At 39.3% G+C, this 1,153,433-nt stretch overlaps 9 protein-coding genes, 2 long non-coding RNA genes, 4 other non-coding genes and 4 pseudogenes across 35 annotated transcripts in view; 13 read left to right on the top strand and 6 right to left on the bottom strand.

Annotated features, from left to right (window-relative positions):
• The first annotated feature begins 161,597 nt into the window (after positions 1-161,597).
• On the top strand, positions 161,598-162,036 carry LOC131486324 (dynein light chain 1, cytoplasmic-like; annotated as a pseudogene).
• A 26,314-nt stretch (positions 162,037-188,350) lies between these two features.
• On the bottom strand, positions 188,351-304,599 carry ASB3 (ankyrin repeat and SOCS box containing 3). Of its 4 annotated transcripts, none has more exons than XM_058684115.1 (11): positions 304,456-304,569; positions 275,290-275,410; positions 267,790-267,998; positions 256,961-257,119; positions 230,018-230,130; positions 229,294-229,429; positions 226,317-226,494; positions 223,902-224,099; positions 212,149-212,406; positions 206,752-206,885; positions 188,351-190,207 (listed from the first exon to the last, which is right to left on the bottom strand). In XM_058684115.1, exons 3-11 carry the CDS (start codon positions 267,983-267,985, stop codon positions 190,002-190,004), a joined length of 1,578 nt encoding a protein of 525 aa, XP_058540098.1. In that variant the 5' UTR covers positions 267,986-267,998; positions 275,290-275,410; positions 304,456-304,569; the 3' UTR covers positions 188,351-190,001. The 4 variants fall into 4 exon arrangements, with proteins under 4 accessions (XP_058540098.1, XP_058540097.1, XP_058540099.1 ...); XM_058684114.1 differs by lacking the exon at positions 304,456-304,569 and adding an exon at positions 276,598-277,914; XM_058684116.1 differs by lacking the exon at positions 275,290-275,410 and having other exon boundaries at positions 304,456-304,599.
• On the top strand, positions 258,745-259,294 carry LOC131485103 (selenoprotein K-like; annotated as a pseudogene).
• Positions 279,324-287,877, top strand: CHAC2 (ChaC glutathione specific gamma-glutamylcyclotransferase 2). Of its 2 annotated transcripts, XM_058684121.1 has the most exons (3): positions 279,327-280,064; positions 284,732-284,767; positions 286,827-287,827. In XM_058684121.1, exons 1-3 carry the CDS (start codon positions 279,930-279,932, stop codon positions 287,208-287,210), a joined length of 555 nt encoding a protein of 184 aa, XP_058540104.1. In that variant the 5' UTR covers positions 279,327-279,929; the 3' UTR covers positions 287,211-287,827. The 2 variants fall into 2 exon arrangements, with proteins under 2 accessions (XP_058540105.1, XP_058540104.1); XM_058684122.1 differs by lacking the exon at positions 284,732-284,767 and having other exon boundaries at positions 279,324-280,064; positions 286,827-287,877.
• Positions 304,600-304,715: 116 nt separating the features above from the next.
• ERLEC1 (endoplasmic reticulum lectin 1) lies at positions 304,716-336,401 on the top strand. Of its 3 annotated transcripts, XM_058684118.1 has the most exons (14): positions 304,724-304,994; positions 311,000-311,104; positions 312,789-312,869; positions 313,845-313,922; positions 314,058-314,121; positions 314,625-314,659; positions 316,927-317,150; positions 317,243-317,372; positions 324,835-324,996; positions 325,848-325,907; positions 329,823-329,947; positions 331,686-331,763; positions 332,926-333,001; positions 335,514-336,401. In XM_058684118.1, exons 1-14 carry the CDS (start codon positions 304,833-304,835, stop codon positions 335,583-335,585), a joined length of 1,452 nt encoding a protein of 483 aa, XP_058540101.1. In that variant the 5' UTR covers positions 304,724-304,832; the 3' UTR covers positions 335,586-336,401. The 3 variants fall into 3 exon arrangements, with proteins under 3 accessions (XP_058540103.1, XP_058540102.1, XP_058540101.1); XM_058684119.1 differs by lacking the exon at positions 324,835-324,996 and having other exon boundaries at positions 304,720-304,994; XM_058684120.1 differs by lacking the exons at positions 316,927-317,150; positions 317,243-317,372 and having other exon boundaries at positions 304,716-304,994.
• A 10,237-nt stretch (positions 336,402-346,638) lies between these two features.
• On the top strand, positions 346,639-346,794 carry LOC131486486 (U12 minor spliceosomal RNA). The gene has a single exon (XR_009249373.1). It is a non-coding gene; the product is annotated as a U12 minor spliceosomal RNA (small nuclear RNA).
• Positions 346,795-348,886: 2,092 nt separating this feature from the next.
• Positions 348,887-355,834, bottom strand: GPR75 (G protein-coupled receptor 75). Its single transcript, XM_058684113.1, has 2 exons — positions 355,729-355,834; positions 348,887-351,115 (listed from the first exon to the last, which is right to left on the bottom strand). The coding sequence occupies exon 2, from the start codon at positions 351,015-351,017 to the stop codon at positions 349,395-349,397; it is 1,623 nt and encodes a 540-aa protein (XP_058540096.1). The 5' UTR covers positions 351,018-351,115; positions 355,729-355,834; the 3' UTR covers positions 348,887-349,394.
• A 7,050-nt stretch (positions 355,835-362,884) lies between these two features.
• On the bottom strand, positions 362,885-463,232 carry PSME4 (proteasome activator subunit 4). 4 transcript variants are annotated; one of them, XM_058684109.1, is made up of 48 exons: positions 462,974-463,232; positions 443,216-443,356; positions 442,456-442,572; positions 433,551-433,616; positions 431,532-431,576; positions 429,366-429,515; positions 427,544-427,607; positions 426,939-427,013; positions 425,445-425,567; positions 423,101-423,193; positions 422,073-422,338; positions 419,226-419,412; positions 418,371-418,460; positions 416,903-416,967; positions 416,496-416,646; positions 414,350-414,448; positions 414,061-414,130; positions 413,508-413,575; positions 411,276-411,491; positions 410,632-410,789; positions 409,589-409,684; positions 401,980-402,035; positions 400,903-400,959; positions 400,652-400,707; positions 400,461-400,559; positions 398,629-398,691; positions 398,386-398,481; positions 397,278-397,409; positions 395,030-395,239; positions 393,557-393,693; positions 392,805-392,858; positions 391,951-392,080; positions 390,989-391,070; positions 389,640-389,793; positions 389,026-389,095; positions 387,893-388,018; positions 387,185-387,337; positions 385,356-385,460; positions 384,452-384,543; positions 383,557-383,688; positions 382,983-383,191; positions 381,009-381,094; positions 371,855-371,983; positions 370,741-370,896; positions 368,056-368,218; positions 365,839-365,972; positions 364,952-365,090; positions 362,885-364,419 (listed from the first exon to the last, which is right to left on the bottom strand). In XM_058684109.1, exons 1-47 carry the CDS (start codon positions 463,213-463,215, stop codon positions 364,956-364,958), a joined length of 5,598 nt encoding a protein of 1,865 aa, XP_058540092.1. In that variant the 5' UTR covers positions 463,216-463,232; the 3' UTR covers positions 362,885-364,419; positions 364,952-364,955. The 4 variants fall into 4 exon arrangements, with proteins under 4 accessions (XP_058540092.1, XP_058540095.1, XP_058540094.1 ...); XM_058684112.1 differs by lacking the exon at positions 462,974-463,232 and adding an exon at positions 460,138-460,313; XM_058684111.1 differs by lacking the exon at positions 398,386-398,481.
• A 382-nt stretch (positions 463,233-463,614) lies between these two features.
• On the top strand, positions 463,615-746,178 carry ACYP2 (acylphosphatase 2). 3 transcript variants are annotated; one of them, XM_058684107.1, is made up of 6 exons: positions 463,615-463,795; positions 476,108-476,172; positions 497,093-497,190; positions 587,669-587,685; positions 589,111-589,220; positions 745,589-746,178. In XM_058684107.1, the coding sequence occupies exons 3-6, from the start codon at positions 497,139-497,141 to the stop codon at positions 745,701-745,703; spliced, it is 294 nt and encodes a 97-aa protein (XP_058540090.1). In that variant the 5' UTR covers positions 463,615-463,795; positions 476,108-476,172; positions 497,093-497,138; the 3' UTR covers positions 745,704-746,178. The 3 variants fall into 3 exon arrangements, with proteins under 3 accessions (XP_058540090.1, XP_058540091.1, XP_058540089.1); XM_058684108.1 differs by lacking the exon at positions 476,108-476,172; XM_058684106.1 differs by lacking the exons at positions 463,615-463,795; positions 476,108-476,172; positions 497,093-497,190 and adding an exon at positions 566,019-566,273.
• Positions 490,646-494,580, top strand: LOC131485096 (RNA polymerase II subunit A C-terminal domain phosphatase SSU72-like; annotated as a pseudogene).
• A 23,584-nt stretch (positions 746,179-769,762) lies between the features above and the next one.
• On the top strand, positions 769,763-795,623 carry C9H2orf73 (chromosome 9 C2orf73 homolog). 2 transcript variants are annotated; one of them, XM_058684104.1, is made up of 5 exons: positions 769,763-769,894; positions 773,968-774,181; positions 780,674-780,827; positions 794,346-794,461; positions 795,250-795,623. In XM_058684104.1, exons 1-5 carry the CDS (start codon positions 769,869-769,871, stop codon positions 795,616-795,618), a joined length of 879 nt encoding a protein of 292 aa, XP_058540087.1. In that variant the 5' UTR covers positions 769,763-769,868; the 3' UTR covers positions 795,619-795,623. The 2 variants fall into 2 exon arrangements, with proteins under 2 accessions (XP_058540087.1, XP_058540088.1); XM_058684105.1 differs by lacking the exon at positions 773,968-774,181 and having other exon boundaries at positions 769,819-769,894.
• Positions 795,624-802,892: 7,269 nt separating this feature from the next.
• On the top strand, positions 802,893-802,999 carry LOC131486420 (U6 spliceosomal RNA). Its single transcript, XR_009249329.1, has one exon. It is a non-coding gene; the product is annotated as a U6 spliceosomal RNA (small nuclear RNA).
• Positions 803,000-878,909: 75,910 nt separating this feature from the next.
• LOC131486219 (large ribosomal subunit protein eL27-like) lies at positions 878,910-879,320 on the top strand (annotated as a pseudogene).
• A 16,461-nt stretch (positions 879,321-895,781) lies between these two features.
• Positions 895,782-1,095,598, top strand: SPTBN1 (spectrin beta, non-erythrocytic 1). Of its 3 annotated transcripts, none has more exons than XM_058684092.1 (36): positions 895,782-896,003; positions 951,084-951,278; positions 1,022,489-1,022,640; positions 1,033,101-1,033,274; positions 1,037,075-1,037,166; positions 1,038,380-1,038,460; positions 1,038,853-1,038,968; positions 1,042,217-1,042,329; positions 1,043,080-1,043,267; positions 1,044,260-1,044,377; positions 1,045,747-1,045,905; positions 1,046,571-1,046,873; positions 1,048,646-1,048,799; positions 1,049,463-1,050,333; positions 1,050,433-1,050,570; positions 1,051,378-1,052,134; positions 1,052,983-1,053,185; positions 1,058,164-1,058,254; positions 1,063,438-1,063,584; positions 1,064,457-1,064,720; positions 1,066,088-1,066,312; positions 1,066,786-1,066,875; positions 1,067,043-1,067,324; positions 1,067,974-1,068,104; positions 1,069,368-1,069,572; positions 1,069,955-1,070,329; positions 1,074,604-1,074,848; positions 1,075,998-1,076,136; positions 1,076,934-1,077,018; positions 1,078,570-1,078,766; positions 1,079,885-1,079,997; positions 1,080,690-1,080,753; positions 1,085,140-1,085,378; positions 1,086,599-1,086,772; positions 1,093,375-1,093,417; positions 1,094,278-1,095,598. In XM_058684092.1, exons 2-36 carry the CDS (start codon positions 951,131-951,133, stop codon positions 1,094,494-1,094,496), a joined length of 7,095 nt encoding a protein of 2,364 aa, XP_058540075.1. In that variant the 5' UTR covers positions 895,782-896,003; positions 951,084-951,130; the 3' UTR covers positions 1,094,497-1,095,598. The 3 variants fall into 3 exon arrangements, with proteins under 3 accessions (XP_058540075.1, XP_058540076.1, XP_058540077.1); XM_058684093.1 differs by lacking the exon at positions 895,782-896,003 and adding an exon at positions 896,592-896,719; XM_058684094.1 differs by lacking the exons at positions 895,782-896,003; positions 951,084-951,278 and adding an exon at positions 982,929-983,476.
• On the bottom strand, positions 927,120-927,226 carry LOC131486501 (U6 spliceosomal RNA). The gene has a single exon (XR_009249381.1). It is a non-coding gene; the product is annotated as a U6 spliceosomal RNA (small nuclear RNA).
• LOC131485091 (uncharacterized) lies at positions 981,338-982,429 on the bottom strand. The gene is made up of 2 exons (XR_009248635.1): positions 981,971-982,429; positions 981,338-981,580 (listed from the first exon to the last, which is right to left on the bottom strand). It is a non-coding gene; the product is annotated as an uncharacterized LOC131485091 (long non-coding RNA).
• Positions 987,087-1,000,195, top strand: LOC131485092 (uncharacterized). The gene is made up of 2 exons (XR_009248636.1): positions 987,087-990,149; positions 990,401-1,000,195. It is a non-coding gene; the product is annotated as an uncharacterized LOC131485092 (long non-coding RNA).
• Positions 1,095,599-1,135,023: 39,425 nt separating the features above from the next.
• On the bottom strand, positions 1,135,024-1,135,129 carry LOC131486455 (small nucleolar RNA SNORA1). The gene has a single exon (XR_009249356.1). It is a non-coding gene; the product is annotated as a small nucleolar RNA SNORA1 (small nucleolar RNA).
• Positions 1,135,130-1,139,917: 4,788 nt separating this feature from the next.
• EML6 (EMAP like 6) overlaps positions 1,139,918-1,153,433 on the top strand; it is a 281,271-nt gene continuing 267,755 nt past the window's right edge. For 2 of the 7 annotated variants that reach the window (XR_009248633.1, XM_058684097.1), the window contains exons 1-2: positions 1,139,924-1,140,288; positions 1,141,080-1,141,804. Coding sequence is in view for 4 of the 7 variants with exons in the window: in XM_058684097.1 (XP_058540080.1) it covers positions 1,141,608-1,141,804 (197 nt within the window). In the remaining 3 variants the exon portion in view is untranslated. Of the gene's footprint in view, positions 1,140,289-1,141,079; positions 1,141,805-1,153,433 lie in introns of all 7 variants that reach the window. The other 5 variants (XR_009248631.1, XM_058684095.1, XM_058684098.1 and 2 more) reach the window with 4 other exon arrangements.

Below are 1,153,433 nucleotides of genomic sequence, written 5' to 3'. Positions count from 1 at the left end.
GTGTGGAAGTCAAGAATTTCCAGCAACTGAAAGCCATAATCATCACAGATTTCTTCAAGTTCTATGTTGCTTTTAGGAAACAGATAACCTAAAAATAGATACATGAGGATTTGCTTGAATTTGACAGAGTAACTTTGTGCCTATACCTACAAAAGCCCAAACTGAGCAAGAGAGGAGTACTAGAAGCTTTTCCAATAGAGGTAAAAAAGGAAGCACAAATATGTCTTAAGTAGGAACAAGATTTTTTAAAGAAGGGGGAAAAAGTTAGAAATCCAAAAAGACTGAGACAAGGAGAACTTTTTTTAGAGAGTGGCCTGAAGCCATCTTGACTGGCATTTTCCTAATCTGGACCTCTTTCTTTAATTTTGCCACTTTTCCATTCTGAATCTGTCTTCATCTTGCACATTCCTCTCTGTCACAGCTCACTGACAGAACTGGACTTAAGATCAGAAGAACAACTGATTGGTATAGGGAGGGAAGATGGCGGCGTAGGAGGACGCTGGGCTCACCGCGCGTCCTGCTGATCACTTAGATTCCACCTACACCTGCCTAAAGAACCCAGAAAACCGCCAGAGGATTAGCAGAACGGAGTCTCCAGAGCCAAGCGCAGACGAGAGGCCCACGGAAGAGGGTAGGAAGGGCGGCGAGGCGGTGCGCGCTCCACGGACTGGCGGGAGGGAGCCGGGGCGGAGGGGCGGCTCGCCGGCCAAGCAGAGCCCCCGAGTCTGGCTGGCAAAAGCGGAGGGGCCTGACAGACTGTGTTCCGACAGCAAGCGCGACTTAGCGTCTGGGAGGTCATAAGTTAACAGCTCTGCTCAGAAAGCGGGAAGGCTGGAGGACAAAGGGAGGGAGAGCTGCTGAGCCCCGGACGGCGGAGCTCAGCTTGGCGGGGAACAAAGGCGCTCGCCAGCGCCATCTCCCCCGCCCATCCCCCAGCCAAAATCCCAAAGAGAACCAGTTCCCGCCAGGGAACTTGCTCGCTCCGCCCAAACACCCAACTCTGTGCTTCTGTGGAGCCAAACCTCCGGCAGCGGATCTGACTCCCTCCCACTGCCATAGGCCCTCCTGAAGTGGATCACCTAAGGAGAAGCGAGCTAAGCCTACCCCTCCTGCCCCCGTGCACCTTGCCGATCCACCCCAGCTAATACGCCAGATCCCCAGCACCACAAGCCTGGCAGTGTGCAAGTAGCCGAGATGCGCCACGCCACACCACAGTGAATCCCGCCCCTAGGAGAGGGGAAGAGAAGGCACACGCCAGTCTGACTGTGGCCCCAGCGGTGGGCTGGGGCAAACATCAGGTCGGACTGCAGCCCCGCCCACCAACTCCAGTTATACACCACAGCACAGGGGAAGTGCCCTGCAGGTCCTCACCACTCCAGGGACTATACAAAATGACCAAATGGAAGAATTCCCCACAAAAGAATCTCCAGGAAATAACAACAGCTAATGAACTGATCAAAAAGGATTTAAATAATATAACAGAAAGTGAATTTAGAATAATAGTCATAAAATTAATCGCTGGGCTTGAAAACAGTATACAGGACAGCAGAGAATCTCTTGCCACAGAGATCAAGGGACTAAGGAACAGTCACGAGGAGCTGAAAAGTGCTTTAAACGAAATGCAAAACAAAATGGAAACGACGACAGCTTGGATTGAAGAGGCAGAGGAGAGAATAGGTGAACTAGAAGATAAAGTTATGGAAAAAGAGGAAGCTGAGAGAAAGAGAGATAAAAAAAAATCCAGGAGTATGAGGGGGAAATTAGAGAACTAAGTGATACACTAAAAAGAAATTATATACGCATAATTGGTATCCCAGAGGAGGAAGAGAGAGGGAAAGGTGCTGAAGGGGTACTTGAAGAAATTATAGCTGAGAACTTCCCTGAACTGGGGAAGGAAAAAGGCATTGAAATCCAAGAGGCACAGAGAACTCCCTTCAGACGTAACTTGAATCGATCTTCTGCACGACATATCATAGTGAAACTGGCAAAATACAAGGATAAAGAGAAAATTCTGAAAGCAGCAAGGGATAAACGTGCCCTCACATATAAAGGGAGACCTATAAGACTCGTGACTGATCTCTCCTTTGAAACTTGGCAGGCCAGAAAGGATTGGCACGAGATCTTCAATGTGTTGAACAGAAAAAATATGCAGCTGAGAATACTTTATCCAGCAAGTCTGTCATTTAGAATGGAAGGAGAGATAAAGGTCTTCCCAAACAAACAAAAACTGAAGGAATTCGTCACCACTAAACCAGCCCTACAAGAGATCCTAAGGGGGATCCTGTGAGACAAAGTACCAGAGACATCGCTACAAGCATAAAACATACAGACATCACAATGACTCTAAACCCGTATCTTTCTATAATAACACTGAATGTAAATGGATTAAATGCGCCAACCAAAAGACATAGGGTATCAGAATGGATAAAAAAACAAGACCCATCTATTTGCTGTCTACAAGAGACTCATTTTAGATCTGAGGACACCTTTAGATTGAGAGGGAGGGGATGGAGAACTATTTATCATGCTACTGGAAGCCAAAAGAAAGCTGGAGTAGCCATACTTATATCAGACAAACTAGACTTTAAATTAAAGGCTGTAACAAGAGATGAAGAAGGGCATTATATAATAATTACAGGGTCTATCCATCAGGAAGAGCTAACAATTATAAATGTCTATGCGCCTAATACCGGAGCCCCCAGATATATAAAACAATTACTCATAAATATAAGCAACCTTATTGATAAGAATGTGGTCATTGCAGGGGACTTTAACACCCCACTTACAGAAATGGATAGATCATCTAGACACACGGTCAATAAAGAAACAAGGGCCCTGAATGATACATTGGATCAGATGGACTTGACAGATATATTTAGAACTCTGCATCCCAAAGCAACAGAATATACTTTCTTCTCGAGTGCACGTGGAACATTCTCCAAGATAGATCATATACTGGGTCACAAAACACCCCTTCATAAGTTTACAAGAATTGAAATCATACCATGGATACTTTCAGACCACAATGCTATGAAGCTTGAAATCAACCACAGGAAAAAGTCTGGAAAACCTCCAAAAGCATGGAGGTTAAAGAACACCCTACTAATGAATGAGTGGGTCAACCAGGCAATTAGAGAAGAAATTAAACAATATATGGAAACAAACGAAAATGAAAATACAACAATCCAAACGCTTTGGGATGCAGCGAAGGCAGTCCTGAGAGGAAAATACATTGCAATCGAGGCCTATCTCAAGAAACAAGAAAAATCCCAAATACAAAATCTAACAGCACACCTAAAGGAAATAGAAGCAGAACAGCAAAGGCAGCCTAAACCCAGCAGAAGAAGAGAAATAATAAAGATCAGAGCAGAAATAAACAATATAGAATCTAACAAAACTGTAGAGCAGATCAACGAAACCAAGAGTTGGTTTTTTGAAAAAATAAACAAAATTGACAAACCTCTAGCCAGGCTTCTCAAAAAGAAAAGGGAGATGACCCATATAGATAAAATCATGAATGAAAATGGAATTATTACAACCAATCCCTCAGAGATACAAGCAATTATCAGGGAATACTATGAAAAAGTATATGCCAACAAACTGGACAACCTGGAAGAAATGGACAAATTCCTAAACACCCACACGCTTCCAAAACTCAATCAGGAGGAAATACAAAGCTTGAACAGACCCATAACCAGCAAAGAAATTGAATCAGTCATCCCAAATCTCCCAACAAGTAAGAGTCCAGGACCAGATGGCTTCCCAGGGGAGTTCTACCAGACGTTTAAAGCAGAGATAATACCTATCCTTCTCAAGCTATTCCAAGAAATAGAAAGGGAAGGAAAACTTCCAGACTCATTCTATGAAGCCAGTATTACTTTGATTCCTAAACCAGACAGAGACCCAGTAAAAAAAGAGAACTAGAGGCCAATATCCCTAATGAATATGGATGCAAAAATCTCAATAAGATACTAGCAAATCGAATTCAACAGCATATAAAAAGAATTATTCACCATGATCAAGTGGGATTCATTCCTGGGATGCAGGGCTGGTTCAACATTCGCAAATCAATCAACGTGATACATCACATTAACAAAAAAAAAGAGAGAAGAACCATATGATCCTGTCAATCGATGCAGAAAAGGCCTTTGACAAAATCCAGCACCCTTTCTTAATAAAAACCCTTGAGAAAGTCGGGATAGAAGGAACATACTTAAAGATCATAAAAGCCATTTATGAAAAGCCCACAGCTAACATCATCCTCAACAGGGAAAAACTGAGAGCTTTTTCCCTGAGATCAGGAACACGACAGGGATGCCCACTCTCACTGCTGTTGTTTAACATAGTGCTGGAAGTACTAGCATCAGCAATCAGACAACAAAAGGAAATCAAAGGCATCAAAATTGGCAAAGATGAAGTCAAGTTTTCGCTTTTTGCAGACGACATTATATTATACATGGAAAATCCGATAGACTCCACCAAAAGTCTGCTAGAACTGATACATGAATTCAGCAAAGTTGCAGGATACAAAATCAATGTACAGAAATCACTTGCATTCTTATACACTAACAAGGAAGCAACAGAAAGACAAATAAAGAAACTGATCCCATTCACAATTGCACCAAGAAGCATAAAATACCTAGGAATAAATCTAACCAAAGATGTAAAAGATCTGTATGCTGAAAACTATAGAAAGCTTATGCAGGTAATTGAAGAAGATATAAAGAAATGGAAAGACATTCCCTGCTCATGGATTGGAAGAATAAATATTGTCAAAATGTCAATACTACCCAAAGCTATCTACACATTCAATGCAATCCCAATCAAAATTGCACCAGCATTCTTCTCGAAACTAGAACAAGCAATCCTAAAATTCAAATGGAACCACAAAAGGCCCCGAATAGCCAAAGTAATTTTGAAGAAGAAGACCAAAGCAGGAGGCATCACAATCCCAGACTTTAGCCTCTACTACAAAGCTGTCATCATCAAGACAGCATGGTATTGGCACAAAAACAGACACATAGACCAATGGAATAGAATAGAAACCCCAGAACTAGACCCACAAACGTATGGCCAACTCATCTTTGACAAAGCAGGAAAGAACATCCAATGGAAAAAAGACAGTCTCTTTAACAAATGGTGCTGGGAGAACTGGACAGCAGCATGCAGAAGGTTGAAACTAGACCACTTTCTCACACCATTCACAAAAATAAACTCAAAATGGATAAAGGAACTGAATGTGAGACAGGAAACCATCAAAACCTTAGAAGAGAAAGGAGGAAAAGACCTCTCTGACCTCAGCCATAGCAATCTCTTACGCGACACATCCCCAAAGGCAAGGGAATTAAAAGCAAAAGTGAATTGCTGGGACCTTATGAAGATAAAAAGCTTCTGCACAGCAAAGGAAACAACCAACAAAACAAAAAGGCAACCAAGGGAATGGGAAAAGATATTTGCAAATGACATATCAGACAAAGGGCTAGTATCCAAAATCTATAAAGAGCTCACCAAACTCCACACCCGAAAAACAAATAACCCAGTGAAGAAATGGGCAGAAAACATGAATAGACACTTCTCTAAAGAAGACATCCGGATGGCCAACAGGCACATGAAAAGATGTTCAACGTCGCTCCTCATCAGGGAAATACAAATCAAAACCACACTCAGATATCACCTCACGCCAGGCAGAGTGGCCAAAATGAACAAATCAGGAGACTATAGATGCTGGAGAAGATGTGGAGAAACGGGATCCCTCTTGCACTGTTGGTGGGAATGCAAATTGGTGCAGCCACTCTGGAAAGCAGTGTGGAGGTTCCTCAGAAAATTAAAAGTAGACCTACCCTATGACCCAGCAATAGCACTGCTAGGAATTTATCCAAGGGATACAGGAGTACGGATGCATAGGGGCACTTGTACCCCAATGTTTATAGCAGCACTCTCAACAATAGCCAAATTATGGAAAGAGCCTAAATGTCCATCAACTGATGAATGGATAAAGAAATTGTGGTTTATATACACAATGAAATACTACGTGGCAATGAGAAAAAATGAAATATGGCCTTTTGTAGCAATGTGGATGGAACTGGAGAGTGTGATGCTAAGTGAAATAAGCCATACAGAGAAAGACAGATACCATATGGTTTCACTCTTATGTGGATCCTGAGAAACGTAACAGAAGCCCATGGGGGAGGGGAAGGAAAAAAAAAAAAGAGGTTAGAGTGGGAGAGAGCCAAAGCATAAGAGACTGTTAAAAACTGAGAACAAACTGAAGGTTGATGGGGGGTGGGAGGGAGGGCAGGGTGGGTGATGGGTATTGAGGAGGGCACCTTTTGGGATGAGCACTGGGTGTTGTATGGAAACCAATTTGACAGTAAATTTCATATATTAAAAAATAAATTTAAAAAAAAAAGAGTTAATGATAGGGAAAACATCATTGTTTTGCAAGCATTTTGGGGAAATGTACATATGAGTATCAATGGATGGCCCCATCCAAAATAAAAAGATACCTCTTTTCAAATGGTCCTGAAAAAAAAAAAAAAAAAAGAAGAACAACTGATTAATATTACTGGTATGCTCTGAATTTTTGTCCCCCAAAATTCATATGTTGAAGTCCCTACTCCCTGAATTTCAGAGCTTAACAGTATTTGGAGATGGGACCTTAGACAGGTGATTAAAGTAAAATGAGCCTGCTAGGGTGGGCCTTAAGCTCATCTCATTGGTGTCCTTATAAGAAGAAATTTAGACACAGGGCCACAAGGGATATATATACAAAGAGAAAAGATGACTAAGGACACAGCAAGAAGGCAGCCATCTGCAAGCCAAGAAGAGAGGCCTCAGAAGATGCCAAACCTTCTAGCATCTGGGTCTTAGACTTCCTGCCTTCATGTATCTGTCTATACCTTTAAAGCAGACATTGTCACAACTAACCTTACCTACACAGAATTGTTAAGGTAAATTATAACATTAAAAAAAAACTACAAATAGGGTTATACAAATGTGATACCTAAGATTGGTTACTATGAGAATTATTTCCCTGGTGCTCTCCCATTCTTGAGTTTAAGGCTGGCTATGGCGTCAGGAGGCATTAATATGCCCACTACTGTCACTGAGAGTCAGAGGTTTCCAGCTGCTATGCTGCAAGGTGGGGATACCTGACTTGTTTGTGCTCCTTGGTTCAAGTCATTGACAGTTGAGGATAAAGAGAGGTAAACATTAAGTATGAGTAAGAGAAAATGTTCTCTAGCCCACCTCTTTTTCTCCAAGTCTGAAAATAATAACAAGTATTCCAGGTTGGAAAAGGAAAAAAAGTGATCATCTCAACATTTTCTCTTGTTAGATAGTTTAAAACAAGGAAGAAAAAGCTGAAGACATTGACATTTGGAAAATGAATTGGGAGAAAATAAGAGCCAGCAAGGATTTTAATGAGAGTTTTGTAATGTATTGAGGGAATAATTATAAAAATGAAAAGTATTCAAAAAAGGCTGAAACAAATCATTGAAATGCATTTGAATTCAATTTAAGGGACTATGGGGGGCAATGTAGTTAAATAAGGTATTTTTTAAAAAACAGAGAAATAAAAAATGATTCTAAAAATATGACCAACCTTTTAGGGAATACTGAAATATTTGCTTAAAAAATAAGCAGACATTACAAAAATAGTAAATGTGCAAAGTCAGATATTATATTTCAAATTAAAATGCCCTTCCAGTTCTCAGATATCTAAGTAACGAGCTCATGGGAGCTAAAGGTCTGAAAAGCTAAATTTTTCTCCTTAAATGGGAAAAAAGAAAGATTGAAAGAAGATTAGGTGTTGTAATGGATTATTTAGAGAGATGTCTTGATTTTTAAAAGTTCTAATTTTCTTCTAAGATGTGATCCTCAAATTTTAGTATGCATCAAATCATCTAGAAGGCTGGTAATCCCCAGATTTTCTGATTTATGAGGACTGGGATAAAGCTCAAGAGTTTAAATTTGAGCAAATTTTGGGGCGCCTGGGTGGCGCAGTCGGTTAAGCGTCCGACTTCAGCCAGGTCACGATCTCGCGGTCTGTGAGTTCGAGCCCCGCGTCAGGCTCTGGGCTGATGGCTCAGAGCCTGGAGCCTGTTTCCGATTCTGTGTCTCCCTCTCTCTCTGCCCCTGCCCCGTTCATGCTTTGTCTCTCTCTGTCCCAAAAATAAAATAAAAAACGTTGAAAAAAAAAAAAAATTTAAAAAAAAATAAATAAATAAATAAATTTGAGCAAATTTCAAAGTGAGGGTGATGCTGCTGGTCTTAGCTCACCTTGTGAACTAATATTATATGACAAGGATGTTCGAGTTCCACTTGAACACAAAGGATTGAATATATTTATTTATTTATTTATACAGAATGATGCTGAGTATTTGTATTTAAAATACAAGTCTGTATTTTTACAGACTTAAAAACATTAAAAACAAGTTTTAAGGGCTAGAAAACAAATAGATAAGAGGCAATTGGCCCAGAGGATCACAGAAAGCTGAAAGCTAAGCACCATTTGGGAACAGGCGGTATCAAATGGAAGTATGCAAGGCTCAAGAACTGCAGGCATCGGATACCTTTAAGAAAACAGTAAAGGTAGGACTGAAAATAGGACAATTGGTTCAAAATCTTTAAAAAGGAGCAACTAAGCCCCAGGTCTCCTTCTATGTAACCCAGCAGAAGACTGCATGTTTATCATCTGAAGAGGTTAAAGTATGAAAGAGGAACCTGGAAAAGCTTGGAAAGTGCTTTACTAAAAAGCCAAGGGCATAAATGGAAAAGCTACACACTGAAAAGTGAGACATCCTCCCACCCCACACTCCACCTCTGGCTCCTTCCCTTGATCCCTACCCAAAATACTAACTGGTAAGCAGAAAATTGAAAACTTTCTCTGTGGTGAAATTGATCAGACCAAGAGAAAATATCCATTGATACTGATACTAGGGATTCCCCCATGAAATAGGATCACTCTCCAGTTATCCTACACTGAAGACCAATGAATACACTCCATGCACACATTCCCATTAGTATTCCCATTAGTATTGTAGTGCCTTACTCTGAAGTATGAATTATTACCCAAGAATAATCAAATAGTAGAGGAAACAAAGTTAATAAAGCAACAATTCAAACATCAAGTTAACAATGATAAATAATGCTTTTAAAAGAAAAAGAAGAGATACTGCATTCATGAAAAAAAGCAGGACGCAGTTTTAATTGTTTTTAAAGGAACACTCTGAGAACAACAAATATTAAAGCATGATGACAGAAAATGAAAAATAAAGTTGAGAAATCTCTAAGAAAGTATAGTAGTAAAGCAAAAAGAGATAGAAAGTGTTCCTATAAGACAGTGGTGACCAACCAGATGTGATTTCGCCTCTTACAGGACATTTAGCAATGTCTGGAGACATCCAGTGCTGTCACAATGGAGGAGATGGCCACTACTGTCATATAGTGAGTAGAGGCAAGGTGCTGCTAAACATTCTGGAATGCACAGGGCAGTTGCCCACAACAAAAATCTCTCCCCAAATATCAGGATATCAAGGTTGAGAAACCGTGCCATAAGATAATGCAGCCACTTTCCATCACCTACAAAAATATACAAATTAACAAAAGCAAATGAACTGCTCATAACCCACACTAACAATATAAATAGGAGTCAAAAAAATACTGTGAACTTCAAGTTGCTTGTAAATAAGGAAATAAGTGTCCAAATCCAGAGTGGAAAGTCAGGGCAGAGAATATATTAAAGAGGGAAGGAAAAGGGATGAGCGTGGAGGAGAAAGAAGGAAAGAGAGGGTCTAGGGTGAGTACTAAACAAAATTAACCCCAGAGGAAGAAAGTCAACTCAAAGTATGGAAACATACTAGAAACAGGTCTCAGTTTGGTACCACTGGCATCTGGTAAATCAAAAGGAAAGGGTTTGAGAGAATACAAGACCCAGAACACCACTCTGGGGCAGGCATGCTCTGGTGCCATGTGGAAATTAAGGGTCCCAGAACAGCAAAAGACAATTGCAATCTTAACACACACCAACAACCCTTTCCTCTCCAACTCAAAATAAACAAACAACAACAAAAACTAGAAAACAATACAAACTTCTCATCCCCAGTTTATCAGTATAATTGGTGGTCCCAGGAAAATAAGACAGTCTTTATCATTCACTGAAGAGATTCAGTCTCTTCAGAGAAACTGCTGCATGACTGCATGTCTTGATCTTACTGAGGCATAACGAAAAGTTTGTCCAGCCAATCATAGCTTTTTCTCTAAAACACAATTTTCTCTCCATTAATCTCTTAATTTTAGCATCTTTTGCAAACCAAATAGGCTAAGAATTTCTCCAGTCATTAAATCCTGGTTCCTTTTCATTTAAAAGTTCTTCCCTCAGAAGTTTATATAATACAGGCCTACCTTAAGAAGTAAGAAAAAAAACCTCAGATAAATAACCTAACTTTACCCCTTAAAGGAGTAAGAAAAAGAAGAACAAATAAAACCAAAACCCAACACAGGAAGGAAATAATAAAAAATTAGAGCAGAAATTACTGATACAGAAACTAAAAAACATAATAAACAGATCAATGAAACAAGATTCATTGGGAAGATCAACTAAATTAATAAACCTTGAGCAAGCCTCATTAAAAAAGGGAAAGAGAACCCAAATAAAATCACAAATGAAAGATGAGAAATAACAACCATAGAAACACAAACAATCTTAAATTATTAGGAAAACCTATACGCCAACAAATTGGACAGCTTAGAAGTGGATAAATTCCTAGAAACATATAACCTACCAAAACTAAAGGAGAAAGAAACAGAAAATTATAACAGACTAATTACCAGCAATGAAATGGAATCAGTAATCAAAGAATTCCCAACAAATCTGGGAAACAAAACAAATGAACATATGGGAAGGGGTAGGGGGAAGAAAAGAGAGGGAAACAAACCACATGAGACTCTTAATGATAGAGAATAGAGATAAAGACCCTTGATGGAGGGATGTGGGTGGGAGATGGACTAGATGGGTGAAGGGGAATAATAAGGGTGTACCTTGTAGTGATGAGCACTGGGTTTTGTGAGTGACAAATCACTGGATTATACTCCAGAAACAAATACTGCACTGTATGTTAACTAACTAAAATTTAAATTTAAAAAAATTTCTCTGGGGCACCTGGGTGGTTCAGTCAGTTAAGTGTCCAGCTTCAGCTCAGGTCATGATCTCTTGGTTCATGCATTCAAGCCCCATGTCGGGCTCTGTGCTGACTGCTCAGAGCCTGGAGCCTGCTTCAGATTCTCTCTCTCTCTCTCTCTCTCTCTCTCTCTCTCTCTCTCCTCCCCCATTCATACTCTCTCTTTTTCTTTCTTTCTCTGCCCCTCCCCTACTCATTCTCTCTCTGTCTCTGTCTCTCTCTCTGTGTCTCTGTCTCTTTCTCTCTCAAAAATAAATAAAACATTTTTTAAAAAATTTTTTTGAATTCTCAACAAATAAAAATGCAGAACCAGATGGCTTCACGGGCAAATTCTACAAAACATTCAACCAAGAGCTAATACCTGTCCTCCTCAAACTATTCCAAAAAATACAAAAGGAAAGAAAACTTTCAAATTCATTATTTGAGTCCAATATCACCCTGATACTAAAAACCAGGTAAAGATACCACAAAACAAAAGAGATCTACAGACCAATATCTCTCATGAACATGGATGCAAAAATCCTCAACAAAATATTAGCAAACCAAATCCAACAATACATTTAAAAAAATCATGCATCACAATCAAGTAGGATTTATTTCCAGGATTCAAAGATGATTCAATATTTGCGAAACAATCAGAATGCTACATCACATCAATAACATAAAGGATAAAAATCATATGATCATTTCAATAGATATCAAAAAAGCATTTGACAAAGTACAACATCCATTCGTGATAAAAACCCTCTGCAAAGTAAGTCTAGAGGGACCATACCTCAATATAATAAAGGCCTTAAGTGAAAAACCCAGTCAACATCATACTCAATGGGGGAAAACTGAGAGCTTTCCCCTTAAGATCAGGAACAAAACAACATTTTTATTCAGCAAAATACCACACAACAATTAGACAACAAAAAGAAATAAAAGGAATCCAAATTGGTAAGGAAGATGCAAATGACATGATACTATATATAAAAAATCCTAAAGACTCCACCAAAAAAACTACTAGAACTGATAAATATAAAATCAGTAAAGTTGCAGGATATAAAATCAATGTACAGAAATCTGTTGCATTCCTACACACTAATAATGAAGCAGCAGAAAATGAAGTTATGAAAACAATGTCATTTATAATTGCAACAAAAATAAAATATCTAGGAATAAACTTAACCAAAGAGGTGAATTGCTATAATCAGAAAATTGAATACTCTGATTTCTCTTCAGATCGAATAAATCTTTCCCCTTTTACTGAAAATTGAAATTGAAGACAACACAAAGAAATGGAAAGACATTCCATGCTATTGGATTGGAAAAATAAATATTATTAAAATATCTAGGGGCGCCTGGGTGGCGCAGTCGGTTAAGCGTCCGACTTCAGCCAGGTCACGATCTCGCGGTCCGTGAGTTCGAGCCCCGCGTCAGGCTCTGGGCTGATGGCTCGGAGCCTGGAGCCTGTTTCCGATTCTGTGTCTCCCTCTCTCTCTGCCCCTCCCCCGTTCATGCTCTGTCTCTCTCTGTCCCAAAAATAAATAAAAAATGTTGACAAAAAAAAAAAAATAAATAAAATATCTATACTACCCAAAGCAATCCACAGATTTAATGCAATCCTTATCAAAACACCAACAGCATTTTTCACAGAACTAGGAAAATCTTAAAATTTGTATCAAACCACAAAAGACCTCAAATAGCCAAATCAATCTTGAAAAAGAAAAACAAAAACTGAAGCAATCACAATTCCAGATCTCAACTTATATTACAAAGTGGTAGTAATTAAAACAATATGGCTCTGGAAGAGGGGCCAAGCAGCATGGAAATTCCCTGCTTCTCTCATCCCTGAAATGCAACTAGATCAGCACCAAACCATTTTGCACACCTAGAAAACTGATCTGAGGATTAACACAACAATCTGCATAACTTGAGCCACAGAACGTAGGAGGTACATGGCACTCAGAGGTGAAGTAAGGGAGAGAGAAGCCACGGAGCATAGGGAACTGTTTTGTGGAGAGAGGACAGAGAAAAAGGGGAGAGTGCAGGAAAAGCATCCCCACCCCAGAAGTAGCTGGAGAGAAGGAGAAAGAGTGGAAACACCCACAAGTGACTGAACAAGTTATTGAATACCATTAGGACTCTATAAACAAGGGAGAGCAATCGGAGATTCTCCAGCTCGATACCTGGTGGTGCCCTGGTGGGAAGGGCGAATCCCCAAGAGTAGGCAGCAAGGTCCGAGGAGTCAACAGCCACACAAGGAGAAATGGTTCCCCTGCTAAGGGGTCATTTGGTAGAAGCCGAATGGCCTCCTCACAGGCAAAGGTCCCAGAAGACCCCAGAGAATAGCTGTGTTTGCTGTTATTAGAACAAAGATGCAAGGGTGTGGTAAAACCTGGCACCAACTGTGTGTTGTGTTTTGCCATAATCTTTAAACCTCTGCTGCTGCAAGATCACATGAACTTTTTCTGGGGAAAGCCATCACCTGGACACAATCCCTGAGCCTCTGCAACAGCACAATCACACGAACATTTCCGGGGCAAGCCAGCACCTGACCATTGCTCCAGGAGACCCTCCCCCAGGGGGTCAGAGTGGGGCCAAGCTACAGGGCCCTTAGAAGCAGGGGGGTTAGAAACACAGACCCATTTGAGATAAAATTCGGGTGGGAGGTACTGCCTGGCAGTCTATGGCTTGGACTCGGACAGTGTAGAAGCGGGGAGTTGAGGGAAGCCACAGGCAAGGGAGGGGTGTTTGATTGCTGGTAAGTGAGAGTGAAGTTTCCCTGTGCCAAAGACTGGGAAGCTAGGTGAAGCCATTTTCACCTCCCCTTCACATGCACATACATGCCCAAGTGCACATGTGTCACACCTATCCACCCCAATAAGCTAAGCAGTGCCACCTAGAAGAGAATGGAGCAGTTATACCAAGCCCTAGCCAACTGTTCCAACCAAGCCCCAGAGGAGCCACACAAGTCTCTTCCTGCTTAGTATATGGACTATAAAGTGCGACATAGCTTGACTTCTAGGGGAAAGTGGATGTAATTTCATTCAGCTTTCATTCTGTTCACTAGTCCATATATTGGAGTGTTTTGTTTTGTTTTGCTTTGTTTCTCTTTTCTTAATCTTGGATATAGACAGAAAAATTTTTTATTTTCCATTTTTTATAAAAAATTAATTTTTTTACTATAGTTTTTTTGTAAATTTTTTCCATTGTACTTTCTTCACTTCATTTTATTCTACTTTACTGAATACACTTGTTTTAATTTTTAAACATTTTAAGTTTTTTCTCTTTTCTTTCCCTTTTTTCTCTATTCTATCAAGCTTCTTTCAAAAACCAGACCAAAATACACCTAAGATCTAGTTTCCTTTATTTGATTTTTTCTGTTGTTTTTAATTTTTGTGTTTTATTTCTTTTTTATTAATTCTTTTACTTCCTCCAAAATGACAAAATGAAGGAATTCACCCCAAAAGAAAGAACAAGAAGAAATGACAACCAGGAATTTAATCAACACAGATATAAGCAAGATGTCTGAACTATAATTTAGAATCACAATAACAAGAATACTAGCTGGGGTTGAAAAAAGCTTAGAATCCCTTTCTGCAGAGATAAAAGAAGTAAAATCTATAAAGATAAAATTTAAAATGCTATAACTGAGATGCAATCTTGAATGGTGCCACAGTGGCAATGTTGGAAGAAGCAGAGCAGTGAATCAGCGATATAGAAGACAAAATTATGGAGAATAATGAAGCAGAGATAAAGAAGGAAACTAAGGCAAAAGAGCATGGTATAAGAATTAGAGAATTCAGTGGCTCATTAAAAAAGAAATAACATCCAAATCATAGGAGTCCCAGAAGATGAAGAGAGAGAAAAAGGAGTAGAAGGTTTATGTGAGCAAATCATAGTGGAAAACTTTTCTAACCTGGGGAAAGACACAGACATAAGAATCCAAGAAGCACAGAGAACTTCCATTAGATTAAAAAAAAAAAAACCATCAACACAGCATATTCACAAATACACAGACAAGGAAAAATTATGAAAGCAGCAAGGGAAAAGAGTCCTTAACCTATAGGGGAAGACAGATCAGGTTCACAACAGACCTATCCACAGAAACTTGGCAGGCCAGAAAGGAGTGGCAGTATGTAATCAACGTGCTGAATCAGAAAAATATGCAGCCAAGAATTCTTTACCCAGCAAGGCTGTCATTCAAAATAGAAGCAGACATAAAAAGTTTCCCAGACAAACAAAAGCTAAAGGAGTTCATGACCACTAAACCAATCCTGCAAGAAACGTTAAGGAGGACTCTCTGAGAGGAGAAAAGATGAAACAAAACAAAAAAGACAAAAAGACTAGAAAGGACCAGAGAGCACCACCAGAAACTCCAACTCTACAAGCAACACAATGGCAATAAATTCATATCCAGTACTCACTTTAAATGTCTTTAGACTAAACACTCTAACCAAAGACATAGGGTATCAGAATGCATAAGAAAACAAGATCCATCCATATGCTGTTTACAAGAGGCCATTTTAGACCTAAAGACATCTTCAGATTGAAAGTAAGGGGATGGAGAACTGTCTATCATGCTAATGGTCGCCAAAAGAAAGCTGGAGTAGCCATACTTATATCAGACAATCTAGATTTTAAAATAAAGACTGTAACAAGAGATGAAGAAGGGCATTATATCATAATTAAGGGGTCTATCCACAAAGATCTAACAATTATAAACATTTATGCCCCCAACATGAAAACCCAAATATATAAATCAATTAATCACAAACATATAGAAACTCATTGATAATGATACCATAATAATAGAGGGAATTTGACACTCCACTTACAACAATGGACAGGTCATCTAAGCAAAAAATCAACAAGGAAACAATGGCTTTGAATGACACACTGGGCCGATGGACTTAATGGATATATTCAAAACATTTCATCCTATAGCAGCAGAATACACATTCTTCTCGAGTGCACATGGAACATTCTCCAGAATAGATCACATACTGGGACACAAATCAGCCCTCAACAAGTACAAAAAGATCGAGATAATACTGTGCATATTTTTAGACCACAACACTATGAAACTCGAAATCACCCACAAGAAAAAATTTGGAAAGACAATGAATACTTGGAGACTAAAGAACATCCTACTAAAGAATTAATGGGCTAACCAAGAAGTTAAAGAGGAAATTAAAAAGTACTTGGAAGCCAATGAAAATGGTAACACCACAGCCCAAAACTTCTGGAATGCAGCAAATGTGGTCAAAAGGGGGAAGTATATAGCAGTCTAGGCCTTCCTAAAGAAGAAAGAAAGGTCTCAGATACACAACTTAACCATACACCTTAAAGAGCTGGAAAAAAAAAACAGCAGATAAAACACAAAACCAGCATAAGATGGGAAATAACAAAGATTAGAGCAGAAATCAACACTATCAAAAAAAAAAAATAGAACAGATCAATGAAACCAGGAGCTGGTTCTTTGAAAGACTCAACAAAATTGATAAACCCCTAGCCAGTTTGATCGAAAAGAAAAAGGACCCAAATAAATAAAATCAAGAATGAAGGAGTAGAGATAGCAACCAACACCACAGAAATACAAATAATAAGAGAGTATAATGAGCAATTATATGCCAATATATTGGGCAATGTGGAAGAAATGGACAAATCCCTAGAAACATATAAACTACCAAACTGAAATAAGAAGAAATAGGAAATTTGAGCAGACCCATAACCAGTAAAGAAACTGAATTAGTAATCAAAAATCTCCCAAAAAACAAGCGTCCAGGGATGGATGGCTTTCCAGGGGAATTGTACTAAACATTTAAAGAAGAGTTGCCACCTATTCTTTTGAAGCTGTTACAAAAAATAGAAATGGAAGTAAAACCTCCAAACTCCTTCTATAAGGCCAGCATTACCCTGATTCCAAAACCAAAGACCCTACTAAAAAGGAGAACTATAGACCAGTTTCCCTGATGAACATGGATGCAAAATTCTCAAAAAGATACTAGCCAACTGAATCCAACAATACATTAATAGAATAATTCACCAGAATCAAGTGGGCTTTGATCTGGGCCTGGGATGCAGGGGTGGATAAATATGTGCAAATCAATCAATGTGATACACTACATTAATAAAAGAAAGGACAAGAAGCACATGATCCTTTCAATAGATGCAAAGAAAGCATTTGACAAAATACAGCATCCTTTCTTGACAAAAAAGTAGGAATAGAAAGATCATACTTCAAGATCATAAAAGCAATGTACAAAAGACCCACCGCTAATATCATTCTCAATGGGGAAAAACAGAGAGCTTTCCTCCTAAAGTCAGGAATGCAACAGAGATGTAGACTCTCGCCACTGTTATTCAACATAATATTGGAAGTCCTAGTCTCAGCGAACATACAACACAAAGAAATAAAAGGCATTCAAATCGGCAAGGAGGAATTCAAACTTTCACTCTTTGCAGACGATATGATACTCTATATGGAAAACCCAAAATATTTCACAAAAAAACTGCTAGAACTGATCCATGAGTTCAGCAAAGTTGCAGGATATAAAATCAATGCACAGAAATCAGTTGATTACTATAAACTAAAAATGAAGAGGCAGAAAGAGAAATCAAGGAATCTATCCCATTTACAATTGCACCAAAAACCATAAAATACCTAGGAATAAACCTAATCAAAGAGGTGAGAAATCTATACACTGAAAATTATAAAGAGCTTATGAAAGAAATTGAAGAAGACACAAAAAAGTGGAAAATATTCCATGGTCATGGATTGGAAGAACAAATATTGTTAAAATGTCAATGCTACCCAAAGCAATCTACATATTCAATGTAATATCTGACAAAGTAACACCACCATTCTTCACAGAACTAGAACAAACAGTCCTAAAATTTGTGTGGAACCAGAAAAGAACCCAAATAGGCAAAGCAATACTGAAAAAGAAAATCAAAGCTGGAGGCATCACAATTCCAGACTTCAAGGTGTATTTAAAAACTATAATCATCAAGATAGTATGGTATTGGCACAAAAACAGACAGATCAATGGAACAGAATAGAGAACCCAGAAATGGACCCACAAACATATGGCCAACTAATCTTTGACAAAGTAGGAAAGAATATCCGATGGAATAAAGACAGTCCCTTCAGCAAATGGTGTTGGGAAAACGGCAACATACAGAAGAATAAACCTGGACCACTTTATTACACCATACAAAAAAATACACTCAAACTGGATCAAAGACCTAAACCTAAGGCAGGAAGCCACCAAAATCCTATAGGAGAAAGCAGGCAAAAACCTCTTTGACCTCAGCCACAGCAACTTCTTACTCAACATGTCTCTGGAGGCAAGGGAAATAAAAGCAAAAATAAACTATTGAGACCTCATGAAGATAAAAAGCTTCTGCATGGTGAAAGAAACAATCAGCAAAACCAAAAGGCAACTGACCAAATGGGAGAAGATATTTGCAAATGGCATAGCAGATAAAGGGTTAGTATCCAAAATCTATAAAGAACTTATCAAACTCAACACTCAAAAAACAAATAATCCAGTGCACAAATGGGCAAAAGACATGAATAAAACACTTCTCCAAAGAAGACATCCAGATGGCTAACAGGCACTTGAAAATATACTCAATGTCATTCATCATCAGGGAAATACAAATCAAAACCACAATGAGATACCACCTCACACCAGTCAGAATGGCTAACATTAACAACTCAGGCAACAGATGTTGGCGAGGATGCGAGAAAGAGGAACCCTTTTGCACTGCTGGTGAGAATGCAAACTGGTAAAGCCACTCTGGGAAACAGTATGGAGGTTCCTCAAGAATTAAAAATAGAACTATCCCAAGACCCAGCAATTGCCCTACTAGGTATTTATCTAAAGGATGCCAGTGTGCTGTTTCTAAGGGTACATGCACCCTAATGTTTATAGCAGCACTATCAACAATAGCCAAAGTATGGAAAGAGCCCAAATGTCCATTGACAGATGAATGGATACAGAAGATGTGGTATATATATACAATCAAGTATCTCTCAGCAATCAAAAAGAATGAAATATTGCCATTTGCCACAACATGGGTGGAACTAGAGTGTATTATGCTAAGCAAAATTAGTCAGAGAAAGACAAATATCATAAGACTTCACTCACATGTGTAATTTAAGATACAAAAAAGATGAACATAAGGGAATGGAAGCAAAATAATATAAAAGAGGAAGGGGCAAAACATAAGAGACTTTTAAATATAGAGAACAAACTGAGGGTCACTGGAGGGCTGTGGGTGGGAGTATAGGCTAAATGGGCAAGGGGCATTAAGGAGGACACTGGTTGGGATGAGCACTGGGTGTTATATATGGGGGATGAATCACTGGATTCTACTGAAACCATTATTGCACTATATGCTAACTAACTTGGATGTAAATTAAAAATTAATCAATTAACTAATTAATTAAAAATAAATAAATAATAAGGTGCATCTACAAAAAAAAACAGTATGGCTCTGGCATAAAAATAGACACATAAATCAATGGAATAGAACAAAAAAAACAAAAATAAACCCACAACTTTAATGTAAATTAATTTTTGACAAAGGAGGAATGAATATACCTTGGGGAAAAGACAGTCTCTTCAACAAATGATGCTGGGAAACCTGGATAGCCACATACAAACAAATGAAACTGGACCACTTTCTTTTACCATACACAAAAATAAACTCAAAATAGATTAAAGACCTATATGCAAGACCTGAAAACATAAAAATCTTGACGAGAGCACAGACAATAATGTCTCTGACATCAACCATAGCAACATTTTTCTAGATCTGTTTCCTGAGGCAAGGAAATTAAACGTAAAAATAAACTATTGGGCTGAGATCAAAATAAAGTTTCTGGGGCACCTGGGTGGCTCAGTCAGTTGAGCGTCGACTTTGGCTTAAGTCATGATCTCACAGTTCGTGAGTTTGAGCCCTGTGTCAGGTTCTGTGCTGACAGCTCAGAGTCTGGAGCCTGCTTTGGATTCTGTGTCTCCCTCTCTCTCTCCCCCTTCCCCGCTTATGCTCTGTCTCTCTCTGTCTCTCAAAATGAATAAATGTTAAAAAAAATTTTAATAAAAAATTAAGAAAAATAAAGTTTCTTCACAGTAAAGGAAACAATCAACAAAACTAAAAGGCAACCTATTTAATGGGAGAAGATATTTGCAAATGACATGTCCAATAAAGGGTTAGCATCCAAAATATACAAAGAACTGATACAACAGAATACCCCCAAAAAATAATCTAATTTAAAAATGGGCAGAAGACATGAACAGGCATTTTTCCAAAGAAGACAATCAGGTGGCCAACAGACACATGAAAAGATGCTCAACATCACTCATCATCAGGAAAATGAAGGTCAAAACTGCAATGAAATATCAACTCACACCTGTCAGAATGGCTAAAATTAACAAGAAAAAACAGCTTTGGTGAGGATGTGGACAAAAAGGAACCCTCTTGCATTGTTACCAGGAATGCGAACTAGTACACCCACTGTGGAAAATAGTATAGAAGTTCCTCAAAAAATTAAAACTACAACTACCCTATGATCCAGCAATTGCACTCCTGGGTATTTACCCCCCAAAACCAAAAACACTAATTCAAAGGGATACATGCACCCCTATGTTTATTGTGGCATTATTTACTACAGCCAAACTATGAAAGTAGCCCAGGTGTCCATGGATAGATGAATGGATTAAGAAGATGTGGTATATATATACAATGGAATATTATTCAGCCGTAGAAAAGAATGAAATCTTGCCATTTGCAACAGCATGGATAGAGCTAGAGAGTATAATGCTATGTAAAGTCAGTCAGAGAAAGACAAATACCATATGATCTCAATCATATATGGAATTTAAGAAACAAAACAAAGATACAAAGGGGAAAAAAGAGAGAGAGAAACCAGGAAACAGAACCTTAACTATAGAGAACAAATTGATGGGGAGGTGAGTGGAGGTTTTGGTGAAATTGGTGATGAAGATTAAAGAATATGCTTATCATGATGAAATAAAATAAAGTGACTTTAAAAAATTTCAAGTACTTCTTTCAATTTCTTTTTCCTCTCACATTTTCCTTTAAGCAGCAAGAAGCCAGGCTACATGTTCAACACTTTGTTTGAAAAGCTCCTCAGCTAAATGTAAAATTTCATCACTTCCAAATTCTGCTTTCCACATAACTGCAGGATACAACTCTGCTGAGTTTTCTGCCACTATATAACAAGTTTTAAAAAACATTTCCCTTGTGTTCATATTCACCCTTTTTTATTTTTCAAAATTCTCAAAAGCACTTTTGTGTATCCTGCTAATACTTCCTTAACTGAATATATAGAATTATCAAATTGAAAGCCTAAAGCCAACCATGGCTGGGTAAAGAAACCTGGAGCCCTGGGCTTAAGTTGACAAGACAAACTAAAGGGAAAACCCTTTTGCTGATGGTAACCATCAACCAGAAGAAGGAGATCATTGTTAAACACATGGACTTCAATCCTGTGTCTGCTGCTGACTATCTGTTTAAGTTTAAGCACTTCTTTAAGCCTCTCTGAGCTTCAGTGTCTTCATCTGCAATGTGGAGATAGAAATACACACTCATAGGGTTGTTTTGAGGGTTAAAAAGATAGTAAAAGTGTACTCAGCACAGTGCCTGACTTGTGGTAAGCGTTTCAGATGGAACATCTAAAGAAGTGATCTCCATGCTCCCTGGTTATTGTAGCAAAGTTGAATCACCATCAATACTTTTCTTGGGATCCTTGAATGCAAATCAAGGGGTTGGACCAGGCAGTGCTTTAGGGATAATGTAGGTGACTATAGTCATGAGGAGCCAGTGAGCTGGGCATAAATTTACAGAGTGGGGAAAATATTCTGATTTTGCTTCTACCTATGAGACAGGTTTTGATGTCTATTTTGGCCAAGACACTGCTACCTCAAGAACAGTGGCTCACAAACTTGTATATGTTGTGAGGCTATTGAAACATAGATTACTGGGCCCCAATCCCTGAGTTTCTGATTCTGTAGATCTCAGGGAGGCCACAGAATTTACATCCCAACACTTCCCAAGTGATATTGCTATTGCCAGTCCCAGAACCACAGTGGGAGAAATACTGCCCTACAGAATGAGACAATATAGATGTTCCTTCTGAAATTCTATGGCATTCTACAAAGCACCTATCAATGGTCCCATAAGATTAAAATGGCCTTTAAAATAACTGTGGAGTATTTAGTCCTTTTTTTTTCTTTTTTTTTTCTTTTTTTTTGCACAACCAGCAGAAATACAAGCCAACAGATACCCCTGTGTCTGAAAACTGAATTTAACCCAGTTCTTTTGTAAACTGAAATCCATAATATCATTTTTCGTCCAAAATTTAGAGCCTCATGTTTCAAGAGCCTGCAAAACCCTTAGCCATTTTATTAATCCTGGCTGTTATGAAACATTACTGTAAATCATGCTTCAGTTTTTGCAAAGTGGTTCAATAAAGTGGGAGTGATATAAGTTGGAGACAAATGCTTATTCTCATTGCCCAAGAGGATAAACAAAGGATAAATTACATTCAAGGAGTTCAACCTTTGCAAGAATTTTGAAGGCATTCAATATCTACCAAAGCTAATCAGCTACAGCCTTCAAGGGAAAAAAATGGAGGCATTTCTATTTCTTTCTTAGGCTCTCTATGGGATGTATATAAAAGTAGAGGTATTTTTTTTTAACAACATAAAGTCTTATAATTCTACTTCACTCCAACACAAGAAAATTTTGACAAAGAGCTTTCCCCATTTTAATGTATTTTTAAAAGACTTTAAACATACAAATTGAACAATTGTTTACTGAATACTCTCTAGTCAAAGATAAGACAGGCATGCTAGACATGACTCTATCCTATTTCCTGTGGCCCACAGCAGAGGGCCCATTTCCAGACCATTCTATAAGGGATACTGTTTACCTGGGCTCTCACTCCAAGCATCAGGTCTGGCAGTACACAGGTGCCGAACCCCCCAGGTCTTACCTCTGTACTACAGCACAGGAAGGGGGTCCTTACTGCTAACTCCATAAAAGGTATTCCATTTGGGCTCCTGCTCTTCTTCTCCAGCAAAACAATTACTGAGGCCAACCGTCCCCTCCTTGCTACCAAGTTCAGTTTTCATTTTCATTCCTCATCTTATCTGATGTTTCTATGGCAAATCAACACTGATGATCACATATTTCCTCCTGGAATAATAATAACTCCCTTGTCTTTCATGCCTCATTTTCCTGATTTTTCTCCCTACTTCTCTAGCTGGTCTTTCTCAGGCTCCTCTAAAGACACCTGAAACACCTCAAGTCTTCTGTCAGCTTGATTTCTATCCAGCCTTGACTCTCTGCCTAAGACTTGTCATGTATACCATAGTATCAGTGCCAGTGCTCCTAAATTATATCTCAGTTAAAACCCTTCTCTTAGCTTCATATCCAAATGGTCAAAGTGACTGTATGATCCTTCCCACAAAACCAGATCCAATATATTCTCTACCTTGGTTGCACAGGGTCTAGGAACTCCACTTCTCTCTCTGTCTCTGCTCTGTACAAAGTGCAATGTCATGTCTATAGAGCCTAAATGGCTCTTGAATTCCCTTATTTCACTCCATTTCCAATACCACCACCCTAAGTCCAAACACCACCATCTTTAGCATGGATTCCCATGGTAGCCTGGCCTATACACCCACATCCACTCTTGCTCCCTCCAATATATTCTCCACAATATAACCAGCATAATCTTTGCAAAATACAAATCTAACGATTTATACCCTCTTACTTAAAATCCTCTGAAGATTTGGCATTGCTCTTGGAACAAAGGAAGTTCCTTAACACAACTAGGGGGCCTTGTAGAGTCTGGACTCTTTAACTCCTTGGCTTCTATTGCACCATTGCTCCCTTTTACTATGTGAACTCCAGCCACCCATTTCAGCTCCTTAAATGAACCATGTTCCCACTTGCTCTCCCCTACTGTACATTTAGCTAACTCTTGTTCATTCTTTAGCTGTCAGCCTAAAGCCCACCTTGTCAGGGAAGCCTTTCCTGACCCTCAAAGCTCTGATCTCATAACACCATGTGCTTCTCTTTCATGGCACTTACCACAGTTGTAATTTTGTGTTTATTAGTATGATTAGGTGAGTAATGTCAGTCTCCTATTCTAGACTGTAGAGCAGACTGTAATTGTTTTGTCATGTATTATATCCTCAGCACCTGACACTGCCAGAAGCTCAATAAATACTTGTAGAATAAATGAGTAGATAAACAAAAAGGATTATCTGAGACCACCTGAATGCAAACTCTGTAATAAATAACATACAGGCTGCTAACAAATAATATGGACACATAAAGAGGTGCACACAAAGAGGTGCATGCTCTCATAAACTACCAGTCATCCAACAGCATGGCTCCTGTGTACTTCTGGCCTAATTGCTAATTTCTCCTCTGTAGAATGTCAGTGAAATTCACAGACTGGAGGGTTTGGGAAGACACTTTTATCCAGAACATTCTCTTCTTTTATTGCCTGACCCTAAGTCGTCCACTGATCTACTTCCTGTCCCTCAGTTGTCCACATGCCAGGATGATCCCCACAAGCTGGCTTACTTTTTTGTACCAGTCCCCTGTGTTAATCACAGAGGAAATAGACACCCTTCTACATGGTAGAGAGGCCCTTCATAGTCCAGCAAACTGTGCTCAGCACCCCTCTCCAGCCTCTCCTGCACAGCATTCTGGCTCCCTCATCTGTGATATGTTCTCCAAACATGCCAGATTAGCTCTCCTCCCAGGCTTTGTACCGGACAGTCTTTTGCCAACTGCCTCTGCTCTGGACAGTCTTCCCAACTCCACCTCCATCCTTCACACCTCTACCTGGCTGTCACTTCTTTTAACAAACTCTCCTGTCCCAATAAGGTTTGACTTGGTTCTTCTTTGCAACCAGTCCACTGTGCTTCCCTGAACCTAGCCTACCTGGAAGTGCAGCTGCCTGTGTGTTTTCAGGTCTCCCTCACTGGTTCTTGAAAGCTGAGGCTGTATCTTTCTCAGAGTTGCATTCTCAGAACTTGGCACAGTGTGGGGGAAACTAGCAGGTAATTAGTAAATACTTGTTGCGTGACTCAGAGGAGCTTCAGATTCTACTTACACAGCAGCCTGGAGTTCAGTCTGAACTGTAATTCTGCAACTCAAACTCACCCTATTAGCTTGTTCTATTTGCTTCTATGCAGGCTGAGTACAACTGCAGAAACACTGAGATGTATTCCTTCCCTAATGCTGCTTCTGCAAAAATGCCTACTATAAATTGTTGCCTTCTGTGCATTATTGACTACAAGGTGTTTTGTAGGTTTCTCTGGGTTTTGATAGAAAATCATTTTCTCAGAATCCACACAGTTCAATATAATTTAAAATAATTCCAAGCTCACTAGCTCAAAGGTTTGTACTTTACTATAGTACTTTCAAAAACATGTTACAAGAAACACCATTTTCCAGGACCATCATTGATGTTCTGAAAAAATAATCCAAAGTAAAATATGTTTGGGAAACACCAGACTAACCAAAATTAGATATGGATTAGCTATCTTTGTTACAAGACTTCCCAGAGGCTGAAAAAACTTTGCCTGCATTGTGAATATCCAAGAGGAGGGTATGGTTCACTCATTTCCCAAACATATTAAATGACAGAGTTCTAAAAACTTCCTTTTTGTGAAGGGTTTTAGGGGACTAGTTTTCTACGGAACTAACATTGGAAAATGCTGCTTTATGAATATTTTCTATATTTTACAATAATTGTTCCCTCAACTTAGTAAGAAACTCTGATTGCTGTTTACATGGAGTTATACTGTTCATTGATGTTATGTCCACTCACACAGTGACAACCATGGTCTCCTGTTTGTGCAAGAAAGCACATAGCTGGGCAAGTACTGTTTAGCATGGCTCTGCCTCTGAGGGATAGATGCCACAAAAAAGAATAAGTAAATGCCTACATCATAATCCACTAAACATAGCATGCCAAAGGATCAGGCTATATCCTACCAGTGGAAAGAACCAAAGGTGTAAAATTCCCACCTACCCCTTCTAGGATACCAGGGAAAGTGGTATTTGTTTGTTTGTCCTAAACATAGAAATGTCCCAGCTGCTTTTAAATCTCTCCTGGGCCCTTCCTGGCAATACACCCCAACACACACACACACACACATACACACACACAGCCAATATTTTAACTTTATGAATCTTTCTACAAAACTCCAAGTCTTGAAACCAGTAATTAAAAAATATAATCTCTAAAGGAGAACCAGAATCTACCTTCAATAAACCATTTTCATAAAATCCTATATGAACAAGGAAGGAGAGAGGAAACAGACCCACAAATCCACAGAACATGAGCTTCACTATGTCTTGGTAGACCCAATAGTGACAGCAGAGGAGGAGACTGTCCTCACTAAAGAGCCTAGGCCTCAGCTTCCAAGTCCAACTTCCACATGACTGTGTTGATGTTTACAGCGTACAAGATCACATCACTGAATCTATTTGCAGGACCCCGCATTCTACTGGATTTATAATAGCCCCATGTTTCCTGTTACAGATCAATAAAGCTTCAAAACTGAGATCTGGGAAAATGTAAATCCACAGTGGGTATAAAAACCACTGAAGTGTATGCTTATTTACCATTCCTCATAGCATGTGAGCTGATCTAATCATTCATTTGTAACCCTAGAAGATGTGTTGAATTATATGAGCCTCAAAGCTAGCTGGATTTGGCTTATTTGGCTTTGGGGGAAAGAGAGGGCAGAACGAAGGAAGACAGAAACTAAATTCGGCCAACATTTATTGAGTACTTACTTTGTCTTGATCAATGTGGGATAAGAAGGAGCGAAAACTGGGAAATACAAGGACAAATGGTCCCTCCCTTAGGATGGGGACTGGCATGGCACCAACAGCCCTGACAAGGAGGAGTGGAAATATGGGAGGGAGCCAAAAGTAAGGCCACTCGAGGCCAGAAAGAAAGGCAGGACAGCATAGGACTGTGATAACAAATGAGCCACTCAATATCTGTAAAAGAATGACCTTATCCTTGATATTGCTCCTTCAAGACAAATTTTATATTCAGCCACTTTGTTCTAGGCAGACACTTGCTATACCTTCTAAATAGCAACAAACCTCAGATGCCCCCTTTGACCCTTAACTTTTAAAACTGCTGCTGCTAACACTGAGGTACTATCCATGATCCATTATATTTGTATGTCTTGTTATACTTAGAACCAAATAGTTTCAAAAATGAAGCCATTTTCTGACCACAAAGAACTCAACTTACTTCCACATTTACCCTTGATGATGGTGATGTCAGTTGAGGCTGACAGAGGGTGAGGCAAACAACACTCTGATAGATCCTGTGGCTCATTCATTCAACAACATTAATGTTAAAAGAGAGAAAGATGAATAAGACATCCTAGAGACCACTCAAGGAGCTCACAGTCTAACAGGAGTGGGGGGTGGAGCACACAAACAGGTCTTCACAGAGAAGCATTAAGAGCAGCCAGCACTGAACACTGCCATGTGCTGGGCCCTGAACTCTGTGGTTTACATGGGAACCCATCTCATCATAGAGCTTTCTCATTCCTATTTTATGGACAAGGCAACCAAAGCACAGAAAGGCAACTGGGATTCAAAGTCAGAAAATCTGCCTCCAGAGCCATAATCCCAACCACCTCTTTATACCTGAGTCCCACACTTCTCACTTCCATACGCACCTTCTGCCACCATCACACCTCCCAAAATCTTATATGACCCTTCTCTTTTCTTTCCCGTGAACATATCCAGGTGACTGAAAGAGATAACAGTAGGGGACTGTGCTATATGGTTGAGTATGCACTATAGATGAAACATAGCTACTCGTCTTAACTTTTTTTAAAAACTCAAACCTTGGGGACACCTGCATGGCTTAGTCAGTTGAGCTGCCGACTCTTGATTTGGGCCCTGTTCATGCTCTCATGGTTGTGATATCAAGCCCCATATAGGGCTCCGTGCTGGGCATGGAACAGACTTAAGATCCTCTCTCTCCCTTTGCCCTCCCCAGTTCACACATGTGTGCTCTCTCTCAAAAAAAAAAGAAAAAGAAACCCCAAACCTTGGACTGGCCAACGCAAGTGAGGTCTGACTCAGTAAAGCCAGAAACACAAAAACAAACACAGTAAAAACCTTCACATGAACTATAAGTCATTTATCAAGTGTGAGAGGAGGGACATACCAGTTAATAACATCAAGACCTTGAATTCACTTCGCACATTTTCCTCCCAAATGTCAAGGTATGCCATACACATATATTCTCACTCCAGGCTCCAAAATTAGGAGAAAGGAACCTTGATTATAACTTCTGAATAAATGGATGCTACAGCTATTTTAATGATTATCAGTGTAAATTTACAGTCTGGTTAAAAACTTCTCTTTACCTGGGCATAGGGCTTTCTGCTTTCCAAAACCTCCCAAGACACGTAACGTTTCATCCTCAGCCAACCCCATGAGGCAGATTTTACCACATTTCATAGCTAGGAAGCTGAAGTTTGGGGATTTTAAAACACACCAAAAAATTATGAGTACTCAAGTATGCTTTTCCTACAAAACAATTTTTCTACACATAGTTACCCCAATTTGGAAAACAAGCTACCAGAGCGTATGCACCACCACTGAAGGAAACCATTTTCTGGAACTCTGTCTAAGGAAGTGAAACCACCTAGGCACAGGTACGCATCTTCTCTGCTGAATCAGCTCTCAACACTGCTCAATATGGCTGCAGTGGGCCTCCTAATCTCACAGTTCAGCCCATTCACAGGGGGCTTCCTGAAAAGAAATGCTGCCGCTTAAGCTTCTGCACAACATGACCCGACACTTGACTGATTAGACTATTGCTGGTTGCAGCTGTAGGTATTTGGGTTCAAAGTGACAGAAATCACTTTGTGTTTAAGCTGAAGTGTTTAAATTCCCCACCTGCCACAGCTAACGATTCCTCTATACCTAGGGCCTACCTATTCTCACAGTTGAAAACACTTGAGGAAAAACCCTCTCTTTCAAAAGAAAAAAGAAAAACACAATTCAACTGGAAAGAAAGCTGGATGGTTACTACGTGCTTTGAAGTCTTAAAAATGGGAAGTTTCCCACCAAAATACTGTGAGGCCAAGGAGAAAAGGCAGTGAGGGCCTTCTGCCTCATAACACTCCTCCTCCCCAGCACAGCCACATCACACAGCAGGAGACCTGTGGACCTCGACATACCTGCTCCCCAGTTTAACGCCATTATGCTCCTCCTCTTGCAAGCCAGGAAAGACAATACCTGCCCAGTAGGATCCCGGGGTGCAGGCATTTGCTAGGACTGCCAATAACGAACTACCACTAACTGGGTGGCTTTAACAACAGGAATTTAGGGGTGCCTGAGTGGCTCAGCCAGTTGAGCATCCAACTTCAGCTCAGCTCATGATCTCATGGTTTGTGAATTCGAGCCCTGTGTTGGGCTCTATGATGACAGCTCTGAGCCTGGAGCCTGCTTCTGACTCTGTGTCCCTCTCTCTGCCCCTCCCCTGTTCATGCTCTGCCTTCACTCTCTCTAAAAATAAACATTTAAAAAAAATTTTTTTTTAAACAACAGGAGTTTATTGTTCCACAGTTCTGGAGACTAAGTCTGAGATGAAGGTACTGGCAGTCTGGGTTCCTTTTGAGAGCTGGGAAGGAAACAAGTCTCCTGGGCCTCTCTCCTTGGCTTGTGTATGGCCACCTTCATGTTCAGATGGTATTCTCTGTATGTCATTGTGTCTGTGTCCAGATTTCCCCCTTTTACAAGGAAACCAGCCATGTTGGATCAGGACCCATCCTAATCCTTACTTGAACTTGATTACCTCTGTGAAAACCCTATATCCAAATAAGGCCACTTTCTGAGGTGCTGGGAGTTAGGACATCAACATATGAATTGGGAGAGGGGGATGACAATTCAACTCATAATATTGGGAGATAATATTTGTAAAGCCCTTGACATAGTAGACATTCAAACTTGGCTCCCAATTTTCCCCAGTCCTGGCGCTGCCATGGCCTGCCATATAACTTTGGACAAGTTATTTAACCTCTCTGAGCATACATAGGAGATGAGGCTGGAATTGTGAATTCTAAAGGCCTGCCAACTCTAATACTGTCTGCTTCTGCACTTTGTGGATATCTTTCTCTGTTATAATACATAAATTTTGTATTTTATAACCAGTACCAGAACTGTCTGAGGTTTTTTTTTCCTTCTTTCTTCTTTCCATTTTATTTTCCCTTCCCTTCCTTATACCTATAAGCATCTCTACCAAACAATTTGAAAGCATTTTTAATGACTCAGTAGTATATATACTTTAATTTACTCATATTACTAAGGAAAAAGATGGACCTCATTAGCTGAGTTAATTTTTCCCCAATGATCCTTAGGATAAGAGATAGCAGATTTAAGTGTTTTTAGACATGTTTACAAAATTCAAAATAGCCATGCCATTCCTAAGAAGCAAATGAAAGTCCACTTGACTTTGCCTGGAAGTTGGGTAAGGAATCATGTAACAAAATGTTCCATTGAAAATAAGCAACTAAGAGAATCATACAATGTTAACATATGGAGTTAATGTAGGCTCCTTTGAGACGCTTTAAAAGAGGATTTTAAGGTCCAGAGAAATGGAGTGGTTTTCGTCTGACTTGACCATGAATCCAGTGCAGTCAGAAGTGATATCACTATAATAGTTATCTAATTTTGACTTAGAAGGAGGATTCCACCATATCTCATGGGTAGTTTCACTGTAACAGAAACAGCACCAGACATGACTCTAGAGCTGTAATTGTGCCAATGTAATTGCAGGTTTACAGGCAACATGGGCACATCACTTAATTTTTCTGAGTCTCATTTTCCATGTATCCAAAAAGGGAATAATAATTCTGGTGTCCTCTTGGAACTATTGGAAGGATCAAAATATAATAAAGTGTGTCAAAGAACTTTTCAAAGCATAAAACCCTTTACAAATGTAAGATACTTTCACTATTAGCTATGCACATACCTACCTTTTGCCAGCTAAATGAGGTCAGGCTGGCTCCCCACGGGCTTGCTCCCCACTTTAAATGGAAATTAAAACGCACTCTGCCCGTGGGTTCATACTCCAATCACACACAATAGCTTCTTTTGAACATCATTAAGCAGCAAAGCAAACCTGAAATGTATGATTCTTTCTTTTGAAACCTCCTGCTCATCACTTGACCATCCAGAATAGCACCTCAGGGAAAGGAGGTTTGAAACATGAACAGAATCTTCCAAACCCAAAGTAATTTTGACAGGGTCCAGGGAATACTTGATGTATATACCCCCTCCTCTCTCCTGAAAACTTTTGAATGGTGAGTACCTACCTACACGTGCTGAAAAGAAATCTTTGCTTTGACATAATCCCTGGGGACTACTAATGTGTTCATCCAAAAGAATGCCAGGACATGTCATTATTGGAAAATATTTAGAGCTGGCTTTGAGGAGAGCAGATCTTGTGGCTGAAGCAGCAGGGGTATTGTAGAAATGGCAGGGGACTGGGAGTCAAATGGGCTTTGGTGATAGGCCTGGCTTTGCCCTTTGTTCAGACCATTCACTTATTTTGAGCCTTAGGAGTTTTAAAGCAGAGCCCTGCCCCAATGCCATATCATGCCAAGGTTTAAATTGTATACATACATGTATATATACACTTACACCATCGAAGAATATGCATGGGTGTGTAAAGTATGCTGATTCTAATATTTACTGAGCCTCACGAGTTAGGCAGGACTGGAGCTCGTACTGTGTATCATCATATTTACTCTTCACAACAAAAGAACAAGGAAAGAGCTATTATTATTATCACTATTTTACAAAGGAACAGAATGGGTAAGTGACTTGCTAGGTCACACCATAGTAAATGGGAAAGCCAAGATTCAAAGCCAAGCAGTCTGACTCCTGAGCCCATGCTACACCCCACACCAATGCATCCATCACCCTGCAGCCAGAACCCTTCACTGGCTCCCTTTTGCCTACAGATTAAAAATCAGACTCTTCAAAAAAAAAAAATCAGACTCTTCAACACAGCATGGAAGGCCTTACTTCACCCACCACTACCCACCTCACCTGGCTCGTCTCCTAGTATTATAAGAGTCTCTGTTTTACAGATCTTTGTGACCAAGGCTATAATAAAACCAAAAGAAAACTTATCTGTCTGGCGAATGTGGGCACCAAAAGCACCAAAGAGATGACAGATGAGTGTGAGCAGATCATGAGAACTGGCCAAACCATGATTCCCTGCTTAGGTCATATTGATGAGTTTCCTGATAAGAGATAAGGTGGGGGAGGAGAAAGGTAAAGGAAAAATAGCAAATCTCAAAGAGACTAGTAAAACTCCCTTCATCTCCCCATACTCAGGTTTCGCAAGTCATGCGTGCAGACCACAAATGGAAACACCTGAATAAGAGTCTGTAACATGTGCGATCAGTGTGTTGGTGCCAATTCATATCTATTCATGTATGATGTTCATCGTTATCTTTATGTGTTTCTTCAGTCATAAAATAATTTCCTCCTACTTAAAAATGCGGGTCAGTCAACAAAGCCATTCTGCCCCTGGTGTTTTTTCTCCATCAGTTCTCTGGATGCACTAATCACTTTTAAGCTTCTGCATCCTTCTCCCTAGTCCTCTTGACAAAGTCCTGTTCATCTTTCAAAACCCACCCCTCTCAGGAATCATCATTTCTGGAAAATCTTCCCTGACTCTCCCACACAGATTTAAATTCTTGTCTTCTCTAATGTTTCCTTTCCTTGTACATAATTTGAGTACCATATTTCAGTTATATATTCACATATCTACCTTCTTCATGAAACCACAAGCTCCTTGAAAACCTAAGGCAAGTCTTGCTCTTTTTATATTCTCAGCTTCTAGAATAGTGCCTGGAATGTCATCAGTGAATTTAGCGAAACTGACCAGAAATATCAACAGACTCTCCACCTTATAACCCCTTATGCCTAGTAGTAGTTTTCATATTTTACGTAAGAATCAACAGGCAAACTTGTTAAATGAACATTCCTGGACCTCATACTCTGGACCCCAAATTCTGCAGTAGATTTAGAGTGGACTTGAGAAGTCTGCATCTTAAAAAGAACCCTAAGGGCACCTTGGTGACTCAGTCGGTTAAGCATCTGACTCTTGATTTCAGCTCATGGTCGTGGAATTGAACCCCTCATCGGGCTCTCCACTGGTCATGTTAAGATTCTCTCTCTCTCTCTCTCTCTCTCTCTCACTCTCTCACTGTGCCCTCCCGCATTCACTCACACACTCTCTCTCAAATAAATTTAAAACCATTTTTAAAAAATAATAAAAATAGGGGCACCTGGATGGCTCAGTCAGTTAAGCATCCGACTTTGGCTCAGGTCATGATCTTGCAGTCCATGAGTTCGAGCCCCGTGTCAGGCTCTGTGCTGACAGCTCAGAGCCTGGAGTCTGTTTCAGATTCTGTGTCTCCCTCTCTCTCTGACCCTCCCCCATTCACGCTCTGTCTCTCTCTGTCTTGAAAATAAATAAACGTTAAAAAAAATTTTTAATAATAAAAATAAATAAATAAATAAATAAATAAAAATAACCCTAGATGAAAGTAAGAAACTCTGTCAAGAAAGTTAGCTACACTCATCAGCCTCAGCTAGTGAAAGGCAGGAGGGACGCAGGGGAATCAAAGACCAAGTCTCAGCAACTCTGCCAGCATCACAACTCATTCTCTTGGAAGGCTTTCTCACCTTAACCCTTAGTCCTGGAAGTGGGGTCACCTTTGGTGTTACAGCTTTCTCTTCACTCCAGGTGACCACTCTCTATCATTCATACCCCTGTCTCCTGCCCTCTGGGAACAGACCAGCAGGTGTCAAAACTCAAACTGCATTGCTTATCAAGCATTTCTTTAGGGCAACGGTATTTTCCTCTGTCCTCCAAAAGAGCTCATCATGGAGTAGTACTGATCCAAATATGCCCAAACTTCCTTGTCATCATCCCTCACAATCTCCACACACCCAAGATATACATGAAAATGACACCCACTCAAGACCTAACCTTGGACTCTTTCCCTTTATGCAAACACACCCAGAATTTTCCCACCTCTAAATCTCAATTCATCCAGTTCTCTCTACCAGCAAGCCCTTACCATTCACTAAAATCCTACCTGTCCTCAAAGGTGCAGATTAAATGAAGTGTTCCATGATTTTCTCCAAAGGAAAAAGGCTCTGCTCTTTCCCTCCATCTGACCTTAAGATCAGAGACTATGCCTTTTTCATCTTTGTGCCTTTGGGGCAACTACAACAGCGCTATGCACTTAAAAGTTGCTTAAAAAATATTTGCTTAATTTACAAATGATAAATATTAGAACAAGAAAACTCACATTGCAGTGAGATAGGCCGTAGGGAAGGAACTTAGAAGAAAAGTTGACGAAGAAAAAAAAAAGAGCAAGTCACCTCCACTCTCCCAGTTACAGTCAGCAAGTGATTATCTCAGTTATCTGTAGTGGGTTATCTGCAATGAGGATTAGCTCACTGCAAAAGTTAAAATTCTATCTCCAAGTCATAATATGTAAAATAAGCAATGTGGGGCATAAAAATAATTTGTGTGCAAAATTCATAATCTTTTGTTTCATTTTCTCAACCCATGCAACCTGATATGAAGCAGGACTTTAACCAGATATCAGATGCTAAATTTATGAGTTAACATCTCTGAGGTCAATACTGTAAATTGGCACAACGATTAATCCATATGTCTACCTAATTCCCATGCTCACACTGATAATTAAATGCTAAGCACATCAGGGCCCCAAGAAATAGCCCACCTCAAACTAAATTGCCAAGCAAAAATCTATCTATTCACTAAATCAACAAATCTGCACTGAGCACCTACCATGTGTCAGCACAATCATGAATCACTGCAAGACTGGGGCCACCATTGAGGAAAAGCATCCTGGTCTTGCCCAATGTATTCAAGATCATAGCCTATGCCAGCTCCCAATTCAGCATATAAACCATTAAGTTGGTACATTAGCATAGCCACTAATATTTTTCAGATGTATGAGGGTTATCTAATTCCCTGCTATGAGTCTATAATGGAAGCAAATCTGTGACTTGAATTTAACCACACATACTAATATTTATTAGCAAGTAGTCACAACATTACACATACAATCTGCTCTTTCCACTCAATGACATCACAGGACTCCATCATTTTAAAGGATCCAGCTTGGCCTGAAAGATTCACCTGAGGCAGGTAAAACAATATTCTAGAGCAGGAGTAAGCAAACTTCCATCCCTGAGCCAAAAGCAGCCCTACGCAGTTTTATAAATAGAATTCAACTGGAACACAGCCAAGTCCCTTCCTTTACCTTTGTCTATGGATGCTTTCATGGGACAAAGGCAGAGGTGAATAGCTGGAATAAAGACCAAACAGCCAAACCATAAAATAATTACTATGTGGTCACTTACAGAGAAAGACTTCTAATCTTGTAGTAGAGGCATCAGGTAATGAGACATCTCTAAGGATACAGGCTAGAGGGCTTGCTAGGTTTTCATACCTTATTGGACACAGATGAGAGTATCTCCAAAATAATTTAACTTCTTGAATAATAGCAGTTTCACCAATGTGATCCCTTTCCAAGAATCCATCGTACTAAGCCACCAATTTCATCTGTTAAAAACTTGTTCGTAATTTCTATGATGCTGATCAAAAACTAAATATAAAGGAAGTCCCCAGGAGCCTTGTCTGGAGTATGGCCTTTCTGATGAATTGCTAACTGAAAACTCCTGAGGCAAGAACTTCTGATTAGGTCAACTAGTTGCCTCTTATGTGCCTTAAACTAATTCACACACATTCTTAATGTTCCTGATCTATGCTGAAATATTTAAAGTGAATTACAGACATTGTAACACACTGACATCAACATTTACAGTAAAACATGATGTAATATTCTCAAGTCACCAGGACTTGGTTCTAGCAGCATTTTCAATTCCCCCACATGCAGGCATTTTATTGAATCACAGCTTCAAGCACCTTCTGATAGATTGTACCAATTCTCTAAAATTCAGTCCCACTTATTGAAAATGTAATGTAACTGAAGTATAGCATCCTAATTATAAAGCAGGGCTGACCATGGAAAATACATTTGACTCTTTTGCTACTGTGGTTTAAAAAAAATTTACACTTCAATCCCCATGGACGATAAAGGAATTTGGCCTCACTTATTAAGCCCTGAACCATAAATGGAAATGTGCTTCTTACTGCATTGGGACCAGGGAATATTTAGAGCAAATACCTGTACTATTTTTTATAAACAAACCAATGGCTTTAAAAAAAAATTTAATGTTTATTTATTTTTTGAGAGAGAGAGAGAGACAGTGTGTGTGTGAGTGGGAGAGGGACAGAGGGGGAAGGAGACACAGAATCAGAAGCAGGCTCCAGACTCTGAGATGTCAGTATACAGCCTGATGCGGGGCTCAAACCCATGAACTATGAGATCATGACCTGAGCTGAAGTCGGACACTTAACCAACTGAGCTACCCAGGCATCCCAGACTAATAGCTTTTCATAAAGGACAGAGAAAAAGAAATTATTCTACATTAAGAAAAACAAAATAAATAAGTTCATTTTAAATTATTACTGTTAAGAAACATTTAATTAAAGTTTATTTATTTATTTTGAGAGAAAGAGAGACAGACAGACAGCGGGGGAGGGGCAGAGGGAGGGAGAGAGAGAATCCCAAGCAGACTTTGCAGTGTCAGCACAGAGCCCGACGTGGGGCTCGAAGTCACAAACCGTGAGATCATGATCCAGAGCCAAAATCAAGAGTGGGACACTCGACCAACTGAGCCACCCAGGTGCCTCAATTCAATTAAAACAAGTAGAATGTCAACTATTTCAAGTCTCCCTTTCTTCGGGTTTTCTGTTAGTTTCACTTTTCTCCCATTTGCTATGAAATCAGATGTGCCTTTTTTATTATTCCAGAAACAATATTCCCAGTCATTTCTAATTAGAAGCTTATGAAGTAAAACCAGAACAAAAAAAAAAAAGTCTCTTTCTCATTTCAGAAAGCCACTGCTCACTGAGACTGTCCTGCACATCTCTGAGGAAAATGCGATGAGAACCAGTGATGAAGAAGCCATGTCCCCACCCTAACTCCCAGTAAATGTATTTGTTTCATTCATTAGGATTAATTTCCTCTAAGACACTCTTCAGATTGGAAATACCAGGAAGAGAAATTTTTAACTAGAATTTCCCATGTTTTCAATCAACCAGTAAGGAAGACAGGCCACGACACGCAAAGCATCTGTGTTAAAGTAGATTGGTACCTGCTCATAAATAAAAGGAAAATAACAGAGTCAAGTATCAACCATTTTCCCAGCACTGAACTTGCACTAAATACTGCATAAAATTCCACCCTTTCCTTTGGTTGACACTAAAAATGAAATCCATACACAAGGCACAAACAGAGGGAGCTCTAAGCACTATTTCTGCAGCTATGTCTCAACAGACTCCCAATCAAGGAATGCCTTCAAAATGCCTCTGAATGAGAGACCCCCAAGAGATAAGAAGTTTTTGTGTTTTCCTCAGGCTGCTCTACTGCCTCATATGCGCACCAAATGGTCTCTTAAGTATCATTAGGAGTCTGGTTGAAGTTCTTTTTTGCACCTTTGGCAATTAGTCATTAATTGGACTTGCCACTTAAGCCCCTTTGTAATTGATACTCCAGAGAGGGGAGCTCTGTGAGGGAAGACTTCCCACAGGGGGATGTTCTATAGAAAACATGGCACCCTTCGCTTCTGGAGGTGGGCTTTCCTGCCCAGCACAGCTCAGATACCTCACCTCAGCCCGGGTCATCATACCACCTCAGCCACACAAGCAGTGCCTAGACAGTAAGAAATTTGCTTTAACAAGTGTTCCTGAGCCTGTCTTAATTTTGTTATAAAAATAATAGCATTTTCAAGCACTGGATAGCTTAAAAAAATAACCACATAGATATTATCTCGTATAATCTCAATGCCATTTTGCAGATGAGTAAACTAAGACTCAAGTCAGTTAAGACACTGGCCCAAATTCACATATGGTACATGTTGCAAGCATTCACTCAGCTCCATGAACCCAGGCTAGCCAGCTCCAAGGTCAGGACTCTATCCTCCTCACCACACTACTTCCCAATGAGAGGCCCTTCAGAGTATGGTCAGATGACTCCAAGGTTTTATCATCTTCAAGGACATGGTCCAGATACATTGCCATTGCTCTGTGGACTGACAGTCTGCACTTATCAGACTACGCTAGAACTCTTCTTAGGTGGAACAAGGTCTTTGTTTAGCCAAACATTTTGATGGCCTCTCACAAATGAAGGATCAAGTCCCTGAGGGAATGGCCTAGATGAGCTAAAGGGAATTAAGAGAAGAAAACTAGGGGAATATTTTAAGGCATAATAAGAAATGAGCCACAGAGAGAGAAGAAGCAAGAGGAAGGAAGCCAGCCTCTGCACAGGAGATGGTCAATAACTGCTTTGGAAATGAGAACCACTTGGCAATTTAAAGAATACAAATGTTTACTACTCAGTCTTAAGTTGTTTGCTTTTCTGTGATAGGATGTCATCTGCAGAGCCAGACTAGGGTAGAGCCAGACTAGGGTAAGGTAAGGGAGGCACCTAGGGTACAAAACTTCAGGAGGTGCTCATTCTCTGGGTCATGCAGGCCTGGCCTCAGCCTATCCCAACCCTGGCCATTTCCTGCAGGGCACCAAACTTTGGATAAAGCCCAAAACATATGTGCCTTGTGTGGCCAATATTTTGAGAAAATGAATGAATTAGAGCAATAACCAGCACAAAGTGATATAATTCATAATATGATTACATGCTGTTTGCTACATACATATTCATTTTTGTGAAGTGAATCATAAACTGAGATAATTAAGCCAAAGAAAACCCAGAACAAGAGGCCAATGGAAAAATGTATGTCCCTCCTCAGGAATTCCAAGAGATATGGAAAGAGTCATGAGATGTCCCACTACTCATGGTCTGGGGTTGGCAGGCAAATTTAATAAACAGAGTGATCCTGGCCACCTGAAGAATATCAGGACACTCGAGTGGTCAACAATTGGGTCACAGCTATATGTGTGGTTTTGTTGTTATTTATCTACAACTGAATATCTCCTATTTATCAAGTGTCCTGAATGCCTTATTACATTCTCATGATCAATAAAGTTGTTTTTGTCTCTCAGTCAACAGCATCTGTCCAGTTGTAAGGGGAGGTGGGAGGGAGAATTATGATATCAACAAGAAAAAGGACCTCCATACTGGCACAGTGTTTCACCAACCTCCTACTATCCCTACTCATCTATGACAAAGGGGAAATCCTGGAGGACATCCTGAAAGATCACCAATTTTAACTCATCTGTAAATATGCCAAGGCCTCAGAAGTTGGAATAATAACCATCTTAGCATTTGGACAAAGGGTCTTATGGTCCAATGGAAAGCACTGTGGGCTGGGGAGGCAGGAGACTCAAGGTCTTTGTCATGACTCATTTATACCCTGGTAATATAAGCAGGTCATGGGACTCAGAATCAGAATTCCAGCTCTGCTACCAACTAACTTCACCACTTTTGGCAAGTCAACTCAGCCACTCCTGGACTTGACTTCCTCATCTGTCAGAGAATACCAACTTCCTAGCATTGCTGTAAGGAGAGAATGCAAATTTTTGTAAATGTGAAAAAACTTTTTAAAAGTCAAACAATGCTGTATCATGACCAGGGGTTACTTCCATTGCTCTATTATTCTTATGGTTACCATTTTTGACAACAATAATAAATACTGTGATTGAGACATATGGCATGATTAGGTGATATGAGTGGCAGACCTTGTGGGTTGGTCAAGTAAATGTCCACTGCCAGTCTCTCCTTCCTTGCCTGGCTCCATTATAGATTCTGGAAAGCTAAATACTCACTTTCCTAAACATTTAGACAGCTAGGAGTGAAGACATGACACAGTTCTGGATAATAAGAACTAAGATGAAGTTTTCTTGTAGCACTTATGCTTTCCTTAATAAAAAGCGTCAGTATATATGGCATACTCCTTTTTCCCCTGCGGTAGGCATGAAGGTAGACATGATGCTTGGCATGTAGAAATCATCTAACAGCCATTAGGCCAAGAGGGTTAGAAACAGTCCACCTAACACTGCTGAACTACTGATCCAACACCTTCAGTTTCCTATGCCCAGAATTCTCATTCTATAAGAAAATAGGCCCCTATTTATTTAAACCCTGTTAGTTACGTGCAGCTAAAAAGCATTCCTGATTTATGCCACATATATCCTATCCACTTCATGGCTCTTTGTCTACTAATAGAAATTTCTTTCCCAGTAATCTATTCAAATAGAGTACAGCTCAAAGAGGAGGGATGAAAATGTTTCCTCCAAAGACCCATAAGGAATAAAGAGATGATGAAGAAAAATAGGAAAAATTCCTCCACAAAGTAGGTTAGTATATCACTATAATATCAGAGCACTGAATCTATCCAACCTCATACATTTGTCTTGCCAAGACTCCTAGCCTATAATGAAACCTTCACCACTTGCCCCACAGAGTTTTAATGATCAAAAAATATAATGGCTGTTAAAACTCTGTATAGACTATGAAATGCCTTCTAAAAGTTGAAGTTACCCAGGATCCCATCCTTGGTCCTGTTCTTATCCCGTAAAATCTGCTTCTATTTATATATCCATGCTGTTCACTCACATTTCTATTTTCATCCCTTGTGTCTCCAGTGAGCTCTAGGTCCTTATTTTCAGCTGCTTCTTGAACATCTTCACCTGAAAGTCCTAAAATCACTTCATACTCAGTATTTCTGAAGCTGCATTAATCACTATTCTCCACAAAATCATTCCTTGCCTATCTTCCTGGTTTCCAGTAATAGACATCACCACCCACCTATTTTCCACAGGCAGAAAACTGACTCACCTTTAACTCCTCTCTCTTCTCCTCTACATTCTAATCTGAAAATAACTCCCCCTCTGTTGCCTTTGATCATAGCCAATCATTTTTTGTATAGACAATAGATTATAAAATTTTCTGACAGTTCTCTCTGCCACTAGTCTTTCTGAACTACGGGCTAAACAGAGATCTTCCTCAAAGACAAATCAGATCCTGGCATCATTTCACTTGAAACCTCATGGGTTCCATGCACCTACCAAATGAAACTCAACAGCAACCTCAGGATGGCCCAAAAGGCCCTTCTGAGCCCATTTGACCTTAGCTCTTCAGGTTCATTCCCAGCCCCACTCCTTCCTTTTCTTAACTTTTATCTTTCCCTGAGTCCTTATACTTAATGGGTGCCTGATGATTTTTTTCATTCTTCTCATTTCTTGCCTTTTTTCCTTTCTTTTCATTCCCTTTTCATCATCCTAATCCAGCTCATAATAGATCACATCTAGACTATTCCAGGAACCTCCTAAGAGGGAGTCCCCATATTTCTTTGCTCTAATCTACACTCTACTGTCCAACAAAATCAAGTTACTTAGAACACTCCTTGACAAAGTTTCCATTAGCTATGAATACAGTTCCCACTTCTCAGCCTTTCATCACCCTCACTGTCATGGCTTCATTATAGTTCAGCTTCATCTTTCACTCTCCCCTCTATGCACCCTTCATTCCAGACAACCCATTACTTTCCACTCTTTTGACATCATAAAGCCTTTTCCATTCCACTCTATCCTCTGAACCTGCATGCCACCTCCACATTACCTGCCCAAGGTGTAGTCTTAGTTTTCCTGCCACTTCCTTCCATGGGCAACTTTCCATTATGTATCAAGCCAGAAATGAGGTCCTCTACTTCTAAAGTCTCATCACTTTTGATTTAAATTGCAGTTCGGGGATTTATCATGGCCTGCCTCACCTTATAATCATTTAGATTCAAAATCTTTCTTTTACATTATCTTTTCATATAACACAGTGTCTCCCACATTATGGATTCAAAATTGCTAAACAAACTGCTAAATAAATGTTCATTGGGTAAAATCTGCATTTCGATCTGAGAGCACTTTCACCTATCACCAGGTTGCAACCACCACCTGAGGGAAGCAGAATAGCTCCTCTTGTCTCTGCAAAACTAGGACCAGAAAGGTAAATGCACTCTCCTTGGATCCCGCTGGAAGGTGTGGCAGGTAAACAAAACTCATTTCCTGATGCTTTCAGCATTTAAGTGGGACTTTTTCTGCTCAGCTTTGCTCTCATGGACCTCAGTCTGCTCTGTGCCTTTTCTGGTCCCAAAGCAACTTGAATCACCCTGACTTTCCACTCTGCCTTCTAACCCCATGCCCTTGGTAGTTCCAGAATGCAGCCTCCTGCCAGAGTCTCTCCCCACTCTCTGTGACATCTGTCTCAGGGACTCAGTGAGAAGCAAGGAGCTAATGTTCAGGAAATTTGCTGCCCTCCTGTGATGAAAGGCACAATCTTCATTACTCCCTGAGCCAGAGCATCCCCATGTCTGTCATGAAAGCAGACGCTGTGCCTTTGGAGCTGCTTCCCACAAGCAGCAGGAAACCATTATCCCAGCCTACTGTTCTCTTCATTTGACACTCTCTCTTAAATATACTGTTTTTCTCATTTTCATTAATAATCCTTCTTTAACACCTGATCAGCCTTGCTGTCTGCTCTAGGTTAAAGCCTATTATTCCATTAGAGTTTGACATTTGGAATGCAATGAAGCATTCATGCGCAGGTAGGGCTAATGGGGAAAATGGTTTGAATCGGGGCTTTATGCACCACATGGTTTGGCAAGTGGGAGGGGTCAGTAGGAAACAGAAGGCTGCTTCTGTGCCAGACACAGGAGGCTGAGTCCAAGACAAGCCTGTCACTGTTGACAGGCTCAGGACAAGAGACTTGACCTTTTCTGCACCTGGTGACATTTATCAGGCAGGTATATCTCCTAGATCATGTATGTAGAAAGAATCTGGAGCAGCCTAAAGGAAATTAGGCAATAGACCTAATGACAAGTCAGTGAGCCTAAAGAAATAGAATTGAATGTGTCTGCTCTTTCCGACTCTGACTCTGCAGTGTCAGGGCATCCTGTTATTATAGGGACCTCTGAGGACATTCACTGGCCTCTAGTACTATCTGCTGTGCTGGCTCTTTGTTGGGTGTATGAGCTGAGAGCAATCATGAGGACTTAGAGAAGCCACATAGTAGAGAGTGACATCACCTCCTATGCATAATGCAGCCAGCATATCTCCCAGTTTTCCTTCCTAAACTTCAAGCAAAAATAACCATTTATATATATTTTTTTTATTTACCCATTGATCACTTATTCAACACACAACTATTGAAGACTTACAGTATAGGTGCTAGATATATTCCTGCCCTCGTGGAACCTACAGCCACTTCAACTTTCACTCTGATTCTGGCTGCAACTCCTGCTTGGAACAAGGGGAAATGCCATCTTCAATTCTGAGATGCAGAGAGAATGAAATCTCAATGGACATGAACACTTGAACTTGCAAAAAAATATACATTTCTTTAATTCAGTATATCAGTTTAATTCCCAAGTACAGATCTCCATCTTGCCAGGCCAGAGGGAAATTCGATCTGACATCACTGGCAGTTATGTGGTAGTTGGCAAACAGAGGCAGAGACTAACATCAAGCCCATCATGGCTCTCAGTGCTGTCTTCATTGATCAAGCCCATGTGGTCCCTTGAGATACAAAGGCCCTCTGCTTCCATGCCACGTGTGGGGCCCAAGCATCCCTACTGATGCATCCTGGGGCCTAGAGTCCCACCTTGACAAGATTGCTATGTGGCATCTCCACTGCAACTTTCCAGAGTGCTGTTGTGAAGCCAGGCATGGCTTCATGATGAAGGTGAAACGTTCCAATTTCTGGAAATTTCTCCCTCTTCTCTCTCTTCACTGTTGAGAACACCAGGTATGATCTTGTTTTTCAGGTTAGCTATTCCAAAAGAAGAAAGAGACACTGACTTCCAGCAGCTTCTGTTTTTCACACAGCCAAAAATTTCTGAATCCCTGGTTCCAAGACTCACTAAGGGCCTAGGAACCTGCTTCAAAGGAGGAAGGAAAAATAGAGAACAAACGCTAATTAGCAGTCAAATTTATTGTCCTGCCATAAAGATGAAGAGACCAAAGTGCTGGAGAGGTAACATCTGTCACCTCAGGCTCCACCTCCAAACCCATCTGGCTATAAACCCCAACCAAATGCAGGGGCAAATGGGAGCTGCTGCTCATGGCTCCCTTCCACCCATCAGCAGATCCTGAGACATGCAATATTGTGGAACCACAGGAAACTTTAACTTACACAGGTTAGACACCTGAAGAGGGGAACACAGGCATCCAGCATCCTCCCCCAACCAGCCCCACACTACCAATACAACTTCCCTCCCACACCTACCAGACTGGATGTCTAACATTATTTCAGCTCTTCCCTTGCCCTATCTTCCTGCATCTATTCTGCCTTTTTTTCTCTTGCTATCTCCAGCCTCCTGAGTCCCTTCTAGGGCAACTAACTGAGCTCCTTGCTAAGAGAGGCCACTGATTCCTCCTGAGCACTGTTGCTGCAGGTCACCTGTGACTTTGAACCCCCAAAAGCCAGAATGTATAGTAGAAGAGGCACATAGCAAAGGTGAGTAGGTCCCATGTCAATTTTTCAGGCTAGAGGGGAGCTGTGAGAACCTATGGATGTTGAAAACTCATGTTAAGAGGCACCTGCGTGGCTCAGTTAAGAGTCCAACTTTGGTTCAGGTCATGATCTCACAGTTTGTGAGTTTGAGCACCACATTATCAGGCTCTGTGCTGACAGCTCAGAGCCTGGAATCTGCTTTGAATTCTGTGTCTCCCTCTCTCTCTGCCCCTCCCCTGCTCACACTCTGTTTCTCTCTCTCTCTCTCTCTCTCTCTCTCAAAAATAAACAAACATTAAAAAAAAGAAGAAGAAAACCCATTTTAAAAGATTGACTTGGCTGACTGACTGATTGATTGATTCAGTAACTTTATTTAAAAATGTATATGGACTTTGTCATGTGCTTCCTATTGTGGGGTCACTTCCAAAGGAGACAAGATGCATAACACATGCTTTTAGTGTTCAGAGAGGTTCCATTTTAATGTGGGAGAAAGTGGATACACATATATGTCTAATTGCCAATAATGGTAATGACAACAGCTAATATAAATTGAGCACATATAAAGTACTGAGTGCTGTGCTAAAGCAACATTTTATTTACTCATCATGACATCCTTCTATGGTAGGTATTAACATTAACCCCATTTGCAGATGAGAAAACTGAGGCACAAAGATTTTTTTTAACCTGACCCAAGTCCTATACTACAATAGTCTAATCCAGTGAAGATAGTTTATAACAGTTTATTACATCTTCATTTCTAATAGTAAAAATGGTGCAACTACCCAACAATAAAGGAATATTAATTATAAGGGAACCAAATGGGCAGAAAATTGTGCAGCCATTAAATTCATCTATTGAAGAAAATAAAATAACACAGGAAAATTCTCATGATAAATGTTCATGAAAAAAGAACGGCATACAAAAATGTGTACAACTTATGGGGTGGGAGGAAGAGAGGGAGGGAGGAAAAGGGAGAGAGGGAGGAAAAAAGGAAGGAAACATATCTAAATGTTAATAAAGCATCAAAACTTCAATTTGTACACTTCAAACATGTAGCTTATTGCATGTCATCTATACCTCAGTGAAGTTATTTAAAAATGTTAACAGAGGATTTCTGAGAAGTGGGATCATAGATTATCTTAATTTTTATTTTTTTAATTATCTAAATTTCCTATAAGGATTATATATTGCTTTAATAACTGTGGGAAGTTAATGTTAATTTTTAAAGAGAGTTTGTAAAGGGAGCTCTGGGAATAAGACGGGAAAAGAAAATTCCAATTTAATTGATATGGGTGAGACCCCAATACATTTTCATGTTCCTAACTCCCCAGGTGATTCTCATATGCAGTCAAGGGGTGGGAACCACTGATTTACACAGAGTACCTAGCCCAATCAATGCCCAGGGACACCTGATGCTTGATTAAATGGTGGCCGTCCCCATTATCCTCATCATCATCATCATTGTTGTTGTTATTGCTGTTGTTATACTCTTCAGCATTACTGGCATATTCACATTCTCATATTAAGTGGGGGGGGGGGAGTCTAGGTGGAGAAGATGGCTCAGGCATTGGCAGATTCATTGGAAACTTCAGTGAGTAATCGGGTGTTGGAGCTGGTGATGTTTTCCTGTCATAGACTCTGTCAGAGGCTTTCATTTCCCTGGGCCTCTGGGATTAGTAATGCAGAGTACTTCCAGACTATTAGTGTATAAAACTACAATGCAAAAAAAAACTTTTTACTAAAATTAATGATGCCAGGCCAGCCATAAAGAAATTCATCTCCCAAGTGACGTGCTCAGCAAAGCTGCACCAACTTCTGTAACAGATGTCTAGACAATTTGACTTTGAAATACATATCCCGAACCTGAACAGCCTGGAGTTTCCCAGCGAGTGCCCAGCCAAAGTTCAAAACTAGAGACCAAGCAGGAATAGAGGATTTGAAGATTATAAATAAACTTATTCATAGGGAAAGCAGAGCATGTACAGCAAGCTAAAAATTGATTGCCCAGAGAGGATGACTCATCAATGAGACCATAAAAGACCGTCTTGCAGTAATCACACAGCAAGACAGTTCATTGTCCTTAAACATTAACTGCCTGTCACACCAGGCCTCCCATCAGCAGACTGCAAAGCCCAGATCTGGCCTCATTAAGCTTTCTAGACATCCCCGCCCTGCAAAGAAGCAATCCATTTCTCTCTATCCCTTTGAATCACCACATGGCAGTGAACAGAACCTCATCTGAACTCAGTGCCCTAAATTCCTAGTGTGTCCGCCAGCTGAAAGGAATTGACCTGGGTCAGTCTGGCTGCCTGATCATTTTAAGACATTACATTTTTTATTGGATATTTTAGGGCTAAAGATCTCCACAGATGGGGCGCCTGGGTGGCGCAGTCGGTTAAGTGTCCGACTTCAGCCAGGTCACGATCTCGCGGCCCGTGAGTTCGAGCCCCGCGTCAGGCTCTGGGCTGATGGCTCGGAGCCTGGAGCCTGTTTCCGATTCTGTGTCTCCCTCTCTCTCTGCCCCTCCCCCGTTCATGCTCTGTCTCTCTCTGTCCCAAAAATAAATAAATAAATAAAAAATTTCCACAGATTCGCAAAGTCAAGCCAGGAGCAACCTGAGACAGTCTCCAGTTGTTGCAGTGGTGGGAAAGCCACTCCTCCCACCTTAATCATATCTCCTGAAGGGTCAAAATAACATAGGACAATCCAGCTAGGCTGTTTATAAAACTCTGCCTTCCTGCCACCTGCTTTTGCAACGTGGTTGGTGTATTTTCAGACACTCAAAATTTAACTCGAGAGCCTTGAGATTTTACTACAATGACAAGCCTCTAAATGATACTGAGATTCAAGTGTACTAAGACCAATACATTATGAGGAAAATCAACAGAAATGCCCTTTACCCTACCAACATCTCTTGAGCCTTGGCTGTGAAAAATATACCATGATCTTTGGGGTTGGGAGGTGAGTCAAATATCAATCCTTTTATTAAGTAACTCAAGACCTAGGGAAAGGCACCAGGTGGAGCTATGAACCCAAAGAAATGGATAGGAAATGATGAGGTCACACAGGTAAGTGGCTGACTGTTCTCAAGAGGGAGAAATGACTTCATTTGGCAGAGTGAGTCAGAGATGACTGAGAGCACATGATGGCACTAGTTGGGCTTTGAAAGGTGGAAAAGATGGGAACATGCATCACTGTTAATACCTCGTACCACAAAGAGGGTGGGGACCTCTCAGAGGGCCTGCACCAGCATGGGACCAGCAGAGCTTAAATAAGGGTCAAGAGAATGCCTACCATAGTCTCGTCAAGGATCATAGAAAAGTCACCAAATTAGACTGAAAGGCACCAGGAGGAACCAAGTTCAGGGACAAGTTACCTAATGTATGCACAAGTGACAGCAAGCACCAGAGTTCAATACACCACCCGAAGTACTGACTGGCAAAGATGGTTAAAGAAAAAAGATTGGTTAAATATATTACAGCACACCGGAAAACATACTATGATGTGCTCATTAAAAGTCATGATATGTATGAGCATTTATTGACAGGAAAACGGGTCCTCTATATATTAAGGAGGGAAAAACAGAGGTTAAAGAATGTCTTATACAAAAGATCATCTATGTTTGTATCAAGATGAATCCTACTCCACTAACTCATGTGTGAGAGAAACATCTCATTTCTTCATGCCAACTAGGATTTAACTTTAAGCCCCTCTAATCTGGCAGAAAGTTCCATCTCAGTCAATAACAAAAAACCTATATCACATCCCTACAGCTGCATAAGAATCTTAGAACTTAGAAGGTACCCACCAAACAAAATATGGCCTCTACTTTTCAGTCCCCCATCCTCTTCTCTATTCACTTCATTGTTCATGCCTATATGTTACTTGAAGTTCACCTGTGCCAAGCATATCGGGAAAGCCTAAATTAGCAAAGCCTAAACAAGATAGGAATATCACTGTCTCATATAAAACAACTCTGGAAGTAGGTGATCTAGGGCTGATAAAGCAGCAACACAATAGGGCCTTGTCCTTCTGCCCCACCACCATAGAACATGGCTTCCATCCTCAAGACCACCTCATGGTCCAAGAGGGCTGCTAGAGATCCACCATCACATCCTCATTGCAGATCAGAAGGAGCATGACAGGCAGTAGAGAGAAAAAATTCCTCTTCCTTGAAACACCACACAAAACAATCTTATCTTCATCACATGGCTGCAAGGGAGGTTGAGAAATGCTGGCTTTATCCCAAGTAGGCAGGTGCCCATCTAAAATTGAGGTTTGGGGGTGCCTAGGTGGCTCAGTTGGTTAAGCGTCAGACTTCAGCTCAGGTCATGATCTCACAGTTCATGAGTTCGAGCCCCAAGCTGGACTCTGTTCTGACAGCTCCGAGCCTGGACCCTGCTTCAGATTCTGTGTCTCCCCTTCTCTCTGCTCCTCCCCCACTCAGGCGCTCTCTCTCTCTCTCTCTCTCTCTCTCTCTCTCTAATAAATAAACATCAAAAAAATTTTAATAAAATAAAATAAAATAAAATTGAGGTTCTGTCACTAAGAACAAAGGAGAGTTGGGTATAGAAGTAAACAAAACTATCTCTCTCTGCCACAAATGTATAAGTGGAGAAGAGAAGAGGGGTGAGAGTAGATCTTTGAGGATTAACATTTGAGAGATAAGCAAAGGATGAGCAACCCACAGTGAAGACTGAGAAGAAGCCATTAGACAGAAGAAATCCTGGAAAGAATGGTGTGAAGAAATACAAGAGAAGGATTTTTCACACTCAGGGAATGGTTGATAGGGTGAGATAAGGCCAGAAAAAAATGTTCATTAGAGATAGCTCAATTGTCCAAAGGAAATAGATCTCTGGAAAACAAAACATCAGGGGCTACTTCTTTTGTTATACTCTTCCCAGGTGGTCAGGATTGCCCTCAACTCAATAGCTAGATAAATCCCACTTTGTCAAAGGGGCCATTCTACTAGGTTAATTTTCCAGACAAGGCCATCCATGCCTGCTTATCCTCAGGGGTCACATAATTCTGGTGCATTCTTCATGGCTTTGTCTTATTTGTTCCCTGAATTCTCACGGTTTCAGGAGTACACATACACTGAACCTTCTTACAAGATATTACTATTATTAGACAAGACTGACTCAGGGAGAAAGACTTGCACTATTCATAACACAACACGAGAAAAACAGCTAAGATTTCTTGAATGCTTATTATATGCCAGGCACTGCACTAACTGTTCAATAAATACTAGCTGTTAGTATGTGTATGTGTGTGTGTGCGCACTCGTGTGCACACACACACATACGTTTGTGTATAATTAACCCTCAAAATGCTGTGTGAGGCAGATCATTCTTACCCTCATTTTACAGGCAAGGAACCAGAGTGTCAGAGAGGTTGAATGGTCTGCCCGTGGGCAGAGGTCATCTGTCACCGTGACTGTGCTGCTTCTGTGCACACTCTTGCCTCCATAGCAACAATACATTTTAGCAAATTTCTTGTTATTTTTAGGTACAACTCCTTTCTGCCACACTCCAATTTTGTCTGTCACCCTCTGGGCTATGATAAGTTGGAAACCTAATTAGTGAGCTAGTGACAATGAGGGTTTACATAGAGCAGATGATTATTTTCTTCCTAGCGGGAAGCAATTTAGAGGGACTTACAGGTCAGGGGTCCTCCAAATCCCCTGGATCCTCTCAGACACCTTTGATCTGATTATCTGGATAATAATAATGATGGTGCCTAACATCCATTGCACACATATTCTAGGTGTTTAACTCATATTAACTCATTTAATCCCTGCCCGATGACCTTATGAAACAGATAATACTTTTTCCCTATTTTGCAAATGAGAGAACTGAGGTACAAATGTTAAGTAACTTTCCCCAAAACCACAGTTGATGAACACTGAAGCTTGAAGTGAATCCAAGTAGAGGCTGAGCACTAATCACTCGGGTCCAATGTTTTTTTTTTAATGGGTAAGAGGAAGAATGGTTATTTGAAATGGCATCTTGTCCAAACCTCTCTGCATCACCCCTCAACAAACCTACCCTAAAAGATCAAATCCTGGCAATTTGCAAGGATTCTGCTTCTCTGCAAAGGTGAGGGGCACTATAATCTCTTCACTGTCCTAAACACAGCACTTAGAAGCCTCCCCAGCCCTTTTGACATCCAGGTTCCCAACAATGTTAGTAAATGCCAGTTTCAAGGTCTGACTACCCAGCAATCTGTGAACCATTAACTGAAGCTATTTTCTGCTTCTAGGGATCAATTGCAACTGCAAGAGGTAATAAGGTCCTGGCCAAAAAGCTGGAATGGGGAAGAGAGCAAATTTGAGGGCTCAGTAGGGAAAGATAGCCTCAAAAACATCCCCACCAAGAGGAAAGATACCAGATGGAATGAAGCAGGATGGCAGAAAATCTTCAGTCAATCAACAACCTTACCTGCGGCCCTACCACTCCTGCTGAGAGGACAGGTGTTGGTGCTGAGAAGGGATAGAAGACAAAAGAGACACACGTGTTCTGTTCCCTCCAGGACTAATGATCCATCATATAAGCTCAATGGTCCAGAATAGTTGGCAACAAAGACGTTCTGGTCAATCAAATATGCTAGTTAGTTGAGAGTTGCTACATAGACTCTTCAAGTATTGTTAATTACCTAGAATTAAATAAAACAAAATAGACAACATATTTTTTTGAAAAATCTAAAAGTAAATAAGAACACAGAAACTGGTGATCTACTTTTGTCACTACCAGCCTTCCTTTCCAGGTATACTGTTCTCCCTTAATTCCCTCCACTATATACCTTAACGTCCCCTAGAGATGACCTAGAGCCTCATGTTTTCTCCATTTTCAAGCCTGCCAAACACACTGACAGGGAAGAATCAGAGAGTATTGAGATGTGAACTGGACAATTTGTTTTTTATGTTTTAATGGGCTTCAGACCTTATTAAATGAAAGCCATGAATATTAATAGTGGATTTCAACCACTAGTTAATCAAATGGGGAAAATGTTTGCAGGTAAGCAGTAATGAATGTTTCCTCTTATGTTTTGGCATTGCTTAAAATGTCAAAAGATTAAACAAGGGGGAGGGGTGCCTGGGTGGCTCAGTTGGTTGAGCATCTGACTCTTGGTTTCTGCTCAGTTCATGATCTCATGGTTCATGGGTTCGAGCCCCACATTGGGCTCTCTCTCCCTCTCTCTCTTTCTCTCTCTCTGCCCCTCCCCTGGTCATGCATTCTCTCTCTCTAAAATAAAATAAAAATAAAAACGATAAAATAAAAGAATTTCAATTTAAAAAAACGTTTTTAACATGTATTTATTATTGAGAGACAGAGAGAGACAGAGCATGAGCATGGGAGGGGCAGAGAGAGGGGGAGACACAGAATCCGAAGCAGGCTCCAGGCTCTGAGCTGTCAGCACAGAGCCCAACCCAGGGCTCGAACTCACAAACCACAAGATCATGACCTGAGCCAAAGTCGGACGCTTAACCAACTGAGCGACCCAGGCACCCCTGGAATTACAATTTTTAAATCATGGGGAGAACAGAACAAATGAAATACATGAATAATCAAAAACTAATTCTTGTTCATGTTATTTTCACCTTTATCAATATCAAACTATTAGTAAGGAGCTAGGCTAGGTAGAGACCATGCCTTATTTTTATATCCCCAGTGCCTAGCACAATACTATAAACATTTAAGAAATGTTTGTTGAACTGAACCAAAGATGGTAATTGGACAACTTTATTGTATTTCCTAACTTTTTTTTAATTTAATGGAGGAAGATCTCAATAAGAACTGAAAGGTTCAGAAGCAAAGCAGCACTAAAGAAAGGAAATAGAAATCAAGGAATTTAAATAATCCCCAATTGGGCAATGAGTCCTTGAGTAATAGGGAATTAACTGTCATTCTTTTAACTACAATTATAGCTTTATTAAAACCAACAATCACTACTGAAGAAAAACATACAGAATATTTTTTTGAATTTGCCTTTCTAAAGTATCTGAGCACATTGAAGCCATACAGTAGAAAATATATGGTAGGTGTTGGTGGTAATAAAAATGCTATACTATTTTTTTTCAAGAAAACTGTGTTTTTCTAGGTGAAAATATGTATAAAATATGGTGGGGGAGAAGCAGGAAAAAAACGTTCAAAATGTGTTAAGCGCTCTCTACATAAGAAAATAGGTAAATTCAAGGAATTTCTCCACTTTCAGCTAAAGATGGTAGACTGAACACATGTATTTAACTCTTTCTCTTAAGTTCTCTAAAAATCACAATAAAGGATAATTTTAAGGTACAAACTCAAAAGAACAAAGGGGAAAAAGATAATATTTTATATGAACTGAAAGTCAGAAAAGCAAGTAAATTTGAGTTATCTGGCTTTACAGCCTCCAAGAAAGCTGAAATCTAAGCCATAAGAAAAAAACAAAGAACAATTTATAGCACAAATCCTCAATAGGCCCCGAAAGCAAAAGTGCCAGTACCTTTGCATATAAGGGTGAATGTGATATAAAAGTGAAATGACATTGCAAATCCATTTAATGGCAAATAAGATGACACCCAGGATATCTCTCCTTTACTGAATGCAACTAGGTGACTCCCCTTCTCCAGCCCCGGCAGAGGACTAAAGTTTTATTCTCTATTTGAGAATACCATGCCCATTTGAAGAAAAAGCCACTGTAGTGACGTAAGGGAAATTAAATTAGTATATACATACTGACATTAAGACCCCTAGATTTCTTCCCCTATTTGGTTACCAGAATGCCAACAGCCAGGCACATACACAAACACAAATACACACACACACACACACACACACACACACGAAATCTGACTAGTCTAAAAGAACAGACTTCCCAAGGAAATAGTCCAACCAGATCTCCCTGTAGTGAAGACCACAGGAGACAAGCTCAAATAAAGCTTCTAATCTACTCTAATGACCCACACTTAAATATAATCAAACAGTCACGAATCACCAGACATTTGAAGAATGAACCTGTATGAAAATCAGAGACTACAATAAAGCAAACATAAAAGCAAGTTGAGAGCTATGAGGAAGAAGAAAACTTCCAAAAAAACCTTAAAATTAATCATCAGAAAGATAAAAGGATACATTACATCCATAAAACAAGACAGGTACATTAGTTTTTAAAAGGAACATTCAAAAAGCAAAAAAAAAAAGAACTCTTAGAAATTAAAAGTATGATAATAGAAATGAAAAATTCAACAAAGAGATAGAAAATAATTTTGAGAAAATGTTACAAAAAGGGAGAAATAAAATAGAGGTGGAAAATAAATGAAAATTGGCATATCGATCCAGTATGTTGAGTTTTCAAATAATTAGAATTCCAGAAAGACAAGGGAGAAAACAGGAGAGGAAATCAAAGACGTAATTCAAAAAAATTCCTCACAATTAAAAGCCATGCTTTTCTACATTGAATGTCTCTAATACAAGGGATAAAAATAAGCATATATTTAGATATATATCATCATGAAAATTCTGGAACAAGATGGGGAAAAACAGTTTTTATACATAGCATCATGAAGCAGTATGGTAGTGCCTTCTCAACAGCAGGTTGTGGAATCCAAAAGATAATGAAACAATGACTTTAAAATAATGAGGTAAAAAATTTTCTAATCTAAAATTGTATACCCATACCTCATACCTGTCAGGATGGGTAAAATCAAAAAATAAGATACAACAGGTGTTGGTGAGGATGTGGAGGAAAAGAAACCCTTGAGCACTGCTGGTGGAAATGCAAACTTGTGGAAAACAGTATGGAGGCTCCTCAAAACATTAAAAAGAGAACTACCAGGGCACCTGGGTGGGTCAGTCAGTTAAGCATCCAACTCTTGGTTTTCGCTCAGGTCATGATCTCACAGTTCATGAGTTTAAGCCCCACCTCAGGCTTAGCACAGAGCCTGCTTGGGATTGTCTGTCTCCCTCTCTCTAGGACCCTCCCCCACTGGTTCTCCTTCTCTCTCTCTTTCTCCCTTTCTCGATAGATAGATGATAGGTAGATAGATAGATATAGAACTACCACATGATCCAGTAATTCCATTACTTGGTATTTACCAAAAGAATATGAAAACATTAATTCAAAGGGTTATACACACCCCTATGCTTATTGCAGCATTATTACAATAGCCAAACTATGGAAGCAGCTCAAGTGTCCATCAACAGCTGAAAAGATAAAGATGTAGTCTATATATACAATGGAATATTACTCAGCCATAAAAGAGAATGAAATCTTACCATTTGCATCAACATGGATGGGTCTAGAGAGTATAATACCAAGTGACATAAGTCAGAGAAAGACAAATACCATATGATTTCACTCATGTGTGGGATTTAAGAAACAAAACAAACAATTAAGAAAAACATAAACCAAAAACAGACTGTTAAACAGATGGTTACCATGGGTGGGCGGGTGGGAGGATGAGTAAAATAGGTGAGGGGATTAAGAGTGCACTTATCACGGGGCGCCTGGGTGGCTCAGTCCGTTAAGTGGCCGACTTCAGCTCAGATCACGATCTCACGGTCCGTGAGTTGGAGCCCCGCGTCGGGCTCTGGGCTGATGGCTCAGAGCCTGGAGCCTGCTTCCGATTCTGTGTCTCCCTCTCTCTCTGCCCCTCCCCCGTTCACGCTCTGTCTCTCTCTGTCTCAAAAATAAATAAAACGTTAAAAAAAATTAAAAAAAAAAGAGTACACTTATCATGATAAGCACTGGGTAATGTATAGAATTGTTGAATCACTAGATTGTACACCTGAAACTAATATAACACTGTATGTTAACTATGCTGAAATTAGAATTAATTAATTAATAATACATGATTAGATAATCAACATTTCAAAAATTTTTAATTTTGCATACCTTTCTTCAGGAAACTACTGGAAAATGTGTTCCATTGAAATGACAGGGCAAAACAAGAATGAGTAATAAACATAATCAAAGGAAAAAAAATCCCAGAGAATAGAGACCTAAAGGGGAATCCCAGGATAATGGTGAAGGGAAATGTAAGATGTCAGCTGTGCATCCAGCCTAAAGAACAGGCAGTACAGACTAGTGTAGACCCAAAGTCTTCAGGAGAGACTTTTTTTCAAGAAAATAAAAGTGGTGGGGCGCCTGGGTGGCGCAGTCGGTTAAGCATCCGACTTCAGCCAGGTCACGATCTCGCGGTCCGTGAGTTCGAGCCCCGCGTCAGGCTCTGGGCTGATGGCTCGGAGCCTGGAGCCTGTTTCCGATTCTGTGTCTCCCTCTCTCTCTGCCCCTCCCCCGTTCATGCTCTGTCTCTCTCTGTCCCAAAAATAAATAAAAAAAAAAAACGTTGAAAAAAAAAAAATTTAAAAAAAAAGTGGTAGAGAGCTTAAAGTGTTTAAATGTATTGAGATAAGATATGCACAAATGAGGAGGGTTTGGGCTGAATTAGTGGCCAACACATAGAAAAATAAACAGGTAAATTAAAAAGACATTTATTACTAACTTTAAGAAAAAAAATATTGTGAAGGAAAGCAAAATTAATCATACTATACTACCTGGCTCAGCCACACTCACACTAACAAAGCTGTAAGACCATAAGCACACTGAGAGGAGGGGAATTTCTACATATCACAAATGTAGAAATAGTCATTACATCTAGCATATATTTTGTAGGGTTGGAAGCAAAGCATGAAAGAATTAAATCCTTGTTATATAGAAGAAAGTCAGTAGCTAACGGCTAAAACTTCAAATTCAAGAAGTAGTAACAGACTTGAGTTATTAAAAACATGGAGGTAACTGGTTGTTTCTTGGGAGGCAAAATACTGGAGTATGAAGGCACTGGGGTAGCCTGTTTCTCATTACAGGCCTGTAGAGCTCTGACTCTACTTTGATAAAATTTAAAACTATACACACACACACACACACACACACACACACAAATCCCAACACTAAAAATTGTAAGAATCTAGAATGCTTTCATCTAATAAAAATAACAATTATTTAGAATGTGCTGTGCACTGTTCTAAATAGTTTACAGCATTAGTTCATTTAATTCAAAAGAACCCTTGGTACTATCTTGGTACTGTCACTAATCCCTTACTACTTTTATCTTCCAGAAGAATTGAGACTCAAAGAAGTTAACTAGCTATGTTCACTTAGTAAAAAAATGGAACCAAATTGCATGGAGCAGGGAACCCTAGAAACTAATGTATTAAATAGTGTTCCTGGAGAACTTTTTTAAATCTTGATCTTTCCACGGGGTTGGTAGCGTTTGCTCATGAGATTCCTTCTATCTGGACACTCTCCCCCACTTCACTTCATCTAATTAATGTCTATTCATTATTCATCTCTCAAGTCAAGGCTTTCCTAACCTGTGATTCTAGCTCAGTTACTTTGTTATATATGTGCTTACAAAACTCTGTACCCTGCTTTAGAGCACGTTCATTATTACAGTAATCATATACCCTCATGTGTGTGACTAGTTACATATACAACCAATTACATCCCCATATAGAATAAGCTCTGTGAGGGCATTGGGGCACATCTGTTTTTGCACAACACTATAGCCCCAGGAATTTAACGACTAAATTGGATGAATATACAAATGCATGAGCAGACAACTTAAGATTCTGAGATGTAGTTTAAATATATTCTCTCAGGGCAACCAGAGGACCGTTTGTGGTCCTTGTTTTTCCTTAGAATCTAACCCTCCTGCTTCTCCAAGAAGTTTGGAGAAAGCAAATCTTGGTAATGCAAGCCAAAACACTCTTTCAAATAAAAAGGTTCCCCTGCCTGCACAAAGGACAAAAATAGCTTATTTGATTTTTGTTTTGTTTCATTTTTGTTGCTGTTTTAATGAGGCCAGTTGGTTAAGGTTTATGATGAGTAGTGAAAGGCAGTAGCATACCCTGATCTGAGATCTCTTGTGCCTTCCTGCCTTTCTAAATGTTGAAAGATTATTAGAGCATGGAAGGCAGCATTCTGAACTCTGAGATCCTTTCTCAGAAGGTGGGATGCTTGGGGCACCTCGGTGGCTCAGTAGGTTAAGCATCCAACTTCAGCTCAGTTGTGATCTCACCGTTTGTGGGTTCCAGCCCCGCATCATCGGGCTCTATGCTGACAGCTCAGAGCCTGGAGTCTGCTTCAGTTTCTGTGTCTCCTCTCTCTCTCTCTCTGACTCTCCCCCACTTGCACTCAGTGTCTCGCTTTCTCAAAAATAACTAAACATTTTTTAAAAATTTTAAAAAGAAGGTGGGATGCTTCAGAATCAGGTATGAAGAAAGAGTCATTACTTTATTGTTTCCATTGTGAAAACTCCTCCAAAGTGATTATTTAGTTCTTTATAAACCAAGAAAAAGAAATGATTGATTACATTTTTACTTTTTAATCAGCAGCAGTAACAGCATCATGTAGTCAAAGATCACAGCTCCCTATACTTAAACGTTTTGTCTCCCAAGATTCTCCTCTGATCAACCCTGTAAGAAAATTCATCACAGACTATCTTTAGGTGACAACAGTGACATGTCTGGAGGGTGGCTAGGGTATCCAGTTTTGGGCAAAGCTGCTTATTTGACTAAATAGGAAGACCTGCTCCAACCATGTCATTTAATTGCAGGCAACTAATTTTCTCTGGATTCATACAAATTAGTTTGTCTCTATTTTTTAACCAGCCTGATATACATCTTTACCTCTAATAGAAACACTTTTATTCCACACAATTTAATAAACACATAAAAGATTTGGTGACAGCTCACTCATTGATGTCTTCACAGAGTCTGCATACAGTTGTAAGTGTTTTGTCTTCTGACACGTCACCATTAGTGGAACTCAAAGATGGGTCTTCGGACAGTGCTTTTTATTTCTTTCAGCCTGCTCCACAGCATGCCTAGATGGATATGAAGAAGATTCATCAAAGACATCATGATTCCACATGCTCTGCCCTGACCGCGCTTTCCCATCTGTTATCCTCCCGGAGATCTAAGGCCCTGTGTGTCTGGCTGTCCTCTCCTCATTATCTACCATTCCACTCTCGTCCATTGCCGGCTAGGGCCGCTCTTTGTTCTTCACTTCTTTGCCTTTCATTCTCAGAACCAAATATCAATACTGCTCACATCATTCCAAATGTTCAGAATCAAAAGTCACATTAACAATTCCTTCTGAGTACGCTGTCCATTTTTGAAGGTGGGTTTTTTTTTAATTTACATTGACTCTTTTTCCCATTTAAAAAATACATACGCATTTACTTTAAGAAGCGGGTACCCCGTGATCCTCCAAGAGATTGAAAAAAATGCCTTTAGGTACTGCCGGCTCATACTTAATGGCACATACAGATTTGACTTTCACTTTGTTCCATGTTCATTCTGATCATTCATATTTAATGTAACACATACTTGACTCCTTGACTTTTTTTTTTAATCTCGTATGCTGAAGGGTGCACAAATTAATCCTGTATTCCACTATCCAGCAACTTGTCATTATTTATCAGCATTGACTGAGCTATCATTGTCATCTATTCATTAGCTTTCGAAAGATTTAAGCCTCTTCTCCTGTATAATCTAGCTATGTTATTTATCATATTCTGTCAGTAAGTCCTCTTTCTAGTGGTATCTGCTTCACAGGAATAGATCATCTTCTGGGCCGAACTTCCCCTGAATATCAGAACTGCTACTTTTTAGCTACCTACCACTGTTAACCTTGATGGGGCTCACAGCTTGGATGGATCAAACTCTGTTGTCCTAGTAACCAGCAATGGTGCCTCATCACTAAATGGTCTCGTGACAGCCACCTAGTTTCTGTAATTCCCACTGAAGAGAGCTACCAACTGCCTTCCTAGAAACATTCTGGGAAAGCAGACCCACAGCCATTGAAGGAAGCTGGATTCTGTCTCATTTGGGAAAATCCTCAAGTCATGAAAGCTTTTCTTTTCAGAGTACATGGGAGGGCAGGTGCTAGCCAGCAATACACGCCCATTTCATGGTGTTTAACAGTTTCAAATGGAGGGGAGGTCCTGAAATAGAGGCTTCATTTATGTTCATTTCAGTGCTGCTTTTTAAATCTCCTGGGAAGTCTGTCCTCTGGACTAGCTAGGCTTGGCTCTTAAAGTGAAAACCTCTCACTTGCCAATAATCAGACTCACCCTGACTTCTAACTGGTTTCAGAATCAAAACAAATCTGACTTGTGAATGACTGGCTCAGCCTAGTATTGAAAATAGGCTACATAAAATCAGAGTATGCTCCATGGATACCAGTGATCAGCATGATACCCTTGGACAAAGGGCAGTCACATTTCCAACATGTGGCTTCTCCCCATGCCGTTTTGTTGTATCTTGGCATATTTCCATATGAATACCCAATTAGGCCATGGAAGAAGGAGATAAAGCAGGGCCAGCAGATAAGGTAACCTCAGATAGAAAATGTTCACATACCCTTTAGCACGAATCACAGCAAAAAATAAAATTAAAAAAAAATAGGTTCCTCTATTTGGCAAAAAGAAGAAAATGTGAAAATAGGAGGAAAAAGGCAAATACTGATTTGAAAAAACATCCAAGGCTCTGGATGGAACATACAAAGAAGTCTTTTTTTTTTTCCCAGTCTAATTCTTTCCACATAGTCAGTCAGTGTCCAACACTGGCTGGATTGGAGTCTTTCTTGAAAGCTGTATCATTATAGCCTGAGTCTACCTCAATAAGATATATAAGGTTCACTAGTGGATAAGCAGGGCAAGCTCAATGAGGAAGAAACTATGCTCTATATTCCCTCAATGCTACGTAAGAGGCAGGTGATCAATAAATATGTATTGAACAAATGGATGAGCTAACAGATGAACACCTGAGTCCTTCCGTGACCTCAGCCCTACAGCAATGCTTGCTCTACACCATTAAGCTATAACCACAAGGAAATATTCCATTCTGATATTACTGTAAAAGTTGAAATTTTCTATAATAAACTTCACTTTTATGTTTCAAGCTGAGCGTGTTTTTACTTGGATAATAGGGTCTCCTCTGGCTTTTTTTCTCCCTTAACGTAGCCATTTTGGTTAGTATTTACCATCTACAATGCAGCAGACACAGGTGTTGCTACAAATTTCGTGTTGCACTGCACTGCGGGACTTACAGCATGTTTTATCATGGAACCGCATTTTGGCCTTAATAAAACACAGCACTGCACAGCATGACATTCACCATAATCTAATTAAATACAATGCCCAGGGAAATATGTCACTGGGAAGGTGAAACACACATGTTGTTTCCTTCTCCTTTCTAAGCAAGGGGCAGCTAAGGCACAGTTTAGGAAGAAGGTATTTACACAGTGAGCTTCAGCAGTTTGCCAGCAAGAGAAAAAAAAATTGAGAATATAGGAGAGAGGGGAGGACGTAGAAAAGAAAAAATAAGGAGGAAGGGGGGAAAATGCAGTAAATGATCATCAGTATTTCAATTGTTTCTTTTCTACCTAAACCAAAATCTCAAAGAATTTTCACACTTAGAGACTTAAGAGATGTAGAGAATGAGATTCCCTAAGCAATAGGGAAGAGCCAAAAAGACTTGTTTTTTCACTCTCGGTACTGACCAGCTTCTAAAGAAACTCATATAAATATCTCCCCAAAATAATGAGAATCAATTTTGTTTCTCCACTCTGGTGTGACAACAGATAGTTAAGTCAAAAACCAGTCTCAAAAACCAGGCTTATATGAGTTCCAGTCCTGGCTATACCTTTCACTGACTGTAACCTAGAGTGTGTCAATTAACACCTTGGGCCCTCAGCTTACTTAAAAGATAAGGACATTGGATGAATTATCAAGGCAAAGATTCCAATACTGACTTTATGTAAGAAAATCCACTTATTTGAATTTTTGTCTTATCTATGCAATCTGAAATTTCTATTAAGGTCACTGGAAGCTTTAATTCACAAGGCAGGTATATACAAACCTAGGACACTAGACCAACATTCAAGCACATCAACACTCTTCTCTCACCCCTGCACCCTAAGAGATGTGAGCAAATGAAGGAATACAGTACTTGCAAAGTTGATTTACTGATGATCAAGGAGGCAGCAAGGGCCTCCCTTTTGGCAAGCAAATCCAATCTCTCTGAGGGGCTCATGGGTCCTCTTTCTCAGTTTTCAGGGTAGAAAATGAAATACATCCCTCTCTTCTCCATTAAAGGAGAAGGGGGATGCCACAACACCCTACTTCCATGAACAGCCTTTAAAGAATCCTTCTCTCTGTTTGACACTAGAAGCAGGTTGTAGACCTCACTTTGGCCACCTCTTAAGAAGTCACATGAGGGTGGGTCTAACATCTCTTAAGAAGATAGGGGCAGGGGCGCCTGGGTGGCTCAGTCGGTTGAGCGTCCGACTTCAGCTCAGGTCACGATCTCACGATCTCGCGATCTCGCGGTCCGTGAGTTCGAGCCCCGCGTGGGGCTCTGGGCTGATGGCTCAGAGCCTGGAGCCTGCTTCCGATTCTGTGTCTCCCTCTCTCTCTGCTCCTCCCCCATTCATGCTCTGTCTCTCTCTCTATCTCAAAAATAAATAAACGTTAAAAATAATTAAAAAAAAAAAAAGAAGATGGGGCAATGCCTCCAAATGGTTCTCAGCTTTGAGTTTCAGTTAAAAGTCCAAGACAAAAGGAAAAGTCCCATTTAACATCTTGTCAGATACATCTTAAATGTTATATAGCCCAAAGAGAGCTCTTTCTTTTACCACCCTCTCACCAACAAATAAAAACCTTGTCTTTCTCAACTTATTATGATGCCACTAGCCAACCTATAGCTGCTCAGGCCAGAAACCTAGAACACAGTCTCAATTTCTCATACCACCTACTTCCAATCCATCAGCAAGGCTTGTTAACTCCACATGCTCCACCACCAGCCTGGATCCAAGCCACCATCATCACTCACTGAGATTTCTGCAATGGCCTAACTGGTCTCCCAACTTCCACTCTTGTCCCACTACATTCCATACTCTACCCAGCAGTCAACCTGGGCAATCCTCTAAATATTTAAGTCAAACTATGTGACACCTTGCTGTAAACAGCCTCATTTCTTTCTAATCTGCTTGGACTAAAATCCTACAAGTCCCTCCCCACATTACCAGCCCCATTTATTCTATTTTCTCACCAACTCACTGCTCTCCAGTCACTTAGGTCTTCCTTCTCGTCTTTGATACAGAAGCTCATCTCTACCTCTGGGCCTTTGCACTCACTGTTCCCTCTCCCTGGAACATACTCCTACCAGATCTTGTCATTTGAGTCACCATTCAAATACTCCCTCTTCAGTAAGGCCTTCCTTAATTATCAATCCCACCAACCAGTTTTTTTCTATCATTATTTTATTTTTTCCTTACTTCTATTCATAAGTCAAAATTTTCCTGTGTATTTATTTGCTTGAGCAGGCATATGACTTTACTGTCAAACTATCTAGCATAGGGCTAGACCACAGTGCTTTCTCAATGAATTTTTGCTGAATAAATGAATTTTTTCCTCGGATTTCATGTGTAAAGCAATTACGCAATGAACCCCTGTGAGTTAACATGGATGAATGTTTACAGAAGGTAGCAAACTATGATAAAGACTATTGGCAGTTCTTACTTGGGTTACTGTTTTAAGTAAAAATTTTTTCCAACCATTTAAAGTATTTAGTTTAATTCTAAAAAGGCTTTTTCTGAATCCATTCAAAGCTATGTTTTGTTTTGTCTTGAGATTTTAACACATGAACTTCAATTTTATTTTTAAATTAAACTTCTATTAGATAAATGTCAACCTATAATAGAAGAGGGGAACATACTCCCAATAGATCAATAGAAACCCACAAAACTCAGTTAAGGATAAAGTGACAAAATAATTGCTGATGTAAAACAGGACACTTTGAGAGTGAAAGGGGGTACTCTTAATACTTATGCTGAGGCAACAATATAAGCTAGAATATATTGTCACCCTAGTCCATATAGGTAATTTCAAAAATGTGATGCAGTCGTTTGGGCTAACTTTTTGTTTATTTTTGATGAGAGTGTGTGTTGGATTATAGATTTTATTTTTAACGAGAAACAGGAAGGGGGTGCCTGGGTGGCTCAGTCTGTTAAGTGTCCGACTCTTGGTTTCAGCTCAGGTCATGATCTCATGGTTTTGTGGGTTTGAGCCCCGATAGGGCTCCACACTGACAGTGCGGAGCCTGCTTGGGATTCTCTGTCTCCCTCTCTCTTTGTCCCTGCCCAACTTGCACTGTCTCTGTCTCTTTCAAAATAAATAAACTTTAAAGAGAGAGAGAGAGAGATAAACAGGAAGGAATGAAAAGAGAATACAATATGAAAGAAACCAAAATAGAAGATAATTATTTTTTAAGAATAGAGTGCAGATAACACTACTCAATAAATATAATAAAATAAGCCTATATTAGATCTGTATTTTGGTGAAAGAAAGGGCAGGAGAAAAACAGAAGGGTGAATAGACAGGCAAGTAGAGATAAACAGAGAATGGCAGATGGGAAGAAAGTTGGAGAGATGCAGAGTGGCTGAAAAGAAGGGAGGGACCATGAACAGACCCAAGAAGCTATCAGAGGTTGGGTTTCTCAGAAGGGGAGTGGAAAGATGGAGGCTGGCATGCAGGATGTTTAACAGGGAGCGTTTGGGGGACCGACAGCTGTAGAAGCAGGGGGAAGGAGGCCGGAGTGAAAAGGAAGCAGCTAAGCTGAAGTGCAAGACCAACGCAGGCTTCCAGCACGCACCTCGTAGGGCTCTCTGGAGCCTAGAAGGCCCTTCTGAGTTTTTCCAAGTTGGAACAAGGGAGTCAGGTCTTCAATACCCCGGCGTCAATAAATTCTTCGATGTGGACTGCATCTGGGAGGAGGCATGACTTTGAGTGATGCAGTTTCTTTAGCTGATGCTATCTCCAAGGAAAGTTGAAGGAACAGAGTCCACCACTGTCTAGTTAGGTCATTTTTTTTCTTCCTCTTTCCCTATGCCTGTAGGTGTGGTCTTTGACATTTTTCTAGTCTTCACTTCTATGTATATGAGGAAAGTATATGTATATACCAATTTTTTAAGATTTCTATTGAAATGTCCTTTAGGGTTAAAATATTCTTGAAGGCACAACTTGTCCTTTTCCTTGCCATTTTATCCCAATATCTCTGAAAAAAAAACCCAACTCACATGGTGGATGTTCAATAAATAGCCTTGGGGAATCAAAATGGGATCCAATCTGACCTCCAGGAACTTCTGCATTCTGGAGCCAGTTGAAAATGGAGACTTCCTTCCTAATGTTAACCTTTCTTGAAAGAACTGCCCATATTTTCCTTGAATTAACGAGTAAATTTTTCCGTTGCCTAAATTATCATTCCTTTCTTCAGGCTACCCCTGAAATGCTGAGAGAAATCCAGCTCTTTCATGCTTGGATCTCATCATTAATAACCTTCAAATATTTCTCATTGCTCATAATTTTAACAGAATAGTAATAATGATGATGAATGTTTTTAGTAAAACTGAACTTCCTCCAAAAGTTCTAAATATTCATGCTTAATTTTTCTGTTTATTTTTCACCTCCTACTTTTCCAACACTTTGAATGATGATTTTAAAGTAGTTAAAGAAAGTAATCCCTAGACAATAACAATGTGAAAAGTTATTTGCTCGTGTAATGGTCTGCCCCTTTCTTTCCCTAACAAACTTGCTACAAATGTATAGTAAGACCTTTAGGGAAAGAAATCTACACCTAGCTGCAAATTGTCATATGAGGCCTGCCCAACTATAAAAGGAAGTTGAGATTTTTAAATGTGTGAAGTTATTTATTAAATCACCAGTTTAATAACCACTTCTAAGTGTTTAGATTTTCATTTGTCAGGAAAATAGGTGACCCTTTAAATACATAGCTGTATAAAAATAATTTGGCTTTAACATTTTACTTGTTAATTCCTCATATTTCAATTAACTTTGTTGTTGTTTTAACTTATAACTCAGTTTGCTACTTTTTCTAAGGATTTTTAGATATTTGTGTTAATTAGATTTTTTAGTCTCCTGTCAGCAGTTTTGGCTTCTCCTGCAATTCCTTGCCACAGGCTGAGAAGAGTCATTGGATGTTTAAATGGCTTAAACAAAACAGTCTGTCATCTTCAGAAAAAGTTAAAGAGGGACAGGCATATCTCAGAAGTAAGATTCTAAATATTTCTAGCTATAAGAAAAGTAGGAAAGGTGGGGGGGGGGGGGTTAAACAGGTAAAAGGGATTAAGAATACACTTAGTAATGAGCACTGAGTAACGTATAGAATTGTTAAATTGTTATATTATACACCTGAAACTAACATAACACTGTGTGCTAATTATACTTCAATAAAAAAAGAAGGAAAGAGAGAAAAGTAAAACTCTTTATACTTTCAATAATAGATTTTATTTCTATCCGGGAAGCATAATGAGTCAAACAGATCTGATTCAAATTTGCTGACCAGCAGTGTGGCTTGGGGCAATAGTCTTTACTTCTCTGAGCCTTGATTTCCTCACTCATAAAATGATCCTGTCTTATGTCACTGTGAGGACCTAACAGACAATTAAGACAGCCTCTGGTACAGAATAAGCAACTTGGAAAATAGTAGCTATTAGTATTAACTCTATTGTTCAGGGTAAATGTTTAAAATATACGAAATGATGGTTATGAACACATACAGTGTAGTGTACTTATATTCATGATTGAACGCCAAACTATATTTAATGATGATGGACTCTAGATTCATGATTAAGAACACCTACTTCTATTATATAGCATGTCATGGGCTCTCCCACATGTACAAAGCTTTTAATTATTTCTGAACTTTTTATTTTTTCTTCCTTAAAAGAATTCAGGAGTTTACTTTCTTTATCTTGGTAAGTTTCAGGCTGAGGGCAGACCACACACACCACCATCATCATTCTATGACAAATTACTCCATTAATATTTCCAGGTGAATCTTTCCATAGGCAGTTTCAATACTCCTCACTAGCCATTTGTCCTACATCTTTTTTTTTTTTTTTTTTTTGAGAGAGAGAGAGAGCAAATGGGGGAGAGGGACAGAAGGAAAGAGAGAGAATCCCAAGCAGGCTCCAAGCTCGGCACAGAGCCTGACAGAAGACCTGAACCCAGGACCCTGGGATGATGACTTGAACCAAAATCAAGAATCAGATGCTTAACTGACTGAGCCACCCAGATACACCCCCACCCCTGTCCTACATGTTTTTTTGTTATCATGCATACATCTGTCCACAAATCTGTAATAATGACTCATGAGAACATTACCCTGGGCACATGTTTAAAACATCAGTCAGTATTTTCTTTTTATTATTATCAGTGAACATATTTCTTTGACATTGGCTGTCACATTTTTGGTGTTTGTTACAGGCTTGTAAACACTAACAAGATTAAGAAACGCTTTGAGTTATCTGGATAATTGCTTACCTCATATAAGAATTATCTGGCAATTCATTAAATTAAATTATAACTGAAGCCATGCTGAGTAGCTAAGAACATCAGCTATTTCAGATTCAGTAAGGAATGAGAAAGTTTGTGAAAAGTCTGAGTTGAACCCCAACCGAGCATCTATTGATCTAGCTGGGCTTTTTTTATTTTTAATTAGAAATTGACTTCTGTGGTCATTTTACATTAGCTACAGATTAAAACAAGTGGGGAGATTGGAATATACCGACATTTACCTAAAAAAAATGATATTATATGCTGTTCCCACAAGTGTAATATTAAATGGAGCATTGAAGTAATTATCTGGATAATTAAAAAACTCATGAAATGCTATTAAGGAAAGAATGGGAAGTAGGAGATGCAGTCTCAAATTATCCATTAAAAAAATCACTGCTTCTCTTTTAACCACTATTAGTTTCCAAATGAAATGCTTCATTTAGGTGACAAGAATTTCCAAAGCAAAGAAAATATTTCAGTGAGATTATGTCTGATTGTTTTCCACAGCATCTGAAAAACAATTATTCACATCTGTAAAAGGAGAGGAACTCTGTCGGTGGAATCACAAGTAAAACTTGGTCTAAATTATTGTGGTTTTCTCGCAATGTCAGACTTGCCAAAAGCAAGCTCAAATGGGAAGCAGCCAAACAAGGCCTTCAATGTGTTTGAAATGCCAGAGAAGTAGCTTTTCCTCCCCGGTTCCCTTCCATGAGATCGTAGTGGGTGGAGATGACACACAAAAGTTGAGGCAACAAGACAACCCAAAATTGGTTTGAAAACAGAAGCTGGCATCATTCATACAGAGATAACTGACACCATCAAAGCATTTTATCTTGGCCTTGCCATCTAGATTTACTAAATCTTTCCCCCACGTGGAACCTAATAGAATATAAACCATAGGGGCACCTGGGTGCCTCAGTCGGTTAAGCGTCCAACTTCAGCTAAGGTCATGCTCTCACAGTTTGTGATTCGAGCCCCACGTTGGGCTCTGTGCCGACAGCTCACAGCCTGAAGCCTGCCTCGGATTCTAGGTCTCTCTCTCTCTCTCTCTCTCTCTGCCCCTCCCCCACTTGCTTTCTGTCTGTCTCCCTCTCTCTCTAAGATAAACCTTAAAAAAAGAAGAAGAAGAATATAAACCAGAAATACAAATCCAGACCTATCTTTCTACCTTCCTATCTAGCAGCCTTCTCCCTAGCCTGGCTTCCCAGGACAAGATGACGAATGAAGCTCCAGACAGAACGCTGGACAGAGCAGTCTCACTGCAGGCCACGGCCTCCCATGCAAATAAATTGTTCTCTTTGAGGAAGCCACACATCAAGCTTTCTTTTGACAATTCAACATGAGAAGTTGTGTCACACTGATCAGTCCCAGAGTTCACACCTCCTCGAACAGGTTGAATGAAGTAAAATAAACCCGCCATCTGTTCCTGACACTTGTTTAATTTTGGAGGGAATCTAAAATTTGACTAACTCTGTAAGAGGAGCTGAGAAAACGTAAACAAAGCCTCTTAATTTAAAATTGACTACACGCATGTTTTTCCCAGTTCCAGACAATCTGCTGTCTTCCAGCTGTGCTTGCTCAATTCTGCATCATTCTGGGAGCCCTGGTGTCACAGCGGTGAATAGGCAGGGTTCAGCAGAGATGAGACTGTGCCAACCCCACCTCCCCCACAGCATACAAATGAGAGCCCTTATGAAAGCATTAATAATGCAGAGCACACCAAGGTAGATAGCTTGGCACAGTCCTGAATGCACATCAACAGAGGCAGCCAGGACTCGCCAGCCTGAATGTGTCTGCACAGGAGGACTGTCTGCGAGTGTGCCTGGTCTCCTAATCGCCAGTCTCCTTTCCCGTCACCCTCAAGGACTTCATGAATAAAGATGAAGGACAAACACTTTCTGCCTCTCTTTAGTACCTCAGCAGGTGCACTCTTAATAAACTTTCTTATCTCTCTGGGTACGAATGACCTCAGAGATTCTGCAAACCCAAAACCTGTCATTACTTTTTCTCCTTTCGTCCACAAAAAAATATGCCCGAGCCACTGAGGAGGAGGAGAGAAAGCATGGATGACAACAGCAAAAGAAACAAATTAATCTCAGAGAGATGCAGAATGTCCACACAGAAAATATCCACCCACCATCACAAATGTGCTTCACTCCTTAGCAACCCATCTGCTCCACTCACCAAAGAAAAACTACCAAATTCAAAAGTTTTCCTGTGTTAGCATGTGATAAGGAGTCCCCAGCATCTCTAAGGAAGATTTCCAAATATCTTTGGGAAGAGAAATTTGACTTGCGTTACTTTGATCGTCATCAGAAGGGATGGCCAGCCCCAAACTCTAAAGCAGGATGCAATTCCCACAAACTCCACAGGCAGCCACCACAGAAAGCAGAAAGGGGGAAACTGACATTATAGTGTTTCACATTGTGATTTACAATTAGATTCTGACCTTTAAGAGACCCACAGTAATATTACAATATGAAGACACAAATTTATGGGTGAGCGAGCCAGCAATTAAACACATTTTTTAAAGCTACAATTTGTAGCTTAATTTGTTTTTATATGTGGCAGTTTCTTTCATTCCACAGTGAGTAGCACATAGAAGGCATGTAAGCTAAATGCTTTGGATGCATGGGTGACTTAACACTGAAAAATCATGAATCTTGTTGCTGGTCTCTCTTGCTTCACTAAGTGTTCACTGCCTCCTTCTACCAGCCAGTTGAGGTGGCATCTTCAAACACGCACACCAAAGGAAAAACAAAAAAATGTGATAAAATATAAACCAGAGGACAAAGCATGAAAATCAAGGAAAACGTGAACTAAAGTAGAAAGACAAAACAAGGTGAAGACAAAAATGCAAATGCGTCATGTATGGTTCATAAGGGCCTCTCAGTTTCTTCCAAAATTCCCAAGAGCCAAAGGAAAGAGGAGTAAACTTCTCTGAGTAACATATACATTTATGTTATCAGAAAAGATAAAACATCCCAAGTGCTCAGAAGAAGTCAAGTTCTACATTAGCACCAATATTAAGACAAAATGTTCGTGTGCGGTTTCCTAGAGGGGACATCCTTCTCAGCTGTTCCAAAGGTGTACCAGACCTTCTCCTGCTTCAGACCTTTGTAGTCACGGTTCTGCTCTCTGGAATGTCCTTTCCCCATCAGTCACATGACTTAGTCTCTCACCACCCCAAATCTTACCTCAAACACCATAGTTTCATTGAGTTCTCCCCAGAAACCCTGCTTAAGACTGCCAAGCTCCACTGTCACCCCTGTACCGCCACTTCCTCTCTCCAGTTCATTTTTCTGCATAGCATTTACCGTCTTCCCACATACCATAAAACACATTCAATCTGTCTGTGGCCTGTAACTCCAGGCCCATCACCAACTAGCACAGTAGCTCCATAACAGAATGTTTCTGTTTTGTTCACTACTGTATCCCAGAGCTATAGTATCTGGCAAATGTATTAAATGAATGAACAAATGGACAAGTTGTCAACAATATTATTATGACATGAAATAGCTTCCCTTTGTGAAGTAATTCTACTGGATAAGCAATTTGGTCCTATTACGTACACATCTAGTGACGTGCCTTGATCCAAAGTCAGACTTAAACCACCTATAGTGGCTCTTAACTATATCTGGTCACAGACTCCTTTGAGACTCTCAAGAAACAGACCCTCTATTATAATGCTGTCCAAAATGTAGCCACATATATCATGTTAAGTTTTCTTAGAAGCCACATTTAAAAATGAAATTAATTTTGGTAATATATTTTGCATATTCAAATTATCATTTCAACATGTAATCAATATAAATTATTAAGCCAACCAGTTTATGGCAATTTGTGATGGTAATTAGCCACAGGACACTAATATACTGACAAAAAAAAGATAAAAACCACCAAAATCAGGAATAAAAGAAGGAGCATTGCTACTGACCTTATAGAAATTTAAAACACTAAAAAGAAAATATTGTAAATGCCACAAAATTAGAAAACTTTGATGAATCATATAAATTCCTAAAAGACACAAATTACCAATACTTAATCAATATGAGAGAAAAAATCTGAATTGACTTATAATAAGAAAATAAGTTAACAATTAAAAATCTTCTCAACAAGATGAACCCAGGCCCTAATGGCTTCACTAGTAGATTCTACCAAATATTTTACAAAGAAAAAATACCAATCTCATGCACATTCTTTCAGAAAATAGAGACAAAGGAAATACTCATTTCATTCTATGTGAACAATATTATTCTGAGAACAAATCCAGGTCAAAGACATTATAAGGAAAAAAATATTACCAACATTCCTCATGAACATAGATGCAAAAATTCTTAACAAAATATAGGAAAGTGAATCTAATAATGTTTTAAAAATATTATACACCATGACCAAGTAGGATTTATCCCAAGAATGCAGTTAGTTTAATATTGAAAATCAATTAGTGTAATATACCCTATCAGTAGAATAAATGACAAATCCACATGATCATCCCAATAAATGCAGATAAAGAATTAGACAAAATCCAACACCATTCTTAATTTAAAAACAAAAACAAAAACCTCTGAACAAACTAGGAATGGAACCTAACAAAGAGCATCCACAAAACACCCCAGAGCAAACAGCAAACAAGATAAAAGGCTTAATTATTTCTCCCAAAACTGGTACAAAGGAAGGTTGTCTACCTCTCTACTTCTATTAAATAATGTACTACAAATTTTAGTCACTGTGAAAAGACAAATTAAGAGGAATTAAAGGCATCTTAATTAAAAATAAAGAAGTAAAACTGTCTTTATTTGCAGATGACTTGATCATACATGTAGAAAATCCTAAGAAATCATAAAGCTCTATTAGAACTAATAACAAAGTCACAGGACACAAAATCAATTACAAAATTGGATACTAAATTTAATTACATTTCTATATATAGCCATCAAACAATCTAAAAATGAAATTAAGAAAGCAATTCTTTTCACAATGGCATTAAAAAAGAATAAAATATTTAGGAATTACTTTAACAAAAGAAGTATAAAACTTGTATACTAAAAACTATGATTAAGCCCCTGGCAAAAAAAAAAAAAAAAAAAAACCTGTAATTGCTAAAGGAAATTAAAGAAGGTCTAAATAAATGGAAAGACTTCCCATTTTCATGGATGGAAGACTCAATTTTCTCAAATTGATCTACAAATTCAATTCAATCCTTATCAAAATCTCAGAAGGATTTTTTGTAAAAATTCATCAGCTGACCACAAAATTTATATGGAAAAGTAAAGAACCTAGAATAGTCAAAACAATTTTGAAGAACAGAGTTGGATGATTTACACTATTTCAATTTCACAACATACTCAAAAGCCATAGTAATAAAGATTGTAGTGTTGACAGAAGGATGAACATGTAGATCAATGGAATAGAATTAAAGATTCTAGAAATAAACTAACCCGTTTTGACAAAGATGTTGACACAATCCAATGTGGAAAACATAGTCTTCGCAACAAATGGTGCTATGATCATGGAATAAGCACATGCAAAAAATAATAATAACTTAGACCCTTACATCATAAATATATAAAAATAACTAAAAATGAATCATAGACTAAATAGAAGAACTAAGCCTATAAAACTTTTAGAAGAAAATATAGAAGAGAATGTTCATGACATTAAATTAGGCAGAGTCTTAGATACAGGACCAAAAGTGCTATTCATGAAGAAAAGAAATCAATACATTGGACCTCATCTAGAAAACTTTAAATTCATAGAGATAAAAAGCAGATCAATGGTTGCCTAAGGCTAAAGAATGAGTGAAGTTTATGGGGTTATGGAAAGCTTCTAAAATTTGATTGTGGTGATGGCTACCAAGTCTATAAATGCAACAAAAATGAACCTGTCAACTGTACACTTACAGTAGATACATTTATGGAGAATAAATTTGATCCCAATAAAGCTGTTTTTCCAAAAAGTGAAATGAGCCATCGCCTACCTTCCAGAAGTTCATAGTCTAAGAAGATATAGACAATGCTTTAAACAAAATGTATGTGTCAATTCAGAGAAAACAAAATACTGGAGAAGGGAGTGATATTACTTCAGCTATATCAAGCTTACTTGTATCAAAACAAGATCCTCAGGAGACAGCAAACATCCTGACATTCTCCTGACGTGTTTTTCCCCCATGGCATTTTACAATTTTTAGTATAGATAGATCCTTAAGCAGAAGACAGTAACTTAAAGCTTGCAACAAGTGTTTGAGAAGCCGAAGCACAAGAGAAAATAAAACCACAAAATAAAGACTCCCAATAAGCTGTACAGCTTTTTCCTAGGAGCATTTGTCAAGTTCTAGGTTGTACAGGGCAATAAGCTAAGAAGCAAAGCAGAAAACTGGAGCTAAGAAACTAAATATCTAAGCATTGCCTCATAGCAGGCAAAATCTGGAGTTTCAGGACCCTCAAGGATGAATGGCCCTTGTAAACATCACAGATTCTCAGTTGAAATCCCTGAAAGACCATACTCTAGATGAGAAAAATAAACCAACTGTCACATGAGCTGAAATCCATCCTTAAATTATGTTCACCACTAGCTGAACCAAGGTGATTTGCCTCTATTCAGAGTCAAACTGCTAGGAATGTTGGTCCACAACCTCAGAGCTCCCTGGGAGAAATGTGAAACTTCCCCATACACAAAGAGCAAGAAGAGACACAAAAAAGAGGCATACCACCCCAAATTGTTAGGTTCCAGGCTTAATAAGCCAGGAAACTGACATATGAGGTTTGTCTTGGGCAGGTGCAAGACAAGTAGATCTCCACACCTGCCTACCAGAATCTTAAAGGTTTACATAGAGGCCTTACCAGGGTTCAGTCACATATACTGTCCAGAGGGTGTGAACAACATATTGTTCTCTTCAAGTTGCAGCTTTGAAATGGATCCAGCTATGGAAATGGTGGACAGAACACACAATCCAAGGACAGAGGAGGGGAGCAGGGTTTCCAATTGCCCAGGTCCAAGTTGCAGGTCAACCAAGTTATCACATCCTCCTGATAACATGTCAGAAATAACACAGCATCCAGGTTATGTACAAATACTGATACATAAAATCTGGTGTTAAATGGAAACTTGGCAGGAATGTCAACAGGAAGGAGCAAATAAACATAAAACATGTGAAAATATAATAGAAACAGACCCACCAACAATCCAGATACTGCAGTTTTGGATATTGAAGTAATTGTTAAATATGTTCATGAAAATAGATTGGGATACTGAGAATTTCATCAGAGAACTAAAATCAATGAAAAAGGCCATAATTTAAAACTTTCCCACAGAGAAAGATCTAGGCCCAGAGACCCTCACTGGTGGGTGAACTTACCCAAATATTTAAGGAAGAAATCATGCCAACATTACACAAGGTCTTCTAGAGAACAGAAAAAGAGGGAATACTTCCCAATTCCTTCTACATGGTCAGTATAACCTTGATACCAAAACCCAATAAGGATGTTAAAAGAAAAAAATATACACCAATCTCTTCTATGAATATAGATACAAAAATGCTAAGCCAATGCAATTCAGCAATATATGAAAGGGGTAGTTCATCACAACCAAATTGAGTGTATTCCAATAATGTAAAGTTGATTTAATATTTTAAAATTAACTTAACTAACCTATGAATTTTACCACAATCACAGAATAAAGGGGAAAACTCACATTTTTACCTCAGAAAAGGCAGAAAAAACATGAGATGAAATTGAACATGGATTCATAATTTTAAAAGTTCAATAAAATTAGGAAGAGAAAGGAACTTCCTTAATTTAATAAATGATATATTTTTAAAACCTACAACAAATACTACTCTTGATGAAATAGTGGATGCTTTACCCCTCAAATCTGGAACACCAGTCATCACCACTTTATTCAAACTTGAAACAAAACAAGAAAAAGAAATAGATGGTATAAATTGGAAAGGAAAAAATAAAATTGTCTGTACTCACAGATGACATAATTATATAGAAATTTAAAAGAATGTCTATGACCTGTTAGAATCAATAAGTGAATTTAGCAAAGTCACTGATATAGGCTCCAAAACAGATTAGAGTATATTTCTACATACTAGCCAAAAAGAATTTAAAAATAAAACTTGTTTTTGTTAAGTAGGCTTCACACCCAGTGTAAAGCCAAATTCAGGACTTGATCTCACAACCCTGAGATCAATACCTGAGCTGAGATCAAGAGTTGGACACTTAACCAAGTCACCCAGGTGCCCCTAAAAGTAAAACTTTTAACATACTGCTATTTTTAAGTGATATTTTTGTTCAAAAAAATGAATACCAAGAAATAAATCTAATGAAAGATGTTCAAAACATAATACAGAAAACAGCAAAACATTACTGAGAGAAAATAAAGAAACCTTAGATGTAGAGAGAAATTTCCTAGTTAAGCAATGGAAGATTCAACATTGCAAAGACATCAGCTTTCTTCTGTATTGCTGTAGATTCATGCCATCCCAATAGAAAGCCCTTTTTGAAATTTTATTATTGGAAAATGACAAGGTGAATCTTAAGTTGATGTGAAAATTCAAGGGGCCTACAATAGCAACAGCAACCTTAAAAAACAACATTGGCAGTGTGGGGGCCAGGTATCTTATATCTCATTAAAAGTGAATGTCAGAAAAGACCACTCTGACCTCAGCCGTAGCAATTTCTTACTTGACACATCCCCAAAGGCAAGGGAATTAAAAGCAAAAATGAACTACTGGGAGATAAAAAGCTTATGCACAGCAAAGGAAACAAACAACAAAACTAAAAGGCAACCAATGGAATGGGAAAAGATATTTGCAAATTACATATCAGACAAAGGGTTAGTATCCAAAATCTATAAAGAGCTCACCAAACTCCACACCCGAGAAACAAATAACCCAGTGAAGAAATGGGCAGAAAACATGAATAGACACTTCTCTAAAGAAGACATCCAGATGGCCAACAGGCACATGAAAAGATGCTCAACGTCGCTCCTCATCAGGGAAATACAAATCAAAACCACACTCAGATATCACCTCACGCCAGTCAGAGTGGCCAAAATGAACAAATCAGGAGACTATAGATGCTGGCGAGGATGTGGAGAAACAGGAACCCTCTTGCACTGTTGGTGGGAATGCAAACTGGTGCAGCCACTCTGGAAAACAGTGTGGAGGTTCCTCAGAAAATTAAAAATAGACCTACCCTATGACCCAGCAATAGCACTGCTAGGAATTTACCCAAGGGATACAGGAGTACTTGATGCATAGGGGCACTTGTACCCCAATGTTTATAGCAGCACTCTCAACAATAGCCAAATTATGGAAAGAGCCTAAATGTCCATCAAATGATGAATGGATAAAGAAATTGTGGTTTATGTACACAATGGAGTACTACGTGGCAATGAGAAAGAATGAAATATGGCCCTTTGTAGCAACATGGATGGAACTGGAGAGTGTGATGCTAACTGAAATAAGCCATACAGAGAAAGACAGATACCATATGGTTTCACTCTTATGTAGATCCTGAGAAACTAACAGAAACCCATGGGGGAGGGGAAGGAAAAAAAAAAAAGAGGTTAGAGTGGAAGAGAGCCAAAGCATACGAGACTCTTAAAAACTGAGAACAAACTGAGGTTTGATGGGGGGGTGGGAAGGAGGGGAGGGTGGGTGATGGGAATTGAGGAGGGCACCTTTTGGGATGAGCACTGGGTGTTGTATGGAAACCAATTTGACAATAAACTTCATATATTGAAAAAAAAAAGTGAATGTCAATCCAGCCACATAGCATACACACACACACACACACACACACACACACACATCAGTTCCAGATAGATTAGTTCCAAATGTAGAAGATAAACAATAGAGCACCTAGAAGATAAGAAAATATCTTTACAACCTTTTATAAACTGAACATAAAAAGCACTAAGAATAGAATTTATCATAAGACAACTTTAGGAAAAAAAAGACAATTTTAGGATAGCAAAAGTAGAAAATACTTCCAATACATATATTCAACAAATGACTTATGTTTCAAAATACATAAAGAACCACTGTAAATCAATAAGAAAAACCAGCATCTAGTTTTAAAGAATGGGCAAAAGAGGACATCCAAACAAAAAGAGGACATTCCATGTAACTAACAAACTTATGAAATATTATTCAACATCATTAGTAATTAGGAAAATCTACTTTAAAATCACAATGGAATGTTATTACACAACCACATTGGCTAGTTTTTTTTTTTCAAAACAGACTATACCAAGTATTGGTAAAGATATAGAATAATGATATTTAGATAGATAGATAGATAGAGAATAATGGAAACTCTCCAGCTTAACTGGTATGGATGCAAATTGGTGCAACCATTTGAAACCAATTTACTAAATCTGAAAATACCCATATCTTTTGACCCAGTATTTCCACTTCAAGTTACACGTTAAGTGACAGGTATGCTTATGAACACCAGACTCTTGCAAGGATGTTCATGGCACATTGTTTGAAATAGCCAGCAGCTAAAAACAATACAAATGTCCATCAACAGCAAATAGGATTTATAAATTATGAAATATTCGAAATTAAAATGAATTAACTACAGCTATTCAAAACAACATGTATAAATATTAAAAACATAATGTTAAGGGGCATCTGGGTGGCTCAGTCAGTTAAGCATCTGCCTCTTGATTCCAGCTCAAGTCACGATCTCACAGATCATGGGTGTTAGCACAGAGCCCACAGAGCTCTCTCACCCTCTCTTTCTCTGCACCTCCCGTTTATTTCTCTCTCAAAATAAATAAACATTTTCAAAAAACCATAATGTTGAAAGAAAGAATCCAAGCATAAAAGGGTACTTGCTGTATAAACCCACTGATATAAATCTTTTTAAAAAATTTTTTTTAATCTTTATTTTTGAGAGAGAGAGAGAGAGAGAGACATGTATGAGTCGGGGAGGGGAAGAGAGAGAGGGAGACACAGAATCCAAAGCAGGCTCCAGGCTCTGAGCTGCTAGCACAGAGCCTGATGCGGAGCTCAAACCCATGAACTGTGAGATCATGACCTGAGCCGAAGTCAGACACCTAACCGACTGAGCCACCCAGATGCCCCTCCACTGATATCAATCTTACATAAAGACAGAATAGGTCTACCTTTTGGGAAAGAGTAATGACTGAGAGAGATCAAGAAGGGAGTTTACGGGTTGGTAGCAATGTTTTTTGGTTTTGTTTTTGTTTTTTTACCTGAGCGATGGATGGTAACATGGGTGTGTTTATTTGGTAAAAATTCTTCATGCTAATATATCTAACATACATATATATATATATGTGTGTTCATATATATGTGTGTGTATATTATATTTTATAAACAATGTTTACTTTGGAAAATGCTGTAGGAACACAGATTAAGTGCTTATTGAAGAATTTCGAGAGCTAACATCTTGCTGATTGGTTGGTCTGTGCCACAGTGGCCCTTCTTCAGGAGGAGGCAGAATCAGCAGATGGCCCACTGACCTACTTCCTATCAGGGGACATATTGATGGGAACTTTCTGTTATCTTCCACCTGAGCACAATCAATGTGTCTCCTTTGCAAACAGCAGGGCAGAAATTAGCTGCTGGCTTTCCAGTGCTGAAAATGGATTCACACTGATGCATCTCTACTTTCTCATCTTCCACTCCCACCACCCACCTACCACTAATCATGGCCACTTACCTTACAGTGCTCAGGCAAAAATGCGGCAACAGTCTCTGTCCTTAAAAGGGAAAAAGGTGACTGATCCCTGTGGTGCTTTGGGACCAGCTTTCTTGACCCCTGGGCCCACTCTGCAATGCTTGGGGAAAACAGTCTAGACTAGAGAAATAGCAGTGGAATCGTGGACACATGAATGGTAGGTGAAGACATGGGTTGAAAAGCTCGCACTGAGGGTGTGAGCAGGAAGTAGGGAGGAGATGGCTGAGGCTAGAACACTGGAGAGCATTAAAAAAGAGAACAGAGGGGCGCCTGGGTGGCGCAGTCGGTTAAGCGTCTGACTTCAGCCAGGTCACGATCTCGCGGTCCGTGAGTTCGAGCCCCGCGTCGGGCTCTGGGCTGATGGCTCGGAGCCTGGAGCCTGTTTCCGGTTCTGTGTCTCCCTCTCTCTGCCCCTCCCCCGTTCATGCTCTGTCTCTCTCTGTCCCAAAAATAAATTTAAAAAACGTTGAAAAAAAAAAAATTTAAAAAAAAAAAAAAAAAAAAAAGAGAACAGACCTAGCAGTGCCTGAAAAAAAAAAGTGACTGCAAAGGGGCAGTCAAAAGTGAAAGGACACCATAAAATCAGGAGACAGCTGTTCTAGTGGGTCTACACATTCTCTCCAGAAAGATTCTGATTATCTGCCCATAAGCCTAAAGGAACAGGAAGGAAGGGGCGGGGGGGGCAAAAGCAAGGCCTGACTTCACACCTCAGCCACCCAGCAATAGATGCTAAGAAGATGAGACAGAAACACAACTTGTTCCTAGGATGTTTCAGAAACAAAATGACATTGTCCCCTCCTCCACAGTATAAGCTGCAAACTGTCACTGAGCAGACCCTTCCCCTGGGTTTCCCATCAGAGGCCCTGAGGCACAGAATGTTGTGTCCAATATGGGCAGCTCTCAGTGCAGCACCAGGAGTGGTGCAACGCCAGCCTGGAGAGAGAGCTCACCTCTCTCCAGAAGAGTAGAGTCAGAAGTGAGGGGCCGGTGGCCCATTAGAACTAAATTAGTGCACAACTGCAAATACTCATTGATCATATAAGTGTAAGGTTTGATGCAACCCATTGGGCACCCAGACCCAGCGAGATCCTCCCAAAGTGAGGTGGGGAAAATGGTTCTTCCCTGCCTCAGCCTTCAGGACACCTCTGTTTCTACATTGGACCTTTCTCTTCCACCCTCGTTTCACCTCAGAAAATTCATAACCCTGTGACAAGGAGAAAATAAAATGAATGAAATGCAGCCAGCTCCAGCACCTCAACTTCCACATTTCTATTCTCAAGTTTCTAAACATGCTCTCTTGAACAAGCCTATAGACAAATGATCTGCCCTCCCAAACACAGCACCAGACCCTCCTACCAGGAGCACCTCCCTCTGTGGGGCAGGAGAGCAGCCCCTTCATCTGGACATTAGCACCTTATGATGCCATTAGTTGTCAACTCTCTGTCCCTCTGTGCTCTAGCCTCTCTTTACCTGTTCTCTGGTTCTCACTGCTCCCAAGCAGAGACCCCTGCTTGAGGTGAGCTCTCTCTCCAGGCTGTCTCCCCACCCCCACCTACCTTGGCTTCATCCTTTGCTTATGCCTCATCCCTTTCCTTTTCACTCAAACACCTTCACTTAAGTGAAGCTGTCACTAGCCCTCCTGACACTGAACTTCTGGGACCTTATAGCACCACACCTGCAGAACATAATTTGCACTCATTACATCCCACAGAGCATGTGTGGAGTATTTTTAAATATGGCCATTTGTGGGCCCAAAGTTATTGCCAGGGAAACCATCAGTCTGTCTCATAAAAAGCCTCACAGGGTAACATTCTTTAGCTTAATGACTATTTCTCGGTCCAGGACTTGCAGGCTCAGACACCAAATGTGCCAGCATAGCATGAGTAGATTGTTTCTTAGGAAGGACTTATATGGCCCAGGGTCATAAGTCCCACTCGCTTGGAGCCAGTACAGGAGAGTGGTTCTGAGCCTGGACACCTAGGCCAGACCGCCCGGAGTCAGACTCCAAATCTACCACTTGCTGGTTCTGCAAACTTGTGCCAAGTACTGAACCTCTCTGGGCTCTATTTTGTTGTTTGTAAAGTGGAGATATTAATAGTAACATCCTCAAAGATGGTCGTGATGATTGAATGAGTTAATGCATGCAAAATGCTTGGAACAAAGTCCAGCCTGTAGTAAGCACTCAATAAAGGTTAGCTATCATTTTTTAAATTAAATCAGAAGAGTAATTTATAAGACAAATATAAGTCTCTTAAGGATGTTATATTCATAAAATCTACCTAGGCTAGTTTCTGTTTGATATACATGGACCAAGACCAAGTAGACTTTATTATAGGATTCAAATAATGAGAAGCAGGAGAGCGTGATGGTTAAGAACTTGGGCTTTCGACCGTAGCTTAGCACTTAACTGTACAACCTTGGGGACCTCTTTCATCCCTCTAAGCCTTAGTTTCTCATCCATACAACAAGGCTGATGACAGGATCTTCACCATAGAGTTGTTGTTAAGATTAATGCAAAAAAGTCTACATGGGGCTTCTCACTGTGCCTAGCACACAGAAACCAGTCAATATACAAAAGCTCTCATTGTTAATATTTAAGCCCCATCCAGTGTTCATTTCACTATACTCAGCCACCTCTTGAAACAACCCTTCTTTCTCTCCTTTTGTTCTTTTTTCTTCAACATCCAAATAGCTTCTTCTGATGCTATGATCCTTATGCAAACTCATGAAAAACGTTCACAAGGCCTAGATTACAACACAGAAGACATACTGGTTTACGGTGTGGAGGCAGGTCCCAAGAGAGAAGACCCACATTTGGGTGTGACCCTGTCATTGTTATTTGTATCCCTTTGGGCTGAATATCTAACATTGCTCTGCTTAATTTTCCCCATCTTGAGGGACCAACAATCAATATGGAAGTGATTTGGATGGTTTAAAGTACTATACAATGTTAATCACGAATATCAATAATAATAAGCAATTTTATACTCTAATTAGAGAAGGAGCACATAGTGGAGGGAAATATGCTAGACCCCAAAAATAGAATATCTTTAGTGCTCCATCCACAAATGAGGGATACTAACGACTTTTGGATAGCACTAGCCTGACATGTGAAGTCAGAGGGGTAAAGCTCCTTGAAGGGACAGATTCTGTAGAAATGGCAAACAGAATGAGAGACCCATGTGAAAGAGATATTAAGGTACCTCACTTCTGTCAGCACCGAATTAAAGTGAGCAATAAAGCACGAAAGGAAACCAGAATTGGCTCCTCAGATATTACCTTGTCCTCTCACCATCTATTACAACTGTCAGGTCCCCAAATAAGGAACGAAGACTGAAACCCAAGTCTGGCAAGAGGCCCATTCTGATTTCTCATTTATCTGTACTGGGGTCCATTAGAAACTCAGGACTGGGTTTTCTTCTAAGCCTGGAAAAATATTACATCTGCCAGCCATTTGCAAAAGATGAACAATGACTCTCAAAGGAAAACCACTGACTCTCAAAATAATTTCTCTCTCAAAGGGCGTTAATGGAATATTCACCTCAGAGTCTTTGAACTCAAGAACACATGGAATATTCTGTAGAGTCCCAAGCAGACATCACTCAAAAAGTCTCACAGTTCCAACAGCTATGCACATTAAGGGATAGAACTCTTAAGAATACTCATGTTGGCTGATAGCCAACATCTTACTTCTGCTCTTCTGGTATGATGGAGGTTAAAATGCGAAATGCTCCACAAAGACTGTATGTTAAAGTTCACGGACATTTACACCTTAATGTTAATAAGTGTCAGATCTTTTTGTGGGCATGAGTGACCTTTACAAGGAGGAAGAATACACACTGAATCAAAAAGCAGTGGACAGCAGCCACTTTATAATTTTACCACGGTCAAGCCTCAAGCTGTGGCTACTGAGGCAATTGATTGAAAAGGACCATTTCATATTATGGAACCACTTCACTTGTGAGAATCTTCTATTTTATCTGTAAGAGGAATGACATTGCCGCTTGGAATGTGACCATCTGGACAAGAGGAAGTGGAATACGTCAATTTATTTGAAAATCATACTAGGCAGCAAAGACATCTTGAGAGAAATTTTAATGTTTCATCAAAATAACAGACATTGTAACCCCCCAGAACACTGGGTAGATAAAAGAAAATTAGAAAAACCTATAAAGTTCAGTTTATTTCCTTAGTTGAAGGAGACCAATTTATGACCCAAAAGGTGCAGGTGACAAAGAAATATATTCTGAGGGACAGAAAGTAATTCTCTGAGTGGGGAAAACAAAAAAGAAGCTATTTAAATATCTGAGGTTTATCAAAGGTGAGGTGACTGGCAAGTATCTCCAGGTGTGGGGCTCACTGAGTTCCTTACAGAAGGAGGCTTGATTTAGGGGGAGTAGCATCTGTCTGCCCACCATTCTGCTGAGCAGTGGCTACCCCAGGCCCTTCAGGTGATGACAGAGCCACAGAATTAGCAAATATCCTGGAAAGACTCCAAAGACAAAGCCTGAAATTTTACCCACATGACAGGGGAAACAAGGGCCTCAAAGAGTCATCATAGGAAGCCATTTCTTGGGAAAACAAATATGACACAAAGCTGTTAGCAGCCTCAAGAGGAATAAAAGCTACCTAAGTCTGTAGTTACCTCAGTAAGGAGTGTCAGCGGCTATTTACCAAAGCCAGAAGAGTCATCTGATGTTAGACACAGGAAATAAGACTCCCAAGGTGTCTTTCTCAGGGCACTCCCATTCACAGCAGGGAGTAAAACAAGTCCCCCTTTCTTGTTTTGACAGATTGAGCTTTCAGAACCAAGATTAGGCATCTGCAACATAGGGCAAAGGGCAAGTGAATCCACCTGAGGGCAACTGGCCAAACAGCTATTGACCAGTGGTAATTAAATAAAATATAGTTTCTCAGCTTGCACAATCAAATTTTATGGACTTTTCATGTTCAAGATCTTAATTTGGTTCCCTGAATTGTATTCTACGTTTGGCACCTGCCATCTTGAGTGTAAGTTTCTTTTTTTTTTTTTAATTTTTTTTTTTTAACGTTTATTTTATTTTTGAGACAGAGAGAGACAGAGCATGAACGGGGGAGGGTCAGAGAGAGAGGGAGACACAGAATCCGAAACAGGCTCCAAGCTCTGAGCAGTCAGCACAGAGCCCTACGCGGGGCTCGAACTCACATACCGCGAGATCGTGACCTGAGCCGAAGTCCGCCGCTCAACCGACAGAGCCACCCAGGCGCCCCGAGTGTAAGTTTCTAAATCTGACCAACAACCAGCATGAAAGGAGAAAGAGGACTCAGGGAGTGAGGGAGGCTTGGAGAAAAGGCTCAAGAACCACTGACTTGGGAACAAGTGTGTATGTCCCCAAAAGACTCATATCACTACATTCATAACAGCTGCATTCTGCATAGCCCCAAACTTACAACAACCCAACTTTTCAACAAGAGAATGGATAACCAAATTTTGATAGAATGAAATAACACACAGCAATAAAAAAGAACAAATCACTGATACTTGCAACAAAGGGATGAATTTTGAAAGCATCATATTGAGCAAAATGAGTCTGACTCAAACCAGTACAAATTGAATGATTCCATTCTTATGAAGTTCAAGTAAATACAGAATTAATCTATGGTGATAGCAATCATAATAGTAATAACTTTTCACTGCAAAGGGGCTTAACTATAAAGGGATATGAGGGAACTTTCTGGGGTGATGAAAATACACAAGTCTTTATGCAAAAAATTCATCAAACTATATATTTCACATTAGTGCATTTTCCTGTATGTAAATTGTCTTTTTTTTTACTTTTTTTTGGTTTAATTTCATTTTTTTAATTTACATCCAAATTAGGTAACATATAGTGCAACAGTGATTTCAGGAGTAGATTCCTTAATGCCCCTTACCGATTTAGTCCATCTCCCCCCCCACAACCCCTCCAGTAACCCTCAGTTTGTTCTCCATATTTAAGAGTCTCTTACATTTTTTTTTGTTTTTTTTTATTTAATGTTTTTTTATTTATTTTTGACACAGAGAGAGACAGAGCATGAACGGGGGAGGGCCAGAGAGAGAAGGAGACACAGAATCTGAAGCAGGCTCCAGGCTCTGAGCTGTCAGCACAGAGCCTGACGCGGGGCTCGAACTCACGGACCGTGAGATCATGACCTGAGCCGAAGTCGGACATTTCACCGACTGGGCCACCCAGGCGCCCCTCTTATGTTTTTTTTTAACTTTGTAATTTATTTTTTATTTGTTAAAATTTACATCCAAATTAGTTAGTATATAGTGAAGCAATGATTTCAGTAGATTTCTTAATGCCCCTTACCCATTTAGCCCATCCCCCCTCCCACCACCCCTCCAGCAACCCTCAGTTTGTTCTCCATATTTATGGGTCTCTTCTGTTTTGTCCCCCTCCCTGCTTTTATATTATTTTTGCTTCCCTTTCTTTATGTTCATCTGTTCTGTGTCTTAAAGTCCTCATACGAGTGAAGTCATATGATATTTGTCTTTGTCTGACTGACTAATTTCGCTTAGCATGATACCCTCTAGTTCCATCCACGTAGTTGCAAATGGCAAGATTTCATTCTTTTTGATTGCCAAGTAATACTCCGTTGTATATATATACCACATCTTCTTTATCCATTCATCCATCAATGGGCATTTGGGGTCTTTCCATACTTTGGCTATTGTTGATAGTGCTGCTGTAAACATTGGGGTGCATGTGCCCCTTCGAAACAGCATCCCTGTATTCCTTGGATAAATACCTAGTAGTGCAATTGCTGGGGCGTAGAGTAGTTCTATTTTTAATGTTTTGAGGAACCTCCATACTGTTTTCCAGAGTGGCTGCACCAGTTTGCGTTCCCACCAACAATGCAAAAGAGATCCTCTTTCTTCGCATCCTTGCCAACATCTGTTGTTGCCTGAGTTGTTAATGTTAGCCATTCTGACAGGTGTGAGGTGGTATCTCATTGTGGTTTTGATTTGTATTTCCCAGATGATTAGTCATGTTGAGCATTTTTTCATGTGTTAGTTGGCCATCTGGATGTCTTCTTTGGAGAGGGGTCGATTTATGTCTTTTGCCCATTTCTTCACTGGATTATTTGTTTTTTGGGTGTTGAGTTTGAGAAGTTCTTTATAGATTTTGGATACTAGCCCTTTATCTGTTATGTCATTTGCAAATATCTTCTCCCCTTCTGTCAGTTGCCTTTTAGTTTTGTTGATTGTTTCCTTCAATGTGCAGAAGGTTTTGTTTGTTTGTTTGTTCATTTTTATTTTGGTGAGGTCCCAATAGTTCATTTTTGCTTTTGTTTTCCTTGCCTCTGGAGACATGTTGAGTAAGAAGTTGCTGTGGGCAAGAGCCACAAAGCCTCAAAGAGGTTTTTACCTGCTTTCTCCTCGAGGATTTTGATGGCTTCCTGTCTCACACTGAGGTCTTTAATCCATTTTGAGTTTATTTTTGTGTATGGTGTAAGAAAGTGACCCAGGTTCATTATTCTGCATGTCACTGTCCAGTTTTCCCAGCACCACTTGCTGAAGAGACTGTCTCTATTCCATTGGATATTCTTTCCTGCTTTGTCAAAGATTAGTTGGCCATATGTTTGTGGTTATAAATTGTCTTTTTAATTTATTTTTTAACTTTGTAAATAAGATAGGAACTATCTCTTCTTTAAGGTTTGGTAAATCCTTTCCACCAAATATTTTTCTTTAAAAATAATGTTTAAGGGGCGCCTGGGTGGCTCAGTTGGTTGAGTGTCCAACTCTTGATTTCTGCTCAGGTCATGATCCCAGGGTTGTGGAATCAAGCCCACATCCAGCTCCATGCAGAGCATGGAGCCTGATTAAGATTCTCTCTCTCTCTCCCTCTGCCCCTCCCCAACTTGCACTTGGGCGCTAGTTCTCTCTAAATAAATAAATAAATAAAACTTTAAAAATAATAATGCTTAAGGTGCACACATACACATAAGCACACAAACTCATTCCCCACCCATCTACTGGTTATAAGGCTGAACACTGAGTTAGTCTTGGAAAACTTAGACCTACATAAAATGAGCTATGCAATGTTAAGTCTTCTGAATTCACCAACCTGTATTATTTGCCTTGCTTTCAAAGTGCTAAATCCCTAACAGGTATTTCATTATTTCTTACCAGGCCTTGTAATAAAAAGTGTCAGCATGTAACCAAATGCAGACAAGTTCCACTCAGGAAAGTCATCCACTCCCTTTTAACGTTATTGTGAATTATTGTAAAGATGTGATGTTTTCAATTACTTTTAAGTTTTAGAATTCATTTATTCAAATGTTTTAAAGTATAGCTTTCCTAACTGTAATTCCTTTAGCCTCCTAGACTTACTGCTGAAGTTATTATTGTTTAAAAATATTGAATGACCTGAAATTGCAAGTTGGTTGTGCACCAATCAACACAATGGTTACAATTTTATAAATATTAGGACTCTGCTGGTGTATCTGAGGCTGTAGCCTGGCCTCTGTCTATCCCACCAATGCCTCTTCTGGGTCTTCCAGTTGCTATCACCTCCTGTGTTTACACTTCTCCTCTCCCTGACCTCCCTTTCCACCCCAGCAAGGAGAGCTCACCCTAGCCCCAAAGAGCCTCTCACATGCTTCTCAATGAATTAACTTTTGGATCAAATTTTCCTTTCCTTTACTCTTTCTCTGCTACTCAATCCCATCCATCAATGCTGTGTGATTACAATTTTGGAACTTTAAAAAAATAGTAATAAGATGGCAATGACCCAGTCTGCAATAAATATTTTGATCCCACATATTGTTACGTGAGGAGCAGGTCAGCTGAAAACATGCATTTTCCATTTGTAAGGGGTCTGTTCTGCATATGCTGTAATTTAGTTTATGTGTGGCTTTCAGCTCACACCTGCAATTCCAAATAAAACTCCTGAACAGACTAATGAAAGGTTTTATGAAATAAACAGGAAATTAAATAACCTAGCAAATCTTCCAGAGCTCAATAGGGTCCCCATATATAATTTTATTTCAGTGACAAATATAGCCAAGTACCAAACAAGGAATTGAAACCTTTTTAAATGCTAAAGAAAAAGCACTGGAGTTTATTACAGTTCATGCCCACAGAACATGTATGTACCTTCAGGTCTTCTCATGGGTTCCTAAGACTCCTAGACTCACAAACCTGGAATTTAAACACAGCTGGAGCTGACTTGTACCTGTGGTTTTATATTCCTGGAATTCCTTAATTCTCATAAGTCCACAAGGGCACTGGGGGATTATATCTGCTTGAAATGGAACCAAAAACCCTGTGTTGTTCTCACCAGCCAAAGCACCTGTAGTAGAGTTTTCATACATAACTTTCAGAAGCAAAATGCAGAATACAGTAGAGACACATCTAATTGTTCCATAATTTTAGATATAAAAGTAGTGCAGATAAAAAGAAATGGAAAACGTGTAAACAACTGTCAATCTATAAACTCCCAACAAATAAGAAGATGGCACTAACCTAAACCCTACTTTGGTCAAATGGCTGGTTACTTGAACCAATGGTTCCTATGCCTATCAAAATGGCATCTGTCAATCCTGGCAAAAAGATGAACTTTGTGTCCTCTTGCAACGCTAAAACTAATTACTAGGGTCTTAAAATCTTTTTGATGGATTAAGAGTTCCTATTGTGCATAGTTAAACCATTCGATTGAGAACAAAATTTTTCCACACTGCAACAATCCTCTAATGAACCGACTCCTGCCACATTAATCAGTTAGGGACTTGAACAATTGAAAGTCTGAACTATGTTTTGTTTTATTTTGTTTTTCTTCTTTTGGAATTGAGGTAATCTCCATACAATAAAATACATGGGCTTCAGCTAGGTCTTTGGTGAATTTTGACAAATGTAACCATAATACTGGTCAAGATCTATAAAACATTTCCATCACCACAGAAAGTTCCTGCTTGCCCTTTCCAGTCAATTCCACCATCACTGCCCAGAGGCAACCACTATTCTAATTTCTATTACCAAAAATCAGTCTTGCCTGTTCTAGAGCATGTATATGGAATCATACATAGCTACTATTTTGCATCTGGATCCTTTCACTCAACATCACGTTTTCAAGTCTCATCCATGTGGTGTGTATCTGTATTTTATCAGTTTATTATGTGAATATGCCACAGTTTGTTCTTCCACCCTGCTGGTAATGGACATTTGGGTTGTTTTCAGTTTGAGGCTATGATAAATAAGCTGCTCTGAACATTCTTACACAGGTCTTTTGGTGAACATATGCTTCATTTCTCAGAGGTAAATACCTAGAAGTAGACTTGCCGAGTCATAAGGTTGTTGTAGGGCTTAACTTTATAAGAAATTGCTGAGCTTTTTTGCTTTTTTACATGAACACTTCCACCGTCTCCAATTCCCTCTACTGATGCCTATATGCCACCCTCCAACCACAGGTTCATTCTAAAAAAGATAACGCATAGTTTAAGATTTTATTTTTCTTGTGTTTCTCTCTGCTCTGGCAGGTAACGCTGTTTATCATTGGTAGAAGCACTTTTAACCATTCAATTTCAACCACCGAAAATAAAAAAAGAGTGCTCCAAAGAAGAGTTAGCTCTCCGAACCAGGCCTTCAGAGGCTCTGTCAATAACATTTGCTCAGGGTTGCAAGGGCATCAATTCTTGGGCTAGCCTCTGAGCTTAGGCCACTGGAAACATTTATTTTCATAATACCGTTTGGTTTTAGCGCTAAAATTGCTGCTAAAAGGGAGGGTGATATGCAAATTAATACTATAATTAACTGCTTGTTACTAAGGTAATCTTAGACAAGTCTTTCCCTTTGTTTTTATTTTGGAGATTTGGGGTTCCCCAAATCCTCCTGGGTGCCATTCAATGGCGGGCACCAGCATTAGGGGGAGAAAAGCAGTTGTTCACATTAAGACACCTCCAGTTTTGGCATGATCAGCAGCCATGCTTCCACAGGATTAAGATCCATCCCTTTGATAATATGAAAACAAGGACACAAAAGGCACTGCCTGAAAATGATTTACCACACAACACACTTTGCTTTAGACAAACCTTTTTTTTTTCCTAAGGAAAAAGTGTGTGGGCTTATCTCTTGAAAATGCCAGCATGGTTGTGAACACTGGGGAAATTAAAAGACTGAATAGAATGGATTTCTTAGGAAAGATCAGTATGAGTATGCAGAGAGTTGCATGGCTTATTTATTAAGTTGTGTGCTATGGGAGGATTATCTGCCTCAGACTTATCTATTACTTTGTGGCAGTGGTTTTAAATATAGAGGGTTTTTTTTTCCCCTAATGCACAAAGCCAAGTCCAAATGGAATCTAAAACTCAGTAACTTTGGCAGCTTTGGCTATGACATAGAGATCAGAAAATCAGAGGCACAAAAACTTTCTCTACCACCATCCCTTGCCCAGAAAAATGAAAGGCTTTGAAGAACATGCCATTTCCTTTTGACACAGCATCCAATTATTCTCTCTTAGAAACAGAGGTCAGCGGAACATTGATGAAGATGTCTAAAGTAATGAATGCTGCCTAATGAAGCTGGTAGTCACTATATCCCCATTTACCACTGTGGCCAAACTACTGTAGCCAAAAAGAACTAAAGATAGAGATGTCTTTGTCATGTGCGGAAGAGATTCATAATTTGGAATCACAAGTTACAAAGAGAACTAATGGAATTGTGACTATCAGTACAGCTTTCAGCCCAATTCAAAGGTAAGAGCTGTCTCATTTATTTAATGGAATAGTTAGGGCTTGGTTCCTTGAAGTCCCATGCTGCCAGTTAGTAATTAATAATGCATTAATCGTGCTTCTTGTTTTTAAGTTGAAAAATGCTCTGTAGCTACCAGTCAGTCCTCAGAATAGTCCTTACAGACTGAGTCAAATTATTATTTTTATTTGATTTGATAAGGTACAAAAAGTCACACAGAGAAAGACACATATTAATCCTCAAGAATGCCTGCTCCCACTCCTAACCAAATTTACTACTTTTAACCAAAAATATGAGTCTCTACAAAGAGTTTGTGAAATTCCCTGTGATAGCTCTCCAATATGACATTACCAAATGAGTGCCCATTCTGGATGAAAAAAAAAATGGAATATGGAATATTAAAAATAATAATGGTTTTCCTCAAATTTGTATGGAACCACAAAAGACCCCAAATAGCCAAAGCAAATATGAGGGAAAAGAATAAAACTAGAGGTATAACACTTCCTGATCTCAAACCAAATTACAAAGCTATAATAATAAAACAGGATGGTACAAGCAGAAAATAGACATATAGACCAATGGAACAGAATAGAGAGTCTACGATTAAACCCCTGCATATACAGTCAACTAATATTCAACAAGGAAGGCAAGAAAACCCATTGGGCAAAGGATAGTCTCAACAAAGGGTGCTGTCAAAACTGGATAAACACATGCTAAACAATAAAATTGGACCCCTATCTTACCCCACTCACAAAAATTAATTCAAAATGGATCAAAGGATTAAACATAAGACTTGATACCACAAAACTCTAGAGGAAAAGGTATGGAAGAAGCTCCTTGAAATTGGTCTTGGCAACAATTTTCTGGATATGACACCAAAAGAAAAAAATCAACATAAGGGATTACATCAAAATTAAAAGCCTCTGCACAGGAAAAGAAACAATTAATAAAATGAATAGACAACCTACAGAATGGCAGAAGATGTTTGCAAACCATATATTGGACAAGAGGGCAAGATACAAAATATATAAAGAACACACCAACTCAATAACAAAATAAAATATGACTCAAAAATTGGCAGAAGAATTAAATAGACATTTTTCCAAAGAAGACATCCAAATGGCCAATAGGTACATGAAAAGGTACAATGCTCAACCTCACTAATCATCAGAGAATGCAAATCAAAGCCACGATGAGATGTCACTTTATACAGGTTAGAATGGCAATCATCAAGAAAACAAGAGGTAAGTGTTAGAATGTAAAGAAAAGAGAGCACTGGTGAACTGTTGGTGGGAATATAAATTGGTTCAACTACTATGGGAAACAATATGGAGGTCCATCAAAAAATTAAAATAGAACTACCATACGACCTGGCAATTCCACTTCTTGATATAAACCCAAAGAAAATAAAAACAGAATATCAAAGAGAAATACCTGCACCCATGTTTGCTACAGCATTAATGACAACACCAAGATAAGGAAACAACCTTAGTGCCCCTTAACAGATAAATGGATGAGGAAAATGTGGTATATATGTATAATGAAATATTACTCAGCTGTAAGAAAGGACAGCCTGCTATTTGCAACAACATGAGTAGACCTTGAGCACATTATGCTAAGTGAAATAAATGAGACAGAAAAAGACAAGTACAATATAATATCACTTATATGTGGAATCTAAATAAGCCAATGCATAAAACCAGAAAGTAAAATGGTGGTTACCAGGCGATAGGACAGATGTTGTTTAAGGGTACAAACTTGCAATGAGTAGTAAATAAAACCTAGAGATCTAACACATGACATAGTGAATATAGACAACAATATTCTAATTATCAAATTTGCTAACAGGCTACAACTTAGTTATTCCAGCCACTAAAAGAGAATGATCATGTAACATGAGAGGCATTAATTATTGCTACATCGGCAATCATATTACCATGCATATATGTATCACATTGACATGTTGTACACTTCACATTTACAGAATATTATGTGTCAAATATATTTCAATTTTTTCATTAAAAGTAACAATTTTTTTAAAAAAATAGGATGGATTTTGTTCTATTCTGGTCCCCACAAGTTACTCCTGTAAATGGAGCACAACATTACTATTTTCCCTAATGCAAGAGTTGAAATTTGAGTGTCCTAGAGAGCAAGTCTTACCTCTTGGCAGTAACTCACTTGGACTAGATACTTAAATAGAATTTCTTCCTGAATTCATAGGTCCTTTGCCATTAGAAAATACTTTCTAACTAAAGTTTGTACTTTCCATCAAGGAAAATGAATGGCCTATAATTTCCACAGGTATCCCAGTCACATTTGTTTTCTTTCAAGAACCATAGTTTCAACATAGTACTGTCATGATTGGCAGAAACTGGGAAAAGTAAGTATGACACCACTCACTTGATTATAATCAAGTTAATTATGAGGAAAACGAATTTTAGAGCTCAGGCAAAGTGATCTAGCTCCTGTGACATAATGATTCCACCATAAAGCCGTTTTACCTAAAAGGCGTAAGAGTGGCTTTTCTGTGTGACTTACCAGGAAATGGCTCGTCTCCACAATTCCTTAAGTGGTGCTCTCACTCACCTTGGGTCCTGGCTTTCACCACTTCTCATGGACTAGAAATCCTGCCTCCCCTGAGATGACCTTGTTGCTCTTGAAAGGAGCTCCGCTGGCCAGACAGATCACCATACTTCTGAATCCTTATTTGATTCCTGATTTCCATTACAGGCAGGAAACAGAAGAATTGTTCACCTTCAAAAGGTCCATTTAGTGAAAGGGATCTGCCTACTTGCTGATCTTCCTGTTTCAAAAGTCCAAAAAACCACACTGGCTTTAAACACACAAGGCCAATCCTAGAAATAAAACCCCAAATCCAAGAGTAGTTCAGAACCATTTGTTTTCAACTTATTTTTAATTTAGGGAAGCACATCAGTGTAGCTACTATAGTCCAGGACTCCCTGACGGTGTGGTCTGACCAGAATCCACCCTGTTTGGGGTGAGCAGTGTGTCCTGGATGGCCAGAGACTTTGCTAGACTTACCAACCAGCAAGAGTCCCACATCCCCAAATTCCCTCAGCCCTGGGAAAACTGGTATGGTCACATCATGTTAACAGCCAACCGTCCAGAATCTCTTTCTGGAATCTCTCTTAAGATCTAACAAATCTTAGTAAGAGCAATCTCCTGTTAGTATCTTTCCTATGAGTTCATAGGAAATGATAGGGATCAATATATATACCAGTTGACTAGGGCTGCCATAACAAATTACCACATTGGGTGGCTTAAAGCAGCAGAAATGTACTCTCTCACAGTTCTGGAGACCGGAACTTTGAAATTCTGACCAGAGTTTGAAATTAAGGTGTAAGTAGGGTCATTTTCCCTCCAAAGTCTCCAGGGTATAATTCTTCCTTGTCTCTTCCAGCTTCTGGTGACAGCCAGCAATCCTTGATGTTCCCTGGCCTGTGGCAGTACAATTCCAGTCTCCGCCTCTGTCTTCACATGGCCATCTTCTTTGTGTGTCTCTCTGTGTCTCTCCTTGTCTCATAAGGATACCAGTCATATTGGATTTCAGGCCCATCCTAATCCAGTATGACCTCATTTTTAACTGATTACACCTACAAAGACCCTATTTCCAAATAAACTCACATTCACAAATACCAGGGATTAGGGCTTCAACAAATCTTTTTAGGGAACACGATTCAACCCATAATAGTGGGTCACCCCCATCTTCATGAGAATCATGTGGAGGGATGTTATAAAAGAAAGAAAGAAACCCGAATTCCCCTTCCATTCTCTTCACCACAATAAATTAAATTCTAATACCTGGGGGAAGTTTGGGCACCAGTATTTTTTTTAACCCCCCAGGTAATTCTCAAATGTAGCCAGTGGCAATGGTCCTTCACACCCTTAAGGAATGGTATTTGTGGCTAAACACAAGAACCACTCAAAATGACTAACTATGATTTCTTTTCTCCAAAATCTGCCCCCTCCAAGCCTAAAGTAATTTCAAGAGGTAATTCAAACTTGTGGTTCCCTCCTAGATTTTGAATTGACAGTAAAAATGTATATTTTAAAAATGGTAAGAAAGCTCTCAACAATTTATTTCACCCAAGAGAAACAGTATCTGGCAGTTCAATCTCTAAAGTCAACATTTCTTTAATATAAAGTTAATTTAGATATATATTTGACTGTTTTTACTGACCTGAAACTTGTGTTAGAGCCAAAGATTTTCATGTTGTTCATTCTGGGGATACTAATAAATATTTCTAACCAGAGAAAACTGTGACCTTTTCGAGGTGAGTATCAACCAAGAATACAAAATTTTTCACAATAAATTATTTGGAGGAAAAAAATTCTTGACTCAGATGGGTGAGGTTTTTTTCTCCTGGGTTTTCACATTGTTTTGTGCTCCTCTCCCTGCTTACCCTGGAGGTAGAAAAATATTGCTTGCTATTTGGTTTCCCCCCTCGGGACAACAGGTTTTGCTCTTTTTTTAATTTCCATGTTTCAAGAAGCAGCATTTTCTGAAGAATATTCAGGCTGAGATGACCGGCAGGGGGCCTCTGAGATCCTACAGCACACTGGATGAGCCAGGGGGACCAAGCAGGAATGAGTGGAGGTGTTCCTTTGGGCGAAGAAGGCAAAGCTTCTCTGTTGCACACTCACCTTACTTCCTTTCTCTGGGCTCTGAGCATCCTCACGCCCACAGTGCATTTATCAAGGCACTTTTCTTTCCTGCCAGGTCTGTAAGGGGAAAGATTCGCTTCTCCCTCCCAAGGTGTCAACCTTCATTGTTATTGATGCCTACAAGCCTGCAATTACTTGATGAAGCTAATGGGTGAAAGCACTTAAAGGGCTAAGCTTTGTGGTTCCATTGTCATAATCCATGTAAAACAAACCAGATCCAACACAGCCTGACAGGCTTTCAGCCTATTATTATTTGGGGCTTATTTAAATTACAGGTTTGACTAAATTTATAATTTGGCCATTGCACTTAGCACATACCCCTTTTCTTTAAAACTAACTCCAAGAGAGACATTTACAAAATTCTTATCTCCACACTGTCAGAGGAGAAAAATGTCAAGTGGCATGGGCGGCCAGAGGGAGGGGTTGGAAGTGAACTTAGAATAGTAAACATAAATACAAATGGAATTTCACAACTAACTACTTTTTACCGCTTTGTCAACAGATACAGCGTACATATTCATCCTTGTTTTAACTCCCCTATTAATCCTGCCATAGTGCTGGAAAAAGAGTGGTGTGAAAAGCCATCTCCGTATCATCCCTCCTCCCTTTCTTATCTCTGCCTGATCAGAGAAGCCCTTAACAAAGCGTGAAGCTATCACATTAAATTTTAATGTTTTGGCTCAGGAGCAAGAATGTCATTTCAGAGGTCCTCCTTTGAAAAGAGTAGCATCACCCCAAGAGGTCAGCAACATGTAAATACTTCTGAGGTAGGTTAGTTTTGTGTTGGATCACTCAACTAACTAATGTTATGTTTACACAAATATTTCGTCCCTGCAAACATGAAAGCATCTTGCAAGAAAATGAAATCTAACATGTATGTGGTACCTAGTGAATCTGTTTATTCATCTCTTCACATGATAGCTGCTGAACACTGAGCCGGAGCCAAACCCAGTACTGAGTACTGGGAATGCAGACACAGCTGGGCACGCAACCAATAAGTACAAGACCCTGTGATAAGTTCTGCGGGAAAACTGATACCATCCCCCCACACAGGGTACGGGTTACCTCACATACACCCTAGAGTATAATACAGAAACAATTAACCAGGCAGAACAAATATGGTTCCCTGGGAGAGTATTGCTTCTTACTGAAACAAGACTTGGCAAAGGGCTCGAGAAGCCCACTGGGAGGGGAGACCCTGGACGGGGCATAGATTAAAGATGAGGGCACACAGAGTTGTTGGCAGCACTCCCTGCTGCCTCTGGGCCATGCCTGGGGGGAGAGGCAGGCCCACCTTGGAGAGAAGACTGCTCCCCGACACAGATGCATGCATCCCCCAAGGGAGGGGACACTCCACTCAAACACTACAAGCAAATCGAGTTGGAATCTGGCATAATTTCCTCAAACATGAAGCCAGAAGAGGACAAATGCAAGTGTCCCATGCCACTTGGGACTGATTGTTCCAAGACCCTAACCCCCCTCCTCCCCAGATTCTTACTTCACTATCCAGACTACTCAGGCATCAGCAGCAGGAAAGCCACTTTTTAGAGGTATAAACAGAGGGATCTATTTGCTTCACGTTGCAGGGACTTCAGGTAGGCGGCCAGGGCTGATGCAGTGGCTCCACAATGCTTCCAGTAATGCTGGATCTTTCTGTTTCCTAAGCTTCTTGGCTTTCATATTCATGCCTGTCCCTTCACGGTTGCCAGCAAGAGGCTTCCCACCCATCCCAGACCACGGGTTCACATTCCAGAGAGGAAGTAGTCCACAGAGGTGAAAGACAATAAATAAAGCAGCCTCTGAAAAGAAAGAAGCAGAGACCAAAGGGGCACAGGTTCTCAGCCTCCCAAATCTCCAAATCTCCCAAATATTCAGCAACTAAATTCCTAGCCACTCATTCCTGACAACAACCAGTATCCCATAATAAATGTGTTTCATTCTCTTCTGTCTTGTTTATACTAGCTCAAGCCCATTTCTATTACTTGCAAAATTAAAAAAAAATGAAGGCCAGTCTAATGCATTTATGAGGACGGATTCAGCTGTTAAAGCATAAATATCTCAGAGGTTACATGGCTTTTCAACTTTATGTTGGAGGCTCATTTTCAAATATTTAAATATATTATATTTAATTATATACATAATTATGTATATATGTATAATTATATAAATATATTTACATGTTTAAATACATGTATATAAATATATACATTGATGGCTTACACAACAATAATAGGAATGGAGCTACTGTTTATTGAACACATGCTACACTGCAGACACTGTTTGGGACATTTTACATTCATTCTTATCATCTCACTCAGTCCTGACAAGTAAATGTCCTTGTACATAAGGACATTGACTGTCAGAGGAGTAGCTTTCCTGAGACTGTGCAGCTGGTAATGATCCAAAGCTAGATTGGTCTGACTCCAGAGCTCAGTCTAAGGCTGCTAAGGCTATTTCAAAGTGTGATCTGAGTGGAAAAAGGGGAACTCTCTTACACTGTTGGTGGGAACGCAAACTGGTGCAGTCACTGTGGAAAATAGTATGGAAGAAGTTCCTCGGAAAGTTAAAAATAGAACTACCCTATGACCCAACAATTGTACTACTAAATATTTACCCAAAGGATACAAAAATACTGATTCGAGGAGGTACAGGATCCCTGATGTGTATAGCAGCACTATCAACAATAGCCAAATTATGGAAAGAGCCCAAATGCCCATTCGTTGATGAATGGATAAAGAAGATGTGGGGGGGAGGGGCACCTGGGTGGTTCAGCCAGTTAAGCATCCGATTCTAGCTTGGATCATGATCTCACCGTTTGTAAGGCCTCTGTATATACATTCTTAAGATTCTAGTGGGCAGGTGCCAAGATCTACTTGTCCTGCAGCCACCAAGACAAGCTTGTTAGTAAGTTCCCTTGCTTATGAAGTTCCCTTGCTTATGAAGTTCCCTTGCAGTTCCCTGCTACCCCTCAATCTGGCGTGGTATGCCTCTTTCTTTGGTCTCTCTTTGTCTTCTGTGGATAGGGGCTAGTTTCAGATTTCACCCATGAAGCTCCTCGGGTTTCCAACCCACTGCATGGAGAAGAATTACCCAAGAAACTTATTTAAATGGCAAATTCCTGACCTCTTACCTCTAGGCTCAACTGCAGAGAGTCTAATTCAGTCTGTTTAAAAAAGAACTTAGGAACTGGAATTTTTAGCAATACTCCATGCGAATTTAATAAAGATGGTTCTCAGATCACCCTTTTTTTTTCTTTTAAATTTTTATTTAAATTCTAGTTAGTTACTATATAATAGAATAATATTGGCTTTAAGAGTAGGATTTAGTGATCCATCACTTACATATAACACGCAGGGCTCAACAGAGTGAATGCCCTCCTTAAAACTCATCACCCATTTAGCCCATCTCCCACCAACCTCCCCTCCACCAACTCTGTTTGTTCTCTATTGTTAAGAGTCTCTTATGGTTTGCTTTAATGTCTTTTTCCCCCTCCCCCTATGTTCATCTGTTTTGTTTCTTAAATTCCACAGATGAGTGAAATCATATAGTGTATGTCTTTCTCTGACTGACTTATTTTGCTTAACATAATACCCTCTAGCTCCAGCCATGTCATTGCAAATGGCAAGATTTCACTCTTTTTGATGACTGAGTAATATTCCATTTACTACATCTTTTTTTTCTTAAAAAATTTTTTAATATAATTTATTGTCATATGGGCTTACATACAACACCCAGTGCTCATCCCAACAAGTGCCCTCCTCAATGCCCATTACCCATTTTCCCCTTCCCCCCCCATCAACCCTCAGTTTTTTCTCTGTATTTAAGAGTCTCTTGTGGTTTGCCTCCCTCCCTCTCTGTTTGTACCCTATTTTTCCCCCTTCTCTTCCCCCATGAACTTCTGTTAAGTTTCTCAAGTTCCACATACGAGTGAAAACATATGATATCTGTCCTTTGCTGACTGACTTATTTCACTCAGCATAATACCTTATTAATGTCTATTTTTGAGAGAGAGAGAGGTGCAGAGTTCGAGTGGAGGAGGGGCAGAGAGAGAGGGAGACACAGAATCTAAAGCAGGTTCCAGGCTCTGAGCTGTCAGCACAGAGCCGGATGCAGGGCTCGAACTCACAAACGGTGAGATCATGATCCGAGCTAGAATCGGATGCTTAACTGGCTGAACCACCCAGGTGCCCCTCCCCCCCACATCTTCTTTATCCATTCATCAACGAATGGGCATTTGGGCTCTTTCCATAATTTGGCTATTGTTGATAGTGCTGCTATACACATCAGGGATCCTGTACCTCCTCGAATCAGTATTTTTGTATCCTTTGGGTAAATATTTAGTAGTACAATTGTTGGGTCATAGGGTAGTTCTATTTTTAACTTTCCGAGGAACTTCTTCCATACTATTTTCCACAGTGACTGCACCAGTTTGCGTTCCCACCAACAGTGTAAGAGAGTTCCCCTTTTTCCACTCAGATCACACTTTGAAATAGCCTTAGCAGCCTTAGACTGAGCTCTGGAGTCAGACCAATCTAGCTTTGGATCATTACCAGCTGCACAGTCTCAGGAAAGCTACTCCTCTGACAGTCAATGTCCTTATGTACAAGGACATTTACTTGTCAGGACTGAGTGAGATGATAAGAATGAATGTAAAATGTCCCAAACAGTGTCTGCAGTGTAGCATGTGTTCAATAAACAGTAGCTCCATTCCTATTATTGTTGTGTAAGCCATCAATGTATATATTTATATACATGTATTTAAACATGTAAATATATTTATATAATTATACATATATACATAATTATGTATATAATTAAATATAATATATTTAAATATTTGAAAATGAGCCTCCAACATAAAGTTGAAAAGCCATGTAACCTCTGAGATATTTATGCTTTAACAGCTGAATCCGTCCTCATAAATGCATTAGACTGGCCTTCATTTTTTTTTAATTTTGCAAGTAATAGAAATGGGCTTGAGCTAGTATAAACAAGACAGAAGAGAATGAAACACATTTATTATGGGATACTGGTTGTTGTCAGGAATGAGTGGCTAGGAATTTAGTTGCTGAATATTTGGGAGATTTGGAGATTTGGGAGGCTGAGAACCTGTGCTGGGGGCACCCCCTTTGGCCTCTCAACAACATCTTATGCTCTCAAAGTTGTATCCTTGAAATGACTTCAGCTGTGAGCATGGTGGGTAGAACAAACAGCCCAAGGACAGGGGAGGGAGAAAGGAGCCTCTGCCCAGGTCTGGGTCACAGGTCAACCAGAGGTCATGTCCTCTGATGACCTCCAGCAACACATGCTAAAGCCTGAAAGACACAGCCTGTCCTCTTAGAGGCTCTCCTTCGGTTAGCATGGTTACCTCTCCCGTGACTAGTGCCTGCCAGCATTTTTCACTGGAGTCAGTAGAATCATAAGGACAAATGAAAATTAAAAATAAATTTAATTCTCCCTATGGAAATAAAAGAGGAAATTTCTCTCACCTCCTTTTTCTTCATTTGCTTTAGAAAACTCACAATGGTAAGTACTTTCTCCTCTCTTTGAAACGTACAAAATCCTTTTGAAAACCAGATAGGCCTCTTGTCAGCTTTGGGATCCAGGAATGGATCTCTTTGAAAGGTAACTATCTAGGGAAATAGCACCCCAGCCCCCAGTTTTGGAAGGAAGTAGGAGCTTAACTCAGGTGGGTTCCTTGCTCCAATTTGCAAAACTACTTCCTGTCATAATGATAAGAGGTTTGTTTTCCTCGGAATAAAGCCAAAAGCTAACACAGACAGTCACCCAAACCACTGGTTAAAGTTAAGATGAACTGTGTGTGTGACAAATGGCACCATCAAGTCCTCCTACTTGAGGACTGGTTACTGTTCATCTGGAATATGTATATGTTGGCTTGTATCTGCTTGGCCAAATCAGGGAGTGAGATACCTTTCTCCCTGTGCAGTGTTCTAACTACCTCCTGTGAGGTGTATCACATTCTCATCAATGCTTGTTCAATAACAAAACTCTTTTCTCTCTATACTACTATTGTGGAGACAATTTCTGGGTTCTGAGATAATTTGGTTTTTAATTATATTTCCCCAACAGTAGAAACGTTCCTACTTTGCAAGATGTAATTTGAAAAAAAAAAAAAAAAAAACTTAATTCCTCCGAAATCAGCTCAGTAGGAAAGATCCCTGAGAAAATGGTATTATTCAGGGCCATATCAGGGGGAAAGATAACAACAGAAAGTGCCACCCCAACAAAGACCCGCCTCAATGTCTTCATCTGTGAACTGGGATGCCCTCACAACAAAACCACATGGCGGCCGAACACACTTCCCCACAGAACCTTCCTGTGAAAGTGATTATCCATGAAAAGGTCAAGTTAAAATGATTCTGGAAACCACACTTGTAAAAAGCTCATTTCAGGAAATAACATACAATAGAAATAAGATAATCGAGTCTAGAAAGGTTAAAACTGACAATTTCCACCCACAACATCCTCTCCCACAAAGCCCCCCGGGGCCGACTTTCCTGTGAAAGCTGAATAGGCCTGCACTCCCTGTAAGAGCTCCAGCAGCAGGTCAGGGACAGTAAACCCTCCCCACAAGGAACTGAAGGGAGGTTGAGGCAGAGACACAAAGGTTCCCCCAGGGAAATAAGTCAGTTCCCTTGGAGATGGAAACACTTATTTCTTCTGGAATTACAGAAAGATTTCTTCCTTCTGCCATTCTGGGGTTTTTGCCAGCAAGGCAGATAAGGGAAAACTTAGCTAAAGGAATTGAGGGAAAGGAGAGTCAAGAAGATATTAGTGTTTTTGTTTCTTCGGGATTTGGGTTTTGCGTTTTGTTTTTTTTTTTATCTTTTAGTCATTTTGTTTCCATTATTTCCCTCACATTAAATTAAAAACTCCTAAGCCTCTAAGCATGTGAGGAAGGAAGGAAGGAAACAGCACCTACTTCATTTTTCATTTAAAATTACCTGCAGCCAAAGCAATGCATAAATTCCATGTTTCTTAATGCTCTCTATTAAATGTATGAAAGACATAACAATAATCAAAACTTCTTTCTAAAAATCCTGAGTTCGCATTTTCACTCACTAGTGAGTCAGTTAAAGCATAAATGCTGAAGGAAAACTTCCGCTATGATTTTCAACCTAAGACTGGATCGCTTGCCTGGAAATTCTCCCAAATCCTTCACTTATTTCTAATTTAACTGTGGGGTCTGGGCCTTTGTCATTGAGTGTAAGGGTGACAGCTCACCTTAGATTTCAATTTAGATGAATGTGCTTTCTGTCCTGAGCAGTGCCCAGTCCCGGCCTCATGTACCATTTGTGGCTATTCCTTCATGTCTTACAGCTGACTCTAAAGGGAACAACACAATCAGTCCATCCCCCTCTCAGGACATCAATAATGGGGCCACACGGGGGCGCTTGGGTGGCACAGTGATAAAGCTTCCAACTTCAGCTCAGGTCATGATCTCACTGTTCGTGAGTTGGAGCCCCACATCGGGCTCTGTGCTGACAGCTCCAAGCCTGGGGCCTGCTTCGGATTCTGTGTCTCCCTCTCTCTCTGCCCCTTCCCTGCTCACGCTCTCTCTCTGTCTCTCAAAAATAAATAAACCTTAAAAAATAAAAATAGTAATAATGGGGCTACATGGAATATAATTGCAAACCTCAGTCAGAGGCCAATAATATTCTTTATCCACTAGATAGAAAAATAAAAGACTTGTTACATAAAACTCCTTTGGCTGAGTTCACTAGGCTGCCCCTAAAATCTGGAGTGAAAAAATAGACATGAAAGGAGTCAAGCTTAGCAATCCTGCCTGGGTCATGAGAAGACTTTCCTTCATACCCAATGCATGGCCCACCCCCACTCTGGAAAGGTAATGAAAACACTAAGTCAAGGTAAGCTTTCGGGGTGGCTGGGTGATTCAGTCAGTTGATTGTTTGACTCGATTTCTGCTCAGGTCATGATCTCATGGTTCATGGGTTCAAGCCCTGTGTCAGACTGCGCTGACAGTGCAGAGCCTACTTGGGATTCTCTCTCTCCATGTCTCTCTGCCACTCCCATGCACTCTCTCTCTCTCAATAATGAATGAATAAACTCAAAAAAAAAAAAAGTTAAGCTTTCTGTCAAAAAGCCAACCATCACACATCAGATAGCAGCTCTTGTCTGCACTAATGCAAGTGTGGTAAAGAGATGTCCCTTGGAAGGGCGTAGGGACAAACTGTCTTCAGGATTAGCTGTCTTACCCCAACCTCCCCACAAGTACCTCCAGGATCCACTCTCCAAAACAGGTCTGCAAACCAACTGATTATTGCTGTGGTGTGGAGGGCATTCTAGGACAAGACATAGGACATAAGACAAGGCTGAAATAAGAAGTCAATGTGTAGACACTCTACTTACCTGCCACAAATGATAAAAACTCCCACTCTGCTGGGTAGAACTGTAATACTAACTTTAAATCCTTTCATCAGGCATCATTTCTGGATCTCTAATGTACAGGGTTTGGAGATTTGTTTTGGTTTTCGTTTTAAATACAAAGAGGCTCTCTTGGCTGAAATAGTCATCTACTACTGACAGCCCACTTTCCCATCTATTATCAGCCCAAAAAGGTGTGCATGGCTGTGACAAGCAGAAAAACTACTGTTTGCTCTGCAACCATCAAAAGGTTTTGGAACCCAGCTTAGAGGGAGGTGGGGAATGAGGGAAGCCAACTGGGCTCCATGTGGGAGTGAAATGGAGGAGGTAGTGCCCTGAAAGGACACAAGCTACAGCATGAGAACATCCCCCCACTTACAAGGTAGGTGTTCGTGGTTCCCGCTGTGCTCTGAGTCACAATGAGAATGATACTGAGACAGAAGTCCTCTTAAGCACTGTCTGCCAGCCTGCTCCATGTGGCTCCTGATGGTAAAACGATGGGGAAAACGGACTGTAGGGCACACTTGATTAGTTGCCTAACCAATATCTATTCCCTCCTCTTGCTAATAAAACTTTAATGTTGATTGAGGTGAAAATATGACCCATCTCAGGAAATGAATTTTGACTGGTGCAGATCAGTCATGACCACGCCACTGCCCACTTAACCAGACATTCGTGCATTAAGAGGGAGCCATGTGACCCAGTCCTTGTAATGACCTGTCAAGGGAAGTCAGGCAGGGGCTTTGAGGGAAGCTTGACTTTCCTAATAAAAGAGAAAGATCTGTTTGGCATTATCTTTTTCTTCCCCTTTTCTTCCTGCCTTGAACATAGATGTGATACCAGGAGCTGGGACATCTCACTACCATGGGGAAAAAGAAAAAAAAAAAAAAAAAAAAAGGCCAAGAGAATCAGAGATGCCAGTGCAACAGGGAGAAACTTAGCATGTCTGACTCCATATTGCTTCTATTTCCCTCTCTGCTGTGATCTATTGTTTAGAAACTTCTGCTTAGCCCTGCACATAGGCATTTTACAGCTAAGATTTGCAAAACCTGCTTTTTATCTGAAATCTACCTCACCCAAGGAGATATGGAAGTACATGCAAAAATGACTATGCTATGTTTAAGATTTATAGGAACAACATGACCAGATTTCTATACACAAAGATCAATTGACCAAGGACAAAGAAGTATACAATCTTCCTTGGATGTCTACCTTGCCAGCCACCTTTTGACTACCCCTCCTGCTTCCCCAGGAAGCTCAAATAAAAGCTCAAATCTTATGCTGGGAGCAATGGTTCTTTGGGGCTGAATTTCCAAATAAAGTTGCTTTCCTGACCCTGCCTCTTGCCTTTCAACTTATTGGACTGTTCTGTGGTGAGCAGAATGAGCTTAGACTCAAGTTAACCAGGTCTAATATTATTGAGCCACTGAACTAATAATGTCAACTTGTTACATGAGAAAACTAAGCCTGTAGTTTGGGTTTCTGTTGTTCACAGTAGAAATCATACCTGAGTTAAAGTATGTGCTTACCTCCTATTGCTTTGATAGAAGAATTTAGAATGAGGAAGATTCTCTTGAACAACATTAGTGCTTAAAATGGCTTTGTGTTTATTTGGGATTCCCTTTATTATCCATTATTTGTTAAACATCACCATTCATATTTACATAAAGTCTATCAAAATTTGTCCTGGTGAAGAACAAACCCCTAAAGATATGACAAAAGTGTTTCACAATCAGTGCTCAAAACCGTCTTAGTCAAGACAAAGAAAATCGGGTTGGTTCATCTGCCTAGGTCTGCTCTGGGCACACAGACAGAAAAGGTTTTCACAGCCAGTCAACACCATGCTGTGGCAGGAGGCTCAGCTACAAAAGGGAAAAATTATTCCTAGTAAAAGTAAAGACTCAAAAAACTGCCAATAAGGAGAAGTTGGATCTTAAAATCATGGTGTCACAATGAGAAAGTCTGTGCAAGAGTATTCTCTCATAGAGGGAAGAAAACTTTATCTAACTGAATGAAAGGCTGATCGCTTTCAACAATGCACAAACTTCAGGAAAGACAGTCAAACACCCAGTGTCATCTATAGGCAAACAAATTGTTCGCCTGCTTACAGACAGTTTTGCATCAACTATAGACAACTATCAGCCATCAAGCAGCTACACAAACTCAGGTACCAGAAGACTTAAGTGCTGTGTGCTCTGAAAAATACTGCTAGTGTGTAATAAGTGCTCAGCAGATATCTGTTCAATGAATGAACATTTTCTGACTGTGAAGGAAGAGAAAACCCCTAGCGTCTGCAAAGTGATCCTGGCCACATTCAGGCTTATATAGAAGAAACATGAGCATGTGAAAATGACAGTTCACACGGGCCATCGTGGACTGGCCTGGTTTCTGATGAGTACCTCCGTGGAGGGCTGAAGGAAAGTCCATTTGTTTTGTAAATCCAAGCCTCCTGGGCCCAATGGCCTACATGCAGCATAGTTAGAGAACTGTCGTCTCATAGCACCAAACCACTGCCAGTCATCTCCAGATGCCTCATGACATCTGAGTGGATAAAATCCTTCATATTGAAAATGAAAATGTCCTTTTAAAAATAATTCATATTCTTTTCAAAAGAGAGAAAGAGACTGTAAATTCTCCAAAATTGATGGTTGAGCTTGATAGTTGAGATGAGAAGTGAGATTGTGTCACTGGGGAAGCTGACAGTCACAAGGGTCGCTAATATTTATCGAGTGCTTACCGTGCATTGGGGCTTCACACAGCCTAGTTCACTTCATTCTCAAAATGACACTGCGTGGTAACTACTATTATTGGTCTTCATTGTACAGTTTGGGAAATGGAGCAAGGCTAAGGGACTTTCTTAAGATCACACAGTTAGTTGTTAAGGAGTGGGGTCTCTTTTGAACCCAGGCAGTCTAATTCCAGAGCCCACACTACACTCCTGAAAATTATCCCCATTTTCACACTAAATGCTCAGGCTTATCTAAGCTTCCTGCAGTTTAATGTATAGTGGAGCTCCCAGGCCAGGGAGTGCCACCAGGCTGTGCCCTGTGTTCAGGACAAAGAGGGAACCTCAGTAAGGGTCCAAGACACCGATGGCCTAATGAGAGAGCTGCTCAGGGCGCCCCTGATCTTTCTGCCTCTCTCTACTTCCCTTCTCCCCAACTTATTCTCTGCACCTTCTAATACTTCTGCCATATTCATTCTACCACATGTGTTCTCCTTGGTGTTTTAGATTCATCGGGAATTCTTCTCTATGCCTATCAGAGACCAATTTCTGAGAAATGGCTTTCTGTCCCCAAGATATTACATACCTAGAGAACAGGTCAGTCAGAGTCAAAATTATCTTGTTTCCCATTTGTTGGCTTGTTTTTGTCTCCTCCCACTGGAATGTTAAATTCTATGAAAGCATGGATCATTTCTATCCTGGCCTACCATAGTGGCTGACACACAAACATTACTTAATATGTATTTGACGAATGAATGAATGAATGAACAAAAAAATCACAGAAGACAAAATTGTGTACTATGTCTACCAGTTCAGGTGAGCACATATAATTGAAAGTTTTTCTTCTTTATCATTGTTATCATCATAAAAATAATTATATATTAAGTTGCCTATTAAGTACCACCACTATTGGATATTTTATAAACATTATTTCATTTAACCTTCATAAGCCACATGGCAGATATTATCCCTGCCTTACAGATGAGGAAACTCAGGCTTAAAGAAATTAAGCCAAAGGTTCATCTACCAAAGGTTTCCAATTGCCCTTGGGATAGGGCTTATATTTCCTAATATGGTTTATAACTCCAACCTCATTTTTCTTGGCTCAGTCTCCAATGTGATGCTGCATTCTTTATCAGTTAGAAAAATACTATTAGTGGCTTAAACAGAATTTCTTATTTTCACCTAAGAAGTCTATAGGCAGGAATGTAAGGACACTACAATGCCTTCATCAAGGACTGAGGCTCCTTCTATTTTTCCTCTCTACACTGTTCTTCTGCACTGTGTTGTTATTTCATGGTCACAAAATGGCAGCTGATCCTTTAAGCATCCCATCAGCATTCAAAGCCAGGAGGAAGGGGAAGGGCAAATGTCTGTGCCAGCCAAGTTTTTCTCCTTAATCGTAAAAAACAAAACTTTACCAGAATCCCTCCAGCAAACCATATTAATATCTCATTGTCCAGAACTATAACACATGGCCATACCTAGCTAAAAAAGAGGCCTCCATGGGGCACCTGGCTGACTTAGTCAATACAGCATGAGACTCTTGATATTAGGGTCGTGAGTTCAAGCCCCACGTTGGGCATAGAGCTTACTTAAAAAAAGGGAGAGGGGGGGCGCCTGGGTGGCTCAGTCGGTTAGGTGTCTGCCTTCGGTTCAGGTCATTATCTCACAGTTCATGGGTTCAAGTCCCACATCTGGCTCTGTGCTGACAGCTCACAGCCTGGAGCCTGCTTCAGACCCTGTGTCTCCCTCTCTCTCTGTCTCTGCCCCTCTCCTATTTGCACTCTGTCTCTCTCTCTCTCCCTCAAAAATAAACACACATACATAAACTAATTAATTAATTAATTAAAGGGGGAGAGAGAGAGGGAGAGAGAGAGAGAGAGAGAGAGAGACCTCCATGATGGAAGGTGGGAAAGAAAAAAGAAAGTAGAAATGGTTCTCAGGTCTGTCAACCAGCAATGTCTGCCGCCCAATACCCCAGAGCTGCTTTCAGATGCACAACATGTCAATGCTGATTCTTATTTCCAGATCTGTGTACCTGTTCTTCTCTCTTCAACTAAATGTAAAAGTTTCCTCTTCTTTGCAATTTTCCCTGACTTGCACACCGCCCACCACCAACAGTAGGCAACAGCCCCCACTGTTCGTTCTTTTAGCATCAGGGCCTTACCTGTTTTCTTGTCTGTATTTTCCACTGGAGCAAAGACTTTGAAGGTGGGGCCACGTCTTCATCACTATGTCCCTGGCATCTATCACAATGTCTGGCACAATAGGCTTTATTGAATGAATGAATGAATGAATGAAGCAACAAAGCAAGGAATCAAGCTCAGATAAATCTAATTCCAAAGTCCATGGTCCACTCACTATATAGCACTGACTCTGGGAATAAAACCATATTTTTAAAAATCCGTAGAAAATGCTCCAACCTCCCTTCAGAGACACCTCAGAGTTGTGCTGTCATCATCATCATCCTCACCACATTTCTCACTTGCTCTCTAATCGAGGACCCAGAAACATCTAGAATCACCAGAATCTTGGCAGGAAGAAAAGAGCCCTGAAAAATAGCCAAACAGGGTGCCCAGTCCCTAGTCTCCACAAAAAGCTAAATGTACTGAAGAAAATATTTCAGAATAAGTAGGATTCTCTGGCTACTTAATTGTAGCTCCAGCACTAAATGGCATTTGCTTTTCATTTTTCCATATGTGTTTAGTATTTACAGACGATAGCTCACATTCTGTGATTTTCCTTAAAAAATTGAGTTCGAAATGTAGTGTGATGGTTCAAAGGTAATTGTTTATTCAGATAACAATCAGGGCTTTCAAGCAGACAAGGCCCCTCAGAGATGGCCGAGAAAAATGTTATGCTTAACCTGTGTAGTACTGCTAGAAACAACAGAAATTTCTTGTTATCTGCCAGCTAGATGCCATTCCTCCACCTCCTCTGGACCCATGTGAGAAACAAACCATCAAATCCCTGCTCCGGCCACCACAATGACAGAAATAATTACCTTTACCTGCGAACACAGTCTAGGTATTCTTTGGCATTTCAATTTTGTCACGATCAGCCACTTCCTCCCTCTTTTTTTCATACTTTCTCTGCCAAGCCCATGCCTCATACATGTGACATGGGTCATCCACGTTTCTGTTTTGGCATATTTTTAATGAAAAGTAATCTTAACTACTGTCGTGGTGTTAAATTTGTTCACAAGGGGCTCCTGGGTGGCTCAGCCGTTAAGCGTCCAACTTCAGCTCTGGTCATGATCTTACGGTTTGTGAGATTGAGCCACACGTCGGGCTCTGTGCTGACAGCTCAGAGCCTGGAGCCTGCTTCAGATTCTGTGTCTCTCTCTCTCCCTCTGCCCCTCCCTTACACTTTCTCTCTCTCTCAAAAATAAATAAACATTAAAAATTTTTAATTTAGATTTGTTCACAAATATGTTTTGATATGCCTCCTTTTCAAAGATGAAGCCCAACTCCCTTCTCCTTGAATGTGGGCTACACCCAGTGACTCATTTCTGACCAACAGAATAAAATGACAATGATGGTATATAACTGAGAGATTAGGTCATAAAAGGCACAGCAATTTCCAATCTCCTCCTCATCCTCTTCTTCCTCCTTCTTGTTCCTCTTCTCTCTCTCTTTCATTCTCTCTCTCTCATCACTCACTCTGAGAGAGGAGTCCCTGAGGACATGCAAGGCATCCTGTGACGAGACCCGCATAACGAGGAACTGAATCTCCTACCAACAACAGTCACACAAGTGAGCTCAGAAGCACATCCTTCAGTCTCATCGGGGTTCAGAGCACTGCAGTCTCATGAGGGACCTGAGCCAGAACCATCCAACCCAACTGCTCCCAAATTTCTGATCACAGAAACTATGAGACCAAAAAAATGTTTGTTGTTTCAAGCCACTAATTTGGGAAATAACATAATGCATGGGAATAGATAACTAATACAGCTACATTAAGGAAATATTTCGTACAATTAAAATGTCACCAATACCTCATCCTCCTAACATGGTTTCCACCTTTGGATATTATCTTCCAAATGGAAATGCTTTATATACTTGTTATCATAATGCATATACAATCTGATTTCTGTACTTTCTCACGTTTTATCATAAATACTTCCCTTGTTACAACATCCCCACAGTTAACATTTAAAATGTTTGAATAATATTTTACCATAATTTATTAAACCATTTCCGTATATTGCATGTTTTGGTGGTTTCCAGCTTTTTCCTTCTAGAGCTTTTACTGCGGTGAATATCTTTGAATATATAGCTTCTTGCTTGTGTTGGTTTATTTGGTTAGAATAAACATTCTATATTTGAATTACTGATTAAAGCAGTATAAACAGCTTTGTGGCTTTCATTACATATTGTCGTATTTACTTTTACAAAAAGACATAGCAATTTATCAGCAATGGATAAGTGTATTAGCTATACTACTACCATAATTGTATTGTAATCTTTCAAAGTTTTTCTAGAGGTACAAAATTGCATCTCAAGTTTGCTTACATTTGAATTTCTTTGATCCTAATGTGCTTGTATGCTTTTTTATGTGTTTACTTACTATTTGTTTCCCCTCTTGTAAATTATCTTTTCCTGTACTTCATATTTATTCTAATTTTAATGTACTTTTTCTCATAAATTTGAATGTAAAATTATAGATTAGAAATATTAACCTTTGTAATCTTTAATTAAAATGTTTTTCCAGACCGTTGTCCATTTTTATGAGTTTGTTTTCTCATTAAACAAAAATCCATAAATATATCAATATGTTTATGTGATTTCTTCCATTGCTTTCTATGGCTGCAGAGCTAAGAGAATTCACATTTCTCCTCGGTATCAACTACTATTTTCTTCTAGTTTCTCTAAAATTTATGGAGAGGTGTTTTGTTTTGTTTGTTTTTTTGCATTTACCTCAAATCTATCTAGTTTGTTTTGGTGTAGACTTGTAAAATGCAGAATGTTTTTAAAATTGTTCTTCCACTTACTCATTTTTTATTAAAAATAGTTCAGAGTGGAACGCCTGTGTGGCTCAATTAGTTGAGCAATCAACTCTTGACTTCAGCTCAGATCATGATCCCAGGGTCCTGGGATCAAGCCAGCATCAGCTCCACACTAGGTGTAGAGACTGCTTGAGATTCTCTCTCCCTTTGGCCCTCTCTCCTGTGTGTGTGCTCTCTCTCTCTAAAATAAAAATTAAATATGGGGCGCCTGGGTGGCTCAGTCGGTTAAGCGTCAGACTTCGGCTCAGGTCATGATCTCACAGCTCGTGAGTTCGAGCCCCGTGTCGGGCTCTGTGCTGACAGCTCAGAGCCTGGAGCCTGTTTCGGATTCTGTGTCTCCCTCTCTCTCTCTGACCCTCCCCCATTCATGCTCTGTCTCTCTCTGTCTCAAAAGTAAATAAACGTTAAAAAAAAAATTTTTTTTAAATAAATAAAAAAAATAAAATAAAATAAAAATTAAATAAATAAATAAACATCTATTTAAAAATTAGTTCAGAGTAAGTTGGCTTTACATTTTTTATAATATTCCTAGGACTCACTGAAGAGCACGGAGTGTCCCACAAAATACTTAAGGAGTAACAAACCTGGGACACGTGGTAGATGCCACTGGTTGAGATTTCTTCCTTTTTAATTCATACTGATAGAGGAACAAGTGCGTCTGAAGGACTGGGCCTCGCGCCGGCCCCAGGTGCTGATCATGATTGGCTCAAACCAAATGTTTCCCTTTTCTGATTGTTTTAGGCTTGTGCTTATTTCACCGTGTTGACCAATGGGTCAATCCATGGGGGCTTCTACGAATATATTTTCTCACTGAACAAAAAAGGAAAACATCTACAGGAAGAGAGATCCGTCTTGTGCCCTCAAATTTGCCTACTGCCTATCATGCCTGGAACATGGCAGGCACCTTCCCACCATGAGGGGGCAAGTCAGAGTACAGACGCTAGAGATGCCAGCGCCAATGGCAAGACTTGTGTCCTAGATGATGTTGCTGAATCATGGAATTTATCAACGCTAGAATTGCCCACCTAAGAACATGTTCGGTGGGAGAATATATATTCTTCCTATTTTAAGCCACTTTTAGGTGACTTTTCTGTTATTTTCAGCTGAAAGTATCCTAAATGTTAAATCTCTGATATTTTTCCACTTGTGCATTTATTTCTGTCATGCCATTTAGAAATCATGTTACAGGTTTAAGAACCCGATTCCTGAATCATGAAAGAAGTCAAAAGCCAGCACACATTTGGGAGAAGCTGCTCTGTGAACCTTCCTGTTCTCAGGAACATCTCTCCTCTCTGCCCCCAAGAGCTTATGAACAGTTTCTCTCCCATGTTGCAAATGCTTTTGTGGTCAGGGCTCTTTTCTCAGTCACAAGTACAGAACCCTAAGTATTTACAGCCTCCAAGAGGATGAGGTGCAGTGAATGACAAATGCCATGTTCCACTGTCATTAAATGCAAATTTCTCAACACCTTTTTATCTGTAACAATACAGTGAAAACTGAGCACTCTGCTGACAAGATTTTGATAGTACAGCCCTAAACCACCAGGTCCTGCAGATCCTGCCACAGAGGAACAAGGGTTGGACCCATTGACAATCATCTGAATAACAATTGCAAATAAACAACCTGAAGCTAAATGAAAAGTTTGAATAAATCAGACAGTTGGTCTGCACCAGTGGTTTTCACACTGAGCTCCCTAGAGCCCTAGCAATCCTTCAGGGAAGGGTGAGAGACTTTCAGGGAGCAGAGCTCAGTTCCGGCCCTCTCTTCAAATGGCAGGTTCTGCTTTTATCTGTATTACATACATAATGCTTTTGTACAGAATAGTCCATTTAAAGAAAAAGTGCTTTTTTTTTTTTTAAGTTTAAAACACTAGTCAACACTCTTAATGTTTGCATACAGATGTTTGCAGTCAGGCAAGAAAAACAGTCTGATCATTAAGGGAGAAAGAGAGAAAAGATATCCTCTCTATCTTCTTGTTATTTTTCTTTGTCTTCTTACTATTTTTAGTATAATAACTTAATGGAATATTAACAAAAATGTGTATTCTCCATATGAGAACTGAAAAAGATAAAGCTTTCAGAATCAAATCCTTGCTCTGTATCTGGTCTTGATGTACGTTGGAGGGGGAGATGGACAATAAGCGGGGAGAGATGGGTTCTCATTATTCTGTTATAATATAATAACCTGACAGCACAAATTACTGGCACGGTTTTAGCCATATTGGCACACACAGGCTATTTCTATTGATCCCTAAACTTAAAGAGTCCATGACCTCATCTGAAGTATGCTTTTTAATAATTCACTTCGTTTAAGGACCCATTAAAATGTCAGAACTATCATAAAGCTTATAAACACTTAGTTACCTCTAATGTCTTCAAAATAATAATGCATTATTGATGGAACTTTGATTCACAATCACTTTCCTCCCATTTGACAAAGTCAATACAGCACATGCTTTCTCCACATCCCCCCACACCTTCCTCCCTCTTCAGCAACCATGCTTTGTTCCTACATCCCCCATAGTTCTTAAAAATGAGTTCTTTGGGATCCTCTCTCATTCCGAGCAAAGAAGAGTGCCTAATGGGCTGGTTTATTTCAAAGAAGAAAATGGCATAAAGAAATGATGATCAAGTTGCCAGGATAGGCCAACAACCAAATCATGCAAAAGTAAGAGGGAGGTAGACAGTGAGAAATCCGTTGTTAGCTGAAACATTTGCTTCTTTTTGCATATATAAGGCTTTCTCCTGTAGAAATTTCTGGGACAGTATAAGCATGCAAACTTGATTTCAGGTGCCTTTTCAGTGGGATAGCCAAAAAGAATAGTATTAATTTGAGTGTCATTCAAATCAGGAAAGGGAAAAACATTCTCCAAAGCATGCGGATTCTCTCTAAAAATAAGGCTACCAAATAAAGTGGAGGATACCCAGTTAGATTTGAAGTTCAAATAATGAATAATTTGGGGGGAAAGTTTGTCTCAAATATTGCATGGGACATACTTACACTAAAAAAAAATTATCCATCATTTAAATGAAATTGAAATATGGTTTAGAATCTTATATTCTTATTTGCTAAATCTGGCTACCTTATCTTTTAAAGCAAATCTTATTACCTCACCTAACACTAAAAATACTGAGGGTGCTAACTCAATAGTCTCCATTCCAGGCTATGCATTAGAATTATCTGTGGTTTCCCGAGACTACAATTTAGAGCAGCTAAATCAGAGTCCCTGAGTGGGGCCCAGACATTGTCAGGCTCCTGAAGGGGGGAGGGGTGGTTCTTATAGACAACCAGGTTTCAGAACATCTAAGCCAAAGGATTGTAATGACTCAGTATCAAATCTCAGAAAGACATGACTGGGGCATATCAGGGACATCCCAGGATCTATCAGCAGGGAAATACAAGTATTTTTAAGGCATATTCAACATTTTAATATAACTTTATATTTGAGAAATTAAAACTACCCAAAAAAACATAAACTACCAAAAAAATTAAGGATAATGGAAGGATTTAGACTTGGAAGGCTAAAAGAGATAACAAAGCATACGTCCTGGAACCTGGGCAAGTCAAAGATGAGCAGACTACCTGCGATAGAGAACAGGAGGCAGGAGGTTGGCAGGAGTTAATGAGGCATCTGGTTGGCTAGACCGAGGTGTCCTCGGCCTAGAGCTCAGGAAGGCAGACAAGAAGAAGTAGGACCTCAGGCCAAAACTCTAGACAGAGTCACCAGCCAGGCACCAGCTGATGCACAACTGATGATGGAATCCTGCCGATCACAGGACTTTTGGGGGCATCAATCCCAGCACCTGGCTGACCCAGGGTTCACAGGTGATACAGAGGTGAGCACTTGGCTAGAATAGGGAACAGGGGTACAGAAAAGGACAATTGGTAAAGTAACTTATGTGAGTGCAGTGCTAGCTGGCCTGCACCTGCAATGATCTGAAAAGAGTTTCGCACTTAGAAGACACAGAATTCAGTTCTGGGGACATTTTTTTAAATATTTTATTTTGAAGTCATCTCTACACCCAACGTGGGGCTTGAGCTCATAACTCCAAGATCAAGAGTCCCATGCTCCAATGACTGAGCCAGTGAGACACCCCAGTCCTGCATACTTTAAGCAAGTTGTTGATGTCTCTCAAACTCAAAACTTTCTTCTAGAAAATGGGGAGACTATAATCTTCTTTGCAGGGATGTATAGGCAGCACTTCAAATCAGGAGATATAGGCAGCAAGGATGGAATTGATGGGGACCTTCATTGGAGCCCATCACTTTCCTGACATGGGCCTCTTCTTTGCAGGGATGTATAGGCAGCACTTCAAATCAGGAGATATAGGCAGCAAGGATGGAATTGATGGGGACCTTCACTGGAGCCCATCACTTTCCCGACATGGGCCCCTGTCCTGCCACATCCCGGGCCCCCCTTGCTCCTCTTCAAGGCTCCTCTGTGTTCTCAACTCAAGAAGGTGGCTTGTTTACAGGACAGTGGGGATCCAGTGCCTGTCCCGGCCCCTGGCAGGGTAGATGCTCAATGAATTCTTGACGCTTTAATGGGACTAAGAAATCTCAACAGATGTTCCTCCTTCTAAAACATGTTTGGGTATTCCAAGCACTGCATATTTTCATTTTCTTTTCTACCTACATTTATTTAAGCTTTGTATTTATTAACCGTGTGACTTTGGACAAATGATTTAACCTGTCAAAGCCTCAGTGCACCCATTCTATAAAATGGGAGCATTAGTGTTATCTATTTTACAGATTTGTGGTGAGAATCAATTAAGACTATGTATGAAAGCCCAGTACCTGACACATTATAAGTACTTAAAAATGTTTAGCTATTACTAGAACAATCACCACTCAATTCGGCCATTGTCCCAGCAAAATTCTTGACTCAGACATATATATTCTATACCTACCGCTAATCCAAATCTCTGAGACTGGTTTGTACTAAATGTTAGAGCCCCATAGCAGGGGCTAGACATTCTGAAGTCACCCGTGGCCTCAGGAATCATGAAAAGAAGCCACAAATATCCCCCAGCTCTCACTGACTACACAATAATAGTTATTCTGCATTTGCTATATCTCCATCTCCACATTCTGTCCTAGGTCTACATTTTACTGCAATTTCCATTCTCCTAATAAAATAACATCATGCCTTTATGATCTTCTCTACACAAAAACCCTTAAACTACCCCATCCCACCCCCCAGAGGCATGAAAGTAAACCTAAAGCCATATGGCACTGGAATTAAAGTCAGCATATTGTTGCATTGCATAATTCACCATCAGTATGAATGATCTCCCAGTGATATTATGGTGTTAACCCACTCTGGTAGGCAATGATTCATCATAATTCTAAGTTCTCCTTGCATCCCAGACGGCTGTCTTTCAAATGGAGAGCAGCTGAATTTCACTGCACAGACATGTCATGTTACCAGCACTACTCCCAGCCCTGCCAACTGCCTCAAAGTTGCCTGATTCAGACCATCCATAGGGTTTCTGGATTTTAGCAAAGTATGTGGTGTGCCTGGGTGGCTTAGTTGGTTAAGCATCCAACTTAGCTCAGGTCATAATCTCATGGTTCCTGGGTTCAAGTCCCACATCAAACTCTGTGCTGACAGCTTGGAGCTTGGAGCCTGGAGCCTGCTTCAGATTCTGTGTCCCCCTCTCTTTCTGCCCCTCTCCAGCTCTCACTCTGTCTCTCTCTCTTTCTCTCTCTCAAAAAAATAAAAAAATAAATAAATAATAAAAAAAAAAAAGAATGCTACAACTGCATATCTGCAAGACCTCATCATAACTTATGGAGGTAATCAATTCCATCCATCATTAAGGATGTCTGACCTTGTCACTCAAATCATACTAGAGAATTTTGATTCAAGGGCCCAACTTCCTAATTTGTTAATTGCAAGTTCGAAGATAGTGAATTGGATTCACAAGAGATTGTGGAATTTCCTTCACTTCATGAGGAGGATGTGAATTTCCCTTCCTCTCAAGTAGGCAACTTGGTACTGAACATACATGTCAACATATAGTCAACACCTACCTAGGCAACATTTATATGTATGTAAAATACACCACATATGTAAGCATACGGACATGTGCTTGTCACCTTGGTGTCCCAATCTTGCAGTCTATCTTAATCTTGAAGTACAATGACTCAAACAACCATCCAATAGAGAAAGAGAAAAGCAGCCCCTGACAGCCAGGCCTGGGGGTTCTCCTGCCGAACATAAGCAATTTCATGGAGCAACAATATCAGATGAGGCCACTCTATGGTCATGATGGATCAAGACAAAAACAAGACCACTCATAAGTGTGAACACAGATAAAACATGAACGTTGCCCAACCCACCCCTCCCCCCACCCCAGGTAATATGTGTAGCTGCTGCTTCTTAGCCAATTACACCTTCCGCCTCACTCTGGTCTGCCCTCTCTATAGTTACAATGGCTAAGAAACCTATCACAGAATCACCCATCTCCTGACAGCATCCAATCATAGTAGAGCCCCACTCTCTCAAGCCCTCCCTCCAAATCCCCCACATGAGCCCAAATCCTGTAAGCACTTCCAGAACGCCCTCTCACTGCAATGCCACATGGTTCAACACCTGATAGCCTCAACTTGTTCAACCATGTGTGTGTTCCTAGTGGTCTTTAGCTAGAAGACACTGACACCACAAAATTATCAGTACTTATCCTTCCTGTTTTTTCAAAGGACACATCCTCCTGGTATATCTGAAGGAGGAGGTTTATCTAACATCTATGCACACCTCAATATTACTTCATAGTTGTTCATGAATCCCACCTAGCAGTCTTAGCCCCACCTGTGGAGTTCTGCAACCACCACCTTCTACCCCCTTTATGAAGAATACCATAAACACAAGACAGCAAGCAAAGTGAGTATCTGTGTAAGGATTTGTAAGTACTAGAGCTCAGCATTGAACATGGAATGTAAAACTGACTGATGAACACCCATATATATAAGTTTCTTGGGTATTCCCTTCACACCTCTCACTGCCACCCTCCTCCGGCCCACCACCTCTTTTTTTTTTTTAATCATTATATAATTAGTGTCTTTTGTTTGTTTGTTTGTTTGTTTTTGTTTTCTTTTATTTATTTTTTTTAATTTACATCCAATTTTGTTAGCATACAGTGCAATAATGATTTCCGAAGTAGAATCCAGTGGTTCATCCCCTATGTATAATACCCAGTGCTCATCCCAACAAGTGTCTTCCTTAATGGGCCTCACTCATTTAGCCCATCCCCCCACCCCAACCCCTCTGGCAACCCTCAGTTTGTTCTCTATATTTAAGAATCTCTTATGTTTTGTCCCCTCCCTGTTTTTATATTATTTTTCCATCCCTTCCCTTATGTTCATCTGTTTTGTATCTTAAATTCCACATATGAGTGAAGTCATATGACACTTGTCATTCTCTGACTGACTTATTTCGCATAGCATAACACCCTCTGGCTCTAACCACATTGTTGCAAATGGCAAGATTTCATTCTTTTTGCTTGCCAAGTAATACTCCATTGTGTATATATATACCACATCTTCTTTATCCATTCATCCATCGATGGACATTTGGGCTCTTTCCATACTTTGACTATTGTTGATAGTGCTGCTGTAAACATTGGGCAACAATAGATATTGTTGTTGTAGTTAGTGTTAGCCATTCTGGCAGGTGTGAGGTGTTATCACATTGTGGTTTTGACTTGTATTTCCCTGATGATGAGGGATTTTGAACATGTTTTCATGTGTCTGTTAGCCATCTGGATGTCTTCATTGGAAAAGTGTCATTTCATGTCTTTTGCCCATTTCTTCACTGGATTATCTGTTTTTGGGTTTGAGTTTGATAAGTTCTTTACAGATTTTGGATACTCTTTTTTTTATTTTTTTAAGTCTTTTTTATTTTTATTTTTGAGAGAGAGAGAGAGAGGGGGAGAAACAGAGCATGAGTGGGGGAGGGGCAGAGAAAGGGAGACACAGAATCTGAAGCAGACTCCAGACTCTAAGCTGTCAGCACAGAACCTTATGCGGGGCTCAAACTCACAAACCATGAGATCGTGGCCTGAATGGAAGTCAGAGGCTTAACCAACTGAGCTACCTAGGTGCCCCTTGGATACTAACCCTTTATCTGTTATGTCATTTGCAAATGTCTTCTCCCATTCTGTCGGTTGCCTTTTAGTTTTGCTGATTGTTTCCTTCGCTGTGCAGAAGGTTTGATTTTGGTGAGGTCCCAATAGTTCATGTTTGCTTTTGTTTCTCTTGCCTCCAGAGACGTGTTAAGTAAGACGTTGTTGTGGCCGAGTTCAAAGAGATTTTTGCTTGCTTTCTTCTCTAGGGTTTTGATGACTTCCTGTCTTATGTTTAGGTCTTTCATCCATTTTGAGTTTATTTTTTGTATGGTGTAAAAAAGTGGTCCAGGTTCATTTCTCTGCATGTCGCTGTCCAGTTTTCCCAATACCACTTGCTGAAGAGACTGTCTTTATTCCATTGGATATACTTTCCTGTTTTTTCGAAGATTAGTTGGCCATATGTTTGTGGATCCGTTTCTGGATTCTCTATTCTGTTTCATTGATCTGAGTGTCTGTTTTTGTGCCAGTACCATAGCATCTTGATGATTACAGCTTTGTAATACATCTTGAAGTCCTGGATTGTAATGCCTCCAGCTTTGGTTTTCTTTTTCAGGACTGCTTTGGCTATTCAGGGTCTTTTCTGGCTCCATACAAATTTTAGGAATGTTTGTTCTAGCTCTGTGAATAATGTTGGTGTTATTTTGGTAGGGATTGCATTGAATATGTAGATTGCTTCAGGTAGTATTGACATTTTAACAATATTTGTTCTTCCAATCCATAAGCATGGAATATTTTTCCATTTTTTTGTGTCTTCTTCAATTTCTTTTATAAGCTTTCTGTAGTTTTCAGTGTATAGATTTTTTCACCTCTTTGGTTAGGTTTATTACTAAGTATCTTATGGTTTCTGGTGCAGCCCACCACCTCTTAAAGAATTTCTCCCTGGGTTCTCCTTGCTCCCCTCTCTCCATGGTACCAGCTTTGTTTACATGTTTTCTATCCTTCCATCCAGCTGTCCTTCTGTTCTCTGTACCCCCAAACCTCACTCTCCAGCCACCTCTCCCATATTCCCCTCTTGGGCATTTGCAGGGACTGCAAACCCTGGGCTCAACTACACAAAAAGGAGTAGGATCATGATAGTGGTGGTGGTAACTCCATTACGCACATCAGTTTTCTGTCTCAATGCCCTACACTGAGCAGCCCATGTCACAGTTGAGATAGAGTTCGGTGGGGGGGTGGGGGGTGGTAAACAGGAGAATCACAAAATTCTCTAATTCTACTGAAGGGGTGGCTTTCAAATTTTCTTGGTTAAGAATCTCAATAAAAAATACATTTACATTGCAAACCCAGTATATACACACATACAAACATGATAGGTAGATGATAGTTAAATACACAGAGATATTATAATCCCGTTAAAATGCTCTCTGAGACTTCCTTTTTGTCTTTCAGTTCATTTTTTAATGAAAAACTTCTACTTGGCTGCAACTTGTTACATCAGTTTCACCACCCACTAAGGGATCTTACTGTAGCTTGCACTCCTAAAGCGACCAACATCTAAAAATGACAAAATTTTCTTCTCACCGCAGGAAAAGAGATACATCTTACACTGACGCACGCACACACACGCCCACCTGAGGCATCATCTTGCCCCCAATGCAGGTTCCTGAGCCAGAGAGAAAAAAAAAAAAAAAATCAATGACTCTCCTTCATTCTGGGTTTTATAGGCAGCATGAACTCACTTGACCATAGTGAGGCTCAAAATAGAGCATCAGTTCCCATGGTGACCAGTGCCTGTGAAGGAGCTCCTTTCAGGTGGAGGGACTAGTAGCTCAGCCAGAGTGGAGCAAGCAAGCCAAGGACCAGATCAGAGGCAACTCAGAATGTGACAGACTACAGTGGCTTTTGGGGACAGAAGCCAGAATCCAGTGGCCCAAGATGTACATAGAAATGCAGGATAGAAGAATACAGTTGGACAAATGAATAATGAGACCACAGTCACAAGTAGGGCACCCGAGGGAGTCAGTGTCTACATAGAAGGGAAAGGTGGTTGATGCCAAATACAGAGGGAACCAGGGCGTCAGGAACTGAGACCGGCTGGGGAGCAAGGGTAGGAACAAGTGCTCCGGAGGGAAATGGATGCAGCTCCATTAGAATCGCAATTTATTTGAATTTGAGATAGCATCCCATTTTGGCTAGCTACTTTTCAGCACCTTTACTCCTAGGATATACATTTTCTCAAACAGGGGTGTTTGAGGTGTGCATTCATTATCCCTCCCTGAAGTTAAAATTATTTTCCCTGATTTTTAAGCTCAAGACAGCCTTGTTGGTATGTTTACACCGTGGTGTTTATTTTCAGAGGTAGAGTTGCAATAAATGAAAAATATTTTCCCTTCTAGGAGAATGAGAAATATTACACTTAGGTATTTATAAGTATGACTGGTTATTTTTTAAAACATGAAAGTCAAAAATACTATAATTATTATACATTGCTGGCAATAATTTTCTGAGTGTGTCTAGTATAAAGACTGAAAGTAATATTCATGACATGAACTGTACTTCAAACTGAATATAGAATAAAAATGGATTTAAATAACCAGAGAGAACTGCATAACTAAGTAGTATATGCAAAGCAGTTTAACTCTTTTATGCTAGAGTTACAGTGATGGGAAATCACCATAATAAAAGTAATAAGCTACTATTTTTTCAGTACCTATTTTATTCCAAGTACTATGATAGTTGTTTTATGTGCATTCTCTTATTTAATAGTCACAATAACCACAAGAAGTAGATACCATTAACCCTACCGTCTAGATGAGGCAACGGAAATGCAGAAAGATCAAGTTATCTACCCAACATTACACAGCTAGTAAGTGGCCAAATAGGAATGGGACCTATATCACCTGGCACAAGTCTATGTTTTGTATTCCTCCCTGTCTCCTTCATCTCAGTCTTTAGAGGGATGGCATGCAGGTGCTTACTCTGGGTACAAAGTTTTGCCTGATCAAATGCCATCATCTTTGGAAACTGTCAGAAAATTATTCTAGAGAATTATGTTCCATCACCAAAGTAACCAGACCATATACTCACTCATGCAGAATGGAAACTAAACTCATATGGCCTTCAGAGGGTTTCTTTTCAGAGAGCTGCTGAGGAGCAGGAGCATTCCCCACTACGGCAATATCTGGGGAGCCCAGTTAAGCCTGTGGGTTCAGAGGCTTTGGATATTTCCCCTAGCAGACTGCATGCTCCATGGAGACCACTGTATGTAGCATAGAATGGGCCACACACTGGGGACACTTAACAATCCTGATTACCTATTTAGGGTCTCTCCCAGAAGAACACTTCAGAACGGTTACGCTCTACAATGACTCACCCCATTTACCCCCAGTGCTTCATTCCCATAACCTCCTCCTCCTGATCTCCCTTCCAAACACCCTTAGAAAGCATCTCCAGTGCTCTTCTCTAGAAGCACTTTTCTGCATTCAAGTGAGTAAGTGCATCAACACATGTCTGAGTCTCGATATGTTCTTCCTTCACTGAGGAGAGAAGGTGGCTAATGACAGTTCTCTTCCATCACATCCTGCACAGGCTCCTCAGCAGCAACCAGGAATTCCTGGATAAAGAAGCACAAGAGATACCTAAAATGGGCCAGAAAAGTATTGCATTATTTGATCAAGAAGACACTTTATTTTAATAATGAACTCCAATTTTAATGAGCTAGCAATTCATGTGTTTCCTTGGATTTGGAACCTATGTACATTTTTTAATGAACACTTTGCCTCTTTCAGAAGTAGCCTTCTCTATTTTTTGCCATAATTATGTGATATGTGATCTAATCATGATTTCTTATATGAGTGGTGAGAGTATAAAACTTTAATGTGGGGGGGGGGGGGGGAGAAACAAAGTAGAGACCAACTTTCTAAATGTAACATAAATGGAACAATACACAGACATGAAGGGAAATTTGATGATACAATAATTTTTATTAACTTGATATGCTGACTGAGAAAAGAAATAGCATGCATTTTTTAAAAGTGACTTTTACAGAAGAATAATTTGTTTGCATAAAATATGATTACTTACCCTCATAAATGTTTATTTGAATATATTGCACTGTAACCAAAGCCAACTGCATCACCCACAGCAGGGAAACCCAATTCTGAATTGCAAAACAAACCAAAGGTGTGACTAGGTGCGCATCAGCATCCCATGCTGACTGGAGGAAATTTTGGGACTTAAAATTCTGCTGATTTTCCAGGATGAGGGGCTCTCATGAGACCAAATCCTTTAGAAATGGTGGGGTTGGGAGGGAACTACAACTCAGACCCTTTTGGAAGGGCCTACCCCTTCCAAAAAGAACAACACCCCGAAGAGGCTGGTCAGCACCTTTCTTAGGTTCACCTGAGTTTCCAACCCACTGTCCGCAGTAGAATCTCAACTGGCAACGAGATGTAGACACCATTTTTATATGTGTACATTCAAATAAGTGTCGGATTTAGAAAAAAGGTTACGTGGGCTGTGCTCTCCAACTGACCAGTCTTCACCATTTCCATTCTTCTTCGACTTCGATCTCCATTCATTTACCTCTTCAGCCCTGTGAGCCCTGGGATTCCTGACCTACACATCCTGCTATCACTAAGCTGAAAACTGGAAGCTCTTCAGGGACACAGGCTCAAATTGTCTCCATCTAGAGGGGAGTGCAGAAAGGTGGGGAAAGAGAACTCATCCTTGACAAATGCTTTTACACTCATTTTCTCACCTGAGGCTGCCCAACACATCACAGCAAGTCAATGGTAGAGGAAGCCCCAAGACTTAGTATCCCCATTTTCTAGGGCCCAGATCTTCCAAAGATCCTAAAGCTATCTCTGCTCCTACCAAATTTCATATTCTATAATCATTTACTGATGAAGGATGCAAGAGATTACTAAGGAATGTCATGGAGAAGTGCAGAAAGATAGGCAAGTTTTCATGGGTCAGACCCATTGAAATCAGGCAACTTAAAAAAAAGATTGTTCTTACAGTGAAGATTCTCCATAATTGGACAACTTCTTTATGTGGTGTCATCAAGGAAAATCTCTTTAATGTTGTGATTTCTTTCTCTGATTTTACTTTTATTTGCATTTATTTTATACAAAATTTACTCTCAGGCCCTAATTTGTTGTTTCTTCAGTTTCTTCTGGGGTATTTTTTCTTCTGTGCAGCCTCCTCTTCTGGATTAGGAACAATCTGCTCTTTTCCAGTAAGGATCATCTCCATGTGACAGGGAGAGCTCATGTATGTGTTAATCCAGCCATGAGCCCTGAAAGTTCTATTCCACATCTTAGGGGCTTTGTTCACCTGGATATGCTTCACCAGAGAATCTATATCTAAACCCGGAAGTTCAGCATTACTCTCTGCATTTTTTAGCATGTGCAATAAAAATTCAGCACTCTTTTTGGGCTACCGACACTGTGTCCGGCCCCACTGTTTGGCCGGGCACACCTACCAAGTCCACCCTTGTAGTGATGGAATGACACACATCACTTCTGCATAATGACATCCTTCAAATAGTTGGTGGCTTTTCAGATATGCCACCAATGTGACCTGGGTAGTTGCACATGTGTTCTTAAAGTGAGCATGAAGAGTTGAAACTTGATCTGCATGATTTTGTAGGGTTTTCTGGGTCAAGTGAATAGAAAACCATTTTCAGAGATCACCTCAGACCGTTTAAGGGTAGAAGTGACTTTTGTTTTCAAGTAAACAGGAAAGCGTGATTTCTGATGTCACCTTGTTACTTCTATTGTTGAACCTTGTCATACTGAAAACAACATAAAACAGGGACAGGAAAAAGCATGGAAATGAAAAGGTAGAAACATTGAAATTCCTAATGTGCCAAGCACTGGGCTTGGTGAGTTACATGCCATGACATAGGATCTTCATCACTCTTCACTTTAGAAATCTAGAAGCAGAAGTTAAGTTGGCCAAGGTCACAGAGCAAGTAATGAAGTAGATGGCCCATGCTGGATCTCTAAGAACTGCTGGCCAATTACCATTTAGATTCACAGCTTCATTTTTTTTTTTTTTTTTTTTTGGATTATACTACATGGATTCGGATTATGTTGTATAAGGCTGAAATTAAAACACAACATATTTACTGTGACATTTTCATTTACCCAGGCAATTTCTGTTTCTCCTTCACATACCTAGGCAGGGCCTTAGTTAGTGGTCCACAGTTCAGTGAATAGCCACAATTTCAAATCTGACTCCCAAACCCATTTCTTTATAATGCAATTGCAGAAAACAGAAGGGGCAGATGTCAGTAGTAATGTCACTGCATAGAGACAATTTCTGGAAATATAGCCTGAAAGAGGATTTGTTCTAACTGCTGATGACTGTCTCAGTTCTCTTACTGCCTTTGGCCATAGAGGAACTGAAGACCAGCAAAAAATTCCGGCCTCCTCTCACAGAGAGCTCTTCACCCAGGGGTTCATGGCTCCATCCAGTGCACGAGCAAACAGCCCTGATAGAAGGGCCGATAACTGCATTTCCAGACACTGTGTTATGACTGTGTCCACCATAGGAAGTTAGTTTTGTCTTTTTAAAAAATCATCACGAAGGTATCTTCACAGCATGAAGCCTGAGAAAGAGTGGTAAATACCTCGCACAGTGTGTCAAGAGTAAAGTTAACGACAAAATTGCGAATATTTTATTTCCACATTATTTCCCTAAGCCCCCTTGTTGTCCAGACCTTTCCGTCCTTTTAAACCACAGGTAGCTTCTGGCGAAGCTTAAGACAGATGGCAATGTAGAGTTCCTGGCAACCGAGATAAATGTGTGTAATATCAAGCACCTACCATACAGCTTCAGAGGATCACAACACACCAGCTCCTTCCCGAGGCTTCAGGAAGGGTCGCTTGCTAAAATAATTTTCTGGTTAACAAGAAATCTATGCAACATTTCATGCCCTGCTTGTTTCAGAAGCCCCCTCTGAGGGATCCACGCTATGCATTTTAATTTAGGTTTACACGTTTTGTTTTTTAATAGCATGAACTATGCATAACAACACATTTCACAATATGAAATGAAAAGCCCTTGATACAGTTCATCCACTGGAAGGTTTTAAGTCTAAATCCAGAACAAATAAAGCAAAATAAACACAGCAGGACTCCAACTTTCCTCTTCTCACGTTTGGTAATTTGTTTGGGCATGGAATGAGGGGAGATTTGGGGCATGGAAGAAGTGGAGGAAGCAGGGAATCAACAACTGTGCGTGACCTGCTAAGGAATCCTTATTCTCATCTGGAGCCAAAGACCTTTTATTGAACATCACAGTATGCAAGATGCTGTCCTGAATCCCTTTTGGTCATTTTGCCATATTTGCTGGAAATCAATCCTTTTGCAATCAGCTCAGATTTGAGAGGCTTTTTACCATTGCAGCATGTAAATGGGGATTTCAGATGCATTTGAAAACACAGTAGGAGGGCTAATTTGGAGATAATAGACATTTTCTATTTGTTTGTGTTCAAATCCACAAGGTTGTATACAGCTCCAGGAACTTGTTGGTTAACAGAGATTTTCTAACAAAAGCTCCATCCAGAACCTTGCAGTGGCCTCCAAGTATGCATTGATCCCAGTGTCTGACCCATGAGGAGAAAGGTACAGAGCGCTTACTTGATTCACCCACAGTCACACAGGGTGTGAGTGGCCACTTTCAAACATGTTTTCAAAACCTGTGCTCCATATTGACATCTGATTCCCAACGTCCATCCTAAAGACCCTTAAGAAGTGGGAAGCACTGAAGATGCTGAGTGGTTCTAGGAAGTGGCCCCCTGCCCCTCCTGCTCTTAACTGGTAGAATTTGCAGCATCAGTGTCCTCTGGCAGGCTGATCCATTTCTCCCAGGGCTTAGAGGAGTTTGACTAGTGGGTGTGGACAAATGAAACCTCTTTAGAGAACATTTTGCATTTAGACGAGCCATGAACATAAAGTTGCTTCAATCAACAAGCATGGGAAAAAAACAAGATCTAGAATTCAACTCTTAGTTTCTTTTCCTTTGTGATATTCATACAAATATTCTTCCTGGCCTCTGAGGTCATCTGCAATAGGAAAATCCTTGTCATTTCTCCCCATTACATTAGTCTAAAAGCTAAACAGTTGCAAATGAGGTTGCAAAGATGCCTTACCTTCTTTCTATCGTCTAAGCCTAGTCATCCTTCAAGATCCAACCCCAGTGAGTCTTCCCCAACCACTCATGGCTCAGGCTGATTTACCATGGATATTAGCTTCAGGGTCCTATACCGTTCAGGTCTCCCCCAACCTGGTTTCTGTAAAAACTGAGAATTAAAACAGACAAAATATCAACTTTATTACCAAGTGGTTTTGTTAGACTAACCTCTACATTTGTTTAGGCAGACTTGCTCCCATAGGGCAAGTGATAGATAGGTGTCCAGGAGAAACATACACTTTGCAAAAGAAGGATTGAAGAGAGCCCATGCCCTATGTGGACAAGCTAGCTCCCAAGAGGAGGAAGGATGGAACTATCTAGAGCATGTTTCACCAATCATGTAGGTGACTCCTACCCTCCATGGGGGTGGAGTGAATAAAAGGGAAAGAACAGCTTGACATGTGCTTAGGAAAATTCCTCCTTGAAGAAGCCGGTGGGGGGGGTGGGGGGGTGGGGCGGGGGGGAAATGTGTTCTCCTTTGGCATATAATCCTGTATTAAATTTCCCCACACATATTAGTTTTGCCCTTTTATCTGGATTTTTAAGCTTCTTCAGGACAAGATCCATTTCTTACATGTCTCGTATGCCTCACAGAAGCAAACACAATGGTAGGTGAATAATGGGTATGTAACAAATATCTGTCTTTAAAATGATTGATAAGAGCAAGGATTGTGAAAAGTTAACTGTTCACATTTGTGAAAAACAACTAAACCTTAGAAATTCAAATCTGTTTCATCAATAGGTTGACCAGTTTGGACCTCGGTCCCAGGTCAAATCCTCATATCCAAAAATCCTGACCTAAAGTCATACAGCCTTATACTCTATTGTTAAAAAAAAAAATGTTCTATTTCATTACTCAGAACACATTATCAACCAAAGACCTTAAGCATAATTTGGCATAAGTTCATTCTTCAGAAACTCAGAACCTAAATTTCGATTCTCCCTTAATGAAACATCTACGGAAAATATTGCAAAGTTTGGTTGAAAGAAAAAGAGAAATACATACAAGTTGCAAGAAATAGAGCTGGGAACTACCACTTAAGGTGCAAACACAGGTAGCATATACTCAAATTCCTCCCAATTTGTTGATGAAAATCTTACAGTTATGCCATAGTCAGAAAGAAGAAAATTTATACTCTGAGGAAATGCCCTATCAGCACACAGAGTAAACTGTGGGTGTAAAATTCCTAGTGTTTACATACCATCTGCCTCGATATGAAAAATGTAGTTACAGGCATATGTGAAAGCATAACAAATGAATGAAATTCAAAACCAGAATGTCCTGAAAGTCAAGCTCTAAAAGTTCTCCCAAATGAGAGCTGTTGAGATGATACCTTCCTTCTGAACAAACAGATTGCAAGAGCATTAGTGAAGTGGTTACATATATATCAGTCAGTGTCCTCTCTCTGGAAGAGGTAACTTTTTTTTTTTTAACATTTATTCATTTTTGAGAGACAGAGAGAGAGCGTGAGTGAGGGCGGGGCAGAGAGAGGGAGACACAGAATCTGAAGCAGGCTCCAGGATCTGAGCTGTCAGCACAGAGCCCGATGCAGGGCTCAAACTCACGAATCATGAGATCATGACCTAAGCCAAAGTCAGTTGTTTAACCAACTGAGCCACCCAGGTGCCCCTGGAAGAGGTAATTTTTAAGTATCCCTAAAGAAAAACAAAAACAAATGCAGCCTGGAGACAAATGCATACATTGATCCATACCTGAGCAAGAAACTATCTTCTGTATAGGAAGATCTGCAACTCTTAACCATCATCAACCAGAGATAATTGATAGAAACACTTATAAAGATAAACCACTTTAGGGGCGCCTGGGTGGCGCAGTCGGTTAAGCGTCCGACTTCAGCCAGGTCACGATCTTGCGGTCCGTGAGTTCGAGCCCCGCGTCAGGCTCTGGGCTGATGGCTCGGAGCCTGGAGCCTGTTTCCGATTCTGTGTCTCCCTCTCTCTCTGCCCCTCCCCCGTTCATGCTCTGTTTCTCTCTGTCCCAAAAATAAATTAAAAACGTTGAAAAAAAAATTAAAAAAAAAAAAAAAGATAAACCACTTTATATCAATGATATTGGTGGGTTCTGTCACCTCTAGAGATGCTTCTGAGGAACACCCTGGGAAAGCAGCCTTCCTAGGCAGACATTAACTACCAAGTGCTCACTAGCAAGTCAGCCTTAAATGGTGATGAAGTAGAAACTATAGAAATACCACCATGAACTGGCTCCAAGGAAGTTCACCAAAACCTACCCAAACTTCCCCAGTTGCTTTCTAAACCATTTTAAAAAAATTATTCCTGTGACTTAATGAATTCATGTAGCTATTTCATTGAATAGACATTTATATAGTCCTTATTATGTGTCAAGCAGGGTTTTAGCGGCATTACTTCTCTTGCCAAGCCTATGAGGTGATAATACTTGAGGATATTGGGCACAGAGAGACTAAGTAACTTGCCTGACACCACACAACTCCTAAATGAATTGAATGCAAATGGTTCCGGCTCTTGAGTCCAGGCTGCTCATCATAAGTGTGAATAACGGAGTAACCCTCTTTGGTCATGATCATCATGGATAGGCCCTCATTACCTCTCCCTGAAACTACCAATATAAAAGGTTTGTGTTTGTATATATATGGCCAAGAACAGATTATATGGACAATCTAACATTAATGTCTATGCTGTTAGCATTTCGAACATCTTAGAATATATTACAGTCCATTCTCCAAGTAACTTAGACATAAAAGTATAAGACAATAGTTCTCAAACTGTACTAAGAATCAGAATCCCCTGGAAAACTTGCTAAAACTCAAATTGCTGGGCCCCTTTGCCAAAGTGTCTGACTGAGCAGGTCCCAAGAATTTTTTCTAATGTCTCCCAGGTATTGGTCCTGCTGCTGAAGGGAACCTGGATTGGTCTGCTAGAGCTGCCATAAGAGAACCCCAATGACTGGGCAGCTTACACAACAGAAAATTCTTTTTCTCATAGTTCTGGAAGTTGGAGCTCCAGATCAAGAAGTTGGCAGGTTTGGTTTCTCCTGAGGCCTCTCTCTTTAGCTTGTAGATGGCCACCTTCTTGCTGTGTCTTCACATGACCTTTCCTCTGTGCTCATCCCTAGTGTCTCTCCCCTTTTTATAAGGACAGCAGTCATATTGTATTAGAGCCCCACTAAGGGCCTAAGTTTAACTCTATCACCTCTTTGAAGGTCCCATCTCCAATGCAGTCACAAGGATTAGGGCTACCCATACAATTTCATTTAATCATACCTCTTTAAAGACTCTATCTCCAAATATAGTTACATTCTGAGGGACTAGCCACTGGGACTGAAATATATGAATTAGGAGGGTACACAAGTCAGCCCATAATAGTGCCATATTTTGAGACCACTGGTCAAGAGAATGCAACAAGTACAATGCAAAGGGCATGCCTTGGCCAGGAACCCCATGAGGACCATCATCCATGCATGCTATTGAATTAAACATGTTCATTTGAATCTGTTTTTACTGATGAACCTCACTTCTGACTCTCACTCCAAGCCCTGATGAACCCAGCTGTTCAGACACATAAGCTGACCAGAGAAGGGCTCTCTGACTTTCACCAGCTCTCTCAGATCTGAGATCTTGCAGATGCCTTCAGATGTTGACAATTATCCTTTCTCTACCCTTTCTCTGAACCTTGGGGTTCACATCTATAAAGCCAAGAAAACCAATGTCTACATGAATTTACTCATGCAATCCAAAAATCAAAATTGGTAGATTGGTAGATAAAAATAAGATTGCTCCCTAAGACATAAACTAGAATTATAAATTAAAAAGCAGATCCAGGTGCCAGACATATGTAAGTCACCTTAAAGACAAAAATGGCTCCCTGTCTTAATCTTTTTGGGCTGCTATAACAAAAATGCCACAAATTGGGTATCTTGTAAACAACAGAAATTTCTTTTCTCACAGTTTTGGAGGTTGGGAAGTCCAAGATCAAGATGCCAGCAGATTTAATGTCTGTTAAGGGCCCACTTCTTCACAGACAGCTGCCTTCTCCTGTGCTTTCACAAGATACAAGGGACAAGAGACCTCTCTGGTGACTCTTCTGTAAGGGTGCTAACCCCATTCATGAGGGCTCCACCTGTGAATCTGGGGAGTTTATATCCATTCAGACCAAAGCATTCCCAGACATACAAGACTTGATTTTCATCAGATTGAAGCTGTTCAGACACATAAGATACAGTGAGTCTGAAAGAAGGTAAATTAGCCTTACAAACATAGGCGAGAGAGGACTCCCAGCAGCCACTAGTGATGAGCTCATTTGGGCAGCATCCAGAGACCAGTGAAGTACTTTGTCAGTCCAACCTAAATAACAATGCACCTGATGTAGGTGTCTTTTTTCTGCAAACATACGGACAGGACATGCCAACAGAGCTGATGACATGAAATATTTGAGTCATATTAAGTATCCTAGCCTTGCTTCCATGCTCACCAAGCAGCCTTCTGATAATTTGGCTTCTAACACACATAACGTGTCTCCAGGGAAAGCATGCCCGGTCAGGCCAATCAGAAATTTCTAGTGCCAGTAAATTACTATGCTGGCATTCTAGCTTTAAATATCAGCCTGTTGAGAGCTTTTTTCATATAAGGAATCTCCTCTAAGTCCAGTCAACTCAGAAATACCAATAAGATCTCAGTTTCTGAGCCAGACCCTGATCCCCCCAGGTGTATGCCATCATGTGAAGCCTCCTAGTGATCAGTCACCCAATTATGCAGCACCCTGAATGAATGACCCTGAGAAGATAACTAACATACTTTGTGGTTGAGCAATAGGTTCACACTTAAAGGACAAGCAAAGCATAGAGCTAAAAGGACAAACTTCTGAATTAGACAAACTTGTGTTTAAACCCTGGCTCTATGACTCGTTAGCTCTGTTATTTAGCCTCTGATTCTCAATTTCCTCACTTACGTAGTGGAGGAAATGTCTATGTTATGAATCATCAGTTCTGAAAGTGTAGACCCTAGATGTCTAAGTCTGTTCAGGCTGCTATAACAGAATACTACAGACTGGGTAGCATATAAACAGAAACCTATTTCTCACAGTACTGGAGGCTGGACAGTCCAAGATCAGAGTGCCCACAGATTCAGTCCAGTGAAGAACTGCTTCCCCAGTAGCCCATCTCATGTGTCCTCATGTGGCAGGAGAGGCAAGGGAGCTCTCTGGGGTCCCTTTTATAAAAGCACTAATCCCATTCAAAAAGGTGTTGTTCTCAAGACCTAATCACTTTTCAAAGGCCCTCACCCCCTAATACCATCACCATGAGGATTAAGATTTCAACATATGAATTTTAGGAGGACACAAACATTCAGTTTATAGCACTGGACAAGCAGCAACAAAATTTCTAGGGACTTGTTAAAAATGGAAATTCTTGAAACCCCACCCCAGATCTAAGGAATCAGAAAATCTGAAGATGAAGTCCAGTAATCTATATTCCAACAAGCCTTCCAGAGGATTCTGATGCTCACTATAGCTTGAGAAGCAAGCTTTAGTTGTAAAGATTAAAGATGGGCTGTTGTATAGATTAGAAGTCATGTGTACAAAGGGTCTAGTACAGTGCCTGGAACAAAAAGCAGATATGCAAGACGTTTTGGTGACTATTATTATTACTTCAGGGAATTTGTAGAATGAAGGATTCTCCCATGAACTCACTACCCTAGTACTATCAATTTCATTTCTTACTTGGCCAAGAACATGTATTTTAAACATGTAGTCAAGTTACTTGTATTTGTTTCATTTTTATAGATTTTCCTTCTTAGCAGCCTACTTTTTCATAGTCTTCAAATGTCAATGGCTGCCCACTTTTCCATCTAGTAGACATGTCATAATTTATGTAATTATTTCCTTAATTTTGGCCAACTGTGCCCCTTCTAAATTGTCATGAGACATCTTTGGCATACAATTTACTCCTTTCCTTGGAACATTTCAGTTCCAACATTTCCTTGAAACATTGAGCGTTCTAGAAACACACTGTTATGCCAATATTTTCATTGGACTGTCCCAGACTAGAAAGGTATTCCTTTATATTTTATGAGTCAAAAAAAAAAAAAAACCAGTTACTACCATTAGAATTGTGTGTGTGTGTGTGTGTGTGTGTGTGTGAGAGAGAGAGAGAGAGAGAGGGAGAGAGAGTCTTAAGCAGGGTCCATCCTCAGCATGGAGCCTGACACTGGGCTCGATCCCACAACCCTGGGATCATGGTCTGAGCCAAAATCAAAAGTCAGACACCGAACCAACTAAGCCACCCAGGCGCCTCTAAGAATATTTTAAATCACTGCCAAGTTTCAATATTTCCTAAAATGTGATGTGATATATAAACTGTCATTTGAGTAACTCACAGAAATTCACAATTATTCTCTGTAAATCCATATAAACAAATCATTTTTTTTAATCTGAAAAGTTATAATTCTGAATTGGTTGAAAACTGATGGATTTCTGCATCCTTTTATGTGAAAATAGGTAAACAAACAAAATTGAACATAGATTCTGTTTACACCCTTGTGTTTAAAGCTTTAAGTACCTCATGAATTTTACTGTTGATATATAATTCTAAATCCTACCTTGCATTGAGTTCATGTATGCAATATAGGAACAAAATGGAAAACAATATAACATTAGTGTTCATATTATCAGTAAAGACAACTGTGTATTTTGAACAAAAAAATAAAAACACAGTCTTTAGCTGTGGCATAATAAATGTAAACATGCAAGGGATTCTGATATCCATATCTGCTTCTGAATTACTGTGCTATCAATACAAATGAGCTGAAATATCAGTATTTTTGTTGTTGCTGTCAGTTATCATTACCAGTAAGAAAGATACTTTGTTTGAGAATGTGGTTGCTGTAAGGAAACAACCAACAAAACTAAAAGGCAACCAACGGAATGGGAAAAGATATTTGCAAATGACACATCGGACAAAGGGCTAGTATCCAAAATCTATAAAGAGCTCATCAAACTCCACACCCGAAAAACAAATAACCCAGTGAAGAAATGGGCAGAAGACATGAATAGACACTTCTCTAAAGAAGAGGGGCGCCTGGGTGGCGCAGTCGGTTAAGCGTCCGACTTCAGCCAGGTCACGATCTCGCGGTCCGTGAGTTTGAGCCCCGCGTCAGGCTCTGGGCTGATGGCTCGGAGCCTGGAGCCTGTTTCCGATTCTGTGTCTCCCTCTCTCTGCACCTCCCCTGTTCATGCTCTGTCTCTCTCTGTCCCAAAAATAAATAAAAAAACGTTGAAAAAAAAAAATTTTAAAAAAAAGAAGACATCTGGATGGCCAACAGGCGCATGAAAAGATGTTTAACGTCGCTCCTTATCAGGGAAATACAAATCAAAACCACACTCAGATATCACCTCACGCCAGTCAGAGTGGCCAAAATGAACAAATCAGGAGACTATAGATGCTGGAGAGGACGTGGAGAAATGGGAACCCTCTTGCACTGTTGGTGGGAATGCAAATTGGTGCAGCCACTCTGGAAAGCAGTGTGGAGGTTCTTCAGAAAATTAAAAATAGACCTACCCTATGACCCAGCAATAGCACTGCTAGGAATTTATCCAAGGGATACAGGAGTACTGATGCATAGGGGCACTTGTACCCCAATGTTTATAGCAGCACTCTCAACAATAGCCAAATTATGGAAAGAGCCTAAATGTCCATCAACTGATGAATGGATAAAGAAATTGTGGTTTCTATACACAATGGAATACTACGTGGCAATGAGAAAAAATGAAATATGGCCTTTTGTAGCAACGTGGATGGAACTGGAGAGTGTGATGCTAAGTGAAATAAGCCATACAGAGAAAGACAGATACCATATGGTTTCACTCTTATGTGGATCCTGAGAAACGTAACAGAAACCAATGGGGGAGGGGAAGGAAAAAAAAAAAAAAGAGGTTAGAGTGGGAGAGAGCCAAAGCATAAGAGACTGTTAAAAACTGAGAACAAACTGAGGGTTGATGGGGGGTGGGAGGGAGGGCAGGGTGGGTGATGGGTATTGAGGAGGGCACCTTTTGGGATGAGCACTGGGTGTTGTATGGAAACCAATTTGACAGTAAATTTCATATATTAAAAAATAAAATAAAAAAAAGAGAATGTGGTTGCTGTAACTGTAATTAGACAAATACTTATTCCTAGTTGTTGTTCTGCTGAGGTCCTGGAATTGTACAGTTAGTTTACCCTTATGAAAAGGAAAAATCTTGAATTCTTCATTTTTATTAAAATTAGAAATTCAACTTTCAGGCCAAAAACTATGAACTTCAGTTCTAAACTATAAGCAATCACAGAAAATATTTAAAAAGCAATAAAATAAAGAGATTTATTATGAGATCTAAGGAGAAACTTCAACAAGGTTTCAAGAAACAAAATCAGTTTATAAAAACTAATACCCCTTTATTCTAGCCATAATCAAATAGAAAATAATACACTCTTCCCAAGAAGTATTTAGGAATTATCAACCTGAGAAAGAACATGTAAGACTTCTATGTAAAATATTCTAAGATTAATTATAGTAGATAAAAAATGGATATAAGTTAGTTAGGGAGTTCAACCATGTTCATGGATGCAGCAGCAACATAAAGATGCCAATTTTCTCTGAAATAACTTCCAGACTTAATATAATCCCAAACAAAATTTCCTGTGTGAGGAGCATGATAAATTCATTCCAAAATGGATATGGCAGTATAAAAGAACATAGATAACTAAGATAACTTTGAAAAGGAGCAAAAAGGGAGGACTCATTCTGCCAGATATTAACACATATCATCAATCCTTGGTATTCACAATAATTTCATGCAGAGGAAGAAATATGTAGGTAAACTGAATAGAACATACATAGACTAGAGATACATACACGCATAGCCATGCACATACATACACTCACACATAAAGTCACTTGATTTGGGACAAAGATGGTTACCACCAAGTTCAAATTACTCAGTAGATGTTGTGAAAACCTCTCAATACCTCAACTGTTATCACACTAAGCAAGCCACGATAGGCCTTCCACTTGAGTCCTACAAAAGCCTCCTGGCTGATCTTCCTGTTTTGCTTTTGCTCTCCCTCCATCTCATTAACAGCAATCCTGTAAAAACATAGTCAAATCATGCTTGTGTTTTTATTTTGTATTTTTCCCAGCTTTATTAAGATGAAATTGACATGTAACATTGTGTAAGTTTAAGGTGTACAGTATTGATTTGAGGCACTCATATACTGCAACATGATTACCACCTTATTTTAAAAACACTTCATGCTTGTGTGAAGACACAAAAAAACCTTTGCTGGACCAATCCAGTCAGGCAGAGAATAATAACTAATAATTATTGCACACTTTCTATTATTAGGCACTCTTTGATTTACACATATTAACTCAATCTTCACAACAAACCTATGAAATAGGCACTATGATTCCCCCCATTTTCAATAGGTGCAGAGGTAAAGTGACTTACCAGAGGTCACAAGTTACTTAGCCTCTCTGCATAGAAGCAGAGTTGGGATTCAAATCCTGATATTCTGGCTCCAGAATGTTTGGGCAAGGTTTGCAGCACAGAGAGATTTGTTTACTAGACTTTTAGATCCTTCCACGTGGCTTTAATCAATTAGAAAATTAAGCCATGATGTTCACAATTGATTTTACAGCTATTATTCAATTTTACGGTAGGAGGGAATTATTACAAAATGTATTACAAAAATCCAGCATGTTGCCTGAATCTGTCCCAGCTTTCTGATGCCTGCCTTGTGTCTCCCACCCTGATTTTTCCATTATTCTCTTCTGCACTATGTTTGGGAGATCTCTTGATTCCATGGTTCCTTCCACCTCTCCCATGAGAGGTCAAATTGACAAGAAGGCCTGCACATTTGAAGGCTGTCTCAACACCTGGCTGGGATGGAGCAGCACAGGTTTGGAAGCGCGACAACACATCGCTCTGCTTTGCTAGAGAGGAGACAGGCTGGAAGGGTGGGCTACTGCAGGCAATAAAGCTGATGTGGGCTAAGGGGATTCAGTTTGTAGGACGCGGTTTGCCATTAGCTGGCAGTAACCCAAAAACCACTAAAAACCTTTAAAGCAAGAAGAAGAATGCAAAGTAGAAGATGGACTGCAGTGCGTGTGTGTGTGTGTGTGTGTGTGTGAGAGAGAGAGAGAGAGAGAGAGAGAGACAGAGACAGAACACACAGAATGTGTCAACATTCTCCTCGGTGTTGAACAAACTATGCATTTAGATAGGCTTTGCCTGAAGCATTATCTAAATTATCCAAGAAGCCAGGGAAATTAACCCAGCCTTCAAAACAAATATTGACCTGTGTGGCCATGACTTAAGAAAAAGATGTAAACTCTGACTATGAGAAAGTGAAGGTATCCTTCACATTTTAGGCTGAAGTTTTGGGGAGTTTGGTAGGCAGGAAGGGAATTGATGATATATTTGCTGTTAACAACTGACATTATTTCTTTTCCCAGTTTTATTGAGATAGAATTCACCTATAACACTGCATAAATTTAAGGTGTGCAGCATAATGATATGACATGTATATATTACAAAATGATCACTAATAAGTTAACATACATCACCTCATGTAGTTAGTTTATTTTTTCTTGTGATGAGAACTTTTAAGATCTACTCTCTTAGCAACTTCCTTTTTTTTAATTTTTTTTATTTTTTTTTGATGTTTATTTCTGAGAGAGAGAGAGACAGAGCACAAGTGGGGGAGGGGCAGAAAGAGAAGGAGACACAGAATCTGAAGCAGGCTCCAGGCTCTGAGCTGTCAGCACAGAGCCCAACACTGGGCTTGAAGCCACGAATCGTGAGATCATGACCTGGGCCAAAGTCGGATGCTTAACCAAATAAACCACTCCAGCACCCCATCCACTTTCAAATATACGATAGAGTATGGTTAACTACAGGCACCATGCTATACATTACATCCCCAGAACTTATCTACATTATAACTGGAAGTTTATACCTTTTGATCACCTTCACCCATTTCTCCCCATTCCCCAGGACAACTGATATTATTTCATTGGAAATTTAAGAAGGGTGTATCAAGAACCTTCCAGAATTATCATAGATAATTTTAACTGAATGTTCAATACATGTGCCAGGTACTGAACTATCTACTTGACCTGCACTATCTCATTACTAACATAATCCTGTGGAAAAGGAATTATTATCTTTACTTTATAGATGGGGGAACTGAGGCTCAGGAGGTTTAAGATACTTGCTCATGCTAGTAAAGAGAGAATCAGGGGAGCCTGGGTGACAGTCAGTTAAGCATCTGACTCTTGATTTCTTCTCAGGTCATGATCTCACAGTTGTGAGATGGAGCTTGGGATTGTCTCTCTCTCTGCCCCTCCCTGATTCTCCTCTCTCCCTCCCTCCCTCCCCTCTCTCTCTCTCTCTCTATCATAATAAATAAATAAACATGTTAAAAAGAGAGAGGGAAAGAAACAAAGACTTGAATTCAAGCCCAACCCCAAGCCTAGAACTTTTTAAAAATAGGTATTTATTTTAATAACAAAAGATTTGCTTATTTGAAAACATAAGATACACAAGACAACAGAGTGATCAAGGATAACAGAGTGAACACCCAGGCCCCAAAACTTAGCTTACAAGTAAAACATTACAAATACAGTTAAGGCTCCAATGTTCATTCCACTCCCTCTCTCTCAGAGGTGACCATAAACTTGAATTTGGTGTTTATTACTCACAACCATTCCTTTGCATTTTTTCTACAGCCATTGGTGCACTTAAATAGTATGTGACATTGTTCTGCATGCCTATTTAAACTTTAAAAAATAGCATACTGTAAGTATCCTTTTACAGTCTGATTGTTCAACTCATTATGGTATGAAATGCATCACGTCGATGAGCTTAGCTCTAGTTTATTTATATTCTCTGCTGTACAATATTCCACTTCATGACAATATCATGTTTTTCTGTTGACAGGCATTTAAATCACCTTTGACTTTTTATTATTACAAATAATGTTGCAGTGAACACACCTGCACTTTTATTCTTGTGCAAGAATTTGTCCAGAGTATAAAACCAGAAGTAGAATTGTTGAGTCATAGCACACATGCATCTTCAAACTCACTAGCTGTCACAGAATCGCCCCAGGGTGACTGGTCTAACCGCCACTGCCATCAGCACTGCATGGCAGGATCGGTGTCCACATCAATGCCAGCACTTGGTTTTTATCAGAGTTTTTAATTTTTGTTAGTCTGTAAGAGTAAAATGGCATCCAATTGTGGTTTCACCATGGATTTTTCCTCCTCACTAGGGCAGGTGAACTGCTTTTCATTTGTTCATTCTGCTCAGGTTTCCTCTTCCGTGGTTTGTCTGTCCATCAGCCTGAGCCAGGAAGGCATAAATGCATGACTATTCCTGAGAACAAAGACTTGGAGCTCTGGGCTCAGTGCTAAAGAGGCTCGCCGTCTACTAGGGCAGACAGACAGGGACTAAGATCAGCAACTCTGCAAGGTAAGCCCACAAGGAGAATGCAGTCAATGAAGAGAAGGCATGTTCTGGGAGAGGCAATCCTTACGCCAATGGCTTGAGAATTAATGGCAGCCAAGTCCAGAGGGGCAAAGAGCATTCTAAAGTGAGGAAATGCAAAGTGAGTATATGCAAAGCCATGGAGGGAAAAAGAAACTGCTGTGTCCAAGAATATAACAACTAGCTCTAACTGGATGGAACAGAGGCTGCTTGAAGCAGACAAGTGAGTGAGAAGGAGAAGGGGCAGCCAGGCCGTGAAGGTTTTGTATCCTGCACTAACAAAGTGTACATATGCTTCCTGGAGTCACAGGAGTCCTCTTAGGATTGTGAGCAGAAGGGTGTCAGGATGACATCTGCACTCTAGGGTACAGAGAGGGGTGAGGAGGGAAGGGATGACTATTATCAGTGAGATTGGAAGGCTACCACAGGACTGCTAAGAACCTACACCAATACCGTGGCAGAAAGACCAAAAGGAGGAAATGAATTTAGTAGATAGCTAGACCAGGGAATCAATAGAACTTGATGGGCTGTTTGAAGGATACCTAGGGTCTGAAGAATTCATAAATAGCATTTCCCATTTCCAAGCCTAATTTCAGAACTGATTAAGACAGGCATGGGTGTCAGGCAGACGAACACTGAAATATCAGCTTCTTACCAATAAAGCCCATGTAGCAGGATACACCTCAGGCATGCAACACAGTGGGCTTACTGATACCAAACATGAGAAAAGAACACACATCCTCCCAGGCACAGGCAGCCCCAGATGTCTGGGGGACATCCACACTTGGGGGCCTGACAACGAGAATGCAAACCCTTTGCAGGCAGGTGCATACAAGCGAGAGGTGGAGGAAGGGGCTGAGCCACTTATGCTCAGTTCTTTCATCAAAACCTACCAACCAGATGAATCACTCCTCCTCCAGGGAAGAATGTACTTAAGTGTGTGGAGGGGACGGGCAGCCAGGAAAAGGTGACATCTGATGAGGCCCCTCCAATTTAAGGAAAGAAGACTCTCTCATCTCCAACAGGTAATAATAATAATAATAATAATAATAACTGGGGCATCTGGATGGCTCAGTCGGTTAAGTGTCTAACCTTGGCTCAGATCATGATCTCACAGTTCGTGGGTTTGGGCCCTGCATCAGGCTTTGCACTGACAGCACAGAGCCTGCTTCGGATTCTCTGTCTCCCTCTCTTTCTGGCCCTCCCCTGCTTGCACTCTCTCTTTCTCTCAAAAATAAATAAACATTTAATAATAATAATAATAATAATATCTTGTCATGGAAAGTAGCTATAACACAGTGGAGTCAACCAGACTTCATCACCTGGTAGTTGTGTGACCACTAGCAGATTTTTTATAATAATAGAGCTAACTCTTAGGATAGAATTACTGAGTACTCTCTACTAAGTGCTCTTCACACATAAACTCACCCAATATTCACATTAACTCCATGAGGAAAATACTGTGAATATCTCCATTTTACAGATGTGACACAGTTTAAGGTTTTTCCCAAGGTCACCTAGCAAGTAAATGGAAGAGCCAAGTCTTGAACACTAGACTATCTAACTCTGGGGACTTGTTTCTAACTAGGACGTCTCTCAGCACATAAAAGGCCAGACCTAATACCTGGCACATTGTAAATACGCCACTTTTATTACTATTGTTGTTCTATAAGGGTCATATATTCACAGAAGGAAGGGCAGAGTCTTGATGTATTGGTTAGAAACATTTGGCAAGTGCAAGAAAATCCAGATAATTCTAACCAACCACTTTGGAAAACAAGGTGGCTACTTTGAATGGTAAAGAAAGCATTGTATTCTTAGGTTCTACAGCTAAAGAAGTTTATCGTCATCTGGAAAGGAATAAAAATATCACATTTGGAGAACAGGAAGGAAAATGGCTTTGCTGGTGCAGAATATCCCTGCTGGGGGAGTGGGGGTGAGCGAAATATGTGTAAGTGCAGAAGGGCCAACTGGGGGAACACAAGGCCACTCTGTTACTCTGCTGTGTGTTTAGTTTTATTTCCTAGAAGAAATACTCAACTTGGGACAACAACTGTGTCTTCCACTTCATGCCTGAAACAGCGATTGGCCAGATTTGCGGGCTTATAGATATTTCTGTTTTGGGTAAGTATGTAGAATAGTAAAATATTCTCCACTCTCAAATCATGTGTGGTTTTATAAACTGGCAAAGGGATGAGTGGAGTTAATGGTATGTGATTAGAATTGGTGCTATATGTTGGGGAGTAATAGTAATGTTTAGAATGGATGTGGTTTCTCTGTAAAACAAGCCAGGCTCAATATTACACTCTATGTTAACTAAGTGGAAATTTTTTTTAATGTTTATTTATTTTTGAGACAGAGAGAGACAGAGCATGAGCAGGGAAGGGGCAGAGAGAGAGGGAGACACAGAATGTGAAGCAGGCTCCAGGCTCTGAGCTGTCAGCACAGAGCCCGACACGGCGCTCCAACTCACAAACTGTGAGATCATGACCTGAGCCGAAGTCAGACGCTTAACCGACTGAGCCACCCAGGCGCCCCTGACTAAGTGGAACTTAAATAAAAACTTGAAACTAAAAACAAAATGACAACAACAACAACAACAACAACAACAAAAAACAAGCCAGGCTCAGGTGAGGCAGGAAGGAACCTAGTGTTTCCCAGCTCAGTGACAATGGGACTTAGTTCTAAAAACTGCAAGGCCAAAACCACACTGGATGGAATAAACAGTCCTCCTCCTATGAGACTGAACTGTGTTATTTCTAAGACAAAATATTTACTTGTTGAGATGGCTTATTTCTTAAGGAGCCAAGTAAGAAAATCAGCCACAGAAATTTCTTAGTAGGGACACGGAATAGCACCCACACTGGCCCTCATGTATAGGATCAGGGCCTGCCCTCACTGCCTCCTGGGGACCTTTAGTGAAAACCTGAGGCATTGGTCATTGTTACAATAGCAGGAAACCCCCCTAAAGGCAAAACTGCTGCTTGAACCCCACAGCATGTGGTTTGTGAGCCCCCAGCTCAGGGGCTTGAAGAGGGCGGCTATGTGGGAATGGGGGCTGGAGAGAAAGCGGGGTAGATCAGGGGAATGTCCTCCTAGCAAAGCTCTAAGCCTGAAAGCCATTCCCACTTTCTGCAGTTTCGCGTTAAGTTAGAATGCAGAACCGCCCTTCTGAGATTCCCTTGTCCCTTCAATAAAAATTTCATAAGCTTGCCTAATAGGCCTGTGAGGTTTATGGAGCAGAGACCAGAGCACCAGGGAGCCTCCAGGAAGTGGCTGGATTCATCCACACCCACCCTCCAACAGAACTCCCTAAGAAGCAGGTTGGAGGGTGGGATCACTAAATGGAAGGGCGGTGCTGAGAAGACCCCTAGGGAGGGCGGGGGGGGGGGGGGGGGGGTTGGGGAATGCTGTGCTCCCTGGTGGCCTCACTTCACCCAGGTTAGGGAGGAACACACTCTGAAAGAGAACAAAGGGGCACTAATACCCTAGGACCACACACAAACGCTAAGCAGCATGTGACACTCACTGCTACCTCCTGGCTAAACACATCCGAGTGGAGGACGAGGTAAGGTCAAAGGGAAAAGGAGCAGAAAGAAGTAGATTCTCCAAGTGCATATAAGGCATTGAGTGAGACAGTGTTCCTGGACCTTAAGACAAGAGAAACAGAACAACATATAGCAAATCTAAAACCCTGTATCAGCTGGATTCAAGCCATAACCCTTTCTAGAATTTCACCCACTGGAATTTCTTCCAGAATGATTATCAGGAAAAACTTCGGGTCTTGGGGCCTTCCCTACACCTCAAGATTCCTATAAGACAGACTCAAACCCTCCCCCAAACCTTTTGTTCTGTGGAAATTCAAAGACTTCGCCACAATTTCTGTGAATTCCCAGGTAGTCATCATCTCCTGGACCCTCTGCCTCCAGGCTCCTGCTAGGATGAATCTGTTTCCCACAACACCCACGAAGCATGAACTGAGCCCCTTTTTGGATTTCTACAATGCAGAACATGCATGGATTGAGCATGATTTACTGAAGATTACAGTGAGGCAAAGATAGCTTACACCACAATGACACGCATCTTCTCAAATGGAACTGGGAGGGGCATCATTCTTACAACCAGCTATAGCCATTACACCAGGAGCTGTTCCTAGCCCTACCTCCATCCAGTCCATCCCCTTCCTTCCTTCTCTCCCTTCCCCTCCTCCTCTGGAGGGTGGCGGGGGAGCAAATTCCTCTCCTTGGCCAGTTCAGTTTAGTGGTCACTGTTTCTTCTGTCCTTGGAGTCTCAGCCCTCACCTTCACCTCAGCCAGGTATTTATTTTCATTTATTTTTAATGTTTATTTATTTTGAGAGAGAGAGAGAGAGTACATGTGAGCAGGGAAGGGGCAGAGAGAGAGAGGAGAGAGAGAGAGAGAGAGAGAGAGAGAGAGAGAGAAAATCCGAAGCATGTTCCACGCTGACAGCACAGAGCCCCATGTGGGGCTTGAATTCATGAACTGAGCCAAAATCAAGAGTCAGATGCTCACTGAGATACCACCTCACACTGGTCAGAGTGGCTAAAATTAACAACTCAGGAAACAACAGATGCTGGCACCAATGTGGAGAAACAGGAACCCTCTTGCACTATTGGTGGGGATGCAAACTGGTGCAGCCACTCTGGAAAACAGTGTGGAGGTTCCTCAAAAAATTAAAAATAGAACTACCCTACGACCCAGCAATAGCACTACTAGGAATTTATCCAAAGGATACAGGAGTGTTGATCCATAGGAGCACATGTACCCCAATGTTTATAGCAATGCCTTCAACAATAGCCAAATTATGGAAAGAGCCTAAATGCCCATCAACTGATGAATGGATAAAGAAGATGTGGTTTTTATATATAATGCAATACTACTTGGCAAAGAGAAAGAATGAAATCCTGCCATTTGCATCAACATGGCTGGAACTGGAGGGTATTATGCCAAGTGAAATAAGTCAGTCAGGGAAAGACAGATATCATGTAAGTTTTCATTCATATGTGGAACTTGAGAAACTTAACAAAAGATCAGGGGGGAAGGGAAGGGGAAAAAAATAGTTACAAACAGAGAGGGAAGTAGGCAAACCATAAGAGACTCTTAAACACAGAGAACAAACTGAGGGTGGATGGGGGAGTTGTGGAGAGGGAAAAATGGGTGATGGGCATTGAGGAGAGCACTTGTTGGGATGAGCACTGGGTGTTATATGTAAGCGACAAACCACGGGAATCTACCCCCAAAACCAAGGGCACACTGTATACGCTGTATGTTAGCCAATTTGACAATAAATTATATTAAAAAAAAAAAAAAAAGAGCCAGATGCTTAACCAGCTGAGCCACCCAGGCGCCCTAAGGCATTCATTTTTAGAACAAAGACGATTCTCTCCTTGAAATTTGATGCCACCTAAGCAGGGCCAACAGTAGGCTGATGTGCATGAGCCTCCTATCCCACACACAAAAATTTGAAGGGACATCAAAAAATTCTGATTCAAGATATGTAAATTTTTAATGTGGCATTTTTTAATATGAAATGAATACTATGAAAAAATTAAAAAAATAAATAAATAAAATGAATGCCAAAAAAGTATGCTGAACAAAATATCAAAACATTAAATAAAGATAGGCTGTTGTTGTTTGTTTACTACTCTGTGTCCTTTGCCAATGGAAACACTAGCTCCCCATCAGCCCAAACTTCCCAGGCAGCGGGGCCATCGGGTCCCCACCCACCGAGTCTACGAGTCTTAACAATGGTGTGAGAACAGATTGGACAACACAGGGTTTTATATACATTTTTTTTTCAACGTGGAGGTGTATTAACTAACTTGTTCCACTTGTTTCAAAATATGAGAGGATATTTTGATCAGTGTATCTGAAGGCACACATCTATCCTTTTGTCTCAGGCTCCCATACGGCTGGCAGGCTATGCCACTAGGGCTACAGTTAAGGCAGCAGTGCTGCTCACCTTGTATGAAAGCACAGAGGAGGGAGGCAGCAGGACATAGCGGGTAAGAAGTCTGAGTCAAACAGACCTGGCTGGGGCCCAGCTCCTCAACTGCCCACTTGGATGAGCGGGTTATCCATCTTCTCTCAGGGTCGTTGTCCTCCACTGGAGCACACAGGCCGTAACAGTGCCTGCTTCCCAGATCGTCTGAGGATTAGATAAAATATTGATCGCCAAGTGTCCAATAAATGTCTTCTGTGTGTTATATAATATCTGTGACAGGCAAATAAGTTAATTGTGTTTCAATGATGTATCTCCCAATCTAATGATTGCCCGTTCAATTGATGATGTTGTTTGAGGGGGATCCTCTCAGCATATCAAAAAAATTGTATATTAGTCTCAACAATAGCCAAATTATGGAAAGAGCCTAAATGTCCATCAACTGATGAATGGATAAAGAAATTGTGGTTTATATACACAATGGAATACTACGTGGCAATGAGAAAAAATGAAATATGGCCTTTTGTAGCAACGTGGTTGGAACTGGAGAGTGTGATGCTAAGTGAAATAAGCCATACAGAGAAAGACAGATACCATATGGTTTCACTCTTATGTGGATCCTGAGAAATGTAACAGAAACCCATGGGGGAGGGGAAGGGAAAAAAAAAAAAAAGAGGTTAGAGTGGGAGAGAGCCAAAGCATAAGAGACTGTTAAAAACTGAGAACAAACTGAGGGTTGATGGGGGGTGGGAGGGAGGGCAGGGTGGGTGATGGGTATTGAGGAGGGCACCTTTTGGGATGAGCACTGGGTGTTGTATGGAAACCAATTTGACAGTAAATTTCATATATTAAAAAAAATAATAATAAATAAAATTTAAAAAAAATTGTATATTAGTAATAAATGGTACTCTTACTCTTTCTCTCCACAAGATTCTTACTGGTCTTTTAAAGTCCATTTTGGGGGCTCTGCTAGTTAAGCGTCCGACGGCGGCTCAGGTCATGATCTCACAGTCCGTGAGCCACGCTGATCTGACAGTCTGTCAGCTGTCACAGTCTGTCAGGTGTGCTGACAGCTCAGATCCTGGATCCTGCTTTGGATCCTGTGTCTCCCTCTCTCTCTGCCCCTCCCCTGCTTGTGCTCTGTCTCTGTCTCTCTCAAAAATAACCATTAAAAAAAATTTTTTTTAAAGGCCACTTTGATGGACTGAGCAAACCCAATCCAAGACTGCAAAGTAAGAGACACTAAGTGGGGAAGTATCAACATATACGCAAATCACCTGTTTGCCTAATAGAAGCAATCGTTTACTGTATATCTACCACGTGCCTTATGTGAGGTGTTTAACAAACTCTAACCTTACACCAACCAAACCAAGTTTTATAACTGACAGAAGGAAGCCCAGAGAGGTGAAGTAAGGTACCAGCATAATAATATCACTAATAATGGTAGAATGAAGATTTGATCATTGCTTTGCATTGGCTTATTCATGCATTAGGAACACTTCTTCTCTTACATAATCCTCTCTTTTCTCGGGGATTACCATCAAAAAGGGGTGAAAACAATTACGTGGTCATGGTTCTCAGAGGCTGAAGTGCACTTGTACCACTGTAAGTATCCATGTGTATTTCCTCTCTGGTGAAATTTTCTAACTACAAGAGCCAACCTCAGGATCAAACCTTTGAATAAAACAACTGAATAGTTGCTAAGAGAGGGTAGATGAAACTTCCTTTATGTTCGCCAAATAGGTTTCAAAGTAACAAAGTTCACACCTTTTCAACAAGCCCTGAGAAATTTAGGGCTGCTAATGGAAGTTCATCAGGAAGAAAAATAAGCTGGGAAAAATATCTTTTATCATTGCCTCAAAACTAGGAAGGAGGCTAGAGACACATGCCAATGAAAATATGTGAATAAACTCACTATAAATTCATTTGCAAACCAGGAGGTTTGAGCAGTAGGGGCTGTGGATGGCCCAGATGTTGCCTCATTCTTTTTCTGCCACTCAATCTACTCGGAGCTTTTCTTTTTTTTCCTTTTAATGCTCTAACACTGATGATATTGTTTAAAATCAGCCTGGGACTAGAGACAAAAATGCAGATGCAGTTATAGAAGCATGAACAGCTGAAGCATGAAACTAATAAAATCAAGAAAAGTAATAGAAAAATCCTAGAGGCTGGCTTACAAAAAGAAGAGGAGGAAGAAGAAGAAGACGACGACGACAATGCTGAATCAGAATCTTTACTGCTGAGTAAATAAAGTGGAAGGACCATTGCTGGAGAAGAAATAATTATTCACATCAATATTAGCAGGGACATGGCTTAGCTGTGGGTAGCATATCTTTCCTTTAAGTCACCAGGACAGAGCAAGGAAAGGGCACGCTGCTTTGCCGTGACAGTCTTCATTTTTTTCCCACCATCCCTGTGGCGTGGTCAGAGAGATTTCTAGAACCCAGTGCCAAGTCTGAGATCAAATTTGGAACAGAATTCTTGCTACCTTCTGAGATGCCACAAACCCAGCTGGAACCCTGAGCCTTTGAGACAGTGCCACATTCTGTTTGCTATGAGTTACATTCTCAATGCCTTCCAAGGCTGCTGGCCAAGGCCATTCACAGAGAAGGGAGGCATCCTCACCAAGGCTGAGATGAGGATGTGTTAGAAAATGCCAGACAGGGTATATACCATTCTTCCCTCCTATGGACAAGAAACAACAACAACAACAACAACAACAAAAAGGCAGAACAAAATAGCAGTCAGAGGTTAACTTGCATTCCCGGCAAAGTTCTAAGACGTGAGACCATCAGGCAGCAAAATGGGCCCATCAGGCATCAATAATGTGGTGAGAAGGAGGCACCAGGAGAAGTGAAGCAAAGGCAGTTTCCATGGCTTTATGTGCAGATTCCAGAAGCTACTGCCAGAACATGGAGTCCAGAGTCACGGGTGAGTGCCCTGTGTAAATAAATTCTCCCCAGGCAGCCCCCCACCATCAGATACCTATGGGATCTCCTCCTACATGGGTTCCTCCAACCCCTGCAATACCTTGGGCATCTGAGCTATTTCCTCCCCACTTTAGGCTGTACTGAGACCTTTTCCTTTGTTTATCAGCTTGACTGTAACAGGAGTGGAAAGGACAGATCTTGAGAATGAGCATCAGCTTTCAAGGATGTGCCTCAGCTGAGGTCATTGCACAGTCTGCTGGGGGCTGCCACTGCTATCCAGGGGGTTCGGGGGAACCTGGGGATTTATTGTTCTTGGTGCATCCACCAAATGTCCCCCTCCCAACCTTCAGGGTCCTTATCAGGGCCTTGACTCTGACAAAGAGACCTGCCAGGGCTCTTCATTTAGCCTCGTTTGAAGCTCTGCCTCCGCTACAACTAGATCCTTGGAATTCCACATGCCTTCCCAGAAGCTGGAGGAGATGACAGTCTCCTTCAGGGCTGTCATAGAGACCTTCTGATGACAAAGCATGTTGTGAGTTGGAAAGTGATTGTGCTAGCCTGTTATTGTCCTTTTTTTTTTAAGGCTTACAGTGCAGTTAACAGAAGCCATAGCACTCTACCATCCTCATCACTGCCATGCCCCCCCTGTTACTCAATCAACATAGTTCCACACGACCCAGGGCTTCCCCTTCCACCTGCACAGAATCCCAAAGGGAGAGGAAGCCTGAATATTGCTGCATGTCGGAGCAATCACCATCTCCCTTACCACGAACAAAGGCACCCTTAGTGCCACCAGACTGCCGCATAATCCTGCTGAAGGGATGCTTCCCTCGGGTTTATATTCTGCACATTCCTCCCCACACAAAACATTCACAAGATCCCTCCTGCACCTATTCTCTTAGGTCCTGAATTCCTTTGGCACATGGGCTATTTCTTCTAGAACAGAGACTCATCCTGGGTTCCCCCAGAAAGCAGAGCCTGAGCCAGAGGACTTGTAAACTAGCATTCAATTACAGGGTAAGGGTCCAAGGGAGCAGGAGTGAGGAATAAGCCAAGGGAAGCACAGAACAACTAAGCTGCCAATATGCATCATTCATCCGGCCCCCACCAAGTGTGACTGATTGCTTGATTTGCAACACTGCATCCCTGTGAAGTTGTATAAGTACCATTTCACTATCATCCCACGTGGGGAAAGATAAAGAATGTATCCACTGGCTCCCAGGCCCATTTGTTAAAAGTTCACTATTTGTGTGTTGCGGAGAAGTGAGCATGGGTGCCCACTGCAGTGTTCGAGTAGAAAGCCCTGGAGGGGAGCAAGTTGCTTTCAGGTGGTGGTACCTGGGTAAAGTCACTCAGGGCCCCACACAGCTAGAGCAAGAGACAGGTGAGACTGAGAAAATATGAGCAGGTGCATAAGAGGGGTGTAATGCGATGGGTTTTCTAAGCTTTGAAAAAAAACAAATTAGGCAACACCTAATGGTTCCAAGTGTAGCACCTGTAACTTCTGGGTAATAATAAAACCAGAGCTAAAAGTCAATGGCACACGAAGAGAGAGAAACTCAAGTGTTCATAACCATGCAGAAAAGAACCAGTCTTCTTTTGGGTACACCAGCAAAATTTAAAATATAAATTTCTTGGTTGCATGTGAAATAGCCCTTTTTATGTGCTCATCCCGTGCCCCACGGTAAGTGTTTATCAACACTATATATCAAGAGATATATTTGCCTTATATCCATAAAGGACATTTGACACTTCCTTTATTCACTTTGACACGGCATTGAGTTCTTAGATAAAACACACTGCACAGTTTAGAGGGTGCTGTAGTTTTCTGTTGCATTTGTGGGATGGCACCTAAAGGCAAACATGGTGAAACAGAGGAAGAAATGTCTCATGGCAGTCTCACAATGCACTCATCCCTGCCTCAAGCCACCTCTCTAAAACGAGTAATTGTGGAGACCAGCTCACAGGCCAAATCTTGCCACACCTATTTTGTAAATAAAATGCTGCTAGAGCAGAGCCACACTCTTTGACTCGAGTATTTTCTGTGGCTGTTTCCTCACCACAACGGCAGAGTTGAGTGGTTGTGACAGAGACCATATGGCCCACAGAGGCTAAAACATTTACCACCTGCCAAAATGAACAAATCAGGAGACTATAGATGCTGGAGAGGATGTGGAGAAACAGGAACCCTCTTGCACTGTTGGTGGGAATGCAAATTGGTGCAGCCACTCTGGAAAACAGTGTGGAGGTTCCTCAGAAAATTAAAAATAGACCTACCCTATGACCCAGCAATAGCACTGCTAGGAATTTACCCAAGGGATACAGGAGTACTTGATGCATAGGGGCACTTGTACCCCAATGTTTATAGCAGCACTCTCAACAATAGCCAAATTATGGAAAGAGCCTAAATGTCCATCAACTGATGAATGGATAAAGAAATTGTGGTTTATATACACAATGGAGTACTACATGGCAATGAGAAAGAATGAAATATGGCCCTTTGTAGCAATGTGGATGGAACTGGAGAGTGTGATGCTAAGTGAAATAAGCCATACAGAGAAAGACTGATACCATATGGTTTCACTCTTATGTGGATCCTGAGAAACTTAACAGAAACCCATGGGGGAGGGGAAGGAAAAAAAAAAGAGGTTAGAGTGGGAGAGAGCCAAAGCATATGAGACTCTTAAAAACTGAGAACAAACTGAGGGTTGATGGGGGGTGGGAGGGAGGGGAGGGTGGGTGATGGATATTGAGGAGGGCACCTTTTGGGATGAGCACTGGGTGTTGTATGGAAACCAATTTGACACTAAACTTCATTAAAAAATAATAAAATAAAATAAAATAAAATAAAATAAAATAAAATAAAATAAAATAAAATAAAATAAAACATTTACCACCTGGCCTTCACAGGAAAAGTTTGCTGACCCCTGGCCTCGACTGAAGACCAGATCCTTCCTCGTACAAGTAGGATCTCCCACTTAGCAGTAAGCTAAGGCTGGTATGATCCCTCAGCCAAGAACAAGAAAATCCCATGTCTTAATCACCATGTTCGGTCACCAGAGATTCATGCAAGGAAAACAAACACAAAGGAGACATGGTGCCTCCCTTCCTTTTACTAAGAACATAATCCTCTGATTCTTTCATCCAAACTCATGTTTAAAAACTGCGCCACATGTCCAGCCCTGACTAAACTCAGGCTGTCCCCAGGCAATCCCAGGAACTGTGATGATGAAAAGTAGGTGCTGAGGAGGAAAAAGGATTCTCTTTTTAACAGGCTGGGTAAATAACTGTTCTCATGCTGCATCTGACAAAAAGCTCAAGAACCCATATGTTTATGTCCCTCTGTGAAGGTGAGCCCAACTCTTACTTCCTCCCTGAGTGTAATGTAGGTGCTCTGAGATAAACCAGTTTCTTCAAGGCATCTCATTAGCGCTTCTCAATAAATAATGTTCGTCTACATTCTTAAGTGACTCCAACTCAACTTCTACAAGAAGAAAAGCAAGTTAGCCCAAAACATGCTTTTTGGCAAAGAACAAAACATAAGGAGATGTAATTCTGCCAGAGGCAAAATCCCAGAATTCTAATTGGATGACTCATTGACAGGTGTAATAACCACATAACTTACTAAACTATTAAGGAAATACAGAAGAATTCTGCCATTTTTACGTATTCAGCTGCATCATAGGCCAAATTGCATCCCCACAAACATGATAATAGATAGAAAAATCCTGCTCACTGGGGCATAGCGATGGCATTCTTACTGGTTTCTCTGCTTTTTATTTTCTTCCTTTCCAATTCCCCATACATTTCCACTGTGTTATGTTTCTAAAAGTTACATTGGAGTATTGGAATTCCCCTGCTTTAAAATTTTGCTACAGCTCCCTCCTTGTTACCTCTGGAGACAGTCCTAGCTCCTTAGCAAATGAGGCTCTCCACAGTAAGATGCAAACCTGAGCCACCAGCCCCATCTCTATCATTTCAAACGTGGCCTTTGCACTGGGTGGACGTCACAGTGTTCTTTTCTTGGTCCACACACATGGTAAATACATGCTCCTGGACAGGTCACCAGTCCACACAGCTAGTGCTCTACCCATAAAGCACGGAGGGAAGTCTGATGCTGTAAATGGACTGTTCAAAGACATTATGTGTCTCATCTCTCAGTCAGTGCTCCAAAAGCCCCAGAGGACTAGACTCAAGAAGCAAGCCCAGTATTGCCCTCAAGCTACTGCTAGGTCACACACAGTCCTTCAAGTGACCTCCCTGCTGTGACTGACAGGACCCTCATTCACTTGCTCTATACCCACCTATTTCCACTGAGAACATAGTCTGATGGATCTTGGTCTTAGTCTATCTCCATCTCTCTCTGGCTAGATAGGTAAATAGGTAGATACATACATACATACAATCATAAATACATACATACAGATATCTCATCCAGGGAGGCAGCTCGGAGTTCCAGAGGATCTGCAGGGTATTCAACAAGATTCATTTATTCATTCAACAAATATTTTGAAGCACTTACTATGTGTCAGACCCTGTACTGATGAGTGTACGAGTATTCACTACTGCATATACACTATGGATGTGCACAGTGAATGAATTCATGCCTTCAGGAAGTTCACAGTCCTCTGATTAGCACCCCCTGCCATTTTCAACATCTGTGCTGTTTTGCCAGTTTTCCTATGTGCCCTGGGAGTCACAGGACAAACCCCCAAATATCCAATGTCTAAAGATCTCCAAGCCATCTTGTGGTACGTGGACCGGTCAAAAATGAGGAGGGTTCGTTGGACTGTAGGCCCCATGAGGCCAGTTCCATCCAGCATCAAGCACAGAGCCGCAGGGCAATTAGGCTCAAGTCCAAAATAATACCATCCAAATTTTTTGACACAAATGTTATCTTGCCACTCGTATCTCAGGAGAAATTGCAGCAAGGATCATGCACCTGCTACTCTCAGTGGCTCCTCATTTGAGAGGTTCATAAATTGGGGCACATAACCAGGATTCATAAGCAGAAAAGACTATCAACTCTCTCTACACGCACTGGTCATCTAACTTACCCTATGGGTAATTGCAATGGCCCTCAATCTTAGATACCCACCTGGAGTTTTTCCTTTACCAATTAAATACAAACTAAACTCTGGTACTAACCCTGCTTTTAAAATGCTAGTTATGGGGCACCTGGGTGGCTCAGTCAGTTAAGTATCCAACTCTTGATTTCAGTTCAGGTCATCAAAACCCACATCGGGCTCTGGGCTGATGGTGTGGAGCCTGCTTAGGTCTCTCTCTCTCTCTCTCTCTCTCTCTCTTTCTCTCTCTCTCTCTCTCCCTCTCTGCCTCTCTCACATGCTCTCAAAAATAAACTCTTTTAAAAAATGCTAGCTGGATCATGCATTCTTCCTACCCAGAGCCTTCAAGGGCTCCCCGATGCCTTCTGCCCAAATGCCTCACTCCAGTGTTTAAGGCCTCCATAAACTGGCCCCTAACTTAGCTGCCTGGTACAGACCCCCTGTGCTCATCCCATTACTTAACAATCCATGTCCATTCCCATGGTGAGCCTTTTAAGATACCCTTTCCTTTTCTTGCCATTCACCAAAATTCCCTAATTCATTTAAAATGTATCCCAAGTGCCAGTGTCAAAGGGCCTTCCCTACACATTCCAACCAATATAAAGTGATCTTTTCCTCCCAAGAGCACAGTTTTGCTATTGGTGCCACTCATTTCAGACTACCATCCTATTGGTCAGTTTTTCATGTTTATTTGTCTTATCTCCTAACACCATTGCAAGATTCTTTTGAATGCAGGAACCATGTATTATATTTTCATACTTACTATCTACAATGATACCCTGTTGGCATGCTTAAGAAAAAGGGAAGACCTATATTTCTCATAGAAAGAATGTCTAAAAATCCAGACTGTTCCTAATGGAGATGATTGGGTCTGAGTTCACATAGAGCTTCCTTGGGCAACTCTGCTGTCTACTTTTTCTAGAACTCCTGACTCAGAACATAGTCAGAGGACAAAATCCAAGTGCCAACTTCCTCCTAATGGTCCACATGGCAAAGAGCCTGAGTTTTGGGATGCACCCCTTAATTCTAGATTTCTACCACTCAGTGAAGTCAGATCTCTTGCTCATATTCATGTAAGAAAGGAGATGAAGGTTAAAGTAAGTATATCGAATTATGTGTGTATACAAGTACACTTCCCTCTGCATAAAGTGACACACACCCCCAACACACACACTCCTTTACTGGAATCTCCACCATACTTGAATCTTAGCATAGAAGACTACTTCATAGGATCTTTTCCTTTAATGAAAAAAAAATTAACCTTTGAACATCAATATTTCCCAAAGCCTAGAACCTGATTATGCCTAAACTCCATGAATTATTCATGCTGCTTCAAGTGAGAAAGATCAGATTTAATTATGTTCTGAGGGGGCATCTTCCCTAGCATTAAGTGGAGAATGTCCTCATTTGTCTACTGAGCTGTTTTAAGAACAGGTTATCATAGGCTTTCTACAGAACTGTATATGCTAAGAAACAAAAGAAGGTTCACTGGATCGGCATAAGGGAAATAAATATGAAACCAGAGAGTCTTTTTCATACCCGACGTGGAGCCTGTTTCTATTAAATTCAGGCAAGAATGACACCAATAGCGACACATGCAAACCCTAATAAATTAGCTGCACCCAATTATTAAGAAGGCAGCCTTAGGTCATAAAAACGATTTTGTGAAATTGATCTTAAATGAAAAATGTGTAATTACACTTAAAGCAGTTACAGGCTGCTAGTCAATGAAAAATTTATATTTCCCGTGGAGTTGTACTACTTTCTGTGCATATAAAATTAGTTGGATTGGGAGAATTTATATTACAATCGGAAGTGGTTCAAGAGACAGAAACATTTTTCAATGTACTTTTCTAAATGATCCCACAATCTGGCCAGCTATGCACCCAATGTGCACGTTACAATTTTATTGCCTTTGGCCAAAAGCTACTGTAAGACCAAGTATTCGGAATTCTAAGCAAGAAACTCACAATATTTTTTAAAGCCATGAATCCATTTTTTCTATATTCCTTTTGTTATTCTTTCCTTAAGATCTGAAAGACTTAGTTTTTAGTAAAAGCAAAAATAACCTAGGGTAAAAGAATGCTATGGATGAAAAGTCATGGGATCCATGATGATTCATCCCTTACTTCACCGTCTACATCCATCCATCATGAACTTCTATAGGTTCGATCTCCAAATTTATCTCAAAACCATACACCCCTCTCCATCTCCACTGTTGACATCCTGGCCCAAGCCACCATGGCACCAACCTCTTGACTGGCCTTTTTCCTTCTGCTCCTCCAATTCACTCTTTCCACGATAGGCTGAGGGATCCCTTTGAAAATGTAATCAGAGCATACCACAGGTCTGCCTCAGACCTTTCAAAGGCTTTCCAGTGCCCATTAAATAAAACCCAAACCCCTCTTATGGTCTATTAGGTCTTGTTTGATCTGGCATCTGGCCCCCTCCTTAACATTGCCTCTTTTTAAAAATTTTTTTTAATGTTTATTTGTTATTGAGAGACAGAGAGACACAGAGTGTGAGCAGGGGAGGAGTAGAGAGCGGGGGAGACACAGAATCTGAAGCAGGCTCCAGGCTCTGAGCTGTCAGCACAGAGCCCAACATGGGGCTTGAACTCACCAACTACGAGATCATGACCTGAGCCAAAGTTAGTCACCTAACCAACTGAGCCACCAAGGCGCCCCTTAACATTGCCTCTTTTAATTCTTGCCCTCCCTCACAGTGGACCATCACACTGGTTTCCTTTCCTTTCCTGAAGCTCTTCTACCTCCTGGGCCTTGTGCTTACCTTGATGCCTTTCTTCTGGAATCCTCCCTGCCTGACTTATGATAGCTCAGTCTCTCACTTATCTCCTGTAGAGTCATCATTTTATTAACTTATTTAGTTGTTGTGGTCTGTTTTAGCCTTCAGTGAATGCAAAACTATTGAGTGAACAAAATAACATATTTAAGAAACAGTAAATTCATGAAGAAATACTTGCATACATAAGCAAATAGCTTAAGGGAAGTTCAGATTTAAGCTTACAATTGCCTGCTAAAATAGAACTAGACCCTTTCAGGGCTATAGTTTCTACTTTTTTTTTTTTTTTTTTTTTTTTTTTTTGGGACAGAGAGAGACAGAGCATGAACAGGGGAGGGGCAGAGAGAGAGGGAGACACAGAATCCGAAACAGGCTCCAGGCTCCGAGCCGTCAGCCCAGAGCCTGACGCGGGGCTCGAACTCACGGACCGCGAGATCGTGACCTGGCTGAAGTCGGACGCTTAACCGACTGCGCCACCCAGGCGCCCCTATAGTTTCTACTTTTTAATTGCACTAAAAATTACACTGTGTTAGCAATTTTTCGTTTATCTGCTTAAAGATACTACTAAAGAAGAAGTTCATGCTACTAATAAACATATGCAATTTTTTGGCCTTTTTTTATATTGAGCATCTCAAAATTTAAGTTTACACATTAATTTCACCAAAGATAGCCACTTAAAAGGCTAATCTGTCTTGTCTTTTGGTCACCCTTTGGTAATTTAGTATGACTTGCCTCAAATAGTCCCACTAGATAAATATTAAACATTATTTCCAATACTAGAGGATGGAATCAAGTAGTCTACCCACAACACCCGCCAACAAATCATACACAGGTTTGCTGTCCTTAGAAATTGAGGAGATGAGGGGCGCCTGGGTGGCTCAGTTGGTTAAGCGTCCAGCTTCAGCTCAGGTCACGATCTCGCGGTCCGTGAGTTCGAGCCCCGCGTCGGGCTCTGGGCTGATGGCTCAGAGCCTGGAGCCTGCTTCTGATTCTGTGTCTCCCTCTCTCTCTGCCCCTCCCCCGTTCATGCTCTGTCTCTCTCTGTCTCAAAAATAAAATAAAATGTTAAAAAAAATTAAAAAAAAAAAAAAAGAAATTGAGGAGATGAATATGGCACAGTTGGTTAAGCATCCAACTCTTGATCTTGGCTCAGGTCATGATCTCACAGTTTATGAGTTTGGGCCCTACATTGGGCTCTGTGCTGATGGCATGGAGCCTGCTTGGGATTCTCTCTCTCCTTCTCTCTGCCCCTCCCCCGCTTGTGCATTTTCTCTCTCTCTCTCTCTCTCTCTCTCTCTCTCTCTCTCTCTTTCCCTCCTTCCCTCCCTCCCTCAAAATGAATAAATAAATTTAAAAAATATACTTTAAAGAAACTGAGGAGATGCAAAGAAATATAAAATAAAGTTGCACCCATAATGGATCTTCCAACCTATCCTTGAGAAAAAACAAAGATGGAAGGAGGTTGGATGAAAGAAAGAGTAAGGACTTGAGGTGAAGTCATCCTGAAGGGGGTGAGGGCAGGGCAGCCCTGAGATGCCTTTATAGGATGGAAAGACTGCAGATAGGAAAGGACAGCAGGAAACATTACAAAAAGGGGAAAAAGGGTGACCACAGGTGCCAAACACATGTACAGAGCAGTGAGTAACTTGGTCTGACTGGAGCAGAGTCAAAACTGGGGAGAAATAATAAGTCAAGAGAAGCTCAAAAGTATTTGGGGTCAACAAGTCAGACTGAGCTGGCAGCAGCTTATGGTGTATTGGCCTATGATACTGAAGAACTAGGGAAGAATTTGACAAAAGAACAAATTCATGGGAGATAAATGCTTCTGTGGTGAGAAACTGGCATTTGAGGACCTGCATTTACACGGTAGAGGAATATCACTTATTAAATCAGTACTCAGAATATATACCTTTCTAATCTTCAAAGCAACTGAGCATACTATTGTGCATTCTCTACAAAATCTCTAATTGGAAGAAATAAGGATTGAAAAACCTGGCATGAAGCTTTGTGCAGAATGAAATTGAAAATGTGGCCTGCAGAAAACAGTAAAATCGTACTGCGAAGGAATGACCATATATGATTGAGTGCTAGAATAAAGAACCATACATATGTGCTTCATCAGTAATCTAACACTTCATGTCCCAGCATGATTTGTGATCATGAAGTCTTCCCCCAAAACCCCTGTGAAGCAAGAGTTCTGGATTTCAAATAAGAATAGGGAATTAGTTGACATGTTCAAGTCTACAAAAACGTATAAACAAATAATGAGAACAAGAATTTCCTCAATTCTTGCAACTTGCTTCAAACTCTGGACCATTTTGCAAACGTTTGCTCAGATCAGTGGTAGCTGTTATGTGTGCAGCCGCACAGAGAAGATGCTGATCGTGTAACCATTAGAACAACTTAGACAAAATAAAGGCCTGGAACATTCACAAGGATGGGAACCATAAACCACTTGTTGGATGTAGGCCCTGGGGAAGATTTGTATCTGTTCCATAGCTTGTAACCATGCTATTTAGTATTTTGTAACCAAAAGAAATGTGTCCTTGCTAAATTCTTTGTAATATATCCCCTTAAGATATCAAGACTTCACAACTTTAACATTATCTCCTGTGGAATGTAACCATTAATCTCAAACATACTAATTGGTTGTCATGGGAAACCGTATTCAACCTGGTATCTATAAATGCCGTAGAAAATTCCTTCAGTCCTTTGTTAGCAGGAAGAGGCTCAAGTCTCCATGTCCCACTTGTTTTCCTTTGGGCCCTGATTGGATTAAATAAATCAGTGGCTCTAATGCATCATCTTTAAAAAAAATGCCATATGAAAAACTTTATTTTTGTCAGTACACACACACACACACACACACACACACACACACACTTTCCAGACATCAGAACAGAGGGTCACAGAACAGAGAATGTGTCTTAATCAGCTCAGGCTGCTATAACAAAATACTACAGACTGGGTGGCTGAAACAACATTTATTTCTCACAGTTCTAGATACTAGTAAGTCCAAGATCAAGGTACCAGCAGAGTCAGCTCCTATTGAGGGCTCTCTTCTTGGCCTTCTTGCTATTTTCACATAGCAGAGACAGGGGGCTCTGGTCTCTTCCTTTCCTTATAAGAGCACAAATCCCATCTTCCCCGCCCCCCCCATCTCACAATATTATCTAAACCTAATTATCTCCGAAGGGTCCAACGTCCAGATGATGTCATACTGGAGATTAGGATACCAACATATGAATTTTGGGGGACACAAACATAAAAGCCGTACCAGCAGGCTAAACCTCAGATAAATCACTTGCACTCTTCCAGTTCAGTCTCAAGATTGTCCAGCAGATAATTGTGCCATGGTTACCAGTCCCAGGGGAGGACTCTAAAGCTTCTGCTCACTGTATCATAGTAACACAGTCACCAAGAAGAACACGAGGCAGTCAAGCATGGGATGGAAGAGTGCTTTATTTACATAGGGAAGAGATACCACAAGATCAGCTACAATAGTGGGCATCAGTTCCCCGTGGCCAGCAGGTCTCTCCCAGGTCTCTCCCAGAGACCAGCATAACACAATCTGCCTTTGTACACACTCTTGTGCACAGTAGGAAGACCCTGTCTCCTCCCCACAGAGGATAGACACTGTAAGCAGAGAGAGTTAGATGGTCTCCAGCTTTGGGACACAAGAGAAGTCTTTTAGGCCCCAGCTATTTTTCCTGATGTATGACCTATGTCTCCGGCTCTACTTGCCCAAACACACTTCTTGTAGAACTTCCTAGGAGATGTCAGAGTTACAGAGAAACACAAATGCCTCAGTAGTTAATGATTTAAGGGAAGAAAGGGAATGCAAAAGATAACTGTCTCTACCAGGCCAGGAAACAGCCTAAACATATCAGGGACAAGAAATCAGTGGGACAAACTCTCCGTGCTGTTTCCAAAGTAAGCAAGGTCCTGCATTCTTCACCTGAGATAAGAGGCCCAAGACCCCAACCAGTTTATACCCGTTCTTTAAGCATGCCCATAGCTCCTTCCCCTTGCCTAAGAGTTACTTCTATCAAAAGTCTCTGCTCAAGGAAGAGCACAAACCTCATTAACATAACATCCAGTACACATATGTTTCCTAAATACACATGCATAACCTTATACCCATCTCTACATGCAATGACAAAGTTCCCCTCTCTGAATACTCATCCTAACCCTAAATAAAAGAAACCCACTGACCCCTACCTGGGGAGTCACGGCTTTGGAAGTTATTCCCCATGATCTCCTACTTGCTGTAAATGAAGCTTTCTTTGTGTGATGCCTCTACCTGGTATAATCTTTATCTATAAGTCACCAAGGAGCCAACTCAGGTTAGTTCAGTTACAATATGACAGTGAAGTTGGCCATGTGGTATATGATCCACACTCTTCAAGCAGAGACTAAAGAACATTCATTAAGCATGACAAAGAGAGAGATTCCCACACAAGGTAACAAGGCCGGCATAGGTTGTTTGGGATCCTTACCTCTTAGTATATGTAGCATGGCTTTGGTAGCAACAGTAGCTCCCACTGGGTCTGAGAGTCACTGGCCCCTCCTCCAGGAGACAATTACAGTTGGCCACCCCCTGCTCTCCAATAACCATGGCCACCAGAAGGCCATGATCAAAATCGCCGATATGTCAAAGGACACGCAACAGGACTCGGTAGAGTGTGCCACTCAGGTGTTGGAGAAATAGAACATGGAGGAGGACATTGCAGCCCAAATTAAGAGGGAGCTTGACAAGAAGTACAACCCCATGGGGCACTACATCCTGGGGAGGAACTTGGGTAGTACTGTGACACGTGAAACCAAATACTTCATCTGTTCTACCTGGGCCAAGCATCCATTCTTCTGTGCAAATCCAGTTAAAAGCAGGGCGCCTGGGTGGCTCAGTCAGTTAAGTGTCTGACTCTTGATTTTGGCTCAGGTCATGATCTTACATGATTGTGAGTTCGAACCCCACATCAGGCTCCGTGTTGACATTGTGGAGCCAGCTTCCATTTCTCTCTCTCTCTCTCTCTCTCTCTCTCTCTCCCTCTCTCTCTCTGCCCCTCCCCTGCTCTCTCTCTCTCTCTCTCTCTCTCTCTCTCAAAATAAATAAGTAAACTTTACAAAAAAATCTAGTTAAAAGCATGGACTGTGTCACACACTCAGTGACCCATCCAAAAACAAGGACTACAGCCTGAATTCTAGATACCAGAGACTGAAATCTTCAGCCTTGCCTTAAGGATCACCTTGATCACCTTGATCAGCCTTGCCTTAGGGATCACCATGTTTTTTTCTCCTCAAAATCCATTCCTTTCAAATAAATGAATAAATAAATCTGTTGGAAAAGTGAGGGAAAAAAAAAAAAAAAGAAGTAGTCTAAGCCCAAGGCCCATTTGTATGTGACCAAGTGGGTGACAAAAGACAGCATGCATGAGACTGCTTTCCCCAACACATGTCTTTGCAAACCCTGGCACCCTATTTACCTGTGGAGGAGATGCAAACACATGTAACATACACCCCACTTTTACAAAGACATTTCTCTGGGGAAAAAAACATTCAAGTGCCTTCAACGTACATATATTTTAAAACACTTTGAAGTGGTTTCACAAGAGAACAACACCTTGTTTATGAAAGCACAATATATTTTATACTAATACCTTGGGGGGGAGAAGGTATAAAATATCCAAAAGAATTTATTGGCATCAGCAAATACTGTACTAGTACATGGCTGGGTTGTACCAGCAAAATATTTAAATTGAAATTTTTAGGGGAATGACCCAGGTGGCCTTGATCAGCCATGTGGGCCTGAAGTTGGTTAGTTTTATTGAAAGTACAGATGGGAGGTGAATATCCTATCTCTTCCTGTGGTGTGTTTGTAGGATGGGAATAACTCTGGACTCCGTTAGGAGGCGAGTGGGGTAGGGAAACAGTTCTTAGGCACTGACAAATGTGATACACCAAATGGAATGAGGACCCTGTTCCCCTTGCCTTGTCCAGACAGAGCCCAGGGAGTGTAATGGGAGCTTGGATAAAACATCCCCGAAAGGCAAGCTACCAACTCCCAGGACTGCCTTCTATGTTGCTTTCGTCTTCATTTACCTCTCACTTACCCGTATCAGTGGAAAGAAATGGGAGGTGGGTAGTGCTGCGGCTCAAATGTTTTCTGGCTTCCTTTCATGAACCCAGCAGGACCCAGACTGCAGCTCTGGTATGAAGTGGCAGCAGTCGGGCAGGTTCCTTAGTGTTGCCAGTTCACAACTAGAAGATAACCTTCCTGAGGACCCATGGTGAGAGAGCAGTGGAGGCAGAATTAGAATCTGGGCCCCTCTGACTCTGAAGTCTGAGCTCGCTGTGTGGGCAGGAGAGAGCAAACCCATGGACGTCTTCCACCTCCCTCCCCTCACCTTGGGTTCCCAAGCTTTCCAACACCCCATCCTCTACACAAAACTTTTAATGACTGAGGCTCCAGAAAACTCAAGTGCTGCGTGTGCTGCTTTCCAAAATGGCTATGAACTTGAGAAACAAATGGCACACTTGAGTCCCTGAACATAATTCTGTCTTCACCTCTCCAATTCACAGTGCAGGTGCTTCCTCCACCACCCTCACACTTTAGCTCTTATATCCTGCTGCCTTGGGTCTCTGTCTTATTTCTTTAACATATTCAAAACTCCTGATGAACAGTTACTACTCTCCAGGTCCTTGGAAGGGCCTACTGTGTACCTTGTCAGCAGGACCAGGTGCTTTATATATAGCTTACATTCACTACATTTGGATTAAATACAAGTGTTTAATACAAGTTGTACTTTTCCCTAATTGTTGTAGCTCATATGCTTTCCACCCCCAAATAAAGATAAACTTTGGATTAACTCAGCATTCTGTTAATTGACCAGGTACTTTTGCCTCCTAGCCTATCCAATACCATGTATTTATTTTAATTCTTTAATTTTACTTAAATCCAAGTTAGTTAACATATGGTATAATAATGATGTCAGGATCCAGTACCATATTTACTAAAAACCCACGTGTAGCTGGGTAATGCACCTATATTCTAATATGTTAATAATTTCATTTGATCTGCCCTGAGGCTACGCAAGCTCACAATGTGCTTTCTGAATCACTCAAGATTAAAGCATATTCAGTATTATGTAATTTATTGTCTAACTAATAAAACAAACAAAAACACCCCAAATGGTTAATTTGAGCTTTTTCAGTTATGTATATTGGGTATACCGAGGGTATATTGAAGCATTAAATTACAAAACTAAATATAAAAAAATGAGTATGACTGGGGTGCCTGGGCGGCTCGGTCGGTTGGGCATCTGACTTCAGCTCAGGTCATGATCTCACGGTCCGTGAATTCAAGCCCAACATCGGGCTCTGTGCTGTCAGTTCAGAGTCTGGAGCCTGCTTTGGATTCTGTGTCTCCCTCCCTCTCTGCCCCACTCACGCTCTGTCTCTCTCTATCAAAAAATGAATAAACGTTAAAAAAATTTTATTAAAAAAATTAAGTATGACTTTAGAATTAAGCATACTCTAGTAAATGTCAATAAAATAAGTGTACCTCATACAATATTTGCTAACCCAATGTTGGAATAAACCAAATACATTCTGTCCCAACTACACCCAATAATAATTTATGGTACTGCACAATTATTTTTAAGTACCATGGAAGTGATACACAGTAAATATTTACTGAACAATCTTCACAGCTATCCTATAATGTCCTATGAATCATATTATCTGAATTATAAATTATGTTTCAAGTGTGCCTCTCTTCTATCTTTCCTGACTATCTTCTGGAGAGCAAGAAACTTGGCCTCTTAATTCTTAATATCTCTCTCAATCACTTCTGCCCTCATTACCTTTAATATTGCTTTGAATTCAGTGTCCTCTTTCCAGGCAAGTGGAGGCCCAAAGGACTGAGGTTTGAGCCAGGTGAGAGAATCCAGGAGCCTGGACAGAGGAAGATCTATCACTTATCCATAGGCTGGATGGAAGTCAGCATCTTGGGAAGAAGCCAAACCAAAACCCAGTCAGACCATTCATCTGTCTCATCATCCAAGAGGCTAAGGGTGGAGATCAGGCATCCAAGTGCAAGCCAACAGAACCAAATGAGATCTAAGATGTCATTGGCCCCATAGGCCAGAGGGGGGAAAAACACATCTGGGAAAACCTCTTGTTTATGTGTCTTTCTTTGTACAGGGTATCAGTAGTTTTAGCTATAGAGGGAACTAAGAAAGTCACAAACCTGACAACTGTACTTTTTTCTCAATAAATGCAAGGAAAAGAGAGGAAAAAAGAGATTAGGCAAAACTTGAGACACATTTTTTTTTGATTCCACATGTTTAGTGAGAAAGAATAATAAATGAATCATACACTTTTGCATAGTTTTGTTGGCGAAAAAATAACCACTATCATAATTGCTTTGCTAGGTTTTCCTGAACTAAGTGGTAAGTGGAATTTCAGACACTGTTCACATATGAGCCTATTGATGTACATCCTGGGTAGATTCCAGTATGAGAAAATGAATAAAGTGGTACAGCCTTGTAGGTGATTCCTTTTAAGGGAATGTCCTTTGCCTGGTGAGAAGGGAAGTCAGAAACCAGCAATGCAGTACAAGGTATTTAAATTATGGCCTTCTAATAAGGACTCCCAAGTTTGTGAGCTTAGAATAGATTTTTGATGCAGACACTGCCACACTGGCAACCCTTTACCGTATACTGCACTGGAAGCTTCAAGAGAGCTCAAAGTTAGTTCATATACAACAGCTGGGACTCAGGACTCCCAGCACTTGGTATAGCAACATTATTCTCCCTAGTAAACAGGAATTTTCTCAGCTTCCAAATCATTTCCTGTAAGCCAGAGGGAGAAAAGTTATTGAGAAGGGAGACGTTCCTGCCATTTCTTTGGTACAAGGTGTAGTGATTTTGGCTTATTGCTTAAGTCATTAATTTCCCACCATTTTCCAATGAGACTTTCATTTCATTAAAGGTAACAGTTGACAATCTATTACTGTCCCTTTTGCCCTGAATTATTATTGCTATATTTTCCCACAGAGTATAAAAATAAAATATACACACTGCTATAGATCATCAACTCAAAGCTAGCTGCTCAAGAATTTTATTATCCAGGGACACCTGGGTGGCTCAGTCAGTTGAGTGTCTGACTTCAGCTCAGGTCATGATCTCATGGTTCTTGAGTTTGAGCCCCACATCGGGCTCTGTGCTGACAACTCAGAGCCTGGAGCCTGCTTCAGATTCTGTGTCTCACTCTCTCTCTGCCTCTCTCCCGCTCACACTGTCCTTCTCACTCTCAAAAATCAATAAATGTTAAAAAAAAAATTTTAAGAATTTTACTATCTAAAAAGGGAGCTTTATTTCCCTTCTTGGGTATTCTAACATGCTCCAGTGTCCAGAAGAGGGGAATTAACAGATTACTCCAAAGTTCATCTACATTACTGTTGTTTGAAATAAACAGAATGCTGGAGCAACTGGAACTCTTAAAGCCCCTCCAGGTCAGAGGGGAGAAAACTTGGCTAGATAAAGCAGTCAACTGAAGACCTTATGCTAGCAAAGCATAAATCAATTTTTTAGGGTATTGAGTACAGGAAGGTAGAAATTGCTTACTATTTGATCTTGGGCAAGCCATTTACATTCTCTAAACCTATTTTCCCATCTTTAAAATAGTAAGAATAATAATACCTACCCCAAAGCACTGACCCTAATATCTGGTAGTTTAAGACTTAATAAATACTACTTGCTATTATTGTTTTGTCATTATTTCCTATGGGACATCAGCATTATATGAGATTAAAAAGATAAGGACAGATCTTATTGAATCTTGAATAGCATACTAAGGAGTCTGATTTCAGAAAGCAAGCAAGGAATCAGAAAAGATTTTAATAACAGGAGTGACATGATCATATCTGAGTTTGAAGAAGAAAACAGAATCAAACCCTAATAGACACAAGATGAATATAAGTATAGATAGGAGCATACATTAAAATTTTTAATTTTTCATGTTGTTCATTTCTCAGAATGGCCAAAGTCATTAGCATTGAGTGTAATCAATTCTATACCTTAAATACTATAAAATATCTATATTGCCTATATTGCCAACTTATTTTTTCTGCCAGTGGCTATTTAATGCCAGTGGCCCAAATAGGCAGAGGCTTTACCAGTAATCTCCTGTAACAGGCATTAGCACAATATTACTGATTCTTAATAGTCAAGTGGCTCTCAGCCTTACTATATTTGCATGTCATTTCAGCTGGGCAAGTTATCTTAAGACACCTAGATGTATCGTTGGAAAGAAATCACAGATTTGAAATAAAATTTTTAATGTTAATTTAAAATAGGATATAAACTATTTTTCAAAAGAGAAATCTTTGACAGTTTTTAACCTACCACTTTATAGAGATTCCTAAAAAGATAATACCCAGTGTCAGAAAACACACAGAATGGGAGTGCAAACTGGTGCAGCCACTCTGGAAAACAGTATGGAGGTTTCTCAAAAAATTAAAAATAGAACTACCCTACAACCTAGCAATTGCACTGCTAGGTATTTATCTAAGGGATACAGGTATGCTGTTTCAAAGGGGCACATGCACCCCAAGGTTTATAGCAACCCTATCAACAATAGCCAAAGTATGGAAAGAGCCCAAATGTCCATCGATGGACATGGATGAATGGATAAAGAAGATGTGAAGATGTGGCATATATATATATATATATATATATATATATATGATGTATATATATATATATGATGTATATATATATGGTGTATATATACATATATATATATGGTGTATATATATGTATATATACACTGTATATATACACACACACACACACACACACACACACACATACAATGGAGTATTACTCGGCAATCAAAAAGAATGAAATCTTGCCATTTGCAACTACGTGGATGGAACTAGAGGGTATTATGCTAAGCGAAATTAGTCAGAAAAAGACAAATATCATATGACTTCGCTCATATGAGGACTTTAAGATACAAAACGGAAAGCACACAGAAAAATAAACACACCCATATCCTTTGGTAAGTGTATAAACTTGACTCCACCTTTGTGGAAGGTAATTTACTAACACGTATAAAGTTTTACATGTATAACTTTTGGCCCAATAATTATACTTTTAAGAATTTGTTCCCGGTAAGTAATCATAAATAGGCACATAAGTTTAGCTACCAAGATGTTAATCTCAGCATTAATAACAATACTAACAATATGGAACTATTTGAATATCTACCTAAAAATAATAGGATAAATCAAACTATGACCCACAGACCAAATCTAACCCACAAGCTAAGAATAATTTCAACATTTTTTAATGACTGAAATAAATTGAAAGAATAATATTTCATAACATACAAAATTAAAGGAAATTTAAATTTTAGTGTCCATAAATAAAGTTTTACTGAAATGCAGCCATACCTACATTTATTGACATGTTTGTTATGGCTGGTTTTGTACTATAAGAGCAGTTGGGTAAATGCAGCCGACTGTATGGCCCCCAAAGGCTAAAATATTTACTATCTTTCCCTTCATATAAAAAGTTTGCCAACCTCTGGGTTAAATAAACCATGGTCTAATCATAGCATAAATTTACACGGCCATTTAACATGGTATAGAAGATTATTTACTAGCTTGCAAGAATGTTTAAGGAATTAAATAAGATAGACCATACAAGAGTACATAAAATTATGACCACATTTTTGTTAATTTTAATAATATATGAAATAGAAAAAAGACTGGAAGACTATGTGCTGAAATATTAGTGGCTTTGGAGAGTGGGATTGCAAAGGTTTTTTTTTTTTTTTTAAATGTACCCATACTGCTTACATTTTCTAAAAGAACATATATTTTAATAATAATAAAATAATATTGTGTCAGACAGACTCTAAAATAGCCCCCAGGTGTCTTCACTCCTGGTATCCACACCTTGTGTAATCCCCTCCCATTTAGTGTGGATAGGAACTGTGATTTGCTTCTAAACAATAAGAGATGGCAAAAGTTGTTGCTCTCATGATTAAGTTTCATAATAGTGACTTTTTTCTTGCTAGCAAGACTCTATTGCCTTCTTACCTTGCATATGATTAAGCAAGCAGCCATGTCAGGAACACCCATGTGGATAGGAACTGAATGGTCTCTGGCCAAGAGCTAAGTAAGATTTAAGGTGGCTTCTTGGCCAACAGCCAATGAGAAACTGGGCCCTCAGTCCAATAGGGTGCAAGGAACTAAACCTTGCCAGGAACCATGTTATTTTGGAAGCAGATCCTTTTCCAATCAAGCTCTCAGATGAGAACCTAGTCTTGGCTAACCCCTCGATGGCAAACTGATGAGAGGCCCTAAAAGCAAAGGACCTAACTAATCATGCCCAGACTCCACATGCACAGAAGCTGTGAGATAATAAATATGTGTTGTTTTCAGGCACTAAATTTGTGGTAATTTGTTATACAGCAATACATAATATGAAAGTTATTTATATTGAATAATATATAAAGAATAAAATAGCAACTAGGTAATTTCAATTTCTTTTGGATGGCAGATATAACATTAGAAGACAGAATAAGTTAATAGGTCAGCCAAATTCTGCCCTTTTTTTTTTTTAAGTTTATTTAGTTTGAGATAGAGAGTGAGCGAGCAGGGGAGGGGCAGAGAGAGAGGGAGAGAGAGAATCCCAGGCAGGCTCTGAGCTGTCAGCACAGGCCCTATGTGGGGCTTGAACTCACAAACTGTGAAATCATGACCTGAGCTGAAACCAAGAGTCAGATGCTTAACCAACTGAGCTACCCAGGAACCCCTAAATTCCACCTTTTAGGTGGAACTAAGGTGCAAGTCAGCAAGTGTGTGGACTGCCCCAGATCCTATATCTATTCATGTTTGTACTCAAAAGATCCTAGAAAGAAGTTCTGACTATTCAAATCACCCCTGGATATGCTATTATCTAAGCTCAACCAGAAATGGTCATTTGATGCCCAGCACTCTCCAGGGTTCTGCACCCACGTTTGAGGGCTTCCCCCTCAAAACCCCTCCAAAGACACCATAATTGAATAATATGGAAAGAAAAGCTATCACCGTACAATAATTGCTCTGGGGACACCTAGGTGGCTAAGTCAGTTAAGCATCTGACTCTTGATTTTGGCTCCAGTCAGAATCTCATGGTTGGTGAGACTGAGCCTACCATGGGCTCTGAGCTGACTGTACAGAGCCTGCTTGGGATTCTCTCTCTCCCTCTCTCTCTCTGCCCCTCTCCTACTCTCTCTCGCTCTCTCTCAAAATAAATAAATGAACTTTATTTAAAAAGTAATAATAATTGCTCTGAAATTGCAGCCACCACCAATATCTAAATCTTTCTAAGGTTCACAACATACAAAAAGAACAAAATAAGCATGCCCTCTTATATTTTATACTAAAGGCAGATTATTCATTTTCACCTTGATCAACAGGATAATTGCATGTGTAAATCTCCCATTCTGACCCCAAAATTGTCTTTAAATAAATTTAATGCAACTTTTATGTCTAACAAGCCATTACATTTTTATTACTGAAGCAGTAATAGCAGTTTATTAGATTTTTTAAATGCCCTACTGATCACTGAAGGTCTTTCTCCTTCCTCAAGTAGCTCTTAAATGACAAAAGTCATTGTCCATCATGATTACTAGGTATTAGTCACAGGTCATAAATATCCCTTATTTCTTGCAGTGGATCTTTAGGGGATTGAAAATAGGACAATATGAATAAACTGCCCCCTGAACTCATTAAAAGCATCTTCTTTAGATTTATAAATATCTTGGAGAGATAGTCAAATGATTGTTAAGACCTGCATTATTTGCATTTTTTGCAAACAGAAACAATAGAGCTTAATTCTGATCTTGTACTGCCCAACAAACCACACCACCAAAGTTGAATGGGCAAAAATTTCCCTGTGCTGAGATTTCCCCTTCTCTGTCTGAATCACATTGAAAATATTTATGCTTACTCTTGTTATAGTAAAATGACTCACACCCATTTCTCCTAGAGTAAAATCTCAATTTTAAAGGGCTCCTCAGTAATTTGGAGAGTTTGTGATGCAAATTATTTTAGCAGCTTTTGTAGATGAAGAGCTAAAGTCTGTGAGAAAGAAAGCTCAAACTGGCTGCAAGGATCAATAATCTCAAGCAAAGTTGTTTTAAGGGAAATCATCAAAAAAAAAAAAAACAGATATATTACACTTTAGCTCATAGGTTTGACATCTGTGAACTCCTCTGGAATCTGTGGGAGGTTTCCTTTCTTTATTTTTGTCTGTTTTCCATCCTACATAGACCTCTCTAAACACCATAGCTACTATGGGGAAGATGGTTGAGGTATAGTCTTTTTCTCAAACCTCCCAACACTTTATTCATTTAACTCCTACCACATTATACTTTGTTTCATTGTCTGTGCGCATGCATATCTCTTTCCTACTAATTTAATTCTATCTATCTTCCTTTACCAACTTTCTAAAGATGCATAAAGTAGGCCCTTCAAAAAGGAAGAGACCTGTAGATATTTTACAAATTTTTATTTATTTATTTTGAGAGAGACCATGCAAGTGGGGGGAGGGCCAGAGAAAGAGGAGAAAGAGAATCCCAAGCAGGTCACATACATACTGTCAGTGCAGAGCCTGTTGTGGGGCTTAAACTCATGAACCATGAGATCATGACCTGAGCTGAAATCAAGAGTAGGAGGCTTAACCAATTGAGCCACCCAGGCATCCCAAGACCTAGAGATTTTTTAAAAGAGATTAAAAGAGGAGCACTTGGGAGGCTCAGTTGGTTAAGCGCCCACCTTCAGCTCAGGTCATGATCTCATGGTTAGTGAGTTCAAGCTCCATGTCGGGCTCTGTGCTGATAGCTCAGAGCCTGGAGCCTGCTTCAGAATCTGTGACTCCCTCTCTCTCTGCCCCTCCCCCACTTGTGCTCTGTTTCTCTCTGTCTCTCAAAAAATAAATGCTAAAAAAAACTTTTTTTTTAAAGACAGATTCAAAGACACATTAACTGATTGCAATATATGGAATTTAATTGGATATTGATACAAACAAATACGTTGTTAAAAAATCTGTGAGATGAGGGAAAGTTGAACACCAATTGGGTGTTTGACAATATTAAGGAATTGTTAGATGTGATAATATTGTGCTTACATTGTTTAAAAAGAGCACTTGCGTATATCTATATTACAAAGATGAAAGTAATGAAGTCTGGAATCTGCTTCAAACTAGTTGGGAAAATGGGTGGGAGTATAAATAATACAATGTTGACTCTGGGTTGAGTTGGGTTAACTTGGTGTTAGGTATTGTTACTTTAAAAATTACCCCAATTTAGGGGTGCCTAGGTGGTTCAGCCAGTTTAGCAGCTGACTCTTGGTTTCAGCTCCCATCATGATCTCACAGTTGGTGGAGTTGAGCCCCACATAGGGCTCCATGCTGACAGCACAGAGCCTGCTTAAGATTGTCCATCTCCCTTTCTCTCTACCCCTCCCCTGCTCATACTCTCTCTCTCTCTCTCTCTCTCAAAAAGAATAAATAAATTTTTTTTAAAGTATGCCTTAAAAAATTTACCCCAACTTAATGGACTGAAACAATGACAGCATTTATTTTGCTCATAAATCTGCAATATGGGTAGACTGAGGGGGCTAGCTTAAATCTATTCCACTGGGTGTCTGCTGGGGTAGCTCAAAAGTTGAAGGTTAGCATCATCTGAAGAGTTATTAACCTTTATGTCTAGTTATTGATATTGGCTATTGGCTGAAATTTTTGCTGAACAGCTTCATGTGGCCCTCTATATGTGGATTTGTCTTCCTCACAATATGGGGCTAGGTTCCAAGACTAAGAGGAAGGAGAATGAGAGAGAGCATAGGCACACAGGACAAAAGCTGTTATAATGCCTTATGACCTAGTCTCTTGTTATCATTTCTAACACATTCTGTTGGTTAGAAACAAGTCACTAAGGCCAATTCATATTTAAGGCTCCTCTTTTTGATGGAAGGAATGCCTAAGAATTTTGAGTTCACCCTGTGACCAAAAATTATTTTTACTCCTCCCACATGCAAATTATACTCCTCCTTTTCCAAGGCCCCCCAGAGACTTGTCTATTATGACAACAGGCTCAGGCATAAGAACAAGTATGTCATCAGGCTCAGGCATGAAGGTCAGTTATAGATTGAGACAGTTCCTCAAGTTCAGCAACTTGAGTTTGGTGCCTCTGGGTCTGAAGTCTTGTGAACTAAAGAGACAACTTATCTGACACTCATAAACCCAATATACAATGGTTACCAAGGGGTAAGATAATTACCACTTAAAAAGGAGGAAAATCAGAGGGACGCAAAAGTCACTGATCCGTAGCTATTATGACACCATTCAGGCATGTGTTGCCACTTCTTTAATTAGGAATCAGTGGTATTCTTGGGAGTATGGATTCTCTCCTTCATAAAAGCAAGGAGAAAACTAACAAAAGTAGAATCAACTTTTTCAAAACTGCAGAGATTAACCAAAAGCTGGAAGGATGGATTAGCCTAACACAGAAAAAAAAAAAAAAAAAAAAAAAAAAAAAAAGCAATCGATAGAAACTATCCCAAAAAAGCCAGACGTTGGATTTATTAGATAAAACTTTTAAATAATTATTTTAAATGTGGTCAAAGAACTAAAAGAAACCATGGGTAAAAAATTAAAGGATGGGAATGCAAGCTGGTGCAGCCACTCTGGAAACCAGTATGGAGGTTCCTCAAAAAATTAAAAATAGAACTACCCTATGACCCAGCAATTGCACTACTAGGCATTTATCCAAGGGATGCAGGTGTCCTGTTTCGAGGGGACACATGCATCCCAATGCTTATAGCAGCACTATCAACAATAGCCAAAGTATGGAAAGAACCCAAATGTCTATCGAGGGATGAATGGATAAAGAAGATGTGGTATATATATACAATGGAGTACTACTCGGCAATCAAAAAGAATGAAATCTTGCCATTTGCAACTATGTGGATGGAACTGGAGGGTATTATGCTAAGTGAAATTAGTCAGTCAGAGAAAGACAAATATCATATGATTTCACTCATATGAGGACTTTAAGAGACAAAACAGATGAACATACGGGAAGGGAAACAAAAATAATATAAAAACAGGAAGGGGGACAAAACAGAAGAGATTCATAAATATGGAGAACTGAGGGTTATGGGAGGGGTTGTGGGAGGGGTGATGGCTAAATGGGTAAGGGGCAAGGAATCTACTCCTGAAATCATTGTTGCACTATATGCTAACTAATTTGGATGTGAATTTAAAAAAATAAAAAATAAAACAAGTTAAACTAAAAAAAAAATCATCTTCACGAGTTACAGTCTTCAAAAAGGGAAATGACTGAAATTGTTGAAAACCAAGATAAGAAATAAAAATGTCAACTACATGTTGAATAATGACTATGTGCCAGAAACTGTGCTAAACATTTAATCATGATTAAACAGCTTCAAAACAACAACAACAACAACAACAAAAAATTAAAGGAAAGTATGAAAACTGTCTCACCAAAAAGGAATATCATAAAGAGAAAGATATCTAAAAAAGAACCAAAAAGAAATCGTGAATTGAAAAGTATAACAATGAAATGAAAAATTCATTAAAAGGGTTCAAGAGCAGATTTGAACAGGCACTACAATGAATCACCAAAAACAAAATAAAACAAAACAAAACAAAACCCGAGCCTCAGGGTCACTAGGACACCATTAAGCACATCAATACCCATGTTATATCAGTTTGCTTCTGTAACAAAGTACCACAAATGAGTGGCTTAGACAACAGATATGTATGGTCTTGCAGTTCGGGAGGCTACAAGTCTGAGATCAAGGTGTAAGTAGGGTTTGTTCCTTTTGAGGGCCGTGAGGGAAGGCTCTATTCCAGGCCTCTCTCCTTTGGCTCGTAGATGGCTATGTTCTCTCTATGTCTCTTCACATCATGTTCTCTCTAGATCTCTTCACATCACCATCCCTCTATGCATGTCTATGTACTTATGACTCCTTTTTATAAGGATTCTAGTCATTTATTGGATTAGGACCCACCCTACTGCCTTAACTAATTACATCTGCCAAAACCCTATTCCCAATAAGGTCACATTCTGAGGTACTAGGAGTTAGAACTTCAACATATGAATTTCAGGAGAACACAATTCAGCCTATAACATGCATAATAGGAGCCCTAGAAAAAGAGGAAAGAGAAAAGGGGGCAGAAAGGATATTTGAAGAAATAGTGACCAAAACCTTTCCAATTTAATAAAAACAAACAAACAAAACAAACACACACACACACACAAACATTAATCTACACATCCAAGAAGCTCAACAAACTTCAAATAAGATAATCTCAAAAAGATCCATACCTGGACACATCATAATCAAAGATAAAAACAAAGAGATAATCTTGAAAACAGCAAGAGAACAGACTCATCATATACAAGGGATCCTAAATAGTATTAACAGTTGATTTCTCATCAGGAACCAAGGAACCAGAAGATAGAGGAATGATTTTTTCAAATTGCAAACCAAGAATTCTATATCTAGCAAAAGTATCCTTCAAAAATGAAGGAGAAATTAAAGCATCCCAAGCAAACAAAAACTGAGAGAAATTTGTGCTAGAAGATTTTCCCCACAAGAAATACTAAAGGGAGGGGCGCCTGGGTGGCGCAGTCAGTTAAGCGTCCGACTTCAGCCAGGTCACGATCTCGCGGTCTGTGAGTTCGAGCCCCGCGTCGGGCTCTGGGCTGATGGCTCGGAGCCTGGAGCCTGTTTCCGATTCTGTGTCTCCCTCTCTCTCTGCCCCTCCCCCGTTCATGCTCTGTCTCTCTCTGTCCCAAAAATAAATAAAAAACGTTGAAAAAAAAATAAAAAAAAATAAAAAAAAAAGAAATACTAAAGGGAATCTTTCAGACTGAAATGAATCCACACAAAGAAATACAGAGCACTGGTAAAGGTACATAGGTAAATATAAAAGACAGCATAAGTGCATTTTTTTGGTTGTAATTATATTTTTCTCCTATTTGATTTAAAAACAACTGAATAAAACATTAATTACATATCTACAATGAGAAGCACACAATGTATAAGATCTAATCTGTATGACAATAACAGCCCAAAGGAGGGATAAATGGAGTTACATAGGACAGCAAAGTTTTTGTATAATATGAAATTATACTGGTATTAAACTGAGTGAGGTTATAATAAATTATGTTAACTATAATCTGTACAGCAACCACTAAGAATATAATTCAAAAATATATGGTAAAAGGAATAACAAAAGAATTAAAATAGTATACTAGAAAATATACATTTAACACAAAAAGCAACAGAAAAGAGCATATCTCATAAAAAGTAGATATAAGAATAAGAATATAAGAAAGATATAAGAATAGAATCCCCACAGATAATTTTTAAAAAGCCAGAGAAATGTACCCCAAAGCAGAAGAGAACTATCACCTCATATTTCAAAATGAGCTAAAAGAAATTAAGATGATGATAGAGAATTGAAGAACAACTTAAATCAGAACTAGAAAAACTCAAATGAAAAGATTAGATATTTGACAAGAGAGAAGAAACAGTTTAGAAAATAATTTATAAGGGGTGTCTGGGTGGCTCAGTCATTTAAGCGTCCAACTTTGGCTCAGGTCATGATTTCAAGGTCTGTGAGTTCAAACCCCGCATTGGGCTCTGTACTGACAGCTCAGAGCCTGAAGCCTGCTTCGGATTCTGTGTCTCCCTCTCTCTGCCCATCTCCCACTTGCATTCTATCCCTGTCTGTCTCTCAAAAATAAATAAAAACGTTAAAAAATTTTAAAAAGAAAAAGAAAATAATTTATAAGAAAACAAAAACACCATTTCAGAAATTAAGACCAAACAAGAAAAGGATTGTGCCAATCTGCCCCTCTTATCTTTGTGGCCCCCTCCCTTCTCTCCTACCCTCCACACCATCCTGGCTTGTGTATAAGTTGTATGTAATGGTTCTGTAACAAAACAAACAAACAAGAAGGAACACAACAGTAAATGTACACAATCAATAACACTTTAGGAGGGGCGCCTGGATGGCTCAGTCAGTTAAGCGTCCAAATTCGGCTCAGGTCATGATCTCACAGTTCGTGGGTTCGAGCCCTGTGTCAGGCTCTGTGCTGACAGCTCAGAACCTGGAGCCTGCCTCAGATTCTATGTCTCCCTCTCTCTCTGCCCGCCCCCCCCCCGCTTGCACTCTGTCTGTCTGTCTCTCTTTCTCTCTCTCAAAAATAAATAAACATTACAAAAAATAAGAGAAATAAAACATGAAAAGGAGGGGGGGGAAAAAAACCTTAATTCAGAAGGAAACAAAAAGTATAACTGGAGAGAAGTGAAGGATGTAGAAGGCAGACAAAGTAGATCCAAAATACATGCAATGGGAGCCACTGAAGAAGGCAACCCAACAAAATGGAATTGAGAAAAGACTAAAAACTATAAAAAAAATTTTAAACACCTTTAGTCTCTATACTGAGATGGCATTCCACACACCTGGGAAGATAGATCTAGGACAGTCAACACTAGTGGGGAAAACCAAACAAAACATTTCCCTCTACTGTGTTACCGGCAATACTTCTGCTTTTTCTTTTTACCACTCTCAATACTTGACTTCTGACACAAATGTGTGGCGTTTTTCCCCACACTGACCAATTCTCTGATACCATCTGGGTGTTCTGTAACTTAATTCAATTCTGACAAATTTTACCTAGAGTTAATGTCAGATCCCAGACAAGACTGCCTCTGCTTCAGCCTTATCTGGGCCTGCCAACTGGCTATAAATTTGGGATTCTCACAACCCTCTCCTGGGGTTCAATAATTTGCTGGAATGGCTCACAGAACCCAGGAAAGCACTTTATTATTATTCATTTATTATAATGGATAAAACTTAGGAACAGCCAAAAGGAAGATGTACATAGGGCAAGGTATATGGGAAGGGACAAAGAACTTCCATACCTTCTCCAGGTGTGCCACTCTTTCAGCACCTCAGGGTGTTCATGAATCGGGAAGCTCTCCAAAGGTTGGAAGTATTAGCCAATATAATAGACAGGAGAAAACAACTGAGGCTTAAGAACTAAAATGACAATGGAAAAAACATCTCTATTTGTAAGTGGCATGATCACATATCTGGCAAAACAACAGTAAGCCAATGGAAATTGATAGGAAAAATTATTAAAAACAGAGAGGCGTTAGGAAAGCAGTGGTTATAAAATTGATACAAAATCAACAGCTTTCATATTTATAAACCAAAACCACTTAGAAGATATAAATGAAAACCATAAAATATTTTTGAAAGTCACAAAAGTAGATGAGAACAACAGGAAACACAAACCACATTCCTGCATAGGAAGTCACATCATACAGATGTTAGTTCTCTCTAAATTAATTAATTGATTTAGCAAAATTCCAATGAAAATATTGTAAGGTATTTGATACTAGAGCCAGGATTATTTAACGTGAAAGAACAAACAAGGAAAAATGGCCACAAAAATTGTCAAAGACAAGAGCAATAAAGAGGAATTGGTTTTGCCAGGCATTGAGATATATTATAAATCTTCTATAATTCAAAGTTTGGTGGCGCACCTGGGTGGCTCAGTTAAGCGTCAGACTTTGGCTCAGGTCGTGATATTGCGGTTCGTGAGTTCAAGTCCCATATCAGGCTCCATGCTGACAGCAGAACCTGTCTTGATCCTTTCTGTTCCCCCCTCTGTCTTCCCTTACATGGTTCATGCCCTCTCTCCCTCTCTCAAAAATACATAAACAATAAAAAAAAAAAAGTTTGGTACCAACGCATAAGTAGAAAACAACAGACCAATGAAAAAGGAAAAAAGTGTGGTGTCAATGAATGGTACTTTCTCAGTCAGTGGGGAAAAGAGGGATTTTCTAATAACTGCTGTGAAGGTAACTAGATAGTCACAGAGAAATCATTAAAATTGGGCCCATTCCTTCCACCAATATGAAAAGATGTTCCATCCTGCTCATTAAAGAAATGCAAACTAAAGCTATACGGACATATATATCTCACCCACAATTGCCAAATAGCTAAGTGTTTGACAACTTTCTCTACTGGCACCCTCAAACCTTAATGATATGCATGATTTGCCTCTGGAGAAGAAATTGGCAATATGTAGCAAACTCACATATGCCTTTACCTTTTGACCCACCAATCCCAATTCTAGGAATCTTCCAACACTAAACTGGTAAAAATACAAACAGCACAAAGTTATTCTCCGAAGCATCATTTGTAATAGCACAAAATGAGAAATAGTCCCAATGTTCATCAGTAGGGGAAAGGCTGAATGAACTTTGGTGTATCAGCAGAGTTGCTGTAAAAAGAAATGAGGACCATCTCTATTATTACTGTTATTATTAATCTCCAGATTATATTAAGTGAAAAAAGCAAAAGGCAGAAAGCTGTGTATACTATTCTTTGCTTCTCAAAGGAAGGGCTTTGAAAATATATGCTTACACTTAAAACAAATTTGAAAATAAGCTATAAATTATAAAAAGGTTTCCTATGGGAGAGGGAGGAAATAGGATGAAAAGGGGATAGAAGCCAGATTTATTTGAATATACTTTTTTGTACATTAAAATTTATTATTTTTTTAAATGTTTGTTTATTTGCTTATTTATTTTAAGAGAGAGAGAAAGATTGAGCACCTGGTGGCTCAGTTAGCTAAGAGTCCAACTCTGGATTTCAGCTCAGGTCATGATCTCATGGTTTGGGAATTCAAGCCCCACATAGGGCTCTGCACTGATGGTGCCGAGCCTGCTTGGGATTCTCTCTCTTTCCCTCTCTTTCTGCCCCTTGCTCACTCTCTCTCTCTCTCTCTTGCTCTCTCTCCCTCTCTCTCAAAATAAATAAATAAATTTTTAAAAAGAGAGAGAGAGAGAGGAAGGATGAGCAGGAGAGGGGCAAAAAGAAGAAGAGAGAAAATCCTAAGCAGGCTCCACGCTGTCAGCACAGAGCCTCACTCAGGGTTTGATCCTGTGAACTGTGAGATCATGACCTGAGCTGAAATCAAATCAGATACTCAACCATCTCAGCCACTCAGGTGCCCACCCCTGTCTCCATAGATTTAACTTTAAACCATGTAAGTATTTCCCATAATTATAAAGCAAAATTACATTTTAAAAATCCCTACAAGACAGATTGAAAATAAAACACATGATTCTTCATACTCAAGTGACTTAGAAACACAGCAATTTGTTCAATCTTCCTGACATATACCTAAATAACAAAATAATTGGGGTGGGGTAGGATTTTTAAGCTGTTTTCACTAATATTATTGACAGCAGTGGAGAAATTGTTATTACAAGACTATTGAATGAATCTTATATAAAACAAATGGGTAATTGTCAGGGTCATTCAGAAGTAGGATGTTCAGGTCATGATAAGAAAGGAAATACACAAATGTAAGATCATTGAAGTCGAGTTTGAAAAATGTCATCCCGAATTTGAAGTATAAATATGAACAAAATGTATACTGGTTTCTTTTTTTTTAATTTTTTTTTACGTTTCTTAATTTATTTTTGAGAGAGAGAGAGAGAGAGAGAGAGAGAGAGAGAGAGAGAGAGACAGAGCACAGATGAGAGAGGGGCAGAGAAAGAGGGAGACACAGAATCCAAAGCAGACTCCAGGCTCTGAGCTGTCAGCACAGAGCCTGACGCGGGGCTCAAACTCACAAACCGCAAGATCGTGACCTGAGCCGAAGTCGGACACTTAACTGACAGATCTACCCAGCTGCACCATCTTGGCTATCTCTGTTCACTGAACAATGACCAAACCAGTAGAAGGGAACACCCCTAATGGCAAGATTATTCTGTCCGTGTGTGTGTGAGTGTGTGTGTGCATAAAACGTATTAAAGTCTATATCATACCATTTCTGAGTAAACAAAGGTCTCTGGGGAAATGGCCGATTCCAGGTCTGAAGAAGGAAATGTACAAGATAAAACTGGAATATCTTATTAACAGAAAACAACAACAAAAAAGCTATCAAAGACCACTGAAATGCTAGCTACAGATGGGACAATTTGAATATCAGTAAGGATAATAACTATAATGGCTTAGAACACATCAAAAATCCATGTTTACATTAATACTAAAAAAAGGAAAACTTAGTGATCATCTTCAAGGGGTTACTAGAGAATCAATTCATTATCAAAAAAAGAATGAAAGATTTTACATTTATCCTGTATGTGCTAGACCTCATAAAAGGCATTGTGGCATCGACCCTACTCCATCCCTAAGATCACTTGCTCAGGGGAAGCCCATTGAAATGTGAAGAGTTTTGAAAAGAGCAGCCATAGGAAGATTCATGTGACAAGGAAGAGGCCTACAGCCAACAGCTATGTGAATGAGCCTCGCTAGTGTGAATTGGCTCAGTTGGTTGAGTGTCTGACTTCGGCTCGGGTCATGATCTCACGGTTTGTGAGTTCGAGCCCCGCATTGGGTTATGTGCTGACAGCTCAGAGCCTGGAGCCTGCTTCGGATTCTGTGTCTCCCCATCTCTCAGCCACTCCCCTGCTCATGCTCTGTTTCTCTCTGTCTCTCAATAATAAATAAACGTTAAAAAAAAATTTTTAATAAAAAATAAAAATAAATAAACCACTGCAGCCTCTGCTTACAGCATAATGCAACTTTGTGACAGAACCTGAGCCATTACCACTCAGCCAAACCACTCTTGAATTCCTGACTCACAAGAACTATGTAACACAGTTATTGGTTGAAGTTTTGAGGCAATTTATTACACAGTTATATATAACTAACGTAAAAGAAAAACAGCACGGGGTAAAATGACAGCATGGGGTTATAATCAGCAAAATCCAGACTATGGAAAAGACTGCAGGAAAATAACCTATCTTCAACCAAAACATTTCAAAGAAAAAAAATCACATCACAATGATATTTTTGGATCTGTATTTAAGCAAACCATTTAAAAAGTTATAGGATGATTAAAAACATGTAAATACTGACAGGATATTTGATATTAAGAAATTATTTATTTTAGGGAGTTGTAATGATGGTATTAGAGTTATGTTTTTGAAAGGGAGTCCTTGACTTCTAGAGATACATACTAAAATATTTATAGATGATATGTCTGAAATTTGCTTCAGAAAGGCTATGGGGGGGGGGAGGAAATAAAGAATAGTCATGAGTTGGTCACTATTAAAGTTGAGTGATGGGAACATGGAAGTTCATTATACAATTCTCTATTTTTCTGTATGCTTGAAATTTTCCATATTTTATTTATATTTTGAGAGAGAGCACAAGCAGGAGAAAGGGGCAGAGGGAGAGAGAGAGAGAATCTTAAGCAGGCTCCACACTTAGTGAGAAGCCCAACACAAGGCTCGATCCCGCAACCCTGGGATCATGACCTGAGCCAAAATCGAGAGTCGAACACTCAACTGACTGAGCCACCCAGGACCCCCTGAAATTTTCCATAACAAAAAGATAAAAATAATAAGTGTGCACTTCCATCAACACGCACAATTATGACACACCATGACATTTAAGAGTGAGCTTCAAAAAAGTGGGCTTAACAAAACTAAATTATAAGCAAGATGAAGACCATAAGAATTTGGTTTTGTCTAAAACAACTTAAAAATAATAATAATAAAATAAGACAAATAATTTTTAAGCATCAAAACTGAAATCTAGACTACATGTTACTAATTGATGCATCTATTTATGGAACTACTCTAGCATGGAATTGCTATCTTTGGCACATACTATTTGATCCAATATTCCGTAATAAGTTCAGAAGTATTATGCCTTCTTTTTTAATTGTTTGACTCAAATTATAGTCATATTTAGTCACCAGATGGACTTTCTTCTTCACGTATTCCATCATGTTAGAAAAAGAGCGTAAATTAGCACCTTATAATGACTCATGATAGACTTTTATCATCCGCATAGGAAAGCAGTAAAGAGAAGGTTATGCTAACCATTTGATGGTAAAAGAGACATAAACAGATGCTACTCACAAGTCTCAGCGCGCCAATGGCAATTACCACCTGTTCTGCTTCATCTATTAGTGCTCTGCACAAAAAAGAAGCCAAGAGACAGGAAAACCATGCAGACACTAATCTTTACTGCAACAATAGTATTTTAAATTTCTTCATTAAAAATACATAGCATAGTTATAATGGAGTCACGCAACAGATATCCCACTGCAGGGCTAGCCCAGGCTGCAACCAGATGACTGGTGCAGATTCACAAATTTGGGTCTCACCCCACTCCCCTCTCTTCTCTCCAAGTGGGTGAGTGGGGTTATTTGCTTTACAGAGATATCTTAGGACAAAGAATCAACCCAGAAATGACACATTCTTTATCATTCTTACCAATTCATAATTCATGCTAACTCGTGGCTTGAGTTTGGCTGCAGGTATCATTAACATGATAAAGAAAAGTGTTAGGGCGCTTGGGTATCTCAGTTGGTTAAGCTTCCGACTTCGGTTCAGGTCATGATCTCATGGTCTGTGAGTCCAAGGCCCACGTCGGGCTCTGTGCTGTCAGCTCAGAGCCTGGAGCCTGCTTCAGATTCTGTGTCTCCCTCTCTCTCTGTCACTCCCCCACTCACGCTCTGTCTCTCAAAAATGAATAAACATTAAAAGAAAAAAAAAGAAAAGAAAAGTCTTGATCAGGTACAAAACTGTAACGGTGGCTTGATTTTAATCAGGGGAGGGAAACACTCCTTAAATTTGTGTACAAATTTTTTAAAAGCCTGGGAGAAAGAAAATATTCCAATATGTAGGTTAACGTTAATATTGGGTCTGGATGACAGGACTATGGCTCCATCTCCCTTTCCCCACCTTTTTTTCCTAAATTTTAAAATATTTTTTCATTTAAAATGTAACATTTAAAATGTGCTATTATTGCTATAATATATATAAATAAAATATACATATATAAGATGTGCTATTACCATTATATGACTTTTTTAAGATTTTTACCAGCATAGGGACAGGTTAATAGACATCCTTTTATTTAAAATTTAAATGTTTTACTCACTAGAGCAACCACAGAAGATACAAACTTAAAATCTGCACCCAAAGTATGTTTCAAAGTGTATGTTTCCTTAAAAAATAGAATTCAGACTGGCTCAGTATATAAGTTACTGATGTGTGATTGCAATTAAAACTGTATTTTTCTATCAATAGTTCACAAAAATACTAAGCATCATCAGTTCCCTGTCTCACTAAAACCATCAGTTTTTACTGACTCACACACACACAAAAAAAGTTTACTTACTGAAAATTACTGTATTTCAATGACAACCTGTCATTTAATAACAATAGTGATAATAACAAATACAGATGAGGATAAACAGATTAATTTAGCCTCAAAGAGAAAAACATACAATGGAAGAGAAAGCAAAACAAGAAATCAAAACAGTCACACACAAGGATATTAAATTTTCCTTAAATGTTTCATTAAAAAATTTTAAAGGATAAAGAAGAAAAAAACCCAAGTGTTTATAAAATTATCATGATAGTCTCTCTACACCCTCAAACATGGGCCAGATTTATCTGTAGTCAGAAACACTGCCTTCTTCTAGAGAATGTGTGGGTGTGAACTCAGAGATCCCACATTAGGTCTAAATAAAATATAGCTCTCCTCTTCTGATGCAGGTACACCCACTCTCAATTATCTTTCAGCTAACTACCCCGGGTCATAAAGCACCATGAGTAATGGAAATACTTGGTAAGGACTCTCATCTACACATTAGTCTTGATACTCAGTTATATGTGACCGGCTGATTGGGATAAAAGAAAAGGGAGGAGGCAAGAGCTCCTTGGAAATTCAGGGGAACTAAGAGTACCCAGGGTACTTTTCTTATGTTCCCAGCTCACAGGAAAAGCTTTAGAGATCCCTTTACCTTTGAGATCCTACTTAAATTGAGTATTTGGATGAAGCCAGTGGGCAGACCTTCCATTTGCTTTATATGGAGGATGAACTCACGAAACTGGAAGAAGGCAGTGTACAGTTTTCCTGGTTATTCTCCTAAATTGTTAGATCTAAAATACTTAATCATGGAGCTGAAAATGGCCACATGACTGACAATGTCACCAGCAATGTAAAATCTTTTCCACAAGAGCACTAGGCACCGCTGGTAAAAATTGTACAGAGATTTCCTTTTCAAACAAATATTTCTACGACTAATCAAGAAATATAATTAGGCTTTTTCCACAATTTGGCTATTGTTGAGAGTGCTGCTATAAACATTGGGGTACAAGTGCCCCTATGCATCAGTACTCCTGTATCCCTTGGGTAAATTCCTAGCAGTGCTACTGCTGGGTCATAGGGTAGGTCTATTTTTAATTTTTGAGGAACCTCCACACTGTTTTCCAGAGTGGTGATAAAGAAATTGTGGTTTATATACACAATGGAGTACTACGTGGCAATGAGAAAGAATGAAATATGGCCCTTTGTAGCAATGTGGATGGAACTGGAGAGTGTGATGCTAAGTGAAATAATCCATACAGAGAAAGACTGATACCATGTTTTCACTCTTATGTGGATCCTGAGAAACTTAACAGAAACCCATGGGGGAGGGGAAGGAAAAAAAAATGAGGTTAGAATGGGAGAGAGCCAAAGCATAAGAGACTCTCAAAAACTGAGAACAAACTGAGGGTTGATGGGGGGTGGGAGCGAGGGGAGGGTGGGTGATAGGTATTGAGGAGGGCACCTTTTGGGATGAGCACTGGGTGTTGTATGGAAACCAATTTGACAATAAACTTCATATATTAAAAAAAAAAAAAAGAAAGAAATATAATTAGGGGAATAGACCCCTGAGAATACAGAGTTTAAAAGGGAAAGGCAAATTTTTAGGTGGATTATGTCAACTTCTTTCTGTATCCCGTGCTAATGGAACCACCAAGTCTACTGTTTCAGAGAAGACGTCATTATTTACATTTGTATTATTTACATTATTACATTTTTGAGGACCAACAAAATTATAGAATTTTAGGGAATAATCAATCAAAACTACTTGTATGTTTTCAAGGTATACCTGACATAATACCTGAAGATCTATAAAATACAATTTCACACAGATTTATAGATGAACTTAGGTGGGAAGAACAGACCTAAAGTTAGAGAGATCAACGGGTCATGTGACATAAATATGCCACTTAGGCTGCCTATCAAGGATTATCACTGTCATGGGTGGTCATTGAACACAAAGGAGTGTGAGTCACTCTGGGAACTAGGGCCACCAGAAAGCTTCACATCAAGACACTTGCTACTTGGCAAAAAAGAGAGGAAAATATAAAGAAACAACCTTCAGGTTACCACTGTTCCATCAAATGATCATGGAAAAATATCCAATGACAGGAATGACCAACAATAAAAAAACTTAAAGGATAACATATTATCAAGGGAGGGTAAAATCTTGACAATCGTTAATTAAAACTGATCTGTGTCCTGCTCTGGTAATAAGTACCACCATTAGAGAACTACAGTACCACAGCATTCTTGTTTTTTTTACAGTGTTCAATAGGCTCACTGTGACTTGCAAATGAAAGTATTAAAACACATACACAAATATTTTATTTTCTTTTTACTTTATATTCCTTTTTATTCTTTAATTTTTTTTTTAAATTACATCCAAGGTAGTTAACATATAGTGCAACAATTTCAGTAGATTCCTTAATGCCCCTTACCCATTTAGCCCATCCCCCCTCCCACAACCCTTCCAGAAATCATTCTTGTTCTCCATATTTGAGTCTCTTATGTTTTGTCCCCCGCCCCATCTTTGTATTATTTTTGCTTCCCTTCCCTTGTGTTCATCTGTTCTGTCTTAAAGTCCTCATCTGGGTGAAGTTATATACTGGTCTTTCTCTAATTTCACCTAGCATAATACCCTCTAGTTCCATCCATGTAGTTAGTTGCAGATGGCAAGATTTCATTCTTTTTGATTGCTGATTAATACTCCATTCTATATATACACCACATCTTCTTTATCCATTCATCCATCGATGGACATTTGGGCTCTTTCCATACTTTGGCTAGTGTTAATAGTGCTGCTATAAACATTGGGGTGCATGTGCCCTTTCGAAACAGCATACCTGTATCCCTTGGATAAATACCTAGTAGGGCAATTGCTGGGTCATAGGGTATTTCTATTTTTAATTTTTTGAGAAACCTCCATAGTGTTTTCCAGAGTGGCCGCACCAGTTGGCATTCCCACCAGCAGTGCAAAAGGGATCCTCTTTCTCTGCATCCTCACCAACATCTGTTGTTGCCTGAGTTGTTAATGTCAGCCATTCTGACAGGTGTGAGGTGGTATCTCATTGTGGTTTTGATTTGTATTTCCCTGATTGTGAGTGATGTTGAGCATCTTCTCATGTGTCAGTTGACCATCTGGATGTCTTCTTTGGAGAAGTGTCTATTCATGTCTTTTGCCCATTTCTTCACTGGATTATTTGTTTTTTGGGTGTTGAGTTTGATAAGTTCTTTATAGATTTTGGATACTAGCCCTTTATCTAATATGTCATTTGCAAATATTTTCTCCCATTCCATGAGTTGCCTTTTAGTTTTGCTGATCACTTCCTTCACTGTGCAGCAGCTTTTTATTTTGATGAGGTCCCAATAGTTCATTTTTGCTGGTTTCCCTTGCCTCTGGAGACGTGTTGAGTAAGAAGTTGCTGTGGCCAAGATCAAAGAGGTTTATGCCTGCTTTCTCGAGGATTTTGATTTCTTCCTGTCTTACATTTGTCTTTCATCCATTTTGAGTTTATTTTTGCACAAATATTTTAAAAATAAAAATGTACAGTATTAAAGCACTATTGTGCATGTAGGTCAGAACTTATGGTTCACACTAACCAGAGGTATCATTTTGATCTAGATTTGATCTAGATTTAACTAACTCACTACCTGTAGATACTTTGCATTTCTCACTGAATCCTTGTTGTAAGTCATAAAAATCATAAATACGTAAAAATTTTTAAAGTTTATTTATTTTGAGAAGGAGCAAGAGAGGGAGGGAGAGGTAAAGGAAAAGAGAGAGAGAGAGAGAGAGAGAGAGAGATAATCCTAAGCAGGCTCCACACTGTCAGCACAGAGACCAATGCAGGGCTCAAACTCATGAACCATGTGAGATCGTGATCTGAACCAAAACCAAGAGTCAGATGCTTAACTGACTGAGCCACCCAGGTGCCCCCATTTTCAGATTTTTAAGAACAAGAGCTCAATGATGTTATGGATAGTTTAATTTTTATTACATATTTGAACATGAACAAAAACACGAGAAGATTCACCCTCAAATGTAAACATTCTATGTGCATCTAGCTGTAATAATAAACCAGTTATGTTAAAAATCAGAGACTTGGAGTTTGGAAAAATAAAGATTAGGACATTTAAAAATTACTACATAGTACATACATCCTTGGAATTTCTTTATTAAGTATCAGAATTTCCACCTGGTTTTCCAAATCTATACTTATTTCTGCCTGTATACCCACATTCAAACTCTATCTCCACCCACAGGCAGCAACTATAGCTCTAATCTGCACGGAGTTCAGTCATCCATCTGGACCTTAACATTGCTTCCATCATTTGGTCTGACTTCATCCACTGCTATTATCAAATAGCAAAGGGCTTTCAGAGATGCACCTGACACACTCCCATCTATTTCAATCCACAGAATCCCAACAGGATAGAAGACCTGCCCTCCTCTGGACCCAATTTCTAGTTGTCTGTCATGACAGTAATGCTTTCATAAATTTTCTTTCAAGGTTGGTCCTGACAGCATCTTACCGTAGCTCTCCTGATCCAATGTTTAGTCCTCTCTGACTATAGATTCATATTGAACAACTGTAAAACCAGTGAGGTGGTGTCTCATTACCCTAGGATTCTGAGGTCTGAATTTCATAGGATCAAGGACTATTTTATAACCTATCTAGATAATAAAAAGGAAAAACACTATAATATGAATATATCTGGCAGTCATTGCTTCATAGGATCAAAGCTGCCCTCTGATATAGAGGCTGAAAGGAGCTTGAATGTTTTATTTGATACTATGAGACTCAGAAATACATAGCTTTCTTTCTTTAAAGATGGTGCCACAGAAATGCCCCTGTTAGTCTCCTGATTAGTACTCTAAATGTGGTTAAATGCTCATTTATTTCAATACTGACCTAATTTTTTTCAACTGAGCCTATCTTTGAGTTTAGATCTGTTCTTGCCATTGCAGAAATGGAGTTTCTTTTAACCAAAGACAGTATCAAGGAACTGTGGGGTAAAACTAACAACAACAGCAAAATTATTCATTTTCTATATTCTTTAAAAAAAAATTCTCCCCTGAGTTTATCTGTGAAAAGCCAATGAATGGCAATTCTTCATAGAACTGACCAAATTAAGAGATGAGAATGGACTTATTTATAAACATAAGAGATAGTCAACCTTAAATAAAATAATAATAATAATAATGATGATGATGATGATGATGATAGCTTCAACCCCATTATGTGTACACTTCCAGGAAAGTTTTATGCAGTCCATTCTAAGCTCCTAGCCCGAGGTAAACACAGAATTGTAAATGGAAATATGCCATGTTCAGCACTAGAAGCAGCCTCATAGTTCATTAACAGAATAAAGTGGAAAACAGTTACATAAATGAATTTACAACATAAAATGTGCTGGTGAATCTGAAATAAAGTAACATAAGTGAAGTTTTTAGTATTTTTTACCAGAAAGCCCAATTGTAAACATTTACATTAAACTACTGTCCCTCCAAAACCTAACCAACCACACAAACAAAAATCATCTTTTATGACTATGAAATCATGAAGAATTTGTACTGCATGGCTCTTTGTTTTGGTAGTTTTCATAGTAAGACAGGAGCTGCATTAAGTAGCTTCATTGATTTCTCCATCTTCAATAGCTGTCAGTGCTGGAACTTCATTCATCCTCAGAACCTCTGCATAGAGCAAGTAATTATGTAGACTTCTGGGAAGTGGCAACTGACAGATAAAACTGTCAGATCGTAGGTGTTCTGGTTTGAGACAGGACCGAATTTCCAAACGACAAAGGTGAGTAAGGGATGGAAGACAGGCTGGAGAAACAAAAAAAGATGAACATTTTTTTAATTTTCTTTTTTAAAATTTCCCAATTCTTTGTAGTCAAAGAGAAGGCATATGTTACTTAGATTGCTTTTGAAAGATTACTTTGGTCAGGATGACCCTGACAAACTATTCATTCCTTTTATTCTTTTTACAGCCTTCACCTGGTTCATGTCTGCAGTTGCTAGCCACACACTGAAAGTCAGTATTCGGGGCCATATAAATGTTCACATTCTAAAGATGTGGCGATACCAGTTGGTACTTAAGAAATGAATTAACTAATTTTACATATAATAGATGCCCACAGCAGCAAATACTATATCCCTCTTTCTCTGTTTCACTGCAAATGGTCTCCAGACCTACCCCATCAAGTGAATAAGTGAGTAATTTACAGAAGCTTTCCTCTTTTTATCCACGACATAGATTGATACTTTAAAATAGACACAGAGAGAAAGGGAACATTGATTATCTATTAGGCCACATACCTATACACTTCACACACACTATGTTTTTATTTTCATTAACCCTATGAGGTGTACATTATCATACTCATACAGAGATAAGAAGATTAGGTAATTTTCCAAAGGTTATACATCTAGTGCATGGTAGAGCCAGGATTCAAACTCAAATGCAGATGACCCCAAAGCATGCACACACACTTAAAACTATTGCTGCCAAAGGGCGCCTAGGTGGCTCAGTCAGTTGAGCGTCCGACTTCAGCTCAGGTCATGATCTCACTGTTCGTGAGTTTGAGCCCTGCATCGGGCTCTGTGCTGACAGCTCAGAGCCTGTAGCCTGCTTCGGATTCTGTGTCTCCCTCTCTCTCTGCTCCTCCCCTGCTTGCACTCTGTCTCACTCTCTCTCTCTCAAAAATAAATAAACGTTAAAAAAAATTAAAAAAAAAAAAACTACTGCTGTCAAAAGCTAGTTACCAATTAAAAGATAATCCAGATGTCCTTAATTAAGAAAATTGAAATATTCTATATAAGAATGAAATGTTCAAGGTGCTATATAAAGTAGATTTAGCATATTAAATTGAGCTTCATTTTCTCGGATGAAAAGTGTTAACTAGAGAAGCTAACGTCCATGGAAACTAAGAGCACTATAAACAGCCATTGGTTTTATGTGAATCAAGTCTAACACCTTTTATTGGTCAAAGAAATCTTCTATAAAATCCTCATGAAATGTAACCATGGTTAACAGACTGGGATCAGAGCAGCAAAGGCAAGTACTATCAGGAGACCAGCTGGTCTGACTCCATGCCTAGGGGTTCTGTAAACTGTAAGACCCCCTAGGACCTGCGATACTAATTCTCCAACATCTTCAACACCTTCCAAACCACAAAAGTTAATTCATCACCTAACTTTTAAGTTTAAGCTTATTGGCTTAAGTTGTTTTTTCAGAGACTGGGAAACTTCTCAAACCATAGTGTTTCAAAATGCCAAAGAAGTTATCTGATTTTGTACATAAAACCTGAATCTAAGATGAGAATTTTCTTAAACCATAACTCATAGACTCCCCATTATAAATAGGACTATGACATCTACAATACGTAGCACATTTTTTTAATGTTTATTTATCCATTTTGAGAAACAGAGAGAGTGTACATGTGAGCAGGGGAGGGGCAGAGACAGGGAGAGAGAGAATTCTAAACAAACTCCACACTAGCACAACACACAGTTGGAACTCGCAAACCATGAGATCATAACCTGAGCCAAAATCAAGAGTTGGACACTTAACCAACTAATCCACCCAGGCGCCCCCACTGCACATATATTTCCAGTGCTTTCATATCTGTATCTTGTTTAAATTTTACCCTGTTCTGCAAACGTAAAGGAAGAATCCTTTTCTCACTTGTAAGATGGGAAAACACAGTGAAGGGAAGCAACACAGAGATAAGAATACATATAAAAAGCATGCCCAACGTGCAAATGCCCACATTTTTCCAAAAGAGTAAGCAGGTTCAAGTTTAACAAGTAGGCTGACTATGCTGTACTGTTACATATAAAGAAGCCCTCTTCCCCAGTGAGATCAGGAACGATAATTGGTCCTAATGTCACTGGGTATGCACAAATATCATAAAAGCTTTAGAAACAAGCATAACTGATTCTCAGTAAGCATACAGCTCAGCTGGTAGGGACACAAGCATGTTGGCATACTAGAGAGCAAGCTATCAGCTACAGACACTGAGCACACCGTGGGCACAGGCAGATGAGAATGAAACTGGAAATGACAAGATTGGGTTGTGTGAGTTAAAGTGAGGTTGGTTAAGAGAACTTCTACTTATATTCAGTCAGAGTTTAATATGCATCTTGTTCAGTTGAGATCTCTTCATTCTGCACATTCCTGTTAACACAGATACACACTCAGCAGGAAAATAAACGATATGGCTGTACAACCTGGAGGAGAGCCTCTTGGGGCTAAGGGATTCTTGATGCCTCTCCAGCTTCTCCAACTTGACAGAGGACACTAACTTACAGCCTCCTCGGGCTATGGAGAGTTCCTCTGGATGGCCCACAGCTTCCTGCAATACCACAAGCCTTTCCAGGCCATCTGACTACACCACTGTATCACTATCTCCAAAGCTAAATAAACCACTTATTTGTTTAGACTATTACGTATGTGGGAACTTAATCATTTGTGAGCAAGCCCAACTGGAACAGTACACATCTGCTATGAGAAGTTTACCCCACTTGCCCAGATTGACACGGTATAACAACAAAATAGCTGCTATCAGATCCAGGTGATTTGACTCCAAGTCTAGGGTTCTTTAAAGTGTGATAAGACCAAAATAATTCTCTAACATCTTCTAAGCCACTGAAACTATCCTAAGTTTCAGAAGATCTTTCCATTTCTTAATACAAAAAAAAAAAAAAAAAAAAAAAAGGTTGGTGGGGAGAGGTGTAGTCACTTCAGACATTGATTACAATTTTAATTGTATCATTTTGGTTTTTCTCCTGTGAGCACAATAGATTGATGGCATTGTGAACAGTTAGAGGGAAGACCTGTATTCACTTGAACTGAAGGGAGTCTTTCATCCGCAGATTATTAACATAGACAATAATATACCCCTCAGTGCCATCTTAGTTTAATATACCAATGAATATTAAGGAAACTTTATAATCATATATACAGTATTTCAAAGCACGCAAAGCATTCCTATGAAAGTTTTAGTGATGCGTAGTATTTCCAGATGTGTTACCACTAAGCTGAGAGATCAAGCCATGCCTTGAATTTATAATATGAAATAGTCCAGAAGTTGTATGTATGTAAAAACCTACTTTCATGAAAACCTGTTAAATCCAGATTTTAATTTGTTAAATACATCTCTGCCTTCTTGGATTATGGCACTGATTGTAGCTTAGAAAATGACGTCTGAAGCCATGCTATACTTTTAAGTCACTTTTCTGACCCAATCAATCATACTCAATTTAGCATGATAAATCTTCTTTATCTATAGATGCAATAGCATCATACAACCTTTCACTTTTCATTCCTATACAGAATTCTTCAATTTTGTTCATTTTGTTTAATATGTACTCACAGAACAATTGAAACAAAAGGCTACATGTTATATGAAGTTATATTAAGGTAAAAATGATTAAAACTAAACATCACAATTCTTAACTCATTATGCTTATCAATGCCAACTTTACTATAGCACAGAACTACATGTACATCATACATACCTGCTACCTATATTTTCCACAACCAATCATCTCTAGTCGGCCCTTATGCCAATATTCAAACGAGCTTTCTGCCTAGACTGTATTTCTGTGGTTCCTCTGTATGGCTTTCCACATCAAATGCATTCATTTGACTTCTGGGCCATCTAGTACAATTTATATTTCCATCATTAACATATTGTCTTTCTGGGTAAGGGGCATTAAGGAATCTACTCCTGAAATCATTGTTGCACTGATGTAAATTTTAAAAAAATTAAATTAAATTCAGTATTTTTAAACAATGAAAAAAAAGAATAAAAAAATATTTTCTGGTTGGCTTCTATCTTTTGTTCCCAGTCTTTCTTAATTTACTAGCATAGTCTCTCTTACCCACTGATGACAACCAAAAACTCTAGACAACATTCAAAAGGCAATTACCTGAGGGGTATGAGAAATAACTAACAGATAGCTTAGGGCAGGAAATCAAAACATGGAGAATGACCAGTAGAACAGCAATGAACAGAATGAATGGAAAGAGCACCACACATAAAAAAGATCTGTCTGCAGTTGTCTGTATTAACAAGTTATGTGACCTTGGGCAAGTCATTTAAATACTTTGACCTTGAGTTCTTCCTGTGTAAGAAGGGCATAATGCCTTACCTATAAAACAGACATGATGTCACCTCTCTGCACCAAAGTTTTTGAAGAAGTTCAAGTTAGAACACATTTGCAAAAGCATTTTATAAAGTATACCACATACAAATCCTAGATACCATGTAATCCAGTGATCTGCAAATGTTTTGAATGTACACTCAATTAGTCTTTGAGTATATATATGTAGCTATTTTTTAAATAATTATTTATTAGAGGTATAAAATTCTTTTTACTTTTACTAAAAATATTAATAATAATATTTTAACAACAGCGAGGTGACTAAGTTCTATAAATTCTTAGTGACTTGGCAATTCCAAGATTTGGTTCTAGGTCCAGTTTATTTTGATACTTGATTATAAGGGATGATGTAGCTTAAAGAAATATCTTAAAAAAGATGAGGTACAAATGGGAAGGGTACATTGTAGCTTAGGTGAACTAATCAGCATAGTATCGCATCTACCAATTAGGCAAAAGTTTTTATCAAAATCCACCCAATAAATACGCATTTTTCCTGATACCAGTTTATAACCTAATTAGAAACTTTTACTTCTTTGCATCTTTATTAAATGCATTCAAAACCCAGGGAAATGGTTTCCAAGTATTTTAAAGGTGTCAATATAAGAGTTTTTCTAGGTGACACATTGTTTTTGGAAAAGCACATACAATAGAAGTACTTCCCAGGATGTTTTCAGAATCATCTCCCCATAGCAGTTTCTTTCAGAAAGTGGTTTCTTTCTCACTCATTTAAAATGTCATCTTTACCTTATATCAACAGAATTTTTTAAAAATATGTACTAGGTTTCATACTACTGACACCTATTGATCACCAAGAAAAAGAATTTGGTTCAGGAGACTGGAACATTGCTATTTTAGAAAAAACAAAAAACAAACAAACAAACAAACCCAGCTATATAATCCATATTTAAGTTTGACTCTTACACCAAGAGAATGAGCACACTTCTGTATGTATAAATAATCGTGGTTACTCCCATCTCATTATCAAGTACTACAAAGACTCTAATATATTTCAAAAGTCAAGTTTTTATGAAGTTGTCCACCACGGTATTACTTTGTGCTATTCTGGTTTCAACTCCTTTCCTGTATTAGCCTATTAATGATGCAATAAACTCATTTCATGAGTGATGTTATCTCTATTTCCTAACATCTACAGAAAAGTAAGCCACTCCATCAGTAGTCATTCTTACAGATTTTCCAAAAAACATTTTTCTATTAAATAAGTCATTACTGTTATAAACATATCCATTCCGGTACATATTTCCTTTAGTGGCTCCCAGAAAAGTTAACTATTACTGAAACAGAATCTTCACAAATACCCTAAGCCAAGACCTATTATAAATATTATATATTTATAATAATAAATTAGTATACCTCCAACTTAGTATACCATACTTCCTACCTGCAGAGTGATTTTTGACTCTTTAACTCTTTAGCAGTATTATCTATGCCCCTTTGAATATTATTAGCTAACAAGGAATGGGTTTTATTCTGTCCCATATTATTCTAGCCAGTTTCTGTGGCAGCAAGAACATGTTTCCCCAATAGTATGTGACTTTTTGCCTTTTCACTAATGATTAAGAAAACTTCAAAAGATTTGTAAGCATTTATCATCATGTTTAGTAAAATTTGTAAAAATAATTGATTGAACATCATGACTTAAAAAGTGATTTAAAAAGTCACAGATTTGTCTTCATGGCTTAAGAGTGCCTTGCTGATTATTACTTTCTTCATTACCTAATATTTCAAGGCACACTACATACTAAGGTCAAAGCTCACTGTTAACATTACTAATGGTGAACCATATTTTCAATACTTTTCTTGATATTTCTAAAATTCTTGTCAGCTCAGATTAGGTGGTCATCAAGTTTTGTTTTGTTTTGTTTTTTAATGTTTATTTATTTTCGAGAGAGAGTACAAGCAGGGGAGGGGTGGGGCGACACAGAATCTGAAGTAGGATCCAGGCTCCATCAGCACAGAGTGCGACACAGGGCTCGAACCCACGAAACTGTGAGATCATGACCTGAGCTGAAGTTGGACATTCAACTGACTGAGCTACCCAGGCACCCCAGGTGGTCATTATTTTTAATCAGAGAACATGGCTATGTGATAAAGAGCAGGGGTACAGGTCTATGGTTATTTGTACCTTAAGTATTATCCACATAAGACGCTCTTTCTTTAAAAGCGTCAATCTTTTTTTTAATGTTTATGTATTTATTTTGAGAGAAAGGGTGTGCGAATGGGGGATGGGCACAGAGAGGGGAAAGAGAATTTGAAGCAGTCTCTGCATTGTCAGCACAGAGGCAACAGAGGGCTGGAACTCACAAACCATGAGATCATGACCTGAGCAGAAATCAAGAGAGAAATGCTTAAACAACTGAGCCACCCAGGTGCCCCAGGCAGCAATCTTTTTAAGCCGCTTGATCAATTTTTGAGAACTGGATAACGTAATCACAAGTCTACTGAATGACCACACATTAACTACAATTCATTAAAGCAAATGAATGTGGTTGCATGGTCAGCCCCACCACACACCTCGCTTTGGGAAGTACTTGACCTAACCCATACAGATATGTAGCATCAGACCATGTGTGTTAAGAGGGAAAAAAGACAAAAAGACAAAAACGAAAACTACTTCACCAGTAGAGAAAAGACAAAATGGAAGGGAACTTAATCATTGATAAGCAATTATATCTTCCTGTATCCCACCTTTAAGATGCCTCTCTGGAGCACGGAATATTTGAAAATTAAGTAAAATCATCTAGCCTAAGCAGTTTCCTATGGTTATCAGATGAAGGAATGAATCATGGCCTCAGAATCTTAGAAAATAAAAATCCATTCTTTACTTCCCTAATCCCATTTAGGGGAGACAACAGCAAAAAATTAAACTCAATATTATAAAGCAAATTTTAACTGTCCTAAAATTTTTCCATAAAGTCTTCCGGAACCCCCATTCTACCACAAACTTTCCTACATCTAGAACACTGTAGAGAAAACTCTCTCCACTTCTTGTCCTCACAGGGAAATCACTTCCTTGACCAACTTCTCAAATAGAATTTTCTCATTCTTCCACCCCCGTCACATCTACCACAAAGTCTAGGAGGCAAATGTAGCATTCACACAGCTCTGCACCACTTCCAGGCCCATGGTTTTGGGTCTCTAAATTCCAACGTACACTATCCTTCCAGACTTCACTCTCCCTTACTGCTAGAACACCCAATCTTTAATGTCCTGGAGACATCAGGTCCTGTGACTCCTCCTGCCACTAGTCTATCAGGTCCCCTCCTTTCTTGTTTCCTTTACTGACCAGACCAGATTCTATGAGCCCATCCCTTATGTTATTTAATCATCCTCAATTCTTCTGTCTCTGCTCTGACAATCCCTAGGATCAATCTAAACATTCTCCTTCTGCACCTCAACACAGAGAAAGGGAAGCAATGCTGGGGGAAATGATCACATAACCATATGAACGAGTACCAGTTGCAACCTCTACGAGGTCTGTAGGGTTACATGCACCTCTTTCCCTGGCCCTCATTCCTTTCCCACAACCACCATTCTCAACTATCAGGTCCCCACGCAATTGTCACTTCATTCTCATCTGCAAGATTTCCCTCCTACTTCAAAGTAAAACAGGAGGCCTTCAGGGCCCTCTCTCCCTGAGGGCCTAGTTCTCCAGCTATAATATTATCTAGAACTACCCCATCTTCATTCTTCTTTGCAAAGAAATGGGCCTCTTTGAGGCAAATCCCATCTCCCTCTGGATTATCTAAAACCTTATTACATAAATATCGCTTTTATCTCCAGATAGTTAAGCTAGTGTTATTGTTGTGTTTTTACAAATTGAGATCCTTCAATCTATAAAAGGTGTTCAAGCCTCTCTCGACTTAAAAAGAAAAATTCTGCTATGACCCTACATCATTCCCTTTAGCCATTCTACTAAAGAACTATGCTCACTTTATTTTTTCATTCATAAATTCTGTCAATGTCTAATACATACTTGACATGTAATTAAAGAACCTACTCACTAAGGAATTAAGGGATATAAACAGCTAGATTCATAAATGTCTACTTAGAGAAATACTTACATGATAGCTTCTCTTCACTTTGGTTCCATACTTGGAACTAATTTTAGTTAAAATTATAGATTGAGTGATTAAAAGTTCATAAATGAACAAGTTATCAGGAGTTTAAACCTTCTATTCCAATTGTCTTTCCACCTTAAAATAGACATGTTGGGTCTAGAAAATAGTTTTTTGTTTCATTTGGTATATAGCTGTCCCCAGTGTCTGCCCACACGCATATCCAATGCAGTATGTCCCTAGCAGGAGTAAGATGGTCTTTCAAATAATATTGGTGACCTGATACTTAGAATACTTTTAAAAATTCTGTTTTAATTGCTCTAAGGCAATTTCCATCTCTCTTAGCTTACCAACAAACTACTGACAACATAGAAAAATTTTAATAGCAAAACATCCCAGCAACTATGGATACAACCCATTAGTACCTAGTTTAGTAAGAATTTCTCCACCACACACACACACACACACACACACACACACACACACAGCCATGCAGATTAGTAAGAAGCTATATGTAGCTATACTTGGATTAGTAAGAGGCTGTCTGAAGCTAAAATTATAAATGGGCAGATGGAACCTTGTTAAAATTTTAAGTTAACTATAAATTTCTCACTAAAAAAAAACAAAAAAATTAAGTCTGGCTCTTAAATCTAACAATAAGGGCAGTCTATAGGATATTGTTTAATCAAGGCATGATTCTGAACTTATGAAGGCCAACAATATGGCTGGAATCTTGGAGGTCAAGTTTCCTACTCTATAAATAGAAGATCACATGTTTAATTTTTCAAGATAAAAGGCAACTAGTGTTGGGGTTCTTAGTGATAATGTCTTAACCAGAGGAAATGCCTCTAGAGTTAAAATCCGCTGTGAATAGGGGCTTCTGAGTCTCACCAAATACTGAGCTTTATTAATTCTGTGGGCACAGCCCCTGTGGCCATTTTTCCTGTAGTTAAAAAAAATTTTTTTTTAATGTTTATTTTTGAAGGAGAGAGAGAGAGCATGAGTGGGGTAAGAACAAAAAAAGAAGACACAGAATCCAAAGCAGGCTGCAGGCTGCAGGCTCTGAGCTGTCAGCACAGAACCCAACGCGGGACTCAAACTCACAAACTGAGATGATGACCTGAGCCAAAGTCAGACACTTAACAGACTGAGCCACCCAGGCGCCCCCATTTTTCTTGTAGTTTTAAAAGGGTAACTCTCGGGGCGCCTGGGTGGCGCAGTCGGTTAAGCGTCCGACTTCAGCCAGGTCACGATCTCGCGGTCCGTGAGTTCGAGCCCCGCGTCAGGCTCTGGGCTGATGGCTCAGAGCCTGGAGCCTGTTTCCGATTCTGTGTCTCCCTCTCTCTCTGCCCCTCCCCCGTTCATGCTCTGTCTCTCTCTGTCCCAAAAAATAAATAAAAAACGTTGAAAAAAAAAAAATTTTAAAAAAAGGGTAACTCTCTCCTCCACATGTTTTCTCAATCCCTACCAAATTTAGAGACCTTTCAATTTATTGAACATTTTACCTAAAAACTGCAAGTTGGGGTTTTGCAAATCAATATTTAAAATAAGCAGGTGGGTTTTAGTTGAACTATGCTACCACAGAGCATTTGTATAAATACTCATTACCAAGTATATCACTACATTACTTGTACATTTTGTTGACTTTTCATTGGTCATGGACTCGGGGACAGAATTTGGTTATGGGTTAACTTGGTTACCAGTAGGTTATGCTATGGTAACATATAAATCCTAAAAACCAGTATCTTAACACAACAAAGATTTATTTCTGCCTCATGCAAAATCATCCTCAGGCCAGGTGATTCTCTAGGGCAGGTGTCCTGAAATGACATCTCAGTGTTTCAGGTAACTTCCACCATGTGTCACCACCATCTCAAACATGGCTTGCACACTTCCTCAGCAAGAAGGGGAAGCATAGAGAGCTCACATCCAGTGATCTTTGACTGCTTACAGCATTCACATGATCATCAAGTCTGGAAAATGCAATCTTCCTCTGTTCCAAGGAAGAGTAAAATGAAGCAGAACTCAGTTAGCTGAGGTCTGTCTCTGCCAAAATGACAAAATCTGTTGTGAAAATGAGGTAGGTTGTATTATTATCCCTTTTTTCAGCTGAAGAAACCAAGGCTCAGAGATGTAAGTAACTTCTCTAAGACGAGAAAGTAGTGGAGGTGTTCTATTCAATTCCAGAGCTCCAATTTTTAACTATTTTATTAACTTTGCCTGATGTCCATGCAAAAACTGAACCATATCACTACCATGAGAGTCAAAGTAGAATGATAAACCATTATAGTAAGTACACCAGGCTGACTACATGTAAAAAGTTATTTTAAGAGACTGTTATATTTGCAGTTACAAATTACCTCCATTAGCTCCTCCATCAGCCTGAAATAAGGTTGTGCCCCATCTCCCATCTTTTTAACAAGTAACTTAATGATATAAAAGATACATCTTGAGGGGTGCCTGGACAGATCAGTCAGTAGAGCAAGGGACTGTTGATCTCTGGGTCATGAATTCGAGCCCCACATTGGGTGTAGAGATGACTAAAAATAAACAAACCTAAAAAAAAAGATGGAGCTACACTGTATTCTGCTAAGCAAAATCAGTCAGAGAAAGACAAATAAATACCATGTGATGTCACTTATATGTGGAATTTAAGAAACAAAACACATGAACATATGGGGGTGGGGAGAAAGGGGGTGAAAAAAGAGAGAGGGAAACAAGCCATAAGAGACTTTTAAAGATAGAGAACAAACTGAGAGTTGATAGAGAGGTAGATGGGGGATGGGCTAGATGGGGGTTGGGCATTAAGGAGGGCACTTGCTATGATGAGCACTGGGTGTTGTATCTACTGGGTCAATCACTGAATTCTACTCCTGAAACCAATACTGCACTGTATGTTAACTAACTGAAATTTAAATAAAAATTTGAGAAGGGGGGGGGAAGGTTACATATTGAAAGATGTATCTTTCAAGATAGAAAATTTATCTTTTGCACAAGATACATGCTATTGCTATAGATAACAGAAAAGTATTCTTTGAAAACTGGATACATTTTATTACCTTAAACTAGAAATGGCTTGAGTAGACAACTGGAATGCTAGTTAATTATTATCAAAAAGGTATATTTCAAACTCACACAATGTTATATGTCAATTATATCTCAATAAAGCTGGAGAAAACATTTTGACCAGAAAAGATTATAATAAACTATGACTAAACTTAAATTGTTTCTGGTAGTTATTCCTCAATTTGTAACTGCAAATATAACAATCTCTTAAAATAAGCTGCTACATGTAGTGAGTTTGTACTTACTACAATGGTTTATCAGGAAAAGTACAGGAATAAGGAACACTGCTCCAAACTACAAGCATTGCTCAAAGTTTCAAAAGAAACTGTGGCTGTGGATACTTGTTCAGCCTACCACATTTAGCAAGAAGCCCTCATAATATTCCATGGGTTGCACAAATAGAATACTTAGCCCATCACAAATCAACCTCTACTTTCCATTTTTGTTTTGCTTCTACTTCAAAGCGCAACTATTCCTCTTAAAAATGCGCTCTCAACGGAATCTACAACACAAAATAGCTGCACTCTGATACTTCTTAGGTAGTATAATTTTAGACTTATTGCTAACTATTAATATTAAAATTTGAGTTGAGGGGTGCCTGTGTGGCTCAGTTGGTTGAGAAACTGACTCTTGATTTAGGCTCCAATAGTGATCGCAGGGTCGTGGGATCGAGCCCTGTGTCAGATGTTGGGCTAAGAGTGAAGCCTGCTTGGGTTCTATCTCTTGCCCTCTATCCCTCTCCCCCATGCTCTCTCTCACTCTCTAAAATAAAAAAAAATTAATAAAATAAATTTGTTTTTAATTGAAAAAAATAAAAATTGAGTTGAGGGGTACCTAGCTGGCTCTAGCTGCAACTCTTGATCTCAGAATTGTGAGCTCAAGCCCAATGATGGGTGTAGAGATTACTTAATTAAAAACAAAACAAAACAAAACAAACAAATAAACAAAACCTTGAGTTGAGAGGGGCACCTGGCTGGTTTAGTCCAAAGAGTTTTGTGCAACTCTTGATCTTGGGGTCATGAGTTCGAGCCCCACACGGGGTGTAAAGATTACTTAAACTTTTATAAAATATTGAGTTGAAAAATACAGTATTTAAAGAGAAGTGCTCAGGTCACCCACTCCTCCAGATATTATAAATCTAGCCCTGGTTAAGTCAGAGTCACAGATACCCCAGTACCTAGATGACACCATACTGATCCCTAAGAACTACTTAATTATAGGTTAGAATGATAGCAACAGTCCACATTGAAGACTGGTAAGGTAAAATAAAGTCCCCAAGAAACCAAGTCTACAAAGACAACTTCTAGGAAACTGTCATTACCACATCCAAGAATATTTGTACTTGTGAGTAACAAGTTTATCTTATGTAATCTCTGTAACCTAATGTCAATGACTAGAGAGTTCAGTCAGAACCAAATTTACAGCCTGTCCACAGGCACGTTTCAGATTACCATGCTATATTTTCCCTGACACCATTTTAAATCCATCCCCAAGTTTACTTTTCATTTTTCTTTTGCTTCCACTTTTAACGTCTTAATGTTTTGTGATAATCTACATGTATAAACGACTTTAAATCCTTTTTAGAACAAAGCAGAACATTGAAATGAATAGATCAAGAGAGTTTCCTGGGGCCCTTTTAGATTCTTTACAGAATCCAGATTCATATAATACCATGGATAGAATTGTACATATTTGATCATTAAAGTGGGGATGAACTAAAGCCAAGTGCTTTTATCCCTAAGAATTTAATTACTTAGACTTTATCTTGGACAGCTGGCCAGAGGTAGGCAGATTTTTTTATGAAGAAGTCTACTACTATGTGGTTAAAATGATATTTCTAAGAGGTATGTATAGAAGGCACATGATTACAAAAAATTGTCATTAAAGATGCAAACAGTCAGTACCTGGTACACATTTCCTTTCTGATGCAAAAAAAAAAAAAAAAATCTTTTTGAAGACAAATCTAACTTCATGATTAAAACATGAGGAACAAGGGACTAGTCGTCTTTTTTATTTGTAAACTACCAAAGCAAGCTCCTATTTCTTTATGGAGGAAAAAGGTAAAAGGTAAGGAAAGGAAAATATTGACCAAGGATATGGCATTCCAAAGACTTGAAAAGGGCCTAGAAAAAAAAAATAGAGAAAATCTTTTCCTTGGGATAGATACTGGTAAACCTAAAGGAGCTAGGGAGCTGAAATTATCTAGGGGCTTACTAATAGGTATTGGGCTACAAGAAGTATCTTTTAAAAAAAAAAATTAAATATATTGAGAACATAGTTTCTGCTACCATGTTAAATTATTAGAGAAAGCGAGACTCATACATTTAGAGAGGTAGTTAAAGAGTTGTTTTTCTGGGCTCACTCTCACTGGTGATGAGCCATGCTTCTGCTCACCGAAAGTCCTGCAGCTCAAGATCCAAATAAAGTTAACCACTATACCGAATGGAGTGTCCTGAAAATTGAAGGAAAAGAGGAAAGCTGGGTGTATCAAGAGAGAGAGCCTTGAACTACAGAACGGAAGAGAAATTCAGACAACTGAGTAGGTGGGCATATCTTTTCCCCTCAGCCCTACTAAAATCCAATATTGTTATGGTTCCCATTATCTGCAGAAGAGGAACCAATACAGAATACCTTGAGAGATCAATATAACTAGGAGGAAGAACACAAGCTTTTCCTAAGTAGCCTGCAATAAGAGCAGGGTTTAAAAAAGGCTTTCCATAATAGGAATAAAAGGCCTTCTTAAAACCAGACAACCCAAGAGACAATGTAGATCAGAGTTTCTCAAACTCAGCACTACTGACCACTGAAACCAGATAATTCTTTGTCGTGGGGGTCTGTCGTGCAGATTGTAGGATGTTTAGCAGCATCCCTAGCCTCTGCATGCTAGATGGCAATAGCCCCCTCACCAGTAATGACAACCAAAAAATGTTGGTAGACATTGCCAAATATCAGGAGCAAAATCATCCTTGTTGGGCACCACTGCTATGGATGAGACAAGTAATAAAGAGCTGCCAAGGATAACTCACTCTCTGGGTAACTAGCACTCCCAAACCATTTCACTTCTCGAGCCAGGATACAGAAGGAACAGCAGGACTAGTAGGAAAAATGACAAGCTCAAATTTTAGATATGTCAAAATATGAGATACCAAGGGGAGATGTCCATAAGGCAGTTGGATATATGGGAATGGAATCAAGAAAAGAGGTCTCGGCTAGAGAAATAGACCAGAAAAGCATGAGCTACATTAATACCTCTGAGAAAGACTTTTGCAAATCTGTAGCCAAAATAAAATGCTCTTAAGAGATGATGATTATTACCCTACCCAAGCTCTACCTAGTGCCTAATTAAACAAGAAGCCCTTGATGGATTTAGTCTACTGGAGGGTAATGCACTCATGAACAATTTTTACCTTCATCTGGACAAACTTACCATATGTTAAAGTCTTCAGAGTAAACTCTCACATATCTTTACTAATTGATACACTGCAATAATTTTCCCATTTGGCATATGCTCCCTCATTTGACTTTTGTTCCCAAATCCATTGTCCCATATTCTATCTATTTTAAATAGACACTTGTTCTCTACTGCTTCAGATACATAATTAGTAAAAGATGCAATTCTCAACATTAAGAATTAAATGCAAGTGAGTTTTCCAACATTATCATTAAAGAAATTCTGTATGAAAACATTCAGACTCCAAACAGATTACTTTTTTCTTCAACAGAAAACTCTCTAAGAGTTTGAATACACCTCAGTTCAAGAGCATATTTTCCTGAATGTCTGTTTTTGATTGAGAAAATCTACTTAAATGTAATTTTCCAAGAAATTACAAGACACATTTCTACATACGCATTAAGTTCACTTGTTAAAAACCTATTCAACATGTTTTATGAAGAGCTACATTTCATGCAAAAATAGCAGAGAAGAAAAAATTTTCCTAGCTTTAGACATATAATCTGGTTAACAAAATATAGTTAAAGTAAACCAAATCTGAATTACAATATATTATGTTTAGTTTAAGCTGGCTTCCTTGCGTAAGATCTTCTACTTCATGCTTTAATTTTTTTTTTTAATGTTTGTTTATTTTTGACAGAGACAGAGACAGAGACAGAATGCGAGTGGGCTAAGGGCAGAGAGCGAGGGAGACACAGAATCCGAAGCAGGCTCCAGGCTCCGAGCTATCAGCACAGAGCCCAATGTGGGGCTCATACTCACAAGCTGAGAGATCATGACCTGAGCCGAAGTTCGGATGCTCAACCTACTGAGCCACCCAGGCACCCCTTCTACTCATGCTTTTTAACTAGCTTTAAAAAAATTTTAATAAGTGAAAGTAAGTTGAGAATTTGTTTTAAAACAGTCATTTAAATTATCAATCAGGGGTACCTGGGTGGCTTAATAGGTTGAGCCTGGGACTTTAGCTCAGGTCAAGATCTCACAGTTCATGGGTGTAAGCCTTATATTGGGCTTTCTGCTGTCAGGGCACAGCCCACTTCAGATCATTTGTCCCTGTTTCTCTCTGCCCTTCCCCTGCTTGAACTCTCTCTCTCTGAAAAATAAATATTTTTTAAAAAGGATTAAAAAATAATAATAAAGTATCAATCAATTCACAGAATTTTCACCCAGCTCACCTTGATAGTTATATTGTGCCAACACACTGGCATGCATTAAGTAAGAGGTATAAAAAAAGGGTGGTAATAACAAATAAACGGTTAGCATTTTTCTGCCCACAAACTAAATATTCACTAACAACATTTTTAGGACTCACTTTTGTTTACATAATCCTTACTAGAAATAAAAGGACACCATTAAATAAAAATATCAATAAACACCTGCTTTGCTTTATATGCTCCTTAGGCTAAACTTATCAAATCAGATAAGATATTCATTGAAGAAAATTACTATGATCCACCACCAAACCACCACCACAGCCCCATCCTTTCCCCACATAAAGAAAATGCAAACAATGCCCAATTTAACGACTCTGATCACTTATAATTATAAGATAGCTAGAGAAGAGAAGAGAAAGTAGTGAAATGTGTCTAAAAATCAAACTTTCTTACCAATATGCTGCTGCAGAGCCCGAGACGAGTTTGAGGCACGAGTGGAGATCATCTTTTCAACAGCTGGAGGAAGTGTCCTCCAATTAGTAAACTCCAAAGTGAAGATAAGGATGTCATCACTGACTGAGTCAATCCTGTATTAGCAAGATGTTAACATACCATCAGACACAAAATATGCCAAGGGTTCATCCTGAAAACAAACACCAATTAGTTATTCTTGCAACCTTTCAGTATAGCAGGAAGAGCGAAAACTGGGGCACAGAAAACATTCAAGTAACTGGAGGTAAGTTCAATGGATATGAATAATCATTTACAGGTTCCTACAAGAAAATGAATGGACTGTGTGTGTCCTTGTCCACTAGATGACAAGAGAATCTCTACTTCTGTAGAGGACAGGAATTCTCCTTCCCATTCCTCAGCAGCAGAGGTAAGAAAAAGAGAGGCACCAGTATCATCAGTGGATTTGTCAATTATCTCTTCCCACTGGAATCTCTTGCTATCAACACCTCAAGTGGTCATCCTAATAGACACACAACTTAACAGTCCTAAAAGGATAAAGCCCAAAACACCCAAAGCTATCACTCAACTGAGTATATGGGAGAGATGGCTTGTTTCTGTCCAATTCCCAGGGATGGGCAATTGTTACCCCGTAGGAACCTTCCGCACTGTATAGTCAGTTCTAAAAGATGTACTAAAACAACTTTTGTCCTTAAGGACTGAAAAGTATTCAAGAGAAACAAGTTCTCCCTCTAGTATTTCAAAATAATACTGAATTTTCGACCAACCCAGCCAAAAGAGTCTTCCCCAGATTTTATAAGCACCTGAATCCTACTGGACAGAGCACTGTTCTAAGAAAAGTTCTGGTTTCTAATACCACCTCTACTACTTACAAACATATTGCCTAAATTCTTCAAGCCCTAGACCACAGTCTCAAAAATGCAAATAATACTTGACTTATTTCAGGAGAATATTTGAGAAAATGAAACAATACAGTAAACATACTTTGAAAAGTATAAAATGTTGCACAAATATTTGATATTACTAAAACTGGATTGAAATTTTCAATATTGCATTTTTGTAGGCCTTAAAACATTGTACACATGAAATTTAGTCACATCTTAAAAAAATTTTTTTTAATATTTATTTATTTTGAGAGACACAGAGAGACAGAGAATGGGCAGGGGAGGAACAGAGAGAGAGGGAGACACAGAATCCAAAGCAGGCTCCAGGCTCTGAGCCATCAGCACAGAGCCTGATGCGGCGCTCGAACACACGAACCATGAGATCATGACCTGGGCCGAAGTCAATTGCCTAACCGACTGAGCCACCCAGGCACCCCGAAATTTAGTCACATCTTAAAGAGAACTCCAAATTCTAACAAGATTACCCATCTTGTTACAAGATTACCCATTACTCAACTAAATACTCCCCTGCAATATTGCATTGTTGGAAGGAAAATAAAATGATTAGGGCTTCTGGTAATTACTTCAGAAATTACTTTCAAGGTTGCTTTTTTAAAGATGTTACTGAGCAAGAACTAAAAAAAAGGGAAAAAATAGAAGGAAAGGAAAGAAACTGGATAATACTCTCAACTTGTCATCTCAAAGACAACTTATATTTTATAATTCAGAGTCAAAGTGTCCTTGAAATGAAGGACTAGAGAGTATGAAAATCATTTCCCCAATTCTTAATTCTCCAATATGCAAGCATACATAAGAAAGAAGTGTAGCACAAAATGCTTTGGGAAAACATTTTATGTCTTAGGAAGCTCTCAGTAAAATCACAACTTATCAAGAAATACTGAGAATACATTAAATGGTACAATATACTCAAAGGCAAACAATCTCCTTAACTTGCTAGTACCCCACAACAAAGGTTACTTAATTCTGGCTCCTTATTTCCTTTTTAATGATTTCATTTTTCTGCTTAAGTCTCACTATGACCAAACAAAAAGTCATTTTTATGCAGTTATCTAAACACACACACGAGAAATAAATCTGTTTATACAGCTTTAGTTAATATAATGGTGAGTTGATTCTACCAAAGCTGATAATGCCACTAAAAATGTATTGTTAGTGTACTACATTGACCATTACATTGTACAAAGCAGTTGTACAATCATAAACGAGTGACAGTTAATCAACTAAATGCACAGATGACATTTACTTCCTATTATTCACCCATTATATTTGGGCAAGGGTAGGGAGGGGACCTAGTCTTGCATTCAAAGTTGAAAAAATATTTCAACTCTGTAGATTATATTGTGACAGGCAATTATTCAGTGAGATACATTTTTAAAACTGTTTAAGGCAAGCAATACTAGGAAAGACATTTATAATTTACATGACAAAGATTAAGCAACAGACTTACATGTGATATAAATAAGATACAACCAAAATCCACTTTAACAACATACTGGAATTTTTATGGGAGAATTTTTCTTGAAACAGCTCTTTGAATGTAAATTTGATCAAAGAAAGCAAAACATTTATCATATTCAGCATAAACAGTAGCTTTATCCACTCAATAAAAGATCAGTGAACAAAAATTTGACCATGTTAAGCATTTTCATTGCTAAAGTGAAATTTTCCATTGTATTTTTCTAATGAATATAAAGTGACTGAAGTTACTCCTTTGGAGTAAAATATATACAACTGGCATTCTCCTTCCAGACAGTTGAAAGTTTTACAATTTACTTCAAAATAATTTGTAGTGTACTGTTTCTCAACTCTTTTCTAGCCCAACACATTCAATATATATAGCACACAGAGAGATATCAACAAATACAACAGAAAAATTCTTACATGGCCTATTCACATGGGGAGGGGGAGGGTCCTGTATCCAGACTGGGGATAGAAGAGTGTATTTTACAAATCCTTCTGGGAGAATTAACTTAAGTAATTCCCTCTCCCAGCCCTCTAGGAAGTTGGCTGAGGAGGAAAGGAAAAGAGGCAACATTTAATTTTTCCCCCTATAGGTACTTGCTAATTTATGAGTAAGAAGGAGCAAGAAAAGCTGGCACATATACATCCCCTAGGTTATGCAAGGGATTAAGGAACTTGAAATTCAGTGATGTAACTACAGTATCCATATGGACACACAGGGCAAAGGCAGGATAGCACAATGGTTAGAAAGACAAACTTGAGCCACACTACAGGACAGCCACATTACAGGATAAACTCTAGTACTAGTAAATTACTAGCTGTGTCAGCTTGAGCAAGCATGCTAAACACTCTGGGCCTCAATTTGCTTCTCTGCAAAATAAGGATAATAGTATCCACTGTATTTTATATTAAATGAATTAATACAGTAAAGAACTTAAAATAGTGCTTACTTGTGTCAGGCCATATTCTAAGTGTTGGTTAAAGAAAGAAACTAGAAACCACAAGGGAGTATGAAGGCTAAAAGTAACAGACAAGTACTACAGAGTCAGTACCTTCAGAGGAAGAACACAAAGAATACTGCTGAGAAGAGGGGAGGTGCCCTAAGGACACACTGTCAGGGCTGTCCACAGCTGCCCCACGTGCTGGACTGAATTTATAGCAGCAGTTGGGGAGTGAATCTTAGAATAGTGAGAGGCAACTGCGGCTAGCTGTCAGGAGCCTGACACAACCACAAAATTCAGTAAGCTAATAGTTAAGAACACTTAAATAACTTTGTTAATAGCTAGATACAGCATTCCTTAGCAAGTCTTTCTATCTTAGTGGTTTGTGTGTCTGCGCATGTGCACATACACACACACACGCACGCACGCACATATAAAGGAGATTTAACACAAATATGCATATATGAATAACTTTTAAAAACCAGTGATTTCTCAGGGCACCTGGGTGCCTCGGTCGATTGACTATCCTACTCTTGATTTCCACTCAGGTCATGATCTCAGGGTCGGGGGATCAAGCCCTGCATCAGGCTCCATGCTCAGCATGGAGCCTACTTAAGATTCTCTCTTTCTCTGCCTCTGCCTCTCTCCCCCGCTTGCACACTCTCTCTCTAAAATAAAAAATAAATAAATAAGAATTTTAAAAAATCAGTGATTTCTCAATGAATTGTCAATAATCTTTATATTTCATTCAATTATTTAAAAACTACAATGGATTTTTGTGAAATTGTATTGAAAAGGTATAGAGAGAATTCCAACAATGAGTATCTGACAGACAACTGGATATTAATCAGCTGCTGGGAAAAGGAGTAAATACAACCAGGCACTCAACTTGTTGTAAGCTATAAACAAAAAGTAAACTGGGAATCGGAATGTGTACCTGAACTTTGCCTTTACTTCTATGTTCCTCAAACAACCTCCCAGAAAGCACTTTTTCCTTACAAACTGCATTATGTAAAACATTTGGTATCAAAAGGGATGACAGGCCGAAGCATAAAACCTCTACTTAGTAAAAATTCCTGAATTCTATATATTGACAGATGTCATAAAAAGGTGAGTCGGTGAGATCTGCCAGATAGAGACCTGTTCACCACATGCAGACAGAGAAGCCACCGAGTGAAAGACAGGAGTCTCCAGAAATGCGAACAATGTACAAGTAGGGAACACTACTGTTCCCTGCATGAACCACAAAGAAGACCTGTTTTCCAAAGAAAAACCCCGATTTAATAAGATATCAAAGCAACTTTCTGCTGAAATGCAAAATTTAGTATTTGTCTAAACATTATTTTAGTGAATGATGACTTTCAAGGCACAAAAATGAGGACATTGAGATGTTTCATTGGAATTTTATACAATACCCATGTCCTCTATTTTCCTGGAGACTTACTCTATTTTCTCATTTGACTTGAATTACAGGCCAACAGAGTTATTTCATTGCTACAATCACCTTCTCAGCTCCACCTAGGTACAAACAACTTTTGTAAAAGCTAAAGGCTGGAAGAAACAGTTTTCTCTTCTCATCCAAGAAAAACCCTGAGTCAACTTTCATATATTATCAGCTACTGCAGAAATCAGTATTTACATTAAAGGAGACAAAGTTCAAATACACAAGATGCTACAGGACAAGAGTATTCCCTCTGGTAGATGAAAGGATAACAGAAATCTCCAAAGCAGCTACAACCATTTTGTCACAGGCATAAGAGCATGAGAGATGGGCTAAGTAGAAGAAATAGCCCCCGTCCAAAGAATTCATTGGCATTCATCCATTTCTAATCCCTTCCACCTCTTACCTTTTCCAGGACTCTTACATTCAATCTATTAGTAGCCCCCCAACTCTTTCACCCCAACCTAGCCATCACACCAAAACACACACACACATTCTCTCTCTCTCTCTCTCTCTCTCTCTCTCTCCTCCCAAACGGGAATCGTAAGAAATTGGGAGAAACTGAAGGTAGTATATTCATTCCAAAAGGAAAAGCTTTTTTCCAAAGCTTCACTATGGTAGGACTTCTTACCATGAACTGCAGAGTAGATTCAGTGGGTCAAAGCCAGCAAGCAGGAGAGATGGCAGCCATTCCTTATATGTTGTCTGTGCTTTAATTGCATGACTTATAAATTCAGAAATATGGTTCCATGGTGCCAATGGACAACCTTTCTTCAAAAAGTAGCGAAATACTAAAAATTTCTCATACTTCAGGCAGTATGCCAGATGAAGTTCATTAAGCTGGGCTCCATATTTCAAAAGTATATTCACAATTCCAAAAAACTCGCAGCTCCAGCAGAAAGAAAGAAAGAAAGAAAGAAAGAAAGAAAGAAAGAAAGAAAGAAAGAAAGAAAGAAAGAAAAAAAGAAAGAAAAAGAAAGAAGAAAAAAGAAGACAAGTTAGACTTTCATATGAAAAACATTCTTGCAAATAGTTAATAGTCTCATAGCTGTCTTCCTGTTGTTGTAGGCTCTTGTTTCCCATGTAAAGTTAGGCAGTCACTGGGGGAGGCAGAGAGCTTCTCCTGCCTCTGTTGGGTTTTTATTACTTTTAACTCAAAATAATCTTAATGCCAAAGTGATACATTTTGGGGGGCTCTCATCTGTAGTCCCTTCACATATCTAGTGAACTGGGACTAGAGAACTAGAGGAAAGGGAGTATTCTACTTTTTAATTTACACTCTCCTGCATGGTTTTTAATTTTCAACTATGAACAGGCAGTGTCCTTAGAATTTTAAAAATTCATCTTAAGTAGATAATTTAAAAGTTACCATTGACAAACAGAAAACTCTTCTCAAATTGTGATATTTTTGTACAATTAAGTATCTACAACAAAATATTTGCTAAGCCAAGTTCATAAACAATGTCATTAGTCCCTAAAGACAGAAAACTCATTCTAGGAATTTCCAATATACCATTTCCTTTAGCAATAGCCTTAGTCAATTTCCCTTTTACTTTTAAATTAATAATGGTAAAAACAAGGAAAGCTTTTTTACGAACAAAAATTTAACTTAATTTTATATTTTTAAATTAATCTTCTCTATCAAGTACTTCTACAGAATAAAAGTGTATCATTTTAGGAGCACTGGAGTGGCTCAGTCGGTTGAACATCCAACTTCAGCTCAGGTCATGATCTCACAGTTCAGGAGTTTGAGCCCTGCACTGGGGACAGGAGAGACCCTGTGAGGCAGAGCCTACTTCAGATCCTCTGTCCCCTTCTCTTTCTGTACCTTACCTGCTCAGGTTCTCTCTCTTTCAAAAATAAGCAAATTTTTAAAAATATATATATCTGGGGCGCCTGGGTGGCTCAGTCGGTTAAGCGGCTGACTTCGGCTCAGGTCATGATCTCGCGGTCCGTGAGTTGAGTCCCGCTTCGGGCTCTGTGCTGACAGCTCAGAGCCTGGAGCCTGTTTCAGATTCTGTGTCTCCCTCTCTCTGACCCTCCCCTGCTCACGCTCTGTCTCTCTCTGTCTCAAAAATAAATAAACGTTAAAAAAAAAAAAAAAAAAAATATATATATATATATATATAATTTTATACCTATTAAATTGGGTTTTTTTTAAATGTATCATCCAAGACTGATAAATTGTGGTAAAACTGAATGAAAATAAGTGTAATCTTTTTCCAAGAGAGCTAATTGGCAAGATGTATCAAAAGAGATATCACAGCAAGTTATAGGGGCACAAACTCTGGAGCCAGCCTGTTCAGCTACTTAGTAGCTATGGGATTCTGAACAAATTGCATAAACTTTCTGGCACACAACACTAGCACCGTACATGTATCTGTAAAACAAAATTTTATGTAAAGTAAAACAGCATAGTGTGCCTGGCTGGCTCAGTAGGTAGAGCATGAAACTCTTGAAATCTCAGGGTCATGAGTTCAAGCCACACGCTGGGTGTGGAGCCAAGTTAAATGATAAAGAAACAAAAAACCGAATAGAATAGAATAGAATAGAATAGAATAGAATAGAATAGAATAAATACATATCTTAGGAATTTATCCAAGACAAAATAAAAAGAAATTACATCCTATTGACAAAATATGTTAACGACATTATTATCTACAACAGACTTATTTTTTCTATAATGGACTTTTAAAAGAAAATTACCTAAATGTTTAACGAGGAGCAAATAAGTACAAAATATGATATGGTCATCAAAAACTGCAATCACGGTGGTTTTGAGACCACATTTTAAAAACTATTTATGTTGGGGCACCTGGATGGCTCAGTCAGTTAAGCGTTCAACTTCAGCTCAGGTCATGATCTTGTGGTTCATGGGTTCGCCCTGCATTGGGTTCTGGGCTGATAGCTCAGAGTCTGGAGCCTGCTTCAGGTTCTGTCTCTCCCTGTCTCTCTATCCCTCCCCTGCTCTCTTTCTCTCTCAAAAATAAATAAAAAACATTAAAAAATTTTTAAATTGTTTATGCTATAATTGTAACAAAACTTAGTAAACATGTATGTTCATTATGTATACAACTGTGAAAGAAAATATGTAATAAAATTATTCTCCCTTTGAAATTGGCATTAATCCTATTTTAAACTATAATTAAATAATATTTCATTAATCACAGTATCATAGAACCTGAGTAAATAAGAGGCATAAAAATTACTGATAAAACAAGTATAAAATGTTTAAACCACTGTTATATGAAACTAACTCCTTCTAAGGACTTAATGTCTAGAACTTGAAATGAGGTTTTAAAAGCAGTTAAAAAAAAAAACAAATACATAAGTAAAATGTCACCTAACCCCTGCATATTTTCATAAATCTATGCTGTTTAATCTCCAATTTGTGCTTTTCTTTAGTTAAAACCTTAAATGGCATTTGCTTTACTTTTAGTTATTTACACAGCAATTAGAAAAGACAAATTAATAATTCCAAAATTTCTTTATAAAAATTAAAAACTTTTTTGCCTGTCTACCATATTGTTATTTGTTCCTGATGAGAAGTCCATCGTTCACATCATTGTTCTTGAAAACAGTCCTGTATGTATGTATTTTTTGCTCTAGTTCTTTTCAGATACAGGAAACCTGACAGATTTGTCGCCAACAGTCTTGCACTACAAGAAATGCTAAAGGATATACTTCTGACTGACGGTTTTAAACAGTTATCAGCAATTTATTTCAACCACCTCGACCTCGTTTGACTAGGCTCTCGTTATTTTGCCTGCAGTTATGACTTGCTGATTCCACTATACACATGGACTGTTGAACAAGTTCCAATATATGCAGGTAAAGTGTGAGAAACTGCCTCACTACAAATGGGATGTATAATTCTCCAGAAGCCTGGCAATTTTCGAGGCATGAGTGTTTACATGTGCAATTCAGGGACTGGTTGAACTCTTCCCTCAAAAGCTTTGAAACCATCAATAGCCTAACCACAGATACTTTAGCTCTTAATGATTTAGCTCTTAAAGAAACATACTTTTGCTACAGAATACAAAGGTAAATGAAAGCCCTAAATGCAAGCTATTAGATTAAGTGCTACAGATGGCTTCTCTAGCCATTTTCTGTTTAGAAAAAAACCTACAAAACAATCAGTGGCTTTCCTATTAAAATTTCAATATAGCACCTAGACATGTGGCTCCTGCTAAGAAAATTTGAGAAACAAGGCCAAAAGAGAAACCATCCATCTCTAAAATGTGGCAGGAACATTTGCACACACAATTCCTTATAATAACAAATTTTAGTGAGTATTTATTCAGTACCAGCCAGTGTGCTAAATGTGCTATGTGGAAGATTTGCCATAATCCTCACAACAACCCTAAGAAGTTAAGTTCTATTATTATCTGTAGTCTAGATACAAAACTGAAGCTTAGACATAATGCTAGTAACTAGCAGAATTGGCATAATTCCACACCAAAATCTAACCGGTGAATATGGCATGGCAAATACATGAAATATGTCTCCTCCAACTATTACGAAAACTGAACACTTAATGAAATAGTTAAATGAAATTGGGGAATATTTTAAGCCCAGACCTGTTTCCCAAAGTATATTCCATGGACCACTAAATCCTGGAAATGATCCATATGACAAAGGCTCCATATTGAAAATATTTGAGAAACTCTATATACTCTATGATGCGGAAATATTGGAGTTCAGAGCTGACAGCCAAGAAAGAATTCTTGCGGCATTTTGGTGCAATTAAAGGTGGCTTTTATTGTAGTATGGGGATAGTACCAGCGGGCAGAAGAAGATGTCTCAAGAATTCTTTCTTGGCCATTGGCTCTGAACCCCAATGTTTCCAATGGCTCCCACAGTGGAGCCAGGAAAGAAAGAACTATAAGATGAACTTATTTTTTTAAAGTATGCTAGAAAATAAATACATAAAAGTATGCTAGTTACATTTTCTTTTTTTTTTTTTAAATGTTTATTTTTGAGACAGAGAGAGAGAGAGCATGAACAGGGGAGGGTCAGAGAAAGAGGGAGACACAGAATCTAAAACAGGCTCCAGGCTCTGAGCTGTCAGCACAGAGCCCGACGCGGGGCTCGAACCCACGGACCGCGAGATCATGACCTGAGCCGAAGTTGGACGCTTAACCGACTGAGCCACCCAGACGTCCCTACATTTTCAAAGTAAACACCAAAAATGTCTTCTTCAACCTCCAGATACATTTCAGAAGAAATATCTTTAAAATTAAAGAAATAGGTCTGTTAAGTGAGAAAATCACAGGCCCCACATGGCATCACCCGGGTTAAGGCCCTGAGTCAGTAAACCAAGGCTTAAGACCTAACATAAGTGCAGTTTAAACTCCCTAAGGAATATGACTTAACCAGTCAACACGCAATTTCCTGGTCAATATTAGGAAATTTACTGATGGGCCCCTTCCATCTCCTTAAGAGGGCAACCTTGCCTAAACATTGTATTACTTGCTAATAAATTCCTGTCTCCTCTTTTTATGCCCTCCAGCTGCCTTTAAAAACCTTTCTTTTGTCTAGTTCAGGGGAGATTTCTCCTTGCTAGATGGGATGCTACCCGATTCGTGAATTGTTTAATAAAGCCAATTAAGATCTTCAAATATGGGGCGCCTGGGTGGCTCTGTTGGTTAAGTTTCCGACTCTTGATTTTGGCCCTGCGTTGGCCTCTGAGCTGGCAGCACAGAACCTGCTTGAGATTTACTGTCTCCCTCTCTCTCTGCCCCTCCCCAGCTCTCTGTCTCTAAAAAAAAAAAAAAAAACAAACAAAAAAGCAAAAAAACTTTTTTTAAAAAGATCTTCAAATTTACTCAGTTAAATTTTTTTAAACAGGTCCAATCATTAATCTGAAAAAAGCATAATAAAGAGAGTTTAAAATGTCCAAAAAGTCTATAAACACAGGAACAAAGGTATATTTATAGTAAACATAAGGTTGTCCTGTTTCGGGGCGCCTGGGTGGCGCAGTCAGTTGAGCGTCTGACTTCAGCCAGGTCACGATCTCGCGGTCTGTGAGTTCGAGCCCCGCGTCAGGCTCTGGGCCGATGGCTCGGAGCCTGGAGCCTGTTTCCCATTCTGTGTCTCCCTCTCTCTCTGCCCCTCCCCCGTTCATGCTCTGTCTCTCTCTGTCCCAGAAATAAATAAAAAACGTTGAAAAAAAAAAAATTTAAAAAAAAAAAAGGTTGTCCTGTTTCAAACTTGTATAGATTCCCTCCTTTCTTTAGGACTTCACAGACATCACCATAAGAAAAAATATTAGAAGACTTTCAGGGAAAAAAACTTACTTAACATTGCTTACCCCTTTGTTTCCCAAACTTGTGTGTCTGGAAACCCCCTGTGTCCTATGCAATATCTAATGATCTATAGAAATAGTACTCTACAAAACACACTTTGGAAAACCCAGGTCTAAACTTCTCAGCCTTGTGTCAGGACAAGAGCCCTCCTAAAAGCTTATGTGACTGCTTAGTACTACATTACAGACCGTTTTCTAACAAAACTACCATTTATATGGTAAATAAGAAACACAAAGTGAAGTAGATGATCATAAAACTTTATCAGCATACCCTGAGCTTGTAGAAAACCTCTTAAGTAGGTGTATAAGCTCCAGAAACACAGGCACCTTCCATGCTATGACTTTGATTACCACATATCATTGAGCAACAATTGGCCCTAAGGTTTACATAAACTTAGGTTAAAATATAAATTACATAGACATATGCACATAATTCCCTTAACACTTAAATTCTCTCTCAAGCCCTGATGAAGAATTGGAAAAACTCTGGAAGAGCATAGAGATTAAAAAGAAATAGTCCATCCTATTTAACACAAATATCAAGAAATAACTATGCCACCTTAAGAGACTGCACATTGTATAGACAATAAAAATCAACAGATACTAAGAGAAGACGTTTAAAAACTAAAAAAACAAAACAAAACAAAACGTCTAGGCCTTATTTTTAGGGTTGTACCTTTTCCATCATTCTGCTCTTTGAAATTGAAAAATGTGTACAGAAGTAGTGCCCTGATGACAGGAGTACCATGAAAGGAAATTCAACATGTTAACAAGACTTATTTTAAGGAAATAGAAACAGGCAAACATGTTCAGCATTTTATATCCAATTAGCCAACAAAACATCTAACCAACTTATTAGCTGAATTGTCAAAAGGTCATATAGTAAGTTTCAGCCATCAGCTGAAAACAAAATGAAGACATTAGGTCCTGCCTGATGTACCCATGTGTGATATGATGATGAGAATGGACACAATTTCTATAAAATTAATGGGATAACAATAATCAGCATCAATTAGAAAGACAAAATCAGGGGCGCCTGGGTGGCTTGGTCGGTTAAGCGTCCGACTTCGGCTCAGGTCATGATCTCATGGTCCGTGAGTTCAAGCCCCGTGTCGGGCTCTGTGCTGACAGCTCAGAGCCTGGAGCCTGTTTCAGATTCTGTGTCTCCCTCTCTCTCTGCCCCTCCCCTGTTCATGCTCTGTCTCTCTGTCTCAAAAATGAATAAACGTTAAAAAAAAAAAAAAATTTTTTTAAAAAAAGAAAGACAAAATCAGGTCAGTTAAGCCATGGTCATGTTTTACAGTCATATACAAAAGGCATTAACACGTGTTCAAACTGTCCTGAAATTTCTCAGCTTCCCTCCTCCTTTACCCATTCCAGTTAAAAGAGTCTTTTTCTTGTATTTTCTCATTTGTATTGAACTACTTAGCTATGCTCTTGAAAGACTGGCTTTCATGTCACTGCAGTTGTTAACTTTTTAGCCCAAAAGGACAAGGACTGCTTTTGTACAGTGGTGCAGGAGACACCTTTCCATCATGCCTCATAGTGGTGAGGAGAGCTAAAGATCACTGCGGAAGCTCACCGTCTCAAGGGGAGACAGAACAAAAATGTCTCGGAATCCTGAGCTGAAAAGTTAACTTGGCTAAATAAAACCATAAAGAAGGGAAAACATAAAACCCAGAGCCATTATTTGTATTTATTATTTTCACCACCTTTCCATGTTCATTGTACTATTTGCAAAAGGAGACAAAAGCTTACTAAAAGCACAACAGGCCAATAGTGCAAGAAGGGCCACAAATACTAAATTTCCATATGTCAAACACACACATGTGAAAACAAGTTTCTGACTCATTATTACTAAAGTCAGTGTTGAGTAAATCTTTTGATTTTATACCAAACTAACATTATTATAAAAACATATGGCTACTATAAAAATAAAATTTCAAAACTTATGCCACAAACTTACCTTTTAACCAATCTCTGAAAACTTGAATATCTAATAATAATTAATTTCACTAAATATAGTCTTTCAAGCTCTCTGCTACCATTTTTGCGACCAAAACTCAAGTTCTTATTAATAGTTGATAAATAGGATAAAGGAAGTTCATAGCTTCAATATAGAACAAAAGCACATAATAGTTATTTTAAATAAAAACTATATTCAACTATCCTTGCTTTTTAAATGGTAATTCTAATTAATTTAATTAATTTTAGTTGTGTGACTACAGAGAATCCAATTTTTTTGAAGATTTTATTTTTAAGTAATCGTTACACCCAACATGGGGCTCAAACTCACAACTCCAAGATCAAGAGTAGCATGCTCTTACAACTGAGCCAGCCAGATGCCCCCAAGAATCCAAATTTTAAGATGCATACTTATTGAAAGAAATAACCACAACTTAACACATTTTTCAATTTTGATTTTTTTTCCTAGATAGCTATGCTGTCCTCTTGATATACTAAAACAAAACCTACTGTGAGAATGACAGTTTTCTTGCATGATCAGCAAAGTTCTATATGGAGTTCCAAAATAATCAAGTGATACTCACATTACATGTACAGTGACTGACATGCAAACTAACAGATGTTAATTAGCTAATATAAATGTAGTATAGATATTAAAATTTAATTGATATCATCTTCTAGCTAAATGGAGGATGGCAAGGAGAAGAAATTAACCATGGTATTTTTTTTTACTATGTGCCAAAAATTGTGCAATGTACTATACTCAGGTCAACTCCTTTATATACACACATTAAATGCAAGCATAGGTGATTATGAGGCTACCATCTTTCAGATTTAGTCCCTTCGGAAAGGCTTCCCCTTCAATTAAATTCTCCACAAAGTAGGTAATAGTGGCAAAGATGTCTCAACATCTTTACGGCAATTAAGTCTATTGCCATGGGTTGCAGGCAGACAAATGAAAAGTCAATTAGAAAGACTAGGAGAATGCACCCTTATAAAACAGGTATTTTGATGTTATAGCTTTTTCCCTATAGACTAACAAGTAATACCTTCCAATGACTTTTCTCACTGAAAAAACCTACCTTACTAATTAAGAATACATTTGGTTCAATTACAAGTTCCCATACGGGGGGAAAAAAAAAAGCTGATGAGCCCTTTTTTAAAGCCACAAAACCAGATTTCAATTGTGGCCTATAGGGCCACTTCACAGAGCAAAATTTCCAAAAGTAGCAAAAACAAAGGATGTTAGTTCATGTCTGTGATCAAGTACCACTATACATCATTCTGATGCTTCTTCACTTTTAGTTTTCAGCAGTTCGATTGTTTTTTGAGCATGCTCTTTTTTTTTTTTTCTTTTGGCTTTCTCCTGTATCAGTTTACTAAACTTTCTAAATCTAAAAATGCATACCTTGATCCAATATTGGGATACTTTTGGCCATTATTAGTTCACATAATTTTTCTACAGCAATCTCTTTCCCCTCTCCTTCTGGACTCCACTGACATTAATGTCACTCTGTTGATGTCATCCCCCAGGACTCTGAGGCTCTGTCCTTTTCTACTTCACCTAATCTTTTTTCTCTCTTCTTCCATTTGGATAATTTCTATTGGTTTATCTTCAAATTAACTGACTCCTTCCCCTTCCTCTGCCTCTTCCATTCTGCTATGGAACCCATGCAGTGAAATTTTCATTTCAGATATTGTATTTTCCAGTGTAAAATGTCCAGTTGGTTCTTCTCTCATAGTTTTATTTCTCAGTTGAGAATTTCTACCTTTCCATTTATTTCAAGTGTATTTACCTTAAATACTACACTATGATAGCTGCTTTCAATTCCTTTATATTTCCAACAGCTAAATTATCCCAGTTTGATGCCTGTTCATTCCTTTCCCTTGAGAATTGGTCATAGTATACTTACATGTCAAGAGATTTTAAACTGTATCCTAGACATTGTGATGCTATTGTTGTATTATAATCCTTACTTTTGCTTGTTTATTTTGGCAGGCATATGACCTGCTTAGTTTCAGACTGCAATTTGGCTTTGCCTTTTACAGACCACAGTTCTGTAGAAGTTCAGTTCTCAAAGACTTTGTTATGCTATTTTGGGTCTGGTCCCACAAAATGTGCCACCCAGAGGTTACTCTGAGACTTTGGGTGACAGTTTAAATCTTGTTTACAACAATGTCTATCTGTCATTCAAAGAGCGGGGTGAACTCAGGACATATGCAGAGAATCAGAGGATACCCTTCCTTCAGCTCTCTCTTCTCCAGAATTCCCCTCACCCTCTCTTTCCCATGGGGTTCAACCTTCCTGATTCCTCAGGCCAGAAAAACATTAATTTTAAGGTGTTTGAGGGTTAACATTAGCACTATGTCATATGGTTTAATTCAAACTATACTTAGAAGCTGATGAGGCATGAGTTTAGCTGCTATTCCTCCAAAAGGTAAAATGAAGGCCAGAAAAGACTATCATTATATTGGACAAGCACACATAAAAACTATCCAAAACCATTATGTTCTGATGTAATCTTTTTAAAAGGTCATTTCCCCCACATCGGGCTTACTGCTGTCAGTGCACAGCCTGCTTGGATCTTCCATCCACCCCCCTCTCTGTGCCTCTCCCCAACTCGTGTGCACGCTCTCTTTCTCATGCTCTCTCAAAAATAAATGAAAACATTAAAAAAAATTTTTAAGTTCAATTCTGACCTAATAAAAAAATAGAGTTAGATACATATAGAGAAAAATAAGTGAAATAACTAAAGTCATCAATGCAGCCCTCCTGAAGAAAAACTAGACATGTTTTAAAGACAAAACTTGGAGAGGTACACAACGAACTACTATGAAATCATGAAAGTTATGCATAGGGCAGGTCCAGATACTCAGATTTACCAAAACCCCTAATATTCAGACCACAGTATATACCTGGAAGCTTACATTCAGAATAAATAAAATGAACTTCTATTTTACATAGTAAATGTTAAAAAATGGCTGACTGAAAAGCTTCATAAATAAATTTTTGATAGATGTTTCAATTAAATTGTGGAGAGGAGTCCATAATCATGAATTCAAGAGAGCCAATGGAATTTGAGGTATGCAAGCAACCTCTTCTGTGTCATTAAAAACAAGAGTGTCTATCTGCACAACTTATTCCATTACTAGATCAACCCTAGATATTATTCAGTATGTTTTTTTTTCTTACACATAGCCTTATTCTTACTATTTTAAAACCTTAGGAGTCTTATCAACAAGTACTGCTCAGAACCTAATAAAGCAGCAGTAATTCTTCATTTATTCTACCTCAGAAGATCATGGAAGATTAGCAAAACAAATATTTTAAGATCTTTTAATTTAATTTCCCTGACTTATATAGAGAAGTGCCACATACTAAATTCATTAAAAATACAATAATATTTACAAAACTAATATTTCATTTTTAGGCTCTTAACAAGTTTTATAAATTTCAAGTGGTAAATAACCTGAAATACAATGTCTTATTTGATAAAGTCATCTTAAATTCTTTTTTCTTCCCCAGCTTTACTAAAGTAAAACTGATAAATAAGATCGTAAGATATTTAAGTATGCAACACAGTAATTCCATATATATACACATTGTGAAAGGAATCCTCCCCCTACCACCAAATTAACACATCCATCACATTACATGTTTACCTTTTTTTTTTTTTTTGGGGGGGGGGGAAGAGAATTTAAGTTCTACTCTTAGTAAACTTCAACTATACAATGCAGTTTTATCAACTATAGTCATCATGTTACACATTAAATCCTGAAACCTTATCCATCATATAAATGAATGTTTTAATTCTTGAATTATTTTGATAACTAAGTATATCAGAGAAATCCTGCATTTACTTTAATACACTGAAAGTATTCTGTAAAGTTGCTACAATAAAAATATGATCCAGGTCCAAAAAGGGAAGAGAAAAAAATCTGACATTATCACCTCATTTTATTGTACTTTGATGGAACGACGTACATCACAGAGGGTTATTCATATCTTTCTAAGTTAACAATTTAGCTTCAAGTTTCATCATAAAAGAAAATCACTTGGAAATATATCTCCATGTAGCAAAAAAGGATAAAAATATAGCAAATATACATACTCCTTTTGGAAAGCCATACACATGGGAGAGCTGAACCCAAAGATGAGGCACATCTGGGCATCTGGGCTGTAGCCATGCTGGAGTAACATTTCTAGGCACTCTTCATGCCCTCCGAACACTGCAGAGTAAACAGGGCTCACTTTGTCTGGCCCAGTGTCACAAACCCGGTTGGTAAGTGGTATTAACAATTCCAAGATTCTGTAAGCACACAAGTTCAGGGCATTTCATGTTTTATACGTACATGAGTGCAGTCAACATTTCTATGGCACTTATTTTAATAGTCACCCTTTGATTGATTTAAAGTCTTTTTCTGTCTTCTACCTACATTAGATTATTACAGGATAATAAAATGTTACCCTTATTGTTGCTTTATACAAAGGTCCTTACACATATCTGAAACAGAATTAAGTAATGTTACTATAAGTAAATATGTAACAGGTTATCCTTATTTTTTCACTAATTATTTCCCTTGCCACCATCATCACCGTACTCTCCCAAATTCAAATTTTCTATTAGGTATTTTAGGATCTGATCATTTAAAACTTCATTATACCAGATACAAACTTATATCAAGAAAATAAATAATTTTCCTCCTTAAAGTACAAACTAAAATTTATTTTCCTAATTAATAAGAATTTTTAAAGAGGATGAGTGGCATGCAATGAATAGTATTTTCATGAGGAAGGAATAAGAATTTCTGCTAAAATATTCTATTTTCTGAAAAGAATATGAGCTCTTTAAACACTGAGGCAGATTTATAAAGAAACTGGTTGCTAAGTAGAGGAAGTTCTAAAGAAAATCATTAAAACCTAAGTTCTTAGATTATTTGTAAACTTACCTCCAAGACTCACAGCTGGAAAAAAATTAACAGTTTACTTTTCTAAAATTAAAAATAAATCTGTAGGGATAAGGTCAGCCATGAAATCCCCCCTCTTTCTGGGAAAAGAAATGCAGGGTTACTCCAAAGCTACTTTTCTTTAGTACTTACATTCACAGAAGGGGTTACATTGAAGCGGTCTATGGAGGAAATCATTATAACAAAAAAATTCCCAATATTGAGAACAAATAAGGACAAATCCCAAGAGGGTTTTGGTATCAATTTAAAGCTCATGGTAGAATTGTATCTAAGACTTCTGTTTAAATAAACAAGAAAGAGTTAAGAAAAACACCAAATCTTAAAACCTAGGTATTCTGTTGAAATAAAGAATCACTTTAATGTCCCTCAATAAATGTGTTTTAAAAATGGATTGGAAAAATTATACAAGGTACAATAGTAAAATACCATGCCACCTAGTGGCATAATAACCAAATGACAGAATGTTTTCCTACTATGTAAACATATGAAAGTAATGACAATTTCACTATTACTTTTTAAATTAAATAATACAAACAACTACATGGGGCGCCTGGATGGCTCAGTGGTTGGGCGTCCGACTTCAGCTCAGGTCATGATCTCGCAGTCCATGAGCTCAGGCCCCGCGTCAGGTTCTGTGCTGACAGCTCAGAGACTGGAGCCTGCTTCGAATTCTGGGTCTCCCTCTCTCTCTGCCCCTCCCCCACTCATTCTCATTCTCTCCTCTCTCTCTCTCTCTCTCTCTCTCTCTCTCTCTCTCTCTCTCTCTTCTCTCTCTGTCAAAAATAAATAAATGTTAAAAAAAATTTTTTAAATAAAAAAATAATATGAACAACTACAAAACTATTTTAAATTATGACTCTAAAGAGTTTAAACATACACTTTTTAAAACTATTCATTGCCAATTTATGTTAAGACGGGCTGCCATATTCTCAGAGGTATAACCAGGTTATTCGCTTCTAAGATTCCTGGAACCCCTAATTTTAGGGAGTTCCAACTTTCTTTAAGTCTCTTTCTCCAGAAAAATTTCATAAGAACTTCTGACTAAGGAAGAAGAGTAACAGAAGTAGGGCAGGCAAAGTACCAAGTTGGATTAGAGATTAAAGAGAAGGTCCAGTCACAGGGTTCAAGATGGGGAGAACTCCTTAGCCCACACAAAGGAAAGACTCGACCCAAGAAGGGTCACACACTCAAAAGTTTCCTGGGGTCAAACAGGAAACATCGAATAAGGCCATCAGATTGTTAACTAAAGACACCTGGAATAAAACCGGAGCAGAGCAGCAGATTATGGCCACAGCTTGAGAAATTAGAGGAAAGTCTTAATACCCTGAGGATGCCCCAGGGCTCCATCTCCAGCCATTCTGTTCACACTAGGAAAGTGTAAGGCTAAGAGGAGCTGGGGATGGCACGGAGGACAGATATGGGGGTGGCTCTAATCATACAGCAGGCTGGTAGAGAAAATACCAAGGATTTTGCCTAAGATAAAAGAACAGGCTCAGAAGATTTATTCCTTGCCGCCTTTTAATTACGAGACTATTTTTATTTTCTGTTTTACTACTTACTCTGTATGGCCCATTTGTGCAGCTGCATGAATAGGTAACTGCCAATCATCCTCATTACAGTAAAGATCAGGATCTGCCCCACTGGACAGCAAAAGCTCTACACATTCTGTGTGGCCCTCCTGAGCAGCAATGAACAAGGGAGTAGCTTCATCCAATGCTTGACAATTGACATTTGCACCTAATAGAGGATAACAACATGTAACAGGCAATCTTAATTTATTTTTTTTAAATGATAATTAACATAAATTTCAAAACAGCTGTCTTAAAAGGGTTTTATAGTACAATAGTTCCAACCCCAGTGGACGCTGTTGTATAAACATACTGATTTTCCAAACTTGTTGGTAATCATTTTAAATTGTTTTTGCTTTTATGTTAACAAGAAAACAAGTGATTAACATTTTAGAATTCATTTTTAAGCTAAAACAAAAATCTTATGCAATGAAGGATTCATTTCATTCCAATCTGTCCTCCAGCAAGCACTCTGTGGGTCCAGTAAGTAATCACTGAAAAGTGGAAAATACAAATCATCAAAAATGGATAACATCTGACTATTACAGAAAAAGATAAGAAAAACGTACGTTATAAGACTTTATAGATGCCATTAATCAATTCACGCTAAGATTTATGAAAAAAAAAAAATCCCCACAGATATGACATACATTGTGGCCATACCTTAAAACTAATGTTAACTATACTTTTCATTATATCCTTTTCCTTCATGACCACTGCATTTAGAGCCTTATAATGAAAGAGAAAATGTCTACTTAAGTGGTTTCTGAGCAGACTTTCAGAGAACAAAAACTGAGGCGCCTGGGTGGCTAGGTCAGTTAAGCGTCTGGACTTCTGATTTTGGCTCAAGTTAGGATCTCATGGTTCGTAGGTTTGACCCCTGCTTCAAACCTGCTTGGGATTCTCTCCCTCCCTCCCACTGTCCCTCCCCCACCCACATGACAGCACGCGCTCCTTCTCTCTCTGTCTCTCAAAAATAAACATTACAAAATAAAGAACAAAACTAATCAATTACTTAAATGCCAATATATTAAGATGTAAAAAAGTGACCTTACTTTTGGTGAAGGTTTTAAAAATAGCTAATTTCCCTCAATTTTTCTCATTGACAAATAACATGTTAAATATGCTAAGTATAGTGTTATTGCATGACAATGAGAATTTTTAAATTTCTCTAATGTCTCAGTGGAAATACCTTCATCACAAGGGAAAAAAATTTTTTTTTCTTTGAATGGATGTTCTATAAATGCACCTTGAATAAACCACAGCCCTGAGACAGGTAAAAACTCTGCAAAACACAAATACTAAGTTAAAGGGTTGATGGAATTTCAGAAATTCTAACTGGACACTCAACACATCCAGATAAGTAGAATCTTCTCGACTTAAACAAGGTGGATGCTTCACGTACTGTCAACCTCAGAAAGAAGGGAACACTAAATATATTAAGAAAAGACTAAGTCAAGAAAGAAGTCTACTTAACTTTCCTTTTTAAGCAGTTTCATTTTGATTGACAATTTCAAAGAATCAAAAAGAATAAGGAACCAGTCCCTATAAGATTACAGGTAGAAAGCTGGAAAAATGACAGATAATTCACTGAAAGGAAAATCATTTTAAGGAGTTAGAAACATATATAGCTACATGATAAATATACCTACACACCTTTTCAATTTGCTGTTCATAACTATTCGGGGGAGGGGGGGGAAGGAACAAAACAGAACAGGTGCTTAGCATTCTGGGAGACAAACTCGGCATGAGGAGACAATCATTAAGGTACTGTTTAACCTATTTTATTTTAAATATTAGTTACATGCTAATAATTGGAAGTTATGGAACTGGAGGCCATAAAATGAATTAGGACAGCCTCAGGAAAATACAACACAGAAGAAGAGGAAGAGAGGAAGTCACATGAGAAGGCCTGCTTCTAAGCCTCATTCTGCCAGGAAATATTTTCTAGATCTTTGGCAAGGCACTTAAACTCTCAGGGCCTGGGATTCTTAATCTAAAAAAGTACATGTTTAAATAAATAATTTTGGTGATTCCTCTCAACTCTAAGATTTACAGATTCAATATTTGTAACAGGTATCTTAATTTGGCACTTAATGTTTTCTTTGCTCCATACTTCAACTTGCACATTTGAAGGTTTGTAAGAAGAAAGCAGAAATAAGAAAATATGTGCTTTGTTGTCGAAATAAACTTTGTTTTGTATATTTGGAGGCAATTTATTAAAAGCCTAGGTATTATAGACAAATATAAAAAGCTTAAGAATTTTTAAAAAATGTTTTGCCTAGCAGCAAATCTGGTGTATTTCCCTTCTGCTTGAAACTATCCATGGTTCATCAGGTTAGTACTATGAGTGTGTGCACAGCGTTTGGAGGAATTTGAAAGCCCTTACATAACAAAGGTTTCCGGTCACAGAAATGTCATATAGCGTAAGAATGCCACCTCAACACCATCTCCTCTGGTAATGCTGAATGTGTAATGACTGTCACAGAGAAACCTTTAGCAGGGTTAGGTTGCTATTAATATATTCAAAGCGTAAACATGCTTTCAAATAAACCATTTAAATAATCCCACAATTTATCAAAACATACAACTCAAAGGCTTAATATACAAAATAGCTATCTAATAAATTAATTAAGCTTATATAGTCTTGTACCCTAGACAGTTGGAACTGCTCAGGTCCCCATAAGAAAGAACAGCCCCATCATTCAACTTGCCAATAAACCTGCTTTTGTGATAGATCGTTGTATTCCTCCTCAAATAAATTAGTAGCTGTGCATCACATTATGTTAGTAATAGACACTTAGTAACCAGGCTTATAAATCAACTTGTATGTACTCTTATTTACCACTAACATAAAACCATAAATTTTCACAACCTGATTTATATCTGGTCCAGAACTGTACTTCCCAGGAAGACACAGTTAAAACTGAAGATCTTAACAGTGCAAAGGCTAAAGGATTCAGCTTACCCGATGAAATAAGTATGCTCAAGCTTTCTAGCTTGCCATACTGAGCAGCCACAAATAAAGGTGTGATTCCAAAGTCATCCTGGCATTCCTTGTCTGCTCCTTTCTTAAGAAGCAATTTTATGATCTCACCATTTTCCTAAAGCACAGATTCATATTTTAAACAGGAGAAAACAAAGAAAATAGAAGGTATCTGTTTTCTTATCCCTGTGTTTTGGAGTGTTTTCATCTTCAGTAAAGGAAAACTTTTTTTTTTAAGTGTATTGTTCAATGGGAAGGATGTACTAGACAGAGATTATTCTATATGTTTAGCCAGCCCATTAAACAGGTGAAACATTGATCTCTAAGAATTATAATCCTTTTAAAGCCTGCAAAATTAGTTTGCTAGCCCAAGCAGTAAGGAGTTAGCACAGTTTCTAAACACACTGCTATAAATAAAGTAAGTCATTGCTCCTTATCAATTTATACCCTAAATATTCTGATGGTCTCTTAACTATGCCATCAACATATGAAAAACTTAGATAATCCCTGAATCCCAAAGCTGCTGGAACTACCAGAGCAGTTGGCTTATTCAGAATGATCATTAGCATTTAGACTGCCTTTTCTGTACTGTACTAACCATCATAAATCACAGGCAAGTAGGAAGCAAAAACTGTATAGAACTGTCATTTTAAAAGGGTAAAACACATAATTTACATGGAAATGAAATAATAAATTCACAGGTTACCTGAAAAGTAGCCTGATGCAAAGCGTTCCATCCACACATAGAATGGGATCCATTAACATTTGCTCCATATCGAAGCAACAGCCTTAACACATCTATATGTCCATTTTCAACAGCTGCGAATGCAACAGTCAAAACAATTATTGTCAGTAGAAAGGCAGGTTTGTAGGACTGGACACTTTGGTGATGTTCTCATCACTTATTCACCCTGGAACTCACAGTGCTGTGATCATTCCTATCAAGAAATCAAAACACATACTCCCTATGCAATCCCAAAACATTTGTCACAGTTGTCTTAGCTTAAACCTATTAACATACACATCCTTTCTGTGAACAAAATTATTTTCAGTAGCATTTAAAAGAATACAGAGGAAATGGAAGTAAGAGGCAAACATTTATTCTCTCTGCTAATAAAGACAATGTTTCTATTTAGTTAAAATGCAATTGGGAGAGAGAGAAGGATGAACAGGTCAGAAGAAACAGCAGTCTGAAGAAACAGTCCCAAAGGGATTGAAAGGTTGGCTGTTATTACCATTTGACCACAAATGACAATAGTCACTGCCCAACTGAAAAAGCAATACTGCAAGTTCTGCATCTTACATATTTTTTCCGTCATAAACAATCGTTAAATGATGTGTTTGAAGCAATCAATGAAAATATAGTAAAACTTTGCTTGTTTGAAAAAGAAACCCCAGACAACCTAAAGAGTATTTTTGGAGAAATGCATATTACTTAATGGCCCCCAAGCTGCTGCTACAGTAGATCGCTTGAAGAATAGCTCACATGCCCATAGGTTCCTTAAAAAACGTGCACCCTTTTACTAATTCCACCAAATTATTCTATTTTCTTTTACATATCTAATTTAACATTACCCCAAGGTAAGTGCCGCCAAATATCAGGTTCATACAATAATTTACAAATCTGATCTTGTGAGGAAGAACACAGGTATGATGTTATTCAGTTGACAGAACAAACGAGTGGGACTAAACTTTCCAGAATGTGATCTACCACAAAACAAAATTGTGCATTGACGATGTCATTGATTCTGGAGTAGTTAAGGGGGGGGAAACAGAACGCCAGAAGAGAGGTATAGAGAACTTAATAAAATAAGTACCCACACACATACACCATTAGGAAATATGACATACTGTGATTGATGTACATGTGAGGACTTCTTGGAATTATCAGTTTGGGGAAATATCAGTATCAGAAAGAGGACAGATGTGATAGGAAGGTTTGACTTCATGTGCTTGGCAATGAGAAAGGAGGTTTGAAAAACAAGTATGAATTTTTTATTTCATCTCAAGTATATATTTATTCCTTCTACTATAGTTGCAGGTAGGAAGTAAAAATCAACAACTCCCAGTCAAAAATTAGAAAGGCGCTAGACTCTTAAAGAAAGAGCCACATTTGGAAAATGCTAGCATAAAATAGGAAAGATAAAATACTTGAATGTACAAAGCAAGAAATGATAAGTGTACTCATTATTACTGAAGATAAGTAACATGTCACTAATACTCTTAATTTTGTATACTGAATTTATACCAAACCTAGTTCCACCACAAAGGACTGTCAGAAGTTTTTTAGTTAAGAATTCTCTTATCCTGGGAGGTTTCAGAAACCACAATGGTTGAGACAGCACCATTGTAGCAGAAGTTTAACATACCTTATTTCTAAGTTAACATTCAAGGGTATTTTATCAAGGAAAAAATAACAGTTTTTCAAGCTAGGTTATTTTTCTATAATCAATCTAAAGTCAATCTAATTTGGGTGGAGGACATAAGAAAAAAGGAAGAAAATCAGTTTCATATCCAATTCATCATTATCAGTGATTGCTGATAAAAATCATTCTATAGCCAGACCCTGAGTTGAAGCTTATCAACTGGCAGTGATGTATGAAGCAGGGTAAAGATGTTTGTTTTTCATGAGTTAGGCTGATCTTATAAAAATGAAATTCAAAAAAATTTGTTTTGATTATTAAATACACTACAGTAGAGAGACATAAAAATTGTTTTTAACATCATAAATACATTAACATATGATACCTGCATCTCCAGTGAAAACATTTGCCAAAGGCAACAGTGAAACCAATATAAAGAGTATTTTTATAGCTCTATTTCAAAATAAAGCAAATTTAATGATTAATAATTATGAACTAGTGGTTCAGAAAAGTGTACTTAGAGGGGCGCCTGGGTAGCTCAGTCAGTTAGGGGCCTGACTCTTGATTTCAGCTCATCATGAGCTCACAGTTTATGGGATTGAGTCTACGCTAATAGCACGTAGAACAGCCCACTTGGGATTCTCTCTCTCCCTCTCTCTCTACCCCTTTCCTCTCCTCCCCCCCCCAAAATAAATAAACGTTTAAAAAAAAAAAAAAAACTGGGGCGCCTGGGTGGCGCAGTCGGTTAAGCGTCCGGCTTCAACCAGGTCACGATCTCACGGTCCGTGAGTTCGAGCCCCGCGTCAGGCTCTGGGCTGATGGCTCAGAGCCTGGAGCCTGTTTCCGATTCTGTGTCTCCCTCTCTCTGTCCCTCCCCCGTTCATGCTCTGTCTCTCTCTGTCCCAAAAATAAATAAACGTTGAAAAAAAAAAAAAAAAAAAAAAATTTAAAAAAAAAAAAAACTAAACAAAAAGTACATTTAGAACTTACATCTACTACCAAAGCCTCTCCTTTGGAAAAAATGAATTAACTTATTTTTCTTTATATAACAAGTTATCAAATTAAGCGGGGGGGGGGGGGGTGCCATGAAATAATAACATATATTATGCTTCAATAAAAGTTTATTAAAAAACAAAAACAAAACCAGATTTGAACTTCCTATTTGCTGACCCCTAATCCATTAAGAAAGCATTCTCCTTAAAGAAAGAAACCGTGTTTCATTCTGCTTGTATGCCTAGTGCCAAATGCAGACAGAAGACAGGAAATAAATAATTGTTGCCTGTATGAATAGGAAAAAAACAAAGTCTAAAAGAAAACAAGTTTTCTCTTTTTAAAAACATATCCCTTTCCAAACTAAACAGGCTTCAGAATTACACTTCTGGATAGGACACATTAACTGGTACTAAACTAGCCTTCCTGCTATCAACTATTATACAAGTGAACAAATATGTAAAGCAACTTTTTCTGGCATTAAACAAGTCAGAACATTGTGATTCCTGAAAGAAGGGAAACACATGAGGTGAGCCCCATGACCACCTCAGCTCTCTGCCTAGGGACTTTTCTTAATTATGGTGCAGTGAGCTGAAATCTAAGCAGGGCAAGGTAAGGTTGAAGAAAAGGTACTCAAGAAAGGAAACAATCCAAGCAGAGGACAGCAGTCCACTGAGCTAAGGAGGCATAGATTAGAGTTCAAACAGCTGACATCTGTGATGCAAGGCCCCAGAGGAAAGAGATCTGTGCAAAGGAGAGGTCCTGGTGTGGAAGTTCTCTAAGAATCCTCAGCTGTGGTCGAGGCTGCACATGCCTAAGGCAAGACAAAACTCAGAGAACTGCTGAAGGATTAAAAACAAAATAGAGATAACTAGAGGGCAAAGAGTACTGGGAGCAATGGAAATCCTAGGAGTTCTGGCCAGTCATGGTGGTGAAACAACAGGATACCTCATCAACACCCTGGGAATCCTGCTGAGACACCCAAAAAGCAGAGCCCTGGAAATAAAAACCAATTCTGAGAGTAAGGCCTATTCTGGACCTGCTCTAACTAAGCCTAAAATAAGCCCTGACAAGTTTAGGAAGGAGGCAGAAATTGGGAAGTAAGAATCCCACCAAATCAGATGCACTTGGGAAACACCTTAAGCTCTCCACAGACACAGTCTAACAAAACATAAAACCAAACCTAAACAAGCTGAAGGTTATATGTCAGTAAATGAATTATTAAAAAAAAAAAAAAAAAAAGGAAAACAAAATCAACATTTCTCATATGAAGATAACAGAATTCGAGTCAGAAAAGAGTCAGCAGAAATTGACCCCAAGATGGCCCAGATGTTGGATTTAACAAATGAACTAAAGTAGCTAGTATAAATGCTTGAAAATTTTAAGAAAAGTATGTTCAAAGACTTCACTTTTAGTATATAGAGTATACAGATAGGTATACAGAGTATCTCAGCAGAAGAATGAAGCCATTAAAAAAAATTCTAGAACTGAAAAAAAGACATGGAGGGACTTAAAAGATGATTAGAGCTGGAAGAGTCAGTGAACTTGAAAACATTGATATAAACCATCCAATCTGAAGAACTGAGAGAAAAAACACATTGACTTACAGATCCCAGAAAATCAGCAAACCACAGAGCTTTGAAAGAGGTCACTTCACTTATAATTTCACATTATATATAAATTAAGGATGATTATATAAATATACCTGACAGCTCCAGGGAAGAATTTCAATGATTATAAAAGGGGCTACAAACAACAAGCCACTGAAATCAACTGCTATAATAGCAGTTTCACTTTTTTTTCAGCACTCCTATTTGCACTTAAAATCTAATCTACCATTTTACCATAATCCTTCAAGACTCTGCAAAAATAAATGAATGAGTCCAGTCATTCACCAGGACCAGGAATTGCACTAAGCACAAGGGTTACTGCAGTCAACTCGAATGACAAAGTATTTACCTTCATGGAACTTCTCTTCTAGTCAGAAAGACAGATAATAAACACATTGATAATAAGTTCTCATGAAAATACTGTGAAAGAAATTAACAGAGTAAAGTAATAGACGATGATCAGGACTACTTTAGAAAAGAGGAGAGAGGTCATCTCTGAAACAAAGACAGCTAAACAGAGAAATGACAAGATAAGAAGCAGTAAATCATGCAAACAGATGGAGGAGGAGTACTCCAAACAGAAGAAACAGGAAGTGTAAAGGCCATGAGGGAGCAAAGGGCATGCTTGAGGAACAGCAGGACGGCCACTGTGGCTGACGTGTAAAGACAGGGAGAGGAAATAAGGCCAGAGAGGTAGGAAGAAGCCAAATTTTGTAGGGCATGGCCGGAAGTGTTAATTGCACTGATTTGTTTGTGTGTGTTTATTTATGTTTTAAGGAAACAATGAATTTTCAGCTAGAGCTACTCAAAGGAAAACAGCTCTCTCTTCAGCCTTGCCTTCTGAGCCAATCCCCTTCACTTTCCTGTGTTCTAGTCACACTCTTTTTGTCTTTTTTCAATGGTTATTTCCATGCTTTCAGGATGCCACAACTAAGAAAAATGTTCACTGATCAGCCCAACTAAAGCAGGTCCCCCCATTTCTTTCCATCATAATGTCCCATTCCTCTCTATCATTTACATCAGATTACAATTATAATTCACATGTATATGTGTTCATTCTAAATTCCCCACCAGATCATAAGACTTATTCACTACTATATATCCTCAGCACTTAGCAAAGTGTCTGCCATAAGAGCCACTCAGTAAATATTTGCTAGGTGACAGAAAAGAGAAGAAGTTTTATATTGGCTGGCCATTCAAACATAAATACATCGTCACAAATACTAAAAGAAAATAAATGAGCAAAAGGAAAAAAGATACTTAATGTTAACAGTAAGCAGGATTCTCGAGGTGAATAACCAGGTCTTTGCTATTATATAGGAAACATAAGCCTGCATATGACTGACGTTAAAATGGAAGTAATAAAACCTAGAGAAGTATTTATTTGCAATTTATAAATTAAATGAGATAGTCACATAATGAGTTCTTTTATTGCTATAATCAAAATTTAAACAATAACCTGTAAACACATAAAAAGATCAACATCATTAGTCATGAGGGAGATGCACATCAAAACCATGAGATGCCACTTCACATCCATTAGAATGGCTATAATCAAAAAAGATGGGAATGAAAGCTGGTGCAGCCACTCTGGAAAACAGCATGGAGGTTCCTCAAAAAACTAAAAATAGAACTACCCTATGACCCAGCAATTGCACTACTAGGCATTTATCCAAGGGATATAGGTGTGTTGTTTCGAAGGGACACATGCACCCCAATGTGTATAGCAGCACTATCAACAACAGCCAAAGTATGGAAAGAGCCCAAATGTCCATCAATGGATGAATGGACAAAGATGTGGTATATATATACAATGGAGTATTACTCGGCAATCAAAAAGAATGAAATCTTGCCATTTGCAACGACGTGGATGGAACTGGAGGGTATTATGCTAAGTGAAATTAGACACAGAAAGACAAAAATCATATGACTTCACTCATATGAAGACTTTAAGAGACAAAATAGATGAACATACAGGAAGGGAAGCAAAAATAATATAAAAACAGGGAGGGGGACAAAACAGAAGAGACTCATAAATATGGAGAACAAACTGAGGGTTACTGGAGGGGTTGTGGGATGGGGGATGGACTAAATGGGTAAGGGGCACTAAGGAATCTACTCCTGAAATCATTGTTGCACTATATACTAACTATTTTGGATGTAAATTTCAAAAAAAAAAAAAAAATTAAAAAAAAATTAAAAAAAAAAAAAGGGCAACAAGTATAGTATTCATAAGGATGTAGACAAACTGCAACCAACCTCCATTGCTGGTGGGGATATAAAATGGTATAGCCCCTTTGTAAGTCCAACAGTTCCTCAAACACTTAAATATAGGGTTATCATATGACCCATTCCTAGAAATTTCCACAAAACAAACTAGAAAACATACATCCACACAAAAACTTTTATACAAATGATTATTATAACAGAATTATTCATAATAGCCAAAAAGTAGAAACCCAAAGGTTCATCAAGTGAAGAATGGATAAACAAAAGGTAGTACTTCCATACCTTTGAGTATTATTCAGCCATAAAAAAGAAGGAGGTACTGATATATGCTACAACATGCACCTTGAAAACTTCATGCTAAGTGAAAAAAGCTGGAGGTAAAAGGCCACATATTGTGTGATTATATGAAATGTTGAGAATAAGCAATTCCAGAGATACAAAGTAGCTTCATAGTTGCCAGGGGCTGGGGAAGGGGGTGGGGGGAAGAAGGGAATGACTGCTACCAAGTGCAGGGTCTCCTGTAACTGATGGTCTCTTTACATTTTGTACTATCTCTCAGCCCACCTCTTTTTCAAACCCCAGTGTTTCAATGCATTTCTTTCTAAACTTTGTGGGCTTCCCGTGAATATTCTTAGGGTTCTCTTTAAATAGGCAAAACCACACTCACAAAGTTCTTTGAGATAAGCCCTTCTCTGCCCTGGGCTTCTGCTGAGGAGCAACATCCCCATGCTTCTTAAAGCCCCACTGTCTGATTGAGTGTAACCATAAGTCACACCCCAAGGTTTCTAGAGACATTCTGCCTGCCTAAATGCTACTATGAGGCACCACCTTTATCACACACACACACTTTAACAAAGTACTTTACAATCATAGAGGAGACTTCATTTCTGGACTTCATGTCTTGGATTTGATATTTGTTTGGAAGTTTTAATTTAAGTCTTCTGAATTTAAGCCTTTTGCTCTTAGTGGAGGCTGAGAATTTTCCAAACAAGTCTTTCCTTTAGTTACCTCTCTCTTCTCACTTTTTTTCCCCAAAGTGCTTTTCTTGCATACACCAAAGGAAAATAGTCACCTTGAATGTAGTTATCATAACTCTTTGGCTCATCAACATTAATTAAAATATGAACCATTGGGGGAAAGGGGGATTTAGTAACAGGGTTAGATGAAGTAATCAGCAATTTTTAAAGGAAAAATGAATTTAGATCCAAACTTTTCACCACACAATAACCAAAAAATAAAAATAAATAAGAAAAGCCAGAATTGCACAATTATCAGATTTTAGTAGAAAAACATTCTGATCCTTAATGCCATAGACACAATCACAAAGTAAAAGATAAAGACATTTAAACAGATATATATATACAATAGAAGTGAAAAAGTAGTAAGGAAACAAGTGCACAGGGAAATAATTTTCAAACACAAAAATGAGCTTATAATATAAAGAATTCATAAAAATCAAGAAGGAAAACATGAAGAATCTTACAGATGAGTGACAATAGATAAATTTATAAAAAAGTAAGTCCAAGAAATAAACAGACATGGGAAAATATATAAATCTGGTAATATTTTTTAAATTGGCAAATAATATGCAAATGGTGTCCTTATGATGATTTGCCAACCTTTCTTGATTTAATAAGGTTAATATGAAAATGTAATAAAATGCTTATTTTTTATTTAGTATCCTTCAACTGATAATTTGTTGTGAGGAAAACTTTCATAGTTATTTTTTCCAAACATGAAGTGACTACTAATAAAACAAAAGGCTAAACTTCTAATATTATGATATAATACCTTCAGTAGACTAAAATAGTATCTAAAATTATAGCTACTAAGATAGTATTAAAATGTAAAAAATACAGATTAAGTAAAAATGTAAATTGGATATATGATGTATTACATAAAATATAAATTGCCTCTTTAAATTATAAAATGTGTAAATTTCTGTATCAATTACATAAAATAGCCACCCGTAAGAAATCACAGGGAATCCTTAAAGAAACAAATGTGTAAGATAAGGGACAATTTTTCCTTCTTAAAAATCTGTTATTATTTATATAGTAATTAAAAATATAAAAATAGTATTTGTGGGATCTATGCTGTTAATACCAACATCTCCTTTTCAGTGTGTCTCTACTAGTCTACCTCACTATTAACAATTTTTTTCAACTAGATAATGGTATTTCAAAAATTTGCACAGTAGTATTTTGGAGGATGGCTTATTCCAAAGTCTACAAATCTTTCATCACAAGATGACACTTCTGCTGTTGTGACCCAAGGCCACAATCTTCAAGCTCACTTTAGTATTTGCCTTTAAATAGAATTTCAGTCCAAAGAACAATTCAAAATCACATTTCAATACCATAAGACAGAAATTCCTATATAATACCTGTGTGATGACTCAATCTTTTTATAGCATTTCCCTATAAGATTTCAGATCCCGTATTGCAGCCTAGAGTAAGAAGCATATAGAGAAGACTGTGGAATTAGTGAAGTAACACTGCAGGGACAGACAGATGATTTAAATGTCTGGAACACAGTCCTGCTTCCTCATTATGATCAAAAACATCTGCTATGTGTAGAAAAAGTCAGACCTCTGAAGTCGTATTTCAGGGGATAAAAACAGTATGCCTTCATCTATCCATTAGCTTGTGTTCTGTAAACAACAAATAAATATATTCTACGGAGGGTCACGAACTGAAAAGCTTATCAGTTGGATTCTATCCCCACATGTATTTTATTTGGTCCACAAAGTTTTATTTGGTTTTATTCATTTGTTTTGTTTTACAGTTGAGGCAACACTCAAAAACTGGGAAATTTCACATAAAAAAAAAAAACACCCAGATATCCATATTTGAAGTACCTTGAAATCTGGCAACACTGGGCTAAAGCAAGTAGTGGCTGTCCCTTTAGACTGTGTTTTACTTTCCTCAATAGTCCCTAACGTTCTCTAGGCATCAGCACTTATAATCTATCTTCTGGTCCCAGTGAACCTTATCATCCAATTTACTTCCTCCATAATAATTACCTATGACCAGTTTTATTGGTTTAAATAAACCTTTCCTCTTCCTCAACTGTATAGATCTTGTCAATCAGCTTTACAAACATACACACTATTTTCCCATTCTCAAAAAAGGAGTCCAAAGCCCATAATCATCTAGCTTTCCGTAGTCACTTTCTGTACAAACAGCCATTCATTTGCCAGATTTTCCTCTCTTCCAAAAAACACAACTGGGCCCATAAGGGAGGCAGAAGCTGTTAACACAGAACCTTTATGCTCTTTCTTGTCCATTTCCTGTTCAAATTTTCACTAACTCTAAACACATTTCCTTAGACTGTTTAATTAGTATCATTTATTCATTCTCTCATGTCTCAGTAAGAGTAGGCTTCAGCTACTGATAATGACAAATCCAGAAAGACTTAAATTCCAAGGCAACAAACTGCACATTTTCTGCCTGGCCACACTGGGGCTATATACAGTCACTGACTTTGCACTCATCAGTCACCAGTGACCACAACTCAAATACCTTCCTTCCAATCCAACAACAAAAAAACCCTTACACTCATTTGAAAGTGAACACTCAGTTCAAAGATTTTCAATACTTGTCTATGATCTAGTCCCAGCAAAGTCTTTATTGGAAATTAATTTCTATTCACCTAAATTTGGAATATAATTTATAATTTAAGTGTATGTGTTTATTGTCATTGCCAATCATATTCTAGAAGCCTATTAATGTTTTCCTGCAAAAACTCCAGCAACCTAATCATTATGGTAAGGCTGGAGAATTACTTTTGAGGGAATGTTACTATTAAACCATACCTATGTATTTCTATGCAGTATAGGCACTCAACTAAAATTTATTTCTTTTCCTTGACAAGGTAGTAATACCAATTTTATTTGATTGAGAAGCATTTCCACAGTTCAAGTGATTCTGAGCAGCGAAACAGTGATATTTGTGGATATTAAAAAATAACACAAATTTCTACATGATACTAGGATGGCCATATACATGAAACGTATCCTAAAAGATATTTTGAATAAGAAAGAGAGGAGGAAGAAAGGAAGGAGGAGGAGAAAGAAACTACTTCATGAGTGCCAATAACTAGGACCAGACATTTCAGCAGTATAGAATTTTAAGTCCCCTTGTATCCTTTTGGTATCATATTTTAGTATGTACCAACATACCTCTCAATCAGAATCTTCAAGTAATATGTGCTCACATGAGCATCAGTAACAATCTGTGCACAAGATGGCGTCTGGAGAACAAGGAAAATTAACTCAACTCTTGCAAATATATCACGTTCTTTTAGAACACCATTAGCATTCCTGGCAGATGCTTATGATTGTTAGCCACTTCTCCATCCAAGACTTTGTTCTAAAATCAGTGAACAGGTAACAAACATTACATGAGGTAGAAATGATGAAACACTATACTAAAAAAAAATAAGGGACAAATACACTAATTACAATGCAGAGATCTTAACTGGATCCTGATTTCAACAATGTGAAAAATATACATAAACATATATATGACAATCAGGGAAATTTGAAGACCGATTGGGTATTGTTACCTTTAAGAGCAATAATAGCATTGTGGTTGCTCTTTAAAGAAACATCTTTAACCGTTGCAGATATATATGCAAATACTTAGGTGTTACATTGTATGATGAATGGGGTTTTCCTTCAAAATAATGGAGTGGAGAGAGTGAGCAGAGCTACAACTGAAGTAAGATTTACCCTAAGTTGAAAACTACTGAAGTTCAGTATCAGGAACATGGCAATTTATTATATTTTTCTCTATACTTAAGACTGCCACAAATTTTGAAGACAATTTCAAACGAGAATTCCAAAAACATTCTGCATATCTGAAATATTCCTAATGTATACAAATATGAATTTTAAACATACCAGAATAAAAATCTAACTGAACACTTTTACTTACTTATATACAATGGAATATTACACAGCCATAAAAAATGAAATCTTCCCATTTGCAACAACATGGATGAATCTAGACAATATAATGCTAAGTGAAATAAGTAAAGAAAGACAAATGCCATATGATTTCACTCATATGTGGAATTTAAGAAACAAAACATATGAACAAAGAAAAAAAGAAAGAGAGAAATAAAACACCAGACAACTATAGAGAACAAACTGATGATTACTAGAGGGAGGTGGGTGGGGAGAATGAGCCAATTTGGGGATGGGAATTAAAGAGTACACTTACCATGATGAGCAGTAAGTAATGCATAGAATTGTTGAATCACTATATTGTACACCTGAAACTAATATAACATTGTATGTTAACTATACTGGATTTAAAATAAAATAAATTTAAAGTTTAAAAATTCAACCTAATTGTAATTAAATTAATTTATTAAAATTTGAGTACCTCAATCAAACTAACCACATATGAAGTGCTTGAGAGCCACACATAGCTAGTGATTATCATACTGGACAAGGTAGATATAGGATATTTCCAAGTTCTATGGGACAGCATTGGTCTAGAGTTTAGAATTCAACTGAATTGGAATTTAATCTAGAATACTAGGCACATCTAAGATACCTGGCAATGGAGACAGGGGGTCAGGCCACCAGTTGTGGCTCCTATGGCTTGGGGTTAACTGCTCAAGGACAGAAAGGAAATGAGTAATTCTAGAACATACAAAAGTACTCTGGTTCTCACAGACAAAAAGAAAGCAGAATCATAATGATCTGATATTTACACTGGCATTCAACAGAGATCAGAGCCCAAGGATAAAGAATAAGGATGAAATAAAACACCCCACTTTGGAAAGCAGAGCTCAAAGTGTCTGGGATACATAGAGAGATGGGAGAAGGTCTTTCCTCCCTTCCATACAAACAGGTATTGTCTATAAGACTCCAGCTGAGACAGCAGAAAAGAAAACCAGGAGCTCTGAGGGAAGGGACAGTGCCCCTCCCACAAGAGGTTATATTATAGTGCTGGAGAAGCTAAGAGCCTATAAGAAAACAAGGATGACAATCTCAATAATTTCTAGGGAGACAGTTTATATTGTTGAAGAAGTAAGTTTCTCCATTTTGTAAATTAAAGGAAAAAAGAAGTCAAAAGAAGTAATCTGGGGGTTGGTGGGGAAGAATAACCTGGGGAAACATCCTGAGTAACAAAATAATTTTGAAAAGAAGACATCAAGGAACTGAAAACAGTCTTTCACACATATAAAACTTCTAACCAAAATCACAATTTAATTGAGGCATGGAATACATACATTAAGTGCAGTCCAAAGCCCCAGATGCAGATTTCAGGAAGGCATGAAATCAACACAGCATACTCATTTGGGACAAATAGCAGTAGACCTATGCAGACATGTAAGTAATAAATCTAACTAGAAATAATCAATTCCTAATAGTAAATAATGATCATCATTTAATGCAGCATTCATTAAAGAACAGATTTTTAAAAGAGAAATTTTTTAAAATGCAATTATCGTACTGAATATTCTTTTGGAAAATACCTAATGTAACCATGTATTCTAGGCAACTACTGTAGACAAATCCTATACCAAATGCAAATCACAGTGCCCTGAGTTTTAACTTTATAAGCTAGAAATATATTATTTCAGTTTGAAGCTCAAATTTTGACAATAATTCTACTGAGAAACATCACGCTCAGTGAGGATGAAGTGGACAGTTCAGGCACAGGCTGTCCATCTCCTCTTGAATAGCAGCAGGATGGCGATTTCTGAGAACAACAGAGAATCACCTATGTGTTCTATTTGCATGTTTGACTTATATATGAATTTTTAACTGCATCTATGCTTTTTAAGTTCTACATGTACTCTATTCTCCATTATGCACTTCATTTTTCTATGCAATTCAATAATAAAATCATATTTCCATTGTATACCTAATACGTATACAACTTTTTTATACACTTAGAACATTCAGAAGGCATTTATCTACTGCAGTATTTCTCCGGTCCTGTGGTTACACTGACATCTGGTGGCACTAGGAAAGAAACCAGATTGCAATGACAAAGGAATTTTCTTTTTCTTTTTTTTTTTAATAGCTAATTTATTCTATATGACTTCAGAGTTGATGTTTTTCCAAGGTTTTATCTATACCCAAGACAAAAGAACTATTAAAATACTATACTAAATCCAATAATAGCAAACATTAGTTATAATCAGTGACATTCTTGAAATAATTCACTTTAGTAATGTGACTGGCAAGGATGCAGAATTCTTTCAAGAACCTCACTGGGTAAGTTGCACTGCTCACAGCTATTTATTTCATAATTAAAGTTTATAATCAGAATGGTTATAAAGTAAGACTTTCTCACTAAGATCAAATGCATAATTTCAAAACATTTTCTTTATAAATTCAGATAGAATCCCATATGTCTTGGCCATGAATCTTTAGTCTCAAATGTAGTATTTTATTGATATTTAGAAAAATTTTTAATTACTTAGAAAACTTTAGAAAAAAATGTAACTTCATTATTATTATAAAGTTTCTTACCAAGTTCTTCATGTCTGCCCAATGACTAACAAGCTGAAAGATACACACTAATGGGAAAAACCATGACCTAAGGGCAAAATCCATCATGTTAAGAATATAACAAAAAAGTTGTAGCCAATATCTCAATCTAATTCTACATGTTGACACTGACATATCTCATGGTTTCTGACAGAAAGAGAGAATTCCAATGGTCAGTTAGACCTGAAAGACCATATCCAGAAAAACACATCCTTCAATCAGATGAAAGTCTTTGACAAAAAAATAAAATTCTACCATCTTATTATATGTTGATTATTTTTCCATGTTTCCTCAGCAACAGAATCAAGATAAACATGTTATTTACATAGAATACCCCTAAAATCACATCTTCTAGAGCTATAATACTGAATTCTACCATCTTCTGTAATTCTCCAATTCACATTTTTGAACATTCATATTACAGTATTCTCCTTACCACCTCTGTATGGTGGTAAGTATGAGCTCCATGTTATGGCTTAGAGAAATGAATCATTACACTGAAGAGTTCCTATCAGAGAAAAAGTATATGCCAAACTATCCTTCATCCCAAGGACTCCTATTTATATAGAAACAGCACTTCTATTTCAGCCATACTAACCAGGGAAGACCATATACAATTAATTGGTCAAAGGCAATACTAAGTATGAAGAAGGAAGAGACAATTGCATTAACTATGTATAAAGTGATAAAGTTTGACAGCCACACACACATAATGTAGAGCAGTGATACTCAATATGCAAACTGTTCCCAATCCTCAACCCTGTAAGGTTTGACCAGAATGTGAATCAATTATGTCCCTAAGCATACTGTTTAGTTCAGCTGACATTTTTCTTAAAATAAGACTTCTCTGATAAAAGAAGCATTAGCTTAAGTGCCTTGTATAAACAAACTGACATTCTGAGTAGCATTAGTCAATGGTATCTAAAGAAAACAGATTGCACAGTATGGGTGGGGTGGGGGTTACAGGAGTTACATTACTGCAAAACACTGAAATCAAGAACTTTTGTTCTACTTTAAAAATTAATATGGACTTTCAATTTTAATATTGGGCCATAAATTTCCCTTACTCTTCTTAGAAAGCATCCCCTTACTCTTCTTAGAAAGTATCCAAAAGCAATTAGTCCAAAAATCAGCAACGAAATTAAGAAATAAAAACACACTCTCCATTTTTAGCAAAACTGGGATCCAGCTAAAACTCCAGGCAAAAAATGGTATAAAAGCTTCTGAAAGAAAGGAAGTTAAAATCCTGGGTACTTAAGGGAGGAAAGGGAGAAAAGATGTCTCAGCTGCACATCTCAGAAAAAGCTAGCAAAGTAAACTCCTCAAAGGTATGTTGCAAAACATAAATTCCCAGCAGAGGGATAGGATTTATGGACTAACAGCAGAACAGCCCTACACCCAGTTGAAATCTGAAAGTCAGAAGAACCAGGCCTAACAAGGAATCATACAAAGAAACTGTATTTGCAACAGTAGTCTGTCTCAGCTTCCACAGAAGGGAAACTGCACTGCAAAATCCCACAGATGCCTGTGTCCACTGACTGGTAAAAAAATAATAACTAAATGAACTCAACAACCAAAAATCCCGAATCAAAAGGAATACTAGCTAGTCTGAAATGTAGCTCTAGCTCCTTTCTTTTAAAATCTCCTGAAAATAACTGATCTCAGAAAACCAACATTTCCAGATGAGTTATCACAAAAGAACAAGCAGAAATCCACATGAAGTTAAAAAAAAAAGGAGATAAAATTACAGGAAAAACTGTTAGTAGACCCCCCCAAAAAACCCTCTTTACTTGCCATCAAGTAGCAAAAATTACAGTTAACCTTTTGCTGTAAATTTAAAAAAGAAAAAAGTTAAGGAAAAAAGTCGTATCACTAAGATATAAGAGCTCAAGTAAAAGAAGGCTAGGTGATAAGAAATTGTGTAATATAAACTTGGACAATTTAGAAAAGACTTAGAAAACTAAATCACAGAAATGCAGTTGAAACTGGAAGAAACACTATAGAGAATAAACTTTTGTGAAAACGAACACAGAGGATTAAAAAAAAAAAGGAAAAGTTAAAATTTTTTAAATGAGTATTAGAGAGGGGAATAGATATAAAAACAGATGGGATATCCAATATATGAATAATTGGAGCCCAAGAAAACCATCATAACGGAACAGACAAATATTTAAAGACATAATTCCAAAAAGAATTACCAAAAATAAAGAACATCTAAATCTATTGAAGGGGTGTGCCTGGCTGGTTCAATCAGAAGAGTGTGTGACTCTTAATCTCTGAGTCGTGGGATCAAGCCCCACACTGGGTATAGAAATTACTAAATAAATATAAATAGGTCTATTGAAAGGGCACACTGTGTCTCAGGAAAAAAAATCTGATACAGAACAGACATGCAAAAATACCAAAAAACAAAACATATTTCACTTTTCACTAGTATTTTCATGAATCATTGATCATTGATAGGGATAATTTTTTAACTTTTGTGAACCAGCCAGGCACACCCCTTCAAACAGTCACCAAAAAAAAAAGAAAAGAAAATTAGGCTGGCCTCCAACTTCAACTCTAGAACATAACAGATTACTATTTTAAAACTTTTTAAAGAAAGTATGACCCAAGGATTATACATCTAATCAAACTGCTGTCCAAATACAAAATCATTGTTCAATTATGAACATGTAAAACTCAAGGAGCATTATTTCCATGTGTCCTTTTAGAGGACCCTATTAAAGGAAGAATTTAGTTAGCCAAGTAGGGCTAGGAAAGCCATGGCAAAGTAATTGGTGATAAACTTCTAAGCTATTTAACTACAGAACTAAGAATAAAATTAAATGAAGGAATTAAGATACCGTAACAGAACAGGATGTAAAGTGTCATTTCCACTAACATGCAAATATGATATTGAACTAACAAAAGTTGGGAATCGAAGAGAGGAAAAAAAAGTTATATAGGGACAATATAAGGATAATGATTTCCTCATCTTTAAAAGTTAGAAGCTTAAATTTATCAAAATGACTAACACAGATTATATAAACAGATTTAATTGAACAAAGGTAAACATAAGAAAGATAATATCCTAGTTTCATAATTGCTTACTTAAGAATCAAAAAGATACTGTCTTAAAACACAGAAGAGTATGAAAGTGAACAGAACATGAAATTAACATTTTTAAAATATGCCTTTTTGGTGAACACCATACTTTTGATCTGGGAAAACTCAAATTCACATTTTCAAGAACATGCCCTCAAGTAAAAATGCTTAAATTACAATCCCTGAAGAGGATAATTAATCTTTCTGTTGAAAAATCTAAGAACTCCAAAGATAACGTTTAATATGTACTAAATATACAAATTCTAAACCTCAAAATTGCTTGCACCTAAAAAATTATCCCTATCAATGATCAATGATTCATGAAAATACTAGTGAAAAGTGAAATATGTTGTGTTTTTTTCAATTCTGGAATATATCAGCGGAGTCAGGGTTAAAGATATGCCCGTGAGCTTAAAGTATGACACACTTCACAGTTAAATACTGAAATACGCAGCCTCACATAACACTATTTATAAAACACTTTATTCTTATTAGGCATCCCTGCTATGTTTAACATTGAAGGTTACACAGAATAAGCAGAGACACAGAAGAACAAAAAATGGAAAACAATCAATCAAAAGCCAAAACTGCATGCTGTGCAGTTCCCATAAAACTTGTTCTGTGAAGTCACTTTGGATTGGATTTGAGCCTCCAATTCACCAGTGTTATTTTATTTATTTATTTTTTTAAAAAAAATTTTTTTTCAACGTTTTTCATTTATTTTTGGGACAGAGAGAGACAGAGCATGAACGGGGGAGGGGCAGAGAGAGAGGGAGACACAGAATCGGAAACAGGCTCCAGGCTCTGAGCCATCAGCCCAGAGCCTGACGCGGGGCTCGAACTCACGGACCGCGAGATCGTGACCTGGCTGAAGTCGGACGCTTAACCGACTGCGCCACCCAGGTGCCCCACCAGTGTTATTTTATACATAGCAAAATAAAAAGAAAACCTATGTACTATATAATTAGCTGGGTTTTCAGTTAGAATCTACTATATTTATGAATAAGGATATTCTTATTCCCAAAGCAGTTTGATGAATCTATCCTTAGAATATTTACTATGTATGCATTTATGAGGCAAGAGAAAAGGGAGTGGGGAGAGAAGATAAGGGTAAAGAAAAGAAATTAAGGGAGCAGACTGTTGATAATATATAAACTTTAAACTGCATGTTAGCAAAAATGTTCAATGACAATTTTCACATGGAAAGATAAGGAGAAGCTTCCTGAATTTCCCTTTTCTTGCGAGGTTTTCTCATTTCGATTCCTACTGCTATCAAACTGAAAAGCTCCCTTTTGAACTTATTTTTATAAAAATCATGGGGAGTTGTGTGTAGAGAAGATGTTCTCATTATAAACAGTGGAGGAGTAAATTTGTGCTCTACATTTAGTGTTCAGTTCAGTCATACTCGAACATCCCTGATGTCAATGACTTTTCCAGTTACCTCTCAAGTTTCTGTAGTTCTATATTCATTTCCTACCTCTTGATCCTCCAGGTTTATATTTATAACCTCCATCAACAGTCTAGGTGGTAACTGGGCCATCAGAACAGGTACTACAACATGCATGAGAATATAGCTTCCCTTGCAGCTAGAGGACAACATACTTCAAAGTTCCAGCAAAGAACAGTTTTGGAAGACAAACCTACAGATGGTAAAGCAAGCTACACCAGATGGGCAGTCCCTTCCTCACTTATGTTCAGGTGGTCCAGCCACTCTTCTTCAAATCAAAACATTATCATCTATAGTCTGTTGCAAACCTTTAAGTGTCCTACATTTTGTTTTAATGAAAGAATCTCTTCCATTATAGATTGAAACATGGATCACTACAGTTATTTGAAAAAGGTATATACAGGTAAGCAAAGCAGGTTGCTTAAGTTTATCATATTATTTATGGGGCAAGAAGACACTGGAGCACAGATCACCTAACTAAAAAGTCATATGTCCATTCTCTGACTAGCGTTTCTGCAAAAGTTAAAGCTATACCTTTCCTTTCTAAGAAAATACTCTTCCTTCCAAACAAGGACCTACTACAATTGACGCTGTACTTGAATATATAAAAGTACTGCCTGTACTATATCTCCTCGGGGTTAACCTCCTGCTTAAGTCCAATTATTTTTTGTAGTAGACAATATAAAACATAATTAGGATAGTCAGTTTGCAGCCAAATAAACTAAATAAAACCTGTTACTAAAAATAAGTGATTTGAAGTTATTAACTGGTTTGAATTATCCTAGCAACTGTTCTTTCATTAACATAAAAAATTACAAGTTAACCATATCCTAAAATAGAAATCACTAAAAACTCTGCATCTCTAATTTTCTCCAAATACTTATATAAGTAGGAACAATGCTGAATTTCATAAACCAGGATCATTATATTTTGAAAGTGTAAACTAAATGACCAAACTAGCATTTCTCAAATAGTTCCATGGAATGCTAATGTTCTTTGAGATTTTACTAAGTGTTCCACAAAGAAAAAGAATATTATGGTCAAATACATTTCAAAATTCTGGGTTAAAGTTAAAACAACTGTTGTTTTATAATAGGCCTGAGAGAGATTTTCATTCACCCAACAAATTACTAACTGCCACCATATACCAAGCCTGATCTGGAAGTTACAACAGTGAACAAGATAAAAAAAAATGCCTGCTCTCATGGAGCATTCTTTCTAGTAAAGAGGACAATTAACAAAAAAGCAAATAAATACAATAAATGCAGTCAGTGAGAAGAGCTATGAAGACACTAAGATAGGATGTCAGAGCACAGAAGACACTTCTCTCTGGATAGACACATTAAACTACAGAACAAATGTTTGTTTGTTGTTTGTTTCTTATTTTCCTACATGGGGTAATATAGTACATGGTATTTCCCAAGCACAGGTTGATCAGGAACACTTTCGTCAATGAATATCTATTAATAGCTCATCAAATCAATTAAGAAAGTGTTCTTCTAACCCATATGCAGACAATAGTAGGATCAAGACTCGAATACAGTTCTTCTGATCCTCAGTACAGTGTTTTTATGTCTTCTTCATCTATGTAAAAGCAGATATAATAATAGAACATATCTTAGAGAATCATGGTAAAAATTAAATTAGCTAATTCATGTAACACACCTGACACAGGGTTTGGTATACAACACTCTGCTCAAAAAATCGTCCTCTTTTATCCCAACGTGATCTGTACTGCTTTCTTTTAATAGTTTGAACACTTTACGTCTATTTCCTTTACAGGAATTAATTAATTTTGTTCACTCCTCTATATGGCAGATTTTTTTTTTTCATTTTCTTTTAATGTTTATTTTTGAGAGAGAGACAAAATGTGAATGGGAGAGAGGCAGATAGAGAGAGGGGGAGACACAGAATCCAAAGCCTGGCCAGGCTCAGAGCTGTCAGCACAGAGCCTGAGATGGGGGCTCGAACTCAGGAAGGGCAAGATCATGACCTGAGCTGAAGTTGGACACTTACCCGACTGAGCCACTCAAGCGCCCTTGTATGGTAGATTTCTTACAGACAGCTCAAATAGAGCTCAAATAGAGACTCAAATAGAGACTGCACATGGCTAGGCCACAATGAAAGCTTACTATGCAGTTATATACACAATATCCATTAACTGTGCATGTGGAAAAAAAAAAAAAACTATATAAAAAGCAATCTCCCCTCTAAGAAATCAAATATTACAGCAAGGCTTCCATGAAACATCTTTTTTTTTTTTTAACTTAAAAAAAAATTTTTTTTTAACGTTTATTTATTTTTGAGACAGAGAGAGAGCATGAGTGGGGGATTTTCAGAGAGAGAGAGGGAGACACAGAATCCGAAACAGGCTCTAGGCTCTGCACTGTCAGCACAGAGCCCGACGCGGGACTCGAACTCACAGACCGTGAGATCATTACCTGAGCCGAAGTCGGACACTTAACCGACTGAGCCACCCAGGCGCCCCAAAACATCTTTATAATGATAAGTTTCACATATTCAAAACACTTTATCATAAATTAACAGTACCAGTAATGAGTCATATTCTTCCTAATAAGATACACTAAGATACCATTTCATGTCTTTGATATTCCTGCCAGAAATACATAACCAGAACGTTATCAAGAAAAAAACCTCAGACATCAGACAAAACATCAGACAAACCCAAAATGAAAAACACTGTGCAAAATGAATGACCTGAAATCTTCAAAAAATGTTAAAAAAAAAAAAAAAAAGAAAAAAGTTAAAATTGTAAAAGAAAAACAGAGAAAAATCTAATTACAGGAGGCTAAAGAGACATAACAACTAAATTAAATAAGTGATCCTGGTGGGAGGAGTTAAGATGGCAGAGGTAGGAGGTAGGACCCTAAGCTTGTCTTGTCCCTCGAACACAGCTAGATAGTTATCAAATCATTCTGAACACCCAATAATAGGAGGTCTAAGAAAACAAAACCTGCAAGTAGAAAAGTGACCACGTTTTGGAAGGTAGGATATGCAGACAGTTGACTTGGGGAAGATATAATTGAGGGTATGGTGACGGGGAGGGAGCCTGCTTACAGAGGCTACTGCAAAGTATCATAAGCAGCAGAGTGCATAATCTGAACTTTTAGAAGTCCGCTAGCTACCATGGGGGAGTGCCCGGCATAAAGGTGCTAGGCTGGCGAGATCGGGTGGAGCCCCAAGAGTGACAGCATGGACTGAGGATCCCCTGGATCACCAGAAGGGTGGCACCAAGATGCTGCACTGTTCCCAGTCACTGAAGCATGGATTCCAGCTGAGGACAGCAAGCTAGGATGCTGACTTTCTGCTGCCTTCCATAAACTCCAAACCACTGCAGATCATATGATCACCTTCTTTACACAGCAGACAAACAGGCAAAAGCACTGCAAGACCCTCCCCCCCCCCCAGAGGAACAGCAAGGTTCCAAGCTCCTGGAGTCCCTAAAATGTGGATTTTTTTAACTCAGTCATGCACCAGAGATTAAAAAAAAAAAAAAAACTCGGACATAGGCAAGGTGAACACAGGGTTCTGACATAAACTGGGGACAAGAAGGGTGACTGACTGCTTTTCTGTGAGGATTCTGTGAAAACTGGGGGGGGGGGGGGGGGGGGGGGTAGGAACTTTCAGCTCCAGGGCTATAGAGCGAGGCACTACCATATTCATCCAACCAATCAGCACTGAAAGCCTTCTGGGAGCAAAAACAGCACCATCTACTGGAGGCCAGAGCCATTTACACCAAGCCCCAACCCCCTGAACCCTGCAGATGGATCTCCAAACGGGGAAGTTCACCTGAGAATCAGGGCAACAGGCCCCTCCCCCAGAAGACCAGGACAAACTAGCTCCTACCAAGTCTACTGATCATAGAGTGCTGCAAAGCCTCAGCTCTAGGGGAAATAGAATCCAGCTTCCTTTTTACTTTTATTCTCTAAATGTTTATCTTTTTCCATTTCTTTTTTTTTAGTTCTTTTTTTAATTTTTTATTAATTTTTATTTTTAAATACTTGGTTTTTTTATTTCCATTTTATTTATTTATTTACTTGGATCTAGATTCTTTTTTTAATTTTTTTTTTTTAATGTTCATTTATTTTTGAGAGAGACAGAACATGTGAGTGAGGGAGAAGCAGAGAGAGGACACACAGAATCCCAAGGAGGCTCCACACTTCAGCAGAGCCCAATAGAGGTCTTGAACTCATAAACTGTGAGAACACGACCTGAGCCCAAACCAAGAGTCTGACACTTAACCAACTGAGACACCCAGATACCCCTGGATCTAGATTCTTTTAGCAAGCAGACCAAACACACCCAGGAACTAGTTTTTTTGTTTTGTTTTGTTTTGTTTTGGGGGGGGGGTTGTTTTGTTTTTGTTTGCTTGCTTCTTTCTTTCTTTTTTCTTCTTCTCTTTTCTGGACAAAAAGATGAGATGGAGAAATTCAACCCAAAAGAATGAACAAGAAGTATAGCTATAGGCCAACTATTTAATCAATACACATATAAGATGTCTAAACTACAATTTAAAACAACAATTATAAGGATACTAGCTAGGCTTGGAAAAAAAAAAACATAGAATGCACTAAAGAATCCTTTTCTGCAGAGATAAAAGAACTAAAATCTCATCAGGCCAAAATTAAAAATGCTATAACCAAGACACAAACCCAAAGAGAGGCCATAAAAATGAGGATGGACAAAGCAGAGGAGCAAATCAGTGATAGAAAAGATAAAATTATGGAAAATAACAAAGCTGAAAAGAGGTAAATAAATGAAAGGTAATGGATTACACAGGTAGACTTAGGGAACTCAGCAACTTATCAAAATAGAATAACATTTGTATCATAGGGAGTCCCAGTAGGTGAGAGAGAAAAGGGGCAGGTTTACTCCAACAAATTATAGATGAAAACTTCCCTAATCTGAGGAAGGACACAGATATCAAAATCCAAGAAGCACAGAGAACTCCCATTAAATTCAACAAAAGCTGACAATCACCAAGGGATATCATAGTTAAATTCACAAAATACACACACAAGGAAAGAATCCTGAAAGCAACAAGGGAGAATAAGTCCTTAACTTACAAGGGAAGACAGACTGGGTTCACAGCAGATGTGTCCCCAGAAAGTTGGCAGGCCAGTAAGGAGTGGCAGGATATATTCAATGTGCTGAATGGGGGGAAAAATGCAGCCAAGAAAGAATTCTTTATCCAGCAAGACTGTCATTCACACTACAAGGAGAGGTAAACAATTTCTCAAACAAAAACTCAGACAAAAAGGAGTTCATGACCACTAAAACCAGCCCTGCAAGAAATTTTAAGGGGAACTCGTTGAGTGGAGAAAAAAAAGACCAAAAGCCAACAAGACTAGAAAGGACCGAAGATCATCACCAGAAACACCAACTCCACAGGCAATACAATGGCACTAAATTCATATCTTTCAATAATCACTCTGAATATAAATGGACTAAATACTCCAATCAAAAGACATAGGGTATCAGAATGGAAAAAATAAATTAAAAAAAAAAAAAACAAGATCTATCTATATGCTGCCTACAAGAGACTCATTTTACACCTAAAGACCTGGAGATTGAAAGTAAGGGGATGGAGAACCACCTGTCATGCAAATGGATGCCAAAAAAAAGCCAGAGTAGCCATACTTATATCAGACAAACTAGATTTTAAGACTGTAACAAGAAATAAAGAAGGGCACTATATAATAATTGAGGGGTCTGTTCACCCAGAAAAGCTAACAATTTTAAATATTTATGCCCCCAACTCGAAAGCACCCAAATATATAAATCAATTAATGACAAACACAAAGAAACTTATCAATAATAATCTAATAGTAGGGGGTTTTAACACCCTATTTACAACAATGGACAGATCATCTAAGTAGAAAAATCAACAAGGAAACAACAGCTTCGAAAGATACACTGGACCTGATGGACTTAACAGTTATTCAAAACATTTCATCCAGAAGCAGCAGAATACATTTTTCTCAAGTGTACATGGAACATGCTCCAAAACAGATCACACAGTAGGCCACAAATCATCCCTCAAAAAGTACAAAAGGACTGAGATCAAACCATGCATATTTTTAACACTATGAAACTTGAAGTCAACCACAAGAAAAAAATCTGGAAAGCCCCATGTCTGTCTCTGTGCTGACAGCTCAGGGCCTGGAGCCTGTTTCAAATTCTGTGTCTCCCTCTCTCTCTGTCCCTCCCCCCTCTCATGCACTGGCTCTCTCTCAAAATTAAATAAACATTAAAAAAAAATTTTTTTAAGAAACATTATGCCTGTAATTTAATCTCAAAAGGTTCAGAAAAAAAATATGGATAAATAGAAGAAATAAAATAATCAAGTAAAAAAGAGCAAAAGAACACGATTTGGGTGAAAAGTATATGAGAATCCCTTGTACCATGAAAACATTTCCATAAGTCTGAAAATATTAAAAAAAAAAAAAAATACCCAAACATAAAAGGAATGGGTGAAAAAAGGAAAAATGTAAAATAATCACATCAGAGATGTTCAATATCATTAGCAATCAGGAAAAGTTCAAATTAAAACCACAATGAGATGCCATTAAAAGCAAAAAAAAAAAAAAAATGTCAGTACTAAGTGTCAGGGAGAATGTGTAGCAGCTGAAGCTCTCAAACATTACTGGAGGGAATACAAACTGTATAGTCACTTTATAAGAAACTTCTGAATTGTTTTCCAAAGTTAAACATACACTTACCACATGATCCAACAATTCTAGGTATTAATTCAAGAAAAATTAAAACTTATATTCAAACAAAACCTGCATGCAAATGTTTGTAGCAATTTATTCATAATCACCAAACACTGAAAACAACTCAAATGTCTATCAACTGGTAAATGGATAAACTGTGTTACATTTATATAATAGAATACTTCTTAGCAATAAAAAGGAATTACTGATAATGTAATATGTACGCATCTCAAAAGCATTATGCTAAGTTAAAGGTTATATGCTGCAAAATATATTATGTATATATATGTTATATATGACATTCTGCAAAAAAAGCAAAATACAGGGAGGAAAATAGATCAGTGGTTGTTAAGGGTGAAGGGGGGTGGGGAGATTCATTAAAAATAGGTAGCCCGGGGTACCTGGGTGGCTCAGTAGTTGAGCATCTGACTTCAGCTCAGGTCATGATCTCACAGCTCGTGAGTTCTAGCCCTTCATCAGGCTCTGTGCTGACAGCTCAGAGCTGGAGCCTGCTTTGGATTCTGTGTCTCCCTCTCTCTGCCCCTCCCTACTCGGACTGTATGTGTGTGTGTGTGTGTGTGTGTGTGTGTGTGTGTATGTGTCTCCCCCCAAAATAAGTAAACACTAAAAAAAAAATTAAAAATAGGCAGCATGATGGAATTTGGTATGAGGGTGATGGGACTGTCCTGTTTCTTGACTATTATTGTCGTTACACATTATACATGTATCAAAATCATAGATGTGAGATGTACACATTTGATGCATACATCAAAACACATAGAACTATACACTAAAAAGAATAAATTTTACTATATATAAATTTTAAGTATATATTATGCTTAAAAGGAATGAGCTACATTCACAGGCATCTCATTTTATTCTCAGTCCAATAAAAACTAGATACGTACTATTACTTTCATTTTATAAGCGGGGAAACAAAAGCATACAGTAAATAAATGAACTTACAAATTACATACGGTAGGACCAAAACTCTAGTCCAGATACACTGATTCTACACAAATGTTTTATTCTCTTAATTTTCTCATTTTCTACTAAACTTTATGGCCTCAATGTACCTAACAACAAATAGGATCAAACAGGAAAAAAAGAGGATCAAAGGGAAGGAGGGAGGAAGAAAAGAAAAAGTGGAAGTGTGTCCGTTAGAATTGGAACTTTGTCCTTACAAAATTAAAAATAGTCCATAATTGAAGAAGTCTGAATAGTGACTCATACAGGCAACAAATTAACTGTCATTAAAGGATTAGCTGGTGATTTCTTCCATAAAATCTTCTCAATTTCTTAACACAAACAAAAAGCAAAAGCAAACAAAATGTTCACAGGTAATCTTATAACTACTGCTACAATTTAAGCTATCTGTAGTATTCAGAACAATTTGAGAACAACGATGATGACGACTACAATACAGAACAAATTTTACAACTTTAAATAAATACTTAAAGATATTTCCAGATGCTATCACCCAAGGATGGAAAAGAAGAGAGAAACCTTTAAAGATAACTTTTTGGTTTCAGAATGAAAGAGGTGGCAGTATAATGTTTGCCAAAGAACATACTGTAAGCACAACAGCTTGGGGGGGGGGGGGGCAGGGATTAAGCGCCAAAACAAAAAGCAAAAACTGCATCTGTACCAAAAATAGCATACTTCACCTAAAAACAGTGGCGTGGTTTCCTCTGAAGTAGTTGCATTAGGATCTGCCCCAGCTTCTAAAAGAATGTGTACAATCTTCCAATGTCCTTGACTTGCAGCAAGATGTAAGGCACAAAAGCCCTCAAATGTCTTTGTCTTAATGTAGTTTTCAGATGAATCTATGTAAACATAAAAATAAGAAAGTCAACTGCAAGGTACCACTATTTCTTGTGATTAAAAAGCAAAGATTCCAAGAAGAATTTAATGAAATATTAAATTGTAATTATAAACGGGAGGTCTCACTTTAAAACTCTCTAGAAAATCAAGAAAAAGTTCTACAAGGGTCACAGTGTGAACAGCTCCCTGGTATTCCTTACACACAAATTCTGTCCACAAACTCATCTTCTATTCTCTAATTTTTGGTGGGCAGGGAAGGGGAGTGGCAGGAGTTGAAAAATAACACAAAAGAAGATCTGAAGAGGATGCAGCACCAAAGATTTGCTTAAGCAGGATTTACTAAAATAATACTCAATTTGATTTTTTTTTTAATTTCTGAGTTTCCATGAGAGGAATGGTCTCATGTCAAGCATTACTTTCTTGTATTCAACTAATAAAATGAGGGTAGTTTAAAATACTCCTTTTCTGGGGTGCCTGGGTGGCTCAGTCAGTTAAGCGTCCAACTTCAGCTCAGGTCACGATCTCGCGGTCTGTGAGTTCGAGCCCCGGGTCGGGCTCTGGGTTGACAGCTCAGAGCCTGGAGCCTGCTTCAGATTCTGTGTCTCCCTCTCTCTCTGACCCTCCCCCATTCATGCTCTGTCTCTCTCTGTCTCAAAAATAAATAAACGTTAAAAAAAATTTAAAATACTCCTTTTCTAACTTAAGACTACAGTGAAGTACTCAGGATTGTATTTCTAAAATAATAAAATGTACTCCAAAGAAATCAAACAGTGGCATACAACTTCTACTTTAAGGTTTCTGAGGTTTATCTGTTATGAAAATCTCAAGGTTCTAGTAACATTAAAATTACATAAATAATGGCTACGTTAATTTTTGTGTAATTCCAAAGCAAAATGAACTACTGAAGTCACATGAAGTGACTTTAGAAAGTGACTCTGGGGCACCTGGGTGGCTCAGTCAGTTAAGCATCTGATTCTTGGGTTTCAGCCCAGGTCATGATCTCACAGTTCGTGAGTTCAGGCCCCTCATCAGACTCTGTGCTGAGCCCGCTTCTGATCCTCTGTCCCCCTCTCTCTGTCCCCGCCCCACACTCTCTCTCTTGCTCTCTCAAAAATAAACCGTAAATGGGGCGCCTGGGTGGCGCAGTCGGTTAAGCGTCCGACTTCAGCCAGGTCACGATCTCGCGGTCTGTGAGTTCGAGCCCCGCGTCAGGCTCTGGGCTGATGGCTCGGAGCCTGGAGCCTGTTTCCGATTCTGTGTCTCCCTCTCTCTCTGCCCCTCTCCCGTTCATGCTCTGTCTCTCTCTGTCCCAAAAATAAATAAAAAACGTTGAAAAAAAATTTAAAAAAATAAAATAAAATAAAATAAAATAAACCGTAAATAAATTTTTAAAATTAAAAAAATATTTACAAGTCTCAAACTTTACAGATGCACAATTAAACTGCAAAATAGAGCAGTTATATTTTTAAAGCTCATATCACAAAAACAGTGTTTCCCAGATTAGTCAGAAACTGATCTTTATTCAGATATCCACAAAACTATGAAGTTAAGAGAAAAACTACGAACACATACACATATATAGATACACAGACAGCTTCTACTTTTTAAGTATTTATTTATTGAGGGACCAAGCCCCTCAGTCGCTACGGAGGCGGGGAACAAGGGGCAAAGATGGTTTACATCTCGAATGGACAAGTGTTGGACAGCCGGAGTCAGTCCCCATGGAGATTATCTTTGATAACAGATTTCTTTTGGGGAATAGCTGAGTTCATGGTTTTGTTTTTCAAGACTCTGCTTCAGCAAGATGTGAAAAAGAGAAGAGGCTACGGAAACTCCTCTGATTCCAGATATGATGATGGAAGAGGGCCACCAGGAAACCCTCCCAGAAGAATGGGTCAAATTAATCATCTGCGTGGCCCTAGTCCTCCTCCAATGGCTGGTGGATGAGGAAGGCAAATGTCTGCTCTAAGAAGCAGACAACTGGACATGCACATCCATAGCAGAAGGAAACCATCAAAAGGTAGAGGACTGACCGTGCTGGACAAGCAAATGAATGTGTATGTCTAAATGAGAATTGCTCTGTGTCCTCACAGACAGATGAGGTCGTGCTGGGAATTCCCTCCCCAGGGATCTGGCATGACTGACATGCAGTTCTATAAATGCACATGTTTGTCTCATTCTTTTTTGTATAGTTTATGAAAGTATTAATATAGTTTTAATAAGTAAATATTTTTAGGTTACAAAACTTGACTTGTCATCTTTGTATAATTAAAAAACTCCAAATTTGAAGAAAAATAAAAGGTTGTGTATTCAGTAAAAAAAAAAAAAAAAGGTATTTATTTATTTATTTATTTATTTATTTTGAGAGAGAGACTGTGAGCAGGGGTAGGAGGGGTGCAGAGAGAAAGAGAGAGATAAATCTCACGCAGGCTCCACACTGTCAGCACAGAACCTGATGTGGGGCTTGATCCCATGAACCATGATATCATGACTGAGCCAAAATCAAGAGTCAGATGCTTAACAAGTAAGCCACCTAGGTGCCCCATACAGACAGCTTCTAAATCTTTTTTTTTTTTTTTTAACGTTTTTTATTCTTTTTTTTTTTTTTTAAGAGAGAGGGACAGAGGGCAAGCCAGAGAGGTGCAGACAGACAGGGAGACACAGAATCTGAAGCAGTCCCCAGGCTCTGAGCTGTCAGCACAGCTGGAACCCACCAACTGGGAGATCATGACCTGAGCCAAAGTCAGTCACTTAACCAACTGAGCCATCCAGGTGCCAAAACACAGACAGCTTCTAAATGGGAAATCTCAATATTATAAAGATGTGCATTCCTCTCAAAATAATTAATAAATTTATTATAATTCTAATCAAAATGTGAGAAGACCTGTTGTGGTTTGGTTGGTTGCTTTTATTATACCTGATAAAGTGACTAAAGTTGATAGAGATGGAGAGGACAGGTAAGAATAAGAAAGTTAGAAAAATAAAGAAAGCAAGTACTAAGAGGAGACTAGACTTACTGCATACACTAAACCAGGTCTTAAAGTTAGAATAAGTAAAACAACGTGGTGATAATACAAAGGCAGAGAGGAGGGTGCCCATCAGGGAGAGGAGGAAGAGCCACAGAAGCAAAATGAGACTAAGAGATGATGGCTGAAAAGAAGCCGACCTAGGCCAGTCTTGCATTAGATATACTGAGGAATTTGTTTTGGAAAGAAGGAAGGATGTTCTCTTCCACTGAGAAAGAAGAGAGATACGACTTAATCATAGCCATTTAAAAAACTGTATAACACAAAGAGTGACACTTACTTAATGTATGCAATGAAAAAAAAAAAACCAACCAGGTGGGTGCAGTCAGGGAATCTCAGGATAGAATGGAAACTGTGAGAAAAGTGTCTAATTGGATTACAAATGGATGACACTTTAGAAAATGGTTTTATGACCAGAAACTAACTGTAAGGCTAAAGACAAAAGGAAGTGTATATATACACTGTAGTCTAGTTGGTAAAGTTGTTTATCATAGGGGGAAAGATGAACAATTCTGAAACCACTATCTATGTACAATAAGCTCAAATAAACAAAGGAATGGTAGATAGCGACAGCTTTCTCACTATTGAAAAGGGAGGTTACAGATAAGCAAAGGAGGAAGGCTAGAATGAACCAAACGGTACTGGATTAGAATCCAGACATTAGCATGAACTCATATTTAGCTTTAATACAGAATACAGATGGATGGATATTGAAATGCTTATAGGTATGTGTATACACATGGGTTATAATAAATATGTTTCCTAGCTCTGTCTGCTGAAAAGGCTTAAAAGCAGTGACACACCAGTAGCAACAAGCACAATCAGTGCCTAAATGTTGGTTTTGAGAACTATTCTCCAATAAAAGGAACCAGGGCTCCTAAGAAAATGGCTGATTCTAGGATGGGCACACAGAATATACAAAATGAGCCTGGACCATCTTCTAGGTAAAGAAAGTAAAAAAGTGCTCAAAAAACAAAACATGGGACATGCCAAAGAAACACAAGAGCCGATCTGAAAGAGCACTCAATGACGAAAACCTAGAACAATTTGAGCAACAAAATAAATATCATATTGGATTATAACCCAATGTATAAAATAAATATACACGAGTCCAGGCAGATATAAATGATTGAATAAATAAATGGGAAATAAGCAATATTCTAAGTATCAGATAAATCCAATAATCTATGTAATACTCCCCCCCCCCCCCCGCCTCCAAGGAAGGGAGCTTAATTCCCACCTGAATGATTTGAGGGCCACCATTCGTGATTTGCACACACACCCATCTTATTATGAAAGGGAAAAAAAATACTCCTGTGCAATTATCTATGAAGTAAAGAAAAGGCCCTTCTCATGCAGGATGAAAAATAGTGAAGTCAGTTAACTACTAAATTGAAATCTTAAAAGATTTCACCTACAGAAAAAAATAGATAGATACATTTGAATAGTTTATCTCTAAAACCACTGGACCAGGAAACTTACATGGTGGAGCAAATGCAGTGGATTTGGAGTTAGAAGATTTAGGCTGTAATCCTGGCTCCACCAGTTCTCTCCACCTGAACCCTCAAAGAGGTTCAACAGAATTACAAAATTTATGTACTGTCACAGTTGTTACAAATTAAGTCTCCAAAACACCATTTTCAGAAAGTTTTCAGGATCCAATATAAATTGGTTTTGGAAGTTTCAATGATAAACTGCCCTCCTTAATTGGTATCCAGGGACCAAGGGGACCTTACCTATCTGGTACTGGAATACCAACAACCATCCTCTCATTCTCATCCTTTCTTTTATAAGGATTCTTGGGAAAATGGCTCATAAAACTGTTTTTAATGCCTTAACCTCTACTTGTTTCTCACTGGAGGGCAAAGCAGTCTCTGCTTCTATTCTACTTACTGAAAATTTAAATGTAAAGGCATTCAAGACTTCATAATGGGTAAACCCATAATGGGCACTTCGGTTCTGTAATGACAACTTGTGAGTTCTTTCTTGGCTGCACCTTGAGGATTGGGGCCATGTCAGCTGGACCAATGCCAGCCAGCTGACACCTGGGCAGCAATAACAAGAGTTGACTTTAACATTCTAGCAATGATACCACAACCCTATGACTCCTAACACAAAGTGTATTTTTACTTATAAATAAATAGTAAACTTGCTTACTTGTTTAAGTGAGAAATGGTACACTTTTGTTTTCTAAGAAAGAAAGCAAAAACACATGGTTTTAATAAGCGTTAAATATTCATTAACATAGGTTAAATATTAAGATCAGAACCTTATCTCAACAACTGAGCCACAATTTGATGATGGCCAAACAAATTTAAGATGTGCCAATCACAAAGAGTGATGAATGTCCATTTCAGGTAGCTGAGAAAGTCAAGTACTTTGCACAATCATTATGCTTTACTTAGCAATTCTAAGAAAAGGTTGGGCATAAGATAATTTCCACAACAAACATTTTCACCATGGGCAAAACTTTCAGACAACCCTTTAAGAGATTTCATCATGCTCACAAGATGAAGGGAAAAAGTCAGTGGAAAGGAAGAGGTTTGAAGGCATTACAAAGACATGAGACACTATAAAAAATTAAGACTAGGAGAAAATATATGAAATAACTGAACCACATGTAACAGCAAAGGATTAATGTCCAGAATACACAGACTTCTTTAAAGACAAAGTTTGCCTAGAACTTCCAAAGAGAAAGGCTACATGAGAATGAAATGAACATAGAGAAATGTCCTGACGACATTGTTTTGAATAGGAGCATCTGGCAATGCCTGAAGGGACCTACCACTCAGACTTAACATTTACATAAGCACTATATGTCCCTTATTTGTTTTTGAATTTTTTAAAATTTCTATTTAAATTCCAGTTAGTTAACATACAATGTAATATCCATTTCAGGTGTCCAATACTTACATACAATGTATGTAATCACTTACATACAAGTGATTCAATACTTACATACAACACCTGGTGCTCATAACAATATATTTCCGTTCTTTGTGTAAACTAGTTTGAATTATTTCTTTCATTCATTACTGAAAAAGTTCTGATTAATATTATGGATAATTTAGCCGTGTCTATCAATATTTTAACTTTGCATATTTCTTGCACCAGCACTTTGACTTCTAAAACTCCATTCTATAGAAATATACACCCATGTCACAAAGTTACAATATAAGGATGTTAACTGAAGCACCACTTATAAGAACCCATCAATAGGAGAATTATTAAATATATTACATCTATACTATTAAATACCATGAAACAGTTCTTTTAACTCAGAGTGAAATCGGGAGCTATTGCAGAATTCTGAACAGAAGAGACAGACATTGATACACTAAGACTAGATTATGGTAGGATGAGGAAGAAGTAAGAGCAGAAACTGAGGTTAGGATGCTATTAGAGCAATCCAGGCAAAGAGATATGTGACTCAGACCAAGGTCTTAGAGGTTGTGAGGCAGTAAGAGTGATGTGAATTTGTGGATGTGTACACACACACACACACACACACACACACACACACACACACAAAGATGTGCTGACTGGGTGAGGGATATAAGAAAAAGGAAGTAATTAAGGATGGCCCAGTTTCTGGCCTGAGTTGTTATGATGGAATGTTTCTAATCTTACAGATAAACAAACTGAAGAACCAAGAAGTTAAAAGACCTGTCCTTTTATCCCGCCAGGATAAAGTGGTGAGGTCAGCAGAGCCCAGGTCCATCTGAACACAACTCTTAATCACTATGCTATGGTGCCTATTTATCTAATGATCTTCAGCATCTATTATCATGCCCAATATGACAGCGTAATATTTTTTTAACTAATAAAAAGTACTATGAATTAGCTCATATTTGCCAAATAAAAATATTTGTTGGTGATATGCTATAGTTAATTATAAGATTTTAAGTGATCTTTAGTCAGTAAATGGTTTACTACTGAATGGCATGTATAATTTCCACTGAAGATCATTATTGTCCTCCAAGATGTAAAGATTCATGAAATCTCAACATCTATTAAATGAACTTCCAAAAAGCAAAGAAGACAAGCAAATTTGTTATGTGTATTAACACTTCACACAGAAAGTTAAAATGAAAGGGGCGCCTGGGTCGCTCAGTCGGTTAAGCGTCAGACTTTGGCTCAGGTCAGATCTCATGGCTTGTTGAGCTTGGGCCCCACGTCGCGCTCTGTACTGACAGCTCAGAGCCTGGAGCCTGCTTCAGATTCTGTGTCTCCCTCTCTCTCTCGTTGCCCTTCCCCCACTTGCCCTCTGTCTCTTTCTCTCTCTCAAATATAAGTAAACATTAAAAAAAAAAAAAAAAGTTAAAGTGAAAAAAATACATACACACATTAAATTTCTAACTAATCCATGCTGCATTTGAATGGTCTTCTCCAACTTGAATGAGATCATCTCTAATTTTTAGGCTATATTCTGGATCTAAACTGAAGCGACAATAAAGCAAAACCTTTCTAAGCATCTAAGATGCTTCCATTCTTTTTGTGTAGGCTTAAGTACTTTCATACTTTAGTACACTAATAAAAGGTATAGGTTTTTTGAAGGTTATTTATTTTGGGAGAGGGAGAGAGAGCAGGGGAGAAGCAGAGAGAGAGAGAGGGAATCCCAAGCAGGCTCCGTGCTGCCAGCACCAAGCTCCACGCAGGGCTCTATCTCACAAACCATGAAATCATGACTTGAGCTGAAATCAAGAATCGGCAGTCCCTTAACCAACGGAACCATCCAGGTGTCCATAAAAGGTATGTTTATGAATCTCTGGCAGTTCACCAATATTAGAGGAAGTTCAAGGAGACAGAAATTATGTAATAAAAGACACTTTTACGTGTACCAGCGAAGCTATAAAAGACCGGAGAATTATGAATTAAATAAAACACAGGTACAGCAAAGTATAAAGAAAAACAAAAATGTCAAACTTGTTTTGGAAACTTTTAAGATTAACCCATAATACTAAGTTAACTGGTACAGATATAAAGATGTCACTGTCACCAATAAGCAGAAGAGACCTCACTTCACTTCTCAAGACTAAAAACATACGCTCTTCATCATCACACTTAGCCATATGCTAGCTAAGTAGTCAGCTACCATTCGTCACTGATCAATGTTCCTGAACTTGAATCTTCCAGGTAAGTTTACATTGTAATCTTTTTTAAAAGGCAGGGGATCTGAATAAAGTACGGACTTTAATTTACAAGAGGAGGAATGGGTCATAAGAAATATTGAGAGAGACAGACACAGCATGAGTGGGGAAGGGGCAGAGAGAGAGAGGGAGCACAGAATCCAAAGCAGGTTCCAGGCTCCCAGCTGTCAGCTCAGAGCCCAACGCAGGGCTGGAACTCACAAAGCTGGAGATCATGACCTGAGCTGAAGTCAAAGGCTTACTGGACTGAGCCACCCAGGAGCCCCTTATAAAACACTTTTATTTAAAGTGACCTATAGCTTTTCTGTCCCATTCTAGTTTTTAGTGAATCAAATAATCAAATCTGATAGAATTTTGGACATTAGTTCCAACTATAGAGAACAACCAAATTCATGGCAGACAGCGACCAAAACTGTTTCGACCTCCTAAAATAAGTCATATAGCTGCTTCCTAGTCTCTGCACACTCTACTTCCTAATTCTGGTAAACTAGTTTTATCCAAAGTTTACTTCATAATAGTGAACTCTAATAAAAATACAGTGAGATAATTTTATTTGGCCATTTATATCAACTAGTCACATAGCTATGTGTGGCTATCTTAAGCTCCAAAAACATCACGCCTAAAAAAGAAGTCATTTAAAATGAAAGGATATACATATATGTATACACACACACACACACACACACACACACACACACACACACCCCGGAAAATTACTCAGCCATCAAAAAGAATGAAATCTTGCCGTTTGCAACGACATGGATGGAGCTAAAGTATATTATGCTAAGTAAAATAAGCCAGTCAAAGCTAAACAAATACCATATGATTTCACTCATATATGGATTTTAAGAAACAAAACAGATGAGCATAAGGGAAGAGGAAAAAGGAGAGAAGGGGGCTGGCTGGTGGTTGTCAGTTAAGCATCGGAATCTTAATTTCAGCTCAGGTCATGATCTCACATTTCGTGAGATTGAGCCCCACATTGGGCTGTGCACTGACGGCTTGGAGCATGCTTGGGATTTTCTCTCTTGCTCTCCCTCTCCCCTTCCCCCACTCATATTCTTGCTCTGTCTCTCTCTCAAAACAAATAAATAAACTTAAAAAAAAGAGCAGTTCTATATGTAGTAAATAATGTAGGGACACCTGGGTGGCTCAGTCAGTTAAGCATGCAACTATCAGTTTTGGGCTCAGGTCCTGATCTCTCAGCTTCGTGGGTTCAAGCTCCACGCGGGCTGTGCTGGCAGTGCAGAGCCTGCTTGGGATTCTCTCTCTCTCTCTGCCCCTCCCCTACTCATGCTGTCTCTCTCAAAATAAATGGACTTAAAAAAAAAATGTACATCAAGCATCTAGTATAATGACCGTTACAAAGCAGTGCTCAATCACCATTATCTCCTCGACCCTACCCATCATCTCCTATCAGAATCTCTCATTTAGTCTCTTACTGAGTCCTACTCTCAGTAGTGAGCTGGCAAATGTGTCACTGGCTCTCAGGGGGAAAAAAAACCCAAATTTAAAGCTTTGGTTCATAGCACTGGTTGATTTCTCCCATGTAAATATTCCCACTTGGCTGATCTCAGGTTACAAGCATGAAGTCAATTCAACACAGAGTTGGAAAGAGATGTGCAGTAGCACATAGTTACTCTCTGTCCCATTACCCTGTTTTATTCTCTCTACAACGCTTTTATGTTTTGAAATTATCTTGTTTAATTATTTAAGTATAGTCTGTCTCCCCTGACAGGAATATAAGCATCATAAAGGTAGGGGCTTTGTCTATCCTGTTTTCTAGTGTGAACTCGGGGCGGGGGGGGGGGGGGGGGGGGGAGTTAAAGTACTTGTAAAGATTCCCCAAATTAAGGAAACTGAACAATATTTACAAAAAAAAAAGACTAACTCAACCAAAGCACAAACACCCTCAATTTCAGTAACATTGCTCCTTCTGTTTGGAAAAGGAAGAAAGAATAAACATGACTAGGGGCGCCTGGGTGGCGCAGTCGGTTAAGCGTCCGACTTCAGCCAGGTCACAATCTCGCGCTCCGTGAGTTCGAGCCCTGCGTCAGGCTCTGGGCTGATGGCTCGGAGCCTGGAGCCTGTTTCCGATTCTGTGTCTCCCTCTCTCTCTGCCCCTCCCCCATTCATGCTCTGTCTCTCTCTGTCCCAAAAATAAAAAAAAATAAAAAAAATAAAAAGAATAAACATGACTAGTAACTACCAAATCCTTAAAAGAGCAGACTATTCTTGCCATATCATCTAGCTCAAACAATAAAAATGGGCCAGGCACAGCAAGTTACATACAAGGGACAACATTTATAGATGTCCAGCTGGAACACCATACAGGCAATGGTGGCAATCTCACCATTCTTAATAATGCATAGGCAGTTTTTTTATGGTCATAGAAAAGGAAAACAAATACCATGGTTGATAAGTCACATATTACCTTTTTTATGGTTTATTAATCCAGCTTGTAGGCCCAGCTCCCATACCTTGAATGTACTTTACCTGCATGAATTAACATCCGTAAACATTCTACAGAGTTGTGATAAGCTGCTTCATGAATTGGCATCCATCCCCTGTTATCAGCAACATCAACGCTACGTCCCTTTCTGAGCAGTTTTCTTAAGACTTTAACATTGCCTTCCCTGGCAGCAAGTCCAACCGTGGAGCATGTGTCAGAGTAAGCCTCTGTAAAATCCATTCCTTTGACCAGTCTATAAAACAAGGCAGAAAGAAAACACTATAGACAATAAAACAACACTGTACTCCTAGAGATTAGCAGATCGAAGCAGGACACAGGACTCACAGCACTGCAGAGGAAAAGCCTGAGGTGGAGAAAGAGACCTGTCATGCCACATCTGCTAGAGTCTAGAGCAGGAAGCGTCTCTGGGAAATTAGGATTCCCTAGAATGTTCTTATTAAAGAAATCAAGGGAGTTTTAAGTGTTCTATCATTCCTTCTCTGGAAATCTCTGAGCATCTCCTTCCTGCAGGCCTCTGCTCCTGTTCATACCCCACCAAAATGCATTCACTGCAATTCTATAGATGAGGGAGCTAAAACACCTCCAGTTAACCCCAAATATGTACTCTATTACGTAGAGATGGCCATTTAACTAAAAATGCTTAGCCTCAAGAATTTGTAGCCCTCTCCAGTCTGTAGCCTTCTCCAGGAAAAAGCTAAACCCAAAAAAGGAATGAAGGAGATTTATTGAAAGGAACAAAGATAAGTAATAATTGTAGTTTTTCTGCTGGTCCTTTCCAAAAGGGGCTGAACATTCATATTCTCTTTCTTTGATGAAACAGTCCTACTTACAGAATGTACTGAAACGAACAAGAGAGTCGAGCTTTCCTACATAAGTCCATAAAGTTCTTCACAGCATTAGTGACCTTTTCCTCATTATCTCCCTCCAAAGTTCATTCCACCTTCCCCTGGAGTCAATGTCCAGTATAGTTGTCAGTATATGACACTCACAAAGACAGTTTCTGGTTAATCCCACTATGAGGCTAAGGCTCAGGATTCTCAGGGGAAGAGTTATCTCCCAAGGGGCAGTCCCTCTCAGTAAAACTTCTATCCCAGCCTTCCTTAGTTTCTTTAGTGATCTTAGGAGATGGTTCAGGACATGCCAACATGTCTAGTCCAATGCAGGTAGAAAACTTTCTAGAACTACATTCTAAATTATTTATCCAGAAAATGACAGTTTAAAAAGAGAAGTTAAAAAGAAAGCAGAGCATTTCCTGTAGGAAATTTAAATTTATCCACGGTCACATTTAAATATAAAGCTATAACTGCAGAACTTGACTCTATGGTGAGCCAAAGAGCTAGCATTAGCTATGGATTAATCTAATTAGATCAACTGATCCGCTCCTAGGAAAGTGAGATATATTTACTACAGAACATTTAATTATGCAGTTGACGGTTACTTACTGGGAACCAACTAGCTGATCAATAATATGGAAGATATAAAGATAACACAGATATATGTAAAGTCTCAGAGAAATGATAAATACATGTGATTCAAAATAGAAGGAAGTAAGTGCTCTAAGAGAAGTACAGATAAAGAGCTTCGGGTGGTCAAAGAAGGGAGAAACTTATGAGGGATGTGAGCTGGGTCCCAAAGTACAGGAAGGATCTGAAGAGCATTCTTCAGGAGAATGAAAGACACGATTATGGAAATGAACAAAAAAGGTGAGTAAGACACAGTAAATAAGGCAAACAGTTCACTTTGGAAAGAGGACTAGGTAAGCAAAGAATAGGAGGAAAATGAGCTTATGGAGTGTGAGAAATATGCCCACTGACCCAATCAAAGTAGGGAAGCAGAGACTCAGGGACAGTGAAGCAAGGCTTTAATCAACTTTCTTGCAAGAGGGAGTGTCTGATGGGCAGGCACAGTTGGAACAGTTACAGCAGGCAATTTATCTCTTAGCCTGAAGTCCCTCCCCTGATTCCTCATTGGCTGAGTACTACAGAGGTTACAGCCTTACCTGGGTGTCATCTATGCCCATGTAAGGCAAAAGGTAGTCTGACTGGAACAAATGTACATTCCTTTAGGTAAGGCACAGAGACTTCAGTTCTTTGGCAAGTGCTCATTGCAAAGCCCTCAAAAATAAGACCACAAAATGGAGAGGGGAAGAAGAACCAGGAAGTGAAGTATTTAAGAGTTTGACACTCCACAGGGTGGTCAAAGGGGAGGGGGGTGGTTAGTACCTATTTCCAATAGGTTATTAACCTATTTCCAATAGGTTAATAACCTATTGTTAACTAGACAGCACAGATTTAATTTGATATTTCTGAAAATGAATCATCTCACTTAATTCTCACAATCCCTCCTCTTCTAAGTTGATTCCATTTTCATTTAAAGGTTAATTTGGGCACAAGGCAGGGACATTTGTTTTTTTTTAAGAGCAATCTTAAGCCTGAGGGGGTCTGCTGTGGTCGGCCTCCCAGCATTGTTCTAAAATATGTTTTGCTTTTGTTTTCAACCCAGGGACCTCAGGTCCTAACCTTTCCCTCTTTGCCTATTAATCCCATCTTTTCCTAGCATATTCCCCTCTTTGAACACCTGACTCCTAACTGCCATTAGGAATTGGGACAACAACTGCTTCCTGCTGAAAGGGGGCAATGACAGGAGTACAGCAGTCAGGGCAGGTTCAGAGCTCAATCCTGAGGTCCAAAATAATGGGAGGGTATTTGGGACATCTGGGCTAGCAAAATTTTCTTATTTTTCTGGCATATGCAAAGCTTCTACAAATAACATACAAAAAGAAAAAAAATTTTTAAAGAGTATTAGACCAACAAGCATTAATATTCCAAATGCAATGTCTCCTAGGGAGGAGGTCATAACATGGAAAGTAAAGATGCAACCGTAGTCATCCACAAGATCCCTAACCTGTCTGGTCATTTTCTTTTTTTTTTTTAATTTAACTATAGCTTTTCCTTCCTCTTCCATATTTATTTGAATCTTGTGATATTGTTGTTTAGAATAATTAAATATTTGAACTAATTTTTGGTTCTCAATTCTCAAATCTTCCTTTGGCCATCCAGTTTCCATAGGAACAACTCCATGAGGCATAATTAATTTTACCTCAAAGAAAGATTGATCTTCTATATCCAGATTACTATAAATTTAGGAAATTGTTTATCCCCCCTAGAGCTAGTAGCACTATAGTCCCTAATTCAGTCATAATGTCTCTTTCTAGCAAGGGAGTAGGGCTCTATGGCATTATCAAAAAATGTGGGGAAAAAAAGTCTCCCCATATGCACCCCGGTGGCTGAAAGAAAAATTTAGTCATAAGTTTTCTTGAATTGTTACTCTGCGTTTGGATAGTTAGCTGGGAGTGGAAAGATCCAGTGTCAAGAAGGAAATCAACTAGATTTCCTTATATTTCTAGAGTTACCCAAGGCCCTGGGTTTCCAATAGACAGATGATTCAGGGGAGTCACCATGAAGAGCCCCAGGACCCATCCGTTCCTTTCAGGGACACTGGTTATCTGAGCTCTCGAATGTTGAGGTCCATGAGGGCATTCAGATTTTCCAGTGATTGTCTCCATACAAAGGGTATGGCTTACAGGGTTTTGACTTTGTCTCCTCTGAGGACATTCTCATTTCCAGTGCCCTGAACAGCCACATAAACAGCACTTGGTGCCAGGACCTTGGGAAGTCTGGTCTGACATAGTAAAGCCTTAGATTTTTTTTTTTTTTTTTTTTTTACATCTCCTTTCCCGTTCCTTATTCTCTTAATCTTGACTGTAATGTACCTAATTGGCAGCTCATAAGAGCTCCTCCAGGGTTCCTTCCAGGCCAAGAGCCAATTTTTGCAGCTCCCTTGGAGTATCTGCTGCTCATGGAGTGACATATTTGTCTTTTGAATCGCCTCAGCTTCAGGGGGCATCAGGGGGAGACAGCTGTATATTTAACCTTAACCTTTCCAGAAAGACCACCAGGCTCTTGTCCTGTGTCTGTAAAACAGGGGCTAATTTTGCATAATTTAAGGGTTTAACTCTAGATCTCCTTACTTTCTCCAAAACACAAGCTTGGAAGTGGCAATGATACCATCCCCCAATGGGATTATCATAGTCCCAATTAGGATCTCGGGGTGTACAACTGCCTGAACCCAAGTAGGAAACTGGGAGTTCCCTACAGGACCTCCAGTCCCATGATAATTAAGAAGTTGCTTGTCCTCATATCTCTCAGGTGGGGCCAGAACACCACACTTCTCTGTCTCATTAAGAGTCTGATTCAACAAAAGCATTTTATCTTTCCAGGTCAACTCAAAAACATACCTAATATTCTGAAAAACCTCTATACACTTATCTGGATCATCAGAAAAGTTACCTATTCTTTTATCTGTCTCAAATCTCAAAATGAAAAAACTACTTGTAATCTTATCATGGTAGTGCTTCCTTGTGTTTCTCTTTCCAGCACTCTAGCTTCTTGTAGGGGAAACATGCCTGTCACATTATGGGGAAGACCTGAATACGGTGGGCAACAAGTACAAGTGAGCATATACTGAGCTAAGTGTAGCAAAATGGCTCCCATGTATCCCAGTAAAAGCCTTTCATATATCATAGTCATCCATCCCTCATATGCCTCTACAGGCATCCATTCCTCTAAATGTGGAGCCTTTGGAGGTTGGCAGCCATCTACCCAGACTTTGGATCAACGGAGGAGCAATTTCAACCAAGTCTTGAGCAAAACAACTGAAAAGGGCGTGTTGTCCTTCACTTTCAGTTAAAATCATAGTTCTTGCCATCTCTTTGGGCAAAGGAGAAAAAAGACCTTTCCTTTTTTTTTTCTCTTAATCAGAAGCAGACCAACAATCTAAGAAAATGTTGTCTTTTTAACAGAGAGTAAAGCAGAATTTTAATCTTCTACCAGTGTACTTTTAAAATCCATTTATTTTAACCTTAGTCCATCATGATCACACAATATTCCTTTCCAAAGATTTCCCTTCAAGAACCTTCTACAACTTTCCTTTGTATTTAGATTTTGTCCCAAGCCATTCCTCTCTAACCAGTCTCATTTAGGGCAAAATTATTTTCTTTTGCCTCCAACAAAAATTTGCTTCTGTTTTTTTTATTTTTTTATATATCTACTTTTACATATAAAGTTGCTTTCCTTATTTCCATCAATCTTAACTGAATTTAGCAGAACCTTAGTCTCCAATGAAAACAAAGTAGTTATCAATTGTGAACTATTACATCAGAATTCTTTAGATGGCAATTTTATGAATCAACTAAGCACAAAGAATGCTTACCAACAGACCCAAATACCCTTAGTTTCTCTACAAAAAGAAGTTAAATGCACAAATCTATGTTTAGTAATCAAGGCTTTAACATTTTATCTCATTAAATATCCAATGAATTTAATCCCATTTATTGTGCAAGCAAAAGTTTAAAGTTTCAGGCTATCAAAGACTTTGAAAGCTATCTTAACAATTACCCACCCAGGAAAACTTGAGATAAAATTAGCCATCATTTTAAGTCCTCTTTTTGCTAACAAATTTCAACAGAGATAACAAAAGCTTACTTGACTTTTAGTAAACCTAGGTAATAAAACTATAACATTAAGGCAGCCTTCCTTAAGGCTCTGCAGGTCAAGCTCTGCACGTTTCAAGTGTCCATCAGTGGACTACAAGCTATAAGATTTATTTAAGCTACATTTCTCTTGCCTTTGTTTTCCTAATCATTTCCCCCTTTCATCTCAATCATTTTCTCCACAATAGTTACAATAATCTTAACTGTTTTTGTCTCTCCTCATCCCTCTTTACAAATATCTTTTGTGCCTCCCTGAGCAGTTCTTCTGCTTCTCATTGCATCCATCCATCTTCTGTAACTTTTTGGCAATATCAGGCCAACTTCTAGTGATAAAATTAATCTTCAGGAGACTCTGCCCCACTAGTTTCTCTGGATCTAGGCCTGAATATTTCATTTGACCTCTAAGCCTCTGTAAGAAAACAGCTGGGGTTTCCTCCTTCTCTTGCAGTATCTCAAAAGCCTTGCCGACATTCTGACATCTTGGAGCTGATTCCCTGATTCCTTTGATTATTAGCTCTTAAATCCTGCATCTTAACCCTGTCCCCAGGACCATTATTGTCCTAATCAGGGTCTACTCTGGCAAACTTTTACTCAGCTGGCTGAACACCCTTGCCAGGAGAGTAAGTTTCATATTTAATGCTGATAACTCTAAATACATGTCTATCTCAAACCAACAAACTTAAATTAGTTTAAACGGTGAATATGTTTCAACTGCATCCACTTAAAAGTCAATCACTTGCTCCCCATTGTCAGTTTTTACCAGGGACACCAGTGGGGGAATCTGAAGTAGATGGGTCAAGTGCGTGTTCTTCATTCCTTGACAATGAGGGTGTGAGGAGGAGCCAATGATGCTGAAGTCACCAAGGAGTATATAGAATCAGTTATGCAGACCTCACCCTTAGGTGGGGCAGAATCAGGAGGAGGGGAAGGGGAAGGCAAAAGAGGACAGGTGCTAGCAGAAGGCAGAGAATGATTCTGGTTGTCAGCTTGGACAGAGGAGCAGGTACCATGTTTGTTTGGGGTTTTTTTCCCCACCAAAGTGGAAATATGGAGTCTAAGTCAGGCCTGAGGAGACAGGGAATTTCCTCAAAACAAAACAAAGGAGTTTCAGCAGCTGCTTGGGATTATTCCTTAAAGTCTCCCTCCTGAGGTAGACTAACCACAGACAATTGGCTCTGATTATCATAGTCATTAACCCAGGAAATGAATGAGGGAGAATGCCCCACATACATCTCCACCAGCAACCAGAGGAGGCCGGTTTAGACAATCATTAGTGTCCCCTTAATAGACCTTTTTTTTTTTTCTCATCTCCTAAGGAGTATTGAGGCCAGTATTACAAAAGAAGATGAGTTTGTTTTTTCAACCTTGCAATATGAATTCATTCCAATGGGTTAGAAGGCATTCCAAGGAGAGTCCTTGGGGACTGATGAAGATCCCATGTTTCCTCAGTCTCAGCATAATCCCTTTCCTCCAGTGTACTAGAACTTTTATCATTTGCATAATGGACTAGGGCCTGATGGACCCAGTCCTCCTCTGAGCCAAAAAACAGATGGCCCTTTAACTGGGTCTTTAGTCCAAACAAAGCAGCAGAATTTGATGATTTTATGTTTGTTCTTATTCCCTGTATCCTCTCTGTACTACAGTAGACTATCTGAGGGAATATGAAGAGACCCCACCTCTTTGTGGGTTTCTCTTCCCTTACCCCTAGGCCTAGAATTTTTGTTCCCCATCCTAGACCAGGCTAGTTCCTGCTCCTGAGTTTCCCTGGGGGCACCAAAGGCCCCTTAATGGAGGTTTCCTGTACTCTCCAGAACCAACTTTGTCCGTCTCCACCTGTTTTCTTTGCGGGAGAACTGAACCACAGATCTAGACTCCACATTCCCTTCATATCTAGAATAGGTCTCAGTCACACACACTCAGCCTCTCACAATTTCCCATCCTCCAGGCAATACTTATAGTCCAATTTTCCTACCTTGGTCTGTGCACAGAGTTACCAGGTTGCCACGGTGCCTTTTTTGCTTTCCCCAGGGTCACTTCTTCTGTCTCCAAATGCAAAAATCTTGAGCTCCATGGATTCTACAGGGACCAGGGGCCTGTCCGTGGAAAGGGCACACAAACCGGGATGGGAGATGTCTCCTCTCTCGCAGGAGGACCTAGACCCCACGGGTAGAGGTGAATCCTAGGCAAGCCCCCAAATGTGAGAAATATGCCTGCTGACCCAATCAAAGGAGGGACCCGGAGACTCGGGGGGCACAGTGAAGTGAGGCTTTGATCAATGTTCTTGCAAGAGCAATATGGACAGGCACACTTGGGGCAGTTACAGCAGTCAATTTATCTCCTAAGGTGAAGTCCCTCCCATCATTCCTCATGGGCTGAGTACTACAGAGGTTATAGCCTTACCTGGATGTCACCTATGCCCAAGTAAGGCAAAAAGTAATCTGACTATTGTACTATATGCTAACTAACTTGGATGTAAGTTAAAAAAAATAAATTAAAAAAGAAAAAAAAAAAGATGTGGTAAATACATACAATGGAATATCATTCAGCCACAAAAAAGGAAGGTATCTCGCCACTTGTGACAACATGGATAGACCTTGAGCACATTATGAAATAATGTCAGATAAGTCAGAAAGAGAAAGGCAAGTACTATATGATACCAGTTTTATGTGGAATCTAAAAAAGCCAAATTTGGAAAAAACAGAATAAAATAGTGGTTTCCAGGGAGGGCGTGGGTAATAAAATTGATGTTGTCTAAGGATACAAACTTGCAATGAATAGTAAATTAGCCATAGAGATCTAATGAACAGTATAATGAATCCAAACAACAATATGGTATTATAATTGTATAATGTGATAAATACTGCTATAACAAGAATCATATTAAAATATAGAAATGTATCAAACTAATACATTGTACACCTTAAATTCACATGATGGTATATGTTAAATTGTTTAATAAATAAAAAAGAAAGAAAGAATGAAAGAAAGAAAGAGCAAGCCTTTTAAAAAAAAAAGTAATCTGATTGGAACAAATGTACATTCCTTTAGGTGAGGCACAGAGACTTCAGTTCTTTGGCTTGGACTCTTTGCAAAGCCTGTAAAAATAAGCCCCAGAAATGTAAAAGGGAAGAACCAGGAAGTGAAGGGTCTAAGGGTTTGGGACTCCTTGAGGCGGGGTGGGGGGAGGAATCATACATAATTCCAGTAAGTTGTGAACCTATTGTTAACTAAACAGCCCAACTTTTATTTGATATTTCTGAAAATGAATCATCTCACTTACTTCTCACACAGAGGTAGCTGAAGGCCAAACTATGGAGAACCTTGAATGCCAGGCTACATTTTGTTGAACCATGCTGATGAGGTTTAGTGGTGATGGTGGGGGTTCAGAGCTGACGGCCAAGAAAAAATTCTTGAAGACAACTTGAGTGCAAAAAGGTGATTTTACTAAAACACAGGGACAGAGCTGTGGGCAGAAAGAGCTGCACTGGGGTTGTGAAGAGTGACTGGTTATATACCTGGGAGTTGTGTGTGGGAAGTAAAGTCAAGGGGAAGTTTCCAATGGGATTTTCATATTCTAAAGACTCACAAAATCCATGGAGGCCTAGCTATTGTCAAACTAAGATTGCTTTTCCCTCTAACAAAGCATTAACATTATGATAGTAGGGAGTTCCTGGACTTCAGGCTATTGATAAAATTGCCCCCTTTTTGTAATTGTACCAAGGTATTTGTAAACTGATGGAGACCCATGTCCTGTATGACTGTGATCTCTATCAGTTAACCATTTGTTTTTTTTTTCCTTTGTTTTTGGGCAGCCAAGAGTGCCTGAGGGATATCACATATTTGGGGGCAGGGGGGTGGTGCTAGCTTGTGCTTGGCCCTTAGCTTGCCTTATGCTCCCTCATCAATGCTAACTTCCAGCTAAGGCCATTATATCCAAATTTCACAAAAAAAGAACAGACCACACAATTTATGGCAATTTATAAGCATATTCATCTGATACAAGAAAAAATTCTTTCTATGTAGGAAAAACACAAGCACATGCATAAGAATACTCCTCCAAAGACATTAAAGAATAGCATTCAAGTGAAAACAAGTATGAATCCCTTTCCGAATCTACCTGGCCTTCCTCATAATTACAAATGTTGTTAATGGATCTAGATTAACAGGAAATAACCTGAAAAAATATCAGAACTGGGTAGTATCTTTGAGCTTCTAAAGGGAAGAAGCCAAAAGAAACGTACTATCACCATTCCCCTCAAACCTTAATACCAACTAGTTCACATGCATCAACTGTATGTAAAATCTCCTTTTACAGAAATTTTCCAATGCTCTTGACTAAATAAAAGCATAAAGTCAAACAACCAAAAGAGATGTATAAACCTCAACTGGATCCTGGATGGTGAAAAAAATATGAAAATATCAGCTACAGGGGTGTCTGGGTGGCTCACTCAGTTGAGAGTCTGACTCCTGATTTCGGCTCAGGTCTAGATCCCAGGGTTGCAGGATTGAGCCCCTTGTTGGGGCTCTGTGCTGAGTGTGGAGCCAGCTTGGGATTCTCTCTCTCTCTCTCTCTCTCTCTCTCTCTCTCTCTCTCTCTCTCTCTTTCTCTCTCTCTCTCTCTTCCTCCGCCCACCCCTCTCCCTAGCTAATGTTCTCTTTCTCTCTCTCTCTCAAGAATTAAAAAAAAAAATTAGTATCAGCTACAGAAAGCAATTATGAGACAAGGAAATCTGAGTATGTAATAGATATTTGATTATGTAATTCTGCTAATTTCCTTAGAAATGGCATTATGGTTATTAGGAGAAAGTCCTTATTCTTTAAGTACATAGCAATGAACAGTAACAAACGCAACTTACTTTAAATGTTTTATATTAAAAAGCATATATACAGAAAAAAGAAATAAATTAATTGTGGCAAAATGTCAATTTTTGGATCCACATGGCAAGTATATGAATGGTCAGATACTTTTTTTCAAAATTTTCTGCATCCCAAGCGATGTGACACTTAATCTTGGAGAATATATAAAAAGACCTGGTTATTCTTTAATGTTTTTATATAAAAAATTTTTTAATGTTTATTTTTTGAGAGAGAGAGAGAGAGAGAGAGACTGTGAGAAGGGGAGGGAGGGGCAGAGAGAAAGGGAGACACAGAATCCAAAGCAGCCTCCAGACTGAGCAGTCAGCACAGAGCCAAAGGCAGGGCTGGAACTCACCAACCTGGGATCAAGACCAGAGCTGAAATCAAAAGCTTAACCTACTGAGCCACCCAGGTACCCTAAGGCCTGGTTATTCTGAAAATGTTTTTCTTTGTAGCAGTTTCTTGCTGGTTTCTTAACACTTCAAATAATACTCTGAACCCGGGTGTCTTAGTATTCTTTTATATAGCTAAGGACGATGAAATAGAAATCCTCAAGAAAGGGGTGACTGGGTGGTTCAGCTGGTGAACCATCTGACTTCAGCTAAGGTCATGACAGCGCAGTTTGTGGGTTCTAGCCCCGCTTCCAGCTCTGTGCTGACAGCATGGAACCTGCTTCAGATTCTGTGTCTCCCTCTCTCTCTCTCTCTCTGCCGCTCTCCCACACGCTCGCTCTTCTCTCTCAAAAAAATAAACATTAAAAAAAAAAATCTCAAGAAACAAGGATTTGCTAAGGCTTCTATTTTCACATACAGAAACACAGCATGATAGTCTGAGTGCGCCTCCTAAACAATATTTTGGAGCAGTGGCGCTAGGCTGCAGACCTTACCATTTTTTTAGGATCTTCACCTGCTGGAGAAACTCATGAAAGCTATAAAGCTTCTCCCCAGAATGCACAGAACCCAAATTCTGTACACAATTTCAGGTTCCACATACCGCTACTACAGCCTGTACATAAGGCAAAAACCTTCGCCTAACCTTTTCTGAGCTGCTGATAATGCTAAAGATAAATAAGGTCGTTTAGCGCGTAAAATTGATACGAGCTGAAGCACTAGTAGCTCTTCCGCAGGCGTAAAACTTCTCTCGTAAACTTCCCGCTTTTATGAGAAAGGTGAGTTTCTTAGGTGTAAAGTCAAATACGGCATTCACAACTTGCGCTCCTCTGGCTGCTGTTAAATGGACAAAAACCCAATTCCAAAGCAGAACAAAATGTCTTCCTACGTGACACAACCGCGGTGCCTGTAGGTCTCTTCCCCGTTATCTACACCACACCGGCCGCGACACCAGGCGCGACTCTGCCCTTCCGCTTCTCCTTGAATGCGTTCGAAAACAGCACACAGTTCCAACCTCTGAGCCACAAATCCCATAAAGGGATTGTGGGTATTGTAGTCCAGTGCACATGCGCAACAGGAGGTTAGGGTGACTTACAGAGGCTGAAAAAGAACCCACTGCTTAGCGAACCGAAGGTCAATCGTTCTTGATACCCCAAGCAAGGAAACAGAATAACGTTGACTGACGAGGTCGGAATACATCCCTCGAACTACACGTCCCAGTGTGCTTTGCGCAGCGTGGCCATTGCGCCTGCGCCCTCGCAGCCGGTTACTAGCGTCTGCGAGGCTGCTGTTCCCGCTGGTGCCGGCACCCCAGACACCAGAGCTGAGGGTTGACCGCCGTCACAGCGGAAGAGCAAGGGAAAGGATGTGGGTTTTTGGTTACGGGTCCCTGATCTGGAAAGTGGACTTCCCCTATCAGGACAAGTTGGTTGGATACATCACAGGCTACAACAGGCGCTTCTGGCAGGGGAGCACCGACCACCGCGGGGTCCCGGGCAAGGTGAGGCGCCAGTCAGCCCCCCACCCTTAACTGCCTTCGGAGCGCCGCTTCCCACCCAACTCGCGGTCCAACTCTGCTGGACCTCCACCCCAACATTTACGATGACCGAGCAAGAAAGTTAGGAATAATGCTGTTACATCTGTGCACCTTTCTCTCCATCTGTCCTCTACTTCTCTCCCAAACCAAGGGCACTACTTCCGAAGCCTCTTGAGACGCTGATGGTTAGTTTCTTGGGAAAGCAAGAAACAGGGTCAAAGGCACACAAGCTCGCCCAAGGCTGATGGGCTGGCAGGAAGCCCCATCTGTGAGCGACCTCTGCCATTTAAAAAAAAAAAAAACGGCGGGAAAATCAATCTCCGTTTCACCACGGAGTTGAATACTAAAATCAACCTGCACATTCAGCTTTAGCTTTTTAGCAATTAAATTTGTTGGCATTTCTGCTTTCTGGCAGACTTTCATTGGTTTAAGTTTAAACAAGCATATTATTTCCAAAGGTTTTATTTTATGACATCTAAGGTCACTTAGAAACTAGTTTCCAAAATTATCTCCGGTTGTTAAGGAGCTTACCGTGATCACTTCCTTCGGTTGTCAGGTATCGGCGAAGTTAAATATTTGAGTTCTCGGTTTGTTACTTGAGTAACACAGTGCCCATTACTGTGTCCAGCATTATTTTAATCTTTATTTCTCCACGTTTCTCCTCTAAATTATAAATGTGAAATGTAAGTTCCTTGATCTATTTTTCAGTCATTAGAAGACTTTCATCCCAATATATGTGTGCTGGAAAACTAGTAGCAGCTCAGCCTTGTATTGGCTGCAAAACAACCAATCCACAAGGAAAACAAGGTTGTGGGTAACAATTTGGATAACTTAAATACTGTACTTGGTTTACTTAACCTTCTAACTTTTGGAAGTGCACAAAATTTTTTATTGTTTGTATGTTCTCTAAAGTACTCAGAGCTATGTATGAGCTTGATTACTGTTTTTTAAAGAGAAATTAATATTGGCCCCAAAACACAATATGGTAGGCAGATGACTGGAAAACGGTAGTGACTTAGGACAAATGCACATTTGTAAGCCAACAGGAGCTTCATGTCCAAAATTTCTTCTAGACTATTATAAAAGAGGGGTGCCTGGCTCAGTCGGTAGAGCATGCAACTGGATCTCAGGGTTTTAAGTTCAAGCCCCACACTGGGTGTAGAGATTACTTAAAAATAAAATCTTAAAAAATATATATATTATAAAACAATGTCTAAGACTTTAAAGAGTTAAATAAAACTTCTAAGTGAAGTAAAATAAAATGCCTTTTGAGTTGTCAGATACGAACACTTAAAATTTCTATTCTGAAGAAAGAAAGGCTCCAATTTTAATGACGAAGTATTAAATGCTTACAAATGTTTTGATAGCATATTTTACTATTCTAGTTTCAATCAAAACATATGTGTTTGTTATATAGCATATTGAGATATGTACACTGTTGGAACAGAACAATAAGAAGTTGTCAAGTCAATACAACAGCTCATGATTCTTTAAAAGAAGAAAGGAGCTATAAAAGCCAGTATCTTTTTACTTAAATTTACTAAAATATAGGGCAGGTAAGTTGGGGTACAGGGGGACTGCAATGGCTAATAGTTTTACACTTACTTTTAGTTAAAGAATACATCATAGCAAATTAAAGGAAACTCTAAGTATTTTTTTAAGTATACTATTTTGTTAAAACTGGAAAGAATATTATTTTAATATTTTTTATTACAATGGATCACCAGCCTTATATAAATACAAAAGGCTACAAAGATATCCAGCAAATTAGAAGAATGATGTGGATGTTTTATAGGACTATGTTTTTTATAGCAACATATGCTCCTAGTAAGTTAGTCATCATTACATATGAAATGTGATATTATTAAACAAATGTTAGGCTCATTTACACATGCTGCGATGTGACATTTGTGGGAAAAATACCAAACCTACTTCAATTATGGTTTCTTTTTAGCTTCATTAAACTTTAATATCTTCCTAAGTTTTATTAAGCATCTCATTTATATATAAAAAAACTGGCACTGTCTCACCCAAATTAAGGATTTATTTAAATGTGAAAAATTTTTCACAGCAGAGAGAATATATTTCAATTTCAAAAAGAAACATTTTAACACGAGATAGTCATGAACATATACTAAATCTCTAACTTTTCTAGATCTAGATCAGAAAAATTACTCATTACTCAATGAAAGCATCTATAATGACTCATTTCACAATATCCTCCAAACCACTCAGCTTAAAAGACCCCTACTTTAGTTTCAGTCCCCCCAAAAGCCTTTCATGTGACTTACAAATATACATTGCTTCTCAATAATATATATGTATTTTAGAGACTAAGAACATAAATTTTAGAAAATGTTTCCAAGTAAATTTTCAGTAGTGCCAAGAGTCCATGTCTGTTCCATAAGCTGTCACAGGGAGTCCTTTATATTCCCCTTAAAATGAGTCCCTATGTACTCTTGTTTTCTGTTTCAGCTGCCACCACCTAAGTCCAGGACTTTTCTACCACTCCTTCCCCTTTCAACAATTACTACTGAGCACTTAGGAGACAGCTATGCAAACAATACCTGACAAGTGCCACAGGGAAGTGAATAAAAGGGAAAATCACAGTTTAGGAGAAAAATCTGCTGCAAAGTCACCTGAGGAGTCAGCCAAGCAAGCCTTTATGGATGTAGTGCAGGAGGATATCCCAGAGACAGAAAAGCAAGGGCATTTTATACTGAGCACTGGTATATCCAAAGATACGAATGTTTGTAAAAGTTATAAATAAATCAGTACAGATTGAGGGAAAAAGTGGTAAGAAATAAGGGTTGTAGTTAAATCATGCTGAGAACTTTTAGTTTTATCCTGTAGAATTTTAAAACCCTGAAAAAATTCAAAGCACAGGAGTGACCCAATTTTTGCACTAGAAAGTCATTCCACTGCCAAGTAGAGAATAGACTAGAGGTAAACAAAACTAGAGGCAGGCAGCAAGGTCTAAGGAAGCAAATGAAGGATACAGAGGAATAACATACAGAAAAAGATTCAACAGACAGTTACCAGTAATTGGTGACAGCTGGATACAAGGGGAGACAAGGAAAGGTGGAGTGCAGAACTTGTCACCAGGACCACGAACATTTCTTACTGAGGGTCTACCTTCTTCCCACTCTAACCATACTATATACACTTTACCACTCATCTTCCCCAAACACCTTTTGTCATGCCAGTCAGCTACTAGTCAAGTGCTGCAGTAGCTCCTAATTTCCTATTTCTCCCAAACTTCAGTGGCTTCTTATTTTCCACTGTCCCCTAATTTCACCTCCACTCTGGCTCTTCAAATCTGACTATCCTATTTCTCCAATTATCTTTCTGAATCATCTCTCCAGGTGGGACCCTCTACTAGTCAAACATTTAGCCTGGTGTAGTCTTGCCTCTAGGCCTGCACTTGTAAATCATGCCCTTTTGCCAGAATTTTGTTTTCCTTTCTGACCACCCAAGACTCAAAATTCTTAATTGCCTTCATACCATACATCTTAGCCCTTAAGTGTTCTCTACCTGTTTCATGTGTTAAGTTTGTGTTCCAGAATTATAACATAAGCTCTTGAAAGCAAGAATTAAGGTTTTATCTTCTCTACAACACACACTAAGTAGTCAATAAATAGCTCCTAATTCATCTTGAAATTGAAAGTAATATGGAAGTGCCTACATAACCCACACCAAGATATGTGTCCTCATTATAGCATTATCTTAAATAGAAAAAAGGTGAAATCTAAATGCCCAACAACACAGGAATGTTTAAATTATAGCTCATTGATGATACAATATTATGCAACTATTAAAACATATGATAACACTAACAGGAAAATGTAATTAAATTAAATAAGAAACATAATCCCAAATCCCATGTTTTCCGTGATTACAAATTGTCTATACAAATGGACAAAGACCAGAAGGAAATAGTAATGAAGATGACACAAATACCTGAATTATTTATGCTCCCTGTGTGTCAGACAATGGGCAAATAAATATGTTAAAATGTGGCTTAGAATTCAGCATTCTCACTAATGATGCTAACATGTCAGTAGATACATAGCCTTTGGCACCAGGTAGGAAGTGTACTTAAAAAAAAAAAAAAGGCAAATTCTCAAACAGCTCCAAATCTACAGGATCATTAACTCTGGGACTGTACATAAGCAGTGTGTTTATCAACCCTCCATGTAATTGTGATCTACACTAAAGTTTGAGGGCTACTTCCCTATTATAGGAAAGCACTCTGGAAGAGCATGTTTTGTTCCCTAATAAAACTATAGCAATCTGATCAGAACTTTTATAATTGCTTCTTCCTTTGTCTTTCATTTTACATGAGCCTTAGTCACAGGTATTTTTTTTAATATATCCATTTTTTAAGTGAATATAATATAGCTAATATACATAAATTGAAGAGAATCTTTTAGAAAAGTCAAGATACTTTGGATAATGTATATTCTTAATTCACTTGAAAATTTATCATAAAAATGAGTACTTTATGGAGGTGTTTAGTATGAACAATTAAAATATTCCATGTCAACAATAAATTGGTAATGCTCAGTTAGTTGATAAACTTTGATTCAGAAAAAAAAAAATTTTTTTTTTTTTTACTTTTTTTAAAACAGCCTGGAAGAGTTGTGACTCTTGTTGAAGATCCTGGGGTATGGTATTATTGTTCTTTTTTTGTGTAGTCTTTAATCATATAAAATGTTGAGATGTTTCTCAGTTTTAATAATCAATGGAATTTTATTAACAGTCATCACAGACAGCTTGAACAGTAGGTCTAGAATTCCTCTCTGTATTTATTGTGTTTCTTTTTAACTGTTGGGAAAAGCTGGAATGCAGAATGCCCGGTAGACAACAAAATAAAACCAAATGGCATGTAGTCTTTTTTTTTTTTTTCTTGAGTTTATTGACTAAGAATTTGGCATTAATGGCCCTAGGCCTCAGACAGCCATACTGCCACTGAGGCACACTTGGCCATACTTGCCACATCAAGTGGAACCATTGAAACTCTCGTATTTGCTAGGAGTATACTATTCTCAGCAAAAATTCTCTCTCCCTGTCAGGAGTTACCACTTTCTTTCTTGCCTAATTTTTTAGTAGCACAACAGGTTTTTAAACAGTTTTGGGGCACTAGAAAACGTATTTACCTGATAGTCCTCTGTTTCTTAAATATTTTCAATCATTTCATTGAGGTATAGATTTGGACGTTCATAGTGTGAAGGTAAAAATTTAACTTTGGAAATGACTTTGATATACAAAAGTCAAGCAGCTATCAACAGGAAATGAATAATGGTGAAATAATGAAATGCTTTCATAATTTACATTAGGAAAAGCATCTATAAAAATGGCTTCAAACTGGTAACTGTAACTCTTAATTAAAGTCAATAAACGGCACTTTGTTTCTACAGAATGTTAAACTGACTCAAGAACAGGGCACCGGATGGCTCAGTCGGTTGAGCATCCAACTTTGGCTCAGGTTATGATCTCACCGTTCCCGAGTTCGAGCCCCACACTGGGCTAGCTGTTGGCCTGTCAGTGCAGAGCCCACTTCGGATCCTCTGTCCCCCTCTCTCTGACCCTTCCCAGCTTGCACTCTCTCAAAAATAAACATTAAAAAAAAATTCACTCAAGAAGATACTTAGCAACCTAGAGTTTAATAATTAAAGCCAGTAATTAAAGGTTGTGAAAAAACTAGATAATCTATAACTACAAACTATAAATAAATCCTGTTTATATCAGATATTTTATTAACACTAAAAAACAAACCAAAAAACCTCTGCAGCCAGTTTTTTTACTGACACTTTGTTCATGGGCTCTCAACAAAAGAGACTGCCATTTAGTATTCTGCATGGAATTATTTACAAAGGATATTTGAAAGCTCCTGCAGTGAAAAAAATGAATAAAATGAACTTGCTGTGGCCTTCAGTAGTTGATTGCTTTCTTACAGACCTTTTAAAACAAAGACCCCTTTCTGTAAATAAGGAAACAGCCGGTAAAAAGATAAGTGACGCTCAGTTTTAGCTAAAGTAAGTTGGTGTATCAAAGCCCTCCCAGACAGCACCCAGCACTTAACATCCCCAAAGGTAGGCTCCCAAGTGGCTACAACACTCCATAAAGCAGTTTGGAAACTACCGTCCTGTACCATCAGTGAAATGTTTAAGGATTTAAAACTTTAGAACTGTGTTTAATGACCAAATGAACACCTGATTTTTTTTCAGTCCCACTAGTTAAAAGATACGATTTTTAAAACTTAAACAATGATAAATATCCTAGTGTGCAAGAAATTATTTATTCAGACTGAAGAATTTAAAATGCTGATTTCCTTTATTGTTTAGTTTGTACCTCCCAGTGTGCTTTTAAAAAAAAAGAAATTAATGTTTATTTTTGAGACCGACAGAGAGAGAGAGAGAGAGAGAGAGAGAGAGAAAGACAGTGTGTGAGCAGTGGAGGGGCAGAGAGAGAGACACAGAATCCAAAGCAGGCTCTGGGCGCTCAGCGCGGAGCCCAATGTGGGGCCAAACCGTAAGGTCATGACCTGAGCCGAAGTCGGATGCTTAACCACTGAGCCATCCCAGCACCCCTCAGTGCACTTTAAGTGAATCAAAACTACACTGACTTCTAAGAATATACAGCTATTTTCTTAGAGCATAACATATCTTCACCTATTTTAGCCCTGTAAATTCTAAATAATACGTTCTTTTCATTTTTCAACAGGGTTGTGTATGGGGTGTTGCTTACAGACTGCCAGTAGGAAAAGAAGAAGAAGTAAAAGCATACCTTGACTTCAGAGAGAAAGGAGGCTACAGGACCACAACAGTCATTTTTTATCCAAAAGATCCCACAACAAAACCATTTAATGTGTTGCTATATATTGGAACATGTGATAATCCTAATTATCTTGGTCCTGCACCTCTGGAAGACATTGCTGAACAAATTTTTAATGCAGCTGGTCCAAGTGGAAAAAATACAGAATATCTTTTTGAACTTGCAAATTCTATTAGGAACATTGTGCCAGAAGATGCAGATGAGCATCTTTTCTCTTTGGAAAAATTAGTGAAGGAACGTTTAGAAGGAAAACAGAACCTCAATTGCTTATAAAGACCTAATCATTGACTTTTTCAAACAAGCAGAGCTTTTAGTCCTCAGAGAATAGGTTCATGTACACTGGCAATATGATTTGGAAACATGTTTGTTTACTTGAAGATCTTATTTATTTTTAATGTTGTATTATTCAAGCTATGATCAAATGTGTGGTTTAATTGCACATATCCTAAAACACATAAATATTTAAAATACTGGGATAGAGTTAAAGAAAAATTCAAGTTTTAATAATATAATGGTTTCCTAGCTAAATAATATTGAACACTTGCTCATAAGAAGTGAGTTCTTTAGAAAAGTACAATGAAGGATGAAGTTCAGAGCTTGTTATTTTCAGAGTAAAAATAATTGTGTCATTTCATGTCACAATTCTATTTTCAAGTTGTAGAGAATTAAACCAAAAGATAATACCTTCAATATATTTCTGTACAGTAATTCTGTAACCATGGTTTAGAATATATAATCTTAAAATAATGTATAATTAGAAATATATGGTAATATAGACAAGATTTCAACCTTGATTGTGAATTTCCTTGTTCAGGTATTATATAAGACCCTTTCCAATTTAAATCAAAAAGACTGGCATTTTTAATATAAAAATTTCCTTAGAATTATAATGTACTATACTTCTTTTTTGAATAAATGCATTTTACTAGAATGAAAAAAACATTCCGCTAAAAAAAAGCACAACTTACAATGTACCAATCACATCCACGAAATGATGAAATGTAGTCTATCATTCACTCACTTTGTATTAATCTTACAGTGAAACTTGAAAAAAAGATAGATGGCCATTCTGATATTACAAATTAACACAACCATATATATAATGAAAGTTTAGTGCTTGAAATGACTTTTAGAATTATAGTTTTTTAGGGGCACCTGGGTGGCTCAGTAGGTTAAGCATCCAACTCTTGATCTTGGCTCAGGTCATGATCTCATGGTTCGTGAGATGGAGCCCTGTGTCCAGCTCTGTGCTGACAGCGCAGAGCCTCCTTGGGATTCTGTCTCTCTCTGTCCCTCCTCTGCTCACTTGTGCGTTCTTTCTCTCTCAAAATACACATGAAAGAAAAAAGAATTGTAGTTTTTTAAAATGTATAAGATTAACTCATGTAGAATTGATCTTGATTCTAATGAAGATTATTTTTTCTTTTTTTTTTTTTTTTTAAGACTTTATTTTTAAGTAATCTCTACACCCAACATGGGGCTTGAATTCACGACCTCAAGATAAAGAATCACACACTCTTCTGACTGAGCCAGCCAGGTGCCCCTAATCAAGATTCTTTCTTTCTTCTTCTTTTTTTTTTTTTTTAGTGTTTATTTATTTTTGAGAGATAGCAAGCAGGGCAGGGGCAGAAAAGTTTCACATTAAATAAAGTTGTCCTACATAGCAGGGGAAGTAGCCCTTTCCATGTTTTTCTATTTAGTAACACCTAACTTAGTAATTTACTCAGCTCTATAACTATTTTAAATATTTTCCCAACATTTTCATTATTAGTTTTCTAGAAAGCATTTCACTTGTCCTGTAAAACAAGGTACTTAATATTAATGATCATTAACATTAATGATCATCTCATAAGGATATGCTGGGCACTTTACATATGGAAGCATTTTCTGGGTAACTCCTCTGAGCTTGTTTCCATACTATCCTGCAGTTACTTATCTGTTAAGTAGCAGAAATCCAGGTCTCTCTCTCACTCTAAAAGCACTAGATCTTTCTATGATATATTTAAAAACCCACCTGAACTTCACCATCTTTACTATACAGCATCTTTTTTCCAGGAGGTAAACAAGATTAACTGTTTTTATATAATGAAATAGGTACCTTGTTACATAAAGATGTTGATTTTTTTTTAAGTCTGAATCTTTTTTAATTTGAGAGAGAGCACATGCAAGTGGGGGAGAGGGGCAAAGGGAGATAAAGAATGAATCTTAAGCAGGCTTCACACTCAGCGAGGAGTCCGACACAGGGCTCGATCCCATGACCCTGGGATCATGGAGCCGAAATCAAAAATCAGACGTTCAACCGACTGAGCCACCCAGGCATCCCGTTAAAGTTCATTTTTATAGATGTATATAGATTCCCACAAATATAATGAGCCTATCCAAGACCCACATAGGTGAATTCAATGATAAAAAGCCTTTCATTTTACAAACAAACCTAAGTCCAAAAGAGTGTGTGACCTCCCCAAAGTGATTCTTCTACCATTTAATATATAATTGTTACAGAATATAAAGAGCAAGGGGTAACTTTGGGATGCCCATTTGTTGTCTTTCTAGGCTTTCAGTCACAAGTTAGAAAATATGTAACTATAAATATGATATGCCATCAGCATTTATAGGGAAGCCATATTCCAAAGAGCTCAGAAATAAGGGATGTTAATTTTCCTGGGATAGGGAGAAACATGACTAAAATGGAGAAGTTAAATAGTACTGAGTTAGAAGCTAGGGTTTAAAGCCTCTAAGTTAGCAGGAATGAAAAGGTATCAAGTTACCTAAAACCTAACTTTTGTTAGCAAAACTGTCTGTCTTTACAGTCCTTGGGTCTTACTTTCGAGACATTTTTTCTCATTCTTTGCTAATTACACACAAAACTCAAAGACTCTTTCCTCAGAGTACAAATATTAGGTCTCAAATTTTAGGAATTCAAGAGAAGTATGAGTGTAAACCCTACATTAAGAAACTTTTAGGGGCACCTGGGTGGCTCAGTCGGTCGAGCATCTGACTTTGGCTCAGGTCATGATCTCACATTTCATGAGTTCGAGCCCCACGTCAGGCTCTATGCTGACAGCCCAGAGCCTGGAGCCTGCTTGGGATTCTGTGTCTCCCTCTCTCTCTGCTCCTCCCCTGCTTGCTCTCTCTCTCTCTCTCTCTCAAAAATCAATAAACATTAAAAAAGAAAAAGAAGGGGCACCTGGGTAGCTCAGTCGGTTAAGCGTCCAACTTCAGCTCAGGTCATGATCTCACAGTTTGTGAGTTTGAGCCCCGCGTTGGGCTGTGTGCTGACAGCTCAGAGCCTGGAGCCTGTTCTGGATTCTGTCTCCCTTTCTCTCTGCCCCGCGCCTGCTCACACTCTGTCTCTCTCAAAAAAATAAACATTAAAAAAAATTTTTAAAAGAAAAGAAAAAGGCCATACTAAATTCTTTTAAAAAAAAAAAAAAGAAACAAAGAAACTCTTAATATAAATCTCTAATGGAGATTTTTTTAAGTAGGTCTTTCTACTCCTGTAGGCCACTATTATGTTTCCAACAATCACTCTTCAATCTACCCAGAATGGTAAATCCCATCTAAATACCACCTCCACAGATAAAAAGTTATCATTTAGGGAAACAAAGGTTATGATGTCATCTTTGAATATTTGAAAGTACAAAAGAACAATTTTAGGGGCACCCTTAGCAGTTCAGTCAGTTATGTGCCTGACTCTTGATCTAGGCTCAGGTCATGATCTCAGTTTTGGGAGTTCAAGCCCCATATCGGGCTCTGTGCTAACAGCTCAGACACTGAGTGGGATTCTTCCTCACTCTCTGCCTTTCCCCTGCTTGTACACGTACTCTAAATAAATAAACAAACAAAACAAATAAATAAGCAAACAAACATTAAAACAAAAAAAGACTGGGGTGCCTGGGTGGCTCAGTTGGCTAAATGTCCAACTCTTGATTTTGGCTCAGGTAATTTCACAGTTTCAGGAGTTCAAGCCCCACATCAGGTTCTGCACTGACAACTTAGCTTGAGATTCTCTCTGTCTCTGCCCCTACCCCACTCATGCTCTGTCTCTCTCAAAATAAATAAAACTTTTTAAAAATTAAAAAATAAAGGGGCACCTGGGTAGCTCAGTTGGTTAAGCGTCTGACTTCAGCTCAGGTCATGATCTCACAGTTTGTGAGTTCAAGCCCCACATCGGGCTCTGTGCTGACAGCTCAGAGCCTGGAGCCTGCTTCAGATTCTCTCTCTCTGCTCTTTCCCCGCTCATGCTCTCTCTCTCCTTCAAAAATAAATAAACATTTAAAAAAAGATTAAAAATTTTTTTTAATTTTTAAAAAGACTGATTTTTGAAATGTGGCCATTGTCTACAGATACGCATTTCATCTTAAAAAGGAATTTTTTTTCATTTTCAACTAATAAAGTAGCTGAAATGATTGTTTTACATTTTGAAGGTGCTTATTTAATTTTAACATGTGTGAAGCATTATACAATACCTGATGTAATAATATGTATTACCTAATATTACTTTATATTATATATTCAGATTACCATGGTTTTAGTATCTCTTTGAGATTCATAATGAGATCAATCATGCCTATAATTTAAGAACCATATTTGATCTATTAGATATTATTCAAACATTTTATAGTCAACATTTCATTCTATTAGATTTCTCCTTTCCATGGATACATAGCTTTTAAATTATAACTTGGGAGCAGCTATGAATATCAATGCATCATACTCCTATAATGTACCATCCCTGATTCTTTCAAACTCAGTCATATGATACATGCACTTACAATTCTTAATTCCCCCTCATCATGTGTTAAAAATCTACATATGAGGGGTGCCTGGGTGGCTCAGTTGGTTAAGTCTCTGACTCTTGATTTCAGCTCAGGTCATGATCTCACAGTTCTTGAGTTTGAGCCCTACATTGGGTTCTGAACTGACAATCTCTCTCTCTCCCTCTGCCCCTGCCACACGAGCATGCACGTGCACTCTCTCTCAAAATAAATAAACTTAAAAGAAATCTACATATGAAATATTCCAATTATGCTTATCTTTTCTCACCAGAAATACTGTGACTATATTTTCTGTGTATTTATTCAGCTCTTAATCTCTTTTTATGCGTTTCTAAAGGCTTAAAATAAATTCACCCTAAGCATATTATTAAAAACTCAAAAGTTAGTGGAATGATTTTGTAATTTTTAAATTTTAACTCCTCCAGAGACAACTACTAAAATTATTATTCTGTATGTCAAGTTTATATGATGAAAATAAGCTTTAGTGAATTTCAGGGTGTTTTCATTCTTCTTAAATTTCATTTTCCCTTTCTAAAATATTATATAGTTGGGGCACGTGGGTGGCTTAGTCTGTTGAGCATCCAACTTCGGCTCAAGTCATGATTTCACAGTTCATGAGTTCAAGCCCCATGTCGGGCTCTTTGCTGACAGCTCAGAGTCTGAAGCCTGCTTCAGATACTGTGTCTCCTGCTCCCTCTGCCCCTCTCCCATTTGCACTCTTTCTGTCTCTCAAATATTATGTAGTTTAGCACTAATCTCTTGGTGGTTTAATTGTACTGAACCTTCTTGTCTTTATAAAACTTTAACAACGTACATACACACATTCTGTAACTGGAAAAACCACCACTTGACCCTGTAATTTTCTTTATTCTTTCAACTTTCCTATCCTTCACAGAATTTTTTTTTCAAGTTTTTATTTAAATCCATTAGTTAACCTATAGTGTAACAGTAGTTTCAGGTGTACAATTCAGTGATTCATCACTTCCATACAACACACAGTGCTCATCACAAGTACATTCCTTAATCCTCATTAAGCACCTCCTTAAACATCCATTTAACCCATTCCCCCAGCCACCAATCCTCCCAAAATTCTCAATTTGTTCTGTAGAGTAAGGAGTCTATTTCCTGGTTTGCCTCTCTTTTTCCCCCACTATGTTCATCTGTTTTATTTCTTAAATTCCACATGAGTGAAATCATATATTTGTCTTTCTCTGACTTATTTTCTTAGCTTAATACTCTTTAGCTCCCACATTCTTGCAAATGACAGGATTTCATTCTTTTTTATGGCTGAGTAATATTCCATTGTGTGTGTAACAGAATTTTTTTTAACTATCATATTCTACTTCCTTATCAACTTTTCTTAATGCCCCTCCAATCTCCTTTTACTCTTGCTGTGCTCACATAATCAGTGTAGTCTCAAGTCTCCAATAATCCCTTCCTGATTTAACTCAAAGATCTCAGTTTCATCCTTTATGATTAATGCACCAGACACTACTAAGCAAGCACCTGATATCAATAAGGCCAAAAGAGAATAACATTTCATTGTAGGGGCACCTTATATCTGGAGCCACCTTCTAACTTAACCTCTAATCTCTTTTCTTCTTTCCAATACATTCTCTACTCTGCACTCAATTATCTTTGTAAAATAGGAAAGTAACCTGATCAATAATCAAAAATGCCTTCCACTGCATACTAAACTTCAAATTCTTTTATCTGTTATTCAACTATTTATAATCTGTTATCAGCATATTTGTCACATTCCACTTCCCAATAATACACCCTACCCCATGCTCCAGTCACACTATCCTCCTCATCAATTAAGACCCAGTAAAAATGAGGGACTCATGTTATGTGGCAAGCCTTGACGATGCAACAAGACTACCAAAATAAAAAAGATAGTTACCAGCTATCAAGAACCAAATGTGGGGCACCTGGGTGGCTCAGTCAGTTAAGCATCCGACTTTGGCTCAGGTCAGGTCCTGATCTCATGGGTTCGAGCCCTGCACTGACAGCTTGGAGCCTGGAGCCTGCTTCAAATTCTGCATCTTCCTCTTTCTCTGCCCTTCCCCTGCTTGTGATCTCTCTCTCTCTGCCCTCCCCCCCCCCCACTCTGTCTCTCTCTCTCTCTCTCTCAAATAAATAAATAAACATTAAAAAAAAAAAAAAAAGAACCACATTTGGTGGAGAGACATACAATCAAGCAAACCACGGGGTGCCTAGGTAGCTCAGTCGGTAAAAAGGCCGACTCCATTTCAGCTCAGGTCATGATCTCAGTTTTTGAGTTCCAGCTCTGCATCAGGCTCTGTAGGGACAGTGGGGAGCCTGTTTGGTATTCTCTGTCTCTTCCTCTCTCTCTGCCCTCCTCCCCACACCTCAAAATACATAAACTTAAAAAAAAAAAAAAGCAAGTCAATTTAATTCAACATAAAGGCTGTGACATAAAATACAAGCAGAATACAGGGGCGCCTGGGTGGCTCTGTCAGTTAAGCATCCAACTTCAGCTCAGGTCATGATCTCATGGTTCACGTGTTCGAGCCCTGCATCAGGCTCTGTGCTGACAGCTCAGAGCCTGAAGCCTGCTTCAGATTCTGCATCTCCCTCTCACTCTTTGCACTTCCCCTGCTCACGCTCTGTCTCTGTCTCTCTCAAAAATAAATAAACATTAAAAAAAATTTTTTTTAATACAAACAGAATACAGACTGGCACATTATTAATTAAAACTAATTAAGATCAATGAAAGCCTCATAGAAAAAAATAAACAGTTGTTCATGGATCAAAGAATGATAATTAACCTTATGTAGCAAATACTACATATGCCAAAATCTGTTCCAGGTATTTTACATATATTAATCCCCATTTTCTTGGATGATGAAAATGAGAGACAAAAAGAGTTTGAGTTAAACAAACATAATAATAATAACTATCATTTATTGAATACTTACAACATGCCAGGCACTATGCTAAACACTAAAAAGGAACAAAATGAAATTAAGGGCTTTAATTTTTTAGAAAATCGTGAGAGATGGCAGCTTTCTCATTTTGTACCTCCACTGGTGTTTTAACTTCAATGAGATTTCCTCCTAAAATAGAATCAATTAAAGGATAAAAAAAAAAAGAAAAGGATTCATTTAATTATCCATATCCTACAGCCATAATTTTTTTAACTTAGACAAAAGTATGCTTTGCCAAGTTTTCTCAACAGCATTAATCGATTTATTCAACAATTATCTATGAATTATCTACTCTGTGTGAGATAAACTAAGGACATTAATTTTCCTCCACTTCTATCAAAATTCCACTAAAATGTATTCATTCATTCCAGAAGAGAAAAAGTAGATGGGATTATATTGGGGATTAAGCCAGTGCAGAAAAAAACTGCAATCTAGAACATGCACACAGGCACAAGAAGCTGCACCCATGGAGAAGCCATTCCTGGCAGCAGAACCTGGAGAACTACCAAACATGAAAACAGGAATAGAAAGGAGGGGGCTGTAGGATTAAAATCAGGATGATTAAAATATGTATATGGAACAGCCAAGCCAAACCTCTTACCCCATTCCTTTACACAAAGAAAGTCTATCAGCAACTGTGTTGTTTCTAGCTAAAACCACATTTGTTTTTCTTAATTGAGCAATCTACCCTGAAAGCATTAGAGCATCCTCATACTCCCCAACAAAGCCTTCCTTATTTGGCCATAGGCTAGAGGCAGACAGGGGAGAAGCAGCTCTTTTCCTGCATTTCATCCATGGACCCTAAAGTGAGGCCCAGCAATTAATACCATGCTCATTTACAAAGAGCTCAAGAATCTTTTTTTTTCTTTTTTTTTAAGGAAAAGCAAAGGCACAAGAGAAAAGGATGAAAATAAACAACTAACCTGAAGGAAGTACCGCTATTTCTGGGAACAGAAGATAAATGTTTAAAATTTATAAGTGCTATCCTAAAAGAAGTTCATAAAGACACTGCAACCATGAAAAATGAGCAACTAGAGGGGTGCCTGGGTGGCTCTGTCGGTTGAGCCTCTGACTTCGGCTCAGGTCCTGGGCTCGCAGTTCATGAGTTCGAGCCCCACATCAGGCTCTCTGATCAGTGAGGAGCCGACTTCAGGTCCTCTGTCCCCCTCTCTGTGCCCCTCCCCTGCTCAGACACTCACTCTCTCTCTCTCTCTCTCTCAAAAATAAATAAATAAACATTAAAAAAATATTGGGCAACTGAAGTACACCTGAAACTAGACAGCACATCATAAGTTTAAGTGGCAGCAGTTACTTTCTTTCATAGTAGAACAAAAAACAATAGTGTGCCCTAAAATATACGGCAAAGGGGGGCTGCTATGGTAGACTTTAAGACAACAATCAAACACAAGCCATGAACTTTGACTGGAAAGGGAATAAAGGTAAATAAACAGTAAAAATTGAAATCGTTATTTTTCTAAGATATGATAGTAGTATACATCTTAGGTTATATAGGAGTCTCTTCATTCTTAGTCATTGACTTTTTTCAACATCCAGGCCATTGGTCTTATTCAAGGTGACACATTTTGGTTTTTTTTTGTTTGTTTGTTTGTTTTTTTTAAAAAATTTTTTTTTCAACATTTTTTATTTATTTTTGGGACAGAGAGAGACAGAGCATGAACGGGGGAGGGGCAGAGAGAGAGGGAGACACAGAATCAGAAACAGGCTCCAGGCTCCGAGCCATCAGCCCAGAGCCCAACGCGGGGCTCGAACTCACGGACCGCGAGATCGTGACCTGGCTGAAGTCGGACGCCTAACCGACTGCGCCACCCAGGCGCCCCCAAGGTGACACATTTTGGATTTGGTTATTTCTTAGGCTTGGCGAGAATACAACATAGGTATTATTGTACACAGCTGTTGCTGTATACTTGGAGTTTTAAAAATTCATTCTTGTACAGGACATCTGGGTGGCTCCCAGTTGGTTAAGCATTCGACTCCTGATTTCAGCTCTCACACTGTGTGAGATCAAGCCCTGCATCCAGTTCTACACTGTAGAGCCAGCTTGGGATTCTCTTTCCCCGTATCGCTGCCCTTTCCCCCCCACCATCAAAATAAATAAACTTAAAAAAAATTTTTTTTAATTCATTTTTACAGAAAATTCTTAGTAAAAACTTAAAAATATAAAGCATGGGATTAAAAAAAGAATCATGCTAGCTTGAAATCAAATTTCCACTCTCCTTTTTTCCTCCTGTGCCTAAGAAACAAATACAATATTCACATCTGCACCTGTGTATTTGCTGGTATTGTCACCTGTGTGTGTTATATTTTAACCAAAAAATGTCTAAAAACCAAAAGCTTTTCTTTTCCTTTATCTTTCCCAAAATGTGCATCCCAGTTCTCCTATGTCTTCTTTCTTATTACTGCAGAATAAATTATATTCAAAGAAGGAATTGAAGGAGAAAAAATCAGTATTGAAAATGAAGAGAAAAGGGCAATTACCTTCTTCGGCAGCCTCTGGAGTAATTAGTGCTACACAACCTCAGACTGCACACCAGCTGTTCAGCTGAGCAAATGTCGTTGTTTTTACTGGTTTTGCCCTTTTTTATGTCTAAATGAGAAACAAGAGATCTGGGGTAACTTTTAACTCAAAGCCCAACTGTCTGTTTCTCATTTGTGATTCATAAAAATTTCAACTAAAAAAAATTTATAGTTTTATTATAGCATTGTTTACAGCGTGGCATAAATATATAATTTTGTATGTGTAAATTATATTAGAATATAGTATTAACTTGTATCACAGTTTCCTCATCAGTAATATGGGGAAAACAATAAAACCTACTTTTTGGGTTATTATGAGGAATAAGTCAAATAAGTTAATATAAAGTGCTTATTAAAATAGAGCCTGGGGGCGCCTGGGTGGCTCCGTCGGTTGGGCGTCCAACTTCAGCTCAGAGCCTGGAGCCTGCTTCGATTCTGTATCTCCCTCTCTCTCTGACCCTCGCTCTCTGTCTCAAAAATAAATAAACATTAAACAAAAAAAATTTTTTTAATAAAAAAATAAAAAAAAAAAAATAGAGCCTGGACACAACATCTGTTACATGAACAGAATATATAATAAAACTGAATCATCATTAGTTCTTACATCTTACTACTTATTTTCTCCATCAGAAGGATAAGAAAACAGGGGCACCTGGGTGGCTCGGTCGGTTAAGTGTCCGACTTCGGCTCAGGTCATGTATCTCACGGTCTGTGAGTTCAAGCCCCGCGTCGGGCTCTGTGCTGACTGCTCAGAGCCTGGAGCCTGTTTCAGATTCTGTGTCTCCCTCTCTCTCTGCCCCTCCCCTGTTGATGCTCTGTCTCTCTCTGTCTCAAAAATAAACGTTAAAAAAAATTTTTTTTAAATAATAATAATAAAAAAGAAGGATAAGAAAACAGAGTTCTGAAGAGGTTAAGTAACATTCCCAAGGTCAGACATATGGTTAGGTAATAGAGCCTCTGCTCCTAACACCTCGCTATTTTTTTATAAAAATCTTTTAACATTTATTTTTGAGAGAGAGATAGAATGTGAACAGGAAATGGGCAGAGAGAGAAGAAGACACAGAATCTGAAGCTGGCTCCAGGCTCTGAGCTGTCAGCACAGAGCCTGACATGGGGCTCAAACCTACGAACCATGAGATCACAATCTCAGCCGAAGACAGACACTTAACCAACTGAGCCACCCAGGCGCCCCTCACTATTCAGTTGCATAAAGTTTGTATATAATCATTTATTCAGCCATAGCCTTAATGGTGGGAATTCAGATATCCAGAGGTTTTTTTGCCATTATAGATAATACCACAATGAATACCTTTGTACATACATCCTTATGTATCAAGGCTTTTGTTTTTAAAAATATTTTAAGTTTACTTTTGAGACAGAGAAAGAACACAGAGAAGGAGTGGGGGAAGAGTGGAGATAGAGAATCCCAAGCAGGCTTCGCGCTGTCAGAGCACAGCCCAAGGTGGGACTCAATATCATGAACCTCAAGATTATGACCTCAGCCAAGATCAAGAGTCGGACACTTAACCAACTGAGCTACCCAGGCACCCTAGGGCTTTTGTTTTAAAGGAGAAAATTCAAAAAATAAAATCACTAAGCCAAAGGTTTGCATAATTTTAACAGAAATTACTAATTTTAAGACATTTATTATAGCAGGTCTATCTTTCCTTCTATAGTATCTGGATTTCCTATCTTACAAAAAAAATGTCATCTCTACTCCAGTTACATAAATATTCTCCTAATTTCTTCATATAGATACATATCTTAAACCCCTTTACAATTTACTTTTTGTGTATTTTGTGAAGAAGGGATCTAGTGGTTTTCTTATATGTGGATAGCAAATTATACTCACAGTATTTATTAGTTAAAACATCCTTTTGGGGCACCTGGGTGGCTCAGTTAGTTAAGCATCCAACTCTTAATCTTGGCTCAAGTCAGGATCTCATGGTTCGTGAGCTCAAGTCCTAAATCAGGCTCTGTGCTGACAGCGCAGAGCCTGCTTGGGATTCTCTCTCTCCTTCTCTCTCTCTCTCTCAGCCCCTTCCCTGCTTGAGCACACACACTTTCTCTCTCAAATTAAATCATTTTTTTTTTTTTAAATCCTTTTCCCACCAGGGTAAAATGTCACCCTTGACACATATTAAACTCCTTATGTCATTCCCAAGCTTCTTTCCTGTAGTCAAACCAAATTACTTTTGATCTCAATAGGTCTTGGGCTCATGTTCTTTCCACTTAGAATAGGCCTTTCCCAAGCTCTATAAATCCAAATCCTACCATCTGTGAAGGTCCAATACAAATGCCAAGACTACTTTATTAGTTTCTACCCTTCCTTCCTCTCATCCCTTGCTAGAGGTAATCACTCCCTCCTTTGAATGTCCACAATACTTTATCTGTACAGTACTTCTCTAACACTCCCCACTTTTAATATAATTAGTTACATACAAGTCCTATCTCCTTTCTAGGTGGTAACATTCTGATGGACTTGATCTGTATCCACATCATTTTATAGCACCCTTAGTACTTGGGACAGTGCCCCAAAATCATATATGTTAGATGAATAACTGTACAACTTTCTTGTTCCCTCCCCAGATCTGCAGTTCTGCAACTAGCTGAAAATTACTGCTTTGTACACAGAAAAAGGTAGCTTTGCCAAATAAAGGAGGATTTTTCTGTAATCCATAAATCAAAAGTTAAAATAACTGAAATTTAAAATTACATATTCTATACCATATTTATACGAGAAAAAGTCAAAAGACTATTAAATGAAAGTGTTGACTATTTTTTTCAGAATAGCAATTTCTAGGCTATGATAGGATTAACAGATTCAGAACAATCTTCAACATATTTATATTGAAATCCTCTATGATGATAACCTATGTGTATAATAATGACATTAGTGCAAGGTAAGATTAAGTGACTTATGAAATACCAAAGACACAATGCAAACTACCATCTGAATTATAAGCAGAGCAGGTATTCACTACTCTGACAAAATTCTGAAGTGCTAGGAAGGTCTCCTGCTTGCCCCTAAACATCTTTGCAATCAGTGAGCTATTGCATAAAAATTCATCATGAATATTCAGTTTCATTTAAGAGTCTAAACCAGGGGCGCCTGGGTGGCGCAGTCGGTTAAGCGTCCGACTTCAGCCAGGTCACGATCTCGCGGTCCGTGAGTTCGAGCCCCGCGTCAGGCTCTGGGCTGATGGCTCAGAGCCTGGAGCCTGTTTCCGATTCTGTGTCTCCCTCTCTCTCTGCCCCTCCCCCGTTCATGCTCTGTCTCTCTCTGTCCCATAAAAATAAAAAAAAATAAAAAAAAAAAGAGTCTAAACCAGCAGTTCTCAATCATGGGCCATTTTTCCTGCCAAGGGACATGTGGCAGTATCTGCAGACATTTTTAGTTGCCACATGAGTGGGAGGGATTGTTAGTAACATTTAGTGGACACAAACCAGGTGATGAGGGAGCACAAAACAAGCTGAGGGCACAGTACAGGCTAAGAGCACCCCTGCCCCCAGGTGGAATATGTGTGATATTCCTCAAACATTCATGGCTACTCAAGAACAAAGGAAAGGGGTTTAAGTGTTTGCCATGGTAATGTGGGAAACTAAGGCAAACTAAAATTTAAATTCCCTTACTGCCTACAGCACATTGACAAGTCTTTGAAACAGACAGAGTAAATGGGAACCTTGGCTTAACATTACCCTGACCCCCCAGGATCCTGTAAGTCTACTTTAACATATAAAAACTTCTTTGGAAACTTCCTTGATCTCAACTCCCCCACAATACACGCTGGCAATCATACTCCAAGCTTACGGCCAGCTGATATACATCTGAAGGGCCTCATGACTGAGGTTTTACTACACCCTAATAAATTGCATTTTCCTAACAGGAGCTAGCCCCTCAAGATCCTGGAAACCTTGCTTCCAAAATACTTTAGAAACTTACTCTATCCCAAACCCTCTCCTAACCTTAGGATATATAATCAGTTACCCGGGGCGCCTGGGTGGTTCAATTGGTTGGGTGTCTGACTTTAGCTCAGGTCAGGAACTCGCAGTATGTATGTTCCAGTCCCGCGGCAGGCTCTGTGCTGAAGCTTGGAGCCTGCTTGGATTCTGTGTCTCCCTCTCTCTCTGCCTCTCCCCCACTCACATTCTCTCTCTCTCAAAAATAAATAAGTTTAAAAAAAAACTTTTTTTTAAAAATCAGTTACCTGTCACAACCCCAGTGCAGCTCTTTCTGCTCACAGGTCCTGTCCCCATGCTTTAATAAAATCACCTTTTTTGCATAAAAGACATCTTCAAGAATTCTTTCTTGGCCATTGGCTCCAAACCCCCCACCATCACCCCAAAACCCCATCACCAAAGAGTTTCTTACTTATGTGTTATTTATTTAGACACCCACCCCCCTTACTTGAACATAAGCTCTATTGAGCCAAATTCCATTATTATAGCCCCAGAGACTAAACCAGAGCCTTATAAGTATTTTTAATTTTTATTAGTTAAATGTCTTTTTCTTTTTTTTTTTTTAAAGACTTTAAGTAGTCCCTACAGCCAAAGTGGGGCTCAAACTCACAATGCTGAGATCAAGAGTCACATGCTCTACCAACATAGCCAGCTGGTGCCCGTTTTGTTTCATTTTTAACGTTTATTTTTTGAGAGAGAGAGAAAAACAGAGCATGAGCAAGGGAGGGGCAGAGAGAGAGGGAGACACAAAATTCGAAGCAGTCAGCACAGAGCCTGATGCAGGACCATAAGATCATGACCTGAGCTGAAGTCAGACACTCAACCCAGGTGCTCCTGCTCGTCTTTTTCTTTCATGACAGAAAGATTTCCTATTTTACTCACAAGGATTATCAATTATTCTCCTAAGTTTTCTTATATTGTTTTCTCTTTTTTGTGTGTGATTCATTTAAATCTTTAATCCATTTGGAATTAGTCTTTGTTTGTATACTTGAGAAACAGAAATCACATCGGATGATTCCAATGCAAAAACTCTACAATAATTCTGACCTGTTGGATAAAACTCAAACACTTCTGCAGAACATGTTGATGAGGTTTTGGGGTGACGGGGGTTCAGAGCTGACAGCCAAGAAAGAATTCTTAAAGATGTCTTTGGTGCAAAAGATGATTTTATTAAAGTACAGGACCCAAGGGCAGAAAGAGCTGCACTGGGGCTGTAAAGAATGACGGGTTATATACCTTGAACTTGGGGGAGGTATAGTCCAGAAGGGAAGTTTCCAAAAAGACTTTCATATGCTAAAGACTCACAGATTCCTGGAGGCCTAGCTATTGTCAAGCTAAGGTTGTTTTTGTCTCCAGCAAAGCATTAAAATCAAGACAGTAGGGAGTTTTCTTTAGCCAAGGATGGGATTGCCTTTTTCTTGTCAACTGGTAGGGACTCTTATCAGTTTAACCATTTGCTTTTTGCCCTTTCCTGCTTTCCTGTTTTTGGGTAGTGGGAGTTCCAAGGTATATCATACATATCCCAGCTGGGGGCAGGGGGTGTGCTAGCTTGTACTTTGCCCTCAGCCTGCCTTATGTTCCCTTATCAATACAAACTGATTGCATCTGTTCCTCTGTAGTACCAATCTCCTGCTCCTAATTCCATTTTATCCTGCCCTCTGACTATATCAAAAGGTCCTAATGGATCATCAGTAAGAATTATGCTTGAAATGTACTTCCCCATCTGCCTGCTGAACTTCTATAAGTCCTTAAAAGCCCCAGCTCTACAGTCACCTCTCCTGGAAAGTCTTTCCTGTCCAACCCCAGAGTTCCTCCCTCACTTCCTTCTTCATATCTCCACTTTCACATCTCTCTACTGTATAATATACACCTGCTTCATAATATATATAAAGTACTTAATATACATAAGTACTTAATATACATAAGTACAAAATATACATAAAATATATATACCTGCTTCATAATATATATAAAGTACTTAGACTAGTGCCTACCACAGAATAAATGCTAAGTAAATGTTAAGTACTATTTTATTACAATAGGTCGCAATTATTTGTGTAATCTCCCTTGCTAGACTATGGGGGACAGAAGACAGAGACCCACTTATCTGCTATTATTTTACCAAACCCACTGGTCTGGCACATATTAAACACTAATAAGTAATAAATAAAGTAATAAACAAGACCTCAATTCTAGACAGAAGTAATTTTGATACTGTGCATTCCCTATGTTTTAAATGAAAAAGGAAATTTTTCAGATGAAAAATTGTCTGCCGTTCCTGCTTTTTTTTAATTTGGTTCAAATTTGAGGAGTTCTAGCTTTATCCACCTCCAGAAAGACAATTCTTGGTGCTCCATAGCTACCACTGTATAACCTAGTATACTGGAAATGAAAACCATGGCATGGGGAGGGGAACTTAAAATTTTTTATCTTACTCTGAATGCAGTCAAGAGTTCATACCCTCACATTCTCTTGGCCCTGAACTTCACATAAGTAAACTCATCAGCGCAGCGCCTCGGTGGCTCAGTCCGTTAAGCGGCGAACCTCGGCTCAGGTCAAGATCTAACAGTTCCTGAGTTCAACCCCAACATGGGGCTCTGTGCTGACAGCTCAGAGCCTGAAGCCTTTTCAGATTCTGTGTCTCCCTCACTCTGCCCCTCCCCAACTCGCGCTCTCTCTTTCCCTCTCCCAAAAATAAACATTAAAAAGTAAATAGGATATAACAAAAAAGAAAAAAAAAAAGGAAATTTATCAGTTTCCATGATGACACAACAACCCTATACGTCAACCCTGGAATGAAGGAGAAGCCCCACGGGTGAAAATGCAGGGGCTGTGATGTCTAGCTGCTCTCTTCACGAGGAGTCTGCGTCCATACCAACTTCGGAGAATCACAGCATTCTTTTACTGAGGGAAGACAGGATTCCTCAGCTCCAGTATCCCCTAACCTAGGACTGCAGAGACAGTGAGCAAACCGCCCTGCGTTGGTCAGCAGCTGCAAGGCACTGAGATGACTACAGCCCGGAGTAGAAGAGGCGGAGAGAAGCTTCAAACGGGAAAGATGAAACGCAGAGATGCTACGTGCGGAGAAAAGGAGAAAGGAAAGCAGCTGGAGGATAGATCAGCCAGGAACACCGCCACTTCTCACTTCTCATCTCCACCTCGAATCTTGGCATCCAAAATCTACACCCGCCACTCTCACTCTCTACTTTCCGCTCCAGGGCGGGCCAAGCCGCCGCCCACCCCTAGAAACCGGGCCGGTGGCAGGAGGGGGCGGTTGCAGCCTCCCGGACTCACCGGCTCTCGGTGCCGCCACTTCTGCGCGGAAAGGCCTGGTCCGAGGTGCGGTCTTCTGAAGTCCGCTCCCCAGAAGCCACGATGTTCGATTTCTCCGCTCCCCGCAACCGCGAGAACTCCAACCGGCGTCCGGGCTTCCGTAGAAGGACGGCTTGGCGGCCCCGGATGTTGATTGCCGCCTGCCCCGGAAACGGTGGCGGAAGGCCCAAGGGGGCGGAGGTGGCGTTGCCCTGCTCTCCGGAAGGAGACGTGGCGGCGGTTGGGCCCCCGGCTGCCTGGGTGCTTAGTAGTCCCGCCGCCTCCTCCTCCTCCTCCCCCTCCTCTCCTCTGTGGGCAGAGGAGGCTGTGGCGGCGGCTGGAGAAATCGGCAGCGGAGGATGGAGGAAGGAGGCGGCGGCGCGCGTAGTCTGGTCCAAGGCGGGCCGGTGTTATTGGTCCTCTGCGGCCTCTTAGAGGCGTCCGGCGGCGGCCGAGCGCTCCCCCAGCTCAGCGATGACATCCCTTTCCGAGTCAACTGGCCCGGCACCGAGTTCTCTCTGGTCAGTGCCCTTGCGAATCCTGTAGCTATCTCTCTCCCTCCTAGCACTAGAGTTTGGCTCCTTCTCTCCTTACCTGCGCGTTGCTCCCCCAGAACCACCTCTGCAGGCGCCTGCCCCCTTCCCTAATCCAAAGGTTCATTTATCTCTCATCCATTCATTCATACAGCAAGTGTTTAGCGAACACACTATGTAGTTGTGCCCTCCATGCTAAGCATTGGCGATTCAGAGATTACCTGCTCTCCCCCTTTTAAATTTGTCTCATTAGACCGTGCTTACCAACACTCCCACCCCACGGAAGCAGCTTTTTTAGAAATTAAGGCGCTTATGTTGAATCTTCTCTTTAGAAAGTCAGCTGCAGTTCTTCCTCCACCAGCCGCCTGCTCTCCTTTAGTATTGCACACAACCGGATCGACACAACCGGTTACACTGCAGATATGAGTTCCCTTTCACACTCGGTATATCTATCTGGTATACACACACGTGCATATGTGTATACGCACAGCTCTGTCTCCTTCAAAGTTGTTTCTGAGAGAGCTATTTGACCTGTGGGATGTTAACGATGCTCTATTCAGAATATCCTTTACCGTGTTAATGTATTGCAGTCGTAATACGTAAGACCCCAGAACATGAGATTTTATGGTCAGTTTTCCTAGAGTGATGAACGTATTTATAACTTAACAGTTAACGAAAATTTGCAGTCCTTCTGTCTTTGGGGAGTGCTCTGCTGAAAAGTCTTCCTACCACTGTAGGCCAATAAAAATTGCACACTTAAGATACTTACCGTGTAGTAATTATTTATTTCAAATTGAAGTCTTGGAAAATATAAAAGCTTTTTTTTTTTTAATTCTTACTCCAGTTAGCTGCAGTCATTCCATGTGGGATGACTATTTTGTTCTATTACCATATTGTTCTATTACTACTTCACTGAAACAAGAATAAGTGGTCGCAAGCAAGATTTACCAGGATAACAAATGTCATGGTTACCACAACAGATTTCTACTTGCAGATGTTAGTTTTTGCGAGTATGTCACACTTTATTTCTCCATCCCTCTGTTTTCAATTCTCCTGTTCTGGTAGTTCAGTGATTCTGAAATTTATCTAAGTAAATATTTCTCTGGGAAGCCAGGTTTATGTTTGTGTTAATTCCATTAAATATTGTTATTTTAAAATACTTATATAAAAGTGTATTATAAGTGAGACATAACTTTAGCAGTCTTGAGGTGAACATAATTTATTTAGTCCAACCTCTGTTACTGTTTTAAAAGAGCACACAAAATGAACATGACAAGTATTAAACAATGTGGTCATTAAAATATTTTACTCTTGCACCTGTTAGTTTTTTTTTTTTAATTAAAAAACGCACACTGATATGCAGCCTTCAAAACTTACTGATGTGTTAGGTGGATGACTAAAATCAGCCTTTTTCAAGGTTACTACAAAATTGTTTCATTTTTCTTCTGGCAGTGGTGTGTGCTGGCTGAAAGAGGTTATGGAAGATCTGTATTAAATTTATCCTGTACCAACCTTTCACATATCTATCAATTTTATTTTGAAATTGATTTTTTAATTCTTTTTGACAGTGCAGCGTAATTTAAGATGGGTATATCTGAAGAATTGTTTTTTTAAGTTATTTTGAGAAAAATCTAGGGACATTTTTCTGTGAGTTGGCAAAAGGTCTGTGGCTTTCATGCAAAAATAAACCCCAGGAGTCATTATCATTGGCCTTTGAGTTTTGTTTTAGTATTTTTATAATATTAAGGCTTCCCTTCCTACTTTATGTAACTGGCACTACAGCCCTCCTCACCTGGCACTGTCATTTTCTTTTATGAGCCAGTTGATTGGACATACGTAACCAAGCAGCTGTATGAAGGAGGATAAGGGCCTTTATCTCTCTACAATCTGAAGTTGGAGGAGACTGGATTAGAAGATGTGAATTTTTTTTTTAGCTTTAAAATTCTTCTGTACTTTAAATCATCTCCCCATTCAGATATATCAAAACAATACATAATCTTTACAATCTCACTTTCATATTTACTTAGAATAATTATTAAGCACCAACAAGGAATACATTTTTTTAACATTTATGTTCATTAATTAATGGCTATGATATTCTTTGTTTACTGGTTTTTAGTGTTCAGTTTTGTGTGTGTGTGTGTGTATATTTTTCTTCTGAAATACCTACCATCTCTGTGTCTATTAAAGTGCTCAACAATTTATTACTTCACAGAGTTCATAGATTTCACCAAAGTAAAACCACAAAATAAGTCTAATTTTCTCTTCTGTTGTTAACATAGAAATGTATTCCCACTCAAACTTCCCCCAGACACTATGCTTGGAAAGAATGGTGACCAACTCTATTTAAGCATGTTATATATGTTGGCAAGTTGTGCCACCGAGTTTATTTTACAGCCTCTATCAAGATACTTTTGTCTTTTATCCTCTATCTTAATTCCTCCAGACCCTTGTTAAACATTCAGCATTTCTCCCCTGCCAACATATTTTTAAAGTTCCTTAACCTTAAAGTACCATACCCCCTTGGTTTAGTTTCATTATATTAAAATCTGATTTTTATCAGATTACTAATAGGTCCTCTTACACTGAAAATACTTTAGGGTATTAAGTTATATGCAACAACTTTTTTCCCTATCTAGATACATTCAGAAGTATTTTGTTTTCTTAAAGAACTCTTTTAATAAATCAAAAAGAAACATTTTTGTTAGATCAAAAAAGTTTTTTAAGTTAGAAAATCAGAAAAGGTTAACTTCCCTGTAATTTTTTCTGAAAATGTAGGGTAAAGTTTGTTAAAAATTTTTACTTGGTGATCCCAATAAGTGACTATTTCAGCAGTTTTCAGATAGAAGAATTGCTACTTGGTCTGTTTTATTGAAGAGGAAACCCGCTTTTCCAAAACTTAATGAAAGAGAAATCTTTACATCTTCCAACAAGTGATGGCTTTTATTTCTTGTTACCTCTTACTTAGACCTTAAAAACAATAGACCAGAACATAGCTGGGGCGCAGGGTTGCAAAAGCACCTGACCCCGGGGGTTCTAAACAGACCAGGTTCAGCCACTCACCCCTAACAAAATCCAAAGGCAGAGAAATGAGTGGTGGTGAAACAAGACAGGAATTCATTTCAGTGACGCCAACAGCTGAAAACAGCAGACTAGCTTCTCAAAGACTGTCTCCAAAGTGCCAAAAATACTTTCAGGTTTATATATGGGAAATACGGGGCAAAGGTGGTGGATATGTGCAAGTAGGCTTTGGAAGTCAAATCGATCATTATCTTGGAGTCCATCATGGGCGAGGTCTTGCTGGCCCAGAGCAGTTCTTACTGTTTGAGAGTAGTTTTGGTTCCTGGGGATGCTTTGCCAAGAGACAAGCTGGAAAGAAAAACCCAACTAAAAAGTTTGAGGTCAAAATGGAGGTAGCTGAAATCCTCTTTCAAGAGGAATGAATTTCTTTATATAAACATAAAGCCCCAAGAGTGGTTTTCATTACAAAAAAAAAAAAAAAAAGGATTGTCTTCCTTCCTTTGCTGTAATTCCAAACAAGCAGTTAGTTGCTTTTTCCATTGTTAGTATTTTGGTGAACAGTTTAGTAAACAAGTCAATATTGCTGCCCAATTCAACTTTGAACATCAGAGTTGCAGGTACTTCACAGATAGAGGTAAATACAGTTAAGTCATATGCTACTGGTGCTGCAGGATTTTTTTTTACCTCAATACCTGGGATTCGTTGTCTCACCACTTCAGAGAATGAAAAGGTGGACACAGAATGAGCAGTAGGGGAAAGTTTATTATAGACTCTAGATTAGAAAGTAAGAATAGTAGGAAAGCTGTCTCTACAGAGAGGGGGCATTCAAAGGTGAATACCCAACAATAGTGGTTTCACACTGTTTTGTAAGGTTCTGGTCATCATCCCCATACAAGTCCCCCTCCTTCCTTCTCCGGTCCTACCCTCATTGGCTTGATAGCTCTAGGTTCTGGGTTGTCCATTCCTGATTGGCTTGTTTCCACTGTATGAGGGGTGGTCTATGGCCATATCATTATGGGTTACACATTTATGGTCTCATACTTATTTCTACTTAGGTCTTTTGTCAAATTCCTTAGGGACACCTGAGGGGGAGTAGGTGGTGTCTGTTGCATTCTTAAGAGGAACCTTATGCCTGAGGGTGTTTGCTGTGGTCAGACACTCCCAGCATTGTTCCAAAATACAAGTTTCCCACCCCACCCAACCTCAGGTCCTATCCTTTCCCTCTCTGCCTATTTTATCCTGTCTTTCCCTATTATACTGGTTGTCTTCACTGCAGTAAAGGGATGATTTAGCAAGACTTCAGGCCAGCCATTGGTAAGCAAATGTGAATCCTGCTTTGAACAAGACACTGTCATACATTCTGCATATATCTGAAAAACATCAAAAGGCATTATAAATGTTATAGCAATTTGTTGGTGCAACTAAATAAATGTTTCTAAGAATCACTTTATCATAAATTTGGCTTTGCAGCTCTCACTTTCAACTCTGTTTCTCCTCTTCAGTTACAATGGTCTTTTGAACAAGGATCTTTCGTCACAGTACAGGAGCCTATATAGTGATCTAAAAAAAGGCTAACAAAAGCTGATTCAAATATGTTAAGGGGCACCTGGGTGTCTCAGTTAGTTAACCATCTGACTCTTGGTTTCGGCTTAGGTCATGATCTCAAGAGTTCCTGAGTTTGCACCCTGTGTTAGGCTCTGCACTGAGTACACAGAGCCTGCTTGGGATCCTCTCTTTGCCCCTCCCCTGCTCTCTCTCTCTCTCTGTCTCTCAAGATAAATAAGTGAACTTAAAAAAAAAAAAAAAGAAAGCCCCAAGTATTTGCTGCCTGGCCCTTTACAGAAACTGTTTGCTGACCCAAAATGTATACTAAAAAAAAAGTTAAGTAAGCACAGAGGATTCTTAGTGATTTTTCTTTTAAAAGTATTTTATCCTGGAGCTCCTGGGTGGCTTAGTCAGTTAAATGTATATATTCTGGTCATGATCTCACAGTTCGTGGGTTCAAGCCCTGCATCAGGCTGTTGCTATCCAAATATGAAAAAGAATGCGCTATGTTATCTTCAAGTGTCCCATCTGATGAAATTGAGAGTACATTTGTAAAGTGCTGTAGATTTTCACATATAGATGGTAATTGTTAATAGAAGTAATAAGTATTTAGTGATGGTGTATCTATGTATATTCATTGCTTCTTAATGCTTTTTAATCCATATTTTAACCTCAGTCTGTTGCATTACCAGTTTTTCGTTTATACTCCAAATTTCAGTTGTGTTCATTTTTTTGTTATAACACTTGGATAAAGTATGTCATCCTCCTTTTGTCCTTATTATTATTTAATATATAGAATATTTTCCCTGCCTTTGGAAATACATTTAAAAATTTTTCTGTTGACATGATGAATTACTTTGACCTAAGACTGTAAATTATTGGGACATCTGGGTGGTTCAGTCAGTTAAGCATCCAGCTCTTGATTTCAGCTCAGGTCATGATCTAGCGGTTCATCGAATTGAGCCCCACTTCAGGCTTTTGCTCTACCAGCACAGGGATTTTCTTGGGATTTTCTCTCTCCCTCTGTCTCTGCCTTTCCCCTGTGCGTACTCTCTTTCCTTCGCTCTTTCTCTCTCAAAATAAATAAATTAACTTAAAAAAACTAAGACTGGGGGCGCCTGGGTGGCGCAGTCGGTTAAGCGTCCGACTTCAGCCAGGTGACGATCTCGCGGTCCATGAGTTCGAGCCCCGCGTCAGGCTCTGGGCTGATGGCTCGGAGCCTGGAGCCTGTTTCCGATTCTGTGTCTCCCTCTCTCTCTGCCCCTCCCCCATTCATGCTCTGTCTCTCTCTCTGTCCCAAAAATAAATTTAAAAAGTTGAAAAAAAAAATTAAAAAAAAAAACAAAACAAAAACTAAGACTGTAAATTATTCAATGTACTACAATTTAACCAGAGAAAATAATGTGTATTTTTTGTTCTTTTTCTAGCCTACAACTGGAGTTTTGTATAAAGAAGATAATTATGTCATCATGACAACTACACATAAAGAAAAATATAAATGCATTCTGCCCCTTGTGACAAGTGGGGATGAGGTAACTTTTTATAAATATATTGATAATCCCTGTCACCAAAGATATTCTTTAAAACATTGCAAACACATACTTTAAAACTGAATGACACCATACAGTGTTATTGCAATATTATTAATGATATTCCCTATGCTATAGTTTTGTTTTTTTTTTAACCTGTGACATTTATATTATAACTTGAAGTGTGTACCTCTTAATGCCCTTTGTCTCTTTCACCCATTCCACCACCCCCTCCTATGTGGCAACCACCAGTTTGTTCTGTGTATTTATAATTCTATTTGGTTTAATTTATATGTTCGTTTTTGTTTGTTTTGCTTTTAAATTTGACTTAAAGTAAAATAATATGGTAATTGTTTTTCTCTGATGTATTTCACTTAACATAATAACATCAAAGTCTAACCATTGTTAGACTTTTTTTGTTGCAAATGACAGGATCTCATTAATTTTTATGGCTCACTAATATTCCATTGTATGTGTATACCACATCTTTTTCATCCATATTTGGATGGGCACTTGGATTGCTTCCATATTTAGATGCTATAAATAATTCTGCAATAAACACAAAATATGCACATTAAAAAAAAACTGAATGACAGGTTTTTCAGTAATCCTGTTTATCATAAAAGTAGTAATCACTTTTATTATTCTTGAATTCTTTGATTTTACAGTTCAACTAGGAAAAATTAGCAACCAATTATTAATATTTTGAATGAAAATCTAATTCCATGCTTGCTTCTTTTATAGAAATGAGGGTTTTGAAACAGCATAATTTTTAAATGTATATGTGACATTTTTTATAAAGAATTTCTAATTCTTTATAAAAAATGTTATAGCAATAACATTGCTATAGGTACCTATACTTTTTCCCTACCTTAGCTCATGCTCATTTCTTCCTCCTGAAATGCCCTAACTACCTCTTATCCATCCTTCAAGGCAATGACTTCTTTCAAGATGAAACAGGAGAGTCAGCATGGTAAAATGAAAAGGACACCAGCCTAGGAGCCAGGAGGCTGAGGTATAGGCTCTGGTTAGCTGTGGAACCTTGAACAAATTTGAAACTCAGTACTTCCACTCAGTAAATTTATTGAGCTAATTACATAATATTTTCACAGTGTGTAAAATGGATACATTACAAACTCAATGAGTGCTTTCTTAGGTTTTGTTCAGATTTGAAATCTGTGAAAGACAGCTCTCTGTTTCATTTTCGTTTTAAACCTTCTAAAGACATAATATACACGTGTGTGCAGTCATACACATATGCCTATGGCATTCAAGTCTGAGATGTAAAAATATATAGGAAACTGGGATGTACCTTAAAGCTTTCCCATACATTCTGCAAGATTCTCCAAGATTCAACTACTCTGAGGCATTCATAGGTAGAATCTGTTCGGATGCAAGTATTTAAAACTTCTGAAATAGGTTTATAAGAATTGTTCAGGAAACTGATACTCAAAAACCTTTTTTTTAAGAGAAGAAAGAATGGAAGATTATTCTATGGTTCCATATTTTATACGTCATTTCTTTTGAAAGAAGTGGCAAACCATAGGCTCTTATTAAAAGTTTTGACTTTTTTTTTCCTTTTTTATTTCCAAGCATTTGTGATTTGGACAATGAGTTAATACCCAGACAGCAGAGTTGGGTGAAGTTCTAGAATAATTGTAAGTATTAAACCCTAGTTCTTTCATAGGAAGAAGAAAAGGATTATAAAGGCCCTAATCCAAGAGAACTATTGGAGCCACTATTTAAACAAAGCAGTTGTTCCTACAGAGTACGTATTTTATGTTCACTTAATAAAAGTAGAAAATAAATTTCCAAATAGCCAATAGACCCTTAAAAATAATTCTGCATTTCTTTTTATTATGTTGTATCAAATTTTAAGTTAGTTGTAAATCAAATCATATTGCTTAATAGTATTTTGTTCATTTAAATTCCTGGATAGTAGATGCAGCAAACACCCATTAAAACTGATTTCAAATAATGTCACTTACCAAGTTGCTTTGAACGTTTTCTAGTTCAAAGGAAAGTTTCCTTATATACAATTGTAATTTAAAAAAAAATTTTTTAATGTTTATTTTTGAGAGAGAAAGAGACAGAATGTGAGTGGGTTAGGGGCAGAGAGAGAGGGAGACACAGAATCCGAGGTAGGCTCCAGGTTCCGAGCTGTCAGCACAAAACCCGGCACAGGGCTTGAACTCATGAGCTATGAGATCTGACCTGAGCTGAAGTCGGACGTTCAGCCGACTGAGCCACCCAGGCACCCCTACTCCTGATCTATTCTTAATGCCTAAAACAAGGCTTAGCCACAGGGGGCCTGGGTGGCTTAGTAAGTGTCAGACTCAGGTCATGATCTCATGGTTTGTGAGTTCAAGCCCAGTGTTGGGCTCTGTGCTGTCAGTTCAGAGCCTGGAGCCACCCAGGCACCCCAATATACAATTTTAATTTTAAAAAATGCTAATTGTTATTTTTTTGACTATGTCAAAAATAGTCCCTAAGGCTAATAGTTATCACAGATCCCACATGTATTCTAGACCTTCACAGAGTTTTCACATACAGCTAATTAGTGAAAACAGTGAATATGGCTTCAGAAATTTCATATTTTTCTGAGGCATAATAATGTTTCACCTAATGAAAGCTTACTCTAAATCTTGAGGGAAATCTACTCAACTACATAAAATAGAAGAAAGTGATTCAGTTGAGTTAGTTATGTGGCTTTTGTATGTGTAAATACATCCATTTTTCTTAGATTGAGTCTTATTGGACTTACGAAGTATGTCACGGAAAACACATTCGACAATATCACGAAGAGAAAGAAAGTGGTCAGGTACGTTTTTCTTCAAAACATCAAGTATGGAACATTAGAAAATGAGAATGTTAGTAATTAGATTGATGATTTTCAAGTTATATTCTTGGCAGTTGCAAAATACTTACTGTATTTTTATTTTATTTCCAAATATAGAAAGTAAATATTCACGAGTACTACCTTGGGAATATGCTGGCTAAGAACCTTCTATCTGAAAAAGGTTTGTTTCCACAGAGTGATTTGATAGTAATGCTGGAATTTAGTTGAAAGTATATGCTCAAATTGGAATTTAAAAGATCTTGTCGGAAACTGGATGAATTTTAAAACACTACAATAAATTTCTGAACAATCTCTTAGAAAACTTTTTCAAAGATTTTTTCATTATTTTTGACCTCAACAAACAGTATCCTTTTTGCTACCTATTAATCAATTCTATTAAATCTGTTAAGATAATACACGTTAATGTTACATTTATATAGTGTTAGTGTTAGTCTTTTACTTGGTTTAACATAGTTGTTATGTATGGAAGTAGAAATGTAGATGTATCCCTGCAATTGTGAAATAAAATAAAAGTTGTAAGATAAAAATTATATGTATGTTTGGGATCTTCTTTAGAAAGAAATTTAAAATTAAAAGGGTGATTGAAAACTTAAGTCATTTGTATTTTATATATAAGTCACTGGTCATTCTTTACACCTACCTTACTTTTATATTATTCCACAGATCAAGAAGCAGATGAAAAAGAAAAATCAAAAGAGGCAAGTGACAAGTGTTGATTTTTTTTCACTCTTAACATCTATTATTAGTGAGGCATGAACTTACACAACTTAAATGACAGAATTTAGTCTTGTGTGTTTTACCTATTGCATACCCCAAAGGATTGGGTCAAAGAAAATTTTCAGTATGTTAGGTTTTTCTGAGAAAAGTTATACTGTGATACTTTTATTTACTTTTAAGATCATAGAAAAATAAAAAAATTTACCAAAGATATATCTGGGAAACTTTTCGTAATAGCAGTGTATCACTTCGAGGCTTAGCAGTGGTTCCCTGTTTTTAACATTGGAAATGAGTATAAATTAGAGCTTTTGCTTTTTTCCCCTTGTTTGGTCTCTATCTCCCATGGATAAAACAGATAAACTACACAAGCTACCAGACTGCAAGCATCTTCAAAGCAGGGACTGTCTTTTATCTCTTTACCCCACAATGCAAAGCAGAGTGCCAAACATAATATCGGCACTTCATAAGTGTTTATCAAATGTGAATGCATAATTGATGACTGACAAATAGGATTGTTTAAAAAGAATGATTCCTTAGGGTACCTAATCACAATTTTTAAATGCCCCTATAGTTCAAGGAATGCTTTCTGAATCCTAAGCACTCCCATAGAGTTATATAACCTATTGATAGAGGATATTTCTAGAAGTGGTTTCATATCATAACGATACTTCTATTAGACGTAAAGTGAAATGGCAAAGACCTTCAAAGGAATGCCTGTAACTTGAAAAGGGTGGCTTTGGGGGGAATTGATAAGCTAAGCATAGACACACAAAACATTGCTATTTTAAAAGATTTTAATTTTGCAGACTACCTTTGAGATAAAATATTTATTTACTGTGGCTCTGGAGGATAGCAAGATGGAATACAAAGTGTGAAATGATAAAGGAAGAGGAAGAAAAGGGTAAGGGAAGAAAACTAACATTTATTGAGACCCAATTTATAAGCCAGGTACTGTGCCAGGCATGTAACAAGAGGTAATGCTTAATTTTCCCCCCAACCTTTGAGTATGTATTATTATTCTCCTTTCACAAATGACAAAAATTGGAATTTAGTCAAAGTCAGAAAGCTGGTAAATTCAAAGCTTGACTTGGAACCCAGGATTTTCTAATTCTAGATAGTAGCATGAAAACAGCTTACAAGAAGTATCAAAATATTTGTCCCTAGAAACATTTGTTTATTTCCTGTTTTGGAGATGGCACTGACAGGGTACCAAAGTGATACAAGATGAGCTCCCTGCCTCCAAAGAGCTTGCTTGGGGATATTATTAACAATATTTTTTTAGGCCCGTTATATTGGACTTTTCTTTGGTTTACATAAATAAAATATAGGCGCTAGCTCCTTAATAATCCTTATCTTCTGAGGTAATCTGTTTTATTCCTCCATTCAATGAAAATTTCTTCATTTGTCCTTTACTGGCTTTGAATAGATTGAGATAGGAGTTTACACTGAAAAGTATGTCTCTTAATGACAGGGAAAAAGAGTAAGCAGATTGATGAACGAGTACAGTATTGAGGTTACTGTTTTAAAAGATGGTGTTTTACTCTGTAGCCCCACTTTTTGACAAAATAGACTTCACATCTCTAGAATCTAAAGAGTAACACAACCTTTCACTAGAAGTTTAGTATAGAAAGCTCTGACTAGACCAGTATTATAAGTTCCTGTATTTTATCTTAGTCTCTTTACAACTATTGAAAACAATTCATATCAATCAAGATATTATATTCTTTTATATAAATGTACATTTACTTAATATCTTAATTTTAGCATCAAATAAAAGTTTCCCTTTTTTACTGTAGTAAACTAGCTCTGAAAATATGTATTTGGTCAAATAAGAATTCAGGAATCAAAAGAATGTTAGAGGAAGAATATATAGAAAATATGGAAATGTTACCTTTATAAATGTTGGTTTATAAATAAAATGTAGTTTCTTCCTTTACGAATAAGTGCTTCTCGGGGCACTGGATGGCTCAGTCAGTTGAGCATCTGACTTCGGCTCAAGTCATGATCTCACAGCTCATGAGTTCAAGCCCTGCATCGGACTCTATGCTGACAGCTCAGAGCCTGGAGCCTGCTTCAGGTTCTGTGTCTCCCTCTCTCTCTGCTCCTCCCCAGCTTGCACTCTGTCTCTCTCTCAAAAATAAATAAACATTAAAAAACTTAAAAAAAAAAAAAAAAAGTGCTTCTCCCATCCTCACCCCCACCTCCATTTCTAATGAAAAGTCTGTCTTATACTCTTTTTTTTTTTAAGATTCCCACTAAAAATATCGAAGGTCAGATGACACCCTACTATCCTGTGGGAATGGGAAATGGTACACCTTGTAGTTTGAAACAGAACCGGCCCAGATCAAGTACTGTGATGTACATATGTCATCCTGAATCTAAGCATGAAATTCTTTCAGTAGCTGAAGTTACAACTTGTGAATATGAAGTTGTTATTTTGACACCACTCCTGTGCAATCATCCTAAATATAGGTAGGACATGGATTCAATATTTTAAACATGAAATGCACACATGCTTTAAAGTGGCATAGGCTTAGCTTTAATGCTTTGTTCTTACCAAATAGATTCAGAGCATCTCCTGTGAATGACATATTTTGCCAATCACTGCCAGGATCACCATTTAAACCCCTCACTCTGAGACAATTGGAACAGCAGGAAGAAATCCTAAGAGTGCCTTTCAGGAGAAATAAAGAGGTAGGAGAATTATCTAACAGTATTTTCTTGGTGCTTCCTTTTCCAAATTTCAGAGCATATATCAATATTTTAACGATTCCAATAGCATAGTAGTAATTTATTTTTCTGACTCAAAATTTTAAATTCCATTTTTTTTTAATGTTTTTATTTATTTTTGAGACAGAGAGAGACAGAGCATAAGCAGGGGAGGAGCAGAGAGAGAGGGAGACACTGAATCCGAAGCAGGCTCCAGGCTCTGAGCTGTCAGCACAGAGCCTGATGCGGGGCTCAAACTCACGGACTGTGAGATCATGACCTGAGCCGAAATCGGACGCCCAACCGACTGAGCCACCCAGGCACCCCTTAAATTCCATTTTTTAATTGATTTTAATTATTTTCCTTATTTTAGTGCTTCTCAGAAACTATTTTATCATTCTTTCATGATTTCATATTTTAAAGTTTGACATCCTATTAATTATAGTTAAGTTTAATTTTTAGCTAGTTGACTGGCCTTACCAGATGAGCCCCTTGAAGAAATAGACTACAGCGCATCTTCTACTGCTTTATTTATTCTTCAACTTCTTGCTATATGTCATCAAAACATCATTCTTCTAAAAGTGTTCTTATTAAGGTCAGTGGCAGTCTTTTGGTTCTAAATTCACTGGACATATGCATAACTTGATGTTAGCACATAAAACACTGAACAGTTGCAGCTTGAACTTTCTCTCCTGCCTTTACTTGAAGTCATTCTCTCTGTTTGATTCTGGTTCTTTTCTCCTGTGAACTAATCTTTGTCTGCTTCCTGCCCCCTTAAAATGTTGAACCACAGTTCTATCTGTGGTTGCCTTCTCTTCTTAATGTCTGTAGTCTTAGGTGGGCTCATCCAGGCCCACTCTACCAACTTCCATTAACATGCTCACGAGTTCCAAATGTCCATCTTCAACGTTGACCTTTCCCCTGAACTTAAACCACAATCACAATAATTAACATGTGTTGAATCTTAACAGCTATTGTGTAATGCTTACAGCAACCTCGAAGATTGCTATTATTATCTTCCTTAACAGATTAGGAAATTGAGGGATTCAGAGAAGGGAAGGGACAGATGATAGATTAGAGATGAAAATCAAAACAATCTGGTTTTAGAACCTGTCCTCTTAACCACTGCTCTATGCTATCTTTGCTTTTCATTTCTTCATTGGACATAGCCAAATACTTTTTAAGTACTCTCAGATTCATATCTCTCACAATGACCCTTATCCTACCTTCCCTATTATTTTCGAAGCAATGTCACTTCTTTTGCAAATGAGCAAATGAGCCAGGACTTCTAATGGACTACCCCAGGAAGAGATAACTGTTTCCTCTTCTTTGGTCCTATATTTTATTCAGTCCTACATTATAGCACTTACATAGCTAAAATTGTTTTTCCTATGATTCTTACATTAAGATCAAGGGAAAACAAGGTATGCTTTATTACTTTGGGGTTTCCAGCTCCTTGCGTGATACCTGGTATTCTGTGGGTACTTAACAATGGTTTCATTAACTAATAACTAACATTCCGCTGCAAAACCTCTTTCTTCCCTTTCTCTTGAGTACTCATTGTATAATTATTGCCAGACTCTGATGGTTGTGAATACTGCCATTCTGATAGGAAAGGAAAATTATCTTAACATTAATCAGCATTTGATTTAAAGTGCTCAATTAAAAGACTGGAGATGGATTTCTCTTCTGGTCTTCTCCCTAATAGTGATTTAAATACGGACAGGTACTTAAAAGTCAGCTCAATCAAAATGCTTCACAAATCCCAACTTTAATTACTCTTCAGGGAAGAAGTGCCAGCTTACTTTCCTTTAATTAATGTTTTTAATATGCCATTTGAGAAAAAGTATTTTTAAAGAGCTACAGATGGGGGCGCCTGAGTGGCTCAGTCAGGAGAGCATTCTATTCTTGATCTCTGCGTTATGAGTTTAAGCCCCACGTTGGGTGTAGGGATTACTTAAATAAATAATTATTTTTAAGAAATACAGTGAAAAGCTACAGTATTTCAAAATACTTAGGATCTTTAGACCCTAGATCCTAGAATACATGTTGTATATGAAAACCTTAGGTAATACTGTAGGTAAAGAGTTATTTAAAACTGATCTTTTTTTCCACAATCTTTTCTTTTATAAATCTAGTTGTTTTTTTTTAATGTTTATTTATTTTTGAGACACAGACAGAGCATGAATGGGGGAGGAGCAGAGAGAGAGAGGGAGACACTGAATCCGAAGCAGGCTCCAGGCTCTGAGCTGTCAGCACAGAGCCCGACGCAGGGCTCGAACTCACGGACCATGAGATCGTGACCTGAGCCGAAGTCGGACGCCCAACCGACGGAGCCACCCAGGCGCCCCTATAAATCTAGTTTATTACATGTAACTTTTTTTTTTTTTTCAACGTTTTTAATTTATTTTTGGGACAGAGAGAGACAGAGCATGAACGGGGGAGGGGCAGAGAGAGAGGGAGACACAGAATCGGAAACAGGCTCCAGGCTCCGAGCCATCAGCCCAGAGCCTGACGCGGGGCTCGAACTCACGGACCGCGAGATCGTGACCTGGCTGAAGTCGGACACTTAACCGACTGCGCCACCCAGGCGCCCCTGTAACTTTTTTTTAAATTGATATTTAGCATATGGTTTGCCTTTTATTTATTTACTCTTTTAATGTTTATTTTTGAGAGAGAGACAGAGAGTGGTACACAAGCAGGGGAGAGACAGAGAGGCAGGCAGAGGATCTGAAGCAGACTCTGAGCTACAGCAGAGAGCCCCATGCAGGGCTCAAACTCACAAACTGTGAGATCATGACCTGAGCTGAAGTCAGATGCCTAACTCACTAAGCCACCTAGGTGCCCCTGGTTTGCCTTTTAAATTTGGATTAAGTTTTATCATAATGAATTTTTCTTCTTTTTTAAACAAAAATTCAAATCTGGCTAGCAGAATTTTGGTTTCAACCTAAAACTAATGTAACACACTGTACATTAACTGGAATTTAAATAAAAACTAAAACAAAGGAAAAATAGAAAAAAAAGAATTTTGGTTTCATGTCGTACTTGGTTTTTTTGTTGTTGTTGTTCAGTTTGACAAGAAATGGTTTATTAAGAGGACTTATGGACAAAACCTTTTGGGCTGTGGCAATTCAAATAGATCTCCACAATCCCACCTTCTGCAAAATCTTTTTTATAGCCCTAGAAGCTACCAGTACATGCTGAGGGACCGCCCAGAATGTTTAGGAATAGGTGTGAGTAGAGAAACTACTTGCTAGATAACCTACTAGATAAAGTCCTAATGAGATTTAAAAAAAAAAAAAGAATAGGTGTGCATCATTGTCATATCGCCGGGGCAGATGAAGGAAGTTTTGCCCCATAGGTGTACCTAAAGGTGTGGTTGAACAAGAAGAAACATTAGTGGAGCCTCCAGGAGGCTTCTGGCAACCAGAGGGGTCATCATGGCAGATTTGTCCAAGGTGACATTACTCTAGCCCACACACTCTACCCTATATATCTAGCCCTTACAGTCTCATACACCCAGCTTTTCCATGATATTCCCTGAGCTAGCAGAAAAAGGCTCTTTGCAGTAGGGGCTCTTTGTCCAAGTTGAAGGCATAAACCACAGCAGCAGTACAGACAGCAAGAAAAGAGACTTATGTTGACACAACCAAGAATGGAGTAATAATTTTTGCCACCATCTCCCTCAGACTCTAAACCAGTTTGATAACTACTGGGTTGCAGTGGGCCCAGGACCATCTAATGTGTGTATCTCTTTGTGCATGTCTTTTAATGCGATAGTGATACTGCCTGAATTACTAGGCATATACATCCAACATTCAGTGTGAATATAGCACAGGTGCCCCCTTGTGCTACGGTGAGTGTATCCAAACCCATTCTACTCTGTAATATAGCTTTTCACATCGGTGTAATCTCTGTATTCATGAGTGTCAGGCTATAGTAACTATTGTTGAGAATCCTCTGGATATAATAATTAATGTGTGGGGCGCCTGGGTGGCTCAGTCGGTTGAGCATCTGACTTCGGCTCAGGTCATGATCTCACGGCTCATGGGTTCAAGCCCTTTGTCGAGCTCTGGGCTGACAGCTCAAAGCCTGGAGCCTGCTTCAGATTCTGTGACTCCCTCTCTCTCTGCCCTTCCCCCACTCATGCTATGTGATGCTCTCTTTGTCTCTGAAAAATGAATAAACATTAAAAAAATTTTTTAATAATGATTAACGTCTCTATATACCATTTCACATCTTCTTTGCCTAAAGATGGTACAAATATAGATGGTACAAATATTACTGCTAAATGCTTGTACCAATGAAAGACAGCATGGGTCCATCGTGCCTTTAATAGGGAGTAAATTTACAGAGGCTGTTATCGTGCTGGCTTTGTTGTTGTTGTTGCATTAATTTGAAGATAACTGGACTATAAGTCCATTTTATGAATTTCTAAATGCTACTACAAAAACCACCATCGCTTTTATTGGAATAATTTTTCTTAGAAATGCAAGTAGATGCTGTGTCCACAAGAAGGAATAATAAATGGTCATGCTTCTATTCTTTTTACCTCTTCCCCTACCTGAGCTAGAGGTTTCGTTGTGCATTATTAATGTGTTTCCTCACTAACCTTACTATAGGTCTCATGTATTCTAAGTAATTAGCTTAGTCTGTTAGACCTTAGCTCCTTAGGAGCAGTGACTATGTCTGCTACATTTTTAATACTCAACACTTAAAACAGTGCCAGGAGCATAGAATGCTCTGAATGTAGAAAGTCTATACATAAAATCCAAGGTCCTTTCAAAGAAGTAAAGATGCCATCTTGGCAATCTTTGTTCTTCTGTAATACTGGAGGAGAGAAAGGATAAGGTCGTTGGTTTCTAGAGTAACCATCCAATGACTCCTACCAGCCAAGATAGAAGAAGAAAAACATAGTTGATCAATGGCAACTACAGCAGGTGAAAAGGAGATACCATGTCCACTATACATTTATTTGGAACTCTTTTTAATTTTTTAAATTATTCAGTTTTAATTGGTATACTCCTTTAATCCTGATCTAGATTCATTTTCTCTCCACTCACAGTCAAAACATAGTTTACTTCTGGATTCTAACTCATTATTCTCTTTCATAACTATTCTTTCTACCCCACTTATGTCATTCCTTTAGATTCTCTTCATCTGTGGCACTGGGTTACTTCAACTTCTAACGTGGCTCTGCACCTCGGGATTTATTCTTAACTATTCCTTCCCTGCTACAGTATTGCTTAAAAATCTGATCATGCCATATTTTTGTCTAAAATCTAGAAGTTGATAGAGCATTACATAGTTTTCTTTATCATTAAGTACCTGCCTGTCTCTTCAGTTTAAAATATTATGCCACACCCCACATCTTTGCTCTTTTTTAAAATGTTTATTTACTTATTTTGACAGAGAGAGAATGCACTCATGAGCTGGGGAGGCGCAGAGAGAGAATCCCAAGCCAGGCTCCACACTGTCAGTGCAGAGCCTGACACAGGGCTTTATCTCACAAACCATAAGATCATGACCTGAGATAAGATCAAGAGTTAGATATGCCCAACCAATTTAGTCATCCAGGGGCCCCCACATCTTTGCTCTTATGTCTTCCTCAGGTTCACATGCATAGGTACACACAAACACAAAATACATACAGACATTCACATAAATCACAAATTATTCATGTTTCAAGAATTAAAAGTTTTCTCTTGATGAAGTCTTCATGTTTCATTTCTTCATCAAAATCTGTTCGAATCATTACTACCTCTGTGAATCTGCTCTTCCCTGAACCCTTTAGTGGACATCTTCCATACCCAAATTGCAGAGTCCTTCAGGACAACCAGGTCCTGTTGCATGTTAATAGTTATAGTTAATATTCATATTTACTCCCATTCAGCTCCTCTTTACCCTGCTTCTTATCTTTTATTTACCCATAGTAACCACATTTTCCAAAACTAAATATAGAGACAAAATCTAGTAAGTATCAAAATACTTAAAAAGGCTAAAATCTTAGTGAACTTCCTTTCAGTCTTTCGGGGTATTTTTTTTTTTTTTTGATACACAGATACACATTCAAAAAAATAATTGGGGGTGCCTGGGTGGTTCACTTAGTTGGGCATCTGACTCTTGATGTCACCTTGGGTCATGAACTCAGTCGTGGGATTGGGCCCCTTGTTGGGCTCCACACTGACAGCACAGATCCTGCTTGGTAGTCTCTCTCTCTCTTCTCTCTCTGCCCCTCCCCTGCTCACACATGCACATGTACGCGCACTCTCTCTCTCCCCCTCTTTCCCCCCTCCCTCCCTCCTTCTCTCTCTCTCTCTCTCTCTCTCTCTCTCTCCCTAAATAAATAAATAAATAAGCTTAAACACTCTTGCTTTAAAAAATAATAATAGTAATTGGGGCTCCTGGGTGGCTCAGTTGGTTAAGCGTCTGACTTGGACTCAGGTTATGATCTCACATTTTATGAGTTCAGGCCCCGCATAAGGGCTCTGTGCTGACAGCTCAGAGCCTGAAGCCTCTTTGGATTCTGTGTCTCCCTCTCTCTGCGCCTCTGCTGCTCATACTCTCTCTATCAAAAATAAATAAATATTTAAAAAATTTTTTTTAATAATAATAATAATTGGGACCAAACTGAATACATGTGTGTATATATCTATACATAAAATTTTCACTTGTTTTCACTTAACAGTATATTATTTCTATATAACTATGTCATAAAGTAATCTTCTATAGTGTTATTTTAATTATCTCAAATATTCCATTGCTTAAAGTACCAAAATTTATTTAATTAATTTACTGGTATGGATATTTTTGTTGTCCACAATTTTTTGCTAACGTAAAGAATGTCACACTGAATGTCATTGAAGCTAGGTCTTTGCACCCATCAATGGTGATCATTAACTCAGAATAAATTTCTAGAAACAGGTCAAATGTAAGCACTTAAGCACAAATAGGTAAGTACATAATAAAGTATATACCGTCAAACTGTAGTCGAGAAAATTGTGGAATTTTACAGTTTCATTAGCAATATTTTATAACAACAAAGAAGGTTATGATGTGCATTTGTGTATATTTGTTTGCATTTGTGTGTATGTAATGTGTTCGTGGTATTTCTAGTAAAGTAGAGTACTACTTAGCTTAGGTACTTGCACTAGAATAATTCTAGCTGCTAAAATCAAAAAAAGAAGGAGACAAAACATATGAGATGGAAATTATCCCTGTATGTTAAGAATGGCCATCATATCCCTAACCGGTAGATGGAAATAACCTTTGTCTAGAGCTTTCTCTATTGTATTAAGTGTTGCAAAATTCATTTTTTGACAACACATTAAAAATGAGAGGACAACTTTTATTTTCCAAATTTCCTATAGTTAAAAATAATAAAGTCATAACTGAAAAAAAAAATAAGTATGGTTAGAAACCCTTAAACATATGTGTTTAATTTTAGGAAGAGTTGCAATCAACCAAAGAAGAGAGATTTCCAGCAATCCACAAACCCATTGCTGTTGGTTCTCAGCCTATGCTCACTGTTGGAACAACCCACATATCCAAATTGACAGATGACCAACTCATAAAAGAGTTCCTTAGTGGTTCTTACTGCTTTCATGGGGTGAGAAGTGAGCCTTTGGTTTAAATATTTATCTTACAGCCTTCACTTGTATGTTAATTAGTCAGGACCCATTAGCAGCACTGAAAAAAGTTTTCGTCTGTAGAGAAATGGCAGGATTCTGGAAGCCTCCTAATAGACATTTTCTCTCTGCATCTTACATAATCTAATTTGTAGCCATTATGTTCTCTTTACTCACAAGCTAAAACTTGACCTTTACTTGACAGAAATTACATATATATAAATAAATCATGTGTGATTTGGGTTAATTGGTAGAATGGGCATCAGAGATTATATGGCATAAAAAAAATTGTATGGTCTGCATTTTGGTTATGTATCAATCACATTTAAAACTTGAGTTAACATCTACAAAGGTTAAATTTTGCCTTTAATAGACTAGTAGTTACAGTGGGAAATACACTAAGTGGAATTTTCATTTTATTTTATTTTACTAAGGCAATACAGCAGCTATACTCTGTATTTGTCTTTTTTAAATTAGTATTTCTCAGTAATTTCTCTTTTTATTATTGAAGTGTAGTTGACATACAATGTTATATTAGTTGCAGGTGCTATAACATAGTGATTTGACAATTCTGTACATTACTTAATGCTCATTATAAGTAGTTACCATCTTTCACCAGATAATGTTATTTCTCAGTAATTCTCAGTAACTTTTTTGTTTTAATTTTCAACCACATTGTTGCTAGTATCATTTTTTTATGTTTATATATATGTGTATATATATTTGTTTATATATATTTTTTTTTTTTCCCATCACTGTCATGTGGCAATATTGAGACAGACCCCAATCCCCCATTCTCTATATTTAACTTGATCTTTTTGCTTTCTTGTAGGGTGTTGGTTGGTGGAAATATGAGTTCTGCTATGGCAAACATGTACATCAGTATCATGAGGTATGGAATAGCCTTTATATCATTCTACCACTAGATAAAGTTTTAAAAATCTTTTGTGAAAAAAAAAGAGGGGAGATGGCATTTTAATTATGAAATGACTTAAATATGAAAATACTTCAAAGTGTCTGTAAGTCCAGAAAATGGAAAACTTGGTGTTAAGTAAATCAACCATCTTTTTTTTTCTTTTTTTAATGTTTATTTATTTTTGAGGGAGAGAGACTGAGTGTGAGGTGGGGAGGGGCAGAGAGAGAGACACACACACACAAAATCCAAAACAGGCTCCAGGCTCTGAGCTGTCAGCACAGAGCCCATCACAGGGCTCAAACCCACAAACCATCAGATCATGACCTGAGCCAAAGTCGGATGCTTAAGTGACGGAGCCACCCAGGTGCCCTACTAAGTCAACCATCTTAAAGTAAGGTTGTTTATTAATTGCTCAGATTCTTGTATTACTGTGACTCTGGAGGAATAATAAGCTATTGTGACTAACCTCGTTAGCTTTGACCGAGAAATTAGTAATTATAATTCTTTAAATTAACAAGGTAAAAAAAAAAAATTAACAAAGTGAATAATAAGATAGTACATTATGGCTCAGGCTAGGAAAATAGGATAAATACAGCAAGTTTCTCAGCTAAAAGAACATACCATATCATTTAAGTTTAAAATCAAGTACATTTTATTGGCTTTTGATTCTTCCTTTTTTTCTAATTTCATAAATCAGATAGCATATTGTCCCACATTTGAGCCAAGCTGTTCAGATTCTGAACTTCAGCCCTTATTAAATTTATCTGTCATAGTTGTACATTGGTAAGCAACTGTTTGAAATTTTTTTTTTTAATTTTTTTTTTTTAACGTTTATTTTATTTTTGAGACAGGGAGAGACAGCATGAATGGGGGAGGATCAGAGAGAGAGGGAGACACAGAATCTGAAGCAGGCTTCAGGCTCTGAGCTGTCAGCACAGAGCCTGATGCGGGGCTCAAACTCATGGACTGCGAGATCATGATCTGAGCCAAAGTCGGATGCTTAACCGACTGAGCCACCCAGGTGCCCCTGTAAGCAACTGTTTGAAGACAAACATTAATTAATAAATATTTACCTCGCTGACAGGAAATAAAAGGCTGTTTTTATTCCTCCAAAGAAATAATAACTAGTAATTACAAAATACTGTGTTTGCCCTCTTGAGTTGTTTTGAGCCAGTCTTAATTTCCAAAGCAGACCATACCAGGAAAGATCATCAACTCACCTTCCACATTTAAATCATCCCAAGTTTATGAGGCACCTATAAACTAGGAAATTTGTTTTCTTTACTTAAACCTAAGAAGTGCCATTTTACTCTTCTTCCCATTTATTCTTGCTGCTTTATAAATGTTTTATTTATTTTTAGTAATATTTATTAATAGGAAAAAAATTGCCTAACTACAATCCAAATAATGTGCAACGGCTTTTTTTTTTTTTTAAGAAAATTTATTCATTTTTTTCAAATTTCCATGGCTAGTGAAGAGGGGATTTATTTTTGTTTTAAGTTTATTTGTTTTGAGAGAGAGAGAGAGAGCAAGCATAAGCCAGAGAGGGGGAGAGAGAGAGAGGGAGAGAGAAACCCAAAAAGGTTCTGCACTATCAGCGCAGTGCCTAACGTGGGGCTTAATGTCACAAACTTTGAGCCAAAATCAACATCAGTCGCTTAACTGACCGAGCCACCCAGGTGCTCCATGATGGCTTTTTTTTTTTTTTTTTTAATTAAAGGAATACATACCAGAAATTTAGAATGAATAGTAAAATTCTTGTCTACCATTGTCCCATTTCCTAAAAGTAATTGTTCTTGATGTTTTCTTAGTTAACCCTCCACAAGAAAACAAATGCATACATGTAAATTTGGTATAACCTTGTATTTAGACAGAAGGTATCTGCTAAACACACTGCTCTGCATTTGTTCTTTTCAGTTAGTGTCTTGGAGATCTTTCCACAACAGCAACAGCTGATCTCATTCTTCTCAGCATCTACAGAGCATTATGTCTATACCCACAATATATTTAGCCAGATCTCTACAGACCTTCGAATTGTTTCCAGTTTTTCTGTAATAGCATTTTAGTGAACATTTATAAATAGTTTTGTTGGTAAACTTTTGCAAGTTTACCACATTCATATTCATGAAGTATCTCATATTCACAAGGCACATTTCTGGCAGTGTGCTTGTTAGGTCAAAATATACGCATACTGAACATTTTGGAAGACATTCCCAATAACAACGGCTTTTTTCCCCATACGCTTGCCATCACTAGATTTTGTCAGACTTATTTTGCCCAAGGTTATATAACTTAGAACTTTCTGAAGGATGCTACTAGGAGCTTTGGGAGATATAAAAATAATAGTAACTGACGAATATAATATTCATTGTATACCAGGCACTGTTCTAAGTATGCATATTACCTCATTTAATTCTCATAACCACCCTCAGAGGTGAGTATTATTATTCCAATGTGAGGAAACAGAAGCAATAATTTAGTAGCTTGCCTAAAACTACATAGGTAGTAAATGATAAAACCAGAATTCTAACCCAGGCAGTGTTGTTCCATATCCAGCCTCCTTAAACACTTCACCATATGGCTCCAATCCCTGTCTATCTATTAACTTATAGTCCAGTTGCTAAAAGACTGTTAAATGGTTCTTTCTTCCACTAAGCAGTCAGCTCTGCTGGTAGCAGTGGCTCTGCCCAGTTCATCTGCCATTTATAAGGGTTTTTAATCCTACTCATCCCTTGTATGCTAGTGCTCAGCATGGTGCCTGGCATAAAATATAAAGAAGGAAAAGAAAGGCAGGAAGGGAGGGGAGAGGAAAGAAAAAGGAGAGAGAAGGAAAGAGATCCACATATAAGATAGTATATAGTTACGTTTAAAAAAAATAACGAAAGTTGGGGTACCTGGGTGGCTCAGTCAGTTGAGGAGCAGATTCTTGGTTTTGGCTCAGGTCATGATCTCAGGGTCACGGGATCGAGCCCTGTGTTGTGCTCCACACTGAGTATTTAGCCTGCCTGGGATTTTCTCTCTTCCTTGCTCCTCTCCTCCTCTTGCGCTATCTGAAGTTTTAAAAAACAGATAAATAAAGTTAAAAAATAAAATAAATAAATAGATAATAAAGCAAAAAATTTAATAAAAAAATAATAAAATCTGAACGGGGAAGGGGGTTTGTGAACAGTCTTGATAAAGAAATAAGCATGATGTCAAATGAATAATGTGAATACTAGTATAACTTAAAGATTGGCATTTGAAAGGGTAGAAGTACGATGAAGATAGGTTCATTGTGGCTGCAGGGTAAAAGATACAGGCCAGAGATTTAATTAAGAATCACAGTAGCGTGGCACCTGGGTGGCTCATCAGTTGATTGTCCAACTTCGGCTCTCACAGTTCTTGTGTTCGAGTCCCACATCAGGCTTGCTGCTGTCAACAGCGCAGAGCCTACTTTGGATCCTCTGTCCCTCTCTCTCTGTTCCTCTTCTGCTTGTGCTCTCTCACAAAAATTTAAAATAAGAAAAAAGAATCACAGTAGTATGCAGTTGTATCATCTAGGTATAAGTGATTAAACTCTTGGTTGAGGAGGTAAAATATTAGCATTGGAAATGTAGAGGAAGATTCTGAAGCCAAGAACATCCCCAGGAAAATAATGTAGGAGAGGAAGGAAATAGAAATAACTGCGTTTGGTGCTAGCCTGACCAGAAAGCAGTTTCATTATTCAGAGAAACAAAGAATAAAGAAGATAGTGAGCTCAGATTTCTACTCATCAGGTTTGACTGACATCTAAACACACACACCCAGTATGCAGGTGGAGATAAGGACTGTAACTTACAGGCAGGCCATCAGCATAAATGTCTACTTGATAATATGAAGAATGCATTATCACAAGTATTTTTCATATATCAGGACAAGGATAGTGGGAAAACCTCTGTGGTTGTGGGGACATGGAACCAAGAAGAGCATATTGAATGGGCTAAGAAGAATACTGCCAGAACCTATCACCTTCAAGATGATGGTACCCAGACAGTCAGGTAAAGATTAACTTTATTTGTCCTTGGATCTGATTAGTAGAATATTTAAAACTCAGAATATTGAAAAACATAAAATTGAAACACTTAGGTAAAATCTCTGGTCAGTTTTTTTAAGGGACATCTTTTAAATTAGTTTTCTTTTCCTAAGGTAATAGTTAAGAACACAGTTTCAGAAATGGGGAGCCCTGGATTCAAATACTGGCTCTTCACTTACTGCCTTGGGCAGATTACATAATCTTGTTAAATCTCACTCTTCTTGTCTGCTAGTATTTGCCTCATAGGATTGTTACGACATTTAAACACAGTCATTTAGGTAACGCATTATACCTGCAAGAGCATGCCATAAATTTTGGCTGCTGCCTTTAGCAGTGGTGGTGGCATGGTAATGAGAGTGGTGGCGGTGGTGATGGACACAGTGGCTCAATTCCACATATTAAGTCTGAGACTGTTGTTATAAAGCATTTCCCTTTTTAATGTATAATTTACCTCTTCAAGTTAGTTAATTGTACTTAAATATACTCCAGGGGTACCTGGATGCTTCAGTTGGTTAAATGTCTCTTAGTTTCAGCTCAGGTCATGATCTCACAGGCTCATGAGTTTGAGCCCCACTTCAGGCTCCCTCCCTCCCCCAACCAACAGAGCCTGCTTGGGATTCTCTCCCTCTGTCTGCTCCTTCCCCACTCACATGCGCTCTCTTTCTCTCAAAATAAATAAAAATAAATAAAAAATAAATATCTGCTAGCATGTTCCTTTGTTACTTTACCTTTGTGAGGTTATGGTTGAAAATAAACAGTGGCTTTTTACAAAACTACCTCACATCTTCTCTGAGTTATATAGGTATATCTTGTTATAGCAGAAATAAATTAATCTCTTGTTTCTCAAGAATAGCTAAGCTTAAGTTTTCCTTGTAGTCTCTTGCCTGGCAAGTTTTAAATTATCCATTCTTTTCTCTTTATTGGGCATTAAGTTTGTCCGTCCTAGCAACATGGTATTGAGAGACTATTTTTAGAATGTGCTGACTTTGGGGCACCTGGATGGCTTAGCTGGTGGAGCACAAGACTCTTGATCTTGGGGTTGTGAGTTTGAGCCACACATTGGGTATAGAGATTACTTAAAAATAAAATCTTAAAAAAAAAAAAAAAAGTTTGGGGTGTCTGGATAGTTCAGTCAGTTAAGCATCCGGCTTCAGCTCAGGTCATGATCTCAGTGTGTGGGTTCCAGTCCCACATCAGGCTCTGTGCTGATGGTACAGTGCCCGCTTCAGAGCCTCTGTCTCCCTCTCTCTCTGCCCCTCTCCTGCTTGCTCTCTCTCTCTCTCTCTCTCTCTCAAAAATAAATAAACAATGAGAAAGAAAAAAACAGAATGTGCTGACTTTTGGGGCTGACCAAAAAGTGCTGAAGGATGGGAAGGAGAGAAAATTGTCCCACAAAGTAAACAATATACAGGGCTGAGGAAATGGTTAACTTCAAAAAGACTTTTTAAAAAGCAATTTAACCTTAACTGTTTGTATACAGGTAGATAATATGCAAATTGAAGATTACTCTTATCAGGTAAATCACTCTGAAATATCTCAGTTTTATAGTCTCCTTACAGAATCTGAAACATTTTCTCTGTAACATGACCCTAAAAATATTTTATAACTAATGCAAAACTGATCCCTCTAACCATCTTCTCATCACCACCAGCCCACATGACACTTACTCTGAATGAATGAACTTGTATGTTTCTCTGATTTAGGATGGTGTCACATTTTTATGGGAATGGAGATATTTGTGATATAACTGACAAACCAAGACAGGTGACTGTAAAACTAAAGTAAGTTGGACCATCAACTTGTGCTTTATGCTTTTCTCTTTAATCTGTATCCAGTGTGCAAAAGTCTACATAAATAGGAAATATAATTGTGAATAAACACAATTATATTTCTGCATAATAATATGGATTAATGTAATATGAAAATAATGCTTTATTCTGGGGCGCCTGGGTGGCTCAGTCGGTTGAGCATCCGACTTCGATTCAAGTCATGATCTTGTGGTTTGAGTTCGAGCCCCAAACTGTGCTCTGTGCTGACAGCTCAGAGCCTGGAGCCCGCTTTGGATTCTGTGTCTCCCAATCTCTGTGCCCTTCCCTGGCTCACACTCTGCCTCTCTCTCTCTCTCTCTCTCTCTCAAAACTAAGTAAACATGTTTAAAAAACTATTACTTTATTCTAAAATATTAATTAAGGTGCCTGGCTGGCTCAGTCAAAAGAACATGCCACTCTCTTGACCTTGGCATTGAGTCCGAGCTCCACACTGGGTATAGAGATTACTTAAGAGAGAGAGAAGGAGAGAAAGAAACTTTAAAAGATAGAGAAAGAAAAAGATGGCTCAGTCAGTTGAGTGTCCATCTCTTGATTTTGGCTCAAGTCATGATCTCATGGTTCGTGGCTTCAAGCCCCGTGTGGCTGATGGTGAGGAGCCTGCTTGGGATTCTCTCATCTTCTCTCACTGCCCTTACCCCACTTGTGTGCATGCATGCACTCTCTCTCCCTCTCTTTTTTTTTTTTTTTTTTTTTTTTTTAAACGTTTTTTATTTATTTTTGGGACAGAGAGAGACAGAGCATGAACGGGGGAGGGGCAGAGAGAGAGGGAGACACAGAATCTGAAACAGGCTCCAGGCTCCGAGCCATCAGCCCAGAGCCTGACGCGGGGCTCGAACTCACGGACCGCGAGATCATGACCTGGCTGAAGTCGGACGCTTAACCGACTGCGCCACCCAGGCGCCCCTCTCTCCCTCTCTTAAAACAAATAAACTTAAAATCATTTTTAAAAATAAAATATAAAAATTATTTTAATATAATTATTTATTTGTAAGTTATGATTGTTAAATGATATCAGTATTAAATTATACAGGAGATAAGTTTTTTATAGCTTAAGAGGAAAACAAAAATACTTTTGTATGGTTTGGGCAGTACTTTAAAGTACTCTCTGTTTTAGGTGTAAAGAATCAGATTCTCCTCATGCTGTTACTGTATATATGCTAGAGCCTCACTCCTGTCAGTATATCCTTGGGGTAAGTAAAAAAATAATACTAAGGAATTCAGTTTGGGAACATGTTTCGATTTTTAGCATTAAGTCTAGAAAGGACCTTTAGTGATGTCCAAAATTTAATATAATCCCCATGCTATCTCTGTAAAACCTAAAATCTTTTTTATTAAGGTGCAATTTACATAAAATAAAATGCAAAGATCTTAAGTGCTGAGTTTGATACATTTTGATAATTTTATATACCTATATAATTATCACCCCAAACAAGGTATCTTATCACTGCAGAAAAAAATTTTATAGCCCTTTTATGTTAATACCCCTCAACCCCCACAGATACCCCTTTCTGATTTCTCACACTCTAGGGCAGTTTTGCCTGGTTTTTTATTCCCTACGAATGGGACCATATAGTATATAGTTTTTTATGCCTGCCCTCTTTGACTTGGCTTGTTTTTCAGACTCACCCGTGTCACTCAATACTTCATTCTCTTTTTGTTACTGAATAGTAGTCAGTTGTATAAGTAAATCACATTTGCTGATCCATTCTTCTATAAAGACATTTGGGTTGGTTCTCATTTTTTATCATGTAAATAAGCTGCTAGGAACATTTTTTTACAAGTTGCTTTGTAATCCTGTATTTTCATTTCTTTTGCGTAAGTACCTAGGAGTGGAATTACTGAATCATAGATTAGATATATGTTTAACTTTTACCGAATAGCTGTCCAAATGGCTGTACCATTTTACACTCATACCAGTAGTGTGTGAGAATCCAGCTGCTCCACATCCTTATCAACATTTGGTAAAAATAGAACTACCTTACGACCCAGTCCTTGTACTACTAGGTATTTATCCAAGGGATACAGGTGTGCTGTTTTGAAGGGGCACATGCACCCCACTATTTATAGCAGCGCTATCGACAATAGCCAAAGTATGGAAAGAGCCCAAATGTCCATCGATGGATGAACGGATAAAGAAGAGGTGATATATATATACATATATATATATAAAGAAGATGTGGTATACACACACACACACACACACACACAATGGAGTATTACTCAGCAATCAATGAAATCTTATCATTTGCAACTACGTGGATGGAACTAGAGGGTATTATTCTAAGCGAAATTAGAGAAAGACAAATATCATATGACTTCACTCCTATGAGGACTTTAAGATACAAAACAGGTGAACATAAGGGAAGAGAAGCAAAAATAATATAAAAACAGGGAGGAGGACAAAACAGAAGAGACTCATAAATATGGAGAACAAATAGAGAGTTCCTGGAGGGGTTGTGGGAGGGGGCGTGGCTAAATGCGTAAGGAGCATTAAGGAATCTACTCCTGAAATTATTGTTGCACTATATGCTAACTAACTTGGGTGTAAATTTAAAAAATAAATAAAAATACCCCTCCCCAAAAAAGCTACATGCAAAAAACAAAAACATTTGGTATTTTCAATCTCTTTTATATTTAGCCATTTTAGTCATTTTAATATGCACTTCCCATATGGAAAATGGTGGCAAGCACCTTTTCATGTGATCTTTTGTGAAATGTCTAGCCAAGTCTTTTTAAAGAAAAATTCTGACACTTACTCAAACAGTCTTTATTCAGGACTATTGGCAGTAAGTGTCAAGACTATAGTAGGGAAGAGAGATCCAGCTTAACTCCACTTACAGCAAAGACAGCTCAGGATATACAGCCAAACAGAACGTGGAGGAGAGGAGTTTCAATGGATGGAAAATTACTAAGAGGAGAGATCAACATAAACTGACTTGATAGGATTATTGCTGAATATAAGCCAGGATGACTAGCCATCAAATGTGAGAGACTAAGAATTTGATCAGATACGGAGGATGATTAGATGTTGAGAGTGTGGGGTTCTCTCCACACTGATTCTTACTACAGCTGGACTCAGCAGGCCCAAGACAGGGCACAAGTACAAAAAGAAGCCTACGAAAAGGGACTGGGGGAGCCTAACCTTAGTTTGGTCAAGGAGAGTCTGTCATCTGTCTGTCTTTTACCCATTTTTATTGTTATTGTTTATCTTCTTTTTTCTAGGAGTTCAAATATATTCTGGGTATGAGGTCTTTGTTTATAGTGCACATTCTTTTCCTCAATCTGTGGCTTGCCTGTTTATTTTCTTAATGTCTTTTGATGAGCAGAAGTTGGTTTATTTGATAAAGTTTATTTTATCCACTTTTTCTCTTTTATGGCCAATGCTTTATTTTGTTCTGAGAAAACATTGCCACCCAAAAGTCATGAAAATATTATGCTGTATTTCTTTCTAGAAGTTTTATGGTCCTACCTTTGGTTATGTGATGCCTAACTAGCTTTCTGTGTATTCTTCCTAGTCAGAGTTCATTGAGCTTTGTGTATTTATGGGTTGATATTATTAATCAATTTTGGAAAAATATTATACTTCTGTGAATATACATTTAACACCTTTATATACATGGATTCACATAGCAAAAGACTACCGAATAAAGTAAGTATTCAGTTTAACAACTTTTTAATGGTTTTCTTATTTTTGTTCTTTAGGTTGAATCTCCGGTGATCTGTAAAATCTTAGATACAGCAGATGAAAATGGACTTCTTTCTCTCCCCAACTAAAGGATAATAAAGTTTGGAGAAAGATCATTGACAGTCATGATGATTTCTGTCTGACCATGTATGTGTCTCATTATAGAGTTCTCAGCCATTGGATCTCATCTAAAGGATCATATAAAAGGACTCTCAACCACTTTGTGAATATAAATGTGTATATAAGAGGTTATGGATAAACTTCTTAAGGCAGATAGTTGTCTCATTTCTTTCATTTTTGTCATGTCTTATGATCCGATTGTGTTTTTTGCTTGGATAATGTGATTCCAAAATAAATCTCATCCAAGCAGTTTAGAGTCCAGCCTAATGAAATGTCATAATTGTTGTGCCTATTGAAAGTTTTTAAATAATAGATTTATTATGTAAATTATAGTATATATAACTAGTTAATGAACTAAAGATAATGAAGAAAGAAATTGATAGTACGTTGTTTAAATGGGAGACCATGTAAAATATGTAAATTCTAGTGCCTGAAATCCTTTCCACAAATTTTTATTTAGCAACTACCAGGTGTTAGACTAGAAACTGGGCACATAGTAGAGCCTCACAACATTTAAGTTTTCTTCACCTCTGTTAATCTCAAGAAACTCTTATTTGTAATAGATTGTTGCTCTCGGAACTTTTATCTGTTTCTTTTCCCCCCAAGGTGTGTACCTGGTATAGACAGTCAGAGATCCTTCTCTTTTGACTTAGAATGGTTTACTCCCAACAAAACGCACTGTGCTGGCCATCCTTTGTATTTGCCTACTGTATACTACAGATTTTAGTTCTGGACAGTTTCACAGCATAATATTTATTTTAAAGTGAATAAAATGTTCCCAAGCAGTGTTGTCATGTAGTCAATGGCAGATTACTCATTTCCTCTATTTTCTCCATCCCCATGTTGCACACATTATCTTATTGTATTTTGGATGTACATATCTAAATAAGGAAAGAAAAGTAGCTATAAAATACTTTTCCTCCTTTTCAGTAGTTCTGGAGAAAGATATTTTAATTTGAGAAATGGTTAATGCAATTGATTATTGCAGGGCTGTTTGTAGATTTTCACATGAAGCAGCACACATAGAGAAAAAGCACACACTTTGCACTCAAACTGAAGTCCACATACTCTCTAGCTTACTAGCTGTGTGATCCTGCACCAATCAGTTAACCTCTTTGAGACTCACTTCCTCTTTGGTAGAGAGACTGCATCCTTCCAAAGGAGGTTGCAGAGTGCATTCATTTTACTGTATGTAAAACCCCGGGCCCAGTACTAGACACCAGGTTCCCAGTAAGAGTTCATTTATTTCCTAATATCACCCTTGTCTCCTATTAATAGAATAAGATCAGAGACCACAGCCGTCAAAATCTATTTCTTTAGTAAATTAGAATCATACTTCTTACATCAATGAATTAAGACAAATAGAATTACCCACATTTGGATAATAGGTATAGAAGGGAGGGCGTGAGGGTTGTGAAAGGTTGAGTGCCAGAAGACACAGAATATTGAGGCCAAACTCTTCTCTTAAGGGGAATGGGTTGGGGGGGGTGGAGATCTAAAAAACTGTATTGGATAGTTTACTGAAGAAGATTCTTAAAAATAGAAGTTGTAATTTTTTCAAAATAAAATGTTTTTTTAAAAGTAAGTTGGCTTTCTGTCCGGGCTAACGGCTTCAACCTGTTTAGGAAGGGCTAGGCCAGCTCTCCATATTCCTTCTAAATCTTGGGTCCCTTATATGAACTCTCATTTGATCTCTAAAGTCTGCTTCCTCCTCTGCCATTCTTCTGCAGAAGCAGCTGAGTTCCTAATAGGTAGGAGAAAGGGCTAAGCTACGGTATGCCTATTGTACTTGGAGAAATCTAGTAAGGTGGATGCTATTCCACACCTACTAAATCAGATCCTTTAGAGCAGAGCATAATCTGCGCTTCAAATATGCTTCCTGAGTGATCCACTTGATTTTAAATATATTCTCCAGTGAAAATCACCGACTTAGGAACTTCACCTTTAACAGTTTCACACATTCTAACCCTCCTAATTAGGGTTTCAGGGAAATAACTAGTAGCTCATCTTTACAAGAATACAGGACTTTTCCTTTCTTTTTTTAGCTTTACTTGCTTTTCTTCGAGTCACCACTAGATGGGGCCTATAGCCCACCTCTACTTTGTATCTTCATGTCCTTGATAAAAGGGACTTAATAACAAAGGGCAAGAAATTATTTCAGTCACCTGAATAGTAAGCTTTTCACTCAGTTTGATATACAAAGGCTTTACCTGATTTCTGACAATTCTTAAACTTCCTAGTACATAATCGGGCCAAATTACCTTTTAGGAGAATGAAAATCAAGTCATAAATTTTGAATAAATAGGATATGCAATCACAGTTGCAAATGAAAATATCAGCTTTCCTAGGATCTGATTTTAATGTTTTAATTCTATATGGAGCCCAAAGCGGGGCTCAGCCTCATGAACCATGAGATCATGACCTAAGCCCAAATCAACAGTGGGTCGTGGGGGCCTGGGTGGCTCAGTGGGTTGAGCATCTGATTCTTGATTTCAGAATCTCTGTCAGTGCAGAGCCCGCTTTTGAGATTCTCTCCTTCTCTCTTTGCTTCTCCTCCATGTGCGCACATTCTCTCTTTCTCAAAATAAATAAACCTTTCTTAAAAAAAAAACAAAAAAAACCTGAGTCATCCAGTTGCCATTAGCATCTGATTTTATATTCCCTTCCTAGTGTTGAGTGATTTTATTTACCAGTGCTTGCATTTCCACTTGAAGAAAGAAATAAACCATCATGTATATGGATGTTATATGTTATAAGGAGTTGTTGAAGTAAAAGTTTTCAAAATATGTTGCCATGGTGACATGACTTACATTTTTTTTCAGTTGCTTGGCAGGGGTAGTAGAGAAACCATGCTCAACTACATGCCCTAACGCAGGCTTTGTTTCATATGCCAGTGGTTTTAAAGTAGGTTGTACAGGCAGGCAAAATGATCCAATGCATTACGGGGAAAAAATACTAGAAATTCTCTAAAATTTTCATCTGTAAAAAGGAATTGAGTTTTTATTGTTTTTTTAAGTTTATTTTGGGAGAGACAGAAAGCACAAGTGGAAGAAGGGCAGAGAGAGAGAATCCCAAGAAGGCTCAGCACTCAGCACAGAGCCCATCATCGGGCTCGATCCCACAATCACAAGACCATGACCTGAGCTGAAATCAAGAGTGGGACGCTCAAACAACTGAGCCACCCAGGCACCCCAAGCTTTTATTTTTATTTAATATTTTATGGGTGGATCAAATAAACTAGTATACATAGTCATTCATAAGTCAGGTTTTGTTCAATAAAACACAAAATGTCACAGGTGGAAGAGGAGGCGTTACATATGTGAAGGAGATGATGGAGATACCATCATTATTTACTTTCACCATATATAACTTTGTAGGTTAACTAAATCCCTCCATCACCTTTCAGAAAATGGAATTGTCACTTTAAAATTAGCATCAAGACCACACTTTAAAAAAAAGAAAGAGAAGGAGGAGGAAAAGAAAGAGGAGAAGGAAAAGAGGAAGGAGGAGGGGTGCCTGGGTAACTGGGAGTCTGGTGGGTGGTTGACTTCCACTCAGGTCATGATCTCACAGTTTGTGGGTTCGAGCCCCACATTGGGCTTTGTGCTGACAGCTCAGAGCCTGGAGCCTGCTTCTGATTCTGTGTCTCCCTCTCTCTCTGCCCCTCCCCTCCCCTCTCTCTCTCTCAAAAATAAATAAACATTTTTTAAAAATTTTAAAGAGGAAGAGGAGAAGGAGAAGAAGGAGGAGAAGGAGAAGGAGAAAAGGAAGGAGAAGGAGGAGAACAAAAGAAGGAGGAGGAGGAGGAGAAAGAAGAAGGAAAAAGAGGAAGGAAGAGTGAGTTCAAGCCCCACATTGGGCATGGAACCTACTTAAAAAAAAGAAGACCACACACTATCAGGTATATAACCAACCAGAATTAAGGGGAGAGGTTAGCAGGTGACTTTCACCTGTCACGGCCCCAATCACTGTGGTCCTGGTATCTCACAAGATTTCTCTATTAGAAACAACACAGTTTTTTTTTTTTTTTTTTAATGCTTTTTTGGAATGATCAGGAAGAATGAGCATGCTTCCCTCACTGGCAATGAGAAGAAAGTACAGTATGAAGACTACTGCAATTCCACTCTTTAACACTTAAAGAAAATAAGAGCCCTCCTGACAATCTCAACACTTTGAAAATAAAAAGAAGAAAGGCAAAATTATTAACAAAGGGAATATAGGGCTTATAGTGTTTTGTGCCCATGCCCATTTGTAAACGTTTAGGCATTTTAGTATTTTTTACATTTGAAACAAAAGTGTTCACCGAAAGCAAGTACATCTAGCAGAACTTATGGAAATGGTAACCATCTTCACTATGGAAGGCATTTATGAGACTGTAAAATAATGCTAAACATCTCATGTCTAATCACGTACAACATTATATATTTCAACTCTATTAAATTGCTTTCCAGTATTTTTCAACAGACTACATTATGCTTTGCCTTGGGTTCAAGAAAAAATGCAGAAAAAAAATATTTTCCTCAGGCATAAACATAATTTTGATGTTGTAAATATATAATATTAAAAGTCAAGCTCTCAAGGGACTGATAGGTACAGGAGTCCAGCTATAGAATAAGTCACCCAGATGAAAGGAACAGCCAATATATAGGAAGGGAATATAGTCAATGGTGTAATAGCGTTGTATGGTGACGGTAGCCAGACTTGTGAGCATTGCATGATGTATAGAGTTGTCAAATCATTATACTGCACACCTGAAACCAACGCCCCATTCGGTGTCAAGTATATTTCAATTAAAAAACAAAAGTGCTCTACCACCAAAAAAATAATTTTTATTCAAACTTCCTCAAAAGTCCGGCAACTTAGGGGTTAAAACCCAATTAGTCAAATCTGCTCTACTCTGTAAACTCATTCAAAATATAGCCAGAAACAGTGAACTTTCTTTTAATAGCTTCTGTGTCCTTAATAAAATACTATGCAAATTAGTCAACAGTGGTTCTTAACAGCACTAAAACCTAATTCATTCATTTAAGAATTCTAACAGAGCTCTAAGTATTATCCAAAGATTAGAAATGTTAATAGCTGGTCAAGGAAATCAGGAGTCGTCTTTCCTTTGAATTCGTTTTCCATATTTATAGTTTTTAGTGTTCTTAACCCATAGTGACAGAAATCATTTGTTGGAAAATCTTTTCATCAACCACTTCCAAGAAAGTGTTTTGCCATCCCCACAAAGCCAGTTGTGTACAAACTTGAGTCATTATTCCTAGAATCTCAAATGATATTTTAATAATAAAAATGGGGCATCTGGTGGCTCAGTTGGTTGAGCGACTGACTTCGGCTCAGGTCATGATCTCATAGTCCATGAGTTCGAGCCCCGCATCAGGCTCTGTGCTAACAGCTCAGAGCCTGGTGCCCACTTTGGATTCTGTGTCTCCCCCTCTCTCTGCCCCTCCCCCACTCATGCTCTGTCTCTCTCTGTCTCATAAATAAACATTAAAAACAATTTTTTAAAATAATAATAAAAATGATAGCTGCCATTACCCCACATTGATTACATGCTGGCACTATGCTAAACAGTTCAGATACCTTGTGATCACAACCCCATGAGGTTATGTTTACCATCTTTAACTCACAGTTTAGGAAAATGAGGCACAAAAAGTGGAACTAAAACCGCATATGGCTCAACCAGCTTTGGAATCAATTCAGATGGTGCAGTCCCTGTTTGTAAATAATGTGCTATAGCACTTTCTATTTGCAGAACCATCTTTTGCCCCATGAACCACTCTGTGCCATCACCTTCCACCTGAAGGAACACATCAAAGGGCTCAGCAAAATGCTGACTGAAATGGTTGACCTTGTCTTGTAAATGTATGATACTTATTTTCCCCCATACAGTGTATTTTATTTTTATTTTATTTTAAGTTTATTTTTGAGAGAGAGAGACAGAGCACGAGAAGGGGAGGGACAGAGAGAGAGGGAGACTCAGAATCGGAAGCAGGCTCTAGGCTCTGAGCTGTCAGCGCAGAGCCCGATGCGGGGCACAAACCCACGAACTGTGAGATCATGACCTGAGCCAAAGTTGGACACTCAACTGACTGAGCCACCCAGGTGCCCCTACAGTATATTTTTATCATGGAACTACCACTAACTTCTCTTAAAAATAACACAACCCACAATCTGGCAAATGAAAACTCACTAGCAAGATTAAAATGTCACCTTGGGAATTCTGCCTTGGTTAAATGCCATCAAACTTTCCCTTCTCCGATAAGCATTTGATGGTGGTAAACAACTGCACGGGCAATTTATCTAGAACCAGATTGTATTTTTATGTAAATGATAAAAAAAATTCCTTCATCTTTTACTTATTGGTAAAGAATTTATCTTATGTTCTTTCTCAGACCTTTCTACTCAGACCTTGCCTAACAATGACACTCAATATTTGCTGAATGAATGAGTGAATGAACCCTCATCCTCTCTTACCACACCTCATGAAAGCTTCCCCAACTACAATTCTGAGGAGTTTCCTACATGTTATTTTTGAGTGTTTGATGCTTTGAGAACAACAGTATTTTCCTCAATTTTATAATAGTTGGGAACGAAAAGGGAGAATTAATTAATGACTTGTCCCATTTGTATTCTTTCTTACTCAAATTCTGCACCACAAAATTTAACGGATTTTTTTTTTCCTTGCTTCTCCCTCACAAGAAGACAGTGTCTGTGTCTCTGTTCTGTTTCCCCCATTTGGGGGCAGTGATTGAAGCAAAGCCCCTGATCTCTCTCAGGTCAAGAAAAGGATCGAATTTCCACCTCCAACTCCATGAATGGAAAATATTCCAGTTCTGAGGTACTCTTAATTCCTCAAAGAAAGTGTCTAATATTATGATTCTCTGTGAAGAACACAGTGCCCAGCCATATCTTTCCTCAGTGTAATATTAATGAAATCAGTTCCTACGTTTCTTATATTTTGTTGCTAAAGCCAAACAAATGAGCAAGAAGCTTTCATAACTCTTGCTAATGTCAGGCAGGAAATGTGTTGAACCTTCAGCATTTCCCCAGGTTATGAAACTCATCCTAGTGCCTCAGCCCCAGAAGACAGGCATAAAAGCACTCTTTGTAAGTTGTTCCACTTCTTAAGGTCTCCCTGGCATCTGAACAAGCTGCATTTTGCAAAACCTTGGGCTTTGCATGAAAATCAAGATTCCCACACTGGGAGTCGGACGAAAGATTTCCCACTCATCAGCATGCTGCAAGCAGCTGGAGGTTCCAGAAAGTGTCAAAAGGGCCAACATTCACATATATGGCACGTAGAGAAACACATTGAACTTATCTTGGCACCAGCTAAGCGCATTTATAAGGAAGCAGAATTATCTGTTTATTGGAGTAGAGGAGGGAAGATTCACTATTTGTCCATAAGCGATGAAGTGATATTTCTACTTTGGTGAAATTATTCTCCAAGGCATTGGACCGAGACACTGCCTGTTAACTATCTCTTATGGAAAACAGAGTTTCACTAAATCTGGACCTTTTTTCCAAAATGTTCTATACTTTAAAGTGATTGGTAGTCTCCCTTCTATCCCTCCGAGAATGAATTACTTCTTTTCTCCTTTAACTTCTCTGTGGTTGCTGAAGAGTTTCCTTTCATCTTCAGTGTCCTTGGGTTGCATAATGGGCCCAAGAATTCCCATGAGAATGAAGGCAGGTTGTCTGGCAGCTCATGGGCAGCCGGGGTGGTCCCCTGGGAAAAGATGCCCTTGGAGCTGGTTGCCTGAGAAAACTATCAGAAATAAGGTCTTGTAGTCCTAAATCAAGACCCATGTCCCCCTTTCATTAGAGTCCTGCTGATAATCATCCTGGGAATGTAGAGACAGATACAAAAATAACAACAAACATGGGGAAACTAAGCCAGTCAGAGAGAGATTTGGGTTGATATCACTTCCAGGCTTCAGCCTTTCAATCATTTATTATTTGATTCATTCATTTCTTCAGTGATGCACTGAAAGCTCATCAGGGCCAAGGACTGATAGGTACTAGCATGTGGTACTGAACGAAAGAGACAAAACTTTCGCCCTATCATATCAGAGCTTTAGTCTAGAGGGGGAAAGGCCAGCAAACAATTATACATAACTGTATGGACTGAATTTTGCACCTCCCCCTCAAATTCATGTTTGAAGCTCTAACCCTCATTGTGGCTCTAATTGGAGATAAGGCTTTTAAAGAGGTAATTAAGGTAAAATGAGGTCATAAGAGTGGAGCCCTCATCTGATAAGAATGGTGTACACACAAGAGGAGGAAACACCTTGAGAGCCCCCCATCTGCAACTCTCTCCCTTCTCCTCTCCCCCACCCCCTCTCTTCTCATGTATGCGCAAAAAGGAGGTCATGTGAGGACACAACGAGAAGCCAGGAAAAGAGGCTTCACAGAAACTAATGCTGTTAGTTCACCTTGGACTTCTAGCCTCCATCCAGAACTGTGAGAAAATAAATTTCTGTTATTTAAGCCACCCAGGCTGCAGTATTTTGTTATGGCAGCCCAAGCAGACTAATACAGTAATGATAAGAATCATGAAAAGAGTAAGATAGGGCAGAGGGATAGACCGTGATGGGGTGAGAACTGTATTGAATATGACAACTGGGAAAGGCCATTGGGGAGGGTGGTTCCAGGATGGAACGTTTCTAGGGAAATTAATGCCCTGACATGAGAACAAAATTGAGGCATGTGAGAAAGATCCAGAAAGCCTGTTGTAGCCCAAGCACATTAGGCAGGGTATAAGTCAAAGGAAATTGTGACAGAGAGAAAACCAAGAGCCAGATCATCAGGGCCATATAGGTCATGGCAAGGACTTCTACGTGGGACGGAAAGGCACTGGAAGGTTTTAATCAGGAGAGTGGCAAACATAGCCTATCTTAGAAGTGTCCTAGTCACAAATAAAGGGGAGACTGTAGAAGAGAGAGCCTCGAAGCTGGGAAATGGTCCTGAGGCTGGTGAGAAATGATGGAGACATGGGCTAGAGGAGATGGGAATGAAGAGGTAAGAAGTAGTTGGAATCAGAGTTTATTTTCAAGATAGTTCAGGATTTGTCAACGGATTGGATGTGATGTAAGAGAGAGTCAAGGACAACAAATAGAGCTGTGTGATTGGGGAAATGCCATGCCATTTACTGAGATAATAAAACAGCAGGAGACACAAGTTTGGTGAGGAGGAGGTGTGAAATGAGAGTTCAGTTTTGCACATGTTAAAATTTGAGATGCCTATTAGACATCCAAGTGGAGATGTTGAATAGGCAATTGGATAGACCAGCATGCAGCTCAGGGAGAGGTTAGGACTAGAGATATAAAATTGAGTGTCATTAGCATTTAAATGATATTGAAAGCCAGAAGATGGAAAATCATCATAATTATGCCAGCACCTGCTTCTCAGTTTATAGATCCATCTTTAGAGGCAGGGAAGGAAATATGGGGCTATTTCCCTATCTTTCTGCTCCTCCTTTCCCTTCTCCATCTTCTCAAAGATTACCCCATCTGGCTTCAGTGGCCATCATTTTCGTTCCTACAGGTGACTTGGAATATCCTGCATCTCATCATATTTGGGCCAGTACGGCTGGAACGAGCCCACCAAAGCTCATCCTGCAGATACCTGCCTCAGTAGAGTCCTCTCTACACCACGTTCTGGTGGGGCTTGCTGTTTTGTGTTGTAAGCTCAGTCCAGGCCTGGCCTCTCTAAAGCCTGGATCTCTGATGGGAGGTGAGCCTTTTCTGGGCAGCCTGCCTGCCGCTCTTACAATTCCATAGGCCTGGAATCTTCACTAACTCTTGGCCTTCCTTCAACTCCAGTAGGAGGGCAGTGGAGCAAGTGTCTCTGTAGGGACCATTGGCTTCTTTCATTAATGGAAAAGAAAAACAACTGCTTTTAGTGGATATGAGAGAAAACGCATGTCTCCCTGGGAGTCATGTATGCTACCCCTGAACTGTGAATGAAGAGGGTGGCCTTGAAAGGGGAGACTCTGTAACCTGGCCTGGCCAGATTACAGACTATTACTTAAGAATGAGCTATAATAACAAGTCAGATCTGGAGAGGAACCCAAGACTGCCAGCACCCAAGAAGTGTTACTTGTTGCCTCAAGTAATGATCTTCGAAATGAGGTGTGACTAACTTGAAAATGAAAAATATAGAGGGGCACCTGGGTGGCTCATTTGGTGAAGTGTCCGACTCTGGATTTCAGCTCAGGTCATGATTTCACTGTTTGTGAGTTCGAGCCCTGCATCACACTCCGTGCTGTCAGCACGGATTCTCTTGCATGGGATTCTCTCTCTCTCTCCCTCTCTCTGCTCCTCCCCTGCTCATGCTCACTCTTTCTTTCTCTAAATAAACAAATAAAACTTAAAAAAAAAAAAAAAAAGAAAATAAAATGAAACTGGGAACAGGTTTACAGATGCTCATTTTTAGGACCCCAAAACTGAACTGTTTAAGAAGGGTTCTGGGCCTTAACTCTGCAGGACTTCATGCTGCTATTTCTTTGTCAGTGCCCTTCCGTTTCTGCTGCCTCCCCACTTCAGAAAAGAATTATCACCTGGGATCTTGTGAGGGCTTTGCTCCTGGATGTAGAGTTGCTAACCAAGAAACTACTCACAATATTAGTTTCAAAGAAGGGTCCTTCAATTGTTTATCAAGGGACCATAACTGTGTTTTCCTTTAGCTTATACATACCATATATACCACCAATTCTAAGAAATGCACTTTTGCTTTTGGCTTTCAGCTGGAAGGAGGTAAAGGTGCAGCTGTCTTAGGTCATCCTGAATCTGGGTTCACCTAACACCAGCCACCTTCACCATGCCACCTAAGTTCGACCCCAACAAGACCAAGTCATATACCTTGTGAGGAAGTTGTTGCCACGTCTGCCCTGGCCCAGAAGACAGGCTCCCTGGGTCTGTCTCCAAAAATGGTTGGTGCTGACATCATCAAGGGAACGAGTGATTGGAAGGGTCTGAACATTACAGTGAAACTGACCATTCAGAACAGACAGGCCCTATGCCTTAAACTTATGAGTAAAAAAAAATAACGATTCGGGGTGATGCCTGAATCTTCACTGCTAATGTGAGATGAGACAAATTTTTGAGTGGGTAAAAGTCACCCCTAAAGTGACCCACCTACTTCAAGGGATGCCTGGGAATCATGATCTTCCCATAAAAAAACAAACAAACAAAACAACAACAACAACAACAACACCATACAGGCCCAAATTGAAGTGGTACCTTCTGCTTCTGCCCTGATTATCAAAGCCCTCAAGAAATTGCTAAGAGATAGAAAGAGGCAGAAAAACATTAAGTACAGGGGAAATACCACTTTTGATGAGACTGTCAACATTGCCTGACAGATGCAGCACCGACCATGAGCCAGAGAACTATCTGGAACCATTAAAGAGATCCTGAGAACTCAGGATGCCTGGCTAGCTCAGTCAGGGGAGCATGCGACTCTTGATCTTGACTCTTGATCATGTAGGGGTTCCAGCCCAAGGTTGGGCATAGAGCTGACTTAAAAAAAACAAAAACAAAAACCCACAAGTATTTCATCTCTTAAGGAAGAGAATGCTGAGGGTTAACACATTGTTATCCGTTGTGCAATAATCATCACTACTTTTCTCTGATAGTTTTCAAATGATTGGACAGGAAAGTCATAGTACTGCAATCTGATGTTCAGAAATGTTAGGATTTTCAATACTTTTATTTTCCAAACATTATTTTTTTAAAAGAACATTAAAAGCATCAGAAATACAAATCTGGCCTAAAGGTTAACATCAGAACAGTTATAAAATGTTTGAAATACATCACATACTTTGCATCACAGTAAAGCATCAAGAGAACTAATTAATATACCCTGCTAATAATTAGTCACATTCAACTAAGTTCTCATTATTTTTAGTTCTCAGGTTAGCCCTTATAGAGAAGTTATATATATATCTATTTTTATAAATAGATATATATGTAACTTGTGAAGAGATAAGTTTTATCTATCTCTGTATCTCCACATAGATACAGAGATACATGTGGAGAAGGCTAAGAATCTAGCCCAACATGTATTTCATGCAAGTTAAATCAATAATTTCTTGATGAGCATACAAAGAAAGAACACCTCATATGCACATGCTTATTTTTCTTTATATTATTATAACTTTTACTTCCCAAAGATGGGTCATCTCAAACTCAAAGGTCACACAAGAAAACCTGACATTTTAAATTTTACAAGTAGAAATTACTTTTAAAAAATCTTTTATTGAATCACACTGGAAATGCCTAGCCAAAAAAGAGATACATACCTTAAAAAGTCTTAATCAAGAAGTGTCTTCTTGATTAATGTTATTAATTATAAAGCTGTTTGGCTTATTGGAATAAATACCCAGTTCTAAATTAAGACAAAAGTCTCATTCCTAATTTTCCACAATTCTTCAAATGACCTTGGGAAAGGATATTGGATTTCTTAGTGCTTTTTAAAAAGGGTAATATATTACCTGGTTAGTATATTACTTAATCTTGTGGGAATATTAATAAATGAAAACAGTGTTGTATTAAACATATAAAAGCATAACTGAAATAGGTTATAGTGATTTTCAAAAATAGCATTCAATTACAAACAAGAAAAAATGTGACAGAGTAGAGATTTTCTCTTCTGTTATAAAATCTAATAACAAAAATAAAGGAAGAAAGGGAGAGAAGGAAGGGAAGGACAAAGTTCTAAAAGGCGAATTTAAAAACAAAGTAAAACCCATATCTCATACTCAGATCTCAGAAATAGAATGGCTGGTGGGTGCTGGAAGGCGAGAGGTGTTGGACAAGGCTGCACAGAGTTCCAGATGAGCATCTGTTCTGTGTCCCAACCCCCCTTCCCCAAGGAATCTTGTATTTGGGAAAGGCCTGGAGAGGGAGCTATAAACTGGATACCTTTCAAAACAACAAAGTTCCTTCCAATCTGCAATGCAGATTGCCCATGCACCCAGAAATCACATTCCTCCACTACAGGTCGGTCCTCTTCACCAAGGGCTCTCGGGTAAGATCATGCCAAAATAGAATAAGGCGTTTTCAGCAAGCAAAAACAGATTTCTTTTTAAAAAGCTTTATAGCTAATCAACTCACACAAAATAATAATGTCTATAATAAGAAATGGTAATAATCATAATACTGTATTCTTGGCTGACTGTCTTATGAAAGGAAAGTACTTAATGCCTGTGTGTCTTGGGTAAAGGTAATTATAGATAATATATTTCTGATTTTCTGCTTTGACAATGTATTATTTATTCAAATAAGCCTGCTACCAGAAAAGTGTATTGCTCCCCATTTCAACACATTACAGAATCAAAATTTACAGTACAATTAATAAAAAATTCGCCTCAGTGAAGATCATACCTTCATATTGTTTAAAAAAAATCCAACTCAGGTATACTTTGAAGGCCCCAAACACTGACTCAAATGATCGTAATCAGTCCATTCTCCTTCAATACATTAGCGTGATCATTCCTGGCATCTATTTAAAAGTTTAGTACAAAAGATTGGAGCACAGGTCAGGGTAAAAAATTTAAATAATAAATTTTTACATCAAATCTTAAAAGGTCAAGAAACCACAAAGCAAATCAATAGATGCTGATACTTCAGACAGAAGAAAATCAGAACTGCCAACTGTTCCGCTGGATCTTGAAGTTTTCATCTACCACGGGTCTCACAGAAATGGGGGAAAAAATCAAATAGTATCAGAAACAAAAACAGTTTCTGCAAGAGTCTCCAGCCTCCACGAGCCTAAACAGAGGGCACTGGAATCTGCTTGGCCGACGTGCTGTCATATTCTTGCATTAAGTCATTAGTGGTGTGATAGTGCATGGCAATATATGAACTAGCAAATCCAAAAGAGTTTACTGGCTGCAAGTTATGCGGACTGCTCTCCTCCTGGGAGGGGCTGCTGTTGTAAATGCTGTAGTAGGGTTCAATCCGAGTGTTGATGGGGGTGGAGCTGCTCTGACCGTAGTGCTGGTGTCCAGCAGAGATCTTGGGACTGACCACACTTTCCTTCGAATGACTTGGGCCACAAGCCTGGTCCACAAATTTCTTCTGGGGCTTTGGAGACAACATGTAGGCAGAGTTTGTTTCATGATGGGAGGATTTGTTTCTGTTGATTTCCAGGTTCCCCTTTCCCATGGCTCGAAGTCGAGTCTTCTGTTTGCAGCAGAAAAAACCCAGGCCCACATACTGGAGGCACCAGAGCACTTTCCTCCTCAGCCCTGAGCTGTTCCGAGAATATATAAAAGGGTTTAATCCTGATTTGAAAAATATAAGGGTAAATCCAAAGAGTTCAAACTGGTAAAGGATGAAGCTCCCATTGCTGGAAAGGACCACCTGCACTAAGGAAATCCCCAGTGGAAGACAGCACACCAGGACGGAGAGCACTATAATCACACAGGTGACAACCGCTTTGGAATCCTTAGCCGTGGAGAGATTGACAGCAGAGACCAGCTGGAGCCGGCTGGCCCCCGGAGTTGGCATCTGGTTAAGACTCTTGGTGTATCCATGGGTCTGAACGTGCTGCAGTTTGTTGTAATTCTGGTTCCTGTAGAGAGCCGGCACGGTGCACTGGATGGGATCTCCACCCCCCTTTCCAGGGGCCCCCATGAAAGGCTGTGGTCTGGAAGCATCTACTGTGATCACAGGGGGGCACTTTCTGACTTGGGCATTTTTCCGCAGCGTCTGAGCAATCATGATATAAGAGACAGATACCACAGCGACACAACAGGTGAAGTCGATCACATACAGAGACAAAATGGCTCTCCCTTCTCCGGCCATCAGACTGGACATGGGAAGGCAGAGGTGGGACTTGCTGGTTTTCAGGGTGCCCAAGGTGGCAAGAGTGAAACTGGTGGCCCAGAGAAGCAGAGTGAGGAGCAGGGTGCAGGGAAAGGAAGCTGTGCGATTGGGCTGCTTCCCCAACACCATGCGGAGCCGGTGCAGGGCAATCACTGCCACGGTCTTGAGGGACATGATTATGAAGCCTGAACTGGTGAGATGGAAGGTGAAGCAGAAAGCATCTGGGATACTACTGGCTGAGCTGAAGAACAACACAAAGGTGAACATGGGGGCTGTCACTCCACAGATGAAGAGGTCACAGAAGGACAGGTTCAGGATCATGAAATCAAAGTTGGTTCTGAATTTCCTGAAAGCTGGGTCAAAGAAGGACAAGAAGACAATGAAGTTGCCATAAGAGCCCAGGCAGAAGATGACTGCGAGTAGAAAAGTGCAGGTTACCAACGTGGCGGTGTGGATGAGGTCCTGGAGGCCCTCCTGTAGTGTGGTGCTGTTTCCTCCATGGGAGTGACGCACATGGAGCAAGGTGGTGTTGGGAGCGTCCTGAAGGTGGTCCGTGGAGTTCATCTTCAGAGAGAAGGGACTCTCCCTTCTGTGGGAAGGGAGTCAGGGCCTCAACTCACAGGCGAGCGGTATGGGGCAAAAGAGGCCCAGAGCAGAAAACCCTGCACACAAAAATGCACACCCAGAAACAGAAAGAAATTAATGGAGTAGAGCGATCGCATGATTTTTTACAAGAGTACTAGAATTTGTTTTAGCTCTGACTGATGCATACAAAAAAACATTTCTCTGCTCAAAGTCCAACACAGAAAAGACACAAACACCTCAAAATATATTCCTTGGGCTAATGTCAGGTTTCATGGCACAGTGGTTTTTGAAATAGTTTAAGCATCACCTGGGGACTTTAAAAAAAAAAAAAAAAAAAGCAGATTCCTGGGCCCCACCCCTTGAGTTTCTGATTGAAGGGTATGCAAATGTTACTTTTAGAAACACTCTGGTGCCAGACACTGGAGACCCAAGGACATAACATCTCCACCAAAGAGATCACTATGTACTTACAGCCTAATGTGGTCAATTAGATGACAGCAGGTGCTGTGGAAGTCAGAGAAGGGGAAGCTAATCCCAACCTGGGGTGGAGGCTGAGAGCAGCTGTAGGGAGTGATGGTGAGGAGTTTGCTGGGGGTCAGGAGCAGGGCAGAGATGGAGGGGCAGACAGGGTGAGATTATGGGAGTAGGTCTCACAGCATGTGTTTAGGTTACAAGTCAGATGGCATTGCTGAAGTATATTGTGGCCCCTTATAGAACTCCCACAAATCACTAACAAGTACTATTTCTTTCCCTAGGAACACGCTTTATTTTCCATTGTTTATAATTTTTTCTCCCTGCTGGTAATTTCTTGGCCATCTCCCTCCCTTTCACTGGAAAAAAACTTTGTGTAGGACTACATTTGAGAGGGGAAAATGAAAGCATTGTATTTGAGATTTAAAAGGTACAAAGCACCCTTTTGTAAACTCTAACCTTCTATACAAAGGTGAATTGTTATTCCAACAGCAATATCGTCATGATCAAACAGGAGGCACATGCCCATTCATGCCTTCATTTACTCAGTTTACATTTATCATGTGCAGACTGTATGCCAGCTTTATGCTAGGTGCTGTGGTTAGAAAGATGAGTAAGACCCAGCTTCTGCTTTATAAGAAAACTTCTTTTTCTTCTTGCTTTTTATTTTCGACTTTGTTTTGCAATGAGATTTAAAGTACACTCACAGAAATCTTCCGTTGTTCAAATCTCAAAGCCCTGTGTGGCCTTGTGCCCACTCTGCTCTGAAAGACGCTTCCAGCGGGACAGCTGAAGTTGTTCCTTGGAGACTGGCGCAATGCTCTTGACAACTCAAAGGTATTTGCTTTAATCCAGCATTTAGGGATAAGCAATGGCACTGGGGTCGTCCTGGCGTTATGTTCCAAATATTTAACCATGAGCTCCAACTGGGTTCCAGAGGCCTCTAGCTGTGCCTGGGATTAACCCTTTGGTTCATGGATCATGGGGCACAGAGGAAGAGGGGACTGGTCCATGAAGGATTACTTGGGGCTCCAAGCAGCAGCTATGAACCTCCTGATACAGAAATGTCTCAGCATTCAGTAGTAGGTATGGCTGTGTCAGTGAGTATGAGACAAATTTCAGTCCTGAGGAGATCCATCTACCTAACAAATGTCCTTCACGAAGGAAGAAGATGGCCTCTTTTTTCTTCTCAATGGTCAAATAGTACAGACCATGACAATATGATGAATTTCTTCACTGGCAAGGGAAACCAGCTTTCTTATACTTTCCTTATAAAACTTCCATGAGACAAAAATATAAATCCCAACCACTTGTTTCTTGATGATTAGAATTAAAACATAATAATGGATGGCTTTATTGTTTTCACTTACAGACCGGGTGCCTGTTTCTGAATCCTTTTTGACAGCTATGAGGTAAGAAAAAGACAACCTTTTGCTACTTGTTTTTGCATTGTTAATTGGACGACTGGAGTTAGCTGATGAAAAGAGAAGTAGAAAACTCAACTTGAGGAGGCAGAAAGGCAGAGAGATGCCCAGAAGGGTTTCCTCTTTGGAGATAGGGGAGCAAACAGGAGTGAAGAGGGAAGCAGGAATTTGGAATGAAAGCATTTGGAACTCATGTCCAGAGAAATACCGAGTGAGTGGCTAAAAACGAAGAAGAAGGGTGATGGAAATTATGAAGATCACAGGCTAGGAGACATCTGGAAAGGGAACTGTCAAAGGGAAAATGGGATGATGAAGCACCAATATTGGTCAAGGATAAGAGGCAGGAGGAAAAAAAAAAAAAAAGATTTGGAGTAGTTGAGGACCAACTTCCACTTTCTGCACAGTTATAATTTTTTCAATCAATTTAACATTTTTCAGGTTTTTCTTTCAAAGATTTTTTTTAACGTTTATTCATTTTTGAGAGAGACAGAGTGTGAGGGGGGAGGGGTAGAGAGAGGGAGACACAGAATCCTAAGTAGGCTTCAGGCTCTGAGCTGTCAGCACAGGGCCCGATGCGGGGCTCGAACCCACGAACTGTGAGATCATGACCTGAGCTGAAGTCAGATGCTTACCTGACTGAGCCACCCAGGTGCCCCATCAGTAGGTTTTTTTAAAAAAAGAAAATTCTAGGGGCGCCTGGGTGGCGCAGTCGGTTAAGCGTCCGACTTCAGCTCAGGTCACGATCTCGCGGTCCGTGAGTTCGAGCCCCGCGTCAGGCTCTGGGCTGATGGCTCGGAGCCTGGAGCCTGTTTCCGATTCTGTGTCTCCCTCTCTCTCTGCCCCTCCCCCATTCATGCTCTGTCTCTCTCTGTCCCAAAAATAAATAAACGTTGAAAAAAAAAAAAAAAAAAAAAAAAGAAAATTCTAGGTCAGGGATATAATTGTCAGTGTCATTATTAGTATGTTAACTTTATCAAGTACTTATGATATGTCAGGCACTGTTTTCAAGGCTCCATGATATTAATTTCTCGAATCTTCACAGCAACCCTGAGACAGTATAACATATCCCTGTTTTACAGATAAGGAAACTTGAGTTGGAGACAGTGCTCCCACCTTAAAGTGGGTAGGGCATGGATTTGAACCTAAGCTGACATTTGTCACCACCACGCTCAACTCAATGTTCAACTCAACATAACAAGAAAGAAATCAAGGGAGGTTGGCTGCCTAGAAGATAATCATAGCAGCTATCACTTCTTGGGTCATTATCATACACATCAGCAGCTCTACATAAGCTATCACACTTTATTTCACTCTCAGTATAGACCTATGAAGTAGGTATCACAATCCCTTCCGGAGTCAAAGTTCCTGGAGCCCAAAATAGGGACACACACACACACACACACACACACACACACACTTCTGTGTAACTCTTTGGCAAGGTTGATAATTACACTTCTGGTATAAAGTAATTATAAATCATTCCCAGATAGTTAGGGGGGAAAAAAAAGAAGGGAATGTGAGGCTGGGAAGAAAAGGAAAAACATAACAGAAATAAAGGTTTTTGCAGAGAAACCTTAGGAGCAATAAAGGAAACAAAGGAAAAGTAAGCCCACTTCTGTGACTTTTAAGAAAGAGGAGGCTGGAATCACAATTTGGAATGAAGTTATGATGGTAGCACTATAAAACTCAGTGATTTGAGGAGGGGGGTAAATGAAATTTGTTACTCCTAAATATTAAAAATTACCAATGTTCTTTTCAGAGCAAGCATACCAGCTACTTTATTTCTGGGACCATAAGTAAATGATGAAAGTCAGAAAATCAGAAAAATTTTAAGTTAGAGCACCGGTCTTACGCAGGCATTTTAGCCACAGTTGGACAGAATGAATTCACATCCGTGTGCATCTTGTTACAACTAAGGAGGGGGGATCCGAAGCAAGGACTGGTTAAACGAAAATTTTTTTACCATAGCAATGATTTCTCATTAAGCTGTGTGAAGAGTCTCTGATAATCTACTGTGCTAACTTAATACTTTAGTACGTATGAAAGCATTTTGTATGAGCTTTTACAAGTTAGCACCTGGCCTGGATTCTTCCAATTCATTTTTTTTTCTCATATAAATTTGTCATAATGCCTTAAATTCTTCGAGGACAGCATCTTCACGGTCTCTCACAGAGAGCAAAGTTCTGTACTATTATTAGACCCATTGTATTTGTACAGATCAGGAAAACCTCAGGGAAGTTAGATGACTTGCCCAAGGTCACTAGATTCAAGGCAGATTTATCTGATTTCGTAGGACCCGCTCTTTCTCCCCAGGTGAACTACCTCTTGAAGCCCTGAGCAGCTGACAGGCTGGGGCAGGGTCAGTGGATGAGGGAGACGGGGAGGCTATGGAGAGCCCCCAGTCTGGGGGTGCGCTGGGAGGCTGCCGGGAAGGGAGGTGGGCCCCAGCTAGGGACTGGAGATGGGCAGGCGCTCCCTGGGGTGGGGAAGGTTGTGGTGAGGAGGGCCTAGTTCAGGCCAGCAAGCTTGTAAGAGAATGGGCAGAGGGCTGGTGGGGTGCGGAGGGCTCCGGCCAGGAATGGGCGGTGGGGAAAGGGCTCCGCAACCCGGCGGAGCCCGGGAGCAGGCTAGGCAGGGGCGAGATAGCTTCCCCGCAGGCCGCGCCAGGAGGGCAGGTGCGCGGCGGCCGGGCCTGGACCAGCGCAGCCTCGCGCCGCCCTAACCCGCCGTCTTCCCGGGGCCCGGCCCTCCCGGCCCCCGCGCGTCGTCCTCCTCCGGGGCCCGCGGCCTCTCACCTGCCCGGTGGCCGCAGCGCCGCCCCCCTCCTCCTCCATCTCGCAGCCCGGACCCCAGCTCCGCCCGCCGCCCGGGACCAGGCTGGGCTACAGGCATCATCGCCATCGCCGCCGCCGCCTCCGCGCATCCCGGGAGCCGCCGAGCCGGGGGCGCGGGAGGCGCAGTCACGGAGACGCCGAGGGCGCCGCCCCCTCCGCCGGACACTCGGGCAGCGGCGCCCGCCTGCCCCCCGCGCCCTAGCTGCCTCGCGGGCCCCCTCGTGCCCGGGGGCCGCCCCGCCCTCCGCCCCCCACGCTGCGCCGCTGCCCGCGCAGGGAGCCGCGCTCCAAGGCGGGCGAGGGCTGGCGCGCGGAGGAAGCGGGGGTCCGTGGGCTGGGCCGCGGGCAGGGAACGTTGGGGGCCCCGATGGCCTGAGCCGGTGCAGAGCGTGGGCCGGGAGGCTGGCGGGGCTCTCCTCGCGGCCCGGTGCTTCCGAGACGGCCTCCTGGCTCTGGTAGGCGCTGCAGCGAACACTCTGCCTCCTGCATTCAACTGGCGTCGTCGTCCAGTTCGGTACTTTGAGAGGGAGTTTGCAAATGAAGTCGTTATAACAATTTAAAATCAAACCAGCTTTCACTTAATGGCAAAGAGCCACGCAATTTTTCCCCGTTCTCTCAGCTACCTCAGAGTATTAAGGAATTTACTGAGGGAACTCAGCAAGGGGAGTAACCAGTGGGAAACCAAACGCAAGTGAAGAGACCACCCCTGCAAATGAAATAACCACGCCAAGAAATCGTGGACCTTATTTAGTGCAGTGGTGCTACGTGTGCAGCTAATTTTAATAAGCAACACAGAAACCGATTGTCCCCGTATTCTCTACACCCCCCCCCCCCAAGTCCATAACATGTCCAAAATAATGAACTCATAAAATGGGTTTAACTTTAGTCTGAGCCATAAGCAGCATTCCGAAGTATGTTTGCCATTCTGGGTACAAAGTAAAGCCAGATAAACCCTTACTCCTTGTGTCCCAACCTGGGTCATTAGAAACTTACTACTTTTCAAACCCCAGGGGGTACTATGTAGAAACAGAGAACACTACTTGAATGCCCTTTCCTTCATCCTGGTGCCAGAAACCCAGAAAACTTTGTTCAAGGTAAACTTAGAATACTGCTACTGAAGTCTCTATTTTGGCTAGCAGTTTATCTTTTTAAACAGAAACCGTTTGGTACTAACAAGTACTAAAGAATTTGATTTAGGTGAACATCTTCCTCAGTATCCTGAAATTTCATCAAGAGAAAAACAACAGAACTGGATAATTTATGAAGTAGACATTCAGTCCAAGAGTTGACTATGCTATTAAGAATTGTTCAGAAATAACTTCACAGAAATTTCCAATTAATTCCCACATAATACTCTACTCCACTCCCCAACCACTTGTAATGCAGTTCTATGTTGTCAGCTATGATGAACTTTGGCCAGAGAAATAAGCAATCAAAAAAAGACCCGTTAGTATTTCGAGTGAGAATTCTAACCAAAGTTATAGTCCTCTCCATATGAATTAGCTACTGAATAAATAACTGCCAGCTGATTTCCAGGCATCTGGCCATAGAAAAGGAGATTATAATAGGTTTGGGCTGGAATGCGGCCATCAATTACACCTTTGCGAGAAATTATACTGAAAAAAAAAATTCCCAAGTTGTAAAGGATTCTAAAGAGGAAATCAGGAACTAATTAGTACCATCAGCAAGGCTAAAGCTACTAGACTTATGGCTATAAAATGTACCAGCCAACAGTGCCAAATGAACAGAACCTCAGTAGTAAAAAACCGAAAATCTGCAAATGCACTAACAGGACTATGTTAAAGTATGAATGGGCTATCCATTTGCAGGGAAACCATCATTCTAGTACCATTATTGGCAATACAAACTGATACATGTGCAGGTGAAGGAAAATATATCACAGCAATTACAATGTCTAGATTTTTGACATCAAAATGTACTCCTTACAGTGTATCCTGAGGAAATACTTGAAAAAAGTTTTAAGCATGAAGTTATGAAAATATTCATTGCAATATAATTTGTAGTAAAGAAAACTGAAAACCTTGATGTTCAACAATGGGGAAAAATATTCAAAGCAATTATAGTAACAAGACAATGGTCTTTGTGCACAAAACTATGAAGACTATGTAGAAAAAGTTGATTTTTCGGTTAAACCAAATTCCTCAGTAATCCTCTCTGGCCACACTACTAATCACAGTTTTGCAATCTAAAGGGCTTGGCTAAGTAAACATTAAACACACACACACACACACACACACACACACACAAAATCCCCCCCCAAAAACTTTAAGAAAACACATAGGGGGGACCTGGGTGGAGGTCAGGTTGATCTCACAGTTGGTGGGTTTGAGCCCCCACATCAATCTCTGCTGACAGCTCAGAGACTGATGCCTTTTTTGGATTCTGTGTCTCCTCTCTCAGCCCTGCTCGTGCTCTCTCTCAAAAACAAACATACATACATACATACATACATACATACATACATAAATAAATAAATAAATAAATAAAGGGCTTGACAATACCAAGTATCAGAGTATTTGAAAACTGCTTTCTCATCCTATTATTTTTTTCACCGAAACTTTCATTCCTTCACATTAAGAGACCAGGTGGGTAAATTTTCTTAAATTTTGTAACACAATTTACAAAGTCTTTGTTTTTATTATTTGAGAGACAGCGAGCGCGTGCACACAAGTGGAGGCAAAGAGGGAGAGTATCTCCACTCTGAGCGCAATATGGCGCTGGATCCCATGACCCCGGGGTCAAGACCGGACCTGAAAATTAAGAGTCTGAGGCTCAACCGACTGAGCCACCCAGGCACCCCGAAGACTGTTTCAAAGGATCCATAAACAACTAGATTATCAGCCATTAAAACCTCACTTTTCACCACTCAACCCCTTCCCCACCTAGAAACCTACCTTCACTCTCTTCCACTCCAAAACCGCAGTGACTTCTCAACTTTGGTCTGCTTTTGCCTCCCTTAACACCGTTCCTGCTCTGTGCACCATACATTTAGGAACTACCTTAGACAACAGTTTCAGATCATGATCTCCTGGTTTGTGGGCTCCAGCCCCAAATTGGGCTCTGTGCTAACCCACCCGGAGCCTGGAGGCTGCTTTGGATTCTGTGTCTCCCTTTCTCTCTGCCCCTCCCCCACTTGTGCTGTCTCTCAAAAACCAACAACGCCCCCCCCCCAAAAAAAAAACAGTAGCCACCTGCCCTTTTGTCTCCCCCATCCCTTTCATTCTTGAGGCCACTGGTAGAAAATGTAAGGAATTAGATAATTCACAGTATAACCAGACTGGGGAATCAAGGTAATAAGCAACACCTATACCTTTTATCATGACACGGGGCAAATGTTGGACACTCAGATTAAAAAATCCTGTTTTGGGGGTGCCTGGGTGGCTCAGTCGGTTGAGTGTCCGACTTTGGCTCGGGTCGTGATCTCACGGCTAGTGGCTTCGAGCCCCACGACCGGCTCTGCGCTGACAGCTTGGGGCCTGGAGGCTGCTTCGGATTCTGTGTCTCCCTCTCTCCCTGCTCCTCCCCTGCTCACACTCTGTCTCTCAAAAATAAATGAAGATTAAAAAATTAAAAAAAAAAAATCCTGTTTTTAGGTCTATGGCAGGCCATAAGAATCTTCACAAGAGGTTTTCAATTCTGATGCACACCTGAAACATTATGGCGATTTTATTTTTTTTTAATTATTTTTTTTAACGTTTATTTTTGAGACAGAGAGAGAGAGAGAGACCACGAATGGGGGAGGGTCAGAGAGAGGGAGACACAGAATCTGAAACAGGCTCCAGGCTCTGAGCGGTCAGCACAGAGCCCTATGTGGGGCTGGAACTCACGGACCGCGAGATCATGACCTGAGCCGAAGTCGGCCACTTAACCAACTGAGCCACCCAGGTGCCCCCATTATGGTGATTTTAAAAGATATTGACGCCTGTGTCCAACCAGAGAAATTCTGACTCAGGATGCCACAGTGGGTGCCCAGAACTTTTATTTTTTAAAGTTCCTACTTTATAGAAAGGGAAGGAAAACTTCCAGACTCATTCTGTGAAGCCAGTATTACTTTGATTCCTAAACCAGACAGAGACCCAGTAAAAAAAGAGAACTACTGGCCAATATCCCTGATAAATATGGATGCAAAAATTCTCAAATAAGATACTAGCAAATCGAATTCAACAGCATATAAAAAGAACTATTCACCATGATCAAGTGGGATTCATTCCTGGGCTGCAGGGCTGGTTCAACATTCGCCAATCAATCAACGTGATACATCACATTAATAAAAGAAAAGATAAGAACCATATGATCCTGTCAATCGATGCAGAAAAGGCCTTTGACAAAATTCAGCACCCTTTCTTAATAAAAACGCTTCAGGAAGTTGGGATAGAAGGAACATACTTAAACATCATAAAAACCATTTATGAAAAGCCCACAGCTAACATCATCCTCAATGGGGAAAAACTGAGAGCCTTTTCCCTGAGATCAGGAACACAACAGGGGTGTCCACTCTCACCGCTGTTGTTTAACATAGTGTTGGAAGTTCTAGCATCAGCAATCAGACAACAAAAGGAAATCAAAGGCATCAAAATTGGCAAAGATGAAGTCAAGCTTTCACTTTTTGCAGATGACATGATACTATATATGGAAAATCCGACAGACTCCACCAAAAGTCTGCTAGAACTGATACATGAATTCAGCAAAGTCTCAGGATACAAAATCAATGTACAGAAATCAGTTGCATTCTTATACACTAACAATGAAGCAACAGAAAGACAAATCAAGAAACTGATCCCATTCACAATTGCACCAAGAAGCATAAAATACCTAGGAATAAATCTAACCAAAGATGTAAAAGATCTGTATGCTCAACACTATAGAAAGCTTATGAAGGTAATTGAAGAAGATATAAAGAAATGGAAAGACATTCCCTGCTCATGGATTGGAAGAATAAATATTGTCAAAATGTCAATACTACCCAAAGCTATCTACACATTCAATACAATCCCAATCAAAATTGCACCAGCATTCTTCTTGAAACTAGAACAAGCAATCCTAAAATTCGTATGGAACCACAAAAGGCCCCGAATAGCCAAAGTAATTTTGAAGAAGAAGACAAAAGCAGGAGGCATCACAATCCCAGACTTTAGCCTCTACTACAAAGCTGTCATCATCAAGACAGCATGGTATTGACACAAAAACAGACACATAGACCAATGGAATAGAATAGAAACCCCAGAACTAGACCCACAAACGTATGGCCAACTCATCTTTGACAAGGCAGGAAAGAACATCCAATGGAAAAAAGACAGTCTCTTTAACAAATGGTGCTGGGAGAACTGGACAGCAACATGCAGAAGGTTGAAACTAGACCACTTTCTCACACCATTCACAAAAATAAACTCAAAATGGATAAAGGACCTGAATGTGAAACAGGAAACCATCAAAACCCTAGAGGAGAAAGCAGGAAAAGACCTCTCTGACCTCAGCCGTAGCAATCTCTTACTTGACACATCTCCAAAGCAAGGGAATTAAAAGCAAAAATGAACTACTGGGACCTTATGAAGATAAAAAGCTTCTGCACAGCAAAGGAAACAACCAACAAAACTAAAAGGCAACCAACGGAATGGGAAAAGATATTTGCAAATGACACATCGGACAAAGGGCTAGTATCCAAAATCTATAAAGAGCTCACCAAACTCCACACCCGAAAAACAACCCAGTGAAGAAATGGGCAGAAAACATGAATAGACACTTCTCTAAAGAAGACATCCAGATGGCCAACAGGCACATGAAAAGATGTTCAACGTCGCTCCTCATCAGGGAAATACAAATCAAAACCACACTCAGATATCACCTCACGCCAGTCAGAGTGGCCAAAATGAACAAATCAGGAGACTATAGATGCTGGAGAGGATGTGGAAAAACGGGAACCCTCTTGCACTGTTGGTGGGAATGCAAATTGGTGCAGCCGCTCTGGAAAGCAGTGTGGAGGTTCCTCAGAAAATTAAAAATAGACTTACCCTATGACCCAGCAATAGCACTGCTAGGAATTTACCCAAGGGATACAGGAGTACTGATGCATAGGGGCACTTGTACCCCAATGTTTATAGCAGCACTCTCAACAATAGCCAAATTATGGAAAGAGCCTAAATGTCCATCAACTGATGAATGGATAAAGAAATTGTGGTTTATATCCACAATGGAGTACTACGTGGCAATGAGAAAGAATGAAATGTGGCCCTTTGTAGCAACGTGGATGGAATTGGAGAGTGTGATGCTAAGTGAAATAAGCCATACAGAGAAAGACAGATACCGTATGTTTTCACTCTTATGTGGATCCTGAGAAACTTAACAGAAACCCATGGGGGAGGGGAAGGGAAAAAAAAAAAAAAGAGGTTAGAGTGGAAGAGAGCCAAAGCATGAGAGACTCTTAAATAAAACTGAGAACAAACTGAGGGTTGATGGGGGGTGGGAGGGAGGGGAGGGTGGGTGATGGGTATTGAGGAGGGCACCTTTTGGGATGAGCACTGGGTGTTGTATGGAAACCAATTTGACAATAAATTTCATATATTGAAAAAAAAAAGTTCCTACTTTAGGAACCTTGCTAAGGCATAGTTTCATGCAGCTTGTTCAGAAAAATCTCAAGTGGTTAATATAATGTAAGGCCTCACCATTCAAAGTGTGAGGGCCAGGCATCAATATCATGAGCTAGCAGCATGAATTAAAATTCACATTTTAACAAAATCCCCATGTGATTCTTAGACACATTCTTAGACACATCTAGATCATCAATGATCTAGACCAGACCAGTGCTGTCCAACAGAACTTTCTGTGATAAAAACATTAATCTGTGCTACTCAATAAGGTAAACTACTAGGCACAAGTGGCCATAGAGGCTGAAGAAATGAAATTTTATTTATATGTAAATAGTCATATGTAGCTATTAGCTACTGTACTAGACAGGTCTAGTACAGTAATTCATTTAGGTAATTCATTTTGGTTAGAGGGCATGAATTTATGGATACAGATCTATGGATGGAAAAGGAATCCATGAGAGTCACTGCCTAGAAAGCTGTCTTCTCTTCTTAATGAAGACAAAAGCCAGATGTTAAAAACAATCCATTTATTGGGTTTTAAACTAGTTACACAATTGAAATCATCAGTTTGGCACTACTCTATACAGGGATTAGGCCTGTGTATGCTGACAATTCAATACTATACCGGGACCTCTGCTGTGCTTAGGTCTGTATCAAGTCATTCAGCAAGTAGATACTAAAAAATATACTGTAGTGTTCCTTTAAGGAAGACTGTACAGGGTGTGTTCCAAGATGACATTCACCAACTTGTGAATTACTTTAACCTAGAAGATACCTTGCATTCTATAAACTTGTCACAGGCAAACATGTGGTGTTTGCATTTAAGGATGCACACAAAAAAGTTACATAAAAATCCAGACATTCTAACGATAAGTGAACTCAAACAAAAACCCCATACCTCAGCTTTTGTAACATGAAAAGATAGAGAAAATAATTTAAAAACACAAAAAATAGCATTCAATTGGTACAAAAGCCAAAATTTACTATAATAAAGAGCTACATGTGAATCTTTACAAATTAATTACACACAGGTGCTGTGTAAAAGGTTGCATCTGTACAAAGTCTTGCCAATGCTATCTCTACAGTTTATACAGTCTTTTACATCTATATAACATTTATTAAACAAGTCAATTAAATATAAAGACTCAGTCTCTCAACGATTCTGCAGGCAAAAAAAAAAAAAAAGAAAAAAGAAAAAAAAAACAAAAAAGAAAGAAAATTACGAAATTTCCACATACACAGCAGTTTTCCATTAGGTGATGTATAACAGTTTTCAAAGAGGGTCCAATAGTATATGCAAAGAATACAGGTAAAAATCAATCAGTCAGGGTTTTTGTTGTTGTTGTTGTTTATTTTCAAAATCACACATTGTATACACGCACAACAATCAATCAAAAATTTATTCACCAAACCCCCAGTTTTTCAGCAACTGCTCTATCAGCACCAAAAACTCCAGTCTGTGGGAAGAACGTGGACAAAGACTTCACTTCTGTGTCTTGGTGGAGTGATCCATCAGGTCCTTAGTTAGGCTCCAAACTTGGCTCTCTTTTACTTCCCTCTTCATGGCTCTCCAGACCCAAGGCTCTCAGGCTTTGATTTATGGCCTGCAGCCCCACTACCATCTACACCCAACAGCCATTTGGAAAAAATTCAAAATAATTTGAGATGAGTGAAATGACAGGACCTGTATTACAGACAGGTATTCTCCATTACAAGTAAATTGTTTCTTAATGATTTCCTAGACTCTGTTTGTTCTTGGATGCCATGATCATATTGGGTAATTATTTCTAGTCTGAGACACTGTGGCTTTGTCAGATGCCTCAAAGAAAAAGTGTTCAGTATTCTGGAGATACTTCCAGACAAGTTAGGTAATCAAATGGCAGCTGAGAGCCTGTGGAATGTAGACTAATGAGACTAAACACAGAAACCACCAAACCGATGAGAGCTCAGCAGAGGCGGGGTTTAAAAACCTGCAGAGAGCCACCACAGATGGTACCTGAGGATCTGGAATTTTTGATGAAAAGAGCTTGAAGTGAGGACTACTCATCTGTATCAGGGAGGAAAAAAATTTCAGTTAGAGAACAGAACATGCAAGAAGTGAGATTTTCTTTATTCTTCTTATCCCAGTGGAAAGGTTTCTAGGTTCTCATCTTTAATTCAGGATGAAAACAAAAAACAAAAAACTTAAGAATACAGATGAAATGTTCTCATAATTGTACAGTACCTAAGGTCCTTGGGGCAACCCAGAGTGCCTAGGCCTCACGCAGGAGGCAAGTAAGAACACAATTTCTCTTAACTAACCATTCCCAGGCTACTGAGCCTTCTCATTTATAAAGGTCCAAAAGCAGTCACATCAATTCTCTGCTTAATACCAGAAGCAGAGAAACAAGGAAGAATTTTCTGGAAACTTACTTCCACTGGTGATAGCAAAAGTCATATATATATTTTAAATCTAAACAGTGACATCTAAGAATGTCAGAAAAAGGAAAAAACTTAGGAACACCTACTTCCCAATCACCAAACCAATGACATCTGCCTGGGGATGCCAGACTTCTTTAATCTCAATTTTGCTGACTCACCCTTCTATGCATAATAGCATGGTGACACGAGGAGATCGGTGAGAACAAGCAGCTGGTCATCTGTGAATTGCTGTTTGTGTTCTTGCCAGTTGTCATGGTGCGTCCTTCGGAAATTGGATAAGGTCTTTTTTACAGTCATCTGTAGAGTAGGCAACCCACACACATTTTATTTTAACCTCTGAAAAACTAGGATAACTAGTTTAGGATAGTTACGTGTTTAAGATAGATATGTGTTTAGTTATCCTAGTGAGTGTTTAGGATAACTAAGTAAAGATCCCTCTAGACCTCAGATCTCACACTTAACTGAGTGCTGCAAAACTAAGAAGCCAAATGGAACTTGGCAAAGCCACCAAGCTCACTTCTTTAAAACTACGAGCTGCACTTTAGGACAAGCCCCTGGAACTTACACCGCATTATTAAACCAGTTTGAATATACATCTACATTTATTTACCAAGGTGAAAAGGACAAAGCCATTGACCTTTTCAGCTATTTAGGTACATAGTTATTCATGAATACTACCATCACAATTTCCTGTTTAATATTAGCTCCCAGTTAGATACTTCCTAGGTATAAAATGTTAGTGAAGTATAAAGATTAACTATCCAGACAACATTGACAGTATTTTACTTCCACTGAACTGGGAGAGACAGAAGCTATAGTATTTTCCTTGCTACCAAAAGATCTCAAATATACACAAAAGCAAGGCCTCTGCAAGATTTTAATAATCACTGATGAGCAGGCTTAGCCCTGGCAGAGGTAGTGGCAGCAGCAGTTTTATCATAGCTGAAGGTCCAGAGTGAATGGGAAATTATCAGCATAAATGATTTCTTACAAAACATCACTGATATAATATGCATGCAAAGAAACTAACAAGAAAGCATTTTACCTCAATAGGCTGCGGATCATTTAGATGTGCACTGAGATTCATAAGGAGCTGGGGCATCCAGGTGGGAACATCATAAGGACTAGAAAGAACACACGCACCGAGTCCTAGCACCCCAGCATGACGTTTGACCAACTCTGCAAAAAAAACACCAATGTATGTTCCAATATTTACAGGACTCTACTGCATGTGTTACAGTGAAATGAAATTAGGTTTTTTTTTTTTTTTTTTTTAATTTTTTTTTCAACGTTTTTTATTTATTTTTGGGACAGAGAGAGACAGAGCATGAACGGGGGAGGGGCAGAGAGAGAGAGGGAGACACAGAATCGGAAACAGGCTCCAGGCTCCGAGCCATCAGCCCAGAGCCTGACGTGGGGCTCGAACTCACGGACCGCGAGATCGTGACCTGGCTGAAGTCGGACGCTTAACCGACTGCGCCACCCAGGCGCCCCTGAAATTAGTTTTCAATTAAACTAGTGGTTTTCAGGATGCCTGGGCGGCTCAGTCGGTTAAGCGTTTGACTTTGGCTCAGGTTATGATCTCTCGGCTAGTGAGTTTGAGCCCCACGTTGGGCTGTCTGCTGTCAGCTTGGAGCCTGCTTCAGATCCTCTGTACCACCACCCCCCCGGCCCCTCCCCTGCTTGTACACTGTTTCTCAAAAGTAAACATTAAAACACACACACACACACACACACACACACACACGGCTCTCAGGTGTACCTGGATGGCTCAGTCAGTTAAACATCCGACTTACCCTCAGGTCATGATCTCATGAGATCAAGCCCTGCATGGGGCTCTGTGCGGACAGTGCAGAGCCTACTTGGGATTCTCTCTCTCTTTGCCCCTCCCCTACTCATACCCTGTCTCTCTTTCTCTCTCTCAAAATAAATAATTAAAAAATATATACATATATAGTTCTCAAGCAAAGCCACTAGAACATACATTGGCATTTTATTGGAAATTGCTATTAGGTAACTATATGACATAATTAAGACTCTCCTGTAATCAGCACTTAGGAGCTTCACATTCCAGGCATGTCCCATAAATCTGATAAGCCTCCTACTTATTAAGAATCTTTCTATATATTTTTCATTCTTCCTGTGACTATGTAGTTAGCAGTCGCAATGTCAGATAGTTCTTTCCAACCATGGTTTTTTTAAAGATTTTATTTTTAAATACTCTCTATACCCAACATGGAGCTTGAATTTACAACCCTGAGATCAGGAATCACACGCTCCACCGACCAAGCCAGCCAAGCGCCCCACAATCATGTTTAAATGTCTCTTTAAATGTGACATGGTAATCAGATCTGATTCTTAGACTGTTTATCTTTATGCTCTGTTAGAGTAGAAACTTCTACTCTGAGAGGACTCTTCTTACCCTCCCAACAAATGGCTAGTGAAGTAGTGAATAGACCCCTTTCCAAATAAAAGCAAGGCTGTTTTTACTTTGTACTTTCTTAGTACATTTATACCTAAGCAATAAAATCTAAAAAATATTTTAGCTTCTCCAAAATAACTAATTCATGTAGGTGGGTAGACCTGATTAATTTAATAGTTGCATGCAGCGGTGTATAGGTTTCTTTGTTTTTATTATTTTTATTTATTTATTTATTTATTTATTTATTTATTTATTTATTTATTTATTTTGAGAGAGAGAGAGAGAGAGAGAGAGAGGGAGAGAGAGAGAGAGAGGATGAATCTTAAACAGGCTCCACAACCAGCACCAAGCCCAACTTGGGGCTTGATCTCACAATGGTGAGATGCCATCACGACCTGAGTCAAAATCAAGAGTCAGACACTTTACCGACTGAACTACCCAGGCATCCTCAGATCCCTTTGTACTTATCTCAATTTTTGCTTTTAAATTCCAGGTCTTGCCTTAATAGGCAAAGCTCATTAAAAGCAGGGACAACCTGGGGCGCCTGGGTGGCTCAATCAAGCATCTGACTGCAGCTCAGGTCATGATCTTGCAGTTCGTGAGTTTGAGCCCCGTGCCAGGGAGCCTGCTTCAGATTCTGTCTCTCTCTCTCCCTGCCCCTCCCCCACTTGTGCTCCCTCTCTCAAAAATAAACATTAAAAAAAATTATTAAAAAAAAAAAAAAAAGCAGGGACAACTATTTCCAGTACCCAGGTACATACAAGTATTCAGTAAATATTTGTTAAGTAAGCCTGGTTAATTTCCCAAAGGATATGGGTATTTTTCTACCAGCACAGTTACCTGCAGAAGGAATTGTATCTCCTACAAAACCAGGGTCTCGCTTTCTTTTCTTCGGTAGTTTTGTTTTGCAAAGTTGCTCAAAATGAATCTGCATAGGACTGTCCATGGTCAGGAAATTACATTGTAACAGACCACTTAAGGTGGTAGCAGCCATTTCTCGAACCTGTAGAGATAATCACTTCTTTTAGAGTTGAGATCCTAAATCAAGTGGAATGCTAGGGAGGGTGGTTGCGGGAACTGGGCTGGGGGCTTTCCCTGGCATTTGTTTGCAAATTGTGTAAATACTCTCACATGCTATTTCTTAATGGAGACTTCATCAGATCCTCAAGGGGTCTGTGACCTCAAAACGGATGAAAGCATTAGGGTTGCAGAGAGTAACATACAAAATTAAATTTCTCCATAAAGTATTTTCCCATTGACCGACAGTTCTTCTTATCAGGGCTATAACTGTTCAAAAGCAGTGCAAGAGCCTAACATTAAAACAAAGTTTTCCTGGAGTCCAGATCTCTAAAATCTACTGCTATTGTTGTTTTCATTGGTAACAGAGATACAGGACAATTTCTGCAATGGGCATATATTGTAGCTACTTCTGTGCAATTTACTTCTTAGGAATCTCACAAGCTTATGTCAGACTACAAACGTTTTCAGAAGTGCTAAATGCAGAGCGTATCATTTCAAAGTGGAATGGGAACTCAAGTTTTGTTGAAAACAAAAAAGCAGTAAAATGCTATCTTCTCAGATATATCACAAAATTCCTGCTAAATATTCATAAAGACAGGAAATAATGATTTGAAAAAAAAAACCTGAATATTTTGCTATTTATTGCTTCAAAAGGTTTTGTCTTAAATGTTTTAGTGTTGAAAGTTTTTGCATACTTAACATTTTCATTACACTATTAAATGAATTACATTATGTTTTACTACTTCATATTCGGTTGCATTATTTCTTTTAATACCATGATTCATTTTTATATCCAACTATTGATTAGAATGCTTTCAACTTCTATTGTGCTAAAAATATTCTTAACTTATGTATATAATTTTTTTCCATATTGTTATGTGTTTTCTTAAGTTGGATCCTAAAAATTGGGATTACTAAATTCCAATGTATGAACAATTTTACTGTGAATTTTGTGGCTATCAGCTGCTTTTCAAAGAGCCAGTGCTAACATACTATGACAGAAGACTAATGTGGAATACTCATTATATATCTTGACAACCCTGTCATCATCATTACACATTCTTTTTTTAAAGTAGGCTCTACACCCAACATGGGGCTTGAACTCACGACCCTGAAATCGAGTCACATGCTCTACTAAATGAGCCAGCCAGGCACCCCTAAAAGTTTTCCTTTAAATCAATAGTTTTCTTTAAACATTCCTCATTTAGATTATTAAAACGTTTTTTCAGTATTATGAGTAGCTGTCACTAATTATTACTGATACTCAATATTCTGTTTTAAAAAATATGACAGAGGTGCCCGGCTGGCTCAGTCTGTGGGTGGAAAACACGACTCTTGATCTTGGGGCTGTGAGTCTGAGCCCCACACTGGGTTGAGAGATTACTTAAAAAAAAATCTTTAGGAAAAAAAAAGAAAGGTAGTTTTAATGAATGGCATAGTTATACTTATAGTAGCAGTTATGCTTAAGCCTACTACATGGAATATAAAAATAATTATGAAAATGTTCTACAAGGTCCAGCCAAACAGTAAATGCAATTTAATGTGATTACTGTAATATTTAAAATTAGGAAATACTGATTTCAAGATTTCCACCTTTTCATTTCCATTCAAGTTACTAAAAAATACAAGTTAAAAAGTTATGGATAACTGTAAATATTTACATTGAAGTCTGTTGTGGTTGTCATAACCAACTGTGAGTATCTAAGGGACTAGACGATATTGGCTCCCAGAAAACAAGAAAGCTGTACTACAAAATGAATACGCTCATTAGGAAGGTAGAAAAATTTCCATTCCTAGTTTCCTACTGATATGATCTATTTTCAGTGCTCTCAAATAGAATATATAATTACTGGGAGTGTTCTACCATACAGAAAACCCATAAAGCCCATAAAATTAAAAAAGTACAAATTTCACAAAAATTTCAATGAATTTTCTTTACCTAAGGCCAATTTCAAAAGTTGTATCTTATTCCGTATTTACTACAACACGCTTTTCTTACATTTGGCTATTTTAACTAAGAGATTTATCTTTTTGTACAAAATGTTAATGTAACCTCACCTCAAAAGCTACCTTTAATTTCTCTACCAAGAAAAATAAAAAGGGGCAACAATCCTATTTTAAGTCTACTGGATAATAGCATTTGTGTCTGGATTTTTATTCTCTTGAAATTGCCTTCATGGACATTCCTATTAGCTCTTAAGTTAGTAAGGAAAATATTATCACCTGCAATTTCACATATAAGAAAACTTTGGTTCAAAAATGTTATCTGTCCACGTTCAAAGAGATGCCAGAACAAGTACATGCCCAATGTTTGTTTCCATTTGTACGACAGGAAGTCATGATTAGGGTATCAAAACCAATCACACAGAGTATGTTAAAATGAAAGTTACTTTTAATAATTTACACTTTAAGAAAATCAATCAGTGCATACTTATTAAAGAGGGGGTAGGGCATGATGCCTTCTTTAAATGTATTACATTTGATTTGCTGTATCTCAAACTTTACCTCTAGTTGCTCATCCTCCAAAAGACTTATAACCAGCCACCTGATGTCTTTAACTGCATCTTCATTGTTAAGGAAAATAAAGAGGTTATAAAATACCATGGTCTGGAGGTAGGTCAGTACTGTGTATCTAGCATGCCAAGAACTGCTTCTTGCTGTCTGTAAATGAGAAGAAGTAGAAACAATGCAAACAGTGCTACCAAGAACAAAAATGACAGAAAGTACACGCAAATAATATAATCTACTACAACTCTACTTTTACAAGTATAGTTAGAGCAAGCTCGTGTCCTATATCCTTCTAAATAAAAGGTTGCAGGGGGCGCCTGGGTGGCGCAGTCGGTTAAGCGTCCGACTTCAGCCAGGTCACGATCTCGCGGTCCGTGAGTTCGAGCCCCGCGTCAGGCTCTGGGCTGATGGCTCGGAGCCTGGAGCCTGTTTCCGATTCTGTGTCTCCCTCTCTCTCTGCCCCTCCCCCGTTCATGCTATGTCTCTCTCTGTCCCAAAAAAAAAAAAAAAAAAACAAAAAACAAAAAACGTTGAAAAAAAAAAAAAAAAAAAACCAAAAAACGTTGAAAAAAAAAAAAAAAAAAGGTTGCATAAACTATTTCAGATAAAGTTAGTTATTTAGAATGGTTGAAAGTAAAGGGAAAGGAACACATTCAAAAGTCAACTCTTGAAGAAAATTATTTATAATTAATGCTCTGACTCCTCTAAGAGTTGCACATTATTAGTATTATTATTATCATCATTATTTTTAACCAGAAACTGGGAAATACAAGTGAATAAAATAAAGGGGATATTGATGAAAGGGAATGACCACCCCCCTCATTCATAAGCACATTGTATCTAAGGTGCTTCAATAACTAGTTCTTTGTGTATATAGAAAATCTGGGGGTTGAGTGATTGCCCCCAAGGTCACAGAAGTTGGTGGCAAAGGCAGGTACAGAATCTAGGTCTGTTTCTTTGGTCAATATATGTCTTCCCTCATACTAAAAGAAAATTCAAAATGAAAAACAAATTTCAGGTTTTATGTGCACTACAGCGGACTCTGTGAAATTCTCAGAATGATATACCAAGTTCTAACAAAATCATATAAATATTTGTTATACACTCTTACTTGTTTTAGCACCTGAAGTACCAAAGGCACTTGATGAGGGTAAAGCAACCCCTGAGACATTAGTGACAAACATAACTTTGCATCTCTTTTCAGTTCATCATAGCTATTGTCATTTTCCACTGGGGCAATCTAGAGAACAATAAAAAAGACAAACACATAATTGAAAATAACAGCCAAGAAGTACAAAGGCATCCTTACATAAAAGAAATCACATTTTACTTTTAAAAGTAAACTTCTACGCAAATTTTCAGGTATATACAAAAACTAGGGAATAGTACAAGGAGTCTCCATAAAATCAATTACCTCTTCAACAATAACAAACTCACAGGTAACCCTCTCATTTTTGACAACATCCCCCAATTATCTGAAGCAAATCCCAGACATACTTCACCCACGAATATTTTATTATAGATCTCTAAAAGATAAAAGTTACTTATTAAAAACAAACCTGGAATGACATCACCCACTAAAATTCATTATAGTTAAAATATAAAGTGTACGGTAGTGTTCAAATTTCCCCCAATTATTTTGTACATGTGTTACTGCAACTGGTTGTTTGGAATCTGGTTCAATATAATGACCACACACTGCATTTGGTTCATGTGGCTCTTAAATGTAAAAGATTCTGTGAAAAAAATGTATTTTAAAAAATCTCTAAATTCTCTCCATCCTCTTTTAAAAGTCCTTGCCTTTTCTCTTATTTTTTAAATGTTTATTTTTGAGGCGGGTGGAGGGGCAGAGAAAGAGGGAGACACAGAACCCCAAGCAGGCTTTAGGCTCTGAGCTGTTAGCACAGAGACTGATGTGGGGCTCGAACTCAGGAACCACGAGATCATAACCTGACCTGAAGTTATATGTTTAAACGACTGAGCCACCCAGGTGCCCACCCCCCCCCCACCCCCCCCCACCCCCGGTTTAAAACAAAGTGGAGGAAGGCCTGGCTCCTTAGTTTTGTATTGTCCCCTATAAATGGCCTTCTCTGATTGCATCCCTGTGGTGGCATTCATTGGCTCCAGCATGATTTTTTTCAAGTTTAACTGTTTGAGTACAAAATAAATGGTGTGTACTTCCTTCACTTATGGTCAGTATTCTTTGTGATGAACCATTATAAAAAGGTTTGCAAAATGCTGACACTCATCTCTTCTTCATAGAGAAAAGCCTTCCCTCCTTCAGAATAATGTTTCCTTCCTATTCTCCAAATGCGAACAATGAATTTTTTTTAAATGTCATTATGAACTAATGAATTTCAACAAATTTAATGGTTTTAATCTTAGTGGTGCTCGAAATGGCTCCTGAGTCCTTTAACATAACTGTAACATACTTGGTTTCTGCTATAAGATGAAGGAGATCTATCCTGTACATTTCTGGTCCAAACCTGAAATAAGCTATTTATCCAAGGAGCCCTGATTCTTCTAATGGGAAATGATACCTAGAAACCATAATCTGGGCACTACGAGTAGTGATCACTACTAGGCTGATTAGTGGTTATGAATTTTTGTGGACATTGCTAGGAAATAAGCATATTTTCTAAAGAGAAACAGATCATGAGATCATACTGATGTTTTCAAATTTAGGATGACTGCGATATTACTAAACAGCTGTATTTTTATATCTCTTGTCACTCATGCTAAAAATTTCAGTTCCTATTGCTAAAAAAGGAACAGGCTCAAAATGATGTCAATTGCCCCCAGCCCTGCAAACCAAGACTTAACTGTAGTTTTCAGTTAAGTCACGCCCAGGAATATGACCATCACCCAGGTAATTTGGAATTACCTTATCAGTGACAGTAATAGTAAACTCCAAGACAGACCTCTGCCCCTCCCCTACAGAAAGATGACCTTGTTGGAAAGAGTCCTTTTTGTTTATGCCCTTCCTTGTCCCATTCCCTTACAGCCTTTTAAAAAAACCTTCTATTTTGTAGAGTTCCTTGAAGCTCCTTTCTATTTGCTAAAGGGGTACTGTCCCCATTCATGATCACTGGACAAACAAACCCAGTAAGATCTTCAAATTTATTCTGTTGAATTTTTTTTTAACACTATTGACAATTATTATTTGCTCTTCATTAAATAACAAACATAATAGCTTCATTCCAATATTAGAGGATGCACTTCTCACAAGGCATGCATGATTTTTTTTAAGTTTATTTATTTTGAGAGAGAGCGAGAGAGCACGCAGAGCCTAATGCGGGACTGGATCTCATGAACTGTGAAATCATGACCTGAGCCATTATCAAGAGTCAGACGCTTAACTGACTGGAGCCACCCAGGCACCCTGATTTTCTGTTTTAAAAGTCACCACTCTGTGTATTTGTCCTTACAACCAGTTACATAGTGAGGTGAGATTCATTTCATTTCGCTTTTTGTAAAGGGAATTTTCGTTTAATTTTGTTTTCTGATCATAAAAAGTATTTTTAAGTCTCCAAAGACAAATTGGTAAAATAAAGTACACTTAGGTAGACTTCTTTGTCCCCAACCCTTAAATAAGTGTCCTCTAAAACAGCGTAAGTATATTTTCTTTTTTCAAAATTTATTTATTTTTGAGAAAAAGAGAGAGAGAGAGAGAGAGAGAGAGCGCGCGCGCGCGCACGTGTGTGCATGGAGGAGGGGCCGAGAGGAGAGACAGGATCTGAAGGCTCCACACTGACAGCAGGGAGCTGGATGCAGGGCTTGAACTCACAAACTTGAGATCAGGACCTGAGCCAAAGTCAGACACTTAACCGACTGAATCACCCAGGCACCTCTCTTGTTTCTTCTGAAAGTATAGCTTTAATATGGGGAAAAAATTATTTTTCTCTAAAACACTAAGGAAATCAATTTAGGTGAAATATTCAAAGTTTAGTATTCCCAAATTTCTGTGCATACCCATAACAAATGGGAACTTAACCATGCCTTTACTTTAACTATCCTTATTTACCCAGCTTTAGCCAGGTTACTCTGAGCTCTCTTTTAGTCCTTGGGCCTGCTGAGTCCAGTTGTAGCAAGAATCCTGACAAGTCTGTTTTTAGAGAAGACCTCACCCTCTGTATGTGATCCAATTCCTGACCTCCACCTTTGGTATCTGATCGTCATGGGCTGCTTTTCAGCAAGAATCCTGTCAAGTCAGTTTAGCAGGAATCCCCTGCCCTTGACGTCTCCTCTTAGTATACTATCCACTGACACCTCCTCCCATTCGTGTTGTTGGCTAAATATCCGAAAGTGTCTGCTGTATTAGGCTTGGAGCCCAGTCTCTCTCCCCTACTCAGTCTTGACATCTATCGCAACAGACCTAAATAAAGTCTTCCTTATGATTTTAACAGGTATCAGAATAATTTTTCTTTAACAACTAAACCTCCAAGTACAGTATACTAATTCACCATGTTAATTTCCCTTAGCAGACTTTACTAAAACCAGCATATCAGATTCCATCTCAAATCAATCGAGAAAAGATAGATTATCTTGAAAAGTAAGCTGTACCTTTACATCAATACTTTATATAAAAGTAATCATATCAATTTTCTATCTTATACTGCAAATTTAAATTCAAAAGATAATACCATAAAAATAAGACAAGCGTTGTTTAAAAAAATAATCTTGGACTAGCAAACTTCAAAACATCATTAAAAATAAAGAAACTTAGAAAAATGGAACACCTTTATAACACAAAAGAAAACTGGCAAAATACAGATAGCTGGCAGAAAAATAAAAAGAGCCAATGTACAAGGAGGCAGTCTCACTAAAGGGGTACAATGATTTTATTTTTAATTATTTATTTATTTAAATAGGATCCATGTCCAAAGTGGGGCTTGAAGTCACAACCCTGAGATTAAGAGCTGCATGCCAACCAGGCACCCCAAGAACAATAATTTTTATTTGACCATCAAAGATTTAAGAAACATCAGGGTTTGTGGGAAAGAGGTAAGACAGGTTCTTTGGAGGGCAGTATCCACTAAAATTACCAATGCAAACAGACCTTTTACACAGCAATTTCATACACAGCAATTATCCTACAAAAATACTCATATTTGCAAAAGACTATTATCACTGTTTTTTTAACAGCCAAAAGCTGGGAATAACCAGTGACCATCCACAGAAAACTGATTAAACGGTAATACAGTCGTCATTATAAAGAGAGGCAGTTATGTGAAAAGATGGTCCTTATCAATTTGCAGCTTGAACTAGTTCTAGTTTTTGTACAACAAACCCATACACACACCAACCAAACTGGTGTATGGTACAGGTGTGTTCACAAAGGTATAAAAAGATACACACCAAACAAATTCAGCGTAAAAATTATTACAAATACCCAACAGTACAAATCTCCAGGCCATGTAGATGGAGTTGTTTTCCTTTGTCATTTAACTCCTCCACAATAAAAATGAGGTGGTTTAGAGTTTGGTTAGTTGAACTGTAGTATAAAAAAGAAGATACTCATTTGCTGCCAGGCCTACCATTACCACCAGAAAAATTTAAGGTGACTCACTCACCTATTGAATCAGTACTCTCTCTTCCTACCATTCATGAAAAAAATTTGTTTTATGAATAAAATTAGGACATAATGTTCTCATGTTGAGAACAGATTAAAATGTTCTACTAAAACCAGTAAAATCCTGAAGTCCAATGGATAAACTTCACTATAAAGAATATCATGTTCCAAAGCAGCAAATTAACATTATTAATTATCAGCATAGGATAACAATTCATTTGGAATAGACTACTTTTATATGCCAGTGAGATAAAAATCTCTTAGATATAATTTTTCAAGTTTTTATTTATTTAAGTAATCTCTACTCCCAATGTGGGGTAGAACTCACAACCTTGAGATCAAGAGTCACATGCTCTTCTGACTGAACCAGGCAGGCACCCCCAAATCTCTTAGATATTTTACTTTGCAGGGATTTTCTCTATGAACAACATCCTGTTTGTGGAACAAAAACCTTTTCAGTTACAAATAAAGCCTCTAAGTTTGGAAGAGTACTCCCCCTCCAACACTTTTTTAAAAAAGTATTTATATATTTGTTTAAGTAACCTTTGTACCCACTCTGGGGCTCAAACTCATGACCCCCAAGATCCAGAGTCACAGGCTCTACCAACTGAGCCAGGCCATCTCCGCAAGAGTACTTTCTTCTTAGTTGATCTCAAGAAACAACATCTACATTTCTTTATCAGCAACTGCTCTATAGGTAAGTTTGCCTGAATCATACCAACTCACTTCAACTTTAAAATTTTCAACTTTAATATTTCCTTAAAAGCATTCTTTTTCTTTCTAGATATGACTTTTAAAAGCACACATGTCTACACTGTCTTAATGTTCTAACTACCAGATGTGTAGTTATAGAAACACGAAGATTCAGACAACCTTAAAGTTTGCGAATATTCATCTGGGACCGAAGGGGGTATGACATAGACTTATACACAGTATAAATTGGTTAAACGATTTCAATTTTCTGATTTTGAGAATGCACTGCAGTTTAAAAAAAATGTAACTACTAGAGAAAATTGAGTGAAGAGTATGTGAGACCTCTTTGAACTATCTTTGTAACTTCCTGTGCATCATTATTATTTTGAAATAAAAAGTTTGGGGAAAAATGTGCCCATGAAATTTAGGGGCTTTCTTCGGGTAATGCTAATTATTATCTTTTCCTTTCTGGTCACACTACAGAACAGACTGACATACAGTGATTTGGGTTTTCCTTAAGATACGAAGTAAGAAGGGTGTTTTATGGTCTATTTGTAGCATAAATATGTGCATTTCTTTGCCAATTTATTCATCCCTCCTGCTGATAACAACAGTTTGATTAACTTTGGAAAAGCATCCTTTTCTGTCATTCTGGTAGGTCTGTCAATCAAGGGATCATACAGCTTAGCCAAAGTGTAGCAAGAGACCCAAGCCCGGCCAGTGAGACTTTTTCTGGACATCTGAAATCTTTTTTTTTTTTTTTTTAATTTTTTTTTTAAATGTTTGTTTATTTTTGAAGGAGAGAGAGACAGAGTGTGAGGTGGGGGGAGGAGCAGAGAGAGAAGGAGACACAGAATCTGAAGCAGGCTCCAGGCTCCAAGCTGTCAGCGCAGAGCCCGATGTGGGGCTCGAACTCACAAACCGTGAGATCATGACCTGAGCTGAAGTTGGACGCTCAACTGACTGAGCCACCTAGGTGCTCCTGGACATCTGAAATCTTGAAGAGAGAAATGCAAGGAGACAGCATCTTTTTTTTTTTTAATTTTTTTTTTTTCAACTTTTTTTTTTTATTTATTTATTTTTGGGACAGAGAGACAGAGCATGAACGGGGGAGGGGCAGAGAGAGAAAGAGACACAGAATCGGAAACAGGCTCCAGGCTCCGAGCCATCAGCCCAGATGCCCGACGCGGGGCTCGAACTCACGGACCGCGAGATCGTGACCTGGCTGAAGTCGGATGCTTAACCGACTGCGCCACCCAGGCGCCCCACAAGGAGACAGCATCTTGAGGAGGCTGTTAAATTCTGTTACCTAGGTCCCCAGGTACTGAACTGCCTAGATATTTCTAAGTGATCTATTTTCTGACTGAGCCACCCAGTCACCCCAATGGCATATAACTTTGTACAACATCTGTAAATTTTTCTCTAAGTTTGGTATATGCAAAACTATTATTGTACAGTGGTGAGTTTTGATGAGCCCTTAGTGAAGTCTGAAATAAGATATATAATACATCCTCTCTTCCTCCCTGATTGTAGTCATCAGAACTCTTTATTATTCCAAACTAAAATACGGTTAGGGGCGCCTGGGTGGCTTAGTTAAGCGTCTGACTTCAGCTCAGGTCATGACTTCAGCTCAGGTCATGATCTTACAGCTTGTAAGTTCTGTGAGTTCGTTTGAACTCACAACATTGGGGTCTGTGCTGACAGCTCAGAGCCTGGAGCCTGCTTTGGATTCTGTGTCTCCCTCTCGCTCTGTCCCTCCCTTGCTCTCTCTCTCTCACAAAAATAAATACTAAAAAAAATTAAAAATAAACAAAATAAAAAGCACTTAAAGACTATTAACGAAAATAATCTACAATAATTACAATATAGACAAGTATCTGACACCGTGCTCTCTGCTTTACAGGCATTGTCTCATTTCATCCTTGCAACAACTCTGTGAGGGATAGTGGTATTATCCCTCACTTTATATATAAGGAGTCAGTCTTACAAGTTCAGTAGCTTGTGCAAGATCACAAAATTGCACCTCTCACAAACAGGATTTTAAAGTAGGTCTCTTTTTTTAAGTCTAAAGCCAATGTTGTGTAAACTATTCCTGTTTGAAAATCCTCCTCCTTTAACCTTTAGCGGTATGCAGACTCTTCAACTAGAATAGGCAAATAATAGAAACTTCCACTTTGATATAGATTTCAAGGTTTTTTGTTTTTTGAATTGCTACACAACTGTTTTTTGCGGGATGAGATATATAACACTTCATTTAGAATCTAAGAAGCATCTCAAGTATGTCCAAAACAGAATTTCTGATCTCATCTCCTACCATTTCTGAGTGCCTCCCACAGTTTAATAAGCAACAATGTGCTTTCAGACTCCTTTCTTCATCTTCACTCTACAAAGCTGATGTGCATGCAAACTGCTCATTTGTGTGCTATATAGTGTCTTTGTACCCCAGACCCCACTCACCATGATGACCTAAAGCAGATTTTCAGTCTCAACATCTGAAGATGCAGGTGAAATGTTAGGCCTGTCACAAGCCATTCATACAATACAGCTTTCTGATGATTTCAGTTTTATAAATGTCACATGGATTCAAAATATCCTTCTATCAAACCTCACTCTCATACACCTCCTTACTGATTTTTTTTTTTTTTTTTTTTTTTAAATTCTACCCCTAACGTGGGGCTGAAACACAACCCTGAGATCAAGGGTAACATGCCCTTCCAAATGAGCCAGCCAGGCTCTGCTCTCCTTCCTCCCTCCCCGTTTTTCTTTCTTTTCTCTTCTTTTTTCTTTTCTTTCTTTCTTTCTTTTTCTTTCTTTCTTTCTAAGTGAAAGAAAGGGGTAGAACTCCAGCTATCCCCAAATTCACTGCACATTACGCATGTAAGACCCTATGAGATCATGTTCTATATCCACTGCTTATGTGGCAGTGGAGAAAAGTTTAAGCACCACTGACCTAAAGAAAAACTCTATGTACCCCAATGACTTACAAGTAACATGGACCTATATACACTAATAGCTACTGTCCATTATTCTATCCCAAAAGATCCCAGAGGTGCTCATGGGCTTTAGGCCCTACACAGAATTCTTAGAAGTATTTTAGTGGTGAATCTTTTGAAATTACTATGTAGAGCTCTATTTTTTGCAATTTCCCAAAGACAAAGTATACTGCGGCAAAACAGAAGTTTAGCATTATACTTGCTGAGAAACAGTAACAAGAACGTTCCTGCTGAAATGGTAACTATATTGAACAGTAACTGTCAAGTAGTGGTGATGTCTGTCCAAACAGTTCCAAATGTGCAGTGATACCAGACTGTTTCCTAACCACATGTGACTGTGGACTACAACTGTGGCAGCCAATGTATCAGTCTGCAACCTTAGTTTATTAGCTTCATCATCCGACTAGATGAGTAATTAGAACCACCTCAGGTTATACCTTTTGTCAATGTCATTATAGGATTACCAGAAACAAGTTACTTCTGGCAGATATTTGTTACAAGCTATTATAGTCCCATTGAACACTGTAAAATAAATACGATATACTGTATGTAAAATATTTAATAAAACTTCAGATTATACACTAAATAAAAAAAATCAGAAATAGCTACATTCAAAAACTTCATTGTGTCTTTTTTTTTTAAATTTACGAATATTTTCCCAAACTATTACTTAGAAATTGGTTATCGGTAAAACAGTACTGTCTATGAACTCTTCACGTATCTGTCAAGATCCTAGGCTTACCAAATGCTAAAAAGATTATTTCAACAAGTATTAAACTACCATCACCTCATGATTTCCCTGCAACTGTTCTACTTCTTAGAGATCCAACCAGCTCCTACACAGTCTATAAAACTATAAGCTATCAGATGATAAATATAAAATATAAATTCCCGGTGAAGGTCAGAAGGGGATGCATTCTTTTTTTCCCCCTCCTTTCCAAGCTGTTATTTAGATTCCAGTTAGTTAACAGAGGGTGATGCATTCTTAATTTCAGCCATAAACTTACCTTAAAAAACAAAGGTAGAAGTTGAAGTTGTTCTGTGACAGCTGTAGAGAAGGATCTTCCGGCACTAGCCATCAGCCATTTCAATACTATTTGAAAACACACACAGAATCAGTCTTTGCTATATAGTCAGAGAGCAAAAAGTAGAATAATATTGTAGTGCTGGTGTCAGAGAGTCACTCTGATAACTCCGGTAACTAACTCTTCAATACTAAGAAAGAGATCATCTACGTTACTTCATAAATTAGACACTCACTAATCAGCATGATGACAGGAACCACAATAACGGGTGTCAACCAACTAGGGTACCAAAGCCACTCTCAAAAAATGAATCAGCAAAATTATTAATAACCTACTAAGTAGCAACACCAACTACAAATTAAAACTAGCCTTCATTAATTTTCATGCAGTAAAAGTGATAACTAAGTTAGTTGTTTATACTTAGAATGCTTGAAAAAATTTTAAATATAAAAATAACAAGACACCTCCGATAACCAAGACAATTTTGAAAAAGAACAAAGTTAGAGGATTCGCACTTCCAGATTTCAAAACTTACTAGTAACTACAGTATTCAAAATAGTGTGGCACTGACATAAGGACAGACATATAGACCAGTGGAATAAACTAGAGAGTCTAGAAGCCCTCACACATATGGCTAATTTTCAGTAAGAGTGCCATATTCAATAAAGAAATGAGTCTTTTCAACAAATGGTGCCAGGAAACTGGGTACCCATCAACAAAAGAATGAAGTTGACCCTCACCTTACACCATATACAAAAATTAACTCAGAGTGGATTAAAGATCTAAACTTAAGAACTATAAGTACAAAACTCTTAAAAAAAACTTAAAGGAAAAACTTCATGACATTGGATTTGGCAATGATTTCTTGGATATGATACCAAAAACAAAGACAACAAAAGGGAAAATAGATAAATTAAAAACATCAAAATTAAAAACTTTTGTACATCAAAGGATACTAATATTAGACAGTAAAAAGACAAACCACTGATTGAGAAAATATTTGCAAATCATATTATGAGATAAGGGGTTGATATCCAGAATATATAAAGGTCTCCAACTCAATAACAAAATTAATAACCTAGTCCAAACATGAGCAAAGGACTTGAAGAGACATTTCTCCAAAGATTTAAAAAAAAAGGGGGGGGGGGAATTAGCAAATAAAAAGATGTTTAACTACTGATCATTAGGGAAACACATCAAAACCACAGGGTTATCTTTTTCACACTCATCTGGATAGTTATAAGTCACAAAAACAGAAAACAAGTATTGGCATGAGCATGAAAAAAATGCAACCCTCTTGCAGTGCTTGCTGGTAGGAATAGAAAAAGGTGCAGCCAGAAGAAAAGAGCTTGGTTGCTCTTAAAAATTAAGTCAAACATAGAATTACCATATGGTCCAGCAATTCCACTTCCAATATCTCAAAGAATTTAAAACAGGGACTCAAAATAGATACCCATACAATACTGCTCACAGCAGCATTATTCACAGTAGCCAAAAGGCACAAATAGCCTACATGTCCCTCAACAGATAAATGGATAAATACTGAAAACACTATGCAAAGTTAAAAAAAAACAGGCATAAAAGGACAAATATTGTATGATTCCACTTATATGAAGTACCCAGAATAGGCAAATTCAGAGACCGAGTGGAATGGTGGCTGCCAGGGCAACGGGAGGGTGGGAACAAGAATTTACAGATAGGAATATTGGGTGCAGAGCTTCAGTTCTGCAAGATGAAGTAATGGAAATGGACGAAGGCAATGGTTGTACAACAACGTGAATGTATTTGATGCCACCAAACTGTAAATTTTATATTATGTATGTTTTACCAAGGTAAAAATAAGGGGGGCGACAAAAGGATGATCTAAATAAATGTCTGTTTTGTTCTGTTCCCCCCCCACCCCCAGTTATAAATTGTCTGTTTTTAAGTGAGTTTCTATTAATTTTAGCCACTCACTAGTTTTCAAGAGTTTAATGCCTTGAGTTCGTTCATCTTCTTCACCAATTCCATTTTCTTCCATAACATGGTTCTGAATTTCTTCATCCACATCCATGAGGGGTTTCAGTTTGTCTAGAATTCGAGCAGTAAACTCAGGGACCCGAGGGGATGCTGTTGGCGCCGTGTTTGGCAAAGAAACATCTATCATAAATATGTAGGTCAGCACACTGTGAAATGAAATATGTACAATGAGAAGAAATCCCACATTATCAATAAAACTAAGGTTCAAAAGCGATGACCCAAGCAAAATAAATATTTGAATGATGACTCCTGTGAGAAAGTCTCTCATGCTGTGCCTAGAATTTGGAGGCACTGAGAACCAGTCAAATGCTCACCTCTGGCTTATGAGCTCACTGCTGTCCTGTTTTACATGATGGCCTCCTGTCTAGTGTCCCAAACACAATATATAACACAACTTGAAGAAGAGTACCATGGAATTCAATATAACATAACCAGTACTATGAGACGCTAAAATTTAATTTAAAAAAAGAACTCAAGAAGTATACCATACCACAGAGAAAATAATACCTACCTCCCTATTCTTTCCCTAACATTTTTGTAAACCTGGGTGAGTTTGGGTTCCAAGTACTTCAGTAGTCTGTGCAATAGCTCCGGCACTCTCCACTCTTGCTGGGCAAGGCCACCTTGCAGCACATAGAGTCGACTAGAATTAAAGCACAGGACAGTCGTGTTAGAGCCTGTCCCTGCCTTTCCATATGACAGTATAGATTAATGGAGTCTAGACTCTACTTCAAATTGTTTCATTTTCTTACCTAATAAATAATAAAATGGACAATTCAAAACAGCACCTTTATGAAGATTTTATTACTTTTACTGCATCATTTTCTCTGTATTCTCATTTCATCTCCACTACTACATAATCAAAAGAAATACTGACTTGAGAATATGAATTGATTTCTAAGCATCAGAATATTCCCCATTAAATAGTAATAGCAACAAATTGTTACTCTTGTTATCAAGATTACCTAGATTTCCTTCTCTAGTCTACTAATTTTTTCCAGCTCCTTATATCCCACACCAAGAATACTTTTCCTTGAAAGGATTACTCTGTTCTTTCCTAATAAGAAAGAGTGAAAAAGGAGAGGATGTGATGAAGAAGTTAGTGTTGTCATGGCATAAAAAAGCGGCCCCAAAAGCAAAGATCTGACAGCGGAGATGGCTGAATCTAAATTTTGTTTGAATTGCTCAGGTTGCCTCCATTTCTACTTCTTCCCAGCTGGAGAAATAACTCTACTTAGTGTCATAAGTTGTACTGAACTGGATCATTCATCTCTCACAAGAAAACAGTTACAACATCTAGCCTTTAGGAGTATAGACAGTTCACTTCCATTTACACATCAAGAGCAAAGCTGTTATCTTTTGTTGCAAAATCTTTTGTTAACCTTGTAAGTTTTCTTTTTATTTACCATGCATCTACAAAGGATCCTCCTTCACCACTCAATGGTGATTCCAACAGTAGCTCAAAGAGCCAATGAAGTTTCCGGGGATCTCTGCTTTCCTGTGTTGAAAACATAAAATAACAATAAAAAGAGGGGTCCTACAATTTTCTATATATACCAGATCCTGTTAGTTTAAAAATTTTTCTTTTTATATTTATTTATTTCAGAGAGAGAGAGAGAGAGAGAGAGAGAGAGAGAGAGAGAGCATGTACATGAGCAGGGAAAGGGCAGAAAGAGAGAATCCCAAGCAGGCCCTATACTGTCAGCATGGAGCCTGACGCAGGGTTCAAACCCACGAACTGTGAGATCATGACCTAAGCTGAAACCAGTAGGTAGACGCTTAACCACTGAGCCTCCCAGGTGCCCCTGGATCCTGTTATTTTAGCAGTATTATAAATAAATACAAGTATGAGGGGAGAAAATCAAACTAAAACTCATAGGTTAGTCAAATCCAAATATAGCTCATGTTAGAAAGACTAATAGTAAGAAAACTGTTCTTAGCTAAATGGATTGTCTTTAAATCAAAGTTTACAAGCTAGGGACATATTTAGTGTGGAAAGTAACATCTATATAACCTTGTATCATCTGGCTTTTACTATATGTAAGTCACATTTCCAGATATATGATACAATTTGCCATTTAATCTAAGAATGCATTACCATGACAAAGAAGATGTAATTAATAATCACTTAAGAATTATCACTCAAGGTTTATTTGAAAGGCTAAACAGCCATCTTTAATTATGTTAGATGACAAAAACATGAAGAAAAATTTCAAGACTCAGGAGATATAATGAGATTTCACAGGTTTTAAGAAAGGGCATGAAATAGTTTGAATAGATCAGTTAGACACAAAAAGAAGCAGAACTTACACAGGATGTCGCTATACAAGTTCCCCAGTCATTGTAAGTTTCTACTGTAATGTTGGACAGTGCTGTTCTAAGCAGAGGGCAAAGAAGCTCCCAAAGCTTCTCCACCTACTCAAAACGAAATACATGGAGAAAAGTTAATGACATACTCAGAACATTTCTTTTCAACCATCTTTCCCTACCTAGAAATACACACAGACACATGATCTGATACTTATTTAAATTATTTCTTAGAACACCCACATAATCCAGGAAAAGTAACTTCACCATGTTATCATCATAAATACCCATGTATAAAAGTGAACTATTCAGAAAAGAGGAGACACCTTTTATGGTTCCTTACAATATCTCATACTACTGAAAAGCTTCCTTTTAAAAATCTTGAGTAACATAGTACACTGGACTGAAACAAAACCTCTTTTTTCTAAGTTTCGTATACTTATCGAGGTCACTTGATTAAGTCCTAATATGAGAAGCAACGACTTTTTAATACAATTCAGTATTAGCCTGAAATATAATCTTCAAGTTCCAAGTTTTAGATTACTATAAAAAGCCTTTTAAAAGTGCTCTTATACAGAGACTGCAAATACATGTGTATAGATGCTTCTCACAGGTTACTGAGAATACAAATCACCTTGAGATCTTGATAAAATGCAGATTCTGATTCATTAGATCAAGGTGAGACCTGAGATCCTACTTTTCTAACAAGCTCCAGAGTGATGCCCATGCTGCAGGTCCAGGGACTGCACTTTAGTCAAAAGGACCTACATAGGACAAATGGGGAGGGAGGGATTGGGATAAAATTTCCAGTGGTAGCATCAGGCGTTGAGGTGGCGGTGGGAGGGCGGGGAAAGCTGTACCGTGAACAACTAATAAAGAAAGGAGATGTGCTCTGGAAAAGAGGTAACTACAAAATGACAGAGACAGGATGACAAGGATATGTATGACATGTTTAAATAAAACTATTTCATGATATGTGAACAAGAAAAAGACAATATTACAAATTCCAAAAAGTATGCGTAATTATGTCTGCCAAAACCAGCAGCTGCGTCTCTTCCTTGAGGAAATGGTGGCCTGCCTTGTATTTTGGCATTCTGGATATTTTCAATCTAGTCCATCTTGCTAAGAAACTAACCTTAGGGTAGGTGTATAAAACTAAATCTATCAATTAAAAAGAGGGATACTTAAAAAAAGGATGTCAGACTCAGACTGTAAGACTAAATGAGTGATGCAGATGAGCAAGAAGGCTAAGAGAAAGGATTTTTTAAAAAATGTTTATTTATTACTCTTGAGAGAGAGGAAGTATGTGTGCGCGAATGTGCACTCACAAGCCAGGGAGAGGCAGAGAGAGAAGGAGAGAATCTGAAGTAGATTCCACGCTCTCAGTGCAGAGCCCAATGTGGGCCTGGATCCAACAACCCTGGGATCATGACCTGAGCTGAAATCAAGTTGGACACTTAACTGACTGAGCTGCCCAGGAGCCCCTAAGAGAAAGGAATTAATGAGAAGCTAGAGAACGCCTCATAAGGGGAGAAGCCCATGCCCGGCACACATGACGCAATGCAATAATATAGGACCAGTATCAGGATCTTCCCATTTTTCAAGAGTAATTGAAATCTTTATTTAGGGTTCTTCCCCTAGTGATGGCAAATAATTCAAATTCCAAAAGATAATGAATGTTGCCCTTACACCACTAGTTTGTGATCTATACTCAAAAGCAATATGGAATTTGAACACTTCATATTTTCAGTATTAATATTTACTGTGTTGGGAACTGCTACATAAGTGGGTATTACAGCTTTAACAGGGAATGTGCTGCACAAATACATCACCTTTTCAAATGTCCAATGCTTAGAACCTCTGATTAAACCAGCTATAATTTCTGCAACACATCGCTGGGTGCTTTCATGTGAATCTGCAACCAAACGTTCTAAATGGGGCTTCAGAATTGGCAGAAACGCATCATCAAAATTTCTGAATATGCCCTATAAAAACAACAACAACAAAAAGTTCTTCAGTGTTCAAATGACTCCATTATAATGATAATATGCTTGTGTTTATTTACATTACTACTGTGGTTATAAAACGCCAAGTGTTCTTCCCTTTAGAAATGCTTTAACAATCGCTTCTCAGCCTTTTGGCTAACATCAAGTGTAGAAATGCTTTACCAATGTCTATAAATTAAAATAAAAACTGTTACTTTACATACCGCATTAAAATATAATGAATGAAATCAAAATCACTAACCTTTCTGACCTTAAAAGTATCACAACCTCAAAAAACTCAAATGAACATCAAATGCATATAGTCTTGTGGGTTCTCCTTAGGCTGCTAATTACAAATATTAGAGATAAATATTAAAGGCTTTTCTTAAAAACTCCTAGACTTTAAGCTAAGATCAGTATGACTGGGGTAACTTCCAGAGCCATTTTAGATGAAGACGGCAGATGGCCAAACTCAATTGTGACTTTAAAACTTATGAACCAACCAACTGATAGTCACTAAGCTTTATGAAGAAGGATATTAAATAACACATTTACCTTAAAGAGGCAAAAACGGCGAGGATTAAACTTATCTTTTCCTTTTCTGTCTTCTAAAGATAGAAAAGTAATTAACTGTTCAACAAATTTAGGATCAGAAAAATGATCAAATATAATCTGTTCAGCCTATAAAGTTAAAAAAAAAACAAAACAACATTCAGGGTTTAAGATCTATTTAAAAACAGGATTCTGAAACATCAAAATTCAATTATAAAGTTTTAATTATCAACAGTAGGCTGTTATTTTTGTTGTAAAGAGTTTTTACTTCTCATAGAGGCTTTCTACAACCAAAATAATATCATCAGCTAGAAATGCTAAATCTGTAATAGTTTACTTTTCCTTCAGACCTTCAAGTTTGAATTCCATAATCAGGCTGCTTGTGAAATGAAGACAGAGCTATTGTGCCTTCTGGTGTATAATTTAGGAAAACCCCCCAAACTATAAACCAGACCCCAACAAATTATTTCCATTATTTATAAAACATCACAAGTTAAAAGGTAAACTTTGTTGAATTATAAAATAAAAGCTAGGGGCACCTGCCTGGCTCAGTCAGTAAAGCCTGGGACTCTTGATCTCAGGATCATGAGTTCAAACCTCACATTAAACACAGTGCTTACTTAAAAAAAAAAAAAAAAAAAAAAGCTACATCATTAACTTACTTGAGAAACACATTAACTTATATGTCTTTAACCAACTTTCAAAATGGTGGAGAAATAAGCTTTATGAAAACAAAGGGGTTTCAACTTAAATCTGCAAACATCTAATTACTGAGTATCCAGCATTTATATGCAATAAAAAATTAAAAGCCAAACAAATAAACAAAAACCCACCTAAAAACCAGGCATTATCTTTGCCCTCAAGAAGCTTCTTACCACACAGAACTGATACAAGCAACATGCAGATAACTATATAAAGCAGTACCCAGGTAAAGTGGGGTAGTAACATGAGAGTAACCTTAAATACAAAGACTTTTGTCAATAGGCCCTAACAGAATGGGGAGTACATGTTTACCAGTGTTTACCTAGTGATATCCTGAAATACACTGAACTCAGTTTGAAAACAAATCAGAAGCTCAAAGTAAGATTCATGTGAACTGGGTAAGTGTTTACACACAGTGAAAATGGAATGCTTACCTCTGTCAAATCTTCCCTGCTTCTGCCCAGCTTAGGCTGCTCTTCCACACCAGCATAAACAACCATATTCCTACAGAGTAAGAGTTGATTTTGTAATACATATAGAAAAAATAGTAGAGCTTCATAGACAGAGAGCATTAGAAGGCACTTTTAATGAACTCTAAATCAGATGCTAAGTTTGGGGGTGTAAGTACATCGCTAACAATCTTGGCCTTAAAAATCTATCTGGTCACTGTGTGACATTAAGTCCTTGGAGCCAACAATAAGAATAAGTATTTCTCTGGGCTGGTTCAGGCATATGTAATAGCGATTGGTAAGAATATAATTTAGAGCAGCTATTAACAACTCCTTAGATGCATAAGGGTGGGACTAAGAAGGCTAAGGGTTTCAGTGGAAAGATAAAGAAAAAGGCAGGACTGAGGCATACATAGCATTAGTAGGAGCAAAAGAAAAAGAAGAAGGAAGAAGAAAAAAGAAAGAGATTGTATGTTTTTGGTGGCATGTACCTCTACCTGCTTTAAGTGCCTCTGAATCTCTCCAAACATCCAAAATGATAAAACAAATTATATCCTAGACAAGCTGTTTAACGATGTACATGGCAAGCTGCCACTTACTGCGGCCAGGTGTAGTATCCCCAGTGAGTTTTTTCCACAAAGCAGCTTGACTCCCATTCTTTTTTGGTTCTCGGTATACTTTTGCTATCATAATGCAACCAATGATTATCAGGCCTATCACCAGCAAGAATTTGGGTAGGTTTAGAATATCCACCTTAAGGAAAAGACAATTACATCTGATAAACTTAAAAATAAAATAAAATGAATAAAAATGCATGCAATAATGATTCTTAACTTTTAATCAATAGTACTAGTGTGACTCTGTCTTCATAACAAGATTATCAAACTTCGCTCAAGGCAAGACCACATATATAGGAGGCATTACCCATTAATGGGATAATTATGGGGGGGGGGTAGAGGATTAAGTATGATACATACTTCAGCCCTTTTACCAAAATTTAAAGGATTAATTTTGTTAAAACCTTTTAGATTTGAATTATTTTCACGCTTAAAGAGCTCAAAGAATCCCCATATATTCTTCACCCAGATGCCCCAAATTGTAACATTTTACCATGTGTAGTTTGACATTCTTTCTATACATGCACATTTTTTGGAACCATTAAATATTCATTTACTATGGGACCTACAAACATGTGTCAAATGAGGATAAAACAAGATTAGTAGTAGGGAGTGTAATGAAAGTCTTTCCCACGTTTAGTAAATACCACTTTACAGTGTTCCCCCAAAAAGATGGTGGTGCATAAATATACTCCCCTCCCAAAGATGGGGTGGGAGAGGACTAAAGACAGCTGTCCAAATGTCACAGAAGCTCTCAGGGATAGAAAAAATGTGGTAGCCAGAGGAGTAGAAATGACATCTTTCTTTCTAAAACCAAATTAATTCATTATTTTTTCTGCGCACCATTCTCATTAGATTACTATTCGGAAAATCTGATAATATAGTAAGGAATAAAGAAAAAAAATTAACCTTGCCTCTAATCCTACCACCCACAGAGAAACACTTAACATAGTGATACATTAATGATAATGGTATTTGGTAATTAATGTTATTTTAAGTCTGTGAAACACAGTTTGATAAATAACTAGTATAATTGCTTGGTTGGTTAGATAAATAAGTAGATAACATGTTTGTGGACAGTATGCAAAAGGTACATGTTATTATGAAGATATAGAGTCCATCTATTTTTTTAAGGTGTATTTATTTCTTTTTGTAGTAATCTTTACACCCAAGGTGGGGCTCGAACTCATAACCCCAAGATCAAGAGTCACATGTTCTTCCTACTGAGGCAGCCAGGTGCCCCAGAATCCATCTATTTTTTTTTTTTTAAAGCTTATTTATTTATTTTGAGAGAGAGAGACAGCATATTAATTACATTTGGTAGTACTTACCCATTTCATAAGGATTGATGGTCAGCTTTTTGTGGGTTCTTTTGAGCTGTTTAAGAATACCAGCCACAGCTGAGATTGCCATCTAGAAAAGAAACAGGTAAGGTACATGTATCAACATTTTAAAATCTCTTGAATAGTTAGCTGCCTGTCTTGATCAAAGCAGAGGCTGGATTCTGCTTCTTTCAAAAGCAGGTAAATGCCTCATCTGTTGACATCTGGCAGCACAGCCATGTGAGTGGGAATGAGTCACTGAACGTTCTTACTTTCACCTGTGCTAGTCTGCCTGGGAAACTTCCATACTTTCTTTGTTAAACCAATATCTGCTCATACTTCAAATCTTAGCCTAGACATTTCTTCTTGAAGGTCTTTCTCTAATCCACCTGGCTGGGTCAGCCCCATTATATACTCCACCTCTAATACTTTGTGAATAAAACCAAAAAGTTGTATCCTCAGGTATCTTTCCCTTCCTGTAAGACTTCATACCTGTCATTAATTTTTCAAAATCAGTATTTCTCATGAATCTATAAATTTGTTCCCTACTATATCCCCAGTGTTGAAATGCACATTGCCCGAACATGTCCTCATATATTTGTTGGATAAAAAATTATCATCCCCAGGGCGCCTGTGTGGCTCAGTCGGTTGAATGTCCAACTTCAGCTCAGGTCATGATCTCACGGTTCGTGAGTTCGAGCCCTGCGTCAGGCTCTGTGCTGACAGCTCAGAGGCTGGAGCCTGCTTCTGATTCTGTGTCTCCCTCTCTCTCTGTCTCTCTCCCCCTCATGCTCTCTTTCTCTCAAAAATAAATGTTAAAAAAAATTTTTTTTTAAATAATTATCATCCCTGAACCAACAATGATAAATTTCAAATCAATACACTTCAAGGCAAAGTGTCTTGGGAAGACTTTAAGAGCTTCAGGCGAGGTAAAAATTCTCAAACCCAAGACTACAGTTACAATAGAGTACCTTTCGGACTACAATCGCATCATGGTTGAGATTCTCAACAAAAAAACGTATGGCACGAAGAGGTAACACTCGGTCATCTCTCAAGAGTAGAGACAGAAGCCCAATGCCTATATGTTCAAATTTCCAAGGCCTAAAAAGAAGAGAGAAAAAAAAAAATCACAAAACATATCACTCCTAAAACCATTTTTAAACTGTATTTGAAACATTGCAATTTTAAGTATCCTAAGAATTAAAATAAGTATAGTGATGAACACCACTCCTATCACTAGCCCCAAAGTTCACTTGTTACTTTTCTTTCAATTCATGAATCAGACTGTAATTTTTTCTGACACAGTCATTCACTGTTTTCAGGGAAGAAACCTCCTACAGTATTTAAGGTAAAAGCTTTGAGAACTTAAAAAAAAAAGAAGAAGAAATTGTGTAGGCACCTAGGTGGCTCAGTGCATCTGACCCCTGATTTTGGCTCAATCATGATTTCACTGGTTCATGAGTTCAAGCCCGGCATTGGGTTCTGTGCTGACAGCTCAGAGCCTGCTTGGGATTCTTTCTTCCTCTCTCTGCCCCTGCCCCCCTCACAAGTACGTGCTCATTCTAAAATAAATAAACATTAAAAAAAAAAAAAAAACTGGCGGGTGCCTGGGTGGCTCAGTCGGTTAAGCGTCCAACTTCAGCTCAGGTCATGATCTCATGGTTTCGTGGGTTCGAGCCCTGCATCGAGCTCTGTGCTGACAGCTTGGAGCCTGCAGCCTGCTTTAGATTCTGTGTCTCCCTCTCTCTCTGTTCCTTCCTGCCTTTGCACACTCTGTCTCTCTCTCTCTCAAAATTAAACATTAAAAAAAAAATTTTGCACTTACAGATTTCTTTGCTCCACACCATCTAATAAAGTGTTTACCAAATTTTCATAGTTCCTTAAAAAAAATAAAAAAAAATTCAGGTGAGGTATTGTTTTAATACAGCACTAAGACGATCATCAAATAATGTAACATAATTCAAATTCTAGCCAAATTCACCATTCTCTTACATGCTATCACCAGACTATAAAAGGCATGGTGAGACTCAAGCCAGAATGAAAGCAGATGGGTGAAGAGAGATGGTGGGAAAAGACCACGAACAGCAGAGAGAAAACAACACAAAGCTCTAGGTACAACTGTTCCCAACAGATATTCAAAAGTAAACCTGTGAGTAGTAATCAATGTTAGAAGTGGTCTACCTATATGGTACTCTAGGTATACACAAGGTAGGCTATAATAGTTTATTCTTACGTAGGCATGTTAGAAAAAAATTAATATGCACAACCATAAGGCAAAGACAAAAATCAAGCTAGAAAGGCTCCCGCTTGAATGCTATCACTGAGAAGCACTGAACTGCTTGGGTTCCAGAAATCTAAAACCAGTCTTTTGAGATAATTTTAAGATGGTGTTTTCCACTTCTATAGCTAAAAGTAACACAGGGACCTTCACAATAATTATATCCTAACAGTTTGTATTTTTTTAGAATCAATGTGTAAATTTCATGAGGTATTCATGGTGCATCTATATTTCAGAAATACTTAAAACCAGCTGTCTTTAATGCCATCTATCTGGATAAAATAGGCATTCATAATTACCTCAGGGCATCAGCATTCTTTTCTTGTTGGCGTTTAAGTCCTTCTTTAATTTCTTCTGAACTAAGCATTATCTGGTTGGAAGAGGGGTTTTTTGATTGTTGAAGTAATTCTGCTATTTCAACACAGGACTTCGGGATCTTACAAAAAAGAAAAGCGAGGGGGAAAAGTGAGGTACTGATACATGCTACAACATGGACAAATCTTGACAACATTATGCTCAGAGAGAGAAGCCAGATACGAAAGGCCACCTATCGTATGATTCCATTTTCATATAAATGATCTCCAGGGACTCCATATTAGTGATCTCCAGGGACTAGGAATGCTGGGGGAAGAGCAGTGACTGCTCCTGGGTACAGGGTTTCTTTCTGAGTGATGACAGTGTTCTGAAATGAGAGTAGTGATGGTTGCAGAGCCCTGAGAATATACTATTGTGAATATACAGTATGCTATTGTGTTAAGTTAAAACGGTGTATTTTTTGTTATGTAAATTATGTATTAAAAAAAACCAAAAAACCCAAAACTTTTTTTAAAGAAAGCATAAGCTGGGGAGCCTAGCTGGCTCAACCAGTAGAGCACACAACTCTTGATCTCCGTGTTTTGAGTTTGAGCCCACGCTGGGTGCAGAGATTGCTTAAAAAAAATAAAATCTTAAAAAAAAAAGAAAAACACATAATCTAATGACAGCTACAAATAACAAGACTATGTTTTACAGGAAAGGAATATGTTTAGAGCAGTGGTTTTCTTTTCTTTTCTTTTAATTTTTTTTAATGTTTATTTCTGAGACAGACAGAGACACAGCCTGAGTGAGGGAGGGGCAGAGAGAGAGGGAGACACAGAATCAGAAGCAGGCTCCAGGCTCTGAGCTGCCAGCACAGAGCCTGACACGGGGCTCGAACTCACAAACCATGAGATCATGACCTGAGTCGAAGTCAGTCTCTCAACCTACTGAGCCACCCAGGCGCCCCTAGAGCAGTGGTTTTCAAACCAAAGGATGGATGTCAAACACAATTACTTTAGAGAAGAAGGCAATTCATCTGCACTCACACCACTTTTATCCATCCTCAGTTATGATGGGTGTATACATATGCACCTGCTATATCTCTCCATATGAGCACCACTGAAATTGATAGCCTTCCTCAGGTGTCAAATCATCCAATTTTAATTTTCATCACTATAAATGATGAACCCTCTGATCAAACTTATGTGACTTTGACTATTAAGAGTGACCTTCTAAAATATAATCAACTCTGAAAAAACGAGCCCATGCATATACAAAGAATAATGGTAAATTCAACAGTGTAATAACCTTTTGTTGCCTCTTGGAAGAAAAACCTCCTACCTGTCTCCTGGCCATGCTCCAAATTCACACTCCACCCTGCTACCTACCATAATGATTACTGAGTACAAAAAGGAAACAGAAAGCAAATGTTAATTTCCACTAAAATCTGAATTAAAAAAATGGTTTTTGCTTACTGAGAAGTCCAAGCCAATTGTTTCATATTGCCGATGTATCTTTTCTGCAAGATCATCAAATAGTCTCACTATTGATGGTTTTTCCAGGGACATCGCTTTGCTAAGCCCAGAAGAAACAATTGCTGGCCACGTCTGTACAATACAGTCCCAATCATGAAGGTTTGCCAAACATACACCACTGTGATTTCCAAGGAGACAATACAAGGCACCCTGCAGGAAAAAATAATATGGGAAGTAAGAGCACCGTTTAGCTGTAGCCAATTCACCTATGAGTTGTTTTTAAATTTACTACTATTTAAGTGTCTGATACTGGTTGGTAAAATAGGTTCACACACTTAACATGTTACTTTTAGAAACTTGAACTTGACCTGTAATTCGCATTCAGTAATATTTTCCCTAAATCATGTAGTAGAGGATTAGCTCAAAGAATAGCTATTAGTAAGATAACACAGAAATGTAAAGCTGTTGTTTTTAAAGATAGAGCTTCTGTTCCAATTCTCTTCTACTACAATTATATCACGGAGACCATAAAATATGCCACTCTTAGCACTTTAGGGCATGTCTGGAATAATTTCTAAAATCTGGTTGTGATGTATTTTAAGTATATAAAAACTAGGTTACTTAATTATACTGTGTACTTTTTACTCACAGACGCTGAATTAATCAGAATGATTCTGATGACACGAGGTACCCTTTTCAAAGATACCCCATTTTCATGAGAAGAGCTATTATGTTATTTTCTGAACATTCATCCTAACTCCATTCTGATCTGGCTTATTACCCACCATGTGCTCTACTCCTCTTTACAGGTTCTCATAGGTCACTGGTAATTTGGTTTTACTGACCTAATAGACATTTTTCACTCTTGGTCTTACTTGATCCACCTGATTTTGTCCCTTTAAGCTGCTCCCAACATGGTGGACAATGTACCACTCTACGAGTTAGACATTCCACAGTACTCCTGAATGCTACATCTACATCAGAGGTCAGCAAACTTTTTCTCTAAGGGGTTAACAGTAAATAGTTGGCCATATGGTCTCTGTCACAACTATGCCATTGTAGTGTGAAAGCAGCCACAGACATGACATGACTGTGTTCCAATGCAACTTTACTTATCAAAGCAACCAACTGAGCCCAAGCTATGGTTTGTTGACTGGTATTATAAGCCAACATCAAGGAACATGTAAAGTTGTAATCTTAACTCCCTCTGGAAAGCAAATGATCTGCTGAGTCTCTCTTCTCTCAGGGAAAGATCTCCCCGTGGCTTCTGCAACCTCTCGCTTCTTAGTATCTTTCGGATCTTTCCCTCCTTGGTTACCTCTTCTTCTTGGGGTTCTAATGGAGTTTTCTCAATACTTGTTACCCTGGTCCTCTTCTCTTCTCACTCTCCTCCTTGGCTCTCTTACCCATGCCCAAAGGTTTCACTGTCATCAACACATGCTGAAATGGTGTGTTGTGGAGAAATGAGGTCTGCCTGCCTATTTGATAATGACTCTTAGTTTACAGGAAACACTTCAAATATAATTTGTTCAAACAAATTCATCATCTAGTCTTCCTGTTCTCTCTCTGATGACCCAATAACCAGCTGTACAATCTAGAACCTGTATAATTATGATACCTCCTTTCAGTTCACTACCTTCATATTCAACCACCAAGTCTTATCAATTCTCTCTCCTAAATCATGTTCAATCAACCTACTCCTTACAGTATAAGCAATCATTATATTTTATCTATACTCTATTGTTCTCCTGTGGGATATACTATTTTCCTTATCTTATGTCGTTCCCTTCCCCCTCTGCTCCAATCATATGAGCTTTGACTCAGTTACTCAAACTCACTAGGTTTCTTCCGGTCTCAGGCCTTCCAACACACTGGTCTCATTACCCTACACCTTTTGGTCTTTCACCTGCCTCTCCTACAGGCCAGCCAGGCTATTTACCACTGGTGCTCAACTCAAATAGCAGCCTGCATTTTCTCCACCGTAACAACAATCATAAACATAGGTAAGTCAACTATTAGGGAGAAAAAACAACTGTATGTTTAAAGGTGAAGGGTATGGATGTCTTCAATTTACTTTGACATAAAAAAAAAAGGATGGATATAGAGACAGATATGTGATAAGGCAAACACAGCAAAATGTTAAATACAGAATCTGAGTGGTGGACATATGGATGTTTACTGTATAATTCTTTCAACTTTCTGTATATCTGAAAATTTTCAGGATAAAGTAAAACAGAAAACCTTATACCTTGAATTGCTGTTGTGTGACATCTTGTCTATCGGGCCGTAAGAACTCCAAAACCAAGGGAATGATATCTCTGCAACAGAAGTTATATGCACCCAAGGCAGCAAAAAACGTTTGCTGAGCCTTATTTCTGACCTGAAGAAAGTACAGAGGATGTTTATTAAATTGTAGACAAACTACAAAATGTTTCTAAATGAATCATCAAAAATAACTTAAATATTGGTGTAGTAACAGAAAAATACATCCAAGCACATACCTTAGCAAAAACAAGTAAAAGACTATCTTTTTACTAAAAGGCATGCATATTACCACCAACCACATCCATGGGTTAGGTTACACAGGTTCAGATATTTTTGATAAAGGAGAGACTGAATAGAGCTGATATGTGCTTATTCCTTAACATAATCAGCAGACTAGTCAACTTTCTCTTCTGACTTACTTTTGATGAGAAGAGTTAAGATTTTCTCTCCTGTCTACACAGAGAAACATAAAGACTTTCTTGAACCCAAACAGAAGATTCAGTATAAGTTTATAACCCACAAACCAAATAGTAACAAATAATAACCAACTATAGTAAAAGTGACACAATGTACATATTTCAAACTCTTTTAAACATTACTTGAGGTGCAATCTTTGAGTTAGAGACTAGGTTCCTAATTTACATTATTTTATAAAGACAGAGTAATTAGCTGTTCATGAATTTTGGTTTTTCCAGTTGTCTCTGCTTAGAGATAATCTCTTGGTCCTATGCTACCTGAAAGGATGGACCCCATAATTCAGATGGCAGCAGGTTGCTGAAACCCAAGCATAACACCTAGGAGGAATTATACCACCTTCCCAGACTGGCCTTCATCATGTGATCTGATTAAGTGGGAGCAACATTACACAATCTACTAACTTTACATTTTTAAAGAAATTTGAGAAGCAATAACGAACCATAAAAATCAACATTATTTTAAAAAGACTACTAAAATTAGCTTGAGAATATTTGCAATTTGAAAGGTGTTTTCTATGCCAATAAATTACTTAAACCTCCTTGGATTTGAAACGGGGATATTCAGATTGCCCTGTAATAAAATGGGAGGGGGGAGGTCGAGTTGACTGGCTTTACCTGACTGTATGAACTTGTAGATAAACGAAGTAGATCTCTGATCATATCTTGATGTATCCTTTTATATTCACAACCCTCAACAGTCAGTGTTCGTAGCTATGAAAATTAAACAGTGTAAAATCAAACCCCAAAGTTTTTTACTAAAAGGTAAAAAGTTCATTTAACTATGAAGTAACACAAATAATGACATTCATCTGGAAAACTGTCATTTAAAAAAGTCGTCATGATTTTAAAGAGATTTACCTCATGCTGCAACATTACTCTGTCAATCAACAGTGCTCTGATATGTTGTTTTTTCCCATGGAGCTAAAAAACAAAGTAGAAGACACTTCAACATTGTCTGGAAGTTCCACACCAGTGGCTTCCCCTGAATCCTTTATAGAAAAATTAGTGCAGTAAAGGTCCATGGTGGGCTGGTGGGTAATAGAGGAATTTCATTTATTCTAAGTGATCAGGCTTATATTCAAAGATACTATTTCAGTTAATTTTATGGCTAATAGGAGAAATATTACCCCGCCCCCCGCCCCTTTTGAAGAAATATCCCCTTTAAATGGGTCATCCAACACTGTGTTTTTCTCTGGTAGTTTATTAACGGATCCATGCGTGGGAAAGAACTAAGCTGGTCCTTATTCAGTCAAATACTGAAAAGTATAAAATCAGACTACTAAGAAAATTGCTTGACCCTGTTACATTTATACATAGCCTTTCCAGGTTAACTGTGTATGTTTACTACAGAAATTAGTATCTGTTATTTTTCTAAGAATTATCTTTTATGTTCTCCCCTACCACCCTACCTTCCACCTGCTCACCAATGGCAAATGGCTGGAACTCAAAGATTGCTCCTCTTTCATACCTTCTTCTCACTAGTCATTAAGTCCACACAATTTCTTCTTTTTCAAAACACCTTATTTGCATCCCAATGCCACTGACTTGATTCAGGTTGTGTTCTTCCATCTGGACTGTTTATAATATTTTAACTGCCCTCCCTGTTTACAGTCTCAATTTCCTATTGCTTATTTTTCACAGTGATGACAGACTCTTCAAAGTTCATTGAATTCATTTTAATTTTGATCAAAGACTGGTCTTTCCAATATTCAAATCAGATCTACCTGAGAAATTTTAATGACTCCCCCAATGCTGAATATAAAACTGAAGCACTTTCTTGGGATGAAACTATAAATGACCTTGTTACCTCATGCCATTCTGTTCACTAGTCACTATTCTCCAAAGCATGCCATGTTTGTTTGTCTCCCTGCCCTATTTTTTTTTATTTTTATTTTTTTCAATTTTTTAATTTTTTTTAACATTTATTTATTTTTGAGACAGAGAGAGACAGAGCATGAACGGGGGAAGGTCAGAGAGAGAGGGAGACACAGAATCCGAAACAGGCTCCAGGCTCTGAGCGGTCAGCACAGAGCCTGACGCGGGGCTTGAACTCACGGACGGGACCGTGAGATCATGACCTGAGCTGAAGTCGGACGCTCAACCGACTGAGCCACCCAGGAGCCCCTCCCTGCCCTATTTTACATGCCATTCCTTCTAATAATGTACGTAGCGACCTTTGCCTAAGTAGCACACTCCTACAACCTTTTTAGACTCAAATTCAATAAAAGTCTCCCACAGAAGAACACTGCTGTCAACGTCAAAGGGCTGGCTTAAGTATTCTTTCTTCCAAATTCTCGAAAAGCTTGTACTGAGGTCTGGAGTGCAAAAATAACATAAGACATATTTTTCTGAGATCTCCATAAAGTGAGATGCTTTAAATTCATGCCTGTGGACAATTCCTCCTATCTTTTATTCCCTCAAGTTGTTACACAGCAGCCTGCCAAGTTATCACACTCCAAATACCCAATAAGAGTTCAGAGACTCATGGAAATTCACAGAAGAGTTTATATCAGGAAAACATTTTTCTACAATCCTTCCGATTATACAACGATACAATATTTGAAAATCTACTATTTTTACGCATAGGGAAACTTCATCCATATGTTGAGCAATCGCTAGATCAAGTGGCTACATCAATATCATACACATTTTAAAAAATTAATTCAGAGTTTGTAGGTGAAAATACTGACCCGATTTTCCATTGATTTCTTTACTAGGTTAAAGCTTTTCCAACGAGAGTCAAATTCATGCTTGTGAGATCCTTGGAACTGCAAAAGGTCTCCAATAACCTGTGTCAAAGAATTTTAGATTTTACATTTACAAGTGATCATGTCAAACCTAGTCACATTAATAATCATGCACCTACTAAAGATAACTGTACCTTTATGATAAGAAACAAAGACTTGGTATCATCCTCTGAATTGTTAAGTATGTGGTCTATAATAAAAGAAGAAGGATTTTGTTTAAAATATGTGGAATTACTACAAGAATATTGATATATCAGGAATCTATTAGTTAAAAAAAATACTACCTTATATTCTCTTTAGAATTTAAATAAAGTAAAAGCACATATGCTACAAAATGCCTAAATATTTATTAGTAAAAATAAGTTAAAAGCATACATGTACTTACTGAGAAGTTTCCTTATGACCCTAGCAATTGCTTCTCGGTGGTTCTCTCTGGATAGATCTATTTTTTAGAAAATGAGACAAGGCATTTTAGACACACCGAATACTCCCCAGAATGTTGAAGCTTCTATCAAGTTTATGTCAAGAATAAATAATGTATCAAGGAAAAAAACCAAATGGGTCTGCCTTTTATCACAGTTGGATTAGTGTCTAGGCATGATCCAGAGTAACTTTTAAAACCTTCATATTTACAAAGACCTGCTTATAAAACTTTATTGGGCAGTAAAGGAGGAGGGAGAAAAAAACCACTTTGCCAATATTTCAAAGGCTCTAGCCACTAAGTAGTGATCATAAATGCGCAGGATTCTCTAATTGGTTAGGGGTAACCCAAATCAAGCAAACAAAAATTACACCTTAGCAATTAATTCCACTGTTAATCCAGCAATAAGGAAATGTGCTAAATTTCTATTAATGTTAGATTCAGAACATTAACATGTTTTACATACTTATATGAAATTTAATTCACTATGACAGGAAGACACAAAGATCATTAGAATAAAGGTTGTACTATTCCTACATTCACATCAAATATAAAGTATCAGTTCTAAATCAATTCTCAACATAAATGCACATGACTAGATATGAAAAACTGCCTTTGCACACAGAAAGCATCCAAATATTGGGGAGCCTGGGTGGCTCAGTCAGTTAAGCATTCAACTCTTGACTTTGGGTCAGGTCATGATCTCATGGTTCACAGGATTGAGCCCTGTGTTGGGCTCTGTCCTGACAGCACGGAACCTCGTTGGGATTCTTTCTCCCTCTCTCTCTGGCCCTTCCCCACTCCCTCTCACAAATAAATAAGAAAGCATCCAAACGTTTATCTTTTATTGACTTTTCTTGTATAAATAAATTTCCAGTTTCTCTAGGAAAAGCAAAGACAGCTATTATAGTTAACTAATATTCATTTTATATGGAAAAGAGACTAGGAAAATTCTAACGACAAATTATTCCATGTTAATTATTACAGAGTAACTGACCAAAATTCTCCCCATAAAATTTATTCAGATCAGAATTTACATACCGTATTCAAGTCCAGTATACAACTTTGTCTCTTCCAAGGACACCATACTTGGTACCCTGTATAAAAACAAGAGTGCTTACATTTATTAATAATACTAATAAGAAGGATGAAAGGGAAAAGTGTCATTGCTAGAATGTTTAAATCAAAACAAAGATGATGCTTTTTTAATAAACACATTTCTCATCTTCAACACTTCAACTCTTTACTCTATCCTTCTGAAGATTAATGCTATCTGTTTCAGTAAGGACAATATTAATTCATCTTAAAGAAAATGTTAATTAAATTAATGACTTTATGGGGGAAAATTCACCACCCAAATAAACATAACAATATTTAATATTCAAGTGTAAAAGCTTAAATCTGATGATAAACATTTATACATTTATCCAAAGAAAAGTAGGCTTTATAATGGTATAATAAAGGTTAAAACTAGACACCAAAAACTCAAGTTTTACTAAAGAATATACAGCTGACAAGCTTCTTTAAATAATCATTACCCTTCCCCTTAAAACCACCCACACTGATCTCTCCTAACACCTGCAGTAAAATGCCACTACTTCTTTTGAAAAACGATCAGATAGAAAAACACTGCGTTTCCTAAATAAAGACCTGCCACAAAGAATTATGTTACCAGAACCAGACCTAGCTACTTAAACTCATCAAACAATTAAAAGCCACTGTTAAGGTATGTAAGAACAGATTTTACTAGGGAATATAATCTTTATATCTGAAATCTAAATTTTCTTCAATGAAAATTATTTTCAACATTTTATTACAAAATACGTATCAATTCAATGACTTTTTATACACAAAAAGATAGTACTTTTTTTTTTTTTCAACGTTTTTTATTTATTTTTGGGACAGAGAGAGAGCATGAATGGGGGAGGGGCAGAGAGAGAGGGAGACACAGAATCGGAAACAGGCTCCAGGCTCCGAGCCATCAGCCCAGAGCCTGATGCGGAGCTCGAACTCACGGACCGCGAGATCGTGACCTGGCTGAAGTCGGACGCTTAACCGACTGCACCACCCAGGCGCCCCAAGATAGTACTTTCTAAGAGGAAGAGCATAGGCACAAATGCCAAGGGAACATGGGGTAAGCATATCCAACACAAAGCTAATTAGTAATAAACAGAAATCTTATAGTGATTACTCCTCATTCATGAACTACACCTCACTTGTCATGAAGAAAAAACTAATCTTAAATCAACACACCCCTGTCTGTATTGTATTTTTTTAAACTTGAATTAAGCAAGTTATCTCTATCTTAATATTTGGTAATTATGAATTCTGGGATTTGTTTAAGTGGGCAATAATATTAAGATTAATAAACTGCCAATTATTTTACTACGTTCCTCACTAGCAATACTGTTTGTGTTTCAAACCAAGCCTAATAAATCACGATTATATACTTTTTAAATTTGTCTTTTATTTTTTTAACGTTTATTTTTGAGAGAGGGGGAGAGAGTGCGCACTAGCGCAAGTGGGGAAGAAGAGGGAGAGAATTTTCAGCAGGCTCCACAATGTCAGCGCAGAGCGCAGTGTGGGGCTTGTACTCACGAACCATGAGATCGTGACCTGAACCAGTATCAGGAGTCAGACGCTCAACTGAGTGAGCCACCCAGGCACCCCAGAATGGTTATATCTTATAACATAAAATACGAATTTGCTTTTCAGAGACTCAAGTTCAAATTCAGATTCATAAAATTTGTGTTTTCATCCTATAAAGCTTCAACCTTTGGCAACATCTTGCAAACTGGAACATTCTGTAAAATTGTGTATGATTAAATAATATGTATGTATCCAAAATCCAGTCAGTTAAAACTAAAAACAGATTCCTTTACAATGAAGGAGTCCAACATCTCTACTGAAGTTAGATTTCACCACCAAAGAGAAAAAGACTGTGCTCAGGCAACAAGCATAAAACATAAGACCATCCCCCACCCCCCATCCTTCCTTTCCTGTTACAGCACAGGAAATGTTTGCCATAGGCAATCACATGAGAGCTGATGTTTCCTCACTGCTGCTATATAAACATCAGTAGCTTTGTAAAGTAAGAATGCTTTTGTACTTTACCTGTCTGTACCTAATACCAAATAATATTGAACCAAGCATGCATTTTAACTAGTCATAAAATTCTTCTTACAAATAACATAAAAAAGCAATAACCCTAACTATCAAACAAACTAACAAACAAACAAAAAAAGACTATCAGTTGGGAATTTGCAATGTTTTGCTTGTATGCCATTTCTGACTCTAGTAACAGCAGTATAATCACATTCAAAAACAAGTCTCATGTAAGAGCCCTGATGCTAACCTTTAAAATTCCTGTGTCATTCTGAACTGTTACCCTACTAGAAAATCTGAAGAAATATTATCACTGATTACAAGTGTTTTAAAATATCTCAACCTGTATGGAATTTTGAAATATTAAGAAGTACATTTAAATAAAATCAGCTTAGGCTTTTACTTTTGAAACCTGAATTAAAACACATCTTTCCTATCTTAAGTGTACAAAAAGCATCTGGTCAGACATGTATTTCAGCTTTATTTGTTCTGATCCATCACAAATTCCTTTTACCTTTCTTTACCTAAGATTCTGTTTTAATAGATCTCTTCTTCTCTAACAAATTAAACTCTGATTGGATTGACAGGTTTTATACTAAATGTTTCTCAGAAGTGTAAATACATATTTATACAAAATATTTCCTCTGGTCTTTAGAAGAATAATTACCTAAAAGAAATCTCTATCCACTACCCAAGTAATACTGCGATTGTATCTTTTTGTGGCCACACTAAGTATATATGTACTGCCCTGTACTTTGACACTGTAAACTGCCCTTGCCATTTTTAGTTACTTACACAATCTTAGAGGAGGAGCATATTTAAAGTGACAATAGCACTTACAGATGTGCGTTCTGATTTAAAGCTATAGTAGCAATATGTATAATTTAAATCAAATACCATCACTACCCCAACCCACATGAAATTCACTCTTTTCTTCTTGGTGCATTTTACAAACCATAATTTGACCTCAAGAACCAAATAAAAGTCTGACAAAAATTCCAACACAACATATTATAAATAATACCATTTACACAACAATAATAAAGTTAAATCAGCTTCAAAGCACTAGACAGCACAAGGTCACCACCTCATTTGTAAGAAAATGCGTTCAACATTTGTGCCACTAAAAAAGAAAAAAAAAAAAAACCTAGAAATTTTCAACAGCCATGTTATTTGTACCACTAGATGGCAATCTTCTCCAGATCGGATTAGAGTAGAACTATGAAAACAATCACTGGTGGGAGAGAGGGTGGTGAAAAAGGAAGAAATGACTAATAAAAGAAAAACAAAATACACAATGCTTATCAGATATGCAAACGAAGGCTAGGTGAACTGTCATGAAACAAGTACAAACAATAATTTTTTTCTGTAGGTGAAAGAACAGCCTACTCTTCCCAACAATCCCCCCCCCATCATGAAAGCAAACATAAAAAGTATAAAAACCAAGCCACTAATACACAAAGATTTTTTTTTTTCCCTTTCAAGGTTATAAGTGTTTCACAAGAAACATTGGCCCATTTCTGTGTTCTGTTGTCCATTTCAGTCCTAGGCATCAGTAATAGCTATGAACACAAATGAAAAGCTGGCTCTTACTCTACCATGGGAATTAAAGGTTGCTAGGTTTAAAATTAACTCTGAGCAAAAGAGCTATTTCCACGTCTGACACACAAGCTTTTAAAAATCAATGAAAACAGTCAGAAGGTGAAATAAGGAGAAAACAGGGTTACTCACCGTGGAGTAGTAACTGTTTCCTTTCCTGTGTGCAGCTCCCCCAGCAGAGCTGGGTAGTTTCCTGGAGGTGCCAAGAGAGGTTAGCTAGCCCTGCCCCTCATCGCAGAACAACACATCCTTTCACATATTAATGAAATGGTCTCAACTTAAATATGAAGTTTTCTTTGACTGAGAAGTTAGTAAAAGCTGAGATCCTAAGAATGGTTTAACTAAGAATGACTTAACAGATCTATCAGAGGAAAGGGGGCACAAAGTAAAGAAGAAATATCTCAGATGAAAAATGGTGACTCCTCTACCTTGAGTAACCCTGTTTTTATAGATGTTAGTTTTTGCATCCTGTGATAGCTGGTTAGACCTAAAAGATTATAAAGAGTGGACTGCAAAAGGAGAAATTAATGACGATTTGAGGATTAAAGGCAAGTGTCCAACATTCCTGTGTGACCCTGCAAAGATATAATCCAACTTCCACATCTATAAAGGTAGAACTAGAAGTATAAACTATACCACACATATTTCTATTAAGTCATTAACTAAAGGTTCCAACAGCAGAATAGAGAGGTTCCATTTGAAGATTAATTCAGCAACCTTGGTACCTGACAAAACTGCCCCAAATTCAAATTGCTCTAAAGAAATTTACCCTTCATTACTCTCAAGGGACCTTTTACCCATCCTTTGAAACAGTAAAATTTATAATAAATACAAGATATTTAGTAACCCTACACTGCCAAAGGCCAAAAAGTACGATGAAGATACCATTAGGTATATCATTTACTTTATACCTAGGACAATCAAGTCACCTAAGATTTTATGTTTTGTCAGTCTCTAATACAATGCACAGAAAACTGGTTTTCACATCTAGCAGCCATTTACCTGAACAATGGGATTCTAAGACTATGCCATATATTCTATCAGGAACTAAGATCAGGAAAACTCAGAACTGAACCAAGTTCCCAGTTTCTCATTATTGCAATTTTCTAGAAGACAAATACTACTAGTCCACGTGCAAAACTAATTTAATAATGAAAGATCTGATAAATTAAGTAGCCGGACCGTTTTACCTAACTGAGTTTTATATAAGAAAAATATAAGATTAATTTTAAAGGAAGAATTGGGTTGGTAGGTGTTTCCAAAAACTGGTCTGGTATTTCAGAAAATACACCATGTCCCACAATACCACAGCCAAAGTGTTTGTTATTAACAAGAGTGATTTCCTCAGGCATCTTAGGCATCTAACTAATTCATCACAATTATACCTTTCCTTTTCTCCCCTACCTGGTATATTTGACTCTGTTTCTTATAGAGACTTGCTGCTATAATCTCCAAGAATTATGCTAGAGATATTCTTCCTTCACACTAGGCAGTGTGGTTTATTATCACAAAACAATGGCATCATCAACTGAAGTTATTTGACTAGTTTTTTCTTTTTCTTTTTTTTTTTAAGTTTTATTTATTTAAGTAATTTCTACACCCAACATGGGGCTCACACTTATGACCCTGAGATCAAGAGTCAGCATGTTCCTCTGACTGAGCTAGCCAGGCACCCTGATTAGTTTTTTCAAATCAATTTACATTTAAGAAATCTTAACAATTACCTATATTAGAATAAGAGTTTTTAAAATTTATAAAGCTAACTTTATGATACTTCAGTGACAACTAATTTGCTATGTGCAAAAAAAGTTGAAATGTTAAAGAAAATAAATGTAAAAAGTCCTATGCTGTCAAAATAAATTAAAATTTCAGATGAAGGAGACACCAGATAGAAATTAGTTTTAAAGGGAAGGATTCTGTTAAGAATTATTTAAAAGCCTTTGTAAGACTTTATAAACCCCCTCTTCTGGCAATTCAAAGGCCAAGGGCTGCTCATTAATCTTTGATTCTACTTTGTATAATCATTATTCCTGCCTACATGTATGTAACTATTACATATATATATAAAGGGCCCTAAAAATGTATATCACTCAATGATTAAAACAAATTAAGTTTCGTTCTGTATTTTATTTCATTATTAAGTATTATTAAATATACCAGAAAGCATTTCATATTTATACTAAATATAAATTTTTTATTACTTCATTATCTTTTAGGGTATTAAAATTTCACTCTGAAAGTGAAAATTCTGAAACACAAAACTTTCCAGTTTAGTTATCTTTCCTTCTCAATTTTTCTGGGAAAAACCTATAAAGATGCTCAAGATCCATTTTAAGGCTTATCATGTCTAATAATATAGGCAAACAGTCTACTTATTTCTATTCCATGGCATTCATAAAATGTTAACAACATGGTATTCTTCTCTTTATTGAAAATGCATTTCATTATATACAAACCTAATTGGTTTTATCATAACCAAAATATGGAACTTCTGTCCTGATGTGCACTTAGTTCAAAGGATAAAGACCTTCCTCCGATTCCCTATCACAGTGCACATGGCACATGTGCATACTGATATGAACTGCACAGAAACCTGTCAGTCTCTTGACTGGACCCTTCAGCAGTGCATCCTCAGGATAACTCAATACTAAAAATCTGCTAATCATATATACAGAAGATACATGCTTTTGCTCTTAGATAAATTATTGGATTAAACTATCATATTTCTCAATGTTAACATGTTATAGAAGAACTCAATTTACTGATGTAATAAATCTGTTATATATGAAGTAGGTTTTTAGCATGCCATAAGAGTTAAATTCTTACTATATTACATACTGCTAAGATCATCAGGAAAATCAAAACCATTTCCATAGGTCTCTCATTTTTAAATACTGTTTAAAATCAATCTCTCTTAACAAAAATGAATTTTGGTAAAACTGCCCTTAGATCAAACTATAATACTGATGAAAACCAAAAGTGCTTTAGAAGAACTCAGCAAATTCCTAGACAAACTCAAAACACATTTCCTTACCTGAGATGACCCTACTTCTTCCCTCTTAAATCTAATTAGCAATCTAAAGTTCAATGCCTAGGAACAGTTTTTAAAGGAAATTAAATGGGAATCATGAGAAAGCAGGACTCCAAGCAATGATTATACAAAATATGTGAAACACAAGCAAGCCATGTTTTAAAACCACTCCTTGAAGTGTTTAAGAATTTTGTTGCAAATCAACAAATTCCTCCCTTTGTGTTTTTTGAGGGGCAGGGGTTACTTACTTGTTTTTATGTGATTTTCATGAACTTGCTCAGCAAGGAGATGTTGATGTTGAGAGAAAATGATCTAAGGCAGTATAATGAAACTAGATCTGAAACTAGCATCTATCTACTTAATAACTGAGCTAGAGTTAGATATTGCTGATTTCATTTAAACTCAATTTTTTCAACTTAAATGGTTGCACTAACAATGGATTAAATAAAGACATTCATTCATAATAGTTATAGTCTGAAAAGCACTTAAAATCAGAAAAGCAACTTAGAATTTAAAAGCTCAAAATAACACTCAACAAATTTTTATGTAAAAACACGCAGATTTTTCCAGTAAAATCCTTAATGAACAGTGATTGCTGACCAAAAAAAGGAATTTTTTTTTAAAGAGTATTTATCTTAACTCAGAAACTACAGGATGAACTTAGTATCAATATTTTTAAACCGATTAACAATGAAAATTATCCTACACTGGTATCACATGAAAAACTGAATAAAGCCTTAAAGTTTATAGACCTAAATTCTGCCTCAGGTATTTTTGGCCTAACAATGACAAAACGGTTCAAGTGATACAGAAACAACACCAATAACAAAACCAGTGACTCGTTATTTGACTAAGACTTAAAATCATGCCAAATGGCAAAACAGCAAAATATGTAAAGTGGTTATTTTTACTTACAAGTTAGTAACTGGCTCTCCTTTCAGTGGAGGTAGGAGGTTTCCTGACCCAATTAAACAGTTGTGCACTATAGTCAGACTCTGTAGAATATCATCTCTGGAAAAGACAAAAGGTATCTCATATTTTAGAAGACTCCAAACCCCCTTCTAACAAGAGGCCTTCTAGAGTCTAGGGTGGAGTACAAGAACCTTAAGTGGGGATATACAATATTAAGGTGAAAAAATGTCTTAAGGCCCACTTAATAATACAAGGTAATGAAATAAGTATTTACTGGTAATACAGACCTGCTTATAATTAAACAAGCTCTAAATAATCACAAGTAACAACAAGTGATTACCCTTTGTGAATCAATTCTGAATGCAATCACCTATTCACCCAAAGATCACTACCACTAACAAAAAGGGGAAAAAACAGTGTTACAGAAGATCTCCCAACATAGTTCATCTTTCAAAAATGGACTAAACATTTACTCCAAAAAGCAGTTCAGTCATCAACTGTACTTCTTTCCTTCTCCATTCCTACTGGATTTGCTTATTAAAATTTCCTGGTATTTGACACATAGTAACTTTCTTAATATTATTTTAGGAACTTTCAAAGATTTAAACTATAAAAGTCTAATGATCTTAAATAATTGTTCCTTGTTAAAGCCTCTTGGAAAAGAAAAACGTCTCAGATATTTCACTAAGTAATGTTAATGTCAATAATATGAATTACAGAAAAAAAACTAAAAAAACATCTAATCTGAATCTAGAAAAATAGGCATTTCCATACACTTCCCAAAAAATGCTCAAGCTAAACTGCTAAGTAGAAGTCACAAAAAGCAAACTAGAAAAAAAAAAACCAAGTTTTTCTATTTAAAAGGCTTAAAAATCATGAAGGAATTTGTTATACTGCCCTATATTAAATAGTTCTCTAATTGCATTTATGGCAGATATAAACACACACTGAAAATAAATCATTTGGGTACGCTACAGAGAAAGGAAAAGCACAAAGATTTTAATCTGCAACTATGTAACAGTTCCTGGTTATGAAAGAAAACTAACCTAGACATTTCAAGTTTGCCATCACCACAGTGCTGGAGTTTGATGAGCTCAGGCTGAAGAAAAGAGTCCAACAGATAGAATGCAAAAGCCACTTCCTCTGAAGAAGGAACATGCCACTGGATCCCCAGATTCCACAAGTCCCCTGGTTTACCCCAGTCCTAGAAAAAAATAGCATTTGTTCAGCAAGTTGAGAAGTTGAAAAAAGAACATACATATGTAACATAAAAGGTCTTCCAGAAAATGTGGAAGTAATCCAAACCTAAGGTAGCAAAAAATGCACAAAAAAGGGCATGAAAACATCTTACCCCCCTTCATTATCACTCCAGAAGGTCTCCCTGAAGAGCCACTCAACTCTAAGAGCAATAGTGATTTTCTGTGAGTCTACTGAGTTCCTCAATAAAATTATATGGAATATAGAGGTTACAAATAGCATACCAACTCACTTCATATACAAACAAAAAAGAAGAAAACTAGGCCGTTCCAGGGCTATGTTGCACTTTCCAAGTTTAAAAATTCCAATAATAAACTTAATAATCTACTTTAAAGAAGTGATACCTTTATACACAAGAAAAACTCCCACACTTTGAATCCTTAGAAAAATAGCCCAATATGTACTTGAAATCTTGATTACTGACAACACCTGCCTTTATAGGAAAGTATTCAGAAGGAGGCTTGTCGAAGCCACCTGGCACACTGCAGTACTCTGTAGGGTAGATGAGTGTCGTAGAGCGAAGAAGGTGGTGTAGAAGGTTACAAGACAGAGTGTAACCCTGCTTACAGGTCAGGTGCAGGGTTCTTTGGAGAATCTTTACAAGCTGCTCCCTATAAAGAAGCAATTTCTTCCCATCCACTCGAGTAATCTAAAAGAGGAAAAAAATAGTTCAAGACATTTTGGTGAAAAGATTAAGAATCAATAATTAATGCAATGGACAATGTTTAGCTACTAAAGTAGCCTAAAATAGTAACAGTGTCTCTTCAAATGACTTTAATTCATTTTAGGACTGTCATTTTAAGTATATTCTAACAATTCTTTTTTTTTTTTTTTTTTTTGGTCTAGAGAAGTAAAGTTTATTTATTTTTGAGACAGGGAAAGACAGAGCACGAGTGCGGGAGGGTCAGAGAGAGAGGGAGACACAGAATCTGAAGCAGGCTCTAGGCTCTGAGCTGTCAGCACAGAGCCCGACGCGGGGCTCGAACTCACAGACCCTGAGATCATGACCTGAGCCGAAGTCAGAAGCTCAAATGACTAAGCCACCCAGGCACCCCAGAAGTAAAGTTTATTACATGAAAAACACATAAGGGTGAAAATTGGCAAAACACCTATATTATTCCCCTATGGAAACATATATGTATGTTATTTTAAACATTAACGTATGCTACTTTACAAAAAGATCAGAAAAATAGGAAAAGGGAAAATCATATGGGACCAGCAAAATGCAAATATCAAAATAGCAGCTAACAATGCTTTTTTAAGATCAAAACACATTCTCTGAATTCAGGCTCTCATGTGCCATAGTACCATCCTTTCCCAAACAGTTTATTTCTTCGGTTCCTCAAATAATTAAAAATAGAACTACCCTATGACCCAGCAATTGCAACTGTATTTATCCATGGGATACAGGTGCGCTGTTTCAAAGGGGAACATATACCCCCCAATGCAGCGCTGTCGACAATATCCAAAGGATGGAAAGAGCCCAAATGTCCATCAATGGATGAATGGATAAAGAAGATGTGCGCACGCACACACACACACGAGTATTACTCGGCAATCAAAAAGAATGGGATCTTGCCATTTGCAACTACGTGGATAGAGCTGGAGGGTATTATGCTAAGTGAAATTAGTCAGATCAAGACAAATATATGACTTCACTCATATGAGGAATTTAAGATACTAAACAGATGAACATAAGGGAAGGGAAGCAAAAATAATATAAAAACAGGGAGGGGGATAAAACATAAGAGACTCTTAAATATAGAGAACAGGGCACCTGGGTGGCTCAATCGGTTAGGTGTCCGACTTCAGCTCAGGTCAAGATCTCACAGCTTGTGAGTTCAAGCCCCACATCAGGCTCTGTGCTGATCTAAGAGCCGGAGCCTGCTTCGGATTCTCTTTCTCTCAAATATAAATAAACATTTAAAAAAATTTTTTTTAAATATAGAGAACAAACAGAGGGTTACTGAAGGGGTTGTGGCGGGGAGATGGGCTAAATGGGTAAGGGGCATTAAAGAATCTACTCCTGAAATCATTGTTGCACTATATGCTAACTAACTTGGATGTAAATTAAATAATACATATATTAACTAAAAAAAAATTTTTAAAGATGTAAAATCTACTGATAACTGATTAGACACAATAAGAAATCTGCAAACTAGTTTTATATACATATATGTATGTATGTATATGTTTTCCTTATACATTAATGAGAACTAATTAGAAAGTTAATTAAATGTAGATACAATTCATAAGGAAAAAAAAGGTCTATCTCCTCAAAGAGACAAAACTTAATTGTAGTTCTCTGTTCGCTACCCAGTGAACTAACCCATAAAGGAAAATGAAGTCTCACTGAGAGCCAAATTTAGAATGTAGACAGGGGGAAGAAAAAAAAAAAGAATTGCCAAAATGGTAAAATTTTCAACGAAAGTTACTAATATCAGAATTAATCAGTAAAAAGCAGAGTGCTGCACGTGGAAAGTCATCAACAAATATCACTCTTTTGATAACAAGAAAATGACATTATCTGATTTTGTAGCCATATCAAGAAATTTCTAAAACTTAAGATTTTTCATATTTTTATGTCAATTAAAAAAAATTGAAATTCTAAAACCAAGCCAACATTTACATACTACTATTTCCTTAATCCAAAGACTTACAATACCTCAGACAAAAGTTGAAGATTCCACAGCAACTCCTTATCTAGCTCTTCTTCATTTAACACATCATCGTCTAAAAATAGCAAAACAGTATCAAGGAAAGAGAACCATGTATCCAACTTAAATGCATCATATTTCAATATTTGTCTTTAGTGTCTCTAACAGCTGAGGAGACTCTCTTTTTGAGAGACTTTTCATTCCTTCCTCATGTGGCTGAACTTGCTCCAGAAAAGGTAAAAACTCAATTTGCAAGAAAATAAACACATCAGTCAGGACTCCTGCTCCTCCAGTTCTCACAAAATAACTGATATTTTTTTATGGCAACTTCTGAATGGTTCTTGTATATATGAAAATATTAATTTAACAAAGTAAAATTTCTAAGATGTCACCTGGATGATACCTTAATTTGAGTAATCCCTGTCCCAAACTACAAGATTTAATTTAATTATTGCTTAGCTTACAGAATCTGTTTTCATCAACAGAGTTCTAGAAACAAACAAACAAACAAAAAAAAATCACCTAAAATTGCAAATACAGAATAGTAACCTTATGACTTACTCATTGTAAGCTGAGTTATAACACTGCAGCAGTGAGGAACAAATAACTTCAAAGACTCCTCTGGGCAGCACTGAAAACAAATTTGTATAAGTAAGTTTTCTAGAAGGCCACGAATATTCAACACTCACAAAGTATACCCTAACACTATTTTCAGAGGCAAATAAGGGTTGTAAGCTGCTACTGAAAGAACGATATATTTTAAGTTATAACAAACATGTCTAAAAATAAGTAACCATATAAACCTGCTGGTTACTGATGCATTAATTCATCCAAAAAAAACCAAACTCACCTTTACAGCAGCACGGCACATGTCGGCCACCATGCGGCCTGCTACTCTTGTTTCAAATATATGTGAAATAGAAAAATTAAAAACTTTCTGAAGGGCGACCTATTAAGATATATAAGAAATGAAAATGTCTTATGAGCATTTTTAAGAAAACTAAACATCTTATGAACCATAAAAGAAAAATGAGATTCAGACTATAAAAAAAAACCACATAGGAAATTTAACCATCTGAATTACAAAAATAATTCAATATAACATCAAGATCTATGAACAATCTTTGCACAAAACCCTAACATGAACAAAACATTTCAGACACAAGATTTTATTTCCTACAGAAACATTAAACACAAAACTACAGCTGTTGGAAGCAAATGCAAATTATCTTGCTGGCTAATCCAACATAACAAAGGGAAGTTTTTGGAGTACTTAATATTTAGACTTTGTCATTCTGACAATGCTACAAACTATAAATATTTATCTCTACTCTAAAAGACCTGGAAGCAGGTTTTGAATCCTGCTTTTTTACAATCACATCACAGAAAGCAATTTTACAATCATATCACAGAACTGCTGAATGAAAGAATGGACTCTTGACATTTACAATTTTCAGGATCGTTAATCCACAACTCCTTTCAAAAGATTTTGGTTAAATGAGAAAATTTAATTTCTATACTAACATATCTCAGTAAATAGTTCATGCATCTGTAAAGCAGTTTAGCTTTTACCCAAGATAAATACATTGAACAGTCATAATCTCAGATGAAGGGAGATGAAACATGAACGGAAGTAAAGTCTGGTCTTAAAGACCACACTATACATAACATGTCAACCAATACTGAATAAGTGAATGTTTACAGAATGTCTTGGGAGGACACACAAACTCCCATTCATTATAGTTTGTGGGATTTTTTTTTTTTAAGTTCATTCATTTATTTTGACACAGAGAGAGAGAGAAAGAGTGCAAGCAGGGGGAAGGGCAGAAAGAGAGACTCCCAAGCAGGCTCTGCACTGGTAGCTCTCAACCCTGAGATCATGACCAGAGCTGATACCGAGTCAGACATTCAACCAACTGAGCCAACCAGGCACCCCTACAGTTTGCCAGATTTTTATACTTGGGATTTAATTTCTATCATGTGATGGCATAAACAATTTCCAAAACTTTCCTCCCAAACAATATTTAATTGATTAAAAAAATGCAGTCAATTCTTGTTATATCTAATATATTCTATAAAGTTGTTTTGAGCACTGATGTAGCAAATACTGAATCACTGTTCCTAGAGGAAATGCAGGATTAAGTACTAACAAGTCTCTGGTTTTCATCAACTGATAAATATATAATTTTGCTTTATGTGTATTTAATATATATTGTTGATTCACTGACAGTGAAGTCAGCCAATGGCACTGTAACCCATGCCTGAATAAAGCTCATCTAAAACATGCTATTTTCTGTGAGGCACATCATAACTCTCTTACGCTCAGAACAGTAGACAGTGCTGCAACACTACTCCTGGGGGCCATTTTAAACCACAAAATCCCCAACAAAAAGCACAAAATGTGAAAACCTGGCACTAAATAGACATAAAACTTGCCAGGGTGCCCGGGTGGCTGAGCTGGTTAAGCACCCGACTCTTGATTTTGGCTCAGGTTATGATCTCATGGTTTTTGAGTTCGAGCCCTACGTTGGGCTCTGTGCACTGACCACGTGGAGCCTGCTTGGGATTCTCCCTCTCTGCCCCTCCCTTGCTCACATTCTATCTCTCTCAAAAATAAATAAACTCTAAAATAAATAAATAGACACAAAGCTTGCTACAGTATTACAGCTGAAACAAGAAGGCAAAGTGTGTTACATTATTCAACCTCAGCCGTAAAAACGTGCAACTCATAATTTTTGCCAAATTTACACATCTGCACAAGAGCACCGTGAGTACAGATTTTGGGATTACAAACAAATTTTCTAGCAAGCAGATGAATTTGCAAATATGAAATTTGCAAATATAATGAGAATCAACTGTTCATCTTTTTCAAATTTTAGTATGAAACCAAGGATAAATGGCATGATATAATATTTAAAGTAACTTGAAGCTCAATTTTTAAAACAACAAAGAAAACAAGATTGGGATTTAATTTTTTGCAGCAATGAGACTCTTACCATAAATATTTCTTTGGAACATTGTGTGAGGATTGTACTAAACGTAGAAGACAGACCTAATTCGACCAAACTCTCCAAATGAGTCATTTTCTCAGTTTCTGTCTCTTCTCTTGTTTGCTCCAATGTGCTACTTTCTATAAGTCCAAAACATCTAAATAATCCAAAGAAAGGATAATTTTAGCAACTAAAAACTAGTTTAACATTTTTGATGATAATTAGATAACCCTTCATTGTCATGACTATTCGAATGACAGCTATGCAATTTGTGCAGGTTCACATATCACTTGTCCTTTTATAACTTCAGAAGCTCGGTCCCAGGACAGTAGTTATGCAGAGAGACTGAAGTTGTTTGGACAGGATAGTCATTTCTTTCAATGTCTAATAGAGAGCGGGTCTCTATTACTCACCTGTCCATAAATTGTAAGACGAAATCCTCAAATTCAGCTGTGGCTGAACAAAGTTCTCGTTCCACCTATGACATTTCAACGCGGAGAAAAATTAAAAATAGCCTTTGATTTTTTTCTCAGAACTAATAAAACTCAATTATGGCCCACAAAATAGATTTAACACTACATTATTATACTGAGTACGATGAGAAACAGTACCAGTACCACATATCAATTTAGAAAAACCCAACCTACTCCTTTCCGGGAACCAAAATAAGCAGCAATTAGCATTATTTTATAAGGGCCCAAAATAGAAGTCAAATAGCCATCTTTCTCAATAACTACAGTTTTTAAAGAAAAACTAGTGTTTGTGTATGTGTAAAGTGTATGTGTAAAGTGTATGTGTAGTGTATGTGTAAAGAATTATCTTACGACTTGAATATTCAAATGACAAAATTCAAGTAGAAACATGCCTACAATAAAGAAAATAGTTCTAGAAGAATCAGTCAGTAATGAAAAAAATGTCTGTTCATTAGATGTCAATCCCCTCAATACATTTATTCCTAAGCTAAAACCAAACCAAAAAAAATTTAAAAACCCACCACTACCTTTGCTTAACAGAAAATTAAAAGTGACAAAAAATTGAAATGCACCTCCAGATGTCAGTTGTTTACAAAAATAGCCCATTTTCTGGGGCTCCTGTGTAGCTCCAGTCGGTTAAGCATCTGACTTCATCTCAGGTCATGAACTCATGGTTCATGGGTTCGAGCCCCTTGTGTGGCTCTGTGCTGACAGTTTAGAGCCTGGAGCCTGCTTCAGATTCTGTGTCTCCTTCTTCCTCTGCCCCTTCCCCACTCACAATGTCTGTCTCTCTCTCAAAAATAAACAAATAAAAGAATAGCCTATTTTTGACCTACAGCATTTGGTGGGTGCTCTGCAGATTATCTTACCAATGACCTGGCCTTCCATTTATACCATTCTAATCACAAAATAGTAATCTTAATGTTTATTTATTTTGAGGGGGGGGGCGGGGGCAGGCATAGGGGCAGAGAAAGAAAGGGAGAGACATAGAATCCAAACCATGAGAGCACAATCTGAGCTGAAATGGAGTCGGATGCTAAACCAATGTGAGCCACCCGGAGCCCCACAAAACAGTAATTTGAAACTGTTGGTATTTAAACTATCAAATTTTACTATGTGGGGTGCCTGGGTGGTTCAGTTGGTAGGGCGTCTGACTTGGGCTCAGGTCATGATCTCACGGTCCGTGAGTTTGAGCCCCACGTCGGGCTCTGTGCTGACAGCTCAGAGCCTGGAGCCTGCTTCAGATTCTGTGTTTTCCTCTCTCTGCCCCTCCCCCACTCATGCTCTGTCTCTCTCTCTCTCTGTCAAAAATTAATAAACATTAAAAAAAATAAAAAAAAATATTACTATGCATTTACATAAGAGTTACAACTCAGTTAATCTTTCTACAACCAGTAAGCATCCTTACTTCTGTGAGGTCACTTCTTTCTTGTAGTACAGATGAACAATCTACTAAAGGCACCAGAGTGGAAAATGTTGCTATAAACTGGAATGTGATCTGTGGGAAGATGCAAAAAATTTACCAGTAATTATGTAATTCTAATTCAAAAATACAAGTATACCATAAGCTACAATAAAAAAGTACCCAAATAAATTATCTTAAGGGAAATACCACAGTAATATTCCAGGAAATTTTTTACTTAGATTTGAACATTTTAAGATTCCTCATAATTAAGGAGCTGTTACTTTAGTAATGAAGTTACATTAAATTTACTTTCATAGTTATTTATTATGTTTAAGCACAACATTCTCCAACTCTCTGTCAATCAAAAGTTAACTTTGCCCCCCACCCAAAGATGCAACATTAACTAAGGATGAAAAGGAAATGCTTAAGCAAAAGCTACAGATCAGGGAAGAGGGAAGGTGAGCCAAAATTCTAAGTCAGGAGAGGTGTGTATAAACGGGATCTGACATTTTGCACCCAGCAAGTGTTACCATGCCCTTGTCATCAGTGTAGATGAAGGGAAGTACAAATGATCACATGCTGATTTTTAATATCTCTACTTAAAGAAAATAGTAAATATATAGCAAGCGTTGAAAAAATCCTGTGACCATTAAATGTATCCAGATTATGGCACATTACTTCTGAAGGATGACATATAGCTCAACTAACCATCCACAGATCTAAACTTGGGCATCTACAGATATAATCCTTTTAGCATTAACAAATTTTACACTGAACTATGTTCTAAACAAAACTTAACAGGATGCCAACTCACACAATTAGAACTCAGACACAAAACAGAATGATAAATATGCTTACCATGCATTTACTGAAGTCATTTGGATCCACCCCAGGCAATGCTCTCATCAACAGAGGTAGCATGTGTGTTGGACCTTCAGGAAACCATTTGCCCCCTGATACCAAACTGCGGGCTACTCCAATTACACAACTTAAAGTAGCTGTGAGCTGGTGAGGTTCTGTTAAAGTCTCTAGTGCAGGATACGTTCTACAGTTGAAAACAGAATTAAAAAAAAAAAAAAAAAAAAAAGATTCCATCACAGATAAAAAGGCACAATACATTAAATCTCCCAAATTCATAAACTACATGTTGGCTTTAAGGCTGATAGCTAGCAGAATCTTTTGAGTGAGTATAAATTAACAGAATCACACACATGAAGGAAAGGTACATGTTTCCCCAATTCCCTGCCACCTCACCATGGCTCTCCATGCATATTTCACAGTGAAAAAGAACATAAATTGGCAAGATCTGGCATTATTTCAGTCAGCTGAATCTACTTCCCTATGTCAATAGGAATGCATCTAATCTAATGGTCAGTGACTATCAGAATTCAGGAAGAGCAAGTGATAATTATCCCACTCTTCCCTTTTATTCGAAAAACAATCTTTACTAAAACCCTGAAATTTCTCTTATTTTATACTTTTTAGAAGACTGGTATTTTAAAATTGGAAATCTGCTCTAGAAACATAGTAGAAGATTCCTGACACTAGAGTGCATAAACAAGGGAGAATAATACAAATACAGTCTTTGATCATCAAGTAAAATACAAGGCAAGAACATTCACTTTGACAAGCGATTTCATTTTTGAGAATCTATCCTGTGGGGGGTGGGGGAGTCTAAAATGCAGTCATTTTAAATTTCTCTTATACAGAAAAAGTAAATAATAAAGGAAATTTCATCATAAGTAGAAAAAAAGAGGATTTGGAACAGGGGTAAAAAAAACTAACAAACCTATGCTTACTTTAAAAGATGAAGAAAACAAACCAACTCTTTAACAGAGGAGATCTAAAATCAAATGCCTAAAATTTATTTTCTACATTTTTACTTTTTAAAGGACTTTTGCTTTTATAAAAGAAAACTTGAAAATATGTCTCTTATATGTCTCTTGGCCAAGCATGTATCACTCAATATGCTATTAAATTTGTCCAAGAAGTGAAAACTAAAGAAAAATGTGTTGGAATAATTTTACTTGTATATAAACTTTGTTCCTTCTATTAAAAATGTATCTCACTACATAATTCATCAGCTGGAAAACAATGAAATAAGCCAAAACAAATATCAAAATATTCCTATCTTCAAAATTTTAGCTATGCAAACAGCTGAAGTCCCTCCTTAAAGGTATGTCTCTCCTCAACAAGAGACATCAAGGGAACTGCCACTGAACTGTTAGTGTCGCTACCACATGGAGGCCAGAGTGCAGAGAATATTGGGGGTTGGGACTGAGTAGAAAGCGCCTAATTTCCCCATTCAATTTCCTAATTAAATTATATGTACTGGGACAGTTTCAGTGCCCCCAAAGTGCACACAAAAAAGGGAGAGGTTTGGAAAATGAGGTAAAACTTGAGTATTTATGGCAATGGGGACAGGGCCAAACCAAGAGGTTTGGAAAATGAGGTAAAACTTGAATATTTATGGCAATGGGGACAACTTGAATATTTATGGCAATTTATAAATAATGGAGACCTATTTTGGTCAAGATCTTTTTTTTTATCTTTTTAATGTTTCTTTTTGAGAGAGAGAGAAAGCGCAAGCAGGAGAAGGATGAAAAGGGGGGTGGGACAGAGGACCTGACGCAGGATCTGAGGCGGGCTCTGCACGGACAGCACAGAGGCCAACGTGGGGGCTCAAACTCATGATATATCATGAAATGAACTCGTGAAATCATGACCTGAGCCTAAGTCAGACGTTCAATCAACTGAGCCGCCCAGACACCCCAAGATCTTTAACAGGATACCCGTCTCCAAGCAAATGTGCCCAATTATGCTATTTCAATGGTAAGTAAGATAATAGGCTGTCATGTACATTATCACTAAAGGACCTTGCACAAATCTATTTTATGGAACTCAAACTGTTAGACCCTTCTTAGCCCTAAAAAACTAGTATTTTTTTTTTGAGTAAGACATTAAAAGAGAAATCATAAAGCTCAAGTTCAGACAGCAGAGGAATTAACAGAAAGCTTAAGTATTATTATAGAAGTTCAGAAGGCCTATAATGTGACAGTGACTAGGCAAACAGAAAACTTGTTACTATTTCAACATACAAAACAAAATGAATGTAATAAAGTCTACATTGTGGAAATAATACATAAGACTATATAGTACATGAAAATAATAAAGATAGTCAAATTTTCTTCTGTATCACTGCTTCTAAGAAATAAAAGAAATCCAAAATCACTTTCACTGCCACGTTCTCAATATTTAGTGACACTCACATTTTGATGTAAAAGCAGTCAGAGCTTGCTTATTTGCTTGCTTGCTTCCTAAAACAATTTTATTTTTAAGTAACCTCTATACTTAACATGGGGCTGAAACTCACAACCCCAAGATCAAGAGTCACATGCTCCATCGACTGAGCCCACCCGGCACCCTTACTTTATTAAGCACAAACTTCAGAAACTAAAATTTGCCAATAATTCAAAAATATTTTATCCATTTAGTATCGATTTTCTTTTCTCTTCAGTAAACCTTTATAAAGCTACCAATCATTAGGTTAAAATGCCTTGCTTCTCCTCTAGGAACAGGAATAAGTAGCAAGAGAGCAAAAGAGAAGCCACAGAAAAGACAACTAAGTAGAACAGCAGAGTAGAGGGAAGAGATAACCAGAACGGCCGGCCAAGGCTTCAACCAAACATGTAAAGCTACACTTACCTTTCAAGTACAGGGGGTATTACTAACTCAGGTCTCATGAGTGCAAGATTCTGCAGAGCCTGTGCTGCTTCTAAACTACCAGTTTTGCTAAACATAGCCAAGAGGACAGGTTGAATAATGCATCGTACAAAGTCTGTAACATCTTGATCAGTAAGCTTATGGCTATCAGGCACAGGAGTTAACCAAGAAGGCTTCTTGTATCTTTCACGATGCAATCTTCTAACAACACTGTTTGGCAACCGCTGAAGTAGTTTCATTAACTTGTTCTGGGGACACAGAAGCACAAAGTCCAAGGTAGGTTTGATTTCCCACACAGATAGTTATGGTTCCTTTCTACAGTCCAAGTAAAATTTCTTAAAATAACAGCTCTTACAATCTATTACAAACACCTGCATAGCATAACTAGATAGAATAAAATACTTTATCAATTAATTACTGATAATAATAAATATTTGTTTTAAATGTCAATTTTATTTTTTTTTAAATAAAGTTTATTTTTGAGAGAGAGCAAGCACGAGCAGGGGAGGGGCAGACAGGAGACAGAGAATCCCAAGCAGGCTCCATGTTGTCGTCACAGAGCCTGATGCAGAGATCTCTTAGGCTCGAACTCACTGACAGTGAGATCATGACCTGAGGCAGGACACTTAACCGACTGAGACACCCAGGCGCCCCTCAAATGTCAATTTTATTTTCTAGCACCAGATGAACCTTCCATTACATGAAAAACTATTCTAACCAGGCAATGTGGAAAGAAAACAAAATCCAAAACCAAAAACCACACTGACTGTACTTTCTATTACCAGAATGTGACATTTTGTCACCAGTTACTAGACCAGTATTATCTTATTTTTATGTTCTATGAACACAGTATCTTAGTCTGAACTTAATCAGCTACATATAGCCAAAAGTTATGAAGACTTATATGAAGGACAGAAATAGTGTTATAGGTTGCATAATAGGCAATAGTTATGTGTGACCATAACTTTAAAAAGTTCCAAACCCTACAATAAAAAAATGAACATACTCACCAGCCAGCGCCCATTATTTGAAGGGTGGTAAAAAGATGTGATGCTGTTAAACAAACCAGCCAAGTGTTTCTGTACTAGCTTACTTGGTCCACCCTATTCAGATAAAAGAATAAAAATATCAGTACCCTCAGTACCCTGGAAAATTGAAGGGATCAATAGGCCAAGCCTACATATAACTCTCCAACATGGTGCACATCCATCTTGATGAGAAAAACCAATTCTACCTCCAAATAAAAGCCAAAAACAATTTGCTAGTAAACTTCCCACAATCCTCAGTTCAAAACACTCTACTAAAAGTAAGGGCAACCTACTGAAACCAAATTAGGTAACTACAAAGACATCTTTCAATTTAGGGTATCAGCATATTTTACTCTTCTGCAGTGAAAAAACTTTTGTCAGTAAGAGAGTCTTAAAATAACCAAGAGTGCTAACATCAGGCATAAAAAGCATTCCTTAAATGATTTGAGAAGTGAATTTCTTATTGCAGGAAATGAAGATGTGAGATTTACATAAATGGATTCAAATATTTTATTATTACTCCTAAATGTTTCAAATGATTAAACCTGTGGTATGTGACCACATTTAAAAAAAATTTTTTTTTAATGTTTATTTATTTTGAGAGAGACAGAGAGAGACGGACAGACAGACAGAGTATGGGCAGGAAAGGGGCAGAGCGAGAGGGAGAGACAGATAATTCAAAGCAGGCTCCAGGCTCTGAGCTGTCAGCACAGAGCCCGACACAGGGCTCAAACCCACGAACTGTGAAATCATGACCTGAGCCAAAGTCGGAAGCTTAACCGACTGAACCACCCAGGTGCCCTTGACCACATTTTGACTCAAAGGAAAAATAGTTTTTTCTCAATCTATTACCCAAACACACCAAACAACAACATGATCTGGGGGAAAAATGAGGAAAAAAGTTAGTATTCAATCTTATCAAGTTGAACAGCCCTGAGGAAAAAGAACTACAGCTTGGTCTTGAAACCTTCTCTCTCTCAAGATGATCTTTCAAGAAACAGCCTAGACCTAAGGTAGACTGTCCAGTTACATGAGGAACATGTCTTCCTGCTGAAATGAAATCCACGTTCATGTTCCCAATTTAGAGTAGGTCAACTACTAAAGAGACCATAATAATTCCATAGCAAAAAAAAAAAAAAAACAAAAAAAACAAACAAAAATTTCAAAGTCCTAGCATAATAATTAGCATTTTTTATTATATTCAATATTCATATATAACACAAAATAAAGACGTCAATGGGAAAAACTGTATGAGAAAGAAGAGCAACATGAACTAAAATAAGGTTGATACTAATCATGATATAATTCTGTCGCTCCTAAAAAAAAATTGCTGATATAACATAGTAAACATCCAGATGTTTTTGCTCATTTGGAGTATTAGAAAGAAAATAGGATTTTCCCATTTAATAATGAAATTGCAAAAACGGGGGGAGAATGAATTTCGTTTTTCAATTTTAATGTTCATTTATTTTTGAGAGAGAGCAAGCAAACAGGGATGGGGCAGAGAGAGAGAGGAGACAAAGAATCTGAAGCAGGCTCCAGGCTCTGAGCCATCAGCACAGAGCCTGACGCAGGACTCTATCCCTTGAGCTGTGAGATCATGACCTGAGCCAAAGTCAATGCTTAACTGACTGAGCCACCTAGATGCCCCTGAATTTCTCTTTTTAATCTAAAAATAAAATGTAAGAACTAAACTTCTCACAACCATCCTGCCTTATCCACAGAAAAAACAACAATGAAACAACATAACCTGGGGAAAATATCAAACACAAAATAATAATTTTAAAAAGAGAGAGCTGTAGGAGAATGAATGACAATCCAGAAAATTATAGTATGAAATTGTTTTAATATTCTTATTTGGAAGAGGATACTGAAATCCAAGCATGTGGATATATTTTTACTCTCCTTCAAGGATGTCAGTAAAGTAATCCTCCATACTTCTCCCTTCACCAAGATTACTTTATTTAATTAGCTTTGTGTTCAGTGCCATCTTCAACACTGAATGCATTAGTACTGAGCATATGCAAAACCCCAAGTTCTAATCCCACATTTATCATTATCAACTTGACCTTTCATCTGTGAGATTGTTAGACATTCTGAATCTCTCAAAACTCTAAACCCTGACTCTATTTTTAGGATTCATTGGCTAGAGAGATTTATAAATGGTGTGTTATGACTACATTCTGGGTCTGAGAAATATTAGCTTACTACATCGAAAATATCGAAGAATCAAATGACCAACTACGATACTAATACAGGCCTATGTGATTATACAGAATTTTTACATGGTTAACACAAAATTTAGAAGAACTAATGTGTTACAAACCATCATGGCGGTGATCCATATTACAGCATGTCCTATATCATACGCATTTGTTAAAAATCTTGGGACTAACACTTGACTGCTTCCCACTGGGAGGTTCAAGCTTCTCAGAATTCTCGTAAATATCTTTTCAAAAGAAAAAAAGAATTAAGAATAAATATTTATAGGTATCAAGTAACTCCTTAAATAACTGAAGTGATATATATTAGTGTTGGTGCATGTATTCTCACTGGATCAGTTTTTTTTTTTTTTAATTTTTTTTTTCAACATTTTAAATTTATTTTTGGGACAGAGAGAGACAGAGCATGAACGGGGGAGGGGCAGAGAGAGAGGGAGACACAGAATCGGAAACAGGCTCCAGGCTCCGAGCCATCAGCCCAGAGCCTGACGCGGGGCTCGAACTCACGGACCGCGAGATCGTGACCTGGCTGAAGTCGGACGCTTAACTGACTGCGCCACCCAGGCGCCCCTCACTGGATCAGTTTTTAAGCAAAATTACATACTGTTTGGCAGTTTTATATACTGCTATATTCCATAAAAATTTCATAGAAGATCTACTTTTTAAAATGTTTTATTATTTTAAGTTTAAGTAATAGCTACACCCAACACAGAACTCAAACTCATGACCCTGAGGGTCAAGAGCTACATGCTCTAACAACTAAGCCAGCCAGGCACCCCTATTTGCTTTTTCTTAAATGACACTGAGGTCACAGGAGTATGAATCTGAAGCAGCTGTATCCATGAACCCATAAACAAACAAATGAGATATAAATGCAAATACTTGTCTTCTAGTGAGTTATTTTCCCTTTCAAAATTCTAACACTGATTTTTTTCCCCAAGAATTTGCATTTTAATTTTAATTGCATTTTAATAATTTATATTTAAAACCTGTCATTAGTAACAGATAGGGAGCCCAAAGGGAGAAGAAAATGACTTTTTCTCTTTAGTTTCTACTGGACAGCACAAGCAGAAGTAAACAGTAAGTTTAATGTTTGCTGCTCTGCCTCCCTGCTCTACAGTCAAGGTGTGGATCAGAATCACCTGTACACCCCGTGCAGGCCCTCTTGGATTTATGGTAGCTGAAACAAAACAGAAGCTGCAGTGTTAAGAACACTGCACCTAGAGACACTCTAGCTTTATTTGCTCGAGGAAAATGTGACGTAAAAAGTGGAGAACACTCTAGAATAGCAATCAAATACAATACCCAAAATTTGTTGGAAGGTATGAATTAAGACCCTGAATACACTTTGTACTTCCTAAATTACTCACTCTGAAACTTCTATTTCATGTCCTGCGTAGGCAAGACAAAAATCATACATTTCTGATACCTTAATATGAACCAATTAATTTTTGAAAATAAATGGTCTATCCCGGAAAACTTTATGTTTTTACTAGTGGTCAAAAAAATTTTAGCAATTAGCATACAAAACACACTTCTTAAAGACACAAAAAGTGCTATCAGTGCTATTGTATGTTGTATGTTCACATGTTAATTACCTTTGGTACATATGGATCCCAATCTATGTACCCTATATTATCTGTAGCCAATCGAGCAAAGAGATTTACTAGTTGCTGAAAGTAAAAAAAGAAAGACAACTAAGTAAGTACACTTGTTGTTATTAATAAGTGTCAGTCACACCCCTTATCCATTTGTTGTTCTCAGCTATCATCATTAACACAACTTAATACATGGTTTATGGCTCATTTTTTAAAAATCTCCAAATTTCAGTTTTGATTGTCACCATCTTAAATCAACTGTAGTTGAAATGCTTATTAAAAGGGAAATGACAAAGCATCATTCACAATGCAAACATTAGACATTTTAATCTAATAAGCATAAAGAAAACATCCACAATGTTTCTAACAACATGCCAGTGAAGGTACAAAAGCAGAGTCTTACATTTCATAATACATGCACATGCTTCTAGATATTGATAAAAACAAAATAAACAAGTGTCTGTTTCTGTTAGAAAACAGCAAACAGAATTTAAAAACAAACAAAAAATAATTACAACACTGCCAAGAGCCAATTCTAAGGAAGTGAAGTTACTTATCAAATGATCTGATATACACTGTCAGAAGGAAAAAAATAGGATACTCACCCCCTCCCACTGTGGGAGATTTTGCACTGAAACCCAAAGGCCAATTAATTCATCAAACCAAAGTCTGAAGAAGAAAAATGGTGTTATGAATAGCAAGTGATTTATAGAAAGTGGTTCAAAGCCAGGTATCCTTTGTATTTTTTTAATCTATTATTCTTACTGATAACTATACAACCTAGAAAAATAATACTCAATGTACAAACTTAATGGAACAAATAACTATTTTTTCTGAATATTCCACTTCCAATACACTTATGCCAAAAGAGTAATCTCATCAACCCCCTACTTCATTGTTAAATAATTACTGACCACCCCTATCTAACACTGTTTACAAGTGTCTCCTTCCTCCCTTTCTCCTTTAATATTTTCCTATTACTACCTATTCTTGCAACTCTCCCTTGCATTCTGTTTTTTTTTTTTTTTTTTTTTTTTTTTAAATTTTTTTTTTCAACATTTTTTATTTTATTTTTGGGACAGAGAGAGACAGAGCATGAACGGGGGAGGGGTAGAGAGAGAGGGAGACACAGAATTGGAAACAGGCTCCAGGCTCCGAGCCATCAGCCCAGAGCCTGACGCGGGGCTCGAACTCACGGACCGCGAGATCGTGACCTGGCTGAAGTCGGATGCTTAACCGACTGCGCCACCCAGGCGCCCCTTGCATTCTGTTTTTTAATAAGCCAATTAGTAATTATGCTTTAAGTACCACTATAATAAGTGTTCCCTAAAAGAATGAGTCACGAAGTGTTAGGTAGAACTAAATTATTGTGGGGGGAATTATCTCAGATTAAACAGAAGAGAATGTCAGGGCAAGAAAGTGCTGCAATATTATTCACCAATCTTTACAAAGGTCAAAGAAATGCTTTTAGAATTTCTGGATGAGAATTAACATTTCATCAATATACAGCTAAATACAAAATTTCTGATTTGAAAGAAATAAAAGATTTGGCATCTCACTATAGAAAATATGGGGGGGGGGGCTGGGGAGTAAACATGAATCCACAATACAGTAATAATACCTATTTCCTTCCAGTCTTTTTTTCATACCTTTTCTTTTTTCCATAAAAGCACAGTCTAAATTTCTTCATTCTAGCACTTGTTTTATACCTATAGTCATCTAGAAAAAAAGTTCTCTTTTTTTTTTAAAGTAGGCTTCATGCTCATCACAGAACATAGCGGGTCTTGAACTCATGACCCTTAGATCAAGACCTGAGGTGAGATCAAGAATTGGACGCTTAACTGAGCCACCCCAGAAAAAAAAAAATTCTTAAAAGCAGTGCTAAGACTAGAACAAGTAAAGAAAAAAAATTATAGGAAAGGCCCAAGAAAAACTACAAGTGATGAATAAAACCAAGTTTTATAAAAACACTTTTCCTTTTCCTGAACTCCACAATTTAACATTTTTATCACTGCTTATTTACTGATACTTTCTACTCCTTTTTGCATTTTTTATTCTTTCTCTCTTGCTTTCTTAAATTAAAGCCTGCATCTTTCCTTTTTTGTTTTTTTAAGATTTTATTTTTAAGTAAGCTCTACCCCCAACATGGACTCAAACTCACAACCCCGAGATCAGTAATAGTCACGTGCTCTACCAACTGAGCCAGCCAGGAAAAGCCCTCATCTTATTTGTTTGACATACAAGCATTATTCTCTCTTCATTTACAATCTTATGTTTAATTGTTTCACCCTTCACACACTTCAAGTATAATCAACATAATGGCTGAATTAGTAAATTTTTGTTTACTTATAATTGCTTTACTGGTCTGTTTATACATCTCTATTTCTTGCTCTATTCTATAATTTGTTAAGATATGTATATACTTACTTAAAACCTTTATGATGAAGTTCTGGAGGAAGGGAGGTAGGAAGAAATATTTCAAAGTAAGTGATGGCCTTTTGCATTGTTACGTCAAAAGGGCACATTAAAGGCCGCCATTCTTCTAGCATCTCAGCTGTGGCATCTGCTGGAAAGTATCTAATAAAAAAGAAGGTTTTCATTTACCTAATCAGTGCTTTAAAAAAACGTTCTACAACATCAACGTGTGACTGACAAAAAAAGAGGGAGGGGGGATGGATTTTATAAGGCATAGCACACACACTACAAATGTCAAGTTAACGTAAACACATTTTGCCACTCTAAATAACCTATAAATATAAACATACATGTTTCTTGCAGTTTTTCCCTTCCTGTGTGCTATGTAACAGCAACAAGAAAAAAATTTAGTCAGAAAATCCAGTCTATATATATGGATAATCAGTGACATGAGAAAGAGAACACCGGACAAACCATTTCCTTTCACTGTACCACAGAGCTCTCTTGTAATACAAGAGCGGGTTAGACTAGACGGTCTGGTCCTGCAGGTACTAATATTTTACAAGTCTAAGAAATGGAAAGGAGAGCCCTTGGAGTAGAGAAGATTCACAAAATTAAAATCTGACGTGTGCATTCATACACAAAACAAAGGTAAATGGAAAAAGAGGACCCATGTATAATTACTAAATATCCATTAAGGGATTTAAAATAACAACAACAAAAAAAGTATATGAGTAATTCGATTTGAGTATGGCCAAAAAAGTTAGGAAACCCTTTCAAATACACCTGTAGGTTTGCCCTACAAGTCACATTATTAATCCTATTATATCTTTTGTCCATCTGTATTAATTAGAATCACACTTCATTCCTTTATGTGAAAAATAAAACTACACTTTAGTAATACTTCTTTGGGTTCATCAAGCATCTATGTGCCAGGTCACTGTGCTACAGGTTAGAACACACACACACACACACACACACACAAAATATATCCTGCCTTTAAAGATCTCATACACCAATTCTCCTTTCTAATCTTTCAGGGTCAACTGTTAGTTTAGTAATCCAACATAAAAGCTTGGGTGTTCTATGAATTACCTAAGAACTTAAAAACCACTAAGTACCCCAGTGATGACCAAGTATCCAGTTAGGAAACATAGACTAAGAGGTAAGTGCCTTGCTCAAAATGACACTGCTCATTGGTGGCTTATGACTCAGGTTAAATCTTAAGCCTCAATCTTAAAAGGGAGACTATATATTAAAAATGCATTTGCCCAAGACTGAGTAGGATGGTAGGTCAGCAATAAATATCTGATTTATAAAATCATTTATAACTTTAACTCATAAGAATATGGCAAAATACGGATTTCTAGTCAAAAGAATTCACTGCATCCATACATATCAGGATAAGCAGTCTAAGAACACCCTGATAAAAAACACTTCAAGTCCACAGACTTGGACTTTAGTTGATTAAAACTAAATTCAATCCATATTCATCTTTAAATATAAGAATATGGAATATTTCTGTATGTTCCACTGAAAGAGAACTTTAAAAAAATGTCTTTTACTTTAAAAAATACACAGGGGTGCCTGGGTGGCTCAGTTGGTTAAGCGTCCAACTTCGGCTCAGATCATGATCTCAGGGTTCGTGAGTTTGAGCCCACGTCGAGCTCTGTGCTGACAGCTCAGAGCCTGGAGCCTACTTCAGATTTTGTGTCTCCCTGTCTGTCCCTCCCCGACTTGTGCCCAGTCTCTTTCTCTCTCTCAAAAAATGGATAAAAAACATTAAAAATTTTTTTTAAAAATACTTAAAAAAATGTCTGAACACCTTTTCATTATTACTCACATTTTGATGCAATACCTACAATACGCATTTTGGAAAATATTTTTGATCTGAGTAATGATACTCTAGGAAAATCTTTCAAATAAAGGCAATTATACATAAATTATGGCAATCTTACTTTATAATGGGGAACACCCACATCACTTAAAAATTTCTAAATTTATAAATGAAAGCTAAATAATTTAGTTCAAGAGTTGAAAATGATATGTTGTGCCCAGTGACTAACATCACAGTGTTAGAAACTATTTATACCTTCAATTTTCTCTTCAAAGCACACTAAGAATGGGAAAAAGCCCAAAGAAATAACAAGAAGTTTCATAAAATGAGAAGCTACTTACGGTCGGCAGCTTTTCACGAGTGTTTTGAGAACATTTTCTACAGAACTGGGGGGGAAGAAAGCCATTTGATAAATTAGGTTGCTGTATTTTAAGAATACATCTAATCCAATTAATAAATATCTCGAAGATATGTTCATACGTTTAAATATTATCTGTGTACGTGCAATAACTGCTCCTCTTTCATACAGACAGAACTATTAGGATTAAGTATCTAAACTCTGTAACCTACTCTTTCCTTTGCCCTCAGTTTGCTCATTCTCTGTTGTAAACTAAAGGGAAGAAAACTGGGAAGAGGACAAATCATTTTCAATCCTTACAAAGTAGGCAGCAATGACCGTACTTAACAACACATCAAGAAGTATGCTCAGTGGCTTAAAACTTCAAATACTAATTTTTATTTTAATTAAAGTGCTTTTACATGGAAACACAAGAAGCAGACAAAATCTAGTGTGCTCATATCAGCAACTGCCAGAAACTAGTTTTCTATAACCAAGTGGTGAGAATTCTATAACCCTACAAGGTTACTAACAATTATCGAAAATAGCAACAGCCATCTTTTTGACCAGCTACTTAAATATTTCTATATGGATTCATAAGAAATGTTTGTTTTAATGAAAAGGCCAATGTGTAGTCATTTAAACACACATGGACAGAATGGAATATTTAAATTAATTAGACTACTGTCAAAAGAGGTATAATGCAAATAAGCAAAACAAAGGGCACAAGGTAATTTTGGACTGGAATTATAAAATTAATGTGTGACTATTTACAGGATGAAGTGTACAAGTAAATAAAACAAGTCCCCAAACGTCAAAGAAAAAAATTATGGGGGGAAGGGGTAACTTTCAGGCAGTGCTTCCACCTGACATTTTCTCATTAAGCTTCTTGAAATTCTTAAGTCCAGAAGTCTATCCAACTTCTCTGAAAGCTTAAGAACTAATCTATAAAGAAATTCCAAGGGGTAACACAAACCAAACTCAGCACAAGTAATCAATTATACAACCAAGAGAGAAAACTATCATTTCATTACTAGAAGCTGTAGAAATCCTCTTTAATTTCAAAACTACTCAGAAAAAAATTAACTGAAGAGGAAACCAGGCTACAACACATGAGATCATTCTAAAATAAAAAGGAGGACCATATGGCGAGAAAGACATAGAACATTTTCTTTGAGTATTAGGGAAAGATTCTACCTTCTCTCACAAAAAAAAACCCTAAGCAATTGAGAAACACAGAATTATTAGTTTAGAGAGTATCTAAGTTTGCCTGGTTAAAAAAAAACAGGTAAACTCTCCGACTACATTTAAACTCCCAGAAGACCACGACTATGATTTTTATTTCCGGGCATTTCCAAAGTATTTATACCAAGGCTATGGTTCATATATATTTATGCATATTTATATTTATTATTTTACAATACTCAATGGACATTTTCTATCAGAGCAACAAAAAGCACAGATCTTTGGATCTTCTTTTAGTCTGAAGAACTCCATTTAGAAATAAATTATAGCCAAGGTTTAAAGAAACACCTAGTTCCTAGTGCATCAACTCAAATGTAGATCTTAAAAAGATAATTCTAAAATGGTAAAGTGTCTGTCCAAGGAAATAAGCAGAAGATTTGTAATTCTACCAGTTCCTAAAGTTTGTGTTCATGTTAACTTTACATTTATTTTACTGTTTCTGTGGCAACTCATTTGAGAGTACAACACAGAAAACCTGTTATTTTCACTGGTAATTTTTCTATTCCACCAAACTTTCAAATAACATCAAAAATGATTCTCAAAAGCAAGTCATAAAAGCCTACATAGCTACCTGCTCTCTCCAGTTCCCTTCAGTCTTCAGAAGGAGGTTAATTATAATACTTGATAGCTGTCACTTCACTTCATTAAAGGAATAGGGTATGTGGGAATGTGCTTTAGTTTCTCTAAATAAAATCAATTTCAACCCCTCTTTATATATATAAGGCCTGTGCCAATGGATTCATGCTCTTTATCCAGAAAAGGGTACAATCTCTCTAACCTGTGATATCTGTATAGTGACCTTTTGTGATTCTTGTAATCTCTCAAGATGAAGGGAACAATGTTTCTGTTTAAAAATAAAATAAAAGGTTAAGGCTAGATGCTACTAGACTATATTTCACTAATTTTTAGAGGGAGTGAATAATCACTATGTACTTTCCCAAATGCTGGAGTTTATAATATTAAAGTGATTACAATTCAAAACACTTTTTTTTTTTTTAATCAAAAGGGCTCTAACAGAAGGAATAAGCTTTGGATGAGTTTTCTCATAACCTATTTTCTCTTAGAAAAAGCATGCTAAGTTGAAAAGAAAGCCATAGTATACCATGCAATGGTTCACAACTTGCGCTTTAGAGTCAGACAGATCTAAATTTGATTACCAGTTCTGTCTCTTACTATCAGTTCAGTATTACAGCCGCAGTTTTTCCAGCTATATAATAGTAATAATACCTACCACTCGGAAGGCTGTTATAAAAACTCAATGAGGTATTATAAAGAAGACAGTTATCTGGCCCAGAATTAAACACAAAAAGTATTAACTATAATTATTATTTCTTACTAGCCAAAACAAATTATATTTTCAATCTCCTTAAAAACTAAAATTTTGTGCTCATTTTGTTTTTACATTTACTCTACTGCTGCTTGAACAACTGTTAATTTATGATTTAGGAGACCACATCAAAATAGGAAATTCTTCCCCCAATTCCCACCCTATTTATTAGGGCAGAAAGTAAGGTTCTGGTCCCAGTTCTTGAGCTCTTATCCCAGTTTCAACCAATGACTGTATGAATTTTCCTCTATGGACCACAATTTCCTCACTCTTTATGATTATTTAGGACATTAATAAAGTTAAGTGCCAAATATGTAGCAGAGAAGCTTGAGGAAAGCCAAAAACCTTAGTTTCCAGTTACACTGGTTACTGAGATAGGGGACTTACATAAACCTAGCAGTTAAGGTTTCCTACCTCCTTGGCCTTACCTAATTATCAGAACAATATTCACTTTTAAACCAGAGAAATGTACAGCAAATGATATATTCAAGTTGAAAGTAGTGTGGAATGTCCATAGCCAGAGGTATTTTTAGCTTCACATGACAATTCTTGAACTAAAATTTAGCTTCAAAATTATCGTATTTGCTTTTTAATAAATGAACTGGGAAATTATAACACTGGCTTATTCTACACACCTCTGCCTTAACCTCCTTATAATTCAACCGTAATTGCCTATCTATTTTCTTTCTTAAGAATGTACTTCCCTGGGGCACCTGAGTGGCTCAGTTGGTTGAGAGTCTGACTCTTGATTTTGGCTCAGATCATAATCTTGAGGTTCATGGGATCGAGCCACATGTCTGACTCTGCACTGACAGCATGGAGACTGCTTGGGATCCTCTCTCCCTCACTCTCTGCTCCATCCCCACTCATGCACATGCCCTCTCTCCAAATAAATAAACTTAAAAAAAAAAAAAAGAAGAATGTACTTCACTTAACCTAAAAAACTCGGTTTTACCTGCTTTCTCTAAATCTAAACAAATACAACCATCAGTCAAACACTATTCATCTCACAGCTAATCTTTCAAAAATCTAATATTGCATAGTTTCATGAGTCAGTACTCATTTTTCACAGCCACTTCACACAAAATGAGGGCCAAGATAATACCATAAGAAAGGTATAAATACTTAAAGAAAGAAGTCTGCCTCATGGCTAGTACTAATAAGTTGTAATAATCCTGACCACATAAGTAAAAAGAACATGCATAATTCCTGAAAGTGATGATAAGCCTAATCAGTGTGAACTATAACACAGATACAACTTTTGGGAACACACTACCAAAGTCATTAATAAAATAAAATCAACCATTTATTCTCTCATTTCCAAATAAAAGTAAAAATAGTATTTTTAAAAGAGCGAATATTCCTCAAATACCATGTTAATAAATCACTACATCTAGATGCCTGGGTGGCTCGGTGGGTTAAGCATCTGAGTTTTGATTTCGGCTCAGGTCATGATCTCACAGTTGTGGGATCAAGCCCCAAGCTGGGCTCCACACTGGGCATGGAGCCTGCCTAAGATTCTCTCTCTGCTCCTCCCCCACTCATGCACTCTGACTCAAATAAGTAAATGATCACTACATTTACCTTATTAATAATTACTGCTTATTAACAAAATAACCATAAACTATTTTAAATTTCAACAGGGCCTCAAAGAAATCGCTCTCATCATTTTATTATCACGTTAAATTCTGTAGCTAGAGATCATTCTTGAGCTGCAGATAATAACTTAAGTTTATAAATATAGCCACATGTGTCAAGAAACTTCCAGCAGAGTAAGAACATGTCATTTCCATGTGTTGAAGGGGGAACAGAGGATTTAGCTGTATCTTGGGGATAAGAGCACCAAATCAAACAGTCCTTTGTCAGATTAATTGAGAAACAAAAGCCATCAAGAACAAGCACCAAAAAGGGAAATAATCAAATTTCTTCAGAAGCAGATTAATATGAAAAATGAAAATATTTAGGGACGCCTAGGTGGCTCAGTCAGTTGAGCATCTGACTCTTGATTTCAGCTCAGGTCATGATCTCACAGTTCATGAGATCCAGCCCCTCTGGGATCTGTGCTGATAGCTCAGAGAGCCTGCTTGGGATTCTCTCTCTTCCTCTCTTTCTGCTCTTCCCCCTTCCCCCTGCCTCCACGCACTCTCTTTCTCTCTCAAATAAACTTAAAAAAACATACTAAAAAAAAGGAAATGTTTAATACTCTACGATCCCCTTAGAGAATGATCTATATGAAAGAAAAATAGATCTTAAAAATATATTTTTAAAAAAGTAAATGAGTTATCTAGGCCCAAACTGCTCATGATGCAAATATGTAAGCCTTTTAACACCGAACAACTCACAAAAATCAAACTGATGGTGACAAGACTAAACAAATTTACACACATGTATCTACTCAAATATGAATTGTCTGTGCCCATTTGTCAAAGCTGATTTATGCATAATTCCTCCATACCTTGTTAGTAGCAACAGCCTTTATTAGTAACTTGCAAGATGCTACCCCAATTAAATGTGGGGGACACTATTTTATAAAATAAAACTAGGCCCCTAAGGTTCAAATGCTTCTTTTGTAATATAATCATTAAGTGATTCTTACATTACTATTATCAAGTTCAAACTACCTAATTCCTTTCCAATTTTGATTTATCAAATAACAAAATCCTACAATTTGTTTCTCCAGTAGAAATGAGAAACAGAGAACGAAAATGGTCTCTTGCCCCTGAAGCATAAAGGCAGAACAACAGAAGGAATAAAGGGAGAGTCGAAGAGAAGAGGAGGGAGAAAGATAAGGGAAAAGGGGAAGGGAAAGAAGAAAGCTGAATAATCCTTGCTCCAAAAAATAGAACCCGCTTTTAAAATCCTATTGACATGCGTGGCACCCTTAGCAGTAGTTTCAATAAAGAAAAACACATAAGGCACATGAGTTTAAGACTTGAAAGACAGTTAACAAATGAAGCAACCTTTCACTTTTGATTATAAAAATAGTATTCTAAAAATAGTATGAACACATGCAGTCAGCTGACAAAACTGTTTCAAAATGAGTCAGAATACAGCTAAGATGAAAATACTCAAAGCAAAAATACCAATTCCAAAAGCATGCCATATTAAAGGGTTTTCAGGGGTTTTCTGAAATAAAATGTTTGTGAAGTCATAACATTATCCCTGGACTATAAACACTTGCTATACTAGTACACTGAACAGAAGCTTAATAAAAAAAACGAAATTTTAAAATGTTTTAAATGATTCCCTATTAGAAATCCAGAGGACATAGAACAGCTCTAAGAAGCAGAAACTAAAAAGTAGTGCTGTATAGCTCTCCAACTGGTTTCTCTAATATTTCTGCCTAAGAACTAAGACTACTAGATTTCTGATTTTAAGATTAAGGCAAATGTGACGAACAAAGTCCAAGAACCAAAGAGGTTGATAATCCTTCAAAGGTGAGGTTTTATAACTATATAGGTATATAGGTATTCCTTTCAAAAGGTGGTAAATATCTGATGGTAACAGTAAAAAGATTATAGAAAGTTGGAGAAAGTGAATAAAGAATTATAGTCCTGAAAAGTGTTTTAAGTACAATTCCTTCTACTTTTTTTTACAGAGACATTAGGTTTCTAATTTTGTCCTACAGTTGCCTCTGACCAAGCAAAATCCCCCTCAAAAGTGGTTCCAGATCCTTAGTATTCTTGTGATCCCTCTGAATTGGAACAACACATTACCATTTTTTTTTTAATTTTTTTTCAACGTTTTTTATTTATTTTGGGACAGAGAGAGACAGAGCATGAACGGGGGAGGGGCAGAGAGAGAGGGAGACACAGAATCGGAAACAGGCTCCAGGCTCTGAGCCATCAGCCCAGAGCCTGACGCGGGGCTCGAACTCACGGACCGCGAGATCGTGACCTGGCTGAAGTCGGACGCTTAACCGACTGCGCCACCCAGGCGCCCCACATTACCATTTTTAAAAAGTGTCTGCATCACAGAGCCGCACTTCACAATGTGTACTCCAGGGGCGCCTGGGTGACTCAGTCGGTTGAGTGTCTGATTTCAGCTTGGGTCATGATCTCACAGTCTGTGGGCTCAAGGTCCGCATGGGGCTCTGTGCTGACAGCTCAGAGCCTGGAGCCTGCTTCAGATTCTGTGTCTCCCTCTCTCTGCCCATCTCCTACTCCCGCTATGTCTCTCTCTTTCAAAAATAAAAAAAACATCGGGAAAAAAAAAAAAAAAGAAAGCACAATATGTACTCCATTCAACGGCACACACAGCCTCTGGGTGTGAGCAATCCAAACCACAGAACAAATATGGTTCATCTTTCAGGGGCATCAATTTTAGTCAAGATATAGATTGGAGGAATTTTTACTTCTGAAAATACTACTTTTTAAAAATGATTCTAATTTTATGTAATCTCTACACCCAACATGGGGTTCAGACTCACAACCCCGAGACCAAGAGTCACATGTTCTACTGACTGAGCCAGCCAGGTGCCCCTGAAAACATTATTTATAAGCCTAATACCAATATCAATGTTTAAAATAACATGTGAAATTTCCAAGAAATTTCTCACACTAGACCACTTTAAGAGACACCTCAAAGCCTCAAGGAAAGAGGAGGTATTAAGTGGACAGTTTGAAAAGTACTGGTCCAGGAAAAAAAATACTGGTTTGGAAACTAAAAAACCGGGATTTTTTTTTTTTTTTTTTTTTTTTTTTTTAGTTTATTTATTTATTTTGAGAGAGAGTGAGCCAGAGAGAGCAGGGGAGGGATAGAGAGAGAGGGCAGAGAGACTCCTAAGCAGGGTAAGCGCTGTCAGCACAGAACCCGATGTGGGACTTCATCTCACAAACCCTGAAATCATGACCTGAGTCGAGATCAAGCATTGGACACTTAACCAACTGAGCCACCCAGTTAAAAAAAGTAAACTGTAAAGTAAAAAGTAAACTGTTTTTAACCATTAATTATTTTTTGTAAAGTTTTAACAGACACTGAATCTTCTAGGAATATAATAAACATATAAATTGAAGTAAGTATTTTGATTTCTTGAAAACTTTACCTAGGGTTATTCATTACTCCCTGCCCTCTCCCCCCAAAAATCACACTATCTTAGCAATTCCAACCACAACACTCGATCTGCCAATGCTATACGCATGAAGAGTGAAATATGCAACTATGATTGAAGACTATTTTAACAGTTTAGAACCAACTGTCATTACATTGGCAATTAGCAGATATAAAACATGGCATCACAGAATTTCATTAATTTTGCTGTTAAAAAGCTTCATATTATCTCTCAAAAAGAAATAAACACTTTAAATGCTTATGTTATTGTCATCCGTTTTGGTATGGCACATAAAGCAATTTATGTTGCAAAAATTATATACTGACATTATTTATTAATTTACTTTAGCACTGCTTGTTAGTTTTCAGTCTTACTGATACTGTCACTGGAAGCCCACTGCACAAATTCTCTATGGCTTATCAATATTTCTTTTCCCAATTCATCCTTTGCCTCTATTTCTTTCAAATGTAATAATGTTCAAGAATAATGTTTTGTGATACCAAATAACTACACTATTCCATATCATTACATAAAGAATTATTGTGACACTATATAATAAGGCCAGCTTATCTGTAAGAATATCATACTTTTTTTCCCCAGCTCAGTACTCTGAAATTAAAGCTACTTCTCTCTTGTCATATTTAAGTAAGTCCTATTTGTTATTCTTTATCCTAGTGCTAGTTTTTACTTTAATGTCCATTCATAATGCTGCTTTTATTCTCTTGTACTTCTTATACAAAATGTTTTGAATGTTCTTGCTTTTAAATTCAAACTTACTCATTATAAGTAGATGCAAAATCTCAATACTATATTGTGTCTTTTCGTGTAATATTGCATGCTTATTCAAAACACATATTGTTTTATAATAAACTACCTTCCCATTATGGGAATCATTTTATGTTTAACAAATTATTTATATTGATTTTTGTCATTGAGTACAGATAGAGTATAGGTAAGTCATATTACTTATGAATTTCATTTTAGAATAGTTAACTACAGAATACAAAAGTGGATGCTGCCTGCTTTAAACCAAGCAAAGATTTCAACAAATACATGATGTTTCTTTAAAAGACCAAGAACACTCATGGTGAAACTTCTTTTTTTAAGTTTATTTATTTATTTTGAGAGAGAGTACATGCAAACAGAGGAGGGCAGAAAGAGGAAGAAAGAGCGAGTCCCAAGCAGGCTCCACATTATCAGCACAGAGCACGATGCAGGGCTTGAACTCACAAACTGTGAGGTCGTGACCTGAGCCAAAACCAAGAGTTGGGTGCTTAAACGACTGAGCCACCCATACAGCCCTCATGGTGAAACTTTTAAGGAAGAAGGTTTCCATGAGAGCAAAGATGATGGGGAGATTCAGGAAAAGACATGGTAATAATAACCACAGTATCAAGATGCAGGGGAGGAACTATAAGCACTGACTGACACTAAGTGTGATAAGTTCTGACAAAACTTCCAGGAAAGCAAGCCATAGATAAGTATTAGCGACCACACAAGACTTAAAAGGAAGCAGCTGTCTTTGAAAAGGTACACCTCAGGGCAGGAAGTACTTACTGCAGGAAGGACTTACTGAAGAATTTTTTTTTTTTAATGTTTATTTATTTTTGTGAGAAAGAGCACAAGCAGGGGAGAGGCAGAGAGAGAGAGAGAGAGGGAGACACAATCTGAAGCAAGCTCCAGGCTCCAAGCTGTCAGCACAGAGCCGGATGCAGGGCTTGAATCCACAAACCATGACATTATGACCTGAGCCAAAGTTGGATGCTTAACTGAGTCACCCAGGAGCCAGAAGAAAGAATTACTGAAGAAATAAATAGCCTTCTCTCCTCTATCATTTAGCAAAGATTTTTCTGAGGCAGCCGAACAATCAGCCTGAAAATTTTCAAAAAGATAACTGATTTTGAACATCATTTAAAGTTCCCTGAAATTGCTGATTCTAGTGAAAGCCTAAATGGCCTCTTATTTTAAGAAGACCCAGTCAATCTAGTCCGTGCCATATTTCCTCCAGCAGAAATACTCAAAAGGAACCTTTATAACAAAGCTTTTATGCTAAATTTTGGGTTTTCATAATAAATATTTATAAAAATATATTTGAATGATGTACCACTTAGTTTCATGGTGAATTCTGTTCATTTTATGGTTGAAATGGGTTTCCTTGTTTTAACCCATGAAATCTTTAGGAAAGAAATGATTTCTTACCACTCTGTGACCACTGTCCAAAAACCAATTAGGGCCTAAGTTCAGGATCACCTATAGTCATTTTTCAAAACTTCTTTTCATTTACATCATTTCGCTATTTAATTATGACCTGAAAATCTTTCAAAATCTACCATCTGTGGTCATTTTTCAGAAAATTCTATGTAAGGGTGTAACAAAGACTGCTGAGTGGTGAAGCTGAGTGGTGGATTAAATGAACTGAAAGGGGGAGACTATAAGAAGTCATGAAATAATTAAAACATGCCTAGAATTGAGAGAGAAACAACAGAAACAAACCTTTAAAGACTTAATTTATAAAAAAGAGGAAAATAATACAAGTGTATAAAATGGTGTTCTTCCGGAAATGAGTACATATGTGTATGACAAACAGTAGAGAAAAAATAAATTGAAGAAAACTGTAGAAATTTTCCTAAAAAATAAACCTCAATCACAAATAGTTTGAGTACTTTAAGCCAAACATGCTAAGACTGAGAAAAGAGCTAGATCAAATCTAAAATCACTATTAATTAACCAAAAAGGACAGATCATCATATTGTACTCCATAAATTCAGAATAGAATACAGAACACACCAAAATTAGAGATCTGGAAGAGCTAGGAGGCATATACAAGAAGGTAGAATTAGTCAGAGGTTCATAATCCTAGTATGTCTAAATCAAGAAGTCGTGCATCCGAATAGCTTACATTCATGAAGAGTCACTGAAACTAATGGTTCTCTAATTGTGATGTGGGTGTCTCCTGGAATATGCCAACCTCCTCTTCTCAAGGCATTTGTTTTATTTGCAGTATTAAAATACATGTGGATATATGTATTACTTTCAATGACAAAATTCAAGATTTCAAACAAAAATCTGTTTTCTTTGCTCAGCATGGTAATATTAGTGATCAGATATCCTGGTGGGAAATTCATAACTGCAACTTCAGATATAGTTTAAAGAAGGCAATAAATTGTTTTAGGAGTTAAGTTTCATAGTAATGAGCACATTGAAATGTGTATTTGCTTATCTCAAATAACCCAATTATTTATCAATTATGACCAAATCCTAAAAGGCCCAAGTGCTCCCAAAGAAGTACTTGAAGGAAATACTTACTTAGGAAACCAATTTAATCCCAGGTGCTCTGTCTTGGAATATAATATTCTTTCCACCATGTCATAAAGTGGTCTCCAAGGTAACTCCAAATCATCTCTTGAAAGAAGTTCCTTTTTCCTGATTTAAAAAAAAAAAAAAAAAAAAGTAAACATATATGCATATATTCACGTGCAGTTGTTTGTATATTACCGCTACCACACAAGGACAGTCGTTAAATGTTGCTGTCATCCTGGTGGGCCTTGCTTTTCCCCATCCATGGCAACTCATTGGTAGAACGCAGCAGTAGGAAGAATAATGCACCAGATTCTTACTGCTGCTCACATCTCAAAGAGCACCAGGTAAAAAGGGGCATTTACATTTGTGCCACCATTATTGCCAATGAATTTCTTATTTTTCCATGTCATTGATGGAGTACTTAATGTTTCCAGCATTGTTCTGGGTTTCCAGGAATAAGAAAAGAATAAATGATGCATGTCTTCTCAAGGATCTTACAACATATATAAGAGAACTAGTTTAAACAAACATCAGGTAACATATAGTTCAGTGTCTGCTACAAAACAGAAGGCTTCATCGAGGAGATGGAATTTTAATTAATTAACACATATAGCTTAAACTTATGATAGAGTTTTCTGCAATCTTTTTGTTAACTGGAAATTTGGGACTTGGGTCTTCTTACCAAAGAACACTTAGCTCTCATTCCCTAAAACCTTGAAGAAACAAACCAAAAAATGTTAGCAGAAACCATAGAAAATTTACTTACTTTAACAAGTTGATCAAGAGACGGGCAAATCCCTGCATCATGCTGATTTCCAGTTTTGGAATTGATACCAGCTCATACAATAACTTGATAAAAAGAACATGATCTTCTTTGCTAAATTTTCTCCCATAAAGTCGAATATATCTGGAAAAAAAAAAATCAATACAGCCTTCAAAAATAAGTATGGTGACACATCCATATTCACAGTAGCATTTTTCATAATAGTCAAAGTGTAGAAACAATGTAAATGTCCACTGATGGATGAATAAATAAGGAAAATGTGGAATACACACGCGTACACACACAATGGATTATAAAGCCTTTTAAAAAGAGATTTCTGTCATATGCTACAACATGGAGGAACCTTGAGGACATTATGCTAAGTAAAATTAGCCAATCATAAAAGACAAACACTGCATGATTCCACATATATGCAGTATCTAAAACAATGAAACTCACTGAAACAAACAGAATGGTAGTTGCCAGGAACAAGTGGAGGTGGGGCACACAGGGAAATGGAGTTATTCAGTGGGTACAGGAGACATGATGAAAAAGTTCTGGAGATCCGTTGTACAACAACATACATATAGTTAATGATACTGTACTATATACTTAAAAACTGTTAAGAGGATAAAATTATCTCTTTTTGCCACAATAAAGAAAATATGTGGGGCACCTGGGTGGCTCAGCCAGTTAAACGTTCGACTTTGGCTCAGTTCATGATCTCATAGTTTGTGGGTTCAAGCCCTGTGTTGGGCTCTGTGCTTACAGTGCAGACCTGTTTGGGATTCTCTCTTTCCCTCTCTATGCCCCTCCTTGACTCAGGCTTTCTCTCGCTCTCAAAATAAATAAACTTAAAAAAAAAAAAAAAAAAAAAAAAAATATATATATAGTGATACCTTAATTTCAAATGTCCTTGATGTTAAGCATTTTATACTTACTGTTATGTAGGAAGAATTATTCTGTATTTAATTAAGAGACTACCCAATAATAATTAACAAAAGGCTTATAATGATGACTGAATTCTCATCAACATTCAATGACCAATTAAAAACACTACTGTCTTATTGTTGTTTGTTCTTAACTGGCCTGTGGTCATAAGTAACCTTGAAAGGAGTTTCTCTGTCCCCTTCCCTTTATTAAGCAAGGGCACATTCAAGAGAATCATCAGCTTATAACTCCTAAAAGTATTTAAAAACAGCATATCACAATATAAAAAATAGAACAAGAGAGTACAGATAATAGAAGTTTACTGTTTAACCACAGAATCTTTGAAGAATACATAATAGTTTGCTTAGAATCCTGTAACAAAACAGCAAGTTACATAACTTACACTATATGTTCCTGAGTTAACTCATAATTATAATAAAATTAAGTTACTACCCAAAATAATACAGTATTTTACCTCAAAGTTACACATTTTCAGTACTTTTAACTTTAGGGAACCAAGGCCATCAAAAGCATCAACTACAAATTTAAGGAAAAAACGTCCCCAAAAGCAAGGATGACTACAGAATATTTTAGGGATGCCTAAGTAACAAAAACATAAGTAATCAAAAACTTACTTAGAACAAATGACTGGACACTTAAAAATCATAAAATCCTTTGAGGAAGACCACTTTACAGACAAATATATAAATGAACAGAAAACATGACATTAATACTCCTTATATGATCTCTAGCACTTCTCTGATAGCTAAGATCAAATTGAATTTACACTTAACTTCTAAAATTAGGATATCTAGGGAAGGAAAAATAAGATAAAAACAGGGAGGAAAACCATAATAGACTCTTAAATACAGAAAACTAGGGTTGCTGGAGGGAAGGGGAGTGGGTTGATGGCCTAAATGATGATAGGTACTAAGGAGGGAACTTGTTGGGATGAGCACTGAGTGTTACATGTAAGTGATGAATCACTAAATTCTATTCCTGAAATCATTATTATGCTTTATGTCAACTAACTTGGATTTAAATAAAATTTAATATATAAAATAAAATAAAATAAAATAATCTAACTGCTTTTCTCTCCCAGAAATTCCTCAAAATTCTTGGTCCACTAAAAACACACTTTTTCATTTTCTCAGACTATTGTGTATTTATTTATTCATTCAGCTCTTTTCTGTTGTTTCAAGGTATAATCCCGTGATTTCACCTTAGTACTCTGTTGATCAGATAGTATGGGACGCAGAGCAATAAGACCTGAGATACTGTTTTGCCTCTACCAGTAATTACTGTGCAAGTTTCTTAACCACACTGGACTGGTAAACAGATTAGTAAAGGCAATATCTAAAAACCCTAAGCCTGGGGCTACCTGAAATACTTCAAAGCTGAATAAACATGGTATAACCTCCTGCAACCTCCCTCAATGTCACTTTAAATTTTGGAATGAAAGGTAGAATCAATTAAATGCTACTTTCAAATGAAAGCTATATTCCTAAATATATTCCTAAAGCAGCACACACAGAAGAGTTCAAAGACGTCCCTTGCTTTCAGTGGCTACTTCAGGTCTGGCCAGGACGCTAGATACCTCTGAGGTCCTGCATTCACTCTCCTCTGAGGCTAGGATACTTCTGTGGAAAAATTGGGAAGTACTGCCCTAAGTCACTGAAAGAAGTTAGCTACAGCCCACTGCATTTACCGCAGTAGAAAGACACTATGTGCTTATTAGCATTAGGAATGTAAAATTCAGAGCCCCAAATTTAATATGCTGAAAAGAGACAAACAGGGGGATTCCTAGAGGAGGTAGAACTGCTGACAAAATGAGAGATGTTAGGGGGATTACTCAGAAAGAAACCTTTTATTTTCCCTGTCAACCAGGAAATAGTTCTTGTCAGCCAGAAAATGGTTCTTGTCTCAGCATTTTTCAAAATGCAGTCCAAGAAAATTTCTTCTGAAGAACACAAGAAGTACTACATGAAAATTAATAACTGGTATTCATTAAAATTGAGAAATTCTATTCACAATAAAACACTATTAAAAGTGAAAAGCCCAATGAAATATTTGGAATACATACATCTGACAAAGTATTCATATCCAAATTACATAAGAACTCCTTCAAATCAGTAAGAAAAAGACACAACCCAATAAAAAAGGCAGAAGACTCGGGTAGGCGCTTCTCAGAAGACAACATCCAGACGACTAATAAGCAAATGTAAAGGTACTCAACACCCTTACTCCTCAGTAAAAGCAAATTAAAACCACAGTAAGGTACCACTACACCCACCAGACTGGCTAAAATTAAAAAGCCTAATAATATCTGGTTTGGGTGAGAATGTGGAACAACCAGACCTTTCATATGTTACTGGTGGGTGTATAAAATGGTACAGCCACCCCCAAAAAATTGCCTGACATTACTTAGTTTTCTTACACATTAGATTGTTTAAAATGTATACTCCTGACTTCCATCTTAAATCTAGTCCATTAAATATACAGGAGTGTGAAATGCAATAAAACTGTAAGAAAAAAAGAAAAAAAAAAGGAAAGGAAATTTAGTTGGTTTTTCTGTGTATTTATGTTCAAAAATCCTACTTTAGACCATATTAAGAGATGGTCTATTCTTTTTCCAATTAATTTTCACATTAAATTTTAGAACTAAAAATTACTATTAGATGTCTCAAAATAGTTGAAAACCTTGGTAACAGTCAAGATTGATCTTTTGAACAGAATATTTTTTAAACTATCCAGAATATACAGATGACAAGTCATTATGTTCCACCCTCTCACGGGGGGGGGGGGGGGGGGGACAGTTAAAGATAATACAAAAGTACTACAAATTTTTTTTTTTTTTTTTTTTTTTTTAGAGAGAATGTGTAAGCAGGGGAGAGGGGTGGGGGGAGAGAAAGAATCTTAAGCAGGCACCATTCTCAGCACAGAGCCTGACACAGGGCTCAATCCCAGGACCTGGGATTGTGACCTAAGCCAAAATCAAGAGTCAGCTGCTCAACGGACTAAGCTACTCAGGTACCCTACAAACACACTTTTTAACTGCTTCCTCCTCACAATCTTATAGTGTATTAATCAAATGCTTTAACTTTTAATCTTGAGTAAAGAAAGACAGCAGCATACCAGGAAGAGTAATTAATAAGATGTTCAATACTATCAAAGTTTTTTTCTACTATACATCCTGAAGATAGTATAAATATAAAATTATACATTATTGAAATGAACTAAGATTCAGAGGTTGCTAGAAGCTAAAAATACTCATTTTCAATACAAGTTTTGTCATTCACTAGTTATTTTTCTTCAAGGCAATCACTGGGTTTCTAAGGTTCTAACTACATCTACCTATCAAGTGAAATTAACATCATTTCAGAGCAACATTAAGACTATTTGTAATTATAGGGACATCTGGGTGGCTCAGTTGGTTAAGCTCAGTTGGTTAAGACCTGATCAGCTCAGGTCATGATCTCACAGCTCATGAGTTTGAGCCCTGCATCAGGCTCTGTGCTGACAGCTCAGAGCCTGGAGCCTGCATTGGATTCTGTGTCTCCCTCTCTCTCTGTCCCTCCCCCACTTGTGCTCTGTTTCTCTCTCTCTCTCAAAAATAAATAAACGTTAAAAAAATTTTTTTTAAAAAGACTATTTGTAATTATAAAACACGTGAGACATTCAGCAATAACATTTAACCTTAAATAAATGCTTTATTTCAGGTAGTCCTCCTCAAAAGGCAAAAAATGGAATTTTAACTTTAAAATTTAAAGGCCAGAGTTTAACTATGTTCCTTTAGAACACTTAAAAGTATTTATGGATGACTTTTTAAAAATCCTACATCTAGCAATATATCCTAAGTAAAAATCCAGAATATCATAGTCAAAATACTAAAGTTTTTCTACATACACCTGCAATAATCTTCCTGGAAAAAAACCCCCAAAAACTGGAAATCCAACGTAAGAGAACAGTTTGTTAAATTTAGTGGATGTGAAATGAAATGTCATATAAAAAAAGCAGGATACAAAATACATATGAATACAACTAAATAAAAACATATAATCATACATTAAGATGAAAAGATAAACACTATAACATGTTACCTCTGAGTGGTACAACTGAGTGTTTTTCATGTTCTTCTATATACCTTTGTTTATTCAAACTTTATAAAATAAAAAGGCATTATTTTTATAATTAACATGTCAAAACATTTCATATCAAATTTCTGTTATAAAATACAATGTTTAAAATCAGGCAATCAATATTTCTGCATTTCTACATTTCTCTTAATAAAAACAGCCCTCTTACCAAAGACTTAATATTAAAGTCCTACTGAAAATTTTTTTTAATGTTTGTTTATTTTTGAGAGAGACAAAGTATGAGCTGGGGAGGGGCAGCGAGAGAGGGAGACAAAGAATCAGAAGCAGGCTCCAGGCTCTGAGCTGTCAGCATAGATGCGGGACTGGAACTCAAATGGTGCAATCATGACCTGAGGCGAAGTCGGATGCCTAACCCAGGTGCCCCTTAAAGCCTTATCTAAAAGAGAACAGGAGTCAAATTGTACAGTTCTCAATAGCCAAAAAATGACACCAGAGAGCATGAATCAGGATAATTAACTACCATGAATGTTTAAATATAATGTTACTAAAAATATAGATACAAACAAAAGAAAACTCAGAGCATTTGAAGAATGCTAGGGAACAAAATCATTATCTTAACAGTTGGTAAATAAAGAGAACCAATGTCACATTTATCCTGGTTCCTATAGGAATTGCACCGCAGGGTAAACAATAGTTCAGGAGGAAAAGTTCTTTTGAGAAATTCAGCTAATAAGCATTTTGCATTCTCTAAAGAATGTAGGATGGTTACTAACATCACAAAAAGAAAACCAGGGATTATGCATCTTCTGAAAAAAGTATACAATACACCTACTACCTAGTCTTGAAGAGGAAAATAAAACTTTAAGTGCTGAAGAGCAGCAACAAAATCAATGACTGGATGTCTTTAACATTTCAATCAGACTTTGAATGTAATTAAAATCATGTAATTAATAAAGCTGACTTTTAAAGACAAATAAGAATTGTGAGATTACAGAAACTGTGCCCTCTTTTCCCTCTCTGTGGAACACTTATAGAACTGGTCATAAACTAGGCCACAAAGAAAAACTCACTTAATTCTAATATGGACATTATTCTGGCCAAATAGTCTGATTATAATAAAATATAAATTAGAAAATACTAGCAAAGTGTTTGAAACCAAATTACTTAAAAACACACAGTCTTAAAGGTTAATATCAGACTTGAGGCATGCCCCCTCTAAGAGGCGCTTCCTTTAAAAGCAAAAAACTTTTTTTTTCTTTTTGCAAAAAACCATCTTTAAAAGTCTAAAACATTTAAAACCAGACAGATTCAGGGCAATAATGACTATTCTTACTATTATTATTTAGCATTATTCTGAATGTAGAGATTAAAAAAGTAACCTAGGAAACACAAATAGGGGCAACTGTTTCAGGAACAGAAGAAGATGTTGTCAATACTAGGATTTTCCCCAAGACATCCAAAACTAGCAACAAAAAACTACTTTTACACTACATAAGAAAATACACAGAATATGTCTTTTGAAATCAGTAGCCTTCCTGTATGGCACCCAGATTAAAAATAATGATGAATGAAGGAAAACTGTTCCATTCTCATAATATCAACGAAAAGATTCATTAGAAATTTCTCTAAAAGAAATGTGCAAGAAGTACATTCTAAAACAATAAAACTGTACTAAAATGTAAAATATCTGAATAAATGGTGAGACATAAGAATTTTCTAAACTATGTCTTAATACCCGACAGCTAGGACTAACTGACAAGTATTTTAAAGCAAATAAAATAACCATGACCAATGAAATACCTGAAACATTCTTCCCTCTAACCAGAAAACAAAATAATACAAAAAAACCCAACCTCCCTCCCCACTTTACTATCTTCTGTTCCTAAGACAGCATCAAATTGAAAAAATAAAAAATAAAAAAGGCAAAATTTGCAGAGAACACTAGAGGATCAGGAATTTATTACTCTGACTTTATTCCAGGACTAAGTCTTTCATCATTACGTATAATATTAAAAATGCAGATATAGCTTCTCATTGGTAGGAACAGTGAGTGAACAGAAAAAATAAAGCGTTTTCTCAGAAATCCACCTCTCCTTCTCTTTTCACTCAACTACCCATGTATTCAAAAAGCATTTCTAGAGCAAAAGACATACACAGGACAAGAATATGATTCATATACTTTGTTCCTTTACACTATGAACTCACAATCAGATGTGAGGAAACACATACTGGAAAACTATACAGAAGGGGGGGATAAATGAAGTAGTATTAGAGTTTTGTGATTTTTTTTTTTTAAGCCAATGTTTCATCACATGTAAGTGACCACGGATGTGAATCTTCAAAGATTAGAAAGCTGTCATCACTGTAGATAAGCAACCCAAGGTCAAGAAAATCTGAGCATTTGGGGAAAGAGGCAGGAAGAGGCACAGGAGATGGCTCTAGGGAGAGGAACAGAGCCAAGAACACCATACTGTGGCAAAAAGACACAACCAAGAGAATGTTCCTTATTCTCCCATTTCACTTCCAGAGAGGTCAAGCTGAGGATCAAGAAAAGGGATACACTATCAGAAACAAACAACAATAAAGGATATCAATTCCAAGTGTCTGCTGATAAGGAAGAAAGGCAAATTAGGTGTTATCTAAAGTAGAGAACACCCTACATTTCCATGCTCTAGACTGCTTTGCAACTCCCAACATTATTATCATAGACAGAATAGTTACTGATTTCAACACAGTAGCCAAGCCAGCAGGCGCAGCATGATTTTACAAGTTTGCAGAGAATTCAAACTGCTCCAGGTCAGTCCCTAGGGCAAGTCATTTAATTCCTGTATTAGTAAAACCTGGATTTCCTCACAAGGCTATGGTGATAGGTAATTGATTAATGTACAAGGAAGTCATTCTGACTTAACTGATCTACAATGGGGACCCAGGTACCAGTTGTTCTTACGTTTCCCAGACACTTTACTACATTTGAGAACCACTCACTGCACCTTAGCAGACTGACTGGAGCACAATGTATGGTTTAAAATATATTTAAATCATTAAAAACATAACACTAATATAATCTGTTTCAATTAATGAGGCTACATACATCTTAGGATATTTGTTTACTACATAATTATTTGTTCATATTCAAAGGATAGCCTGTCTATCCTTTAAGACTTCTTTTCATGAAGTGCTCCTTCATTCCCAACCAAAAGTGCTATCTCTGTTCTCTGTCCCTTAATAGCTTGTACCAAACCTATTTTCCACATTTTACTTCTTAGAGTAGTTACATATGTGTTTCTTTATTCATTATTGTATTTCTGGCTCCTATACATATATCATATATAACCTTCGACTCTAACCAAAGAATGAAACAAGACAGACATTCTGAAAAACATTTCTTTGACTCAAGATATGAATATATCTTGAGAAATATACTGGCTTATGTAACTAAAAACAGCTCACTAGAGCTAATCTATTTTTGAAAAGAAAAAATACACTTCAAACAATAAATATTTTACCTAATTAAACAAAATGACTTTAAAACACTGAGTAGGTTTCCAAAACACACTAAAAAACAGGCCTATTATCTTTACCAAGTATAGTACTTCTGATGGATGGAAGGTTTTAAATGGACAAGAAAAGCTGAAGTATACACTTCTCTTTATCCCCATCTATACGCCAGGCTAAACAATAGTCACTGAAGTTTCAGCAGATTGTATTTCGCAGTTATATTCTTTATGATATATTAAAATTGACAACTTCTGGAATAATATAGTCATCCACTATTAATACCTAATAATGATGCCTCTATTCTTTTCCCAGTTGCTTCTCTCTGGAGGCATGGATAAGGGGCATTCATATGTTGAAAGACTTTACTGAACAACATTTAAGAGCCAGACATGGCAACAGGGAATGGAAACATTAAAGTAACAAATGGTCTTGGAGCATACAGCCTAGAAGGAGACAGATAACTGATTATTTCAATATGATGCTCTGAATATAGACTTTACCAGTTATATGGTTAATTTGCTCATATCTCTGTTCCCCCACATTAAAAAGCTTTTTCAAAATTCCTCCTTATCTAACCAAATCCCACCTCAATGTTCAGGTGCACTTCCCCTTTCCCAGGTATACAGCCTGGGGGTTTCTTTCCTCCAGAACACATGGTTAAGAGCAAGAGCCCTGTGGTCTTCAGGCAAACCAGCCAATATATTACCTCACTAAGCCTCATTTCTTCAAAGGTAAAACTGGGGTAACAAACATACCTACAATTCATAGGGTTGTTTGTGAAAATTAAATGAAAAAATTAATGTAAAGTTATTAGCATAGTGCTGGCACGTTCTGAGGCCTCAATATATGATAGGTAGTATCTGTACCTCTCATTCAACAATCTATTAATTAATTCTCTCTTATAAGATCCCTCAGTTTAATTTTTGAACTGTTGTAACTTTTCATTTTCATCCCTTATACCTTTATAGCTCAAGGCGTAGTTGTTGATGATACGACCTGAATCACAGAAAGAAACCTGTAAAATTAATAGCTTTCATATTTTGGGGGCCACAACCTGCCATCATCTATAACCCAGGATATACACATAAACATATATATAACAAATTAAGGTCATGAACATTCACCTTTATTCCTCTAAATTTACACTAATAATTCTAATGCAGTTCACTAGAAAAGAAACAAAACGGCCCAAAACAACAACAAAAAACCAAAAAACTCTTAAGACCTAAATTGATTTCACAACTCTATGGTTATAACCCACAAGTGAAAAATTCTCTATAAGCATTAATAAATCAAAATGTAGATTTAAAAAATTGTGATACCATACAAACTAAAAAAAAGCCCACAAAGTGAAAACCTTTTAAGATAATTGTTTATGTAATTATAATTTAAAAAGAAATATCACATTTTAAATCATTCCTGAATTTGTTAAATAACCTTTTTCCTGCCGTATAAAAAATAGGGACCTCTGCTTGACATATGTTGACAGAAATTTGACAACATCTTATTTATTGGTATCTCTGGAAGTAACCCATTTTCTCTCAAAAGAGAAACTATTCTGACTAAACTCTTCAGGAATCTGGGGTGCCTGGGTGGCTGAGTCAACTGAGCAACCGACTCCTGATTTCAGCTCAGGTCAAGATCCCAGGGTCATGGGATCAAACCCCACATAGGGCTTTGAGCTGAGCGTGGAACTAAGATTCTCTCTACCCCCCTCAGACCCTCTCCCCCACTTGTGCACGCTCTCTCTCTAAAAAAATTAAAAACATAAAAAACACTCTTTAGGAATCAGCCTAAAATATAAACACTCAACTGCAAAAGCTTGCGTTCATAAAATTTCTTACTCTAAAAACTTCTACTCCATTCTTGGCTTAAAAAAAAAATTTGTCAGGGGCACCTGGGTGGCTCAGTCAATTGGGTGGCCGACTTCAGCTCAGGTCATTATCTCACGCTTTGTGGGTTCAAGCCCCACATGGAGCTCTGTGCTGACAGCTCAGAACCTGGAGCCTGCTTCAGATTCTGTGACTCTCTCTCTCTCTGCCCCATACCATGTTCGTGCTCTGTCTCCCTCTCAGAAATCAATAAACATTAAAAAAAATTTTTTTAGGGGCGTCTGGGTGGCTCAGTCGGCTAAGTGTCCGACTTCAGCTCAGCTCATGATCTCGTAGTTCGTGGGTTCGAGCCCCGCGTCGGGCTCTGTGCTGACAGCTCAGAGCCTGGAGCCTGTTTCAGATTCTGTGTCTCCCTCTCTCTCTGACCCTCCCCCATTCATGCTCTATCTCTCTCTGTCTCAAAAATAAATAAACGTTAAAAAAAAAAAATTAAAAAATTTTTAAAAGAAATTTGTCAGAAAACGAGATGAAATATCTATGCTGAAAAGCCCCAAAATGTTTTAGTAAACATTCCATTTAGAGTGTCTACCATTAGGAGATTATAAACCACTTTTTAATAAATTTTAATGTTTATTTTTTTTTTGAGAGAGAGAGAGAGAGAGAGAGAGAGAGAGGGCGCGTGCGTGCACATGAGTGGAGGAGGGGCAGAGAGACAGGGAGACACAGAATTCAAAGCAGGCTCCAGGCTCTGAGCTGTCAGCACAGAGCCCAACATGGGGCTCAAACTCACGGACTGTGAGATCATGACCTGAGCCAAAGTCGGACACGTAACCGACTGAGCCACCCAGGTGCCCCTAAACCATTTTTTAATAATTCTTAAGTAATTTCTGCCTTATTTGAACTACAATACTATTCTCAAACCCATTTCATAGCTGCAATGGTGTTAGTTTTTTCTTGGTAAGGGAAAAGGCCTTTAGTATATTTCAATTTTTTTTTAAGTTTTTATTTATTTATTTTTTAGTAATCTCTACCCCTAATGTAGGGCTTGAACTTACAACCCTGAGATCAGGAGTAGCATGCTCTTCCAACTGAGCCAGCCAGGGGCCCCTTCACTATATTTTTAAACTCTAAAGTTTAGGTTCTATATATTTTTTTAAATGTGTATTTATTTATTTTGAAAGAGAGAGAGAGGGCGAGCATGAGCAGAGGAGGGACAGAGGGACAGGGGGAGAGAGGGGGAGGGAGAGAGAGAGAGAGAGAGAGAGAGAAAGAGAATGAATCCCAGGCAGGCTCCACACTGTCAGTGCAGTCTTACATGAGACTCAATTTCACAAACTGTGAGATCATGACCTCAGCTAAAACCAAGAGTTGGAAACTTAACCAACTGAGCCACCCAGGTACCCAGTTAGGGTCTACGTATTCTGAAAAAAAGTCAAACCAGTCTAAAAGGTGATTACCATTACCCAAAACTGTATGGTTCACCTATCAAAAAACTGTATTACTGTACCCTAAATTATTTTATACTAAATATATTTTCTAAGATTTTATTTTTTAATGTAATTTTTGAGAAAATGCATGCATGGGTACATGAGCGGAGAGGGGCAGAGAGAGAGGGGAGACAGAGGATCCAAAGCTGGCTCTGTGCTGACAGCAGAGAGCCTGAGGTGGGGCTCAAACCTGCGAACTATGAGAACATGACCTGAGCTGAAATTGGGTGCTTAACCAACTGAGCCACCCAGGTACCCCAATATTTTATTTTTTTAAGTAATCTCCACACCCAACGCAGGGTTCAAACTCACAATCCCAAGCTCAAGAGTCTCATGCTCTACTGGCCGAGACAGCAGGTGCCCCTTAATACTAAATATTCAGGCATAAAAATTATTATAGATTTATTTTTATTTTTCCTAATGTTTACTTTTGAGACAAAGAGAGAGTATGCACAAGCAGAGGATGGGACGGAAAAAGAGAGGGAGACACAGAATCCAGAGCAGGCTCTAGGCTCTGAGCTGTCAGTGCAGAGCCTAACATGGGGCTCAAACCCACAAACCATTAGATCATGACCTGACCCGAAGTTGGACACTCAACTGACTGAGCCACCCAGGCGCTCCTAGATTTATTTTTAAATGAAAGTCTCAAACTCACCGATGAAACCTATTCTCCCCGACCCCCACTTTGGATTATGAAACACACCATTCTTTTATTTAACCAAAATGCTCCTTTCCTCCACTTCTTTTATTAAATATATACTACTTTCTTTTGAATAGAGTATTAAAATAGACCTCATCCCAGGTTTGTTTTCTCCATTTGACTGTAAAAGTTTCTTAGAATTTCATAATGCTTTAGTTTACAAAGAATAAAAAAGTAAATTATAATATTATTGAGTACATATGAATGTATACACTGCAGTACTAAATGCTGGGAGTGGAGGAAAGGTGTTAAGCATGGAGGACATTGACCTCCAGAAAGCTCACAGTAGAGGGAAAATATGCACACAGACTACAAAAGCATGAACAAGGGATCAAGAGGGAGTGTGCTAAAAGGGAAGAAATACTGAGTGTAGGCCGAATATGGAAGTAGCCAACCTCAAGATTCCAAATGGGAATGAATATTTATAGTATGTGCTTTTAACATTCCACTGGCTGTGTCAATGAATATAAAGGTTTTGTTGTTGTTGTTTGCTTGCTGTTGCTTTTATTACCATGTTCTCAGCTTGCCATTCATACTGTATGAGATTTTGATCTAATTTTCTACAAAGGTTAGAGAGAAACACAGATTTAGATTTTGTACAAAAAAGATGTGCAGTGAGAGGAAGATTCACTACAAATGAGCCTCATTTAACAGAAAAATTAACTCCCAGGTTCCACAATGAGAAAACTGGTTTGGAGGTTGTGCCCTTATTTACCACTAAATAAATAAGCACCCCTTAAAAACAAACAAGTCGCCTCCATTTCACTTAAGAACATGTTTTTCTAAGACAATTTTATAACACTGCAGCGAGATGACTTAGGGAAATTGTTTAAAAAAATTTTTTTTTAATCTTCATTTATTTTTGAGAGAGAGACAGAGACAGAGACAGAGTGTGAGCAGGGGAGGGGCAGAGAGAGAGGGAGAGGGAGACAAAGTATTCGAAGCAGGCTCCAGGCTCTGAGGAGCCTGACGTGGGGCTGGAACTCCTGAAACCTGAGTTCACGACCTGAGCCAAAGTCAGCTGCTCAACCGATTGAGCCACCAAGGGGGCCCTGGGAAAATTATTTTTAAATGATACATTCAGATTTCTGAAGAACAATGAATGGTTCTGTTTTACTAGATTTTTTTTTTTTTTTTTCTAACTGCGCTCCTCAGTGCCTCCATTTAGGGCATTAAAACATAAGATTTTTTTTTAAGTAATGCACTTAGAATTCATATTTTCTTCCCCCAAATTTGTTGACGGAGCTACACCTTGCCTAGGCTGTCCTTAACGAACAAAAATGTGTGCTAAGAAAAAGAGCACACTGGAACTTCCCAAGAAGGCAGAAATCTTTCACTCACTAACATATCCCAAGTGCCAAAAACAGTGCCTGGCCCACAAAGAGCACTCAGAAAATAACTTGTTCAAAGATTCCTGCTTCTACTACTTTACATCAAACTATGTATTAGCTAATAAGAACCTCAGTGTCTTTGTTTTTAAAAGGGAGATAATTCAAGGGAGTCCTTGTTGCTCCAGGGTTGATTCTATGCCTTCGAAGTTAAGATGTCATAATACACAAATGTTCATTAATAAGCTGTATTTTAAATTTCTGTCCATGGGGTCTATTTGCAATAAGCCTTAGACAAAACAATCCAAATGGAAACTCACAAGTAAAATCACAAATTTTGCAAAGTAGAACTTCATGAGGTTGACCAAAGTGATAATGGATCATCATTCATGTTTTTAGCTTAGATAATGGCATCAGTATTGACTTTTTTGGTTTAACCCCTTTTCCCTTAGAGATACATCCTGGAAGCACCTATGAATGAAGTAATACGTTCAAAAATAATGGGGGTGGGTGGGTATGGAAGGAACATGATTGGCCATGAGTTGATAATTGGAAGATGGGTTAGAGAACTATTCAAATCACATATATTGACAAATGAGATTCTGGCAATAACATCCTGTTAACTAGAGGAGAAAAAACTGACGAAGTGTTTTAAAAGAATGAGTAAGAGAGGTCCTTGAGGGGCACCTGATTGGCTCAGTCAGTAGAGGATGTGCCTCTTAATCTCAGGGTCATGAGTTCAAGCCCAGCATTGGGAATGGAGCCTACTTAGAAAGAAAGAAGGAAAGAAAGCAAGCAAGCAAGCAAGCAAGCAAGCAACTAAAGAGGTATTTGAAAAATGGGAAGGGCTTCATATATATATGAACTTTGTGCTCAATTTTGCTTTGAACCTAAAACTGCTCTAAAAAATAGTTTGTTCATTAAAAAAAAAAAAAAGATAGTTTATTGCACTGTTACATAACTTTGTCAGAAAAATTCATATTCCCAAAATCATTTAATTCATTTACTTTGTCTTTCTATGGAAAATCAACTTTTTAAATTTTTTTTTTCAACTTTTTTATTTATTTTGGGGACAGAGAGAGACAGAGCATGAACGGGGGAGGGGCAGAGAGAGGGAGACACAGAATCGGAAACAGGCTCCAGGCTCCGAGCCATCAGCCCAGAGCCTGACACGGGGCTCGAACTCACGGACCGCGAGATCGTGACCTGGCTGAAGTCGGACGCTTAACCGACTGCGCCACCCAGGCGCCCCGAAAATCAACTTTTAAATCAACTTTACAAAGAAACTTTGGTTCTTGTTCGGAGTGTTGTCACATAGTAACAATGGCAAACCTTCTCTAAAACTTTCCCAACTGGTTTTCACTGATGAATGTGGTAATGTGTCAAGACTTTAAGATTTTTTATTAAAAACAGGCACTTCTATTTATTGTGTACTTCACAATTTCAACACGCAAACATTAGATACCCTAAATAAGTTCATTGTGTTAATAGATAACTGAGATTCAGCAGTTAGCATTTTCCACTTTCTCCCTTAACAAAGAGATGATACAAATTTGGGTGCTCTTGTGGTCAGATTATTACTTTCCATAAAAGGAGTTCAGTGTATTTGATAATTCTTATCTTGACTAAACTTAGGTTTCCGGTGGTTATATAATCTAATTAAATACATTATGTGGTTTCAACTGGGATAATCCAATTCCTATTTTAGAAGCCTACATAATTAAACAAGGAAGTTACAGTTTAATTAGCAAATGAAATGATTTCTCAATATAATGGTCATATCATCATAATAAAACAGCACAGAAGTTAACATTTCACTCTAACAACAAAAAAACACATTTAAATGTGGGGGGGGGGGGGCGCCTGGGTGGCTCAGTTGGTTAAGCATCTGACTTTGGCTCAGGTCATGATCTCAGGGTTCGTGAATTCGAGCCCCACGTCGGGCTCTGTGCTGACAGCTCAGAGCCTGGAGCCTACTTCGGATTCTGTGTCTCCTCCTCTCTCTGCCCATCCCCTGCTCATGCTCTGTCTGTCTCTTTCAATAATAAATAATCGTTAAAAAAAAAATTAAAAATAAAACATCTTGGTAAAAACATTTAAATGTCCTTCATAATACAGTAAGCCCACATCCTTCACGAGAATCAAAATTCTGATTGAAAAAAGGAAACACTAAAGAATTACATCCATAATGTAATTACAGGTAAACTTATAGGAAATAGTAGCCCATTCACTTGTTTTCCTTCCTCTAGACCAACTTAAAGGAACACAGAGCTAGAAAGGCCCTTTAGCACTAACTCAGTGATTTTTGGATCCCTGAGCAGGCTTCAGGGGCTTCTATGGTCAGTGAAGTGTTAAAATGAAAAAAAAAAATCGTTGCAACTGCATTCTTCCCAAAGACCCCAATAATGTGTTTCTGATTTTGCTTTTATACAACAGTCCATGGCTAAGTTTTAAGTTTCAAAAACCACTAAGAGTCTATCACACTTTCCAAGAGGACTCTAAAGCTTCAGAGAGGTTAAGAAAGACCAAGATGATAATGTTCACGGAAAGGCCAGGTAAAGAGAAACTGACATCTTCAAACTAGACCTCCACCGCCTCACGTGAAAGGTCCAAAGGACAAAGGGAGAAAAAAAGCAAGTTTCAAGATTACCTTTATTCAACTCCATCATGGGCCATACCAGTTATCCACCAATACCTTTCACTTAGTGTCCAGGAGCAGTCTTTCCTGTGACCATTATTAGGTTTGAGCCTCTCTTCTCCAATTTGTTTCCTTGCTTCTTAAAAACTGTCCCTGTGATATTATGTCACACAATGTCTCTTTAACAGGCAGTTCTAATACTTTAACTTGTTCATGCAAGAGAGCTTGTATTTTATCACAGGCCAATTTTTAAAATACACAGAAATAACCTTTCTCACAGAGATACTACATAGACCCACAAGTCTTGAAATGGATGGAAACAGAATGACAATAAGTACTAAGGTGAGGTAAAAAGTAAAAAAAAAAAAAAAGGGAGCCTGAATATCCCCAAACCAGAACTCTATCCCACACAGACCTGTGATGCCCTGATTAGGGGTGTATACTTCTGGTCCGGGATCCAGTCCCAGTGCCTCTGAACAGCATTTACACTCTGGTCTTCTTTAGGAATGTGCTTGATCTATGCAACTATTCCCAGTGCTTTACAAGCTGCTCAAACAGTCCTTGCAGAAAGATACACATTGGCTTATTTGAGGCTCTACAGGATAAAAAATAAAATCATAAAATACCACACCAGGGCTGTCTCCCAGGAATTATTTAGTCCAACCCCTTCATTTTTCACAAGAATACTAATATACATGAATTAAAGTCACTTTCCCACCGTCACAGAGCTACTACTGGTAGAAGTTAGATTTTGTTTTCATTACTACTTTCCATTCTTCTACAAAGTACTAAATATGATCACTGCTCAGGTAATTGCCAGCTATCATCACATGTTTTGGCATCATTTAGACGTAAACTTGTGCAACACAAGGCTTATTAAAAAACAACAAGTGCAACTATAAACAGGTCACCTTAACATGACTTAGGAGAAAAAAATACACCCAAGATCACAACATGTCCCACCAAGTTCAGAATGTCTCATACTGCAATCCTTAGAATCAGTTTGTTCCAAAATAAAATCCTGACAGCATTTCTTGCTAGTTACTTCGACATAAATGGTTTGAGTTTCACAGGCTAGTAAGCTTTCTCAACTGCAATCTTGCCCTCAACACCAAGGACTGTCTCCACTGTATTTTTAGCCATTTCCAGATAAAAGCTACTTACACATAATAAGCCAAAAATAATCAAACTCTAGGTGCTAATTTGCCAAGCTGAGTAATAAGTATGTCAGAAAACAATGCTTAACTATGCCTGTGAAGATTCTAGATTCAGAAATCCAAACCAGGTAAGCATTCACACATTGGTATATATTGTGCATCTAAAAGAAGCTGTGTCCCCCAAAATGGTTATTCTCTGGCAAATCTAATAAGAGTGATTAAAATGGGGAATTACTGGAACCGACAAAGTATTTTTACTGTGCCTGAGTAAGACAAACACATAGAAGCTCACATGAAAAATCATTTGATTTCAATCAGTTATAAAACATAGAACATTGCTGTTTTGACTAAAAGTCGTTCTTTTCCCTGTTGCATTTCTTTTTTCCCAGAGTCTCCTAAGAATCCTAAATACACAGGGGCGCCTGGGTGGCGCAGTCGGTTAAGCGTCCGACTTCAGCCAGGTCACGATCTCACGGTCCGTGAGTTCGAGCCCCGCGTCAGGCTCTGGGCTGATGGCTCAGAGCCTGGAGCCTGTTTCCGATTCTGTGTCTCCCTCTCTCTCTGTCCCTCCCCCGTTCATGCTCTGTCTCTCTCTGTCCCAAAAAAAAAAAAAAAAAAAAAAAAAAAAAATGTTTAAAAAAAAAAAAAAAAAAATAAAAAAAAAAAAAAAGAATCCTAAATACACAAACTTCTTTACACTCTTCAAGAGGAGAGCTGTTAACCTTGACATTTTATGGTCACTCTTTGAAAAGGGAAAATTAAGTGTTTAAGTTTTGCTTTTTAATTAAAAAGGTAATTATTCCCACCACCACTGCACCAAGTAGAGATGAGAAATTTGTCAGAGGCTCCCTAATAATTGGCAGATAAGAATCATCCTGTGAGGAAATGTAGACAAGACTATTGCATTACAAAACCCTGAGTCATCACCCAGTTCACTCAGCAGATTTGGGTAAACAGTGGATAAGTGACTTATGTCTTGTGTGTTTATCCATCCATACCCACATTCATGAACATACAATGTTACCAGATTTTGTGTACAGTTAACCAAACAAGATACAGCACAACTTTCTTAAAAAATTCTTCTCTCACAACGAGGATACCCATCTAGCAAATAAAGTGCCTAACCTTTCCCCCCCAGACCGTATTTTTACTTGCTGCCCCCCCCCCCATTTCAGTGGCACTATAGCTTAAGGAGAGTTTGTGCAAAAAAAAAAAAAAAGAAAAGAAAAGAAACAGTAATCAAACAATAACATAACTCCTGAAACTGATTTTTAGGTCATCTATATTCATCTGAGCGACTCAAAAATTAACGCAAGCCCTGTACTAATAACGCCCTGGACAATCTGACAGCTCTCTTCTATTTTCCTTAGGGTCGCACATTTCCAAAGGAAATGTCACAACTGGAGAAACATAACACTTTCCCGATGTTCTAAGACTCAACACTCTCAACATTAACTGTCTAGTATACAGCTCAAGAAAGCGCTAAGAGCTGATTTTGAACCAATCTATTCAATCAAACTCACAAAGACTGAGCAGGCCCAAAAAAGCAGAACCTACAAGTTCCCTACGGCCTCCTTCCCATTCAGAAAGTTACGAGACCTGAATTGAGGGCTATAAAGAGGCGGAGACCGTAGAGGAAGAACCGGAGGAAGCACCAGGAAAAGTCGAGTTACTCCCCCATAGACGAATCCTCTCCTCCCACATCCCCCATGGGCAAAGGTTCAGGACCCTTGGGGGACCCTTCATCTCTCCCTGAGGGCCTGGTGCCCTCCGGCTCCCCAAGATGCCGTAGGTCGCAAGACAACAACCTAAACCCTTGGGGAGAAGCAGCTAGGGAGGACCTACAAGGCTGGTGAGGACAGAGGAGGTCCCGCAGTAAAGTGGCAGGGAGCGGACTTGAGTGCTTCCCAGGCTTCCTGTAGCGATTCTCCGACTACTGCTCGGAGACCACCGGAGGGTCGAGTCGGGGCAGAGCTGTGTCCAGCGGTCCCGTGTGGACAAAGAGCCGCCGCTGCCCTTGCCCCGGACGCTTTCCCACTGAGCCTTTGCCCCCCTTTGCCCACGCACCCACCCTGCAGACCCGAACACACTTACGTGGAGAGTTTCCTGGTCCAGAAGAGGCCCCCGGGCCACAGCTCTTGGAGCTGCACGGCCCGGCCCAGGTTGCTTTTGATCTGGGCCAGCTGCAAGTCGGACTCGGCGTCCAGCCGCTCGGCATAGGGCAGCAGCTTGTTGTAGACGATCTCCTTCTGCGGGACGAAGCCCCGCGAGTCCGGGCCGGGACGCCCGCCGGGCTCCGGGGGATCCCCGCCGCCCGCCCGCTCGGCCGGCTCCATGAGCCTAGGGACACCCCCCCCACCCCCTCCCACCCTAACCCTCCCCGGCCCCCACCCCTCTCCGGGCTCCGCCTCCTCCGCGTCGTCGTCGCCCCGCGGCGGTCGGCAGCCCGTAGCCCTCGGCCCGACCGCTGGGCCCCCTGCGCTGGCCGGCGCGCTGCTGGTCCCCGCGCGATCCCAGTTCGTTGGCGGCGGCAGCGGCCGCTCTGCCCGCCCCGCACCGGCTCGGCTGGTGACGCTGCAGCAGCCGGGCCCGCAGGTTCCGGACGGGCCTCAAGTCACTTCCGGGGCGGGGCGGAGCGACGGCGTCGGAGGAGGTGGCGGCGGTGGTGGCGGCAGCGGGAGCCCAGCGGGCCGCGCCTTTCTCGCCGTGGGCCGGGCTCGGAGCCCCCACCCCCGGGCCTCACCGGCCGGGCGCGAGCCTGCCCCACCGGAAACACGAAGCCGAATTCCAGGCTATTGTCCTTCCTCGCCTGGGGTTGCGCGGTCCCTGTGGCTGTCCTCGGGAGCCCGTAGTCGCGGTGCTCTCCGCCAAGGCGGTGGGCCTAGTCCCCCACGCCGAGTGTGTGGAAAAACCTAGGTACTCTGTATCCATCTCACTTGTTAATTATAGATTTTTTTACTCTGTCTCCTTTAAGTCCCCTCTTTCGGGTATTTTTCTGGCCGCTCTCATTCCAAAAAGGTGAATTGTTATTCAACAAATATTAATTGAACTGCTATTTTGTGTGTCAGACGCTCCTTTTAGGCCCTTGAAATGGGAAGAGCACGTGATTTCTGCCCTCCAGGGTTTTACGATCTACCTGAGCTTTAGGGAACAAGCAATTACAAGACAATACTCTTAATTACTGGATAAGTACAGGATGCCTTGGGAACACCTAAAGAGAATTTCAAACTGTAGGGGTGTCAGGTAGTTTCCTAGAAGTGATAAAGTTGAGGTTTAAGGGGGTTGAAGGCAGAGTTGGTTGGGAAAAGGAGGAGAAGGTACGGCAACAACTTAGAGGCCACAAGCATGCACTCTAGGAATTCAAGGAAGTTCAGAATGGCTGCAGATTGCTTGCAAGAGGGGAGTGCAGGATTGAAACCTAGAAAAATGCTAGGGAGTTTTTAGAGCATTAATCCTAAAAGCAACAAAAACTCTGAAACATTTTAAGCATAGGAGTGGTGTGATATAACTTACATTTTCCAAGAATCATTCTGGCTTTATGTGGAGAATGGATTAAAATAGACACCACTGGAAACTGGAGGAACTCTTAAGAAGTTGTGACATAATGATGTCAGTGGAATGATTTGAGAGCTACTGCAGCAAGGAAAATGGCCTGGACTTGGTAGCTGACTGAATATGAAGAGTGAAACAATGGGAAGAGACAGGATGATTTCAGATTTGTGGTTTGGGAAGATGGATAGGAAACTCCTTCACTGAGATAGAGAACACAACAGAAACAGATTTGGAGACAGAATGCCTAAGGGATGGGAAAGTACTTTGATGTATGGATCAAGGGGATGATCTAAACTGAAATATTGATTAGCATATAGGTAGGACTGAAGGGAATGAGACAGAGACTTACTAACAGATAACAGGCATATTAAGAATTTTAAGAGTTTAAGAATTTTAAGATTGAGCAAAAATCTATCGAAATTGGGCAGAGTAAAAGCAGAAGTTTGGAGCCCAGAGAGGAGCCAAGGGAAAGATTTATGTAGAGAAGGTGTGGAGACAAAGAAAGGAAACTATTTGATTGGCTATACCTTAAAGCCCAGTTGGCTGTTTATGATTGGTTGTCCTTAGCGTTTAGATTTCATAACCTTGAGGCATTTACACAGAATTTGGGCAAGGACATTAGAGCCACCTCAGTCTAATGGCTGTTGTGTAATTAGGTTAACAGTATGAAAAGAGTAGGGTCCTTGACCAGCCTCTCGGGTACCATATTTAGGGATGTGTAGAGAAAGAGGAGAGAGACCACAAAGAATGGTCATGAGAAGCTGTCAGAGAAATAGGAGGAGTTCTAGGAAAGGGGCCTCCCTAAAGATGGAGTGTTTCAGATGGAGGAAGTAATCAGTGTACCAAAAGTGATTTGAGCTGTTAAATGAAATGAGAACTGAGTAGAGTTTATAGGAGTTGTTGATACAGCAGGTAACAGTTTCAGGGGAGTGTACAAATGGAAACCAGATCACAATGATACTGGAAAAATAGGAAGTAAATAAATAGAGGCAGCAAAAGCAGACAACCTTTTTTAAAAGTTTGGGTGGGAAGAAAAGGAGAGAGATAAGGAGGTAGCTGGAATAAAAAGGAATTTTTGAAGGTGGGACATGTTTTAAATAATAATGAGAAGGAGCCAATGGAGAAAGGTTGAAGTTACGTGGGCGAGCATGACAGAGAGTGGGCGAGAATATGGAGTCATTGGCCTTTAGCAATAAGCCAGACTGTGCTTCATTGTCAGAGGAGGAAGGCAGGGGAGGATAGGTGCAAATGCAGAAAGGTTTGCAGTTTTGGGTGGCTAGGTTGGAGAAGTTCTTTCTGATAGTTTCTTTTTTGTTTTTCTGTGTAATGAGAGAATGAGAACAATGGGAAGAAGTGGGGGGAAGGAGATTGGAGGAGACTGGAGAATGTTTATAGTAGTCTCAAAATTCAGAAAACTCATTAGAGAAACAGAATTATTTGTCAGTTAAGTCTGGAAGCATGAATTTACTGCCATCTGTCTGAACACTTTAGTGATTTTTCCCAATAATGTTTAGCAGCCCCAGAATGTGTGCTGTGGAGTCTGGTATGATACAGTGACAAAAGAATAAGAATGTATGTTGGTGGTGGTGATGGTAATGGTGTTAGCTACCCTTTGTTGAGCCCTTCTCTCAGCCGGCGCTTTACCCACAATATCTCATTGAATTCTCTTTCCTAAGTAGGATCCTTGGGTTGAGAATATTTAAAAGAGAGTGGTTAATGTCAAAATTGGTTGAAGTCTAAATGAAAGAGAAGAGGGTTAATAGAGAGGTCAAGGTACTCGGATCCTAATGAGGTACAGGAGCAATATGAAAGGATTAGCCTGAACAAGGGATCTGGAAGAACAGGAATATTTGGACTTAAGATTTCAAAGAAGCAGTTCCTGATGATGTCAGTTTCCCTGGGAATGGATGTAAACTGGAAAGGTCAAAAGAATTATTGGAACAAAAAAGATGAAGTCTCTTTCTGTTATTCTATGTGAACTTTAATGGAAAACACTAGTGAGTGAAACCTATTCAGGTGAGAAAGTTGAGAAACCTTAAATAAATCTCTCTGGGGGACTTAGTCCACTTATCATTTGAGATAGTCATCCAAAGTCTGGGGTTAATTTTCTCTTCTGAGACCAACTCCCAAGCATTTTTTATCTTTTAGAGCTCCGGATCCTCTGCCAAAAGATAACAGCACATTATGCTTTCATTCAGACCCTGAGGGAGATATTGGCTTCTTATCAGACCCCTCCAGGAAACAGACTAAAATCTCCTTTCTTGGAAAGTGCAATAGCCCTTCATGGAAAATATTCTGAAGGCAGAGGTTTCTCCTCAGGTTGGAGGAATTAATGGGGATAATTACCAATCAAATATTTATGCCTTTGGTTCACTGCTTGATAATCCACTTAGTAGCAGTGAACAAAAATGACAGGTTGTTAATTTCCTGCCTTCCCTGCCTTATTCTGTATATGATACATTTGAGCCTGAGAGTATATTGAATTTATGTGGTCAGAGCATAATCTTTAGAAGTATTTGAATTATATTAGAATGATTCATTCTAATGTAATCAAATATCCAAACTTCTGCTGTATTTCAGTTCCTAAAGGCACAAGAATATTGGACCTGAGAAATGAGAGGTTTTTTCTTGTTCCTATATGTTTTTTAAGTTTTGATTTTTTTCATCCCAAAGCCCTTCTCATCTGGCCATAGTAGCTACTTTCCTTCATTAGAGTGTATTTAGAATTCATTTTTTTTAGTAAAGAGAAAATCACAGCTAAAGGAATGAATTCTTCTGTGATTACTACTTTATAGTTTTCCTCTTTGTTAGGCATTTTGCCATTTTACTATGATGTAGCTGGATGTAGGTTTCTTTTTATTTATCTTGCAGGGGATTTGTATTTCTTTTTTTTTTTTTTTTTTTTTTTCCAACGTTTTTTATTTATTTTTTTGGGACAGAGAGAGACAGAGCATGAACGGGGGAGGGGCAGAGAGAGAGGGAGACACAGAATCGGAAACAGGCTCCAGGCTCCAAGCCATCGGCCCAGAGCCTGATGCGGGGCTCGAACTCACGGACCGCGAGATCGTGACCTGGCTGAAGTCGGACGCTTAACCGACTGCGCCACCCAGGCGCCCCAAGGGATTTGTATTTCTTAAAAGATCCATGTCACTCATCAATCATAAAAATTTTTGGCTATTATCTTTTCACAATTTTTTCCCCTTCTTTCTTTGTAGAATTCCCATTAGATGTATGTTATATCTTCTTATGCTACTCTCCATGTTTGTTACTTTCATTTTGCAAGTCTTTGTCTCCTTACTCATTCTGGATAACTATCAGACCTATTTCTAACTCATAGAATTCTTTGTTTATCTTTATCTGATCTGTTTAACTTATCTATTGAGCTGCTAATTCCAACAATTATATTTTTAATTTTACAAGTTCTATTTAGTTCTTTTCCAAATCTACTATTCTATTTTCATTGACTTTTGTTCTTTATAGTTCCAATGACTCTTTTCATCATTTTGACATGTGTATTTAATTATTTTAGACAATTGTATTCAAACAGTCCTTTCTGTTATTTCAGATTTTTAAAAGTTTTTTAAACTTTATTTAAGTAATCTCTATACCCAACATGGGGCTCAAACTCACAACCCTAAGATCAAGAGTCACATGCTCCTCTGACTGAGCCAGCCAGACACCCCTGTTATTTCAGACTTTTGGGGATGCTATATGTTAGTTGACTTTTGTTCATGGTGGATCATTTGCTTCAGTTTTATAATTTTTTATTTTATGAAATTATCTTCACATGGCTTTTTTTCTCTGTGGAAATCCCATGTGACCCAGAGCATTTTGTTGGTTTGTTTGTTTGCACCAGACCCACAAAAATATCACAGGCTCAGTACCAATAAATATTTATGTTAATTTTTCAGCTATGTAAACTTCTCAAATATAAATTTGGATTTCTGTCCTATGCAAGTTACAGGCCTGAGAATTCAGCCCTTGGAGAGTTTTATTACTATGCAATATTTGACTTCCAACTCCCTTAGGTTCAAGGCTTCAACTTCTTTCCCTGAGTAGATATTAAAGTGCAAGTCACTTGCTGTTTCAAGATTCAATAACATTGCCCCAAAATTGATGCAGAGTTAAGTCACACACTTATCACTCTGGCTTTCCTTTCTTTTTTGTTTCTGTCATCTGGAGATTTTTTTCTGTGTGTGAACTCATCTATTGTTATCACTTGTTATGTTTAATGCAGCTTTTCTATATTAGGGTTTCTGCATTACTCAGGATGCCATGTTACTGGAACTGGAGACCCTTAAGGAATGAACTTCTAGCTCTGAAGTATTAGACATCATTTGGAGCAAAGGGGAATAATTGTGGATGATTCAGAGCTTTTTTAGAATCCTCATATCACATAGGTGGTCACTGGTGATGCCTATCTATCAAGGCATATTTATTAAAGGATTAAAAAATTATTATGTTATTATTTAGAAAATGCCTATTTGATATTTAAATGCTAGGAGTTTTTCAACACAACTGAAGCTCTTTATGTTTCTTCTTTTTGACAAGCTATGGATAATATAGGAGGACACAGCTTCCTTCATAATCAAATATAGTAAAGAGATGTATTGTATTTAATGGTAGTTGAAAAGTTAACAGTAGAGGCAGTGGAGAGATAATAACTAATGCACAAAGAGGATATATGCTCTTTCCACCTACCCCCTGCTCCTAAGCACAGCATGGAATTGTCTGCATGAATAATTTGAATAGCCAGCAAGACACTCACACTATATCTGATGCTTGAAATGCTACCCTTTGCAATCTGTTTCTTTGTACTAAACGCAATCTCTTTTGAAATTTACAGACTCATAAGAGGGGTAATATATCAAATCCCTAATTCTCCAGGGTGAATTATATATTCATTAATTCAGTAAACATTATTAAGTGTCTCCTGAGTGCCAAGTTTGAGATCATAAGATGAATGACACAGTACTTGTCCTCAAGGAGTTCACTATCTAGTGGGTTGACAGTCAAGTAAACAGATAAAATTGTAACTAAATGTCACCTGGGATCTTACTACCTCTTAAAATCTCTAGATAAAACTAATTCAGACTGCCTTCCATAGACTGAAAAATTCAGTGCCTCACCCATTAGTTCTGCCTGCCAGTTTTGGAGAATGGGGACTTATGTTTTTATAGCAATTCCCAGATCTAAACTTTTGCTCTGGTAAACTACTTCTGTCAAGTGATCATCTTATCCTGAGGCTTCTGTTGTTCCTGTTCCAGTAGTGCTTTAATCTAAACATTTCCACAATTTCTGTAATTTCCACAAACCATTCATACAAGGCTCTATGTGTATGTGTGTGAGAGAGAGAGAGAGAGAGAGAGAGAGAGAGAGAGAGAGAGAGAGAGAAAGAGAGACAATAAATGTAAACAAGTTAAAAGAGACAAAGGGATTTATATGGTAGAAAGAATAAACAACTTAAAATTTAATATAAAATATTTTTCCTAAAAGATCAATTTTCTATATGATTACTAATATGGAGCTCACTGACTGGCAGAGCAGTCAGACATTAAACATTTCCTTTTACAGGTATTTTAATTATGATTTTGTTAAATGCTTTCATAGGATAAGGGGTGCTCTGATTGTGTAGAATAGGGGGACCTGGCCTACACCGGGAGGCCTGGAAAGATTTCTTTGAAGAAGTAGCAGTTGACAAATGAGTTGGGGAAAAGGATGATTAGGAAGGATCTAGCCAGGAGAACAGTCTGAGCCAAGGCTTGAGGTAGGGGAAGAACTTTGCTTGTTTGAGAAGCTCAGAAAGACCAATGTGTACAGAGAGAGAGGATAATAATGGCAGAGAGGGTAAGCAGAGTTAGGTCATGTAGTATCTTGTAAGTTGGGTTAAGAATTTTGGATTTTATACTGAAAGGTATTTCAGATATATGAATTCAGTGCTTTGGGCTGTAACCAGATACTTACAGGAAGCTGCATTGGTGACATTAGGGTATTGAAGTCATGAAGTCAAGTGGATAGGTATACCCTAGGCAGAGGCAGGAGTATGTGGAAAGTATATGGAGTTTTCACTGGGCCTAATTAGGCCAAGGAACATTGAGTACAGTATGGTAGGAGCACAGAACATGTGCATAAGGCAAGAGAAGAGACAAGAAGGTAAACTGAAACCAGATTACAAACAGTCATGGATCTATATGTATTAACAATAACGATAGTAGTGTTGTTAGTTCATCCCTACCCATAGAGAGTGGGCTGCCTTTCTGGACTCAGAACCTAAGTACTAGAATGCAGTTTTTGCCTTGTTTTGTTTTTTAAATCCTTTTATTTTGAGATAATCATAGATTCACATGTAGTTGTAAGAAATAAAGATATCCCTTGTGCCTTTTACCCAGGTTCCCAAAATTGGTATCATCTGTAGTACAGTATCATAATCAGGATATTTAGACTGATACAGTCAAGCAAGATACGAACATTTCCATCATGACAATGATCCCTGCTTTTGCCCTTGATACTCACATTCGCATCTCTGACCCCTTTCATGTCTCTAACCCTTAGAAATTACTAATCTGTTCTCTATTTCTACAATTTTATGGTTTCAAGACTGTTCTATAAATGGAATCATACAGGGTATAACCTGTTGGGATTGCCTCTTTTCTCTCAGATAATTCCCTTGGGATTTATCCAAGTTGTTGCATGTGCCATAGTTTGTTTCTTTTCATAGCTGAATAACATTCCCTAGTATGGATGTACCATAGTTTGTTTTTGGCTATTCCTAGTAAAGTTGCGGTGAACATTTATCTACAAATTTTTGTGTAAACATAAGTTTTAATTTCTCTGGGATAAAAGTCTAAGAGTTTAATTGCTGGGTCATGCTGGGTCACATTGTTTAGTTTTATAAATAAAATAATCCCAAACTGTTTATATGGTGCTATCTCATTGTGGATTTAATTTGCATTTCCCTAATGGCTAATGGTGTTGACCTTATTTTCATGTGCTTATTTGCTACTTGTATGTCTTCTTGGGTAAAATGTCTGCTCATGTTTTTTGCCTGCTAGGTTTTTTTTACTGTTGAATTTTGTGAGTTCTTTATATATTCCAGGTGCTATTCCTTTGTCAGATATGTGGTTTACAAATATTTTCTCCTTGTTTGTAGCTTATCTTTTTATCCTTTTGATAGAGTCTTTTACAGAGTAAGTTTTTAATTTTGATGAGGTCTAATTTGTCAATTTTTCCTTTTGTGGTTCAAGCTTTTGGTGTCAGTTCTAAGAAATTCTGCCTAGTCCTAGATTCAAAGTTGCTGTTGTTGTTTTTTAAGTTTTATGTTTTGCATTGAAGTCCACGGTCCATTTGAGTTAATTTTTTGTATGAGGTGTGACATTTAGATCAAGGTTCATATTTTTGCCAATGAATGTCCAATTAATTTAGTTTAATTTTTTTTTTTTTAATTTTCTTTTTTCAACGTTTTTTATTTATTTTTGGGACAGAGAGAGACAGAGCATGAACGGGGAAGGGGCAGAGAGAGAGGGAGACACACAGAATTGGAAACAGGCTCCAGGCTCTGAGCCATCAGCCCAGAGCCTGACGCGGGGCTCGAACTCACAGACCGCGAGATCGTGACCTGGCTGAAGTCGGACGCTTAACCGACTGCGCCACCCAGGTGCCCCTATTTTAGTTTTAAATAACAACACTTGAAGACTAACTACCAAGAGTCTAGTCAAGGTAGCATTATTTAATACAGTCATTTCATGTTAGTCTTTACTCAAACATGGAGCGGAAAGGCACATGCTAGCACCATCCACTCTTACGATCCACTGTGAGCCAATACTTGAATGAAAAGACTTAACCCCCAGAACAAAGAGTAAGTTTTATGGATCCTTAAGTCCATAATTAGTAATACAAAGAATACATTTGACTAATTCTACTAGAAAGTGGTCCTGCTAAAAATACATCTAATTTACTTTATTCAGAACATTTTGAATAGTAGGCATCTGTAATTGTTTTTGACTACTCAGCATCTGAACCCATTTGCTAGATTTGGGAAATCCTCTCATCATCTAGGTCTTAGTGAGAAGTAGCCTCCTCCTTCTAACTTTAGAAGCCTAATGGGTGAGATTCACCCTCTACCCATCCCCCTGACAGCCTCGTGATCTGGATTTTGCCAGTATGTACTTTAAATCTTGAGCAAGTGATACTAAGATGAAGGGATGATGGATGATATTGGATCTCTGATAGATAGGCAGTGTGGCATCCATGGTTGTGTTGTCAGGAGCAGCAGCTGCCTACAGTGACCACTATGTCAAATAGAAGAGATGGCATATGTTGTTGGCAGCAACAGCGCCTTAACCAGATTATTTCTGTTACCCTCACTCCCTTCGTTCCTTGATTCCCTAAGAATCTTTCTTACAATTTCTTACCAATTCTGAGAGTTACTTGATATTTGCCAATAAATTTATCTTCAGTTTAAGTTAGCCAGAGTTGGTTACTGATAGTAAACATAGTTGACATCAAAAACCTTCACTGATACTTTTAGCAAATTAGTCTAAAGCTGTGGTTTGGAGAGCTCCCACCCTCAGAGTTTCTGATTTAGTAGATGTGGAGTGGGGCCTGTGAATTTGCTTTTCTAAAAAGTTCCCAGCTGGGGCGCCTGGATGGCGCAGTCGGTTAAGCGTCCGACTTCAGCCAGGTCACGATCTCGCGGTCCGTGAGTTCGAGCCCCGCGTCAGGCTCTGGGCTGATGGCTCGGAGCCTGGAGCCTGTTTCCGATTCTGTGTCTCCCTCTCTCTCTGCCCCTCCCCCGTTCATGCTCTGTCCCTCTCTGTCCCAAAAATAAAATAAAAAAAACATAAAAAAATTAAAAAAAAAAAAAAAAAAAAAAAAAAGTTCCCAGCTGCTGCTGCTTTTGCTGATCAAGTGACCACACTTGATCTTCCTCATGTTGTTGGTATGATTCTATAGTTTTCTCTCAAGCAACTGCTGATTAGTGTTCCATTTTTTAAATATACCACAATTTGCTTATCCATTCATCTGTTGATGGACATTTTGGTTGTTTACAGTTTCTGGTTAATACAAATAAAACTGCTATGAATATCAATGTGTATGTCTTTGTGTGGGCACATATTTCTGTCTCTCACGGGCAAATACCTGGGAGAAGATAGGCTGGATCATATGGTAAGTATATGAAACTGTAAGCTATTTTCCAATGTGGTTCTGCCATTTTACATTTTTACCTGTAGTGTACAAGACTTGTAGTTGTTCCACATCCTTGCCTGCTTGGCATGGTCAGTCTTTTTAACTTTAGCCTTTCTAGGAGGAGTGTAATAGTATCTCATTGTGCTTCCAATATGCATTTTCCTAATGCCCAATAATGACGAATATCTTTTTGAGTGCTAATTTAGCAATCATGTGTCTTTCCTGGCAAAGTGCTTATTAACATCTTTTTTTCCAATTTTTTGGAGCCTTACTTGTTTTCTTACTAAGTTTTGAGAGGTCCTTGTATATTCTGGGAATAAATCCTGTACCATATATGTAACTTGCAATATTTTCTCCTATTCTGTGGCCTCCTTTTTTCACTCTCTTAATAGGCAGAAAGTCATTTTTACCAAAATTATTAAGAGCCTCATCAATTTTCCTAGTGCCTTCCCTTAATTGCTTGATATTCAAATTATTCTTTTTTGAAACAGTCATTTTTGATTTTCTCTGCTCCTATTGTTAACTGGTATAACTGCAGTCTCACTTGCCAACAGCCTCGTGTGTGATTTAAAGAATTCTTTAACATCACTTTCATCAACTTCATGTAATCTTGTACTTGTAGCAAATTGTGCAGTTAAATTCTCTTGATTCATTTGATTTGTACTTGATTGATACTTGGGGATATTGCCACAGTCTCAAAGTTCAAACCAATAAGGATGTCAACTGAGGGGCACTGAGTGAGATAGCGTAGGGAAAATAAGTGCTAGTGTTTTGTATGGAAAAATATTTGAGTTGGGACTCATAAATGATCAGTTCATTAGAGAACATTATTGTGACTTTTGTTTCTGTATGTCAGCACAAATTTGTGGAATAAATACTAAAAAACAAGGCCTGCAAGCAAAGACCACTTTCTGTCTTAATGTTTCATCTTATATCTTGATCTCCCCTCACTCATTCTGTTCTAGGTACTCTGGCCTTCTTTGTTTCTTGATCAAGCCAAGTTTTGTTTGTTTGTTTTTGTTTGTTTAATGCAAGAGCACCTACTTTAACTTCTAACCTAATAAGTGGGCCAAGAATTTAGACTTACTCTGAGTGCAATGGAAACCAATAGACAAGTTTTTATTCAGGAAAATGACATAATTTGATTTGAACTTTCAAGGATTTCTCTGACTCTGAATGGAGAATAGATCATACAGGGGTAAGAAAAGAATGGGAAGTAGAGAGACTAATTAGGAAGCTATTTCAGCAGTCCAGTGAAAGATGATGATGACTTGTATCAAGGTGAAATAGTGAAAAGTGGTCAGATTTGAGATATTTTGAAGGTGAACCTAATAAAATTTGATGATAGAATGTGGTGTGAGAGAAAGGGAAGAGTCATAGGTCACCCCCACATTTCTGTCTTTGGTAATAATAGCACATATGGTAAAGTCATCACTGAGATGGGGAAAACAGAGAAGGTACCAGGTTTAGGAAGAAGCAGTCATGAATTCTGTACTGGCCATACTAAGTTTGCCTACAAGATCCTAAGTGAAGATTCAAGAAGGCTTTTGGATATAAGTTTCTAGAGTTAATGGTAGGAATTAGACTGGAGATATAAATTTGGAAGTTGTCAGCATATGGATGATATTTTATTTAATGTTAAAGTATCAAATAAAATTGTTTAAAAAACAGTATATAGAGAGAAGAGAGTAAAACCTTGAGGCTCCAAGGGGGACAGAGCAGGAGAAACCAATAAAGGAGTATGAGAAAAGGAAAACCAGGACAGAGTGATGAAGACCAGCTCTGCATTTGGATATTCACTAGGAGGTTCCCTGGAATCAGCATGTGGTTGTACTCATGGTTGAGATTTATCACAGTACTATAGTAAATACATACTGGCAGATCATAAGGGGGAAAGACACAGGTGGAGTCTGGAAGAATCCATGAGTAGGTTTCCTTAATGCCCTTTTTATTTTGTAAGGGGTCAAATAGAGCACACTCTTCCCCTGTCAGTGAAAACACACTGATATGTCTGTGATGTTTCTGTACAAGGAAGCCCATTAGAAAAATAGTGCCCAAGAATTTTATTTGGGTTCTGATCATGTAGGCACCCTCTGTATAGGCACACTGAGCCGTTATTATCAGTTAGGGAAAAAAGGAATACTACTGAAAATCAAGTTTTCAAACGCTAGCCAAGGGCCAACCTTGCAAGCCCTTTCAAAGGATAGCAATCTCGGGGCGCCTGGGTGGCTCAGTCGGTTGAGCGTCCGACTTCAGCTCAGGTCACGATCTCACGGTCTGTGAGTTTGAGCCCCGCGTCGGGCTCTGGGCCGATGGCTCAGAGCCTGGAGCCTGCTTCCGATTCTGTCTCCCTCTCTCTCTGCCCCTCCCCCGTTCATGCTCTGTCTCTCTCTGTCTCAAAAATAAATAAACGTTAAAAAAAAAAAATTAAAAAAAAAACAACAAAGGATAGCAATCTCATGTCTGCTATGTTAACTCTCTTCTGCACAGAATGGCATCACAGAAGCTAAAAAAGGAGAAAGTTTCCAGGGAGAGAGATGCTACTCAAGAATCAGGTAAGATAAGAACCAAAGTAGCCAATGGATTTGACAGTATAGAGGTCATTATTGACCTTGACACACACAATGCCAGAGGCATGGTAGGACAGAGAAGCTGGATTGGAGAAGATTCAAGAGTGACCTGGTGAGGGAATAGAGACAGCATGCAGAGATAGGATATTTCAAGAAGTTTTCTGTGAGAGGAAGCAAAAGAAAGAAAGGTAGTATAAAGATGATAGAAGTCAATAAAAGGCTTTTTACTATGTCAGATACTAGCACATGTTTGTATTAGGATCAGAATTATTCATTAGAAAGGAGAGGTGAGATTGTGGAGGGTGAGGGATTGGATCCACAGCAGGAGTGAAATGATAGGAAGAGAGATACTCCCTACATTGAAACAGGAGGGAAGAAGGAGATATAGATTTGGAAATCCCAAAATGAGCAACTTCTTTTTTTTCTTAAAAAATTTTTTTTTGGTAATATTTATTTATTTTTGACAGAGAGCGAGCGGGGGAGGGGCAGAGAGAGGGAGAGAGCGATAGAGAATCCCAAGCAGGCCCTGCACTGTGAGTGCAGAGCCCAATGCGGGGCTTGAACCCACGAACCACAAGATCATGACCTGAGCCAAAATTAAGAGTCCGTCACTTAACCAACTGAGCCACCCAGGTGCCCTCCCCCCCTCCCCCTTTTTTTCTAATGGGTACACAGTGCTTGGGCTTTATTTAGTATCATGTCCGTGACCCAGGGCCAACTTGGAATCCACAGTCAGGACAGAGTCACATGGCCCACAGCTCGCTGGGACCCTCATTCTCCCTGTCTTATCTACCCTGGTGCTGACATAAGCCAAGGGGGCCCCATAAAGAAAGAAGGTGCGGAACTCAGTTCACTTACAAGTTTTTAGAGCCCTGGCAAACTGAACTCCCAAAGCAGCTGCTTCTCCTGAGACACTGGTGTGTGGGTGAGGGTGGGTACTAAATGCTGGTCTTCTTTTGTTTCAGTCTATGCTTGTTCCAAACCCTCTCCAGGGCCACTTTTCCCATGAAGAAGGTGATGGCAAAATTATGCTTATACCAGTCTCTGTTTATAATACATGTGCTTCTGAAGATTTTCATTTAAAAGTTCCTTATAAAAGTCAGCCATTTCTTCTGCATCTATTGTTGTTTTTTGACCTGATCTGGTTCTCAGTTCCAGGCCTTTAGCTTTTAGTCTTGAATGAATAAATTCTTCTTTTTGCTTATGTCAAATTGTGTTTTTCCCTGAACCGTTGGCTCTATTCTTGTGTTTCTTATCTTAATTTTCTTAGTTTTTGTTCCAACAGTCATTTTCATGGATAGAAAAGTGAACAGGTAAAAGGTTTGAATTTTTATATAGGGGTCCGTCTCCAATTATGATAAGATTTTCTTGGCTCAGCACTGCATGCCTGCATGCTTTGGGCGAGAGCTGACAGGTGGGCCAGTGAAGGCATGGCAGAGCAGAGGGAGAAGGGCCCTCCTTGTGGGGCTGCAAGGCCACCATGGCCTGTAGCTCCCCCCCCCCAAATGAGCAACTTATGATGGCTTTTATTTTCTCAGACAAGTATGAGGCAATGTCCTCAGTTGAGAGTAGAGAGTTGTGGAAATGATGTGAAAGGTGTAAGGAAAAGGTATAAGAAAGTTGGGAATTTGTAGAGTAAGGAGGAAAATGATTTGGGAAAGAGAATGTATAAAATGGGAAGCTGACAGGAGAGAGGACATACTAGAGGTTTAGGAGGACTGTGGAATTATGTAAAATGTTTTATTTGTGAGTGGCGATAATTTGAATTGATGTCATTGAGATGTTTCAACCTCTACTGAGATGTGCTTCAAAAGGAAACTGTTGTATTGGATAGCAGTTAAAAATAGGAAGGAAATGATTGGGCCTTCAATCAAACAGTTCTTTATTAGCTCAAAACTACTTTACTGTAACAATTTCATTCCGAAATTACCACTGAACAGTTGAAACTGAATGGCCAGCTAATCTTCTCAGCCTAACACACATCAAAAAATACACCTCTAACATTACGTTATAACTTCCCCCTTCAAACAAAACAGGAAGAGTGGTTATGTTTAGCTGATTGTGTGAGATGGTCTGTCATATAGAGTTTCCGTTAGATCCTGATTATCAAGTTAGTGTATTATGTGGCAGTTACATACATACATACATACATACATACATATATATATATATATATTTTTTTTTTTCGATCCTGCCATGGTGGGAATATCTTTCCATTTTCACAGAAGTGTCTCATGAACACAGAGTATATTCAAAGGCAGCTTCAAGAATGTTTTCTACCTGACGGATATTGTTTTAGTATGTGTACGAACTCTCCTATTTGCTGAACCCCCTCTGAAACACTTGTCTCAGCCACCCTGCTGCTCCCGTTATCCCATTATTACTTTAGTTGTGAGATGAAACGATTCTTTTTAAAATAAATTGGTTCCTCTAAATAACGATATGTTCAAATGGCTACTTTAGTCTCTTACTTAATCTCAGGTTAAATCAGAGAAAAGATTTCAGCATGTAGAAAATTTGTTCAAGCCTGCAGTGACCTTGGTGTTTTTTTCAATCTGTAAATCACTGTTAACCATATTTCTTAGTTTGCTAGTGCATGCGATAATTAAACTTAGATTATGCCTTTCCTAGACACAATTTATTCAGTGCTATCAATTTAATTTTTACTTGTATGAATTTTATAATGTGAGCTTTTCATGTATTTCCAAAGTATTTTTATATTATCTGGGGAGTGGGATATAACACCTATGAGAGAGAAAGGTGGAAGAAGGAGGGCTGAGTAGGGAGAGCCCTCAGACCTTGGTGCTGATCTGACACCGGTGAAAAAGTGGCAAGGAAACAGGATTGGATGGGGAGAGCCTCAAACTTTGATGTCCACCTAGCAAAGTCTCAGCCAACCCAGTGGGGAGCTCCAGAGTGAAGGCTGCCTGTCAGAGAAGTCCTGTGTTAGGTAGAAATGGCTAGGCCCTAGTAGTGCTGTCATGATCAGTCATTGGTGGGGGCTGCATGGGAAGATGATGACCTCAGCTTGGATACTGCTGTGTGAGGTCCTGAAGGGGCTGCAGCTGGAGGCTCTTAGTGGCCTGCATTCTAACAGGTGAAGGGAGATCCAAGCCACATGTCTTCATGCCTCCTACATCAGTTGTGCCCCTTTTACTAAGATACTCTTCTCAAACAGTTCAGTTCTGTAGTTCAGAAGTACAAACTGTGGATTATTGCACAGTCCCTTACCTTAACGCCTTTGGGCCAGTCCCTCATTTCTCTGTTAGGTACTCTAAACAGATTAATCTCCTAAAAGATCATTTTTATCCTGGCAGTCCTTTGCTCAAAAATATTCAGTGTCTCCCTATTATTCCCAAAATAAAGCCTTAAGGCTAACACCGGACTGGTTTCAACCTAGCGTTCTGTTTTTGGTTTTTTGTTTAAAAATTTTTTTTAAATGTTTATTTTTGAGAAAGAGAGAGAGAGAGAGAGAGAGAGCATGAGTGGGTGAGGGGCAGAGAGAGAGAGAGAGAGAGAGAGAGAGAGACAGAATCTGAGGCAGGCTCCAAGCTCTGAGCTGTTAGCACAGACCTCGACAAAGGCCTTGAACTCAAGAGCTGTGAGATTATGACCTGAGCTGAAGTTGGACGCTTAACTAACTGAGCCACCCAGGTGCCCCTCTAGCATTGTTTTTTTATCTACCTTTGTATCCTTTCTGGTCATTCCCTGTCGGACCTACTTATGATCTCTTCAACATTTCATTTATATTTACATGTTTCTTGTTGTTCACATAATACCTTCTATTCTGTTTGACACACAATTCTTCCTTCTATCTACTTACCCAAAAGTCCAGCCTGTCTTTCAAGGTCCAGTTTATACTCCCTCTCCTACAGAAAGCAGTATCGGACCCTTCTTCATAAATAGTTCAATATTTCTCCCACTTTTTCATATTCTTCCCTATTTTATTGCTCAAGTTTTAATGTAAACATGTCTCTTTCCCAACTATCCTGTCATGTCGTTTGGGATAAGAGGAACACAATATTGTTTTTTTACCTCACAAGTACTCCATGATTGAATGAAGAGAGAGATGCATGAGAGAATAGTTAGTATAAGAAGCCACTACAGAAATGCCAAAAGTGGAGGAGAGACAAAACTTTAGGGTAGGGTGGTATAGGAAAATACCTCGGGAAATATATATGTGTGTGTGTGTGTGTGTGTATATATATATATATATATATGTATGTGTATGTATGTATATATACATACATACACATACATATATATATATATATATATACACACACACACACACACACACACAGACACACACGATTTTTCTGAGAATAAGATCCATAGCTTTTTTTCCCCTTAAGATCCCTGACTTTTATCTGATTTTCAAAGGAGTCTTTGATCACAAAAAGATTTGATACCACTTGACTAGAGTTTGGGGCCTTGGTAGAAGAGAGGTTGAGCAGGATTGAATGTGATTTGGGAAGTAGGAAATCATTGGTAATCTCAAAATAGTTTCTGAACAATGAAGAAGCAGAAGCGAGATCCCCAGGAATTAAGCAGTGAGTGGGTGGTGAGGAAGTGGATGTAGCAAATATAGATTTTACTTCCAGAAATGTATCAGTGAATGAGAGGGAGATATATGATAATTTAAGGACTAGGGGAAAGTTTGTTTTTGGGGGGTGGGGGATAGGAGATACTTGAGCATATTTACAAGGAAGAGGTGAAGTCTGGGTAGTCTGGGTTTGTGCTATAGCAGCAACTCCAAGAGAGTAGTGGCAGAAGACTTAAACGTTCATTTCTCACTAGTGCAAACTCTACTCTAGATTGTTATCTTCTTTGCTGAGACCATTGAGGCTGGCTGCTTCAGTCCTTAGGTTGTATGCTAATGACCAAAGGGGAAGAGAGAGATGAAGGAGTGGTGCAGAGGGGTCTCACTGCCACCACTGTGAAGTGACACTTGTTATTTCCATTCATGTTTCACTAGGCAGGACTAGTCCCTGGGTCATGCTTCATTTGGGGAGGGTGTTGGGGGGATGGACAGGGAATATAGAAGAAATATGAAAAGAGATTTGGTGAACATATATAATTATCTTTGCTACATGAAAGGATCACAAAAAAAGCAAAGAGCATTTTGTGAAGTTGAAAGTGGAATGGTTTTTAAATATCCTCATAGCTTCCTACAAAAACAGAGCAAGTTAGCAAAATCTCAAACCCATGAACAACATCAATAGCACATTTAGGTAGCAAGGTATGAACCTCCAAATATACACAGGTGGGGACACATCATGAGAGCAGCAAGATTCACATGTGATAGGAGGCAGAGAAAGCCAAAACAAAGCAGAACAAAACACAAATTACACAAAGATGCCCCCAAAAGGAATCCTACTTGGTGTATTAAAGTTTCATCTAAGGGTAGCAGTTAAAATTGAAGAGAAGTTTTGTGGGCTCAATTTTTCAGGTAAACCAAGGGAACTGTGGGAAGATCAGATGGTGCTAGCATGGTTTAGGGCCTATGGGATGGTGCTAGAACAGTATAAGCTGTATGTACTTTCACAACCAACCTAAGCTCCCTTCCAGGAGCCCTACATGAGAGAAGCTGCTAGGACAAGACATAAAACAGGCCATGTTCTATAACTACCACAAATAGTATATTGATTATAGAAACTCCAAATCTGAAAATCCATTCCTCTATTTTCCTTACCAATTATATTCAGTAGTATTGTCCAATCTCACATATAAGAGGGCTTATAATGAGATTACATAGCACTATTGAGGTACTTCAATAATAAAATACAGTCAACACGGAGACCCTTCAAATTTCACCAAAAACTCCCTCCCATTATCAAATTCCCATTCTCAGGAAAAATAAAAGTCTAAAGATTAAAACTCCTTGACAATTTAAGGGGCACTTGGGTGACTCAGTCGGTTGAGCGCCTGACTTTGGCTCAGGTCATGATCTCACAACTCTGTGGGTTCGAGCCCCACATTGGGCTCTGTGCTGACATCAGAGCCTGCAGTCTGCTTCGGATTCTGTGTCTCCCTCTCTCTCCGCCCCTAACCCACTTGCATTCTGTCTCTGTCTCTCTCAAAAATAAATAAACATTAAAAAAAATTTTTTTAATAAAAAAAAAATAAAACTCCTTGACAATTTAAGTCTAAACAAATCTGATTAAGCTCAAATTCTCTTGCCTTTGAAATTTCAACTTCAAAGAAATATAATGTCCAGAATTCATCCTTTCTGTTTCATATTTCATTCAATCTTAGAAGAGTTTTTTTTTTATTAGTTCTTTTTTTTCATAATTTTTTATTTTTTATTTTTTTAAATTTACATCCAAATTAGTTAGCATATAGTGCAACAATGATTTCAGGAGTAGATTCCTTAGTGCCCCTTACCCATTTAGCCCGTCCCCCATCCCACAACCCCTCCAGTAACCCTCAGTTTTTTCTCCATATTTAAGAGTCTCTTCTGTTTTGTCCCCCTCCCTGTTTTTATATTATTTTTGTTTCCCTTCCCTTGTATTCTTCTGTTTTGTCTCTTGAAGTCCTCATATGAGTGAAGTCATATGATTTTTGTCTTTCTCTGACTAATTTCATTTAGCATAATACCCTCCAGTTTGATCCACGTAGTTGCAAATGGTAAGATTTCTTTATGATTGCCGAGTAATACTCCATTGTGTATATATACCACATCTTCTTTATCCATTCATCCATTGATGGCCATTTGGGCTCTTTCCATACTTTAGCTATTGTTGATAGTGCTTCTATAAACATGGGGGTGCATGTGTCCCTTTGAAACAGCACACCTGTATCCCTTGGATAAATGCCTAGTAGTGCAATTGCTGGGTCATAGGGTAGTTCTATTTTTAATTTTTTGAGGAACCTCCATACTGTTTTCCAGAGTGGCTGCACCAGCTTGCATTCCCACCAACAATGCAAAAGAGATCCTCTTTCTCTGCATCCTTGCCAACATCTGTTGTTGCCTGAGTTGTTAATGTTAGCCATTCTGACAGGTGTGAGGTGGTATCTCATTGTGGTTTTGATTTGTATTTCCCTGATGATGAGTGATATGAAGCAGTTTTTCATGTGTTGGTTGGCCATCTGGATGTCTTCCTTGGAGAAGTGTCTATTCATATCTTTTGCCCATTTCTTCACTGGATTATTTGTTTTTTGGGGGTGTTGAGTTTGATAAGTTCATTGTAGATTTTGGATACTAACCCTTTATCTGATAGGTCATTTGCAAATATCTTTTCCCATTCTGTCAGTTGCCTTTTAGTTTTGCTGATTGTTTCCTTTGCTGTACAGAAGCTTTTTATTTTGATGAGGTCCCAGTAGTTAATATTTGCTTTTCTTTCCCTTGCCTCTGGAGATGTGTTGAGTAAGAAGTTGCTGTGGCCAAGATCAAAGAGGTTTTTGCCTGCTTTCTCCTCAAGGATTTTGATGGCTTCCTGTCTTACATTGAGGTCTTTCATCCATTTTGAGTTTATTTTTGTGTATGGTGTAAGAAAGTGGTCCAGGTTCATTCTTCTGCATGTCGCTGTCCAGCTTTCCCAGCACCACTTGCTGAAGAGACTGTCTTTATTCCATTGGATATTCTTCCCTGCTTTGTCAAAGATTAGTTGGCCATATATTTGTGGGTCCATTTCTGGGTTCTCTATTCTGTTCCATTGATGTGAGTGTCTGTTCTTGTGCCATAGAAGAGTTTTGCAAGACTTAAATAGGGTTGGAATTTTTTGTAAACAGTTGTAGCTTAGTCAAACATTTTATTAGTTTAGTATCAAGTCTCTTACTGAGTTTCTAGAGAATCAAAAGAGTCAATAAGACATACAAAATTATTGCATTCCTGTTCCCACTCCCATCAGATTTAGAAAAAGCTATTCCCCAGTCACTGGTGTTGTCATTCCGGGCAAAATTTTGTTCTCAAAGCACATTTATTGGTGTTGTTAAATACCATGTAAAAGACTCTGGAGGCAGAGAGATTCTGAGTATTAGCTTTACCCAGATAGGTGATTTGATACAAGACTCAGTAATTGATGTTCTGTGAACATAAATGTAATTAGGAGCTGTTAAATTTGGCACACTGAATTTTCCATTTCTAGGGTGGATAATTTGCTATTTATATTAATTCCTGTCTCAGACTAGCATTTGAGATACTGTTCTCTAGTGAATCTTAGAAATTTGTACAGTTTTGGTCACCTGGATGGGTCAGTTGGTTAAGCATCCACCTTCAGCACAGGTCATGATCTCAAGGTTCACACGTTCCAGCCCCATATCGGGCTCTCTGCTGTCAGCACAGAGCCTGCTTTGGATCCTCTGTCCCTACCTCTCTCTACCCCTCCCCTGCCTGTGTTTTCTCTCTCTCTCTCTCTCTCTCTCTCTCTTTCTCTCTCTCTCTCTCTCTCAAAAATAAATAAACATTAAAAAATTTAATTAAAAAATTTGTAGAGTTTGAAGACTCTATCAGTCAGGATAGGGTATGTTATGCTACAGGAACAAAGAACTTCAAAATGTGAGTGGCTTAAGGAGCACCTGGGTGGCTCATTTGATTAAGCATCTGACTTTTGATTTCAGCTCAGGTCACGATCTCACAGTTTGTGGGATTGAGCCCCACATCAGGCTCTGTGCTGACAGCATGGAGCCTGCTTAGGATTCACTCCTTCTCTCTCTGCCCCCTCCCTGCTGCTCACATGCTCCCTCAAAATAAATAAATAAACATTTTTTAAAAATGTTAGTGGCTTAAGACAACAACAGTTTATTTTTCACTTATACTACACATCCATTGTGGATTGGCAGGGAATTCTGTTCACACTGTATTCACTTAAGGAACTAGGATGTCACAATCTTCACAAGTTTTTCCATGGTCCACATAGCAGGACAAGGGAATGTAACAAGTTATGCCCTGTCTCTAAAACACTTCTGCCCAAGAATAGCACATGTCTCTTTTACTCACATCACTTCCATTCACATTCAGTTGATCCAAATATGCTATGTGGCATTCTAACTACAAAGGGAACATGGAAGAATACCAATGCCTTGAGCTGCATTTAGAGTGAACTCTGTTCCCTAACACTGCTTGTATCTTCGGAGCCAACAGTTGTAATCCTTGGCCATCAGTTGCTGTAACTGCTTTCAGGTATAGAAGAGCCTAAACCAATGTTTCCCAAATTTGTCTGATCAAAATAATTACCTGGGTGCTTATTATTATTTAACAACTGCATGCAAAAAAATACTGATTCCTATATCCTCTTCCTACAGAAATGATTTAGTAGTTCTGAGATGAAGTGTAAGAATCTGTATTTTCAAAAATACCCTCTGTTAGACAATGAAACCTCCTTAGCATAGGTGTTGTTGTTGTTGTTGAATAGACTTTATTTTTTAGAGTGATTTTAAGTTCACAGAAAAATTGAGTGGAAAGTGCAGAGAAGAGTTCCTGCATATCCTTTAACCCCACACATGTACAACCTGCCCCACTATCAACATCCTGCATCAGAGTGGTACATTTTTTTACAAAGGATGAACCTACATCAAGGTATCATTATCACCAAAAGTCCATGGTTTACCTTAGGGTTCACTCTTGGTGTTATATATTTTATAGGTTTGAGCAAATATGTAATGACATCTATCCACCAGTATAGTATCTCAAAAATTATCTGCCCTGCCTCTGCACCCCTCCTTCCTCAACTCCTGGCAACCATTTATCTTTTTACTTTCTCCATAATTTTGCCTCTTTCAGAATGTCATATAGTTGGAGTCATACAACATGTAGCCCTTTTAGGATGGGATTCTTTCATTCAATATTATGCATTTAATATTCCACCATGTCCTTTTGATGGCTTGATAGCTTATTTCTTTTTAGTGCCTAATAATATTCTGTTGACTGGATGTGTCACAGTTTGTTTATCCATTTACCGACTGAAATAGATCTTGCTTAATTTATGAATAAAGCTGCTCTAAACATCCACGTACACATTTTTGTATGAACATAAGCTTTCAGTCCCTTTGGATAAATATCAAGTGTGACTGCTGGATTGTATGCTAAGAGTATGTTTAATTTAGTAAGAAACTATCAGGTTGTCTACCAAAATGGCTATACCATTTTGTATTCCCACCAGTAATGCATGAGCATTCCTGTTGCTCCATATCCTTCCCAGCATTTGTCCCAGACTGTAGCTGTTAAAAGCCCATACAACTGCCAAAGTTAAAACGTTCTGAAGTCCACTCATACCTCTGAATTTATATAGCTCCTCTAAATTCCCAGTTTTTTGTTTTGATTTTTTAATATTCCTCAACATCTGTCTGTTGGGAGGTCTTCTGACTTAAGAGCTATACTCCCTTTCCAAACTACAGATTTCCCTAGGTCCTCTAGAGGCAGCTGGTCTCCTGTGCATCCTATGGCCAGTGAGAGAATGATTGGTCCGAGCTGTGTGGGCCTGCTGGCTGCCAAGAGATCTAAAGGCTACTTAGAGAATGCTGATTTATTCTGCATAAACTTAACAGTTAAGTGAGTCATTCCACTTCCCTGAAGGGAAAGTGAATACAGAGGCAGAGAAGCCAGGAGTTACATTCATTGGGTTCCTTCTTCATGGGAAAAAACTAAAGTATAGGAGAAGCTTTCTCTGTAATAGGGTGGCCTCTGTCTTCTTGGGCAAGTAGGAGACAACCTTATGTCATAAAAATATTTCAGGCAGGGCAAGATTTGGGGACTTTAGGAAAATAGAGGTGGTTTAGAGTAGCTGTTGTGGGGAATGGAATAAGGACTCAAGAAGAGATTAATTATAAAAAAAAATTCCTGAGTGTCCCCAGTGGTCTAGAGTTAGAGTCCAATTAGATTTAGGAAGCAGTCAAGGTTTAAATTAATCCAGGAGCTGAGATGAAAAACGTGAACAATGGAAGGGACTAGTACTAACCAGAGCGGGAGAAAACCAAGATCACTACAGTGACCAGGCTTCACAAAGGACAAGTGAAGCAAATTAGAATACTGATACCACTGGCTAATGTTCATCATGGATTTAGTGTGTGACAGGTTTATGTGGATTATCTCATTTAACCTTCACAGGAAGCCTGTGAGAAATTTAGGGCATAAAGGGATTAAGTAATTTGTCTCTGGTCACTCGGCTAGGGAAGAGCGGGTCAGGATTTAAACCTAGACAGACTGACTCTACAATCTCTAGCCTTAACCATAGCAGTACTAGATGAGGATTGATGGAATTTATGTTACTCTGAGGACAAATACCAGCTTCAGTAGAACGGAGGAAATGACGAGATGAGAGGTGATGGCTGGGGATGGACATTTGTTTAAATTGTGAGAGGTTGAGCAGATTCAAGATGCACAGAAGGTAGGTGGCAAGAAGTCAATCAGGCTGAGAAAACACAAGGTCAGGTTGTCAAAACGTCATGGACAGGGATGTTGAAGTTGTCAGGGGTGATGTAATTGGAGAGAAACTGCAATGTTCCAGAAGCTTTCAGGGTACTTAAGGGATAGACAAATATGATAGGGAAAAGAGAGTGGTATAGATATTTGTCCTAAATATCAAAGGAGAGTATGTAATTTATTGGAATCACTCACTCTCTCTCTTCTATCACTTTGGAGAGAACTACCCTCCTTTATTTTACTTAGGAGAAAGATAAGGAAAAAACAAAAGGCTAAAAACACGTTGCACTGCTAATAATCATGCCTGCCTGGTGACAAAGTAAAATAAATTGTTAAACCTCTGTTTGGCCTGTCTCATTTTAACACTGAGAATCGAGCTATTAAATACTAAGTACAGGTTTCCCCCCTCTATTTGAAAGTAGAATGTCTCTATGAAACTTTTCATAAGCTGAAATGACGCAAAGGGAAGAAGCAATTACCATTAGTTTATATGGAATTTTTTTTTAGCATTCCCAGACCCAAAAAGTAACCTCTTAGGCTTTTTTGAGGCCTTAGAACACATGTTGCTAATGGATGTACAACATAAATCAAGATAAAGCACAAACGCTCATAGACACAGTTCAAAGCTATGCCGTCTTGGTGCTGAGACGCTGAATGTAGTTCCCAGGAAGGAGCTGGGTGGTGCTGCTCTTGCTGCTCTAGGTATGCAACTGCCTCTATCACATAAATTTGTTCTGCTGCAAAACCAACACGGAACACTCTTTGCGCTTCTCACCTTTTTTATTCAAAGCAAAAATCCTCTTTGGATTTCTTTCAGTTAGCACAAATAGGTACCAGTGGAGGTCTTTCACAAGAGCAAAGTGGCATAACGTGAACTTTCAAAAAGCAGGGGATACCTATAATCATTTATTATGAGAACATATGTGTATAACACTTTTATTCCCAGAACAAAAATATAACACTTTTATCCCCAGAAGCTGCTTTTCTATTTTTCATTAAAAATTTTTGATGTAGTGAGAAATGTCCCATTTAAATATAACTTTTATTTCCTTGGATACTCTTGAATAAAACATTCTCTCTTGCTGTTCCCTGGCAGAAATAATATTCACTGGCACTGTTTGATGACATTTCAAAAATGTCTCCTGCTTTGTATTATTCCATTCTCAAATTTGTATTAGGTTATACTTCATGAATACATAGCATTTTTTGTAGTTGTCTGTCTGTCTCTATCTCTGTTATCATAATAGAGCGAGGCCCCTGCTGTGCGGTTCTTAATCCCTTTTCAAGTCACATACATTTAATGCCATACTTTGCTTTGAGTCCTTTTTTATTTCCACTGATTGCCCTTTACTTGTTCTAAATGGTTTGTGTCATTTAGCACTGAGTTTTGGTACTTTTGGTATTAGATGTTTATTGGAAATATCAGATGATAATCTGGCACATTGTGACATCTAGGTGTATTTTCAGCTTTTTTCTATTTATATCTCCTTTGGTGTGGCTTTTAAAAAGAAAATCTAATATCTGTTTTGTTTTTGTTTTTTTTCCTTCTAGGGGATTTTTTCCTTGAGTAAGATATTTTGTCAAATTCATAAATGCTTTCAAAGAATCTTATATAAGTTTTAAATGGTTTCAAGTCTCTTCTGGTTTCCAGAATATCTATACCTGAAAGGTTTATACTTGAAAAGCACCAGTAGACTTTACTGATTTAAAATACTCCTGCAATAGTCAATTTCCCCTTGATAGGTTAGTTAATGAATTTAAATTTGTTTTGCATTTGCCTCTCTGTTTTGCCTCTGCCAAATACAAGCCCAACACCTTACTGTGGCATTCAGGGAGTTACTTTTGAATCTGCTTATTCCTCCCATCCTCATTTCCTCCAAGGGCTGCCACTCTGGCCCACAGTCCTTGCCTTTATCATCTCTTGCCTGGGCTGTTTCAAGAGCCTCCCAGGTGATTGACTGACCCTGGCATTCCATCCCCTATCATCTTTATCCAGAATGGTCCTATTAAAACATCAGTCAAGTCATGTCACTCTTTGGCCCTTGAATGGCTTCCCATCTCATTCAGAGTAAAAGCCAAAGTCCTCATAGTAGCTAAGAGTTCCCATGTGATCTGGCCCTTCTTTCTTCTCCCACCCGATCCCTCCCTCACCCTCTCCCTCTCCTCCAGCTATCCTAACTTCTTGCTGTTCCTTGAATATTCCTAGATGCTTCTACCTTCAAGTCTTTGTTCAAATCATGGCCTTCTCAAGAGGCCTTCTCTGATCCCCTATTTTAAATTCATCTCCCCACAATCTCTATTCATTTCCCCTGCCATTTTTTGTTTAATAAAACATTTACTATCATCTGATATACTTTAATGGATGTATTGTTTATTACCTGCACTGCCACACACTCAAATATAAGTTCCATGAGGAGCTTATTGAATGGTGCCGGACACAGAGAAGGCTCTGCAAGAAGAAAACAAAAAAAATTGAATGAATTAACTTAGCAGTCAGCATGAGAAATGAGAAATGTATACAAAACAAAATGACATGCAAGTGAGGGCACTGGATATGAATCTGTGGTTACAATAGAATCTTTCTTTGAGAAGCGTAGTGGAATCCTAGAGGGCAGGGCACAGGGAATAAAAGCCTTTTCGTTTGTATGGAAGACCTTCCTCTTCAGCTTCTGGGCTCCCTTGCCGAAGGTAACGTGGGGCTGAGGTAGTGTTTATCTTCACATAGTTTAGTTAAGCTAAATTGAGGCTGCAGGATTGCTTTTACTTGATGATCTCAAAGTACAGGATACCATTAGGCTAGCTTTTCCATTCTTCAGTCTGTCATAAATTTTCATTAGGAAATCTCGTGTCACTTTTATGGAAGAATATATTGCTCCTTCTTTCCCTGATTTGTCATTCTTTCTTGATTCATAAAGCCCTTTCCTAAAGATCTACTTCATTATCATTTCTAGCATGCTTTGTGTTGGGTTCTAAATCCCACATGAAACACAGTTTTATATCAAGAAAGAAATTGAAGCTGAAAAACTAACAAATCTTTAACTCCAAGTTCTGTTTTTAGGCTGCTAGACCACAACCACCATTGGGGTGACATAATTTTGCATTTACTGCAACATTGGTTTAAAGAACCTGCCAGGGGGTACATCAAGTGCATGTGACTGCCGCCTTGCAGTGTTTGCTGCTGCAGGTGGTGGTGGTGTGCTGGAGAAACCAGAACGGAGCATGCAGGCGCACAACATCCTCAGCAAATGGGAAGTCAGTGTCCTGTTCTTTGGAACAGGAACTCATGTCAAGTTTTCAGGAATGACACATGACAAGCCAGATACTTAGAATTTTGAAACTGTGTATGATCAGATGCACAATGATCTCCTTAGGAAGGACAGAATAGCATTTTACATATGTTGGACAGAAGTAAGAGAATCAAGTCCTGGCCAGAAAGTCTCCAGAACTGTAAAGATCTGTTTGATCTGATCCTCACCTGTGAAGAGAGAGTGACCAACCCACCAGATGGTTGAAGATCTCAATTCCAGAGAGCAGGAGACCTGCTAGCCAGTGTGCAATGTGGACATCCAGGGCAGCCATGGAGAGGCCACCCTGGGGCGTTCATCTGTGAACTATGCCGGTGCATTCAGCACATGGAAAACATGAAGAATTAGACTGATGAGCTGTTGCAGGAGTTGGAGAAGAGCCACAGGGCTTTCGTGAACGTAGTCTGCTTCGACTGACCTGCCTGGCCTGGTGCCCAGTGGGCTGCGCACCCTTTTGAACCCATCTTCTTGAGCTTCCTCATGTTAATGCTTTTTCCTTTCTGATATTTGTGTTTGCTTTTAGGTATTCTGCCAGTGGATAGTAGTAGTACCCAAATAAACTGTACATATGAAATGAGAAGATGGACACAAATGCCACATTAAAAACATCAAGTTTTTTCTATCTTATGAGTGGGATATTGATTATAAAGTTTTTTTTTCTTTAACCAAAAATGAAAACAACGGTTTATAGTATATTTCCCCCCATATGTCTGTGTCTTTCTTTGTAGTTTCTTTCCCTTCCCCCCAAAAGTTGCTGGAATGTACAAATAACCAGAATAAAGCAGTGGGCTTTATCTTATTAGGAAAAATAAAAAATGAAAAAAATAAAGAAGCTGTTGGACTTGAAGGGTGCAGGCAAGACTCCCCTCCCCCACCCCCATTCTCCATTTAAACCAGCTCTGAAGATTCAGCCTTCCCTACAAAATCTTGGTCAGCTCTCATAATTTCAGATAATTCTCTTTTTTTTTTTTTAGGTTTATTTATTTTGAGAGAGAGACAGTGTGAGTGGGGGAGAGGCAGAGAGAGGGAGAGAGAGAGAATCCCAAGCAGGCTGTCAGCACAGCAGGGCTCCAACCCACAAAGCCATGAGACTGTGACCTGAACCAAAACCAAGAGTTGAACGCTTAACCAACTGAGCCACCCAGGCACCCCTCAGATAATTCTTAGATAGGGAAAAATCTAATCCACATTAGAAGTTCCACATTTGAGATAGTATTGCTCCTTAAAGGGGCAGGAACCCTTTAAATCCAGGCTAGTTTCTTCCTGTAGGATTGTACTGTGTTCAAGTCCCACCTACCTCCACATCAGCTTGAGGGCAGCTCACTCCTGGGACTGCATCCCTCTCTCCTGCCCTTCACTCCCTTGGCTCTTCCGTCTCTGGCTGATGTAGCCACAGCCTTTTCCTTTTAGCATTTTCAAAGTGAGACAACAATCCCCACATACCCCCAAATTTCAAGCTCTACAAGTGATTCTCTTGAAAATCTTTCATGTGAGGCACAAGCACTCCCATGTTGTCTCATGCGTGTGGGCTAGGGGAAGGGAATGCATAACAACACAGGGAACAGACCTCACCACCTGCTTCTTCAACCTCAGTGAATTTTTCATCAACTCATATACTCTGGAGGAAGATACCTTAGGGCTGACAGAACTGGTTTCTCAATTTTTTTTTTTTTTTTTTTTTTTTGGTTTCTCAATGTTTTAACATGCTCAGAAAAGCACATGCCTTTAGAGCAAGGGAAGTACTTGACATATGTTATACAAACAATAGAGACCTCAGCTGAACCTGAGAGTCTTCCCACCTGTCATTTTGACAAATTTTTTCATCTATTTGTTTACCATGCCCAACTGTCCATCTTCATTTCACTTATAGACCCTGAAATCTTACAAGAAAGACTCTGTCTAGGTAATAGATGATTGAACCAGAGATGGACTCCTGACCTTCATGACCAATCCAAAGACTGGTCCAAGCTGGTTCTCTCCTGAGAACTTGAACTGAGACTTACAAGCCTGCAGTAAGATGGTGGTGGGCACTTCAACTGAAAGTTATTCAGAGTCAGGAGTGAGAGTCCTAATGGGCAAACTGAAGATGAGTAAGAAGAAGGAAGCATGAGAAGATGGGAGAGCATGTACCAGAGAGGATGAGAGAGCAGTGTCTGGTTCCTTTCCATTTCCCCAGGGGGGCATTGTACCATACTTTTTGCATTTGTTTCTGTAAGATTCTCTTAGGCTCTTTTTGTTGTTGTTGTTGTTTATTTATTTATTTTTGAGACAGAGCAAGCTAGAGGGCTTGCATGATTGGGGGGAGGGCCAGAGAGAGAAGGAAGAGAGAGAATCACAAGGAAGCTCTTTGCTGTTGGCACAGAGCCTGCCCTGGGGCTTGATCTCATGAACCATGCTCTCATGACCTGAGCAGAAATCAAGAGTCAGATGCTTAACCAACTGAGCCACCCAGATGCCACTCTTATGTTCTTTTTTTTATAGCTCTCACTTTCTTTTTAGCTGCTTGAATGAGAAATGTCTATTCTTGCAAACAGGTAAACAGACTAGCATCATAAATTTGTAAAAAAGTTATTATTATTTTTTTTAATTTGCCCCTTCTTTTTATTGGGTGGTTGTATTTCTCATTGAATTTTGAGAGTTCTTTGTAAATTCTGGATTCAAATCCTTTATCAGATACGTGATTTGCAGATATTCTCGCCTAGTTTGTGGATTGTATTTTCATTTTCTTAAAGGTGTCTTTGAAAGATAAGTTTTGAATTTTGATGAAGCCAAATTAATCCATTTGTGTGTGTGTGTGTGTGTGTGTGTGTGTGTGTGTGTGTGTGTGTTTTAATGAATAGTGCATTTGGTGTTGTAAGCAAAGCAATCTTTGTTTAAACTGAAGTCACAAAGATTTGCTGCTAAGCTTTCTTGTAGAAGTTTTATAGTTTTATTACATTTTACATTTAGGTCCACGATTAATGTTTGGTTAATTTTTCAACATAGTGCAAGGTTCTTTTTTGGGGGGGATGGGGCACATTAATATCCAATTGTTTCAGTACCATTTATTGAGAAGATTCCACCCAATTGTCTCTGAGACTTTGTCAGAAAATCAGTTAACTATATATGTGTGACTCTAATCTATTTCATTGCATGTGATTATCATTATGGTTTGACTACTTTCTATTTTTCCAACCCATTGTTGTTCTTTGGTTCTTTCTTGCCTTCTTATAAGGCAAATAGAATAATTTTAGTATTTTGTAATTTATTTATCATCTTTCTAGCTATATCTCTTTGTATTAAAAAAAAGTTATTTTCCTTATGGCATGCTTTCTCTTCCTACTTCAATATTAGACCACAGGGGATATCTTGAATTTAGAACCATACCCTAATCCTCCACTATTCAAAGTGCTGTCTGAGGACCAATAGTCTGGGAATCACTGGCATTGTGTTAGAATCTTAGCCTACACCCCAGACCTACTGAATCAGAATCTGCATTTTAATGGGATCCCAGGTGATTTCATATGCATTTTACAACTTGAGAAGCTCAACTGTAATCTACTCTACACATTTAGTCAAATCAATCTTCCTAAAATACTGCTTTCATCATGTCCCTAGAATTTTAAATAGTTCTTCATTGCTCTCAGAACAAGTCAAATGCCCCAGCCTGACATTTAAGTAAATGTACGTAGTACATTTAGTGAAATGGACCTAATCTACTGAATTTTTCCTGTATGGATTTCCTACTCCAGCTAAATTTGTCTACTCTATTATTCTTCATATATGCAAAGTATTCATAGTCTTTGCTCATGGCATATGCCTATCTGGAACTTTCATTCCCATCTCCCTACACATCCATCCTTCAAAAACCCATTCAGTTTTGGGACATCTGGGTGGCTCAGTTGGTTAAGTGTCTGACTCTTATTTCAACTCTGGTCATGACCTCATGGTTCTTGAGATGGAGCCCAGGTTGAGCTCTGTGCTAACAGCACAGAGCCTGTTTGGAATTCTCTCTCTCCTTCTTCCTCTCCCCTTCTGTCTCTCAAAAAATAAATAGATAAACATTAAAAAATATCCATTCAATTTCCACATCTGTTTGGAGGGTCCTGCTGCTGACCTTGGTTCCCTTGTTGTTTTAGCCTCTGAACCTCTTAACTGGCTATTCCAGTACCTTTTTAAAAATTTTATTTTAATTTTGTTTTTAATTTTATTTTAGTTTATAACCTCCTCAACCACTAAAGCGTATTATAACACAGTGCATAAAGTAGGATTTTCATTCATTAGTTACATCCATAATTATTTTAAAAAATTGTTTTAATTCTATAAATTGTTAATTTATAGAGTTCTAATTTCTTTGATCAGGCAGGAGTTAAAGCCAAACAGAAAGAAACTGAAAGCAATGTGTTCATGTGCTTCTGTATTTGGAGGTGAATTTTCATCACATTCTGAGAGTGCAGTTACTTCAGGGACATTTTATCCCCCATAATTATATAAAAACATGTCATATATAAATGAATTTCATAAAAGTAAAGGTTCTAATGGATCTCTTAAAAATATGCCTAAGATAGGGGCACCTTGGTGGATCAGTCAGTCAGTTAAGCGTCCGACTTCAGCTCAGGTCATGATCTCACTGTGAGTTGGAGCCCTGTGTCAGGCTCTGTGCTGACAGCTCAACAGCTCGGAGCCTGGAGCCTGCTTCAGATTCTATGTCTCCCTCTCTCTCTGCCCCTCCCCTGCTCACACTTCTGTCTCTATCTCTCTAAAAAATAAATAAACATTTTTAAAAATTCAAAAAAGATATTATTGCAATTGATGTTATATATACACACGGTTTAGGAGTCAGTTGCTCTGTAATTCTTCTTATGAAAAATAGTATTCCTCCCTGTCCCCAGTATGCATTCTTAGTCCTTGAGTTTTAGCTGAGTGAGAAAGTGTAGATGCCTCATGTACTACTATGTTAAGTCTACATGTGGGTTAGGTGATTGGTGATGAGCAAGAAGAGTACCAGTTATGAGTGGGCTCCCATCTGTAATCCATTTTCACTCTCCCCTCCTTTAGATCCAAGCTGGTAAGGAGAAGGAGATTTGAGATGGGCCTGTGCTGGGACCTAACAACTGAAGAGTATGGCTCTTTCTCTTTTTTGGTAGCTACATAAACATCTGCCTAGATGTAGACCAGTAGTTCTCAAACCTGTGTGTGCGTCAGTATCCCCTGGATGGTTGTCTCTGGGCCCCACTCCCAGAGTTTCTTATTCAGGAAGTCTGAGGTAAGAATTTGCATTTCTAACAGATTCCCAGATGATATTGATGCATTCAAAGATTACATCTGAGAACAACTAGTGTAGTGGGGAAACATCAAAATGGTCCAGTAAGTATGAAATGTTAGTGCAGGCCACATTTCAGATCTCTTTTCCTCTGAAGATGTGAAAATTGTAATCATTAGTTCTAATAAATGTTTTTAAATGAACAAAGACTTTGCACCCTTTGTTTAAATAGAATTGTTTATGGTTCTTGCTCTTTATTTCAAGCATTTGCAAACATCAATCACTGTCTGAGAAAATATTTTTAGTTTTATTTTTTAAAATTTGTGAATGCCAGGGCACCTGGCTAATTCAGTAGGTTAAGCATCTGACTCTGGATTTTGGCTCAGGTCATGATTTCACGTTTGGTGAGATTGAGCTCTGCATCGGGCTCTGTGCTGACAGTGCAGATCCTGCTTGGGATTCTCTTTCTCTCTCCTTCTGCCCTTCTTCCCCACTCTTACACTCTTTCTCTAAAATTAAAAAAAAAAATTAAAATAAAAAAAATACTATTTGTGAATGACAAAGAAATATGTTTTGTTTTCATGTGGTGATGAAATTAATAAAAATGCTAGAAGTACTCTGTAGATTGCTTTCACCTTGTATTCTCTTTGATTGTTTTGAACAAACTAATATTTTACTCACTATTAATTGGTCACATTATCATTTTGACATTGATGTTTTTTTTTCTTTTAAAATTTTTGAGTTTATTCACTCAGAGAGAGAGAGAGAGAGAGGGCACAAACATAGGAGGGGCAGAGAGAGAGGGAGAGAGAATCTCACGCAGGCTCTGCATTGTCAGCGAAAAGCCTGATGTGGGCTTGAACTTATGAACCATGAGATCATGACATGAGCCGAAGTCACTTAACCAACTGAGCCACCTAGGTGCCCCTTGATATTGAGTTTTTTGTGTGTATGCTGTGTTTTATATTTATGTGTTTTTCTCCCTTTTAAACAAAGATTATGTTGATACTGAGTAAGCTGACCTCCAATTACTTCCTGAAGAATGGAGTCTACCAAAATCCAGAGTCAGATGCTTAATGGACTGAGCCATCCAGGTGCCCCTTATGACACCTAATAATGTTTCCTAATAACATTTTCTGTAGCTAACTTTATTGTAAGAATACAATGTATAACACATGTAATACAAAATATGTCTTAATTAACTATGTTATCAGTTAAGTTTCTGGTCAATAATAGGCTATTAGTAGTTAAGTTTTGGGGGAGTCAGAAATTATATACAGATTTTTGACTGCCCAGGGATGGGCACCCATAAGCCCCATGTTGTTCAAGGATCAACTGTATTTATGTCAGTTATCTATTATTACCTAAAACACGGGTCTGTAAACAGGGGCCTGTAGGCCAAATGTGTTCCAAAAACTGGTTTTGTAACTAAAATTTTATTGGAATGCAGGTAAGCTCATTCATTTAAGTACTGTCTAAGGCTACTTACATACTACAGTACAAGAGCTGATTCGTTGTGACAGAATCCATGCGACCAACAGAGCCTGAAATGTTTACTGTTTGAAACTTTACAGAGAATATTTGTCCACCTCTGGCCTAAAATAAGAGCTCTTATTTGTTTCTAATTTTACAGACATGAAACTCTTTTTTGAATAGCATTTATTTTGGCAATTTTTACTTCGTTAAGGTAGACATGATTTTTTAAAAATACCAACTATCGTGTGAGTTCAAGAATGGCAAATAAGTTGAGTGATCACATGTTCACATGTCATTTTGTCCTAAATAAAATGTGGGTGTATTTAAAATAACCATACTGATTTTATTAGGAGATTCACAAATAGGCTCTGAAACACCAGAGTGGGAGTCTGAAAAATGTTTGAGCAACAGTACCATTGTTGAAATACACATACAGGCTCCCAAGGGATCATTCTTTTAAATCAAAAATTGGTTAGCTTATCTTTATTGCCTACTCTACCTTCTTTTAAGGTTGATTCTGAATAAAAATGTCTATATGATTCTAAAACAGCTGGAAAAATAAATTAAACATGACCTGGAGTCATGGAGTACAAAAGAAGTTGTTTGATAGAACTTTGTTTTTAACATCGGAGTTCTGCTGGTGTTAAACATATAATCCTAAATTTAGTTGAACTATCTGAGAAACTTTTAATAAATATTTCATAGTTTAAAAAACATGTTATATTTCACAGACTGTTCTGTGAAGATAGTCACATTTAAGTGCTCAGGCAACATACTTTGGCTAACCTCCAGCCACTGAGCAAAATAAAAAAAAAATAAAAAAAAAACAACTTGACCAATAGAGAAATTCATATCAACTTACCAGTGCTATTACTGATCTTGCTTTCCCCCACAACTTTCTATTCTGCTAATTTCAAATGTATAGTATAGGAAAGTCATAAAAATAATATGACTCATTCATCTCTTCATCTTGATTCACCAACTTTTAGCATTTTACCATTTACAAGTTTTACTGCTTTCTCTCCTCCCTCCCTCACTTCCTTCATCTTGTTTCACCAGTTCTCTCTCTTTTTTTTTTTAAGTTTATTTATTTGAGAGAGAGAGAGAGCAGAGACAGAGATAGAGACAGAGACAGAGAAAATCCCAAGCAGGCCCCACTCCACCAGCACAGAGCCCAATGCAGAGCTTGATCTCACAACCCTGAGATCATGACCTGAACCAAAATCAAGAGTCGGATGCTCAGCCAACTGAGCCACCCAGGTGTTCCCTTGATTTACCAGTTCTCTTGATCTTCATCTTGATTCACCAATTTTTAAAATTTTTGCCACACTTGCTGTTCCCTCTCCTCCCTCCCTCTCTACCCTCCTTCCTTCCTTCTTTCCTTCCTTCCTACTTTCCTTCCTTCCTTCCTTCCTTCTTTCCTTCCTTCCTTCCTTCCTTCCTTCTAAAATTATTCCTTCCTTTTTTCTTTTGCTGAGTCATGTGAGAATAAGTTGTGGACATCATGACGCTTTACCCCTAAATATTTTAGCACGCCTAACCTAAGAACATTATTTCAAGATTTTCAGGATTTTCCAAGTGACAATGCTTTTTTACTTTTGTTATCTTTGTGATTGATGATACCATTTTACATTGTATGTATGTATGTGTGAGAGTACATATTTTATTATCCTTGGGTAATTACCTAGGAGTGGAATTGCTGGATCTGTGGAAAGTGTGTTTAACTTGTAAGAAGTTGCTCATTTGTTTTTAGAGCAACTGTATCATTCCCATAATCAATGTTTGAGAATTTCAGTTGCTCTATATCCACACAAACACTTGACTTTCCCATCTTTTACATTTTAACCATTCTGATGTGTTTGTAGTGGTATTACATTATGGCTTCATTTGCGTCTGCCTTATGATTGAAGATGTTTATAATATTTTCATGGACTTGTTGCATTTATACACTTTTTTTTTCTGGATGCTGTGTCTATTTTTAAGTGTTTTGCCCATAGGGGTGGCGTGGGTGGCTCAAGCAGTTAAACATCTGACTTTGGCTCAGGTCATGATCTCACAGTTCATGGGTTTGAGCCCCACATTCGAGCCTGCTTTAGAGACTGTCTCCGTCTCTCTCTCTCTGCCCCTCCCCTGCTTGCACTCTGTCTCTCTCTCTCTCAAAAAATAATAAATATTTGAGAAAAAATTTAAAAAATGGTTAGCCCATAAAAATGCAAACCTTTTTGTTTTAGAATAATTTTTGATTTACAGAAAAATTGCAAAGATTTTGTTCCCTTATGCCCTTGCACCTAGTTTATCCTATTATTAATATCTTATATTAGCCTGGTACATTTATTATAATTGATGAAATATTACTACATTATTATTAACAAAAGTCCATATTTTATTAAAATTTCCTTAGGTTTTGCCTTTTTCTGTTTCAGAATCTCATCTAGGATATCAGATTACATTTAGTTATTATATATTTTTATTTTTATTTATTTATTTTTAATGTTTATTTATTTTTGAGAGACAGCATGAACAGGGAAAGGGCAGAGAGACAGGGAGACACAGAATTTGAAGCAGGCTCCAGGCTCCAAGCTGTCAGCACAGAGCCTGATGCAGGGCTTGAACTCACAAACTGTGAGATCATGACCTGAGCCAAAGTCGGATGTCTAACCAAATGAGCCACCCAGATGCCCCTATAATTACATCTCTTTAATAGCTCCTCATGGTTATGACAGCTTCTCAGACTTTTTTTGTTTTTGATGACCTTGACAGTTTTGAGGAGTACTCATCAGGTATTTTGTAAAATGCCCCTTAATTGGGATTTGTCTGATGTTTTTCTTTTGTTTAGACTGGGATTATGGGTTTCAGGGAGGAAAACCACATAGGTAAAGTGCCATTTCATCATATCCCATCAAGAGTACATACTATCAACATGACTTATCACTGTTGATGTTGACCTTAATAACCTGGCTGGTGGAATGTTTGTCAGGTTTATTACATTTTATTTTTTTCAAAATGCATTTTGTGTTTTTGACATTTATACATCTTTCTAAAGTAATGTGTTTCTAAAACATTATAGCTTACTGTAATACTCCTAACTTCATTGTGTCCTTCAGTAGAAATATAAAACAGTTTAACCAAGTTAAATTTTGATGCTCTCCAACTTCCTTTTTCTTTAATAAGCCATTATGAATGCCAATTCTGTGCCAACCTTGTGTGCCATAACAGTGACCACAAGTAGTCTATGTTCTCAAAAAAACTCATTGTCCAGGGAGTGCCTGGAGAGGTAAAGAGAAAATTGCAATGTAGTGTGATGTATGCTATAATAGAGGAAATTTCAGGATGCTCTGGAGGGATGCCACATCTTATTGGTGTGTCAGGGGAGGCTTTCTAGAGGAATCAGTTCTAAGCAGAGGCATGAATGAAAAGGAACTAGCCAGGTAAAGCTGGAGAGAGGATAAAGAAGAGTTCCAGGCCAAGAAAGTGACTTCTTGCTCAAAGACCAATAAGTGAGAAACCATTGTATGAATTGGATAGTCAGGTAGTTTATGAGGATTCAAGCCCAAGACAAGCTGATTAGTGAGAATGTTGGCTGGAGAGATGAAGGGAGTTCAGAGCACAAAAACATTACAGGTCACATTAAAGAGTTTGGACCAGTGCTTGTCTGTAGGGAGTGGGGATGGGGAAGGTCAGTGCTGTCTCCACTGTTTCAAAATTTGTAGTTTTTTGCTTCTAATGTAATCATGGCCAAGCATTTTTTAAAAGTGACCTAATGTTGTTTAGGTTATTTTTATTTCTCCTTTATATTAAAGTTTGAGTGTTAAAATTATTTTTAAAATTGTGTATGTAGATCCTTTATTTTCTCTAGGGATTAGCTTTCAGAATAATGAGGGGATGATGATGAAAATTATTTGTTATATAAAATTTTGCCAAATAAAGTTGACAACTACTGCTGTAGACTATGCTGAAGTCAATGAAGAGTGTCTGTAAGCATTTAAGCAGGGAGTAACATGATCAGATCTGCATTTTGGGAAGATCCTTCTGGCTGTAATGTGGAGAACAGATTGGAAGGAGCCATCTGGGAATCTGGAGACCAGCTGGATGGCTACTGTAGGAACTCAGGTGAGAAATGATGGTGGCCTTCATGAAGTAAGATATTGGTCATGGCGATATAAAGAACATAAGGATTTTTCCCTTCTGGATTCTGTAAAGAGTTGGCTTTATTTTCCAGTATATTTGCTTTCCAGACCAAAAGAATGTTTTAAATTTCAAGCATCCTGAAAACTAATGGGGAAATATTTTACAGCAGAGACATTCCCCATATTTCTCAAGTTATATCAATAGTGAAATGTTTAAGATCCCAGACCTTGGAGAAACTGCTTGCTTTCTCTAGGCCACAATTTCTTCATCAGCACAATAGGGGTATTAATTTTACCTACCGTGCTGTAATTCAATAAGCATAGATATTCTCTTCACCCACTCATTAGACCAACCCTGACTCTAGCCAAAAATAATTTCAAGATCAAATTGCACAGTTATCTTTCAAGTAGTGGTATTGAATTTTTACTCAGCTACATGGTCACAATTTGCTCCATTTGGGATAAATTTTAGACAATTCTAGGATTGGAATGGCTGACCACGATCAGTGAGCATAGAAAAGAGTGAAACTTATCTGTGGGCACCAGGCTTTAACCTGATGGCAGATGTCTTTGTAATTTGTTTTTGTCCTTTGAGGCCATGGAAAAGGACTTCCAAGGATTTGTGAATGAGGAAATAAGAATGTCCTCTGAAAATAAACTGTAGGATCATAGCAGAAAAATGTATAATTACATGAAAGAAACAGACTGATTTGAGCCAGCAAAAATACCAATAACCTGACTGATAATATATTATAGATCTAAAGATATCAGTCAAAAAGGTATTGATTGGCCTTTAATTCTTAGATAAAGAAACATATAAGCAAAACCGGCAGTACTCATCCAAGTGCAAAGTAAAGGAAAAGTCTTAGCTTGAATGTGTCTGGTTCTGATAGAGATGGATGCAGGGGTGACAGCCAATGGATTACTGAGGATTTTGATTCTGTTTGTAATATAATTTCAGCTGAGATTGATGCTGTAACAGTTATTATAAGTAGTTCTTATTATTTCTTCTCTTCTTTTTCCCTGGGAATAGGACCCTTTACTTTTCACTGGGCACAAATTCACCCAGAATAAGGACTATACTTCCTAGCTTCCTTTAAAACTAGGTGTGCCCATATTGCCAAGTACTTGTCTATGAGATACAAACTGAATGGTGTGTACGATTTTCAATAACTTTGTTTTTTATATAGAAAAGGCATGCTTTCCTCTATTTTCTCTTTCTTCCTTTTGGTTAGAAGGTGTATGTGATGGCTGGAGATTAAGCAGCTATCTTGAACCATGATGTTGAAACCATGTGTTGAGGATGGCAGAACAAGATAGAGGAAGCCTGGGTATCTGGTAATGGTGGATTTGCTATATAAGTCTTGGATTGTTGAATCTGGACTTATGAGAGATCATAACTTGCTCAAGTATACCTTGTTCAAGCTACTGATATTTAGGGAGTTCTACTCCTTATAGCTGAACCTAATTCTAACTAGTACAGATGCCTCAGACTCAGTATTAATTTCCTTTTGGTGCTACGATGAATTATCACTCTTCCCAATGGCTTTGAATAGTGCAAATTTGTTCTCTTGCAGTTCTGGAGGTCAGGAATCCACAATGAGTCTTACTGGGCTGGAATCGAAGTGTCAGCAATGCTGTATTTTTCCTAGAGGCTTCAGAGGGAAATGCATTTCCTTGCCCTTCCAGAGGTCCTTCTTCACTGATTTCTAGATCATTCACTTAAAAGGACTTAATCAAAGAGGGATCCCTGGCTGGCTCAGTCAGAGTGTATGACTCTTGATCTTGAGGTTGTGGGTTTGAGCCTCATGTTGGGGGTAGCGATTACTCAAAAATAAAATCTTTTTCTTTTAAAAAGGACTTTATCAAAGGTATGTGATGTAATCTTGTCTCTTGGGAGATAATTTAATAGACACTAAGGTTGTTTTATTTTTAAAATAATTACTAATAATACTCTGACATTGTAATAATAAATACAGCCTAATTTTAGTTAATTAATGAAATAAGTGAATAAAACATGGTAAAATTGAAATCAGGGTGCTTTTTAAACAAATGATCCTAATGTAACACTTAAGCAAAATGGTTACCTGTGATCATTATCAGCAGATAAGATGATAGACATATTAATTACTGTAAGAAACCTGAAGATTCTTTCAAGAATATTAAGGTGATTTAGAGTTAAGCAGATTCTTTTCATCAAGTACATTAAGCAGATTGGGGCAAACATTTCCCCAGGATGTAATAATCTCCAAAACTTTCTCTGCCACACAATGAAATGACCACAACTTAATATTTAGTGTTTCCAGTGCCTTCCCTTACATAAGACAAATTAAAGCATAAAGTAGGAAAAACAAGCTAGATTTATTGAGACAACCCTGGATCATTACTTCCTGGAAGGTGGGGGGTCAGATTTATTCTTACTTCTGAACCACCTGGTTCAAACATTTATTCTATGTCCACAGGTTGGAACGCCCTTCTTGTTGACCTAGTAAACACCTCTTTATTCTCCAAGATTCATATTAAATATCACTTTCTCTGTGAAGGCTTCCTTGACCCTAAGGGTATATTGACCCTTCCCACCTTCTGTGCTACCATTGCACACTCTGTAGTTTTTGTAGATGTCCTTTCTGTTATATGCAAGCTTCTTGAGGGCAGGGATATAAATATATATGAAAATTTAGTTTACTTAATATTGCACTTACTTTAATACTATACTGGGCACTATTCCAAACATTCCATAAATATTCAGTCATTTCATTCCCATAACTGTCCCATGAGGTATATTATTACCCCCATTTTATAAATGAGGAACCTGAAGTATAACATTAAGTAATTTAACTTTATTCATCTCTATTTCACTACTACCTAAAGCTGATGTTTTGTATAAGTTAGGCATTCATTCATTCAATAAATAGTTATCCAATACTCCATATATCTCAGGTACTCTTCTAGGTGCTAGGATACAGCAGTGAATGAAAGTGACATAAACCCTTCCCTTGTGGAACTCATATTCTGGTTGGTAGATATAAGAAAAAAAAAAAGTGGGGAGGGTAAGTAAAATAAATCTATGTTTTGGTAGATGGCAATAAATTTTACAGGAAAAAAATAAAACAGGGAGGTACTTAGGGGTTGCAATTTTATTTTGTTTTATTTTTAGCTTATAAACAATAGAGATTTATTTCTCACAGTTCTGGAGGCTGGAAGTCTAAGATGAGGAGTCTGAAGATTCAGTGGGGAGAGTGGTGGTGGTGGGATGGTGAGGGCCTACTTCCTGGTTCATAGCTGGGGCCTCACATGGTGGAAGGGCTGGGAGTCATGATTTGTGTGTGTATATATATATATATATACCAAAATTAGCCAGACTAGCCAAAATTAGTCAGATGCTTATATAAATATATATATATTTATATATATAATTTTATTATAAGGAATTGGCTCACATGATTATGGGGCAGAGAAGTTCCAAGATCTGCAGTTGGAAAGCTGGAGATGTAGCAGACCAGTAGTATAGTTCCAGCCTGAGTCTGAAAGCCTGAGAACCAGGAGAGCTGATGATGCAAGTTCCAGTCCAAGGGCAGAAGACAAGTTCCACAGTCAGGCAGGCAAAGTTCCTTGTTACTCCAGCCTTTTTGTTCTATTCAGGTCTTTAATTAATAGGATGAGGCCCCTCCATATTTGGTAGGCCAGTCTGCTTAGTCAATCTACTGATTCAGATGTTCATCTCATTCAGAACCATCCTCACAGATACATCTGGAATAACATGTGACCAAACGCCTGGGCATCCTGGGATCTAGTCAAGTTGATACATAAATGGACAGTCACAGAGGGTAAACAGGGAAGGGCTCACTGAGAAGGTAACATCTGAGGAAGGGAGATGAACGAGTCATGTCTGAAGGAAGAACATCCCAGGAACAGTGAATACAAAGGTCTGGGGGTCCCTGGAAAGGCCAAGGAACAGCAAAAGATGGGGAGAATGCTGCCTGAATGAGGCAGGCAAGGAAGGAAAAAGCAAGGGATGAAGTTGGAGAGGGAATGAACAGGAAACAAAGCATGTAGGACTTTAAAGGAGTTTTAGGAATTAAGCTTTTACTAAAAACATCATTGGAGTGTTTTTGAGCAGAGGAGTGACCCTCTTTGATTTGTGTTTTATCAGTATCACTCTGGCTTCTGCACTGAGTAGGGTCTGAATAGTGTCAAAGATGGAAGCTGGAGACAGTTGGGAAGCTCCTGCAACTAATTTAGGTGAGTGATAGCAGTGGTAGTAGTAGAAATAGTGAGAAGTGGCCACATTCTGGACACATGTTGAAGGTTAAGCTGACAGATCAGATCTGGAGTGTGACAGAAAGAGAGGCATCAAGGATCAAAACCTCAAGGTTTTGGCTTGAGAAACTGGGGAAGAGTAGAAGAGAAACCGTTTTGTGGTAGGGTGGCAGGAAGATATCATGAGTTCAGTTTTGGACTTGTTAAATTTGAGATGTCTATTAATCATCCCAGTGGAGATATTAAAGAGGCAGCTGGATATGTGAGCCTGGAGTTCAGGGAATGCAGGCTGGACACAGCTACAATAAATGGTATTTAAAGCCATGAGACTGGATGAGACCAAATAAGTGAGTGAAGATAGAAAGGGGAAGAGGTCCAAGGACTGGATCTTGGAATACTTCAAGTTTTGGATATCAAAAAGATGAAGAGAATCTAACAAAGAAGACTGGAAAGAACTGCCAGGGAGATAAGAGGAAAACTAGGTTAAGTCTGCTTCCAAAGCCAGGTGGAAAAGTGACTCAAGAATGAGAGAGTGATCATATTCTGCTCATTGATCAATTAAGGTGAAGATGGAGACTTGGCCATTGGATATAGCCATAGGGAAGTCAAGGTGACCTTGATAAGGACAGTTTGAAGCAGATTGGATAAATATCTGATTGGATTAGGTTTAAGAGAAAATGGGAAGATATTAGAGATGATGAATATAGACAACCTGTAGGAAGAAAGAAATGAGAGTAGTAGCTGGAGGAAGAAGCTGGGGTTAAGAGAAGGTTTTTCAAAGGTGGGAGAAATAATGTCTGTAAGTTGATGGAAAAGATCCAGTAAAAAGAAAGAATTGAGAAGATAATTACTAGAGTGATCTCCTTGAGTAGGTGAGAGTAAGTGGTATCTAGTGTACAAGTAGAGAAAGTGGCCTTTTCTAGGGGCACAAAGTGCTTACTTCCATAGGAAAGAAACCGAGGATGTGGCACTGATGCGGGTAGTGGGTGTTTGTGGGGGCTCTCTTCTGATTCATTCTATTTTCTTAGTGAAATCAAAAGCAAGGCCATCGACAGGGAATGAAAATGGGCGGTGAGTGGGTATGTGAGGTTTGCAGAACAGAGAAGGTATAAAATATATCCTGGGTGAGTGGGAGACTAAAAGGACTAGGGAAACAGTTTGATTGCTGGCAGCATTAAGGGTCTATTTGAGATTTATGATCATAATTCAAGTGGGATCTCTCAGCATAGTTTGGTTCTTTGCCAGCCACATTTAGCATGCACAGAAGGCACTATGGGAAACAGTACCTTTAATAAGGGTCATTATTTTTTGTTTTTGTTTTTGAGAGAGAGAGAGAGCATGTGAGCAGGGGAGAGGGACCGAGGAGCAGAGGAAGAGAGAGAATCTTAAGCAGGCTCCATGCTAAGTGCAGAGCCTGACTCAGGGCTTAATCCCATGACCCTGGGATCATGACCTGAGCCAAAGTCAAGAGTCAGACGCTCAAATGATTGAGCCATGCGGGAGCCCCAAGGGTCATTGTTTAATCAAGTGAGGATCTCGAAGTGTCATAGGGGTCAAGGGAGCTGAGGGCACATGTAATGTAATATAAATGAATTTAATCTGAGTAAAAAAAAGAATGCATGCATGCGTGAATGAATTGTTCCCCATTTTTAGAAATAATTTCTTTCTTGCTTTTATTTTTTTTTAAGTTTATTTGTTTTGAGAGAGAGAGAGAAAGAGAGCACTTGCAAGCAGGGGAGGAGCAGAGAGAGAGGGAGAAAGAGAATCAGAAGAAGCCTGAAGTGGGGCTCCATCTCACCAGCCTTGAGATCATGACCTGAGCCAAAATTAGTCAGATGCTTAACTGACTGAGCCACCCAGGTGCCTGTCCCCATTTGGAATGTTTTTCCTCTTCTATGCATTGATTTATCATATGTGATTTTTAAAAAAATTTTTTTAAACGTTTATTCATTTTGAGAGACAGAGAGAGACAAAGCATGAGCAGGGGAGAGGCAGAGAGAGAGGGAGACACAGAATCTAAAGCAGGCTCCAGGCTCTGAGCTGTCAGCACAGAGCCTGACGTGGGGCTCCAACTCACGGATGTGAGATCATGACCTGAGCTGAAGTTGGACGTTCAACCGAGTGAGCCATGCAAGCGCCCATCTTTTTTTTCTTTTAAGTTCATTTATTTATTTTGAGAGAGGGTGCACACATTCAAGTGGGAGAGATGGGGAGAGAGAGAGTCCCAAGCAGGCTCCTACTGTCAATGCACAGCCCGGTACAGGGCTCGAACTCGTGACCCGAAAGATCATGACCTGAGCTGAAATCAAGAGTCAGACGCTCAACCGACTGAGTCACCCAGGCGCCCCTAACACACTTGATTCTTTTTTTTTTTTTTTAAATTTTTTTTTTCAACGTTTTTTATTTTATTTTTGGGACAGAGAGAGACAGAGCATGAACGGGGGAGGGGCAGAGAGAGAGGGAGACACAGAATCGGAAACAGGCTTCAGGCTCCGAGCCATCAGCCCAGAGCCTGACGCGGGGCTCGAACTCACGGACCGCGAGATCGTGACCTGGCTGAAGTCGGACGCTTAACCGACTGCGCCACCCAGGCGCCCCTAACACACTTGATTCTTAATGGCCCACGTAAGAACTGTACAGTCCAGAAACCAGGCATGGGGTTAAGTTAGTAAACACGTTGGATGAGAATAATTGAAGAGGGGCAAATATTATGTCATAGGTCATGGTGAAGAGGGATTTTGTTACTTAAGTTTTCCCTTAGATTGTTTAGAATTCATCTTCTATTCAAATATTAGTTTATTCTGGCAGCAAAACACTGTCCTCTGGTAAATGCTAGAGAGTGACTCACAGAAGTTTCCACAAACATACGTTGTTTTTTTTGTTTTGTTTTGTTTTGTTTTGTTTTTCCTTTTTCTTTTTGGCCAGAACTCAGCATCTTTATAAGTGCCTGAAAAATGTTTGGAATCCTCATTAGGAGTGTATATCAAGAGGCATGATGGTGAGGGGACTCTTATTTCCTTTGGGTCCCTGTTTGCCTCCAATTTTGTAGCCAGCAGGCAGAAATGAGGCAAATATTAGTACCTGTCTGTGGCTAGGGAAAAAGTGTTTATAATGCTTCCTTTAATCTGAGCTCAGGGTCAGAGAGAACCAAGGTACAAGTCCAACCAGCCTTTCTTAGCAACCTACCACATTGACAAACTCATCATTGTCCTCTCCCTAGATTTTAAATATGGCACAAAATAAATGTTCTTTCTCCTTCACTTTATATACGTAGTATGGCCCCTCCCTGACCAAAGCCTTGTTATTCTTTTTTTTTTGATATCAATTTCTTTATTATAAACAATTATTCAAAAGATATATGTATTATACCAATTATTTAAACATTTCTCTTTGTTGTTGTTGCTTGAACATTTCCTTTTTTTTTTTTTAATATGAAATTTATTGTCAGATTGGTTTCCATACAACACCCAGTGCTCATCCCAACATGGTCAGAGACCTTGGTGACTATTGAGCGTGTATGTGCACTATATTAAAACTAGTGGCCTAAAAATAGTTGTGTACAAGTCGAAGATGCAACGTTGGTCGAAATTCAGGCTTGCCAGCCCTAGAACTCTTAGCCTGGGAGAATGGCAAGCATATCTTGCCCTGTTAGCTGGAAATCCTAACCAAGGGAGAATCCAAAGGAACCCAATACACAGGCACTTCTAGTCACAACAGTGGTTCTCTACAGGGACAGTCCCATCATTTAGGAGGTGTTCTGGGAATCATGGGTACATTTTTGATTGAATGTGAAGGCATGCTAACTGGTATTTGGTGGCTAGGAGCCAGGATTGACAGATGTGTGGGACAGTTCCATAGAACAAAGAGATTATCCTGCCTGTCTTTCACATGTCCTTCAGGGCAATGATGTGGGTGAAAAACCTATTTATAGTTATTTGAACATAGACCCCAACTCTAATTTTATTTCTTCTTTATGTCGCACATAGAACATTTATGTTAATTTTAAGAAGGTTTTTCTGTGTGATGGTAGGTTGTATCACAGATGAATTTCATTTCAGGACAGTGAAGGAGGTGTTTCATTATAAAAAGGGATAGGGGTCTTTTATGATTGACAACTACCGTTCTATTTTTTTGAGTTTATTTATTTACTTTGAGAGACAGGGAGAGGGAGGAGCAGGGTGAGAGGGAGAGAGAGAGAAACACGAGATCATGACCTGAGCTGAAGTCAGATGCTTAACTGACTGAGGCATTGAGGCACCCTAACAACTACTGTTCTAGATATTTGATTGTGCCTTATCTTTTCCATGGCAAATTCACAAATTATCTACAATCTCATCCAATCTTAGGCATAAGCGGTAGGGAGGCATCAATCTCAGGAGCCCACATTTAAATCTTAAAGTATGAAGAATCTCAGTTGGGGGCTGCTTCCATCTGCCTTACCCCATATTAGAAAGAAATTAAAGATAGGAACAGCCAAGATTTCTTGTGGAAAAGGAAATCATAGTGAAGTTATGTGAGGATGGGAGAGTCTGGGGTTAGACATCAAATTAGGTGGATATGTTTGCCAGGGGCGGAGATCATGCTTTCTCTGTCTTCTAGCCTTCCACCTCCAAACTCTACCCATCCTAGATAAACACACACAACCCACTGCTGTTCCTGAAAATGTAAAGTGCATGTCCCTGTTCCTCCATACACACTGCAAACAGACTTCCTTTGTTCTCAGGATGTGTGCTGGACAGTAGAAGGTTTACACGAAAACATGCCATCCACCAAGCTCCAGACATTCCATTTGAATGAAGGTGCCAAGTGAAAGGTTTGGAAAGATCTTCAAAAGAAGATCCAGAGAGGTAAAGTGTTCATTAATCAGGACCCTACAATTATAAGGATCTGAGGCCTTTTCCCATCATTAGGTTGAAGCAGCTGCAAATAATCACAGTGGGAAAAAGCAGTGCATGACACCGTGATGTTATATGCTTAAAATTGCAGTGGGAAATGGCAAAGTGACTTTTTTAAAGACAGAAACAGACTAAAAGGGAGGTTTTAGAGACCAACCAAAGAGAAGGCTTGATCTTCAAAACTTAGAAAATTATGGGATATTTTCTGCTGTTGAGCATAATGTGAGATCTCAGCAAGTAAAAGAATTGACTGAGAAACATGTGTTGTTTGTCTCCAGACTGGATATGTGTCTCTCATGAATCTCTGCAAGACCCCTTACAATGGACTTGTGGTTTGGAACAAATAGGTAGTGAATTAGGCTGAGGTATGGAGACAAAGGACATGATGGAGGAAAGTGATATGGTTAAGAGGAGGGCAAGCTTCATGGGTATGTAACCTGTGTTTACAAGGGCTCCACACTTGGTTTGATGCCCTGCTGTCACCATTTTGAAATTATTAACAATTTTTGAACAGGGACCCCACATTTTCATTTTATACTGGGCCCTTCAAATTATGTAACCAGTTCTGGTGAAGAGAGAGAACCTCTAAATCTCTCTCAGAGGATTTGGTTCAAATCCAAACTCCACCAGTAGCTAGCTTTATGATCTTGGGCTACTTATTCAACCTCTTAATCTGTAAAATAGGAGCCATAATGGTACCATCTCCTAAATAGGTAGAAGATGAACAGAAGACTAAAGAAAGACTAAAAGAAACAATATGTTGTGAAGACAAAAAAAAAAAAAAAGCAATATGACAGTATTCAGTCGATATTATTAGTGTTATTATTAATGACAAAGATCTGGAGGACATTGCAAAGGCACCAAGGCACCAAGCAGTGCTGGGGTAGAATTGTTTTCTAAACTCATTCTTTCTAACACATTTGTGTTCTGGTTGTGTGTGTATTGATGTCACCATCCCTGTGGCAAGACAGGCCAAGATAATTTTCTTAATTGCAGGCTTCACTGACACATTTTGTGCCAGAATCAAAGGAGAGTAGGTGTTATTTCAGATCTGTGAATCATCACACACACTCCTTCATCACATATTTCTTATAGATTTAAAGAGTTTAACTCTAACCAAGATAATGGAGACATTATTTTAGAATGTAGAAATATGCCCATATAAAGGCAACTTGCTATTGAAAATACTTCCTTCGCTGTGTGGGCCTGCCAAGTCATTTTATTTGCCATACAGTTATTTAATGCAATGTTCTCAACCAAAGGAGGTGCAAGTCAAAAAAAAATCACCAGACCCATTTTGCTAGGACTACAAATTAATTATTACCTTGTCATGAGTAAATTGATTGTATTGTATTAGAATATAGTTTGGGCTTAGTGAGGAATGAAATGTGGAAGTAAGGCCAAGTGGAAGCATTTTCTTCCATTTGACTGAATACCCCCTATTAATTCCTTGCTTATTACTATAATTAAAAGTAGTCTTTGGCAGTATGTGCCCTTTTAAAATTATTTCTGAAGTTTAGAACAAATTTTTTAAATGTGAAATGGATTTTTTTTAAAAAGGTTTTAATGTATTATATATGTCATGAGTATTCCAGTTAGTGGAAATACCTCGGCTACCATATTGTGATAAGGAACTTTCCTCCAAAGAGTTGAGTCATAATTCTGAAAGAAAACTCTCCAGTTGCTAGGAAGACAAAATTGCCCATGTGATATGGGAAGTGAATTCTTTCTCCCAACCAAGGCTAGTTCCATGGTTACATGTGAAGGTAAAATTGCTCTCCCATCACTTTCTAAACATTTTAACTTTGGGCTTTACTACATCATTCAACATAATCTGATAAATGCAGCATTATGGATTTGGAGATGACTCTCCCTAATTTTGTATACTACTTAAAAAAATGTTTTTATTATAGTAGAACTATATAACATAAAATTTACCATCACAGCCATTTTTAAAAAATATTTATTTAAGTAATCTCCACAGCCAATATGGGGTTCAAACTCACAACCCTGAGATCAAGAGTCGCATAATCTACCAAATGAGCCAGCCAGGGCCCCCCAGTCACAACCACTTTTAAGTGTATAGTTTCAGTGGCGTTAAGTACATTCACATGTATTGTGTTTATTTAGGGGACTTCAGTGCCTAAATCTGCCAAATCGTTGCCACTTGTAAATTGACACTTAGAAAAGGAAGTGACAGACTTGAAATTGACAGTTGAGTGCACCTTTGCAATTTATGAGAGAGCACCCCACACCAGGCAAGGGTGGGTGCAACTCAGGGCTCAAGAAACAAGAGGGGACCAGGACAGAGGTTTTTGGAGATTACAGATGGGTTGACCTCTGTCCTGAGGTAGGTTAGAAATAGTGAATTTAGTGCTGTCCTTGGTCCTTTGTAAATCTTCCCAACAAATTACAAGATTGCCTTGCCTCCTCAGATATTTGCCTTTATACATTTTTCCCCCCTAACTTTATTTATTTATTTTGAGAGAGAGAAAGAACATTCACATTCGAGAAAGGGAGGGGTGGAGAGAGAGGGAGAGAGAATCCCAAGCAGGCTCCCTGCTGTTAGCACAGAGCCCAATGTTCATAAACCTGGGAGATCATGACTTGAGCTGAAACCAAGAGCCGGACACTTAACTGACTGAGCCTCCCAGGTGCTCCTAAATTGTTTCTTTTTATCCCCATAGTTTTATTCTTTCCCTCTATTGGTTTTCTATCCACACATAAACTACTGTCTTTCATTTTAATAAAGCAGAGAAACCAAACCAACCAACTGAACAAACCCTCTCTTGTCAAAATCCTCCTTTGTTAGCCCCACATTCTTCTTATTTTTTATGTGTGTTTTTTTTCCTTTCAAAGCTATATAAGCCAATATGGACGTGTTTTAAAGCATCAAATTATCTTCCAAGGCATTTGACAAAAAACAACAGTTTCTGCCTTTCTCCTGCTTCTTACTCCCCAAGAAACAGCCACTTTCCACTCTTGTAATAATATATATTTTTTAAAAATTCATCTTCACAACTCCAAATCATACTCTTGTTCAAAATTTTCCAGCTTTGGCTTTTAGGAGCTCTTTCAGAATGGCTCATGTGTCACTTTTGTTATTTGAGCGCTTCCTCACTTTCTGGCACTATACTTAATTTTCTCCAAGCTCATCTTGTATTTTCCTTGCCTGAGCCCTAGAATCCGCCATCTCTCCAAGTAGCTCTGGTTCCTTCTACTGGAGAATGGTTTTTAGAAACCAAGATCTGAGGGTGCCTGGGTGGCTCAGTCGGTTAAGCGTCCGACTTCGGCTCAGGTCATGATCTCGCGGTCCGTGAGTTCAAGCCCCGCGTCGGGCTCTGTGCTGACAGCTCAGAGCGTGGAGCCTGTTTCAGATTCTGTGTCTCCCTCTCTCTGACCCTCCCCCGTTCATGCTCTGTCTCTCTCTGTCTCAAAAATAAATAAACGTTAAAAAAAAAAAAAGTTAAAAAAAAAAAAAGAAAGAAAGAAACCAAGATCTGGACACAGGTGTGCTCATTGCTGTTGGTGGGAAAGGAAGACCCTGCTTTTAGTCTTTCTCAGTGGACACAGTGAGGGAATGTATGCATGTATTCCTATGTATATACACATATCTATACCTATCTACCCTCTATCCATTGTATGTTAAATGAAACATGAGCTCGTACTGATGTCTGCAGCTCTAAGTTGGTATTACAGTATTTATTCTAGCTTCTCCCCTTGTTTATTTGTAACTTTTTCCTTTACCTGTGAAGAACCTGCCTCCTATTATCAATTTTTTAAAATTGTTTTTTCCCGCCCTAGTATAGATGTGAGGTACTTTTAGAATTATTAACCTGTATCCCTGTAAGAAACCAATTTTTAGACTACAGTATTTATATACAATTCTTTTTACCTTTATGTTTTATCTTTAGCTTTATTGTTTCCAGTCATGATACCACTTTCCAGTTATTTTAGGTCAGCTCCTTCCCCACCCCTTTCAGAAAGGTTATGTCATGCATATAGTTAGATTCATTTTTCACATTCTGCATTCCATTCTAGGATCTTCTAATATCCCAGCTGATTTTTTAAAAATTTGCATACATTAGGGGCGCCTGGGTGGCGCAGTCGGTTAAGCGTCCGACTTCAGCCAGGTCACGATCTCGCGGTCCGTGAGTTCGAGCCCCGCGTCAGGCTCTGGGCTGATGGCTCGGAGCCTGGAGCCTGTTTCCGATTCTGTGTCTCCCTCTCTCTCTGCCCCTCCCCCGTTCATGCTCTGTCTCTCTCTGTCCCAAAAAATAAAAAAAAAAAACAAAAAAAAAAACGATGAAAAGAAAAAAAAAAATTTGCATACATTAAAGTTCCTTCTTTGTAATATATAGCTCTATGTGTTTTGAAAAATGCAATTATGTGTATACTACCCCAGTGCCCTGTAGAACAATCCTATAACTCTAAAAATTGCCTAGTTTCTTTTTTAAATAGTAGAATGATTTTATTGTGTTAATATGAAAAGTTTTCTTCCTCATCTTCAAAAATGTTTCAAAGAAACTTAAAACAATTTGTAGACCATGAAAATCACATTATTTACAATTGCTATTCATAGTTAAAATAGTCTAATTTCTAATTCAACTTTTTTTCAACGTTTATTATTTTTGAGAGACAGAGCATGAGTGAGGGAGAGGCAGAGAGAGAGGGACACACAGAATCTGAAGCAGGCTCCAGTCTCTGAGCTGTCAGCACATAGCCTGATGTGGGGCTAAAACCCACAAACCACAAGATTATGACCTGAACCGAAGTCAGATGCTTAACTGACTGAGCCACCCAGGCACCCCTCTAATTCAACTTTTGAATGTGCTATCAGATTCCTTTAAGGAGCTATGCAATACTGTATCTTCCACTGGTTCCAGAGGGCTCCACTAGTTCACAATTATGAGACAGTAGAGCTATTTCTGAGAGATCCCCTGTTAAGTGCCCATAGGGATGGGTGAGATGAGAGTTATTGGGAAGCTGATGGAAGCAGGTGGCACACGGGGACAAGATAAATTCTAGGTGACAGCAGATAGGGTAATTAGCTTGGGCATCTGACTGTCAGATACAGTAATTATCTGACATCAGATAGAGTAATTAACTTGGGCATCTGAAGACTGGAGGTCTTCAGCAAGAGAACGTGCTGATTATCCATTTATTGCTTCTCGGTTCCCTTCATGGACTAATCCATTAAAATGGGTCTGGGCCCTTTAAATATTTTTTCCTTTGGCAGCTGTCACAATGTTTTATCGGTAGAGGGTGCTGGAGAGAGAGACACTGAAGGAGAACAAGGTTTTTCTTCTTGGTTCTGATGGCTTCTTAGGCTTATTGAGAGGATGCTTCCTTTTTCACTGCTCGGTCCAGTGCTAAGTGCGTGTAGGGTGTAACTTTTGCTATGTGACTTCTTCAGCTCTTGTCTTAAACAGCAGCAGTATGGCTGGAAGCAGCAGACAGCACAGCTTTCAACTCAGCTGGGGTCGCTGCTCTGCATGGGTATGCCGGGGCCCCATCAGGATGGCTGTCTAATGAACTGGATGTTCAGCCTTGTCCTATTCAGTGGCTCAGAACTACTCTGGTTCAAACTCTATGCAGAGGTGGAAGCCTCTGCAGGTCCCAACCCCAGCATTGCCCACAGTGGAAGCTCATCTCACTCTTTGCATGTCTCCCTCATTCCCCATTAGCTTTACCTCACCTGTGTCCCATGACTGTCCTGCCATGGACACCATGCATTCCAGGACTCACACCTGCAGTGACCCTCTGTACTCTGCCTCTCTCTCTACCTGTTTCCCTCTGCATGCCCAGCCTGCCCACCAGCTCTGGCTGACCTGTGTCCAGAGGGTTGTTTCTGCTTTCCTGGCACCTCTCTGGGCCATCCCTGGCCTAGGCAAATTCTCTGCCATCAAGTGGGCTGTGATCACACCTTCTTTAATGAGCTTTGAAGTTTGACCTCCTTCAAGTTTTTCTTGTTTTCTTGTGTTTTTTAAGTGTATATTTACTTAATTTTGAGAGAGAGAGAGAGAGAGAGCGCACAGGAGGGGCAGAGAGAGAGATGGACAGAGAGAATCCCAAGTAGGCTCTGCACTGACAGCACAGAGCCCAACATAGGGCTTGAACCCACGAACAGCAAAATCATGACCTGAGCCAAAAACCAAGAGTTGGACATTTAACCGACTGAGCCACCCAGGCGCCCCCACACTTCTCTCTTTTTGGTTCTTTCCTTTAGTTCTTCATTTCCCCTCACAGCTCTCATTCCATCTTAATAGTTACCCTCCTATCATTGCTCAGTAATTCTTTATATTAAACTTCCCCTATTTAAATTACTCTGTGGTTTCTGCTCTTGATTTGGCTGTGACTAATTAAAATCTATTTTCATTGGGAGAGGGCACAGGTGTTCTTGGTCTTTTGTTAAATCTCATTTCAAGAAAGAGAAGAAAGCGATTTACTGTCAGGAAACTTGATGATAATACTGGCCCAGGCTCTGGGTAGAGGATCTAGTCGGTAGAGAAGCCCTAACAGTAACTCAGACCCCAGGCCCTAGGTGCTGGCTTGTAGCTCAGGTAGAGTTCTGAGAAAGGGGAGTTTCCTGTATGATGAAGGGACAGCTGCTGAGTACATGTCATAACCTGGAGCTGGTAAAGGTTCAAAACGTTTCTCAGACATCTGCCTATAGTGAAGTCAGAGGAGTTACTCTGGAAACAGTATTACTTGTACTGAGATGTAAAATACAGCTTTTTTTCATTGAGCTTCCCACTTAAAAATGGCATAATAGCCACATAGTTTCTAAGTGAGACATGTTTTAATACAGAAAAAAAGGGGGAAGATTCTTCCTTTGCTTCTTTCTGATTCTTGCCAATAATGCATTTTTAACTTTTTCTTTTAATATATTTTTTTAAGTTTTAAGTAGTCTCCACATAGGGCTCGAACTCATGATCCTGAGATTAAGAATTGCATGCTCTATCAACCTCACCAGCCAAGTTCCCCATCTAACTTTTTCTTTTAAAGAAAATTTCCTGGGTCTGAAAAGGAAGTTTGAAGTTCTTATGAGATTCTGCTGAGATTCTGACTAATCTTAGATTTCTTGAATGTTCTGTTTCTCTTATTCTGCATAGTTTTTAGATTTCTACCTGGTTGTGGTTTGAATAGTCTTCTTCTTCTTCTTCTTTAAATGTTTATTCTTGAGAGAGAGAGAGAGAGAGAGAGAGAGAGAGAGAGAGAGAGAGAGCACGAATGGGGGATAGTCAGAGGGAGGGAGACACAGAATTGAAGCAGGCTTCAGGCTCTGAGCTGTCAGCACAGAGTCTGTCATGGAACTGGAACCCACTAATCTTGAGAATGTGACCTGAGCCAAAGTAGGACCCTTAACCGCCTGAGCCACCTAGGTGTCCCAGTCTTCTTTTGTTTCAATGTTTGTTTGTTTATTTGTTTATTTAGAGAACATCCACGTGTGTGGTAGGGGGGAGGGGCAGAGAGAGAGAGTGGGAGAGAGAGAATCTCAAGCAGGCTCTGAGCTGCCAGTACAGAGCCCAACGCAGGGTTCCATCTCACTGCCGTGAGATCATGACCTGAGCCGAAATCAAGAGTTGGATGCTTAACCAACTGAGCCAGCCAGGCGCCCCTCAACAGTCTTTCTAACATACCAGTATTTGTTAACCATGCTCTAGTTAAAGAGTGAAGCTGAGATCCTCCAGTATTCCTTAAACATCTCCTTGGTTAACTGGACCACATCTATAAATCTCTGATGATTGTATAAGATAGCAGTCTTGCTCATAAAACAAGGTGTATAACCAAGGTCAGACGATAGCTCACAACCACTTACCTAAAGAAGGAAGGAACAAAAAACTCATCTGAATACAGGAGGCTTGTTTAAAGGATTTGGCATCTCTCCCATTGTTTTTCTATATTTGTCCTCATAGTGAGGTAGGAATTATTTTGAGATAAGAAAACCAAGCTAAATAAATTGGGAAGATTTGTCCAAGAAATTGTCAGTGTTTGCATGTAGACTAGAGGCTGTATTCTAACTCTTGGACTAGTATTCTTTACTTAAATATTTATTAAATTTATCTTTTCTTCAGTATAGGAAAGAGCTGACTATGCAATAACTAGCTTTTCTTGAATGAGATAATTTCTTTTTTCTAAATCATCTGTCAGAAATAGTAAAAATTAAGTATTATTTATAACAACAATGAGGATAATAAAGCAATCACATTCTATTGTTTTGCAGAACATTCTATTGTTTATAAAGAATTTTGATATATATTATCCAATTTCAATACCTCAAAAATATTTGCTAGGTAGGTTGAAAATGTACTATTCTATTTTATAAAAGAAAAATAGAGGCTCAGGGAGATTAACTGACCTCTCCAAGGACATACATTTATCGTTCTGGTGGAGGCTGAATTTGAACTCAGGTCTATCTGACTCCAAAACCTATTCTTCTAGCCATTCTTTTTCTACATATATTACATAATAGCCCAAGATATGTTAAGCATATCTGTTGTTCAACAAATTATATGCACCCAGAGGTCTAGTCTGGTGGAGAGAGCAAGAGCTTTTAAGTGTTCCAGACATGAGTCTAATTCTGAAGTCAAGTAGAAAAAGAGTGGGCACAAACTAAAATTAAATATGATTTTATAACATGTCTTGTGATAAACACACAGGCTTTTAATGTAGATATAGTACCCTCAGGTATAGTACCCCCATATGTAAAGTGTAGATATTCTTATTTCTGTCATTTTATATATATAGGAACAGAGGTCCAGAGAAGTTAAGCAAATAATCTGAATTCAGATCCCTCTGATTCCAAAATGTGTACTCTTTTTGGATTAATGCAACTGACTTCAAGAGAGGTATTCATCTGAGAAAGTTCTTCAGGGAACAGGGAAAAGAGCTGGCCCTCTTTCAGGAGCCTGACCATAGAATGAGGCCCTGCTTTGAAAAGAAATAGTGTATTTAATTAGAGAGTGGAACCAGGCAAGCTGCTGGTGGAACTAGTCTTCTGTTGATCTGATAGGCAACTTAGAGGACATCACCACTCATGGCCTGGTAACACAGGCAATGCTTCTGACTTCTTTGTCCATGGTCAAGGATACAATTGAAAAAAAAAGCATACATTCTTTCCACAGGTTTGTCGACATCAGTAGACAAATTTAGGTTAGACTGTATCTATTAGCAAGAGCACATGTTTGTTGCGGATAATAGAAGCATAATTACCTGCACTACATACATTTCTATTTCTCTTAAAAAATTTTTTTTTGCCTAGAAAATGAAGTTGAATTCTGGATGGCTAAATGAGCTTTAAATGGAACCTTGTATTCTTTGACTAAATGGTGTCTTTCCCTGTGTTTATAATGGTGCATATTTCAGTGACATGTTCTGGATTTTCTGGGACAGTTTCTGATTTCAAGTTATGTATTCTTTTTCCCAAAAAGCATTTCTGCTTATCTGGTCTATTCTGCTCTATCATCTGTTGATTCCTGCATTAAGAAAACAAGGGAGCCTGCATGGCTCAGTCGGTTAAGTGTCTGACTTGGGCTCAGATCATGATCTCATGGTTCATGAGCCTACATTAGGCTCTGTGCTGACAGCTTGGAGCCTGGAGCCTGCTTAGGGTTCTGTGTCTCCTTCCCTCTCTGCCTCCCCCTCATTTGTGCTTGCTCTTTCTCTCTCTCTCTGTCAAAAATAAATAAACATTAAAAAAAAGAAAACAAGAGAATGGTGTATGACAAGTACTTTACCAAAATCACCCTTAAAATTAAATTAAAATTAATTTTAAATTGAATTAAAATTAAATGGAAATGACAGCTATTATCCAAGTCAGGCAAAATAGGTTTCTAGTGTGTTCCCCCACCCCCAAGTATATGGGTGCCTGGGAAGGATATATGCATTTCGACTTGAACCATAAAGTACACTGACTAGCCCCTTGGGGTTTCCTGGTGATGGATTTAAAAATAATTTTTTTAACGTTTATTTATTTTTGAGAAACAAAAGAGAGACAGAGTGGGGGAGGGGCAGAGAGAAAGGGAGACACAGGATCCGAAGCAGGTTCCAGGTTCCAAGCTGTCAGCACACAGCCCAATGAGGGACTGGAACTCACGAACCCACGAGATCATGACCTGAGCCAAGGTAGGTCAGCCACTTAGCCAACTGAGTCACCAGGTGCCCAGTTATGAAATTTTTCTTACTGTTTTCACATTTTGTTTTCCAGCTATGCATCTCATTTTTTTCCCAGCTAGAAATCCATACAAGTACCAGAGTTTATTTTTGACTGAGTCATAATCATGAATGAAGAATCATGGATGGAGAACATTTTATTTGCCCCTCTAATGCTTTCCTAAAATCACTAATTAGCTAAAGGGAGTCTTTAACGTAAATACTGAATTTTATTGAATATGTCCCTTTCCAGTTTCTCAGAGGCTTTGGTATATAAGTTATTCTCAGTATGGCAGAACCTGTCAGAAACACTTTGAGGAGAAAATGCCCATATATAGAAATGAATATTTTTTTATTAAAAAAAATTTAATGTTTATTTATTTTGGGGAGAGAGAGATAGAGAGTAGGGGAGGGGCAGAGAGAGGCAGACACAGAATCTGAAGCAGACTCCAGGCTCTGAGCTTTCAGCACAGAGCCACACGCAGGGCTTGAACTTGTGAACCACGAGATCATGACCTGAGCTGAAATTGGATACTTAACCAACTGAGCCACCCAGGTGCCCCATGAATATTGTTTTTTAAAAAAGAAATGAATATTAAACCTATGTTTGATTAATTCAATTGTGAGATCATTGTTTACTGTTACACAGTCACTGAAAGATTTTGTTCTATCAGGAAAGTACATTTTATTATGCTAAAAGTATATTTACTCTAGATTGTTAATAGGTTCTGAATTTATAAACTTCTTTACTGTAATGCATATGTATTTGTTGTTTGCAAAAATATAGACAATACTGTTATTTATGGAACACTTTGGCAATTTAGAAGGTGAAACATAGGAATTACTTACATAAATTAGGAGTTAGGGGAGCACCTCCTGAGTGTCTCACTTGGTTAAATGTCCAACTTTGGCTCAGGTCATGATCTCGTGGTTTGTGAGTTGGTGCCCCACATCAGGATCTCTGCTGTCAGCACAGAGACTAAAAAAAAAAAAGAGAGAGAGAGAGAGAGAGAGAGCAGAAAAGGCCCTGAATGACATAATGGAGTCAAAGTCTTTGAGGGGACTGAGGGAGAGCCAAGTCAAGGCAGAGCAGAGCAAGAGAGGCTTTTCATTTGGTTATCAAATGCCAAACAGAGGGTAGTTGTTAATATGGAGAATAAATGAATATTCAGAAAACAAATGTTATAAAATACAGCATGCTTTGGGATATTCACTGATCACATACAGGAAATAAGAGAGAACGTTTTACCCACTGTGAGTAATTCTTTAGAAATTCAAATACTGATCTTTGAAGGAGACAGGGCATATGGAGCAATGAGCTTTTTCTAAATTCAGCAAATGTTGAAATCTGAAGAGAATTTGAACCAGACAGGGTGTTGGCATTAATGCCCAATACAAGCTAACACATGAATAATCTGTGGATTTATTCTCATTGGTTCTTTTCTTTGGAGGGATACAGTATAAAATTTTTTTTAAGATTTTATTTTATTTTTTATGTTTTTAGATTTTATTTTAAAATAATATCTAAATCCAACATGGGGCTTGAACTCACAACCCCGAGATCAAAAGTTGCATGTTCCAACAACTGAGGCTTCCAGGTGGCCGCAGTATAAATTTTTTAAAATAAAGTTTAGACAAAATATTAAATAATACTACAAAGCTTATATATATTTAAAAAAAAAAAAAAAAAAAGCAGTGCTTTCTCCCTCTCCACAGCTGAGGCTTTGAATTCTTTGGCAGTTTTCCTGATTATATTATGCCTATAGCTATACTGCTATTTCTTGGTTTATAAATTTTAGGCTTTGTCTATTAACTCCACACACATACTTCCCTTCCCCTATCCTCTTAATATCATCTAATCTAATGTCTAGCTAATTCAATATTTAATATTTACATTATTATGTTAAGTGTTGGTCATTGGTAAGCCAAGTAAGTATATTTGACTACTTTTCCTTCATTGTACAACTTTTCTTTAGAGTTAAGAATTGGCTGGTTTTTCATTTTATCAGTTTTCTGTCAATCTTACCAAATGTTTCATTAGGTTTTCAGATGCTTATCAATACTACATTTAACATTTCAGATAATCTATCGATTATTTCTGTCCTTTTGCTCTTATCTGGACTGGTTGATGCCTGGATTGTCATCCCAGAACTGACCATCTTTACTAGTTTTATGTGTGACATTCTATGTTTCCTAGCTTCCATATATGTATATATATTTTTTGGTCAGGTCCCTCATTTTGCTGGGACCCATCCTTCAATAGCTTCCTAAGAAAGAGTGCATGGGCATCTTTGGATATTTACCCTCATAGTTGATTGTTACTTAAGCATAGGAATAGAATTCTAGGATGAAAATAACTTCCTCTCAGAACTGGAGACGAATCCCCTTGTTGTTTTCTGAGCTCCATTGTTGTCAAGAAGTTTGATGCCTATTCTGATTCCTGATCCTTTTTCTGTGATTACCCCCTCCCCCAACCCTCTAGAAGTTTTAACTTTTTTAAAGTTAATTTATTTATTTATTTATTTATTTATTTATTTATTTAGAGAGTGAGACAGAGAGTGGGGGAGGGGCAGAGAGAAAGGGAGCAAGAGAACCCCAAGCAGGCTTTGCTAGATCAATGCCGAGCCTGATGTGGGCCTCGATCTCACAAACTGCAAGATCATGCCCTGAGCTGAAGTCAGATGCTTAACTGACTAGCCACTCAGGTGCTCCATTAAATGTATTCCTAGCATCCTGAAATTTTATTCTGTAATTGGATGTAAGTCTTTTTTTATTCATTGGGCTGGGTAGTTAGTGGACTTTTTATCTGAAATTGCATGGCTAAATTTCATGTTTTTCAGCTCTGGGATATTTTCTTATTTGATTTATTTAATGATTTTTTCCCATCAGTTTTTTCCCCCATTTTCTCTTTCCAAAAATCCTATCAATCTGATGTTGGACTTTCTGGAAAGATCCTTTAAGCATCTTATTTTTCCCCTCCTATTGTCCATCTTTTTTATCTTTTGATTTACTTTTCTAGATTTCTTTGCTTTTATCTTCTAACACTTCTTTTGACTGTTTTTATTTCAAGACCATATTTTTAATTTCCATTAATTTCCATTTAATTTTATTTTTCTTGTTCTGATTATTCCTGTTTTAAAACAACTGTCCTCCTCTTGTTTAATGAATATAATACCTTTTATCTCTCTGATGATATCAATTATAATTTTTTTTTTTTTTTTTTTTTAATTTTTGGGACAGAGAGAGACAGAGCATGAACGGGGGAGGGGCAGAGAGAGAGGGAGACACAGAATCGGAAACAGGCTCCAGGCTCTGAGCCATCAGCCCAAAACCTGACGCGGGGCTTGAACTCACGGAGTGTGAGATCGTGACCTGGCTGAAGTCGGACGCTCAACCGACTGCGCCACCCAGGCGCCCCTCAATTATAATTTTTAATAAAGATTTGTTTTGTTCTTTGTGTTATCTTTGTTGCCTCTGGGCTTTATTGTTGATGTTGGAGGTTTTCCTCAAATATCTTGTAGTCATTGGTTATCTACTTATATTTTAATAATCTAACAATATTCTCCAGAGGTAAGTTGGGTATACTAATTTATTTGTTCAAATATATTTTAGTTACAAGACAGAATTTTATTAAATTCTCTATCCACATATTTAATAATGAGACATGAAATGCTTCTTTTTATGCACAGGAAATACTCATGTTTCTAAGTCCTTAACCTTTCTGAATGTCTGCAGGGCAAATTGGCTGCCTGCTTCTTGGTATCCACCTCTTTGCTTATTTAGGGTTTAGCTTCTTTTGCTCGGCAATATCTGTTACCATTCTTCCATCTGTTTCCTAGCTTTCAAAAATGTGTTGTTTTTCCTCTGCTGATGTTCATTTCCTATCTGCCCCTGAGGTTTGTACCTTTTTTTTGGTGGGATTTCCAAAATTAAAAAAAGGAGACAAACACATCTAGTTTATCTGCCATATTTAATTGGAAGTCCCTTACTGGTTTTTGATGTTGACAATCTGGCTCATGGATATGGAGATGTCTTTTGTGTCTGTGAAATATTAAATTAATAAAAATGTGTTGGTTTTGATTGGCCAGCATTATTTTCTTCCCTCCCCTGGTAAAAATACTTGCTTTATTACTTTCAGCAAACTGCCCTTTCTCTAATCCATGTGATTCTGGTGGGGCTGCCAGTCACAGGACCTCAGCCCCTGGCCACAGGAATGGGCATGTGATCTAATCTGGAAAATTGGTTTTACTATCATGAGAACATGACTCCTTAGCAGGGGTAAATAGAGACCAAATATTGCTGATGGTGCTGAGTTTTAATTTAATTTAATTTAATTAATTTAATTTTATTTTATTTTATGGGTAACCCCTGGAGGGATGGCACATGATTGTGCTAGCCTGGAAACTAGCTCTGCCTCAGTAAGAAAGGGATTTGATAGCAGTAAACTAGGTGATTCATGAAATTTTATGAGATGGTTTTAGAATCAGGTTTGGAAAATAATCAGTTACCAGTGTATTAGTTTACCACTGTTGCTGTAACAAATTACTACAAATGTAGTAGTTTAAAACAACACACATTTATTTTATTATAGTTCTGGATGTCAGAAGTGTAAAATCAAGATCTGCTCCTTCTGGAGGCTTCAGGGAAAAATCTGTTTCCTTACCTCTTTTCAGCTTCTAGAGGCTGCTCCCTCCTTGTTTGCCTACAGTCTCCTGGTTTTGTTGACACATTTTTTCTCTCTGATCTCCTGCCTCCTTTCTATACTCTTGTGATTACAGTACACCCATTCAGATAGTCCTGGATAATCTCCGCATCTCAAGAACCTTGATTTGATTACATCTTCAAAGTTCCTTCTACCATGTAAGGTAATGTATTCACAGTTTCCAGGGAATACGAGGTAGATTTTCAGGAGCCATTATTCAGCCCACCACATCAAGGAAAGCTAAACAGCCAAGAACACCCCTGGATTACAGTGCAACATGGTCATAAATCTCTGCTGCTGCCAACATTGAATATGCACATACAATGCTGTCAGCTGGAACCCCAGAGCTGCCTTGATTGCTTCCCCCTGCAAGCAGGGTACTGATTGTTACTTTGTCATCCAATATCTGTTCTTTTCTCTTCTTTAGTAATAGAATTTTCAGCTAGTCTTATGAATGCCCAGAATAAATACCTTTCAGCCTTCCTAAAGCTAGGCATGGCCCTGTGACTAAGTTTTGGGCAATAAAGTATAAGTAGAATTGTCTTGTGGAAGCTTCTGAGAACCTTCCTAAGGAGATAATTGGGATTTTCCTGGTTCTTTATCCTTTCTTGTGGTCTGCTATCATCTTGGACTATGAGGACAAGGGACTCATGTTAAGAATGGTCCAATGAGCCTGGGTTCCAGGGAACTTCATGGTATATAGCAGGGCTGCTATACAAATTCTGGACATTTTGCCTTCAGGCTCAGGTTATGTGAGAGAGAATTAAAATTCTGTTTTCATTAAGCCACTGTTTTCTATCATGTTTAGTGGAACTTAATCCTAAGTGATACACTGAGGCTTTCTTGTTCAGCTCCTTCTCCAATTGAGTGACCTGCTCCAGTATCCTTCTCATAAGCTTTTTTTTTTTTTTTTTTCCTTCTTCTTAAGGTAGAAGGATATTGTTTCTGGGCCTGCTGGAAAGAATTGTACCAGCCAAAGGAAGGTTTAGAATGTCACATACTGATAGCATCACAGTGATTCTATCATAGTCAGAAAACTGATTACTGAGTCCTCCAGTTCTCAATAGAGGAGACACTATACACCCTTGGGACATCTTGAAAATTTGTTGACCTGTTTTGGCCTGTTAAAATGATTGGAGGATGTGCTGGCATTTAGTGGGCTGGGGCCAGAGATGTTCTGTAATGTACAAGACAAACCCATACATCAAAAAATGTGTTTTTTGAATTGAAAGAGACTTTTGAACATCCTACAGGACTTTCATGTAGGTGTAAAACTTACAATTTTCTTTGCCTAGAACCCAACACCATTTTATATGAAGTTTTATGTAGTTTTTACATATTTTTAAGATCGTGGAATTGTCCTGGAATGTACATATTATGTACGTACAAGAAAAGATTGCACACTGTTTTCTGGGGAATGCAAGAGGTACTCACTATTTTGAAAATGCGTGTCTCTGACAATAACACTGTTCATGGTGTTTGAGTCTCCAGTACAACATGATATGCATTTGTGGTTGTTGCGTTCACAATGAGTCTACCCATAGGCAGAATCTGAGTGCCTAAGAATTTACATTCTGAGTTATACATTATTTTATTGTAAGTGTACTTTATTTATCTTTTATTTTATAATTAGGTCATTAACACTGGTTTAAAAAAATTTTTTTTTTCAACGTTTTTTATTTATTTTTGGGACAGAGAGACAGAGCATGAACGGGGGAGGGGCAGAGAGAGAGGGAGACACAGAATCGGAAACAGGCTCCAGGCTCCGAGCCGTCAGCCCAGAGCCTGACGCGGGGCTCGAACTCACGGAGCGCGAGATCGTGACCTGGCTGAAGTCGGACGCTTAACCGACTGCGCCACCCAGGCGCCCCTACACTGGTTTTAAAAATGTTTTGTGTAAATTATATTATCTATGAATTTCATTTCAGGCTAGCAGAGGAGGCATTATTAAATGTTTGTTACACAAAGAGGGCATTGAGGGCACCTGGGTGGTTCAGTCAGTTAAGTGTCAGACTTCAGCTCAGGTCATGATCTCACAGTTTGTGGTTCAAGCCCTACATCGGGCTCTGTGCTGGCACCTTGAAGCCTGGAGCCTGCTTCAGATTCAGTGTCTCCCTCTCTCTCTGCCCCTCCCCTGCTTGTGCTCTGTCTCTCTCTCTTTTTCTCAAAAATAAAAAGAAACATTAAAAAAATTTTTTTAAAAAGAGGGCGGGCATTGGGCCTGATAAAGCTCTGGCCAGTAAAAACAAGATGATGTGCTAGTGAAAGTAATATCTGGGGGAAGATGAGTCTGTTTCCCACATCTAGTAGGTGTGAGTTCTTCTGACCTGGGGAACCTCTCTTGATGTTCCCTAAACATCTCTTCTTAGCCCTTAACATTACTTTTTCTCTGACCAGCCAGATCATGGATTACTCCTATCTCCCTCCAGTGGATTATTTTGTAACTGGCCTTGCACACCAGCCATCTCTGCTCAGTCTCCAAATAACTTCCTCTGTGGCATTAGAAATCAGTATTTTCAGACGTTTAATCCAGATAAACATATATAAGAAAAGTAAATCTGGTTCCACTTTTACTTCTTGTACAGGATATCATTAGCATATTTTCCATATATGAATAGGGATGGTCATGTACCATATGTTATTCATCATATGGCATTATCCCTGTTTCAAGGCATATTTTAATACAGCACAAAGGCAAAAGGTTTGAGCTGAAATGTGTGCTGTGCATTGTGCTTTAAACTTTCTGTTTATCACGAAGCCTGAGAAAGGCAGGTAGCTTTCTAAATAGATGCCATAGAATAAGCTCTCAATAAATTACCTAGAAAAAATAGCGGGAGAAAGTTTGGTCAAAATAAAAATAAATTTTAGTTCAGTCTAGGCAGGATCTCAGAGATTTTACAATTATAGGCCATTTTACTAGGTGAACAAAGAAGAAACTGGGAAAGAGCCTGGCTAACAAGGAAGTAGGAAGGCATGATTTCCCTATTCTAGTTATGAAAGCCTCAAGAATTAGACTGATGAAGGCACAATATTCCATATTGAAGATACTTTCATTAATTCAAGAAGTATTTCTTGAGGCCTGTCTACATGTCAGGCATTATGCTAGTTCCTGGGGAAACAGTGGTTTAGTCCTAATTTTTAATGTTAATAATAAATTTAGAAACCACTTATGGTTATATAGTTAAAATTAGAGATAAGTTGGTAATATCTTTAAAAATAGAGTAAGTACTGTTAAGGAAAGGAACCTAAAACAAAGGACATTGAACACCCTGCATTTTTTTCCAGATGTACCTTCCATCTTTCTGGTCATGCTCTGTGCTCCAAGAGGTAGTTCTGTAATCTCCATCAACAGGCAACTTGTCCCTCTGGTCTCAGGTTGGGTTTGTCCAATTAGAGGCATCAGCCGGAGGTTAGAGGGTGGAAGTAGAGTGAGGTCAGAATATTTATTCTCCCTCCCTGACAGTATAGACTGACTTCTTTCTTTGCTGAAGGGCACAGCCATTCCTTCTGGGTTCTAATAACCCCCCATCCTTTTCTCCTTCAGGTGTGGAGTGATAGGGCCTCTTGCTCTTGCTAGGGCAGGGCATAGGCTGGCTTCCTTTCACAGGACCGTGTCTCTGTAAATAGTGCCCTCACTGAACTCATCCGTGTTTGTGGTGTCCTTTTCCTAGCAGCACCTGGACTGATCCATGAGCCTGCACAAAAGTGAGGTGTGGAGCTGTCGATGGAGAAGGGAGCACTGTAGGCAAAGGGAAGAGCCCAGGAGTGGACGTGTTTGAAGAAAGGACTGCACAGCTGGAGATAGGGAGAAAGGCGGAGTGAGATGATGTTGGAGGGGGAGGCAAGGGCCAAATCCTAAGTCATAGGTTGTCATGCTCTTTCTTTCTTTTTTCTTCTTTATTTTGGTTGCTCAGCATGTGAGACTCCTCCTTCTTGTGTTTGGGGAGCGCACCACTTTAGCAGTGTTGTTCGGAGGTTGGCTGGCTTCCCATTCTAGAAACTCAGCTCCAGGTGGCTAGGTGTATTCACAGCCAATCAAAAGCACCCACCCCGTTTTTGGATCTGGAGCTAGAAGCAGAGTAGTGAAGAATTTTCTTCGTGTCTTGGCAGGTATGGCTGTGGCATCCATTTCCTCAGCTTGGCCCTCAACCTTCTGGGCAGCTCACATCCTTTTATTAATTTCTTTGTTGCCTGATGGGCTGGCGTCAATTTCTTCCAAGTGGCAATACTTCTTAATAAATTTCTTTGCTCTTTAAATCAGCCAGAAACAATTTCCGTTGTTGGTAACTAAGAAACCTGATAACTAAGCACACTGTGGTAACTAAGAACTTTGTGCCTTGATGGCCATGCTAAATGTTTTGACCTTTACCATAGAAATAAAGGGAAGCTATTTAAAGCTATTAAGCAGCAGGAATAGAATGGGGTCAGTGACAGATCAAGTTTGCATGTTGGAAAAATCTTTCAGACTGCACTGAAGAGATTAAATGTAGGGAAACCAAAAAATAGGTGATGTTTAGTTTAGACCAAAAGGGCGATTGCAGTGGAGACAGAGAGAAGTACATGGACATGAGGGTTGTTTAGCAAGTGAGCTTCTGTGATTGAATGTGGGGAAGGTTAAGGAAAACAGAGACATTAAAGGTAGTCCTCAGTTTTCTGCTTCCTGAACCAGTGTTGATTCCACAGATTCAACTATTTTGTTTAAAGCCTTGATCCCTACCAAGGGCTTAATGTCTGGTCAAAATTATTTTTTCATCTTTCTATGCTTTCTATATATGCATAAACTTGTTGGAGTTGGATAATGAGTTGCACATAAATTGTCTTCAGATCCAGACTCTGAATTTAGACCGTGTTTCAGTGCTTGGCTATCACCAATGAGGAGAAACACAGTTGGTCTCTGAATCACACTGTTAAGTAGTATTCAGTACTGAGGATTCATCATCTGCAGCACTCACATCAACATATCCTTGGGCTGTTATGAGTAGGAGGAAAACCTTTTTAGAGAAGCCAGAATTAGGCTGCCATCTGTTGTGCATGGGCTCTGCTTCTTACACATAACTGGTGAATAAAACATTGAACAGGTGGTAGCTAGAAAGTGATATGCAGCGTCTCCATTCATGAGAAAACTCTCAATTTTGTTTTCTGTTTAGGGACATTGCTTAAATGCCCTTCTGGGCTTGTTTGTACATCCTTGGTTGAATGAATTATTGCCTAAAGTCCACTAGCATCAGCACTTATACTGTGACCTGACATCTGGAAATTGAGAAACTAGTTTCTTACTGGTGTTCACAGCCTCCTCAATGGGGATCAAGCCATGTTTAATACCTCTTCTAAACTTGACTTATTTACAACCTTCCCCACCAAAATAATAAAATTTCTATTTATTGTGCACTTATTTTATATCAATTTCTCTGTCAACCACTAATAAATATATATTTATACACTCCCCCCCAACACCATATATTTATTTAATTTTCACCTTAACCATGTTAAATAGATATTGTGGACTCCACTTTACACTTAAGGGAACTGAGGTCCACATTTAGAACTCCTAATCTGAACCCAGATATGTGTTACTGGGCCCATGCCAAATCACTGTGCCACAAAATTGTCTGACTCATAATTTGTTCCTCCCCTTAATTCTGTGTTCCCTCAACTGGTATCAATCCAGAATGTATTATACTGTTTTGGAATTGAACACATCATGTTATGTGTTCTCATAGATGTAAACGCATAGATAAATAAGTTCATGAATAAGTAGAGTGAAGATTTAAAGAAGTAGTTAAAAGGACTGAAAATTTAGCTGGTTAAAAGAAGCCATCAGAATCATCAGTCCAGGAAAGTTGATCTAACACTTTTAAATGGATTCTTCCATATGAGTCCTATAAAATTAGGATGAGAAATAGGATCAAAAGCTTCTTACTTTTTTATTAAGTAAATTCTACCTGCAACATCGGGGTCAGACTCACAGCCCTGAGATCAAGAGTCGTGTGCTGTATTGACTGAGGCAGCCAGGTGCCCCTGGGATCAGAAGCTTTTTAAAACATCAGATAAGCTCCACTACAATAAAGGGAAAATAATGGATCTTGAGTCAAAAGATAGGGTTTGAATCCCAGCTTTGAATCCTAGATTTATTACCAGTTGTGTGAACTCAGGCAAATCACTTGACATCTCAGAGCCTCTGTCTCCTTATATGGTAGCACCTTCATTATGTAACATTTATAAGTATCAAATGAACATTTATCAACTATAAAGCATTATACAAATACAGATATTATTAACTTATTTGAGGCCCTGAATTTTGAATATTTTGAAAGTCAAGTCTAGGGCAAATGATGTCTGTGTTCCTAGAAGCAGAGCAATGTTACAAACAGCAATACCAACCATCATGGCAATTTTAAATTTTTCTCAGTCTTCACATTTTATTTTCTTCTTAAGACAGCACTGTGAGGTATTGCAATTGTATAAAATTTACAGAACAAGAAGCTGAAATAAGTTCTCCAGTGTCAGAGAGAAAAATAAGAAATAAAATCAGGATTTAACTCTATCTTGCATTGTTCATTTCCCCTCTTTAGAATAGTTTTGCTTAAGACCATTTATGGAAAAAAAAGCATCTGTGGTTAAATTTAGCAGATAATGTTGAAAGATGAGACTAGGAGAATATATTTAGAGAGAGAGCCTACTTAATATGAATTGTTACCTGCTAGTAAAAAAATTGGGTTTCAGGTATTCCTAGAACTCAGTCTAGCAAATTATTCATTACTAAGGGGGAAAATCTGTGATAACTACACCTAAAATTTTTTTAAAGCATCTCAACTTTGAATTTATATCTGAAAGTGATTTTTTAAGGTGATTTACTTTTGGGGGTACCTGGGTGGCTCAATCAGTTGGATGTCTGACTCTTGGTTTTGGCTCAGGTCATGATCTCACAGTTCATGCGTTCTAGCCCCACATAGGGCTCTGCGGTAATAGCACAGCGCAGAGCCTGCTTGGGATTCTCTCTCTTCTCTCTTTGCCCTTCCCCCCATGCTCTGTTTCTCTCTCTCTCAGAATGAATAAATAAACTGTAAACAAAGTTATTAAAAAATAAATAAAGTGATTTTTTTTATGCACGTTGTCCCACACTTATTGATATGTCTACACGGTGGACTAGCCAGCCCTCAGAGGAAAGTAAAACTTAAAACACATAATTGACTATCTAGTGATTCTCTAAAGTTAAATATAAGTTGTTTGCCCTTTCCAAATACAGGCTGTAAGCACAAATTGTTTTATTATAAGTATAAGTGCTTTGGTTATCTTAAGCATGAAATACTTTGATCTCTATTTGTATAACCCATAGGATTTAAGCAAAGCATTGAGGGAGGCAGAGTGAATGCATGTTATTTGGTAGGACATTTCATTTTGCAGGTGTTTTTTGGCTTGAAATTTGTCCAGTTGAATGTGTTTTGGATAAGCTGGCATAGCTTATTCTTATACTGTGACTGATATTTCTATGTGGAGAGATATTGATTTCTTTAATATTTGGGTTTTTCTCTGCTTCTTTGGTCTTTTCATTCCAAGAGAGGAGGGATGACATTGTTTTGTTGAATTTGAGAGAGGCATTGGGCTTGCATAGTCTTATCCATTGTAGTAGACACTATTTGGTATGCCTTCCTAGCTTACAAAGAACCCCTTGAATACTTCCTTGCTCCCAAGGATGGGTTGCAAAGCAGCAGGATGCCCACCTCTGGCCACAGGCCACAGGTGGAGGGAAGGGTACTTTGGGCCATTAAGATTTTTCTTCTAGGAATTTGAATAAAGAAAAAGAGTCAGTCTGGCCCTGATACATATGTATTTAGGAGTTTGGGCATGGCTGTTGTTTTCCTTCCATGTGGATCAAGAAGAGAAGGCTATTCTGTAGGAAGAAGAGGATAAACTAGGTCCAGAGAGAACCACCTGCATTCTGATGGCTCTTCGTTTCTTATTTCTGGTTCTTTTCTGGAGCCTGGTTGAATTCCTGACGTTAGATTCTATGAGATGTCTATGTCCTTATAATAAATCTTTCCTTTTTGTTTTTGGTAAAGGTAGCACTAGTTCTTTTCTGTTGCATTGTGCTCAAAGTATCCTAAATGACATGTTATTTAGTTATTGCTAATAAAATAAATAGTCTTACACAGGCCATTTGAGAAAGAGGCTGCTGTACATGTATTTATTGATACAGGCATTTTAGGTGGTGTAATGAAATTTTATTCTATTCTATTTTATTTTTTCAATGTGAAATTTTATTTTAAATATCCTTGTTTGGTTTAATTGATAAAATATTATTTATAATATGTAAAGAAAGCACAAAGTATAGCCATGTAGACAGGGCGTATTTAAGCAAGACTGGCCCGTTTTAGTAAGTAAGAATATATTTCTAATGAAAGAGTGTTTTCTTATTGTTTTGTTTTGTGGAAGAAAACAGTTGAATTGGTGAAAACATTTAACCAAGTATTGATCTATGGCACATACTGGAGATCAGGTGTAGTCTTTTAAACCTTGACAGGAATATCTATGAAATGCTTAAAAGAAGCAAAATGAGGAAATTAATATGGTATTTAATGGTGGTTTTTCTTATTAGCTAAGGAATTATGCAAAATGGCAATTTTTAATAAGCCATAGTGTAATTTATTTTGTTATAAACAAATAGGTGACTTTTTGTCTCTTTGTTAATTAACATGAGTTGTATTTGTGTAAGGAGTATAGGGATTGCCAAGATTTCTCTGTGCCAGAGTCACATGGAGTTTCAGAAACTGGAAATCAGCTAAATTCTGCTTGGGTATTTCATTTTGCTGTGTTTGCCATTGCCAAACTATAGATTCCTTGATAGTAAATGATCAGCATCAAAATATGCCCATTGACAGTAATGAGAGGGATGAAGTTTATCTATAACCAAAGCAGCACATATTGTGATTCAGTTTTATCATATATGAGGTTAATTAGCCTGACGTTCCCTACCTTCCCCTTTCCCAAGAACTTGTATAAACATCTCCCACTGCCCAAATAAAGCAAAATTTGGGATAAATGGAAAGATTCATGCGTTGCACACTAAAGGTGACTAGTTGATGAACATGCATGTAGGCCACTAAGATTTTGGGGTTTGTTTGTTTTTAATGTTTATTTTTAAGACAGAGAGAGAGACAGAGTGTGAACAGGGGAGGGGCAGAGAGAGAGGGAGACACAGAACTTGAAGTGGGCTCCAGGCTCTGTGCTGTCAGCACAGAGCCCGACACAGGGCTCAAACTCACAAACTGTGAGATCATGACCTGAGCCGAAGTCAGATGCTTAACTGACTGAGCCACCCAGATGCTCCCACTTGAATCAAGCTATGTGACTGGCATAATTGTAGTTACCATGTTATGTGTTTCAAAAACTGATCACTGAAATATGCAGATTTTAATAAAAGATAGGAATTGTGCTAGGAATAATTTAGAATACGTATGGGGATAAGTTAAAGGTCAAGATGTTTTACTTCTTAATAAAACACACATTTAGAACCTGCAAGTATTCCGTCATAATCAGCAAAATGTCTTGTGATGAGGATTCTGAAATACTAATATGAGTTAAATCATTACAAAGATTTAAATTGAAGTCACATGTAAGTTAAGTGGTTTCATGAGAATGAACCTTACATTGAATCAGAGTACACTAGCTTCTGCTCTTCTTCATTATATATTTTGCTTCTACAAGCCACCATCTTTCTCCACTTAGTTCTTTTATGTATTCTCAGGGCCAATGTGATTTAACATATACTGTTCCAGAATTGGTGAAGACTTCACGAGGTAAGCCCTCTGTGTTCTAGAGAAACCCCTTTTTTAAAAACTCTAGTTACTTTACAAACTATACTCTAATTTTAAGTGATATCTAAGTGAAAATAAAATATCATGTTACTTTCAAAAGCTATTCTTTGCTTGGCAAATCCAACATGCCTTTATGATAAAAACACTCAATAAACTAGGACAGGAAGGGAATTTTCTCATCCTAATAAAAGGCATCTACCAAACCCCACAGCTAATATCATACTTAATCGGTGAAAAACTGAAAGCTTTACCTTAAAATTAGAAACAAAACAAGGGTGTTTGCTCTCACTACTTTTATTCAACATTGTACTGGAGGCTCAAGCCAGGATGAGTAGGCAAGAAAAAGAAATGAGAAGCATCCAGATTGGAAAGGAAGAAGTTAGAAATCTCAATTTACAGATGATAAAACATTGTATGTAGAAAAATCCAAAGGAATCTATTAAAAAACTATTAAATCTATTAAGTCTATTTTAGTTCAGCAAGTTTGTAGGATACAATGTCAATACACAAAAATCAAGTACATTTCTATACACTAGCAATTAAGAATCTAAAAATGAAATTAAGAAAACAGTTCAACTTAAAATAGAATAAAAAAGAATAAACTACTTAGGAATAAATTTAACAAAAATTGCAAACTATCAATAAATGCAAACTTATGCTCTGAAAACTACAAAACATTGTTGGAGGAAATTAAAGGAGACCTAAATAAATGGAAAGATATCCCATGTTCATGGATCAGAAGATTTAATATTGTTAAGATACATTACAAATTAATCTACAGAAATATGAAAATTGAAGCTGATTTAAAAGTTCATGTGGAGGGCCTCCTGGCTGGCTCAGTTGGAAGAGCATGTGACTCTTGATCTTGGGGTAATGAGTCTGAGCCCCTTGTTGGGTGTAGAGATTACTAATAAGTAAATACATTAATTAATAAATACTTAAAAAAGAAAAGTTCATGTGGAAATGCTAAGACCCAATCAGTCTTGAAAAAGACCATATTTGAAGGATGTGTCCTTCCTGATTTTTGGACTTAACTCTAGACAATGTGGTACTGGTAAAAAGCAACACATATGGATCAATGGAATAGAATTGAGACTTCATAGACTCTTACATTTATGGCCAATTGATTTTTGAAAACACTTCCAGAACAATTCACTGGGGGAAGAACAGTCTTTTTAACAAATGGTTCTGGGACAACTGTATGTCCACATATGAAAGAATGAAGCTGGATCCCTATATCACACCATATATAAAAACTAATTCAAAATGGATCAAAGACTTAGTTATCAAAACTAAAAGTATAAAGCACTGATAAAAAATATAAATGTGAATATTTGTGACTTTAGAATAAGCAATGGGATTTTAAATATGACACCAAAAGCACAAGCAACAACAGAAAAAAAATAAGTACATTGGGCTTCATGAAAAAAGAAAAGTTGCGTTTCAAAGAACACTACCAAGAAAATGAAAAGACAACTTATGGAATGGGAGAAAATTTTTGTAAATTTTTTATCTGATAAGGAACTTATATTTAGAATATGTAAAGAACTATCACAACTCAATAATAAAAAGGCAAATAACCCAATGAAAAAGTGAGCAAAATATCTGAATAGCTATTTCTCCAGAGAAGAAATACAGATGGCCAATAAATACATGGAAAGATGTTCAATGTTATTAGTCTTCAGGAAAATAAAAATCAAAACTACAGTGATCACACCCAGTAGGTTGGCTACAATCAAAATGACAGACAATAGCAATAACAGTTGGTGTCAATGTGGAGAAATTAGAGCCCTCATACATTGCTAGTGGGAATGTAAAATGGTGCAACTCTTCTGGAAACAGTCTGACAGTTTCTCAAAAAGTTAAAAAAAGAGTTACCATATGACTCAGCAATTCTAATCCTAGATATATACACAAAAGAAATGAAAACATATGTTCATATAAAACTTGTATATGAATGTTCATAGCAGTATTATAGTAACCCCATAATAACCCCAAAATGGAAATAATCCAAATGTTTATCAACTAATGAATGTATAAATAAAATGTAATATAGGCATCCATGAAATATTATTGAGCAATGAAAGGAATGCAGTATTGACATGTGCATCAAAATAGACAAATCTTGAAAACATAATGAATGAGGAAAGAAGCCACTAGAAGCGAACTAGAGGCCACATGCTGTATGATTCTATTTATATGAAATGTCAAGAATGGGTAAAGCTATTGATATAAAAGCTAGATTAGTGGTTGCTTAGGACTGGGGAAGGAAGAGGTAAATGGAAAGTGAGTGCTAATGTGTATGGAGTTCCTTTAAAGGGTGTTGAACATGTTCTAAAATCGATTATGGTGATGGTTGCACAGTTCTGTGAATATACTAAAAATTATTTAATTGTACACTTTAAATGGGTGAATTAGGGTCACCTGGGTGGCTCAGTCATTTAAGTGTCTGACTCTTGATTTCAGCTCAGGTCATGATCTCAAGGTCATGAGATCAAGCCCTGCTGCAGGCTCCCCACTGGGCATGGAGACTGCTTAAGATCCTCTCTCTCTCTCTCTCTGCCCCTCCCCTGCTGTGGGCATGTGTACGCACACATGCTCCCTCTCTCTCTCTCAAAAATAAATAAAATAAAATAAAATAAAATAAAATAAAATAAAATAAAATAAAATAAAATAAAATAAAAATAAAATGGTGAATTGTATGATAAGAGCATTATATACAAATTATATAGAGAGGGTGGAAGAGGGAAGGAGCTGTATTAGGGTTCTCCAAAGAAACAGAACCAATGACATTGGTTGATTGATTGATTGATTGAATGTAAGGAATTGGCTCACATGATTATGGAGTCTGGAAGGTCCAAAATCTGCAGGATGGGCCAGCAGGCTGGAGACCCAGGTGATAAGCAGAAATTGCAGTCCATATCCGAAGGCTATCCATTGAATAATTCCCTCTTGCTCAGATGAGGTCAGTCTTTTGTTGTATCCAGGCCTTCAACTGTTTGGATGAGACTCACCCACATTATGGAGAGTAATCTGCTTTACACAACATCCATCATTTTAAATCTTTATTTTTTTTTTAATCTTTATTTATTTTTGAGAGAGAGAGACAGAGTGTGAGCAGGGGAGGGATAGAGAGAGAGGGAGACATAGAATCCAAAGCAGGCTCCAGGCTTCGGCTATAAGCACAGAGCCCTCTGCGGGGTCCGAGCTCAAGAAACACGAGATCATGATCTGAGCCAAAGTTGGACGCCTAGCCAGCTGAGCCACTGAGACGTCTCACCAGTTTAAATCTTAATTTCATCCAAAATAACTCTCACAGAAACATCCAGAATAATGTTTGACCACATATCTGGACACTGACCCAGTCAAGTTGACACAGAAAATTAACACAAAGGCCTATTGGTCCCAGAGACTGGAAAACTTTAGGAAATGGCATTGTTAATTTATCTAAAAAGCAGTTCTAGATATAGCTTGCTGTATACAGTAAAAGTTCAGTGGGCAGTGTGTGCTTCAGACTAATTAGGCTATTAATTGAGTTAATAATGGGGGTGGTAAAAATAATTCCTAATAATAAAATGACATAGTGGGGCACCTGGGTGGCTTTGTTGGTTAAGCAGCTGACTCTTGATTCAGCTCAGGTTATGATCTCGTGGTTCGTGGGACTGAGCCCTGTGTCAGGCTCTGCACTGACAGCATGGAGCTTGCTTGGGATTCTCTCTCTCTCTCTGACCCTTCCCCACTTTTACTAGAAATAAATAAGTAAACTAAACTAAAATAATAAAATAAAGTAAAATAAAATAAAATAAAATAAATGACATGGTATCTATTTCTAGAAGTTCCCTTTTCCCTAAACTTTTACACAACTAAGGGTTTAAAATTTCATTCATGTTAACATTTCTCCTTTATATTAACATATATATTTTGTGAGTTCCTTATAGCAGATATTGTGAGTTTTGCATTTTAAAAAGTGTTTTGCTTTTAGATGCAACATTGCTTCTTAAACATTCACTAGGGCCTAGAAATGAAAATGTTCCCATCTGGAAACATACATTTAAACACAAGTTAAACTCTTATTTTTTGCATAAAAGGCTAAGCACAAAGGCTGCTTGTTTTTTATATGTAAAATATTAAACCTGGTAGGGAATTTATATAAATGTGAGGAAAGAATTCTGGGGGGAGATATACCAAAGAGATAATAATGGAGAGACGAAAAGAGAACTGGGATGGAGAAAATGGGGAAATTCAAAGGGGACTTCAAACTTATGTGTGTAATATTAAAAATTGATATGAAGAATATATGCATTTATCACTTCTATGATTACCAATGAAAAAATAATGTATCTGATCTCATTCCCTTATTTTGCAGATTGCAGGATGGTGGCTTGGAGGAGGTCATTCTACTAGTAGTGACAGGACTAGAAGCCAGGTCTCCTGTTGCTTAGTCCCATACTCTATCCAAATCATCTACCCATGATGTGCCTAGGTGACTGTCAGTTGAGCATCCGACTCTTGGTTTGGCTCAGGTCATGATCCTGGGGTCATGGAATCCAGCTTTGCGTGAAGCTCTACATTGAGCATGGAGCCTGCTTGGGCTTCTCTCTCCCTCTGCCCCGTTCTCTGAAAAAAAAAAAAATAATAATAATAATAATCTACCCAGCCAGTAATGTACTAAAAAGATCAAAACCAGAGTTTTTTTCATACATTGAATAGAGAAAATATTAACTGGTCTAGAAGCTTAGTGGTTTCTTTTATAGAAACTCAATTGTAGTCAGAAACTGCATTTTGCATTCCTCTCCATGATGAGTATGCAGTAAGCATGTATTGTTTATTTATTAAACAGAGACTTAAAAGTGAAATTTGTTGTAGTTTCTTTTTTTTTTTCAATATATGAAATTTATTGTCAAATTGGTTTCCATACAACACCCAGTGCTCATCCCAAAAGATGCCCTCCTCAATACCCATCACCCTCCCTCCCCTCCCTCCCACCCCCCATCAACCCTCAGTTTGTTCTCAGTTTTTAAGAGTCTCTTATGCTTTGGCTCTCTCCCACTCTAACCTCTTTTGTTTGTTTGTTTGTTTTGTTGGTTTTTTTGTTGTTGTAATTTCTAAACTCACTTTATAGTAGTATCAAAATCAAACATCCCAAACCTCAAATGGTCTTTTATTTATTTTTATTTTTTTAAGTTTATTTTGAGAGAGACAGAGAGAGCATGAGTGGGGGAGGGGCAGAGAGACAGAGAGAAAGGGAGAATCCTAAGCAGGCTCCAAGCAGGCAGTGCACAGAGCCCAGTGCAGGGCTCAAACTCATGAAATTGTGAAATCATGACCTAAGCAAAAATCAAGAGTCAGATGCTTAACCGAGCCACCCAGGTGTCCCTCAAATGGTCTTTTAAAATGAAGAACCTGTCTCATGAGGACAGGCTGGGAAGTATCTAGTTCTTATTCATCTTGTTTCCCTCATCTGACATATAACATAGAATCGAGTTCATGGTGTGTTCTAGGGAGATGGCTGTGAAGCCAATGAGTAACCATTACACTCTTCTCATATCTTCCTTCCTCTGGACATTGTATTTGTCTCTCCAACATCCTTTTCACCTTCACCGTGCACCAGTCAGGAAACTTGGGGAATGACCCCTTTCAATAATTCCCTCTCCTTGATACAGAGAGTTTCTTGTTCAGGTAATCCAAGCCTAAGTCAATCAGTGGTTCAGGAAAGGGCAGGTGACCAATTCAGGCTAATAACTAGGGACTTCTGCTTTAAGGTGTCTCGTTTTTTTGAGAGAACAATGAAGTCTGTCACTTTCCTGGATGAAGTGGAATACAGATGGGAAATTAGAACTACTACAGTCATTTGGTCACAGTGAAGGAAGCCAGAATCAAGATGATGCTAACACCATAGGGCACGGGGGTGGCTCAGTCAGTTGAGCGTCTGACTCTTGATGTCAGCTCAGGTCATGATCTCACAGTTCATGGGATCGAGCCCCATGTCACGCTCTGCACTGAGGATGTGGAGCCTGCTTGGGATTTTCTCTCTCTTTCTCTCTCTCTCTCTGCCCCTTGCCTGCTCTCACACTCTCTTAAAATAAATAATAAAAATTAAAAAAAAAAAGATGATGCAAACAACATAGATGTCAGAGTAGGGAGATGGAAGGAAGGAAATCCTTGATGATAGTGTTGACACTATGTCAAATGATTCCCATGAAACTAACCTTGAAATCTGACCATGGGCTGATCCAGGTTTAGGTTTGGAATGACTTCAAAGCTTATACGATTTTGAGAGTTCCCTTTAAGAAAAAAATATGAGTACAAATGTAAAATTAAGTGCAAATGTGAATATTTAATTAGAATGAGACAAAAACTCACACCAAACCATGAATTTTGAAAAGCTGACACATACCACAAATCAACAATATTTTTGTTTTATTTCCTGCTTGACATATCTTTATGGTACTTCTTGCTCCTATTTTTGGGGAGGCATTTTCTTTGATGTCCTCTTTCTAAGACAACAGCATTAGAGAGATTTTGTAATCTTGAAGTCAATCTGTTGTTTCCTCTTCCATGATCCAAATTTGCTTTGTTTTGATAACTTAAAAAGATCTATTTAAGTTTTACAGCATTTTTGTAATGTCATACAAAGTGGACACACTTGTCAAATTTGGGAAACCCTCCACTGCATTTCATGTATGACTTACAAGATTTCAGGATACTTCAAATTATCTTGAACAATGATAGTGTTAAATCTTACATCTCAAAGTGCAAAACTCAGTACATTTTGAGTTGATCACCTGTAGTTACCAATTGTCCTCAATGTCTTCCCTGTAGTGGCAGATTATGAATTTTATGCTACCCTCACTATATCAGTGAGGGCTACTTAGAGCAGCTATATACACATGTCTTCCCTCACTTCTGTTTATTGTACTGCTATAGTTTGTGCCCTAGAAGCTCCGGAATTCTGATAAATTCTATCGCAAATGATTCCCGTCATAAAAGAAAAAAAGCCTGGTGCATTTTTAATCATATATACTGCGTCATCCAGTATAAACCTGACAGGAGAGAATTTCTGTTTTGTCTTACACTTGCACACATCTGATGATCTGATCAGGTTCCCCTGTCATGACTCAACTCAGCTGATTTTACTCACTGATGTGCGTAAAACTGGCAGGCAGCTGGCAGGTTGACTGATCGCTGGATAATCTGGGATGGACTCTCTGGTGACTAGTGGTTAGCTGGTTATCAGCTGAGGCAACAGGATGGCAGCTGTGCTTACCACTATACCACCAACGCTACACTCAGCTGAGGCAACAGGAAAGATTAGGCCACATGTGTCCCATCTTCCAGGAAGTTCACTTGAGCTTCTTCATAGGGTGGTTACTCTTCCAGGATTTGTAAGAGAAAGCAAGCCCTAATGCACAAGTACTTTTCAAGTGTCTACTTGCTTCATGGATGGGATCACAAGAGTATCAGAAACCCTTCCCAACATTCAAACCCTGCCTTGCCCTGGCCTGAAGCTCTTCTCCGAGTCCTAACCCTGATCCAACAGGTATATCACAGTAATTAGATACAGGGATATAGCCTTAAGGGATCTCTAATGATGGAACTGAATCTGTTTTCCTTATTCCTATCTTAAGACAGAATACATAATTTGTACACATATACAATTCTTTCATAGTGAAAGTACTTTATTATTAAAATAGAATGCTTTGGGGGCGCCTGGGTGGCTCAGTCGGTTAAGCATCCGACTTCGGCTCAGGTCATGATCTCACGGTCCGTGAGTTCGAGCCCCGCGTCGGGCTCTGTGCTGACAGCTCGGAGCCTGGAGCCTGTTTCAGATTCTGTATCTCCCTCTCTCTGACCCTCCCCCATTCATGCTCTGTCTCTCTCTGTCTCAAAAATAAAGGTTAAAAAAAATTAAAAAAAAATAGAATGCTTTGCCCCCAAGAATCAAGTTTTCATAATAAATTAAAAAAATTTTTTTATTAAGTTTATTTATTTTGAGAGAGAGAGAGACAGAGTGCAAGTGGGAGGAGGGGTAGAAAGAGAAGGAGACCCAGAATCCAAAGCACGTTCCAGGCTCTGAGCTGTCAGCACAGAGCCTGACATGGGGCTCGAACCCACAAGCTGTGAGATCAAGACCTGAGCTTAACATCCTTAAGATGCTTAACCATCTGAGCCACCCAGGCGCCTCTTTTATAAATTTTTTTAGATATTTATTTATTTTTGAGAGAGAGACAGAGACAGAGCTAGAGCAGGGGAGGAGCAGAGAGAGAGGGAGACACACAATCGGAAGCAGGCTCCAGGCTCTGAGCTGTCAGCACAGAGCCCGATGCAGGGCTCGAACTCACAGACTGCGAGATCATGACCTGAGTCTAAGTCAGATGCTCAACCGACTGAGTCACCCAGGCGCCCCCCACCAATAATCAAGTTTTAAACCTAACATTCTAAATTATCATGGCATTTCATGTCTTTAAGCTTGTTTTATGTATTTGCAGCCTGAATCTAGGTAAAATTTTCTGGTACTGACAAATTTTCAGTAATTGAGTTATAGGTTAACATTTCTTGTCTTCTAAGTAAAACCCAAGTTCATATATAAGACTGATAAGTAATCAGTGTCTTGTCAGGGAATTTACAGATGAAACCAGAGACTTGCGTGCTGTTGTCAAGGCAACAGCTTCCCATGCCTTCCCAGCAACAGGATCTGTTCATCTGGTTATTGAAGCTAACACAAGTGTTGTCTGCTGCCAAAAGCCAAGGGTCAGTTTGCAAATGATGTCTCTCTTGAGGACTAATCAATAAGTACATTACCTTCCCAGACAGAAACCACAGCAATGGTAAGCCATGGGAAGCTGACACATTATCTTCATTTTCCATTACATCTGAAGCTCTGATGACAGCACACCTATTTTTCTTTGCTCAATTATGTTTTCTTTTCTTTTTTGTTTTTTGTTTTTTTTTTAGCTGTTAAGATTTAAAACCCCATAGCTGATCTAGAATATTCAACTGGGACAATTCCTAATGGGGTTTTACTTTGAAGAGAAATCAAAGTGCTAAGTTTATAGAGAACAGCCATTGGTGAAGTGGTCAGTGGTAATGATTTCACAATTTCATGAGTTTGAGCCCTGCACTGGGCTCTGTGCACTGCCTGCTTGGAGCTAGGAGGATGAAAGGAAACAAATACATGTTATAGAGAATGACTTTCTACACTGGCAAATTAAGAGAGTCTGGCCTGCTGTGAAGAAGCAGGCATGAGGCTCTAGGGTCCTGCTTATAATCATAGGACCTCCACATTCACACACAAAAAGAAAGCACAATCTGGACAGAATATGCTCACATAGCCTCCTAGATCCAGGGCAAAAACACCTTAAAAAAACAAACAAACTTGGGGCGCCTGGGTGGCTCAGTCCTTTAAGCGTCCGACTTCGGCTCAGGTCATGATCTCACGGTCTGTGGGGTCGAGCCCCACGTCGGGTTCTGTGCTGACAGCTCAGAGCCTGGAGCCTGTTTCAGATTCTGTGTCTCCCTCTTTCTCTGACCCTCCCCTGTTCATGCTCTGTCTCTCTCTGTCTCAAAAATAAATAAACGTTAAAAAAAATTAAAAACAAAAACAAAAACAAAAACAAACAAACAAATCCGAAACCAAATTCTACATTCTAGGTGAAAGGTGATCCTGAAAGCATAAGCCTCCTCTGCTGTGAAACTATGAGAGTGATTTCTATGCCAACATCCTTAAGAGGCTAGAGAATATTATACCCATTTAAGGACTGTCCAAGGATTAGATCCAAATCTTAGTATTCAGTTTGTTTCTGAACTTATTAATAATGTAGATTTGATTTTCCTTTAATGGGTTTGCTAAAAGTACAAGTGAAAATCACAATCATTTAAGCGAGACGTTTGATTATTCCTAACCATTTAATGATATTACTTATTAGGAAAGAACACCATGAGAATCAACAAAAATGGGCTCCAGGTTCTGGGGGCTTCCTCACACAGTTTCCTGCCTTGCGCTGCCCCTTTCCTGCCAAACACGTCCAGCCGGAGTAAGAAAGGACCTTGAAGTCTGGTGGCCAAGGAATCCCTGCCTGGGAAATTTTAAATATAGACTGTATATCAAATGACACTATTAAATTTATGTCAATTTTCTTGGATGGTGGTAATGGTATTGTGATTATGTAGGTGAATATTCTTATTTTTAGATGAGGCATGTGAACTATTTAGGGGTGTAATTTTCTGATGTCTGAAACTTACTTTCAAAAACACATATATGGAAAAAGAGGAAAAAAAGGAGAGAGGCAGAGGGTGGGCAGATACAAGCAAATGCACCAAAAGTTACAATTATTTGATCTCAGTGAAGAATGTATGGGTGTTAATTGTACCATTTTTATTTTCACTTTTTGGCAGGTTTGAAATTTTTCTAAAAAAAATGTTGGGAAAAAGATATATAAAAAGAATATGTAGTCCCTGACCTCTAGTGAAGTTTCTCTAGAGGTTTCTTTGAATCACGTTTATATTTTCTGCAGAGCTGGGAGGCTGACATTCTTACACTGGGAACCTGGTGGTCTAGGCATTTGTTAGTTCATGTATTGTTCCTCTAAAAACTAGAAAGTAAGTGGGCAAAAGACTTACTATGGGCAGGACTTCAGGTAGCAGAGGGAGAGTCTAGGATGCTGTTCCATTGGCTCACTGGTCTTACAAGTGATTGTGGGAGGTGGAGGGTTAAGCACAAAGTATTATCCAAAGAATAAACTAGAACAAGCAATCCTAAAATTTGTATGGAACCACAAAAGACCCCAGATAGCCAAAACAATCTTGAAAAAGAAAAAGAAACTGGAGGTATCATTCTTTCAGACTTCAAGTTATATTCAAAGCTGTAGTGATAAGAACAATATGGTACTTGCATAAAAATAGATAATATAGACCAATGGAACAGAATAGAAAGCCCAGAAATAAACTCATAATTATATGGTCAATTAATCTTCAATAAAGGAGGCAAGAATATGTAATGCGAAAAAGATTTTTCAACAAATGCTGTTGGGAAAATTGGACAGGTACATGCAAAAGAATGAAACTGGACCACTTTCAGTGTATGGTTTAACCATACACAAAAATAAACTCAAAATGGATTAAGGACTTAAATGTGAGAACTGAAACCATAAAAATCCTAGAAGGGAGCACAGGCAGTTATCTCTCTGATATCAGTCATAGAAACATTTTTCTAGATATATTTCCTCAGGCAAGGGGAATAAAAGAAAAAATAAATTATTGGGACTCCATCAAAATAAAAAGCTTCTGAACCTCAAAGGAAACAACCAACAAAACTAAGAGAACTTACAGAATGGGAAAATGAATACATTCGCAAATTAGATATCCAATAAAGGGTTAGTATCCAAAATATATAAAGAATGTATATAACTCAACACACAAAAAACAAATAATTCAATGAGAAGATGGGCAGAATAAATGAACAGACATTTCTCCAAAGAAGACATCCAGACTGGATGGAAAAGATGCTCAACATCACTCATGATCTGGGAAATGCAAATCAAAACTACAATGCGATATCACCTCACACCTGTAAGAATAGCTAAAATCAAAAACTCAAGAAACAAGTGTTGGAGAGGATATGTAGAAAAAGGAACGCTTTTTAGCTGGAGCTTTTAGCTCCAGGAGAGCTATTTAAAACTATCATACATTAAGTTTTCTATCAAATTCTGTTGCTATTAAATGACAATCTAGAAACAATTGTTTTCTCAGAGGCAAATTCTGTATACACTATCGTATGTAAGGTATGGTAGGAAAGGCCAGTTATAGTCTTGAGAGCCAATGTGATTTAGATATAAATCTTCAACGCAAATGAGGCATTTAAAAAGTATAATATTAATCCATGGGAAAGTCCAACTTAAGAAAACACACTTATAGTCATTTCAAGACACATATGTTTTAGAAACCAAAGTGTACCCTGGTATTCACTAATGCTATTTTCCTAATCTCATTGGCATTGCCATGCTAATTTCATTCTTCAATACTTTTTGCTATTTTCTTGCACTTCACTATTGCCCCCAACTCTTCCTTAAAAGTGTTGCCTAAGACAAATGGGTAGGTAAACAGTGGATAAATGGATGGGCGGATGGATAGGTGTCAGGATATTAGAACTGAAGTTGCAACCAGAATACCAAGATAAAATAGATGTGAAATGCCAGAGACAGATTCCCATATCTAGAATTTACAAGGGAAATTTTCCCAAGACTCTTAGATCAAGGATATACAAAGTAGTGGGGGGAAAAGTGGATAGATTGTGGAAATATGGGAAAACTTTTTGGAGGAGGAGATCTTTGGAGAAGACTGTGCTGTGAAACATACCCTTCCTCACCAAGTAAGGGGTGCCTGTGTTAGACTCTTAGGACAGTTATAATATGTGACCCCTACAGTTGGGAGTTGTTATGGATTGGGGTCTGACTCCTCTCCAGCAAGGTGAGAACAGACTAGCCAATTGCTTTGGTGGAGCTGGAAGATTGCTGCTAGGTTGGAACTAGGTTACACTCCTGAAATTGTCAGGGCATGGATCAGAATTGCTTGCAGGTAGAGAAAGCCAGCATAGGCTTATCTTCCATCATGTCCAATAAGACTATCTAGAGAAGCAGAGGGATCTCAGCTTCAAGAAGCAGGAGGCAAGCTGGATTTCTGTGGAATGAGTCACAAGATATTGTCTGCCCCTGCTACGATGGGAGGGGGCTGTGGGAGGGTGTCTTTGAGAAGTCCATGCAAATGACTCCTCAGAGAGCCAACCTAGTAGATGTCTCCCAGCACTAGAGAGCACATAGTCTCTCTTCCTACTCCACCCTCCCTGCTCCCTTAAGATGAGATTGGCCTGGAAAATGAGGTTGGGGTGAAGGTGGAGGGAGAAACCACAGCCCCCTCTCTCACTGCGAGCTTCCAGTCTGCAAATGGGCTGAGCTGGGTAGAGAGAAGAATCACTTTTATTTTTTTATCTATCTATCTATCTATCTATCTATCCATCTACCTACCTACCTACCTACCTATCTCTACACCCAACATGGGGCTCGAACTCAAGACCCCAAGATCAAGAGTTGCAAGCTCTCCTGACTGAGCCAGCCAGACGCTCTGAGAAGAATCACTTTAAATCAAGTTCAGAATTCTGTTCAACATCTTGGACTGGACATTCTAATTATGAATTAAGACTGTGACTTAAAGTGACAGTCACTTAAAGTGACAGTGAATGATCTGTTAATTAAGATTGAGCTGAAAAGTTATGGTGTCTGCCACCATTTTCATTTCAGATCAGGGGAAAGGTTGTCCCTACTTAATACATCATGAAGAGCACATGAAAGACAGAAGTTAAAGTTGTGTTTGATCACACACATCCCTGCTGCTCAGCTCCAGTGGTCACAATGTAACTTTTTAATTTTGTCTGCCGTGGTGTTGTTCTGAAGTCCTGCACCCCACAAGTCATACATTCTGAGTGTTAATCAATAGTTGAGAAAGTAAGATATATTGATTGAAAGTTAACAGAACTTCCACTCTAACAATTCTCAGATGTTTCTAAAGAATACTAGCGATGCCCTGGAATGATGCAAAAAGGGGTTGAGACTATTTGTCTTATCGCTAGAACAACTCCTTGCAACAAAGGACTGGTTCTAATTTGTCTTTACTTCCCAGTGTTTACCTCAATTGCCAGAATACGGAAAGAGCCAATACACTACTCTAAATGGTTCATGTACCTTAAGTAACATTACTAGAGTTATCACTGTTTCTTAATGTAAGAATTTAACCTTACTATATCACTTTAATATGTTCCTCAAATCATAATTCAGTATTTTTTTCACTGAATTGTAATTATAAAAACTTTGTACATCCCTGCATCATTGCATCATTGCTTAATATCTTTTTTTTTAAGTTTATTTATTTTTGAGAGAGACAGCACAAGCGGGGGAACAGTAGAGAGTGAGGGACAGAGGATCTGAAAACAGCTCTGTGCTGAGAGCAGAGGGCCAAATGCGGGACTTGAACCCATGAACCACGAGATCATGATCGACTGTTTGAGCCACCCAGGCACCTCACTTAATATCTTTTAATAAAGCACAAGATTGGGAAATGTCAGGAATTCTCTTGTTGATATTCAAACCTATTTACACTCTGCTCTCGGCTGTCCTTGCTCCCTTCTCTCCTGCCACTCTTGTCCATGAAATTCTTTTGCATTCAAACTGGGCTACTTGGCATCCTGAAAACAGTGTTTCCCCCCTTCCTGTTAATGATTTCCTCCTGCCTGGAGTGTTCTTCCTCTTCCTCTTTGCCATTTGCCCTACCTACTTTTGCATCTTGATGGATTCCTCATAACACTATCCCACCTTCTCTACAGCATCGTCCTGGGCTAAGCCAATATGCAGGGACATTTTCTTCTGACTCCTGGGGATATACTAGGCTACATCACTCAGGAGGCATTAACTTATTAACTTTTTGTGTGTATTTGCATGATTTGACCATTTAAATTTTGATGTTTTGAGGGTAAGAATTCTGTTTTATTTTTATTTTTTTTTAAGGTTTATTATTATTATTTTTTTAATGTTTATTTATTTTTGAGAGAGAGAGAGAGAGAGAGAGAGAGAGAGAGAGAGAGAGAGACCATGAGTGGAGGAGGGGCAGAGAGAGAGGGAGACACAGAATCTGAAGCAGTCTCCAGGCTCCGAGCTGTCAGAACAGAGCACAACGCGGGGCTCGAACCCACGAGCTGTGAGATCATGACCTGAGCAGAAGTTGGACGCTCAACCGACTGAGCCACCCAGGTGCCCCAGATTTTTTTTATTATTTTAAAGTAACCTCTACACTCAGTGTGAGGCTCAAACTTCCAACCCTGAGATGAAGAGTCATATGCTTTACTGAGCCGACTGAGCCGGCCAGGTGCCCCAATTCTGTTTTAGACATTTTGATTTCCCTCACATGCCTTGGACAGAATAAGAACTGACATAATTTGACTGATTTAAAATTGGCAGAGGAACTGTGCTAATGTTTCTCAAAAGGCAACACCCAGAAAAGGCAGCCTGGAATGATTGAAACTATGTTATTATTATTTATATATAATTTATGTTATTATATAACAACTATGTTATTATTATTTATTTATTTATTAATATATGATATTATTATTATGTTATTATTATTATTTATGATTAAAGTTCTCAAAGAAATTCAAAGGAGTATTTATTGGGTGAATAAATGAGTAAAATAAACACTGAGTATTGATTTAGTACGTATGTAATATATTGGAGAATGGGGGAAGAATGTGTATATTGGCATGGGGTGCACAGGAAGAAAACTAAATCGTCATCTTCCATAGTAGTTAGGAAGTCAATATGTAATTTCTAAAATTGAAAAAAAATTAACAAGATAGCAGTATAAATATGTTATTTAGGATCATGAAGGTAAATAACAGAAGAGCTAAAAATATACAGAAAAATGGTTACTTCTGTGGACCTTTTATCTTTTGGGAGCACATCTTGCTCTCCTGATTTTAAATAAATACATTTCCAATTCTGGATTTCTTCATTTCTCTTTCTTTTTATATCTTTAGGATGTGTCCAGCTGGGTAAACAACTTACAGCTTAATTGTCTAAAAGCTGAGTTCATCTCTCTCCCTCCAATCATACCGATAGGTTTCTACAACTTCTCTATCCCCCTCAGGGGCATCATTTTTTCCCCTTCCTCTTCTTTCTCGAGTCATTCAACAAATATTTATTGAATGCCTACTATATTTCAGCCATTGTGCTAGATACTGGATAAATAAGTAATAGATAAGTAAGCCCTCACAGTTGAGATGATCCTTCTCCAATGTTCCTTCGGTCTGCCTGCTTTGTTTTGTTTTAGTTTTTGCGGTCCATTCCCTAAAACAGATGACAGCCATTGGTTCACTGCCCGGGGAAAACAGTTAGAATTATTCATTCTTAGGCTATGAACATAAAATCTTGGCAGTCATCTTGAGGTCAGGCCAGAGAATATGGCCCTGTCAGCAAACATCAGTCAACACTGTTGGGAAACAATGTGAAGTATATGCTCAATTGCTGATGGTGGTTCAGGTGCAACATGCTGTAAACAACATTTGTATATTTCATTTTTTCATGCAACATTTTTTTTGGTAGTATCTACTGTTTCTAGGAACTCTGAAAGTAACATAGTACGTTGTGATCACAAATGAATATAATACAAGACCATTGCAATTTTTTATACATTTCAGCCACATGTATTTGTGTGTCTAAGGCAAATAAGAGAACATAATGTGATGAATGTTCTAATAAAGGTATGAAAGAGGGCACCTGGGTTGTTGAGTTGGTTAAGCATTCGACTCTTGATTTCAGCTCTGGTCATGATCTCATCGTTTGTGGGATCAAGTTCCACATTGGGCTTTGTGCTGATGGTGCAGAGCCTGCTTGGGATTCTCTCTCTCTGCTCCTCCCCCACTCACTCGTGTGCTCTCTCAAAATAAATAAATAAACTTTAAATAAGTAAGTAAACAAGTAAATAAGTAAAGGTATGGAAGAATTGCAATGTGACCACTGGGAGAGAAGCACCGAATCTTACCTTTCAGGAAGAGTCATGGATGGAGTGAAATAAATCCCAGAAGAAAAGTGGAGTCTGACAAGAGGAAAAGTGTATAGAGGTAAGGGTCTGAAGGGGTTCTGTCACCTTTGGGCAGCTACAAGTAACAAGTAGGTGTGGGAGAGGATGGAGGGGGAGTGAATGGAGGAGTAGGAAGGGGCCAAGTTGTAAACAGCCTAAACATGAAAAGAGTTTTAAGTAGCAAAATGGCATATCTTTTAGAAAGATGTGGTGTGATGTGGGTGGGAGGCTATGGGGGATACTGGAGAAAGGAAGAGCAGTTGAGACGTTTTTGTAATAGTCCAGGTGACAAATGATGAGTCCTTGAATGAGGATAGTGACCATGGGGAGGGAGAAAGAGAATGGCTTTAAAAGCTGTGTAGGAGATAGAATTTACAGAACTTGGTAGATAGATAGGGTGAGGGAGGTGGAGGTTATGGACCAGGTTTTCCAACACAGGGGCTGGATGGATGAAAGAGGAAGAACAGGTTTAGTGGGTGATAGAAAAATCAATTTAGTTTTGAAGATGTTGAATTTATGGTCCTAGGGGACAATAGATTAGAGCTGTCTCATAGGCACTTCTCAGTATGTGAGATGTGTGAAAGAGAAGAATAGAGAAGGAAACCACATAGGGTAGGGAAGGAATAAGGAAGGAATAATGGGCATCAGGAGAGAATGAGATATCAGCTTTATGGAGGACAGAGAAGAATACGTTGGACACCTGGCTGATCAGGGCATCCCTCCTTTCCCACCTGCCCAGTTTTGATGGTAAGTAGTCAATGTAGCCAACCTAACCTGAGTAGACCTGGCTCATTAGACTCAGACCCCTCAGGGATGAAGATCAAGGATTCTCCCCACCATTCCAGCTAAGCCACTTAGACCAGCACAAGTGCTAGCTGAGAGCAAGGGGAATCTGGAATTGGCAGTAGAAATGGTGTGTCTCAGATGTGATTTTGAGAGCACTTGCAGAAGAGGCAAGGGATGTAATCCAACTCACCAACATTCTCCAAATAAAGGAACCAACCATAAATCTGAAGGAGATAACTGAAAATAGAGTGAGTTTACTCTAAGGAAGTGGATCAGAGCACTGTAGGGGTGAGCTGTGGTGGACACCATGCTGCTCTGCTCACATCCCCACCCACCTCAGGACCAAGCTGCTCATTCTCCAGTGGCTGGAAGTATTGATTGCTGACAACTTTCCTGCCCCAGAGCTCCTGAAATGGGCAGAGGCTTCTGTTGCAGCGGCACAGCAGGTTACCTCCCCCCTCACCTCTCCCCGCAATCTTGCCACTTTCACTCCTCCTGGGTTGTCACCAAAGCATTCTGCGCACAAGTCTGACTCAGTGTCTGTGTCCTGGGGAACGTAACCTGAGACGTTAGGGCAATGCAAACGAGCAAAATCCTCACTTTTCATAGGAGAAAGTCAGCAAATAAGGAGAAAGTCAGCAAATATCTAAAGGCGATAAGATCAAGGTATAAAGGTGTAAGCATAATGTCTAGAGTTAACACTTAGAACCACGAGAAGAATTAAAAATAGAAATGCTGGAAAAAAAAATTGTCCTTTAAAAATCCCTGGGGATTGATTAGGTGGGAGGCTTGCTTTCCCTGTTAAGGTTTTCTGAACTACCTAATTTCATATCACATGCAAAAAGTACTTTGATTCAAATCTAATTTTAACATAAAAAAGGAACTTTAGAAGCAACTAATTATGGAGAGGCAGTGGAGTGAGGTCAAGAAGTAATGTTTGCATACAGAGGATGTGGTCTGGAATTTGAACTCTTTGTGTCTGACTAATCTGGGTTAGGTCACTTCTTGAGAGCCCTAGTTTTCTCATCTGATAAGTGGGAATAATAATGATCTTGAAATAAAAACTACTCAAGATTATCATGAGGTGTGAATAAAATAATGAAAGTGAAAATGCTTCGTAAAGCCATAAAAGACCCTATGATACAGGGGAATGAAATACCTGTGACTAGCCATGTACAAGAGAACACAAAAGAGCAGTTAATTCTGACAGTGGATGAAAGACCTCATGAAGGTTGATCTCTTGAAATTGGCCTGAAGAATAAAAGAGGATTTTGAGGGGTCCCTGGGTGGCTCAGTTGGCTAAGCATTAGACTCCTGATTTCAGCTCAGGTCATGATCTCACAGTTCACTAGATGGAGCTCTGTGGGTCAGGCTCTGTGCTGACATCATGGAGTCTGTCTGGGATTCTCTCTCTGTCAAAATAAATAAATAACATTTAAAAAAAAGAGAAGATTTTGTTAGGTAGAGAAGGAGCAGTGAGGAGCAGGGGGATTTTATTTTATTTTTAAAGAAATCTTCAATTCTTTTTATTAGGCTAAACCATGGACATAATTAAAAGGCAACAATTCAGAAGGGTTTATAATCTCCATCAACTCCTTCAAGTCTTTGTTCAAATGTTATATTTTTAAAAGATTTTTCATGTTATTTATTTATTTTGGGAGAAAGAGAGAGAGAAAGAGAGAGAACATGAGTAGGGGAGGAGCAAAGAGAAACAGGTTCACTGTCAGTGTAGAGCCCGATGTGGGGTTCCATCTCACAAACTGTGAGACCACAACCTAAGCCTAAATCACGAGCCGGTCACTCAGTGGACTGAGCCACCCAGGACCCCCCAAGTGTTAAATTTTTCAAAGAGCCGTTTCCTGACCATATTATTTAAAACTGTAAACTTGGCCTTACTCTTCATCTCTCTTACCCTATTTTATTCTTTCCTCATAGCACTTATCCACTTGTAACATATTAAAACTTAATTATTCTGTCTGCAAGGTTTTTTTTTTTTTTTTTTAGTAATCTCTACATCCAATGTGGGGCTCAAACTCATGACCCTGAGATCAATATTTGCATGCTCCTTGGATTGAGCCAGCCAGGTGTCCCCTGTATGTAATTTTTGTTTGTTTCTTCCTTCTCACAGGAATCTGAGCTTTAGTAGGACAGGAATTTTGATATGTTCTTTACTTCTCCCAAAAGTGCCTAAATGGTGCTTCATACATTGCAGGGATTCAATGAATATTTATTGAATAGATCAAAAACATAAAACAATTTTGCTTGCTCCATTGCTCCCCAAATCCTATCATACTCCTCAAAGACATCTGCTTTTAAGATATAAATAAATAAATAAATAAATAAATAAATAAAGCAGCCTGTTATTTTGGAAAATTTCAAACATACATACATACATACATACAAGCAGAGAGAATGGTACAGTGAACCCCATGACTCCAGCTTCCACAATTATCAATGTTTGGCCAGTCTTATTTCTCTATTCTGCTATATTTTGGGGGGTATGGGGGATTGGCACTGGAGTATTTTAAAAGCAAAGCCAAGGTATCATGTTATTTTATGTAGAAATACTTCATGATGCTTCTAACTACAAAGGTATTTTAAAATGTAACCTCTATGCCATTATTATACCTAAAAATATTATTGATTTTTTATACCATCATCTTATACCCAGTTCATAATCAAAAGTTTCTTAATTGTTTCAAAATCATTCTAATAAGGATCTCAAATGTGAGCTCCATGTTGAATTTGATTGTTTTGTCTCCTAAATTTCATTTATTCTGTAGCTCATTTCTTCCCCCATGCCATCGATTTGTTAGAGAATCTAGGTCAGTCATCTTGCAGAATGTCCCATATTCTGGATTTGATTGATTGCTTCCTTGTGGTGTCCTTTACCTTGGTCTCTGGAGGTAACTACTTTTAGTAGTTTCTGTTTTTAGTTCTTTTCGTGATTACCTTGATGTCTCAGAATGAGCATTTCTTGATTTAGATATCATGATCTGTGCAAATTTAGCTCGCTTGCCCTGCCTCTCTCCGCCGCTGCCTCTCTTCTTCTGATATAATTTTGTCACGAATCTTGGTTTCTTTCACCTCTTTAATTTCCGACAACATTCTTGAACCTCTATCTACCATTCCATCAACTAGAAGACCATCTCTCATTAAGGATGTTCTTGCTTGGATGGTACCCTTCACCTTTTCTTCTTCCCTTTTACTTCCCAAACTCTGTTGGCAGCAAATCTAGTTTTTTGGTTTTTTTAAAAAAATTTTTATGTTTACTTATTTTTGAGAGAGATAGAGCATAAGAAGAGGATGAGCAGAGAGAGAGGGAGACAAAAAATTTGAAGCAGGCTCCAAGCTCTGAGCTGCCAGCACAGGGCCTGATGCGGGGCTCAAACCCATAGAGTGCAGGATCATGACCTGAGTCAAAGTCGGACACTTAACTGACTGAGTCATCCAGGTGCCCTGGCAGCAAATCTAGCTTTAAATTTTTTGGGTGGCTAACACATTCTTTTCTGTAATCACAATTTTGTCTTCTGTGATTTGTCTATGAGTTTATTCTAAAATTGTAAAAAACAAATGCCCATTTACATTACTGTGTCTTCTCAGGTTTAATTCACTGCAGAGCCAAAATATACCTTTTGATTTCCTCTTTATATGGTCAATGTTAGAACCAGTGTACCAAAGAATGTCCTGCAGTGTCACATTAAAATAGATTTTCCTTTTTTACACTCCACCAATTGCACAAAATCATGCCACATTTTAATTTGTGTTATATTTGGTGTGCATGCCAAGAACGATATTTGAAACTGTGTTTTGGATTGATCATTCCATCATCAGACTATTTGTAAGGGACAACAATATATATTTGTAAGGGACAACAATACAGGAAAGTACCTAGTTTTTTTCCAAATAAATAAACAAACAAATAAATAATCCCTTGTGAATGAGAAATGGGTATGGAACAGTCAACTCAAACCACATAATGTAATGTCAAGAATACCGTGCCAGGAAGTTTGGACTTTGTAGGTCCTAGGAGGCTCTTGAAAGTTTTCAAAGAATGCAAGCTACTTGGGTTTAAGCCTTCTTGGAAGCAAGTGTCCAAAGAAGGCAACCCCCCCAAGGGCAAGGGAATTTCAAAGTACCACTGGTCACTTTAATAGCATTCCCCATATCAGGGAGCTTTGTGGTAAGAGGGCCTCACAGGACATCCAAAGAACTCACAAGTGACTCCATGAGAGGGTCAGCATTTGAACCTCTGAAGCCTATCTTGAATTCTTGATAAGAAGCCCTGATCAGCATCATCATTCTCTAAGGCTGTGTAAGAATTGTTTATTTAAATTTAAAAACTGATAGATATTTGAGTAGATTCCAATTCCAATTTTTTACTGTAACAACTTGCAGTGACAATTGTTTTATTTATATCTTTGAATCCCTGCCCATTTTTTTCCTTGGGAGAAATTTATAATTGCATAACTGCTGGGTAATGCATGTGTAATTCTTTCTTTCTTTTTAAATTATGCTCCTTACTTCTTTTTTTTAAATTTTTTTTTAATGTTTATTTATTTTTGAGACAGAGAGAGACAAAGCATGAACGGGGGAGGGGCAGAGAGAGAGGGAGACACAGAATCCGAAGCAGGCTCCAGGCTCTGAGCCATCAGCCCAGAGCCCGATGCGGGGCTTGAACCTGCGGACTGCGAGATCGTGACCTGAGTTGAAGTCAGACGCTCAACTGACTGAGCCACCCAGACGCCCCTATGCTCCTTACTTCTTATAGCAGTTTTAGGACAACAGAAGAATTAAGCAGAGGGGTGCCTGGGTGGCTCAATCAGTTAATTGTCCGACTCTGGATTTTGGCTCAGGTCGTGATCTCATGGTTGGTGAGTTTGAGCCCCACGTCAGGCTTGTGCTGACAGCTCGAGCCTGGAGCCTGCTTAGGATTCTGTGTGTGTGTGTGTGTGTGTGTGTGTGTGTGTGTGTGCATGTGTGTGTGTGTGTCTTTCCCTTCCCTGCTTTTGCTCTCTCTCTCTCAAATATAAGTAAATATTAGAAAAACTTAAAGGTTGCCGTAAACGAGTATACTGTAAGCCACAATGCCTGTCTAGTACATAGTAGGAATTCAATCAGCTTTAACTTTCAGCTTTAACTTTTCAGCTTGAATTTTCTTGTAAGTTTTCTTTTTCCTGTAACATCCATATCTAATAGTCAAGATACTTTCATATTTAAGTGATATGTTGAGTAAAGAGCGCCCAAAACACTTACTGCTTATCATTTAGGGGTTTAACATGCTCCTAAAATTATTTTAGAAGTGTGACACTGAAATGAGAGAACTTAGCTGGTATTAACATTCCTGGACTGAATAGCATATCCACATGACCTGCCTTGCCTTGGACAGATGGTAGGTGGCAGCAACACACCAGAAATCATAGTTCACTTAAACAATTCGGGCTCTGAAAGGGTTCTTTTAAATTTATTATTTCACTAATTTTCTTTCAAAATAAGCAAGTAGACAATCAAAATAAATAAGTATGCTGCAACTAATTTATAGAATATAATATAGGTTGCCTAAACCTTTGTGCTATTATATCTCAATAGCAAGTTATATTTCAACACTCCAGGCTTAGTTTTATTACCATTCCTGGCTTGTTTCTTCTTATAATTTTTGTTTCTTCTCTTTGTAAGCACCAAAAATTTTAATGCTGCTTTATTGACAGGAGGAGGGGTGGCATATTTGAACTTACATTATGCTTAAACTTTGATCTACTCTTATTGTGAAGATTTTGTCCCCAGGCATTGCATTGGTCATGGTTCAATTACAGAAAAAATAATTCATTATAGACAGTTTAAACAGAAATGGATTTAATATTGGGCATTAAATGGCTTATGGAGTTGCTGAGGGGCCTAAAGAAAGAGTCTCTGGGCCAGTCGTTCTCAGCCTTAGCTTTGTACCCCAAGCTTCTGGATTGCTTTTGAGAATGTAGATTCTGGAATCCACTGCAGACATACTGAATCAAAACCTTTGGACATGTGTATGTGTATAATTAGTAAGCTCCCCTGGAGATTCTAATGTGCAGACAGGATTGAAAACCACTTTGAGGCTGACATTTCAGGATTGACTCTCACTGCAGCACTGGGCCACCAAGGGAATTACTAAGTAGATTCTTCTGCAGTCAGGAAATGTGCTGAATTGAGAAGCTGCTGGCTTTAGAACTATCTCCCCTGCCACTATCAGGAAGCTGGTACAGTCAGGAAACTGCCACATCCAGGGAACTGAGACTCTGGAACCTGCCACACTTGCTATGATATTAACTAGTGAAATGAACGTCCTGCTCCCTGCTTGCCTCCTGGTGTCCAAGAAGCTGCAGTTATGTGACGATGCCACAGAAAAACTAAAATTCCTCTATGATTGTGCTCATCACAGAACCAGCAGCAGATGGCCTCTGTCTCTCATTCATGCCCTTGCTCCGCATCTAGCATTGTACTTCTGATGGTTGATCCTCTAGCATGTAAGGAATCCCAATTCCAAGAATGTCTATGGGATGGATGTAACTTTAAACTTTCCAGCTCTACAAAACAGGAAAGCAAGCTAGAAAGACATTGGAATGGATGTTGTATACCAACTCAGTTATCCACCAAGGCATCATGAAATAGATTTATTTTTTCAATATTTTTTTTCAAGTTTATTTATTTATTTTGAGAGAGTGAGAGTGGTGGGGGGGGGGGAGAAGAGAGAGAATCGCAAGCAGGTTCTGCACTGTCAGTGCAGAGCAGGGTGAGGGGCCCGAACCCATGAACCTTGAGACCATGACCTGAGCCAAAACCAAGAGTTGGACGCTTAACCAACTGAGTCACCCAGGCACCCAAAATAGGCATGTTTTATTTATTTATTAAAAAAAATTTTTTTTAATGTTTTTATTTATTTTTGAAGGAGAGAGAGAGAGAGACAGACAGACAGACAGACAGAGCATGAGCAGAGGAGGAGTAGAGAGAGAGGGAGACACAGAATCAGAAGCAGGCTCTAGGTTGTAAGCTGTCAGCACAGAGCCTGATGCAGGGCTTGAACCCACAAACTGTGAGATCATGACCTAAGCCGAAGCCAGACACTCAATCAACTGAGCCGCCCAGGCGCCCCATTAGATATGTTTTAAAGACAGGAGAACCCTTGATGTCACTAGCCCAGATCCGAGGGTAAATGTGATTTTATACCTTTCAGGCAATAAGCGCGCATGCATGAATGTGTGTATGTGTATGTGTGTGCACACTAAGGAGGAATTAGAAAGAATGTCCCCAGATAGCCTCCTTGCTTTCATAGGAAAAGCAAATCTGAGACTGGCTGAAGTCTGTGGTTGAGAAGTATTAGGAAGGGAAGGGCCTGGGCTGCCTACTTTTTTTCTGAGCTAGTGTTCGTCCGCTTTTTCCCCTTCCTGATCTTGGTGCTATAGCTAAGACTCAGAGCCTGGGCACACTCTGTACATAAACTGGCTTTGCCATTTGTTGCCTCTGTAATGTGTCCAAGCAGCAGTAGTGGTGATTAGTTTTTTCTTTATCTAATCTTAACTGTATCCTTTCTTTAGTCAAGACATACAGATGCATATTTCCTGTTTTCTAAAGCACTTGGTGCTAAGCATAATGGTATTTTTCCATACTGTTTCTTCACATCTCAAACTTTCTCATGCATTTTATATATTTTCTTCTGGAAATGAACTATGTTTCTGTAACACATTCTTTTCATTAGTTGAGGTATTATTATATTTAATTATCTGTTTGTGCTTCTTTATACTGGTTAAGACCAGCTTTAGTGCTTTGAGGTCAACTGTTCAGTTCTATCTTAGCTTGACTTAGGAATTTAAGAAAAATTTAAATCATGTACCGATTTATTGAAACTAGGGGCCCCTGAGTGGCTCAGTCAGTTGAGCTGACTGTTTTTGGCTCTTGGTTTTGGCTCAGGTCATGATCTCACAGTTTGTGGGCTTGGGATTCTCTCTCTTCTCTCTATCTGCGCCCCCCAACTCCCCAGCTCACATATGCACACATGCTCTCCCTCAAAATAAATCAATAAACATTAAAAAAATTAAACTAATAATTTTGTTATTCACTACAGTGAGAAATTATTTTCAAATGTTATTATGAAAATATATAACAGGATATTAAAATGGACTTTTGAAAAGTAAATTTTTAATTTTAGAACAGTTTTAGATTTATAAAACTATTACTAAAATGGTACAGAGAGTTCTCCTATACCCTATACCCAGTTTCTCTTATTATTAATATCTTACATTAAGATGGTACATTTGTCACAGTTAATGACCCAATTATTGATACCTTACTGTTTCACTAAAGTCCACACTTTATTCAGATGTCCTCAGTTTTTACCGAAAATTTTTTCTGTTCCAGAATTCCATCCTTAATACACATTACCTTTAACCATCATGTCTCCTTAGGCTCCTCTTGGTCATTTCTCAGGATTTCACTGTTTTTCATAACTTTGACAGTTTTGAAGATTATTGATCACATATTTTGTAGAATGAAAGGGACTTTTTTAAAATTTTATATTTTATTTTAAAACTTTACCTAAGAATTTCAAACACACACAAAATTAGAGAACAGTATAATGAATCCCCATATACCCATGACTTACTTGCAATTACTATCACCAATTTACTAAGTTTATTCTCTCTAAACTGTCCTACCCCCAATCCTGGAGGATTTGAAAGCAAGTCCCAAATATCATTTCATAACACCCTAAAAGATTTCAGTATATACCTCTAATTGGTAAGGCCTTTAAAAAATACACCACAATGTCATGATTATATATAACAAAGATAATCCTATAATATTTAATAGTCAACCTGTGTTTGGTCTCAAAAATGTCTTGTTGAACTTTCAAAATCACGATCCTAACAGGGTTTGTATATTGAATTCTGTTGATTTGGAAAATGGGACTTTTGTCTCAGTTTTAGCTGAGACCTGAGACTGAAAACAAAGCACTAGTTATACCCACATTTCAAGATGAGGTACTGGACTACCATGTCATGTAAAAGGGGTATTGAAAACTGGCTTTAAGATCCTTAGCCCAACACCCACCTCGGGCTCGAGACAGGATTTCTTCCAGGAAAGTTATTGGAGAGCTGTGGCTTTCTCTCTTCTCCCAGGTCCCACCAAGGGAGAGAAAAAACAGGTGTTTTCCCTTCACTACCTGGTGAAAGGGTCTTTAAAGGGGTCTTTAAAAGAACCCCTTCTTTTGAGAGCTTGGCATTTACTCGTTGGAGCTAGAAGGGACTGGCATTTGACCCATGACTGCAGAAAGTAAAGAGGAAAGGCTGTGGCTGGAAATACTTGAATGATGCCTCCAAGAGAGCAGACAGAGGTGGTCACATTCAGAGCAAACTGCACCTTCTATCAGTGGTAGGACAGGGGTATGAGTCCCCACAATTAGATGTAATGGAAAGGAGGAATCTGGTCCTGTGTTTATTTTAAAAGGGATCCCAGCCCACATAGCCTTCTTGTTGGGGGCTAGTCTAAGCAGAAAGGGGTTGGAGGTGTAGTATTCAATACAGAAGTTGGAATGGGGATGTGTGCCCCTAGGCAAAGTATAGACATCATTTACCAAGACAGCAAAGGTCAGGAATTCCTGGAGGGGAAAAGCTCTGAATCCCCCCAGAAAGATTCCTTCAAAAGAACTAATCAGCTTTGAATATCTACCAATCCTGGAGAGCCCACACTGAATTCCAAAAGTACAAATTCTTTCCAATTCTCATCTAGGCAGAGAGAAACTAAGGCAAGGGGAGGAATCAACCATGCCTAGCCTAACAGTACCAAGCTAGGAGAAGGAAATGACTTTAATGGTAAATGTACTTCTGAGCTTTGAATATCAAATTGGACTGTGATAAAGAAAAATTGGTTCAAACCTGGGACAGAATTTCCTTCTGAGAAGAAATATGCTTTCCTGATAAAATGCTTAAGAAATTTTCTGATAAATTATGAGATTACAGCCTCTTCTGGGAAACTAGCTACTTCTTCATGTGACTAACAGTCTGGTGTCTAACGATCTTGAATCCAGTTTAGTACTAATTATCTAACCATTTCTTTGTCTGTAAAGTATTCCTTCCGTGAGGAAATCACAGAATTGGTTTGTTCAGGCCTCTTCAACTGTGGAAGTTAATAGTTTATATTTTGTTCACTCTTTCTCTTTTAACATAATGATTACAAAACTATTTCAGTGGTAGAAATATGTTGATAGATTAAGTAATTTTGGTTGTGCCTGAAATTAATTATACCTTAATATCAAATTTCTGAGAAATCACTCTAGGAATAACTTTTAACTGACCCTTCATGGTGATGATACAGAGATTTATAGATGAGACCTACTCAGTTCAAACATCATTTGGGTACAGAGACTATATTGTCTGTCCCTATTTTATAAGTTCTGTGGCCTGGTCATTAAAAAAAAAATTTTTTTTTAATGTTTACTTTTGAAATAGAGAGAGAGCAAGCAGGAGAGGGGCAGAGAAAGAGGGACACATGGAATTCAAAGCAGGCTCCAGACACTGAGATGTCAGCACAGAGCCTGATGCGAGGCTCGATCTCACAAACCTTGAAATCATGACCTAGGTTTTAATTTCAATCAGTAACACAAAGCCTAGTTACCTCAAGTCTATTGCTCAGGTTCCAAAATGAAAACTTTTCTTCTAATTGAGTCATTTATTGTATGTGAAGCACCTGCTTACATTTGTTTGTGTCAGAAACCAAACAGTCATACACTCATGTAGTGTTGGTAGTGGTATATTTAAATTGGTGCAGCCCTTTGGAAAACCACTTGGCAATATGTATCAAGAAAATTACATATTTAAACAGTTTGGGTATTCAAACTTCTAAATAATTTAAAAATATGGGAAGAAAGCTATGTCCATGAATATTTCCTTCACAATATTTTTTATGGTAATGACAAATTAGAAGCAATCTGAGTGTGTAATAGGGACTTAGGTAAATTTATGGTTATACCCACTTAACAGAGTATCATGAAACTAGTAAAATATTCATTGGAAAGACTATAATATCAAAAAAGAAAAAATAAAGGTTGAATTTGTATTATGACTTTACTTAGAATATATGTATAAGAGAACCCACAAATGATAAAGATTGTGTTAGGGTTATAGATTATTTTTTCCTACTGAAAAAAATTTCTCTATGCAAAGATGTTTCTATTATTTAAAATTAGCTTAATTATTAGTGATATTTGCTTAAAATTTTTACAGTCTTAGTATCACATATTATTGGCAATCCATGCTGAAAAAACGTCTGTTTGCTAATGTTCTGTAGTTGGCGGACACAGTAAATTTTTTAGCTAAGCAAATGTCAATTGTTGCTATAGCATTCTAAAATTACAATAAAGCTACATAATAATTGGCAGGGGCACTCTTGGGTAAATGTGGGGGAAAGTCCAAGATTAAGAAAAAGAAAATGTCAAGCTTATCAGTGACAGGATTAGTGGTAGTGACAGGATCTCAACCCAATTTGAGTTTTACTTCTTAGAAGGCACAGTGCTAGTGAAGAAGACACTAATAATTAGGATGAAATCTGGTAAGCACTTACACAGGCAACTAAAAGGAATAGGGGGAGATTTGGGAATTAGAGAAGTAGTCTAAATAAAGTAGATCCAAGAGCAAAGATTTACAAAACATTTTTTTTTTTTAGTTAAATTATTTATTTTGAGAGAGAGACATAATGAGCAGGGGAGGGGCAGAGAGAGAGGGAGACAGGCTTGGCATGTCAGCATGGAGCCCTATGTAGGTCTCGAACTCAACGAACTGTGAAATCATGACCTGAGCTGAAACCCAGAGTCCCATGTTCAATTGATTGAACCACTCAGGTGCCCCTAAAGATTTTTTTTTTAAAGGTCAAGGTATGTTCAGAGAGCAGAATAATTCAAAGTGCCTTGACAGTAGGTTACCTATAAACTACAGAATAATTTATGAATGGGGATAAGCAGGTAATAAGAGGTTAGTGAAGGCTGAAGGCCTTCAGTTTTGTTTACAATGCAATGTAGAAACTCTAGAGAGACATCATTGAAAAGAAGGGTGTAGGATCTATGTAGATTCTAGAGTGGGCATGGAATAAACACGGGGAAGAGAGGTAGACATAATTTTCAGGTCTCTGGAATAAGCCAGGGTCTTCATTACATAAAATTACCTGGATTAGCACCTCCAGAATACTGGAATTTTACTTTAAAATGTTTTAACCAAATTCTAACCAACTTTTAGATGATTTTTGGTGTTCTCTACTAGAATTGGCACATAATATTGAATCATATTGTAGAGGATTATTTTAACTCGGTGGCCAGATGCAGAGAAATATGTAAAGGTATTGAAGCCAACAAATTATGTTGAGAAATGCAAATTCTCACAAGTAAAAAAATTTGGAATTCTAGAAGGCAGCAGATTATCAATAGCTGTATCCAGATTCTTCGCAGTGGTGGGTTGCTTTAAATTAAGACTTCATAACAGCTCACCATAAAGTGCATTCTCTAAGTACAAACTGCCTTAACCTTGTAGGCAATTGGGATGTCGCTCAACAATAAGACCATAAAAAAGCTATGTGAGTGAACGGCAGGCAAGAAGATTTCCCCCCCGACTCTCCGTTTCCACCCGCATAAAAGAAGTTAGATTTTTCAAGTTTCTTATCCCAGAAAATACTACAATCCATTTGAATATGGATTCAGGTCCCAAACCTTTCTGACTCAACAGAAAAGATGAAAATGTGCACACATTACCTTAAGAATTGGCTCAAAATCGCCAAATAGACTTGGCAGTCGCCCAAACATTTAATAAGAATTAACTCAATAACCAAGTGCCCTCAATCAACAAGCTGGCAGATCTTTCATTTCAAAAGCAATCACGTTTGGTTACCAAACTATTGACATCTGGGCACAGCATCCGGCTTTTATTTACCAACACTGAGAAACGAGCCCGGAGGTTAATTAAATCGCAGGGAACATGGAACCGGCGGGGAAGCCAGTCAGGTTCCATAAGGCAGGGGAGGGCAAAGAGGGAGGCCTCGGGGCCAGGGACCGAATGGTCTTCCCGTCCAGCGTCCTTAGCTGCCCCCGATCCCAGTACCCGCAGTCTCATTTGCCACCTTCCGACGCGTGACCCCGGCGCGCTCGCGTCCCGGGCTGGTGACAGGCGCGGGGTACGCCGAGAGGTCCCATGTGCCCCCTCCCTTTCCTGGCCGCCGCAGTCGCCGCGTCCCGAACCCCACTCCGGCTCCTCGGCAGAGGACTCGCCGCCATGTCTGCCGCCAGGCGACTCAAATCCGTGGACTACGAGGTGTTCGGGAGAGTGCAGGGTAGGGGACGACCCCCACCTCCCCGCGACAATGGGCGATCAAAGAGGTGTTCTGGGCAGAAGGGGAGAAAGCTAAGAAAAGTGCCTCCCATCTTAAGGACGCCCCCACCTCCCTCCCCGCTGTGGCCGGGACTTCCGCTCGGCCATGACACAGCAGCTCCGATGGGACTGCATCCAAGCGCGCATGCGCCGAAGACCTGGGGTGGGAGAGGAGAGGGAGAGCAGAGAACGCTGTAGGTGTGAGGAGGGGGCGAGGGGAGGTAGAAAGGGGACTGCTGGGCTTTCCGAGCCCGCGGAGTGAGGAGGTGCGGGGTTGGGGGGCGGGAGGGGTGGGAAAGAATAAAGTTGGGTAAGTAATGAAGAGAGGGCATTTGAACTAGTGGTCTTCGTTTCAAGTCACTGAAATTGGGCTTGAATTTCAGAAGGGACACTTGATGTTTGAGGGTTCGCTTTGCCAGATTACCCTTTCTCCCCCTTCTGTGTAGCTCTTAACAGAATTCAGTTATCTAGTTTTTGTTTCATCAAAAATTTAGTTGCCAAGGATGTAATATTTGGCTGATTTTTACTATTTTTAGTTCAAAATTAAAATGTTAAGTCACTCAGGAATTTATCCAATGGAATATAAATAAGTTAGTGATTTAATAATTGCCATCATTTAAAGTTTTTTTAGCGTTGGAAAATTTTACATCATACCTTTTCCTCTTTGAGTTTGATTTCCATTCCACTTCCCCCACAGAATTTTATCCCATTGTTATGTTTGAGAGTTTGTTATTGATCACCCTATCAAGCTTTTTTGCAATATGTATGTACAGTATGTATGTGTATATATGTACATATACATTTAAATATATTTTCTTAATTTCCTATGACCATAAAGCTTTATAATTTTTTTTCTTCTGGCTTGAGTTGCTATTATGATTACTAATAGAATACAGTTCATGTAAATAATAAAACTATACTTAAAAACATGATAAATGTTATTCAATTTAAAAGGAAAATCTGGGGGCGCCTGGGTGGCGCAGTCGGTTAAGCGTCCGACTTCAGCCAGGTCACGATCTCGCGGTCCGTGAGTTCGAGCCCCGCGTCGGGCTCTGGGCTGATGGCTCAGAGCCTGGAGCCTGTTTCCGATTCTGTGTCTCCCTCTGTCTCTGCCCCTCCCCCGTTCATGCTCTGTCTCTCTCTGTCCCCAAAATAAATAAAAAAAACAAAAAAAAAAACGTTGAAAAAAAAAAAATTTAAAAAAAAAAATAAAAGGAAAATCTGTATTGGAGACATTTCTTAAGGAGAAAGCTGGAGGTGTTTATGGAAACTTGATTAAAGAAACTGTACTCTATTTTGGTACTCTAGAGGTTTTTATGCTTTGGGGTGATGCACAGAATGAGATTAAGGACTTTCCTTTCAAAGATGTTTGTGCAAAGGGCTGTAGGAAAGGAGAACCACCTCAGACCACAGGTGCTTTCTCAGACAGGCCAACACGAGGAAAGAATACATGTGGATGTTGAAGATCTGGAAACTGATTTTCTTAAAATTATCTAAGGCCTTGTACCTATAGTAAGTCTTTGTGTATGCCCAGGGATCTGGTATTCTGGGTTGGAAATTGCCAGAATAAGTCATTTGAAACACAGGACATAAAATATGAAAATATTTTATGACAAAATATTTGGTCATTTGGACAGAAATGGCACTAATTAAGGAGTTGTGTGTGTGCATGTGTGTGTGCGTGTATGCACATGCGCAGGTGTGACATTTATAGGGTATGTTCCATGTGCTGAGTATCTTACTATTGTTAACTTAATCCTTACCACAGTTTTGTGAGAAATATGTCTTATTCCCGTTTGCACAGTGAGAAAACAGATACAGAGAGGTTCACTAACTTAGACAAGTCCTGAGTTAATAAATGGGATTTGATCCTGCATTTCTCAAATTCTAAAACCTGCATGTTTCCATTATGCAGTGTTTTGTGTTAATGCATAATGTATTTCTCTTGATTTTAACAATATAATTGTATTTTTGTGTATGTGGTGGTTATGTGGTATATAATGATCAATTATATATGGCATATAAAGATCAACTACACATGAAGAGTGGGGTTTAAAAAATCATCTCTAGGGCTAACTCCTATAGTTTGTGGTATGTTAAATGGAAGAGTACATGCATACTATTGGTTTATCAAAGCATAGTATATGTGACAAATTCAGAGTCAGATATTTGCACACATATACACTGACATTTGCTGGAACCTAGGATGTGCCAAGTTCTGTACTCAATATTTTACATATATTGTCTCATTTAATCCTCAACCCTGTGACCTCAACATTTTCCTCATGTATCAGGTAGAAAAATTGAGGCATAGAGAAGTAACTTTCCCAGGTTACAGAGCAAATTAAGTAGTGGTGATAGGATTTGTACCTTGACATTCTGATACCCAAGCCCATGCTCTTAATCACTATAACTCATTGATTCTCCTTTCAATACCTTTTCCACCTTTATTTTGCCTCTTCCTCAAACACACACACACACACACACACACACACACACATATATATATATATATATATATATACTGATACAGGACATTTACACTCAGCCATTTGGACCAGTCTGGATGACCCTGAGGACATTTTTATGGCTTATGACCCTGAGGACTTTCGGCTCCAAGGAAGTTTGACCTGGTCCATAAACAGTCAGATGTTTGACTCTGTCTCTGTTGCTTGGTGACACTGCCACTATTTCTTTATATTAGTCTATATCTTTGTCTCACAAAACCCACAGTTTTCTTACAGATTATGTAAGAAATAAATACAAACCATTAGCCTTTTGTCTAAGTCATAATGCTTATATAGAAATTATTGATAATAATAAAAACAAAATTTAATTTTAATATAAAATGGATAATAATTAGAGGAAATATTTGATTACTTTTTTAAATGTTTATTTATTTTTGAGAGAGAGAGACAGAGACACAGTGTGAGCAGGGGAGGGGCAGAGTGAGAGGGAGACACAGAATCTGAGTCAGGCTCCAGGCCCTGAGCTGTCAGCACAGAGCCTGACACGAAGCTCGAACTCACAGACTGCAAGATCATGACCTGAGCTGAAGTCGGACACTTAACCAACTGAGCCACCCAGGTGCCCCTAGAGGAAACATTTTAAGATTAAATTTTAATTTAAAAGTATGGAATAATAAAATCTTAGTGAAAGCTGACTTGCTGGAAATAATAGCTATAAAAATAAATTTACAATGGAAGAAGCAATGATTGGGAACATTTTATATGGACACAATTTAGATTGATAAATAAAATTGTCAGTAAAATACTTAAATGGAAAATATTCCCAATGAAGATGGTTTCAATGATATCAAAATGAATATGGAAAATATGGAAAATGATTTAATTATCCTGTCCTGATGGAAAATTGATCAATGAATTAAACTGGCTTAATGGAGTTTATGGACAGAAAATATTTTCCAACCAAAATCAAGGTTTGTTATATGCCTGTTCAGAATGTTTGAATTTAAGGAGCACCTGGGTGGCTCAGTTGTTTAAGTGTCCAACTCTTGATTTCGGCTCAGGTCATGATCTTGTGGTTGATGGGTTTGAGCCGTGCATCAGGCTCTAGGCTGTCAGTGCCTGTAATTCTCTCTCTCTCCCTCTCTCTCTCTCTCTCTCTGCTCCTCCCCCACACTATCTCTCTCTCAAAATAAATAAACAATAAAAAAAAAACAAAAAAAATAAACAAAAAAATGAATTTAACTTGGTGACAAAAGGCAGTCAAAACATTCTAGAGGCAAAGGTGTTCTGCCTTATTCTCAAATACAGCAAAATTTACAAACATCATATTCTAAGAATTAGTTTATAACTTGGTGGTTTGAAATTCAGGAAAATACACTCATAGAGATATTATTACCAATAGTGGATTCACTTCTCAGGTGGATCTGCAAAGTCTACATATAGAGCCTTTGGGTGCTGTTGCTTTCCATTGCTGCTTCTCTTCCTCTACCTTTTTTAAAAATAAATCTTTTGGGGGCGCCTGGGTGGCGCAGTCGGTTAAGCGTCCGACTTCAGCCAGGTCACGATCTCGCGGTCCATGAGTTCGAGCCCCGCGTCAGGCCCTGGGCTGATGGCTCGGAGCCTGGAGCCTGTTTCCGATTCTGTGTCTCCCTCTCTCTCTGCCCCTCCCCCGTTCATGCTCTGTCTCTCTCTGTCCCAAAAATAAATAAAAAACGTTGAAAAAAAAAAAAAATAAATCTTTTGTTTTAGAATAGTTTGAAATTTATAGATAAGTTAGAAGATACTATAGGGATTCAGTTACTTCCTTCCTTTGTTCCTTCCTTCCTTTCTAAAATGTTTATTATTTATTTATTTTATTAATTTTTAAATTTTTAAAATTTTAATTTTAAATTTATTGTTATTTTTTATTTTTAATTTACATCCAAGTTAGTTAGCATATAGTGCAATAATGATTTCGGGAGTAGATTCCAGTGATCCATCCCCTATGTATAATAGCCAGTGCTCATCCCACCAAATGTCCTCCCTAATGCCCCTTACCCATTTAACCCATCTCTCCACCCACAAGCCTTACAGCAACCATCAGTTTGTTCTCTGTATTTAAGAGTCTCTTATGTTTTGTCGCCCTCCCTGTTTTTATATTATTTTTGCTTCTTGTCCCTTAGGTTCATCTGTTTTGTATCTTAAATTCCACATATGAGTGAAGTCATAATATTTGTCTTTCTCTGACTGACTAATTTCACTTAGCATAATACCCTCTAGTTCCATCCATGCAGTTGCAAATGGCAAGTTTTCATTCTTTTTGATTGCTGAGTAATATTCCTGTGTGTGTGTGTGTGTGTGTGTGTGCGTGTGTGCACATGCGCAGGTGTGACATTTATAGGGTATGTTCCATGTGCTGAGTATCTTACTATTGTTAACTTACTATGTTTTATGCTTGTAGTGATGTCTCTGATACTTTGTCTCACAGGATCCCCCTTAGGATCTCTTGTAGGGCTGGTTTCGTGGTGACAAATTCCTTCAGTTTTTGTTTGTTTGGGAAGACCTTTATCTCTCCTTCTATTCTAAATGACAGACTTGCTGGATAAAGGATTCTCGGCTGCATATTTTTTCTGTTTAGCACACTGAAGATATCGTGCCAAGCCTTTCTGGCCTGCCAAGTTTCAAAGGAGAGATCAGTCACGAGTCTTATAGGTCTCCCTTTATATGTGAGGGCACGTGTATCCCTTGCTGCTTTCAGAATTTTCTCTTTATCCTTGTATTTTGCCAGTTTCACTATGATATGTCGTGCAGAAGATCGATTCAAGTTACGTCTGAAGGGAGTTCTCTGTGCCTCTTGGATTTCAATGCCTTTTTCCTTCCCCAGTTCAGGGAAGTTCTCAGCTATAATTTCTTCAAGTACCCCTTCAGCACCTTTCCCTCTCTCTTCCTCCTCTGGGATACCAATTATGCATATATTATTTCTTTTTAGTGTATCACTTAGTTCTCTAATTTTCCCCTCATACTCCTGGATTTTTTTATCTCTCTTTCTTTCAGCTTCCTCTTTCTCCATAACTTTAGCTTCTAGTTCACCTATTCTCTCCTCTGCCTCTTCAATCCGAGCCGTCGTGGTTTCCATTTTGTTTTGCATTTCGTTTAAAGCGTTTTTCAGCTCCTCGTGACTGTTCCTTAGTCCCTTGATCTCTGTAGCAAGAGATTCTCTGCTGTCCTGTATACTGTTTTCAAGCCCAGCGATTAATTTTATGACTATTATTCTAAATTCACTTTCTGTTATATTATTTAAATCCTTTTTGATCACTTCATTAGCTGTTGTTATTTCCTGGAGATTCTTCGGAGGGGAATTCTTCCGTTTGGTCATTTTGGAGAGTCCCTGGAGTGGTGAGGACCTGCAGGGCACTTCCCCCGTGCTGTGGTGTATAACTGGAGTTGGTGGGTGGGGCCGCAGTCCGACCTGATGTCTGCCCCCAGCCCACCGCTGGGGCCACAGTCAGACTGGTGTGTGCCTTCTCTTCCCCTCTCCTAGGGGTGGGATTCACTGTGGGGTGGCGTGGCCCATCTGGGCTACCTGCACACTGCCAGGCTTGTGGTGCTGGGGATCTGGCGTATTAGCTGGGGTGGGTAGGCAAGGTGCACGGGGGCAGGAGGGGCAGGCTTAGCTCGCTTCTCCTTAGGTGATCCACTTCAGGAGGGGCCCTGTGGCAGCGGGAGGGAGTCAGATCCGCTGCTGGAGGTTTGGCTCCGCAGAAGCACAGAGTTGGGTGTTTGCGCGGAGCGAGCAAGTTCCCTGGCAGGAACTGGTTCTCTTTGGGATTTTTGCTGGGGGACGGGCGGGGGAGATGGCGCTGGCGAGCGCCTTTGTTCCCCGCCAAGCTGAGCTCTGCCGTCCGGGGGCTCAGCAGCTCTCCCTCCCTTTGTCCTCCAGCCTTCCTGCTTTCTGAGCAGAGCTGTTAACTTATGACCTCCCAGACGCTAAGTCGCGCTTGCTGTCGGAACACAGTCCGTCCGGCCCCTCCGCTTTTGCCAGCCAGACTCTGAGGTTCTGCTTGGCCGGCGAGCCGCCCCTCCGCTCCGGCTCCCTCCCGCCAGTCCGTGGAGCGCGCACCGCCTCGCTGCACTTCCTACCCTCTTCCTTGGGCCTCTCGTCTGCGCTTGGCTCCGGAGACTTCGTTCTGCTAATCCTCTGGCGGTTTTCTGGGTTCTTTAGGCAGGTGTAGGTGGAATCTAAGTGATCAGCAGGACGTGCGGTGAGCCCAGCGTCCTCCTACGCCGCCATCTTCCGGAACTCTCCCAGAAGCTTTGTATTTTGATGAGGTCCCAATAGTTCATTTTTGCTTTTGTTTCCCTTGCCTCTGGAGATTTGTTGAGTAAGAAGTTGCTGCAGCTGAGGTCAAAGAGGTTTTTGTCTGCTTTCTTCTCTAGGATTTTGGGCTTCCTGTCTTACATCGAGGTCTTTCATCCATTTTGAGTTTATTTTTGTGTATGGTGTAAGAAAGTAATTCAGGTTTACTTTTCTGCATGTTGCTGTCCAGTTTTCCCATCACCTCTTACTGAAGAGACTATCTTTATTCCACTGGATATTCTTTCCTGCTTTGTCAAAGATTAGTTGGCCATATATTTGTGCGTCCTTTTCTGGGTTCTCTATTCTGTTCTATTGATCTGAGTGTCTGTTTTTGTGCCAGTACCATACTGTCTTGATGATTACAGCTTTGTATTACATCTTGAAGTTCAGGATTTTGATGCCTCCAGCTTGTATTTCTTTCTCAAGGTTCTTGGGTATTCATGGTGTTTTCTGGTTCCATACAAATTTTAGGATTGTTTGTTCTAGCTCTCTGAAGAATGCTGGTATTATTTTGTTAGGGATTGCATTGAATATGTAGATTGCTTTGGGTAGTATTATTTTAATAATATTTGTCCTTCCAATCCATGAGCATGGAATGTTTTTCCATTTTTTTAATGTCTTCTTCAATTTCTTTCATAAACTTTCCATAGTTTTCAGTGTATAGATTTTTTCACCTCTTTGGATAGGTTTATTCTTAGGTATTTTATGATTTTTGGTGAAATGGTAAATGGGATCAATTCCTTGATTTCTCTTTCTGTTGCTTCATTATTGGTGTATAGGAATGCAACCTATTTCTGTACATTGATTTTATATCCTATGACTTTGGTGAATTCATGAATCAGTTCGAGCAGTTTTTTGGTGGAATTTTAGGGTTTTCCATATAGAGTTTCATGTCATCTGTGAAGAGTGAAAGTTTGACTTCCTCCTTGCCAATTTGGATGCCTTTTATTTCTTGTGTTATCTGATTTTTGAGGCTAGGACTTCCAACACTACGTTGAATAACAATGGCGACAGTGGACATCCCTGTCGTGTTCCTGACCTTAGGGGAAAAGCTTTCAGTTTTCCCCATTGAGGATGATATTAGTAGTGGGTCTTTCATATATGGCTTTTATCATCTTGAGGTATGATCCTTCTATCACTACTTTCTTGAGGGTTTTTATCAAGAAAGATGCTATATTTTGTCAAATGCTTTCTCTGCATCTATTGAGAGGATCATATGGTTCTTGTCCTTTCTTTTATTGATGTGATGTATCACATTATTGTTTTGTGGATATTGAACCAGCCCTGCATCCCAGGTATAAATCCCACTTGGTCATGGTGAGTAATTCTTTTAATGTCTTATTGGATCCAGTTGGCTAGTATCTTGTTGAGGATTTTTGCATCCATGTTCATCAGGAAAATTGGTATATAGTTCTGCTTTGTAGTGGGGTCTTTGTCTGGTCTTGGAATCAAGGTAATGCTGGCTTATGAAGCTGGCTTATGAATGAGTTTGGAAGTTTTCCTTCCATTTCTATTTTTTGGAACAGCTTCAAAAGAATAGGTGTTAACTTTTCTTTAAATGTTTGGTAGAATTTCCCTGGAAAGCCATCTGGCCCTGGACTCTTATTTTTTGGGAGATATTTGGTTATTAATTCGATTTATTTACTGGTTATGGGTCTGTTCAAATTCTCTATTTCTTCTTGTTTAAGTTTTGGTAGTGTATATGTTTCTAGGAATTTGTCCATTTCTTCCAGATTGCCCAATTTATTGGTGTATAATTGCTTACAATATTCTCATATTATTGGTTGTATTTCTACTGTGTTGGTTATGATCTCTCTTTCATTATTTATTTATTAAAAAAATTATTTTAATGTTTATTTACTTTTGAGAGAATGAGAGAGACAGAGGTGTAAGTGGGTGAGGGGCAGAGAGAGGGAGACACAGAATTGGAAGTAGGCTCCAAGCCGTCAGCATAGAGCCTGACGTGGGGCTTGAACTCACAGACTATGAGATCATGACCTGAACTGAAGCCGGATGCTTAACTGACTGAGCCACCCAGGTGCCCCTCCTGTTTCATTCTTGATTTTATTTATTTGGGTCCTTTCCTTTTTCTTTTTGATCAAACTAGCTAAGTTATCAATTTTGTTAATTTTTTCAAAGAACCAGCTCCTGGTTTCATTGATCCATTCTACTGTTTTTATTTTGGTGTCGATAGCATTGATTTTTGTTTTATTCTTTATTATTTCCCATCTTTTGATGGTTTTGGGTCTTATTTGCTGTTCTTTTTCCAGCTCTTTAAGATGTAAGATTAGGTTGTGTATCTGACACCTTTCTTCCTTCTTTAGGAAAGCTTGGATTGCTGTATACTTCCCTCTTTTGGCCACCTTTGCTGTGTTCCTGAGGTTTTGGGCTGTGGTGTTATCATTTTCATTGGCTTCCTTGTACTTTTTTTTTTTTTTAATTTTTTTTAACGTTTATTTATTTTTGAGACAGAGAGAGACAGAGCATGAACAGGGGAGGGGCAGAGAGAGAGGGAGACACAGAATCTGAAACAGGCCCAGGCTCTGAGCAGTCAGCCCAGAGCCTGACGCGGGGCTTGAACTCACGGACCGCGAGATCATGACCTGAGCCGAAGTCGGCTGCTTAACCGACCGAGCCACCCAGGCGCCCCTTCCTTGTACTTTTTAATTTTCTCTTTATCTTCTTGGTTAGCCCATTCATTCTTTAGCAGAATGTTCTTTAGTCTTCAAGTATTTGTTGTCTTTCCAAATTTTTTTGTGTGGTTGATTTCGAGTTTCATAGTGTTGTAGTCTGAAAATATGCACAGTATGATCTTGATCTTTTTGTGCTTGTTGAAGGCTGATTTGTGCCCCAATATGTGATCTATTCTGGAGAATGTTCCTTGTGCACTCAAGATGAATGTGTATTCTGCTTTAGGGTGAAATGTCCTGAATATATCTGTTAAGTTCATCTGGTACAGTGTGTAATTCAAAGCCATTGTTTCCTTATTGATTTTCTGTTTAGATGATCTGTCCATTACTGTAAGTGGGGTGTTGAAGTCCCCTACTATTATGGTATTATCATCAAAAAGTTTCTGTATGTTTGTGATTAGTTGGGTTCTTCCATGTTGGGGGTGTAAATGTTTACAACTATTAGATCTTGGTGGATAGACCCCTTAATTATGATATAATGACCTTCTTCCTCCCTTGTTACAGTCTTTATTTTAAAATCTAGATTGTCTGATATAAGTATGGCTACTTCAGGTTTCTTTTGGTGGCCATTAGCATCATAGATGGTTCTCCATCTCCTTACTTTCAATCTGCATGTATCTGTAGGTGTAAAATGGGTCTCTTGTAAACAGCATATAGATGGATCTTGTTTTCTTATCTATTCTGTTACCCTGTGTCTTTTGATTGGAGTGTTTAGTCCATTGATGTTTAGAGTGAGTACTGAAAGATATGAATTTATTGCTATGATGTTCCCTGTAGAGTTGGAGTTTCTGGTGGTGGTCTCTGGTCCTTTCTAGTGTTTGTTGCTTTTGGTCTTTTTTTTCCCCATCCTTTCTCCCCTCAGACGTCCCTCCTTAAAACGCTTGCAGGGCTGGTTTAGTGGTCACGAACTCCTTTAGTTTTTGTTTGTCTGGGAAACTCTTTGTCTCTCCTTCTATTTTGCATGATAGCCTTGCTGGATAAAGAATTCTTGGCTGCATATTTTTCTGATTCAGCACGTTGGATATATCCTGCCACTCCCTTCTGGCCTGCCAAGTTTCTGTGGATAGGTCTGCTTCAAACTTGATCTGTCTTTCCTTGTAGGTTAAGGACTTTTTTTTTTCCCTTGCTGCTTTCATGATTCTTTCCTTGCCTGAGTATTTTGTGAATTTGACTATGATATGCCTTTTTGATGGTTGGTTTTTTGTTGAATCTAATGGGAGTTCTTTGTGCTTCCTGGATTTTGATGTTCATGTCTTTCCCCAGGTTAGGAAAGTTTTCCACTATGACTTGTTCACATAAACTTTCTACTCCTTTTTCTCTCTTCCTCTTCTGGGACCCTTATGATTAGGATGTTATTCCTTTTTAATGAGTCACTGAGTTCTCTAATTCTTATATCATGCTTTTTTGCCTTACTTTCCCTCTTTCTTTCTGCTTCATTATTCTCCATAAGTTTGTTTTCTCTATCACGGATTCGCTGCTCTCCTTCATCCATCCTTGCCACCATGGCATCCATTCAAGATTGCATCTCAGTGATAGCATTTTTAATTTCATCCTGACTAGATTTTATTTCTTTTATCTCCACAGAAAGGGATTCTATGCTTTTCTTTCAACCCCAGCTATTATTATTTTTAAAAATTTTTTAATGTTTATTTATTTATTTATTTTTGAGAGAGAGAGAGAGAGAGAGAGAGAGAGAGTGTGTGTGTGTGTGTGTGTGTGTGTGAGTGGGGGAGGGGCAGAGAGAGAGGGAGATACAGAATCTGAAACAGACTCCAGGCTCTAAGCTGTCAGCATAGAGCCCAATGTGGGGCTCAAACTCAAGAACCGTGAGATCATGACCTGAGCCAAAGTCAGATGCTTAACCGACTGAGCCACCCAGATGTCCCCCTTCTGCCCCCCAGCTATTATTCTTATTACCGTGATTCTAAATTCTGGTTCAGACATTTTGCTTGTATCTGTGTTGATTAAGTCCCTGGCTGTCACTTCTTCCTGTTCTTTCTTTTGGGTGAATTCCTTTGTTTCTTCATTTTGAAGGAAGAGAAAGAATTAATAAAAGAAAAAAAATAAAAATTAAAAAACTAAAAACAGCACACAAAAAAATCAAATAATGGATGCTAGATTTTAGGTGTGTTTTGGTCTGGTTGTTGAAAGAAGCTTCATAGGAAAAATGGGAAAGAAAAGAAAAGGAAAAAAAAGGAAAACATTTGAAAATAAAAGAAATGAATACAACAATATAGAATAAAATGAAGTGATGAAAGTAAAATAGAATTTAAAAAATTTACAAAGAAGTAAAAAATATAGTAGAAAAAATTAAAAATCTTTTTCATAAAAACAAAATAAAAATAAAATTTTTCTCTTTATTCAAGAATAATAAAAGAAAAAAACTGAATAGATGAATGAGCAAACAGAATGAAATATGAGTGAAATTATACCCAGTTTCCCCTAGAAGTCAAGCTATGAAGCCCTTTATAGTCTGTAAACTAAGCAGATGGAGAGACTTGTGGTGTTCCTCTAGAGTGCAGTTGGCCAAGTTATATGGGGTTTGGTATAATGGCTCCATCCCCCACTAGATGGTACTGCTTAGTTTACTGGGGTGGATCATTGTGGCCCATGTAGGCATGCATACGCATGCACAGGAGGGGTGAAAATGGTGTCACCCAGCTACTCAGTCTCTAGTAACAGAACTCTGTGCTCTCAGGGGCTGGCAATCAAGCACCCTTCCTTTGTCTCCAGCTTCTGTCCACTCCCTGCTTCTACATTGTCCTTTACCAAGCCATCAGCCTGCCAGGTGGTACCTCCCTCCAAAGTTTTACCTCAGATGGGGCTGTGTTTCCCAACTCCTCACTTCTGAGGGCACTGCACCTTTGACCTTCTCAGACCCCCTGGGGAAGGGTCTTGCTGAGCAATGGCTGTGTCCCAGCCTGCACTCTGGTACATTTGTGAGACCATGCTGCTGTAGATGCTCAGAGACTGAAGCTGGGTGCCAGTGTGCCCCAGAAAAAGTTCACATGATCGTGCAGCAGCAGCATTTTCAGGGATTATGGTAAATCACAACACACATCTGGCGCCAGGCTTCACCCTTAATGTCCTTGTTCCAACACCAGTGAACATGGCTATTCTCCAGGGTCCACTGGGAACTTTGCCTGTGGGGAGGCCCCACAGCTCTACCAAATGTCCTCCCAGTGGGGGAACCGCCTCTCCCCTTGTGCCCTGAGGACTCTGAGGACCTCACTGTCTGCTCCTGGGGATTCGCCCTTCCCACCGGAGCTCCACCAGGTAGTGAGCTGCAGAGTTTCAGACTCTGTGCTCCCCTGTTTATAGAGTCTTAAAGGCATTTAAACCCTCTTTTTCCTTTCTCTCTTTCTTTTCAGTCTCTTGCTGTTGTTTCCACTCTTTCTCTTTCTCTCCAGCTGCTTTGAGAGGGAATGCTTTTCCTGTACTCTCCCACTGTCTCTGTCCTCTTTCTGCAAGCAAAAACAGCTCCCTACCCTCTGTGGCTTCTCTCTCCCCCAGTTCACCTCTTCACACCACATATCTGCCAAGTTCTGTGGTTCCAGTTGTACAGATTGTTGTGTGAATCCTCAAATCAGTTTTCTAGGTGTGAAAGATGGTTTAGTTTTGATCTAGCTGCATTTCAGGGACAAGAGAGGCCAAAAAAAAGCTTCCATGCTGCTCTGTCATCTTGGCCCCTCAAATGTTTGTTTGTTTGTTTGTTTATTTATTTATTTTTAATTTTTTTAAACGTTTATTTATTTTTGAGACAGAGAGAGACAGAGCATGAACGGGGGAGGGTCAGAGAGAGAGGAAGACACAGAATCCGAAGCAGGCTCCAGGCTCTGAGCTGTCAGCACAGAGACTGACGTGGGGCCTGAACCCACAGACCACGAGGTCATTACCTGAGCTGAAGTCGGACGCCCAACCGACTGAGCCACCCAGGTGCCCCTGTTTATTTATTTTTGAGAGAGAGAGAGAGAGAGAGAGAGAGAGAGAGAGAGAGAGAGAGACTGCACAAGGAAGGGCAGAGAGAGGGAGACAGAGGATCCAAAGCAGGCTTGATGCTGACAGCAGCGAGCATGATGTGGCCTCAAACTCACGGATTGTGAGATCATGTCCTGAGCCAAAGTTGGGCACTTAACCAACTGAGTCACCTAGGTGCTCCTCAGTTTCTTTAATTAACATCTTATATTAGTATGGTACATTTGTCACAACTGGTGAACCAATATTGGTACATCATTATTAACTAAAGCCTATATTTTCTTCAGATTTTTAAAGTTTTTACCTAATGTCTTTCTGTTCCAGGATTCATCCAGGATATCATTTTACATTTAGTTATCTTGTCTCCATAGATTTCTTTAAGCTTTGACAGTTTCATAGACTTGCCTTGTTTTCAGTGATTTTGGCAGTCTTGAGGTGTACTTTGGGGTTAGGTACTTTGTAGGGAGCTCCCCAGTATAATATGTCTGGTATTTTTCTCATAATAAGACTGGGGTTATGGATGAGTGGAAGACCAGAGGTCAAGTGCCATTTTCATCACACCATATCAAGGGTGCCTACTATTTATGTATGTATCTCAGCCTCCATCACCTGGCTGAGATAAGTGTTTGTCAGGTTTCTCCACTGTTAAGCTACTTTTCCCTGCTCCCTTCCCATCCTCTACTTTTTAATCTCCATGTCTCAAGAAGCTCTTTTTTTTTTTTTTTTTTTTTTTTGCCACCAATTTTTCTTGCAGTGGGAGCTATGGAAGCAGGGATGGGGAGCAGGGGACTGTTTTTAGAGCATTTGTAACTATGGCATGGTTTAAAATGTTGCTATAAATCTTTAATTACAGTTATATCTGAAACTGTAACATAATCTGAAAACTTGGGAGGGAAATTGATTAAGCTGTGTATAGAGGCTTTACCAGCTCTTTGGTGAACACTAATGACAGTCGTAGAAATGGATTGTGGCAATCTGTTGGTTTACCTGTGCTTTAGAAGTTCAACAGTTTATTTTTGACAATATTAACTCAGATTTAGAATAGGAGTAGCTTATATAACTACAGAAATACGTAATTTTCTTTAAGATTGCTTAACATAAAAATTGGAATGGGTTATTACATAGTTTTGCCAGACACCACATGATTTGGATGTACACATTTTTCCTTATGTAGACAGGAAGAAGTTGTGTCCTAGAGGTTGAAAATTTGAGTCCCTAAAGCCAAGAAACATAAATATGGTTAACTCTAATTCCCTTGCTCATCTTTCTTCCTATAGCATTTCATTTATAGTCCCGTTCTACTTCTTGTTTTTACTTCTCTTTAATCCATTCTGCTTCCAACTACACTTATTTGTGTACACATATCTGTGCCTCTCACTAATCAAAAAGGATAGTATTTTCAAGGTCAAGCTGGTGGCTTGTTTTTATAGCCCCTATGGCTGTGCTTATGGCCAGGACTTCAAAAGTGTCTTCAATTAAATTGAAGTGCTTGGGGATAGTTGGCCTGCAGAAGAAACAGTAGTGTGACAGCTATTTCAACAATGTGAAAGATGCCATGGTGTGTGGCTCCAGGGGACAAACCCTGGATGGAAGGTGAAAGGTTAAAGGAAGGTCTTTCTGAAAAATAAAGATGTTTAACATCAGTAAGGGCTGCTTTGTAAGGTAGTGACTGGATGACTTCCTGGATTTAAAATTGACACCTGCAGTCATATCCCAGGATGAAGGGGTACGTTACAATATGAAAATTTGATTTTACATGAAAGGATGCTGATGCTTAAAATTCATCATGGTTTCTTTAAATAGCAGTGTGTCTTTGTGAATTTAAAGTAAGATTCACTTTGCAAATGTTAACCTCAGAGTTTCTCACTGACACATCTTTCCACCGTCATCACAGCCAATCAAGCCTCGACTCAGCAGCATATTGTGTTTGGAGTCTTTCATAACCGAAGGGGCTGATGTCTGTCCCAGTTTCCAGAGCAGTGTGTCTGAAACAAAACAAAACAAAACAAAACAAAACAAAACAAAACAAAACAAACAAAACAAAACAACAACAAAAAAATGCTGCATGTGTCATATCAGCTTCCCTTCTCTTTAACAAGTGAGGTGGAAGGGGTGCAGAGAGGCCATGGGAGCCCATAGAAGCATCTCTTCCAACACAGGCCCTGTCCCAAGAGTGCTGTGTTCCAGCTAGTGCTGTAAAACTGCAGAAAATCTATCTCCACATTGGCTTTTTCTTTCTTTATGGACCTCCCTCTGTTGCACAGCGTGCTTCAAACCAGGGATCAGGACTCAGAAAGATTCTGAGGAAATTCAAAGTGGATTATGGAGGTTTGAATGGTTAATTCTCGCATGGTTCACTGCTTCACAAAGTTAATGGGTTGGATGTCCTGCTACCTCTTGATGCACATTCCTTGTAAGCCTTTAAAAGGAGGGTTATGGTTAAGGGGCCCATTGGATAACACCTCTCTTCATTATGTGAGTTGTTGACAAATAAGACAGAGAGTAAAGCAGAAATCTTCAGGTAAGTGGACTTTGTAATAATCTCTTCTGCAGAATTAAACACACTCACCCAGGGCTCCCCTGACAAGCAAAGCAGAAGTGATGATCCCCAAGCGTAATGTACTCCCCAAAGAAGGAAGAAGAGAAAGCACCTGAGCAATGCTTGTTTCTTCTTCCAAATGTAACACTTAGATAAGTCTGTGTGTGAGGAGTAGGGACAGGGTAGAATGGTCAGGAGTGTCACACTAATAGATATTCCTTCTCAAAGAAGGAGCTATTACAGGGGTGAAGAAGTTTTCTCCTCTAGACACAGGTCATCAAATCTAGAGAGAGCTCAACCAGAGTTCTGGCTGCAGTATGTCAAGATGATCTGTTCCCCAGAGTGTTTTGTTGTGGAGTGATAGGAAGAGTCAGGGATGTTGTATGGTGACCAGAGTTGGCGAATGACTGCCCTTGTTCTACGGATAGAGACAGATTGAGATATAATTCACATAATATTAAATTCACCCTTTTAAAGTGTTCATAGCATACTAAATATACAGTGATTTTTCCAATAGTCTGAATATTTTTGTACCCATCACCACTATCTAGTTCCAGAACATTTCTGCCACCCCAAAAAAGGATCCCTCTCTCATAATTCCCTTTATCAGTAGTTCCCCATTCCTCACCTGTCCCTTCCCTCAGGGGCCGGGTCAGGGTCAAGGCCACTATAATGTCCTTGTCCTTTCCCTCATGGTTTCAAGAAGGCTGCTATAGCTCCATCATATATTCATTCTACAGTCAGGAAGAGAGAGGAAAGGCTATATGGGCAAAACCCCTGGCTGAGTCAGTCCTGTCAATGAGCTTTCCTGAAATCCTCAAGCAGCAATCTGTCTCACATCTCAGGGCCACTACTCTTGGGAGGATGGGAAATACAGAAAGGCATGTTGCTGCCCCAAGTAAAATCAGAGTCTGTTAGAAAGGTAGAAGAGAAAGATGGATTTTGTGTAAGCAGCTGGCAGTGTCTGCCACAGATGTTCATATATTAAATACATTTAACCGAATAATTATTACATTCTGTATTCTTTCCCAAGTAGGGACACAGAAGGACATATTATAGAGTCTTTGATCTCCATGGTTTCAACCTCAAAACATTAGATCAGAAACCAAGACAAGCTAAATTTCTGTTAAGTACACATTAAATCTTTCACACATGAAAGATTTATTTCAGTCTTATGGTTTTTTTTTTTTGTTTTTTTTTTTGTCCATCTGTCACTGCCTAAAGTAATGGGCAACACTTCCATTTTTGACCCAGTTTGTGAAGCAATATGAACTTAGCCTAAAGTTATGTCTCTTACACTTAAATGGCAGTTCTTTAGTTCTAGCATTTTAGGATTTGTTCAATAAATATGTGTGTGCCCTTATCACTCACAGTTAAAAATACTACCAGCAGTGCACCTAGATGGCTCAGTTGGCTAAGGGTTTGACTTCGGCTCAGGTCATGATCTCACAGCTCTTGGGTTTGAACCCCCATCAGGCTCTGTGCTGACAGCTCAGAGCCTGGAGCCTGCTTCAGATTCTGTGTCTCCCTCTTTCTCTGCCCCTCCCCACCTCCTGCACGCGCACATGTGCTCTCTCTCTCTCTCAAAAATAAATAAACATTAAGGAAATTTTTAAAAAATAGAAATATAAAAAAAAATCACCACCAGATCTTTCTCCAGTCTCCCATCTCAAATCCTCTAAGTTCTATAAGATGACCGATTTTCTTTCTTTTCCATTCTTGTGGTTGTATTCGTTTTTTTTGTTTTTTTTTTGTTTTTTTTTGGTCAACCTAGGCATTATCTAGTGGCTTCTCGCTATCCTTTGTATCATATATACTATGTATGTATACAGGTAATGTTAACTTTAAAACTGCCAGTTATTTTGCCAGCAAAAATGGATTTATTTGGGAATAAAAGAGAATTATAAGTCAGGACAAACAAGCTGGGTCACAACCTTAGATGAGCCTGGGCAACAAAGGAACACATGATTTTTTTAAGGAGAAAATGGGTATGTTGGGAAAGCTGTTAAACAGAAAGTCCAGTAGGGTAAACTGGGAGCTACAACTATGGTGCTTCTCATTGGCTGAGCTGTTGCCCTGGATGGGACAGGGGTGGTGCTGAGGAAATGTTTCTTTCTTGGGCTGGAGTAGTAAAGTAGTATCCATTTGCATGGTCCAGTACGTGTAAGGTCAAGTCTCTCCTTTCCTGTTGGGTCTGCAAATGACTACCAGTGGTAGGGCATGAGAGCTCCCCCTGCTGAAACCTCCTGAATCCATTTTAGTGAAATTTCCCATTACTAATTTTCACAGCGCTATGTATTATCATTTAGGTAATGTTCTGCTAGAATCAACACAGAATTCTTGAAATTCTTTTCAACTCTGGAATGCAGTAAATTTATCATCACTTTGAAATAAAGTCTAATCAATATGCTGCTATGTATTTGCAATATTAATAGCAAATTATTACAGGAGAGTTAAATATTTCACTTAAGTATGTATCAGCTGGTTTGTCTTTCATTCATTTATTCAACAACTATGTGCCAAGTCCTGGTCTAGGTTCTGGGAACACAGTGGTGAACAAGACAGAACAGAACTTACAGTGAAGACAGGAAATTTTTTTTTTAATTTTTTTTTTAATGTTTATTTATTTTTGGGACAGAGAGAGACAGAGCATGAACGGGGGAGGGTCAGAGAGAGAGGGAGACACAGAATCTGAAACAGGCTCCAGGCTCTGAGCCGTCAGCACAGAGCCCGACGCGGGGCTCGAACCCACAGACGGTGAGATCATGACCTGAGCCGAAGTCGGACGCTTAACCGACTGAGCCACGCAGGCGCCTCAGGAAATTTTTAAAAAAGCAAATAAATGCATTGTAATGTCATATGTAATCAGTACTATGCCTGTACAGGAAACATGGGGTGCATTGCTGTTTTAGGTGAATTGGTCAGGGGACATATTTCTAAGGAGATGATATCTGTGCAGAGACTTGAATAGTGAGAAGATCAGAGGAAAGAGCATTTTAGGCAGAGGGAATGATACACGCAAAGACTGTGAGGCAGGAATATGTTTGGCATGTTGAGGAGCACAAAGGAGGCAAATTCGGCTGAAATGGAGTGTGCCACGAAAGGAGTCCTAAAATAAGAGGTAGACAGACTCATCAGAGGGAGTCTGGAGGCTGTGGCAACCAGGATACCTTTTATGTTGAGTGTAATGGGGAGTCAGTACAGGGTTTTAAGCTGGGGATGAAAGTGATTTGACTTTACTTAAGACAATCACCTTAGGTGTTTTATAGAGACTAGACTGTAGGACAGCAGAACTAGAAGCACAGAGGCTAGTTAAGGGGGCTGTTGAGAGATTATGATAATTTGGATTAGGGCATGAAAACACCATTACCCATTTTTCTAGAAACAGTTGAATCAGAACTATTATTATTATTATTGTTATTTTAGTGAGTCTTAAGTGAAGTTTGGGGCTAGAAATAATTTGTAAAGGGAGTGCAATGACATGTTTCTGGATATTTAGCTAAGTGACAGTCTAAGGAGACCTGGGCTGCTCTGACACCAGGGGAGGTGTTTTTGCCTTTTCATTGTCTGTAGCTTCTTTCATGTAGTGCTGCTGACTTGTAAGATAGGTGAAGCAACATTGCTTTGCAAGGTCATGATTTATTACCAACATGAACTTGAACAGCATCACTGGGAAATGCATCTGATCTGCAGGACCCTATGAGACTTTTCCCCTTTATGATGCAATTCTTGATCGGAAGTAAAAATCCTTTTCAAACCTTTCCCAGGCCTTTCTTTGAGGTAGTGCCAACCATCGGTTCTAAACTTTAGTGGGCATGAGAATCACCTGGAGAGCATGTTAAAACCAGATTCTTGGACTCCACCTGCAGAGCTTCTGTTTCTGTAGGTCTGGGGAGGGGCCTGAGATTTGATTGTCTAAAAAACTCAGGTTCTGCTGGCGCTGCAGGGCATTGGAATACTCTTTGAATAGCAAAGAGCTGGGCCAGATGTTTTCCATTTCTGGTTACTTCAGTTGCCTGGCTTTCTTTTCATAATGCTGACATGGGGTGGGGGGGGGGGTGCTCACTGAGAAGGACCTCAGAGGAATATCCTCAATACAGCCTGGACCAAAACCTTCAAGTCTTCTTGGTCAGCGTCTTTTGGGATCTGCTCATGCTTAGGATAAAACAACTGCACACTTTTCACCAGTGCTGCCTGTTTTCTCTCCTATTTTGTCCCTCTCTTCTACATGGCCTGGTTTAGCTCAAGTTTCTCTTTGAAAGTTCTGCCAGTTCCTTTTATGTCTGCAAGCTACTCTCTTTCCCTCCTTCTATCTAACAAATTGCCTTTCTGATTCCCCTTCAGATCAATACTTGCCACTCATCATTTCTCTTCACTTTGTATGTATCTTTTAAACTATGTTTTATAGCCCTATAAAAATTCCATTTGTGATGTATCCTGTCTTTATTGCTTTACTATGCTTTTCCTTCATTTTCATTTGATACCACAATATGCTATTGTCAGGAAACAAGTGATGCCCCCTGTTATTATAAATCTGCTTACAAAATACATAAGATTATTTAAGCCATTGATCCCTTCTATCTCTTTTAAAGCAGTCTCAGTTGCTGTAGGTGGAAGCACTATCTTGTGGCCTCTTTGAATATTGGTTTGATCTATCGCTTATGATTTCCCAATGTATTAAAAAATATTTTTTTCAGTCAAGGTATAATTTAAATTCAGTAGCATTCACCCTTTTTAGTGTACGGTTGAATGAGTTTTGAAAAATGCATACAGATCTGTAACCCTCACCACAGATGAGATGCAGAGCAGTGCCTTCACCCCAGAAAGTTCCTTCTTGCCCCTTTACAGCACCCCTTCTTCCTTCAGCCCTTGGCAACAGCTCATCAGTTTCCCATCCCCGTAGTTTTGCCTTTTCCAGAATGTGGAATTAAAATGGAAACAGAAATGTTTTTATTACATTCTAACTTGAATTTAGTCCTTGCACTTAAAGAAGAAATTCTAAAAGCCGAGGATGTATAAATTTATGCCAAATTTACTCAATAGTCCTTGTGATCAGTATTTTGTTTTGTTTACTTTTTTGAAATGGAATGAGTATGCAGTGTGGCATTTCATGATTCTTTGGTTTCAGAATATTACTATCTTTCTCCAAAAATAGTCTTCCTTTTTCGTTTTTATTTTAAAAGAAAATGATTTTTAAAAATACTTTCTGAATATGTTCAGATGTAAAAGGTTTTGTTCATTTCATTTACTTACTATTTAATGGACTAGATAAAAATTAAGTCAGGAAATATATACCTTTTTTTTAAAGGTAGACAAACTGACATTTCTTTTCATCTTTTTTTAATACAGGTGTTTGCTTCAGAATGGTAAGTCAGTAAGTCTGTTTACTGTTGGTTTTTTTTTGTTTTTTTTTGTTTTTTTTTTGCCATTTTCTCCCTACTGTTATTTCTATTCACAGACATAGAGCAGTTTTCTACTTAGTGCTAGCCTACTGCTTATTCTCCATCCTTGACAGCAAATGAAGTATTTGTATTTCTTCCAAATTACTGCTTGAAGTTGTTGATTAAAGCTGTCTTTTAAAAGTAGTCTATTAAAAACATTTCAGCCTGCCTCGTTTTTAGTTAATGTTTTGTATGAATTTCAAAAGTACTTCTACTGGGATAATCAAATTAAATGTTTTGGTTAGGTATATAGAATATAAAGTATGGTATCTTCCCCTTGTTCTGGATCGAAGAACCCCCTCCAGGCAAATGTCTGTATCTTGAATTGCAAAATGAAAAATGCTCATGTTGCATAAGGAAGTGGTTCTCGGTTTTTAGAAGTTAAGACTCCTTATTGCTTCACATTTTTTAATTTTGTTAATATACTCCTTTCCTAAAAGTTAAATGTGCATGTGTTTTTACCTACTATTTGAGGTGGCAGTCACTAGGTTATTAGCTCTCTGTTCTTAACCTCTGAGGGCTCTAACATGTTCCCAACCAGTAAAGTCTCCTTGTTTTGAGATAGTCCCTCCCCCCACAGTTCAGATTCTGTCCCTTTTCATTATTATTTTCAGAACTGGCTCCAACATAAATTCTGGCTATAACCATCTTGGGTTGTATTGCTTCATTTCATTGGGGATGTAGAGTGTATAGATTCTTGGTCACTATGACCTCCAAACAGAAGACCATGTTTTTAAAAATTTCCAGTAGATGAGATCTACAAGAATTTAGTATGATATAGTTAAAATAGTTCAAAATCAAAATGTTGCTAGGTTTTCATTTGCCAGTAGCATAACTGAAATTGGAACTGAGGAAAGGAATTTTTAAAAACTGTTAAGAATAATAGGAGAAATAAACTTATCTATAGACAATTAACAACGTGTGTGTGGCAAGTCCACAGCCAATGGAAGACATCAGAATCTTTTAATTGAATTCTTTGTATTGATCATAACTCCGTATTTTTCCTGAGTGATTGAAAATCTCGGAGTGATCATCTTTTGGAACCAGACAATGTAATTCACTTTTAGCAGGCATGGTGGCTATGCAACTGAATTTTATGGATCCCAAAACACATCACGGAAACTGTTTTCTGAAGTAATTCCCGCTATCAGTTTATTGTTTTATAATGTGCTTGTCTTTACTGAAAGAGGAATTTACTAAAAAATACCACTTAAGTGAGGATTCTTGCGAACAGAGGTATGATTGTAGGTCAGCTACACAATTTTTGGCATAGACTATATTTTAGGAAAGAAAATTATCAGTCAGTTTTTGATGTTGGATTTTGTTTCTCATATTTTCTCCTGAAACCAGTATACAGAAGATGAGGCTAGGAAAATAGGAGTGGTTGGCTGGGTGAAGAATACCAGCAAAGGGACTGTGACAGGCCAAGTGCAAGGCCCTGAAGAGAAAGTCAACTCCATGTAAGTAGCAAGACTAATAATGCACTTATGCAATTTATGAACTTTTTTTAATGCTTCATTGGACAGTAAGAATAGTATTGATGGACCAAATTCAGTTTGTGGATACAACTCAACTCACATGTTTTTAGGCATACTAGCAAGGATGTCCTCAGATCTGGGAATGGAATTTGTACATGTAGGAATGGATTTCCCACTTGGGCAGGCCCTCAAAAAGAACAATAGTGTCACTCTAGTCTATTTGAATTGAGTTCTGTCTCTTCTAACCTGGGAGAAGCATCCTGGGCCCACATATCTCTTATCCAAAGTAGTTGTGAAGAAGCATAGTGCCTTTGGATCGTTCTTAAAGTTCTTAAAGTAGACTTCAAGGCAAAAAGGCTGCCCTCTCCTTTTTATTAAGTATATTATTTATGTAATTGTAATTTTATTTTTGCTGTCAATGAAAGTGTATTCTGTGAGCTATATGGTTATGATAATGAATCCTTGTATTCCAAAAGAGATCAGATTCAGTAACATAGAAAAAAGTGCCCTGTCACATTCAAAAGCCTTCTTTTTTTGTAAGTTCCACTACTCTTTGTAGTCTTTTTTTTTCCTAATAAAAAAGAGCTAACATTTATTGAGTATTTGCAATGTTAGACAATATGCTAAACACTTCACATAGGTTTTCTCGTTTAATCTACACAATGGATCTTATCATACCCAATTTAATTCATTTTATTGTTTGCAATTTATTTTTGTTCTCATTACTTAATGTTTTTAGATTTCAAGGCTAATACTTTTTTGATTATTGTAATAAGTGAAGTAGTAAGATGCTGAAAGATAAAAAAAAAATTAAGCTAGTAATCTGCCCCATTCCCTTCGGCTTCCCTCCCCTTGATGGCACCTGTGCCTGTGGCTTTGTGAATATTTTCTGAAGCTTTCTCTTTCACTTAAAACTAAGCATTTATTTAGGGTTTGGTTGTTTTTACTGAAATAGAATACTTGATGCATATTCTTCTGTAACTAGTTTTTTTCATTTTATAGACATTCATCAATCAGTAAATATATAACCACTGACTCCTTATTTTTCCTAACTTCTTTATGTATAAGTACACACTTTGTGTTTGTGTAAAACTGTACCCCAACTTGGAAAGTGGGGTCTACAATTTTAGTTTCATAAAATTATTTTAACAGTTAATGAAAAACAATAATTATCAGTAGGATTGCCACACAAGCATACAAGAAAAAATTCTGAGATTTCTATTGTAAACAGTTCAATGGATGAGAAAGTGCCAAATGACTATGAGGTATTGAGAATGCAGGCTGCATGGAGGATTGACTCTCATGCCTATCATGTTATATCCTAATCCATGTTGTAGCCATTTTTGATTAATATCCTTAACATAAATATAATCATATCATACATGCTACCCAATTTTTCTTTTCAACCCCTGCACACCCACTTTTCCTTCTCAGTTCTACAAGTAATCTATATTGGCAACTGGGTGGGTTTCCTCCCATGTTTGTCTCCATATTCACCTTCTCATATACATCTGATCCACTACTGGGTATTTACCCAAAGAAAATGAAAACACTAATTCAAAAAGATATTTATATATATACCCTTGTGTTTATTGCAGCATTATTTACAATAACCAAATTATGGAAACAGCCCCAGTGTCCATTGACAGATGAATGGATAAAGAGGGTGTCGTATATATATAATGAAATATCACTCAGCCATAAAAAAGAACGAAATCTTGCCATTTGCAACAACATGGATGGACCTAGAAAGTATAATGCTAGGCCAAATAAGTCAGAGAAAGACAAATACCATATGATTTCACTCATGTGTGGAATTTAAGAAACAAAACAAATGAACAAAGAAAAAAGAGATAAACCAAAAACCAGACTCTTAACTGTAAAGAACAAACAGATGGTTACCAGAGGGGAGGCGGGTAAGGGGATGGGTGGAATAGGTGAAGGGGATTAAGATTACACTCATGATGAGCACTGAGTAATGTACAGAATTGATGAATCACTATATTGTACACCTAAGACTAATATAACACCATATGTCAATTATACTGAAATTAAAAAACAAAACAAAACAGGGACACCTGGGTGGCTCGGTCCGTTAAGTGTCGGACTTCAGCTCCGGTCATGATCTCACAGTTTGTGAGTTCGAGCCCCACGTCAGGCTCTGTGCTGACAGCTTGGAGCCTGGAGCCTGTTTCAGATTTTGTGTCTCCCTTTCTCTCTGCCCCTCGCCCACTTGCACTCTTTCTCTCAAAAATAAATAAACATTAAAAAAAATTAAAAAACCAAAGCAAAACAAAAATACATCCCAGAAAATCTGTCCAAGTCAGATGGTAGAGCTTCAATTCATTCTTTTCAACGGCCGCTTAATTGACAGTGTTAGTGCACCATTTTTTATTACCTTATTTCTGAAAATTCATTTTGTTTCTCTCTCTCTTTTTTTTTTTTTCCCAATAAGAGCAATGCTATAATAAACATTTTATTGGTGATTTTATTTTTGGGAGATAGAATCCCAGAAGTGCAGTTTGTTGGTTGATGTATCTGTGTACTATTAATTTAAAAATATTTGTCAGACTGCTTTTCAAAACAGCTGTAAACAATTTACATTTTTTTTCTCTTCGTCCTGTGGGCAATTGGTATTATTGCTGTCTAATTTTTCTTTGATCTGATTGGGTGTAGAGTGATATGGTATTTTTTCACTGTAATTTGCATTTCTCTAATTACTGGTTATTTTGAGCATCTTCATGCTTGTGGCTATGTGGGTTTGTTCTCATGAACTAACTCCCTTTCACATCCTTTACCCATTTGTCTGTGGGGCTGCTTGCCTCTTGCCAATGTTTAAGAGCTTTTTGTATATTGGTAATGATTACTAACTCATTATCTGTAATCTCTTTTGCAAGTATTTTCCCAATTCTATCCTTTGCCTATTCATTAGTTTTGTTTATTTATGATAGTTTTTTTTTTTTTTTTTTTTTTTTTTTTTTGCGATGCGAATTGTTTTTAATTTTTATAAACTCACATATAGTTATCTTTTCTTTCTGGTTAAGAAACAGATCATAAATGTTGTTCCCTAGGTTTCCTTCTACCTTTTTGATGCTTTATTTATTATGTTAAGCATTTATTCCATCTGGAATTTGTTTTTTATTTAGAATATGAGACTGGGGACTATTTTCTACCATGATGTAACAGCCAGTTGTGCCAGCACTATTTTTAAATAATCGCTCTTTCCCCATCAAATTGAAATACATTTTTATCATGTATTAAAATCACATGTAAACTGGATTCTGTTTCTGGATTCTGGGTTTTGTTCTCTTTCCTTAATAGATCTGTTTACCTATTCCTAGACTAATACTCCATATTGATTTAATTATGCTGGCTTTATAGGTTATTTCCCTTCACTATTTTTTTTATTCATTTATTTGCTTTCTTGGGCATTTATTTTCTCTCTAAACTTTAAGATACTTTTATCCATTTAATTGAAACTATATTTGTTTTTTTTTTTAACTTCCCTGATTGTCTTACAAATATGCTTTTTAAAATAAACTTTAGGGGTGCCTGGCTGACTCAGTCAGTAGAGCAAGCAACTCTTGATCTCAGGGATGTGAGAACCCCACATTGGGTGTAGAGATTACTTAAAAATAAAATCTTAAAAAAGCCCCAACTTTATCTTTTAGAAGTTTTAGATTTACAGAAAAATTGTGAAGATACTACCAAGAGTTTCCATGTACTTCTCGCCCACTTTCCCCCATTAAAATTTTATATTAGTACGATACTTATGTTACAATTAATGAACCAGTAGTGATGTATTAGTATTAACTAAAGTTCATAGTTTATTCAGATTTTTTTAGCTTTTACCTAATGTTCCTTTTCTCTTTAGGAGTCCATATTTTACTTGCTTTTTAATTCCACACTTTTATGACATTAAGAGAACTGTTATTAAATTTTCCCATCTAAGAATATGGATGTCTTTTCATTTTCTCAGATTTTTAAATTTATCCTTCGGTATGGTTTTATGGCTATCATCATTAAGATTTTGTGCTTTCCTTGCTGACTTTATTCCTAAGTCTTTGTGTTAGTTTGGGCTACTGTAGCAAAGTCCTGTAGACTTGGTGGTTTATAAGCAACAGAACTTTATTTCTCACAGTTCTGAAGGCTGGAAGTCTGAGATTAGAGTGCCAGCATTGTCAAATTCTGGTGAGAGCCCTGGCTGGGTTGTAGATTACCAACTTCTCATTCTGTCCTCATACGGCAGAAAGAGAGCCAGTCAGCTTTCTGGTCTCTTGTTATAAGGGCACCAGTCCCATTCATGAGGTGTCTGCCCTCATCCTCATGATCTAACTATCTCCCCAAAGCCCCACCTCCAAATACCATCACATTGGGGATTAGGCATCAACATGTGAATTTGGGTGGGTGGGGGGGACACATTCATTCCATAACAATATTTTATTGCCTTTTTCATGACTGTGTATGGAATATTCTTCCCATTTCTGTTTCCCATGCTATAATAGGGAAAGCCTAAGGACTTTTGTATATTTATCTTACATCGGAGTTACCTTATCAAATATTCTCATTAATTCTACTAAGTTTTTTGGGGGGGAGGGTTAAACTATAGTTATTGGGTTTTTTAAGTACACAAGTGTGTAATTAGCAAAAAATAATGTGGTTTTTTTTTCATTTCATTTGCCAGACCCATCAAGACAATGTTGAATAATAGCAATAGTGGGCATCCCTATCTGATTGTATTTGAAATGGTTTTGTTTCACCAAGTAGAATAGTTTGCTGTTGATTTTCATTAAATGTACTTTATCACATTGAATTTCACTTTGCATTCCTTGAATTAAACTCTGATTGGTCACAGAGTGTTATTCTTTTGAATCATAGCTGAATATTACTTGTTAATATTTTATTTAGAATTTTTGCATCTATATTTATAAGAGGGATTATGGTTTCCTTTAAAAAATTTTCTTTACTATATTATGTTTTAGTGTTAAAATTTTGTTGGCTTCATAAAATGTATTAGGAAATTTTCCATTTTTTCCTTCATTCTGGAATAACTTGAATAATATTGGAATTTCTGTTATTAAGTTAGCTGAAACAAGTTATGAAATCACTTGGTCCTTGTACCTTCTCAATGGTGGGCTACCAATTGTTTTTGTTTTTGGTTGTTTTTCTTTCTGTTATTGTTATTATTATTTTTTTAATTTTAGAGATAGCATGCACCATTAGGGTAGAGGGGCAGAGGGAGAGGGAGAGAGAGAGATAATCCCAAGCAAACTCCACACTCAATGTGGAGCCTGACTTAGGGCTCTATACCATGATCCTAGGATGGTGACCTGAGCCGAAATCGAGTCAGTTGCTCAAGAGACTGAGCCACCCAGGCGTCCCCCAATGTAGCGTATTGTAATTGGTTGTTTGAATTTTCCACTTTTCCTAGATTCATTTATGTTTTCCTAAGAAATTATCCAGGTTTTCTAGGTTTTCAAATTGCTTGTCATGGATTTTATACTTTAAAAATCTCTTTTGTATTTGCGGTTATATGTTCTTTGAAATTTTCCTAATCTTATATAATTTGATTCTCTTCTTTTTCCTTAATTGGGTTTAGAAAGGATTTATGTGTTGATATATTAAAAAAAACATTTTGCGGGCGTCTGCGTGGCTCAGTCGGCTAAGAGTCGGACTCCGGCTCAGATAATGATCCCGCAGTTTGTGGGTTAGAGCCCCGCATAGGGCTCTGTGCTGCTTCGGATAATGTGTCTTCCTCTCCCCCTCCCCTGCTCGTGCTCTGTCTGTCTCTCTCTCAAAAATAAATAAACATTAAAAAAAATTAAAACAACATTTTGGATTTATTAATCATTTCTCCTTTTTTTTTTTTTTTTTTTTTGGTTTTCCAGTCATTAATTTCAACTTTCATCTTTACTAATTCCCTCTTTATTTCTTTGTTGATCTTTCTTTAAGTCTTCATCATGAATTGTAGTTCCCTTTAGGTTTAGTCTTTTTTTTTCTTTTTTAATAAGATATTTTTTGAAAAGTTTGTTTATTTATTTTAAAAGAGAGAGAGTGTGAGTGGGGAAGGGGCAGAGAGAGTGAGAGAGAGAATCCCAAGCAGGCTTCATGCTGTCAGGCTGGAGCCTGAAGTGGGGTTTAAACTCACAAAACTGGGAGATCATGACCTGAGCTGAAATCAAGAGTTAGATGCTTAACCAAATGAGCCACCCAGGTGCCCCTAATTTTAGTCTTTTTAAGTCAGTAATGAAGATGATTAAGCATTTGCCCTTAAATACAGCTTTTGTTTGTTACATAGGTTGGGTAAAAAGTGTTCTTTTCATTGCTTTCTGGATAGTCTATAAGTTCATTTTTGGTTCCTCTTCAAATAATAACAAATGACATTCTGGGTATGTGTTTTTTTAAAATATCCAGTGTCCTTCTCTATCTTTAATAATGTTTTTTGCCTTAAAGTTACTTTATCTGGTATTAACAGAGATATGTACACTTTATTTATATATATGTTTGCATAGAGTATCTTTTCATTATTTTAATTTCAATGTTTCTTTCTCATTGTGTGCTTTTGTTTGTTTTTATTGAAGTAGTTGATGGACAATGTTATATTAGTTTCAAGTGTATTTCAACATATTTTATATGTGTATCTCATGTTTTTAAATTAGTATATTTATCCATTTAAGTTTAATGGAATCATTCATGTTTAGAATTAAATGTGTATCTCACTGTATTTTCCCCTTTGTCTTATTAGTTCTGTTTTCCTTTTCTTTCTAGCCTTTATTTAAATTGATTATTTTTTATTATTCCACTTTTTTTGTCTGTTAGAAGTTGTATATTCTTTTGTTTCTTTTACTAGTTCCTAGAGATACAACATACAACCATAACTGCTCAAAATTTGATATTAATTTATCTCTTTACTCTTTTCCTAATGCAACATCTCTAGCATTTAACTTGCTATTTAAGTTCATTTAACTCACTATTTATTTAGATGCTAATTTTTTTAATGTTTATTTATTTTTGAGAGAGATAGAGAGGGAGAGACACAGTGCGAGCAGGGGAGGGCAGAGAGAGGAGGGAGTCACAGAATCTGGAGGCTCCACTCTTTGAGCTGTCAGCACAGAGCCCCATGTGGGGCTCCAACCCACCAGCCGTGAGATTATGACCTGAGCTGAAGTCAGACCATCAACCGACTGAGCCACCCAGGCGCCCCTAGATGCTAATTTTAATGACCTATTTTAAAACTCATAAGAAATTATTTTTTAAAAGTCAGTATTTTGGGGGGTATTCTATATATTTGCCGTTTGTTTTGTTATTTTTTTCCTTCCTAATTCTCTGAGCTTCTGTGTAGGAATATTTCCATTCTGCCAAAAAATGTTCTTTAGTATTTTCCTTCATTTGGGTAGCTGGTCATGTGTTACTTCAGTTTTGGTTTGTCTCTACGTGTTTTTATTTTACCTTCATTCTTGAAAAATATCTTTGTTTCATGTAGAACTCTGACATAGCAGTTATTTTTTCCAGTACCCTGTGGATAACATTACAGTGTCTAACATGCATTGTTTTGTTGTGAAATTGGCTGTCAGTTTTACACCTTGCTTCTTGAAAATAATTTTGCTGCTTTTAAAATGGCAATGATAGTAAAATTGCCAGTTTACAGTTTGTGATAATAAATATAACATTAAGCCTGTCAGTTGGTTTAGGTGAATTTCTCCTGTAATACTTAGTTCTCTGGATATGTATGCAGTAGAGGCATGAAGTGGGGTTCATCCAGGGCTTGGTTGTTGCCAGCTATAAGGAGCAGAAGTGAGAGAGCAGGGTTTGAGGGCATTTACAAGAGTGTGAATAGAAGGATGAATCCCGAACCTAAGTTCAGACAAAATGAGAAATGAGCTGGGAGGAAATTGATGGGCAGTGAGAAACGGTTGTCTTATTTAATTGTGGGTGTAAGGAATTGTAACAGCTTGCAGGAGCCGTGTTTTGTTGCACAATTCAGTCCTGGAATCAGCAGAGTCAGTGCAGAAAGGAAGGGATGGAAGGGGGATGTGAGACATCTGTGATGTTTCCTGCCCCGCTGTGAGTGAAGTTCTAGTGTAGATAGGCTCTTGCACTGACTTTTTTTTCTGTGTCCAGTGGTTTTTAACCAGATTTCATCTGACTGTTGCTCAGTGGAACTTCCTTCAGCTGTCTGAAGAATTATTGAAATTCGGCACATTTTGGTATTGTCCTTTTTAAATTGCTTTTTATTACGGGATTTTCAAGCAGATCCGTGGATAGAGAGAATGGGGCAATGAGCATCATGTGTCTGTTACCTGGTTTCAATAACAATTTATGGCATTCTTATTTTACATATTCCTCCAACTTTTCTTTTACTTTTCTCATTGTTAGAGTATTAAAGCGAATTTCCTACATCATATTATGCACCTGTAAGTTAGGTTGAGCAATATGAAACTACCAATGTTTGACAAAATTTTGAGCCACAAAATAGCAGTTTCACATTGTTGAAAGAGTTTTCTCTAAGTCTTTCTCTAAGTCTCTAAGACTTTTACTATTTTTCTCTAACAGAAACTCTATATACCCATCAATATATTTTTCTAAACTCTACAGCAGATCTATCTCCAAATGTCAGAGTGAAAAGTCTGTTACACTTTCCCTGAGGCTTGTCTTCTCCCCAGTCTTGGTCTGTGCCTGCTGGACAGTTGTCATTCTCATGCTTCCCTTTGTCCCTTTCCTGTGGAGTGGGTTCCTGTTTTCTCAGTCATATTTTTATCTTCCTGGACTTATTCCTTTGTTTGTTGAAGCCTAATTCTCCACTAGCTTCACAAGGAAAGATACGAGACAGACAAAAAGTTTGAACCCTTAACCGCTTCATTTACACTCATACTTGATGGATTGTTCGAGTTTTAAAATCCCAAGCCCCCAAATCATCACCCACCCAGAATTTTGAAGGCATGGCTCCATGACTTCTTGTGAGACTGCCCAGAGATTTGATGTCTTTCTCATACCAGGGATTGGAAAATATATCTGTTTATTTTCCTCAGAAAATGTTTTAGATATTCAGCGTATCTCTCTTTTTCTGTGTTTCAGTCCTCTGCCAGAGCGCATGTTTTAATTTCATTTGAAATGCTGGGCTCTGGGAGGAGGAGAATTTCTGTGTCTTTGAAGATTTCTTTCCCGCTCTCTTTTTGGTTGTCCTCTTCTGAAACTTGCTTATGGACATGATTCTTTGATTTTTCTTTTTCTTTTTCTTTTTCTTTTTCTTTTTCTTTTTCTTTTTCTTTTTCTTTTTCTTTTTCTTTTTCTTTTTCTTCTCTTCTCTTCTCTTCTCTTCTCTTCTCTTCTCTTTTCTTTCTTTTTCTGTGCTAGCTTCCAAACTTTACTATCTGGAAACTGTCTCAATTTTGTCTTCCAACTTTCCGATTAATTCTGTTGTGTCTGCTTCATAGAGTCTTGTCCTTGTTTTCTTCAGATTTCCCTGATGGTATTGTGCGTGCGTTTTTTCATTTTGTTTCCTTCTGCTTTTTGCACTGTTTCTCTTTCCTCTTCTTTTATTCATAAATATGAACAGACAGCCAAGAATAAACAGACTTAAAAAAATTTTTTTAATGTTTATTTATTTTTGAGAGGGAGACAGAATGCAAGCAGAGGAGGGGCAGAGGAGGGGCAGAATCTGAAGCAGGCTCCAGGCTCTGTCAGCACAGAGCCCAGTGCAGGGTTTGAACCCATGAACTGCGAGGTCATGACCTGAGCCAAAGTTGGACACTTAACCAACTGAGCCACCAAGCACCCCAAGAATAAACAGACTTTTAAGGAAATTTTCCATAAATTCTGAGGGAGAGATGATGTTTTTGTTGGGAAACCTCCCAAATGTTAAATCTGTAGGTCCTGTCTTTCCTTCCTGGTGCCTCCAGATCCCAAGTCTTCTGTGGAGTCATGAGGTAAGCTGACTAGCTCCTCCTTGTTTTTGGTTCTGCAGGCACTTAGGCCGAAACATCTTTGGTTTTTCTGTGTAGTTACTTATCCTCCATCCACTTTCCTTCTAATTTGTTGAAACCTCTTGCTCAGGTTATAGTTCCGTATCAGCTGGAACTATTTTCAGCTGCAAGTTAATAGAAAACCAGAACTTAGAAAGGATAAAACAAATGGGTTCATTTTTCTTGGTAACAAGAAGTCTGGAGGTAGATGGTTACTGGCCTTGGTTCAGTAGCTTGGTAGTATCAGGGTCAATGTTTCTGAGATTTGCTCAGCCTTTCCTTTGTGGTCAGAAAAAGGGAAAGTGCAGCTGTACAGAATATCCATAATTGAGACATGAAGAAGGCAAGAAGGGATAATGGTTGTGTTGCTTTCCCCAAACTTGCCCAAGCTTACATCTGCGGGTATGTCACTGGCTTGTATAGGGTCATATAAATATTCCTTGCTACAAAGAAGACTGGGAAATTGGTTTGGCATATTGATTCCCTGAATAAAATTGGTGTTCTCTTGGCCAGAAAGAAGGGGAGGATAATGGGTAGTGGGTAGGCAATGAATGATGTCTGCTACATTTTTTGTATTTTGATTCTATTATTTTATTTTATTTTTAAAATGTTTTATTTATTTTTGAGAGAGAGAGAGAAATAGAACATCTGAAGCAGGCTCTGAACTGACAGCACAGAGCCTGATGCGGGGCTTGAACTCACGAACTGCGAGATCATGACCCAAGCCGAAGTCAGATGCTTAACTGACTAAGCCACCAAGGTGACCCGATGCTATCATTTTAATGGGGTTCCATGTAAAAGGACATGAGCGTGCCATGTTTAATTGTACCGTGAAGCTTACGTGAGAAAATCCACAGAAAGCACTTAGCGTAGAGCCTGGCCCAGAATAAAGAACAAATAAACGTTTGCTCTCATTAGGTGACCCATAGGACTCCATCTCTGCACATGGGGTTCTAGTGGCAGTTGGGCTAGCCAGGTGGAAATGCCACTAGGCTCTTGGGTATATGGGTCATGCCTGCAGAGAAACTGGGCTAGAGAAATAAATTTGGTGGTTGTCCCTCTGTGGATAGTGTTTGAAGTTATATACATGGATGGGATTACCAGGGAGAGCTTTCTTGATGATAGGTAAACAGGAAGCATGCAGCAGAGAATGTAAATCAAGCTTCACCAACATTATAAATTGGAATGCCATTACAAATAAAAATAGATGGTAGAGAGTGAATTCATTCCTCTAGCATGTACTGTGTGCAGTATTGGTTAAAGTACTGAATTATCAAAAAATTAAACCATGGTAAAGAGAAGTTACAGAAATAGGTGGCAAGGTCAGACTACATGTGGTGTATTTATAGTTAAATAAATATTGCCTTATTTTCTTCTGGTTGTTAAAAAACTTTATTTATTTAAGAGTGCTATGACATAAGAAAATCAGAATTAAATTGTCTTTTAAAAACATGAGTGTGCTTTCATCCGAAGTTATTGAAATGTGGAATTCAACAGGCAACATCATTTAGAGGTGGCTTGGCTACGATTGTAGCAGCTCTTTGGAAAGGTGCCAGGAGATCCCAGGACATGCTGCAGATGTGTGTATTTTCTTCCCCTTCTGTGTTTCATTTGGTCAGAAAGAATGACTGATGGCTTTCTTTTGCAAATTGCACTATGTGATTCCAATTGTGGTGGTAAGATTCGCCAACATTTTTTGATACATAGAAACCATTTGAGTCTATTGTTTTTATTTTTATTTTAAAGTTTATTTATTTATTTTGAGAAAGAGCAATGAAAAGTCAGAGAGGGAGAGAGAGAATCCCAAGCAGGCTCTACACACTGTCAGCATAGAGCCCAACTCGGGGCTCCATCTCATAAACTGTGAGATCATGACCTGAGCTGAAATCAAGGCTCAGACGCTTAATGAACTGAGCTACCCAGTTGTCCCTAAGTCTATTGTTTCGTTTCATTAAAGCTACTTTTCCCATTGGTAACCATTTAAAATTAATGTATAGAGTTATAATTCTGAGCACAAACTTTTTTTTCCTAAGTTTACTTATTTATTTTGAGAGAGAACGCATGAGTGGGAAAGGGACAGAGAGAGAATCCCAAGCAGGCTTCGTGCTGTCAGTGCACAGCTGGGCATTAACTTTTGACTAAATCTGTACAAAATATATTTTTCTTAAAAACTAAATGGAAATTCTGGGGGAAAAAAGCCCTCAAAACACAAAAAACTAAAAACATTTGCATGTGGACACAGCCAAATTCTAAAATTAAAATTACATCTTGATTGCTATATATTTTTAAAACCATATGTCATGTATGTGTAGTTTGCACTTGAAAGCATCATTGATGGGCTGGAGAATGTACTTAAGAGAGTGATCAAATGGTTACGTGGTCTGGAAAACTATATCACAATTATAGGTAATGCTTGAAGGCATTGAAGGTATTTAGACTGGAGAAAAGAATACTTGAGGAAATCATGATAGTTTACTTCAAGTATTTGAAGGGCTGATACATGGGAAAAGATAAGTCTTTTATGTTGTTCTAGAAAGTGATAATTTTGGTTATAGTAATGGGTGAATTTGTTTATTTCAATTCACTTTGACAAAGAATTTTCCTGTAAAGGTATCTAATGTATCTAATGGAATTTTATTAATAACTAGGAGTGGTCTACATCAGGGATTGGCATACCATGGCTTTCAGGCCAGATCTGGCCTATTGCCTGTTTTGTAAATAAAGATTTATTGGATCACAGCCCATTCATTCATGTTTTGTCTTCTGTTGCTTCTGTGTTACATTGGCAGAGTTAGCAACTGTAACATGCCACAAAGCCTCAAATATTTACTTTCTGTCCCTTTATAGAAAGAGTACCAACTGATGGTGTAGATATCAGACAAGTCAAGGGTGTGGTAGAAGATCTAACTCATTGGATGGTAAGTCAGTGTAGGTGACCTCATAGGTCCTGTCCAACTGAGATTCTATGGTTCTATGCAGAGTTGACAATATACATGTATTTAAAATGTGTCCATATATTAAGAGTTAGAAGTAGAATAGAGGCATGTTCATCAATATAGTCATGTTTATCTCTTCCACAGATATTTAGCATTTGTGTGAAATAGGAATTTTAACAACGTTCTGCTTTAACTATGAAATGCCATTGTTTTGAATTTCTAGTTGTTACAGCAGTGGATTGGAATGAAGCAATGGATTTTGTGAACAGGTAGTGTCAGATTAAAAGTTATTTAAAATTAAATTTTTTTTTCACCTGTTATTTATTTTTGCGAGACAGAGAGACAGAGTGTGAGCAGGGGAGGAGCAGAGAGGGAGGGAGACACAGAAACCGAAACAGGCTCCAGGCTCTGAGTGTCAGCGCAGAGCCTGACGTGGGGCTCGAACCCATAAACTGTGAGATCATGACCTGAGCCGAAGTCGGACACTTAATGGACTGAGCCACCCAGGTGCCCCAAAGTTATTTAAAATAAAAAAAAAAAAATAACTGTTCTCAGGCAGACCATTAGTGGAATGAATTTCTATGCAACCAGAATAACCAGTTTTTCCTTTTTCATCTGAGAATCTCAAGGGACTTAACTAATATTTTTTATGCCTTATCATCAAAGTTTTTTCTACAAATACATGGGATTATTAAGAAAGTTTCCTTGGTTCTGTGTGAGTATAGGTGTGGGTGTGTTTTCCATTGCATGTTCTATTGAAATACAGAAGACTTGGACATTTTCTAAGAGACAGAAATTCATTGAGGAGCTGTAGTTTTGGGAAAAAAATTTTAGTGTGACCTGACTGATATAAATCATTCCAGTGGAAAATTAAAAACATAACAAAATATCTACAGGGGAGCTGGAGTTCTCACATCAGGTTTTAGACCCCAAATACCAAGTCATTTATTTTCCTTTGGAATATAGCATCTGTATGAAAACTACTTAAATCCCTGGTTTTTGCTTTAAAGTTTACATTTTAGATATGTGAATTTAGTAAGATAATAATATTTAAGAAACGTATAATGCAGCAGTAGTGAACTTTTAAAAAATTAATAGATTTTATTTTATTTTTTTAATTTTTTTTAACGTTTTATTTATTTTTGAGACAGGGAGAGACAGAGCATGAATGGGGGAGGGTCAGAGAGAGAGGGAGACACAGAATCTGAAACAGGCTCCAGGTTCTGAGCAGTAAGCACAGAGCCCGACGCGGGGCTCCAACTCACAGACCGTGAGATCATGACCTGAGCCGAAGTCGGACGCTCAACCGACTGAGCCACCCAGGCGCCCCAATAGATTTTATTTTTAAGAGAAGTTTTAGGTTTACAGAAAAATTGTGTCGGAAAGTAGAGTTCCCATATATCCCCTCACCTCTGCCCCCACCCCACCCCCATTTGCCTCTATATTATGAACATCTTACATTAGTGTAGCACATTTGTTACAATTGATGAGCCAATATTGATACACTATTATGAACTAAAGCCTATAGTTAACACTGGAGTTCATTCTTTGTGTTGTAGGTTTTGTGGGATTTGACAAATGTAGAATGACACATGTCCACCATTATAGTATCATACACAATACGTCTACTGCCCTAAAAATCCTGTGTTCCAACCTGTTTATTCCTCCCTCCCACTCTCCTAACCCCTGCCAATCAGTCATGTTTTCACTGCGTCCATAGTTTTTCCACAATGGCATATAGCTGGAATTACATAGTATTCAGCCTTTTCAGATGGGCTTCTTTCATTTGGAAATATGCTTTGAAGATTCCTCTGCGTCTTTTCATGGCTTGAGAGTTCCTCCCTTTCTCCCTCCTTTTGGTGTGTGTGTGTGGGTGGGGGCGGGTGGGGGTGTGTGTGGTGGGTTGGAATTTATTTCAAAAAACAGATTTTAGATGATAATTGTATAGTTTAAATTTTAAAGTACAGAAATGTTGAATTTTTAAAGCTTTTTTTTTTAAGACTTTGCTTTTTTAGAGCAGTTTTAGGTTTACGATAAAATTGAGAGGAAGGCATAAGAATTTCCTGTGTATGCCCTGCTCGACACATGCATAACTTCCCCTGTTATCAGTATCACTCACCAGAATGTTTGTTGTTTTTTTTTAAATCAAGGATGGACCTGCGTTGACACATTGTAATCACTCAAGGTCCACCATTGACCTTAGGGTTCACTCTTGGTGTTATACATTTTATGGGTTTGGCTCATTTCTTTTTACTGATGAATTGTATTCCACTGTATGGATGTACCACAGTAAGTTTATCCATTCAGTTATTGAAAGACATCTTGGTTGCTTCCAAGTTTTGGCAGTCATGAGATTAATTACTTTTTAAAATATAAATAAAATAAAATAAATAAAATATACTTTTAAAGTATTTATTTTTACATATTTTAAAGTTAACTTAGATAAGAAAATGTGAGCATAAAATATTTTTTAAAAATATATCTCAATTTTTCAACAGCTTGAAACCTATTTCAGTCTACCCACTACAAAATAAAACTGTTGTTTTTTTTAATTTGCAGAAGGTTTACAAGTGTTCCAAAAATTCAAATGATATGGAATTATATGGGCTAAAAGATGTAGGCCTTGCCTGTCTTTCTAATATCATAGTCTTACACATTTTTTCTTATGTGTGTAAAAACATGTGTATATGTTAAAAATACATACGGTATAATCCTGTTATTGTAAAACCCACAACTATATATGCCCATATGGTTACATTTATCTCTTTATCATTAGCAAAGATGGGATCATGATCATGGTATACGTATTGTTCTGCAACTTTTAAACATTTCACAGTATTGTGTATTGTGGATATCTTTTTTTTTTTTTTAAACTGAAGTGTAGTTGACATACACTGTTACATTGGTTTCAGGTGTACATCATAGTGATTTGACAAGTCTATACTTGTGCTCACCACAAGTGTAGCTACCATCTGTCACCATACAACACTGTTACAATACCATGAATATCTTTTCATGGCAGCAAATGTTCTTTTTAAATCACTGCAGAGTATTCTACTGTATGGATCTATCCTAATTTAATCATTCATCTATTGCTGGGCATTCATATTGTTGCATTTTTTTGCTTTTTAAAAAATGTTTATTTATTTTTGAGAGACATACAGAGAGTGAGTGGGGGAGGGACAGAGAGAGAGAGGGAGACACAGAATCTGAAGCAGACTCCAGGTTCTGAGCTGTCAGCACACAGCCCGACACGGGGCTTGAACTCACGAACCACAAGATCATGACCTGATGCTGAAGTCGGATGCTTAACTGACTGAGACACCCAGGTGTCCCTGCAGTTTTTTGCTTTTATGAATCTTGTTTGCAGTGAGCATCCATATTTATATGTGTATATCTTTTACATTTATTCTACAATTATTTGTTTGGTACCTACTATATAGGTATACCAGGCAGTTCCAGGTGCTGGGATTCAGCCATGAGCCAGAGATGATGCTCAATTTCTTTTGCGGGGAGACCCGTGATAAAGAAACAATAGGTAAACTAGATGTTTTCAGATAGTAGTAACTGCTGTGAAAGGAGTAATGGTGGTTTTCCTGCCTCAGATGGGATGGCCAGGGAAGAGGTTTTCATGGAGGTGACATCTGAACTGAGAACTGCATGGTGAAAAGGAGGCTGCCTGTGGATGGAGTCTGGGGGTGTGGTGGGGACAGGGACAAGCAGCTTGGCACCAGGCAGGGCAGTGGGAGCATCTGCCTGGTACAGGCAATAAGGGTACATATGTGTAGGGAACCTGAAAACGAGAAAACCAACTAAAATTGGTTTACTTTTTATTACTGCCCTATGCCAACAATTCTAACCAATAATATACTGCTCTCCGCTGCCCTCCCCACCACAACACTGACATCGTCTGCTTATCCCTATGTTGTATTTAAAAAAACTCTCTTAATATTTATTTTTGAGAAAGAGGAGAGAGACAAAGACAGCTCGAGCAGGGGAGAGGCAGAGAAAGAGAGGAAGACACAGAATCTGAAGCAGGCTCCAGGCTCTGAGCTGTCAGCACAGAGCCTAATGTGGGGCTCGAACCCTTGAACCGTGAGATCATGACTTGAGCCAAAGTTGGATGCTCAACTGAGCCACCCAGGCGCTCCCCTATACTGTATTTTCTTAAGTGTTAACTCCTAGACATGAGTCAAACAAAGACTATGTACTTTTTATTTATTTTTATTTTTTTAACGTTTATTCTTGGGGGTGGGGGAGGGAAGAGAAAGAGAGGGAGACAGAATCTGAAGCAGGCTCCAGGCTCTGAGCTGTCAGCACAGAGCCTGAAGTGGGGCTCAAACTCACTAACCTTGAGATCAGGACCTGAGCCCAAGTCGGATCCTTAACCAACTAAGCTACCCAGGTGCCCCAAGCTACATGCCTTTTAAAATGTAAACTGGTGGTTCAGTTTTAATGATAAAAACCATGAAGTATTTTTCAGATAAATACTGAATAAACTAAGGACTCATGGATGAGGAGGTTTTCTTCTATGTACTTTTGTAAGTACATAGTTGTATAGGTTTAGGTAATTTAAGTGAATCAAGACGATTATAAAAATTAAGAAATAAATGGAAATGAAATAAAGTCATCTATAAACCCACTCTAAAAAATACAGGTATGGTTTTGATTCATAATGGAACTATTTCTCTCTGCTTCTGTTTCTCTTTTGCTGGGGTATTAAAGCCAAGATCCTAGTGATTTTAGAAAATCCTCAAAATCAGGAAATTATAGAGCTGTGAGACTTATTGAAGTTCACCTAATATTTTAACCCTAATAAGGTTCTATTGGAACAAGCATCTCAGTCAATCATGTGAAGAAGGAGTACCTGCATGGGTGGTGGGGCTTAATTGCAGAAAGGGGCCTCAAAAAATAGTTATGAATCAGGCCCCTTATTGGATCAATGCTTTGGGGATAATTTTTAATAAAAATATTCTGTCATGATGATTTTTATTCAGCAGATATTACGTGTCTTCCCATGTCTCTCTGCTAGGTGCTGGGGGTACAAAGATGGTTAAAGGTTTTGTGACAAGTCCAGTTTAACTGGGGAAGAAGATGGGTGGGCCCTAGGAATGGAGCGCTGGGGTGGGGGAGTGGAGGTGGGGAAGCAAGGGGAGAGTGGGGTGGCGCCAGGAGCAAGTGCGCCCCCTCCTGCCTTGTCTGTCTTCCTGCATCTTCTGCCGCTCACTGTCCTCTCGCTGGCTTTAGTCCCTCCACCACACCATACTCTTCCTCCGTTAGGACTTGTACAGAAGCCGCTCCCTCTGCCTGGCACGGATGCATGTTTTTATCTCCAAGTCTTTCTGATTTTTCTCCCACTCACTCTGTGAAACCCTCTCACTCCACGCTCTGTTTCTTCATGGCACTTATTAGAGCTGTTAGGAACAATTACTTGTTTAGTATCATCCCCCACCTCCACCTGGAGAGAATGCTTTCAGTTGTGACTGGTAACCTGATCAACAGGTGGCTCAGAGGAGCAGGGGTTGGTTCTTCGCAGATATAAAGGAGGCTGGAGGGCGGGGTGGGGGATATCGTAGTCAGGTGCCTCATTCCTTATCGCTGTCAGGGCTCTGGTCTGAAGGCTTCTCTTGCTCTTTTCCTCACGGGTGTAAAGTGACCGCCCCAGCTTCCATCGTCACCCACGTTGAAGGCTGAAGGAAGGGATGGCTCTGGGTCTATTCTTTTTTGTCTTGGAAGCAAACTTTCCCAGAAGCCTGTGGTACACTTGCGTGTTTGTGCCATTGGCCATCTCTAGCTGTATCAACTTTTTCAGCAACTGGTACAGAAGGTAAATGTTTTGTGTTCTTTTATGAGAAGCTTAGTCAGGTGCAGCCATAAGAGAAGACAGAGGAGCTTAGGGAAAACACAAGTTTACTGTATTTACAGATCCTAGAGACAGAAGGTATGGCCTGCTACCCGGGGTCACAGGGAAAACACCAGCAGGAGGGAGTAAGGGGAAGGTTAAGCCAGAGCCTGCTATTAGGGTTTCAGAGGGAAAGGCAAGACAGGGCATGGTGAACAGTTTAGGATTGGCTAGTTTGAATAATTCCAGAAGGCTTTGAGTTTTAGCTGGCCCTGGGGTGTTTAGGGAAACCAATATTGCCTCCTGGGATGCCTGGGTAGGATAGAGGAGGTGTAGGGGTCTGGATTGGTAAATTTGCATATTAAAGGTGTACTCAAGGCTGACCACACCTACCTCTTGAGAATTGGCTAATCCCCAGGAGCAGCAGTCTCCCCCAACCCCCAGCTAGAAGGTGTTTTAAGATCACAAAACATGATATATAGAAAGTAAAAAATATGATATAGTGAGGGAGAAGGGATAATTGGGACGTATTGTCCTAATTAAATTCCTCAAGACTCCTTATGGGAAACGATTGTCCTATTCTCCCTTGAACTCCCAATGCCTAGCAGAGTACCTGGCACACAGAATGAAGGTTGGGTGACACCTATGTCAGGAGAAGAAGGTTGAGTAAGGACATTGCAAGAGAAAGGAGTGTTTGGTACAAAGGCACTGAGCTGAAGTAGCCTCCTTTGTGCATTTGGGGACAAGTGACGGGAGCATAGGCAGATGACAGGGACTATTAGAAATTGAGGCTAGAAAGGTAGTTTGGAAGGTGCCTGCATGGCTCAGTCAGGCGTTCGACTCTTGGTTTCAGCTCAGATCATGATCTCGCGGTTCATGAGTTCGACCCCTGCGTCAGGCTCTGTACTGATGGACCTGCTTGGGATTCACACTCTCCGCCCCGCCCAAGAGTGCTCTCTCCCTCTCTCTATAAATAAAGGAAGAAAAAAGAAAGGAAGGTAGTTCCGGGTCAAACTACGAAAAGCCTTTAGTGTCAGGTTAATTTGTCCGGTCTATATTAGCGCTGGGGAACCACTGAAGAGTCTCAGGTGAGGGACTGGCAGGATTTGTAGATTAGGTTATTAAGTGAGTTTGGTAGCCTGGTGTAGGAACTGGTGGAAAAGTGACTAGAGTCAGGGAGGCTAATTAACAATATACTGTGGTTCGTTAGGGTAGAGTAAAAATAACTCGGAATTTGGAGAATGTCATTTTGAAGTCATCATCTAGAACATGACCCTGGACCTGTAGCATGATGTGGCAGCTTGTTAGAAATGGAAATTCTTGGGCCCCTACTGAATCAGAATCCCTGGGGTGGGTTCAGCAGTCCGTGTTTTAACGAGCTCTTCAGGTGACTCAAAGCACCTGAAGCTTGAGAACCACTACCTAGCTAGGTAGATACTTGAGGTGAAGAGCTTGACGATCTGGTCTGATGCAGCCACAGCTGCATGTTAGAATCACCTGGGCAGCTTTTTGTTTTGTTTTTAAGTCAACAAGGTTGGGCCCCATGTCAGAGCAACTCACTAAATCAAAATCTCTGGGGCTGGGAACCAGGCATCAATTTATCTCTGTTGGTCCCAAAGGGTTCCCATGTGCAGCCAGGGCTGAGAACCACCGATTTTGCGTAACCCCTATTGATGAGAAAACTTAGGGCTGGAAGTCATCTTGCTCAAGGTCATACAGCAAGTTCAGGTAAGAGACATTTTTTTATTTTTAATTTTTTAACATTTATTTATTTTTGAGAGAGACAGAGCAGGAGCAGGGGAGGGTCAGAGAAAGAAGCAGACACAGAATCTGAAATTGGCTCCAGGCTCTGAGCTGTCAGCACAGAGACCAATGTGAGGCTTGAACTCGGGAACCAGGAAATCATGACCCGAGCCGAAGTCGGACACTTAACTGACTGAGCCACCCAGGTGTCCCAAGAGGCATTTTTTACAGCTGTCTTCTCTGTGCTGTGATGAACACTATTCCCACTTTTTAATAACTTGCTTTAAGAGAATGGTTTTTAAATTATAAAATAGTACAGGGGAAAAATAAGTTACAGACAGGATTAGAAAAATTTATTTTCTCCTTTCAATTAACATTATTTCACACTTGAGAAAGTTACCCTTTTTATAAAGATTTTGTGAAAATATTTTTTCAACATCAATGGAAAGTAGTGTGTGTGTATGTATATATATGTATATATACATATATATAAATATATAAGATATATATATAAATAAGATATATATATAAATATATAAATATATAAATATATAAATATATAAGATACGGGTAAACAGTGCTTCATCATTTGAGGATCTAAGTAATGAGAACCTGTCTTCAGACTCTAGGTGGAGCTCTTTGGTTTATATGAATCTTGTTCTATTTACAATTTTGACAGTCTTTAAAAAAAATTATTTGGATTTTTTTTTAAAAGACACTTAAAAATGTGTACATATTCTCAACACTTCTGAATTTTCTTTTTCTACTTGTTTTAGAGCCATGTTGATAAAAACTCATAAGTCCTTTTACTTCCTTGCTTGACCTAAAAATACAAATCCAGGCCTCAAAGAGTCATTTTCAAATTCATCTTAAATCTGTATTGTTGTCACTTAATGTTTAATGAAGGGGATGTTTCCCATGGTTTTTGTTTCTTATAAGTCTCAATGTTGAAATAGGATTTATATAAGATGGGATTCCTTTTGCTGCTGGACTTTGTGGAGAGCACAGGTGTTGCTATAATAATTTCTTCAGCCTATTTTTACCTGATTGTGTACCAAGGAATGTTAACTACCTTTCTGTAACAAAAATGAAATATTTTGCTGTCCCTTCTTTCTCTTCCCTGTCTACTCGCTCACTATTCTCCCTTCTACTGGGAGTACACTCGAAGCAAAATTCCCAGAATAGGTGGCCTGTCATATTTGGACAGTGTAACCCTGTGGCTGTGGTTCCTGGACTGGCAGCATCACCAATGGCATAATCTGGAAATTTGTTAGAAATGCTTATTCTTGGATCCCACCCCAGACCTACTGAACCAGAAACCCTGGGGGTAGAGGGTCCAGGAATCTGTGTTGAGCCACTGGTACAGACTATTTTGAAAGGATGAAAATCCCATACTCATTTACATCTGCATCCAAAAAGTCCTGTGCAATCAGCTATGCTCATTTAGAGGTTCTCCACTGCTTTTTATTTTTTTTTTTAACACTTATTTATTTTTGAGACAGAGCATGAACGGGGGAGGGTCAGAGAGAGGGAGACACAGAATCTGAAACAGGCTCCAGGCTCTGAGCTGTCAGCACAGAGCCCGACGCGGGGCTCGAACTCACGGACCACGAGATCATGACCTGAGCCGAAGTCGGACGCTTAACCGACCGAGCCACCCAGGCACCCCACTCCACTGCTTTTTAAATCACCTAGGGATTTTGTTAAAAGATAGAATTCTCATTGAGTAAGTTTGAGGTGGAGCCTATTACTCTGCATATCTAACAAGCTCCCAGCTGATGTGGATTTTTTCTTGTCTGTGGATTACATTTTGAGTAGGGAAGATAATGACTAGGGTATTGACTAAAGCCCACAGAGTCATCTATGATTGATCAGGATATACTTCTGATTGAGTACACCTAAAGTCTATGGTTTCCCCTTAACAATCACAGTGTGAAGAGGCAATTTCTAGAATATAATGATCTCTGGTCTAGTTTAAAGTGACTCATCCTTATTACATGTTACAAGAGGATATTGTTACCCAGAATCCGTCTCTGAGACCCTCTTTTCTAAACAATAGGCACACTTGAAGATTGCATCTTTTTTAATTGAGGAAACTAGTTCGTTCATGGCATGATGAGGCTAGAGAGAAATTTCTGAAGTTCACTCTTTTCAGACAAAATAAATTCAGCCTAAGAGAAGTGGTTCACACATAATTGGAATCAGTCATTGAGTGCTCTTATATATTGAGCACCTGCCATGTGAAGCTTTGTACTTGGCACTTTAGGAAATTAGGAAAAAAGATAAACTCCTTGATCTTGAGCAGATTACCGTGTACCTGAGGAAATAAAATTTATGCCTGTGAAAGTTAATTACCAATATAGGGAACATTCTGTCAAATGGCAAAGAAGTGTGGTAGCCACTCAGAAGACCAAAGGATAGCTATTGTCAGAGGAGGTGGAAACTATGGAGTCTGGGATCTGGGGGCGGGTAGAATTTGGATATTGAGAGGATGAATGAAAGGAGGGGGCTCCACAAAAGACAAGGTGGCATGGGCCAAACTACAGTGTCCAGGAATGAACCTTAGGTACACGTGACAACAGGGGAATAGTTCAGACCGCACAGTGCCCCTAATGTGTTGTTTTGAGTATGGAATACTTGGGTAAGTTCTAAATAACAAGCCAATTTGGGGGCACCTCGGTGGCGTCGGGTAAGTGTCTGACTTTGGAGGTCATGATCTCGCGGTTTGTGGGTTAGAGCCCTACATGAGGCTCTGTGCTGACAGCTCGGAACCTGCAGCCTGCTTCGGATTCTATGTCTCTCTCTCTCTCTCTCTCTCTCTCTGCGCCTTCTCTGCTTGTTCTCTCTCTCTCTCTCTCTCTCTCTCTCTCTCTCTCTCAAAAATAAACATTAAAAAAAATAAGCCATCTGTAAAAATTACCATATTCTATATGAAACAAACTGTCCTTATCCTGGTCTCTGTGCCATTCCAGAGCCACAAGCCATCCTATTTCTGCACCCCTACTATTACTATAATTTAAAATAAAGCGTTTTTATATTTTTGTGTACACCTCTCATAACTGTCCACTTTGCTCTTGGCTCCATCCGAACATGCCCCAGACAAAACTGCTGTCAAATCTGCTACATCAGAATGTCCACTAAAGGAAAAAAGCAACATGAATGGTGAATTAGGGACCGTAAAAAGTAATGGGGTATTACCAAGGGAAGTGTTATTAATAAAACTTGACACATTTTACTAGGATAATATTTAGACAGATGTAGAATCGATGATCTATCTCTAGTTATTTAAAAATATATGATAATCCTTGAATTAAAGTAAGAAACTCCATTTAATAAAGAAGAACTGTGAAAATGAACATAAAACCTGTCAGGAAAATATAACATGGATGATAAGACACTAGTACCAGGGAGGATGATTATTATAGATAATACATTAGTTGTAGTCTGAATGTATCTGTAACTATTAGAAATAAAATCTTAAGTGTTGGAATTTTCTGGATAGGTAAGGATGATAAAGACAAAATTTGTATTGCACACATTCAATTAAATGGCATATAAAATGGGCAACCAAGGTGTAACATGGGTAAGATGAGCCAAAACCTTTTTTTTTTTTTTTTTTTTTTGGCAATAGTTTCCATCCCTTTAAACCTGTTTGGATTTGTAAAGTTTGACTTTGCTGCCTCAAGAGCCAATTAGGAAATGTTGCAGAATTTTATTTACTTTAAACCATTTTAGATACTCTTCTTTCTAAAGTGCTAAAGTGTGTTAATTTATCCCTTATCACCATCCCCTCCACCCCCACTTGGGAGTTATTTTACAGATGTTAGCCTTGCCTGAACGGCTCCAGTCTATCATTTCAGCAATGACTCTTCCAGGGCCAGTGAATGTGTGTAGTGTCATTTGTGCCAATGCCAAATGGCCACTGTGTTCTTGAGTTCTTTAGTTCTTCTATGCTTTTCTTCTTGACTTTGGGTCTTCCTGGCTGGTTTTGTTTTTGTTTTAGTATGTATTTATTTTTGAAAGAGAGCAAGAGTGGGGAGGGGCAGGGAATGGAGAAGGAGAATTAGAAGCAGGTTCCACGCTGTCAGCCCAGAGCCCCATACGGAGCTCAAACTCAAAACCACGAGATCATGACCTGAGCCAAGGTCAAGAGTCAGACACTTAACCTACTGAGCCACCCAGGCATCCCAGGTCTTCCTGGCTTTTATCACTTTCTGTAAATTTGGGGGCATGGCCATGAGAGCCTTTCCCTTCTCCCCCAGTCTGCCACTTCCATTTCTAATCTATGGGCATCGCTGACCTAAATACACATAAATATACTTTTATGTGACTCTTACATCAGAAAAATTAATAGTCTTCAGCCTCTAGGAAGTTGACTTCAGACTAGCTATGATCTACCAGCTATATCCATGCTACTCTAGACATTTTTGACAAATAGCTCACAGGAAAGGCCTCCAAAAATTAATAGTTTTTTTCCCCTAAAAAAAACTACTGCCTTGTGTTTTTATAAGTTAATTTTTTTTTAAATAAAATAATGGCTGCCCTTGTTTTAAAAGTCAAAAAGTGCTAAAAATATCAAATAGCAGCTTCCTGTCTTCAAACCATCCCATCTTCTCAGCAACTGTTTTTATTGATTATGGGCATTCCTTTGAATTTCTAAATAATAAAAACGGTTCGTCTTAAATCATTTTAGGCACTCTGTTGACTTTCTATGATGACAGATGAAATCTGTTGACTTTCTCTTAGGATACATGAAGAGGTAACTCTTCTACTCCTTCCACCCCCCCTTTCCTTCCCTCATGCCCTCAGTGTGGCTGCATCTGACTTCAGGTTAAGCTAATCAGCAGTCGGTTTCTATACTCCGAGCTCTCTATGTTCATTCCTAGGTGAGTGTTATATTCTCCAAGAGTATGCTTAGGAGCACTTGGCGTTCGGCGGGGTAGGTGCCCTTGCAGGTGCCTGTGATTTGCCTCGCTTCTTTTCTTTTCAAGCCTGGGAAGGGCTTCAGCTCTCTTCATCCTTCCATGAATTAGCCTCCAGTGAGGAGTCCAGCTCCGGATTTGTCTCCTTTTTAGAATTGAGTGATACTTAATGATATTTGATTGTCATTTATAGATAGTTGAGAAACTTTTACCCCAGAATCCACTTCTATTTTATGTTATGTTATTTTTTTAATCTCTATTTTTGAAAGCGTGAGATCATGCCAGTGAGTGGGGGAGGGGCAGAGAGAGAAAGGGAGACAGAATCCGAAGCAGGCTCCAGGCTCTGAGCTGTCAGCATTGAGCTCGATGCAGGGCTTGAACTCAGGAACTGTAAGATCATGACCTGAGCTGAAGTTGGAGGCTTAACTGACTAAGCCATCCAGGTGCCCCTTAAAAGTTTATCTTAACGGTTATTTTTGAGAGAGAGAGAGAGAAGAGAGAGCATGTAAGCAAGTGGGGGAGGGGCAGAGAGAGAGGGAGACACAGAATCTGAAGCAGCACTTCTATTTTATTAACAACACTTTTTTTTGAAGTTTATTTTTGAGAGAGAGAGTGAGCAGGGGAGGGACGGGATGGGACGGGACAGGATGGCGGGGGGGAGGGGGGTGGGTGGAGAGATTCCCAAGCAGGTGCTCTGCACTGTCAGCAAAGAGCCTTATGCAGGCCTCAAACTCACAAACCATGAAATCATGATCTGAGCCAAAATCAAGAGTGAGATACTTAACCGACTGAGCCACCCAGGTGCCCCAAAGCACTTTTCATCACAGAACAGACCTAATCTCTGTGATGGGTGGAAGCATGTTCACATGTCTAGCTAAATTTTGAAAAATCTTCAGGGCAGGGCTTGTGAGTAGGGATTTGAGAGAGAAAGGTTAGGATTTGGATAAGCTCAAGGACGAGAGGATGTCTATTTTCTTTGTGTTTGGAAAAAGGACAAGAGGATGTCTTTGTCTCTTGACTCTATCTGAAGCCTCTGAACTCATGGAATGAAACATAGTTATGCAGTCAAGGGTGAGAGGAGGGTTCTTGCTCATGGTTAACCTTTTACTGCTCATCTTCCTACAGCTTGTTAAGGGAGTAGAGTTGGGTGCATGAGGCTGAGCTTACTGACTTCAGAGGCTTATGGGCTGATCCCATATTCCCAAGGTTTCCTGCTGGCCTCCATTCATGTCTGCTCTGTCCAGCCTCCAATATGGACCCTTTCAGTGTCACGAAACTACTTAAAATAACTGTAAAAATAAATATAGGAGTCGAGTTTCCAGTCACTAGTTTCCTCCCCACACTGAAGATAGCAAGTGGAATAGGAAATACTGTACACGGATGAGTTAATTGTTACCTATTTTCTGAGAGTTGTCATTTCTGATGACTGAATTTACAAAAAATAAGTAACTTTAGCTGCCAGGAATTTTTTTTTTTTGCATAAATTTAGCAGACTGTAGTGGTGTCACTTGTGGTTATGTAAGAATTGCAATGTGTTATTGGTTGCTAAATACATTATTACCCTGTTGGAGAGCAATGGTGGCAGTTTCTTTGTTCATGAAGGTCAGTTTTCATGAGTAGAGGGATTACAAACAAAATTAACTGGGGGGCTTAATTTTATTTCATGTAAGAGATTTCTTTACCGCTTAAGTTAATGATTCTAAAAATCTGAACTGGAAAATTTAATAATAGAGTAAGTAGGGCTAAGCTTCTTTGGAAGTTATACTTGTCAATTCTATTTTTGGTTTCTTAGGAAACAAGTTAAAAACAGCTTTTTAAGCTTTAATACATTTCTAATTACATTGCTTCTTTTGAGAAGCTTGTTTTTCTCAAAAGTGCTGAGTTCTTTGTACTAATAGGAATATTGGTTTGAAAAATTCATATTCCCTCCAACCATACCCTATATATGTATGTTTGCAAAGGGATAACACAAAAATCTTCATGTTTTAAGTAAAGCTTTTCACACCGAAGTTGTGTGGTCACGTGCTTTTATTTGTGAATACATTTGTAGCGACTGAAGTGATGGCCTGGGTTAAATTTCTTCTCAAATCCTCAACACACAACAGTGTGTATAACCCATTGTCCGTGAATGGGTGTGGAGACAAAATTCACTTCCACATACGCATTAGGAACAGTGAGGGTGAGGGAGTGAGGAACTGGGCTGCCATCACCCCTCAGCTCTCTGTCTGTGGTTGCTAGCTCATGGACCTCACACTTTGCAAGGTTGACATGTTACCTTGACTGATTTCCACTGAGTTGCTCACGTCTTCTCCGGATGCTTTAGAGATGAAAAGTAGAAGGAAAGGTAATTGGGCAGATGAGTTCCTGCCTCTTTTGGGAGTGTGAATGGAGGGAAAGGGTGCGAATTCTTAGCCTGTCTGCCCTTTTGATAGGAAGGTGGTGGTTGGTTGCTAATGACTCTTCAGAGGCTCTCACCAATTGTTACTCTCCTGACCATCTGTAGAGGCATGAGCAGTACATACACTCTTCTATCACCTTCTCCCCATTGGTCATGCACCTGCTCCATTGGCCATCTTCTTGGTCCCCTAATACTGCAAGCTTGGAGGGTCCCATCTCCACACAGCTACTTCCTTGTCATTTAGTTCTTCATTCAGTGTCCCTTTCTCAGTGAGGTTTGTGGGACACCCCATCTAAGTAGGCCTCGTGTCACTCTATGTCACACAGCCTTATTTTCACCTCTTTATCTAAGTGCATTGGATGTTTTTGTGTTTTTTTTTTTTTTCTTCTCTACCTCCTTCCAGAATCTAAGCTCCATGAGAATTTAGCCTGTGTTCTGATTGGTTCAATGGTGTATCCCCATCATCAAGGGAAAGGGTTTAGCAATTTTTTTTTTCTGTAAAGGACTAGATAACATGTATCTTAGTCCTCATGAGCTAAATAGTCTCTGTCACAACTACTCAATTCTGTGCTCATAGTTCAAGAGTAGCCATAGATGATATGTAAACAAATGAATGAAGGTGTGTCCCAATAAAACTTTATTTATGGACACTGAAATCTGAACTTCACATAATTTTTATATGTCATGATTATTAGTCTTTTTTATTAACCTTTATTTTTGGATAGCTTTATGTACTTATTTTTTAATATATGCTCTAATAAAATAGTCCAAATAAGCACTTGGCTTCCCAATATATACATATATGTTTAATTCCAGTATAGTTAACTTATGGTGTTATATTAGTTTCTGGTATACAGTACAGTGATTCAACAATTCTATACATTCCTCAGTGCTCCTCATGTTAAATGTACCCTTAATCCCCTTCACCTATTTCATCCACCTCCCCACCTACTTCCCCTCTGGTAACCATTAGTTTGTTCTCTGTAGTTAAGAGTCTATTTTTTGGTTTGTCTTTTATTCTTCATTGATTTGTTTGGCTTTTTAAAAAAAATTAAAAAAAAATTTTTAACATTTATTTTTGAGAGACAGAGCATGAGCAGGGGAGGGGCAGAGAGAGAGAGAACTAGACACAGAATCTGAAGCAGGCTGCAGGCTCTGAGCAAGCTGTCAGCACAGAGCCTGATGTGGGGCTCGAACCCACAAACCGTGAGATCATGACCTGAGCGGAAGTTGGATGCTCAACCGACTGAGCCACCCAGGTGCTCCGGCTTTTTAAAAAATTTTTTTTTTAAAAATGTTTATTTATTTATTTTGAGAAGAGAACTAGCAGGGGAGGAACAGAGAGAGAAGGAGAAGGAGAAGGAAAGAGAGAGAGAGAGAGAGAGAGAGAGAGAGAGAGAGAGAGAGAGAGAGAGATCCAAGCAGGCTCTGCACTGTCAGCACAGAGTGTGATGTGGGGCAAAAACCTACCAACTGTGAGACCATGACCTTAGCCAAAATTGAGTCAGACTTTTAACCACTGAGCCCCTCAGGTGCCCCCTTTTGTTTATGGTTTCTTAAATTTCACATATGTGTGAAATCACATGGTACGTGTCTTTTTCTGACTTACTTCACTTAGCATTAGATCCACCCATATTGTTGCAAATGGCAAGATTTCCTTCTCTTTTTTTATGTCTGAGTAATATTCCATTATATATTTCACATCTTTATCATTCATCTATCGATGGGCACTTGGGCTGCTTCTATAAGTTGGCTGTTACACATCATGCTGCAGTCCTAATCTTGTTAATTCATAAAAACCATGCTTGATTGTGAGTTATATACACAAGGATGGCAGGTCAGGTTTTGCCCTCAGGCTAGTTTCCTGACCCCTGATGAAGAACATTGATGAGCCAACACTTACTACAAGTTTATTATAATAAATGAATTAATAAAGTAAAATGAAAGGGAGGAAGTTTTGAATGAAGAAATCCATGTATTTACTCTAAACAATAGAATGAAGTATTCTTGTAAATCAGTTCTGAATAAAGTGATTGTTCTGGAAGGATAAGAATACTATCCGCTCTTTCAATGTCCTCTGGATTTGGCCTGCCTAGCAATAATACTTGTTGCAAATTGAGTCTCAGTCAACTTAGACATACCTGACTCTTACTTTTTTTTGGTGAATAATGACAGCTATCAGAGGAGTGGTATGGTTAGCTACTCTCACAAACTTGCTACCAGTAATAGTAACAGCAGTTTTCAGGCAAAATTGAAGCACATACACAGGTTTTTATTAGGCATTCATTAGCAAGTAGTCCAAAGGAGTTCATTCCAAGTGTCTATAAATCCAGTGCTCTGTTTTTGTTAAGTGCTTTGACTTTACTGTATACACAAAATTTATTAAAGACAGATACTACGTTCTCGGGGCAAAAAAGACGGTGTAGTCACACTCCTCTGAAACCAGTAGTTCATATGGGACCAGTTACAGAATCAAGCCCCTCATGTCATCCCTAGTAGTACAAGTTAAAAGTCCTTGTGTTTTTATACTATATTTGGACAAAGATTGGGGAGTGTTTCTAAGGCATTTGAGCTAATCCACGTGTTGTGAATGCCTTTAATTCCACCAGTGGTAATTCATTTTGAACATTTGTCATGCCAATTAACAAGTCACTAATTGACTAATAAAAACGTGTTCTTGATAAAATAGCAGCTAGTTAGCAAAGTGTCATATAGTGATCTGAATGGCAGAGGGATTTGTAGAAGCTGCTTGGGGAATGTTGTCTTTTTTATAACATTTATGTCTTGCTAATGTATGGTTAATAAAAACCTGTATGTGTGCCTGAATTTTGCCTGAAAGCTGTTTGTATTACTGGTAGCAAGTTTGTGACAGTAGCTAACTATATCACCCCTCCAATAGCTGTCATTATTCACCAAAAAGAATAAATTGACTGGTCTGGACTGTGATGCTTGATAGCAAGTTACCTGACCATCCTCAGCATTTAAAGTTGAACTAACTGGCATCTACTTACTCTCACATGGATTATATGAGGTGATAATAGACTTTGTAACAATCGCCTATGACCTCAGTCCTTACACCATTCAATGTAATGTGTAGCCAAGGGCACCAACCTTCTTTCACATACATCTGCATCCCAGTAAGAATTACAAGGGAAGAGAAATACCTGTTTTAAGCTTTGTAGGCATATGCAGATGACCAAACAACACCAGCAGGTCTCCAGTGTTGCCAGCCCTGGGAGCTTCACCTTTTCTATTGGTTTCTTTCATCCTTGCCCAGTCCTTTGGCTTGGTCACCCCATTTGAGGGTGTCTTCTCTTCCCTGGAAGGACAATGACTGATGAGCGGAAAGCATTTCCCACTTCTTAAATATTTTCTACAACATGATTTTCATTGGCTATGAAAATTCTGTCATGTAGACTTAGCAGTGTTTCTTTAACTAGTTCCCTATTGTTGGAGTGTATATACAGTTTTATAGAGATTTTTATCATGATACATCAAAGCGTTTATGGTGCCATGAAAAACTCCCAATAAACATCTTTTCAAATGTTTGCTATATTATGGTTAGAGCTTATAGCTTGAGTTGTTTATCACATAGTGACAAGAGATTTACTCTAATTCATCTCATTTTATGTAGTGTTTACAATGACAAATACTAGTGACAAAAGAAGTGTATTTTCAAGATGTTTGACTGACTGTACTCTGTAGCTTCCACAGAATAAAGCAAGGCTGTGGCCCAAACCTACAACTTCAAGGTCCTTAGCTATGGGCTCTTAAAACAGTTGAACTGATGGATGGAATCGACACTTGTTCTTGACTGTGATGTTCTTTTCTGTTTTCTGGGCCAGGCTTTGTTTGGATACTAGATAATGGAGCAAGTGATCTTTTTATATTCCTTGTGTGTTGATAATTCTAGAAAAAATACAAAGCATTTAGTGGAAAGGATTTGAAAGAATAGAATTTGATCATGTAGCTTGTGTATGAATAACACCATATTTGAAAACAGTGAGAGAGGGTTTTAATCACGGAATATGGGACAAAGTAACCATGTGCTCTTAAATTCTAGCTCTCTACCTCACTAGGTGACTTTCTGTAAATTCTGTCTACTTAGGTTAACCTTTCTCTAGTTTCACAAAAATCACTTGAGTGCATTCATTCATTGACTCATTTATTCATTGCATTCAGTAAATACTGAGCACCTAGTATGTTGTAGGCACCATGATTTAGTTGTGAACAAGCTGGGTAAATTATCTGCTCACATACTCTGACATCAAGGGAGTTGGGTAATTAGGATGTAAACAAGTAAGATAATCATAAATAGTGACAAGAAGGAGATACATAGGATGATGGAGGGTAAATGAGGCAAAGCACTTTAGATTGGATGGTCAGGGACCAATCCAAACTCATTTTTCATAGAAGCTAGCACCCAAGAGTGGAATGAGGGAATCAAATGAAGACCTGGCTTCAGGACCTTCTGCAAATCCCTTAATTCCTCAGAACACCTGGACAGCCTGAGGATAATGATGCCTACTTCTTAAAGTAGTTGAAGAGTTAGAGAAATTTCCTCACATGGTGAGCACCATTTTCTGTCAGGCAACAAATATTCCTTGTTAAACTCTTTAAGTTATATGTAATTTGAATTTTGTAACACCCATTTTCCAATGGTCTAACTTTAGAAAACTGTTGTATACATCTTTGAATCACTTAAATTCATCACAAATTTGCTGAGCACTTCTGTGCACCACTCCATGGTGATATATAATGGCAAATGAAATAGACACCATCCCTGTCTTGTTCAAGATCACTTGATGACATCATTTGTCTGTGACTGACAAAGCAGTTTCTCACCACTGATTGTCCTGACTACTAGTGACAGCGTTTCACCCATTGGTAGGCACATTTTACATTAGAATTTGTTGTGGTTGTGAAATCAAATAAACATGTACACAAACTGCATAAAACATAGGCCATAAATCTTAAAATCTGGTGAGTCTTCTCACCAAATGCTTATTTATGTGCCAATCATAAACTTCTGTTCCTCCACTAAAAATTACAAAGGAAATAGAAAAATAGAAGGTAACACTTGTGCCCACCATTTGGTGCCTGGACAGCCTTGCTTCTGGATGGTCTCAGGCTTAGAGGAGTGGAACAGGTTCAGTCATGCAAAGTCCTACAACTTGCAGGGACTCTTAATTTTGAGCAGTTAATTTATCCAGTTCGGAATTGTGGTTTTTTTTGTTTTGGCTTGTTTGTATAGAGTGGTGATGTCCACATTGGTGCAGACCCAGATTCCCAGAACTTGCCAGGCAGAACGGGCCATATAGCTCTGGAAGGACATCATATGAAAAGGACAAAGAATATTTTAAGCCAACGTCAGAATGGCATTTTAATGATGAAATACTAAAGGCAAATCCAAATCAAGGTGTGAATAAGATAGGGATATCTGCTATCCACCACCATTGAATCCTGATTTGAGAGTTTAAGGTAAAACAATAGAAGGAAAATAAGTAACAAATTTGTGAAGCAGGAGACAGGATTATCACTATTTTATATCCTTGTTTGCCTAGAAAATCCACAAAAACCAATAGAAAAACAATTGGAATTAATATGAGTTCATTAAGAAGGAAATGCAAAATGTATTTGTAAAATTAAGTATCTACCTTAGGTTCTAATGTGGGGGACTTAATTTTGTTTACTGCCAGCATTTTTTCTTGAAAGGATCACTTTTATCCACTCCATATAATCCTGCCAACTCCCAGATATAGGGGAGGGTATGAGATGTTGCTGGTCTTGTCATGGCACCACATTCTTTGGGTTCCATGATAGATCTGGGGGAGGAGCATATGATCCCAGCAGGATTAATAAGAAATGATGAAAGAGCCCACCTTCTGCTAGGACTACAGAGTCAGGAGGTGACAGGATTGTCAAGGCCATCTTACCCTGATAGCATTTGATCCCTGACCCAGCCATGAATAGGCCACATAAAACTTCAGACCATGCCCTCCCCTAATTATTGCTAGACTGTGGGTGAGAGGGAAAATGGAGGCTCATAAACCAAAGGTTTATATGTTGAATTTTAAATTAAGCTGTTAAATAAAATGTTTTACCTCCCTACCTTGATAAACCTTCCAGTAGAACAAAATTAAAAACATGAGTCAAAATTGTAAACTATGCTGTCTACATGACTATAAGTTAGCAAAATATAAAAATGATGGGGTGCCTGAGTGGCACAGTCCATTAACCCTCTGACTCTTGATCTCGGCTCATGATCTCATGGTGTGGGAGTTAAAGCCCTGCATCAGGCTCTGTGTTGATGGTGCAGAACCTACTTGGAATTCTGTCTCTCCTTCTCTCTGCCCTTCCCCTGCTTGTGCACACCCGCATGATCTCTCTCTCTCTCAAAATAAGTAAACATAAAATGTATATATATAAATGATGAATTATCTTGCAAACCTGGGTGTTGTGATCATGGGTCAGAATTTTAGGATAAGTACTAATGTAAAATAATATATAACTCATAATTTATTCTACAAAGTAGATTTCCCTTGTTTATGTTTCATAATGTTATGATCAAGAATTTCACTTAATTTTTGTTCGAGTCATAGTACTGATGTAAAATATTTAAAAATGTAGGGCTACCTGGGTGGCTTAGTTGGTTAAGCATCTGACTTCAGGTCAGGATCTCCAGGTTTGTAGTTTTAAGCCCTGCTTTGGGCTCTGTGCTGATGGCTCAGAGCCTGGAACCTGCTTCGGATTCTTTGTCTCGCTCTCTCTGCCCCTCCCCTGCTTGTGCTCTGTCTCTCTCTCAAAAGTGAATAAACATTGGGGCGCCTGGGTGGCTCAGTCGGTTGAGCGCTGACTTCGGCTCAGGTCACGATCTCGCGGTCCGTGAGTTCGAGCCCCGCATCGGGCCCCTGTGCTGACAGCTCAGAGCCCGGAGCCTGTTTCAATCCTGTGTCTCCCTCTCTCTGACCCTCCCCCATTCATGCTCTGTCTCAAAAATAAATAAACGTTAAAAAAAAAAAAGTGAATAAACATTAAAAAAATGTTTTTTAATATTTAAAAATGTAATTATATTTCAGATGTATCCAATTTGAATATTTCATCAAATATGTAAATTAAAGCAATTGTAAACATTTGAAGGATTACATCTTCAAATATATTTTCTAAAAACGTTATTTATGCTTTAAAATAGTTAGAATCATGTTAATATTCAAAGATGCACTACAAATTATAATTAACAAATATCTAAAAATTAAGTCATTTAAATCAAGATTTAACATTTAATCATGTGAAAATTTAACCTTATTATAATTTAATCTTAGGTTTTCATGAAAATAAAACTATTCTTAATTAGGAGCAGGGTCTGTCTCAAAAGTAACAGTTGAGGAATATTTAGTAAAAGTTGATTTTTTTTTTTTTTTTTTTTTTTTTAATTTTGAGGACATAGGGCAAGAACTGTGGAGAAAGCTTTTCCAGGGACCTGAATAGTGTTAGTCATAAGAGTGGATTTTCAGCGTTGTGGGTTACATTTGTCACCTCTAAGTGTCACTTCCTGAGTAACACAGACACTCATGCATTGTTTAATAAGTGTATTTGTGTCTTTTTTGTGGGGGGGGGGGTGGGCTGTTGAGTGTGAGGCCAGGGCAGGCACTCTTTTGCTGGGTCTGAGGGCAGTAATCCCGGGATTTGGCAAGTATATAAAGCAGTGAACTTTGATACAGCTCGGCAGAAAATATAACATAATGTAAGATCCCATTCATGATAGAACACTAAATAAAAATTTAGGTAGACTCAGGAAGTCATATATATACATATACATGTATAGTATGTATATGAAGAAAATTACAAGTCCTTACTAAAATACATGTTACAAAAGCAAAATACTTGAATAAATGGGGTGCTGTTTGGATAGCAAATGTCTTTGGATAAAAGTCTCAAAATTATAAATTATCAGTTCATTTAAAATTAATGCATTTAGGGGTGCCTGGGTGGCTCAGTCAGTTAAGCATCCAACTTCAGCTTGGATCATGATCTTATAGTCCGTGAGTTCGAGCCCCACAACAGGGTCTGTGCTGACAGCTCAGAGCCTGAAGCCTGCTTCACATTCTCTGTCTCCTTCTCTCTCTGCCCCTCCTCTGTGCATGCTCTCTCTCTCTCCCAAAAATAGAGTAAAAACATAAAGTTTTTAAATTAACGCATTTAAAGCAATTTATTATTTATTTTTTTATTTTAGAGAGAGCATGAGTGGGAGACGGGGGCTGAGGGAGAGGGAGAATCTTAAGCAGGCTCCACACTGCCTGACATGGGGCTCAAACCCATGACCCTGGGATCATGACCTGAGCCGAAATTAAGAGTTGGATGCATAACCGACTGAGCCACCCGGGTGCCCTACCCCTAAGGCAATTCTAATTGTAGTGTGGGTGCCCCTTATTAATCTAAGGAAATAATTTTAATCCTGTTTTTCTTAGTTGTGATTGATTAAAAAACAGAAACAAACAAAAACAACCCAAGAAACAATAGGTTGATGACAGGATTCAGGTGATGGCGCACCAAAAACTGTTTCCTGGTGCCTCCTGGTCTTCAGCTAGCTGTGACTGAGGATGCAGTGGTCCGGGTTGCTTTTGGCAGCCATCCTACATCCACAAGGAAACAGAGCTGAAGATGAACGTGACATCATGGGGAGAGAGCTGGAGACTGAGAGATGGAGACACTGGGTTATTAATGACATTAATGGGCCATTGTTTCAAGCACCACTGGAATTTGATCTGCTTTTTGATTCAGTTATGAAAGCCAATCAGTTCCTTGTTTTAGCCTCTTTGAATTGGGCTTTCAGTGTTTTCATTACCAGGGCATCTTAACCAATACAGTAATCATCATCTCCCATGGATGCTTTTTAAATGAAATGACAAAATGGCTTTAAAACTCATCTGGAGGAATGAAAAATTTTAAATCCCGTAGTAGTCTTAGCAGTGTAATACTAATCCAAATATATTAGGTCAGTGAAGTAGAAGTGCACTTACTAATAGGTGCACTTCCTAAATATGATGAAGATTGATTATTTAATAAACAATGCTGAGGCCATTGATAACTATTTAGAAAAACAATAGCTTCCTTCCTTCTAACAGGTAAATCCTATCTAGATTGAGTTGAATGTAAAAGATGAAAACATTAAAAAACTACCAAATGTCTACATTGGAGTTAGTGAGGGCCTTATAAACTGAGAGGCAAATAAAATATAAAGGATATGCAGGGTAGACTTCAAATATTTAGAACTTTGTATGCCAAGGGACACCATAAACAAAATTTATGGTCAAAAAGTAAAATGTTAAAATAGAATTGAATATATATGAATATATGTTGTAAGTAAAAGATAATATTAAATATTTGGATAAAACACCTGAAAAAATCGCAATAAAAAAAAATGGCCAGGTAGTTCACAAAAATTATTGATCAGCAAATATGTGCAAAAGGTGAAATGTCCCTAGTAGTTATAGAAATTCAATTTTAGAGAACTTCTTCCAACCATCAGATTGGTAAAGATCAAAAGGAATACTAGCACAATATCTGAATGAGTGTGTGTACATCTATACATCAATAGAGAGTGGCCAGCTTATTGGGAAAGAACTTTTTGACAGTATAAAGAGGAAGGACATACTTCCATAGGGTTTTTCCTTATTCTGAAAGTATGTCCTTCCTCGTATGGTGTCAAAATATACTTTCTTGAATTAAACGCTTTAGATAGTAGGTGATAATTTAAATATTTTCCCAGTATCCTTATTTTTATTCTATTTAATAAAATATTCCTCTTATCCCTATTTTTAATTTTTTAAACATTTGAAAGGTGAAAACTAGTCAACAGAATGGTGCTTTTCAAAATTAAAACAAAAAACAAAACTGGTCTGTAAAATCCAGAGTTCTGAGCACTGCTCAAAATACAAATGCAGATAACATTTAAGGTTATAGATGTAAGGTTCTGACTCCAACGAAAACCTGGGAAGTTGCGTTATGAGTAAAGAGATGTTGGTGCCACTTAGTTGTGTTTTGCCTCTTAAAAAAAATGAAAGATTAGAGTATTTTTAAAATAGAAGAAGAAAGCTGGGTTTCAATTAGTACTTACTTTGAAGAATGTTTGAAAAATAAAACAGTTGTAACTTAATTTTTTTAATGTTTATTTTTGAGAGAAAGAGACAGAATGTGAGTGGGGAAGGGTCAAAAAGAGAGGACACACAGAATCTGAAGCAGGCTCCATCCAGGCTCTGAGCTGTCAGCACAGATCCTGATGCGAGGCTCAAGCTCAGGAACTGTGAGATCCTGACCTGAGTCAAAGTCAGACATTTAACCCATCGAGCCACCCAGATGTAACTTAACATCACAACAGAACAGATCAAAGCCTTTCCCATAATCAACATTTGGTTGCCAGAGAAGGACTTGGTTTAAATTGTTTTAAGACTTAATGAGGTCCTTGCTGTCCTTTAAAAAGGAGGAGGAACGGTCTATATTCCTTGTTTATGAAGGTGCACTTTTAAGCTTTATTGTAGCAACATAGAAGGTAATAGCAATATAGAAATAAAAGGTACCATTTGCTGAATGCTTATGTATCTGTTAAATGAATATACTTATCTTAATTTTTACATTAGCTCTTTAAATGGTAATTATCAAACTTTAACTGTTAAGGAAAGGGCAATTTAGGGAAGGTGAAGGAACTTGTTCAACTTGATGCCATTTATAGATGGTAGGACTGGGAAGAGTCTCCAGGGGGCCTCCACTCTGAGTTTGCTGTGCACTTAGTTCCTGAAACCTGCACACTCACAATGAGTGCTCAAAGAGAAAATGTATGCAATAAATCAAAATTTGTTTTCTGTTTGTTTCCTGGAAGGTGTGTTCTTGTATTACTCAAAAGGCCAATTTTTCACTTAATGATAATTATGTGAACTTCTACCAGTAAAAATTAACCTCATATATTTTAGCCTATAATATAGGCTGGAATGTAGCCTGGAATGATCAACAACTATTATTACATAAACAGCACATCCTGGTGGAACAATGGCAGCAATTTGTGTGTTTTGTAATTGGGTTGTTGTCTTTCTATCTGCAAGTGATAAATAGTAATGGATTAGAAAATAGCTGACCTTATGAATTTGGAGAAAATAGAAATATTTCCATTTAACACTTGCTTAAAAATTAGAGTAAAACATTACTTTCTTTTGCTGTTATTTGTACTGTGTCCAAAAAGATTAAAAACCAGAGTTTTAAATATACATGATATATGAAACCACAAGACTGATTACCTTTCACCCCATAGGCATTTTCTTTTGAGCATGGTGTATAATGGGTTTTGGTCAATTCTATAGGAAGTAAGACATCAATAATTAAGGATGAAAAAAATTAACTGTACATTTTTATTGAGTTAAATCTTTTGTTCAACCCAGACTCTTCATCCATGAGGCATTTGATTCAAATCTTAAATGCATTGATTTTTTTCTCTTGTCAGGAAGTCCATATTACTATAATAATATATAAAGATAGAGTTCATATCCTATGTATAGAGTAGTACTATCAATGCCAATGCCTCTAATTTTCCATAGCGTTTAATTTCGTTGTTTTCTTTCCTATAGTCTATTTATAAGCTAACATTTTTTCTTTTCCTGTTGCTCTGTAATTTACAATCGATTTTGTTGTGTGATGTTTGTTTGATATTTCTAACTAGATATGAAAATATTTAGGTTAGAAATGATTTATCTTTTGTAAGCCTTTATATCGTATTAAAATGCCATCCACATAGTGGGTGCTCACTCAACTGTGGTATTACTTAAACTGTTAATATTCTGAGTTAGTAACACTAGTGAAAACTCTAGGAGCTATTTTAGGAAGTTGTACTTTCTTTTTTGGGGGGAGGTTTATTTATTTTGAGAGCAAGAGAGTGTGCAAGATCACGCATGCATGGGAGGAGGGGCAGAGAAAGAGAGGGAAAGAGAGAGGGAACATGAGTCAGGGAGGGGCAGAGAGAGGGAGAGAGACAATCCCAAGCAGGCTGCATGCTACCAGGATGCCAGATGCAGGGCTTGATCCCATGAATTGCGCGATCATGACCTGAGTAGAAATCAAGAGTCAGATTCTTAACCAACTGAGCCACCCAGGTATCCCAGGAAGTTGTGTTCACTGATAATTAATATGCAAGTAGAAGCAGAAAAAGAATCATATGCATTCTGCTTGTTTGGGGGACCTCCCCAGACTAGGTCTGAATAGAGACCTTAAAATTCTGGCTAAATTGTATCACTGTTTTCTTCTTAGTTAAATTTTCAGTAGCAGATTTTGATCTTCACTGAACATTGTATGCAGCTGTCTACAGGTTGATGATTCTCTTCTGGTAGCCTTATTAGCTTCTTTGAGAATATTGTTGTTGATTCCTGAAGTGCTTCCAACATGGACGGCTGTGCACACCACAGACAGATTCAGTCACCCTCTTGTACCACAGCAGACCTTCTCAGGTGCTTAGACTTCTTTGTTTGGCATGATAATTAACTGAGAGATGGTATTTCAAATATAGCTTCTTTGACATTCAGTCATCTTTCGTGACTATGGTTTGTAGGTTTGATCTCTTGAGTAAGTGTTAGGAATAGGCTTAGCTACATGTCACAGAAAACCCATGTAAAAAAGAGGTGTTTTTTTTTTTTTTGTTTTTTTTCTCCTTGGGTAAGAAAAGTCCAGAGACAATTAATTCAAGACTGACTTGGCAGTTCCTTAATCATAAGGATCATAGACTCCATCCTCCAGGGTTCCTCACATTTGCAGGATGGCCCCCACAGCTCAGCTCTAACATCCACAGCCCAGGCAGCAAGAAGCAAGAAGGAGCAAAGGCAAAAAGGCATGCTTCCTGGCTTAAAAGCATTTTGGGGGGAGCCTCTTTCAGTGACATAGTCACAAAAAAGGATGGTGAATAAATTCTTTGAGCTGGGCATATTGGCATGTCAATTAAAATTGGGGTTCTCTTACTAAGGAAGAAAGGCTAAATGTGTATTATATGGGTATCTAGAAATTTCTGCCACTCCTTGATATTTAACTCACTTTATTGTTAAGATGTGTCCTTTCTTCCCAAGTGAGCCTTGGAGGTATGTTTCATTAGGTTTTCTTTATGTGGTCAACGTAGACATTATGTTAACACTTAATTTTATTCTTGTGATAGGATTATTAAAAAAAATTTTTTTTAGAGGTTTGGTGAATTACATAAAATATTTAAGAGGTTTCTATTGTAATCAGGATATTGTGCTAGACAGTGTTTCTCAACCTTGGCACTGTTGACATTTTGGCCAGATAATTCTTTATTGTGAGGGGGCTGTCATGTGCTATAAGATGTTAAGCAGCATCCCTGGCCTCTATCCACTAGATGCCAGTAACAGCTCCTACTTGTGACAATCACAACTGTCTCCACACATTGCCACATGTCCCCTGGAGGGCAAAATTGTCCCCATCAAGAAACACTGTGCTGTAAGATAGCCTCACATTTATTTAAAATTACCTGTTTGGTTTCCTGTAAAAACATGCCATTGTACATTTTACTTTGTCACTAGCTGTTTTGCTATGAACAAAGTAGAATTGGTTGAATTTTTACTGTGTGCCAGGCACTGTGATGAGAGTACTACATTTATCACTGGACGTAAAGTCCTCTTAACAGCACTGCATTAAAGTATTAATGATGTTAGGTAGTATTACCCCCACATTACAGATGAGGATAATGAGGCTTGGAGGTTATTTTAGCTTTGATTGCCCTGCAGAGCCTAAGACCTGGCTTGGGTGTGACTGATTTATTTGGGAGGCAATCCCAGGAAGCAGTGACAGAGAAGGGAGAGTGAAACAGAAGAAAAAACAGCTGATAAGCAATTGATGTTGAGCTGGGATTCGGTTACCCCTGGGCCACCAGGGGCACTTTACCTCTCAGGACCCTGGGGGAGCTAGGAAGAATGCATCTCAGAATTATTTTCTTAACCTGTTCACTAGGTTGGGAAGAGACGGAGAGACTTCTCTACTGACTCTGCCATTGGTTACCCCCAGGGGCATTAACCTGTCTTCCTTTCACTGATAAAAGTGGTGACTGATATTTACCAAGATCCAGCCACTGTTGGAGGAGGAGTCTGTTAGTTTTCTATCAATATGTAACAGCTTTCTACAAATTTAGTGGTTTAAAACAACACCCAGCTCACAGTCGTGGAGGTCACATGTCTGACATGGCATTGCTGGGTTCTCTGGTCAAGGTATCACCAAGCTGGAAACCAGGTTCCTGTCACTCTTCACGCACCGTGGAAAAATCTACCTCCAAGTGCTTTCAGGTTTTGGGCAGAATCTAGTTTCTTGTGGTTGTAGGACTGAGATCCTCACTTTTTTGCTGGCATTTTTCTGGGGGTCGCTTTCAGCTCTTAGGAGTGATATGATCCACTCCACCTTTTAAAAAAATTTTAATTCCAATGTAGTTAGCATACAATGTTATATTAGTTTCAGGTGTACAATACAGTGATTGAACAGTTCCACACATCACCCAATACTCCTCATAAGTACACTCCTTAATCCCCATCACCTATTTCACCCATCCCCCCATTCCTCTCCTCTGGTAGCCCTCAGTTTGTTGTCTGTAGTTAAGAGGTTGTTTTTTGGTTTGTGTGTGTCTCTTTTTTTCTTTGCTTGTTTTTGTTTTTTAAATTTCACGTGTGAGTGGAATCATATGATCCACTCCATCTTTAAGCCAGCAACTATGCATTAAATCTTTTTCATGCTTCAAATCTTTGATTTCCTCTTCTGCTGCTTAGAGAAAACAACTTGTTGGTTATTAGTATATTCACAAAATTCTGCAAGCATCATGACTATCTAATTCCAGAATATTTTCATCAGCCGCAAAAGAAACCTATTAGTGGTCACTCTGCCTTCCCCTGTACACTCAAATGCTGGCAACCACTAACCTATGCTCTGTCCCTATGGTTTGCCTATTCTGAACATTTACTGCAAATAGTATCCTACAATATGAGCCAATATGGTGTCTGGTTTCTTTCTGGATTCATCCATGTTGCAGCATGAATCAATACTTCATTCCTTTTTATGGCTGAGTAATATTCATTGTGTGGCTTTACCATTTTTTATTCATTTACATTTTTAGGCTGTTATGAATAATGGTGCAATAAACATTCGTGTGCATGGTTTTGTGTGGACTTAAGTTTTTAGTTTTCTTGAGTGTATTCCTAGGATTGGAACTGCTAACTTGGTAACCCTATGTTTTAACATTTTGAGGAGCTGCTGAACTGTTTCCCAAAGTGGCTGCACCATTTAACAAAGCAATGTATGAGAGTTCTGATTTCTTCACATCTTCAAAAACACTTGTGTTGTTTTTTTTTTGTTTGTTTTTTGTTTTTTTGTTTTTTTTTTAATAGGTGTACTAGTGGGTATGAACTGGTATGTCATTGTGGTTTTGATTTTCATTTTCCTGCTGGCTAATTATGTTAACATTTTTCATGTATTAGCCACTTGTACATAGACTTTGAGGAAATGCCTAGCCACATTTTTTCCCCATTAAAAAAAATGAGGTTATTTGTCTTTTTGTTAAGTTGTAAGAATTTTTATATATGGTATTCTAGATAATAGACGCCTATCAGATACAGAGTTTGCAAAAATATTTTCCCTTTCCGTGGGCTCCTTTGATTTTCTTCATAGTGTGCTCTGAAACAGTAATTTTTAATTTGATAATGTCTTTCTTTCTTTGCTTGTGCTTCTGGTGTTACATATGTGAAACCTTGGTTATTCCAAAATCGGGAAGATTTACACCAAGTTTTTTCTTCTAAGAGTTTTGAATATATATTTTAAATATTTTATTTTTTATTTTTTAAGTAAACTCTGCCCTCAATATGGGGCAACCATGAGATCAAGTGTCACATTCTTCTACCGACTGAGACAACCAAGAGCTTCCAGTTTTATATTTTAATCTCTTATATTTAAGCCTTTTATTCATTTTGAGTTAATTTTTACATAGGGTATAAAGTTAGGGATTCAGCTTAATTCTTTGAGTATTCTAGGTATTCTAGGTATTCAGTTTTACCTTAATTCTAGGTATTCAGTTTTCTCAGCATCATTTGTTAGACTATTGAAGTTGGAAAGTGTGAGTCATCCAACTTAAGTCTTTTCAAGGTTTTTATTTTTATTATTGTTATTATCATTATTATTATTTTGGCTCTTCATAGTCCCTGGAAATTCATTGTGAATTTTAGGATCAGTTTGTCCATTTATGCAAAAAGAAGCTGGAATTTTAATAGGGATTTAAAAAAAATTTTTTTTCAATATATGAAATTTATTGTTAACATGGTTTCCATACAACACCCAGTGCTCATCCCAAAAGGTGCCCTCCCCAAAACCCATTACCCACCCTCCCCTCCCTCCCACCCCCCATCAACCCTCAGTTTGTTCTCAGCTTTTAAGAGTCTCTCATGCTTTGTCTCTCTCCCACTCTAACTTCTTTTTTTTTTTTTCCTTCCCCTCCCCCATGGGTTTCTGTCAAGTTTCTCAGGATCCACATAAGAGTGAAAACATATGGTATCTGTCTTTCTCTGTATGGCTTGTTTCACTTAGCATCACACTCTCCAGTTCCATCCACGTTGCTACAAAGGGCCATATTTCGTTCTTTCTCATTGCCCTGTAGTACTCCATTGTGTATATAAACCACAATTTCTTTATCCATTCATCAGTTGATGGACATTTAGGCTCTTTCCATAATTTGGCTATTGTTGAGAGTGCTGCTATAAACATTGGGTTACAAGTGCCCCTATGCATCAGTACTCCTGTATCCCTTGGGTAAATTCCTAGCAGTGCTATTGCTGGGTCATAGGGTAGGTCTACTTTTAATTTTTTGAGGAACCTCCACACTGTTTTCCAGAGTGGCTGCACCAATTTGCATTCCCACCAACAGTGCAAGAGGGTTCCTGTTTCTCCACATCCTCTCCAGCATCTATAGTCTCCTGATTTGTTCATTTTGGCCACTCTGACTGGCGTGAGGTGATATCTGAGTGTGGTTTTGATTTGTATTTCCCTGATGAGGAGCGACGTTGAGCATCTTTTCATGTGCCTGTTGGCCATCTGGATGTCTTCTTTAGAGAAGTGTCTATTCATGTTTTCTGCCCATTTCTTCACTGGGTTATTTGTTTTTCGGGTGTGGAGTTTGATGAGCTCTTTATAGATTTTGGATACTAGCCCTTTGTCCAATATGTCCTTTGCAAATATCTTTTCCCATTCCGTTGGTTGCCTTTTCGTTTTGTTTGTTGTTTCCTTTGCTGTGCAGAAGCTTTTTATCTTCATAAGGTCCCAGTAATTCATTTTTGCTTTTAATTCCCTTGCCTTTGGGGATGTGTCGAGTAAGAGATTGCTACGACTGAGGTCAGAGAGGTCTTTTCCTGCTTTCTCCTCTAAGGTTTTGATGGTTTCCTGTCTCACATTCAGGTCCTTTATCCATTTTGAGTTTATTTTTGTGAATGGTGTGAGAAAGTGGTCTAGTTTCAACCTTCTGCATGTTGCTGTCCAGTTCTCCCAGCACCATTTGTTAAAGAGACTGTCTTTTTTCCATTGGATGTTCTTTCCTGCCTTGTCAAAGATGAGTTGGCCATACGTTTGTGGGTCTAGTTCTGGGGTTTCTATTCTATTCCATTGGTCTATGTGTCTGTTTTTGTGCCATTAATAGGGATTTTATTGAAACTACAGATTTAATTTTGGGAGTATTGACATCTTAATATTAAGTCTTTTAATCCATGAACATGGGATGTCTTTCCATTTATTTAGGTCTTCCTTAATTTCTTTCAACAATACTTTGTAGTTTCTAGTGCATAGTCTTGCATTTCATTTATTACATTTATTCCTAAGTATTTCATTCCTTTTGATTCTGTTGTGATTGTAACTATTTTAATTTTATTATCACACTTTTCACTGCTAGTATATAGAAAAACAATTGATTTTTTGTTTGATCTTTCATCCTCTGACCTTACTGGGTCCGTTTACTAGTTATAATAGTTTTTTACTGGATGTGATATGATTTTCACTTTTTTAAAGTTTATTTATTTTGAGAGCGAGAAAGAGCATGAGTGATGGAGGGGCAGAGAGAGGGAGAGAATCCCAAGCAGGCTCTGCACTGTCAGTGTATTGGGCTTCCATTAACCATGAGGTCATGACCTGAGCTGCAATCAAGAGTCAGACATGTAACTGACTGAGCCACCCAGGTGCCTCAGTTCCTTATGATTTTCTATATATAAGATGATGTCATCTGCAAATAGAGATAGTTTCACTTCTTCCTGTTCAGTCTAGATGCATTTTATTTTTGTTTCTTGCCTAATTAACCTTGCCAGAATCTCTAGTACAGTGTTGAACACAAGTGTTGGGATGGGACATCCTTGTCTTCTTAAAGGGACAAGTTTCAAGCTTTCACCATTAAGTACGATGTTAGCTGTGGGTGTCTCATGGATGTCCTTTGTTAGGTTGAAGAAGCTGCCTTCTCTTCCTAGTTTGTTGAGTGGTATTTAATCATGAAAGAGTGCTAGAATTTGTCACAATATTTTTTTCCCCTGCATCTGTTTAACTGGCCACATGGTTTGTTTTTTTCTTTCTAATAATATGGGATATTATGCTGACTAATTTTTTTATATGTTAAACCTGGAGTACTCTTTTAGTACCCTGTTTCCTTCAAAAAAGGGCAAATGAGTGATCTATTTCCTGAATCAATGTAAATCTTAAATTTCTCTCATTAATGTTATATACTGCCTACTGTCTGGAGACAGTATTCTTGTAATGCAGTCCTTCTTTAAAGTCTATACACATCTTTAGGGTCCAGTATGGTGTATGAGAGATCCATTGGCAGTCTGATTATTTGATCTTTGTAAGTATTCTGTTCTTTCTCGAAGTCTGTAAACTTAATTTATTCTTAGAGTTCAAAAACTTCACCATAATATGTCATTTGTGTGACTCCCCACCTCCCTGCCTCCCTTATAACTGCTTGGCATTTGGTGAACTTCTTTGATCTGAAAACTCAGTTCTTCCTTCAGCTCAAAAACGTTTTCTTATTTGCTCATTGCTTCTGTTCTTTTTTCTCTTCTGGAAATTCTGGATTGGTCCCCCATGGCTTTTATATTTTCACCAATAATTTACATTTCTTTGTAATTTTTGCTTCATCATGTGATAGTTCCTTTATGTCATCTTCCCATTGACTAGTTTGGTTTTCAGTACTAGGCATTTTACTTCCTCCATTGGAATTTTGACCTCAGAATTCATGTTTCCTTTAGCCTGTCCACCTGAAATTTTTATAATTTTTCTGTGTGTATCCCCTTAAACATTCTTAACACATCTGTATTGTTTCTTCCATTAACGTGGAATTGGTTGAAGATGCCTATTCTGTCCATTCTGATTTTTCTAGCCCAAACTGCTAAGTCCCTGAGACGTCTATGAAGTTTTTTTTGCCTTTTTATTGCCAGGGGAGTGTTCTCTCCCAGTCATGTTTACGTGTGGTGAGTGAAGTCTCTTGGCCATGGTGGATATTGCCAATAACCTGTGGGAGCTAAACTCAAAAACTGTGAGACTGCATTTGGGCCTGGAGAGGACATTTTGGTCAAAGGCAAGATATAGAAGCAAAGGAAACCAGTTTGCATTGAAAAGATAATGCCGGGGCGCCTGGGTGGCGCAGTCGGTTAAGCGTCCGACTTCAGCCAGGTCACGATCTCGCGGTCCGTGAGTTCGAGCCCCGCGTCAGGCTCTGGGCTGATGGCTCAGAGCCTGGAGCCTGTTTCCGATTCTGTGTCTCCCTCTCTCTCTGCCCCTCCCCCGTTCATGCTCTGTCTCTCTCTGTCCCAAAAATAAAAATTAAAAAAAACAAAAAACAAAAAAAAAAAAACAAAAAAAAAAAACAAAAAAAAACAAAAAAAAAAAAAGAAAAGATAATGCCCAGAGAGAAGCAGATTTTTTTTTTTTTTAACATTTATTTATTTTTGAGACAGAGAGACAGAGCATGAACTGGGGAGGGTCAGAGAGAGAGAGAGAGGGAGACACAGAATCTGAAACAGGCTCCAGGCTCTGAGCAGTCAGCACAGAGCCTGATGCGGGGCTCGAACTCACATACCGCGAGATCGTGACCTGAGCCGAAGTCGGACGCTTAACCGACTGAGCCACCCAGGCGCCCCGAGAAGCAGATTTTTGAGAAAGTGAAGACTCAGCTCTTGACAGACAGGCCTGCTTTTTTTTTTTTTTTTTAATCCTTGGTTTCTTACAAAACCTTTGCCTATCTTCTTATGATACTGGTTGCATATCTCCTCTTTGTACCCACTCCTACCACCCACCCACCCTCCTCCCCTTTCTTGAGATGCCTCTAGTTGATCTCTCTTCCCAGATGAGGCAGCAGTCCTACCACTATTGCCTGGGATGCTTTCATCTCCTCACAAGGGCTCAGGAGATAGTGGGGACCCATCTCCTCAACATTCTTTCTATAGAGACTTAGATTTACTTCACCAGGTATCTCCTTTCTAGTAATCTCTTTCGATAACTTCATTCCTTGCCTAAATCCCTTCTCCTGAAATTCTCTTCTGTTCCTCAAAGTTTAACTCTCTCCCTAGTGCCTGTAATCTGTACAGATTATCTTCCTAGAGTTTTTAACCTATACTGATTTACCAAAGTGACTCACATAATTGGGTCAGGGATACTCATCTGCAGCCAATTTTGTACTTTTCAAATGATGCAGGCTTTGCTTTAGGGTTAAATAGATACCAATAATCCTGAGTCATGTACTTAGCAAACAGGCACCCCTTTTTAGAGTATATTTTCTAGATATTTATGGCTCTATTCTTTCACTAACTCATGTATATACTGTTCTAATTTACTGTGTTTACTTCAAAGATCACAAACTGGCAGCTATTTGTTGAATTCCACCCAGGGCTGAGGCATTCTGTTGGGAAGGAATAAAGTTGTTACTGTGTCACTTTAATATAAACTTATCTTTTTGATGGGGCATGCACTCCCTGCCTCCTCACCCCTCTCTTACACCTCACACTTCGCACATTTCTGTTCACCCCCCTAATCTTGAAGGCATTTGGGTTTAAAGTTTGGGAACTTGGGCCCAAGATGTCATTGTAATTTACTTGTTTGCAAATAGTTTGCTTAAATATTTGTAATGGATGACATTATGAATTAGAGGCACATGTCATGAATTGCAGATCTGTTGTTTAATGTCATTGCTGGATGCACCCAGAGAATGACCTGGGATTGTTTCCCTACTCAGTTAAAATGTTTTTTTCTTCCCCAAGTCTATGATGTTTCTAAAATGTTTCTACCTAAAACATGTTATGTGTTTTCATTTAATTAGATTGCTGTCACTTTGCTGAAGGTATAATTAGTGATATCTCTATTGTGTTTGATACAAAACTAATACACTAAAAGGTACTTTGAAAACAAGATAATTTATCCTTTATGCTTTGACAGACCTAAGACTCATAGTTTCCAGAGATGTCATCTTTTATTTATACCAGGTGCCTATTAGCATTATATAAATTCTTCATGGTTATCGATGACTCTTTTTTGTTTCCCTGAAACAGGTATATCAACCCACTTCACTTTAGTTTAATCAAATCTGTAATTTTTTCCATAATTGTAGAAATGAAATTGACTTAATTGTTCCAAATATAATTTAGAAATGCGAACTAAAGGTTCCCCTCTAGGGGGTGCAATCTGTTTTATTTTTTATTTTTATTTTTATTTAAGAATGAATTTATTTTTTTTATGAACAGCTTTGCAAGACAGTTTTATTTTTCATTTTTTTAAATATGAAATTTGTTTTCAAATTGGTTTCCATACAACACCCAGTACTCATCCCAAAAGGTACCCTCCTCAATACCCATTACCCACCCTCCCCTCCCTCCCACCCCCCATCAACCCTCAGTTTGTTCTCAGTTTTTGAGAGTCTGTTATGCTTTGGCTCTCTTCCACTCTAACCTCTTTTTTTTTTTTTTTCCCTTCCCCTCCCCCATGGGTTTCTGTTAAGTTTCTCAGGATCCACATAAGAGTGAAAACATGTGGTATCTGTCTTTCTCTGTATGACTTATTTCACTTAGCATAACACTCTACAGTTCCATCCACGTTGCTACAAAAGGCCATATTTCATTCTTTCTCGTTGCCACGTAGTATTCCATAAGTGTAATAAAAGCTAGAAGCCATAGAGGGAACACTTGTAGGTTCTCTCTTTATTAATGCAGGTTCTTTCAGTGATTTGAAAACCCTGAAAATTTGATGATAACCAATTTTGACTGCTAGTTAGAAAATTTGAATAATGTTAGGAAAAATGAAATAGATTCATATTTTGTTAGAGTTTTGGGCATTGTATTAATCAGTTCTCCAGGGAAGCAGAACCAATTGTGTGTGTGTGTGTGTGTGTGTGTGTGTGTGTGTATGTTTACACACACACACACACATACATATAATATACTAGTATACTATTATACACACACATGTACTACATATGTATACAAATATAGAAATTGATTTACTATTATGGGAGCTGGCAAGTCTGAAATCTGCCAAATATGCTTCCAGGCTGGAAATGCAGGTATTATACACACACGTGTATATATTTCTATATATATATATATATATATATATATATATATATATATATATTTCTATACAAATATAGAAATTGATTTACTATTTTGGGAGCTGGAAAATCTGAAATCTGTAAAATATGCTTCTAGGCTGGAAATTCAGGTAGGAGTTGATATTGCTGCTCTTAGTCAGAAGGCTGGAAACTCAGGCAGAATTTCTAAGTTGTAGTATGGAGACAGGATTTCTTTTTCTCTTGGATACCTCAGTTTTTGCTGTAAAGGTCTTATAACTGATGGGATGATGCTCACCCACATAATGGAGAATAATCTGCTTTACTTAAAGTCTTCTGATTATAAATGTTAATAAGATCTTTAAAATACCTTTACAGCAACATCTAGACTAGTATTTGACTAAACAACCAAGCACTGTGGAGTCTAACCAAGTTGACACATAAAATTAATGATCACTGGGCATCTTACATATGTTTTTATTTATGTAGAGATGAACCTAAATTAAAGATAATGGTAACTAGGTCTTTAGGTAGCTTGGATTCAATATTTGATACAACTTTGCAGTAATAAAGATAGCAATTTGTACCTTAGTACTCAAGTTGAGTGGGGGACATGAAACATATAAATCACAAACCATACTTCTTATCATTTGGGATTTTTTCCCTTTTGGGGGGAGGGGTCAGTCTTCTATAATTGTATTGTTTCAGTCTGTTTTTTGAAACTGAGCTTTCAAGTTCTTTGTGTGAATTCAATATTGGGCAATCTTGAGCACACAGTTAGAGTACTGGCCAAAAGATAGAAGTCTAATCAATTGGCAATCCTGTGGAATTTCTGAAATCCTAAAATTGTTACAACACAGAATGTTCCAGGACCTCACACAGATCCATAAAATGTATCTTCTTGGTTCTATTCCTTCTGTGGTTTGTGTACGCTTCTAGCTCTTCCAGCTCAAGGAGATGCTGAGCTTGCTTTTCCTTTGACCTCATGTGATCTGGTTGGAGGTGGCACTCCACCCTCTAATTTTTTTTTTTTTTTGTCTCTGAAGTTAAAAAAAAAAAATTGTATTGATACTTATCCGTACAGTTCTAAAGTGGTTCTGCTTCTCTGCTGTCTTCCCTCTCTCTCCCTCCCTCCTTTTGCCCCCTCCGTCCTGATGCTGATTTATATGTTTCATGTCCCCGACTCATCTTTGGAGTACTAAGGTATAAATTGCAATCTACTATACTGTCCTTAATCTTGGGTTTCTTATTTTCAGTTTATGTAACAGTCTTCAACTATGTTTTTTCCCTAAGATGATTATAGTTTTTTGTTTAAATCTTAGAATGGTGAATGGGAAGTGTGTGTGTGTGTGTGTGTGTGTGTGTGTGTGTGTGTGTGTGTGTTTAATTGTTGGAGCTTGATCTGTACGTGACTTTTCATTAACTTAGTGTCATGTGACCCCTAGGGTTGGACAGGAAATTAATTTTTGTCCAGAATAGCGGGATACAACAGAAATGACTTTCTTAACTCCAAAGCCTCTTTGCTACAGGAGCACAAACTGAAATAGGGGCTTAGTGATTGACTTAACTCATGGGACCACCTGCTGATAAGAATTTAGGTTTAAACTTGGGAAGGAAAGGGAGATTTTTTTTCCAGGGCTTGTATAGGTTCTGGTTATAGAAAAATATTAAGGAGAAAATTGTTATTTGCATATAGTACTGAGTGATATTCTGTGTCATAAATAAAATTTTATAGGATTAGCCGTTTATCAGACTGTGTTGTCACACTTTATTCTGTGATTGTGTGTGCATGTGGAGGGCATGTATGTTCACTGAGGCAATCCCTAATATAAAGTTTATTAGCTTTTACTTGAATTTCTCCTTTATTAAAGAAAACTATTGAGGAAATGACAAAAGCACTTTTTTTTTTTTTTGGCAAGCTCAGCTTTTTCAAGCTGTTTATTTTTGCAGATGTATTTCATCAGTTCTTAAGAATGAAGCTAGGAATGTTTGGTGGCTTCTAGGTTAGTACCACCCAGAAAGTTTTTTCTTAAAAAATCTGTTTTCTTAAAATATATCTGGGAGGAGGTAGGGAGTCTGTTCACTTTTGTGAACCAGTAAATTAAAAATATATTTTACAACATTTTTAATCCTGCCTTTTACTATATAGCTTATTTTAATTCCCTCTTGGCTTTTGGACTCTTGTTCTGGGTTGATATGTTCATTACTTCATAGTTAATGATTATTGTGGAAGGGAGATAATGTTGTTCATGCTTCTTTTCTTTGGAAAATTTGAATATAACTGTTAGTGTCATCTTAGGATTGTCAATGATCATTTGGAGAGCCTCCTACAGAGGTTGTGTGACTGATCAGTCAACATCAAGTACATTTCTTGTAGAGTGTTTCTTATATAGTTAAAATAACTATATTAAGACTTTGTTCTGATGCATTTTCTTGGAGTCAGACTGGAGTAAGAGGAATTGAGAAGATAACCTGGAATGGCTTATTCCGTCATTTGGCAAACATTTATTAAGCCTGCCAGTTGTGATAGGCTTCGACACTGTCCTGTCTCTGCAGAAACTAACAGCTGAGATAAAAATGAAAGCAATTACATTTTAGTATAGTGACTGTTACAAAAGGACTCCTTTTCCTGATTGTGTCCTACCATTTCTGGCCATCTCTAGATGGCCTGCAAAGTTACTTTGAGCTTTGAAGTTGGGTAATAAAGCAGAAGCAAGGACACAGAGAAACTGACTTTGAAATAAAGAAATAAAATTTAAGCTGCCAACAGAGAACCATGGTAATGTGCTTCCTTTTCTCTTAAATCCTGGAGAAGACTAATGTGCCATAAAGCAGAGTTCCTCAAGCAGAAGGATTTGTCCTACCTTATTGAAGAAAAAAATAAAATCCCTGTGAAATTCCAGCGCTGACTGAAATTATTACATTAAATTGCTTATTTTACTTATATTGTTCATTATGCTATTTAATATGCACAAATTTAAAACTACAATATATTTTATGCTTGTAACCCTTTTTTTAAGTTTATTTTTGTGAGAGAGCACAAGTGGGGAAGGGGGGCAGAGAGAGAGACAGACAGACACAGAATCTGAAGCAGGCTCCAGGCTCTGAGCTGTCAGTGCAGAGCCCAGGGTGGGGCTCAAACCCATGGACTGCCAAAATCATGACCTGAACTGAAGTCGAATGCTTAACTGACTAAGCCAACCAGGTGCCCCTATGCTTACAGCTCTTAATGTAAATTTGTTTGAGTTTCATATAGTATATTAAATATAAATCAGACTATGATGTCATTAGAGTTCAAATGAGCATTGCAGTTAAATGCAAATCCCCATGTTTTTAATGGGATGGGTGATGCTGTTTTGCTGAAATAGCTGTTGATTTGGGGAGTTATAACAGAAAGATATGACCACAGGCCTAGTTGTGTGGTTCATCTGTTTCTGTATTTGGATTCTGGTAATACTCAACAAATGCCTGTTTATGTAAGTATGTTGTTCAAAGAATGTTAATACCTGTAAGTCTGTAATTGGAAGTTAAGCTAATCAAGCTTCATCTTGAGTAAAACTCTGCCAGAGAGTAGTCTTGGAACAGCACATTAAAGATACAGTACTTGGCAACTCTGTAAAGCCACATCACTTGACGATAAAGTTAGCCTAATTGACATCTTCATTAAATAGATATGTGATGTAATTGTTGCAATGGAATTAGCAATGGAAAAAATTTTACATACTTAGGACCATACTTCCAATAAATGGACACAGGTTGGTACAAAGATGATACTGGGCTCTCTGACTACTCTGCTTATTTGGACCCTGAGACCTTTCAGGCATACAGCTTTCCCTGATGTCATTGACATAAACCCCCTTGTACATACAAACTACTGCATAAATATTTTATGGCAGTATGCACTTGCATGGGGATCATCCAAAAGATGCAGACTATCTTTATATTCCTTTTTAAAAAATTATAAAATTAAAGACAAGTATTTTTTAAAATATCATCAAGAATTTGAAGACCTTTAATACTATAGCCATAGATCTTAGTTTGAGAGATGCTGCCAGGGGGTACTCAGCAGTTCGGTGTTACTAAAAAAAAGACTTGGGGCTCCAAATACAAATTTATGTTTAAATAGATTTGTGAATAGGTTCTCAGTTTTAGATCCACTGTTAAAGCATAGCACTACCATATTTAAATCTCAAGTCTAAGACCTGACAATGGGAGATATATATATGATATATATATATATATATATATATCATATATATATATATACACGATATATACGTATACGATATATATATATATACACGATATATACGTATACGATATATATATATATATATATATATATATATATATATTAAACAATTTGGATATGTCCTATGTTTTAAGAGATAACTCTAACTGCTTGTAGCCTTTGCTCTGCTGAGGCTGTGAACATCCAGATCTATTTAGCTGGGCTGAAACACTGACCATGAAGCTTGACTTTGGTGTCTTCTATGTCCAGTGCTGGCTCTGGGAAGTGTTGTTAGTTTTATGTTTCAGTATATAACTTTATTTTACTTTGAGAACTATAATGTTCACATTTTCATGTGTTACTGGTTGCTTTTAATTTCTAAATAATAGAAGTGATTCAGGGCACCTGGGTGGCTCAGTTGGTTCAGCATCTGACTTTGACTCAGGTCATGATCTCATGGTTTGTAGTTCAAGCCCACCGTCGGGCTCTGTGCTGACAGCTCAGAGCCTGAAGCCTGCTTTGGATTCTGTCTCCCTCTCTCTGTCCCTCCCATGCTCATGTTCTATCTCTGAATAATAAATAAACGTTAAGTATTTTTTTAAATAAAAAAAATAGAAGCGATTCATTTACCAAAGAATAAATTTAACCCTAGTCTCATCTGTCTTTTTCTCCTACTTTTTCCATGTTTCAGATATCTGACACCTGCCATTTCTCTATGGATTGCATTACAGGGCCTTCTCTCTTGTACGACTCATTATTTCCATCTCTAATGGACCAAAAGGGTAGAGCATGATCCGTACTTGAAAATTCAGAGCAAACCTGTATTCTTTATGATGCCAGTATCTCTGCATTTTTTCTTCTTATTTGAATTTACTTTTAGCTAATTTAGATCTGGCAGGATTTCAATCAGGAGCATAATATGTTTACATTTGATAAGAGGCTGATTGTAAGCTGCACCCACTGCCTGCCATGGTGTTTGGCAGGCACATAGGTATTCATTGTAGGTGAATGAATGAACAAACTAATGAAGAATGAATGGATGGATGGATGAATTTGGTATAGTAGTAGTGGTGATGGTGTGGCCGTGTAGTTTTTCAGGAGAGGCACCTATTAGATGGTTTATCATTTAAAAAAATTAAAGAAATTTTTTTTTTAATGTTTAATTTTTGAGAGAGAGAAAAACACAGAGCGTGAACATGGGAGGGGCAGAGAGAGAGGGAGACACAGAATCTGAAGCAGGCTCCCAGCCCCGAGCTGTCAGCACAGGCCCCAACACTGGGCTCAAACCCACAAAATGCGAGATCATGACCTGAGCTGAAGTTGGACGCTTAACTGACTGAGCCACCCAGACGCTCCTAGATGGTTTATCATTTGAAGCTGGAGAGTTTGTCTTACTGATCTCTGTATTGTTGGAACCTTTATGTTTGGACATGCAGGAATCTTGTGGAAAATTAGCTAGGTCCTCTGGCTAATATACTTAGGGGGAGCATGATCTTTGGATAACCAAGTGGATAGATTGCCTTTAACATTACAGGAAGCAGTTGTCCTAGAACATATGTAAAATCGTACATAGAATTTCTACTTTGCTTTGCTTTTTAATTTTAGTTTGAATTCACCTGTCACCCTGGATCTTCAGATGTAATCTCCCTTTGCCTGCACTGTTGAATAAGAATGCATTTTTTATGCCTTACTGGGGCTAGAATAACCCAGTTATGATCATATTAGTAGTAGTCTGTCTTTCAGGCCTTTACCACCAGCTTTCCTGCTGCCGGCATCAAAAGAGGAGTGAGAACACTAAAAGAATACAAAGAAAATGGCTTAATTTCTGACCTTGTACACACAGCTTATTATATGTGACCTGGACACAAAATGTGAAACGGGATGTCACGTCCATTCGTTATTGGGCACTTCACCTATTGACTGAGGAAGTTTCCTTTATAAAGTAGCGTGTAATCAGTAGCTGCACAGTAGCCAGATATATTTGATAAATCAACTTTACTTCATTTTTATTGAAAGAGTTAATATATCCTTGTACAAAAACATTCAAAAAGTCTGAGAAGAAGAAAATATTAATCAAGTGTAATCCTGCTTCCTAGAAATAACCACAGTTTAATAGAAGTTATTTTTCTTTCTTTCTTTTTTTAATGTCTTGGCTATTTTCACCACAAGAATTTAAAAATACTTCTTAAAAATTTTTTTTTAATGTTTATTTTTGAGAGTGAGAGTGAGCATGTGGGAGCGGGTGAGGGGTGGAGAGAAAGGGAGACAAAGAATCAAAGCAAACTGTACTCTGTCAGTGCAGAGCCTGATGTGGGGCTTAAACTCACAAACTGTGAGATCATAATCTGAGCCGAAATCAAGAGTTGGACACTTAACCCACTGAGCCACCCAGGTGCCCCCCAAAAACACTTCTTATTACCAAGGTAATATGTATTTACTTCTAGAAAAAATAGAAGATAGTATTGAAACGGGTACCTTTAAATTTTAATCTCTATCTAGAGATAGTGAATATTATGATTTTGGTGTCTCTTCTTCCAGATGTTTAATTGTACATTTGTATAAATTTATGACTATCTGGAAGCATACCACACATAGGTATAATCTTTTTTGTTAATATCTTTCCATGTCAATAAATAAATCTCCCAATTATTAATAAAGGCTGTGTGACATTCCACTGTACTGATGTAGAAAATAAATACATATATACATATGTACATACATTATTTAACAAAACTCATCATTAAGAAAATTATAATCGTTTAGGTGGGGGGTTGGTTGTACCATACAGAAGATTGACATTTTTATGAGTCCAATCTCTCAGTCTTGTCATGGTTTCTGCTTTTGCGATCATGCTCAGGAAGTCCCTCTAAATACAAGTTAAAAAAATTACTAAGACATGTTTTTTTTTTCTTGTACTTCGTTGGTTTCTGTTTTAACACTAAAACTTTAACCAATATAGAATTTGTCTCCCATGTTACGAGACAGAAAGCTGACTTTTTTCCTAAAATCCTTTGTTAAATAATTAATCTCTCCACTAATTTGAGCTGCCAGTTTGTTCATAAAGAATGATCCATATGAATAATCAGTACTGTTCTGAGGCATTTACATTTAATTTTCTTGATGTATTTTCTTCCTGTGTAAGATATGGGTGTGTTTTAATTTTTGTTTATTATTTTTGTTTTGTTTATTGTTTTCTTCGATTGATGTCTGTTTGAGCAAAACCTCTTAAAGTTTCTTGGTTAGTCTAACAGTGGGTTATCTTCCAGATACATTTGAGAATAATTTGTCAAGATACAAAAATGTTTGCAACTTGAGTTTTTAATTGGAATTATGCTAAATGTAAAGCTTAATTTGGAGAGATTAACATATTTATAATATCCCATGCTATGTAAAATGTGGTGACTATAGTTAATGGTATTATAGTTTATAATTGAAAGTTGCTAAGAGTAGATCTTAAATGTTTTCATCACACACAAAAAACAACTATGTGAGGTAATGGATGTATTAATTAACCTTATTGTGGTGATCATATCACTATATATATATAATATATATAGGTCAAATCATCACATCATGGGCCTTTAAACATATACAATATTATATGTTAATCATTTCTCAGTAAATCTAGAATAACATAAATATCCATATTTACTCATCTTTTTTTTTTTTTTACTTCCTAATGACCTTTTTAAGTTTTACTCATATTGTTATTCCACATTCTTGTTAAGTTTATTGCAAAATACTTTATTCTTTGTTGGTGTTGTAAATAGGACCTTTTGCTCTTTCTGAGAAAAAATATTTGTTAGCACAAAAACATATAAATTTGAACATACTTGTTTTATATTCCATTTTGAAAATAGTTATTTCTAATAGATTTTTATTTTATTTTTCTAGGTTTTTCATAGAGACAGTCATTTCTTACCATTTAGATCTCATTTCTCCTTCTTGACCCATGGTGTAGGTTCAAACCTAGTCTAGGAAAGTGTTGAAAATTGTAATAAGTGGGCTTCCTTGCTTAATTACTGACTTCGAAAAGAAAGACTCTAGGTTGTCACTGTCCAGTAGAACTTTCTGTAACTATGGGATTATTCTCCTAATGTGTCATACAGGTGGCCATTTGAGAACTCAACCTGTGGCTAATGAGAAAACTGAAATTTAAAAACTTAATTTTACTTTATTTGATTTAAAAATAATTGAAATTTCAACCACATTCAACAGCACATCTCTAGACTTTGACTGTTAATTTTGTTAAGTATTTATTTCAGATGCATATTTTAAGATATTAAAGCCAGCTTAGAGTAAAGGCGATGGGGTAAAAGTGAGATGCTTTTAGCTGGATGTGGAAGGGAATAGAGAATAGAATATAGCTGGATGAGGATTAAAGAAAAGCTTGTTTTCCATCTATTTATTTTGTTACCAAGACTGGGTATTGTCCTAAACTCAACATGTTACTTATCCTCCCAAACATGTACCTTCTTCTTTGTTCTTTATTTCTGTTAGTATTTCCATCATTATCCTACCCCAAAACCTTACGTTTTTTTTAGTTTTCTCTATTTCTTGTCCCCTAATACCCAGACACTTCTTCACCCCACCCTCATTTCCACAGACCTCTATCTCCTCCATTCTTCAGAGTACTTCACAAATGGACCTTCTGTATGAAAGAACCCTGTTTTGATGCCATTGATTAAAAGTTTTGTCTTCCTTGAAACTAGGATTTGTCATTTATTTTTATGGTGCTTAGTCCTGCACATTTTCTTATGGCTATTTATGAAGACACATCAAATACATACCTATATCTATTGGTAGGTTTTACAAAAGATATTATAAATACTAAAATGGATGTATGTATCTCTTATAATCTCTTGGAAATAGTCCTTGACTGATACACTTTTCATCTGCTGGTATGCTACATATATAAACATACGCTCAGCAAGTATTTATTAAATGACTGATACACAAGTTGTATTAATCATTTATGTTGTGCATGTCTTTTCTTCAATTGATAATCTTTGCAGACTACAGATCATATGTGTTTTTGCATTTTTTTGTGTACTAGCACAGTGCTAAGCATTGAGCAATTTAGGGGTAATTATTTAAAATACTCATAAAAAGTGTTCTGACTGATTACTTTGGATTGACATTTTGCTCTATGTAATGGAAATCCAACTAGACTAGCTTAATGGAATAGGAGTTATTCTCAGTAAGTCTGGAGGTATACAGTCTAGGGCTGATACAGTTGGTACAGTGGTGTCATGATGTCATGAATGCCCCAGACTTATTCTGCTCTTAACGTTATGGACATATAAAACATGTCACATTTTGTCCTTAGATCATATGAGGGTCTTCCATCTCCAAGCATCATTTATGTTGTCATTCCTTTCTATCAGAACAGTAGCTTTTCTAGATGTCTCTAAAAATAGACATCTCTTATTTCTTTGGTCAGGAAATTGGTCACAGGGGCATTTCCATCTGCCAGGAATTGGGGAAGGTGTGTGTTTTTAACTAGGAATGTTGTTACCCCCAAAATTTGAATTCTGTTCATAAGGAAGAAAAGGAGAATGAATCTTGGATGGGCAGCCTGGAGTATTTATCTTGGACATGGAATGTACACTTAGAGCCATTAGAATCTACAAAGGGATAAGATAATGTGAGAAGTTCAAGTCAAGACAATTACATGATAAATTTCATATACACAATCAGATAGTAAGTGCTAACAAAGATTAGAGGTGCAAGAGCTCTCTGAAAGGTGGAGTTGATAAGAAATCTTGTGTGTAAGAGGTAGAACTTGAGCAGAGTCTTAAAAGATGGGTTAAAAAAAAAAAGATGAGTCGGGGTGCCTGGGTGGCTCAGTCGGTTGAGCGGCCGACTTCTGCTCAGGTCATGATCTCGAGGTCTGTGAGTTCAAGCCCTGTGTCGGGCTCTGTGCTGACGGCTCAGAGCCTGGAGCCTGTTTCAGATTCTGTGTCTCCCTCTCTCTGACCCTCCCCTGTTCATGCTCTGTCTCTCCCTGTCTCAAAAATAAATAAAAGGTTAAAAAAAAAAAAGATGAGTCAAATATTATACAGAGGCACTGGATATCTGTTTTGCAAGTGAGGGATAATAGACCTTAACTATGTTTTTGAATCACTGGACCAGCTTAGCAAGAGTTATGAACTCATGTTACGGGGCAGTAGAAAATAGGTTTGGATAACACAATGGAGGATTTGGGGTGCCACCGGGAGGAGTTTGGATTTGAGACTTGTTCACATCAGATGTATTGGAGGTATCTGAAAGGAGGAATAATAGGGGGAAGTAGAAAATAAATGACAATAGAATAGGTATGATAATAGAAATGTTAATGTTAGAGAAAGCTTGAAGGAATAATTTACAGATTCATTCACTGGAATTAATATATGAGAGCTCTCCTATCCAGTAGTTAAGATAGTTTATAATACTTTTGACCAAAGCAGTTGGTCCTAAGGTGTCTTCAATACCTAACATAGATAACTAATATTGTTACATTTGAAGTCTCCAGGTACAGACCAGTGGAACTCTAGAAATCGGATTTTCTGTTAAACTTGTTTTTTTTAAGTTGCTAAGGAATTCTTTGTTTCTGTTATCACCACATAGATTTTAAATATTATGTCAGCATATTTTATCATATTAATACCCAAGTGTAATCTTCCTTAATTAAAATCATTTTTCTAAGCTTGCACTGAATAATTTGTAAAATGATGATTGAAAACAGATTGGTTCTCTTTGACTAAATGTAATTTTTGATGTCTGCTATTTTCTCAATCTAGAATTTTAAGATTGTTGAAAATGCGTAAACTTCAAAGCACTTATGTTGACCTAATGTTTCCTTTTTATTAAAAAAAATTTCTTTTAATGTTTATTTTTGAGAGAGGGAGACAGAGTGTGAGTGGGGAAAGGGCAGAGAGAGAGAGAGGGAGACACAGAATCTGAAGCAGGCTACAGGCTCTGAGCTGTCAGCACTGAGTCTGATGTGGGGCTTGAACTCCCAGACTGTGATATCCTGACTTGAGCCGAAGTCAGACACTCAGCCAACTGAGCCACCCAGGCGCCCCTAATGTTTCCTTTTTAAATCAATAAATACATTTTGCAAAGTGTCTTTAAAAATTTTTTTTTAATGTTTGTTTATTTTTGAGAGAGAGAGGAGAGAGCACAGAGAGGGAGACACAGAATCCAAAGCAGGCTCTAGGCTCTGAACTGTCCACACAGGGCCTTACCAGGGGCTCAAACTCACATGAGATCGTGACCTGAGCTGAAGTCGGACGCTCAACAACTGAGCCATCCAGGAGCCCTGGAAAACGTCTTTTAAATAAGCAAGATATATTAGAACTTTCCACAGACGCCCTTAAAAATTTTACGAAGTAACAAATATTTATTCAACTGTAAATCTCACAAAATACTAAAGATTTATCTTCTCTTTTAATAGTGTAATCAGGGGCGCCTGGGTGGCGCAGTCGGTTAAGCGTCCGACTTCAGCCAGGTCACGATCTCGCGGTCCGTGAGTTCGAGCCCCGCGTCAGGCTCTGAGCTGATGGCTTGGAGCCTGGAGCCTGTTTCTGATTCTGTGTCTCCCTCTCTCTCAGCCCCTCCCCCGTTCATGCTCTGTCTCTCTCTGTCCCCAAAATAAATAAAAAACGTTGAAAAAAAAAAATTAATAGTGTAATCAATTACTTTTGGTGGTTTGACATAGCATTTTGATTAAGACAGTCTGATTCAATTGAAACACGTAAAACATATGCTCAAGTTATTTCCTACATCATTATAGATGAGCATCTCAAGCTTGAGTTACATCATTTTTTTTAGTAATTGGAGTATCAGAAATTATCTTCATTAATGCCTCATCTCTCTAGAATTTCCTCTTAATTACCATAAGTTCTTTTAGAGATTCATTAGCATAAATTCAACTCCATGTATACATAGACATATAATGCAATTATACCCAACTACTTAAGATTTTAGTGTTCACTATTGGGTACTTTCTGATTGTTCAGTCCCATTCCACTGATAATAGGTTTGGCCATGAGACTTACTTTGGTCAATGGAATATTGATGGATGTGACATAAAGCCTTAAGTATGTTTGCATGGTTTGGCTTTGGTTTTGCACACTGGTAGTATCCCTTGAGAAGAGCTTTTCCTGGGCAGTTGTTGCCCCTTCTTCAGCTTGGTTCCAGAATGAACACAGGTAGAATGAACCTGAGCCCAACCCACAATCTGAGGCAGAGCCACCCAACCAAGCCCTGCCTAGACCAGCCAAACTTCAGTTCACATACGGACATGAACACGAGAATAAATGCTTATTGTAAGCCAATGAATTTGGGATGTTTTATTCTGTAGGATCATTGTGGTAATAGCTGACTAGTACAGTTGATAAAAAATAGGTCTTCATATTTTCATTAAGAAAAAGCATAATTATACATGGATAAACTATCAGTTCCCTGCTTTTTTGTTGGAAAGTAATAACACATAACAGTAATTGAGAGTATTTCTTGGCTACTGGCCATTGCAAATTTTGAGTAAAATGCCTGAAATGGAACTTGATGAATTAGTTGTCAAAGAACTTCCTTTCTCCCTCCCTACCTACCACCCTCTCCCTTTCTCCCTTTCTCTCTCTCTTTCTTTTATAAATGTGGCTGGCACTTGAAGTAATCACAAAATGGAATGACATAGGAGGCATGGCTAACATTTGTTCAGGGCCTGGCCACACATGTGCTTGGTGTTAACATCACATCTTTTTCTCCTGGCAAACTTGTCATTCAGTAAACCCATATTTATTGAGCACTTATTATATGCCATATTGCAAGATGTGTCCTGCATTCATTTTTATTCAACGAAGGAACTGAGACTCAGAAAGTTAAGTGATTAGTTCAAGTCTAACAGCTAGGAAATGGCAGAGCTAGGATTTAACTTGAGGTCGAACTTCAAAGATCAAACTATTGGGGTGCCTGGGTGTCTCAGTAGTTTAAGCGGCTGACTTTGGCTCAGGTCATGATTTCATGGTTTGTGGGTCCAAACCCTGTGTTGGGATCTGTGCTGACAGCTCACAGCCTGGAGCCTGCTTCAGATTGTGTCTCCCTCTTTCTCTGCCCCTCCCCCACTGGTGCTATATCACTCTCTGAAAAATCAATAAACATTAAAAAGAAAAACAAAGATCAAACTACTGTTGTCATTGTATTGTTCATGTTTGGAAGGGTGGAAGTAGGAGAAAAGATAGAATTTACAAATGGGTTTACCTAATATTTGTTGGTGTGCTGCCCCTAACCATTATTTGCTATGTAAACCAGGTATTACCTGGAATTGCCTTAGTGTTGAGAAATCAGAAATTAGCGTAGCCCCCACTTGTGTTACTTCCATTGCCAGTCTGAAGTTCTCCCCACAATTTCTAATTCCCAGGTCTTATACTCTTATGGTCCCCCTCCTGTGTCTCCGGAGGCCACCTTGATCTGCCGTCTCATTCTGGGTGTCGAGCTTTGTCGTTTCCATTTCCTGCAGCGCATGCCTTCACCAAGCATTTTATGGACATTAATAAGGATCCCCATACAAAACCCAAGGTCTTACACCATTCTTCCCCTCTCAGCCTTGCCCCTAATTGCAATGCCCTGTTCTTCTCTAAATTCTTTTCTCTCATGCATAGTATCTTTACCTTCCTTTAAAGCCTTGATGTTCTAGGCACCTGACAACTCTGGGAATCCTCTCTATCCCCAAACTGGAGTATCAGTGCATGCTTTCCCTGTCTCTATCTCCTTAAAAGCAAAAATATATTTTCTTGGGAAAAACACAAAAGTTGGAATTAGTCTCATCAGTCTGACAGCCCCCATTTAGCTCAATTTTGATTTGAATTTCACTGAATTTTCAACATCAACAATTTCGTTCAACTAACCTTAAATGGTGAGAACTGAAAACATCTAATATAAGAGCTACTCTTTTTAGGTTAGAAATAAAATACTTTACATAACTAAGAAAAAGCCTATATTTAGAATTTTACTTACTTCCTACCTCTTTCCAAAAATGTGATTTACAAAAATTACAGAATAAATCTGAAAAAAGCTTTTTCTGTCCTTTTTTCAGACTACTTTTCCTATTAGCTATTCAGAGTGAATTTTAAGAGTTTGAGAGCTTTGTTTAGGCCTAGAATTTGGCTGTTGGTATACATTTAAAGAGTCTGAAGTGCTTCTACAATACTGTCTTAGATATGGTTGGAGAACTGCTTTCTGCTTCTGGATAAGCCCAGATTACTGTCCTGTCTTGTATGATTGGCCACTAAAAATTTAATTCCTGTCAGAATTATTTTTAATGGGAGAAATCTAGAAACCAGTTGACTAAAAACACTTTAATTCTCATTCATCTCAAATATAATATTAATTGGTTCATTTTTAATTTAGGAAACAAATTTTCCTAGTAATTTGGCAGACATTAATTCCTTTAAATAAAACCTTACCAAAGATACTGGCCTTAAGGATTTTTTGAGAAACTCATGTTTTTGTTTTTGTTTTTTTAAATTTCATGATTATAGTGGTACTGTTTTTTACTTAACATCATTTTCTGTATTAAAGCATTGCATTAGGGCATGTTTCAAACACATGCATAGTAATAAAAGAGGGTGAGTAAAAGATGGGGCAGATCCGAGAAGTGAGATGAGTTTGAAGCGAAATGTCTTAAGATTCCCCATTGGAACATTGGTGTTAACATGCTCTTATTATTAGTGTGGTCTTAATAGTAAGATTGCAAAATAACATTTGACCTTTGTGTGACCATGATTTAATTCTTTAACCTTCCTAAACCTCTTATTCCTTATGTGTTTTAAATAGTGTTTAAACACTAAACGTGTTTTAAAACTCCTTACGTGTTGCCTACCTTGAAAGGTTGTAAGGGTCAGATAAAAACAATAAATGTGAAAGTGCTTTTTATTGCATAGTACCTATAGACATTGGTGATTACATTGGTGGAGCACAGATATAGGCAAGATGGAGTAGAAGAAGCAAGGTTGCTTTTAAATTCATTCCCTCAGTGTGGTTGAAAATGGATACAAATTCTATATGCTTTAATGATGGCAGGAAGGAAACCCCCAACCTGGGGCACAGCAATGGCAGGGCTCTTTAACTGGCCCTAGTGAATGCCAATTCCAATCATTTCAGTAATACTTAAGTGTTTTACAATGGGCTGGGCACTATGGTAGTTGCTAAGGATACCCACAATGACAAAATATATATCTTGCTCTCCGGCAGTTTCCAACCCACTAGCAGGGGTGAGCTGGGAGAAGGCTAGACAGAGTGATTGGAGCAGAAAAGAACTGGTTATTGTGACTGGGTCTTGTATGTTTTTTTTTCCCCCATCATTAAACAGTAATTTAAGCTATACTTACAGCAAAGCATAGCATAAGGTATAAACTTATGGAATCATTACATTGTATACCTGAAACTAATGTAACATTGTGTGTAAACTGTGCTTAAATAAAGAAAAATAAATAATACACCATATTTTTACCTGTTTAAATAATACAGAAAAGACAAAAATTAAGGGTGTTTAAAAAGGTTGGTTACAAACAGAATTCTATAATCATAATTTTTCTTTAAAAATATTTTAAAAATTTGAGTATCCATTATATCAAATATTTTCTTTATCTAGTATGGCAGTATCTCCCTTATGTATTCATCTGATGATGGACCCTTATGTTGGCTATTGTAAATAATACTGCAGTGAACATAAAGGTGCATATATCTTTTCAAAAAAATTTTAATATTTATTTTTGAGAGAGAGAGAGAGAGAGAGAGAGATAGATAGGTAGATACAGAATCCCCCATGACTCCAGGCTCCCAGCTGACAGCATGGAGCCTGATGCAGGGCTCGAACTCAGGAACTGGAGATCATGAGCTGAAGTCAAACGCTTAACAGATTGAGCCATCCAGGCAACCTGAACGTGTATCTTTTCAAATTAGGGTTTTCATTTTCTTTGGGTAGATAGATACCCAGTAGTAGGATTAGGGGACCATATGGTAATTCTTTTTTTAAGTTTTTACTGTTTTCTACAGTGGCTGCACCAATTTATGTTCCCACCAATAGTGCATGAGTGTTCCCTTTTCTCCACATCCTGACCAACATTTATTTCTTGTCTTTTTGAGTTTAGCCATTTTGACAGGTGTTAGGTGGTATCTCATTGTGGTTTTGATTTGTGTTTGCCTCGGCAGCACGTATGTTAAAATAGGAATGATACAGAGATAAGCATCGTTCCTGAGTATGCTTTTTTTTTTCATTTAATAGATGAGAAATGATAGGGCTAGTGTCTTTACAGTTTTGTCATGTTTCATGTTGCTTATATGCTCTTGTCAGGTTTCAAGGACACTGTCACAATGAGGTTTTACTCTGTTGCTTGTGTTCTTATGGGACACTAAATCTTTGGGTATCATTTTACCTTAATCTTTTGTATTCAAAAGTCAAATTGGTAGTGATCTTTACCTTTGACAGTTTTTAAAGGAAAAAAGTGGATAACCTGTTATTCATGCTAATGAAAAACCAATGACAAAGATGCCCAGTTAGTTGTAATTGTTTTTGGCTCTGGAATGCCTTAAGGATTTCTTTCCAATTTATTTCTTTCTCAGACAAATAATAAAACAAGCATTCACTTTCAGAGTATACAACAACAGGAAAGGGTGACATTCCAGAAGATGCCAAGCAGTGTAAGAAAGCAAACCTAGGATTAAAAACTACAGAAGATCTCAGGGAGTAATCTGGTGTTAAATTCTCGCACTATATTTAACTGCTTTTTTACTCCAGTAGAATTGCTACTTTGATGCCTACTTTAACTTAAATATTTAGAGAAAATATGGGAAAGTTTGTGAGAAAATTAAGTCTTATATAAACATGCTGTGTTTTTTTTTTTGTTTATTTATTTATTTTTTTTTTTTAATTTTTTTTTTCAACGTTTTTTATTTATTTTTGGGACAGAGAGAGACAGAGCATGAACGGGGGAGGGGCAGAGAGAGAGGGAGACACAGAATCGGAAACAGGCTCCAGGCTCCGAGCCATCAGCCCAGAGCCCGACGCGGGGCTCGAACTCACGGACCGCGAGATTGTGACCTGGCTGAAGTCGGACGCTTAACCGACTGCGCCACCCAGGCGCCCCTGTTTGTTTATTTTTGAGAGAGACCGAGACAGAATGTGAGTGGGTTAGGGGGGAGAGAGGGAGGGAGACACAGGATCTGAAGCAGGCTCCAGGCTCTGAGCTGTCAGCACAGAGACCGATGCAGGGCTGGAATTCATGAGCTATGAGATCATGACCTGAGCTGAAGTCCGACACTCAACCAACTAAGCCACCCAGGCGCTCCATAAACATGCTATTCTTAATTGTTTGTATTTACGTTACAAATCCCACAGTGGCACCAGTGTGGCCCAGATATTCACAGTTATCATAAATTCACATGATGTGTTGAGTGGTTTGGGAGATGGTAGCCAGCCCCACATTCAAAATTCAAAAGAAAAAATATTTAAATACCTAAGTGAGTAAAAATGGACTCTCTTGGATAAGTCTGGACCCATCTTATAAAGATGTTGAGCACCTGGAATTTTTTGTGCATTTGTGAAACCCCAATTTGCTCCGATAGTCTGTTATCACTGGCTGTAGGCAATAAGAAAGGGCAGGATTAAGAAGGACAAAGAATTTATAGTATAGAACCTCCAATAATGTGTTGATGTCCAGAAGAGTTGAGCCATTTGTGGTAAGAAAGAAGTGTTCATTTTAGACCCTGGTGAAAAGTACTTCTCTGATCTACTCCTGAAAAGTGACAGGGGAATTCATAGGCCATGGCTCACGGGATGCATTGGAGCAATAAACCCCTAAGTTAAACAACAGAGAGGAGAAGTAAATGCTGGAAGAGATGACAGAGCTCAGCCCTAAGAGTGGAACACGGAGTCTTCTATGATTGATGTTCGTGCCCCAGCTTTAGATTTGGCAGTGGCTAGTCCCCTCCTTTTATCCCTCACTGCTCCCTTATCATGAATCTACACTTAACAGTAACTACACAAGCACAGTGTAAAATGTGATTCTAGTTTAGAGTTTCAGAACAGGCTGACCCTTAGAAGCACAGTCATTCTGATGCTTAAAGAAATAGGATAATATTTTTCTAAACTGATTTAGGATTTTTATCAATACATTTGGCTGGAATAATATAAAGCTGCCCAAATCTATGAAATTGGGAAAGAGTTTGTTATTGTGATGAAGGTACAGAGAATTTGAAGATCTGTCTGTAAGCCATTATATGTAAATATTGAAAATGAGCTGAATCTGGTAGACTGCTTCAGGGTTCCAAACCGGACAGTTAGTATTAGGATGTATTCAATTTTATTTTATTAATTTTTTAATGCTTTATTTTTGAGAGACAGAGCATGAGCGGGGGAGGGGCAGAGACAGGGAGACACAGAACCTGAAGCAGGCTCCAGGCTCTGAGACGTCAGCACAGAGCCTGACACAGGGCTCGAACTCACAAACTGTGAGATCATGACCTGAGCCGAAGTCGGACGCTTAACCAACTGAGCCATCCAGGCACCCCAGATGTATTTGATTTTACATCCAGCCTTAATACCTCTATATGTTTAGAGTATCTTTTTTCAAAGAATGAGTAATACATTTTGTTTTTTCCAAAAACAGTTTAGTGAAGTATTAGATGTTGAAGGACTGGGTTTCTTATTTAACTCTTTCTTAAAAGAGTTTGGAGTAAATCACTTTGTCTTTTATTCAGTTTATGAAATATGCACACTAATTCTGGCTTCCCTGTATCTGAAGGTGTCATACATGTACCACTCCTTGTGGTAAAGCCTTAAAATATCAGCAGTAGTGATATTTTAAGACTTTATCAACCCAAAGTATTGTTACGTGTATGAATAGTGGTACCAACATTGCATAGAATAAGAGCAGAATCATGTAAATGAATGCTATATTATTTAATCTTTATTATTCATAATTAATAAATACTTACATTTTATAAAAATTATACAAGTATTTGGAACAATGAAATCAGATGCAAAGGTTCATACATGTGTATTTTCAGATCCCATCCTCAGGTCACAGCTTAAAAATTCTAGGGTTAAGTGGTACCTGGGTGGCTCAGTTGATTGGGCGACTGACTTTGGCTCAGGTCGTGATCTCCCGGTTTGTGCGTTCGAGCCCCGTGTCGGGCTCTGTGCTGACAGCTCGGAGCCTGGAGCCTACTTCGATTCTGTGTCTCGCCCTCTCTCTACCCCTCCCTTGCTCACGCTCTGTGTCTCTCAATAATGGATAAACATTAAAAAAAACAAAAAAAATTGTAGGGTTAAGACCTTGTAGGAATGGAACAGGTCAGTACTCAAACCTACCACCATTTTGACTTGATTTTTACAAAATTTGAACATGATCTGCTCAGAAAGCTAAACTCCAGTGGCTCTTGAAGATAAGCCATGATGACAGAATGGCTATAGAGGTAAGCATCTCATAGATAAAAGAGAAGTATGAACAAGTTCAGGCTGGGTAAACAATAGCTCCTTTTCCTTTGAAAGGAAAGGAATATAGAGGGATTATAAAGGAACATAAGGGATTTCAATCCCTTACCACTTTCTTTTGGGAAAATGATCACATTTACCATAAATTAAGAAGAAGGAATTTACATGCAAGTATGGAAGCAGATCACAAATAGACCTAGGGTATCAGGCAGGTCTTGATTAAGCAAGACCTAAAGATAGGCTGAATTACTATCATTTCATAGATGGGTAGATAGGAACCATAATAATAATAGCTAATATTTATGGAGTGTTCATTATTAGCTACATCTACAGATAATTTGTGTGTGAGGTAGGTGCTGTCTTTATCTCCATTTAGGAAATGAAGAAATCAAGATATACAGAGATTAAGAATCTTACTCAAGGTCATACATAGGTGTGCTAGCTTTCACACCCAGGGAATCTGATTGCCAAAACCACTGCCTTAACTAGTATGCTATATTGCCTCACATCAATGTGAAAAGTAGATAATCCACCACATTTGTTGCTAGGGAAGGGGGTGGTTTAGATCTGGTGGAATATGGCCCTAACAGAGGCCAAGTTCTAAATTACTTAGCAAGTGGCACAAATATCAAGGTAATTCTTTTTTTTTTTTTTTTTTTTTTTTTTTAAGGCCAGTCCAACAGGCACTGAGTATTGTGGGAATCTCCCACGAAGTATTAGGGACCCCTTATAAAGAGATTGAGACTTCACAGTAAGAAACCCAACCATGGGAATCTGAAATACAAGGGGAAGAACCCAGTCACAAGGGAACTAGAATAAAATCGGAGCAAAATCAGAGGAACAAGAATTCAGGGCAGGGGCAGGAGGATTTCTCACCCTATCTCACCTGCTGAGAGCTGGTGTTGGCCCCAGAGTCAGATGCATAGCTGTAGGTCAGGTCAATTTAATAGATTGAGCTCAGAGGGAAACAGAAGCAAGGACAGGAGCCAGGTCAGCCATGACAAACTAACCTGAGTGGGTGAGAGTTCCAGGGAAGAGGCTAGTTCTCATTTCCCTCTCTCATTTCTTCCTCTTGGCAGCCCCTGCTTCTGTGGGAGATCATGTGACAGTGACAGGAGATACGCAAAGACTGTGGAATATGGCGATGCACGTTCATACTGTAATTACAAACTTAAGTAGCATCCTTTCACACATGATCTCCCACCATATAAGTTGCTATTCTCCTATTACAAAAAAAAAACATAGTATGTTATGTGATGCATGGGTGGTGGAGTATGCTAAGACATTTGGGAGGTTACTAGAATAATTAGATATGAAATTAGTTAATAATTCATGTCATTTTTTTATACTGACTTAAAATAACTTTTGGAGAATAGATATGGTTTGTCTACTTAAAAGGTCAAGTAAACATTCAAGATAGCAATACTTACGAGAATTGTTTAAGTAGTTTTCATTTGCTACTCCCATCCTCTATTCTATGGAAAAAAAGCAATTTTATTTTTTCTTTCATATGGTGTTTATCCAACTGTGTCCATATTTTATCTTATAATAGCTCTAAAGACTGTACAATTATTCTTTATAAAGCTCATGATTTCCTAGATCTAGCTGTAAGGGCTGTTAAAAATCTCCCCAAAATGTTTTTAAGAACCCAGTTTAATTTCATTTTTACTAGGAAACCATTTTCTAGATAACTGCCATAATATGGGGTGGTTTCTACTTGAAAATCGTGCTCTTTTTTTTTTTTTTAATTTTTTAAATGTATGTTCATTTTTGAGAGAGGGACAGAGACAGCATGAGTGGGGTAGGGGCAGAGAGAGAGGGAGACACAGAATCCGAAACAGGCTCCAGGCTCTGAGCTGTCAGCACATAGCCCCACGCGGGGCTTGCACTCTGAACCATGATTGTTACCTGAGCCGAAGTCAGGCGCTTAACCGACTGAGCCACCCAGATGCCCCTTGAAAATCTTGCTCTTGATCTGTGTATTTGTTGTGATCTGTTCAGTAAATACCTTTGTTACTATGAACCAGGTCTGAGATGTACAAAAGAAATGTTAAAATATAGGATGCATCCAGGAATTGCAGTGACTTTCTGTGATGTACGTTCTCTAAGTTGATAGAGTTAATGTGCATCTTAGAGTCTCATCCCCCATTAGAGCCAGCCTGAAATGGAGCATGAGTATGGGCTTGAGTTGGGACTATGGTGAAAGCAGGTATCACCATTTAATGAGCTGCTAAATTGGTTCATGTCTCGGCCTTTGTTTCTTGATATGTCCGCTGGAAATAATACCTATCTTGCGAGGGGGAGGGGCCAGGGGGGAGGAAGAATTCCTTATGAAAAAACTAATGTATATAAAGTTGCCAATGTAGCTTTCCAGTAAAAGTGGTTATCCCTCATTGGCACCTGAACTTTAAGACTATCCAGTCAAATTATTTCAAATTTTAAGAAAAATTCTTTTAATGTTTATTCATTTTTGAGAGAGAGGGAGAGGGATGGAGAGAGAGAGAAAGAGAGAGGGAAAACAGGGGAGGGTCAGAGAGAGATGGGGACAGAGGATCTGAAGTGGGCTCTGTGCTGACAGCAGTGAGCCCAGTGAGGGGGTTGAACTTACAAACCATGAGATCAAGACCTGAGCCAAAGTTGGACACTCAAACAATTGAGCCACCCAAGTGCCCCAAGAAAATATTTTTGATATAAAAGACTATTTCCTGCCTCCCTGGGCACTCCCCATTAGCTCTCTGAAGTTAGTCGTGATAGCTTGGTGGATGTCTAGCACTGTGCTAAATGATTTCCATATATTATGCCATTTAATCAGAACAGCCATTCTTTAAAGAAATTTTTCATTTCTGACTTTGTACCAAGACTTTAAACTGTGTGTATTTTCTCTGAGAGCATATATTCTTTTGACTTTTGTCTGCCTTATTCTCTCTATTGATTTGAACTAATTATGGTACATTACGTAACCAAACTGTATCAGGAGGCTTTGGGATGCAAATATTAGAAAAGCAGAACCAATCTGACTCAAAAAAAAAAAAAGGGGGGGGGAATTTTTCGCACACACACACAACTGAATAATTCTTTACTGTATTTTGTTTCTTTGTGATTCTTTTTACTCTGTCTTCCCCCATGGCTCCCCTTATTGTGTTAGAAATGGCTGCAGCAGCCCCTGACAGGACATCTTTATACCATGCTCTCCACTGGAATGAGAGGTTCTTTTCTCCCAGACAAAAACTCTTGTCTTCCTTTGAGTGGACCAATTTAGATCTTGTGTTGCCTTTCACACAGTGATTCGGAGTAGGGGATTGGAGTGCATTGAGTGGCTTCTCCCTTCTCTTCTCTGGATTAATCACTGGACAAGAGGAATCTGTTCAGCTGCTTAGCTCAGACCTATACCTGAGGCTGTGGTCAGTGTCACCCAAATCAAGAAGGGGCATAATGGAGCAAGAGGTGAAGTGGTACTGGGAAGACACCTTTGTCTTGTTCCCAGAATCACATGGAAAGCTTTCAACACTTTAGCTTGAACTATGATGTGTTGCTATAGGATTTTCTTTAAAAGATATCCTTTATCAGTTTAAGGATATAACTTTGTTAACTAAGAGTTTTAAAAAATCATGAATGGAGGTTGATTTTTATCAAGTGCTTTTCATTCCTGCTGAGATGCTCGTGTGTATTTTCTTTATTCTCTTAATGTGATACATTACTGATTGATTTTTTAAAAGGGTCAACTCATTTTATTAATTTTGATTTTTTAACAGTACTCATCACAAGTGCCCACCTTAATACCCATCACCCATTTAACCCATCCTCCCACCCATCTCCCCTCGAGCTCAGTTTATCCTCTACAATTAGGAGTCTGTTTTATGGTTTGCCTCTTTTTTTCCCCTATGTTCATCTGTTCCATTTCTTAAATTCCACATATAAATGAAATCATATGGTATTTGTCATCCTCTGACTGATTTCACTTAGCATAATACCCTCTAGTTCCATCCATGGCATTGCAGGTGGCAAGATTTCATTCTTTTTTATGGCCGAGTAATATTCCAGTGGGGTGTGTGTGTGTGTGTGTGTGTGTGTGTGTGTGTGTGTTATATAAATATATATAGTTACATAGTTGGATCATTTTTTTATATTTGTATATACTCCTGACAGCATCACTGAAATCAAAATAATGAACATATTTGTCCCTCTCCAAAAATTTCCTTATGCCCTTCCTAACCCGTTGCTCCAGTCCCTTCCCTCACATCTGCCCCTTCTCAAAGACTCCCAGGCAAACACGGATCTGTTGCTCTCACTATAGGTGACCATCTGCTGTCACTATAGATGAGCTGCGTTATTGACTCAAGTTTTGAATGTTAAGCTAAACTTGCTTTTCTGAAATAAACCCGACTGGATCATTATGTATTAGCTCTCTCTCTTAAATATTTCTGTATTCATTTAATCTAAAGCTGTGCTTAGATGCAAAAATCCTGTTAATAATTGCAATTGGACCATAACTTTTCTAACAATACCCTTGTCATACTTTGGCATTAAGGTTTTGCTGGCCTCATAAAATGAACTAGAGAGTGTTTTCTATTCTATTCACTGGAAAAACTTATATAAAAGAGATGTTATTTTTTTTCTTAAATATTTGGTTTGAACCAACGAGAGAAACCAACTGGACCTACAGTTTTCTTTGTGGAAAAGTTTTTAATTATTCACTTTAAAAATAGAACCCATTCATAATGATATGGGCAGAGCTAGAGAGTATAATGCTAAATGAAATAAGTCAGTCACAGAAAGACAAATACTATGATTTCACTCTTGTGGAATTTAAGAAACAAAACAAAGGAGCAAAGGGAGGAAAAAGACAAATCAAGAAACAAACTCTTAGTTACAGAAAGCAAACTGACAGTTATCAGAGAGGAGGGGGGGCAGAGGAAAGGGTGGAATAGGTGATGAGAATTAAGAAGTGCACTTGTTGTGATGAGCAGAGGGTGATACATGGAAGTGTTGAGTCACTATATTGAGCACCTGTAACAGAACACTGCGTGTTAAGTAACTTGAATTAAAATAAAAGCTTAAAAAATACATGAAAAAAAATTAAACAAAATAGACCTAGAGCTATTCACATTTTGTTTCTTCTCTTGCTGTCAGTTTTTATAAGATGCGTGTTTTCTTGACTCTTATGAAATAGATACATTGTAGTGTGTACAATAAAGGTTGACTTTTTTTTACAAATGCACAATTTATTGATGTAAAGTTGTTGAAATATTTTATCTTTTAATATCTGTAAGCTCTATACTGATTCCCCTTTTTTATTTCTGATTAGTTATTTAAGCACACTTTGCATTTATTTATTATTCTCCATGATGGTGGTGGAAGGGGTTGGTTTATAAGCTTATTTGTCATTTCAAAAAACAGTTATTTTTAAAGCTTATTTATTTTGATAGTGAGTGCACACAATCACTAGCAGAGGAGGGGCAGCGGGAGAGAGAGAGAGAGAGAATGAGAATGAATCCCAAACAGGTCCTTCGCTATCAGGGTGGAGCCTGACACAGGGCTCAAACCCGTGACCTGTGAGATCATGACCTGAACAGAGATCAAGAGTCAGATACTTAACCAACTGAGCCACCCAGGCACCCCATCAAAAAAACAGTTTTTATTTTTGCAAATATTCTCTCTTGTGTGTTTTTTATTTTACTTATTACTCTTTTTATCTTTTATTTGTATTCTTTTATTTTCTTTCTTTTATAACTTTTTAAGTTTATTTTTGAGGGAAAGACAGAGTGAGCGGGGCAGGGGCAGAGAGAGAAAGAGGGAGAGAGAGAATGTCAAGCAGGCTCCACACTGTCATCACAGAGCCCTATGTGGGGCTTGAACTCACAAACCATGAGATCATGACCTGAGCGGAAACAGAAAGTCACGTTTAACCGACTGAGCCACCTAGGCATCCCATATAACTTTTTATTATGGATGTTTAGCTAAATGCCTTTCCGCTTTTCTTTTTCTCTAATATATGTATTTGGGACCACACATTTTCCTCTTAAAATACTTGTAATGCATCTCATAAATTTTCATGAACATTGACTTCAAAGTAGGTTCTGATTTCCATTGTGATTTCTTCTTTGACCCATGGGTTATTAGGAAATATATTTCTTAATTTGCAAGCATTATAGATTTTCTAAGAATATTTTTATTAGAAATTTCTAGTCTAATTTCTTAGTGCTCAAAAAATGTGCCTTGTATGAATTGAATTTGTTAGAATTTGTAGCAATTTTCTTTCACACATGGTTGATTTTTATAATAGTCTATGTATATTTGAAAGCAACGTGTTTTCTGTGGTTTTGGGGGACAGTGTTGTAGGTGTGACTATTAGATCAAATATGTAAATTTTGTTGTTCAGATCTTATATATTTGTAGATATTATTGTGTCTGAGGTACCTGAAGGAGGTATCTTAAAATTGGTCTGTGATTTTTTTGTTGTTGTTGTTGTTGCTCTATTTTGTTTTGTCAATGTTTATTTAAAAGTTTTGGGCAGTGTTACATGCCTAAAAATGTAGAATTATTATCTTTTATTGAAAAGCTTAAACCTTTATAAACCTTTCTAATAATGGTTTTTGCCTTAAAGTCTTCTTTGGTACAAATATGGTTTATAAGCTATTCTGTATTTTCATTTTATATGTACTTAAAATCCCTAATATATTATAATTACTGCTATATTCAGTTACAATTCATTTAGATTAATTCACATGTTTTTCCTTTCCATTGTTTTTGGATTCCTTCCAGCACCTTTGAGCTCCCATGTGGGAGCTCAATATACCCTTTACTGTTGTCTTTAAAGTAACCTGCTGGGGGGCACCTGACTGGCTCAGGTGGTAGAGCATGTGACTCTTGATGTTGGGGTGGTGAGTTTGAGCCCCACACTGGGTGTAGAACTTACTTTGAAAAAAAAAGTCTGTTGGTGGAAAATTCTCTACATTTCTTCCCTGAAAAATGTCTGGTTTTTACTGCATTATTGAGGGTTAACTTCACTGTTTTAGCATTTTGAAGATCACATTTTCTTCTGCATTTTCTAGATTCTTTTGAGAAATCAGCTGTCAGTCTAATATTTGCTCCTTTGAAGTTTTTTTCTTTGTTTTAATATTCTCTCTTTAACTTTGATTTTCAACAGCTTTACTGTAATGTGTCATGCGTGCTTTTCTTTTTATTTATCTTGCTTTATGTTTAGAGAGCTACCTGCGTCTATGACTTTTTGCCAACTTTGGGGAAATCTTAACCATTATCTTCTCAAATATTCCTTCTTCCTCATTCTTTCTTCACTCTCCTCTGGGGACTTTATCATTATTTAACTTTCTTGGCATGTATGAATAGATCCCTTGGCAACCTATTTAACTCTGTCCCCAGCCAAGCTCTGTCTTAGTCACTTGTCTCTAACCACCTTACTGTTTCTCTCACAAGCCAAGCATGCTCCTGCCTCAGGGCTTTTGAAAATATTCTTTTCTTAGCATGAAGCACTGTTTTCCAGATATTTCCAAGACTCATTCCCATACATGATTCAGGTGTCTGCTCAAATGTGGTCTTATCAGAGGCTTACCCTGATCACTTTTTTGAAATGATTACTCAGATTCCTCCTTTCCCACATTGTACTCTTACACTGTACCTGGTTTTGTTTCTTCATTGCACTTATTATAATAGGACACATTATGTATTTAACATTTGTTTGCTTATTCTCTGCCTCCCTCCATTAGAACATAAAATGTAATGAGAAAGAGACTTAATTACCTACAACTATATCCCAATCGTTAGAACTCTGCCTGAAGGAAAGCTAGGTACTCAATAAATACTTGTGGATGGATGAATGGGTGGATGAATGATTAATAGATAATGCATATAGGAAGATAGAGTTCTGTATATAGAGTGAAGAAAACAAAGAGAAACTAAGCAAGGCATTTACATTTTATTATCTATGCTTTATTCTTTTATACATATAGTATCATTGATTATATTTCTATCCATCATTGTTACCTAAAATATCAAAATTAAACTTCACTATGTTTAAAATATTGCTTTCACTAATTTAAATTAACTGGTATCTCATAATTGAGTTTAGACATGTGTCCCATGTGCTTTAAATTTTTAACATTTTATTTTAATTAAAACAATAAAACCTGTATTAGTTTGGACTGCCATAACAAATACCATAGACTAGGTGGCATAAACAAGAGAGATTATTTTGTCATAGTTGTGGACGCTAGAAACATGGTCAGCTTTGGTGAGGATCATTTTCCTGGTCTGCTGATGGCTGTGTTCTTGCTGTGTCCTCACAAAGCAGAGAATATGTGTGCTGGTGTCACTTTCTCTTCTTATAAGGGCACTAATCCCATCAATTGAATCCCATGCTCATGACCTCATCTAAACCCAATTATCTCCTGAGGCCCCCATCTCCAAATATATCACATTGGAGTTAGGGCTTCAACATACAAATTTTGGGAGTATACAGTTCATTTTACAGCACCTACCAAATAAGATGCATTATTTTCCAGTGAAATAATGAATATGTACATTCAAGACTACTGGAGTATTTTTCAAGTATTAAATTATTGTGATTGCATAGAAAAATTTATCATTTTTGTGAAATACTATGAATGCTTTTAAGTATAAAGGCTTAATTGGCCAGGACCTGGTTATTGCTTTGTCTAGTTCATTTGTAGTCTATAGAGATACCTATTTATTGTGAAGCTATTTAGGGACTCACATGAATAGAACATTTCTTATGGGCAAAAAAACATAACTCTGATTTCTGAATGTCTTTGTAAATTTCTTCCCCTAAATAAACCTTACATCTTCCTATAACGCCTAGACTTAGACATGATGTGCTGTTGTGTACTCAGAAAGAATCTATATTGTAGATCAAAGCTAGTTGTCGAGAGAGACTAGACTCCCCTAACAGTAAGGCTTTTCTGTCTCGCTGCTGCCCACAGTATTTTGCCAGGTTGCCTGAGGTCAGCATGCCTTCCTAATGTTCAGGGACTATGCTGCTTTTCCAGGAATGTCTCGAAGGGATCCTGCCTGAAAGGAAAGATGCCATAATGTAACATTTCGCTGCCTATAAAGAGAGCAAGAATGGTCTCTGTCTTGTTCTTTTAGGCATCTTAAAACAAACTTAGCCAGCCTAGAAACAGAAATGGAACTAATAAAGTCATCAACTCAGAGCCTCCTTGCACCTCCCATGTATTTTCCTATTCTAGAATGAAGCTAATGATGTAAATAAATGCTTTATAGAAAGGCTAAGGAAAGCATCCACCACCCCCACAGCTCCTCATATTCCTCATCCTTGAAATAGGATTGTTAGTATCTGATAGGAACAAGAGGAGAAAGGGGGCCATGCCATATGTCCCTATGAGAAATACTGAACTTATAATGACTAAGAAACACCAGGGGGTTGTGTAAGCCACCAAGGTTATAAGGGACATGGCCTTACTGCAGCTGAACTAAAATTTAATGGTGACCTAAGACAGTGGTATGGTGGAGGAACTCTAAATAGATAGGCTTAGTCACAGCTCACTGAAAGGCCAACTATGCTGTTTTCATGGTGGGATAGGGAAGAAGAAACTGGTAAACATTTCTAAATGTCATATGTTTACATATGAATTTATTCATTTCTTTATTTTTAGGATTCTTCTTTGTGAAAAGTACTCTAAAATCCCTTAGTATAAAGGGTATATAACAAAAATTACACATATATTCAGCAATGAAGAGAGTTTCCTAGAAGGAAGTGTGACTCCAGTGGGCCAAGAGTTCTGTCATTAGAGGTGGGGATTTCTTCTCAGAATGAAGTCAAATGTGTGCTCTTGCACAAGAGCACCAAGTGGATGCTTGAGAGGGCTCTGGGGTTAATTTAATGCAGGTGGGTTGGACTGAGACTGCCCACAGACGTGGCTGGAGTGGGGGGAGGGAGTGTCACTGTGACCTCAGTGCTGAATTTCTAGAAACCAAATTTTAGGTGAAAAATGAAGCCACAATCTTGTAACCAAGAAGAGAATGATCAATAAGGTAAACAGCAGTGTATTAATTGGGAGTAGACAACATACCTCATTCAGGCATCAGTCTGCATGTGTACAGAAACATTTTTGGAGGCAAAGAATCAAAAAAGAAAAAGGCCTTTTCTGGAAAGTAATACATCAAACTGTTGTGGCCTGGAGAACTCACTCTATTCTGGAGACGTTTCTTTCTCTGACTAATAACTTGGAAATGTCTGTAGTCGGAGCTCCGGTACCCCACCCAAAGACATTTAGAACTTTCTCCAATTTCTAGTTTTCCTGTTGTTATAGGTCATTAGAACTTTGACATTGCAGCACCTCCTGCCTCATCATACCCATGGCAAGTGAAAATTCCCTGGCCTTAGGTTTGTATTACAAAGGGTGTAGTTGAGATGAACAGCTCTCCACAAGATGGAGTGAGGAGGGCCATGACGTGATGTTGGGGACAGACAACCTGGGGGCCGCACCTTGGGCTCCTTGTTGCCTCACAGCTTGACCTTGAATATCTATTTCTGGCTTCAGTGGCTCAGGCTCCAAAATAAGGTCCCTTTCACCTTAGACATGTAACTTAGGTCTAGTGCTTGATTTAATTTTAGTAATTCTAGAACGAAAATGTTTAGGCTGAGGGAATGAACTTTTATGCTCCTTGAAGTTAAGAGGTTTTCTATCATTCCACCTTTCTTGGTAAAGCCTTTATTTTTATTTTTATTATTTTTAAAATTTTTTAGTTTATTTATCTTGAGAGAGGGTGGGTAGGTGCAGAGAGGGAGGAAGACAGAGAATTGGAAGCATGCTTCACACTGTCAGTGCAGAGTCTGACATGGGGCTCAAAGCCACGAACTGTGAGATTATGACCTGAGCCAAAATCAAGAGTTGGATGCTTAAACAACTGAGCCACCCAGGCACCCCAAAGTTTTGATTTTTAATCTATCAGTCTTTTTTTGGTCCCCCTCCCTGTTTTTATATTATTTTTGTTTCCCTTCCCTTATGTTCATCTGTTTTGTCTCTTAAAGTCCTCATATCAGTGAAGTCACATGGTTTTTGTCTTTCTCTGACTAATTTCACTTAGCATAATACCCTCCAGTTCCATCCACGTAGTTGCAAATGGCAAGATTTCATTCTTTTTGATTGCTGAGTAATACTCCATTGTAAATATATACCACATCTTCCTTATCCATTCATCCATCGATGAACATTTAGGCTCTTTCCATACTTTGGCTATTGTTGATAGTGCTGCTATAAACATGGGGGGTGCATGTGTCCCTTGGAAACAGCACACCTGTATCCCTTGGATAAATACCTAGTAGTGCAATTGCTGGGTTGTAGGGTAGTTCTATGTTTAGTTTTTTGAGGAACCTCCATACTGGTTTCCAGAGTGGCTGCACCAGCTTGCATTCCCACCAACAATGCAAAAGAGATCCTCCTTCTCCGCATCCTCGCCAACATCTTTTGGTGCCTGAGTTGTGAATATTAGCCATTCTGACAAGTATAAGGTGGTATCTCATTGTGGTTTTGATTTGTATTTCCCTGATGATGAGTGAAGTTGAGCATTTTTTCAGGTGTGAGTTGGCCATCTGGATGTCTTCTTTGGAGAAGTGTCTATTCATGTCTTTTGCCCATTTCTTCACTGGATTATTTGTTTTCTGGGTGTTGAGTTTGGTAAGTTCTTTATAGATTTTGGATACTAGCCCTTTATCTGATAGGTCATTTGCAAATATCTTCTCCCATTGCATTGGTTGCCTTTTAGTTTTGCTGATTGTTTCCTTCACTGTGCAGAGGCTTTTTATTTTGATGAGGTCCCAGTAGTTCATTTTTGCTTTTGTTTCCCTTGCCTCCGGAGACGTGTTGAGTAAGAAGTTATTGAGGCCGAGGGCAAAGAGGTTTTTGCCTGCTTTCTCTTCGAGGATTTTGATGGCTTCCTGTCTTACATTGAGGTCTTTCATCCATTTTGAGTTTATTTTTGTGTATGGTGTAAGAAAGTGGTCCAGGTTCATTCTTCTGCAAGTCGCTGTCCAGTTTTCCCAGCACCACTTGCTGAAGAGACTGTCTTTATTCCATTGGATATTCTTTCCTGCTTTGTCAAAGATTAGTTGGCCATATGTTTGTGGGTCCATTTCTGGGTTCTCTGTTCTGTTCCCTTGATCTGAGTGTCTGTTCTTGTGCCAGTGCTGTACCATCTTGATGATTACAGCTTTGTAGTATAGCTTGAAGTCCAGGATTGTGATGCCTCCTGCTTTGGTTTTCTTCTTCAAAATTGTTTTGGCTATTCGGGGTCTTTTCTGGTTCCATACAAATTTAGGGTTATTTGTTCTAGTTCTGTGAAGAATGCTGGTGTTATTTTGATAGGGATTGCATTGAATATGTAGATTGCTTTGGGTAGTATTGACATTTTAACAATATTTGTTCTTCCTTTCCAGGAGCATGGAATCTTTTTCCATTTGTTTGTGTCTTCTTCGATTTCTTTCATAAACTGTCTATAGTTTTCAGTGTATGGATTTTTTACCTCTTTGGTTAGATTTATTCCTAGGTATTTTATGGTTTTTGGTGCAACTGTAAATGGTATCAATTCCTTGATTTCTCTTTCTGTTGCTTTATTGTTGGAGTATAGGAATGCAACTGATTTCTGTGCATTGATTTTATATCCTGCAACTTTGCTGAATTCATGAATAAGTTCTAGCAGTTTTTTGGTGGAATCTTTTGGGTTTTCCATATAGAGTATCCTGTCACCTGGGAAGAGTGAAAGTTTGACCTCCTCCTGGCCAATTCAGATGCCTTTTATTTCTTTGTGTTGTCTGATTGCAGAGGCTGACTTCCAATACTATGTTGAATAACAGTGGGGAGAGTGGTCTTGTTCCTGACCTTAGGGGGAAAGATCTTACTTTTTCCCCATTGAGGATGATATTAGTGTTGGGTTGTTCATATATGGCTTTTATGATCTTGAGGTATGCTCCTTCTATCCGTACTTTCTTGAGGGTTTTATCAAGAAAGGATGCTGTATTTTGTCAAATGCTTTCTCTGTATCTATTGAGAGGATCATCCTTAATTTTATTGATGTGATAAATCACGTAAATTGTTTTGTGGATATTGAACCAGCCCTGCATCCCAGGTATAAATCCCACTTGGTTGTGGTGAATAATTTTTTTAATGTATTGCTGGAGCCTATTGGCTAATGTCTTGTTGAGGATTTTTGCATCCATGTTCATCAGAGAGATTGGTCTATAGTTCTCCTTTTTAGTAGGGTCTCTGTCTGGTTTTGGGATCAAGGTAATGCTGGCTTCATGGAATGAGTTTGGAAGTTTTCCTTCCATTTCTATATTTTTGAAGAGCTTCAAGAGAATAGGTGTTAACTCTTCCTTAAATGTTTGGTAGAATTCCCCTGGAAAGCCATCGGGCCCTGGACTCTCTTTTCTTGGGAGATTTTTGATTAGTAATTTGATTTCCTTACTGGTTATGGGTCTGTTCAAATTTTCTATTTCTTCCTGTTTCAGTTTTGGTAGGGTAAATGTTTCAAGGAATTTGTCCATTTCTTCCAGATTGCCCATTTCATTGGCATATAACTGCTCATAATATTCTCTTATTGTTTTTATTTTTGCTGTGTTGGTTGTGATCTCTCCTCTTTCATTCTTGATTTTATTTATTTGGGTCCTTTCCTTTTTCTTTTTGATCAAACTGGCTAGTGGTTTATCAATTTTGTTAATTCTTTCAAAGAACCAGCTTCTGGTTTCATTGATCTGTTCTACTGGTTTTTTGGTTTTGATAGCATTAATTTCTGCTCTAATCTTTATTTCCTGTCTTCTGCTGGTTTTGGGTTTCATTTGCTGTTCTTTTTCCAGCTCCTTAAGGCATAAGATTAGGTTGTGTATCTGAGATCTTTCTTCCTTCTTTAGGAAGGCTTGGATTGCTATATACTTTCCTCTTATGACCACTGTTGCTGCATCCCAGAGGTTTTGGGTTGTGGTGTTATCATTTTCATTGGCTTCCGTATACTTTTTAATTTCCACTTTAACTTCTTGGTTAGCCCACTCATTCTTTGTAGGATGTTCTTCAGTCTCCAAGTATTGGTTACCTTTCCAAATTTTTTCTTGTGGTTGATTTTAACTTTCATAGTGTTGTGTTCTAAAAATATGCATGGTATGACCTCGATCTTTTTGTACTTGCTGAGGGCTGATTTGTGTTCCAGTATGTGGTCTATTCTGGAGAACGTTCCATGTGCACTGGAGAAGAATGTATATTCTGCTGCTTTAGGATGAAATGTTCTCAATATATCTGTTAAGTCCACCTGGTCCAGTATGTCATTCAAACCCATTGTTTCCTTGTTGATTTTTTGACTAGATGATCTGTCCATTGCCGTGAGTGGGGTGTTGAAGTCTCCTATTATGGTATTAGTATCAATGAGTTTCTTTATGTTTGTGATTAATTGGTGTATATATTTGGGTGCTATCACATTTGGTGCATAAATGTTTACAATTGTTAGGTCTTCTTGGTGGATAGACCCCTTAATTATTGATATAATGCCATTCTTCATCTCTTGATATAGTTTTTATTTTAAGGTCTAGATTGTCTGATATAAGTATGGCTATTCTGGCTTTCTTTTGTTGACCTTTAGCATGATAGATGGTTCTCCATTCCCTTACTTTCAATCTGAAGGTGTCAAGGTGTCTTTAGGCCTAAAGTGGGTCTCTTGTAAATAGCATATAGATGGATCTTGTTTTCTTATCCATTCTGTTACCCTATGTCTTTTGATTGGAGCATTGAGTCCATTGATGTTTAGAGTGAATACTGAAAGATAAGAATTTATTGCCATTATGTTGCTTGTAGAGTTGGAGTTTCTGGTGGTGTTCTCTGGTCCTTTCTAATCTTTTGTTGCTTTTGGTATGTATGTATGTATGTATGTATTTATATACACATACATACATACATACATACATACATCTATATATGTATATATACATACACATATATGTATGTATAGATGTATGTGTGTGTGTGTGTGTGTGTGTGTGTGTGTGTGTGTGTGTGTGTATTCCTCTTTCCCCCCCTCAGAGAGTCCCCCTTAAAATTTCTTGCAGGCTGGTTTAGTGGTCATAAATTCCTTTAATTTTTGTTTGTCTGGGAAACTTTTTATCTTTCCTTCTATTTTGAATGACAGCCTTGCTGGATAAAAATTCTTGGCTGCATATTTTTCTGATTCAACACGTTGAATATATCCTGCCTCTCCTTTCTGGCCTGCCAAGTTTATGTGGATAGGGCTGCTGCAAACCTGATCTTTCTTCCCTTTTAGGTTAAGGACTTTTTTTCCCTTGCTATCTTCATGATTCTCTCCTTGCCTGAGTATTTTGTGAATTTGACTATGATATGCCTTGTTGATTGGTCAGTTTTTGTTGATTCTAATGGGTGTCCTCTGTGCTTTCTGGATTTTGATGTCTGTGTCTTTCCCCAGGTTAGGAAAGTTTTCTGCTATGATTTGCTCACTTAACCATTCTACTCCTATTTCTCTCTTCTTCTTCTGGGACCCCTATGATTCTGATGTTGTTCCTTTTTAATGAGTCACTGATTTCTCTAATTCTGAAATCATGCTCTTTTGCCTTAATCTCCCTCTTTTTTTCTGCTTCATTATTCTCCATAAGTTTGTCCTCTATATCACTGATTCTCTGTTCTGCCCCATCCATCCTTGCTGCTGTGGCATCCATTTGTGATTGCAGCTCAGTTAATAGCATTTTTTGTTTCATTCTGATTAGTTTTTACTTCTTTTATCTCCGCAGAAAGGGATTCTAATCTATTTTCAACTCCAGCTAGTATTCTTATTATCATGATTCTAATTCTGGTTCAGACATCTTGCTTGTATCTGTGTTGGTTAAGTTCCTGGCTGTCATTTCTTCCTGCCCTTTCTTGTGGGGTAAATTCTTTCGTTTCATCATTTTGAAGGGAGAAAAGGAATTAATGAGGTAGAAAAAATTAAAATTAAAAAAATTAAAATAAACTTTAAAATTAAGAAATTAAACATGCACACACACAAATCGAATAGATGATGCCAGATCCTAGGTGTGTTTTGGTCTGGGTGTTGAAAGTGGCTTGATATATTAGGGAAAAAAGGGGAAAGAAGAAAAAAAAAGGAAATAGCTTGAAAATTTGAAAAAATGAATATACTGAAGTAGACTAAAATGAAATGATGGAAGTAAACTAGACTTTGAAAAAATTTACACAAACGTAAAAAATACAGTAGAAAAAGAATTAAAGAAAAATATTTTTAATAAAAATTAAAAATAAAAATGAATTTTTTCTTTCTGTATTCAAGAAAAAGAAAAAAAAGAAAATTGTTTGAAAACTTGAAAAAATTAATACACTGAAGTAGACTAAAATAAAATGATGGAAGTAAAATAGAATTTGAAAAAATTTACACAAAAGTAAAAAATATCGTAGAGAAAAAAATTAAAAATATTTAAAAAAAAAATTGAAAATAAGGATGAATTTTTTTTTCTGTATTCAAGAACAAGAAAAGTGAAAAAGAAAAAAAAATGAATAGATGGACCTGTTAACAGACTGTATTATGACTGAAATTACTTTGTTTTCTCCTAGAAGTCAGACTATGAAGCGCTTTATAGTCCATAAAATAAGCAGGTGGTGAGACTTCTGTTCTTGAGGAGGGAGGTTGTCCCAGTTGGGCGGGGCTTAGTGTAACGACTCCATTCTCCACTAGATGGCACTGCTAGCCTACTGGGGTGGATTGTTGTGGTACTTGTAGGTGCATATGCGCATGCACAGCAGTGGTGAAAATGGGGTCACCCAGCTACCTAGTCTCTAGTATTGGAACTCTGTTCTCCCCGATTAGCAATTGTGCACCCGTCCTTTGTCTTCAGCTTTCATCCACTGGCTGCTTTTACACTGTCTGTGACTGAGCCTCAGGCAGTACCTCTCTCCTGAGTTTTGTCTCAGATGCAGCTATTTTCCCCATCCCTTATTTCTGAGAGACTGCAGCTTTGACCTGTTCCACCCCTCTGTGGAGGGTCTCACTGAACAATGGGTGAATGCCGGCCACACCCAGGAAAGTTCGTGTTACTGTGCTGCTGCCAATGCCCAGAGACAGTGGCCAGGTGCCAGCCTGCCCCAGAAAAAGTTCACAAGATAGTGTAGAAGCAGCATTTCAGGGATTATGGAAAATCACAACACACATCTGGCACCAGGCTTCACCCCCAACGACCTTGTTCCAGCACCAGGGAATGTGGCTGTTCTCTGGGGTCTGCTGGGCCCAGGTGACCTCATAGCCTCTACCAAATGTCCTTCCAGCAGTGGAACCACTTCTCCCCGTGTGGCCCAAGCACCTCCTGGATCCCACTCTCTTCCTGGGGATTTGCCCTTCCCACCAGAGCACTGCCAGGTATCAAGCTGCGGATTTGCAGACTTTGTGCTCCCCCTGTTTACAGTATTAATGGAATTTATACTCTCTCCTTTCTCCCTTCTCCCTTTTTTAGTTCAGTCCCTGTAGCTGTTAGCAATTTTCCACTTTCTCCCTAGCTACTTTTGGGGAGGGGTGTTTTTCCTGTATTCTCCCCACTATCTCCATCCTCTCTTCACAAGCATAAGCACCTCCCTGCCCTCCGTGGCTTCTCTCTCCTCAAGTTCACCTCTCTGTGCCATGTACCTGCTGAATGCTGTGGTTCAGGATGTGCGGATTGTTGTGTTAATCCTCAGACCAGTTTTCTAGGTGTGCAGGATGGTTTAGTATTGGTCTGGCTGTATTTTATGGACACGAGACACACAAAATACTTCTATGCTGCTCCACCATCTTGGTTCCCTCCTTTCACTTGTGATTTTCATATTATATCTAAGAAAGTACTGCCTAACCCAAAGTCATGACAATTTACTATTATTTTTCTCCTAGGAGATTTATCATTTTACCTCTTACATGTGACTCTGTGATCCACTTTCTCTATCAGTCTTGATTTGCGTTCTTTTCCTTTGGTTAGTTGGAGAGCAAGTGCCACTGACATGGTCCAAAGAATGTATTCTTTTCACCCTTTGAGCAAGGCATACCCAAGTGGAGCACCCTATCCCCTCCCCACATGCCTGTGAATGGCAAGTCATGAAAAATATCTGTTAATTAAGTCAATTCAATAATTACAAGTTGATTTGATCTCTAATTTAGGCATCACATGGGAAGATACTATTTATTATATATTCTGGTTGACACTTATCCCAATTTCCATGGAAATAGCCTTCTTATGACACAAGTATGTTCATGGACTGTTTTGAAATTTCCAGCTGCTTTGTGTGAAACTAAACCTAAAAAAGAAACCTTCCGCTAACAGACCATTTTTTAAGTATGCACTCAGGTGCTCAGGAGGTAGGCTTAATTTGAAAAAAACTCACTGAAAGGATTATAGGTGTAATAATCCTGGGATTTCCCTCAAACCTCTTCAGTTGAAATCTGTGATGTTTTTGGGTTGCTTCTGTCTGAAGTCAAACACTAGAAGAGACTGCAAAAGCTTTTCCCCACCCCCTCTATGAAGACAAAGATTTATGTATGTCAAGAGACTCAGACATAATCCTATTCTTCTCTTGAATGATCAGTTAAACTTCTTGTTTGAGAGAGAAACCATATTTCAATAGTACCAGATTTACTCATCAAATGCATTGCTATTAAGAATATAAAAACATTTCAGATGAAGTAGTAGTAGTATATGGGAAAAACTGGCTGTGTATTTGTAATAGGCCCAATAAAGGTGCAGAGGCCATGACTACATGGCCTACCTGGTGAAGGTAACATCAGCTGTGCCGCTTCCATAAATTCAAGTTAATCTGTGCAAACTCATGCACACCACTACAGAAGTGACTTGCATGGTGCAGTCACTGCAGTCTGCAGCTGTTAAAACACAGCATCAAACAAGATGGAAATGACCAGGCTTGTTGTTAGAAAATCCTTCCAGAATGTAGTAATTGCAAGGTGACCTTGCCCATCACTGATGTCCTGTGAGACAGGTGTAGTAGGCTCGTCTTACTAATCTTGCCCTGGTGGCATTGTGGTTATTGGCTTCCTCCATTAAAATGGAAAATAGAATTATATGTGACAGAATGAACATTTATTTGGCACCTTGGGTGAAATAAATACATAAACTGAAGTTAGCATCCTTCTTTGGCAAATCCCTGGATTAGTGATTTGCAGCTCTAGGGTGTACATCCTTTCTCACTCTTCTAGGAATTTGCTTGATATGAAATTATGCATTCCCAGTTGGTTATTTTTCTTGTGACTTGCTTATGGATTTTTTTATCATGTAGGTTTTTAAAGTCTTTATTCCAGCTTCACTGAGAAATAACGGACATACATCACTGTAAGTTTAAGGCACACAGGATAATGGTTCGCATACACACACTTTGGAATGACTGCAACAGCAGGTTCTGCCAAGCTCCATCCTCTCATATAGAGATGACAAAAAGAAAATAATGAGGAAAAGAATAGAGGGGGGAAAAAACCTTCTTGTGATGAGAACTTTAAGGATTTACTCTTTTAACTTTCTTACGTATCACACAGTGGTGTTAGCTGTAGTCGTCATGATGTATATTACGTCCCTGGTACTTATTTATCTTAAAACTGAAATTTTGTGCCTTCTGACTACTTTGCTCTAATCAAGCCCCCTTTTCTGCCTGTTCTTCTCATAACCATAAGTCTTGTCTCTTTTTATATGGGTTTGTTTTTTATTTTTAGATTTCACATTAAAGTGGGATCATATAGGTTTTGGCCTTCTCTGATTTACTTCACTTAGCAAAAGACCTTCAAGGTCCGTCTATATTGTCACAAATGGTGGGATGTCCTAATGTTTATTTTGAAAGAGAGAGGTGTGTGTGTGTGTGTGTGTGTGTGTGTGTGTGTGCGCGCGCGCGCGTGCAAACGGGAGGAACAGAGAGGGGGGAAGAAAAACAGACTCCCAAGTAGGCTCCACGTTCAGTGCTGAGCCTGATACAAGGCTCCATCCCATGAACCTGGGATCATGCCTGAGCTGAAATCAATAGTCTGATGCTTAACTGAAAGAGTACCCACGTGCCCCAGAAGTCCTCATGGATTTTTTTTTTAATGTCTGAGTTATCTTCCATTGCATGTATATAGCACATACATTTATTCATTTATCCATCAGTGGTTGCTTGGATTGTTTCCATGTCTTGGCTATTTTAAGTAATACTGCTAGAAAGATGGTGTAGGTATGTTTTCAAGTTAGTATTTTCATTACCTTTGAATATATTCACCAGTGTGGAATTGCTGGATCATATGGTACTTGTATTTTTAACTTTTTGAGCATCCTCCATACGCTTTTCCATGGTGGCTATACCAGTCTACAATTGCACCAACAGTGCACAAAGATTGCCTTTTTTCCATGTCCACACCAGCATTTGTTATCTCTTGTCACTTTCATGATGGCCATTCTAACAGGTGTGAGGTGAGATACCTTATCATGGTTTTAATTTGCACTTCCCTAATGACTAGTGATGTTGAGTATCATTGCAGATACATGTTTATCTTCTTTGGATTTGGAGAAATGTCTGCTTAGGTCCTTTACCCATTTTTTATTTTTTTTATTTTTTTATTTTTTATTTTTTTCAATATATGACGTTTATTGTGAAATTGGTTTCCCTACAACACCCAGTAGTCATCCCAAAAGGTTGCCTCCTCAATACCCATCACCCACCCTCCTCTCCCTCCCCCCCCCCATCAACCCTCAGTTTGTTCTCAGTTTTTAAGAGCCTCTTATGCTTTGGCTCTCTCCCACTCTGACCTCCTTTTTTTTCCTTCCCCTCCCCCATGGGTTTCTGTTAAGTTTCTCAGGATCCACATAAGAGTGAAACCATATGGTATCTGTCTTTCTCTGTATAGCTTGTTTCACTTAGCATAACACTCTCCAGTTCCATCCATGTTGCTACAAAGGGCCATGTTTCATTCTTTCTCATTGCCACATAGTACTCCATTGTGTATATAAACCACAATTTTTTTATCCATTCATCAGTTGATGGACATTTAGGCTCTTTCCATAATTTGGCTATTGATGAGAGTGCTGCTATAAACACTGGGGGTACAAGTGCCCCTATGCATCAGTACTCCTGTATCCCTTGGGCAAATTCCTAGCAGTGCTATTGCTGGGTCATAGGGTAGGTCTATTTTTAATATTTTGAGGAACCTCCACACTGTTTTCCAGAGTGGCTGCACCACTTTGCATTCCCACCAACAGTGTGAGAGGGTTCCCATTTCTCCACATCCTCTCCAGCATCTATAGTCTCCTGATTTGTTCATTTTGGCCACTCTGACTGGTGTGAGGTGATATCTGAGTGTGGTTTTGATTTGTATTTCCCTGATGAGGAGCGACGTTGAGCATCTTTTCATGTGCCTGTTGGCCATCTGGATGTCTTCTTTAGAGAAGTGTCTATTCATGTTTTCTGCCCATTTCTTGACTGGGTTATTTGTTTTTCACCTTTACCCATTTTTTAATTGGGTCATTTGTTTTTTGCTATTGAGTTGTATGACTTTTGTATATGTTTTGGATATTAACCCCTTATCACATATACGGCTTGCAAATATTTTTTCTCATTCTGTAGGTTGCCTTTTCACTTTGTTGATGGTTTCTTTTGCTGTGCAGAAGCTTTTTAATTTGATGTAGTCCCACTTCTATTTTTTATTTTGTTGCTTGTGCTTTAGGTGTCATATCCAAAAAATCATCACCAGGAGTTTTGTCTGTATATTTTCTTCTAGGAGTTTTATGGCTTCAGGTCTTAAACCTAAGTCTTTTTAATACATTAAAAAATTTTTTTGTTGTTGTTGTTGCTTATTTTTGAGAGAGAGCATGAGAAAGGGAGGGGCAGAGAGAGAGGGGACAGAGGATCTAAAGTGGGTTCTGTGCTGACAACTGCAAGCCTGATATGGGGCTTAAACTCACAAACTGCGAGATCATGACCTGAGCTGAAATCAGATGCTCGACCTACTGAGCCACCCAGGTTCCTCTGGTCTTTAATCCATTTTGAATTAATTTTTGTGAGTCGTGTAAGATATGGGTCCAGTTTCATTCAAGATGTATTACAAAACTGTAATCATCAAGACATTATGGTAGTGGCACAAGAACAGACACTCAGATCAATGGAACAGAATACAGGACCTTGAAATGGACCCACAAACATACGGCCAACCAATATTTGACAAAGCAGGAAAGAATATACAATGGAATAAAGACAGTCTCTTCAGCAAATGATGTTGACAAAACTGGACAGCAACTTGCAGAAAAAGGAACCTGGACCACTTTCTTAGACCGTATGCAAAAATAAACTCAAAGTGGATGAAAGACCTAAACATAAGACGGGAAGCCATCAAAATCCTAGAAGAGAAAGCAGGCAAAAACCTCTTTGACCTCGGCTGCAGTAACTTGTTACTAAACATGTCTCTGGAGGCAAGGGAAACAAAAGCAAAAATGAACTATTGGGACCTCATCAAGATAAAAAGCTTCTGCACAGTGAAGGAAACAATCAGCAAAACTAAAAGGCAACCAAAAGAATGGGAGAAGTGAAAATGACATAGGGTTAGTATCCAAAATCTATAAAGAACTTCTCAAACTCAACACCCAAAAAACAAATAATCCGTTGAAGAAATGGGCAAAAGACGTAAATGGACACATTTCTGAAGAAGACATCCAGATGGCTAATGGACACATGAAAAAATGCTCAATATCACTCATCATTAGGGGCATACAAATCAAAAGCACAATGAGATACCACCTCACACCAGTCAGAATGGGTAACATTAACAACTCAGGCAACAACAGTTATTGGCGAGGATGCAGAGAAACAGGATCTCTTTTGCACTGCTAGTGGGAATGCAAACTGGTGCAGCCACTCTAGAAAACAGTATGGAGGTTCCTCAAAAAATTAAGAATAGAACTACCCTATGACCCAGGAATTGCACTACTAGGTATATATCCAAGGGATACACATGCACCCCAATGTTTCTAGCAGCACTGTTGGCAATAACCAAATTATGGAAAGAGCCCAAATGTCCATTGACAGATGAATGGATGAAGAAGATGTGGTGTGTGTGTGTGTGTGTCCATGTGTACACACACACACACACACACAATGGAGTATTACTCGGCAATCAAAAAGAATGAAATCTTGCCATTTGCAACTACATGGATGGACCTAGAGGTTATTATGGTAAGCGAAATAAATCAAAGAAAGACAAATATCATATGACCTCACTCTTGTGGAATTTAAGATACAAAAGAGATGAACATAAGGGAAGGTAAGCAAAAAGAATATAAAAACAGGGAGGGAGACAAACATAAGAGACTTAAATACAGAGAACAAACTGAGGATTTCTGGAGAGGCTTTGGGTGGAGGTATGGGCTAAATGGGTCAGGGGCATTAAGGAATTCACTTGTTGGGATGAGCACTGGGTGTTACACACGGGATGAATTGCTGGAATCTACTCCTGAAATCATTATTGCACTATATGCTGACTAACTTGGATGTAAGTTAAAAATAAACAAAAATTGGGAAAAAAAAATATGTGTCCAGTTTCATTCTTTTACATGTGAATATCCAGTGATCCTAGCACCATTTATTGAAGACACTGTCTTTTCTCCACTGAGTATTTTTGGCTTGCCTGTCAAATATTAGTTGACTATGTTTGCTTGGGGTTACTTCTGGGCTCTTGATTCTGTTTCATTGGTGTATTTCTTTTTAAGCCAGTAGCATACTGTTTTGATTACTATAGCTTTGTAGTACAGCTTGAAATCGGGAGTCTAATGCCTCCTGCTTTGTTCTTCTTTCTCAGGACTTCTTTGGCTATCAGGGGTCTTTTTTGCTTCCATAAAAATTTTAGGAGTAATTTTTTTTTTTTTTTACTTCTGAAAAACTGCCATTGGACTCAAGATGGAGATTGCATTGAATCTATAGATTGCTTTTGACAGCATTGATATTTTAACAATATTCTTCCAATCCGTGGATACAGGATACCTTTCCATTTATTTATGTCTTCTTCGATTTCTTTCATCATTATCTTACAGTTTTTAGCATTCATTGACATCTTTCACCTCCTTAAATTTGTTCCTAAGTATTTTGTTTTTGATGCTATTGTAAATGGATTGATTTCTTTATTTCTTCAGAAATTTTGTTGTTAGTGTGTAGAAATGCTAGTGATTTTTGTATGTTAATTTTGTATCCTGAAACATGACTGAATTCATTGATTAGATCTAACAATTTTGGGGTTGAGTCTTTAGGATTTTCTTTTTCTTTTTTTTTAGTGTTTATTTACTTTTGAAAGCATGGGTATGAGTGGGGGGAAGGGCAATGAAAGAGGGAAAGAGAGAATCCCAAGCAGGCTCCTTGCTGTCAGTATAGATCCCAACACAGGGCTCGGTTGCATGAACTCTGAGATCATGACCTGAGGGTCATGAAATCAAATGTTGGATGCTTAACCAACTGAGCCACCCAGAAAACCCTAGGAATTTCCTATATATAAAATCATGCCATCAGCAAATAGAGACATTTTTACTTCTTTTCCAATTCTCATACTTTTTATTTCTTTTTCATCTCTTCTTCCCCCCCACCCCCCACCCAATGCCCTAGCTAGTACTTGTAGCACTGTGTTGAATAGGAGAGGTGAGAGTCTATGCCTTTGTTTTTTTCCTGATATTAGAGCAAAAACTTTCATCCTTTTCAACATTGAGTATGATGTTAGCTGTGGGCTTGTCATATATGACCTTCATTATGTTGAAATATATTCCTTCTGTGCCTCATTAAGTAAGAGTTTTATCATGAATGGATGTTGACCATGTAGATTTTTTTTCATGAACTACATTTATTTATCACTGTTACCCTCTATGTATGTATCAATCTTTTCCTTAATGTCTCCAGATTTTAATTAATAGAAAGGCCTCCCCACACTAAGTTAATAAGGAATTTCTCTTATGTTCTTCTAGTTTTTTATGATTTCATTTTCTAAGATTTAAATCTTCTTTGGAATTTACATGGTGTACATTGTGAAGCATTAATCCAACTTCATTTTATTAAAAATATCTCTCCAGTTTTTAGAGACAGTGTTTGAGTTGTTGGTCTTTTCCTCAGTGATTTCAGGTACCATGTTTATCCTACACCAAATTCTGTATGTAGTGGGGTCTATTTCTATATTTCCTGTTGCAATCTATTGATCTGTTCATTATTGTGTCAAGACCACACTTTTAATTATTGCAGCTTTATGTTAATTTATGAGTATTAGGAATACATCCCCTCATTTTGCCTCTTTTTGGAGTTTCCTTCAAATTGTTGCTTTTTAAAAAAAATTTTTTTAATGTTTATTTATTTTTGACAGACAGAGCGTGAGCAGGGGAGGGGCAGAGAGAGAGGGAGATATAGAATCTGAAGCAGGCTCCAGGCTCTGAGCTAACAGCTCAGAGCCTGACACGGGGCTCGAAGTCACACTCACAGACTGCGAGATGGTGACCTGAGCCGATGTCAGACGCTCAACCGACTGAGCCACCCAGGTGCCCCCAAATTGTTGTTTTTTAATGGACTTTAGAATTTGTGTCTCTCCCACCCTTCCTCAATTTTTGGCCTTGTTTATTGTAATTAGAGTAACTTTTAAAATTTGGGTAAGAGGAATTGATCACTTTGAGATTTCCTATCTAAGAACTGGTCATGCCATTCTTTATCTACACGTCTTTGTGGCCTTCAGGAGTGCTTTAAAATTGTATTTATAAATCTTACATATTTCTAAAGTTATTTTTTTTTTGGTATTTCATCCTTAACCATTGCTATTGTAAATGGAGCCTTCCTCCATTACTTCTTTGTTTTTTCCCCTCCATTTCCGCTTCTAATTTGTTATAATTGTTCATCTGAAATCTACTGATATCTCTGTAGTAATTTTATATAATGCTACCTTATTAATTTTTCTTGTTGATAGTACTTTATCAGTTGAATATCTCTGGTTTCCCACAATAGTAACAAATGGTGATACTTTTATTTCCTCCTCTAAATTGCAGTACCTCTACTTACTTTCTCTTATTGTGTTGTCCAACATCCAGTACTGTTAAGCAATCATGGTGACATGTGAATGTCCTTTATTCCTAACTCAGGTGGGAATACCTTTACTGTTTGCCCCAGTAAGCATGGTGGTCACTTTGGGGCCATGGTATATTTGATCAAGTTAAGATACCCATTTATTTCTACTTAAGTTCAACCATATTTCTAAGTAGTAGTAAAGCCACAGGAATGTATATCTGCACCCTCTCTAGCATGATAGAATCAAAGCTTTAAAAGGAAACTTAAAGACTTTCTAGTACACCTCCCTCCCATAATGAGTAATAAATTCCAACCACAGGGAGATTATACTTCCTCCCAGAAGTCCCAAAATTAGATTGGAAAATAAGCTGGAACTAAAAATCACTGTCTCTTAGGTCTCACACCAGTGTTTTTTTGGGGATACGCAACTTACATTGAAAATTTCTCATATGACTATTTTTTTCTTCCATTGTGCTTTCTCCTTTAAGATTTTTCCATTTTATCCTTCTTTCCATCACATTTCTGAGACCTCACATGTGTTGCTTGGCTGTGCCTGCTTTCCCCAGCCTGCCATTGCTGAGGAGCCAAGTTTATCAAAGATTTCTAGACAGTGACATAATCCCTTCCCCACCCAAAAAGACCTCTGTTATTTGGTCTTCCTGGACAAAGTGCATTGTCTTCCAAATGCTGCTGGTTACTTTGGGACAGAAAGATGATTGGAGCCACCTGAACACCTAAAAATAGGCTTTAGCTGTGATGGTGCCTTAACAAAGTGATTTGAACCAACAGTAGATATGTCACAAATGCCATTGTATCTTAAAGACATTTGATGATGATATTCAGATCTCAAAAGAATTTAGGTCATAATATATTGATAATCATTAAAGGAAAAATAATTGTGTATTAGTACTGTATTTCTGATTTTGCACTTATCCTTTGTTGTAACTTTGATTAATTTTTAAAAATCAGTAAAAAGTTTTCTATACTAAAAAGTTTTGTATACAAATGAGAAAAATCTAAGCCATTGGCAAATTGTTTTGAATAATAATTTTCTACTGTAAAACAAAACATAATATTTCTACCCATATACAGTTAAGAAACTCTGAAGTCAGATTGGGTTTGAATCCTGGCTTTACTACTGCCTGGCTGAGTGACTAGACCCAAGTATCTCAACTAAGTCTCATTTTCCCCATTTGCAAAAGGGGGCAGGAATACCTTGGAGAGTTGTATGGGATTAAGAGAATAATGCACCTAAAGTGCTTAGCACAGTGGTACCATGATGTAGGGACTTAATAAATGAAAGCTACTATTAGTGCAATCTTTTGTTAAGGGCTGTAACAAAACCTGTTGTTGTTGTTGTTTGTGTGTGTTGTTGTTCTTTTAACTCAGATGAATTTAGAGATTAAGGAGCAAATATCACAGTTTGGACACAACTTGGATCTATGATTTCAAAACGGCTCATTCATCCACATGTACTCCTTTCTGAGACTTAGAATTAAGGTATTTGCAAGGGTTTGACTGAAATCTCTGCCCGGGCTCTTTTTTCTTAGGAATTATTTGGGTAGCTGTGCCAATTAACAGTTACCTAAAACCTCAAGTCTAAAAATAGGTTATTAACTTTTTAATGAGGTTTTCATTAGCCAATTACTATTTGTTGGCCATCTGATAAATAGAATAAAAAAGCACAAAAGACTAATATGATTCACTCTACACACTTCGAACTGTAAATGACTTGGACACCTTTTATTTATACGTTCATTACATAATTTTGGAGTGTCTATTTTGTGTTAGACATAAAATATGTATCCCTAGGGATACAAAGTTGAAAAGACAAATCCTTACTCTGAAGAAGCTTACAGTCTAATATGGTGCTTACAAAGGAACTTAAAAGCCACTTGTTATAATAATGTAAGCCTTCCCTGATAGCCCTTAGCCTCAGCTGGGGGAATTACTCCTCTTACGTGGTCCCATAGCATTCTATGCTTGTATGTATTTTAGCATTTCTCACGCAGTAAATTGTCTCCTGTGCCGGACTCTAGGCTACTTGAGGACAGGACTGTGTCTTATTCACCACACAAGAAAGAGATAACTAAAACATGATCTTGGTCCTTAAATAACTCAAAATTGAGTAACAGACTGATAAAACCAGCTAACATATATAAAGATAAAACCAACTTACAGTATAAGCTTGAATGAATTCAATACTACAGACTGTATGCTGCAGGAGGTGGGGGGGTTGTGATATTATTTGGAAGAGATGGCATTTGAATTGAATCAGAAAGAAGGGTAGGATTTCCATAGGTAAGGAGATGGGGAAGAAAATCCAAGATGAGGGAAAGGCATAGAAGCAGGATAGTACATGGGCTGCTTGAGGTATAGCAGAGTCCCATGTGAGTGGGCTCCAGCAAGGTTATTGGATGGGGGCTTCATGGTAACTGACCTTGAATGCACTAATGGGGTGTTGAGACTTTGTTCTGCAGGTATTGGTGTGCTGACGATGATAGATGGGCAAAAAGGATTTGGTCACTTTGTCAACAGTGTGAATGTTGGAAAAAGAAAGATCAGATTTAGGAGGGGCAGTATGGAGATTTCCAGTAATGTAGATAAGAGATGTTGCAGTGAAACAGGGAAAGAAGAGAGCAGTTCTGAAAACATTGTGCAAATGGACATGTCAGACCCTGATCTGGCATAAGGGCTAGAGATTCCGGTTTCAGAGTCCTTTTCTCAAAGGTGATGGCAGAAGCTATGACAGTGGCTAGGTTCAGTTAGGAAAAGTACAGAGAAAGCAAGCCAGGCACTGAACTTTGTGGAAAACTTGTTTTTAAAGAGTAGGTAAAGCTTCAGATTTAGATGAAATTGTTTCAAATTTGTTACTAAAAAGCTGAGGAAGGGGCATCTGGATGGCTGATTGGGTTGAGCGTCCAGCTTTTGGTTTCAGCTCAAGTCATGATCTTACGGTTTGTGGGACTGAGTCCCACATTGGCTCTGTTCTGCCAGTGCAGAGCCTGCTTGGGATTCTCTCTCTCTGTCTCTGCCCCTCCCTGTTTGTGTGTGCTCTCTCTCTTTCTCTCTCTCTCTAAATAAATAAATAAACTAAAAAAAAAAAAGGGAAAACTGTATGTTTGGAATCAAATGGTTTGCCTACAATTTAGAGCAAGGCCCCCTGGAATCAAGGTGCCCCAACCTGTAGTTCAGTGCAGTATTAGTTTGATGCTCTGGATTCTGGTTGAATACTAAATTCAAAAATCCCACCACACACCTTTCCCATCCCTATCGATCTTGGTAAGACAGACTAAAGTTGAATTTTGGACTCCTTTATGTGAATCAAAGTTTCCTATATGTCTTATACTTATAGCTAATAACAGCAAAGAGAAAATTTTGCCATTGGAAAACATAGGGCAAGCTGTCCATATGGGTGCCACTTAAAACTATAATGTGTGCTATGAATTTGATAGTAAGAACTGTAAAAAGCCTAATTAAATCTACTTTATGCTTCAAAAGCACTGAGTTAATTTTGTGCATTATTAAATGTTTTCATACCTTTATGTAAAAAAGAAACCTGCTACATCTTCAACACTGAATTTTCATTATCCCCAAATATCCTTGCTATATACAGAAATGGAAAGATTTTGCTCAAAAACCAAACCAAATTTTTCTTTATATGTTTAACAGAAGATTTTGTTGTTATTAATGGCAGTCTTCTATGGTATGTGCCAAAGGTGCGGCTTTGAAATTGTTTTTAACCCTTAATTATCAAGTGAAATATTTATACCTCAATTAGGGAAGCCTGGAAAGAAAGAATATGAAACTTTGATAAAAACCATCTGAACAAGCAAGTATATAATAGGGCCCATCTTCAGAATAGCATCATCCTTGCTGAACAATAGAACTAAATTATACATGGATTTTATTTATTTGGCTGGAAGAGCTTAGCTTTGAAAATGAAAGCTTGACTTCATCTTTACCAATTTTGATGCCTTTGATTTCCTTTTGTTGTCTGATTGCTAATGCTAGCACTTCCAACACTATGTTAAACAACAGCAGTGAGAGTGGACACCCCTGTCGTGTTCCTGATCTCAGGGAGAAAGCTCTCAGTTTTTCCCCATTGAGGATGATATTAGCTGTGGGCTTTTCATAAATGGCTTTTATGATGTTTAAGTATGTTCCTTCTATCCTGATTTTCTCGAGGGTTTTTATTAGGAAAGGATGCTGAATTTTGTCAAATGCTTTTTCTGCATCGATTGACAGGATCATGTTTCGTATCTTTTCTTTTATTAATGTGGTGTATCAGGTTGATTGATTTGTGAATGTTGAACCAGCCCTGCATCCCAGGAATGAATCCCACTTGATCATGGTGAATAATTCTTTTTATAAGCTGTTGAATTCGATTTGCTAGTATCTTATTGAGAATTTTTGCACCCATATTCATCAGGGATATTGGCCTGTAGTTCTCTTTTTTTACTGGGTCTCTGGTTTAGGAATCCAAGTAATACTGGCTTCATAGAATGAGTCTGGAAGTTTTCCTTCCTTTTCTATTTTTTGGAATAGCTTGAGAAGGATAGGTATTATCTCTGCTTTAAATGTCTGGTAGAATTCCCCAGGGAAGCCATCTGGTCCTGGACTCTTATTTGTTGGGAGATTTTTGATAACTGATTCAGGGGAAGGAAAAAGAAAAAGAGGTTAGAGTGGGAGAGAGCCAAAGCATAAGAGACTCTTAAAAGCTGAGAACAAACTGAGGGTTGATGGGGGGTGGGAGGGAGGGGAGGGTAGGTGATGGGCATTGAAGAGGGCATCTTTTGGGATGAGCACTGGGTGTTGTATGGAAACCAATTTGACAATAAATTTCATATATTAAAAAAAATGAATTATCACCTCATAAGAAAAAACAAAGGACCCAAGTAAACAAAATCACAAATGAAAGAGGAGAAATAACCAACAGCAGAAATATTAACAATTTTAAGAGAGTATTATTAAAAAATTATATGACAACAAATTGGACAACCTAGAAGAAATGGATAAATTTCTAGAAACATATAGCCTACCAAAACTGAATCAGGAAGAAATAGAAAATTTGAAGAGACTGATTACCAGCTATGAAATTGAATCACTAATCAAAAAACTCCCCAAAAACAGAAGTCCAGGATAAGATGGATTCACAGGCAAATTCTATCAAACATTTAAAGAAAAGTTAATACATATCCTTCCCAAACTATTACAAAAAGTACCAGAGGAAGGAAAATTTCCAAATTCATTCTTTGAGATCAGTATCACCCTGATATAAAAACCAGATAAAGACACCACAAAAAAAAGAGAACTATAGGCCACTATCTCTGATGAACATAGATGAAGAAATTCTCAACAAAGTGCTAGTAAACACAAACTAACAAATTTAAAAAATCATTCACCATGATCAAGTGGGATTTATTCCCAGGATACAAGAGTGGTTCAACATTCTCAAATCAGTGTGATACATCTCATCAATAAGAGAAAGGATAAAAAAACATATGATCATTTCACTAGATGGAGGAAAATCATTTGACAACAAAGTACAACATCCACTTATGATAAAAACCCTCAACAAAGTAGGTCTAGAGGAAACATACCTCAACATAATAAAGGCCTTATATGAAAAACCCACAGTTAACATCATACTCAATGGGGGAAAGTTGAGAACTTTTCCCCTAAGCCCAGTAACAAGACAAGGATGTCTACTTTCACCACTTTTATTCAACATAGTGCTGGAAGTCCTAGCCACAGCAATCAAGCAACAAAAAGAAAAGGCATCCAAACTGGTATGGAAGAAGTAAAACTTTTACTCTTTGCAGATGACCTGATACTATAAATAGAAAACCATAAAGATCTCACCAAGAAACTACTAGAACTGACAAAAGAATTCAGTAAAATCACAGGATACAAAAATCAATGTACAGAAATCTGCATTCCTATACACTAATAATGAAGCAGCAGAACGTGGAATTAAGAAAACAATCCCATTTAAAATTCCACCAAAACCAATAAAATATCTAAGAAGAAACTTAACCAAAGAGATGAAAGACCTGTACTCTGAAAACTATAAAACACTGATGAAAGAAATTGAAGATGACACAAAGAAATGACACATGCTCATGGATTGGAAGAATGGTGTTAAAATGTCTATACTACCCAAAGCATTACACAGATTTAATGCAATCTCTACCAAAATAACATTTTTCACAGAACTGGAACAAATAATCCTAAAATTTGTATGGAACCACAAAAGACTCTGAATATTCAAAGCAATCTTAGAAAACACTGGAGGTAACACAATTCCATAGTTAAAGTTATATTACAAAGCAGTAATATTTTAAAAAGTATGGCACTGGCATAAAAATAGACATATATATCAATGGAACAGAATAGAAAACTCAAAAATAAACCCATAATTATGTGGTCAATTAATCCTTGATAAAGGAAGAAAGAGTAAACAATGGGAAAAAGACACTCTTCAACACATGGTATTGGGAAAAGTGGACAGCTATGTTCAGAGAATGAAACTGGACCACTTTCTTATACCATACACAAAAATAAACTCAAAATGGATGAAAGACCTAAATGTAAGACAAGAAGCCATCAAAGTCCTTGAAGAGAGAGCACAGGCAGTAATTAATGTCTCCGACACTGGCTGTAGCAACATCTTTCTAGATATGTCTCCTGAGGCAAGGGAAATAAAAGCAAAAACAAAACAAAACTATTGGGATACTATCGAAGTAGAAAGCTTCTTCTGCACAGTGAAAGAAACAACAAAACTAGAAGGCAGACTATTGAATGGAAGAAGATATTTGCAAATGACAAATCTGATAAAGGGTTAGTATCTAAATACAGAAAAAAATTATATAACTCAGTATCCAAAAAATAATCCAATTTAAAATGGGCAGAAGACATGAACAGACATTTCTCCAAAGAAGACATAGAGATGGTCAACAGACATGTGAAAAGATGTGCAACATCACTCATCATCAGGAAAATGCAAATGAAACTACAAGATACCACCTCACACCTGTCAGAATGGCTAAAATCAAAAACACAAACAACAGGATGTGTTGAGAAGGATGTGGAGAAAAAGGAACCTTCTTGCACTGTTGGTGAGAATGCAAACTAGCGCAGCCACTGGGGAAAATAGTATGGAAATTCCTCAAAAAGTTAAAACAGAACTAGGGCACCTGGGTGGCTCGGTTGGGTAAGCATCTGCCTTTGGCTCAGGTCATGATCCCATTGTTTGTGAATTCAAGCCCCACATCCGCCTCTCTGCTGTTAGCACAGAGCCTGCTTCAGATCCTCTGTCCACCTCCCCATCTCTCTGCCCCTCCTATGCATGCTTTCTCTCTCTCTCTTTCTCAAAAATAAACATAAAAAAATGTTAAAACACAACTATCCTATGATCTAGTAATTAGACTGCTGGGTATTTACCTCAAAAATATAAAAACACTAATTCTAAGGGATATGTGCACCTCTATGTTTATTGCAGCATTATTTACAATAGCCAAATTATGGAAGCAGCCCAAATGTCCTTCAACTGATGAATGGATAAAGAAGATGTAGTACATATATACAATAGAATATTATTCAGCATAAAAAGAGTGAATCTTACCATTTGCAATGACATGGATGGAGCTGGAGAGTATTTATTAGCAAAATAAGTCAGAGAAAGACAAATACCATATGATTTTATTCATATGTGGAATTTAAAACACAAAATAAACACGTAAAGGAAAAAAAAAGAAAGACAAACCAAGAAACAGACTCTTAACTCTAGAGAACAAGAGGGGTTATATGATTACCAGTGGGGAGGTGGGTTGGAGGGGGGTAAAATAGGTGATGGGGATTAAAGAGTACACTTATCATGATGGAGAAAAGAAAATTGTCACAATCCATGATATATGAACTATTTACAACTGAAAAAGTCTGATAAAGGTCAGTTGACAAAATGAGCAGGAACAATAAAAATACTAAAAGTTGATGGCCCATACCCAGATAATTGAACATTTTTTTCTTAGAAAATGGGACTTAGCCATTTGAATATAACACAGTAAATGATCCTATTAGAATTCTCACATATGGACTCATGACCCACCCAGAAGGATCTGAAATATACTTTTGAATTGGCTAATCATTTTCTAGCAGAGTTTCCAGAAAATGATGAAGTTTTTTTTGTTGGTGGTGGTTTTGTTGTTTTATTTTCCTTTGTTTATTTTTTATTTCTTTTTTTTGTTTTTCTCAAGTATATTTTGTTAAAATAATATACACATACAAAAGTGTGTTTCATAGGTATACAACTCAATGATGTTTCAAAAATTGAATACACTCAGATCAAGACACAGAACATGACCAGTCCTTTAGAATCCACCATCATAGTCCCTTCCAGTCAGTAGGTACTCACACCCCCGCCCCCTACTCCCAAACTGTTGGGAGATAATTATCATGGGTTCTGATGTTTCTGCACTCTTGGAAGCAGAAACACTGCCTTTGTTCAGAGTATCTTTTTTTTTTCTCCAATATATGAAGTTTATTGTCAAATTGGTTTCCATACAACACCCAGTGCTCATCCCAAAAGGTGCCCTCCTTGATACCCATCACCCACCCTCCCCTCCCTCCCACCCCCCCATCAACCCTCAGTTTGTTCTCAGTTTTTAAGAGTCTCTTATGCTTTGGCTCTCTTCCACTCTAACTTCTTTTTTTTCCTTCCCCTCCCCCATGGGTTTCTGTTAAGTTTCTCAGGATCCACATAAGAGTGAAACCATATGGTATCTGTCTTTCTCTGTATGGCTTATTTCACTTAGCATAACACTCTCCAGTTCCATCCATGTTGCTACAAAGGGCCATATTTCATTCTTTCTCATTGCCACGTAGTACTCCATTGTGGATATAAACCATAATTTCTTTATCCATTCATCAGTTGATGGACATTTAGGCTCTTTCCATAATTTGGCTATTGTTGAGAGTGCTGCTATAAACATTGGGGTACAAGTGCCCCTATGCATCAGTACTCCTGTATCCCTTGGGTAAATTCCTAGCAGTGCTATTGCTGGGTCATAGGGTAGGTCTATTTTTAATATTTTGAGGAACCTCCACACTGTTTTCCAGAGTGGCTGCACCAATTTGCATTCCCACCAACAGTGCAAGAGGGTTCCCGTTTCTCCACATCCTCTCCAGCATCTATAGTCTCCTGATTTGTTCATTTTGGCCACTCTGTTCAGAGTATCTTTTTAAGGATATCTGAGAACAGCCTTGGAGGACAGAAATAGTGTTTCCCTCCAGAGCAAAGGGCAGGTTTGCTTACAGCCTTGAAAAAATAGAGATTGTCTCCTATAGAACAAAGTACAGGTTTGTTATTCTATGTAGTAAAGATAATGTTGGCCTTCAAAGCAAAGGGCATACATGCTTAATTCCCATTATAAAGGATTCACTTTCCCTAAGCCCAGGGTTCCTCTCCTCTGCAGCCCACTGTGTGGGCAGGGGTCACTTGGCTTTCTTCATGCTGCAGAATAAGAATTAGGGCTCAAGCAACTGGTGCAAGCACTGAAGCTGGCTATTGAATTGTAACGTCCTTTGTCTCTGACTCAGCATCCATTAACTAAGCAGGCTAACATGCTAAGTTTGTAAGTAGGGTAAAATACCAGAATCTTCACTGTTCTTCATAGTGATTACTATGCTGACTTCTATCACCATAGATTAGGTTTACTTGTTGTTAAACTTCAACTATAAATGGAATTATATAGCACATACTCTTGAGTCTGGCTTCTTTGATCCAACATCATGTTTGTGAGATCCATTCATGTTATTACATGTAGGCACAGTTCTTTATTTCTCACAGTATTCCATGGTGTGAATATTTAAACTGTGTTTATTTTTTCTGCCAGTGATGAACATTGGGGCAGTTCCCAGTGTTAGCTATTAGGATTGTGCTGTTATAAACACTTCTTTGCACGTCTTTGTGAATACATGTATGCATTTCTGTTGGGTATATTCCCAGAACTGGATCAGAGGGTGTGCATAGATACTGCCAAACAATTGTCTAAAATTTTTGTATCAGGCTACTCTTCCACCATTGTGGTTTCTCTGTGTACTTTTTCACACTTGTTATTTTCCATCTTTTTAGTTTATCTGTTTTTTTTTTTCAGACTGACATGCTTTCATTTTGCCATAACATGTACAAATAAATAGGCCAATGGTACCCTTCCAGTTTTACAGAGCAATCTCACAAGTATTTTTGCTTTTTAGGAAAAGGGATCTATCATTTGCTAGGTTGTTACCAGGGTAAATTGTCAAGATAATCAGGGCCACAAATTTTTTGTAGGTAATTTTCCCATGAAGACGACAATCTCTGAAGTCTTCAGCCTCTGACGAGACCAAGTTATTCAAATTGTATTTTTAAAGATACAGTTTTAACAGAAACACGGTGAAAACTGTTGTGGATATTCACAGAATTCTCCATATTATACAGGAAATAGATAAATATTCTTCCAAGTATTCCCCAAATTGAAAGCAAAACAAATCTATATGACTGAATCTTCCCAGTAAGCAGAAGCAGAGACAGTAACAGGATTTTACTAAATATGAGTGAAATTAAGGGCACAGTAGTTAATCTTTCACATAAATAAGGTCACATGAAAACAAGAGAGAAAACACCCAACATGGCATTGTTTTTCTTTAAAAAGCCCTTGGGTAGGTAACAGAGCTAACACTTCAGCCACCTGCAATTCTCCCATCCCAGTCCTGAGAAAAGTAGCCCTTCTATCACCACTCACAGAGCAAGCATCCCTTCCTTGCAGGTTCTCAGTCAACCCAGTCTTAATTCTAAGCCCTGCATTTCACTGGCAGTTTCTGCTGCTGGCCTTTAGTTCAGTTTTCCCTGCATGGGGCACCCATCACAACCTCTTTGGTTCTTTCATCCACTTTGAACAGGAAACAACTTTCTTTCCATCTAGACTGGTCTTCCCTTAAACCCTATAGGCATTGCTAAGGGAAGGAGGGGCTGGAAGCGTGCAGAGGGGCAGTAAGAGCTGTGATAGTCTTCTTGACAGGACTCCCGTTCTGTCTCTGGAGAAGAAAAGAGAGCTAGATTAAACTAAAGAGCCTGCTTTTGCAGATGTGTCTGCGCTGACACTTTTTTTTTTTTAATGTTTTTGTTGAGGGTGAGGCTACCACTTTTAAAAAGAGGTAGGAGAGATATGAGAGAAAGAGACAAAGAGAAGGAAATGAGAAAGAGAAGACAAAGCGTACACTCACCGTGGCACCTGTGACACTTAATCATGTTGAAGGTGAAGAATGGAGGCAACTTACAGTCCCTAGATTTTATATGAATTCCCTGGGTGAGGCTGAGAAAGCCTGGTACTTTATCACCAAGGACATTATCATTATCCTTGTTATGTGAATAGGGTCTAACTCATCACCTCAACCACTTGCCTGACAGCCTGTAGGTTTCCTGAGTGGTGGTTGTGGTGGTAAGGAATTGGGATCTTGTAGGGGAGGAATAGAAAGGTCTTTCATGGGCTGGCAGGAAACGTGGACCCACCACCAGTTCTGGAGATCAGTATTTATCTAAAATCAGAAAGTGGAGCTGACAATGGTCTGGAAAATGTCCATCCAGCAGGCAACAGCCTGAGGGGGTGGGTATAGGCAGCAGTCGGTGACCAGAAGGGCAGGAAGAGCAATGGAGTTGCATAAATCACATAGACCAAGTGGCACACTGCTGTTTTCCCTGGGTTTTATTAATGCCCAGCAATTGTCCACAGGTGATGAGCAAAGTGAGTAAAACAGGCTCCTGAACATAGCTAGAAATCCAGGTAGTAGTGACCAGGCTAGAGGCCCTGGGAACAAACAAGCAGTGTAGATAAAAGCAGTGCAATTTATAATATCATTTGTTTGGCTTAGAAGAGTGTGAACCATGCCACATAGTCTGTGATGTTAATATGGAACTGCCATGAAGGTCTAATGTTAAAGTTGAGAGAACGAATGTTCAAAGGAAGGAAGATGCTGAAAGGTCAGCACATAAAGAGTAATGGGCATACCCAGTGCTGTTGCCAAAGCACAGGTCCAGCAGGAAATGGTAGGGGATCTTGTATGGGAGTATTTTCAAGGGTGAGGTTAACCACTTTGGAACTCAAGGAGATCTCTACTGGCTTCCTTATCTGGCCAAGTCTAGCTTTACGGGCTCTTTCATGCAATAGGTAGTATTCAAGTGGATTTGGCTAGAGGTCCTCTTTGATAATCTCAGCAATTCTGTCAGACTCTGGGAGGTTGTGGTCTGAAAACCAGGCAATGAAGCTGCAGATGATGTCTTGATTCTTATAACGTCTTGATTGGAGTGGCAAAATACATCACTTGGCTGGGAGTTCTCACCTCATATTCCTTGACAGCTTGTTTCTGCACTATGGGTTTCTTAAAAAGAAAAACTTGAACTTGAAGCCCATCCTAGGGTATCTGAAGCCCTTCACCTCCATATTGGTTATGTAAACATCTATGCTTCTTGGCCTCTAATCAGGGTGGACAGCTGTGGGGGTGGTTCCAAAAGGCCCTGACCCAGAAGCTGGTGATATTCTGAATGATCTAGTTCCTCTGCTCTAGGTAGTGTTGCCATACCTTCCCAAATTTGTGCTCCACCTGCAGTATGGCTCTGTCAGCCTGAGCATTCCGTGTCCATTTCTGGCTGGCTGGCCTCCATGGAGCTCATGTGGAGAGCCACATTCAGGGACCAGCGACCTCCCTTGACTTTCACCTAATTTACCACTTTGTTTTCCTCCACTGCTTCCATTTCTTCACCTCCTGGCTTCTCCACCACCACTCCAGCCCTCTCTTCCTCACCCACTGCTCCTCAGAAGATGGCACACCTTTCAGTCTGTTTTCTTGGCCTTTGCCCGAGCCATCACTTCAGACCCCAGCCTCCACATGCGATAGATTTCTAGGCCCTTGTCCCCACTAGGACCATGTGGCTCTTTACACTAAAAGCCATTTTTCATGTTGCTTTCATTTACTCAGAGGCTGTTTCTAGGCCCTTTATGGGTCAGTCTTGTGATAGTCCATTTCCATAACCTGTGCCATCCTTTTTATTTCTGCCTCGCTAGTGTGTGTGTGATGTTATCACATGCTGGTTTTAAGTTGCATTTACCTCCTGTGTAACAAAGAAAATTTCATGTGTTTTGATATCCTCTCCTTAGGAGGTGTCCGAGTCTTCTCCCCATTTTTCTGTTGCGTATTCTGTATTTTTCACATTGATTTGTAGGAATCCTTTATGCATTCTAGATACAAGTCTGTTTAGAAACAGGTGTATTGCAAATGTCTCCTCCCTTTCTTAGTTGCTTTCCTCTATTTTAACTATGTCTTTGGATGAACGGAAGTTTTAAATTGTAACATATTCCAATTTATCACTTTCCCCTTTTAGATTAGTGATTTTTATTTTCTGTTTAAGAAATCTTCCCTGTCCAGGATCTTTCACTTTTATACCTACAGTTGATCTGAAATTGGTTATTGTGAATGATGTGATAGGAATCAAGATTCATTTTTCCATATAAATATTGAATTGACCAGACCCTGTTTATTGAGAAGACCATCACCTCCCCATGAATGGGTTTTTAAATGTTTCCATCAAAAATGGCATATGTCATTAGCCAGAGCTAGTCAGATGGCCTTGCCTAGCTTCACAAGGTCAGGTAAGTGCTATCGTCTAGGAAAAAAGAAACTAGAAGTCCTGGTGAGCATTATATCACTCATCAAAGAGTATAACCTGAGTAATGTGTAAAATTAGCAGAGTTAGGCCAAAGAAAGAGAAAAAGTAAATGAGGAACATTAGAGGAGAAAAATGAAAAACAATAGAATATCAACCAAAGATTAACAATAAAAGGAGGAAGAGACTAAGTAAACAGTATTTGGAATGAAAAATAGTCACAGTAGTGATTTAAAGAAGTATCAGAGGGCATGTTGGAAAACATTATGCCAATGCATTTTCAAACCTGGATGAAATATATTATTTCACAGAATGTATTTCATTGACACTGACTGAAAGGCAGTAGAAAACCTAAACGATGTAGAAACAATAAATAAGTTGAATCAAGAGTTTCAAAGTACTCTTTGCACAAAATAGCATGAGGCTGAAATGATGTTGAGACAAATACTACTATACCTACACAGTCTATTAAATACATAGTCTATTAAACATTAAATATTGTGTGCCTGTGCTATGCCTGGCACACTTCTAGGCCCTTGGGGTATATTGGTAAACAGAACAAAGATTTCTTTCCTTTTGGAGTTTCTAACAGAGGAGAAAGACAATAAATAACACTTAAACACTAAAACATAATAGGAAGTGATTAGTACTATGGAAAAGAAACAAGAATTGAATAAGGGGAATGAGGGTTCTAGGAGTAGGGAGTGGGGAACAATAATTTTAAAAGGGGTGGTCAGAGGAAGCCTCATTGAAATGGTAAGATTTTGGCAAAGATTCAAAGACGAGAGAGTTAGCTAGAGGATATTGTAGAGAAGAGCATTCTAAGAAGAGTGAAGAGCTAAGCAGAGGCCGTAAGACAGGAGCATGCCTAGGGCATTCAAAGAATAACAAGGAGATCACTGTGACTGGAGCAGAGTGAATGAGAGAGGCCAAATCAAGTAGGGTCTCATAGGATATCGTAAGACTTGTGGCTTCTGCTCTTAGTGAGATGGAAAGCCACTTCAGAAATTTGAACAGAGGACTCAAAATCTGGCTTAGGTTTTGCATGGATTGTTTTAGGTCCTGGGTGAAGAACAGACTGGATGGGGGCAGTGGTAGATGCAGGGAGATCTTTTAGAAGGCTATCCAAAGTAGTCCAGGTGAAAGAAATTTCTCAGACCAAGTGGTAGCAATGGAGGTGGATGGTGGATATAGTATGATGGTAATGCCAGCATGGTTTCATGATAAATTGGGTAGGGGAAATGAGACAAAGAAGTCAAAAATGACTCCATGGATTTTGACCTGAGTAGCTGGTAAGATAGAGTTGCCAGAAGCAGAGAAGGGGAAGATCATGATGGAGCAGATCTCTACAGAAGAATCAGAAGTTTACTTTTGGATGAGTGGAGTTTAAAATGACTGTTAGACAACAGTTGAGATAGTAAGCATTAGAAATCTGAAACTCAGGTCTGTGACTGGGATACAGATTTGGGAATAAACAGCATACATGATATTTAAAGCCAGAGAGCTAGATTAAATCACCAAGGGTGTGAGTATTGATATACTAAGCCCTGGGGCCTCCAAAATTATAAGGTCAAGGAGAATAAGACTAAGGAGAGACCACTGAGGTAGGAGGGAATGAGAGTGTGCAGTGTGCTGGCAGCCTGATGCATAAAGGGGAGTGTTCAACTGTGTTTACATGTGTGACATGGTGATGACTGGTCAAGTAAAATGAAGTCTGAGAATTGACCATTGGATTTTACAGCAAAAAGAATCACTGGTGACTCAGGAAGAGCACTTTCAGTGGAGTGAGGGGGCTGGAGTGGGTTTTAAGGGGAATGAGAGAAAAGAAATTTGAGACAGTGAACATTGACAATTCTTTTGAAGAATTTGCTCCAAAAGGAAATAAAGAAATGGGGTCATCACTTGACAAGAACAGTTTTGGAAGCGTGGGAGGGTGACAGCTTAGCTATAATGGGTTTAAGAGGAAATGTGAAGGGAGAAAGTGAAGGTAGCAAGTATACACGACTCTTGAGGAGTTGTGGTCTACAGAAGGGGGTGATAGCTGGTGGAGAAAGTAGGTCAATGAAAGTGTTTTTAAAATGGGGGAAAAGGAAGTATGTGTACGTGCCGATGTCAATGATTTGGTAGGGAGCAAAAAATGATGTAGGAGAGAGGAAGGAGAATCATTCGATGGATGCCCTTGAATAGATGAGATCAGATGGAATCTGGAACCTAAGTGGAGAAGGAGGAGGACTTGGCTGTCGATGGGAGCACAGTAAGTTCACCTGTAGGAACTGCAGGAAGGCAAAGGATAAGGGTATGTATGCTGGTCAGTGGGTAGAAGTGGTGGAATCTATGAAGTTGTCTTCTGATTTCTTCAGTGTTATAAGTAAGGCAGAAAGCAAGATTATTAAAAGGATGAGGCAAGAGGCAGTGGGATTCTGAGAAGAGAGCTCTCAAGGTCATGGATTTGAAGTGAGTTACGTCAGCATGGTTGGGAATTTTTCTTCAGCCACATTCAGTGTACAGGCGCAGCATGAGTAAGCAGAGTTAGATTTAGAGCTGAAACAAGAAGAGCAAGAAAATGATGACAATAATCGATCTTAGAATTGAAGCTGCAGGAATAGAGGACATACAGGGATGAGGGGCAGTGAACAGGTGGCCTGATCAATGCACTGGAAGACCCAGGGAATTGAGGTGTTGTTGGGCCAAGTACCAGAGTGCGCTGGAGGGATGCCACAGAGGTTGGGGAGTGGAACACAGAGGATTGGTCAGAATCTTACTTATCCTTCCAAATGGGGCTCAGATGAGGCAGATTGAGGATGAGGCCATTCCAGGTGGGGAGGTCAGTGAACCACGAGGCCAGGGTGTGAAGGATCACTGATGTGTATATTGAAATGATGGAAAGATAAGGCCAGAGAGCAGTGAGAAAGAGCCAGGAGCTAAAATCATTGAGAAATGAGGGGGGTATGACCTGGGGATCATGACCTGGGCATGAACGCAGGGCTTTAGGCGATCTAAAGTGATGACAGGAGATTTAAAGCTGGGCCTGTATTCTAGGGCCAAGGTTAATTACATAGCAATGCCACCTTTGCTGAAATCAGTTAGTGGGAAAGCAGATACTTTTAGAATTTCATATTAATGTCACAGACCCTGTATTTCACTATTTTTCTCAGAGTGCCTAGAAGAAGGTTACACATAAAGGAGCTGATAAAAAATAAGGAATGTGTATTTTTTTTTTTTTTTTAATTAGAAAGTGAATGGTGACCATACTGGGTTTAGGGTGAATGGTAATTTCTCTTGGGGTCTTTCATTCTGTTTGAGTCCTAGAGGATGGACTAGAAACTACTGAAGAGAACAAAATGGGATTTTAAGTTGGGGCTTGAAACATTCTGGCTATATGTATGTGTATATATATTTATATATATATATATTTATATATATGTAATATAATATATATATAATATATACATAACATAAATATATACTTAAATATTTTTTAGATTTATATATGTGTATATATATATATTTTAGAAAGGGATATATATATATATATATATTACATATTTTAAAAAGGGGGAACATATATATTATATACACATATATTTTAGAAAGGGGGAATATATATATATATATATTTTAGAAAGGGGGAATAAAGAAAGATAATACAAAATATATGAACTGTCTAGTCAACCAGAAGCAGAAATAGAAATGTGAAAAGAGAGGAAGAGGGAAGGGGGGAGAGATAGAGAAAGAAAAAAGGAAGAAAGAAAAGAAAAATGAGGAAAGAAAGAAGGATGGCTTCTTGGGAGAAGTCCATAGTAGCCACAATTCTGCACAGCATAGAATTGTGAAGTGTTTAAATTCTCTGGGAACAGAAAAAAAAATGGATAAACTTAATATAAGTTTAATGGATAAACAATATAAGATGAATGAAGAGAGCCTGTGAATTGTGTAGTCTTAATTCCCTTTGACTCTTCAAATCCTGTTGAGCAGTTCTTCCTTGCTTTGAAAGGGATCTCTCTTGACTTAAATTCTTTAAGCAAGTATGTTTGTATAATTTGGCACGCAGAGCCATGGTTCCTTGGGCTGGGCCACCCAGGGTAGAACGTTGAGGACCTCAATCTGGTGTTACTTACTTAAGACCAGAAAGAATGCTGGTAGACATGAGAAGGAGATACACACTTTGTTACTTTCCTCAGTTTCCCATAGAAAGCCCATGAAACTGTGTGTGCAGAAGGAATTGGTGAAAAAGAGGCTTTGAGTGATTAACCAAGTAGCTTTACAGCTGCAGTCATCTTTCTACAGCCTCTTGGAAAAAGTATATAAATAGAAGTGGAATGAAAATATTTTAGTTACCAGAGAGTGGGTAATGATTTACCCTGGGAAAGTCAATAATTGTGATTTAATCATGTGCTAGGAATACAGCACTCAGAAAGAGCAAATATGCATGATGGTGCCTGATAAAACCATAAGGGGCTGAAAGTCTCTGTAGGGTGCTGGTCTGGTGTGGTGGAGCCAGATAGCAGGGGTGACTGTGATCAGCCTACAGATGTAAAGAGCCACTTAAAAAATTGAAAAAAGTGGTATAAAACATTACATAAAATATGTTTGTAATATCTAAATGCTAAACATAATCATTTTAACTTAATTGGGATGAAACTAATGATTAAAAGTAAGGAAGTTGATACTATAGCAAAATCAATAAAATTCATTTATGAAAATTTGAAACATGGGATCTTATTTAAAAAAAAAAGCATGACCTTGAAAAACAAAGTGCATCACAGTGTCATCATTACAGGAGCATATTTTTTGAGCCAACTTTTCCAGCTGCTTGAAAAGACTCTTTTAGACTCTGTACTAGTTACAGAATGGTGAACAGAATTTTGTTCTAATGCCTGTTTTCTTCTCAGCTGTCATTTTGAAACAATCTCTTTTTTTAATCAGTTTTTTTCTTTAGAAATAACAATGTTTTTGTGTTTTGGTGCATTACATTTTCACTGAACCCTCTGCACTAGGCACTGTCATTAGCCCCATTTTACAGATATGATGACTGAGGTGCAGAAATAAGAAGTAATTTGCTCGTGGACACTTAGTAAATGGCAAAGTCAGGAATCAGGCAGTCAGATCCCTAAGTTCTTCCTCTTAAACACTGCAGGGTACATCCTGAGACTTTCTAGGCCTCAGTTTTCTCGTGGTGGTTGTGTCAAATAAGATAAGGAGCTCAGGTGGTGGAGGGTTGGGGATGGGGATGAGGTTGATTTTGTCTTTATCTGTTTCTGTATTGTTTCACTTGTTACAATGAACATGGATTAGTCCTGCATTTTTGTAATCAAGTAAAACAATTTTAATGCCTATAAGAGTGCCTGGGATAGACAGGCACCCAATAAAGTTGTTGCTATTATGTCTGAAAGCAAAGTCCTAGAGTTTCCACTTGACTTAATAGGGATTTGTTAGCTCCGGAAGCTTGGTTGTGAAGGAAAGAAATAAGATAGGGCAATAGGTAGAGAAGAATTCAGGTTAGAGGTTTTTATTTTCCGATGAGAAGGGCTTGTACATCCTGAAGTGAGGGGTGGGGAGGGCAGGAGGGAGAGCAAATTGGTGTGAGTGTGCCAATAGAGTGAAGTCCCAAGGAACAGGGGAGGGAGATAGTTCTGGAACCCTTTACCTTGAAAAACGTTAATATGACTTCACTGTTGGTAGATAAGCCCCATTTTATAAGCTTGCTGAGGTTATAAAAATAACAAGATCATTTTGGAAAATGAGAAAGGAATGAAAAGAACGCTATGGTTTTATTTATCTACCTGGGTCTGGGCAATGTGAGAATAGGTTTTCTGAAGAGGAGCCAACAGTTTATTTTTCCATTTGTGGGTTACAATGGTAACATGATTGTTGGCAAAAGAACATCTTTTCAAGTGGCTTCCCTTGGTGTAGGTCAGCAGGGTAACAAGAGGAGGTATTTCTGCAGCTGGGAGAAAGGTTCAGAACCATCTTCCTGGAATCTCATTTCAGAGTCTAAAATAGATGTGAAATACTGTGCTATTTGGGAATTGGGGGCCTATTCCTTCTAAGCACATCTGCTGGTAGCTGTTGAAATTCAAATAAATTCAAATAAAGTCCAAGTAATGCTCATATTATACTTATGGATTTCAAGGAGTGTTTAAAAAACACACCTCCAGAAAACCTACACTGCAGTCACTGATGTTGATGAAGACACAATATGAAAGCCTTGCTTTTTGGCCAACCATGGTTTTTCTGAGTCTGAACCACAACATTTAATCTCTTAAAAACACCCCTTTCTCCCTATCTGAGTCACTTTTCAACTGAGATTCGTTTTCATTTGCAAAATTTTAAGTATGAACTCTATCCAACAGTTGTGGGTTTTGATTTTGATCATTCTGCAGCCTTCAGTAGTTGAAATGAGGTTGCTAGACTATTTAAGTCAGAAAGCCAGGACTGAATAGATGCATTTTTCCTCTTTGCCTTTTCTCCAGTAAATGACAGTTTTCATTTGGGTGCTATGACTAAGGGAACTTGGTATATCTATTTATTTACACACGATTCCATTTTATAAAGACATCAGGGCCTCTTTAAAAAGGCAAACACAGGGGGCACCTGGGTGGCTCATTCGGTTGAGCATTTGACTCTTGATTTCAGCTCAGGTCATGATCCCAGAGTCTTGGGATCAAGCCCTGTGTTGGGTTCCATGCTGAGCATGGAGCTTGCTTAAGATTCTCTCTTTCCCTCTTGCCCTCTCCCCCATTCTCTCCCCCTCTCTCTCTCAAATAAAAAATTAAACAAACAAAAAAAAGCAAGTACAGGACAGAAAAATATGGGAATTTCTCTTTCATTGAACTGTGACTCTCTGTAAGGAAATGTGATCTACCAAATGTATTGAAGGAAGTAGAAGAACCATTTTAAGGTTGTTTTTCTATCTTTTTCTAAGTAGTTGAAATTTTGAATACAATTTCAAGTGGAACATTCATATGTCATTACCTGAGGGTTTAATGTTAGAAGTAGATACCATACCAAGTATATTACATGAATTCACTCCTTTAGTTTAAACCTCATAATTACCCAATGGAGTATTATTATTTCCATCTTATAGATGAAGGTATCCAAGGATTAAAAATGAGTAATATGCCCAAAGTCATACAGTTGTGTCAGGATTGAAACCCATGTCTGTTATTCCTGGTTATTAACTCATAATCCAAATTATGTCTGTTATATGGAATCCAGTAAAGGAGAAGATAAAGGACAATAAAAAGAAATGAAAATGTATTAGGAGTTAGAAGAAATGTCTTAATTTTTTACATGTGAATTTATTTGTCTAAATCCAGGCAAACTTTTGAAAAAAGTGTTACGGTAAAAATAAAGCATCTGGAAGAAAGAAGACAAACAGGATACCAAGAGCCCAGAACAAGGTTCCATAGACAAAGGTGTGGCAAAAATCGCATACACTTGATTTTCAAGATGTGATGCTTGCATTCTCCAGCACCTTTTGGAAACATGGTTTCTGTAAGGTTCTGGTACAGTGAAAGATCCTTCCTCTTGGAAACCTAATAACTTGCCATTTGACACTGATATTCCTGTTCTCTTCTACTCTTTGCTTTCATCTATATGGTGAAAAATATAGTAGGTGTTAGAATCCATAATGTTCAACAACTACTATTGTTCAACTACTAGTATAGTTGCTTCCTGCTTCCTCCCCCATTTTATTTACAGAAAAATATTACCCACGATTCCACTATTCCACATCAATAGTGACTTTGAGTTTTGTCTTCTTCAGTATGCACAGTAAGTGGAATTATTACTGGGCTCCCCTCCATCATTAAATAGGAACAACTTTTTCCAGTTTTTATACTTACACCTCTAATGCCTATATAGTACTCTGTTGACTTTATAAAGTATAATTATATCGGGTATTTGGCTTGTTTTCAGTTTTTGCTTTTATAAATATCCTTCTGAGAATATTGTACATTATGTATTTTTAATATAATGCAAGTATATATTCGATCATATATTCATTATATACTTGTTAATATATATAATATACATACATTTCTTCATAAGTGAATTGTATGTTTTTATACATTGACCATTTATCTCCTGAGGTTTTACTTTTTGAAGATTTGAATAAGTTCTTAATTATGTATGCCAACTTCTTTTTTATCATAATCAATACAAATGTTTCCCAATTGTGTTTCTCTTAATCAAGTTAGTTTTTTATTTTATATTTATTTTATATTATTTTCTTGCTTGATTTTTTGAGCCATTTATTTTTTCCTTTACAATTCCATTATTGTAATAAAATCTTCAAAGACAATATCCCTCTAAAGATTTCATAAATATTTTATTCTTTGTTTTCCTAGCTTTGCTAAGAGTTAAAGCAAATATTTGACTCTCTAATCCACTAGGGGCTTATTCTGGTGTGTAGTATAAGAGCTGATCCAAATCATGTTTTGCTTTGTGTTGGTTAACCAGTTATTCTGGGAGTTACTAAAGTATAATTGGGCAAACATTAAATAATTACTATTTTCCCCAATTTTGTGATACTTGTAAACTAGATTCATTTCTGTATGGTCCACACTGCCTTGATTATTTAATAATTTAAGCAGTATGCTTTGTTTTAGATTTCCTAGGACCTAGATCAGCATTATATTCATGGTTTCTTTGTTAGTGTGGAGTTTTAATATTTAACAAATAGTAAATAACTGTACTTGCTGAAATTGGTTTTCCTACATGATAATATGGTATATATCTCAATTGGTTCATCTTGTTTTATACATTCCAGAAGAGCTTTGTAGTTTTCTTTGCATATGGCTCGTAAAATCCATTGTAATTTTTTTTTTTAAAAAAAGGTTTATTTTATTTTGAGAAAGAGAGAGCGAGCACAAATGGGGAAAGAGCTGAGAGAGAGAGAGGAGGAGAGAGAATCCCAAGCAGGCTCCACACTGTCCACACAGAGCCTGATGTGGAACCCCAACTCATGAACCATGAGATCATGGCCTGAGCTGAAATCAAGAGTTAGACGCTTAACTGACTGAACCACTTCAGTGCCCCATGCAATTTTCTTTATAAGTGTTCTAGGCGATTCTAAGTTTATCCTCCCTCCTGTTTGTTTTGTTTTATTTAGCTATTTTTTTTAAAAAAAATTTTATTGTTTATTTATTTATTTATTTATTTTTAATTTTTTTTTTTTAACATTTATTTATTTTTGAGACAGAGACAGCGCGTGAACAGGGGAGGGGCAGAGAGAGAGGGAGACAGAGAATCCGAAACAGGCTCCAGGCTCTGAGCTGTCAGCACAGAGCCCGACGCGAGGCTCGAACTCACAGACCGCGAGATCATGACCTGAGCCGAAGTCAGACACTTAACCGACCGAGCCACCCAGGCGCCCCTATTGTTTATTTTTTGAGAAAGAGACAAAGAGAGCATGAGTGGGAGAGGGGTACAGAAAGAAGGAGACACAGAATCTGAAGCAGGCTCCAGGCTCCGAGCTGTCAGCACAGAGCCCAACACGGGGCTGGAAACCATGAACTGTGAGATAATGACCTGAGCCAAAGTTGGACCCTTAACCAACTGAGCCACCCAGGTGCCCCGACATTTTGCTATTTTTAATGGAATTTCTTCCCTTGTTATTATATTACTGAGCTGGCACTTAACATCATAAAGAAAGCTCCTAATTTTGGTAAATTCATTATAAACCTAGTCACTCTGATAAACTCATATAGGCCAATAAATTTAAACAGATTTCTTAGGATTTCTAGATATGTGATGCTTTCTGCAAATAACCATAGTTTTATCTCACCCTTTAATATATCATTTCATTGGCACAAAGTAAATACACACTAAATGGAGTTGTCATTCTTTGTGTATTGAAAGAGCATTAGGCTGGACAGTCCAGAAATTCGAATTCTACTTTCATATCCTTAACTAAGAAAGCCATCTATGAAGCACCTTGTCTGGGTCAGGAACCCTGCTAGGCACTTTACATAGGCCATCTTGCCTAAGTCTTAGAATAAGCCTACAGAGTATATATATAATATCAGAAATGAGGAAACTAAAGTTTTGCAAGTGTAGTAGGACAAATATGGCCTATGCTAGACCCAAACAAGCAGTAAGAAATGGAACACCCAAGTACCCAACTGTGGAGGTCTGTGTATGAGAGGCTGTGGGCCTGTAACCTGGAGTTCTTGACCTGGCAGGTTTATCACTCCCTGAGGGCTGTATTGACCACTGACCTTTAGTTAAGGGTCTGTGAGGAAGTAGGGAGGCATGGAGAAGCTGCATCAGCTCACTTTCATCCTTATCTTGTAAATATACTTCACACTTCCTGCTTCTGGGTCACAGTAAACTTGTATGAAAACAGTCCTGAAGGAAGTCTGTGTTCCCCTGCTCACCAGTCTTGCACACCCTCCCCTCTTCCCCCATTAGCCCTTTGAGGTCTGGCTTAGCTCAGTGAGTTGAGTAATTTCTCCAAAGTCATATAAATAGTGAGTGATGGAGTCACTGGCTTGCTCAATAGCCAGTGCTTTCTCCATTTTCCCAGTGATGTCTACACCCATGATGTGGTTTAGGAGGTTCATTTCACCTCTCAGTACTGTAATTTCCTCATCTGTACAATGAAACAGTCAGACAAATGGTCCAGTTTTTACAGGCTGGACAACAACCCTGTTGATAAATGCATTTACTTCTCTTCAAGATGGCAAATTTCTCAAAGTCAGAGACTGTACTTTCCACAATCTTGAATCAGTGTTATTGCTTTGCATGTAACAAGTGTCTAGTGAATACTAGACAGGATGAATGAATGATCAGTTGATCAATCAGTCAAATGAAATAATCTTAGTGCTTTTCTCACAGGACATTTTCAATGCTGGGACATAAGGGGCAAAAAATATTTCACATTTCAACTGTGGAATCTTTTATAAAGACTGCGTTTGTCATTAGTCTCTTCACAAGAAGATGCTTAGCCAGGGTCATCTTGTTTTCATCTGAAAAGAACAAAGAATTGACGTTAGGAAGGCTGGAAGCCTAGGAAGGATCAAGGTGGGAGCTGTGGAAGGTAGACTTTTCTCTCATAAAGCTGTTTGGGTTTGCTCTTTGTGCTGCTCTTACAACAACAATATGAAAAAAAATTGCGACTATTCAAATTTAACCAAATTAGAGCCTATCCAAAGCCAGTTTTGGGTAAATGTCATTGAATAAATGACAAACTGTGGGGAGTATGCCTTAACATCTCTGTTTGGGCATATGATAGAGAACTACTAAGTCTTAAGTTCCTGTCTTTTTAGTGTACCCTCAGAAGATATAATCACTTCTGTGTTAATATTCTCTTTTTATGCCAAAAAAAAAAAAAAAATCCAAAGGAGGATAGACAGCTCTTGGGAGGCATACAATCTGTGGATTTTGTAATTACTAGTTTTAAACTTAAAATTTCATTGAAGGGGTGCCTGGGAGGCTCAGTCAGTTGAGTGGCCGACTCTTGATTTTAACTCAGGTCATGATCCCAGGGTCGTGGGATTGAGCCCCATGTCAGGCTCCATGCTGAGTGTGGAGCCTACTTAAGATGCTCTCTCTGCTCCTCATTCTTGCTCACTGTCTCTAAAAAAATTATATATAATAACTATATAATTATAATTTAATATTATATAATTATTATATATATATATATATATATATATAATAAAATCTCATTGAAGACACTAGTTGACATTTCTAAATGTTTACATCCAAAAACTTTTGAGCAGCTATCCCAATAGCCTTCCTGCTCTCTCTGCCATCCCCAGCCAAAAAGGGTAGGGAGGGAAGACGTGTACTGACACTAGTTAAAAAGGTTATTTTGGGGGGGGGGGGCACCTGAATGGCTCATCTGGTTAAGCGTTGGACTCTTGGTTTCTGCTCAGGTCATGTTCTTGCAGTTTCATGAGTTCAAGCCCTGCGTCGGGCTCTGTGCTGACAGTGTGGAGCCTGCTTGGGATTCTCTCTCTGTCTCTCTCAAAATAAATAAACAAACTTAAAAAAAAAGGTTATTTGGGGGATGAAAACAGGAATTTGCCGCATGCACAAGCATCTGGCTTTGTCTCCTGAGCTTCACAAAGACCAGCATCATATTGAGACTATAACATTATTGTTCTCTGAACCTAAAAGAAATATCTGGGAGAAATTAAACATTTTTTGTTGAAAATTATTTAGAATGTCAAATAGGTTTTAACTAAGTTTTCATATATAAAGGAAGCATAGGGAGGAAAAGCTAATGAGTCAAACTTTTTTCTTGAGCCACAGTATTTGCAGGGAGAGAAAACCTGACATAAACCAAGAAGGGCTTTTGTAACATGGCTATAAAGGAGAATGACGCAGACCGCAGCAGCAGGTCAGTGCTGCCCTGGTAAAGACCATCAGTGGTGCTTTCCTTATTCTTTATTTCCTTACCCTTTGTTAGCCAAAATATCTGTGTTCAAGTGCAACCTGAATAACAGGCAGTAAAGGTACAAATGTCTTTCCTTTCAGGTTTTTGTTGTTTTGTTTACCACTTTTTAATAGTTCTTAGCTGTATTGTCCCAGAATAGGAAAAGGTAAACACATTAATTAAATTTTGGTAATAGCTTATTCAGTGTAGATATTTTTTACCTTCTCTGTGTTATTTCAGTTTGCAAGAGAAGGCACTAGGCTCAGTTGTAGAAAATGCCATGGCAACCAGAGCTGAGGAGGTCCTGAATTCTCTAGACTGTGTTTCAGGGTTCCTAGTGGTGTTTTACAGTTCTGTGCAAGGTGAGATATGAAAGAAGAATAAAGCCTTTCCACCTAAATAAACTTGGTCTTAATATTTTGCCTTTGATTTAAAATGATCCGGCTCCCCTGGCTGACTGTGATGGGACAGGTCCTCTGTATTTATTCAAGTTAAATTTCATACAAGCCCTTAAATTGTAGGAGTTTAACCATAGTCTCTAAAAGAGGGCCTGAACAACGTGAACCCAATCCAAGTACACTTCTCTGGTAACATCTGACTCCTTGGCCCTCCTAATCTGTCATGTGCCTCACTGTGTCACTCCCACCCACAGGAGACTGAGCACTAGCTCTGGACGACTAATTGCTAGAGGTAAAACGCTCTTAAGTGTGGTTTCAACAGTTTTTAATTTTGAAAGGAAGCTAGTACCACTTGACTATTTCTAGCCTCTGGTAGTAGATCAGGAAAGAAAACCATTTTTTAACATTGTCCCTAAAGTCTTGGAATAAGATGGAACTGGGAAATTTTCTAGTGCTTTTTTTTTGGCAACCACAGGGATGTGCTTCCAGGGGGTCTCACGGGAAGAAACTGATAGCTCTCAGAGTAGGGATTGCCTTTGTATTTAACGGTTCTTTTTGTAAGGAATATTAATCTCTGAGAAATGGTTAAACAGATTGATAGAATCTAACATACTAAGTGCATTCCATTTAGGTGAACTTGGAATGTCAGCACGTATTGATTTATAATGAACATCCAAGCTGTGCTTGATTTGCCTAGTGTAGAGTGTTAAGGACAAAATAAGTTCCAATTTAATATAATTTCTTATTTATATTTAGTCAAACAATAAAATGCAACATTAAACTTATCCCTAACTATGTATATTATAGTTGTTGACATAGCAATTGCTATGGGTTTTGTGTTTACATATCATATATTTTTTTCTGAAACAAATAACTTGCAGTGTGTTCTTTCTATCCTTGTTAGGAGAAATTAAAGAAACTGCAAATATAAACACTCCACTTGTACTCTGTTTTTAATTTTGACTCCCTCTATGGACACTGAGTTTTCATTCTGAAACACAACTTGGCCCATGTCTTTACAGAAAAAGTCCAAATCCTTAGCATGCTGCACAAGACCCTTTACCAGCCAGCCATGGCCACAACAACCTATTGAATCCATATCAGTCTCCCACTCAAAATGTCTGGTGTCTCCATGTTCAGGTATTTCAGCCACCATTCCCCTTTGTTTATTACACAACCTATATGTATTAGTCTAACAGTTGTCAATATTATAAGATTTCTTTTTCATACAGGGGGAAAATCATTCCTTACATTACCATGTTGGAGTTACTAAATCCACTGAAAAGACTTGATATCTTTGGTGAAATATCAGGTAGTGTCTAACTCTGGATGTCACTACCCTCTACAAGAGACATTGTCAATAAAATTTCAGTCTTTTTGTAATGACTTTGGCTTTGATCACAAAAGCCAAATTTTATATTTCTCTCTGTGTTAAGATTGCTCTCTATCAATAATCTTTTATTTAAAGTTGATATTTATTGGAGAAATTTGAAAAAAAGGAAGAAAGAAAACTATCCATATTTCAGGAGATGGTTTATATTATCATTTTGATGTGCCTCCTTCAAATATTTTTCTGTCTGTATATATTTTCTTATAAAACTAAGGTCATAATACAAATCTTCTTGTGTAACTTGCTTTAAAAAAAACTTAACACCATATTACAAACATCTTTATAAGTAAAAATTCATCTTCTGTATTCCTTTATATGAAAATACAGTAACTTATTTAACCAATTCCTAATTATTACATATTTAGATTCCTTGAACTATTTTTCTTGTTATATACAGTGAACATCCCTGAGGTAAAATCTTTACCTACTCCTCAGTTATTACCTCAGGATACATTTTTTTAGGAGTGGAATCAGTGAGTCACATTTTATTTATCTAATTAGGCAACACATGCAACACGTACAAAAACTCAAAAGGAACAATAGAATATTCAGTGAAAAGTAAGCCAGAAGCAGCTACTTAAGGTAGGTAGTTTCTATTTATTTTTCCAGAAATATTTCATGCATTTATAAACATCTATAAATCCTTTGGTATGCATATTAAGAAACTAGTAAAATGGTTTCAGTAGTAAACTTTGCTAATTTAATATGCTAAATTAGCAAAGGCACAAAACTTTGTACAACAAGGCCGCATTGAATTATTTCGGTTGTGTACTATTAACTTAGATTTTACTTTTATGTACTATATCACTACCATGATATTTTTATCTTCATTAGGCACTTAAAAATAAGTTAAAACACACTCAAGAGCAGAAAGAATAATATAACAAATCCCCAAGTACCCAACTAGTATGATTATAATAAACAATGTCCAGTTTTTCTCCATAAAAGGTTTTAACTGATTTATACTCTTGGCTGCTAAATGAAATTTATACTACCTTCAATTTTGTATTGTTGACTTTTATAGCTGCTATATTCAAGGTTGTACGTACTTCTTTTTAACAAGAGTAATTTGGTGATAGGAATGGAAAATGATAGGAAACATAAAGCACAGTAACTTGTTGCAGTATGACAAGAAGCTTTATCTAGCATGGTGATGCCAAGCTACTCAGTTTAGCTTCCTGGTTCAGTGTGTTTGGAAGAGTTATGAGAACACGTCTAGGCTCGGTGCGGGAAAGCACTAGAATTAATTAGTGATGTCTAGCAAAGGAAAGGAAGGAATTTGCCATGTAATTTGGTGCCATGTAATTTGGTGATTTCTGTGCCATGTAATTTGGTGATTCTGCTTTAGCTTATGTGCATAGCAGCATGTTTTTCTTTTGTTGAGTAGCCATAAAAACCAATTTGGTTTAATTAAAAGGTGATGAGACATTTCTTTTGACCTATAGATTCCCAAAGCCTGCTTTTACGTTGACAACTTTCTTTGACAATAAGTTGCTCTTTAGGACGCCTGGGGGGCTCAGTCATTTGAGCATCCAACTCTTGATTTTGGCTCAGGTCATGGTCCCACAGTTGTGGGATCGAGCCCTGTGTTGGGCTCTGCACTGAGCATGAACCCTGCTGGAGATTCTCTCTCTGCCTTTCTTCCCCTCTCCCATGCTTGCACACACACTCTAAACTTTTTTAGAAAAAGAAAAGTAGTTGCTTTTTTGAAATGAACTCAGTGGTGCTGGTACATGTGTAAAAAATGCTGCCACACCATCACTGGGGCATTTGTTCTTAGAAGCAGGAAAGGATGGGGCACCTGGGTGGCTCAGTCAGTTAAGCATCTGACTTCGCGTAGGTCATGATCTCATGGTTTGTGGGTTCGAGCCCTGTGTTGGGCTCTGTGCTGATAGCTCAGAGCCCGGAGCCTGTTTCAGATTCTGTGTCTCCCTTTCTCTCTGCCCACCCTCCTGCCCACCCCTGCTCACACTCTTGTCTCTCTCTCTCTTAAAAATAAACAAACATCAAAAAAAATTTTTTTTAAAAAGCACGAGAGGATGGCATTTGTCACATTGCTCTACCTGGCTCCAGGCAGGACCATGAATCTGTTGAAGTTCCCAGTGTGGTTTGTGGTCATGGAACAGCGAAGTTAATTGACCCACAATAAATCAGACTCCAAATCATATTTTTAATGCCAATTTAAACTTACTGAGCTAACCAGCCACAATAAAGTACATTTAAAAACCATGAAGTAGGGGCGCCTGGGTGGCACAGTCGGTTAAGCGGCCGACTTCAGCCAGGTCACAATCTCGCGGTCCGTGAGTTCGAGCCCCGCGTCAGGCTCTGGGCTGATGGCTCGGAGCCTGGAGCCTGTTTCCGATTCTGTGTCTCCCTCTCTCTCTGCCCCTCCCCCGTTCATGCTCTGTCTCTCTCTCTGTCCCCCCCAAAAAAATTACAAAAAACAAAACAAAACAAAACAAAAAACCATGAAGTATATCAAGTTTTTGAGAACTACTGTTTCAGGAACCAATAGAATGGTAAATTTAGAAAGCATCTTAGAGGTAATGGAGACAAAGCGTAGGTAAACTACATCCCATAGGCAAAATCCAGCCCCCGGCCTGTTCTTGTAAATGAAGTTATACTGGAATACAGCCAGGCCCATCTGTTTATGTATTGTCTATAGCTGCTTTTACATTACAAGAGCAGAGTTGAGTAGTTGTGACAGACTATATGGACCACAAAGCCTAAAACATTACTCTCTGGCTCTTTATAAAAAAGGTTTGCCAACCTCTGATTTATACCAGCCTTTTTGTTTGAGAGATGTAGAGAGTGGGAATCACATAGGTTGTGTAAGTTGAGAAAACAGCTGGCTGAATTCCCCAAATCCCCACTGTCAGGATCCAGGGTTACACTCCCTTAAGGTTTCTGTAAGAGCGAGAGCATTTTCATATCTTCTGGAAGCTCTACTCTTCCTCTTGAGGCAGGACATGACTCCCTCCTCCACCACCTAATGTGCTACTGCAGTAAGGGCAGAAAGAAAACTCTTCTGTACTCATATGATGTTTCATACATTCCTTGCTAAATTTGAATCATCTACTTTTCCATTAGAGTATGATTTTGTTGCAGATAGAAACCATGCCATATTAGTCTTGGTAACCCAGATGCCTAACGTAGATGACACAATTGATCTCTAACAACTATTTGTTCATCAATACCTCCAATTGTTCACTTATTCCTTTGGTACCTCCTCTGCTTTTGTGGCTATTTTTAAATAAACTTCAACTACTGTGAAGATAAAATGCAAACGTTGTGATTTATAATTTTCTATCCCTGAGCAAGCACTTCCCCATCCCTAGTCTTCCAGCAATAGGAGATGTCCAAAGCCAAACACTGTGATAGGAAGGTAACATACTGGGGCACCTGGGTGGCTCAGTCAGTTAAATATCTGACTCTCAGTTTCATCTCAGGTCATGATCTCATGGTTTCCTGAGTTCGAGCCCTGCATTGGGCTGATGTGCGGAGGCTGCTTGGGATTCTCATTCTCTCTCTCTCTGTCTACCTCTCCCCTCCCTGTCTCTACCTCTCCCCTGCTCATGCTGTCTCTCTCTCTCAAAATAAATAAACTTAAAAAAATTTTTTTTAAATGAAGGTGACAAATCTCAAATCTTTTCACTGCACCTGCTAAGTAATGGCCCCAAGCCTCAGAGCCAATCTTGACCTGTATTCCTGGCAAATAGACAAGAACCTGATGTAAGTCAAGGGCAATAAAAATGAACAAGAGAGATGAAAGACTACTAGAATCAACTGGACGTGTTGATTGTGCAGGGATGTTGAGAGTCTATGACTCCCCCAGTTCCGTCAAGTTTCAGAATGTGGGAGGAAGAGCACATTGGGTGAGGGAGGTGTGTGTGGTCAGAGAGTAAAGGGAGTGGCTGGAGGTAGATATGGTACAGTCAAGTGGGGACACTCAGTAGGCAGAGGGGTATATGAATCTGGAGCTTTGGTGTTAAATCTGGGTTTAGATGAAGTCATTGAAAGAGTAGATAGAGATTAAGAGAGCAAGCAGAAGGATTAGGAGCAGAAGCTGAAATAAAGATCAGGAAAAGTAAAGATTGAACAAAGTAAGAGGAACTCTCCCTGAGAAGGATCACAGGGAGATGTGGGAGGAAGACAAAAGTGTGGTGTCCCAGAAGCCTAGGGCAGAGAGGAGAAGAAATGTCAAGTAAAAAAAAAAAAAAGAGCAAAAATGTATATAATGCTTTGGATTTAGTGATTTGGAGGTCTCTGATAACTTTGTTGAGAGAAATTTTAGTGGAGGGGTGGGCTTCAAAGCCAGATTCAGTGGGTTGAAAAGTTAATGAGGGGTGGAGAAGAGATGTTGCATAGATTTCACTCTTAAGATGCTAAAGAGAAATTTGAGAGAAAAAAGGGAGAAATTAGATGGTTATTGGAAAGTGAGTTTACATTCTGTTACATGGTTGGCATTTTTGGCTAATTGTTTAAAGAGAATCTACCAGGCATCAGGATCATAGAGGGGGAAAGTATATAAAAGGTGGAAAAGGAGACATCACCAAGAGGGAGAAGAATTTATCTGTATGAGCCTAGGTCTCTTCATACGTAAATGGAAATAATATTTTAGATGTTGGAGGTTTAAATTTAAATTTCTTATTTAAGTTTTTATTTATTTATTTTGACAGAGAGAGAGTAAGAGTGAAAGTGCCAGCAGGGTATGGGTGGAGGTAGACAGAGAAAGAGAATCCCAAGCAGACTCTGCACTGTTAGCACAGGGCCCAACTCAGGTCTTGAACCCACGAACCACGAGACCATGACCTGAACCAAAGTCAGATGCTTAACTAACTGAGTCACCCAGGCACCCCAAATGAAGTAACATAATTAAAAACATTTTGAAAGTAACAAAATCTAAAATAGATTACTCTTTGTATTATTAACTCCAGTTTATTACCTTAATTCAGTACCTAAGATTAGTCTTAGTGACTTAGTGTTAGAATCCAGTTATAATTAAGCTTGTCACTGCAGCTCAGAAAACAGGGCACAAGTCCCTTCTGACAATTGGGTATATATATTCTGATGCTTTGAATGTCAGATCACGTGTGTATGTAAGAACACTTAACATGAGAGCCAACCTTTTAAGTGTATATGGTATAGTATTATTGACGATAGGTACAATGTTGTACAACATATCTCTAGAACATATTCATCTTGCTTCACTGAAACTTTATGGGAGTTGATTGGCAACTCCCCATTTCTTCCTCCCTCCAGATCCTGACCACCATCATTCCACTTTTTGACTGTATGGATTTAACTATATTTTAGATACCTCATATAAGTGGAATGGTGCAGTATTAGTCTTTCTGTGACTGACTTATTTCACTTAGTATAATGTATTCAGCGTTTACCCATGTTGTTATATATGGTAGAATTTCCTTCTTTTTAAGGCTAAGTGATATTCCATTGTATGTATATACCACATTTTCTTTACCCATTCATCCCTCCATCTTTATCTATTCATGCATCAACAGACATCTGGGTTGTTTCCATATCCTGACTAGGGTGAATGATGCTGTAATGAAGGTGGGAGTGCTAATATCTTTGAGATCTCTATTTCAGGTCTTTAGTAAAAATACCCATGAATATGATTGCTACATCATATCCAGGTAACTTTTTGAATTCAGCTCATCAAATTAAGCCCCGTATACAAAGTGAATCTGAGGTCCTACTATAGTGCACATGTACAGGGCACTGTCGATGGATGTTTTGTAGATAGCAGTATCTCGATCAGTAGGCTGAGAGGTAGGGGTTATTAGCCTAATAATGCCCAGGAAAAGTAAGTATGGGATGACTCTGGGGACCAGACCCAATTTCAGTTGGTTAAGATTCCTCATCTTCTGGGAACTAGATGGTGAAGACATTATATGCAGAAATGATCACAGCTAGAGTTTGGTGAAACTCTTGTGCTCAATTTTCTGTGATGTACAAGTTAGTTCTGGGCTGTGGTATCATGAAGTAAAATTAAAAAGACAAAATTGAAGTCATAGTCTTTAAAAAATGTTTTTTAATTTTTATTTTTGAGAGAAAGAGAGTGTGAGCAGGGGATGGGCAGAGAGAGAGGGAGACACAAACCTGAAGCAGGCTCCAGGCTCTGAGCTGTCAGCACAGGCTTGAACTTCCAAACTGTGAGATCAAGACCTGAGCTGAAGGCAGACACTTAACCGACAGAGTCACCCAGATGCTCCTCAAAGTCATAGTGGCATAACTCCTGGTGAGAGAACCAGGAAGGAGAGCTTGATTGTGGGAGCATTTCCTCAGGAGTTGAATACAGATTGAAGTGACATAGAAACTACATGATTATTGAAAATGTTTTACCAAGTTCCATTTTTCCTCATTACACAAATTCAATTGGATATATCTGAACAAGAGTTCTAAAAATACTAATGATATTCTACCCACTAATTATTTTCTCCCTTAGAATGAATGAGTTATAACAGAAGCAAGCAACATAATTAGTAAACTTCATTACTGTTTATTTTCATTTTTTCATTTATATGTTTACTTATTTATATCCTGTCTCCTTCACAAAGGAGCGGAACTGACTGTTGCTACTCATTTTATGTGGTTTTATTCATAATTGATTACCCAGGAGATCCTACTTCTCTTGGAAATGAAATTTATGTTAATCTGAGTATTTTTGCCTTCAAAGTTTGACTTACATAGTAAATCACAATTTCTTGTGAAAGAACAACAGAAGAATATCCAAGTTCTCCAAATCCTTCACAAATTGCTTTAGGATACATCTATAAATCCCAAGGTGAGTTACACTCCCATGTCTGTTGGGGGTGGTGATTAGAAAACAAAACAACCCCAACAATAAATGACCAGCAAATCCTACCATCAGTGATGATGGGAAACTAAAGATCAGTGTTCATGTTGGGGATATTGGTGATGGGAATTGTGGCAATTGTCAACCGTCTCTCAATCCTCCCTTGTATCCTCTGTCTGCTCCAACCTTTACTTTGCTCCCTGGTAGGCAGATCACCCTGTCTGTGGTTAGTTTTCAAGATCCCGGAGGTTAATTCTGAACTGGAGCACAATTCTACCTGATTTGGTCTTCGGTATGGTCTGGTGTCTCTATGCCCTGCCCCATATTCTCTTATGAATATTTAAGAAAGAGATGTACTCTTATGAATGTGTCTTGAGGCAGCTGGGTGGCTCAGTCCATTAAGCATTTGACTCTTGATTTCAGCTCAGGTCATGATCTCGCTGTGAGTTTAAGCCCTACATTTGACTGTGCACTAGCAATGTAGAGCCTGCTTAGGATTCTCTCTTTCCCGCTCTCTTTGCCACTCCTCTGCTTGCGTGCACTCTTGCTCTCTCTCAAAATAAACTTAAAAAAATCTTTTTTTTAAAAAAGAGAACAGTTTCTACTTAACAGAACCAAAACACTTGACTTGGTTGTTAGTGATTAACCGACAGCACTGAGTCCGTCACTCCCAGGCATACCACCAGAAATGAACGTTTAGCAGATCAAAACCCCAGAACGGTGACAATCTTTTCAGATAGAAGTGGCTTCAAAGCTGCTATTGTTTTGCTTTGTTGGTTGGTTGGTTGGTTTTGTTTTTAATATGAAAATAGAGCAGCAGTTTTGTGGCTTAAAATCAGATGATGACGATTCCCTGCATTGGGTACATGCACATGGAGTTTTTTGTATGTTTGTATTTGTATATGCATAGGAAAGTGTCAAGGAATATACTTCAGAGGGTAGCGACATCTGAGTGGGGCTGGGAGGTGGTGAAGGGGAGCTTTCACTTCCTGCTTCCAGTTTACTTTATATCCTGTCAGACTGAAATTTTTCTGACGAGCAGATATTACTGTTTTAATTAGCTGCTGAAGGAATACAAGTATGATGATTTCTAACAAACATATTTAAGACAACAACATTGTGAAACAGCACCACCAATGATCAGAAATCTTTTTGTATTTTTCACAGTGGCATTTTCAATCCAATGATAAATGGTGTATTTTAGGTTTTGTCCTACTGAGTGAATGAATGAATGAAAATAAAAAGAAAAAAATTATCCAAATAATTCTTACATATAAACCCTCTGTTAACTTTGTATATCTTGGCTCAGGAGTCTACAATTTAGTCCTATCTTTGTGACTAGGATTATAACCTTTTAATACTGTTACTTCAGATCTTGTGTACAACCCACTCATTCAGCAGGCTTATTGAACATCTTCTCCTTGCCAGCCTCTGGGTTGGGTGCTATGAGGATAGGATAGAGGTGGACCGACATAAACCTGCTTCAGTATACTAACCTTTACTGCATGCTTTCCATGCCCTAAGCACGATGTTTGTGCTTTATATGTATTATCTCCTTTCATCTTTGTATCACCTCTATCTAGTGGAAATACCATTAACCCCATTTTACAGATAAAGACACTGAGACACAGAGAGATAACACTGCTAGGAACTAAGGTAGCAGTCATTTGAATCCCAGAGGGCTTCTGCTCTGACTCAACAGCCCATGCTTTTAAACCACTACTTCACAATGCCTTCCAGATCATAAGGTCAGTGTAATCTAGAAGAAGGAGTTGTACAAATATTTATTTTTGAACTTGGAACAACTTAAATTTCCAACCATAGGATGTGGGTCCACCCACATAGTGCCAGACTTGAGGAACATTTAAAAAGATGATGTAGATATTGATCCATTAACACAAAAGCAAATTCTGTTCATATTATTAGGTGGAAAAGATTGTAACAGTACTTGTAGAATGATTAAACTTTGTGAAAAACTACATAATTAAAAGTCAGAGTTGGACTCATTAAAGTCCAAGATGTCAAAAGTAAGCTACTAAGGGGGTCTAGCTGGCTTAGGTGGTGGAGCATGCAGCTAGCTCTTGATCTTGGGGTCCTTGAGCCCCATGTTGGGTATAGAGATTATTTTGGGAAAAAAAACACTTTCAAAAGTAGGCTACTAAGTGTTTGAGGCGAGAACATTGGGGAATCCATCACCAGTCACTGCACTGTCCCCCAGTGAGCTGGATAAGGATTCTACCCATCTGCTCAACACAGAGCCCTGGGCAGCCACCACCAGTCAATCCCAGGTGGTGAATCTGGATTGAGATGAATCTTCTTTGTTGAGTATTTGCTCTTTGATTCCACTGCCAGACTCCCTTCACCACATATTTTTCCTTGATTTCTCTCTCATTATCTCTGATCTTACTCTCTTCTCTAGGCTCTATGTGTATCTTTTTTATACACTGTTTTGGCCTCTCTGCTTGTATACTGGACCCTGGTTTTGTGCTGAAATTAACACTTTTCCCACATCCTCACCTTCTGCTTTTCTTATAGTTCATTCCCATAAGCAGATATATATATATATATTCTAATACCCACCATCATTTTTTTAAGGGTTTCTCTGGATGCCATATTCCTCTCCAGCTACTGCCCTTTATATCTCCTGGAACTATTGATTGTTTCTACTTCCTCCATCTCCTGGTTGCCCTTCAGCCCCTCCCGACAGGCTCTGTTCTCCACCTCTGCACTGTAGCCTGGCACATCCCATCTCCATGATCTCCTTCTTGCCAAATTCAGTCATCAGTTCTCAGGCTTGGAGACTCAAACTCCCAGCAGCCTGTGAGACTGTGGAGACTCTGGTCTTGTTGAGCTTCTTTCTTCACTGGGTTTCTAGGATGCCAGAGTGTCCTGGCTCTTCACCTGTCTCTTTCATGATGTCCTCTCCGCCTATTCTGCCGGCGCCCTCTCTGGCTGGCCACTTCTTTTCTCTGTCTCCATTCATTCCCCACATGTTGCCGTCTAGCCCCAAGGTATTTAACATCATCTGTAGGCCGAGTTCCCGATTTTTAACCCCAGGTTTTCAATATCTCCCCTACATTCCAGAGTTGTATATACTGTTGTTTACTTGAGTGTTTAAGAGGCATCTCATGCTTAAAGTGCAAAATAGAACACATGATTTCCACCCTGTGGCTGGGACTGCTAGCTGCCCTCTAGGAACCACCCTCCCCTTCTTCCGCTGAAATGCTGGTGACTTTGGCTAGACCAGTGGCCACTCAGAATAACATTAACCTTGCCTACATTTCCAAAACTCTTTTGTAGGAGGGTTCTGGCCAATAAAATGTAATCAGAAGTATTGCGGCTGCTTCTGGACAACATTCACTTATTGTACCATATTTACAAACTACACCTTCAGGCACTTTACCTTAGGGACACCTTCTTTTTCCCTTTGTTTGCCTTTCTTCCATTCTACTGTCTAGAGAACAAAAGGTGATGGTTGGAGTTTTAGTGTCTATCTTGGGTGAGGAAAATGAGGACAACTTCCCAGAAGTAGCTGAGTGGTAAGCTGAAAGGGTCTCTGACATTCATGGAGCTGTCACACCAGTCCTGAGCTACCTGTCTCCAGGCTTCCTTCCATGATGGACAAGTGAAGACCTTCCTTGTTCAAGCCACTTCCACTGTGCCTCTCAGCTGAACCTATCGTATCCAATATATTCACCTATGTATTCTGTATTTTATCTCTTTTCTATCAGAGAGCAATCCTCCTTTCACATACTAGGCAATTTGGAATGTTTAGGAAGTCAAGGAAAACTTTTCTTACGTATTAATCACTAAAAGTATAAAGTTAGAAAAGATGATTTGCTTTTACACGAATTGATTCAACAAATAATTTTTTTAGAATGTATTTGTATCTAATGAAGATTCATACTTCTATTTTCTCTGATTTTATTTTTTAAAGTTTATTTTTGAGAGAGAGAGAACACATGAGCAGGGAAGGGGCAGAGAGAGGGAGAGAGAGAGAATCCTAAGCAGGCTCCATGCTAACAGTGTGTAGCCGAGGAGGGGCTCAATCCCACAAATGATGAGCTCATGATCAAGAGTTGGATGCTTAACCGACTCAGCCACCCAGGTGCCTCTGTTTCTTGGGTTTTTAATGAGTTCTAATAAAAACCCATTTATGCTGCTAAGATTATACTCCTTTCCAAATGGATGAATTGTCATCATCTGACATTTTGTACTGGTTTGAGTACTTTCATATGACAGGCCTAAAATAAAATACATCCTTCTTGATGCATAAAATCATGTCCAAATTTGAGTTGTCTCAGGCTAGAATATCTAGAATCTTTTAAAAAGTCTATGTTAAGTTAGTTTACGGTACAAACGCAATATTTGCTGAATGAATGAATAAATAAATTAACAGTGTATTCTCCTGTAATTCTTCAGCTATATAAAGTTATTGTGATACTTTAATTTTTTAAACGTTTATTCATTTTTGAGAGGCCAAACAGAGCGTGAGCTGGGGAGGGGCAGAGAGAGAGGGAGACAGAATCCAAAGCAGGCTCCAGGCTCTGAGCTGTCAGCACAGAACCTAATGTGGGGCCGGAACTCCCTGCCCATGAGATCATGACCTGAGCCGAAGTTGGATACTCAACCAACTGAGCCACCCAGGAGCCCCTATTGTGATAATTTTAAAGCAAGCTCACAATTTCTTTGCCATTCCTCTCACTTAAGTTGGGTCCTAATTCCTCTCCCCCTAAATATGGGCTATCCTTGGGGACTGGGTTCTGTCAGGTAGAATGCTGCTCAGGGGACACTTGAACCTATACCAAGACTAGGTTAGAATAGACAATGCAGCTTCCACACGCTGCTCTCTGACACATTGCTTTTGGATTCCTGAGCTGATATAAGTGTGAGAAGTCTGGCTACTTTGAAGCCACCGTGCTGGAGAGAGATGCCTAAGGAGCCCTGGCTGTTCTAGATGTTAGCTCATGGAGTTTTCCAAGGATAGCCTGCCATACGTGTGAGTGACTAAGCCTTCCCGTTATTTCAGTGTTCTTGATGGAGTGTGGCAGAGATGAGCTCTCTCTGCCCAAATTGTAGACTTATAGCAGGATAAATATTGCTTCAAGTCTCTAAGTTTGAGGGTAGTTTGAGTAGTACCCCTGGTCACAGAAACATTTTCTGACCCAGCACACCTATGCTGTATGTTGCCACAAGAGTATTATTGCTTGATTGCCATGGAGAACATTCTGACACTTCAGTGCATTCCCTTTTCTGAAGAATTCTCTCTGTGGTAAAGAGGCATTCTTGTAGTCACTTCCCATGTCTGTGGCCACTGTTCAGAAAGGGTTTGACTTCTACCTTTTCCGAATCTAAGGAGAATAGCAGAGATGTTGCCTTCCAAAATTGAAACAAACAAAATTAGCTCTTTCAAAGAAAACTGCCTTAAGATGTAGTTTATAAATATGGTACAATAAGTGATAAGTTTAAAAAAAAAGCGATAGGTTTTTCCTTCTCTTTGCCCTAGAAACAAGAACAGACTAGACTGTTTCAGCATAATCCAGGTGGCCAGAGAATATGCTCAGGACAGGAACAAAGTAACCGTAAAGAAATCCGCAGCCTTATTAACCTGTCTGAGGCAATGATGCGTTAAGTGAAAACGAGGGGTGATGAAGAGTTCTTAAAAAGGCTATCCATTATCACCACTTCTTCAGTGTTAGCTAGGGAAGAAAGTACTCTCAGTGCAGATTCTCTAGGCCAAAATATGCCTAGACTGGAGAAAGCAATCTAATGTAATTCCATTTCAGCAAGCTCAAGTAGGAAAATTCTTGCACAAGTGGATGATACATTTGACAAATACAGTGCCCAATATAAATGACTATGCGGCATTCTGTTTTATAAATTGATCTATGAATTTGGCTAGCATTTATTTGTGCTCCTAAACTTGATCACTTCAGAGAAAGCTTTTAGGATCAATTTCCTAGACCACTGAAGACTGTTGGCATCTCCACCAAGGTGATGATGCCTCATCAGATTCTACAGGAAGCTGCTAGCTAATTTCTTTCTTTCTTTGATCCAAGTTTAGCTGTAGCAGGAAAGAGTGTCCAATTATAAGAGGCTCCCAAACATTAGTCCTCATCTGGATGATTGCCAGGCTCACAGAGCACTTTCTAGACCCAATGTCAGGGAGGCCACTTTCTTCCACGGTAGGCCCTATCTTCTGACTTAAGCTTCATGATTTTAAGTCCTGAAACCTTAGGCTTTTAATTCTCTTTAAATGCAAGCACATCTCTCTGGTGAGTTGGGTTTATATGCCTCGTTTGAGCAGCTTCATATAAAAGTCATTTGGAAAACTAAATATGACAGCCATCTTCTTTCTAAGAAGCTATCAATTCAAAACAGAGAATATAATTAAATTGCATTTTGATTCTGGTGACTAGACAGTCTTTGATCATTTTATTAATGGTGTCAGAAACTGAACACATCTTAGAATGCAATATTAAAATTATGGAGAATTTTACTTTAGGGCAGGATCATTACCTGTCTTTCAGTCTCTTCCATTAAGTCTTTCTCCCTTCCTCCTCTCAGCCTGTAATCCTATTCTTATTTCACCTTGTCACTTCCCACTAGCTAGGCAACTTGAATAAATTGATGATATCCTTTCATTTTTATAAGATTCATAAAGCTATTTATGAAATTTCTTTGTGAAAAATACAACAAGTTTAAAGTCAGTTAACAAGCACACACTATTTGAATTTTTTGTTTTGGGGGTGAAAATAATACATGCAATTTTAGTTTTTAAAATTTAGGCTAAAGCATTCATTGGGATTAAGCAATGACTATTTTTTACTATCTGTAAAAAAACATTAATATTAGGATATGTATTTTTTTCTTCACCTTCTATTTTGTTCTTTATTTTTGTAAAAGGAAATTGGCATCTATTTTTATGAATACAAAAAGGAAAACATTTTGAAAGGGAATGGCTTTTTTCTGAATCACTTAAAACAGACTAAAACTTATGTGCATTGAACACATTAGTGCTGAAAAAATATTCAGGGTATAATATCCAAGTCCCACTTGCAGGTGACCACTTATGAACTGACATTTCAATGGCATTTTTATCCTATCATGAGCCTCCCCCTATGAACTGAGTCACCTACTTGGATTTAAAGATAAAACACCTTCCTAGGGGAAAATGAAACTCTTAAAAGAATTTTTTTAACCCTAAGAGGTTCGGACCATACACCATTTCCCTGATTATGAAACATCCCAATAAAGAAAAGTTTCAATATTTTGACTTCTGGGCACATCTTTAAAGGCATTCTGAAAGCCCACATCTCTAGGGTTAAGAACATGTAATGCAATATGGTGTCACAGGTGATACCCTTAAAAGACAGCCTAATGGTCTATCTATCTAGGTTCAAGTTAGTTAACATACAGTGTAGTATGTTAACTCCAGGAGAATAACTCAGTGATTCATACTTAGATGTAACACCCAGTGCTCATCCCAATAAGTGCCCTTCTTAAGGTCCATCACACATTTAATCCATCTCCTCACTCACTCTTTATGACCTCAGAACATTGCATGCCTTGCTTTAATGAAAAAAGTATCTAGTAAAGTTGGCTGTAAAGCAAAACTCCATAAATAAATCTCTACCCTCCTTTGCAGTAATCTCCTTTATAAAATCAAAGAAACAGTATCAGCAAGAAGAAAAAAGAAACCCTCAGTGTTATGGGTTGATACCTCACTTTGTTCCCAACGTAATTTAAAGTGACTTGTCAAAATATGTAAAACTATAACAAAAGAGTGAAAAAGGGCAAAAAACAAGGGTGGGGACATAAAAGAGAGCCAGGAACAAGGCTTTTTAAAAAAGTATAAAATAACTACCTCTGCTCTGGGTAGATCACAGCTTGGTTCTATCTAGTAGCCCTTCATCAACTAATGACATCATCCCCCAAAATTCAATTTGCCTCGTGAGCATTTTGGGGGGAAGTAGAGAGGTCAGGGAGAGAGGTGAAAACACAGGGGAGTCTGGCCAACTCACTTTTCATTTGGCTTCATGTAGGAGTAGATTTTAACATATCTGGAATAGAAAACGCCCTAGACTGTGTGTTAGTAAAACAATCCTCCTCAAATATTGTTCTTCTGAGACAAAGCGCTCATAAATATTGGAAGGCATCGAATTCAGAATCGAGGCCTGCTTGCTTGCCAAAAACAGAGCCTTAAAGATGTATAAAGCTCCTCTGTGTCTCTCCTCTCTTCATCGTCAGACAGCTCAAAAGATTGATCTATTCTTGCTGTCGGCATTTCTTCACTTCCCCCTCACTCCTGAAACCACTTTAATGTGGCTTCCACCCCCAGCACATCACCAAAGCTGATCTTGCTAAGGTCCCCAAAGTACATTTCAGCTCATGTTTTTCTTAGAGTCTTAGCAGCATTTGGAAGTTGACTTCTCCCTCCTTCTTAAAATACTCTGTGCCCTTTGTTTTCTTTAACACCATACTTTTTGGACACCTCCCTGTTCTTTGTTCATTCCTTCTACCTGTCCTCCATCTGCTTCTCCTTTTTCACCTGACTCTTCAGTGTTAGTGTTCCTTAGTTCTGTTGTAGTGCTTAGAGGAACCCTAGATATGAGAGAGCCCACAAAAATGTTGCTGTCATGCAGACCAGAAAAAAAAAAGCACTTATCCTCTGTATCCCATAATGGAGAAGTTCATCAAGTTCTTGTCAACTGAATGACAGCAGCGGTAAACGCGGTATATTGCCTTGCTCACTCTTGGTTCCATAGTCCTTCTGGTGCTTTTCCTTTACTGCAGACCCTGGAGAGCCAGGAACCGTGTTTCCCTCACTCCTTCACAGCTAGAGACTCCAATGTGATGTAGGTTTCATCCATCAGAAGTCCTCATGTGAAATCTGAATTTGAAATTGATATAGGTGGAAAGAGAAGCAGCAGAAATGCCTGAATCATCCACTTAGCTAGTGTGAGGATCTAGCTGCTATTACGTGATGCTGGAGCCAGTAATCCTGGTGAGACTTCCTGATGCCTGGACTGTGGCTAGGGTAGCATGTCCATTAGTGCAGTGATTTCAGTGACAGTCTCCTGATTCCCAGCAGCTCCCCTCATGGGCCTATCACACACAAAAAATTGTCCAAGGCTTAGCAATGGAGATTAGGGAAATTTCACGAAAGTTCTGGGTATTGTTTTGGGAACTTTCAGCAATTTTCTGATGTTACAGATATGCCCCTTTGATTTTCTACTAACTACACTATTTGACAACTCTAAGGTAGAAATTTACTTGTTGCAAACCAAAGAAATGCTAATAATACTCCTTGTTCATAGCAAAGCAAGTTACCTTTTTTTCTGGTAGATATATAATTGACTTTTGCCCTAAAGAAAAGATAATCCCAAACATTCTTTTTATTGCCCTAAAACTCTAATAATATGGGAGTCACTAGCCATATGCAATTATTGAGCACTTGTAATGTAGCCAGTTTGAATTGAGATATGTCGTAAGTGTAAAATACCAGAATTCAAAGCCTCAATATAAAAGGTATGTAAACTCTATCATTTTGTTCATTTATTGTTTATATGGATTATATACTGAAATATTTTAGATATATTGGACTAAATGATAAATTAATTTCACCTATTTTTACTTTAATATGGTACAAGATACAAGATTTTGAATTGTACACAATGCTCATAATACAGCAGTGTTGGAGAGTCCTGCCCTGTAGCATTTAAACCAGTTTCACATCTATTAGCCAGTTGAGTTCAGCATCCCTGATTGCATGAATGTATATACACACATATGTCTACATATGTTCTCCTTTGAACCAGGTTCTGTCATTACTTCGTGTGTCAAATAGAAATCTTTGACACTTACGTTTATATTTTCAGGAGAATCACAGTTTTAACATTTCATATTTGAGCAGCCAATTCTACAGAGTTGCTCCAACAGGCCCCATCTAAATATGTTCTTCCAGTCTATGACTCATAGTGATTTTGCAAGGACCCAATGCCCTATATTAAATGCATTCTAAAATAGCTAAGATGGTTTTCATTACCTACTATGGTACCCTAAGAAAACAGCTAAATTTTGAATGTTTACTACTTTCTACATACTGTCTGAAACAATTTACAGATGATCTCCTTTCATCTTCATAACACCTCTGGGTCAGGTGACATACTCTCCATTTTACAAATGAGACATTTAGAATTGAAGGTACTTGTCCACTGTGACCAGCGGGGAAGTGGCAGCTGGATTTGCACTCAAGCAGAACTGATCCAAAGTCCACCTCCATTACCACTGTGCCACTCTGTCTTTTCTTTCCACTAAACAGGAGAGAGTATCTGTCACTTTGCTGACCCGAAACTGTGGTATGACAGAGAAGTGACTGCCTTTGCTTCTTCTGCCTCCTCTGCTCCCAGGCACTTTGATCCAGTTGGCTGTTTTTCAGAATCCTGGGCATAGCCTGGGTAGCTCTCCCAGACTCTCCTAATTGAGGAGATTGAATGACATGCTGAGCAGTAACTCCAGGTTTTATGAGTGAATTCCACAGGAAGAGTGTGACTTTGCCGGTCACAGAGCTTGCTTAAGAGCCAGTCCACCATCTTTGGCAAAGACAGAGAACAATTACACTGTAAGAGCTGCTATTAAGAGCTTACTGTGTGTCGGTTGTTGTACTGGGCAATTTATATACATTCTTTTTAATCCATTCAGTGACTCAATAAGGTGAGGGTTATCTCCATTTTAAAGAAGAGTAATTTGGCTTCAGGTTAATTATGAAAGTGCTAGGATTCCCTTGATAATCACTGAACTCTTCACTGATCATGAGCTACAATATGGCAGAAGTTTTAGACATTACAGTTGACACTTCAACAATGCAGTGGTAGGGGTACCAACCCTCTATGTGCTTGGAAATCCACATAAAGCATTGGACTCCCCAAAAATGTAACCGCTAATTCTTACTATTGACCAGAAGCTTTGCCAATAACATCAACAGTTGGTGAACACATGTTTTGTATGTTAGATGTATTATATACTATATTCTTAAAATAAGCTAGAAATGTTATTAAAATAAGAGAAAACACATTTATTGTACTGTGCTGTACAAAATCCACGTGTAAGTGGACCTATGCAGTTCAAATTCATATTGTTCGAGGGTCAACGGTCTATTAAAATACCATTAAAGGGGCGCCTGGGTAGCTCAGTTAGTTAAGCATCCGACTTTGGCTCTGGTCATGATCTCACCATCTGAGAGTTGGAGCCCTGTGTCAGACTCTGTGCTGACAGCTCAGAGCCTGGAGCCTGCTTCAAATTCTGTGTCGTCTTCTGTCTCTGCCCCTCCCCTGCTCGCACTCTGTCTCTTTCTCTCACAAAAATAATCAATAAACGTTAAAAAAAATTTTTTTAAATACCATTAAAAAGCTCCTATTGATGGGGCACCTGACTGCCTTAGTTGGTTAATTCTCCGACTTTGGCTCATGTCATGATCTTAGGGTTCATGGGTTCAAGCCCTGTGTCAGACTCTGTGCTGACAGCCCAGAGCTTGGAGCCTGCTTCAGATTCTGTACCTCCCTCTCTCCTTCTCTCTGCCCCTTCCCCACATGTGCTCTGTCTCTGTCTCATAAATAAATGTTAAAAATTTTTTAAACTAGTGAAGTCTATGGTAGTATTTGTCCATATGTAACTGAGTAAGAAACATGCTTAAGAAAGGAGAATAGCAAAAATATGTGCCATCCTTCCATTATTGATGATACTTTAAAAGCTTCAAATGGGCAGGCAACTCAATATTTTCCACTATGCATCATATTAGCTCTTAATTCATTAACTGTCTCTTCTTACTGTCTGCTTTCTTGCTTTGGTCTATGTTTTACACTGGTGCTGCAGAGATGTCCGAAAGGATTATGCCGCCCCACTTCAGTCCCAGGAAATAGAACTGCTATGAATTATTAATAGTGTTGGCTTTCTAGTGCTTTAATTCTACCTCTTTGTTTCAATAAGGATATTAAATGGAATTTTTCCTATCACTTCAGGAACTTAGTACATTTTGTAGGAAACACTCAATGACTTGAGTAATAGAAGAGACAGTCCTATGTTGGTTTCCACTTCTACTTATTATGGATTCTCCATACATTCCATCCCATATATCCTTGCTCAGTGATAGGTTAATAGGGCAATTTTTAAATTGAGCTCTTTGGAGCCCTTGGGATTCCCCAGAGGTACTCAAGGTATAGCCAGGAAACAGAGGCCTGAGGGGGAGGTTCTGAACCTCACCCCCAACCATTCCCTTGCTTCAGAGAAGCACCTCACTTCTATAAGCATTAAGCTTTCATGCAAGATTATGTTGGAAGAAAGGACTCTTCTTTTTAAAAAGCTTTAAAACCCTGAATAAATACAACTACAATAGGTGTTTATACAGCTTTGAGATTCCAAGAACAATGTCTAAGGAATTTTGATAATTAAAACTCATCTGAGCATATACAACCAACTGTGCCCTGAACTTGATTGATAATGGTGGCATGTCATGTGACTTGGTCTGCAAGATGGACTTGGACCTCCAGGGGTGTTGTAATAATCACCCTAAACGCTGGGTGAAGTCAGTTACTATGCTAATGTATACAATGAATAAGCTTAAAATCACAAGAACTGCAGTAAAATTTGGGGGCTGGCAAAAATAAGTGAACTGATTCCACAAATAAACTTGGTTCACGTGCTTGCATTCAGGTTATTAGGTCAGACCCATAGGCCTCCAGTTTCCTCTGTGAGGATGAACATAGTCCTTACTTGTTACTGACATGAATTTTATCACTTTTCTGTAATAAGAGCAGCTATTTGTTTACCTTTCAAAGTGTGTAAAAAATGGGGGGAGGGTTATTTCATGGGAGATAAAATTAAAAAGTTAAAAAGTTCATGCCCAGGGCTCCCTTCTGTGTGTGAACTGTGGAAAACCTTAGAAATGTGCCCCTTTTCTCATGCATGGAAGCTGTAGACCCAAAGAAGGCAGGCAAATGACAAAGATGGGTTCATTCAGGATGTGTTGTATTTACTGAGTGCCCCCTGTCATCAGGCATCATGCTAGATGTTTGGGATGCAATAGTCAGATTCCTCCTCTGCCTTCATAGAATTTGCATTCTAATATGGAGGAGGCATGTAACAAACACATCAAGAATTACATAAACATAGAAATTACAGAATGTGATACTTCCCATGATGCACACAATAGTTGGGCGGGTCCTTTTTAGATAGAGGCAGTCAGAGAAGGGTCTCTGGGAGGAGAAATACCTAAGTGTGTTTTAGAAAGTCACAGCTGGCCTCTTTGCTGGCTGCTGAGGCCATAAATGTGTGGCTTTTACTATACTGGATAGCCAAATGTGTGCCATCGGCACCAAAGAATCAGAATGCTGTGGAAGCCCTTGAGGGGACCAATAGTTGGTGACTGCCTGAGTAGGAACAGAAAAATACAACATAGTTAATTTAGTAAACGAATGGAATTTTCCCCTGGTCATCTAACATTTGTCAGCACTGTTTTTTATTCTTTTTTTTCCATGCAAAGATGACCTGAAGAATACTTAAAACACATGCAAGATCATTGTCTTTTGCCACTCCATAAAAATTATTTTTATAACCATGTATAATCCTCATGAAACACGTAAGAAATGCATCTATAATGAAATGTCCTCGTATTACTTTGTAATTGTTAAAGGCAACATGATTTTGGTAAAAGAATTGACTTCACAGAAATATTTTAATTTTCAAAATCTCTACACACAGCATTTAAAATATATTAGAGTGAAGGGAGGACATGTTTATCAAGTAACATGACTTCTGTTAACAGAATTTTCCACTTTCCATTCTTATTCTTCCATTTGTATTAGTTGAACCTTCTTATTTTAAAAAAAAAGGCTTTAAAAGCCTACCAGTGTATCATGTTACTTAAATAAAAATACCTGAAAGATATACACACATAGAGCAGATTCAGATTTATAGCATAAATATTATACTTCAGTGTCTCTCAAGCAAATATAATTCACTCATCCATCCAACCATCCATCCATTCAGTATTTATTGAGTCTACTGACCTAATAGGTAAAATATGCTTTAGCCAGAGCAATGTACTTTGATCATACTGGCCCCTTGACTCAGTGAACACTGTTCATGATTCTTTCTTTCTTTATGTACTAAAGCAATTCTTTCAAAGGCTTAGTACCAAAAAAAATGTGGCTAGATAGCCTACAATAAGGAGCAATTTGTAATTATCCAATTAATGTGATAAAAAACTAACAATGAATTCTGGAGAAGTACATAGGGTGGTTTATCTCGGAACCCCAAAGAAAACTATTCTACTAAGGAACTTCAGTAAGGCATCTGATTCCAATGAAGAGATCACTAGTTTCCCTATGTACCAGTTTAAAAACATGATGATTAAAAAGCATCTTGTTCAAAATAGCAAGAAAAATAAAATATATCTAAGTATTAACTTATCGGTATTTAATTAAGAATCTGAATTAAGTAAACTACAAAATTTTGAGGAGAAATGTAAAGAATTGAACAGAAATAGGGAAAATCTGTTACTCTTGATAAGATTAAATGTTAGAATGTCCATTCTTTCCGAATTATTTTAAAATTTACAAGGGTATTTTAAGATTTATAAGGGGATTTGGACGGGACAAAATTATGCTAAAATCTAATAGACTTAATGATAAACAAGGACAATTGGAATAATGAGGTTGGGGGGTAACAGAGACTGCTGGACATTAAAATATATTCTAAAGCTATAAGAACAGCAAATAGATTGGTATTCTAGGCCTATCTCAAGAAATAAGAAAAATCCCAAATACAGAATCTAACAGCATGCCTAAAGGAACTAGAAGCAGAACAGCAAAGGAACCCCAAATCCAGCAGAAGAGAAATAATAAAGATCAGAGGAGAAATAAACAATAGAGAATCCAAAAACAAACAAACAAAAAAAACAGAACAAATCAATGAAACTAAGAGTTGGTTTTTCAAAAAAATAAACAAAATTGATAAACCTCTAGCCAGACTTCGCAAAAACAAAAGGGAGATGACCCAAATAAAATCATGAATGAAAATGGAATTATTACAACCAATCCCTCAGAAATACAAGCAATTATCAGGGAATACTATGAAAAATTATATGCCAACAAACTGGACAACCTGGAAGAAATGGACAAATTCCTAAACACCTATACACTACCAAAACTCAAACGGGAAGAAATAAATTTGAACAGACCCATAACTAGTGTAGAAATTGAATCAGTTATCAAAAATCTCCCAACAAATAAGAGTCCAGGGCCAGATGGCTTCTCTGGGGAATTCTACCAGACATTTAAAGCAGCGTTAATACCTATCCTTCTCAAGCTGTTCCAAAAAATAGAAAGGGAGGGAAAACTTCTGGACTCATCCTACAAAGCCAGCATTACTTTCATTCTCAAACCAGACAGAGACCCAACATAAAAGGAGAACTACAGGCCAATATCCCTGATGAACATGGATGCAAAAATTCTCAACAAGATACTAGCAAATCAAATTCAACAGCCTATAAAAAGAATTATTCACCATGATCAAGTGGGATTCATTCCTGGGACGCAGGAAATATTCGCAAATCAATTAATGTGATACATCACATTAATAAAAGAAAAGAACCATATGATCCTGTTAATATATGCAGAAAAAGCATTTGACAAGATCCAGCATCCTTTTTTTAATAAAAACCCTAAAGAAAGGATAGAAGGAAATACTTAAACATCATGAGATCCATTTATGAAAAGCCCACAGCTAATATCATCCTCAATGGGGAAAAACTGAGAGCTTTCCCCCTGAGATCAGGAACACGACAGGGATGTCCACTCTCACCGCTGCTGTTTAACATAGTGTTGAAGTGCTAGCATCAGCAATCAGACAACAAAAGGAAATAAAAGGCATCAAAACTGGCAAAGAAGAAGTCAAACTTTCACTTTTCACAGATGACATGATACTGTACACAGAAAACCCGACAGACTCCACCCAAAGTCTGCTAGAACTCATACATGAAGTCAGCAAAGTCACAAGGAACAAAAATCAATGTACAGAAGTCGGTTGCATTTTTATACACCAATAATGAAGCAACAGAGAAAGAAACTGATTCCATTTACAATTGCACCAAGAACCATAAAATATCTAGGAATAAATCTAACCAAAGATGTAAAAGATCTGTATGCTGAAAAGTATAGAAAGCTTATGAAGGAAAATGAAGAAGACACAAAGAAACAGAAAAACATTCCATGCTCATGGATTGGAAGAATAAATATTGTTAAAATGTCAATACTACCCAAAGCAATCTACGCATTCAATGCAATCCCAATCAAAATTGCACCGGCATTCTCAAAGCTAGAACAAACAATCCTAAAATTTGTGTGGAACCACACAAGACGCCAAATAGTCAAAGTAATACTGAAGTAGAAAACCAAAGTGGGAGGCATCACAATCCCAGACTTTAGCTTCTACTGCAAAGCTGTAATCATCAAGACAGTATGGTATTAGCACAAAAACAGATACATAGACCAATGGTATAGAATGGAGACTCCAGAATTGGACCCATAAATGTATGGCCAGCTAATCTTTGACAAAACAGGAAAGAGTATCCAATGGAAAAAAGATGGTCTCTTTAAAAAATGGTGCTGGGTGGGGCGCCTGGGTGGCGCAGTCGGTTAAGCGTCCGACTTCAGCCAGGTCACGATCTCGCGGTCCGTGAGTTCGAGCCCCGCGTCAGGCTCTGGGCTGATGGCTCGGAGCCTGGAGCCTGTTTCCGATTCTGTGTCTCCCTCTCTCTGTGCCCCTCCCCCGTTCATGCTCTGTCTCTCTCTGTCCCAAAAATAAATTAAAAATGTTGAAAAAAAAAAAATTAAAAAAAAAAATGGTGCTGGGAGAATTGGACAGCAACATGCAGAAGAATGAAACTAGACCACTTTCTTACACCATACACAAAAATAAACTCAAAATGGATGAAAGACCTGAATGTGAGACAGGAAACCATCAAAACCCTAGAGAAGAAAGCAGGCAACAACCTTTTTGACCTCAGCTGCAGCAATTTCTTACTCGACACATCTCCAAAGACAAGAGAATGAAAAGCAAAAATAAACTATTGTGACTTCATCAATATTTCTTGTTGATCAAGAAAACAGTCAATAAAACTAAAAGGCAACTGACAGAATGGGAAAAGATATTTGCAAATCACATATTGGATAAATGGTTGGTATCCAAAATCTATGAAGAACTCACCAAACTCCACACCTGAAAAAAAAAAAAAAACTAATCCAGTAAAGAAATGGGCAGAAGACATGAATAGACAGTTTTCCAAACCATCCAGATGGCCAACAGACACAAAAACAATGCTCAACGTCACTCATCATCAGGCAAATACAAATCAAAGCCACACTGAAATAGCACCTCACGCCTGTCAGAGTGGCTAAAATGAACAAATCAGGAAACTAGATGCTGGTGAGGATGTGGAGAAATGGGAACCCTCTTGCACTGTTGGTGGGTATGCAAACTGGTGCAACCCCTCTGGAAAACAGTGTGGAGGTTCCGCAAAAAATTAAAAATAGAGGTACTCTGTGACCCAGCAATAGCACAACTAAGAATTTATCTAAAGGATACAGGAGTGTTGATGCATAGGGGTATATGTACCCCAATGTTTATAGCAGCGCTTTCAACAATAGCCAAATTATGGAAAGAGCCTAAATATCCATCAACTGATGAATGGATAAAGAAGATGTGGTTTATATATACAATGGAATACTACTTGGCAATGAGAAAGAATAAAATCATGCCATTTGCAGCAACATGGATGGAACTGGATGGTATTATGCTCAGTGAAATAAGTCAGAGAAAGATATCATATGTTTTCATTCATATGTGGATCTTGACAAACTGAACAGAAGACCATGGAGGAAGGTAATGGGGAAAAATGTTACAGAGAGGGAGGGGGGCAGACCATAAGAGACTCTTAAACACAGAGAACAAACAGGGTTGTTGGGGGGTGGGGGGAGAGAAGAAAGTGAGTGATGAGCATTGGGGAGGGCACTTGTTGGGATGAATACTGGGTTTGTATGGAAGCCAATTTAACAATAAATTTTATTAAAAATAAAATAGTTTGGTAATGGTTTAGGGATTAACCAAAGCTATCAGTGAAGTCAAATAGAATGTCTAGAAAAAGATTCAGGCACATACGTAGATTCAGTCTCTGATAACAGTTGTGCTGTGGAAAATAACCATTCAAAATTAAGATCACTTTTTCATATAATGCAATCATATAATTCCAGATGGATTGAAGATTTAAACATAAAGGAAAAAGCCATACTTCCAATTAAAGATGTTACATTTTGAACATAGGCATTTACTTCTCCCATCTAAGCCCCACTTAAGTATGAGTAAAATTGATTTTTCAAAAAAGGTTTAAACACCCAGAAGAACAAAGAATGAGAGAGAAAGCTTCAAAACTTTGGAAAACAAGGCAACAAAACTTGGGAAATTAGAAAGCAAATGAGCTAATGGTCACACTGATCTGAATGGTAAGTGTCCAGTGGGAGAAGCAAAGAAATGGCCCTTTTAACACAGTGGAAACTCCCCAAGGCAGTGGGCAGAAGTGTGGGGTCAAAAATACAAGGATTTAAAATTTGTTTAATAAGTTATTATCTCCCATCCCTTACAGGGGAGTGGCTGCACCACCCATCCAGGTGGAAGCCAGAATTTCAAGTGCTGGAGAGGGTCTTAGAGGCACAGCTGAAAAAAGATCAAGTGCTGATAACAGATATTCAGTGAAAATTACACACTAAATACTGAGGTCTTACCCTTTTTCCCAGAACACACATAGCCAAATTTATAGACTCTAGGCGGATATTGGACATACCTTCTGTGGAGGATCTGCCCAGTTTAAGAGAAGAGATACAAAAGTACCAAAATCAGAAGCTCCCCCATGAAATGGCTCATTCACCGTACTCCAGTAAACCTAAGACCACAGCTCCGCAGCTGGCTAAGGAGAAGTCCACTCCAGGTTGGGGGATGTCCTACCTTCCATTGCTCACTCCAGGAAACATCGGATTGAATTGTTACTCTGCCACTAAGATGGGATGTCCCTATGGAGAAGCCTTTGGCCCAAGCACTGACCCCTGGCCCTATTGTTTCCACTGTGCTTAGAGGACAGACGTCTAAGGAAGTAGAGCTCAGCGCAGTGCAGACAGGCACATGTTCCATTCCTGGCCATCTATTCATCCTCAAGGGCTCCCCTTGCTCTTCAGCAATTAACTCTCATAACAATTATTAATTTTTTTAATTTTTTTTTTTTTTATTTTGAGAGAGCAAGCAGGGAACGGGTAGAGAGAGAAGGAGAGAAAGAGAATCCCAGTCTCCAGACTGTCAGCACAGAGCCTGATGTGGGACTCGAACTCACGAACTGTGAGATCATGACCTGAGCCAAAATTCAGAATCAGACCTTAACCCACTGAGCCACTCAGGTGCCCCTCCCATAGCAATTATTAACACCATTTTCACTTAAATTCCTCAACCCTACCTCACCTCCAGTAATTCTCAGTAAATTACCTTACCTCAGGCTATCTTATGTAAATGCCTCTTCATATCAAATTGTGTGTGTGTGTGTGTGTGTGTGTGTGTGTGTGTTTTGACCCACTGTCTTCTGTACAGATAAGATTTGTCCTGTCTTCTAAATGTAACGAGTCTGCTTACGAACCTGCCCTGAGCCCTTGTCCCACTAATTACTACTTCTATCTTGCATCTTCTATTCATTCTGGCTGCCCACTTGTGAGAATATGTGGGCTTATTCTCCAGGTGCCAGGAGTGCTGGTGGAAGGTGGCCCTCAACTGTCAGCCCTCTTCAGAAGTTGCCCCAGCAGAAGGAAGTCATAACACAAACAGTCACCCCTTCTCTGGGCAGCTCTTCTGTAATGGCTGGCTAATGGGGGGAGGGGTGGGATATAAAGACTCAGCCCTCTCACTGTACCTTGGGACAGCCCTGAAGGGTCTTCCCTAATTCAGAGCTCCTGTGTGTTGGCCGAGGTCTTCAATGAGACTACATCTTACCCAACTTCCCCCTCAGGCCAATGCTGTCTACTTTCTTTGCCTCCCATGGTTCTTGAACCCAAGAGCAATCCCTACAAACTAATCTCCATCTCAGAGTCGCATCCCAGGGCCCCCTCTCTATGACAGCACGTCTGTAAGTCATGGACATTTAAAATTTTGATAGGTAGTTCCAAGTTGCCCTTTTAAAAAGCTGTACAGAGTTGCATTCCCATCAATCTAGAAAAGTGCCTCTAAACTATCACTACTAGATATAATCATTTTTTCAAATCTTTGCCATTTCATAAGTAACAGATGGTATCTTGTTCTTGTTTGATTTATAATTTTAAAATTATGAGTAAGAGAATATTTCACATATTGGCCATTTATATTTCTTATGTTTATGTTCTTTGTCCATTTTTCCATAGAATGGCTATCTTTTATGTATTGGTTTTTAAGTGCTCTTTGTAGAGTAAGAAAATTGCAGGTAAGTTTTCCGGTTTGTTCTTTGTTATGGCTTTGCTTAAGACATTTTTTTTGACCATTCTCTAAAGTTTTACATTTTTAATTGGTTAACATTATGCATTTTTTCCCTATGCTTCTTAGTTTCCTGTCAAGCTTAAGTTGGCATTCCCTATCCTAAGATTTGAAATTTTCAATATGATTTTCTTTATAATTTAGCTCCAGTGCCATTGGCATCACAAGGATGTCCCTGAGTACCTTGACCAGAAATTAACCCCAACCATTTCCTCTGCCTTTACATTAAAATCACATTGCACATCACATTCTGAATTACTTTATAGTAATTTTTATTATTCTCCAAACTCTTCTGTTAGATTGTGAGTTACTGAGGGAAGAAATTTCATTTTATTCCTTTATTTTTAACCAAACTCCATACTTTATTTATCTTTCACTAGTTTTTCCACTAATGTCCTTTTCTTGGTCCAGAATCCCATCCAGGATACTGCATTAGTCATCATGTCTCCTTTGGCTTCTCTTGGCAGCCAGTTTCACAGATTTTGTGTTTTCCAAGTTTTTATTTAAATTCCATTAGTCAACATACAGTGTAATATTAATTTCAGGTGTACAGTTTGGTGATTCAACACTTAAAACCGATACCTGCTACTCATCACAACAAGTGCCATTCTTAATCCCCATCCCCTATTTCAACCATCCCCCCACCTCCCATCTAGCAACCATCAGTTTGTTCTCTATAGTTTCTTGGTTTGCCTCTTTTTCCCCCCTTTGCTTGTTTTGTTTCTTAAATTCTATATATGAGTGAAACCGTATGGTATTTGTCTTTCTCTGACTTATTTTGAGCATAATACTCTCTAGCTCCATCCACATTGTTGCAAATGGCATGATTTTGTTCTTGTTTTGTGGCTAATATTCCATTGTACATATACCACATCCTCTTTATCCATTCATCAATCAACGGACACTTGGGCTGTTTCCATAATTTGGCCATTGTGGATAGTGCTGGTATGAACATTGGCGAGCATTTATCCTGCAAATTAGTATTTTTGTGTCCTTTGGATAAATACCTAGTAGTGCAACTGTTGGATCCTAGGGTAGTTCTATTTTTAACTTTCTGAGGAACCTCCATACTGTTTGCCAGAGTGGCTGCACTGGTTTGCATTCCTACCAACAGTCTAAGAGGGGTTCCCCTTTCTCCACATCTCACCAGCACCTGTCGTTTCTTGTGTTACTCATTTTGGCCATTCTGACAGGTGTGAGGTGGTATTGCATTGTAGTTTTGATTTGAATTTCCTGGATGATGAGTGACATTGAGCATCTTTTCAAGGGTCCACTGGCCATCTGTATATCTTCTTAGGAAAAATGTCTATTCATTTTTTGGGTGTTGAGTTTTATAAGTTCTTTATATATTTTGGATAGTAAAGAAACTTCATTTTAGATATCTGTAATGCATTCCATTATCAAGGATATCACCTTGCTTACAATGCTACTTAAATATTTACTGAACTGAATTAACTGATACTGTTTGATTATGTGGTTTTTAAACCTTCTTGAAACAAAAAGGTGAAATTAAAACACTTGAGCTAGGAGATCTCGCAGTTCTGCCATCTCCCAGATCTGAGCCACACCTATAAAGGGCTGACTGCAGGAGCAGCACATGAGTGAAGTCTCAGGGCTTGCCAAGTGATAGGTGACCAGAACACTCTTCAGTAAGTAGGCAGGTCAGGCAAGATTGCTCCTAGCAGTAGGGGTGGCATGCTTGGAGCCATGACACAAAGTGGCCCTCCTGCATCTGATACAAAGCCATAGCTGAATCACCTAACAGCATGACCATTCTGCCCCTAGCAGTGGCATAGATTTATCCTTGGCCCTACTTGTGGCTGGTGAACTTCTTAATGGTGTTGAAGACCAGCTACAAGTAGGTAGTCAGGCTCTCAACTAGCTAAATACACTGAGTTTTCATCCTAGGTGGATTAGTCATTGCAACTCATAGGCCCACTAGTACTTGTCCTGGATTCACTGGTTCTAATTGTTCTCCACTCATTCTCTCTTGAGCCCATTGAAATACAGCTTTAACTCTACGAAAACTATACTTATCGAGGTCATCAGTGACCAGCGTGTTGCCAAATGCAATGGTCAATTCTCAGTCCTCACCTTACTTGACCTGACAGCAGCAGGGACCCAGTTGATCCATTTGTGGAGGGTTTCATTTGCCTCCTAGGACAGGATGCCCTTCCAGTTTTGCTTCTACCCCCTAGATGCTTTCTTCTCTTCTTTGCTGGTTTTTCCTCTGCTTCCTGAGCTCTTAACTTTGGGGTGTCCTAAGACACAGTCCCTGTACCTCTTTGCTTTTCTATATGCTTTTTCTCAGTGATGCCATCCAATCTTATGGCTTTCAGTACTACCTGCAGACAAATTCCAACTTTATCTCCTCCAGCCAGACTCAAAGATCCAACTGCCTGCTCAACATCTCATGTAGATGTCTAATAGGTATCTCAAAGTCAACTTTCCAAAATTGAACTTTTTTTTTAGGAAATATGATTTTATTTTTCAAGTTTTTATTAAATCCTAGTTAACATACAGTGTAATATTGGTTTCAGAGGTATAGTGATTTATCACTTACATATAACACTCGGTGATCAACACAAGTACCCTCCTTAATACCCATCATCCATTTAGCCCATCCCCCACCCACCTCCCTCCATCAACCCTGTTTGTTCTCTATAGTTGAGTATTATGGTTTGCTTCCCTCTCTTCCTCCACCCTTCTCCTACATTCTGTTTTGTTTCTTAAATTCCACATGAATGAAATCATACGGTATCTGTTTTTCCCTGACTGACTTATTTCACTTAGCATTATACTCTCTAGCTCAATCCATGTCATTGCCAATGGCAAGATTTTGTTCTTTTTAATGGCTGAGTAATATTCTATTGTGCTTATATACCACATCTTTATCCATTCATCAGTTGATGGACATGTGGGCTCTTTCCATAATTTGGCTACTCAAAACTGAACTTCTAATCTTTCCCCAAACTGCTCTTCACACGGTCTCTCCATTTCAGTGAATCACAACCATTACCAAATAGTTTCTCACCAGTAACTCTGGGGTCATCCTTCAGTCCTCTCTCCCTCACATCATGTCCAATCTGTCAGCAAATCACAGCCAGAATCTGACCGTTTGTCATCACCACCACTGCTACTACCCTGGGCAAATTACTTAACTCTTCTCTCTTTCCTCATCCATACCTTGGGAGTAATGATGGACTATAACTTACAGGGTTAGAGTCTATATAAAGAACTTAGCACAGTGCTGAGCAAATAGTGCTTAATATACTTTCGCTTTTATTATTTCTGGCCTTTGTTTTCTAAAAGATTTCAAGGAGATAGTAGTAAAATTGAAGCCAGTGGCTCCTTTTCTAAATAATTGAATTTTGTTCTTCAACATGTGCAATTTCAACTTTGAAGATTTTAACTAAATGAGTTGAAGAAAATAAGGTGTGTTACTGGGCTTAGCTTCTGAGAAAGGAGAAACATGAAAATTCACCTTACCTAGTAAAACTGTCACAAGAATCAAAGAAAGGGTTAAATAATTCAATGGCAATTTGAATCATTGGCATTCTTCTCTAGACTGATGAAGAGTAATTTCCAGCTCATCGGACCACTTTAGCATAGAAAATATTTTTTAATTCAAGGTTACAGGAGAGTGTTACATATGATAGTACACAGCTGTATGTGGTACTAGCTTCACAACTTGAAAGAATTTGGGGGATATGGGCAAACTTGTGGACTGTTTCTACAGCAACAGCTGGGTAACAGCCAGTGCTTATATAAAACTGCTTCAGGTTGTTTACCTGTAGTCCTATGTAATCTGTCATCCCAACTAATTATTAATAGGTAGAAAGATTCTGGAAAATCTTTAACAGTAATATCTCAGGGGTCAACAATATTAAACTAAGCCTGAATTATATAAGGAAGCATCGCAGATAAGTTCCCAAATGCATAAATTAAACACCTATATATTGCTAATAAATAAAAACCATTGCACCATAGAAGCTGAAAAATAGTTTCAGAGCATTTAACTTGTCTCTTTAACGTGGCCATTTTGATAATATATGTATTAAGAAATCGTTTTTGAATAGATCAGAAAATGTTCAGCTAATTTTATTTTAATTTTTTAAGATTTTATTTTTTTAAGGGGTGCCTGGGTGGCTCAGTCAGTTTAAGCATCTGACTTTGGTTCAGATCATGATCTCACAGTTTTGGGTTAGAGCCCCGCATCCGTCTCTGTGCTTGACAGCTCAGAACCCGGAGCCTGCTTTCAGATTCTGTGTCTCCCTCTCTCTCTGTCCTTTCCTTGCTCATGCTCTCTCTCTCTTTCAAAAATAATTAAAAGAAAAAATTTTTAAAAAGATCTTAGTTTTTAATGTAATCTCTATACCCAAAGTAGGGTTTGCACTTACAACCCTGAGATCAAGAGTTGCATACTGTATTGACTGAGCCAACCAGGCACTCCTCATCTAAAATGTTTATGGAAAATCACATTCTTTACACTTTTTTTCATTTTTTCTTACTATACATATGTACACACTCCTACCATGTGCTGAGTAATGAGAAAAAACAATGGTGAATTGTTTTTATTATTTACTTCTTTGTAAAAATATTATCCTTTTACATATAAGAGCTAGGTTTTAATGGCTTTGAATGCTTTAAAACAGGGAAAATATGAAATCATCAGGAGTTTACTGGGCTTAATTTGCTATAAGCTTTTCTTTGTTCGTATTTAATTATGTGTTAAACTTTCTGGTACTCTGATACATGATGTAAACAATATAAAAAATTATATTTCACATTAGATGCAAAAGTTACTTAGTAAAAGTAAACTCCCATTGTAACCTGTGGTGGGATCATTTTGGCTAGTCCATAGATGCTGAGTGCTAATTGTTATTCATTTGTTTATTTTTTGTAGGATGTCCTGGCTGAGCAAGGTTGGAAGTCCTAGTTCTCGCATTGACCGCACAAACTTTTCTAATGAAAAAACCATCTCTCAACTTGACTACTCAAATTTTAGTATTCGATACTAACAGAAGAGAAATAAAAATTTTAATGCTTATATTACACAACAAACACCATATATTCTCAAGTCTATGTACTAGAATAATAGTAGCAGAGTAGGGTAAAAAAAAGAACTGTTCTGAAAGCTACAACAGAATATATGTTACTAAAAAGGTCTGACACTAAAATAGTTTTACTCGACTATGTTTTTAAGACGCAAAAACATAGTATTGTAAAGGTCATTACAAAATATTTAATATGAATATTTAAACTTGTCTCGTGGAATCTTTAATGAATATTATAGCGAGCGTTATTTGGCTAGGTATAAAATAAAGCTTAACCATTTAAAAATTAAGCATTGTTGTCTGAATTCTAAAAACCTCCTGAATAATAATTTATTAAATTTGAGTCATTTGTTTAATAAGAACCGGTAGTTAGATATAAATGTATATGATGATCAGTATAACCACAAAATAATATCAATAAAGAATTTTTTAAATTCTGGTTGAGACATTCAATATTTTGGTTGGAGTAACCTAATGCCATCTATGACCTTTATTGTTCTGTGTAGTGAGCAGGTGAGTGATGGTAACTGTTAAGAACCCACAATTTCACTACTACAAACAGCAAGATTTATGTCAACAACTATGTACAATGATTTGTCCTATTAACCAGAAAAGGAACCGACAGTCCAAGTAAATCATAGTATCCCTTGAACTTGACTTATCATTTAGGGATTTTCACATGTAAATGGTAATTAAGCAACAGGATATTTTAAGGAGAAGGTTCATTTCTATGCCATAGAATTATTGAAAAAAGATCTTTAACTCAAAATACTAGGGGACTTCAAATGTTGTAGGCATATACATGTGTATGTCCTTCAGTTTTCTCCTAATTTTTGTACCAATGGAATCCTTCATTAAAACAAAATTTTACACGGAATTTAATACCTAAAGTAAGTAAAAAAGCCCACTAGTATGACTGAAATGGGCATGGAGGTCCTTGGAGCCCTGCATGCTTGGTCTCACTTTGCCTCCTGCATCTTGTCTTCCTTGGACAATTTCACATCCCCTAGGAATCCACATTAGAAACTACCATTCTGTCTGTAGAACCAATCTCAACTGCTACTCTCAATGGCATGGACAAAGACTTCAGGCCTCTTTCTTTTACCTGCTCTAAGAGTAGAATTGAGAAAAGAAAATGAGGCGAGACTGACATCATTCCTTTGAAAGGTTAACTCTGTGGATAATAATAATATTGATATCTACCATACACAAGACAACACAAAATCAGGGAATGACCAAGATATTTTTTAAAACTTTCCAAACACACTTAAAGGAATAAAACAACTTTCCTATTATTCTAATGTCATCATCATGTTAAGCATTATACATGTCAAATATTATACAGGAGAATCTATTGTGATAGTCATTTGAATTTTTCTTTTATTTCCCTACTCCTGGTTGAAAGAAGGGAGAAAAGCCTTTGTATTCCCTAAGCTCAGGGAAGCTTTTGGTGCTAGTGTCCTGGAGACAACTTCTCTTCCAAGATTGAATTTTAAAGAGGGCATATGATGCTATGAGTGGAGGACAAAGATTAACACTAGGCTTTTAGCAGGTAAAAGAGAAGCAGAACTGGCAAGAGCCAAGAGGAAGAGATTATCCAAGACTTTGAGAAGGTACCAAAGACCCTGGGTTTCCTAAGAGATGGAGACCTGTGCCTTTCTCCCCAGCAGCGCCTGTGCAGGATGGCTACACCTGAGAAGGGGGCAGCTTGAACACTCAGAGAAGAGGGGTCCCAGGCCCAGGGACTCCTGGTACCAGCAAGATTCCTGTCCCCAAAAATGCCACAAAGCATCCTGCTACAGGGGACCATGGTGGCTCAGACAATAGTCCTGGCAACTGGAATGGACTAGAAGCCAGAGAAGTCTTTCCTGAATGTTCTCTCTGCATGAAACCCTTTCTGTGGTCCTTCTGGAAGAGTGCAGACAATCCCAGGGATGACTGAGAATTAACCTCCCACCGGTCAGACAGGATGGGGCTTGAAAGAGATTTGCTTTGATTTACAGAAAATAAAATAGACATTTCTTGCACACTCAAGTTTGAAACAAAATCGGTATCTCTTTACACATAGAAAGGCTAAGTGATTTTAGAAAAATACCATCTCAGAAGTGACACCAATATGTCACTTTTTATTTCCTTACTATAATCTGGTGGTTCCCTTCCCAACTGTCTTTATAAGAAAATCATACCTTACTGGCACAATCTTCTAACTGCACAAAGTGAATCACATTAGTCAAGGTTACTTAATGATTAACACATAATGAAATTCCATCACAGGATGAAAAATGTTGTAAATAATGATTAAAAGTAGTGTTTGTGAATGGGTAGAAAGCAAGAGGGAAAAAAGGTCAAACAGTTGTAAAAATGTATTATGGATACCAGAGAACACATCTTACCAGTAAACTTGATTATATCAAATTTCACAGTGAATGCACACAGGGAATTTTAAATTTATGTATTTTAGATAAACCTTGACAAGTTTAGTCAGAATTAGACATTTTAAAAATCAAGAAAAAAAATTAAGCAGAAGATGGGTATCTACTTCAGTGACTATCAACCAGTAAGTGTTACAACACTTCACATGCCCACACCCTCTTCAGGAAACACGCATCAGAATCAGGGGTATGATCTGTAAAAACCTATTAAATACTATTTTCTAAATTCATATAAAAATTCCTTTTATTTTTTTTAAGTTTATTTATTTTGAGACAGAGCACAAGTAGGGAAGGGGCAGAGAGAGAGGGGGAGAGAGGGGGAGAGAGAGAGAGAGACAGAGAGAGAGAGAGAGAGAGAGAGAGAGAGAGAAAACCAAGCAGGCTCCATGCTGTCAGTGCAGAGCCCAATGCGGGCTCAAACTCATGAACCATGAGATCATGACCTGAGCCGAAATCAAGAGTTATGCTTAACTGACTGAGCCACCCCGTGCCCCGAAAATGCCTATCTTTTAAAAAGCTAGCTCATGAAGTAAAGCTCAGGGAAGTCTTCTTGACTAGAGGGAATATGCAAAAGATAGACCCTTCACCAGGTAGGGTGCATAGAAGCAACTACGCTGTGAGAGATATATGAGACTTTTCCTTAGGAAGAGTATGTGCTTCTAAGCTTGAGAAGAAGCAATTGAAGTTTCATCTGACACAGGGAATCTCTAAGTTCAAGGGAATATACTGCCTGAGGGATCCTTGTGCTTCAGAGGTAGCTACTTATGTTAACAAAGAGCAGAGAAGCACTGAAGGAACAGAGCTAACAGGTGGCTGGTTTGTGTGTTGGGGGGGTTGTCAGGAGATATAGCAACACCCACTAGTTTGTGCTGGAAACTGGTCACTATTTTTATGACTAGATATTTTTAACTTTGTCTATTGAAGGAATTTTTCAGAAGTACCTATCTCTAAGCTCATAATTACAACAGAAAAGACAATAGAAAGCCAGAATCTACTTCCAAAAATTAGCCTGTATTTGGAAGGTATATAGATCATGAATATATTTCACGGTAGCTCTCTCTGGCCTCTGTTAATGTGGATATCAAAGAATTGTTCACTACATAGAGGGACAAGATTTTTATATCTGGAACAAATTGCAGGAACTGACAATAGGCAACTCTGTGCAGCAAGAAATAGGAATCAAAAGACCTGTATTCTGGGTCCAATCCATCCATTAATTGTATGCCTAGGTCATTTGCAAAGTCAAGAATCTGAACTAAATCAAGACTTTTTGCAGGATTCCTGTAAGCCAGAAGCCTCCCAGGAGGTGGTGCAGAGAGAGGTACAGAACGGCCATGCGAAAGATGGTTAGTTGAGGGTCCTCATATCTGCTCCAATCAAAGCAGCCCTGCTCTCCTCTCTTTCACGCATTAGGATTATTCGCAAGACATCTGCTGAGAAGAATTCTCTCTCAAGTAAAACAAAAACAAACAACAACAACACCAACAACAAAACGACTATGAATTTAGTATCTGGGGTCTTCTTTTCTAAGTTTCTATACATGTTAAACTCAAATTCATTTCTTGTTCTCTTGACTACTTCCATCAAGCCACTGTGTTACATATACTCTACCTTTAACTATTTCCATTGAAATGTGGAAGTTATGAAAAGTACTATTGGAAATAAATTATTTTTCATAGTGGTCTCCACAAAGGTCCATGGTGACTAAAATATTTCTGAAATCGATTTCTGTTGTCTTTTGTTTCTATGTGCCAAAATGAAAAATATGCAAGAGGAAACACAAGTATATAACTAGTGGCTTAATTAAAATGCATTTTATAAGCATAGCTTAGAGATTTTTAACCTGATATTTAGAATTATGTCTAAGAGATAATTTTCCTTTTCTTAATTGATTCAAATTGTTTTTGAATAAAACCAAAGTCTGATAAAAATTTAATAAAATTTTAGAATTATCAGACTTGAAAGTCTCAAGTCTTAGTGTGTGAGCTCACTGGCAGATTTTTCTACAGAAAGTGGATTTTTCCCCATTGTAGAGACATGATTTATTCTCTCTTTGCTGCTTAAAGGTCTGTATACATTATTGGTTGGATGTCCAAGATGCTTCTTTTATACTCAAACTAGGTTTTTCTTTTTTTAGTTTTATTTTCCATGTTGGCACAATGGACGCTGCAAGTAGCAGTGGCTACAAGCCTCCCATATGGTGGCTGCTGCTTTTATTCCCTTCCCTTCTCATTTTTTTTACAAATACTAAAAATGCATACGGAAAGAGAACATGCAAGAGATTAATTGTATTGGAAATAGAGTTTCTGTTTCAAAACAAGTATTAAAAGCAAGGATTATAGTCAGTCATTCAGTCATTTGCAAGCATCAAGACAGAATTTCTACTGAATTCAGTACACAGTAATCTGGATTAACAACATGCTTGCAATGCTTAACCAGGAAATTGGCATGAACAGGTAGACACAACATCCTATTATTTTTGAGATGCATTATCTACAACAACCAGAACAAATGGAACACAATCCTACGTTTTGGGTACTATTTTCTGAGGTAGCAGAAGCATAATCAAACTTTCTCTCTGTTCTCTGATCTACTCTGAACTACCATTCTTTCTCTATTAACTGGGATAATTTAACTTTTCAGTCATAGCACATCAGAAAGAGAAGGACACAGTTTGTAGCATGCTGGGTGGTCCCTTTACTTAAAGCATGGAAGTGAGGCCAGGTAGCTTCCTAAGTGTTCACTTGAAAATGATTTCAACTTTATAAATTTTTAAGTATATCTTTTCATATGTGTATTCCATAATTAAAAAAATTAAAGCTCCTAGAAATCTCATAGCAAAATTACAAAATACTGGATTAGAAGAGTCCAACCATTCTAGGGCTTTAGACTTGAAAAGGATACCTACCCTCTGTGGGCAAATACCAATATGTAATCAAATTCTTCTCATTAAAAGATGAACAGTAAACCAAATTAGCCTTAAAATTTACGAAAAAAGCACCATAGTTAAGGTAAATGGAACATTATCCTTTAGAATCAGGCGAAGTACACACCTCTAAAAGTTATTTATAATAGAAAAATATTTTCAGGGAACATCTGCTTTTATCACTGATAGCATATAATGAAAATTTATCTTTGAAAAGAGCAGGGAGCTATTGTGGGGGAGGGGGAGATATGCGGATTAAAATAAAAAATATGGATTATGGGAAATTAGCTGAGATGTAAAAATCATATTCTGAAGAGCAGGCAACATACACATACAGACACACTTAAGCTATAGACAGACTACAGGAAACCCAGAAGGGAATAGGGGAATTGCTATCCATTCTGGAATTATTAAAACTGGCAAATTTCATTAATGATGTAGAGCTGTGGTTGCTAATACCAGCTGATTATCAGAATTACCTAGGAAGCCTTTTAAATACACATATTACTAGGTGGTTCATACCCAGACCTACTGAACCAGAATCTTCTTGGCTTTTGTTCCTGAATCTGCATGTTTAAAAATACCCCCAGGTGATTTTGACAATCAGGCAGGCTTTGCAAACACTTCCCCCTCCCCTCCTGCTCTCTCTCTCTCAAAAGAAATCAATAAACATTAGAAAAACATAATACAGTAGGAGGGAGGGGCAGAAAGTGGCTGGAGGTATAGATAAAGCAAGATTGAACATGAGCTGACAACTACTAAAGTGGGCACATAGATCATTAGACCATTCTTTATCATTTCCTTTATTTATATTTTCCATAACAAAGAGCTAAAAAATATGTGCTCAAATCCAACCACTTCTCACTACCTCCAGGATAGTGATCCTAGTCCCCGTTGTTCCTCTAATAGTCTCCTAACCAAACTCCCTGCTTCTTCCTTCCTCACCCTGTACTTGACACAGTATTTAGCAATACTATTAAAACAGAAATTTAAACTGGGTGGCTCAGGACTCTTGATTTTGCCTTGAAAAAAAAATTTAGAACATGTCACTCTTTGGCTTAAAACCTTCTGATTGCAGGCTATTTTACTCTAAGTCAAAGCCACAATTGTATTACAATCATCTATAATCTGGCCTCCCCTTATGTCTTTGATTTCATCTCCTACTGCTCTTCCTCTTGCTCACCTGTTCCAGCCTCATGGAACTCCTTATTGTTGCTTGATAGTCCCAGGCATCCTCTACATTCAGGTCCTTCCACCCCTATTTTCTCTGACTTAAATGCTTTTCTCTTGGATCCACAGGTATCACTCCAGGTCTCTGGGTAAATGTCACTTCATCAAGGAGCCCTTCCCTGGTCACCTACTTAAATTGTCAAACATACTCCTTTAACTCCTTAGCTACTTCTTTCTCCATGGTGTTTATCACCATCTAACTAATAATCCCTATTTTACTAATTTATTGTCTTATCCCAGTGTAAGCTACATTAGGACAGGAATGTATTTAAGTTTGTACCCTGCTGTATCTGAAGCACCTAGGACAGCACATGGCCATAGTAAGTGCTCAAGAGTGTTTGTTGAATTAGACACAGAAAAAGAAATAGTTCCTCAAGGGCTTAAACAGAAGACGACGGCTTCATGAAAATATGTAAAAAGTGTTTTAAATTCCCCTATAAACACTCCTCCCATAATCTAAGCATATGCTGATTATGAGACACATAAAATAAAAACTTCCACTATCATTCATGATGTAGTGACAAGCACTAAACTTAGCCTTCCATGGTAAACAACTAGGAAACTGCACAAAATATATGCAACAAGTGTTTTCAGAGACAGGAGAACAGGCAGTGCAGGGCCGTGATCCCAAGGAAAGGAGAACAAATGAAGTGAGCCCTGTAAGTCCCATTATTTTCTGCCTAGAGGCAATTTCCAGAGTGTGGGGGCAGGAAGTGTTTGGAGGCCTTACTGAAGAGAAGAGACAGAATGGAGTTTAGGGAGACACAGCTACACTTGGCTGGTGGCTACCATATTAGACAGCACAGCTCTAGACTAATGAGGGAAAAATGGAAACAAATCCACTGAAATTTAATAGTGGTTGTCTCTAGCAGGTCAAATCGTGCTTAATGTATATGTTTACCAACTTTTTCTATAATAAGCATGTATTTCTTTTGTAATAGGGAAAAAACCTATTGAAAACATGTGTACATCAAATTCCTAATACCTAACTTGGAATTATAAGAAGTGATTTCACCAGAAAAGTTTTAGAATCAAACTCTAATAGTAGAGAAACTGAGTTAGCACTTGATCCTTCAAAGCAGTGTTCATCTCTGGATAGGAATTTCTACACCAACAAAGAGTTGAGCAAAATGGAAATCTCATTTGTTTTTTTTGTTTGTTTGTTTGTTTTTGTTTTTGTTTTTAAAGATTTTTTTTAACGTTTATTTATTTTTGAGACAGAGAGAGACAGAGCATGAATGGGGGAGGGTCAGAGAGAGAGGGAGACACAGAATCCGAAACAGGCTCCAGGCTCTGAGCCGTCAGCACAGAGCCTGATGCGGCGCTTGAACTCACGGACTGCAAGATCATGACCCGAGCCAAAGTCGGACGCTTAACCGACTGAGCCACCTAGGCGCCCCATTTCATTTGAATTTAAGGAAATTAGTTTCAAATTTTCATGTGCAAGTGAAATGAATAGTTTCTTAACAACAGCATTTCCTCTGCATGGTGAGGGATCTAGACAGGATTATTTGTAAGTAGTATAAGAAAGGCATTCTATCTCAGAGACATAATGGACTACGCTGACAATAAAAAAATCAGTTAAGTTGTGAAACTTTCATTCACTTGTCTAATTGTATATAACAGAAGGAAAAGAGCTTTGTGTTTATAGTTGCGGAGAATTTAACAAATATTTTAATAAAGTAGAAAATGAAATCAGTTTAATGGACTCAACCTGAGATAAATAAAAGATGTAGTATTAGCTTTTTAAAAAATTGAGGGGATATACTGTAAATTCTTTCAATGTCTACAACCTGACCTCCTCACATTTCCTCCTTCCCAACAGTGCTTCAGTGTAGCAACAATTAGACCTCTTAATGGGCCCCATTAGTGCCTAAAATATGCAGCCCAAATAATACAGTTGAGACATCAGCATTCTGGTAGTTAGGCCTTAGCTTAACTCTGATTTTAGAAAGAATGCCAATGTTCCATTCGTTTTATTGTTTTACCCATTGTTTGAAAACAGAGTGGAAAAAAACCACATTAGCTCTTCTAGAATGTCAGCAAACGCGGGTAACTCTAAATGTGTAGAGCTGTCAATCCCTGGCACATCACAGGGCTTTAATTCAGCAGTATATGTGTATGTGGGCAACGTTGCCAGCCATGAGTTCAAACTCTTCACTGACACAAGTTTAAATTCTACCTAGCACATCCTGTGGTACTAAAAGTTTTGCTACATTTAAAAAATTAATCACGTCCAAAGACAAAACTTGAGTGTATTAAATGGTATTCAGAGGACTAAATTTGAAAATATCACTTTGATATAAGATAGAACGGGTCATTTTACTGCAAATCATGTTTTTCCAAACTATAATATGCACTGTTTTTTTTAAGTGCTGGCTGTCCCTGAGTAGCTCACAATTTGACTGGGAAATAAGAACTTCACAAACACACATCTATGGTAAAGTTCCAAGGTAATGAATGAATGATATTTTGTTAGTGTGGTCTGTGTGGGGCAAATCTTAAAAAATTAAGGCCCAGTATTAAGCGCTGCCTTGATACCTGATTAAATCAGGAGGGCCTTAAATGGCCTAACTGCAAAGTGTCTTTCCCACTCTGCTCCCATGGGAAAGTCCCCTAGCCAAACAACCCTCCTTCCAAGGGACCAGATGCACTTCTGGCTTATCCCTGAGTAGCAAGTTTTTGGTCCCTGCTAGCCTGCAAAATTATCCAAGCAAGCCAATCACATTCCTCAGTGGAAACCAGGGGTGACCTCACCCCGCCTGCCTCCCACAGCCTCTGGTTGTACATTTTGTGCTTGTTGCAACCCTGTGTGGCCCTGCATGGGTTGGTGTCCATCCCCTTGGCTATGAGTGTGACTAGCGAACTGTTGCTAGTGTCATCTGTCCAATGTCAGGTGTCATGTATTCAACCACACCCATAACTGTGGGGCAGCAATATCTCCCTCATCAACAGCACAAATAGGAGGGGATTAGAATAAGCTACCTCTCTTACTACTGCAAAATGTCTTTAGAAAAAGATCCTTACAGTGGCTAAAACGTTTTGGTGAAGTAGGTTGGTCTGAATGGAGAATGATGTTAAGGATTTGGTTTTGCACATGGCTTTGGTCTTACCTTTGGATTCTCTGCCAAAGAAGGATATAGACAAGAAATAATAGCCAAATAACAAACATAGTAATACTTTCATTAACTGCACAAGGACCCGGCTCAACAATGGGATAAAAAAAAAAGACTTCAAGCTAGATTACAGAAACTGACTTAGAGTAGGAGGCCAAAGTGAGCCCTCTTACTTCCCCTGGGATTTCTCTTGAATTCTATACCCTCTCCAAATAGCTGCATGATTATGGATGACTGGGCCATCAGCTCCATCCAGCTGCAGGTATAACAGAGTGTTAAAATGGCCAGGCCAGCTGAGATAGACCCTGTCTGGTTTGTCCAATTCCTGGAGACAGGAAGTCCACCATCCCTGAGCAATGACCTTTAACACAATGATCCTACCCACTGGTAAGTCCAGTTCTAACAGTCCACTGAGCAAGTTTGTTCTCCAGCATAATGAAAGTGGGTGGAGAGAGGGATGCCAGAAGTGGAGCAATGGTTTCCTTTTAAACCACGAACAAAGGGGAAAGGAAGTTCCTTCTTCCAAACAGGAGTGAACACAGTTCAGGTAAGTTAACTGTATCTGCAAACAGAGTAAAGCAGAAATGAGAATGATTTTGTGGTAAAATATACTGTTTGGACCAGAGGATCCAAACTGTGGAGCTGTGAGATCAGTAGGCTCAGTGTGAAGACAGAGATCCATGCCTTGTGAGCATGTCAAGTCCAAAGCCAAAAGGGGGTTGAAAAATACCCTTGCCCTTGCTGAAAATAGGCAGTATGATTTAAAAAAAATGAAATCTTTCTTACATAAACACTAAGGTCTTGGGACACTCCAGGATTCCAGTCTCTGGTACCCATAACTCTCCATGAAAAATTCCAGAAGCAGGGAGAAACCAGCGGGCTGGCAGAGAAAGAATGGGACCACATAAAATTTAGTGGACATTTCTGTCATTTATTCAGGAAACATCTACTGATGCCAAGCACTGTGCCTGGGGCTGGGTGCACAGAAAGGAATATGAGAAAATCCCAACGTTTAAGTCATTTATTTTCTGATGGCAATGCTGCCAGATGACAAGTGGCTGAGCACCTGCCAGGTGGCAGTCAGTACACTATGGACCATCTTATTTCAGCCTCACAAGAACACAATGAGGAAAGCAGGCATGATAATTATTACCACTTTACGATAAGGAAATTTAGGTTTAGAAAGACAAAACTTGACTCTCTGGAGCCAAGCGTAGATGAGAGGCCCACGGAAGAGGGTAGGAAGGGCAGAGAGGGGGTGCGTGCTACACGGACTGGCAGGAGGGAGCCAGGGCAGTAGAGGGGCAGCCAGCCCACCCGGCAAGGCAGAGCCCCAGAGTCTGGCTTGCAAAAGTGGAGGGGCCAGACTGGGTGAGTTCTGACAGCCAACGGGACTTAACATCTGGAAAGTTATCAGTCAACAGCTCTGCTCAGAGAGCAGGAGGGCTAGAGGACAACCAACAGGAGGGAGAGTTGTTGAGCCCAGCTTGGCAGGGAACAAAGGCGCTGAGAAGTGCCATCTCCCTCTCCCATCCCCCAGCCAAAATCCCAAAGGGAACCAGTTCCCATCAGGGAACTTGCTTGCACCATGCAAACACCAACGCTGTGCTTCTGCGGATCCATCCCTCTGACGGGTCTGACTTCCTCCCGGTGCCGCAGGGCCCCTCTGGAAGTGGATCACCGAAGGAAAAGCGAAGTGAGCCTGCCCCTCCCATCCCTGTGCACCTTGCCAATCCACCCCAGCTAATATGCCAGATCCCATCAAAGCAGCACAAGCCTGGCAGTGTGCAAGTAGCCCAGACAGGCCACCACTCCACAGTGAGTCCTGCCCCAGGAGAGGGGAAGATAAGGTCACACCAGTCTGACTGTGGCTCAAGCAGTGGGCTGGGGGCAGACATCAGTTCTGACTTCGGCCCCACCCACCAACACAAGTCACTCCGGATAGCACAGGGGAAGTGCCCTGCAGTTTGGAGCCACCACAGGGACTATCCAAAATGACGAAACGGAAGAATTCTCCTTAAAAGAAACCCCAGGAAGTAGCAACAGCTAACGAACTGATCAAAAACGATTTAAGCAATATAGCAGAAAATGAATTTAAAATAATAGTCATAAAATTAATCACTGGGCTTGAAAAAAGTACAGAGGGCAGCAGAGAATCTATCACTACAGAGATCAAGGGACTAAGAAACAGTCAGGAGGAGCTAAAAAATGCTATAAATGAGCTGAAAAATAAAATGGAGGTGACCACAGCTCGGATCGAAGAGGCAGAGGAGAGAATAGGTGAATTAGAAGATAAAATTATGGAAAAAGAAGAAGCTGAGAAAAAGAGAGATTAAAAAAAATTCAGGAGTATAAGGGGAGACTTAGAGAACTAAGTGACATAATTAAATGAAATAATACATGCATAATTGGGATTCCAGAGGAGGAAGAGAGAGGGAAAGGTGCTGAAGGTGTACTTGAAGAAATAATAGCTGAGAACTTCCCTGAACTGGGGAAGGAAAAAGGCATTGAGAGGCACAGAGAACTCCCTTCAGACGTAACTTGAATCAATCTTCTGTACAACATATCACAGTGAAACTGGCAAAATACAAGGATAAAGAGAGAATTCTGAAAGCAGCTAGGGATAAACATGGTCTAACATATAAAGGGAGGCCAATAAGACTCGTGATGGATCTGTCTACTGAAACTTGGCAGGCCAGAAAGGAATGGCAGGAAATCTTCAATGTGATGAACAGAAAAAAAAAATGTAGCCGAGAATCCTTTATCCAGCAAGTCTGTCATTTAGAATAGAAGAAGAGATAAAGGTCTTCCCAAACAAAGAAAACTGAAGGAATTCATCACCACTAAACCAGCCCTACAAGAGATCCTAAGGGGGGAATCCTATGAGAAAAAGTACCAGAGACATCACTGCAAGCATGAAACCTACAGACATCACAATGATTCTAAACCCATATCTTTCTATAATAACACTGAATGTAAATGGACTAAATGCACCAACCAAAAGACATAGGGTATCGGAATGTATAAAAAAAACAAGACCCATCTATTTGCTGTCTACAAGAGACTCATTTTAGACCTGAGGACACCTTCAGATTGAAAGTGAGGAGATGGAGAACTATCTATCATGCTACTGGAAGTCAAAAGAAAGCTGGAGTAGCCATACTTATATCAGACAAACTAGACTTTAAATTAAAGGCTGTAACAAGAGATGAAGAAGGGCATTATATAATAATTACAGGTCTATCCATCAGGAAGAGCTAACAATTATAAATGTCTATGCGCTGAATACGGGAGCCCCAAATATATAAAACAATTACAAACATAAGCAACCTTATTGATAAGGATGTGGTAATTGCAGGGGACTTTAATACTCCACTTACAACATTGGATAGATCATCTAGACACAGGATCAATAAAGAAACAAGGGCCCTGAATGATACACTGGATCAGATGGACTTCACAGATATATTTAGAACTCTGCATCCCAAAGCAACAGAATATACGTTCTTCTCGAGTGCACGTGGAACCTTCTCCATAGATCACATACTGGGTCACAAAACAGCCCTTCATAAGTATACAAGAATTGAGATCATACCATGCATATTTTCAGACCACAATGCGATGAAGCTTGAAATCAACCACAAGAAAAAGTCGGGAAAACTTCAAAAAGCATGGAGGTTAAAGAACACCCTACTAAAGAATGAATGGGTCAACCAGGCAATTAGAAAAGAAATTTAAAAATATATGGAAACAAATGAAAATGAAAATACAACAATCCAAACACTTTCAGATGCAGCAAAGGCAGTCCTGAGAGGAAAATACATTGCAATCCAGGCCTATCTCCAGAAACAAGAAAAATCCCAAATACAAAATCTAACAGCACACCTAAAGGAAATAGAAGCAGAACAGCAAAGACACCCCAAACCCAGTAGAAGAAGAGAAATAATAAAGATCAGAGGAGAAATAAACAATATGGAATCTAAAAAAACTGTAGAGCAAATCAATGAAACCAAGAGTTGGGTTTTTGAAAAAATAAACAAAATTGATAAACCTCTAGCCAGGCTTCTCAAAAATAAAAGGGAGATGACCCAAATAGATAAAATCATGAATGAAAATGGAATTATTACAACCAATCCCTCAGAGATACAAGCAATTATCAGGGAATACGATGAAAAATTATATGCCAACAAACTGGACAACCTGGAAGAAATGGACAAATTCCTAAACACCCACACACCTCCAAAATTCAAACAGAAAGAAATAGAAAGCTTGAACAGACCCATAACCAGCGAAGAAATTGAATCAGTTATCAAAAATCTCCCAACAAATAAGAGTCCAGGACCAGATGGCTTTCCAAGGGAATTCTACCAGACATTTAAAGCAGAGATAATACCTATCCTTCTCAAGCTGTTCCAAAAAATAGAAAGGGAAGGAAAACTTCCAGACTCATTCTATGAAGCCAGCATTACTTTGATTCCTAAACCAGACAGAGACCCAGTAAAAAAAAGAGAACTACAGGCCAATATCCCTGATGAATATGGATGTAAAAATTCTCAGTAAGATACTAGCACATTGAATTCAACAGCTTATAAAAAGAATTATTCACCATGATCAAGTGGGATTCATTCCTGGGATGCAGGGCTGGTTCAACATTCACAAATCAATCAATGTGATACATCACATTAATAAAAGAAAAGATAAGAACCATATGATCCTGTCAATCGACGCAGAAAAGGCATTTGACAAAATTCAGCATCCTTTCTTAATAAAAACCCTCCAGAAAGTCAGGATAGAAGGAACATACTAAACATCATAAAAGCCATTTATGAAAAGCCCACAGCTAATATTCTCAATGGGGAAAAACTGAGAGCTTTCTCCCTGAGATCAGGAACATGACAGGGATGTCCACTCTCACCGCTGTTGTTTAACATAGTGTTGGAAGTTCTAGCATCAGCAATCAGACAACAAAAGGAAATCAAAGGCATCAAAATTGGCAAAGATGAAGTTAAGCTTTCACTTTTTGCAGATGACGGGATATTATACATGGAAAACCCGACAGACTCCACCAAAAGTCTGCTAGAACTGATACATGAATTCAGCAAAGTCGCAGAATACAAAATCAATGTACAGAAATCAGTTGCATTCTTATACACTAATAATGAAGCAACAGAAAGACAAATAAAGAAACTGATCCCATTCATAATTGCACCCAGAAGCATAAAATACCTAGGAATAAACCTAACCAAAAATGTAAAAGATCTGTATACTGAAAACTATAGAAAGCTCATGAAGGAAATTGAAGAAGATATAAAGAAATGGAAAAACATTTCCTGCTCATGGATTGGAAGAATAAATATTGTCAAAATGTCAATACTACCCAAAGCTATCTACACATTCAATGCCATCCCAATCAAAAATGCACCAGCATTCTTCTCGAAGCTAGAACAAGCAATCCTAAAATTCATATGGAACCACAAAAGGCCCCAAATAGCCAAAGTAATTTTGAAGAAGAAGACCAAAGCAGGAGGCATCACAATCCAGACTTTAGCCTCTACTACAAAGCTGTAAACATCAGGACAGCATGGTATTGGCACAAAAACAAACACATAGACCAATGGAATAGAATAGAAACCCCAGAACTAGACCCACAAAAGTATGGCCAACTAATCTTTGACAAAGCAGGAAAGAATATCCAATGGAAAAAAGACAGTCTCTTTAACAAATGGTGCTGGGAGAACTGGACAGCAACATGCAGAAGGTTGAAACTAGACCACTTTCTCACACCATTCACAAAAACAAACTCAAAATGGATAAAGGACCTGAATGTGAGACAGGAAACCATCAAAACCCTAGAGGAGAAAGCAGGGAAAAACCTCTCTGACCTCAGCCACAGCAATTTCTTACTTGACACATCCCCAAAGGCAAGGGAATTAAAAGCAAAAATGAACTATTGGGACCTCATGAAGATAAAAAGTTTCTGCACAGCAAAGGAAATAACCAACAAAACTAAAAGGCAACCAACGGAATGGGAAAAGATATTTGCAAATGACATATCGGACAAAGGGCTAGTATCCAAAATCTATAAAGAGCTCACCAAACTCCACACCCGAAAAACAAATAACCCAGTGAAGAAATGGGCAGAAAACATGAATAGACACTTCTCTAAAGAAGACATCCAGATGGCCAACAGGCACATGAAAAGATGCTCAATGTCGCTCATCAGGGAAATACAAATCAAAACCACACTCAGGTATCACCTCACACCAGTCAGAGTGGCTAAAATGAACAAAACAGGAGACTATAGATGCTGGAGAGGATGTGGAGAAACGGGAACCCTCTTGCGCTGTTGGTGGGAATGCAAACTGGTGCAGCCGCTCTGGAAAACAGTGTGGAGATTCCTCAAAAAATTAAAAATAGACCTACCCTATGACCCAGCAGTAGCACTGCTAGGAATTTATCCAAGGGATACAGGAGTACTGATGCATAGGGGCACTTGTACCCCAATGTTTATAGCAGCACTCTCAACAATAGCTAAATTATGGAATTGCCTAAATGTCCATCAACTGACAAATGGATAAAGAAATTGTGGTTTATATACACAATGGAATACTATGTGGCAATGAGAAAGAATTAAATATGGCTTTTTGTAGCAACATGGATGGAACTGGAGAGTGTGATGCTAAGTGAAATAAGTCATACAGAGAAGGACAGATTCCATATGTTTTCACTCTTATGTAGATCCTGAGGAACTTAACAGAAGACCATGGGGGAGGGGAAGGAAAAAAATGGTTAGAGAGGGTGGGAGCAAAAACATAAGAGACTCCTAAAAACTGGGAACTGAGGCTTATGGTGGTTCGGAGGGAGGGATGGGTGGGTGATGGATATTGAGGAGGGCACCTGTTGGGATGAGCACTGGGTGTTGTATGGAAACCAATTTGATAATAAATTTTATAATAAAAAATAAAATTAAAAAAATTAAAAAAGAAAAAGAAAGACAAAACTTATGCAAAGTCAAGTCATTAAGAAATGGTCCCAACATCAGGGCACAGTTTGTGACCATTATGGTAAATTCCTGTAAATACTGAATGAGACAAAAGAGTATCAAAAAAGAAGTAGAATTTCCATTCTATCTATACTCATTTCAGAAGAAAGGACCATAATGGATATAAGTTAAAAAGTATAAAAAATTTTCTTTGAGAAGGTAAAAAAAGAGAAAGTTTAAAGAGTAGTAATCCTAAGGGGGGAAAAATCACAACTCTGACATGAGTAGAAAGTGATAGAAGGAAAATAGTAACTTTGGTATATAACCCGATGAAGTACAGGCAACATAAAATTTTATGGCTCCTATATATTTTATTTTATATAACCTCAAACATTCATTAAGGAAATAATATATTTAAAATAATTCTGTTTTCCCATTAGCGAAACTTTCTGTTCTCACCCAATCTAATCAAACTATATTGCAGTCAAAGCAAAGTCCTATCTTTTACACAAGTCAGGCCCATCTTCAGAGAGAGAAATAGAAGTTTGGAGCAGATAATCTTTTTTTTTAATGTTTATTAATTTATTTTAAGAGAGTATGTGTTTGTGAGCAGGGGAGGGGCAGAGAGAGAAGCAGAGAGAGAGAATCCCAAGAAGGCTCTACGCTGAGCCCTAAGCCCCATGTGGGGCTGGATCTCACCATCTCATGACTATGAGATCATGACCTAAGCCAAGATCAAGAGTTGGACTCTTAACCGACTGAGCTACCCAGGCGCCCCTTGAGCAGATGATCTTATGGCTGAGCTTCTCAGTTTCACAGTCTTAATACAGATGATATATAGCTTAAAATAAAGATTAATAGCAGGCCAAACAAGCAAGCAGGAGCTAAAATATGAACAAAAACCAAAAGGAAAGACTAGCAGGAGAGTCTGTTACCAAAGTGGCTGCTGATACAAACTGTACTTAATATGTGGGGAGTTGCTTTGTCCCATGCAATGCACTCCATGAGGGTGAGGTTAGGACACTAGCATGGTCCAACCATTGCACTTAAGGAAGAGGAGTTTAGCAAAGCCCTTTGTGTACAACTGCTCCTTTAGCCCTGCCGGAGCCGAGAGGAGAAATGTTGGTAGCCCAGTGTCCGGACAAAGGCACAGAGAGGTCAGACTTGTCCCCTGGACTTCTGACAGGGGAGCCAGGCCCTTGCTCATTGTGGTAGCTTGTTACCTTCAATGGTGGCTCACAAGGCTTCCTTGTGGTGCCCGCGATGCTAACTAGCCATGATAATGTAAGGACTATGGTATTTCCCTACCTATTCTCTTCATGGCAAAAAAATTGCAGTAATACCAGGATTCTTTCTAATGCTGCCTTCCTGCTCTTAAAATATAGGAAATCCTGTAAGATATCTTTTCCTCAATCTTAAATCTTACAACTCATTCTTAAAGCCTCAGAACAACACTGGCAGAGAAAGCAAAAAAAAAAAAAAAAAAAAGAAATTTAAATCAGGAAGGTTGCTAGCCTGCTCCCTGCTTACCCTAAGGTGATTAAAAAAAAAAAATAGCTAAGTTTCCAAACTCTTGAAAATCTTATGAATACCAAAATAATTAACTATAACTTGGAGCACATAATACCAGTATAATTACATAAGGGAAAAAGGATAGGTTAGAATAATAGTTTAAAAGCAAGCACCCGTGAAATATTGATTTGCCATGTCATATAAAAAAGATGGGCCTAGGATGTATTTGAGGTAAACTACCCTTATTAATTAAAAGTGTTGTACTTTTCTATTTAAAGCCTCACCTGTGGTTTCTTTTTAGGTATATTCCAACTTTTAGGTCAAAGTTCCCATTTTTCTTTAAATGGAAGCTTATCTCCTAACTCTTCACTTGTGTTAAAGAAGAAGAGCATTTTAAAATTTATCATGGGTCTACCCATCCATATAAAAATAATTACCAGCGTTTACCAGTTCCTCACCACAGTCTGACATTGTGGCACTAGGAGCTGTGGTGACTGGTGATTGTGTGCATATTCTTGGATTGCTACGGTTTCTGTTTTACCAACTCTGGCACCTCAACATCAGCCCTAACTGCAGGATGTTTGTGACAATACACTGTGTATGGCAACGTTTCACAAGTAGATTGTGCAAACTTTGACTTTTCACACACCCCATTCCCTCCATCTCTGAATGTTCTCCTCCCCTATCACAGCCTTCCTGTTTTGAAGGCTTCCATTCCTGAAACATCCACTAGTTTAATTCTTTCTAGTTATTTTTACCCATTCCCACACCATAGTGACCTTAGGAAGACCCTATTTTGAATTTTATGGCCTGTTTTTATGGCTATGACTTAAACAAGAGGTAGAGAAACTATGTGTAGAGGCAATGGGATATAAAAAAGAGACTGGTCCAAAAATAAAAAAAATAATAATAATAATAAATAAATAAAAAAGAGACTGATCTGAAAACAAATCCTTGCTATGTCACTTTCCCACGGTGGGGAGGGAGCTTCCACCATAGGTAAGGCCAGGGGAGGGTGGTAGGAAACAATACATATTGGGTGCCTTCTTTGTGCAAGCTCTACACTTTAGTATAATAGCCCTACAAGGTAAGTTCTTTTATCCCTAATCTTTTGGTGTCTTATTCATTTATTTTTTTAAAGATTAATAAGAGACATAGTCCAAATCTAAAGCTCAAGGGATTTAAATAACTTACCCAGAATCACAGAGCTTTAAAAACAGAGTTAGGACATGGGGCATCTGGGTGGCTCAGTTGGTTACACGTCCTACTCTTGGTTTCGGCTCAGGTCATGATCTCACTGTTTCATGAGTTTGAGCCCCACATTGGGCTCTGTGCTGGCAGCATGGAGCCTACTTGGGATTCTCTGTTTCTCCCTATCTCTCTAAGTTCCTACCCCACTCTCGCAGTTTCCATCTCTCTCAAATAAATAAATAAACTTAAAAAAAAATACAGAGCTGGGACTTAAACTCTGCCCTGAATTTTAATAGGTATTAGTTCTCCTCTACTAAGTAAAGTATAGAGAATAGTAATTTGTATCATTGAAGGGATCAAAGGTAGATTTTATTGGGCAGAAAGAAATTGAAGAACTTAAGTTTCTTGGCTTACGAGTTAGCTTTAATTACCATTTTTAAAAGCTGGAGATTCTCTAAGGAGTTTGTTGAACAATTACTATGTCCATAAAAAACACTGAAAAGTTCAAAGTCATACAATGTATTTTGTAGGATACAAGGAAGATTTTTCTGCATCAATTTCATTGATAGAACCTGTTATTTGCAAGGTACTTTTCTAAACTAAAATCTCATGGTCCAGTCAGAACAGGCCAGAACATGCAAGGTGTGGAATATATGTTGGATTGCTCAGTAACTAGATAATAAAATGTAATAATGACTTGCAAGGAAGGTGATTGCATCTCTGGAATTCTTCATAGAGCACAAGGACAGTTGCCTCCAAAATAAGCTAGGACACAGAAAACCATCAAAACTAGACAGCTTAGACTAGGGATTCCTAACTTTTTGAGAATAGTAACACCTCAACCAGGTTTCATTTTGCTTTGCTTTCTCAGGACATAATGTGTCTATAGCTTTTTTTTTTTTTTTTTTAACGTTTATTTATTTTGAGAGAGATAGAGACAACAAGAGTGGGGGGAGGGCAGCTAGAGAGGGAGGGAGGGTGAGAATCCCAACATGGGGCATGAACACACGAAGCCATGAGACCATGATCTGAGCTGAAACCAAGTTGGATGTTTATCTGACTGAGCCACCCAGGTCCCTATGTCCATAGCTATTCTTTCAACCAATCTTTACTACCTAAGCACTCTACTGAGGACATCGCTCTAGCATCAACACCACCCTTTACTAAAGGCTGCCTGGGACCAGCTCTTTACTCACTCTTTGGTTGTACAGCTTCTATAAAAGATACCATAGGTGGGTTATTTCAAAATAAGCCATGAATTATGAAATTATAGAGGTGACTGGAATGCTCCACACTCATAAAATATAAGTTTCTTCCTTCAATCAGGTAGATTTCCAAACTCATGATTTTTAACAATGATTTTGGAGTAAGCCGGCTATCTAATTGTTTTTGTTATTTCAAGAGATATTTTTATGTACACATTCTATGTATATAAACATATTCATGCATATACCCATGATCACTTATATCAGAGTGTTCTATATGATTTATACTAGAGACTTTTATCTTTCAACACATGTAACATCTCATGGTTGTTTTATAAGCTCTCTCTCAAAAGTACAATATAAATCAATTAGTTTTGAATTCAGACCAGAGGAAAACTCAGCGTTCCTTTCCTATCTGTAAGTCATTTGAATCTATTCATTTTCAAAGATACACAAACCTAACATTAACATTTCTCACTTCCATTACCCCAAATTAATGTATATTTTGGTGTGATAAAATTCTTAGTCTAAGGTAATGAAATCAAGATAATCATGATGCATGTACTTGATGAAACCTCTACCCTACTAATTATAAAAATAGGGAGAATACTAACAGCCAACTCACAATGGGTGCTTACTATGTTCCAGGGTAAATTCTCCGTGTGTTATTTTCTCATTTAATCTTTACAATACATATATATGAGGCAAATAAACTATCTTTAAAAAAACTAAAAGTAGAGGTGTATATGGTTTTATGCCATATTCTGAGATCCTCACCGGTATCCCATCACTGAAGGATGAAATGAGAGGAAGGTGGACCCTCCTTTCCTATCAGGTTATACAACTGTACCTTCATTATTTTTGGCATTCTCCTAGGGTTCGAAAAAAAGTGTTGACAATTTTCTGCATCTATAACATTTTGGATGAGCAATTTCTATCCTATTGTGTTTCCTCACATATGGTGTTCTAGCTCAAATAGCACTGGTATTTTTAACTTGCACAATATTAGTAAGCCACTTTGAATTACTTCGCTGACAAGAATCCAAACTACCTAACATAAATGAGAAAATTACATGTATTACTGAAGCTAGTGTGTTCATTGATTTTCAGACATAAATTTCCCTGAAGAATCACTGCATTTTATAACTGGAGGCGATCATAAAGATTATCTAATCTGACTACCTCTGTTTTACAAGTAAGAATCTACAGCAGGCAGGTTTAAGTGTTTCTCCTGGGTCAGAATAGCTAGTTACTAGGAGAAAAAACTAGTAGCCCAGTGCTTTTTCTACATTAAAAAGACAATAATTATTATAAAATCCACATTATTTTGCAGTGCCCTGCAAAAGATGTGCCAGTAAGTAATTAGCACTTTTAAAAAAAATTACTGGCACATTTTTATAATACTGTGTTATCCTCAGTACTGAAATTTGAGACTTTTGACTATCAGTTCCATACTATCATGTATCATTGCTGTTCACAATTTTTCCAGTATGTATGTCTTGTGTTCCTAACTAGATTGTGACTTCTCTGTGGTAAGCACAATTATCTTCTAAAAATGCTTCTTATATCCCTCAATAAATCTACACATATATGAACTGCTTAATGGAAAGAGATTGACATAAATATATTTAGATTTTAGACTCATACTACACAACTCAAAACAGAACCCAACAACTGTCAGCTTGTATGGATGCAGGTGAATTTGTTGTTTTGAAAGGGACAAGTTGAGAAATTCCTCATTTCTTCACAGCAAGCAGTTGGGATTGTCCAACTCACTCAAAAGTGGGTGGTTTTAGGAGCTTGAAGAAAAGGAATAAAAGTTAGAGGGAATGATGAGAGAGTTGACTGAGTTTTAAAGACATGTGGTAGCATATTCACATCAAATTGCTCAATCAAAACCCTAGCTAATAATGACCAAGGATTGACTGGGAGCCTGGTCCTCCTGTCAGTACTCTGCCTGTATTGAATCATCCACACCTCAGAACAACCTTAAGAATATTTTCATTTTGTGGGCAAGGGAATTGAGGCCCAGAGAGATTAGGTCATTTGCCCAACTGAAACAGCTACCAAACTGGTGGAATAGGATTCAAACACTGAACTAAGGCCTATGCTCCCAGAGTTTGATGGTTAGAATAAAACCCCGTAAGTATGTGGTGTTTAATACAGTGCCCAACAAATGCCTGGCTCCCAAGCAGGAGCTCAGTTAGTTACCCCACTTTTGGGTTTTCAACCCACTCTTCTCATATTTATTTACCCACCAGTTCTTACTTCCCAAACACACATACCCGTATTTACACACTTCACTATTGTTACCATCGTAGGTGGGTAGATAACTAGCTATCAAACTTCTATTCATATATTCTTCCTCATAGGAAGGACTTAAACTCACATATGTACAAATGAGTCCAGGAACCAAACTCGGCTCTCTCTACGTTACTCCAGGTAAATGTAAACTAAATACATACTCACTAATACTGGCTCTGGGTTACAAAACATACGCGTATGCATACCCTGGTTATACAGCCGAATTCAACTGAATAAAGCTTCTTCTTTTCCCATTATCCAGGCAAATGCAAGAGTTACCATGACTGATGCCAAAGACTTTTGGCTCTGGTAGTGGAAACTGGGAAGCAATGGTGAAATGAGGTAAGAAAATCCGGGGCCAGAAGGTGGACCCAAGTCATCAACTGCTCTTCCCAGGAACTTGCTCTTTTTGGATAAGTGCTACTCATCCCTAATCCAACCTGCTGCCATAGCCTACAGCCCCCTCCGCTGAGTTCAGAGTGGGATTCTGAACCCCACTCAGGCTGGGAGCAGATGCATACACCGCGGGGAGCCTCATTTGCAGGAGTTGAGTGTTCCCTTGCTCTATTTTAATGCTTGCTGCCGGGTCGGTGAAGGAAGATTTGCCAGAAATCACGGAGAAGAGCGACAGCCAAGCTTTCTCAAGCAAAGACTAGTCAGCCCACAACAGCGAATCATGACTTGCACAGTATTTAACGGTTCACGTAAACAAGTTTCTCCCTTGCCTGCGTGCACTTTTGGAGCCAGCTCCGGCAGACGTGGGCAACGCCGGGGAGGCCTCCTGCGGGGCTCGGCGGGGACGCAGGCGGTGCAGTCTCCGGCATCAGAGCCAAGGGCCACGGGGAGGCTCTGGGAACCGCCCTTCCCGATCCCCAAGGACAGGGTGGGCCTTACTAAACACCCTGCTCTGCCCGATAGCAAAGACCAAGTTCAAATACAAAACGTCCTGCCTGGGGCGTGTCCGGAAAGGCCGCCCAGAGACCTGGCCAGCAGCCCCGACCGAGCCAAGCAGTCGCACCCGCTAGTTTGCGGAGCCGAGCCGGGTTACTGCGCCTGCGCGCTCCGGCTCCGCCCCCACGCCGCTTTCGGAGGCCTAGAGCCTGGAGGCCGCCGTCGCTTAGCAACACGGGAGTCACAGTCGCGGCGCTCCACGCACCTCTTTCCTAGCAGGGCTTAGTGCCTGATCTTCGCGTGAGGCTCCTCGCTGCCTCGTGTCAGGCCGTGGGAGCCCATGGAGGGAAAGGAGGATAAGCGGCAGTAAGTGCTGGGGTTTGGTTTTCTATTTCCCCTTACAAAAAATATTTCCCTCCTTAGGGGACGGTGAAGTGAGACCCGAAGGGGGTTGGGGGGGGGGTGGTTCTCAGGCCATCAAAGCTTTTCCTCTTCCATCCTACCTCTCCTTTCTAGTAGTTGAGCGTTGACAGTGATACTTTTTAAAACACGCTGTTTACTGGGCACCCACTGTGTGTCAGGCACCTTACATGCATTACCTAGCCTAAAATTCTTCAAGTCCTGTCGAATCATCCACTCCTTCTCATACCCCACAACTAAATTATTAGCAAATCCTGTAGGCTTTATCTTTAAGATATATCCAGAATCCACCACCTCCACTATCATCCCCACCCTGGCCCAACTACTGCTAGCATCTCTTACCGGGATGTTGTAATGTCTCTGCTGCTCTCCTTGCCTCTGCAGCGCCCTCAACACAGTAGTCTGGTCTTTCTTACAACGCCAAGTTAGATCACTCTTCTCCATTGGCCATTGCAGAGTGAAAGCTAAGGCCTCTGCTGTAGCCTATGGGACCTGCACAACTGCCCCTCTTCCTTTATTTGGTCTTCTCTGCTGCTTATCCTCTGACTCCAGTCTGCTCCAGCACATAGGCCTCCATGCTGTCATCTGCAGTGATTCTCAAGTGTGGTCCTCCAGCCACATCAGCATCAACTGAGAAGCGATTAGAAATGCATATCCTAGGGGCACCTGGGTGGCTCAGTCGTTAAGCGTCTGACTTCCGCTCAGGTCATGATCTCAACCGTCTGTGAATTCGAGCCCCACATTGGGCTGTGTGCTGACAGCTCAGAGCCTGGAGCCTGCTTCGGATTCTGTGTCTCCCTCTCTCTCTGCCCCTTTCCTGCTCATGCTCTGTCTCAAAAATAAATAAAAACATTTAAAAAAATTTTTTAAAGTATATCCTTGCAGGCTCCCCACCACAGACTTACTGAATCTGAAATTTGGGGTTGAGCACAACAATCTGGAATTTAACAAGACCTCCAGGTGATTCTGATGTACCATAGATTCTGAAAACTATTGACCAAGGTGTTACAGCTTAATATGACATGGAGCCAGGAGTATTTGCTCTATGTTTGTCACTAAACAATGGTTCCCAAACTTTAACCTATATAAGAATCTCCTGGAGAGCTGGTTAAAACAGTTTCCCAGGAAACCTGCCTCAGGTTGGGATGGGGCCAGTGAATTTGTACTTCTAACAAGGTAACAATTTATGTCAATACAGCTACTCCTGAGACCACACTTCGAGAAGCACCACCTTCGAGAAGGACAGGTGCTTCTGCTGCAGTATTTTGGCATTACAGTTCACTCTGCTAGAATGCTCTTCCTCAAATATCCTCTTAGCTTGTTCCCCTCTTTCCTTTTTTCAGTTGCCACCTTCATAATGCAGCCTCCACCCTGTCTAAAAATGCAGGCTCTCTCCCACATACATACACTCCTTTTCCCCATTCCCTGCTTTACTGGTGTCCTTAGCACTTAATGCCATCTAAAAGACTGTATGTTTTACTTATTTGCTTTCTCATCTGCCTTCCCTCACTAGAATGTAAGCTCTGTGAGGGCAGGAAGTTTTGTTTTGTTATTCCTTTATCCTCAGTGCTGTGAACAGCACGTAAGTCAATAAATACCTGTTGAAAGAATGACTTATTCAACGTTATTGTCACATCTCTCCTAATAGGTATTCTTTCCCTTACCATGCAAATGAGGAAACCAAAGCTCAGATAGTAAATGGCAGAGTTGGGATTCCAACCCAGGTCTTTCTTCACTGCCCATTAGTGTTTTTGTGTTTCCTTCTGGTAAGAAATTACTACAAAATCATATAGTTCATGTTTATGTGTTAATCTATAGCTACTCACATCACAAATACTTTAATTGAACGAATGCATACATATGTAAGCATGTAGCCACAGTCCTTTGTTCAAGGACCTGATGGCGATACAGGTGTACTGCTGAGTTACAACCATGAGAAGCAGATAGAAAAAAACTGACATCAGAAGTCTATAATAAATCAATCATGACCTTTAAACAAATACTTCTGTCTCTGGAAAGGTAATAGAAAAAGCCTTATAAATTATTTACACTTTATCAGTAATCAATTTTTCCAGACCCTTTAAAGAGGGCAATTTTTGTTGGGATTCAGGGAACTAGAATCCAAGGGTGCTGAATATTGTTTGTATGTGTATTGGAGTGGGGGTTGGGAGTATACAGCTACACTCAGCCAGACTGAAAAACAGTTCCAGTTGGGGCGCCTGGGTGGCTCATTCGGTTAGGCATCGGACTCTTGGTTTTGGCTCAGGTCATGATCACTTGGTTCCTAGAATCAAGCCGAGTCAGGCTCTGAGCCTGCTTGGAATTCTATCTCCTTCTCTCTCTCTCAAAATAAATAAATAAACATCAAAAATAAAACAAAATACAGATGCACCAAAAATATGCAAATATTATCATGGCAGTCCATTTACCTGTGATGAACAGGATGCTTCCCCTCATAGGTGGCTATGCAATGATGAATGAAACAGTCTTTTCACCTTCATGGAGCTTACTGACTAGTAAAGGATATTTATAGTGCTTACCACAAACAAATAAAAATCTAGGTACATAAATTATAAATTGTGTTATGAAAGAAAGTACTAAAATAGAGACTACATAGGGCAGGAAGCAGGAAATCTAGGAAAATCTTCTGAGGAGATGGCTCATAAGCTGAGACCTGATTGATAATGGACCAGTCCTGCAGGGAGCTGGGAAAGAGCTGCCCAGGCAGAGGGGAGAGTGTGTGCAAATGCCCTGAGGGGGGAAAACTTGTGCTTCCAAGAACTGAAAGTAGGCGGGCCCTCTGGAGAAGGGAGGGGAGAGAGGTCTGAGTGCCTTTGAAGAGATTAGTTGGGGAGCTGGGTCACATGGCCTCAGAGCTATGATAAGGAAGTAATATTCACTGTAAATGCAATGTAAAGCTATTTGGTGTTTTGTTTTTGTTTTTGTTTTTTAGTTTATTTATTTTTGAGAGAGAGAGAGAGAGACAGAGAGAGAGAATCCCAAGCAGGCTCTACACTGTCAGCATGCAGCCCCACCACCCGGGGCTCAGTCCCACCAACTGTGAGGTCATAACCTGAGCTGAAATCAAGAGTCCGAAGTTCAACCAACTGAGCCACCCAAGTACCTCTTCATCTGGGGATTTTAACTGAAAAGATGGACCCAGCCTTGGTTTGAAGTTAAGGTAGAGGTTATATTTTAAGGGCCAAGACTAAGCAGAATTACTGACTTTCTCTATAAGTTTGGAATCCTATTTATTCATCTTCCATGGGTCAGGGCTTTGAGTTTAAATGCTTTTATGTAAAAAAGTATTCACATTCATCTATTTCATCCTTACCATTTATTTTCCCAGTATGTGAGATTTTAAATTACTGCCTTTTATAATGTCTATCACTCTTTATTTCAAAGGAGAAAAATTCTATAAATTCTTTCTAAACATTTTTTAACATTTAAAAATTCAATAACGTTCATTTTTTTGGTACCAGTGTAGTTATTAAAAGCAAAAAGTGATGAGATTGAATTGACTGATCTGATCTCTATACAGTGCTCTTTTCCTGAAAAGATAAATTATAGTGGTCATTTGTAGCTTTTATAGGTTTGCCAAGTGAACTTTTAAAGTTAAAAAGCTGTCCTTGTCTGGGTAACTGATTTTTACTAAGTAACTTTTAAAGAAGATGAATTAAGATTAGCATGTAACTTAGCTACATGAATGAAACTGCAAACATGATCTATAACGTTATCAAATCACTATTCATTCTTTACTCCAAGCAAATCCAAGTCTGTATGCTGCACTGGTATATTGTTATGAATAATCATTAATAACACAAATCCCTTTATCTCTTACATGAACTGAAATGAAAAGATACCCGTCCATATTTTAATACTCCCTTATAACTATTAATAAAACCTAAGTTGTCTTGACTGATACTCGAAATATATTTAAATTTTATTTTATACAGTTACGACACAGTATGGAAATGCTCACTGGGATAAATTATTTACTATTTAATTCTGTTTTTCAGACAGCATAAAAAAATAGAAGATGCTGGTATAGAGTATGTAACTGAAAAAAAAGAAGAAATCAAATATGACGAAAAACCCGGGAAAAGTGTACACCGTTCAAAACCATGTGTCGGGAGAGGACGTGTATATTATGCAAAATTCATTCATACAAATGCAAGAACATTGAATGAACCAGTTCCTTACATAGATCCCCAAAAAGGGCCAGAAAAACAGGTTGGATGGATGTTCCTTATATACAAATACAGATTTAGAGTCAGAAGCTGTTTTGCAGAATAATTTAGTCACAGACTACGTAAAGGATGTGACATAGCTCAGACTAATACTTCTTATAATCCAGTAGTTAAAAGCAGTAACCTGGGACTATTCTTACAGATAATTGTCACATACAAACAATATATAAATAAGGAAGGAATCCAAATAATTGTTTTTCTAGATTGGGTCAGATTATAGCTACTTAGTAGTGCTTGGCAGATACTGAAGAAATCGATAATATTGTATTTGTGTCACATATTCTAAGATAAAAATTTCCCATGATACTCTGTATAAAATAGCTACCATTTATTTAAAGTGTATGAAGTGCTAGGGATGAGCTAAGTGTTTATATAAGTTATATACTTTAATCTGTGTGATAGTTTCTAAGAGGTACTATTGGATAACATACCACAAAGAAGTAAATGAAGATATCTGAGATACATTACAATGTTACAGTTGTGTTTCTGACCCTGGACTGTTGGTTTAGTCAAAACACACTTTTATTCACTGTTATACTAAATATATTCCATTATCTTTTTTCTTTAAAGTTAGGCTTGTTGAGGTATAATTTTTTGTATTAGTTTCTGTTACTGATGTTACAGATTACCACAAATTTAAACACTAGTTTAAAGCAACACCAGTTTATTCTCAACATTTCTTGAGCTCAGAAGTCCAAATTTAGTCTCATTGGCTATAAGCAGGGCCGGTTCCTTCTGGAAGACCTAAGGGAAAATCCAGTTCCTTGCCTTTTCCAGCTTCTAGAAGCTGCCTGCATTCCTTGGCTCGTGGCCCCTTCCTCTTCAAAGCCAGTAGCATGGCATCTTCAAATCTCTCTGATTCTCCTGCCTCCTTCTTCCAAAGATCCTTGTGATTACATAGGGCCCACCTAGATAATCCTGGTAATGTCCTCTTCCCAAAATGTTTAATTTGGGAAAGCTAAACATCATACCTGCAAAGTTCCTTTTGTCATTTAAGTTTATATGCAGTTGTGATTTAACTTACAATTTAAATGGAGATTTCTTTTAATGACCTGTCTTCACCTCTGTAACATCAAATACATGGCATGCCAGGACACTGTATGTGAATGGGAGATCTTCTTGGGGCAGGAATTTCTGTAGTCAAATATGCTTTAATGTCATGTAGTAAATCTTTACATGGGCAGTTTTAAGGCTATTTTGTTTTATAAACAAGCAATTTGGGATTTAAAGATATTGATAGTCCAGGCCTACACTGGGGAAATAAGTCTAGTGCGTAAATCCAGGTTAGTGAAGTTCCCATGTTTCTTACAAAGTTAATGAAAGACTCTCCTGAGCTTTTTTATTCAGGGCTGAATTAAAAGCCAGCTGTTAACTGAACCCATCCTTACCTTGGAGGTACTAAGAAAAGAAGTCAGTTTGAGAAGAGAGATATAAAATGTAAAAATCTCAAAAATTAATCCAACTACTTTTCTCTTACTCCTAATTTGTAGGTGTCTTGGAAGCTGCTGTCAAGATTGGGCAACAGAGTAGCAGAGTATTAGGATTCTTGTTATTTGGTGCTAAAGGCTACATGAGTCAGAGGCCTGTAAGAGAGGGTAGAGGTAGCGTTAAAGGAAGGAAGAGGATTCATAGGAAAGACTGCCCCTGGGTATGAGTGAGGAGGTACAAAGGAAGAATGAAGGTGCATCCCAGAATGAAGAGTGAATGTGATTTGGGCATGGAGTGAAGGCAATGGTCCTATTTAAAAAACAGAACAAGAACCTTAAGTGTACTCAATTCCACATACTTGAGTAATGCTCGTTTCACAGATCTGTACACTTTGTTCCTTTATTTAAGATGACAAGTTTCTTCTTAAAGGTTAGCTGTTTTTTGTTTGTTTTTAATTAACTGGTTCGTAGTAGTACTGGCTTTAAAACAAAGATGAAGAAAATAAAGTTGCCTAATGTTTAAATGGACTGCTGGCTTATGCATTTTGCTAAGATAATATCTTACGAACCTAACACCAGGTTGGTTGATTTTACTTATTTACAAGATATTTAAATGAAACAATCACACAGTTTGACCTAGGGACATAAAATTGGAGCTGCCAGAAAAAGTAAAAAGGAGCTGTGGCTCAATCTCTTTCAAAGAAAACAGTTTGGTGGTCTTGTGTTTTTAAATATTGGTATTTTAGTGGCCCTTGGTAGCTCAGTCAGTTAAGCGTCCGACTTCGGCTCAGGTCATGATCTCACAGTTCTGGAGTTCGAGCCCCACGTCGGGCTCTGTGCTGACAGCTAACAGCCTGGAGCCTGCTTCAGATTCTGTGTCTCCCTCTCTGTCTTTCCCTCCCCCCGCTCACGCTCTGTCTCTGTCTCTCAAAAGATAAACATTAAAAATATATGTATTGGTATTTTAAGAGATTATGCTAGTTATTATTTTCAAAGTTTATGTTTCAGAGCATTAGCCCTGCCTATGTACTCAACAAAATAAAATTCCAAAGTCAAATACATTTTGGAAAAGCTGAATTTTTAGATCTTAAAACTTTACAAATCACATTTGTACATAAAGGCTCTAAGAAATCCTGTGATAAACTTATTTAACTTTACTTCTCCCAATATTTCCCTAATTTATCTAACTTTGGAATCTCGTACATAACACCTATTAATACGCTAACAGAACTGGTATCCCAAAAACACAATTCAGGAATAACTTTTATCGGTGACATGACCTGCTTAAAAAGAGGTATTGTCAGCACTCCGGGTCTCCACAGCAAAATGGAGAAGAGCATAGCTACGGTGTAACTCCCAGTGTTTCCCATAGCACTTCATTTTGTTAAAGCCATTGAACTCTACCAAGAAAGCGTGTGATGCTCTAAAAGCTGCTGTCCGAAGTCTGCATTTCCCTAGGAACCCATGAAGCGCGATTTTGTGATCTCTTATGAGCAGCCATCTTTGCCACACTGCTGCCGTGGAGGTCTGCTCCGCACCTCTTGCATTCTCTTAACCGGCTTCTCCAGGGTGCCCCCATTGCTTTTACTGCTTCTTCCCCAAAGATTCTCCCTTAATTTCCCAAAGAATGAAAAGTAATTAGTGTCTCCTAATGCACTTCTGAAGGCTTAGGGATAGCAGTAATATAACAAAGATTGTCCCACATTGGTTTCCAATGTGGCTAAGGAGCTCACAGTGTAATGGCCAACAGGCCTTCCAGGGGTGGGGATTAATGGGAGCCCTCTCCTCGGGAATCTCCAGATGTCTCCTTACCATGGAGCTCCAATGACTGTGATCCTGGGGCGGCAAAGGAGGCAGGCCTTGGGCTAGAAGGGAAGACATCCTCCTTTCTCTGTATTCAAAGTTTTGAACTGACAGCAGCTATCCTATTAGGCAAAACCCCTTCCGCAATCCACAAAAGATGGACTGACCCCTGAAGTTCAGACAAAGCAATCACAGTAGAGGATTTTTCCTGGTTTGCCTTGTTTCATCATAAATAACTCATGTCAACCCCTCACCATCCATTTCAAGTGATGGTCCACAGAGCAGTAAATTTTTATTAGTCTTTTACTTCAGCGTGAGGCAAAGGGGGGAAAAAAACAAGCTTCCACCTATCCCTTTAATCTTATAATCTCTTATGAGCAAATGTTGGACCAAAATGGTATGCACATGTGCATGGGCCCATACACACTCTCTCTCTTCCAGGAACAAACCAGACTTTTCAGGCAAAGGGCAGGCTCTCCAGAAATAGAAAAGAGAAAAACAGCATTTTTTTGAACTGTAGGATTTCCTTCTGCTGAAGTGAAGATTCATCCAATTTATGACACTAATCAGAATACCTCCACCAACTCTGAGGTCTTCAAATCATCAGTCACACTTTGGGAGCCATTGTTCATTCTTTGCTTTATATTTTGTGAAACTAAAGAGACCATTTTGGCAAAGTTCTAAAGTTCATGCTTTAAGGAGAACTTTTGCATTATACTCTTGTTCAAGAAATGATTGAATGCTTCCAGGCATGTCCTAGCAGTTTGTTTTTCCCAGAGTCAGTTATCCAGTAACCTGGGTGTTAGTAAAATAAATTCCTGATCAACAAAAGAAGATAATACACAGTGTGCTCCTTAAAACCTTTTTACAGAAGATCTTTCTCAAGATACTTACTTAAAATCTCTTTATTGTTACATTGTCACTTCTCAAATAAGTTAGGTAGGTGTGTGCTTATCTGGCTTTGCATGCTACAGCTTTTTTTTTTTTTTTTTTTTTTTTAGAGCGAGAGAGAGGGAGCGCATTAGAGTGCACATGCAATGGAGGGGCAGAGGGAGAATCTTAAGCAGGTTCCATTCTCAGCACAGAGCCCTATGCAGGGCTTGATCCCACGACCCTCGGATCATGACCCGTGCCAAAATCAAGAGTTGCACGCTCTACTGACTGAGCCACCCAGGCACCCCTCTACAGAAGATTTGATAAAGCAGTGTAGCACAGAAGTTAGAGGCATGCAGAGATGGGGGCAGGGGTCTGACTTGGACAGCTGTGCTGCCTGCTAGGGATACACTTTGGGGAAGTTAATCTCCCAAAAGTTTTCTCATCTGTAAAGTGGGTATATCTACTTGCAGAATCGTGACAAGGCTAAGGGAGAGAAGGCCTATAAATTTTAGACCTCGGGGCATAATAAGCACTATGATAATTGTGCAGTGGAGGAGGGCTGCAAGAAGCAGGCATTCTGACAACAGTTAGATGTGACTATTTTCAGCCAGATAGTGAGAAGACACCATCTGTTTAGTAATCTGTTCTAGAATTCCCAGGATCGACATCAAGTAGTCTTATTTTTGATAATTCACCTTTCAGCTCTTTCTGAAAAATGAGGTATTAGCCCATCTCTCCTAGTCTCCAAAATTCCCTACTTCCTAAATTTCTTTGATCTCTGCAATCTTATTCATTACCCCTGGTTACAATTTGTTATTGGCCTAAAAACCGGCACTCATTTAAAGTTGCCAAGGGAGGTCTAGCTCTCTCTTTAATTAGTCAGGGCTCAGTTCCCTCTTAGGTCCCCGTTCATCCTGTCTTTTTCAGTTTGAGGATAATTCACTTAACGAAGAACCTAAAGTTGAGTAGCTCTGACTTTCAGTTCTGAACTGTGTACTCTTCTCCAAATTCTTAGTCCTTCTGTGATTTTTTTGATGTAACAGATTATTTTTCTCACAGAAAACCCTATTTTTTGCTGCCTTTAGCATATTTCATGAATTTCTTCTATCTAAGCTTCTTGACAATCTCCTGACAAGTTGACTCCATGAAATTATTATTTTTTAAAATTTGATACTGTGTACCTCTTTTACACATGCCTGTCTTTTTAGAAACTAAGCTGGGAGCTGACTCCCTATGGAGCCAGATAGATGTTTTCAAATGCCTCTTACTTTTTATATCAATGTAGCTTCAATTGCACTGTCAGAATTTTACTTATTTGAATCTCATATTCATCCCCCTTGAATCATATTTTTAAAGCCTCTGACTATAACATCATGGTTGATTTTTTAAAAGCCTGATCTCTTTCCTCAAAGCCCAAGGTAGGTGTCTGATTATACCCAAAGTTACTTTTGTTGTCTAATAATATCCAAGAACTCCTGGTTGTCACAGTTGTTTTCTCTCAAGGTTGTCTCGGGTCTAACTGATCAACTAGATTTAAAAAATACATATTTAGTTAGCATTAAGTGGAGTAACGGTTCCCCTCACTGTTTTCACAACTTCTAAGAGATCAGATTGTAATATGTACTAACGGAGAATCGATCAATTCTCCCTTTCCTGGGTACCTAAGGCAGGTTTTACCATCAAAAATTCAGTAACATTGGAGGTATTTTTCCTTTGAACAAAGTTTTTTTCAAACTGAGGCATTAGTGAATTATAAATCAATGTGGGTTGCAACTAGCATCGTGAAATGAAATAGAAGAGACAAACGATAAAATAGAGAAATAGTCAAGCATATAGTAAGAATAAGTGTTGTCTTGTAAAACTTAGTTTTATGTATGTGTATGCATTGTGTGCTCTTATATGATATGAGGTATATTTCATGCTGTTGATCACAGACTAAAAACTATGAAAACCACCATCTTAGATGATAATACATTATTTGTACTTTCATAATGAAAAGTATAGAACATAATTTTTAGATTAAATCATATATACACATGTATATACATATATATAATAAAATGGTAGTACAACATATAGAAATATAACTACTTGGTTGATTTTTACCACTCCATCTGTTGATAGAAGGTACCTTAAGAATTTAGTAGCTATATTTTAGCTAAAAGTACATGATAATTCACTTTTAAGTACCATTTAAAAATTTAAGTCCTTGAAAAAATATACTTATTCCTAGATTTCAGAATTCCATTTCGTACTAGAATATCCAAAAGCTTATTGGATTGAATTACTAAATATTCACAGATATCAAGCAGCACATGAAAATGTTCTACAGTATCCAATTTTGTGTTTCCAATTTTTTTCCCTTAAAGGGTGACTGGTGGTCACACAGTAAAGCAATGGAACACCCTTTCCAACCACCTTATGACACTAAGAGCACCCAGAGGAGTGACTTTCAAAAACCAACATGTCCATTGGTTTTGCCAGTCAAACACAGCAAGTTGCAAAAGCCTTCTTGTGGAATAGGTAAGGTTAGCTATGATAAAACCTCTTTCCCACTCTCTGAGGTTATTCTGCTCTCAAGTTAAAATGCATTACATGTACTGGCACCTCCTGAACAAAACTAAATGAAAGAAAAACCCAACACGTGTAGAGATGACTGCTGTGGAGGCAAAAACTAAATTTATAAAGTTGAACAGATCTTTTTAAACCACAGAACTCTTAAAACTCTTATTGTAAACATAAGCATAATGCATTCATTCCAAGAAAAAGAATAAAGAATGCTATGTTTTCCCCACTTACTGACCACCTCACTCTTTTTCCAAGAGATTATTTCACAGGACTAGTATCCCACCACACATTGTAGGAAATACTATTAACATGGACCACTAAAACATTGTCAGATATAAAAGTTATTTACCTGACAGTATCATAACAATAACCTAAATCTTTCACATTTAGTCAAGTGGTATCTGTTTCCTACCATATGTCTTAGTCATCTCTACTGCTGAAGTAGATTTAGTAAATGTTAAAGAAATGCAAGACCAAGTCAAAACAATATAAAAGTTCATAAGCTAAACTTCAAATAATTTTCTGAACATGACAGTAGACAACAAAGGATTACTTTTAGTAGTCAACAGGCCTATTTTAGCCTCTGTGATCTGGCCAGTGTAGTTAAGATACAAAGGGCAGATAGACTGAAGGTCAGGATATTGGAAAATAGTCATATTCAGCATGATTTCCACCTCAAGGGTGGTAGTTAATGGAGAGAACTGTTAGATAATCTGTAACATGGTCTGTCCTTTAGAAAGGTAATGAAGTTTTCACTTCTGATTCAAGATGGCAGACTGAACACAAAAATCTAAGTCTCCCACCTCCCAAGAGTCTATTCAATGACAACAAAGCAATCAACCCATAAAGATGAAGAGAATGGAAAGAAGAACTTTCTGTGGTGTGGGAAGGAATGAAAACTTGCTGATAGATTAAAGAGAGCAAAGAAGCAATAGCTTAGAAAATATAGAGGGAAATGCAGCAAAGAGCCAATCTGCCTGACAAAACCCCAAAGTAGCTGTAGGCTCAGTCAACAGGCATAGCAGAAGGCAAGAATGAAGGGGGAAGGGGACAGTCCAAGGGTTACTTAAAAGTCTATCTTTTATTTATTTATTTTTTAAAAATTTAAATGTTTTTATTTATTTTTGAGAAGAGACAGAGCATGAGTGGGAGAGGAGCAGAGAGAGAGAGGGAGACACAGAATCCGAAGCAGGCTCCAAGGATCTGTGCTATCTGCACAGAGCTGACGCGGGGCTCAAATCCACAAACTGTGAGATCATGACCTGAGCCTAAGTTGGATACTTAATCAACTCAGCCATCCAGGAACCCCAAAAGTCTGTCTTTTAAATAACCACTCCAGTCGTGAACACTCTTCTCTATGCCAACATTAAGACTAGTTGAGCCCAATGTCTAAGCCAGATGTCAACTACCACACCAGTTATTTTTTTTTTTGTAATTCAAGTTGATCTCCTATCCTAGTCTTAGTTTAAGAATGGACAGACAAAGTACAATTATGCAAAATTATTCTTTTAATGTTTACAGGGTAAAGTCAAGGAATTATCACAGAGCATAAAACAACCACAGCAACAACAACAAAATAAGAAAAATATGAGAGAATAAAAGTAAAATGGAGTATCAGTCTGGGAGGTCCAACTTTTCTGGAGCTCCAGAAAAGCAAAGAATAAAAAATGAAAGTGGAGATAATTATCAACACATAACATTCATTGAGTACTTCCTATTTGCCAGGCACTTTATGGAACTTTCTAAATATTTCCTCATTCAATTCTCATACCAGCCCTCTGGAATATATTAGTATGGTAATATTATTAATACTCTCAATTTTCAGAGAAGAAAGCAAGCACAGGGTTTAGATAAATTGTCGAAGGTTACATAGCAAATAACTGCTATTTGAACTCAATTTGGAATTCAATTTGGACTCAATAGGAAAATTTCCCCATATAAAAGAGAGGCATTGGAAGAGTCTAGAGAGTGCTTCCAAGTATGAAGAGGAAAAAGATACAAACTATACACCGCTATGAAATTGAAAAGCAACAACTATAAAAAGAAGATTCTATCCGTTCCGATAAAGAGAAAGAAAAATAAGTCACCATCTAAGAAATAAGTATGGAATTAAGCAGCACTGATGCAAAAGCACAACAGAATTTAGGTCTTCAAAGTTTTCAGGGGAAAAGATTTTTTTCCTTAGGAAAGAGGATTTATTTCACACTGATACTACAACCATTCTTTTTCAAGTGGCACCAGGTATTGAACGCACTGAGAAAGAAATGTAGTCCTAGCTCAATATTTGGCCCTTAAGTGAACAAAATTCACATAATTATATCATAAACACTATTTCATAGTTTTCAGCTTTTAGCATCATATAGACAGAATATGGAAATACTAAATGTGGTTACAGAACAGAATTGTGTTATTAGCCTTACCAAGAAAAGCACATATCCAGTTGATAGAAGATGGGAAGTATAAGAGAAAGGTGCTAATATGTTATTTAACATGAGTATTCAAGATACTATCCTAAACGGGTGAATCAAGGAACAGAAGTTTAAGGTTGAAGTCAAAAGAACTAGAACAAATTTATCTCTCTAGCTCTGGCCTTTCTGCTGAACTTTGAACTCCTATCTAGCCACCCACCTAACATCCTTTCTTGGATAGCTCATCTCCTTTCAAACTTACGATGGCTAGAATAGAATCATTCATTTTCTCCCTTCAAACCTATCTTTTCAATAAATCCCACTTCTATTCCCCCTCAAGTTTTGATAACCTAGGAGTCATCCCCAAACTCTCTACTCTCTCTATCCAATCCATCAGCAAATCTTGGCACCTCTATCTCCAAAATACACTCCAAATCTTCTTACCAATGTCGTACAGCTTCTGTTTCCCTGCTTCCTCTCTTTCTCCTCCAAAATGTTTTCCCCACCATTGTTAGAAGGATCTTTTAAAAACACTCATGATATCACTTTCCTCCCTTAGATCCTCCAGTTACTTCTCATGGTTTGTAGAATCAATTTCAAATTCCTCACCATGGCCTACCTGTCAGTCTAATCTATGGAATCAGTCTGTCTCCTATTGCTCATGACATCATGATGGGGGATTTTGAGAAGGGGCATGTAACTCAGGCCAAGGAGGCAGAAAATGTTCTCTAAAAGTCATGGTTGTTTCTAAACCAATTTATGCCTGTGTACTTGTTATTGTATTTCCATAATTTAATATTCTTATAAATCAAAATCTGAGTACTAGAAGACTTTCTATAAAACACTCAAAGTTGAATACTTTGGAAAGGCTTGCCAAAAGGTCCCTAACTTTTGCAAGTGCTAATTAGGTGTAGACAAAATCACTATAAATAAGAGGAGCTGGAGTAAATTTTTTAAAATCTTAAAGGATTCTGTACACATTTCATTTCAAATGTGTCTTTAACTTTCCAATCTGTTTTAAAGAAACAAACTAGAAAGGATATATTAGTGATGTGGTTTGTGACAGAAACACAAAGTTCAATTCCAGTCAATGGATACTTCTGCAAAGGAAATGCATTGGCATTCCAACAAAAATGTGAATGAACTGGTGAGAATAACTAGTATCTAAGTTTGGTATTTATAATTTTCTAGGAGTCTTTGTTTTAACTTTTTTGGTTAAGTAACCAGTCAAGTCCTGTTCTTTCTCATAAGGAGTGGTTGCTTCTACTCTGGTTCAGTATGGGACATGGTAGAAGATGTTACCAGAGAGCTAGGCTTTGTTCTAGAATGACCAGGCAAGGCCCAGCCATTTCATAAGAGATGCCCCCAACGTCAGTACCTGTGGTTCTGTTCTGCCAAGCCAGTCTATTTTCCCAGAGTGGAATCCTCCAAATCTCTCCCTGGAGAGGGGAACAAAAAATCTGGAAATTTCTCAGATAGTCCTCTCTTTGCAACTTCACCTTGTACCACATCCCGTGATCCCTGCCCTTGAAATATCTAATACCTGCATTTTCCGAGCCTTACTGGGACCCCACCCCATCCCCATAAGCACTTAGTTTCCAGCTTGTTGTGGTCTACTCAAGTTAACTGCCACTTAACCATCTGCTTTCCGGCTTCCAAATTTGTTAAGATCTTTGTTCTTCTTTGGTTCTCTTTTTTTCGAAGGATTGAAGCTCTTTAAATGTCTCTACTATCATTGTACTGGTGTTTGGGGAGGAAATAGGGGGAAATGCACATTTTGAATTTGCCATGTTTAACTGGAAATCATGGTCACTTTAGCATCATCCAACAGTCACTCTCTTAGAATTTAATACTGATTTAGCACTTACAGTGGTTTAATTGTAGACTCATTACTTAAATTTCATCATTTTATTTACTCAGTTCATGAAGTGGGAATAATAATCCCTACTTTGCAGGATTGTTATGAGAAATAAAAATATGTGAAGCGCCTACCACAACGTACTATGTGCTATGTTGGTACATACTAGACAACAAAGGAAGCTATTTCTATTATTAATTTTGCATTGTACTAAGTTATGTGTTTAGTTGGAATTTAGCTTTGAAAACAGGTGTGGAAGTCTCTCTTTTCCCTTTCCCCACCCTCCCTCTCCCTTCACCACCCCCCTCCTATTCCTCATTCTTCTGTTTCTCAGTTCTTTTATTGGTATTTCTCATTGCCAAATTCTTTACTGTTTCCCAGATCATAGTACGATACCCAGACACAACAAATGTTTATTGATTAATGATAATTACATACTATTCAACAGATTAAACTAAAGACATACTGTAATTTAAACTAACATACACACTATAATATAGGCCTGCAATTTATTCATATTTTAGATGGTGTTTGGGTACTAGTGAAAAGGGTTTTTAAAAGAAAATATTTTAGTTTAGCATTTTAAAATGTGTATATATACCAGTTTGTATAACCCAGATTTGCATATATATATGTATATATATGCATGCATATATATGCATATATATATGTATATATAAATGCATACGGACATAGAAAATGTGTATGTAAACATGCATAATACCAATTAAAAGTCATCTCCTGGTCATTCTGTTCCATCAGCCCACTTAATTACGCTTGGTCTTTGGCATTTCAGCAATGTCATCTGGTGCTGATAATGAAAGTGCCCTTTATTCTTATACTACCACACAATTTCCTGGCTGCCATCCATGGTCATTTCAACAAACGGCTATGCTCCATCATATCTGAGTCCCTGTAAGAATAAGTGTTCACTTTGGGTTTTTTGTAATAAAACTTTATCAGTTGGAAAGGCTGATATAATTTGTGAAGGAAGTCATTTACACTTAAATGAAACTTTGGCTGTTTATCAACCGTTTGCTATTTTAATGTTTTTCTTAATTGAAATTCAGATTATTATTAAAAATAATTTTCTAAAGTAGGATTTATTTTGCGTTGCTTTATTTGTCCCAAGGTGTAGCTTAATGATTTCTTGCCATAGATACATTCAAGTTTTTTTCACTGTATTTTGAACATCTATAGTGTTATTTTTTACATTAATAATATTTTTATATAAGATCAAAATAAATACCATTTAGAAGAATGGAGTTTCTGATAGAAAAATATTACTGATGAATGTTTTTTAAGCAGACACAAAAAGTTAAGATTTCTCAAAGTAAAAGCTGCTACATTCCCACCAATACAAGGATTAAGTTGTGTGTTTGAATAAATCTTGGCTTTGTTGATAAAATATAGATGGCTAGACACCAACTTGTTTTGTGGATCCTTGTTTAGAAATTTTCTATTTTAATTAGATCAAGTTTCCAAGAAACAGAGAGGGGATTTCAAACATTCTTCATGGACTTTGCCTTATGTTTCGTAATCCTCATATAACAAGGCTTCTTTTAAATAATTACTTTGGGTTCAATTTGAATTCTGAAGTAGAATAACCACTAAGAACTTGAATATCTTCTTTGATGTTTTCCTACTTAGATGTTCTTTACTATTGTTGGTTTGTTTAAAAGTCTCATATATATGCATAAATTCATATGGTAGTTATGTCTAATTTTAATAGATATAACGTCTGGGTAAGGAATTTCTCTGATAGCTCAGATTCCTTTCCTCTCCCTTTATTTATTAGTCCCCATAAAGAAGTGTTTTTTTTTAAGTTGTTATTTTTGAGATTCTGAGAGGTTCTAGATCACCACTTAAAAGATAAGTCATTATAATTGACTTAATTGACTTCCTTCTGAAGTATTTCTGTTGCTTAATTGCATAATAAGTCACCCCCAAATTTAGTTGTCTCAGACAACCATCATTTTATTTACTCATGATTCTGTAATCTGGGCTAGGCTCAGCTGGGCAATTCTTTGGCTCATCTTGGTGGTGGGCACTGCTGTGGCTGCATTAAGTTGGCAGGTCATCTAAGGACTAGATTCAGTTAGGAGGCTGGAATGACCAGGCCTCTCTTTCTACATGTGGTCTCTCCATGTGGGTTCTCCAGTAGGGTAGCTGAACTTCTTACATAGCAGCTCAAGGTTTTCAAAAATGCAGAAACAGAAGCTGAAAGGCTTTCTTAAGATTTATGCCTAGAACTGGCAGAGTGTTACTTTTGCCACGTCCTGTTGGTTAAACCTAATCACAAGTCCAGCCCACATCCACAAGAAGGGGACTGTACCAGGATATGAGTAATGGGAGACCAATAAACTACGGCTATCTATATAACAGACCACCACAACATCCCTAAATTGTTCTTCCCATGATAGTATAGGAGTAGCCAACTCTTCACTCTTCTTTTGTCAGAAAATGTCTTTAAATTGCCCTCACTCTAATGAGCGAAAGTAGAGCTGGGTATACAATTTTGGGTTTGTGGTTATTTACCTTTTGTACTTGGAGGATATTATTCCATTGTCTTCTGGATCCTATTGTTACATCAAATCTGCAGGAAATCCAGTTGTTAATCCTTTGAGAGTAATATGTTTCAGGATAAGATTTTTAATATTTAAAAGGGGACTTTGTATATAGAAAGAGTTATTTATAGTTACTTATGATTTAAATTAATATCCCAGATTTAATACTACAAATGAAAAATATTTCTTTCCTTAAGCCTTTAATTTTTTTTTAAATTTTTTTTAACGTTTATTTATTTTTGAGACAGATAGAGACAGAGCATGAACGGGGGAGGGGCAGAGAGAGAGGGAGACACAGAATCGGAAGCAGGCTCCAGGTTCCGAGCCATCAGCCCAGAGCCCGACGAGGGGCTTGAACTCACGGACCTTGAGATCGTGACCTGAGCTGAAGTCGGATGCTTAACTGACTGAGCCACCCAGGCGCCCCAAGCCTTTAATTTTTAAATATTGTTTCACTGTCATTGCAAGGCTCTTTTTTTTTTTTTAACGTTTATTTATCTTTGAGACAGAGAGAGGCAGAGCATGAACAGGGGAGGGGCAGAGAGAGAGGGAGACACAGAATCCAAAGCAGGCTCCAGACTCTGGGCTGTCAGCACAGAGCCTGACGCGGGGCTCAAACTCACGGACCGTGAGATCATGACCTGAGCCGAAGTCGGACACTTAACCGACTGAGCCACCCAGGCGCCCCAAGGGTCTTTGTTTTTAAGGGTTCTGTAGAGGTGGGGAGAGAAGCACGAAAACTGGGTAAGTTAAAATGTCACTTTTCTTAAATAAATACTCCTTGCGTTGTTGTGAGCTTTTGGTTAATTTCCAGAGTTTTTTCATCTTAAGTTTATTTATTTATTTTGAGAGAGAGAGAGTACATGCAGGGGAGGGGTGGAGAGATTGAATCCCAAGCAGGTTCTGCACTGTCAGTGCAGAGTCTGTTGTGGGGCTCAAACCCACGAACCATGAGATCATGACCTCAGCTTAAACCCAGAGTCAGAAGCTTAACCAACTGAGCCACACAGATGCCCATAATTTCCAGAGTTCTGAGAAGTTTATTTTGATTCTTTTTGTCAGAGTTCTCATTGCTATTATGGAGGAGCAGCTTTTCAAAGGCTCTTATTCTGCCATTCCCACTGATGTCCTATACCTTTCAGTGTTTGGGTTAAAAATGTTTCCACTATTTATTATTTTTGTCTGGCATGCTGTTCACTGAACAGGAGTCCTAAACCTTTATGTAATCAAGTTTTATCAACTTTTCATCTCTGGATTGTGCATTGGGTATTTATGAAGAGTTTTCCTATCTTTAAGTCACAAAAATATTCTACATTTTCTTCCTTGCTTTTATAATTTTACCTTCCATAAATATGTCTTTAATCCTAGAGTCTGTCTTTATGTGCAGTGTTAAATAGAAGAGATATTCCATTTTTCTCCATGGAGAAGTATCCTGGATGCCATCTACTAAGCAATCCATGTTTTCCTTGTTGCTTTGGACTTCCTTACTTGTATGTTATGGTTCTCTTATGGGTCTGCCTCTGAGCTCTCCATTATGTTCCTTTGGTTAATTTTTAGGACTTGGATCAGTACTAATGTATTTTAATTTTCTGATTTTTTAGCTTGTCTTAATATATGATCAGGAAAATACCCATTCTTTGCTTTTCCTTTTCAAAATTGACCTCTCTATTTATGGACTTTTATTTTTCCATTTAAACTTTGGAATTTATGACATTCTTCAAACTATCCAGGTAGAATTTTGATTGGGTTGTGTTGACATTATAGAGTAATTTAGGAAAATGGTCACTTTTATAGTAACCTACTATCTCATCCTATCTAACAGAGTGGGAAAGTCTCTTCAGACTTTCTAAAAAAATTTTTTTTAATGTTTATTTATTTTTGAGAGAGAGAGGATGCACAAGCAGGGGAGGAGCAGAAAGAGAGGGAGACACAGACTCCAAAGCAGGCTCCAGGCTCTGAGCTGTCAGCACAAAGCCCCATGCAGGGCTTGAACTCACAAACTGTGAGATCATGACCTGAGCCGAAGTTGGACACTTAACCAACTGAGCCACCCAGGCACCCCTATTCAGTTCTATTTTTATGTCTTTAAGAGAGTTAAATTTTTTTTCTGTGTGGATGTCTTGCAAGTTAGTTGTTAGTTTCTAAAACCTTGATATTGTTCAGTTTTTGTTCCCACAGAGAACATATTTTTTGTTTTCTTATCTAGTAGATTATGGTTTTGATTTTTATACACTTAACTGCTTACCTTCCCATATTCTTACTCTCATACTTTGTTGATTCTAGTGGTTTATCTATTCAGGTAATCATGTTACCTACAAATAATGACAGTTTTTACTCTTCTTTTGCAATCATTTTACTACTTTTTTCATATATATATATATATATATATATATATATATATATATATATATATATAATATTCTCCAGTATCTCCATTAATATGTTAATAAACAGTAGAATTTTAGTTCTGAGTTGTTATGGATATACTTATTTTTTTTTTGTTATTTAGTCCATGTCTTTTTAAAGAAATAAAAAAATTTGTTATTTTCTTCTATCTTATGTACTCTCCTTGATTTATTTCTATTCTTATTTGAGTTCTTCCTCTTGGAATTTTTTGAGGTTGATCTGTTTTATGGGGAAATAGTCTGAGGACTTACTTGCCTCCCAATATTTTTTTATTTTGGCTTCACAGTTGAATGACTGGTTGGTTGGATATAAAAATTCTAGGCTTGAAATTCTTTTCCCTTTAACATTTTAAAAATATTAATTATTATCTTGTGTCCAAGATTGTTGCTGTGAATTTTAATATAGATCTGCCTTTTCCTCCTTTGTAAGTAATCTACCTTCTCTTTTTCAAAGCATTTAGAATTTTCTTTGCCCCAGATAACCTTATATTTCTCTATAAAGGGTCTTGGATGTGAGTTTTTCCTTATGTACCCCACAGGATTGGGAGGAGAGTGAGGCAAATGAGAGACCCAGGGAGCAAAACTTGATGAGGGACTCAGTCCCAGGACTATGCAAATGCCTCCTTCAATTTTACATCCCATGGGTCTCACTTGCTTCAACTTATTCCTGGACCTGCCATGCTGCTTGGTAATTTGTGAGCCCTTTCAACCTGAGGTCTTTGGTCTTTCTTTAATTCTTGGATATTTATCATTTTTTAAAAATAGGCTCCAATGTGGGGCTTGAACTCATGACCTGAGATCAAGAGTCACATGCTGCACCGACTGAGCCATCCAGGTACCCCTATCATCATTATTTCTTTAACTGTTTCCTTCCGTTTCTTTACTTAGGTCTCCTGAATTCTACCATCCATTCTTTTATATTTTAATTTCTTTATCCTTTGCTGCTACCTTTGGGAGAGTTCGTCTTTCTAGTTCATGAGTCTTTATTGATCACATCTTTTTTAATTTAGCTATTACATTTTCTTTGATTTCTGATATTTACATGATTCTTTTTATTGACCTCTTCTTGCTTCATATTAATAATACCTTCTGTGGGGGCGCCTGGGTGGCGCAGTCGGTTAAGCGGCCGACTTCAGCCAGGTCACGATCTCGCGGTCTGTGAGTTCGAGCCCCGCGTCGGGCTCTGTGCTGACAGCTCGGAGCCTGGAGCCTGTTTCCGATTCTGTGTCTCCCTCTCTCTCTGCCCCTCCCCCGTTCATCCTCTGTGTCTCTCTGTCCCAAAAATAAATTTAAAAAAACGTTGAAAAAAAAATTTAAAAAAAAAAAATAATAATACCTTCTGTGTCTGAGGATATTTTTTATGCTTATTTTAAATTCTTGGAGAACCAGTTCCAATTACTCTGCCTCATATAATATATGTTTTAAATTTTGTTGTCTTTCTTTATAGTGTCTGTCTAGTTTATCTTAGGTCATGTTCCTCAAGGGGTCAACAGCCCTGTGGGGGGAAAGTCTAAGGACTAGGGTCTGGTTTTGTGTGCCTCCCAGTGAATTTAAAGGAAAGAAAAGGAGGGTGAAGCTGGAGAGTGTCAGACCCCATAAAACCAATTTTGACCATTTCCATTTGCTGTCCCTGTACTAGGCCAGTTCTCTAGTCAGAACACCACACCTCCCCCCCCCCCTTACTTTAAACTCTTATAAAGAGGCATCACAAGAAAAGACAATCTCTTAATGTTTTCAACCCTACCAGTACTGATGGTTTCTGGGGAATGGTAGCAGAACAAATGCCTAAGAGGACAGCATGCACCCATTTTCATCAGCTCCTTACCTGGAGGGATTTCTGTCCTGTTCGAATGTTACTAAGTTGACAACAGATGGCTAGGTAGTTGCCACCAGTTTCTTGCCCCTGAGGCAAGCAATGATCTTCCCAAGGCAATGTGGGGGGAAGTCAAGAGCAGGTTTTGAGACCTCTTCCCCACTTATTCTCTCTTGCCCAAACCTGACCTTCCTACCATCCATCCCAAGCTGCCACCAACCCTTCACACCAGTCCACTAAAGCCTTTGGGTTTCTCAGAGTTGATAGTTCATCAGTCCTGCTTCTTCTCCCTTTCATGGTTTCCTCTTTCATCAAGATACAAGACCCTCTCTAATTTGATCCAGCATCTTTCAGTTCTGGAATCATATTATTATCTGCATTTTAGAGAGGAGGGAATTGAATTTCAGTGAAGGTAAGTGATTTGTACACCACTAGGAAATGTGGTAGGGCTAGAATTTAAGAACATGTCTATCATATCCCAAAGCCCATGCTTTGGACACTCCATTAACCCCACCTGATGAATCACTGAATTTAGAGCTGTTTCATTTTTTTCAAGAAGTTATCAAACTATGTTTCTAAAAACACTAATGTTCTGTGAGCTGGACCATGGCATTCACCCAAAACCTGGTAGTCTTTTCCCAACTGGTAGAAAAAAATATGTATAAGTTATGGTTAGAATTTTCTCAATGTCATAGTTGCCCACACATTTTTAATAACTCTTTGGCACCTGCTGTTCCTTAGTGCACTAACAAATCCTAAAAAAAAAAAAGGTAATGATTAACAAGAAATGCATTTTGAGTAACTTACCTCAATTAAAAATCAAGAAAATTGAGGCACCTGGCTGGCTCAGTGGGTTGAGCATCTGACTTTTGATTTCAGCTCAAGATGTGACTTCATGGTTCATGGGATTAAGCCCTGCGTTGGGCTCCATGCTGACAGTGGGGAGCCTGCTTGGGATTCTTTCTCTCCCTCACTCTCTGCTCCTCCCCATTCATGCGCTCTCTCTCTCGCTCTCTCTCTCTCTCAAAAATAAACTTAAAAAAAAAGAAATCAAGAAAATATTATCAGTTAGCAGTTTTTCCCTGGTAATGAGGAAAGATTGCCATTTCATATAATGTAATATGTAAATACTTAAAGACTCCTCATTCCTGCTAGTAAAGTTAGTTTATATCAATGTCTGAATTCTGAATTGAATTCATGAATGCTTAATAAGTATGAATTTACTAACATATTTCTCCTTCTTATATATTCTCCCTAATTTTAAAGGCAAGATTTTTAAAAAATTAAATTTCATTTTTTAACAGTTAACACACATGCATATGATACAAAATTCAAATAGCACAGAAGTATATACAGTGAAAGTGAATCCCCATCTGTCCCTGAGTCACCTAATTCCCTCCCCCTGTAGCTATCACTTTAACAGTTTCTTGAATGTTATTCCAGAGATGTGGTAGGTGTACATAGACTCTTATGTATCAATTTTTTATAAAAGGGAGAAATTTTTAATTTTTCCTTGACATAATTTTACCTCACTAAACTGAGAGTTGCTGTGACCCTTTTATAACCTTGTGTGCTAAAAGTAAAAATAAAATGAATTTTAAGAGTTATTAAAAATGTAAAATAGAGAGAGACCAATATAATGAACCCCCTATATACCATTCACACAGCTAGAAAGATTATTTAAAAGTGATTTTTAAAAGGTTTAACACTCTTACAAGTTTTCAGAATGTCTGTCAATGGGAAATGAAAAGAATCACGTGTTCAGCTACCACTACAGCAGCCCTGGGGTTTTCCAGTTCATTCTGTTAGTGCTAAGTTGGGAACAACAACTGCATAAATTTCTCATAGCCTTTCTAGTAGTAAAAATATAAGTTGACAAATGATTTGTACTTACACTTTTCCTAAAATTTTGGTTGGTATCTGGGCAAGAAGCATATCTAAAAGACTTTTTTTTTTTAAGTTTTATTTATTTACTTTGGCGGGGGAGGGGCAGAGAGCAAGGGAGAGAGAGAGAATTCCAGGCAGGTTCTGCACTTCAGCGCAGATCCAAATGTGGGTCTTGAACTCACAAACCATGAGATCATGACCTGAGCTGAAGTCAGATGCTTAACTGACTGAGTCACCCAAGGGCCCCTCTAACAGACTTTCAAAGCCATTATTGCATTAATATTAGTTTTAGAATTTTAGTAGTAATATTTAATATTAGTTTTAGAATTTAATAATTCACATATGGGGCTAAGTTGATTGTTTTGATTTGGTTCTTTTCATGGAGAAAGGATGATGCATCCATTATATTTATCCATACCTAAAAGAATTTACTTTTATTACAATTGTTGATAAAGCATGATTATGAATATTGATTATATTTCTACATACAAATCTAATTTTTGTCCTGACTTCACACAATCTTTTTTTCGCTCAGTTCCACTTGCCTCTCCTGAAGCATCAGCAGAACTTCAAAAGAATTTTATAGAACACATCTCTTATTTACATCAATACGATGCTAGGAAAAGTCCCAATGAGCCCATCCCGGGAAAGGTGAGTATTCAGAATCAATTATTCAATATTTTAGGATGGGACAGATTTATGGCAGAATGTTAAGCCTTCTCAAGTCATAACCATCTTTCTAAAAGTCTATTTAAACAAACTAGCATGGCTTATAGGATAAGATCTCAACAACATGCCATGGTTAAAACTAAGGAATGATGTCAGAATTTTGGATCACAGTCTTTGGAGTTTGGTTTAAATTATTGTAATCATTCACTTGAGGTAATATTAAAGCAGTTTGATAAGCTTTTGGATATGCTCGTGTGGGTGTGGCAGGGGAATGCATGTAAGATTTACAAAGCCAAACAGCAATGTAATAGTTGCTGGATTTTTTTCCAACTGCAAATGTTTGTTTTCATATTTCACCTTAAGTCTTTTGTTGAAAACTAACAGGCATTTGGGATATAGTCACAAACCCTTAGGTCTATGAACCACAAGTTGCCCTATAGAGCAAGAAATGAATTTGAGATGACTGGTCTTAAACAATCCAACTGATAGAACTGTTGAGAATGAGAAATGAGATTCTGCTTCTTTGACTTTCTGCGTTTCCTTTCTCGTTTATTTTCTGGCATGCCCTATGTTATAAGTGATTTAAAAGTTTCACTAATAATGATTATGCCGCTGTCTTGGGTTTTGGAGTCAAATGACAGCCAATGAAGAGGCAGAGAAAGAAGTACCTGCCTTGCCAGGACTTGAGCTAACACATGAACTGAGTTCCCAGCTGCATCTTCCAGCAACTTGCGTGCCCTGGTTAATGTCAACTTTGTTTTCCTTTCCAGCGACATGGAGCTTTTGTGCAGACAGAGATAAAACCAGGGAGTAGGCCAATAGTTCCTACGGGAACAGAGGTATTACGGAACGCTCCGGGGTCATGCTCATCAGAACAGTCCAAAAAAACAGAGAAAGGAAACTCAGCGGAAAGCAAAATGATCTCACCAGGTCTCTGCCGACAAAATTCCCCAGAGCTGTTAGAGACTGAAACTCACTTATCAGAAACAGACGTCAGAGGGGCAGCCAAGGCATGCCCCAGAAGTCCTGAGAGAAGAGAGAAGGCTGCAGACACCTTCCAAATAACTGCAGTAAATGCTCTTCTCCCCAGGCATGATCCTTTAAATCCACCAATAAAAAGCCAGAATAAATCAGGATAAATTACCTTCTTCAGATGAAAATCTAATCCTTGGAATGTAGACAAATTTCAGAATCACCATACAAGCCCTCACAGTTGCTTTTTCTGTTATCAATAAACTAAAGAAATTCAATTTACATAAATGGGAAAATGAAAAAAAAAGACAATTAAAATACACCAGAAATTTAAGAGTGGTCTCTAATGAGTGGTGGGCTATGAGACATATTTTTGTGTTATTTATAAACAAAACAATTTTGTTTTGCATAAAAATGAACATAACTGACAAATATAATACTTTTAGAGGAGAGGCCCTATGAGATAGTCATTCTCTGGGATCAAAGCAGGGTTGGATTTTGGTTCCACCATGTATGACTTGTGCGACCTTGGGTGAATTACTTAACCTCTCTAGACTTCAGTTTCCTTGTCTGTAAAATCAGGATAATAGCAACTTCTCAAGGGTTAGTGAGCATGAGATTATGCACACTGATTGGTAAGTGACCAGTGTAATTACATCATCACTATTACTATAATTAAAATTTCCATTTAAGGATAATGTTCTCCTATAACCTTAAATTTTCCTCTTTATTCTTAAACTTTTAGTCCCTCTATATACAATTAAGAGTGTGAAAAATCTAAAAACATTTCTCCTGGTACTAGTTACACATACACACACACACACACACACACACACAATTAATTCAAAGACATTTGGGTACCTAGAATATAAAAATATTTCTTACATTGTTTGCTATTTTACTTAGAACATTTCTAGCACTAACTCAATCTTTGCTTTTTAGATGAGTTCGGCGTAGTTAATTCTACCAGCTCTTGTATTTGGCACATTTGGTGTGCCAAAATGTATCTATCAGAAGCTACGTTCTATTGCACACAAGTGGAAGTAGGTGGAATATCTGTGCCAAAGGAGTATTTATATGCCCAGCAAATTTCCATGGCAATATATCAGCTTCACACTGTTATCTGTAGTGTTGACAAAAAAATATATAGGTGTATCTTTATCCATTTCTCCTCCACTAAAGAAATTTTAATAGACTTCAAATGAATGGATGCCATTATTCTGTATTTGTGTATTGGGGACTTTCTGTTCTTGCAATATAGCAGATTAAGGGTAATAGTGAACCCCTTTCATTACAAACACCTTGAAATGCTAAATAAAATGAAACAAACACATATGTAGCCAAGTGCACAAAACAGAGAAACCCTCATGTTCCAAAATAGAGAACTTGCTTATTTGTGTATCAATATATTTCTTGAAGATCTTTTGTCAACACGTGTAGAGTATGTCATTATTTTAATAGATGAATAGACTTCAATAGTATAGATATACCACAGAACTGGAGCAAAAAGAATATAAGCTTAAGTATATGTGTAGGGGGAAAGGGCAGGGGTGGGGTTTGATAGCAAAGATGGAGAGAGAGGTGTTAAATGCTACGCACTTGAATTTTAATTCATATTGGAACAGAGATGGAACGTATCGCCTCCAAAGTACAGAGTTGAGATTGAAACCCACATTGAAAGCTACAGCCCTCAAACAGCTGGCCAACTGGTACAAGACAGACTGGAAGAATTTCACTCATATGACCAAGCAGATGCAAGAAAGTTTGCCTCTTCCTACAGCTATAGATAGTTAAAATCTTTGTGAGAAAGTAAAACCTCGTGTGTACCATATTCCAGTATGGAATATGAACTCACATACAGTACCTTTCATAGGACACCAAATTTACATAAAAATTAGTCCTGCTGGTGCTACCACTGAGCTGTCTGACTAAAGTAAATGCAAAACCCTCCTGGAGAGATATTTCTACAAACCACAGATGAAACAGTCCCCACTGAAGGTAAGGTCACAAACAAAAATCGCAAATCACACACAAAAAGGAAACCCAACTGAGTAAGAGTCTGCAGTAAAACAAAGAGAATGGTTAAAACAAAACTAGACGTAATAGAATTAAGACACTTTCAATTTTTTTTAATATATGAAATTTATTGTCAAATTGGTTTCCATTCAACACCCAGTGCTCATCCCAAAAGATGCCCTCTTCAATGCCCATCACCTACGCTCCCCTCCCTCCCACCCCCCATCAACCCTCAGTTTGTTCTCAGTTTTTAAGAGTCTCTTATGCTTTGGCTGTCTCCCACTTTAACCTCTTTTTTTTTTTTTCCTTCCCCTCCCCCATGGGTTTCTGTTAAGTTTCTCAGGATCCACATAAGAGTGAAAACATATGGTATCTGCCTTTCTCTGTATGGCTTATTTCACTTAGCATCACACTCTCCAGTTCCATCCACGTTGCTACAAAGGGCCATATTTCGTTCTTTCTCATTGCCACGTAGTACTCCATTGTGTATATAAACCACAATTTCTTTATCCATTCGTCAGTTGATGGACATTTAGGCTCTTTCCACAATTTGGCTATTGTTGAGAGTGCTGCTATAAACATTGGGGTAAGACACTTTCAATTTGAAGATACTTGTCTTTCTTTCACTCTGGAAAATTTTACTCTGTAGCCTTTTCTGTTATTTCCATCCCCTCCATTTTCTCTCTTCTCTCCTTCTAGAACAGCTACTAGCCGAATGATGGAACATTTGGATTTATCTTCTATCCCTTTTATCTTTTCTTTCTTTATCCTTCTTTTTTTTTTTTTAACTCTTTAACCTTTATTATTGAGAAACAGAGAGAGACAGAATGTGAGCGGGGGAGGGGCAGAAAGAAGGAGAGACACGGAATCCAAAGCAGGTTCCTGGCTCTGAGCTGTCAGCATAGAGCCCGAAGCTAGGCTCGAACTCACAAACTGCGAGATCATGACCTGAGCCAAAATCGGATGCCTAACTGACTGAGCTACCCAGGCACCCCTCTCATTATCCTTTTCATGGTACTTTACCACTAAGAATGCAAGCATCCCTTGACACTAACTGTATACGAAATAAATTGCTTTTCAGCCATGTCAATTGTTATATCAGGCCATCTACTGAAAAACACTTTTTAATAAGTATTTTATTTTTTAATTTCCAGGATCTAGAAATGCCTCCTGAATACATAAGACTCTTCCTATATTATGAATATGATACTCTTAAAATATTGTAATTAAGCTTAACGTCTTTTTCTGTTCTCTTAATTCTGTTAATTTTTGTTAAGCATGATGCCTCACCTTCTTTGTATTGTAGTTTGTTTGTTTTTTTTTCTCAAATGTTTGGTGATTTTTGCTTGTATACTCTTCTTTGATTATGTGACTCCCAGATCTCTGTCAGTGTCAACTCTTTTTGTCTACTGCAGTCTGACTTTAAGACAGGGTTGGGATATTGCAGTCAGACAGGATCTGAGGATGATTTGTGTGATAGTATCTTTGATCCTCCTGGAGGTCAGTAGCTACTTGAGCACTGGTCTGCTTTTCCAGCCCCAGTGTATGATTCAATTCATCCACAGCAGCCCAGCGCTTTGTGCATGCAGAACAGTTAAGGGTTACTGATTTGCTGCTCCACATGCAGTTCCTAATTTTTCAAATTGATAAATGCTCCTGAGCTCCTTCCACTTCTTAATATCCAATGGCTCTAAGTGTGTAGTTCTGTCCAACCTACCTCGACCTCAGTCATCTCCACATGTGTTGGGTTTTTCTTTCATTTAGTTTTATTCCTCCAAGCATTTGTTCTCTGGTAATTTCTTTCAGAATTTAACACAAACATATTTCTTCTGATAATAGGTTTCCCTGGTTTCCAATGATATTAGACTGTATTTTATTATCAGTATCTATTTACATATATTTTATGAGATTTAGTGAGCAGTAAGTGGTAGATGTGTATGATCAGTCTGCCATCTTGAATCAGTCTCTGATATTAAGTAAATCATTTGCAAACTTAGTACTTTAATCAGTAAGAAATTATAAATTCTCTGCGATAGACCTCACAATTGACTGGCAGACATCATTGAGGACCGATATAGTACTTCTGTCTTAGGGAATGTGTTTTAGTGCGATATCAAGGGTCTGGGGTCAAATAGCCCAGTTAGTGGACTACTATCATAGGCTAGATTAGTGGTTCTCAATGTTTTCAAGTATAGGGACATGTTTCTGCATTTCAAAAAGCTTATGGTTCTTTACAAAATAATAATTGAACTTTTGGTATCCATTGTTTGAGAAAACATATAACAACAAAATGCACTGATGATTCCCAGGTTCCGTTCTCTCTCTTTTTTTTTTTTTTTTTTAACTGTTGGGGTGTGTCTCTCCACAATGAATTCCATAGTCTATTAAAGTTATAAGTGCCTGTTGCTACAAATAGTGCTCTTAAATTTCACAAGAATATTTGAATGTTTTCAAATAGTTCTTTTATTAGGTATTTTCATGGAATTAAAGCTTTTACCAGGATAGAGGGTTGTTTTTTCTGTTTACCAAAGAGAGGAAAAAACCAAACAAACATGGTTCTTCATAAAATTTACTATTTTTTAAATATCTTAGCGAATGTGCCAAAGGCTTTCAGTCCTTAACATTGCTATTATTAATTATATGTATTTTAAGGTTTAAAGCATTTTCCAATCTATTATCTCATTGGATCTTTATAATAATCAGATGGAAACAGGGCAAATGATAACATGTATATCAATCTTACAGCTAATAATAGGTTCAGAGAACTGAAGGAGTTTCCCCCAGTTTGCAGTTAACAAGCAGCAAAGCCAGGGCCAGAACCTAAGCCTCCCAGTGCTCTGTCCATTCATCCCCAAATGTCAATGCACAGAGCAGTGCTGGCCCATTACAAATGGAAAAACAAGGACAGTGTAAGGAGTATCAAAGCAAATATTTCAAAATTTTTATTAAGAGATTATCACTTTATTGCTTTTTGGGATTTAAAATGCTCTTTATTAGACTTCTTATCACTAGGATGGACTAAGTTGATGCGGGAAGACTTCATTATTCCTGCATAGACAAAGCCTTGATAAGGTATTACAAAAAGCTTTGAAGTACATAACTAAGCACTAAAACAAGACAGAAATCCTCAAGTTCCAGAAATAAGGAGAATGCTAAAAAGTGGTGATCAAGAAGTAAGGCAACCAGAGAGGTGGAATCAAATTTGACCTTAGGAGTGGCAATGGGGGTTAAGGCCCCACATGCAGTGGAACTGGAGTTGAGCATAGAGCCAGGATTCCAGAAGAGTTTTGCTGCTGTGAAAAAGACTCTAGAATCTCTCTTTCTGATTAGACTGCAAGGTAGGGGGTAAAACAAACTGATTATCACCCAGACAACACACCTCCTAAACTAAGTCGTGCAAAAAATGGGAGCCAAGCGTGTATTCATGAGTAATAGCGCAGAAAACCCAAACCAAGGTTGCAACAGAAAACCTGAGAACCAAAGAACCAGAAGAATCAGAGAAACATGAAGGACCCAAGTATAGACAACAGACAAACATAATACTGCCCCATTGTCACACTTTACAATGCTGGGTACAGGATGGAAAGCAATACCTAAGATAAGATGGAAAAAATGTACCCATCTTCCAGGGGAGGGAGTCAGCAGAATTCATCCCCCAAGGATTACAGACAAGAGAGCAAAGAGACTATAAAATTACTAAGCTTAAATGATTCAGGACATAAAAAATAAAAACTATACAGAAAAACCAGAACAGCACAAAAAAATAAGAGGCATATTTCAGGGGAAAAAAGCTATAAAAATTCTAAAGATAAAAAGTATATATCATTTTTTAAAACTTAACTCAGTAGATAAAAAACAAAAAGTTCAGGAGACTAAACATAGCTTAAAACAAAGTTGGAAGACAGTTGAAGAAATCTCACAGAATGAAACACAAAAAGATAAAAAGAAATATTAAAAAGAAAGAGGCACAGAGAATAGAACATTACTAAGTGTTCCAGAAGGACACAATAGAGGGAATATGAGAGAAATCTCCAATAAAAATGGCTATGATAGAGACTACCTGTTCTCAGTAACCAATCTGCCTCTCTGCCTTTTTCACTGAATCACCAACTTTTAGCTGAGAACTTGGCTGTCCAGTATAAAGACAATATTTCCCAGTTTCCCCTATACCTAGATTAGCCATGTGACTCTGTTCTGGGATGTAGCCAAAACAGCATGTACAACTTCCAGAAATGTCCTTAAAGGGAGGAGGTAAGATTTTTCTCTCCACCTTTTCCTTCTTAGTAGCTAAAACACTAATGGTATTGTTTAAGTTTGATTAGAGAATCTACTTACTGAGAATGAATGGTAGAATAAAACAGAAGAGTCCCTGAGCCCCTGACACCATCAAATACCACCTGGATAGCCTAATATGTGTGAAAAAGAAATAAATTTCCATCTCGTATGAACCACTTTGATTTAGAGTTGTTTTTTGAGGTCACTTATGGCAGAATCTATTCATAACTAATGCAATCAATGGTTGAGAATTTTCTACAATTAAAGAAAGATGTGAATCTTCAATTTGAAGAGGCAAAATGAATTTTGAGCTAGAAAAAAGGAAATTAAATCCACACATGGACATAGAATAATAAAACCACAAATGTACAGAGAAAAACTTTAAAAGCAAATCAGAGAGAAAAGTGATTGTTACCCATAAGAAAAGACAAACTTCTCATCCACAATGAGAGACGCAAGAAGAAAATGGAGTAATACCTTGAAAATGGTGGAAGGCAATACTGCTCAACATAGAATCCCATGCTTAACTGAACTATAATTCAAGAATGAGGACAAAATATGGACATTGTAAGACATACACAGTTTGGCAATAATAGCAAGTACTTATATAACACAACTTTACAAGGCACTGTTCTAAGTGCTTTATATATTTTAACTCATAATCTTTGCAACAGCCCTCTGAGGTAGATACTATTAATATTGCTATATTAGAGATGATGTAACTAAGATACAGGGAGGCTAAGTAACATGCCCAAGGTCACACAGCTAGTATCCGACCAAACTGGGATTCAAGCACAGGCATTCTGCTTCAGATGCCATGGCTTTAATTGCTCATCTTCAATGAAATTACTACTGAAAGATGTCATTTATTTTATTTTGTTTTTAAAGATGTCTTTTTTTTTAAGTTTATTTATTTTGAGAGAGAAGTAAGTGTGAATGGGGGAGGGGCAAAGGGAGGAGGGAGGGAGAGAGACACACAGAGAGAAAGAGAATCCCAAGCAGGCCCCAAGCTGCCAGCACAGAGCCCGACATGGGGGTTCTAACCCATGAAGCTGTGAGATCATGACCTGAGCCGAAACCAAGATTTGGATGCTCAACCCACTGAGCCACCCAGGCGCCCCTGAAAGATGTCCTTTAAAAGATCGATACAGTGTTCACTTCAGCAGCACATCTACTAAAATTGGAATGATCCAGAGAAGGTTTGCATGGCCTGTGCACAAGGATGACACACAAAAGCTTGGTATGGAACTTGGACAGAAAAAGTAGGATATAAGCAGAAAAACAAGGAAACTAAATCAGCAAATAATATTGATTAACTTACCTATTAACACAAAAACATTCTTTCATGAAATAATTCTGACAATAGATTCTAGGGGATTTTTTCCCCTTGTAGTGTCTGTATTTGGCAAGAGAAAATATCTGATGACTTTATGTCAATTCCCCCCAAATTTTGGTAATTTTCCTAGTGTGTGAAATCATAGTCTGGCAACTAGTGATCTATTGTGCAACAAAGATTTTTTTTTTTCAAAAAAGCAAATTTGCAAAGTTAATTACTAGTGTGTCATGCAAAACAAATATTTATTGGTATTAGGATATTTTGTTGGTTATCTGGATTCATGCTGTAAGGACAGGCTGCATGTAGCCATTAGTGAGAATCACTGTTTTCCTCAAACATGGCTCCTGTGAAGGAAATACTGTAAGTCAAAATGTCAAAAAGGAAGAAAAAAAAAAAACCCACCACAGAAACTCATTGCTAACTTATTAAAGTTTCTGGAGAGAATGCTTTTTGTTGATGAATTATATCAAAGTCATCTACAGTATTTCAGCCAAGAAGGCAGAGCCCAGTACTGTTACATGCCCACCAAAATCAAAGATGGATAACCATACTGAACAATTCTGAAGGAGTGAATTTTGGGAGAAATAGAAAAAACATGTTACATTTTACTTACTTGTAATAATAACTATTATAAAAATTTTCTTCAAATTGCTCTGTCAGCTTGTTGATTCTGTAGATTGAGAATACCAATTTCATACAATTTCCTCATTCTTTAGTCAACTTTGCATCAGAAAGAGATACCCCCAAAATGGTCCCCAGAGTTCCCAGTAATTGGTTTCACAATCCTAAGCAAATGAATTGAAAAAAATGTATGACCTAGCACAGTTTTCATGGCTAGAATCTTTTTTTTTAAGTTTATTTATTTATTTTGAAAGAGACAGAGATAGCACAAGTAGGGGATGGGCAGAGAAAGAGAGAGAGAGAGGATCCTAAGCAGGTTTCATGCTACCAGTGCAGAGCCCAACAGGGGCTTAAACTCACAAAACCGAGAGATCATGACCTGAGCCAAACCCAAGCGTTGGACACTTAACCAAGTGAGCCACCCTGTACCCCTCATGTCTAGAATCTTAATTGTAGCACTAACAGAAACCAAATTTCCAAATTAAGTTCTTCTGTAAAAACCATTTTTTTAGGGTGCTATTGTTTGTTTGCTTTTGCTTTTCTTTTTTTATAGCAGCAAGAGCTTATGTGTTTCTGGGGAAGGAGTTGGGGATAATGAGAAGGTATTTTTAAGAGGCAGCCTATAAAGCCAAAGTTCCCATGAAAGTCCCCTATACAGCCCATGATGTCCAGTATATAAAATTCTGTACACAGTAATTCTTATATACACTTAAAAATATCACTGAGCTATGAAGACAAAAGGAAAATCCCTATCAGATGTCTGCCTGTCTATAGGCATTCTGTTTTTATATTAGGCTTCTATAACCTTAGTACATGCTTATGTAGTAAAGGATGAACCTTGCCCAAAGAGAGGTCTGGCTTTTGCCCTTGACCCCTGTGAAGTAACTTCTAAGACCTTGGAATATTCTGCGTGACAAAAGTGTCTTTGTTTACCTGGGACCCTGGGCCATGTCAGAAGGTCTGTGCTAACGATGTAATTTTTGGTGGTGGGGAGTGATCTTGGGCCACACAGTATTACTTGGACCTTTGGAGGGGCGAGAGACTAAGGTCAGCCAGGTAGGCAGTTAACCTTGACTATATGACCAAGCTCAATAAAAACTATGGATACCAAAACTCAGCAAAACATCCTAGTGGCAATAATCCATGTGTATCATCACACATTACTCAGAGAAGTTAGTACTGCTCACAACTCCACAACTTTGGGAGAGGACAAATGGAAGCTCTTGCTTGGAATTCTCCTGGACACTGCCTCATGTGCCTCTTTTCTCTACTGATTTTATCATGTGTCCTCTCACTGTAATAAACCGTAACTGTGAGTATAAGAGCTTTTAGTGAGTTCTATGAGTCCTTCCAGCAAATTATTGAATGTGAAGGTGGTCTTGACAACCCTCAAATTTGATGTCAGAAGTCAGGGTGGTCTTGGGGACTCTCAAACCTTGCAATATGGATTCATCTGCTGTGAGAATTAAGCAAGATAATGATGTCTACAGTGAAAATCCTTAGTAGTGTGGAATCTCTCACTGTATTAGAGAAAGTTTAAATATTTGATAAAAGTTAGTAATAAGTTATATTCATTTTGCTATAAAAATGTTCCCAAGCATTTTAAATTACAACTTCTGAAAATTTTAAGGACAGAGTATTGATTTTACAACAAGTAATCTCACATATGGTACCAAAAATGGCCAAAAGAAGAACTCTAGATCAATCACTGAAACTCTCATTTCTTCAATCAATCCTTTGGAACATTCTGTAGGCCTTGGAGTGGAAATTACAATTTCTGGCCTGTGTAGAGCAGCCTCCCTCACAGACTTCCTTTAACTTTGCCACAGAGTCTTAAATAATCCCTTTATTAAAACTCCTCATTCACCCCATTTGAGTGGCCACTATTTCCTGGCTGAACCTGACCAATGCAGTGATTGGCACTAAGGCTACATATGATCACAGAATTTTCTGTTTTTAAATATATATTTTTAAAATGTTTATTTATTTTTGAGAAAGAGAGCACACACATGTACATGGGGGAGGAGCATAAAGAGAGGGAGAGAGAGAATTCCAAGCAGGCCCTGTGCTATTAATGCAGAACCCAACACAGGGCTGGAACCCACAAACCATGAGATCATGACCTGAGCTGAAATCAAGAGCCAGATGCTCAACTAACTGAGCCACCCAGATGCCCCATGATCACAGAATCTTCTTTACACTGAGCTCCAGGTTAGTATTATGATTGATTAAAGTTGACACTTAAAGTGCATTTGTCATTCCTAGATTTGGGATTTCACAATATACCTCTTGGTTTGAGCTTCCACCAAGAAACATGAAAAATATGCCTTATTATTAGACACTTCATTGCTGTCTCACTTCTAATTCACTGAGGAACAACTTACAACACCTCAGTTTTATGACTCTGCCTGTGACCTCAGTGATGGGAATTTTGGCCCAATATATCTGTTAAGATATGACATCCACCAGGATGCCCTGTAGCCCAATGAACTTCTGTGTCATACCTCTTTGTTTGCCAGTCACTTGCCTATATATCTCAAATGTCCTCAGAGACCAGAAGGTAACCTAAGAAAGACAGTGTTATAAACAATGAGGAGTTCTGATTTCTGTCACATCAGAATAAAGACTTCCAAAAATCTACTCCTCCATAAAACAAATGAGAACACTGACAAATATCGTTGAAATCAACTTTAAAATTCTGGAAGTTAACCAAGGGCTTACAACAATTGGAAGAGTATTTATTCACTAAAAATGACTGAATCTCTGTTAGAACAGTAAGCTTTGTGGTATTTTAACTTGCCCAATTTCCATTCCACTCCGCAAAAGGATAAAATGCTTAGGAATAAGTGAGGCAAAAAGTGTCAGACTTTTGCACTGAAAACTACAAAATATTGTTGAAAGAAAGTAAAGAAGATCTAAATAAATCAAAAAACAGAGCATGTTCATGAACTGGAACAAATAATGTTAAATTGGCAATACTCCCTAAACTGATTGACAGAATCAACACAGTATCTTTCAAAATCCCAGGTGCCTTTTTTGCAGAAATTGAAGCTGATCCTACAATTCATACTGAAATGCAAGGGGCCCCAAATAGCCAAACATGCTTGAAGGAGAACAAAGTTGGAGGACTAACACTTCCTGGTTTCAAAATTTACTACAAGGCTACCGTGAATCAAGGTAGAGTGGTACTGGCATAAAAATAGACATGAAGATCAGTGGAGATTGGAGAGTCCAGAAATAAACTCATTCACCTGTGGCCAACTGATTTTCAACAAGGGTGCCAAGACGATTCAATGGGGAAAGAATAGTCTTTTCAACAAATGGCACTAGACAACTAGATAACTACATGCAAAAGAATAAAGATGGACCCTTCTTTACTTTTAACAAAAATTAACTCAAAATGAATCACCAACCTAAACGTCAGAGTGTAAACTAAAACAAACAAACAAACAAACAAACAACTCTTAAAAATAAAATGTAGGCATAAATTTTTATCACCTTGGATTAGGCAATGATTTGCATAATGCCAAAACCACGGGAAACTAAAGAAAACATAGGTAAATTTGGGCTTTATCAAAACTTTAAAATTTGTGCTTCAGAGAGCACTATTAAAAAAGTTAAAATTCAACCCACTGGAGAAAATATTTGCAAATCACTTAAGAGACTTGTATCCAAAACATAAACAACTCAGAAACTCGACAATTAAAAAAAAATACCACATTAAAGATGGAAAAGGATTTGAATAAACTTTTCTCATAAGAAACTATACAAATGGTCAATAAACACATGAACAATTCTCAACATCAAGGGGTGTTAGGGTAATGCAAATGAAAACCACAATGAAAAATGACTTCATACCCATTGGGATGGCAAAATCAAAATCAAATTGTATGTGGGATACCATACAACCCAGTAATCCCACTTGTAGGAAGACACCCGAGAAAACAGAAAACATGTGTCCACACAAAAATGTATACACAAATAATCATAGCAGCATTATTTATAACAGGCAGAAAGCAGATACAATCCAAATGCCCCCAGTTTATATATGAATCAACAAAATGCAGTGTACCCATACAATGGAAGATTATGCAGCAGTATGGACATTGAAACTATATTATGCTAAGTAAAAGAAGCCAGACACAAAAGACAAGTTGTATGATTCCAGGTATAGAAAATGTCCAAAATAGGCAAATCCACAGAAACCCATGCAGATTAGTGGTTGTCAGGGGCTAGGAGTGGCAGAGGGAGAATGAGGAGTGATAAGGGGTACAAGGTTTCTTTCTGAGGTGATGAAAGCATTCTGCAATTAGGTAGTGGTGACAACATACAGCCTAATAATAAGAACCACCAAATTCTACACTTTAAAATAGCAAATTTTTATTGCATGTCAATTACACTTGACTTTTGAACAATGCAGGGGATTGGGATGCTGAACCCCCCCACACACAGTCTAAAATCCATGTATACTTTTGACTCCCCTAAATCTTTTTTAAGGTTTATTTATTTTTGAGAGAGAGAGAGAGAGACATAGACAGAGACAGAGAGACACAGGATCCAAAGCAGGCTCCAGGCTCTGAGCTATCTGCACAGACTCCGAAGTGGGGCTCAAACCCATGAACCACAAGATGATGACCTGAGCTGATGTCGGACACCTAACCAACTGAGCCACCCAAGTTCCCCTTGACTCCCCCAAATCTTAACCAATAGCATACTGTTGATAGAAACCTTACTGATAACAGACAGTAGATTAACACATGTTTAGTATGTTATGTATTATATATTGTATTTTTACAATAAAGTAAGCTAGAGAAAAGTAAATGTTATTAAGAAAGTCATAAGGAAAAGATTTACAGTACCATACCATATTTACCCAAAAAACCTGCATATATGTAGACCCACGCAGTACAGACCCATGTTGTTCAAGGGTCAACTTGAATATCTTGTATATCTCAATAAAAGTTATTAAAAATAAGACAATAGGCAGTACTTGAACCTATAGAAAACTATGGAGTCCAGGCCCCTTCTAAAGATATCATAATTCAGGGGCGCCTGGGTCACTCAGTCGGTTAAGCGTCCGACTTCAGCTCAGGTCACGATCTCATGGTCCGTGAGTTCGAGCCCCGCGTCGGGCTCTGGGCTGATGGCTCAGAGCCTGGAGCCTGCTTCTGATTCTGTGTCTCCCTCTCTCTCTGCCCCTCCCCCGTTCATGCTCTGTCTCTCTCTGTCTCAAAAATAAATAAACGTTAAAAAAAATTAAAAAAAAATAAAGATATCATAATTCAGAAACCTTTATTGTATTATTTTATTTTTAAGTAATCTCTACACCCAACATGGGGCTTGATCTTACAACCCTGTGATAGACAGTCACCCGCTCCACTGACTGGGCCAGCCAGGCACCTCGGAAACATTTTAAATACACGGCTGCCAGATCCAGACCTTAGGCCCCAAGTGTGTGTGTCCTCTTAAGAAGCTCTCCATCTCTTCATAACAGCCCTCTTAGAGACATTGTCCTCCAGACCAGGAAGGAGACCAGGGCAAGGGGATTTCCCCTGAAGTGGGTTATCACTTCATGGCTATCACATCCTTTGTGTCCCACATGCAGAGCCTGGTCAGGAGAGCACCAAGATCCAGCCTGGGTGTTTCCTTAGCTGTGGTACACCCTTCTCTGGTGCACCCTTGCCTCACTTGGGAATCTGATTGCAACTCTGCCCCAGTAGGGCAGTTCAATCAAGTCCAGCCCAACTTTTAGGACATCTTGAATCCAAGATTTCCAAATCTTGGATTTGGATTGTCCAAAACCTCTCAAACAACGTCCCAGCTTCCCCAGGAGCTCCCCACTTGCTCTAACAGCCCTTGTTCACCTATGGTGCTGTGCACCTTATGCATATGGCACCCATCTGGCCACAAGAACTTTAACCACCATTCTGGGTCACAGTATAATATTCCTCTCATAATAAGAACTTATATCTGTAGTTTACCAAAAAGATGAAACTGACATAGATAAAACTTTCAAAAATTTGCGTAGGGTTTGTGTCTGTATTACTGTCTGAAGCGAAATGATCCAAGATATACAGACATCTTGACTCCTACACCTATCAGTAATCCCTACTCAGGAGACAAAAAAAAAAAAAAAAAAAAAAAAAAAAAAAATCCTGAAAATCTCTACGGAGGCAGCTTGGACCAAACCTGAGCCAAATGCTGGAAAATCTGGTTTCTAACTCCAAGATAGGTCTTGGAACAGGTCACCTCATCCACATAAATATCAGCTTTGTAATCCAAGAACATTTACACTCACTCTAAGTCACCAGTGATTTTAAGGATCAAACTAGAAACAAAAATTTATTTGAAAGTGCTTTAAAATGTGTAAAGTGACAAGATGTGGAGTTTCTTTTCTTATCTTTGAAGTCCTGATCCTGTGGAAAAAAAATGTTTTTATTGAAAAAAAATTTTTAACGTTTATTTATTTTTGAGAGATGCAGAGAGACAGAGCGTGAGCAGGGGAGGGGCAGAGAGAGAGGGAGACACAGATTCCAAAGCAGGCTCCAGTCTCTGAGCTGTCAGCACAGAGCCCGATGCAGGGCTTGAACCCATGGACTGTGAGATCATGATGTGAGCTGAAGTCAGACACTTAACCAACAATGACCCAGAAGCACCACCTGTGAAAATTTTAATAGGCCAATAAAAATGGTTGTTTCAATAACTAGGACAATTTCTTGGGTTACAGTGAAGCACTGTTCTGAGGGAGGAAAAAGAATACTACTGAATGCATTTATTTGCTCATATATATATATATATTAAAAATTTCCTTGCTAAGCAAATCAGTATGGTGCTGGCATTTCTAATCACACTGTTAAAAAGAAAACCACAGGCCCAAGATGGAGTCACTTATGTTAAGGCCCATGTCAGCAAACCAAGACTCACTATCTAACCTAACTACAATTTCAATCCCCTAAGGAATGTGACCTTTAACCAGCCAACCTGGAGGAGGTAACCCACTGAGAGACCCTGTCTGTTCCCCCTACTAGGGTGACTTTGCCTGAAACAATACACTCTTTGCTATTAATTTCATTTCTCCTGTTCCCTCTCTGCTTTTAAAAACCTTTTCTGCAGCTCAAAATTGCTCCTTTCTATCTGCTGGATGGAATGATGCTCGATTCATAAATTATTGAAGAAAGCCAAATTTGATCTTTAAACTTACACAGATGAATTTTGTTTTTTTTAACAACACCAAAGTTGCCAGAGTTGTTAAAAGAATTCATTAATAGATGGCAATGAAGGGCATCCCACTGCAGGGCAGTCCGGTGGGGTTTTCTCTTCTTCATCTTGCTTCTAACACGGTTGTCAGTACATTCACACAGTACAAAACACTGAGTAATCCTATCCTACTTTAATCCTATATTAAGGGCACCTGGGTGCCTTGGTTGGTTAAGGGTTGACTTGGGCTCAGGTCATGATCTCAGCCTGTGCTGGTCTCTGTGCTAACAGCTCAGAGCCCAGAGCCTGCTGCAGATCCTGTGTTTCCCTCTCTCTCTGCCCCTCCCCCATTCACACTCTGTCTGTCTCTCTCTCAAAAATAAAATAAACATTAAAAAAAATCCTATGTTATATTTCAGGGCTGCCAGCTATCTTAAAAAAAAAAAAAAAGGAGTGAAAATTACATTTCCAGAGAAAGAAGAAGGAAAGGAAATAAAATTCCCTACCATGTCTACAAGGATGCTATGGAAATCATGAGATGTTAATTATAAAGTGTACTTTACATATATCCTTTAACAGCACATTACAAATATTAGCTGTTATTTTAGTGCTTTTTATTAAAAAAAATTTTTTTAATGGTTATTCATTTTTGAGAGAGAGCATGAGGGGCAGAGGGAGAGGGAAAGGGGGGGCAGAGGATCTGAAGAGGGCTCTGTGCTAACAGCAGAGAGCCTGATTTGGGGCTCAAACTTGTGAAATGTGAGATCATGACCTGAGCCAAAGTCAGATGCTGAACCCACTGAGCCGCCCAAGCACCCCTATTTTAGTGCTTTTTTAGAAAACCGATGTAAAGAAGAGTAGCAAGTGTGTTAACTCAGATCTGTCACTGCAGAGCTCATGTGATGTTTTTAGGTTTTACCATCCAGGATTCTAGCCAGAGAATCCGATCCGGGCAGGAACCAGGTAACTTGTTGGACGCACACAAATTTGTGGGTAGTTCTGCCTGGTGACTCTCCCCACGCTGACCCTGGTCAGCTTCAACTGTGGGAAAAGCAGAAGGAGTCACCTGGTCTTAAGAAGAAAATTCTATGAAGGAGGCCCCTTCTCTTGTGATGTGGGTGGAGAGCAAGCCTGGATGGGGGGTGGGCTGGGACCCACCAAGGCCAGACAGGGTTCCTGACATTCTTGGGAACTTCCTGGAAGCTTTGAGAGGTGAGACACAATCCCTGGAGGGATAGTCTGCCAGTCAGCTTTAGCCGTAACAGGGCTGCCCGCCCTTACTGAACTGTTTTTATTGTTACCAAATGTCACTCCACCCAAGACAGGATTTTCAAAGATTCCTTAGATGAATGGGAACTTCTGGTTACTCCTTATTTTCTACAGTGTGTTATGACAAGCATTTGATCTGTTCCTCCTTTGTAATTCAGGAACAATTCCTCGGGGCCCAGAGGGTGCCCTTTAACAGAAAGCAGCGGACATGGTTATGCTTTTCCAGACAGTTTCAGGGTCTCTGATGAGTTGATAGATTCATTTTCTCACAGATGTGCCAGTGTTGTAGGTTGTTCAAGGAGGAAGAGAAAAATCTGTCACTATTCTGAATTTTTTCTGATTTCATTTTGAGCCCCCCAAATGCAAAGACGGGGCAGGGTGAGATTGGGGAAAGTACTGCGCTCGGCCAGAGCACCCAGGGGGTGAGAGACGCCACCCTGCAGGTACCACTGCTGGGGACCTGACAGCCTTCACCAGGCAGCTGGCTTGCCTTGGATTTTTCCAGGAAAGGCAAGCCTGTCCTTATTCAACACTCCCTTCACAGCCCTGTGGGCCTCTCCTTCTGGCCAGGAAGGGGGACAGGAACATCTGGGCCTGGCATCTGCTCAGTCCCTGGGGAGCAGAGGTTGCACTAACCTGTCCAATCCCGGGTTCCAATCAGCTTTAGGGAAAAGACCATACCCCACCCCACCCCATGCCCATCCCAGAGCAAATGCAACAGTCTGCAGATTTCAAGCAGGGAGGCGGGTGCCTGCGGGAGTCACACCTGCTGTCACAGTTGTAGGAATCTTGCTTCTAGTAAATTTCAGACATGCCGATAGTGGGCGAGGGCCGAGGCCGCCTCAGAGGCATCTCCTTGGAGGACGACACCAGTGCCAGAAACACAGCAGCTTGCCAGGAAGCTAATCCCACGGTGTGGGTGAGCGCAGGAGGGGCCTATGCATGCGTCTGCCTTGGGAGCTGCAGAGCTGCTCTGGGAAGAGCTCAGTCTAGGGAAGCAGGAAGGCATGTTTCCCATCTCTGCCACTTCCGGGCTGTGTGACCGTGAGAATGTTACCTAACCTCTCAGGGTCACGGTTCTTCATCTGTGAAATGGAGATAATGCAAACAGCTTCATCACAGGGTCCTAGTGAGGAATACATGAGGTAATGCATGTGGAATGCTTTGCAAACAATAATGGCTGCTAATATGTATTGAGAGTGCTATTTGGCTGGTACTGTTAAATCGAGTTCATGTTTCTTAACTGTGATCCTCACCAACACTTTGAAGTAGGTTACTATCACCATACCCATTAAAATGGGGTAACAGCTAAGGAAAAAGGGGCAGAGATATTAAGTAACTTGCCTATGACCAAACTGTTAATAAGCAGTGGAGCTGGTATTGAAACTCACATAGTCTGATTCCAAGTCTGCCCTCTGACACCTAGTAATAAAATTATAATGTGGGAAATTTCAATGTGTATATTCATCCTTGAGGTTTCCTTCCTCCTTGACCTAATATCCAATCAGTTGCGAAGATCTGTATCATTTATTTGCGTCTCAATTTGTCCTCTTGTTTTTATTCTAACTGATTTTGGTGGTTCGAAACATGACTTCAAACTTTCTCTCCCACTGAGAGGAGGAGTCTGTGTCCCCTCCCCTTGAATCTACATGACCTTGTGACTGTTAGGACCAGTAGACCAAGGCAGAAGCGATGACATCAGACTTCCAAGGCTAGGTCATAAAAGGCCATGGTTTACTGGTACACGAAGCCAGCATGTAAGAAGTTGGACTTCCCCAACGCTACCATACAGAGAAGGCCACAGGTAGACATTCCAACCAGCGGTCCTGGCTGAGCCCAGCCTTCTAGTTTTCTCCACCAAGGTGCTAGATTCATGAGTGAAAAAGTCAACTCGGAAGAGGCTCCTGCAGCTCCGGCTATTCTATGGTCAGCATTTGTCTTTCTTTCAGCAGAGGCCCCACACTGAAGAGTAGAGTTGAGCCATACCCATTCCATCACAAAATGGTTATTGTTGTTTGCCACTAAGTTTGGGGTTGTTTATTGTCTTGCAATAGATAACTGGAACACTCATTATGTCCCAAATGAGACTCCTGCCTGACTCCTATGTTCCCCCTTGCATATTTCTGCCTTTAAGTTAATGGCATCATAGGTCACCCAATGGGTTAAAAACTTTCGTGTCCTATCTCCAATCAGTCACCAAATTCTAGTTCTTCCATCTGTTTCCTGTTTCCTATTTCCACTGCCTCTGCCTTCCTTGGTTCAAGACCACACCACTCCACTCATCTACAGGCAATGGTCTCCTAACTGGCCTGTCAGCCTTCGCTTCTCATATCCTGTTCATTCACTGTTGGCACTGGTCTCTGCAGTTTCACCTCAGTCTCATGCAGCTCAACCCTGTGGAAAACTCTCTAAAGACCTCTCACTGCTGTCAGAAGGACTTACTCCCCAGTCTGGCAGCCTCCCTCCAACCAGCCATGCCTCCAGCCCAATGCCCTGTGCTCACACCTGGAGATACTTGCTCTTTCCAGAACATTCCAAACACATTAGTGCTTCTGGGTCTTTATCTATGCGGTTCCCTCTGTCTGGATGGCCCACACCTTCACACCTCCCCCATTTCACATTTTCTGAAGGTCCACCTCCACCAACCCCAAGCAGAACAAATTGTTCCTAGCTGAATATCCCATTGTTACCCTGTTTGCATGTCACTTTTGCAGCACGTACTTGTCTGTCTCTATACTCTGCATCTCTAGGGTCTACTGTATAGCCTGCCTGGAACACAAGATGTACTCTGTCAATGTTTTTAGGATTTATACTGCTGCTACCTTAATTCAGAGAATAATCTTCACCCTAATATAACTTGTCTTCTGAAAATACAGCTGCCAGGGCGCCTGGATGGCTCAGTCGGTTGAGCGTCTGACTCTTGATTTTGGCTCAGGTCATGATCTCATGATCCATGGGATCAAGCCCCTTATCCGGCTCCATGGTGACAGAATGGAGCCTGCTTGGGATTCTATCCCCTTCTCTCTCTGCCCGTCCCCTGTTCTTGCATTCATTCTCTCTCTCTCAAAAATAAATAAACATTTTCTAAAAAGAAAGATGCTCCTCTTGGGATTTAATGCTCCGAGGTTGTGTCTTAAAATTCGTTTTAAAAAATACAGCTGCCAACAGGTCACCGCCCCCCTCAAAAATGTAGGTATCTCCCCAATGAATGAAGACAGAGCTTAGCACAGCATGTGATCTTTGCCTTTGGACTGAAGGAGACCTGGAGTAAGGATCAAATAGATGAAGTCACCCAGTAAGTTAAATGGACTAGGGTACTACCCATCTCTGTGCTGCTTGTGATCCTCTTTCCTCTTTTCTGTACTCAGATATTCTCCAGCATGCATGGTCCAACTTTTTGGATTTCTACTCATATATTTATCTCCCTCATAGTCTCTTCCTGTTGGGCAAAATTTATTTTTCCGTTTTTCTTGTGAGTCTCCACATTAAGTCTCATGAATGGCCAGGAAGTCATGTTTATTTCTGCATGTTAGATAGCAAGTTCACTTTCTTTATTGCCATTGCCAAGGCAATAGCAGGGCGACACTGAAGATCAGAGGTAGAGTTTCTTGCCTCCTTCCCAATCACTGTAGCCTGTGTTTTACTGTGCAACATCCTCCCGCAAGGTTGTTTTCTCTCATACTCAGTGCTCTCCAAAGTTACTGGTTTAGCTGAGCACTCTTTGCTCTACACTGTTATTCTTCTATGGAAGTCTTTTTTTCTTTTCTCTCACTCTATTATGAGCTATTTTAAGCAATCATATACCAATGCACTGGGAAGTCCTACTGAAAACAAGTTATCCTGAGTAATTAAATTTGAGTTATCTGGTTGAAGAATTATATTTAATAATTGGTTGGACATTCATAGTTCCTTTGGCTACTGATGGCATTTAAAGTAAAAAGAAAAGCTGTCTCAGGGCAAAAGGAGCATAAAGATTTTGATATTTAAAGTAAAGGTAAAATAATGCTTAGAAAACCAGTAAGTATACCCTAAGTTTCTTAGGGAATAACTAATTCCTTCCAAAGTTACAGCGCAATCGGTCTCTATTTAAAGAACTTAAACATCAACCAGTGGTTCACTTTTTGGTCCCTTTTTAGGAATATTCTTATACACATTTTCCAAAATATGTATTCCAAAGAGAAGGTTAGATAGGCCTGAGCTTGAAAATAGTGCTCACTTTTCAAACACAGGGCACTTGACAGATTTGTAATCCTTTCTTTTCTTTTTACATGGAAAATAAGAACAGAATGATCAAGTGTTAAATTTCAGATCCAGAGCAAATGACGAAAAGTACATGTCAAGACACCTTTCCCATTTCCTGTCAGGCTCCCTTACTCCAGTGCATGTGTGTTTGCCACTCACAGAAAGAAGGCTCAGGACAGCTTTGTACTTGCATTTACTTCCCTGGCCTGTAAAAACAATTTATTAAACTTATTGGAAAAGTATTTTTGCTTTGCTTCCACATATAATAGAATATCTAGTATTTTTTAAATGCTGTCTTTTATGACATTTAGTCAAATTTTCAAGGCTTATTCTTAAGGCTTTCTAATTACCTTGTCAACATCTCTGAATATCCAAAACAATACCCCAAAGAGCAGCTATGAAGGAACAGATCAGAATTATCTACACAAGAATGCAAAATATAAATATGGCCCAAAATAGAGCTTTGGTCAAGTTAAAAAATAAATACAAGAAAATATTTTAGTGCTACAAATATTAATAGCCTTAATACATAAAGATATCAAATGTTCTATATAAAGAGCTTACATAAATCAAATTAAGTCAATAAAAATAGGAAAATGGGCAAAGGGCATGAATAGACAATTCAAAGAAAAAATACAAAAACAAGCAGGGACGCCTGGGTGGCTCAGTCTGTTAAGCGTCTGACTTCGGCTCAGGTCATGATCTCACGGTTCATGGGTTCAAGCCCTGCATTGGTCTCTGTGCTGACAGCTCAGAGCCTGGAGCCTGCTTCGGATTCCGTGACTCCCTCTCTTTCTGCCCCTCCCCTGCTCACGCTCTGTCTCTCTCTCCCCCCAAAATAAATAAAACATTTAAAAAATTAAATTAAAAAAAAACAAGCACAATTATGTCACATAATTGCAAAATAAAAGGATACAGCTATTCACTTGAGATGGACTAAAATTTAAGGTTGTTCACATAAAATGTTGGAAAGAATCAGTGGGGAAACAGGTACTTTACTGTGGGAGTATAAAGAAGTACAACTCTTTTGAAAGGCAATTTGACAAAACTTACCAAATTGTAAATGCACATACATTTTTACCCTATAATTTTATTCCTTGATAACTATCCTACAGAAACAGCTGTACGATTAAGCAAGAACATATTTATATGAATGTTTATTTACTGCATTATTTTAGTTGTAAGTAATTGAAGAACATCTCTATGTTCTTCAATGGGGAACTTTTAAAATACATTATGGTATACCTGCACAATGGAATTCTTTATTATACATTCAAAATACGGTCTAGATCTTCTCTAAGATATATTATGAACACAGCAAGTCACAAGACTACTTACAGATGGTATGATTCAATTTTTTAACTAAAAATTTTCAAATCATGTAGAGGAGTGTGTGTGTGTGTGTGTGTGTGTGTGTGTGTGTGTAGATACAATTCTAGAAGAATATGAACCATAGTGTGATTATCCCTGGAGAGCAGGGATAAAGAAGCAACTCCCATTTTGGCTTTACATCCTTGCATATTGTTTAAATTTTTTTTAAGTTTATTTATTTTGAGGGAGAGAGAGAGAGAGCACAAGCAGGGGAAGAACAGGGAGAAAGGGAGAGACAGAGAATCCCAAGCAGACTCCACACTGCCAGCACAGAGCCCCATGTGGGGCTCGAACTCACAAACCACGAGATCATGACCTGAGCCGAAATCAAGAGTTGGACACTTAACCAACTGAGCCACCCAGGTGCCCCTGCATATTGTTTAAAATTTTTACAGTAACATAAATCAGTTTCTAAATTTTTAGGGAAGATGATGGAAGAAAAGAAATCATATCCAATTAAATCTTAACTATATTTCTGTCATGAGTATCAACCCACTAAGCTTTGAAGATACCTGAAAGACCATATTTACCATAAAATTTTGAGTTTATTTTATGGCCCCTTCTGTTGGCACTAAAATAGATGTATATGATTTTACATGTAAGGCCATGATTTTCATTTCTGACCCTCTACCAATTATTCTGTCTTACTCATTTCCAGACATCTTCCTACCATGGAGGTAAATCTAACCTTTGGTGAAGGTAACCTGGAATAAACCACTGGACACTCACTGGGGCAATGGGCTGGCAGTACCCAGAATCAGGAGTCCTACTAACCTAGTGAAAACAAGCCACCCACAAACCACATCCTGAAACCTGCTGTGAACGTGTGTTCACGCCCTTCACCAGCTAGGGCTGCCACTGCTTGGCCAATAGCACTGAAGCCCGAGAAGCTGAGCATTCTGGAAAAAGCGTTAGGCCACTGCAGGGCTTCTATTAGCTGAGCATTGTAAGCTCAACAAATTAGATTTTTTTTTTTCGACCACAGGATCAGTGTGAAGCTCACACTAGAGTTTGTGTCACAATTTTGTGAATGGCCAAGCATTCTTTTGATGTAAGGAATCTATACTACTCACTTTACTAACACTCCAACAGACTTTGTTTTCCTGACTTCCACTCTCCTGGACAACTCTCTATTGTGTGGATAGCACTTTGGGCTTACAGAAGGTAGTCATTAGTCCTTGTGGACTGTTTATTTTCTTATAAAGGGAATTCATGACAACACTTGTATGGATACTGCCCAGTGGTGGGTTGGTAAATGTTGAACAACCAGCTCTCTTGGAGAAACTACACCCTGGTTTGTAATATTTATTAATTTTCTTAGTGTAGTTACAACGTCCAAGATGGAGTTCAAGATCCCATCAAAATGTTGCTGAGTACTGAGAAGACATGCACACAATAGCGTACCATCATATATCATTTTTACCTTAAGAGCAGAGGTAATGGTAAAGTGTAATAAAATAACGAGGAAGTGAGTTGTATTTATGGCATTCATTTTTAATATCTTAATCAAAAATTTATGTAGTTTAGGTATCTAATAATGGCCAAGTTTAACAACTCACAAAATTCCTGAAAATTTAACAACTGGCTCTTTTAAGCCAATACAAACTGGCTCCAGCCCACCCCTGAGACTACCACAGTGCAAGATGTTATGGATATTCTTTTTCCTGGAAAAATCACAGTCATTATTTCCTTAATGGATACCCAGATCTCCCTGTGTTTTCAACAACCCATGTGCCAGTATGTTGACAGGCAGTGCTCTGTTGATGCATGTGTCTGTTTTCACAGCTCCTTCGGCTTGGTGTTGGGGCTGGATAGTACAGAAGAAGAAAGGCATGGACATTCGAGTCAAATAAACCAGTAGTGTTCTGCATCAATGTACCATTTAATTAATCTTTGGATCTTAATTTAATGATTTAATAATATTACCTATGGTATAAAAAGATCAAGCAGGTAGAGAACGTATTTAAACATAAAGCAGATGTGAGGTTTAAGGACTGACGTATATACAGCACTCGGCATCTAACAGGAGCTTAATACATATTAGGACCCTTTCTCTTTAACGAGCATCTCCACAGATCCCAGGTAATCGATTGGAGCTATTTAGAGAGACCTGCAGAACCAGGCAGCTTCAGGACACAGCAGGCTGAAACTGACTCCTTTTCTTTTCACCTGATTTGGAAATCAGGTTGGAAGAAACACTGACTTTATCATCCTGGTGCCTGGCAACAGTCTGTAGTTTAGTCCACTAATTCAGGTTGCCACTGTGTGGCAGGTTCTACAGATAGAATCGTCCTGGGTTTGTGGTGAAAATATTCCTCTGGGTCATCTGGGTTGGATGTATAACCAGTGCTCTTCATTCTTGATGACAATCTCACCCTCATACGGCTCTGCAGCCACGTGAGCTTATCCAGGGTTCTAGGCCTAGATGAGCCTGAACAGAGTTTGTCAACAGATTTTCAACAGAAAAACTCTGTAATAAAGCAATTTGAATTCTTCCCTAATTAACTGATCAAATCACATGTTTTATATGTGTTAATAGATTTTTTTTTTTAGAACAGCAGAAATTTATTATAAAATGTATTTCAGGAAGGGGCACCTAGGTGGCTCAGTTGGTTAAGCATCGGACTTTGGCTCAGGCCATGATCTCGCGGTTTGCGAGTTCAAGCCCTGTGTTGGTCTCTGTGCTGACAGCCTGCTTTGGATTCTGTGTCTCCCTTTCTCTTTCTGCCCCTGCCCCTGCCCCCCTCTCAAAAATAAATAAACATTAAAAAAAATTTTAATGTATTTCAGGAAATATGCAAGTGAATTTACCAAAAACTTGTCTAGGGTAGAAGAAAAGAGCATTCAGTTTTCCCAGAAAACGGTATCATCAACAGTAAAGGGAAGAATTACTAGTTTGAACAACAACGACAAAACTAGTAACACATTTACAAACAGAGGGTATGCAGGAGGGTATGTGAAGGATATGTAATGATTTCCCACACAATAAATTAAAAAGAAGTACTCAATGAAGGGGGAAAGCTGGAATGCCTTCTGCTCACTCTCTGTCCAAATCAAACTCTCTTTTCAAGCCCCAGCCCAGTTCCCAAAGGCTCCAGTAAACCATTCTTGGATTCCCATCCCGTGAATTCCCACAGCTACAGAACACGTTATCTCTACCGCTCAGTCTGTACTTTTGTCACATTCTGTACTGTTGTCTTTGTAGATACTCAAATTGTCCTTTTTTAACGTCTCCTGTTTTTGAGGGCAGAGAGCAGGTCCTGTACTTTCATGCAAGCTTCATATAACAGGCAGTCAATTCATGAAGAATAAGTTTAACAATGAAGCAGTAAATGAACAGAAGCTATGGATTTGGGCAAAGCATGGCTTCTGTGATCCCATCTCCTTATCTGGACTTACACAAGGAGATTGCATTGTTTCAATTTAAAAATGAAGCTCTTGCAGGGCACCTGTGTGGTACAGTCTGGTACTTAACCGACTGGTTAAGTGTCCAATTCTTGGTTTCTGCTCAGGTCATGACCTCACAGTTCTGTGGGATTAAGCCCTGCATCAGGCTCTGGGCTGACAGCATGGAGCCTGCTTGGGATTCTGTCTCTCTACCTCTCCCCAACAGGCACATGCACAGGTTCTCTCTCTCTCTCTCAAAAATAAATAAATTAGCATTTTTTTAAAATGACAAGCTTTTTCTATAAATGTGGCTTGTTGCCCTGGGGTCAGAGTGACAGGTTTTTCTGGAAAGTGATGTGGCTTTCCCCCAACAATCCCCTCCTCATCCCCTGGTTAATAAAAATAGCCAGGAAGGAATCCTTGGTGTTCACTTGACAGTTTATCCTTTGTTTCTTATGTTTCTCTAGTTCTTTTCTCTTCTAGGATATGGTTGTTGGATCACCTCATCATATCCCCTGTGGCCCCAGGTAAACATGCAGATTCCTGGCCCCCCTCTAAAGGTGTTGGATCAGATTCTTAGGTGGGAGGAAGGCCTGCATTTCCTGGGTGACTCTTATGTACTCTGAAGTTTAAGAGTCTCTTATTCAGAAGAGGAGAGAGACATGAGAAAGGAGTGTGTTAGGTGGTTCCTACAGGCCAGGTACCAGCTCCTTTAATTTAAGATGGCTCCTTTGATTCTCACACCATTTTCTTTCAGAGGAGAGTCTCAGATACAAATTGCCAAAGGCCCCACAGTGAGTTAGTACTAAGGCTGAATTCTGATCCAAGTCCATCTGGCCACATGTCTTCAGTTCTTTCCACAACCTTACACTGACTACCCCACTACTACACAGGGTGCCTCTCTATTTGCAGGAGGCACAAAGTTGAGATCCCAAGTTCCAGGTGATACTTTCTTTTTTTTTCTTTTTTTAATGTTTTTTATTATTTTAATTTTATTTTTTATTTTTTAAAATTTACATCTAAATTAGTTAGCATATAGTGCAACAATGGTTTCAGGAGTAGATTTCTTAGTGCCCCTTACCCATTTAGGCCATCCCCCCTCCCACAACCTCTCCAGTAACCCTCAGTTTGTTCTCCATTTTTATGAGTCTCTTCTGTTTTGTCTCCCTTTGTGTTTTTATATTATTTTTGTTTCCCTTCCCTCATGTTCATCTGTTTTGTCTCAAAGTCCTCATATGAGTTAAGTCATATGATTTTTGTCTTTCTCTGACTAATTTCACTTAGCATAATACCCTCCAGTTCCATCCACATCATTGCAAATGGTGAGATTTCATTCTTTTTGATTGCCGAGGAATACTCCATTGTGTGTGTGTGTGTGTGTGTGTGTGTGTGTGTGTGTATGTATATGCCACATCTTCTTTATCCATTCATCCATCGATGGACATTTGGCCTCTTTCCATACTTTGGCTATTGTTGATTGTGCTGCTATAAACATTGGGGTGCATGTGCCCTTCGAAACAGCACACCTGTATCCCTTGGATAAATGTCTAGTCGTGCAATTGCTGGGTCATAGAGTAGTTCTATTTTTAATTTTTTGAGGAATCTCCATACTGTTTTCCAGAGTGGCTGTACCAGCTTACATTCCCTACCAACAATGCAAAAGAGATCCTCTTTCTCCGCATCCTCGCCAACATCTGTTGTTGCCTGAGATGTTACTGTTAGCCATTCTGACAGGTGTAAGGTGGTATCTCATGGTGGTTTTGATTTGTATTTCCCTGATGATGAGTGATGTGGAGCATTTTTTCATGTGTCGGTTGGCCATTTGGATGTCTTCTTTGGAGAAGTGTCTATTCACGTCTTTTGCCCATTTCTTCACTGGATTATTTGTTTTTTGGGTGTTGAGTTTAATAAGTTCTTTATAGATTTTGGACACCCTTTATCTGATATGTCATTTGCAAATATCTTTTCCCATTCTGTTGGTTGCCTTTTACCTTATTTTTGAGAGAGAGAGAGAGAGAGAGAGAGAGAGAGAGAGCAGGGGAGGGGCAGAGAGAGGGAGACACAGAATCCAAAGCAGGCTCCAGGCTCTGAGCTGTCTGCACAGAGCCTGACATGAGTCTCGAACCCACAAACCATGAGTCCACGACCTGAGCTGAAGTTGGAAACTTAACTAACTAAGCCACCCAGGCACCCCCAGGTGATATTTTCTATATTGACCAAAATGACTTCTGAGACGCTATTCCACAGATCATTTTCCATAAAAGCTAAAAGCTCAAAAAGCTCCTGGGAATTTCTCATCCACCTGTGGATGCCACAGGGGGACCATGTGCTTATATCTCTCCCACAACTGCAACATCACATGAGTTTGGTATGAATTCTCCACACCTGCCCTTGATACACACACATACACACACACACACACACACACACACATACACACACACAATTACACCTGTGCTTTATGGGACAGGTGCTCCAAACAGATACATGCTACCATGGGAACATGGGCACAGAATACATAGCTGGTTCTCCTCTTTCTTGTACAGATATTTTCAAAACAGTGTTTCTTTGGTGATATCTTTTTTAGTCTCCCTGTTTCCCTGACTACAAGTTGAGAATGATGAAAGTCTCTGGGTGCTTTTTAGTAGATATTTCACCACGGAGCTTGGTGGCTGAATGAGTGTATTCCTATTCCTGATTCAAAGTCTTTTGTATTAATTATATCATTCATCTATTTGTAACTGAATCTCAGAATATGTTTGCATAAAACGCCTCCTTGCCCAAGAATTTATGACCCTATCCTTCTCTTTACTAGATCAGCTCAAGTTCCTCTCCTGCTTCAAGGGCTGGTGTTGCCCTGTCCCTCTGTGCTCAGGTGGCTTCTTCTGCTACCTCTATTCCAGACCCAGGTCTTATTTTTAGATCTCTATGCCTATGTTCATACTGGTTCTAGTCCAGTTTCTAATTAAGCCCCTATCTGATTTTGAGCGTGTTGTTAAAACTTTCTATGACTATTTCTTTATTCACCATGAAGAAACTCCATTGATCATTGGAGCCACCATTTACTGTCCTAAGTATTTTACACATTTTCTAAAATCTTCTTAACACCCATGAAAAGAGATATTATTGTTCCCATTGTACAGATGAAGAAACCAAGGCTGATAGAGACAAAGTAAACTGCCCAAAGGTACATAGCTAATGAGGATCCATGAAGGAATTAGAAGCTATGAGAGGAAACCCCTTTTTCTTTTCCAGTGGTGTTTTCCTCCACTGCTCTACTCACTTATGTGACCAGGTATGTGTGTGGTTTTGTACACTACACCAACTGATTCTCCAACATGAGCTGGGCATCCTGTCCAACCCAGTTCTGACACTATCCAGTAATTAGCATTCAGCTCCCACAAGTTAAAGGCTCTGTTCCACAAGACTGTCTTCTCAGTCCAGATGCCAATAGTACATCCCAGGTTATCACTTGCACATATAACCAACTGGCTATAAATTGGGATTCCCACAATCCCCTCCAAAGGTTTGGTAATTTGCTAGAATGACTCACGGAACTCGGGCAAACACCTGCTTACATTTACCAGTGTATCTTATTATAAAGGATATGGTAAAGGACAGAGACAAACAGCCAGATGAAGAAATTCATAGGGGGGGATCCAGAAGGGTCTTCTCTCCCTATGGAGCTGGGGTGCACCACCCTCCTACCGCATGGATGCATTCACCAGCCAGGAAGCTCTCTGTACTGACAATTTTGAGGATTTTTATGGAAGCTTTATCATTTTAGGCATGATTGGCAATGAACTCAACCTCTAGTCTCTCACTGAAAGCTGTAGGCAGTGGGGCTGAAAATTCCAGCCCTCTGACCACAGGCTGATTCTCCTTACCCTCAGGTCTTTCCAAAAGTCACCTCATTCAAATAAACTGAGGTATGGTTGAAAGAGGCTTCTGTTAAATAACCAAAGACACTCTTATCTACTCTTATCATTTAGAACACTCGAAGGGCTTTTGGAGCTCTGGGCTCAATATACATTTGATACCCCTCCTTCCTAGAATTGGAGCTTAACTCTACTTCTCATGATGTGGATTGGATTTAGTGACCCTCTTCTTAAATTTTTTTTTAAATTTTTATTTATTTTTGAGACAGAGCATAAGCGAGAGAGGGGGTGACACAGAATCCGAAGCAGGCTCCAGGCTCTGAGCTGTCAGCACAGAGCCGAACACAGGGCTTAAACTCATCAACCGTGAGATCATGACCTGGGCTGGAGTTGGACGCTCAACCAACTGAGCCACCCAGGCACGCTTTAGTGACACTCTTCTAATGAGCAAATATAGCAGGAATGGCAGCACACAGCTTCTGGGACTGGATCATAGAAAGGCATTAGAGCTTTCTCCTTGCTCTCCCTCTCAGATCACTGGCTCTGGGGGAAGCCAGCTACCATGTTGTAATAACACTCAAACAGTCCAGGGGAGAGGTCCACATGGCATCCTGCCAACAGCCAGCCAAGAAGGGAGACCTTCTGCCAACAGGCATGTGAATAAGCCCTCTTGGAAGAGGATTCTCCTATCTCATTCAAGCCTTCAGATGACTGCAGCCCAGCCAAATCTTAACTCCACCCTCATGAGACCCAAAGCTAGAACCACCCAACTAAGCTGCTATAGAATTCCTGACCTGCAGAAACTAGGGCTTCTTTTAAATTGTTAGGTTTGGGGCCCTGTGTTTCACAACAGGAGGTAACTAATAGGCCTTGCTACAACACATCCCAAGCAGTATTTCACACATACTCTCCTTTTTCCTACTTGTGTACCTTGAAGTGAATGATTATGAGGCTCTAGAAGGCCACAGATGGAAGGAGCCAGGGCCTCCGAGTCACTTGGAACAGAGGTAGCCTGGAAAAACCATGCCTACTGTGCTAAACCACAGGTGCACAGCTTGTTAATTACAGTAGCTAATGCTACTTACTGTGTGAATACACCCTCCTTTTGCCTTCTCATAGCATTTATTGTTCCTTACCACACAGGCTATAATTATTGACATAAATGTTTTTTTCCCATGAACAAACAAGCAGTTGGAAAATGCTTGGCAGTATGTGCTTTGCAAGCATGTATTAATTAATTCTTATAATTTTTCAGATGTGGAATCTGACACAGAGAGGTTAAGTGACTTGCTCAAGATCACATGGCCCAGAAGAGGAAAAGCCAAAGAGTGTTCTGATTCCCAAACTCAGAGCTCTGGACCACTCTGCTCTGCTCCCTCCCATGTACCCCTGTATCCCACACAGTGCCCAACACAGTCTTCCTGCATACAGTCATTGTTTAATTAATGTCTGTGACTGCATGAAAATGTGAATGAACAATTGGTAATATATTAAGAGGGGAAATGTCACAAAAGTTCACAAATAGTCAAAAAAAAAATCTGTTGTCCTGAAATCTTGTCGTCCTCATACAAATGCCTCCTTTTACTTGTATGCATCTGAACTTTAGGGTGTTAGTGGCTAGAACACATAAAGAGATTCATTCACTGGATGAAAAGCGTGCTTAGAGAATGCTAGGAAATTCTTCATCATGTCTACATTTTTAGATAAAGAGCCCAAAGTGTTTCAGAACATCAAACAAATTCAGGACTTTCTGAAGAGCCGACTCAGAGAAAGTTACTGGAATCCACAGGCACCTTTAAGGAGAAGACAGGAACTACTGTACCGATGGGTGCCCATTTCTCTAGAAACCTGTGTCCATTCACGAGGCCTGGCGGGGGAACCTCAGCACGATGACAAAGGCTGAATTGTTCTGTTCAGAACAACACGCTAATGCAGTGAAAGAGTGGGTGCCCTGTGTACTGAGGGAAAAAAGGCCGTAAATGAGTCCCTGGCACAATCACAGCAGGTCAGCCTTAACAAAGATGGGGACACAACTCCCTGCCAGAAACCAGTCTCAGCGAGCTTGCTCTAGGAGTGAAAACCCTATCAGATTTAAACTAAAACAGCTTAATTTCTAAAGCACACAGCCAGTGCAGCCTGGGAAGAAGAAGACTATCCCTTCCTAGGGAGGGTAGATAAATAATGAATAGTCTCAAAGCCCAGGTCTTCCTTTCTGATTTGTTCGGAATTGGTATTAGCTTCAAGTCACTGCCCTGTTTCCAAGTTTATACCTGTATCTATTCTAACCTCCCAAAGGTGAGCTTAAACACTCCTTATTGTAATTTTTTTTTCTGAAATAAAAAATGTTTAAAGTGGCTAGCTCTGGGGAGAGTTAGGGGCATTGGGGAAGGGGGAGACATTTGTTTTCCACTTTTACTTCTTATATTAACTTTTTATTGTGTGTACTTATTCATTTTACTTTTTTAAGTGTCAGAGTCCACGAGGGTGAGGGTTTGACTATTTGGGTCTTCATTTTTCTATTATTCTCGTTCAAAGAAATAAAATACTATTTTTAGTTTGGTTTTTTAACTATAAATCTCTGCCCTAAAACAACACTTAATGTTCCCATAAACAAAAGACTTGTTTCTCAGAGAATAGTCCACTCAGTGTGTGTTCCTTAGAGCAGAATATTACAAAACACCTTCACTGAACGACACCAAAAAAATGGGTTATTGGGTTTTTCTGTAATTTTAGTATTGTTTAAGATGGCATAACCACATACTACTCTTTTACAGGGATTCATGGTTTCTAACCCAGGGTGATTTGTTTCCCCCACAGGAAATTTGGCAATGCCTAGAAACATTTTTGGTGGTGGGTGGGTCCTACCAGCCTCCAGAGAAGTTGTTAAATACCCCACAGGGCACAGGGTAGTCCCCACCACAAAGAATTTTCTAGTCAAAAATGTCAATAGTGTCCAGGTTGAGAAACCCTGCTATAGATATGTTGACCCCATTGTATATGTAGAAATTCACCATCAAGTTGTGCTCAGAGAACATGTGATTCAATAGGAGGGGGATCATCTCTTAGTTATTTGGATGACACACCAAATGTGAGGTTGGGATTGGCCAGATTTGGGAGCAGGTATTTGTGTTCATTCTTCCTGGACATACAAGGTACCTGATAAATGCTTCGAAATGGAACCAAACTAGCTTTTGTTCTTTATCCATTTATTTAGTAAGTATTTGTTGAATCTCTGCTATGCTATCAGGTGGACACAGACAGTGAGAGAAAAGACTTTACAACTATAAGCACGTCTGTTCTTAATAAAAACAGAAGTGCCCAGGCCATTTCTAAATATTACAATATTTTGGCCAGGATAGGTTTGGGGAAAGCTGAAATGAAATGGGAATGAATCTGAACCGTTGAGCTATTTTATATATTAAGCATGCATATGATGAATTTCCAGTACGGTGGATTTGGTCATATGATAATTATAAATAAACCCCTATCCTTTTGGGAAAGTCAGGTTCTCCAAGGGCATTAATTCAGGGGGCTAAAGGAGGTTAAATGAGTCAAGTAAGAATTTAGGCTCAGGACATGAACAGCAAGAGTTTCTGGTACTTTCGCTTTATATTTCTGACTGGTCTCCACCCTAACCAGTTGTCCCAGGACAGGAGGTGCTTCTGGACTTCCCCCCACAGCTAGAATAGCCGGAAGGATGTGAGTGTGTGGTCCCAGGGGCTGGACTTGGCTCCTCACTTGGAATGGGGTCATTAGGAAAGTTCCCAAACTATCCCTCCCTAAACAATCATGAATCCACACTTAATTCTCCCCCATCCAAGTAAGCCTCACAAAATATTTTCCTTTAAACTTAAAGAAACCCCAGTAGGATGAATTCTCTCAGAAGTTTAGTTGTATCATTATTGATCCATCAACAATTCTTTGAATTAATGCCTAAGAAAACAAAGAAGCCCCTATAATTTTTCACAAGTCCCTGTGGAATTTTCTATGCCAAAGAAAACAAGTTACACTTAAAAAAAAAAAAGTTACCGAAAGCATCATTTCAAACCACCAATGTAACCACTTAATGCAGTTGTCTGTTTAGGATTTAAATGTTCTATTATTGTATTATTATTGTTGTTGTTGTTGTTGTTTTTGAGAGAGGGAGAGGGAGAGCACGTGCACATAAGCAACGAAGGGGTGGGGGGTGGGGAAGGGAGGAGAGGATGCAAAGCAGATTCTGCCCTGACAGCAGAGAGCCTGATGTGGTGTTGGATGCCCTAAGATCATGACTTGAGCCAAAGTTGGACGCTTAACTGACTGAGTGACCCAGGCACCCCTGTTTGTTCAGGATTTAGACTTTTTTCTTTTTTCTAACAACTAAAAAAGAACTGTGGCTACAAAGTACTATGATCAAAAACACATATGTGTAAAAAATATATTCCAAGCGTAATTCTCTCTTATTTTTGGTTGCTTTCAAAGAAAACTTTGAGTTGGAAGAGCAGCATTGACACCAACTCAACTGGGCCAAAACCAAAGCTGACCCAGGGTTGGCTAAACCTTTAGTGCTACAGTCAGAACAGGTCCGGCTGGACCTACCTGCTGGACAGGAGTTTGACTAGGATTCTATCTGTCTCAGGCTATCTGGGCTGTGAGAACTCCTGGTTGACCTTGCCTCCTCCTCCCAATGGAACTTAGCTTAGAGCCCAACCCTAGTTCTATGGAGGACAAAAGTCCTAGTCAGTACCCAGAGCCGACTATCATACTCAAGGTTTGGGTGCCCTGGTCTGGTATGGAAACAGCCTAGACACTTTGGAGCCCTATCTGTGGATACGGGGTCCAGGACCAGCCAACAAGTCCTAGGTCAATCCCATGGCTACTCAAATCCAAGGGCTTTGACTGGAACTGGAAAACCTATGGGAATGCAGCAAACCATCTGCCTGGCTGCATTCAGCCCTGGGTCAGTCACAATAGGTGTTCAGAACCCCCAGTCCCATGTAATCCATCAAAGACAGACAGCTTCCACTAAGAACTAAAAACCTGGGCAGGCTGTCTGGCTTTAAATCATGCCTTGTGTCACTTTGAAACTATGGAAGGAGTTCAAGCTCAGCATGCTCCTTGCCTTTAACTCATTCCAGTTTCTCACATGAGAACAAAGGAAACCTCAGCAGTTACCCATCAGCAGAGCAAGGCTGGGCCAAGCACTGTGTTTTCACCCTTAACTCGGAATTTCCTTTCACTTAGAGACACAAATCCTTCGTTTTGCTGAATGACGGCACATCTATTTGTTTTAGTTTATTGACTGTGGTCTGGATGGTGTCTTCACTGCTTTATAAATGCTAACATATTTATATTTATGCATCTACATTTGTATGTATGTAGAATATATAAATTTATCACATAATGTGAATATTATGGGGTTGCATAAATTCTGACAAAGGGTGCACTTTTTTCTGTTTTACTTGTGACTAAATGTACTTTCTAAGATTTTTAACAGAAGTCATATGTGCCCATTTTAAGAAATTAAAGATAAGGAAGTTTTATAAAGACAAAGTAAATTGCCTTGTTGTCCCCTTCCAGATCTGCCCTCCTGAGTGAACACTGAAGGTTAGAGAGTGGGGGTAAACCTTTTGATGGGAGTACTAAAAAATGGCTTTAAATACTTAAAAAAAACTTTTTTATGTTTATTTATTTTTGAGAGACAGAGTGCAAGTGGGAGAGGGGCAGAGAGAGAGGGAGACACAGAATCTGGAACACGCTTTCCAGGCTCTGAGCTGTCAGCACAGAGCCCCATGCGGGGCTTGAACTCAAGAACCAGAGATCATGACCTGAGCCGAAGTCAGACGCCCAACTGACTAAGCCACCCAGGCACCCCTCACAAAAGGTTTTAAAAGAAACCGAGTTTCAAAGCAAACAATTAGCATGAGAAAAAGAGTAACCTTCTTTCAAGAAAAAATTAAGAGATGAAGTGGAAAACAAGATGAAGGAAAAGACTCATGCCCTCAGTTGCAAGGAAAGAGACTAAAAAGCATGGTTGTCATTGAATGTTGAGGTAACAGTGGTGAAGAATGAACCATAAGTCAGTGTCACCCTGGGGGCATAGAGGGAAGGAAAGATGTGAAATTTTGGGCCTTCCATAATTCATCAGTAGTTTCTAATCATTAGAGAAAACAAGCATCTAGTGGTTCCTTTCAGCAGACATTTCCTTTTGAGTTTAGACACATGCCCTTTTGAAAACAGCCCAGTTACCTTCTGCTCATTTACCTCAAAGATCCCTGGGATTGCATCTGAACAGTCTGTCAATGCCCAAAGGAAATCTTGTCCTTCTTCCCTGGAGAGAGGAACAAAGCAACCTCAAAGGGAAACCTGGAAAATTTGTCCACAGAGACCCAGCATCTTCCAAGAACCTCTGTTCTTCCCTGTTACGTGTGCTAGAGATGTTTGGCCCTAAAGAAGGCTTTGCAGCCGAGGGAAGCTCCCAGGTGCCCTGGAGAATAGGATCTAAGGTAATCAACGCTGAAGGGATCCTTTGTAAAACTAAAATTCAGCACAACATAGCAGAGAAGATTCTGAGTAGAGGGATTAACTGGAAAATAGAGAAAGGATAGTCAGGACAGAAAAATACTATAAATCCTGCAGGGTCAACGTCACAACCCTCAGAATAAAATGAAGGCTTCAGGCTCCAGGGACCACTGTTCCAGCTGCAAAAATGTTACAGACTGAACATCTTTGTCTTCCAAGGAGACCAAAATAGAGATCAAATAATACACGGGGTAGGAAGGGGGAGTACAGAACTCCCTAGCTTACTGACCTCAGCACTGCATGTGATTTAAAAGCTTTTTGTGTCACATAGTAATCAGTCTCTTGGCCTTTTAAAAATACATGTGTTAATAGTTATTTCCTATCTGCTTAGAGAACTCTTAACCTCTCCCCAGAGCTAATTAATAATTCTTAATGAGGATAGGTGTCTTGACTTAAACTTCAAAGTGTTGAAAGTAACAACAGGCCGTGGTTAAGGTGGTATTTGTTGAAGGCAGTGGTTCGGTACCCTGGCTGCCCATTACAATCACTTGAAAAGTTTTAAAAGGTTACTGCCTGGAAGCACCTGGGTGGCTCAGTCGCTTGGGCTTCTGACTTCAGCTCAGCTCATGATCTTGCAGTTTGTGAGTTCAAGCCCCATGTCAGGCTCTGTGCCGATAGCTTGGAGTCTGGAGCCTACTTTGGATTCTGTGTCTCCCTCTGCCCCTCACCACTCACACTGTCTCTCTCTCTCTCCTTCAGATATAAATAAACATTAAAAGAATTTTTTTTAAATAATAAATAAATAAAATGGGGATGCCTAGGATCCATCCTCAGAAATTCTTATTTAATTGTTTCAGGGGTAAGGCCAAGTTATCCATATTATTTTTGCAAGTTCCCCAGGAGATTTGAATGTGCAGGTAGCCATGAGAAACACAGGTCTAGGATCATTAGAATCCTAAGCCCTTCCTAGATAGCCATCGGTTCCTACGAGGTGCTCAGAGAAGAAAACAAAACAACTAACTTTCTCAGGAGCTTCAGCCCCCAATCTCACTGCACTACTGTAGTGAGCTAGGCTGGGCCTAAGAATACTTTTGCCTGCAATTAAGAGCCACAAAGCAGAGTCAAATGAAAAGCTGATTCCTCCTCTCCATCCCCAAGTCCAAGCTCAAGTGTCAGTTGTTACACTCTTATCCAGAGAGACAGGCACATCCACCAGCAAAAGCAGTTATTTTGCATATTTTGCAACTCCTATTTTCAACCAAGAAAGGATTAGTATCTCAACAGAAGGAAATACAAACCTGTAAGAAAAAAGGCAACAACCCAATGGAAAAATGAGCAAAGAATAGAAAGTTAGTAAAAGAGAAAACTTGGGGTGCCTGGGTGGCTCAGCTTGTTAAGCCTCCAGCACTTGGTTTTGGCTCAGGTCATGATCTCATGGTTTGTGAGTTCAAGCCCCACATCAGGCTCTGCGCTGGCAGCAGGGAGCCTGCCTGGGATTCTCTCTCTCGCTCTCTCTTGCTCTGCCCCTCCCCCAATTGTGCTTTCTCGCTCTCTCAAAATAATAAACTTTTAAAAATAAATAAAGGACAAGCCTCTAAAGTCCCATAAACATGAAAAAAATCTTCCACATCTCTAGTAATCAGGGAAATGCTGGTTATAATCACAAATGAGACAGATACCATTTCACACTTAACAGAATGACTAAAATCCAAGCTTGGTAATACCAAATGTTAGCAAGAATGTTGAGCAACGAGAGTTCCTATCTTACTGATGGGGTGTCCATTTGCAAAGCCACTTAGAAGAGCAGTTTTGCAGTATCTACTGATGTACAAGATGCTTACACCCTTCTAGGAATCAATTTCCCCTTCAGGTACTGGCCACTCAGATAGGTACAGAAGAAGACAGACAGATATACAAGGGTGTCCACTGCAGCACTGTTTGTAATGTGAATGTCATGTGAGGATTAGAAGGGCTAATATCCTCTGATGGGGGAACAGCAGGCTGTGGTTTCATCATCATACGATTCATGATATGATGAAATAGTATACCCAGTTACAATGAATAAACATCTACATATTTCAGCACAGATTAAAATGTAATGCTAAATGAAAGTGAAAATTACAAAATATCACGTTCTGTAGGATACCCTTTATGTAAAATGTGAAAACACACAATTATATATGTGCATATATTTATGAACATACATGTAGAAAAAGTATAAAAACATGAGCAGGAAAAAGGCACATGAATAAAAATGTTATTACCTTTGGGAAGAGGCAGGATCTCCTCAGTCAAGGTTGGGGAGGCATCTCTGACTCCAACTAAAATGTTTTCCTTCCTTCCTTCCTTCCTTCCTTCCTTCCTTCCTTCCTTCCTTCCGTTTTTTTAAATCTAAGGACATGTAGCCACATGTTAATGATCTTAAAACCTGGACAAGGTAAAACCTGGACAAGGTAAATGTGTACTGTTATACTTTTATCTATATCTTATTATACATTTGAAATATTTAATAACTAACTTTTTAAAAACTTTTTCTGGGGAAAAAAGCCACAACTACATCGTTTGCTTGGAGCTTTGATGTAGTTCTTCTCTCCCTTTAATACTGCGATGGCAAAACAGCTGTGCTGGAGAAGCATGAGGCTGGCTGCCTGCATCCACTTGCTGATGGGGGCGGAGACTTGAGGGTCCCAGGTGATCCATCTCACAGCCACAGTATCAGGCTCCTGCTGCATCATCAATGTCCACTTAGTAACTCCGCTTTGGAATGTGCACGAGATTTAATCCGACCTCCAGAGCAACACACAAACCCTGGAGTGAAGGAACCTCTTTACTTACATAATTGGTGTTTTATGTGGATTAACTGTTTGAATTGTATTTAACCTATATTTGATGTGTTTCAAATGTTCTGGCCCCTATAAAAGACCAGGTTATGAGTCATTCATGAGCAAGTTGAGGGGAAATTGGAAACAGCTGGGGAGCCGGTGCTGCAGGGCGTCTGATGGATGAGAAAACCGAGACTCGAGAGGCAGTGGGGCTTGTCCAAGCCTGCAGCTTTGTTTGCCTTTGCAGGACCCAGAGCTCTGGTCTCTTGACTCCTTGCCCAGTGCTCAAACCTCAGGCTGTCAAGGTGTTCTTTTTCATGGACAGGTGAAACATCTTCAGGAGAGAGAAAACTAGAAATATTCGAGGTTTTTGGCCATTCTCTTCTTCTCCGTGGTGTTGCTTTAGCTCTATACTTAAAATTTGCAGAAACCAGATTATTATGCATTTTAGGTAACCAGTTTATTTGAGGAGCCTTACCTTGAAGAAGGAAATGGCTCTTTATAGATATAGATATAGATATAGACATAGATATAGATATAGATATAGATATATAGATAATGCTTATTTATTTTTGAGAGAGGGCACACACATGCGAGCAGTGGAGGGACAGAGAGGGCCGGCTCCGCACTGTCAGCACAGAGCCCAATGTGGGGCTTGAACCTGCAAACCGTGAGATCATGACCTGAGCCAAAGTTGGACGCTCAACTGACAGAGTCACCCAGGAGCCACAGAATTGGCTTTATATTTTTTTAATCACTGCTTTCAACCATGTCCTTTCAAATTGTCCATTTCATCCCCTAGTGTTATTTTAGGCAGATTTGATATCTTTCACGTCACTTTTAGTTATTAAAATTTGTCCAAGCTCATAATGTCATAAGCGATTCAAAGCTCTTCTTTCCTTCTCCAGAGTGGACTTGGAAATGGGTTTGTATATTTAGTGTGGGGGATGACACCTGCCCTGACACTGCCAGCCCCTTCTCAGGGGCTACCGCTCTCTTTTTGGTGGTGAGGGGCGGGGGGGGGGGGGGGGGGGGGGGGGCGGCTAGCTCACTTAATGAGGGCTTAATGGCTGGTGGTTCTCTCTTGGGGATGAGGGGAGGTCACCGGTGTCACACGGGTTTGTGATTTTCTCTGAAACTGGAGGCCTCTGTTAATCAAGAGTCTGTTATGGTCCCAGAGTCTATTAGAAACCGGTGCATCCAGGAAACCTTCTGCAGTGCTGGAAATGTTTTATACCTTGTCCTGCTCTTTCCTAAGGCAACCATAGGAATAGGAAGAACTCTCCAGTCAAGCCTTCAAGGCCAAGAGTACCCCAGAGAGCAGGCTGTGGGAGAACACGCACAACACGCTTGTGGCTTTTCCAGGTTCCGATGCCCTCCCAGCATACAGAGGCACCGGAGTGCCTTCCCTGATCCAGTGTAGCAGCCAGAAAGAGGCTGAATCCTTCACAAACGTGGTAAAGGCCCTGCTTTCACTCTGAGAGGAATCCGTTCCATTTTATTAAACTAAGGACTGGTCATTGAGTCCCAGTGAATAATTTATCAGTAACTGCATCAGTGTCCTTTCAGAGCCAAGCTGGGGAAGGAGGAAGAGAAACAATAGGCCTCACTCATCCAGGTGGTAATGTCAAAGGTTGTGGAGGAAGCATTCAAAGCATTCATTCACACGGCCATTTTGTCCTGTTTGGTTGTAGGGAGGAAGCAAGAACGTGGAGGGGGAAGGAAGACATGCTTGTTTTAATAAACTTTTTTTTTTTTTTTTTTTTTTTTTTTTTTTTTGGTAAGAAAGAAGGTCACTAGGAAGTTACCTCTGGAGACAGGGTGGTCCCCTCATCTGACCACATCCACACGCTGCAGCCATTAGCTGGTCTGAATTACTCTTATTAAGGCTTTAGGTAGTGATTCTGTCTGAAGCCAGCCTATGTTTTTAGGCTCCCCCTACTAAGAGAGCTGTGAGCAATCTACCCCTGGAAGGAAGCTGTCCTCAAAGAGAGCATCATTCAGACAAAATGGCAGGTTTGTTCAGCTCTTTGGAACTTGTCAGAAACCATCATTTCAGATGGAACTGGAAATAACTTAATCCCTTTCAATTTAGAGCCTTAAGCAGCTAAGACTTCATTCCTTATGGGTTCTTATTTAAAATTCTGTCTTTAGTGTCAAAACTTTCAAACCTTTGGAGGGTCATCATGTAGATCTCTGGGAAATTGACTTGAACTACATATATCTTAAAATAATCCATGAAATACTTTGGGTAAGTAATAGAAATCATGAACTAATGTTATCTCAATATTTTTTTATGTTGCTGAGATGTTCAATAGTTGATGCATGTTCTGTGCTCTGAAAATGTTTCCAGTTCCGATCAATTAGAAGTTAACTGAAATAGTCGATATAAATTGCACTCATACTTTCTAAATGTAGAGGCCTAGTTTCTGTTGACTTCTAGAAACAACATTCTGAGGGTACTGTGGGATATCCAGGGAAACATTTAGTTTCTTTGTAGGGTCAACCAGAAGCCTATCTTTTTACCAATTAAACAATGTATTTATTTTCCTCTTAATTTAAGTTTTGATGGCATTAATTTCCCTTTCAAATATACAGTCATTATTTACACTTTATGGCATTCATGCTAGTAAAAATTCTTCTCCCTTTAAAATATTATTATAAAAACCAAAATATAATGAGTCTTGGCTTCCTGTTCTAGTTGTATAGAGCAACCTGGTTTGCAACCCAGAGAGGAAAGGATGAATCACAGTCATCTTCTCAGAGTAGAAGCACATAGATCTAAAATATTTATAATGTGGGCAGGTCAAGGATAAGTGCACTTGAGGGCAACTGTATGTATGCAATTAGCAGGAGGCACTGCCTAATGATATATAGAAAAAGTGACAGTTCCAAATAACATAAGCCTCTCTAGATAAATCACATCTTCCAAATGTCTCTGAAACATTTTAGAATGTCTGTCATTAACAGTTATCACAGTGATCATTTTAAAGGCTGCCATGTCCCTTTGCACAAGTAAGTGGCTGGTTCCTTCTATCCATCTGGTATGATTCAAGGCTCCAGTTTCCCACTAGAGAAAATTATGAGGGTTGAAAAATGTGACAGAAAGAGAGGAGAGAGGATGAGAGAGTGTGCAAGCACGTGTGTGTCAAGAATTCCAGGAACCCAGTCAGTAATCCATCTTTGGGACCCCCCAAACAACTAAGGATGTGACAATGCTGGCAGGTCATGGATTATGGTACATTACCTCACTTTGTCCTTTTGGATGATTTAGCAGAGATGCCTTCTCTAGAGATGTTGGGAATTGACAGGGAGAGCTGGACCTCTTTCCTTCGTTGGGATTTTTATAAGCACAGAAATCCCCCGATTTACTCTCTGGCACATTCCTTCTCCTCATTCAAACGGATGTCAGCGAAGACCTAAATGTCTGTTCAGCTGGTGCTTCTACTGCTGTTGCTACTAGAGCCCTCTCAAGGAATCTTGTTTCCCTAGGGCAGTTTGTACGCCTCCAACACTTTGATTCTTTTCAAGGTGTCTATTTGTTTTCTCTGTATCTTTTTATATTTTGAGTAATTTATGCTGGGCTTTTAGCTTTTATATGCTCCATCTCCGATTCTTTTGTCATGTAAAGTGAAAATGCCCCATTTTCCTGCCCTCAGTTGACCTACTTGATTATAAAGCATATTCAGCTTTCCATCCAGCAACATAATCAAGATACTACTATTTCTAGTTTACCCGGATGCCTTATTCCTCTCTGGGATGCGTGTGTATTATGTCAATTTAGCTAAGCTAGAACTACATTTCCCAGAGTTCTCTTTGCACAGCTGGCTTGGGTCAGAAGAGAAATTTTGTTTGAGATTCAGAAGACAGAAATGAAATAGCCATTTTCTTTTGGTGCTTGGAAGGTTGGTGCCTGCACGGGGCGCTAGTGCCACTCACGTGTGTCTTTACAGATTCAGTGGCTCCGCTGGTTGGCATAGGCCACTGTTGCGGCCTGGCCATAGTGCTTCCGGCTGTCCTGCATCAGCTTCTGGGGCTCCATGGCCAGGTGCACTCTTCTCTGTGGGAGAGAAGCTGCCGGCTTCTTCTGCAGGGTACCTGCACTATGTAGACTTGGAGCCTTGAAGGTAGTCGAGAGTGCCATTTGAGGTCCAGCCATCCTTGCAGTCTCTGCCTCATTCCCACCTATTCTGGTGTGTCTGTGTTTCCCCCTTCACGCCCATCTTTTCTTCTCAGCTGCTTGTCTGCTAACTTCAAGTTCCAGTGGCAGAGGCAGAAGCAAAACCTCACAGAGACTGTTTAACCAGCTCCCACACGGCATAAGGTCAAACCCCGAAAATAAATCCCTTGTTATTAGGTCACCCCTAGTGATTGTGCTTCTCTGATAAAACCTTGATGGATACACTAATTTTACTTGGTTGGGTGCATTTTGGTGAATAAAGGAAAAAAGGACTCAGGCTACAACTGTTAAGGTCAAGGTTACCTGTCCATTAGCTTCACCTGGGTGGGAAATCTGCAGTTAAACTTTAACATTTTTATTTGGGACAAACATCTGGAGTTTCAACTTTTTTTAATGTTTATATATTTTTGAGACAGAGACAGAGCACGAGTGGGCAGGGGCAGAGAGAGAGGGAGACACAGAATCCGAAACAGTTCCAGGCTCTGAGCTGTCAGCATAGAGCCTGACGCGGGGCTCAAATTTACAAACCATGAGATCACAACCTGAGCTGAAGTCTGACGCTCAACCGACTGAGCCATCCAGGCGCCCCTAAATATCTGGAATTTAAACCAATAGCATTCCATGCAATCAGCTTCCAGCTGATTGCTCAGAGCAGCTTAAGGATTTTTCAACAATTTTGCTTTAGGTTCTCTTACATGCACAACACCAGGGAGGGCTACTGGAGCCCTGAGTGGCCAGGGTACACCTTTGGGAATGCCCTACTGCCAGTCTTCCATCAGAACTGGGAAGGTCAGGGCACCCCAGGGCCCTCTGATCTGCTCAGTTAGCCTCCCCACCACATTACAGGACTAATACATCCTGGAAAGAAGTCTTTTCAGGGCAAATAGTAATCCTGTTGGGCAGCCAAACAGCGAAAATGTATTTAACTCTTCTACATGGGTGGGTCTGTTGATGTTTAATGGTTTTGCTTTAAATTATGAGAGTTGCCCAGAAGCCACAAAACTACATTTTGGTTACATGCATGTTTAGGCACAGAGAGCTGGTAAGATCTAGAAAACACTTCAGGAAATTCTCACTATTGTTCTCATGGCTGAACTTTCCTGAATATAATGCCTTCTCTTTTTCTTTTTCTTTTTCTTTTCTTTTCTTTTCTTTCTTTTTTTTTTTTTTTCTACATGAGAGTTTCTTTTGGATCAGATTTAGGTATACGGGTCATGACTTGTACAGGATCTTAAGTAACCCCAAATCTAGATGAATAAGAAGTTTCCAAACACAGCTGCTTGACAATGAAGAATTGCCAATGTTCTTTTTATGAGGGGAAGAAAAAGATATTTTCAGAAATCTGTTTTCTTTCCTCTGGAATTTGTTTTTCATTCAATCCAAGAATGAAGACTTATTTTTTGTTAACTCTAAATATCCATCCTTAAAGTAATTTGGAGGCAGTCTTACTGCCTTAATCATCTTTAAACCTCAGCTAACTTATGTTGGATTCACTTTGTATGAGTTATCAGTCCAGCTGGGTCTAAAAGTAGCCAACTACCTGATCCTGGCAGAAAAGAAAGTCACAGAAATGGAAGCCAAACATTACTCAAATAAAGGAGACCACATCTTTGGAGGGTACCTTCCATTTTCAGGTTATCAGTGTGGATCATTAGAGCTTTGAGTGTCCCAGCGGCATACCAGTCTGAGAACACCTAGAGGCTCACGCATGTGGGGGTATTAGGGAGTTCATACATAGTACCTATATTTCACTCATCTGAGTTCAGTACTAATTAAGAGACAGACATAAGTGTCAGATAACTGAAAATGAAAATTATGGGCTTTCTTACTGAGAAATGCTAAATTAGAGGACATAGCTAGTTGTACAACAATATTGTATCGTTGTATTGTACAACAGTTATTCCACACTGCCCCCGGTCACAGGCACAGCTGGACAATCTTACTCCTCATCCACAGGGTCAAGGGCTGTGCACTAAGCTTCCTGTATGATTAAGAACAGAAGAATCAGGAAGTCCCAAAGGAGAGGAGGAAGCAAAGGAATGACCAGGGTATGCCCAGTTCCTTCCTCCAAAATCTGCCATCAGAGGAGTCATTACTGCTTTCATTGGGAGAAGAGAGTAAAAGGTGAGGAGAGAGGTCATGTTATTGTTCTCAGGGTGTCCTCTTCATGAACACTGCTTTCCTTCCTGGGCTCTGCCACTGTCTCCAACCAGGTTCCACCATGGCTTCTGGAGCCCTTGAAGAACCCAAAGCTGTCCAATGATCTTTAGCAAAGCAGGAGAGAATGTTTCTATTCTTTCTATATTTTTGTGGAATCATCTTGTTAACAGAATCCCAATTTTTCTCTGGCTGGCAATGTAACAGGCTATTTTTTCCCCTACCCCTTGCATCATGGGATGGCCCTGTGACACAGTTTGGACCAATGACACATAAACAAGAAGTCTCCTGAATTTTTCTGCAAAATATTTTGCTTTCCAGATTATATATATATATATATATATATATATATATATAGTTAATATCCTCCTCTCCCATTCCCTTCTTCCTGCCTTGGATTCTAATTACAGAGTATAGCCATCTGGCCATCATCAGGAGTCAAGGATGAAAGTGAAAACTGGCACATTAACGATGGTGCAACTGATATATAGAAAGAGACTAGGTGCCTGGTGCTACTCTTGATCAGCTGAATTAAATGAGCATCAGCCTACTTCTGGGTTTCTTGTTATGTGGAAAAACAAAAAGTAAATAGATATCTGTATAAGACACTCTAAGGCGGGTTTTCTGTTACTTGCAGATAACTGCCATCTGAACTGAGAGCATCCCTGTCTCCTGAAACAGCTTCAAGAGGGAACATCATGAAGAAGCAAAGTATGAAGGAGGCCCTTTACCTCTCTCCTCCCACTGCCCCCTGACAGCCAGAGCATCCAAACCAACACCAATGCAGGGATGAAACACGTTGTGGCCATTTCACCCCCAACCCATCATCATTTAAGAGCACTGTAGGGCAGAGCAAATGTCTTCACTTTCATCACTTATGTGCTATTTAAATTCCATTTCAGTGTCTATACCAAGTCAAGGATTCACTACCTCGCTGAAAATAATCACAGAATCCATTCTCCTGGCTTTTTATTTAAGCTAAGGGTCACCTACCATTTAGAAAAAGTTGGATAAGTTAGAATTGTGTTTCTAAAGTCTATTTTTAATAAGATATTTCGTCACCCACTTCTCCAGCTTCAAGCAATCAATTTCCTTCTCAGCAAACTCAATTACTCATTATCATCTTCAAAAACAGATTTGTATTGAGTAGACACAGAGCCTGAGTTGAAGAGACTCCCAATACTAGATCAATAAAGAAATCACATTCCTCCCCAGCCCCACCAGGCAGTGCATTCTCGAATCCCAGGGAGCTCCATCTTACATAATTTAGTAGTATTCTATAATAATAAAAGAAGTCAGAGGATAGAGGAAGGGAGAAAAAAACACTACCATATCACTCCCTAAAAGACTGTTCCCTGAGACATACGCACTTGAAAAAGATTACAAGCCAAAAAAAAGTATCTGGGTGCTTGTTTTATTTTAATCAGAAGTATAAATTAATATTTTTTCTACCAAGAAATATTGACAGATCCAGGGAAACTGGCAACAAAAAAAAAGTGCTTATTGGGTTATTGGTTTTGCTTTGTTTTTTGTTTTTTGTTTTTTTTGCTTCCTTCTGTAGGAGTATAACATTCCTCTAAATTATTCTGTATATTTATTGCAATGTTCCCTGTCACTTTGTGGTTTCCATATACTTAGATAGCTCTGTGTGCCAGAGTCTTATTTTTGTCAGGCTATATCAGTTAAAATGCACTGTGCTTCAAGTAATAGAAAACCTAATAGTGGTTCAGACCACAAAGACATTTATTACGTAGTTATCAAAAAGTCTTGAGGCGGTCTGTCCTTGAGTTTATTCAGTAACTCAGTGGTATTGTCTAGTCATTCTACCCTGTCCTCCTCAAAGAGTTGGTGAGGTTTCAAGGTGGCTGCCACAACTTCGAGAGGGAAAAGGCAGAGCAAAAAGACAAAGGCAGAAAAGGATTTTCTTAGTGGGTTGGACTTTATCAGGGAGGAAACTTTTTTGCAGCTGTAGTCCAACAGGCTTCCCTTTGGATTGCAGTGGCCAGGAGTGGGTCATGACGAGCACTGGCTCAAAGGGGACTGGGAACAGCTGCTGAGTAGGCCACAAACATCTAACACAGAGTATAAACTTCTAGGGATCAGCAATTGCATATGTTTATTTGCTCTCTGTGTTTTGTAATAAAACAAAAAATACATTAAAACTGTAATTGCAGTAAATATATTCAAATAATACTTTGAAAAAAGAAAAAATCACTCATCATTCCATCCTTCTGTTATAAAGATTTCTCTTACATGTTTTGTCTTCCACTCCCTGTCCATAGTCCATATTCTTAAATATTTTTACCTGTTTACAATCTATTTTTATATTTTTTTCATTTAATATTACACTGTAATAATTTTCCTATTTTTCTATATATTGTTTACAATTATAATTTTAATGGAAAGTTTTTTCTTTAAGATATATCACAACCTAACCCTTTCCTCATTATTGAACTCAGATGATTTTACATTTTTTGGCTAAAATAGATTATACTATTATATTTTGGCTAAAATAGATATACTAATAACATCTTTGTAAGTTTTTCTGCTAGCAGATTTTTAAAAAATTTTTTTTAACATTTATTTATTTTTGAAACAGAGAGAGACAGAGCATGAACGGGGGAGGGTCAGAGAGAGAGGGAGACACAGAATCTGAAACAGGCTTCAGGCTCTGAGCTGTGAGCACAGAGCCTGACACAGGGCTCGAACTCAAGGACCGCGAGATCATGACCTGAGCCAAAGTCAGACGCTTAACCCACTGAGCCACCCAGGTGCCCCAACTAGCAGATTATTTTAAGTGCAAAATAACCTCTAAACTCATATGGATGTAATGTATAGCATGATGACTATAGTTAATAATACTGTATCGCATATTTTAAAATTGCTAAGAGAGTAAATCTCAAAAATTCTCAGCACAAGAAAAAATTTTTTAAACTATGTATGGTGACAGATGTTAACTAGGCTTACTGTGCTGGTAATTTTACAATATATATAAATATCAAATCGTTATACTATATATCTGTAATGAATATAATATGTCAAATATACCTCAAAAAAAGCAATGGATATTTTTATGACTATAAGATATTGTCAAACTCTCATGCAGAATGACTGTTTTAGCTTAAAATTTTCTAGTGATATGTATATATTTTACACATATACATGTATATATTACATATATTTGTATACGTGTACATTTGTAAATTTAATCACAACCTCACCAGCATGGTACTATCATTATTTAGATGTGTTTGTTTTGTTTTGTTTTTTGCTGATTCACCAACTAACAAAATGTTACATTATTTCCATTTTTTCTGGCAAGGAGACCAGAAGACTAAACCAGCTAGGGCAGATCTTACATGACCATAGTGGGGCAAGATAGCTTCCTACCCAGAGCTAAGTTTTATTTGTTTTGTTTTGAGAGAGAGAGAGAGCGCAAGTGAGTGAGGGGTAGAGAAAGGGAGAGAGAGAGAATCCCCCAAGGGATAGAGAGAGAGGAAGAGAGAGAGGGAAGTGGGGCTCACCCGAAGCAGGGCTCAAGCTCACCAAATGCAGGGCTTGAACTCACAAACCGTGAGATCGCGACCTGAGCCGAGTTGGAAGCTTAACAGACTGAGCCGCCCAGGCACACCACACAGAGCTAAGTTAAAGCAAAATGCTAATAGTCTTTTGAAAGGGACCTCTGAAGAGTACGTATGAGAGATTTTGTACGATTTTTATTCTCTACCTTTTTTCTAATTATAAATTGAATATGTATTGTTGTGATGATGAGTGTAAAGCAATTACAATGTATTATTTTACTAATGAGTTGAACTTTGATAGTGCTGACATAGGTGTGAAAATAAAGAAAAGTGTCCCCACAGGTCACCAGGACCTGGAAAACCTAAAACGGGAAGCCAGAGGTGGAGAGACAGATATACAGCCTGGGCCTGGGGAGTCCACTGAGACCAGAATAAGGAACAGCATGTCACTGGAGCAGAAAGGAAGTTAAAAACAAGGACTTGAGGGCTTTTCATAAGCAACTGAAGCAGGGCAGGAAAAAGACCAGACCTTCAAAAGTCAGAGGAACAGATTATTACTTTGATTGCTGCCAACATCTTTTCTTACTGTTGTTTCTCCTTGAGTGGATTATCTATTCACATCATAAAATTTGCGTCTCTAATTATAATTTCGACGTACTCATTCACTCCGCAAATATTTATTGAGCACCTGCTATGTACCAAGCATTGTTGTAACCACAGTGATGCAGCATTAAACACAATAGACAAAGCCTCTAACAAGAGAAGGAGGTTACCAATTACAAAGAATGAAAAGGAGCATAAAAGCATAGAAAGTGTCTGGTAGAAGGGGGAACCTTTTTCTCATATAACAGGTCAGAGGAGACTTCTCTGATGAGATGACGTTTGAATGGGACCTGGATGAAGTAGGGAAATGAAACAAATTTCTGGGGGAAAAGTTTGCCTGACTGAGGGAAGAGAAAGGGAAGATGTCCTCAGACCTGAGTCTACTGGATGTGTTGAAAAAACAGAACAAGTCAAGTGTGGCCAGAGTGTGTAAGTGAGGGAGCAGTGGCAAGGGAAGTGGTTGCAGAGAAACCTGGAAGCCAGATCCCACAGGCTCTCACAGGCCAAGGTGAGAATGTGCCAATATATGGGAGGTACCTGGGTTTGCAATGACCTACATTTTAAAAGAACTACAAGCTGCTGTTTGGAGAACAGGTTGGAGGCAAGAGTGAAAGCTAAGAGGTCTGTCAGAGATTATTGCAATAGTCTCAGTAAGGGTGCTAGCATGTGGACTAAGCTGGGAGATGACAGAGCTAGTGAACAGCCTTCAGATTCTGGATACTTTTCCAGGCTAGCACTGATAGAATTTGCTGATGGATTAAAGGTAGCATGTAAGAGAAAGAGAGGAATCCAGGAGGACTCCTGGTTTCTCCGCTAGGGGTATCTATAGTGCCTCTTACTGCATTTTGGAATGCTGGGGAAGGGGCAGGTTTGGAGGAGAACTTTGAAAGTCCAGATCTTTAAGTTTGAGATCAGGTATCCAAGGGAAAAAGTTGGGCTGACGGCTGAATATAGTTGTTTGGAGTTCAGAGCAAAGATCCGGATGGAGGGTTAATTTTAGAATGATCAGCATGTAGGTACTAATGAAAGCCACAAGCCTCATGAGATCACCAAAAGGGTGAGTGCAGGTGCAGAAGAGAAGAGGTCTTTCAACAAGTGGAGACTGGGAAGATGAGGAGGATCCAGCAAAGGTCACTAAGAAAGAGTAGCCAGAGAGAAGGGAGGAGAACCAGGTGGGTTCAGGCTCATGGAAGCTGGATGAGGGAAATGTTTTAAGAATTGTTTCAATCAACCATATCAAATGCTACCAAAATGTCTAGGAAAATGAAGGCTAAGAATTGATCTACTCTGGTGCTTGGTAAACACCTAAGCAAACACCTAAGGTGGATAAAAAGCCATGGAAAACAATCCCAGCAACCGTCCCTCCCTGGACTTATTCCAAAGTGACAATAGACTTTAGATAAGTCTTCATGTAAGTAAGGACCAGTCGGTTGATAACTGAAGTTCCACAAACTGTTGGAATTCCTTGTTTGAGATGTGTGCTTGGGTATTCCCAAAATTGTTCTGAGGATTAAATGGATAGTAAGTACTAAGTATGGGGCACAGAGTCTGGTGCCGTGAAATCACTCAATAATGTCAGCATTAACTATTACTGTAACCCTAGTGAGTCTCATTTAATGTTAAGCTCTCATTTCAGGTTGTTACTTAGCAGTGTTCCAAAGATAAGGACTAAGTTTCCCAGAAATGATTGAAACATCTTAGAGCTGAAAGGACTATAGAGATTAATTACTTCATTCTCCTCACTTGACAGGTAGGAAAACAGAGATGCAGCAAGATTGGGTGACTTTTTTAAGATCGCCCACATCCACCAAATTAGTGGCAGGACACAGACCAGAACACAGGTCTCCCCATGCCAAATTCTTTAGAATCAATTACAGAAAAGCTTATAGGCGAGACTGAACATTCCATGTCAGGGGATCTACTTCAGATAACTGAAGTTTGTTCCTTTTTATTATTATTTTTTTAAGGTTTTTTTTTTTTAATGTTTATCTGTTTTTGAGAGAGCGAGTGTGTGGACAGAGGAGGGGCAGAGAGAGAGGGAGACACAGAATCCGAAGCAGGCTCCAGGCTCCGAGCTGTCAGCACAGAGCCCAACGCAGGGCTTGAAACCATGAACTGCGAGATCATAACCTCAGCCAGAGTCGGATGCTTAACCAACTGAGGCACCCAGGTGCCCCTGAAGCTTATTCCTTTTAACTACCAAAACTTAATAACAATCATGACCATCATTATCACTCTCAATTAAAATCTTCGACTGCTTTGATGAAAACACTTTTCCTACACAATGGAGTTATTTTAGTCTAGAAGATTTGAAATTCTTGAAGTCATATTTTCTTGTTACCTTATTTCTTTGCCAACTGCTTTAAGCTTTGAGTAGTCCCTTTGACCTGTAAAGCAAGTGACGACTTCGTATGATAGTGTTACACAATATTGTCAAAGTGATCACTTGATATTTTCTGAAAAGACAGAAATCTAAGGAGTTAAGAACAGCAACAAGCACATGATTCTGCATCTCAGAGCATGCACAATTTTAACAGTACATTTATTAATATTCTATACACAAGTAGAGTCGTAAATGTATTATTAAGGAGACTTCAGGGCACAACACAGATCTGAACCTCATGGAGAAATTAATCTTAAATGAGTCTGTATTATCTCTCCTTCAACTCTTCAGAGTACACATGGAGCTAATATATATTTAGCTATTGAAATAATTTATATCTCTGTAGCATTTTTTCATAGAGAAATTCTAAACATCATTTATTAAATACTGAAATACTCCTATGAGAGAAGAGGATGAATCAGATAGTTATTCCTATTCTAGAATTGAGAAAACTAACATCCCCAAACGTTAATATGCCCAGAGGACTTATATGAACTATAACAAAGTCCCTTTCTCCCTTCTCCTTCTCATTGGGCAATCTTTGAGTATCATCCAGAAACCTGAATTTAGCCCTTAGCATTTTCAACTGTTCCAGGAATGGACCTTGTGAGAAAATAAAGATCGCTGATTCCTGGTGCTCACAAATCCATTCTCACTGTTTCCTATTTCTAGTGACCGCAGGCTCAGCCTCTGCCTGCCTCTAAGGTCATGCGGTCTTCATTGCTACAACAACCATGAATCTATCACATTTCACTATTAAAAGTAAATTGTCACTCACTTACATTCTATCCAATCTTGTTAGAACAATGGAGCTGTGCATCTCTAGAGAGTCAAGTAGCAAATAACAGATCAGCAAAGCATTCCTTCTTTCCCTTCCTAGATTTTGGTGCCTATGAGTGACTAGAGATATTGGCGGATGTTGGGCATGTGGAATGTCCTGGAGGAATAACTGACATCTGGATAATTATAGGGTTGTCGGGAGGATTAAAATTAAAGTAATACACATGCAGTGCTTACCAAAGGATCTTGCTCAAAGAATATGTTCAATAAATGTTAGTGTTTGTTAATGTTTAGTCTTTGTAGCTTAGCTGGTAGAATTTGGGAAGAGCTAATAATTATAATTCTGGTTACCATTTATTAAATTAGACTTAAATCTCACGATAAGGTTACAAGGTGATTATCATATTTCTCCATTCCACAAATGAGAAAATGGCAGATTTGGGACTCGACAAATGTTTCTCTGATTTTATCAGGCTTGTTAGTTCATTCATTCATTCATTCATTCACAAATACTTACTAAGCTCCTGTGTACTAGGCACTGAGCTAGGCAAAGAGGTAAACAAGACAGACCTGGTCCCTGCCATCACAAAACTTGGAGTCTGGGGAGGAGTCCAGACAAAATATCATGATGTCCCAAAGTTTGCTCCCATTCTCAACCCTGCCATTTTGAATGCAAACCCTTCTCTTCATGCTCCTAAAATAAATTCATTTTATTAGGCCAAGATGAAAGATATTTTACCGAAGAATGAATAGGATAAGTTGTTTACACCTCACAATGCACATAATTTCTCTCCAAAAGTCTCCATAAGCATATTTGTCCTCATATTTTATCAATCCTTAACCTCCTCACCCCACCACCATCTTACAGCCCCAGTCTCCCAGTCTAGGAACAGGCCCCTGTCTCTGCATCTGCCCTGAAAGCTGCTCTATAAATCTTTCTTCCTTATGCAGACTACTTAAGTCTTACATCTCAGGTGTCCAACAAAGTTCTCCAAACATTAGCAAGATTCTCTTCCTTATAAGATGGCCAGGGAATTATAAGTACATTATTATTTTCCTTGTCCCATAAGTAAACAGGCAGGTCTACTGTGGTATTATCCCCTGTGTTAAAAGCAAACATAAGAGAGACTTGGAACTTGGACTTAGGGCAGCAAGGCAGGTGTCCTGGAAGAACACTTCCAGGTGTCCTGGAATAATCTAAAGTGTGGTGGACGTTATTGTTGCCTCCTTAATGTTCATTGTTCAACTCTTGGTAACTACCCTAATTTGGTGGTGGAGATTGGACTGCCAGGGATAGTTATACCTTCTACATGAAGCCCACATGCTTTGGGGGAAATAATTTCATCACCCTCAACTCAAGTCTGATAGCATAAGTTCATCCTTTTAGCCAATTATTGGTTCAGGTATAAGCAAGGACTAATCTGCAATATGACTGAAAAGATGTGGAAAAGAGAGAGGTTTGCATGGGAAGAAGGTCTGGAAAAGAAACACTGTCTTTTCTTTTTTTTTAATTATTTTTTTTTAATTAATGTGTATTTATTTTTGAGAGAGGGAGAGACAGAGTGCAAATAGGGAAGGGGCAGAGAGAGAGCGAGACACAGAATCCAAGGCAGGCTCCAGGCTCTGAGCTGTCAGCACAGAGCCTGACATGGGGCTCGAACTCATGAACCGTAAGATCATGACCTGAGCTGAAGTGGGATGCTTAACCGACTGAGCCACCCAGGTGCCCTGAAACACTGTCTTTTCTTTAATGGACATGAATAAGGAAGTGCAAAGACTTAATGGTTACTGTTGGCCATCTGATCACCACAAGGACCAGCAGCCTCAGCAGCAAGGCTATGTTGCCCAGCAGAGCTAAAAAGAGATTAAACACTTCATTACCTGGTAGAGTGGCTGAACTAATCTCATTGATGGGAGTCTCTCTTGTCTAAGGCAGCTTGGTTTGAGTTTTCTGTTACTTACAATCAAACCCAAACTAACTGATACAGAAGGTGAGATTTGATCAAAAAGTAGATAAGTCCCTTATCTACAATTTATAAGTTCATTTAAATGAGACAGTCTGATTTTCAAGACAAACATAAAATACAAGACAACTCCTACCTACACTTAATTGCCAGGTTGGCAATGTGATAACATAATTTAAAAAAGTATCTGATTTATAGGCACACACACACACACACACATCACACTCACAAATTTTCAAACTTAAAATGATTAGGAGCTACATAATGTGACATTTAAAGAGAAAACTTCAAAACTTTGTTAGAACATTTAAAAGATGATAAGATGATTCACATAAGTGAAGAAATAGAGCCAATTCCAAGGTGAAAAGACAATAACATTAAGATGTCTGAACCAACCAATAGGATTGGATTTGAGTTTAATTAAATTTATAGATTTAATACTATTCTGGTTGAAAGCCCAATAATTATGTTCAATCCACGAAATTATTCTAAAATGTATGCATAAAAATAATAACAACACCATTAACAGAGAGTATAGAAAAGAAAGTCAATGGAAGTTTGTACCAATATCAGCCATTAAAAACTACTATATAATAAAGATTAAAATAATGTGCTAGATAGATCACAGATAGATCACAGATTAGTGGAACCAAATAAGGACACTTAAAAAGGCCTAACAATTTATAGGAGCATTTGCATGGAATAAATCAAAGTATAACTATATATATGTGTATGTGTATACATATATATGTATGTGTTTACATGCATATATACACATACATGCACATATGCATATGTATACATATATATAGTTTGATTCATTCCACCCAGGCCTGCACCCTAGGCTTCAAGGCTCACCTTAGGTGCCCTCAGCCCTCCTACTCCTCAAGGAGTCCACCTCACCCCCTGCCTCCAGCTGCAGATGCAGGTGGGAGGCTATAGCTGTGGGGGTGCGGAGGTGGGGTTGGAAAAAAGGATAAATGCATTCCAGACCTGCACATGCTAGGTGCCATGAAGAGAGTGTCACAAACTTGTTATCCAGTTCCTGATAAAGTCCCAATAATAAGTCAGAGACAAAAATCCTTGGCAGCAACCCAGTTGGGACCCCTCTCATTCTCGAGAGCTACGTACTTTCACTCAATAAATTCTATCACTTTGCTCACAAAAAGTAAAATAAAATAATCTAGTGCAAAATAATTTTTTTTAAATATAAGGAGAGAAGGAAGGTATGTGGCAGACACTTCTAGTTGGCTGATTCAGTGGTCTTTCTCAACCTTCTCTTTTGCGGTCTTCTACTATTAAAGCAGGAAGTATTAAATTCTTTCCCAGCCACCATTACAGCTGGATGTGACCACGTGATGCAGTTCTGACTGATGAGACATAAGTGAAAGTCTGCTGGTAGGTTTCTGAGAAAATTTTTGTTTTCCTGATAAAAGCAACTGATGTGGTTCCCACTGCCCTTCCTTCCTGCTTTGAATGCAACATTATTCCTGCTTTAAATACAGAGGAGATAGTTTGAGGTTCAGCAGCTATCTAGGAACCATGAGGTGATAAGCATGAAGCAAAGGCCAAGAGAATTTTAGTCTCCAGCCCCAAATCACTGAGATACTGAAATGAGACCAAAAGTTAGTATATCAATCATGGTGTTTTGCTTTGTTTTGTTTTGTTTTGTTTTAAACTTTTCTATATCTGATATCTGTCCTGACATCTTAAAAATCTTACTGGCCTCGCGGCGCCTGGGTGGCTCAGTCATTTAAGCATCTGACTTCGGCCCAGGTCATGATCTCTCAGGTTGTGGTTTCAAGCCCCTCATCAGGCTCTGTGCTGACAGCTCAGAGCCTGGAACCTGCTTTGGATTCTGTGTCTCCCTCTCTCTCTGCCCTTCCTCCGCTCACACTCTGTCTTTCTCTCCTTCAAAAATAAACGTTAAAAAAAAAAAACAAAAAAAAACTTACTGGCCCGGGAGAACAGCCCTTCCAGGGCTAGCTAATATCTCAAGATCGTAAACAACTTACTTGGGAAGTATGCTTCTTACATACACACCAACCCCTCCCTTTATTTCATTCTTACACACCAAGCCAATATTTCTCCTGTCCTAAATCATCTCAGGGCCAGGTACCAGGCAACTAGAGAGACCACCTTTACAGCCCAAAGCCCACCAGAATTATTCAAACTAGTTGTTCCTAAGCTGTTTGCTCTGCCTTGCCTTCCCTGCAGAAACCCCCATAAAGATTCTGCCCTAGGCTTTCCATAGCTACTGCTTCTGACCAAAACCTGATGCTCCTTCTGTGGTCCAGCATGGCATGGTGTGACCTCTTCAATCAGGAAATGTAAGTAATAAATTTTTTTTTTCAGTAACATGGATCTCTCTGTGTCATTACTGGGTCACTTCTGTAAACTAAAATCCCACAGGTACATTTCAAAATAGCTACTAACCTCTGGACTTCTTATAAAGTGAGAAAAATAAACCTCTATCTATTTAAGCCACTGTTATTTGGCTTTTTGTTACTGGCAGTTGCATAATCATAACTGATACAAGAAATATTTGATAAGAGGTATAGAAATTAGTGATTTTAAAAATAGCTAAGACTCACTATAATTCAGCTAAAGTAATGAGTTAACTGTTTTATTAGAAGAAAAAAAAAGAATGTTGAATAAAAGATGGAGCAGATCTGTGAGAAAGAACTTTTTTCTTTCTTGACGCTTCAAAAGGAACCATAAACAAAGTGATAGGTAAATATGTATATAAATTTTAAACTTCTGTATGATGAAAAACAGCAAAAATATAAGAAAACAAAATACAGAATATGAAAAATAGATACCATATGTGACAGACTATAGGGTCATAAATAAAATATAAAAGGACCTTATTCAAATTTATTAGCTATATTTCTTTACTCTGATAGATAAATGGGCAAAGAATATGAACAAGCAATTCCCCCTGAGGAGAAATGGAAACAGTAAATACACACCTGAGAAAATGTTTCAGCCCTGGTAGTGACCAAAGAAATGCAAATTAAAGCAACCTTGAAATGTTATTTGACGCCTACTAAATTAGCATTTTTTAAATTGATGAGCTGGCAAGGTGACAGTGATATTGGTTGGTATTCATTTCAGGTGGCACTACGAATCTGTACCAGCTTTGAGAAAGCACTGTGGCAAGTCAGGAGAGACATCGTGCCTTTTAACCTAGTGAATCCAGTTTTTGCCATTCACACTAAGGAGAATAAGTGAACAGAAGCAAAGAGACAGCCTCAGCACAGTTCTTCAGAGTCTTTGCAATTCAATTAAATTCAGTTAACATATATTTTACACATTCCAACCAGAGGCACTAGGGAATTAGAAATTAATAAGACACTACATCTGACCTCAGGGGGTTCACAGTCTGGCAAAGCAGGCAAATAGACAAATAACCACATTATGAAACAGTGCGGTAAGCCCAGCAATAAAAACAAAGAGGAAGTTAGATGAGCTAGATTTTCATGATGAGGCTTTCTAAGGGGGCAAAGAGAAACTATAGGCAAAAAGGCACAGAGAGTTAAAATAGGCACCATGTGGGGCACCTGGATGGTTCCGTCAGGTAAAAGTCTGACTTTGCTCAGGTCATGATCTTGCGGTTCGTGAGTTCAAGCCCCATGTCAGGCTCTGTGATGACAGCTCAGAGCCTGGAGCCTGCTTCTGATTCTGTGTCTCCTTCTCTCTCTGCCACTCCCCCACTTGCGTTCTGTCTCTCCTTCTCTCTCAAAAATAAAATAAACATTAAAATAATAAATAAATAAAATAGGGACAATGAGTTGTCCAGCAGTATAAGAACAGAGATTCCAGGACGAAGTTTGTGGAAAACTAAGATTTGTGGCACAGTGCAGAGAGCTGTATTGACCTTGTTTGACATCTCTAATAGAAAAACATGGAACATTCTGAAATCACCAACATTGGAAATATCTCTTTATGAATTATGATACACAGTGGACCATTATCCCTCCATAAGAATGAACATTATGAAAAAGTATATGACACTTAAAAACATTTAGGATACAGGGGTAGGATACCTGAGGGGAGAACACCTACTGGCTTTGACAACCCTGAGCATTGCTCTGAAATTCACCTTTGCCCCCTTTTATCCCTCAAATTTTAAAAATTAAAATATAACTCACATGCTATAAAATCACCCATTTTAAAGTGCATAATTCAATGCTTTTAACATATTCACAGAACGGTGCAACAATCACCACTATCTAATTCAAGGACTTTTTCATCACCTGAAGAAGAAACTCCCCATTCCTCCTGGCCTTCAGTAACCGTTAATCTACCTTCTGTGCCTATAGACCTGCCTATTCTTCACCTTGCCCTGAGAGAAGCCTCCAGAATTACTGCTGCCCTCCCTGGGTCTGGGTAAACAGGAGCAACATCTATTCAATGCTCCAGCCTCAGTGTGGATACAGGCCCTCCTCTGACGAGGAGCTGACTGAAAAACAGTAACTACCACCTATCAAAGGTTCAGACATAACACAAGGGAATTAAATGTAGCCTCTTGTGCATCTAGAGACTGTTGCATACCTTGCCTGTGGGGTTCTCAAGACCCATCATCCTAACTTGAGCACCTCCTCCTTGAGGTGAGAACCTTTTCAGCCCCCAGTTCCCAGCTTCCCTCCTTGATATCTCGAGCCAAGAAAGGGGGACCAGTGAAAGCCAGTGTGAGAAGAGCATGAGGGCTGGGCAGGAAGCATACCTTCTGGTGGGGCATCTTCATTTTCCCACTAAGGAACTTGCAGGCGGCATGGTGAGTGTGGTAGCTCGGTCTCTGGTCACCTTCACCAAGTTCATCACCTCTCTTCCTCACCAGCCTTATCGCCTGCCAGATGCCATTTTGTTCCTTTTCCAGGGACGCTGAATGCAAAAACTGTGGTTCTCTGTGAAAGTGACCACTGAGGGATTAGCTTGCAATTTGTGTTTTCTGTTTTTTCCCGAGTAGCTAAGTAAGACGCTGCACATGTGATGGTGAAGTTTAACCTTTTTGTTTTATGCACCATGACATATTCTCTTTGATGGTCTCAGGTTAGGAGACCTTACCCCACTCTTTATGAGCAGACTACAGAAATGGGTCATTGCCCCATTTCTTCCAGTCCCCTCAATACAGCATGAGGCAAAGGTGGGGATGAACCACAACTTTGTGTCAAAAATGCGGAGGCAGATGCAGGTCAAGATGTGTTAGGGGGAGCACTACCCGGAAGTTAGGATATGCAGGGTTTAACCTGTCTGTTCTCAGCTCCCTCATCAATCAAGTGAGAGTTGGAACAGAAAGAGGGCCCAGCAGTTCTGCTAGATTGGAATAGCAAAGTTTCTCTAAATTAGTTAAGGTAAAGACCAACCTCGTTATTTAAGAACCATCTGGTCTCAGGGACCTTGGGAGAAAGGAGAAGGAGAGGAAAGAAGAGGGGGAACCAGTAAGGAAGGAGCTTAGGGAAGGGAAGGGGGAGATTTAGGAGATGATGGGAAAGAAGAGGACAAGAGGAGATGGGAGAGGACAGAGGGACTAGGGGAGTGGAGAGGTGGGGCCAAAAAGAGGGAGGGAAGGGAATGGTGAGGATGAGGATGAGGAGAGAAAGGAAAGGAGGGAGAGGACAGGAGATGAAAGAATTGATGGACAGGAGAGAGGAAGGGAATGAGGGGAAGGGAACAAATGGGGCCAGAGGAGAGAAGAATGGTAAATTAATAAACTTCATTGGAAAGAAGATGGGAAGAAGAGAACTAACATTTCCGACATCCTACTAAATATCAGTTCTCAAAACCGCCTCCAAGGTGGGTACCAATACTGCTCTTTCACCAGGGAGGACCTGAAATTTCAGACTCTTCAGGCTCCTCTCTTGCATGCAGAGTGAGCGGTACCCCACTGCCCTGAGGGATGCTGGCGCAGTCAGACAGACTATGCAACAATCTGGGTTAAGTAATTTGCCCAAGGTCTTCACTGAGTGATTCATGGTGCTCAAGTTCAGACTCAGGCCTGTCCAGGTCTGAGATCTGTGTCCTTTCCAGTTTACTATGCTGAGAAAAGAAACACAAAGAGAAGTGAGGAGAGGTTTCAGAGTGGACACATCTCCATGCATGTAATAAAGAATGGGCTAAGAGTCTCAATGAAATCCACTTAAAAAAAAAAAAAAGGAGGAAGGAAAAGGTAGGCTGAGTTAAGTAAAACCTATACAATTCAAGGGAGCAGATTTAAGATAAAGTCTCAGAGGTGTTCCCAGGGCAATAGACCTTTTCCATAATTAACACATCTCCCTCTGCACTGAGCCGGAAGTAACTCTTACTGCCTTATTCTTTAATAGGGACGGAGATTTAATAATAACGCTTCATTTTCTAGCACATTCACAATCTTGAAAGCACTTTCACATTCATTATTTCTTTTGACCCTTAACATAATAATAACAACAAGAGTTCAAGCAAAGATTTTGGAATAGGATCTCAATTTGATTGCCACCCCTGTCTCATGAACTGTGTGACCTTGGGCTGATTAATTAACCATTCTGAGCCTCAATCTTTTCTCCCTTACAAGATGAGGATAATAAAAGTGTCTACCTCATAGGCTTGTGGTGAGCATCCAAAGAGGCAATACATGTCAGTGTTGGCCAGCATGTAGTAAGTGCTGAAGAAATGCTAACCAGCATTATATATCTATATACACACAGTATATAAGACCTGACATTATATATACATATAATATCTGATAATCTGATATATACATATATATACATATAATTATGGTTAGCATCATAATATAATATATAATATAATAGCATACAAATATATATATTTGTCAGAAAGATTATGTGACATTTGAAAATAGGAAGAAAAGATTACTGGGTCTTCTTTCAGTGCGAAACTGAGATTAATTTTCTATTGACTCTAAAACTCTGAGGGTATAGAGGCTAACATGAAAATTTTTGTCTTGTGAAGATGCAAATAATTTATGTCCAATAGAGTAGATAAGCACAAAGATTACAGGACATTGATCAGTTTCATATCTAACTTAACAATCTTTTACTTTTCTTTATAAATTGTGTACACACACACACACACACACACATACAAACACACACATAATCTCCAATGTTCTTTTGACCAGTTTTAACATCTTAATGTATCCCCTTGATAAATAAAATCTTTGACATGTATTGTTATTATATTTGCCTGAGTGATAGGATTTTACCCTTTTGAAAATTACGCTTTAACCTATCAGACAGCTAATACAGGTAGGCTTGCCCCCTCACCTTGAGAGACTCTGAAAATCAAAGAGATTTTGACTTGCCAGAGTTAGGAGCAGAATTTGGTTTTCTCAAATTCCAGTCCAGCGTTTTTTTGGTTCCATCATATGCCTTTGCCCAAATGATCTAAAAAAATAGAATAATAGCAATAACGAATGCAACACAAAATAATATAAGGCTTCAGCGGTTTCTAGGCTATCTTTGCAGCCATCTCCCCAACAAAGAGGAACATGAGAAGCCCTATGTGAAGCTGCTTTCTAAATGTTCTGCTTCTCTACCTGTTTTTTCAAACCCATAGAGGAAAAAGAGACAGTCTTTAAAGACAGCAACAGTCTAAAACAAGGAATGGGATGGGGAATCTGATAGGTCACTAACCTAGTCAAAGCAAACCAAAATTATTCTCTGCAAAATAAATTTAATCTGTATTGATTAGGTAGAGGGAGACTGGGTTGACTCTAACTCGGAACTAGAGCTGACTCAGCATCCCAGAAAACTTTATATCCTCTTTTCTCAGCATGAAAGGAATGTCAGCCTTCAAAATCTGAAGGGTAATTAAGAGTGAACCCTGTGTCAGTGGGCTGAACTCTCTGTCGGGCTCTGGATGGGGAATGTAACAGCTTAGCATGGTGCTCAGCCTCCAGTGGCCCAGGCTGTTCTGGAAGCATAAGCAGCAAGCAGAGCTGAGCAGTGGGAAAGTGAACGTGGAACCAGCGTTAATTTAAATCAAGTGGTGCCTGAATCAAGTGAAAGGAGCTACCCTTACCTGTATTATAACTGCAGGTATATTGAAACAACATAAATGAAGAGTGTTTTTTGAATCTAAAAAATACCACTGACATTGGGTTTGGGTACAGTTGGCCCTCACTTTTACAATGCTTTCATCTCTAAATTTCTCTGGATTTCCTCCTACCTCACTAGCTGCCCCTTCTCCATTTCCTCTGCTGACTGTTCTTCCTTGATTCCTCAATGTCAGTTCACATAAGGGTCATTCATTCCTTGACCCTATCTTCTTACCCACTCCTTGGTTTAAATGTCATCCATATGCTGATACTTCCCAAATTTTATCTACAGCTTCAAACTCTTCCAACTCAGAACTAATAAATCCAGCTGCATATGTAAGATCTCCACTTGGATGCCAACGATCATCTTAATATGTTTAGAACAGAGTTTTTGCTTCTATTCCCTCACTCTAGACCCCTGTAACTCCATAAAACAAATTTTGTGTCAGGGTCTTTGCACTTGCTGTTCCCTGGGACTGGAGCACTCTTCTCCTAGTCATTTCATGGAAAGCTTCTTATTGTCATTCAAACATCACTTCCTTGTGGAGCTCTCCCTGACTTCCCCTCTAAAGTAGGCCCTCCCTTGCCCAGCACCCCTTCCAGTCACTCTGGTGGTCATGACGATAACCTGCAAAGGCTCCATAGCCTCATATTTATCACTATATGGAATTCTGTCACTAAGGATTTGTTTCATATTACTCTCCCCTCTACCCCACAGCTCTGCCCCACACCTCAACAGAGAATGAACCCTGAGGGAGCTGGGACTCATCTGTCTTAGTCACTGCTATTCCACTAACACCCAGGCCCTTGACAAATTGTTACTGGATGCGTATATACACGCACAAATGCATCTCTGGGGATCTGTTTTCCCATAAAACTGGACAGTAAGAATCACAGAAAGCCTGCATGATAAGTGGGAAGGAAGAAGATACCAGTTCAGGCATGACTTTGAATTGCTAAATCGATCTGGGGATAGTAAATGCCATAGTGACAGTAAAGAGGGCTGAGGATGTGTGTGTGTTAGGGGTATAGTAAGCAAACAGAAAATTACAAGGAATTAAACTGCTCACTTTCTAGACTTTGGGATTACAATACTCCCTAAGAAAATCTGTGAGAGACCAACACAGAGTAGTAATTTTATTTTTATTTTGCTGAGTAAAGATACTAGGGAAAAAATTATCATCTGTTACTGTCACCATCATGCCATAAGATAAAGGACATTTAACTTCCAAAGAGCAGAAAAGGCATAACCTTCACTGTATTTTACTTTTTATTTTATTTTATTATTGTTTTTTAAGATTTTATTATTTTTGAGTGATCTCTACACCCAATGTGGGGCTCGAACTTACAACCCTCGTATAAGAGTCACACGCTCCACCAACTGAGCCAGCCATGTGCCCCCACCTTCATTGTTTTTTTTTAAACTGAATAAACTTTGTTTCGTGAAAACTATAGGTTGGCTTCATTTCCTCATGCATTCCCCCTATTAACTTCATTTCCCTCATTGTGCCATTATCCTTTGGAAATATCATCCCTGACATCATGGGGAATCACTGACACAAATGATTGGTTCAAGATCAACAAGCAAACATTGGCAAGTTTCCCAAGTCTGCTTCTTCACATGTCTTTGCCAAGTTAAAACTCTCTAATAAATATTCTCTATTAAGGTATTTTAATGCGCATGTGATCTCAGAAACCTAGCGTTGAAATGTTACTTAGAATTTTTCCCATACATCAACCAATTATAAAGCCAGACATACCAAAACAAACAAAAACCCAAATAAGATATCTGCATTAAATAAATAAATGATTATGTACATATATGTACACATGTGCACATGGGTGTGTGTGCACATATGTGTGTGTGATGTATTAAGAAGACACTGGTGGATCGACAGAGTTATAATATGTAAAGGAGATTAGTAGCACCTCCTGGAACTAATAATCAAGACATTCAGGATCAGTCATGTTACACAGAACACAAAGGAGAATTTCCTTTCGTTTTACTGTAAATGGTTTTAAAGATAAATGTTGCTTAAAGAATATAATAAAAGGGTATCAATAACAGAGACAACTGGGAAAAAGTGTGTAGTTTACGGAGGAAACTAAGAAACAAAACCAAGTGAGGCAGATGATATCAAGCATTATTTACATGTACTACTGAACCAAATTATTTAGGAATAATGCCCACATGAGAAGGAGAATATATTTTGCAAAAGGAAATGTGAATAATTTCCTTAGATGACCTACTTCATATGAAAAGAGGAAAGTTTTCTTGCAGAGAATATGCAGAATGCAAAGGACAGTGAGTGGAAATGAAGTTGTAATGAGAGGAGAGATTCTGAGCTGAAGGGGCATTAGCCAACTGGAATCTGAAAGTGTGGGCAGCTGGGACATGTGTCACAGTCCATTAGATGCCATTTTAAGAAATTAATTTAGGATTCAGGGCAGCACTGGTGACTGCAGTCATACTTAAGAAGCAAATAACAATAAGGACTAAGTGTTCTATGCATTTCATTGACCAACAGGCTCCTGGAGGGCAATAAACAGGGGTACACACTGGCTCACTATCTAGTGAGGAATCATAATGGTTCCAGTTTGGAATCTTAGCTCTGATCCACTCAAGTCAAAAAGTAAGAAAACTCAATTAACAGCTCTCGGCCCTCCCAGCCCTACTCCCTCTGATGAAGGAAAGGAGTAGAATGTTCTCCCACATCATCCCAAAGTCGTGGGGGTGTCTTCTGAGCTTCTGAACAGCAATCAGGAAATGAAACTGTTCAGTAAGCTGATACTGTGAACCACAGTTCCCCTGAAGAGCTTAACTGGAAAATAATATTAGTGGATAGATTTGAATTCCCAGTAAACCAAAGTTATTTTCCCTATTTATTTCTAGTAGAAATTGTCACATTTTAAATAAACATTGCATAATATTTGTGATTTTGAAGCAGATTCAAAACTTTGTCTTTTGATGCAGCAAACAGGCCTTTCCTTGGTACTCAGGACAAGCTAAGGTAGTTGGTACCAAGCTTCCTGGATCCAGAGAACATCTGCCAACACGCTCCTCCTGGAATCATCTTGAAAACTAAATGGCCCCCAGACTCTCCTGTTTCCCTTGGCTATGGCAGTCAGAGTCCACCGTGGGCTTAAAGCCTGCATACTTTTGGAGATGCATCCACAAGAGGAAGAAGAAGAGCCAGTGACCCCGATTCATTTGAATTTTTTAAAAAAGTTTGCAAAGACTGCCGACATTTTTGCTTAACACTTCATCTCAGCTGAACTTATGTTAATCTTTCACTCCTGGGGGAGTCTCTGTGAAGAGGTAAGGACAGCAGGTGAGAGAAGCTGGCAGATGGGGATCCATTCAGTCTGCACCAGCAGCCAGCTGTGTGTCAGTCTGACATGCTGGGTCACCCTTCTCTGAACAGTTTTCTTGGCTGGATGATCAGAGTACTGATGATATTGAAGGTCTTTTCTAGTCCCCAAATAATATCATTTGATGTTTACAACTTGATCAGACAGAAGTTTTGAATAGGTCTGTTGCTCAAGAATAAACTGTTACACCATTCCGTTGTCGCAGTGACCAAGATAACCAGATTTGAAAATCCTTGGCTGGTTATTTCAGCAATTGTGACCACTTACTGACTTGACCATGTTTTGCTTAAAACAGGTTTCAAAACAGTTAAAATAAATTTTTTTTAAATAAGAATAACCACCTCTGATCAGTCGGTCTCCACCACATAATCCAACCTTGCTTATGGGCATCTTGAGACACATAGCCCACAGGATGATTTTATAATCTCCCCTCTCTTAGTGTCTATAGCACAACCTTTTGCTGCATCCTAGATGCTTCTGGTTCTATTTTACAACTCCTCTTTCTCTGTCCACCCCCTAAATGTTATGTCCTTAGCACTCTTTCTCAGGCCTTTTCCTCTCTCACTATATTTGCCCTCCTTGGATGGTTTCACCCTCAACCCACAACAACGTGCAATAAACGTTAACGAACAGCTCTGCCAGGGAGGGTAAAAACGTGTGCTGTTTGCTGATTTCTGTGGTGTAAATTCTCCCATCACTGCTGATCTCAAGCTACCAACCATTTGTGGAGCTGGGAACTGATGCATAGAATTGGCCCTTACCAGCTGTATGAACCAGCTCCAGCACCCATCACCCATCACCCATCACACATCACCCATCACCCATCACTTCCACTGCCACCTACATACTGAAATATCCCTCTGTGTGTGTGACTCACCCATTTGTGAGCTTGTTTCACATTCAAATTGACCTAAATGTCACATCTTCTCAGCATCAGCAGGAGCAAAACAGACACACGATCTTCCTATAAACCTTTGCCTGTATTCCCCGTTTATCAAGGTAACCCTGCATAGGAGTGAGTGACCCAGGGTAGGGAAAGTATGCTAACCTTGAACTATTGTGTAGTTGTATCTTTTGAGCAATGGAATGAAACCACATGCTGGTGGGTGGGGATGGAGTTTTTCCCAGCAGAGAGTGGTTGTCTCTGCTCAATCATCCCTTGATGTGGTTTCTCTTAGGACAAGAAATGAAAGGTGAGGCGTGTTTTTGAACTGGAGTAGAAAAAGATCTAGGGCCTAAGACCAGCTGAGATTGAATCTGAGATACAGAGAAGCCTAGAGTTGTTCTACATGAAGAGGAATTGCTACTATCACATGGAAGCAGTGAATGAGAACGCCAAAGTCCTGATCTAGCAACCACACGAGGGCTGAGAACGTGAGGCAAAAACGGGGCCAATTTCTGAAGACGCCAGACTGAGGCAGCAATTCTGGACCTGGCTAGTCTTCAGAAGGCCCATCCCATTTTCAAGGCTGGAAGGGGGCCCACAGGCAGCAGTCACACCATAAGTCAGCTGATCCCGCAGAGTAGGGATCTCAGAAGGGCATGAAGAGTAGTAGCAACAGCAGCAAAGCAGCAAGATTAGAAGGTTAGAGGGGAGTCACCCAAGGGACTTGTTCTGTAACTCAGTGGAGAGACGCTCTGTGACACTGAGAAATGACAGCCAGGACACTCTGGCAGGAGCGGGTTCCCAGCAAGTGGTTCTGGTGCAGGCTCTATGCTATAAGAATCTAGGCATATAAAGGAAGAATAACTATGTCACAGTCACAGGCTAGCAGGGCCAGAGAATTCCCCTGGATTGCATCTACTTCCATCAAATTAGACCAGTTACTGCACCATCCAAGCCTGAAAAAGAGGAGTGGTTGTGTATCATCTGACCTACTGTGTATATTCAGTCACAAAGTCAAATCCATTCTTTTGCCCGACATTGGCTTGAATCCCTCTTCCCTCTTCATGCTCACAGCCATGTCTTCAAGCTCAAGCCTTCATCCTTTCTCTCATGGATTTCTCTGACAGTTTCCCAACTAGGGTTCATAACTTCTGCATTGCTCTCTCCAATTAGCCCATCTACCACATGGCTGCAGAGTGAAGTTCAAAACAAAACAAAACAAAACAAAACAAAACAAAACGAACCCCAACGAAACAAAAAATCTGTCCAAGTTACTCCTTTGTTAAAAGTTTTTATTATAAAATCCAGACCCCTTGGGACGCCATATGAGTTCATTCATGATCTTTCAGGATCATCCCATGCTTCCCTCATACGTAGTCATCTAGCTATGGGAAGTTGCTCTGGATCTTCTCCTTACCTTCTTTTTTATCATAATAAAATTAATATGTAATAATGTTTTAAAGTCTCATGTCTTTCTTCCATTAGAGTCATCTCTTCTGGTTCTTCCTTCTTCCTTTGTTTTTCCTCTATTCATCCCTTAAATGTTAGCTTCCCTGAGGTACTTTCCTCAGCTCTCTTTTCTATCTTCCCAGAAAATATAACTGGTTCCTGGGTTTTCTGCTTCCGCTTAATGCTGGATCCTTTTAAATCACTGCTGCCATGTCAGATTGTACTGGTCAACTCCTCTTCAGAGCATTGCCCAGCTACCTTAAACTCCACATGTCTGAAACAGAGCTCTTCTACCCTCAGATGGGTTCTTCCTCCTGGAGTCTCTACCTTAGTTATGTCTCTGGAACTTATATCAGTTATTTACAGCTGCCTAACAAAGCACCCCCAAACACTGGCTTAATACAACAGCCATTTATTATTGGCTAACAAATCTATGAGTCAGCTGGGCATTTCTGTTAACCTGACCCTGACTCAGCTGGTCCTGGCTGGGCTCTCTCACATGTCTGGAGTCTCTGCTGGGACAGCCACACCAACTGGGCCCATATGGTCTATCCTCCAACATGTTACACCTTAGGTGTATTCACACGGCAGAGGGGCAGAGTTCTAATACAGAAAGCAGAAACCACTCAAGGCTTCTGGAGGCCTAAGATGGGAACTAATACACTATCACTCCCATTGCATTCTATTGGCTAGAAGTCACAAAGCCAGCCCAGAGTCAAGGAATGGAGAAATACCCAACACCTTTTGATGGAAAAAGCTACAAAGTCAAATTGCAAGTGATGTGGATACACATACACACAGTGGTGGAGAAGTGTAGGATTTTTGCAATCTACACAGAAGTAATCCTAGATACCTCCATATTGACAATGTGGTGTGGCGGTGGGTGGTAGTGAAGGCAGCTAACTAACGTTTACTGAGTACCTAGTACATACTCTGCTCTGAGTTAATGTCAAGGAAAAGACAAAACTTGCATTGTGTTTAAAGTTATTCATTGAAATCACCTTTTATTTGTACAGAAGTTTCAACTTTATTATGACATGATATAGAATATGTGTAAATTTAACCTAAATTGTATGGTAACCAGTATGGAAATACAGTAATTACTACTTTTCTTTATTCAACTATAAAGCAAACATTGGTACTAATCTAATGCTTTGTATTCTCAAAAGCACTTGTGTTAGTAACTGCGCATTCTTACAAACAACTAAATTGGTGTCAAAATTCCTCATTCATTACTATGTCCCTGTCCTATAATGAGAAGGCTGCTTTGAGCAAGAATGGTTTAAAAACACAGTTGCATAGTTTAACTTATTTCACATGGATTAAATCAAAACAAAATATTTGTCATTTAACGACACCTTTAATTTACTAATCCCTTGCCCTCGACTGGACTAATTATGACTTTAAGGACTTTCTGGACATATTTTCCTATACTTTTCATCAGCTAAATGGGCAAAGAAAACTGAAAAATGGAATCTTGTCATCATCCTCAATAAAGCATATTTTCATATTCACTGAGATATTGCATCTAGAATGGATACAAAATAAACTAAATTTATATGTATTCCACGATTATAAGTATTCACAAAGAAAATAATAGAAAACAAGTACTCATCAGACTTTAAAAGAATTTTCTAATTCTTGCATGTTTAAAAATAATAAATAAATACATTTAATAATAAATAAATTGTAGCCTCTGGTTTTAACTTTATGAAGTTATAAAGTAATTATATTAATTAATTTATATTATTAAATTATAATATATTAATTTTGTAACTCATTTGTAATTATACTAATTTTAAATCATATAAGCTCTTTATTAATTTTGTTAATCATATATAATATTAATTTTAATTGAAAATTTATAATTATGTTAATTATAAACATTAATGTATTGATATTATATTAAGTTTATATATTAAATAGAAATTTCTATTTTTATATAGAAATTTGTATATTTATATAGGAATATATAAATTATATACATTAATTATATTTATATAATTATATGATATATGTTTCTTTCCCATAAGTACTTTACATTATCTCATTTAGTTTTCATAGTAACTCTAGAAAGAAGTTGTTATTTTTATTAATTCCTTAATTTATAGTTGAAGTAATGGAAGTTTGGTATGATAAAATATGTAGCTCGGGTCAGACAGCTACTAAGCGATAGGGCCAGGTTTTGAATTCACATAGCTTGACTCCAGGGCCACTCTTGGACAAAATGCTGAATTGGCACCTCTCTCTTCTTTATTTTCCACATCTAAATGATTTGCCAATTCTTTTCTTTTCTATTTATTGACCTAACTCCTTCTCTCCAACCCACTGGCTCTGACTTTGTTCAGGCTCTCATAAATTTTTGCCTAGATTGTTCCTTTAGCTTTCTGTTATTTCTCCTTATTTTTAGTCCTAAAGCTGTAGTATAAACCTAGTAACTTTCTTGTTATTTAATACACTTTGAGGAGTAACATACAAATTAAAACTATAATGAGATTCCAATACTCCATTAGTCATCTTGGCCTGCCATAACAACATACCAAAGACTAGGTGGCTTAAATAATAGATATTTATTTTCCCACAGTTCTGGAGGCTGGAAATTCAAGATTATGGTGCCAGCAGGGTTTATTTCTGATACGGACTCTCTTCCAGGCTTGCAGATAGTTGGCCATCTGACTGTGTCTTCACATGGCCTTTTCTCTGTGTGTGCACAGACAGAGGGAGAGCTTTCTAGTGTCTCTTCCCCTTTTTCTATGGACACCAGTCCTATCAGATTAGGGTCACCCTTTGATGACCTCATTGAAATGTAATTACTTCTGTAAACGTTGTAAATCCAAATACAGTTACTTTGAAGGTTAGGGCTTCAGCACATGGATTTAGCAGGCTGGGGGTGGAGAGTGTGCAAGGCACAATTCAGTCCATAACAATTACACACATACACACCATAATAGCTAAAATGAAAAGGATGAACAATATCAATTGTTGGAAACTGGAACAACTGGAATTATATGCTGCTACTGGGACTTTAAATTAGTCCAATCACTTTGTAAAACTGGCAGAATCCAAATAAAGCTGAGTATATGCTAAGCTTAAGGCCCAGATATTCCACTCTTCGGTGTGGAAATGCATACATATACTCACCAAAAGACATATGCAAGAGTATTCATAGCAGCACAACTTATAGTAGCCTCATACTGGAAATAACTCACATGTTGGTACATAGTAGAAAGTATAAATAAATTATGGCAAATTCATATGATGGAATATTATACAACCATGGTATTGAATGAACTATATCTCCATGTGTCAGAGTGGATGATGTTCAGAAACATAACGCTGGCTGATAGATGCCAGACAGAAAAGTATATGTAGTAAAGTCCCACTTAAATAATGTTCAAAAACAGGCAAAAGAAATCCATTGTGTTAGAAGTTAAGCAAGTGGGCCTCCTTGGAGAGGGATGTACTAACTTGAAGGGAACAAGATGGGCCTACAGGGGTTCTTGTTACATGATGATCAAGTTTCTGGGTATCTAGCTGTGTTCAGTTCATGAACTTATCACATGTGCTTGCGGAACACTTATCACATGTGGATGTTTCTGCATATATTTTACATTTCAATAATTTTTTTTTCCTAAAAAAAGAAATATTGTGAAGACTCCATTTTACCCAAGAATAAAATCCCAATACTTTAGCCTGACCTAAAGCCCTGTGACCTGGTCCCAGGTCAACCTTTCCAACCCTATCTGTACTAATCCTGGCCTTACCCCAGCCAAAATAAGCCTATCACCAAATACCTGCAATGCATCATGTTCTTTCATGCTCTCCTCCTTCCTGAATACCATTCCCATTTCATCTAGCTGGTTAACTCCTTTTAAAACTTAGACTTCATTCTCCACCAGGAAGTTTTTCCTCACCCCACCCAACCCAGGCTGAGTTAGAAGTGCCTTCCTTGTCCTCCTTTAACATTCTATGTACTTATCACCCCTCCTACATTGCACTGTCATTTTTGGTTTATACACCTCTCTTCACTGATGAACTGTGAGTGGGTTGAGGGCAAGGCTTGGGTCCTTTATCTCTGCATACACAGCATCTAGTGCAGGGAGCAGCACATAGCAAATGTCCAATGAACAGCAAATGAATTAATAAAGAGATTAATGAAATTTAGCTTACATCTTGATTTTGGTGCAGAATATCTCTTCAGTCATTCCATCAAGAAGAGAAGAAAGAAAGAAAGAAAGAAAGAACCAAATCTGGCAGCATAGACTATACCATGCCCCAAATTTAGTTTGCAATGAGTGCTTTGTTCCCCATGAACATTAATACCAGGGAAACCAAATACACATTTCTTAAAATGTATAATAGTAATATTGCCCATTCCCTAAAGACTGTCCAACTGTACAAAATGATTGCATTCCTCTGAAATATGGGTGAAGTGTTAATGTTCTTGGTTGGCTTGAAACTCAAGAAATTCCTCTCACATCTAGATTGGCCTTATTCCTTGGGTGGATCTGCCAAAAATTCCTCAGATATCCTGGTCTGGGATTTATGGACTGAGAGGTTTATGATATTTCAGAGTGTAGAATGGGCTATTGTTTTTACATATTAGACAGGTCAAGTAAATGCAATGAATGCTATGATTAGGCTCGGGGCCTAAAAAGTGAATCAAATTGACAACAGTCATTTTTCTATGCAAGTTCCAAGCAGGCTTAAACCAGGCAAAATGCTATGTGGTGATCATATTGGGTTCTCCACAATATTTCTTTCTACTTCTGAGTTTGGCCTTCAGGAATGGCTCCACAACAGAAAGCCAGAAAGGGTACTGATGATGAGGAGATTGCCATCATGACAATTCCTGGTAAAGAAGCATGTACAATGTGCAACAGAACTCGCATGTGACACCCGGGGGCGCCTGGGTGGCTCAGTCGGTTAAGCGACCGACTTTGTTTCAGGTCATGATCTCACAGTTTGTGAGTTCGAGCCCCGCGTAGGGCTCTGTGCTGACAGCTCAAAGCCTGGAGCCTGCTTCAGATTCTGTGTCTCCCTGTCTCTCAGCCCCTCCCCTGCTCATGCTCTGTCTCTCTGTCTCTCAGTAATAAATAAACGTTAAAAAAATTAAAAAAAAAAAAAGTGACACCTGACCTCTAACTGCTTATCATTCAAAGAGTTAAGGCAAAGGTAAAGTGATACTCATCTATCTTAAACAGGTACAATCTGGGTAGGGGACCCAACCTGCCTTCAGGGCATCTGCCCACCCACATCAATGAGAACTTCTCATCTACTCCATCCTAAGGACCTGAACTGCAGGCTTATTCATATTGTCTCTGACTCCACCCATCTTCTTGAGCCATAGCTGATTGGACCAGACATAGACATCTGACTCAAGCAGGGCCAATCAAATTATCTCAGTTTGGAATTGAGCTGTGGTTAGCCTGGCTCTCCAGGAGAGGACTGTGGGGCTTCCTGCCCAGTCGTTGGGGGTGCCAAGGAGTGGAGAAGCAAAGAGAATTGGACCGTAGGGAGAAAGAAAAGATACAATAACTATCGAGGCGGGTGGGGGTGGCGAGAAGAGAGGTCAGTTCCTGACAGCTTTCCTGTTCCTGTTTTCAATCCTCTGGAGAGATCTGGAGGCATTCTCCGGCCGAGTGTGGCCTACACCTCACGACAAAATTCTGTGTTTTTCCTCATGCTGGTTTGGATGGGTTTCTGAGTCCCAGGACTGGGACATGAACGCTCTGGTATTCTGGCAAGAGGTCTGTCTTCACTCCCCCGTGCCTGTGGAAAAGGAGAGAAGGGTGCAACTGAGGCCCGCTGGGGGAGTGCACTGCGGCAGGCAGTCGGGGTCCACGGCCTTTGCTGGCTGCAGTTTTAGCTGTGAATGCAGTCGGGAGCTTGCGAGCTGTGGGTTAGTGGGGGTGTTAATGTAGTTCCTTAAAAAGGGAAGCATGACACCACGAATGATGACATCTGAGCGTCAACAACACAAAATTAAGCCTGTGGAAAATTTCAATTATGAGAGCTAACACAGGAAATTGCATTTATGTATGGAAACTAAATTTAGAAGCCTGGACAGATTGACAGGATCCTTCCTAAATCCATGTAAATAGCCCATGCCAGGTGCCAGGAAGTAACTGCAGGAGCAGGACCAGCTAGGCCTGCAGGCCCCTTGGCTGTCTTCTAATAACTGAAGGAGGAAAAAGGGCTTTTCTCTAGGCAAGTTAATGGCTCAGAAGTCTTATCTAACACGTTAAGAGAGAATTAACAGTCTTTGAAAGAATACAGTTCAAAGCTGTTCCTTTTCTCTCCCTTGCTTTGTGTTCGTAAACAAGGAAAGGGTGTGGTTGGAACTTGGATTTGCTCTGGGCAGTGTCTGTGCAGTCCTAGCTGGCTGCCAGAGGCAGGGCTGGGTGGAAAAGGAGGGTGTGAGAGCGGGTGAGGGGAACTTCTTCCCTTCATCTGCTGCGCCCCTGCCCCCCACCTTAGGGTTCTTTCCTTCCCATGCTGTTCCTCTACCTACCACTTCAGGTCCCAGTGACATGAAAACTGGAGTTACATTATGGAGTTCAGTAATGTCAGGAGTGACATTAATGGTGGTTCAGTAGGGCAAGGACGTTGGGGTCAGGCAGACAGGTTTAAAGCCCTGTGACCACTACCAGTGCTTCTCTCAGAGCCTGACTAGAGGGGCATCTGTTCTGAGCTGTGAGGTCTAGAGAGCCCTACCTTGGCCCTCCTCATGTCAAGCTCCACTCCATGGAGGCAAGAGTCCAGTAGGTCAAAGAACATGCCCACGAGAGCCCCTATCTTCTCTAGACCATGCTCCAGGTACTGAGACACCAGAATTCCCTGTGCTTATGGCCCTAAGTCTGTTTGCAGGACCTGCACAGGCCTCTTCCCAGGCATGCCTTCCCAAGGGTATGTATCTCCTAGCTTTCAGGGTGGCTTAGGGGCAGCTGTTTGTAGACAGAACAGATAAGAGTTGGACAGCGTGTGCCGAAGTATCTGTGTGTGAGTTTTGGGGCTGGGAAGAGAAGGGAACCAGGCCAGGGACTGGGGCATGACTCGCTGTGCACTGCCTCTTTCTGGCTCAAACCAAGAAGTCTGAAAATTCTAAATTTGAATCTGGCCTTCCAAGTTGTTATGAAGCAGGAAAAGAGAAGATATTGTATTTAACTTTAAGCTTGCTGTATAGCTTTTGCCATGGAATATGGGTCTCAATTTGTATGCTTGCTCCAAGGCCCCTAAATGTTAGGAGTGGGCCACGCTAGCACTTCAACACTGTGTGACCTTAGGTAAGTTACATCAGACCTCTGAGCCTCAGTTTCCTGATCTGCAGAATGAAGGCAATAGCAGTGCGGTTATTTTTACAATTTAAAAGGTAATGCATTCTATTATTGTTATGTGCCTTCTGGCAAGTTACTTAATCTCTCTGTGCCTCAGTTTTCTCATCTGTCAAATGGGAGGATGCTAATAGTACCCATCTTATGAATTGTTATTTATTGATGTATTAAGGGTCTTAGAACAGTGTCTGGTGTGTCATAAATGCTATGTAAATGCCGGTGGTTTTTATTGTCTACTGCACACTATCACCACTACCACCAGCTGGCCTATTGAATTAAAGGAATACGCACAACATATGCAGTGTGTAAGTCTCAGGGAGGCACACTGATGCCACATTTTTTAGTTATTTTGAGACTTGCCTCATACTCCAGTCTCATCCTGTGCTTTCAAAATCCCTACGAGACTTCTTAGGAAGCATGAAGCCTGTTCTTGCTTCCAACTGAGACTGTTGCTTTGGCCAAGTGTAATCTGATGAATACAAACTAAGAGCCCTGTCCTGGGATAACCCTCATTCTTGTCTGTCAAAGGCTTTGAGATCCACTCAGAAAGGTGAAAAACAAAACTTCAATCTCTGGGCAGAGACACAGTAGTGGCAGCAAGTGAGGAATGGGGGAGGGATGTTGGCTCCTCTCCTGAGATCCACCAATTGCCATTTCTTGCTTATGGAAGTTTCTCCAGCCCTGTGCATTGGCAGGCTTGGGTTTGGGAATTAACTTGAAACGTTAATTTTGTAAATACCTAGAGAAGGCTGATCTTCCATGCAAGGGGACTTGATTACATAGGAAGAACCTACGAGCCACAGAAAGCTACAAAATGGTTTTCCAACCACCATCCCCATTTCTTTCTGCTACACAACTCTGCCTTTGCAGATCAGCAGCTCTTTCTCCTACTCAGCACTCAGGCAGCCCACTCCCCGTTTGCTTCACAGCAGCTTAAATACCAGTACTGTCCCCTGGAGTGAAATTTAAGCAGGATACCAGAGAGGCCATTAGCAAAACGTCAAGCATCAAGCCCCAGCTCCTCACCTTTGCAGCATCCTCTCCCCAAGGACCCATAGAAGGCTGGTTCTTCCTGTGTCCCTGTGCTCTAGGAGCACATTTTATCTTAGGAACATTCTATTCCTTGTTCATGTAAAGGCATGGGTAACTAAGAGCAGCTATTATGCATTAGCATAATACTAAGAACAATATTATACCTCTCTCAAATTATTTTCATCTAAAAAGGCCTTAAGAAAGCCCTAAACCAAAGAAGTAAGACAATTTCAGACAAAGCAAGTAGAGGGTTTGACCCCCAGGGTGGGGTCTTGGGGAACGGCCTATTCCAAAGTGCTTTTCATCTCAGAATCCATCTATTCAGCTGAAATGCTTTTCTCCCTGTGCTTTCAGGTATGCTGTTAGGGTTTGACTCCATGTCACTGTGGTTTGGGGTGGTTGCACAGCTATTCCCCAGGGCCTATGAGCAGTGTCCACTGAATCCCTGAGGCCATGGTTTCCAACGAGGCCTTTGCTTTGGAATTCCCTTCTCCTTATGGTCAACAGCTTTGAGTTCTACAGACGGTCATGGAATGGTGCCCTGACCACCTTTTATTTGCATTTGGTGGTTCTGACACATACACGCACTCCTATATTGTAAGAACAGAACCATTTTAACATGTTGAAAATGTGAGAGTGAGGGAGAGAAGTGCCACGGTGCTAAAAATGAGGGTCCTTGCTTTGATCGGCTTGAGTGGTGCCTTTGTTTTTAAGATAGTATTTGATATGGGATGTAAACATGTTAAGTTGGTTTGCATGCTATGCTGAACAAACCCAGCAGTCAATTGTAACGTCCTTGTGACGTTTCTCAAGGGAGGTAGTTGCTACGTGTGACTAGTAACCATTTTTTCCCCCAAGAGTTAAACATCTGAGCTATTTAAATTTCTCTGCAAAGTATGAAAAGCAAATTAAGTAATCATGGCACAATAACTCCAAACAAAAGAATGAGGAGTGCAATAGTTGTTTGTTTAGTTTTTCTTCTAACTGGTGCAGTCGTAGGGAAGCATCAAACTTGATGGCCAAAATTCAGTCAAAATCTCTAGACATTCGACGTTTTTAGGAGATAAACAATCTCCCTTACAGATGATTAGCTAGGATGAATATCCTTGTGGTACAATCCAATCAACATGTACTTGACTGCTGTCTGCTGCGTGGTACAGAATGAGTGTGTAAGTCCAGGGCGTGGGAGACCACTGTCGAATGTGTTATGGGTGTGTCCATGAAGCAGCAGAAATATTTTTCTCAACATTCTGTTTATGAAGTCCTAGTTCACTGAATAGCTGCTAAGGAGCGGAACCAAAAGATGTGATAGTCAATATGCTTCATCCATAAGACCTAATTTTTAAATGAACGTGGGGCGCCTGGGTGGCGCAGTCGGTTAAGCGTCCGACTTCAGCCAGGTCACGATCTCGCGGTCCGTGAGTTCGAGCCCCGCGTCGGGCTCTGGGCTGATGGCTCGGAGCCTGGAGCCTGTTTCTGATTCTGTGTCTCCCTCTCTCTCTGCCCCTCCCCCGTTCATGCTCTGTCTCTCTCTGTCCCAAAAATAAAAAAAAAAAAAAATAAATAAATAAATGAACTTATCAGTAGCACAATAAGCCATATTCTATGCCAGCTTTTCTCTGCTTCAGAAAAGAGATGTTATGAGTTTATTTCTCATGACGGGAAAGTTTTGATTTCACTGCAGACATACCTTTGTTTATTTGTAGAGCTGTTTCCTATTTTTTTCTTATCAAAATATTTCAGCTGTAGCTTAACAAATCAAGTAGGTATAGTAGGTTCTGTCCCAACCAAGTCAGATGAGTGTTTTTAATCACAGTCCTGAAGCAGATCCACTATGTTAGCAATTACAGCACGTTAAAAAAATAAAAAGGGAAAGTATTTTTGTTCCAGTGAGTCTCTCCTGTGGGAAAAAAGGCAGATGGAAAGAATAGCAATGATGAAACAAAATTAATATATCTATATTATATAACCACCAAAAAAGCTGTCATGCAACATTGCTGTGTTTCCTTTTACAAGTAATGTGCATTTTTTTCTTTCAATGTGAGTTTATCCTGGAGTCCACAGCAGTTTAACCTTAAAGGCATAGGATAGATATTGATTTCTGCCCCTTTAAGAAGATTTTTATGTATGTCTGTCTGCACAGTGCCATTATGTGTTGACTTCATAGTTTAACACTCAGAAATTGTGTTTGTTTCCCTATTTCCTATTTTTTGGCTGTATGTGTTTATTTCTCCATTTCCTATTTCTTGGCTGTGCTGGGGGCTGGGGGTGGATATCTCACTTTTGCCCTCCTAGACCGCCTACATGTGTGAAATCAAATTCCCCAGCAAATGTATTCTAACTCCCTATGAGCAACATATGAAAATGTTTTATTATTGGAGACTGAACATATTCCAGTTTGCTGACAAATCCAGCTCTGGGGTCTCAAAAGTTGGAGATTATTTTTTCATTTCTCTCTTTCTATGAAGGAGTCACTAGTATTGAACAAGAAAAAAAAAATGTGTTACTTTTAGGCCAGAAGAGTGAGTGTGGCACTTAGAGGAGGTAAGAGAGTTAATTGTGTGTCCTAAATTGAGCTGGCAGCAATGTACCTAGTGAATCCAGTTAACTAATCTTTAATTTTTGTACCAGGCACAGAGCCAGCATGTCCACTTAACTGGGATAGATGATTAAGAAGAATGTTGCAAAAAAGCTGAACATAACTCACTATCACCAAATATAGGTGTCTCTGAAGCTGACAATCTTGCTCCTACAAAATGCAATGACATGATCCAAACTGTGAGAAAAGAATCCAACTTGGTTGGGATAGGAAAGACAAAGCAAAAACAAAACAAAACAAAAAACAACTTTGGCCCAGAAGTCATTTTCATTTGGAAAGATTTCTGAAGATTGAACTTGGGCCAGCAGTGCATCTGACAATGCAATCGGCAGACTGCCAACAAGAAGCCACAGAACATAACCCAGAAGCTCGAGGTGGGAGAAAATTCAGTGGACACAGTCTATCTTCTGAAGATGCTCTTCTCGGAGCTTCTTGAGACTTTCCAGAAGCATGATTTCCAAACTGTGTTTAGCCATGGGGGGGGGGGGGGGCGGAGAAGATTTGGCCAGCTGTAAACACTGGATTTCATTATCTGCACCCTATTTCCAGCTTCAGAACAATTTCTGCTTCTACCTTATAACCCCCCCACAGCCCAGCCCAGTAGTTTAAGAATTTTGTCTTAAAGAATCTCAACATAGTTTTTTTTTTGAAAGAAATTTACCACAGAGAAAACATTTTTTGAAAAGCCACTTTCCAATTATACACACAGTGTCCAGCGTACATGTTATAAACATATGACATATTTATGCATAGAGATCTGAATCAAGTAGGTGCTTTGCCCCTATTCGTTGTATGGAAAGTTCAAAGAGAAGGATCTATGTATGGCTTTCTTCTAGTTGGGCGTATTCTTTGGAGCACCTGTCACAGGGTGTTACTTAGGTGCTTCAATTAACTAGACGAAATAATTATTACACCTCCAGAAAACAAATGGCTAACTTATTTAACATAAAAATGAGTGTTACAAATCAATAAGAAAAATATAATCCTGTGGAAAATAGGCAAAGGATAGATATAGATAATTCGGGGCGGGGAGGGAACCTTAAAAAACAGGAAATAGACATACAAAAATATACTTAACCTTGCTTATAGTTTAAAAATTCAAGTGATAATGATAAAGCAAGTTTCACTTCCCATTGGCAAAGATCAAAAAGGGTGTTGGTGGGGCACCTAGGTGGCTCAATTGGTTGAGCATCCAACTCTTGTTTTTGGCTCAGGTCATGGGATTGAGCCCCTCGTCAGGTTCCACACTGAGGATGGAGTCTGCTTGAGATCCTCTGCATCTCTCCCTCTGCCCCTGTCCCCTGCTTGTGCTCTTTCTTTCTCTCTAAAAAAAAGAAAAAGAAAAGAAAAAAATGGTGGTGGTAAAACCAGGAGAAGATGTGAGGAAACTGTCACTTTCCTCCATATTGTTGAGTGTGTTAATTGATATGTTTTGTGGTGGCAGTTTTGCAAGGTCAAAGTTGATCCAGAAGCTTTACTTTAATGAATAGAATCTATGGAAAAACTTACAGACATACACAAAGACAAAAATGTACATGGATGATGGTTGCAGCATCATTCCTAAGAGCTAAAAGCTGGAAACAAACCACTAAAAGGAATGAGATAGACCTACAGGTACTCACACAGAAAGCATTCCAAGAAACAGTAATAAGGAAAAAGGGCCAGTTGCAAAAAATGATGTAGAAAATGATTCCATTTTTGTTCTATGCGAAGGAAAAAAATGTAATGGCATATATACTAAAATGTAAATACTGGTTATTTCCGGGAGTTGGCATTTTGGGGAGCCTTCCATTTCCACCTTATATATTTCTATCAGATTTGATCACAGATGAAAGGTAAAATAAAAATAGTTTTAAAAAATAACAGTACAAACATCACTTCTGCAGTTTTCTTGCCAAACATGTTAACTCTGAATCTAAACATGAGGAAACAACCACATAAATCCAGATTGTGTGATATTCTGCAAGATAACCAGGCGAGACTCCTCCAATTATCAATGTTATGAAAAATGAAAAAAAGACTATTCTAGATTAAAAATAACTAAAGACAACCAATAACTAAATGCAATTATGTGATCCTTGATTGGATCCTGAATGTATTAAAAAACATTATAAAGGACCTTTTAGGATACAGTTGCCTTGGTGAATCTCAGTGAAAGCATAGTCTTTCTAGAATTATATTCTGGGAAATGCTAGTATAGGAAATGCCCCATTAACTGAAATGTATTGTGCCCCTCCATGCTAGATTTCCCATGGATATATTATCTCATTTAATGTTTGTTACTTTTTTAAACTTAAAAAAATGTTTATTCATTTTTGAGAGACAGAGACAGAGTGTGAGCAGGGGAGGAGCACAGAGAGAGGGAGACACAGAATCCAAAGCAGGCTCCAGACTCTGAGCTGTCAGCACAGAGCCAAATGTGGGGCTTGAACCCACGAACTGTGAGATCATGCCCTAAGCCAAAGTTGGATGCTTTACCAACTGAGCCACCCAGGTGCCCCTAATCTTTGTTATTTATTGAAGAAAAAGCTGATTTCCTTTTGAAGCAAAGACTCTATTACTATGATCCCTGAGGGATACTAATATATTCAATTCTAGAATATCTTATCTGGTTTATAGAGTTCTGATCAGTGCTTAGATGCCAACTAGGATTTATTACAAAGTTGGAGAATATCAGAGCTGGAGGGTATCTCTAAGGTTATATCAACCTCATTGATGAGATCAACCTTTATAATTTTACAAATGAGCAAAGGGACGCAGATAGGCTAGTGACTTAGCATAGTCAGAGAACTGGTTTTGGAAATCTTGCCCCCAAGTGTAATATTTCTACTATAAAACCATTAAGATGTATATAACTCTTGCTGAACATCAACAACAGAGTAGACATCATAATGGCCTGCCCTGAGATGGGCCCCCTCTGCAGAGAAAGAGGCCTACCACTTGTGGAGGAATTGCATGATAATCCTCAAGGAGCAAAGAGCCTCAGACTCCCAGCACTGTAATAATGCAGGCAGTCTGCCGAGTCCAGGCTGAACCAAGACATGACCTTTGCTTGACTTTTTTATTACATAAGAAAGCACGAGGAGTTCAGGCCAACACTTTTTTCTCCCAAAAAAAAAAAAAATACAAAAGAAAAAAGAAATGACTGCTTATGGAAGATGGATAACAAGAACCCCAGGTCCTTTACTTCTCTTCCTGATAAACGTTTCCCTCGCAGCACATTCCCAGCAGGACTCAGCCCATCTGGTAAAATGATGGGAGAGAGATTAAATCACTTTCCCTTTATAAAATGTGTGTACCTCCTTGTAACTGGACTAAGACTCCAGATTTACATTCCCTATTTCATATCTCTCTCTGAGAATAATCTCCTGACCTGCACAGTGGACTTAAGAACACCAAAAGCTCTTCTCTCTGACTGGTTTATCAGGAAAATCATTCTCCTGATTGGCTTATGCCCACTCCTCAGGGGCCAGTGGAATGTTCCACACTGGTGATGGTGAGGCTATGACTTCTCCTTGCAGTGGGCCAGGTACGGGGGGGCAGGGAAACCAAAGGGTTTTAGAGGGCACATGGAGCGGTAAAGGTGAATAAGGCCAAAGTCTGTAGAGGTAATCTGAGTGTAAATAGTGGGAAGAACACATGCAGTGTGAAGTCAGGAGGCTACTGAGATCGGAGTTGCTAAGTTAAGGGTTTGGAACTGAATGGAAGTGGGCTCGTAGCACAGGCAAGAGGGTCTCCTGGAAGATAGCCCCAGATTGCAGCTGGCAAGTGTGGCCTGCCGTCTGTGGTTGGCAGGGCCTGGTGTTTTGAAGTGGTTGAAGCTGCTGGGATCTGTGGACCCAGACAGGCCACTGGCCAGTGAACAAAACTAAAAGCACCAGGGTCTGAGTTGGGGTCTGAAGTGAAAACTGGATCTCCATAATCAAAGAGGTCAACAGGGTGTAAAGTCAAGGACAAACCCATTGTTAGTCCAATAAGCATGTTTGGCAAATCAGGGGAGGAGCAAGAATGCGAGTGTGGAGCCCGAGAGAGCAGGAGGCCATAGTGGTCAATGTTGGAGGAGTGCAGTCCAGCACTGGGGCAAATGGGCTGGAATGATGCCAGGCCAAGGAGTGGACGATACAGCCACTCTTCATTCTGTTTCTGTGCTCTGAATGAGATGTGTCTTGTGCCATTTAAAATACCACCAGAGCTTTCTTCTAGAGGCTCGAAGATGGGCAAGTTCATCTAGATGGCATCAAGATGGGCAAGTTCATGAAACCGGGGAAGGTGATGCTGGTCCTGGCCAGTCACTACTCCGGATGCAAAGCAGTTACCATGAAGAATGTTGATGTTGATACCTCAGACTGTCCCTACAGCCATGCTCTGGTGGCTAGAATTGACCACTATCCCTGCAAAGTGACAAGCTGCCATGGGAAAGAAGGAAATCATCAAGAGGTCAAAGATCAAGTCTTTTGTGAAAGTTTATAACTACAATCATGCATGCCCATAAAGTACTCTGTGCATATCCCCTTGGACAAAACTGTCGTCAACAAGGATGTCTTCAGAGACCCTGCTCTTAAATGCAAGGCTTGATTAGTAGCCAAGGTAAACTTCCAGGAGAGGTACAGGACCGGCAAGAACAAATGGTTCTTCTAGGAGCTGAGGTTTTAAATCTGCTTTGTTTCAGTCATTAAAAATACACACACACAAAATGTACCACCAGAATGACTGTAGTTAGTAATACAGTATTACATATTTGAAAGTTGCTAAGAGAATAGATCTTAAAAGTTCTCATCACAAGAAAAAAAAATGTAACTGTGAACAGGGACAGATATTAACTAGACTTATTGTGGTGATCACTTTGCAAAATGTATTTGCATGAAATCATTATAATTTCATTAAAATGAAACTAATATAATGCTATATGTCAATTTTACCTCAATTAAAAAAAATTACTACCGGTAACTTTGCTCTATTTCCTTCCAATTAATTGAGAGTATGAAAGAGAAAGAGAATTTTGCTTATGGGGAAGAGTATGTTTGTGTTGACAGAAAATACTATTGGGGACTTCCAGAATTTCAAACACACAGGCATTCCTAAGGGAATATGCTGGGGCAGTAGGAAAGAGGGAATGTGGTCAAAAGGACTGTTCCATGATCAGCCATATTGAGTTCTCCAAGTGACTGGTTAGGGATCCATGGGTGTGGTTGAGGTGCTCTCTTTAGAAAAATTCTATGAGAATGCAAACATTTTGGAGCGGGTAGGTCACATTAGCACACTGGAGAGTTCTAACAGCTCAGTTCAGACACATCTATGCTTATGCCTGGAGGGAATGGAATGAGGCCACTAAGGTGCTGGGAAGGTCAGTTTCCCAGCACAGAAGCCTAGGGACACTGGGCATGGACAGGCCAAGGGAGAAAGGGAGTGTGAGCTGTGGGGATGCTCCAGCATCTGAGCAAAGAGGAGGGTAGGGAATGGGGTCCATTTTATGGGATGCCAGTGTCCCTATCTATACTCCAACTTCTACCACACTGGGTCAACTTTTGTCTATTTTGCACGTCGGGTTTCTCTGATTTTCTTTTATTTGCCTTTAGACCATTTGAAAACCATCACCTTATATCCACAACACTAAGCACCTTCTGTGTTCTTTTAATATTATTTTTTTTAATTTTTTTAACGTTTATTTATTTTTGAGACAGAGAGAGACAGAGCATGAACAGGGGAGGGTCACAGAGAGAGGGAGACACAGAATCTGAAACAGGCTCCAGGCTGTGAGCTGTCAGCTCAGAGCCCGACGCGGGGCTCGAACCCACAGAATGTGAGATCATGACCTGAGCCAAAGTCGGACGCTTAACCGACCGAGCCACCCAGGTGCCCCTACCTTCTGTGTTCTTAGCTGTGTATCGGATGCTATCTTGGTTTATTCATGTGGGAGTTTCTCTTCAAGGTGTTCACAGTCTCTCTGGAAATCCCAATTTTATGTAATGGCAACAAGAAGAAAACAAAATAGGGTAGGACTTAAGTGCTAAGTGATGTGTTGGGGGTACAAGTGACTCATAGTTTTGAGGGTTGTGGGGGGTGAGGACCCATGTCAAAAGTTATAGAAATTTCTATCTGAAAAAAGTGATATTTGAGCTGAATCTTAAAGAAGGAGAGGATTTGAATAAGTGAGGAAGGTATGTGAGCTATGAGAATAGCATAAACAAAGGTATAGAGATAGGAATGTTCAAGGCCAGTTTGGGAAACAATAAATAGAGAAAACATATGGAAGACTGACAGTGTTTTCCACTTTTTAAATTACTTATTCAGACAGTATCCTGAGCAAGAACAATTTCCTGTGGTTTATAAATAGGTCCCAGTTATTTTAGTAGAACGTAATGCTGATGATCATTCATGGAATGTTCCACAGAGACTTCAGTTTTCCAAGGACCAGGAGAAAATTTATAAATGTGGAAGGAATGGTCCAGAACATGAAACACCATGAACAAAACCTAATACAAAGTGTGTGCAGAAACTTAGTGTTCCTAGCCAGGTACTTGTCTCCTTCACTCTTTCTCCCTCCTGGATTTGTTTCTGATTTATGATGCAAAGTGCCCAAGGCTTCAGATGACATGCACCTTTGGATATGAAAGAATGAGAATAGAAATTGGGAGATAATAAAACAGGCACCAGAGATGAAGTCATTTGTCTGAGCTCACAGAGTGGGTGGTGCCAAGGTTACAATTCAGGACGCACATCTTGAGTTTCCTTTCACCCAAGATTTCCTACCCAATTCCAAAACCAAGAAGCCACTAGAATGGTACAGAATCCCAAATCCAGTGGTTCCTAAGATGAGAACATTTTCATAAGGCTGGTATGTTTCATAGGTTGGGGATCCCAGTTGCCCGTGCTTGAGACACATTTCAATGTATATGTCCATGTTATGGGGTATGCAAAAGAAAGAAGATATTTATATTAATTAGGTTATGGGTGGATTTGTATTTTATTGCAATTAGTTAGCATCATTTTCAACTTTCCTGTGGGGTTCTATTTTCAATCTGTTTCACTAGCATTTGTATATATATATTGTTCATTTTGGCCTAAGAAAGATTATGAGTGAATACCGTCTTTTTATTTGTGTTTTTCCTTTGGGTTCCTCTTACTGTAGACTCCGGGCAAAAGAACTGATGGTTATCCTAAATAAGCTACCTTCCAATCAGAATGCAGTGGTAAAAGAGGGAGTTTGAACTTTACTCACAGCTTCAAGTCACTAAAATTAAATTTTAGAGCAACAGCAGCAGCAGCAAAGTATGTTATTATGAAAACTTTCTTTTTTTTAAAATTTTTTTTTTCAACGTTTTTTATTTATTTTTGGGACAGAGAGAGACAGAGCATGAACGGGGAGGAGCAGAGAGAGAGGGAGACACAGAATCGGAAACAGGCTCCAGGCTCCGAGCCATCAGCCCAGAGCCTGATGCGGGGCTCGAACTCACAGACTGTGAGATCGTGACCTGGCTGAAGTCGGACGCTTAACCGACTGCGCCACCCAGGCGCCCATTATGAAAACTTTCTTAGGAAAAATATCGAAAAGTCGATCTTGTCTGTATCTGAAGAGATCCCCGTCAAATGTCTCCAGAAGTATGAAATAACACTACTGTCAGTGATCCCACCAGTTTTTGCAAGAACTCAGGGTTGTATTTAAGCCTTTACCCACACCCCAGCTCTCTAAATAAGAATGGATGTTATTAAATCTCCCTCTTGTTCTTAGAGCTGGGTCATTTTATGGGGGTAATAAAATCAGCACTGATAGCGTTTCTGGCCATTCCAATAATCATCCTGCAGATTAAAAAAATACCCATAGAATTGAAAAGGAAGCTCCATTCAACTTATCAAATGTAATAACAATTGCCTACAGAAATGACCTTTGACATACAGAATTTGTAGCCGGTAAAAGAGTATTATTTTCACACTGTGTTTAAGATTTGCAGAATACTTAAAAAAAAATTTTTTTTTTGTTTATTGATTTTTGAGAGAGAGAGAGACAGAGCATGAGTGGGGGAGGGGCAGAGAGAGAGGGAGACACAGAATCCAAAGCAGGCTTCAGGCTCTGAGCTGTCAGCACAGAGCCTGACACAGGGCTGGAACTCATGAACTGCAAACTGTGAAATCAAGACCTGAGCCAAAGTCAGATGCTTAACCAATTAAGCCATCCAGGTGTTCTGCAGAATACTTTTTTAATGACAAAGGTTTTACTTGGTTTACTCATGCCATACATGTAAGTTTTACATTTCATGAGGCAATTTGAAGGAAAGGGTGAAGGTATTCTTTTTGAGCATACTCTCTTTTATAGTAATACAATAGCAATATCAGATTATAAATTAAACCACCAGCTAATCAGAAGTTAAGTTCACGGGCATAACCTAAAAAGCATACCCTACATATATTTTTTGGTTCCCAACACTGCAACATCTTTACCTTGGGGTGTGAAAGAACTAGAATAGAAATTGGGAGATTTCTAGCTTAGAAATCAAATCAGGTTTTCCCATTTTGATACTTAAACCAAGGCAAAACAAACAAACAAAAAACCCACAAAACATTCCAGTCTTCTGAGATATGGAAGTTTAGATAATGTATTTTCTGTGCCATCCTCGGAAAGTAAGATTCATGTGCCCTTCATATTTTAACATTATAGATCTGTAAAGAGTGCCTGTATGCCCAGCTGATCACGAAACACATCTTTCCTTCCTTTCTCCAGTATGTTCTATTCAGGCTTTCCCAAACCAGTATACCTCCCAGCACTATTTCCACTGAATATGACTTGAACAAAGGGCTTGGAAGTGGTGGGAACAGAGTGAATCATGGTTAGTCTGTGATGCAACATCTACCTCTCTATTTATGAAGCATGGAAAGTATATTAAAATCTGCAATTAAATTGAGGTTTAATTTTGTTTATCTTAGCATTTCCCAAGTTTAGTTGACCACAAACCCCATTCCCCTCTAAGCTAGGCACTAGTATTCTATGGGCTGTGTTTGGATAAACGTCAGCCTAGGCACAGGCACTGGTTTTCATTCACATGCCGGCCTCAGGGGCTCTCTTGCCACTTGCTAGCTAGCAAGTTACTTTCCCTCTCAGAACCCTAGTTTCCCCATCTGAATTCTATCGAAAATGATATCTATCTCACATGTTTTTTAAGGTATGTATGCTCAATAAACATGTATCTCCTTCCATTTACAAACAAGGCAGTATAAATATTTCTGTGTTTCAACAAGCATTCCAGTATCCTCTCTAATAGGGCTTTTTCCAGTCTCATTTCCTAAGAACATGGAGAAGTGTTAACACTGCTTTAGAGTCGGACTCTCTAGAATGTAATTTTACTGTGTAACATTTGACTTAAGTTGACTTATTAATCTCTCTGTGCCTCAGTGTCCCCACATGTAAAATGGGGATAATTTTAAGCAACTGGTACTTGCTTCACAGGGTTGTGAAATTTAAAGGCTAGTATTGATAAAGCAATAAGAATAACACCTAGTCTAGGGTAAGCATTCACTAGTCTCATTAAAACTACTAGTAGTCTTATTTTCTAATCATACACTGTGCTCCAGCCACAGTAGGCGCCTTGCTACCCAAAGATACCTGATATTTTCCCATATTCACAACTCTTGTCTTTCATCTTTTTTCCCTGGTGAAATCTTATCCATCCCTTGAGGCCCACCACGAATGCTGCCTCCTTGATGAAGCCTTTCCAGATTTTCCCTAACCAGGTGACTTCCTGCTCCAAGGGATCCGATGCTGAAAGGGGCTTTGTAATCTCCTCCTGGCTCTTACCATGTTTGACACTGCATTCAATGAGTTTTATATTCCTAGAGGCATGCACACGCACACACACACACTCAGTATCCAGCCGTGTGATCTAGCCGGTACAATTTCAGGCAGGGAAGCAGTAAACCTAGACTCTGGCCCCACTCTGTAACCCTGGGGAAGTCACTTTATGGGAGCTTTGATTTCCCCTTAAAACAGTGGGTTGGATTAGGCCAGCTCTAAAGCCTCTTCTACATCTATCCTTCTGTAAGTCTAGTGTGCACCCCTAGGGCAGCCCTCTGTAAGCCTGAAGAATTTCAAGAGAATAGAAGGAACAAAATTTGAGCCAGAAATGTCTGATTAGAAACGCTTGCACTGTTTATAAAAGAACACAGACTGAAACAACCCGAATAAAAAAAGTGTGGCATAAAATGGAATACTGTGCAGCTCTAATAACAACAACAAAGAATAAGGAAGCTTACCATAAGGAAAGCTACTAAGGAAAGATCTCTAGGACGCATTAAGTGAAAAAAAAAAAAAAAGCAAGGTGCAAACAGTGTTTGTAGAATGCTCCTTGTTTTACGGAAAAGGGAGAGAAGTTATAAGAATATATATTTGATTTTGGTTATGTATGCCTAAACGGACACTGGGCAGGTGCCCTGGAAGAGTACATAGAAAAAATTTTTAAATGGTTACCTATAGGGGCACCTGGGTGGGTCAGTCGGTTGAGCGTCCGACTTTAGCTCAGGTCATGATCTTGCAGGTCAGGGCTCAAGCCCTGTGTTGGGCTCTGTGCTGACAGCTCAGAGCCTGGAGCCTGCTTCGGATTCTGTGTCTCCCTCTCTCTCTGTCTCTCCCCCCACTCATGCTCTGTCTCTGTCTCTCTCTCTCTTTCTTAAAAATAAATAAAAACATTTAAAAAAATAAAATGGTTACCTATAGGAAATGGTCTGGGGTTTGGGACTGGTGGGAACAGGGTGAGAATGAGAATTTCAATGCATTCCTTTTAACACCATTTGATCATTTACTTATTTATTTATTTATAATCTCTACACCAATGTGGGGTTTGAACTCATGACCCCCAAATCAAGAGTCACATGCTTTTCTGATTGAGCCAGCCAGGAGCCCCTACCATTTTGATTTTTTAATTATGCGAATGCATTGCCTATTTGAAGAAAAAGTTAAGAGAAACCTCTGCTTGTGACAATGTTTAACAAAAACAGATGTTTATCCTATTTGCTTATTTTCAGTTTTCAGTGAGGCTAGGGTCGAACTAAGGAATGATGTACTAATTTATTGCTGTAGCTTTGTACTGAGATATGAATCCCTGTGGCATACTTGCCATTTGAAAGGTGAAATTTTGGCCATTTGGATATTCTTGAAGGTTTCTTCTCAAGCCAGCCACCTTGATTCCACAGTTCATGCCACCTGATGCAGACAGATGCTCCGCAGCCAGAGGCCTCCACCCACCTGGGAGGTAGCTGGTAGTTAAAGGAAAGGCCTTGGGCTGCAATATAAGCACCCCTATTCTTCCTGGAGGATCTGGGAGAATTCAGTTGAGGAGGAAGGGAGGGGGCAACCTAGCAAATTCTCAAATCCTCATGGAGGGCAAATGAACAGAGGATCAGAGGACTCAGAGAAGGCTCTGATTCTCCTTTTAGGAATGGTTAAAGATGGGGTGCCTGGTGGGCTCAGTCAGTGAAACATGCAACTCTTAATCTCAGGGTTGCAGGGTTCAAGCCCCATGTTGGGTGTAGAGATTACTTTAAACGATTAGATAAATCCTTTAAAAATTTTTTTTTTAATGTTTATTTATTTTTGAGAGAGAGACAGAGACAGAGACAGAACATGAGCAGGGGAGAGGTAGAGAGAGAGGGAGACACAGAATCCAAAGCAGGCCCTATGCTCTGAGCTGTCAGCACAGAGCCCGACACAGGACTTGAACTCACAAGCTGTGAGAGCATGACCTTAGCCAAAGTCAGATGCTTAACTGACTGAGCTGCCCAGGCACCCCAAGATGAGATAAATTCTTAAAAAAAAGTTGGGGGAATGGTTAAAGTGATAGCATCTACACTCCAACAGCTATGACACAGTTCAGGGAATGTTTTCAGATAACTTTTCCAGCTTTCCCAAAAAATCTATCCATCAGATGGTGCAAACCTTCCTCCCCAATGGGTGAAATCCCACATTCTTCTCAAATTTAGGTAACCCACCACCTTAAGAAACTTAGACCTATAAATATTTTTGTTTCTACCACAGAGTCCTGCAGCAATTAGAAATCCAATGTATGACATTCTCAGATTGCTGTGGTCCAGGGTCCCATTTGGAGAGAATCCTGAGATTAAATTACTTGCAGCTGAGGCAGGCCCACGTTTAGCCAGTATATATTGCATCAAACCCCAGCACTCCTGCTTGGTTACTCCTGGGAAGGCTTCAGAAGAGCTTTTCAAAGCAGACCTCATAAAAACAAACACCCCCACTACGACCCCCATCTTCTGTCCCCTTAAAAAAGCAAACAACAATACCGCTCTGTTCACCAAACACAGGGGGATTTTCTGTTTAAAGTATCTTTTCTTATTTCATATTGGCAGGACTTGTTAAGGAACCGATGGCTTTCAAGTTGCATGAACTTTGAAACAAAAACTTGTAAGAATCCAGGTGCTTAAAACTTCCTCAAACTTAGATACCTCCTTACAACCTTCATCTAAAAAAAGTCTTTTTAAAGTTTTATCAAAGCAATTTCAGTTAAAAAAAAAAAGAAGGGTGCCTTTGGCCCCATATTTTGACTTATTATGTTTGAGTGTAAAGCTAGTAAGTAAAATGTCATAAGATCCTATTTCTCTTTTCAGACTTAGAAACAAACTTAGAAACTTGGGGTCAGATCTGAGTTTGAATTCTGTTTTCATCACTTACTAGCTGTAAGACCTCAGACAAGTAACCCAAGCTCTTTGTGCCTCATTTCCTCATTGGTAAGATAGAGTAATAAAAGTACAAATACATGTAATAAACAAACAAGTAATAAATAAAATGAGTATGTGTACTTAGCGGAGTGCCTAGAGATATATGTGAGTGACAAAAATAACAGTGTTAAAACAATAACAAAAAATTATTATACTTCATATCTCATGTAGGGGAAATACTAACTGAAATTGAGCGAATACAGTATTTCTTCATTTTTGTGATTCTTTACAGGCTCCAGTTTCAGTCTTAAATAAATGCTTATCATTAAAATTGAACTCTTGTTTACTCTAGCCTGCATATAAAAGAAAAAACCCAAGAGAAGAAAAGAGCCTGCCAACCATGAGAAGCAAGCAAGGAAGGAATTTCATTGCCTCCACAGCAAATGTTCAGATAGTCTGAGTGTTTTATTGTCATGAGACACAGCATTTATGCTGCGGCTGGGCATCCCCACCTACTGAGAATCTGAGGGCCCAGGATGGGAAATGAGGACACTCCAACATCAAAAGTATGATTGGGGGGCAAAGTGGATAAGATCTAATCACTCAATCCAGACAGAAGAACTTCTCCTCAAACCAGTGGCATGTTAAACTTTTCTGACCTCTGTGGGGAAGTGATTTTTCTTCTCTTTGTTCCTCACCCATCAGCCTATGAATTTCTGCAATTTCTCAAATGAATTCTAGGCATGAATCTAGCCCACTTCTGGAATCCTTTACATAGGCTGACAAACTATGTCACGTTGGGGGGTGGGGTTATCTCGAGGCAATGCCTCTCTGTCATTGCCAAGGTCATCTTTGGACTTCTGAAAGAATGACACCAGTCATGAAAATATTAGCCATGCCTGCCTTCTGCTCACGAGGGAGCACCAAGGCTTGCCACCCACACATACCAAGGCCATTGTGATGGAGGCACTATGGAAAGCCTGGAAGTTGGAGATTAGGCCTCACTTTGGATCTCACTTGGTAGCATATTCCAAATTCTAGTTGCTTTTCTTCAGTTTTCCTCAGCCTAAATAGGGAGGATGCCAATAACTAGAGTCCCCATTGACAATACCTAGAACAAAGTTATCCAATAGAAACATAATGTGAACCACATATGTAATTTAAAAATTTTGGGGGGATGCCTGGGTAGCTCAGTTGGTTGAGCATCCGACTTCAGCTCAGGTCATGATCTCACTGTTCCTAGGTTCGAGCCTTACATTGGACTCTGTGCTGACAGCTCAAAGCCTGGAGCCTGCTTCAGATTCTGTGTCTCCATCTCTCTGTGCCCCTCCCTGGTTCATGTTCTCTCTCTCTCTCAAAAATAAATGAACATTAAAAATATTTTTAAATAGCCATATTTGAACAAATAAAAATAAATGGTAAAATTAATTTTAAAAATAGGTTTTATTTAATCCATCATATCCAAGATAATTTCATAGCAACATATAACAGATATTTAAAAAATTGAGATATTTTATTTCCTTTTTTTTTTAACTAAGCCTGAACCTGGTGTGTATGTAGACGTCACAAAATTTACAGTTAAAGCAAGTAGATTCGAATATCCAAGTTGTTCCAAATACAGTTAACATTTTTCTGATAACTCAAACCAAGAACTGATTTTTAAATTTAAATCTCAATTCATTAAAATTAGGTAAAATTGACGAGCACTGGATATTGTATGTAAGTGACAAATCACTAGATTCTACTCTTGAAACTAATATTACACTGTATATCATCTAACTAAACTTGAAATTAAAACTTCAAATATTAAAAATTAAGTAAGTAAGTAAAATTAGAAATTCAGTTCTCTGTCACTCCAGCCACATTTCTAGTGGCTATTATTGTATGAGACACTGCAGGCTGAGAAAATAAAGAAAAAGTGCATGATGTTTTATGGAGAGGTCTTCTGCTGCTACATCCTCAAGTGCTATATGCTAAAGGGAGGGTCCAATAACTTTTTCTAGTTTGTTCCCAAAACAATACGGACTCAGAATCCCTTTAACATTTCTGTGGTGGGATAATTAGAATCAAGCTGTCTGAAAATAGGCAAGTGGAATAATCAACTTACATATATGAGAGGTACATGGTGACAAACCCTTTCTCAAGTCGTGCATTGTAGGAAAATTTTAAAGAATATGCAGAAGCCTATTCACCAGATGGGACAAGTGGTTGGTTGGTTATTGAAAAATAATGTTAAATGAGAAATAAAAAAGATTTTCACCTTTGAATTATATTTTTTTAATTGGGGTGAAATCCAGATAACCTAAAACTAACCATTTTAAAGCAGACATTTCAGTAGCATTTAGTATAGTCATTATGTTGTGTAACTACCACCTCTACGTAATTCTAAAACACTTTCATCACCCAAAATAAAATTTCATACCAATTAGGTATGAAATTAAGTATACCCCATTCACTCCCCTGCTCCTCTCCCAGTCCCTGGCAACCACCAACCTGTGTTCTAACTCTGTGGATTTACCTATTCTGGATATTTCATATAAATGGAATCATATAATATTGACTTTTTGTGTCTTTTTTTCCCACATTATAGCATGTATCAGTGCTTTATTCCTTTTATGGCCGAATACTCTTCCATTGTATGTATATACCATATTTTGATTCATCCATTGTTGGACATTTGGGTTGTTTCTACATTTTGACTATTGTGAATAGTGCTATTATGAACATCTGTGTACAAGTGTTTGCGTGATACCTGTTTTCTGGACTTTGGGGCATATAGTTGGGAATGGAACCGCTGGATCATGTGGTGATCCTGTTTAACTATTTGAGGAACTGCCAAACTCTTTTCCACAACATCTGCACCATTTTACATTCCCACCAGCAATATATGAGGCTTCCATTCCTCTACATCTTGCTGAATTTTCTTTTCATTCATACTTGTTATTTTCTTTTTCTTTTTTTTTTTTTTAAAGTAAAGCTATGGCCTAAATGGGTGATGAGCATTAAGGACGGCACTTGTTGGGATGAGCACTGGGTGTTATATGTAAGTGATGAATCACCAAATTCTACTCCTGAAATTATTATTACACAACATGTTATCTAACTAGGACTTAAATAAAATTAAAAAAAAATTAAAGCTATCCTTGTGGGTGTAAAATACTGTTTCATAGTACTTTTGATTTGCATTTCTCTAATGACTAATGATGTTGAACATATTTTCATGTGCTCATAGGCGATTTGTATTATCTTCTTTGGAGAAAATTCTATTTGAGTCCTTTGCCCATTTTTTAATTGAGTTGTCTTTTTGTTGTTGAGTTGTAAGAGTTCTCTATGTATTTTGGATACTAGACCCTTATTAGATGTGTAATTTGCAAATCTTTTCTCTTATTTTCTAGATTGCTTTTTCATTTTCTTGGTAATACCCTTTGATGCACAAAAGGTTACAATTTCGATAAGTCCAACGTGTCTGTATTTATTGTTGTTTGTCATGCTTTTGGTGTCACATCTAACAATTCATTGCCTAATCCATGAGGCACATTTTGAAAAAATAACAATAGATTTATATCTGGAAAAAGACATAAAATTTTACTTTACTTGAAACATGAATTTAAATTTACCTGCTAATCAGTTGATAGTCAAAAGGTTTCTTCCAACATGTTTACTGAGTGAAAGACCACTTATTTTTGCATAAGCCACAACTATCTGATAGTTTGATTTCTTTTAAGTTGACTAAGAATTTAGAGACGCTTGCAAAGCAACCTGACTCCAGATATTTCAAAGTTTTTATGATTTCCATTCTTCCCTAAATTTTAGTGTTATCTTGCCCACATATAATTTGATGCAGTATTTTTAGCCTTTAACAGACATTTAAATAATACACAACTTAGGGGCACATGGGTGGCTCATTTGGTTAAGTGTCTGACTTTTGATTTTGGCTTAGGTCATGATCTCAGGCTTCATGAGATCAAGCCCTGCACTGGACTCTGAGTTAATAACATGGAGTCTGCTTGGTATTCTCGCTCTCCCTTTCTCTCTGCCCTCCCTTCATGTGCATGTGCACACACTCTTCTCCCCCATCCCTCTGCTCAAAATAAGCAAATAAACTTTAAAATATGCAAATTAGTTATCGCTGAAATAAGTCTCTTTGCACACTCATATTTATTTGGCTTATGTGATGCTTAATTATAATAAGAATAATTACTGAGTAAAATAGGTATAACTATAACAAGTATAATTGGCATAAATAAATTTGGGAATAAACTCAACTGACTTGGTAAGTACATAGCACGATGGCAGGAACTGAAAAATACAGTTGTAGCAGAATACAGCCCACTGTCAAAGTGTGCTTGGTGTGCTATGGACATCAGTCAATCTGCTCACAATACAGAGGAAATGAATTGTGTAATCCAAATGTGTTAACTAAAGAAGAGTTAAGAGAGCAGTTATTCTATTATTCTAGAGGTTTCAATTTAAAATTATTTAAAACATTTTTTAAACATTTTTAAACCTTGTGGTAACAAATACATAAAATTTACCATTTTAACCCTTTCAAGTGTACAGTTCAATGGCAAAAAGTACATTCACATTGTTGTGCAAACATTACAACCATCAATCTCAAGAAGTTTTTCATCTTGCAAAACAAAACTGCTTCTTAATAATAATGCAATGTCAAGCACACAGCTCTGCTATGCTATCTTCTAAGCAGATACCAGTGGCTCTTCATAGCAGTGTGACCTTGGGCAACTTATTTAACCTGCTGTTGTCTTCAGTTTTCTAATCTACAAGATGGGATTAATATCTACCCCACAGGACTAACAAAAAGGACAAAAAATATATTTTTTAAAGCATTTTAAAAGCTGAAAGCATTTTACAATTGCTACTTACATTTATTTTTATTAATAGAAAATTTGAGGAGACTTTCATAGAAAGCTAGGCTTCTTATTCTCATCACTTTATAAATATTATTTCTACATATTTAGATTATTCAGATTTATTATCCCACATATATCTTACTTGTTTATTGATTGATTGTATCCCCTACTAGAAAGGAAAATCCATGAAGGCAGTGATTTTTTTTCTATTTTGCCCATTGCTCTATTTCATGGTCGTTAGAACAGATCAAAGTATGTATATTTCCTGAATAAATGAGAGAATGAATTATTTCATACATCAGTAAATGTGTTATTAGTGCTTTAATATTAGTGCTTTAATATTAAAAACTATTAATTCATGATATTGATAGCTCAAACATGTAAGTCTTTACATCTTCCCAGTGCTAAATTAATATGTCTGAAGCCCCAAATAGAACATTTCTACTATGAGGAAACTTCCAGACTAGTTCAGAGTTGAAAGGAAGTCAAGTTTAGGAGTAAATAGAAATGAAAAACATTTATTCAAATGTTCAAAATGTGTTCTCAATTTCAAATTTTAGGGTATTATCAATACAATAAAAGATGGGTTTTAATTGGGTTGATTTAATGTAACCAAGGAAATACTTTAAGCACCAGTCTCTCTTTTCTAAATAAAACAGGCAGACAATACTATTGTTTGTCAATATCCGGTTTCAAGTATAGCTATGGGACTTGCTTTGGCAAATGAAATGTGAGTGGAGGTAACCTTAACGTCATTTCTGGGTGGAAGTATTTAGTTGCTGGTACTTAACCCTCCATCATAGTCTTTCCTTACAATGGAGATTGTGCAAGTACCCACTGACATGGAGGTACCATAATATTAACATATTCTATAATGCTGAGCTGACACATAGGAGACAGCTTCGCCCAAGAGACGGTCTCTTGGAACCACAGTTGATTTGATATCAGCAATAAATTAACTCGTTGATTTGGAACTCGTGTGCGATACTGAGATTTGGGAACTGTGTATTATAACATCATAATTTAGTCTGTAGTGACATATATATATATATAGACAATCTTTTCATCTACATTTTGAATGGGAAGTTAAAATAACAATTTGTATCTGCAAAAGTTTTGTAATAAAGTACTATTTCTATGGGAGACAAAGACATATAATCACGTGGCTTCAAAAATGGAGAGTAATAGTATAGTATGTTACAGACATGATTATCAATGAGTTTTAGGTTCCTTTAAATCATCTTGATTTCTATTGTGAGGAAGAACTCAACAAAGCAGCTTCTGACATATTTGAGAATAATCCTTTTGAGTTACCATCATTAGTAAGGCTTTTTATCCTTTTCTAGATTATTGCCTTTCACAGAGATATAGGTCTTCACCAATAATCTCTCCATATTTAGACTCTTTTATTTGTCCTGTTACTTTTTTTTGGTCAGTGGTACACTGGGCTCTTCTAGATGATTTTTTTTCCCATCAAAAAAATTCAAAATTGTGAGGTATTTATAGTGAAAGTCTGATGAAAACTCAGGTATTTGTAGTGAAACTTTGAATCCTTGCCTTTCACATTTTTGAAATACTTATTGGCACTTTACTAGAGTACCTTGCTAGGGTTGTGTGTGGCCTCCCTTTTTGAAAGAAATTTTTAAAAATTAAGTGGGAGTGGAATGGGGTAGGGGAGGTGACTCATCCATTAAATGGAGATTTATTCAAGTACTGTTATCTGTGATAAAGGAAGCTGTTAAGAGTCACCATTTCAGAGTAACACTGCAAGAATTTAAACAGGCATTTTCCACAATTGCCATTGTTTTCTTTGGTATTTCATTAACATTGTGGGTAGGGACTGCTGAGGGCTATGGAGCAAAATAAGTGAAAGGGAAACAACTTTCATTCCTGGTGGATTTCCTGTATTACCTAATGAGGGCAGCCACTTACGTGTTGATTCTGTACAATTCAATTCAACAAATATTTTTGAGCACCTCCTAAGCGCCTGCTATGTGCAAAACAGTGAACAAACAGACAAAAGAACCCTGTCTTTGGAGAGTTCACCTTCTGGCGGTGTTGATCAACCCTCTGGGAAAAATATTAAATTACTTGCCTTTCTCAATTTTTTTTTCATATATATCAAAAGTAAACATTGATCCAAACATCCAAACTGATGGTGAAGCGCTAAAAGGAAGAATCATCTTCACTCTGCTGGAACAATTTCATTTACATTTACTTAAAAATATATTCATTTAAAAAATACATGCAAAAATATAAACCCACCAGGCCTCGGGTCTATTGATTTGAGATAGAAGCATGATCTAAATTGTCTTTTTTTTCTTTATTCAGCGGTTGAGGTCAGATCTTTAGGGAGAGAAGCCTTTGGGCGTATTCAAAGGAGAAGGGCCCTCTTCCTTGTGAAAGCTTGCAGTGCAGCCGTTGGCTACCTACAAGGCAGGCAGAACGTCAGTTTCCCCCGACTCCGCTCTCTAAAGAGCGTTTCTATTCGTGGACATGGTGATGACACCATCCTTTCTCCCCAACAGTGGCGGTTCCATAATTTCTACATAGCCTGGGGACTGACTGGGTGGGCAAGCTGGTTGGGAAGAGGCGTTAGCACTTAACAAAAACTCGAGTTAACGGCCGGTGTCCGTCTCAGGGTTTTTGGGTAGGGGAAGAAAAATTCTAAAACCATCGCGGGGCTTGCCCTGCTGCCTGAACAACCCCACTCCGCACGGGTGGCTCAGGAAACGCACCCGGTTTTAGGTTAAAGTGAGTGAGCCAGAACGCCTAGAGGCAGGAGTTGGACAAACCACTTGTAGGGACTGTCCGCCCTGAGGGACACGGTGAAGAAGCACTCACAAATCGGGGGAAGATCGTGATTTCACCGAGGAACAACCCTCTGCCCCCACCGCCCAACGTTTCCCACGGAGAGGTCACTGTGGCTCTTCATGAGGCTGGGCGGAACCTATAAAGCATCACCACCTATATCTAAAACCAAAACAACCAAAAGACGCTCTAAAACCTCTCTCAACACTCTCCAGCGCGTTCCAAACGCCAACATCGCGGGCGAAAAGAGGCTGCACAAATCACGTAGAAAATTAGGCTGCCCCTTTCTAAAGCGATAATCAAATTAGCCTCAAATTAAACGTGAAATTGGCCCTCGCCGGCTGTGGGGGACAAAGCCCCCATTGTCCCTTCGCCCGGGTAACGGCGGCGGCGGTGCCCACCCAGGCCAGGCCAGCCTGGCGGGTCCCCGCGGCATATGACGAGGTAGGCGCCGGGCCGGAGGAGAGCCTCAGCTGGGGAGTGCGTGGACGCGCCGGAGGTTCGGCTGGCGCGCGCTGCAGGCGCTGGGTGGGCGGCTGCGGGGCTCCCGACAGGCGCCGAGGGTAGGAGAGGGAGGAACTGAGGGAGGGAGGAGCGGTGAGCGGAGAGGAGTGTGGAGGGTGTGCGGGAGAGAGCGTGTGCGCGCGCGTGTGTGTGCGCGCTCCCGGCGCCCGCGCGCTCTCTCTCCCCGCCCCTAGCCCCCTCCCGGCCCGCTCCCTCCCCTCCTCCCCCCGCCCCGCGCTCCCGCCCAGCCCCCGGAATCAGTGCAGCTGTTGCCGTGCAGGCTGCGGATTCCTCCAGTCCCTCCCTCGGCCGCCTCTCCGCCCGGAGCGAGCGCGCAGCCCCGCGCAGCAGCGCCCACCGGTCCCGTCCTGTGAGCCCCGGCCCCAGCCGCGGACAGCCCCGCGGAGTCGCCTCCCGGCCCACCCGCCCGGCCGCCGAGGAGCGGGAGGAGGACGGGACCCCGGCGCCCCCACCCCCTTATCCTCGGGAGGTAGGTGGGGGGCCTAGGCTGGAAGATGCCAACTCACTGGGGCTGCCTCCCGGGCGGGCTCCTGGGCGGCGGGAGGACAGGAGGAGGGGCGCGGGCCCAGGCCCGGAGGACGCCGCTGCCCCGCCAATGCCCTGCGCCTGGGGAGCGGCGTGGGGGCAGGGAGACTGCGGAGCAGGGGCGGGGGCGGCGCGGGGAGCCTTGATCTCCAGTGCTTATTAGTACGCGGGCTATGCGGACAGGGGCGGCAGGCTCCGCAGTGAGGCGAACGCAGCTCCCCCGTGCGCACCGCGGCCGCCCAGCCCCATCTTCGGACGCAGCGGCGCGGATTCCTCCCTGCCTCCGCCGCCTACTCCCTCCAGCTGGGCGCAGCGGCCCCTGGTGCGGGGGTGGGTGCGGAGTGGGCAGCACTCGGGGCGTATTTTCGGGTGCCCTCCCTGCGGCCGGGGCTGGTGGGGAGCGGGGGCGGCGTTGACAGGGACGGGCTGTGTGCGTAACGGTACGGGGGATGCGGCCAGGCGTGGTCCCCGCTGCGCTGCGCTGCAGCTGAACCGGAGGCGGCGGCCGGGCGCCCCCCCCCCCCCCACGCCCTTCCCGGCGCCCGCCCCCCGCCCTCCCTGCCGTCCCCACTCTCCCAGGGCTGGGCGTGAGCCGCCTCGGGGCGCGGAGCGGTGGCGGCGCCGCCCGCCCTTCAGCTCCAGCCACCGGCTCTTCAACAGGTTTGTATCAGCGCGGTGACCCTCCGGGCTGGCCTTTGGGGTGGTGGGCTGGAAGCCCCTCTCGTCTTCATCTCTCACACCACGCCCGCGGCCCTCCTTTTTGGGGGGAGCCTTCTCTTTGTTTTTGTGAGAGGAGAGATGCCAAGTGCCTGCCGTCAGATGGGGAGGGGAGTGTTGTGGATGTCAGTATACGAAACCAAGTCCGTTATTTTTCCAGTCAAAAGCAGGGCCACAGAGCGAGGAGAGGGCGAGTGTGACGGTGCTTCAACAGAGGAGAAAAATGGATTCGGTGGGGTTTATTTGGGCGGGGATGTGCTTTTTTGGCAAGATGGATGGCTCCCAGTGCCCTCGCCGTGATGCAGCACAATGCAGCAGTATCGCAGCTTCCCCTGGTTCTCGCTGCCGGGGCTTGGCACGGCCACTCGGCGCCTGCGGCCCCCGCCCGGCCCCACCCAGGCCCGGGGCTGCCCTTGGCCGCGGCTGGGAGCTGCTTCTACCTTGTCATGCTGCTTCAGCTGGATGTGGCGTCAGGAGGACCAGGTCACCTAGCAGTGAGGGGGGAGTCTGCTGTTTGGGGTGAGCCCTCCCGCCCCGCCTGTCGGGCTGTGCTGGGAAGAAGGGGCGTCCTGCAGCGTCAATGCAGGCTGAGGGAGCCGGCCTGCGGTTGCGGACGGGAATCTGATCTTCGACCCAGGGACCTGAGCCGTAGGGAGGGGCTGCAGGGAGGACAGGCCCGGGGGTGTACAGAGGCAGTGGTGCAGTCAGTATTGGGAGTCGCAGTGTTTTCTGTGCATTACCCATAATCTGTGACTGCAACCCAGCTATCCATCGATTTCTTCATATGTGAAAAGTTGATTAATTGGAGCTTCACAGCGATGACATTACAGTTCCTCTGTCTTTGGTTAATACTAAGAATATGAATCTTTCCTATAGGAAACCATTTTTTTGAAATGAAATGATTGGTGTGTTTTAGTTCTTACGTCTCTGAGACATTTCTAAAAATACTAACATTCAGTAAGTTGTTTTAAAAAGGAACGTATTTTTTGATGGATTAAAAATTGTTTCTTTAACCTGTATTTGCTGTATTTCCATCATTTGCTTTTTTCTGTAAATCAAGTACAGTTGCATATTTGGATTCTTTACTAAGGATTATTAGGTAAGTGAGTGTCATGATTGTTGGTCAGTTGGTATTCAGATTGATTTAGATAGCCAAGTTAAGTGTACAGTCATGACTAATGGAATTATCATGGTAACTGACTGCACTTGTGTTTGTTTATATGTATTTTTTGCATACATATTTTTTGCAGATGTGGCTGGGGAGGGAGACCAAGAGAAAGGGGAGACCACCAAGGCCTCGGTGGCTGGTATTTGGTCAGAGGAGATGATTCCCAGTGTCCTCATCTGTTTAGTCTGGGAACATTGGGAATTTCTCTTCTAAATGCTGCTTCCACAATTCATTTATTCAGTGTGCGATGGCAAATGGGATACATCTAAATGTCACCCCAGGCTCTTCTAAAATGTTTAAGTGAAAAAGAGAATTTCAGTATGCTAACTGGAAGGGAAGGTCAGTGTTTCAATGCAAGGGCGTATCTACTTTTATTTTTAAAAACTCTAATGAATCCAGCTGAGTGGCATTTGATTTTATGGGGCTCTTCAGAGGAGAACTGAATTTAAATTGTGTGGTTTATGTGCATTATTTTGAATTTCTCTAATAGACGGCCATTAAGATACAGAATTTTTTTTTAATTTGGATTTCATCGTTGCTCTGGTTGTATAAAATTGTGATGCCTACGGATGGTTGGGAGTATTGTTTCCATGGATTATCCAGACATTTTGGATTTATTATGTTGTAAAAAAATATCCTGTGTTGATGGCACAGGGGGTTTAGCTGTTCTGACGTACACACCAGGTGCAGAATTCTGTTAGGTTATGCTCTTTGTAACTCTGTCATCTCTGGACTAACCAAACCCTTCATCTGAGAGTAACATTGGGGCCATAAGGAAACTGCTGTCACTTGGCCATCTCCTGCTATGCAGGCTTTCTGTGCAGAGCATCTCTGGGGTGAGACTAGTAACAACAGTCTGTGATGTTGTAGGAGCAAGTGAGAAGACTTCGCTCTCTACTTGTGACACATCCTTAGCAGAGACTTGGCACTGGCATTTCCTTGGAAGAGTCTGAGTGGTTATTGAGTGCTGTATGAAAGCATGACTCTACGTGTAGAAGTACTATTTTGAGATGGAAGGATTTTACTACTACTAAACAAACAGACATGATGAGTGAATATTATTTGATGTGGTTTTTGTTAAAATAATAAGCTTTTCATTTTAAGAGCATATTCTTAGGAGTCTAAAGCTATACACACACATGTATATATACAGTGATGTGATGCTCCTTTAATTATTTTGGGCCCTGACCAACATCTGCATTATAATCAGTCTTTAACTAATGTTCTGTGGCTTTCCTTAGGGTAGTCCTGGTTTCTTCAATACTACTGGGAAACCATTTTTCCATTAGGAAGGGACTAATATGTCTTCTGGAAAGACTACTTCTATAGGTTTGTGGAAGTGAGTAAAACCCCTCATGGGTTTCTCTTGTAAATTTTCAGTCCTTGCTGTCTCCCAAAGCACCTTTTCTTTGCAAAAGACCTAGTTTAGTATTCTTGATTTTTCTTTTTTTTTTTTTCTAATGTTTTGTTTTATGGGGGGGGGGGGGGGCGGGGCAGAAAGAGAGGGAAACAGATCATCCCAAGCAGGCTCCCTGCTGTCAGTGCAGAGCCCATGTGAGGCTCAAACTCACAAACTGTGAGTTCATGACCTGAGCCGAAATCAAGAGTCGGATGCTTAACCCACTGAGCCACCCAGGCACCCCTTCTTGATTTTTCTGATAACAGTAATCCTGTACCCAAGTTTATATAGTGTAGGAGTAGTATCATCAATTTCTGTATCTTAGTGGGTAAAATGAAGCTATCCCAGTTAGAGGCACCCATACTTCTGTTTTTAGACATTACCCAAAAAGGCGTTTTCATAATGTATTGATATGGTATGGTAGTAAGGTTTGTGGAACAGTAACATCAGGAGTTATAAATACAGATTCTTAGAGGTCTCATTCCAGATCCACCCCATCAGAATTTGCATTTTAACTAGACCCCTAAGTGACTTGTATGCATGTTAAATGGAGAAACTGCTCTACTTCTTCAGCTAAGGGACCTCTGTATCACAAGGTTCCTTCTGGTATCTTTCTTTTGTCTTTTGCTAAAGTATCAGCACGTTTTTCCCTTTGTGTTATTAAGTGGTATTGAAGAAAGGGATGCACTGACTGTAAATCACTTAATACAGGAGTGCATTGTAAAGTTCTTTAATCTTTAGGTGGAAGACCCTTACTTTTTGTAGTTTATTTAGGTTAGTCAAGTTTTTTAGTTCTTTTCTAGAACACTTCTAAAGCTGGTAAACAATATGCCCTCCCTGTCTAGAGAAAAAGGCCTTGGCTTTGAGACAGCAGAACTAGAGTCTGGAAAGCTTGCCTGAGTGAGTGCAAGGTGTCCCCTCTGGTCCCTTTGCTCTCCTCTGACTGACATCTTGTTTTCTGTTGTCAGTTACTTCTGGTATGTTCAGTGTCCTGCCCCTCTGGTCCATTGCCTTCTTGAAGTTTTTTATTAAGTGATTTGTACATACAAAATAATGCTCATAAAAGATATGTTACAGAATCATAAACCAGTGGACACTCACACAAGCACCACCTAGTAGAGGAAAAACCTTATCATTGTACATTCATAGTCCCTTGAGTGATTCTCTGTCATCCCATCTGAAGCAACCACTGTCCTGAGTTTTAGGCTTATCCTTCCCTTGTTCTTCTTTATGGGTTACCCTTTAAAGTTTTTTAATATTAGTATGTTTTTGAAGTTTATGTAAAAGGAATGATACTTCATGTATTTTTCTGTGTCTGGTGAACTTTTATTTATTTATTTATTTTTAATTTTTTTAATGTTTATTTATTTCTGAGACAGAGAGAGACAAGCATGAGTGGGGGAGGGGCAGAGAGAGAGGGAGACACAGAATCTGAAGCAGGCTCCAGGCTCTGAGCTGTTAGCACAGAGCCTGATGCGGGTCTTGAACTCACAGACTGTGAGATCATGACCTGAGCCGAAGTGGGACACTTAACTGACTGAGCCACCCAGGCGCCCCTCTGTGTCTTGAACTTTTAGATTAACATTTTATTCCTGGGATTCATTCATTTTGTGGCTGTGGTTCATTCATTTTTACTGCTGTATAGTATTCCACTACAGCTTATTTATTCCTTTTACTGTAGATAGAGATTTGGATTGATCCCAGTTTTTTGCTCTTACAAAAAGGCTGCTGTGAATGGGTCTTCTACATGTCTCTTAATACATGTGAGGAGATAGATTTAAACATACATACACATATTATCTGCCTCTCTGAGGAATGTAATTTGCTGGATGATAGAGTATGTGGATTGTCAACCTTACTAGATATGCCAAACTATTTTTCCCAAGTGGTTGTACTGTTTGTGTTCCTACTAGTAATGTATGTGTTATGATTAGTGCACAACTTTGCCACTACTTCATTTAATAGACTTTAAACTGTTGTCTAGTTGATGTTTATGAAATGTCTCGTAGCGCTTTTTATTTGCCATTTCCCTGATTACTGAGGTTAAGTATCTATTTATATTATTGGCCATTTGGGTTCCTTCTTTTGTGAAGACCCTGTTAAGTCTTTTGCCTGTTTATCTTTTAAATTTGTTTCTTACTGTTTTGTAGGAGTTCTTTATGTAGATTGCTTCCTAATCCCTGTGGATTATATGTGTTGCAAAAATTGCCTCCCAGTTTGTGTTTGTTTTTAAAAACTCTTCTTAGTTTCTTTTGATGAACAGTCGTTCATAATTTCAGTAGTGTCATAATCAGTTTTTGTCCTTTAAGGTTTATGAGGATAATTTTGTTATTGCAGAAGAATTTTTTTCAGTTGGGAAAGAGCATGAGTTTTGGAGTCAAACAGATCTGGGCTCAGATCCTAATGCTATTCTGTATTGTTCATGTGGCCATAGCTAGGTTCTAGCCTTGGGCTAGTTCGTTACTCTTGAAACCAGTTTCCTCATCAGTAAAATTGAAATGTTAATGCTTCCTCATACAGTTGTGAGACCACAGTGTATGGTGCTAGGAACATAGTAGGTATTCAGTTAATAACAGTTCCTTTACTTTCTCTTCAAACTGCCTAAGCTGTATGAGCCACTAACTTCTTTTAAATGCTTTCCCCAAACTACCTTAATATTTTTATGTCAAAAGAGGTATTAAACAGCTTATTCTTTTATTTTTTAAAAGGCTGTTTTACCAATGGAATTTATGTATTGATAAGCACAGGTTGTACGAGACCACTTACTAGAAACTCTTTGTCAGCTCAGGTTCCTGTTCTTGAAAGTAGTATGATAGTTCTTTTTACCAAGAAGCATTTATACTACGCTTTTCCCTTTGCTGCATCTCTAAGATTACTCTTCAGTATTAGTTTTTGATACGCTTATTGGATACTGGATAATAATTACTGGGTACCTTCTCTTGCTAGGGCTTGAAACTGGGTTGCAGTGATGGTGGTATGGGCTGGTTTAATGTTAAATAAGATTTAGTTCCTGAATCTAAGGACGGTATACTCTACTGAATAGAATATACTCTCTATACATCCACAGAAGATAAAAGACCTCTTAATGTTCTGGTGTGTGACTTTGGCAAGCCATTTACCCTTCTGTTCTCAGTTCTAAATTTGTAAAATGAAAAACTTAGATGAAATTATAGTGGGGGATAAAACCTGGCACATGAGTATCATTCCCTCTGTCCCTGGCAGACGTAGAAAATCAGCCCTGATACTTTTTCTGCAAAGTTGAGATAGAGCCTCAGTAACTTTCTCAATGCAGTGCTTCAGGCAGTGACTACCGGTTGATCAGATCTAATGCTTAATTTTTAAGATCCCATTTACCCCTAATATTCTGTGATGGTAAGATATTGGAGTGACACAGCACTCTGGAAGAGTTGAGAATAGAGTGGAACAGGAAGAAACCAAAAGCAGGGAGACAAGAAATAGGTGATTGTGGGGGTCTGAAGGTTAAGGGAGGAGGTTATGGTGATAGCCAAGGAAATGAGAAGGAGGGGAGAGAAGGGAGAAAGGCTGTGAAGGCCCAGTCCTGTGCCAGCTGTTTGTAGGGTACATGGATGGGAAGTGGAGCTAACTGGATGAGGAGCTCAGGTGACAAAGATTTCAAATTTGGATGATGACAAAGAGCATGGTTGGTGATGATGAGAGAAGTAGACCCAGGAAAGAATGGAAATCTGGTTGGTAAGAGAATCAGTTTTGTCTTTAAACATGTTGAATTTGAGGTTCCAGTAGAACCCTGAGTGGAGGTAATGGAGAAGTTGAGACACATCAGGGCTAGTGTGGCTGATGGGAGGCTGTTGGATGCAAGGGCCCCAAGTTTCAGGCTCTGGAGTTACACAACCTAGTGACTCCTTCTACAGGCTAAGTGACTTTGGGCAAACTGCCTTAACCTGTCTGTGTGCCTCAGTATCTCCATCTGCATGGTGGTGGTATTGACAGTACTTGTCAGAAAGGATCATTAAAGTTAAGTGAGATAATCCACTGCCCATTACAGTACCTTTGATTAGCATGAGACGTGGACATTTTGTCTCAATTTTATGCTTTCTTTCAAATAAATATTTTGATTTATTCAAAAAAGATATATCCTGGTAAACAATACCATCATTCAGATAAATAATGCTGAGTTCAATCTACATTAAACTTGTCCTTATGTCTGAATTATAGGTAAGGCAAACCTAACTAATACTTTTAACAAACAAGGAAACACTAAAATCCTACTATTCAGGGGAAAGGATATGAACAGATAGTTCAATAACTATAACTATATTGAATTATTCAAACTCACCAATAATACAAAACACAAAACAATCAGATTAATTTTTCCACTTTAATTAGTAGATAGATAATACTCTCTGGGATGCCATGAAATAGAAGCTCTGCATTACCTGTCAGGAGAATGTTTGGGTTAATACAAACTTAGTAGAAAACACTGGGTTATGTATATAACAGAAACCTTAAATGTTTATAATTTTTTGGAGTGAAATCCCACTTGCAGTTCTGTAACCTAAAGAAAGAAATAAAAATAAGGACAGAGTTGTTTTTTTTTTAAGTTCTTTAAAAAAAATATTTTTTAATGTTTATTTTTTGAGAGAGAGAGACAGAGTGTGAGAGGGGGCGAGGGAGGGCAGAGAGAGAGAGAGAGAGAGAGAGAGAGAGAGAGAGAGACACCGAATCCAAACCAGGCTCCAGGCTTTGAGCTGTCAGCACAGAGCCTGACGTGCGTGGGACTGGAACTCATGAACCATGAGATCATGACCTGAGCCAGACTCTTAACCAACTGAGCCACCCAGGCACCCCAAGCACAGAGGGTTGGTTGTTTTGTTTTTTTTTTTTAATTTTTTTTAATGTTTATTTATTTTTGAGAGAGAGAGAGAGAGAGAGAGTGAGAGTGGGGGAGGGGCAGGAGGAGGGAGTCAACAGAATCTGAAGCAGGCTCCAGGCTCTAGTTGTCAGCACAGAGCTGGACGTGGGGCTGGAACCCATGAACCAAGAGATCCAAGTCTCAAGTCAGACTCTTAACCTACTGACTCTTAACCCAGGCACCCCCACCCAAGGACAGAGGTTTCTAAACAAGGATTTTCTTATCAGTATTTATAGTGAAAAAGAAAACGGGACATACTCAAATAAATTTTGGCACAGGATTGGCTGGAATTCAATATAGTACTGGTTTGTTAAAATATTACTGAAATGGGAAAATGCTAACAATATCATATCCAGTGGAAATATCTTTATGCAAGGGTATATAATAGGGCTTAACTCCAGTTTTGTTTTATTAAATAAAAGACTGGAAGGAAATACATTAAAATATTAATGGTTTGCTTTGGATGGTGGGTTGATGGGTGATTTCCTTTCTTACAAGAAAGGAAATTCCAATGATGTAATGTTTCTCATTTTGAGTTTTGAAATATTTTATAAATAGAGAAGAGTACAGTAAATATAATAGACTACCATGAGGGCTGTTTTTAAATGATCAAAAAAGCAAGCAGCTTTTCATTTTAAGAAAGGAAAGAAAAAAAGCAAATGTGGCCACCTATAGATCATTATTAAAGAATAGTTTAAACTTCCAAAGGATTGCCTCATCTGTCCTTCTGTACACTTTTCTAAGGGCAGAGGAAAAATGCGTAAATCGGTATCTTCAGGGTATAGAGCTGAGAGGAAGTAGAGCATTCAGATGTGATGGCATACTAATGTGACTCTATACTAACCTGGGTCAGGTAGAAAGGTGGGGAAGACCAGGATTCTTTAGTGTTTCCAAAATGCACACTTGGGAAGAGAGGGCCCTGGAATTCTATGACATACTTTTCTCACTTGTAGAAACCCAGCTACTGCTGGGATGTAACCATTAGGCCATCATGTTTCCTTGGAATTGGTCAGAAATATGGATAAAATTCCAAGTGAAAATTTTAAAATAAAAATAACTCCAGATGTATATTACTTCCAATTAATGGTTTCTCACCATTTGGGAGTAGTGTAGGCTAAGAGTGAGAGGAATGAATTTTAATAATATCCTTCCTTCTTTGTATGAAAGGAAGTTCTTAGGTATGCATATGATTTATTGCATCTGTCTGTCACATAGGTGAGAAAGAGATGTATGTGTGATTGAGTAATCTCCACCATGAACGGAAGCAGAAGGCTATTTTAAGGCTTTGAAAGTGGGGAATTTTGTGGGAATAACATTTTGAAGGTGAATCTTAGGAATGAATCACATTGGCCTTCATCTTTGGTGGAAATGTTTGGAAGGAAATAGTACTTTTTGTTTCATGGTGCAAATCCCAACGGTATTGGTACTTTGTAAAGTGTAGCTTGTAGAAATGAACTGATTCACTTCCACGAGTTTTGTGTTTTTTTCTGCCATCGATTTTAAGTGGTTGATTGGGGAGGGTTTCAGATTAAATGTGCTTTGAGATGTGAAAGTAAGATGTTATAATTTCAAGATTACTTTGAAATTGACCCTTGTTTATAGGTGTCATAATCCCATTCTTAATAAACTCTAAACTATGAAAGTAAACACCTGAGTGATTTTTAAAGCCATTTGACATCTCTGATGTGGAATATGGAGCATCCTTGTTTTTGATGTTAGCATATAAACTTGAAGCCATTGGCTACGCAGTAAAGTCTGTATTAGAATATTATTACAAATTTTTATCCAACAGATGAACTAGGATGAAATGCAGAATGCTATATGTTAGCAGAATTTATTCTTTGGAGGTATATACGTATAATTAAATATATCTGTGCTTAGAATGTGGTTATCGCTGGTGATGGGATTGTGGAAGAGTTCTAATGTCATCTCCACATTTCCCAAATTTTTAGAGGTACCTAACGATAAACTCTTGCTCTTTATCAAAAATATCCTAATACCACCAATAAGCCTCATTTTAGATGGATAACAACTAATAAGTAAAATGACTGATCAGCCAAATATACCCTTTGCTATTCAACTTTTTTCTGTCAGAACTTACAGGAAAGCAGTATTAATACTAAAGATGTAAAGAGCACTGAAATTTTGAAAAGATTTTTCCATTCCGTATTTAAATATGCAGTTTATTAGAGCCTTGGCGTTTTAGTACTTCCGTAGAGTGTGGGAAAAATGTAGGAATTGGGCCACAAGGGAGCGGGTAAAAAACATCCTCCAGGAGATCAGCGTCTATGGCTACTGTCTCTGGCTCTGAGTTTCTTGTTGTTTCCTTACCCTCTTGGGTAGCAGTTTCAGGGATAACTTTTGTTCTAGTGTGTTTGCTTCAAGGCTAAATCTAAACATTCAAGGGCTGTTCATTTTTCTGAAATGTTTTTCACCGGCTTACAGTCTTTGGGGTGGGATAATGCATGTTCTTATCATGGTTTACTCTCACTCCCCCTTTTAGCCTTTTTATCTTACTTCTTTAAAGGGGAAGGAAAACTTGGGTTCTTCCCTAAAACAACGCTTATTTATTTTGTTCTCTGATGTTTAAACATTTTCTAATGTATTTTTAAATCTGTAGCATGGGAGTGTTTTTATAGTGAGTAGAATAGTCAGTAAGAGTTAAAATATTCACTTTTTTTTACCTTCTTGGAATCCCTGAATATTTGACAGTGTCTGCTAATATATATATAGTATGTGTAATTTTTTTTTCTGAGTGGCTTCTGAGGAATATATACTTTCATAAGGTTATAAATTAGCATAAAATCATCTAACATAAAGATTTTTTAATATTTTATTACCAAAATAATAAATGTTTATTGTAGATCATGGAAAATAAAAGTGAATGCAGAGAAGAAAATTAAACTCACTAGATATTCAGTGACTCCAGCAACACGCAGTTAACATTTTGGTGTTTATCCTTTAAACCTCTTTTCCCTGTGTATTTATTTGTTCATCTCACAAATAAGGGCCAAATTCTCAGATCTCAGGCTAAAGATGTCAAGTCTTGACAGTTTAAATAATCACTTGATACATGTAGCATGGCAAAACATAAAATCCTATTACTGGTCGTATTTAAAGCTGTGGCATGGACCCTGTCTGTTGCCTGAGCTGTTTTTAATGGTGGGGGTAGTAAAGAAAAATGGTGAAGAAACAGAAAATCCAAATTTTATTATAGATACTTTTCTTCTTTGAAGAAAAAAATACAGTGAAAAAGAAAAAGAAAAAGAAAAAAAATATAGTGGAAAAATACCAGAAATTAAGTTCTCATTAGATAATGTGTGTTTTCTGTTTTGTTTCGGAAAGAATTCTCATCAGAGTTGCATTAATTCCCTCGAGGGACATCTCTATATGCTTTGGACAACATCTGATTTTACTTTTATCTTCAGATTTCAGAGAATCTTTAAAACAGCTACCCCATAACATGTTACAAATGGAATGGATATTGTTATTAGCATCTTGGTTTTAGAGGTAATAAATTTTACTGGGCTGGGTTTGGCTGTAACTGTTGAAAGCGTATACTAGAGCTCAACCTTCTTAGGGTCTTTGTATTGGCTGAATTCTTTAAAGTACTGCCTCTGGCTCTAAGATCTGTTTCAACGAGAAAAAGCAACGTACTTACTGGATTGTGCAAGCCAGTTATTTAAGCCCTGGGACATTGGATGGATGGAGGTGACTTGTTAGTGCTTCTTTGCTACTGTAATTCTGGTATTGGCCTTTTCCTTAAAAAGGTACTAAAAGAGTTTTTTTCATGTGCTTAGGGAAATGAGTGGAATACCCTTTCATTGGAAAAGAAAGTCCTTTCTAGCAGTTTCCATGAGGTACTTTGTGGTTGTTACTGGTCTTGTTTGGAGTGGTGGGCCCTGAGGAAAAGTGGCAATTGTCCTTCTTCCCGGGTTTAAATACTGAAGGCCAGTGGTACTTCCTTTTACAGTGTAGAGGAAAACTCAGCTGGGCTTGGTGATGGATGGACCGAGATTGGGGTTTGGAACTTAGCTGTGCTACATGGACTTCTTCTCTCCAAATAAGGGATTCTTCAGAAACTTCCCAACCTGATAGGAATCATTCTTTTTGAGGGTGGCCACAACTCATCAGGGGAAATGCTTGATGGTTATAGTGCCTGGGCTGTCCGAAACCTGTAGTAGGTACTTCAGCTTAACCTCCAGGCACCTGCACATGTTGGGTCTAGCACTTGGGGAGGCACTGAGGTGAGACAGTGCTCAATGTGGTCCCTGCACCCCAGGTTACGGGGAGACGGGGGGGGGGGGGGACTAGGATGTGGCCTTATGCGGACCTCTGAATGGATAAGTACACCTGTCACTTTTTAAGGAAGCGAGTGGTGGTCAGAGGTATCAGTTGGGTAATTTTTCTGAGAGGGGCCTGGTCCTTCTCACAGCAAGGTTGACAACTCTGTGTTGCCAGCTGTCCTTAAATACCCAACTTATCTCCTGGGACGGAGTCAAGGGTGTACCATGATCCTTGGAGCAAAGACATTCGTGTGCTTTGCTATTGAGCAGGAAAGAAGCCAGTGCACACTTAGTGGTTTATTCTTTGTTTTAAAGGTAAGTTTTGTTTTGGTTTGTTTTTGTCTGTTTTTAAATCAACACCCACTGCTAAAGGAATTTCTGAGCTTCCGTGATAATCAGGATGATTTCTCATTTTGAAAAGCTTATTTTGCTTTTGAAGTGTGTTCCTGACTTTAAGAATACCAGCTTTCATTTAGGTCTAAGAATCTTGTTCAATTCATAAAGGGTGAAAGTTTAATTAGAGAGCAGGTTAACTTGGGGCACCCGGGTGGCTCAGTCGGTTAAGTGTCCGACTTCGGCTCTGGTCATGATCTTGCAGTTTGTGAGTTTGAGCCCTGTGTGGGGTTCTGCACTGACAGCTCAGAGCCTGGAGCCTGCCTTGGATTCTGTGTCTCCCTCTCTCTCTGTCCTCCCCTGCTCACGCTCTGTATTTCTCTCTCTGAAAAGTAAATAAACATTAAAAAAATTAGAGAGCAGGTTAATTTATTGTTTTATTCCTGCATAAGACTATTCTTATCTGTCAGTTTAGTATTTATTTATATATATATTTCCAGCTCTGAGGAATTAATTTGTTAGTGTATATTTACATGAATATTTTATTCCTAATTATAGTGTGCATTTTTGTTGGGCTACACTCTTGTTAAAGAAAACTTTTGTTCAGGTGCAATAAATATATCTTTAGTGGGTCATATTTGAAAACTGGTTCTCAGTCTTCTCAACTTTTAAAGTAAGTAGATATTTAATGTAAAGAGTACCTTGATGGCTGGTCTATCCCTGGAATGTTGTGCAGCTGTGCAGAGTATGAGGCTCAAATGTGCTAATTAAATATATTTTTTTAAAGCAAGAATGGAATGTAGCAGCATGTGGTTAACCATTCCGGTTTGTTTTTGAAGAGGACTTTTTTTTTTTTTTTTTTTTGGCCAAATATTAACAATTAGAGAGTATGTTGACTGAGAGGATGTATTACTAGGTTACACTGGTTTTTTAAAGGAAATAATGGGACTTATTAAATACTGATATAATCCTTTAAAATATATCCTGATTAATAATCTGCTTCAAAATGTAGACAGTGAGAACATGACTAGGGTTTTAGCATCTGTAATTAAGGTGTTTGTTTTTTAAGATTTAATCTTGCTTTTCCCTCTCTATATCCGTTCTTCTTCGTTAGTTGAGGAGTACTCAGCCTTCTTTTGGGCAGTGAAGTACAGCATTCCCCCCCCCTCCCCCAGTTTGATCAGTATTCTAATATTTGTTTTGGGAACCAACTGTACATTGGATCATTTGGACTAAACGGTATCCACACAGATGGTGGTCTGATTTTTTTTTTTTTTTTTTTTTTTTTTTTTAGTCAGACATTGTGCAAAGTGATCTGATGGGAATAAATGGCAGGTTGGTTGTGTAATGTGGCCACATCTTACTTAGTGTATCTTTAGAGATAAGTGGGATGTGATTCCAGCAAGGCTGTGCATCAGAAGTTGGAATGTGTTGGAGAACTGCCAGGAGATTGGGAGCAAGCTGTATGACAAGCACTAATACGGCCTTGGCCTGCCTTAAAATAGCGACCGTTCACAAAATATCTTGAAACTTGTCATTTCACTTGAGCAAAATCACTCCTGTAAACATATTCCCAAGAAATAGAAATGGTTGCTATCCTCTTTAGTTTAGTAAGGTTTACTATTATTTATCTTTTTGTTCCAACAGTCTTAAAAAAATCTTGTGCCTGTATATAGGAAAATTCTTCTGTGTAACATATTATCTTGGGTAATTTTATCTGGACTAATTAGTAATGCCTTATCCCAAACTTCACATTGAGGTTCCTCTGCCCCACTCATCCCTCTCACTGCAAAATATGTAGTCTCCATGGTTTGAATAGAAATTTGGGCCCTAAAGGATAAAAACTAAAGCCCTATATTTTATGTCATAAAATATATGTGGATATGAATTGTTGATGTGTGAACACTAAAACATTGTAGAAGGATAGTAAAGGGCATTGGTTACTGTCCTGCAGAATCTTTTTTTTCTTTGTTTATTGCTTTTTTGGGTTTGTATTAAAGTTTTTGCCATTTATCTGCAGCACTTGATTCTTGTTTGTAATTGATTTACTTTCTAATTCTGGTCTCTCAATTTAAAAAAAAAAATAGATAGGCTCGTTTTTCAAAGTCAGGATAGTAAACTAAGGAGGACTGGGGTGTGCAGTCTTTCGGAGGAGTCCTGTACAGGTTTGAGCCCGATGGTGACATGATCATCACCTGCAGAGGATGAGGCTTGGTGGAGGTGGGGGCTGCCTGTGGGGATAATACAGTCAACTTACTTACTAGCTTGGGTACTGTGAAGATGACATTTTAAAACAAGGAACATTTAGATTATTGAGAGGAAATAAAATAAGAACAGAGAGGACTTGGATGTTAAATATAATATGAAAACAGTGAGGGGCACCTGAGTGGCTCAGTCGGGTAAGCGTCCCACTCTGAATTTCAGCTCAGGTCATGATCCCAGGGTCATGAAATCAAGCCCCATGTTGAGCTCAAGCTGGCTTGGGATTTTTCTCTCTTCCTCTGTTTTTACCCCTCCCCTGCTTGTGCTCTCTCTCCCTCAAAATAAACAAACATTAAAAACAAACAAACAGACAAAAAAAAACAGTGAACTTCATCTTGAAGGGCTTAAATACAAACCAAATTTCTGTTAAGAATTTCTTGAAAGATGTTACTAACAGATATTTTAATTATCCTCTAAAGTCCATTAGAAATTTGGACTTAGACTAATTGCAGTAATTTTAGAGCTTTTTAGAGTACTTTGCACCATGGCTTTGTTTCTTATGTATTGCTGTGGTTAGATTTAGAAGTCATGAATTTTGCTTTGTCATTTTCAGTATCGTACACATATTTCAGAGGGCCTCTTCTCGTATAGAAGCATTATGTCTGGCTCTTATGTAAGTGCCTTTATACAGAGATTTTTATTTTATACTTATCAGGACTTTGGTCAATAGAATTGAGGTTGTCTTTCTACGTATGTTTTTAGAATATGTAAAAAAAAAACATTTTACGTTTTTACCACATGGAAAAATGTTCTGTGGAAAATGCATGGATACATCTTCTTTAGCTGTGCTGATCTTTTCATTTTTAGATGGCAAATGAGTTCTCTGTATGTTATTGTTGATATGTTGGAAAATGTATTTATTGAGCCTGTGATTTCTAAGTTGTTTTATGTTTTTGTTTTTTACACATTCCTTGTTTTTTAAACATACTCTTGGATAGGCAGATTGGTAAATCGAGTTCAGAAGATATGAACTATGAGCTAGAGCCACCAGTTTTCTTTTTACTTAACACACCATTATCTGATCTGCTTGCGAAACTATTTTGGATAGTTTTCAACTCAGATCATTTAATCTTGCAAGAGCCTTCAATCATTCACTATAAGAAGACAAAAAGTAAAATATTTGAATATCCTTTTCCTAGGTTATTGTCTCAATTAGAAAATTCTTCATTTTAATTTTACACTTGCGTACTGGATGTCATCTCTCTGGGTTTCTATTCCTTGTATTGGCACAAGCTCATAAGACTGGGAACAAATATTTAGCATTCAAAATATTCCAGGCAAAAATTTACGGAATTTGCTTATAAATGTTAGGGGATGCACAGAACAGACACAGGGTTTTAGCTGGCTCTTTGTGCAGTGTGAAGGCAGATGGAAACATTACAGAAATCTGCTGCAGATGGCAGTGGAGTGGACAGGTGAGGACCACATGGAAGTTCATACCAGGGGTAGATGGAGTAGTGAGTTGGTTTATGAAATGCTAGCCATCTTAGATGTTTCTACAGCTGTTGTCAGCTAGCTGAAAATAAATTCAACTTGCTGGAATGGTAAGAGTTGCTGTCTGAATAGGCTTAGATAAAATAGTGCTTTAAATGCCCATGACAATGTCTGTTGTAACATTATTATTATAGGGAAAAAATGGTAATAAACCAAATACTCATCATTGGTAAGTTAGTGGAAGAAGTATTATGGAGGCAATACAATGTAGTGGTTAAAAGTGCCAACCCAGGGGCTGCCTGGGTCTGAATCCCAGATCTACCATGGACTCACTTTGTGACGTTGGGCATGTCATTAACCCTACTGTACTTCTGTTTCCTCATCTGTAAGATGGAGGCAATGATAATACAGACCTTGAGGGTTCTTGTGAGGATTAAGTAAGTGGATATAAATAATGAGATTAGTCTAATAGTGGCAAATATATAACTATTAGTTATTATTATATTGATAAAAATATTGAAGACATTCTCATAACATAGAGCTTTTTAATATAAAGGAACAAAAGCAAAACACAAATTTATATAAATGATATGATCTCTTGCCACTTGCAACTACGTGGATGGAACTGGAGGGTATTATGCTAAGTGAAATTAGTCAGAGAAAGACAAAAATCATATGATTTCACTCATATGAGGACTTTAGGAGACAAAACAGATGAACATAAGAGAAAGGAAAAAAAATAATATGAAAACAGGGAGGGGGACAAAACAAAAGAGACTCATAAATATGGAGAACAAACTGAGGGTTGCTGGAGGGGTTGTGGGAAGGGGGATGGGCTAAATGGGTAAGGGGCATTAAGGAATCTACTGAAATTATTGCTTCACTATATACTAACTAATTTGGATGTAAATTTTAAAAAATAAAAAATAAAGTTAAATAAAAAAACAAAAAAAATGATATGATCTCAACTATGTAGAACAACACACACACACACACACACACACACACACAAAGAAGAAGGAAATACTCCACATTTAAAGTTTTTGTAAAGTGTGGTGGGATTGTGACTTTTGTTTTCATTTCAGTGCTTTTCTGTATTTTCCAATGTTCACCAATAAGCATGTCTTACTTTTATAATTTGAAAAAATAAACTTTTTTTCAAAAGTGCATGTCATGCCTTGTAAACAGTTAGTATGTTAATTATAAGAACATCCTGTTTATTCTTTGAAAGCTCAGGACATACCATTTGGCCAGAGTTTGATTCTACAGTACTTTCACATTCTTATAAAGTGCCTCAGCAATAAAACTCCAAACTTTTTTTTTTTTAATCTCATGACTTAGATTTTTCTGCTTATTCAGATGAATGGTATAGTAAAAAGAATGGAACATGTAGTTACATGAGTTCCATTTGTTAGCAATATGATCTTAGACAAATTATGTAATAGAGTTTTGGTTGTATCATGTGAAGGGGAGATGATGCCAATGATGATGCCAGATGATGGTAGTTATTATCTACCAACTATCACTGTGTCAGTCTGTACACATTTCTGGCATTCAGTAAGTGATTCTATGTCCCTTACTGCCCACCTTCACTCCCCACCCTTGTCAACAAACAAACTAAATTTGGTCACTTCAAATTCGTCCATACCATGTTGTTTAGTTTTAACTCCCTCATCTTCATTGCTTAATGTAAGATTCAGTAGCCCAAAGTGGCTTTCATAAAGATTCATTTTTATAAGCTTATTCTGCTGTCTATCTGCCCGTTCTTCTCATATATCTGTGTATTTATTTTGTCACATCTAGTCAATTTATATAGCTCTATTTAAGACATTTCCCTTCCATAGTGTATCAAGCAGTTTAGGATTGGTGTGTAGTAACAAACATCTCCAAAATCTCAGTGGCTCAAAGCCATAAAAGTGTGTATTTCTGATTCATGTTACATGTCCATCATAAGATGGCAGGGGGCTCTGCCTCACATTTTCTAGCTCAAGAACCCTGGCTGATAGGTCATAGAAAAGACTTTGGCCAGAACTAGTCACATGACCTTGCCCAACTGCAAGGGGAGCAGGCACATGTAATCCATCCATATGACCAGAAAGAGAAGAGACTGGGTATGTGTGATGATTAGAAGTTTTTGACCAAACCTAGGTAACAGTGTAGGTCCTATGGTCTGGCTTTACATTGTCCATCAAGTTCTTTGAAGCACTAGCTTTGCAGTATGTTAACATGTATTATTTATGAAGAGAATGCTAGGCTAAGTAAAATGTAATAGGTTAGAACTTTTATAAGCTAATAGGTATTCTGAGGTAGAGGGAGAGAAATAAATATATGGTGTTTCCCAAATTTACCTGACCTTGGAATTCTTTTTTTTTTTTTTTTTTTTATAGTCTCTCTTAGGCTTAAGGTTTCATAAAATGTACTTGGGGTACACTAGTATGAAACAGAGCAAAAACTAGAGTTTCATTTTAATTATTACATAGACTAGGAAGAAGCTTTGTTTTTATTGTTAGAAGAGTTGCTTACTTGAAGAGTCTGATTTCTATTATGAATCAAATTGCAGGCCCTCAGTTTTTTAAAACAGTCTTTTTTAAAAATTTCGTCATTATTGGTTATATGCCTGTGTTGAATCCATATGATTTTTTCTTCATTTAGTTTCTGTTGTGTTCCAAGCCTACCATTGGAAAGAGAAAGGTAAACAAACCGTGACCACACATCTTAGTTGTTAGAAAAGATTAAGTTGGTTTGAACAAATGACCCAAATGCATAGAATTTTTTTATTGGCTTCAACATTTCTTGTGGGTTCCCTCTGAGTTTCCATAACAAATTTTCTAGAAGTTTTGACACTACTGAAATGAGAGCTCTGGTAAACAGAGAGAGAACTTTTCTTGAGAGGTATTGCATATTTCTCTACCAAAAGGCTTTGGATTTAAACACGATATTTGTTGCCAGGGATTTTATGCCTGCATATGTAACAAATCTCAGTATATGGAAGCTTTCACTTAAATGTGGCTGTAAACTTCATGTAATAAAACTTTAGGTAAGAAAGTGCTCTTCCTGTTTCATGACTATGCATGAGTAAAACTTAATAATGACCAACTCTCCAGACCTTTGAGTTTATGGCTTTTTTGTTTTCTTTCTGTCTTTTTTTTTTTTAATTGATGAAGTCAGTTTTTGTTAGAAATTGTATGAAATCCAGGCTGAGAATTGAGTTTTCATTTTGTCTTTTCTTTGTTTTTTCCCTTTGTGAGTGAAAAATTGCCCAGGGCAGTTGTTTCCTGATGGGAAACACGCTTCTAAATCTTTCAGCTAACTCAGTAGCACCCTGCTGCCCATCCAGCCCCTTTACCACTGCCATTGTAATCAGGACCTGGCCAGTAGTAAACCTGCCTTTTGAAGGTGACTGGGGACGATTTGAGGCAGGGAAAATCTTCTTTAGAGCCATGGTTCCATTATCCTTTTTGTTGATTTTAGTATCATTGTTGAAAAAGCATTCATGACCCATCACAAAAACATTAAAAAGCATTTTTCACATGGCCTAGCGCTGACAGAAGTCAAACTTAATATATCGAGGAGTGTCACAAACATGAGAGCCATCGCTCTTTACCACAGGGCTGCTCCCAAGCCTACTCACGGGACCCTCGCCTGTGGCAGGTCTTCCCTGTGTTTGAAGACCTCAGATCTTATGTTAAATTTCAGTAAAGGTAGCCTTGGTGTAGGTCTGCTTTGGAGGGAGGATTGTTCATTTCCTTCAGGGAATAGTAATGTGGCCCCATCGTGGATCTTGTGGACCTGCTAGGAAGCCAGCTGTTAGGAAATTTTGTGGTAGAGTAATGTTTTCCCATTGTAGGCTGCAGCTCATGGTCAGAAAGATTGTAGAGAATACATAGAATTAGAAGCTTTAGAGCTGGGCAGGACCCTATGGATCTTAGTAGTCCATGCCTTTTGGGGAAAGAAGGAGACCAGCTCAGAGAGGCCAGGTGCAGCCACACAACCTGTTGGTAAGGGCTGAAGTTGCCACCACTGCTTACTTGGACCATTTTAAAACTATACATACATGGTGAGGCTACAAGTAAATGCTCATGTTTGCTGTTTTCACTCTGTCAAACTAGCATTAATGTTTAATGGGAAATATTTATTGGGAAAATAGATAGTGTTTTACCATAGATTAAAAAAAATGAGAGAGTTGTTTGCTTTTGAATTAGGGAAAAAAAGAAAGCCCATTGTGTATGAAACTAAAAGTCGGCACATACAGCATACCCACCTTTGTCTTAATAGAAATAGCAAACACCTGTGTCCTGGCAGCTCAGGCTAGTCTGGAAGAAGGTGAAGGTCACTGTAAAGTAGAAAAGGATTTGGTTAAATATTGCTCGGATAAGCTGAATACGTTTAAAAATTTTCAGACCCAGGGATGTGAATAGAGGCTGACAGGAATTCTCTGTGCCCACAGTGGGTTTGTGTTTTATTTTATCAATGATTTAAAAGGGGATAAAGGACAGTTCTGAAAAACATGGTCTAACCAGTTCTACCCACATGGATTTGTCAGCATGCAGGAAATCTGGGGTATGATGGGGTGAAAGTAAAAAGAATAAATCCCATCATCCCAGTCTTCTGTGGAAGGTAAGACTTGGGAGGGTATCTTACAGTAGTTGAGTTCTGTTTCTGGAGCCACACTACCTGATGGAAGCCTGCCTCTGCTGGTTATTGAGTGTGGGTCTTTGGTAAGTGACCAGGTAATTTATTGTCTAAACTGGGTAGTTTATGAGAGTGGAAGGGGGCCCTCTTAACAACTGTGTCAGGACAGCATGCATAAACTCGGATTGTCTGAGGCAAACCAGGTAATATGGTCATTGTAGGCTTATCAAATTATTCCATCTTTGTGTCTCAGTTTCTTCATGCTGTAAAATGGGAGTGATGATAGTTCTCACTTCTTGGGGAATCAGATTAAGTCCAATAGAACATGTGAAGTGTTTTGAATGTTGCTTGGCACATAATAACTGTTCACTAAAGTCATCTATTAAACTATTATTTAGGATACTTAATTCACATGACAACCTCTTACATATTCAGTTTACTTTCTGGTATCTTCATATTATTTCTCCATAGAATATTTTGCTTTTAATTTTATTGATGGAATAATAACATTTACTAATGACTGCTTCTATTTATGGCACCATCTCAAACTTAATTTACTTGATTTATCTGAGGCCTTTCTTCAGATAAAGTCCCTGAAACTAAAATTTACTATTACTATGCCAAATACCCAGGTATTTGCACTTAGTTATATAATTAGCATCTGTGGTCCAGAGGAGGAAAGACATTGGGACACATGTTTATCAGGTGGTGGCAAATTAGTGTTCACACTAGGGACACAGTTTTTATACTTGGCCCTGAGAAATAGGAATGGTTGGATAGTTGATTGGGGGGCGGGGATGCCAAAACTAGGTCTCTTCCTTGACTCTCTCAAGCTGGATTTTCCCAGCACAGTGATATGTCGGGTTGATAGATTTGGGAAAAACAAAGAAACCAGAATGCCCAGTTAAGTTTGAATTCCAGATGAACAGCACATCTTTTTTAGTATAAATACGCCTTATGCAATATTTGGGGGTGACTTATACCAAAAATTAATTTTTTATCTGAAATTCATCTTTAGTTTGTCTTCCTTTGTTTATCTGACCATCTAGTTATATAGTCTAAAGAGCCTTTTTACCCTATTCAGTCTACCCCACATTCAGATATATATACAAAAGTATAGTCCAGTTGCTACTGTAAACTTTGTGTGAACTATAATATAAAAACGCCCATGTGTTTTACTCTCCATTGGAATGGACAGTTGAGAAGTTGTTATAAGGAGCTGCTGCTGGGTACCCACCAATGCTAAGATGAGAAGGAATATCATCTGGTTTGCCACAGCAGCAGGGATTACATTTGCTCTGTGAGAACTTCTTGGCTGTGAATGTGGATGGACTTAAGCCAGCCCTTTCTCCTTGGAGGGGAGGCTGTTGGTTAAGGTGAATTATTGAAGCCTTGGTCAACTCAAGTTCTCAGTTTTATGACTGAATTATGTTAGTAGTAATCCGGGAAAGTGGGGGAAGATGTAATTTTGGATCATTTATATTTCACCTCTCAGTAGAGGGAACAACTTATTGTCATTAAGAGTGACCTTCAAATATTCTTCCCATTAAAATCACCTCTTCCTGTTTTTGACTTTCAGTACTGCTGCCTAGAAAATGCTGGTGAATTTTTTGCATCAGCCTTGGAACTCTGTCAGCATTCCACCTGAAGGGCACTGTGTGCCTTTGGGAAATGCTGATTGGAAGATTAGAGGCTGTGGGAACTTGAGTGACTGTTTGCATTTTTTTATACTCTGGGTATAATGCCTCTGTTAAGTCAAGCCTCAGAAACAGAGCTGCACCAGGTTAATGATACACTTGATGAAATTAGTAATGGCAAGTGAAGGTTGACATTGTGCCCACCCGAGAAAAGCGAGCCAGAAGACATGGGTTTTGGAGTGATACTGGCTTTTTATTTACTGCCATTTAAAAAGTTTCATCTACTCCATGAAAAGGCACAAGTGTCAGGTTACTCTTTGAAGAAAAACCAACAGTGGCAAGAGCTTGCTGTCAGACGCAGATAGTGTGTGGGTGAGTTAGCCAAGGAAAAATAATCCACTTAGAGCTGTTTATTCAAAGTGCTAGATTTGGAGGTACATTTTGTTGCTAATTGGTGCCTTTCCAGAAAATAAATTACTTGTATGTAAAGACACAGGCTAGCCAGGCTCTGGATGCTGATAGTTATTTTGAAAAACTCTTTTCCTTCCTTGTTTTACTTTCCTTTTTGAGCTCTTTCCTTTTCTACTCCTTGCTTGCTTTAGCAGCCCATTCCTTTTGGACATGGTTTTGCTCTTGAAGGAATTCTTCTAAATTTGTCCTCGTGTCTTGGGATTGATTTGCATGATGGGGAGAATATTTGACCTAATTGTTTACATAGCTTAGTGTTTGTCAGTGTTTTGTTGGATGAGGATTGGCTATTAATGGTAGAAATTTTCGCATTTTAGAGCAGTGATACTCCTTCTTGTCAGCACATTGACATCACCTGAGGAGCCTTTAAAAATGCAGATGTCTGGGTCCCACCCCAACAAAATTTGCTTTAATCATCTGGTGGTAAAATGAGCACTGGGACTTTTAAGAGCTCTCCAGGTGATTGAAACATACAGCCGAGTTTGCATATTACTCTTTGCTCTCAGAATTACGACTCTAGTGTATGCTGTCCAGCAGGGTAGCCATGAGCCTTATGTGGCAACTTACATTTACATTAATTAAAGGTAACTAAAACTAAAAATTCAGTTCCTCAGTCACACTGGCCACATTTCAAGTGCTCAATAGCCACATAAGTCTCATGGCTACTGTTTTGGACAGTGAAGATATAGAATGTTTCCAACATGGCAGAAAGTTTAGATTCAGGCTCTCTCTGTAGGATGTCAGCAAAACAGGGAGAAGCCATGAACATTGGAGAGTTCTGACACAGGAAAGACAGACTTGGAATAGAGCTAATCCAGCAGGACCTGCCAGTACCGAATTACCACATACGTTTTTAGCAGCCTTTTTCTCAATGGCCTTTTGGCACCAGAAGTCTTGCAGCAGTTGGTGAGATGGATTATGTGTCGCATCTTGCTGAAAGGCCCTGTTTAAAGCAGGCTGGCCTGCCGGGGTGTGGTAAGGGTGAAGGGCAGGAAAATGTGAACTCCGAGGAGTCCAGGGCCAGGAAGGAGAGAATTAAGCTTTATTTTCTGCAGAGCCAAAGAATGCCCTTTAAGGGACTAAAGCCTGAGAATTTGGGGTAAAACTAGGTGAGAGGCAAAAAAATCCCTTCTGTTGAAGAAATACCTTCCCCAGTTGTTTGCCGTCTCAGCTGAACTCTCAGATGTGGGAGAGAAGGGTGGTGCTAGCTCATATTTCCAGTGAAATTTCCATTGTGGGTTCCCATGTTCTGGAGGGAGGGCAGATGGAGGTTAAGAGAATGGGATCAGACTAGATCATTTTTATTCAGACGGGTCACATAAAATCCAAGTGCGGTAGGGTTAAGGAAAAGAGAAAATGGTAGAGGCAAAATGTAGTATGCCGAAGGATGTAGATTTTCTAAATGATGCTTTCTTCAGGCAAACCCTCTTTCTAGAATCTGCCTTCTTTCCGAAATCTACTTCTTTTCATTTTATTGTTTATTTTTGGCAGCGTGTTGAATTCTGTTCCTCTTCTCATCCCAGAGTGCTGTTTCTTGCTTCATTATAAAAGGTGGCATGTCACATGTCCTGCATGGTTACACAAGCTGAGTGTGAGTGTGTGGATGATCTCTTGGGACCCTCTTCCTCAGATTTCAGTGTTGTGCATTATCTCATCCTAGCGGCTTCTTTGTGATTTATAGTTTCCTCCTTCCCTTCACCATTAAAAAAAAAAGTCCTATCTCTTGTTATATTTTTGGCTACAGAATAACTCCAGATGGTACATTTTGTATAGGGGGAAAATAACAGAATTTTTCACACTTTCCGTGAATTATTTTCCTACTTTCAATTTTAATGAAGTTATTAATCTTACAAAGGACTCATTTGTAAAGACACTAATCATGAACAAACACACTTGTGTACAGTATTTAATTCCACTGGCAAAAATTAAGAGTATTATTACCCTTACACCTTTGTATTATTTGTTACCGTCTTACATCTTTTAGCATCAGATGCTAAGGTAATAATCCATTTTTCTAGAGATAGAATGAGTGCCAAAAATGGGATCAAGGGGCGCCTGGGTGGCGCAGTCGGTTAAGCGTCCGACTTCAGCCAGGTCACGATCTCGCGGTCTGTGAGTTCGAGCCCCGCGTCAGGCTCTGGGCTGATGGCTCAGAGCCTGGAGCCTGTTTCCGATTCTGTGTCTCCCTCTCTCTCTGCCCCTCCCCCGTTCATGCTCTGTCTCTCTCTGTCCCAAAAATAAAAAATAAAAAAAAAAAAAAATGGGATCAAATAAAATGATGTAATTGAAAGTACTTGGAAAAATACATGGCAATATAGAGATGTAAGTTACTGGTTTTTACAGTTATAATTCTGAGTTGAGAGCTGATATGTTTCAAATGATGAAGAGCTTTTGCAAAGAGCATTCACAGAAATCCCTAAGTGGGCATGTTTTGCAAAATATTACTGAGTATGTGGATTATTTATAGAAAATGTTCTTTACTTTGAAATGATCTTTTCTCTGTGGTTTTGAATCAGTTGGATTTTTCTGGATCAAAGAGAGGACCTATGATCTATTCTTTGAGCCTGAAATAGTTTTAATCCTCACTGTGTTTCTATATGAATACAAGGAACGCTTTAGCATTCATCATCCATTCTGATCTCACAGAGCCATCCCAAGAATCTGTTTAACTTTTCTGGTTGATGATGCAGAGAACAGAAAACAACTTTCAGACATTTTCTAAACAGATCTTTTAATTCCCAAAATATTTAAAGGGTCTTCTCTGGTCGTGCTCTTAATTCAGGTAGCGCCACGTAAAAGGGAAACTAGGTAGGACATCTGAGCAATCTTGAAATTACTGAAGTGGTGGCAAGAAAGTTCTTTCAGAAGTTAGTTTTCCAGAAATTTCTGATTGGGAATAAGCACTTTAAAATAACTGAATTCTCTGATTAATCTGCCACATCTTAGTTTTCCCTCAGTAGCCTAGATGGGCATGGAGCTTCAGTTGGAATGTTGAATACTTCCCATTGCTGGGCTCTGTGCTGGCACCAGTTCTGCCCTCATGGGACAAGTGTTCAGAGGAGGAAATAGGGAACCAGTGACAAGTCCTTGTCATTGGTATAACTGTGGACACAGAATTGACATGTCTTATTTAGGTAGGTGACAGATATGAGGGGATAGGGACAGCTTTCTGAAGGATGATGACCTGAGATGACTCTGGAAGAATGAATGGTGTTAGCTGGAAATATTAGGGGGTGGAGAAGTCCCACCCGAGGGAACAGCATGCACACAGCCATGGAGAAAGAAGATAGTGTGCTTTGGGGAAGTGTTCTGCTATGGCTGGTATGGAGGGACTGTGTTGAATGTGGCTGAGGCAAGATGAAAGAGGTCTTACATACATTGAAATGAGGTTTTACCTCAAAGATGAAGCGGGAGGCTTTGAAAGATTTTAGGCAAGTCTGTGTATTTTTCAGAGCTCACTTGAATTCCAGGATGGAAGAGAATATATTTTTGTAGGGCAAAATGGCAGAGTAGGCCATAATTCTGTCAAGAAACACTGAGGGACTTTTCCAAAGTCAGGGTGATAGCTCATAATATTTAGGGGGGTCCAGAGAAACTGTTAATAATAAACCTGACTGATAGCAAAAACTGAATCCCCAAGGCATCGTGTCTGTCACTGTGAGGTTTTACCTTCACGTAGTCATACATTATGAAGAGTCTCCAAATCTATATTCAGTGGTTAAAGATTGTCCACATTATTAACAATTCTTTATAGTTTTCAAATATTTTCTGATTACTCTACAATCAGAAAATTGTAGATATTAGGATTTGAACTATTGTGGTGGTCAACATTCTTTTTTTTTTAATTGTTTTTTTTTTAATGTTTATTTATTTTTGAGACAGAGAGAGACAGAGCATAGTGGGGGAGGAACAGAGAGAGAGAGGGAGACACAGAATCCGAAGCAGGCTCTAGGCTCTGAACTGTCAGCACAGAGCCCAACGCGGGGCTCAAACTCACAAACCGTGAGATCATGACCCGAGCCAAAGTCAGACGCTTATCCAACTTAGCCACCCAGGCGCTCCTGTGGTGGTCAACATTCTTGATGAAGAACTGATCGGAAATTGTTGATCATATCATGTAAGAATAATTTTTAACTTTTTAATTTTTTAAAATTTACTGAGAGAGTAAAAGAGCATGTTAGTGGGGGAGGAGCAAAAGGAGAGAATCTTAAGGAGGTTCCATGCTTAGTGCTGAGACCAACTCTGAGCTCAATCTCAAAGTCGTGAGATCATGACCTGAACCAAAATCAGCAGACGCTTAACTGACCGAGTCACCCATGTGCCCCTGTGAGAATAGTCTTTTAGAGTAAATATGTACCTGAGGAACCTCATGGAAAGTAAAATTTTAAACATCATATTTTAAGTGTCTTATAGCCATGTACCATTTAAAGTAATTTTCTTGAAACTTCTGTGGTTTGAAGAATCATTTTTAAGTAGCTGACTTCTGATTTTTCTCTTTTCTAAATCCAAATTGTCTTATTAGAGGCTTTGCTTATAGACCCTTACAGAAACAGGCATTCCATATTGCTGGTGACCATAGTTAAGTTCTTAGATGTTTCCAGAGAAATAATGTGGTACTTTAAGGGCTTAAAAAAACCCCAACAACCCTGTAAAATATTTGTTTTGAGAAATACATAATTAAAGAAAAAATTTATGATTAGGAAAGTAATACATTTAAGAATTTTCCTGTGATCCTGATGCTATTCTATCCCTTGTTAACATTTTGATAAATGTCCTTCTTCCTGGTCTTGTTTATTCATACTTGCTCACATACATACAACCACATAATTATACTTTTGTTTTTATATAATTATGTTCCCTTTGTTATGTCATGAGTTGTGTCCATTTAAAAATTTTTTTTTGAACATTTTTTTTCATGGCTATGTAAAGTACCCATATAGCACTCTTATTACTGGGCATTTAGGTTGTCTTCACCTTTTTTGCTGCTATAAAAAGCCCTGTGATGAGCATCACTGAATTCAAACTTTTATCTGAATTCTCATTTTTCTGAAGGTTTCTAAGAGGGGAATGCCTAGATCTAAGGAGTTTTATTTAACACCTGTTCTAAGGTTATGTGTTCCCAGGACCTCCTTGCAGGTGTCTGTTTGACTTCCTCCCTCCTATGACAGACAACTTCAAGCTTAAGCAAGCTTGATTTGGGTTTTGTTACTTGAACGGTTTGTTTCCCTAACATTAAAAAAAATGTTCATTTATTTATTTTGAGAGGGAGGGAGGGAGGGAGGGAGGGAGAGAGAGCGAGAGCGAGAGAGAGAGAGAGAGAGAGAGAGAAATCCCAAGCAGTGCAGACCCTGACACAGGGCTTGAGAGAGAGAAAGAGAGAGAGAGAGAGAAAATCCCAAGCAGCACAGAGCCTGACACAGGGCTTGATCTCACCAACCACAAGATCGTGACCTGAGCGAAATCAAGAGTAGGATGCTTAACTGACTGAGCCACCCAGGCTCTCCCCTGCTTCTGTAACATTTATGTAAAATCATAGTGGTCTTTGTGCTGAGGAATCATTGGCATGCGTGTTAGGTCTCAAGCAAAGATACTCCCAGCCTGCAATAGAAATGTACTTGACTGCTGTGTAGAATTTCCTTTCTTTTCATCTGGAATGAGAATGAGATTTATTGGTTTGTATAAACTAGAGCAGAAGGGTTAATAGAAGTAATAAAAGTTGTCAGACTGTTTAGCTCTATTATGCTTTTATACTTAGAGTCCTTTAAATCTGTTTAGAAAATTGTTGTGTAGTGTAAAGCATCCACAGAATATTGAACACAGTGTTTACCAGTGAAAACCCAATCTTTTGAAGTTTGGATAGAACCAAGGAGCAGTTTTCTTATAATTTCCTCTGTGTTCCAGATTACTCTTATTTTTGTATTCTACAAATGTATGCTTCTATCTGTTCTGAATTTAAATAGGTTTAAGTTGGGGGGAGGATCCTAGACTAAGAATGTTTCCACGTAGAATTGCTTTTTCTATTTTTAGCTCAAGTTGTATTTACTGCAGAATAGTCGTTTAAACAAGAGGCCCTTAACTCTCACATCTAATTTTGAATCCCAGTAGAATAGGGTGACTATCAAAGGCACAGAAAGTTAGCATAACTTCCCCAAAGTCACATGAGTGGGTTACTGTCTTTTCTCGGAACATATAAAAAGAAAGGGTCCTTCTTCAAGACTGATAGAATCACAGTGTCATGCTCTTTCTCGCAACATCACTGTAGGGAATTACAGAGAAAGAAGCAATTAAATGGTGCCATCCAAATCCTGAAAAGAATGAGGCTCAATGTAGGGGAATTGGGCAGTGGATAGAGTGCAAATTTTTGTATAACTGTAATTGATATAGGCATGACTCATTTGAAGTTAAAAAAAAGACTTCAAATGTGAAGACTGAATTTTAAAAGTTACAGAGAATGATTATTCACATTATAAAATGACTCATCCCTTATAAAAGGGATTTATTATCTTTCTTTTAAAAGGATATTCCCCTAGTGCATTTGGGTACTTGTCTGCTCATTGTCTTTTGTTTTGTTTTGTTTTTTTAATTAAATTAGACTACTCCATGATTCAGTTTCTTAAAAAACTTACACTATGACCTATGATATGACCCAGGTGTTCCACTCCTAAGACATTTACCCGAGACATGAAAGCACGTATCGCCACAAAAACTTGTTATACAAATGTTCGTAGCAGCTTTATTTGTAGTAGCCCCAAACCAGAAACAACTCAAATATCCATCACAGGTGAATGTGTAAATGAACTGTGTTGTATCTGTACAATGGAATACTACCCAGCTATAAAAAAAAAAAAAAAAAAAAAAAAAGTATTGCTGTGTATAACAACAGGGCTGAATCTCAAAGTAATTATGAAGAAGGCAGACAGAAAAATTTCATACTGTGTGATCCCATTATTAGAGAATATGTAAACTAATCTATAGTGACAGAAAGCAGATGTGTGGTTGTCTGGGGGGTGGGGGGGGTGTGAATACATGGAGGTGGGACAAGAGGATGGACTACAGCGGGTTTTGAGGAAACTTTTTGGAGCGATGGATGTGCTCATTGATTGTGATGGCTTCACAGGTGTATACATATGCCAAAACTTCTCAAACTGTGTAATTTATATATGTGCCATTCATTGTATTTCTTTTTTTTTCCAATATATGAAATTTCTTGTCAAATTGGTTTCCATACAACACCCAGTGCTCATCCCAAAAGGTGCCCTCCTCAATACCCATCACCCACCCTCCCCTCCCTCCCACCCCCCATCAACCCTCAGTTTGTTCTCAGTTTTTAAGAGTCTCTTATGCTTTGGCTCTCTCCCACTCTAACCTCTTTTTTTTTTTTTTTTCCCTTCCCTTCCCCCATGGGTTTCTGTCAAGTTTCTCAGGATCCACATAAGAGTGAAAACATATGGTATCTGTCTTTCTCTGTATGGCTTATTTCACTTAGCATCACACTCTCCAGTTCCATCCACGTTGCTACAGAGGGCCATATTTCGTTCTTTCTCATTGCCCTGTAGTACTCCATTGTGTATATAAACCACAATTTCTTTATCCATTCATCAGTTGATGGACATTTAGGCTCTTTCCATAATTTGGCTATTGTTGAGAGTGCTGCTATAAACATTGGGGTACAAGTGCCCCTATGAATCAGTACTCCTGTATCCCTTGGGTAAATTCCTAGCAGTGCTATTGCTGGGTCATAGGGTAGGTCTATTTTTAATTTTCTGAGGAACCTCCACACTGTTTTCCAGAGTGGCTGCACCAATTTGCATTCCCACCAACAGTGCAAGAGGGAAAAATATGGAATGCTTCACGAATTTGCGTGTCATCCTTGCGCAGGGGCCATGCTAATCTTCTCTGTATTGTTCCAATTTTAGTATATGTGCTGCTGAAGCGAGCACTCATTGTATTTCTTATATGTCAACTATACCTCAGTAAGTCCCCTCTCCTCCTGCCTACTGGTTCTACCACTCTTTTGCATCCCTCCCAACCCACTCAAAGTCAAGAACATGGGCAAGAATGGGCCAGCATTGTAGTCTGGGGTACAGAATGCTGTGCTAGATATGGGCATAGGGGTACAATGAAGACACCTGCAGGAGGTGATCTTGAGGTGATTAGGAGAGAGGGGTGTTACATCTGAATCTGGGAATGTCTGGAATGAAGGTATATGTGGTCATTCCAGGGGATGAAACTGGGGGAAAGCAGGGGCCTTGGGTGCTTATCGGAGAGTTTGAAAGCCCTGGAGCATCACTGATGGCTGGTAAGTAGGGGGAAAGACAAAATCAGCTCAAAGCCCTTGCCCATATCTGGGAAAATGAGGCAGGAATATCAGGTTCAGAGCTCAAGGAACCCGTAGGAGATGCTACTCCCCAGTCCAAAAAATGTTCCTGCCAGAGAACCTTGTTATCCAAGAGGGGACTATCTTGCCAGGCTCTGCTCTGTCCAAGAAACTGCATACCACATTGGGATCCCACCTGTACAAATACTTAAAATTTTTCATTTCAAAAATCAAAGTGTTCTTTTTAGGAACTAAGAAAAATAGGGTTTGTTTTTTTTTTGTTTTTGTTTTGTTTTTTTTTTATTTTTTTTAATGTTTTTATTTATTTTTGCGACAGAGAGAGACAGAGCATGAGCAGGGGAGGGACAGAGAGAGAGGGAGACACAGAATCGGAAGCAGGCTCCAGGCTCTGAGCTGTCAGCACAGAGCCTGACGCGGGGCTTGAACCCACAGACTGTGAGATCATGACCTGAGCCGAAGTCGGATGCTTAACCGACTGAGCCACCCAGGCGCCCCAATAGGGGTTTTTTTTTTAAAGAAAAATAAGAAAAATTAAATTGCTTTTCATACCACCAGCCAGTGCTAACTTTTAACATTTTGGTGTATACTATTCCAGCTAAAGGTATGTTTTCCAAAAAAAAAAAAAAAAAAATAGAATCATAACAAACTCATTTTGTTACCTGCTATTTCATCTGATAATTGTCCCATATTTTACGTATATCTATAAAATATCATTGTTTTTATTTTATGCTTGAGAGTCTACATATTTTTTATGTATGTGAGTGTGTGTGTATATATGTGTATGTGTGTGTCTGTGTATATATGTGTGTGTGTGTATCATTATTTATTTAACCAAGCTCTTTTTGGGAATTTTGTTGTTGTTAAAACATTTTTTAAATTCTGAGAACATGAGGATTTTATTTAAAAAGGAAAATAAAGAATCTGTAGTTTATTAAAATTTTATTCAAACATGTATTTTTTTTTAACATTACAGAAAAATAGCCTTGGTCTACTGGATGTTAAAACCAAATGAAGGGGAGGGAGGTCCATTTCTAGAATTACACATGGGTACATACAGTGGTTCTTTGTTACCCAGTGATAATTATTTCATCTGTGCTGTTCGCAAAAAGCAGCCACTGATGTGAATTCTGTTGTTTCAAAGGAAGATTTCTTCCTTATCAGAAATAAGTTAAAAAGTAATAAATACCAGAAATAAGTTAAAAAGTATAAATAACAGTAATAGTTAACTTTTTTTAAGGTTCCATGTATTGTAAATATTTTATGTGCATTATTTCCTTTGATTCTCAAAACAGTTCTATGGAATATAGGTTCAATGATTATTTCTGTTTTACAGATAAATTAACTGAAGCACAGAGAGGCTAGTAGCTTACCCAAATAAGTGATTCATTTAGATTATGAAAACATACCCAGTGTCACATCATTCGTGTGCACAGACATGCAAATTAAAATAATACTGCAATACTAATTTATAGACCTGGAGTGATCTTAACCATAACACTTGAGGAGGCTGATCAGGGGAGAGGGGAAACAGTCCCTCTTGTATAATAATCCTGATGGGAAAGTGCCTTTCTGTAGGGCAATAGATTTCTCTTCTAGAAATTTATCCTAAGAAAATAATGGGCAAGGTTACAATGATATTACCACATTTATATAAAAAAAAATACTGAGCATAGTTGTCTCCTAAGTTGTGTCTTATAGGGACTTGGTTAAATAGATTATAGCATATCCATACTGTAGAAAATTGCTCAGCTATTGGAGATGATGATTTGGGCATGTGTTTACAGAAATAGGTGCTGAGTAAATAGGGGTAAACATATAGTGTGGAACATGAGGATCCAACATCTGTGTCCACTTTGAGCTCTTGGTTGTGGGTATTTGGCTCTCCATGAGGAGCCAGCATACCTGGCTTCCTCTGTTTTCTGTAGTGCCGGAGAAACTAGTCCTCTTTTGACCCAGAGAACGCATGTCCTTTCAAGGAACCCCTGAAGTTTCTGTGGGGAACCCTCTAGGGTTTTCTGAAAATAAGTAGGAGAAGAAGGAAGAGGAATGATGAATATCTTTCATTTAACAGATGCAGAAGCAGAATTTTACAACTGGGAAGTCCAGCCATAGCAGAGCTATGAATTTGTTTGGTTTCTCCAGCCCGCGTGTAAGCCCACTTGAGTACCTTTCCTCTTCCCATGAGACTCGCTCCACCCTATAAGTTTTCTCTTTACCTCTTTATTGTTATGGCTGTTGGTGCTAGGACTTGACTTTTGTCCTACCAGAATTTACCTCTCCAGGGTTTCATCTTCCATCAAGTCCTTGTGGATTCGGATGTTGTATTGAACAAGGATTCAGTGTGTTACTGTTCTTAGGGTGATTGAACTTTCACAACTGCCTTTTTCTTAAAGGTGTAACTATTTCGGGAATTTGCAGAAATCGTAACACCTCCCCACCCAACCCCCCCACCTTCATGGCAGCTTACCATGAATCCTTCTCCAAGACATAGAACTTAAAGGTTGCCTTGATATCAAGAACTTTCTTATGTTACAGAAAGAACCTTCTGTGGTTCATTTTGAAAAATATCTGTAAATATTTTAGAACTGAATTTTGGGAATGGCTACCCTCTGGCTGAACTCTGCTTACAAAATCCATAAATACAGGGTTTCAGTCTTTCACAGCAGGACAGGTGCAAGTGTGTGCCAGTGAGTTTACAGCCAGAGACCATTCTGCAAACATCCTGCCAAGAGAAGAGTTGAGAATAACAAGGGAAAAAAAACAGAGTTTCTGGTTGGCTTTCTTGTTGAAGACATTCATCAAGAGTCATGCTGCTGTCAACTTGCTTTTATGTATTTTTGCTTAAAGAGAAGGTGTTAGAGTCCCTATTGGAAAAACCCTTTGTGTTATTTTATTAGGTTAGGTTAGGCCTGGAGATGGGACGTTAGGTCTGGAGCTAAACCGAAATCAAGGAGGCAGCAATAGAATTTTGCCTAAGAGCATAGATTGGTGCCTCCATTGGGGCTTTCTGCAGTGATGAAAGTATTCTCTGTTTGTGCTGTTCAATACTGTAGCCATGATCCACATGTGCATATGGCTAGGACTGAGGAGTTGAATTTTAAATTTTATTTAATTTTATTTAAATTTAAATAGCCACATGTGGCTTGTTGCAACCATACTGGATGGCATAGGATAGTAGACTCACAATCTGGACTACTTGGGTTCAAATCCCAACTCCACTAGCTTTGACCTTTGACCTGTGCCATAATTTTCTCATCCATAAAATACAAAAGATAATAGTCCCTACCTCATAAAGGTTATTTGAGGCTTAGGCCGGCACACAGAGCTATGTATGTGTTAAATGATGCAAATATACATACCTCTATAAAGTTAAAAATTAAAGCCCGATCCACATTGTATTTTCTTTCAAGAAGCTCCCAAGCATCAATGATCAGTGCAATTTTCTTAAAACCCTTTAAATACTATGGAGATGAGTGCTTACTTTTTGCCAAGTGCTATGCTGGGTGCTGGAGATAAACATTGTGGGACAAAAGAAACCTTGTTTTTATTCCTCATCCTAATGAAATAGGTACCATTCTAGCAGAGTATTCTCATCTGATGGATATGGAACTTTAGAACGGGATAGGACTATAGAAGTGTAGGGTGAATAAGTGTTTCGGTGTAGACTCAGAAACTTGCAGCGGCTGTGCCCGCTCCTGGCTGGCTAGTTGGGCTTTCAGCTCTCAACTTCTTACTGCTGACTCATGCTTCCCATTGCACCTGTGCGGCCAGGTGTGACCTGAGCCGCTCATTTCCTGCTTCATGAACCTGGATGTGAGGTTACTGTGTGTTCTCTTATGTAAAGGATTGATGTCTCAATTCTCAGATGATGATCCTTCTCCTATTTGGGATCTTATTTATAAGATAGTGGCAATATGATTTAGTAGTTTGGGGTTTGTTTTAATTTTTATTCTTAACGAAATAAAAGTCAAAACCCTTGTTGGTTGCTCCATTTTTTTTGGTTGGTTGTTTAACTTAACCGGTTCATGAGATTGAAAAGTCTCTGCTGGACCATGTTATTGTCACTACATTGGTTTGTATAAACTTAAAAAAATAATAATATAAAGTCCCAACATTTATAAACTACTAAAAGTGAGAGGCTTTTGAACCATAATTGATTTGACAACAAGTGGACATATGAAGGCAGGTTGACTGTTGGTTTGCCTCTCGATTCGCTTTCAGCACTTGCTAAAAAGTAGAGGGAGGGGAAGAGAATGGACCGGTTTGCTTTACATACGAAAAGTATTAAAATGTCAGCCACTGACAGAAGAAAAATTGTTTAAAGTTAAGTCTCTAAATGATGTCCTAAAAACACAACATTTGTAATTATCTAATTAAACTAATAAAGGCTACAGGTAATAGAAGTAATATGGGGCATTTTCTGGCAGATAAACCTTCGGGAACATTCACATCTGCACATGATTATGAAGCCCTGTTGTTCCTTCACCTTCTCTTTTCCTTAGCCCACATTTCTCACTATGAACTAATAGTACATAACAATAAAACCCTGGACAGCAGCCAACACAGAGTTTGGCTAACTTTGAGAGTGTTTGTGAAAGTTGAAAAAGCAATGCAGCTGTTATACTGGGTACTTTCCAATGGAGAATATGTTTTCCAGATGAAAGAGCAAATAGTAATTTAAATGTAATCAGTATTTTTGGCATCTTGGTATTATAATTCTTTTGACTTTTTGTTATGTTAATTGTTCATTTCTTAGAATTTGTTTTGTACTTTTCTGTGGTCTATAATAGACTAAAAATGAGGGAATGAATGAATGAATGTTTTAGCCAGTTGTTCTTTGTTTTAAAAGAAAACAAATGACAAGGAGTCTCATTTGTTAGCTAAAGACTTAAATAACCACAAAATTTTCGTTAAAGATACTTTATTGTGAGACTCATGTTTCAGGCAGCAAGAGGGAAGAACATCTAAATCCCAAGTACAGTGTCCAAATTTTAGAACTGACTGGAAACTTTCTAGAATATTCAAGCAGGCTGCAACATCAGTGTTTATCAGGTGTTCTCAGGATGGGGCTGGCTGGAGATGCCCCTTTCTCTGACAGACTTGCCTCAAGCTGTGATGAGCTCACCTTTTTCCTCTCCATCCACCACCCTAAGTGGGGAGGAGTGCAGATGATTTCCCTTGCGTTTGAGGCTTAGGAAGGCTTTTGTTTCCTTTAGGCGGGAAGGGCCTCTATTTGATCAGTAAATCTCAGCCCTTAGTTTTAAAGGTCCTGATGCCCACCCACATCTGAGCCTAATTAAGTCACAGAATTACCTCGAGGGATTGTGATGTGTGGCTGGAAACTGCTGTTCCAGTCTGGACCTCTCTCTTTACAGACGGGGAAACTGAGGCCCTGAACCTTGAGGTGACTTGTCCTAAGGCCCCTTCTGGGACTGACATAAACATGGGATAATTGGCTTCCGGAAGGGATGTCACAGTCTCTGATTCTGGATTTCTGGTGATCTCCTGGGCGTCTGGCCCCTATGGAGAGCCCGGCCAAGCTGCTACAGAGGGTAGGACCCCATTAAGGAGGATGAAGCATTGATCAGCCTGTCCCTTTCATCCAAGTAGAAACTGCCCTCTATTTTCCCACTGGAGCTACCACATTCCTCAGTGAGAGGCATGATAAACTGCCTCAGGTTCTCTGTTTTGTTTTGTTTTGTTCTGTTTTTTCCAGAAACAAATAGGTTTGCAATTAGCTAAAATGAGATGGCAGCTTCCAGACCAGTTGCTGTTTACCACGAAAGAGTCTTTGGTATAGCTGGTCATGTTTGCATATCTTAGAAGTCTCTTTCTCTATTACTATTCTCTAGGAAATAGTAGAGATTATTTAGGCAGTGTTCTGGATAACTGACAATTCCTAATGCTACCTGTATCCATTAAGGGTAGTTTAAAGCAATTAAGTGCTAACCTGGCTGGACAGTAAGGTACAGGTCTGCAGTATCAAAGAGAGGGATTGGACCCCTGGACTCTGAATTGGTCTGTGACTTTTTGTGTTGGAGGCTTTGTCTAAAAATGCTCTCTTTACCTGCCTACTTCTGCTGGCCACTTGGTCAGGTCTGTGCACAGTGGAGGGTGGTAACCTGGCTTGCCCCCTGGCCCAGCACAGGGCACCTGTGGCGCAGCCTACATGGGAGATGAAGCTTCTGAAGAGAGGAGAGTACAACGGAGGGGCTGGGGAGTTGTGAGACAAGAGGAAGCTGAGATATGGAGTGACTTTTGTGCATAGAGACTTTTGAGAAAAATTTGATCACATTTTTGGTTAAGTGTTTACAGCTCCTTGAAAATTTGTGCTGCAGGTGATCATTAGCATATTTTGGAATGTTTGATTGAAAACCACTTGCATTTTAAAGCAAGACTGGATTAAAGGGCTTTGGTTCATTTCCAGACCTGCTGTTGATTGTTGTAACATGACAGCATCCATTTCCAAATGTAAAACTCGGAGAAATGAAGAAAATAAAAATGCATTTTTCTTTCAGGACATGAATCAGAAAATTCATTCATCTCTTATCTAAAAGACACTCACCGGCCTCTGAAATACCCGCCTCCTCTCCATGAGAGACAGTAGCTGTGATGGGGAAGCTGGTGGTTTTCTGCTTTTTAGCCCTGAAGGCCTCACCTCTGCTATCATCTGGAAGCTGATGGTGAAGGTTTGTTATTCTTGTCAGGAGCAGGTTCCAGAGACCTAAGGAATGTAGACAGTAATGGACAGCTGGCATCAATTTAGCGCTGTGGGATGGTCAGGCTGATAGAATGGTCTAGCTGTACCTGCCTGCCCCTCCTCCATGAGGAGTTGGTTTACATCAGAGAGGGCTGCTCCTGACATTGCTATTTCTGGCAACAGAGGCATGGCAGAGATGCAAGATCCCTCCTGCTATTTAGAGGAAATGAAATAAATATTCACTTCAGAGAATACCTTTTGGGTCTGGGACTTGTATGCATGCAGGCTCCCAGCCTGCTTTTTCTGCAAAGTTCTGTACATAAAGATTAATGGACTTAGTCTGAAGTCAGACAGAAATGTGTTAATGAAAAATCTATCTCATTGCAAAACCAAAGGTAAACTCTGGCTTTGCTCTGTGTGTGTGTGTGTGTGTGTGTGTGTGTGTGTGTGTTTTCTTCTTGGAATGTACACTGAAAGCAAGGGGGAGGGTCTCCTCCTTCATTTGTAAAGCCTGTGGAGCTGGCTAGCAGGAACTTTCTGGAACTTCTTGAGGGAGGTTCCTAGAGTGTGTGGGAGTGGTGAGCAGTCTCACTGAAGAGGACCAATGCTGATTGGCTTTGTCCTCATTAGGAATGAAGAGAGACCTCTGCACAGACTCCTGAGCTAGTACATCAGCCAGCTCATCTCAAGGAGAATGCACTTGATGTCACTGCCGTGTTCCCTCTGTGGTCATGAGGCAAGAGGAACACTGATACTCCCTGGCTGTGTAGCTGGCATATTTCCTGGCACAGTAGTCACTCTAGATTTTACACGGAGAGGGGTTTTAACAGTGGGGTATGTTTTAGTCTTCTGGTCAGTGATTGCTAAGTTAAAAAAATCTTCTTGCCCTGTAGAGCATACTTTACTGAGCTGATTAATTAAAAAACAAAAAGGCATTTTTGGATCCTGGTCAACCAGTCTCACCTGCCCCCAAGACTGGAGTCTCCATTCTGATGTCTTATACTCCATTTCTTTGCATGCTCCATTTGAAGATAGAAGGATCTCATGGGAACTTGGCTAGTTTTTAGTAGACTGTGTAAACCATTGGCTGCCTTCCATAATGTGAGGGGTCTCTGCCCACCTGCTTAGTGCCTTTGCAGTCAGAGCAAACTAAGCAGATCAATACCCTCCCTGTTGTCTTCCAGTGAGGCAAGATGTGTTTTAAAGAAATCTCTGACACTGGCTGCCTACTCCTTCCCCCTGGAGGGTCTGAGGGATTTAGCAGAATTTAAAAGTATCCAAGGCTTACAGGCAAGAAATCTCCATAAGTATGGCAATGACCATTCTTGTAAGTCACCATTTTGATCCTTGCTCTCACAAACAGGTGTCTCATTCCTAGTCTTTGAACATATCAACCCTTTTTGAGCAAAATGGCAGTATCAAAAACACACGTACATCACCAGAAAGCAAAACCAGCCAACTTCTGGCAGAAAAGCTGCTAAATGACTAATTTTTCATCATCCCATAGCTGAGTATGATTACAGTGAAGTTTTCCCACACTTTCTTAATGCTTCCAAATGTATTCACTTTTTTCAGAAATGTTATGGTGCAGTCGTGATCTGCCTCTAGAAAACGGGTGAGAAAAGGATACATCTAGGAACTGCATTTAAAACAGCCATAGCAAAACCAGTTCTCTAGCTGATTTGGTACCTTGGTTATTTGATCTGGTTTGTCACCCTCGTTATGTCAGGACTTAGCTGGAAAATGACCAATTCTGGATACTGGATATGTGTCCATTGACTTCTAAGTACAGTAGGTGGGACTGATGAATTTAAAATCTGATCAGGGGGATCACAGAGTAATTTTCTTAAGGAATCCATTTGAAATGCAGCACCCTTCTCCCAAAACTGAAGAAGCAAAGAGAGGTTTTCATTTAAGCAGTGTAAACAGAGGGTTTATGAAGCACAAGCTGTTTTATATTCTGACATTCTGACTTTATTAAATAAAAACTTTTATACATATATTTAGGTATCAGGAATGTCTCTACATTTTGCAAAGAACCGTCCCAGACTCAGTAATATGCTTTGGGTCACAGAGATGTTATGCCAGCATAGGCAGTATTTTCTAATTAAATAAAGGTTTTTTTTAATGAACATAGGTTTTACTTGGTACATTATGGTATTAATAAAAGTATAAAGTTGCCTAATAAAATAATTGTTTTGATAAATATTTTCAGTGGTGCACTTTAATGTTTTCATCAAAATGACTAAGCCTGGGTGGCTTAGTCAATTGAGCATCCAACTCTTGATTTCAGCCCAGGTCATGAACCCAGGGTCATGGGATCTAGCCCCTCATCAGGCTCTGCATTGACTATGGAGCCTGCTTGGTATTCTCTCTTGCTCTTCTCTCTCTCTCTCTCTCTCTCTCTCTTCCCACTGCCTCTCTTCCCTTCTCACACTCTCTCTTAAAAAAAAAAAAAAAGTAAAAACCAGTTTCAAAACTGTTTGCCAATTTTTTTTCTACTGGGGTTGTGCAACTCAATGAAAATATTTATAAATGTTTGCAGAAGAATACTTTTGTTTTAAAGAGAATGCAAATACTTTCCTTATATGGAAACACAAAGAATGGCTGTAATTAAGGTAAGAGAGATCATGTTAAAAATAGGAATGGAAAAGTCATTCTCTTGAAATATCCTTTAAGCCCCATCCAAGAGAGAGTATCGTGCATACCTTGGGAACTAAGTTTTGAGTACAGTACTATTACTACAGTGTACTGGTTGTAAGAATGGTAAATGCTTTGTGGTTAACCAAATCCTAGGGGCCTGCTGGTTGGAAGGGATCTTAGCATTCATGTAGCCCAGCTTCCCACACAGTACTTGGTTTCCTCTGTAGCTTCCCTGTCATATGGTACTTCCCCCACCCTGTGTGAACTGCTGGTGATAAGGTGAGCTCCCTGCTCTCTGGCCAACCCTCTGCATTTTTTGGAGAGCTCTAGTTGTTAGAAAGTGCCTTCTAACCCTGAGTCACTATGAATTTGTTGCTCCCTGTCTGCCAAGGAGTTTGTGCCAGTGCCCACATGAGAGCTCCTGAAGCTCTTCTTAAGGGTAGATGCCGAATGTCCCTCTAAGACTTGTTCCCCTGTGAGGTCCTGGCTCCTGGGCCTGGACTTCCAGGTGTCTTCCAACCTGGCTACCCGCTTCTCAGCACTCTAGAGTTGGTCATTGCCCTGGGGTGATGACTTCATTTCTAACAACCAAGCCACCCATGTTTGTACTGTCTTTTGCTGGCACTTCATGTTGAGCTTACCACATTTTCTAAAAATCTTTTTTTTAAGTTTAATTATTTATTTGAGAGAGAGAGAGAGAGCGTGCGCCTGAGTGCACAAGTGGGGGAGGGCAGAGAGAAGGAGAGACAGAATCTGAATCACAACAGAATCCATGCCATCAGTGCAGAGCCCGATGTGGGGCTGGAACTCATGAACTGTGAGATTATGACCTGAGCCGAAACCAAGAGTCGGACCCTCAACCGACTGCACCACCCAGGTGCCCCTGAGCTTGCCACATTTTCTTTGGAGTGCTGTCAGTTTTCACCTCTTCCAACTTTGGGTACTTAAAATGGAGTACTGATTGTGTTTTTGAACAGTTTTGAGTCTCTTCTTTGTCCGATGTCCTTCACTGTGCTAAGTATACTTTCTGAGGTTTCTAGGTATACTTTCTGTCTGGGCCCTGGGTTATGGACCTGACCCACCACACTTTTCATCTTTGACTTGGCACCCTTTGATTATGGCTCTTCAGCCGACAATGCAGTTTTTACTGAGGAAATTAACCTCTGTAATTTAAAGTTGAAGTTGTCATTTGAAGTTTTTCTTCTTGGTCAGTCAGGGATGTTAAAAGTTTTAATGTAAATATAGTAAAATTATGCAGATAATTCTTGATCATTTAGGAGTTTATTCAGATTTTGTTTGAGTTTTGCTTTCATTTGAAAAAATTTACCATTCAATACATGGACATTTTTTTTTTCTTGATACAGCAGATTTCATAGGGAAAGTGCTTATAATACTCGTGGAAGGTGAAAAATTTTAAGTTTATTTATTAAATGTTTATTATCTGCTATGTGCTAGGTATTATATCTACGGATACATTAATGAAAAAGAGAGAAATGCCCAACTCATGGAGAGTATAGTATAGAAGGTGAGATAGTTATTTAACAAATAATTACACATGTAATTACTTAAATGCTATAGGTATGTGCCATGAGGAAAAGATACCAACAAGAGCATGTAATAGGAGGCCATGGGTTGGGACTGGGAGCTTCAGAAGAGCCTTCCTAGAGAAAGTAATGTTTAGGCCGACCTGGTTCTGTTGTCCCAGTCTTTAAAATCACGAGTTACTGAGAGATAGTAGCTCTGTTGCTAATGAGATTAGTAAGCTTCCCTTAATTACAGGAATCTTTTCGAATCGGCATTAGCGTTTGATGGCAGGAAAGACAGCGTCAGAGTTCACTCAGACATCCCTAAATATCCAGCCACCCCCTGATTTTCTGCCCCCTGATTTTCTCTCTGCACAGGATCATAGAATGCTAACAGGATTTATTGCCTCCAGTTCTCTAATTTACCCTACCATCCTGTTCATTCTTCACTCTGTTGCTGAGTTTGGCAAAAGAAGTAACTAACGTATTTGAAAGCATTTGGAAGCAGGAAAAACAAAGTGCATGTTATGTTGTAGGTATTTTGGGAAGTAGAAAACTGGTTTATTAATAACATATTTCAAGGAGATAAAAGTCTAGGCTTGATTTTGTTCAGGCGAGGAGTTCAAAAATGCAGTTTCCAAAATCATATCAATAGGGAGCTTTTAAAGGGAATGCTCTGGATGCTCTAGTTCTTGTTCTTTTAAGCCTATTTTCTGCTGTTGGGGGGAACAAGGAAAGTTGCTGGTTTCCTTTGCTCTTGAACCTGATTAAGGACTTCACCAGCTGAGACCTTATTTTCATTTTGAAGTGATTTGAGCAATAGCAAATTTGAATTGCAGGCCCATGCCACTGTAGCTTTGGGTAGGCCATGCTTTAATCTTGGCCTTTGTGAGAAGTTTGGTGTGGGGTGCTGAGCTGACTCAGTCGGTCAGGTTAGGGTCTGGCCCTGTGGTAGATGTACTTGTGTTTGGTCTCCTATGATGAAATGCATGCTCTTAGTTATATATCAGAGAGTTTCTCTGTCATTCTGAACTTGAGGGAACATTTTAAACACTGTGACTCCTTTTTCTCATATATCAACGTTTAAATATCCTAGAAATCCAAAATGGATCTCCACATTTACTTTAACTGACCTTTGTTACCAAGGTTGATACCGAGCTCCTTTGGAATCAGGCTTTTGAAAGTAATGTGCAGAATTCTAATGGAGTTCAGCCTGTATTAATTGTTAAACGTTGTTATTTTTTTTTTAATTTTTCAAATTGATCAGTTCTAAACAAATTTTAGTAATAGAGGTTTGATCATATTAAAACGGCAATTATTTGAATGTTATTTTCTGAAATTAATGTCAATTCTCCTTTTCAAGTATCATAGCCCAACCTTTACTCATTTTGTTCATATGAAAGGTTACAGATTTCTAAGTAGCTTTGGGAAACATTCACCAGGCATACATAGGGGAAAGGCTTGTTGCCAAAGTATTAACCTAAGCAACGAAAATTGTTTGAACTTCTCTCTGAGAAAACTTAACTAGAGATATTTAAACCTTTGGAAATTTGGGTATTAGACAAGCCTAGGGTTTTGGTCATTTTGCAAAGGGAAATGATTCTTAAAACATTACGTATTAAGATACATGTATTTATTTATCCCAAATGAGATTGTGAAATTAGTGATTGCTCCATTCCTATTCAAATATGATCTGTCTTATTTTGTAACATTTGAAAGGAAACTTCTCGTAAAAACTGATCCTTTTCTAAATGAAACTGAGTGAAGAGAAGGTTCTCACATATGTAACGAGAATTTTATTGGGGTCCAAGATACATATGATTTAGGCAGAAAAAAGCATTGTGTTTCAGAATTGCTCTGGAGTTAACACTGCTCCTGGCACCTGCCATTTTAATTCATAATTGTTTTTGAGCACCTGCTGTGGCTTAAGTCTGATGCTGGTGTTGGCGGTATAAAAATAAGCAGAACAGAGAGGATCCTGGCCCTCATGGAGCTTAGGGTATGTGTGCCTCATTCATCATTTCCCATAGTGTTGTTTTTCATTGCCATTTTATATATTTCCTTCATTTGATCACTATTCCAGGAAATAGAGGTACTCATTTTCGCTTGATAGATTTGCAGAGGATTTTGGCAATGGGCTACTCTAGAAGGAAAACTCTGCTTTCCAAATAGAAAGCACATTACTGCTCCTCTATTGTTCCGGTTAGGCGCACATGATACTGACTTAGGAAATTTCTCAAATAAGGCAGTGAAATGCCAAACTTACTGAAATTCAGGATCAGCACTTTGGCAGCAGTGCCATTAGGCCTATATTCTAATGTAATTTAAAACTGTCTGGGAATAAGGGTAAGACCAAAATAGTTACTTCTAATGGCTCAGAAATCCCACACTGGCTATCATATCAGATCGTGGTGTTAGGTCTGCATTCATTGAGTTAATGATTTCAGTTTTAATTGCTTCTCTCTGTAAGGAGACAAAAAGAAGTTTGGTCTTTAGCTGCCGATAAAGATAGCCATATGTTTAGTAGAAATTATTGTATTATTTTTTTTTGTTTGATTCAAGTTAAGTGATTTTGAGGCATATTAGGTAGACATTGCAAAAGCTTTCTTTCTAAATAAAAAATCTTTTGTTTTCAAAATAAATCTTAGTCTAGATCTGTTTTCAAAATAAAGCTAGTCTAAAAAAACTTTCAGGGCTTGCAGATTTATATTTAGAATTGGGTGATATCATAGGTAGGCAGAGAAAATAAATTAGGTACTTTGTTTAAAAATTTCATTTACAAATAGTAAAAGAGGATAAATTTCTATTCAGTGTATTAAGAATTTTCCTTTCATTTAAAACGGTCAAATAATAATTCTGTTTATAATTCCACTGGTTTTTGTGCAGCTTACCTTATAAAATAGAGGAAGGTCACAGCAATGCCTTGTTTCCCCCCCTACATTATACTCCTCCTTGTTGTAGAAATCTGTTCTTGGTCATTGTGTAATGTAAATTGTTAAGCCATAGTGATGGATTTTTTAAATAGATTGCTTTAAGATAAAATGAATTATGGTCAATGTATTGTTTGCTAGTGAAATGTTTTAAAATAATTAATTTCCTTTACAATGAGGAAAGGAAATTTCCTCCTCCAAATAGTAGAGCCTGGCTTCACATGCCCATGTTAAAAAATAAAATTTGTTCCTAGGACTTTGTTCATAAAACTAAGCATCAGCCTTTTGGGGGCATCTTTTACTTGTGTAGGAAAGAGGTTATTTCTAAATATTGGAAATGAAGTCCCTTTGAGCTGCTATAAAAAAAAAATACCATAGATAAACAGCAGACATTTATTTCTCATGGTTGTGGAGCCTGGAAGGTCCAAGATCAGGGTGCTGGCAGATTTGGTGTCTGATGAGGACCTGCTTCCTAGTTCATAGATGGCTATCACATTTCTGTAACCTCTCCTGGAAGAATGAGTGAGGTTACACTCTGTGTCTGTTCTATAAGGACACTAATCACCTCCCTCAAGCCCCACCTCCCAGTACCACCATATTGGGCATTCAATTTAATGTGAATTGTTAGGGGGACACATTCAGTCTATAGCAGAAGGTTTGTAATAGGTGCTTTTTACTCTTTAGAATGTTGTAGGGAGAAGGTGGCCTAACCATCATCATTTCTCTAAAGCACATACATTAATGTTTGGGAAGGGTAGCCCACTGTGAATTTTTACATCAGAAACATGATGAATAGGACCTTTGGTATATGAAATTCTAATCCTTTCTACAAAAAAAAAAAGAAATTGTTCTTGGTCTTCCTGTCTTCTGTGGCTGCCTTCAGGTCTTCATTTACTTAAAAGTGATACATGTTTTCTCTTAGCTTGGATGGTGCTTTTTAACCTTTTTTTCATTATTCCTGTTCTCTACCAGGAGTCTTTTGGACATTTTTCCCCCTAATCTTCCATCCATGAAATTTTAATACTACAAATACTCCATATCTCTGTACTTAACATTGGAAAGAGTATTTCCCCCCATTCCCAAAATGAATTTTCACTCTTTGGGAGGAATATCACCTCCATTGAGAATGCACAATTTTGGAGGCCCACTTAGGTCACTTGCTGCCTTAAGCAGTAATTAGACTTTGAAGAGGGCTAATCTATTTCCTAATTTATTTAAGAACCTTGAGTCCATTAGATTTTTTTTTATATAGACCACTATTAAAGGTTTGTGCTTCAAAATGTTGGCTAAGTTATTCATTTAAAACATGGGCTATGGAGTCCTATATACTGGGTTCAGATCCCCTTGGCTTCTTCTTTTCCTTGCTCTGCTACCTGGAGCAAAGCCTTAGTTTATTCATAGGGCTCATAGGGGTGCCTGGCTGGCTCAATCAGTAGAGCGTGCAACTCTTGATCTTGGGGTTGTGAGTTCAAGCCCCATGTTGGGTGTAGAGATTACTTTTAAAAAAATAATAAATAATAAAGTAGGACTAATAATGATATCTTCCTCAAAGGTTTCCTGGGAAGGACTGAATGAAAAAGTAAGTAAAGCACTATGCTCACATAAAGTAAGCCAGCATGAAAATTAAGCTATTTTAAGTATTATTAGCATTTTCTTTGGTTGTTAAACTTGTCAGGTCTCTGCATTTTAAAAATTAGATTGAGTTCTGGCTCAGGATTCAGGGGTGACAAAGATACTATAGATGTTGGGCTCACAGCTGTGACATGGTCCAGTTGTTTAACTCTTTGGGCCCCAGTTCCCCATTTCTTTAATTAAGATAGAAAACAAGTTGGTTGAAATGTCATATATGGCTGTAATCCTAATAAACATAAATGGATTATATTTGTCCACAAAGTGACAGAAACTCTTGGATTAGATTTTTAAAATAAGAGGCTTTAAAAAAATTTAAAAAAAAAAGGGGGGGGGGCGCCTGGGTGGTGCAGTCGGTTGAGTGTCCGACGTCAGCTCAGGTCATGATCTCGCGGTCCGTGAGTTCGAGCCCCGCGTCAGGCTCTGTGCTGACAGCTCAGAGCCTGGAGCCTGCTTCGGACTCTGTGTCTTCCTCTCTCTCTACCCCTCCCCTGCTCGCCCTCTGTCTCTCTCTGTCTCAAAAATGAATAAACTTAAAAAAATTAAAAAAAAAAATAAAAATAGGCATAACTAAAACCTAAAACAAAATGACTATAGAAGGTAAGAGTGGAATGGAAAACATATACCAGGTAAATATTACTATCAAAGAAGTAGAGTTAATGTGTGACTAGGGAGAAAATGGGCTATTTCCATGTTATTAGCCCACCAAGAAGACAAAATAGATATGATTTGTATTTATATGTATCCAGGGAATTATAAGGAAAATCTGATAAATCCACTCACAGTGGGAAATTTGAACCTATTCTGCCACTGATAAATAAAACAGAAGTTAGTATAGAGTATTTGAAGACCACCTTTGTTAATGACAGGTAGTTATTAAACAGGTATCTGAGCATACCTCCCTCTCAAAATGGCCTGATTCTATGAATTGTTTGTTTGTATAACTGAATCATGCTTTTTGTATAGTTGGTGTATTCCTGTAAAGCAGCAAGTAAACTGGTCATTTTATTTATTTTTATTTTTTTTATTTTATATTTTATTTTTAAAAATTTACATCCAGATTAGCATATAGTGCAACAATGATTTCAGGAGTAGATTCCTTAGTGCCCCTTACCCATTTAGCCCATCCCCCTTCCCACAACTCCTCCAGTAACCCTCAGTTTGTTCTCCATGTTTATGAGTCTCTTCTGTTTTGTCCTTCTCCCTGTTTTTATATTATTTTAATTTCCCTTCCCTTATGTTTGTCTGTTTTGTCTCTTAGGGTCCTCATATGAGTGAAGTCATATGATTTTTGTCTTTCTCTGACTAATTTCACTTAGCATAATACCCTCCAGTTCCATCCACATATTTGCAAATGGCAAGATTTCATTCTTTTTGATTGCTGAGTAATACTCCATTGTGTGTGTGTATGTATATATATATACATACACACACACATACACATACCACATCTTCCTAATCCATTCATCCATCAGTGGACATTTGGGCTCTTTTCATACTTTGGCTATTGTTGATAGTGCTGCTATAAACATGGGGGTGCATGTGTCTCTTCAACAGCACACCTGTATCCTGTGGATAAATGCCTAGTAGTGCAATTGCTGGGTCTTAGGGTAGTTCTATTTTTAGTTTTTTGAGGAACCTCCATACTGTTTTCCAGAGTGGCTGCACCAGCTTGCATTCCCAAAACTGGTCATTTTAAAAGTGAATGATACTGGGGCGGCTGGCTGGCTCAGTTGGTAGAGCATGACTCTTGATCTCAAGGTTATGAGTTCAAGCCCAATGTTGGGCATAGAGCTTATTTAAAAAAAAAAAAAAGGAAGTGAATGATACTTCTATAAAGGACTGGAACTGGGTATGTGACTTTGTTAGCTATCACACTGTAACTTATCATTTATGTCTTGGTTTTGTGAGCAGAGAACTCTGAATACTTAAGATGATGTCTTGGGCCTTATTGTGAAATTAACTCCATGAACCTGAATAACAATAGGTTAGCTGGGTTTTTCCTTCACTTTGGTTCTAGATGTGGTTTCTTGCAGATATTCCTTTTTGTTGGCTGTTTTATTCATGCTGCAGAATGACTCAATGGGCACATTGCAAACAGGGTGTGACTGCCTTACTTTCTGTGGATGTTTAATAGTTGAGAGGATGGAGGCAGAACTCTCCTGGGTCTCTTCCTGGAAATTGTCAGACACACAGTTTTGTCTCTTCAAAGTACCTGAGCAGAATTGTTTTTAAAGATAGCATACCAGAAATCCATTGTATGCTTTGTCAACTCTTTTAGGAGTAAAGTGGGAGGGTTTTTAGTGTTTGCAGAACATTTGAGTCTGTGGATTCTGCCAAAATAATTGTTAGCATATGGTTTTCATCTTCAAAAAGAATTGGCAACTGTTAGTTACCTTTTTTCATTTTCATTTAATTTATTAGAGCATTTAATATAAAATTGGGCATTAAAGGGGCACCTGGGTGGCTCATTCCCCTGATCATCCAACTCTTGATTTCGGCTCAGGTCATGATCCCTGGGTCATGGGATCAAGCCCCACATTGAAGCTCAGCATGGAGCCTACTTAAGATTCTCTTTCCTCTCCCTCTGCCCTTCTCTTTCTCTCTCTCTGTCTCTCTGTCTCTCTGTCTCTCTCTCTCAAATAAAATTTTAAAAATTGAGTATTAAGGAGGGGTGTGTGTGTGTGTGTATGTGTATGTGTTACCAGTGAAAATCCCACTTATTCTCTACTTGTTACTTTGTAAAATCTGATAGTTCAGACAAAAAATAAATTCTTTTAGTGGGTAAAAACTAAATTAAAAAGGGAAACATAAATTTCAAAATGTACATGGGGAAGTACCTTATTAAATCTGTTCATGTTTATTAACAGCCTAGTCTAAAATTGTGACTTCCTTAAAAGCAGAATGCCTAGAAGATCTGTATAGCTCAGAATAGTATGTATTTTGGCCTTTGTGACTGATGAGATGGTACTAGCATGGCAGCTTGAATTGACATTGCCTCTGTCAAGAAGGTGACATCTGCCTCACCTTCCAGACCTCCTTCTACCAGTCTCCCACCCACCCAGCCAGCCACAAATAAATAATTAGCAAGCACTTAATGTTTCCACGCACTCCACTAAGAGTTGAGAAGATATAAGGACAGTAAGATGGGAACGTGACCTTGAGAGCCTATGGCCTATTAACAGTAAGTAACTAGAAGTTTTGTAATTTTGAAACAGTCTTACAATGGTATGGTAAGTGATATGTCAGTGGTGTATAAGGTGTCTGGGAGCACCCTCCCAGGCTTATGCAGGCTTATCTAAGGTGGTCTTAATTCAGACGAGGGGCTAATGGTGGTAACTGATAAGAGATAGCTTCCTGGATGAAGTGATACCTAAGCTAGGATTTGTGGGAAGAGGAGAAAGCTGTTTCCAGGTAGCCTGTTGGTAAGTCAAGAGCTTGACTTTTTTTCTCAGGAGCTACAAGAGCTTAGAACAGTAATATTGAAACCAGGCTGGAGAGCTGGTCAGAGCTCCCTCATGAAGAGTCACATTTCTCTTCAAAGGTTCCTGGGCATTATTTGAAGGGGTGGACATTGGTGGGTTTAGTCACAGGAATGAAATGATTGGACTTACATTTGGGAAAGTTCTCTCTGGTGGCAATGTAGGGGAAAGGGTTAGGGGTTAAAATTGGAGGTGAGTTGCTGGAAAAAGAGGAAACTGTTGCTTAAGCTAACTCTTCGGATTTTCAGGGGGTACCAGCAGCCTTGGGGGCTGAAGATGGGAGGAGAGGGGGAGATGGGGACTGCAAGGTGAGGTACCTGGAAGAAAGGAAGGTGCCATTTAGTGAGGGAGTGATGGAAGGGAAACAGGGTCTGCAGGAAGGAACTAGGGGTTTAGTTTTTTAGACACTGACCTGGTGATCTTTAGCACTTAGCTTTCCAGGGAGCAGCAGTCAACATAGGGAAGGAGCCAAAGCTTGGGGAGTGGGTAACATCACCAAGGGAGATTTTGTACAGTAACAGAAGAGGGCAGTAGAAGGAAACTTGGAGATAAGCATAAGAAACAAAAACCTGTACATTTATCTAACACCTGTGTCACATGGAAAACAGATTTGGCATCTCGGAAAGTTAACAGATATGGTATTTTCCTTCTGGGCTTTGAGAGATACTGACTTACAGAATTTTAATCAATAAAGAGGTGAACTAATAGAATACTACTAAAACTTGGAATGGTAATGTTCTGGATTTTTTCTTGATGGTTGTGACCTTATAGTGGTATATGCAAGTGCTGTAGGAACCTCTTTGCCTTCTAGATCTAGATCTAGATCTAAACTGGTCTGCCAGTTTAAAGAAATAAAATTATTGTCTTCTTATTGAAGCAGAAAATGATGAGCTTTTGAAATTTTTTTTGTATCTTTTGGAAAATACCAGTTCATAGGATGTAGGGTTACAGAAGAGTAACGTTGTTGAGAAGTCTTGACATTTTCTTATATATTCCTTGTTGTCTCTCTCTCTCTCTCTCTCTCTCATGGCTGGGAAAGTGGGTATGTACTTTTACCCATCTTCCCAAACCTAGCTACAAAAACATGGGTATTACTTATTGCACCCAGTATATTAATTGATTTTTATTCATTTGGGGATTATTTAATGAGTTCCTGCTGTGGTGATCAAGTGAGAATCCAGGCCCTTACTTGAGCCCATAGCGGCAGGGAGGAACCTTCTCTGGGAGGGGAGAGTGTCTTGTTTCATGCCAACCTTATATAGCCATCTCAGGCTTTCCAAATGGTGGACCCACTAGGCAGAGTTCCAAGATGGCCAGCTCTCCTTTCTTCTCTCCTCCTAATCTCCCCACAGCCATTTAAGAAATACAGATTACTTCACTGGCTGTGGGGTCACATGGCTGATAGCACCTTAGGAAAATCTAGCCCTTTATAGATAACCTACTAGAGACACCTCCACTGGCACTTGTTGAAATAGGCTGGGGAATAATAATGTTTATAGTGTGCTGAGCTTTCTGGAATCCACATGTCATGGGCATACTCATCCACATCTTTCCTTGACTCTGACTTTCCCTTTATCCTCAGGTTACTCTGTTGTTGTTTTTGAAAACCTAGAAACACCCTTTTACTGTGGCCCTTTGGGGTTTGGGATGTTTCATTTTAACATTGCCCTGGTGCGGGGGGCAGGGGGGGGGGAAGCTTCCATCTTCCATCATTATGAAAAATCAGCTGTTTGATAAAGATATTATCTTAGGACAGATGGAAATGTTAAAGAAAAAAGTGATCCCGATGTCCAAGTTCTTAGACACTCAAGTGAACCAATTGAAAAAAAAAGAATTAAGTGATAGCATCAATATTTCTTTTGTACACAGACTAGTAGGAGCTTTTGCTTCCCACGTTGCTTTGTCTTAAGGGAAAATTACGTTATTAAAGAACACCATTAAAGAAGAATTTTTAGGACAAGACGTACTTATGTGCTTTGAATGACTTATTTAAAGCTTAGAGGAGGATTAACGCTTGTTGAGAAATTTCTGGAAAGCAGTCGCTGAATTTGGGATAAGTCATTGGTAGGAAGAGGGTTGCATAGGGGAAAGGATTGCAGTTGGGCTTACTCAGGAGTCCGGTGTGGTGGGATGGAGCACAGGTTGTTAGCTGCCCTAGAGGCCGTGGTGTGGCTTGTTCTCATTGGTCAGCAGGTGGCACCAAATAGCCAGCACGAATCTGGAGAGGTATGTAGTGTTTAGATTTCACCATGGGTTGGGTTGAATTGCACTTTCTCTGCTTTCACAAATTTGTAATTCATAGCACTTTCACATTTCTCCCCCATAGAAATGGCATCCTCCAAGGCTGAATTTTACGAAAGTCTTTGGTATTAACATAGTTATGAAAATTAACCATCTTCCAAGGTCAAATGGTACATGACATTATTGATTTTTTTTGAAGGGGTTTATGACTCAATGTGAAAAGCAACAAACAGTAAGATCAATAGAATATACTTATTGGCTTAATTTTCTATAATTTTTTTTATGTTTTTATAAAACATGGTTAAATATGTTGCTAATGTAAGTCTTAAAATTATTGATAAGTTTATATTGTTGGAATTGATTATGTCTACCTGATGGGAATCCAGGATTTTACTCCCATCCAAATGTTTGTGTTTGAGCAAAGATGGGTCATTATTTGGGTCATTGAGCTCTTCATTTCCTCCCAACAAGCTATCCTGCTTCTCAACATAAAGTCTCTCCTTTGCCTGGGATGCTGTTGCTCCTGATCTGGGCATGACTCGTTCCTTTTTGACACTGAGATCTCATTTTAAATACTGACTCAGAGAGGACTTTCCTGACCACCAAATCTCAAGTAGTCTCAAAATTTTCTCTCTCTCTCTTTTTAAGCTTTATTCATTCATTTTTGAGGGGAGGGGGCAGGGGCATTGTGCAGAGAGAGAGGGAGAGAGAGAGAGAATCCCAAGCAGACATGGGGCTTGAACTCACAAACCTTGACTTCATGACCTGAGCCAAAATCAAGAGTCAGACTGTTAACTGACTGAGCCACACAGGCACCCCTCTCTTTCTTTTTTAAATTGAGATATAATTGACGTATAATATTATATAAGTTGAAGGTATACAACATGTTGACTTGATATATATGTGTATTGCAACATGATCACCACTGTAGCATTAGCTAACATCTCTGTCACGTGACATAATTACCGTGTGTGTGTGTGTGTGTGTGTGTGTGTGTGTGTGATGTGAACAATAAGATCTAGTCTCTTAGCAACTTTGAGGTTTATAATACAGTGTGGTTGATCATTGACTGTGTTGTATCACTTCACTTTTCATTTTTTTTTCAACTATTTTGCCTTGTGTGCTTTTTGTTCAGCTCCTCCTATGCCATATGCTTCACTAGAGCTGAGTCCTTATCTTTTTTTTTATTTTTTTTTAATGTTTATTTATTTTTGAGACAGAGAGAGATAGAGCATGAGTGGGGAAAGACAGAGAGAGGGGGAGGGAGACACAGAATCTGAAGCAGGCTCCAGGCTATGAGCCGTCAGCACAGAACCCAATGTGGGGCTTGAACTCACGCACTGCAAGATCATGACCTGAGCTGAAGTCAGAGGCTCAACTGACTGAGCCACCCAGGTGCCCTGAACTGAGTCCTTATCTTGTTTACTGTTATCCCTAGCATCTGAAACAGTGCTGAGCACGTAGTAAGTCCTAAGTACATTCTAGTTCAGTGGATGAATCATAGTTGTATTGAAGAGAGAAGAAGCTATATAAGCTGAATGTATTTCTCATTATTCTCTGAGGGTATTTTGATAAAGTGAAGACAGCAGTGGACCAAAAGTTGAGGCCTAGGTTCTTGTTTCTTATTTGTTCTTGTAAAATACTGTGACCTGGGTGGGCCCCTGAGAAATGGGTATTGGTCATAGGATTTGTAAATAACAATGATATAAATAATTGCAGTCATTATTGTTTGAACCTCTCCTATGCACCGGAACAGTCCTTGGTGCCTTACATTTACTATTTCATTTGATCTTAGGCATCTGTTAGTTCTGATATGAAAATGAGATATTTAGGTGAAATGATCTGTTCTCTTATATAACATTTTATGAATTTCTAGGAGAAGCTAAGAGATTATAGTTTATGGTGGTACACAGTAGAAGTAAATGAGTTCATTCAGAAGCCCTAGGTGTTCATCTTAGTTCTTAAATAAAACTTTAAATCTGCAAAACTTAAACATTACAAAGAGGGAAGAAACTCACCCTGTGTTGGGTGTGTGTCATCTCATTCAGTCCTGTGAACAACGTGGAGAGTATCTTTCCTCTTTAATGGTTGGGGAAACTGAGACGCAGAGATGTTAAATAACCTAGCCAAGGTCACACACGTGTTATGAGGCAGTGCTCAAGTTCAAAACCAGCATTGATTTACCCCAGAAACTTGTTCTTGACATGTAGGAATTGTTCTACAATTCTACTTTACCTTTATCCCAGTAGGTTTCATGGGAGCACAGAGCATTTTCGACCTCTAAATAGGATTTTCTTGCTCTTTCTCACAGAACTGTAAGAAGGAGCTGATGTGGAGGAGCAGCTGAGACAGTTCAAGATGACGACCACAGTAGCCACAGACTATGACAACATTGAGATCCAACAGCAGTACAGCGATGTCAACAACCGCTGGGATGTGGATGACTGGGACAATGAGAACAGCTCCGCAAGGCTCTTTGAGCGGTCCCGAATCAAGGCTCTGGCAGGTAAGTCTTCTCATGCCCTGTGACAGAAGCCCAGGGGCCTGATAGTTCCCTTTAAAATCACCCACCCTGTCTCTTCTACAGGAAGGTCAGCTCACCTCTACTTAAACGTGTCCTAGGAGTTGACCGTTGCATAAGGTAGCCAGGTCCATATTTGGGGAACTGTCGATCCTAAGGCCAAAATGATTGAGTGATTTTTTTTCAAGCTGCCCTAGGTTATTAGGAATTCTTTTATTTTTGACTCCTCTTACATTTCAAAATAATGCAGCATATTGTACCGTATTCAGACAAATGTACAAATCATCCTGTGTGCTTAGTTGCTGTGATATTTTAGTTGACCTGACTTGTTACAGTAGAGTTCTTACTTTGACTGACCAAGAGTAGTTAGCATCACATGCAAGGGTTTTAGATGTAAAGAGCAATAACTTAATGTGGTGAGGGCATATTTAATGCTACAACAGGTAAGTTTGCCATTAATTCACTAAAATTAGCAGGAACACATCCTTCCTTTGTGATTTCTAACTCTCTTGGTGCTGTTGAATACTTAGAACACACCTTTACCCTAACCCTAGTTGGGGTGGGTAGTGGTCTTGCCCTGAATTGCCCTGAAAATCAGGAAAGGGTTTCATCAGGGTTTCATCAGGATTCAGCAGTACTGAATATATGTAAACCAAGGGTCAAAGTGGAGTCTATTTAAGGTCTTGCATCTGTACTTTGAGATTTTAAATAAAATGGTTTCTAAATGAGAGAAGTAAGTTTATGACTTTTTTTCTGAATGTCTTTAATCATGACACATAAATTATAGCCATGATTTAACAGGTAAGTTTACTGTTAATTGTTCATATAGCTCACATTTCTTTTTACCTTTATAGTATAATTTGCTTATGATGCATGTGTCATTTAGAGTTCTCTTGATTGTAAGCAAAAGGAAACCTAACCCAAAGTGGTTTAAATGGTAAAGAAAATGTATTGATCACATAGAAGACAAATTTGGCCTTTAAGCAAGACTTATTCCTGGGCTTAAATGGTGTGCACAGGACCCAGTTTCCTTCTCTATATTTTTTGGCCTTATAGTTCCCAGATGGCTGCCCCAGGTCCCAGATCCATCTGTAAGGATACCCAGGAGAAAAGAGCACCTCTGCTGCCCCAGTACTTCTACCATGTCCTAGGATCAGTCTCACTGACCTGATCGATCATGACTTGGGCCATGGGCCTTAGAATCTCTCTTCCAGTGGAGTCAGAGAAGAGGGTACGCTGATTGACATTAGCTAATGAGGATGTACTTCTGGCGTGGGGGTTGTGGGGTGAGGCAGAGGGGGGTCAGTTCCATCTGAGCTCCTTGGCTAGAAAATTTGGTATATAACAGGAAGGAGGAGGAGGGAAATGGATGCTGGGAGTATAGCTAACTAAATGCTATAGGAAGGTTATTCAGTTGCCTTAGAATAATTTGTCTCTTGAGTGGTGGTGATTTAATGATCTTTCTTGAGCTTGCCTGATTGAGTGCATAAATGAATGATTAACCAGATAGTCACTCTAGAATTGAAGCTTTATTTTCTAGCTTATTCATTAACATGGAAGCCTATGGAAACCTTGCTGCTGGCTTGTGCTAGTGGATTGATTTGTACTTTAATCCCTTACCTCTTTTTCTTGAATCTTCATTTAAGCCTTTAGACTGGTATGATTTGGGTAGCCAGTTACCTTTGATCATGAATCATTTACTTTCTGGTTCTAGGCTACTATGTATTATCTCCCTTTTAAGAAGAATAATATGGGGTGCCTGAGTAGCTCAGTCTTTTAAGCATCCGACTTTGGCTCAGGTCATGCTCTCACAGCTCATGAATTTGAGCCCCGGGTGGGGCTCTGTGCTGACAGCTCGGAGCCTGGAGCCTGCTTCAGATTCTGTATCTCCCTCTCTCTTTCTGCCCCTCCTCTGCTCACACTCTGTCTCCCTCTCTCTCTCTCTCAAAAATAAATAAACCTTAAAAAAAATTTAAAAAAAAAGAAGAAGATGTATTTACAACTGTAGAGCAGTTCTTGCTTTTTGTATCTGGTCTTTCCTGCAGTTCTGGAGGATATCTCCAGCTGTACTTAGTATTGGTCACTTTTCTTAAACTTCCTAGGGTGGCTTTTCTTCCATGCTATCTGGGTCCCTGAACTACTATAGTTAATGATAGTAAGCACTTAACCTGGTGTTCACTGTGTGCAGGCACTGTTCTAAATGCATTGTATATATTAACAGCTAATCCTATAACAACTATATATGAGAGACATTATTATTATCTATAGTGTATTGTATAGATGAGGAAATTGAGGCATGGAGAGATTAACTAGCTTGCCCAAGGTCACACTGCTGATAAATGGCTAAGGCAGACTGCCTCCAAAGTGTATACCTATTTTTCTATATTCAGTAAAATACAAAATGATTCAAAGCATATTGGTATAGAGTATTGATAATGAGTAATTGAAACTTGTTTTTAAAAAGATCTTTAAAAGGCTCAGGAATGCATCTTGTGGTCTAGAAGAAGCCATGAGTAACCATGACAAGTTATTGAAAAGAAAACGTGTTGCCTCCAAGTTAAATAGAAAAAAAAATTGCTTTCAGTGAATCCAGAAAATATCAGGAAAACCATCTGTGTATTGGAGGAGATTTTCTTGTTATCTGACTTCCCACTTCTGTGGGACAGAAAGATCTCTGAACTCTTTAAGAAATCTTATATGCTGAAAAGAAGAGTAACAGAACAGTCCGGCAGTGTCTGGAACAGTGGTTCTAGAATGTGAGCATGCATCAGAATCACCTGGTCGTCTTGTTCATTGCTGAGCCAACCCCCAAGTTTCTGAATCATTAAGTCCAGGATAGGGCTTGATAATTTGCATTTCTTTTTTTTTTTTTTTTTTTTTTTTTCAACGTTTTTTATTTTTATTTTTGGGACAGAGAGAGACAGAGCATGAACGGGGGAGGGGCAGAGAGAGAGGGAGACACAGAATCAGAAACAGGCTCCAGGCTCCGAGCCATCGGCCCAGAGCCTGACGCGGGGCTCGAACTCACGGACCGCGAGATCGTGACCTGGCTGAAGTCGGACGCTTAACCGACTGCGCCACCCAGGCGCCCCGATAATTTGCATTTCTAACAGGTGATACTGATGTGGCTGGTCTGGGGAATCACATTTCCAGACTGGTGTGGAGTATTGATGTTTAGTCTATTTCCTTGGGCGTCTGAGACCATTTCATCTAGACCCAGCTGAAGTCTAGTAAGAATTAAAGTATCAAACTCAACAGAGCTATTTGAAAGACACACTTTAATGTGGGAGTGGTGTGGAAGGCTGGCACCTCATTTTGAGAGGAGAGAAATATCTTCCTGTTCCTTACGGGGAAGTAGTATAGTGATAGGTCCAGCGTGAGAGAGTGCTGTTGTAGGATTTCTGTTACAAATGCACATTCTAAAGTGGGAAATCTTGGTTAGAGCACTAGAAATGTGAGTAGAAATGTGCATACCAAGTTTCCTGTCCCTCTTTTCCTGTCCCTCTTAAGTGCTCTGCATATTGAGTCTTCTCTAGATTTCAGTCTGAATTTCCGAGGTGTTATACAAAGGACATTACTGCAGGAATTCATCTTTTTATAGTGTGCTGTATTGATAGTGTGTCTTATATTGATAATGTAACAACGACCTTGGGTTGTGTCCTTTACTAAGTGGCTTTTCTCTGAGAAAATACGGTGAGGTAAACTACTTGCTACTAGTTTTTACCCAGTTCACAGATCCTTTCTATTATTAAGCTGCTATATATGTAATATATATTATATATTTTACATATAGGTAATATATATTATGTATATGATATATATTTTTTTTTTCCTCCAAGTTGTAAAAACCATTCTTAATTTCAGTTTTACTTGCCTTCATCCTCTTCTTGCTTTTAACTTTGTGGTATAATAAGAAATAAATTTTATCTTTGCACTCAGTTCCTGGCACAGAACTCCTAAAACCCTTGGAATTTGCTGTCTTTTGTTATTCATAAAAAGCCTTCTTCCTCACACCTGGATTTATGCTAGTGGAGGTGACTTAGGGTGAAACCTTTAGATAGTGTTAGGATGGGACTGGTCACTGGAATGACCAAATAATGAGAAGGTGGGAACTTTCAGCCCCATCCACCAACCTCCAGGAAAGAGGGGGAGCTGGAGATTGAGTTTAATCTCAGTGGATGATGATTTAATCAATCATGTCTACATATTGAGACTTTGATAAAAACTCCTAAATGACTGGATTTGGAGAACTTCTGAGTTGGGGAACACACCAGTGTGTTGGAAGTGTGGTGTGTCCTGTGAGGCCATGGAAGTTCTGCCCCCACCCCATGGAAGTTCTGCCCCCCAATATCTTGGCTACATACCTCTTCCATTTGGCTGTTTCTGAGTTGTGTCCTTCATAATAAACCAGCAAAATCAGTATTTTCTGGAGTTCTGTGAGTTCTCCTAGTAAATTTTTGAACCTGAGGGTTGTATTCATGGGAACTGATGAACTTCTGCTGTTCAGTCAGAAATATGGTGGTCTCGGGCCTGTGACTGGCATCTGAAGTGGAAGCAGTCTTGTGGGACAGATCCCTTAAGCTGGGGGGTCAGCGCTAACTCCAAGCACTTAGTGTCAGAGTTGAATCATAGTCTGGGACACCCAGTTGGTGTCAGAGTTGTATCAGACTCAGTAAGATATTTCATAGGGGAGATGGCTTCCCTGGTATGGTGTGGAACGTGGCCATGTTTTAAAAATGTAGGAATCAGGCCTGCAGTCACTTGTCAAGTGCCAGTTTATCATCGCAAAGATGAAAGAGTCTGGAGTTGGGTCACTTCCATTGCCCAGGGAGCTTTGAATCTTTCCATTCTCCTTAGACTTTTTTTGCTTGAAAATTAGTCTGATTCATCTCTCAGTCACTCAGCACCCCCCTCCCGTTCTTTAGTATCTGAAACATCAGATGAAAACACTAGTGAAAGCATCAGGAGCTGAGCACTGCTGTCTTCATAATCCACCTAGAGAATCTCCTGGTGGGGTTGAAAACAGCAGCTCTTTCTTACAGTAGAGAAAACCTTCATCTGAAAGTTTCCCCCTCACACAAGTTAGGTGGAGAGGGGGTCTCTTGAATTGTTAGCTTACAAAATGTCGAGACTGGGCACCTGGGTGGCTCAGTCAGTTATGCAGCCGATTTTGGCTCAGGTTATGATCTCAGGGTTTGTGTGTTTGAGCCCTATATCGGGCTCTATGCTGACAGCTCAGAACCTGGAGCCTGCTTCAAATTCTGTGTGCTTCAAATTCTGTGTCTCCAGCTCTCTCTGCGCTTCCCGCCCCCCCCCCCCACTACCTCACTCTCTGTCTCTGTCTCTCTGTCTCTCTCTCTCAAATAAATACTAAACAATAAAAAAATCAAAAGGTCAAGACTTAGGAATGTTTTAGAAAGTAATTAGAATTAATATTGACTCTTGCCACATGTTCACAAATTTTATATATACGAGGCTGGGGAGATTTATACTTGTGCCTAAATTGTGTGCTCCCATTTATAATTTAGAAGGAAGATGAGAAGAGCATTGGTGCATTGTGTTGTGTAACGGAGATCATGCCGTGCCGATTCAGCCTTAAGGCAGAGTGCTGTGAAGTGACTTTTTTTTATGCATTCTGTAAATGATTTCCTGCATCCCATGATGGTGTACCCACATTCCTGACCTCTGACCAAATTGCCCCAGTAGTGTGGAACATGTGGTTATGAAAGTGATTTAGAAAAAGCTGGACTTTTTGCAAAGCAACGTTTTATTTGAAATAAAAAAACTCAGATCTTTTAAAGAAATGTAAAAGGTAAATGGTTTCTTTTTACAAGTGATAAGTGTTTATGGTTACAGGTTATATTTTGTAGAATCAACATAAAGTAGGAAAGGAAAAGTAGTCCATTAAAAAGTACATTTTGCTTGAAAATATTGATAAAGTAATTAGAATTAATATTTTTGTATCACCACTCATCAGCAGTAATTTTAAAAATTGGGAGGATGTACACCAAAATAGTGTTTATTTCTGAATGACTTCCCTTTTTTCTTACCTGTATTTGAATTTTTTCCTGACATAAAATCTGAACTAATTTGTAATAAGGAAAACAAAGCATAAATTCCTAATATCACATTCAGAAGTTTTAATTATTTCCACAAAAAAATCATGTCATAGAAAAGTTATAGGAAAAAGCCTATACATAAATGAGTAGTTAAAAAAAACAAATTAAAAATGAAATTCCTTTGGGAGTTGTCACTCGTCAACATTTATGAGCTAAAATTATTCATAAGAGCCTTTCTGCTAAGCTATGGACTTGGAAGAAGAAATTGACCTTGAGTTTACATGCTTAGTGGGGAATCAAGGACAGCTGATAGCCATAGGAAAATGAGCTGAAGTCCACTCACTAATTGTATCTTTTACATTATATCCATAGAGCATATAAGTTATTAGTGGCTATATGTATAGGCCAGACTCCCTTTAAATACAAGCATTTGAATGACCAATAATTTTGGTGGAGCATTTAATCAGCTAAAGCACTGATTTGCTTTAAATGTTTAAAGCAGTATTGTCCAAAAGAAATGTAAAACTAGCCACATGTGATGTTTTTTTTTTTAATGGTTTTGTTTTTTGAGAGAGAAAGAGAGAGCAAGCATGCATGTACATGCAGGGGATGGGCAGAGTGAGAAGGGGACAGAGGATCTGAAGCAGGCTGTGTGCTGTGCACAGAGCCTGATGCAGGGCTCAAATTCAACAAACCCTGAGATCATGACCTGAGCCGAAGTCAGATACTTAACCAACTGAGCCACCTACCCACATGTGATTTTTAACTTTCATCTTCTAGTTAATCAAATCATCTCAAATATTATCGTATCAATGTGCAATCAGTATAAGAAGTTAGCAAGATACTTTACATTTTTTCTACTACGTCTTTGAAATCCAATATGTATTTTACCACCCACATTTCTTATGGTCATTAGTCACGTGTGGCCAGTGGCTACCAATTTGGACAGAGCAGCTTGAATGCCTTCACATAGACACTTACTGGTTAAAACTTTATAGATCCAGCCACACAAATGTGAGCTTAAAATACCCATCAGGTATTTGGTCTTGAGTATATTTATAAAGCAGTAAGTAGTTGGCCACTTGGCTAAGTGTAAATTTAAATTCTGATCGGGAATAATGCATCAGTCAAATTGTTGTTGTAAAAATGAATTTCCTTTTTGTGCTTTCTGGTACTAAGACACAGGTAGCAACAACGCAGATCTTGTACCACATCTTTGTTCTGCTGTTTCAGCTGAAAATTTGGCACTGCTCTCAAGCACTGTTTTTGGATGCAGAGGACTCAATAGCACACTTACTTAAAAATGCACATTTAAGGTTCCCCCATAAGTTGAGATTCACCACTGGAGGAGGGAACCCAGTGATCTGCATTTTTAATGCATCTGATACACTTTTTGAGAAACATTTTCTTGGGACATGGCCTGAGTGTTCTCACTTAATATTCATATCCTGTTCTGAGTCTTCCCCTCAAAGTGAAAATCAACTTTTTATCTCTTCTTCAAAATATCAGTCTGCCCTTTCCCCCAGTAAGCAGGTCACAGTTTATGTTTTGATATCTTGACACCTAAGAAGCCTTAATGTTGTGCCCAAACTGAATACAGTGCTGTCTCCTGGCAGGGGGAGCACATTCTTCCTCTAATCCCAGGCCTCATTCCAGCCCCTCTCTGGGTGGATCCTCTTGGTCCCAGAGATGATAAAGTGCCCCCCCCCCCCCCCCCCCCCCCCCCGCCCGTCCCCAACCTCTGTCACTGTTGAGGCCTTTTAGTTTGTAATCTCCAGGAGGGTAGACAGTTTCTCTGGGCCTAAATCAGCTTTCTAGTGCTAATCAAAATTAGTAAGGAAACTTGAAAGGTATATCCTAAAAAAAATCTGCAGTTATAGATAAAAATAAAAATTCAGGGACAGGGTTTTTCTCAGGAGGAAAAGAGCTGGATTCTGTACACTGAAAATTGGAGCAAAACTTGTCATAGTTTCTCCCACGTGAGTGCAAATTTCAAGTTGTGGTTAAAGTTATGTACTTAAGTTGTTTACATAATTCCAGAGTAGATAGACCTGCACATAGATGGAGGAAAGCCTATTTTAAAACCTTAAAAGATTTTTAAGTTTACCTTTTTTGAGAGATGTCTTAATGTCTTTTCTACCTATAGTCATGAGTTTTTAATGAGATAGTTTAGATATTGGCTTTATATTTTTTACGATCTATAATATGATGGTTTTACTTAGAGACTTTCCAGAATTAGACTGTTAATTCATAATCACCTACCCCTGCCAGAATGAATAAACATAACAAAAATTTATACATGTATCTATGTATGTATGCATATATAAAATATTCACCTTCTTTCTAGTGAGAGTGCAAAGCTAGCCTCCTATTGGATATATAAATAAATCTTTAAAACATGGTCTAGAATTGTCTCAATAGGAAGACAAGACCTATTTACATGAAACATTAACCAAACATGTATGCAAGTGCCAGGAAGGTAGTATAAGCAATTAGTGCTCTAGTAACTGAGAGGCAAAGGGTGAACACAAGAGGAAGAAAGCCAGTCATTTTGAGAGGATGGACGAAGTAGTGTGAAGAACATTGGAACTTGGAGAGGAACTGAGGCTTGAACCTTGGCATGGCTGTTTCTGTTTCTACTACAGCAAAACTGTAGAGGCCAGGCTGCAGATCTCTGAGGACCCCTCTCATTAAAGCAGAAAGTCAGCTTTTGGCTTCTAAAGCTTGGACTCATTCCTCTAAAATTAATTGAGAGCTTTTCTTATGTGCATACCCACCCGCCCATTCGGATGGAACACTTTTATGTCCCCAGGGAAAGTCTTCTTGCATGATGGAATGGACATTTATAGTCAGGATTAACAGGGATTTAATAGCTATCCATTATTTTCCTCATCCACTCTTGAAGCTGTTTCCCTAAATTTTGTATTATTTGGTATTATTTGAGAGAGAGGTATGGTGCCTAGAGTACAGTAAATATACCACCCATTATTTGTAAATCGGAATCTGCAGGAGCCATTTCATATCAAAGAGGTTCGTGAAAAGTATTGAAAAGAGAGTCTGTTCAGGTCATTACGTGTATGTAGTTCTGGGTTATACTCTCCATTTATTTTCTGTATACGTATCGCTTCAGTAGTTTCCTGACCATAGGATTGCAGGAATAGTTTCTTTCTTGTTTGGGTACAGTTCCTCAGGTTTTTCTTTCCCTCCCTTTTTTTCCTCTTGACTGCTGGGGATGACCCCTCCCCACTTTGGATATCAGCTTGGCTTCCTGCTGCTGTTTCTTATACTCTTCCCATTCTGTTATCAGCTTAGCTGTGCTGACATCCCCTAGTAGCTGAGGTGAATGATCCTGGTGAGGAGCACCAGCCTGCCAATCCTCTCCTTCACTACACTGCTTCACCACCCACCATTCCCTCTTCCTACCACAGCCCCGTTCCTGCCCCTGTCTTCTAGAGCCCATGTTCTCCTTTCTCAGCCACCTCAGAGGACTTCCCTTGGTTCTCATTCTTTTATTGCTCTCTTACTGCACACTTAGCCTTTGCCTTAACTCCTTTTCCCCGCCCAGCAACATAATTTCCTTAAGTCAGTCTCTTACTTTTAAAGAACTCCATAGTCACCATTTCTATGAGAAAATTCCCCTAAATTAACTTGTGAATGAACTTGGGGAATATAACCTGTCTTTTGAGGACTGCCTGGATAAGCAGAAGAGGAAAACTTAAGCTTTTTCTCTTTTCCTAGCCTTTTCCTGGCACTCTCTGCAAATGTGCCCCTGACCCCATCTGTCTCTTAAATATCAGCTTTATCGAGATATAATTTACATATCATAAAATTTGTGCCTGTAAAGGGTACACTTTAGTGGTTTTTAATATACTCACAGAGCTGTCCAACAGCCACCACTAATTCCAGAACATTTTTCTCACCCAGAAAGAAATCCCATACACATTAGCAGTCACTTCTCATTTTCACCTCCCCCTAGCCCCAAGCAACCACTACTGTACTTTCTGGCTGTGGATTTGCCTGTTCTGGGAATTTCATATAGGTGGAATCAGGCAATATGTGGCCTTTTGTGACTGGGTTTCTTTTCCTTAGCAAAACATTTTCAATGTTCATTTGTGCTATAGCATACATTGGTACCTCGTTTCTTCCTCTGCTCTCTTATGTAAGTAATTGAGGTAGATTAGTGAGAAAGGACAGAAAAATTCTGTAAAAGCTACCAACATCATAATACTTTTTTATCTGGCAGTTACTGGGAACAGATGGCAGATCTATTGTAGGTATCTGAAAGTCCTGTACACTTAGGACCTTCTTCATTTCATTGTTTGGTGTCTCATGTGGTCATATCTGTTGCCTTTATTAAGTTCACTTACACGGTCTAACTCCTTTGCCAGTTTCTACCAAAGTAGACCTGTGAGGTAAGTACCCTCATAGGAAGATAAAAAGAGAAAATATAATTTATATATAGGACATTAGTAAAGTCCTGTACACTTTAAAAATAAAACATGTTACATGATAAGAAAAAATTGGAAGTGTCAAAAAGTAGGTTTTACGTTAACACTGCAGTTCAGATAGCTAAAGTTTTATGTAACCACCCTCTTCAGTGATACCATTCAATTTAATGTATTAGTTTTTTGATTTGTAGAGAGATTGATGCTGGGTAGGTGTTAATAGTCTCTTAAATTACATTTTGATTTTTGACACCAAGTTGATTAAAGAAGATGGTTTTGAGTATTTGTGTATTTGTCTGTTTTGACATGATCCCGTAACATAGTAATCCACTGGGAGGGATCTGGGTAGCAAGGTAACAAGCATTTGGTCTGTGTTTACTGTTTGTTTGGCTTCTCTGAAAAGAATCCTGCATTCAAAATTATTTTTGGTTAGTTCTTTCCGGTTGTCCAGAACAGAAATTCACTTGAATTATCTTAATAAAAAGGATATGGGCCTGTGGTGGAGTGAGGGAGGAGTGGGAGAGGGTTACTGCAAAATTTCAGGCTTACCCAGACCTAGAAATCCATTCGTGACCGAGGCTGCTGTGGGGCTGGAGGCATTCTTCATCTTTCACATGGGCTATGTGCCTCATTCGTTGGAGCCCTGTGCATAGTAATAGTATCTGCCCCCTCCTAATTCACCCCGCACTTGGCTTTGGCGTACTGTAGTTACAGCTCTACATCTTGCCAGTCATTTCTCTTTTGACCTCTTTGAAATGACTCGATATCCTGGTTTTCTCTAGTTCAGATCCCATGAGGTTGAATATGAAGATAGGGCTCCAATTGGCCCACGTAATCTTTTTATATCTGGCCACGACCAATGGGGTACTTATAAATAATTATCTTTAGAAGAGGTATCCACAGCACTGGTAAAGAGCAGGAAGCCAAATGTATAAAACATACCAGCCCTGTCCCTCCACAGCTCAGAGGGTATTTGGCTGGCAGTTAGAGGCTATGGTTGGCATTTCTAATGCAGAATGGTGTAGTGGAGGAAGGTACTTTATGTTGGGACTTTTGGGGAAAGATACCGGGGCATTCTGCATGATCAAGGGAAGAGTTAAACAGCCAATATGAGGGAAAGGCAGGGTATAGACAGGTGCTGGAACCACAGAAGTTAAGGCTTTCCAACTCTCTCTCTTGTTTTTACCTTCTGTTTCTTGCCTCAGAGGTGGTCTTTCAGGTGACTTAAATATGATTGCCATCTGTCCCTGGACTTTGCTATCTACCACTTTCTCTATTTTTCTAGTTCTAGTTGGAAACATGGGGTGGGGGGTGTTTGATAGGGAGGCTTTAATTTACTAGGCTTTGGTCAGGAGGCCAGTCCCGAACCAGTGAACTGTGGTGTGAGGTATGGAGGAATGTGAGAGCGTGGCAGCTTTCCCTGGAATCATACGGAGATGTTCCTGGAAAGGGAGGTGGGTGCTGGGCAGATGACAGTAAGTAACAATAAATGTTCACACATTTTCAGATATTTCAGTGATCTTTTTTTTGTTTTTGTTTTAACATTTTTTTTGTTTATTTTTGAGAGAAAGGCGGAAGTGGGGGGACAGAGGATCCAAAGCGTGTTCTGCACTGACAGCAGTGAGCCCGATGTGGGGCTCAAACTCATGAACAGTGAGATCATGACCTGAGCTGAAGTCGGCTGCCCAACTGACTGAGCCATCCAGGCACCCCTAGATTGATGTTCCTGATTCAGAAATAAAACTATTATAAAGTGACAGGGTGACATTTGCTGTTGTCTGATTGCTTCCTTAAAAAAATAAAAAGCAACTAATAATGTACAGCTTCCTTTAAGATCTTTGAAAAAAGAGAAATGTACACCAGCGTTTCAGTCTTTAGAATATGCCTCTAATAAGATGCTTAATTTGCACCTAAGTTGTTAACTCGTGAATTTGACAATTTTGTTACTTGGAAATACTCTAACCCATTCTGTCTTCTTGAGGCCTCAAAGACCAACACCATTCTTAGAGTATGACAGGTGCCCAATAATAGTGCATCATTCCAGACTTTTTAGCAGTACAACAATGTAAGCACCATATTAGCATGTTCCTTACCCACATTTAATCTATTTTGGGGAAATAGATCATGTGTATAAAACAAGCAGTGAATGTGACAGGATTACATAAAAGTGCTGTGATGCTTCCCCAAATCCTAGATCTTACCTCTTCATTCTCCAGTTGATAAACATGCCCCTTTTCCACAATTCTTCTTCCTTATTCTCATTGGGTTAATCCTCAAGGGAATTTGCTGAGCTTGAGTTTTGATGTCTTTCCTACAAACCTGTGAATTTTCAGAACTCTAAGGTAGTGACATAATTGGGTGATGGACACATGTTATTGGGTGAGGCTGATAAAAATTTTGCCATACAGGTTTAAATTTCTGCAGACTCCTTAGATTTCTTGAGCATCTATGTGAAATTGCCTTACTAGCCACGTGATTGCATCTTAACAGCATCAGAGAGATGCTGGGCCATTTGCCAGGTTCCAGACCCTGCCTGCATCCTATGTTACCTTTTGGATCACCCTGTAAATCTTCAGGAAACCCAAGCCTTTCCAGTGTTCACCCTGACTCCAAGCCCCTCCATGGAGCCATCTCCTGCATGGTTCACACCTTTTCAAAAACCTTCTTTGGCCTTTGTATTTCTGTACCCTATCCCCTGAGTCTTATTAGTTTCATGTGTGTGCTTAAAGTGGGTGTATCTTTATTTTCCCTCCAGCTAATCACTTAACTCCTTGAAGACAGTGACTGAATAATACTTCTTTCCACATTTCGTACAGTGCCTCGTGTAAATGAAAACGCAGTTAGGTGTTTTTACTTGTCAGACTGAAGAGCCCACTTTATTTGGGGAAAATTTGCCCCTAATTTCCGTGATACCCATTGGAAAGTTAGTTCTATGTGTTTAAGAATTTTACATTAAAATGTAAGAGATAGGGACTTCTGGGTAACTCAGTCTGTTAAGTGTCTGACTCTTGATTTAGGCTCAGGCCGTGATACTCATGGTCATGAGACCGGTGGCTCAGTCATTTAAGCGTCTGAATCTCAGTTTCAGCTCAGGTCACGATCTTGAGGTTGGTGGGACCAAGCCCTGCATTGGGCTTTGCACTGACAGCATGGAGCCTGCTTGAAATTCTCTCTCCCCCACCCTCTGTCCCTCCCCTGCTCGTGCATGTGCACGCTCTTGCTCTCTCTCTCTCTCTCGATAAAGAAATAATTTTTTAAAAAAAGATTCTCTTCCTCCCTTTTCCTCTGCTCCTCCCCCACATGCACACACTTTCTCCCTCTCTTAAAAAAAAATGTAAGAGATAATTCCTTTTAAAATTTGACACATATCTTTTGAGATAGTTTCCATGTACATTATTGAAACACCTTTTTTTTTTAATTTTTTTAAGGTTTATTCATTTCTCAGAGACAGAGCGTGAATGGGGGAGGGGCAGAGAGAGAGGGGGAGACACAGAATCAGAAACAGGCTCCAGGCTCCGAGCTGTCAGCACAGAGCCAGATGCAGAGCTTGAACTCATGGACTGCGAGATCAAGACCTGAGCAAAAGTTGGACACTTAACCAACTGAGCCACCCAGGTATCCCAAAACACCTTTTTTTTTTTTTTTTTTAAAGTAATAAGCAGAAGCAGGACAGGTTGATTATAAGAATCTGGAGTATTCTCTCAGCAAAGAGGATTTGTCTTAGATTTTCATTCTTGCAGGATTTGATCTCACTACTACAGTGTTAACTTATGGAGATGCTTTTGAAAGTTTGGGGCATTATTTTTAAGCTGATACAAACCATTACACAGAGTATGGGACATCTTTTAATGATGCTTTCAGTTCGGCCCCTGCTTCTTTTTGTGCTGCAAGAATCTGCCCTTAGGGTTTTATACTTTTTGGCCAAAAGAGCTACAGCTAAAGATGTACTTGCCCACTCCTTCCTCAGATCATTGCAGTGTTTCTGGACCTCTTTCGAAAGCTCCTTGTCTCTTTACTTTCCATGTTTTGAGATACTAAAGGCACTTGATGGGGCATCTCTAAAGAGGCTCTCACTCCCAGGTTGGCCCACAGTTTGCCTGTGTTTTCCCATGTGTCACTTAGCTCCCAGTGGGTGCCAGCAGCTGGAGTTAGATAATTTAATGGCTCGTTACAAATTTATAAATGCTAGCCACAGTTGGCCATCTGGAATAATGTATTGTGACTTTAAGGACATAGAGAAATTGGTGAATATAGTGGCCAAGCATGACAGGGAATGGAATGCTCTAATTATAGTTTATGGTTCCTAGAATACTTTATTTCACTATGACAGCCAAAGGCCATTCGTCTGTCCCTCAGACTAGGCTACAAGTGGACTAGAACACTGTTGTCGTTGTTGTTTTAACCGGTATATAATTTAAACCTTTTCTTCTGTGGTTAACAACAACAAAAACCATTCAGCAACTTTCTAAGTCCACGGGACTGGCAGTATGTCATTTAGCCAGCTCAGCCCTTGGTCAGTTTTTACCTCTTTTGAGATGGGTTTGACAGTTCCATGGGTTGACAGTCCTGAAACTGATTTTTGGAGAAACGGGTTTACAGACCAAATCAGTTAGCCCTTTATATGTCTCTGTTGTGAGAACACAGAGTTTTATACCTGGAACTGGTTGCTCTGCAGAGGATTAGTGTGAGCTTCCAGCTTCTTCCCTGAGCCCCTATACATGCCATTCATGGAGTTGTCTCCAAGCATTTGAGGGAAGGCCAGTGTTAGTAGGGATGTTGTAAATAATGTAGAGGTATTCAAGACTGCCTTAAGAAATACAGGATGGAGAAGAGGCCAGGCTAGAGGATGCACTTGATACTAATTCGAAACCCAAAACCCACAGGTGTGCTGGTGCAGCTTTCTTTGTGCATTTAATCAAGCATATTCTTCAGGTGTATTCGCATGAAGATCTTTTTTTTTTCTTTTTTTTTTACCCTCCCTCACATTCAGGGAACCATTTTAATTGGCATGCTTAACATTATTGTCTGAACTGGATTTTGTCATGAAGGATGAAGTATCTATGTGGGTTTTTTTAACTTTTTTTTTAAGCTTATGTATTTTGAGAGAGAGTGAGACAGCTCAAGTGGGGGAGGGGCAGAGGGAGAGAGAGAGAGAGAGAGAGAGGGAGAGAGAGAGAATCGCAAGCAGGCTCTGCACTGTCAGTACAGAGCCTCATGCGGGGCTGGAACTTACTAACCATGAGATCATGACCTGAGCTGAAATCAAGAACCAGACCCTTAACCAACTGAGCCACCCAGGTACCCCCTCCCCGCAATGGCGTTCTCTCTCTGTTTTTTAAACTAAACTGAAGACTTTACTCATCATGTTAATCTAATCTGTAATTGACTTAAGATTTTGACAAAAAAAATTGAGCACAGTATCAGTAGGAAATATATTTTACATAGTATTCTAGTATACACAGAAATTTATGTATATGGGTATGTTTATGTATTTACTCATTTAAATTTCACAATGTGATGCTGAACTTGAATTCATGAGATGCTATGATATTTTCTATTCTACCCCATATTTTTAAATGCTAGTATTGATCTACTAATTAGTTTTTTTTTTAATTTTAGAGAGAGCACACAGGCAGGGGAGAGGGGCAAAGGGGGAGAGAGACAGAGAGAGAGAGACAGACAGAGAGAGAGAGAGAGAGAGAGAGAGAGAGAGAGAATCTTGAGAAGGCTCCATGCTCAGCACAGACCCTGATGGTGGGGCTTGATCCCACCATCTTGGGTCATGACCTGAGTCAAAATCAAGAGTCAGATGCTCAACTGACTGAGCCACCCAGGCAACCGTACCAATTAGAATTTTTAACTAATGGTTAGGAAACCCTGTGGCAGCAGGTGCAATTAAAGGACATCAAAGTGGCCTCTCTATTTTTAAGCTTTGTGAATCATGATTATGAAATGGGTAAGGTAGTATTTGATTTTTTTTGTTTTATTCATTTATTAGCGAATGACTAAGTGAAATTTTATTGTGTGCCTGCCAGATACTGTGATTACTATCAGAAATACAGAGATAGGTAATTAAGTGAACATAGGTCTATGGTCAGCAGAGGTTTTCTCTTCTCACAGGAGAGGCAGTGTCAGTAGATGGAGGCGGATTTTAGGCTAAGCACGTGATCTGTTGAATGGTGTGCTGGTGCCTGGCTCTCTCTCAGGAACTGTGTGCAGGATTGTAGAAGGAGCTCAAGGTAGGAGCAGGCAGGAGAGCCTTGAATGCCATGCCAAGAGGTTTAGCTTTTATCCATCCTTTTGGCCAGCAGCTTTCAACATTTAGCTCAGGATAATTTTATTTTCAAATAGAATTTAATTTGTTACCTCACTATGTAAAATGGCAAACTTGGAGTCAAGCTGAATGAAACAGAGTAGTCTCCTCTAGATTTCTACCCCGAGGGGTTCTAAAGCCCCTGCTGACTTTACCTGAGAGCCACTGGTAGCACTGGACTTATGTCTCAGGAGGAACCCCCCTGGGGACACCATGGAGGGTGACTTGGGAGAATGGCTGGAGGGAGAAGAGCCATTTTAGGAGAATGTCATGTTTGGGGGAGAGATAAGGAGGAGGCCCTGAAACAGGGCAGTGGCAAAGGGCTCGAGAGAGCAGGGACTTAAGCTGTTGTGGTTGCCTCCTGAGGACTTGCTCTATAGTGGGCTGTGGAGCATAGGAGGTGGGGTGTGGAATATCAGTTTGGTTTAGGTTATATGAAACCTCATGCCAAGTTTTTCTTTTGAGTGCCAGATATTTGGGATAGATGAGGGTTGTTTGAGTATGTTGGTCACATATCTGCAAAGTGGGCCACTGTTTGTCGTGGGTGTTTTTTGTTTTTTTGTTCTTTATTCTCCATTACATGGCCTCCAATTTTTAGGATTATATCATGTTTGCCTTAGCTCATATTAGTCTATATTCTTTCTAGCTACACCTTAAAATGATCACAACCCCAAACATTTACTGAGAGAATGACTTCAGGGAAAGTACAGTAAAAATATTTTAAAACTTTTCTTGGAGTAGAGGTTGAAAAGTTATTACCCCTACCTCCCACCCTCAGAAATAGCCAAGATGGGAAGGGGAGAGAGAGAGATGGAGATAGGAGAGAGAGAGAGAGAGAGAGAGAGAGAGAGAGAGAGAGAGACACCTGTGTTCCTTGGAGGAAGAGAGATGTGTTCAGTGCAGAAAATCCCAGTCGAACAGCCTGGCTCTGACTGGAAGAGAGCTGGTCCTTCCTGGGGTGTTTTTAGCTTGAGTGCACTGTTCCTCTTTGTTGAGACAGCTGTAGTTTGGTATCAGGGGATAATAACGAAGAAATATTACTAGATTTTCATTGGTATTATCTAGAACACTTAAAATTTGTGTATCACTTTCATCTTGGAGAACATTATGAAAATATTACTTTAGTATTAAGAGCAGTCTTTAGTGTAGGGGGGGCATTACCCCCCATTTTACAGATTCCAATCTGAGCTTTTCTGAACTGGGCTGTTACTTGCCCCAGCCTGCCTGCTTTAGTGCTAATATAAATCAGAGGCTCCTATGGTCTGGGATGGTGATTGAAAGCCTCTGATGCCTATCTTTGGCTTGCCTTTTCTAACTCTACTGGAAATTGCTCTCCTTCGAGTAAGTATTTGTAGGTCTCTGAATGCTCTTCTGAATGGAGAAAAATCTTGTGTCTCTCTCTATGATGACTCCATATTAGAGAATCAAGATTGAGATCCCTTGAATAAACTTAGAAGATGAGAATTGCTGGAGGAACAGAAATTAGAGTGCAGTTTTTTGGGGGGTTTTTTTTGTTTGTTTTAAGTAGTGAATACTCATTTGTGACATCAGTGCTGATTGAGCTTATTTTAAAACCTTTCCCAATAGGACACACATTACCTATATTTAACAGGAAAGCAGAAGTAAGAATCTGATATTGTACAGGGTTGTTTCTTTGTATTTGGACAAGCATAAGGGAAATGTGACCAGTTGAAAAAGGAATGCTTAAATGACTTATATATTTAAAAAACAATCATTTATGTGTTAAATAGTATACTAAAAAGATATAGCAGAATGATTTGCCTTATATGATGTGGAAATATACATTTTCTCCTAGATATGACTATTGGTGGGTTGCACAACTTGAGAACAACAAGTTATTTTCATTTTCAGGGAGGATAAAATTAAGTAAGTGAGGATATCCTAAGACCCTACCAAGTAACAGATGCTAGCTAGACACTTTATGTAACATGCCTACTTTTCTGTTGCTATTCTGCTGTCTGCAGGTGGTAATTAAAATCTAAGGAAAACTTTTTTTTAGGTCACAAAGCTTTTTAAAAATTTATTTATGTTTTAAAAGCAAGCTCTGTGCCCAATGTGGGGCTTGGACTCACAACCCTAATAAGATCAGGAATTGTGTGCTCTACCAACTGAGCCAGCCAGGTGCCCCTGGGTCACAAAGCGTTTTTCTGGTATTTACAAAGTCGCTTCAGATAGGAGGCCATTGTCAGTACTTTTATTGCATCCAGGACATCTGGGGGCCACTGGGCCTGGCTAGTTGATACATGAGAGAAGTCATCCATCCTCTCAGCCTCAGTTTCCTTACTTGCAAAATGAGGGGATTGGCTGGTTAGATACTTAGGTTGCTTAGGCCTCTGAGATTGTGTGTGAGCTCCAGGGGAGTTAGCAGGCTAACATCCTTTCGTTACCAAGGTATGTTGTGGCCTCTTTTCCTGATGGTTTCTGTTTATACAGTGAGAAGCTAACTGTGTGGGAGTATAGGGTTGATAGCAACCTTTGTCCTTCTCCAGGAAATAATAAATGTCGTATGACTCAGACTCCAGTCTGAGGCTCTTGTTAATTTTTTGTTAACTTTCTGTGTTTGATGTGTCAGAAATGCAGGTTCTTATAGAGTGTTAACAAATCTTTGATTATAATGACTGCAAATTACAGTCCCCTTTCCTGTGTAATGATTTTTGCCATTTGCCCTTCCTCAATCTAATAGGCAGGATAGAAGGACATTTTGATCAGTAAGAACCTTGGTCTGTTGCTTCATGAGTCCTTATTACACTAAAATAATAATTCTTCCTCTTCTTTTTATTTTTTTAATTTTTTTTATTTAAAAAAATTTTTTAACGTTATTATTGAGAGACATACACAGAGCATGAGCAGGGGAAGGGCTGAGAGATGGAAAGACACAGAATCTAAAGCCGGCTCCAGGCTCTGAGCTGTCAGCACAGAGCCCGATGTGGGGCTCGAATTCACAAAGCACGAGATCGTGACCTGAGCCGAAGTCGGACGCTCAACCGACTGAGCCACCCAGGCGCCCCTTTTAACTTTTATTAAGTAACCTTTACCCACAGCATGGGGCTCAAACTCACAACCCCAAGATTAAGAGTCACGTGCTCCACCCACTGAGCCAGCCAGGCACCTCTACACTAAAATATTCTTGACAGAAAACTATGTGTGTGCCCACACTGACAGGATATGGGTATTCTTTAGCTAGGTGGGCAGTTGTAAGTATTGCAGGACAGTTGATGCTGGAGTAGCGCAAAACCTTAGGAGTAAGGAAAACTTGTTTATTTAATATCTGCGAAGGTGATCCTGTGCACATGTGGGCCTGTGCGCACGCACACACACACACACACACACACACACACACCCCTACATCCAAAGTGTGTCAGTGTGCACATGCCTGCCCAACTAGGATGTGTCACTACTGACTATTCCTTAACTGCCAGTTGATTACTTTTGTGTTTGAGGCACTCAATCTCAGAGAACATCATTTTTAAACAATTTCATGGGGCGCCTGGGTGGCGCAGTCGGTTAAGCGTCCGACTTCAGCCAGGTCACGATCTCGCGGTCCGTGAGTTCGAGCCCCGCGTCAGGCTCTGGGCTGATGGCTCGGAGCCTGGAGCCTGTTTCCGATTCTGTGTCTCCCTCTCTCTCTGCCCCTCCCCCGTTCATGCTCTGTCTCTCTCTGTCCCAAAAATAAATAAAAAATGTTGAAAAAAAAATTAAAAAAAAAAAAAAAACACAATTTCATGGAGTTTGGACTTGTGGAGATTATGAGGCCTGACCCTGGTGGTAACTGGTAAATGGAGGTTGCTCTACAATGCTGTGCAGGATGTGAGTGAGGCAGTTTGGAATCAATAACTTGTTTATTAAGCCTTTTTTTTTTTCCAGTTTTTACAAAACTGAAGAGTTGGCAAGATTCCCATAAAGTTTTCTTAAGGGTTGAAGAACGGGCTTGGAGGGATCAGAGTGTTGGTCAATAGTTTTTGAGAATGTTAGAGCTTGGGACTCACACATGCATACCGCATAGCTTTAGATTTGCTGTTTGTCCCCACACTCAGTACTGCATTCCCCCTGACTCTAGTTTTTTTTTTTTTTTTTTAATTTTTCCTAATTGTAAAAAACTTATAAAATTTACCATCTTAAGCATTTTTAAGTGTACAGTTCAGTAGTGTTGACTGTATTCACTATATTAATGTAGCAGATCTCTAGAACTTCTTCATCTTGGAAAACTGAAACTCTGTACCCACCGAAAAACTACCCCCTCCACCCTCTCCTCAGCTCCTGGCAGCCTCTGTTTTACTTTCTGTTTCCATCAGTTTGATTACTCTAGATGCCACATGTAAGTGGAATCATACAGTACTTGTCTTTCTGTGATTGGCTTCTTTCATCATGTCCTCATAATGACTTAGCATGACATCCTTAAGGTTCATCTGTGTTGCGGCATGTCACATGATTGCTTTCTTTTTTAAGGCTGAATAATAGTCTGTTGTGTGTAAATGCCACATTTTCTTTACCCATTCATTCATCAGTGGACATTTGCATTGTTTCCACATCTTGGCTCTTGTGAATAATGCTGCACTGAACATGGGTGTGCGAATCATCTCTTTTTGAGATCCTGCTTTCAGGTTTTGGTTTTATTTTGTTTTGGGATAGATACCCAGAAGTGGGATTGCTGCATCATATGTAATTCTATTTTGAATTTTTTGAGGAAACCTCCATACTGTTTTCCATAACACCTCCACCATTTTAAATTCCTGTCCACAGTGCACAAGTGTTCCAATTTCTCTGCATCCTTTACTGAAGTTTTTATTATGTTATAAAAATAAGGTGGAGTGGAGAAATGCACCATCGTGGTCACAATTTATGTGTTTTTTTTTTCCTGGTAGGTGGTAATTAAGAAAGAGGGCAGTAGAAATGGTAATAAAAGATGAGTGGAGAGGTGGTTATAGATGAGCATGTCAGGTTTTAGAAAAGAGCTTAGTCTCTCTCTTAGCCCACTTCATTCCTTCCCTGTCATTAAAATTCTACTTTTGATCAATAGTCCATTTTTCAGATGTTTTTTAAAAAATGCCTCCTGACTAAACTCTTCTCTCAGAATATCATAAGAAAAATAAAAGTTCAGTGCAGAAAAATGAGAAAGGGTCTTTGGACAAGAGAGTTTATTGGGGCTGACAGTGTATTTGATTCTGTGTTAGTCTGTAAAGGTAAGATTGAAGCTGGCAGTACCATCATCTGGGTCTTTATTCTGTCTGTGCTGGGACACACCGGGCATCAGAGAACATGGAAAATAAGGGTCATCTGCCACTTAGTACGAGCCTCTTGGCTTCACCATGGTGTTGGATGCTGGGTGGTGAAGTGGGAGAGTGGATGAAGGTGAGCCTTTTCTAATTTTGAGTCCTGGGCCTACTTCCCAGACAGAGAGGCATGAGAAATGCCTGCTACTTCCTCTGTCCACAGCTCCTGGTTTGCCCTAGAAATGAAAGGCAGCAGGATTTCAGAAGGTGTACTTTAACTTCCTTCGTATTTCTGGGCATACCTTTCTGTGCCTCATTTTCCTTGTCTATTAATGAGATGGTTGGCTTAGGTAGGTACATTTTGAAAAGGACCTTCTTGATACCTGTTAGGAGTTTGGCTCTCATGTTCTCCTCATGAAGGATTGACATGTAAACCAAGGGGTGTTCCATAAGGTGGAGAAGGCTCTCCAGTTCTCCATATAGTGCCACCTCCCTCACAGAGCCCTTGCTCTGTTCAGGCTTCTGTTTGGTGTCCAGGCTTCTGAAATGACTGAATGGTATTTAACATTTTCTTAGGGGAAACTGGGCTTAGCGATATAGAGTGAAGGTGTTCTAAGACTTGAATCTGCCCTAAGACAGGTGGTAATGTATTTCCAAGAGCATTACGTCCAGAGGACCTTAGAGCTTTTCGATTTCACATCTTGTGGTTTTGGGGGAGAAAATTGGAGAAGCCAAGGGACCAGCTCAGGGTCACAAGGCCAGTCAGTGACAAAAGCTGAGTCTAGAGTCCATTTTTCACTTCTCTCGAGTCTGTAACGGGTGCACTTGCCATTATTTTAATTAGGTTGATAAGACTGGTACACAAGAAAAGCAATACTCTAAGGCAGTGCATGATAGGTGCCAGACAAGGGGGTGCTGACGGTACTGGTATAGGGTTTCTGAGAGGGGGAGCAATCATCTCAGCAGGGATAATCTAGGAAATCTTCCTGGAGGAGGGAAGTTTTGAACTTGGCTTGAAGAAGGATAGATAGACTGACTTCAGAGGAGAGGGGAGCACCCAGAACAGAGGCATGGAGATGGGAGAGCCCAAAGCAGGGTGCAGTGTGAATCAAGCTTGGCTGGAGCAGAAAGACAAGTAGGAGAAAGGGACGAGGATTGGCATTTATTGAGCATCTGTCTTGTGTGAGGCACAGTGTCTGGTCCTTTACCCGTGTCGTCTCAGTGTCCCAAGTGGAGAAATGACACCCTGACCATGCATTTGTTTCAGAGTGTCACTGTCTTCCCACCCCCATCTGTCTTCTTTCGAGTAAAAGTTACACTTTTATCTAGTGGGAAAGTGCCTAGTTAAAAATGGGGAGAAGAAAAGTGGGACGAGTTGTTTGCTTCTGTAAAGAGGGTCTCAGAGGTAGTTGATAGGTAATTCTGCAGTAAGCCTGGAGCCTGCCTCCTAGCTAATGGCAGCTGGCGGGCCTTGCGCTCCTGAGTGACTGGGCTGACCATGAATTATTCAGGGCCTGTGCCTAGCAAAGTTCTGTGGGAAGGAGGCTGTGTTATCTCATTGAGAGATTGGCAGAAGCTCGGGTGCTGAGGAGGAAGAAATGACTGCACCCTTAAAATATTTCACATTTTAACATGCCAGGGCCGCACACAGTGTTCCATAGACCTGCAACGAGGTAATCAGGACCTGTTTTTCAAAGAGGAAGAAATAGTATCTCCGACCCCTAATTAACAAATACAATAACCTACACTCCTGTGTGACTCTGGCACTTGTTGGCAGGGATTTGGCTAGGAGCCACATTAAAATCGCAGATAAGACAGTATAGCCACAGACAGTGTTCATGTGGGAGAAACCCCACTCTGCTCTGTTTTTATCTCAGCCAAATAGAGAGATGCTATTGTTGATCCATTCAGAATGGTACTTTCAGTAATTATAACTGTTACTGTCACTGACTTCATTTGTTACATGCCGTGTGTGTGTGTGTGTGTGTGTGTGTGTGTGTGTGTGTGTGTCTGTTGCCATCCGTCCTATTTCCTCAGCTAGGGTGAAAGTGTCTGCAGAGGATGAAAGTGTCTGCAGAGAAGAAATCACATCTTAGAACTTTGTGGGTCCCTCCAGTGGCCTGTGTTCCTGGATAGGACTAAACATGTGTTAGATGGGTTGACTTTTACTTTCTGTGGACCAGGAGGTATGGGGCCTCTGCCTTGATGATGAGGTTTGCCTCCCTCCACTCCTTCCTCCTTCCCTCTTTGGGTGCCTGTTCAGCCTGCTCTTTTCACCTTTTCTCATTGCAGCCAGTCTATGGTAAGCTTCTGGAGAATGTAACATGGGTATGAAGATCTGAGGGCAGGGTCCATTGGCCTGTTTTCACAAAGAATAGATTTGTATCTCCTCTCTTCCAATTTTTTCCTTTGAGCTGTGCTACCAGGAAACAGCATTTTCTCACTGTCCCAGCTGCTTCCTTGTAAAACTCTGGCCCAGTGGTTCTGAACACCTGTGTGTGTCAGCCTTTTCCTTCCATGTTGGAACTGGGAAACAGAACCCAAAATTCTGGGCAAGAGCAGGCCTGGCCCCAGCTGCATTCCTCAGATGTTCTTTCCCTTTGAACCACTCTGCCGGTAGCAGAGGAGCCCAGTCTTGGCTCTGGCTGGTGTTATATTCACAGGCATAGCAACACCTGTTTGCCAAAGGTGGGGCCTCCGGACTGGGGCATTCTTTTGCCCATACAGGGAAGCTTTGCATGTGCAGATAACAGACATGATAAGAATGCAGGGATAAGGTTTGGCAAAGGTAGAAGATTCAATAAACTGCATTCCTTCCCCAGAACCTTGGGTGCTTGTTACTGAGTGTCACTTGCCATTTTTCTCCTTCTCAGCAGAGATGTCGGGTACTTTGTATTCTGCTGTGACCAGCCGAACAAGAAACAGGAAAAGGATATAAATGGGAATTAGATTTGCCCTGGTATTTCAAATGCAGCCGTGTAACTAGTTTTGCAGGAGGTGTGTGTGTGTGTGTGTGTGTGTGTGTGTGTGTGTGTGTGGAGAGAGAAAAAGAAAACATGCATATCTTCCATGGAACAGAGATAGCACTTGCTGTAGATGAAAAATACCTTTAGCCTTCCCTTTAATTTTTCTTCTAGGTATTCTGAGTCCTGAAGGATCAAATCTGATAGCCCCACCTCAAGTAAGCATTGGCCTTTCTAAAAACAGAGGCCCTTTGTAACTTGTTTCATAGTGAATATTGTGTTTTTATTACCTCTGAGGTGTTACTGCTTTATTTTTATCTATTAAATATAATTTTGAATATGCCTTTCCCCATGCAAAATGGGGTGAAAGAGAAGGGAATGAGGTTTGTGAGCACCACCCCAGTTGAGGACTAGTCTTACCATCCTGAATTGTCCTTGTCCAGAAATCCAGAGGGGTGCCCACTGTAGTCCCTGGCCTTGAGGTCAGTGACTCCATAGGAAACCTGTAACACCCTCCAGCCAACAGCCCCCTTGGCGAACAGGTGGCCAAAGGTGGGGTAGAATTACTTTTTGAAATTTCCTCCACGAAGAATTTAAAGGCTAGTGATCATAGCTGCTCAGATAGTGTGGCTGCCTTCCTGGCATTTCTCTTTTGCAGACATTTATCTCAGTTATAGGACAGCTCTCTGAAGTTGGCCCCCTTATTGTGCTGATTTTTCAGGCTCAGGGAATCACACGCTTAGAAAGTAGCAGAGCCAGATTCCTAGATTCCAAGTCTCTTTTTAAGCACCTTTCCTCCTCTAAACCCTGACCCAAATGCTCTGTGGGTGGTGCTCTGGGAGTAAGCTGAGGAGTGGTGTAGGCCTTGATCTTCAGGAGCCATGTGGTCATGAGGAAGTGCTGCTGACTGCTTCCAGCAACCCAGGCTGTGGGCCTGTATGTGAGGTGCCACTGGGGAGAAAGGAGATGTTCTGGAAGCATGGCAGGCTGCTTGCTAGCAGTGGCACAGAAATGTTAGAGATATGTGTTGTTATAGTGGGACTTACTGAAAATTGTTCTTTTCGGGAGGGCAGGGGAAGAAGGTCTCAGGTAATTCTGTTTTCTGTTTTTGACTGGATTTCGTGGTGGTATGCTTGGTTAGTTGATGAGCTTTCTGGTACATGGTGCAGTTCCCTTTGAAAAAGGACTGGGCTTTTGAGAATACACATACTGAGGCAGGCTTTGGGAGAAAGGACAGTGGTAACTCAGTCATTGGGGGGCGGAAGGCTCTCTGGGCATTGTACAGTAGAGAGGAGGCAGAGAAAGAATGCCCACAGTTAAGGATTCAAGACTAGGAGTGGGCAGGAGGCTGGTTGGAGAAGGGGGTGGGTGGGCCAGAGAGGTGAGACAGATCACGTAAGCTTCAGCTCCTGGGAACATAAATGCACTGGCATGATTTGGAGCCTGCTTCTCTATCTGGCCACACCAGTGGAGGAGGATTATTTTAGTAGTAGTATTTTGATTTCCTGTAAAGAAACGTTCAGGAGAAATTGTCTGTGGTCGTCCAGCTGTTATCCAGATGACGGAAAGGCAGATCGGGAAACGGCAGAGAACTTGGCAAAACAGTTTATATGTGAAACCTTCTTGTATTCTGACCTCCCTGTTCCCACCACTTCTTTCCTAGCTCTTGGGTAGGTTTTTCAAGTCCTTGAATGTGTACAAATCCCATCACAGCTCGTTGGCCATCCTCTCCCAGGCACTGCAATCCTGCTAATGTTTAGATATTCAGGAAATGAACACTCCGTAGTTTACTCTTTTGAGCTTGTTGTGATGCAAGGAAAGCGGTCATCTTTTTTTCATTCTTTTTTTTTTTTTTTAACCTCTCAGACTTCATAAAGCTTCTTGCAACAGAGGCTTAATCTCATCTCTTAGTGTTCCCATTCACGTGCTTCATGCTAAGTCATACAGAATCTTAGTGTATAGGTCTACCAAGTATGAGAAAAGAAACAAAACCCGTTCACAACAAGAGAACCCTCAAAGTAGCAACTTCCACATGAACTAGCAGGGAATGTGCCTGTTCCTGGCCTGGGCAAAGCACAGTGTCTCTGAATCTTAGTTGCCTTGTCTGCAAAATGGACACAATACCTACTTCATAGGTTTAGTCACTTGAGAAAATGTATGTGAAAGCATTTTGTAAATTACAGAGTGCTGTAGTAATGTGATAACTGTTGTTATTATGGCCAATCGTTTATATGGAGATAGATGATAATTACTACTACAACAATAGTCTCTAAGAAAGAGGAGATTATTTATCACCAATAAATTTAGAACTAGAAGGAATTTTTTATGACCATAGACTCCAACCTGTTTGATCTCTAGGTGAGGTCCAGGGAAGGTTAGACACACATGCAATTATTTGGCTTTTCCGTGGCACTCAGGAGATGGGGTGAGCCTGAGTACTGTGGACCTGGGTCTTTGAGTACACCACAGCACTTCTAATTTGTGCTGTCCACAGATAACCATAGGGACTTGGTTATACTATTCTGGCACCACAAGGATGGCAGGTACATGTTGCTTAGGTTTCATTTGCTTTGACCCTATAGCTAACTGTGCCTGTCAGTTGTGGCCACCTTTCATTACGCCCTGGAATCTTGGTGCAACTTGAAGGCAGGTACAGCTCTTATCAGAGTTGGCTGCATGTGTTGATATCCCTGGCCCGGCTGAGGAACACTAGTTTTTTGGATTAGAAAAGATTGAGGGGATAGCCCCAAATCACAGGGTCTGTTTCTGCAGAAAGCTTGGTTGACTGCTGAGCACTCTGAAAACTATCTTGCCTCCCTTCGTGTTCCCTTTCACATGCTGTGTTTCTGCCATAAGCGTCTTCAGGATTCTTCTTAGAGCACCATAAATTGTGGGTAAGACCCCTGGCCTCTTGCTTTATTAAGTTAGAATTGGGTAAACTCCTTTACATTTCTTCTTTTCTTCCTCAGAATGTCCTCATCCTTTCCCTTCTGCCTCAGAAGCTAAGGATATCTCTCCTCTTGGCTACGGCAGACTGCCCCAGACATAACTTCAAGCCATTTTCCCACTGGCCTTTTCCTACCTGTGCCAACTCAGGGCTGAAACCTGTGCACAGAGGATGTGTTCAGCTGGACCCTGGCCCAGAACCCCTTCCCCTGCTTCTGTCGCTCCTGTTTACCACCTCTACCTTCTTGTTGTTCTTCCCTTTGCTCCTCATTCTCTAACTCCCTGTAACCTTGCTTCAGCTTTTATTACCCCAGTGACCTCCTCGTTCCCATACTGGATTAATCCACATCTCCTCTGACTTCTAGTTCCTTCTGTTTGCAGTGTGATGCCATCCTACCCCCTTTCCTCCTTGAGTATCTCTTTCTTCTCTTGGATTTTCATTCCATAGCTCTTTTGGTATCTCCACTGTTTTTTCTTCTTGCTTACAGCCCCTGGCTTTCCCCAGGGCTCTCTGCCCAGCCACTTTCCTCTTACATTCCTTCCCAGGTGTAAGCCTACTACAGTATCTCTCACTGTGCCTGGCCTCTTTCCTCAGCCTTGAGCTTTCCCTCGTTCCACATCCTTGACCACTTCCGGACGTGTCACCTCTAGGTTTTGCAGGTAACTCAGATTGAGCATAACCAGAAGGAAATGGTCAGCCTTCCCCTACACCTGGCCACCAGCTCTAAAAACCCCGGAGTCTTGTGCAACCCTAGCCTTTGAACCTCCCACGTATGTTTAGTTGGTTGCGAGAGTCCTGTGGATTAACTCTTGCATCAGTCCATTCCTTTTTGTGTCTGTTGGCCTCACACTGACTAGTCCTTTGACTTGGAGAACTCCAGTAACCACCTGAATGACCTTGCTGCTTTTAGTCTCTCTCCTTTCTACCCATTCTAACTGACCACTGCCAGAATAATCTTCCCTAGAGCCCAACCCAGACCCAGTCTTCCTCTGGCTGAAATGTCTCCAACTGTTCCCAGCTCGGGCTTAGTTCCCTCAGGGCTTCCCTCCTGCCTGACAGTCCCTTATGCTCCAGTCAGATGGTAACACTCGCTGGTGCTGTTCCTGGAACAGCCCAGTTGGTGTCTTTATTTATGTTGCTTCCCATCCCACCTTCCACACTAGGAGAGAAGGCTCCCCTCATCCCACCGACAGTCTTACCTGTGTTTCAGGTTCTGATGACAATGCCAATCCCTCCTAGAGTTGTTTCTACCTGTCTTCCTAGGCAGTTGTGTCTCCCTTGTCCTCTGAACTCTTGTAGCTCCCCTTCTTTAGCCCCTGTCTGTTCTTCTGCTATCACACTGTTTGTGTATCTGTCCCGTCCTCTTGGCCAGAAACTCTCCCATCTCCCAGTCATCTCTGAAACCTCCACTGGGCATTGTTCCTTGCACAAGGTTGGCGGTCCAGTAAATGCTGAATGGAATAAAGAACGAGTGACTCTGGCCTTCCTTTACCTCCACCCCACTGCTGAGTTGGAGGTGGCCAGATGAATCATCAGGGTTGTGTCCTCTTCTTCTCCTGCCCCATCATACCAGATAGATTCCCACTTCTCACCTCTTCCCCCTGCAGGGCTATTAAACCCTTCCCCAGCCTCAAAACCTTCCTTACGTGGCATGTATTCACTCTGCCTGGCTTGTTTGGAGTCTGCTCTTTAGTACTGAGTGTGGCTACATTAGTCCCAGCCTCTACCCCCATCACCTAGTATGTAACCTGGCTGATTAGAAAGCTCATTTCACCTACTTCCCCATACCAGAGGGAGCTGAAACGGAGTCTCGAAGAGTGGTGACTCATACTCTATTCACTAAATGGCTTAAAGATTAAAAAATAAAGCATTGTTAATTGGCAAGCACTTTGCAGTCTCCTTGTCTCTGCCCACAGCTGGACACTTAAGAGACTTAAAATTTCATATTTAATAGTGAAGTATATTTAATGTTAATATATAATGTATGAAATAGTGAAGAAGGCCTGTTAAAATTGTAATTGAGAAAATTCTCCATTCAACTTTCTGTAGCTTTGATGTGATATGTGGGGAAAATATGCAAAAGGTGTATTTTGAAAAATACACTTCTATTTGAATGGTATCATCATTGTCAGGGTATTTTTACATCATTCCCTCATTGACCTCGTAAAGGTAGGCATTAATTATCCCTGTCTGACAGGGGAGGTTTAGAAAGAATCCAGGTTTCTTCTAAGGTCATAGGCGATTAAGAGGCTTGGCCAGGACTAGAAGCTCAAGTCTTGGAATCCTAGTCCAGTGCTTCTTCCAGTAACCCCACATTCCTGTCAGCATCCTGCATGATGAGAAATGCCTTCAAATCCTGGACCTGGCTTTAGAAAGCTAAAGGTTGACACTGGATGTATTAAAAACCTTGTCCTGTAGATACCAGGAATGGGGGTTGCTCATTTGAGCACTTAGCTGAACTTTAGGTTTGTTTTAACTCTAGCCCTGGATAGGATGCAGTTGTTTGAATTACCAGTGCCCTGGGGACTAAAGTAAACCTGGAGTGGAGGCCCACCTCTTTAGTGCAGATTGGAATCCCTTAGGAAGAAATTACCTTCTTAAGTGAGTATTGCTGCAGCATTCCATGTGGAAAAGCCAAATTTGTGATTTGTTTTCTGTCTGTAGTTAGGGGAGAGGGGGTTGGGGTGGTGGGAAGAAAAAACTAGGGTCAGTTATTTACCCAAAATATATTTTGACCACTGTTACTGTCTCTGTACGAGATTTTTTTTTTTTTTTTTTTTTGGTTGAGATCGGTGGGAGAAGTTAAGGAGGAGAGTTTTAGTATCTTGAAGAACCCAAAAGTTCAGGAGTCTCATTTTACAAATCAAAGTAGGATTTGAAGATAATTTCTGGTCTCTTAATCTCCCCATCGGTTGGTAAACTCCTCGGGTCAGGGATCCTTGAGGTATATACCTGTGTACCTTTCTCCCACAATGCCTTGCAAATCAGTGCTCCCGTAAATCCAGCATCGACTTAGTATTACGGAGCCAGTGTTCTACCAGAAAACCTCCCGCTAAACATCTTGTGATGGCCGCAGAAGTCTATTGAGGAGATTCTTCGGTGCGATGAACTCACACTTCCCCTCGCTGTGGCCCTGACTTTGTCTCACTTGTACGCAGTGGCCGGCCGGCCCCCCCCCCCCCCCCCCCCCCGCCCCGAGTGGTTGGCGCCCGCGCAGTAGGGACGCTGCGCGCACCTAGGTGCGCGGCCCTGGTGGCCGCGTTATCTCCATGGACGCTGAGGAGTGGGTGAACCGCCCCGGCCGGCGACCTGCGGGGCTCCTCACCCTCCCGGGCTGCCTCCTTTTCATGTGATAGTAATCGGAGACTTTTCCGTTACACGAGGCTCTCAACAAAAGATTGTAATTCCAGCAGCTTTGTTTGGGAAGGTACCACTGTGACGGGCGCGTCCTGGGCCCGGCCCGAGGGTCCGCGGCTCCGGAGCTGTAGAGGCGGCGTGGGCCGTCCCGGGCCGCCTGTAGGTGGGGGGACGCCGGCCGGCCGGCGTCCCCCGCGCCCCTCCTCGTGGTACAGCCTGCATTTCCTCTACAATGCTGTTATGCTAATCAGGTGACATCACCGCCCAGCGCACGGAGAGTGGCTCATGATTAAATTACAAACCGGCGGCCGCCGCGGGCAGCCGGGAGGAGGTGTGTGTACTGCTCCCGCGAGCTCCTGGGCTCAGCGATCGGGGCATGCTTAGGATTGGCCATATTTAAACAAATTTTTAAAGTAGGACTTGCACCTTCCTTCCCTTCCTCCCTCCGTCTTCCCGCCCCTCCTCGGTAATTTATTTCAAGCTTCTAGTCGAGAGCCACAAAAGAAAGGAAAACAACAAGGAATTAGATGCGTGAGTGGTAACTCCTGGCCGGGCTAAGGTGGACTCTGCTGCAGCCAACTTCCTATCAGATCAGCCTGCTGGACTTTCAGACCGGAATGGGGCTTGCCTGAGGTCCAGCCCTTTTCACAGGGGCCGGGAGCCAAGCCGTGCGGAAGCTGCTGTGTGTTGGATGGGGGTAGGCGGGGGCCGGAGTGGGATTTCCACCGTGCAGCCCGCCGGGGCGTTACGCCGGGCATAATGGAATTGCAGAGGACGTCTAGCATCTCTGGGCCGCTGTCCCCAGCTTACACGGGGCAGGTGCCTTACAACTACAACCAGCTGGAAGGCAGATTCAAGCAGCTACAAGGTAAGCCCCCGTCCCAAAGGCCGGACCTGCCCTGGGGCTGTGCCTACAGGGGTTCCGAGGTTTTATTTGTGCCATATGGTATGTAACCCTAAAGAAGACGGGCCGCCGTTTGGCCCAGCCCCAAAGCCTCTGGTTGGCTGTGAGCACCCCATTCACTCCTTAAAGGAGACACTTTCTCACTCTCCAGAAAAGCCTCCATTTGGAGTCCCATTCTCTCTCCCCCTCTCTCCCTCTCCTTCCCACCCTCCCTCTCTCTCCTCCTCTCTCCCCCTCCTCCACTCTCCCCTCAACCCAGTATCCTTTTGCCTTTCTAGGTTGTCAGGTATCTGCTGCTCACTGCACACACCTTTTCTGTCCTTTTAGCTATCTTTGCAGCTCAGTAGATCAATGCTAATAGACCTATTAGTATGCAAGCATTAGATTCTGGGTCGCCTCTGTCTCCCAGCGCCCCCAGCCTCTTACCTCTGGGAATCCTAAAGGTGTAAAGTGCACTGCTCGACACCCAGTCCCGTAGAACAATAGCAAAAGGGAGGAGGGAGTGGTCTTTTTGTTCCTAAGCCTTGGGTAAATTACAGTTTTGATTCCGAAGCTTAATTTTAACTCTTTTGATGTATTATGTTGGGGAGAACCTTCCCATCAATTTAGTAGGCTATGTAATTTATAATGAAAGCCAGTTATTGTCATTCCAGTGCTATGGGTTGGATTCATTGGATCAATTATAGGTTTCTTGGCGTCTATATTAGTCTGAAATAATTGAATGAATCCAGTATTTTACCGCACATATTTTTGTGGAGAGCGGGGACCTGTGTGCAGCAGTGTGTGGGATGATGGGCCTGCAGCCCGCTGCTGGGGTGGCCCCCTCCAGCCCTTGGCTGTCCCTGCCCAACCAGCAGGCCTGGCTGGTGGTTTCTCAGAGCTTATACATGAAAAAGGACTCATAACTGAAAACAGAACTCTTTCCGTTTGGAAGCCCCTGGAATCAGTAGTAGGCCAGGAATGGTTCTAATGCTGTGAAAAAGTGGCCTTTACACACTGTATGTTTCTTATTTTAACTCTTCTTAGTGCCACAAATGTGGTTCCTGTGAGGAGGAGGAAGGAAGGAAGCAGCTCAATCCTAGAATGTTTTCATTGGGAAGGGGAGGGAGGATATATTTCATTCAAAGGTTTATTTGTCTTGTGAAATAGTTGACAGTAATGACACTTTTCTGGAAAACAAGAGGCAGAACGGGACGTGATTTTAAACATTTGCTAGTCTGTGCTGCGTTCCTGGGGCAGTTAGCTAAGAGGAAGCTCCATTCCCCCCAGGGAGTGGTTATGTGTCTTTGCTTCATTCCCCTTGAGCTCTTGGAAGGTAGAATTTGCTTTTTGGGAAAATTTGGGTTGGGGAAACAGGGCGGTAGGGGACATGTGCAAATGGTAAAGAGAGGAATGGTGGTGTGTCTTGTTATCTTCTGGGTCTGTGCTGGAAGCCCCATGGTTTTAGGTTTTAAGAATTCAGAATGCACCTCCTGTAAGCATGACTAAGTCTCCCTGCTTCATTGTGTCACACCGCTAAGGAGAAAGCACCCAACGGGCAGATCCTTGGTCAGAAAACCTATTACCAACATCCAATCAGCCCACTCCTGTAGTCTCAGGGGAAAAAAATGCAAAACCAAGAAGAAAATGTAAGAAGCGTGGGGAGCAGTGTTCTCAAAGGCCCACCCATAACAACAAAAGGCCGTTATCTGAAAGGTTTGAGGATGGTTGTAAAACTGCTCACTGAGAAGGGTGGAGCTTACACACAGGAAATGTCTTAAACTGTCCTCCCTCGATAGAGTAAAATTTAAATTAAAAAAAAAACAAACAAAACAAAATCACCAGGTGCTCATTACTGTTTCTCAAGGAAATCTCTTCAAAAGGTGTAGGCTTCACATTTTGTTTGCTGGCTTTTTTTTTTTTTTTTTAATGACTTTTGCTCCCTAATGTAGTACCAGATAACTTTCTTATTTCTGAATATTGTGGTTTAGGAGTTACACAAGTTTAGTGTTGGTATTTCTATAACAGAAAACTACCCATGTTGAGGAACTGAGAAAGGGTGAATTAACTTCCAAGTATGGTGGATCCCAGGAGAATTACAAACATCGCATCCTCCTTAGTAGGGGTGTGTGGAACTGATTGCATTGTGAGCAACTTTAGAAGAATTTTTGCTAAAACTTTTTCCCTTTCCTACCCCCAGTTTGTATTTGTAGTTCTTCCAATCATCACATCTTTTATAATATATAGATTATATCATCTGATTTAATTTTATGCATGCCTCCAAAGCTGCTCCTTGCCCCACCACCCCGTTTTTTATTCTTCTGAATATCATCCTTCCTAGCAGTTATAACCCAGTATTGGTAAACTGGTCTTTTGAATTGATTTTTTAAAATGCTTCTTACATGAATTTATTCATTTAGCGTCTATGCCTGAGATGTTTATTTCTGAGGGTACTGTGATTTCGTGGGAGATATTTTTGCTGGCTTCGCATATTTTCACAGTTGATCCTAAAAATTTCAGGAGGGACCAGGGGATGAGATTTGATGTTGTAGCTAAAGGAATATGATATTAAAATGTGTTTAGTCTACTTAGATAGTAAGCAAATAAGTGTGACTTACTTACACTCTGATTTAAGGGTCTGAGATGTAGAGTGATATCTGTCACACTGGTGTTCCTGGTATAAGTAAAACAAGAAACAGACCTTCAGCCTCTGATGGCTTTAGACGTTAACCACCAACACCCAGCACACCTAACAGACACACCCAAAGTGCATTCTCTCTCTTTTTCAAATTGTTCATCTGCAAAATTGAGTTACCACCTTCCTCAGAGCCTGATCATGTGTCTTTAAAGGTGGGTTAGTTTTTTTTCAAATAAGAAAGAAATGCTAAAACACAAAAAACTCAACCTGACATGTTTAAAAAAATGTGTTTGTAGTAACAGATTCATAATACCTTTCCTTCAGTTTCAAATCAGCCAGCTGAATTCCCTATAGGAATTGCTACTCTTCTACTCAGGAACCGTTGCTTGTGCCTAAAAAGTAAATTAAATGCCAGGCTCTTTAACTTGGCATTGGACCCTCCCCAAATGGCCCAAACCCCAAATACTTCGTATTCTGCCTCTTACATTCCAGTCAAATGTTCCAGGTAGGCAGGCTTGCAGCTCTTCATAAAACCAAGCCCCAGGTTTTGCCTTCATTGTCTGCCTTTTGCCTTAAATGCCCCACTCTTCATTTTACGTGCAGAAATCATTCCTATAATTTTTTAAGACTCTGCTCACATTCCAGTTATTCCATAAAGCTTCTTGTCTCCTCTCTTGTGGTTGGTGGGAAGAAGATTTCATTGAGTGCTTACTGTGTCCCAGACATGTTAGTAGGAGATTTATATATGGTATCTTGTCTTCGTAACACACCTAGGACATTTTAAAGATGAGAAGACAATCAAATAGCTTGACGAGGGTTCACAGGCATTACTGAACTCAGGCTGCATATTGTTGTTCTCTAATTTTCTTTTCCTAGACCTTTAGATACTGATTTTATTTCTGCAATAATAATAATAATAAAATAATAATAATAATAATAATAATAATAATAATGAGGTTACATTGTGAAATGGGCACCCTAACCAGATTGCTCTCTCCTGCCTACCTGCCTCCCTGCCTCCCAGAACACTGATTCTCTTGGCCCCGGCGGTGGGGTTGTAATGAAGACAGGATCTAGTTGAAAAGCATCAATATGAATTTCTTCTGCCTTCTTTGCAGCCTAACCCTGACATCTAGCACTTGGTATTTCTGGAAAAGGTGCTTTTTCTTAGCTGTTCTGGCTCAATGAACGTGTCCCAGTGTCCAGATGGAGTTATGGAGTCGTTTGTCTTCAGTGGGACACAGAAAACTACAGAGCAGTTTATTACTTGCTATCTCAGAGTTGTCTTATTGCATTTCTTCGTATTTTTTTGTGGTCCTGGTTTCTTCTCTTCGTGAAAGAGCATTGCTGGTCTTAAGTTTTTAAGAACTTGCCAGTTTGTTAGGGTACCTAGATATTTGTCTTGCATAATATCTTAAACCTTAGAGAAAGAAGATTGCTGGGCTTCTACCTCCTCATCATGAAGAAAATTTAAAGTTCTTAGATAACAGTGTTAGCCTTCATATATTTCCCATTGTGACAGTGAAAAGAGTTGGTGACGAATGAAAAGAGTTGGTGACGAATGAGAACTCTTTTTTGGGGGTGGGGGCCAGGATTTATAAGAGCATTTTTGGGTTTAATGAAAGCATGTCAAGATTGGCATTTTGGTCTGGATATCTGCCAATACGATACGATAGCTTTTCTAAGCCCGATAACTTTGTGGGACAAGTAACCAATTAAAAAAAAAATCTTTTTAACAGTTTACCAGACTTTCAGCCTAAAATTTGGAAGTTCTTTTAAAAAAAATTTTTTTTAAATGTTTATTTATTTTTAAGAGAGAGACACAGCACAAACAGGAGAGGGACAGAGAGAGAGGGAGACACAGAATCCAAAGCAGGCTCCAGGCTCTGAGCTGTCAGCACAGAGCCTGACATGAAGCTCAAACTCTTGAACTGTGAGATCATGATCTGAGCCAAAGTTGGACACTTAACTGACTGAGCCACCCAGGAGCACCTTAAAATTTGGAAGTTCTTAACAGATTTGTGAATTAGAATCCTTTTTGAATGGTGTAGTAATAATAACTACTACTAATGTGTACAGCACTTAACTTTAATATATATCATCTTGCATAATTAACTAAATGAGACTATTCAAAGTACCCAGCATGGGATGTAGTACTTAGTAAGTTCTAAGTAAGTGTGCATGTATTTAATAATAATATTTCTCTGGGCTAGATATTATTTTTTATAGGTAAATAAGCAGATCATTTGGTATGAGGCTACCACTCCAGAATCCAGGTTTTTGGATTCCAAATTTGATCTCTTCTAGGACAACAAAGTGGGTTAGGTATGAGCCATAGCACCTGTTCCCCAGATATCATGAATTGCATTGTGGTGGCATGGAAAATTAATGGACTGGTCAGATTACTGGACATGTGGTGCTCTCTGGTTTTGGTGGGTAGGAACTCTGATGGTCAAGGGAATGCCAATTCCTTTAGCTTAAATGTGGTGTTTGACTGGGATGTCCATTAAAAGGACTGTGGGAGGCCAGCTAGCAAGAAGAGGGAGGTGACTGATAACTCCCTTTGAGGAAGAGAGACCACTTTTTTTAGGGTAGTGAAATAGGAGTAAATGACCTGACTGCTGAGGAAGCTTTCTGATGACTCTGTTCCTGTCACTTCTTCACATGCCTAGGGCCCAGAAAGGGATCTCTTCACCGCGCCCCATTGCCTCTACCTGTGTTTTAGTCTCTTTGGTCTCCTAAAGCTGGGCCCTGATTAGAGCTCTGTGCAAAAAGTTTTGGGATTTGACTCCATTGTGACTTGGCTCCAGCTGACCTTCCCATTTCCAGCTCCTGCTACTCCTTCCTCAACAGTACTCAGGATTCCCTAAACCTACCCTGCGTATTCCCTGCCCTTGAGACCCTGCTCTCCAGCTTTCTTGCACCAGGAATTCTTTCTTGAGTCAGGATTATTACTTTCGAGTTCCAGTTCAGATGCCACTTAATTCTAAGTATTCCCAGAGGGAGAGGAGGTCAGAATCTCTGCTTGGATTCCCTTCCTATAAGATTTAAAGTTTAAGCACTTGCTCATTTTGTGATTTTTTACATACTGCTTTTGGTTATTATAGGGGCATAAAGACAAAAGTCTGACATAACCTGTCTTACATCTAATAGTTACCAAGTCTGTTAAAGAGTAAATAAATGCAATTATTATTATGGGCTGCTTTATTGCAGTGGTTCTCAATAGGAGGCCCCCAGCCCAGCAGCATCAGCATGATCTGGGAACTTGCTAGAAATATAAATTCTCAGGCCCTACTTCTGAAACTCTGGGGTGGGGCCCAGCAGTAGGTGTTTTTTATAGCTTGCCAGGTGGCTCTAACGCACACTCAACTTTGAGAATACTCCCTTATTGGATTATTCATAGAATCTTTGTAATTTGGTGATGGGGAGGAACTGACTGCATGAATTGCTCCTAAATAGGAGCAGATAATATATGTGATTTATTGAAGAATGAAGAGTTGTGAAAAAGTATGTTCAGAACAAAATTGTTTAATAGTGGAAAAGGCATTTAGTCAGGAATGACCTCTGTCCCACTAAATTAGAAAAGCCATTTAACATCTGCAGGCTTCAGCTACCTCATCTGCCAGATGGGTCAATTACCTGTCCTACTTGCCCACCAAGTTGCTGTGAAGATCAATCCAGAAAGATCTAAGTTTAGAAAAAATAGAGGTAAAGACACTAGTATCTGCAGGTTGTGAGTACAGTTCTGTAAGGCATCTCGCTTAGTTCCATTTAGGTTCTTAAGAATCTACTGCATTTAACTGTAAAAACAGAAATCCCAATGACCTGGTGACTGGAAGGCAGGCATACAGTACCTCGCCACAGCCCTGTCCTGGATCTCTGAAGATCTGGGCTGCTTTCCTTATCCGAATACCTGTCAGGTTTACCTTCCAGGGTTGTGTTGAACAGTAGCTGCCATAATCTATATGAAGCTTCCTTGAAAACATCCATGTACTATTAAAAATGTAAAGTGTGGTTATTGTTTCCATCGTCATCTTTTCTTTTTTTTTTTTTTTTTTTTAATTTTTTTTTTCAACATTTTTAATTTATTTTTGGGACAGAGAGAGACAGAGCATGAACGGGGGAGGGGCAGAGAGAGAGGGAGACACAGAATCGGAAACAGGCTCCAGGCTCCGAGCCATCAGCCCAGAGCCTGACGCGGGGCTCGAACTCACGGACCGCGAGATCGTGACCTGGCTGAAGTCGGACGCTTAACCGACTGCGCCACCCAGGCGCCCCGCGTCATCTTTTCTTTTAAAGAAAAGTTCTACATGTGGATGAACTCTTAAGAAGTCTGGTATTGCACAGCAATTTAAATATGGATTTTAGGGTTTGTTTTCTTGTCTTCTAGAAAACGACGTGACTAGTGACAGAGCTTCAAGTTTTCAGTTAATGATAGCTTCATAGACATACATCCCTCAAAGTGGAATTACACCTGTGCACATTATCAAAGTAAGCCAGGTAGATCTCAGCCATTTTTAGATCTTGGTATCTTTTCTCCCCCTTGCCTGACAAGTTTCTATCAATTCTTAGGCCCCCAGCTATGAAAAACTAATGACAGGTGAAATAAACAATAAAGGTATTGTAAGCATTTTTCTAACTTCTGTGTTCTTAGCTGACTAAGATTGCTGGCTATGTTCTTAGATTGGCTTAATTAAGACTTTGGCAGTTAAACCAGTTCATGGGTGCGAAGGACTTGGCATTTAAAAGCTCAGTAGTTCGTCACTAATCTAGGCAACTTTAGAGGAAGAAGAATCCCAAGAAATAATAAAACTGATTTTTAAAATAGAGGGTTTGCTTTCTTGCTTATCCCATCAGCTTATTAATAAAAATGTGTTGAGACCTGTCCCCTGGTTAGGAAGTGTGTGAGGAAGTGTATTTCAGCAATGCTGGAAATGCTGGTTGAGCTTACGGAGTAGAGACACAAGTGGAGAATAAACTTGTTCCAGGTTAGAGACCCAGGCTAGGGATGCAAGACCAGGGTAGGGGAAGTGGAGCAGGTTCAGGGTGGCCAGAGTTTGCAGAGTGCAGAATGAGGAAGGGTGGATAGGAGGGGTTCTAGAAGGATAATTGAAAAGCCAGAGGATGTGTGGTCCTGTAAATCAGGTTAAGGAGTTCGGAGGTAAGTTGAGCAGTGGAAAGCCACTGAAGGATTTTAGATAGGATAGTGACTTGTTCTGACTTTTTTTTTCCTCCCAAGAAAGGTGTGTTTGACTGCTTAGTGTGTTGATTGCTTTAGAGGGTAGTGGTCAGGAAAAGAGGCTGGAAACCAGTCGGGAGACTGTTGCATTTGTGGGGTGAGAAACAGCATAGCCTCCTCGAATTTTAAATTGCAAGGTGCTTAGAACCTGGTTACTTAGTGTTGTCTGCAGATGACCTGGGGGTTTGTTAGAAATGCAGAATCTCAAGCCCACTCCAGATCAACTAAGTCAGAACTTCATTGTAACAAGATCCCCAGGTGGTTTGTAGGCATCTTCAAGTTTAAGAAGTGCTGCCTTGGGGGGTACCTGGGTGGCTCAGGTCATGATGTCACAGCTCAGATTGTGGGTTCGAGCCTCTAGTTAGTCTCTGTACTGAGTTCGGAGCCTGGAGCCTACTTAGGATTCTGTGTCTCTCTCTCTGCCCCTCCCCTGCTCATGCTCTGTCTCTCTCTCTCAAAAATAAATGAACATTAAAAAAAAAAAAAAAAGTGCTGCCTTGAAAATAATCTCTACTTGCCTCTTTACCCCTGTGAGCAGACAGCAAAAAAGTTCCAGAAAGCTTATGACCTTCCTGAGGTTTAAAGTTTATGTGTTTTATATGAGTCTACATTAAAGGTTTCCTGGTCTTTTTCAGGTAATCTAGAGCATTTTAAAGTAACTATAAAAATAATCTTATATCCAAATGTATAATAGTTAATTAAAGAAAGTTTAGTATTACCCTAGGAGATTACAGGGCTTTAAAAGCATGGTTGGTTAATTCCTAGCTTTGTAAATCTTTGTAGAATTTGGCTGGGATTTTTGTATTTGCTAATCCTGCATTTCTCAAAATTGGTGAGGTTAAAAAAGCACAGTTTCTTTTCATTTACCCATTTGGTATATGTATTTTTTAAGTTTATTTTTTTAATTTGAGAGAGAGAGTGGGGGTGGGGGTGGGGGGAGGGGAGAGAGAGAATTCCAAGCAGGATCCCTGCTGCTAGCGCAGAGCCTGACACAGGGCTTGAACTCAGGAACCTGTGAGATCGTGACCGAGGCCAAAACCAAGAGAACACTTAATCAGCTGAGCCACCCAAGCATCCCTACCCATTTGGTATTAATGGAGCATTAAAACAATTCTCTCGGCCAGTTTCCTTAAGTTCTTTCAGAATTTTAGCGTGTTATCCTGGGAAGTAGAGGCTTGGTAAATTCATACTTGCTTTATGACTTCAACCTTTTACATACTTTTAAACTTTTTTTTAAAGCAAAAAAATTCCTTCCCCCATGCTCCGTTTTAGTAAAAGCATCCTATATGAAATCAATGATGCCCTTGTTGCACTTGCACTTAGACTTTAGTCCACTTTCATGTATATCAGACTTCCCTAGCAGTGCCTTCAGGTGTGGCTGTTAAAAGTGGATTTAACATACATTAAATATCTGTTACTTGATAAGTGCTCATTTCCTGTGAGTCTGCAGGTGAAGCTTTAAAATTAGTGGGTATTGATTAGGTAGAGGAGAAAAAACATCTGCTGAAACTTGATGGCTGGAAGTTTTTGCCCCTTAAAGAAGAAAGAAAAGGGATGGGGGAGATAAGTTATTCCTGTTCTCAACTAGCACCAGTCCAAAGCCTTCCTGATGAAAAGGGCACAGGTAATGAAAGCAGTATGAGTCAAGAGGCCACTCAGGTGATATTCTTACCACAGTAGGATTGAAGGTCACTTATGGGCAAAAAAAGTTTAATTTCTAACTGTTCTTTATATTACTCCAAAATTCACTTATACAATAATTATTTCATAGCCAAATTATGACATGTTCAAAAAGAAAGAATAGTTTAAGATCCAGCAATCCCAGCAGATTTTAACTTTTCGATAGTTCTTATCTATATGCATGTACAGTTTAACATTATTATAATCATTATATAGATTCAGTTTTTTGGTGTCTTGTTTCTGTTTTTAATTTAACATTTTATCATAAATTTTCATATGTGGGTATTTCTGTGCCTATTGCCAAATTGCTTTGTAGATCAGGGCAGTCTTTTTACTAATCTGAGCCTGTTCACTCATCTCTGGGATGAAGGTAATACAGATTTTATGAAATAAAATTATTGTAAGAAAAAGTCAGATTCTCCATCGAAATGGTCACAGTACCTGGTACATGGTAGACCCTCAGTAATCAATGACAGCCATTATTATTACACGTTCTGGTTAAATGGTAAAGTGGGGCCCAACAGTGGCTGGTCTCTTGAACTTAAGTTGGGTATCTTACCCCACCTCCACCCCTGAAACCTGTTCTGGGTGTGGTTTCCTTCAGCATGTCAGAAGAGTGTTTGATTTGCTTGAAAATGCACCCAACTGAAACACCCCTTTTATGTTCCCCTTTAGAACATATTACAAGGTTGACTGCAGTCACTTGAGTCTGAGTCTGATGACTTTTGATGTAGGTTGAAGGTCACAATGGTGCTGGCTTTCCCAAGTTCATAAAAAGCATCTAGAGCAGTTATTGCTGGAGCCAGAGCTTCCAGCACTTTGTCAGAGAGAACTACTGTAGCCAAACTAATATTACCCGCCCTGTGCAGATTGGTGAATGCCTCTACTGTGTGTGCTTTTGAAAGGCCTTTCTTAGCTTTTCTCTCTCTGCCCCAACCTTGTTTTCAAGAGGCATAGGGTCTTTAAGTGGCAAATCCAGTAATCACAGTAGCATGGAGACACAGGCCAGCCTATATTTGGTTTTCACAAAGGCCTTGTGAAAGATCCGGCCTTAAAGTCTCTTTTAATACTGAAATGATGCAAGTGGAAAGTTAATTTGAGGATCACTGAGGCACGCTTTATTCATGAAGAATGTGAGCAAAACATAAAAAGTCTGCAGGCTCTGTTCTTCTTTGGTGGCAAGGAAATTACATAGGCTGTGTCATTATTTGGGTGAATTTTACCCCCTACGGAGTGTAATTGTGCTGGAATTTTGGAGTGAGAGCTGCCATTTAAGTACAGACTAGTTGGAGTGTGTGTGTGTTTTGCCTGAAATCCTTATACAAACCGTAGACCTTATTTTGGTGACACTGAAGATGTGCAAATGGTGGTTATCTCTTGGAATGTGGCCTTGGCATTTTGAATTAGGTTTTTTTTCTTTTTTTAAGAGAAACTTTGAAGGTCTGTTTTAATACATATTTTTAATGTATATGAAATCTTTGAAAGTCCGTGTATTCTGTTTGAACTATTAAATGCCAGTGAGTTTCTGTTTATCACTAGTTTGAGTGTGTAGTAGTTGAGAGGTGAGTACAAGTCTAGTGCAAAGTTTGTTTCTGATGCTTGAAAATGGTGCCCTGATTTCTATTGAAGGAGACGTTTACTTACAGAGGTTTAAACAACTTGCTATAAAAAGTTGACTCTTGTAGTGGTAGAGGGAGATTATGCATTATCTGTGAACAACTGCCAAGCAGATGAAATCACAGCTGCACAGTCTGTGGTGGAGACTGGGTGGGAGTGGCTGGGGGGGCAGAGGAGGAGAATGATCAGAACCTAGCTGTGGTGGTGTGGTGCAGAAGACTCAAGGGCTGTGGTCGGCAGTGTTCAGCGTTCGGACATTTCATCTCTCAGAAACACAGCATCACGTAAAGCACATGGGCCGCGGAGTCACGTAAGCCAGCATCAAATCCTGGCTTCATCAGTGACCTCCCTGGACCCCGTTTTCTTGATCTGTTAAAAACTGGGAAAAATAAATAGCCCTTGGGGTGGCTGTAAAACTTAAATTAGTACATCGTATTGATTGGGTGACAAACTCATCCGAGTATGTCAGAGACTTTCCCAGTGTCAGCAGTGGCTATTCCTTCTGGGCAATCTCCCCAAGTCCCAGGCAAGCTGGGCAGTGGGTCACTATAGTTACATATGAAAATACTTACCATGTACAGAAGACAAGGTCTGTGTGTGTTTGCTCATCCCTGTATGCCTTCCTACTGTTTGACACATAAATGAGTAAAGTAAGGAAGACAGTAATGCATACAAAGTTCTTTAAAGTGAGTTAGCTGGTCTTCCTCCCTGTGGCCTCTCCTCTCCTGAGAAAAGAGGTGGCCTTACCAGCCACATGATAAATAATGTGTTGAAAGAGTGAATCATATAATAATGGCTTTGGCTCTATGATGTAGCTAAGCTATAACTTCAGGAAGGGCTCATCTGGATCTATTTACTTTTTTGATAAAATGAAATTTCGATAGGACCCTAGGGACCTCTCTCATAACAGTCCCTGTAGTCTGCAGGGTGCTGGGGGATTTAACTTTGGCGAGGAGAGAAGGAAGCCCATGGTACTGAAGTACTTAGAGAGGTAGTAACAGTTCCCCAGAAGTTAATTAGACTTGTGGTTGTTTTTCCTTTTTTCCCTTTGAGTGAGATGGGGCAAGAGTAGTTGGACCAGAGAAGGTTAGGATCACCCTAATGTAATCTAGTTTCATAGCCAGAGAGGTGAAAAGTACCCTGTGAAATTGAAATCCCTTGTTCTAGTTGTGGTAGCCATTCGTTCAGATTTTTATACTGTGTGACTGTGAAATGAAGGCAGTTTTTCTAACTGCAAATATGTCTTTGCTCACAGTGATACAGCATGAGTAATGTTTTTCTGGAAGCCAAGCAGTTAATGATACTCTGAGCAAATAGAGGCAGGGCCTCAGAAATGTAGATATCAGATTATGATGCAAGCTTGGCTTTTTAAACTGAAGAGATAGCCACGAGAAAACTAGCTGTGGCCAAAGACTGTTTCTCAGCTCACAGTGATTTCCAGTCCCCTGCCCCCTCCTTAAAAAAAAAAAAAAAAAAAATTGTTGGTTTTCCTCTGCAAATATATATGATTTCTATTTTGAGACAGGAGGTTATTTTTTCATTTGAAACACAAGGAAGCAATTTTTAAAAGTCCTAGTCATTCAGCAGTGGGCCTGACTATAGCCAAGCTTGACTAGGAGTTCTTGGCCACAGAACCACATACTGCAGCCTTTATTAGGGTAGTAAATTCAGTTGGCTTTTTGGGAAAGGAGGGGCCTGGAATTGAGGGAGAGGCACTAGGGCACTGGCCTGCTGGTCTAGGGCTCTGCATCTGGCCGGCTTTGGGACTGTTTGCCTACCTGTGTGCTGAGTCAGATGGGAGGGTGAGTCCAGATATCATCTCAGCCAGTGTTGTCATCCAGTGATTCTGTAGTGACCTTTCTTACCTCATTTTACTTATGAGCTCATAGTTGTCTCCAAAGGTAAGTTATGCTGTGGATCACTTTTTCTGTGATAAGGAGCAGCTCTTTTGCTCATCAGTGTTTTTTGCAAGAGGAAACTGAAGCACAGGGCACTCAGTGATTTAGCAGTTGGCTTTGGGATCTCCTCTATTTCCCTTTCCCTAGTGGGAATTTACAATGTAAGTCATTTGCTAAGGTCCCCTGCATTAAAAACCAACAAATAAAACTACTGCAGTGGGAGACGTGATTGTTAGAATAATAGTTGGTGTTACTCAATTCCTGTTTAATATTCTGCCTTATGGAGGGCATCTCTGTAGCTCGTTGCTAGGCACCTAGGGTACAACTTCCCTCTAGAGGCTCACAAACAAGTCAAGAGACAGCAAAACAGATATGCTTTTCGTAATAGGATTTAAATGGGTGAATATAAAGATGGGGTGGGTGCTTTATATACCTGCAAAATGGAGAACACCTGCCCTCCTTGCTAATCCAGGAGTTGCTTTGAGAATCAGTTACAATAATGTGTGTGAGCACCCTATGAAAAATACAAATCCGTAATCAAATCCAAGAAATTTTTGTGTGGGGAAACGAATGGCAAGACTCTGTTCTCAGTTTCACTCAACTGGTCTGATGAAGGAAACAGACCTTTTCAATAACAATTGCCTGTATTTACTGAATACTTAAATACCTGACTCTGTGCCATTTATTATATGCATTACCTCATTGCAGGCTCAGAGGAATGCTAGAGATAGGTATAGATGTTATCTCTGTTTACAGATGAGGAAACCAAGGCTTGGAGAGATGAAGACACTTGCTCAGTGTCACAGGGCCAGTAAACGGCGGGGCCATGATCACACCCAGCTGTGTGTTCACAGACCCCACTCCACGCTGCCTCTCTGGAGATAGGTATCTTCCTGGGAAGATCTAGGCGTGCCGAGGTGTGGAGAGAGCGGTTGGACCTCGTCTAGCAGCAGCCTACACAGTTTCTTGAGTGTGCTTTGAAGCAGCTTCCTCAGCGCTTGCTCTTCAGAAAGCGTCCTCCCCTGTGGGTGTGGGATTTATGATGTGGTTTCCTTCCTCCTGCCTCTGGCCCTTCTCCCTCAGGGTCAGAAAGCCCACGGGTGGCTGATAATGTGCTGTGCTGGAGTCACTGGTCCCCGCCCTGTGTTCAGGATGGGTCATGTTTGTGTCACGGTGTGGTAAGCTGGTGGTGCTGTGGGGGCCTGACCAGTGCGGGCTGGCTTGGAATCAGAGGTCACAGCCTTGGCCACCACATTGCTCATGAGTCCCCTGATGCCTGTGATGTAAGAGTTCAACCACAAGCTTCTTTCTCCTCTACTGAATGTAACCTTAAAAAAAAAAATGCTTTTGTGGGTGACATTTCCAGCACGAACCAGGTATGAACCAGGTGCTTTGACATCTACTGTATATTATTCTTTTCAGTAGCCTTGTGAGATAGGTGGTGTCCTATCTGCCCTGAGAATTGAGGAACCTGAAGATCACAAAGGTGAAATGAGTTGGCATGATCACTTAGCCAGCAAGTGACAAATGGGTGATTTTGCAAAATTTTGCAGCAAGAGGGGGCTGTTTTCAACATTTCTTTGAACTTAAAGTATGTATTTTTTTTTTTACATAGGGTAGAGGCAGATAGCAAGGCATAGTGTACATGTTTATCAGCACATGGGTAGATTTTACTGATTTTAATTTCATTTACATTTTGTTGAAAACACATGTGTTCAATTATTTTTATTAGGGATTCAACCAAATTCATAGGTGTTTTAAAGTGTCACACTTAACCTAGCAAAAGATTGAATACATAGATTAAAAATGATAGGCTTGTCAGTCAGGTTTCTCAAGTATGAATTTCTGATCAAACTGCTTGCTACTGATGAGTATATCCTTCCATTAAAAACAGTGTCATCTGCTAAACTGCTTATAGATATTGCAAGGGGCATAACATTGCCGGGAGGGGTGCTGCATCTGCATATCTTGAAGGTCAGAGCTGACATCCATTTGAATACATTGGATAAATGGTAAATGCATTTAGGGTATTTGGGAGGATGTGGAGCCATGTGATAGCTCAAATTCAGGTGATATTAAGCCTTGGTCTATCGGGATCTTTTTGAAGATAGCTATAAACACGCATGTAGATAAGGACCCAGTGACAGTACTTTGAGGACTCTGGATTTTGAGTTGTTAGACATGAGATACCTGCAGCCAGACATCTTTTGTGATTTAAATGATGTGGTGACTCAGTGACAGCCAAACTGTAAGACAGCTCAACTTTAAAGTAGCAAGGACTCATTTGAATCTGTCCACAAACCTCTGAACCAAAAGGGGAGGGAAAATGTGTTTGCCTACATTTGGAAAGCTGGGTTGCAACATGCCTCTGCTTAGGCAGTCATGAAAACCATGTCTTTCTTCCTTTCTCCTGTGTGAGACAGGAGTTGACCTGTAGCCTGAAAGAAATGTGTTTGGGTGGGTACTTAGGGCAGCTTCCAGAACCCGGCTCAGTTTTTAGGTTATTGTGGTGGAGTTAGAGGGAAAGCTGGGTAACGATGTTGGTCTTTTATTTTGATGTCACCTGATGTCACTGGAGTCTGCTTCACCTTTTGCTGCGGTGGCTCAGTTTGTGACTGAAATCTAGAACATCGCTGAGGGGGGAGATGCATGTAGGCATAGGAAGATAGCTGTTGGCTCTAGTTGTTGCTTCCATTTCTTTCTGTTGGTGATAAGTATTGTTATCTAGAACTTGTCCTCAACTCAACTGGCATAACCTGGAAGCCACTTGCTTATAATGGGCTCTAGTTGATGCACTATTGCAGACTGGCTGTTGGGATGGAGTAGCATGTGCCTACTAAGTAACGAAGAATAAGTGCTGTGGATGAAAGCAGGATCAAGTTTTAGAACATGTTTATAGCTCTAACACTGCCGAAGGAGCCATCAAATCCATCCACCTGTTTAATCAGCAATTCAGCAAGTAAGTGAGTGTCATGGTGAGCAAGTTAAGATGCTAAACACTCTAGAAAACAGGTGTAAGAGACAGTCACTCCCTTGAATAACATTCTAAAAGGGAATACTAGGTAGAAAGTGGCAGGTGTTCTAAGATGTGCGCATAACTCCCCTAGGTTGTGGTCGGATGGGAGAGAGACTTTTTGGAGTTGACATTTCAGCTACAACTTTAGGACCAGGATTAGGTAATGAGATGGTGGGTGCTGGGGGGGTAGGGATGGGCTTTGACTAGAGGGAGCCACAAAAACAGTGAGGCATGTTGGGGGAATGGCTAGACACCTGCCTAGGATGTCAGATGTATATTTTCCCTTCCATTTCCATTGTTAATGCTTTATTACTAGTTGGGGGTTTGGCCTTTTTGTTAGCCAACATGCAGCTAATGTTGGCACAGGTACAGAGAATCAGGTGCTTAACAGCCGATTTTGGTAAAGTGACCTTGCACAAGTGATATGCATCTCATTTCTCTCGCCCATTAGAAAGGACTGTGAGATCATCATTTGGCACAGACGTGAAGGTTCCTGCAAATAAACGTATGGAAGGTATTATTGGTAGTACCAGTAACCAGTGGTAACTTTGATTTTACTGAAGGCATCTGTTAAGACTTTGCTGGGTAGATGCCCACTGCTAAGAAAAAAACAAAACAACAACAAAAAACAAAAACAAAGCAAAACACACACAAGCATCTGGCTTCTGTGTCCTCTGGGCTCACGGAATCAGTCCCGTTGGAAACTAACAGGCTCCTGAGGAGAAGGAAAGCAAAAGAAAAGCTATATCCTCATGCAGAGAGAAGGAAAAGTAGGTCCCTACCTAAACTCCAGCCTGATGGTGGTGGTAATAGTAATACAGCTAAAGGTTCTTGATACTTATCCTCATGCACGTGTCTAATACTTTGCATGTATTGATTCATATGCTCCCACAGCCTCCCTGTTAGAAAAGAGTTATCTCCACTTTGGAAATGAGAAAACTGAGGTACAAAGGATGCTTTGCCCAAGGACACATAGGTAGTAAGTGGTGGAGTTGGGATTCCAGCCCAGGCCACCTGAACTGGAGTCTGAATCCTTAATCATTTTGCCATGCTGCCTCTCCAGACCATTTCTCTTATGGCAGTTAAGGCCTATGCTTTTGTAGATCGCAGGTTAGCATTTTGCTAGGACTTCTCAAAACCTTGATTGGTGAAAGCATTTGCTGGGAAGTGGAAATTCCTGAGCATACTCCAACTGTAAAGGATCTGTTGAGACTTTCACTCTGAATTGGTGGGGGTAGTGAAGGGCAGCATGGTAAATGCAACGTAAAATTTAAGCCTTGCCTAGTCTAGGAAGACTTCATTCCCTTTTCTTCGGTGGTTTGCTTCGGTAATTCTGGTAGGGTAAGAGGCATTCGTCTGACAGTGCAGGCTCCTCCATCTGTCCCCTCTCCTCCTAGAGTGTCACAAGTTATTTGTCACTGTGTTACATGCTTTCCACCTCCATTTTAGCGGGATTGGTTTTTTGTTGTTTAGATGTGTTTTTTGTTTGTTTGTTTGTTTGTTTGTTTTCGTTAGTGGTGTTTTGTTTTGCCTGGTATTTTGCCAGTGTACAACATTATTTGTAAAGAGACTTGGAGAGCCTGGAATGAAGGGTCATAGTGCTGGAGTAGAATTTTGGAGTTAAAAGGGTGATATTTACTCCTGTGGTAGCCTCCACAGAAGGTAACCCTGGAGCAGTTTTCAGTGGTGATGGTCTTACCCGGGAACATGGAGCTGGGCCAGAACCCATGTTTTAAGTTTACATTCATGGAGTTTGCTGATTTTTCTTGACTTTAAACATTTTCAGCTGCTGGAGCATTTGTTGGTGTATTTAGGCCAAGTTGCCTTTTATTCTGTGATGTCCATGTGTGAATAAAGTAGATAATCCCAATTTCTGGCTCGACTGTTGCTGCCAAGTATAGGCGAAGACTTCCAGCTGCTATTTATATTTTGTTTTCGGGCCACCTTTTGAGTTTTCCCACAGCAGATACACACATAGTTTTTAAGAGAAGCACCAGTTCATCCTTGCTCATTGCTATTCTAAAACTGCATGCTTGATTTTGTTCATCATACATTGTGTTGTAAATTTGGCATAAGAGGAGCAAGTGATTTGTATTTATTGTATATAGTTCCCTCCACCGCCCACCCAGTTCCAGAAATGATTTAATTTGACCTAGGCAAGTGTCTTCTCATGACCTTTTTTTAAAAAAATATATGTGTGATGGTAATTCTGCTGCTTGCACTGTCTGGAATCACAAAACTCATGATGGGTCTGTTGGGTTGGTGAACACTGGGTTTGTTCTCTTCTTTGGCCCCTATCTAGAAAACTGTGAACATTTTAGGAAGGCCTGACAATTGCAGTACTGAGAGGTGCCATGTCTGTGCTGCATGTCTTTCCCCACCCCTCCCCCCCAGCAAATTTTCTTTTGATGGTGCTGTAGAGAAGCCTTCTTATATATATGATGTATGTGTTATGAACTCACATTTTGATCTCTTTGGAAAGTAAGCTTTATATTTTGGATTTATGTAGTTCAAGTGATCTCATTCACCTTTTCTCTGAGATGCAGTATACTCAAGATGTAGAAGGAGGTATGACAAGCATGTAGTCAAGATGAATTATAACAGTTTCCATTCAGCGTGTGGTACACCACAGCTGTAAAGAGTGACATCTAAAGAGAGTCAGTACCAGATTATCAGCTGCTATTTTTTTAGGATTGATTCTGTGGAGATGACAGCTGGTGTGGAGCCATTTATGGGTGAACCATGTAATAACCATAAACCAGAACATTTCTGAAAACACCTGAACTCCCCGTCTTTCACATTTACAGGGAGAGACCATAGCACCCAGTGAGGGGTGCTTCATCTCTGTGCAGTAGGAATGCAGGGAAATCTTTAGTCCCCTCAATATCAGAACTTGTGGGCAGACCAGATCTCACCTAGCTGGAGCACATGGCTGAAGATGAGGCATATCCAGGGAGTATGATCATTGCAGTTCAGTCCTACTTTTGAATTGGGAAGATCTGCTGTGTGGAGTTCTGAAAGGTATCTTTATGTGTTCCAGTAACTCCTGACTGTTGACCCTGGGGTTTAGGTAGAATGTAAGTCTTAAAGAGTCTTAAATAGAATGTAGGAACCAGTTCTAGCCAAACGCATTGACTAAAATGACTGTTAGGTCTTGTGAGAAAGTACGGTGTGACAGCAAGATCCTAAAACTGTAAAAGTAAATAGTCGACAGCAGTTAACTATATTTACTTGGGGGGCAGGTTATAAACCCAAATCTCTATGCTGAACTTGAGTGTTTCTTTTCTCCTCTCCTAGAGTAAAGGCTCCTAATGAGGACTGCTCTCCCATGTTGCTAGGACAAATCTGTATGACCTTCTTCATGTAAATGACTAAGAGAGGAATATTTTCATTTACTTTAAAGCCATGTATTTAAGAGGTTTGCAGACTGGTCCTGATATAGCCTTTGGCCCCTGTCGTGGGGAGGGAAGCTAATGCTGAACAAATTGAAGCTTCCAAGTGGTCAGGTAGAACCCTAACAAATCCTCTACATGACAGTGATGGCTGAAAAGCTGTTTATCTTTGAAGTAGTATCTCTGTGAGAGTTACTCTGGAGTGACTTTTCTGGTCCATAAAGAGTAGATTTTGTTTCTTGCTGCTGTGTAGAGTTGTGGTTAACTATGTGTGAAGCTGAAAACTATCTGAAACTTTCAGGAAACCACCATTTAGAAGCCTCTGGCCCACTTTGGCTGGGCACCTTTCATTTTAAATGCCCACCCTGGCTCTTCACAGTGCATGTCTTGAATACACAAAAGACAAATTCATCCCCATTACTGGGAATGCAATTTGAAGCACAGGACTTGTTAATTAGTATGATCAATAGTATTGCCATCCTCTGCTTATTTGTGTGTCTGGGGCAGTGGGGTGGGTGTGGTAATTCCAGTATGTTCTGATTCTTTCAGCAAAAGAATCTTCCCTCCCTCCCTCATTGTTTCTTGACAGAATAAGAAGTTTATTGTGAGGAGCGAGTTAATTCTGACAGGATTTGGGTTCTTACCATGCCTGGAGGTGATGAAGATGAGATGCACACATAACAAAGATAATGAGAGTACAAGTGGAGGGTGGAGAGTAGAGGAGTTGTCTGTAGTCACTAAGTGCTCCTCCTTTGTGCCTTATAACCTTTCAGTATTCTAAGTTGAAAATTCTCAGTAAGGGCTTCAGTGAGACACAAGCCAGTGTCTGACCAGCTTGCCCAGGACATGGGCTTCCTTCGGGGTTGACCAGTTGGTGTTGCTCTCCAGAGGATCATGGCCGGCACTGAGCTTCCCCTGCATCTGGGCTCCCGCGGTTTACTCCTCAGCCGGCGAGCCAACCCTTGGGTGGCACAGCATTCATGCCATTTTGTTGTTGTTGTTCTGGGACCACTTTGAGGCCTTTCATGGATTTTCCTGGGGGTATAGCCCCATGGTTTAAAAAAAAAAAAAAAAAACTGTTCAAGGCCTGAGCTTCATAACAAGAATACAGCCCTTTCCCCCTTGTCATTACTGCTTCTTCCTTACTAATTAGCCAGCTGCTGCAGGTCTCATTAAAGTTCATTAATCCTGAGCATCTATCTGTCCATAGGAACTGCCTCAAGATAAAAAGAGGAAATTCAGCTAAACATTTTTTGTTGCTGCTAATTACTCTAAGCTATTCTTTTTATTAATTAATTACTCTGCTCACTTTCCAAACCTGAATGAGGACCTTTGCCTGTGCCAGACAACAGGCATTTCACTCTCCCCTGGCTGCAGATATGCTGCCTTGTGGTTTGGGGTATGGGATACCTGTAATTATCAGGGCCAAGAATAGGGTGCCTCTGGAAGCCTGGTTTTGTGTAACCTCAACTGTTGAAAGCTTTCAGTTGATAACGGATTTATTTTTTATTTTACTTAGTTTATTTTTTGATAGAGAAAGAGCAGGAGAGTGGCAGAGAGAGTGAGGAAGAGAGAGAATCCCAAGCAGGCTCTGCACCATCAGCGCAGAGCCCAGTGCAGGGCTTGAACCCACAATCCGTGAGATCATGACCTGAGCTGAATCGAGTTGGATGCTTAACTGACTGAGCCATCCAGGTACCCCTCAATAATTTTTTTTTTTTTTTAACAGATGCATTCTTTAAATTATCTCATATGTTTGTTAAAATACGTGATGGCAGAACAGTCACAAAGCTGGTTGTTCCAGAGTCTAACAAAGAATTTTAATGGGGGTTGGGATGGGAGTGTAATGGATGGTTCTGTGTTGTAGCTACAGGTGACATGAAAAGCAAAGTGTTGATCTTGGGGGTTGGACTGGTGGTGACTGAAAGCAAGGAGTCCTTGATAGTACACGGTAACTTGTACAGGCAGGGCAGAGGAGCATGCTTCCATTGTTGAGACTTGACGGGAGATCCCAGTGGAACTGAAAGAACTGTTGAAAGGAGGATTCTTTTTGGTGAGGGCTTCTGCACTGAATTTTAAGTAAAACTCCTGGTGTTCAAATTGTCAGGAAGTAAGTTTACAGGATACTGTAAGATATTTAGTTCCATGTTGCTCCCTTTAGGTGGGGGAAAAAACGTATTCACCAGTCAGGCTTGACTCCTCTATTTCATCTCAGATGCAGCCTAGTGTAGAATTCTGTTTGGAGCAGTGGGGGCTGGCAAGGCAGATCTTGGTTCCAATCCATGGGACTGTGCTTTGTGACTTTGGGCAAGTCACTGAACCTCTCTGAGCTTTGGTTTGCTGTTACGCAAAACATGTTTGATAAGAGTACCTCCTTTACATGGCGGTTGTAAGAAGTAAATGAGTTTAGGGGCGCCTGGGTGGCTCAATCGGTTGAGCGTCCGGCTTCAGCTCAGGTCATGATCTCATGGTTCGTGAGTTCAAGCCCCGCATCGGGCTCCATGCTGACAGCTCAGAGCCTGGAGCCTGCTTCAGATTCTGTGTCCCCCTCTCTCTGTGCCCCACCCCTGCTTGTGCTCTGTCTCTGTCTTTCAAAAATGAATAAACACACACACACACACACACAAAGTTAAAAAAAAAAAAAATTAAATGAGTTTCAGTGAAGTGCTTAGAAGGGTGCCTGGCCCTTTTACAGTAAGTGCTCCATAAACCCTAAGTACGCTGGTTAATATAGAAGACAGTAATTGAATTTCTCTATCATTTAGAATTGTTAGTGGATGAACCCCATTGGGCTCTGATCTTATCCCTGTGGCTGTGTAGTGATGTCACCTGGACTTAAACCTCATTGGTGACATTTTGACCCCTTGAATCACCTCTGGTCACATGATCCTACAGTGCTTTGCTCCTTCCTCTCTTTTGCCACTTCTTACATGCTGTGTAATTAACTGTCGTGTGTTATTAAACTGAAAACCCCTCCAGCACGCATCCTAATTTCCTATTTCTTTGTATAGTGATTTATGAACGCTTTTTAAAAATGGAATTATTTTCTCTGCAGATGAAATCAGAGGTGGAACCTAGGTAAATAAAGGGTATAATGGAGCTTTTCTGACCTGAGTGCAAATAAGTAGGTACTTGGAGCCTGACCTCTGGGAGCCTGGTTTGCAAACTACTTCCCGAGTATCCTGTAGACCTCAGTGTTTCTTTAGTGAATGTCACTTATTTTTGTATTAATAGGCTCAATTCCCTATTAATTAGGGAATTTCTTCCCTCAATTAAAGGGAAGAAATAGTATCTGTTTGCCTTATTTTGCTTATAAATGTTGTATAAAGTTAAATACTGATTTGGCATTCTCCAGATGATAGGCATGAAAATTTGGGGTGACATTTTATTTATTTTAGAGTACTCACTGGAGACAGCATTCACATATGACCTTTTGTTGTGCCCTGGGAGAATGATTTCCTCCAGCAAATGCCCTTTCTATTCCTGCTCATCAATCTCGCACCCATTTGTGAGGCTCGGTTCTCCTACCCAAATTAAGATGAATTGTATGTTTTTCCCTCAAATAGAAATGCCCTTTGAACATTTAGAAGTGGTATATGCTGTTTTTGTTTTGTTTGTTTTTACAAAACAACTAACAAACAGTGCAGAAATACAGAAGCATAAGTCCTCCAGGTTCTGGTTGTCTCCCTTGAGACCATTACAGTTAATAGTTTGGGAAGTGTCCTTCCATACCTTTTTATTTGGTTGCTTACATTTAAATACATATCTTTCTCTATAGGATCATACTAAGTATATACAGTGTTCTGTAAGTGACTTCATTCATGGCTGTCTCCCTAAACCTGTATGCTGCAGATTTCCCTTACTCTTTTTAATGCGTACAGACTATTCTTTTACATGAATGCATCATATTTTACTTTATCAACCTGTTAATGTATATTTAGTTGTTTCTGGTCTTTACTCTTTTGTTGTTACTGATAAACATTTTGTTTGTTTTTTAGTTTTTTTTTTAAAGTCTGCAATCTGTGTCTCATACATCTTTGTGTGCTTGCACAAGCATTTCTGGAAAGTAACTCTACAGGTGTGATTGGTAGATGGAGGGAATGCGTTTTTTAATTTTTGATATTGCCCATTTATCCTCCCACCAACCACATACTAGTATGCCCTTTTCTTCATGTTTTCAGTAAGTGACAGGATTTGTTTTTCAAGTCCAAGGAGTAGAGTTAGTTTATTTTTGCCTACTTCCACCTAGTCCTGTAGGTGGAACTTTTTGCCACCTCAGCGGAACATCATCTATGGGCTGTGAGCCCTTCCCACCCAGTTTCCAAGATTACTATCTTTATATAGGCTATTGAGGAGAAACAGCTAAAGTCTTCATTAAGCAATAAAATGTCCCTCAAGAACAAATCAGCCATAGCAGTTGGCTTCCCAGGCATATCTAGGTAACTAGCAGAAATACTTCTCCTGTGACAGGGTTGCCTTACCCTTCCCCATCATGTCACAAACCTGCAAAACTACAAACAGCAAGGTCCCCACACCTGTTACAAGTACCCAAAGCTGTGGGATGGGAGGTAAAGACTTGCCTCATAGAGACAGGAACAGACTCAGAACAACCGAGGTGGTGGTCCTGTGTGTGGGGGCGCACTCTGGGGTGTTGTAAAGATATGCATTCTGTGTTGTAGGAAGAGATTGGCATTTGGGTTAAGTAATACTATATAATTACACCTTGTGCATTGTCTTATACAAAATTGTGCTTAAAGCTTTGATTAGTATTCCTATTAATGAAAAATAGGTTTTGATTAAAGAAAAAAAAAACTAGTATAAACTCAACTGTCCTGTCCTCTTTTGATTAGGGTGAGGGATTCTTTGGTGCCACCCACCCTGTTGACTAGGTCACCATAGGGGCTAAATCTGAGGTCATTTATACCTCCAAGTTTTCTGTCCTCCTTTATTAAAACAAGGTAGTGTACATGTGTACTTAAAAGATCTGCCCGCCAAAACTCTGTATTATTTGGCTTTGTAAGAAATCTTGTGTAACCATTCTATGTGTGAGGTTGAGTAAAGCCACAAAGGAAGTTACCGGAATTGTTTTTCAGTGTTTGGTCTTGTGAGTGATAACTTTCTCTTTTTCATTTTAATATATCCTAAAAATAACTAAATGGTGGTTGAATATGGGTATCAATTGTCTAATGTTGTGAATTCTCAAGGAATTGAAAATTTCTTATTAACTATTTTAAGAGAGGACTTTTAATGCTTTTAGGTACCCTTCCCAGTGCCTTCACACTTGTTACTCAATAGATGGTTGCTTACTGGTTAACAGATTAACTCAAGAAGAAAAAAAACGAAGAGGCCCATATGGCTGAATGTCAGGTACTAATGTGTAAAACATGTGCTGTTTGAGGTGCCTGGGTGGCTCAGTTGGTTAAGCGTCTGACTTTGGCTCAGGTCATGATCTCACAGTTTGTGGGTTCAAGCCCTGCGTTGGGCTCTGTGCTGACAGCTAGGAGCCTGGAGCCTACTTCAGATTCTGTCTCTCTCGCTCTCTCTGCCCCTCCCCCACTCACTCTGTCTCTTTCTCTCAAAAATAAATAAACATTAAAATAAAATAAAACATATGCTGTTCTACAAGGAATAATTTTTTAGCCAGTGAAATCATTGGCTGAGTTTAAATTTATAACCAAGGATTGGGTCAGAGCTTATCATTCAGTAAATTACTTCCTGAATGAAGAATACTCCATGAAAAGTGAAAATTTTGGTTTGATGCACTGGCATATCACTTTACAAAACAGTGTTAAACTCAGAAATTTTTTAGTTCAGTTCAGGAAGCAGCTTATCTTTACAACATTATGCATTAAAAAAAATCTTGTCCCAACTGTTGGTTCTTTCTGACATGCAACTGTAATTTGAACATTTCTCCCCCATCCCCAGCACATGAAACCTTGGGCTTACTTGCATATAAAACTGCAATTTTGGAGTTTGGCCTTGAAGTTGAAACAGTTTTATTTAACTTCCCAATCTGCCATTTCAACTCTGAGTTTCTACAGCGGGTCGTATTCTCTGTTGGAGTGGTTTGGGTAACTAATTTGTAATGATCTTTAGGACGGAAGTCAGTTTCTAAATTTTTTTTTAATGTTTTTAATGTTTGTTTATTTTTAAGAGAGACAGAGCATGAGTGGGGGAGGGACAGAGAGAGAGGGAGACACAGAATCCGAAGCAGGCTCCAGGCTCTGAGCTGTCAGCACAGAGCCCGATGTGGGGCTCGAACTCATGAATTGTGAGATCATGACCTGAGCTAAAGTTGGATGCTTAACTGACTGAGCCACCCAGGCGCCCCCTTTCTAAGTTCTTTTGTGTTTACATTCATTTGTTTTTAAATATAATTTCCCATTAATTAGAAAATTGTCCTAATTCTGTAGTTCCAAGTGATACCTTGGCATCCCTGTAACATTCTTTGTTCCAAAATAGTAATACTTTGCAGATTAAATTTACACATAGAACCATAGCTGGAGGACTTCCATGGTAGATTATCTTAGAAGGACACTTCCACAACTGATTTCGGAAATGATCATTGTACTAAATGCTATACCATCCGTGAAAAGGAGATGGCTTTGTGATGACATGTAGGTTTTTGACTGTCCCCTCCTTCTTGTTTTTGTGTTTCTGGCTTAAAAAGTTTCTTGGACTTTAGCTCTTTGGAATAATAAATTAGAGGTGAGTTGGACATCCTCTTTAAATAGAACTGTCAGAAACTGTCCTGAGTGGCTAGAACTGGTGCAGTAGCCTGCTGGCAGCATCAGCCCTTCTGAAAGCATTGAGGGAGGGCTGTATCCTCTCAAGAAATCTTGAATTTCTTACAGTAATGTGACTCTAGTGTGTGGAAGAGAGTTCTGTTTTTCTCCTTGTACTGTTGACCCTGAGAATTCTGGGAAACTGGAGAAGAGAGAAAATCCTAAGCAGGGGACAGGGTACATGCTACTTGATCTTTAATATACTGGCTTAGACCAGCTGCATGATCCACAGAACAGTGTGGCTACTTTTTTTGTGCATTGCATGAAAAAAACATAATAAATTTTAATTCTCTCTCACCACCTCCACTTAATCTAATCCCAAGGCTACTATAATAAAAAACTACCTTTAGCTCTTGAAGTAAAGGATTTTATTTTTACAAATAAATTTGTGTGCCATATGATATCCTGGTTAGGATACATTATTTACTGCTTCTTTAGTTGTTGCTAAGAAAAGATACAGATAATATCCCCCTCATATATTGCGATGGAATTAACCTTTATAAATTCTTTAGTGTACCCATTATAGTTGTTGCCCTTTAAAAAATTCTCTCCTAGTGAGTCTGTATTAATGTTAGCATTCTCCCATATAAGCTGAATACTTAAAGTGGTGTCTCTTTAATTCCAAGGTTTTCCACCTTTTAAGGATATTACAAATTACCCTAATCTACCTGGGACTTCATGTTTTTAAGTTTTCTTCCAGGGAGGATTGGAGGAGGAGAGGTGATGGCAAATAAAGTGTACCTGAAGCTTGTGCATAGAGGAAGTGGGAAGGTGGGAAATCTGAAATGAAGCCTCCTGGCTTTTCCTCATCCTTCGAAATGAAGGTACAGCCTCAAGTTCTGGCCTGTGTGCCCACTGTGTTGTGTCCCCCCTGACTGCTGGGTTAGCACTGTTAATCCTATTTTTCAAGGTGGCCAGAAGAATACCTCAGCTAGGGAGGGAAGTGGGCCCAGAGTTCACACCCTGGCTGATTTGACATGTGGACAGAGTCCTAGTAATTCAAATTAAAAAGGAAAAAAATGTGGCACATCAACCTGTCTGCCCGTTTAATAGTAGAAATTCAAATGGTCCCCAGTGTGGTATCTTCTTTATAGCAAGCACTCAGTGTGTATTTGCTAAGCTAATTTTGATTGGAAAATGGAAGCTAACAAAGGGGATACAGGACTAATGACAGTATAAAAATGTTTAAGCCAGGAATTGATGAAGCTTTTTCTGTAAAGGGCAGGACAGTAACGCTTTGAGGGCCACATAGGGTCTTTGTCATATCTCCTCATTCTCCTTTGATGTTGCCCCTAAAATGCCCCCCCAACCCTAATATAAAAAACATGCTAGCCCCTTGACTGTACAAAAACAGGCTATAGGTCAAAGTTTGCTTGTCCCTATTTTATTTTATTTTTTTTATTTATTTTTGGGACAGAGAGAGACAGAGCATGAACGGGGGAGGGGCAGAGAGAGAGGGAGACACAGAATCGGAAACAGGCTCCAGGCTCCGAGCCATCAGCCCAGAGCCTGACGCGGGGCTCGAACTCACGGACCGCGAGATCGTGACCTGGCTGAAGTCGGACGCTTAACCGACTGCGCCACACAGGCGCCCCTGCTTGTCCCTATTTTAAATTGATCTTTTCAATCATCAAGGAGCTGACCTGAGTGGATGGGTGTCGTTTGGGGGAGGTAAGATGTTATTTTCCTCAAGCAATGTGGGATGATCGTGTGAGTAGGAGCTTTGGGATTCTTCAGGGTTCACAGAGATGAGCGTTCTGATCCTGGATGTGCCTTTGCTAGCCACATGCCCTCAGGCAAATCACCAAAATCTTTCTGTGCCTCATCTAGTTAGAACTAATATGTTAATGAGCAAGGTGAAGCTAACACTGGCCCTAACACAGCATCTACCAGTGCGTAGGAGCCGTGTAGGACTTCATCCTTGGTCCTGCTGACTCTCCCTGGCTGCAGTTGCAGACGGTTTGTGCCAGAATGTCCCTTAGAGGTAGAGAGTAGCGGTTAGTAGGCTCACACTTTTGAAGTGTGCCATCCATTTTCAGACATATTTAGTGAATGGTTTCTTGAGTATTTCTTTATCAGGTCCTGTTTCTTGTTTTTTTTTTTTAATCTTTATCATATTTTATTAACATAAACATATTTTATTAAGACATGCAACAAATTTCAGAAACATTTTCACCAAAACACATTTACAGCCCCAAACTTCCAAAGATTAAGTTGCACTTATGTTTTGTTTTTTTTTTTAATTTTTTAAGTTTATTTTGAGAGTGCGCATGAGCATGGGAGCAGTGGAGGGCAGAGGGAGAGGGAGAGAGAATCCCAAACAGGCTCTGCATTGTCAGTGCAGAGCCCGAGGTGGGCTCGAACTTGCTTACCGCGAGATCATGACCTGAGCTGAAATCAAGAGTTGTACGCTTAACCAACTGAGCCTTCCAGGTGCCCCACGCTGCATTTATGTTAAATATTAAGTGGAGGAAAAGTGTATTTTCAGTGTCAAATATATGAGGTGTTGTTACTCAACACGCATCATAATCCCATTGCCGGGGGCTTAAGAAACCTGTTGATTATAATCACTTAATGACTATATAACCTTTGGCACCTGATGCCTCCATTTCTTCACCTGTAAACTGGGAATAATTAATATATCTAATAACAATGGGTCTAAATAAATGGATAGATTTAAAACGGAAGAGATTCTGGCAAATGGGCTCAATAAATTTAATATGTTATTGTTGCTATGATGGGAGCTACAGTAATTCTTTTAGAATCACCAATATGAATCAGGGTACTGACCAAATAATTTTTTAAACAGTATAATGAAATCTGATATTATTTAATAGTTGTGTTCCTGGAAAATTATGTGCAATTTAAATTTTTAGTAAAATAACATTCTTTCTTAAAATAAGCTTCATTGATTATTTTGCACTGGAACCAATCATTTCCTTTTATCATTTACTGATATTTTTTCTGTGAAACATTTTTGGTATTTTAAAATAAATATTAAAAAATTAACGTACATTCCCAAGTTCATGTGAATGAACTCTCTCGAGGTGAATTTGCCCACAAACCAGTGATTTGATAAATTTGGTGTGTGCGTGTGTGTATCCTTTTGAGTATAGTTGACACAGCAATTCAACAACTCCGTAGGTTATGCTGTGTTCACTGCAAGTGTAGCTGCCATCTGTCACCATACAAAGCTCTTACAATACCATTGACTATGGTCCCCTGTGCCAAACCTCCCTTCTCCCCTTCTCCCATTTTACCCATTCCACCCTCCTCTGGCAACCATCACTTTGTTCTCTGTATTTATGGGTGTGTGTCTGTGTTTTGTTTCATTCGTTTGTTTTGTTTTGTAGTTTGCACATATAAGGTAAATTTTTCTATTTTTTTTAAGGCATTTAATTTTCCCTCCTGGTTTTGGCATTTTACACTACTTAATTCACCCTAGTTCTCAGCTTTGCTCTCATTGAAACGAATTAGTGGTGTTGCTTTGGCCATTTGCTTTCACAGATCATCCCTACCTTAGCCTCATCCACAGTCTTAACTTTTTGTGCATTGTGACTTTAAGGGGCTCACCTTGAAGTGATGACCGCGACAGGAAGGCAGGACCACTGGGAATTGGCCTGTCTATTCAGTTCATTATTGTGAGTCTCCCCCCGCAGTGCCTTAGTTTCCCCATTGGCAAAACTGGGCTGGGCTACTCAAAAGAAAGGCCTGCCGCAAGCTCCAGGCAGGGCCTGCCTGAGGGATGTAAACCCTAGGTGCAGGGTTATATAGAGTTCACAGTTGTTCTGTAGTCTGCGTATCAGGCTGTTAAGTGTTAGCAGAGAATTGCATATTTGCTATACATGCATTTAGAACAGATGTTTACGTGTGTTTTGTCCACAAAGCAGGTTAAACTGTTAGGAAAAATATTTTAACTCAAGTTCTATTTATATATAAATCAGCAAACATAAATTAAAGGCCCGCACGCAGACTAACCCGTCACAGGGAGGCCTTTAGTCAAAAGATTAGTTTCCTTCCTTTTGCTGCTTCAAGATAACAGCTTGATTCTCTATTATCAATACAGCCAGTTGCCTGTTTCCGGTTTCCGGCTGTGTGTATTTTGCATGTTGCTCATGGGAAATGATTTATTTATTTTTTCAAGCCAAGACACACATTGGAACTCCACCCTTCTGTAGTCTTTTGTTTTGAATTAAGATTCTTTTTTTTAAAATAACTCCAGAATTGAGCTTTAATGGATAAATTGTTAAAATTATTATAAATTCAGTCTTGTGACTATTGGCCTACTTGGTCATGTTAAAATAATGTTGTAATTACACCCTTATGTATTTTGCTGCCTCGTTCTGTACAGGTATGTGATGGCAGTTGTCACAAAACAAATAGGGAAGAAGTAAAAACTTCAAACTTTTTAGGTTAGCTTTGGACCCCTTTTATTCTGAAAGGCTGTACCACAAAATTACATTTTTATCATTTATCAGACATTGAGGAACAGTTGCAAGAAGCAATTCAGTTGTAAAAGATTTTTAGTTGCTGTACAATGATAACATTTAACTTCTTAAGGCCTGTCTACGTGATTTCAAATTTCTTTCTTGAACAGTTTAAGTAGGATCACCAGTAGCAGCGGGATTTATCAGTGTGCCTGTTTGTTGGGCACTGGAAGTCTGCTGGTTCATTCAACAAATGTTTGTTGCGTGCTCTATCAGGCATATGGCACTTAACAGATGTAGAATTGAGTCCTTGCCCTGGGCACAATTACAGGCTAGTTGAGGAAATAAAGGACACAGGATATATGATAAAAAGATAAGACATAAGGGGCGCCTGGGTGGCTCAGTCGGTTAAGCGTCCGGCTTTGGCCCAGGTCATGATCTCACAGTTCGTGAGTTCGAGCCCCGAGTAGGGCTCTGTGCTGACAACTCAGAGCCTGGAGCCTGCTTCAGATTCTGTGTGTCTCTCTCTCTCTCTGCCCCTCCCCCACTTGTGCTCTGTCTCTCTCCGGCTCTCAAAAATAGATAAATGTACAAAGAAAAAAAAAGGTAAGACCTCACATCCCATCAAATGATTGTTCCCTCAAAGAGCTTATCTTGGTCTGGGTCTTAAAGGAGAAGGGTAAGAGATAGAGTAAGTGCCCTCTAGGAGAATGGTGTAAGCAAAGGTAGGACAAAGGGATATGCAAGGTGTGAGTTCAGAGTGTAACAGAAGAAGCTCTGTCAGATTGGAACACAGAGCTCATGTGTCAGGGAGGATCCCAGAGGAAGCATGTGCCTCCTCAAGAGAGGCTGTTCCAGACTCTTGAACTCCCAGCTCAGTGATTTGGACCCTCTTGTGGATGGCTGGGAGCCACTGAAGGTTTTGGTACAGTGGTATAACTTTGAGAAACTGCTATTTGGGGGAGATGACCACAGCAGTGATAATTTAAGGTGGGTAAGAATGAGAAAAGCATGAGGCAGGAGACTTCAGGAATTGTTGAAGGGGGTGGGCCTGAAGCCATCCTAATTGTAGTAAACTTTTTCTTCCAAACACCTAGAAATACATCTTGAAGTCATTCTCCTGGTAACTGATCCTGTGCTACTTTTGTTATTTTTTGACTTTCGATTTTGACTGAGACACAGAATTCTGCATACAGTAGGTGCCTCATAAAGACTGGAACTTGTTAATACTCTGACCTTCTGATTGATTAGTCATTACTCAGATAGATACAATAATGTCCATCAAATAGCCAGCCATGGAGCAGTGTTCAAGGCATGATTGCTTCATCGCCTCCTTTTGATTTCTTCTCGACTTCTGTCCTTGTTTCTCCATTCCTACCGTGAACCCACATCTACATTTAACGTAGCTGAGTCTGTACAAAGAAAAATTGTACATGATTGCCACCATTTCCTTAAGATAGGCCACTATCTTAGCACACTTGAAGAAGATCCTGGGAAGAAAATATTCTTGTGTTATACCAGCAGGTTCAGACTATTTGAAAAGTAGAAGAAAGATCTATTCTCTGCATCCAGGTACAAATCTAGTCTTTGGGGGAATACTGCATGGGTCATTTGCTAGTTCCTGTTTCTGTGTTTCCCTTATTTTCCATCCAGAAATGTTCCATGCCTTGAGGCCTTTCTTCATCCCTGGCTCCCATCCCTTTTCATAGCCAGAATTGTGGCATATGGTGAAGATGATTGTGTTTAGCACTCCACGCACAGGGTGTTGCCCGAAAGATGCTATACAATCATTTCCATAACACAATGCCCTTCTGTTCATCAAAGCTATTTCTATATCTTCCAGCTTAACATATGCTAACACAGTGTTCATTTTTCTAGTTGTAGCAAGTTCTCCAGAGTAAATAAATGTTGAAGCATTACAGTCTTGTGGTATTGGTAGTAGCCATTCCCCAAAAAGCATGGAAGTCAGTTATGTGCTTCAAAGGGGCTGATGATGATAGTCACAGCCTTTTGGTTAAAATTAAGCAAGTATGGGGGCACCTGGGTGGTTCAGTTGATTAAACATCTGACTCTTGATTTCAGCTCCAGTCATGTTCTCAGCGGTCATGAGTTCAAGCCTGGCATTTTGGAATTTTCTCTCTGCCCTCCCCTGCACGCACTTGCTTGCACGATTTTTCTCTCTCCTGCTCTCAAATTAATTAAATAATTAATTCGTTAATAATAAGCAAGTATGTTTCTCTGTTATAAATATTCCATCCCTTTTCAGTAAGCCATCTTCTGAAAATTTCAAGTTATTTATCAAAACCAAAAGACAGTGAATCTAGATACTTCAAGAAGGTATAGCCATGCATAATAATTGGTCTTAACTTGACTAAACAATGGAAGAGACTGAGCAACGCCCAGAGACACCCAGCATATGTCAGCTGTGCCTCTACTGGCTGGTGTTGCAGAGCAGCCCTTGTCCTCACCAGGCCTTGAGCTTTGGTGGAGATACCTCTTGTGTCCCACCTCCCTGATAGAGTTGCTGTGCAGACAAAGTGCAAACTGCTGTTCGGATGCATGATGGTATTACTGCAGACACACCATCTTGTCAAATTCTGTTTTCAAGAAAGGTCACCATAGTAGAATTTCACCTACAGTTCACTGCTTCTAGGGATTGCCTCTCACTCAAGGTTGGGTTTTCTCTTCTGCTTCTCAGTAGTCCTCATTTTCTAGGTGGTTGGCTAATTTTTCTCTGTGCCTGTGCGGACAAAGACTTAGCTGGCTAGATCTCACCCGGAACCACTTCTGGTTCCGGGGGTCTGTTCTGAGGACATTTTGGTAGAATTGGTAGTTCTGGGAGGCTTATTTTGGGAGTCACTTTAGCCCTTTCCGACTCCCACTCCTGCACTGACATGTAGACTTACCACACCCCCTCTTGTGAGGGGCTGCTGGTTCTCTCTGCCCTTTCTTCACTTGGTTCACCACATTCCTGGTCTCTGGGCTGCTGACACTGCGAGTGCCTCAGGTCGACTTCCACTGGTCGGTATGAGTTGATGCCAGGCTGCCAGAGGTGGTAGCGTCCTCGTGTACCACCTTGGTTTCCACTCTGCCTACCACATCATGATGCTCATTGCAAAGAGGCATCAATGAGGATTGCTTAACATGAAGGCCCTTATGTGGAGGAGTGAGGAGACCTATATTCTCTGTAGCTTTGTGGGTAGAGTGAGCCTTGCTGGGCCATAGAGACATATCTAGACTTGCTGGAGACACAGTTGGAGTTACCCAGTAATAGAGCAGACCCTTTGGCAAAATAAGGACTTAAGTTAGGATGGTGAGGTGGTGGGTGACTCTACATCTTGTATCATGGACACGTTTGTTTTTGTTTTAATGTTGTGCTAGAGGCATTATTACATGATTGAGAACCTAGGCTTTAGAACCAGCCCATCTGGAAAGTTACTAATTCTACCTCATAGAGTGATTACAAGGATTGTAAAGCATGTAGATAGGTACCTGGGACACAGGAAGTCACATTAATGCTATTATTTTTTTAATAAAAAGGAAAGAAGCTGTTTTCTTCTGTATGACTGTTAACAACCTCTTGCCATGTACACATACAAAGTTCCCCCCGCCCTTTCCGAGATTTTTAAATAGCTGGCCCAGGTGTGGTAGAAGGGAATTTTTTGCTTTTAAAAGAGTGTTGTTTTAGATAACTTTCAAAGCCTTGTTCTACCCTGAGAGCATATGGCTCCATGATCCTGGATCTCAGATGGTTTGAACTAATGAGAGTGCTGCTGTACTGGGGCAGCACAGAAGAAGCTGATAGTTACAAGCCTGGTACTTTGCTGTGCACTTGACCTCCTCTCATCTAATGCTGGAGCGACCTTAGGTCAGTCCCTCTAAATAAATAAATGGTGGGGGTGGGAGGAGGATGAACAAATACCTGAGAGACACTCACTGGGAACAGAACTATGGAAGTGCCTGTTCCTTAGAGGCAGCACTTACCAGGTTATGGGCAGGGCTAGGGCGGGTGGGGGGCACTGAACCTGCCCCAGTGTCAGGCTCAGACATCAGCAGATGCAGGCATGATTTGGCTTGGTTAACAGCACTACAAGGTCCTAAAAAGGTACAAGGAGAACAGAAATGGCTTGAGGTACAGAAATGCCCAGTGTCACACTGGGCCCTACCCTTTGGTTATCCCGGAGGCAGACACAGCTGCTGCTGCTGCTGCTGCTGCTGCTGCTGCTCTTTCTTACAAGGAAGCAGTAAGCAAGAGCTTTGTGGAATGAGTGTGGTTGAGGGTAGAGAATTTCTCCTGCTGTGGCCAACATGCAGACCATCAGGCTCATAAAACCTTGGGTGTAGGCTAAGAGAATAGTGAAATGAACAGCACCCCAAGTCAGGTGTCTCTCTGGGGAGTGCAGTCTGAGACACTACAAATGCCAACTCCTTTTGGCAGAAGACCAGAATGTGTACACCAGGATTTCCCAACCTGGATACTACTGACATTTTGAGCTGGATGATTCCTGTTGTGGGTCCTGTCCTGTGCACTGTAGGATGCTTACCAGGATCCCTGGCCTCTACTCACTAGTTGCCGGTGTAGCACCCACCCCCGGACGGGACATGTCTTCAGACATTGCTAAATGTCCCTTGGGGAATTGAGAACTACTGCTCTAAATAACCAAATCAATGTGGAGTTTGCAAGGGCTCCCTTTTCATGGTACCAGATGTGCCTCATACCCATAGAGCCGAAATGGTCTTTTATTTCTCAGCTATTCCCACCACTTTCTCACACAGTTCTGGCACAGTGACAGCAGCTTGAGCTTGGAAACACGCCTCTGGACTGTCTTCCATCATCTGTGCCAAGGGCCTCCTGCTCCTCCTCAAGCAGGCATCTGGCTTAATCTGCCCCTGTCTCGTTGGGTTGTGAGTGCAGGGGTGATGTCATTGTGCCTTCCCAGGAAGGGTGGAACAAAGGACGGGGTCCCCAAGGACACACAGCCTCATCCTCAGCTAGGCTGCTGGGTAGATTTCTTTCCTTCCCTTTCCCTCCTTCCGGCCTCAGAAGTGTTTGTTGTTCATCAGGCCCTCCATTGTCAGAGGACACACTAAGCTGACTGGACTTTGTGTCTCACTGCTGAGCCCGTTTCCTGCCCCTCGTGTGTCATAAGAGTGTTGGTTGTGGTCCAGTCCTTGGATGGAATCTTCCATGTCTTTTCCAGAGCAGTGGCACAAGCCAGAGGAACTTAGGCTTTATGTGACTCTTCTAGCACACTTACGTGATCTGGGGCCTGCTCTTCAGCTGTGTGGGGAGAATAGAAAGAGGAAACAGGAGCGAGGACAAGAAAGCAAGGGCTTTTCTTTTCCTTTTGTTTTTGTTTAAGTTCTCTTCATCTTCTTTTCTCCCTCCTTCCTGGAGTTTCTGGGGATGGAAGTAGCCCTCCTCACACAGATCCTCAGCCTGTTTTATTTCCATTCAGTTCTCTGCCCCACCTATGACCTCTCTGCCCACTTCAGGGGGAGGACGGTCTGGGTTCGACTATAACTCCCAGAACTGGGTAGTGTGGGAGTGTGCTTACTGTCTTGAGAAGCAAATCCTTCGAATCTCCTTGTTTGTAAGGGAACCTGTGAATTCAGAACCTGAAGGAAGCCAGGAGTATTTTTGTAATGTGAGATTTATCCAAAAGAGTGACGGTTGGCTGAGGAACACCTTTGTGCTTGTTTATTTAGAAATACCATAATCTAAGCAGGTTTTCATTTTGATCTTGTTCCCTTGATAGGTTGGGTGTGGTAGTGACTTTGAGCCCAAACCCTTGAATAACAGCTTCGAAACCCATCAAGGACTTTATTAAAGACATTTTTAACTCCAGTGTAGCACATAAAATGTATTAGAATTTTTTGAAAAATTAGCTGTCCCTAAATACGTCTGAACCAGGAGTTACTTGCCATATCTGAAATGTACTTAATGTCTTTGTATTCTGCTTTGGACTTCCTCTTCCAAACAGCCAACCTTTGGCAAAAAATACAGCTCCCTGTGTCAGTGTCTTGAAGTTGCCATCCATCATGATGATTGTGTGATTAATAATGCATGTGATCTTCTCTGTGTGACCTATCATGATGTTATTGGTACAACTCCTTTTTCATCTGCAACTGTGCCCCTTACTACCGTTTTCTTGTTCCCCCAATCCTGCCCTTTCTGATCCTTTCTTTTGGGTTGGCTTTTGTCCCTTAAAAAGGCCTTCTTTTCTGCTGGACGGACTGTTCCTTTAGGGAAAGCCTGGGCAGGGAGGAGCTGCTCATTGCAGCAGGTGGCCAGGCGCCTCACCTGCCAGGCTAGCAGCAGTACAGGCTTGTCCTGTGTTGTCTCTGCCTGGCCCCCTTCCTGTGGAGGGATGGCTGGAGGCCTCAGCAAAGCCTTCCAGGCAGACTCCCGGGATATTCCGGCCAGGCCGGGAACCCAGTATCTCCAGGCCACCAGATACATGCCCTTGTCCACAAGGGTGGCTTTTTAGTTGTCACCAAGTGGTGGCGAAATACATAAAAATTATTGGGGTCTGCTCCCTTTTTTGTAGATTAATGCATAGACATCTTGGTGGGTTAGGGCTTACACTGGAAGGAGTAGATCTTGGGTCCTTTTGATGCAAATTTATGCTACAGAACCAGAAGTGGGGTGAGTAACTGGCAAAAGGGTATCTCTATAGAAAACAGTCAGTGAATATGAATGTGTACGGGGCATGTTATGTGGATCTCTGTTGAAGGTTTCAACAGCCTGTTGGGCTGATATGTCTAGAGTTTTAGGCTTTGAATTGGACAAAACTTGATCACTGAGGCTTGAAAAACTTAGTGTTGTTTCCTAGATGACTTGGATGTACTACTACTACACTTTAGACCTAAACTAGCAGTTGCCTTTTTTTTTTTTTTAACGTTTATTATTTTCAGAGAGAGAGAATGTATGTGCAGTCATGAGTAGGGGGAGGAGCAAAGAGAGAGGGAGAGGCAGAATCCCAAGAGAGGGAGAATCCCAAGCAGGCCCTGTGTCATAAACACAGAACCCGTTGTGGGGCTCCGTCCCAGGAACCATGAGATCATAACCTGAGCGGAAATCAAGAGTTGGATACTCAACTGACTGAGCCACCCAGGTGCCCCTAGCAGTTGCCTTTTCATCTAATGGTTGTAGTTTGGAGATTACAGCTGTCCACTCCTCTTATAGAAGGGGACACTGAACACAGTATCTCAGCACATTTTTGGTGAAACCTTGGGCCCAGGCCCTGCTCTCCCAGTGCCTGGCCAGATCTCTTTGTACCTTACCACATTGACTGCCATTTTCTCTGTTGTTCATGGGTGTGTGATTTAGCAGGTGAGAGGATCATTGCAGATCAAGGTCATGAGTGAATGTGTCTTCTTTTTTTTTTTTTTTTTTTTTTTTATTTTAATTTTAAGAGTGAGAGAGCATTTGAGGCGCCTGGGTGGCTCAGTCGGTTGAGTATCCGACTTCGGCTCAGGTCATGATCTCACAGCTCGTGAGTTTGAGCCCCTTGTCAGGCTCTGTGCTGACAGCTCGGAGCCTGGAGCCTACTTCAGATTCTGTGCCTCCCTCTCTCTCTGCCCCAACCCACTCACATTCTGTCTCTGTCTCTCTCAAAAATAAATAAATATTAAAAAAAATTTTAAAAAAGTGAGAGAGCATGAGTGGGGAAGGGGCAGAGAGAGAAAGAGAATGGATCCCAAGCAAGCTCCACGCTGTCAGCCTGGAGCCCAATGCAGGGCTCTAGCCCTTGAACCGTGAGATCATGTCCTGAGCCGAAACCAAGATTCGGACGCTTAACCGACTAAGCCACCCAGGCACCCCGTATCTTCTGATCCTTTGTATATGAGAGAAGCAATTTCTTCCTTTAGCTTTTTTACCCCATGTCCCTCCCTGTACTGTGTGCTTCCCTAATACTCACCTTTTGAAGGAACAATAGTAGTTGTAACATACACATGAGAAACTTTACCAAATGTTATGCTACGGGGCAGGGCTGGGCTGCACAGGACCCCACTGTGATCTGCTGTATCCTCTTGACTCTTCAACAGAGATGAGAGAAAATGAAATGAATGAGAGCAAGAATATTCTGCTGGTGGTACACGTAGGGGCTCAGATGTTCAAGGATTGTATGATTCTTACATTCCTCAAGCGTTTATCATGCTTCAGAGAAGCTAAGTACCAGTTTCAGTTAGAGTTGAGTTTTCCTGTTCTTCCTTTGGCTGGCTCTTGTGACCCTGCTAGCACAAAGCTGCTGTTGCCATGCTGTGATTGATGGTAAAACGAGCTCTCTTCTGCTTGCAGATGAGCGTGAAGCTGTGCAGAAGAAGACCTTCACCAAGTGGGTCAATTCCCACCTTGCCCGGGTGTCCTGCCGGATCACAGACCTGTACACTGACCTTCGAGATGGACGGATGCTCATCAAGCTACTGGAAGTTCTCTCTGGAGAGAGGCTGGTAAGTGGGAATGTTATTAAGTGACTTTGCATCATAGGCTGGAAAATGTTTTTGAAAAATCAAGTGTGGACTTGTGTTTTCTGATGAATTTTGCAGTTAATGACTAATATTTTTGAGAACGAGAATCTGGATAGGTGAGATGAGTATGTTGGGAAAAGCTCCTGTGTACCATTGTGAGTCTGGGTGATATTCTTGAATTGTAATTAAGCAGCCTCCTTCTGGTAATTTGTGAGGTTACTACCCTTGGTCTGAAAGATCTTGGCTGGTGTCCCCTGTTAAACTGGGCACAGCACTGGAAATGGAAGGGCCAGACATAGGCACTGGCTCCAGGATGAATCTGTATCCCACAAGATCATGGAATAATTTTAAATCTGTTTCTTATTGATTCTCTGGAAAATCTGAGCTGCTGTTACAAGGTGGCAGGAATTGAATTCAGTAGTCTTTGATGTTTTTTGCTTTCTTCCCTGCATACTTCATATTGTGGGGGTGGAAGGAGAGGCTGGTGTTTTGTCATCTTGGAAACTCAGCTTCTGATGAATTCACTGTGCCTTTTTGGGCAGGGGAATTGTCAGTCTACAGTGAAAATTCTCTTCCCATTTTGTTTCTCGGAGCTACTCTGGCTCTTTGTGATGTGACTTTTGTTTATGAACCATAAACCAGTCACTGTAACTGACCCAACAGGTTTTGTCTCGCCTTGGTTTGAAAATAGATGCTATATTGTACCAGAACACATGTAGTTCCATAGGTGGTGGTGGGACAGAGCCAAAAACTGACGCCCAGGGATAGAGTCCCACATCTGTACTGACATCACCAGGAAAATATGATGCTGGTGGTTGGCAGGGCTGCCAGAAAGCCTTATTTTTAACTTGAGCTCCACCCTGTAACTTGACAGCCGCACGGGTCTGTATGAAGACCGATCCACACACCTCTGACCACAGGCAAGGGGCTAAGGTTGTACCTTGCTCTATTATTAGCCTGCCAACAGAATTGCCTCTTGAGCCTGGGTGAAGACACAGAGTTTTCTCTCTCGCATTCCTACGTTCAAGAACAGAGCCCTTTAAAAGATAGTGAGGCAAGCCCTATCTCATCTGTAGTGAGTTTTGTCTGTGTGCTTTGTTCCCCAAGCATGCAGGTCTTGTTACCTCATCTTTGAGAGTTTGTGGGTCAAGCTAAACTAGAGAACTAAACTCAAGCTAAACTTGAGCTTCTGTTCCAGCCCATGATGGCTGCCTCACAAGTGGTATATAGGGTAGGAGTTGGGGCAGTTGGGCTCGTGTGGAGGGGATGTAAGACCCCTCATTTATTGCATTTTGATTTTTTTTTTAGTTTTTTTTAATGTTTATTTTTGAGAGAGAGAGAGAGAGAGGGTGAGCCAGGGAGGGGCAGAGAGAGGGAGACACTGAATCTGAAGCTGTCAGCACAGAGCCTGATGCAGGGCTTGAACTCACTAACAGTGAGATCATGACCTGAGCGGAAATTGGATGCTTAACTGAGCCACCCAGGCGCCCTTGACTTGTTTTTTGAAGTGAGCCTGTGTGAGAACCTAGGATAGAATTACCATGATATGCACCTTTAAATATAGTTTTTGGTTTTGGTTTTGTTTTTCCTGTTTATTTTTTTGTTCATTTTTTGAATTTATTTTTTTAAGTAGGCTCCACGCCCTATGTGGGGCTTGAACTCACAACCCTGAGATCAAGAAGTGAGTACTCTACTGATTGAGCCAGCCAGGCACTCCCTCCCCTTTTTTTAAATTTTATTTTTAAGTGATCTCTACACTCAACATGGGGCTTAAAGTCACGACCCCAAGATCAAGAGTTGCATGTTCTGACTGAGCCAGCCAGGCACTCCTAAATTTCACTTTTGTAACCAGACATTTCCCCCTACTTCTCAGATTTTTTCCCCCTTCTTCTTCAATGTTTAACTTAGTATGATTATTTTATTTTATTTCATTTTTTTTTATTTTTTATTTTTTTATTTTTTGGAATGTTGTTTGGAAAGTAGCTAAAAATCATTAAAGGTCATATGGATGGAAATTAACTTGAATTTTATTTTGGTTCCAGTAGGGTCGAGTCTTCCAGGCTCTAGGGAGCAAAGTATTCACCTTTGAAGGTCCATGGTTCTTTAATACCAAGAAGATCGTGTCCTTGATAATGTCCACATAATAAATGGGGTCAGTCCCATTGCCCTTTATTCTGAACAGGGCAACAAAAACTTTACTAGGGAAAAAGAAAGCAACCAGCAAAGCATAATTCTTAGTTATGTGTGGGTCCCACTCCTCTCTTTATTTGCTGTTAGCAATACTTTTTTTCTTCTTCTTTTTCTTTTTCTTCTTCCATTATTCTTTTTCTTTTTCTTGCAGTCATCCAGAGGCCTAGGAGAGTAGGAATGGGGAAAAACAGAAAATGGGAGCCATTTCCAACCTCTTAGGCAGTCAGTGCTAGAAATGGTGTTTAGCAATGACATACCCCTTTGTGAAGCCCCAAGTGCCTTGAGTTCTTTCATTATCTGTTCCTCACAGCCAACCCTGATTATAGGTTGGGCAGTCTGATTAATCTTCTTACTCCAAAAATAAGGGTACCATAGATAGAGTGAGCTAAAACTCTTGTTCATTCGAACTGAGACTTTTTAGCCTGTTTGGCCCCATGGTTTATTTGTTTCATGGAACTTTCTGGGGGGGACGCAAACTACTCTCTGCTCTTGGCCGCGGAGGCTGCCAGGGACTCAAGTTAGAGACCCTCCCTGCAGCAGATGACCTCTCTGAGGTCTGGCCCCAAAGAATCCTTGCATATTCAGAGTACAGAACTAATGAGGTGTGGTTAGAGCTTCCAGGCTTGGGTAAATTCTTGTCCACAGCTAAATGTGTATGGTCAGATAGCATTTAGTCAGCTCTGGGCTTTCTACGCCAGTGATCCCAAACCCTGCGTAACATTTTTGCCCTCTATCTGGGCCTATATCTCAGTCAGCATTTTAGCCCCAGCCCTTACCATCAGGTTGACGGTGGGTAACAGATGAATATAGGAGGAACTAGAGTATTTAAATTTACTAGAGTAGAGTATTTAAATGTAGATCTATGGAGCCAGTTCGTCCTTCTTTACAAAGGAGAAAGTTTGATTTTTATTGAGTAAAGTTCAGAGAAACAGCAGCTCCAGATAATTCTTACCCTAATCCCATCCTGCATTTTGACTCAATAAAATTTGAGTTACATTTGAGCAAGTATCACACAGACATTCGGGTTATCAAGGCACTTGACTCTGCTGTATTGGGAGCGTCAAGAGAGCAGAAATCCCTTTCTGTGGTCCAGGCTTGGACAGAATCCGTGTCTGGAAATGTCCCTTTGTTTGCCTTAAATATGTCAGCCTGTGGAGCATTGAGGAAACTTTGAGACTGAACTAGGAAGCTTCTCTTACTTGGGTGGGATTGGGTTGATGACAAAGAAAACCATTTTTTCCCTCAATATCTTACTCTGAAATGACAGTGGCTTATAGCTCTTCATAAAGGTGTTGCTTTAACATTCCCTTAAAAATACAGACCCACCCTTAACTTTAACATCACCTGAGCAGATAAATGCTGTGAGCACAGAAGCTGGGCCAGTCATTCTGTCAGTGGTCTCAGATCTTAGGGCCTCAGGAGTAATGCTGTCAGGCTTGGACTTTGGTGAAGTGGGGCCCACGGGTCATAACCCAGGGTTGAAGCTTGCCTGTGCCTGCCCCCTTTCCTCCATGGGCCTCAGCAGTGGGGGATGGTTCTAAGTAAGACTGCCAGCTTTCTGCCCGGTTCCTGCCACACAGGGCACTCACCTCTGACCCAGAGAGGACAAGGTTTTCTGAACACCTCTGCCTGCCATTTCCAATAGCAGATATCACTGGTTTTTGCTTGCCTGTTGTTTTCCTGATATTCGGTCTTCTTACTCTGTTAATCAGTGTCAAAGAAGAGAAAGCAACAGCAACAAAAAGGATTTTTTTTTTCTTTGCCACCGTTAACTCCAGAACAGGCTGAGCTAGGTGAGGAAGATAGATTTACCACGAGATTTGTTAAGCCTTAAATCCCACATTGAACTGCTCTGAGTTTTGCATAAAGCCTTTGTTGGGAGAGCCATACTGGCATGTATTATTGAAACGGGATTTTGTGGACTGGCCACAGAACCTACCTGTTGTTTGTAATATTGTTTGTTTGGGAGTATTTGCTTTTGTTCTAAATATGGCCACAGAAGAAAGCACCATTAAGTTGCAGTCTAAATTGCACAAATGCAAAGAGCGAATTAATAGTAATAGGTACATATGATCAAGTACCAAGTGAATGGTCCCAGAGTCCTAGAATTCAGAAGGGGAAACCAGCCTTTTGGATGGCTTATCAAGAAGCCATAGCAAGTGGGTGGGGTTTCATCGGGATCCAGGAGGAGGGGTTAGGTTTAGATGGCCCGAGGAGATAAGGGTCAGATGTTTGCTGTGAGGGAGAGTGAAGGAGCAAATTTGGCAGTGGGCATCAGGAAGGAACTGGTGTAGGAAAGTATCCTGGCTAAATTGGGGATTGTTTTTGGAAAGAGTGATGATGGTAACTTGAGGGTCTGTTGCTTTTAGTTTGTACTGTCACATGCATGATCTCACTGAGTTCTCACAGTCTAGTGAAGTGGACAGTTAGGCTTTATGAAAGAAATAGGCAGAGATGACCAGGATCTTGCCCAAGGCCAGTATCACTAGTAAGTAACAGAACGTGGACTCCAGTCCATTCTCCTGTTTATATTGGTGCCTGCCTTTCCCTCTGAGCCCTGCTAAAGGGAAATGTTCACTGGGAGAGGGCCCAGCCAGTGAGGAGCCAGGTAGGACCTAATGGAACACAGTGTGTTGTTTCTTGATTGATTTTAATTGGATGAGAATCATCTATACTCTTATTAAAGCTCAAAACTTGACTGGGAACTTAGGGTGAAGTGAGTTGGGCTGTGTATTGTATTAGAGGAGACTGGAATAAATGCTTCCCATCCCACCATCTATATTAAGTAGAGCTTTTGTGTGTGGTGGAACCATTTGTGATTAAAAGAAAGACAGGGGCACCTGGGTAGCTCAGTCGGTTGGACGTCCGACTCTGGATTTCGGCTCAGGTCATGATCTCACAGTCATAGGATCAAACCCGCATCAAGGCCCTGTGCTGAGCATGGAACCTGCTTGGGAGGATTCTCTCTCCCTCTCTTTCTTCACCTCTCCCCCACTTAGACTCTCTCTCTCAAAGAAATAAACATTAAAAAAAAAAAAAAAAAAAAAGGCAAAGACATAAGTGTCAGTCACAGTGGTAGGTGGAGACCAGTTAGTGTGTTTTCTCCATTTCCTCTTCAACTGAACAAGAGACCAGGAGGCATGTTAGTAAGCCTTGCAACCTCTAACATATACATTGTGTTTTATAGCTGGAAGTTCATCCCTTCATACTAAGAAAAAGCAACCGGCCGGGCCATCCAGCTAGTGTGTGGCAGATAGAAGCCTAGAGTCTGCTTCTTCCACTTCCCAGGGCTGGTTCTCTGGTCACACTGCAACCCTTGGAGAGCTGTTGCTCCAGGTGGCTTCAAGGTGACTTTGGAAACCCATGGAAAGTATCTGAGGAAGTAGGGGTTACCAGGGTGGAACAGCATGGCCCAGCTCCCAGGGGGCCTCCCAAACACCCTGCCAGAAATCCTCCCTTATGTTTTCCTCTTTTATTCAAGGAGGCAAAATTAGCTCTAGGAAACATTTGTTTTCTCTTTTCTATCTCTAGACTCTGACAAAAATGCTGCCATTGTGATTATTCTGTAGTTCTGCAAATCCTGATGCCCTGCAGGGTATAATAGATTCAAACTCAAGGACGGGCAGACAGTGGAGGCAGAGTGGTGGCCTGGACACCATCCGGCTCCTTTGTTCTTTAAAGGCATTGGGTCCACTCAGGCAGATTTGCCCAAGGCCATACCGCTTCTCAGAGGCAGAGCTTGGATAAGTTGGTCTAATAAGCAATTAGAATTGTGTTGTCAGATCCTAGAGGTGGTTCTTTAGCCCTGTAATTTCTACTCTTTCCTTGGAGTCTGAAAAAAGATGGGTCTGGGGTGAAATGTAGGATGGAGCTGTGGTTGAAGATTTGGGACTGGAAGGGACCTTGGGAAGGGAAACAGGAAAAGTGCCTGCAAAATACAGGAACATGGGCCGTGTTGTGGGAGGAGCAGGAAAGCTTATTTTTTAAAGTTTACTTATTTTTGAGAGAGAGTGGGAGGGAGGGAGGGGGGGAAAGAGAGAGAGAGAGAGAGAGAGAGAGAGAGAGAGAGAGAAAGAGAGTAAGAATGAGTGGGGGAGGGGCAGAGAGAGAGGAGACCAGAGAATCCCAAGCATGCTCCACACTGCCAGCGCAGAGCCTGATGCAGGACCCGAAATCATGAACCTGAGCTGAATGAATCTTGACCTGAGCTGAAATCAACAGTTGGATGCTTAACCGGCTAAGCCACCCAGGCGCCCACCTTGTTAAAATGATTTCCAGGAGGATCCGTAAAAATAGGCATTTCCTCAGAGGAACCTTCCCCCCCCCCCCCCCCCCCCCCGCTGCCACCACCACCACCACTTGTTTCTGAGTCACATATGGGTCTGGTATTGATCCTTGTCTCCACATTAATGGCATTTCAGACTGCCCCATCAGAAATGACCTACAGGACAGAAATGCACATGTTGTTGTGGGAACACACCAATGCCACACTAGAAGTTTGACAATAATTAATGGAGGCAAGACAGGGAGCACTCCATTTCTTGGCACAATCAGCTGCTCTTGGGGCGTGGCTTTAAGAAAGTGTTTATTACTGAGAAATGCACCCTTCCCCCCTAGTTCCATTGTGTTCAGTTTTCTCCATTGTTATCTCTTTTTTCCTTTTAAGAGGATGGAAGTTTAGTGATATAAAAATAGCTCTTAAAAAAATGAAAACTATCTGCTAGATGGGAACTGAGTCTATTTCCTTTCGTGTGGAAATGTGCACTGCTCTTGGTTCTCTGTGTAGCATGAAGACCGTGAGCTTTGGAATCCTTACCGGCCACAAAGGGACTAGCCATATGGATTACTCCATCTCTCTAAACCAGCGTGTTCTCATCCATAAAATGGTAATTATTATTCAGTGTTACTGTGAGGATTAAATGCAATAACAGTTATTAACCACATAACAGAGGTTAACATAGTAGGTCTATCAGTGGCCGCCAAGAATTTTTAAATCTTGGGGGCTTTGCAGTTGTTTTGTTTTGTTTTGTTTTTGTGTGTTTTTTTTTAATATATTTGAGAGAGAGACAGAGAGCGAGGAGGGAAGGGACAGAGAGATGGAGACAAAATCTGAAGCAGGCTGTAGGCAGAGCCTGATGCGGGGCTTGAACTCATAAACCTCGAGATCATTACCTGAGCCGAAGTCGGACACTAAACCAACTGAGCCACCCAGGTGCCCCTAAGGGGGCTTTGCAGTTTTAATGACCAATGTGTTTCACTGTATAGCTCTGTGAGGTCATTAATATTTCTTAAAATTAGTTTCCTGTAGTCATTTCTTAACATGCCCAAGTATTATGCCTGAAAACATTTTATGGCCCCTCTGTGAAGCACACAGAACACAAGACTTGAAAACTGGGTTACTTGAGTTTTAGTCTTGATCCTTACTCTCCCTTGTATCGTGCCACCATCCTTTAACCTCACCATGTCTTGTTTATTACTCTTTTGGTTTAGGAGTTTAACAAGTGCCACCAAAGATGAGTGAGCTTCCACTGAGTGAAATGTGGGAAAGCATTGGAGAAATGGAAAGGTGGTAGAATGATAATTTTTACTATATGGTAGTTAGCTGAGTTTGAATTAGCAGCTATAGAGCAGTAATAATATTTATTTAGTTTTCTTTTTTTTAATGTTTATTTTTGAGAGTGGGGGAAGAAGGGGGTGGGACAGAGGACTGGAAGCAGGTCTGTGCTGACAGTAGTGAGCCTGATGTGGGGTTTGAACTCAGAAACCAAGAGATCATGACCGAGCCAAAGTCGGACGCTCAATTGACTGAGCCACCCAGGCGCCCCTATAGTAATAATATTTAAAATGTCTCTGTAAATCATGTTTCTCAGACTTGTTTTCTAATAAACTTTGAACTACAGAGTCCTCACTATTGCAGAAGCCCCAAGTGTTGAGGTTTGGGTATTTTCATGTCCTTTCCCTTCTGTCAAGACACCAACCAGTCACAGTTTTCTCTACCACTTTTTCTTTTCATTCCAGTCCAGAATTTAATTTTGGGTGTCAAGATTAGAAGAGTGGTATTATCATCACTGTTTGGAGGCACATTTTCTTCTGGTTTTAAACTTGCCTTTCAAAAATTGAAGTATGTTAACTTTTCAACTTTTCAGGCTCTTAGTGGGCAAGTTCTGTCTAGACCCTAAAAATTTGCTGCTGTCTCCAGAGAGGTGTGTTATACCTAAACACAGAGAGAGGGGAGAGTCCTCCCCCTTTTGTTTTAAGTAGAATTGTTGGGAGGAAGATACTTGAGGTGCCCTTTGCTGGTAACGAGACATTTTGTGTGTTTGAGAACGCTATAGTGATTAGATTACCATTTCATTTATGTAGCGGCCCTTTGAGATAATTATTGGTATTCTGATCAATTTATGGGTAAATAGTTGAGAAGTGAGGCTCTTACTTGCCAGAAAATGGGGGAATTGTAGCTTGAACATAGGTATTTCAACATTACAGTTGTTATCTTCTACACTCAACTGTCCAACAAAAACCAGCAGAGGGCTGGTTTGCTCGTGTCTGATGATTTAAAAGAGAAGAGGCCATGAGCAGTAGGGAAATTTTAGGGAAAGGGAAACTCCACCCCCGCCTTGGTTTGATTTGGGGAGAATTGCAGAAAAGAGGGTTGGTTCCTGAAAGTTTTCCCTTTTTTTTTTTTTTTTTTCCTTTTTCCTGGCTTTTGGAAGTTCATGAGGTTTGTTTATTTTTTAACCATTTGAAGGAGTCTGACCATTTTACCTGAAGAGGTTTGTCTGAATTTTTTCTTCTAGTTCCTTCCTTTGTCTCATGCCCTGGTGTTTCCAATGGCTGGTGCTTTTCAGGGACTTAAGTTGCATCTGGGTCTCTAGTGAACCATCCATAGCTCATCTGGCATGGCCAGTCACATCCACATGGGGTCCCTGCGAGGCGGCATTAGACTTGATCAACCTGTTGGGAAGTGGACCCTTATCACCATTCTCCCTCACTCACGCTTTGTATATACATTCATGTGGAAAGGAGCACAGGTTCCACTGAGATTTTGTAGAGAGAGAATAGAGGCTTGGAAGGCCTTGTGTGTTTGCAATTGAGTTTTTCAAAATAAAGTCTGAAAGAACAGTGGTTATACCTGATGGAGCCTGGGAAGATACCAACAGCCCCCCAGTCTACTCCTTCCCCTTCTCTTTAGCTCCTTCCGATTCCATCCACACTGTTTCTCTCACCCTCAGTTAGGAAATGACCTCTTCTGTCCCCTTTAAGGCACACTTGGGAGACTGTGTACTGCACTTAGTAGAATGGCCCTGTCCTCATTGCTCTGCAGGCTACTTTGGGATTGAAACAGCATGCATCAGCGGACCCAGGTCTTACTAGTCAGGTGCACAGTCATTGAAAAGAGATGAGAGGGAAAGGCCTCAGGACGCAAAAGGAAGTGTCAGTCTGAGGTGCTGCCTGTGCTAGAGGGGGCTGTGCTGGGAAATGGAAAGGAGGGGAGGGACAGAGCCAGGCGGTGGAGGCATGAGCTTGCTCTAGACCCCATAGAGCTGTCGACAGAGGCCCACAGAGAATTTCCTGTATGTGTGCCTTTGTCTTTTGTTTTACTTATTTAAAATGTTCACCTCCCCAGGGCCTCTTGGATTAGATATAACTGAGTAAAAAAAGAGACATTGAGGTATTCACATTAAACTACTCTCTCATTTTCTTTTCCTTTGTCCTTCTCAGGGGGTCACACCCTTTTTCTCAGCCCTTTGCGTCACTCTCACAACGCACTTGGAAATTCTCATTTGGTGGTGTATCCGCTATTCATTTTGAGCCAGTCTTAGGAAACAGCCCAAACCTGCAGGTAGCAAACCTACTTTTACATCTAAAGCAGTCAGAAAAATCATCGAGTGTTTTGCCCTGCATCTGCAGAAAACTGCATGGGTGGCAGCAGTAGCTCTGAAATCCTTGATGGAAATGGGTTTCCTTTCTCTCTAACCTTCCAGCTTCTTTGCTCATTTGTAAATTGTGTCACTTGCATAATTAAACAAACCTCTGAAGAGTTATCACCATCCGTTAAGTAAACTTCTCTCTCATAAGGATGTTAGGTAGATACTGTCCTTGTACTGAGTATACATGTTTTTAATGTTTTGGTTTGGGTAGAAGAGTGCTGCATGAGCAGGCATGTGTGAACTCTGGGCAGTAGCTCTGAGCTGAGCCTGTCTCTGCCCCATTACATGATCTGTTTCTATTTTCTGCTCTCCTGTTTCTAGCCCAAACCCACCAAGGGACGAATGCGTATCCATTGTCTGGAGAATGTGGACAAGGCCCTTCAGTTCCTGAAGGAGCAGAGAGTCCATCTTGAGAACATGGGGTCCCATGACATCGTGGATGGTAACCACCGGCTGACCCTCGGCCTCATCTGGACCATCATCCTGCGCTTCCAGGTAGGGGCTTGGCCCCCAAGGTTCTGCCTTCTCCCTGGCTAGGAGCATCCTTGTGGAAATGGCATCCCCAAGTCAGGTGTGCGGAGCGCTGGGTCCCATTCAGCCACCCGTAGGCACATCGCAGCTACCACATCCTCCCTCAGTCTTGCTAGCCCCTGAAAGTCTTGGTTCTCTTGTCAGATAAGGGAGTTTCTGGGCTACATCCCCACCCATCGTTTCACTGGTACCTCCTGTAAACGTCTGGTGTCTGCCACTAGTCTTTCAGGACCAAAGATAAGAAGGATGTGGTTGATGCTGGGATACTGGTAGTAGACTATCTGAACTTCACCAGATTGTAGCACGTGTCATGGAATATATTCAGGAGAAGCTGTTTAGGATTATGATATGTGTGTGCACTCTATTTTCACTTTCTCTTTCTCCTTTGGATGTGAGGAAGCCATTTTCAGGGGGAATATGCAAAAACCTTATGCTTGTTTGAATCGATGGCAATTCTTTGGGTTTGTTATACTCGAGGGGAAGGCTCTAAGTATAGATCTCTAAACCAAAAGGAACCTTCAAGGTCGTTCTGTCCAGTTTCTTTGTGAGGAAAAGGAGGAGTCTTATCCAGGATTACAAAGCCAGTCAGGGCTACAATGCATACTTCTGACCCTTTAGGAGAGAGCTCAGAATTTCAGCACTGTTGGAGCACCTCTGGCCTGATTACTGGTTCTTTCTCCAGGCAATGCTTCATGCTCTTGCTTTTCAATTAGAATTTGAAATGCAGGAAACACTTCTTAACCAAAGCGTCAGGTTACTCTGCAAACAAATGTCCTAACAATCCTGTCTCCTGGGTGGCTGTGTTCTCTGTGCCTTTCCTTCCTGTTCCACCCCTTTGATATAAAGTCTGATTGATTTTTCTAGCTAAATAAAAATCTCACCAAAAAAGGGCAAAGCCTGAAATCAAATTATAGCTCTCTTTGTATTCTTCCTAAAATTCTGAAGTCAGCAGGTAACCAGTTGTTTTCTTTCTCATTTCCACTGGGAGTGGGTTTGAGTTAGCAGTGTTCTGGGTGTGTATGTGGGAGGAGGAGGTGGGAGCAAAAAGAGCTATCCAAAGAAACTCCCTGAATGGTGGTTCCCAAGTCTGGCTGATCATCTGACTCCTTGGGAAAGCTTTTTACTAATTCAGATTCCCCTGTCCACAGTCCCAACTATTCTATTTTGGTGGGTTTAAGGAGGAACCACTGTTGAAGAAGACATCATGAATGGAGTTAATTACAACAACCAAAGACTCTATTTTGCAAACAATTCTTATGTAGGTTTCTGTCATTTAGTTCCTGAATGACTTGAAAATGAATACCATTAAATTCACTAATAATAGCTCTCATTCTCAGGCCAACAGAGGTGATATTAACAGCACCCTCCTTGAACCTCACCTCAGTTTTGTAGAGTAAAATGTTCTATTTCTGTTGCCTTTGGCCTGTAGGAATCAGAGCGTGGAGGGGCATCCTGATGGTGGCCTCTCTTCACATCGGGTCATTGCCCACGTTGGTGAGCTGGCACACGCAGCCCTTTCCAGTATTCTCAGCATGAATGGGGTTAAGTCATCGATTAATTAGCTTCCTGACAGCTTCCCTTTTTCTGTAATTGAACTTGTAAATGCTGATAGATACTTTCTCTCTTTTTTTTTGAGGCAAGAAACTTAGGCTGATGATGTCACTGCATGGCCTGCAGTGTTAGTGTCTTACATGACCTAGCTTCCTCCACCAGGCTTATTGAATCATCACCCATTTCACAAATATGTATTGATTCTGCGTCAGCCAAGGCCCAGCTTGCTTTCTGCCTCCTCTGTGAAGTTTCCCCACGTTCTACAGAAATCTCTTTCTCCCAGTTTCTGAATATACAGCCTCATCTTACATTCCCTCTTTGTGTGTGTCTGTGTGTGTGTGGCCCCAGAACTCCCAGGACATGGCCTGGCCTGTCTGTGCATAGTAGGTATCCATTAAATACTAATGATAACACACAGGTTTTATTCTGTCCCTTTAAAAGAGAGTGAAGGATATTGTGAGAAACTGGAATGAAGGCCTCTGAGTTTGCCTTGTGTAGATAGGGAGCTGTCTTCATTGCAGAAGAGTAGACTGTTTCTAAATGAGCAAGTGTGGAAATAGACTCCCTTCTTCACCCCGAAGCATAAGGAGGTTGACAGGGGTTAGTGTGTGGGATTTCACCTGTCTGTCCTGATGAATCTGTGTCTTATCCCTTGAGTAAGGTTGTTCTTTCACATTTACTTTGTGCATAAGAACTCAGGATCCTAATGATAACGTTTGGAGCTTATGCAGACTCACCTCACATACTTACCACAGTTAAAAAAGGATTTTTTTTTTAGAAGTATAATTATTTCAATTTGTAGGTGTTTTTCCTAGTTGAAAGTTTCTGACTTTTTCATCTCTTATTTATGTATTTTATCCTCCTCCTGTCTCTTTTCCAAAAAGAATGCTGGGGCACATCTCTAGATTAAATGGGAAGACCTTTAACAGGGACAAAGGCAGGGAAACTTGGAATGGTTAGAGCTAAAAGATGATGGAGGGCCTGCTAGGCCACCACCGTTTACCCCCACCCACCATCCCACATTGTAGTATCATAGGCAAGAACCTAAAGACAGAGGGTATTAGAGCATTTTTCTAAAATCACATAACTGGTAGATAGCCCCTAATCTAAAGAGCTATCATTTATGGATCTTCATTATGAAGTCAGCACTTGATATTCTTTCTTCATTTAAGTGCACAACAGTGCTGTGAGACAGCCACTGTTGATGTTGCCATTCCTCAGATGAGAAGCTAAGGAACTTGCCCAGTGACACACAGTTGGTGGTGGAACCTAGTTTTAGACCTAGGCTGTCTGATGTTGGTGCCAGTAGACCAAGCTCTGTGTATACTGTTGCGTTTATGCTGCCAGTGAGCAACTTATGAATGCAGACTGTCTTGGTCCATTTGGACTGCTATCACAAAATACCACAAACACGGTAGTTTACAAACAATAGAAATTCATTTCCTGCAGTTCTGGAGGTGAAGTCTGAGATCAAGCCAGCATGGTCTGGTGAGGGCCCTGTTCTGGATCACAAACTTCTCCCTGTGTCCTAACATTGTGGAAGATGCTAAGGACCTCTCTGGAGCCTTTCTTATAAGGCACTAATCCTGTTCACGAGGATCCCATCCTCATGACCTAGGCACCTCCCAAGGGCCCCATCTCCTAATACCATCACCTTTGGGAGTTAGGATTTCAGTGTAAGAATTTGCAGGAGTCATAGACATTCAGGCCATAGCACAGACTACAGAAACACAGAGTGTAAATGTGTGCTTTCTCCAAGAATTTGGGTCACTTTTTAGGAAAAGGAATATAGGCTATCCTCATCTATGAGTGACACACACCCTAGTGTGAAAAAATAATTGGTTATAAAAAACTGAACCAGGTATTTTTCTGGGATCTGACAAGGTTCAAGTTATTTACAGTGTGAACCACTGTGCTAGCTTGTAGTTGGAAAGATGGGCTACCTAGAGGTTAGAAGTGACTCCCAGTAGATAGTTCTGAGAAGTCATGCAGGTTAAGTAGTCTTCACTTCTTACCTCCTTGCAAAGTAGAAAAGCTAGTTGGTGTTTCTGTTAGGTGAAGTGTGAAAAAGCAGTTTTCTTTGGCACAGTAAGTAAATCTGCAGGACTGGATTGTGATCTGAAGTTTACTCTTCATGTATAAGACCTGTTCTTCTCCAGCAGTCGTGGACAGCTTGACCATCTATTTGACTAATACTTCTTTGTAAATCTTAGATCCAGGATATCAGTGTAGAAACTGAAGACAACAAAGAGAAGAAATCTGCCAAGGATGCATTGCTGTTGTGGTGCCAGATGAAGACAGCTGGGTGAGTGTGAACTCACAGGGGATCAGGGGCCACTGTGCCCAGGACAAGGTTCCGCTGCAGTCATCACTCCTGAGGTGTTGACAAGTATCTCTTCCACTGCTTCCATCAAGAAATCTTATTGACTCGTAAGCAGTTGATAGCTGACATTTTAGCTAGCTCACAACATGGAAGGAGTTCTGATTTATATTCTGGACCTGTCATCTCTGTAGTCACTTTCTCTCTCTTTGTTAAAGATGCTCCAGAGAGCAGTATATCTTGAATTTTAAAATCCAGAAACCATGTTTAGGAAACACATCCATGATATTTTTAAAAAGCAATTGTGGGTTTTCTCCTCCCTTTAATTTTCGCTGCCGTTGGAGAGCTTTGTGCGATAAACTTAAGAGTAGTCCTTATACATTATCTCAGTTTTCCTTAGTGAAATTTTAGTGAAAATACTTTTAGAGCACTGCCCCTGTTGTGTTGCTCACTAAAATTGCTAGGGTTCATGATACTTAGCACCGATTTTGGTTTAACTGGAGTTTTTGTCAGAACTACTTTGAGGACAGTTATAACTCTCATGGACATGATCAATTAACAGTAAGCATGGAGCCCATCAAGGGTATATGTCTAATAAGGGCATCAACTTAGTTATAAACCTTTAGTCAACCACAGATACAAAGTTAGTAATGTCCAGTATGGTACAGAATAGCTCAGTGATGAGGGGTAGGTCTCAAACATAGGGAAGTTTTTCAGGGAGATACTTGGTTTATAAGACTTTATTTAAGTCAGTGATAATAAGCAAGAAAGCCAAGTGTCATGTGAATCCCAGCTGCTTCCTCTCCCCAAGTAGCGTGTGAATTCAGATCTCAGTGACTGCAGACTCCTGATATCTTTGCTGACAGAGTAGAAGGCCAGTGAAAGCAGAGAGGCCTCTAGGCATCTGGGTTGTGGTCATTTTTTCCTCTTTAAGTGTTGTTTTTAAATCTAGGACACAGTTCACGGTCTTTTGGCCAGTTGACTTACCAAGAAAGAAAAGCCATGTGGATGTGTATTTTTTTTTATTTTATAGCATGCTGAAGTTGAAACAGTGTTTGCTCTAATTGTCCTTTTGACATTTACTGCCTCAACATTTTTACAGTGCTTACAAACTTTTTCTTAAACACTGCATTTCACGAAATTGTAAATTTTATTTAGTAATTCTGTTGATTTTTCTCTTGTGCTTGGTCTCTGCTAGGTACCCGAACGTCAACATTCACAATTTCACCACCAGCTGGAGGGACGGCATGGCCTTCAATGCCCTGATACACAAACACCGGTAAGTCAGATCCTTAGGAATCATGCTAACGATTTGGGGGTAGAATGTTGACACTCTTCTGTTAGCAGATCTGGGTGACTTTTGATCCTCATATCCATTGCCTTAGATGTTGCACCACGGTGAGAATTCTGCATTCCATGTGAGGAAAATGTGAGAGAATATGTAAATTCTCCCAAACAGACAAGTTTGCCCATTATCTATCTTCAGCTGTCTTAATAAACTTTGAAGTGTTTATTCAAAAATCAGATTTCATTGTTTGATGATTAAATAATATTATAGAGTATTACTGTAAGGGGTGATTTCTACGGCTTTTGGAGTAATGATCGCATCTCATTGGTCACATGTGTTTTCAAGCCATAGTTTTTGTCATGTTCCACTGTTGTTCTGCATAGGCCTGACCTGATAGATTTCGACAAACTAAAGAAATCCAATGCACACTACAATCTGCAGAATGCGTTTAATCTGGCAGAGCAGCACCTTGGCCTCACTAAACTGTTGGATCCAGAAGGTACCGTGAGGGATGAAAGGTGGGATGGTATTGGGGGGCTTATATAAAATCTGCTTTCTGTCAATTTGTTTTATTTGTGTAGTGTGCTTTGGGAATTATTGAAGGAAGAGGAGCTTAATTTTGGGGTGGGAATTACTTGAGGATTTGTGCAAAGGATTCTGTTTAAAAAGGCCTTGAAAGGTGAGTATGGTTTAAACATGATGGGAAGGGGAGGGCCTGCTAGGCAGAGGTGCTTGTGTGAGCAGAGGTATGGAACTAGGAACTAGGAAGGTGTGTTTGGGGACTAACAGTTCATTGGGAATGGTGTTTAGAATAATAATAGGAACTACCATTGGAAAGGTGGGTCAGGGCTCTACAGGCTAAAATTTTTAGAGGTTATTCAGCAGTCACTGGAAGTTCTTAGAAGCTGTGCTCAAGGAAGAGAACTGCCATAGACTCTCAGCAAATGTTTGTTGACTACTTTCATCCCAAGGTGGCAAGCAGCCATGGGGGATGAATGGGTGCAAGACTAGGGGTGGGGGCTGGGGAAGGTGCCTCCTAGGAGGCTGTTCAGTGTTTGCTGTGAGCAAGAACAACTTAGGTGAAGAAGGTGCATCAGGAAAGGGGAACATGTGAATGGAAGAAGTGTTAAGACTTAGTCCCTTCCTACGGCTGACCGTTTCTGCCTGAAACCACTGTCTCCAGTCTCAGTCCCTGCAGCAGGACCCCAGAGACTGACTGCAGGTGACTTGGAGTCGACTGGTGTGGGGCATTCCCTCAGGCCATAACTCCCTTAGTTCACACAGAATCCTAATTGTAGGATTTTAGTGTGAGCTGTCATAGGTACTTTTTCTTATTTTGAAAAGCATTTGAAACATAAGAGGATTTGTTTGTAGTGCTGGAGCTCTTTAGATCATGGCTCTCAGCTGCGAGCAAATATTACAGAGAAAGCTGTGAGTGAAAGTTTAAAGTTCTTATAAATATAGAACAGGAAGTTGAACTCCCCAAGGACAGATTGAGGTCATGAGGCTGCCAAGCAGGCTTGCTCTTTCCGATGCATCAGATTCCCTGATAAGTTCACTATACAGGAAGTGGAGATAAAATTATCTTTGTGCTAACCCATTAAATGATTTCTTAATATAAACAGAAAACTAAAATTCCTTGGGCTGTGATTAATCTTCCTTCTTAACCCCTACTTTAACTATGGGAAGACATTCTTCTTCAGCTGTAGCTCTTTGTGCTTTGCTAAATAACCTTTTTTTTCCTACCACTATGACATATTTTTTAAATAACTTGCTCATTAGTTAATCTTTCTAATCACTTCCCAGTATGGAAAAGGGGATTGATGTTTCCCAGATCACAAGACAAGGAGCTAAAAAAAGGCAGTTGATGTCACTTGTCCGGTTTGATCTTGATTATTAGTTGTTCTTAGCTATTGTTAGTTGTTGAGTGCCCCAGAGAGCATCAGCTAAGATAAGATTGCAGTTTAGTTACAAAACCACAAGGTTTTTGCCTGCTCACATCTTCCCAGTCATGTTGACATTTTGTGTTTATTGTATTGTGTACAGAACCAGCATTTTTTTTCTGGCCTTCATCCATTTCTCTCTCTTTGGGGCATACTTGAATGGGGCTGAGCCAGATGCAGAGTTGGCCACAGGGACTCTGGGGGGGAAACAGTAGCTGCTCTGCTGGCCCCCATTGCCATCAGCTGCTTCGGTGACACTGGCAGGGAGCTTTCCTGCCCTGTGCCCTAGTATTCTCATCTTAAAAGTAAGAGAAACAATCCTGCCTCACACAGGGGCGCCAGGAAGATAGAAGGCACGTGTGTGAATGCATTTTGAAAAGCAGCCTGATTATCCTATGTGTTATTCATCCTATGTGTTCTCTTCTCCATCTGTCCTGAGTTTAACACTTCACTTGTATTGCCATACCTCAAACACTTGCCATCTTCATGCATTTATTCCCCCTCTTAGTGAATACTTTCTGACTACCCACTTTGTGCAAGACAACACACCAGGAATTTGAGAGGTGGAGCAGCACCAGGCTTACCAAGACACAGGGTTCCTACCCTTGGGGACTTAGTCTTGTGAAACAAAGAAAGTGTGTATGAGTACTGAATTATAATACCTGGCAGAGAATGGACTGTGTGTCCATGTAAACAGAATCCTTAAGGGAACTTAGGAGAGAGACACTAATTCTGGCTGTAGGGATCAGAAATAACTGTGTTGGGGTGGTAACTTCAGGTGGAGCTGAAGGTTAGGAAGAAGGTGATGGCGTGGGGAAGGATGTCTTAGGCAAAGGGATATTGTGAGTAAAGGGAAGGAGTATTAGGAATTGTGGAATGTGTGTGGGGGGGGTTGTTGAATAGCCCCCTTATGCCTGAGAATAAATAGTAGGCTATAGAATTAGAAATGTCTAGAACAGTGGTTGGGTCTTATAGGGAGCCTGATAAATACTCGATGGATGGATGGAATGAAGGGAAGGAAAGTTATGGCAGAGGATTAAGGGGCTTAGACTTTATTTCTGTAAATTGTAGGGCACTTTTGAGTAATTTTGAGCTAGGAGAAAGAGTGTTCACAGCTATGCTTCTGGAAGATCAACCAGGTACAGTGTGTAAAGTGACTTGGGTGGTAGGGAAACCCAATGAGGAAGCTATTGCTTCATATCTGGTTATGTGACCATGAGAGTCTGAACCATAAATGACAGTAAAGATTCCATAAGTAGAATCATCTGGACTCAGATTTGGTGACTAACTGGATAACAGGTAACAACAAGGTAAAGATGTCCAAAGACTGAATGATTGGAAGAAATTCAGGTGGCATTGGCATAAATGAGGATTCAAGCAGCACAAACCCAGTTTGGGAGTAGAATTGGGCAGGGAGATGAACGTGGTATGCCTAGATAGTAGCCACACTGCTAAGAATTCTGACGTAATTCTTACTGTATTCTTCATTTTTCTCTAGTTGTTTGTGTACATGTTGTTTTCTTCATGGCTTGGGATCCTGACGAGAAAGGATCATGTCTCTTAAGACTTTTATGTCCTTATTGCAATAGTAGAAGGCATTCGTGAATATTCATATCATAAAAGAATCAGTGAGATGGTTTCATCCTCAGTAGCCTTGTAATTACTGCACTGATGGCAGAACTCTAAGTATAAAAATTGGAGACACTGACCTGTGTCAGTATTAGACGGTCATTCTGGGTTGTTGCTGCTGCCTGGGTGGTAGCACTCTGAGCAGAGTACTGAGGAAATCTTCTCCGGGTTACAGATATCAGTGTGGACCACCCTGATGAGAAGTCCATTATCACTTATGTGGTGACTTATTACCACTACTTCTCTAAGATGAAGGCTTTGGCTGTTGAAGGAAAACGAATTGGAAAGGTGAGTTCACACCAATTTTATAAGTTGTGAGACATGATTAAAGCTCGTGTCTTAATGTACTGCCACCGAGCACCTTCTTCTCCTGTGCACTCATCAGTTCAGCCAGCAGCAGCTTGTGGTGGACACTTCTGGTGGCAGAGAAGTAGGCAGGAAGCCTCTTTGTCCCTAAGAGTAACAGGAGGTAGGAGTAGCTACAATGTTTAGGGAGGGATTTCAGGGGCATCTCAGACCCAGAGACAGCCCTCCCCTACACCCTATCAGAAGATTGGGTATTGGAAATCTGAGTCGGTTGATGTCATGGGTAGGAAATCCTATTTATTCAGTTGAAAAGGCCTCACTGTTATGCTTCTTAATTCTCACTTGGCTGATGTTCACCACCATATATTTCAGAACACCTCAGAAAATTCAAGGACATTCATGGGACAGGACCAAGCAAAATAGAGCCCTTTTCGTTTTTTCTAGGAATTTTGGAGCTTAGGCAACAGGAGTCATTCAGAATCTGAAACCTGGGGATTGGGAGGTTACAGAACCAATTACACTTGAGTTAAGCTGTCATTGCTCACAAATAATGGCTGCAGTCTGAGTGCCTGTTAACAAATAGTTCCTCTAGTTTGAAATGCTTGGGCCAGAGTAGCAGAGAACTGTTTCAAAGCCAGTCCATTAAGTGTGCATGTGCTCATGTAGGGTTATAATCATGTTTTTCTTACTTGGCAACACGATCTTTCCCGTTTTTCTAACTCTTGTTTACAGGTGCTTGACAATGCTATTGAAACAGAAAAAATGATTGAAAAGTATGAGTCACTTGCCTCTGATCTTCTGGAGTGGATTGAACAAACCATCATTATATTGAACAATCGCAAATTTGCCAATTCTCTGGTTGGGGTTCAACAACAGCTTCAGGCTTTTAACACTTACCGCACTGTGGAGAAACCACCCAAGTAAGATGCAGATTGGAATGTGTTATAATTAGTGTGGAAAGAGAGATGATTGCAGCATGGACCCCTGCTTTCTGACTTGTGTGATCTCCTCACTTAATGAATGCCTGTCACCAGTGGCCTATCTTACTCCTTTTCATCTGACCCTGAGTGGCTGAACTTTATTACAAACCATGCCTTCTGTGAGCCCTTCCAGTGGATTGTGTCCCTGGTCTGATACATGTGATACATGAGAATCCTGGAAATAGTACAGGTCCCTTATACCAAACCCTCATGCTTGATGTGGATTTTAGAGAAGCAGCTGAGTGGATGGATATTGTTTATTATATGACTCCCAGTAGACCTGGGGCTGTAACCTATTGTCAGGCTTACTGAGAGGTGTGTAGCAAAATGTGTAAATACTCACATTGTGTTGAGTAAAGACAAATAATACATAGTTTTATATCTATCTGTTCAGATCAGTTTTCACTTCCCCTAAATTTGATTTTTCACTTCTTTTTGAAAATCCTAATTGTCAGATAAGGATTATGGACCTTATCCCTTCTTATAGTTGGAAAGTCATTCCTTTTTCTGTAAACGTGCTCTGTTGAGAATTCCTTGCTGCGGTCTCTGAAACCCATTGAAAGTTATAGTAGGTAGTCATTTGAAGTAATTCTTGCTGAATGTTTTCAGCTGTGCCCATCATCCGGGATGTATATAATCTAAACCTTGAATGAAGTAATTAATAAAGGACTGGTATTGTATGCCCCCAAATATAAATCTCAGTAACAACAGTCAACCAACCCCACCAAGATTCCAGAGTTAGGTGCATTTTTTGAGGTCTGTAATACCCAAAAACTAATGTACTGCGTTTTTTCTAACCTGAGTTGCACATAAATCTGACCAGAGATAAATGGCTTTTAAGATTGTGTGGCTGTGGGAAATGTTTTTTTCTCCAAAAGCAAATTAATTTTTCCCCTTGAAGGAACAGCATATTTACTTTTTTCTGTACTTAGGTTTACTGAGAAGGGGAACTTGGAAGTGCTGCTTTTTACTATTCAGAGCAAGATGAGGGCCAATAATCAGAAGGTCTACATGCCCCGGGAGGGCAAGCTCATCTCTGACATTAACAAGGTAAAGCCAATCCATCTGGTCCTGTTAGGGCCTTGACCTGCTTTATTGCTTCAGGTTCTAGGTCTTGATTGCTAACGGCCATCTGAAAGGGTCTGTCCCAGCCTGCTGAGTTGAACAGTGACAGTGGTGGCTGGGGTTTTGCAGGGGGTCAAGCAAATACTTGAGGTGGGCTAGTCCGTTGGAGTTTGGGGAGGGAATGTTAGAGATTATCAAACTGGTCTTGGTTCATTCTCTTTACCTTGTTACTCTCATTTGTTCAAGGCCATCAACTCCATCTTTATTTATTTATATATATTTTTAATGTTTGTTTATTTTTTGAGAGAGTGGGGGAGGGGCAGAGAGAGGGGGCAACCCAGAATCTGAAGCAGGCTCCAGGCTCTACACTGTTAGCACAGAGCCTGACACAGGGCTCAGACTCATGAACTGCAAGATCATGACCTGAGGCCAAAGTTGGACACGACTGAGCCACCTAGGCACCCCAACTACAGCATCTTTAAATTGCAGAAGGGAGAATTTGAAACCTTATTTCATATATCTGGAATCTCTGGAGGTTTGAGCTTAGGATTTGGGCTGTTTCTATCAGAGAAGCTGTCCAAAAGTTTCCATTATTGGCCTGTTTTGTCTGTAATGATAGAATTTCGTGGTGGGTATTATTTCCAAGTAGAAATTTGAAAAATGTAGAACTGTGGTCAGTGGTACACATTTAGATTATTTTATTTTACATTTTTTTTAATGTAAGGCATATTTCATAGAAATGAATTTAATGTGGACATTTGGTGAGGATTTTGAAAAAAATGCTAGATGTGTGAATTAAAAACAAAGTGGCACACAAAGAAGGGGGAGGGCATGGGAGGTGCCTGGCTGGTTCAGTCGGTGGAGTGTGCCACTCTTGATCTTGGGGTTGAGTTTGAGCCCCACGTTGGGCATAAAGATTAGTTAAATAAATAAAATGTTGAACCAAAAAAAACAAAGCAAAAAAATAACAAATGGCCCAGTGTGGGGTGAATAAGAGATTCATAATATTTCTTTCTGAGAAAAAGGATTTGTCTTTTTTATGTGATCAGAGCTGTTGAGGATACTTTGATTCCTCTCAAAGTAAGAGATTTATAATTTAGTTATATTTCTCCATATCTGCCCTGTTTTGTTTTCCAAATATAGCAGACCTTTAAATAAAGATTGGAGAGAGTGTTCCCATGCGGCTCAACTGAGAGAAAACGATTTCTTTTCTCCGGGCTTAAGGGTCAGGGAGGCTGGAAACAGGATGTCCCTTTTTGAGTTCTCAGGTCTTATTGAGAAGTACTAGCCATTGACTGTAGCCAAGGAAAGTTCCTTGAACATTGCAGGAAGCTGTTCTTTTTTGCCCCTGTAGGCCTGGGAAAGACTGGAAAAAGCGGAACACGAGCGAGAACTGGCTCTGCGGAACGAGCTCATCAGACAGGAGAAACTGGAACAGCTCGCCCGCAGATTCGATCGCAAGGCAGCTATGAGGGAGACCTGGCTGAGCGAAAACCAGCGTCTGGTGTCTCAGGTTATGCTCTAGACCTTCTTCGGGGAACCACTCCTGGGGTCATCTAGAAATGTAGACCATACCCAAGCACTGCAGGACAGCCACTTATCAACACCCACTATTCTGAAGTAACTCGAGTCCTCTTGCTCACTTCCTATGAAGAGGATGTTTATCATTTCTAATATACTTTGTCTTCTGTTTATCTAACTTTTCATAGATTTGAAAACAGCTCAAGCAGTTTGTTTAGAGCCAGTGAGTGAGTGTGAACTGCTCACATTTATATAATTTTTAGAAATTTCTCTTACCTTCTGTCTCTGACCATCTGACGTTCAAGGCAGTTAGACTAGTCATGAAATAAATAAAAGTGGCTTTCTTTTTCTACTTAGCGTAACGCGAACTGTCACCTGCTCCAGTCACATAAGTATAAAGTGCTAGATATGAGCTTGGACTCCAGTGTAAAATGAGAAGTTGCTGATTGGCTTTGGAGAGGGCATCCTAGCTTGACTAAGGTGTTGTAAGTGTCCTAAGGAAGGCAGAGACAGACCAGCATCTGGCAGGGCTCAACTCAGTGTGGCCTTACAACCACCAGAGGTGGTGTTCAGGATTCATCCTCCGTCTCTGTTTCTTTGTTCCAGCTGGATGGCTTTTTTATTTTGTGGGGTTTTTTTCCTCCCATTTCTCTATAGGACAACTTTGGTTTTGACCTTCCTGCTGTTGAGGCCGCCACAAAAAAGCACGAGGCCATTGAGACAGACATCGCCGCATACGAGGAACGTGTGCAGGCGGTGGTAGCAGTGGCCAGGGAGCTTGAGGCGGAGAACTACCACGACATCAAGCGCATCACAGCAAGGAAAGACAATGTCATCCGGCTCTGGGAGTACCTGCTGGAACTGCTCAGGGCCCGGAGGCAGCGTCTTGAGATGAACCTGGGGCTGCAAAAGATATTCCAGGAAATGCTCTACATTATGGACTGGATGGACGAAATGAAGGTAGAACTTGAGTGAAAGGAGGCCAGAGCTGATGAAATGGGGCCTCCCTTTTCTGGAACCCACCCCTGACCCACCCGCTGACCCCACGCTGTACAGTGTGCCACTGGTCTAACTGCCCTCTCTGTGAAGCCACAGAGGGGTCACATTACCCGTGGGAAGATTGCTGGTTTAAGAGTTAAATGGCGTGTGGAGTGTAAAGACGAGTTCTGTAGCTAGAGGTCAGCTGCAGTGATCTAGACTTCATTTAGATCTGTTCCACAGTAGAGAATCAATCAAATGTTGTCGATTCTTGAGAGTTGAACTAGCTTTCCATCTCATTGATCTGTGTGTGAGTGGCTCTAGTTTGGGGAGGGGCCTGGGAAGATAATGTGGGCACATGGGAGAGTGGTAGGCAGTGTGTTTGGGAACCAGTTGAGATTGTCGGTGCTGGAGCTGTGTAGTCTTCTTGAGCCTCCTTTCTTTGTTCTTAAGTGGAGATCACACTGACCACCTACCTCAATCCGTTGCAGCAAGGACTAAGTGTGGTAATATGTGTATACATCGTAGGACAGAGCGGATTCAGAGTGACTGCCAGTGCCAGTTTGTGCTTCCCCTTCCTCACTGGACAGCCCTGAGCATAGAGTTCCAAGCTTGCCTCCCGCCTGGGAGGAGACCTGCCTGCCATTGTGCCAAATCCCCACGCCCGTTTGTGTTCTCTGCTGCAAGTGGTAGAAGGCTCGTCCATGTCACGCAGTCCCCCAGGCTGGAAGGCACTTGGCTTCATAGCTCGAACAGAACAGGGCAGTTTGTAGACAGTCCTGTGAAACCCCCTTTATCTCAGCACACTGTGTTCCCAAGCTTGACCTTGTGCAGGGGATTTCCTTCCTGGGATATAAGCCTTCGTCTTTTGCCTCACCTCTTGAACTGTCCCTGGCGGCGAGGCAGAGTCACCTCATAACATCAGTTTGCCCTCTTATTGTCCAGGATTTATTATGTTCTCAAGTGTGGTCTGCATTGACTTTTTAACGTAGAAATGTTCATAAAATCTAACAGGGATATGCTTTTCATTTTATAAATCGTGTTGTACATTATAGTTCAGATTTGGGGCCAGAGATTTCCCTCAGAAGTAGGAGTGAAGTGGAAGTTCCATCTGGAGGGGAGGTCTCATGAGGCCCCCAAATTGAGCTGATGGAAGAAAAGAAGAAAATGGTAATGGATTCAAACTTAAACCAAAGAAATTGCTCAGGCCCTTCTAAGCATGAAGCTGCCTGACCATGTGTTTGTTTGGTTAAAGGTGTGGTTTGTAAGCTTTCAACTAGATTCTTCTCCCATTGATGATAGAAGTATCTCAGAGGCATAACAGTAAGCTTTTAACTGAGGCAAACAGCCATTTGAGAGGTCCACAACTTCTGGGAGATTTCTTTAAACTTTGAAGTGAAATAACTCTGTGACCTTTATCTCTTATCTTTTTGGATAGAGTCTTCGAGCCCCAGGTTACCTGCCATACCGCTTTCCACCGCTCCTTTTTTTTCTATTCTGTTCTTAGTGTAGTTGTGACCTGCTTATTCCAGGGTAAATCACCTTTAGTTTATCATGTCTGTCCTGATGAAAACTTCTGGGTTAGTTTGATTTTGCTCCGAATTGCTTGTCCTTCTCCCCTTGAGATGCAGGGAGGGAGGGTGACTGGAGAGAGGGTGTAGCATGGTTGCTGGCTCTCAGCATGTCCAAGATTATAAGACACTGAAGTCAAGGTTGTGTGCATAGATGTCCTCTCTGTTTTCTCTGGCGCGCAGGTGCTATTACTGTCTCAAGACTATGGCAAGCACTTGCTTGGTGTGGAAGACCTGTTACAGAAGCATGCCCTGGTTGAAGCGGACATTGGCATCCAGGCAGAGCGAGTGAGAGGCGTCAATGCCTCTGCCCAGAAGTTCGCAACAGACGGGGAAGGTGAGGATGGACTGTTGCAGACATTACTTCCTCATCACCAGAGATCCATATTTATAGAAGTAGATAAGTGGTGTGTGCCAGCAGGGTTCTTGGAGCTTCTGTGCTATTGTAGGTTCCCAGTGGGTTTGTCTGCTACCACGTCATGGGTACACAAGATGCAGTGGGGTAGCCTAATGGACACTTTATTTAACTCTGTCTGGCTTTTCTGAAATGGACAGGTGTTTTCCTTAAATACCCAAGTGCTCCTTGGTTTTTAATGGTGATATTTGGCAATCAGACTTGACCTAGACCACACTTGATGCATACCAACACCCTGGTGTGGCTGTTTAAGCATCTCATGGCTTTTTCACATCTGGTTGTACATATCCTTGTTGAGAGGATGTTTGGAAGGATTTGGTTGTGTTCCTTATATTTGCAAAACAATTAAATGTAGCTGCCCTTTTTCCTATAATTTATGTGCCTTTTTTGGTTCATAAGTAATGACTTTGCACTTGGGCCAAAAAATGACACTTCTCATTGCCCCTGCCTCATAATCTGGCTCTGCAGTGAGAATGGAACTGGTAATCTCATGGTGAGAAAATGGGTATAGCTCACTGCCTGCGAACGAACAGGGACCTCTGCTAAACTGTCATACTCCCACATTCCTTCCTTGACATTAAACAGGTTACAAGCCCTGTGACCCTCAGGTGATCCGAGACCGCGTGGCCCACATGGAGTTCTGTTACCAAGAACTCTGCCAGCTGGCAGCCGAACGCCGGGCTCGACTGGAAGAGTCCCGTCGCCTCTGGAAGTTCTTCTGGGAGATGGCAGAAGAGGAGGGCTGGATACGAGAGAAGGAGAAGATCCTGTCCTCCGATGATTATGGGAAGGACCTGACCAGCGTCATGCGCTTGCTCAGCAAGCACCGGGCATTCGAGGATGAGATGAGCGGCCGCAGTGGCCATTTCGAGCAGGCCATCAAAGAAGGTGAAGACATGATCGCGGAGGAGCACTTTGGGTCAGAGAAGATCCGAGAGCGGATCCTTTACATCCGGGAGCAGTGGGCCAACCTGGAGCAGCTCTCGGCCATCCGGAAGAAGCGCCTGGAGGAGGCCTCGCTGCTACACCAGTTCCAGGCAGACGCCGACGACATTGACGCGTGGATGCTGGACATCCTCAAGATTGTCTCCAGCAATGACGTGGGCCACGACGAGTACTCCACACAGTCTCTGGTCAAGAAACACAAGGACGTGGCAGAGGAGATCGCCAACTATAGGCCCACCATCGACACGCTGCACGAGCAGGCCAGCGCCCTCCCCCAGGAGCATGCCGAGTCTCCAGATGTGAGGGGCCGGCTGTCAGGCATCGAGGAACGGTACAAGGAGGTGGCAGAGCTGACGCGGCTGAGGAAGCAGGCACTGCAGGACACCCTGGCCTTGTACAAGATGTTCAGTGAGGCTGATGCCTGTGAGCTCTGGATCGACGAGAAGGAGCAGTGGCTCAACAACATGCAGATCCCAGAAAAACTGGAGGACCTGGAAGTCATCCAGCACAGGTGAGTGCGAGAGCTGCCAGCAGTGCTGAGGCCGCCCCCCGCCCCCCATCACCACTTGTGACCAAGAGGGTGACCTACCCTGTTCAATTGCTTTTCCAGATTTGAGAGCCTTGAGCCTGAAATGAACAACCAGGCTTCCCGGGTCGCAGTGGTGAACCAGATTGCACGACAGCTCATGCACAGTGGCCACCCAAGTGAGAAGGAGATCAAAGCCCAGCAGGACAAACTCAACACAAGGTGAGCGTGCAGCCAGCAGTGTGTGGGGCCAGGGAGGGCAAGGTCACTTGCTGAGACTTGCTGTCAGGAATTTCCTACAAAGGTTCACTGATACTGTGGCACTGATGTCACACCATTGGCATGTGCCTTACAACATCCCCTAGTTTTGCAAGAAGTATCTTTTGGGGTGGTGTCATACAAGGCAGCCTAGCCCCTAGCATCAGAAGTCAGGATGTTAAGGTGAGGCCTGTGCCCAGAGTGGAGCGCCACAGCGTCAAGGTGGCACCTCTACTGTCCCTTTTAATCTTAATCTTTCTGGGACAGGGTTTTAGCATGTTTTAGACCTAATTGGTCAGTGAAAGTCCTGATTATCAAGTTAGACCTTTGTCCCCTTGTCATCTTTCTGTTGCATAAACACATTTGAGTAGGTTGTGGTGGCCTTGACTCTGAAGGTTGCTGTCAGGTTTTGGGTTTGGAAAATGTTCATTAGGTGCAGTTCAGAGGTGAGTAAAATGTACATGGCAGAAATGCAGTTACAGAAAAGTAACTGACTCTTTGGGGGACAGATGTGCTGCTGTCACAGCTCCATTGGAGCTCTTTGAACAAGTGCCTCTCATGACTGGTTTTTTCAGATTATATTGTGTCCCTGAGCTATTTTGATAATATTTGGTATCCATATGCAGAGTGAGATGATTTTCCAAAAAGCATGTATGTATTCCTAGAAGAGATTGAGAGAGGAAATGACCACTGCAGTTAATGTGACTATCCAGCCGTGGGCTGTCAGCCTGTCTCTTACATGACTCTCTCTCCATGGCCTTGCACTCACAGGTGGAGTCAGTTCCGAGAGCTGGTCGACAGGAAGAAGGACGCTCTTCTCTCTGCCCTGAGCATACAAAACTACCACCTTGAGTGCAATGAAACCAAATCCTGGATTCGAGAAAAGACAAAGGTCATCGAGTCCACCCAGGACCTGGGCAACGACCTGGCCGGCGTCATGGCCCTGCAGCGCAAGCTGACCGGCATGGAGCGGGACCTGGTGGCCATCGAGGCAAAGCTGAGCGACCTGCAGAAAGAGGCGGAGAAGCTCGAGTCCGAGCACCCCGACCAGGCTCAGGCCATCCTGTCTCGGCTGGCCGAGATCAGCGACGTGTGGGAGGAGATGAAGACAACCCTGAAAAACCGCGAGGCCTCCCTGGGAGAGGCCAGCAAGCTTCAGCAGTTCCTGCGGGACCTGGACGACTTCCAGTCCTGGCTCTCCCGGACCCAGACGGCCATCGCCTCTGAAGACATGCCCAACACCCTGACTGAGGCGGAGAAGCTCCTCACGCAGCATGAGAACATCAAAAACGAGATCGACAACTACGAGGAGGACTACCAGAAGATGAGGGACATGGGCGAGATGGTCACCCAGGGACAGACCGACGCCCAGTACATGTTTCTGCGGCAGCGGCTGCAGGCCCTGGACACCGGGTGGAACGAGCTGCACAAAATGTGGGAGAACAGGCAGAATCTCCTGTCCCAATCACATGCCTACCAGCAGTTCCTTAGGGACACGAAGCAGGCCGAGGCCTTCCTTAACAACCAGGTACCTCTCCTCACTGCCTTTGCTTCCTTCCTTGTAGAGCAGGCCGCTGCTTCAAAGCATCCCTGTGTGGAGGCAGAAGGGTATCTGAGAGGCTCTTTTCCCCGACTTCTAAGGTGTTGAAAGCCATCACAGTGTAGGGGATGGGAGCTGCGGGTCCCTGCAGGAGCACCTCATCTGCAGAGTCCTCTTCTGTTTCAGCTGCTTCTGAGGGTCTGTTACATTTATAGTATGTCCTCATGGTATCACGTCAGTTGGCGATATTCTGTGAGAGAGCAATCCAGTTTGACAGTTTGAAAGGTGCGGTGAGGGATTTTTTTGTTTGATTGGTTTTTTTATTTGTTTGCTTGAGTTTTTTGGTTTTTTTTGTTTTTTTCATGGAGGAGTAAGTGGTTCTGTCTCCCTTGCTCTAAGAGGGACTTTGAGTCAGAAACTCAGGAAAGAAAACAACTGAAGATGGTGGCCAACATCAGGGTTGTTAATCTCTCTTTTTAAGAGAGCGTTTGAAGAGTATGTCACTATTGCCTTCATGAGCATATGAGAGGACCCTGGTGGCTGATGCACAAAGCTTTGGTTACTGTCCTCACTCACTTTAGAGAAAAATTTAGCACATGGAACCACTTAAGGAAATTTAGTTCCTTATGGTGTCCCACTAGGTATTTTCCCCTCCCAACTTCTGGTTTTTTCTGATTCAGTAGATAATTTTATTTAAGAATAATGAAGCAAGTGTAATGAAGTATGTTACACAAAAACCCAGGATATGGGAGACAGTGCTCTCATTATTCTGAAAATGAGTTGTATTTCATAATATTTCATCCTGCTGTGATTTTGGTTTTCTCTCTTTGAAAAAGGAATATGTTTTAGCTCATACTGAAATGCCTACCACCTTGGAAGGAGCTGAAGCAGCTATTAAAAAACAAGAGGACTTCATGACCACCATGGATGCCAATGAGGAGAAGATCAATGCTGTCGTGGAGACAGGCCGGAGGCTGGTGAGCGATGGAAACATCAACTCAGATCGCATCCAGGAGAAGGTGGACTCCATTGATGACAGGTACAGTGTTCCGAGGTTCCTGAGGGAGTCTGGCACCCTGGGACTCTCTAGCCTCTGAATCACTGGCCAGACATCCTTGGGACTGTGGGTATAAATTTCCCAGTGAGTGAAGTATGGGCAGCTGGCAAAATTTAATCTATCAGAAAATCTCCCTACCTCACAGAAAATCAGTGAGCAGTTGCATGGCTACCTGGCACTGTGGTTCTTATGGTCAAGCATGTGTAGGTGTCCACAAAAGAAAAGCTGTGAGAAGCCAAACTAATACTAAATCAAAGGGTTGTAAGAGCCCTCATGATGCCAAGTAGCAGTTGGATATGAGCCATGCCCTTGGAGAGTTGATGTATAGCCTGTCACCTGGTGGGACTCTGAGAGCCACATTTCCCCAGCTAAGCCCATGTTCACCTTCATCCACACAGGACTCCTCTGAAGCCTTTCGGAGGGAGTAGCAAGGGAGGGTGAGGTTTCCTTGTCCTATGTACCTGGCACAGCCACAAAGGAATGTTATCAGGCCCTTCTCAGAAAATTGGCTTGGATAATGCCTTGATAGGATTTTTTTTTTCTGATGAGAGAAAAGCCCCTTTCCTCTTCTGCCAAGACATCTCCAAGATTGGATGCTCTTCTTTAATTTTTATTTGTTTACTCATTTATTTGGAGTTCTGTAAGATTTTTCTCCCTGACTGAGGGCCAATGCGTTCTGTTTGTAACTTAATTCTTACCCTGCCTTGGTGGTTACTAAAGTGCGAAGTCAGGGCAGATCAAGATCTGGATGTACCAGCACAGGCCGGTTCTGGTCTGGCCCATCTGCTGCCTAGCCTCTGTTCCAGTCAATCTTCCGTGGTCCCGGTTTGGGTTGGATTTTTAAGGGCTCATCGTGAAACCGATGTCATCAAGAAGCAAGTTCTTCCTCAAGGCTTCTTTTCTGACTTTCAAGTTCAGTGAAAAGGAAGAACTTCTTGCTGAGAGCGTTTCCTTGCTTACCATGTCCAAGAGCATCTCCTGAGACCCTGGGCCAGATTAACATTTTATCATATAGGTTGAAAGGGGAAATTACTCCCTCCCCATGACGATTCAGCTTTTGGCTTTAGCTCTTCCAGTCTGTCTCTTTCACTGATTCAGAGCCTGAACCATATATTCTGAGGGTGCTACTATTGAATAAGGTATGACATATATTATAATTTTGTGTCTGTTGCTTTTTAAGTAGCTACAAAAAAGGGGGAAAAATCCCTCCACCAAACCCTTGAGTGAGTGTGAAAAATAAAAATTAGGCCAGGTATTCTTAACTTAGAGAAAAAGAATTTCCTTTCTTCCTAATGTTAAGTCTCCAGTTATTTTGTAAATATAATACCTCATGTTCATCTGTATCAGATGCACACAGCTGGTTTCCTGAAGGCGGGCTTGGCCGTTAGGGACACGTGCTTCGAGGCAGACATGCAGCCGCCTTGTAGTTTCCTGCATGTATTTATACGTCCCCTGGTGCTGCAGCTGTGAGGGGTTGTTGGAAGCAGGTGACGTTGTCAATGGAGAATCCTGTGTATGACAGAACTTTTCAGCAGCACTCGGTTGTGGTTTAACCTTCCTTTTGCCCTTGATTTGGAACCTGAGCTCCAGGGGTTCCAAAGCCTTCTTAGGATTTCTGTCTTGAGGATGAATGGAGGGATGTGAGTGGCTCAGTTGGTTAAGCATCTGACTCTTGAGCTCAGTTCAGGGTCATGAGTTCAAGTCCTCTGTTGGGCTCCACATGGAGCAAGGAGCCTACTTAAAAAAAAAAAAAAAAGCACAAGAAATGGGAAATACTGTCCATAAACATAAGAAAGATGAATGCGGGAAGGGTCTTTCCATTGATCTGCCCTCAGGAGGTCTACGCTGTCCTCAGCTGATGTTAAATGAATTCTGGTTTCACTTTAATATCCCCAGAGGCCTCAAGATCAGAAACTGACCTCAGAGGATACTTGTCTGTTACCAAAATACACAAATATGGGAATTCCAGATGCTATGGGGGTGCAAGCTAAGTATAAATATCTAAATCTTCAGATCTCATCCCCTGTCCACAAATTTTCTGATGCTGTTGTGAAGCTATTTTCATAAAATGCGAAAGTCATTATAATGTGCTTATGTTCCGGAAATCTTGTCGATTACCACTGAGTTTGTTGAAATGAAAAAGTACCAGAACAAAGACACTGGCTCCTAACAGATGTGGGTGGGGTACAAGTGACCTTTAAAGTGCTCATGCCTGGGTGGAAAGTAGCCTGCTGTCCAAGCCCGCCCCAGGGGTGTGACTGGGTGAGCTTCCTGGCTCCAAGGAAGTTCCAGACACATTGCAGTACTGGGTGAGCAAGGAAATGGGATCTAGCTTCATAAAGCCAGACCCTATCCCAATGGGAAAAGAAGCTTACATATTACCCATCTGTTGTACTCAGGCACCTGTGGTTCTTTACTTTTTATAAGAACCAGAGTTAGACCCAGCATCTGCCTCAGAGGATGAAGGAGCTTCTGAGTCCTATTATAGGGATAGGAGGTGAGAGATGGAAACAAAGCAAGAGATTTAACCTTGCCCCAAACAAAAAGTACCCTTAGGACTATGGGAAACTATGGCCAACTCTTAGATGGTCCTTTCCTATAGTTAAATTGATGATCCAGCCTTGAAAGGCCTTCTCTGAACGCCTTTGGTTACCACTGGTGAGCAATGAAGCCACACTGACTTCTCTCGAAGGTTCTCTGAGTCAGCAACCATGTCCACTGCCCGTGTAACTGTTTTTTACAATGAGAAGCATATCCCTCCGAAGCCATCATCCTGTCCTCTCGTAGATTTGTGTCATTTGGACACGGGGTCCTAAGTCACCATTTGGCTTTTCTCTTCTCCCTGGTCCCACTAGAAGAGAAAGACTGGCCGGACAGAAGTCTGCTGTATGTGTGTGACTTGAATATGTAAGATACATTCAGGATTCTGTCTGGTTGTTTCTGTCCTGGTGAGTCTTCTCAGTGTTTGAAGTTATTTTTATTTCCACTATTGCCTTGAGCTTCAAGGATGCATGTCCTGCTATAGCTGCCAGTTTCTGGTTCCTCCTTGCTTTCTGAGCACTTGGGTGTGACACTGGGGAAAGGACTAGGATCCTTATTCAAGGCCTCTGAGTAAAGGCTGGACCTCCTGGGTTTTGTGCCTGACTCCAACTCAAATTAACCTTCCTCCTGAAGGATTGGCTTTATATTCTTAAAACTCCCTACAAATAGTGCCTGAAATTTGAGGTTTGGGAACTTAAAAAACTTTTTTTGGACATTCCTTCCCTACCTGTTTTTAAACACCTAATTCCTTTAGCCCAAATACACTAACAGTCTTTAAATGATTTTTTTTTTTTTTTAATTTTTGGTATCCGAGAAAGGATATCACTGCAGTTAAGAGGATTTGGCCTTTATTTTTTGTTATGAAAGCAACAGAATGTTAAAAATGTTGGGAGAGAAGCTACAGCCATGAATCTCACCTCTAGCACCTGCCATTTCAGTTTCTGCTTTCTAATTGTGCCATTGAACATGCATACACTTTCCATTTAGCATTACTTAAAAAGTATTTTTCTATTTTTGCACTTTACCTAAGTGATTAAACATACTAAGACCCCTGTTTCTGAAGCTATAAAACCCCTTTCAACTAAAAATAAAAAATTAGAAAGTCATTTTATGTAACTAGCATATACCTGGCAGCATTACTTCGGCTCATATCATTCCAGTTGTTCTGTAGTCACCAGCACCTGTAGGAGCTGAGAGCCCTTCCTTCCGTTCCCCAGGCATGTGGTAGTGGCAGTGTTGCCACGGTTCCTTGTTGCACCAGCACTCACTGAGAGCTTGTGTGACCCACGGCGTGGCTGTGTGATCTTTCTTGCTCCCAAAGAGGGCTCTTGAAAGTCAGTCAGTAGCTAGTGCTCCCTGAGCTGCTCTTTCTGGGCATCATAGAGAATCAGGTCGTGGTCTTCCTCCTCCTTCCATGGGGGCCTAACGAGAGAGACCTTGCCCAGGCAAATGCAGCAGGAGATGACTTTGAGAATCAGAATGGAAACCCAGCGTCCTCATCTCCCCCAGTTAATGTCCTTCACTGGCTGGCTGGCTGGGCTTAGGTTCCTCGGGAGTATCAGGGAAGCCGTATTAGAATGACACTGCTTGATTCTTGGTGTGCTGTGGCTCTCCCCTGTTGCCGCAGAACTGTGTCAAGGCCATCCTTCTCCTGGCACTCCCAGTACTCACATGGCTGTTCTTCACCGTCTCTGGTGAGCCTAAGCCACCGGGCACATGAGGGAAGTCTGCTGCTAAGTTCTGGAGCCTCATCGGTGTGTGCGAAGGGTGGGCATTCAGGGTGGGGAGTGAGCACACCATTTCCCTTGCTGTTCACCAAGTTCAGCAGCTCCTACCAATTTTGCTTAAGATTTTGTGCTTTAGCTGCATTAAACCTTGGTTACCCTTACCTGTTAATAAAGTGGGATTTAGTAGATAAATAATCTTACAGGTATCAAAATTTTCATTCTTGGTTAATTGTCATTTGGAGGGAGTTTTTCTCAAGATGACAGAATATTTATTTAGGAGACATTAATTTAAAGCTGGTTGTATGGTTGTCTATAATTTCTTAGTCCAGTGTCTTAAAGGTAAGTTTCAAATTTTCCTTCAGTGCCCCAGATGGAGATTTGTACACAGTACATGCTCAGATTTTCCCCCCAGCACCAGATTAGGAAGCACTGGATTTATATGGCTCATTTGACAGCCTCTTCTGCCTGTTTTGTGGCTTGGACAGTATTTTGGTCTCTCGTACCATGGCTTACTCATTTGGAGGATGCTGAATTCTCTCGTTTATCTTGCCTTTTTGACATAATTAAAACAGTACAGGCATACTGCTGTTGTCATATATAGAAACCCAGGAAAGACATTGAGTTGTAAAATCAGTATTTCAAGATTCTGTGTCTCCTTTTTTAAAAGTTATTTTTATTATTATTATAAACAGACATAGGAAGAATCGCGAGGCAGCCAGCGAGCTTCTGATGCGTTTGAAGGACAACCGGGATCTTCAGAAATTCCTGCAAGATTGTCAGGAGGTATGCCTCCCTTCCTTGCTTCTGAGGAGATCCAGAGCACTTAACAGAAGAGCCCTTGAATTATAAAATTAATCAAGGCCCAGAAATTCATTGTTTCCTGCTGGGGCAGTGTGGCAGTTCTCATCAGTTCTCCAGCCTGCAAGCTACCACTTAGAATAACTAGATTCTTCTAATCTAGAATAGTCCAGAACTCGGCTGTCCATGACAGTGGACCCTAGCCACACATGGGGCTATTTCTTTTGTACATATCAAGGTGTAGCTCTTCTGTCTTCTATCACATCTCTTAGCCAACTGTGATTAGCAGCTGCCACATTGGACAGTGCAGATCTAGAACATTTCAGTTGTCGAAGGCAGTGACACCCTAGGATATTCTGTATTGTAAATGCATTTACTGCCGTGTTTTAACTATTTAAAGTAATACATGCTTACTGGTATGGAAGGAAAGAACTAAGGAGTACTGGAACTGGCTATCTAGGTAAAAAGCAAATATTTAAAAAATACAGACTGAGTTTCTTACTCACTGAAGACTTTGAAATAACCATCTTCCAAGCTCCTTGAATACATGTCTAACATGCCAAGAGCAGCACTCCTGATTTCAAACTTCTGAGTTTTAACATGTGGTATTAATCTGATGATTCTCATACTATTTCATGCTCCCCTGATATGTGCACAAACAAACTTGGAAAGCTAAAGTTAGCCAGAAAAATGCAGTCTCTCTGCAAGCTAGTTGGAGAAAAGCATCTGGCTGCCTTCACATGTGTGAGTTCAGGAGCACATTGCATTTTTTCTCTCTGCCGGAGAATAACAGTGAGACTCTATTCTCTCTGGTTTATTAGGTTAAATCCACTCGGAGACAGAAATGGGATGAAGAATATCCAAGTGAAGCTGCAGGGGCCTTGGGGGAAGGGTATCGGAGGGTGTGGGGACGGGATCGGGTCGTGTGCAAAGAATGTGACTGAAATCATCACAACACCTTGCATGCAAATGCGTGGCTGTGTGTTAGAAGTAATACAGCCCTAACAGCAGTCGCATTAGATCGCGTGTGACAGAAGCGATCCTTCATATCCATTCAGCTGCTGTCTTACTCTGAATCTTGCAATATGCTCCAGCAGCTAAACCTTCAGAAGGAAAGCCCCTAAACTATGTAGCTTAGGGTCTGTCAGTTTTCTGTGCCACTCTGATGAATCTAGGTCTCTGGGGGATTTGCCTGGAGCCAGACAAGCAGAAAACAGGAATGCCTCTTCAAGTGGCACCCAAGCATTAATAACCCATTTGGATAGGATGCTTATTTAAAGAGGTATTTGTGTCCCCGGACAGGACGTAGAGGAGAGTGATGGGATCTGAAGTTAGCTGTATTGGGCCACATGTTGTGCCATAGTGAATACCAAGTGACTCTTACTCATTGGAGGGGTCAGGAGATGTCCGTAGCCTGGGCTGTGCCTTCCACACATTGGAGGTCCCTGTATTATCCCTTGATGTTTCCCTTGTAGTACCATCGATGACTCATTTTAACCTCAGCCCATATAGGGGGAAGTGGGGAGCCAGTAGTATTCCATACTCTTGCTTAAAAGGCAAGTTTAATGAGATGAAAGTAATGAACCTCAGCATGGTGAAACCTAGGCTAAATTTGGGAAAAAGAATGCTGGAAAATGAGCAGGAGGTGAGGAGATGAGAGGAACCCTTGAAAGAAATCCATTTGGAGTTTCCCTATTTTCCATTTACACATGTGTGGATTCGTAAGTAGAAACATGGGAAAAGTAAGTGGGTAAAATAATAGTCCTTCCCAGTAGAATCACAGGAAATGGTCTTACTAGGTCATTAGAGCTTTGTTAGCACTTGTTCTAAATTAGCACCCTTGGTTACAAGTAGTTCACTCCTTAACATGCACCAGTGACTGCTGGGCATGCCTCGAGGGCTCAGTCCTACTGGGATTTCCCCTATGTGCAGAAAGGTTTTGGCTGGGTTCTTACATCCTGGGAATGATGTGCAGGTCTCTTTGTGACTGCTCTGCTGAGTCTTCCTCTTTTAGCCTTTTTTTCTAGCCTCATTAAGTTACTACATCTCAGGGCGCTTGGGTGGCTTGGTAGGTTAGGTGTCCAACTCTTGATTTTGGCTCAGGTCATGATGGTTCATGATATTGAGCCTCTCATTGGGCTGTGTGCTGACAGCAGGGAGCCTGCTTGGGATTTTCTGTCTCCCTCTCTTTGCCTCTTCCCCACTCACATGCACACTCTCATCCACACTCACTCTCTCTCTCTCTCAAAATAAATAAACGTTTAAAAAAAAGTACATCTAGGGGTGTCTGGGTGGCTCAGTTGGTTGATCATCTGACTCAATTTCGATTCAGGTCATGATCCCAGGTTTGTGGGATTGAGCCCTACATTGGGCTCTGAGCTAAGCATAGAACTTGCTTAAGATTCTGTCTCACTGTACCCCCGTCTCCTCCCCTTTGCGCGCTCTCTCTCTCTAAAAATAAATAATAAAAAGTTAGTATAACCATAGATGCTGGGGGTGGGGGGTGCAATCCCTCCCACATCAGCATGTACAGTTTCTGTGTAGTGACAGAATTTAGGGCAGGTTTGGGGGCTCCAAAACCCTGGTGTAGAAGTGCAAGCAAAGCATTGGTATGTAGTTTTCTTTGGCCGTGAGCTCTGTATCATTCAGCATCATTAAAATACGTACGTTTTAAGCCAGGATCTCTGAGAATGGAGTTTGTGTATGGACTAGCTTTGCATTTGAAAATCTACCTTCTATGCTTCTAGAAACTTAGCACCCAGAGGTCAGAATTAGTACCATTGCTGGCTACTGGTATCGTCCAAAGTCTAGGGAATCCAAGTTGTCCCTGTTGTAGTCCCTTCCTTGTAGTGCCTTGGCTGGAGCAGGCAGGAGTTGTGAGATCTGCCTTGGTTGCCACTCCCATTAACCACTGCCTAGATGGGGAAATTTATTGCAGGGGCTCCCCTATCCCCAGTTGTAGATGGGGATATAAAGAACATCATAATTTTTGTAGCATTATTTTGATGTGTATTCCTGGAAAATGATTTAGAAGTTACTGCTTTTCTGTTTTATTCTCTCATACCATAACTCCTGTTTTCAGAAACTGATGTGTTTTTTTAAGAGGGCAGTAAAGCTAGACTCGTGGCACCAGGGATAGCAAGTTCCGTTGCTTTGCTTTGAAAAGCTTGATTCAGTGATCAAAGCATTTTTCCTATCCTTTTCCAATCTGCACAGTGTTCTTTTCTGCAGAGAATGAGTATATTCTTAAATGACCTTTGTAAATGCCCACAAATAATAACTGCAGTTCTGATTCCAGAGTGCTGATGAAGGGTTGATGAACTAGCAAGTTCCATAGATCCATTTCATTGTGCTGTATCGCATGATGCTTTATCTGTAGGATGATGTTCAGCAAAGAGCAGATTTGTTTATAAGCCTCTGATTTTTATGTAGCTCTTTTTTTTTTTTTTTTTTAAATCTCTCTGGGTAGGTGGTCATGAATAGCGAAAATATGTGAATGTCCTTTGCACTTTGGATAAATGCCTTCTATTGTGTATAATCTGTGTGTATGTGGAGCACAGGGAAAGTTTTACCATTTGGTTTCCTTTTAACCTCTTTCCCCCTTGGACCGAATGAATGACCATAGTATTTCAGGTTTTGCCTACTCAGGTAACTGGAAAACAGATAATTCTTTTAAAGTAGGAAGTTTACTGTCTCTGTTGTGTAACCAATCTGTGGTCCTAGCTTACAAAGGGCTTTATGAGATTTACTGGTTTTTCACCTCAATAAAGAATAACAACTAAGATCTCACTACCTTTTGCTTTCTACCTCTAACCCCCTTCTGTACAGTGGGTGAATATGCTGAGAAAGTAGAGATGGTGACTGGGAGTTCACCCACCTTCAGATCCAAGGGTGCTCCTGTGACCTGTGTCAGCCTCCTTGACATTGTTTTTAAAGAACAGACTTGCTATTATTTAAACACATTTGCCAGGGAAGCCTTTCCCAGCAGTAGCCCCGAGTGTGAGTGAATGGTCTTAGAAATGTTGATCCTGTAAGTGTTCTTTTGGTTTTCTATGCCTTGGAGATTGGCACAGAAATCTCTAAACCTTGAAGATTGGACCATGAGGGTGCAAATTTGTTTTGGCAGCGACTGGTGTAAGAAGTGGGCTTCTTATGGTCACACAGGAGAAGGGACATGGTCTCTGAAGACCTTTGCTTCTGATTCTGGCCTGATCCTACATTCCTTTGTGTATATTTCTCTTGGGCAAACAAAAAGCTCTTCCCGGGTTAGTGCTGTGTATGGGGTAGGAATTAGGACCTGGCATGGCCAACTACAGGCAGGCAGTAAGGAGCCGAGCAAATTGGGATGAAAGCCAGCAAGAGAAGTGTGTCCAGGGCCTCGCGTTGGGCTGCCTCCCACCCCAAGCCTCGTGAGAGAACTCCCTTCTTAGATCTGTCAGCAGCTGGCAGGCTTTGTGATGCTTTGCAGAGTTCAGATCCAAGTAGACATGTTGGGTCTCAAAATCAAATCCTGTGGAGTGTTCTCGGTCTGAATGGAAGGCTCTTTAGAGAAATAGAGGCTATAGAAAAAAAGGTGAAGGTGACTCAAACTTGAAGGAAACTTTAAGAGGGCATCATTGTTGCCTTGCTCCTACAGTGAGCAAGTTATTTATGCTTTTTGGCATTCCCATAGATACGCTGTGAAGGGAGGGGAGGGATCAAAGAGTGGGGTTTTGTGTTTGGTCTTTTTAATATGTAATAGAAAGAAAGGATAAAAAGATTACCGAATAAAGTAAAAGACAGTTAATCACGATTAACATGGTATAGCTGGCACAAGTATTTGGAAGAAAAAGAAGTGACTTGGACTGGTTAGGGCAGAATTTTAAACACAAGCCTTTAGGGGAAAGGCTGGTTGTGCGTGCCAAACCCTTCGAAGGCTGGCTCAGAGAGCTTTTTGTACCTATGGATTTAACATTAGATACTTTGGAGTAAGGCTCAGGTACATCTCCCGTACAACGGAGATAACCTGTCATGACGGGTCAGAGTTGTAAAGTAAATATTTGGTTGTCAGTTGACATGGAAACATGCAGTATGTGTAGTACAACATAACGCAACTCTTTCCAGGCAGAAAAAAGGCTGATGTCTGGGATTACAATCTCTGACACTTTTCTGATTTTTGTTTTTCCTAGTTATCTCTTTGGATCAATGAAAAGATGCTTACTGCCCAGGACATGTCTTACGATGAAGCCAGAAATCTGCATAGTAAATGGTTAAAACATCAAGCATTTATGGCAGAACTTGCATCCAACAAAGAATGGCTTGACAAAATTGAGAAGGTGAGTTAAAATGTTGGATGAGACTCCCATTTGGGTGGTGTGGCCATGGCAAGAAAATGAACCAGGTGGGAAATGAGCTCTTCTCTTCAGCACATTCTCCTGCATTTTTAAGTCCCATCTGATCCCATACAGAAGTTACCCTGCCAGAAGCAGGGCCTCTCCCACTAAACCAAATGCCAGCTTTAACCTGCTAGAAGGGAGAACAGCAGAAACCCAACCAGTTGTGGTTCAAAATGCTTGATTTGTCTTTTAGTGAGTACTAGTTGTTCGATTTGTTTCTCACCTGCTGCAGATGATGGGCTGTGAGCCTCCTGGGCAGAGTCCCACCTTCTTGATCACAGCATGTGTCCTGGACTGTGACAGAGACTGATGATTTACACAGAATTTAGAAATATTACGTATTTTCAGTTTCCTTGATTTTTCTTGTGTGACCAGGCACTATGGTAACTTAGTACATATCATCTTGGCACAGGGAGATTCTCTGCAGCATAACTGAACATGAAGGTGAAGTTCCCCACCGTGGCTTCCTTCTTTTCCTCAGACTTTTTATATTGGTCTAAAAGTATATTTATACTTTTAGATTCTTAATGGTTAAAGTGATGTGTTACCATCTTCGGGAGCCAAGTGCAGTGGAAGTCATAAGTCATTAGCATTTTCCCGTTGCCCCTGTTGAAAGTATTTCATCATGCAACAGTCACTTCTTGCTGCACTCTTTGGAAAGCCGTGTAGTGTACATAGACTAGGCCCTTGTCCATTTTATTAAGCCATAACCTTATGTGAATGAATAGGTGAATCACAGATTAAATATCGTAGGGTTGTTTCTCACATTGCCCTTTGTTCTCTAGCAAACTGTATTTATTGATGTTTTCCAGGAAGGAATGCAGCTCATTTCAGAAAAGCCTGAGACGGAAGCTGTGGTGAAGGAAAAACTCACTGGTTTACATAACATGTGGGAAGTCCTCGAGTCCACCACCCAGACCAAGGCCCAGCGGCTCTTTGATGCAAACAAGGCTGAACTTTTCACCCAGAGCTGTGCAGATCTGGACAAATGGCTGCACGGCCTGGAGAGTCAGATTCAGTCTGATGACTATGGCAAAGACCTTACCAGCGTCAACATCCTGCTTAAAAAGCAACAGGCAAGTGGGCGAGGCAGCCACATACTCGGGCCTCTTTCTGTTTCATTGCCATCGTCCTTATAGTCCTAACTCACCACTGTGTTCTCAACCACCTGCCTTCTCTGTGAGGGGTTTTAACCCAGCGTAGTGTTTGTCTTGACAGCGTCATGGGACATTTCCAGAATCAACTGGAAAGATACATATTAGTAGAAATACTGGGTGTCTGTGCATGGCAGTGCTTTTCTTTTTATTGTCATCATCTTAGTTGACGGATAGTATCACCATTTAATAGTTGAGTAAATATGCATTTCATTCAGTTCTGAGGTTTACACAGGGAAATCCTTTTCACATACTTTGCTGTATAACATCTAGTGGGTATGTATCAGTTATCTGAGTTGGTCAGGGTACTTTTTGGGTCATAAATTTTATTTATGTACTTGTTTTTTGGACGTCATGGTAGAGCATTCTAAAGGCGAATGAATTTACTTCACACTGGCAAGAAAACAGCTTCAGTGAGGTTGAGGAAAAGCAGGTTGGTGGCAGAAGCTTCCAGTGGCTTCCCTGGCTAGCTTTGGCTTGTGCAGCTGAGTCCCCAGCCCAACGGTTCTGCTTTGAACCAGTCAATATGGAAGTGTCTTTGCCGAGTGCTGAAGCCTGTTTCTTCAGAGTGATCCCCACCCTTCCCTTTGCTAACTGATGCAGTTATTTGGCTACACTATTATGCATTAAGGAGTTTTGCTACAGGTAGTTTTTACTCATGGCTGTTTACTTCCTTACCTAAGAAAGGAGCCCATTTGTTCCCAGAGGGGACCCCCCTGTTTCTCAACCGTTAGCGTATGGTATTCCCAGTGTGTCGTTCCCTGACTGAGACTCCTCTGCTTTCACTTTGGCTCATTCTCCTCATGTAGATAAGCAGTTAGTATGTTTTCACCTGCTGATCCAGTATTTAAGAAAAAGAATAATCAGCCTCCTGATTGAAGAAATTGAGAGATGATGATGACATTAGCTATTCCTTTTGCCTAAAAGAACTGGAACCTTAAGTTCCATTACCTTTTCCTGATGGTTAAATGGGTTTCCAGCATCGTTATGGCATCTGAACAAGCAGATGAAGACTGTCCTTTCCCCATAATTAATTCTTGTTTCTCTTGTCATTTGCCTTCTGAATTCCTGGATAAACTCGAGTGTTGTTCCTGAGTTTAAAAATCCTGGGAAGGGATTAATGATTGTTTCATAGATGTTAAGAATCCTTTCTTGGGCTCTCCATTATATAAATTAATAGTCAGTCTTCCATTTTGGCCAGTCCTCAAAACAAACATTTTATAGGACTGTGGACTGTGTGTGTTTTCCCTTGTCTCTGGTGTGACAGTTGGTCTGTTTTCTGTTCTCAGATGCTGGAGAACCAGATGGAGGTGCGGAAGAAGGAGATCGAGGAGCTCCAAAGCCAGGCCCAGGCCCTGAGTCAGGAGGGGAAGAGCACTGATGAGGTGGACAGCAAGCGCCTCACTGTGCAGACCAAGTTCATGGAACTGCTGGAGCCCTTGAATGAAAGAAAGCATAATCTGCTGGCCTCTAAAGAGATCCATCAGTTCAACAGGGATGTGGAGGATGAGATTGTAAGTAGACCATCACTATGCAAGGGGCTTTTCCATAAACTTCCTTACCTGTCCTGCCTTAATTAGGACATTCTTGCTTCTTTGTTAGACTCACTTTGGGCTGCATTGGTGAGTTGGGCTGTGAAAGCCCATGCTTTTATATATTCATACAAAATGCAACGCTACTGTTCTCTTTGACATTCTAAAGATGTTCTAGGCTTTTACTGCCCCTAGAATAGTAGTTTTAAAAATAAATTAAGGGTGAGGACTCGAGGGGATCCAGCAGCGAGGATGAAGTAAGCTTTGAAGGACTAGCCCTCACCTTGTACTGGGCAAGAAGGGCAGGCTCCTCGGGCAGGCCCTTCCCAGTGGGATCGAATACGCCTTCTCTCTCAAGCTGGCCTCCCTGCTAATCTTCTATTGCACTTTTGTTTGCATCAAGTATTTGTTCTTTTTGAGTGGTCCTGACCACCTAAATTTGTAATTTTTTCCAGTTGTGGGTTGGAGAGAGGATGCCTTTGGCAACTTCCACAGATCATGGCCACAACCTCCAGACTGTGCAGCTGTTAATAAAGAAAAATCAGGTAAGCATTTCTGCTTGGGCTAGCTCAGTCTGATAAATAATTGCTCCAAATTACAGAGCAGAGAATGTGTGAGAGCTTTGAAGGTTCACTATTTCCCCTTGGCCCTCATGAAACAGCCTGCCATTGCGGCTCAGCAAGCCTTTTTTGTGTGTTCCCCGTTCCCACAGACCCTCCAGAAAGAAATCCAGGGGCACCAGCCTCGCATTGATGACATCTTTGAGCGGAGCCAAAACATTGTCACCGACAGCAGCAGCCTCAACGCCGAAGCCATTCGACGGAGGCTCGCTGACCTCAAGGAGCTATGGGGTCTCCTCATTGAGGAGACTGAGAAGCGCCACAGGCGGCTTGAGGAGGCTCACAGGGCCCAGCAGTACTACTTTGATGCAGCTGAGGCTGAGGCGTGGATGAGCGAGCAAGAGCTGTACATGATGTCTGAGGAGAAGGCCAAGGTGAGAGACATTTCCAGCTTTGCCCTAAGAGCCTCCAACTCAGACCCCGAGCTTGTTTTCTGCCGGTGGCTGTGTCTTTGTGAAACATTTCATTGTTGCCTTCAAGTGTCACAGGTGGGAGGGCACCACATGCATTAAGGTGGCTGGAATCTGGCTATTTCCCCTTGACACAGAATCTTCTTGTGTGAGTCCTGACATGTCATTAAGACTGAGTTTCTCTTCTCGTTTTTTCCTTCTTCTTTTTTTTTTTTTTAATAGATATTTGCTAGAGTCCTTTTTCCTCTCTTTAATTAATAGAATTACCTAAACTTTACAAGATGCTTTTGAGACAATTTGAAAGTTTTTAGAGTTCCAAGATGCAGTCATCTACACAGGTGTTAGACTGTGAGGAGTCTCAGCCAGCCAGGATACACTTGGTTTCCTGGGCTTTACCCTGTACCTCAGAGGGGTCTCACTCATTCTGTATGATCCTCGTGTTCGTCTTTCACAGAGGCCTCCCACGTGCATACAGTCCAGTTCATATTGATGCTCCTTATGGTTTTGTTCTTTCTGATGATTCTTCCTTCCACCCATGATGCCGTCAGCTGGTCTTGCCTTAAGGTGGTGTCAGTCAGAGGGGGCGACTGTGGTTGTGACCCCATCTTTGCAGGATGAGCAGAGCGCCGTCTCCATGTTGAAGAAGCACCAGATTCTGGAACAAGCTGTGGAGGACTATGCAGAGACTGTGCATCAGCTCTCTAAGACCAGCCGGGCCCTGGTGGCTGACAGCCATCCGGAAAGGTGAGTACTGTTTTATCAAGAGACTGGCCTATTGGTTCCTCCCAGGGAGGGTCTCTTATTCTGTCCCAGTGCCAAAGGAAATGGATGACAGCATTGAGTAACTGGTGATGTAGGTCTTTGGGAAGCATTTTTAAAATAGACCCAACAGGTCTGTGCTGAATGGGAAGGGTGAACTATTACATTAGGAAATTGCTCTTGTGGTTTAAATATCTCTTGTGAGCCTAGGCCCTTTTGAAAAATTATTGGTGCCATGAGGCAAAACTACAAATTGATTTGCATAGATACAAGTTATCAAAACCTACCCTTGGGTTGAAAGTCATCCAGTTTAGGAAAATGATGATGAGTTTGAGCAGGAGCAGTGAACAAGAATGCACAGACCTGTAAAATAATTGAGCTCCCACAAAGAGCAGGATGATACCGCTTCCTCACTCTTGCATGTCAAGTCCTTCAAGCACGTTGGGAATTACAGAAGATATGTGTGTGGTACTTGCCAATTTTATACCATGTTCACAGGTTGACTTCAGTGGCAGTTATCTTAGGCTTGCTATGTAACTACCTTCATAACTCAGGAAGAGAATCGGCTTTGTGTGGTAACTAAGGCAGGTTGAAGATGCAGTCAGTGGTGGCTGTGTTGGTGTAGGGGGTCCTTCATGTATTCATGATAGAAGTCCCAGGAAAGTGGCCTTCCTAGTCTCTAGGGACCGGCATCAAGAAGTCCTTGTCTCTTTGATTTCCTGTTACAAGACAGTCATTGGGTGGGGGGAGGGGGGGCAGGGAGCTGGAGGGAGGGGGATGCAGTACTCCCAGGACCCACTTGACAGGAGTGGCAGGGGAGAGAATACACCCCAGAGAAGGTGGAGGTGTGTGCCAGACAGGGTTATCTTTTGTCCCTTAAGTAGCATGGTTCTTGAGAGGGGAAGATAGCTCCTGGATTTTTCATTAACTTGTACACGTCAAAGGAAATCCTGACTTAACAGAGCCAGCAGTGCAGAGAGTTAGGGTTTCTCCTCCTCGCCACCTCCCCCCATCATCACAGGATGGCCATCAGCCTTAATTACTGGGGTTTTTTTTATGTGTTGGCTCTTCATTACTCGTCAAATTTCAGAGTTTTATTTTTTAGGCCAAATAGGTGAATCGGAAGTTTCCTTTGAGAAATTTTATGTAAGATGTTTTCTTGGCATTTTCCCTTCACTTGTTTTCTCCCTGAAGAAAATTTGACATTTAAGGTCCTTTACCTGTTGACCCTCCCACCCCCGTTTCCAGTGAGCGCATCAGCATGCGGCAGTCCAAAGTGGACAAGCTGTACGCGGGTCTGAAAGACCTGGCCGAAGAGCGGAGGGGCAAGCTGGACGAGAGGCACAGGCTCTTCCAGCTCAACCGGGAGGTGGACGACCTGGAGCAGTGGATCGCTGAGAGGGAGGTGGTCGCAGGGTCGCATGAGTTGGGGCAGGACTACGAGCATGTCACGGCAAGTACCCTGGGCAGAGCAGGGGTGGCCATGCAGGGTGCACTGGGCAGGGGTGCTTGCTTGACTCCTTATCTGTGAGCACATTGGACACCCTGGACTCAGATCAGAGGTCACGGGGTTTAGTTCCAGCTCGGCTTTTTATTGCCAGGCAAACTCTGACTTAGCTTGTCTGACCTCTCCATGCCTTTCTCCAGTAGTGAAAGGAGATGGAGCCAGGGCCTTGCTCTGCAACAGAGGGCAAGAAGGAAGCCTGATTTGAGTTTTAGAGCTAAGACCTGTGACATCACGCATATCGTTTCTTTCCAAAGGACATTCATGTGATCAAGAAATAAAATGTTCATAGTAGTCTTACCGATTTTCTTCGTGCTTATTCCTGTTTCAGATGTTACAAGAACGATTCCGGGAATTTGCCAGAGACACAGGGAACATTGGACAGGAGCGTGTGGACACAGTCAATCACATGGCAGATGAGCTCATCAACTCTGGTCATTCGGATGCCGCCACCATCGCCGAGTGGAAGGATGGGCTCAACGAAGCCTGGGCTGACCTCCTGGAGCTCATCGACACGAGAACACAGATTCTCGCCGCCTCTTATGAACTGCACAAGTTTTACCATGATGCCAAGGAGATCTTTGGGCGCATACAGGACAAACACAAGAAACTCCCCGAGGAGCTTGGGAGAGATCAGAACACAGTGGAGACCTTACAGAGAATGCACACCACGTTTGAGCATGACATCCAGGCTCTGGGCACTCAGGTGGGTTAGGGAGATGCCCATGGGTGGTGGGGAGCATCTTTGTGCATCACTGAGGATCTCTCTCCATTCCTTGGCTCCTCAAAACATGCGTCAAAGAATTGCCCAAATTAAACACACACACCTCTACACACACATTGTTATAATGCTCCATTTAGGAGAATTCAGTCCATAAAATTCTCAGTTTGACACATGTACAGACATCATTAAGTGAATATCCCCACAATTAAAATAAACAAACCAGATGCGCCTGCAAACATTTGCAAGTTATAGACCTTCTCAGCAAGAATTAGTACTATGTTAGTGTATTCACCCAGAATAATTTCTAAAATAATATCTTATTATTTTCCATCCATCAGGGTCTGAGTTATATGTCTGGAAAGAGGGAAAACAAGAGTCTAATGCTTTAATATGCCTGGTCTCCCCACTGCCCCTGTCTGAAATGCCTAACACAAAGACTTTCTTTAAAAGATGTTTGACAAAGTGGTAACAGTATAGCATAAGAACTTATAGTATAATCATGCTTTAGTTCCCTCTCTAATCTCTGCACAGTGTCTTGTTCAGTCTTCTGACTTTCAGATGAAAAATAAATTGTATCTTTTTCTCCTAAACTTCATAGTTCTAAAAAAGAAGGCAGTTCTATTAAAGATACCAGCCTAGAGTAGATTAGGAGTTTTGTTCTTGTCTGTTAGGAGCACGTTGGTAATCCAGGGCATGGATCGGCTAACTTCTTCCATAGAAGCGCAGATGGTAAATATTTTCAGCTTTGTGGGATGCATGGTCCCTGTTGCAAATACTCAGCGTGGCTATTGTAGCATAGGCTGCTCTAGACAATACGAAAATGAAGGAGCATGACTGCGTACCAGTGAATCTTTATTTCTGAAAACACATGGTCAAGATTTGACTATGGGCTTGACCCCTATCCAGTGCCATTGTCCTTACCATTCTTTGGTCTGCTTTGGGGTTTTGTCTGGAGGAACCACCTTTACCACCATTGTCTTCTCACCTACTAGAAACAGATCACAGTTGGGGTTGTGCATGGGGCTCCATGTATATTAAGTGACTTTAGCTTTTCCACCAAGGAGATAGAACGTATTGAGGAAATATTTGAAAATAAGTACATGGAGTGGCCGAGGGTCTGTATGAAGCAGAATTTAGGAGGGTCTACCATGTACCTTAAGCATTTCCAATCTTTCCTTCAGAGCTGGAGGACTCCCCAGCTCTGTGACAACTTGTCAGCTTCACATTCAGAGGCTTTCATTGCACATGAGGTCCTGGAGCACCACGTGAATGAATGAGGATCCATAACAATGCAGTCTCACCTGTGTTTGGAGTAAGGCCCCCGTAGAGGGGCAGATGCCAGTTTGAACCGGGCCTGCTGCTCTGTATCACTGCAAGTTTAATTTACCTCTCTAGGCTTCCGTTCCCTAATGCTTTGAGGATTGAGATGTTGTTTGCAAAAGATACGTCCCTGTGAGAGCTCTGTAAGTGTTCTCTGGGAGAACCTCTGAGATCCCTAGAGGCAGAGCTAGAACACATCTTACCAACAGGAGGTCTTTCCTCTGTACCTGTAAAAATCACTTAGTTTTAGAACTTCAGCAGACCCCAGAGATGATGGAGTTGCTCTCTTATTTTCTTCATTAAATCCCTTCACCTTGGGGCGCCTGGGTGGCTCAGTCGGTTAAGCGTCCGACTTCGGCTCAGGTCATGATCTCACGGTCCATGGGTTCGAGCCCCACGTTGGGCTCTGTGCTGACAGCTCAGAGCCTGGAGCCTGTTTCAGATTCTGTGTCTCCTTCTCTCTGTGACCCTCCCCCGTTCATGCTCTGTCTCTCTCTGTCTCAAAAATAAATAAACGTTAAAAAAAAAAAAATTTAGAAAAAATAAATAAATCCCTTCACCTTGTGAGACTCAGACTGATGAGGGTGCCCATCTCATCTTGAGGGTGGACAGGAGTTCACTCCCTTGAGTCTTGAGAGTCTCCACCTCACGATACCTGCTGGATGAGGCCATTTGCATTTCTAATAGTATGCATGCCCCTTCTGCAAATGTCCACCTAATCCAGTTTACTGTAACAGAATCAGAATAGAGGGAAGGCACTTGGTGCAGGCTCCCAGAAGCCATTGGTGTTTCTTTCCTGGCCCTTTAACCCTCACACCGGCCCACTCCATTCTGCACTGGAGCCCTAGGACATTTGCATGCAGTGGTGGTCTTCAGTGACTTCTTAAAGCAGTGGTTCATTTGTGTGGGAATTTTCACTTTTGCTATCCCTCCTCCACCTTGTTTTTTGTTCGCTTGGTTGGTTTTGGATTGTTTTGTTTTAAAACAACCAGAGGCACAGGAAAAGATTTTGGGTTTTTGTTTGGGCTTTTTTAACTGTAGGGAAAGGTTTGGTTGGTCATATAGGAAATTAGCTTTTCAATAATTTCTTAGGAACTTGCTCATTGTAATTTGAATTATACCTGAGCCATAATTGTAGATTTGCAGAAGTCAGGATATGAAAATCAGATCATCATGAAAAACAAACTTCACTGAATCTTTTGTAGAAATTTGTTTTCCTTAACCTCCCACCACCTAAAGTCCTTTTGTGTGGTCCGGGTCAGTATCTTCCCCCCTGAAAGCCCCAGTGTTGTCCATCCCTGCTCCTTTTCTCCCCACATACATCCCCAGGTGATACTTATCGGCATACTCCCCCAACAGACCTCTAAAGGCTCCTGCAGTCCTGGATGACAGTTGTTTGCGAACTTTGATTACATAGCCTCAGTAAATAAAGATTGAATGTCTATTCCCCCATATGTATGTATTTTTAATTAGATGTTTTATGCAGTACAGCACTAATGTGTAAGAGAAAAATCTACTTTCTCTTGTAAAGGCCTGTCTTCATTCCATTCCCTCCTCAAAAGAAGGTGAAAGCTGATCCTTGTTCTCCCCCTTTATCACATAGAAAGTAGATATTAGGTGCACTGTCTGCACTTGGCTTTTTTGATAGAGCCATCATTCTGGAACACTTTTCATGTGTATGTAGGGCCTTTACTCATTCTTTTTCATGACTCTGGAAGAGCCTTATTAATGCAACCGGATTCTCACTGATGAACATTTATTTTCAGTCTTAGGGTTTTGCAGACACTACTACAATGAATGATGTATATTTCATTTCCTAAATGTGCATAACTCTATCCAGGATAAATTCCCCAAAGTGGACTCATATATCAGAAGGTACCTATGTTTGTAATTTTGATACATACTGCCCATGCCTTCTGCAGGAGCTGTAGACCATTGTCCTATCATTCGTGAATCAGCTCACTGGCAGAGACATCATCAGACTTGAATTTTTGCCAACTAATAGATGACAAATTCTAGTATCTCCATGGAACATCTTTTCCTAATACCCATTTACATTTCTTGTTCTGCAAAGTTTTTATTGAAATATGGCTGGTGAAAATTTCACCTTCTTAGACATCATCAGTCAGCTTTTTTTTTTTTTTTTTTTTTTTTTTTTTTAAATTAATTAATTTTGAGAGGGAGAGAGTGTGAGCAGGATAGGGGCAAAGAGAAAGGGAGAGATAGAATCCCAAGCAGGCTCCACTCTGTCAGTACAGAGCCCAGTGTGGCTTGATCTCACAAACTGTGAGATCATGGCCTGAGCCAAAATCAAGAATCAGATTCTTAGCCCACTGAGCCACCCAGGTGCCCCTGCATCAGTCAATTTTTTGAGCTATGTTAGATTCTGTATTTTTGTTTTTCAAGTTGAACTGTCACATGTGAGCACTCTTACAGATAATTCATACGTTGTTTTCATGAGCAACATCACATAATAATGGAAAACTTGTTTTCAAAGTGAATTCTTCATGGCAGTTCCTGTTTCATGATAAAAGTACCATCTGTACGCTGCAGGAACAGATTACATGCTAATTTTTTTTTTTTTTTTTTTACTATATTTGAGTATGTACCTTGTGCTTTCTGTACTGTCTTTACATCCCAGCCTACCTCCAGTAGACCTAACCAAGGTGTCCTGCCCAGAGACAGTCCTGTAGTATTTCACTGTCTCACCGTTTACACTGAACTCAATAATCTAGTTCAGTACATTTATAGTGAACTTGATTTTTCCAATGTGGGTGAAATTGTGAGCCTGTTGGGATGCAGGAGCCCTGTTTTGACTTGGTGGTCCCATTAGTGGGCAGGCAGAACAGCATGTGGTGTGCATGAAGGGAGCGGTGGGGCAGTGGAGAGAAGGCCCACCTGTCTGATCTGGCTCATTCCCCACTGTGGCTTTGCAGGTCAGGCAGCTGCAGGAGGATGCGGCCCGTCTACAGGCAGCCTACGCGGGTGACAAGGCTGACGACATCCAGAAGCGGGAGAATGAGGTCCTGGAAGCCTGGAAGGCCCTGCTGGATGCCTGTGAGGGCCGCAGGGTGCGGCTGGTGGACACGGGGGACAAGTTCCGCTTCTTCAGCATGGTACGAGACCTCATGCTGTGGATGGAAGATGTCATCCGGCAGATTGAAGCCCAGGAGAAGCCAAGGTAACCTTCGTGGCCTCCTGGGTGGGAGGAGATCTGGCTTCCTGACCCCAGGTGATTTCGAGAGAGATCTTCTCGGGAGAACCAGGGACCTCTGTGGAGAGCTTCAAGGCCAGAACAGGATTGGTGGCAGTTTGGGACAGCTTCCATTGCTTTAGCTGTCTCTAGCACACAGTTGCCAGGGAAACAGGGCACAGTATTTTCAAGCCCTCTATATGTCCCCATCCCCATGCTCCACACTCACTGCTGCCTTCCTGCTCTCTCTGGGCCTCATGCTTCAAGCAGCCATATGCCTTGGGCATGACTAGCTCTACTTCATCATTGGAATGAGATGGCTTTTTTTTGAGTTCTTTTTCTGTATCTGTTAGATTAAAAACCACTCTATCCCTTTTCATACATGTTAACAAAAGATGTCTCTTATTCCTTACCATCGCTTAAATGGCATCTTGAGATGATTATTTAATATTTGTTTGGGATCTTCTCTTTGGCCATGTTTGATGCAAAGCAGTGAAGAGAAGCTAATAGATGAACAGGCAGGTACATACACAACTCCAGTTGACCCCTGCCAGCCCCACCCCCCAGTGTAATAGAGAAGAAATATTCTTATTACTGTATATATATATATATATATATATATATATATAAAAGCAGCTGTATTTCCCAGATCAGGACTTTAGGTTTTGATCCATGAGAAGTTCTCACAGCTCTACAGTTGTTGATTTCTAAGCTGGTTCCAGCTCTGGGTGCCTCTTTATGTCTCTGAATTAGGAGAGGATATATCTGCTGCTCTGAACATGTCCTGAACCTTTGGCACTAACCCATTAGGGTACAAAAGTTTGAACAGAAATCCAGTGGTTTTCCTGGCACCTGCCTGGAAACCTTTTTGAATTACTCAGGTGCTCACACACACACAGATGAGAGAAACCTTATTCTAAATGGTTAGGTTTTATCACTGGCCCTGAATTAATCCATTATTATGCTTTAACTGCAGTGACCCAGCCTAAGCTCAGACTGTAAATCAGACCTGAAAGTCATATTGTACCATTGTATATTGTGCTAGTGAACAGTTCCTTGAAATTGATGACGTATTTTGAAACCTGCACATTTGGAAAACTTGATCTCCTAAAGGAGGTATTATTTGTCTAATTTTAGGGATGTATCATCTGTTGAACTATTAATGAATAATCATCAAGGTATCAAAGCCGAAATCGATGCTCGTAATGACAGCTTTACAACTTGCATTGAACTTGGGAAATCCCTACTGGCAAGGAAGCACTATGCATCTGAGGAGGTAGGATGGCTGTTTGCTTTAGGGCCCTGGGGTGAGTGCAGCTGGTGTTAAGACATGAGATAACTATCTTTTGTGAGTGTGTATGTATGTGTATATGCATGTACACACACACAGAGAAATATATATGTGCATTCATACATAGATATGCTTACATGTATTTCAAGCTTCCTTGCTGCTCTCCTGTGTGTGTGGTATAGTTACACAAGAAGACTCTAGGCCCAGAGCCAATGAGCCTGGCACAGAAGACAATTTCTGAGGGCCCCAGGTTGGAGTTCCATCCTCTGTCACTTCCTCCATCAGTACTCAGCCTGGGTGCCACTCCTTATCTGTCACATGTCCTCTAGGTCAGCTTGCTATTAGTGGAAGGTTGCTAATTCCAGTTAGAATGATGGTAATACAGGGGTAAATGATGAGTCAGCATGTGTGACACACTTGATGAAAGGTTAGGTTGTTCTCTCAAAGAAGTCAGGGCTTTGCACCTCTCACTGTCCCCCTCTTCCTGAGTGTGTTTACCCTCCGGAGCTCCGGAATCTGGAGAGGGCTCAGTGCATTGTTGGCCTCCTCATGATAGCAGCTTTGGGTGGAGCCCAGCCTTCGTCTCAGTCCCTTCTGGAAGGCACATTGTCATGTTTTTCTCTCCAGTACACAAATTAACTGAGTAGTCCTTAGATACTCCCTGGCTTAGTAGTGGTCTCTACAGAAAATGTATTTTCTTCTTTGAAGTGGCCCATCAAGGGGAGGTTAGGAGGATGTGGTACAATCTGTTAAGCTGTCCCTGTTGTCCTTCTTTTCTCAAGATCAAGGAAAAGCTATTGCAGTTGACGGAAAAGAGAAAAGAAATGATTGACAAGTGGGAAGACCGATGGGAATGGTTAAGACTGAGTAAGGACATACTTAATTTTTCCATTCTTTTTGGGTGTCCATTGAAAGCATGCAAGTTTAGTTTCCTGTTTTAATTGATTTGATGTGATGTTATCACTTAATGATTTCTGGAGTTCTAAATACTTCTTCTTTAATGCCTTATTTCACCATTTCATGCTAAATATTTTTAAGTAGTTCCCTGTTCCCTGGGGTGTATTTATTACTGTTTATCCCATGATTGATCTCAGTGTTGTAAATGGGATTTGGGTGTTCTTTAGGAACAGACTGGAAATGACAACTCAGTATCCCTCTAGAAGAGTGCAGATTGAAGTCCCTTCCTCCTCCAGTTATCTTTAAGAGGAATTATTACTGCAGTCAAGAAGGTAGAGAGTTGGCCAGATTACCTCTTATATCTGGTGTTCTTAGTAGAAGGTTGGTAACTTAATAAACGCAACCAACTATAAAGGTTATGCAGTGAGCTAGGCATTATTTTAAGTGTTTTATATATTTTTCTGCATTTATTCAAGTGAACCTCTGAGGTAGATTCTAATTTTCATCTGATTTTATAAAGGAATATGTGAGCTACCACAGAGTTTATAACATAGAGTATTGGGAATAGCATTTAATAATAGGTATGAACACTGAAGGTAGCCCAGCTCAAGCATTATTTGCCATACTTTGCCATTCTGCGTGTGTGGGGCTCTGGGCTCTGTTCATGTACTAGAACCCCATTCTCAGACACCAAGGGTGCTCACTAGAAACAGAACCCAGGAGGCCTTTTGTAAAATGTGTATAAAATACCAAATGAAGGCACGTTACCCTTTGGGCTAGAGCCCTCTTTTGGAAAAGAAGTCCTGCTCTTGAACATTCTTTGGATGAGAATTTGGTCTATATGTTTTGAGAATGAGGAAAGCAGAAGCCTTAGCCCATATTGTCCCCACTTTCCAGAGTACTCCCCATATCCTTTCCTCCCTCTCAGCCCCTCAAAATAAAACTTATAACTACCATCCCAGAAAGGGTGGTTGATGAATGCCTGCTTCATCAGCCTAATCTTTGTGTGTAGACTGAATTCCTTCAGGGCTCTGAGGCTTGTCTCACTGATGTAGGGCTGAGTGAGTAGAGCATACTTTCTAGGCCTGCACTATTCTCTGTCCAATGTGGTAGCTACCATCCACAAGTGACTCTTGAGAGCTTGAAATGGAGCTGGTCCAAATTGAGAGGTGCTATAAGTATGAAATGTACATTGGATATCAAAGGCATAAGGAAAAAAAGTTCCATCTCTCAATTTTTTTATACTGCTTACATGTTGAAATGATACTAGTTTGATATATTAGGCTGTCTAAAATATACTTCTTAATTTGACCCGCTTGTTATTAAATTTCATCAGTTTATTTTTTTATGTGGCTACTAGAAAAGTTAAAGTTGGATATGTCGGTCACGTTACATTTTTGCTGGACAGCGCAGATTTAGACTATAGACTGGTTGTGTGGGCAGCTGCCACCAGAGGGCAGTGCCCTCCCTGATTGCCAGGTCACCCTGCTGGCCAGCACTCACTCTTGGTACTCTGTGCAGTTTTGGAGGTCCACCAGTTCTCACGGGACGCCAGTGTGGCCGAGGCCTGGCTGCTCGGACAAGAGCCATACCTATCCAGCCGAGAAATAGGCCAGAGTGTGGATGAGGTGGAGAAGCTCATCAAGCGCCACGAGGCTTTTGAAAAGTCTGCAGCAACCTGGGACGAGAGGTTCTCTGCCCTGGAAAGGCTGACAACGGTAAGTGACTGCTGGATGCCAGGGATGCTTTGCTTGTTGGTTCCCATTGGCAGCTGCTTCTGTCTGCTCACCACCTAGACCAGAGAATTCATGTTATTGTTCTGTTTTTAGAAACAGTGAGGACCTTCCTGAAATGGTTGTTCTCTTGATCCAGGACCTGGAAGACTATCCAGGACAACTACTCCCTAAGTTACTCCTGGATACCTAGATTTGTGATCACTTTTACGATAGCTACCTGCCGGGGAATTGATTGAGTGGGCTTTGCTTTTCTCTTTTGATCTGTTTTTCTTCTTATATCTCATGAAAGCTTTGCTTTGTAGGTGAGTTTGTTAGTCTTGCAGTTTTCTTCAGGTTTTCAGAATTAGAATTTCTGTCAAGTAATAGCTGGATCCCAGACCATTGAAAATTCTCCCCATTCCTGATTGTTTCTTCTGTCACCATTAAAATTAAAGCTTTACAATAGGGCTTACTCACTGGTATTTCCTCTCCTATGACACTTGTACTCCTGGTAGAAAGCTGATCCTTTATGGTGTACAAAAATGGTGTTCTTCCTGGTTTCTACAGGTCTGGGGACTTAAAACATACCTGCATACTTTGTGTCAAACGGAATACTTTTAGTACGTACATACTGCTTATGGAATGGCTTAGTTTCAATTAGACTACCCTGTGGCTTTTGTTTATGTGTTATTTGGGTTTGAGCTGAACACAAATGCCTACCACAGCACAAGAAGCTTCCTTGAGATTTATTGTAGCTCTGTGTCTGGTGTTTGAGCTCTGATGGGAAGTAAACGTGGACCCTCACGCTCAGGTGCTTTCTTCCTAAATGAAGTTGAAAGCTGCATAGTTGGTTTAAAAATTAAACCCATGTCCCAGGGGACATGCAAACCCCATGGAGTAGGCCTGTGTGTCACACAGATATCTGTTTGCAGTAGTTTGGGGTTGTAGCTGCAGATCCTGTGATCCCAGTGCCATCTTGCTGGATGTTAGAGTTTCTGGTTGTCCAGCGTGATCCAGTGTGGAAAACTCAGACAGGAGGGCTTTCTGGGTTCCTCTAGAACACTTTCCTTAATTGGAGCAGAGTTTGGGGCTCTGCTGAACATTATCGTGTTCTCTCTCAGTTGGAGTTACTGGAAGTGCGCAGACAGCAAGAGGAAGAGGAGAGGAAGAGGCGGCCGCCCTCTCCCGAGCCGAGCACGAAGGCTTCCGAGGAGATGGAGTCCCAGCAGCAGTGGTGAGTCATGGGCAGCCTGCCCTCCTCAAGTCTTAGTTTCAGTGGCAAGTGAGGTTTGGAGAGCATCTTTTCTAAGCTTGTGCTATGCTAGGCCTTGCCACATGCCCTTCCTCTTAATTCTGTAGAGTACTTAGAATCCGTGCAGTCACCCCAGGATGACATTGGAGAACAGGGACTTATCCACAGTCACATTGCTACTGTGTAGGCGGCAAAAGTGGAGCGTGGACAGTGCTCACTCAACTGCCTGCACACGCACGCACAAACACACCCTCATTCAGAATTTCCATGTGACTAAATGGATGGAGTGAACCACCCAGATTTCAGGCCAGTGATTATGTGGTGATATTTTTTGAATGTCCTTCACGTAAAGAACAGAAATTATTGTCTATTTCTGAAAAGCTAATTATTGTGTTGTGGTAAGAGCCCCATGCCAACCCTGAATGCTGCCTTTATTGGGGAGAAAAAGCATGCCTGTGGTCTTATTCTTTACCTAGAGTTGGTTTGGAACACTTGGGAAGTTCTTAAAAAGAAATTACGTTATGTAAAAGGAGGTTGCGTATGTTTTCCTAAGAGAAAATCTATAATAAAGTTGACTGATGTTCTTCTCTCTCATCCTCTGTTTTTCTCCCTCTCCTCCCTCTCCCTCCCCCTCCGTTCCCTCCTCTGTCCTCCTTCCCCGCTTTACCTAACAGGGATACCTCAAAAGGAGAGCAAGTTTCCCAGAACGGTTTGCCGACTGAACAGGGATCTCCACGGGTTAGTTACCGCTCTCAAACCTACCAAAACTACAAAAACTTTAATAGCAGACGGACAGCCAGTGACCAGCCGTGGTCTGGACTGTGAAGTTCACTACCATTTGTCAAGAACCACTCTTTCCAAATCCTGTTGGTTTGACCTTTTGGCTTCCACTTCACCCACAGTGTTAAAATTTTCCCTAATTCGTAGGCTTCCTTGGTTTCATATTTGTTTGCATTTAATTCATGTTTATTTGGGTCTTTTAATGATGGATGCTCAGTTGCCTTAAAGCAACATTCTTAATTTTTTGTTTATTTATTGTGAGCTTTTTACTTTATTAAGATTTTACAGCGAAAGCCTTACATGAGTTATTGAAATTAAATGAGATTACAGCAAAATGAAGAAGAAAACTAGAATCCGACAGGTATGACACATCCAGTTATACTAACAGGGTGCAATACTGCACTACACAGAGCCCCCTTTACAGATGTTATTAACCTGCAATAGTTGAATAGGAACTAGGAAGACTGGGATAAGAGGAAGGAGACTCTTAGTACTAAGATTAAAACTGTAAGTCACCTGTGTCACATTCCATGAAGGATGCCTTTATTCATTGAAAATGAGCAAGGAAGAAAAGGGGGGTGTGGTTGGATCTACTTGGGAAGCGCTATTAATTTTAGGTGCAGAATCTGAAATGATTTTGAGACCCTTGGATTATTTATTTTTCCAAATGAGTTCCTCTCATTTTTTTCTGCCAAGACCTGAATTGAGACTTCTGGGCTTACTTGCAGCAAATAACGCAGCCAGCCTCAGGAGTGAAGTGCCTTTTGACCTCTGCCGCACCCCCCACGTCTTGATCACTGTCGGCACCACCGTGACACCCAATGTGGTGGGTGGCAGCGGCTCTCAGCATGTTTCGGAAGCCTGCCTCTCAGACTTCCAGGCCTCTTCATTCAGTTGATGACTTCAGGGTGTCAGACTGTTTAAGTTTTTCAAACAAACAGAACAGAAGCCTTTCTGGTTCACCCTGATTACTTGAACCATGCATGTGGTGGACCACCCCTAGGAGCCGTTGGACACCGCTTGGCTTCAGGAGTAATTTTAGTGTCTGTGTAGACAAATTTCGTTGTATGTCTCATATGGATCTTCTCATTTATTTTTCATTGTCTCACGACCTTTTGTGGAGTTCTCCAATAAGGAGTCTTTTAGGATGGCATTTATCAGACCACCAGCAGGGATTGAATATGTTTTAACATAAATTCTATTCCTTAGGAATAAAAGCTTATGAAAGAGGGGATTTCCTGGTACTGATAAAGACAGAACAGAACCAAATCCATACTACATCAAAGCCTTGTGAGACAGTCACTTGCTCATTTGCCATATTTAGATGTTAGTGAAATCAGAAACCTGTTTTGATATGTGTTTTCCATGAGTTAAGTCTGATTTGTCTTTTCATTTCATGATGCATGTCTTTTTTTTTTTTCTTTTGTCAGGATAACATCATATAGCATCTTGTTTGTTTTTCCTTATTTCTATGTACATATCTATCTACTTGTAACTGTAGATGGGTATATAGATAGATGCCAAGCTTCTTATGTTCTGGGGGTAGTGTGCACCATTATTGGGTCTCTGCCTTAAACACACCAAAATTCATTTTAGAAAAAACTACTGCTTTATCTTTTGGTTATTAGGGAGCCCTGACGTGTGTTTCTGGCTCCAAATTCTGTGTGTCATTGATCTATATGTATATATGTGATGTTTCATATATATATATATGTTTAAATTTTATATCATCTGGAATAACACCCAATTTTATGCTTTTTTGTATTCAGAAGACAAAAAAAGGAAAAAAAAAGAAACCACGTAAGCACAGAGAAGGAGTGCTATGATGTTTTTGGCATTTGTTCTCATGCCTATTTTTATCTAGATTTTTAAATTTGTAGCTTGCCAGAACAAATTTTTTATTATAATTGAAAAAAGAAAAGCCTTTTCATTCTTTTGAGTTGTGGTGCAGAGACTCAAGTTAATGAACTTGAAAATAGTGTTGCTTCATTCACTTAGAAAACCAATCAGGTGTTTCTTGTGCTACTAGTTGTCACGTTGCATTTATGCTCATTCACCTCCTGATTTAAAGATCTCAGGTGTACCCAGCCACTAAAGCACTCTGGACTAATCGCTAAAGAGAAGCAATGTGGGGGGGGGGGGGGGGGAGCGGGGGGGGGGGGCGAGTCACATGTATGGTCATAGTGCTATGATTTGCTTTTGATGTTTGTCTCTAGTGATGTGTTGTCTGTTGGCATGCTTCAGCACATGTCCATTAAAATTCATTTTGTTCCTTTTATTTCCCTTGTTTTCTTGGTTTAGTGATTCATTTGCATAAACATTAATTATCTCTGCATACTGGTTTGGGGTTTTCTCTTTCCTTCTAACTCTAAAGAAAAAAATTTTTGCTGCAGAATTTCCCCCAGAAGAGGCTTCCCTGGCCTTCACCTACCTTGAAGTCTGACCAAATGCTATATATGTTAGCCTTTTTTCAGAAAATGCTACTCCGTCCAGGTCACTGCTGTCACTAGCAGTTTTTAAGTCACAGCTGCAGCACTAATTTTTTTTAACCTGGTTTCTGTACACACTAACCTTATGTTTCCCTGGACTCACCTGGCACAGGCCTTTCAGACCAAACTCACACTTCCTTCCCATCAGAAGTCTCCTGAAATTCCACACTAGAACAGATTTGTCAACTTCAAAATCCATTCACTTTCTTTGGACTCAGGGTTTTGTTTTTTGGTTGTTATTTCTCTTCCTGCATCTCTCCTTTAAAAGTGAAAGAAAAGAGAAATATTTAAATAGCCTGTCGCTCATAAGCACGCGTCTACAGGGTGTCACGAGACCAGGATAATCACACGTACACCCCCTCTCCCCGTGTCTTCCTGCCCTAAGACTCCATTTTCCACATTGCTTTGTGGGTGAAGGGTTCCGGTCACAAACACCCTTAAATTGCAAAGCCTCTCGTTCACCCTAAACCCTGATGGTGGCAGTGATGGTTTGTGTATGTGGAATAGAAACTCCTGACTCCCACCCACTCACGTAGATAGAAGACCTAAATGAGCGATCCAGTTCCTGAGAGTTGACATATCTGAGTGTTGAAGGCAGTGGTGGTCGTTCTACCATTTATCCTGCTGAGGTTGTTGCTGCTAACTTGTCATTTTGGTTCTGGGCAGCAGTGGTGGGGGACGTATCTAATGAACGTTGCCATTGACACCTCCATGTTTGTCCGTGTACAAGGGGTGCAGGTTGTCTGTAATCCACTAAAGCATCAGCCACACCCAGCTTTAGTAACTTGCTAATCCCATGCCCTGGGTGTACCCGCCGGGGGCTGCGACAGTTAATGGTACACAGTTGATGGTACACAGGCTGAAAGCGATAATGAACCGAGACCCTACTGCATTTCCAAAGCCGAAAAGCCCTGAGGGTTACAATATAAATGAGCTTGGGAAGGAACAGCTCCCGAAGACGTCTCCAGCCTGCCGGTCAGAGCCGCGGGAAGCCTGGCTGTGTCTGGGCTTTCTCGTCTCAGTGCAGCAAGGCACCGTGATCAACCAACACGTGATGGGGAAGGCCCTGGTTCTGTCTGTGTTTGGGGGTAAATAGCCGTGTGGTGTTGAGTGACTGTGATTGGCTTTTCCAGCTCCTTTAACACAAACTACAACCCACTCACGATACAACTCCGGCAGATGTGGTTAAATTGATGTTTGTTGACTTGCCTCATTTCCTTCCAGCTCTTAAGTTCCAAAATCTAACTGGGATGGTAGATGTGAAATGCATGATTGTCATCCTAATTTCTGCATGTGTTTATGATGATGTGTTGAGGGGTGGGGGAGGAGAGCCAGAGCATTTTCAGAAACCGGAGGTCTTTCCTTGTCTTACTCTGGGGGAATGCTGTGTAGTTCTGATAGAGTTGTCTGTCGACCTGTTTGTGAATGCCCTTTCGCTTCAACTTCCAGCTCTTCTGGTGACGTCCTTGGTTGTAAGGTGGCTGCTGTATAACGTCCACTCTCTCATATTTAATATGTGTGATTGTTCCTGTTGTCCTTTTGTTTTAAAGTAACCACAAGAGGAAATGATCTGAGTTCCATTAGAGAAAATGGATTGATCAGAGGAGCAGAGTGCAGTAAAACTCATCCTGGCATTTCGCTTTTCTCATCTTCCCATAAGCGGGCAGGCATTAATCCCTTCCCACCTTCTAATGTCCTTGGTGTCCAGCTGGCTTTGTGGGATGTTGCAATGGTTTTACTGTACTGCCTCGATCTGTGCCAGGCATTTATACACAGCCACGTGTGCGAGTCAGAGCGTATGTGGTCGCCCCTGTGGCTCACGGGGTTAGCTGAATGGCCTCTCCGCTGTCCCTAGATGGCAGAAGCGGTGGACACAAGCGAAATGGTCAACGGCGCCGCAGAGCAAAGAACAAGCTCAAAGGAGTCTAGCCCCATCCCCTCCCCCACGTCTGACCGCAAAGCCAAGACTGCCCTCCCGGCCCAGAGTGCCGCCACCTTGCCAGCCAGAACCCAGGAGACGCCTTCGGCCCAGATGGAAGGCTTCCTGAATCGGAAGCACGAGTGGGAGGCTCACAATAAGAAAGCCTCAAGCAGGTAACAGCAGCAAAGGCTAAGGCAGTAAGATGGGAAATCAGCCCATTAAAGAAAGAGGCATCCGCTTGCAAGTTGAATTGGGGGGACAGGGGGTTGCTTGTGAAGTCCATTTGTTCTTGGCTTCCTGGGCGTCACGTTTTTCTTAGGGCTGACATTGGAAGTTGGGAGGAGAGTGCTTATTATTCACTTAATAATAATAAGTGCTTCTTATTCACAGAAAGAAGGTTAGTTAAGTGTGCATAAGAATTGCAAAAAAGGGGCCTTTCTAGTACTTCCTGAGAAGGAATGTGCTACATGGAGGCTAGGGAATCTTTCTTAAAGTGAAGTGTTCTTTCTTGTGAGATTTTTCTTAAGACATTCATTTCCCCAGATATATCTCCCTGTCGGTGTTTATATTCACTATCTCCCAATAAACCCTACTTTTATTATTTTACAGATAAGGAAATGGAGGTTCTGTGTGTTTAAAAAAGCCCATTCTTTAGAAACCTGGTAAATGGCATTAGCTGGGGTGAAATTCCTATCTGACTCCAAAGCCAGTGTGCTTAACCAGTAAACCATTCTGCCTGAGACCACCTTTTACAGTTGTACAGGTCAAACATTAGACCAGGAAATCCCATCTAAGCTGCCATCCACATTGAGTACAACATAAATTTATATGTTAACATAGGTAGGTGGCAGTAAAGTAACTTCTGATAAAATCAGTAAATCGTGACAGTTTGCCATATCGTGGCGGGAAAGGCCATCCTTTTCTGATTCATCCCGAGTTTCCACATGTGCTAATGGCTCTGGATTTGCCTCCCTGTCACATCCCCAGGCCACATCAAGATTAAAGCTGAGGTCCTGGAGGAGCTGCTTAAGGACAGGCATGTTTCAAATGAGAAGCCTTCCCCTGTACAGCATCACCACAAGAGGATAGTACAGCAGAGAGTATCCACACCAGCAAAATATCTTTCCCATCAGAGCCAAGAGTATTTTTTTAATAGAAGAGGGCACCGTGTTTTTCCCCAGACTCTGAGAAACACCTACCGCTGTACCAACGTGTACACTGTCCCAGTGGCCCACGGAGGAATTTTGTTCCATGGTTCAGTTTAAGCAGAATTTAGGAAAGGCTTTTAACAGTGGGTCACATCACATTGTGTGTGGATTGTTTTCATGTTAATCAAATTCTTAATTCTTTAAGGAAGTGTGGTCTAGAACCTTGACGTTTCTTTACTGCTCAGGTCCTGGCACAATGTTTATTGTGTCATAAATAACCAAGAAATGGGTTTCTACAAAGATGCAAAGACCGCTGCCTCTGGAATTCCCTACCACAGCGAGGTCCCTGTGAGTTTGAAAGAAGCCATCTGTGAAGTGGCCCTTGATTACAAGAAGAAGAAACACGTGTTCAAGCTAAGGTGAGTGGTGCTGCATTCCTTGGTTCCCAAGAGTAATGTCCCTGTTTATTTTCACTCTGGGGGTTGGTTTTACTAGGCAGATACTGCGATCAGTCAGTTCCTTCTCTCTGCCATTAGAAAAAAAAACACCAATGTGGAATACTACATGGCAATGAGAAAGAATGAAATATGGCCTTTTGTAGCAACGTGGATGGAACTGGAGAGTGTTATGCTAAATGAAATAAGTCATACAGAGAAAGACAGATACCGTATGTTTTCACTCCTGTGTGGATCCTGAGAAACTTAACAGAAGACCATGGGGGAGGGGAAGGGGAAAAAAAAAAAGGTTAGGGAGGGAGCCAAAACCTAAGAGACTCTTAAAAACTGAGAATAAACTGAGAGTTGATGGGGGGTGGGAGGGAGGGAGGGTAGGTGAGGGATATTGAGGAGGGCACCTGTTGGGATGAGCAAATTGGTTGGAAACCAATTTGACAATAAATTTCATATTAAAAAAAAAAAGAAAAAGAAAACACCACTGAACCTAGTGCAATTTGGCACATGTCTCAGTTTGGATCTTTAGGGACCGTGGCCAGTCACCGGCCTCCCTATGGTTAATGGCACAGCTCGACCTTGAAGAAAACAGCTTTGTTTTGATAAGCTGGAACTTACTGTCTCCTAAGACAGGGTGAACTGTTCACATCTCACAATTTAAGGGAAGCTTAGAAAAATAGTTTACCCATCTTTGCAGCTTATCCAGACCCAGGAGATGCTATTCTTTGCTCAAGAGCTAGCTAGGGGTGGGTCAATTGAGTCATCCTCGAGCCAGATGGAGACAAGTAGGAAGCAATGTTTAGAACTGGGTGTCCGTGCTCCCCTGACTTGCCCAGCAGATGTTCTAGCTGATTCTGGTAACATCTAGTTCCAAGTGTCTTTAGCTTGTAGAACACACACCTGTACTCCCCACAGAGTGGATCCAAGCTTAGAAGTTTTTCTTATACTGGGAAATGGACAGAAAAATCATTTTATCCGCTAGAAAGTAAACATGTTAGTGGTTACAATTTTAATTAGTTTAATACTAATATGATCTATTGCCTTGGGACCTGAAAAGCTTTGGTCTTCAGTTCTGCATTTCTGTCCTGTCAGTTGGAATAGGCTGAAGACTGCAAATGAGAGTCTCAAAGGGTGTGACTTCTTCAGCTCTTTCAAGGAGCACTGGAGGCAGGCTTTTCAGAACTTGGAACGTTTGCACTCTGTAAGACAAGGCGCAGACAGCCTGGCTCCCTGGCTGCCTCCCTCCCCCTTTGTTCTCCCTTGATACAGGTTCAGAGGGTTAGCATATTGGCAAAGGGTACTTACCCTCCCCACCCCACCCCACCCCCCAGGATCACTCCTTCTGTACCTCAGTGAAGTGAATGAGTGAGCCCTCTAAACTAGTGACTTTTCAGTATCAGGGATGGCCTTGTAAGGACAGTTTCTTTTACTATGTACCATAGAACAAGAGAAATCTAGATCTTTTATTTATGTCTATTTAAAAACTCTGGTATTTATAAATTGGGGGATGCCAGCTCTATAGCAGAATTTCAAAAAAGAATCATAATTTTTTAATCCCAGTATAATTAACAATACAGTGTTTTATTAGTTCCAGGTGTACAGTGTAGTGATTCAGCAATTCTATATACATATATTGCTCACTGCTCATCACGATAAGTGTCCTCTTTGTCTCCTTCACCTCTTTCATGTGTCCCCCCACCTACCTCCCCTCTGATAACTATCGTTTTGTGGTCTATAGTTAAGAATGTGTTTCTTGGTTTTCCTCTCTATTTTTTCCATTTGTTCCATTGTTTTGTTTGTTAAATTCCACATATGAGTGAAATCATACAGTATTTGTTTTTGATGTATTTCACTTAACTTTATATTTTGTAGGCCCATATATGTTGTTGCAGATACCAAGATTTCATTCTTTTTTATGGCTGAGTATTACTCCATTGTCTGTGTGTGTGTGTGTGTGTGTGTGTGTGTGTGTGTGTGTGTGTGTGTGTTTGTGTGTGTATAAATACATATAGATCACATCTTTATACGTTCATCTATCGATGGGCACTTGGGTTGCTTCCATACTGTGGGTATTGTAAATAATGCTACAGTAAACATAGGGGTGCATATATCTTTTTGAATTAATGTTTTCTTTTTCTTTGATTAAATACTCAATAGTGGAATTACTGAATCATGTGGTAATTCTGTTTTTAATTTTTTGAGAAACCTCCATACAGTTTATCACAGTGGCTGTACCAGTTTGTGTTCCTGCCAACAGTGTGTGAGGATTCCTTTTTCTTCACATCCTCATCAACACTTGTTGTTTCTTGTGCTTTTGATTTTAGCCATTCTGACAGGTGTGAGGTGATATCTCACTGTAATTTTGATTTGTATTTCCCTGATGACTAGTGATGTTGAGCGTCTTTTCATGTGTCTGTCCATCTGTATGTTTTCTTTGGAAAAATATTCGTGTCTTCTTGCCATTCTTAATTGGATTATTTTGGGGTTTTTTGGTGTTCAGTTGTATAAGTTCTTGATGTGTTTTGGATTACTAACCTTTTATCGGATATGTCTTTGGCAAATATCTTCTCCCATTCCATAGGTTCCCTCTTAGTTTTGCTTATTGTTTGCTTCCTGTTCAGGAGCTTTTTATTTTGATGAAGTCCCAATAGTTTACTTTTGCTTTTGTTTTCTGTTACCTCAGAAGACATCTCTATAAAAATGTGGCTATGGCTAATATCAGAGAAATTAGTGCCTATGCTCTCTTCTAGAGTTTTTATGGTTTCAGGTCTCATAGTTAGGCCCTTAATCCATTTTGAGTTTATTTTTGTGTATGGTATAAGAAAGTGGTCCAGTTTCATTCTTTTGCACATTACTGTACAGTTTTCCCAATACCATTTGTTGAATGAACTTTTTCCCATTGCATATTCTTGCCTCCTTTATCAAAGATAAATTGACCATATAATTGTGGGTTTATTTCTTGGTTTTCTGTTCTGTTCCATTGATTTTGTGCCAGTATTTTTGTGTCATACTGTTTTGATTACTACAGCTTTGTAATGTATCTTGAAATTTGGGATTGCGATATCTCCAATTTTTGTTTTGTTTTGTTTTTTTTTGGGTTTTTTTGCTTTCCAAGATTTCTTTGGCTACTCAGGGTCTTTCATGGTTCCACACAGATTTCAGGATTATTTGTTCTAGTTCTGTGAAAAAATACTGTTGGTATTTTGATAGAGATTGCATTAAATCTGTAGGTTGGTTTGTGCAGTATGGACATTTTAACAGTGTTTTCCCCAGTCCATGAGCCTGGAACATCTTTCCATTTGTTTATGTCATCTTTAGTTTCTTTCATCAGGGTTTTATAGTTTTCGGAGTCTTACACCTCCTCGGTTAAGTTTATTCCTAGCTATTTTAATTATTTTTGGTGGAATTGTAAATGGGACCTTTTTCTTAAGATTTTATTTTTAGGGGCACCTGGGTGGCACAGTTAAGCATCCAACTCTTGATCTCGCTCAGGTCATGATTTCACAGGTTCGGGAGTTTGAGCCTCGTATCAAGCTGTGCATTGATGCACAGAGCCTGCTTGGGGTTCTTTCTCTTCTCTCTGCCCCTCCCCTGCTTACGTGCACACTTGTGCGCTCTCTCTCTCTCTCTTTCTCTCTCTCTCAAAATAAGTAAACTTAAAAATTGTTTTAAAGATTAGATTTTATTTTTAAGTAATCACTACACCCAACGTGGGGTTGGAACCCACAACCCAGAGATCAAGAGTCACATGCTCCACCAACTGAGCCATCCAGGCACCTCAGGACTGTTCTCTTAATTTTTCTTTCTGCTACTTCTGTTCATGTATAGAAATGCAACATATTTCTGTATATTGATTTTTATATCTTGCAACCTTAGTGAATTTGTTTATCAGATCTAGTAGTTTTCTGGTGGAGACTTTAGTGTTTTCTATATATAACGTTGTCATTTGCAAATAGTGACTGTTTTACTTTTTCCTTATCAATTTGGATGCCTTTTATTTCTTTTTGTTGTCTGATTGCTGTGGCTAGGGCTTCTAGTACCATGTTGAATAATAAAAGCAGTAAGAGTAGACACCCTTGTCTTGTTCCTGACCTTAGGGGGAAAACTCAGTTTTTCCCCCTTGAGGATGTTGTTGGCTGTGGGGTTTTCATAGATGGCCTTTATTATGTTGAGGTATATTCCCTCTCACTTTGTTTGTTTTGGTTTTGTTTTTGTTAAGTAGGTCTCATACCCAGCGTGGGGCTTGAACTCACGACCCTGAGTAAAGAATTGTATGCTCTACTACGAACTGAGCCAGCCAGGCGTCCCTAAACCTACTTTTGAGGGCTTTTGCTGCATCTATTGAAATAATCATGTTTTTCATCCTTTTTCTTGTTGATGTGATGTATCACCGTTGATTGATTTGCAAGTACTGAACCACCCTTGTAACCCAGGAATAAATCCCACTTGATTGTAGTGATTTTTTTTAATGCATTGTAGATTTGGTTTGCTAATATTTTTTTTTAAGTTTTTTATTTAAGTAATCTCTACACCCAACATGGGACTCAGACTCACGACCCCAAGGTCAAGAGTCCAGTGCTCTTCTGACTGAGCCAGCCAGGTACCCCAACGGTTTGCTAATATTTTATTGAGGATTTTGCATCTATGTTCATCAGAGGTACGGTCCCATAGTTTCTTTTTTTGTAGTATCTTGATCTGGTATTGCTATCAGGGTCATGCTGGCCTCATAGAATGAATTTGGAAACTATCTTTCCTCTTTTGTTTTTTGCAATAGTTTGAGAAGAATAGGTATTAACTCCTCTTTAAACGTTTGGTTGTTTGGTTGAGGAGCAGCTGGGTGGCTCAGTCACTTAGACTTCTGATTTCGGCTCAGGTCATGATCTCATGGTTCATGAGTTTCAGCCCCACTTCGGGCTCTGTGCTGGCAGTGTGGAATTCTCTTTCCCTCTCTCTGTCCCTCCCTGCTCGCTCGCTCACTCTCTCTCTCTCCCTCCCTTTCTCTCTCCTTATCTCCCTCTCTCTCTCAAAGTAAATAAACTTTTAAAAAGTTTTTAAAAATAACAAGTGCTTGGTCGAATTCACTTGTAAAGCCATCTAGTTCTGGACTTACGTTTTGGGGAGTTTTTTGATTACTGATTCAGTTTCATTGGTGGTAATCAGTCTATTCAAATCTTCTATTTCTTCCCGATTCAATTTTTGGACGTTATATGTTTCTAGGAACTTACCCATTTCTTCTAGGTTGCCCAGTTTTGTTGGCATGTGAGTTTTCATAATATGCTTTTATAATCCTTTGTGCTTCTGTAGTGTCAGTTATTTCTCATGTTTTATTTCTGATTTTGTTAATTGAGTCCTTTTTTTTTTTTTTTTTTTTTTTTTAATGAATCTGGCTAAGGATTTATCAATTTTGTTGATCTTTCCAATGAACCAACTCCTGGTTTCATTGATCTCTCATATTGTTTTTTTAGTTGTTGTTTGTTTGTTTTTTTTTCCTGCTCTTTTATTTCCTTCCTTCTACTGGTTTAGGGTTTTGTTCTTTTTCTAGCTCCTTTAGATGTAAGATTAGGTTGTTTAAGATTTTTCTTCCTTGTTTAATGAATTCTGTATTGCTGTAAACTTCCCTCTTAGAACAGCTTTTGCTGCATCCCAAAGATTTTGGACCATTGTGTTTTCATTTTCATTTGTCTCCCCCATTTCCTCTTTGATTTCTTGTTTGACACATTAATTGTCGAATAGCATGTTATTTAATCTCCATGTATCTGTGTTCCTTCTAGATTTTTTTTCTTGTGATTGATTTCTGGTTTCATAGCATTGTGATCGGAAATGATGTATGATATGACTTTGATCTTCTTTAATTTGTTGAGACTTGTTTTGTGGCCTAATATGTGATCTTTTCTGGGGAATGTTCCATGTGTACTTGAAAAGAATGTGTATTCTACTGTTTTAAGATGGAATGTTGTGAATATGTTAGATCCATCTGGTCTAATGTGTCATCCAAGCCAGTTTTTCTTGTTGATTTCCTGTTTGGATGATCTGTCCATTGATGTAAGTGGTATGTTAAAGTCCCCTACTGTTATTATATTACTATTGATTACTTCCTTTATGTTTATTATTAACTGCTTTATGTATTTGGGTGCTTTCATGTTGGGTGCATAAATATTTATAATTGTTACATCTTCTTGTTGGATCGTTCCCTTTATGGTTATGTAATGAAAGGACTTAGAATTTTTAAAGCATTTTCTCTTAAATTCAGTGTAGAGCAATGATTCAGGTGCTCCTTTGTCACAGCAAAGCCAGATGTTGATTGTTTTGGGGGCATTTTTTATCCTGCCAGTGGATTGAAACATTAAGTTTTGTGTATATTATATTGGCCCAATTATATAGCTTCTTGATGTTGAAGGTGCTGTTTCTCGGCCTTTGTGGGTCCTGGGCACAGCTGGTGATGTATGCAGAGCTCTGATGGGCAGTTCTGGTAGGATTCCAGTGGCCTGCTTATATCCACATAGGTTTTGGGAACTGAGGGTTTTGTTTCTTCCTAAGTCAAATTGTGACTGACTTCTTCCTTCAATTTACAGACTAAATGATGGCAATGAGTACCTCTTCCAAGCCAAAGATGATGTAAGTTTTTAAGATTCATTTCTCTCTGTAGTTAGGTATTTGCAAGTGTTTATTGGCATGATAAGCTTTATCTACAGTGTTCCATATAGAAGTAATGATCAGCCATGGCTTCTGTCATCTGGTCTCCACAGTCACTAACAACAGGAAGCTGTTTGGTTCCCCTTATATCTCTAGGGGGCAGTGAATGGCATCTCACTGTGTCTTTGCCTGTCAGGAGAGCTAGTACCAGGACCCTGAAGTTGACAGTGGAAAATCTCCCCCCACCTCACCCCCAACTCCCGTTGCAGTGGATGAGGCACAGTGAAGTGTTTCCAGGACCGGATGTGGATCTTGAAGTCCAGTCACAGGGCCTCCCTGCTGCACTCCACCACCTCTACCTGACCATTCCATGGTTGTACCCCTCCTTACAGGGAGAGAAGGTCTGCTGACGGAACCACAACATGGGCAGTGCTTTAGATTTGAAAAACCAACTTCTGTTAAATTTATGCAGGCTTGTATATCAAATATATTTCATTTTTTTTGAAAAAGTAAAAGAAGAAGGAATTTATAGAGGTGGGAGCTGACACCCCCACCAGTGGAGACCCGTCTTCCCATTCCTCCACGTTTGTAGGTCCACATACTAGAATGGTGACTTCTGAAGGATACTGTAAACCGAGTTCTCGGGAGAGCTGAACCGTGTTCACTCTGCGCAGGCCTCTTTGGGAACTGCTTGCCTCTCAGTTAGCTAGGAGCCCCTGCTGGCCAGATGCACTGTTCCCAAGCTTTCTTACCAACGGAGGCACACTGGTGGGGCAGGTGGAGCAAGAGCATTTCGAGCCCACCTCTCTTACTTGAGTCTCACCTGTGCCTCCTTTGTCCAGGAGGAAATGAACACATGGATCCAGGCCATCTCCTCTGCCATCTCCTCTGATAAACACGAGGTGTCCGCCAGCACCCAGAGCACGCCAGCATCCAGCCGGGCACAGACCTTGCCCACCAGCGTCGTCACCATCACCAGCGAGTCTAGCCCTGGCAAGCGGGAGAAGGACAAAGAGAAAGACAAGGAGAAGAGGTTCAGCATTTTTGGCAAAAAGAAGTGAACTCCTTTCCTTCACCTCCTGCCCTTCTCTTACCTTTTCAGTGAAACTCCAGCATGCAAGCTCAGAACCAACACATTACTCTCTGTGCCTAATGTTCTTCAATGTGGTTGATTTTTTTTTTTTTATTTATAGAGCATTTCTGGGGGGTGGGGGAAATATACCTAAACACTTTATCTCCAAGTTACAAAAGTTTGAGGTGCAGAGGGAAGACCAGATTTTTTTTAATGAAATTCTATAGATTAGATCTCAATATTTAAACTGTTCCTCAATTTTGTGAGGCTGCGTTGGAAATAACCCGCCTCTAGTGCTGTTGGTATGCAAGGCAGCGGTGCTTAAACAATATTTCCTGTGCTCACCAGAGACAAAATGTACCAATTTCCTGACACCATTCTCTTCCATTTATTTCCAGTGGTTACCTTGAGTCTTGACTATTAGAAGTGCCCACAACGGGTCTAACCTTGAGTAAACAGATCGTGTATTATGATCTCGCTGCAGCCACAATGCAGCTCCGTGTTAAATCTACAGACCAAACCGTTTGTATCTGGCATCACTTACTAACACATGACATGCGGCTTTTCTGCATCAACTGCAAGGACAGTTAAGAATGTCGGTATACCGGTATACGAGAAGGAATAGAAAACTGATACTGTTTTAAATAATCTGTAATTTCAATTTTTTTTTTTTTTGCTGAAATACATTATATTGTATGTTTGAGATAATTCTAGTACAAAGTATAATAAAACTAGATGTATAATAAACCCTTTAAATCATTGGTAAGTGTACAAGTGGAACTGAAGCATTTACTGGACAAAGTAATGTTACTCTAATGGTTACTTGCTCGTGTGTTGCCACACTGTGTTATAATTTGCTTCATTACCTTGCTATTTGATACATAGTGTGCATTTCTTTGTCACTGTAACGATTGTAATGACAAATTTTCATCTTACTGCACAATCAAAATGGCATTGATAGGAATGAACTCCAGAGGCTGGGCCGGAGCAGGGAGGTGGTCGCTCAGGCCTGGCACTCAGTCGTATGACCTGTACCTCTCAACTTTTGCCCTGTTAAATATATGCTATGTCATTAAATGCTTTTAAATCTAGCACGGTGGGTAATTGTTGTTTTTTCTCCCCTGCGTGCATGCCATGTAGGAAAATTGCAAAGCCAGAAATAGCAAACGGGAAACATTAGACCATCCGTCTGGGTTCCTGTTTTGCATTCTTGTGCGTGTATGGTGCACCAGCTTTGGAAACTACGGCAAACAGAATAATAAATATGGAATGTTTTGCAGCTACACATCCAGATTTTATCTTTTATTTATGACAAAGTTAACAGAGAACTTGTTAAACCTGAGTTCTGAGGAGGGCGTTGGCAAACTTTTTCTGTAACGGGCCAGAGATAGCAAATATTTTAGGCTTTGTGGGCCAGACTGTCTCTGTGGAAGCTCTGCTCATTGTGTAATATAGAGGCAGCCATCGATGGCGTGTGAAGGAATGGGTCTGGTTGTGTTCCAGTAAAACTTTATTTATGGACACGGATGTGAATTTTAAGTCCTCTTCATGTGCCACATAATATTCTAATTTTTTTTAAGTATTTGAAGTGTAAAATATATCTTATACAGATCATACAAAAAAGGACAACAGGCCAGATTTGGCCCATGGGCCAGTTCAGTGATGCCAGCATAGATCCATAGATCATGGATTAGATATGCATGTTACTTGCCTTTTTTTAATCTGGGTATATTGACTGCATAGCACTTGTATATTTTCCTACATAAAGCAGCAAGGGATGCTAGTATTAGGGGTTTTCTGTGAGCTGTGCCCATGCCTAATGTGATGTTAGTACTGCACTCCACAGTTGACTGGCATTGGAGCTTTCTGGTTACTCCAGAAACTGAGACTTTGTCATCCCTCACTCCTTCCTCTCTCATGCACCCAGGGCCATTTATCTCAGTGTGACACTCCCTTGTCCTTGCCTTACATAAGATTGGAATCATGTCTCAACAGATGATCCTCTCACCAAAATGTTTCATTAAGAAAAAGCATCTTGAAAAATAATCAGGATTGATTATAGCCTACTCTTGACAAAGCCAGGCAGATGGCAGGCAAGACTCACTCAAATGGAAAATAGCCAGCAATTCCAGAATCCCATAAAAAATGTATATGCATGGGATATTTTGTACATAATTGCAGAGGTTGACCAATCCCTGATTACAAAACTTCACTTTGGTGGTACTGTCTCTCCTTACTGTTCTTGCTGAGGATCTGCTGAGACCCACAGTGGGGAAGACGATGGGCAGTGGAAGGAAAAGCAGCTGCAGCAGAAGACTGGCTTCTGTGGGTCATCAGGGGCTAATGTCAACAGGTGTGATCAGGGAACCCCAACAAGACATGGTGGATGAAGCTACAGGCCATAGAGGATCACGAGTGTCAATCATATCATGGTAAATATGGGTTTAAAAAAAAACGCTGCACACTAGTATTTTGAGGGTTGTACACATTTACCTTTATTGCTATAATGTGCTATTTTGCTTTAATTTTTAGTGATGTGGGTGGGTGATAATACTGGCCTCTGTATATCTGAAAAGTGAGAAGCAAGCAGTAACAAAACTGTCAGGATATGCGATGGGTATTCTTGACTGATTAAAGGTCACTTTTGTCTCACTTGACCATTTCTGAAGTTGGAATGCATCTTCAGTTGATGACACCTCAGGGGGTTGTGTTTTCTTGGGGGTACTTGGAGTGATGATGCTTTTTATAGTTCCAGTCGTCTTCAGTGGATGAAATAGAGTGTATCAGACTGGGTAGTGGACACATTGTTATCACCAGGTGTTTGGCACTGTTAGGATTGGTTGTGTATGAAGGATCCCATGCTATTTCCCTCTGGATACATTATTTTCATTTCTTAGTTGGACTAAAGTTTTCTTTGGTTTAGTGGTAAAATTCATATAGGAAAAGTAGGATTAAAAGCTTGAGTGTCTTCCATTATTTAAACTGATTTTTTTCAAGCATGACCCATAACCCAAAAAGCCATAAGAAAAAAAAAAGGAAAAATTGTACTTCAAAGCTCAAGATTTCTGTCACCATTGAGAGTCATAGTGAAACCTTTCACTTTCTTTTTTTTTTTTTTTTTTTTTTTTTTTGGGACAGAGAGAGACAGAGCATGAACGGGGGAGGGGCAGAGAGAGAGAGGGAGACACAGAATTGGAAACAGGCTCCAGGCTCCGAGCCATCAGCCCAGAGCCTGACGCGGGGCTCGAACTCACGGACCGCGAGATCGTGACCTGGCTGAAGTCGGACGCTTAACCGACTGCGCCACCCAGGCGCCCCGAAACCTTTCACTTTCCACTTCCCAACACTAACAATGACATTATCCTTTTTGAAACTTAAAGATATCCCGTCTTTGGCTGGTAGAAGCCCCTTCCAGTTGGCTTCTGAGTCTTATTGATATAACCCTAGTAATCTTTGATCCCTTCTTCCCTCTCTGGCCTGACAAGCTGTCCCAGGCCCAACCAGGTACATTTCTTGCCTCAGACCTGCAATCAGAAGTCCCTCTAAGAAACCCTGGTTTCTTTTAGTGGAAAATGACATATCAGAACCATAATTTATGTGCTAGAAATGCTCATTACTATTGGGTTAATCCTTGTTTCTGTGTGTATCAGTAGATAAAAATAATTCATGAGTTCATACTGCAACTCAGGATTGCAGTTTTTGACTTAACATATTCTATATTATGTCATAATCTTTTCCACCCAGAATCAGCACTCAACGATCAGGGGGCAAAGAATCAGAATATCCTATAACAACTCATGTGCTTTATCACCTGTTACACACATATACTCCACCGAGTAGCAATACTAATACTGCCACCAATACAATTACTGACAGCAGTTGGTTGTGGGGTTTTTTTGGTTAAACCTTTTTATGTTGTGATAATTGTGCATTGATTCACATGTGGTTGTAAGATAGAATTCAGTGCACTTTAGCTTTGTCCCCCAATGGTAATGTCTGTAATGTAACTGTAATACAGAATCACATCCAGAATAGGACACTGATGCAGCCAGGACTCAACATTTCCATCCCTGCAGGATCCCCTCCTGCTGCTCTGTTACAGCCATACCTTCCAAGCAACCACCAGTCTGTTCTCCATTGTTAAACATTTGTCCTTTCACAAATGTATCAGTGGAATCACACCGATGTAACATTTTAGGACTGGTTTCTTTTCCCACTCAGCATGATTCTCTGGAGATTCTTCCAGGTTATTGTGTGTCAGTAGTCACTTACATTTTGTTGAGGAGCAGCGGTACGACTGTACCATAGTTCGTGGATTCACTTACTGAAGGACATCTGGGTCGTTTCCAGTTTGGGACTATTATGAACAGAGCTGCTATAACCATTCATGTGGGGCTTTTGGTGTGGACATAAATCTTCATCTCTCTAGAATAAAAAAAAAGATGCCCAGGAGTGTCAAGAACAATTTTTAAAAATATTTTGTATGTGCTCTCTTCATTCCCCGCCGCACCCCTACGCTAGGTCGTTTGACTGTAGCTACCATCTGGGCAAATAGTTATTCCGCCCTCTCTCTCTTAATCCTTAGTCTTAGTTCTACAAATGACTATTTAACGCTGGCTTCATTTGGTTGTTTGGAGTGTGTCTGTTTCTAAGTAAGTGTCCCCCTCCTGCCACCCTCACCTCCCCTTATTTTCCGCCAGTTCTGAGTCAAGCACTTAAAGTGAAATGCCCTTTTGATGCTTTGAGGACTGAATAAAGATTTCCCAAGGGAGAAATCACTGCGCGTTCAGAGTTTTTCAAGATTTAGACCCACCTTAACCCAGGCTACCCTAGAAAAATGAGTTTTTCAAGTTAAAAAAAAAAATTCCAACAGGGTTGGCTGCGAGAAAGAATGTTACATCCTGTTTGGGGCTTTGAATGCTTCTTTTGTAAAAAAGTCAGCCTTCTTCTGAAAGAAGGGATTCAGGAAGTGGAACTGGAGGGGCCTCCTCTCTCCCTTTCGTTTAAATTAGGGATCAAGCCGTGTGAGGTGCTAAGCTTCTCTTCCCTGCTGTGGAGGGTGTATGTTCACTGCAGCGGAGGGAGGAAGCGCCAGCCCCGAGCCTCCTGTGGGCTGGGCTGACGTGGGAGAGGCCGTGAGAGGGGGCAGAATTATGTGGCACAATTCAAGAGCCTCGCTTGCGCTCTTTTCTCCGCAGGGGGCGCATAGAGGACACCACTCAGGAATGCCCGGGTTTCCCCGGGCACGTGGGGTTCATTGTCCGGGGCTGTCAGCCTTCCTTTCAGACCTGCGGTCAGCTCTCCTCTCGGGGCGTGCTTGTCCTTGTGTAGCTCAGCAGCGCCGAAGCCAGAGGACACCTGTGCTCCCCTGGCCGCCCTGCCCCCACAGGCCTGCGCCCGCTCCGGTGCGCGCACACGGTGATGGCGGGGGAGGGGCGGGGAGGGGGGATTACGTCATGGCCACGAGAGTTGTGTGGGCTTGCGCAAGTTTCCACTCGGCCTTCCCTTCGCCCTCTGGATATTTATCACTCGTTGGGGACCGATTGTGTCTGGGAGTGGGGATGCAGGAGGAGGCCCGGCAACGGGATTTCCAGAAGCAGATTCTTTCTCTTGCACAAGCCCGCCAGCCCCGCCCAGCCGGGACTTTCTCCGCCGGGCGCGGCATCCTGCATTCCGGAGTCTGGGCGTTGGGTGCTCTCTGGGCGCTTTCTCCCCCGGAGCTGAAGCAAGCCTTGGCTCACAGCATTTCCTCGGAGAATCCACTCCGTTTTCAGTCGCAGTGAATTGTTTCCAATGTCGCAGGCCGTCGATGTTTTCATCTCCTGTCCAGGGCCTCCCTCTCAGGGAGAGGTCTGTCACAGTCTTCATTAAAATGGCCGTGAAGAGCGTGCATCTGAACCAGTGCTGCAGATGGTGTACAGGCCCATCCCTTTCCTGCTGCCACCGTTACACGTCTGTCCCATCGCTCCCCCTGTCTTTCCTGGGTGCATGTGATTTGATTCCTTCATGCGGCTTGCTTGGCCTCTGCTCTTCTGGGGAAAGGGCGTGGGCTCTGAGCCCAGACTGCCTGGGGTCGTGGCTCCTTCACCAGCCAGCCAAATGACAAGTGTTCCTCCCTGGCCGCCTTTGCAAAGCTCCTACTAAGTGCCATACACGTTGGGGAGCAGCTCCTGCGGACCTTACAGTATGCTACCCTCCTCACCATCTGCTTCATCTGAGCTGGCTCATAGGTACATATACATATACATATACATATACATATACATATACATATACATATACATCATATACAAATACATCATATACATATACATATACATACATCCCGAGATTCACTGTTTACGTACAACACCCAGTGCTCATCCCCACAAGTGCCCTCCTCAATGCCCATCACCCATTTTCCCCTCTCCCCCCCGCCCCTCCCATCAACCCTCAGTTTTTTCTCTGTATTTAAGAGTCTCTTAATGGTTTGCTTCCCTCTCTGTTTGAAACTATTTTGTCCCCCTCCCTTCCCCCATGGTCTACTGTTAAGTTTCCCACATTCCACATATGAGTGAAAACGTATATCTGTCTTTCTCTGACTGACTTATTTCACTTAGCATAATACCCTCCAGTTCCATCCACGTTGTTGCAAATCTCAAGATTTCATTCTTTCTCATTGCCAAGTAGTATTCCACTGTATATATAAACTACATCTTCTTTATCCATTCATCAGTTGATGGGCATTTAGGCTCTTTCCATACTTTGGGTTTTGTTGAAAGTGCTGTTATAAACATTGGGGTACATGTGCCCCTATCAATCAGCACTCCTCTATCTTTTGGATAAATACCTAGTAGTACTATTACTGGGTCATAGCGAGCCTGGCTCTTTTTACCTTTACAAGGAGATAGAAGGAATGGGGCAAAGGCCATTGCACTCCAAAACTCAGTTCCCCCTCTCACGTGAGGTATGCTGCCAACAAGAGGCTTCTTTGGATTTTTTTTCCTAAAGATAATTTTATTACAGTGTTTCACAGTTCCGTGACAGAAAATCCACATCCAAGTGGTGCAAATACCAGGGAATTTGTCAGCACACCCAACTAAAACATCCCAAAGTAGGGCTGGTTGAAAGGTTGATTTGCTACCAAAGTTCTCTATCTCACTGGGACTCGATTGGATACATCTTTACTCTCTCAGCCCCATACCCAGCCTTCATCAGTTTTGGCCTCAGGCTGTTTTCCCTCCTGATGATGGCAGCTGCCAAGGTAAGGTTCCTAAGAGGAGGGAAAATTCTCCTCTTGTCCCAAACAGAACAAAGTCTGTGTTTCACTCTGAATGGATTAACGTATGTTTTGCGTCCATCCTTGAACCACATCTCCTACTGGAGAAATCGCCTCAGGTAACCAGGGTGCCCTCCTGGTCTTTCCAAACCACAGGTCATTACAGAAGGAACATGGATGGTTGGGCCCTCAGTGTCCCTCGCAACATCTGATTAAGAAAAATATGCCAGGGGCGCCTGGGTGGCGCAGTCGGTTAAGCGTCCGACTTCAGCTAGGTCACGATCTCGCGGTCCGTGAGTTCGAGCCCCGCGTCAGGCTCTGGGCTGATGGCTCGGAGCCTGGAGCCTGTTTCCGATTCTGTGTCTCCCTCTCTCTCTGCCCCTCCCCTGTTCATGCTCTGTCTCTCTCTGTCCCAAAAATAAATTAAAAACGTTGAAAAAAAAATTAAAAAAAAAAAAAAAAAAGAAAAATATGCCAAAGAATAACAATATCAAAGGGTGGCTTAGGTGAGGTAGAGTGGGGGGGTTGATGGAGGATGAGTTTGGGGGTGCTAAAGCCCCCACCTTCTTCCCAGCCCCCAAATACTGCCTATTCTCCACAAGAAAGTGTTGGCTCCCGAAAGGGTGGGATCGGAGAAACAGCCACTTTTTCTTTGGAAAGGAAAAATGCTGTCTCTAGAAGGACCTCCTCTTGAAGTTAGATTTGAAGCTGTTCGTATCTTAAAGCACCATTGCTAATGTGTTCAAGGTTGCCCCTGACTTTGCACTTGTTAATACTGCTACTGGGTCTTCCCTCTTAGGTGCTTGTTTGGGGTGCACCTGGTTTCGGAGAACAGATGCCAGTTAATGAATAGGAAGGGCCTGTAAGAGTCTGGTCCCACTTGCTACTATCTGGGAAGGAACCCTCTCCAGCAGTCACTAGGGAGTTACTTCAGACACTGGTAAGCTCAGGAGCAAAAGAAGCCAATAGGGTGCTATAAATTCATGAATTAACCAATGCTTGCTTATTATAAGGAAATGATTTTTTTTCTTTTGAAATACAGTTCTCCAAAAGGTGCTTGTTATTTATGTGAGGAGTCCTGAGTGCCCAAGTTAATGGTTGGAACACCATTTGGCCAAGATACTATCCGCCATGGGTGAACAATGTCCCTGGGTGCCCCGCCTCTCCATGGAACAGTGCCTTTTTACTCAGCACTCTGTTTCTTACAGAGTCCTCATCATCGACAGGAGGTAAAGTTCCCCCAGAGTATTAATGACTTAAAAGGCCAAGAGTCTGTCGTGTGACTGAGTTGGGGGTGCTGAGGCAGCGACCAGGGGAAGCCATTGGCTGGGATAAGAGAGCTTGGCAGAAGTGGGTTCCACTTCCCTGGGTCTCTGGAAAGGAGAGAAGCTGGAGTGTCTGACATTCCTCAGTTAGGAGGGGAAAGGGTTTAAATTCCATAGGAAAGCAGTTTGCAAAGATGAACCTGTCTTTATCTTTTTAATTTCAACACTTGGCATTTTTGTCATCTATCACTTGCCTCTTGGGGAGGTGCCCCACCGTGGGAACATAACCAGATGGCTCCCATTTGTGTCTCAGATCCTTGGGAGCTGAGACCAATGAAGGGCCTGTGTTCCACCCCATGGCTGTCTTGACAGCACCTGGGGCCCAACAAAGAGGAGTGCCATTCTGCACTGGCTGTGACTGACAGCCAGCATTTGCTGAGCTCTTCCTGTAAGTGTCAGACCCTACCCTTAGCAATTCACATATGATGACTCATGCAACCTCACAATGACCCTGGGAGGTAGACACTTGTTACTAGGCGAGGTATTGTTACAGCTCAGAACACAACTGTCGCTGCAGGGAACTAAAGACACTGAGCCAAGCCAGAGCTGGTAGAGAGCCGAGACCACAGCATCTCAGAGTGCTCTGGAGCTCTGACAAGGTCTGGCTGACCCCATGACTGACATGTCCCCCTGCCACATCCCCATGTGGCTGTGTTATAATCTTCAGCTTATAAAAAGGGTGTTTGCCTGGGATATCACCAGCATCCCGCATGGCCAGCCCAGGGCTATGTGAGTGGATGTGTGCCTGTGAACATATGTGTTTCACCCTTTGTTCTTCTCCAGACGGAATGACTTTGTCTTGCTAGTGACAACAGCTAACATTAGCTTCATGCCAGATAGGGCGCTAAGCACTTGAGCTATTTCTTGGAATTCTCACGGCAACTCTGTGGGGCAATGTTTATTGTCTTAGTTATACAGTGGAGGAAAGGAAGATTTAGAGAGTTAAGTGCTTGTGTAAACAGCAGCTGGAGACTCGGATTCTGACACGCCTTTTCAGAGGCCATACTCACTCTTGGACTGATCGCCTTCCTGATGTCCCTCACCTAGGTTGTAGACTGAGAAACAACTCTCGTGGAACCAGCACTAGCCAGTGGGGGACAGGGGGCGTCTCATGCGTGTAGACCGTCCCCCTAAAGGTGGGCTTTTAGTGTCAGTCCACTTAACTGCTGCACAAGCCTGGATCCTCAAAGTCTCAGCCCTTCTCTGGCTCCTCAGCACCCATGTTCCTCTGGAGTTAGATGTGCAAGTGGCAAGGTTGTTCTCAAAGGCATGTGCTACATATCTGGAGGGTGGTTGATGCTTGGCTCAGCCTTAAAAATCTACAGCTGCCCAGATTTGGGCTGTCCCCATGCTGAAGTCCTTTCTGGGTCAAATTTAAGGTCAGAAAAAGGACAGGGGGACATTATAAATATTTGGAAGGAAAGAAGAGAAGAGGGAAGAAAGGGTGGAAGGAACCTCCCACCAGCTGAAGTGCCACCTCAGAAAGATGGCAAAATAAATGATAGCTCAGCATCAAACCCATGCCCATGTTTCGTACTTAAAACAAAAAAAGAGAAAAGATTAGCTCAGTCTCTGTGGACAGGTTTCTTTCCAGACCAGAGAGGTGGAGACAAGCTGTGGGAACTGATGGGCTCCAGCTGACATGGGGCCCCATCCTCATTCCAGCTCCCTGACTGGCCACAGGGCCCCTTTGTTCTCTGACATCTGTCTTTTCTTTTTGCTCTGATTCTGACTCTCCCCACTGTCCACCTTACTCCTCGGCTGTCCTCCCCATGTGTGTAAAATCCTCCACAGTTAAACATCACACGTACTTATTCCGTATAGTATTTTCACTTAAATTTGTGTCACATTTTGTTATATTGCTACACTTTGTGATGCTTATTTCAAGGGTGATATATAATTTTCCGCTGGTCAATGCACCAGTAGTTATTAACACGTTCCTCAAATTCTAGGTTTTTAGCAATAAGATCACTCCCTGCCAAAGAGATTTGTATTCCTAAAATTATGGCTCTGACTTGATTCTTTCCAAGGACAGTTCTCTGGGGCCATTAACTCCCTCCAGGTAGGGCCACTTCACAGACCATATTCTTCTATAGCTACTTCCCTCAGTGCAGGGTAAACACCTCCGATGCCAGCCTCTTTCCACCTTGTGGAAGCATTCTCTCAGGGGATTTGTTGCCCTTTCCAGCTTGGGACCTTGATCTCAGCCACACTGACAGCGTTAGTAACTTTATATTTCAAGAAATTGGGACTGGGTCTTGCTCCCTAAAATCTTCCAGGGTCCTCATGCAATTGTTATCCACAACCCAACAGATTTTAAGACTGCATCAATAATTCCTCTTATACAAACACAGAAACATTTAGGCTTCATCCTGACACACATCTTGCCATGTTTTCTTGGGAATCACTCGGAACATATTTACAGATTTTGCTTCATTTTCCTATTACCTCTTTCTAAACTGTCTGTACATTTAGTTACTAGCTGTAAACAAGGATAACACTCTTGCTACGAACGGGATTGTTTTTATTTGCAGGAAGTGTAATATGCCATCTCAAGCTTGCTGTAGGGTCTTTGACTACCAGCTAGGGTAAACTTGCTGTCCTGTGTTTGACATTTCTTTTTCATTTTGAGTAAATTTTCTGTTCATACCTGGATCACGAGGCTTCTGAGCCACGAGCCACAAAACCAACTCTGGCTAGTTTAGCAGAAAAGAAACTTATTAACACCTTCAAAATCTCTAGGGGGCCAGAGCCCCAGGCTGAGGGTTTTATAGCCAGGAGTGATGCCCAAAGCCCCGCTTTCGGGCAGGCTCCTTGAGCTTGCCGCTGGGCCAGGACCCACAAGCGCCCAGTCACGCTGCCTCGGGAACTCCTGTCCTGCTGTCTTTGGTGACAACTTTTCCTGCACGGGCTCTCCTTCATATCGCCACTTCCGATTCACAGCTGTGCCACCTGCATTTCATTCCTGACTGGGGCTCTAACGCCAGGGAGGCTAGGGAAAGGCATCCTACTTCTCTCTAAAGGCAACGCAGTTATGTCTAATTCTGCCTCAAGAGGTGCTGCATTCTGGGACATCGGGGTGGCTCAGTTGGTTAAGCGTCCGACTTTGGCTCAGGTCATGATCTCATGGTTTGTGAGTTTGAGCCCCACATTGGGCCCTCTGCTGTCAGTGCAGAGCCTAGGGTCTGCTTTGGATTCTGTGTCTCCCTCTCTCTCTGCCTCTCCCCTGCTATCTCTCTCTCTCTCTCTCTCTCTCTCTCTCTCTCTCTCAAAAATAAACATAAAAAAAAAAAAAAGAGGGGGTGCTTGGGTGGCTCAGTCAGTTAAGCTGCCGACTTCAGCCCGGGTCATGATCTCATGGTTCGTGTTTTCGAGCCCCGCGTCGGGCTCTGTGCTGACAGCTCAGAGCCTGGAGCCTGCTTTGGATTCTGTGTCTCCCTTACTCTCTGCCTCTCCCCTGCTCACACTCTGTCTCTGTTTCTCTTTCTTTCTCTCTAAAAAATAAATAAACAACAAGAAAAAAATACAAAAAAAGAGGTGGTAGATTCTGTAAACATAGGAACATGGTTAAAAAACTAGGTGGCTGTATTAGTTTCCTTTTGCTGCTGCAACAAGTTGCTATAAGCTTATGGCTGAAAGCAATTCAATTTTATTATCTTACAGTTCTGTGCATTAGAAGTCAGACACAAGTCTCAGTGGCTGAAATCTAGGTGTTTGCGGGGCTGCATTCCTTTCTGAAGGCTCTAGGGGAGAATCTGTTTCCTTATCTTTCCCTGCCTGCATTCCTTGGCTTGTGGCTCTCTTCTTTCATCTTCAAAACCAGCAGTAATGGATACAAGTCCTTCTCAAACACAGCACTCTGAATGTCTACATCTCTCTTCTACTTTCAAGGACTCATGTGATAATATTGTGCCTGCCTGTATAATCCAGGACAATCTCCTTATTTTAAAGTCAGTTATTTAGCAAACTTTATTCCTCTGTCATGTAATGTAACATATTCCTAGGTTCTGGGATTAGGATATGGATATCTTTGGAGGGTCATTATTCTGCCTATCACAGTTGTCAAAAAAAAAAAAAAAAAGGCAAATATCTACCACAACATCCGTAGCCTATTTATTTATTGAAGTCATCATGATTTTGTTATACATTGAAATACTTTCTCTAGATTTGTAACCTTTATCAGTCATAGAGAATCAAACTATTTTCCCCAGTCTGCTGTTTGGTTTTGGTATGGAATTGAAAAATGTTTAAATATTAAGATCCATCCTTTTTTTTTTTTCTTTGTGACTTTATTACTTCAACACTGATGACGTTCATCTTTCATAGATCCAATAACCTGGTTATTTTCTGCTTTTTCTTTAGTGCTTACACTTTCATAAATTCTTCTGAAGTTTATTTTGCTTTTATAAGGAGTACCTCTAACTTAGTTGTTTTTCCCAATTTCTAGCCAGTTATCACAATACTATGAGTAAACAGACTTCACTTCTCCTCTTTGCAACGTTAGAACTATAATGTTTGATTTTTTGACATCTAATATTTATTTTTTTTAATTTTTTTAAAAGTTTATTTTGAGAGACAGAGAGAGTAGAGGAGGGGCAGAGAGAGAGAAGGAGAGAGAGAATCCCAAGCAGGGATGGGGATCAAACTCATGAACTGTGAGATTGTGACCTGAGCCAAAACCAAGAGTCAGACGCTTAACCAACTGAGCCACCCAGGCAACCCCGAGCCTCTAACATTTATTAAACACCAAGTACAGTTAACATTATCTAACTTTTGTCTCATTGCAGAAATACAAGGTGAACCAAGGCCCCATGTGTTTAGTTCAGTGCCTAAGCTTAACATATAGCAAGCACTCAGTAAGCATTTGTTGAAGGAAGGAAGGGGTATTAATAATAAATTTAAATTTCAGTCAGTTCTTATTGATTTCACAAATCCACCCTATGATCCTCTTTTCTGTATTTGGGGGCCTATTTCTAGTTTCTTAACTATAGATGTTTTTCCACCAGCACCACACATTCTATTGTCATTTTCTAATCCCAAGGGTTTAATACTGTTGTTTTCTTACCATTTTATTTTGTTGACATAGTATTTGATCAGGTTTGAATATCCATGGTCAGATTTCGAGCTAAGGAGGAATGAGAGAGGTGGTAGGCACATGCCTGGTGGGGTTTGGACAAAGCTTTCAATTCTGAAGACTGTGATGGTCACAACTGCAAAAGAATCTAATAAAAAAGTCCCCTGAGTGACACACCTGTTGATAACTTCACTCACTAGTGTAGAATTTTTCTCTCACAATTGAGCTTTGCACAATCATGTGCAATTTGAGAGGCAGTGGGAGAATAAACAGCCATTTAAAATGTAAGCACTTTTGGGGCACCTTGGTGGCTCGGTCAGTGAAGCATATGAGCTCAGGTGGTAACCTCACGATTTGTGAGTTTGAGCCGTGCCTTCGGTGCAGAGCCTACTTCAGATCCTCTGTCTTCCTCTCTTTCTGCCCTTCCCCTGCTCGTGTTCTCTCTCACTCTCAAAATAAATAAACTTTAATTAATTAATTAGTTTAAAAAATGTAAGCACTTTTTTCTTCCTTCCCAGAAGGGTTTCTATTTTGAAGTGAAATTGTTTCTAGTGCCCTTTTTTGTTCCTGTAGATCCCAGCACAGTTAGAATGTTTTTAGCAATCCATGACAATGTCTCATTTGAAAAATTCCAACTCAGTACAATTTAAATTCTCTCGCATTGTTTTACCTACCTAGTTGTGAGTCAACAAGCATTCATGTATTCCATGTACCACTGGTATTCGTTTTTCATGAAAGTGAAGGAAGGGAGAATCTGAACAATCAAACGTGTGCCTCTGCTAGGTCAGCACAGATGTGGAACCTCAGACTGGTTAGTCCTTCATTTTGTATTTAATTAATAGCATCTAGCCCACAGATAGATAGTCCACAGGATGATGAAAACTAGGGAGGACAACCTGTGGCCTGCTCAACTTATTTGCAACTTCTATTCACAAATATATATGGGGCGCCGGGGTAGCTCGGTTGGTTAAGTGTTCGACTTCTGCTCAGGTCATGATCTCACAATTCATGGGTTCAAGTCCTGCATTGGGCTCTGCGCTGGCAACTCAGAGCCTGGAGCCTGCTTTATATTCTGTGTCTCCCTCTCTCTCTGCCCCTCCCCTGCTCTCTCTCTCTCAGGAAATAAATAAAACATTAATTTTTTTTTTTTTTTAAATGAACACTTTAGGGCACCTGGGTGGCTCAGTCGATTAAGCGTCTGACTTCTGCTCAGGTCTTGATCTCACAGTTAGTGGGTTCAAGCCCCTTGTCAGGCTCTGTGCTGACAGCTCAGATCCTGGAGCCTGCTTCGGATTCTGTGTCTCCCTCTCTTTCTGCTTCTCCCCCACTCATGCTCTGTCTGTCTCCCTCTCTCAAAAATAAGTAAACATTTAAAAAAATACATTAATTATACTTTGGTCCCAGGTATAAATAGAATAGCTCTCTTAGAAAATGTAATAAGAATAATTTTATGTTTTAATTTTTGCTTTTATATTAATTTGCATTTTCGATAAACTATATTCAAATTTTGTATGCTTTCAATACATTTATATTTTACGTTCAACTACTTAGATCATTACTATCAATAAATTATATGAAAAGCTTGATGGTAACATCAAAATTAGTGATTTTTCTTTTTTTTTTTTAACGTGTATTTATTTTTTAGAGACACAGCACAAGCAGGGGAGGAGCAGAGAGAGACACATACACAGAATCTGAAGCAGGCTCTAGGCTCTGAACTGTCAGCACAGACAGAGCCCGACACAGGGCTTGAACCCATGAACCGTGAGATCATGACCTGAGCCAAAGTCAGATGCTTAACCAACTGAGCCACCCAGGTGCCCCAAAATTAGTAATTTTTCTAAAAAAAAAAAAGATGAGAAAAATATATTTTATGGAAAAAATATATACTTTATCAATTACATATGTTTCAACGTTATTTCTCATCTCAACATAGCCAGTCCATTAAAACACTATCCAGATATGTAGAATAACACTAACGTTAAGTTATCTTGGATATTGTGGCATGCTTTTGATGGTATAGAACCCTAAGGCTTTGTGCGTATTTAAAAAATGTTGTGCTTTTGGAGGTATATTTATCAAGGGAGTAGGATAAAGCATATTTTATCTATCAATATCTTGACTGATTTATAACTTTAAAAAATCATTTCAATGATTTTTGGGCCTTCATTTGCACTCTTGCCCCAAGCCCTGAAGGAGTTGGGGGCAGAACTGTTTGGGTCTGTTGAGATAAGTATATGTTGCTTTCTCCTTTAAATTGTGGGAAAATGAGGGACACCTGGGTGGGTCAGTCGATTAAGTGTCTGACATCGGTCAGGTCATATCTCTCCCTTTCCAAGTTCAAGCCCCGTGTCAGGCTCTGTGCTGACGGCTCAGAGCCTGGAGCCTGCTTCAGATTCTGTCTCCCTCTCTCTCTGCCCCTCCCCCACTCATACTCTGTCTCTGTCTCTCTCTCGCTTAAAAATAAATAAACATTAAAATAAATAAATAAATTGTGGGAAAATGAATTGCATCTACAATAATATTATTGAACAAAATTTGTGTTCCTAAGATGAACTCAAATTAGTCATGATGTATGATTTTGTTTGTTTTTACATTACTACATATGGTGTACTAAATTTTATTTAGGATTTTTGCAGTCACATGGGAGTGAGACTGGCATAATTTTCCTGTCTTTATATGTTTGTGGTATGACGGTCTGATAGCTTTATAAATGGGTCAGAAAGTATTTTACCCATTGTGCTTTATGTTGTTTCAAACTTTAACATTAGGTCTATATAAGTTTAGAATTTTTATATATTCCTGATGAGTTGAAGTTTTTATTTATTTTTTTTTTAATTTTTTTTTTAACGTTTATTTACTTTTGAGACAGAGAGAGACAGAGCATGAACGGGGGAGGGTCAGAGAGAGGGAGACACAGAATCTGAAACAGGCTCCAGGCTCTGAGCTGTCAGCACAGAGCCCGACGCGGGGCTTGAACTCACGGACCGCGAGATCATGACCTGAGCCGAAGTTGGCCGCTTAACCGACTGAGCCACGCAGGCTCCCCTGAAGTTTTTAAATAATATCTATTTACCTTCTGTCTAGTAATGATTTTGCCTTAAACTTTATTTTGTCTGATATTAGTTTTGTTCATTTGGCTAATATAGAAATTTCACTTTGCTAATATTTGCCTACTGCATATTTTTTAATTATTGTTTTCCCCTGGTCTATTATTTTATGTTTTAGGTGTATCTCTTATATATACCATATACCTGGATTCTTAAAATTTTGAACCGGTGAACTCCGTGTTTTTTTAAAAATTAATCTCTACACCCCACATGGGGCTTGAACTCATGACCCCAAGATCAGAAGTCACATGCCCTACTGAGCCAGCCAGGCACCCCTGGTAAACTCTGTTTTTTTGTTTGTTTGTTTGTTTGTTTGTTTTAATTGTAGAGTTTAAACTCTTTGTTGTAACTACTCATGTATTGGATTTATTTCTACCATCATAATATGTGTCTTTGAAAAACAAAATCTCTCTAAGTGGCTGTATTAGTCTACTCAGGCTGCTATAACAAAATACCACAGACTCAGTGGCTTAAACAATAGCAGTTAGTGTTCTCACAGCACTGGAGGTTAGAAGTCTCAGATCAAGATGCTCTCAGTGAGAATTCGCTTCCTGGCGTGTAGACAGCCACCATCTTGCTGTGTGCTCACATGACTTTTTTTGTGCACACGGAGAGGCAGAGGTGTGGGGAGCTTTCTGGTGTCTCTTCCTGTAAGGACACTAATCCCATTGGATCCATCCTACCCTTAATTACTTGCTTAGAGGGCTCATCTCCAAATATAGCCATACTGAAGGGTAGGGCATAAACATATAAATGGGGGCTGGGGTGGTATATTAAGTACATACCAGTGGCATTCTAGATTATCTCTCTATATTCCAGAGTTCAACTTCTCTCTTTGGGTATATACTCTATTCTGGAAGATCTTACGTTCTAGTGGGGAGACATAGACAATTAACACAATATTAAATAGAATATATAGTTATATTAAATCCTGATACAGAGGCACCTGGTGGCTCAGTTGGTTAAGCATCCAACTTCAGCTCAGGTCATGATCTCACAGTTCGTGGGTTTGAGTCCCACATCGGGCTCTGTGTTGACAGCTCAGAGCCTGGAGCCTGCTTTGGATTCTGTGTCTCCCTCTTTCTCTGCCCCTCCCCTGCTTGTGCTCTCTGTCTCTCTCTCTCTCAAAAATAAATAAACATTGGGGCGCCTGGGTGGCGCAGTCGGTTAAGCGTCCGACTTCAGCCAGGTCACGATCTCACGGTCCGTGAGTTCGAGCCCCGCGTCAGGCTCTGGGCTGATGGCTCAGAGCCTGGAGCCTGTTTCCGATTCTGTGTCTCCCTCGCTCTCTGTCCCTCCCCCATTCATGCTCTGTCTCTCTCTGTCCCAAAAAATAAAATAAACGTTGAAAAAAAAAAAAAAAAAAAAAAAAAAAAAAAAAATAAATAAATAAACATTAAGAACAAAAATTTTTTAAAAAGTCCTGATATATGCTGAAGAAACATTTGAGAGTTGTATGTATTTGAGAGGGGGTTGCAACTTAGGGGGTCCTGGAAATGGGGTCCCTCCGAAGAAGACGTTTGAGTAAATTTCAAAGAAGTTAAAGAAATGAGCAATGAAGACTAAGTAGGGAATTGTTCCAGGAAGAGGGAACATCCAGGGCAGAGGTTTTGGGGATGAAATGCTCCTGATGTGTTTGAGCAACAAAGTAAGGCCAGAGCGGCTGGAAAGAAGTGAGCAAGGGGAAAGCAAGGAGGAGGAGGTAGACAGGTAAGAGAGGCTAGGCCACAGGCAAGATAAAATTAGTACAATCCACCCACTTTGCAATCCAAACCATGTTTTTATTTCAATAGGCCATGGTAAGAACTTGGACTTATATGCTGAAGAAGAGAGGGGATCATGAAAGATTTTGAACAGAGAAGTGGTTTGGTTTTGTAACACAGCTTAATTCTAGTTGCTGTAGGGAATATCAACTGGGAGGAGGTGAGGCTGAGCAGTGAGGTGCATACGTAGACCCTGGAGAGCACTGCCATTCTAGTGAGGAGGATCAAAGCAGGCTTTGGGCTTTTTCTCTTAACCTATAAGTTACTTCAGTATGTTGGAAAGCTGAGAGAGTCATCAACACAGAGAGAGGCTGCTTGACTGCCTTGCAGCAGAAATGAAAGGGGTGGGTCTTGGAAGGTTGAAGTCTCTGATGGGTCCGGTAAATTTAGCCTCCTCCCAACCATGTTCCAAACCAATGGGAAAATAAGAGGTATGTGGAGAAAGGCCAAAATATCAGGTATGTTACAGGGTCAAGGGTAGGTTAGAAGAAGTGGCTTTATGTTAGGGCACATGGGCTTTGTAACAGAATCTGAGCATTAGACAGATGTACCTACCGGTTACAGAAAGTGCTGGACTTTCTCAGGCCTCATCCTCTGAGGGCAAGACATTGTTGTGTTTTGTTTTGTTTTTAAATGTTTATTTATTTTTGAGAGACAGAGCATGAGCTGGGGAGGGGCAGAGAGAGAAGGAGACACAGAATCTGAAGCAGGCTCTAGGCTCCGAGCTGTCAGCACAGAGCCCTATGTGGGGCTCACACTCACAAGCAGTGAGATCATGACCTGAGCCGAAGTCAAATGCTTAACCACCTCCAAGCTCCACACAAGCAGACTGGGTTTCTAAGAACAAAATGGGTAGGGAGCGGCTGAGCTGAGCTTGAATTCAGACAGAGATCAAAAACCATACTAATTTAGCTCCAAGAAGAGGCGGGGCGGGGGGAGGGTACATTTCCTCTTAATATTGCCCAACTTTTCATTCTGTTGACCTCTCAGGTTTAATGACTGATGTACTGTGTAATTTAAGTTCTTCAGAATAGGCACTGTGATGTAAATATGTTCTTTAATCTACACTCTGTGAGTATTCAATTTTCCTAATTCAGGAATATACTCCATGGGTCATTTTGCTACTAAAAATGCTTCAGCTCTCTTAATCTCTGATTAGCAACAGAGGCTCTGTTAATTAGACAAATGGATGTCATCAATCAAATGAGAGGTATGCAAGATGTGGGTTGGAAATTACAGACAATTCCACTATTACCTAAACAGGTTTTAAAATTTTAATGATAGTGGATCATAACTCATTGTACAACCCAAATAAAAACTTCATGAGTTCATACTGAAACAAATAAATAAAGTTCTTCATTTAATAGAAATTAAACAATAAAGATAAATGACTGAATTAGAAACTCATCAATGTTACCCAAAATAGTGGGTGAGTTTCATGACAAACTGTATTTTTACATAGTCTCAAAGGTCTTTCCTGGACATTGTTTATTCATCCCGTGAGAGGAAAGTAGTGACTTCATAGTGAAGAATCTTGGAGTGCCCCATTGTAACCAAGCCATCAAAAATAATATCACCCAATATTGGGGAAAACCAATATCATGTGCTTCCTGATATGCTGCATAGCATCATTTCTGTAGCACCAAAAATATATAATCTTAATTTAATCACAAGGAGATATCAGACAAAGCCAAAATGAGGAATATTCTACAAATGAACTGGTCTTTACTCTTCAGAAATGTCAAGGTTGACAAAGGCAAAACAATAACTGAGAAACTGTTCCAGGCAGAGAGATTTCATGACCACATGCAATCTGTGATCCTGGAATGGGTCCTGGACCAAGACAAAAAAATAGGTATAAAAAACATTACCAGGGGGCACCTGGGTGGCTCAGTCAGTTAAACATCCAACTCTGATCTCGGCTCAGGTCATGATCTTGTGGTTTGTGGGTTTTAGCCCCGAATTGGGCTCTGTGCTGATGGCATGGAGCCTACTTAGGATTCTGTCTCTCCTCTCTGCCCCTCACCTGCTTGTGCTCTATCTCAAGATAAATAAATGAACTTAAAAAAAAAAAAAAAAAAAGAACATTACTGACACGATGACAAAATTTGAATATAGACTATGGATTAGCTAATAGGTATATGTCAATGTTAAATTTCCTGATTTTGATATTAGTACTGTTCTTGTGTAGGAGAATGTCCTTGTTCTTAGGGAGAAAAAAAAACCACTCTGAAATCCTTGGTGGACAATTATTGTGCCTGAATCGACTATATCTTGTCACCATAATATTGTTATATTTGCATCTGGTTAACCTTCCATGCAGAGAACAGAGATGGGACTTCATAGATCCCAGAACAGGTTGTAGGACTGTGTCATGCCTGCTTGGTAATCAACATTTCCATGAGCGGAAGAATTCTATCTAAGACTCACTTTCCTTATAACTTGGTAGTGAGATTACAGTGGAGGCCACAATTATTGGTGAAAGGAGTCAGTTATGAATAACAGCATCGCTTTATATGGGTTTTCCACAGCTGTTGAGTCTGTGATCCACCAGGGGGTGCAGCTATCTGGGGAGAGGTCAGCAACTCTTCGGGAGGCTCCTGCTCCTGTCCTTGTGGACTAAGCCAGTTTCTTTGGGTGTCCTCGAGACCACAGGTGGGCAGCGGGGTGGATTTAGCAAAACTAAGGGCACTGATGCTACAGGACCCTCACTATTCAGCTCCCTTCCATGGCCCTATATCTAATTTTGTAGTCATCATTTTATGTTCCTTTTTCCTTAAACTGCTCCCTCCCTACAAATTGTATAAGATTCAGGTCCCCCTAAACCTGCTGGGTAGTTTAGGTGTTGTCTTCAGAAGGCTCTGAGATGGATCAGAACTGCACACAAAGCCCCAAGGTTACTCTACACAGAGCTGGAAATTCACATCTGTCCTGTTTCCAGCCTGCATTTAAGTCAGTCACATTGTCTATCACCAGAGGTTCTTTGATGAGGGCAAATGCTGACAGTAAGATATGCCATACATAAAATGCAAACATCATGAAGAGGTCCCAGATGTGAATATAAATTTTGCATGTGTTACAAATTGTCAGGGAGAAAGAAAGTTTAAAGAATAGACCTAGGGATATGGTAAAGTCCAAAGACAGTAAAGTCCAAAGGAGTTAAAATTTGAAATCAGATAACCCTCCCCTTGAGTCAAAGTCCAAATAAATGGAAGTCTAAAATTGAAAACAGTACATCTCTGCACCCCACTCCCAATTCCTAACAGCTCCCTGACAGATGGAGGTGTCTCCAGGCCTGGGTGAGTTGAGGCCCTTGTGGAAACTCTAACTTGGGCCGTCTCTACCAGGAACAGAGGCAGTTCCACAGGGCACAGCCTTGGTTTCCAAATTGAGGAAATTAGTGACTCTCCAATCCTGGATCCATTTTCCCAGGAAAAATAAATACATAAGTTCTTAGTGTTGACGGAGATCACAGCTGAGACAGTGGTATCTAAGGAAAGGAAGATAGAAGAAAATAGTCCCTGCCTCTGTAATGGACCCCAAGTTCTAAAACAACATTCTGAAGGATCAGAGGTCCTGTGGAGCTGCAGGAGAACAGATGAAAGGTTGGAAATATAGTTAGGCGTTGCCTTTATTCAACAATTTATTGTGACCCATGGTGCCATGCACTGTGTCAGGGTCTGGGGTGCAGTTGTGAACGAGGTGGGCCTGTGCATCCCCACATGCATGTGGTCAGATTTCGCTTCTGGCTTGGAGGAAGAACAGCTTTGCCAGAACAGGATATCATTGAACTCATCTCTCCCCCTGCCCCTGTAACCAGGAATGATAGTGCATCCTAATTTTATACCAGAATAATCCACAAAGAGAGCACCTATCTAGGAGGAAAAAGGGAGAGAGTCACTGGGTGAGAACATACAAATAAAGAAGAAAAGCAATTAAATATTTGTGTCTTCTGACCTTCCAAACACTAAGCTGTGGCAGCCTGAGGGGGCTTCTCCAAGATGAGGTGTGCCTCTGTCCATCCTGACACCGATTTTCAGGATAGGGGTTCTTTATTACAGATCTTATTAAAGAGATTGCCTGCTTTACTCTTAATTTACTATTGTAAAAAAAAGACCTTTTTCCGGACGCCTGGGTGGTTCAGTTGGTTAAGCGTCTGACTTCGGCTCAGGTCATGATCTCACAGTTCATGAGTTCAAGCCCTGCATCAGGCTCTGTGCTGACAGCTCAGAGCCTGGAGCCCACTTTGGATTCTGTGTCTCCCCCTCTCTCTCTGCCCCTCCCCTCTCACACCCTGCCTGTCTCTCTCTTTCAAAAATAAGTAAACATTGGGGTGCCTGGGTGGCTCAGTCGGTAAGGCGGCTGACTTCGGCTCAGGTCATGATCTCACGGTCCGTGAGTTCGAGCCCCGCGTCGGGCTCTGTGCTGACAGCCTGTTTCAGATTCTGTGTCTCCCTCTCTCTCTGACCTTCCCCCATTCATGCTCTGTCTCTCTCTGTCTCAAAAATGAATAAACGTTAAAAAAAAAAATTTTTTTAAAGTAAACATTAAATTTTTTTTTTAAATGACCTTTTTCTATCATCTTCCTGCTGCTTCTCAGGGCACAAGTCATTTCTCTTAGTTCTTTGCCAGCTGTATTGCTTTGAAACGCCTACCATGTTACTGGCACTGCTCAGTGAAAATACTCCTTCTAACGCATGTGTCTCACTTGAACATTTATCCTCTGCTACACTGCTGCTCCATCTTGACTTTCTGCTCACTGATCTTGACTGCAAAACGGAGTTATAAACAAATGCAGCTGTTTACATGTTAAATCCTTTCTCTTCACCTTTTTCTGGGCCTTGGAGATACACATTGTTAGGTAACTCATCAACCAGGTCTTTAACAGGAAGGAAGTTGCAACAATTATCTGAAGGAAAATTGGATGTTAGATGCTGGAGCATACACAGAACACAGAGAACATAAACAATTCTTAATTTACCCTTAAGACATCTGTTAGTTCATATCAGGCTTTCCATTTCCCTCTGTCCCATCCCCCCTCCTAACTGCTCTCTCAGTGTTTGTATTTCCTGTCCTCCCTGTGGGTCTTCTTCACTGGGGTAGAATGCCCTGCTCCCATCCTTGTAGTCAGGAGCTTGGGCAAGGTGGCTTTTTGCACCAGAACACTGTTGGCCACGTTGGTCAAAATGAACCAGCGCCCACTTCTATGTGTATCTACAGGAGGCTTGCAATGAAGAGGACACAGAATGACCTCATTTCTTGGCCAGGAGGAAAGGAAAGTAATATGGGTAATCTCTGTAGCAGCACCAAGGGATAAATCTCCACATCTTTCCAGTTCTCTTAGGAATCTTTATCTGTACAAAGGTAGTATGATAGAACCAATTAAATATGGAAAGTACTCAGACATCTGGGCAGGTAATTAAAATCAGCCACTGATTCAGGCATTCTGCCGATTTCTTCAACTTCCTTTCTATTTTAGGATTCTCACCTTTCCTCACCTGCGATTGTCAAAACAGAGTGAGTTAGCTGGGTGCACTGCTCACATCTAAATCAAAGACTATTCTTGTATTTGTAATTCATCAGCATACTTTCACATTTCTATTTTTACAAGGTCCCATGGTAACATCCCTAAAACAGGCTGTGTCCACAAAACAGTAAAACTGATGGGAAGTGAACATTTAGGTCACCCCATTAATTGGCCATTGTGACACCATTAATGATTCCCCCCCCGAATTAACAGTTTCAGGCCAATTTAAGTGTTAAAACAACCTGTATCCCCAGAAAACCTCAACTGGAAATTGTTTTCCAGGATAATAAAGCCACCAAAAGAACCAGATGTGAGATATATATATATATATATATATATATATATAGTCACTACCATGCCTCTAGCTGAGGTATAATCAGCTAGAAAGATATAACAAAAAGACACCCCATTCACAAAACAAAGCACATCAAGTACTAAGGAGTGCTTTTAATGTGAAATACAGGTGACCTACGAGAAGAAACCTAACCAACCAATGAAATTAACAAACAAAAATGGTGGCAAGCTGCAGGAAGTGCTGACTAAATGGAAATGAGAAGCATGTTCCTTTTGGAAGCAAAAATATTAACAACAAAAAACAAAAAACGAAACACCAATTGATATTCAAACTAGTTCATAAATTTGACAAATTTCCAACAAAAACCATGGAATATTTTTGAAAGATAAAATTATTTACCTGAGGAAGCTGATGAATAAACCTCCAATTAAGAGGTGGCATCAAAGAAATGACCATAATAATCATGATGGGTTGGAGCACTGCTATTTGTGAAAAGATATTCTCAAACTTTCATAGAGAGTGTGATACTGATGTAAATCAGTGGACATAGTATCTATTATAGAAATGGACACTATTATGCATAATAGAACCAAAATATTATAGAACCAAAAATATTATAAAGAAGGCCACATGATCAATGGGAAAAGGAAAGAGTATTCAATAAAGGTTTGTAAGGAATGTGAGTAGCCTTAAAATTATCTATTCAAATCTTCTAACATTGCACACAGCAATTAGTTCTAAATAAAGAAAAAGGTTTTTAAATAAAAATATATCAAATTAGAAGAAAATAGAAGTGAATTTTTATTAGACCTCTGATGGAAGATGAGCAATGTCAAAGCATATAAAATAAATATGAATAGGGGCACCTGGGTGGCTCAGTTGGTTGAGGACCCGACTCTTGATTTTGGCTCAGGTCATGATCCCAGGATCATGAGATTGAGCCTCGCGTCAGGCTGTGCACTGAGCATGGAGCCTGCTTCAGGCTCTCTCTCTCTCCCTCTCCCCCTTCCCTGCTCACCTGTGCTCACTCTCTCAAATAAATAAAATTTTAAAAATTAAAAAAAAGATATGAATAAAAACCTAATACTCTAAATGCAATAAAATAAAACAAAATGCAGATGACAGAGGAAAACTATTTCCAATGAAAAGGACACATAAGGTGGTTCACACTTGCTAATGACTAAAATATACTTAAAAACCTGTAAATAAAGAAAATTCTTTAAAATCTCCATATGGGCAAAAGACTTGAAAATGAAATTTTAGGGAGGAATTGAACTTGTCAACACATAAGTAGAAAAATGTTCATCTTCATTAGTTGCAAAAGAAATAGAAAGACAAGTTATAAAGACATTCAAATTTAGCCTATTAGCAAAGATTCTTAAAATGTTAATCAATGCTAGTGATACCTTAATGAACCTGGAGTTCTCATAAATTTCTATGGGTAGCAATCCCTTTGGAAAACATTTAGACAGTACATATCACACATCTGAAAATGTTTATACTGTTTGAAGCAGAATTTCATTTTTGAGGATCTAACGCACAGATAGAAGACTTTTTATATAAACAGATGTATTGCATCATCATTTACGAAAGGATACAATAAAAAAATCTTAAAGTGTTGGTGCGCCTGGGTAGCTCAGTTGGTTAAGTGGCTCTTGATTTCTGTTCAGGTCATGATCTCTCGGTTTGTGAGTTTGAGCCCCACTTTGGGCTCTGTACTGATAGCACAGAGTCTGCTTGGGATCTACTCTCTTTCCCTCTCTCTCTGCCCCTCCACTGCTCGCAATCTCTCTCTCTCAAAATAAATAAACTTAAAAAAAAAAAAAGACAATCATCTCTTTTAAAAAATGTCAGAGTGTTCACCTCCAGGGAAATGGTTAAGTAAACCTTGGTATATTCAGATAAGGGATACATATACTTTGTGATTACAAAGTTTATGCATAGAAAAATAATAGTTATGGGGCATCTGGCTGGCTCAGTTGGAAGAGCATGAGATTCTTGATCTCGGGGTTGTGACTTCAAGCCCCATGTTGGGTATAGAGATTACTTAAAAATAAAGTCTTTAAAATAAATTTAAAAAATAGTTGTATCAGGATTGAATGGTGAGACTATCAGTGGATTTTGGTTTTATTTGGTAACTTTTAGATAGTGCTTTTTAAATTACATGGATGGTTTTTTTTTTTGCAGAAAAAATAAGATATACAAATAAACAAAAAGAAAAACATATGTGAAATCTTATCACCCAGAGGCAATCACTGTTAACATTTTAGTTCATGTCTTCCCAAACTTAAACAACTTACTTTGTATTTTGAATAGGTGGCACGTTAATATGGTTTAAAAACCAGAAAGTATAAAAAGGTATACAGTGAAGTTTCCTTCTTGTGCTTATTCCTTCCAACCCCAGGGTCAGTTTCCTACTCCCGTTCTTAGATTTTTAAATCCATTACACATACACGCAAATACAAATATAGATTTTTCCCTTTTAACCCAAAGAGTAACATACCATACTCGCTGTTCTGAAATTGCTTTTTTTTTTATTTAATATTGTATCAGGGAGCACTTTCCATATCAATATTATAGAACTTACTCATTTTTGTATAGGTTCATAGCACTCCATTGTGTGGACATACTGGAGTTTATTAAACTAGTCCACTGTTAATGTCCATACTCTTTTTGTAGGTAAACTTTTTTTTCTTTTTTCAGTTTTCTACAGTTTCATAATTACCTTTCGTAAATTTACATTTTAAGAAAAAGGAAACTTTGGAGTCATAGGAATCTAGAAAGATAAGCCCAAACCCTGCAGAAACCTGCTACCATGAAGGCAACTCAATGTTCTGTGACACGGTATTATGACAATGTTCTGTGGAATAATCTGTCAGCATTTTCCGAAATAGGATTTGCAATGCCTAGAGCACCAGCCAGCCAGGCTTCCTGGTGGAGATGTCATTGAGGACAGGGCTGCACTGGGTGACATGTTTTTAAATAGCTCAAAGGCCAAAGCACAATGCAGGGTGTCAGGCATCATTCTGACATTTCAGCTGGATATAAATTTAGACCTGAATCTTTATTAAAATGAAATGTGTACACAGTGATGCTGCCCTTAGAGGAAACCTAGGGTAAATGCCATGTGTAATTAAGAAGGTACTTTGTTATCATGTGTCCAAGCTATCTATTGCTGTGTAACAAGCCATCCCCAAACATAGCAGCTCAACAACAGCTTGTTACTTGTCATAATTCTGTGGGTTGACCTCCACTCCATTGGGAGGAACTTCTGCTCCATGTTGTCTGGCTGAGGTCACTCATGCTCTTTTACTCCATTGACAGCTTGGTTGGAGCTGGAAAGTCCAAATGGCTCCCATCGTTTCCCTCCATTTGGCGTTTCAAGGGCTCTAAATGAAGCATTCCAAGAGGACAAGACCCCATGTGCAAGTACTTATTAAGCCTCTGGTTGTGTCACACTTGTTAATGTCCCATCGGCCAAAGCCAGTCATATGGCCAAGGCCAGAGTCAAGGGCTTGAATACACAAGGGTGCAAATACCAGGAAATATTTCACTGGGGACACCAAAGTAACAGACTGCCATACCATGTTTTTCTCTAATATTTTGTTTGAAAGGATGGGCTTATTTTCTTTCCTCTCTCTAATAAAGTTGCAAGTAGGAAATAGTACCAGAGATCACACAAGTCAAGTTTCTCTGACTTTAAAAACCATTTGTCAAAAATCTTAGAGTGCAGCCAAGTAATGTTGATTACAAAGTAAAATGTGTAAACTGCAGCATAATTTTAGAAAGTGTCAGTTTATCCAGTTAATGGGAGACAAGCTTTACTATATAGATGGGTTCTTTTGTCTCTCCTTGCCCAAGATTCTTGGGAGGATCTCTGCCTGTGCCTGTGGTTCCATATTTCTCTGCAATTTCTGCCATCAGGCTGAAGCAGGGAGACATGAATATGGATGGATGATACAGTGCTGACTGTCATGCTATGAAAGGGCTTCAGTCTCACTGATAGTAAGTAGAAAAAAAAAATGAGAAATGATTCTATCAAAAGCAAAGCATTTTCAAAAGCAAACTCAAAAAACAATGCTGTGTAGAAGATAAACAACTAATTAGCTGAGGGAAGCTAGCAAGAAACTTGGGATTTTGTAGATAAATTGAACTGTTTAGAAGGAAAAACAAAACAGATCAACCAGATCAACAGACTAACTGAATCTTGACCAGCTGGGAGCAGGCATGTTGGTATGGGAAGTTATTTTGACGATTAAAAAAATTAATGACAGTGGAAAGAATGAATGTTGAAAGAACTGCTTAAACCCTGAGAAAGTTAGCAGTATCGAGAAGGAAAGACAAAAGGAGGATAATAATAAATTAAAACCAAGCATCTCCTACAAATATGAGAAGATTAAACTTGTTCATGAAGGCTGTGTAATTTGGAAAATGATAATTTGTTAAGGCAAAAACTAAAAAGATTCTAAATGACAGTTAAACAAAATGAAGTGATTCATTGATCAAATTATTTGATTGCAACAGAATGAAAAACTGAGCAATCTGAGTTTTTAAAAATGTTTATTCGTTTATTTTGAGAGAGAGAGTGAGAGTGTGTGTGCACTTGGGGTGGGGGCACAGATAAAGAGGGAGAGAGAGAGAATCCCAAGCAGCCTTCATGCTATCAGTGCAGAGCCAGAAGTGGGGTCCAATCTCGTGAATCATGAGATCATGACCTGAGCTGAAATCAAGAGCCAGACGCTTAGCCTACTAAGCCACCCAGGTGCCCCAACAATTTGACATTTTAAGCAATAAGCCAGATATTCAAATTATACTGCTTAGCCCCAAAGTATTCCTCCTTGTCTGGGGTTGGCCAATACCAAGTACCATGCTTCTTCCTAAAAAAAGGTGAAACAAATGTTTCGATGAGTCTTTAGCTCATGTAGTTGTTGCCATGATGGTGGTTTGGTGGTGAGTACTGATTTATTGAATGCACGATATGTGCCAGGTACTGTGCTAAGTGTTTTACATGCTTATTCTCAGTTTATCATCATCCTCATTTTACAAATAAAGAAACCGAGACACAGGGATAGATGTTAACTCCCTTGGTGAGAGTCACATGTTTAGTAAATGGTGGTGATAAGATCTGACCCAGGCAGTCTGACTACATCCCCAACATTCTACTGATTTCAGAGCCCTATTAAAGCAAAGACTGAGTAAATGAACCTGGGGTTACCATAGCAACCAAAGAAAGGAATCTGAAGAGTTGTTGACATACCCATCTCAATACATAATCTGCAACTCTGATTTTCTTCTTTCTACTCCCAGCCTTTTTTTTCCTTCCCTTGGTGCTACTTTTACAAAGCACACGAGCTATCCAAATAATTCACCCTTTAAACCAACAGGATACTAGAGAAATGTAGCCCTGTAGATGTCATTTATTTACACTTTTTTTTTCATGTAGATTTGGTAAGGAAATAAACTCTGAATGTTCCATTTATTTAAACAGCACAGAGTTAGGACACAAACTAGATCCCTGTTTTAAAGACACGGTCCTATGTCGCCATCTGGAGGAAGATGTATAAAAACCTCCTTTATCTGTATTTGGGCGGTCAGTCTTTAGCACCTTCATGACTCAACCGCAGATTATTATTTATTATGTACAGAGAGATAAAAGAAGAATTAAAAAATAAATTCTGTAGTGTACTTCATTGCATCCCAGTATGTCAAGAGGTCTAAAAACTAGACTATAGTTTAGAGAAAGAAGACTGTTATGAAAAGTTGATTCTCACACTTTTAAGGAAAATGTGTGGTTTTCATCAAGTTCTAATGTATTGAGCTATTTTTTCATAAAATACTCCTGTAAGCACAGTCCTTGCTTTCTACAGGTTTATGTTCAAGGAGGAGATGAAAAACCGCATCTCTTTCCAAGGCGATTTCTGTTGGCATGAGACCCCCTCTATTCCTTTAGAACACACTTAGCTCTTTGCTGGCAGGACCCTGTCCATCTGGCTCACTCTATCCCTAGCAACCAGCAAGGTTTCTGGCCTGTCTTAGGCACTCAGTAAACACTTGTCAAGTGAATGTTTTCTTTTCTGTGTTCTCTTAATTAGGCTTTTCTGTATAACTGTGCAGATAACCTAGAATATACCAAAACTCTTGGTCAGGCCCTGCCTGCTTGTTTTTTATCAGTGAACAAAATGAGATTTCTCCAAGGCAAGTCAGCCTCCAGGATTAAAAAAGTAAATAAATGCCCCTTGATTTTCACAGGGCCTAAAATTCCATTATGAGCAACTCACCTTTTTGAGTGTTACCCTTTAAGAATATCTTATGAAAATGTCACACTTCCTAGGAAAATTAACATCTTGAGTACTGTTAACTCTAATTTTGTCTGGGTCAAGGACAGCCTTAACCCCTGAGTACTCTAGGGATTGTGAAAGACGATTGATTGAGGTATGCGAAGAAAATACTACAATAGTATATGTATATAATTTATCTTTCTGTGTTTCCACATACATTGGCGTATTCACTCAAAAATTTTTACTAGTAAGTTTGAAGACCAACTGGTGAAGACATGACTTTGGAATTAGGCCTCAGTGTGAAGTTCTTTAACCTCTTGAAGACTTTATTTCCTCTCTCATAAAATAGGGATAATAATTTTACTTTTGCAAAGTTGTGATGAAAACTGAAAGAACTGCCTGTGAAGTGTTCTGCCCTGGGCCTAGAAAATCTTAACAATTCAGTAAATACAGTTGGCTCATAGGCCTGTGACCCGTGTGGTCACAAAGGGTCCCATGACCAGAAGGGGCACAAGCTTGTTTAACGCTGTGCTGTCACTATGTGGAAATTATTCACAATTTTTGACCAAGGGCCTTGTATTTTCATTTTGTCCTGGGCCATGCAAATTTTGTAGCTGGTCGTGGTAAAGGGTGATTTTCACTGTTGATCTAGCTAAGTTGCTGCCCTGGTTTTCTTGGTTATGGTATGAAGGTTCCTACTCTGGTTCACATCACTATTTAAGCTCCTTTGGGCCACCTAAGATGCTCGTGGAAGATGAGCAGTCTTTTTTTTTCTTCTTCTTCAGATGTAATTCACATACCATAAAACTTAACATTTGAAAATATACAATTCCACTGTTTTAAGTCTCCCCCCCCCCAGTTTTATTGACCTATAATTGACAACACAATTTTAAGTATATTCACAAGGTTAACCCAGTCTTTTTAAAGAGCCCACACTGCCTTGTGGGCAGTGGGTTCAACTCTGCCTTGTTTTCACCACTCTCTGAAGTAGGATGTCAATAAGTGATGTCAAATGACACGACTTCCCTGAAATACATATTGCCAAGAACAAATTAATGCTTTGAATTGGCCGTAACGTTTTAGCGGTGGAAGAGGTCCTACAGGTCAGTCTGGCTCCTTCACTTTACAGTTGAGCAAACCAAGACCTGAAGAGACCGAGTGCCTTGTCCAAAGGCATGCAGAAAGTGATTAGGGCAGGACCCCAGGTCTTGTTTCATTCCGTGTGCCCCGGGCTCAGTAATTCTGCCCCCCTCCCCATTCAGATTGTCCACCTTTTGTCCAAAACTCCTCACTAAAATGGAAGATCAGGTTGGTATTTGTAGGCACCAGAAGGGCCCTTCACAAAAGTAAGTTAATTTTTAGTTTCCTTTCCATTAGTAAAGTGTTTTCAGAAATCCGGGGTTTCAGGGGCCAAGCCATTTGATTTTAAATGTGTCTGTGGTTTCCTCACTCCAGGGCACAACTTCTTGGTTCTGAGGACTCTGCTGCTGTTAATTTGATGACATAGTACGGTGCCTTCTGTGTACAATTTTAAAACTGTTGGGCTACATTCAATAAAGGTAGCAACTTAATGAATTTGTGGCATATTGTTCAGCTCATTGAAGTCTTTGCATATAAGTAATGTTGATGCTTTTAAGGCCGTGGAGAATTTTTACATTGATGCAGCATCAGTTCCAACATATTCTACAGCTTTATCCGAAAACTTTGGTTCCATGAACAGATTCCAAATTCATGACCAGGCAGCATATAAACACAGCAATAGTAACTCAGGCAATCACACAGGCTTGGGCATAACTAAGTTAAAATCTTATTTTAAATTCTTCGTTGGGAAACTTCTGTGGGCAGATATTTTAAATGTTGGTTATATTTACTATTATTGGCAGATATTTTAAATGTTGGTTATATTTACTATTATTAACAATAATAAATATTTTGGGTATTTACTATGCTCTGGGTATTCTCAACACTGCATGCATTATGTCAATCGCTGAATCCTCACATGTTTATGAAATGGTTATCAGTGTTATCTCCACAAGTTGCCCAGGGTCTCATATCCAGATGGCAGAGCTGGACATGAGTGCAGCCATCTGACTCCGGAGACTGAGTCCTTAACTGTCGTGCTGTATTTGCTGTTTCTCATTGGAGGAAATAATAACCCAAGATTTTACTTGACCCATTTTAATGGGACCATAATAACAAAACACTGTGCACAGGGAATGGATAAACGCCTTCAGATGGAAATAAATCCAAAAGAAGATTCTGTAGAGGATGCTGTTTTTCTGATGTTCCACTTAGAATCTTGGCTGTGACAATCAGAGAGGAGGGGTCCTGTCCAGAGTCCTGGCTCTAACAGTATTCAAAGCAGTTTTTTTTAATTGGAAATATGAAACATATGGAACATTTCAAACATTAAAAAAGCAGAATGGGGGCGTCTGGGTGGCTCAGTCGGTTGAGCATCCAACTTTCGCTCAGGTCATGATCTCGCGGTCTGTGAGTTTGAGCCCCGCGAGGGGCTCTGTGCTGACAGCTCAGAGCCTGGAGCCTGCTTCAGATTCTGTGTCTCCCTCTCTCTCTGCCACTCCCCCGCTCATGCTCTGTCTCTCTCTCTCTGTCAAAAATAAATAAACATTCAAAAAAATTTTAAAAACAGAATAGTATCGTGAACCAACTTGTAGCCATAACCCAGCTTCAGTAATGACCAATTTAGGGCCAATTTGATTTTACCTATAGCCCCACCCACTTCTCCCTATCCTCTCCAGATTATTTTTAGCAAATTAAGCAAATTCGGACCTCAAAACTTTTCCCACATAAATCTTTCAGCATGTATCTCTAAAAGATAAGATTCCTTTTAAAAAGCATATCATACTGCCATTATGACACTTAAAAATTAATACCTTTAAAACCATCAAATATTAAGTCACTGCTAACATTTCTATGGTATCTCATAGAGGTTTTTTGTTTTTTGTTTTTTTTTTTAAGTTTGTTCAAATCAGAATCCAAATAAGCTCCATGAGACTGGTATGTCTTTTAAGTATCCTTCTAATATACAGTTTCCCCTTCACCTCTCTCTCTTTTTTTTTAATGCTTATTTATTTTTGAGAGAGAGAAAGGGAGGCACAGACAAAGGGGGAGACAGAGAATCCCAAGCAGGCTCAGCACTGTCAGCCCAGAGCCTAAGGCAAGGATCAAACTCAGGAATTGTGACATCATGACCTGATTGGAAATCAAGAGTTGGTTGCTTAACCAACTGAGCCCCCCAGGCACCCCTCCACCTCTCATTTTTATTTCTTGTAATTGATTTTTTAAAATACCAAAAACAGGTTTTCCTTGGGAAATGCCAAAAGTCTGGAATTTGCTGACTGTATTCTGGTCATATTATTTATTATGCTCCAATATGACAACTGAAAACATTTTAATTTTTTTTTTTAACTTTAGACTCTATCCTCCAGGATGTGTCCATTTTATTCTTCTCATCTTTAGGTATCCTTGAGACTGTACAGTTGATCTTCCATGTTTTGAAATCTGTGTAGTTTTTAATTTGCATTTCTCTTATTTTGACCATTCCTTTTTTCACATGATTAAGGGCTATTTTGATTTCTTATGTGAAGTGTCTACTCACTTTTTTCCATAGAGTGAGGGTTCTTATTTTTGTCAAAATATTTTATCAAAATTTTTATCAAAAGAAGCTCATATATTAGAGATATTTCCCCTTTCTTTGTGATATTGATTACAAATATTTTTCCTAGTTAATAATTTGTCTTTTCACTGTCATATGGTATTCTCTGCCATGCAAAAAGTCTTCATTTTTTTGGTAATTGAATGCATCAATTTTTGCCTTTTTTAGTTCTAGAGTTTGCATCACGATCAGAAATGTTGCTCCAAGTTGTAGATGAATTAACTCATGTTTTTGTTTTATACTTCCACGGTATTATTTTTCCATTTATATATATATATATATTTTTTTTTAAGTTTATTTTTATTTATTTTGAGAGAGGAGAGAGAGAGTGAGAGAGCACAAGCTGGGGAGAAACAGAGAGAGAGAATCCCAAAACGTCTCAGTTCTGAGTCGGTTCTGCTCAATTCTGTCAGCGCAGATCCCAATGCATGTCTTGATCTCATGAACCATGAAATCATGACCAGCAGGTGTGAGGTGTAAGGATTGGATCAAATTCTATCTTTTTCAGAACACGTTGTAAAATTCAGGACTTTATAAAAATAACAAAGGGATCTATTCGGAATGCCCGGAAGCACATTCTCTGCTATATTCAAAGTAGATAGTGAAAGACAACAGTAGGGTTCTGTTTTACTTCCAGCTCATCCTTACTGAGGAAATGGTGCTAAGGCCTAGCCTAGCCCTGGAGGCCGGGAGAATAATCCATGCTCTGCTCTCCTCAGGTCTAGCTTTCTCTTCTGTCAGATCTGACAGAATTTGTCACTGTCTTGTCCTCTCTAGGATCACTCTCTTGTCCTAAGGACAGTTACCCTGTGCAGCTCTGTGCTGGGAGTGTGGTTTCATTGTTGCACAGGCCTTCCCTGGAAGCTATTCTTCACATTTACAAATGCTGATGCTCAGTTCATGTTTAGTATGGAATTTCTGTCAGTTGATCTTTGCAAAGGGCTTTGCTTACCTCCCTGTTGTACTTGCTAACCTGAAAAGTGGTTTTGCCTCTCTGTTTGGGCCTTAAGAAATCTCTAACCTGAGAGTGCTTGTACATCAGCATTCTCTTGGCAGGCTGTATTCTCTCTGGTGAGTGAGGGAAAGGAAAGATTTTATTTTGCTAACTTTTGTGATAACAACAGCAATAATAATGATTAAAATGTATCGAATGCTTACTATGGGTAAGGCACCAGGCTTACCCCTAACACCAGTTGGGGCAAGGCAAGAATACTAAAGGGGTCCATGGTATATATGTCTATACACTTAAAAGTTAGATATTGAGTAGACTATCACATATGTTCTTTCCTTTTACCTTGTCAAATGTGCCTTCATAATAACCTGGAAGGACAGATTTAAATGCAGAATCCTTAGAATTCCTTGAGTTCCATGCCAGAAGGTGACAGTGTGAGAAGAATTCGTCCCCTGCCTCTAGGCTGCCTCTCTTCTCATCCTACTTCCTCCTGTGTCCACGATGGGCCTTGCATACAAGTTTGTGGACATTCAGCCCATTTACCCAAGTTTCAGATACATACCTTTCACTCCACAAATAGCTGTCCCTTCGGGTCATCCTCTGACCCAGGAGAGTACACTCCAGCGGAGCAGTCCACGGTAACCCTATAAGTGGGCTCAGGGCCATTTGTGTTGATAATTCCAGTGTGTTGGATACCTGGAGTATGGTCTAGAAGAGATGGGGGAGGTGATGGGTTCTGGGTGGGCATATCTCCGTATTCCTGCAAAATCTGCTCCACAAGGAAAAGGAGAGTCCCTATGGGACTCCAGGTTGCTTTATATGTATTTAACTCATTCAATCCTTAACAACAATCCTATGAGGTAGGTGCTATTATGTCCATTTTACCAATGAGGAAACTGAGGCTTAGAGAGATTAGGTAAACTGCCCAAGGCCAAGAGACTACTAAATGGAAGAGTAAGGATTACAATTTGGGCAATCTGGCTCCAGAGCCTTGTCTTCTGAACTGAAAGGATTTCCCCCTCACACCGTTCCATACTTTCTGTGTAGCATTATTAATCCCTCCCCATAGCAGTACTTAGGAGTTATCTGCTTGACTATACAAGTACTCAACAAAGTTGTTAGGGATCTTCATTCTTGACCATCACTTGAACCTCCTTTACTAGTAAAATTAAGGTATCTCTAAGATATTTTTCAGCTCTAGAATCCTGTGATTCTAGACATGATTACAAATATCCCTTCAGTGTAAGCTTGAACAATGCTCCAGAAAGTGTACCTGAAGGCATTACAAAACTACTAATAATTAATAACAATAATTAGTAATAATAATTATTAAATTATAATTATAGGATCCTACCTACCATTGAGATTACCACATATTTAAAACTTGGAAACACAAATTAACATCTTCTTTAGGAACTTCTCATTGCTCTTAATAGGAAACACTGCAAAAATTTTACAGAAGACATATTAATTAGCCTATAGGGTCCACTTAGGAAGAATATATAATGATGTCAGATACAGTGATCCACATTTAACAACTAGATGTTACCCCTATTATAACTGACCTAAAACATTTCAAGTGTACTGAAAGTATGGCATATATTATTAGTTGTATGACTAATTTTTCATAGTCTCTCTTTGAGATTAGAGATCTCATGCAAAAGTTTCAGTGGAGGCTTTAGTAGGAAGGAACACTGCAACTGAATTATTACCAGGAGTAGAAAAAAAGAATTATACCAGGACCCATGTTTGGAGTATGAAATATCAAATGTGCTCAAGTTGGATGTTTATACATTGCAAGTTGGTCTTGAGGTAAACTAGACTTTACATAGAATCATAGCTAATTACAATTTGAAAGACAGACTCTCTCTGGGTATCTGGGAATGCTTTTTAGAATAGTTCCTTTTCAAACATGGATTAAAGAGGCCTTTTCCTACTTGTCTGATCTAGTTCTTTCATGTTATCCTTATTGAATAGAGAATATAGAGAAACTCTACCTTTAATGAAAAATCCTGGAAACTTTTTATTGATTTGATCTTAGACTGTAGTGTCTATTACAGCTCAATAGAGCTTCTTTATCCTTTGTTAGAAGTGTTTGAAAAGAGGTGGGGAAAAAACTTGAGAAGTTCTTTTCTCCACAAATGACTGATAAATTCCCATTTCTTTAGCCTTAGAATTTGTTCCTTCTGATGTGACTTCTATAGTTTACTCAAAATGTTTGATATTCCTATAAAAATATTTAACATGGGATACATTCTGGATAATAGTCTAAAATGATAAACTTAAATTTTAAAATCAATCTTTTCCTCTATAAATAATAATAATATCTTCTCTAAAAATGAATGACATTTAAGGAGTTACATGGAAATGGTTATTATGTACAATACACAGGGAATCAACATGCAACAACCAAATAAAATAAGTGAAACACTAATTTTATTTTTATTAGTCCTATTGAAATTTACATACTATAAATTCACCCTTTTAAAATATACAATTCAATGGTTTTTAGTGTATTCAGAGTTGTGCAACCATCATCACAATGTAATTTTAGAACATTTTTATCATCCACCCCCAAATCCCATACCCATTAATAGTCACACACATTTCCCCCACCTACCCATTCTTTCTTGTAGAAAGCCAGTACTCTACTTTATGTTTATATAGATTTGCCTCTTCTGAACATTCCATCTGTAAATAGAATCATCCATCATGTGATCTTTTGTGATTGGCTTCTTTTGTTGAGAATAATTTTAAGGTTCCATGTTGTAGCTTGTATTAGTACTTCATTCCTTTTCATTGAGGAATAATATCTCATATGGTTATACATATCTTATTTGTCAATCAGTTGATGGACATTTGGATTACTTCCACTTTTTGGCTATTTATGAGTAATTCTGCCATGAACATTCATGTACAAATTTTCATGTGGATGGATGTTACATTGCTTGGTATATGTCTAGAAGTGGAATTGCTGGGTCACATGGTGACCCTATGTTTAACTTTTTTGAGGAATTGCCCAAATGTTTTCTAAAGCAGCTGCACCATCTTATAGCCTCACTAGCAACATATAAGAGTTCCAATTTTTCCACATCCTCTCTGATGCTTATAATTGTCTTTTTGATTATAGCCATTCCAATGGGCATGAAGTGGTATCTCATTGTGGTTTTAATTTGGAGTTTTGTGGTGCTTAATGATGTTGAGCATCTTTTAATGGTCTGTTTTTAAATCTTTTACTCGGTTAAAAATGTGGACTCTCTGGGGCACCTGGGTGGCTCAGTCGGTTAAGTGTCCAACTTCGGCTCAGGTCATGATCTCACCGTTTGTGAGTTCGAGCCCTGCACTGGGCTCTGTGCTGACCACTTGGAGCCTGGTTCGGATTCTTTGTCTCCCTCTCTCTATGCCCCTCTCCCACTCCTTCTCTGTTTCTCAAAAATAAATAAATGTTAAAAAAATTTTTTTAATGTGGACTTTAACCCCATTAGTTGATAGCTGGTAAAATATCATTGTCAATTTTTAGTAGTTCATTTATGATGAGATCAAGACTGCAAAGTCTAGCTCTAATAAATTGGTTGGCTTTTACAAAGAAAATGGTAGTTAAATAGCTACACTCATTGGTCCTAACTCTGTTGTGATCTGACAGGACTTTGATCTTGCCAGTTAAGAGGGTGTGCGTGTATCAACCAAAGGGTATGTCCTAATGACTCCAAATTATTCCAATAAAAATGTAATTTATTATCAACACATATTTTCAGGAGCAATGACCTATTGTTTTATTGAAAATGGTACATGCTCATTTCAAACATTTTTGAACCATCAAAAAGATATAAAGAGGAAAGCAATAAATTGTTATAAACCTCACTTTTCCAGAAATAACCAGTTAGGTTTTGGGGAAGTATAATACTTCCAAACAGATACAGTTAGATTCAGGGTCAGATGGTTGAATGGGTAGAAATAATTTCATGAGAATGGGATCATATTGTATCCGCTTTTTAAAAATAAAAAGGTTTTAATTTTACTTGAGTTAACAATAAAAAAAGAAAAAAAAACACTTAAGTGAAACTGAGGAATGAACAGAGAAAACTCTTTCTCTATAAAATTGATTCAGAACTCACCTCCCATCTTTTTATCATGACTTCTCTAATTCTGACCCTCTTGTTCACTTCTCGAGTTGCTGAATATCATCAACAGAGTTTTTTCATAAAGGACCCATGAGTGTGATAGTAGAAACTACTGAACAGCAACATTACTTTTCCATTGTTCAGTATAATACTCCTGATTTTATTTATTTTTTTAAAGTTTATTTATCTTGAGAGAGAGAGAGAGAGAGAGGGAGTGCTCACATGTGCACATGGGGTAGGGGCAGAGAGAGAGGGAGAGAAAGAATCCCAAGCAGAGTCTGTGCTGTCAGTACAGAGACCAACTTGGGGCTCAAACTCATGAACCATGAGATCATGACCTGAGCCAAGATCAAGAGGGAGATGCTCAACCAACTGAGCCACTCAGGTGCCCTTAATACTCCTGATTTTAAATGTACACATTGCCCCCAAGAATTCAGTGTTTAAGCATAGCCTCCCTTGCAGCTAGATGTTAAGTAAGTTCTGGCCAATGAGATATAAGCAGAAGTGTTGTATGAAAATTACAGAAAATATCCTTAGAGAGGATATGCCCATCTTCTGCTCTTCTTCCTGCTAGCTGTTACACAAATGTAAACACTGAAGTTTGATTTGTCATCTTCAACCATGAGGTGGAAGATCTGTACTGAATATAGTATAACAACAAGATAAAAGGATTCTGAGCAGCCGACCATTTCCTTAAGCTGCTATACCTCCAGACTTTTTAAGAGAGAAACTTTTTATTTTTGTTATTTTTAAAGTCAATTTTTAAGGAATTTCACATGTGATTCCTTCTACTGCCAATCACTTTGGTTCCTCCAAAGTCAGAATCATAATCTTCAAAACAGCCCCTTTAAAAAGAACTTTTGTTCAATCTGCAATTGTCACTGTCAGTCAGTCCACAATTGTTTCTTTTGGGCTTCTTTTGATCTCCACTTGAAAATGGACATACTTCAAAAATTCCCCCCTGTAATCTTTGGAATCCAATTTCTTCAAGCAAATTACTTTAGGGCCCTAGAAGTCAAACTGCAGGAAGCACATTGATTGCTATTTTGGCAAATGACCTAAAATATAAGTATTCTTTAATTGTTTTTAATGTTGAAAAGTCTTGTTACTTCCACTCTACCCCATGGGCCTAGCAGAAAATGTTACAGGTCTCATTGTCACCACTGCAATAAACTTGCTGTGATGGAAGAAGCATAACTTGTATTTCAATGTAGCCACAAAATCTCTACCTTTATAAATGGCTTATTTGGGGTCCTTAGTCATTTGCCATTAAAATTCATTATAATTGTCACAAGTGCTAAACAATGCCATTAGGTTCTTTAGTGCTAAGAATGTCTGTTGCCTTTACACTTACACAATTTAGCTGTGTATAATTCTGATGTTATACTTTGCTTCTCTATCAGTATATATAGATACTATTTCATTTTTTCTGGCATTGGAGTTTGCAGGGCAGATAGCTGAAGCCAGCCTAATTTCTTTCCGTACCCATCCTCCATTTTTGTTTCTGGCTAGATCAAAAAACATTCTTTTCCAATTTTCTATTAAAAAAATTCAAACATGCAGAAAAAGTAAAAAAATAGCTAGATTTAGCAATTGCTAATATTTGCCTTATTTGCTTTATTTCTCCTTATGCATATGTGCATGTGTGTGTTTGTATGTATACAGATAACACTTCTTTCTGAATCTTTTGAAAGTAAGTTGCCGACATAACATTTTACTCCTAAATACTTCAGGATATATTTCCAAAGAATAAGATTTTCTAAAAAATAACAAATTCCCTAATATCCTCTAGTGTCCACTTTGTGTTCAGATGTCCCCTATTATTCCTTCTACCCACACTATCTTTTGTAGCCTTAAAAAATACTAAAAGGACCCAAGATCTAATCACATTGTATTTAGTTTTTTTGTCTCTTTAGTCTCTTTTAAACAAGAATAATTCCGCACTTTGTTTTGTATTTTTTGTTGTTTCATACATTTACTTTTTTTGATGAGGCCAGACCAGTTGTGTTGTATCGTTTCCTATCTTCTGGCTTTACCTGATAGTTTCCTTGTGGTTTCAATTAACTTGTTTGTTCACCTATCCCATATTTTCTGTAAACTGAGTTAGGTGTTAAGACATGATTAGACTTGGGTTTGATATTATTTGGCCAAAAGTATTTTATGCAGTATTTCATATTGCATCATATCAAGAGGTAGAAGATGCAGTTTGTTCTGGTATTGATGATACTAAACTGTTTTTTGTGTGTATGAAAAATAACTATATTTTCCAAAACAAAACAAAAACTTAGTGAGAAAAGTGACCCTGTTTTACAGTTTTGCAAATCTCTGAATATCTGGTTTAACAGAAGATGGAAGGAAACTTACATCTGCCTTGGCAGTCAGTCCACTGAAATATCACATATCATGCAGCCTCTGGAAAACATCACTACACTCTCCTGCAAGAATGAGATTTCAAAGACCAAATAGTGTCTTAATATTAGTATGGAAATAGTTTTGACCTTGTGGACCCCTTAAAAGCCCCTCAAGTACTCTCAGGGGTTCCTGGACCACACTTTGAGAACCTCTGCTTTACATTCAACAGACTGACAAAAAAAATTTTTATACTAAACTGTTTTTTTAAAGATTTTATTTTTAATTAATCTTTACACCCAATATTGGGCTCAAACCCACAACCCTGAGATTAAGAGTTGTATGCTCCACTGACTGAGCCAGCCAGGCACCCCACTGATACTATAATTTGTTTGAGATTTTGACCTCCAGATCTTTCCATTTAAATGTACATAATCTGTGAGAGTGATTCTTTAGCATTACTCTTTCATCTAATCATTTTAGTATACATTTACGACCTTTGTCTGCATCAATTACATCATTGAATAATTTTCTAAATCTACCATTTTTCTTACATTTATTAGCTGGTATCCTTAGGTAAATAGCTTTCCTTGATCAACTGAGGATAAACCTCAGTTCCCCCCAAAACACACAATAAATGCTTAAACGTTTCCCTTTAATTACTAATTGGCAGAGATGGTGCAATAGTTCTCTCTAAAGTTCATGAATGATTTTGAAGTATTATTCTTGAAGTTAAATAATTTTGCCTCCATGGAGACTTTATCATCTTTTTTTTTCTGGTATACACTGTATGCCTTTAATGTGCAGATTCAGTTAATATATTACTTTATTTCTGAATACTTTTTCTGTTCCATTTGTTGACTTTTCTAATTTAGGAATACCAATGATCTATATGCTGGATTTGCTTTGCTCTCTTAAGCATCATCTATTTTATTTTTTTAATGTTAACTTATTTTTGAGAGAAAGAGAGACAATAGCGAGTAGGGGAGGGGTAGAGATAGAGAGGGAGACAGCGAATCCCAACCAGGCTCCACAGTGTCAGCACAGAGCCTGATGTGGGTCTTGAACCCACAAACCATATCATGACCTGAGCTGAAATCAGGAGTCAGACATTTAACCGACTGACCCACCCACGTGCCCCTCATTTCTCTTGAATCTCCTTTTTCTATCTGCATTTCTTGTGATAATTTCCAGTGTTTTTTCCATACTGGTAATTTGATTTCCTTTTTTTGTTGTTGTTCTGTTGTTTCAAAGCTATTCACTAGATCTGAAACTGTGTTTATATTTATTTTTTTAGCTTGGCTTTTATTTTTAGTATCCATCTTTAAGCTCTTGGTATTTTGTTATTGTGTTACTTTTATTATTTAAAATAAATTAAAGTTTATTTATTTACCTTGAGAGAGAGAGAGAGAGCGAGAGAGAGCGAGCACATGAGTGGGAGGGGCAGTGAAAGAGGGCAAGAGAAATCCCAAACAGTCTCTGTGCTGTTAGCATGGAGCCCAACTCAGGAATATCTCAGTAACCAGGAAATCATGACCTGATCTGAAATCAAGAGTTGGATGCTTAATGGACTGAGCCACCCAGGCACCTCAAGCTCTTGATATTTTGAGTTCATACTATAACTAAATTCTTTGGTAGACAATCTGCTTTTTTGACATAAATTTTCTTCCAGATGGGGTTCTACATAATGTAACTTTCAGGATCTTGGTTTGCATTGGTTATGCCCTGTTTTGTTGCTTGATGGGACAGCTCTTTCCAGAATCATTTATTCTGATACGCTGTGCATGAATTTTTGACATACTTCCTACTTTATCTAGGAATAAGTTGATCTTCTTAGAGTCATAGCTTGGTGGCTGGGCACTGTTTTGTCTACTTTTCTATAGTCTAATATTGGAAAAGGATGGAGTAGGGACAAGGGTGAGATCTATTGGGATTCAGTATAGCCTCTGCTAGGGGACAGGCCTTTGCTCTTTCTTGAGAGCCTATGAAACATCCTGTTCCATAGCCCTTTCCATGCAGCCAATTATGTATCTTAGTTCCATATATTTTGGCTTATTCCCCTGGCTCTGCAGTCCCCTGATAATGGGCAGGTCCTGATGAAACTTTTTATTCCTATTGAAGACTACTGTTTTTGTTTTTCTCCTTGTCAAGGAAAAAAAAAATCAACGGCTCTCCATTATTTTAAGGATATAGTGGAAACCTCTAGGTTCAGCTCCATCCACAATCTAAACTTTCAGGTTTATGTAACCTTTTCATCTTATGTGAATTCTCTCTCACACGGATTCTATTCACTGTTTCTAAATCTATGTTTTCCTACATCTATCTTTTTATTCCATAGACCCATGTAGAGTGTTATCTTGATTGATCTCAATTCTACCGTACTTCCTATTTCCTCCATGAAGTCTTTCCTGACTTATTATAACTGGAAAAGCTCATCTTTTGAATTCCTGTATAGAATCTATTGTCTCTACATAATTCATTGGCAGTGTTTTATGGTAAGGCATTACTGGTCATTTATATTTTTGCTTATGTCTCAAATCTTCTTCAGGAATTTTGTTTTTGTTCTTGGTAGTGCCCTTATCTGCACAATGCCACCTCACATATTTGTAGATTCCTGTTCCCTTAAAAATAACATTGAAACCAATTCACATCCTCATTGTTGCAGGCAGCAACTGCTCTTCCAAACTCTGGCACTTCTAATCTTCTGGAGGCTTTCCTACCGCTCAGAGGGCTGTATTAAAACTTGAGGTAGTTGGGGGCGCCTGGGTGGCTCAGTTGGTTAAGTGGCTGACTTCGGCTCAGGTCACGATCTCGCGGTCCGTGAGTTCGAGCCCCGCGTCGGGCTCTGTGCTGACAGTTCAGAGCCTGGAGCCTGTTTCAGATTCTGTGTCTCCCTCTCTCTGACCCTCCCCCGTTCATGCTCTGTCTCTCTCTGTCTCAAAAAATAAATAAACGTTAAAAAAAAAAACCAAAAAAAAACAAAACTTGAGGTAATTGAAGAACTAGTTAAGTGGTTGCAGGAGAGCTCAGTGAGGAAAATAAACGATATGCTCCCAATATCCCTTCTATCATCCTTTGAGTCTTTAGTCACTGGAATTTTGAAATCTCTTTCCACAGGTCTGCTGTGGTCCCAATACGAAAATGGGCTACTCCGGAATTCATAGTTCACTTTGGGCAGTGGCATTCACAGACATCCGTGTTTGAAGGCCAAGGCTGGTTCTCACCTTCCCATTTTCAAAATCTGGTTGTCCTTCAATTCCCCAATCCCGTCGTAATTTAGGAGGTAGCTCACGGAAGGCTCTGGTTAAGGCACAGTGAGCCCACATCCCCCAGCATTTTTCTTAAATGTGGCAGCACCGCACTTTAACAGATTAGAACCCATCTGAACAAAAAGGAAAACTGAAGTAGGAAACAAACTTGGGCTTCAGTCGGCTAGCTAGAGTAACCCTCAGGCACTGGTGCAGAAGAAATTCTCGAGGTGGGCCATAGAGATTATCTCTACTCCAACTCCATTGCTCTTCTCCATAGATACACACGCACGCCCGCCACCGCCTCAGTCGCTTAGGGATCGCAGGGCGGTTGACAACCGTTCGCCCTTGATGCGCCTTCCTCTGCTCAGCGGGAGAACAGGAGGCACCACCGACGCCGGTAATGGCCTCTGCACGGCCCCCTCTGGGCGTGCGGAATCCTGGGACTTGTGGTCCAGCTCCGAGGGCTCCCTAACCGAGTCAGCATTGAAAGGACTACGATTCCCAGAATGCATCGAGGAAGGGAGAAACCTGGGCGGGGAGAGAAAGGGGCGGCCCCAGGCTCTGGGGCGTCGCGGTTTCCAAGCGCCGTGATCTCGCCTAGTAACCGGCCGCCGAGGTTCCCGAAAGCTGCGCTGTGGCCCCGCCCCCGGAGCGCCCGCTGGAGGAAGAACTCGTCTCCCGCTGCGCCCCAGTGACGAAGCCCATCCTCGGGTGCGGGAGGTGGGGAAGGGAGGGCAGGCAGAGGATTTCGCTAGCCCGTGCGAGATCCGGGACGTGCTGGCGGCGCCCGCTCCGAGCAGAGGTTAGAGGCGGAGAGAGCGGGGATGCTCTGCAGACTAGGCTGGATCCGGTGTGGGAGGAGTGCAGGACGTTGACAGGGAAGCAGTGCGCGCGAGTCGGGCTGTCCCTGGGGGCTGGCATTCCCTCGGACCTGCGGCAGCCTAAGCTAGGGTAGTGTGGGCGCCCGTTGTTGGGGGGTGGGGGGCGCGGAGTGCGTCCCGGCCCCCACCCCCCGCCTGGCTAGAGGCTGACCTTTGAGCCCACGGGTCCCCGTAGCTAGTTCAGACCTTCGTGAAGCGGGGCACTCGATTTTTGCCACTTGTTAATTATTTAATTTCTTCGGGACCAGGAGCGTTAGTAGGTAGTGCTTTCCTGCCTCCAACTGCACTAGTGTCTCGTTTCCTCCAATTCAGAAAAATCTTTCATGACGCTTGCACTTGGAGTTGCTGATTAGTGAGAACTGCTAAGTTCTTCATGATTTTTTTCGGTCAAGAGAGGTTTCACGGAGGATGCAATTTTAAAATACTTACATGACAACTAATTGAAGGATCTAAAAAAAATGACCGTTGCATATTCACCCTGGCTTAATAGGGAAACAGCAAGTATTCTCTTCAATCATATCAACAACCAGAAGCATTTTGGGCATATTTCATATCATTAAGGAAATGGATCTGGAGGGAGAAGGAGAATAGTTGACAATTAAAAAAACAAAAAACAAAAAACCTTGGTTTAGTTTGGGGATCATTTTCTTGGACTGGTGACTTATACAAAAAATCTGTTTCTTTCTTCCTTTCTCCTGCATCCTGGGTATAGACTGTCAGTTTCGGATCCAAGGATGGTGATGGCAAAGCTTACCCGGGTTTTCTGTCAAATCAAAGCTGTCACAGAATAAATCCCGTTGCCTGCTGCGAAGCCCCCACGCACTGCAAACTTCAGTGAGCGAACTGGGTAATCAGTGTTTGGATATGCAGATCCCTGATTTAAAAGGCGGGGTGACCCCCCCAAGAACCTCTCCTGGGGGAAGAAGCCCGCAGGTGCAGTGAGGCGTGTGCGGGTGTTGGCGCCCGCGAAGACGCCTTGCCCGGGGAGAGGGAGCCGGGGCGCCCGGCGGGGTCTGGCGGCCGCGCACTGGCGGCTCATCTCCGGCGGCGGCGGCGGATGATGGTGGCGGCCGGCGCACTGGGCTGTGTCTGTGCGTCGCCGCGGAAATCAGCGCCCAGCGCTGCACACTGAGCCCTTGCAGGTCCTCCGCAGCCCGAGTCTTGGCGAGGACAGACCCGGAGCGCAGGGGCCGCGGACCCGCGCGCGGGGGGGCCGGGGGACGAGTGGGGTCGGCTTATCATGGCGGATCGGACAGCTCCCAGCTGCCAGCTCCGGCTGGAGTGGGTGTACGGGTACCGGGGTCACCAGTGCCGCAACAACCTGTACTACACGGCCGGCAAGGAGGTGGTCTACTTTGTGGCTGGGGTCGGGGTGGTTTACAACACCCGAGAGCACAGCCAAAAATTCTTCTTGGGACACAACGACGACATTATCAGGTAAGGAGGTGGCCCGAGGTGGTGGGGAGGGGTTGGTATGGAGATTGGAAGCGTGGGGAGAAGGATGACCAACCTGGCTTTGCTGGGGTCAGATCTAGGAGCCCTGTGGAGTAAAGGATTCTCTCTGGAACTGCATGGAATTACATGGCTAGGGCACACACAGGGTGGGGGGTGAAAGTGGGGAGGGAGAGATTTCTTTCCTCTTTATTCCTCTGGAAGTCTTTTAAATCTCTAAGGAGTTGAGTGTCCTGATGTGGTTTTTTTTTTTTTTTTTTTTTTGGTGTTCATTACTGCTACAAGTGGAAGGATCCTGGGTAACCATCAAACACTTCTTCCTGCCCTAACTAGGTAAATGTAGGACCAATAATCTGAACTGTGGGTGTCATCTTTGGCAGGCTCCTCAGTAGGTTCCTCAACAAGCAAGAGGATTTTAAAAAATCTAGAAGAAATTTTTGCTACAGGTAATTTGGAATCTTCATCCCAGATGCTTTGAAACTGGAAAATTTCTGCACTGGGTGGGGAGTTTGTTCTCTAATATTTCACTTGGCAGTGTTTTAATGCAAAAAAAAAAAAAAGCATATTTATACACTAAATGGATGCTTCCACAACATCACTGAGGTTATAAAAGGCTGGCAGCTGCAGGACCACAAAATCCTACCAGTTAGTCCCCAGAATGACCAACATCTGCCGGTGAATGGCCAGGACTGATTAGAAAAACATGACTGGATAAATAGCCTTTTTAAGGGGCCCTCCCCATCAAATTTTAGAGGGGCATATTTTGATTCTTGGCCCTGTCCTCTCATCTCTGGTCCAGACACATTTTCCTCCAGCTCTTGTCAGCTGCTTGTGTGACCAAACAAGGTGTGGTCCAGATGCTGTTCACAGGGAATCCCATGCAGCCTTGGGCAGTCAAGGAAGATTTCCATATGGGAGCCTCACCCACAGGGCTATTGACTTGCTGAGGGCAGACTACAACTGACAGCAACCATATTTGTCTCTTCCAAACTTATGTGTTCACTGATGTAGAACTTCTATCACATTTTCAGAATATTACCACTGTGCTCTAAGTTTGCCTTGCAGAGTGAAATAAATGGTTATGTGGTATAATGTAATGGTTTTGATTTCTCCTTAGGGAGAATGGTTCAAACATCTCACTGCCTCCCCCAATGTTCTGCTTATTCTAGAGCCTTTTTTTTTTCTGAGCCCTAAAGTTGAAAAATTGTTACAAAATGTAAAAACTTAATATTTACAAATACAGTAAGGTATATATTTTAAGAAAATCTTTTGACTTTTAGAAAATGAAGATTTTAAGTACTAGGAGCTCTATTCTTCCCAAGATTGGGTGTTACTGACATGTAAAACTTTCTTCGTGTCACATGTGAGAAAATCGCTTTCTTCTTTGCTCCTTAATACAATAATGGTTGTGATTGGGGCATCTCTCCTAGATCTGTCCTTTGATTGCCAGGCTGATTATTAAAGTCACAGGTGCAAATGATTAAAAGTGACTGGTGAAAAGGTTAGATGTTTAAAAATTTAAACCGATTATGTTTTCTCTCTGTCTTTCTTAATTCGGTGCTTTCCATTACACCATTGAAAGAAGATGTAGCCCTTTGGGGGAAGGGAGAGAGTGGCAATTAAACAGAAAATTCCCTGGGGTTAAATGATATTATTGTGACAGTTCACTGAACTACTTTGAGGATTGGAACTCTTCATCTTAATTTTTTTCTCTGATAGGAAAAAAAAATGAAATGCACTGTTGAAGCTGAAGGTGGGAAAAGGGTGGAGTTGCAGTAAACCTCTGTTCTGACAGACAGCTGGACTAGAGGGGTTGCCATGATATATTGGCTTAATTAAACACTCAGATTTGAAGAAAAGGTGAAGGAAGTTGTTTATATGACTGGGTTTGCAGGAAGCCTTAAGTGATGCGAAGAAAAAAAAAAACGATTTAGCTTCTGTCTATTATGAAGGCAGTTGTATCTTTACACTGAATAGTGGCGTAGTGGTAAGCCTGCCTTCAGAGATTGGATTTTACTGCTAAATGTTTCATGATATTTGGGTCTGAATATGCACAGGTGAGCAGAATTATTTAATATCCACGTATGTGTTTGCACATAGAAATAAAATTAAGTCCAACAGATTAAAAAGCACAAACCACAGATCATTATGTAATTAAGAGCTGTAAAATTAGACTCTTTATGCTGTTACTTTGCTTTATCATAAATATATATATATGATGTATAGACATATATATGTATGATATATAGACATATATATATGTATATACATGTGTCTATATATGTATCTTTTTTTTGGTGAATGCAGTACACAAACCATGTTTGTTTTTATCCTTAGTAAGTGAGACTCTTAGGTGCCATTTCTTTCATAATTTTATTCTCAGAAACACATTTGATATTTCAAATTAATATTGTAAATTGTTGGGAATATTCATGTATCAACTTGTGGATTTGGACAGGAAAATTATACTCTTTTATCTTTATGAATTTCAACTCTGCGTGTTCCTGTTCTACTACTGATTTCCCACTTAACATATTGCAGTTAGCTATTGAATGAGGAGCACTATAGATAAGTTTTTAGTGCAAAAGTGTTTTGGGTTTTTGGAAAAATTACATGAATGTCCAAGCTCCTAACTCTTAATTCCGAAAAATGAGATAATGTTAAGTAATTGTCTATTTAGCTTTTGCCTTAGCTTGAAAGATATATTCATAATGCATGTATTTCCTACTGCTTTATTATGCAACTTTCTCTAGAATATTAACTAGAAAGCAGCCCAACAAATATTGATACCACATTCCATTTTATAAAAATGTGTGACCTCTGAGCTCACGATGAACTTTAATAATAATGTAGGATTTGGCAGAGCTCATTAGAGCTTAAGCATATGTGTCCTCCTGTTTTGACAGACTATGTGTTTAGGTCAGATTTTTTTAAAGCGTTGATATGTGAAGCATAATGTGATTTATTGGATGTGGAGGCTTAGTTTTATTCTTTTGAATGATTACCCTTCAATACAGATAACAGATTAGAGGATGATGCCATATTTTAGCCCTGATAACACTGTGACAGGACAGGTAAATACTAAACGCAGTGTTCGCTCTCTGGCTAACAACAGGGCTCAAATCAGGCTTACAGGCAAGGCTGGTAATAGAAACTGGAATAATTACTAACTTGGTTTCTACTTCAGGGAGCAGATCGTGACACAGAAATGGAGTAAATGAAAGAAAAGGTCATGAACACATTTGCTCTCTGTCACCTCCCTTCCATTTTCAGTGACTCCATTTAAGACATTTGTCTCCTTACTCTGGATTGGTATATTGTTTCAGACTAGTTCCCTGTCTCTGTTTTTCTTTTTCTTTTTTTCCCCCACTCTCTTTTGCAAGGGAGGTTTTTCTGCAGTACTCTTTTAGAGGGAAGTGTATTGACTTTGACTTTGCTCACACTCATTTATGAACCCCACCATGCTGGAGTCATCCCAGTGAGGGGCTTGACCACTCAGGGCTTTGTTTATTTGTGAAATGGAGGTAATAATACCTAAACTGCAAATTGTAACTTTTGGAAGTAATGTATGCAAATGGTTTAGCCTGGGACCCGGCCCTTAGTTGGTATTCCATAAATGCTCTTGGTAGTGGTGGTGGTGGTAGTATTTGATCAAAAGCACACACTTAAACCACAAACAAAACAGATTCTTCATTGTCCACAGGCTGAAGCTCAAACTCTGTAGCTTTCCATTCCCTGTGGCTCTAACCCACCTTTCTACCCTTATTTTCTCTTTTTAAATTACATATTGTTTGCTTCCCACTTGCCATTTAATAAGATTACTTTGTCCCTTCCTGCCTCACACTGGAATGATTTATCTTCCCGTCAACCCTTCTTCCCAACAATGGCACAGTGATGGGTTGTCAGGCGGACATGATTTTGAACTTCGATCTGCCACCGGTTGGGTGACTTGGAGAAATGACTAAACCTGTGTGAGCTTCAGCCATCATCCGTAAAACAGCTTCTCATCTATAAATTGGGGATTTAAAGGTATCTACCTTGTAGCTTGTGGCAATTACATACAAGGTGCCCCACTGTGTTTGGCAAACAGTCAGTGCCCGCTGCAGGGGGCCTGTAGTCCTGCATGGCCCCATCTGCTTTGGTTTTACCACTCCCAGGAGACCTTCTACCATCCCTAGATGAAGGGGTGCCTTGCATTCCTAAAGTTTTGCATCTTTCGTGACCAGTACTGCTCACTTAATATGTATCATTTAGTACCATTCTTTCCTTCTGAATATTTTCATTGATAAGTGTATATAAGATCTTTGAGGATGAGAATCAATTTAATAACCAGAGCCAACATTTTTTGAGTGCAGACTCAGCACTAAATGTGTCTACAGATTTACCTTAACCATCTTCTCAACAACCTCCTGACATCAATACTGTTGTTAGCCCCAGTGTACTGTTGAGGAAACCAGGGCACAGAGATGTTGAGGATCTTGCCCATGGTCACTATTTAGCAGGCTATCAAATGGGAATTGGAACCCAAGTCTGATTCCAAAATTGCTTCACTGTTTTACAAACTATTTATTTTTCTCAGTTGCTGTGGTCACTACCACTGTGCCTTGTTTCTAACGAGTACTTAGGGAGCTTTTTGCTTCTTGTAACTCTGTTTATCAGTTCGGTGCTTTATTCAGGAGCATTTGAAGCAGATTGCTACAACTCAGTCTAGAAATGGACCCATGTTCAAGTTCACCTCAGGAACATTACCAACTTTGAGACAATGACCTGAAACAATGATCTACTGGAGGTATTCTTTAAAAATTAAATTAAGTCTCAATTGTGATGTGGCTGAAATAATTGGTGCTGCAAACACAGTTGAACTTGCTGAATTTAAAAAGAGGGGTCTAACAGCTATGGCTGGGTCTAGAGTGTTGAGTAAGCAGGTTCACATGAAGGCCTGGAGATGTGATTTCATATTCATTGACCAGTTTGAATAAGGGAAGCACGGGGGTAACTATAAAGGATCAAGCCCATATTGAGTTGAGTGCCTGTTTTGCATCAGAATATATATATATTTCATCTTGCATTTCCCTCTCCCCCAATTCTGAGATACAGTCTTCTCGTTTCACTCTGAGAGGGAATGAATGGCTCTGAGAAGGAAGAGGCTCTGAGAAGGAAAAAGATTTAAGCAAAGTTATCTCGGTAGTACTATCAACTATTTGTTGGATCCTGTTCATTTGCAAAAGCATGAAGTGAAAGGTTCTGATGGAAGTTTATGATCTGTTCACAAATGATCTTATTATTGTTATTCTTATTAATAAGCTATAGTATATTTGGTGATTTTTATTAATATTTATTTATTCTCTAAATTGGGTACATTTTACTTGTTTATTCATCAAAAACTCATTTAATTTCTAGAAGGTACCAGATGCAGGGAGTGCGGCAGTGAACAAGACCACATTCTTGCCTCCGTTCTGGTGGGGGAGGCCAACAGTGAAAGAACAAGAAGACATGGCGAATAGAGATTGTAAAAAGTACTGAGAAGGGAATGATCATAGAGAGGGGCTGGGTTGGTGGATGCTACTTGTCATAGAATTCCGGAGCTGGAATTCTATGCTCTCTAGGGAGATGGCATTGGAGCGGAGACCTGAAGGATGAGATGGGGCAGACAAGTGAAGATGGCATGGCAGAGGAGAGGTTACATGCAAAAGCACCAGGGTGGGGAGGAACTTGGTGTACCCAGAATTCTGGTGTAGATACCCAGAGAAGGATCAAGGTCGTTGTAATTCTCATCCATGTCATTAATGCCTCAGGGGTCTTGGTACCATATGTCCTAGATTTCCCTGGACAGTCACAAATATTCCATTCAATTATTGTGATAGATATCTTTGTTCTTATCATATCATGGGTGTCTATTTTTAATTCAGAATATATGACTATGTTTTTATTTAGAAAATATGGTTACTCCATAAAGGGTCATTGTTTGAAAAACGTCATAGCAGAATATACTCTCTTACAAAGAATGATATTGGTCCCACAGGCAATGGTCAATTGGGATGTGGATTATACTGTGGTAATTGAAAAACTGTCCTGTGACAGCATCTCTAAGCAGAGTTGTCCTAGGTCCTCTCCTACCCACCAGGATTTGGATCTGAACACTCTTGCAATGTAGGTGACATTTTTGCCACCAAAAGAAGGAAGCTGCTGGGAAAGCTGACTTGCTGGCTTTGCTTCTGGGACTTCCTCTTCCTGAAGCCATATGGAAAACCATCCGTAAGCCACCAGACTCTGTACAACTTCAGCAGTCAGGCTCCTCTTGTAGGTTTAACGCAAGTTTGTCATATGTGGATTGGTCTTAAGTGTAATTAAAACGTTTGAGAGCAAACATTTCTTCTCAAATATCCTTGTTCATAGGAGTCACCTGAGCACTTGCTAAAATCTAGATTCTGAGTCAGTGAATCTTATATGAGAGCTGACAGTCTGCATTTCCAACCAGCTCCCAAGTGATGCCCATTGTTTCTGGTCCACAGGCCACAGCAAGATTTTAAGGACCGCACTGGTGTGTTTCAGAACTCAGTTGACCAGTGTTTTTTTCAACCCACGTGGTATTTTCAGCTGGTGAAATAGACTTTTAAAAAAAAGTTTATTTATTTATTTTGAGAAAGGGAAGAGAGGGCACTCACACGTGCACAGGGGAGAGGCAGAGAGAGAGAGAGAGAGAGAGAGAGAGAATCTCAAGGAGGCTTCTCACTGTGAGCGCAGAGCCCAACACGGGGCTTGAACCCATGAACAGTGAGATCATGACCTGAGCTGAAATCAAGAGTTGGACATTTAACCAATTTAGCCACCCAGGTAGCCCGTGAAATAGACTTTTAATAATATATGTAATCTATACGTTTATTAAATTCTTAAATTAAGAGAATTGATGTTTTCATTAAGGTGATTCCTAGCCCCGTGTTGTAAATTCTCCAGAAAGAACCAAGCAGGCACTTGTTGGCTCAAGTTAAGGAAATGGTGAGCTTGTCCCTGCAGGCAGTGGAAGAGTGTGTCCACTGCCCTCGTGTAGACATACGTTTTTCTAGTCTCTTGAGTATATACCTAGGAGAGGACTTGCTGAATCATAAGGTAACTGTGTGTTTAACTTATTGAAGTCCTGCCAGATTGTTTTCCAAAGCGATGTGTAATCCCACCAGCAATGTCTGAGAGTGCCAGCTCTTCTGTGGCCTTGCCCACAATTATGTTCTGTCTTTTTTGATAATAGTCATCTTCCTGGGTGTGAAGTGGTATCTCTTTGTGATTTTGGTTTTCATTTCCCTAATGACTAATAGCACTGACCATCAATTCATAAATGCATTGATGATTTGTATATTTTCTTTGGAGAAAATGTCTACTCAAATCCTTTGCCCATTTTAATTGTTTTTTATTGTTGGGTTGTAAAAGTTCTTTATGTATTCTGAATATGAGTCCCTTATCTGCTATGTTATTTGCAAATATTTTCTCCCATTCAGTGAGTTGTCTTTTCACTTTCTTAATGGTGTCCTTTGAGGCACAAAGTTTTAAATTTTGATGATGTCCAATATCTTTTTTTTCTTTTGTCCCTTGTACTTTTGGTGTTAAACTAATAAACCATTGCCTAATTTAGGGTCATGAAGATTTAGGCCTGTGTTTTCTTCTAAGAGTTTTAGCTTTACATTTAGACAGATGATACATTTTTAGTTAATTTTTATGTATTGTGTGAAGTAGGGGTGTCTAGCTTCATTCTTTTGTGGGTGGATATCTAGTTGTCCCAACACTATTTGTTGAAAAGCCTACTTTTTCCCCATTGAACTGCCTTGGATGGCTCTAACCTTTGAATTCCCTTGGTAGAGGGTCCATTGTTTTCATTTAGAAGATACTGAACATTTGGAGACCCAGAAACCATGAAACAGTCATTAAAAAGATTAACCCAGAAGTAATAGAAATCTGAGGCTTTGGTTGCTATCCTGTTTGAAAAGATGGTGTTAGAAACTATAAAGATATTAAGATTTTTAAATATTTAAAGAATATAACTATATTTATACTTTGAAGAACCAGTGCAGTAGTTAGTAACTGCTGGTTTAGGGACCACCGACAGTCTATATATACGTTAGCTTTGTTTACTCCCAAAGATTCTTGCTTTTTAAAAATGAATTTCCAGCCTTCATCCTTGCTGCTCAAGACAGATCTATTGAGGCAGCAGAAGGGAAAGCAGAGGGAATAGTCAGAGAATGTGAATGTGCCCCTTGACCTCTACTCCTTTTTCAGTTCATTCCTTTCTTCCCCCATTGGGAGGCAGGCACCTGGATGACCTCAACACAGAAATTGAAGTATTCCACAGTTACCCTCTGGTGTGTTTGTTTGTTTGTTTGTTTGTTTGTTTGTTTGTTTGTTTTTTGCCACCTCTCTTCCCATTAGCATGAAGGAGGGGAGTGGCGGGCCAGCAATACCTCCCTGAGATGAAAGAATCTTTCTCCTGACTGGCAGTACATAATACGTTGGTCAGAGAATTTTTCTAAAGCTATTGAGAATTGTTTTAAGGCATGAGGATTCTTGTTAAGTTTAGCTGCTACTCAACAATGTCATTAAAAAATTTTTCTGTGTTCATTGTGAATTGATTCTATGGGTAAGATGAAAACAACATCCACAAATGACAGGATGCCTTCTAAATAAGCAATCGGTTGCAAGACTGAAACTTTTTCAAAGAAATCCAATTAAGGAGAGGATCATAAGGTGACAAGAGAATCTTTTGGAATTCAATTAGAGGAAGTGTGGCTGACCTTTTAGGCATTGTGCGGTTATTAGGGAGCTAGTCTTTCCCTAGTTCTTTCTCTTGTAAGAATCACAGGGATTCATACCTCTGCCTCTCTCTGGATAATATATGCTTTGATTTTCTATGACTGCAGACTGTCTTCTTAACTCAATGATCCATTTTGCACATAGTCATCCCTCTCCAAAATTCATCTCAGCCCTTCAGCACACATGACTATCCAGCTTGGTCCTATAATACAGTTGAATCGATTGAACTTTTGAATCTTAATTCCAAATTCCCAGGAAAGAGAATCTAATTGACTTAGCATTGGTCACCATGTCCACCCAGTCCAATCAGCTGTAGCCTAGAGGGTGGGACCATGTTTCAAAGGGCTGCCCCTTTAATAAAGTTTGTCTAAGACAACATCATACTCAATGGGGAAGAACTGAGAGCTTTTCCCCTAAGGTCAGGAACAAGACAAGGATGTCCACTCTCATCACTTTTATTCAACATAGGACTTCAGCTGGAAGTCTTAGCCAGATTACAATCTGACTAAGATTACAGTCTTAGAATACAAAAAGGAATAAAAGGTATCCAAATTGATAAGGAATAAATAAAATTTTCACTACTTGCAGATGACATGACACTATATATAGAAAACCTTGAAGACTCCCCTGAGGAACTATTAGAACTGATAAATTCAGTAAAGTTTCAGGATCAAAATTAATACACAGAAATAGGTTGTTTCTGAAATACACTAATAACAAAGTACCATAAAGAGAAATTAAGGAAATAATTCCATTTACAATTGCACCAACAATAATAAAATACCTAGGAGTGAACTTACCAAACAAGTGAAAGACCTGTACTTTGAAAACTATAAAGCACTGATGGAAGAAACAGAAGTTGACACAAACAAATGGAAAGACATTCCATGCCATTGGATTGGAAGAACAAATATTGTTAAACTGTCCCAGTAACAATACTGGTAGTATTGTTAAATACTACCCAAAGCAATCTACGTATTTAATGCAGTCCCTATCAAAATACCAACAGCATCTTTCACAGAGCTAGAACAAACAATCCTAAAATTTGTATGGAACTACAAAAGACCCTGAATAGCCAAAGCAATCTTGAAAAAGAAAAAACTGGAGGTACCACAATTCCAGACTTCAAGTTATGTTACAAAGCTATTGTAATGAAAACAGTATGGTACGGGCACAAAAATAGACACATAGATCAATGGAACAGAATAGCAAGCCCAGAAATAAACCCACAATTATATGGTCAATTAATCTTCGATAAAGGAGGCAAGAATATGTAGTGAGGAAAGGACAGTCTCTTCAACAAATGGCGCTGGGAAAACTAGGCAGCAACATGCAAAAGAATGAAACTGGGCCACTTTATTACATCATACATGAAAGTAAACCCAAAATGGATAAAGAACCTAAATGTGAGACCTGAAACCATAAAAATCCTAGAAGAGAGCATAGGCAGTAACTCTCTGACATTGACTGTAGTAATATTTTTCTAGTTATGTCTCCTGAGGCAAGGGACATCAAAACAAAAATAAAATATTAGGATTACATCAAAATAAAAAGCTGTACAACAAAGGAAACAACTAATAAAACTAAGAGACAACATACTGAATGGGAGAAGATATTTGCAAATGACATATGTGATAAAGGGTTAGTATCCAAAGTATATAAAGAACTTATACAACTCAACACCAAAACCCCTACTATAATCCAATTAAAAAATGGGCAGAAAACATGAATAGACATTTTCCAAAGAAGACCTACAGGTGGCCAGTAGACACATGAATAGATGCTCATCACTCATCATCAGGGAGATGCAAATCAAAACCATAGTGAGATGTCATCTCACACTTGTCAGGGTGGCTAAAATCAAAACACAAGATAATGAGACACCTGGGTAGCTCAGTCAGTTGAGCATCTGGCTCTTGATTTTGGCTCAGGTTATGATCTCACAGATTGTGAGTTTAAGCCTCACATCAGGCGCTATGCTGACAACATTAAGCCTGCTTGGGAATCCCTCCTCGCCCCCCCTCTCTCTGTCTCCCCCCCCCATTCAAGGTCCCCCCCCTCAAAATAAATAAACTTACAAAAAATTCTCTCTCTCCCTCTGCCCCTCTCCCCTACTTATACTCACTCTCTCTCTAAAAAGCCTAAAAAACAAAACAAAAAGGAATAAAAACAAACAAACAAACAAAAAAACACAAGACAAAACAAGTGTTGGTGAGGATGTGGAGGAAAAGGAAGCCTTATGGACTGTTGGCAGGAATGCAAACTGGTACAGCCACTGTGATAAACAGTATGGAGGGTTCTCAAAAAATTAAATATAGAACTATCCTATGATTGATCTAGTAATTGCACTACTGGTATTTACTCAAAGAATATGAAACACTAATTCACCAGGATATTTGCACCCCTATGTTTATTGCAGCATTATTTACATTAACTAAACTGTAAGAGCAGCTCAAGTGTCCATCGACAGATGAATGGATAAAGAAGAGGTGGTATTGAGATACAATGGAATAGTATTCAGCCAAAAAAGTAACGAAACCTTGCCACTTGTAATGTCATGGGTGGATCTAGAGGGCATAATGTTAAGTGAAATAATCCTGTCAGAGAAAGGCAACTGCCATATGATATCACTCAAACATGGCATTGAAGGAAGAAAACAGCAAGCAAAGGGGGAAAAAAGAGTAAAATTAAAAAAACAGACTCAACTATAGAGAACAAACTGATGGATACTAAAGGGGGGTCATGGGGGGGATGGATAAAATAGGCAAAGGGAATTGGGATTATACTTAATCTTGATGAGGACTAAGTAACATGGAAG

The sequence above is a fragment of the Neofelis nebulosa genome, chromosome 9 (genome assembly GCF_028018385.1).
Source record: "Neofelis nebulosa isolate mNeoNeb1 chromosome 9, mNeoNeb1.pri, whole genome shotgun sequence".
Lineage (NCBI taxonomy): Eukaryota > Metazoa > Chordata > Mammalia > Carnivora > Felidae > Neofelis > Neofelis nebulosa.
The sequence above is the reverse complement of the archived record's forward strand: the minus strand, read 5'-3'. Positions and strand labels throughout refer to the sequence as shown.

What these genes read in the sequence shown, in the direction of transcription:
- ASB3 (XM_058684116.1), bottom strand. Translation starts at nt 267,985, where the DNA reads ATGGATTTTACAGAGGCTTACTCTGACACATGCTCCACGGTTGGACTT. An exon ending in AACCACGCCACTGTTTTTAG is followed by an intron (nt 230,131 to 256,960) that starts GTGAAGTATGCT and finishes TTGCATTCGCAG; the next exon opens with CTGTTGAAAATGGACATATA. An exon ending in GAGCATACTTATTTCATCGG is followed by an intron (nt 226,495 to 229,293) that starts GTAAGCTGAATC and finishes ATCCTCTATTAG; the next exon opens with GTGCAAATGTCAATTGTCAA.
- ERLEC1 (XM_058684118.1), top strand. Translation starts at nt 304,833, where the DNA reads ATGGAGGAAGGAGGCGGCGGCGCGCGTAGTCTGGTCCAAGGCGGGCCG. An exon ending in TTGTGACAAGTGGGGATGAG is followed by an intron (nt 311,105 to 312,788) that starts GTAACTTTTTAT and finishes GTTCTTTCATAG; the next exon opens with GAAGAAGAAAAGGATTATAA. An exon ending in CCTGTCAGTATATCCTTGGG is followed by an intron (nt 333,002 to 335,513) that starts GTAAGTAAAAAA and finishes TTTGTTCTTTAG; the next exon opens with GTTGAATCTCCGGTGATCTG.
- GPR75 (XM_058684113.1), bottom strand. Translation starts at nt 351,017, where the DNA reads ATGAACTCCACGGACCACCTTCAGGACGCTCCCAACACCACCTTGCTC.
- CHAC2 (XM_058684121.1), top strand. Translation starts at nt 279,930, where the DNA reads ATGTGGGTTTTTGGTTACGGGTCCCTGATCTGGAAAGTGGACTTCCCC. An exon ending in ACCGCGGGGTCCCGGGCAAG is followed by an intron (nt 280,065 to 284,731) that starts GTGAGGCGCCAG and finishes TTTTTAAAACAG; the next exon opens with CCTGGAAGAGTTGTGACTCT. An exon ending in CTCTTGTTGAAGATCCTGGG is followed by an intron (nt 284,768 to 286,826) that starts GTATGGTATTAT and finishes ATTTTTCAACAG; the next exon opens with GGTTGTGTATGGGGTGTTGC.
- PSME4 (XM_058684109.1), bottom strand. Translation starts at nt 463,215, where the DNA reads ATGGAGCCGGCCGAGCGGGCGGGCGGCGGGGATCCCCCGGAGCCCGGC. An exon ending in GAGTAATGTTGCAGCATGAG is followed by an intron (nt 398,482 to 398,628) that starts GTAAATCTCTTT and finishes TAATTTTCATAG; the next exon opens with CTACGAACACTGACTGTTGA. An exon ending in GCCGTTTTTGCCTCTTTAAG is followed by an intron (nt 387,338 to 387,892) that starts GTAAATGTGTTA and finishes TTGTTTTTATAG; the next exon opens with GGCATATTCAGAAATTTTGA.
- ACYP2 (XM_058684106.1), top strand. Translation starts at nt 566,135, where the DNA reads ATGTGCCCCCTCCCTTTCCTGGCCGCCGCAGTCGCCGCGTCCCGAACC. An exon ending in GAAGAGAAAGTCAACTCCAT is followed by an intron (nt 589,221 to 745,588) that starts GTAAGTAGCAAG and finishes TATTTTTTGTAG; the next exon opens with GATGTCCTGGCTGAGCAAGG.
- SPTBN1 (XM_058684092.1), top strand. Translation starts at nt 951,131, where the DNA reads ATGACGACCACAGTAGCCACAGACTATGACAACATTGAGATCCAACAG. An exon ending in AAGGAAAACGAATTGGAAAG is followed by an intron (nt 1,042,330 to 1,043,079) that starts GTGAGTTCACAC and finishes TCTTGTTTACAG; the next exon opens with GTGCTTGACAATGCTATTGA. An exon ending in CCCTGGAAAGGCTGACAACG is followed by an intron (nt 1,078,767 to 1,079,884) that starts GTAAGTGACTGC and finishes GTTCTCTCTCAG; the next exon opens with TTGGAGTTACTGGAAGTGCG.
- C9H2orf73 (XM_058684104.1), top strand. Translation starts at nt 769,869, where the DNA reads ATGGAGGGAAAGGAGGATAAGCGGCA. An exon ending in AAAAAGGGCCAGAAAAACAG is followed by an intron (nt 774,182 to 780,673) that starts GTTGGATGGATG and finishes TTTCCCTTAAAG; the next exon opens with GGTGACTGGTGGTCACACAG. An exon ending in AAAGCCTTCTTGTGGAATAG is followed by an intron (nt 780,828 to 794,345) that starts GTAAGGTTAGCT and finishes TTTTTCGCTCAG; the next exon opens with TTCCACTTGCCTCTCCTGAA.